Source organism: Meleagris gallopavo, chromosome Z, assembly GCF_905368555.1.
Source record: "Meleagris gallopavo chromosome Z, MGAL_WU_HG_1.1, whole genome shotgun sequence".
NCBI classification, from domain to species: Eukaryota; Metazoa; Chordata; class Aves; order Galliformes; family Phasianidae; genus Meleagris; species Meleagris gallopavo.
In genome coordinates this window covers 18,226,647-19,380,079 of record NC_139435.1, presented here as the reverse complement: position 1 = coordinate 19,380,079, position 1,153,433 = coordinate 18,226,647, and the positions used below count along the sequence as shown (strand labels likewise).

The 1,153,433-nt window shown below is 38.3% G+C and overlaps 9 protein-coding genes and 3 long non-coding RNA genes across 30 annotated transcripts in view; 7 read left to right on the top strand and 5 right to left on the bottom strand.

The window, feature by feature from the left end:
• ZSWIM6 (zinc finger SWIM-type containing 6) overlaps positions 1–62,672 on the bottom strand; it is a 113,855-nt gene extending 51,183 nt beyond the window's left edge. For 2 of the 4 annotated variants that reach the window (XM_085212581.1, XM_085212583.1), the window contains exons 1-2: positions 62,131–62,672; positions 2,345–2,701 (exon numbers count right to left, since the gene is read on the bottom strand). In XM_085212581.1, coding sequence (XP_085068707.1) covers positions 2,345–2,701; positions 62,131–62,632 — 859 coding nt within the window. In that variant the 5' untranslated portion in view covers positions 62,633–62,672. Of the gene's footprint in view, positions 1–2,344; positions 2,702–39,754; positions 39,789–43,131; positions 43,315–62,130 lie in introns of those variants that run through there. The other 2 variants (XM_085212585.1, XM_085212584.1) reach the window with 2 other exon arrangements.
• Positions 62,673–89,973: 27,301 nt separating this feature from the next.
• Positions 89,974–96,262, top strand: LOC146542149 (uncharacterized). The gene is made up of 3 exons (XR_014880566.1): positions 89,974–90,161; positions 93,074–93,864; positions 94,424–96,262. It is a non-coding gene; the product is annotated as an uncharacterized LOC146542149 (long non-coding RNA).
• Positions 96,263–131,294: 35,032 nt separating this feature from the next.
• On the top strand, positions 131,295–134,319 carry SMIM15 (small integral membrane protein 15). 3 transcript variants are annotated; one of them, XM_085214499.1, is made up of 3 exons: positions 131,295–131,437; positions 131,649–131,710; positions 132,444–134,319. In XM_085214499.1, the coding sequence occupies exon 3, from the start codon at positions 132,471–132,473 to the stop codon at positions 132,693–132,695; it is 225 nt and encodes a 74-aa protein (XP_085070625.1). In that variant the 5' UTR covers positions 131,295–131,437; positions 131,649–131,710; positions 132,444–132,470; the 3' UTR covers positions 132,696–134,319. The 3 variants fall into 3 exon arrangements, with proteins under 3 accessions (XP_085070625.1, XP_085070627.1, XP_085070626.1); XM_085214501.1 differs by having other exon boundaries at positions 131,336–131,417; XM_085214500.1 differs by having other exon boundaries at positions 131,349–131,443.
• Positions 134,320–134,540: 221 nt separating this feature from the next.
• Positions 134,541–178,609, bottom strand: NDUFAF2 (NADH:ubiquinone oxidoreductase complex assembly factor 2). 3 transcript variants are annotated; one of them, XM_085214496.1, is made up of 5 exons: positions 178,389–178,609; positions 157,114–157,203; positions 155,854–155,904; positions 147,661–147,701; positions 134,541–135,365 (listed from the first exon to the last, which is right to left on the bottom strand). In XM_085214496.1, exons 1-5 carry the CDS (start codon positions 178,513–178,515, stop codon positions 135,102–135,104), a joined length of 573 nt encoding a protein of 190 aa, XP_085070622.1. In that variant the 5' UTR covers positions 178,516–178,609; the 3' UTR covers positions 134,541–135,101. The 3 variants fall into 3 exon arrangements, with proteins under 3 accessions (XP_085070622.1, XP_085070624.1, XP_085070623.1); XM_085214498.1 differs by lacking the exon at positions 178,389–178,609 and adding an exon at positions 173,310–173,331; XM_085214497.1 differs by lacking the exon at positions 155,854–155,904 and having other exon boundaries at positions 178,389–178,606.
• Positions 178,610–178,664: 55 nt separating this feature from the next.
• ERCC8 (ERCC excision repair 8, CSA ubiquitin ligase complex subunit) lies at positions 178,665–216,492 on the top strand. Of its 2 annotated transcripts, none has more exons than XM_085214493.1 (12): positions 178,665–178,822; positions 180,736–180,831; positions 180,965–181,066; positions 185,300–185,423; positions 187,094–187,175; positions 188,267–188,335; positions 190,353–190,419; positions 192,850–192,953; positions 193,739–193,863; positions 208,650–208,847; positions 213,020–213,106; positions 214,748–216,492. In XM_085214493.1, exons 1-12 carry the CDS (start codon positions 178,746–178,748, stop codon positions 214,814–214,816), a joined length of 1,200 nt encoding a protein of 399 aa, XP_085070619.1. In that variant the 5' UTR covers positions 178,665–178,745; the 3' UTR covers positions 214,817–216,492. The 2 variants fall into 2 exon arrangements, with proteins under 2 accessions (XP_085070619.1, XP_085070620.1); XM_085214494.1 differs by lacking the exon at positions 178,665–178,822 and adding an exon at positions 178,906–179,053.
• Positions 216,493–243,354: 26,862 nt separating this feature from the next.
• Positions 243,355–274,243, top strand: ELOVL7 (ELOVL fatty acid elongase 7). Of its 2 annotated transcripts, none has more exons than XM_010725450.3 (8): positions 243,355–243,507; positions 261,612–261,705; positions 264,198–264,388; positions 266,524–266,604; positions 266,992–267,048; positions 268,747–268,852; positions 271,455–271,591; positions 272,367–274,243. In XM_010725450.3, exons 2-8 carry the CDS (start codon positions 261,642–261,644, stop codon positions 272,568–272,570), a joined length of 840 nt encoding a protein of 279 aa, XP_010723752.1. In that variant the 5' UTR covers positions 243,355–243,507; positions 261,612–261,641; the 3' UTR covers positions 272,571–274,243. The 2 variants fall into 2 exon arrangements, with proteins under 2 accessions (XP_010723752.1, XP_010723753.1); XM_010725451.4 differs by lacking the exon at positions 243,355–243,507 and adding an exon at positions 244,207–244,722.
• Positions 274,244–276,030: 1,787 nt separating this feature from the next.
• On the top strand, positions 276,031–296,826 carry DEPDC1B (DEP domain containing 1B). Its single transcript, XM_010725453.4, has 11 exons — positions 276,031–276,184; positions 276,716–276,981; positions 284,177–284,312; positions 286,513–286,640; positions 287,368–287,498; positions 289,364–289,411; positions 289,825–289,965; positions 292,522–292,688; positions 294,170–294,346; positions 294,944–295,129; positions 295,436–296,826. The coding sequence occupies exons 1-11, from the start codon at positions 276,035–276,037 to the stop codon at positions 295,595–295,597; spliced, it is 1,692 nt and encodes a 563-aa protein (XP_010723755.2). The 5' UTR covers positions 276,031–276,034; the 3' UTR covers positions 295,598–296,826.
• A 20,118-nt stretch (positions 296,827–316,944) lies between these two features.
• PDE4D (phosphodiesterase 4D) lies at positions 316,945–911,169 on the top strand. Of its 10 annotated transcripts, none has more exons than XM_085213713.1 (18): positions 316,945–316,963; positions 429,070–429,193; positions 488,481–488,716; positions 794,423–794,614; positions 816,071–816,107; positions 816,962–817,035; positions 818,204–818,253; positions 859,725–859,837; positions 893,725–893,818; positions 897,287–897,459; positions 898,423–898,521; positions 898,611–898,775; positions 900,367–900,466; positions 904,132–904,286; positions 904,741–904,863; positions 905,348–905,530; positions 906,191–906,594; positions 908,947–911,169. In XM_085213713.1, exons 2-18 carry the CDS (start codon positions 429,152–429,154, stop codon positions 908,966–908,968), a joined length of 2,262 nt encoding a protein of 753 aa, XP_085069839.1. In that variant the 5' UTR covers positions 316,945–316,963; positions 429,070–429,151; the 3' UTR covers positions 908,969–911,169. The 10 variants fall into 10 exon arrangements, 9 of the variants coding, with proteins under 9 accessions (XP_085069839.1, XP_085069838.1, XP_085069836.1 ...); XM_085213712.1 differs by lacking the exon at positions 316,945–316,963 and adding an exon at positions 330,346–330,499; XM_085213715.1 differs by lacking the exons at positions 316,945–316,963; positions 429,070–429,193; positions 488,481–488,716 and adding exons at positions 648,454–648,477; positions 657,220–657,255; positions 657,880–657,950.
• On the bottom strand, positions 500,988–518,177 carry LOC104914905 (uncharacterized). Its single transcript, XR_014880555.1, has 5 exons — positions 517,625–518,177; positions 516,579–516,789; positions 512,288–512,342; positions 508,217–508,494; positions 500,988–501,713 (listed from the first exon to the last, which is right to left on the bottom strand). It is a non-coding gene; the product is annotated as an uncharacterized LOC104914905 (long non-coding RNA).
• On the bottom strand, positions 632,287–647,183 carry LOC104914902 (uncharacterized). Its single transcript, XR_796174.4, has 3 exons — positions 647,024–647,183; positions 635,177–635,478; positions 632,287–633,695 (listed from the first exon to the last, which is right to left on the bottom strand). It is a non-coding gene; the product is annotated as an uncharacterized LOC104914902 (long non-coding RNA).
• Positions 911,170–946,164: 34,995 nt separating the features above from the next.
• Positions 946,165–1,083,133, bottom strand: RAB3C (RAB3C, member RAS oncogene family). The gene is made up of 5 exons (XM_085213604.1): positions 1,081,911–1,083,133; positions 1,073,906–1,074,133; positions 1,017,028–1,017,146; positions 966,434–966,558; positions 946,165–954,009 (listed from the first exon to the last, which is right to left on the bottom strand). The coding sequence occupies exons 1-5, from the start codon at positions 1,081,932–1,081,934 to the stop codon at positions 953,822–953,824; spliced, it is 684 nt and encodes a 227-aa protein (XP_085069730.1). The 5' UTR covers positions 1,081,935–1,083,133; the 3' UTR covers positions 946,165–953,821.
• A 46,211-nt stretch (positions 1,083,134–1,129,344) lies between these two features.
• PLK2 (polo like kinase 2) lies at positions 1,129,345–1,135,346 on the top strand. The gene is made up of 14 exons (XM_085213552.1): positions 1,129,345–1,129,653; positions 1,129,940–1,130,047; positions 1,130,238–1,130,354; positions 1,130,541–1,130,670; positions 1,130,957–1,131,044; positions 1,131,451–1,131,546; positions 1,131,753–1,131,951; positions 1,132,046–1,132,193; positions 1,132,602–1,132,699; positions 1,133,328–1,133,451; positions 1,133,717–1,133,957; positions 1,134,064–1,134,193; positions 1,134,313–1,134,423; positions 1,134,541–1,135,346. Exons 1-14 carry the CDS (start codon positions 1,129,420–1,129,422, stop codon positions 1,134,730–1,134,732), a joined length of 2,016 nt encoding a protein of 671 aa, XP_085069678.1. The 5' UTR covers positions 1,129,345–1,129,419; the 3' UTR covers positions 1,134,733–1,135,346.
• Positions 1,135,347–1,153,433: the final 18,087 nt, after the last annotated feature.

The window sequence follows — 1,153,433 nt, the reverse complement described above, 5'->3', positions numbered from 1 at the left end:
GTTAAAGCTGTTCCTGGGGTGTCTCCACCAGGTCAGGTCTTCCATTATTTTCATAAGCAAGCTTTTGCAAGTTTTTTCCTCTTATTACCTCTTTATTACCGCTGTGCCTCCAAGCAGTGTTCAATAATAACTCTGCTTCAGACAATAGTTTAGTAAGATTAAACTCTTCTAAGAGAGGTCTACAAGAAAATTTGTATCACAAATTGAACATCTGCAGTATAGAAGTTATCATCACTTGAGTCCATTCCCTCTATCTCTAGTTTCATGGGAGAAGACACCAACTTCCACCTTACCGCAACATCCCTTCAGGTAGTTGCACAGCGGTAAAGTCACCCCGAGCCTCCTTTTCTCCAGACTAAATAATACAAGTTCCCTCAGCCACTATTTGTAAGGCCTGTGCTCCAGACTCCTCACAGCTTCGTTGCCCTTCTCTGGGCATGCTTGAGGGCTTCAATGGCTTTCTTGTAGAGAGGGGCCCAAAACTGAACACAGTACTCAAAGTGCAGCCTCACCAGGCTGAGTACAGACAGATGGTCACTTCCCTGCTCCTGCTGGCAGCATTACTTCTGAAACAAGTCAGGATGCCTTTGGCTCTCTTGGCCACCTCTGGCACACTGCTGGCTCATGTTCATCTGAGCATCAGCATACACCCCCAGCTCCATTTCTTCCACTCAGTCTTCCAGCCTCTCTATCCCAAGCCTGTGGTGTTGCAGCCTACGTGCAGGACCCAGCTCTTGTTGAACTTTATCCCACTGGCCTCAGCCCAGCTATCCAGCCTGCACAGATCCTTCTGTAGGGCCTTCTTACCCCTATATAATTACAGACTTGAAGCAGATTAAGCTTAAGCGCCATGTAACATCCTTTCGGTTGTTCCTCATCTTACTATAACCACAGCACAGCTAATAGAGCCATCATCTGTCTTTGCTTTCCAAAGCCTGCTTTCACCTTTTCTAATAGCCCATTATAAATCTTCTCTGCACCATGCACATATACATCACAATTCTTCCTTCTTTTCCTTTAATTCCTTATGTTCAGTTCAGGCTATTATCAGCTCTCATGCTATGCATGCCTTCAGTTTATAACATCAGAGTGTCTTTCTCTATTCCTTAATGTCCTGCATCTGCTTTAGTTTACCTTTCTTTTCACTGTCACCAGGCAGCTCTGCTGAACACCTTCCGATTCTCTTCCACAACAACCAAAATAATAGCCTTCCCTCTGGTCACATCTAGAGCCCCCAAATCGAAAAAAAGAACACTCCAGAAATTCACACTGAAGCACCACCTACTTGGGCCTGCCAGGGTCACTGGAGCCAAAGGAAAGAGTCTAGACTGCAGATGAGACACGTAATCAGAGACTTACTTGTTTTGCTCCTCCTACACTGCATATAGCAAATGTGTGTTTTTCTTTCTCTAATGTTAAGATAACTTTGTTGCACTCCTATTGCAAATTCTTTGCGACAGCAGTCCTCTCTCTTAACTACCTAGCACACAAGAACTGTGCCTGTCAATGAACAAACAAACAAAAATGATGAACTATGAACCTATTCTTCCCTCAGAATTGCACTCAAGCTTACAGAAATTGTCACAATATATGACATTTCAGTGTTCCTGTCCTTATAGGAACACAAGACTGTAATAAACTAGTTGGGTCAATTCAAGCCCACAACAGTTCAGGAGAGCCCACAAAAGAGCAACCTCACACCCAGCACCCTTTAAAAAACCTAAAATGGATCACTACAAGAAACCAGAAGCCATAAAGCAAGGTGCAGCAGGAAGAACAGAAAAGAGACCTTTGTTGATGCTGTAGGCTGCTGCAACATTAACAAAAAAAAAAAGGGCATGGAAATACATTTTTCCTGACCATATAGAAACAATATCTAAAAGGATAATAAAAGCATTTAATGTATGAAAAAAAGATCAGTACAACCTACCTGCTTTTATGCTTTGCCATGAAAATAAAATTACACAATCAAAACATCGAAAGATGAGTTTAAACAGAACGGAGAAACAAAAGGCATTGTTGGTAATTTGGTTCTTTGAGCAACTTGAGTTCACAAAGAAGAGCAGTCACTTTCTTCATAGAAGGAAAATGTAATTGTTAAGTAGATCAGGTCATGTATAAACAGCACTGAAGAGATCAACCTCATCACTCACAAATTCTTCTCTCTCCCCAAAAGTTTTATTTTCCAAGCATATTAAAGGTGAAGAATTAGCTTTTGCATAGATCACAGAATCACAGAAGAACTCAAGATGTTAGGAACCTCAGGAGGTCATACTTCTAAATGCCATTAAGCTTAAAATCAATGAGGGAATGAGGCAAAAGGAAGAACAAGCATCGAACTTACCATGGACTTGATTGATTTCTGAATTCTGAGAAAGAATTTCATCAGCTAACTTTTGAGCAGTTGGCAAAACTTCTGTATGGTGCACTGTGATCAAATACTGTACAAATTTTTGTAGTTGGTCTCTGTTCATTTGAAAGAGTGTCTCTGAAATGGGAAGATGCAGTTTGACCTGATCTGGCTTGCGGATCCGGTATAAAGAAAGTGCCACAACATGGGCACAATAAAATATGTCCTTGTTTCCACAGCTACAGGTCACTGAGGTAATCTTGCAACGATCAAAGCTGATAGCTACATTGCAAACAGTTTCTGGCTCCGATTGCATTGCAGGCTCTGTCACTGTGCCACTCAAGTGGAAACCTGTGCAGGAAAAGAAAGAGAGCTTATGTTAATAAGAAAAATACTACAATATCATTATCAATTAAATTTGTTAAAGAAGTTAAAAAATACATACTTCTTATAAATGATTCATCTTAAATAACTTGAATTTTATTACAAATACGATGAACCCTTTCATACATACACAGCCTTTCCATCTAGAACAAAACTGAAGGAAGTGAGTTTATAAGTCCCCTTTGCCATTCCATCACAACGTTCATAAAAGCTCAAGAGTCAAGCATTTATTCATTAACAGACAGCTGCACAAGCAGAGCTGCATCCAGTTAAAATCAGTGTAAAATTCCCACAGCTCAGCAAGTTCGGAGTGATTTTCCAAACGTTATCCCAGGGAGATCACACCTATCAGCAGATTTAACCATTCTCTCAATAAGCAAGAAGGGAGTAGTGCACTCTAGTGGCATGAACCATGGTTCTATTCTCCACTGCCATAGTTTTATCGACACAAGTCATTTATGCTGCTTTCACAGCTTCCACCACTAGAGCTGTGCTATAGTTCACTTTCAAACAAGTGATCTAGTAAAGCAGATATGGTTGCATAGCTCTTTGTAGATGGAAACTGCACCAGTTTTCCATGCACGGGACATAAGAATTATAGTACTGAACAAGATGAGCAAACAACACTTCAGAAGTTTGCTTTATGACTCTGTTTTCCATACAGCATGATGAAGTGCAAGGCAAAAGAGCAGGGTTTTTGTATATTAAGAAGGTTAGGGTACCTAACAAGAAAGATGTTCACTTCAGCAAAGATACCACTGCCCAACAAAGAACCCTACTGAACCAAGGTCTCAGACACTGTCCTCTGAAGATCAGATCCAAACTCACCCCTGTGTTAACAAACTAAGTCTTGCTCTAAATTTCTCATTAAGTAGCAGAATTTGGTTGTTTTTCATGGATTTTCCATGACATTTGTCCTGGCTCAAGCATTAAGTCAGAGGTATGGATACAGAGAAATGCAACTAAATTTCATATACTGGATCAGTATTAAACCTGAAACAGTATATATAGAATCTAAAACAATCACTAGAAGTGTTATACATTAACTATTAATAATGGAAATAATATAAAACCACACCTCAAAAGTCCAAGTGATTTAGTTTTGTGAAACAGAAGGATATGCTTTGCAGAAACTAGTATCAAACGAAAATTAAGTGGAAAAAATACAGTTTGGTTTACAGTCCACATCTCCAACAATTTTAGGAAAGAAAAAAAAAAACAAACCAACAAACAACTCTTCAAGCTACAGGAAACAGGAAAACTTCTCATTTTTCCCATTTGTTTATTTTGCGTGTTTCAGACCAGGTTGTGCAGTCAGCATTACTGTTTAGACTATATTGGGCTGCAGGACTCTGATATTCTGCCTTGAAGAAGGTAATATGCACACACAAACCCAGACTTTGCACAAGGCTATTTACCAGTTAGAATGGCTGGGGTTGAAACTGAAGAGGTTAAGTGTGCTGTAAAGTGCACTGAGAGGAAGGGAGAGGAGGCTGAACAAGCCACAGCATTCCCGTGTTGCTCTCAGCTCCACTCAGTATTTGCACAGAAAAGGGGAGCAGAATTGTTCCTTAAAATGTGATGTCCTCTGCCTTTCCCTTTTGTTTCTAAGTATTAAGGACTTCCATAACTGCCCCCTCAGAAAATTAGAGACGTTGTTAGCCAGCTGTTTATTCCAGGTTAATTCCTGATATGAGAAAGTTGGATCAGTGATCTAAAAAAAAGCTGTATAGGAGAATTTTGTTTTAATATCAGCTTCCTGACAGATTAGGGTTAGCATAGTATGGTTAGATTGCAGTTGGACTTGATGACCTTTGAGGTCTTTTCCATCCTGCGCAATTCTACAATTCTGTGATTCTGTAACTCCTACAAAGCACTTATCAACTGTTGCTGAGTTAAGAAAAAGCCTAACACTAGAACACTGGAAGGGCTTGATCCCACTTCTTCCAGCTCTCAACACGTAGATGAACTATTAATTTCTGTAGAAAATCTTTTATTGTCTCTTTTCCTGTGAAACGAAACAAAAAACATGCACAACCAGCTACTAATTAAATGTTGAAAACTTAGAAGTGGTAAAGTATTGAGAAGGTTAAAGCCCTCCTGGAACATCTCCAGACAGTGTTAACAACAGAACTGCCTTTAAGTCCCTACTCTTGTTCAGGCAAGCTCTGTTCCCTACTCTCCTCCCCCTCCATGGCAATTTTCTGAGAATTCACATTACAAGCAGCAACATTTATAAACACAGATCCTGATCTGAACAGTGACAGCACTAAAACAGCCAAGTCACCAGACCTACCCTTCTCACCTTACCTAGAATTTAAACAGAAATATCAGCTGCCCTGGCACTCCAAAGCACAGCAGATCTGCATTAACTGCATTGAACTGATATACTATGCTGGGCAACTACAAAGCAGTTTTCCTTTTTTTTAAATAGTCAAACATAAAAAGAAGTAGTTGTCACTAGTAAATACAATCTTTGAAAACATTTCAACATGCTAGAGAAGACAGATCAGGAAATTTTTATTCAGAAGACCTGGTAGGGCTGTTGTAATTGGACAAGGAAGGCTGCTCCCCATTCCGAAATGCATACAAAAACAACAGAAAGAAAAAAAACCACCAAGAACTCTAGTGCTTCACCTTGAAAATAAATTGTTCATTCACTGTTATTAAAGACAACAGAAGAGTTGCAGGCAGAAGAGCGAGTTCACTACAGAAGCTATTTATAGAGCACGTTTCACCTCTTCCCTTCAGCAGCAGCAGTTTGAGATTTGAGTTTTATTTTTTTCACAACAGCACATCACCAGTAATTCAAGCTTTACTGATAGGTTCAATATGCAGAACATTTGCATTCTGAAAAAAAAAAATGCGTTTACAAAACCAACGATAGCATTAAGACAACATATGAAATGAAGCTTTTTCACAAATGAATTTTCCTTCTGTTGAACATTCACCACAATGATGATTTAACAGCCAAAAAACAGCTGCGGTACTTTTGGAAGGGGACTGTGCCAAAGCACCATCGGGAGGAAAACATTAAGAAGTTACTGATTTTTACAAAGCAATTTTTGCCAAAATCTGTTTGACAGTATCCTATCCGCTAATTAAGAACTGTCTTGGACTGCAAAACTCTAATAAATGAAAATTCATGTTACTACAAGCAGTATTTGCCAGTAAGACTAAGCATCTTCAGATGTCCTTCTGAGTTCTGCCACAGAAAATAAACGCTCAAATAAAACAAAGGAAGCTTCGAAACAACAGAGGAGAAGCAATATGTGTAACACAGCAGTAGGCTGGCTGTTGGTTACTCAAGTCAAAAACAAATTTTGAAAGAATTTCTACAGGGCAAGCAGCAAATTTATTGCACTAAACAAACAACATCAAGGCAATCTCAAATTTCTTGTCTACTGTTACCCTGAGTTGCAAAGTATCATTCACAGATCACCCCAAGTTCACAGATGTATTTTAAAAGATACCAAGACAAGCAAGAACTATCAGAACAAGCTAAGTAAAATTGTGAAAAAAAACAGGGACTTCCAGGATGTTGTGGTTAGGAAAATAAAACAACAGTATAGCAAATGTATTTAAGTAGCTTTAAATAACTCCATCTAAAATCTTAAGAGGTGTTGGATTCTTCTAAATCATTTAGAGTTCAAAACTCTAAAATGGTGCTCTAGATACAGAAAAAAAAGTAAACAAAAAACCCTCTAACACCATAGGAGCTGTGAGTCAGTCAATAACAGAAAAAAAAAAAAAAGAAAAAAAAACGTAAGCTTTCCCTAAAAAAGACTTCTGAATAATTATTTATCAAGGTTTTAGTTGCCTACTCATAACACGACATCAAAATAAACACAACTGGTTTAAAAAATAGCAGGCTGTTCTAATAAACATACAATAATACTTTAATAAAATTTGTGATAAAAAAACTCCAAAGCTGTTTTGCATATATAAGAAATACAGCACCACTGCCAAGAATTCCACTGATTAAAAGAAACGACGACAAATATTAAGTTCACACTCACAACAGAAAGCTTTGATTTAAATGCAACCATGCATCACTACTGAGAATTGTTTATTCATGACAGAAAACAGAAAAAAGTCTAATTTCAACTACAGAAACATCCTAAAACTTCAGAGTGACAGAATAGCTTGCTGTCACATTCTCTGAGCTTGCATACGTCAACCACTATGTATACACTGCGTTAAAATTAGGAAATGTGCTACTGACTTGATTTGGAAAATGGAAATGCTCCTTAATATTGATCCATTAACCCTGTTTTCAAGTAGCTTTTAAGAGCCATCTATATACTTCCTCTTCGCAAAACCAATGAGCTGTTCCATGCTCCAGAAAAGTGGAGTGAGAAAAGAGGCTCTGCACAGAGTGACAGAAGAGCTGCTTCTGAGAACTGAGGGTCCTGGATGAGCAAGGCTGACACAGATGAGAAACCTCCCCTCTCATAACTTTGTCTGCCAGAATCATATCCTCTTAACATTCACTTACATCAACTTGCAGGACTGCCAGCTAGGGTTTATTTATACTGCTACATTACTTGGCACAAGTAATCACAGCGTAGAGTGAAAAACAGCTCTGCTTCATCTTGCCTATCAAACAACAAGAAATGCTCATGGAAAGTAGTTCCCAACTTGTCCATTAGCTATTCTTTCACAACTGAGATCAGTGGTTGCTTTTTCTTTTCCCCAAGACGAGCAGAAATATAAAACATGATCATCTCATTCAAATTTTGTCTTTTTAAGAAGTGGTTTTCCTTTAAGACAGCAAAGTAGTATGCTACATTCAGTTGTTAAAACTTCAGAGCGCTCTAAACACAGATCAGCAACGCTCTGAAATCATTCTGAAGTCAAAACTTTGCATGCCACCATTCAGCCTGAAGCTAATGTTAGCAACCTATTTATAAACCGGAGAAACACTGATTTAAAATGGAAAATACCTACCCATAGTACCTCAAACGTGCTGGCGGAACGGTACTGAGAAGCACAAAAGAGGATTAATTCAGATGTGCAATATACTTAAGATGTTTACTATACGTAATGTATGCACATGGGATAGAATAGCTTATATTTTGGGAGGATTGCCAACTAGAATGAATTTGGCTTTACCAATGCACTCTCACATTAACAGAGGACCAGCCACAAACAACTGCCTGCATACTATGACTCACATTCATAAAGACAACTTTCAGGATCGGATATTCAGGGACCTCTGCATACAAGGGCAGCATGGAAGCAGCAATAAATAACTCCACACACACACACCATGCTGACAACTTGCAAGTCCGTGACATCTGGCCTGTGTCCAGGACTGCGTGTGCTGTAACCATGCCAGCACCAGTGACCCGAGCGGCCAGAGTTATTTCTCCTGATGCTGAGAATGCAACAGTTTATTTAAAGACAAAATTCCTCCAGGACTTCCTCTCACAGCCCAAACCTTCATGTCTCAGAGCCATTCAACTCAGCGTATTCATTTGACAAAGGACTCTGCTGATCTCTGAAGCTGAGGTATGTGACAGGTCCATGTCACATCTCTGCTGGTCAAAAGCCAACACTTAATGCTACAGTCCAAGTAGGTCCATTGATGACTGTGGATGGGATGCAACCACCCAGACCATTCTTCTCCAATTAGAAGAGGTTGTTCACACAGCAAATACTACAACAAAACACCTTCCCCAGACCCGTAAGCCTCTTCCTATTCTAAGACGAACACCTACTGCAGCTCCTGTCTAGAAGTAGAGGCAAAGAACACAGCATTCTCCCCAGGAGCATGGCCCAAAGGGTCACCTGTTCAGGGTGCCACCATTGTCCTTGCGGTTACAAGTCTTTCTCCCTCCCTACACAAAGGGCATGACAATGTTCAGATCACATCTCTACACATGCTGGAAATCACCTGCATCCCAACCACCTCGTGGATATAATCATCCCTGGTTTAGCTATTTGCAACATTACCTCTGCAGTCAAAAACCAAACAAAAAAACCCAGCAAAGTATTGTTGTAAATATGAAATATTGTTAAACGTACTCAAAAAGAACTGGACAGTAGTAACACAGAAGTCCACCTGTAGCACACTAATGCTGACTGCCACCTACAATGCTACCTACAGTCCTCAAAGCAGCAGCAGTCTTCGATTACAGGCTGAATAAAGTGCAAGGCATGCTCTGGAAGTATAGGTGCTGACAGATGCCTGTCAGTAGAGAAGACTTTTAAGAATCTGCACCAGAGGAGGTGACCCACTGTCACTGTCACCACTGCTGAAACGCACCACCTGCTGCCTTACTGTGCTCACGTCCACTGCTTAGGCTCCACAAACGTTCAGCAACTGTCGATGAATGTCAACTGGTGCCTTTTTTTCTGCATGGAAGAATTCAGTGACACACGTTTGCTCCAAACACACTTCCATGTCAGACACCATTCTGTCAGTGCCCCTCTGCTGCCATTTGTCACACAGCAACGACATGGAATGGGATATTGGTGGGAAGGTTCAATTTCCACTGCCATTCCACCAGCATCCACAGAATCACAGAATCACAGAAGTGTAGGGGTTGGAAGGGACCTCTAGAGATCATCGAGACCAACCCCCCTGCCAAAGCACCTCTGACATCATGGACCAGCATAATAAAATAGGAAGCATTACTTTTGGAGTAGCCCTTGCCTATCCCACAGAGATTATGTGATGGCTACTAAAAAAATAAGAATGACAAAGAAACCAACAGATTGGTAGAATGTGTGCCAATTAACGTTTTATGATTTATGACACATGGAATATGGTGAGCCTCGCATTCTGTGGGAGAAGTAAGAGGCTATCTGAGCCATGGGAAGCAGGCTGGAACTATAATAGTTAGTTAGTGCTGCAGTTAGTTCACTGCAGCAATAGTGTGAAGTGGGAGTCATAAAAACTACAGTCACTGACAAGAAACCTGAAGCAAATTTAAAATGAAGGATAAGAAAGAGGGCATTTAATATTCAGGAACGTTGCTAGAGATGGAGCTACTCTAAAATAATTGTGCTTTTAACTCATCACTCTGTTCAGATAGTCCGGATAGTTACAATGCACAAAGCTGTCTATAAGGTTATAACAAAATAAAGTAATCTTCCAGTAGGCTTAGGCTTACATCCAGCCACAAGAAAGGCTGGAAACATAAGACATCCTAATAATTACCTACAGATACCTCATGATTGGGAAATCTTTACTCTGTTTCACAACAAAACCCTTCTTATTGGTGGAAGCGAAGGAAACCAGGATAATGCTGGTGTGTCTCAGGCTGTATTTTTGCTATTTTCGCAAAGGGAACAGATTGAGACAGCCGGATGTGCAAACAGTCTGAAAGGATCTGCACCCTGGAAATAGGCTTCGAAGACCAGGAACAATGGCTAATCACTACCAGTCTTCAGAGAACTGCTGGGAAGGCGTTCACTGCTAGCTTTTGGGGAAGAATTTGCTCCACAGCACTGGCAGAAGCTGGCAGTAGCTGGCTTCCCCTCCTGCATGAAGCAGTAGTTGAGATCCATCTCCCACAGAGGTGCTGCATCAGCTTTTACTGCCACTGTGTTATCATGCTGTGGTATTCACAGGAAGAAATTACACTAATTCATTATGGTGCAAGATTAAATATGGCGAACGGGAAAGTGAATGCAAATGAAGAAAAGCGAAAGAAACAAACTCAAGATCAAAACTCTTGCTTTCATTAACATACCCTCAGAGCAACAAGCAAGGAATAGGCTGCTCTTATGTTCACAGAAGTAAATACTTGAGTCTGTCCGCTGTATTAGGCAACTTAGAAGCTGTTTTGCCTGTCAAATAGACACAATATGGTCCTTTTTTCTTTAAATTGAATTTTACATTCTTATTGCTAAAAGGATATATATTTTTTCATATTAAATGGCTACTACCCAAGGCTTACCCTCAGCTAAGAATTATTTGTCTCCATGAAAAGGAAATACCAGAAATTAAATCTTAGACTGAAGAAAATTTCTAGGAAGATCTCTTTGTGTTGAAGGAAAGGGAAGAGGGGAAGCACTCAGCTCAAACTGATTTTTTGTTTCGAGAATTCCCTCTGTCAGACTGGCCTCAATTCTACTCTCTCTTTAACCCGAATGGACTCTGGACAGAAACCTTCTTCATTGTCCATACCACCATTTTACTAACATATTCACTACTTACTAACAATTCTACCTTTCCTTTGTTTGGGTTGCATAAACTGCAGTTTCAATTTCACTTTATCAGTTCATTCTTACACTGCCTCTGCATGGCCACGATATGGCTTGGCTCTTAAAAATAAGTGTGATAGCAGCACTAAGTCTTACAACAGATGCAATCATTGAGTGCTTGAGTCTAGCTACTGCTAAAAAGCTCCAAATCTTACCTGTAGAGGAATTGTCAAGGTGGCTTTTTGAAGAAACGTAGTTGAAGCCACAGAAAAGCACAGAGCTTAAATCAGAAAAAATGGCCAAACACAAGAAGGGAGGCTCTTTAAGAAATACATCCTGCTTGACTCATAACTGCTTTTTCATCCTCTTGATAAAGGATGATAAAGGCTTGATCAAACTGCCACTGTATTTAATGGGAAGTGGATAAAACCCTAGAAAGGAAGACAACAGTAATCACAGATATAAACCTGGGAAGATATTTTAAAAAGATTAGAAATAGCTACTTCCTGCAATGAGTGTGTCTGGATTTCCATAATGATGCTTAAAGTTTGGGAAAAACGAGCACAGGATGTCTGAAACATAAGCAATACGCAGTAAAAGGTATTTAAGTCATTCCAAGAACATAAAACATGTCACTGACAGATCTACTTAAGACTGCACTCAAACAGCACAAGTTTAAGCTATGTGAAAGTACTAGCCTATATATTTCCAAAACTGCTTCCTCCAGGAAATAGTATACTTGGCCTAAGAGAGGAAATTACCACTCCCATTTCCATAACTTGTGGTGGAATAAATTCTATTGTTTAAAAGAAAAAGAGCAAAGATCAACCATATACTTGCACCAAATTAAAAATAGCATTCAAATTTCCAGCATGGGAGACCCAAAGGCTTTTCTTAATGGCCAAATTTTTTTTCTTTCATTTGTGGAGTAAGTATTCAGAAAAACTTAATTTTCAGCATTTACAAAATTATTTTATTGTTTTAATTTTATTTACAGCAAATGTCTGTGTTACATCAAGATGCAGGATATTCATTGAAATCCTGTTTATTCATAACCAGAATACAAACAAAAGGAGAAAAAGAAGTTTTTAAGCATAGAAACAGCAGGCCTTACACAGGGACCTCAGTAGGGGCTCAGCTGACCTCAGACTGTAAATTTTACAAGATTAATGATTTTAGCAACTTCTCTTGGTCATGGCGCATTGTGAGGGACAGCACGATATTTCCTGGCAAAGCAGCAGATAAAAGGACACTAAAACCTGTTGAAATGTTGAAAGATCTCCAGGATGAAAGTCTAAAAACAACACTAACATCACAGATGAGCTGTCTTTGTACAGCTGAAGCCAATATGAGGGAAAAGCACGACTCTTTTTCTAGCTGCCCAGACCAACTGCAGTGGAGCCCCAAATCCAGATAAAATCCTGGGGAACAATTTTAATAAAGTAAAACATACAAAAATAAAGCAACATGCAAAGGTCACCTATACGATACATCAGAATACTCTTGACAACATAAGCCTAAACTCACAAAAGTGGATGTATTATGTGCAGATAGGTTCTTGTAGTTCACAGTTTTTCCGCACTGTTGCTAGGCTAACCCTTAATTCACTTCACACTGTTCAAATGATTACTCTGTGCAAATAAATGAAGATACAGAAAAAAAATCAAAATACAAAAATGGTTTACACACCCCACCAACATAACCAGGCTGTCATGACTTGACATACAGCTCCTCCATGAAGACATGCGCAATTTTTTTCCATACAGGGGATGACAAAAGAATAGGCTTCAGATTTCTCAAGGCATAGAAAATGCTGAGGATAAACTGCTTACTTGGCCCATTATATTTATAAAAAACAAGTATCTGTTAGTTCAATCAAAAATTACGTAAGTTCCCAGGCAGCAGTTTCTTGGCATCTCTGATTTTTGGGAGTTCTTGAAATATGTAAGCAATAGGTATGTGATGGTGAGGGAACCTGGTGAATGTTCTTTTTAACAGAGTGAACCAAATGATTGAGTCACACCAGCTCATTCGGAGCACATGGCTGCTCCTCAAACAATGCAGGTAAGATTAATGTCCAATTTTCTTAAATATTCATAAATTAGGAGTTCACCTCTTCCTCTGAAGCCACATACTGATATTACTTGAATGAATGAGGTATATCATCCCTCCTTGCCAGAGCCGTGAAATGCAAGGATACATCTACACTGTAGCACCCATGGGTTTAACAAGCTGCATTTAACACTCTATTAATCACGTTCTAGATAGTATTTTAGCACATACCGCTTTATCCAAGCCTCTTTTAACACCATATTTATCATGAATGATAAAATTAAGTGTGATTATTCTTTTAAACTAGTGCCTCACAGACACAAAACTAAAACTTTCCAGCCAACGTAACACATGCAGCTAGTGAAAAGTTGGGAAAGGGAAGGGAAAGCAGGAAAAAACAGAGCTGCACATTCAAGGAAGCAAAAATTCCAGGATAAAGTAAAGAATAAAACAATGAAAGGAAGGACATACACAAATAAACACTCTAATTTGTCACTTGGATTTATTAAGCAAGTTAATGGAATTTAGCATGCTGTGGTTTGGCCTCCAGACTGAGTTTTACAGTACACAAGGTATTACACTGAGAACCCCAACAAAAAAAAAACGCTTCTGGTAGCATTTTCATTTATAGTTATATTTATAGTTATGTAGTCATATATATACATATGTTATATATATTTATAGTTATCACAGTGAGAAGCCAAGAAAGACCTTAAAATGTTCCTTTTCCTTTGATAAGCATAAATTACAAAACCACCATCATTTATTCCCCTTTTAGAATGCAGTGCTGGGAGATCCAAAAACAAGGAGGCAGAAAACCAAAACCTCAAGGCTAGCAAGTCTCTCTAGCTACCAGGGAGCCAACCAATAACTTGATTATAAGCAACAAAGTAGTAACTCTTGTTCATATCGGTAAGATTTCCTTCCCAGATCTCTGTGTTCTCCTGCCATTTGTTTTCAGAGTTCAGCTTCTGATAACTCACCTACACTACAACTATTAGCACTTCTGATAAGCCGTTAGGTGGTGCACTTGTGGAAGAGCAGTTAATGCTTCACTGTCAGCTTTGGTTTATCTACTGAAACAGTCAAAGCTTAGACTTGATGGTGAGCACGAAACCTACCTTACAAGACCAAGTACTTGACTCGGGGTTGTTTTTTCTATCTGAAACTACACACTGGTCTTGTAGAAAATTCATAAACTGAAAACTGGGCCTTTAACGTGTACCACTGTCAATATCCGAGCTCTTATCAGAATAAATTGAAATACTTCCAAATCAGCTCCCTCACATAAAAAGATTATTGATTTTCATCCCTTTAAGTGGTTCAGAAGAAACTGAAAAATCATAGAGAGGATATCGTCATTCTTGTCCTCCACAGTAACATGTCCCTTTGGAAATCTTGCCTGCTTTCTCACTTGGCGAGAGAAACTAGCTAGATACCATAACAAAGTTGCCTACTTTTTAAAACCTAAATACACTCCACCTCTCCCAGCAATACACCCTGATCCTTATCAGTCCAATCGGAAGGAAAAGCACTGTTTAGTTAGCATCAGGCTTCCAAAATGATAACTAATACATGATACAGCTTACTTTTGTCTACTGAAAGACAGTTCAAATATAACATTCCCTATACTAAGGCACATTAGACTACACAGCGAAAATTACTATTCACTGAACTCATTTTTTCCTGTTTACTTATTCAAGCAGGAGGCTTCCTCCTCTGATAAGGAGTGAGACATATCAGGAAATACAAACACGATCGGCCATTTCCTTCAAAATCTCCTTTCCTCTCCACCACCCAAATCTCTGGATCAGAAATGTGACAGATGTCCATACAATGCCTCCCTTATTTTATTCTCTCAGGGAGTCTTAGGTGTTCAAGTCCATAGACCTATTTTTTTTTCTAACAAGTAATAGTGATGGTTTAATATTAAATGGGGTCACTTGCCTAAAGAAATATTTAACCATTAGACCAAGCGTTTTCAAAATACGTTTAAAAACACAGAATATACATATCAATAATAAGCCATGAATATCCAATGTCTGTTGATCTCCACTTACTGAGCAATAAACCCACATTTCTCACTTCCTGCAGGACAACAGTGCCCACAGGTCACAGGAACACAGAATTCACCTGTTAGCTGAATCTTCCGAACAGTGATATAGATCAGTCAGGTCAATATGCTCTAGGGGAGGGATAAGAAGAAAACACCACTCATCTTTTCAGTGCCAGTTCTTGTGGATGCATTTCCTTGATTTTACTTCATCTTTTGGTTGCACAGAGTACATAACCAGACTCGAGAACCATCACTTCAGAAGAGGCAGGGAGCCTTCCACCATCTCCTCTCATCTCCAGCCTGGCCTCTGCAGCAGTAATTCCTTATTTGAATACAAGGTAACAGACAAACATCCCTCTTTATGAATTTACCCCAAGAAGCTCTGAAGTGCTGCTCCATTAAAAGCACATCCAAGCACATCCTGCTGGTTTGGGTTACTAGAACGCCCCCCCTCCCCTACACCCTCCAGTCTCTCATGGACTATAGAGTTGAAATTACCTATTCATTACATGTGAAGGAGTCTCACACAGAGCAGCACCCTGCTGCGAAAGACTGCTACTTTATATGGCAATTTCAGAATCACAGCATCTGCTACCTTACTAATAAGCATATTTAATGCTGCTGCACAATGTGAAGAATTATATGCTGTTCATTGCATGTTTGTTAAGACATTATGTACTTTTAAATAGCATTAGTCCTTTTGAAAAATGCTGTACTTTTTATTAGGCTTTCTGTCTGGTGTTCTTTAAGAGATTCCCAAGAGAGCAGCTTAAGATTGTTCCAGGCCAAAAAACCCTATGACTCAAGGTGAGGTAACCAGATGTGACAAGCTTCTGGTCTACTAACATAATTCAGCTTAGTTCCTGGGTCTCGCTCCTTAGTGTACAGTTTTTACACTCTTTTGATATGAAGAAAAGTGGAAAAGGAATCGTATCTCAGAAAGTGATGGGAAACCCGCTCCAGGTTATTCTTGCCATTGGAAACATGAATATTTGTATCAGAGTCCCAATCTTCCAGATTTTACTCTTCCTACTAGATAAGTCTCCAAGTAGAAATGGTCCATTACATAATTACTAGTAATTTTGTTCACAGTAGCAAATGATTTCAACAGAAAAGCTTAAAACTTAAAACAACAACAAAACAACAACAACAACAACAACAAAACCACCAAGTTTTTTTGGAGTCAGGTATTGGATCACTGTGTGCAAGATGTTCCATGTTTTTCAGGAAAGGCTTCAGTATCATCCAACTCCAAATGCCTTTTTCAGAGCGTCAACATTCTCTACACCTCAGCGAAAGTAATATAAATATGATTATTCCAGGTAACAAAAGTAGTATACTGCGTAGGCTAGAAGGCAACACAAGCATGTATGGTTTGCAGTTCAGCTTTTGACTTCCTTACTATATCACTTCCAGAACAGCCCAGTAAGAGTCTGGTAAAAATGTATTTTACATTACTAGGGTGATGTTCCTTGGGAAGCAGTACTTTGCTTTGGAGCAAGAGATGATCTGCATTTTGTTGGAAGGTGAATGTAAGGCAAGGCAAAGGGCACTCCACTTAACAAAAACGACCTTTATCTTAACTAGACAATTGGGATTTTGCAGACATTTGATCTAGAGTTATTTTTCAAATCTTTTTGATGCTAGATTTGGGAGCTATGAAACATAAAAGCACCCCCAAAGGCTGCCTGAGGTTGTTAACAAAACTAACTGGTACATTCTCCTTGTTCCAAGCTACAAATAAATCTAAACATGAGGAAGTAGCAAGAGACACCCCCTGTCAGACAGAGAGAGCCTCAAACCAGTCCACTCTTACGTACTGCAAGCACACGATAGTCCAACTACTGTTTTGAGACAAAATTCAAAGCTTTCCTACTACACCTTTTTCTTCTCCCCCTATTTTCATTTACACATTAGACAACCTCTGTCCTAAGGAAGGAAAGATTCCAGGAGACTAAGCTTTCCTGCTCACCAGTGCACCCAAAGAGTGCTGTAATGTGGAAATAAGCCACTGCCCTGAGACAGTTACGAAGCAGAGCACCACAGCACTACCCAACAGCCTGCAGCAATCAGCAGAACAAAGTAGGGGTCTGCCTGCTCTGCATGCCTGAGCACAGCCTGCACCACAGATGCTGAGAAGACTGCACCAGGGAGGGCCAGAAGGAAACCAATATCCCCATGACACACACATGCATATGCACAGTTTGCATGCAGTCAGAACAGGAAATCACCAGATAATATCTTCCATTTTGGATCTGTTGAGGACAAAACACTGCTGCAGAACAAAAAGTATTTTTTGTGCGTGCACACTTTTCTGGGCACACATCTCTTTTTAAAGCGGTAAGCAATTCGAACAACACACCGATACCTCCCCAGACAATCAGGACACATATGGACAAAACGCAGGAATGACCGAACCTTGAGGAAGGTCACATCTGATGCATGTAAGGAGAGTAAAATCGCTTGTTGCTCAAATCACATCAGATGCAGGAAGAAAGAAAATATAATTAAAAAAAAATATGCTTGATAGTCCCTATGCTGGGAAACAACCTAAATATCAAAATCACGAAGCAGAACGAAAACTCTTCTAAAAAAAAAGGTTAATATATATTTTTATTTATCTACATAAAATTCATGAAGTATAAAATGAAACTATCATATTCTGGTTTAGCAAATTTGATGTACTTTTAAAACATTCCTGCCAGAGAATACTGGTCTGGATTTTAAAAAAAGGCCTATTTTCTTTGTAAGAGTACAGATGTTGCAAGTTTACATACTGTTTTTAAAGGTGATGTCAGCTTTTTTGCATGAGAAGGCAATGCAAAATCCAAGGCTTCTTGAAAAGCAAAGAGGATTATTTTTCATTTCTGGAACAATACTGAACAAAAAAAAAAGTTGTTTAGGATATTAAGAGAAGCAGCCTTTACACTTTTTCTTCAGTCTACCTTCCAAACAAAATGAACTCTAAAGTAGCCTCAAGTATTACTCACTTCTCAGGTGAGTTTGAGGGATTTTGTTATTAAGATAGCTGTCCCTGCAACCTTACTGCTTATCACATTAATTGATATGAAAATTTTTACTGCCGAAGCAGTTCTTAGAACACTGGTAGGCTCTACTGCTGTAATGAAATGCTGATTTAGCAAGTGGAGTAATTACTTTAAAGGTGCTCTATGATCTAACCAGCTCAAAACAAACACTACCTCTAGTTACTCTTTCAGAGTTAATAGTGAAATAAGACGTAAAATTGGCTGAAAGAAACTGCTGAACTTTTTTTTCCTTGCCTGTTGAACATGAAATAATAAAATGAAATAATAATAAAATGAAAACAAAATTCATTTGAATTCAAAACTTCTGGCCTAGAATTTTCCAGTAATAAAATCTGTTTCTTAAAAGATGAGAATACCTCTCTTTCTGTAACTTAAGGATAACAAATTGAGAGAAAACCACCATAATCTCACCAAGTGTCTCTGCTTCCAACCATCTAATGAAGTCAGCTCTGCTTTGTTTTCCTGGGGACTCCAAAGGCTCTGTTGTAAGGAAGTAACTCACTCCAGCACTTGGGGAGTTATACGCCACTGACCCATTCCACAACCACTTCAAACGGCAGAGAAAAAGTTTCCAAAACACCAGAGGCAGTTTGCAAGCATTTGCAGCACTGGAGTATTATTTACACTCATAATCCACAAAAGTCACTGACACTGGTGGAGGGCAGGAAACATCTCTCTCCCTTTATTATTGTAGGAATGGAATGTTGTTTCTGCATTAGATATTAAAAAGGCGGAATTGATCTGAAGAAGTAGAGCACAATGTATTTGTATTTTGTGACTTGTTCTTAGAAATAGCTGATGTGAAAAAGTAGAAATATATGTTATTAACATACTTTAGAAATAGAGTTGCTGAATTATGTGATTAATTCTCGCTTGCCAAACTGCAATAGTTTTTAAATGTTCCAAATAGCATAGGTATAGTAGTATGGGTTAGAAAGCATACTGTAGGGCTATTCTGTTTGGATAAGAGACCCTCAGCAAAAGAAAAATAGACTTAACAAACATCAAAGAAGCCAGGGTCTCTACACAAGGCTGGATTGCCTTGCTTTGTGGGAAGGCTGGGTTGCAACAGGCAGGCATCAAGATACTCCCCTCTAACCTCCTTCCAAGCTTATCTCTATGCAAGGACGAGCATGTCCAGAAACAATGGCCAAGTGTTGAATGAGCAAGTGTGAGGTTAACTAATTAGCAATATATGTTTAGCTAGCAAAAACTGATGTTCAGCCAGTATCTGTATGTTTAGTTGAGCATGAGGAAGATTGTGAACCTGAAGTACTCAGCCAATGAGGAACCAGGAAAGGAGATAAGTGTTGAGTAATAGGGCATAAAAGATGTAACAGTTTTCTGCGCACTCTCCTCCTTGCAGGTGCCCGCCATTGCAACTGCAAATCAAATCTGCTTTATCAGAGATACTGTCCTGATAAATTATTTGGATACTTTCAACATTATGGATTGTGTACTGCTGCATTAAGGAAAGGCAGTGAAGTACAGGCATGACTGCAGAGTGGCCTAAGTGAGTATAACACTGTCAACCACAATCAACAATGCACGTGCAATCCATTTGCAAGATATTTGCAGCTGTCTGAAAAGCAGAGGTTTGAAATAAAAGCTTTTGTGGTCAAATGGGTAAAGTGGGAAGGTCAGATGAGAAGGTTGTCTAACACCAGCAGAAGGTGAGCTTGGAACGAAGAGAGAAGAGCCAAAGCCACTGCAACTAGAACAACAACCAGCAGAGCACATGGATTATGCCTGCTTCAAGGAAGGTCAGTACATGAGAAACAGGCAGTCTGGACAGGATGGGGCTCAACAGTTTGCTTCTATCTTTCACAGTGAAAACTTTTCCCACCTCAAAAAGCTGGGTCAGGGGCAAGGCAGCCTTGCAGAAGATCTGCCCCATTTTTAATAAAGGAAATCTGCCACCACTTACTGATTGTGCTTCAAGTCTTCGAAAAGGTTATTTTGAGGCTTAATAGCTCAAGGATCATGTTTTCTCATAGGTGCATCACCAGCAGTTGAATCTTACTCATTATCTCCCAAAAACTGATGGCTGCTAAATTGATACCAAGAATGCTTCGATATTCTCCGAAGTCTACTTTCAAAAGCAAGGAAAAAACAGTGAGCTGAATATTTTAAATGCAGTTACTCAACAGATTGAAAACATACAGAGAACAGCAGAGTACGCTGGACAGTGAAACCCTTAGGAAAAAAAAAGAGAAGTTATTTTCCTTTTTTAATCGGTAGCAGCTCTTCAATTCTATAACAGCAAACCAAATGCATCAATTTTTAACCTTTAAAGTAAGAACATGGAGTGAGGGTGAGGAAAAGATATACTGCAAAAACCAAGTCTACATGAGACCAGAAAATATTTGAACTACTATGCAGCAGTTGTTTAAAATATGAATAACTAGATCTGGAATAGTTATCCTGATTCAGAGTAGGAGCACATCTGTTTATGAGTAAGTAAATACAATCTAACAGCCACTGGGATCATCTATCAGAAAGAATCAACTGGAAGTTCAATAAGCATTATTTGTATTCTACATAATAGTCTTCATAATAGTTCTTTCAAGACGTTGCAATGATAACACATTTAAAGTCTTCTACTGTGTACTAAATTGAAGGTACCTATGCAAAGTACAGCATATTCCAGTTGGATGGTTCCAAACCATCTCACTCAAATTTTTATATATTACTGCCATCTGCCTGCTAGGCTTTGTTTTCCAAAACAGTACCTGTGCACATATTGCTACAGAGCTGTAGTAAAAAAATAAACAAGCAAACAAATAAAAAAAACCCCACTAACTCAATTTGGTTGATATAATTCATAGTTTAAAAAAAAAAAAAAAGGAAAAACAGTAAAGTCAAACTACTGTCCCCATGTATCAAAATACATGAAGCTTAGTATTTTGATTTCTTTCTTTCAGTACACTAATGCTCTTCACCAACTAAATTCAGGAAGGCAGTAAGAGTGACTGAAAAATGTATGGAAAGCTAAGTGAGAGTTATCTCAGTTCCCCTGTGGATGAGAACAGGTGCTGCAGAAGCCAAGTGCTGAAATGCTGTTATGTGCTACGTCTGGTCGTTCTTGGTGTACACTCAAAATCACAGGACCCTCTCAGGGAGGCATCAACTCCATGCTGTTCAGCAGCTGAAAGCCCAGATATGTTCTAGCAACTCTTCCTAGTGTCCTGGCCACACTGAACAAAATAAATATTTCAATTATGAGTAATCTGAAACAATGCACAATGAAAGCTGGGGAAGTCTTGGGAGCAATGGGAATATTTAAATTGGAAAAGAGCCTGTGGGGTTTTTTCCTATTCCTAATTACAGCACATTGTATTAATCAGGCCTGGAAACCACAAGCCCAAGGCTTTTTGTGACCAGATTGTCATGGCAGCACAAAACATACTCAAGGCCAAACAGGTGAAGATGCATTTTCAGAGCATTTCTGTGGGGATATCCTACAGGTAAACAGCACACGGATGAATTCTGTTCTTTAAAAAACACTGCAGCTTCAGAGAGAAAGTATTCTTGACTGGATAAAAGTCAGTGATCATGTAATTAAAGTACTTTATTTTATTTATTTATTTAAAGTTCTGCTCTCTTTACAGCTTTGTCTAAAGCTCCATCCTGGTACCTACTCGCTTCAATACACAAATACCCAAACACAGGAAAATACAACTGCCCAAAATATGCACAGCTAGATTTGAAATGGTCATAACAATGTAAAGCAAAAGCACATAGTTTGTGTGAAAAAACATTCAGCCTGACAGCAGTTTGGATTGACTACCAAAATCAACTGCAAACTTAATAAGTTATGGAATAATTAACAAGCATTGTTTATACTTTTGTGACTATGTTGATCCGTGTGCTGTTGGCCCTGGTTTTCTAGCAGAAATGTTGTACAAGCTTGGTGTATACAGAAGCATTCCTCACAGCAGCCACAGCTCATTCCTGTAGATGCATGAAGGCTCCAGCCTGACAACGTGCTGCACAGTCCAGAAGAGCTCTTCAGACCAATTTTGCAGACACCACCATTGAAAAGAAGGGCCTCTCTGTTCTTGTCCCAGAGAGCAGAATGGTGTCCACTACAGTTTGTTCACATGTTGCTTTTTAGAAAGTATTCCATGACTTTGGAAGCAAAAATCAAGCTTTTATTTTTGCTTCTCCTCAGTTACTGTAAGAAGTGGGATGTACTTGTTCACCACAACAGACACAGGTACAACATTTGGCCACATTCCTGTCTGAACTGATCTGAGTGCTTTATACAAGGTTTCAGGCTATTTGAGTCATGTTCCCTTTCTACAGAACGCTAAGAATTTTGACTTCTGGCCAAATAAAGGAGTAATAAAAACAAAATAGGCTTTAAAAACAAACAACCCAAGCATTTGATTCATTACCAATCAAAAAAAAAGTCATATAATTGTGAGAAAATCATGCAATAAAAATGGAAACCCGCAACTCTATAAACGTCTAACACCTTCATGAATGGATTCTGATGTACCAGAAAAATAACCATTAGAACATAGATGAGCTATCAGGCCAAAAATATAAGCCAAGGTAAGTATTTTTTCTTTCCATTTTATATTAAACAGCACTGAGAAGATTACATAAAACAAAATATCTGGAGAAGCCACATTAGTGTTTATTAGAACTTTGATAACATACACATATTTCATACCCAAATAAAATGAGCCCTAGTGTGAAAGATTCAAGTGACCAAATATTAATGAACAGTAGAAACATGATTTTCAGATTTGACAATGCAGCTCAACTGCTGGAGATTTGAGAGTTAACAAAAGCTGGAACAAATTTTGGATTTGAATCTCTCTTCTTTGGATGAGAATGTAAGCACTGAGCAAGACAAAATATAAGACAAAAATTATACAAGATACAGGAACTGTAATACCAGGCTACTACTCCTTAACTCATCTCCTAAACAAGAAGTTTACTATTATAGTGCCTCCTTCAGAAACATGCCATTCTTTCAAGAGATTAATCTCAGACTCGTCAAGCATAGCTAGCAGTAAAGAATGGTATACAGATACCAAATGTAATTCAATCTTTTTTGGAAAGGGTAGAAGAATGAACGAAACACCCTGTAGAAAGACATACTCATTTTTTGTATTGTCTTGTATCTCCTTATCCTGGCCTTTTAAGCATGTTTTACCTGCTACACCTTATGATGTCAGAGTTGGCGCTGATACATAAAGTGTTTTTCCCCATTTGTACAACATACCTACACAGTTCTAGCCTCAAACTCGTACAAGCTACAAAAATGTATACTTAGTTTTATATTTTAGAGCTGTATACGCTCCAATCTGAAGACTTAAATGTTTCAAGAAGCAGTGACAGTTTTGTTTCTCTCTTCCCTATCCACTTCAGTTTTCTGACAGCAAGAAATCCCCTTCTAGTTCTTCTCTCTGCTCCTGATCCACACCTAACTGCTTTTCTAGGGCTAAGAAATACCAGCTGCAGTAGCTGTAGATGAAAGCATTATTCACTTGCCCTGGGCTTCTGGAGCTGAAGTCTACGGTTCAATTTGCACAGGTTGTCTAGATTCCATCACCGTCTCTCCAACAATGCATGCACATCTAAATTCAAAAGTAGCACAGGCCAAAGTTTAATTTAACGTTGTTGAGAAGAGGGAGGCAGAATTGTTTTGAAATTCTCCCTGAAAAGCAGCCTGTTGTATTAGAACAAAGCAGCTTGTTTCTATCGTTCCTTTGTTTGACAAGTTTGGGCTGGTTAGAAAGGTCATTTATGCCTCAAAGCATCAAATTAACATTTGAGGACATGAATTTTAAAAATGGCTATTTGCTTCTGCTCTCTGAATAACTAATGCTTTAAAAAGAAAAAAAGGAAAAGAGAAAAAAAGACCTAGCCAGATCCCAAAAGGAAAAATAGCCATTTCCTCAGGCAAACTAGACATTGATTTTGTGTCCATGGCAGCACAAGATGCCTGTATCTTAATTAAACCTCACAAATTAAGCAGGTAGTTGAACCTATGTCAAGCAAAAATATTGTTTAATTGCTGAAGAAATACTTTTGACTGTATCAAATAATTTTCTCCCTTCCCTCCACATAGACAAGCTCCAATACCCAGAGTTAAATCCTTACTGAAAGCAACAAGTTCCAGGCAAGCTTTGCACTGACCTGTAATTTTTTTTTAACACAGCGGTGCTCTTCTTGCTAGTCTTGGTTTTAATAAACCAAGTGTTTACTCATAGCACAAATAAAAACATTGATAAACATTGGGTTTTTAAAAAGAAAGATGCTGGTGTGCTTTCAAACTAGATAACCATAAGCTCTGAGGACCAACATCCCTAAACATGAATCTTTCCTTTCCCCACCCCCAAAAGCACCTGTGCTTTTTAACTAACCCTTCCAACTAGCAACACCTAAACTAGAGATTGCATTGCTATGAAAGACTTACAAACCTGCAAAACATTCTGAAAGCCCCAAATATTTCTTCAAAACCAAATGAAGCCAAACAAGTTATTGCAAGCAGGTACACTTTCAGCAAAAGCTCATACCTGGCCACCTGCTTTCCCAAGCTCTCTGACATCTGTTCAGCTGCATTGCATTTATTTTCCCCTCCCAGTAGATGGAGACAGGAATACAACCCACAGATGGAGTTCCCAGCCACTTGCAGGGCTAGGTGGTTACGGGGATTTTAATTTTCAGCAAAAAAGCTCCAAACAATAGCAGCAGCAGCTCGATGCCAGCAGCCTGCACAGCAGTGCTGGCACAGCCGATGCCAACCAAGTTGTTTCGCAGAAGTGGGGCGGTGGAAGGAGACGAAAGTACAAACACAGTGTTTGTGTTGGCAACCCCTCTGGGAAACATCCCCGCCTGCCAAAAAGATCACCCAGAATTCAGCAGAGATTGCTTTTAAGAGTTCCATTCAAATGGGAGTTGTTTTTTTTTCATTGATGGAGAACAAGCCTTACTCTTGGTTAAGTCTTTCAAGTATTACCCAAATATTCCTGCCAAAAGGTGTGCCTATACTGAACACAGGTCATCCTAGGTATCTCCTTGCATATCTAAGGATCCCATTCCAGCCATCGCAAGAGTCACAAAAACTCAAACACTCCATACTATCTTAAGCAGATGTCACTCAACAAAACACAAAAAAATCAGCTCAGTAGTGTGAGCTCTGCAACAGTAATCTGCAGCAGCAGAAACACTGCCTGCACACAGCTAGGCCCTACTTCATAGTAACTACAATTGCAAGTTGCTAGGAAAAAAAACAAAAAGCTGTTATTTTTGAGGACAGCAAAAAAAAATTGAGACAACAGAGTTTTACACAGCCAAGGGAAGCTGGTTTTCTTCACGTTTCCACCTGTGAAAAGAATCTTATTGTTTTGTGCCAAAACAGGGAAAAGAGCAGTAAGCAAGGGAAAAAAGCGAACTGCATAAATCTTCTTATAAAAATGCTGCTTTATCATTTTCCTGTAATTGTTTTTTGTTGAAACATCAATGCACGGAAAAGTATTAATACAGTTACTCACAGAAGTTGCTTCCAAACACAAAGGAATACTTTTTTTTTTTTTCAGTGTGCTGCTTTCAGTATAAAATCCAGATATTGTGCTTTTACATTATCAGCTTTTTAACAGATTTGAAGTAAACTTATTATAACAGCCATACTGTTCCAACCAGGAAAGAAAAACTGTGTGGATCTAAACAAGTGAATCTTTTTCTATATTATTTTTAATTTCAGATAGTACTGTCACAACATGTTGATCGTAACAACCTACATTATAAGAATCTATGCAGATACGGTTGGCTCAAAGGGCACACTCTGGAGGAGCCTTACAGAGAAACAAACTCCAGAATTTCAGCCTTACTGGCTCCTCCTACATATATTGCAGACCTCAAAGCACTGGGCAATGCAGATGGCACTGTATCTCCATGTACTACTGCAGTGTCTCTGTGACATAAGTACCAGAGTGTGATATGAGGATTTGTCATCACAAAAGAGCTATGTAACACATCTCAGGAATAGAACCAGGGTACAGCATGTTTCACAGAACAAAATTGCATGTACTGCAGTCATTCAAAGCAGACACCAAGAAGGATGATGCAAAACCTCTTTAACCAAATTCCAACTGAGCAAAATCCTGCATTTTCTAGCTTTCAGCCCCACACCAGCATATGAAGGCACATCCATGCCATGCCTGTGTCTCACTTTCAGGGTGTGCCCTTTTACATTCTAAATTGGTGAAATGGAGTCTACATTTAGAAGAATAAGGTAAGATAATGGAAGACAGCAACAGAAAAAGGCCAAAGTCAAAAAGCTATGAGAGTTCAAAGTTAGCAAACACTTTCTACAGCAACTGAAAAGGCATTTAACACAAATTTGAGGACTGCTCCACTCATTTAACTACAGTCCGCTGCAAATACCGTTATTTTACTGTTATTAAAAGCACGAGGAGAAAAACAAAATAGCTAACTACAGCCGAGCAGCCACCCGCATCCAGCCCTCCGGGGCTGCACCTGGAGCAGGGCTCCCAGAGGCAGCACACCAACACGCTTCCTGCCAGCCTCGCACCGCCCACAGGACCTCCTGGCGAATGGCACCGGCTACACAGCCAGGGTGCCTCACGTCCTGGTGGGGGAAACATGGGATGCTGAGCAGACAGAGGAGAACGAAAGCTGTCCAGCGTCTGTGGGAGAAGACAGGAGAGGAAGTTTATGCTGAAAATGGGATAGGACAGGAACACTTTGTCGCTCACCCTCACTGCATCCAAAACCCATCAAGGCAAGCGACAAACCAGAGGGTTTTCATCCTGCTGATTCAGCAAACCCGGAAGAGAAAGAACAAAAAAAACAAACCAGAAAAACAACTCTTCTTTTTTTTTTTTTTTTTTTTTTTTTAATAGAGAGGAATCTCCATCCCCTCTCCAAGAAAACTAAGAAAGCGCAGCAAAGCAGAGCCATTTATCTGCCACTGTGCACTGAAAAAAACTGGCGGGGCACGCAGCAAACTTCCATGCTCCTCTGCTAAAAAAAAAAAATTCTACAGTCACTGGAAATGTTTTTTGTTGCACTTAAAAGTGATTTTTATCTATTCATAATACTCAGGAAAATAGTTCTGTTAAGTGTTGTTTTCTTACCTAAACAAGTAGCTACCTTATTTATTACTCCTAGTTTATTCACCAGCCATGAGAGCTCTGCTCTCTGTTCCCTGGCTGTAGTTCACCAGATGACCAGTCCCCAAAGATTAATCTGGTGCGGAAAAGGAGGAAAGAAGGGGAAGAAAGTGATATCTAACAGCAACCTTGATGAAGTCATTTTTCCTTCAGACACACGCAAAACTGTCCTTTCAGTTAACATCTCTAGAAAAGTGAGATAAGGATGCTTCTTTAGTTATTAGAACCCAAGCAAGGATGACAAGGATGCAGTTTAGCACCAGAATCCCTTTACCCAAAGGGTCAACACAGGGAAGAAACACAACATGTTACCTAATATCCTGCCAAGAAAGGGATTGCCCATGGGAAGCAGCTAGCACACACATGGTATTCACCAGAGCTCCATCTGACTGCCACTCTACCTCTTCATAGAGGAACATACCAATAATGCACAAAGAGGCTGCTCCTATGTTGTATCAGAGCTGTGGAAAAGTTTTGGTGTTTCATTCCTGAATACTTACATTGACATCATCCTAAGCTGGTCGTGCTGCACCCAATACAGATGTCTACAACACAGGACCTTGGCTAGTAGGGCACAAAGGGAAAATATAACACTGGGTACTGGCACTGCAGCACTGCTCCATTTTTCTGTTCTTTTTTGCTAAAGGCTGCTCTGCACTTTCATACTAAGTATGCTACTGGGGGCATTTCCATTTGGTTTACTAGAAAAAAGCCTCTCGTAGAATCACATCTAAGTTTGTTTCACTGAGTCATCATGATGAGGGACTGCTGGTGAGATAGCAGGGTGCACTGCACCTTGAAAACAGTCCAGAATAGAGAACTGAAACAGCAGTACAAGTATTTACCATAACAACAACAAAAAACAACTACAAAAGACTGAACCTGAATTAAGGTAGAAGGAATAAAAACAGCAACAACAACAATAAAAAAAAGAATTGTGGGCATTTTTGTAAAATCCACACATAGTTAAATTTAATCCTTCTCTGTATATCAGTTAAACCTCTGTCAGTTAACTTCAGAAGTAGAAATATGTTTAGCTTCATGCTGCACCTATTCTTTGTAGAAATGCAGAACTTATAACCCAATCTACCTAATTCCTCTTCAATATACAGCAATATTAAAAGCTTTGAAGTCCTATTTCATATGGTCTGTGCCACATTTAGCCAGACTTAGTCACTTTACAGCTCAAGAGGAAATCCCAGATTGTGCTCACTGGAATGAGGTGTAAAACTAGTCTGATTCATACTGGCAACCCAGAGGCTTCGTCGCAGTCATGCAATTGTATTACTGTTGCTCGGATGCCCCAGACAGAAGCTGAGGCACCACTCTGGTATGTGCTGTCCAGTAGCAGTCATGAAATGTAATAATAATCTCCAGCAGACAAGACAGGAAAAGGAGAAAGCAGTGCACAGCAGAGTGACTCACCCAGAGGCACAAAGCTCCTCAGCAGTACAGAAATCCACCTCTGATGAGATCTAAAGAAAGCCTCAGCCACTGACTGTGCCTCCAACACCTGTTTTAGAGGTGTTTCCCACACTAGTACATCTGGTCCTTTCCAGCTCTGTGTAAGACCTGGCTCCCATATTACCTGAGAATGAACCTCATGAACTAGCCTTGCCCTGCACTTTAACAAGTTTTCCTTAGTAACAGTTTCAGTGTGCATTATCTTCCCTCTGACTGTTCTCTCGTTTGTTGTCTTTATGATTCTGAACAGGTAACTACGGCTGCTATCTACACCAGCAGTGCACTCACAGGAGAGAACTGGGAAAGCAATGAGAAGAGGGATTCTCCCAGGTATTCTCCATCTCCCTCCTCTGTCATCAGCTCCACGATGCCTTCATAGTTGAGCTTGATCTGGAGCCCTGCCGTCAGCACCACCTGCTCACGGCGAGGTGCTGTTTTATACACGGCTGCCCTGTGGTAAGGAACCGGCCCAAAGCTTTGCAGCTGCTAGGGAAGCAGTGAGATCAGTTATGAGAGGAACGGCAGCACAGAAAAATAAAACTGAGAGAAGGAAAACAAGCAAAATAAAGCCAAGGGAGCAGCTTCAAGAAGCTACTGGGACCTGCTTAGCAAGCATCTTGACGGCCAGAATCCTCTACGAGCAGCATTTCTCCTAAAACACAGAATGAATAGCAGCAGTAAGACTTCCTGCACTGTTACGCTGCCGGTAAGGCTGACCTCGAACCGCGTCTCCCGCCTGTCTCGCAACCGCCTACTTTCCGGGTACGATCGCGTGTTGCGCCGTTCCGTAACCCGGAGCCACACACACGCACCGCGCCCGGGTCGGCCCGACCAGACCCGATCCGCCCAGACCGGGGGGCGCAACGCCGCCCACCCCGCGCGGCCCCGGCGACGGCAGAGTGCCGGCGGGCAGCGTTCTCCGCGGCCCCGTGGCGGAGGAGCCGCCCCCTGCCGCCGCCATGCCGGCTGGCCTCGGACTGAACCGTCCGTGCTACGTCAGCTGGCGAGGAGGCCGCATTCCTCGGCAGTGCCGGCAGAGCCGCCGCTGGGAAGCTTAGAAAGCCCTCAGCTGGAGCGAGGAAAGCAGAGCTTGGCCGGCGGCCAGGCGGCTGAGCTCAGCGTTTTGCAATGCACTTCCTTTTCATCGAGCCGCTTGCATAATGCCGGAGGGCCGCTCCCGACGTTAACCCTTCGCCTGCCCCGGCGCGAGCTGGCGGCAGCCGGTTCCGCCGCGGACACGCGTGGTCCCGTCGCCGGGAGGAGCTTTCGTTTCGCCTGTGTCTCCATCGACTCCGAAAGAGCACGTTCCTACTCGGAGGCTCCGAGAGGCAGGCGCGGCCGCCCGCGGCGCTCCCAGCGCAGAGCTCCGCCACCGGCACGGCGCTGTCCCCCGAGCGCCGCAGGAGCCGGCAGTCGTCCGCGGCACGGCGGGAAGCTCCGCGGCACTCGTGTCCACCGAGGTGTAAGAGCGAAGGGAAATGCTACGTGTGACACTGCCAAGTGAAGTGTCAGCAACAGCATGCACCGATCTCCTTGATAAGGCACGCTCGCAATTTTCTATTTTGTAACATTCTGAATCTTCTAACCCATCAGGTTTAGCTCTACTTCTCAGAGCACACACACACAGAACTACGTCGCTAGCATGTGCCAGGATTTGCCCTATAGCTGAACACGCATCCAGTGCACACTGCCTCATCCAGTGAGGGAGACTGATGTCAAAGCAGACAGGTGAGCACCCTAGGAAACATGTGCGTAAGATTTAATAACTTCAGCTGCCAGCAGCACACCACTACAATAAGACTACAGAGACTATAAGCTGAAAACAAGTAGCTCAGTGTCACAGCAAAATTAAAGACCAGTTCTAATTCAGCTAGCAAATAAACTTCAGGTGTTTCGTGAAGAATTTTGTCCGAACAGACAGTTTTGATCACCTGTCTCCCACCACCACTACCATCACCTCTTACTTCTAACTCCAAAGGAACAAATCTACATACTTCCCAAAGAAGAGCAACTACACTGCTAGATCACAGCTTTATACACCTATGTTTAAAAACACAGGCTGTTTCCTACAATGAGTATCTATGTTTTAACCAGAAAACTATAGCTTCCCCACTAAAAAAAAAAAAAAAAAGAAAAAGCTATCTCAATCAGCAGCATTCCTCAGAACTGACACTGCTCAAGAGCTGCCCAAACCCAATAAAAGCTGTGGATTCAGAATCCGTAATTTGTTCAAGCTCTAAAGAGACATCATAGCACCAACCTGTGCTCCTAAGCTGTATGCGCAGGTAGCACAGGGAAAGGCAGGATTCTCATGCCCTTTACATCGCACACATAACATACAGGTAATAACAAATACCTCATTTTTCCACTACTCCTTTCATGTTAAGTTTTATAAATCTTCACAGACTGGCCAGCTTGCCACCACGTACAAATTGAATAGTTAACTGCTACAAATAGAAGCATCTTATCCGGATGCATAACTGGATACATAACACTAGGATTTAAGAGCATGGAATGAATCAGTTCAATGTCTTCAAAGCACCAAGGCACTTATTTGAATAAAAGTTCCCCCTAGCTACTGTAACTGCCACAACATACATATTTTAAGCCAAGATTCTATCAGCATACACAGCAACATACACACAAAAAGAGTACATGATGGGGTGACTTAACAATTGCTGTGGGGATCATAACTTTTAGTTTTCTTGACATTTACAAATTCAGCCTCTGCTTTAAGCATGCAAACTACTTCTTCTCCATGTAATACATAATTGGGTTGGAAAGGATCTATTCCTTTATCTGATCTATCATTACCATGTGCAATTCACAGATTTATAATCATTCGTCTTCCTGAAATATGTCTAACAATGTCAGTTCCAAAAACAGACTACAGTGATCTACTGGGTAATTGACAGCAGCATTAAGGGGATTTCAGCTGAGCTTTGACTCTCCTCCTTTAGGGATCACGTTTGGGGTATGTGCACGAACTATTAAGAATAGTTCCCTGTGGGAGTCCTCTGCTATCCCAGTGATGTCCCCAGCTCACCTTAGCCGATACAAGCAGAGGAACTTTTAGTACACTTTGTCAGACACTACAGATTGCTATAAGATTCCATTTAACAATTACTTTCTACATCCGAAGCAACCAGATAATTTAGTTTTAGCCTCATTTATAATGGTTCCTCAGGTTTATTTCAGGCAGCTCCCTCAGTGAAAGCAATGTCACTTCAGTGGTTTTTACCATACCCCTACAATTATCTGAACAGTGCTCAAAATAAAGTCCTTCAAAAGCCTCCCTAAAATAATCTTATTCTTAAGTGTCTCCAGCTTCTCTAATTTAGATCAGAAACATTTTAAGCATCTTTGGACTGCTTTAAAATATCTCTTTTTAGCTGCAGAGGAAAAGTTGAAAATTACAACCCCCTGGAGCATTACAAAAGAGAAATAAACATGCAGTTTCAAAATTATCTCCTAGGGGCCTATGAAGGCTGCTCCAAAATTAATGCCTCCTATTTATCTCCACAGAAACTCCTACAGATACAAAGAGCACAATAACACTGCTTGATAGAGCAAATTCTCAACTACAAAACACTATTTTTCAACAAAGTCACCACCAGTAGCTGTGCAATGAACAAGAGCCTGCATACTACACTTGTAACAACCTGCGCCAGCAGAGGTGACACTCTGTCACTGTCACCACTGCTGAAACGCAGCACCCACTGCCTCATTGTGCTCACACCCACTGTATGGACTCCATCAATGTTCAGGAAGTGTTGATGTGCCACTGACACCTTTGCTTTATCCACACTTCCATGTCAGGCACTATTCTGTCAGACTGCCTCTCTGCTACCATCTGCCATGTGGTAACAACATGGAATGGGATACTGGTGGGAAGGTATAACCTCTACTTCCATACCACCAGCATCCACCTCTGACATCAAGGACCAACACAGTAACATAGGATGCATGACTTTCAGAGCAGCCCTCGTATTATTTTTAAGCCTTTTGGTTTCAGAAGTAACTAATCAATTTCTAGTGATTTCAGTTGTCCAATGCTGTACAATTATGTACCTGTTTAGCCATGAAACCACAGATTCACATCTTTGTTCTCAGTGCCTCTTCCTCTTTCTTTTTTTGCTACACCCATTTTCTTCACTATTTAAGAGTAAACTTTTCAAAGCTAGCGCTAACTGGTAACATGAGTTTGTACAGCATCTAGCACAAACAAGATAAAACAAACAGTCTGTGAGCAGACTGCAGGTGGATTAGTGCAGAGGCGATGGGGAGTGTACATAAGCTACAGAGCAATCTTTCAGTCAAAGGACAACATCTTCACCAAACCAACAAAAACTTAAACTAATCATTCGGACTTCTTAAGATGAATAAGTATTTTTATAAAAAGCTTTTTCTTTGTTACATGAACACAAAGAAACAGGAAATCCAGAGAAAGAAAACTTCTCCAACCCATGAATAAGGAAGTGAAGGGAAATGAAAGGACAACTCATCGTAACGATGCAGTTAGAATTTCCATTTCAAGAGAAAAACCAATGTGGCTTTTATAACCAATATGGATCTTTATTTTGATTGCAGTTATAAATAAATTACTAGCCTTGCAATTATTCTTAAAGACAAACCATCAGTACTAAACTACACCCTCTTCAAATTTGGCAACTCTTCACAAGTTCTATTTAAGAACCAACTGAACTCCTACACTTCATTTTTATAGACTAAGACATGGATTTCTCCTGTGAGCTCTGCACTTTCAGAAGCACTAGCTCTTCTCATCTCTGCAAACCCGTATTTCATTGATAGGAGGCCTATAAAGAAATAAAAGTAAGTTTGGAAGAGACGTTAATTCCTGACAGTTTGTAGTACAGTGGAAATGCCCAGATACGGGATGTTTTCACAGAGCTGTTACTTTGTTGAGCTATGGTGGACTGCCTGCTTTATGAGGGCTGAAGACGAAGGGCTGAGGGCCAGGCTATTTCAGGGATTCTACAATGACCTAAGGATGCTGCAAAAGGAACAACCCTTCTGCCATTTCCTCAGTCAAACTGGGTATGTTCCAGGAAGCAGAGCAGCATACATTCCTTTTTTTTTTTTTTCTTCTTTTTTCTTTTTTTTGTTCTTTTCTTTCAACCAGCAGAGACAGAAGTAGGAAGAAGCTCATTCACTGAGGCTGCGTTATATATGCGTTGTTTGTTTTTTAACACACAGTACTACATCAGATAAACAAAACCCCAGAAAGAACCTTTGAGGTGAATGGGATGCTTTGCTGTCAGGTACTTTCCTTCCTCCACCTAAGTTCTGGGTGGCAGGCAACTGTAATTGCTCCCTCCTTCTGTTTTGTTTTCTTTGGGAAAAACTTTAACCTAATGTAATTTAAGAGCTGGATAGGACAAATTAGGTGTGCCAGATAGAAAGGGGATGCCCCTTCCTCCTCCCCAAAGAGAGATTTACTGCCTTAGCATAAGCACAGATTAGAAGGAAGGTAATAAAGCATTCCATTAATGGCTTATGATTAGCATTGGGAAATCCACAGCACCTCAGGCTAACACACCCACAGGCATGGCTATGCGTGCCACTGGTAGCACCAGGCAACGTGCAGGAACCACTGGTGCTTGTGCTTGCTACCGCAGTTTTCCCACAACTCTTCTCTGATCCTACAAATGGAACTGAAGCAAAGAATGGACCAACTAGGGAAAAAAATAAACCATCTTTCAATGGATAAGTTCTCTGATCCATAACACCACACCCAGCCACATCCAAAACAAAAACCCCACTTCTGCTGGCACAACAAAAGGAGAAGAGTCAACAAAGAAGCAGCTGAGGGCAAGTTCCATGCATACTGAAACTGCAAGAAACGCACACAAAATCACAGCCTGAGTCTTACATACATATGGAATGAGTTCTCCCACTAGCCACAGCCAATGGCAGAATACTAGCAAAACTTCAGCCCAATCTTCAGAGTTACTTTAGTAGGTTCTTAGCAGTTTAAAACATATATAGCAGTAACACTGGTTCTCTCCCTGATGTATTTACAGAGAGCGTGAAATGGTAAGAAACCCTGAACCCACATGTTATTTATATTGCTAATCTGACATGAAAATAACAGTTTCTTAACATTTTTTTTCCTCAGCACTTAAGCCACAACACTCATGTATGAAGCAGTCTGAAACTTTCTCAAGCACTCTGAAAACATAACTGTACCCAGTGCAATTTCAAGTAAAAGATGTTATGTTCCAACTTGTGTTTCATTATGAGTTGGTTCAGTGCATACATGGCTTGTTTCTCTCTCACAACAGTTTTGCAAGCCTTCAGCATAGGTTAAACCTGTTCTCTTGAAATGTCAAGCCCCTACAAGAAGAGGCAGGAAGCCTACTTATAAATTAGACTGGAGTTTACTATGGTATCTTCCAACCTTTACAGAGAGCTGTTCTGGTTCAAGTTACAGTCTTTGCTGTATTTTCTGCAATATACTATTCATAATAAAATGCAATTGCTTGCAACAAAGCATCATCAGCTAATTAGAACTGCAAGTTTAGCATCTAAAGGAGTGCCACCACAAGAGCTCAAATGAGAAATAAAAATTTATGGCAATATATTAGCATGGTTCAGCAGTACAATTGTTAGAATTGTATATCATGCAAGAAAAAACATAAGATGCTTAAAAATAAATATAGTTCATAAGCCACTAGCCAAGTATCTGTTCAAAACAGACACTCAGGAATCACCTCTGTTACTCACATTTTAAGGAAATTGGAAAAAAAGAAAAAAAAAAAAGGGAAAATTCCTGACTTTCTCAAAAAGAAAAAAGCCAGTTAAAATTTTGATACTGCTGAGGCAAAACAAAACGAACAAGCAGAATTGCCAAGTATACTGAAACACTGCAGTGTAACTGCAAGAGGACAAAATTCAAAGGAATGAGACTCAATGCTACCAGCTGATATACCAAAAAAAACGGCGATTTCATATTTATCATCCAAGTAAAGCTACCCTTACAGGAAAAAAAGAAGCTAAGACATTAGTAAAACATGGAACTTGAAGGATGTTTAAAAATCATAGCAACAACACTGTCTACAGCAGTAATGTTAGCAGTTTAAAACAAAGCCTCCAGGCTCTAATTCTACCTCCTAAACACTGGGTAGGAAGTTTCATTTGTATCTCAATGCACTGAAAGATTTTGGCAGTAAATTAAGGATAGGATATAAAATTAGATAGATAGGATGGATAAAATAGAGGACTGCCCTAAACACAACATACTTGAAAAACAGTAGTGGAGTTCCACAGAGTTCAATTCAGAGTGCCTTTGTGAATGGGGGTAGCCCCTCTGAGAAGGTAGGGGTGAAGATCAAAGCACATCAGCAGCCATTGAACCTTTCACTAAGTCTCCTGGAAACTTCACAACAACCAAAATTATAGAAAGTGGCCTTGCCAAACTGAAATGTATTAATTCACTGTAATTAAGCTTCTAAAAAGATCTTTAGGGAAGAAAGTGGTCCCCAGCACGAACCTGATTCCACACAATGGTATAAAGAGAAGGCTCCTAAAGTACTAATACAAAAGAACTTAGTAACACTGAGGTACAAACACTTACAGAAAGTATCTGTCTCGTTGCTCCTAAACCACCTTATTTATCAAGGATCAAGTCATGAAAATTCAGTACTGCAAATCTTTTTATGTCATTGCTGTTCACAAAATGCATCCATTTATAGTTATCTTTTTAATGAACAGCCCTTCAAGTATTAATTAGTCAAGTAACTGGTGGTGGCAATCTCCAGTTTTACCTGAAATCCTGTTACCATGTTTAATCACTATGCAACGGCATGAATTATAAGCTATACCAGAACTCACACTGAGAATTCACTGTCCCATGCTCCAAGGAAGCACTGAATGTTGATGAAAGGGATGACCTTGTAAGTTACTACAGCAGGTGAAGATAAGAATGGTATACAAATAAATAAATAACTGCTGTCACAAGTTTGGCAGCAGCCACATCTGCTTCCAAGCTAGAAAATAATTCTTTAAGGTAAGTACATTTCCTTTTCCTGCCACAGTATTTTTTGAGAGTCACTTCCCTTTCTGTCAGGTAAAATGGGCTGAGGAAAAACAAGATGCAAAGAAAATGGTTGTGCTTTGGGACCAGCTCTCACACAGGCCTCTGCCAAGCAGCAGATGAATCCTCCCTAATCAGGGGGCTGCTACAGCAAAGGCTCCAGGCACTCTAGGTCAAGGGCAGCTAATTACACTCACGGTAAGCTGCTAAAACTTCCTCGGGCCCACACCACTGTGTCTCTGCTTACTTTATACTTGTGTAAAAGCAGCGAGTGCACTCAAGTTTCTCAAGAGTGTTCCCAGAACATCCTGAAGCTTCCAAAGCCAAACCAGAAATTGCTGTACTAAGTGATGCATCTGTAAGCTGCTTCTGTTAGCTGTGTTCTGAAGATGAGAGGAGATTAGAGAATAGAAGAGGCGTAAAAATGTGAATGTCAGAGAAGAGATGAGAGAAAATGCCAGACAGCCTGGCAGAAAAAGAAAGCCAGAGAAGAGAAAAGAAGAGAGGAGAAAACCAATGAAGGACAAGGGAGAGGAGGTCCATGAAAAGGCCAGGGCGGATCAGAGAGGTCAGATACAGCAATACAAGCTCAGAGAACATTGGAGAAGGTTACAGAAGAAGGGACAGGGATACAACATGGGGGGGAAAAGTAAGGTCAAAGAAAAAGGCAGCAGGACAGAAGAGAACAGGAAAGAAAAAAAAAAAGAAGGCCAAAGAGATGGTCAGAGATGACGAGGTCAGAAGATCAAAGTAAATCAAAGAAGGACGTAGGTCAGAGGGTAAAGTAGGGTCAGACAAGATCAGAAAATTATGTAAGAGAAGGACAAAGAAGCTATGGAAGCTCAGAGGTATGTCACAGCAGGATAGACTTGTCACAGCGGACAAGATTAGAAAACAGGTGGTCAGGCAAAACCTGTCAGGTCAAAAGAAAGTCCCAAACACACTGATGTCCTCTCAGTCACTGCTTTCCAGTGACCATGACAATGAACATTGGAGGCAGACGATATGAACACAAAGGGCCAAACTTATTAGCTGCTTATTCCCCTGTCAAGGAGAAAAAAAAAGAAAACCCATCAACTTTACCCAGATGTTTCTACCAACAGCTCTACCAGACCAAGTTCCTTACACTCAAATAACTTTGCTTTTTGGACTAGGATGATCTATTTGCCTCCGCTGGTTAGATATTTAAATTCAAAGCCATTAACACGTTCTTTAGTTCCTAAATTCCATTAATATGTCACCTCATTGCAGATTTCTAAAACACAGAATTCTCCTTAATTCTTATTTTGAAGAACCTAATTTACATTAGCTAGCTCAAGCCCAAGCAAGCTTTTCTTACTGCCTTCAGCGACTGGATTAAACTTAGGCAAGATGAAATGCAGAATTTGAGTGGTTGAGACTGGTGAAACTAATACTTTGCTAAGGATATTCATGGCATGGAGAGAATATGAATGAATGAGCACATAGGTAGCTCACTCAGTAATGAATCTTCTGGCTGTACTTTTTGATACTTTCCTGTGTGTGGCACAATCCTAAACATATTTTTTTTTTTGCATAGTCACCAATTACACAATATATGAACTTAAAGAAGTCTTTATGGTAATGGAATGGTACATTCAAGATAACCCTGTCTTTTTCACAACTTTTCTTTTTTCTTTTTAAACACATCCTCTCAAAAGCAGTAGTAGTGTTTCTGCATTGCATTCTAATCAAAACATGTAGAAACAGCCATTTAATCTCAGTTATGAACTTCTCAAGTTGCACCAGGGGAGGTTCAGTTTGGATATTAGGGAAAATTTCTTCAAGAGTGGTAAGGAGCTGGAATGGGCTGCCCAGGAAACTGGTGGAGTCACTGACCCTGGAGGTGTTCAAGAAACATTTAGATGTGGTACTGAGGGATGTGGTTTAATGGAAAATATTGATGACAGGTGGACAGTTGGACTAGATGATCTTGGAGGTCCTTTCCAACCTTGGTGATTCTATGGTTCTCCAGCATACGCATCTCCATCTGTTGTTAAGATATCCAGAAGAGCATATAGGAAGATTACAACTTAAGAAGTTCCAAGGCAACATAGGTCCACCCACATTAACAGAACAGCAAGTGAGTATTTGACAATTAGGTTGTGGCTATGACTTCATCCTTGCACATCCAGAAGTAATTGCTGGAAATGCTTGAGGTTTTCCATCAGGAGTTTAAAGAAAAGCAGAACTTCAAGGAAAAGAGGGAAACAGAGAGCAGAGGAGCTGTCAGGGAATTTTGCCTGAACAGCCCTAAGTATGGACATTTTAGAACATGACCATTTGCAAAGGAAACATTTATATATTAAAGTTCTGAGGCGTGGGTTGAGTACTTGAGTCAAAAACACATTGCTCATTTGTATAAAGAACATTTTCTTGCTTCCTTCTTGTTCTACTTGGAAGAAAATCTGCAAACATTTATAAAGCTGTATCATTACTGTGCTTCAAGCTTTCTTCTCCTGTTATACTCTCTCAGAAACTAACAGCAATCAGGAAAGCTAGCTGTCCATGCAATTTCATATAAGCAGCAAAGTCCCATTGTTCAGTTTTTAAATACATACTTTTTCCATTCAACTATAAACTCCACAGGGCAAAAATTGCTGTCTTGTGTGTTTACACAGTGCATAGGAACAGGGAAATAGACTTGCAGCTTTGGACCTCCTGCAGCACAATGAAAGCAGCAAATGATAAACTCAACTGTACATAAGATGTGTTATCCATTTCCTTCCAATACACTGACGTTCCCATTACAGGTAAGCTTCTTGTTTTTTTTCAAAGAGTGCTAAAAATAAATTTGATGGGTATCACCAGAATTTATTACAAAAAAAAAGTGTTTGCACATCACTACTGATTACAGTGTAAGTCACAAGAGAAAAGACTGGTCCTATGATACTACATTTCTGTTTCTACTACAGAAGATGAAATATATTTATAAACAACAACAACAACAAAAAAAAACATACCAGAACTTTGAATGCAAGGTGACATCTTTGCCTACATCTATTATTTTATTACCTTCTTGTCTTCCATCCATACACCAGCCTTCTATGTTGAACACAATTGGCCCGTATTTCTCAACTGTAATCCAAAAGTCAAGAACGTAAAGTTGTTTATTGAAATGACAAAATTAGGAACCATACTCCTTTAAAAATATGGTAATCTTTGCCTTTTTTAAAAAACAAACAAAAAAATCTCCTGCAGTATCTACCTTGAAAAAAAAAATTCTTCAAATCTCAAACAGCATGGAAGGGAGAGCAGAGAGGTGCCAGGGTCAGTTGTTCACTATTCCATTTGACAGTTATCTTGCAAGTTGAGCTGCAAACAAAAACTTTGTCTGTGAGAAAGAAAGCAGCAAGTGGGTCACCTGCAATCAACTTCTGTTAAACAGAAACTGAAGCAAACTGCAGAAGCAATCACAACAGACAGATGGGTTATCAAACAATAGAATAATAGGGAAGAAAATGCACAATTAATGAAGTCATTCTGTAACTCCTCCCAAATAAAAGCAGTACCAATTCCAACCCCACCCACTTAGACACTGGTACTGGTGCCCGTGTTGTAAATTCAAGCTTTACTACTCTTCCTCTCCAAGATGAATGGAATTGTTCCAACTACATAGACAGGGTAAACAAGGAATCATGACTGTTTTTCAATTTAAGCAAGTGATTTTACTACACTGCTGTTTGGGATTAAAGGTTGTATCTGAAACTTCAAAACTAGAATATGTTACATTGTTCTTTCACAGTTCAGTTGAAGAATAATTAGAAGCTTCAAAAGTTAAAACTCATTACTTTCACTACAAAAATACCAATAAAACAAAAGAAACTTCAGTCTCGCAAACTCAAGCACTCATTCATTAAGAAGGTTGGAAGGACACCCAGAAGCAAACAATTCATATACTACTCTAAATAGAATTACCATTCACTACCCTGAACCTCCATGCTGAGAAAAGCAATTATTTTAAAAAAATCATAACCCACCAAGAACTATAGTTTAAACAAGTGAATGGGCCTTACATTTCTGAATAAAGCAGAATATTTTTTTCTAACCTTCAACATATGACCATTCTTTGCAGCTATCACCATGGTATCTGCATCCAGAATTAAGAATGTGGCTTGCATTTCGTGCATCTTCCTGCTCAAATCTCAGGAGGGAGTACGATAGAACAGTAGATACCTAAGTAGTGCATAGTACTGCTGTAGCAGTTTGTAAGTGTGCCTGTCAATATTCTTCAATCTTGACCAAGAGATCAGAGTCCCAAAAACAGAAGATCAACTCTGCCAAAAAAAAAACAGACTAAATAGTGACAACTCTCATCTAGACACTACTTCTGATAAAAATAATAACAACAGGCCTAAACTGTATTGATAACAGATCAAAAATCCTATAGCTTAAATTCAGCTGCCAGAAAACACACCATCAAGAGCCATTAATGCCTGCTGAAAGACTCAAAAAGCCCAATACCTGCAGAGTTATTTTTGTTTAAAAATCTCCTTTTAAAGCCCGTTCTTAATGGACCAGTTATTTTTTGAAAGAAACCAGCAAGGACTGTTTTTTAAAAGACATTTTAGTGCCAAACAAATACAAACATGCCTTAAGTGATTAGCCACATAACTACTGTTACGCTATTCACTTGTACACAGATTAGGGTATCAAGTACACCATAAATCCAACTCCAAGGGTTTCTGTTTTTAGTGAAAAATTAGATTTAAGCTCTGCAACCAGTTGTTCGCTTTCAGTAGATTCCACATTAGCAATATATGCCTCAAAGCACACTTAACTGATTTAAACTCAGGCTAAGGCCCAGCAACATCACCTGTGTTACTGAGTCAACAGTGAGTCTGTGCTCAACTACAGATGTAACCAAAGCTATGTTTGCACTAGGAATGCCCAATGATACACCCTCCAGATATGACTTAGTATAACCCACACTCATCTTTTCATGGGGGCAACCAGGTTCTGAAACTGCAAAGAAAAAGCAAACTACTATGGTTAGTCTGTCTTAATGCACATGGCTCTTCATAGGATGAACTGTGTCTCAAAAACTGCAGGTGACCTTTAAAAACAGTTCTAGACATTATATAATAAAGTTTGAAAAAATACAATCCAAAACAGACCAGAATTTTTTCTTATTGTATTTTGTTATCAAAAACTAATATACCCAAAACTTCCCAATGACATGAGATAGGATAAAGCTAGCAAGAAGAGTCGCAGACAACTTCATTTGCAACAGGTGAAGAACGTGCTACAGAACAAAAACTGTTAGAGAGCACTAGATGAGTGGAAGGGAATATGTTCATAATAGTGTCTAACCAAAGAGATCCCAGAATGACTGTGAGCTGAAGTAATACTGCTCCCCATAGACTACAATGTGCCTTCAACAGCTGACAAAACTTGCCACAAGCGGATTTTAAAAATAAAATAAAGAAGCATCGATTTTACAATAGAGATAGGTCATTTGGATTTGGAGGGATGTACAGAACAACTGCCACCCATGATCTTTCTGACAGTCAGCTCACTTTCATCGCTAATGCAGAAGAACATTCTGAATGGCATAATTCACAGATTATTGTTGAGCACACTGTGTTTTGATAGCCCTACATATAATAAGTCAGTGAACTGCTCTAACTCAACAGTTTTCAAATATGTACTATGCCCTTTAATAAAGGAATTATAAAATGTGAAGATCTTTATAGACAGTATAGTTAAGTAACTGCAAAGCAGAGTAAATTAAAAACAGCATAAGAAGCTTAGGAAAGAAAAAAGGTGGCTGTCACCAACTTTAAATAACTCTCCATTGTTCAGTGAACACAGTGCATCTTATCCTCTGTAAAAGCAGTCTGTGCTCTGAAATCTGCTGTAACGAAGCTCAATGCCTACTGACGCACAAGAGGCAGAACTGCATTATTCTGTAAGATTATACAATCAGCACAGGACTGAATAAGGTAAACAGACTGAGAGTCTGCTATAACAACCTTTTTCTAATTGGTAAATTTAAATATTTTTTTCCAATATTTGATATCACTTAAGTTCCCAATGAAATGCTGAACACAACTGTTATTTTGATTGAGATCACATAATTCAGCTAAGCTCATAATTCTTTACTCCAAGATACCTACAAAAGCATTCAACAGCAAACATTTTAAAAGAGATAGCACATCATATTACAAGTGTTCTTTAAAGAAGAATTACTGTTGGTTTTAGACTAGTAGATTAATGATATTTTATAAACTGAGATAAAAATATCTGTTTGCAAAGATTGCACAAAGTGCTTTTTTATATTGTTCTGCACATAGAGACAAACAATTTACTCCTAGCAAATGAACAAGTTTAATTTTGCAACACTGCCTTGCTCCATTTGTGCAAGGGTTTATTTTCTATATGTCATTTACCTCTCAGAGTGAAATGGGGCTGCCTTCTTGTTATCGTGCTGCTATCGTTCCTCTTCCTTGAGCCTGGAGAGCTCAATGTGACTTCGGCTGGCGCAGCCCTCCCCCAGGTCACTCACACAGTGGCCACCCTTCAAAGCAGAACATGCACTTCTTCTTCAGAAAGTTCTCCCTCAGCAGCGTTGCTGAGTTACATGGTTGAACGTCAGGGTAAACAAACAACTGAAGAGTTAAAGGAGACACAGAGCAGACCAAGGCTTTGTGGCAATGATTTAGATGCAAACAAAAATGTGGGGAGGGGAGATAAGTAGCATACCATTAAAGTTATCAAAGTAACAATCCATACAAGGAATAAGGTACTATGGTTGTGGAAAGAGTATTACAAAGGCAAGAGCATTGAGATACGGCTTTATGAACATCAGGAGTCACTTATTTTGAATAAGTTGCAGGAACTCTCCCACATAATGTCAGATTCAGGATAACTGAAGAGCTCCCAGACCTACAGGGTTTATTTATTTAATCTCGCTTAACCCCAGCAACACCCCTGTTCCTCACCACAAGACAAATCACACTACTTGACCAAGCACTTCCTTCCCTTTATTTTAACTTGATTATTCTGCGCTACAGCATTTTGCAGCCCCAAAAGCAGCAGCACATTGTTTTCTTTGATAAAAAATAACATCCTTCAAAGACAATAAGATTAAAATAAGTATCTGTCCTTCAGGAGCAACGCAATTGGGAGGAATTAAGTTTCTGGATATATTTCTGGTTTGTACCCATGCTGCCAGCTGCCTTTACACTTGTGCTTCTCAAGAAAGCTTTCCTCCCCCCAGACCTCCAAAGGTCTTTGTTGCAGTCAGAAGTCAGCTCACTTTACCCTGAAAGCCTGAGCTTTTGTCAGCTGTTCACATAAGAAACATTTGTGATGTATGGAAAACCTATTATTACTGATAAAAAAATGAAATCTGGCAAGTAGTTTGTGTTTGTATTGAAAGAAAGTCTCCAAAACACCTAAGGATTTCTATAAAGCTTCCTTCCCCAGCCACCCACACCAATTTTTTTGAGAGTCTTCAAAATCTGTCTGTGTAAATAGTAGTATAAGCATAATTAACACAATGCCAAAAATTGGCTATCCCTTCACTACTGCTAATGTGAAATTAGCAAAAGGAACAGTTATCATCTGCACATAGCATTAATGAAGGTTTTGCTACACATCCTGTTCTTACATGAAGTGAAAGGCTAGCTGAGCTGATACAAAATCTAACGGGGCAGTTGTGTATCAACTCCAAATGCTGTCAACAAACAAAAATAAAAAAGTTTTCCTAAACCTCCAGGCACAGATAAGAACTGCATAGCTCTAAGTGAACTGATTAAAAGCCACATATTTCCTCCACTTGCTTTTTTTTACTCTCTAAGAGCTGGTCGGTTAAGATATAAAAATGTGACCAATACCTTATTTCAGACATACAAACTTAAAATGATGACCAAGACACAGCATATTCATCCTTCATCCTATTTTCTGAAGAAACACTTTTTTCCTAAATGACCAAGCCTGAGTCAAACTACTTCAACTTTCAGTTGAGGTTTCTCCACTGTGTTCTGCTCACTCCCTGCATGTAACAAATTAAAGCAAGCTTAAACAACATATGCTGAACTGCATTCAAATATAAAAGGATTTAAAAGTTTGCAATCATCAGGAATGTTTTCAGCAAATAATATTTGAAAGATTTTCATGTTCAAACCATTGCATCTGCTGAGAGCAAGTTCATATTCTGCTTTCAAATGGGAGGCCCAAATGTCTAATGCCTCCGTGTTCAGTGACACCTTCTTAACAAATGGCATGGGGTTCAATTTTGCCTGTCTTTTCTTGTTACTTCCACATGGCATAGAGGAAAAAGTAAGAGGAGGAAGTGCAATTTGAAGCTCATTGAGAAGCAGTGTAGACCTGGATATTTACCAAAAGTCATCACTCCATACAATTTCCTCTTTCTCTTCAGGAAAACAGTATTTTCCAAAACCAACACACCAGTTTAATCTCTTGATTTACTGAGCATTCACAATAGGATATATCAAGAAGAACCACTTCTATCTAAAAGCAAGCTTCATACAGACTATATGAGTGAAGGGTTTCTTTTGTTTCCAAGTTGCCAAAGTTCTAATCATTATACACAAATATATCTTAGTTTTATTACCATATGCTCTTGGGAAGATACTCTTAACAGACCTCTCTTCAAGATTGAATCAGTCCATTTTCTGTCTTATCCTTCTGTCCAAGCATTCCCAGCTAAAACAGAGCTGATACTTTGAATCTGAATCTGAAACAGATTCACCTTGATGAAAGCCCATTAAATCACTTTACACACTAAATTCTTTTGGAATGCACCGAGCAGAAAATTTGTTGTGAAAGTAATTTCACACGTCCCAGCTTCTAGTTTGCACAGACTTATCTTTAAAGATGGATACATTTTAAAAGACTGATGGATGAACTAGACCTGCCATCTGCACAGCATAATTGACAGGAATACTCTGGCCTGAATTCAAATAGCGCAAGAGCAGATAAAACTGCACAAACAATTTCAGCAGTATCAGTTATCTGAATCCAGCAGGACCTCTTCCTCATCTCTTCAAAATTCAGAATTCAAGAGTTGTCATAGGACTTCTCTCCTGTACAGATTCACAACAAAAACTATAGAAAGGCATGGCTGGCGGCACATTTATTGCTCTACGGAAATTGCCCTGTGGACAGTCTCCCAGCAAGGACTGGAAAGTAATCCATAGTACCACAGCACTTTACTTGCTGGTGGAAAGTGTTCAGTTGTCATTCAGGAAGGTGCAAAATAAAGGTCTGAGGAAGGGAAATTACAGCCATCAGCTGACAAGAAGGAGCTTCTGGCCATGCACCCACAGGCAGCATTCTCACCTTCAGATGGTATGCAGGTATTTATGTAATATTCACGGATGGCTTTGGTAAGTTTGCTAAGTATAAGTCAAGATTCCTGAACCAGTTTTGCAAAGTTCTGAACATATGAGCAAATCTTTATACAAAGAACTAGGTTGAGTCCTTGTTTTTTTGGTGATGTTTTTTCCCCTCAACCCGAGCTGTGATGAGAACATTCACTGTGAGCTGTCTGTTCCATACAGAAACATCAATTTCATTGAGTTTCTAAGCTTGGCAGGTTTGAGGATGTTTGCTCAAGTGCAGCACACAGGTCTTAAACTCTCTTCTAAATGCCCTTCCCTTAAAATAATATGGTTTTTTATTTGTTTTATTACTAAGGGGAAAAAAGTTTACCCTGGATAAAAAACAAAACTTAGTTATGCAAATTTAAATACTTTTTCTACACTAGCCTGAAACTCGAGTACTATTTTTAATTTGCATAAATACATAATAGAAGTATACACATCCAGTCACAAGCATCAGAGTTCTGTGAAGATCAATGAAGTCCACAAGCATGCTCCTCTTTCTCCACCCTTCTCCAAATCCTATAAGCATTTCATCCTTCCTGTAATAGCATACTCAACACAGCTTAGCCAAGCTTCAAAAATGAACATTTTTATTTTATATGACTCTTTAAAGAACCTCCCATTACTTGTGGGATCATTCTTTTTCCTTCTTGTTAGTTTCACATGAGCAAAAGCACTTTGTATAATTTACTACTGCGGTTCTGAACAGACAATTTCCTCTGACAGTATTTACCTTCAAAACGATAAGGAGGAATCAGGAGTAGAGGTGGAAGGATTAAAAGGAAGACAACTATGAAATCAAATTATTTGTGACTGAAACTGAAGGACTGATACCTGACTGTTCTTCATTCACTAAGTAGACAGGAGTTCAAGCTGCTATAAACACATTTCTTTAACAAACCTTGCAGAAATCACGGTCATCTCTCAAAAGTATCATGTTAAACACTCACCTTCGGTCTAAAATATGATACGACAGAAAGGAGCCATCTAATTTTACATGAGCGTTAACAGTGTAGAAATAAAACAGAAAAGATAAGAGACAGGTAGCTTCACCTTCCTCAAATGAGAACATGTTTCATTTAAGAGCATAGGTAAACATGTACATTAATGACAAACACCACCTACAGAAGCTAGGAAGGAGATAAGACACTTCAGTTAGGATTGGAGATCATGCAGGCTCCTTTCCAGCAGAAGACAACCAGGAAAGTACCCTGCATAAGCACAGTACAACGTAAGGGCTGTTTTTCACACATTTCTTAGATTGGAGACTGACAGCCACAATCCTCCAGGCAGATCTTTAGAGAGTTCTAAAAAGTGAGCAACCCAGAACACTTCTTCGACATTGAAACACACTACTCTTGAAAGTGAGCCAGTAGTAAGCTTTAATCTCTATGCAAGCAGTTGAGAAAGCCAGAGTATTCTAACCCATGCTGACCTGCATAACTCCCCATGAAATCACTCTTTATGGTAAAAAGCCATGCCTGCCCCAAAAATAGGCTCATCATCACTGAAGTATACAACAGGGCTCCCAATGCCCTTCTTCCCTTCATCAATTATGGGCAAGTTTAGCTCTGTATTACTTCAGTTCATCTGGAATAGTTCACACGTTTTATTCCAGTCCTGAAGACAGATCATTTCAGTAATATCCCTCACAAACAGGAGCAGCTATCCTGAAACTCACACATTGTCTAAGCGACCTCCTGCTCAACTGCTGTTCTTGGGTAAGCAGTAATGATACTGGAACCCCACAAAACTATTTTAGACTATGAGGTCTATATCAAAAGTGCTCAGTTTACAAGCAATAAGGTTTATTTCCTCCCTTGTTCCCAGCCCTACAAACTCTGCTTGAGATCCAGGTTGTGCTCCATTGTTTCTTTTTCATGCATTCCTACCAGTAATGAATATCATGCAAGCTAGTTGAAGTCTCTGATGTACCACCACGACCCCACAGCCATCAATGTGATAGTTAAGGTGCAACTGATCAAAGTTCAAAGAAACAAAGAAAAGATTCCAGCTTATTCTTAGCAGTGTTGGTTCAGCAGGCCTGACCAGACAAAAAAAACAAGGACACTTGCTTTACCAATGTTGTCAACAGCTATGAATGAGAAAAAACATGGAATATGTTATTCATTTAAACAACTGCACAATAATGGGGAAAATCACCTTTGAAAGCCTGTGTTAAACAAAGGTATGCTGAAGCTTAGTGCTGCCTCAGAAGAAGAGGCAACACATGACTTCAAAGACAAAAAGCACTTTTTGCAAGAGCAATACAGATGCATAAAGAAATGAACACATGTGAGCAGACCAAGTTGTTAGGTACTTCCTTCCCTTTCCTGTACTCTTAAAATAAACCTTTGTTTGGCTTTTTTTTTAATCATAGGGTGAATATGGCAGTATGACGCTTTCTCAGTCAAGGTTCTGCAGTAAGGAAGACCACTTGGAGAAGACGTGGAAGGTGACTGCTGCACACAGGCCTGCCTGATGTCACAGCTCAGGGAGAGGTCATGCTGCAGACCCTCAGGAGTCAGGATACCTCCGACAAAAGCAAATTCCCAAGCACAGCAGCAATCTCCTTTCCAGGCAGCAGTCAGGGCTTCAAGAAAACTTTAAACTGATCAAAATGTGACTAACACAGAAAGAGCCCTTCCCTTTTTAATGCCCCCTTCTCCCAGCATCTCTCCCTTGAATCAACAGCAGCATTCATGAGGCCAATAAAGAAGGTAAAACTCACCAAACAAGATCTAAGTTCACAAGCAGGACAATTCTCCAGCTCACTGCACAGCTATACAAACCCTGGCACTAGGTGCAAGCTTGAGAACTGCAGTGTCTCTCTGACAGCAGCCTGCATTTAAGCCAGCCTAAACCATCCACATGGCTTCAGGGTGAATGACACACAATGGATAAAGTTTGAAAATGACAATCATGAAAAAATCTTTTCAAAATACATGTTTGAGCACAGCAATACGTATTTTCTGTTCTAAAAGTTACACAATGAAGCACAGAGCAGTAAATGAGTCATGGCACAGTAAATGAGTCAGTTATTTCATTTACCATATTCATGACTAGAGTATTTCACAATGGAATATATTTATTTTGATAGGCCTGTTCTGCAGCCTGTCCTTGGAGGAGTTCACCCAGTGACAAGAGGGAGCACGTTTGCTGGAACAGCTCCTGGAGAACAACTCCCAGCCTCACAAGGAAGCATTATGACCAAGCTGCACTGCCGCATCAGCAGCTCTCCTTACAGCAGCAGGTTTGGCCAATGAGGAATGTGCCTACTCCCTCAAAAAAGGAAGGGGGAATACGGTGATAATGCTACTAAATTGTAACTGGAAATACAGTTTCAAATTCTCTGCTTCTCTCTGAGTAAAGTTTTATGGTCTTTGTCATTTACAATCTGTTTGGTAACCCAAGGGTAACAGCCTTAGAAAGATAGACGCTAGGCTTGTATTTGAGCTTTCAGCTTGTATTTACGGGGACCTTAGTCCACTGGTCCCAGGCTTTCATTGGTGCAGCACCCTTACACCTAAGCCCAGGTTTCATCGGCCAGTATAATAGAATCTGAACAGCTGGAGCCACTCTCTGAATGGCAGCGACCACACCAGACACTGATACTCAATGCCTACAGTACGTATTTCTAACAAGCCTCATTTACTCACAGATACATACAAATTCTGTGGGAAAGACATCTGACTAAAAGCCTGGAAGAAGCTGTGAGCAGCGTGCGGCAGCGCCAAGCCCTGCAGGGGCTGAGGCAGGTGGGTCAGAGGTTCCTCCAGCCTGCACTGAGTCAGCTCGCACTGCTTGCAACAAGACACTCAGTGAAGACCAAGTCACAGTCCACCTCAGTAGCATTTCCTTGTCTGGTCCTCACTGCAAGCACACCCTTCACAGCAGCATCACCTGGCAGCAGCCAAGCACAAGATATGGGGACCTACTTCCACTTCTTTCCCTATTCCCTCACACCTTGCTACCCACACTCAGGCTTAGGACACACATTTCTCCACTGGGGCCATTGGGAAGGCTGGTCTGGCACAAAACACAGCTACAGGCAATCCCCCCCATGCCTACCTATAAATCTCCATGCACGCCGTGCCTTGCTATACAGACTTCTTCACTCTTATGCTGCTGATTTATCCTACTTCATTTATCCATGTAACTTCTACCTGAGATGCTCACGTTAACCCAAACTGCCACCTTCCCCACATCCCTGCCTTCTCTTTCTCATGGCCAAATAATTGTGTTGAGTCGTCGTCAGGAATGTGGTTCTACCGTCAAGTCTTTACTGGTTCCAGCAGAGTGTCCCCTCACTGGAACAGCTCTCATTCAGGTCTCCACTGGAGGTTTTTTTGAATGCATATCAGGACTTGGACTGCTTCACTTTTCTGCATCTCCATAAGCAGAAGACTCCTTTCCTGGCACTTTTGACCTTTACTGGCTTCTGTGGTTCTCCTTTTACTTCCTAAAATCACAGCTTAGAGTCTCACTGCACAGTCATCCTCCTCTGCTTCCTCCTTTCAGTAGATGTTTCTCAATACTTTATCTCTACTAGTTGACTTCCTTTTGTTATTCAAGTAGGGAGGGGAAGATGGACCTCATAACAGTCAGGGATTCACTGAAGTGCAAGTCCATGATTCATATTTTTCCCATTTAATCCTGCCTAACATTTCACTAGCTATCATTCCATACTTTGAGTAATCAGGGAGTAGCTGCTTTGATCTTATTGCCATCTCAGTCCTCTCAAGGTTACTCTCCACTCTGAGAGTCTTCAGTTTTCTGACATCAGCACCCTTCCTTGATCCCTGGTGCATATACAAATCCTCCCTTTTAATAAACTCTATCCCACAAAACTGAATCTCTTTGCTATTAAGATTACAATGCTCATATTACCCCTACATTTCCAGTGCTTACATGTATCTCCCATCCCTAACAATTTCTAGCGCTTATAGCTTCAGGCTGTACCAACATAGCCAGTTCTTCTCCTTCCTCTTCGTACCTCTGTCTAAAGAATTGCCTAACAAGCCCATGCAACACTTGTCACCAGAATCCTATCCTTTCTTCAGTGCATCCCCAGTTTTTATCCCTGTGTCAGCACAAGATACGGTCCCAAAAGTAAAACTCAGTTGTTCGCAACTCTGGGTACCACAACAATTTACTATTTTGCAGAAAAAGAAAGGATATGAAAACAAACACTTGGACTTTTTCCAGAAGAGAATGGTTTAAAATTATGCTACTTATTGCCTATTGATTAGAACTAAGACAATTAAGACAAAATTTGACTATATCTTAAAATAAAACAAGATTAATTTGTAACATGAGTTAATCAATGCATATTTAACTCCATGAATAAATCTGTTTATCGCTTGCATAAAAAGTTTTTTTTTTTAATCACTGATGATGGAGTCTCCAAGAAGACATAACAGAAATAGCTTCTGCTTTGACAAAGTGCAGTCTGACAAATAACCTTCTATTTAACAAAAAAGTCAGCACTTTCTGAAAAATAATGTCAGATACGCTGAATTTCTAAAACTGAAATTAGGATGTAAGAAAGGGAGAGGGCAGAACAAGCCACCGTTCACTTCATAGCTTTAAATATTTTTGCAGTTTCAAAATCTACAAGATAGCTGTTAGATTGCTAGCCTGTTGTACAAAACAAAGTTTTCATAATGGAGAAATCTATCCATTCGTGCCTTCACTAAAACCCTCTGAAAGCAGATAATAAAGAGGGAGAAGCCAGTCATTCAGACTATAACCTCATTAAACACACCTCTTCAGAAATCTGCAGAGTCTTTGACCTCTACATATCTGAGAAGTCATCACGTCCTCACTTTTCTTCCTAGCCTCTTATCTATAAAGGTCAACTCAGCATCTTACTACCCCTCTTGTCTTCAAGTATATCTTACCCAATGAGTTGAACTCTTGTTTACTCCTAAACAGTTATTCACGCCTGCCAACAAGCAGCCACTTATATTTATCATGTATGTAACTATTTAAAAATTAAGACTTTAATTATTGCCAAGATAATGTACATAAATGTAAAGTTTTGTCACAGAAAATCAGTAAAACTAAGCAGTACCTGCTTCTAAAACTTCTAAATAGCACTAATCAAGTTATCTCAGTTTCCTTATCTAATCAGACTGCCAAGGCATCTGTTACATCAAGTCCTATTTCTAGTCACTGTCTATCATTCAGACATTAGTAGCATATTCAGCTGAAGTCATCTCTATTATTTCCTGCATTTAGGTTTGACCAGGAAAGCTGCGTGACTGTTACCTCACAGATCATGACTTGCAATAATGAAAAGCTAAAAATTTAAAACCACAGTTACACATTTTGTTAGCCTCCTGTTCTAGAACTAGAATTGAATTTTCATGCTTCTATGCAGAACAGCTACTCTAAATCCAGACATAGATACAGAATATTACTACTATTTTAACCATGAGATGCTAACAGTCAGTTGGCAAGGTTTCAGCTTACACCTTAAATCAATGGCAGAACTGACAGTCATTCTGCATGTACATCAACAATACAGCCAGCTGGCACAGTTGTCATTGGTCATAACAGAAGAAAAGCATTCCAGGTTTCCTGCACATAGCTAATATGTTAAACAATTCATTTAGGCTACTGATTTTCCCTGTTCTTGAGCTTTCAGAATCACCATGCTCAGCAGAGTTGTCCTGAAGCACAAAGTCACACTTAATGTGGTCACCAAGGTCAGCTGTGTAAATACACAAAAAAGTGTTTTACTAACACTAGTTTTCAACTTTCCAAATGATGCATTGTACTCCACAAACATAAGCAGGAAAGCAAGTGCTTCACTGAGGCAACCGCTGCTGTGCAAGTAATGAATTGCTTACTATAAAGCTCTACAAAACTTCTCATGTTTTCTAGACAAATTCAGGATGACTATTGATTGACATTTTTGTTAGTAGATTATTAACACAGACATTCTATCTGTCCTTATTCCATGGTCAAGACTACAGCTAAGTGGCACAAGTGACTGGTCACTAAGTATATGACATCCTAAGACCACACTAGGTGCAGTTGCTTATATTTTCCACAAACTAACAATCCCGTACACCATCACTGAAGATTGCGTGACACTCTGAACTTCAGACTGATCTAAGCATTAAAGCTCATTGTAGAAACCAAGTATTAATAAAACTCACCAGATGCTCTTGACAAGGGTAAGCTAGAAGCTGATTTGACAGAGAGGCCTTCCACAGCCACTGAGCTGAACATATAGCTGAACACAGGTACCAAGACAAAAAACAAGGGCCATTAGTATTAAAAAAAAAAAAAAAAGTCAAACTTGAAGCATATGGAAATAAGCCCGAAAGAGTCAATGCTAGTAAAATTCTATCACCAAAACCCACAAAATTTAGAAATACAAAAATCAGTACATGCCAACTTGACCCTCTACTGTATTACAGACTGTAAATTTGTCTCACACTTTATAAAACAGTTTATTCAATCTTAAGTGTCTCAATGGTCAAATGTTCTTTATTTCATTAGTCAGTATAAATTAAACATTGTAGTCAGCTGCACAGTTCCTGCACTGTATTTGCATTACTACCGGCTGTCAGTAACCAGTTAGCAGCAAAACTTGGCTTGCGTACAACAAAGTGTCTCATTTCTTAGAAGTCATATGGCTATGCAACATTTGATTCTCCCAGCCTTTAAAATGATCGTTTGAAAATAATTAGCTCTTGGAAGAAAAAAAAATAAAGTCAAACAGATTCAATAAAGATATATTAACGCCTACTTTTGTTAACTTTCTTCCTATTGTGACACTTTTCCACGCTTATTTTTCCAGTCCCATAGCACTTTAGAGGTCTGACACCCACTAACAATGAAAGATGACTTATGTAAACAGACAGATTGTTAAATAAAGCAGGACGTAAGCCACATGAATTTTTAGCACATTAATTCAGTAAGTGAGCTTTCGATTTATCTGATCAGCTAGCTCTACTAGCATGAATTTAAACTTACTGACAGGTTTTGCTGCATCCTCTCAATTAACGTCAGACCTTCTCAGCCACTGCCAATGCATTTCCAAAGCAAAAATTCCCAGATATCTCAAGACTGTCAAATGCTCTCATTTGCAACAAGGAGGAAAGAGTTAGAGGGAAAGAAAAGATAAAGGTCTTTTTAAAGCGCAATGGTGCACATCGCAAACACCTTAAAATATGCTTTAAAAACAGTTAAAGATGCCCCTCTTTCACATTTTGTTTTTCAATTTTCAGAAAGGCTTAATGAAGTATAGGTAAGAAGCCTATACTGGGAGACAGTTCCATTCAGCAATTTTGTCAAATCTGAAGGCTTCTTTAGTATGGCCACTAAGCTTCTGTAGCAGGCCTTTTATCAGTTCTGACTCAACCCTATGCTCTTCACTCTCCTTACTTTTAGAAGGCTCCCTCATCTGTTTACACAACTGCAGAATAAAAACAAGCAAACAAACAAACAAACAACAGAGCAACTATTCTAAGATAGTGACTTATATTACAAGCTTTCCAGACATCCTAGTGTTTAACAGTGGGGTCAAGGCAACAAAGGCTGAGTGCATATGGTTGCCTCGTCAGAAGCCAGTACAGCAATGCACTGCAAGGGCAGCACTAAATCATGGTAATTGCCATGTAGCCAGGAGGAGAATGCAAACCAGCACACAGCCCCAGCCAACATTACTAGTGATCCAGGTCACAGAAGGCTATAAAGCCATGTCAAATGCTGTGTGCACATCCAGCTAAGAGAAGCATTTCTCATAGGTAGCTTTAGATAGTGAACCATGAGGAAAAACTGGAAGTTCAAGGAGACAGCTCTCCCAGCACAAGTGCAGTTATTGGACAGTGCTCAAGTATTCACATGCTGTCAGGCTGACTGCATTCCAGGCAATCAGAATTCACATTAAATCTGTACCATCGTTGCACATGAAAGCTTTGTAACATTTCACATTATTTCCTATGACAGACAGGCAGATTCATAAACTAGAATAGCTTTTGTCAGTTAAAATAGTTCTGTCCTTCTTTTATTTTTCTTTTCAAGATGCAGGAAGTTCTCCTATCTAATCCCCAAAGAAAATCAACTAAAGAAAAAATAAGTGAAAGGGTGTCAGCTGCCTTCTTGTATTACCATAGCTTTGCACTAATATTTTGTCACATTACTACAAAACTTTAGGATTTGAAGAATTAAATTACCAAAACAGCAGCTGACATGAAAACTGAACCCATGCAGATACATCTTTCAGGGTATCACCCAACATACTTTAACCTTTACTGGTAAGGACTGCTGTATATGATTATATGCTACTTTTCACTAAGTAGGTTTTAATTAGAACTTCAGAGTCTTATGTAAGGTTTTAATTTTAACAGGTTAAAAAAAAAAAAAGAAGAACAGCAAACGTTATGGCAAAACTCACCAATTACCTAGCAATTGTTAAGGAAAACCAACTTGTCCAAGGCTGACTTTTAAACAGCTTCAGCCTACCCTTATACACAAATTTCACTTCTAATTAATCGTTCATCTCCGAAAGCACAGAGACAGACAGAGAAAGCATCAGTTGCTGGCATGACAACTGGCTCAAATTCAAGAACTGCTACATACCAAAACATCTAACTGTACACAGAGATGGAATCACTTTCTTAAACTTAAAGCAAGTTTTAAAAATGGAAATTGTTTTCACCCAAGTGAGGAAAGCCTTGAAATTAGGGGGGTAAATAAGAAACCTGAGAAACATGAAATCTGACAAAAGAATGAATAATAGCAAGTTGTTACGTCAAGCCAAATATAAAACTTTTTTCATAGAAGAGTGGTTTTTTGCTGTTTTACAAATTTTAAACAGAAGCAATTTACTAAATTCTAGCGCAGTAAAGACATTGTCTTATTACAAACTTATCGTACTATTTGTAATTACATAGAAAGACTCTACAAGGTATTAGTGTCCAATCTTCTGGCTTATCTGGACCACATCCAGTGAAAAATTTCACGCTGCAAAGACAAAGGATGCTCCAAAAATAATGCCTCCTATATATTTTCATGGAAATTGCACCAGCTTCAGAGCACAATAATGCCATTTGATAGAGCAAATTCCCAGCTACAAAACAGTCACCATCATTAGTTGTGCATTTTCTCCAGTGATGAACAAGAGCTAATATGCCATGCTTGTCAAAATCTGCACCAGCAAATGAGCCCCTCTGTCACTGTCACCACTTCCGAAACGCACCACATGCCACCTCAGGGTGCTCAGATCCACTTTCTGGTCTCCAGGAATGTTCAGCAAGCATCGATGAATGTCAACTAGTGCCATTTTTTTCCTCTTGGAGGCATTCAATGACACACTTCATACTGTGTGCTTCATACACAGTTCCATGTCAGATGCCACACTGTCAGAGTGTGCCCCTCTGTTGCCATCTGTCACACAGCAACAACAAGGAATTGAATATTGGTGGGAAGGTTCAACTCCTATCACCGTAGCACCAACATTTGCCTCTGACACTGTAGGTCAATATAATAAAAGACCAGTCATTAATTTGGAGCAGCCCTCACAAAATATATAATGTAGTTCATGTATATAAGTAACAAAACCTATCTCAATCTATAATATTTTTAAAATATTAGGATATTAAAGCAAAAAAGGAGAGCAACAAAAACCCAGAATGAGTGGGATGCGTGACCCTGTTTGTGAGAAACTAACTCATTGATCACTAATTCAGTGGCAATGCCTGCAAGTCTTTGTGAGCTCTCAAGGTGTCTGTCCATGATTTTTGGTGTAATGTTACTTCAGTGCTTCATCCATGACAACAGCTGTCCCCAAAGGTACGTGCTGCCTGAAAGTGATAACATGAATAAGGCTGATTGTGAAGCACGGAGTGCTTCTCTACGGTAAGAGAGGGCTTACAAAAGTAAAGAGACACGGTCAAACCTTTGCGTTGAATGTCTGGTTGCAACTTTGCACACTCCATTTGAAAATGCCCAGTTTGTGTATTTATGTCAACTGAAAATGGAATTGCAAATCATCGCGCACTGACATTTGGCTGCGGGGAAGCGGTGGGTGCATGCCGAGGGCCATGCTGAACCACTGGGCAGCAGCTGGGATGCAGAGCCAGCTGGACCGGGCCTTGGGCTGGATGTGCCTGGATAAGGCTTTTATTCCTGCTTCTTGTAATCACTGAAAAACGCTTAGTTTCTCTTGAAATTTAGATTAGATATTTTTAGAAAGACTCAAAAAAGGCAGGAGCTGACTAAGTTTTCCATGTTTATTAATCTAGTCTTAAAAGAAAGGGTTGTTTTGTTGTTTTTTTTTTTTAATATAATTCTCCCCCTTCCCCTCCCCCCAACCCCACTTTATTATATTTATTTTTAAGAAGTTTCCAGAGAAATTCTTCAATGTCAAGGATAGTCCATCAGAATACACATGTCTACTCACTGAAAATAGTTTGTGTGTTCCCTAACTAATACACTGCATTCCAAATCTAACAACGAAACTGGAATACATTCAGCTGTCTCTCTTTCAGGAAGAAATATTTTAAAATGAGTTTACTTGTCTCTCCAAAGCTGGAAATATTGGTACTTATTTCTTGAAGCTAATTCAAATCGTAATCACTGAAGGTATTTTTGCAAAATCCTAGTGGTCTCGGTTGCTATTCAAGAAGAATATTCAGAAGCCCAGCAAGACATCATTTGCTTACTACCTTACCACAATATTGTATTAACAAATTCTAGATTACTTGTTTTAGTCATACGTTCCTAACCAAACCCCAACACTGGGCTGGTTGCTGAAGAAACCATGCCTGTTTCTGTGTCATGTCAGTAGATAAACTGCCTCTTCCAGGAGAAGAGCCTCAGCACAACATTCTCCCCTTGGACAAAGGTCACCAGACACACCAGGACTCCAAGAAGTTAACGCAGAACACAGTGCCTACATTCACAAATAACAGCCTTAGCTTCATTTCTTAATTTAATATTGCTTTATTTAGAAAAAAGCTAAATCCATGTGTCACATATGTTTTGTCAACAACGTACATTGTAGGCATTAGTGAAAATCAACATGTCTGCTAAAAGGTATATTTCAATGCATAGCACAAATACCTGTGCCAGATTTCTAACAAAATACCTGGTGTGATTTTAATCAACAGAAAGGTGTTTCACATTGTACTGTTGTTACTCAAATAATTAGATCTTGGAAGAAAAGACATTGCACTTGTCTTATAATTCCACACTATTTTGGGCAAAGATGGCCAGGAAGAATGAAAAAATTATTATCTGGGATCATCATCCACCAGAAGGAGCAGAAAGTTGCTGATTACTATACATGTATATCTGATTCTTTACAATATCGCATTCAGACAGAATTAGAGCAGCTACCAACGGGATCTTATAAGGCTTTCTCTTCCTAGAATGATGGTTTCTCCTGGTTTTGAAAGCAACCACCAACTTGTAGCTCTTCTGTAACAGTCGATGATGAAAGCAACCAAGTCAAAAGATAAACACTTCGCATTAAGAGAAAATTACGAAAAAAGTCACAAGTCCTAATTTCATTTACGAACCAGATAGAGAAACATCCAGGAAGTTCCAACTATTATTTTACATTTGAGAAGCTTCACTTGTTTTGTTTTCTTCATTTTTTTTTCCTGAAATCAAACACAGTATTTTTGGTAGCATCCCCCTGAACATCTTTCACTGGGGGACTTCAGAAAACTACATCTGCCACTCCATACCAACATCACTCCAGCTGAACACTCTTCCCAGACAAGGTAGTTTCCCAGTTCACAACATGAATATTACATTCCAGTGCTGTGGTAAGTGCCCATCAATTAATTCTATACATTATTTTCCTCCCCTTGGAAGTTTCTTCCCTCCAACTCACTCTTCTGCCATTCATACCTAGAGGCATGACTACCATGATTACAAAGCCCTATGCTACTGTGGAAAAGACTACAACACCTTAAAGGGAGACCTGTATGAGCAAGCAAGTTCTAAGCAGCAAAGACAAACCAACCTCAAATTAAAGACAGACAAAGACATTCTAGGAGTACTTCAAGTGACGTATCAAGAAACCACTTCAAGTGTCTCTAATGTGGACGCAGATACAGCAGCACGGCTTCCCGCCACTGCAGTAAAGGCATCATTTGCCCTTCCCAAAGCAGAAAGTCATCCTACCAGAGCACAGGGTGGCTTTTTTCCCTGTGTCTAGAATAGCTGCATTAAGGGCTCTCACCAGGTCAACAGTGCTATTGAGGCTCTTCCCAACCTTGACAGACACCGCTGTGACGACAAGGCAGGGCTGTACACTAATTCAGGACAAACCTCAGGAACCAAATATACACTCTACCAGCTAAAACTGTCTCCTCACTCCTGGCATCTTCATGCAAACGCCAAACGAACCACAGTCAACTTCTAATTTCTCTCCCAGATTGTTGTATTTCCTCAAAGTGCTTTCATGCTTAGCCTGCAATCTTTACTAAAAATACCTGGTTTGAAATAAATGAAACACATATAGTAGAAAAACTAAATTATACAGGTGAAAAGGTTTGTTCCAGAAATCTACATTCTCTTTTTTTTTAAAAAAAGAAAACCCTTTATGTTTAGTTGAAACATACCAAAATAAGCTATAAAAAACATCAATAACTTAGGCGCATGCAGAATTTTTAAGCCAGTTTCTCTGGAGAGAAGTCTTTCAGAACTAAGTGATGCTAATTATCCTGCCAGGCCAACACCACTCACAGGGTCTCTCATCAGCCCAACATCGGATCACAAATCCCTGATGTGTTGGCCCCTTTTGCTCTTTTCATGACATATGTGAGACAGAAGTGGGGAGGATGACACGGGAGCATGTGAAAATTTTTAGCAGCATGTAGACACAAGGATTTTGAAATTCTAGTACTTGAAATGAGCTGCTGTGAAGAGATTGCCAAGTGTTCACTCCAGGCTAGATTAAGAAATGTAGGCTCCAGAAGCATTTAAGTCCATTTAACTACCGAAGCGAAGTTCGTGCCTCTCCCTCACTAACCAGATCTGCATTCCCTTATAGTGATCATCACTACAACAAGTAAGGCTGTTAGGGTTGATAAATAATAAAACGCACTTTGTCCAACACCCGCACTTTTCCACAGCGCAACAGTAAACATTCGCAGAGTTTCCATTACTCACACTGCACAGAACACAAGTTCACGTTTGTAAGGCCACCAATCGCTGCTTGCACAGACCCATCAGAGATCTCCCAAGGCAGCACCCCATCACGTCACACAGAACTGGTCCTGACCCAGGGCTCAGTCACACTCTTCAGCCCAGCAGCAGTCGCAGCACCAGCTTTGCATGAGAGCTCTGCATCCAACAGAGCCCTACCCAAGCTTCGGGCCCAACCATGGTGCTGCCAGAGTACTGAGACACTCACCATCAACAGCTCCAACACTGCTGGAGCACAGCTTTCCAGTAGAAGGCTGGAAAAAAAACACAACACAACTGTATTTTCAGCATTTGTCTGGGACGTGTTTAAGGGCTCCAGAAGCAGCAGTCAACACTTCAGTTGTATTTATGCATATTTTCTCTCTTCGCATTGACCCTTGCCAACATTACTCAATGCCCCTCCCCTTCAGGAGCTATACAACAAGTTACTTTTTCCTTTCACAACTCCTCTCTGAGGCCCCGTTCTGTCACTGAAAGCAAGCACGGCGAAGCCCACGCTGGGTGTCTGTCTCCTGGAGAAGATTGCATCTTTTATTTATCGCCCCTTGGCTTTATTTTCACAGTGAATTCCTGGCTTAAATGTAATCATCCAAGAAACCCTCCCTATGCGCACTCCTGTCATTCCTCATCGCTTGCAAACAGAATCAAGTGCAAGCAGAAGGGAAAAAAAATAAAATAAAATCTCAGTGCAGCCAACCCAACTAAAAGAGCTCTGCTTCTGGTTCTGCCAGTCCCAAGGAGCTACAGCCACATCTCAACCTTTGGAAAGTAGAGAAAGTCAAATGATGAAACTTACACGAAAGTTAATTAGATTTTAAAAAAAAATTGTCTTGAGTTCAGCTCTGAGAAAGGCAGTGAGGCTGGGAGCAGCAGCAGCAAAAATAAATGGCCAGAAAGAGGAGCGCAAGTGGAGTGAACAAAAGGCTCGGGACAGGATGCACCGTGGGGGAAATATTAAAGACAGATACGTTTTTACACAGAAAAAAATAATAACAATTAGAATATCGAGCAAGATCCTTTTGTCTAGCTTTCCCTTTAAAAGGTGGGAGATAAACACGAAAACGAGAACAAAGTGCCCAGCTACAAAGCAGACCCCACGCCCCGCGTGGAAGTTCTGGATCTCACGCGCGGACGAGGGGCACCTCGCCCCACCACGGGGGCGTCCGCGGAGGGGAGGCGGGGCGAGACGCGTCCCCCCCGCAGGAGGGGAGCACCGAGCCCCGCAGCCCTTTAAACGCAGAGGAGGGAGAGGAGGGAGCATTGTTCCAGCGGGAGGAAGCGCGGCCCCCCCGCACACACACTCCTCGCTGTCACGGCCCCGTGCCCCCCACCCGCTCCCCCCCCCCCCCACGCTGCGGATCTCGCCCCCTCCCTGCGGCTCGCCGCTGCCCTAGAAATGCCTTTGTTCGCCGCTCTCCCCCTTCCTCCTCCTCCCTCAAACCAGGCTCTGGCATTCGCTTTTATTTCTTTATTTCCGAGCACGCCGCATCCCCAGCCCCCCCCAACACCACCACACACACACACACACACACACCACCCCCGAGGGCCGCCTTCTGCTGATTCATTTCCACCGGGGAGGTGTGTGCGCGGGGGGCACCTCCTCCCCATTGTGGCCCGGGGTACGGCGGTGACCCGGATTACCGGGGGTGGGCGCTGGGAGGGGGCAGACCCAAGCGGGATTACACGCTCCGGATTACCGGTAGCGAGAGTTAAAGGGACAGCGCCGGGCCGGGGCTCCCCGCCGGGCCGGGGCAACCCTCCCCCGCCGAGGGACTGCGAAGCCCACACCAGGAGAAAGGACTTAGGGGATGGGGGAGCGGTACTGACACGAGCCCGGCGTCGCGCCCGGTGACTCACCGACTTGCAGGACGTTATCGACGCAGCCGCCGTCGAGCAGCGCGATGCCCCTGCGGAAGGGCAGACGGTTCTCGTCGGCGGCGTCCGCGGCCCCGCCGGGCGCGGCGGCGGTCCCCACGGGAGCGGCGGCGGGGTCCTCGCTGCCGGTGTTGAAGGAGGAGTACATGCAGATCTCCCTCTCACTGCGGGGGAAGGACCAGTAGACGATTCTGCGCTGCACCGGCTCCGGGATCCGCTCGAACCGCTCCTCCACCCGCTGGAAGGGCCACTTCTCCGCCACCTTGCGAGCCGCGATATCCAGCAGGGATTCGGGGCTCTGCGTCTTGCCCAGCGGCAGCAGCCCAAGGGCGGCGGCGGCGGCCGCAGAGCTGGGGCCGGCGCAGAGCGCTCCGCTGCCGGGGCCGGCGCCGCCCACCCGCCCGCCCGGCCTGCAGCCCGAGCCGTAGCCGGGTCTGCAGCAGAGGCGCTTCGCGGGAGGAGGGAGCTGACCGCGCTCCGCCATGATCGCGCCGCTTCTAAGCAGACAGCGGAAGTGGCTGTACCCTATAAACGGCACCAGGAAGGCAAGAGCAGCCGCCAGCCCCGAGTCCCCGCCCTTTTCTCCTTATACAGCAAGAAGGGCGTGTCCCGTTGCCCATCCACGGACGGCAGGGGGTGGTGCCGTATGCAAATCGCGGCCACAAACATAAATAGAACGGCCCGAGCGCGGCTCGCGGTGGGAAGGTGTGCGCCGCCACTCCCCCCGTCCCTTCCCACATATACACATATACAGCCGGCGGCGGGAGGACGCCGAGTCGCTCCCCAGCCCGCCTAGTGGCGTCACGCGCTGTGGGAAAAAAGGGGCGTAGCCTCCGTCTGACGCCACGCGGGGAGCGGAATGCGTGGGCGGGGCCTCACCCCGCTCACCTCTGCGGGAACGCCGGGCGGGGGGGTGGCCGCGAGCAGGGGAAATACGGTAGTGCCCAGGACGGTCGAGTGGCTGTGCTGAGGAGCGGCCCGGCCGCGGGCGGAGCGGCCGGCCGGTGGAAGCGGGAGGCTTTCCTCCGACGGAGGACCGCGCCGTGCTGTTATTTCGGAGCACGCGGCGCTGCCCGCGGTCGGTTCCCGCTGGGCTGCCTTGCCGGCTCGCTGGGAACTCCCCGCCCGCCTCCGCTCTGCTGTGGTTGCCCTCCCTTCGGTCGGGCGGTAACGTTAACGTAGTGTTTTGCCATTCTTGGCACCTGCTGTATTTATGTAGCTAATTTCCAGTATTTGAGTCGACTGGGAGCCCGAGCGCTACAGAGAACAGTTGCGGATGCCGGACTCGGTTTTACTCTTCACAGTGCTCTGGTTTCTGCGTGTCTGAGGACAGACCGAGGAAACACGTAGAAAATAAAAGTTTCACGGTACCCTTGTGTGACAGCAGAGGAGAAATAATATCTAACTCCGGCACCCTCCCTCAGCCGTTGTTAATAACGCCTCACATCTTGAAACAGTTTTCTTCCACATTGCTCCATCGCTACTTCTGCTTCAAACAAGCCTCTAGCGAGGCAGCGGCAGTGCCGTTCGGAGCTGGGTAATGGCTGTTCTGCAACAGGTCTTAGCCGCCTGCTGCAATGGAAGTAATGCGTTGCTGGGAGAATTCTTCCTGTCGTAGCGAAGGGGGTTGCAGTAAAGACTGACAAGTACGGCAATGAAAAATAGAACTTTCTTCAATAAGCAAAAGTAGCCCAAGTGTCTGTTGTCTTAATTTAGTAAAAAAAAATAAAAAATAAAAAATACCAAATTCACTTAGGAAATCCGAGAGAAAAGCCCATCGATACACCTTTTTCATCCTTCAGCCACTCATCAGGAAGACCTGCTTCCCATATATGAGGCATTCATACTCATATCCTGTGAATATTAATAGCTACACAGGATGCTGTTGAAGCTTTTTTCTTTGCTGGGCTGGAAAGTACATAAAAGAGTAATAGCATCTTTCCTCTTGATATCATGCCGTAAGCAACAAGGATGCTTCTCGTTGGGCTCACTCTGCACTGACATAGCACTGTAACAGTTTACATGTATTATCTGATCCTGAAGTTCCCTCCTTCCACCAGTAGTGACTCCTTCACAACTCAAACTTTCTGAAAGCAACTAGGAAGATGTGTAAAGTCTAGGGGAAGAAAATAATGTCTTATCTGTGTTTAAATCTGTAGTTAGTTTTCCTTTTGAAGGATGTTCTTTTTTTGGAAGGAGTTTACTGAGCTGCATATTCATTTCCTCTTCTTCTGCCTTCCAGTTGCTGAAGATCTGTGTTACAGAGTGACACAGAGGGAAACCAATGGCTGTGGAATAGCAGCCTTAACATGGTTAACCTCTTGCACTTAATCAAAGTCAGTTCAGTGAGCTACTTGGAAAAACATCCTTGACAACCACTGAGTATAATTTGTTCTTTATGTTTCAGAGCATTAGACAGCTTGCAGTCATTCCCATTCCTTGCTGTAGCACATACAAGGCCTGAGCATTCCACTGGTTGCACTAATTTGAAAGAAAGATTGCATGCAGTTGTCTTTATATGAAGAAAACAATGGTCTGTATATAGAAAATGGATTGTGGACAACCCAGTGCTGGTCAATATGAGTCACCATGGTGGTTAAAACTTATCTGGAAAAATGAGAATAAGAAAAACCAAGACGGCATTTATGCTGAACAAGTCTGCATGTCATATCTCTAAACACCATGAGAATAGGAGGTCAGAGATGAAAAGGAGGAAATGAGGAAAGACTGAGTAACCTGGGTCTCTTCAGCCTGGGGAAAAGAAGACTGAGGTGAAATGTGATTAATGTTAATAAATATCTAATTGGAGGTGGGAGCCAAATGGATGAGGCCAGGCCCTTCTAAGTGCTGCATAGCAACAAAACAAGGAGTAATGGCCTAAAACTTGAACACTTGAAGTTCCATGCAAACAAGCAGAAAAACGTCTTTATGGTAAGGGTGACAGAGCACTGGAACAGGTTGCCCAGAGAGCTTGTGGAGTCTCCTTCTACAGAGATATTCAAGACCCAGCTCGGTGCCTACCTGTGTGACCTACTTTATCAGTACCTGCTTTATCAGAGGGTTTAGACTTGATGATGTTCCTTCCAGCTTCTGCAATTCTGTGATTTTGTGTAATTCTGTGAATCTTGGCAAAGGAGGCTAGAAGGTTCTTATAGCCAGAGCTCCTTGAATAAGCATAAGCAAAATTACTAAGCATTAATTCAAAGTGTTGATCAAGAGATGACAGCATTAATATAAACAAACACAAGAAAGACTTAGAAGTATACTGAAACAGTTAAACTAACAATGCTAAAACAATATTTTTTTTTAAACTTGCTTCCATAAGGACTTCTATTTAACAAAGCAGTTCAAAGACAGTTTGTAAGAAAGCTGTAGATTATATGGATTCCAAATATATTTCAATATTTATCATAAAAAAAATTGGAGAACACTGCTATACATAAAAACAGTGAATATTGCTACACCTGGCAGTGCCATAACTCTGAGAATTCGAACACAGGAAAAGCAGACAGCTATGATGAATGTTGATGAAGACTGGTCAATGAAGAAAATAGCAAACCTGATCTGTATCTTTGGCTTGAAATGTTTTTTTAAATTGTTTAAATCGTTGTGTTCAGAAACTTATTTTCAGAAGTTAAAAATAGAAATCCTGCCTTTCAGTAGCCTTTTACATGAAATTGGATACTTTAGGATAAATATTGCCAGCTCATTTAGGACTCATTTAGGAGTCATTCTTTTAACGTGTAAATAAACCAGCAGCACTGAAAGAGACCTTTCAAGGGACAGCTCTTTATTGTAATTCCATGATGATTCTAAAAATGGAGTCAGATTCTAGAATCCAAAAACATTTAGGAAAATGTACTTAAAGTACTAGGCATGCTCCACCAGTATCGTAAAATAATGTAAAGAGACAAATATCTTAATTTGGTCTAAATCCTCTTGACATTCATTTCTGTGTCCTCTGCCTTTTTGTGGCTTGATACTTGATGTATGAAGTCATTCTGAGATGGACTGAAGGGAATGGTGTTGTGTGTACCAGAGTCCCAGAGCTCTTTGAATTAATGCTGCTCTGTATTTCCTCAAGGAACAAGCACATTCACTTTACATTTATTGAGAATAGACCCTGGGAAGAAATTATTTCTTCCTTATAAGGAGCATTGTGTTGGAATATCTGCTGGGACAGTTTAGCTTACTACTAACTTCCTAGGAATAAAAGTATCACTGTTACAAGTAAAACGATAACGTGCAAGTGACTTCTTAAAATGAAACATGTTGAACTGATTTACAAGGTTCAGAGTTTCAAAGTCTCTGAAAAGAGAAATAAGAGTGTCTCATCTTTCTTCAGAGTTATAACTTGCTCAAGTACACTCACAAGAAGTCAAAAGCAGAAAATCCGGTCTTCGAGAGGACGCTAGATTTAACATCACTCTGGGTCTGTTGTTTCAGAATTTGTGAAAGCTCTATGTTTTTCTAGCTATAAGTAAAAGCAAATCTATCTGAAAAAACATTTTTCAATCTTTAAAATATCTTTCTTGTAGGTATTCTTTCTCCTTGTTGCAAATACATACTCTTAGCTCTGGTAAAGTATCTCTGTAAAGATTAAAATAATAATAATAGTAATAGTAATAATAATAATAATAAAACACATTCCTCAAAGCTTTAAACTCTTCTGGTCAGACATCCTCCGCCAAAAACATGATAGGCCAGTTCAGAAGTTAATTGCAGAATGCCACCAGTCAATCTACCAACATCTGTAGGAACACTTCTGCACATACAGTGTATGGACACTAAAGTAATGCTTTGCTATGCTGGTGGTCTAAATAGGAGCTTCTTTGCAGTGCGTCTTGTGGATAAGATCCTGCACAAACAAACTTTTAATTTTTTTATCCGGCTTCCTCTCTTTAAACTTTACTGGAGACTTGTGAGCATTAGACAAAATAGCTACTGTGCTGTGGCAGGAAATTTATTAATTACTGGGTAGAAATTCTTCCCGAAGAAAGGCATGCAAGCCTCAATCCACTAATATCTGAAACAAAAGTCTTTGCTTATCCAGATGTCCACCCGTGGCAAAGGAAGAGAAACAACACATACTAAAGAGTCTCATATGTGCACTTTTCAAGCTTCTAAATGCTGTAGGATGGCTCTAGAGTAGAGGAGAAAAAAAAAAAAAGAAGTCTGCCTCCCATCTCAAGAATTCTGAGCCCAGGTTCATTTGTGATGCTGACAGAGCTGAATGCAGAGGTACTTAGCTTAAATGTGCGAAAAACTGGAAATGGAATGTTCTTATAGGAGCTGCAATTCCTGCCTATGTGAGATGTGGTCCTTGTTCCCAGCACCTGGCTCTGTTGCCCCCTGCTTGTCTCTACCAACACAGCCAAGAAGTGCAGGAAAAAGAAGGTGTAGTTACCTGTCCAACTGTTGCTTCTGACATTTGCCAGTCGCCTGTAACCTTCCATGCCTTTATGAACTGTTACTGTGCACCTGCATAAAGCATGGAGGCAGGTCAGAGATAACTAAGCAACACTTAACCAGTTCCTGTTTAAACAACTGGCATTCTTTTAAAAAGCTTGGTTACGATGTCTGCTTCCTCTGACTTTGTCACCAGTGATTACATTTAGCAAACTGGGGAAACTTTTTGCTAACAGTCCATTTAAACTTTGCTTACTGACTGTTAACCTCTGAATCTACTAATGTTCATACAACACCACAGACTTTCACCTAGGACTGAAACTTCCTGTTCCTTTTTTTTCTTGATTTGTATTAGAGGCAAACTTTTTAAGGGAGCACTATAATTATGGGGATTCTATGTTACTTAGATACTCTCTGAAATCAGAGACTGAGACTTCTAATATAGCAGAAAAATAATTATTCATCATTATAAAAACCTAGTATGAGAGTATAACATTCTTTGGAATTGCTTTTTTTGTTTGTTTGTTTGTTTTTCAGATATTATATTCCACATATATCTATATAGTAGTATTCAGTATCAACTCCATCCTTAAGCAAAGTGCCATCTAAAGGTGATGGTACTTCAGAAGGTTCAGTTGATTTAAGAAGATCTTTATATTTGAGCCAGGGCTTTAAAAAGCATTTGAATTTTGGTAGCCCAAGTTCTTATTAGCCTGATGTGTGCTTGTTTTATCGCATTTTCCCTGCAAAGCCAAGTTACTGAGCTGAGGAATGTTCCATCCATTAAAAGCAATCAATTTTCTGAGTTAAACACAGCTTACCAATGCGTATTTAGAGTGATTCTGATATGATTTCACATTTCCTTTATACCAACTATATGCATTTTCTAGCATATTTGCCTATTTCTAAACCTCTTCCCTCCTTCGTAGCTACCCATGACTGTACTTTGGTATTGACAGTTCTCATATGTTATAGTTCTCTTTTCTGATAAACACCCCATGAACATTCCATCAGCTTACCTTCCTTATTCTTAGGCTTCCTGCTCAGCAGTTTTGGAAACTGTACCAAAGCTGATATCTCAAGCTAAGTTTTATTGTCAAATTCAGAAGATAGAGATGAAGATGAGCTGCAAGATATGTCTCTGCTACATTTCTCCACTTGGAATAACAGTGACATGATGTACCCATTTATTTCCAGATAATTAGTGCTTTGAGCTTCTTCCATATGGATTGTTAGAGTGGCAAGAATTTGCCAGTTCTAACTACTGAAAAGGAAGGAACCCCTTGATGCTTTGTATGTGTTCATTCTGCTTTACTTCGGGAAGTCAGGCTGAACTCACAGAAAAATTCTCCTATTGCTAGACACTGTCCTCTACTGGGCTGTATATGGAGTCCTTCAGAAGGAATAGATATGATATGGTAAGTAGTGTGGTTCAGATCCTATAGGATCCACTATGTCAGACTGACTGCAGGCTTAGGCAGATGTTTCCACCAGTTGTCCTGCTGATGTCATGATCCTTAAACAGAATGATAAAAATCTGCTGTCCGTGTAAAACACATTTTTTTGTGTTTCAGGAAAAAAAAAAAAGATCTGGGTGAGGATGGGAGCTGCTGAATTTATACAATGTAATGAAGTTCTGATTCTATTTTGTGATTCTGTGAGGAGGAAGGAGTTGGACTGTAGGAACCTATTGGATCCCATCTAACTCAGGATATTCTATGATTCTCCATACCTGCTTCCCCAAACTGAGAAGAAAAAATACCCACTCCAGTACCCTGGGTCAGAACTGCTTCCCAGTTAGTAATTTTTATATGTGCTTTGTCAGAGCTATGTTTACAGACAGCACAAAAATCAGCTTCTATTTCTGTGGTCCCATGGTTCTGAGCAGCAGAAAAGATTGACAGATTCTGTTTAGTTTTCATTTTGTTCAGGACAGCAGCACAGGAAACAAAGCTCTCTATGCCCATGCTTGGATAACCAGTCCTGAGCTGGTTTGCAGTCTACTCTGGAGTTTTCAATTTATCTCTACAAGCACAAGGAATTAGATTTTCATTGTTTTTGTTTTTGTTTTTAAACAGAAGTTTACTGTCTGCAGTTGAATAGCTAGAGATGTTTCTTTTTTAAAGAAAATCTGAACATGTGTAAACAGTGGAAGAACTGAGGAAGAAAAGGGCAGAACTAGTGCGAGTGAGAGCTGAAGGGTGATCTAGTTTATATAAAACCCAGTCTGTTGCCAGCTCCACCCTCTAAATGGCATTTACTGCCAGGGAAATTGAATCCACCCTAAACTGATTCTAACATCAGGAAAATCCTCCTAAAATAGCTCTGGGTCTTACAAAAGTTGCAGTTTCCTCTCCCAGTAATTGATGCTATGGTGACAAACTCCATCTGGTACTCATGAATTGCAGTCACCACATCTGTTAAGGGGAAGAAGGCAAGTTTTTCCCTTTGCTCAGTCTCCTGCCTTGTCTGCAAAGATGGTCCAAGGAGCGAAAAATTGTTTGCTAGGTCTGGGCATTTGTTGAAAGGGATAGCGTGATGGTGTCCTCTATGGTAGCAACTTGGAAGTGAATCTGCAACCTATGTTGACTCAGGTTTTTAAGAAGTGTAAATGAAGAACCACTTTCAGAGTAACTGGGGATTTGTTTCAGTTGCATTACTGTCATTGAATGTGAGTTTATTTCATCCTATTTACTAAATGGGAAGTATAACCATGGCAACATTCATGACATGCTCTGCATGAATCTGCCAACACAAGAGTGAAATTAGAAGACAAGCATTTGAAAGTGAATGAGAACTCAAAAAGCAAGTTTCAGATGACTGTCCAGATGATAACACACTTCAGCATCTGCAGAGCGAGCATTATGCTACATTTTCTAGTTTGCTTTAAGTTGGTCACAGCAAGAGTATTTGTGGTACCACTTGTGTAGATCTTAACTTAGCGAATGAAAGGTTGGTGGTGTAAATACTAATAGTCATCGGTGATTCTGATGAGCTTCATGACCTTAATTCTGTGTGAAGTATACTTAGAAGCACAAATCCTCTCAGCCTCTTATGCTTAAATGCAGCACAAAGGTATTTGAAATCAGTTTACTTCAGGGGGGAAAAAAAAGACAGAATGATAATTCCAAGAGAAGGTGGAAGTTCTGCTTTCCACTTATAAAGAAAAAGCCTGAGGTGAATGGAAATGTGGATGGGAATATAAAAGGAACTTTCTAGATCAGTGCTCTGCAGTCCCAGGTATAAACTGCTGACAAATACAGCCTTATAACTAATTCCTGTACGTGTTTCCTGTTGTAATGCTTATGCAGATGTCTTTTAAATGGAAAATTGTTGGACTAAGTAATGAATTGCTTCTTCATATCTCTCCCCAGATCACTTGATTTGTAAGGAACATAGTCAGTCAACTACACATTTCTGTATGAAGTGATATAAACTATCACCATAACCCCGCACAAAGGTATTTCCCTGCTATTGCCTGTACTTTTATCTCAGGCTAGCTTCACCATTTTTGTTTAAGTTAGTTCCCCTTTTTTTGTGCATCTACCGCATAGCAGAAAAGTCATGTTTCTGTAAATAAGCCTTGCAAGTAATTCAGGAGATGTGTAGGAGAATGCAGAACTGCTTGAGCTGATTTCTGAAAGTTGGCTAGATTTTAATCTGACTCTGCCCTTTCAACAGATGCTCAGAACAGTGATTGCTTTTTATTGCCTCAGCACACCATCTTGGGATAACACATCAGCCAGTCTGATGGAATATTTTATATGGAGTTACTTCTTTCCATGAGTCAGTGCTGTAAAAGGCAATTACATCTGCAAAGAACACTGCATCATTCAAGTCCCTTGCTGCCCTCATGACTAGAAGCAGTACATTTAGGGTGGGTTTTGTTAGTCCTAAGAATTATACTAATTTACAGAAATGACTGAACTGTTGCTATAAAATATGAGAGACCAAATAATAATTCAATATTTTTCACTTACGGGTAAAAACTGCTACATTATCACTTTGGAATTTAAGAAAAAGTACATCCTATTCAAGTAGTTTGGGAACATATTAGCCATCAGGGCCAACTTTGAAATATCACATTCAGCTAACTTGAATTCGTTATCTGTATTAAAACTGAGCAGCTATCTGGATTGTTTTTTGTTTTTAACATAATTGAAACTGGGGAAAACAGTCTAGAGGGCTTGACGAAGTGAAGGGTACTGGTATTAAATGGGTAAAATAGGACAATCCAGATCAGTCGTCAGCCGATATAGCATATATTTAATCAAAAAATACTTAACTGATATCGGTCTGATAAATAAACTATTAAAAGAAATTAGTAGAACTAATGGGTAATATATATATATACTGTAAATATATACAAAAATAGATCTGACCATAATTTTATTATAAAACACACTTAATAAAACATGTAGCATTTACAAAACAGTAACTTGCTTGTGTAGTTTTTAGATTTCTTCTAGACATTGTAACACACTCATGACACCTTTTATATGTCTAGTTAATTTATTCATTATGATCTATTTAGTAAAAGAATATTGGCAAACTAACATTGAAAATAAGTAGTGAATGGGGGATTGTGAATGAGCACATTAGGGTTCTTTTAGAAATTAGTTTTGGCCTTGTATGTTTATATTTGTGTTTGTTTTAAATGGCATTGAAGTCTGTACAGAATTAATAACCACAGCTTGTTGATGATCCGAAAAATTTGCAGATGTAATGTACAACAAAAATAAGTCTATTATGTGGTTCAAATGACCTTTCTTAATAAGTTGGGTGTGAGCAGACAAGTGTTCTGGGGGTAACTATTAAGTAATCCATTTGTGAGCAGTGAAAGCACACTGTCCTTTTTATCTACCTATTTAGTCTACTCATAGATCTCAAGAAGGAACAGAGCAGAACTCAGATTTGGGACTATTGAAGGCCAGTTGAGCCAGGGGTTTTCAAAATATGGTTTGCTAGAAAACACAGCATTTTACTTTAGGGAAGGATAAGATTCCACATTCTTTGAGCCTCATGACAATGATCATCTCTGAAACATGGTTGTGTTGGACACCTAAACAACTTTATTATGGCATGTCACAGGGATGCTCCAATGTTCCCATACTGTAGACTAACTATTCTTTTGACTTTTGAACCAGTCTTTTAAAATACTATAGATATTTTTTTTACACTATAGATATTTCTATTTCTCTGTCTCACAAAACTTTTCATGTGTGTTTGCTATCATTCAAGAATGCATTGTCATCTAATCACCATTATGTTTTCAGACCATATTTTTGGCCCGTGTAGACAATAGTTATGTCAGAAGGTCTTCTACCTCTCTAACTGGACCACTTTGTGCAAAAGAGCCTTAAAAACAATTCTCTCTCTCTCTCTCTCTCTCACACACACACACAAAAGGAAAAAAAAAAAGAATATGAGTTATTCTTTCTGTACACTCATTCTTCTTTTTCTCTCTCAGATTCACTCTTGCCAGTGCAAAAGCCCAACAGAATTGCCCCAGATGATCTCTCAACACGTCTATTGGTACAGATTTATCAAGGGAATAAAACCATGTCTGCAGATAATTCCCATGGTCTTATCATTATGGCAAAGTTAGTGCTGCCATTGCCTTCTTCATTTTCAGAAAAAAATGTGTTTTGCTGGATCTCAGTAGAACTGAAAATGCTGGCTGGAATTTTTGCTCTGTTAATATGTTATTATCTGGGGATTTGGAGGGGAAATGAAAAAGTGCAGAAGGATTTATCAAGGAAGGTAACAATGAATTAACTCCTTAATTTAGTTCCTTTGTGGAAAAAAGCCTCATGTAGTTCTTGGCTACAGAGAAAATCTCCATGAAGTACAATAGCAATACTAGTTCTGCGTTTAGCACTGAAATAATTGTTGTTCAAGTTTGCTTTGTCCAGTTCAGGAATCAAGAAGACTGGTGGTAGACAGAAAATGTTGAGAAAAGAACCAGAAAAATCATTCATTCATAAGGCATAGGATGAGTGATGCAAGGAGGTGTTTCTGTTTGGTTTGTCAAACAGAAAATTGTGTTGAATGAACTCCAAGCATGTTTGCAGTGAAATAGGAACTTAATACCTGTCTTTTGAGACTAGTAGACAAAGATGACATGATCCAGTTGTTGGTGTTGAGACTGAACAAAGTCAGAATAGAACTGAGTGGTACAATATTCCATAAATAATGGGTAGATAACTTCTGGGACAGTTTGATGGGAATTATAATGGGTTTTCCATCTCTACTTAGATTAAGCTTCAAGAGATGTTTTTCTTAAGAGACATGCTCTAACTGAGCTGAAAACTAGTTCAGGGAATTTCAGGGACCTCTATGACTAAACAGATCAGCCTCAGGTTTTAGCCTTACCTCTGGTGGGGACCAAGGTGGTTTTGGTTCTTCCTTCCACTCTACTGTGGGCTTATCTCATGCTTCCATTTTTTGCGTATTAATACTAACAGTTGTATTGTAGCATCAATGCACTGCAGCAGTTTTAAGTAAAAGTGTAATTGTCTAAATGATATAGCCTGGCAAGGAATGCAATCTGCTGAAAACCTGTTCTAAACAGAACAACCAGCCACACATGGAATTTTAATACTCCCTTTTCTTGCTTACTCCCATTTCTGAGCAAAAATCTTGTGAACTAACAGTTCATGTATGTTACTGTATAAGCTTGCAGCCATATACAGAAGCTGTAATGCTGTTTTGGATGAACAGCCCTAGTATCAACTGTTGTATTCCTGCATGATTGTGAATGCACCAAGGATATGTTCATAAGGACTCTAGAACTCGCAGCTTATGTTTGGGCTCACGTAAAGTGATATACAGTCCTAAAGAAAAATAAAGAAAAGTAATCAGCAACATTAGTCTATCAGTATTTATAGCAAACCAATTCCCTCTTTGCACAGAGAAAACTTAAACTATGTCTTTGCCTGGCTGAAAACTTCCTTTCTGCAAGTAGCAAAAAAAAACAAAAAAAATCAAAGATCCCTGACAATAGTTATTTCAGATTTCTTGCAGCTTCAGGCAAAACCACATTGGCAGAAAGACAATGTCCTATGTCTGATGGCTGTGAAGCCTCTCTGAACTTGACCTGAATATGATCTTACACAAAAGGGACCTCTGTGCGGTGACAAGAACTTGAAAACAAAAAATAATTATGTAAGAAATTTAAAATAAGTTGGGGAGCATGTTTGAATGAGATCATCATTCAGAGTCATTCCTTAACAATATCTGGACGCTTGTATCCCCTGCTGCCATGTTTTTTCCTTTACATTGATCTGAATTTTTTATTGAGCTTCCTTCAAGATGAAACCTGGCAGCAATCATTACCAGCCTTTTTGTGTAAAGTTGGCCTTGGTATCTGTGCAAGTCTCCCAAACTCTTGAAATACTTTGATACTGATGAGAAAGGGGTGTGTTTAAAAATAACAATAATAATTAAAAAATAAAAAAAAAATCACAGAGAAGTCCCTGTGTTTTTCTATGCCGTGTTGCAGAAATTAATAAGCTAAATTATTTTGAAAGTCAGTGGAAAGAAATATATCCTTACTGTCATGAAGAGAGTAGCTCACGCTGGTTGCCTCATCACTGCAGCGCTGACCATCAGGCGGCTGCACTAATTGCTGACTTGGCTATCTGTAGCTCCAGGACTTAGCCTCTGTTCAGGTGAAATAAGAAGTCTTTAACTAATCTTCCAAATTGTTTTATTTTACTATTGAGGAGATTCTTAATATACTTTTTGGAGTAGTTTTTCACATTTACATTCTCTTCAGACTGGAAGTTACATCTCCAACGATAGTCTAGATTCTCATCTGGTCTAAATTATCATAGTTCTCATCAACTTCAATGGACTTGATAATATATAACATCTGAGGTTCTGCATCTGAAAACCCTATAAATGAAAAGCAGATGCTATTTTAACTGTTCTGAAAAACGATAAGTGCCCAGTTTGTGTCTGAGTCTATTTATCTTAATACCTATTACTCAGTGCCAGCAGTGCACTGCAAACTGGAGAATTAAAATCCTGCGTCCTGTGTCTGAGTAACTGGGATTGTGTCTTGTGCTTTCTCAAGCATGGAAGTTCAACAGAGACCATTAAAGTCCTTGACAGCAACTTTGCTTGGAGACCTGATAGCCAACATTACCTTTTTGAATTTGTTTTTGCTAGAAGCTAGTCAATATTTTTATACAGACCATGAATATGGGTCTGTATAAATATAATACATATAATTATATATTAAATTTTAAATAATCTGTCTATCTTTTTCACTTTAAAGTGTTTTTGTTCTTATTTCTGTCTTCATTTTCAAGCCACATAAACATTAGTTGATGTTTACTATCTATTTGAACTTGTATAAGTAATTTGAGATTGCATAAACATCGACTCTCTGTGTCAAGAATATGATAAGAATTTGTAAAATGTTTCATAGAAAGCATGGACTCTGACCAGACTGTGATATTGTAATGTGCCTATCACTGCATGTCTGAAGAAAGTGTTTATTCTTTATTTACATATTTATATTTCTAGAGTATGTTAGGCAGTTTTGTTTATAAGAGCTACATGAAACTTTTTCATTACATTAAAATTTGCATACAATTTCACTTTTTCTATTAATAACATGAGGATATAGATATAAACAACACATTTTTATAAATTGCATTCAGGCCTGGTTCAAGTGTATTTCATGACTGCTACCCACTGGGGACCACTTTATTGGAAGATAGAAGTTTTTGACCATTCTCAATAGAGCAGTGAACAAAAGAATAAAATTTCTTTCCAGCTTGTTTCTCAGAAGCCACTGGTCTTACTGTCTTTACATCTTACAAAGTCTTACCAAGTCTTTACGTCCACGTAGATCTAAAAATAAATTTCTTCTGATATTCTTGAGTATGATAAAAATTGAAGAATTGACAGAATACTGGATTTTAGAAGATCGTAATATCTATTCTTTTTGTGCTAGAGAAAGTTATCCTCTGCATTTGTGGGGCTGGATGTTTTATGTTTCCACTGGGCTCGTCTTTATGTTGGTAGCAACGTTCCCCAGACTTCTCTTGTGCTTCCTCTTCTTGGCCTTCCTTCCTTTTTTTTCCCCTCTCTGCTGTTTGACTGCTGTCTTCATTTGGGTGAGTCCATCTTGCTACAGAGGGTCAGTGTCTCTCTGCCCATCTCAAACTATGGCTGATTTCTGGCTCTTAGTTGTCTTTCTTGTCTTCTATATACACAAAGAAAATTGCACATATATAGGTATCCACCTAGAATATGTATATATATACATATGTAACTATTGATACTTAAATGAAATAATCAGAAGTACAGTAATTTTTAACTCTAGGGTATAAAGATAATTTGTGAGTATAATATTTTGCTTACACAGCCTATATGTTTGAGTTTAGCTTTACTCAATTCTGAGAAATGACTATTTCTTCTGCATCTGCTTCAAAATACACTGCTTACAATGCTATTGTGGATAGGTAATGTATTATTTGTTGGAAATATGGAAACACTTACAGTTATTTGGCATGCTGACAAATTTATTTGAATTTGTTTGTGCCTAATCAAGGTGCTACTTGTAAAAGCTTAATTATAGCTGTTTGATTTTGAATTTGCTAAAACAAATAGACAGCATCTTACATAAGAAAGGAGTTTGGATAATAAAATCTAAGATGCAGTATGTGCAACTTCTACTTCGTCTAGCCAAATATTACCCCAGCCCTGAGTTATGAGTTGGTTTCAGAGCCCTTACAGTAAGGGTAAAAAAGAGATCAAGAAGGATAAACAAGGAAGTGAATACATTAGTACATTTATTGAATATTTCTCCATGTAATCATCAGGAAGCTTGAAACGACCCTTGAGTCCAGCTGTGCATGCAAAAATTAATACAATGCCATTCTAAATTTTGTGCGTAGCAAGCATATCAGAAACAAGAGTACTGACAATTAATTAATATATCCAACTCTACAGTCACACTATATATCATTCTACAGTGAATTAACATATGTTACGAGCACCAGTATTTATTCCCTTCCTGTTCAAATCATGTCAGCAGGGGATATTCATAGTCCTGAAAAAACATGGGCACAGTTTCCTCTGAGTGGTAGCTCAACAAAAAGGAATCATGATGCAGATCTCACCTTGGCAGTTGGGGAGGAAAGTGCTTTTGTTCCATGAGATGTCCAGAGGCAGAGAAAGTGGACAGTGTGAGCTCCTCCCATAAAGCTGATTTTGCAACTTCTCCCTTCTTTTTTTTACAATGTATAAACTGGGATGTAATCAACTGTTTCTTGTTCAGCTATTTCCATCAACGGCCTTTTGAAAACTTCACCCAAAACATTTTAATAAGCTGAGCTAGTAGCATTTCCCCTTCAGCAGTGAGAAATTTTATTCTCTTCATATCGGTAGTGAAAATACAAAAAAAAAGTTTGAAGCGGATCTCAAGACAAGGGTAACAAGATCACAAGACCAGTGACTGCCTTTGGTTAATTACAAGCCAGAGGGAGAAAACAGACCCATGACCCATCTTTCTGTCTTCCTTCCCACTCTAAGAGCTTTTTCATGTAATCTGATTAACTAGATTCTGGTATTCCTACTTGCCACGCATCCTGATTTGCCTACTCTCCCTTCTGAAACTCCAGAGCTTTATTCCTATCCTCTTCCACTCTTTTCCAATTTTATGTCAGTGGTGGTTTATGCTGCATTAAAAACAAACAGAGCCAACAGAAGAAAAGAAACAGAGGAATAATCAAAACCACAGCCTTTGCTGTCTTTGTGATCCTCTTTTTTCCTGCTCTAGCATAGTCCATTTAATCTTGAGGTTTCCTACAGTGCTTATTTGTCCAATGTCAGGCACATCCACCACTGCCTTTGGAGCAGCTGTATCTAGGACCAGAATAACACCAACTGGCTCGGTGACATCAGCTGCGTGAAGAAGGGGACAGAACTGCATGCAGATTATTGTCTCTCCTAATCTAATATCAAATTTAGATGTACCTAGTGTTTTTCTTTAAGATTTCAGACCCAGCAGGTCTGAAAAATCTGTGTACATCCTGCCAGCCTCAACAACATGTGGGCACCAGGCATCAAGACTGCATCCTGATAACTGAAGAGGAAGAAAAATAAACCCACTTTCACAAGGCCGTAGCAGCTGTAGTATTTCTGTCAAGCCTATTGCTGTATTACCAAGCAAAGCAGGCAGTTAAATGCCTTTTTCATCCTCAAGACCTACTTCCATCAATAATGCATATCGTACAAATCAAAATGTTGTCACTACAATTAAAGACAAAGCATGAAATGGAAACTACCTTGTGATAAGAAGCAAAGGTTGACCAAGAATTTGATGTTATAGGAAAATAGTTTTCCAAGTAAAAAATGTTGCTTATAGAAGGTATTTGCATTTATTTAGCAATGTACAGGACTATAGGTGCATAGTATATATACCTATCCAGAACCAGACACAGCACAGGAGAATGCAAACAACCTCCTGATATGGAAAACACATCCATTGGAGTGTGACAGGTTTACTACAGCAGCATGGGCCTTCATACACAATGAGAATATTCACAGCTTCCTTTTACATGGGAGTGAATGCGTTCATCTCTCATAAAGGTTCAAACCTTGTGGAAATCCTATTTAAGCAAAAGTAGGAGAGAACCTTGTGTGAATTAACAACTGCTAAAATCTTTCTTTTCTATGGAAAACATTTCCCTTGAGAAATTTTCTATTTGTTATCCTTTTGGCTTCACCAAGTGTTTTATTCTTCTTGGATTACAAAATAGTAAACAGAAGTTGTTCATCTCTTCCCCTTTTTGTATGCTTTATGCTGTATTCAAATTTCTGTTGTATCTCGGATCCATCTTCCTCTAAATAATCAAGTTTTCTGACTCCTGTGCAAGCAGCAGACGCTAATAACATTCATAAAGTCTGTACTTCTATTCGTCTTTCTTCATCTTGGTAGGTACTGTTTTCACTTTTTTTTTTTTATCTCCTGTTTTAAGGCAGGATATTCAGAAAAAAAAGTAATGAAAACCTTCCTCTCAGTATCTGATCCATATCTGCAGCTAGCTCTTATCTAGATAGATGGCACTTTTCACTAAGCTCTATCTGACTTTAAGCAAGTGCAATTAAAGGCCATAAGCAGGAGAAATAAAGCTGAATTTATATCAGCTTTTTAAATTAATTTATTAATAAAATTTTAATTAATTTAGTAATTTAAAGTATGTTCACAATTATTGAAATAATCTGTGTGAAACTAACAGAGTATTTAAGTATATTAAGGATACTAATATTGCTTTAATTGTTAAATATTTTCTATTGAAAGTTTTTTGGTTAACACATTCTGTCATCTAAGAATATAAGGGCTGACTGATATTGACAACAGCTTTTTTTTCCTGGTACATGGATTTGTGTGCATGTATCAATTTGTGTACTTGTACTCCTTGCTAATATTTAGCAATGCATATATGTACATTTGAATCAGTATAATAACCAAATACATTTTGAAGAGGTAACAGTACTTAATTTGAATTTAAATGTCTTTTTTTGTATAAGCAGTTATGTTATGGAGCTGCATCAGTCAGCCTAACAACAAAGGCCAGTATGCTGATAAATTATGGATGTTATCTGCATTTTTTGCCTGCTGGTAATTGACAGGTATCATGGCACCTTCTACAAACTTCCTGTAATTATATGCCATGAATCAAACACCGACTTATGTGCAACGGTCCCCCCCCCCACACACATGAACACAAGATGTTTTTATGTTTTATTTAAAGCTTACAGCATTCTAACATTTTCTACTTCTCTCGCTCAGGTTTCCAGGTTTCACTGCCACTCAGCACATTCAACAATCTTAAATTAACAACACTTCTTCAGTGTGCATTTGTCAGAGCCGCTCATTGAAGCTTCTGTTCCATCCTTGTTATTTGTTTAAAAAAATAGGAACCAGTCAATACCAAAGAAAATTTACCATATAATAATTCAAAAGAGATTATGAGCAGTTTGGATACTCGTAGTGAAACTGATGTCTTTATCTCCGATCCAAAGTTCCTGTCCTTAATGACAAATGTGTTCTAGATGGTATGTGCCATGTAGTAACAAGCTTTTAAAAAATGGTGTTTTAGCAGAACTGATGAAATAGCTGCTTCCTTCTTGGAGCATTTAATTCAGACTCCACCATTACAAGAATACATTAATTGTGTAGCTGAGCAACTAGATTCATTAGATGCAATGCTTACTGATTAAATTTAACCATTATGGGGTATCCTAGTACATGATTCAGAACTACTTTTCTTTTAATTTGGTGTTCTGTTCCTTGGAAGGAAAAATTAATTTTGCTTAAGATTACTTTAATAAACCTCTGATATTAAAGCTACAATTAAAGAAGAATCTTTTAGTTACCTGTAGGAGCTTTTTACTTGTATTTTTACTTGTAAAATTACATATTACTTAAATATGTATTTTAATGTAAAATCCTACATTTTGTAAAGGATATGCCTGGTGTTTGTAAAGCAGCACCACTAGTGTATACTGCAGAAGTGTTCCTCACTCTCCTTGCATCCATGACAATATTTGCTACGAGAGAAAGTGCATGGAACAAAACATTTTCAGAAAGCAATTATGGATAAAGAAAATTAGGTAAATATCTCTTTTGTCCCCATTAATTTAGACTTCATGTATCAACTTCTTTAGAAAGCAAAGCTTATATTCTTATCCTTGATTAAGTCAGTTTTGAGGTTCTTAGTGAAGCAACAAACTGTTTTTCACTGACTTAAAGTTTATGATTAAACATACTTGCAAAGTGACCTTCATTAAAAAGCAAATAAACAAAAGACCAAAACTCCTAAACTTTCAGAATGCAATACATTAGAATGGTGGCAGAAGTGCGTGTAAGCAGTCAGGGATGGCAAAGGAAATGTATGAGAGCTGGTCTAAAGGTAATGTCTCCTATTTTATTATTTTGGCCCACAGCATCGGAGGATGGTGTTGGTGGTATGGCAGTAGAGGGCAAACCTTCCTGCCAATATTCCATTATATTTTGGCACGGAGGGGCAATCAGTCAGAATGGCATCTGACACTGGAGTGCGTATGAAGCAAGGGTGTGTCACTGAATTCCTCCATGCAGAAAAAATGGCACCAACTGATATACACTGATTCTTGCTGAACACTAATGGAGACCAAACAGTGGATGTGAGCACGGTGAGACAGTGGGTGATGAATTTTAGCAGCGGCAACCGTGATAGTGGGTATCCTTCTCTGGTGCAGATTTTGACAAATGCAGATGCAGGCTCTTGTTCATTACTGGAGAAAATGAGCAATTAATGGTGGTGGTTGTATTAATTATGAGTGTTTTGTAGCTAAGAATCTAACCAAAAGCATTATTGTGTTCTTCATATTTGTTGTAGTTTCCATTTCTTTTGGAATAATCCAAATCATGTATGGCCACCAATTTGTAACAGCCCTGCTTCCTACTGAATTCAAAATCAAAATTTCTGAAAGGGGAAAAATAACAGCTTTTCAGTAAAGCTTGATTTTGGTAAAGATATCTGGATGCAGGACTTGGTTGGCTTGAGAGTTCTAGCATGCTGAACACAAATAAATAAGACAAAAAATAAAAAATAAAAACCCACTACCAAAAAAAAAGCCATATTGCAGTTGTTGTCAAATGCGTATATGAACTATTATCCGTGACCATATGCAAATTCAATTTTCGAAGACTTTGCATCTAGTTAAAGTAAACCCAAAATTCCTAAGAAAACATGGAGACATTCTCCTTTCAGGCTGTTTGCAGGCTTCTTTATTTCTACCCCAGTTTTTAGGTCCTACTGCTGATTCTGCAGGAAAAAAAACATTGCCTGAATGTTTTTTAGAGGTATCTTAGAGTAGGTAGTTACAGATCTGCATACATTATATAAACAGAAACAATCTTGTTCCCCCTCTGAATTTTATTTTCCACTGCCAACAATGCACCTGACACTTCTGAAGCCGGCTTTGTTTTCTGGCTGCTGCTTATCCAGCAGTCTGAAGTAGCAGTAATGTCTCCCAAAAGGCTATTGGTTTCTGTGGGAGAAGCTCCCATGTTTGCTTCCAATTATCTGAGCCACGAGAAGATCTCAGAAAAGTGAACAGGCCAAAGTGCGTTGGGGACATAAAACTTGCAGATGCAGTGTTCTGAGGATATACAGGAACATCTTTTAGAGAGGAATGGCAAGTCATTGGCATATCCATAGGCTGGCTTGCTTAGCCAACTAAAATGAAGGTTAGGCAAAGGTCGGATTGCTTTGCATAAAAACAAAACAGGCATGCCCTCCACTGTATGCCCTTCTAAAGAATAATCAAACAAACATTCAAAACAAAATGGATTCTGTGATTCTGTTTCATCTTTTAATGGTCTTTTCACCATCAATCTGCTTAGGATTGTTTAATTTGTTTAGGGCTAAATAATACAGCATTTTCCTCACAGGAGTGGTATGTATTTAGGCAAGTACTCTTATGAAATTAACAGGACTATTCATTTAATTAAGGAGTTCAGGATGAAACTATGGCAAAAATCTTCTCTTCTTAGTGAACATTCACATTAAACATGCTTATCTAACAGCTTATTATTATGTTAAAGTGATATTATCTTATTTTTCTTGTGAGGATGGGCCTTGTTGCCTCCTACGGGGACCTCATGGGCTCTAGCTCCCTGTCTTTCCATTAGAATGCAGTTAGAAGAGAATCTATTACATACTCAGGCATGTCACATCATGGGCGTGAATTAGTGCTCTTCCAAGCATGTAGTAGAGGAAGATAAGCAAAGTTCTTAAGAAAGTGGGCAACAATTTGCCAGCACTGCCCCTTGGCTCCAAGTAGCCCTTGGAAAGGGAGCAGCATGGAGCAGAGATGAGTCTTTAGTCTTCTGGTGGTCTCAGCAGGACCTGGCATCTATGTGGGCATCCCTTCTCTAGCCATATTTCACTTTTGCTCGTCCGCTATGGAACACATGCAGATTCAGGCTTGTAGGTCACTCACTGAAAAGCGACCATAATGCTGGACTGCAAACACTGCCTCTAAATTGAGCTTTCTCATGCAGTCAGCTGCAGCTGGATAGAGTGCCTATCTGCTCTACAGGCTTATGCAGCAGAGCACTCCCACTGCTGCCCTCTCAGCTGCAAGCAGCTTCTGGCAGGACCTACACCTATATCATTCTGTGGGTAGGCCTTCAAAGGGGGAATTGAAAACACACTGGCCTATACTTGCCCCTAGAGAGTAAGCACATCATTTCTGCTTGTTTTGGCACTTGAGACTACCAACAAAGAAGTCTCTCTGTGGCAAAACACGCTGTCATTCTGATAGCAGCCTGACTTGATTAATATAGTTGCAAAGCTTGTTTTGCAATTCAAACCTTGTCAAACCAAATCCAAAATGATTTTCCTGGATAAATCCAATTACAATGTAAATACTGAATCAGAAGGCATTTTCAAAAATTATCAAGCAATTCTGTTATAAAAAGTCTTAAAATCAGCTATGTTGTCTATCTCACCCTGCCAGCCCTTTGTGCCCCTGCTATGGCACTGTCTGGAGCACAGCTGCACTCAGCAGAGGAGGCTGGGGTCAGCCTGCATCTAAAAGTGCCCAACTGTGGGCTGCCCTGCTCAGCCCCATATCTGCTCCAGAGGGAGGAGCAGTGTGTGATGGAAATGAGTGTGTCATATAATCTGCTTATCATTTTGAGACCTCTTTATTGGCTATGCCTCTGTCAGATCAGTCTGGACATCAGCAGGCTCTGCTCCTCACTGCTATGATTTTAGATTGTGCTAGACATTCGTTTGTTGTATGCTTGTATTTCATTTGAAAGCAAACAAAAGAGATACTTTCTATCTTTGAAAAATATCCATAGGCAGGTGGTGGAAGTTTTCTCTGCATGTAAAACTGACAGACATACCATTGGCATTACTAATGCTGAGTTCTAAGACAAAAAAAAACAAATTTTTGGTAACAGCAAATAGTCTAATCAAACAAGCTAGTCAGCTGGCAATGTTGATATTTATGGTAGTTTTGGGCTTGCAGAGTCTGATTTTCAAAAGAGTGGCATTCCCAGCTTGTGTTATTTTTTTCCCCAGTCAAAATGACTGGGGGTCAGGATGGAGGCAGGGTCTCACCACAGACGACTGCTGCAGAAGTCCCAACAGAAAGGAGTGAGCTGGTGTTCCACATAGCAGGTAGAAATAATTTTCAAGAATTTTTTTTTCTTCTAAAAATACCAGTTATTTGATCCTGAATATTTCACAGGAATGAAACAGTATTGACAACAGAAGCAACACAAAAATGCGAAAGGCTTCTCCACACTAGGCAGGCTTTGTGCTTCTGGTCATTGTAGGATCATTTCTCTTCTCTCAGTAACAGAAAGTGCAATTTTACACGTTCTTTTTAAAACTGTTAGATGTTCCTCAGCTTACCAAAAGGAGTGATCTGGTGCCAATACGGAAATAAAAGATGTTTTGAAAGTTGTTTTTCAGCCAGGCTATTGACAAGGCTAGGGACCTTCTGGCCTCCTCCAGTGCACATGCCGTTTCTCCATCACATCTGCCATGTGTATTTCATTTTAACAAAACAAAGAGAAAAAGAAACAGGATCTCTATCCCCAGAATATTTCTGCCCACACTGATAGTCCTGGTGCTGATGATGCTTAGGCTAAGAATTTATGTATCATTATATTTCAAGGATGCATTTGAAGACTTTACATGTTACAGCTTCCTGAGTAATACAGACTGTACTTGTCCAGAGCTGTTTCTGCAGTACGTATTTTCAACACCCAATTACTACATACTTGCCTCAAGATAATTTGTGGAAATTTTCATGAGAACTTCATTAGCCCTGATTTCTACAAGATGTTATCAGGATCCAAACAAAAGTTCATTAGAAAAATATACAATATCTCTATGTCAGTATTGTATACCACTTCAAGTTCCCCACCAAGCACAAGTTCCACTGTTTTATTTCATCGGTATCTACTATTAATAGAATGTCTTAAGACCAAGTAAATATGAAGAATCATGTAAAATGATGGTAAAATATCTGTGACTTAGACATGAGAAAACTCAAAACTGGTTTCAATAAAGGAGTGGAGAAAAGCATCTAATAAAGAACAGAAGATTACTGAAAGCATCGAATCAATTACTGCATTTCCTAACTTTGGTATCCGTGGATTAGTGTTGCACTTCTCTGAAGAGACAACATAGGATCACTCTGTGCTTCATTGAAACATGTCAGGTTTATTGTTATTCATAACATTAGAAAGCGTGGAAGAGGGAAGGTGATAATCTAAGAATTGAAATGACTAAAAAAATGCTGTTGTGGAAAAGGAGAACAATGAGTGAGAACCTGCAAGTGAAACTGGTCTGCTTTCACTATTCAAGCCAGGCAGAGGTGGGACACAGTAATACATTCAGAAGAAGGAGCAAAGCAAGTTGACATCATTTTAGCAACCTTTTTAAAATCAGGAAAACCCGAAGCACAGCAGCAGTGTTTAAGGAATCAGTTCAGTGTGGGCTGAAATAAGTGGAGCAAGCCCAAGTCAAGGGCTTTTCCCAGCAAGTATGAAAAGCTAAAGTTAGTGCAGAGGGAACAGTGCTAGCAGTTGTGTAGGTGACTGTTCCTGCAGCAGGGATGGCTTAGAAGAAGCCAGCATGCTGAGAAGAAAAAGTGAACAGAGATGCTCAGGATGGTGTGTGTTCCCAAGGCCACATAGCACTGCAGGATGCTGCAGCCTGCTCAGTGCAGCTGGCACTGATGCTGCTCCCTTCTGGTCATCTGGTTCATGAGTTCTGCAGCACCAGAGTTCATATAAAACAGTGTTTTATATTTATATATTCATAGAGAAAAATGCTTATTTAATTAAAAAAAAAAGTTATATCACACTAGAATTCATTTTTTTTCTTATTTCAGTACTTCCTACTTCATCTGCACTGCAGGTTCTGATGCTACAAAGCTGTGATGGCACTCTTTTAGGATCAGGTACTCTTTCAGGTATAATTGTCTTACATATAGTAAGCACTGTCTTCTACCAACACTGCAAATTGGTCAGAAAAGATAATATGCTCAGTTTTAAGAGGAAGGAAAAAAAAAAAAAAAAAAAGGTTTGATTATCTTTTCATCAGTGAAATCTGAGTCCTAGCCTAAATACTTCTTTAATAAACACATTGTTTAAATGTAGGTGTTCCAGTCTGAATCATAATAGCAGTGGGTTACTTTAACAACATTTCAGTGGCAAGATCTGGTCTAAAACCTTTTTTCCCCTTTTTTCTAAAGAGGTTCTTGAGTTGACAATCCTGAGAGAAGATGCACAGAACAGTAGAAATCATGATCCTGCTAAGGCTTGGCTTTTAAATTTTTGTCTCCTGACAGGAGCAAAGGAGGGAGGCACAAATAATTACCTGCTTTTTCTTTACTTAGTGATAGATTTGTAAGTAACAAAATAAGCATTTTATAAATAAAATTAAATAAAAAGATGCGCAGCTGATTGTATACCAAGTGGTGTTGAACGGATGCACAAGCTGGTATCGGCATGCTTCCTATGGCCCACTGTCATTAAAGAGATTTCCTATTTAATAACTGGGTGGTTCTTGGTGTGTGCTAAATTCCAGACACATTTTGTCTTTCGATGTTGAAACAACATGGATATCAAGCCACACAGGATTCTCCATACCTTACACTGACAAAGTGTACCAGTGCCTTTTGTCTCACTCACATACAAACATATACAAGACACTCCTTTCCTCAGATCTGAATACCACCAATATCCCCCCTGCTGTGTAATTACAGTCTTAAATTAACAACTGAAACTGATCTATTTGGTGTATATGAGAAAAAAATAAGCCCCAAACAGAAATATTTTAACACTGTATTTCTCACTCCTGATGTCATGCTTTGGGAGTTCTGCACGGCGGATGCAGAGCAGGAAGTCCAGGAGTGATTGATATCTCGTAAGGACCAAGCACAGGAGTAGCTCAATCCTGCACATGGAAACACCCATCTCTCCTCCAGCAGTACAACGAGCTTCTGGGCTCTTCCCTCTGCAGAGCTGTCAGGATCAGCAGCTGCATTCTCCCACATGTTGCAGGTGTTCAGAGAAGAACAAGAAGGGCCTCCTTGTCCTGTCTCCTACAGAGAATTTTCGCGGCACTTTTCAGATCCTTGCAAGAAATGTAACGTGTTATTAGAATAAGCAGTTACATTATTTTCTTAATGTCATTTTTATTTTCATGAGAACAAAATCAGAGGCCATACTGGTTGTAGCACTGGTTTACATATGCATGGTTATCGCCTAAGCAAATTACAACACATGAGTAAGCAGAAGAGGAATAAACAGAGGACTCCTCATCCAGATTAAAGTTTTCTAAGGTCAGTGTGATGTATTCATCTGCCATCTTGCCTTAGAACAGATCTCGCTGACAAAACAACGAGATACTGAAATATTTGATATTATCAGTTCTCTGAGGTCCCCACATCACTGCCTGTGTCAGAGGACTTGAAGTCAAGTTGAAGCTGGCTGCATCTGTGACTGATACCAGCTCTCTCTGTCTACTGTTCCTTGTGCATTCATCTCTAAGTCCATGATGTTTGAATTCACAGCTTTCAGTTCCCGGTGCTTATTGCTATGAGAACAGAGGTAAGGAAATCTTTCAGACTACTGACTTCTTAAGCAGAGATGTGAAGATATCCTAATATAAGGTAACCCAGATGACCTATGATACTGGGCACGGAACAGAAGAGCTGAGAGGAGAGGTCTGGACAGGACAGGCTGGATCTATGCTGGAAGCTTCAGTTCTTCATGGCCACCTGGTCAAGGCTGACTGCTGTGGTGGTAATGTCAGGTCTGAGTACAGCTGGAAATAGTCACAGCTGGGAAACACTTCATAGAGTCATAGAATCATTAAGATCTGGAAAAGATCACTAAGATCATCTAGTCTAACCATCAGCTCATCATACCATGCCCACTAAACCATGTCCATAAAATGTCACATCTATACGTTTCTTGAAAATTTCCAGGGACAATGAGTCCACCACCAACCTGGGCAGCCTATTCCAGTGCCTGACCACTCTTTTTGAGAAGAAACACATTTAATATCCAATCCAAACCTGTTCTGGCACAGCTTGAGGCTATTCCTTCTCATTCTATCACTAATTATGAGTGAGAAGAGGCTGACCTCTTCTGCACCTCCCTTCAGGTAGTTGTTGAGGGAAATAAGGTCTCCCCTGAACCTCCCCTTCTCTAGACTAAATTACTCCAGCTGCCTCAGTCACTCCTCATAAAACTAGTGCTCCAGACCCTTCACAGTTTGATTGCCCTTCTCCAGTCATGCTCCAGGGCCTCCACGTCTTTCTTGTGAGGATGTCCAAAAAGGACCTCGAAAAGCACTTCCAGCTTATTTTAGTCCCCAGGTTTATGTCATTATAAATCACACTGGCCAGTACCAACTTAGTGTAATTGATGATGACAGCAATGCAAGTATAATAAAAAAGAGGCTTTGAATGAAAATTCAGTATTCCTTTTTACAATCTTTTCAGAATTATTCTCAGCAGCATTCTACCTGTTAGAGTGCACCATTTTACATCTCTCTAGAGCTGCATCAATAAAGACCTAATGCTCTGCCTCTCCAAACACCACTCAGATATTGAAAAAACCCATAATATACATCACAAATAGTGAACTTCTAATGTTCTCTCTTGTCACCAGTTCACTCACTCCATCCAGCATTAATCTCTCTCTTGACGCTGTTCTGTTACAAGGTTTAAAGTATGCCTGCTACTTCTCTGTGCAGGGATAGATTAAAAAAAAAAAAAAAAAGAAAAGAAAAGAAACAAAGGGGAGGAATAAAAGCTCTGTGGTGAAAATAAACACAGCCTGGGATGTAGGCAGAGTCAGGAACAGCAGATGCATGTGCTCCAGGTCACACCACAGAAGGCTACTTACACAACTCAGATCACACCAAGATGCTTTGCACAGTCACCACCAAAACTTTCACAGCTCTGCTCCAAATTTTGCATTTTATTCCATTTCTCAATTCACCCTTTTTATTGTTGTTGTTGGATTTGGCAGTAAAATTTGAAGGTGGGAAAGGGGGATCCCCAAGGAACTGTGAGGTTGTCACAGAGAGGGGACAAGCGGCTTGAGTGGATGTGTGGAGACTGAGGAGCTGTGGGAGCTGGGAAGGAGCAAGGAGAAAAACTGTGGCCAGGAAACCATAGCCAGGGGTTGGACAAGAAAAAAAAGAGAGGTAACACCAGCTGGCAGATCCACAAACTGTTTGGCCTCAGATGTGCCCTGACACCCTCACTAAAATAAACAGAATGGTTCAGATGGTTGATTGCACTTCAAGGAGTGCCCAAGGTGCCCTTAGCATATGGTGCATGCACTCCTAATGAAAGCCTAGGGCAGTTCGCTATCAGTTCACTCCTGTAAAACACATAGGATGTACCCTGACATATTAATATTGCATGCTGAAGTTGGAGAACTGTCTGACTTCCAGTGTTTGCTCTCTCGATCTTGACATTACTTTTACTTCATCAACATATACATTCAAATGCATCTGAGGAAAACTGAGGAAGACTACAACAAGGTACTGAAAAAATCATATTCTCAGGTTAGCAACTTGTGGTAGTCAGCACGCTCTGCTGTAATTTATTTCCCTTAGAGAGGGGGATCAGGGCCACTCCTGTCTAATGCAGTTACATTTTTACAAAAGCAGTTTGGAGATGCGAGGCTGTTTTCCCTCCTCTCATTCTCTTTCACTTTCGCTCTGCTTTTCCTACCCAATGTCCTCCAAATGGTTGGGCTGCTCTGCTCAGTGCACCACTGGACACCCAGGTTTCTCCATGAACAATAGGCAACAGAGTATACAGTGGACAGTTTGTAAAGTGACTCCTCTTCCTCTGTAACAGATTGCTCAGAGCCTGGTCCTCCCTGGCTCTTGACCGGGATCAGTTCATTCTCCCTTTCCTCCAGTAACTAGTTCCTGATAAAACTCTGCAAAAAACTGCATCTCCTCAAAATGTAAGCAATCTGTGAAGGTCATAAAGCGAAAAGGAAAACATGCCAAACCTTCTGCAGCTTGCCCTTGGGACCTCTATCATCCCCAGCCAAAGGTCCTCACCATCAGGAGTCCTTGTTAGAGACCTGTTTAAGTTCCCCAACATGACCAGCCATGGGACTGAGATATGGCAACCATTTGCTCGATCTTGTTTGTTTCAGCTCAGCTACAGTTGCACCCGTAAAGCCTCCACGTCTTCATGGACCTTTTTCAGCTGCAGGATTATGTTTGTGCACACTGTTGTTCCAGTTCTTGATTTAACTCTCTGGGGACTATGATAGGTAGAGCATTTGTAGCCCTCACAGACCAACATCTTGTAAGTGAAATGAGTGATTGCACCACTCACAGATTTAAAAAAAAAAAAAAAGTTGAGAACAGGGTGAGAAATAAAAAATGTGATTTTGGGGGCTTCTATTTGCTACAGCTCGTTCAGCTCTCACATACTTCTGCTGACTCTTCCAGACTGGCCATGGTGAATCATAGAATCACAGAATGTCCTGGGTTGAAAAGGACCACAAAGATTACCTAGTTTCAACCCCCCTGCTGTGTGCAAGGTCGCCAACCACCAGATCAGGCTGTCCAGAGCCACAGCCAACCTGGCCTTGAATGCCTCCAGGGATGGGGCATTCAAGGTAAGTAAGGGAGTGAAGATTCACTCTCTTTCACAAGTTGCTTTTCTCTGCCCTTTTAAAAACATGTTCATGAATAGTTATTAGCAGTGTGCAGCTGGTGCCTTCACTGTATGGGCAAGAATGCTCTGTTACTTATTACCTTTGCAACACTATTTCAGCTCCTCAGCCTCCCTTTCCTGACATAAATGGACAATTCAAGTAAAACTGAAAATGAGGGAGAGTTTATAGAATAGAATACAAGCATACTGCAGCCTTCTCTGACTGGCCACAGCCATGGCTCCCTTTGCAGCCTGTGTTAATGACGTGTGCTACCTCACCCAATATGCAGCAAAGAAAAAATGCTTAGAGAATAATTATGTAGAGGCAGTATTTTTCTACCATCTCTCAGGAACATGAAACTCTGCCCACATAGTTAAGAAAACCATGGCGCATTCATTTTTATTCTAGTTCTAATTCTCATGCTTGCCTATTTTATCTATAATTATGACTACACCTTCTGTACACCAACATATTTGTTTTATCAAACCTGTTTTTCTTGATCTATCAACTATTTAATACAATTAAGAAAAAAAAAAGTAACTCTGCAAGTAACACTGTGCCCACATTCCAAAGCTGCGATAATATCTCAAGTCATGAGAGCTTTGCCCTGTGAGAGAGAACAACTTTGTCAGAATGACTGGGTGTGGGTGCCTTTGGGTTAAAAACGAGTTTTGTGTTTTTGTAGGGTTTTTTGGACATGGTTCTCAATTCCCTTGCCTGTGCTTTTAGGATAGCAAGGAGGCTTCTGAGTGTCAAGTGCTGCATCTAAACATGTGACTAAATATACCAGAACCTAGCAGTGGTATGGCTGATAGGAAGGATGAGTGCTGAAAATGAACATTTCCAGGATCACCTCAGCGTCTGCATATTGACAGTGTGATGGTATTTAAGCTGCTTATTCTGAAACTTTCTTCTTGAAGTTCCCTTATTAGGCAACTTGAATTGACTGTGGCTCATGCCATTAAGTATCTCTTTTCTGCTTTCCAATACCATTTGGAATAAGGAATTCTAACATTCAAGGTGCAGCTTTCCTGACTTCCAGTACTCTTGGATTCCCAAAATAAAAGTACAACCCAAATAATTTTTAAGTCTCTTACATATCTGTTGTTGGATTAAAAATACATCTTAGTGGTTTTATCTCTGCTGAATGCATTCAAAACAGTAATTGTTTAATAATTTCACGATTTATCATTTCTGTTGTTTAAATTTATGAGGCCTTATTTAAGGTTGTGCTTTAAAAGTACAGAACGTTTTGGTGTTCTTGCCTCTTCGCCTTCCCAGCCTTTGCACACCAGGTATTTTTGTCTGCTTTTCCTGCTGACTACTGCATGCCAACTAACCTATTGCTGTGGCAGAGAATATGCCCCATCTGTCACAAGCATTTTTTAACAGAGCCTAGGATGAGTGTTGAGTAAAGCCTTGCCTTATGTAGAGAAGTATTAATTATTCTTCTGTCTTTGGAAGAAGGGAGTAGGTCTTGGGTGAGGAGGACGGAGTTGTCAGGAAGATAGCTGGAGGGAATCAGAATATATCATTACCTAAGGGAGTGGTATCCTCAGTCTTCATCTACTTCAATTCTCTCACCAGACACATCAAATGACAGTGCTGTAGGGCTTAAAAAAATTGGGGCAAAGCTGGGGCAGCGGGTGGCTGATAATGACAGTCTGTCTAAATGTCTGAGTGGTAGACAAGTGGAGGGAGAAGTTTGTGGTACAGGCTAGCTAAGGTGGAGTGATATTGTATGTGTTTTTTTATCTACTTTCTTTCCAGAGCACAGTTTGGAAAGCTGTTAAGCTGGCTACTTCTACATAAAATTCGTAATACTGTTTATTCATTTCTTTGCAAAGAAAATTCAAATTTTGGCAATCTCAGCTTGCCTACAACCGAGAGCTAGTGCATGGAGCACAAGGATGAATGACCTGAATGACTCTTGCACTATCAGTGGAAACAAGAAGCTGCTGCAGCCACATTTCAGTCCACATCTCCTACAGGGGACTCAAATTAGAATCTTCCACATATGGAACTACGTGGGGCAAAGAACAAGCCCTCCAGGAAGGGACAGAGCAACAGTTCTTTCTTTCCTACAAAAAAACAGAGCACTGCATCACTCTCACTGTCATACATGGAAGTTCCCTACTCCTTAGAAAGAGCTGCCAAGCATTCCTCTAGCTCACTGAGGTCTTCATGGCATGCGTGTGGTTGGCACTGTAGCCAGGAGCAGCCCACCAAACCCTCTGACCTCTATGAGACCAAGCTGCCATTCCCCCAGCCCTTCAGGACAGCAGGTTGTCTTCTGGGCCCAGACCTCTCACTGCAGGCAATCATGAGTGAGAGGCTGCAAAATGGCCCTGTCACTATCCTGGAAACAACTGACCCAGCAGTCACAAACATCCAGTTATAGACAATGAAGAGAAACACGTCCTTCCAGAGGTATACTGAAGCCGTCTGTGGCAGACTGAAGAGGGCACTCAGGGTAGATGCCTCATCCCACCTAGCTCACTCTCCAGACTCGAGAGGAAGACCAGTGACTGGATCTATAATCCTCAAGAGGCAAAAGTCAGGTGAGATGAGTTCCACACAGTACGTATAATAATAAATGTGGGGTATGACTTTCCTTCAGGTACCATCCCCTAGATATTTTTCCACAAAGTAAATGTTGCTGGATTTTTGGTTTTTGTGTTGTTGTTGTTTTTTTAATTGTTAGCATTTGTCTGAAGCCAAGTATTTATTTAGTAGCAAAACAGGTCAGACCAGCTATTATAGATCTGCCTGTTGATCAGCAGAAGTTTTGTTACACATAGGACTATTAGTGTATCATTTCCATCCAGTGCCATGGGAGTGTTTTAATCGAAGTCTATCGCAGATATCACAAAGCCCATCCCAGGGAAAGATTGTCAAAGGTTTTTCTCTCCCACTCCTTGTTGTTTAAGCAGCCAGCAAAAAATTGTTCATTTGTAAAGATGGCTGCCTTTATATATACACATGATGTATAGTATAGACTATCTGAATTCATTCTCTGCTTCACATTACCAAACGGTAGTTAGCAAGAAATTCCTTATCACCAAACTGTTAGCAAATGCTCACAGCCAGTAGTCCTAATTTCTGCTCTCTTGGTTTCAGGTCGCAAGGCATCTATCCCTGAACAGATGCAAGAATAAACATCAAGTAAGATGTGCATTTCTGTCCTAGTCTTGGACCACATTGAATTAATATTATGCAAAGTCTAAAAGCAAAACATACCATCTTCCCTATGTGAAATCTTACTTCCCTATATACGAACTTAATATAAAATAAAGAGACATTAATCAGACACAAAGGTGAGTATAAGAAAAATAGCAGTAATGAGCAGCTTGTCAGGTAGTACACAATGCATATCTGTAGCTTGACGTATTCAGGCTTCTGCTAACATTATGGAAGAAAAGAGTGGGATGGAGACAAGCTGGCATTCTGCAGAGGCTTCAAACTGGGGTCTCCAGTACCAGAGCAACATGGATTTTCTCAAAGCCATACACAAAGCTGTCCTTTAGGGAAAGAAGAAATTTCAGCAGAGCTATTCCAAAATGGCATCTTTTGTGTCCACAGCAGGACTTCCAGTTCTCACTAAAGGATAGAGTTTGACACATACTCTGGCAATGCTATGGCTCAGCTCTGCCACTCCCCACTCAGCTGCTTTCCACAGAGCTCCAAGGTGCCAAATGTCTAGCATACACATGGATCAGATTTAAATATTAAGAAATGTCACTGGGTGCCTACAGTTCAGGAACTATGACCTTCAGCATTATAATATCCAACTCTCTTTAGCTATAGTCCAAAGATGCTGAAGGGCCCTACAAAAAGACAAATGGAGAGGCTGTTCACAGACATTTCAGCCAACTATAGGACGGTTTCTTTCTAGGTATATATACAGACTGGAAGGAGCAATACTTGAGAGCACCCCTGCAGAGAAGAACCTGGAGGTCCTGTTGGATGAAAAACTTAACATGAGCCAGCAATGTGCTCTTGCAGCTTGGAAAGCAAATGGTATCCTGGGCTCCATCAGATGATGGGAGGCCAGCAGGGACAGGGAGGTGATTGTCCCTCTCTACTCTGCCCCTCAAGAGGTCCCATCTGGAGCACTGTGTCCAGGTCTGGGGCCCCACTACAAGAAAGATAGAAAGCTGTTGGAGAGGGTCCAGAGGAGAGCCACAAAGATGATCAGGGGGCTGGAGCACCTCCCCTACGAAGACAGGCTGAGGGAGCTGGGCTTGTTCAGCCTGAAAAAAAGAAGGCTGCGGGGTGACTTCACTGCAGCCTTTCAATACCTAAAGGGAGGCTATAAACAGGAGGGGAGTCAGCTCTTTGGGTAGATATCTACAGGACAAAGGGAAATGGTTTTAAGTTGAAGGAGAGAAGATTTAGGTTGGATGTCAGGGGGAAGTTCTTTATTGAAGAGTAGAAGATCACAGAAAAAAATGGTAAAAGATAGCTTACAGAAGCAAATGTGCAGAGGCTGCTAAAAGGATAAGGATTGCAGCAAGCTGAGATTAGAAGAACGTGGGGGTAGAGGACAAAGATAAAAGTTTTAAGAGCAGCTCGAGGACATTTGGTAAGTAAGTGATAAGATGTCCACAAGGCAAGTTAGAACTGGATTGGGGGCTACCTCTCCCGCAGGGTCAAGAGTTTACAGCAAGGAAGATATGAGCCTTCGTGAGGAAGATGATGAGCCTTCATCCTACGACCACCAGAAGGAGACCCCCACTGCTCACGGCGCACATGCAAAACGGAGGAACCATTTGCTGATGGGTTCTCAGAAATGTAACTAACATGTATGCGAATTCCTAGAAAATCATTGATTATGTATAAGTTTGGTCTGTATCTGTACCAAGCTTTTGTCTGACGGTGTGCAAGTTAGGAGGAGCTATCCCCCTTGTACCAGAGCATATGTGCATTGCTAATAAACATACCTGCTCCATAACCTTATTCAGGCTATAGGGTTTGATTTCCGCACGTCACTATGAGAGTGGTGAGGTGCTGGAACAGGCTGCCCAGAGAAGCTGTGGATGCCCCGTCCCTAGGGGTGTTCAAGGCCAGGTTGGACGGGGCTCTGGGCAGCCTGGTCTAGTATTAAATGGGGAGGTTGGTGGCCCTGTCTGTGGTGGAGGGTTTGAAACTCATGATCCTTGAGGTCTCGTTCAGCTTGGGCCATTCTGTGATTCTATGATAGCCTGCCTCAGACTGCACTCTGCCAGTTTCCGCTCTGAAGCACACTGGAAACTACATTCACCCATTTCTAAGGAAGAGCAAAAAGAATCCAGTTTTACTACAAGATCCATAGGGCAGGGGCTACAACTAAGAGCAAGGGCCAAATATCTACAGAATTCAAGCACACTACACTTCTGAGTTCAGTGGACTCTGACCTCACAGGAGACCACCACTGAAACAGTGCAGCTGAGGTTTAGAAAGGAAAAGCTTTAGTAGTAGTCTGACTGCCTTCAATGAGCCTATTCTAGTAGCATGATGGGGAGAGCTGCAGCTCTTCCCCCCTACCTCACTATCCCAACCTGCTCACCTCAGCTCCATGGCCTGCTGGTGCTGGTAGCTCTAAGTGGAGGAGTGGCAGTAATAAGCTAGCGGCTCACAAAGGGCTCATGTGCTTTCTACAGACTTGGTGCAGGTGTTCATTTGCTTCAGGTGTAGCTTAACATCCAATCGTAGCAGTAATAAGCATGAAAATAACTGTTAGCAAACAAAAAGTCTGCAAACATCCCTTTCACAGTTAAACAAACATTTGTACATTTCCCTGCTCCCTTTGCCATGTCCTTAGGGGTGCACTGCAATAGCATCTAGATACTATTATTTGCTTATTTATTTACACATTTACATTTCTGTCTCACAGGGGTCCATACTGCCCCACTCTAGTCAAAAGCCAGGAAAACATGAGGTTGTGCTAAAAATATAACTAGCATGTCACACACAGAGCAGAAGGAGTCTGATGTAAAGTAATTCTGTTCTGTCCTTTATTACCAAATAGAGAGCTGCTTTTAAATCAAGCAAACCCATTATACATCCACAGTAGCTGGAGGCAAACTATATTATAAGCTTCTAAAACAGGAAAATATGTTTTCAAGAGCAATATGCTGTTGTACATCCCATGCATTAGTGCAAGTTCTGGATAACCTTGATTTTGAGGACTCTGAGGATTCTGGAGACATATTAGTGGCTGCTGGCTCTGCCTTGTTGTAATGGGAGTGATATCCTCTGCTTCAGCCTAGCATATGGTAAAGGAGGTCCTTGATCAGCCTCTACTCCTGTGGGCTGCTGCTTGAGGGCAGAACATAATGCACTTTTTCCTGGACTCATTCTCTATGTGGGACTTCCAAATTGCTAGTTCCTTCTGCCTTTTGTCTTTGCAGCTAAAGGAAACACTTATTCCAGCAATTAATGAAATACGTTCTTAGAGCATTCCTATCTGCCTCTGTCGTTACACTTTTCACTGCCAAAATGCGCAGAGCCAATCCTATCAGTTAGGAGGGGAGTGTTAAAGACTTCATAAAAATGTATGATTCTCAGAAGTGTTAGACCCAAGAGCCAGTGAGCAAAGTCTGCAAGATCAGAACTTCTTTGGAGCACATGTGCTGACTTTTTCAGGAATGGGAAATCTCTGCTTTATCCTGTTGTTCTTCAGTTTGTGCAGAACAAACATTCCACACTGATGCACATCATACGCAAAGGACCATTTCTGGCTGAGGGGACTAGGGACTGTATTGTTTTCATTGGTCCTAGACCTCAATACAAAAGGCTTCAGTTATTCATTTTCTGAGCAGTAGCAAGTGCATAATCTGCACTCAAAAGATAGGATTGGGGTGTATTTATTCCACTTCTGCAGGAGAGGTGCAGCTCTTAAGCCCTGCGTGAGAAGTGATCCCTCCTCCCTCCCAAATTTTTCAGGCCTGAACAGGGTGGAAAACTGAAAAAATTTAAATCTTTCTCCCTCCCTTTCCTGCTGTACCACACAGACTTAGAGACAGGCCCCTTCATTTTGTGAAGGGTTTCAGTGAAAGGACAATTCATTCAGTGGCTTTGGCCCTCAGCCTGCATTTGGTCATTCATTAGAGCCAGACTCTTCCCCTTAGCACAGGCTAATGGGCCATTCTGCCCACCGAGCTGAGAGCACAATCCAGCTGTTAAAGCCAATACAGATCCTGATGCTAAGTCTTTCCTCTGTTCTTTGTTATCTCAGAACGAATTTCAGCCTCCCTTGCAGCTGTTATTTCTATCCAACAATAACAACACTTTTGTGGTCTTTACAAAAAACTAAAATCTGCCCAAAACTTCTGCTTAAAATAGCACTGTGAAGGGTTTAAAGTTCAGTTTCTTTTGCATTACAGCTTTTTTTATTTTATTTTACTTTATCTTTTCCAGAATGATTAGATCCATGGGATTGCCCGTAAGTGCACTGATACAGGTAGCTGCATTTCTTGTTGCAGTACTGTACATAACATGTTTTTAAATTCTACTCTCCAGTTAGCAGCAGACAAATCGTAACTTGAAGGGCACAAGACTTGATTCCTTTTCCAGTGTTGGAGAATATTTACTGTACAAATCTTCTTATTGAAATCAATGAAATTCTCTGTGGAATAATGTACCATTTGGGGTTAGAGAGGACACTGATTTTTAAACCTTCATAGCAGCAGTGTCTTTGTAACCATAGCCATGCAGAAAATCTGGTACATTATCTAGGATAATGCCAACAACAAAGAAATCTAAACAAATTAGCAAGCAAACGTACAAACCAGCAAATTTTCCTTCATGATTAACTGCCAACAAGCTTGCAGTTAATGAGCAGCAAATTATACATGGACTCTGAGATTAATATTTCTCAGACATAACAACTTTTGTATCCTTACTTCATGCTTACAAAGTTTTAATGAAACAACTGATTTTTAGAAAATATTATGCAGATCTGTTTGCATGCTCTACTCTTCAAAGATGCTTACAATATTCTAAGGATTTTGGTTTCTGAAGATTTCCCTCAGTTGTACATGCACACACATGCACACTTGGGACTGCAATATTGTAGAATGGCTTGTTCTAGGGCATAACCATTACTTCGATCTGTTACTCTTGGCTCACTGACATGGCATTTTTGGTTACTGATGATCTGTGCTGGTGGTGAAGGGGGAAGGAAGATAATTACTCCCACCTAGATGATATATAATGGGGAGCCTCTGATCCCTTTGCCTAGGTAGTCATCCATAAGCTCTATCTTGGAGGTGTGCTTTCCAATCTAGAATGTTTCAGGGAATGGAAAGATATTGACTGGTTTTAATGGTGAGAATAATCACAAGTTTTTTCTCTTTCTGAAAAAGAGAACTCTTGGAACAATATTAAGCTTATGCATATAGGCTTATATATAGGGAACACAACATTTTGTGCTGGAAATGTATTGCCAAACCAGGTACTCTCTTATAAAAATTCTTGCTGGACATCATAGAAAAAGAAAGTCACAATTATTACAGAGATAAAATGTCTTTAGGTTAAAAATAAGAGTGAGTATAACTTACTTTCTGAGCTTCTAGATCTGCCCTGCCTCTTTCCTTTCTGTCGCCTGGACTGCCACCTATTCGGGACATGAAGAATATGCATTATGATTTAGAATGAACTCTATTCATAGTATTTAAGAACAGAACAGAAAAGTGCTGCTGAAGGGGAAAGTTTTCTCACTAGGATGTGTCTTTAAGAGGAGTTGTATGTTTCCCTGCAGGAGAACCATTGTCCAGGGAAAGACAGAACTTAAGAGTGAGCCTGTTATCTGGCACTAAATCTTAGGTGCAGGAGACAGGAAGATTTGCTGCCAGAGCTCCACAGTGTGCAGCCTGGCAAAGGAACACCTACCACATTGGATGGATACACAACAGCAACAACTGTGTATGATTAACCCAAGCTCCAGTGCAGACTTGGTTTGATAACGGCAGGAATCCTCTCAGCTCAGCTGAGAGCTTTGTATTACAAGTAAGGCATCCCCTTCAAACCAGCTGTCTTGGCTCCCTCCCTGTTGTCAGTGGTGAGAAGCAGACACTGGTGGGTGACTCGTCATCTCTCTTATGACTTCGTGACTTACGATGACATCTCTCACTGCCTGAAACTCCTGACCTCTTTCTATTGATGGTAGATTGAAGCTAGATGGTAAAGCCCTCGAGTCTAGTTTTTGTCTTTATATGACTCAAGTACATAGAATGAATCCCACAAAATAAATTTTGCATAGAGACAGGTTACAGTCTTAACATCTTGACTCTTACAGAGATTTTGGCAGCTCCCAATGAAAATATCAGCACAGCCATAGTGGTGAAAGCATCTGTGAGAATGTTGAAGGAAAACACCTCCTTTTGGCTGTTAGTTATTTGAACTTTCTCCATGACATTTTTGGTAACATGATGCTGAAAATGACAGTGGTCTTCAGAGCCTGATCTATACCTACATTCCCTCTGTCACTATCCAAAGGGAGTTGTGGTGCGTGGAAAAGCAGCAAGCTATTTTTGCCATACTGCATAAAAGGGAAGGATGAATGCTCTCCAGCTAGATACAGAAATCAACATTCTCCATTAGCGGAGCATATGGCAACACAACAGACACAGCAAATTTGCCAAAGAATTCATTACAGTGGATTACTGTAGTGTGGATTGCATTGCTATATAATGAACCCATTGTTAGGTGTGAACTGTGCATCCCTACATGAGAAGTTTGATCAAACATTTCATATTTTTAGATTTTCATCTCGCTTTTTCTTGAGAAGACTGCAGGATAGATAAAAACACTGCCTTTGTTTCAAACAAAGCCCCAAATTGTCTAACCCTATGAGAGACATACTGCCTCCTTTGCCATCACTGTGTAGAAGCTGCACTGTAAGAGAATTCCTAGCGAGGCTCTTTTTGCATACACCAGCCATATTTTCTTCCTGGATGTACTACTAACCTGGTTATGCTCTCCCACAGTCAGCAAAATAATTCCATCTTTTCTGTGAGACGCAGGGGAGATCAGGTCCTGCTGGCTGTGACAGTACCTCCTGATTGCCTGTTCAAGCAAGTCCCGCACCATTAAGTGGTTTTTATACAGAACAAACTACACTGCAGAGAGGGGGAGGTGGCGTTCCAGTTAAAGCTCCAGCACTTGCTTAAGGCCTCTTTGTGCTATTGTTTAGGAGATTTAAGGGATAAACAGGCATGCTAAGCCTGTAACTGCGGGTGACTAGGACAGAGAAACTCAGGAGACCGAGGGCTGGTAGGGCTGGTGTTATTGGCATGTTCATACACAGTGTGGGCACAGGAGTGACCCCATGGTGGGACAGGGATCTCCCCATAGCCATAACCAATATCATAACCATAGAGAGGATGTGGAACTATCCTACAAGAGGTGCTCGGTCAGCATCTAGACTACAAAATCCTCTCCAGAGAACATAATTCTATTGTACTGTGTAATCTCAATCTGCATAATAAATGCAAAGGGAATGCTTTAGTGGAAATGGGTCTTTACGTAAGTATATTCGAGGATATGATTCACTTTTAATAAACCATTGGTAAATAAGAAACAAACACTGGCATTTGGTTACCCCACAGTTTCACAGAAGTTATAATCAGAACAAGAGAGGTTATTTGGGGAGCTTTGAAGAATCTTTCCCATTCCAGAATCAGATCTCTTGCTAATATCTTAGTTCCCCCTCTGAATAATAATGCTGAAGTTTTATTAGTTAATCAATAAGACATGATACAGGGTATGGTTATCATAAGATAATCATACCCTGGAGCAATTTAGGCATGAGCCTCATGCCTCTAATCAGATTGGGGTGAGATTATCTTTTGGTAACCACACCCTTGGGGACTGGCTCATTTCTATTATGAGAAAATTTTATGGTTGAGGAGGATGTGTATTTCTGCTGCAGAAAAATGAAAATGTAGTTTAGAATTAGCAGCTATTTCTCCCAAGCTGAAAAATTAGATTTCCTTTCAGAATGCTCCAGTGGAACTCCTCATGCTCTATGCTATTTTAAGGCAAAATAATTTCAATGCAGGTGGCATGTTTGGGAGTCTTAACCTATCGTATGCATGCATATATATATGTATCTCTATATATTTACATACATTAGAGACAGATAGGGAAAAAATATACACAGGCAAGTTTGCTGTAGAGCTGAAAAACAAAGACATTGCTTTATTTTTTCCTCTAACAACAACAAAAAGAGCTGGCAGATTAGGGTCATTTATGATGTCATACATGCTACATGTCAGACCTCTGATTATACAGTTTAGAATACTAACTGCAATTAATTTTGCTCTACAGTTTGCTAATAGGAAATTGCAATGTTGATATTAAAAAAAAAAAAAAAAAAAAAAAGGTGTGGAGAGAAAAAGAAAATAGAGCATTAAACTGAACCAGAAAAAATAACCTTTTTGAAATTATAGTGATAACAAGTAAAATTCACACTTGAGTGTGTATGTTGAAAATGTACACATAAACTCTATTTATATAAAGAAAGTCAGGACAGACAGACATTTCTTGGGAGCTGTTTATGACTGCCTGTAAGAACCTTCCATTCTCTATGCTGGCTAAGGCTTTTATAACTCTTGTCTGTGACCTGTAGGTACATGTTTTTTTCTTCTTCCATGAAATGAAAGAAACTATTTTTCAAAGGATTTTTTTCTTGCTGTTCCTGTCAGTATCAGCACCTTCTTCTTGCCATTGCTTTTAGTCATAGCTTCCATACAGTCCAACAGCATGAGATTTTCTGACTACTTAGAGACCTGAACAGCTACTAAAACTATTTCAGCTAGCTTAGGATACTATGCTAACCTACTGAAACACTTTGTTCCTATAGATTTCAGCAAAGCATTATCGCAGTCACACTGGTATTGTATGCTTTGGTTCTAATCTTCCATGCTATGTGTTTATGAAAAATGTAAAGCTATTGAAATGGTGGAATGCATCAAAATCCAAAGATAGATTATGATCAGGATATAACACTAAGCAAGTATATGGAGCAGGATCAGGGCCAGTATTTAACAGCTAAAAAGAACTCACTGAAAAGAAGCTCATAGGATGTAAGTAGTCAAATTAATCTAATTTTTTTCCTATCTTTCTGTACTGAGCTGTGAGCCTGTGTGATATTTCTGTCCTATTTCATGATTAGTCACATTCATGTAAGTGGAAGGAACTGTGCAGAAGTTGTAATGGCTCAGATTGCTCTGTGCCTTTGCCCTGAACACACCCATAAGCAGAGCAAATATCAAAAGCTGTGACAGACTTAACATTTAGACAGTGAAGGATATGTTGATGTGCTTGGGGCATGCATTAACAGTATAACCGTGACCAGCCTTGTATGCTACCCATAAAGTTCCAAACTATGTAAGCTTGAGTCAAGCAACTGAGTTATCACAGCTGTAATTGCTGTGCCTGTTATTGCAACAGTGTCCAGCAGGGGAGCATGTGTGAGAAGCACATCCGACCGAGTGTGTGTCAAGACAGCATGCCTTCTGTCTCCCGAACTCCCAAAAACTTTGGATGAAGTTTGGCATCTGCTTAATGTTCTAACAACTTCTATATGCATGGCAATTAAAAAAAAAAAAAAAAAAAAAAAAACAAAAAAAAAACCCTTGATAGCTTTTATGAGCTGCTTTTTATTGTGTGAAGAAATGGTTTTATTTATTTGATAGGCTTTTCTAATTGCAGAAGCATGGTGGAAGATCACAGTTCTGTAACATTAAATTAGATACATATGTCCATGGTGATCTTTTGAGGATGATCATCAGTTAACCACAGCTGTCCCAAAGCCCACCAAACTCAGTGAGAATCTTTCCACTGCATCCAAGAAGAGAACTGTAACACCTAAAGCATTAGATCTTAAGAGGAGGACCATGGAAGTTCAGCTCACCTGAGCAAAGGCCAAGGTGGAAAAGCAGGCTCATGAATTGTACCATATGTATGGGTTACTCTCCTAGGATGCTCCCCACATCTTTGTAACTTACACTGGAGACAAAGTGCTGCAATGGGCTGCCAACGGCCCAGGCTCCTCAGTCTCCACTAATCCCTGAAGGAGAAACTCTTAAAACTCAGCGTATGGTAGCTCTGTTCCAAGGATATTCCTGGACTCATGTAGTGCTGGCTGCTAGTTCTGTAAATGGACAAGGCTGCAATGGAGCCAAAATCTTTCTATGTGTCATCCAATTATCTAAGTAATCTTGGACTTTAAAAACAAAGATGTCAAGGGACTTGTCTTTGACATGCATGCTGAACTTGCATTTGGCTTTCATTAGCCCTAGATCCCTTCTTCTTTTTATTATTATTACAGCATGATTGTGACTATTTAACTATTTAGTTATAGGTGCTTGCTATCTGTAATACCAGAAAAACTGAAATTAGCATGCATTTGTTTTTCAGAATTGTTTTTTTCCTAGATGGCATATATTGTAAAAGCCTTTTCTTATGGAGAATTATATAAAGAGATCCTGCCTACTTGTGTGATATATGTGATGCTAGAGTAATTTTGGGATTGATAATTATTTAATAGCCTATGCTCCATTTAGTGATTGTGTCGCTTCATAACAGCAGTGCAAGCATGCTGAATAGAACTACATTTAAGTTTTGTTTTGTTTTGTTTTGTTTTGTTTTGAAAAATCACCAATGCATTAAAAAGTAAATTAGAAATGAGAAGTTTTAGAAATATTTCCCAAATTATTTGTAAGTATCTCCTCAAGAATAAAACTGAACCAGTTTTGTGAACAGCACAACAGCTGTATTTCCTAATTCATCTCAACATGGTAAGTATGAAATATAGACACTAGGGTTGTATATTATTACACTGTGTAGGAATTATTCTGTTACAATAGTACAATTAGTTCAGTAAGTAGTTATAATAAATGTGTTTTGAACACATACCAACAAAAGAATTCTCAGGAACTTTGATTTATCAAAAAACATTACAAAAGTTTTTGATGCCATTAAATTGATTTATAATGCAGTGATGAATTTCTAGGGCAGAAACGTAATTGTTTCTCTGCAAAATAGCTTACTTCCAAGAGAAAAGCACAACAGAGGGAGAAGGAGGAGAAAAATAGAACACAAATCAGTTCTGTAAACAAAAGAATATTTGTGAGTATAAACTCTTTTGCTTGTAGAACTAATGTGTGTTTTGTATAAGCTCAAAGGCACTGTGAAGATTTAACTACTGAAAATCTTACAGGATCTGCATAAGAAATGTATGCCAAAGCAAGCTTGCTGCAAATTCTTAGCATTAGAATCTTATTGGACTTTGCACCATCACAGTATAATATGCTGATTAAATGTGAGTGAGAGGGAAATAAAACATGTTTGTAAACACTAACGTGCATTTATCAGAGAGCCAATTTCTGATCTGTCATATGGCCTATTGAGATTTGGGGAATTTTCACTGAAATAATACAGTTTAGTGTCCCTCAAACACATTTTTGTCTGTTGGATAGATTATGTGTAAACATGAAAAAATAAAGAAAAAAGTACAATCTTTGGGAGTAAAACTATTACTTTGTCCTTCAGTATCTTTCTGAATATGCTGGCAGCTTATCCTGGTGTTCCTTACTTATGCTTGCATGAAAACTTCATTATATTATATACCTGTCTCTCTTAATCAACAAACACTAGTAGATTTCTTCTTCACTAACAGCCATTTGCAGTGTGAAAGTAGATTCCTCTTTCCTGCTGAGCTCTCAGTAAACAATCATGTTGTTTGCCTTGACAACATGTCATCAGAGTGTAGCATTTTCAACATGATTTTGCATTTTTATGGAATTTCCCTCTTCAAGGAAGAATATTCATTTTCATTTCAAGATGCAGCTCTCTTCTAGAAATTTGTTCTGTTTCTCATTAATCGTTATTGCTGACGTGTTTGTAGCATAAATAACGGTCATTCATACATCTCAAAGGATGAAAAGTAATGTACTTGTGTTTGCATGAGAAGTAATGGAACATCATGCTTTTTGGATAACATAAATAACCCCCTACCTTCAAAAGTGTACTGTGAATCCAGAGTAACGCTGGCAGCAAGACAGAATTCAAGATAACATGGAATCAAACTGTGGAGAAGGAAAATGTCCTTTATATTACAGAGGCCAATATTTCTCAGTATTGGTAAAATGAAATAGACTGCTCTATTTCTTTAGGTTTTGTTCTGGGGTATTTTATTTTTAAATGATACACTTGAAAATATAATGATCTTCTGTGACTGTTATTGTTGAAGATAGGGAGGAACTTCTGGAGGCCACTCAGCCCATGCCTGCTGTCCAAGCATGGTCTGCTGCAGCAGGTTGCCCAGGACCACATCCTGTCGGGTTTTTAATATCTTCACTGATGGAGACTCCTCAGCCTCCCTGGGCAACCCATTTCAGTGTTGGACAGTAAAAAGCGTTTTCTCGTTTTCATATAGAATTTCATGTGCATCCATTGCTTCTTGTCCTTTCTGAGGGTACTAATGAGAAGAGCGTGACTTCTTCATTTCTTCCCTATGAGTATTTAGATACAATAGAAAGATCTCCCTTGTTCACCGGGAAAGAGAAAACTGTGTAAAACATCCGAGATCTGCCCCTACAGAAAGCACCACATGACCTCTCCTTGCCATCTGCAACTATCTGATCAGCAAAGTGAATTTTGTGATAACAATTCTCTGAAACTGTAGAAATACATGTTTCTCTAGAGCTGTAGTACTGTTCTACCAGCACTTCCCTGAGTTTATTCCTTCAGAAGAGAAAGATGTGACAGGTTAGCTTTGAGTTAGGCATACCATGATAACAGATGTGCTTCTACTAATAAGATTTCCACCCTTTTACCAGAATGCATCCAGGTGATGGAGTCATTCATTTTTTTCTCTTCCTAGCTAAATTGATTGCAAAGCTTACTGTTGCAGTTTTCATAATGCACTTTATTTCTCATTTTCAAAAGCATTTTCAGAGCACATAGATCCATCATGAACTACAGAAAGGGCTGTATGTAAATATGAGAACATTGGTCTGTCTCAACATCCAGTCATTCCTGGAAACCACTCTGTGCAGCCAGTCAGTAACAAGCGACAATGGCTTCTGATTTATTAGTTGATTAGAGACAAAGTTTATTAAGAACTGAACAAGACAAACACTCTTTTATTTCAAAGTCGTGCTACTTAAAGGCGAGCATTTTTCTGCTCCTGCTGCAGTCACTTCTTTTTCTGTCAATACAGGAAACTTGTGTTAGACAGAAAATGCTGACCTAAATGAACAAAGACATCTAAAATATAAAATCATTGAGACTCAACTCTAAATTGGCAGCAGAGGGGCGGTCTGACAAAATGACCTCTGACATGGAAGTTCTTATGAAACAAAGGAGTGTGATCAAATTACTCCAATTGGAAAAAACAGCACCCACGGCCATTCATCAGCACTTGCTGAACATTCGTGGAGACCAAACAGTAAATGTGAGCACAGTGAGGAAGTGTGTGGTATGTTTCTGCAGTGGCAACACTGACATGAAAGATAAGCCATGTTCCAGTCTGCAATTTGCAGTGTCACACTACAAAATGAAGAGTGTTTCAATCAGCTAATCTACATGAATCAATGGACTATGACCAGGGAACCATAGACAGAGATGAATATTGGCTTCAGAGCATTGGAAATTACTGTGGCAACACTGAAACATCATGAAATTTCAGCCAGGTGGATCCCACTAACACAGGAACAGAAAGAACACGTACACAAGTTTCTAAGCACCTATTGAACCAATAACATGATGAGGGTGGCTGCTTCCTAGATTACATTATTACAGATGTCAAGATGTTATGTCACCACTATAAGCCAGAGTGAAAACAGCAGTGCATGGAGTGGCGATGTGAATTCTCCATCAAAGAAAGTGTTCAAGACGCATCTCTCAGCAAGTAAAGTAACGTGCACTGTCTTTTGGGATGGGAAAGGGATGATCCTTCTAGATTTCCAGAGACCTGGACAAACTGCCAGCTCTGACCACCACTTCATGATATTGGCTGAATGGAAGGCTGGAACTTCCACAGTCAGAGGCCAGAGAAGAAAGCAACCTTTCTTTTGCAACATGGTAACACCTGGCCCCATACCAGCTTGAACACCATGGAGAACATTGCTGATCTTGGCTAGGTTGTCCTAACACACCCACTGCATGTTTGGATTCAGTGCCTTCTGACTTCTACGTGTTCAAGTTGGTGAAAGATGAAAGGCATGAGCAATGTCTTCCTAGCAAAGATGCCATCATAGCAGCTGTGAAACAGTGGGTCACCTCCAATGGTGCAGATTGTTTTGAGTGCAGCATGAAGGCTCTTGTTCACTGCTGCCAAAAAATGCATAGTTAATGGCAGTGACTATGTTGAAAAACAGTGTTTTGTAGTTGAGAAATTGCTCTATCAAGTATTGTCATTGTGTTTGTTGTAGTTTTGATGGAAAAAATTAGGAAATATTACTTTCACTGTGTTTTAGAAGCTTTCTATTTAAGTTTTTGTTTGGCTAGATACTTTTTATGCAGAGAGAAAAATCAGAGCAATTGGTTTCTCCAAAACAAATAATTTGAATGGAATGCAAACTTGGCCCTCAGAGACACGACAGTGAGGAGTAAATCTTTCTCACCTTGCTGTTTTCTTCAGTCAGGTTTTTTCTTCTAGTTTAGATGCCACCTTAGCACTTTTCACATGATTGCAAAGATTTATCAGGAAGATATCACATTTTTTGCCCATTAGGTCAGTTACTGCCTGACAGAGAAATATGTTGCTAACTGAATTTCACTCAAAATTCTTTCTCATAGCCCTTCCCAGTGCATGAAATCCTGATCTACTGAAGTTAGTGGCAAAGCTACACTGAATTTATTTGAGGGAATTTTGCTCAGCCACTCTTAAACATTTTATGGCAGACATCCAATATCCTAGTATAAAATCTACATGTGCACACTTTGCAACTTGTTAACAACCGAATGGTGTTGCTCTCAGAGGAGCTTATCACGTGTTAATCGCTACCTCAAGACCAGTAAAATCATGCCATAAGTATTAAAATATTGTATTTTAAACCTGTAAAAGGTGTCTTTGTCCCAGAGAAACGGACATAAAGCTAGTAACATGAGAAATGTAAGGGAAAACTCAATTTCTGGCATTCCTTGGTAGTGCTGGTGTTTAACCATTACCAAGACTGGTGTAACTGTCTAAAGATCCAGAGCTACATTTGCTGTTGTTTGCTTATTGTTACAATCTATTGTATATTTCCCACAAGATCAAAAACAAAAGAAAAACAGAAGATCACAGTGAATCTGGGAGAGAACTACAACTCTTAGAAAAAACGATGGGCTGCCAGCTCAGATGTTATAAGCTCCGCTGATTTCATCTCCATTTGCAGCTGCTTCTAAACAGACTACATCAAGCTCTTTCACAGAAGAAAATTGTTTCCTAATGGCAGCAGTCACGGCTCACAAGAGATACGAACAGAATGAACCTTAGCCCACAAAACCCTGAATAGAATTGAACCCCCAGTTCCCTGATAACAAAGAAAGAGAACTCACTGACCTCAGCTACAGAAGATACGAGAGCACCAAACTGACCTGTGCTTTAAAAATGTTATTCAATAACAATGCATATCCCAGATATGCGTACTTTGTCCCTGAAACCTCATTTTAAACACAACCATTATCCTCGAAGCTCTTTTTAGATGACCTAACCTTGGTTTATTTGCACACCAGTAAAAGCCTGGCACTCCAAGATGTGAAATGTCACTCCAGAATCTTACCACCTCAGGCTGGTTATTCATGTATGCCAGCTGATGAGGAATCAGTTATTTTTAATGAAATCATATCACGTCACATTTTATAAATGAAAATCTTCAGGAAAAGCAAATACTTTCTTCTAAAACTTGCTTTCCATTCTTCTCTTAGAAGTGCTGGAGTTTCAAATGCTGGTAATGCATTGTGTCCCCTTGGGTAGTGTACAAAGTTTACCCTTCATCTTGTCAGTGGGCAGCCTGAACCTATTGTTTATTAGTTAAAGAACAGCCTTGAGGAACCAAAATCAGAAAAAAGTGAATGTCTTAGAATGCAGAATCTCATTTGAGACTAACACATTAGCCAGATGGTCCATAGAAGTTATTCAGACCCCTCTTCAGCCTCAGTGTGTTTAAGTCCAGCAATCTCCGTTCAGAGAAGACAGTTAAGATACTCAGGCCATGGTCTGCAAAGTTGACATCAGCAAAGAAGACAGATTCACTGGGCAGCAGAATGCCAAGTGAGGGGCATAATTCTGAGGTGCTTGGCAGAACCTCAGACCTTAGCCTGAGGAAGAAGTCAGAATAGACTCTATGATTCTCCTCCTGCTGGTATTACCAAGTATGTTTGTAGGGGAAGGAATGAAACAAATGTAAAATCACAGAATCACACAGAATTGTAGGGGTTGGAAGGGACCTCTAGAGATCGAGACCAACCCCCCTGCCAAAGCAGGTTCCCTACACCAGGTCGCACAGGTAGGCGTCCAGGCGAGACTTGAATATCTCCAGAGAAGGAGACTCCACAACCTCCCTGGGCAGCCTGTTCCAGTGCTCCGTCACCCTCACCGTGAAGAAGTTCTTACGCACATTCGTGAGAAACTTCCTATGCTGCAGCTTATGTCCGTTTCCCCTCGTCCTGTCTCCACGTACCACTGAAAAGAGACTGGCCTCACCACTATGGCCGCCACACCTCAGATATTTATAAACCTGAATCAGGTCCCCTCTCAGTTGTCTTTTCTCAAGGTTAAACAGACCCAGTTCACTTAGCCTTTCTTCACAGGGGAGATGCTCCAGGCCCTTCACCATCTTTGTGGCCCTCCGCTGGACTCTTTCCAAGAGATCCCTGTCTCTTTTGTACTGGGGAGCCCAGAACTGGACACAGTACTCCAGATGAGGCCTTACCAGGGCAGAGTAGAGGGGGAGGATCACCTCCCTCGACCTGCTGGACATGCTCTTCTTAATGCACCCCAGAATGCCATTGGCCTTTTTGGCCACAAAAAAAGCAGTGTTAGTGTTCCCTTTAAGGCTCACAATACTCACAATATTTTCACTGTACAAGCATGCTTCTTTGTAAATATTATCCCTTTATCATCAAAGTAACTCTAAGTAGCTGATCTATCAGAGGAATTCCTAGCTGACCAGCTAGTTTGATCATTTCCATCTTTCAGTGTCTGAGATATGTCACATTTACAAACTTGGCTCTGCCTAATTTCATGCCAGAAGATGTACAAAATGCACACACAGAGAATCAATCATGCTATAAAAGAGAATAAGAGTTTAAGAATTCCAGGGGAGCAATGGTAGAGGTAATATTAATGAGCTCTGCAGGTGCTGTTGTTCTAATAAAGCACACAGACAACTGCCAGCTCTAAGCTGACTTAGCAACACAGAACAGTACAAACATGAAACAAGAGTGATGTGCCTTTGCTGAGCAGCACAAGAAAAGAGCTTCCTGACAGGAAGGAATTTTAAAGGTGCTTTCAGCAGAGATACAGAAGAATGCAGTGGGCTCAGTGAGTAGGTATGGGAGGTAAGGGAGAGAGGTTACATCCTCTGCAGTCCAGTATCTGTGTCTCTGAGCCTAAGCGCTCAGGGTAAAAGGGAAGAGTTCAGGTTCTTAGGAACATATAGTGGATAAAAGCCTGGAGATTTATGATAAGTAAATTATTGTGGTTTAATTAAATGCTTCTGAAGGCCATACTTTTACCCATTACAATGTTAATGAAACACCAGGTGCAAACAATTTTAGGGACAGAATGAGTCATAAAGTATGTGGGAGATGGCAGTCTAGCAGGAGCATTGTTGCACAGAGCACGTGGTTGAGAGGCGGGAGACAGATGTCTATTTCATACTGTACCACTGGCTTGTTTCTTAACTGAGTGAATCACAAAGGCTCCAAGATTCAAAAGCAGCTTCTAATTCCAGATACTTTGCCTTAGACACCGAGTCTGCCTTTTCAAGAGTGCTGAACACCTGCAGTTCTCTTTGCACTCAGATGGGTTATTCTCCAGGTGAAATCATAGATATCTGAAGCTAAGTCCTGAGTGACTAAGAGCGAGGTTTCATGTCATGGCAAAACTGATCCGTCAGTGAGTGCTGGTGGAGGAGCTGCCCTGCTCCTACCTCATGTCCCACAGCTGCTATTCCTTCTCTTGTGATGGGTCTGACCTCACAGATCCAGGGTCCTAAACTGGCAGCTCCTGGAGTCACCCTCCCTTGTGACCCTACAAGCACTAGACGGCTGCAGGAGCACCTCAACACAGTACATAAGGGAAGGAATTCCCTCTGAGGTAGTCAAGTTTAAGGGATAATTTGTAACATGCATTTCTTACCCTTACCATTGATTTGTTTCAATTTTATCTTTTGTAAAAAGACAAGTTAGACTACAAGTGAGAGACTACACTGACAGGAGTGTCCATGAGGAAGAAGAAAACTGAAAGCAACATCATATAAACACAAAGTATAACTAGAGTATTCTTATGGTTTTTCCACAGTTCTTTTTGTCCACTGTATACTTCCCACGTCATTCTCAGCTCTGTGCTTACTAATACTGTAGATCACATGTATTTGTTTCAGCTGAATTTTAGTTGAAATATGTCCTCTGTACAGCATTTTCAGTCAGGCTTGTGTGCCAAAACCAGGCCTATCACCTTTAGTTTCACACCTACTGCGCTGCTGCTTTTCAAGCAGTGCCTCTTATAAGAGCCTGACAGGACATGCTGCTTTCAGCTCAACAGCCAGGAGGAAGGGTCTTGCAGGAGATAGTTGCTGTCTGCAGTGCCCCTCCACAACAGTCAGCCTTTGAGAGGAATTCCTCTTTCAGAAACTCATCTGGTGAAATGTTGGCTGTACTGCACAAAGCAGAAGGCAGAGGGATCTCTGCCACTTGTGTGTAGCAAACCAAGATTTCAGTCATGGCCTGCACATAGTTGCAGCACACTGATGCTCAGGATTTTCAGGTTTAGCCATGAAGTTACTCTCTGCTCCTGATTTAAGGTTGTGCCATGTTGTTGCAGATACAGACCATCCAGTATATCCCCATGACAGCTCCCACTGAGACCATTCGGTCTGGTGCCTTGGGTATTAAGCACAAAGCCATGTTTAGTGATACCAGGTTCTGAAAGCTATGGTGGATTTGTTTTTGCTGTATATTTCAGTCTGACAGAGTACCTGGAGAAGAGCAGAAGAAGTACCAAGCCACATTTATCAGCAGCTAATCAGAAAAATCCCCAAGTTCTTTCTTCATGAATGATAATGGCAATAGTGATCATCAGTACAGTTACATTATTTTGCTTCCTAATGTAACAACTGTAAGCAGACATATTGATTGAAATGCAAATTAGACAAATAATCAAAAGCAACTGTGTTGTGGATATATTTCCATAACCTTCCAATAACTTGCTAATATGGATGAAATATGGGCCCTTCTCACAAAAATATACCGATATCCCAAAAAATCTCAGATGTGTATTTCATGTATAACTGATAATGCATGGTCTGTTATTAAAGATTAATATCTAGATATTATTCTGAAAGTTGACAGCATGAAGTACAATCACATCAGAGCATCATTAAGGTAATCTAGCTGAAGTCACAGCAGTGGTCTGTGTTGAGTGCAATACACTGAGTAAGAGTGGCTTGCATCCAGAATTGTTCCTTATTTGAAACAATGCTGAGAAATTAGATGTCCATAGTGGCAGGACCACTGGCACAGAAAAAAAAACAGCTTTCTATAGGCAAGAAGCTGCACAGAAAGAGAGCAGGAGTGTACTGTGAAATGTTAGCCTATAAATAGAAATGCAGTATGTTATAAAATAAACATGTAGAAAAAAAGAGAAAACCTTAACAGGTTGTTCTCTTTGTTTGTTCACTGCTGAGTTTTCAATTATATTTCTGTGCATGCATAGTACGGTATAAACAGAATAAACAATCTCAGTGAGGGATTTTTGTGGTGCTTCTGTTAAATAAGACTGTACAAAAAAGCTATATGCAATACTTCCCTTAAAATAAGTTTGCAACTGGATTGTTACACTTTAGCAGTGAAACAGAAATACTTGCAATCTACACCTCGTTGTATAGAAACTAATATAATCCCTTTGGCTAAATTTTGAATAACCTATTTTATAATTCCTCAGCCATTAACTCAGCACTCAGAAATGTCATTCTGTGGACAAAAAGAGCTGCACTCCACATTAGCTGCTCTCAGCAAACAGCCATCCAGAGTAAATGTTACCAGGATTTTAGTGCAGGAGAGAATATCCATTTGAAATGTTTATTTCCTTTAAAATGCTCAAGTATTACACATGTGAACTCAGGATGAAATATACCTAATGTACTAATGTACCTAAGCTTGAACCAGAACGAGTCCTAGAACAGAGGTATACACTCCAATTCCCCTTCTTTCAAAGCCTGGTCCAGTACCCGCTGAAAGAACAGAACAGAAGTCCTTTCATTCACCTCTAAGTGCACTGAATCACTTAGTCACTGCTTTGTGGCCTTAAAACTACATATAGATAGGTACTTTCTTCTCATAAAAGCATATGCTCATATTTTTACCACTGGAGCTTTCTTTAAAAATCTTTACTCATTCCCAATAGAAAATAGGGTTCTTCTTGTTGTTTTGTTTTGTTTTGCTTTGTTTTGTTTTTTTTCCCCTAGCAAAAAGTAAGCACTGTGCATGTCCAAAAATAGCTAAAATAGAAAAGTTTTTGAATGGATAAAGAAAGACAAGAGACAGGTTCTCATATGCTTACCTCTTTTTAGTACCACATTAGGTAAGATGACTCAAAGTTTAATGCATACAGTGAAGATCTAATTTTATTCTGGTGTAAGGCAACTGGAAAAAAAAAAAAAAAAAGCAGCAGCATTTTTCTCTTTTTCCTGTTGACTAAGCAGATACAATCAAAACTGGTCATGGCCTAATGCCAGAGGTGAGAGCTACCTCAAGCAGTCCAAGTGTACCCACCCCCAGCAGAGGTCCACAACATTTCAGACATTTATCCACATAACTACCAAACAGAATCAATATGAAAACAGCTATTTTCAATGCCAAAGGAAAAAATGTGGTTTTATTATACAAGGTCTATACAGAGCAGGAACAAAAATTGCATACAGCAACACGTTCCTGGGCTGCGCCAAGGATATTCTGAAGTAAATTGCTGGCCTCCATGAGGACTTAAGCACTAGAAATAAGTGCATTTCTGTGTACAGAAATTCTTTGTTTTAGACAAGAGGCTGAGAAGGTGTAAGATATGAGACTCTGAGAGAGATTCTTAAAATCACTGCCATCTTAGCAGTTAATTTGTGTCTTTTAGCTGTTGCAGTGCTCACTGCTAACACAAAGAATTTCACAAATGAACATGCTTGCTGTGCAGTAAGTATGAGGAAAATGAGATGAAGCCAAGGCAAGGCTGTGCTGCGCATTCCAGTTGGCAATCATGGGTCATCCAGCACGCCTGCAATTCTCCTGTGTAGGTCACAACAGCACGAACACACCACACTGTGCAGGAGGCCTAAGAGGGCCTGCATAAAGGCAGTGGGTCTCACAGAGGAACGGTGCTGCTGGAGGAAGAATAATAAGAAAAGCAAATTGACAGGCACCCTGATGTTTCTTTAGCTGGTAAAGGTCTTTCCATGTGCTTTGCTTCATGGATATGTATGAGAGCACAAAATCCCACCTCCTCATCATATGACTCCAAGGAGATTCTGTTGCCAGGATGCTGCAACATTCTGTACCTAATTTTATTGTCATGTGGGACAGCACTGAACTGAGAGACCAGAATATTCTCCTTTATGTTGTCTGCAGTAACTCAAATTCATACAGACATTTATACACAGCATGTTGCAATTAATAAAACTGTTTTTATTAGAAAATAACTAGGGTAATTATTTTTCAATCACAAATTTTTGCTTTTCTTATTGGTATTTTTTTTTTTGTAGGCAAACATTAAACAAGTATGCATGTTAAAAACTGCCTCCCTCCTTTCTGCCATATGATCTCAATACAAATGCTTTTAATTTCCAGATGTAATGAAAAGATACTCTTGTGTATTTATAAAGGCTCTCCTGGATGTTTCTTTCAGGTTTATAAATCGCCTTCAAAGCTGCTTAAGCAACACCAAGTAGTTCGTGACACAACCCAGTAAGCACAATGTCATCCTGGAAAGTGGCAGGCAAAGAAAATATCAAAATCTATACTAAAACACAAAACACAGGAACATAAAATTGTGTTCATTTCTCAGGCAATGTTTTTTGCTAAACATTTATGTGGTGTGAAAAGCAAGCCTAGTCTGAAAACCGTAGGGAGAAAGTTCATTTTACTTTGGAGGAAAAATGTGTTCTGAATGCCATTCTTTTTACTTTGAGGGCCTGCACAGCAAGAGAAGAAGAAGGGAAGAGGCGTATATACTTGAAATTAACTGAACTATGAGTAGATGTTATTGGATGATCTGCTCAATTCCCTTTACCAATCCTGCAGACACAAATAGGCATTTCAGGGTTACCGTTCTTCCTGTCAGAAACTGACGGTCTGAGCACAGTCAGAGATATCACACCCTTCACTGACGCTTCTTTCCAGCTGCTGAAATTAGGGTATTAGAGAGGGTATTAGAACCAGCTGTTGCAGGGAGGTAAAATGAGTCCTTTAACAATATCTGCCAAAGAGACACAGCTCAGTTAGAAGCAGAAAAAAAATAAGTAAATCAGCGTATGAAGCAGGGGGAAGAGTCTGTGTAAAGCCATCCAGGAGTGGAATCTGGCTCAGGATGGCGATGGGATTGTATCAGGGACAGAGAAGTTCTGTTTCAGGAAGGAGGCAATGGGCTCCTTAGCTCGTTCTATTCCTTCTTAGCTGGAGGTGTACTGTGCCAGCAGCTCTGCATTCATGCAGACAGAATGCTTAACACTGTTCTCAGTGTAAAAGAATGGATCGAGTCAATCTCTCAGGGCAAAGCTATTTCCAAGCATAGCACCAAGATGAAAGTGATCCCTCCTCAGCTTATATGCTGTAGAGAAAAAGGAAACATGTTGTGGACTCCTGCTTGAGCAGTGTTCTCTGACCTCCTCAACACTGCTGATAGCTTTCCATTTGCTTGGAAGTACTGAAAATGGAGCAGGTGCCCAGCAGATTCAGTTCCAGTGAGAAATTCGAAAAGCTTTGCACTCTGGGTTAGATGAGAGGCTTGGTGGGTGACATTACAATCCAGCTCTGTCCCATAGAGCACCAACTGTTGGAGTCACATCTTGAGGATGTGCCCTAAATTTGAGCAATAGCTCATGGGCAACCATTTGAAAATCTTTCTTCACATCACAGTGGCTCTGTATTGCTCCTTGCCATCTAAGAGGGTGGTATTTTATCTTATCTCAAAGAGGCACTGGACAGAGAAGACCTGATGTAGTTTCATTGTATGGTAGGCAAATATTATGACTGTCTAATTGATGATATATTTTGATAATACCAGCCAAACAAAATTAGCAGCCTTTTTATATCAAAATCAATTATTCTTTTTCCCCAAATCCCTCTTCCTTTGCACTAGGCAGTTGAAAAGGTATGTGTTGAAGAAATCTCCCTAAACGCAGGGGGAGAGATGCAGTGGTGTGTGTCTGGGGGATGGTAACTCATAGGTTCTGCCCACTTCACCTGGACTGGCATTTATATAGCAATGAAATGGGCTAAACCAGCATGAAAGTTACAGTTCACCTATCTATAATACCTACCATTTGACAGAGCATTAAGTTGCTACGGCATCTCCAAATCTTTCTTAGCAAGCAAGGCAAAAATGAGCTTTGTTGGAAATAAATGACATAAACAGGAAACTCTGCTACATAATCTGAGAGTCCACAGACTTATTCTGTTATGCTGATTCCACTTTATTTTACACTGACAAGCAGAGAGGTTCCAAGTATTCAGCTGCTTTGTTAATGAAAAGTTGGCGGCAATTTAATCTAGGAAATGATGTATTTTTCTCTTCTATTAAAGGTTTTACAAAGAGAAATACTTTGATACACTGGTAGTAGAGATATGTCGATTCCTACAGAAGAATGTGCAGCTAAAGATGGAAAATAAAATGTGGTATAATTGCTTCAACTTGACCTAAAAAAAAAACTCTCATAATCATACTCCTCTCAGAAAGTATACAGAATGATACAGAATGTATTTGTTGTGCATCTATGTAATTGTTTTATAAAACTTTTAATAAAACTTGGAAATTCTAGGTTCTTACTTTATCTGTTATGAAAAGAGGATCATTTCTAATGAACATCTTACATGGTCTCTTCACACGTGTATAATACTGGGCCAAAGCATAGGGCAAACTTGTACCAATACATTAGGTGTTCTATAAGGAGTAAAACGCAGGTATGTAATAGAAAATGCCATCACCTCCTTGGCTTTTGGGCTTTGAGGAACCTGATCTAGCTGTTGGTGTCCTTATTCATTTCAGGAGTGTTGGACTGGATGATTTTTAACAGTCTCTTCCAACTCTGAGGATTCTATGGTTCTTTGATTCCATGGCACAGAGACTTCCCAGTTTTACCTTGTCTCATATTCAACTTATTTTAGAACCTTTCTCTCTAAACAAGTAAGTGGAGTTTAATTAACTTACCTTGTGTGAATAAAGCAGAAAACACTGTCATATCAAACATATATTCTCACTGAATATGCGGTTACGTTTGAAAAGTTTTCCAGCCTTCATAATCACAGTTGATAAACAACGCTTAGGCAAAGGAACTGCCTACTTCCTAATTCCTTTTTTGCATTTCTTGTATGCTTTGCTACAAATGTGCTCTATAGCTGTGGCCCAGAACCAGAACCTCAAATCTGACAACTTTCCAAAAAAATTGGGTGTTTAGGAGTCAGAGACTACTCCCCAGGAGGCGTCTGGGACCCTGGAATTTGGTATACTAGTTCCTGGATTTATAAACATTCCTGGCATGCTGCACAGCCACTTACATCTTGCAGGCACTCAAAGAGGACATGGCTGAGAAATGGAAGAATAAAATTCCCTCCTACATTACTTTCTGCACAGACACTAAATCATACTTCAAGCATTTTAAAACTATGATCATAAGTTGCTTTTAAAGATGCCTATGAGAGAATTATTGTTGTTCCTTGTTATCACATGACTGTGCAGTACCTGTCCCCAAATACAGGGTGATAGCACACTACAGTATGTGTGCATTGATATGTATGTATGGGTACAAATAAATATGGAGATACATGTATGCATGGCTCATTACAGACCACAATGAAGTTCAATTTTGGCTGCACTGTATTACATTTTAGTATCTCATGTTTGGGGATTATGTAATTCAACATCCTTTCAGGATGAAAAAGTGAAAAATGACAGAAGGACCATCTCTGACTATAAATCTGAAATTTTCTATCTTGTGCATAATTAAAATCAGTGCTTTTACAATAAATTAACACATGCTACTGTGTAGGATCCTTTTTAAAGAGCTTCCCGGTTAGCAGAGAAGCAGATCCATGGAGATGCCCTGCTAAGTTTGAAGCAAGAAAAGGCGTAAGAGAGAATTGCAACCAAGAACAAAGTACCACCTATCTACAGGAGAATGTTTCATAAATGGTGAGAAAAGTGATGTGTTATTGCAGAAGGTAGATGCCATAATCTCATATTCTTTTCCATATTGACTGTCTCCATTAGGGAGTAGGCAATGTTTCAAAGAACAGAAGGAGAGAGAAGAGAAAATTATTTTGAAGTGAGCATCAAACTAACTCCTGTTCATAGTAAATCATTATATGTAGATTTACATTTACTTTATTGTGTTAAAAACCTTTTTTATGCATTCTCAACTAAGGTTTAAAAATGGTAACAGCATCAGAAGTAAACATGCAGCACAGTAGGAGACAGCATTTATGCAGAATCTTTATGAGGAGTTTTTTGCACAGCCAATAACTGACAGAAAGTCATAGTCATGGTAAAAGTTGATTAGAGAGAACTGATTGGAATGAGTACTAAGGATTCCTGGGAAAACAGCTGCCTTGGTGTGGCTGATCAGCACTTCTCATGAAGGATGTATGCAGTGCAAATGCAGAAGCTCTACTTGGAGCATGTCCAAACATCACATTTCTGATTTCTCTCCAAAGGACAAGTAGCCAGCAAGACCCCAACTTCTGCCACTTGGCAGCAAACTGAAGATATTTAACATACACAATTGTTTCCAGATTTAATTTGTGGAAGATCTATAAATTAATATAAGCATTTCCTAACAAAAGGAGCAACAAACCTACCCGTGCCAGCCCAATCCTCTGCCATGTAAAAACTGTTTCATACTTTCATGGCACTGCCATGGAAGATAAAGAGAGCAAAGAATAACTCAGAACATCTCCTCCCCAGTCAGCCATCATTAAGGGATATATGAATAACTGTTATTTATATATAACTGTGCTTTTGGACAAAAGGGGAAATCCTCTCACTTGTTTTACCTTCCTTTTTTAGGTGCTTCAACTTGTTAGCTTATTAGGCAGAGGTACATTGTCAAGCACTTGCCTCATGTGAAAGTTCAGTGTAACCTCTCAACAAATAGGAAAACCCACCATCCTCTACCTTCAGCTTTTTCTTCTGCAGATTCTACAGTGGTGTAAAACCTAGCACCAGCTTTCAAACAGACAAACAATTCAGCAACTGCCTTAACTACACTAATTTAAGCCATTGCCTTTGGGATAGGAAGTTGGCATTCTGCATCTTACTGTCATTTCTATGAGTCTGATTCCCCTTCCAGTCATGTCAATGGGAAATTCATTACCAGCATCAACAGTACTGCAGCAGTTGACAAACCATGAACAGCCTTCATCAGGCAAAGGCATCCCATCTGTGTTCTCTCCACTACTGAAGTGGGCAGTCCATTTATTGGGGTGGTTTTGTTTTGCTTTTCTCCATTCTAAAATGGAGAGAGCAGAATTTCTAGTGGTAACGTTTGAGCAAATAAATAAGCACAACAAGCACAGTCTAATTAAATTTTGAAGCTGAGTACAAACACATATGTTTGGTCCAGAATATTTTAAGAAAAAAAATTGGCCTTTTCTTGTCTAGAAAAGTATTGTGAATGTGAATGTGAAATGTGAAAAATACTTTTGAATTGGAGCAAGAAAATGTGAGTTCTTTGTTTCTGCAATACTTTGTTGGTATTTTTGGTGAAGTGAGAGCTTTACTTGGAGAAAACACACTGCTTCCTGTAACAAATGCTTGGCAGGAGCAGAGAGGAAAAGGGTTCCCTTTTTGAAGTAAATTGGAGGAAAAACGTAAAATTCAAGGAGAGAAATGAAGATAAACATGGAATCAAAGAAAACAGTCCTACTTATGAAGGTATTGCTTTATTAATCAATTTTCTGGCAATTCTCAGAATCAACTGTATCATATTTTGCTGAAGAAGTCTCAAAATGTCAGGGATAGCAGTTTAGTATCTATTTGGCACAAAGGTAAAGCTGAATCGTGGTATTCAACAACATTAATAAAAATTTCCATTCAAAAAGGACAACAAAGCCACTGGTTTTCTCCAATAAAGGTTGTCTAACGTGTAAAATAACTGATGGAACACCCTGGGGAGATGTGACAGAGCATGAACACCTATTTCATCATCTAAGCTAGATGAAAGGTAGCAATAACAGAAACATCCTGTTCCTTAACTCGGAGGATCACTATGTAAAATACTACTGACCATCCTCTTTATATAATTTATCAACTGCTAATGCTTCATATATATTTTACATACCATTTTATGTATTTTGATATAACTATGTTATCTACTTGGAAATAAAACTGAAATCTGAAGAGCAAAAATTTCTTTCAGGTGAACAACCAACTGAGATCATTGTCACTAGAATCACTGGTCTCAATTCCATAGAATATTCATTAAATATATATTATAAGAAATCCTCTGACACTTCCTACTTTACTTCTTGTTCAGCGTTAGCCACAGGATTTCTTTGAAGCAATCTCTTTATAGAGTTATTCTTTCTCTGGAAAATAACCCATACAAGGTATGTAAACTTGTTTTATTCTTTTATAAGTAAGTGCATGGACATATTAGGCCATGAACAAGATTCTTCTCCAGATGTAGATTATAAATATTTACTGAACATTTCAACTGTTCCTGAACAAATTCCCTTCTTAGAATAGAACATAATCAGAACTCCTAGTTATCTGTAACATTACAGGCTGTAAGGTGGTCCTCCAGCCCATTACCTCTCTACAGATTCTATCTTTTGATTTGCGAATGAAATGATGTTTAATTTCTCTTTTCTTTATATTTGTTTTTGAAATAGCTGCTTTAATTTTCTCCCTAAATGGGCTTTTGTATTGTATCATTTGCTTCTTGATTCTGGGATTTTGAGCATCTGGGGCATCTAGTAAGATGTTGCTTAACAGTTTACTATCATATGCACTTTTTCTGCTCTTTTTTGTAAGTTGTTTAACCTTTAGGAATTTACAGCATCCTGGGAAGACATGAAACACAGATTAAGGAAAGGTACATTTTTTCTCAGCGTATCCTGTCTAGTATCTTTATTGATGATCTGGATCACACACAGTTGACATATTGGAGACAGACCAATGAAGGGCAGAAAAGATGATGAAGAGACTGAAGCATTTTCATAAAAGGAAAAAGTGAAAGATCTGGAACTAAGTTTAGGCTGGAGAGGAGAAGGCACACAGGGATCTTATCAGTAAGTATAAATGTCTGAAGAAGGACGGAGTGGGCATCAAAGAAGACAGAACAAGACTCTTCCCAGGATGCACTAAGAAAAGTCCAGAGGTAATGAACATGAATTGAAAGTCAGGAAATTCTATTTTAATTTAAAAAAAACTTATTGATTATGAGGGAGCAAAACACTGGAACAAGAGAGGTTGTGTAGTCTTCATTCCTAGAGACAGTCAAAACATACATGAATATAACTTTCAGTGCCCTTCTTAAGAAGGCCTTGCTCAAGTCTGACTATGCGATATCTAGAGGTTCATTCTGACCTCAACTTTTCTGTGATTCTAGGAAAATAGAGGGCAATGGTGGTGTTAGAAAAAATGTTTACAAGTTTACCACGGATACATTTGGCTCAGAATACAGGACTTCTGCACAAACTCTCCAACAGAAAAAATAGCTTAGAGATTGAATTTGGTCAGTTCATGAAAGGGAGTGATGCAGTTCCTTACAATAGCTTGTACAAAGATCAATCCACTCAAAAAACACCTTCCAGTCTTAATTTCCAAAACCAAGGGCTTCAGAGCATGAAGTATGTAGCATCATTTTAGACATCTTGATCTACACACATTGTTGATCTGATCAAGAAGCTTCTTCCCCTAAAAATCTACCAGCAGTAGTACATATGTAGTTGCTCCATAATCCAGGTAAAATTAATCAGTTTCTTTAACATGCATTAAACAGAGCTTATCTTAAAAATGTTCTAATAGGTGTTTTTAAACCAAATATTTTGAACAGTGTATAAAGACAGGTACAGTTGGAGAGTGGCCCCTAACACTACAGCTTTGGCAGGTGAGACTGGAGATTCTTGTTAAGGGCAGAACAGCCTGTCCGGCCATGCACAACATTACAGATGGGTATCTTAATTTCTATTCTAGAAGTTAAAGCAAATCCAACTCAGATTAAATAGGCATGCTGTTAGTTTATCAGGCTTTCTTAGGGCTCCAAGTGCACCTTTTCTCCAGGGATCTGTCTGCCTACGGCTCAAGCTCAATATTGGCTTCATGCATCTGCGTGGCCTCAAATCAGACAGCTATGTAGAAAAAGCTATACGTGACAAAGCTGTAGTAAGTGGGTTCCTGTTTACTGTCACACCAGAGCTGCTTGGGCTGTTGCTCTCAGTCTCTGCCTGAATTCTGTTGCAAGAATGACAACATGTGGTCTTCTACTTTCCTGATTCTGACTGCTCTTGACCTGCTTACTTGAATGCTGACTGATCTTCAATTTGTCTCATTACTGTAAGCAAGCTTGGTGATCTGAACTGTTGGCTGAAGCTCAGTGCTATCACCAAGACTACTCTGTTCTTTCTCAGGTGCTGTGGGTCTGCATCCTTGCTGGCAAGATGGTGATCCTGCCTGCCTTAGTATGACTCTTGGCTTCTGGCTCACCTTCCCTTACTAAGTAGCCTTCTTCCTGCCAAGCAGGATTATGAACCTTCAGAGGGTGAAAAATACATTTCTGAGCTAATTCTGTGAGTAGAACTCTTAAAAAAGTGTGCAAACAGGGAGGAACATTTCCACCTTTAAAAATATATCTGATCTCTTCTACAAAGGCTTTCAGCTACTGAGAGAAAAGAGAGTCAGAGAGAGATTGAATCCACTGCTGCCATATGCCTCAGACTGAAGTAACCGATAAGGAAAATCCTACAAGGATTTTCCTGTAGGGATGAAACATCCTGACAGGAGTTTTCATTTATGTGAGCTCAAGTGTCTGAGCTATGCTAGCTGGGCTACCAAGCTGCTCCTCAAACAAATCAGATGCATCTTACTGTATCTGGTGATAACCTAATTTACACAGTTGTAGTTGTTTTTACTAACTGATGCTGAGTTATCCAGATTGACATTCATGTCATTAACAACTTGACTTCAAGAGCACACATTTATATGTTTTGCAAAACTGACCAGTGCTGTTATGATAAAGGACAATCAGGATAAAGGAAGTTAACGAGGTAGCATAGTTGCAAGGCCATTCCTAAGAACACAGTTTCCTATAATTTGAGAAAAGAAAGGAAGACCCTTTTTCACATAATCTGATAGTGATAGGACAAGGCGGAGTGGTTTTATACTAAAAGGAGAAAGATTTATGTTAGATATCAGGAAGAAATTCTTAAATCAGAGAGTGGCAAGGTGCTGGCACAGGCTGCCCAGAGAAACCGTGGATGCCCCATCCCTGGAGGTGGTCAAGGTCAGGCTGCATGGGGCTCTGGGCAGCCTCAGCTGGTGGGTGGGATCAGAACTAGATAGTCTTTAATGTTCCTTCCAATCCAAACTGGCTTCTTTTTGGAGCTCCTTGTGACACACAAAAAAAATGTTAGAATAATTACCTGGTAACACCTCAGTTATTTTTAAGGCAAATGCCATCAAAGAGCTATCACACAGTATTTCAAAAGCTCAGACCTGCCTTTCTGTTTCACAAGTGTAATGATTTGGAAAGGCTCAGTAATAAGACTTCACAGCTGTATGATTCTGAGTCTGTAGAACTATGCATTCCATTAAGGTATCACTTCTACCGACAATAACCTCTTTCCATACAAGACAGAGCAGAAGGCAGCTAGCATTGCTTGTACATATACTACTCCTATAACTTAATACAGAAATGGGCACTTATCATTGGTACTGAAGATTTATACTGTATCATTAATAAACCAAGCTCTCAATGTTTTTGAAGTATTTCTAAACACACACACAAAATAAAAACTGTGATTTTTCTGATAGAAAAAAGAAGCCAGAGAGCAGACAGGAAAATACATGTAAACATATAGTATATAGGTCTAGTTTCCCAAAGAGGAAGTAGGATATAGGTTATTTGTTAAGAAAGCAATTTGGACTGTTAATGATCAGCTGGAATCCTGGTAAAAAGGAAATCAGAATCATTGGAGCTGTGAAAGGGAAATTTTATTTAGAAATTGTTGGTCACTTGAACCAGAAATTAGCAAGGACACTAGAACAGCTGTCAGAAATTCCTGGGCTATGTGATGACCACTTCAGATAAATATTCACTTTCCACGAGCTCCTTGTTCATCCTTGCAGTCCCCTGCCACCTTTGCCTGATTCTTACTCTTAGGGATGCACCAATCTTGACCTTGGAAGAAGTGGTGCTTGAATATCAACCAACTGTCTTGGGTCCCCTTATCTTCCAATGCTCTTATCCATGGGATACTGCCAAGTTTGAACAGGTCAAAGTTGTCTCTACTGTGAGACAACTCACAGTGAGATCATGGCCTTGTGACTGCACACAGATCCTGCTTATTCCCCATGCTGCATGTGTTGGTATACAAGCACTTCAGAGAAGAAAAGGGAGCAGAGGATGCAAGTATCTCTAGAGGTATGCAAGAGGATTTCCCAGTTATACACAGGCTCTGGCTCATACCACAGGAGGCAGGTAGGGAACATTTATCACTGTTTTGGTTGGCCTGGCTCAATCCCCAGTCAGCTGCCATGATCATCGTCATTTTGGACCTCATACTAAGTCCTTCAGTTTAAAGCCCACCTCACTAGGTTGACCAGCCTTCTGCCAAAGATTGCCCTGCCTCTCCTAGATGGGTGGATCCCATCTTCCCTAACAGGTTATAATTTTCACAGAAGTCTCATAAAAACCAAAACACTCTTGCCAGTGTCAGCCACGTAGCCAGGAATTGATATGCATTACATGTCTGTTTCTGGCTGCCCTCATTCATCCAACTGGCACAATTTAAGAGCAGATAACTTGAAACCAGTGTACGTCACCTGAACTCTCAGGGCTTTCTTATTTTCTTTGATTCTGCTCATGTTCCTGCTTCCAGTGTGTTCATGCTCACATGAAAGAGCGGTAGTGGACTGCAGTCCCTCCTCTTTACAAGTTATGGAACTCTCTTGACAGTGTCCCAGATCTTGGCTCCCAGGAAGTAGTAAATCTCTCAAGACTTCCTCCCAGGCTGGCAGAGGGGAGCCTCAGTGCGTTCTAATGGAGAATCACCTGCTACAAGCACTTGCTTATTTTTTTACAATATCCACTGCAGGCTTTTGGAACTGTTTCTTCTTGCAGATGCTGGTCAGGGGTGTCACAGGCATCTAGAGCTGTAAGAGCTTCACACCATTTTTTCATACTGAAGCTGGAGGGTGGGGACTGAAGTGGAGCGGTACTGTTGTGAGTCACTAGAGACTGAAGTGCCCTCTTCTCAGTATTGTTAACAACCTACGTATCTTTCTCTCAGAGCCTTTAATACTACAAATACTGGTTCTTGAAGCTCAGCCGCAGTTGGTCTAATCGTGTCAGCGTTCAATACCATGCATCAATCTCTCTGATTGCTGTATACATCTCAGCCTGGAAATGTCCTCATGAAGCCTGGCCACCTGCTCAAAAAGGTGGGCCAACAGGGCACATTCTGTGTTCTGTGACTTTCCAGACTCTGGGAAAGTCACAGACTTTGGTTGTCACCGCACAACCAAAGGTCTGTCACTCCCCGGGCATCCTGTTTCGGGGGCACATCAGCTGGTCAGGCTGTGGCTTACCCAGGCTGGGTTTCTGCCTAGGCCCGGCTGTTGCAGCAGCGGTGAGTTGTTAGTTTCAATAGAGCGCGACCTCCTGGTGCTCCCAGACGAGAAGTGATCCGCCTCGCATCCTTCCCGTGCAGTCGCGCAGTGCCCGCAGTGCCTGTCCGAGTCGCTTCCGCCCCCTAGAGGCTGCCTTCGTATGTGCGCGATGTGACGCCGCTGCTCGGGCCGGCGCTGACAGCTGCGGGCGGCTCCGGGCGGCCCTACCCCGCCCCGGCTTTTCCTCGGTTCTTGGAAACCCCCCTCACGCGGCGACCCCGCGGATCACCGCAGAACGAGCTGCAGTGGTGCCGACTGCCTCGATGAAAATAACCCAGGAAATCCCACCCCACCATACAATCACCTATTGAATCAATCAGTCATGGCCGTAGCAAAAGGTGTCACATAGAAAATCCGTGTTATTTGTATAACTTCAGTTTGATTATTCCTTTCCTTCCTTCCTTCCTTCCTTCCTTCCTTCCTTCCTTCTTTCCTTCCTTCCTTCCTTCCTTCCTTCCTTCCTTCCTTCCTTCCTTCCTTCCTTCCTTCCTTCCTTCCTTCCTTCTTCCTTCCTTCCTTCCTTCCTTCCTTCCTTCCTTCCTTCCTTCTTCCTTCCTTCCTTCCTTCCTTCCTTCCTTCCTTCCTTCCTTCCTTCCTTCCCTTCCTTCCTTCCTTCCTTCCTTCCTTCCTTCTCCTTCCTTCCTTCCTTCCTTCCTTCCTTCTTCCTTCCTTCCTTCCTTCCTTCCTTCCTTCCTTCCTTCCTTCCTTCTTTCCCTTTCCTTCCTTCCTTCCTTCCTTCCTTCCTTTTCCTTCCTTCCTTCTTCCTTCCTTCCTTCCTTCCTTCCTTCCTTCCTTCCTTCCTTCCTTCCTTCTCTTCCTTCCTTCCTTCCTTCCTTCCTTCTTCCTTCTTTCTTCCTTCCTTCCTTCCTTCCTTCCTTCCTTCCTTCCTTCCTTCCTTCCTTCCTTCCTTCCTTCCTTCGTTTCTTCCTTTCTTTCTTTTTCTTGACTATAAGAAGAATTGAAATAGAAACAAATAAATGTTGGAGTAAGGCTTGATGCCCTTTGGATTTTCAATTATATAATTCATTGTAAGGATTATAAAAATAACACAATTACACACACACACACACACACACAAAAAAAAAAAAAAAAAAAAAAAAAAGAGGCCTCCAAGAGCACAGAAGCATCTGATCAATCTTTAATTTAATATTACATATATTTCTATTTCTTTTCATGCTTATATGAGTTTATATATCTCCATATAGATACAGATACGCTTTAGTACTTTTTTATGGTCTCAAAGTGTGCAAACACTGCTTAGTCCATATGTCATGCACTGCCCTACACATTTCCCAACAATTCATGAGGATGACTGGAGGAGAATTAATCAGAGCAAAAGTCATGGTTTTGAGTATCTTCATCCTGGACATAGGGGGTTGCTTGTGCAGTTTACAGAATTAAGATGTACTGCAGATCCACTTAAACATAAAACCCCAATGTTTTTAAATACTGATTTGTAGCAGAGAAAGAATCTTTAATCCCAGTGACACAAAGGATCTTTATTGGCTCAGGTAAAGCTGTGAAGACCAGGCTGCTATTGGCTGGCTCGTACTGTGGATGTATCACGCATGGTCAAAAAAAAGTACCAATAAAGCTTTCATAGCTCTGAGATTTTACAAGATGAGGGGGAAAAATGCAGTAAGTTTAATTTTTAAAACACTTCTAAAAACACCATTGTGTCACAGCAGAAATTTCCACCTGACTCTTCCAGTAACAGGAGCATCCAGCAAGTGGGATACAGCACGGCCAGGAAATTACTAACTACACATAAAGGTTATTGGAGAATTCATGCTGCTTGTAGGGGAAAAAAAACAGCTTCCAGGAGCCACTTTAACCTCTGAATTTACCAATGATAAAAGGATAGTTAGAAGTTACACTGTGTGAAACACTTAGCAGCTTCCTTATAAAAAGCATTCTGTATCACTGATGCATGTCAACACATCCAGAGAAACAAATACTTTCACTCAGCACTTGTCTTCACCACACACACTCAGTACAGGCTCTTCAGTGGCTGCTGGCACAGGAAATGCTTCGCTTTCATGCAAATTTCCCATGCCAGGGTTACATTCTGAGCACATTTCTGCATTGTATCTGACTTTATCATTTTGGGATTTGGATTTTTGGAGCAACAACATTCCAATTCCTCCACCCCTTTGAAAATGTGACAAAGGACAGTGAAGTTCATCCACTCCACCACGTTGCCATGAAATTGCATTTAAACTAACTTCAGTGCTGTACAGACACGTATGAAAACTTTAAAAATTAACAACTGGTTTAATTTTAGCGAAGTTAATGGTTCACACATTCTTACTGTATGATATTTTCATGCTACACCTGCAGCTGCTGGGACTGAGGTCATGTAGTCACCAGTGCACTTAATTCTCTCCTAACTGAGATTCCTTCCTGTCCTGGATATCTGGAATGACCCCAAGTAAAACATTGGATCCTTCAGTACAAATCACCAAACCACGACTGGCAAAACACACTTTAAGTTATGTGATCTTTTCCTGCTCCTTCCAAAGTTCTCCAATTTTCTCACTTAAAACTGAGCTACAGAATTAAAAAGTGCTTGGCTTAATTAGAACACCAGCACACAGACAGAAATTAACATAAACGGTCACTAGAAGGTATCCTAGAAGAGGTGTTAAAGAAAGTGCAGATTTACAAAGCAAGCAATTAGCTGCCACAATTGCAGTGAACATAAAAACACACCTAATGAGGTCTTGTAAAGCATTCCAGTGGTGTGCTGGCAGTCATGCTGTTTGCTGTAAGAACTCTGGGAATTCGGGGCCGTTTGGCTGCATGGGGCATCCACAGCCTCTTTGGGCAGCCTGTGCCAGCACCTCACCACTCTCTTGATAGAGAACTTAATAAAGTAGCATTAGATAGAGATAAGAAAAGACAGACATAGAAACAGATAGATGGGAATGTCGGGGGAACATATTGGGGAAGGCTGGAAGTAGAGGCTAACTTTTCAATAGCTTTAAGGATTTTGATATTAAGAGGCTGTAGACAGCTGTTGATGGAGTCAGGGCTTATTTTGATATACGTAACTGAACTGAACTGGGTTTCTTCTTCACGGCTTACCTAAACCTCCTCTCTTCCCATTTAAAGCCATTCCCCCTTGTCCTATCACTATCAGACCATGATTCCACTCCTGTTCACGAGCTCCCTTTAAGTACTGGAAGGATAACGATGTTAACGCAACTCCTCTGCTCTGACAAATTTAGGCATTTCCATTGCGCTAACCTTGTGTGGTGTGAGCCCCAGATCAAGCAGGAGCTCACACCGCAGAGCTCTAATGCCATGTACATGGCTGAATAACTCATGCGTGGAGCTAAGCTTCTCACGAGCTGCCACGAGAGAGCCTGGACACCGCAGGCCGGTTCTGGGTAGCCGATCATCCAAAGTAACACACCGCATACTGCTGCATCTAAAGCATTCAGACTGTAACAAGTCAGGTTGGCCAAATCTCTGCCAACGGTTCTCTTCTTCGGCAAAGCATGTTTTTATTTGCCTGGTCTCTCCCTTCAGCAACAGAAGCGTTCGCGGAAGAAAAGTACGTCTACAAAACCAAAGTGCCGCTGTGGTGTTTGATTTTATGTGCAGAGAACCTCCCGAGCTGATAACGACGGCGGGAAGGCCACCTGAAGGAACACCCCACACCCAGCCGGCTGCGCTCGCGTCACTGCGTGCGCCGGGGGGGCGGGGCGGGGACTCGTGGGGCGGGGCCGCCGGCAGCGCCGCTCTGGGCAGCCGCAGCGCGGGGCGGGGCGTCGGCCTCCTTCCCGCTTCCCTCGTCCCGCTTCCTGCTTCCGCTCGGTAGCGTGGCGCTCCGCTCGGTAACGGTACCGCGGGGCGGGGGGCGTCAGGGGCAGGAGGCGACGGCGGGAGGAAAGCGAGAGGCGGCGCGGTCCCCCCGCCCCCGCCCGCGATGCCGTCCCGTTGCGGCCGCCTGCTCTCCGGGCGGGGCTCCTCGAGCCGGGCGGCGCGCTGCCGGGGCCGGGCGGCGGCGGGCGCCTCTCCCTCACGGGCTGTGTCTTCTCTCCACAGGGACCTCGGTGCCTCCCGTCCGTCGCTAGCCGCGCCCGCGGCGCCGCCCTCCGCCGGTGCAGGTGAGATGTGGCCGTGGGGAGGGGGCGGGAGGAGGCCGAGGGGCTGCGGTACGGCCGGGCCGTGTGTCCGTGCGTGGCTGGTGGTGACGGCGGCCTCGGGCTGAGAACCCTCCGCAGTGAGTCCCGGAGAAAGACGAACCTTTGTTCTGAAAGCAGCTCGTGCTTTTTTCTCTGTATTTGGAGGTCTGCCGCAAAAAATAACTCGTTTTTTTTATAAGTGAGGGGATTGGCGTTGTCTAGTCTGGAGAAGAGGAGGCTCAGGGCAGTCCTTATTGCTCTCCACCCTGCCCGAAGGAAAATTATGTCGAGGTTGGGGTCGGCCTCTTCTCCGTGTAACAGAGACAGGACAGGAGTTGATGGCCTCCAATCGCACCGAGGCAGGTTCAGGTTGGATTCCAAGAAGAGTTTCTTCTCAGAGCAGTGAGGTCTTGAAACAGATTGCCCTGGGAGATGTGGAGTCACTTCACTCGCTGGAGGTGATCAGGAGCCGTGTAGACATGGCAGTGAGGGATATGGTCAGTAGGCATGGTGGTGATGGTTGGTCTAGATGATCTTACTGGTTTTTCCAGCCTTTTTGATTCTATCATTTATATTATACATGTATACTGTGCAGTGTTTAACTCCTAGCAAAAACAAACCCACAGGTAATGAAAAACAATGGCTTAAAATAGGAATATGTGTGTGTGTGTGTGCACTTCAGTTTTTCTTAATACTCAAACTTCTTTTTCTACAGTGTCTTCCCTGTAAAAAAGCAGCTGAGATGTTTGACGTGAAGGCTTGGGCTGTGTACATTGTGGAATGGGCTGCCAAGGACCCCTATGGCTTCCTCACTACAGTGATCCTGGTCCTCACGCCCCTGTTCATCATTAGCGCAGCACTGTCGTGGAAGCTTGCTAAAATGATTGAGACCAGGGAGCGAGAGCAGAAGAAGAAAAGGAAACGCCAGGAGAACATTGTAAAGGCCAAACGAGCAAAGAAGGATTAAATGGGCAAGAAAGGCCTTCCTTGGGCAGAGAATCCACTTTACTAATGAAGCAATGCTGTACATTTTCTGTTGTAACCATCCTTTGATACTTGATGCTGTTGTTTCTTGAATTATGAAATTTTAACTTCTGCTGAAATCATCTGTGTTAGAAGCTGCCCCAGTGACACACTCACTTCATCTCCTGCTTTTGTTTCTGTGCAGAATGCTTCTCTAAATTTGCATGTTATATTTAAAAATGAAATAGTCAGGTGAGCACTGGGGGCATATCTTTTTCTTTAGCTGAGCTATGACTCAAAAAGAGTCCAATTATGGGGATAATGTAAATGACTCCTTAATGCTATCACCCATGGTTTCTTAGTGTAGCATACCCTTCTCCATTGCAGCAGTAGTTCATGTTGTGCTTACATGTATTTGCAGTTCCTGGTTTAACTGGACTATGGGAAGGGAGGTTCTGGTACTCCTGCAGCAGAGCTGTGGAGCATGTCTTCCGAGATTCTTGTTTGCTGTTGTGTTTTACTGACACACTTTCAGTGTGTGCAGGGCATATGGCTGTGCAGTTCATTCACTGCATGCCCATCAGGTCTGCAGTAGCTCAGCTGGTGGGGCTTGTCTGCACCATGAACCAAACTGACTTCTCCTGTTTCCTCTACAACCCACCCATCAGCAGTCTTCAAATTCAGCCCAAACTCTGGGAAACTAATTGCTTGTCTTTAGTACCTTTGTTTGTCTAAGGCTACTTGTGTTCTACAGAGTACACTATAGTGTTGTCTGGTTTTCCCTAATTATCACCTGAACAGTCCATCTCTAAGTTGTTTGTCTGCAGAATATTTTTTGCCTCAAAGAATAGCCATAAGTGGGATCAGATGAAAGGCCCAGGTGGCCTCAAGTTCTGTCTTTGGTGACCTGTAGCAGTTGGCCGTGGGAGACTATCCAAGTAGAATATGCATGCTGGTGACACAAGTTCTTCCAACTTGCTGGCCTTCTAGCTACCTGCACTTTAGGACCTTCTGAGTTTAGGTGGTATTATTTTGCTCTGACAGCTCCTGAAGATCTGCTGTACGCCAGGTTACAAAACACTGGCGTAGCAGAAAAAGTCCAAGTGAGGTTTCTGTTGTAAATATACAAAAAAATTTTAACCATAATTCCAATTCACCTTTTTCTAACAAATGGTTAATTTTTCACAGCCTGACTTTTTTCAGCCTAATTCTGAAGAGTTTGTGGAAGTCATTAGCTTTTTAGACGTAGCATATTTCTAAGTGGCAGCATGGAGCTGTTCTTTCTAGCAACTAGTCTGTTACATGGTTAAAAATAAAATCTTTAGATAACATCCCATTCAGCGGAGACTTACAGAGCTGGCTGATATCAGCAGGATAAAGGAGAAGTTTTACTGAAATGACTTGAAGTATACAAATATGAAGTACCTACCAGCAACCAGTATCTGATGACCATCTTTCTGTTGGTCAGAACAGCAAACATTTTTAGAATTATGTTTTGACACTTCATGAAATTAAATCACCACACTTGGAAATATTGTCAAATGTGTATGTATTCCACCTTTGATACCTAGATAGTTCAAAATGCGTACCTACATGGTTTAAAATAAATTTGATACTTTTTCAAAATACATGTTTCAAAAAATCGTGTGACTTTTGATTTTAAGTTCTGAAACATTTCTAGCCAAGTAAAAATTAATTTTTGGGGTGGATATCAGGAATAATCTCCCAGAACCACTTAGCTATTTTTTGTTTGCCTTACTAGATGCTTCCAACCTCTATTAAAATAGTGATACACAGTTTAACTCAGACTGAATCTATCTCATGCTTACTGCTGTTAGCAACTCAAACATTATTCAGAAACATTAATTCCTTTATTAAAATAAACCACAAGAATGTCTACAATTACTGCAGTATCACAATGATTCCCGTTAGTGAAATGAACTTTCCTGTCCAATTATCAGAAGCTTCAAAGTTCAGCATACAGGTACAGCCATGGAAACTAACTGGAATTAAGAACTACTTTTAACATCTATGTTTGAGAAGATAATGTATGCTAATCAACTGAAATTTACTACATCAAACACAAAATTAAAGATAAATCCATCTTCAAGAAAAAAGCAATTTAAAGTCATTTGAGAAAATTAACTAGAAAAGTTAGCTTCAGTGATTTAATGAATAACAGGAAAAGAAACACTTAAGAATGAACTTCCTCAGTAACCCATCCTGTTTTCCACTGAATTCAAATGTTTTGCAGTAGTATGGCACAATTGTGCATACTGAACAATTCTCTGAATAATTGTGCAAAAATAAACAAAACTTGGATTTAATACTACTTTATTGCACGCCCACTATATATAACAGCTGATTATGTTGCCTATTAAAGCATTTATCCATTGGCAATTTCTGTACATCAAAGCTGGTTCTTTTTACTACTGTCACTTCCTGGTGGCATCCAGGAACCCGGCTGAAAGGTACTTGCAGTGCTTGTTGGGTCTTGGGATGGCTCTTTCTTTCCATAGTAGGGAGCTGACGCGTGGCCTTTAACCTGAGTATGAACTGGTTCAGCAACAAGTCCCTCCTTATATTCCTTGGTCTGAAGGAGCTTATCCTTTTCATACACATCTTTTACTTTCTGTTTCATTAGTTGTCTGTACATCTCATTCTTAAGAATCTCCTAAAGACAAAGTAGAAAGAATTACATAAAACAGAAGGAAATGCAATGCATGATGTCGGAAAGAAACATTTTAAATGGTCACTGCTTTATTATCCAAATTTTCAAGTATATAAGTAAAATAAAACTTAACAAAACTGATTTTTTTTTTACAACCAATTTCAGCCCTAGTTTACAATGCTAATGTATTGATTGTTGAAGCAAAACTATATAGTGATGCCCCAATTTCACTATTCCATTAGATCAAAAAGGGAAAGTAATTCACCAGTCAACAACAAATGCACTGAAAATAAATTACCCTTAACACTGTTTTCTATATAGGACTTGCTACTAAACAGACATTTATCATTGGTGTTTCTTCCTGTAATGCATTAGGCCTATGACTTAAGGCATCTATCGTAGGCACAGTTTTGGGAAATGCAGATAGACAACTTTGTCTCTTAGTATGTAAGCCCAAACCAAAGCCAATAAGGAGTAAAATAAGTTTAAGGAGCTAGAACAGACCTGAAATTACTGAGATGGAACTAGTAATTCATGAGAAAAACAAACCAACCAATCCTATACTAGCATAAAGAAAATAAAGACACAAAACTGCCTGAGTTAAACCCTACCCCAGAGATCCAGAAGACAGCTCTGCATGGCCAACACATCTCCAGCTGATCACTTCTTGGCCAACAAAGGCCAACAGGGCATTGCAGCATGGACACTACATGCACCAGTACTTAGGCTGTATGCTATCTCTATCTATCTGCCTGGCACATTAACTAAAATGTACTGCTTTCATAAACACTCTAAAATCATACCTAGTGCTCTTGTACAAGTAAAAAAAATCCACATTAAAATGATGTAGTGAAGGAAAAGCTTACCTCCTCACTTGGATCAACTGAAGCCACTAACCTATCTGAAGCACAATCCTACTACAAAGCCAAAAAGCTTCCACGACGTGTTTAGAGAAGGCTTGTAAAACTTGCTGATTCAACATTATAGAACTGTACAGAAGCATGGTTGGGTACAGGTTAAAGGTGGAAATTCACTAATAAAGCTAATAAAGCTGACTCTGTGAATTGCAATTTGGCTGCTTGAACTTGATGTAAGTATAATTACTGGCCTGTACACAAGAATAATAGAAAAAACAGCTGCTTCAAAGGAACATACAAAGAAGTCCCAAAGTAAACACAAAGAAAATAGCCATGGAAAATACAGATGTTTGTCTTTTATCTCTTACCATATGTTCCCAAGCAGAAGGATGATTTGTACATTCTGCTAACAAAACTTGCCTATGCAGTCTGCCTATGGCAGACAGCTGAGACTAACAGAAGAGAAAAGCAGAAATGTGATATGAATTTTTATATTTTGAAATCAAAGACAACTTAATTGTAACCAGTGCCACTTAACAAGGAAGCTTAGAACTGTGATACTGGAGGAAAAAGTCTGTGCAGCTTTCTCCAAGTTGCAAATATATAGCAAAGCAGGGAGAAACTAGACCAGTGTACTTCTTTCTCAGATTTTAGGAATTGCATTAAGCTGTATGATACTGCAAAAAGCTGAGAGAACAAGTATGTGCAACATTTAAAACCACAGAATCACAAAATTATTAAGGCTAGGAAAGAGTTCTAACATCATCCATTGCAACCATCCATCTACCATCACTGTTGCCCACTAAACCATCGTCCTTAGTACTACACCTACATGTTTCTTGAACAACTCTAGGGACAGTGACTCCACCACCTCCCCGGGCAGCTCATTCCAGCTCATGACCACTCTTTTGGAGAAGAAATTTTTCCTAATACCCAGCCTGAACCTCCTCTGGCACAACTTGAGGCTATTCCTCTCATTCTATCACTAGTTATAGAGAAGAGGCCAATCCCCTCACCACAACCTCCTTTCAGGTAGTTGGTCTTCACTGAACTTCCTCCAGAGTAAGCAATCACAGTTCTCTCAGCCATTCCTCACAGAACTTGTGCTCCAGTGGCCACACCAGCTTCACTGCTCTTTTCTGGACATGCTCCAGGACCTCCATGTCTTTCTTGTTGTAAGGAATCCAAAACTGAGTACAGTACTCAAGGTGTAGTCTCACCAGTCTGAGAGGGACAATCACCTCCCTGCTCCTGCTGGCAACATTATTTCTGAAACAAGCCAGGATGCCATTGACCTTCTTTGCCACCTGACCACTGCTGGCTCATGTTCAGATGAGCATTTACCCAGGTCCACTTCTTTTTCTCCAGTCTTCCAGTCACTCTGCCCCAAGCCTGTAGCATTGCCTGGGGTTGTGACAAAAGTGAAGGACCTGGCCCTTGGTCTTGATGAAGCTCATACAACTGGCTTCAGCCCAGCGATTGAGCCTGTTTCAGATCCTTCTGAAGGGCCTCCATGCCCCCAAGCAGATTAACAGTTCCTCCCAGCCTGGTGTCATCTGCAAAATTACTGAGTGTGCACTCAATCCCCTCATCCAGATAATCAATAAAGATTTTAAACAGGGTAGGCCCCAATACCAACCCCTTGGGAACACCACTCACGACTGGACACCAGTTGGATGCAACTCCATTCTCTGGGCCTGGCCATCCATTCTGTCCTTCACCCAGCAACTAAGTCCTAGTTTGCCTGCCAATGGCTTCCAGCTTCTCCTGTTTCCTGCCCATGCTGCGTGCCTTTGTGTAGATGCACTGATAGCTGAGCTAACTGTCTCAGCCCCCACCTGGCACTATTCCCACAGGCTCATCTCTAGCGAGCTTCATTTTATCCCCTTCCTCCTTCATAAGGTGGAGGAGGAACATAAGAACATATCTATAGATATATATACGACAGTATTTTTAGAAACCTTATCATAGACATATGAAAAATTAACATCTTTTTCTTAGCCCTTATTTGCCTCTGTGCTTTAATTTTCAAATTCACAACAACAGAAGCAAGACACTTCATATGCCTACATAAAATGAAAATGAAAGCTGTATATAAATGGATTCACAGTCTGGAAGGGATGAGAGAAAACTTCTACACTCAAATGAAAATGTCATGTCAACTGTAATGCGTTCAACTTTTCAACTGTCAGCATAGCAAAATCTCTTTATCATATCTCTTAATTCTGTCCTCGTTCACCACATGCCTGTAAAAATTGATCATGATCTTACTGATTTCAAGGGGTGTTGTACAACACTATTTCTTATGGTGTTGTATTACCTCACTACTAAGAAACAATAGAATATTATCTCTGATATCTGAAGGCTGCACTGTAATCTCTGCTAGAACAGCATGAAATGATGTACTAAAATAGGATTGTAATTAACTTAATCCAAACAGCTACTTACTAACTTCAAAACTTTTTGAGGGATTACTTCTACACAATTACCTTATACAGCTGTAACTAAATTCCAGTGGTTTAAGCCCTTTTTAGATGATGATGATGTAACTGTCATTTGATTTTCAGACCCAGCTGCAGCTCTTTTATTAGCTTTCAGTGGTCAAAGTATAGTTGTATCTAAATAAATTCAAATAAGATAATCAATTTGCTTCCATGTACACATTTTAATGAAACAATTGTGTGCAATTTCATAGAAGGAATCATCCTTAATACATACTAAAAACGTACAGAATCTTCATAACCTTCCAAATATGACTTTAGACTATCTACATGGCTTAGTGTACTTAAACACAGTTGAAGCTGGAAAGGTTCCTCACCAAACACCTTTTGGTGCTGAAGGGCTTCCCATTCCCTGCTGAATAGCAGTAGACAGCTGGTGGGCTCTGGTGTCCATAACAAGTGGTCTATATATATGCATGCCACCAGAGCTCTCCTCTCCTCTCTTTCAGCTCACCTGTATGCAATGACATTTTCACTTTGAGGCTCTATTGCCACCCAGCTCTCTTCTGTTTCACATGCTCTATGGGGGGACTCAGGGTAGAAGTCATTTTTTCTAAATTTTAGTTTACACAGACAGGTTTAGAGCAGTATACATCTTCTGTAAGATGAATTATTTTAGAAAAATGGATAAATTCAGTATCAACTGCCCCAAAAACATACCACTGAAGCTATCTGCTGAAACATGAAAACACAAGTGCATAATGTGTTCTGACCTAGGAGGAAAGTAAAAATTTACTCAGCCCAACAAAAATAATTTCTCATCTTTCAGATAGAAATAGTTTTCTAAGCTTATTCATCCAGCACTGTCTTTAAACCACTGTATGACACAAACCCTCTGGACCTGCAGTTCTCAGGAGGCACACTGCATCCACAGAGTCAGAACTGTCCTTTACAATTTTTATTAAGAGAAATCTAAGGACTGGGACTTCGCTGGGGGATGAATAAATGCCTGAAAATACCCAGCCGTGTTTTATACCAACTGAAATCTCTACATCTCGTTTTTGAAATGCATCAACTCCCAGAGTTAGAAACTAAACAGAAATGATGTGGCCAGAACTACGTATAACTACAAGGTCGACATCTTATTTTGAAGTGGAATGTAAAAGAAGACGTTTTACTCATGGCAGATTAAAAAAAAAAAATCACCAAAGCTAGATGAGCAGTTATCTAAGAGATTTTAGACATTCTATGATTGGAGTTATGTGCCTTCAAAAACACGGACTACGATATCTCTAAGGTTTTCTTGAAGAACTTCATATTGTTATTATGAAAGGAATACCAAAGTGGACCTACATGGAATTTCAAACAGCTGTTCTTCATGCAGAAACTGATTTCTTCCACATATTCTGGCATCTTAATGGAGTAAAAGCTACATGAACAAAGAAAAAAGGATGACTACTCATGGAAGGAGTGCAGTCCAGGACATGTGGCTAGCTCCCAAGTGCACTGCTGTAAGAGAGATCATACTGTATTTCATGCCGCTGGCATGTGACTTTGCTGTGTCTGTTTCAGCTGTTACATCTCAGTGAGCTAATGAGGGATCTTCAGCAATTTACACGTTTCTTGCAAACTCTTGCAAGCTGTATTTTTGCTTAAAGATCCCACTGAACTCTAGTAGATGAGATGTATTGCTAAGTATTCTCTGTTATTTGGAAATTACAATCCCTAGAGAGGAGAAAAATTCAGATATCTGATTCCACCAAGAGGACTTTTGAGGGCTGTACATAGAGAATCTGTTTTGTAGAGAGAATGTTTGAAGTGAAGCATTCTTTCACTCTTACTGCTGCTGCTTTACCCTTTCTAAACAAAGAAAGAGCCTCACAGAAAAAATAAAATTAGTTTCTCTTGGTAGGAAAACATTACAAATACACCTGGGGTCTCACTCAGTACTGTGACCAGCCCTTGCACAGTAAATCTTGCAGGCAAATGCCTGTACTCCACCCTTTCTATGCTGCAGCATCCCTGAACTCCACAATCTGAGGAATTCTTCCTCCCCTTCCTCTTCCTGACTGTGTCACTCTAGTCTTCAAGTTATCTGTAGGTTACAGTCCTATTTGCTTCCATGTACCATTTTCAATCTCCTGAAGACAAAGGACAATGCAGACTTGTGAGCAGCTGTTTCTAAGGATGCAGGTGGCCAGACACAGTACCAATGTGATGATATACAACAGAATTTTTTTTAAGGTTATTTTAACAGACTGTTACCAATTCAGTTTTGTTCTACTCAGATGATTTTCTAAAGACACTACACCCAGGCCCACAGATATAAGGGCTTGATATATTACTAATTTTAAGCAAAGATGTCACCATTCATTTCAGATCGGTTTGTGTATTGAGGAAATGAAAAATAGCATATGTTGTTTTAGAATTTGTTCCAACTTTCTAAGTTATCTTAATGATACACTCTGATTTCCTTTGAATAGGGTTAGCTTTCCTCTATTTGGTGTTAGAACTGAGAAATATCTGGACAGATTAATGTTGTTCAAACTACAGAAAAACGTCACAGAACGATAGCATTTTAGTGCCTTGTTTGAATACTTTGTCTAGTCACGAATGAACTTGAATTTTGAGCTCTTAACAATGCATGTCTACAAGCTAGCAGAAATACTTAAAATAAAAACTTAAAAATGACAAACAGAAAGGAAGAAATCTCTTTTGAAACAGTGAGCATTCAAAATGTTGAATGTGAGACAGTTCAAAGTATCAGAAATTTTCTTTACTGACAAAATAATCAGAAGTCCAGCAAAGTGCTAGTTGTTAAGTCAAATAATCCATTTTGCAATATTGCCAAACGGGGTCACAAAACTCCCTTTTCCAGTTCCACAAGATAAATAGGCAAGATGAGATAACAGGCTATTACATTGTATTTCAAGACCAGAGCGCTTGACTTCCCTCATTAATGGGAAGCACTGCATGTTCTGACCCAGGGCATGTCCTGCTAACTCAACAACTGAGCATGAGCACAGCAGCACCAGGCTGCAAATAACAAACGATGTGGCCAATGAAGTGTCAGTGTATGGCAGATACAGAAAAGCAGTTTGAACTAGGAGAGTTTCTCTCTCTTCATTAAAATATTGATTTAAATCAAACACTGAATCAGGTTACAGCTAATTTTATACAGAATGTACTTGTTAAATATCTCTGTTCCATCAACAATCAGCATTTGTCAAACTGATCTAGGATTTGCTTTACTTAGTTGTTTTGTTTCCTCAAATCTCTGTCCAGTTGCAATATTAAACTATGGACTATGTTCTGTACACCTGGCATTATTTTTTAGAAGGATATACCCCATGTCATTCAAAAGTAAACTGATCCAAATTTTCTTTGTTGGATACATCACAATTTATGGCATCTTTCATTGTCTAGGCTTTGTAGCTTTTTTGACCTTTGAGTGTGTATCACACAAACTACCCAGACAAACTACTGAATGCACACAGCTGCTGCTTCGGAACAATTACTTTTGCTTACAACCTGCAACAACCCCTTAAACATTATGCAGATACAGAAGCAAACTTCCAATGTATTGTTGGAGCATGTTTCCAGCAATGGAAACTACTGTAAAGAAAGACAATTCCTTATGTTTGTTTGGCACAGATCACTCAAGTTGAATGCTGTTTTGTGCACTCTGAAAACTATTCTTATTTTGGATTCTTGGTGCTGTAAAGGAGCAGTGCACAAACTCTCTGATTTTAATCAGCTAAGAGCACAGAAGTTGCACTCCACAATCAGTGTGTGTTAGATCAATATATTATTTACCAATATATGTACAATTGTGCTTTACAAAGAGTCCTATATTTAGTTTTAAATGCAGTTCAGTAGGGGCTTGCTCCTGATTTACTTCTATAACAAAATCCAGATTTCTGAACAAAATCAAACACTAGTCCAAGACAGCCAAAACTGCAGAGAAGCAGCAAAAATCACAAACTACCCCAGAATAAAGGGCAGCGTACAGCCTTGGTGCCCACAAAGCAAAGGAGTAGCTGCAGTGTCAGTTTGGTCCCTACTTTCCCCTTGCTTAAAATATGATGTAATTTGTACCAGCTCTTTTCCTGGTACACGTTACTTCTCCATCCACCCTCATTCAGCTGTGCTGACAGTGAACTGGCAGACAGAGCCAATGCTCCATGCAGTCCCACCCACATAGACAGGAACAAAGTGGCAGCAGCTCCCTCTCTCCACTACAGCCTTTGGATCTGCAGCACAGGGAAATGGAAATCAGGAGACCCTTTGATCCCTCAGTCTTCTGTGAAGGCTGGCATTCACCTGTGTTTCAAACTTGAGGACAAAGTAAATGAGAGAAAAAACTCTTAAAATATAATGGCTTCTTCCATCTCTTTGTCAAAGTGACTTCACTGAGTGCTCCTTTTTATTAAGACTACTTTAGCTCAGCTCTGTATTGTCAATTTTTAATGCCCCTTCAAAGCGAGTAATAATCCTTTCTGAAAACATGCGTAATTTACTATGCAAAATGCTATTTGGTGCAAGTCAAATGATTAGAATTTTTCCTGGTTGTGATCCTGAAAAACAATGGTGGAAAATATTTTGCTCAGAAGAGCTGTTTATCTCTGTGTTTTCTTAACAGCATTTCCCAAAACCACAAATCATACTCTGCAGCTTTTTTAGTTGCTTCAGGAATACTCATTTGCTAAACCCTACTCTCCCTATAACCTCTATGTCAAAGTTCTCATTTTGAAGCTTCTCAACTGAAGTATATGAAAGAAGATAGGAGAAAAACTAAAATATGCAGTTTGAACAGTGTCAAAACAAAAGGCAAGTGGATTCTGTGTTGACTAATCTCTATGACTGAAGCTAGTTTATTTCATATAATCTCTCAAATAATAGTTATGATCAAATGGTAAAAGTAGATATGCATTGTGGGAACCATTACCCTGTAATTACTTGAGTGGAAGCTATCACTGAAACCTTAGGCTTACTAAAAAATCTGAGGTACATTTTTCTTCCCTTAACAAGGAAGATGTCAAAATAGATAATTATAGAAATGCCAGATATAGTTTGAAAAAAAGTTTCTTTTTATAACGTTTCACCTTCTACCCAATTGCACAGTTCAGAAGACACTGAGTTTTGTTACTGTGTAATAAGTAATGCACGTGAAAGGCAGTCATTCACTATAGTGTTTCCTATTACAATCTATTTTGTACTCCTTACACCATTTAAAGAAACATAAAACTCCATTTTGCTTCCCACAAAATATTCAATATACAAACATGTAGACATACACGTATGCATACAAAGAAAGAAACAGTGAGGATTTAACCTATGAATATCACTATCTACGCTATATATGGACAACAAAAAAAGGAGGCCTCTAGCGTACATAGAATTTACTTCCAGATCCGTATTCACAGAATAGTTTTTCTGTAGGTACACATGTGCCGATCGTGAACTATCACACTGGCAGGTTCAGAGAACTGCTTTCCTCTCCATGTCAGTTTTGCTAGCATTGCCACAAGAAGTTTCTCTGGTTTTAATGCTCACATACTCCGGTACTTCGAGACTGTCTGTAACTTCACTTCTGTCCCCAGTCAGGAGCACAGCTGAGTTATTCAGGCACCCCCAGGACATCATCAGAAGTAGTGCACAGCTGCAAGGTTTGTTACAGGGAAAAAAGGGGTTTACATTTCTAAATACATTAAATGTATTAAATTACGTGAAATACATTTGTGTTTCAGTTTAATAGACCCTGTTAATCTGATGTCCACTGAAATAAGAAATATTAAGCTTGTAAGTTACAAATAAAAAAAGCTTAAAAAATGCACTATATACTGGATATTTTTAATGTTAGCTACATCCTTAAAAATGCACCTCTTGGTTCCTTAACACCAGGCTTTGAAGCTGAAGACTCAGTGTGTCTCTAATACAAGATTTCTAAGCTACTTTTAATGATACTACTCTCTCAAATTTTAAATAAATGGCCCCTAGTGAGTGCAAGAGATGTAGAACGCTTATGAATGTCATGAAAACTGCTCTATCAACAAAGTCCTGAGAAGTTCTTGTTAGCAGATCTTTGCTTGGAATTCATGAAGGTACATAAAAAGCCACTCTTACAGGTAATAGACTGTTCAACATCTTTTAAATATGGAGAGTTCCAGTTTGGTGAATGGAAAAGCAACAGGAGACCAAAAAGAAAGTCCACAGGAGGATTTCCCCCTTGCCCTTTCTTCTTTGCAACTGAGACATGCAAAATACAAAACACTAAGATGCCATGTTTTAAGTCAGAAGTGAAATCTGTAATCAGAAGAAAAAATGGTGTCATGAGCTCACCATGCTGACCAGCGTAAATAAAGACAACTCACATTCACCCTCACTTCAGTGACTGATGTAATGATTCTGAGCCACATTTCCTTGGCCTACAAAATTCACTGGTTCCCAGGAGGTGCTCGCAGATACTATCACAGCAAGATATTCAGCTCATTTGTGAAGCTTCGCTATATTTCCCAAGTTTTATCATAGACCTCTCCAAGAGATCTGAATGTACAAGCATTTTGGCAACCTCTATCACCCACAGCGGAGAGCTGAATAAAAGATAAAAACATAAGGAAAAAAAACAAAAAACAAAAAAACCCACCACAAAATACTACATGGGGGATAGTAGGCAAACGGACCAAAGAAGTGGAACAGAAATTTTAATAAAGCTTAACATAAAGCTCAATATACAACATAAATTAAAAAAAAAGGGGGGGGCAGGCTAAAAAAATGACAATCATAAAAAAGGAATTGGAATGTTTTTCTGCAGTGTTACAATGTGATGTTGACAGTAAAATGTCATTAAGGCACAAAAAAACCCAGTCAAGTCCCAAGAGAAATATGTAAAAGAACAAGAAGATTTGTTATACATAGATTCAACAAGAAACATGGTCAAAAATATTCCCTGGTTCCACACCTGCCAAATAGCAGTTTACCATATCAGCATTACTATCAAAACGGGAATATAATACACAATAGCTGCCCACAAATTTTGTGTACCTAAAGCACTGAAGCTAAACAGTTCTACATTTGACACCGAATAGTATTCTGCATGCACTTCACCACTATCTTTACAATTACACCGTGATATAACAGTTTCTAATTAAGGAGGAAAGTAGAACATGCATGTTACCCCATACTAATACAGAAAAAAAATAAGTCGGTATCACATTTAAAAAGCATTGCAAATTTTTTGCAAGAATTTTTAACATATGTGTACTTGAACTATCTTCCCTTATACAGGACAAAAACAACAACAACAACAAAAAAACAAAAACAAACAAAAAAACAATCCACATTGGAGATTTTTCGAAAGAAAAGGTAACTGCTATACAAATTGCTGGTATAATACTTCTGCTCTGATAAGGTCAATGCACTGCCCTGCAGGTAAAAAACCTAACTGCTAAATAGTTTTTCAGATCTGTTAATTCACGGAACTGAAGGTATAAGCAGTCTTGTTAACTCTGCAACACTATTCCCACTAGTCTTTCAGCCTCCGTAGGTTGCTTTTTTCTGGAACGTTCTGAATATTTTACACCACTAATCCACAGTTCTCTCACCTGTAGAGACTCCCTTTGGAAAGAGAACAACAGCTCCAGTGCCAGAAGGAGCTTTATTTTACAAATTCTAAACCCAGGGCTGCCCATGTTCTCTGGAGTAGGTTCATCTGAGCACGATTAAGAGTTTGGCTCTTGGAAATGATAGCATAAAATGCATTAAACACCTCGTGCCTTCAAGCATCACATGATATGATGCTTTCAACAACAAATGTTCTATGCATATAGTATACATAGGACATGGCCACTTAAAAGAGCAGTCCAAGCTTAGATGGAATGCTTACTGAGGTATCCCTTTTGCGCAAAAAATTAGGATTAGGAGAGAGGGAAAAAAAGTTTGTGGGTTTTCTTTTAGGTATATTAATTCCCTGGGTCCCATCATCTGAAGGTAAATTTAACATTTTCTTCCATTCACGCATGTAGTATAGCCCTTATCTCTGCAACCTCAGAGGCAAAGGATAAAAAAAGGCACAAACATTGAAAAGCTTTATGTTGCATGAGAGCTATGGCTTGTAAACATCATGATGAAAAGCTTCTCAAGCTCATCCAAATGTACAAGTAGGCAGGACAACATTTCACAATCAACGCATTTCAGAAGATCCAAGTGACCAAAGCTTTGGTCAAAGCAATTATTTCTATTGATGTAAGTCAAGTTTATGTCCCTATGGCTGTTAGTTTGAATCTTCTGTAGTAACCCACACTTTGCCTACTCAATCACTCCTAGCTAACACTTAGCAACTTACAATGCAAGTCCAGGGTAAGAAGTAGAAATGTGTGCACATGTGTGCATACACAGACCAGAGCTGAATTCATTCTACTCTTTACAAAGTCATTAGCATTAAAATTATAGGACATTTTGCTTCTTTGTTCCACTAGAAACCACTGAGAGAATAAGTCATGGCTACAACTCCCCCATCTCATTAGCAATATACAATGTTAATGCAGTCTGTTTGCTTTTACTGATGAAAATGCTGGCAACTAGATTTGAAACCCACATTTTAATATCGGCTACCTTGAAAAAAAGGTTGCATTAATTAGCAGAAGACCTGTCCTAAAAATTCACAGCAGTAATTTGAGAATTGATCTAATTAAAAAAAAAAAAACAACCAAAAAACAACAAACTCTTGAATAACCATGACTATCTTAAAGACGTTAATTTCAAACAAATAAAAGAAACAAAGAACAGAACATTGGGGGTTTTATTTCCATGTGTTTTTCATTTTCCTAAGTATATACATCAAGTCTTAATGTTATTTCTTAAATTAGGCAAGCAACATACTAACTTCTCTCTCCAAAGCAACAACTTACTGGACAAGTAAGAACAAATAAGTCTACTGTAAAAGAATTACTGTAGTTTTAACTGCCACAATTGAAAATCTAAACACAATTCATATCTTACCTCAATGGTGGGTGGATCCTTTCTTTTTTTTCTTATCCAAGCTGCAAAAGAAATAAAATCAAATGTATTATTTCAAAGATAACAGACAGTATTACAACTCAAAATGATACTGACTTTGTAACAGAAAGCAAACATTTATATAAAAATTTGACACAACACAGCAAGCCAAAATAACATTCCTCTAAGTATCAAGTCCCAATATGTTATGTCCCATGTCAATACTCTCAGCCATCACAGAAGGAAAAAAGAACATGTTCCTGTTGTGAGAGCACAGCTTACACACTACCCAGAATGCCAGAATAGGGCTTAAGACGCAGCCTTTTGTTGAGCTTGCTACACAGAAAAGCAGAGTTTCACCCTGAGAAAATAACATGAAAGTATGAAAAGCTTTAGACTACTCTGGAGAAAAACAACCTCTGTATATGCCTCAGGCACCGTTAAAGCTTGAAAAGCTCTCATAGACATTAGTACTGACTAGAGTTCTTTCACGGGGTGCAAAATATAACCATAAACCTGCACAAGCTCTGTCTGCCTAGTCTCAGATAGGTTGCAAGGTTTTACCTGTTACATCAAAGGGAAGGTAGGATAACAGAAGGAAAGAAAGGATGCTCCCTCCATCTCAGCAAATTCATGGTAGAAAGGACAGCAGTAGATTTAGAGCAGTGGCAATGTTGATTGCCCTGTGATTTTGGTTTCCCATTATGAATTATAATCAACAGCTGTACGTCTACTCCTACCACAAGCTGCCTGTCAGTGCAGAGCTGACTGGAAACAACAATCCAAGGGGATTTCATTGCCGACAGAGAAGTGGCACCATGTCCAATCTTGCTTCATTCATCGAATGAATTATTACAGAGAGCTCCAATTCTGTTACCGAAATTGTTAGATGAACAAATTCCCTGACTGAGAACAAGTCAATATGCATCTCTCTTCAAAAGTACCACTACCGAGTTGCAACATTTTCTCAAAACTGTTGAATTGCTAGGTGCCAGTTAGCATATTGTGTAGACATTTTGATTTTCTTCCCCGTTTCTACTTTTTAGATGAATTTGCAGAAGCATGCACATAGCAGCAAGCAGATGGACAAATATTAAGAAAGCAGATAAAAGGCATAATGTTCTTTAATTTTTTTGGATAATTGTTACTATGCTTGAAAATTAGAACAAAAATGCCATTTTCATTATCACACATTATCACTCACACACCATATTCCTGGTCATTTCTTTCTGAAATGATATTAGAAGGGGTTATTTCAAATTTTAATCTTCCAGTTCCACTGGATTTTGAGGAGAACTGCAAATAAGTCAAGCAGCAAGTTCCAAGAGCTAACAGCTGCATGGAGCCACAATTTCACCTGACTACTGAAAATGCAATCACCCATACAATGAACCACTAACACTACTCTGCTTCATCAACATGATTAAACTGATTTTAGGAGGAATAGCTTAAAATTATTGTAAGACTGGAATTAAATCAGGAAAAATGTCATTACACAGCTTAGAAATCAGTCGCCACGGCAAAGCCAATAGCTCTAATTCAAGGTTAATGATAAAATAATCTTCAATTACACGAAATTGTTTGTTTCTTGTCCATCAGATGACAATTTCTGAAACATATTTTCTTAAGATTGTCACGCATATATTTATGAATATCAATACCTGTCAACTCAGTAGTCTTCAAGTCCTAGCAAAGATAAGACCCAAATATGCAACTGGGGGGAAGTGTCTGAGTACTGAATAGCAACATCAAACTTTATTCAAAAGTTTTATGTTAGTAGAAAGCAAAAAGAGTCCATCACAATAATTCAGTTACAACAAGATGACTTTCTCCTTAGTTCTGTAGAATTAGAAAAGATTCATGTATTTGTAGCATTTTCAAGCACTTTAACTTTATGAGAATTTCCAAATACCAAATCTGACAAGTCCCACACCTAAGCTGGTATGCTGACAGCTTTGCAGGCACTCTTTGAAAAAGGTTCAACAATGTTATTAGAAAAAAACACCGCACAAAAGCCTTTCCTCCTGAAAAAAAAATCATCGTTGTTCATACCTAGCAACAGTTCTAACCACATACAGAAAAGCTAGAAAGTGCTAGAAATATCAAGTACCAAGAAGTATGTTTAAAAGATGCAGTTGGAGAAAAATGGAAAAGTAGTAGCTTAAAATGTTTGGTGAAAACTGAAGTGTTAGGATACTTTCCATGAAGTATCATCTTCTTTCCTTTCCATGCCTCATTTATTTGTCACTGGAAGTAATTTGTTACAATCCCACTGGTCTCAATTACACTGCTCTCAGCACCTAAAAATGACTTCATTTTGTTGAAATTGCCAGTATTTTCTTAAAATGAAAACATTTTCACAGCTGCATCCTAATTTCAACAGGTTACAACTTAGTAATTCTTAAATATAATCTTAAAATTTGAAATTCTACAGAAAATGAGCTGCAGCTACAAACTATTGCTGAAACATAGTCACTACAATAGATTTTTACAATCAGTTATTTCTGCAATGATTTTCAGATGAATGGAATACTTCTGTTAAAAGATTTTATCATTTAATCATCTGCCTGAGTACAAGAAGTCACAAACAGCACAGTGAAAGGTAGTACACTGTGTACAAGTTATGTCAACAGACCTGAGAATTGAGGAGTGTTATGCAACTTGTTTTCATTCACAGAATGGCCAGTGTTGGAAGGGACCTCAAAGATCATGAATCTCCAACCCCTCCCCACATGAGGGCCACCAACCTCCCCATTTAATACTAGACGAGGCTGCCCAGGGCCCCATCCAGTCTGGCCTTGAACACCTCCAGGGATGGGGCATCCACAATCTCTCTGGGCAGCCTCTTCCAGCACCTCACCACTCTTTCTGTAAAGAACTTCCCCCTGACATCCAACCTAAACCTTCCCTCCCTCAACTTAAAACCATTTCCTCTTGTCCTGCAGATATCTACACTTTCAAAAAGTTGATTCCCTTCCTGTTTGTAGGCTCCGTTTAGGTACTGAAAGGCTACAATGAGGTCACCCCTCAGCTTTCTTTTCTCCAGGCTAAACAAGCCCAGCTCCCTCAGCCTGTCTTCGTAGGGAAGGTACTTCAGCCCCCTGATCATCTTTGTGGCTCTCCTCTGGACCCTCTCCAACAGCTCTCTGTCTTTCTTGTACTGGGGGCTCCAGACCTGGACACAGTACTCCAGATGGGGTCTCACAAGAGCAGAGTAGAGGGGGACAATCACCTCCCTGTCCCTGCTGGCCACCCCTCTTCTGATGGAGCTCAGGATACCATTTGCTTTCTGAGCTGAATTAATTAATTAATAATATATCACAGTTAATACAAACACTCAAAAACGATCAAACTATCCTCAGTTTATTTCTCATACCATTATCCAAATATATTATTATCAACATGTATCCATTTAAATTCACAAATAACACACACAGTTATCATGCTCTTCCACAATATACAGTTATCATCTCTTCTACAATGTTCTTGTGAAGAAATTGGTTGTCCACGGTTTGGATGGGCGTACGCTCTGCTGGGTAAAACACTGGCTGGATGGCCGGGCTCAAAGAATTGTGGTCAATGGAGTTAAATCCAGTTGGCAGCCGGTCATGAGTACTGGGGCCACTTCTATTTAACATCTTTATTAATGGTCTTGATGAGGGGACTGAGTGCACCCTCAGTAAATTTGCAGACAACACCAAGCTGGGAGGGAATGCTAATCTGCCTGAGGGGAGAAGGGCACTACAGAGGGAGCTGGATAGACTGTATTGATGGGCCAAGGTAAACTGTTTGAGTTTAACAGGGCCATGTGTCGAGTCCTGTGTTTTGGTCACAACAGCCCCAGGCAACTGTACAGGCCTGGGGAGGAGTGGCTGGAAAGCTGCCTGATGGAAAGGGATCTTGGTGTACTGATGGATTCAGTCAGCTGAACATGAGCCAGCAGTGTGCCCAGGTGGCCAAGAAGGCCAATGGCATCCTGGCTTGTATCAGGAATGGTGAGGTGAGCAGAACTACAGAAGTCATCCTGCCCCTGCACTCAGCACTGGTGAGGTCCCACCTCAAGTACTGAAAGGTGAGACGGGCCCCATAAGTGAAAGTAAAAAGTCAAAAAGGCTTCACAGTGACTGAGAATAAGGGGAGTGAAGGGGAATAGTTAGAGATAGTTTATAGAAGCAAGAATGTAGAACTTGTTAGAAAATAAGGGATGGCAGACTCTGTGTCTGGGATAGTGAGGAGGATGAAGGCCATAATCATAAGGGTTTGAGAACAGCCCGAGGACGTCTGGCAGGGAGGTGATTAGATGTCCACAGGGCAAGAAGAAACCGGTTTGGGGGGACGCCCCCCAAAAGGCCAGGAGTTTACAGTGAGAAAGGTCAGAAGCCTTTGTGAGGATAACAAGTATTGTGCTCAGTTTTGGGCACCTCAGTACCAAAATGACCTTGAGGTGCGGGAGCAGATCCAGAGAAGGGCAACAAGGCTTGTGAAGAGCTTGGAGAATATGCCCTACAAGGAGAGACTGAAGGAACTGGGGCTGTTTAGTTTAGGGAAAAGGAGATGAGAGGAGACCTTATTGTTCTCTTCCAGTACTAAAAGGTGCTTACAGCAAGAGCTCCACAGGACAAGGGGAAATGGCCTCAACTTGCACCAAGGGAAGTTTATGTTGGATATCAGGAAAAACCTCTCTACAGTAAGGCTTGTTAAGCACTGGAATGGGCTCCCCAGGGAGGTGGTTGAGTCACCAACCCTGAATGTGTTTAAAAACCATTTGGATGTGGTGCTCAGGGACATGATTTAGTGGAAGACTGTTAGAGTTAGGGTAGTATGGTTTGGTTGTGGTCAGACTTGACGATCCTGAAGGTCTTTTCCAACCTGAGCAATTCTATCATTCTATAATTCTATTTTTCTTTCCATCTACAAAAAGCAATTGAACACATGCTATACCAGAGCTATCACTTTCCTTCTTTTAATACGTGTCAGAATTACAAATTTTGTTAGTTTAAGTCTAAATAAAACTTGCTGACACAAATAACGGAAACCATTTTCCAACTTACTACAGGTAATTTCATTTTACCATTCACATTATTACCATACACATTATTATCTCTAATGAACTGCATTAGAAAATCATTATTTAATGAAAAATTTATTCACTACTGTGTAACTGAGAAGTATAACAAAAATGTACTAGAATCTCTTCATAGCCATAAGATGAATTTAGCTTTAATATACAGTATCTCCTCTGTGAAAATCCATTCCAGAAACATTTTACATAAAGCACAGACTAAATACAAGATTAAAAGCACAGAAATTTTCATCTGAATTCAGTGCATTCTGCTATATTTTACTTCAGTCTCAAATAGTTTCGTCAATATTTCAAAAGCAACACATTTTTCTATTTTTTTTAGATTGTTCATCTGACCACTCTTCAGGTGAAAGAATAGGAGGAACTTAATATACTTAATCTTCAACAGTTTTCAGGTGGAAATATTTTGAGCACCCTATCTCTGATTCCCATGCAGGCAGGTGTTATGAGGTATTTGACCACACACACACTTTTAAAAAAAGTCCAGTGACAGTTGCAGCTAGAAAAGATTTCCACATGAACACTCGTCTTACACATTAACAAAACAAAGTGCTCTCACACCCTGTCAGCCAAAATGCTTCAAAATGGCTAAAGCAGCAAAGTTTACATATACGTACTGACCGCAAGTAAAACATGCTTGTATGTCCCCAAAACTTTAGTAAAATGGATTGATTGCCTCTGTTTCTTTCCTATCAATTATGGTAGTGCTTTTAATTTACCTGGATGGCACTTCCTGTTTTCTGTATGCACTGTAATGTCACTTCTGTCTGAAAGGAATTTTGCAATATAGCTAGTCGTTTTCTACCTTAAGACCTTTGCATTCTTTTACTAGCGCTCATTTGCATTCTCATTAGTATGCATGAGATTTTCATTGAACTTTAAGACTCCTACTGGCATATAAGGCACTGTAATGAATGTAAAAGTGAGTATGCAAATTAAGACTACCATTAATCACTGAATGTTACCAGGAAAAAAATGCAAGACAAGGAGTAGATATGAGCTTTATTGCTGCATGAAGCATGCAATCTCAGAAATCACTGTAGGCATGTAAAATTGCTGATCTCCTCTTGGGAGCACTACTAACATGTCCTGAGGAGGTAAATTACATACTCTACAGTAGGTCAACATTCAGAGTTACCATTACAGAAAGGTTATCTATTGGCTGCATCTGTATTGCCCAGGGAAAAGAAAAGCATACTTCCTTGCCTTGTACTAGAATATATTTTTGCTAAGATTAAGCCTCTTATGTAATCTTCAAATTGCGTGCATGGATTAGAATCATTAGAACAGTTTAGGTTGGAAGAGACTTTAACAATTATCCAGTTCCACATACCTTCTGACATGGGCAGGGCTGCACCCCACCAGCTCAGGCTGCCCAGTGCCCCATCAAATCTGACCTTGAATACTTCCAGGGATGGGGCATCCACAGTTTCTCTGGGCAGCCTGTGTCAGTGTCTCACCACCTTCCAAGTAAAAAAAATTCGAACATCTAACCTAAATCTTCCCTCTTTTAGTTTAAAGCCATTCCCTCTTCTCCTATCTCTACAAGACTGCATATAAAGTTAGTCCACCCCTCCTGCTTGAAAGCTTCCCTCAAATATTGGAAGGCTGCCCTGATGTCCCCTCTGGAGCCTTCTCTTTTCCAAGCTGAGCAAGCCCAGCTCCCTCAGTCCTTCCTTGTAAGGGAAGTGCTCCAGCACTCTGATCACCTTTGCAGCTCTCCTCAGGATCACTCTAACAACTCCATGTCTTTCTTGTGCTGGGGGCCTCAGTCCTGGATGCTATTATGAGATGGGCCCTCAAGAGGGCAGAACAGAGGGGGACAATCCCCTCCCCAACCGGTCACCTCTCTTTCAATGCATCCTAGAATGCAGTTTGGCCTTCTGGGCTGCAGGCACACAATGATGGCTCATATCCAGCTTTTCATTCACTAGGACCCTCAAGACATTCTCTGCAGGATTACTTTCTAAATTCAACCACAGTATAAAAAGTGCACAGTCAGTTAATGCTAAAGAGAACACATGGAATTACAATTCTATTTTTACAATATGGAGTATGCTTCAGTTCAACAGAAACCTTAATGGACATTCAAGCCCTCTATAGTGTCCATGGGTCTGATTAACTTCAGAAATTAAATCCTGCACACCACTTTAAAACTACTATCTTTAAGAGGAAAACTCAGGGTACCTTTCAGCCCTATACTCAATAAACTTCCAGGACTATGCAGGAACTGAGCCTACAGTTTGGATGTTTGATACATCTACTTGCTTTATAGCTTCCTACTCGGTCTCACCCTATTTAATATTTATAACTTGATTAACACAGTTCCCAAGTTACCTTAGTTTACTAGCTGTACAAGCCAGTATGCCTTAGAAATACAATGAGATTTTCCTAGATCCCCTTCATATTTCACTTCAGTCTCTTTACTCCCCTAAGCAACCCATGACTGATTCCACGCAAGTTTTTGGCCCTTAAATATTTCCAGGGACAGTACTTTTGTTCATAAAGGTTACAAGACTTTCCTAGCCGTACAGTGTGATATAAGGAAATTGAGGGAAGTGCCAGGATGAGTGGCTTTACATGACATAGTCGGTATGGATTAGCTACTAGTGAAAAAGCTGTGCCTGGCAGAACCAAGCACAAGTGAAAGCAGCTCCCTAGAAAAAAAAAGGAGAGGAAACAAGACAGCACAGATTTTAGCACAATTCTTCAAGTGGAAAGACTGAGAGGGCTGGGAAAGAGAATGCTAGTGCTGAAAGAAAGTGTGGGTAAAACTGAAGCAGAGACAATGTAAATGTCAGACCACTTGCATGCTATTTAGAGAGAATGTTCCTGGAGATCTAAGAATGTGCCTAGCAGAGAGGATTTAGAAAACAAAAACTACCCTCCCAAAAGATCAAAGAATAAAGCCTTCTAATCTTACACTAATCTTTTAGCATTCAGAGGAAACAGCAAGTGCTTCAGAGACGCTCCTGCAAAGCCTCAGAATATTTGCTGGAACGATCAGAGTACACAACAGCATGAGCTATCAAGTGAACACCCACAGGAAGAATGCACTGGAAATTTTTCAAAAGTCTGGATAGAAGATAGCAGACTGAAAGTTAAACACAGACCTTTAGAGCCTGGGAAGCATCCGATTTCCCCTTTCCTCATAAAGAAGAGAACTAAAAGGATAGAGTTAAAGAGCCGTCAGCTAAGTGTGTCTAAAACCCCTGTGTTAAACTATTCCTAGTCAGCTGACTGATTTCTATAGTATCACTTGCACTCTCCAGTCTTTTCACAAAATCACAGAATGGCTTGAGTTTGAAGGCATCTCAAGGATAACCAAGCTCCAACTCCTCTGCCACATGCAGGGCCACCAACCTCCATATCTAATACTAGATCAGGCTGCCCAGGGCATTCTTTCCCATTTCTTACTCAAATTCTTTTTCATTTCACAGGAAGCAGAAAAGAAATAGAGAGCATTCCACAACATTAATTTACATCCCAAAATGTAGCAAATAAACCATAATTTCCTAATTATTCCATAATTGAATAGCCTGTTCAAATACACAATTAGTATTAGTTTTGGCTACTAAAAACTATTTTAAAAACTCTTTATATTGCTTAAATTGACATTGAACAAAAAATTGGTTAGCCTTTTTTTTTTTTTTTGGTGGAATTCCTATGCTTCAAGGTTCCTTGCTTATATAGTGTTCATAAATCATACTTAAAGCCACTCCAGGCTAAATCTCCTACAACCTCAAGGAACAACATACAATCCCATTCTCCTTTCTCTCTTCCAAAGGCTGCTTAGTTAATCTTGAGGAATTTCTCTACTTCCCTGAATTTATCTGAAATTTTGGGACATAGGAAGAAAATTTTCTTAGAACTGATGGGGAAAAAAAAAAAACAACAACATTAATTGCTTTATGGAGTCTCCAACTCCCTATAAGACTAAGCAAGGAAAAGTACTGGAAGCCGGATATGGCGATTAAAATAATGATTTAAAAAAAGCCCCATCACTGTGCCACCAATAATTGAGCTGACCTACAAACTGACACTGCAGTAAAGGCATAATTAGCAAGTTAGTTTGGTTATTCTATCAGATCCCCCTCCGGCACAAATATTTTCACATTTAATAGGAGAAAGTCATAATCAGGCAGATTTTATTTACATTTTTATTACGTACTGATTTCCTAAGCATTACTTATCCTTATTTCTAAAGGAGTCACTTTAAAAATTCATATCAAAGCAATTATAAAAAAGCAACCCAAAATGAAAGGCAAGAGACAGCCTATTCATACAGAAAGGCATTCCATTAAAAAAAAAAAAAGAATCTAAATTCAATGACAAAGTTATCTTGAAATAAAACCAAAATATTCAAGATTTACCTTCCCATTCTGTTGGAAAGTCACCCATCTCATACTGATATGCTTGCCGATTTACTGCTTCTACAAACCTTCTTTCAGGCTTAATTTGCCCTACAGTAAAAGAGAGAAAAAGTAAAAAGAAACAGTTATATATGTATACACATATATATACACACATACAACATTTAAATTACCAATTATGGTATCGTTTTGAAAGAACTCTTATTCACACAAATATAGTGATGTCTGGAAGATAAAAAATGAAGGATTAAAATAGTGAGAAAACGATTACCATCAAGATATCTATTTGAGATGCTATCTATTTCAATAACTTCATCAAAAATTTGTATGTTATACTGCCCATTTGGATTATTAATGGCCCAAACTGTCTACCTCATTCTACCTCAAGACTAATACTCCCTTTGAAAACACTTCACTGAGGACTTGTAAATCAAACCTGCATTTCCCTTTATTCAGATATCTTCCACCTATACCTTTGCTGGTAAGGGTCCAGAAACTTGAAAAGGCTATAGAGGCAAAAAGTTACCACAGACTTCATTGGTGAGCTCTGCCAGATGTTCAAGCCACATCAGACCCATTGGTGGCAATGGCTCTGGGCATGTGAGCCTTTCCATATGCTTAACAGCTAACTATTTACTGCATTAAAAAATGAAAAACATGAAGATCACTCTGATAGGAAACATTAAATACATTAAAAGAGGAGCCATTGTGGAGAACCTGTATATCTACAACCCACTCAGATTCCGCAACAATCAAAAAGGAAAAACTGAGGTTTGACTGGTGATACAGAACACAGCAGATACATTGTCTGAGGAATACATAGTGTCTATTTAAGATTTTTAAAATTATATTTAAAATTTTTTAATCATGCAGCCTTCACTTTTTTAAGTCCCAGAATCTTTTAAATCTAGTAGACAATAGAAAATATGTAAAATTTCTCCATTCTTCACAGAGAAAAGAATTATCATTCCCCAGCCTCTTTTTGCCAGGCCCATGAGGTTGCTATGATTTGGCATCCTGAGGAAATACTGAAATAAACATCCACATTTTTTTTTTCCTACTGAAAAACAGTCATTGCAATTTACTCATCTCTGCATACTACTTCTCATTGTTAAGTATCAAGCTCAGCAAAACAGTAAGAACATCCATAGATACTGCTGATTCTGTATGAGTCTAGGAATTAACACTCTTATTCATTACTGTAAAGTCACCACTTTATACTGCAAACACAGCACCATTTAAACAACTGCCCAGTATTTGAACTCGACACAGATACAAGAACAGTGTGATTAAACTAACACAAGCAGAAGTAAGAGAGTGTATTTTTCCATTTCCTAACACAAACACTGATTGATGCTGGTAGTGAGAATTCATTGCACTGTAATTTGCAGTCAGATTGAACAAGATCATTCAAGTCTTTAGAATACTTGCAATATATGACAGAATGATCAAAGAAGAGATTATCAAGGCAGTTTCAATGCATTTGTAGGTGTTGGTGCCATATCTTGGGATTGTCCTCTAGATGTTAATTCAGATCCCACAAGATGACTTGTATAGATTAACTCTGTAATTTTTTATTTTATTTTATTATTATTTCTTTTAATACTAAGGAGAATGTGGTTATTGGTCACAGTCAACACATTCATGAAGGGAAGATCCTGTTCAACTAACTTAATTTCCTTTTACAACAAGGTCATCCATCTAGTTGACCAAGAGACGACAACTGATGCTATCTTCTTGGATTTCAGCACAGCTTTCTTCCTTCTGGACAAAATGTCCAGCATACAGCTGGACAATGCATTTTCATTGCATTGGAACATTACACTTCAAGCAGAAAGCCTGTACAGACTTGAGTACATCTATAACATCTAAACAGAATGTATCACTTAACAGGCACACTTTGAGTAAGAATCCAGACCAGCACAGAAACCATCAATAAGTATGGTAAACTAAGCAGAAAGAGAACTAGAAGGCCTAATTTGAATCGTGAATAACCATACCTAACATTTAGTCTAACTACTTTACATTGATGTCCTGAAAGCTGAAGAATCAGCGAAGGAGCAATTCTGATGCAGATGATTCTTCATTCTTAAATGAACGGTCACGAGCTGTAGACAGTTAAGTATCTGCTCTACCAGAAGTGTCTGGACATTAAAATGTGTCTAGAAATATCATTTTATTCACCTGACTGTCAAACAGCTTATGGTGAAAGAGAAGATTCACAGTTTCTACGCATGCTCGGGATCTCCAAAAAGCTTGACAAACAGTAACTGTTACTGCAACTGCAGAGAAAAGTACTTGGGACTTCAGACTGAAAATTCTCCAGGAAAGAAACCTGCTTTGATGCTCATTTCAGACTCTGTGCAAGCATATGCGGGCCATCCTCTGCTTTTTGGTCATTGCAAGATGTTCAAACTGGTCGAATGGGTACAAGAACGGAGTTCTTCTCTCTAATATTAAATAGTTTAATAAAATTACAATGCTGTGAACAACTATGAGCTGCTGAGTAGCCAACTTGTGTTCACCTACTTCTATGTCAAAGATGTGAATGATGGCATCCTGTGTTGTAATTCCTGAAAAGAAAATCTAATACTATAAAAAGGATGTACCTGTAGCTCTACTAGAGATAACAGCCCATGGATTTTATATTTATTTTGTATTTATGCAAACTTTATGTTTTGAAAGCTTGCTGTACTCTCCAGACAGTGTCAGTTTAAAAATACCTTTTATTGCAGTCTGACTGAGAAACAAACTCTCTCAGTGGTCGCTGAGATTTAAAAAGCTCTGCCAAATGCTCTGGTGCCTGGTCCCCCAGCAAGATATATCAAACATGGTCCCTATTTCTAGCTCACCAAAAAGCCTTGCAAATTATCTCATGAAAGCAGCACAAAGCCCCAAACAGATAATACACCTTCACAAAGAACCTCTGTTTTGTAAATTAATCTACAATAAAATTACTGGAAACATGCAATATCACAATCCTTTTTCCAACAAAGGTGCAAATAAAGCTAGTACAAGCACCACTTCTGGAACAGCTGGTGGATGTCTGGTGCTCTGGCATGTAGAAGCTTATTCCCAACTGTTCTTTTAGTTTGTTTTGGTCTATCAGATTCAAGAAATTGTTATCTACCACTTACTGCCAAAATGTGAAAAAATCCAGGAATGAAGTACCAAATATTTTCTGTAAACGCACAAAAACCTATTTAAAACAGGGATTTAGCATGTATAAAAGGGAATTTAGCAAGTAGATATGAAATGGTACAATAACTTGTATTTCATAAATAAAAACAATGTACGAAGATAAACAAAACAGCAGTCATGCAGAGAAGAGAAATGGACAAATGACAGCAAGGGTATGAATTGTAAATGAAATGAAAAGAAAGTTACAGCTGTGGATAACATCAGTTAAGCAATACGACCCAACAAAGCAGTGTTACATTCTGGTTTGAATGATTAATTATGTTTCAATTATACATAATTGACAAACTCTCATTTGCCTTTTTTTTTTTTTTTACAGTATAAATCAAATTATTACAGCCAGCTGCACTAAAGAAGCTAATGCTATTCTTTTTTTTTTTTTTTTAAATAAATTTTAATAAATTTTACAAAAGGATTTCAGGTTTGAGATTTGCCAAGAACATTTAGTTCATATACAAGGACTGAACATAATTACGGCTAATTTATGCACTGTACTTGAAAGATTAGAGAATACGAGTATGCTACATTGTTTGCTTTTTACTGCAGAGTACAGAGAAGTAAAAACAAGAGCACAAGTTCTGAAGTAAAGGGCGAGGTTTATATGTTATTCATTCTGTCATGAAAATTGTGAAATTACACTTCACAGCTGTGCTTGCACTATTTGGTATAGCCTGAGACAGAACATTTGAGAGCAAAAGAAAGGCATCAATAAAGTCCAATGAATGCAGACAGGAAAACAAGACAAAGATGCAGATACATCAACATCCCATGAAAAATAAACTCCCACTATGGTTCAGTTGCTCATTCTCACCTGCAAAGCAATTACACAACTCTTAGCATCTCAGCTAGATGTGAACAGAGTTCCTAACATTTAAGACATGAGACACAGTTAGTCTATCTAAGCATGCCAATGTGGCTCTGAAGTTGGTGGCGTGGTCTATAATTTCTTTTAACACTCCAAGAACCATCTAAGTGGCCCTATCTGCAAACACTAATGTTCAACCTGAGACATACTGAATGTGATTATTCTGTTCAAAAAAAAAAAAAAAATCTCTCTATGCTCGTCCAGCAGGTGACGTAATGTTATTTGGGTATTCTCACATGCTTCAAAACAACAAAATAAATGCTGACAGAAGATTAGTTATTGTTGTTGTTCAGGTTAGGAGTACCATTTTTATATTTTTTTTATTATCATTTTTTTTATGAGATCAAATAATACTTCCTAAAAAGTACAGTCTCTTAGTGGGCTAAGACTCATAACACAGAATCCTTTAAAAGCTTTAAAAAAAAAATATGTTTGAATTAATTCTTGCTTTATACTGCTTACACTACTGCTAAAACTACTTTTTAAACTCTGCTTCAGAAGTCTGCGTCTTTATGCTTAACTGTCTCCATTACACTCATTACTGAATGAGTTTTCCAATAATACTCATACAGAAGGGAAAAACATCATTTTAACTGACTGATCAGGTCAAAAGTGGTGCAAGCAGGGAAGAAAGAAGAAAAGTTTTACAAAAAATAATGTATTGCAACAATGTCTCATTCTCTTTCAGAACTATTTAGAACACTAGAAGAGAGGAGTGGAATAGGGAAAATCTAGCTGAAAACCAAAAAACATTTTGAAATGAATCAACCCGGAATTTCATCTCCTCCAAATTTGGGAGTTTCCATGGTCACCTGGCATGTCAGGAAAACAAATGTGCACAAAAGAAGCACCATGCAGTCCTCTCTGGTCAGTTTTTCTACTTTCCCAGTTAGACTCACTAAATAAATTTTGGGGTAACCAGCAGAGGTCCATGAGCTTTACACTCACGCAAATTTTATACTCACATAGCTTCTAAAAACCTTTATAGAAGTGTTCGACAGTTCAGGATCTTTTCAGGTACTTTTCAAAGGTTTCTATGTTCCTAAATCGTATTTTAATTTTTACAAGTAAGACTAAAAATACAGTTGTGTTACTACACTTTCCTAACTTAATCTCTAAAATGTAAACTCATAGAAATAATGATGTTCACAGAGATTCTTATTACTGCAAAGTTATCAAATTAATCTCATTAGAATTCCAACACACTCCTTTCTGATTTGAGAAGCTAAGGTATGTAATCCTCATGTTTGTATACTGAGATGTCACACAACTTCTTTATTCATAAATATCTCAACATGCTAAGAAGCTGTACTGATGTTATGACTATACACAACCTGTGTTTCATCATTCTAAAGCACATGAAACAAGAGAAACCACGCAGCTCCTGAGGAAAGCAAGTGAAAAAGCAGTTTTTCAACATGTTCAAGTGAAACTCAGTGCAAGAAGTAAGCACTGAATACAGCTTGAAGATACTTAAAAACAACTAATACAAAAAAAAAAGAAAAAAAAAAAAACACAAACAACCTTCCCATAATAAGTCATATAGTAGCAGAAGACTCTCCAGGTTGTATCCTGATTTGCATTTGTCCTTGGTTCTAAAGAAACGATATCACCTACAAAAAACTCCCATATCAGTTCCTGAAATATTTACACGTCTACTGATCTCAGAATTATTATCATTGATACTGCTTAGCTTGCAAGACATGATGAAACTGCTGGATGATGCAGGTACAGATCACTAACTATAAGGAAAAGGCTTATGAATAGAACTGGGTGGATATAGCAGCCTCACTGTGCACTGGAAGTTACATGTGCAGTACTCAATGCACTGAGATGAAAAATGAATACTTTAACATTCACGTTTGCTGTAGTCCTTTAAAGCACAGGTATTTTGAAACATAGCTATTGAGGAAGTTGTAATCTCTCAAAGATGATAACAATTATGATAGTGTTTCTACTAAAAAGGAGGTACTACAACATTTAAAAATTTTCCCCACCCATCTGCTTCAATGGAAACACAAAGAGAAAGCAAGACACAAAAGTTTATTTACAGAAGATACATCTGTTCAATTATATTATGACATTTGTCTCAACATCCTTTCTTACTAATTGTTTTGACAACCTCAACTTGTTTTTGCAAATGCATACTTGCTTTTTAAATGACCAACATAACAAAAACTTCTTACTCAAAAACAAATTCAGGTCTTGCATAGCCTCTCATATGTCTGTGTGTGTGTCTATGAATGCGATGGAGCAAATGTGCGTTGAAGAGATTTCCACCCCTAATAGAGATGATCTACTTTTGCACATTTTGTTATCATTCATTCTCAATCCTGGAATCTATTATAAAATCAAATTACCTATATGATACGTTCTGTAATTACCAGTAAGAGTCTTATTTTTCCACTTACGGATACTTTTGATTTTTAGCAGAATTTTACATACCATACAGATTAGTAAATGTACATTTAAGTATCATTTTTTAGTTCAAATCAATTAAACCGAGATATCATTTTCTTCTGGCTACCCGTATTTTTCTTTAATCCCGGTGAGTGTAGGTCCTTATTACAAGTAATTTGCTAGTATAAGGCTAAGGAAAAAAATGCCAGCCCCACAATTTTTGTCACTTTTTCCTTCACTTCCCCCGCAGGCTGCTAATGTTGATGGCCTTTATGGAAATCAAAATTCTATCAGCAGCTGCAAATTTCATGAGACGTCCATCTTCATGCTGAATTTCCAACTGAGTGTCAAAACAATCTGTGGATTTCTTCCTGATGAAGCATACTTTGAATTGTAAATTTCTGCAATTTTCTCATGTTAGAATTTGAGCTGCACTAAAACAGAGCTAACCCAGATACAGAGCCTATAAGCTTGAGACAGATCATTTTTCTCCTCATTCTCACTGTCACTGAAAGGGTTAAATAACCCATGGAAAATAGCTTGTTTAAAAAACCTATTATATAAAAAAAATCAAATCTCTTTTTCTATTCCTTTTAGTTATAGAATAAAATAGGAAGGCCTTCTGTATTTTCGAAAGGCTTCTCAAATCAGCTCTGTGAACTCTATTCATTTTGGAGTATTTTGCATTGATAAAAAAATAAATAAATCAGAAATTGGCTGCAGTAAAACTTAAAACAATTTCCCAGTGTCAAAATTGTCAAATATTCAAGGAGGAAGAATTCACTTTGCAGTGAAAGATTGCTTCTTCTAAATCTTCACATTAACTGCTGAAGGAAAAAAGGAAAACACATAAGTAAATATCTATGACTGAAGCTATTAGTATAATTTTGTACAGTTTTCTTTTAATGCAGTAAAGCAAAATAAGATTTCTCATTCTAGTACTGCAGTTTAAAAAGCACACACAGCCTACCCATTGTAAAATAGCAACCCAAATATTCTTCCACTTTAAAAGAATACTTGTTTCTCTCTTCTGTAGACATTACCACGAAATATTTAAAACAATACTACTTTGCCAATTTGCAAGCAGATTAAATAATCCAGTTATTACATATCCTTCTCATTTCCTTTCCATATAAAGGAATACCATTCCAGTGAGAAACTCCCTAATAAAAACAACGTATACATTTATTTGCTAAGGACTACCTACCTTCTATTTGTTTTCTCCTCTCCTGAGATGAATGCATGTGCTGAGGCCAGCGGCTGGGAGGAAATACTAAACTGTATATCACCAACACTAGAAATTATGATTTTGTTTGAGATGTTTCAATAAAAATGCTATCTCCCAAAACAAAGGCCTGTTATTCAATTCACACAAGAATTCAATGGGGCACCTGCTTTTGTATACACAAAATTTAAAGTTTATTTTTAGAACAAGGAAAACAAGCTAAAAGTGGGCAGCTACAGAATAACTCCCTTGCTGAATATTGTTAATGAGACCTTAGTACTTTTTTCCAACTGAAGCATTAATTTGGTGAAGCCTCTCCTGCACGTGTCAGGTGACCTTCACTGCATCCTCTTACATGAACTGGATTTACCGATGACTTGAATATACTTCCAAACTCAGGAAACTAGCTTATCCTTACAAATTCTGTAAATGGTTTCTTAACCTTAACTATGATTTGTTGAATTTAAAAAAACAACCAACCAAACAAAAAAAAAAAAAAAAAAAAACAAAAAAAAACCAACTAAACAACAGCAACAAATGAAACAGTGAGAGAACTATTCTGTCAAAAAGCAGGTTTATTTCAACAACTAGCCCAAGGTAAGAAAGCTGGCTTGCAGCTGGTAAGGGGTCACATGCTAGTTAGGTGAAATTTTAATGCCGAGGAAAATAAGCAGATCAGTAGGGCAACTTCCTCAGAGAAGACTTGGGCTTTCTTTCAGACCATGCTCGTTAAACTGGTCCACATAAACTGGTTATTAGAACACAAATTCCATAACCAGCTTGACAAAAAAAATAATAAAAACATCCCTAAATATTATTTCAGTAGATCTCTTTTTGCTTCATGGAATCACAACATCCAAGACCAAATATTGCTCAGACTTTATTTCAATTTCACAGTCAAATATTTATTAGTTTTATCAGTAAGACAAAAGGACACCTTAACCTATTCTTTAATGTCAGTCATTCGCACAGTGAAGCAGATGTTCTCTAACACACAGCGTTTCTAGTCACAGATTTTAGCACTTACAGATTCTGTCTCGTAGAGTGGATAGTAAAAATGACAATTACTGAATGTATCATAATAGCTTTCATTCTAACAGTTTCAGGAATATTGCACTATTTCATTATATTTATCTATGGAGGTTGCCAAAAAGGACAGGAAGTATAACAAGAAAATCTGTGTATATTTGGCAAAGTATCTAGAGAAACACCACCAATAGTGCTTATTACAATATTTACAAAGCACAGGCACTAGGAATCCATTCTAAGTGTGTTTATCCATCGTGATTTGCCATTTTTTTGATCACTCAGTTTAAATTTAGTTTTATCTTGCATAATTCAGAATGTAGTACACAGATATATTTCATATATGCAATTCTGCAATATCATACAACATTCCTAAAATCAAGGCCATCGCAGGCTAAATAAAATGCTTTCATACGCTGAGGGGTTGGAAATAGATAATCTTTAAGGTCCATTCCAATCCAAGACATTCCATGATTATATTATTACAATTAAATGAGTTAAATAACCTAGTAATATGGACGTATATGGAAATACTCAAGCTTAAATGCTTAATACAAGGTAACAATTTTAAAATATAGGCACATTTTCAATAAGGGTACAAATATCAAGTCAGCAAATGACTGTGTCACTGTCAGAATCAAGAACAAACAACATCTCACCGTATCTAAGTAGAATCCTCTCCTTTCCTCACTTCTTTTGAGGTAACACAGAATCACCAAGATAGGAAAAGATCTCTAAGATCATCCAGTCCAACCGCCCACTCACCACCACTGAACTATCTTCCTTAGTACTATGTCTACATGTTTCTTTAATGCTTTCATGGACAGTAACTCAACCACCTCTCCAGGCAGCCTGTTCTAGTACCTGACCACTCTTCTGGAGATGAAATTTTTCCCAGCATCCATCCTGAACTTCTCCTGGTGCAACTTGAGACCATTCCTCTCATCCTATCACTAGTTAAGCAGGAGAAGAGGCTTCAGTTCCACCTTTGGGGATGGGTAGGAAGATCTCTGCAGGGTTAAGGCTCTCCATAATCTCTACTGCAAGTACAGTTCTGTTCTCTTCCTCTCTGATTAGATTGCTTTAAATGACAGTTATAAATGGACTGAATCCTAAAAATCTATCACTGCCCAACATTTAAGCTACCATTCAAAAGTACTTTTCATGCTCTCTAAAATGCTTATTTTTAACTATAACCATTACAAAAGAAAATCTGATCCAAGTCTTTATCTTGTTACCTTATTTCCAACGTACAATTAGTCTTTCATGACACTTATCCTAAAATATGTCAACAATACTGCACTCAAAACAAACAACAGAAAAAAAATCACAAATCTTTCTTGCTATGGTTACATTTCCCTCTCTTGTGTAACTTCACTGACTTCCAGCTTTTTCTGCTGTGTCAGCATTCTGAACAGCAAGATGAGCTAGTAAGCTCCAGTGCTAACTAAATAGGATTTGTGGGAATTTTTCCAACAGCTGCTACCAGCATTGCCTGAAGTTGTGACCAAAGTGCAGAACCCAGTACTTGATCTTGCATTTAGTATTTGGTGGAATGAGAAACCAAAAAGCTCTCTACAGATTGTGAAAACACAGTAAGGAAGAAAAAATACTCAAGATTTCCTAACACCATTAATACTCCAAGGAAGACATACAGGCACTATCACAGTAAACAGGACTGGCAGAAACAGTGAGCAGAAATCATCACTCCAGCTGCATTACATGGAGCAATATCAGTCTAACATTATAGATGTCTATAATCCACTTAGCAACCTGTATAAATCCACACCTGATCAATAGAGAACAAGTGACCTGTAATTTTAGCATTATGTAATGCCTAACAGTATTTTGTCTAAACACTTCAGTAAATCTATTCTGCCTACACAGCCAGGAATCCAGTCTGTGAAGCTATGCCTTGCCCTCCAATTGAGGAATAACAAAAACATTTCAAAGTAAAGAAAGCAAGAATTATTTCCTCTCCACACCCAACTAGAAAGAGGGCTTGAATTTGCACTCTATAGATCAACACAGAACAAAGCATCACACAGAATTGCCTTTGGATTCTACTGTGCTCCAATTACAATAATGAATTTAATTTCTTCTAGTTTACATGATTCAATTACAATTAATTCCCCAAATACCTTTAGTAAGCTGCGTTAGTACTTCAAGTTATGCCATCCCTTACTACTACAAAAAGATTTCTTTCATGAACTCTTTGCACCAAGGGTAATGCATCTACAATGATCCAAGAACAAATGAGGAAGGGAACACAATCTCCTTCAGCTCCAAAGAGGCCAGAATGTGATTTTAATCAACAGCTCTTTTATTTCAACTATCAGAGGTAATGTAGCTTTGTGAGAGCATTTCTATAACACGTTTAAAGATAAGCAAGCAAGCTGTAAAAATTTTCTACAAGTCAGGGACTACTGAATGTATTCCAGCGGTGAGGCAAGTATATGAATGTTTGAAAGCAGAGTCTGAAATGATCAATTAACACATATTCAAACATTTTAACATTCCAAACTCTTAAGCCAGAGCAATTCCAGTTAACTTTTTCAAGTTGCATATGATTTTTTTAAATGTTTTGAGAGAAAAAAAAAAAACATTCAGAATAGCAGTTTTTCCATCAGAACAGACTGACAAACTCAATCAAGGAAAAAAACATAAATCACTAATAGTTTCTTATTTCACCACCATTTGATTCATTCTTCCCATTATCAGAGTGGGTGCAAGGTGGAAAGTAAATTCAGTTAAGCGCAATTGTAGGCTCCAAATGATCTTCATGATATGGTCCACAATTCACTGCACTATGATTTTCACTGCAGCGGGCCTCCAGACAGAACTTAGATCATTCTTCAGATGTATCTTTAGGACATTATCTTAGATATCCATCTTCCCTCAGGTACAACATGCAGTTATGTTCCTTCCTCATCCCTCCCCCAAAAGAATACTGGTTGCAATGAGATGATTTCTGCGTAAACTAGTAATATTAACAGCTATGCAACCATGTGACAAAATTCAATCCAGAGTTTTTGTAAACTCTTTTAATGATCACAAGATATTCTTATTATACATATATTACATATTTTAACAATTTTCAAATGCATTACTACAAGATATTCTGATAATTACTCTTCAAACAAAAGCTTACTACATATTTGCACATACACTCAACAAAGCTTAGAGACAAACTTGGCCAGACAGCCAAATGCAGAGCCATCACTCAGGAGGGAGTTCAGGACCTGTTGCTGGTGAAGCTCCTTCCCTTCCTCTACAGAGTAGATGCAACTGACTACACGATGCATCTGTGACCTATGTGCGTTCTTTACTTAAACTGCCTGCTCACCAGCTGGTACGATAATAAAGCAAAATACTAAACATACAATAGCCAGGACACAGATTAGGTAAGAGTAATGGATTGCGCTGTTGCTCTTGGAACAGCAGAAACCAGACAACTACTCGTAACTGACAGACTGCCTACATTCCTGCTTTAGAGCACAGTCAGTCACACTTTGAAATGCCATGGTTCCAAAAATCTAGAAGTCAATTTGACCTCAAAACAGACTGAGCCTCCTTCCACAACTCAGAAGAAAGCCCTGTCCAGGAGCCATCTAAGAGGAGCTGCTCAGAAACATTGCACAGGACCTGCACAGACCATGCAGACTTACAGTACATTTGAGGGGAAGGAAGTACAGTATTAGTAGAGGTTCCACTGACATTACAGTTTGACAATCTTCTCTCTTGGTGGGATGTTTAAAATGACTTCTTCCATATATGTTTAATATATGCCAAAAATCTGTGACTGTAACAAATCATACCATATCTTCCTACCTTGCTACCAATCTACATTTTGTTCGAATACGAAACAAAAATCAGAATCTTGCATATAATCCTATAAAAACAATGAGTTAAATTAGCTCTGCAACAAGGCTTGCAAGTGCCACAGCTAGCTTGTGAGACACAGGGTAAGGAACGAACAAGATCTCTCCCTTTCAGCTGTAGGAAGCTGTAATGCAGATAGCTGAGCAAATCTCACTTCATCATCTTCAGGTTCACTAGAGATCCTGGCTCCAATTTTCTAGAATTTATCCAATACTACTACATATCTGGGTCAGACTCAAAACCAGAAAGTGTCCATTTTCCAGCTCCAGCTCAGAAACTGCTTAAAAGCAGATGTGTCTTTTATCAGAGACGACAGAAATTTCACAAAAACAGCTGATTTCATAAACTATCACATTCCCAATTAACTATTGCAAGAACAATCTAGGAAATCACAATACATGACCCTGAAGTAACTTCATAATTTGTTCATTAGAATAAATTGCTGTTGGTCCTGTATTCATGTTTCTCAATTCAGGATTGAAACTCTCTTTTTTTAAATTACGAAATACCCACATTACAATACCAAGTATATTTTAATAGCAAAAACAGGTATTTCTATTTCATCTGAAGTAATTCTTACCTAGATACAGAATTGACACTACACTGAATTTTTAAAACATTATCACAGAGAGATGAGACAATAACCACAACTTATTTCTAGAACTGCTGCCTTGACTCCTTCGTAATCATCACCACAAGAGGGTCAATTCAGAATTTGGCTTTGTGCAGTAAGATAGCCATTCTCAATGCTTTTACAAATATGAGCAAAGAAGGAAAAAAAAAATGAGTACCTTGCAAACCTCCACTTTCATAGATAGGCAAAAATGAACAGTGCAGCCCTCGTTCTTTAGAATTATTATAATTATCCCAAGTGAATTTGGAATAGCAAGCAGATCAGCTAGCATTTCAGCTAGAGCTGCTACTCAAAGTAGCAAACCTGTCTTGTTCTCACCACTTGATGTTTTTTGCTCCCTTACGCTGAGGTACTTGTACTGTCTGTGCCATTGACCAGAGCAGGTGACTACTCCTCCTCCCAAAAGAAAGCGTCCTGGTTAGACAAAAGAAGGACCCAGTATGAGCTTGCAAAAGCAATTGCACCAAGAGTGGGAGAGGACAGGATAAAAAGGCAAGCATAAGCAGCCCCATGAAGGACCATTCCAGTTTGGTTTTATTTGACAAATACTTTTTTTTCTGCTAGCTCTCTGGAGATTTACTGTACCACAGAAATAAACTTGGATTTTTAGCTCTTTTCTATTAGTATAGCTAAGTAGTTTCTCACAAAACCATTACATTTATGTTTGGAAATTTCAGAATGCAACATTTCTATCATATTGCTCAAGTCAACTATTTATAATTTGTTTTTATAATTTAAACTCCAATATGTGCCACATGTATTAAATTAAATATTTACATACAGAACTTCTCTTTCAGTAACTATCCCACAATGGCAAAAAGAACGGTAAAGTTCTGCAAGACAGCAGAAGTTTTGTCAAGGACTTCAAAAGAACCCATGTATTTGAGAAAAAATGTCCCAAGTTTTTTTTGTTTGTTTGTTTGGTTGGTTTTTTTTGTTTGTTTGTTTTTTTAATCAGATGTAGTAAAAGAGGTAACACATGGGGGTTTGGCCCTAATCAAGCCCTTGTTCATTAACTAATATTTTCTAACTAACTACAAATAGAGAGATATGTATTACTACCACTGATTAAGGTCTTATCACTGTAACTGAAAAACTCAGTTCCATAATCTGACGTTATTAACACCAGGACAAACTTCTTTTGTTTTTTATATCTTCCAGAATATTAGTTCATTTGAAGTTTAAACTATTTTTTAAATTGTGTTGTTTTCCCCCACACACACACACAGCTACTGTAAGCTGTACTTTCCCAACACCTTGCTTCTTAAAAAAAAAAAAATTCTTAATGTTTGCTCAAATGAGCAAAAGAAGCATCTCTTTAATACCTTGCTCCTCGACACATTTGTTCGAACACAATTCTACCATAAGCCACAGATTTTGCCACTCAATCCTATTCCTGTCCAATTCCTAATCTAATTTGGTACTTTATAGGTCCACAAAAAAACAAAAACAAACAAACAAAAACACACAAAAAGCTTACTGCACAAAGCAGAAATCAAACCCAACTCCTTACCACCTTCGCCATTCTTCAGAAGAAACTAAGAAGGTTGCAGTGGCTCACTGAGTAGTATGCCAGCCTTCCTCAGCTCCTTTTATTTCACTTCCCTTTTACTGCAGCTTCTCAACTGCACTCTTGTTCTATTTTTTGCCCTTTTTATTATATCTACTACTTCTTAAAAATAATGCTACAGCCTGTTCACTTTTTAAGTGTTTTAATGTTCCTCCTAATCTTACTTCACAGTAATAAACAACTATATTCTAAAAAAGAATATGCCAGATAAACTACCAGCAAGAGTGGGCATCAAACATTTTGATGAGACAATCAAAATTAACAAAGCATTTGGACAATAATTATAAGCTCAACAGTAATTATACTCAAACTCATACAATTGAGTAGAAATTTGTTAAACAGAGATGCTAGTAAAACATTTCCTATAGTAGCTAGATACACTTCAAGTCTCTGCTGTACATTAACTTGCTCTAAGCTTACTAATATAATTCCAAACCCTAGACCTCTATGCAGATCATGTTTACTACACATTCATATTTCTGCAGTGATTAAGTTCCAATGATGAAATGTGGTCAAGGCTGCTAATGGTTTCAAAGGAAAGCAACAAAAAGCCATCAGACAGATGCTTTTTCCTGCCACTTTGGACTCACAACAGGCTCACCTGTACTAACACACAGTGGAATAATGTATTGGTGAGTCATACTGCTTTTAATTACATGGTTAGGAAAACAAAATGCAAGCAAGTCAGTACAAGTACTCTACAGTTATTTTAACACATAGAAAAGATACATCTAGACAAACCCGTTTGCAACAACCATTAAAGTGACTTCACTGAAATATATTCTTCGCAGCTACCAGAAGGGCTGCTGTTTACAATCCTGCAGGTGGCTGCTATCTAAGTCAAAGTGATTGTTAAAACCATCTCAGATTGAACCAGTTATTGAAAACATTTTTACATATACAAAAAGAAAAAGTTAGTAGAAATATATTTTAACTTCCTTTGTGTTCAATTCTTGTTTTTGGCCTCCAGATATTAAAAAAAAAAAAAAAAAGACCAGACAAAAATAGTAACATACACAGAGCATGAGTGAATACAGGCTCTCAAATCAAAGCCTGAATAATTAAAAGTAACAAATGTACAGCATATAAAACTTAATGCCAGCAGGCAAAATCAACACGGTCAGCATCTTTGTATAGTATCAGTGCATGCACCAAAAATCATAGCCAGGCATGGCAACACACAACAAGCAAGTTACTGCAGATACATATTATTACTTACTGTCATTTGTGGTTTTAAAGTTGGTAAGCTGAACATACCATGCGTGTTGTCAACTCACTGCTGGCAGCTGAAGGGAAAAAACGTATCACAGCACCCAAACACTGTTTTTCAAATATTAATGTTTTTATAATCTGCAGTAAGCTCTTCGCAGTGTAATTGCTTTGCTACATAACATACCAGGCATACTGAAAAGCTACTTTGTCATTCCAGAATTACTCTCCTCAAAGCTGGTAGTCTGCAATGCAAGTTTAATTTCTGTACACATACACATACAGTTATTTTAGATCTCAGCTTCCCTTAGGTAGTCTCAAAGGAAAACTCTATTTCATGAGTTCTGATTAGGAGTTGTTTCTGAAACTATGTTGCCACCATCTGGACAAACTGAACCTGTCGGCTATGACTGGATGTTATATGACAAAAACTCCCAAAGGAGAAAACACTTTCTCAGTGCTTTTATTTTAATATTCTAAGTAATTAATTCCCTCAACATTTGGTAACGGAGTCATTAATCCAAAGTCGAATGTTGAGCTTCTTAACCTGAAAATTAGATGTCTCTAACTAAAACATATATATAAGCTTTCCACCAATGCTTAAAAAACCCAGTTTGAACTTGTTTTTTTATATGCACCAATAATCTGTATAGTTATTTACAATGCTTTATAATCACATTACACATGCTTCATACCATCAGGATCTGTTACTGCTTCTTCCTTGGGTTTCATTTTTGCTAGCAAGAGAGGTAATTGCCAAACGGAAAGTGTTAGCTTTAACCTCAGAAGATAAGCTTTAGAGAGGAGATGTTTTCCTTCCATAAAGCGTTACAAGAATGCTTCAATCTAGTCTTCAGCAAATCATATTTTATATATTATGGTATTTTACAGCAAATTTTGAAACATAGTAGAAGTTCTGTTCTACGCTTCTGAAGCACAGGAAGGTAACAGACCACATAAAACAGATCAATCAGAATTCCTCTAATCCCAATGGAATTTTTTTTATTCATTTAAAAAATGTATATGTTTCTATTAAAGTCAAGACAAGCTACACAGTTCCTGTAATTGAGTAATTACAATCTTCCAGATTCTCCCTTATTTGCACATTTCCGGCTTTTCATAATAAACTATATCCCAGATAAAGATTTTTTATGTGAACGTAAGCAAGTATTCCACATGAAAAGGTTTCCCACAGAAACTCTGCCACTTCTGCCTCAGTACTGACAAGAATACTGAGAAATGAGTCTTACAAACCAGCTGCCATCTTAAAGCTCAGATCGTATCATAAGCTCAGGCAACCCATGTCCTTTAATGCAAAGTTTGTGTAACTCATACAGACTTAGATACAACATATTTCATGTCTTCTCCCCGCTACTCCTGGTAAGCTGGAACTCCAAGCCGAGTCTAACCTTGGTTGGTTGTTTCATACAGGGAAATGCTTTAAGCTTTTAAACTCATCTCTTGTTGTTAAATGACTCTTCTAACTCCTACATGCCAATATTTCATGGATTGTTCATTTCAACTACGAGTCTTTTTAATAAATGACAATACAAATTAAGAAAATGAAGTGTTTAAATGTAAGTTGTCTGAAAAGCCTTTAGAAAAAATAAAAAGTACAAAACTGACCTAAAGCGTTCAGTAACTTGTAGCAAGATATACAGTAAGAAAAAAATACATTGATAAATCTAGGCTGTTTAGAAAAATGCTTGTCTGTGATACTGAAATAAGCCATTAATCCACTACCCATCTGTCCACACCCATCTCCTATCACATCCAAATGATGACTTGCAATTGAAGAGTTATCTCAGATTTAACGAACTATGCTGAATGTTTGTCTCATGACAAGCAAAAAGCAGTTGTAATATTTAACCATTTTCATCACTTACAACTAATCCTGTAGGAAAAAAAAACAAAAACAAATAAAAAACACTTGCATAATGTTATTAAATAAGTCACCTTTTCTGCAAATGACCCTACCTTATTCAAGTGTTGAAGGTTTGACTTTTCTCTGAAGATGATTTTCTTTTCTGTTAAATATCACACAATGTGCTTTCAGTTCTGCTGCATCTGAATTTGAATACTTCGAGAAAATTAACTACTCTAAATCTCACTAATTATTTTGTATTTCTATGGGCAGAACCATTCCTTCAGAGTCCTTCAGAATCCTTTCCCTGTACCGAAGCTCATAATTTTTTTGCCAACTTCTTTTCTATTTCTAGCATTGCCTTCTCCTACTGAATCTACTAACTCCTCATTCTTCCAGTTTAGGAATTTCTGACACTTGTCTCTTTCACAGGAATTAATACAAGCAGCCTCAGAACTGTCTTACATTTTCCTTACTTTCCATTCCAAATTGCCAAATGTTTTTCTGTTCACTCAGGAGAACTAAGAAACCCTCTTCATGCACATATTTTTGCCATTACTTTCAGACCTTTGCAAAATAATGCAAATAGCTGCTAAAATTAGAACCTTTGCATGCCAATGAAGGCTGAAAACCAGAGTGATTCCCTATACCACAAATACATTCAAGTTACTAAAAATAATATTATAACCTAGAATTCAAATACTGTCAAAATTACGAGTGCAAGACATTTGACTAGAAACCAGTTGAAGCTGTCTCCATGTCAGCTGACTACATTCTGATTTCCACTGAGACATCCCAGATCCAGGATACTTCTGAGACTACACCAACAGTGTGATTTGATTCAAGGCAGTTGACTCTACTTATCACACGTCGATTTAGATCTCAAAGTAGGTTGTGCATACAAATTGTTGCTATTGGTTTGGTTAGGGTTTTTCTTGTTTGTTGGTTGGTTTTGTTGTTGGTTTATTTTAAAGATGGAATCCTCACTTTCGAAACATTTCAAAATGTAACAAGATACTGGGTGCCAAGACACTACGGTGGCCAAGTGTGTGTCATTTACACTTCTTCCCTCTCTTCCTCCCCTCCCCTTGCAAACTTCGAATTACACATACTGCAGACATTTAGTTCTAAGAAGCAGACAGAATGTAACAAGTAACTCTGAATCACATGTTGAAAAACTTGAGGAAAACTCAAAATTGACCACATAGATCCATTGGTCTGCCTGTTTTGCTCCTCACTAACATAGACAAGGCCTCAGCATTCAAGGGAGCTGTAGAACCAAGACTGAGTAAAGAAAAGAACAACTGAAAGACGCAGGATATCAATTATTTGCATCACAAGCTCCATGCAATTCTATTCTAACCTCCATCAAAGATCAGCACAGACCAAAAGAAAGCTGGCAGACAGCTTTTGCTTAGAACACATGAAGACACAAGATACTGTTTGCATACTCTGTTCTTGACCCCAGCTGAAGCTAGAATCCCTCTGCCAGTCTGAAACAAAGGCAAGCCCCAGGTCTGGGCCTTGAGAAAAAGTAGCAGCTGTCTGTTTTGCATGGTTTTAAGAGGTCAGGTGCAGTACAAAGACAGAGGAAAAATCAGAAATAACAACAATAATTCAGCAAACCCACAGTGTAACACATAAATCACTACTATAAATACAATGTGCAAGAGTCTTTAAAAGATATATAAAATGCAGATTTCACCAGCTTCAGCCATACTTGGAATCATCGAGTTTATAAGGGCCAGCCCTCATTGCTCCATTTAACTTCACAAGAATTACGTTTTAAGAAAAACAGTCAGAAACTCAAAGGACACCACATATGACCTATTCTTAGAACCACTGCAATTCTTCAGTATATTTAAAAATTTCTCCTATGCTCCTGTTAAATTCAGTAACAATGTCCTATCTTCCTACTCTCTTACTGGTACTGCAATTATGATAAAGTTCTAAATACAGAGATTAATCTTAAAGCTTCAGAAGTGAGCTTTCATGGTGAAACAGCCACTTGCAGAAGTTCAAATATCTACAAAAAACTGCCAGTATTTCTGGTAAAGCAGGTCACTCTGACTGATAAATAAGGCTGACAGTAAAATAATTTCAGGACCATAAACAAAGAATCTGATTGTAGGTTCTACTCCTTTCTGTAAGCAAGAAGATACGACCATACAATGGAGCTATTCATCTGTGTCTGAAACCATGAACCTCTTTAAGGATATTTGTTCATTACTTGGCACTGTCATCGTCTGAAATATTTCTTTCCCATATCTCATTAAATCTGAAATTCACTGGTTTTCAGCTATCACTATATTTGAATGCAAGGTATCTATGCTTTGACTGATAATTAAGCACAGACATAGAGCATCACAGTGTATCTACTCCTCCGACTCTTGTGGCTGCTGTTTCGACTCCCTTTTCTACCCAGCCTAACAGATGAAGATTATCTGAGTAATAAAACTTTTCAGTTTGTGAACTCTGTTCTATGAAACCCTCTGAACTGGAATGCAAATTTGTCCAGAATACAGACAGTTTTCCTTATAATCCTTTTGTACACTTCTCAAAGTCACCATAAGCTGCAACAGAGAGAAGACCAAAAGCTGAAAGAAAAGCAGAGGAAGCTTGGAATTGTCCTACTATCATAGTAACCCAGAGGAATCACACATAGCTGACGAAGACACACTCCTATCACTCTTCCAGATGCTAGTCCAGCAGACGTGTTCAATATCACTGCCACTCCTTCAAAGGGCATGCAACAAAGCCAGTCAGAGAACTGCCAAGATGCAGAACTGCAGGAAACATTATTTGTGTCAGAAGGGGAGATGTGTGCCTGCCCTTGCACTTCAGGAAGGGCACCGACCTGCAGGACTGCAGCCTCATACCTTATGCTTCTGATCCACCGCACCACGGGGCACAGGTCTGCATGGGGAGCAACCATGTAGAACACACCTAGTACAGCAAGTGGGCAAGAAAGGCTGTACAGCGAGAGGTATTATGGCTGTAAGCACTGCAGCACGTGCACTCAGGCACCCTCAGACACGCCTCTTTCGTTAAATGACGCAGAGCCGTGCAGCGTCCGCGCAGCACGATGTGAGGACGCAGTGCAAGCACACCGAGGTTCCTGGAAACCGAAACTCGGTGTTCTTCAAACCAAGTCACGGCCCGCAGCCGCCCGCCGCCCCTCCGGAGCCGCACGCTTCCCGCCCTCTCAACCGCTCCGCAACTCGGGACGAGGGCGGGAGGCGCCACTCTGCCCTCCGCCGCCCGGGGAGGTGTCCTCAGCGCGGGGCGGCGTTCCCTGCAGCCCCCGCCCCGGACGCCGCATCACTCGCGCTGCCGCGGGCTGCGCCACAGCGCTCGATCCGGGTCCCGGCGAGGCGACCCGAGGGGAGATCCCGTGCCTACCTGCGCCGGTCTGGTACTGAGGCACGCGGTAGTACTTGTTGCCGAACTGGTCGGTGCCCACCAGCTCCTTCTCTGGCCCCAGGAGCCGCAGGCGCAGGGCCCGCAGCGCCTGCCAGGCGCGGCCCATCTCTGCAGCGCGCACGCCGCCGGCGGACGCAGCGTGCGACTCCCGCCCGCGGGCAGCTCCGCCCCCGCTGAGTCAATCACGTGACCCTACTCCGTCAGCTCCTCCCGCTCGCTGGCGGACATGCAAGCAACACCGCTCACGATTGGCGGAAGCCTTCCTACCTCCAGCCAATCCCGGCCAGTACAGGCCCAAGATGGCGGAGCGGCGCCGAGCGGCGGCATCGTTCTACCATGTTGGGGTTTATTTCGGCTCGTCAGGCCGGGCTCGACGATCCCTTGCGGCTGCGCCGGGCTGAGTCTACCCGCAGGTAGTGAGGCCTAGGGGAAAAGGCTGAGGAGGGGTTGCGTGGGGCGGGCCCGCAGCGGCTGCTTCATTCTTGAGGGCCGGCCTGAGGCGGGGCTCGGGGCCGTCCTCTCTTCGGCGCGAGCCGAGGGCCGGGCTCTGCCCCATTGCCTGTCCCGGAAGCGGGGCGAGCTGGGGCGGAGCGGGCGGCAGTCCTCCAGTGTGACCTGGCGCGATGCCCGGCAGAGGCTGTCCGGTACGCGCCGGTACTCATCCGGGAAGGGTTCGATGGGATGAGTGTTGGTAGTTGGGAATTGCCCTGGGGCAGGCGGATGAGTGGTGTGTGACTGGGTTGGACACGGACGGCGATAAGGTGCGGCACGGTGTCACTGCCTGTTCTGCCTTAGCGCACTCCGAGGCTGTTTCCACTGACGTGTGACTGTGCCGTGTTTCACGAAAAAGCGAGACCTAGAGAGACCTAGGTGGTGCTTGGACTCATGCATCAGCTCGACCTCGATTTTCCCGTAACCACACCTGTTGGCTGCTGACAAAAGAGTTGGATGCGGGATTGTTCTGTTTGTATAAGCTTTTCTGGAAAGTGGTGACTGAAGAGAGGGGCTTATTGGTACAGCTGTCAAAGATAGTAAGGTGATGATATTTGGTCATTAGTAAAGAATCTGTTTTGCAGCTGTTCTTCAAGATAAATGAGGTAAAGCCAGTCTCTGTATAGTTGCTTACTGGACTGCATCTGTCAGCTGGAAGGATTTGTGTTGGATCCTCATACCAAGGTTGCTGTGTGCTCACCTGTGTATTTGCCTTCAGTTGGAGTTTTGTGACTGTGTATGGAAAGAATCTCTAATATAAATAGATTATCAATAATAAAGTATGCAATTTATAGTTGTAATTGGTGGAATTGCCCTAATTCAGAAAGCTCATTTCTGGTTTCCATTGTATCAAAATAGGTACTTTGTGCCCCTTCAGCTTCTGTGTAGCATTCAATGTTGAGAAAGAAACAAAATGGGCACAGTTTATATTGCTCAAAAAAACCACATACCTAACATTTTTACCTCCTCTGCATTTTCATTTTGAATTAATAGGAATCGCACATCATCTTCAATAGATTTAACGCTTGAAATGTAGTTCCAAAACATTTATTTAAGATGAGATATTGCTTCAGTCTTGAGCTCAGAAATTTTAAGTATTTTGTGAATATCAAAATTCTCACATAATTCTATTCCATTCTACATATTTTGAACTAGCTTGAAGCATGTCTGTGCATACTGTTGATCATTCTGCATCTAACACTTCAAGCTTCCCACAAAAAGCATTACAAGATAATAGAATTTTTCTTGATCACAAGATCAGGAAACTATTGGAAGCTTCACCATGTGGATAGTGTAGGTTTTTTTCTTAATACTGAAGAAAGCATAACACGGAAAATAGTGAACACACAAAGTAGTAGTAAAAGATAGTAGTGAGATTTATTAAACTATGTACATTTGTCCACTAGGTGTCCACAGTTCCAAGTAGGAGTGATGGTACATAATGAAGCTTGCAAGTAACTAATATTTGTTACAAAAATGACAAATACTTATTAATGTTCGCCCTACCTGTATTTTTTCAAACTGCTTTCTTGTTTTGATGCTTCATGTGTTGACCTCAAATGCAGTTTTGATATTCCTTTGAGCTTCTCTTACATATTTTCTTGCCTCTTAACTTCTGACAATACCAGTGATAAAATACTTTTTCTACCAAACTTTTAATCTTGTTGTGCGTCTCTGTAAGTTTACTTTGCAAGAATAAATAGATGGGTTGTTAGATGCACTGAGGGAGGATGAAACCATGCTTTGCGCTGTGTAGTTACATAGTGATATCTTAAAAATCTGTTGATATTTTTTCATTTCACTTTTCTGATAATTTTTCTTCTATTTTTTTCAGGGTTCTAAGCTTAGAATTAAATAAAGATAGAGATGTGGAAAGAATACATGGCAGTGGTATTAACACCCTTGATATTGAGCCTGTTGAGGGAAGATAGTAAGTATATACTTAAGTTTGGCAAAAATCACTTCGCTATGCTTGGCCATTATTTTTCAGCTGAATCCTTAATTACGGTTAGCAGATGGAGGTCTTACCTTTTGTAATTCATGTGTTTTATTTATATTTTCAGCATGTTATCAGGTGGCTCAGATGGTGTTATTGTTCTTTATGATCTTGAAAACTTGAGCAGAAAACCAAATTACACATGTAAAGCACTTTGTTCTGTGGGAAGGTAAGTACTCAAAGAAAAAACTATTTAAAGTTAATGTTGATATGCATTGTAAGACTAGCACCAAATTAACAGATTAATATGCATGCTTATGTCTAGAATAAAGAGGCTTTATACAAGAAATATTTGGTGATGGCTAGCATTACAGATTACTTTTCTGGCAAAAAGAAAAATTCTAGAAACTTTGTAAAGATATGTGTCATTTTCTACATAGCAAAAGTTACTTGTTATATCTTTGCAGTGAGTATTTATTAATATTGTTTGAGCAGGTCTCTGGCAGTTTCACTTTGGGGCTGTGGAACTATTCCTTGCATTCTACAATATATATATAATTTTATGTATTTTGGAATAGTTATACGTTTAAACAAAGGAAAATTGATTTTGCATAGTTGCTCAGCAGATGGGAAACAAAATCTAAGGTTTGTAGTTGTTGGTTTTATTTTCATTTTCTCTGTTACTGGCTTTACAATTGCTTATTTTAAGTTCACCAGGTTAGTACCATCTTGTCTAGTTGCAGTACTAATTAATACATAACTTTTCAGGAATGTTTGAATGAGGCCAGATATGTTACTGAAAAAAGGAGTCATATTTTTCTGAAGACTTGAGGTATTACCATGCTAGTTAAAAGAATCAATATAAAGACACAAAACCTTTATTGCTGTGTGAGACCATTCTGCAGGTAGTGTAGATTTATAGATTATTAGCTTTAACTCTTCCAGCAAAATCTGTTTTTAATTTGTGCTTAGATTTTCTATTAGGTTAGGACTTTATCTAAGAGTAACAATGACATCTATCCAACTTTGTAAAAGATTAGTACCTGCATTTTCTCCTTGTGTTTTCCTAGCCTTTAAGTTATTTGAGGTTTAAGAACTTGGTGAGTGATATCAATAAGCACAGAACATATCTATAATAGTAAAAGCCTCAGATTGATATGTTGGGCAATAATAATAATAATAATAAAAAAATAATAGAACATGAAAAGAAACAAATGCATAGGAACATAATCTGCTGCACTTACCAAGTGTTGTGTGTGTGAGACTACTAGAACAAAATAACTTAAAATTGTAGTTAAGAGCTAGTAATGAATGTGTATCCCTGAAACAAAAGTGAATTCTGGAACAGACACAGAAAACCGAAGAAACACGTGTGCTAACACACAGTATAAGAAAAATGATTAATCTGTACTAAAATCATCCTTTATTTCCTTATCAGTCTAGGCAGTTGAAGCATTCCATACTTGAAAATTCTATTTCAGTATGGCTAGTTGGCAGTGTATCTCTTGAGTAGGTGTTTATTTATATAGATCCATCTTTTATTTCTCATCACTTGTACAGAAGATTAAGTCATAGTAGTAGTCTTATTTCACATAGAACAATGTTCTGAATGATGATGTTATTTTTTAAAGTTACTGTAGTAAGCTTTATGCCTTAAATTATTATTATGCTTTATTCAAAGTATTTGTCTAGTTTCCTTGTATGTTTTAAATACTTACTGCAGCTAATTAGCTACATATATAGCTTCAGATATTGGAATATTATCTATGCAGACTTCTGACACTATAAATGAATTTTTGATTACCAGTGAGAAATACTTTTGATCTGATTGTTTCTTATCTTTAAAATGCATGATAATGACAAGCTAAAAGGATTTGTCTGTGATCCGAGTTTGCAGGGCACAAAGCAACTGTGGTTAGGAAATTGCTTTAAGAAAAAGTTCTTGTTTGGTATCCTGTGAGGATATTTCTGAGTAGATTCTGACCTGGGACAGCTGAGGGTCCAGTAGTTTAGACCGTTAGAGAAGGTGATTGCTAAGATTAGATTGCAACATACCTAATGTTTCTTACATAGATTTGGAGTCACCATTGGAATAGAAGTTTTCTAAGTTTTTCCTTCCTTGTTCTGAGTCAGCACTCCAACCTTGGTTTCACTCCAGCACTTGGTTTCATATGATTCATGCTGTCATGTGGCAAAAACTGACATTTAAGAGTAAACAAACTTTACCAGCTTCTTGATAACAACATAGATGATGCTTCTGTAGGTCTTCTCTGGTTGAAAACTGTCCAGGATGAGTCAATATCAGTGACTTTACTGTTCATATAATTCATTCTGTATTTTTCTTACATTAAAAAGTTGGTATTTCCTTACCAGTGGGGAAAAACACTGCATATAAAATAAAGTAGAAAAAATATACAGCTCTGAGAGATGAAGTGGAATGGCACATGGCCACTACTAAGCCCAGCTTGACCGAAGGTGATTCCAGCAGAGCTACTCAAGAGAGAATGTAAAAGAAATGATGATTTTGATATAGTGCTGAACACAGTCCAGTTTTGTACACTGGAATTTAATGGACAAAGATGGTAGTTAGTTCAATGAATTTAGTTTTTATTGGACAATGAATTGGGATATTTCTGCCTGGATTTGTTCAAATGACTCTACAAGAGTTAAGTTCATACAGAGTTGGGTTTGATTTCTTGGCATTAGAGGTACTGAAGATTTTCAGCTTGCTCCCCTGTAGAATAGGTGCTCAAAATGAGGGGATGCTAAGCATTGTGGCAAAGTAACAGGCTGTAACAGGGTAATCACTTAGAAATAACAAGGAGAAGTTATTAAACTAAACTCTATAGTTCCTCAGTAGTTTTTAGGATTGTCAGTGCTGGTTTAAGACTCACTCTTTTTAAAGACATAAGATATCTTCTGTGCTTTCTAGCAACCCAAGTAAACAGGAAGCTTTATTAGCTGAGGTGTAGTGCCAGATCTATGCAGATCTGGATCAGTATTTACACAATGATTCCCTTGCAATAGTTGTCACTTTGGAGGCCAGGAAACTTGAAAGTATTGAAGAAATCCTGTGAGATCTTCACTAGCTTGAGATGGAGCCAGTTGGACTGCTTTAGTATGTATGCTGGGTCTGACTGGGGTGGAGTTATTTCTTTTCATAGTAGCTTATGTGGCGCTGTGTTTTGAATTTGTGGCCTAAAGAATGTTGATAATACACCAGTATCTTAGCTGTTTTTGAATAGTACTTAAGGTAATTGAGGCTTTCACTGTTTTTCACTCTGACCCCTCAACAAATAGATAGGGGGTGGATGATAGATTGTGAGGGAGCGTGGCCCAAGTGCTTGATCTGAATTAACCAAGGAGATATTCCATATCATACAATGTCATGTGAACTTGGGATGGCAAGGGGAAGGTGGTGGATAGAGTGAGGGAAAGGTATGTTTTCAAGGGCTTGCTATTGCTTTGGGGTTGGCTGAAGTTCAGTTACTTGGTGGTGAGCAGCAGCTTTTATTTTATTTATTTATTTATTTTTATGATGTTTGTTTAGCTTAGTTGTTTGTTTTATTTCCCTTTGATTTATTAAACTGTCTTAATCTCAGACAATAGGTTTTCTCAGTTCTGTGTTTACAGTTCTCTCTCCCATCCCACCTGGGGGAAGTGAATGACTGAACAAGAAGCTCTGATGGTGCTTTTCTGCCCACCAGGGTTAACTTGACAACATGTTGCTTCTGAATCTGGGAGGGTGGTACTGGACCCTCAGGCTGAATCCATGTGGATCCAGCTCAGATACTTGTGGCCTACCAGGTATACAGAGCTTCCTATAGCATTTAGAATCTGGTTGAATCATGTTCCTGGAGCTGTAAATGTTGGCTCTGGTGTCCATTATTCCCAGTAGTATCGATGTATTATTATTTATATTACTTTTCGTTACTATATACAGTTGAATTGAGTGTTTCATTTGTAAATGCAAAAAACAAACAAACAAAAAAAACCCTCTCAATAACTCAGTCTACTGTTGTTTGGTAGCTTCAATTACTTGAAATTCCAGTAATTGTGTAGCTGTAATCATTTGCTAACTATGGTTTTTTTGAACTGTTTATGTGATTGTATATTTCAGTGGGTTTGGTTCTAAGACAGTGGGATTCCACAAATGTAGGTAATCTGTAGTGTTAGGTTTTAACCTTAAACATTACAACTTTAAGAGTTGAAAAATTTCAAAAGATACTACTGTCTTTTGTGCCCCAGATTCAGTCTTAACTTGTGACATGCTATCAATACCGTATTTTTAAGGGATAAATGATTCATGCTTTCTGAAATAAGGGCTCTATGAAGTAATTTACATTGACTGTTTGGAAATTGAGACACCAGTTCATCTTGAAAACTTAGTATAATTAAAACAAAGAAACAAGTTATTAGCCAATTATCAAGACACTAACCAATTGAAAATCTTTAATTTTAGGAGCCATCCTGATGCACATAAATTCAGTGTGGAGACAGTCCAGTGGTATCCTCATGATACTGGAATGTTTACATCGAGCTCATTTGATAAAACCTTGAAAATATGGGATACTAATACTTTACAGGTAAGAGAATTTCTTTGCTTTTTAGGCTTTTTTAATACATGTCATTTATTCCACATTCGTAGTTCACCCTGAACATGACAGAACTGGGCATTTAGGAGGACAAAAACCAGCCAGTTGTGAGATCAGCAGTAGTGTGGCATTGTACATTAGTGTGCACCTGTCTGTATCAGGGGACCCGATTGCCTAAATTGTATGGGAGTTTGGAGCTCTTAGGACAGTTTCTTTTTTTTTTCTTTTGCTGTGAGCAGGAATGTAGCTAGTTTATTCTATGCTACAGAAATTATTTATTTGTCCACCAAGAGCTGTCAGAAGCTCTTGTTCCTTCTTAGGAATTGTGTTTCTCTCAGGAAATACTGAGTTTTATTTGTTTGAGTTGAACTGTGTAGCAACAGTACAGCAGAGCTAATTATTTTTGTTAACTAAGATGTAAATAATGCTTTAAAAGGACTGGTCGTCTTGACATTTGAAATTAAAGAGGACAAAGTGTTTTATATGCAGAGCACTAGTCAAACAAGTTTAGAGAGGACATGCTGGGTCACTGAATCCAAAATTCTGTTGTTCTGACCATTACAGACACTCTTTCTCAGAGTGAATTGTTGGAGAATGAGAGAAAGCAGTGAGAAAATGTTAACTATTGTAACCGACTTAATTAGAGTTAACAGATTTTGTAGGCTTTTAGGTTTTTCAGATTCATTACTCTTAGCACCTGATTGCTGAGCTATGCATTTATTGTTTTTGTTTGTATGCACCTATATTAATGAATTTACACTGACAGTGTTTGAATGTTGTTTCAATGCATGGTGAAAGAATTAAAAAAAAAAAAATCTGTCATCCTAGAAACACGATAGAGAATGACTTTTGATCTCTTTTTATGAGACGTGAGGCTATGTTTGCAATCACTAGATATTCTTTTAGGTATTGTCTTAAATGGAAAATTCTGTTCATATTTCTGGTGTCTCTGTGAGCATCACTTACTTAGAAAATACAGTGTTTGTGTGAAGGTTACTGATTCTTCCACAAAATACATACAGCTCAGAGTGAAGTTCTTTTCTTTTCCATGGAGTATTTTAGACTGGGATGACAGAGCAGTTGTACCGGGAAGTCATTGTGCTGATTATTAAAGCCATTTTTGTATTTCAATATTTTTAACACTGATAAGGCAGCTCATCACTATGTGTGGGCTTTTTTGTTTTCTATGATGTTGTTGTTTGTTTATTTTATATATCAGTATAGATCTATATAGATCATACATTACTTTTCAGTATGAAACTTAGCATGTCAGATTTGTGAGCTAGCTTGAGAATAAGCTTCTGGGTTTAGGCTAAGCTCGCTTCCTTGTTGACTTTAGTCTTTGTGCTGCAACTTTCTTGTTTGCTCTCTTTTGATCTTTGATAATCCTTACATCTTTTCCAGTGATGTTTCTGATGAGCTTCTTTGGGCTTTCTTCTGGATCACTTTCCAGCACTGGCATAATTGTCTGGTGTTATGAACAGACTTACGTAGTTTGCAGCGTTTGTGTGATCAGATTTCTAACCAGGCCAGTTATTGTTAGTGTACAAATAGGAATATTTGTATTTTATTTGTAGCCATCCCTTGGAAAAAACAATAACAAAGATGTACATTCCGATAATGTATTTGTACTCTGACTAATTTGATCTTTTTATTATTAGCCTGCAGATGTATTTCAGTTTGAGGAAACAGTCTATAGCCATCACATGTCTCCAATTGCTACAAAACATTGTTTAATAGCAGGTATGTGGGTGTTACAAGAATTTTATTATGTACTTAGGTAATTGTGATAAAAAGCAAGTAGCATTCAAATTTCTTGTTCCTTTCCTGTCCTTCTTATGTAATTTCAGCCTTCATAAAAAAGGCATTGTTAAAATATCTTCAGTTGTTTGGATGATATTCATGAGAGTATGGTATTTAGTCTTCTGAAATAATGTATCATTCCATTCATGTTCTAGATGAAAATTCCTAGCTAGATAACCTTTATGTACTTAAGTAACACTTAAGGGTTATTGTGTCACAGAATCAATCACACACAGCATCACAGAGTTGTAGGGGTTGGAAGGGACCTCTGAAGATAACGTAGTCTAACCTCCACTAAGGCAGGTTCCCTAGAATAGTTTACCCAGGAAAGCATCCATAGAATCATAGAATCGCCAAGTTTGGAAAAGACCTTCAAGATCATCCAATCCACCCACCATCAATGTTTCCCAATAAACCCTGTTCCTTAGTACCTCATCTGTGTGTTTCTTTAACATCTCCAGGAACAGTGACTTAGCCACACTTTTGGGTTCATTTCCCTGGTGCAACTTGAGGCCCTTCCCTTTCATCCTATCACTAGTTACGCTGGAGAAGAGGCTGGTCACAACCTCCTTTCAATATCCAGTCTGTTCAGATCCCTCTGAAGGGCCTTCCTACCTTCAGGCACATTGACTTTCTCCCATTTTGGTGTCATCTGCAAACTTAGTGAGAGTGCACTCAATCCCATCACCCAGGTCAATATTGTATGTGTGTATGTATTGCTTACAACTGCAGGATGTTACTATGATTAGACATAAAATATTTAAATATCATATTTTTAAATCTCAAGATACATCAGTACTGTCTTATTTGCCCCCAGTTCATACTTTTTGTTTATTGTAGGGTAAATTTACTTGGCCTGAAAATGTAATTCTGTTGCAGAATGAGTTGCTTTGACTAAATGAACAGTTATGCAGCTGTCATTTTTCTTCTGTTTCTTTGTCATTGCTGAGATTGAGTTGTTGTTCTTTCAAATGATGGTTGTGTTGAGGGTTTTTTTTTTTTTCAGCTGTCTTTGTTTCTCTTGTTTACAGTTGGTACCAAAAGCCCCAAAGTACAGCTCTGTGACTTGAAGTCTGGATCCTGTTCTCACATTCTGCAGGGTACTTTTTAGTCTGAAACATAAAATACTAAACAATAACTACTTTGAGTAAACCAGGCTCTATAAAGAAACACTATATACAATGTATTCTTTGTAAGTAACATAACTGATGTATTTAGTGTCAGTTGTGAAAGTTACACAGTGTTAAAGATTCTTCTGGGTGTTAGTCCTAGTGCGGACAAATTGGAGAACACAAATGTTAATGAACAGTTACTACAGATGTTGGGACATTTTCATGATCTAATCAATAGTAATTGCTGTTTATTACGCAGTTAAGTATGGATCTGGTTTTTGTGTGCATGTAAATTCAGTACAGGAGGTGGGTGTTTTTGAATTTGTGTATTTTTAATAAGAAAAATCTTCTGTTTTTAACAAAATAACCTGTGAAGATTGTTGCATGGATTTTTTTCTTCGTAATTATTTTTAGAGGTTTCTCTGTAGAAAGCTACTATTATTTTTAGAATAATCATATCTAATTCTTTGCGTTGATTTAATTAGGTAAGTAGTAGGATTTTATTATTCTGTAATCCATTCGTTTTTGTACTTAGACAGATTTGCCCTTAATATGTTTTTCCTAATATTTATTGTTTGGAAATGAGTATGACATATGGCCAAGTAATGGAAAAGCAACTAATATATAAGAAACAAAGTGATTCGCCTAACTCTAAACTACATAACAGGAATGTATTTATATGACTTAGTCTATTTTGCAGCAATATGTTTCTGTTGTTACATGAAGTATATTTATAGTCCTTGCATTTATGTTTCTCTAGACTTCCTATTGTCTAAATTTGTTTAATGTTTTTGATGTACACAACTATGTACACGTATGTATGTTGCTTCAAAAGTAGTTTCCTATATATTTATTTGTTAAGCACAATAGATACCAAGAACACAATAACACTCTTTAATAGAGTGAATTCTCATTTACAAAATAATTTTTCAGCAGTTACCACCATTAGTTCTACATTTTGCCAGTGATAAACAAAAACCTGCATGCCATACTTATAAAAATGTGCATGATCATTTGGAACGTGGTATGTCTTTCACGTTGCTGTCATCACTGCCTCTCATGCACCAGCCATTGGCTCATTTTGTCCACATCCGTCCATTTGGTCTCCGTAAATGTTCAGCTAGTGTCAATACCAGTGGGTGCCATTTTTTCTCACATGGAGGAACTCAGTCCCACATCTTTTGCTTCGTATGTACTATGAACATATGACACTATGGTGTCAGATACCATTTTGTCAGACTGCCCCTCTACTGCTGTATCACATAGCAATGAAATGTAATGGCATAGTGGTGAGAAGGTTCAGCTTCTACTGCCATACCACCAACATCTGCCTATGAGACTGTGGGCCAATGTCGTAAAATAGGTGGCATTACTTTTGAAGTAGCCCTTATGTATACATGCTTGTATGTGTGTATGCATATATATTAATGTTAGTGCTAACCTGCGTTGGATATTTCATTGCGAAGATTACATCTATTTTAGTATCTTAATATATTGAATAGAAGAAGGGGGAATATATCTGAAATTTGGGAGCTGAGTATTTGAGAGTAAGCTGAATAAAGGTTTATTATTGAGTAATTAAGATAAACATTTTTTTTAAAAGACTTGCTGAAGAACTGGTGAAGGTGTTTTTTTTTTTTTTTCATTTGAGAACATCGGAATTAATACAGAATTTAATAATATTTCTTAACATGGTTGCAATAATTGTGACTATTCTGTACTGTGTCTTATCCAAGCAAAACCATAGTTGTTAAAAATTAGATATAATACTCCTTGTATCACATAGAGTTATTGCAGTTCCACATGAGCAAGGCATAGGAAGGGAAATAACTTCTCTCTCAAAACTATTTGTTTTCACAGTATCCAAATTTATATTGCAATTCAGAAAATTTAGATTATTGTTCTGGATTGATGTATCCTGCAGAATTAAGTTATTTGCATGATTTTTATTTGTGTATAAGTACTTTCCTAGATTATTATCTAAGCCTTCTCATGCTGTTTCTAGGTCACAGGCAAGAAGTACTGGCAGTATCTTGGTCCCCACGTCATGAATATGTTTTGGCAACAGCAAGGTAGGGATGTTGTTATATGAAATACAAACAATGAGAAAATGTAATGTATTTATTGTACCTGCTTTTACATTTCATGTGTGCTTTGGAAGTTAATCTTTATTGTATAGGTCATTTTTGTACCTTTTCAGGTCACTTTTTTAGGACAAGAGCTATTCAAATGATGCTTATTTTATAGGAAGATAATACAGAGTTTTGGAAATATTAATAGCATTAAAAATTATAGGTAAATTATAGAGATGCTTCTTACCATTCATTAGTGTATATATTGCTAATCTGTTTTATAACCAAGTCAAATATGTTTAACTCAAAGTGCCATCCTTGTTAATTGTACTCAATTATGTCAAAAAGCATAGTAGCTTAGATGACATAGTTTACAGAAATAATTCAGTCAGTATGAATTGTATGTTGATATTCTTGAGCCACTTTTTTCATTCAGTCATTTGCAACATAAAAGATATTGGCTTTCCCTATAGCTTTTGCAGTTTTTAGCTTTTCATTGTAATGTGACAATTCTCAATTTCTTGAGCAGCAAGCTTTTTGGGAAATTTTGTAACAGTGCAACTTCATTTCCGCAAATGAAAAACTGTCTTTCACAGACATGGTAGCAAATTGACCTTATTAATTACTCATTTGTTGAAGTCTCTTGAAACAGTTTGCCTCATAGTCATGTAATCGTCAACTGCATCTACCTGTGTTACTATTTTGCTTTATGATAACTGCATATTTAACATGTTTCTCATAGTTCTATTTCCATTTCATGACTCTATTACAGCTGGACTGCTATTTCCTGATAAAATAATGTAGTCTCTTTTTGCCAAGATAAATATCAGTAAGAATTGACAACTTTGAGGTAAAGGAAAGGTAGGGTGGAAAAAATGACTGATACTGCAAAAAAAAAAAAAAAAAAAAAATCTAGACTGATCTTATTTTATCAGATGAGACTGCTTTCCAAGACAATTGCATATTTGCTTGTGATCACATGAGAGAGGGAAAATAGGCATTTGATTTTTATGTGGTTTGCAGGTGAAACATTACGTTTATCTATATGGTGGTAAGCACTTTCCATAGTTCTGTCACGAGACTGGAACAGTCATGGGAGAGATGTTTTCCAGATATTGTCTGTTCTTTTCAAAGCCTGGAATTAGAGAAGATGTTGATAAATGCTTTTGTGCTCATTAGAATTGGCTTGAAAAGATTTACCAGTAAAAACTACGTTATGAAAGATTGTCAGAGTAGGCTTTTATAGTAAGGAAGGTATGGGTAAGCTCTTGTCAAGAACAGTTCAATGAACTACTTGCATTTCATTGCTCACTTTATGACAAGCATAAACCTCAGTGATATCTCTATTTATGATCTCATCTGTTTGCAGCAAAGGGTCAGCATATTCAGTTGAGATTTCAATTGGAAGTAAACAGAATCAATAGCAGTAGCAAAGGTGAGCACAAAAGTACAAACTAGTCATTAACTTTGTCAGATGCAGAACAGGTATGGAATAATTATAAATTAAAATATTTGTGGTTGTTTTTGTTTTGGTCTGTCAGTACGTTTATACTATGCGCTGTTAATGTATTGATCTAACATGGGAATGCACAGGAAAAAGCATGTTATATTTTATTTAGAAGACAGTTTATGTAAGGAGGTTTGAGTGTACTGTCCAGCTGTGGATCAAGGAGATACAGATGTCCTTGGGGTAAAAAGTGACTTGTGTTTCTGTTTGGGGGTTGTCTGTTTTAGTCCTAAAGTATTGTTAATTGGCTGAGAAATATCCAAATCATTTAAATGCATTTACTTGGGTGACACTGCATTAGAAATGGCCTTTTATACGAATCTACCTCATATTTATACTTGGGAGTCTTGTAGCATGCATGAATTGCTCAAATTAAGGTGCCATGCAAAGTGCACTGCCTGCAGTGCTGCTTTTTAAATGCACGCAGCTTGAATCAAGTACCAACAACTGGTGTAAGTTTTATGGCTGGTGAAGATGTAACATGAGTGTGATTTGGGAACTAGAATGAACCACAGCAGCCTGTGCCTTGGTCTTTTCCTCCTGATGCCACTGGTCACATAGACGATCGCAGTTCTGACAGAAGCCAGCTGTTCCCGGTCAAGCATTATAGATAATGCTAAAACCTGTAGCTACAATTTAATCAGTAGAAGTATTAGGAAGTTTATTCCTGGTTTGCAGGTGTATGCAAAAGTGTTATTCACTCTTCACACAGATGCCTTGAGTGTACTAGATGTAATTATTGATTCATATAAGCAAAAATCTGAAGTCCATCTTTTCACAAAATTGACTGTGTCTGCACGATGAGTAGTTCAGAATAGTCATTGGACCAGCTAAGTGCCAGGTGGGTTGGCTAAAGACAGTTATTGACTTGAGTGGAAGTAATTTTCCTAATGCATACGTTAGTACCAATTTGTTTTTCTTAGTGCTGACAGTAAAGTAAAATTATGGGATGTGAGGAGAGCGTCTGGATGTCTGACTACGCTTGATCAACACAATGGAGAGAAGTCGAAAGCATCTTCTGAGGCAGGTAATACAGAATATAACTGATTGTAATTCATGCCTAACTAGAAGTTTTCGTATATTCCATGAATGTGTTGAATATCAAGACCAACAAGGACAGTTGTGATAACCTATTTGTTACCTACTGCATAACACAGCAGTTCAGTTTTTCTTCAGATACTTCTCTGAAAGAGATTTTGCTTGTGGTTGGAACCCTTGTGTAGAGAAATCTCTTTGAAAACAGCATTATGTCTAACTGTTTGAGCCAAATGATTACCTCAGTCACTGCTTAAGAAATACATAGTAATGTGGAATTAAATCAGAGAGTATAAACTTTGTATATGTATGTATATATTGTGGTTCTGAATGAAGTAACTGAATTTTTGGTAAGCAGATTTTTTTTTTTTTCTAGCCCTAAATAAAGATGTGTCTGAATTATATACTGCTGTATAGTGCAGAAATACCTTATCTCAGTGAGCTGATTTCTAGGTACCATAATCAGATGTGCCGTGGTAGAATGGAGCTGGGTTTTAGCTCTTTATCCTTCTTTAAAATGTATGATTTTATCAGGTGAAATCTTTGGAATTTGTTTCTACTAAGCTATATGTAATATGTGCAATGAACGGTTGTATGTGTCAGTTTTCTATGACTGTTTTTCTTTTAAAATATGTAATCCAAGGAGAGTCATGTTTTAATAATCCAAGAGTTAAATTATTAATTTATTTACACATTACTGTTAAACAGTCCTTTCAGTACTGTACATCTAAATAAAAATGTATATACAAAATCTGAACAAATTCTTTTTCCTGACAGTAAACACAGCTCACAATGGGAGAGTTAATGGTTTATGCTATACAAGTGATGGTCTTCATCTCTTAACTGTTGGTACAGATGATCGGATGAGACTTTGGAACAGCTCCACTGGAGAAAATACACTGGTAAGTTACCAAGAATCTTCAGTTAGCTTTTGCTTTGATTTAAAGGATTTCTTTTAACTTCTGTAGTTATCATTACAACTGCATTAGCTGTTTATTTGTTGTCATAAGAGAAATAACATATTTAATACTTTCTGAGCCTTTTTATTTTATAGATTTCTTATTTTTTGTTTACTAAAATAAAGTGTGAAGAAGTCTGGATCTATTTATCTATTTAACAATTAATTATGCTAATTGTACATTCATTATCTGTAAGCATAGATGAAACAGTAAAGAAAATCATAACATGTACTTCAAACAGTAAAGAAAATCATGATATGTGGTGACTACTGGTATAGGGTTTTTTTAAACTTTTAGTTGTCATTGAGGTATGGACATTTGTCCTATAAAAAATACAGTGTTTCATCGATTGACTTTCTGGCTTTCTTGCAACTGTCCTATATTTTTATGAAATCTCTCTTGTGAAGCTCTTCATCTGTGTCAGAATTTTCTGTCTCTTTACATATGCGTTGCTACCAAACAGGAAAAAAACATCTTTGTTCCATAATCCTTTCTATGGCCTGTTTTTTGTTTTGTTTTTGTTTTGTTTATGATGTTTTGTATTTGTTTTTTGTGGAAAACAAAATTAAAACTGGAAAGGAAACTTGTTTTCTATATTTATTCCGAAAGAAGGAAATAGCAGGTAGGTCAATTTCCATGGAATTTTAGCAAGTCGTGTTAGTGCGGTCTGCCATTGCTATTAGGAAATAAAGAAATTTTATCTCTGCTTTAAAAATCTTTTACTTCTACTGCTTAGTTACAGAACATGGCAAAAGTATTCCCTAAAGACATTTAAATGAAAACAGTTATCTGTCTATCCCCATGCTCCCCATATTTGCCAGCTTGTTCGCAGCACTTAATATACAAACATCTTTCTGTCTTCAAATCACCATCACCAAAGAAGTTCGCTCTACTACCACCAGCTGGATCACTGTTTTTTGTTTTTCTGTGCTTGTTAATACATTGACTTGTTTCATAGGCTATTCTATTTTTTTCTTATTTGACATTGAGTAGCGTGATCTTGCCTTTTAAGTCCAGATTTGATTCCATTATCCTGTGATTTACATTGACTAGATTACTGTGTTTTTGCATACCAGCTAGGGGTGTTCTTGAAATAATTTAAGGCACCAGCAAACAAATGTGAATAATCAAAAGGCATGGATTGGAAGGGACCTTAAAGACCATCCAGTTCCAATCCCACTGCCATGAACAGAGTTGCCAGTCACCAGATCAGGCTACCCAGGCTCCCATCCAACCTGACCTTGAACATCTGCAGGGATGAGATGTCCACAGAGTCTTTGGGCAACCTGTTCCAGTGCCTTCTCACTCAGTGTAAAGAATTTCTCCCTAATACCTTATCTAAATCTCCTTTCTTTTAGTTTAAAGCTGTTACTTCTTGTCTTATCACTATCAGACCACGTAAAAAGTAAGTCTCCATTTTTTCTATAAACTCCCTTTACGTACTGAAAGGCCTTTTCTTCAGGCCATTCTAAACAAGCTCAGCTCCCTGGGCCTTGTTCATAGGCGAGGTGATCCAGCCCTTTGATCATCTTCATGGCTCTCCTCTGGACTTACTCCAACAGTTTCGCACAGATGCAGCACCCTGCAATTCTTCATTAAGTTCATATGGGCCCATATTTAAGCTTGTCTAGGTCCCTTCGGATGGCATCCCTTCTTTATATTTTATTATTGCATCACTTAGTTGAGTGTCTTCTGTAAACTTGCTGAGAGTCACTCAGTCCTACTGTTTATGTGACTGATAAGGATGTTGAAGACACTGGTCCCAAAACAGACCTCTGGGGAGAAATGCCTCTCATAAACTGCTTCTACTTGACCACAGCCCTCTGCCTTCAACCATTCAATAAAGTCTTTATCCACAAAAAAATCCAGCCTTTAAATCCTTATCTCTCAGAGATAACGTTGTGGTGAGGGACCATGTCAAAGCCATTACAGAAGTCCAGGAAGATGACATCAGTTGATTTTCCCTTGTCCATGAATGCTATCACCCCATTGTAGAAGGCTACTGGATTGGTCAGACAGGTTGTGCCCTTGGTCAAGCTGTGCTGGCTGTCCCACATTATCTCTTTGTCTTGTGTATGCCTTAATATAGCTTCCAGGAGAATTTACTTGATAATATTTCAGAGGTGAGACTCACTGGTCTTTAGTATGCAAGTAATACAAGCACATACCACAGTCTTGTCATTTCTCCTCCTAGTCCATTTGATCTCCATTTTTTTCTTTTTTTTTTCCCCTTTTTTTCCTTCTATTTTTGCTAATAGCACCTTTCCTCTTCTCATTGGCTGGCCAAAGAATCACGTAAATAAGCCTGCTCTAAAAAGCTGATGATTTCATTGAGACTGCAATCACCCTGGGTGAAAATGTACACCAAAAAAAAATCTCTATTTGCTTGCCTTCTCCAGTTTTTTTTTCTACCATTGATTTCTTCTCCCACTTGATTTCCTACATCTGCTTCCTCTCCCTCAATAACTGACTTGTTTTATTCCTGATTATAGCGGGAATTTTTTCCAAGAAATAGAGACTTTAGTGGTTACTTTTCTTTTATTCAGAGAAAAGGAACTACAACAGCACATGTGAAACAACTGAGTACTGTTCTACAAACTAACTTTAAGTACTTGATAACTGTATGATGTTTGACTTGTTTCTTAGTGAGTGGAATATATAAAGAGAATTAGTAAGTGCTTGAAACAAATACAGGTAAGTTTCATCTGCCCTCTTGAATTTCTCAAAATATTAATTTGGCTTTAGAATCCTTCTCCATAACTGTGCAAGTTGGCTGTTTTCTTTTGTTATAATGGGAAGAGTTGTTTCTGTAGGTGGAATGCTTAAGCTAGAAAATTTTGACTTCAAGGCAGATTTGCTCTTCCTTGATTTAATCTATTTAGCAGATCTACTCTTATGTGGTTGAATCTATCCAGAGTTCTTGGTTTTCCCATACTGAGTTATAAAATTATTTTGTTTTACTAGAATGTAAACTGATTTTATGCCTGGTAAATTCTACTGTCAGAAAACTTAAAAGATTTTTGTGTGGGCAGGTTACAAAAATACAAACAATTGTAATACAAATTAGAACATTGAAATAAAGAACTTTAGCTGAAATATTTAAGAATGAACAACAAGAAGATATTGCATATGTTATCTTTATTCCTTTTTGCAAATTAATTTAAAAAAAAAAAATCGGAGCATATTTTCCTTTGCTGAGTAAGTTGGAAGAAATTAAGATGTAAATATTAAAGGGAAAAAAAAATAGATGTGACAATGAATACATTGAATACATTTTAATATTTTATTTCATTTTTTTATTGGTCCTGTGTGGAGCCAGGAGTTGGATATTCTGTATCAGCCTTAGGATATTCTGTAATTCATTCTGTCTTCATGGCACATCTTTTCCTATGAGATTGATCAGCTGCTCTCTGATGAGCTTGGTGAAATGCTAGCGCTAGTACAAGGCGGCACTGCAGATTCAATATGAAGCCTGTATTTTGTCTGTGATTGAGTTTTTGGGGAGATTTTTTTTTTTCTATGACTGACTACTCTTAATAAACTTTGATGTAGTTAGTTTAAGGGAAAGCATTTGGAGAAGTGTTCATGACGAACAAACTGCTGGTTCCACAGTAAGATGCATGATCACATCCCTATCCAGTGACTGCACTATTCTGTAGGTTATGTGAAATATTTTCACCAACTGCAGTCATTCCACAGTTATGACAACACAAAATCTTGAAAAAAAAAAAAAAAAAAAAAAAAAAAATTAAGGTAAAAATTAAACTGACAATGAAGGCAGATGTGCTCCGCCAATTAATTTTAATTAAGTACTGTATTTATTTTTGCAGCAGAAGTTCAAAATGTGGAGCAGATGTTCTTAATTGCCTGATGTGTAGTAACAGCAATGAGATTACAATTATTTTTTAAAATTATTTGAGAACAGTGACTGTTCTGCATGGCAGTTTTTCAGTACTCATGATAAATAACAAACTTCACAACCTGCTCATAAAATATGCAAGTCATAAAATATTCCTAGTTAAATACTACATGAGTAGATTATGAGCTTTTTGAACAGGAGGCCAGATTGTGTGCAGAAATCACCAGGCTGAGAAGCATCTGGCAGTCAGAAAGAGAGGTTGCTGCATGGTGTTGTGTAGTGATACAAGCAGACCAGCTCTCCTGTCTTAAGTCTCTGCAAAGGGAAGAAGCTAAGCAAGCTTCCAACTCAGAGGAGACAAATGGCAGAAAGATGAAAGATGGGAGACACTGGATCCCCTTCTTTTCTCAGTGCAGAAGGGGGAGCCTTACCAACCAACAGATGTGAAGCTCTGGGGAGGGAAAGAGAAGAAAGTGTGGATGTTCGTTCAGAAACAGAAAGGGACAGCCATGTTAAGATGATCTAAACAAGGATCTGAATCTGAATTGGTACTACTAAAGTAAGGTGAAAGGTCTTGGTAATGTGGGTTTCTGTACTGCAGGGCACTGAGGCACCCATTTCCCACTCCAATAATCTGTCCAGGAAGGATTGCTGACTGCTAGGCACCTGTGTTCATGAGGTAGAGGCTACTTGGTTTGATAAAGCCAAAGGAGTACTATCTGGTCCTGCTTGTTTAAGCTCAAGCAAGAGACTGCAACTAGGAAATTAAAATAGTAAAAGGACTTTGCATTCCCTGGGATGATGTTGAAAGGATCTGGAGCACAAGTAGTGTTCTTGATCCTCCCAGTTGGAGACTGTGACCCAGCCAGAAGCAGGAGAATGAACGAGTTGAATGAATGGCAGCATGGATGGTGTCATGCTCAGAATTTTGGGAACTATGATCTGGTTGCACCTTTGAGAGACCAAGCTTGCTGACATTAGATGGGATGCAATTGACCAGGAGAAGCAAGAATATACCCAGCAACAAGTTGATTGGGTTTATCACCTGAGTTTGAAAGTAGATTTGACTGTGAAAGGAGATATACTTATTAATGATAGGGAAGGGCTGAGGAATGCTGTCCTTTAGGAAGTAGCAGGGGAAGATCTCAGTTTCCATAGAATCATAAAATCTTTTAAGTTGGAAAGGACTCTTAAAGGTTATCTAGTCCAACTCTTTTGCAATTAACAGAGACATTTATAGTTCAATCAGGTTGTGCGACGCCTGGTCCAGTCTAACCTTGAATGTCTCCAGGGACTTCTGCCACCTCTCTGGGCAAGCTGTTCCAGTGTCCCAATTGTAAAAAAAAATAAAATAAAATAAAAACAAAAAAGAAACCACCAAACAAACAAAAACAAAACCAAAAAACCTTCTTCATTACATAACATTTAAATCTCCCCTCTTTCGGTTTGAAACTATTTCCTGAAAAGCTGGCAGATGTGGTTGCCAACCTACTCTCCATCAGACTTGAGAGGTCACAAATGTCAGACAAAGTTCCGTGTGGCTGAAATTAAAAAAAAAAAAAGGAAACATCAGTCCCATTTTCAAGAAAAAGAGAGAAGACGATCCAAGAAACTAGAGGGTACTGAGGCTGATATCTATGCTTGGGAAGATAATGGAGCAGATCCTTCTGGAAGCTGTGTTAAGGCACATGTAAGACGAGGAGGTGATGCACGACAGCCAGGATGGCTTCACCAAAGGCAGATTGCGTCTGACCAATCTGGTGGCCTTCTACGATGGAACAGTGATATTGGTGGGGGGAAAAAAAAAGGGCATCTTAAGTCATCTATCTGGACTTTTGCAGTGCCTTTGGAGAGTTATGAACTTGAAGGCTAGACTGTTCGGTGGTATAGTAGAGGGTTATTGTCAATAGTTCTATATCTAGGTGGAGGCCAGTACCCTAGGAGTCTGCCCTGGGACTAATGCTCTTCAACATCTATATCAATGACATATACAGTGATCATCAACTGATGACACCAAGCTGAGTGACAGAGCTGATACAGCAGAAAGAAGGAGTGCCATTCAGAGGGACCAGACAGGCTTGAAAAGGGGGCCCAGAAGAACCTAATCAGGTTCAAGAAGGCCAAGTGTGAAGTGTTACATTGCATTTGAGGTGGTCTCAGGTATATGTACAGACTGGGAGAAGAACTCATTGAGAACAACCCTGCAATGAAGGATTTGGGGATCCTGGTGGACACAAAAAGTGGGACATGAGCCAGCAATGGATGTTTGCAGCCTGGAAAGCCAACTGCATCCTGGGCTGCATCAATAGAGAGGTAGCCAGCAGGGGAAGAGAGGTGATTGTTCCCATCTACTCTGCCCTCGTGAGGCCCCATCTGTGGTATTGCATCTAGACCTTGGGCCTCTAACACAAGAAGGATGTGGAGCTGTTAGAGTGGGTTCAGAAGAGGTCCACAAGGTTGATCCAGATGGCTGTTGCACCTCTCCTACAAAGAAAAGTTGAGGGAGCTGGGCTTCTTTAGCTTGGAGAAGACTCCAGGGATACTTCACTGCAGCCTTCCTACTTGAGCAGAACTTATGAACAGGAGGGACACTGACTTTTTGCATGGTCTGATAAGAGGAGAGGGAATGGCTTAAACCAAAAGAGGGCAGATTTATGTTAGATGTTAAGAGGAAATTCTTTGCTCAGAAGGTACTGAGATACTGGCACAGGCTGTCCAGAGAAGTTCTGGATGCCCCATCCCTGGAGGTGGTCAAGGCTAGGTTAAATGGGGCCCTGAGTAGCCTGATCTAGAGGTTGGCAACTTTACTCATGGCAGGGAGTGGAACTGCATGATCTTTAAGGTCCCTTCCACCTAAGCTGTTCTGTGATGACTCTATGCTAATTAACAGTATAACTGGGGAGAGAGAAATGTGATTTGAACATTACAAAAAATAATGAACAATGTTTAGATGTTGGAGAAAGTTTTTACTGAGAGAGTGGAGAGGTGCTGGAACAGTTTGTCCGAGGTTGTGGATGCCCCATTCGTGGAAGAGTTTGAGGCCAGGTTGGATGGGGCCCTGGGCAACCTGATCAGTATTTGAACTAGCGACTGGCAATCCTGCCTGTGGCTAGGAGTTTGGACTTGATGATCCTTGAGGTTCCTTCCAGTCCAAGCCATTCTTCTATAATATTATTACTCCTATAATCTTAGAGCATGGGAGGTTCTTGATAAGATTTGTTGTTTTGCATTATTTGTCTTCCCTTTTAAGATGGGACCTCTGTTAGGACCCGCTCACTGAAATGGAGGCATAAGACAAAGACATGTCATTCACTGCCACAGAGAAAGAAGTAATAAAATGCAACAACTTAGCATTGTATTTAGCAATCCACTGGCCAAAAAAGAGAATCAGGATATGAAAGAGAGTATGCAAAGGAGAAAATCCGCACAAAAGTTCAAGCTGCTTCAGGTGATGCTTAGCAGCTCTTCACAATAGTTTTCTTTAGTCCGGGTATCTATTTTTGATGGGTCTGTTATGTCAAATATGAATAGTCCTGTATCAAAAGATAGAGAAGATAATCTGTGCATAAGAATTTTCTGAGCAATACTGCAAACTTATGTCTTAGTGGATTTATCTAGCAAGATGAGTTAATATTGAATTATACATTGCTTGTGTGCATTCTGTGTCACAAAACACTGATTCATTGAAAATAGGAAGACTCGAATTGAAGGAGGCAAGTTTTTGCCTTTCTTTCTAGCAAGTGTAAGGTTCTTAATTTAGTTTAATTTAGTTGTTTTAGCAGCATCCTTTTCTTTTTTTTCCTTTTTTTTTTTTTTCCCCATTGTATCTCTAGCAAGCAGAAGCATTTACATGGTATATATCCAGACTCTTTTTTCCCCAACCTTCACTTTCCCTTTTATAGTATGTGCTTTTGTTATGAACAGTGAGATGGCTTGGGAGTTGTTCTTGCTACAGCTGACATGCTGTGAAAAGGGCTTAATTACTCTTCATCAGCAAAGTAATGTGTTTACTGACAGTATCTTTACAAAATGAGCAATAGTATCCACAAAGGACATTCAGTAAGCCGCACATCTCATGAAAATATTCTCTCAATAGAAAATGAAAATCAACTTACCTGTATGCTAATGAAGCTATTTTTTTGTACGCATTTTTATGATAGAGATTTTTTCTAGCCTTGTTCATTGTTTCTTATGTAAGTGCTATTAGCTATAAGCATACTGTAACCATAGCATGAGCACACTTTCTTGTTGCCTGGCTCATCCTGAATGATCCTTGTATTTACCTCAGACTTTTTGATAGAAAGCAGTCAACACAGCCTGACATCAAGGAAATACTTATGCTTTGGAATACTTGTGTAGTTTTTCAGATATATATACATTAGCTTAATCAAAATATTTTTTTTAATTATATGCCAAGAAAATGTGATGGGGAGCTTTATGAGAACCCGGAGATCTTTACAATGCACATACCAGCAGGTCTTTGTTTTTTAGCTGAAATTAGGAGTATAAACTATATGATGATATTATTTAAAAACAAAATGCTGTCTAGTACAATTTATATAATGTCTTGAAAATACTGGTACTTTTATTAAACTACTTTTAAATAATGAAAATTTATGAATTCCAAGCATTCATAGCTGACTTCTCCTTCGTGAAGTGTGTATATATACATAGATGTGTGTGTATATATATATGTGTGTATATATATGTATGTTTTCCCAGAATTAAAGTTCTTAGTTTTAAAGAAGTTTATTCAGATCTGAGCTATAAACTTACAGTGGCTTCACATCAATAGTTACCTGAGCTGCACCAGATAGCTTTCTCACTCCTGCTCTTCAAAAGAACAGTGGGGAGAAAATACAGTGAGAAAAAGCTCATGGGTTGTGATAAGAACAGGGGCATCACTCAGCCATTGCCATCATGGTACAACTCGCTCAGCACGGGGAGATTAAGTTATTGTCTATTCCTAATAATAGAAAAGAACAGGGAGAACTAAAAGCAAACTGAAAACACCTTCCCATCCACTCTTATTCCTCCTTCCTGAGCAGTGCAATCACCCCATAATGCTTCATCTCTGCGACTCCTTTATGGCCACTTTCTGCTCATGCTCCCCTTATGGTACCTCCCTTGGGCTGCCGCTGTCCAAGCGAGGCTCCATATCACAGGGCGCACCCTTCAGGAACCGGTCCAGCACAGCTCCTGTGGGCAGCAGCTTCCCCAGCCCTCCTGCTCCCATCACAGGCTGCAGCTCTGGCCCAGGGCTGCTCCTGCAGGGGGTGTCCGTGGGCTGCAGCCTTCTTTTTGGCCACATCCACTGCTGCACCATGGACTCCTCCATGGCTGCATGTGGAGAGCTGTTCCACACAGTGCCCATGAGCCCGCTCCTCCATGGGCCTCTCCTCGGCTGCAGGGAACTTCTGCTCTACACCTGGAGAACCTCCTATTCTGACCTTCGGGGATGCAAAGTTATTTCTCTCCTATTTTTTCACTTTTTCCCAACTATTCCTACAGTGTTTTAGCTTTTCTTAGCTGTGCTCTCCCAAAGCATAACAACCATCACTCATGGCTCAGCTCTGGCAGCAGTGGGTCTGTTTTGGAGCAGCTGGAGCTGGCTCTGATCTGCCAGGGGCAGCTGCTCAGCTCTGTTCACGGAGGCCACCTCTGCAGCCTCTCACTATCTAAACCTTACCATATACTATTCAGTACAACTGTTCTAATGAGCAGACTTGAATATTTTATAATAAATCTAATTTTTATGTATTACAGAGTACCTATTTAAATTGATGTATACAACTAGATTATTTTCTAGATTGGAAAACAAAGGCTTATCAAGCTTTTTAGATGTATGAAACTAAAGTAGTGCTGAAAAGTACAAATGCTAATCATAGAATCATAGAATGGTTTGGATTGGAAGGAAACTTTAAGGTAGTCTAGTTTCAACCCCCCTTCTATAGGCAGGGACACCTCCCACTAGACCAGGACGCTCAAAGCCCCATCCAGCTTGACCTTGAACACTTCCAGGGAGGGGGTATTCACAGCCTCACTGGGCACCTGTTCCAGTGTCTCACCACCCTCACAGTAAAGAATTTCTTCCTGATACCTGGTCTAAATCTACCCTCTTCCAGTCCAAAACCATTTCCCCTAATCCTGATGCTACCTGTCCTTGTAAAAAGTTCCTTCCCAGTTTTCCTGTAGGCTCCCTTGAGGTACTGGAAGGCCACTATAAGGTTTTCTTAGACCCTTCTCTTCTCCAGGCTGAAGAACTCCAGCTGTCTCAGCCTGTCCTTGTAGAAGAGGTGCTCCATGCCTCTGATCATCTTCATGGCCCTCCTCTGGACCTGCTCCAAAAGCTCCATGTCTTTCCTGTTGCGGGTCCCAGACCTAAACACAGTACTGCAGCTGAGGCCTCCTGAGGGCAGGATAGAGGAGGACAATCACCTCCCTATCCCTGCTGGCCACTCCTCTTCTGATGGAACCCTGGATGTACCCAATTTGTACACATTTCTGGGATTTCCTCAATCCAAGTGCAAAACTTTGCTTTGTTGAACCTCATTATCTTCACAAGGGCCTGCCTTCAGAGTTTATCAAGGTCCCTCTGTTTGGTATCCCTTCCTTCTGCTGTACCAACTGCACTACTCAAATTGGTGTCAGCAGCAAACTTCGTAAGGGTTTATTCAGTCACATCATCTGTGTCATTGAAAGAGTACCAGTCCCAAGACAGACCCTTGGAGGACACCACTCGTTACCGGCCTCCACCTGGACATAGAACCATTGACCACAACTCTCTGGCTACAACCTTCCAAACAATTCCTTATTCACCAAATAGTCCACCCTTCAAATCCACATCTCCCCAACTTAGAGATAGGTGGTGGGACCACATGAAAAGCCTTGAAGAAGTCCAGGTAGATGACATTGGTTGCCTCCCCTTTGTCCACCGATGCTGTCGCTCCATCATAGAAGACCACAAGATTGATCATGCCTAACCTTCCCTTGTTGAAGCCGTGCTGGGTGTCACAGATCAACCACTTGTCTATCACATGCCTTAGCATGTCTTCAAGGAGGATCTGTTCCATTATCTTCCTAGGCACAGAAATAAGACTCACTGGTCTGTAGTTCCCCAGTTCCTCCTTCTCCCTTCTCATGTGAACAGCGGTGATGTTTCCCCTTTTCCAGTTTCCCTGACATCAACTTTTCAGATATGATTGAGAGTGGCTTGGCAACCACATCAGCCAGCTCCCTTAGGACCCTGGGTTGTATGTCATCCAGCCCCATGGACTTGTACACATTCAATCTCATGAGTCTGTTTCAGACTTGCTCTGCTTTTACAGTGGGGGGAATTTGCTCCCCAATTCCTACTTTGAGGTTCTGAGATTCACAATATTCTTAACTAATCTAATAAATTGCTAATATAATTTAGCAATTTATTCTTCATTATTTTATCCTTCATGAATCTTTTTTTCTTCCTAATCCATTTATCTTTGCATTTATTTATGTTATCCTTCTGCTTGCCCTTCAGTTGTTTTCATATTGCTTTTTCATATTCTACCCTTTTCTGCTAACTCCTAAGTTGTGATACAGAATCTCAGTGTTGCAGATGCTCTGCCATTGTTCCTTTGTCCCAGAGCAAGAGGTGACTTATTGAGAAATTGCTGAGGAAAGTTTCTTGTGTTGGCTAGATTGGCACTTCTGCTCTTTGCTGTGGTATTGGCATATTCAGTTCAGAAATGTAGTCCTCTGTAACTTTGGGCAATCGATAAACAAGGGCTACTTATAGTGTGAAGAGGTAGTAATATCACAGAATCATAGAATGATCTGAATTGAAAGGAACCTCAAAGATAATCTAGTTTCAACCCCCCTGCTATGTGCAAGTTGCCAGCCACTAAACCAGGCTGCCCAGAGCCACATCCAGCCTGGCCTTGAATGCCTCCAGGGATGGGGCGTCCACAACCTTCTTGGGCAACCTGTTCCAGTGTGTCACCAACCTCTGGGTGAAAAACTTTCTCCTAATATCTATCCTAAACCTCCCATATCTTAGTTTAAAACTATTTCCACTTGTTCTTTCACTATCAATCCTCATAAACAATCATACTCTCTCCTGTCTATACACTCTCTTCAAGTATTGGAAGGCTGCAGTGAGTTGTCCCAAGAGCCTTCTCTTCTCCAAGCTAAACAAGCCCAGTTCCCTCAACCTTCGTCATAGAAAAGGTACTCCGGTCCTCTGATAATCTTAGTGGCCCTCTTCTGGACCCATTCCAAGATCCATATCCTTCTTGTGCTGGAGGTTCGAGACCTGGACTCAGTACTCCAGATGGGGCCTCACAAGAGCTCCCCTCTCTCCCTGCTGGCCACCCCTTTTTTAATGCAGCCCAGAACACAGTTGGCCTTCCAGGCTGCAAGCACACACTGCTGGCTCATGTCCCCCATGTCCAGCTTCTCGTCCACCAGGACCTCCAAGTCTTTTTCCACAGAGCTGCTCTTGAGGAGATCTTCCCCCAGTCCGTGTAAACACCTGGGATTGCCCCGGCCCAAGTTCAGCACCCTGCACTTGGCCTTGTTGAACCTCATTAGGTTCTCATGGATCCATTTCTCCAGCTTGTCCAGATCCCTCTGGATGGCTTCCCTTCTCTCCAATCTATGGACTGCACCATTCAGCTTGGTGTTGTCTGCAAACTTGCTGAGGGTGTACCCGATGCTGTCATCTGTGTTAGTGATAAAGATTTTGAAGAGCACTGGTCCTAAAACCGACCCCTGGGGGGCACCACTTGTGATTGGCCTCCATCCTATACATAGAGCCATTGATCACAGCCATTTGGCTGCGTCCAGCCAGCCAGTTCTTAATCCACCAAACAGTCTGTCTTTCAAATCCACGTCTCCAACTTAGAGAGAAGGATGTGGTGAGGGACCAATGTCAAAGGCCTTGCAGACATCCAGGTAGATGACATCCACCACCCTTCCCCTGTCCACCGAAGCCGTCACTCCATCACAGAAGGCTGCCAGATTGGTCAGGCACAATCTGCCCTTAGTGAAGCCATGCTGGCTGTCTCAGATCACCTCTTTATCTCATATGTGCCTTAACATAGCTTCTAGAGGGATCTGCTTCATGATCTTCCCAGGCACAGAGGTGAGGCTCACCAGTCTGTGGTTCCCTGGGTCTTCCTTTCTCCCTTTCTTAAAAATGGGAGTAACGTTTCCCTTTTTCCAGTCACCAGGGATTTTACCAGACAGCCAAGATTTTTCAAATATGATGGAGAGCAGCTCAGCAACAACATCAGCCTCTTCTCTCAGAACACTGGCATGGATATCATCTGGCCCCTTGGAACTTATATACATTCAGTTGCATGAGGAGGTCTCAGAATTGTTCCACTATTACAGTGGGATGGAATCTGCTCCCCACACCCACAAGTAGAAATTCAGGGCCCTGGCAGACATGGGGAGGAGTCTAATCACCAGTGAAGACTGAGGCAAAGCACTCATTGAGTACGTCAGCTTTTTCTGTCTGAAGAAACCAGCTCTCTGTTACCTTTTATCAGAGGGGGAACACTTTCCTTGGCCTGTCTCCTCCTGCCTATGTACCTTTAGAACCCCTTTTTGTTATCTTTCACATCCCTTGCCAAGTTCAGCTCCACCTGTGCCTTGGCTTTCCTAATCCTGTCTCTGCACACACAGACAACAGACCTGTATTCCTCCCAGGCTACACAACCCTTCTTTCACTTCTTATACACTTCCCTCTTTTCTCTCAGTTTAAACTTCAGGTCTTTGCATAGCCATGCCTGTTGCCTGCTTCCCCTGCTTGACTTCTGGGCAATGGAGAGCCACTGTGCTTTCAGAAGGGTGTCCTTAAAGAGCTGACAGCTCTGTTCTGTGCCCATGCCCTTAAGTACAGTTTCCCAGGGAATCCCACTCAGCAGTTCCTTGTGCAGCCAAACTTTGCTCTCCAAAAGCACAAGATCCTGACTCTGCTTTTTGCCAGTCCTGCATTACTGGAGATCACAAACTCCACCAGGACACAGTCATTGCACCCAGGCTGCCTCCAGTCTTAGCCTTTTTAATGCTCTCCTCTGCATTGGTGAGCACCAGGTCCAGTAAGGCTTCACCTCGGGTCGGGTAGATCAGTTTTTGTTCAATATGCAGACTAAAGACTTGCAGTGAACTCAATGGATTTTAAGGATAATTCTGATATGAATACACTACCAATTCTCTTTGTTCTTGTTCTTAAAATTGTGAATGGAATTGTCTAAGCCAGCACTCACTGTGGACTACAAGAAACATTGTTACTATTTCTTCTTTCTGTTTCTATTTGAAAACTAGTATTTAGAAGTGATGTATTGATTTCTTTTTTCCTGTGCACGGCATATTTTAAGAGCTCGATAGAAAATGTAATTGCCACGTATTCAAGTAGGTTCTTAAAGCTGTAAATGTTAAATTTACGCTTAATGGAACCTAAGAAAGCACAATGTATATGTTGTTTATAATTGTATACCATTGTATAAGTCTAATAGGCAGAAAATGATTATGTTGGATCATCTAGGAATATGTTTAAGGAGGTAATTCCTGAACCAATTCTAATTTTGGTGATAGTTTGGCTACTACTAAGTGTAGATCTGGCATATAACCTTTGCAGATTCTGCCTCCAAGAGCTAAATTTCTGATTTATAGTTGTTATTAAGGAGAGTATGAAATTTAATGGACAGGAAGAAGTGATTCTCTTGATACGTACCAGTAACTGCAAATCTCAAGAGTTGTGTTAGCATTATGAAGCTTACTTTATGAATTTTACCAGATTAATGAGTAAATAAAATTGCCCTTTTTATGTAAAGTTATTTCCTGTATTTTTAGTTAAGAACTAACAACATAAATTTTTCTTTTACAGGTTAATTATGGCAAAGTCTGTAATGAAAGTAGAAAAGGACTCAAATTCAGCGTCTCTTGTGGCTGTAGTCCAGACTTTGCCTTTGTCCCATATAAAAGTACTATTGCTGTTTATACAGTTTTCTCAGGAGAATTGGTAACTATGCTTCGAGGTCATTATAATACTGTTGACTGCTGTGTATTTCAACCTAACTTTCAGGTAAGTAAAGTATTGATGACAACTCTGAAGTATTTAAGGAGGAAGTTTTTTACTGAGAAGGTGATGAGGCCCTGGCACAGCTGCCCAGAGAAGCTGTGGATGCCACATCCATAGAGGTGTTCAGGGCCAGGTTGGATGGGGTCTTGGGTGGCCTGAGCTGGTGGGTGGCCATGCTGTCCACAGCACGGGGGTTGGAACTCAATGATGTTTAAGTACCTTTCAACCAAAGCCATTCTGTGATTGCCAGAACATATACACAGAAAGAGGTAGATTTTCAGGGAAGTACTTTAATCAAAGAGCTTGACAAAACAGATAGTTCTGTGGCCTGTGTGCCAAGTGAAAAAAGTTCGGTAAAATTCTTCTGATAGTACTTTGTACATTGGGTTCCTTCAACTACTCATTTCCTTTCACACAGGTTACTTTTCAATATACCTAGAATAATTTTTGTCGTTGTTTTGTCATTAATAAATTGCGTTATGGCTTTTTCTGTTTTCTGTAAGAGTGGAGGTGAGACATTTGCCTTTCTTTGAAACAGCTAAGAATCATCACAGTAAGAAAGAATACACCTTCTTGAAGTGCACTGAAATGAAGTGTTAGTATTGCTTGTAGTACTAAGCAACCTCTTAAGTACATGGCCAGAATAATCTTGCTCAAACACCAATAGTTATAACCACCACTGGATCTATAAACAGTTTAGATAAACTTGCTGAGAACATGATGAGCTTAATAAATTAATCCGAGCATGTTTCACGTAAGAAATAGCATAGTATTACAAGGATTTATAGCTTCAGCAGACTTTTTTCCTTGCACACTTTTCCTTTCCTTCTATGGTACATTATTCCCTCATCATTAAAGTCTTAAAAGTCACAAAGCCTAATTTGTCATGTGATATTTTACAACAAATTGTCCTTATAGTTTATGCTGGTGTGGCATGAGTAGTGTAGAGATAGTGTGGATTTTAAGTCTGCTATATACTTGTCTTCAGGTATGGAGCACAGCACCTTATCTTCCAGGTCCTCCTTCTAGTCTTATGTTTCTAAAATATCCAGCAGAAATATTTGAGTCAAAAAGGGCAGTTATTATCCTTCTGTGACTCATTTACAGGTGAAAAATGTAGCTGATGACAAACATCTTTCTTACTTTTTATCACATCTGAAATTGGTGTGCACTGTATAGTTTCTACAATTTCCACCTAGTACTGGATCTCTGTTAGCATTTTCTTCAAACTAATATTCTTTCAAACTTCTTTGCTATCTTTAAACTTTTTTGATGATCTTTCATACCCACCGCTAAATCTCATCTTCAGTTTTTCTTAATATTTTTTCTGTTTTAAATTTCTCATTGATATTAATAGTTGTCAGTCCTTTACTTTCTTCCTGTTTATTAGCTGACATAGGCACTAAGAGGAACTTCTAATTTACACCAATTTTGTTTTTGAGCTGAGAAGTGTCTTCTGTTCAGAATTGTGTAAAAAATGTGATCCCAGATACCCATGCAGCTGTTTGGAATCCAGTGGTGTTACTCTTTATCTGTTCTTATTAGGTCCAAATTAATTAGCAGGTTTGTGTTTGAGATCCATGGGGAGCTGTCTCCACAGAATGGTATGAGATTTAGTTAATGTATGTATATATCCCTTTTGAGATCTTGGGAATAGAGCCATAAAATCCATATTATTGTTGGCCTAAATTTTTCTTACGTAAATCTCTCTGTGAAGTTAATAAGATGTTAGTCTGCTTGAGTAATAAGAACTGTAGAATTTGGCTTATTAAAAGAGCCATTAATCTTATAAGAGTTAGGTAATTTCAAGGGTGGTGTGGAAAAGGAAATACTCATTGTGAAATCTTTAAGATGCTGTTTACTGCCGTTGAACTAAATATCCTGGATATCATTGTGTGACGTTAACTGCTTAAAATAGTCTACGTAAACAAACAAGACCTATGTTTTCCATTCAGAAAAAGAAATGAAATTAAGCCCCACACACAAATAACATGCCATAAAATATCAGCCACACCTCAGAAGCTAGTGTTGTTTGAAATTAGAGCTACTTCTATTTCTCAGGAAATGCCAATGACACCAGCAAAGGAATTTGGCAAATGTAGTTGTAGGCAACACATAACGATAACTAAAATTTAGGGTAGGTCTTATCTACAATCTTTTCTCAGAGTTTGAAAGCATAATATAGAAATATTATACTATACTGGAACATAAACAGTGCAGGAGCCTTACCCATTCTCTCTTCTTTTGACTGACTTTATATGTGAGTCAGCATTTCAGGTTGTAATAATTAATTGTAAATGTTGGTCCAGTGCAGTGTATTAACTGAAGATCTTGCAATCCCAGGATAAAAGAAATGTAACAAATATTAATAAAGATTAAGTGGAAGTATGCTGATGTCCCCACTACATTCCTTACAAGGAGGAATTTGGGGTTGTGAGGAGTTGCTTGTTTTAAAGCTCAAATGATATCCCGCATCTTGCCAGAGAAAGGATGCTTGAGTAGAGTACTGCTGGCAGGATGAAGTGAGGTTTGACCCATGCCTTGGTGTAACTTAGATCTGTCATCTTCTTTTAGGCAAGATAATTAGAATGTATATCTGTCATAAAACTATAAGCTCTAATCTTGCGTGTCTTTTATGCATGAGTAACTGGGAGCAGTTTTGTGGTAGTAGGGAGCTTATAAAAAAAGGTGGACTTACTTTTTAGATAGATAGGACAAGGAGAAATGGCTTTAAACTGAAAGAGTGGAGATGTAGATTAGATATTTGGAGGAATTTCTTTACTCAGAGGACGTGAAGCACTGGCAAAGGGTGCCCAGAGAAGCTGTGGTGCCCCATCCCTGTAGGTGTTCAAGGCAAGGTTGGATGGTGCCCTGGATAGCCTGAGCTGGTGGGGAGCAGCTCTGCCCTTTGCAGGGCGGTTGGAACTGGGTGAGATTTATGGTCTCTTCTAACCCAAGTCCTTCTCTGATACTTTGAGAAGTGTTTCAGTTCACTTGAAAAAGATTACCTATCAAAGTGGGTATCTATTTCTCTAAGTGCCTACTAAGCATTAAGTTTTTTGCACCATCAGTGTATTTCATATGGTTCTACAATTGCATATACGTAATACAGAAGGAGACTTTCTGCAAAGGTGTATCTCTAATAATTTATTGAACTTACATTGAATCAATTTATTATAATTATGCACATACGCACAGTTACCAGTTTAAGTCAGCACATTTAAAGACTTTTATGCTGCCAGCTTGAATACAGAAAAATTACATTAATATGTCTGACTTGTGCAGTTTAAACACATGGGCAATATTCAAGTGTTGTCAGATATTTTATATGGGAAGCAGGAGTATGTTTCAAGATTTAAGGCATATGAGAGAATTGGGACATTGGCTCATTTGGAAAAGAGAAGCATTATTATTGCAAAATTTACTGTGAAGTTTGTGCATTATTTCTCATTAAAAAACATCCTCAGTTTAAAATGGCAGAAAAGTCTATATTTCCTTAATAACTAAGAAAATGAAGCTGTATTTGTTTGCTGTTCTGCATGGAGGCTGTTTGCTTCCATGTGTTTGCAGGATGCCTTTCACAATGGAATCTCAGTTCTTAGTCATTACCATAATAAATAAGGCTATTTATATTAAAAATAATAAATCAGTCTTTCTGATCTCTGTCTTCCCAGCAGGATACAGTTCTTTATTTGTTCTTTTCCTTTACCCTAGGCATACTAAAACTATGTTTACTTAGTATTTTTTTACTCCATACTTAGACTCTCTTCTAACATGTGTCTTAGTAGATGATTGTAGCCTGACTCATATTTTTTAATTAAAAAAAATTGTTTTTCTTTCTTGCATCTCCGTTGACAATCTTATAAGCTTTCTGATTTTTAAAATACATTTCTTTTCAGGACACATGAAAGAGGGAAAAAGAAAAGTGCTTTTAGGCAATAAAGTATATTTAAATATGAGTAGTAGTATTTTGGTGAGTAGTCTGGGGAAAATACATAAACATTCTTTTTGTTTAGCATATTTTTTAAAAATACTATTTGTCAAGATTATATTAGAACTAGAAATAATGCATTTGTCTGTATTTAAAAATAAATATTTCATGAACTTTTTTTCCCCAACATCATTTGCTATCCAGTGTATTTCTGTATGAGTCATTTTTACTTGCTTTCTTAAAGGAACTTTATAGTGGTAGCAAAGATTGCAATATCCTTGCATGGATACCAGCTCTTCGAGAACCAGTTCTTGATGATGTTTCAGAGAAGGTAATTTATATTTTTTCAGTTTGAACTGTTCTTTTTATGGCTGTTGTACTTGGGTGGGAAATAGTTACATATGAAATTGTAGTTACATATGAATAATAATAGTTACATATGAAATAATTATCAGAATTTTTACCAGCTGCTGATTTAGAGGAGAATCACTTGTTGTTTTGGTACAGTCTTCTAGTTGCTGTGAGGTTTTGAGAGGGTTTTTCTTTCACAGTCACATATAACCACTTTGTAGACTTCTAGCTTCACATTTCATTAAAAGTAGTACTTGTCATTTGGCTGTCAGACTTATAATTTCCACTTCAGGTTCCTTACTTTCACACCAAATATTTTTGATGCAGGAATATTACCAAAAAAAAAAAAAAAAAGACTCTAAACAGGCAAACTTTAATAACTAGAAGAAGACATTTGGGCTATTTCAGAGAAGATTCATAGATAACAACGTTTTCCAAGAAAGTATGTTTTTCCTCTTAGTACTAGAGCTGAGCCATAAAAATTATAGTGAACAGTTTGAGGTGGGGAGAAAATTCCAGATTTTGAGGAACTGAAACAAAATCAGAGTCTGGCAACATCTGATAAAGAAATCAAGTTTGTATTGTGTCTTTTTTTGCTCATTTTGCTACATTTTTGCTCACAGCATACAAAAATTCCAGTTTTAAAATTTCCGACATGTTTCATTTGGGGGAATGATCAGAGTTGAAGCAGTTTTGTAATGTTTGCTTCATTTAGAAGCACAAATTATTTCAAAACTATCCTACATTTTAGCAAATTTTTAAAAGTAGCTTTAGAAGTTGGATAACCTAAAGCCAAAATGTGCTCGACTGACCTGAGGTGAAAATTTTTGCTTTAGCTTACAATTTTGCTGTGAGTGAATTTTTTTTTTTTCTATGCAAAGCAAAAGAGCAACAGCAGCAACAACAACAAAACATTGCCCAGATGTGGCTATAACTGCTGTTTGAAGTTTGACATTATGGAGGTATTTTCTTAAACTGCAGCTGCTGTTCGCAAAGTTCGTAAGTTACCACTGCCTCTGAAAGAAGCAGTTCTGCTCCCTACCTCTCTGACACTAGTTACTACTATTTCTCACATGCTAGAACAGGCATTGAATTTCCTTTATGGTCAAAATAAGAACCCAGGATGGATTTAAATAAGGAAAACTGTTTTACCCAGAGTCAGAACTATGATTCAGTGCAACGCATGGCTGCACAAACTCTCAAGCTGAAGTGAGAACTAGTTATTAGACATAAACAAGCCAAAATTACTTGAGAGTATACTGCTAGGTTATTCTAGGCCAGTGAATTTCTGACTTAAACTATTGACATAAAACAAACACAGTAGTATCTATATGTCATAATTTAAATTCAGATATATGTTAATTTTCCAGTCAATGCTCCAGATCTTTTGGCTGAAGTGGAAATTAAATAGAGTACTGTTTCTTCTTCTAGTTTGTCTTGTTTCTATTGTCTTGTCTCTAATCAGCAGAATGGCCAAAGAATTCTTTAAAAAAATCCATTAACCATGAGGGAGACAAGATAGTCTGCAGATAGATAGTAATTTAAGAAATGCCTTTAGCACAGAACTTATTTGATTTGATTTTTAATTAAGCCAACCACTGAGAATTTTTATTTTCTTTAGTCTCTGCGTCGGCAGCACTTAAATCCAGCATATGAAGATGCGTGGAGCAGCAGTGATGACGAAGACTGAATTTCAATTACATACTGATATAAAATTGACATTCAGGCGCTGCATTCAAGGACTTTATCTGCAGAAGTGGATATTGGTAGATTTGTTGTGACGGGATTCCTGATACTATTCTCTTAAAGCAGAGTCAGAAACGAGATTCAGAAACAAGATTCTGTTTCTTGTCTTCTTTCTTCACTGTTACCTTTACATCTAAAGATTTACTTTTTATGTTTTTTTTTTTTTAAATACTTTTTCCACTGGTCTTCTTTTTTCAGTATTGAACAACTGATAAAGGAAAATTTAAATCCCTTGGGACCAGTTAGCATTGCACTGTTTGTAATACATAAAGAGGTAATCCCTTCATTTCAGAGAGATGATACAGAGGATTTTGCCTTAAGAAGGACTAGCTCAGGGATACTTTTTTACAATGTCTAGATTAGGAGACTGGGTCCATTTTCAACTGCTTATATACTTTGGGAGCTAACAGAATTTTGTGCTCTTCTTTTAAATTTTATCAGTTCCGCAGAAGTTTCTCTAGAAATGCAGTATTCAGTCCAGAAAGAAGCATAGCTGGGATCATTAATTCAGGTATTTGTTTGGTGACCCCATCAACTTCTATCTTAATCTGTACTATAAAATTAAGAGTAGAGGCTAGGGTTTCATTAGGGTTTTTATTGCTGCTGTTAAGAGGTTTTTAAGATCAGCAAATAAGTTCTACAAATAACTCTCACATCTCTAGCCAACGTGGAGAATTTGTGGACAGAGACAGACATTATGTACAGTACAAGGCAAAGAAAGGATCACATTTCAAGTTAGACATAGAAAACCTAGTCCTTCAAAACTGCTTTCTTCTGAATTTGTAGTCCAAAGCTGGTCTGTTTTGGAAAGGAGGAGTTGTGTGGAATCATTGTCTAATCTCAGTCACTAGCTTTTGCCTGAGACATGGCATAATCACCAGTTGGGGACTTGAGCTGGTTAGACAGAAACGCAGTTTATTCAGGAAAAGAATAAAAAAACCTTTCCAAACCAGAGGTAATGGTAGGACAACAAACTCAAATAGAAGGAAAAAAATGTTGTATACATAAATGAAAGAAAACAAGTCAATCTTTTTATGATGTGTATTGTTAGTGTGATTATTATGCATATTATAGTTAATACACTATCCTTTTGTATTTAATATTTATACAAGGTAACAACTGTCAATTTTTGTAGCAATGTAGAAGCCAGAATAATACAAAGTGAGAAGTGCACGTGTCAGGGAAATGCTATAACTAAACAAGTTTGATATGTAATGTGAATTTGCTGGTGGAGACAGAAAATTTAGCTTGCCCTGTTAAATCAAGCTGTAAAGTGGAAAACTTCCCAGAGTTTCAGATTAAGTTAGTTTAAGGACCATTTCTGAGACTAGATGAGTGAATTTTCTACTTGTTAAAAAATGATCATTTTCATTACAGTGGTGGCTGTTCCATCTAAGAGTGGAAAACTTAGAGAACGTATTTGAGGCAAAATTACATGTTTTGATTTTTCTTTTAAAAAATATGTGCTATTAAAGCGACCTTTTTGTGTGTTACAATTGTGCTTATAATTTGTATATGCCAACTGCAGTTCATGTATTTGGTATTTGGATTTCTGAAATGTTGCTCGGTAAGTCATAGCAGTGCTGGTTAGCAAAGAATAAATTCATTATTTTTTCAATACGTTTTTAGTTGTCTGTAATATGACCATGGATTATGTTGAATTTAGGAAATAAATAACCCACAAAAATGCATCCTTAATCAAACGAGGCCTGTGGAGATCTTGTAATGGTGTATGGAATGGGAGAGATGTAGAAATCTGAATTTATTTAAGAAGGTAAAGTGTAAAGCAAAACCCACAAATGAGTGTTGTATTACATTTTGTTGCTGTTTGTTTTTTGTTTTTGAATGGCTTTCCTCTCTCAAAGTTCCCTTTCACAAATTTGCAACTTTGTTCAGGTTTGTTTTTTCTCATAAGGTGTTCAGATGCAAACATGACAAGCCTGGTAAGGAAGCTACCATACCCTTTAAATATTTATTTAAATATTTATTTAAATATTGTGCTGCTGATGCAGAAGAAGAGTACAAAGTGCTCACCGGTTCCCCAGTATACCACCAACTACAGCCAGCAACAGGCTTAGTGATGCTGCTTTGTGTTAGCCAATTCACAATTAAACAATTCTGTTAGAAGATGAGAACAATCAGAAATTTTCTAGCCATCCTTTTTGGACCAATAGCTCCGCTTATCAGTGCCAAAATAAATTTCTTGTGCCTAATACAGTATAATATAGTTGTCCTACTGTGGACAACTGTATTTTTCCAGTTACCCAGATGCTTTTGGGGGCCTTGTCCCTGTGACTATAGTCTGAAAAACATATCCAAGTAATTTTTTTGCATCTTACTCCTCACTTCCCTGTGCTTTGAGTGCACAGTTGTTGAGATTGGAAGAGATTCTGACAATCACCTGTGTCACTGCTTGTTGCAGACAAGCCTCCAACTGGACTTTTAGCCACTAATAGCAAGCCTCTGGGCATGGCATTTCACCTGCTCAGCAGTCTTATCTCACACTCCTCTTACCTAGTGTGCACTTCATCAGCTTACTTGTAAGGGTGTTTTGAAAGAGTGTCAAAAGCCTTACTGAAGTCAAGGTAAACGTAACCAACTGTTCCCCCTCATCTGCTTAGTTAGATATCATCATAGAAGGTTGGAAGTCTGGTCAGTCATGCTTTCCCGATCATATTGCTATGCTGACTGCTCCCATACACTTTCTTGTTCTTCATGTGTCTGGAAAAGGCTTCCAGGACTACTTAAATTACATTAACAGGAATGGGGATGGGGTTGACTGGCCTGTATTTGCCCTTCCTGAAGACGGGAGTGACCTTCCAGTTCTCAGAAACCTCTCTAGCTTCTTATGACCTTTCCAAGATAACTGGGATTGTCTTTGAACAGTATCAGCCAGCTCCCTCACCAGCAGTGAGTGCATCCAGTCAACCATCATGGACTTGTGTAAGTATTCCCTCACTAGTTCTTCTTTTTGTTGCAGACTTTTGATTCATTTCACAGACTTGAGATTGCTGAATGCCAATGTAACCAGTAAGGACAGTGCCAAAGAAATACTTTGCACCACTTTACCATGTCCTTTGTCTCCCATTTCACCTGCCCACATTTTCAAGGGCCCACACTCTCCCTAATCTCCCTTTTGCTGCCTGTGAAAGGTTTTCTTTGCATTCACGTTCATCACCAGATTTAATTCCAGATGAGTTTTGGTTTCTTAAACCCATACATGTATGCTTGGACTGTTTTTTTTTTTTTTGTTTTTGTTTTTGTTTTTTTTTTTTTAATATTCTTCCATGCTTCCACTTCCTGTGTGCTTCCTTTTTTGCATTTTGAGTTTTGTCAGGTTCTTGTTTTTCAAGTATGCAGATATCCTTCCACCTTTGCTTGATTTTCTGCAAGATGGGATGAACAATGCTTGAACTTGGAGGAGGTGATCCTTGAAAACAAACCAGCTCTCCTTCATTCTTCTCCTCCTGGGTCAAATTCTATGAGATTATTCCTAATAAAATCTTGAGTAGGGACCTATTTGAAAATGTGGAAATTCTTCATACAAAAGAGGTGATTCTCCCACAGTATTTAGTATTGGTGCAGCCTCACCTTAAATATTGGATGCAGTTTTGGGCTTCACAATGTACATAGGATGTTATGGTCCTTGAATGTGTCTAAAGGGGAACAACAAAGCTGGTGACAAAGCTTGAAGCCATGTCCTGCAAAGAAAAGCTGAGGGCACTCAGGTGGCCCAGTCTGGAGAAGGGAAGGCTGAGAGTTGACTTCACTTCTCCCTGCAGCTCCCTGAGGAGGGGAGGAAGAGGGAGGTGCCAGGCTCTGCTGCAGGAACAAAGGGCAGGATGGAAATGGCACAGAGCTGCTAGGGGGAGGTCAGGAGAGGTGTTTGGAAACATCTCTGTGCTGTGATGTGTCAGATCCTGGCACAGGCTGCACAGAGAGGTGGCTAAGACCTGTGCTGTCAGTGCTCAAGAGGCATTAGGCATTGCCCTCAGTAGTGTGTTGTAAATTCTGTTTAGCCCTGAGGTGGTCAGGCAGCTGGACTTAGTGATCACTGTAGATCTCTTTCAACTGTTGCATTCCATTCCATTCCATTCCATTCCATTCCATTCCATTCCATTCCATTCCATTCCATTCCATCCTCCTCTGCTCTTACAGGGTTTTCTCATTGTTGCAATATAACTTTTTGAACCATACCAGTTTTGCATAAACTGTGCCATGAGTGCTATGTGGGATTCAGCTCAGGAAGAGGTGGGCTAGGGATTATATGCCCAAGTATTTCTCTATTCACATTCCTGTCAGGTTAGTGTTTGAAGTTGTCCTAGACAGCTAAAAATAGAGGGTTTTGTTTTGTTTTGTTTTGTTGTGCCTCAGGGGTTTATTACTCCTATTAAGAGTTGTTATCTTCTGCATAGGAATCTTACCAAATTATCTTCTGCCATCAGTTGATGATATTCTCACTCTTAACTGTTGTCCTCTGGTGGAAGGAGAGGTGTTTCTGGTGAAGGAAATGAGAAGCACCTCTGTCTCATTTAGGCAAGAATCCAGGCCCATTCTGCAGTTGAGTTGCTGCAAACCTTCCATGTAATGACAGTAACTGATAGGTGATACTAGTTTCCAAGCTTTTAAACCACTTGGTACTGTGCAGCATCTCAAACATCAGTTTCTATGAATATTCTGCTGGAATTTCTATGAAAAGATTCTAGATGTAGTGAATTTATTATTTGTGTTCCAGATTTTTTTAAATGTGCTGACTAAACCTGAATTTCTCCCTTTTTAATAAATATTTTGTTTCCATGCTAATATATTTTTATGCTTTTTGAGCTCTTTCAGAATCAGAAATGCAGGAAGTGCTACAGGATAGGCTTAGTTGACTTGTGTCAACCAGAAAAAACACCAAACATCTTAAGATCCAATCAGATGTTAGAAGGAGCACTGTTTTCATGTTGAAATAAAGTCATGCACTTGAAAGGCAGCTAGCTGATAGCTGAATGCTAAGTTCCTGTTAAAAACAATGAGAAAGTTTAGAGTTTGAAGAGAGTTTGAGCTGAGCTGGAGAGCACTCCATCACAGTAGTGAGTGCTGGGACTGAGCAGTCAAACTGTGTTAAAACACATACAGAAATGTTTGTGAAAGGTGAGACGGACCCCATAAGTGAAAGTAAAAAGGCAAAAAGCTTCACAGTAACTGAGAATAAGGGGGGTGAAGGGGAATAGTTAGAGATAGTTTATAGAAGCAAGAATGTAGAGCTTGTTAGAAAATAAGGGATGGCAGACACTTTGTCTGGGATAGTAGGGGGATGAAGGCCATAAAGATAAGGGTTTGAGAACAGCCCGAGGACGTCTGGCAGGGAGGTGATTAGATGTCCACAGGACAAGAAGAAAGCGGCTGGGGGGGATGCCCCCCGAAAGGCCAGGAGTTTACAGTGAGAAAGGTCAGAAGCCTTTGCGAGGAAGACAACCAATCTTCATCCCGTGCAAGAGGGGAGGGTCTGCATGCTAACGAACTCTCGGAGGTGTAATGAATGTGTATCCGAATTCTGGGAAAGCTAATGGTTATGTATTAGTTTGGCCTGTATCTGTAGCACGATTTTTCCAGAAGGTGTGCAAGCTAGGCGAATCTGTCCCCCTTGCACCCGGCGCAGCACTTGAATAAACCCTGCCTGCTTTGTAATCTTACTTGGGTTACAGAGTTTGATTCCACACGTCAGTTTGCATCCTGTAAGGCCATTCCGGGAATTTACTATTGCTTCGGAGACTTGCTTTGCCTGCCAAGGAAGTTGAGAAGAGTTTTATTTCAGTTTGATACAGAAGGCACAGAAGAGGGAAAAAAATATTTTTCTCACAAGAGATCAAAGAACTTAGTTTCCCTTTTAGCCTAGGGAAACAATGGAGATGGGAGCCAGTCTGAGCCAGCTGAGTGTAAGAAAAGGCTCCTTCAGCCTGAGTGAAAGCTGAGCTCTGAAAAGGCAGTCAGGTAAGGCTCCTTGATTATTCATGTTTAGATTATGATGCTTGCAAAGAGTCAGGCATCAAGACAAAGATGGTTAACTCTCAAATACTGGGGGGAAAAAAAAAAAACAAACAGGTAAACACTACTGCTTTTCCCCCTTTCTCTATGCCCAATATATGTATGCCTTTATACATCTGCTCACAAGAAAAGGTGTAGGGATTTTGCTGTTTGGATTTTGCTGTTTGGATTTACAGTCATGCCAGGTTTCTACTGCATGAGGCACCTTTTTTTAGTAATGAATAAGTTACTCACTTATATTCAGCCAGCTTATCCAGGGCCCTGAGAACTCTGACATCACAAAGCAGAAAAAATGATTAAATCTGGGGACATTAACAAAGCTGTCTTTTTTCCCTTATATTTAACTTTGTGTTAGAGTCCTTATCCTAACTTATATGGCTATTTGTATGCATTTTTAATGTATGTATACATATGTGATATGTATGTATATATACAATATAAATGCCACTACTTTGGCATCATGGGAGAAAAGTTCTTGCTCGTTACCTAATTTTTAATACAGGCAAATATCTACTGCATACAGATGGGAATTGTAATCTCTTTGCTGAATGTTGGGCTAGATTCTGTCATGATGAATCACAGCATCACAGAATCACAGAACTACAGGTGTTAGAAGAGAATTCTTATCACCAAACCCAACCTCCTGCTAAAACCCTACAGCAGGTTGCACAGGAAAGTGTTCAGACAGGTTTTGAGTATCCTCAGAGAAGGAGAATCCAAAACATCTCCTATCAGCTTCTTCCAGTGCTCTGTCACTCAGAATAAAAAGCTTTTTCTCATGTTCCGATGGTACTTCCTGCATTTCAGTTTGTGCCTCTTGTCCAGTTACTGTGCACCACTGAAAAGAGCCTGACCCCATTCATCTGACTCATGCCCTTTATATTTGTATGGATTGATAAGATCTCTCCTCAAACATCTCTTCCCCAGGCTGAACAGCCTTTCCTCATATGGGAGATGCTCCAGGCCCCTCATCATCTTTGTGGCCCTCCACTGGACTCTCTAAAAGTTCCATGTCTGTCTTGTACTGGGAAATCCCAGAACAATGTACATGTAAGCTGGGCATTAGTACCAATAAAGTTTGAGATACATAGTCAAATAATGGGCTTATCAGTTAAGATATGGAAAATGTCCCACTATATACTTCTAAAATGTAACACATAAGAACTAACGTGGTTATAATAGTCCACGAAGAGATGAGTCTGAGTATTTGCTGTGTTCATGGCCCCTTAGATATGTGCTGAGGTTTTGACACTTAAGAGACATTCTTCAAGGCAGTGTATTGGTTTCAGTGGGAAGCAGTTAAATGCTTGTAACATCCAACTAATCAAAAACACGTAAAACATATTGTTGAAGTCCTTTGGCGTGGTCAAAGATGAGTTATATAATGGACATGCCTTCTTCCCTCCTCCCCTTGTTTTTGTTTTCTTTTAGTCTATTTTATGAAGATAATGGGAATGGAGGATAAATAGACATGACTGAGTGGCCAGGAATTCAGGCAGGTGCTTAAGTGCTGCCTGCAGCTTCATCCCTTCAAACCATATCCATGTGCCATATGGTCAGCCATACCCACCAGCCCACATCCCTGCCCAGATGACAGCTGGCCAATGCCATCTACAGTGCTGGCAGTGCACAGACTCCCCTAGCTCAGCCAAATTCCACTAAGCCTAAGAGTTGAGAATAAATGTTTGAGGCAATAAAAGAAGAGCTTTCGATTTACATATGAAACATCATTTTAATTGCATAGGCACACAGAGTTGTTCTTACTTTCATTTTGTTACCATATGATTTAAAGTTAAGGAAGAAGAAAAAATTCGATATTTTGGGTTATGCATTATCTTTGTGTTAAGTGGATAGAAGATCTATCCACTTAAGATCTGAGGTTGACAAGGCTCTCCAGTTCCAGCTGGCCCAATCCCTGCTCCAGCAGGGACACCCAGAGCAGGGCGCCCAGGCCCAGGTCCAAGTGGCTTCTGGATATCTCCAAGACCCCACAACCTCTCTGGGCAGCCTGTGCCAGTGCTCCATTACCTGCACAGCACAGAAATGCTCCTGGTGCTCAGAGGGAACCTCCTGTGTTCCTCTTTATGACCACTGTCTTTTGTCCTGGCACTGGGCACCACTGACAGAGCCCGGCTCTGTCCTTCTTCGAAACCACAACCTCCCTTCAGGTATTTATGGACACGGGGTGAGATCCTTTCTAAGCCTCCTTTTCTCCAGCCTGAACAGCCCCACTTGTCCCAGCTTCTCCTCAGAGGAGAGTGTTCCTGTCCCAGTGCACTCCAAACTCAATGAATCCACACTTTTCTCTGTGGGACTGAGCAGCATTGGTGATCCCAAAGAGGTTTTATAGTAAATTTCCTCATGCCAAATTGGAGATTAACATCGGCAGTTTAAATCAGTCCAACCAGTTATTTTTACAGCCATACATTTGTAATTTGCAGTAACATGTTTAAGCATGAGTGGGGTAATCGACTTGGCAACAAAAATAATATACCTTTGTAACACACAGAATATAGCAACGCAGAGGGCAAAATCAAGGGGGACTGTTAAGGTGTTTTAGCTGTTTTCTGTGGTGGTTTTAAGGATACAAAGCATTTTACTTTTCTACTGACTGCAAAGCATTTATTTGACAGGATATTTGTGTTGTATCAGCTGCAGGTCTCAGCATCCTTGTTTTGCATTAGTTGTAACAAGATTTCTAAGGCAAAATTCTCAGCCTCCAGTGGCTTTGCTAAAATATTCTAAAACAATTTGTAATATGATTTTTATAAAAATTAGATCCAAAAAGTGAAATCATTTTAGATGAAGGAAGATACTATGCTCTTTCTGGAAATCACTGGGAAGAACAGACTCACATTGGTAGCCAGCCAGTTCCATTTGTATTTAAAACTTGAAGTTGACTCATAATCCTCTCTGCTCATAGCTCAGGCTGGCCTCTGAAGGAATTGCAGCTATTATTGCTTGCCCACAGTGTGTAACTTTCATCCACAAAAATGTATCTCAGTGTGCATGGTGAAACTTTAATCTGTTGCTGCTATTTTAAGACGGAGGAGGAGAAAAAAAAAAAAAAAAGATAAAAGGAAATCCTTCCTTCCAGCGCAGTGTATTCATTTTCTCCTGGCATCAGCATTACCCAGACATGTTAACTCTGCCTCTCATGAGCAGTCCGACTCATGTAGCCCACATGGTGCTGCATAGCTCACCTGTGTGGAGCTCCATGCTGCAGGGCTGGGCTTCCTGCCTTGCTGTTGCGTTAGCATGCTTCTTTTGTGCTCTCTATCAAAACAGTACAATGAGCACAGCTGTGGGGAGCCCATGTTTGTTGTAATTAAGGATACACCAAAGAGGAGGTGTAAGGTAAGAATCCTGAGTTCCCATGTTTTCTGGCAGTCTGGGAGTGTCTCGCATTGCTCAACAGTTAATTACTGTTGCTATCACCTCCTACACTGTGCTGTAACTCCTAACGAAATCAGCTGATTGTGATTCTCATGCTAGCAAACATGAAAAAAAAATGTTTTTGGACTCCACAAAACAAATGTGAACAAAGCTCTTTATTTTTGCCCATCACTAATGCTTCTGGGTGGACTGTATGGCCCAGAGAACACACCTTTCTACATGGAGCATGCATTACTGCCCTCTGAATTGAAGTGAAGCATCTGAAGTCCCCATGCAGCCTGTGGCTTTGCAGTGCAGCTGTGCACCAGGAGACTCCATCAGGCAGAACTTACGCACAGCTCCTGTGGGAAGTGGACTCACTTGGTACCCACTCACACTGTGTTACACATTCTTGGGGTAGTGCACAAATTGTTTCCCAGGAAAAAAAACAAGCAACCTGCATCTCTCAAGTTGCACGGAGCTCTGCCATCTCAATGCTATTCATCACTGTTTATAAGGAAATTTTCCAGAACGTTTAATTGTTTTGCACACTGCTACTATACCTGAGGGCCTTAGTAAATGTGTGAGACAGCTGCTTCATCCTGTTCTGCCACTGCAGATACCTATTAAAGTTCAGGTTGACTAATGAAGTATATCAAAGCAATTTAAATAACACTCTGTGATGGGCTGCTCTGTGAAATGCAGACAGCTGTGAGACATACAAGCCTGTGGGATACAGGAGCTGTGCTGCCTGTCCCAGATTACAGGTTTCATAGACTTGTCCTGCGTACCCTAAATACGTGTCAGGTGATCCTGATGGCATGTCGCCTATCAGCAGAAAGGTTTATATGTTCCAGTAACCTTGAGAACTCTACCAGCAGTTTCTTTTCCTGCCAAAGAGATGGAAATCTGAATGAGTAAAAGGATGGAAAGTGGTCCAGCATCCCACCAGAGAGCTCAAGAACCAAGCATGGCAGCCACAAGAAAGATGGACTGAGAGGAGACAAAGCATCTATGCCAGCTTGCAGAAGGGGAGTCAGAGCACATGGGGTTTGCACACCCAGCACCCCTGAGCACCAGCAGGGCTGGGCCTGCTGCTGGTCCCTGTCCACAGGCCTCAGTGGGGTGAGGATCTGACTCAGGGCAGTGCAGCTGTGTGGGCCTGCACAGCTCCATCATCATCCCTCTGTCTACACTGCCCTCCTGTAAGAGCTCAGTTCAGGCCTTTCATGCTCTCCATCTATGGCCTCCTCTCACCACTGCTTTAATTTGCATCTCCTTTCTGCTGCACAAACACAGTTCCCAGAGTCAGGCTCAGTCCTGGCCTGCCTGCACACTCAACCCTCAGCCCTCCACTCATTGGATATTATTCACCAAGCTTTCTAGCTTAGAGTTGGTGGTTCCCTGCTTTTCAGACATTGCCCGTTCCAGGCAGCCTTCATGCCATTCTTCCCCACTCTGGGTGCTCAGGTCACGTTGAAAGCAGCAGAACACATATGCTTAGCTCTGACAGTCATTTGGCGATGTGAGAGCGGAACTGCACCCACAGGATGAGGCAGATGGGAGGAGAGTTCATTTGCTTTTTTGTAACCCTACATTAACATATACAAGCAGTTTCCAGAATAACATAAGCTGCTTTTTAACTCACTTGAATTCAGTGCAATACTCTTCAATGAAGAAATAGATCATTAGTTCCCACATCTGCAGTTTTGTTTGTAGAAAACAGTTGTCTCGAAAGCCTGATATTTACAGACTATTTTTGCTTTATAATCTTCCCATTTTCATTATTTTTTTCTCCAGCCAACTACAGCTTCTTAGAATCTTATTCTCACTGAGAAAAATTATCATGCAAAAGCTAGTTTATCTAAAAGAGGCTTAGTTAAACAGAAGTATGATTGAAGCATTGTAGAGGATGCAAGGAGGATGTAGAGGAGCATTATTCACTGCCACAACAATGTTTTTTCCAATTCTATAACTTCACACAACACAGAACTGTTGCCACCTTTGTTCTTTATCCTGGTTTATAGATGCTACTTCTCCATAATCTTTCTTTACTCAATTTCACATTTCTGCCTTTCCTCCCACTGTTTCCTAAATGTCATTTTGCCTTAAAGTTAGGCCACTCTGATTGGGGTTACATAATGTCTTTTAACATGTTCTCTACTGCCTTGTCCTCCCTTCAACAAAATGACCAGCAGCCTCCATGCCACATGTAAGTTCTGCTCCATCCAGCATTGAAATGTCTCCTCTTCTTCCTCCGTAACTATTCATCAAATCTGGTCTAGCTTTTTTTTTTTTTTTTTTTTTTTCTCCTTTCTCATGCTCAGAGCTGATTAACTTTCATTCACTAATCACCTTTCCAGATGACTTCTGCCTCCTCACTTACTCCCGTATCTGTCACCTGTTTAATGAAAAGTGTCACAAATGTTAAGATCATTCCCATGCTGAGATCTAGCTAACTACTGTTTATTTTGGCTTCTTGTGTTCTTTTTTAACCTTTGCTTTTATTCTACCACCATGTCACTTCCCCTTTAAATCACTTTTTCCTTGCCTCAGTTCAATTCATGATTTTGACCTAGTCTGTGCAAGCAGTCTTTGATCACTTGCTCTTTCAGCAAATATCTCCACCCTTTTTATGACCTTACTCCAAGCTGGTCTACCCAGGTTATAATTTCTCATTCTTATCAGATCTCAAGACCCACTTCTGTCATTAGGTCCTCAGAAAATGAGTCAGACATTTGCTTTCGGTTACCTCTTAAATATTCATGAGACATTTCTGCACTGTGCTCTCACCTGCATTACATGCTCTCACACCATCCTGGATGTCTAAAAACCCTCATTAACCTAAACATGGGGAACTGACGGCAGCTGACAAACATTATGCCCTGCTTCTGCATGGCCACATCATCCACACTCTTGTCCTGTCTGAAAGTTTTTACCCATTCATTATATCAGGACTCATATCTTCTCAGCTCCAGAGTGTGGGTAGAGTAAATATACTAACGATTTAGTATAGTGGACAAACTTTCACCTCATTTTAGCAGAAAAACTAAGTAGAATTTGATCCCATTCACAGATGTATTTTAGGTTCAACAGCAAGGAAATAGAGAGGATATCTACAAAGCACTTGCACACAATTCCTTGACAGAGATGCTTGATGCTATTAAGAGCTGCTTGAAGAAAATGATAGCTGTCCCAGACCTGATAAAATCTGAGTGCATGGTGCACAGAGCAGCTGAGACGTTGTCTCTGACCAGACTCTATAAATCTGTGGATACATAGATGTTCCCTGGCAGCCTGATCAGGTGGGTAGCAACCCTGCCCACAGCATGGGGTTGGGGCTCAGTGGTCTTTAATGTCCCTTCCTACTAAGCCATTCTATGATTCTGTGATTCTGTGATTCTATGATTCTATGATTCTATTATTCCATGATTCCATGATCCAACCAACATCATCCCACTTCTACAGGATACCAAGTCATGGCTAGAGTGGGCAAGGCCAGGCAGAGCCAGCAGGAGCCTAGCTCCACCACCTCCATCAGCCTCTAGAATCAGCAGCACTCAGGTTTCTTGAGGGTGCGTAGCTCAGGGCAGGCCAAGCAAGCACAAGAATGTCCTGGCAGCTTGGGCGAGGGAGTTCAAAGCAGTTAAAATTAGCCTTACCCCACCTTGGGTGGCAAGGAGGAAAGCTTTTGTGCAGGGCTGCATTGCTTCTTTAGTTTCAAAAATCCTGCTATGTCTTGGCAGAGTCTTAAAAAAAAAAAAAGAAAAGAAAAAAACAACCAGTAAAATGGAAAGAATTTGTATGGAAACTATCCTACTTTGTCTGCTTCTTTTTTTTTTTTTTTTCCTATGTCTAATCCATCATGCTTTGAAATTTCCAGCCCATTCTCAGCCTCACCACCTTTTGCAGCCTGTTGGGGCTGGCAGGGAAACAAGATGTTTTCTTAGGAGCTCTAATCTAAAAGCCTTTTAACTGTTAAAGATTAACCATTAAAGCATTTATGGAAAAGCACACGTTTTCCTAACACTTGACTCTTGCCTGCCACATTCTGTAACTCAGCTATTGGTAATGCTTCAGTAGCCCACTCACACTTAGCAGGCTGACAGGAAGATGAGCTCTAATCTTAAATTGTAAATACACAAATGCAGGGTAAAGTGATTTTCCTGACTGGGGAGGCACAAAACCTCTGGCTGCTAGCAAGCTTGTGTGTAATGCTGTTTTTTCACTGGTGCAGTTTGTTGGAGATCAGGATTTCTGTGATGCCTTTTCTTGAGCTTCTTAAGAGCAGCCTGGTGCTGCAGTGGGGGGGAGGAGGGTTGCTCATATGCCTGTACATGTAGACAAATAGATGAATGCAGTGAATCAGGCCCAAGTGAGAAAGTTCAAGCAAAACAATAGCTTTTTAAGGAGAAGAAAGGATGTATCTGTCTGGAAAAGTAATGCTCTGAAATGATCTTTTTAGACATAATATGCTTCAGATAAGAAAATCCAATGCTGAGGCACTGGTAGCAGTTAGAATCATAGAGTTATCTGTTGTAACAGACCTTCAAGATTCCCAAGTCTAGGAACCATCCTGACTTACTGGGTCCCATCACTAAACCATGTCCCTCAGTGCCATGTCTGCATACCTCTTGAATACCTCCAGTAATGGAGACTTCACCTCTTCTCTTGGCACCCTGTTTCTTGGCCACCCTTGAGCATTTGAATCTTTGCTGATGTCTAGTCTACATCTTGAGAACATGAGACAGGTGTTGATGTTCGTATTGAATATGAAGTGCCAAATAAGATCTAGATGCTCAAAACTTCACAAATTCAACTAGATTCTCTTGCAAAATTGACAGATATTGGGACCTTTCCTTTATACTTGCTGATCAAAAGTAGGTCTGAGGTCAGCAAAAGGTTTCCTGCACAGCATTTTGCTCTGTGTTTCTTTAGTGCTACTGAGACATTTGGTTCCATCTCCATAAAATCACAATAGAAACCATTGCACCTGAAATACCTAAACCACTTCTAAAGAAAGAACATGAGACAGGCTGGACTGCGAGATCAATTTGCTTTCGGAAATTTCAGTGGAATTTCAAATGGCACTTCAATTTCTGCATTGGAAAGAAAAGTAATTATTTCTCTAACAAACTTTGCTGTGAAACTTCTTCTGTGTCACAGTAGCATCATATCTGCAGAGAGAAATTTCAGCTGCATTCATATGTATGAGCTTGTGCAGCTTTTGAAACTTTTCATATAAGTAAAACTCATTATAAACTCCAAAGACTGAAATCAAGCTGAGGGCAGCTTAGATGCCTGAGATGTCTCTGAAAACCTCATTGTAAATTCAGATTTCTTGTTCTGTCTCCTGTCTCAGTTAGCAAAAGCGGGCACAATAAATACATTAACAATTTACTTCATTCACTGTAAAACCTCTGGATATGAAGAGAAATCTTCAGCGTACTCTCTAGAAATATTTATAAGCCATGTTAGAATGACAAGGTTGTATTTAAAGGTTCTCTACTATCCATTGGCTAAGCTTTGAAGAGAAACTATAAGATCACAGAAGTCATCCAAAGTTCCCTACCTCTAAAAGTCACTTCCGTGTATGTATGTGTGTATCACATGCACAGAGAAAATAGTACCTCAACTACTAAACTGGGCAAAGAATGTGGGTCTTGCAGACTTCCCTGAAAGCTTAAAAATCTGAATTTTTATCCAGCTGAAGAACATTGTCCCATGTATTGCTCCATAGTAGCACATTGTTGACTAACACAGGAGGTTCCCTGAACCATAAAAAATAAAAACTAAAAAGTGTAAGCTTCTTTTTAAAACTCTCAGGGTTGTTGTGTGGATTTTTTTTTTTTTTCATAAGACTCAACATGCTGTAAAGAGTTGCATTAATCTCTGTTTGAGCTGCTCTTGTAACTCATTATTTTGCCTGTGGCTGCACTAGAGTGAGTGTTAAGGCATGTCAGAATGGGTGGAGATTTGAAAACAAGCCCTCTGGATTTTTTTCTCAGCTCCTACCTACACATAAGAGTTAGATAATGCTCTGCCATCTGATAAGAAGCCACATTCCCACTTCCACCTGTTATTCTTGACCTATTTTAATTCTTGTCCTAACACTAAAGAAATTGCAGAAGAGGAGGAATATCAGTCCCTTCTATTAGGTGATTGCTGTTGTCCAGCATGTCCCCAGATGCAATTGTTGAGGGTGATAGGACAGTACTCTCCTTGGGAGAGTGATCCCAGTGTCAGCAAAGCCCCAGCATCCCCAGCCTCAACAGCATTCCCCACTGCACTTTAGGTGTCTCACTGACACAACTAGTTTCTCAGCTAAATCAGGAAGACTGGGAACTTTCTTTTTTTGAATAAACTATTTGGATCACTCAGGTCAGACTAAAAGTTTCACTTTTTTCTCCTGCCTTCCTTCCACACTGGCCCCAGACTCCTCTGCAGAGCATTCTAGGTTTCAAGGCAGATTCTCCAAGGCAGAATGAGTTTCTCAAATCATATTTCTACTCCTATCTTTAAGCCTTGCCTTGAGCTCTGCTGTTTGATATCTTCGCTGCACTTCTCTGTACACAAGAAGGAACAGTTTTCTCTCCAAAAAACTCATTGCTCTGAACTTTGGCAGCGATTTATTTGCTGGCTATTAGGTTTTTTGAGCACTTCGGAAAAAGAGTTCCTAGTGCATCTCTGTAAGCACGCCCCATCTGATAAGCTGTGATGTCTTTTAGCAGTGTTTGCTAAAAGATCACTCTGTGGAAGAAGTTGCTTTGAAAATCAATGACAGTATGGGAGCAGAAATGCATCTTTGTTGGGCTGTTAATTTTGAATTATCTACTTGTCTGTCATGTGGTCCACCAGATTTTTTCATTGAGGAACTAATAAAACCAGGCCAGTAAAATGCCCAAAATGAGTTGGTACTCAGTCCAGCAACAGCCCACGCAATTGCTGGACTAGCCAGCCTGTCAGATCCTCTCCTCTCTCCTCCACTTCTGCCATGATGCCAAACAAGCACAGCCAGCTTTGTCAGCCTCCACCATCCGAAGTGTGCTTGATGAGCCCTCGACGAAACTTCAGTTACTTGCTCTGCACTTGCTGTTGCTGTGGTTTCATACTGCAGACAATCGAGTTGGCACGAATATAAGGAGTTCAGGAGTGTGCAGTCCTTCTGAAAGAGATCTTTAATTATAAGGGGAAGGCACTTGCTGTCTTGTTGATGTGTAGTGGTGGTTGTCTTGGTACTGGCTGGGATAGGGTTAATTTGGAGAAGCTGGTGTGATGCTTTGTTTTAGACTGAGGATGAAAATAATGGTGATAACATGTCTGACACAGGGTGACCAAAGAGACATCTCATGCTGCATGGCATCATGCTCAACAATAAAAGCTGGTGAAATGAGGGAGGAAGGAGGATATTCAGAGAGTGTTTGTCTTCATGAGAAACCACTATGTGTGATAAGCCCTGCTTTGCTAGGAGTGGCTGAATACTTGCCTGCTGATGGGAAGTAGCTTTGCTTTGCTTTTGCTTTGACTAGTAAGCTTTCATTACCTCAACCCATGAGTTCCTACACTTTTACCTTTCCAATTCTCTCCTCAATTATACCTGGGAAGAATAAGTGAGCGGCTGAGGGGTGCTGAACTGCAAAGCACCAAAGAAGGCGCTACCTGTAAAAATATCATATTAGACCATAAAGGTTGGAGAAGAAAGGTATACAGTGAATGACTATTTGAATAAATGCCTGTTATAATCCAAGATTATCTGCCTCTCTCATGGAAGAAATGATGGTGACATGTATATGTGTCCGTCAGGAGTGTGTACAGAGCATCAGACTTGTTTGGGGAGCACAAAGAATAGTCTTCTGTAAGTGAATGGGAACTAATAAATGTGGCTTATCTATCTGCATACTCAATTTTATTTTCAATTTGTTTTGTTGTGGTCACATGCTGTAGGCTATTTAATTGGACCAGGGGAGGCTTAGGTCAGATATCAATATGAATTTCTTCACGGTGACAGTCTCCAAGCATTGGAATAGCCTGTGCGGGGGAGTGGTGCAGTCCCCAGCCCTGAGATGTTTAAGAGACATGTGTACATGGTACTGTGGGATATGGTTTAGTGGTGGAACTCAGTAGGTCAGCATGATGGTTGAACTCCATCTTGATCTTTTCCAATCTAGATGATCTATGAATCTTTCTACTACCCTTTAGAGGAAATATAAAAGGTACAAAAGAGTGGAGTTGGAAGAAAGGAAGAGAGTACATCCTTTCAAAAAATCAAATGTCCACAATCCCGCATGTAGGAGCATGATCATGAAAGATGTTCTTAACACCTTTTTTATATATTTCTAGAAAAATGCATGTACAAGTGAAGATTGGGCTTTGTTTTTGTTTGAGTGGTGTTCTTTCAATTGTTCTTTTGTCTTAATTTCAGTTGCTTAATTTATAGTAGTAAAGGTGTGAGAGACCACAGAAGAAGTGTAATTAGATATGAAATATAATATAGATTTCTATTTGTTGACCGCTGTCACCTGACCAGAATCAGCATTTGTAGAGACCCATGGGGTATAACTGACTGCAACCTGATGGTATCAGATGCAAGAGAAAACATTGATTGCTAACTAGGTTATGAGATTTAATTTTGGGGAATTATTGTCTCACAGATATTACACTGCTAGTGAAAGCTCCATTTCAAAAACAACTTGTTTATTTGTGTAACCTCAGTATGACAGTATCACAGAAACTATGAAGACTCCAGTACTGTGCAGCAAGATAAGACATTGAAATTCTCAATATTTGTTTCTTCTGAATTTATTGTAGGCTCTTTATTAGGAAATCAGTGGTAGTGGTTTTTTAACACATTTCAAATGTGTCTTGCCTATGGCTTCCTTTCTGCATGTATTGGAAAGCATGAAGGACATTTTTCCATGGCTTGTCTTTCCACTAGCAGTGAATGGATACCTTCAGTCTCAGAATAACTTACTGATCTATTGCTTATGTATCCAGCAAAGGTAGCAATACTGTGATGAGGAGAATGAGGACCAGGATAGCCTTTGCCTGAAATCAACGGGGTCTCAGCCAGGTACAGAGTGTTCACAGAATTGGTTGAATATATTTTCTGTTTTTCTTATGCATTTCTCTTATTTTATTTTCTTGTTCTTCCTACCAAACCTCTCTCTGAAAAAAAAAAAAGAAAAAAAAAGAAAAAAAAAAAAAAGGAAAAAAAGCCATTTTCCACATTACATTTTTAAAAACATTAACTAAGCCTTAGTTTTGGTGAATAATCTCTTCTGATTTTATTGCTGTTTTGCATCCTGTTAGTACTAGCAAGCTTGTCAAGGCCAACAGACCAAGGGTTTGTAATGAATTCTAAAGCTCCCTTCTCTTGTCCTTTGTTTTTGTTCTTATTTCAGAGACTAGCAGAGAAATGAAAGGAAAACTGCTCTGCTGCTAGTAAAGCTCTGCCACTTAGAAGCGGTCGTGAGTATTTAGGTGAACACTGCAGGAGAAATACAAGGACAGAAAAAATAAATGGTTGGTCTTTGGAGATGAACTTTTATTGGCTCCCCCAAAAGACCTGTGGATGTCCACTGCTCATGGTGCTCCTCAGTTTCCTGATGTCTCCTGAGCCTTGGATTTCTGAGCATGCCACAAAAGGAACAACCAGAGGCTCTGGCCCAAAGGTTGCTCTCCTCGCTGCTGAACCCAGGTGTACATCTGCGTAATGCACATGTGGTGGCTCAGCAAAATGCCTGGAAACAGGCAAAATCAGTTGGAGCTTCTGCAAGGACTCCAAATGACAAAGGGAATGTTCATCAGCAACATTCCTGCCTTTGCTGTTCAGGGATCACAGCAGACCACCAGCTCCTAGAGCATGGTCTTTTGGCCAAGATGCCCACAGAGGTGTAGACTTGCACATCCCTGTATCATCATCAAGAAGGGACAGGCTACTTGGGGAGATTACAAGGAAGTTGCTAAGGTACACAAGGAGGAACCTTATTTTCACTGGACCTTATTTTCACCAACAGGGATGGACTTGTTAAGGAAGTAAAGGTAGGGGGCAGTTTGGGTTGTAGTGATCATGAGATGGTGGAGTTCAAGATCCTGAGCGGAAGAAGCAAAGCAATAAGTAGGATTGCTACCCTGGACTTTAGGAGAGCCAACTTCGATCTCTTCCGGGACCTACTTGGAGCTATCCCGTGGGCTCGGGTGTTAGAAGGTAAGGGGGCCTCTGAGAGCTGGTCAGCATTTAAACAGCTCTTCTTCCAAGCTCAGGATCGGTGCGTCCCTGTGAGCAAGAAATCGGGAAAAGGTGGCAGGAGACCTTTGTGGATGAGCAAGGAGCTCATGCGCAAGCTCAAAGGAAAGAAGAAGGTCCATGAAATGTGGAAAAAGGGTCTGATCGCTTGGGAAGAATATAGGAATGTAGTCAGGGCCTGCAGGGATGCAACGAGGAAGGCTAAAGCCCGTCTGGAATTGAATCTAGCTAAAGTGATAAAGGATAATAAAAAAGGCTTCTTCAAGTATGTTAATAGCAAAAGGAAAACTAGGGAGAATGTGGGCCCCTTACTAAGTGAGGGGGGGGTCCTCGTAACGGGGGATGCTGAGAAGGCAGAGATACTGAATGCCTTCTTTACTTCTGTCTTCAGTGAAAAGGCTCCCCTGCAGGAATCCCACACCCTGGAGGTTAGTAAGAGGGTCTGGGGAATGGGAGACTTCCCTTTAGTCAGGAAAGAGGACGTGCGTGAGCGCCTAGGCAGTACTAAGGTCCACAAGTCCATGGGACCTGATGGGGTGCATCCACGTGTGCTGAGGGAGCTGGCGGAGGTCATTGCCGAACCGCTCTCCATCATTTTTGAGAGGTCCTGGACAACAGAGGAGGTCCCTGAAGACTGGAGGATAGCCAATGTCACTCCGGTCTTCAAAAAGGGCAAGAAGGAAGATCCGGGTAATTATAGGCCTGTCAGCCTCACCTCCGTCCCTGGAAAGGTGATGGAACAGCTTGTGCTGGATACCATCTCCAGACAACTGGGAGAAAAGGAGGTTATCAGGAGTAGTCAGCATGGGTTCACCAAGGGGAGGTCGTGCTCGACCAACTTGGTGGCCTTCTATGATGCTGTCACATGCTGGGTGGATGGGGGAAGAGCGGTAGATGTAATCTACCTTGATTTTAGAAAGGCGTTTGATACTGTCTCCCACGACATCCTTATAACAAAGCTGAGGAAGTGTGGGATAGACGAGTGGACAGTGAGGTGGGTTGAGAACTGGCTGACTGGCAGAGCGCAGAGGGTCGTCGTTGGTGGTGCAGAGTCTGGCTGGAGACCTGTAACCAGTGGTGTCCCCCAGGGGTCTGTGCTGGGTCCGGTCTTGTTCAACATCTTCATCAATGACCTTGATGAGGGGATAGTGGCCACCCTCAGCAAGTTTGCTGATGATACGAAGTTGGGAGGATTGGCTGACACGCCTGAAGGCTGTGCTGCCATTCAGCGAGACCTGGACAGGCTGGAGAGCTGGGCAGTAAGAAACCAGATGAGGTTCAACACAAGCAAGTGTAGGGTCTTACACCTAGGGAGGAATAATTGCATGCACCAATACAGGCTGGGGGATGAGCTGCTGGAGAGGAGCTCTGCAGAGAGGGACCTGGGCGTCCTGGTGGACGACAGGTTGGCCATGAGCCAGCAGTGTGCCCTCGTGGCCAAAAAGGCCAATGGCATTCTGGGGTGCATTAAGAAGAGCGTGTCCAGCAGGTTGAGGGAGGTGATCCTCCCCCTCTACTCTGCCCTGGTAAGGCCTCATCTGGAGTACTGTGTCCAGTTCTGGGCTCCCCAGTACAAAAAAGACAGGGATCTCTTGGAAAGAGTCCAGCGGAGGGCCACAAAGATGGTGAAGTGCCTGGAGCATCTCCCCTATGAAGAAAGGCTAAGTAAACTGGGTCTGTTTAGCCTTGAGAAAAGAAGACTGAGAGGGGACCTGATCCAGGTTTATAAATATCTGAGGTGTGGCGGCCATAGTGGTGAGGCCAGTCTCTTTTCAGTGGTACGTGGAGACAGGACGAGGGGAAACGGACTTAAGCTGCAGCATAGGAAGTTTCGCACGAATGTGCGTAAGAACTTCTTCACGGTGAGGGTGACGGAGCACTGGAACAGGCTGCCCAGGGAGGTTGTGGAGTCTCCTTCTCTGGAGATATTCAAGTCTCGCCTGGACGCCTACCTGTGCGACCTGGTGTAGGGAACCTGCTTTGGCAGGGGGGTTGGTCTCGATGATCTCTAGAGGTCCCTTCCAACCCCTACAATTCCGTGATTCTGTGATTCTGTGAAGTTAGGAAGGCAAAAGCCCAACTTGAACTCAGATTGACCACTGCAGTAAAAGAGAAATAACAATCCTTTTACAAATATATCAGTGGTAAGAGAAGAACCAAGGAAAATGTCCGTCCTTTACTTGATGCAATGGGGAATGTGACCACTGAGGATAAGCAGAAGGCTGAGGTCCTCAACGCCTTCTTTACATCTGCCTTTAATAGGAAGATCAATTATCCTTAGGGCACTTTACACTCTGATCTGGAAGTCTGGGATGCTATACAGAATACACTCCTGGTGATTCAGGTGGAGATGGTTAGAAAGCTCCTCCTCTATCAGGGCTGTCACAAGTCCATGGGACGGACGGGCTCCATCCTAGGCTGCTGAGGGAGCTGGTGGGGGTGATTGCTGAGCTGCTCTTGGCCATCTACCAGTGTTTCTGTTATCTGGAGAGGTCCCAGAGGATTGGAGGCTTGCCGATGTGACTCCCATCTACAAGAGGGGACATAAGGAGGATCCGGGGAACTACAGGCCTGTCAGTGTGATGTTTGTATCAGGGAAAGTTATGGAGCAAATCATCTTGGGTGAGATCACACAACATGTGTGTGGCATCCAGGGGATCAGGCCCAGCCAGCACGGGTTCATGAATGGCAGGTCGTGCTTGATCAACTTTATCTCCTTCTGTGACTGGTGACCAGACTGGTAGACAAGGGAAAGGCTGTTGCTGTAGTCAGCAAAGCCTTTGACATGGTCTCTCACAGTATTCTGCTAGGGAAACTGGCTGCCCATGGCCTGGACAGGTAAACCCTTCTTTGGGTAAGGAACTGGCTAGAGGGCTGTGCCCAGCGGGTAGTGGTTAACGGAGTTAAGTCCAGCTGATGACTCATTACAAGTGGTGTCCCCCAGGAGTCAGTACTGGAGCCCATCTTGTTCAGTATCTTTACTGATGACCTAGATGAGGGGATTGAGTGTACCCTCGTAAGTTTGCAGATGACACCAAGCTGGGATGTAGTATTGATCTGCCTGAGGGTAGGGAGGCCCTTCAGAGGGATCTGGATAAGCTGGATCGCTGGGCTGAGGTGAATGGGATGAACTTCAACAAGGCCAAGTTCTGGGTCCTGCACTTTGGCCACAACAACCCCATGCAGTGCTATGGGCTTGGGGATGACTGTGAAGAGGAAAGGGACCTGGGGTGTTGGTCGATGCTCAGCTGAATATGAGCCAACAGTGTGCCCAGGTGGCCAAGAAGGCCAATGCCATCCTGGCCTACATTAGAAATAGTGTGGCCATCAGGAGCAGCGAGGTAATCATCCCCCTGTACTCAGCACTGGTGAGTAGTTTTCACTACAAGAAAGACACTGAGGCTCTGGAGCATGACCAGAGAAGGGCAACTAAACTGGTGAGGGGTCTGGAGCACAAGTCTTGTGAGGAACAGCTGAGGGAGCTGGGGTTGTTTAGTCTGGAGAAGAGAAGGCTCAGGGGAGACCTCATTGTACTCTACAACTTCCTGAAGGGAGATTGTGATGAGGAGGGGTTTGGCCTCTTCTCCCAGGCAACAAACAGGACCTGAGGAAATGGCCGCAAGTTGTGGCAAAGGAGATTTAGATTAGACATAAGGAAGAACTTTTTTTCTCAGAGAGTGGTCAGGCACTGGAATGGTTGCCCAGGGAGGTGGTGGAGTCGCCGTCCCTGGCAGTGTTCAAGAGTTGTCTGGATGAGGAGCTACGTGATACGGTTTAGTAGCTTGTGGTAACAATGGTAATGGGAGGATGGTTGGACTCTTATAGATCTTTGCCAACCTTGTGATTCTATGATTCTATGACCATGTGCTGCTTGGACATGGGTGAGGAAGCTGTCCCTTTCATCTTCAGATAAAATGCAAACCAGCAATTACCCAAATCCAAATCCACTCCTGGCAGTGTTTTTGTTCTTGTGCTTGCAGACAGGAGTTGTGTACAGCATGCCACAGCCATGTTCACAGCTAGATCCTCACCAGCACAAAGAATTTCTCTAGGCTGACTTTTTTTATATTCAGGTTGCCTAATTAACTTGCTTGCTTCTAAGAGCATAAGACAAACCTTAAATCAGATAAAAATCCTCTCTGATTGTTCTAATTTGGGGCACAGTCCATGCTAGCAAGCACTTCGTTATTGATCTTCCTAGAACTCTTCTGGCATATTTCTAGGATGAGAGGCTGCCTAGAGTACCAGGGCAGGTTCGAGTTGTATAGCAATTTGTTCTCAGAAAGCGTGTTGAGGTATTGGAACAGGCTGCACAAGGAAATGGTGGAGTCACAGTCCCTTGAGGTGCTTCAGAAATATGTAGGTGTAGCACTGAGAGACATGGTAGTAGGAGTGACAGTGCTGGGAGGATGATTGGACTAGATGATCTTAGTGGTCTTTTCGAACATTAAAGGTTCTATGAGTTTGTGATTCCAAAGTGATGTTCCTGCACACACAACTTTTGGCGAGCCAAAGCCTATTAAGCACAGGACAAGTTAGCATTCCCCTCTTCGTTGACAGGTTTTTATTTGTTTTTTGTTTTTATAGGATGTGTTAGATTCTGCCAGAAGTCATGGAGCACTGCTCTCCAAAACAAAGTTATTTTTACTGATGTGTTTAGCCTCCCAGCACAGTGCTGGAGCTGTAGTTATGGCACAGTATTGCCACCAAATATAGACCCTGATATCCCCCAGGTTATCCAGACATTCCTTTAATTTACTCTATGTTAGCTCCTATGGAATAAAACATTTGTTGCCATCACTGTCAGTAATAACATATGAATAAAATTTGATTTATAGATGATGTAGCTAGTAATTTTGTATAGAAAACAGTTTGTGTACAGCATCCAAATTCAAATTCTCAGCTGTGAAAAGCTGTAAGAAGCCACAGGCTGCAACGCAATGACACGTGCTTGTAGTCTTCACTCAGTGGATGCCCATTCTATTCAATGATCATTTAATAGTGACCTCATTGCAGCACTTCAGTACCTAAAGGGAGCCTACAGAGAGGAGGGGAATCAACTCTTTGAAAGGGTAGATGTCTGCAGGACAAGGGGAAATGGTTTTAATTTGAGGGAGAGGAGATTTAGGTTGGATGTCAGGTGGAAATTCTTTACAGAGAGAGTTGTGAGGCTCACCAGGCTGCCCAGAGAGGTTGTGGATGCCCCATCCCTGGAGGTATTCAAGGCCAGACTGGACGGGGCCCTGGGCAGCCTGGTCTGGTATTAAATGGGGAGGTTGGTGGCCCTGCATGTGGCAGGGGGTTGGAGATTCATGATCCTTGAGGTCTCTTCCAACCCTGGCCATTCTGTGATTCTATGATTCTGTGATTTAAACTTTCATGTTTGTATATTTTTAAATTGGAGATTTTAATCATGCTATTAGTGAGGTTGGTTCTTTTTTAACATAATGTTTTCAGTGATGGGACAGATCGAAAGGAAAAAATCAGGTGATGTAACGATGATATTTGGGGATAGGCTGGCTAAGTGTATTGGCTCTGTTTTTCTCACTATGTTAATTAAGGTGCTTTCTTCTTGTTGTTGTTTGTTTGTTTTGTTTTTGTTAATGACTGTAATGGTGTTACACACTAAGTAGTTGAATTCTCTTTCCTGGTATGGATTGAGTGGAGATCAACCTGCATGTAAGTGATATACTCTGGAAAGGTGTGTTACTACAAGTTTTCGTTTGAGAAGCACAGAAGAACTAGATTTTATATAATAGAGGTATGTCTGTATCATTGTATATGTGTTTTTAAAGATATAGTTTATTATATATGTATGTATAAGGGTGTATATATTATGTTATGAACACATCTACACACATTATATAGTCATATATTATATGTGTATTTAAGTGTATATATACTATATCCACATTACAAATATTTCAAATGTACACTTATAATGCATGTGCATATATATTAACGTATGCATATTTTTAATGTGTATGTATATAAGTAAAACTATGACACTACCTTTATTAAATGTCATTAAGCTCATTTTTCATACTCACAATCACTGCTTCTGCTTCTACTGCAGCCATTTTTTGCCTTATTTTTGGAGCAGCTTCCTTCAACCTTGCTTAGCACCAATGTCAGCTGCACAGAACAGCTTTTCATGGCAATGACCTGAAAATTTTATTACTGTTACTTGAGATGGGGAACTTTACCTATAAACTCATCTATCTGAATAGATCTGGGAAGAATTTATAAACCAAGTAAATCCCTGTTGCAGTACCTCAAAAGCTCTGCAGTTGGCACAAACTTCTTATTTACTCTGTGCAACTCCTCAGCAGACGTCCATGGAGGGATAGGGACTAGGGACATTTCCACGCCCAGTGTATATGCAGGACAGTGCCTTCGTCTCATCACGCACCATGGTGAATGTGTAGCTACCCCACGGAGAATCAGCTGTTTCAGCAGCGTTATCACCAGCACTGCACACTTTTTTTCCACCAGCAGTAAGATCCTGAGAGTGCAAACCAAGTGGTGTACTTTTGTTGCCAGTGCCACAGGCACACCCAGCAAGGCCTGAGCTTGCTGCAGCTGCACCGCACTAGTTGTCGCAGCAGAGCTTCACGAGCAGCACGGACGATGTTAGGGAAAGCAGTGCTGGGTAGCGTCTGCTCTGTGAGATTGGTATGCAGATAACTGCCAGTGCTCACCCAGTGACTCCTGGTCTGCTTACAGTACGCAACCTCAGCAGGTTTCCAATGCTGAGGGTGCTCTGGGGAGCAGCTCCTGCCTGCATCCTGCTGCTACCTTCTTGCTCACTATGACCCTGGATAGTGTCCACCTCTGAAAGCTTTTGAGGCACAGCCTCACCCAGAGCAGGGCAGTGCTCAAGACCTTTTGGTGAGGCAGCGAAGCTAGGAAAGTGTGGACCATCTGTACGGTGGCAAGCATGGTTTCCCACATGGTGCAGAGCAGAGGACACCCAGTGACACTCTGCTCCAGTGCCATTCACATCTCCTTATTCCTGAGTGGTGAGTGCAGGGGGGGCTCAAAGGGCTACTTGACCTGGCTGCTGGGAAAACTGAGCTGCTGCAAGCTACCTCTCCTACAATTTCAGTGTGCCCGACCTCCCTCATGCTTGGGCTTCCTCCTGCGCAGGGCACAGCTGCCTCCTCCTGATGTCTGCCCCTGCTACATACAGCTGGGCATTAATCATTTACCTGCTGCCTGCGCGCCGGCCATTACTGCTGTCCCATCTGCCCAATGCTTGGCAACACCTTTGCTCCTCAAGCATGCTGAAGGCTAGGCTGTGTTCTCCCTTGGTGGGGCTCCAAAAGGAGAAGCAGTGGCAGCTGTTGCTGACATCAGATGTGCTGGAGCTGCCAGCTTGCATCTGGCAATTGTCACCAATACTTTTTTCCCCACTAATGACTTGAAATGCTTTGTGCTTGGAAGTCTCCAGGTGACCTACTTACTTTTATTGTTATGCTTCACAGTTCCCCATTTTGTTTTAGCCAGAGCAGCCCTATCAGGCATGGGAAAACACGACACATAGATATTACAACACACGCACAATATTAGTGGCTTGCTGAGCTATATGGCTGTATCCCTTGGACAAGTTAGGACTTAGGAGATGTGAGGCTCCCCAGCCTCTGCCTGAGCAGAGACATGCTGATTTCTCCTGTCTGCTTGTCGTTCTTCTTGGTTGATATCTTACAAAAAAGGTTTTAAACAAAGAAATCAAAGAAAGTTTCCAGTTTCTGAACACTAAAGGGTGGAGGGGGGAATGGGGATTGTTTAATTCTGTTTTGTGATTTTCCTGTCCTAAGTGACACAAGTGGTATTGCTCAATGGACTGTCAGATTTCTACATAACCCTTTTGGCCAAACCCAATAATCTCATTATGGTGCCTTCCCAAAAGTGCCAGGATTTCCTCACTCAGCATAATCGCAAAGGCAGCATGAAGCAAACCCCAACCTCATGGTGTCCTCCCTGCTGATCTTCATCCTAATCAGCTGCTCAGCGATCTGAGTTTCTGTAAGATGTGTTAGGAGCTGTGTTTCTCCATCGCTGTCTCCCCACCTGCTTTCTAGCTCTTTCGACATCTCTGCACTCACAACACGCAGCTTTCTGTGCTGCCTTCTGCCACTTCTGTCTCTGTGTTTGAGCTCCTTGGTTCCGCCAGGACAGAGGCCCTCTGCACTTAAACACTGCTTAGTTCACACCACCAGCCCACACACTCTTTTCTGCATATTGTAAAACGTGTTTGGACGTTTTCTTCAATTTTGCCCTCATACCCTCTCCCTGCTCCTTGGTTTCAGACTCCAGTTACTGCCTCCGTGTTGATAACCTCAGAAGCATCATTTGCAGCTTTCTGTGGGCTGAAGTGACAGAAAGGCCAAAGAAGCATCCTATTACATTCCAGGAATCTCCCATCACCCCAATTTTGTCTTTACATCTGTAGATGGGGTCACTGGGAGCTTCATCTTCATTCAAAACGACTTCGGCGAGAGATCTGTGGTACCCACAGTCCTAAGGGGATGGAAGGGGACCTGAAGTACTGAACAGTACTGAACAGCCGAGCAGTTTAGCTTTGTTTTATTTTATTCTCTTTTTTGTTATAAAAGGAACGACTCCATCTACCAGGTTTTGCCTTCGCGACTCTCATCTCGTATCGCTCACTGACCACAAAGGACTCGCGCAGCCATTCCGACTCGCGAACAGCAGCTGTCCGGGGAAGGCTCGCACACCGCGGCGACGCTCCGACAGAACACCGGCGTTAACCTCGCCCGGCTCGCACAACCTGCCCGCCCCGGCTCGGGTGCGGTGGGCGCTGACTCAGTGCTGCGCCACGGGAAGGAGCGCGGGGCGTGGCCGGTGGGCGTGGCCCGGCGGTGGGCGTGGCCACCCGCGCACCCAGTCGGGGGCGGCCTGGCGTGTCCCGCAGTTATTGCCCAGCGCGGTGGGGACAGGTGTGGCTGCGCCGTTGCCGCGTGAGTGCCGCCGGGGTGCGGGAAGGGCGGGAGGTGCGTGCGCGACCCCCTGGTTCCGCGCTGGGGACGGGACGGGTCCTCGGGTGGCTCCCGCGACCCCCGCCCCGAGCTCGCGGCTGTGCGGTTCCCCCGCCTCTCCTCCGTCCCCGTCATTGCTCCCCGGCTGCTCCAGGCCTCCGAGCTCCGCTTCCTCTCAACGCGCGGCTGCACCCGCGGTGCCCGCAGCCACAATGCCGCCCCCCGCGGTGCCCGTCCTCTGACCGCGCTCCGCTCCCCGTCGTTCACCTCCGCCCCGGCCGACCCCCGCTCGGAGGAACCGTCCCTCCGGCGAGGAGGCGCGGAATGCCGGGGCGTTGCGGGCGTTCTTAACAGAAGCGCCTTTTCCCAGTCCCCGGAACGAAGAGCGGTCGCGGACACCGAGAGGTGGAGGGCTGCAGGTGCTGGCGGCAGCGGGGAGAGGCGTGGCGCACGTGGTGGAGTTCTTCGAAGGCAGCTACAGAGTGCTGTCTCGCCAGGGGCCGTCGGGCGGGTTGGGCGCCCTACGGGCGCCGCCGCCTCCCTTCCCTCCTGCCCGCCGGCCCGGCCCGAGCTGTGTGCGGGACGGCGCTGGGCGAGCGGCGGGGTGAGACCCCGTTAAGGGCTGGAGGATGCTCTGCGAGCAGAAAGCTGCAGGTCGGCTCCGACCGATCGCTTTGAGTGTGCGGCAGATAGAAGTTGTCTCACGCTGTCGGAACAGATCGGGAACTTTCTCCCTTGCCCATTTCTCAACCAGACGTAGCGCTCTGTTTGAGGGCCTCCCGGTGCGGAGGTTTGGGCGGGTTTCAGCGCCGCGGGGCTGCAGGCACAGCCCGACCGTGGGGGGCCGCGTGGGAGCGGAGCGCTCGTGGCTGCGCGTCTCACGGCGGTAGCACAGGGCTGGGGAAACCGGGCCGAACTCCGGCCGAGAGTCTTCCTTGTCGGCAGCTTTGTCGCTGGTGCGGGAAGTAGCGCAGCTTTCCTTGCAGCGCGTCAGACAACTTTCTGCTAAGTAGTGTTTTGGAGCGGCGGGAGACAGCTTGTGCTGCAGGAAGCGATATTCATGGAATGTGCCGGGAGAGACGCCGCGGCGTTAGGCAAGGGAAATGCACGCCGCGTAGGATTTGACTAGTTACAGAGCTCTTTGAATATCATGAAATATCTATCGGCTAATTGCACGCTGCCGAAAGAACTAATCAGGTACGTTTCAGTATCCTGACGTGACTCGGTTGTGTTTGCTGACTGTGCCGTGCCCTTCCTGGCATTGTTTCTCCCTGCCGCAATAAACCGGAAAACTGTGAAACTTTTTTTTTTTTTTTTTTTAACTCGCTACCTTGTACTGTTGCTCTTACTCCTGATTTAAAGATTCTCTTATCTCTGTTGCCTGCCTGGCTGCTGAGCCTGCGCCAGGGCACAGCAGTGCCTACGCGGGTCTCTCACGGCTGCTGCAGGGTGGGAAGGATGTCGGAAGCATTAAGCTGCTTCCCAGACCGTGTGCTGCCAGAAGGAGCTCCGTCTTTCTCAACTGCTTTCTGCTTTTGTCCTGGTTTTCTTTCCTGGAGTCACAGTGGGTGACACACAGGTGCGCTTCAGTCTCGTTCACCCCTGCCGAACTCCATGCAAAGTTTGAGAACTGACAGACCTGCCTGCCTTTTCCTCTGCTGCCATTTGTGGATGCTTCCTAAAGCAGCCCTGAGTGTTAAGGAGGGAGCTGACCTGTGCTTGGGAGCCCAGCTCGGGGATACTCAAAGAGAAGCTATGCTAATTAAAAAAAAAAAAAAAAAAAAAAAGTTTTTTCAAAAAAAGAAAAAGTAAAGCATATCAGAAGGAAGAGCATTGAAGTTTGTTCTCAGAATTAGTTTTAGGAGTTTCCTGCTCAGTTAAAATTACCTTAAATGCAATTTCAAAGTTGGTTGGTACTCCATATAGTAATGCTGGACCCTATTGCTTCCCTCAATACATGGACCACGTGCTGCAGCACCTCAAGGGTAAAAACTAAACCTTTTCCTATTTTCCTATTGAAATATTTGAACAAAAACACTGACAATACATTCTGTATACCAGGTTTTTCTCTTCTTTCAATGTAGTTCTTTTTAAAGGGAAGAAAATGAAAGCTAAAGGGACATGCAGTGCAGTCCTATTTTTCTAGAGCCTGATTTCATGTGTTTGATTTGCCAGAAGTTTGTGCAGTTTCAGGTGGTACGGCAGATAAGAATTTTTCTGTCCTTCTGATATTAAGTGAAATCCCAGAAGAAATAGTATTTGTTTCAACTGATAGTAAGTGTGAGTTAAGCCTGATAGAAACCAGAGTAGCTTGGGTATTTTTTTAATGTCTTTGGTTTTTGTGTCTAATTCTGAATATTGAACAGGAAATGCTGAACAGTGTTTTTCTTTCCTTCCATAATGTAGTAAAATACTCTGTGTGCTTGTTATGTTTTCCTTTTTTTTTTTTCCCTTGGTGTATCTCTCCCTATTTACACTCTGCTTCTGATGGTTACACAAAATATTTATTTACTTAAGATGTTGAGTAAAGAAGACCTATATGCCATGTAACTAGAAGGTAATGAATGGAACAGTGGGAGAAGAATGCTAAATTTAAAGCAGCACAGGTGTGCACAGAGGCTGGTTTGTTACCTTGGTGCTGTATGAGGATGGCAGGATCTGAGTCCTCACTCTGACATCAGCTGGCACACAGCTGACCTCTGTGACTGCCCCTCGCGCAGCCTGCCAGCCCTGAGCACACTGGGTGCCGTCGCAGAGTAGCACGGATGTCACAAGGAGGCTGAATTCAGGTGGCAGCAAATAAGCACAGTGAGTCACCGTATTTGCCAGGAGCAATGGTATTTGGATTGCCCCCTCCCCTGTGCCAGGGTCGCGTCACCGCTGTCAGAGCAGTGGCTGCTATCTCTCCTCACCTGATCCCTGATCCCACCTCCGCCTTCTGTTGCAGTTTCACAGCATTTCTCCTCTCCTTTGTCTGTGGTTGGGTGCTGGGTGTGGGCCAGTGCCCTCCTGGATGAAGGTGCTCTTTCCTTTTCCTGTGGGTTGTCTCCCCCCTGCCCTTGTGTTTCACAGTCTGTTTCTGTGAGGCCAGAAAAGGTTGCGTGAGTAAGGGGCCATGTTGGAGTAGGAGTGAGTAATGGGGATGATGTAGATTAAGATGACATTCGTCCCATTAAAGGGGCTTTTCCAATTGCTAATTACTCTCTAAACAACTTGCTTGTCATCTTGTCGTGTCTTCGTGAGTTCCTGTATGTTCCCTGTGTGCGTGTAATTGTTTCATGAAGTCTTTGCAATTTGCATTATGTTGTGTATTGATAATGTGCCTTGCCCATTGCCTGGACCCTCCATTCAAACTACTTTTTTTTCTTCTCTTTTTAAAGCGTTTTGTCACCAAATGTGTATGAATATGAATATAAGTTTGTATTGTGCACTTTAAAAATGCATGCAAACAGTTGTTGATAAGTGAAAAATGCTAGTAACTTTCTACAGGTATCTCCTGAATGGGACTTCAATAGAGCCCTGCTATTCCAAGGACTGTATTTTGGATTTATAAATATATCTGAGTTAAAAACAGAGCTTGCTAAGAATAACTCCATTCCTTCTATTATTTGTCTTCTAACAAAAGAAGGGGACAACTCCTGCTGGAGTCTGAAACACAAAGATTGGTTTGTTGATGTGGAGATAATTTGCATTCTATCATCAATTGTGAAATGATTTAAAACAAAGTCACAGTTACCCGATTCAGTGCCTCTCTGTATGCATGTACAATATGGGAACATCTCACATTAGTGTTTTAATTTTATTTTTATTTTTTTGATTGTGTTTTGTCTGAGTAGTTGAAAAATGAAGTGAAAAGTGTTGGTAGTGGTTGAAGCTGCTGTTTTGTGATACTGCTGAGCAGAGAGCAAGGTGAGTGGAAAGGAGGACCTTCTTGGTCTAGAGCTGTTGTTGCTGATGGAGGAGATAGTATCTTTAATAGGGGAAAAAATAGTTCTTTTCAGTAAATTACAGTATGTTTTAATGTATCAGGCTTCTTTTTTCTGATGAGGATTTAATAGACAATATTTTCATTTACTTTTGATAAACTGCTTTTGGTTTTCTTAATTAAAGATATTGGCAGAAGCTTTGAAAATATCAGGGTTTATAGGTCAGGTGTGTCTGTTCCTTCTGTTAAACAAATACTGTGGTATTTGCCATGTTATGAACAGATAGGGATGGACTGAACAAAAAAGTCTATACTCTTTTCATAGTTGTAGCAGCTAATGCTGCATTTTCCTGTAGAGGTGCAAATCACTTAATTTCATATATATACATTTCAGTCAAATAGTGTGTTTTACAGTGTTTACATTCATATCATCACTCTACAGTCCCTGTTCTGTTAGCTTAGACGTACAGTTGGAAATATCTGAATTGAATTATATTCTTCAATTGCTTCTGTAGTCAGAGTCCTGTAGCTTGTCTTCTCTGTACTGAAATAAAAGGTTCGCTTTTGAGACTTTTAACTGTACAGAATGGGTCTGACAAGCTTAATTAGATTACTGTAATGCACTTAGGAAGTGCCCTGTCCACCTTCATCTGTTGTGACCAAGATGTATAGAAGAAGCTGTGTACAAATGCCAGAGGGCTAATGCAATGAGGGAGGTGTTCAATGTCAGCTTTGAAATTAAAGCTTTGGAAAAACTATTTTTGAGCCATGTTCCATGTGGCATTATTGCAGATGCTAATTCCTTCCGTCATTTGCATTACTACCGCGACACCAGCAACATCGTTTCACTAGCACTTCTGTACTTAGGTTACAGGAGTCTACTCAAATTATTTTTTCCATGAAAAAGTAATGAAACTATGAAGGAAGGCAGGCTGTAAGTCAGTTTATGGATAGTTCTGGTGTTCAAGAAATCTCTTTTCAGTTCTAACCATGATCCTTGGCATTTTGGAGAGGAAGAAAGTTGGGGAGTGCAGAAGCTATAAGTTGTTGGAGCTCTCACTGCCTCCCTTCAGCGAGTCCTTTGATGAATGTCTGAAATGTTACGGAATAGGAAATCCGCCGGCTGAGTTTCACATTATCTTGAAACAGCTTCCCAAAAAACGACGTGGTTGGTTGCTTTGAGAGGGTCTTATCTGAAGGTTGCAGTAGAAAGCTTCCTGAACATTGGTTAGAAAATGCTCAGTTCTCATTTGATCTTGACAGATCTGCTGAAATGAGGCTGCTATTGTATTTTAGAACTGAACAGCTTATGTGTCCCACTTGACCTGCATTTTAAGTTTTTGAATAGAAAACTACCTTGGAATCTGTGGAAATTGTGCTACTTGGTGTGCTTGCTTCTATCCTTGTAGAGTGTACTTGCATGTCATCACTTGCTTTCATCCAAGGTGCCAGAGCATTGACAAAACATAATTGAGTCTAGACAGGCTTTTGTGAAAGGAAAGGGAACTGCTCTTACAGATGATGGAATTATGTGACCTTGACGCATCTGTTGAGACAAGGGCAGAGAGAAGAGGTTCAGTCAGTGAGCACGCATCTCACTATGTGGATGTTGTCATCTGGGTCAATCTTCAACTGGATCATGTGTATCGAAGATAGTGAGTGTGGGTGCAAGCGGGTTCCTTGGTGTTTGATTGTGAACAGTGAAATCCTCTGGAGGGGAGATAGAAGAGTGGGAGGAAAGTGGCTGCTTGCTGGGAGGATGAGGGTTGTGGTGTTGCTGTAGGTTCAGATAGCGGTATGTGACCTGATATTTTTGGATAGCACCAGAGCTTTAGTTTTGGCCATTGCTTTGCTGTGCTGACAAGTGGGAAAAGAGATACTTTTTCTCTAGTGACTGAGCGCTCTATGCAGAGGACAAACCAAACATACTGACCTGTTCTGCAGAGCACTGAAACCTTCGTGCAAAAAAGGCCTTCTCAGACTTCTTTTGGTAACTGAAATGCGCAGTTAGATATAAGCTTAATCTTTTTTTGATTTGGAGATGTTCCAGTTTTCTTCTCCTTTCCTGATGTTGCATGCTGAGTGATTTTCGTGTACTGTTAAATGGGAACATCAGCATTAGGCTGAGTGCTCTGCTTCTTGCCAACCTCCTGCACTGAAAGTATTATTGTCTCCTGCGTTATTCTAATGTGGCACACTCGCTGCCTAATGTATTTTGTTGATGGGATTATTCATTTATTTATTTGGCTATTTGTATTTGGCAATCTTTCAGGAGCAGAAATGGGAAAAATAAGTGCAGTTGATATGAACTGGTTGAATCCTCCACACTGTCTAGCTCAGCTTATCTATTTTAAACTGCAACCATGTCTTGTGGTCCTTGGTGGTCACCTGTTGCCTGGGAACTGCTGTGGTTATGAAATTTTCTGTTTGAAGATGGAAAATATTCAGTAGGCCTTCCAGGTGGAATTATACTTCCCGACATACTTGTGATAAGCCTGTCTGTTAATGTGGTGCATTTCATCCTGTTCTTCTGTGAAGGTATTATTCAGTGTTAAGCTAATTTAAAGAAGTTCTAACTTGCACAGTACAGCTCTATATACTCTTTCTGAGCTTCCTGAAAGTGCAAAATAATAACAGTATCTTAACATTCTGGTTAGTGCAGGAATTGAGATCTAAGTAACAAGGTCTGGGGCAGATGTCAACCTTAACAACTGTGTCATATCATTAATATATTTTGCCCATAACACTGGCCTCCACTTGGCACTTGGCCTTATGAAAACTGCTGCATTTTTTTTTTTTTTTTGCTTGGAAGCAGAACAAAGTGCTGATAGCCTTTTAAGCATCAATTTTTATTAAAAAACTTATTTAAAAATGGTTTAATGTTTCTTTGCTAATCAAACCAGGTAATATTTTTAGCTGGTAGGGAACTTTATTTCCATCTAAGTTTTTGAGAGTAGATTGTCATCTGGCTGCTGTCCTGCAAGATATCACTTTGCAAAAAAGGAGCAACCTTTTTCTTTTGTTTCCATAGATCTTTCACTGCTCTAAGTCACCTGGATCAGATGTTTCCTCTCTGTAATACTTGTAGACAGTTGTGAGTGTTCCTGCTGCATCTGTTGATTGAGTCCTGTCTAGACAGGCTTCTGTGGAAATCAAAAGGGTTTCTGACACCTTTATAGCCCTCCGTAGAGTGTCTGCAGGGCAAGTGTAGAAAAGTGTTTTTGGAGTTCCTGTTAATGCTAAATTAAAGCAGAGGTGCATCCTTCCTTTTGTTCACAATGTCTCCAACCTCTGAAGACTGGATTGTTCTGCAAGGGATGCAGTCATCTCAAAAGGGAAGGGCACCATGGAAAGCTACTCACCAAGTTGTACTGTAAGCAGCACTCAAGGCTTCTTGGGTGGAATGCAAAGAATTAACCAAATTTCAAACATTTTGACGTAGGGATTTGTAATATACCAACTTTGATCTTTTCATGCCCAGACTTGAAGTATAAGCATAATGCAGTCTTGATAGTGTCTTTCTTCACTGTGGATGAGTCTACAGGTTCACTTTCTCTATCTTCCATGATGTCTGGGCATCTTTTTACCTTCTCTTCTTCATCCTTCTGTGGTTCCTTCCTTGAGGACAGAATACCACTGGAACTGGCTGGGAAACATAAGGCTTTTTCTTAAGGCATTTCTATCCGATGTCAGTTTCTGAAACTCTTTCATTTCTGCAGTAATTCTGGTCAAGTGCAAGACAATTTTTTCTTTTTTCCAAGTGGGGATATTCTTTGGGATGCAGGAGAAAAGCTGGGCTGTTAGGAGAAATTAGAACTCTACTATTGTTTTCTTGGCTCTTATTTAGTTGTTCTGGCCAAGAGGCTTGAATCTTGAAGTGATGGTATAGAATAAGTTCATGGGCTGATGCTAATACTCCCAAGTGCATTTTTACAGATTAATGCGACCTTTTGCCATGATGAAGAATGTTGTTTTTAAAATATGGACAAAGCAGAACACCTTTAATTGCATGTTCTTCAATGATTTGGGACCTTCAACTGCATCTCTATGAATCTTCACCTCTGGACTGAAAAGGTTTAGGATGTGGCTGTGTAGTTGCTTCCTGGAGCACTTCAGGGAGCACATCCCATGGCCTGATGTTCCAAGATTGAACTTGTGAGCAGAAGCTTTCTTTTTTTTTTAATGACAATGGACTTCCTCATTCTGATAGTTTCAAAATGTGCTGAGCACAGACTTCCTTTAAAACGGCTCATCTCATTGCTGCCCTTGCCATCTCCCTTCGAAGTTCAGCAGCCTGTGTTGCTCTCCCCAGAGCTGACCACTGCACAGCATGCATCACAGCAGAAGGTTGTGGACACAGCTGGTCCCAGTTTTCTTCTGGAAGAGCCTTCTAGGGAGGATGCAGTTGCCAGTGTTTACAGTGTGCAACAGCGTGTCCGTTATGCTGGATGGTGGGTGGATGGGGAGGGTGTCAGTTCTGGGTCAGCAGCCTTTAAAATTTATGGCTGCTTAATGCAATGCAAGCAATGTTGGAGTAGAAGGAATGCATTATTTTGCTGCTGAGGATATAAGCTCAGGACCCAAGGCTGGGGAGGCTGAGCAATTGCAAGGCAGTGGGAAACAATGGAGAAGGAAATAAGTCCATATCAGCCAGTGTGGGAGTGCTCAGCTCTTGTAAATTGCTGCATTAAACTGTGAACAAAATAAGATGTCACAATTCCACACCACTGTTATCAGTGTTCCTGCTTACTCACATTCTGAACCCAGCAATATTGCAGCTATTGTAATAAAAGTTCTGTAAAATGACAATGACCTTGCATCATGGTTTCTGGGGTGACAGTACCCGAGCTGTCAGTTGCTGTAATCTTGCTGTAGGCAAGAAGTGATTGTAGGAAAATACTTCCTTCAGTACTGATGAATATTCCACGTTTGTTCGCCTTTTTTATAGTAATTTTTTTTAAGGTGAATGTTACGTTCTTAAGGTAATTGTTTATACATGTATATTTACATATTTGTCTCCCCTTCCCATAAATTCTGTTCTGCTGAGTTTTCATGTTTAAAAAAAAACAGCATAGTCTTCCTCTCTACCACAGGAGGAAATCTCAGGTCTGATTTTTTCCATTTATACTTATCCATAGTTGAATAGCTACAGGTACATTCTCATTGATTATTTGGTTAAAAAATGTTATTGAAAATTGTCTGCTTTTATTTTCCATTGTTAATAACTAGGTTAGCATGATGCTCCCTGTGTAACAAGTGTTGTTCCTACTTGTTTTAACGGGTCTTCTCTGGAAACTGCAGTCTAGCTCTTTGTCTCTTTATTTCTTTTTGTTCAAGTTCCATGGATTGCCCCCACAGTGACTATTTAATGACAATTTATTGATGTCGCTTTTCTGCCAAATGAGTGGACACAAACTCTTGTCTACCAGTTCCTGGTAGCAAACTGTTTATATTTTAATTAATTAGATATGTGAGATTCTTATACAGTTCCCCTTTTGACTGTTAACGAGGAGATTATGTGTTGCACTACAGCTTACAGTTGAAGAAAGGCGATGGTCTCTCATTCTTATCCCACTCCACATTTGCACAAGTAACTTTAATCAGGCAGGTATGAGGGCTGCTCCAAAAGTAATGCCTCCTATTTCATTATGTTGGTCCATGATGTCAGAGGTGCATGTTGGTAATATGGTAGTAGAGCTTGAACCTTCTTGCCAATATTCCATTACGTTCGGTTGCCATGTGACAGATGGCAGCAGAGTGACAGCCTGACAAAATGGTGTCTGACATGGAAGTATGTATGAAGCAAAGGTGTGTCATTGAACTCCTCCATGTGGCGAAAATGGCACCAATTGACATTCATTGATGCTTGCTGAACACTGATGGAGACCAAACAGTGGATGTGAGCACAGTGAGGGGAAAAAAAAAAAGCAAACCTGTTAGCTTAAATATCAGTCTTTACCCCTCTAGATCATTTAGAGTTTACTGTAGAAAGAAAAGGTCCAGATGGGTATAAGCTCTACATGTTTGATGCTCACTTGTAGAGGAATGAATGGGTGGCACAGGGTGCATGTGACTGTGCTGATGAACATACTAGATTGCATCATTACTCCCTAGCCCATGGCTCTTGTTCAGTGAAAGCCTATTTAAAGTGACTTAAACCAACTGATCTGATCTTAAAATGAAAACGCTGCAGAAGGTTTTCTGGTTACATAATTAAGAAGGAGGAAAAAGGAGGTGCTGTTAAGTCTTTTGGATAAAGAAGAGATTAACTGGAATCAGATCTGTTGCAAATACTAAATGAATACGTTGCCAGAGGTTTTTGATGGGCGTAATGGTGTATCAATAGCTAATGGAAATGAGGTTTCATTACTGCAAATACTATATCATAAGTGAATCTTATTTTGACTTCCAGGTAAAAGTTGTCACACCATGTGTCACAAGACTTGCTTGCTGGCAGCAGTGAGTGGCTTTGGGAGCTGGTATCACCCAGCTGGAATGAAACCTGTAGGAGCTGAGCAGAAGCCATGCACTGGCTATTAGGGAGAGTAGCCTGGTTGCAGAGTGGCCTGGAGCAGCAGGTGAGGAGACAAGTGAGACTAGCTGATGGCAGGGTGGCTGTCTTGCAAGTGCTCAAGTAGAGGCAGAGGAGCACTGATAACAGTTTATATCTCAAGGAGCTTTTCTCCCTAGTGTTCCTGAGAAAGGCAAAAACATTAGGAATGCAGTGAAGGGGGAGGTGGGTGGGGATGGAAAGAGATACTGCTGTTCGTGGTGGTTGTTTCCCAGGTGAAACTGGAAATCCTCTTCGGGACTAGCCCACTGTTTCTCTCATCACTGAGATAAACTGATGATTGAATTCAGACTTGCAAAAAAAACCCTTCCTTCCAGGCTATGTTTGCAGACTATGATTTGATGTGCCTTTCTATGGGATTAATCCCTGGGATTGCTTACAGTTGCATCAGTGTTATTCCTAGTCTCTTGCTATCAGATCATAGCACAGTGCAATTTGTCTAGCTTTAGTTCTTGTATCATGAAGCATCCCTTATACATGCTATGGACAGACTGAGGGCTTGCTGAAGTGGTGTGTTCTCTTGATTGAATATATAACACATGATTGTCTGTGGTTATGCAGGACGAGGCATGATAATCTTGTTCTCTCCTTACGTGATTTCACCATCAGCTTAAACCTCTACTACAAGGCTGCTAATCCGACTTTCCCACCTTCCTGTGACCATGTGTCTCGTTGTTTTCCCTTGCATAAACTTCCTCTGGTGCAGCCATTGCTTTTCTCAGAAGATGAAGGTTCCAAGTGGGTTGCTGAGCTGCAGTGGTTTATCCTGCAGTTGCCTGAGGACTAGAACTTTTCAGCAGGGATGCCGTGGGACTACATGATGGAGTTGCTGGTGGTTGGATGGGAGTAGGCAGAGAGAAGGGTGCTTCTGTGATACCAGCTGGAAGCTGGGCACAAAATGGAGCTGTCTGTGTCCATTACCAGTCTTCAGCATTGACTGAAGTCTGCAGTATCAGTTAACAAATTTTAAGTGGTTGTGGGAGGAAATATAAATTGTCTTTATCAGGATGGGAAATCCACTTGGCTGGCAGAAAACCAATATGAAGCACGATTGAAATTGGGTGTTTTACTAGTTCTGCTGCTTATAGGCTACTTTGCTTGTGTAGGTAAATGACAGATTTGATTGTAGTTTAAAAAGCAAAGCTTTAAGTATGGAGATACTGTGTAAATAATGCAATAAAGGTGACAACAGAGGTTAAGTATTAGACCTCTTACTGACTTCTGCCAGTGTGGGATTTTACAGGCGCATATTTTAATACAATCTTTAAATCTCTTTCTTTGATTTTTAAGGTGTCCCCATTCTTTGTAAAGGGATTTACACTTTCCCTGAAATCTGTATTCCATTCTGATGCCTACTGCTAAATGCACATAGAGATGTGACTGATGTACCCTGAGGATTTTTTTTAATGGAATGGCTTCGGTGATACAGCTTGAAATTTAATAACAGTGACATCTAATACATCTCAATACTAGCAGCAACAAAAAAAATCCACCCAATGCTAAGGAGGGTATAGCCAGCCTACCTGCGAGATGGGCCTTTCAAAAAGTGGACAGTGTAGTTGAAGGAAGGCATAAAGGATTGGGAAAGTCACAGAAACTTTTCTGAGGGAAATCTGTAATGCCAGGAGATATCCAACTTCATTGCAGAACGTAGGTGAGCAATCAATCTAATGCAATAGCTATTCTGTATTTGTTTGCAGTGTGGCATAAGGGTGTAATGTAGTTAAAACACCTGCGTTTACATAATCACCCTTGGGAAATAGGAAGGGCAGAGCTGATGTTCTCCAGGTAATGCAAAAGACAGCGATCTGTGAAATGTTCTCTATTTAATTACCATGCGAACTTCAAGAGCAGAATTAACAATTGTACAGTAAGTGATTCTGAAACATTGAAGTTTCATAATTGTGACTGAATATGTCAGCTAGTATTACTGTCATTTCTTAAGATGTTGCAAAATCAGACCTGTGTGGATCAGTGCTCTCTCATGTTCCTGCAGGGTCTCTGGGTGGGAGCGGTCCTGCCATCATTACCCGCTGGACATGTCAGAGGGGTAACATTCTAGAAAATGTGCTTCTAGCATCTGCCTCGGCTGGAAGTTACCCCATTGAAGCTTGTACTTCGCTGTCATATTTTCTATCTTGCTGAGAGATACCTATAAAAGTAAGGCCCTGTCTGCCAGGATCTGTAAAGATATGACAAGGAGGAATGGTTTTAAAATAAAAGAGAGGAGATTGAAGTTAGATGGAATTTTTTACTGCAGTGGTGTTATCAAGATTTGCTTTTAAATAGTAAAAGTATATTTGAACATTAAAAACTCTGTAGGGGGAATAAATAAGTGCAAAGAATGGCAAATATCTCTCATGTGGGTTAAGCCAAAGAATGCTAGAAGCTTGTTCTCATTTAAAATTAAAGAATGTTTGAGGCATACCAGTAATTCTCGTTAGGGGAAATAGTATTAGTTTTTTTTTTTTTTTTTTGGACTAGCAGAACTCGAGTGCTTCCAGCAACTTAATGCCTACTGCTTGTCATCATGTGGCATTCTGAAATGGTTGCTGTGGCATTTTGCACGTTTTTGTTGGCTTAAATTACTTTATTGTGTATCCCCTCTCCAGTAAAATTAATGGTCAGATTTGAAATCAGTTCTGCAAAACTGTACGCTTTAATTCAGCTGCAGCTATTTCAGCTGTCTGCTGAGCCATGGGGAACTGGAGAGCAACAAATGGTATTGCTCTTCTGATGCAGCCTGTTCCATCATTTGGTTCACTTATGTCCCATCTTTATAATGATGAGGCGTATTTATTTCAAGGTCTCTTCAAAAATGATATTAGTTCAGCTGGCTTGAACCGCAGTACACAGGATGAATTCTGTTGCTATTTAAAAAAAATACATGTATGTATATAAAAAGCACTCATTTATTTCTGAGAGTCGAGTACCTTCATAAAGGTTTTCACAGATGATTTCGTTTGTTTAATAGAAATGATTGCAGTGCTTGTTTTCCAGAGCTGATTCTGCAGGTATGTTAACAGATATATGAACTAAATGTTGTCAAACTGACTGAACTGTGACTAAATAAATGCTTAATGTGCGAATGGGTTCATAGTGTGAAGAGCTAAATCTGTGTATTTAAGAAATGGTTTTCTTTGTCTCCAGGTCGTTGTGCCTTCAGGCTAAATACTTCCTGTTTCATGCTTAGGGGATAAGTTCTATTGGCTTTGAAAGCAGTAGTGGAATCAGACCTGTGCCAGAACTTCATTGGATTTCTTCCTATTGACATGATTGTATTGTGAAAAACCAGCCTTTCGAAATTGTTTTTTATTGAAGAACAGTCTAATTGTTTCTCTTTTGTGTGGTTATGTGGGTTTTTTGGGGGTGTTCTTAAAAACAAACAGCAAGAAAAATAACAACGGAAAGACTTGTTATGGTATTTCCCAATATGTATGAGTTTGTGTGTGAAGTGTAAGGTGACAAGACAAAATGTACCTCCTAATGTAAATGTAATTAATTGCTCATAGGAGTGGAATTACAAAGGAGAAGTAGGTGGCTAGTTGAGAAAACAAATAGAATTGTAAAATGCTTTGAAAATAAAGTAGTAGTGTTGCATGCAAAAGTTGATTTTAAATCTTCTAGCTATAGGAAGGTTATGAGTAGCGCTGTCCTCCTCACAGACATCGTTCCTGCTCTTGGAATACCTAGTTGTGTCTTTCTGTTCTTTGCTTACTTTCAGATGCAGAATAATTTCTTAGCGTCTGTGAGGTGGGCTGCTCTAGGGCAGCTAAGCTGCAAAATTTCCAGAATAAATTCAGCGGCGGTTGTGAACAGAAACGAAACTTTGAAGGCTGAGGGCCTTTGTTGTATCAGTTCCTGTGAAATGTTTTTAGGGGAGAAGAGCTGTGAGTGCTGAAGTTGGGAGAGGTGGGGCAAGTGTTTATGCAACAGTATGGAAAGAGCATTTTTGTCTGCTCTGCATATCTGCCATGAGCAGAAGCAGGGGATTAGAAGTAGTTGAGTTCCAGTGACCAGCTGGCATTGGAGTTGCTGTTTAAACACTGACAGCGTGTTTATCTGGTTCTTAATACAAAACTGAAGTGGTGTTGACATGTCAAATGGATAAAAGCAAAGACTTGTGCATTGCTGAGGTTGCAATTGTCAGGTTTCAAGGTTTCAACCATGAGGAGGAGGAAGTCTATCAACACCACAAAGGGTAATAAGTGGCAATCTATTCTGAGTGAGCAGTTTCTGGGCTTTTGAGAGCATGTTTGGAGGTAGTAGATTTCTCATTTAGCGTAGGTCTTGGTCAACATATAGAACTAGCCAGTCTGAGCTTCATTTAGATAATCTCCAGGTTGACAGGAGGAAGACTGAATGGCAGTGAATTCAATAAGCTATTGCTCTTCATTGAAGTACTAATTAAATGTTACATGATTATTCAGTGAATATATATTTTTTTGACTGAAACACTGAGCTGTTCTGTGAACAAAGTATTTTGTAGGTTTTGGTAGAATATGTTGAACGAGGCATCCCGTTTGATATACTTTGATATATAGTCTGATATACTCTTGACTGGATATTCTAAGGTGACTGAAATAGGAAGAAATCTGTATTGTAAGGCTAACTTACTGTAATCAATCTATTTAATAATTATTAATAAAGTACAGATTTTCAACGCTTTCCCCCAATGCAAGTTAACCTTCAGCCACGTTGCTTGGCTGATTGTTGTACAATCTGAAAAACCTTGCTTTTCAGCTCAACTGGGTTGAGTTTACATAGTGTCATTATCATCCATACTTTGGTTTATAGAGCAAGATGACAGGGTTATTTATAATTTGCCAAAAAGAAGAGGGTCATTGAAATTTACAATAGAAAAGGAAGGAGATGTTTCCTGCAATTGCTAATTTTGCCAGCACCTTTATAAACACAGTTTTATAACACTGTGGTGCCTTTTTTAGAAAACGTAACAATAACGGTGTAAAAATGGACATGGACTTCTTTCATGTTGAGTTCTGTTAGAAGCTTGTATGGGCGTATGTCTGCTCATTGAACTCCAGTGTGACTGTACATGTGTGGGGGAGTAAAAATAATTGCTGTGGATTTATGGGTACAGCTATTGCTGAGGAATGTATGGGGAGTGATTTATTGGTTATGCTAAATGCTCTTGATCACAGTAAATGTAAGATTGCCAGAGCAAGTCACCATTGACTTTAAAAATAAGATTAATTAAAAAGAAAAAAGACTAAAAAACTGGTCTCTGCAGAAATCTAGCTGCTGTTGTATTCATCTTATCTATATAGATTCCTCAATATTTGCTTGCTTAAATGTAAAAGGGGGCAAAAAGGAAAATTCATGCTTAATTTGAAAATAAAAAAGGAATATTTGATTCACTAGGAATTGAAGATTATAGTGCCCATGTATGAACTGCATTTAGGCAGTTAGAATTGCCCTGTCAGTAATGTAAGGCAATCAAATTAATCTATGCAGGTAGAAATAGATTAGGCTTTTGTGTGCTTGCATACTAAAGGTCATAAGGCTATTTCTGATTTTAATAAGGCTTTGAATTACAAAGAATGTTCAAAACTGTCTCAGCAGTACACTGGGCATGTGATGGAGAGACTTAATGTAAAGAGTTCAGTACAGCATAATAACAAAATTAAATTTCTGTGAAGTGAGCAACTGTATGGGGGATTATGGGATTATTCTCTACTTTTTAATAGCTGTGTATATGTCTGTTTTTGTTGTGCATTTTGCATACATAAATTTTGCATTTATGTAGAATGTTATGTTGAGTGATGATTGCTTAGAAATAAGAAACATCTTCGTTTTAACTTGTTTGAAAGATGATAGGCTTACTGGATCAATGTTGACTTTTCTGATACCTCAAAAAATAGTTCTGCAACATCTGTAAAGTGGAAGATATAAATGATAATTGCTTCTTAAGCATAGCTGTGAAGAAGTAAGGAATTCATCCCCTTAGTCATAGTGAAGGTGCTTTTTTTTAGCAATTTGAATTTCTTTGGTACTGTCTAAATCAAGTAGTATAGGGCATGTGAAGATGGTCAGCATAAAGGCAGTTGATGTTTTGCTAGGAAATGAGGTTGATGATGATTCTGGAAGATGGTGTTTCTGGTAGCTGTCAGCAGAGGGAACAATTTCTGAACAACAAGAAAGGGTAGTTTTAGGTGCAGAAGTGCAAGCAGGAAAATGTGGGTAGCAGAAATGAGAGTTGGTAAGAGCTAGATCAGGTGAACCCTAATGAAGACAGGCTCGTCAGTTGTGTTTTGTGATGAAGGGTGGGCGTAGCGTGCTTTGGGGTGATTGAATATTTTGAAATTCCAGAGAACAGGAAATGCTTTAAGAACTAGAGATAAGGAGGAAAATATTTTATAGGCTTGCTGCAGTGCGGGATCATAGAATGGCTTGGGTTGGAAGGGAAATTGAGGATCATCAAACTCCACTATCCCCTGCTGCAGGCAGGACTGCCAACCTCCACTCTTAATACTAGACCAGGTTGCTCAGGGCCCCATCCAACCTAGCCTTGAAAATGAGAGGACAAATGAGAAGACAGTAGGGAGATCTGAAGAGTGAGCAGGGAGATGTTGCACCATCGTGGGGGTAGAACTGGCTCTCAAAAGCTGCAGCTGACTTAGACTGGAGGAGTCTGAGATTGGAGGCCAGAACAAAGGAGCTGGTTATCAAGGTGTGTTGCAGCCTGGACTAAGAGGTGAATATTGTGTGAAGATTATGCTGAGGTACTGAAAGTGTCACTCAGTGGGAGTAGGAGTGGCATCATTCAGATGTGCTGCGGTTAAAAAAAAAAAAGTCTGTGGGTGGAAATGAGCTAAGATAGGGGCTGGTGGGTACTTGATTTTTGGAGTGAAAAAATCAGTATTCATATGAACGTTCTTTGTTTTATATATGTGGATGGTGCTGTGTGCAAGCTGGATTTGCTGGAAATTTCTTTGAGTTAATGCTATTGCCAGTGGTACTATAACGCTTCATAATGCTGTTGTAGAAAGAGTTGATTCATAAGAGTGTGATTTGCATGCTAATTATAATGTGGCTAATTCCTGTATTTAAATAAGTGTGCAGATACTGGAGTCTCTTCTCCCTCCCACCTGTCTTAGAAACCCTTCTTGATAGAAAATTGAGTTTTTCAATAGTAAATGTTGCAAAGAGGAACTTCATCACATTACCAGTGAGTTGGACTTTTAAAGGCGATGGCAATAAAAACAAACTAACCAGCTGCTCTTTATTTATATCTTCCCCTTCACTGTAATGGTTAACCACAGTGTGGTTTCTTGAGATAACGCTTTATGGCATGGAAGCAACTTGTTCAGTATGCAGAGATTATGAAATGTTGTGCATAATAGCTCAGCTATAAGTCAGCATCAAGTGTTGTGCGATGTGGCCAGCTAATAATGCTCCCTAATCTGTATTTCACATGTGGTGATCCATTAAACTTTTTTTGTTTCCATTCTGTTTGCTGAAAATATTTTCCAAAATGCTGTTGGAGAGGGCTATTGACATAATGAGACATTGAGCTTTGTTTTATTAATTACAGAAGTCTATATTTGTTTTGTTTCATTTTTCCTGCAGGCAACATCATAAAATCTTAATCAGGTGAAAATGGCCCTTAGCAATTTAACCTCAAAGGCTGTGCTGCTCTATGATGAATGGATCAAAGATGCCGGTGAGTCATTTAAATCTAAAACTTAACTTTCAATAATTTTGAAGTTCAATATGTAGATATTATAGGTGTGCTGATACCAGCTTAAAGTAGTTTTATCTTCCTGTTCATGTTTCATAGACTTGTCAGGATAGCTACTGACATTTTTAACTATAAAGAACAAATTACGTTCTGAATTTAAAAAAAAGAAGGAAAAAAAAAAAAAAAGAAACAAAACTTGGCTAACTTACAGGTATAACCCCAGACTAATGAAGTGCTGTCAGTGATTACTCTGTAGGAGTTTCTGGCTTGCTTAAATATGAAGTTTAGTTTTTTTTCTGTGCTACTGAATGCAAAGCTCTAACTTTTTCACTACCAAACAATGGTAGGCTATTGATAATACTAGGTGTGTGGTGTTACTGTATTTTGTCTTTGCCAAATACAAGCCCTGTTAAGGTACAATATATTGAAATTAGCCCTCAGAGCAATTCACTCTAAAAACCTATTTCATAAATTAGTCTCTTGGTGCACCCAATATGAGGATATTAATCATGTTTTGCTTTAACATAGTGTTCCTCATTGTGATAGCTGTGTAGTAAATGGTATTAGCTGATTCTTCTCAAGGGAGACTTGAGAAGATGTGAAAGATTGACAAATACTTATATTTTCTAGTATAGCTTCCAGTATAGCTAGGAACCATCTGTCTTGTTCATAGACAAGCTGTGATGCTACTGAACAGGGAGTTTTATCACTATGATGCATGTAGGTGAAGTGGATTGAGATGGGTGACAGAGAATTTTTGCTGCACTGTCCGTGATGTCACAATTTGAGTTTCTTATCTCTCTGCCCACCAGTGCTTGTATTTGGCATCTCATAATATATTATGGTTTCCTCAGAACCAAGTGGGGAATGTTTTGGTAGTATCAGTGCGAGGGGCAGATGCAGAAAAGCAATCAGTTGTGAAGAGCAAGTGATTCTCTTGCAATGCTATGCATACAGATACAATTTTTTTCTAATCTGTTGTGCAGTGGTTCACAACCCCATTTGGGTGGTGATGGGCAGCAGCAGTGGGCACAGTGGGCTGTGAGGGATATTATAATTCATTTTCTTCAAGCTTTTTATGTTTATGTAAAACCCTGAATTTACTAACAGGTATCACTTACATGACTGTAAACAGCATTAGAGTGCTTCATGGATAACACATTGCTTGTGTGCCATAGGTTGAACATAAATTAAACATTTAACAAGAATTGCAGTGGTATAACTTCATTGCCAGCACACAGCAGCAGACCATGAAAGCAGCAATTTATGGAGTCAGTAGATATCTCAGGGTCCTTCTGTGATTGTGGAGAAACGTACGTCTCTTTTAGCTGGGTCTTGGTGATGAATCACAAATAGGTGCAGTAGGATAAAGATGAAGTTTAAAAGGGTTGGCAGCATGTGTGGGAGGAGACTGCAATAACTGAAGCCTGTCTGTGGTATCTGGAGAGGAACTTGTAATATTTTTACTGTTTGGAAGCTTGTAATATGAAATTGTTGTTCAGGGTGCTGTGAAAGTGGTGACATGCCAGGACTTGTTAGGCACAAGCTATGAATACCAACCGATGGGATGGAATGTTTTCTAACTTTGAAATCCCCATACTTATTACCTCCAACATACCGTTTATAACACTTGAGCATCTTGAAAAGTGGAGCTACTCCCTGTCTGTACCTTGAACTTGTGAGACAAGGTTTATGCTCTTCCAGAGGAATGCAGTCTCGTTTGCAAATGCAGCCTCAGTAATCTGCTTGTGCATTACCTTCCTACACTGCCTTCTGAGCCGCATTAATGTATGAAAATGCTGGCTTTTCATGGGAGAGAGCTGTAGACTGAAAAGAACATTAATCGTGATTCCATGTGTCTTCCTCATTGTGTGGTGTGAAGAACTGATGACTTATGAGGAGCTGCTGAGAGAACTAGGAAGTTTAGTCAGGAGAAGATGAAGCTAAGGAGAGATTTTATTGTTCTCTACAACTGCCTGAAAGGAGCTTGCTGTGAGGAGGGGATTGGTCTCTTCCCTCAGGCGGTTAGGAAAACAGGGTGGAATGGCCTCAAGTTATACTGGGGGGGTTAGATCAAATATCAGGGAGAACTTCTTCATGGAGAGGGTGGTCAAGCACTGGAATGGGCTGCCCAGGGAAGTGGTGAAGTCCCCATCAATGGAGGCATTTAAGAGATGCGTGGGTTTAGCATTACGGGACATAATTTAGCAGCGGGATTCAGTAGGTCAGGCTGCTGTTTGGACTTGGTGGTTTTAAAGGTGTTTTCCAACCTATGTGATTCTGTAATGCAGGAAGAAGCATAGAATCCAGCAGGTGCTAACTCTTGTTATTCGGCTGGAGTAAATTTGACTCAAATGGTGTCTAAATCTTGATCAGTGAAAGTAAAACCTGAGTCATTAAGAATTAAATACTTTTCAGTAGCCTTTTTAGGATTTAATGAGTACAAGACAGATCTGATTTCTTTTTTCTTCTAGATCCGAGATTGGAAGGCTGGCCACTCATGTCTTCACCTTTTCCAACAACCTTTATCATTGGAACCTACATCTATTTTGTCACTTCACTGGGACCCAAACTCATGGAAAATAAAAAACCTTTTGAACTCAGGCAGATAATGGCATTCTATAACTTTAGTGTGGTAATACTTTCCTTGTATATGACTTATGAAGTAAGTATTACTTTTATTTGCAACATAGTTATATATTTCATGTCTCTAAAAACCCTAATAAATTGTAATAAACTTTAATAATAAACTAACTAATACAATTCTTGCTTTTCAATTCTCAAAACTGTTATTCTGGTTGCTTTAGTTAAATTTCTCCAAGCAGTATGTTAAATAAGTTGAGCTGGTACTTGATAAAAGAGAGTAAGTCATACCTAGAAAGATAGTAAAATATTTTATATGCAACTATATACAATTTACAGATTTAAAAATCCTTGCAACATATTTGATTTTCATTGGCTATGTTTTTCTTAGTCTGATGTAATTGTTTTTATCCTATGCCACAGTCAGCAATGATGTTTCATTGTGATGCAGAGTATGTTTACTAAAGAATAATCGTCAATTAGGTCTGCCTTTTGAATTTCAAATGCTAACAATATCTAATTTCAGGTTCCTCATCGTTTAAAAATTTTTTTTAAAAAGTATCTTTGAACAAGATGGATGATGTTTCAGAGAAGGAGCATTGAGATTTTGCTGTAGTTCATAGCTCAAGCAAGTATTAGACTTCTAAGAAAGCAAATCCTGGTGCTATATAGAACTGGTGTTGATTGACCAAAAGGCCTTTAAGAATGAATAGTATAGACTGTGTAGAAACTTTAATCTAGAACCAGTTTTTTAAACCTTAAGATATCTGCTTAAGATCTTTTTTTTTTTTAAAGAAAAGCCCAGTGAAACATCATTATGCTAGTAACTAATACTGATGCTTTTTATATAAAATCTAGTTATGTGGTTATATGGTTTGTCAGATTATTCATGAAAAGGTGCCAGATAGTCCTGCCAAGATGACAATGAATCTGCTAGATCAATTGCAAAGATCTCATCATTATTTACAATGAACTGCCTGACATTTCTTTTACCAGCACTTTAACAACAGTGCAGCAGTAGTTACTTCGTGTAATGGTGGTTGTTTTGAGTGCTCTAAGGGCAAGATGCATATGTTTGCTTTTTGCTTTTTGTTTTGAAAAATCATCAAATATCTGTTTGTGGTTTGGTGATAATCTTGATTATAAGCCCTCAAGTTTATATAAGATAAAGTTAGTAGCAGACAGAATTTTAACATAGCATTCAATCTGCGTCAAGATTTGTATTTTAAAATTTCATGAAAGGATGCATAAATGCAGTATGACAGATTGAATCTCTGCTATTGTCTCACTCAGCAAGAAGCTGATTTTTTTTTTTCTTCCCTCTTTGGATCCAAGCCATTTTGTGGGTGTTAAAGTATTACGCTGTGTTGGTGTTCTACATCTTGCTTTATTTAAACAACTGTTTCCTTCTTTAGGAAGTTAACACATTTATTGCAATTGCAGACTAATTCATTTCATCTGTTATGGAGCTGAACCTCCTATCATGCATAAGAGGATTATGATGAGAAATATTTTTTTAAACTGATACAAGATGCAGTAGTCTCAATGGCTGGCAGGAGAGTGAGCAAGTGCAATATTAATAATGTGGCTCTTGTCTAATGCAATCCAAGACAAATGATCAAATGATTGAGAGAAATTACTGATAATACATGCAGGCCTGCCTTGTATACCTGCTCTTGACTGTAAAAACCCATTACGTCAGTGAAAGGTAATTGAACCATGTAGTTAACTAAGCAAGATTTTAGGAACTAGGGTACTAAAACTGTAGTGAATATAGATTTGTTCCTTCTCATTAAGGGTAGTAAGCTGTACTTCTCAGTTGTACTGATTTTCTTGAGTAGTAAGATTTTTGGCTGTGGTAACGACTTCCAAAAACTTTGAAAGTGTTGACTTGTTTTTGTGGTCTGATTTATACAGTTACTTAGCTAGCAGGTGTTTTGAGATGTTGTTTCTCCTCCTGTTAGTAATGCTGTGAGATAATGGGTGTAGAAAGAAGCTTCTTGTCTATAGGTGTGGTCCTGGAATTACAAATTTGTTAATCTGTAGCAGCAAATGGTAACTAGCCCACACAGAGGTAGGTTTCGGACAAGCTTGCTGATCCAGCAAGTTTATGACGTTGTTTTGCCGTCCTGCTTAGTTACTGCAAAAGTAATCTGACATTAATTATCTTTTCATAAGACACAATGTAAACCTATGCTCTAATTTTATGTGCTTCAGTTTCTTATGTCAGGTTGGGCGACTGGCTACTCATTCCGATGTGATATTGTTGACTACTCGAGGTCACCTACAGCCCTAAGAGTAAGTAGCCAAATGCAAGGCCACACTGTTACGCTACTCTGACTTTATTTTTGGAAATGCTTTGAACAACCAAATGCATTTCTTTAGAGTGGAGTGCTCTAAAGGATAATGCCCTCCTGTGTAATGTAGAACATGTGAGTTAACTGTAGGGGTTGGTTGTTAGGGAAATGGGCAATACATTTGTTGGCTTGTTTCTTTTGGTTTTAAAATTCTCTAAGGATGAAATATTTTTTTTAAGAAAAAAGTTGAAACAAAGCCACAAAACAAACTATATATCACCAAGGCACTGTTTTCTTCTGTTCTTCTGTTTTCCTTTTATACACTTACTTCCCTTTCTTGGTTTTATTTATGATTATTAGAATTTAACAGTGTTTTTCACTCTTGCAGATGGTACGAACTTGTTGGCTATACTACTTTTCCAAGTTCATTGAATTATTAGACACTGTAAGTATTTGTAGCCTAATAAATGATGTATTGATGCTTCCTTTTCTCAATAAAAGAACTGTTGCTATTGGGGCCGAAGGCATAAGTTGCTTTTTTATTAACTCTGTGACTCTCATTACTGGAATACCATGGAAGTGTTAACCTGTACTGTCTTTCACTGTACTCTCATCATTCCTGGACAACCAGGGAAAACGATAGTTAGATAACATACTTCTCAAAAATTAGGAAGCCCTGATAGCTTGGCTGCTTATCAGCTGATTACACGAACCCATTGTGCTGCAGCAATGATTGTCTCAACACAGTGGATAAAACACGGTATTGATAATGTTGAAATGTGTTGCATGTCATCTTCAAATTTTTTTTGCTTCTGGAATATTTACATCAACAGCTCTGAATACAGCATAAGTTGCCATACCTACCTTCTCTAAATTCTTGTGTGTGCTTGTGTTGCGGTGACCAGAGATGCATGTAGTGGTAGGCCTGTACTGTAAACTATTCCGTAGAAAGTCTGAGCTGCAGTGTGGTAAAGCAGAATGCAGACCTTGGTCACCACTACCAGCTGTCTGCCTTCTCTTCTTTCTGAAGGGCTGGCAGAGCTGTTCTCAAGACAGCTTCTAGATGCTGGAGTCAGCTGTGATTTCTTTGTCTTATGGTGTTGGGTGCAACAGTGATGATTCAGGGGCTGACTCACAAGTAGCTTGGATGTTCTGTACCCTGCAAGCAAAGTTAGCCAGCTGACTTGCATCTATCAAAAGTCATTTTACAACACTTGAAGATCCTACTGACTGGGACAAATGGAATGGTAATGGAAGCGACAGAAATGTTAGAACTGGAAAAGCCTGAATGGCTTAGTTCTCTATTTAATAATCTTGTTAAGATTGGTACTTTTTCATTAGCCCTGGGTTTGGGGAAAAAAAAAGTTAAATTGTTTTATTTGAATCCACCCAATCAGATACCTATTTCTCAGCAGCTTTTTTTTGTTATTGCAAAAGTGATTTCTTAGCTGCATATAAGTCAGCTGTTTCCAAATATTTTTCCTGGCTCACCAGACTAATTTTTTTGTTTCTTTTCTTGCCATCTCATAGCACCTTTCTCATGACCTAGCTTCTTACATTTTTCTTCCCGTTGTGCCTTAACACTTATCTCAGTGTTTGTCCTTTTAAATGTGGCCCATCAATATCTATTAAAAATGCCTGCATATATTCTTTCCTATGTTACCTTTTCCAGCAGTAGCTAATTTGGTGTTCAAAATCAAGTGCTCTTTCTCTAACTTAATACTTTTTCTTGCCTCCGTCTATTTCTAGTCCTTTGGTTCATTTTCTTAAATGTCTTTTCTTTTGTACTTGTAGTTCAGGACACTTAAAACATCTTATCCTTCTTGATAACTTCTCAATCCATACAAGTACATCTCGCACTGTCCATTGCACGTAGAAGATAGCTCAATCTTGGACACTTTCTTTCAAAGCTTGCTCTGGCTACTGAAAGTCCATAGGTGGATTTTAATACTGGTTTAATTTTTTTTGAAAATCAGTCAGACATGTCCAGAGCATCACTTTCTTACCTTATCCTGCAACTGCAACAATGAAGAATTATAAAATGTACAGTAGAGAGCAACCAGCATTGACACATACAGTTTTCTGTAAGTATGTTCAGCTTGAATATCTTCCATAACATTCTGCTTGTTAAAATCTGTTTCAGATATTTTTTGTGCTGCGTAAGAAAAACAACCAAGTTACATTCCTGCATGTCTTTCATCATTCCATCATGCCATGGACCTGGTGGTTTGGAGTCAAATTTGCTGCAGGTAGCAGAGAGACAGTTTAACTTTTACATATCTTCTGGTAGCAGAATTTAAACAAACGAGACAAACATTTGAAGAACAGATTAAAAAACTCTTGGGAACATTAATCTTTTAAAATTTGTATGCCTTCAGGATCTATGATCTGAGATCACTATACATGACAACTATGTAAATGGGACAGTACTCATTTTTCTTATTTGACATAATTTTATTTAGTTGAGGGGAAAAAGTGCAGAGGAGAGAGTTAAGCAGAGCACAATTATGTAAATAAGAGGTGTGACTGACTTTAAAAGTGGTAGAAAAAAAGTATAAACTCAGCACCTAATTTGAAGACTTAGTCACTTGGCACGTAAGAGCTGAATTGGAGGGGAGTACTGTGTTCTTGTCATTCCTAGCATTTTTATTTTTACTGTTGTTAGGCAGTATAATGACTGATGCTTATTTGCATTGAATACTAGTGCTTTCACAAAAGTATAGAGCTTAATTATTACAAAAACTTAGACTATACTTGTATTTCAATTGAAATAATTTTTTTTTTGTCCTCTTTAGATTACAGTTTCTCCTTCCTTGCTCTGTATTTCTGTGCACGCTACAAAATTAGTGTGCAACACTAGAAAATAAAGCATGAGAATAGTCTGGTAGTTGCAAAATGGAGAAATACATACTCCTTTAGCAGTACATCTGTAGGAAGGTGTGGGGGGGTGTTTTTCGTATAGGTGTTTTTACCAAGAAATATGTTTTTTTGTGCATGTTTCTTTACTTACGTTTTCTCCTGTGTTCATCAGTCAAACTGATGAATAGAATTATGCTGATAACATCTGATATGTTAGTTCTTGTTTTATGAATGTGAAAACAAGCCCCAAAAGCAGTCTTACTTAGGGGTCTTTTGAACGAGCCCAGTGTGCAGATCTTCCTTGTGTATGGAAGGATATAATTTTACTGCATTTGCTGAATTTCTGTTATTAGGAAGCTTGATCACATCTTTTCCAAATGTTGATGAATAACTGGAATATAAATTAATGAGAAAATTGTGATTAGTTTTTTCAGCATACAGCTTAGTATGTCTGTAGAGCTGCAAAGAATCCCAGCAACTAATAGCCCCTCCTCTTCAACTTCAAAAAGTTCCCATCTATAAGTGACTAACTTTCTGCCTTTTATCTGGGCATTGGATCATTATACCAGATACAGGCTTCTGAGTTTGCATCAGATTCAAGTTTCCCATGTGATAATTTGACCAATACTTTCAGCAAACTGTGCAAGATCTTTTTTCTCCCCTGCTCAGTCATGAAGAGCTGTTTATTTCTACTCTATTGCTAATCTTTATATTAATCTTTTTAAAAATTGTTCTGTTTAACAATTTATTTTTTTTCCAAGAACTTCAGTCCTGCTGATGATAATCTTCAGTTTTCAGTTTTGTCACAGTTTGTCCTTGCTTCTAAGTAATGTGGTTGTGGTCTCTACTGACCAAGCTTTTCTTGATGTGATATAAACAGGAAACAAAGTATTGCGTATATCTATAGTGGTGTTTTTTGGACCATATTCTTGTACTGTTGTTTTTTCCCCTCAGCTTTAACTATTTATTTTTTCTTTTGCATATTCACTGTGTAGGCCAAGAAAAGTATGTCCTTTCAGACTGTGAGAACTCTCAAATTATTTTTGAAAAATACAAATAGCTTAGTTTCAAAGACAGTTTGCAATCACAGCTGGAGCAGCTATGATCTATCAAGCTGGAGGTAGTGAGAGCTTCTAAAATCACAAAATAAGTCTTATTTATAGCTTAAGTGATTTTTTTTTTCAATGGCAAATTGGCTTTTGGATACAAATGTTTCTCACCAAGTGTCTGCTCTTCATTTTTTCTTTCTCTTTTGCTTTCTTTCTGATGGCTCAATATTTTCATGTTCATGATTCTCCTAAAAATACCTTGCCACTTCTTCTTAATTTGAACTGTGAAATTTAATTAATTACTTTAAAATTACCTTCTGCCAAATTATCTAACTCCTTTGTTGATCCAGTGGAAAAAGAAACATTTCCTCACATGCTACATGAAATGTTTTTGTCTTCCTTGTTCCAGTCATGAGTTTGCCCCAGAGTATTGTTACTTGGCCTTAAATTTCATTTTCACTGTATGCATGCTTTTGAGATGGAACACGGATTTGTGAGGCCTTCGTTTACATCATGATTCCAGAAATGTTCTGTCTGAAACTATGATTTCTTCCTTGGAGATTCATTGGGGATTTGTTACTTATCCCCCAAAGTTCTGTGAAGTTCATCGTGATAAATATAGGTATAAAGCAGGTGGAACACTGCTTATACCAAATGCTCTTCACATACATCTTTCACTTCAAGACATTAGCGATCTTCATTTTATTTAAGGTCGCCACAGTTTTACTGCTGTTTTGGAACAGTTTAGATAAACCTTTGTGATGAGATCCCTCAGAATTCGTGTCAATCCTATTCTGGTCAAATACTTAGAGGGTTCATTAATGTCTACAGGCTCCTGTAGGCTTTGTGGTGTTTTTTTTTCTTTTGACTCAAACTACTGAGAGCTGAGGTGTCCTTTTTAGTGCACAGTGCAATAATACTACCTTATTTTGTTTTTCTACAGGTGGCTTAGGAACATTTCATGCTTTGTTGAACTGCATTGTACATGTTATCATGTACACTTACTATGGAATCTGTTCTTTGGGACCAGCCTATCATAAATACTTGTGGTGGAAGAAGTACATGACGACTATCCAACTTGTGAGTAGTTTTCCATTTGACTTCAACTATCCAACTTGTGAGTAGTTTTCCATTTGACTTCAACATCTCTCAGAAAGCTGATTGTGGCTAGTGCAGACAGTGCAATATATTTATGCCTTTTATATTTGTGTAAATATCATACAGTTGGTTTAGTGACTGAATTTTCAAAATTTTGAGTTAATTCAAAATTAATTTAGTTTCTGGCTAAGCAGTTACTGCTTGCAAACACATCTCTGTGTAAGTGGGAATGATTTAGCTTGAATATTTATAAGTTATTTAGAGGCCTTTTGTCTTGGCAGTATTACCTGTGGATTATTAACTTAGCGGTCATGTGGAAATTTTCTTTTAGTCCTCCATTCTTTTTTTGGAATCTGCAGCCTTCTGTGTCACATGACAATATGCAGTCAGAACTAGAAGAAAACTAATGTTCACAAATCCTAATGTGTTTTCTGTTCGACTGGCTAGTTTTTCCAGAGGAATGTCCCATTTGTTACTGGTCAATGTCAAATTACTTGTTTCTTCTGAGTTGACCAGTATGGACTCCTTTTCCTGTAGTATGGGTTTCTCAGTTCTGAGTATAATTCATATTGTCCTGGCACTTCTGTTTTTAATCTCAGTACAGTAACAATTGGGGAGCATCTAATGCTACATCTCAGTACCTGAAAAAGCCCCCAGCATTTTATGGATGTAAATTATGCTAAATCTTTTTAAATGTCAGTAGAAAGTTTGTCTTTTAAACTCAAGTATTGATTTTCTTTATCTTTTTTTTTCCCAGGTTCAGTTTATTATGATTACAGCCCACATAGGACAAATCTATATCATGGATGATTGTCCATACCAGTATCCAATTTTCATGTTTATTATTTGGCTATATGGCTCTATGTTTTTAGTGTTGTTTCTCCACTTCTGGTACCATGCCTACACAAAGGGACAGAGACTACCAAAGATGACAAGAAATGGCATAAGAAAAGATCAGTGAAAAAAAAAACTCTTGCCTACGAAAAAAAAAAAAGAAAAAAATGCATATGTTAAAGTTAAAACTTGCACTACTTGACAATCAAGATAATTGGGTGCACACACTACACCATGTATATTTTGTATGTTTTCTTCCAAAGCAGACCTAATATTTTTGCTATAAGTTATTTGGGTTTCAGAATTTGGGAAGTAGAAGAGGACAGTGTGGATTTGATTTAAAAAAAAAAAAAAAAAAAAAGTGGGGGAAGGAGAAAGGCTTTTTTTTCCCAACAATTTGCTCTTCCCTGTCTTCCCTGCAAGAAATGAATAGATAGATGAAATCTATCTAGAAGATGCAGGAAAATAAATGTATTTGATGAGAAAATTAAAATGTGTATGACAAGTACAAAGTACTTTGAACATTAAGGGAAAAATTACATCACTTTAGCGGTTACAACTTGTTGAGACAGCCGCAATTTATTAAAAGAAATCAATAAATATCATCCTTGAACCTAAAGCATATTATGAGTATAGCTAATACATAAAAAAAATCTACGTACAAACTGTATTACTTTAAAGAAAGGAATGTATGTTAATCTGTTAAAATGTGGCACTTAATTTGAATGGAGAATTTTGGATATACTTTCTTTTACTGAGAATTCATTTCATGTAGGAAACTTTTACTCATTTAAACATTATTCAAGATGTAGGAAAACTACTAATACGGGGATTATCTAAACTGTCTTGCAGTGTAATGATCAAAAGAAACTACTGATTTATTCACCATAGTGTTACTATATTCTTATTAGTCATTGTGTCTAGGAATATATTTTGATATAGGTAGGCTACACTGTAGGGAGGAGGAAGTCCTGTAATGAAGTAATAAAAAATCTTAGTCCTCACATAAGTTTGAAAGAAACTGATTTTTGATTGAAATCTGAATGTCAACTACCATGACTGTAATATGCTATGTTTTCTTCCATTCTTATTATCTATAAAAATACCTCCCTTGGAAGTCTTTATGGAGTTTTATCACTGTTTTTTGTTACTATTGTTTGTGCTTAACATCTCAAGGTTAATGTTTCTGTATTAATAGGACTGGTTACTAAGGTCTCTGTTCCCTCAGACTATAGGAAAACAGATGTGAGCCATTTTCTGAATTCCTGAGGGTAGGGTAGGTAGAGGTGGTTCAGTCCAGATATGGGATTAACTGGTATGGTGTTTTGCATGGATAGGCAGGTTGTTAGAGCCACACATACACAGAAATTAAAGGACATTGCTATTTGTATTCAAGTTGCATTTGTAGTATATGAGTTCATTAAGGAAATGACTCATGCAACAGACCTGTAAATGAGGAGATAAAGGTAACATTAATTTAAACACCTTTAAGTGTACTGTTGTCTATCATGATCACTGCTAACAAAAAAAAAAGCTTTTTTTTGTTTTTGCTTTGTGCTTTATCTGATCTGTGGAATTTTCAAATACACAAAACATTGGTGCAAGTTTTAATTGCCTCCCTGTTGTACAATTCCAAGAAAATAAGTTTTGTAACCTAGATACTTTTATGGGGATAGCAACATTGATGTACTGTTAATACGAAAAGAGTTTAAACTTTATCTTGGACACGTTGCGAATAATTTCTTACAAAATTGCATATGAATCTTCTTTATAAAACAAATAAAAATAATTTATATTTTACCTTTTCATGACTTATTCTCTGCAGCTATCAACTCTCATGGCAGATTGTAGTTAGATTAGGATTTGGTTGGTGTGTGATATCATGACCTTCATTTAGGTGCTTAATCCTCGAATCCTTAGTGCTGAGTTTGATTTCTGTGGCAGAGCATGGATGGAGATTCTGCACAAACTCATACCAGCCAAAGTGTTGAGTGGGGAAACGCCATCACTGACACCAAGTTTCAAATCGTGCCAGACTGTGTGTGCCCTTGGCTTCCAAAATAGGGGGTTATCTCCTCAGAACTGGGACCTTGTGTTGTATAATAATGTGTTAAATAAGTACTGATGAAGAAAGAGTTCTCTGTAGTCTTGTAGGTAACTTCAGTTCTTGAGGAACTCATAGTTTTGGCTGCCCACTTTGCTGTTATTGCTCCCACCAAAGTGGTATAAATGCATAAACGTGCAGGGATCAGAACTAGTTGGAAGTTTTACCAGAAGTAAGAGAACAGTGACAGTTTAGGTGGAATGTGGCCTACAGCTGAGTGTGAGGGGCTGTGCGCTATTTTGTTGGTCTGCAACTTAGACCAATATCTGATTTTTTTTCCACACACTGAAGCTGTGACAATGCATGGCCAAAATTGAGCTCAAAACTGAGCATCTCTAGACTCCTTTAAGGAGTCTCCCAAGTCCAGCAGTTGTGCAGCAGCCAACTGCCTCTGCAGCCAGTTGCTGGGGATCAAGATTTAATTAAGCAGGAGATGCTGATCAGTCCACAGGCTGTCTGGGAGGGCCACTTCGGAGTCCAGCTATGTAATTCCTTACAGACTGTTTTTGTTCCTGTGTGTTGTATGGGTATACAATCGAGGGCTGCGTACAGAACAATTATCTTAAGTGCTTCACTCCAAAATCATAGAATCACTCAGGTTGGAAGAGACCTTAAAGATCATCAAGTCCAACCATGACCTAACCATAGTACCCTAACTAACAACATTAATGCTATTAATCCCATCCTGGGTTGTTGCCTGTGAGAATCATACAGTCTGCACGTGGGCAGTTAAGCTTTTTTCCTACCTAATGATTGTGTAGCATTGTATGTCAGACCTGAGTGCTACTGGAACCATTTCACAAACAGTGAACATGTGATGGTAATGAGGGGAGGAGGGTTGAGACTCTGTGTCCCTTAGGCTTATGACAGGAGAGAAACAAATACCACTTCTTACTCCTGAGGAATTGAGCCTGTATTTTATTATTATTCGTTTTCTGTGAATTCGTGAAGTCACCGTGGTGATTCACCATTCTTTGCAAAGGCAGCTGTCAATCCATCTTCTTGGCTAGTGTTTGTTTTCCAGCCTCAAACCTCGACCCCTCTCTCAAACCATTCATGCTCTGCCCTAGCAGGAATCACAGGGAACGCGTACTTAACGCTAGTTTTAAAAATTTAGCCATCTATCTTCTGGGAAGCCCAAGTGTCCCTCCGCTGTGCGCAACGGGAAGCAGGCGTTGCGCTGCACTGCCCAACGACCGCCATTCTTCACTCCCTCTGGGTAGCTCAGCCGTTGGACCCGAGGGAGGGAGCTTTCCGCTCTGCCCGTACCGGGAAAAGGGCGGGCTGGCAGCGGGGCGTGACAGAGCCGAGCCGAGACCCGCACGGCCCTACCCCACCTCGCTCCGCCCGCCCCTCCGCCCCGACTGCTGGAAGAAGAGGGCAGCGACACTCCCCGTTCCAAGAGCGTAGTGCCGGGGGCGGGACAGGTGTTCCCTCCACCAATCAAAAACGTCGACGGGCCCGTCACGTGCTGCGATTGACGCCCAATGGGCGAAGGCGACGCCTCGCGGGCTCCGATTCAAACTGTCGGCGGGCGCTGCGCGTGCGGCTGCTGGTTTCCGTGGAGACGGGGAGGCCTGGCCGCATCCATGGAGCCGGGGCTCGTCGGGCCCGGGCCATACCGCGCCACCCGGCTGGTGAGTGAGTGCCCACTGGGTCGGGCTGGTCAGAACTCTCCTGCTTGGAGCCCTGTGCACCCTTACTTAGTCCCGGGGGAAGCTTCTCCCTAGAGCTGTTCCGTAGAGCTGAGCCTTTGAGGGCCGAACGCTGCGGCCCTGGGCCTGTCCGGGCAGCCTTACCCGGCGGCCGGGACCTTAGGCGCGCTCAGATACGTGCCATCCAGGTGCTGGTGTTACCTGAGGTGAGTCTGTGCGGGGCGATCGGCCCTGCGGAAGGCAGCCGTGGTCCGGTCCTCCTTCTCACTAACAGCCGAGGGGCGGCCGAACTTCCCCTGGGGCCGCTGAGGGGTCGGGAGCAGAGGGCTGCGGGTGTCCTGGTTGCCGTGTTCGTGTGTCCGTTCTCACATCTCCAAAGTTTAAATGAAAGTTCGAGTTTCAGTGAGCTTGTTGCACAGGTGAACGAAATCTAACCAAATCTGCGTTTTGTGTAACTAAAGCATTTCCTATGGAAGAACTCCCATAACGGTTTGATTTGTGTTTCCTTCCTAGTGGAATGAGATAATTGAACTCTTCCGTGCTGGAATGCCTCTACGGAAGCATCGATGCCGCTTCAAAAGCTATGAGCGTTGCTTCAAAGCCTCAGAGGCAGTGGACTGTTTGCACGAACTACTTGGCTCTAACCAAAACTTTGGCCCAGAGGTGACTCGCAGTCAAACGGTTAAGCTGCTTAAAAAGTTCCTGAAAAATCATGTTATTGAAGATATTAAAGGAAGATGGGGCAAAGAGGACTTTCAAGATGATGGCCATTTGTATAGGTAAAGCTATGTATTGTAACTGTGGAAAATGTAGGTTTTATGAAAACAATAGCTTTTATGTATAAGTCTTGCATACATTTCTGAAAAATGCTGTTGCAGAGGTATCAGTGTGTCTGTTTTCCTTTCTGTTAAAGACACTTTTTCCTAGTGGTGTCAAGTGGCAGGACTTAATGCTTGATTTTTTTTTTTTTTCCCAATATATTTTTATTGGAATACTTTACTTGATTTCATGCCATAAATACAAAGTCTTTCATAGATTTTACAAGGTGGCAGAGTCTTTATGCTGTTGATAGACATCAGGCTTGTCAGTAGCTGAAAGTGTATTGAAAAGTGCTGATGAAAGTGGGTAGGATACTGAGCATCCAGCTCCAATTCTCCTTCCCCGATTCCACCTCATGTGCCTTGGATGATATTTCCATTCCTTCTCAGAGAAGAGGGGCCATCTGAATTTAAATGTCATCTGCAACACGCTTTTCTTTACGCCTTGGATCATCGATAGATATATTCTCCAGTTAAGAAAGTCTCCTGAAAGAAAGAAATTCTTATTTACATCAGAGATAATTGTTTATCTTTGTCTCTGAACTTGTACTTTTTTAACAGAGATAAACTAATCTATTTGAGTCAAAAGCTTAGCGTGTTTAGAGGGGTTCTTTCACCACCTGTGGCAACAGTTAAGGCTTTGGTATCAAGAAGTTGCGGGTACCAAATTCTTACATTCTTATATTGTCCTGTTTAATAATGTAGAAGTAAACATTATCTTTAGCATGAATTTGTAACTTAAATTGTGATGAGTCTTCTATTGAAGAAATGGAAGCAGTAATGTTACATTTCTGCTTGTGAGTCTTTCTCATAAAGCATTTTTTTCGTATTTTTATTTTTCCATGGAAAATATTCAGAAATCATTACAAGTGTAGTATTGAATTTCCACTTGGTGTGAAGTTAGTTTTTTTATTTTGCTGTATTGTCTTTCATAGCCTCTAAACTGTCTTAGCTTTTTTTTCCGCTCTCTTATCCATACAACTATGCTCTAAGTGCTACTTTTCACTACTGCTCATTTTCTCTGTTAACTTAGAATACTTTAATGGTAAAAGATATGTATTATGTAATTCTTTCTCTGTTGTTATAAACAGAATACAGCTGAAATATTTTTCTCATAAAATAACCAATTTTTTGTTTACAAACTTGTGCAGATGATTTAAAATCAGTTGGATTTGTGATCGATTCAATTAACAAATTAATTCTGACTCAAATTTCTTTACTGCTGCATGACATCTTTCAGTTAGTGGCCGTAAGTTCTTGGCTTAATATTCTGAAGAAAAAGCAAAAACAAAAAACAAAAAACCTATACCTGAGTGTTATAACTTCTCAGCCAAGTAAATTAAATATTTGAACCAATTTTAATCAACCTTTGTAGGAGAAACTTTGAATAAATTAGGAGGAATAAAAATTGAATATGTTCTCCAAATCCCTTGGGGAGATTTCATGTAATCATTAATCAAGGAAATGTCAAATTCTAAGGACCCAGGGTCTTGTAAAAGGAAAGGAAAGAATTGCCTGGGAAAGAATTCTGAGAAGTTTAATGTGTTGTCCTGTTCTTAAACTCTTTTCTGGCCATCTGCTTATGGCTGCTGTGTGGGGTGGGAGGATACTGATATCTTCCCCCATGAACTACCCAGTGATTCAACAAGTTGATGGGCTCTTGCATCTTCACTTTAAACTGGAGCCAAAGGTTAAGTATAATGGAATGATGTGGTATGAGCTGGTTTGTACTGCTGAAAATCACCTTCTGTTGGGAAGACTATTAGAGGATGCTGGCATAAAAATATGCTGAGAGTGACAGAAGACAATAATCATATCAGTGTACTCCTAGCTTGATGTTTCTAGGGTTATGTTAATGATTGGAATAGAAAGGCTATGTACTTGGTTTTAGAGATGATTTCATGTATGTATTTCAGGAGCAATGCAGAGGAAAGAGGGATTTTGAAGAAACAGGAAAAGATGAGAGGGGAGGGTGCAAGGTGCAGATTTTACAAAATACTTTTGAAGAACTGTGGAATGCTTGCATTAAAGCAACTTTTGGTGTAGAAATGGTAGCACATTACAGAATTGTAATATTTGTTATTTCCTTTTTTTGCATATATATAAACATTAGTTTTCTGGCCTGCCTTTGCTCACATATTTAATGTCCTGGCAGCTCCCTCTGGTGGACTTCACTAAAGTTAATTTTTTAGATACATGTCTTAGAATCCTAATATAAATTGAAATGCAAGTAGCTTTTACTTCCATTGATAATACTTACACTGGAAATCTTGACTTCATATCTTGCCTGTTGATTTCCATGTTAATGGACTGTAACTGCAACTATATACTATGATGCAGAGTTGTCACTGGAAACCAAGGTAGTTATGTGAAAAATAGTATGCTTTCTGCAAAAGAGTGATGACTGTGTCGGTGAGTCCTGACTTAATGGCTAAATGTAGTCTAAAACAGTAAATGATATGTTCCAATTTTGGAAGCTTTCAGGCTTTATGCTTCTTGGAATCTGAGTAATTGCATTAAAAGGGCATGTGCACTACTAGTATAGAATCATAGGACCTTTTGAATTGGAAGGGTCCCTAAAAGGGTCATCTAGTCCAGCTCCCTGCAATGAACAGGGACACCTACAGATCAGGTTGCTCTGAGCCTGGTTGAACCTGACCTTGTTTTTTGTCAGGAATGAGGCTTCTACCATCTCTCTGTGCAATCTGTTCCAGTGCCATGCTACTCTTATATAAAATACAAACAAACAAAAAACCATCACCAACAAAAAAAACCCCCTTCTTCCTTATATTCAGTCTAAATATCCCTTTTTCAGTGTGAAATCATTTCCCCTCATCCCTTCAAAACAGACTGCTGAAGAATCTCCTTTCCTTTGAAAGCCCTAGATGCTGAAAGTCTGTGATCAGGTCACCTTGCAGCCTTTTCTTCTCCAAGCTGAACAGCTCCAGCTCACTCAGCCTGTCCTTGTAGAGGAGGTGTTTCATCTTTTGGATTATTTTTGCGGTCCTCCTCTGAATGTGCTCCAACAGGTCTCTCCCGTACTGATGTCTCTACATCTGGATGCAGTATTCCAGGCGAGGCCTCACCAGTGCAGAGCAGAGGGGTAGGAGCATCTTCCTCACCCTGATGGTCACACTTCTTTTGATGCAGCCTGGAATACAATTGGCTTCCTAGACTTTGAGAGCACTTGTCCATCTTAACAGCCACCAAAACCTGCCTTTTAGCAGGGATGTGCTGCACCCTGTTGTCCCTTAGATTGTACTGGCAAATGGAAATTGCCATGACCCAGGTGCAAGGCTTTGCACTTGGCTTTGTTGGACCTTGTGAAGTTCACCTGGATCCACTGCTTTAGTCTATCTACGTCTCTGAATAGCACCTCATTTCTTTATGATCTTAAACTGAGACAGGAGAGGTTTAGGTTAGATATTAAGAGGAAGTTTTTCACCCAGAGGGTGGTGACACACTGGAACAGGTTGCCCAAAGAGGTTGTGGATGCCCCATCCCTGGAGGCACTCAAGGTCAGGTTAGATGTGACTCTGGGCAGCCTGGTCTGGTGGTTGGTGACCCTGCATATAGCTGGGGGGTTGAAACTCAATGATCTTTGAGGTCCTTTTCAACCCAGGGCATTCTATGATTCCTCAGGCATGTCAACTGCAAGACGCAGCTTTGTGTTGTCTCCAAACTTGCTGAGGTATCACTTAATCCTGCTGCTGATGTAATTGATGAAGTTGTTTAAGAGCTGTGGTCGCGATACAGGTGCCTAAGAGTCACTGCTTATCACTTATTTCCACCTGGACATTGAGCCACTGACTACTAACTACTCTGTGGCTATGGTCTTGCAACCAGCTCCTCATCTGTAGAACAATCCACCCATCAAATCCATATGTTTCCACTTGAAGAGAAAGATACTATGGGGTACTGTGATAAGGGTCTTACTAAGTCCAGATATATGGCACTAGTGGCTCTTCCCTTGTCCACTGACAAAGTTATGCTATCTTAAAAAGTGACAAGCTTGATAAGGCAGAACCTGCACTTGGTGAAGACATGCTGGTTATTCTGCATCTCCTTTCTTTCTTCTATATGTCTTAGCATAGCTTTCAAGAGCATCTGCTCCGTGATCTTACCGAGCACTGAGGTGTGGCAAACATGTCAATAGCTCCCTGGATCATCCTTTCTACTTTTCTTAAAAGTGGGTGTGACATTGCCTTTTCTCCAGTCACCAGGGACTTCATCTGAGTACCATGACTTTTCAAATACCATTGAGAGTGGTTTGGTGGCTATGTCAACCAATTCCCCCAGGACTCTGTAATGCATCTCATTGGAACCCATAGACTTACGGATGTTCAGGTTCCTCAGATGATCACAAACCTGATCTTTGCTTACAGCAGAATGGGCACTGCTCAGCCAATTTCCACCTTCTGAATAAATGCTTGAGGGCTGTCTGTAGAGCACCAGCTAGTGAAGGCTGAGCAAAGATGTTAAGTATGTGTCTTTTCCTTATTGTTTTTACCAGCCTATCTTTGTTGTCACTGTACTTTTCTGGTTGATGTACCTGCAGAACCCTTTCTTATTCTTCTTTTCACCCTTTGCCAACCCCAGTTCTGGTTGGGCTTTGACCTTCCTAATCCCATCCCTACTCATCCTAGCAGTATCTCTATACTCCTCTCAGGTTACCTGTCCTTGCTTTCACTGCCTGTGCATTTTCTTCTTGCTCTCCAGTTTGAAGAACAAGTTCCCTGGTTCAGCCATGACTGTCTCATGCCTTCCTTTTCCATAGCTTCCTTCACGTGGGGATGAAGAGCTCTTGAGCACTAAGGAAATCTTCCTTAAACGTCTGTCAGCTCTGTTCTGCTCCTTGTCATTGAGGGCTATTTCCATTGCAGTTTTGTTGTCTAACTTCCTGAAGAGCTGGAATTTGGCTCTCCTGATATTAAGCTTTCTGATTTTAATCTCTGCCTATCCAGTATCCCTCAAGAGTGTATGAACTCTACCACTGCATTATCACTGAAGCCCAGGCAGACTCCAGTCATGTTAGTGAACAACAGGTCCAGTATTGCATCCCCCTGTGGGGCTGTCTATTACTTTGCTCAGGAAGTTACCCTTGATGTAATCCAGGAACCTCCAAGTACCTGCAGCTCGCTGTGCTACTTTTCCAGCAGATGTCAGGGAGAATCTGAGATTATGGTATCTCCTGTAGCAGGAGAAAGAAGGCTTTGCCAACAGGCTCTGCTTGATCAAGTGTCCTGCAGTAGACACCAACCACAAGGCTTTTGTTGTCTGTCTCTCACCTGTAAGCTTTTAACTTGCTCATGGCTGTTTTTCAGGGGCATCTCTTCACACGCTATTTATTCCTTGATGTAGAGGGAAATGCCTCCTCACTTCCTTCCTTACCTGTCTTTCCTCAACAGCATTTAGTTGTCAACAGCTACACTCCAGTCATGGGAATCATCCCACCAGGTTTCAGTGGTGGCAACTACATAATGGTTTTCCAGAAGCCACTGGTGGCTTCTATCTCCTGTTTGTTTCCCAACCTGCATGTGTTGGTGTAGAGGCACTTACTTCAGCTGGACAGCCACCTTGCTGTCTTCTTGCATGACAACTTCTTAATTCCTTTCAAGTGTTTGCCTTCAGTCTTCCCGTTGCTTTCAGATGTCTGGGAATTCATCTGTGACATTTGTTATACCATTAATTCAAGGTTAATTGACACAAAAAGTTATCTTTGCTACCTGCTTGTCTAAACTGCTAGAAGTAGTGCTACTTGTAGAAAACAGTGTAAATCTTGACATATCAACTTTGGAATGCTTCCCAGTTTCAATCTAATTCTTGGGTTATTTTTGTTTCACTGTCCGTCCAAAAGCTTGACTATCTGAATCTTGCTGTTAATGCTACGTTATGGAGTTTCTCTAGATCTATCTGCTATACCAATTAAAAAAAGGTCATAAAATCCTGACATGTTATTTGAAAAGAGGGGAATGTACCCACTTTTTCTGGTTTCAAGAGCTCCTTTCCTGGTTGAGGAAATTAAGTGACAGATTTAGATGTTAGGATGAGCTGGAGGGGAAATAGGAAACTACTGAGAATATTGTAAAACAAAAGAAAAATAAGATGTTTAACAAAAGAAAAATAAGATGCTTAACCCAATAAAACTAGAAAATAAAATTAATGTGAAAGCTAATTAGATGTTGGGATTGAAAAGGTGACTAAGATTTTAGAGAACCTGAGACATCTTGAGCATGAGAAGCTTTCTGGCAGGATATGATTGTGTGATATCTATTCGTGTACAAGTTCTCTTGTTGCTTAGGCATAAAGCTGTCCTTCACATGCTGATTAGGGGGATGAGGGAGGTAAAAGCAATTTCTTAGAGCATCAGGAATCTTAGCATCTAAAACTTGGGAGTGTGGGTAAATGAGATTTGATCTGAGCCAGATTGATGGAAGATTATCATCAAACAGACTTATTTCTAATGTGCTGTCATTAATTTCTTTATATACGCTCCCAGCTAGGTGAGGATTGTTTGTTTTCCAGTACCTATAAGGTCTAGCTTAGGGTTTATTTCTGCCAATTTCTTCAAGGCACTTCTTGAAATGCGTTAAAAGGTGAAAGTTTCCTTCACAACCAGTTGGAAAAGACTCCAAATTGCAAGATATGATCTTCGTATAGAAAGGATGTAGACAAGAAGAATATGGTAATGTGGACAGAACTTTATGCAGTCATTGATTAGTATGCATGCTAATTAAATGCAAATGTTAGTCATGTGACTTAATTATGTATCTTTGCTTTAGGAGATGCATGCTAGCAGTTGCATACATGGGGAAAAACCTACCTACAGCTTTTTCAGCAGAAACCCACCTTCTAAAGAACAGTCAAGTGGTGCTATTTGAGATACACTAGAGTATCAAGGCTTTCGGAGTACCCAAGGCTTTCAGTTCCATCATAGGATATACAAAAGGCTTAAGCTATTCTGGAACAGCAGATAAAGGCCAAATGACTCATCTTAGGATGTTTGACCTTTTACTTAACACCTATCTTAGGCAACTAAGGTGCTCTGTGAATGTCCAAGGCTTTTGCTGTACTTGTGCATGTGAAAGCTTACTTGCATAGTTTTCATTTGGTAAATACGGAATAGTGTGAAGTTAAAAGTGTTCTCCAATTATAGATTTCCTCCTTCCTCACCACTGAAGCCATATCCAAAGAAACCTTCATTTGGAAAGGAAGTCATTAAATTTCCAGATTGGAATGATCCAAAGGCTGGCACTTCCCAAGAACGCATTCCTGTGAAATCAATCATGATGGTAAGATACCCAGTTAATTTCTCCAGACCTATACACATTTGGAAAGCAAAATTCAATCAGGAATTCTTCATTGTGCCACAAATTACCTGGTTAGAGAATTAAACATAAAATACTTTTAATTGTGTGGAGCAAAGTTGTTCTTAATGATTTGCTAAAGATTTTGGCTTTGAGTATTTTTTCTGTTACAGATTGTAATGCACTTAGGATCCTAAGTTCAGCATGGATGCATTTGCCAATATATTTGCATCTCAGTGTGCTCTATTTCAAGTGACGCGTTTCTTATCGTACAAGACAAAATAGTTCCTTTACTGTTGCTTACAACATAACTTCTATTCTGCTTCTTCATGTTGCAGAACATGCATAATATACTTCCTTGCTATATACTGTAAAGTTGCTGGTGATTCAGTTTCCTTTTCTACACTGTGGTGAAGGAGAAGCTGTCCTCCTTTAGTTGTTATCCTTCGTGAGCTTGAAGAATCATCCTGCTCTGTCCTTATTTGGATTGATACAACTTTTACAAAGTTGGGAAAAAATATTGCTTTTATTATTAAAAAAAAATCTGTCACTTGTCTCCAATTTTATATTGTAAAAGCCTAAGCCTTTTGAGTTTCCCTTGTTCTAAACTTTCTTTCTGTTTAAATTGTGTTCTCATCCTTTTTATATACTGCTGGGACTTCTTTTAGAATTTTAGCCTTTTTATTAACGCTGTTCAGTGCAAGACTTTTGCCTTGGATTTCTTGGTAAATGATAGTCTGTTTGGAAAAGCAGTTCCTACTGTTCTGCTGAACATTAAGAGGTTCTGAGCAAATAGCTATTCCACACTTGTAATGCAGTTGTTTAGATACAAATCAAATGTTCTTTTAGTGTGCAGCAAGTTCTGTGGGGAGGCATGGTCCTTAGAACTGCAATAGTAGGTAAAAGATTTATAAGGAGGAAAGAAAAGGTAGTACGGAAGGGAAGTAAAAAAAAGAGTGTTTTAGTTACGGAGTAAGTACTTGCTGCAGTTTTAATGTATTACAGATTCCAGCTGTTTGCTCTAAATTTCCATTCAAGCATCCTGTACTGGAAAATGTTATCAAATGTCTGCCTATGTACAACTGTCTCAGATGTGCCAATATGCAAATGGTGCAAAGGAGAAAGGTGTTGTTTTGTTTTGTTTTGTTTTTTGTTTTTGTTTTTTGTTTGTCAGATAGAAATATAAATACAATAGAAGTTGTAGCTTCTATTGAAGGGCGAAGTGAACAGGTAACTTAGGGTGATTTAACCAAAACTTATATTGCTGCAGCATCAAATAGAGCACTTATTGGCTATGTGTGAATTGATAGACATGGATCAGTGAAATACTGATGTGGAAAGCCAGATATTAATTGCAGAGGATTTTTTTAAATTCCAAACTATCTCCAGCCTAGTGTCATGATGTGACTGTTAGCAGTTGGAGTGATTAGGTGCATTCCTGGAATGCATTTTATGGTTTAGTTGTGATCACAAGGAATGCTGTTAATGTAATCTAAGGCTGCTGTGGTGCAAATCATTGCACAGTAACTAGGAATGATCCAGAACTTTGCTTTAAAGTATGCTGTGAACACAACCTGCATTGTATGTGCACACATCAGCAAACTGATGACAATTTTCAAGTACCAAACTGGAATGTGAAGACTGAGTAAAGGATAATAGTCACATGAACTTGTATTCTCTTTATTTCTCTTTTATAATGATAGATTAGGTATGGTGGGTATCTTTATCTGTAACTGTGTACTTTCATTTTATTGCTGTTTTGAACTTGCTAATAAGTTTACTATTTAATTATGATCAACATACAGTGAACAAGAACAAAAAAAAGTTTTTATCTCATCTAAAAATTTTCCAATAATTTTTCTATAAATGAGTGTTTAGTCTTAGTATGGTAGTCGATTTGAACTGGTTTTGGTCCTGAACAAGACATGAACTGTGTACTAGACCACTGACTTCTAATGTGAATTTTAATGGCTACTCACATAATTTTTCAGCTTTGGAGATGTTAAATAACGGAGAAAAGATGCTGCGCATATGAAAGCTAAAAATGCTTGCATCTTGGAGGTTTTGCTAGATTTTAAGACATCTTAAAATTATTGCATTGTAATATATTTGTGTTACACTGTTAAGTATTTGAAAAATCACTGGCTAATGAGCAGTGCTGCTTTTTTTTGTCTTATGGTTTTAGAATTCTGAAATGTGGTACAAGCGTCACAGTATAGCTATAGGGGAAGTACCAGCGTGCAAGCTTGTTTTCCGCAGAGAGTTAACACAAGAAAATATAGAAGAGATATGGAAAACAATGACTTTGTCACGGTGAGTATGCATGTTAGTAATCTAAACTGATAGAGTAAAACTGTATGGTAGTCAACAATCTTGTCTGTTTTCCCTGGCAGTGTTCTTAGCTTCATCCACTTGCCTTTCATTGTTGCCATAATGTTGATACTGACTATCCTGCGAAATCAGCAGATCTAGTTCACAAGAAAACTTCAGTACTTTTTGACTTTTTTCTCTTGTACTATTTAAGTCCTTTTACTGTGTGGGCTTTGTTTTGTTTAATCTCATTTTTCCCTGAATTTTTCTCTTCTCCTGTTATGAAATTGAAGAATTCATGTTGAAGTAAGACACCATTAAGCCTTTTAATGAAAAGTACAAAACTTAATATAAGCAAAGAAATAGCTATGTCTAGGAGTCTTTGAGAAATTCCTTACATTTTTCATAAGGAATATCTTATGCAAAACTAAATACCTTATTTTATAAGAATTTTTTGTTCTGCAAAAATATGCTTTAGATAATTTTACATTATGATATCTTTTCTTCTAAGCCTGGCATACTATCTCTATGTAATAAACTTGATCTAGTGCAGTGTAACATAGGAAACTGTGCTCAGAGAATAGTGTCAGTCTGCTCTAATCCTCCTTTGCATGCTTGTGATTTAAATAATAAATGTAAAGGGCCTCTTTCAGAACTGTATCTTCCTAATGCTATGTATTTTCTTGCAAATTGGATTATGTATTTATTGTATTTTTATGTATTTTTACAGACTACAAAAAGTCTTGGGTTTGGATTGCTTGGATGAAGTGATAGATACAAAGCTTGTGAATTCAAAACATATTGTCCAAAATGCATACAATGTCAATAAGCAAGGCATTGTCACTTTAGAAGACAAATCAAGTGAGTATTTTAGAAGTTTTTGTTTAACTTCTTAAGTTGTAGTTTATTATTTTTAAAAAAGAAAAACAACATTAAGTCTGAATTATACAAATACATAGCAACTTCACACTTTTATATCCACATTAAAAAAACTAGAGTTTTTATGGAATGTACTATTGTTGTGCACCCCAACAGCAAGAATCAGTTTTCTTTTTTCCATACTCACATTTTAATATCCCTGCTTTAGTGCATGTATTAGGATTACATGGGAAAGCTTTGGCAGCAATGAGGATGCTGTAAGAAGAGCCCAGCAATTGCCTCATGTCAACTGAGAGCCAGTGCCACCTGGCTCCAAAAAAGACCCAGTGATAGCCAAAGTTGATCCAGTGAATGATCCAGTGAGTCATGCTGTGAGATCATATTTAAGAAAGGGGAAAAAATGCTGCATAACAGCAGGTGGGAGAGAGGGAGTGAGAAGAGAAACGGGAGAAACAATCCTACAGACACCAGGCTTAGTGTAAGAAGAGGGCAGAGGCCAGGAGGCACTCCAGGCCCAGAGCATATCCCCACCTGCATTCTGTGGAGGAGTCCATGGTGCAGCAGTAGATGGGTCCTGAAAGATGCTGCAGTTCATGGAGTTCTTTGCTGGAGTAGGCCCTGTGCTGGAGCTGCCACCTGCGGAGGACCCATACTTGAACATTTAACTCCTAAAGAGTAGATTCTGTGGTATTGACTCACACTGGAGAAGTTACTGGAGAAATGTAACCTTTGGGAAGCCCTCACACAAAACTATATCTAGGTATTAGGTATCCCATTCTATATAACTGGGGAGGGACTGTTTGTAGTTTGCTTTCATTTTCACTGCTTTAGTTTGTTATTATCAATAAACAAATCACGATATTACTTTCCCTTACGTTGAGTCTGTTTTGACTGTGACAGTGATTGGTGAGTGATCTGTCCCATCTCAACTTGCAAATTTTTTTCATCATATTTTCTTCCTTTGGGAGACTTAGAGGGAATGAGAACTGTGTGATGAAGCTTAGTCTACTTACTAGTGTGAAACCATCACAGCAATGTTGAACAAAGCTGAAGGAACTGACATTTTTCAGTTAAAATTGTAGGGATGTATTTTTTAAAGCTGCCTTTGTCAGCCTATCTGTGCCTGGAGTGTCTACAGGAGAGCAACAGTAAAAAAAAACAAGAAAGGATGAGAATATAAACACAGACTTAGAACTTTTAATTTTTGCATTTTCAGTCAGTGTATTTTGAAAGAAGCATCATGTAAAACTTCTTTTCTCACTAGGAAAACATTAAATAGGATATGAGAGATTACTTAATATTGTAACCATATTTTCCACAATATCGGCAGAGAAGTGAAACATCAGGTAGGAATCTGATTTGGTTTATGAAAGTAAACATCTTTAAAGCGTGTACATGTTAGTTCTCCAGACAGTTGGAAGACTTCAGGATATTACTTTCTTCTTTTCAGAAATGACGAAACTGAAAGTACAAATGCTTTTCATCACCTAAAGTACAAAATAACCACTTTCCACATTCACTAGTCTCTTACAAAAAATTGAATAAGTTTGGTTAAATTTTACAAGGCAGATTAAGGATTTACTATATGATACAGTTTTCCTTATTAAGCTGCAAGAGTTGTAGTTGTAACTGGTTGATACTGAAGCACTGAATATACTATGTAATCTGACAGAAGTTATTTGTCTGTATATTAAATAGTAATCTGTTTTTCTTTCAGTCTACTTTATAAGAGGAACTTCATTAAGAATCTTTTGTTCACTATGATCTTAGTAGTAAAAAAAAAAAACAAAAAACACCTCAGTTATTCTTTTCCTTTTTTTTTTTTAATTTATTTTTCCATTGTGCAGAGGACCTACCTCACTGGATATTGTCAGCAATGAAATGCCTAGCAAACTGTAAGTAAACTTGGAATAAAACCTAAAAAGTCACTTAAGAAAAAAATCATCTTCGTGATGATTCACTACTTCATCAGCATTTCACCAAATACCAGTGATATTCATAGTCAATATTTTTTCTAATAATGGCCTTGAAAATAATGTTGAAAAAGATCAGTCAGTCAGCATATGTTCTCCTGTCAATGCTGTTTACTTCACTGAAATATCTTAAGGTTAAACTCTTTCTATTTTTCCCTCAATTATGTTTGTTTTCAATAGATCTGTTAGAAATATAAATAAACTATTTTTAATAGTGTATCTAAGCTTCTTTCCTGCATGAATTTACACTTGTAGTGGCTGGAATAGCAAACAGTGATCAAGTTGATTAGCTGCAAATTAACTTTTTCTCTCTTTTTTTTTTTTTTTTTTTATAGGGCCCATCTGCTCAGATTTGAAGCAACCTACATATTCAGGATTTGAAAGAGATGTCTTCAAAACGATAGTGGACTACTTTGGCCAGATGAAAGAACCACTTCTTACATTTAATTTTTTTGATGTTTTTGTTAGTGTGTTAGGTAAGTGGTCTGGGATGTAACAAGAATTGTATTTCTTGTGCTTTAAAGAAAGTTTAATTTTTAGCTATAGCTTTTTAAGTGTTGACAAAAACAAATTAACTTACCACTTAGAAATAGATGGCCCAAAGAGAGATAAAAAATATGAAAAATTAGAAAAAATAGGGAAAAATTCTGGGTTTAAAAGTAAACATGCTTTGTGGCATGCTGTTTTTTGACCCTCTTTGCTAAGAGGCACAACATCGCATTTTATAATCTTTGAAACTGAAAAAAGATTTCAGAACAATTACATTCAATAACTGCTAAGGTTATATAACAGTTCTTCAGCTAGTAAAGGGACCTACCAGTTACTGACATTTTTTAGGAATTTAGTATTTTTGTAATTTTTTTAGTATCTAGTTCACTACCTTACTTCAAATTGAATACAGTTCCATTTTGGAATTTTTCTTCTGAGGCAACAAATGTTCCTAGCAATATCTTTAAAATTCTTTCTACTCTTTCATGCTTTTTTTTGTTTTTCTATTGTATTTAGTATGTTTCAGGACTGAATTTCACTTCACAGTATTCCAGACGTAAAAATGTGAATGAGGAATTCGTATCAACACTTATGTACATGTGAAAAGAAATTGTGCATTCTTTCAAATAAGTGTGAAAAGAAGTCACTTACTTCACAAAAAAGATATATTCCATATGTAATTTTTCCTTAAAAACAAAAATAAATATATACAACAAGTCATGACAGTATAGGATTTTAAGAAGGATTTTAAGAAGATTGTTTTCTATCTTTATACTTTGCCAATTTACTAAAAAATACCAGCAGTATATGTTTGAAATTGTCAGATCTTTCTAGCTTTGCCTAAGCAGCCTACTCTGGACACCAAGTTACAGGCATTTAGATGTCTAAATAGGTGCATGTAGCTGTAATGGGATGTCTTGGGATACTTGATTTAGGTACCTTCAATTACTTATGTAAGGATAAGAATGGTTGGACTAGAGTATTCCCAGGTGTTTTTTCCACGCTGTTTTACTTTTTTAATGATTCAATTATTAGTTTCCCTATTTAGCTAGAAAAAGAAGTTCAAGAAGGCAACACATCTTCCTGTTGTGATGTCTCACTCTCCTTTTTGTACACAAAAAATAGTTCTTACTAGTACTAGGAAAGCAAATAAGGGATCTAACTCTATGCACATGCAAATAACGTGGAGAATAAATGAGGAATTAACTGCGTATGCCTGTCTATGATCTTATTGGTATTACAGAGTCATGATGGGATGGACACAGGTTCTTTAAGAATGACAGTTAGATGAGGTGAAGTCACTCTACTCAGTGACTACCTGAAGTGTGTGGAGCTCTGCCTGGAAGTAGATGAGGAACAGATGGAATTTATGGATTAAAGGAGGGCGAGGACAGATGACATTATGATGGTGATCTACTGTAGACTGTCTGAATAGGAAGAACATGTGGATGAGGGCTTCTACTCAGATAGTTTCACTTTCACAAGGCCTAGTCCCGGGGGCTTTTAAACACTGTGGTAACTACTGGGGGGAGAACACTCTTGAAGTTTCCTGAAACAAATCATACAATTGCTCAGGTTGGAAAAGACCTTAAAGATCATCGAGTCCAACCACAACCTAACCATACTACCCTAACTCTAACAACCCACTGCTAAATCATGTCCCTGAGCACCACATCTAAACAGTTTTTAAACACATCCAGGGGTAGCGACTCAACCACCTCCCTGGGGAGCCTATTCCAATGCTTAACAACCCTTTCTGTAAAGAAGTGCTTCCTGATATCCAACCTAAGCTTACCCTCACACAACTTGAGGTCGTTTTCCCTCATCCTGTCACCAGTGAGAAGAGACCAACTGTAAGGCACTGTAAGCAACTTTCAGATATTGGAAGAGAGCTTTCCTCAGCCCCCTTATCCCCAGACTAAACAGCCCCAGTTCCTTCAGTTGCTCCTTGTAGGGCATATTATCCAAGCCCTTCACAAGCCTTGTTGCCTTTCTTTGGACCTGCTTCCTTCTCCAAAGGATAGAAAAGCCAATGAGGAGATGTACCGTGTAATTCACCAACAAGATGGGGCCTGTGGGGAATGTGAAGGTCCAAGAAAGTCTTGGCTGCAGTTGCCTTGAAATGGTGGAGTGGAATCAGAAAGATTCACAACAAACTTTCAACCCCAGGAGAGCAGACTTTAGCATCTACAGGAATCTTCTTACCAGAGTGGGACCAAAGCCCTAGAGGGAAGAGGGGCTCAAGAATGCTAATTCAAAGGTTGCCTCCAAGATCAGGAGCAATGTATTCCAGCACAGAGGAAGTGACAAAAATATTAGGAGACCTGTATGAATGAACAAGGAACTGCTGGCCAAACTCAAACACAAAAAGAAAACGTACAGGAGGTGCAAGTCAGGACAGATAAGCTGGGAAGAATACACTTCCTTCCCAGAAAAGGAGTCTGGGGAGATGGATTCTTAAGATATTTAGAAAATACCTGTGGAAATAGATAATTGAGAAATGTTTCTATGTTACTTTATTTTTTTTTTTAATGGTAAACCAGGTCTGCTGCAAAAACACAGCGAGGCTATAGAAGCTCTTCAAATATCTTGTCTCCTGCTGCCACCAGAAAATCGGAGAAAACTACAGCTGTTGGTGAGAATGATGGCAAGAATTAGCTTTAACAAGGATTTGCCACCTCTTTCTGAATCAGTGAGGACCAGAGTCTTGGTATGTATACTAATAAGGCAAAAGATCTCACAAGGCTTTTGGAGTAGCACAGATAAGATTCTTACTGGAGAGCATACGTAAAATAAGGCTTGCTTATTTGATGAATAGTTTTTTCTATTCCAACTATGCAAAAACATCTCTGAATTTGAAGAAGTTGCTTTTGAACTTGTGAGCAAATGCAAAACTTGCTCAGGACTTGAAGGTTTCCCCCATCTTAAAATTAAATCACTACTGATTTTTTTTCTACGCAGACTTAAATAGACTGACTATTGAGTGGATAATAATGATAGAATAAGAATAACAGAAGATGAGGTCTCTGTTCTCCATCATTGCAGAAAGTGTGAGAGAAATAGACTGCCAGTTTCAATTAAAATTAAAAATATATGCCTGAATTTTTTGTTTACCTGTTTTTAGCAATAAGAAAAGCAAATCGTGCCAAATGATTTCAGTACTCATTTTTGTTCTTCACTTAATTGCAGAAACATTCTTCTCTATATGTCATTTTTATTCATATTTTGACAAACCCCTAGTTTATGATAATGTCATTTTTGTAGGGCTATGTATATAAATTTATTGCAGTTTTCAGTGACATGTTATCACAGTCATATTTGTACTGTTTTTTTTTTTTTAGGCAAAATTTAGCTATTCCTACTGACTATTTCTTTTTGTTAACATTCAAGTTCTCTGCAAGGACTAGAGCATTGGAAAGCTCAGTCATTCCATGAAAGTCCTAGGATGTCTACATCTAAATTCTTTCCGTAACAATGAAGATTTTAATTAACCATGAACGATATTTTATTAAAATAATTGAATTATTGACTGATACTTATAATTAATTAACTGAAAATGATATTTTTTACAAAAATAACATAATTATAAGGTAAATGTTATTTTTTTGAAGTGAATCCTATACAATCCAAGTACTTTGTATTATGTTTTATTTCAGTGGTGTAATCTATGTCACAAAGCAGAAAACCTTGTTTGTTTCCTGCGCTAGAAATGTTAATAGCGACTAGTACACAGCTAGAAAGTTTGTAGTCTCATATTCAAGTGTTCAGTTACATGTAGTGAGCTGCACCTGAAATTTTATTTGAAGGATCAGAAAGCAATGGCATTAAGTTTTCCTTCTGCCACTTAACTTCTATTCAATTGCTGTGTTGTTTTTAAAAACTTTGATTTATACCCTATTTGACTGGAAAGGCCAAGTGAAATGCTTATTTGTGAAGATCCTGAGAGTAAAATGAAGTGCAGCCATTATATGCCTTAGGTTAGCATAAGATTGTTTGAGGCAAGAGCCATCTTTGGTCCGTTCAGTGTCAGTACAGTACACAATTCCTTTTTTTTTTTTTTTTTTTTTTTCCCAAATGATGCTTTGGAAGTATGGTGAGTATTTTGTTGTTAAGAGATCTTTTAGGAAAGGTCTTAATACAGACTATTTTTTCCTCTATAAATAGAAAAATAAACTTTTTTTTTTTTCTCAGATGGTTCAAGCATTTTCCCGTTGTATTCTCTGCTCTAAAGATGAAATGGACTTGGATGAACTGCTTGCTGCTAAGCTAGTATCTTTTCTGATGGACAACTATCAGGAGATATTAAGTGTTCCATCCGCCTTAAAATCTTCTATAGAGGAACATGTTGTACATGTCCAAAGAGTTCAAGTAGGTGTCTAGTGGGAAAAAAAACCTTGTGTCACTCTGCTTCAATAGCAAAGTCATGCTTCCTGCTCCTGAGTTTGATGTATCTTAGACTTTTGTCTGTCTCTGCTAGCGTATTAAGAGCTAATTTATTTTGGCTACTGATATTCCATCATAACTATATAGTTAAATGAAACTAAACAGATCTTGGACGTCTTAGGGACAAACATGTTCCCAACTTGGTCAACTCCATCTTCTCCAGGAATGGGATCGCAATATTTTGAAGGCATTACTCAACCTAATCATAACTTTATTTCCTTTTTCCGATATCATATTTTTCATGCTTAGTTCAACATTTGTTGATTTCCACTGAAGTACTTCGCCATTTATTTTTCCAAGAATTACACTGGCTTCCTTTGTTTCATGCTTCTTGACTTACTAGAACTCATTCTATTTGTGCAAGAGGTAGGAGGTAGAATTTGTGGTCTTCTCTTTTTCTGTTAAATGACTTTGAGTAACATTTAATGACTGTAATGACATGATAGTCAGCTTGGTGAGGTTTTTGGTTTTTTTTCCCAAATTTGTTGCAGAGAAGAACTTTTCTTTTTATTCTTTCTCCAGATAAAATATGCTGGAGCTGACACTGATGTGACTTTTCCTGCTCCATCGTTTTGCCATCAAATCAGCACAGATGAATTTGAATACCAAAGGGCAACAGGCTCTCAGGAACCGCTGGCAGCTCTATTAGAAGAAATTGCAACAAATAAAGAAATATCTGTGAAAGACAAGAAGAAAAAGCTCAAACAAGTAAGTAAAAATTTCTCTTGTGTTTATTTAATTTTGAAAAGCTTAATGGATTTTTACATTTATGACCCTCTAAGAAAATAATGACTCTCAAAGCAGTAGATAATCTTAGGCATTTATAACTTTTAATCATTTAGAAGAGAGGTGCCGTGGTGAATAAGCCATACTGGAAAACATCACTTAATTTTCTATACAGAGATATAGAATGTGTTGGAGGAATATTCTTGCTCCATTCATGGATATGACAATTAATATTTTAAAATGCCAAATATGAGTGAATTCTTCATTTAAATTGATTTATTTTTCTAGTTTCAGAAATCTTACCCTGAAGTGTATAGAGTACGATTTCCTACCCCTGAAACTGAAGCAGTGCTATTTCCAGAAAAATCAAAACAGAAGCCACCACTTCTGATGTGGGCTTTAAGAAAGCCTTTTCAACCATTTCAGAGAACCAGAAGCTTTCGGATGTAAAGAGTTTGTATGTCATACACCAGCAAACTGAGTGAAAGCAAATTTTCAATGGATTTTACACAAAAGGAGTCTGAGCAGTATGTAATTTGCTCAGAAAAAATACTGGAGACTGTAGAGAGCATCAATAGAGAAGTGTTGAGGACATAGAAATGTGAACCAATATCAGTATTTTTGTAAATCATGATTTTTTTTAATGTCTGTTTTGGTAGTTCTTAAACATGATGATTAACTTGCATTGGGGATAACGCAGACTTGCTGTAGTTTGACCATCATTTCAAGGTCAAAACTTGTGTGCAATGTATTGTTAGTTAATCAAGAGCATTTTTTTCTTGTTGTATAAACTAGGCCATTTGTTCATGCGTAGTTTGAGAAATTCTTAATCTGTAAGTACATGAGTAAGTATGTAACACTGGATTTTGTTTTTCTGTTGTGTGCCCTGTTGTTCTTATATAAAATTTATTTCATAAAACTGTAAAAACTCTTAATTTTGATTCTTATGATGCATTACAACTAGAGTCAACTGTTGTTGAAGAGCCATTTCTTTTTTTAATATAGACTTAAAAGCCTTTTCCAAAAGCTTTTATGAAATAGTGCTTTACAAATTTGGATGGCTGTGTGCTAGAACTCATTTTATTAGGAAAATTTGAATCTTTGCATTTCTTCTGGAAATGCAAATATTTACTTGATTTTGAAGTATTGAGTACGTTTAGTGATTTTATTTGTTTTCCATTATGAAAACTATTGTACATGTAACTTGACTGGGAGTATAACTTGATTCTAGCAACAATTTTGATCTATTAAAATACTGTTTGCAGACATTTACTGATATGATACTGGTGGTACTTTTAGGTTACCCATCAGAGTTTTAAAGAACAGTTTTTCATGTGTCACTGAATGTCAAAGTCTGTGCAGGAGGGGAAGGCAGCAGGTATCTCAACCAGTTTGTCTGAAATTCTAATAAACAACATACTGGCAAATCTGCAGCATTCACTTTGCTAACCCCCTAATGTGTCAATAAGCTTGAAGATGTAAGGCTGTTGGTTTAATAGACTGGAATGTTTCTCAGGTATTGTGCTTTTTATGAACAGTACATGTTTTCATGGTCTGTCTTCACCCTTGTGCTTCTTATCAGTAATCATTGCTGTAATTGCAGTAATCATAAGTAAATGTGGTGCTAAATGTACACTTTTCAAATATTAAGAACGCATTAAAATTAATATTAAAAGTAATCTGAGGCCACTTAACTTTTTTTACTGTGTCTATGGCAGTGATGTATCTTCTCATGTTTGTCATAGTATTGTGCATATTCTTATGTATATTCGGACTGACTACTCATAATGTAAACATTTGGTTATAGCAGTAATCCATAACGTTTAAGAGTTAATAAGGCTAGTGTTTTTCATAGGAGTGAGGAAACCCACTCGAATTCATCTCTGACATCAGTTCTTAACTGCAGAGCAGAGGTAGAATTCTATTAGGCACTGAAAATAATATCACTACTTATATATGAGCCTTCTAGTGTCACACTGAATTGTTTCCCCAGTGATCCATTTCTACTGTTCATATAGCATATTCACACAGCACTTTGTGTTTACTCATTAGTTTCTAGTAGTAGCAATTGAAGACATGTTGTTTCTGTGGGTCAATTACAGTCGTGTTTCAAATAATTCTTTTTTGTTTGCAATAAAAACAACCAAGCAAATCCATTTGTTGACAATTCCCACGCCTGCCAAAAAATGCTGTCACAAAAAATTCTCTAAAACCTCAGGGGGACTTAGAAAGAGAACTGCAGCAGAAATCATAGTTTTGCAAGACTGAATTTTAACTGTTGTCTAATCTTAAAGGCTGGCAAAAATTATCTTGGAAATAGAAAATATTTAGCTATAGCTGCTATTACAGCTCTTCCTTGTCTTATAACTGAACTGACTGAGCACATGCAAAGCAAATATGGTATCCTTTCTGAATGGAGGCTGGAAAAAGAAGATTACTAGAACAATAGTACATAGAAGACTGTGGTCTTGGTAAAGAATAAAAATGTTTCTCTATTCCTAACATGTAATCAATAGAAACCTCAGTTTTCTTATGAACTTTCTTAGGAGTTTAACTTCTTTATGAAAGCTGAGAATTGTCTTGATATTGCCAGGACTGAACAACCTTGATTCAGTTCGGCTTTATTTCCTGTGAACTGTGAGATTCTTCTGCTTACACAAGTAGTTGTTACTGAAGAGGTTAGCTAAATTAAGACTTAGCTGACATTCTTTTTAAACACATCAGGTGGAAAACTCAATAAAGATAGATGAGCAGTATCTTAAATATCTACCTTCAAGCTCGTATGTATTTCTCAACATCATAGTCTAAATTTAACTCCTTAGTGCTAAAGTTTCTATTGCAATGCCATTATTTGTAGCTCTTGGGCTTTTTGGAAAAGAATCAGAAACTTTCAGTAGAAGTTTCTGTGATTTTGTTTTGTGTGTGTGTGTATGCTAAGACCAAATAAGTAATAACATATTACTGATAGCAAACCCTTGCAGAAGAGTGGAAAACTTGATGCAAAATTTTAGTGGGAAAAATTTGATGCAGAATAATATAGGTAATTATTATTCAGTATGTTGTTTTTAATTTCTCACTGAAAGTACACTTGTTGTATGGTAATGTAGTTTTGTTAGTGATGAATTCCTTGGAAGTACTGATGGAGTTACATATATGGTTGAAAATTGTGGCTATATTAGGCTTCTTATGGCATTACTTTTAATGGCTTCTGGCCGAATACAGACATTAGTCAGTAATAGTTAAGTGATTAAGAACTGCATAAATGTAAGTACAAGATGGAGATGCACTTTATGGATTTTTTCAGAAAAACCGTACTGCATTTTCCTGTCAACATTTTCACTGAAAATGTGAAAATGAACGTTAAAAAAAAAAAAAATCACTGTTGGTATCACTAGGTCGCCTTCTCTGTTTTCAGAATGCTCAGTAATAATCAAGACATCAAAAAGGAACTGTGCAGATTAAAAATGAATTCATACATGGTCACATCTAAACTTACATCAAAGAGCAGGGAATGTAGGTCATTTGAAAAAGAAAAGAGAGGAGGAAAGACTGTGCTCTGAAAAACTACAGTTCTATGAGTTTCCTCCTACAGTGAAAAAGGCTTCCCAATATGCTGAGGCAGAGGGCTAACGTGATTCTTTAAGGTCTAAATTAGGTGGTTACATAAAATCAGCTGACTCATCTCTTGTGTGACCTCTGCTCAGTACTGAGTGACTGATACTGAAACATTGCAGGATTTGCAGATTTTTATAAAACTATAGATGATGGAAAATGAGAATTCAAAATTACTTTCCTTAAACTCAGAGTTTGTATTACTTCAGTCTTTTCAATTATGAGAAACAAGAACAGGAAGTCACCTGATTAGCTCGTGGAAGTACATTTACATAAGGAAGTACATATTTTGGTAAGCAATAACGGTGTGAGTTGAGACGGGAGTATTACGCTGTAGTTGGAAAGTTGAGCTGGATATGTTTAAATATAGAGGGCTTTTTTAATGTCATTGAGGGTACGGAATGATGGGAATGTAGTGAATTTTATCTTTTCTTGACGTTTTCAGAAGTGTCTTTTTTTGGTGGATATTTGGATATTTGCTGAAACCAAGGTCACTGAGCTCAGAGCAGAGTGAGCAGAGAAGCAGCATGATGACTTAACATATAGAAGACTGGACAAAATCCCCTCAGTCTGTATGCTCTGGATTTTAACAAAAGTTGCCCATCTGTTCATATTTATTGGCTTCACTAAGTGATTTGATATTCAGTAGGTGATGTTATTTGTCATTTCTCTGTGTTTTTTTAAATTTTATTTAAAGCAACTAAAGAAAACAGTATATTTAACTCTATTTTTTTTTTCCAGACAAAGCTGATGAATATAGGCAAAATGGGATCATCTCCAATGTTTTGATGGGACAGCTGCATCTGGGGATAATGAAAATCAGCTATGTTCTTCCTAACACTGGTCAGGGAGGGTGAGGTATGTCTCTATGTACTGCAGGATTTCTGCCTGGAAATTAGAGAGAGGATAGGATCCATAGAAATACGATCTGATGGCTGGTATGAATTCTAGTAATAGAGTAGTTGCTTTATTATCTATGTAAGTATTCTAAAATGTATGTCTTAGTCTTGAATTTTTCAGCCTGGAATTACATGGTGCTGAATTGATCAAGGTCACACCTAGGAAAAACAGCTCAAAACATCCAAAATAACTGAAAATTTCTCTTGCCTTAGCACTAACGTAGAGCTGTCTATAGCTAGTTCTTGTAAAGGTTTTTTTCTATGATTGTGGTTTGAAATCACCGCAAGGCTCTCTAAAACTTCAACAATGAATGTGAGAGAAGCAGTGTTTCTTGAGCTCTCCTGCTGAAGAGAGAATGGACTGACCTTGGCACTTCTAGACAGACTCTGAAGGTGAAAAAAAGGCATAATGTAATATATTTACATGTTTGCAAATTTACCCTTTCTTTTCTTGTCTAAGTGCCTTAAGTGCTTATTTGCATGAGGGTCTGGCCTTGTGCATAACTAAGATATGCTATGTGGTTTCAAATCTGATGTGCAGCATTAATTTGTAAATTTGATCTCACCAAAAGCAGTTGTTCTATTCTGAAGCTAATTTTGTATTCATACAGTGGTGAGATGATGAGTTTATCAGTTTCTTATCTACTACAATGACATTCAGAATATTAGCTTTATTGTTATGAGACACTGTTGAAGTAAATGGCCTTTTGATGCTGGCATATATGCAAAGTATTTTGGGATCCTTGGTAACTAATATGTAAAGTTACTGCCCTTTAGATGCTTGGTAATTTATGACCCAGCAGAGGTCAGCCTTGTGACATTTTTCAAGGCACATGATCAAAGAAAAGAAGTAAAGTTCTTCTTTTCAAAGCCCTTGAAATTTTATTTTATAAAATGTATTTCTGCTAGTTAGAGTTGGATAATGTGTTGTAGTTAGGTGTGACTTCTTAAATACCTCTCTATGTATGAGGATCGTTTACTGTATTGTAAAATCTTTGCCTTGTTTGAACACAATTTTCTGAGTAACATGAACCGGCTCCCTAAGTAGTTCTATCCACTTAGACAGTAGATGTGAATATGCAATAATAACACTGTCAAAGCTTCTGCTGAGTCTTCTGCAATTGTGCTTGTGTTAATGACTGAAGCACGACACTTGAAACTGAGATAAAGATACTGCCTTTTTCATTCAACCAGTTTTCTGGAACACAGGCCTCATGAGGAGAGGCTGAAGGAGCTGGGATTGTTCAGTCTGGAATAGAGGAGGCTCAGGGGAGGCCTTATTGCTCTCTGTAACTACCTGAAGGGTGGCTGTAGTGAGCTGGGGGTCGGCCTCTTCTCTCATGTAACTGGTGATAGGACCTGAGGGAATGGCTTCAAGCTGTGCTAGGGGAGGCTCAGGCTGGATTTTAAGAAATACTGCTTCTCTGAAAGAGTGATCAGGCAGTGGAATGGGCTGCCCAGGGAGGTGGTGGAGCCACCCTGGAGGTGCTCAAGGAACGTTTGGATTTTGTGTTGAAGTAAATGATTTAGTGAGAACTATTGGTGATGGGTGGATGGTTGGACTGGATGCCTGTAGGTCTCTTCCAGCCTCAGTGTTTCTGTGATTCTAAACTTCACAGTCGTTTCACTCCCATACTGTTAGTTTGTTTTTTTTTTTCATCTGTGAAACAGGAGACTACAGATACTGTGAAGGTGTTTTTTAAACATTAAAAACATTAAGATGAGAACAATATTCTGAGATTTTGGAGTAGTTAATAGAAATATATTCTGTATCTCTTTTCAACAGTAAGGCTTCAAGGCAAAAATCCACCTCAGAAACAGAGACTGCTTTTTAATGCTTTCTTTTTTTTTCCCCTAATGTTATTTATTTATTTATTTATATTTGCCTTCAAGGAGGCGAGATCAGCTTGGAGCAACAGCAGCTATTAAGTTTACCTTTTGCAAAAGATGATTACAAACCATCCAAAAAACTGGCAGCCAGAGAACATAATCTTATAAAAATATCCAGTTAGACAGACAAAACAAGAACTTATTAAAATGGAAGTTTACCTGAAATCAAAATATTTTATTAGTATGCTGTTACAGAAATGTTGCAGCATGCCCTTTTTGAACATGTCACTGAGGACAACTTAATGTTTAGTATTCACTTGAGAATAGGAAAGCCAAGATCTTAACGTGAAGAACCCTATTTATTGTTTATGAGCAAAAATGTGTGATGCTGTTGTTGTTCCTGTCCACTCATTCCATGGAAACGAAAACAATATTGGATGCCTTAGGTAGTATATACTTATGTAATTAGGCTCTAACCTAATGGAAATATATTTTTAATATGCATGTGTAACTGCCATTTTATGGTGCTTTCCAGATCTTGAGTACTTCTTGACTCTACTGTCTTAAGAATTTTTCATTTGAAAGCCTGTTTTGTGTGCATCAGCTTTTGCCAGGCACTTTGTTATGTAGAAAATTCAGATTTGTAAACAATTCTTCTATTCAATTTATTAAGTCTTTCTTAAGCACTGAAAAACAAAAGCAGGTGCAAAAGCAGGCGCTCTGAATTGAATCAGCTTGGGTCAGTGTACACTGAAATTAATAAACAGAATGTAGACTATCCTAAATGAAAAATCACTGGGATGTTTCCACTGTGCTCTGCACCACTCCTGCATTTGGGAGAATAGCACAGAAAGGCCTGATCTGAATTGACAGAGAAGCTTACTTTTCATGATCTCACACAGGTACTCAGTTACCCTCTTCAAATATTAAACATCTGCATCTGTCAGCTTACCTCATGCATAAACTTATTTCAGACTAGTAATTTGATTGAATGGAAGTATACAGCACTGCTTGGGTTCTTCAGGATGTATATAAAGCTTTTCATATGTCTTCAATTGATCTAAATTTTTTTACCCAGTATGTACTACCCTTGAAATTCTAAACGTCGGGTTAAACAGGAATAAACAAACCATTTCTGTCCTTTCAATCTAAGGATGGTGGATTATGAAGCAGACAGAAAGTATAGATATAAAAACCAAAAAACAACACAACCAATTCTGTGAAGATTTATTTTTTCTTTTTCCCAAATAAGGGTGAAGAGAGTCTTATGTAGCTTCGGGAAACGCATAATTGTATAAATCTTTATGGAAAAAGCTATACTATGTACACTTAAGTGGAGACAGTAAATATTCAGACTGCTCTGACTGGAAGAATACTGATATATAACTAGTGTGCATTTGAAATCTTATAAAAGCTCTGAATTTTTATTTTTTATTTACAAAAAGAAAAAAAAACTAGATATATAGAATGAATTAGACAAAGGGTTAAATTCCTCTGGAATCTTTGAATAGGCTCATTTGGGAAACAGCCATGTGAGTTACTTTAATTAAGGCTTGCAGAACAGACAAGTGTGAAGATTTTTTTCTGCTTAAGTCAAAAAGCCTCAAATTATTGTAGCTTGACTTTCTTTCAAAGAAAGGAGTCAAGATTTGAGCTGGGCACTCTATTTTACTGTCTGATTTACTGAGCTGTTTTGAATATATCATTGGTCTTGTCTTTGAATACAGAATTTTTGCAAAATATTAAGTGATATGATACATGATATAGTTGTCCATTCTAATGAAGATATTTGTTCATCCCACAAGGCATCTAAAACCATAAATATATACATATTTTTAATAAGTTCTGATTGTTGTAGTAGTTTTCTGTAGACAGAAAATAGAGACAAGACAGTGAGAAAGTTTAGTAGCCTTCAATGCTAAATTTGCAAGAAAAGACAAGAATAAACGTGGTTTATAACTTCTGAAGAGATTTTCTTTTCTTATCTAGAAAGCTTTATTTCATTCAACTTTAAAAAATATTGTTTTGAAAAACACTGCAGGATTGAAACAGTCCTATCAGCTGTCTTCCATTAGGAAAACACTTTTGTTTGGACATTTAAATCCTAGTTGGAATAAAACTTTTTTAGGTGTAACATCAATTCTGTAATATTGTCACAAAATATTACATTTTTTTTCTAAATCAAGATTTGGTTGGAAGTGAATCTTTCAGTATCAGACCAGATTCAATACCAAATAATTGCTGTTGCTTACCTCCACGCAATTCCAGCCCAGCTAACAACACCCTATCAGTGCCCTTATCGTCTGCACTCACCCAGCACAGGGACACAAGAGATGCACGCTATAGGGTGTAGCTCAAGTGCCAATTTACTGCTGCATAACAACTACCTATATACCTTGACACGTGACCGCCCCGTGAACCCGTGACCCATCAAGTACCACCCAGAACCACCCCCTGTAACTACCACACACCTTAGTACCAAGTACCACTCACACCAAGTACCACCCACATCTCCCTACTCCCTGTGTCATGCTACCATGTCCCCTACTTTCTACTATTATTTCCCTCAGTCATAAAAACAACAATAGTTTGTAGAGGTGCAGATATACTGGATCCACTGAAAAATTAGTCCTTATCTATGGGTGTCATTGAGTAGAACCGTTCCCAACGTCTGTCACTGGGGGATTCTCCAGGGGCAAGGTCTCCTCTGTTGCTGGATTATCAGTCTGGCAAGAAGACTAGTTTCCCAGGTTGTGCCTTCCTTAACATCGAGAGTGATGCCTCTGCAGGTGCCATTGTACGTGCTATTATCAAGGAAGTGTTAACCAGGATCAGCCTTGAGATGTTCAACTTCTTGGGGTGCGCTGCCCAAAGAGGAAGAATAGGTAGTCAGTCGCCGTCTTCAAACTGTCTTGTCTGCCACTGCCTCGGCTGGACTCGGGGCTGGCTTTACCCATTTCGCAGGGATCCAGCGCAGGCCGCCACTACCTCCCACACACGCGTTCCCGCGCCCAAGCACAAAGAGTGGCTGGGGCTCTTTTGACCATACCCCATCCAGACCTTGAACATATACCGCCCCGATCGGATGCCGATCCTCCCCAAAATCATGATCACCCCTTCGATGTTCCAAGTGGTTCAAACTGTATAGAGCTCTTAATAACAACGCCGAGTGGCACAGTTCCTCCCGGGGAAGTGAGGCCTCTAGGAGCCGCAAGACACACCTTCAGCGTGGCATGCATCTGCTTGATAATGGCCTGACTGGTGCTGTTGCCGGCTATTCCTGTGACGTGCTCGATGCCCCACAGGTTACACCAGGAGCGGAACACGGCACTGCGATAACCTGGCCTGTTATCAGTTTTTAGGCATTGTGGCACACCGAGAACTGCCACTGCTTGACGCAAGGCTTGCACACAGTGTCGAGCTGTCTGAGCTAGTAATGCAGTATCCCATATCATTCCGCTGCAAGTATCTACCACAACATGTAGATACTTCTGGCGCCCAAACGGTACATACTCGGTTACGTCCGCTTGCCACAACTCTAGGGGATGCAACCCTCACGGGTTTACCCCTGGATGTAGTGTTGGCTAGTTAGCGGAACAGGCTGAGCAAGCCGCCATGATCTGCTTAGCAGCAGGTAGCAGTAAGTTGTAAAGGCGAGCGAGGGCCAAGGCGCTTTGGTGATATAGCTGGTGCGAACGCTCTGCAGCCGTGGCTGTGTCTATGTTAGCTATGTAACATGCTGCATCAGCCAGCTTGTTGCCCTCTGAGATAAAGCCAGGCAACTCCCAGTGACTGTTGACATGCATGAAGAAGACAGGAGCCATGCGCAGGGACAGCGCATTATAGAAGGCAACTGCGGTGGGAGTAGTGCCCCCAGTACAGTCCCTGTACAACATAGCCATGCGAAAGCAATACTGGCTATCAGTTACCACATTTGCAGGTTCTGCCTCGCTAAGTTGCAGAGCTTACAGCACCACCTTCAGCTCTAATTGTTGGGTAGATGTGTTGGGCAGATCTCAACCCGTTTGCACCACTGCCTCCCATTGTGCCACACCACAGCATATTTCCCAGTTTTCCCCGAAGTGTTGGTGAAAAGGGTATGACCCAGTAGTGGCTGATCACTGACTGGAACCCACGCTATAACTGTCATCAGCTTACATAGCAGCCCCAGTGAGATAATTTGCACTGCTCTTACCTCAACAAAAAAACCCTCCGAACTGGCTTTACCGCAGGACTATTCTGAAGATATTGCGCCCAAACGTCCCCTCCAATCTCAATGGACATGGACTCGGGCTCCTTTCCCATGAGAGCGGTAACCTTTCGCCAGACCCAAGAAATGGCTTGACTAATAAGAGTGCCCCACTGTGGCAAAGCACCTTTGGGCACTGCCACATAGTCCCATAAGATTGGTTGCTGTATTCCCCTTTGATGTAAGACTATTACAGCTCCCTCCCACTGTAAACCAATGTGACCTTGTAGTCTCTCCCTTGGAACCCAATGATAGAGCGCCGCAGATTGCATGTGAGACAACAGGGAAGAGATTATACGCTTTTGTTGCGATGATAATTCTCATGGAGCTGCTAGATCTGTATCACCTTTGAGATCGTTGGTTAGGATTTTCATATCTGCCGGCACCAAAGCCATTGTATAGCCCCTATGAGAACCTGTAAGTCACTCAGGGTTGTCATGGCTGTATCTGCCAAGGTGACCTGCAGCCGAATCAGATGCTTCTCCACCAGGGTACCTAAATACTTGATAGGAAACATTCTTTGAGTCTTGTCCTCCCCCACTTTGAGGCCTCTTGCTAACAACCCCTCCCAAAAGTCCTTTTCTATGTCGAGCGTTAATTTTTCCCCGGCTACCAAAATGTCATCCATATAGTGATACACCGTGAGCTGTGGGAACTTCTCTCTGAAGGGTCTCAGGGCCAAGGCAACATACATCTGGCAAATGGTGGAGGAATTTTTCTTACTTTGTGGTAGTACAGTCCATTGGTACCACCTTACTGGTTCTGCATTATTAACGGCTAGGACCGTCATGGCGAACCTAGGTGAATCATCTGGATGTAGAGGAATGCTAAAGAAGCAATCCTTCAGGTCAACTAGCAGACACTGCCATTAGTCAGGCTCTATGGATGGTAAAGGTAATCCTGGTTGTAAAGGCCCCATATCCTGCAAAACTACACTGACTCCTCGTAAATCGTGCAGCAGTCGCCATTGACCTGACTTCTTTTTGATTACAAAAATAGGGCAATTCTATGGGCTCGTGGATGGTACCAAATGTCCCATAGCGACCTCCCGATTGACTAATTTGTTAACAGCTTTCAATTTTTCCAGAGCAAGGGGCCACTGAGAAATCCATACTAGGTCATCACTTTTCCCGGTCATTTTCCAGCAGGTTACTTTCCCAGTGGCCAACTAAAAATCCAGACCACCATCTAATTTGCCTTCAATGGGAATGTGCGCACCGACAGCAGTAAGCACGTCGCGCCCAAGCAGTGGAATTGGAATGTCCATGACCAAATGTCCTATGGCCAAATCAGGCTCAACTCCTTCCAGCTGCCATCCTCATCTTGATAACTAAGAATAATGGGATATACATTACGCTGTCCCACTGAAATCCCGCCAACCCCTCTAACCATGGCCGTGGATGCCGCCATAGGCCGTTGCACTGGCCACTTCCCCACGGGCATGGCAGTCACATCCGCACCTGAATCCAACAACACATCACAGTACCATTTTGGTGGCGTCAGTGTCAACAATCCTGTGATGCGAACCTGAATTTGAATGAGAGGTCTATTTTTACCCAGCTCAAGAGAGAGGGCCATAAGCAGAAGTCCCGCCTGCGACGTAGGCAAACAGCCAGTTGCCCTAGCCAGGATCTGACTACCATTTGTAGACTGAGGACGTACTTCCATCCCTAGATCTGCTGCCCCTGCCAAAACTACAATGGTTCCAGGTGTCACCAGCTGTTCTTGTCCCTCCCCTTTCTGCTCCAATCGCAGACCAGCTGCCTCCGCCCCCCGGGACTCCCCCCAGCATACAGGGGAGGGGACGTGGGTGTCATTACTGAAACAGTGGTGGGCATGGGCGCTGTTCCAGGAACATATGAGAATGCGGGTGTAGCCCCAATAGCCTTCCAATTAGACGCTGCAGGAGGCCACATAGGCGCCACCCAAGGCACATTGTCCTCTGCCCCTGATGCAGCCCCCTGGCCCCGCCGCTCCTTCCAGGTGTATCCATTCCTGACTCCTCCTCCTGTAGCCCAGCCTCTGGCTCTGCCTTGCCGCCATGTTCAATTTTGGCTGCATCCTCCTGCCCCCCCTTCGCAGGCTCCAGACACCCCTTTGCTGGTTCCAAACCCCCTTTCACAGGTTCCACTCTCCCCTTCGCAGGCTCCTTCCTCGATTCCTCGCCTTCCTCCTCAAGCTGACCTAACACAAATTCCCGAGCCATACGCCAACACCGCCAACACCGTGCCTCTGTTCCCACTGCTTTAAGAGCTCTCTCTAAGATTCCCAAGGTAGCAGCGATATCCACCGCTCCTTTCGTCTCCAGCTTAACCTCCTCCCACAACTTCTCTGCCACCTTATCTAAATTCCTACGGGATAAGCACTCCATAGGAGTACTCCTGTAACCACGGTGCTGAACCCAATTAATCAACACCGTTAGGGCTTTTGACAACAGTGAAACCCCTGCCCACTTTCCCAGCACCTTCAGCATACTCACCACTTGCTGCACAGAAACCATAATCTGAGCTGCTAACCCCTCATCTGTGTGCGCACACCTAATCACACCGTGGTCACCAATTGTTACTAACCTCCACGCAATTCCAGCCCAGCTAACAATACCCTATCAGTGCCCTTATCATCTGCACTCACCCAGCACAGGGACACAAGAGATGCATGCCATGGGGTGTAGCTCAAGTGCCAATTTAATGCTGCACAACAACTACCTATATATCTTGACACGCGACCGCCCCGTGAACCCCGTGACCCATCAAGTACCACCCAGAACTGAATACCTTCTTTACGTCTGTCCTTAAAAGTCAGACCAGTTATCCTCAGGATACTTCTCTCTCTGACCTGGTAATCTCGGCTGGGGAGCACACTAACCCCCCTGTGATTCTGGAAGAAACAGTCAGAGACCTACTACTCCAACTGGACTGCCACAAGTCTATCGGGCTAGATGAGATCCACCTGAGAGTGCTGAAGGAACTGGCGGAGGTGATAGCCGAGCCGCTTTCCATCATTCTATCAGCGCTCCTTGTTGACTGGTGAGGTCCCAGAAGACTGGAGGCTTGCCAATGTGACTCCCATTTACAAGAAAGGTCGTAAGGAGGATCCGGGGAACTACAGACCTGTTAGGTTATGGAGCAGATTGTCTTGAGGGAGATCATGTGGCATGCGCGGGATGACCAGGGGATCAGGCCTAGCCAGCATGAGTTCATGAAGGGCAGGTTTTGACCAACAGGATCCTTCTATGATCTAGTGACCCATCTGGTGGATGAGGGAAAGGCTGTGGTCTACCTAGACTTCAGCAAAGCCTTTGGCATTGTCTCCCACAGTATTCTCCTGCAGAAGCTGGCAGCCCAAGGCTTGGATGGGTACACTCTTGGCTGGGTAAGGAGCTGGCTGGAGGGCCGGGCTCAGAGAGTGGTGGTGAATGGAGTTAAGTCCAGCTGGCGACCGATCATGAGTGGTGTTCCCCAGGGGTTGGTGCTGGAGCCTGTCCTCTTCAATATCTTTATTGATGACCTGGATGAGGGCATTGAGTGCACCCTCAGTAAATTCGTAGATGACACCAAATTGGCTGGAAGTGTGGATCTGCCTGGGGGCAGCAAGACCCTACAGAGGGATCTGGACAGGCTGGAGAGCTGGGCTGAAGCCAACGGGATGAGGTTCAACAAGGCCGAATGCCGGGTCCTGCACTTTGGCCACAACAACCCCAGGCGACGCTTGGGGCGGTGTGGCTGGAGGACTGCATAGAGGAAATGGACCTGGGGGTATTGATTGATGCTCGGCTGAACATGAGCCAACAGTGTGCCCAGGTGGCCAAGAAGGCCAATGGCATCCTGGCTTGCATCAGAAACAGTGTTGCCAGCCAGGAGCAGAGAGGTGATTGTTCCCCTGTACTCAGCTCTGGTGATGTCACACCTTGAGTACTGTGTCCAGTTTTGGGCCCCTCACTGCAAGAAAGACATTGAGGCCCTGGAATGTGTTCAAGGGAGGACAACAAAGCTGGTGAGGGGTCTGGAACACAGGCCATATGAGGACAGGCTGAAGGAGCTGGGATTGTTCAGACTGGAGAAGAGGAGGCTCAGGGGAGGCCTTATTGCTCTCTGTAACTACCTGAAGGGAGGTTGTAGTGAGCTGGAGGTCAGCCTCTTCTCTTGTGTCATTAGTGATAGGACCAGAGGGAATGGTTTCAAGTTACGGCAGGGGAGATTCAAGCTGGACATTAGGAAGTATTACTTTTCAGAAAGGGTGGTCAGGCACTGGAATGGACTGCCCAGGGAGGTGGTGGAGTCGCCAACCCTGGGGGTGTTCAAGGAAAGACTGGATGTTGTGTTGAGGGACATGGTTTAGTGGGAGCTATTGGTAATAGGTGAATGGTTGGACTGGATGATCTTTTAGGTCTTTTCCAACCTTGGTGATTCTATGATTCTATAATTCTATAAGTTGCTATATGTAACTTCAGCCAAATAAAGGATAAATCCCAACTTGATCGCTTTTATTACTACTCTCAGGGAACTAGCTATCTCCTGGAATAAATTATTTTCAGCAGATACCTGCCTTGCTCCACTGTTGTAACAAAAATGTAGGTGAACTTCATAATAATAAAAACAAACAAACAAACAAACAAACAAACCCCAAAACAGACAGATATTTTTTTCTGAAGCTTATGAAGTTGAATATAGGCAGACTACGACATTCTTTGACATGCTAAATTTAATTCAATGTGGTAACATGAATTATAACAGTGAAGAAGGAGCTTACAGTGTATCTTAAAAGCCTGCCAGGAGCCATTGGGTACTCTGATTTCTGACCTACTCAGAAGTCTTTGCCCTTGTGCTCTACTTTAGAACTTTTATTAGTGCCAGCATAGCTCAAAGCTGTGACTGTTCTCATCCTAGATGTTTGAAATATACATAGATCACTGAAAGAAATGCCTCCTTTTTACTTCCGTGGAAATTACAACAGATACAAAGAGGACAATAACACTGTTTGATAGTGTTTTGTAGCAGAAGATTTTTCCTATTTTTCAACACTGATACCACTATTAATTAAGCATTTTCACTTGCAATGAACAGCAGCCTGCATGCTACACTTGTAAAAAATTTAAGTGGCTGTCTGGAATTTGGTCTGTCTTTCATGTCGCTGTCACCAGTGCTGAAACGCATCATCCACTGCCTCACTGTGCTCACATCCACTCCATCAATCTTCAGCAAACGTCAGTGAATGCCAGCTGGTGCAATTTTTTCCATGTGGAGGAATTCACCTTTGCTTCATTCACACTTCCATGTCAGATCTCATTTTGTCAGACTGCCCTTATGCTAATGTGTATCACAGAATAAAATGTAACAGAATATTGGCAGAAAGATTCAACCACCACCTCTGATATTGTAGGCCAACATAATAGAATAAGAAGCATTACTTTTGGAACAGCCCTCTTATATTAGGGGGGAAAATGAGGTTTAAGGAACACCTGATAGAAGTTTTTGAGGAACGCATAAAGCTGAATACAGTTCTACAGAGTATTGGGAAGTGCATCATTTTGATGCATTTACTTGCATACTTCAATTATATCGAAGTTAGTAAAGCTGTAAGCATGTGTTTAAAGATTAGAAGATAAAAAATGAAGAATTCCAGCTTCTATCAAATAGTATTATGCTGAGTGATAACCTTAAAAAATGTACTCACGGAAAATGAAAAGCTTGAACCGCAGTTATGCAAGCTAGTTTTGTTTTCTGATTATCAATATTTATCTGTGAAAAAGGGGCTATACACATATAGCTAAACACATATTTTCCTCAGGGTAAGTATGGGGAAATGACTTGAGACAGAATAAGAAGAAGAGCACAGCCAAGAAATAACAATCAAGAGAGGTTTAAAAAGTAATTTAAAAAAAAAGAAAAAAAGAGGGTAAATACGTTCTCTCACTGTTAAAATAGGAGGCATTAAATAGTCAAAAAGACAGAAAAAACGTTAGTCTGAAAAGTTTCTGAATGATAAATCAAACTGCAGGTCAAAGACAGAGACAAATTACTCTGAGAGCATAAGGATAAATTACTCCAAGAAGACATTGACATGGTAAGAACTTGAATTTTCTTGCCCTTTATAGACATTAAATTGATAAGGAAATTGCATGTGTATCTCGTTAGCATTTACTCTGGTGTATTACTGAGGAATTTTTGTCATACTTCATTTTTATTTAGAAAGTAAAGTGCACTGCCATCCAGCCTTGATAAACGAATAGCCTAATGCTCGTGGGGTATGTTATTTTGATAATGATACTGTAGCATGTCATGGGCTTATCAAGAGACAATGGCCAAACCTCTGTCAGCACAGGAAAGTTGTCTTGATGGCTAGGTAGAAGTGTGTTTAAGCTACCCCATTAACACCATTCTAAAAACTTAGCACAAAGTAGAGTCTGCCTTTAGATATGCATTGAGCAAACTTGAGAATTAATGCCATCCACATGCATCAGATGGAGAAGAAATTATATGCTGTGAACAATCCCACTTTATGAAAGCTTTTATTTATATACTTGTCCTTCAGAGTGTTTGCTTCAGTGGCAAGGGCTTTTCAATATATGTAACTACCTTTATTCAGGGAAGAGCAGCCACTATTAATACAAGATTCAGTTAATTTTCTATGGCAATGAAAACATTAAGCAAGATTATGTCACAGCCTTCAGATTCCTTATCTTTTGTCTTTGTCCTAGCATGCTCACGATATCATCATTTTGAGCATTTTTTTCTGATAATGATCTGTCAAATATCATTTAGATATACTCCGTTACCAAAATAAGGACCAGATTTTTCATCTGAACCCTATGAGTCTAGTTCTTGTGAAACCTGTTCTCCAATAACAGTCATAACTATACTTGTAATTATGTACAAAAATAGCATGACTTTATTACTGTTAGCCTGAAACACTACACAGGAGCAGTGTGCAAGTCTGGCAGAACAAGAACAGTTGAACTGTAGAGTGTAGAACAAATACAGGATGAGGCAAAGGGACAAAATCCGTGCAGTGATGTTATTGGAATGAGGTAGAACCTTCTCTCGCTATCAAGATGCCTACTCTATCCATGAATGCATGCATTAATATGGTGCCATTCAGATTTATACATGAAAACAATGAACAACAGAAATTAAAGTAATGCAGAAAAGGGTAACCAAGAGGATTCAGTAATGAGTCTAGGCTTAATCTGATAGTCTCTTTGGAAAATTAAACTAAGAGACTTAGAGACTTGAAATGGTTGCCTGTTGGTAGACAGAGGTTTACCAGGGAAAAGAAAAACCCTTCCTTTGTATTTTCCATAGACCAGGTTGAAGACCTGTAGTTGTCTGACTTGTTTTCCATTGAGAACAAGTTTCTGTCTTCATTAAAATGAAATATAAACCCATGGGAGGAAAAAGATGTTCAACAGCTCTCTAAGAAGAAATATTGAAAGCTTGTGTGTGCTCAGGAGTGAGGAAAGGATCTTTCAGACAGCTTTTTAGAAGACTGTTAATTTTCAATAAGCAGTAACAAAACCATGGTGTTTTTGTGTTCAGAAAACTCCTTTCAGGTTCACTGGAAGAGAGAAATAGAAATACTGCTAAGCAGCTTTAGGAGCAAAGACAAAACTGTGAATGGTTCTGTATTGTCTCTTAGAATGAGAGGTGTATCTCTACTATTACAGCCTTGTTTTGATCTCATCAGTGGCACAGTCATCAAGAATGTGTGTAACCTTGTTAGTTTTTCCTTTGCTGTATGTTCCAGACAACATTTTTTCCATACAGATGTTTGCTTCACAGTAATGTGCTGTAGTTTAGGTTGTGGTTAACTGCTATGGGTTTCAAGAAAGAGACAAGAGTGGTGAAATTTTACATCTGTAATGCCTCCGTGGGCAAAGATGCTCTTTTATTTCAGTCCCTGATAAACAACACTAGTCTATTAGAGATAAACTCTCTAGTAGTACTGATCTCTCTTTAACTTGCCTCAAAAACTTAACAGCTGTTAATGTAATCTTATTTATTTAGTGCATCTTGGTGTTTAGTGAATTTATTTTTTGTTTACATTCTTGGTTGGTACCAACTAGCATGTTAAATTAGAATCTTCTTCATCATTTATATATCTGCTCATATTTGCCTATTGGTGTCTATGGAGAGAATGCCGATTGGCTTACTTTATTATTGGCTTCAAAAATATGCAGACCAGATACTCCAGCAATGCAGACAGCACAAAGACTTTCCTGATATCTAATCAAGTGCATTATAATTCAAAAAGCTTTAAGGTGTTGAGACCTCTAATTGTAACTGATGATTACAAATGGAAAAAGGTATATGTATTAATTGATATATATATATATAATATATAATAATCCCATCTTTAACTGGCATTCCTTTGCAGAGAACATGAGGATGATGTTATATTACAGATAGGATTTTGAACTAAATTGTAACAGGTTTATTATTATTATTTTTATTATTTTATGTAAAAAGTATTGCTAGAACGATCTGCAAATGTGTAATAAATTGCATGTTTTCTGAATATATACTTCAGCACTTGTCATTTTTCTAAAGCATGCTACTTTAATGCTAGTGTAATCTGTTAGTACTGTACTTTCTTTTTTTTTTTCTTTTCTTAAGCATGCCCTCCTGCACCTATTCTTTCCCTCTCAGACCATGATACTTCTTCTATCAGTAAGTCAATTTCACCATCTGTGCTCTGAAGGAGAATCATAAAGCTAGTGATATCTAGTTCAGTTCTAGTCTCTTTGATGCAGCTGGAACAGATTGTGTTTGGAATTCCCTTTTACTATGTCTTTTTCCATTGCAGTAGCTTTGAAGATGCTGCATGTAGAGATCCTGGAGATAGGGCTAAGAAAACTACTATTTTGCTGCACTAAAAGCTGTTGTTATGCTGCAGGAAGTTCTTCAGGGGTATTGCCGCAGAAAGTAAAGAACAATGTTTTTATCTTATGCATATTACTAGTAAGGTTTGAAAAGCCTCATGTTAATCATCCTTTGGATTTTCACTGAGAAATCAGTTTTCCTTTGCTTGAAGCAGTTGCCATGAATCTTATTAAATTGGCACAATGCTACATGCTGCAATCACCTTTGCAGGGCTGCCAACACTTCTGTACGTGACCAGATTGCCAATTAACCACACCTCTTGAAAAGCACAAGGGCATATTTCCAGTTTCTATTTTCCACTACCTCTCTTTGAGTTGTAGCTGAGCCTCAAATTCAGTAAGGTCTAAACTTATTGAAGCCTAATATTCAGACATCATAACTTATATCCGCTACAGCTATTCAGCTTCAACTTTTGTATGCCACATGACTTTCCTCACAAGTCTACCATTCATTTGCCAGCCCATGAATACTTTACCTCCCCAATCTTAAAAGCCAAGAACAACTTTATTTTTATGACTGCAACTTCTGAATTATTTCATCCTTCCTGTTTTCCTGTGAAGACAGCAACTGTATTTCATGATAGCTGTTTCCTAACTGTTGCCTTGTTTAACTGTAAGGCTGCTTGTTTTTGGCAAGCAGCCTTACAAATCCCAACAAATTTTCATAGTAAAGATCTCACAGGGAGAGAGTTTCAGATTGTATGATTTCAACCTCAGTACCTTGTCCAAAATCTCTAAGAGTTCTTCGAACAGAAAAATCAAATATAGTTTTTTTCTGGTATTATATGGAATTTTAATTTCCTATACTTAATTGTCATAACTTCCTATTGGAAACATCTTTTAATTTACTGCTACAGTTAGAACTGGCTTCCCTAACAAAAGGTCTGCATAACATTAAGATGGATTTAAGAGCTTGCTCTGTCAATATATCAGCATGAAGAGAGGAACGTTATTAGTAGAAATCTCATTTGATAAAACACAGCTAACAAAAGCAACTAGAAAATGAATTCAGATAAAGCTGGAATAGAATTTAGGAGCCACTTGTTTATTATACTAGTAGAATATAAAAATGACTTACAAGGGTCTTGCATTTTCAGTCAGAATCTTAAAATCAGCATAGAATAGTATTTGTAAAGTTTTAAACTTACAGTCTTCAATCCTAAAACTCATCTTACTCAGGAGGTGGTTGACAATTCTCTTTATTTAAAGTTAGAAATATTTCATTTTACTCCATGTAATGACTTCTATACAGAACTATCCTGTAGCATTTTGCATGGGTCATTAGTGTTTAAAGATCCAGTATGAGAGATATTTCACATTAGACTCATTAGACTCTGCAGTAATCAATACATAGATAAGTATACTTGATGTAAGCAGTTAGAAGTTTGTTTACAAAGTATATGAGTAATCATTTTCAGAGAATGTGTTTTTACTTATGAAAAGGAGTAAGTAGCTCTTTAATTAGACCACCTACAGAATTAATCATTTGTCACTGATTTCCCAGAATCTCTATCCAATGCATGCTCTCGCAGTGGATTTGTAAGGCAAGACAAGTTTGGGTTATTAAATCCATTTGAGGGCAAAAACATAGCAGGACCAGAGAGGTAGTACTAGCTCATTGTTAGCTTGGGAGAATGAAGGACTCCTTTGTGCTGATGTTTGTTGGCATTAAGGTGAGATGCAGGAAACTCTGTAACTGGAAGGATATGGTTCAGCTATTAACAAAAGCTACTTTGTAAGGGTTTCTTTTTTCTTTTTTTAATTTTCTTTATTGTTTTTTTTCCCCTTAGTAGCTCTTTGAACTCTATCATTTGTATTATGAAAACAGGAATTATGCAAGAACTTGACTAGTGCCAGATCCGTACTTATTAAAAACTGCGTGATAGTCAAACAAATACATTTTAAAGGTCGGTTTGCTAAAATACAGACTGTCCAGCTTTTTTTTTTTTCTTTTTTTTGTCAAGTAACTTGAACAATGTTTTTTTTTCTTAAGAGGAAAAGGATTACTACTGTTTCATTGCAACACCTAAAAAGGTTACAGTATTCATTTCAAGTAAATACCCAGAAGCAGATTAAATACATTTGTGTACATTTGTTTTTGTTTTTTTTTTTGTTTTTAATAGGTTACGCCAATGAGAAATCCAATGCTAAGTACCAAAAATGAAGAGTATTTTCAAACAGACTATCCATCTGTTTCACTATACTGAAGTGTATATATTAAAATGATTTTTTTTCCTCACCTAGGTAACCAGCTGAATTGATGGGCCATCTTACTCAATATGAGAAATGAGGAACAGTGTACATTTTTCCATTGGACAGAAGATATTTTCATTGACATTTATTTGACAGTAAGTACTTAGATATATTCAGATACCTAATAATAAATATCAAAACAATTTCTGGCATTCTATTGCTGCATAGTTTCAGTGCATGTCCACAGAGCCTGTGTTAGTGTTTGTTTGTTTGTTTGTTTGTTTTGAGACAGAAAGTATGCCTTTTGTTTTCTAAGAAGAGCTGTTGTGATTTCTTTGTATACTTTTTACAGGCGTGTTTTTCAATACTTCTGAGCATTTTATTAGTCCTTTCCCATTTCCAATCTATGTTGTATCCTTTTAGATATGAGGTGAACAGAATTGAGGAGGTGAGTAAACATAATGTCACCAGCATTTTCAGTTCTAATCTGTTCTTTTCCAAAAGCAACTTAACATTCTTTCTGACACTTGACAGCTTATACTTTTTTCGCCAATTACTTCATTAAGTTCTCACAATGTTAGCTTTTTACTATACACAGGTGTGACCATGAGCTTTTTTTGGTTCATGACAGTTTGAGTGTGTGAATGCAGCTGGCATAGTAACATACTGTTCTCCACTGGGATGAGATGATTTTGCTAACCTACCTTGCACGGAAAATAAGCTGGGACATCCCTTTGGCTGTTTTGCAGGTCCTCACCTGTGACTTGTAATGTACTGCATGGATAGCGTGAGCCCGAATGAACTGTGAACCATTTGAACTCTAAAATGAAATTCATCAGATTATTTGAACCCTCTTTTTTTTTTTTTTTTTTTTTTGTGTGTGTGTGTGTGTGTGTGACAATTTATTTAAAAACAAACAAGCAAAACTTAATCTAACTTGAAATGTTTCAGTAGCATTTATACCACTTTGGTGCTGTGAAATACAGCTTTCTTAGAAACACAGATCTATAAATTAATTTTCTTTTATGGGATACTGTTTCTTAACCACCCTTAATATTTTTTTATTTTAAATATATGGCTTTGTTCCTGTTAGCTCAGAGAATGGAAACTGGTTGTTAAGGCTATCTATTTGTCACTTCTTGGCTATTCAAACAAATCTACATGTGAATCTGCTTAAGATTCTAGAATCTGCAATTTTTCTTTATGATACTAAACTTCCATAATCTAATTCTTCTCTTGTATTTTTCCACTCCAGCCCTCCCTGGTGACCTTCTTTCCCAGAATCTAAAAACTGTTTGCTATTGGTGTAACTAAAAGACTACAGACTCTATACAAACCCAATGCTTCTAGTCAACCTAAATGATTATCTAGCTGTTTGCAAGTAGTGTGCTATATCTGTACTAATGTATGCAGGTTAATGGAAAGAAAAAAAGACAGAATACATAATTACCAGATGACAAGAATCTAAAGAATTTCTCAGGAGCAATTTGAACCTGTTTGATTTGTAGATCCAAAAATATGAATGCCTGAAAACAAGAAGAAAATACTGCTTAGGCTTTTGAACTCACGCTCTAAATTTCAGTACCTTTAATCATTGTAGATACTGAGTGAAAAATAGTATGAATTCTGCATTTAATTTAAGTGTTTATTTTGAGTAGTCAGACTAGGAAGAACTCTTACTTTTTATGTAGTCACAGAGATACTGTAGATACTGTAGCTGAAATGCTTGAGGTACTGCCTAGGGGTAGTTGGGTGCCATTCTACATACTGTACTCATTTATTTTTAAGAAAACTGTAGTAATGTTCTTCTATTTTCTCTTGTTATGATATAAACAAGCCACAGAAAGATGTTTTATCACTTTGGTGGTTACTGAAATTGATGTTTTAGTAGAACATGATAACATTAGTAAAACAGTATGAATATTTCTGCTCATATTAAGATAGAAATTACAGTGACTTTTAATATTTCTACGTCTATGTGGTTTGTAGCACAGTGGTGTCCCTCTTAGGAAGAAAGAATAGGAACCAGTTTTTTGTAGCAAGACCCTAAGGCTGTTTTTCAGCTCATGTGCATAATCTTTACCCTTTGTTGTTTTATATAGCTCTCCAGAAACTTTACATCACTTAAAGACCACTTTAACTTACTTTGCAGCTTCACACTGGGTCTGATTTTAGTTGATCGCTTCTTCACATTCACTGACTAAATAATTATATGTAAATGACATATGCAGGACTCTGTGGAGCTGTTTTTAAATCTTAGATGCTTGATTTGACTCTGAACTATATTTTCTACCTAGAAATCAGGCCATTATACTTTTCCAGTACAGTATTTTTTGGTTTCATCCTCTTAGATTCTTTAGATATGAATCATGTTGAGAGGACTGTCCCATTATGAAACGATTTAAAAAAATATATATATTGGTATTATTATATATGAATATATTTATATTTTTAATTTTCTCCAGCTGTAACAATACAGCAAACACAACATGATTAAATTAAAATGTATACTTTTGTCTTGTACTAGTGTTCGAGTATTTTTGATCACTTTTATCTGCTTCACAGAATGAAAAGCAATCTCAAAGGAATTTCTCAAGCACTTTTATTGCATGAAGCGAAAAGATGTGCATGAGGAAACAGTACCAATTGCAAATGTGTCATAATATTCTTGAGGAACAAAAACATTTAAGCATGTTACCCACAAGAGAGAACTTGCAATGGATAGACGCCATCTAATAAATGTCAGCTGGTTATGCCTTCTTAAAGAGCAAATAATTATTTAAATGGCAATGTGTTCTTAAAAATCACCTTAGTTTTTTAAATGAATGTATATGAATTTTTGGTGTTTTCATAATTATTTTAGTTTCCATCATCTGAACCTGTTTACTCTTTATATTCCAGTAACGGAGTCTAAACTAGTAATTTTTTCATTCATCCCACCCTGTAGAAGTCAAACCACTGTTTGTTTAATGCCTGCTGCCGAAGAGTTTATCATGCACATGGATGTGAAATAGGGTTAAATGTTTAGCACTAGATTTGGATAATAAACTCCCTTCCTGCTAAAGTTTTAGGTTTAATTAGGGGTGTGATTACACAGGTGCCCTGAAGAATAATTTCTCCCACTCAACACATGCTTCGAAGTAAAGGTCAAGTTCTCATTGCATGTGATTGTAAAACAAAACTAGTCATTATTCTGTGTCAAAAGGCATGATCAAATTCCATTTCCAACAGTGAGGTAAGTAAATCTCAGAGAATATAACAGTTTTTCAGGAGTTTAGCAAGTGCAATATCTCTCAAAATGAAGAATACTGGAGCCAGGATCTAATAACTTTTGATAACTTCAATAACATATACAAACAAAATGGTGCACATGATTTGTTGAGAAACAGATAGCAAAAGGAAGATAATTATTATGCCCATTGCCTTGCCTGCCAGAACAACTTCAACTAATAGGAAAAAATAACAAAAATACTGGAAATTAGTAACTATTAAAATATCAGATTCAGCAACAATATTGACAACATGATGTAGTTTTTGTAAATGACTTAACAAATGTAAGCTTCAAAAGAACCAAAAAACCAAACCAAAACAACAACAACAACAACAACAACAACAACAACAACAACAAACAGGATGAAAGAAATTACTGAGAGTGATCATCAGTTGAATTAGAAAAGTCCTTGCATCCATGTTTCATATTTTGGGTCTTCTACTGCAGATAAAAATTTTTTAGTTATACAATGCAACAAGAGGTTTTCCCATTATTACAGTACTTTAGAAGGAACTTGAGGATGCCTGCCTCTGCAGTGAGATGGAAAAAGAGACTGGCCAGGGCAAGGAACACTTCCAGTTCTGCACAGATTAAGTCCAAGTATAAGAAGTGACAGTTATCTGACAGGTAGGATGCTTGCTGACACTATAGGATATATAGCAACTTATTATCAATATAACAGTTTTATGCCAATGTAGAAACTGGTGCTGTAGCCATATGGAGAATACTGGAAGGGCTTCCACATGACCAGTGATTAAATAGATTAGGAATCTAAAGCCTGGATAAAAGGTGATGAATGGTAAAAGTAATGTCTTGATTGCAATGAGAGAAAAGAATGAGGAACAATTATCTGTTGTATTTTCTGGTTAAAAAAAAAGTTCAAATGAACCTAGGAGAGTTTTCAAGTTTGGAAATAAGGATGTGTTTTTTTTTACAGGCTGTATAGTTGATCTGTGGATTTCTTTCTAGCAGGTTCCTATCAGTACTGAAGGCTTATATAGTTTGAAAAAGTGACTGGAGAAGTTAACAGAAGGAAATAATTAGCTGGGAGTTACGATAAAAAAAGGTGCCAACTTTGTCACAGTTTGTTGCCAATATGCAGCTCACTGAAATTTGCAAGTGCATTCTGGAGGCATTTTTTATGCGTTTGCTCTTTGATTTTCATCCTCTGCTTGTCAGTGTGAGAGAGGGTCCTAGACTTTGTGATGCTTAGATTTGTGTGGCCATTCTTAACCATGTGATTGCCCATTGCTGGTGATTTTTCAGTGCAGCACAAGGATGTTTATCACTTTTTTCTCATGAAGACGGAAAGGTATGCTCCCTGTTTGGAGCAGAGGAAAGAATACATTAAATGTTCAAGCGTCCACTTCATACTGTTTGTATATCATCAAGATTTGAAAAGCTTTGAACAGGAAAAGCTGTGAACGACCTCTGTCTAGGAGGTGCAGTGCCTACTGTACTATTAATGCAAGAGACTCTGACATTAAAATGGGGAGAATTGGACAGAAATATAACTCAGACAATAGTTCATCTTCCAGGCTATTGCTGGTATGAGCAAAGAAACAGGGAATAGAGTGTGAGAGAAAGATCCAGCACAGTTTCAGCTTTATAGAAGTTGATTATGGTCTACACATGACACTGATGGTTATTGATAGTTCTTGAAAAACTATTTTGTGTTCATAAAACTATTTCAGTTGGCATTTTGCAATCAGAAATGTAACCAACTCTGCTCTAACTTCATTGCTTAACATTTCCACCAGAAAGAAGAATCTTCCTCTTAAAATCTTTTGTGCCTTTGTTCACAACAGTTGTCTGAGAAAAAGAATACAAAAGAATACCAGAGCTGAAAGAACTGTCTAGTTCAGGGCTGGTTTTTCTTTTCTTTTCTTTCCTTTTTTTTTTTTTTTTTTTTTCCCCTTTTACTGGGTGAAATCCTTCTGAGGTCTAACTGAGCTATCCAAAGTATTAAATTGCAAAATTTTTTTTCTGAGAAGAAAGAAAATGGCAATGTGCTAAAATAGCTGCACATATGAACTCAGCTGGGCTCACACTGCTGCTGCCAGAGTGACAGCTGCTGCTTTGCTAAGAACATCTGAGACTGCCAGAGGGGGTGAGAGGAAGGATCGTGGCAGGAGTCCAGCCCCACACAGATCCATCACTACCATTAAACTTATAGGGCTCCCCAAAAAAGGTGAAGTGTAGGCTCTGGTTCCTCCCTCCCTTCCTCCCCCCCCCTTTATCCTTTTCCTCTGTTTTAACTTTTATTTTCTTTCTAGCAGCCTTGTGTTTCTCCCTTTCCCAGTGACTTGCAAGGAGTCTCACAAAGTGCTTTTATTTTTTCTGCTGTCAATGTCACTCTGCTTGGATCTCTTGACTCAGAACCTCTGGGAATTGCACTAGGTAGGAAACATGTTTGTTTATTCTTTCCCACTCCATTTTGTATCTGATTCTACTTATAGGAGACCAAGTTCCAATAAAAACTTAGAATGTTTCTATTTTTCCTAAATGAGAGCAATGAAAAAAGGGCCTGATATTCCCAAGTCAGGATAGAAAGAGGTAATGGGAGGATCCAAGTCTTCATCACTCATTCTCGCTCACTGTGGGCCAGTGCTTGGCCACAGTGATCCATTCCAAGATCATGAGCTTGTCAGTAATGTATTTAAATGGTAACGATGATGTCATGGTTAGTTTGTACTGTAGGCCAACGAGTATCAGTTTCCCCCCATGACAGCTAAAGTTTAGAGTGGTAGATATTATTCATATTCTTTTTTCTTTTTCTTTCTTTTTTTTTTTTTTCCTCCCTCAATATACACCTGTATCACCATTTCCTCCTTCTGGGAAAGCCTCCTCTACATATTCTCTGCAAAATATTACAGTGTTTCTGAAATCTAGTGCTCTTAAGTTGGAAATGCCTGGTTTTATAGCTAGTTTCTAACACATTTGCTATCTATTCTCAAAGAACTCTAAATATCCTTACTGCTGTGACTGAATACATAAATTCTGTGTGCAACTATAGAGCTAGCATTTCAAAAGTCTCTAATGCTTGAGGGTTTTTGTTTTGTTTGTTTGTTTTTATTAATACAATGAGGTTTTTCTAGGAAGAAAACTTAAACCTTTGTAACGCTTACCTGACTTTAGGGAAAGGTTTACTGATTGGGTTTTGAATGCATTGAGTTTGCTAGCTGCCAAACTTCTGGGCTTCTTTTTTAGTTTACCTGGCATGTGTCTAATGATCAGGTTTGTCATTGTTTTAAAGATTTGATTTCTTAAGATCTCATTATTCCTGACCAGATACCAGTAGTTCCTATGGAGAAAAGGAGCCTCTTATGAAAACCTTTTCTCCAGATCAAGGACTCTCTTTTTCCACTATTCACCTGTGTATCTTACTCCTCTGGGAGAGAGAAGATGTACAAGTAAAAGCATTTTTGATAAGTTTTTCACCTATGGTCCTCTCCCTTGGATCAAGCTTCCTGTGTATATACCTTTTTTAATTGAAACTTGTACTATCTTGCATTGTTTCTGGAATAATTATAATGCATTTCTCTTTTCATGAACCAGTCAGTGTGGGTGGACTGATTTCCCCTGGCTTCAGCCATTTCTTAGTCTGAACGTGACTCTTCTTTCTAGAGCACCAGTGAGACTTAACAGTTCTTCTTCATTACTAGTCTGGGAACTAGGCAATACAACTTAGCATTAAGTTGATAGTACAGATGTAGGATGCTCAGTCATACCATAACAGTTTAAATAACTTCACGGCCTCACAGGTAGTTCGTAAGCTGCAACTCATTGCAGTAATAATGATGGAAATGGATGTCTTGTGGCTTTAACTGGAGTGAGACATAGAAGAAATGGATTCCATTCCACTGTCAGTGATCTTGGGAAAGCTGCTCAATATTGGCATGTGGGAAACAAAGAACAATTCTATACTTCCATATTTATTAATGAGTGAGATTTTCTTTCTTTGTATACAAAATGAATCTCAGATCTATGACAAAATTTGGACATTATAAGTAGAAAAAAGGTAATAAGAAAGCCTCACCCTCTCCTCTTTTTCACCCTTTGTTTTTGTGGTGGTTGTGGGTGTGTTTTCCACTGAGCATCCAGTATCTCAAATATCTCAAATCTGGGATACTGGGCTGAATTAATTTTTACTCTGACCAGATGCAAGAGTTCTATTTAAAATAAGTAAATAAATAAATAAAAATAAAAGCGTTAGGTATTCTAATAGTTGAAAAAAATAATGTTAACTGAATATCAAATTGCTTTAGAAGTTTGTTGGTGTGTTGAAGCATCTCCATCATCAGCACAATACAAGCAATTCCATGTTATACTGCATAATGGTGCAAGCTTACATATAAAGGTTGCTCTGAAAGTAATGTCTCCTATTTATTTCCATGGAAAATACAATAGATAAAAAGAACACAACAATACCACTTGATAAAGCAAAGTCTCAGCTACAAAGCACTATTTTTCAACGTAGTCACCACCACTAGCTACACATTTTTGCCAGAGATGAACAATAGCCTGCACTTCTAATAATCTGCACTAGTGGAGGTGATCCGCTCTTTCACAGCCACTATGATGGCATCGTTGCTAGAAAAGTGTTGCCCACACAGTTTATCTTTCAACAGCCTGACAGATAGAGGTCAGAAGGCACTAAATCTGGACTATGCAGTGGGTGTGATAGGTCAGTGCAGACAAGACTGGCGATGTGCTCTGTGGTTTTCAGCTGATACGGGTGCCAGGTGTTATCATGTAGCAAGAGAAAGGTTGTCATCTTCTCTGTTCTGACTCTGGAAGTTCCAGCCTTCAGCTCAACCGTTGTCACAATGTAGTGGTTAGGGTTGATAGTTTGTCCAGATTCCAGGAAATCCAGAAGGATCACCTCTTTCCCATCCCAAAAGACAGTGCACGACACTTTACCCGCTGGTAAAGCTGTATCTTGAGCTTTTTCTTCAATATGAAATCCACATGTCACCACTCCTGTTTTGACTCTGGCTAATAGTGGTGACAACATGTCTCAACAACAGTAATGATATCATCCAGGAAACTGTCACCTTCAGCCTTGTATTGGTTCAATAGGTTCTGACCAACTTGCCTACAGTGTTCTCTGTGTTACTGTGTGAACGCTGGTGTGACCTACCTGGTGCAAACTGTGTGATATTCCAAAGTTGCATCATCTTTACCAGTGTACTGAAACAGATATTCAGTTCCATTCACAGTTCTCTGGTTGTAATCTGCCAATTAATGGAGGGTCACATTCTTCGTTTTGTGGTGTGACAGCTGTGCACAGCCATCCAGAGTGTGTCTTTCACATCATTGTCACCACTGTTGAAGTGCAGCAATTTTCTCCTCATGGAAAAATTTAGTGACACACCTTTACTTCATACACGCTTCCACATCAGATGCCGTTCTGTCAGACTGCTCTATAGCTGCCACCTGTCACACAGCAACAAGAACTAATGGAAAACCTGCAGGAATGTTCAGCCTCTGTGGCCATGCAACCAACATCCCCCTCTGACACTGTGGGCCAGTGTAACAAAATAGGAGGCAGTAGTTTTGGAGCAGTCCTTGTACTAAGGTCTGCAAGCAATACAGATGTACACACTATTCTGCCCCCATGGATAGCTGATTAAATAAGAAAACTGCTTATATTACTTCTGTACTGAAGCCGTCACTTAACTGTGCATTTAATAGTGAATTCAGTACTGATTAAGTTTGTTCACGTTTGTCTGAACTGCTAATACAAATGATTCCTTGGAATATTAAGTGATCATGCGTACACAGGAATTTTTTCAAAAATATCTGCTCTGTGTATTCTTTTTCTTCTGCTTGTTTTTGTAGCTACACAGTGTAACCTTAACTAGAGGTTACTTTTGTTTACCGTAAGCATGAGGTTCAAATTCTTTTACATAACATTTTACTAAATCATCACCATTACATGTTGGATGAAGTCCTTCTGCTTCTGACGTAGGATGTGTATTCGTGGATCATATGTTCCATTCTTTGCATATTTTCCATGTTTATTGTGCGCTGTTCAAAAGATTTCCTCACAGAACTACCATATAGAGTACAATTATCTTTTATGGTCTAGTATTGTTGGCATTGCTACTGTCTGAAGTAAAATGAGCATCTGGAGACGTGAACAACTCTTGTTTATTAAACTATTGTATATTTGTTTATACCGCAAGTCACTGAAGCCCCTCTTTCCCTAATACTGTCAGAGAAACATTATTCTTTATGAAGCATTCTCTAGTGGTATTATACCTGCTGATTAATCAGATGAGTAAACAGAATTTGTTTTGTAAACTGGCTGTAATTCTCTCCCTTCATTGTTCAAAATTTCAATTTTCAATCCTGTCCCAGTGTGTTTCCTTGCCATTATTAGAACTGGGTGAAATAGCAATATATATTTCTTTCAATGTATTTTGTAAGTTTGAGGGATGCGAGGGATGATTTTATGTTTACTCTTTATGTATACTTCATGTTTATATAGCTAGTCCATACAGAGAAATAATAACCATTACTTCTGTATGAGCTTCATGGATTGCAAGTAATCCTAGTAAAGCCAAGCACAAATAGTTTCTGCAGGACCAAGTAAATAGTGTGAATGTTTCACTTTGTGTATATTTGGTCATCTAAAACACACTTGCAACTGCAGGAATAAAGAAACATGAAACCTAAGAGATAAACAGCATGATCCACAGGGGTGGATGAAAGCATGCTCAGAAAATTGAAATATTTTGGAACGCAGTTTTGCATTCTGGACAACCCAATTGTCACTGACATGAGTAGCCTTTTTTTCACAGGTTCTGACTTAGCAGAGGAGAGATGCAGACTCCATTAGCGCTTCCCTGTAGAGCCAACTGCCAGTGCCAAGCTGCCTCACTCATACCTAGGTGTGCCTGACTTTTCCAGTCAGTTTAATGTTTGAAGTCTACTGTGCCTAGACAATTCCACGTATGGAAATAAGATTACCCTTCAGTCTGCCAGAAAGAATAACCTCCAGGCAGATAAGTGTGGAAGCTTCTATTTGATATGCTTTCCTTCTAAGCTGTAAGCAGTAGTGCCTGTAAGGTTTTCAACTAACAGAAGAACTTTGAATGTTGACAAAAATGAATGGTTTGTGGGTGAACCATTAACTGTCTTTCCCTGCTCCCAATCCCCCCAAAAAAGCAACATAGAAAACCTCACAAAAACTGGCAGAGGCATGCATTATTGTTAAGGCTACTGACTTTCTGAGCAGATGTGACATTGATATCTGTATAGCAGGCCCAGAAGCCCAATAAATCAGGGAGTTCTGACAGAGACAAAGAATTACACACAGAAAGCTCCCATTATGGAGGTGAATAATTTAACAAGATAGGAAAAAATGAAATGCCATGGATATGATATCTTAAGTACTGAAAGATTAACTTTACTGCCTTAGCTCTGACATTCCAGTTATTCAGTGGAAGTTTTTCTTTAATGTGGATTTCATTTCAGTAGATTATTTGGTTACAAATGTAACTCCAATAAACTAGCAAAGGGATACTATTCAGAGTTTACAGTAAATAAGAGATCAGTGCCAATTTATTTTAGTACTGCAGTGAATTTTCTTTTCAAAACACCAAGTGCGGATGTCAGGCTGTACGTCTCCTGCACTGGTGGAAACGGATGGAATTAATGCCTTTTGTGACCTTGAGAAGGGAAGTCAAAGATGTCACTCTCTGGAGGTATAAGTGAGAATGTGTTTTTGATTTCTTCACTGAGAGAACTAGAGATAGCGCCTTTGATTTTGAATTTTCGAGAGCCATAAGAAGAATCAAAAGGTGGGGAAAGCATTGCCCTTTCTACCTTCAAATCCTACCACAAACTCAGAGGTTGCTGTGGGAGGACTGCAAAACCTATACGTAGGGTATGTACTAGAAAAGTAGAGCTCTGTTTGAATTAGTATGCAAATGCTTAGCATGCATATCTGTATATAAATATATTCACCTAACCCTTTGATTAACAAATGTTCTTTGGTGGAAGCTGTTCCTCAGTCACTGTGGAAAGAAACCAGCCTGTAATTGCTTTATTTCGCTCTTGTTGTGGCACCAGAAAGTTGAAATTGAAATTTATAAGTGTTTTTTTTTGTTTGTTTGTTTGGTTGGTTGGTTGGCTTCTTTTTCGTGTGTTTTGTTGTTGCCATTGGTTTTTGTTTTAAATTGGAGATGTGACTTGCGAAAGTGTTATCTCAAGTTGAAAGTCTGAGAAGCCATTGTAAATTTTTCTAGTACTTGCAAATTCAGGCTGGAGACAAGTTTACTGGTGGGTATGAACAACTGATGATTTTCTACCTATCCTGTCGATATAACTAGAATATTGTCAATTTTCTTAGTTCAGTTGATTAATATTAGCCCTGCTTTACAATATATTTTTATGTAAACTACCTTTTCCACTTGCTCCATATGCTCTTCTATGGAGGCGGGCGCTCCAGAGTCTCTGTGGAATTGAATCTTCACAGAAAGCTTTTCTTTTTAACTATAACTCAGAAATCTGAGGAAATTGTTTTCGTTAATTGAAACTAGATAACAGAATATCACTTTGAATGTTTGCTTCATTGGTTAATTGCTAAATTTCACCTTGTTGGAGTTTCGTATAGTAATTTTTCATCAAGAATTTGGTACAGTAATTTTTCATCAAGAGCAGTGTAAAGGGATATAATGCTGAAATGGCTCATGATTTATTATATGTAGTGATAGACTGGAAACCTGGGGAGGAGACTGCTTAGTTATGCAAAAAGACCTTATTCATGAGATTAAAGGCTTCAGTTTCTCTAATTCGAGTAATGACACCCAGCAGGACAAGGTGGTCCAGATGGTCATCTCGGCTACTGTTTTCTGAGTAAATACCTAAAGCAGCAAAATACCAGTAGAAGCTGTCAAATATGGGTGTCATGGCTGCAAAGAGTAGAGTGACTTTTATAAAAGATGCTTTTCCAAGGAAGCTTCTGAAATTGTTGTAAAACATGGATTCCAAGAGGAAGGAGAAAAGGGAAGAAATTATAAGAATAACTGTGCAAAAATAAAAACAACAACAACAACAACAACAAAACCAACAAACATACGTGACTTCTATTCTTTCAGAATTCAAGCTAGCTCACCCCAGCATACTTTTGTTTTCATTCAGTATTACTAGGGTTTCTGCATAAACAGTCTGACTGCTCTTTTCAATAACCGTAGGTTTTCCTTGTGTTAAAAAATGTCTCATGCTTCATTAAGAGTAAATAGAAATTTATCAATTTGGATAATATAGTGGACTCATGTACAGGAAGATTATTCTGCAAGGCCAAAATCTGATTTTCATCTTGTCAGATCCTTATGTATTTTTTCTTAAGTAAAATTACAAATTTTATTTTATAACGTCTATAGAATTGGAATTGAGAATAAAATGTTTTATGTCAATTTCAAACACTTGAAAGAAGTTATTTAGTAGAAAATGTCAGGTGTGCGTTTGCTTCAAACTGGTCAAATCTACATTTCAAAACCAGGGAGTTTCCCAAGAAGGCCAAATTTTGTTCCATATGCTTCATTGTGTAAATCCTGTTCTGTCCTAGAAACACTTATTAAAGTGTTTCTTTATTTAATTCTTTTTGAAGGAACGTTCTTGTTCCTTTCCTTATCTCATTGAAAAAATGATGGTACTTTAAATCTGAAACCCTGCATTACTTTGAAATAGGACCATACAGATGGCTTTTTGGTAAGGGCTGCTCATTTATGCACTGAGCAGCCACCTGTTGTCAGAGAGAAAAAAAAAATCTTACTCTAATCAGATTTTAGGAAGGGCTTTTCACATTTAGCAGTAACATTACATTTAAATTAAGAGCAGGAGAGTACCGGAACAATTGCATAGGAAATACAAATCCAACTCACATATGTCTTTGCCAATAGTGTGTAAAAAAAAAAAAAGGATTAAAAAAATGACCTAAGGAGGACAATTCTCTTATGAAATGTTTATGATAGGAGAATACTTGAATATAATACTAGGCATCTGAATACAATGGAAGATTTGCCTGTTGAATGAAATTTATCCTGTTTATTTCAACTGTGGAGCTGTGATATTCCTTTTTCCTCCTTGTTTCATGTTTCCTTCTCCACACAGAAAGCAATCCCAGATAAGCAGATTAATATGTGGGATAGCTCCTCTTCATTGTTCTGTGCCGCACTTCCAGCTTTTTGTAGCCAGTTGGACTCGTTAGGAGGAGCTAACCGATTGGTTGTTTCCTGGGCTCCGTTTCATAAATTATAGCCAGCATGCATGAGCATGATTCCTACAGTTGCAGTAATCCAGAGGCCTGTCAGTTCCTGACTTCATGCATGTTTATTCCTACTTGTTTTATAATATTGCCCTGGAATTTCCTGTCTTAGATAGCGTGCTATTGCATCTTCAGGACTCTGTGAGTAGTTTTGACTTTTTCAACTTTGTTAATTATATACTCTAAACAAGAATGCTCGTGTTTAGAATGTAGTTCATTTGCAACTAACATTTGCACTTCTGTGCTGTATCAGCTCATAACACAGTTATCTTTGTAGCTTTTCTCTTGCTAGGGTTAACATCGCTTCACCATGTTGTGTGTTGTCACTGGAGTTGGGGTTCATTCATTTCTGAAACGGGCTGTGTTTGTTCCTCGTAGTATTCGTGCTTCTATAGTAAAATATAGTGATGCTGCATTACAGCTTACTCGTGCCTAATCAAGGCGTATGGTGTGTTTTATGCTTTTGTACTGTTTGTACATTGTATACTAGCAATTGTGGTTGAGCTATTGAAGGAATGCACAAAATTCTCAGTGTACTCTATTATAAAGAACAAACACTTCCCTCCTACCCCCCCCCCCGTCAGTCCCCCATCTTCTCTACATAAGAGCTGAGATAAAAAACAAAACAGTGAAACAGAAACAAAACAAACAGTAAAGCAGTGGTGTTAACATCTGGTATTTTAAACAACTATATAGTCTAATTAACCCCTTTTTTTCCATGCAGTGCTGTAGTGCTTTTCTTAAGCTGTATGGGTTGTTTTTGTAGCAAGCTGAATGCCAGCATGTTAGAGTTCGCACATTTAAAAACAAAATCTCCTCACAGTGAATTAGAAACCAGTGGGAAATGCTGTTCAGGATCTGCAGTTTAATCTGATGGAGTTATCAAGTGACTCCCTGGTTGGTTTCCTGTGTGACTGGAGTTTAAAACAATAGAGTGGTAGATTGAAATCAGAAATTAGAAAGCTAGCAATCTAGAGCTCTACACCTCTCTCATAAATGCTGCAAGGTCATATCCATTGCTATAAATGCATTAGTTCACCGAAAGGACTTTCCGTGCTGCTTGTTTTTTCCACTGGAAACATCATCTCATTGTGTGGTGTAATAAAGCTAGCATTTGTGGGTAAAATAGCTTGGGTTCTGCTAAGAACTGCATACTTTCTGCTAGCAGGACAGCAGCCCTTGCTATACCTTATTAGTTTTCCTTCTTGAAGTAGTAACTTTTCAGATGGATTTGTGTGAGTAAATAACTTTAAAACAGTGAAAGTTCTTCAGAGAGCTGACTTGCTCTACGCAGTGAATATGATAGCTTCCAGGGGTGTAAGATGCTTTTGCAAAACTTCTGTAAAGTCTTTTTTGTAAGCAAACCTTCCTCTTCTGTAGTAGAAAAATAAGAATGGCAATTCAGTTATCCCATATTGTAAAATTCTAATTTCATAGTGTTTGGTTACATTTTCGGATTCTAAAACAAATAGGAGAGTTAACCCTTGAGTTTATGGTTATGGCAAATACAGTTTCTTTTGTATTAGTATCCTTCTGCTTATTGAGCTGTTTGTAAGGAAGATGCACGTGTGTATTTCTTCAAAAGGTCAGTTACACTGTCCTGCAGCAAACACAGTGTTGCTGTTTGCACATCTTGCATAGCAATACTTAGAATCCAGCAGACCACAGAATGAAAGTCAATTCTGTAGTGATCCCACTGGAAGTACTTATATTGGATGTGGCTCAGCAAAATAAACTAAGTCCTGTGAATCACTTTATGAAGCTGAACAAAAAGTGTTTTGCTCATGCAGGTAATATTTGTGATAATTTCTGTCAGCTTTACCTTAATGGTCAGATAAATAGCTACACTACAAAACTACTACTACTATACTACAAAACCTAAACGACAGTGAAATTCATTTTACAGGGAAGGTATGCAATTAGTGAGCTGATGAATGATAGTAAAATCTGCTCTTTCTATGAATAATTCTGAAATAAGAAATCATAAGTCATGAAAAGTTTGTTTTAGCGTTGTTTCTCTATGACATATGCAAAACTTGGACAAGGTGGTGATGTGGGCTGAACTGTCAAGACACTTGCTGCTTCCTTAAACGAATGCTATTTATTTAATCTAGTCATGTTATTTAAGTCTGAATATGGCTATGTTATATGAGGTCAACAAAAATGAGATACGCTAACTTATGGAAAAAAAAAAAAACACATTAATTTTTAAAGAGAGTTTTTTAAAGCAACATGTGTGCTGCAATGTCAAGAGGAGTGATGTGGAAAATTGAGTACATGGAGCAGAGTACATGCACTGTTTCAGTACCAGACCTTTACTGATATGGCATTCTCTAGGTAAGATTTGGAATCTAACGTACTGCAAGCAGTGCCTACAGGCTGGATCAAAGCCCTTTTGTGCTGGATGCTGTTCAAACAAGTAGTAAAAGGCAGTCCCTTCCCTTACGAGATTATAAACCAAACAGGATGGTAGGCACAGGATAGAAGTACACATAGTTTAAACATAACCTTGGGCAAGTCATGGCAGGTCAGCAGCTCAAGAAGGAATGAAATTCTGGGATATATCTGTTCCATGCCATTGTATTTGACATACAAAGAAAAAGAAAATGAAGTGGGGCACTGGAGTTTAGGGCTCGATCCTAGAAGCTGCATGGATATGTTATGAGAAGGGTAATCAAGTCTTTTTTCAGGACTAGGGGAGAATTTGCATACACTGAATGTTGTACTGCTTTCTATATGTATGTTTTCCTGAGTTCAGTCCATCAGTGCTTTACTTGACGGAAACTTTGTCCCCTGCTTTGTTAACTAAGCATTCCAGTGTTTTTATGTCTACTCTATGAAGTCCAGACAGCTGTGTTTTTCAGAACTCTTCAAAAAACTTTTCCTTGCTTAGTAGAGTCTCAAATTTCCATTCTTGTTTAGAACGTGACAGACTTTTTTGTATAAATTCAAGGAAAAAAAGCTCATGTTATAGCTTGTATATAACAACTAACCTTACTAACTGAATGCAAGATTAAGATGAAGAAATGCTTTCATATGTAATTTGGAAGAACTTATGAGAAGAACTAAAATCCCCTTTAAACTGAAGTTTGCTGTGATGCTGTGCTATTGAATTATCAGTGTAAGCTCAGGTGTCCATTTCAGAAAGACAATTTATGTAAAAGCTCCAATGTGCTTTGGAAAATTCTTCTGTAAACATTTAGCTTACGAATTTTCAGAACTGTCTGCTCAGTCCAGCGCTAGAATCCTGCTTTGTGTCTGTGTTATGGCCTCCTGATGGCAGTTAATTGTATACCATTTGGAGCCAGTAAAGCATTTTTTTTCCATTTGTGCATCAGTGTGCCAGATGTCAGCCCTGGGAAGAAGCCTTCATCCCAAAATTGAAAACACACAATTTTTTTTTTAATTTTTTTTTTTTCCCTGAAGAAATGTGCCCATCTTTGGCACTGCCCTTTATGCAGACAACTGACAAAAGTGATCCTACAAAACCACATAGCAGTGCGAGAACTGCTTAGTCGGGCAGCTAGCATGGGCCCTTGCTTCTTCCACTAACTCATAGCAGCACTGGGAGTTAAGCATAGGTCAAAATACGTAAAGGAACTGCAAGGGTCTTGCACTATTTTCACAGTGTAATTACTTGAATTATAACAGCAAGTAACTTAAGAACATCATTGCTGATCCTGGATTTTTTCTTGTGCTCCTTGGTTTTACAAATTCAGAATGCTTTGGCTTCATGGAATAATGTACAATACAGTTGGCTTGTTGTGCTTTTATGTTACAATCTTTCATACAAAGCATGAAGAGCTAATAACAAGAAATTCAGAGTTCACATACAGAATTTGTGATCTGTGCCTCTTTTTTTTTTTACAGTGATCAATTTACATTCCTAAATTAACTCTGTGCAATGTAAAGATTTTTCCAGAGTTTGAAAACAAATAGCTGAAGACAAATAAAAAAAAATATATATTTTTTTTAAATGGGCAAAGTATTGCTTTCTTCCTTGGTGATCGTTAGGAGTTAAAACAGCCTTGGAAAAAGAATGTAATCACATCAGAACAATAACACATTATATCCTCTTAAGACAGCATAGATATATCTGTGATATATGTGTTCTGGCAGAGCACTCATCACATTCAAAGCTGTTGAGTTTATAGAGAGAGGAGAGGAGAAGAAAGTCTACAGGGGAAAAAAAAAATGAAGTTCCAATCTTATTTGGCAAGAGGAGGAAACAAAAGTAAAGAAGTGGGATTGCTGAAGCTAAAATTATCTGTTCAAATGAGTATCTTCAAAGCATCTTGAAAATATTGTTTTATACTTTTAAACAAAGTATGTGACACAGCTTAGACCTGAGGGGAGAAGAAAAATCTTCAGGTAGCATTATTAATGCTTTGGCATGCTTGTGTAATGTTGTTGCTACACTGACTTTCTGAAAAACATAGTACAGTGAGTGTACTTATACACACTTCAAAGTTGTACGTGTTGTCATTCATATCAGATGACCATTTATGTTTGTATATATTAAGGAAAAGACTCCACCAAAAACAATGCAGGTTGTTTGAATGTATTCACAGTCTCGGGGTCAAGGATAGGATTGCCTTGCTTTCTTTTTGTACATCTGAAAGAGTTATAATCTGTTTGTATGTGCCTGAGTGAAAGTAAATGATGCTGCACTAAGGAGAATACAGATGTGTTTTGCTTTTCAGGCAGTAACACATTCTCTCCCCAGCAGCTGCTGGCTGCTGTGCAGAGAACTCACTGTTCCTTCAGGGTCTCACTGGAACTTGCTGTTCTTGTATTAGAAATGATACTGTCTCCTGCATTAAAAAGTCTGCTGAGAAGCTTTACCTGCCTCAGTGACTCAGAAAGCCAGCAAAGCTCAGGTCTGTATTAGCCTGGGATTTGAGTTAAAGCGCACACGCAGTCCGTTAGCTTTCTTGATGCATCATATCCTATGCATAATGTAATCTCCAGTGCTGCTAAGCTAATGCAGACCAAAAATGTTCTTGAATTTTCATGATAAGAGGTTCTCAGTGAAGGCTGCAAGTATACTGTATGGACCCTGCCAGAGTCAAATCTAAAATCATTCCGGTTCAGTAATAGGTTTGGAAAGATGTTAAAAGGAGAGAAATAGCAATGTGTATATTAGTATTATCTGTATTCTTTCTGCTTGACGTGTGTTTGGAAATTGCCAGCGGGAAAGTTAAAATCTGAAGTGGAGGATGAAAAGTAAGACGACTTCATGGCCTCTGACAGAAGAGGTTCCAGATGGAGATGCTGTAGGACCTGCAGAATTGCTGAACAGTTTGCTGTGTAAACTGAGCTGGCAGAGCCTGAAAGAGGCTTTATACCTTTTGCCTTTGCCTGAAGCTTTATACTTTTCCACTGTTTTTTTGTGTTTTTTTTTTTGTGTTTTTTTTTTTTTTTAATTGTAATTAATCACTGTACGTAGATATGTTAGACAAGAGGAGATAGGAAAGCAGTAGCTCTTACTATGCAAGATTTTCAGTCTGTGACTCAAGAAGTTTATCATGACAGTTGTACTTCCCATTTGCTTATTCTGTCTTGGAATTTTGAAAATATAGGCCTTCACTTAATATCAATCTCCCTAGCATCATTATTTCTTTAGCATAAAAATAAGTGGATTTTTGCGTGTATTATTTATAATGATATACCCTCAAAACAAAGTTGGTGTATGTATGTATGTACATAAAAATACACATGCACAGCTTACGTTCTTATTTTTTTCTAATTTTATGTGCTGTTTTTAAATTTTAGATATAAGATTTCATTCAATCTGCACCATAATGTTTTTAGTATTGGTGTTTAAAATGGATATTTAGCAAAGTTTAAATGTAGGCTTCCTATTTTTTGTCTTACTATCAAGTGATTTGATCCTTCTTAAGCTGTTTGAGGTTTGGATATCAGAGGGAAGGGTTGAAGATCCATTAATTTACAGGCAATGAGTCCATGTTAATCTGTATCCTTCTGTCTCTTCTTACCTGTCTCATGAATTAAGCAATACAGAAAAGGAAATAAATTTGTATGAAAATGCTTCTTCTGTCTGTGATACATAGGTGGACATAAAACTGCTGTGGCTCTTATGTGTATAAATAATCATAATGCGGAGAAAAGCTATAAAATCCAAATTAGATGTGTAACCACTCTTAAATTAAATCAAGGGCTGGATTTTTAATCTTCCACTTTTCAGAGTCTGAACGCTCTATACAGTTTCTGGACTCAACTCACATAAAGGCCTGAACATCTGTGGCTCATCCACCTAAACAGATGGCAAGGTCTGTGATGTCCCAGGCATTTGCAGCGTCTGGCACAAATGTGTTTTTACATCCACCTATCTTTGACCATTAAAAAGCCTGGCCTTGTTCCAGACTTTTGGTGTACGAAATTTCTATCTGCATGTTATGTTTGAACTTGAGGGACATAAAATCTGTTATTTGCCTCTGTTATCACCGTATTGATGTTCTCTATGAAGACATTTAATTATGAAGAGAGGGATATTTGTTAATTACTGAGCTGTTTTATGATAGATTCCCTACATCTATAATAGATATAGAACAGCATGTGTGTATACAGTAAAACAATTAAGTGAGATGTGAAAAGATCGGCTATTGATAAGCTGCGCATTTAATTAAAATGAAAAGGTATTGGATCATTAACCTGATGTTCTGCTAATCAACACTGTGGATTTTAAATGCAATTCTCTCTTTGCAAAACGTGTTGCTCTGAACAGTCCCCTGATTGCAAAACAGAATTCAAGAACATAAACCTCAGTCATTACAGCCATTTCCTGAAGCCTTCTCACAGAACTAACACTAGGGTTTTTTATGAAAACATTCACATTCAATTTTCTGGTCTTGTGCTGTGGGAATACTGTTATGTAGGATAACCCACAGGAAGAGACTGATAACATTGGCATTTCCCAAAAAGTGCAATACAGACTGAGCAAATGGCAGTCTTCTAGTAATATTTCTGTGCAAGAAGAATAATGGCAGAGAACATTTAACATCCACATAAAGGTAGCACTAGAAGATAGCTTTATCGGTGTAATGGGTCTATAGGGCCTTCTATTCTAGGTTGCAATGCAATGGGAAAAAAATAGCAATATCAGAAATGGAGGGGAAAGGCATTTTTCTGTAGGACTTTTAGAAACAGTTATTGGTGTAATTGCTGGTTGTGAGGATAAGAGTCTGGAAAAATACATGCAACAATCCTTTCAGAATCCATTAATTGAAAAGCTGGGAAATGTCTTCCTCACTTAATAATGCGTTTAGCAATTGTACCGAGATTCGAAGGCAGTGCTTTATGGCTTTAAGTCTTCATTTTTCTGGAGATGTTGCACTAGCTTCTTTCTGAAATGCTACACGTACATGCTGCTTTTTAATGGAAAAAAACCTGCTCATTTTGGATATTATTTTCCTCTAGCTTCAGCTACCAGCTTTAACTCTATCTCTTAGTAAGTTTTATTGCAGCTTAAGAGCAAAATATCACCTTCCAACTCTGTTACTAACGTGTGATAAAATCATTATAAATACTTTCCAGTGCTGGCTAAGATACTAAGGTTTTTAATATAATCTCTCGTCTCAGATAGTCTTGATCCATCTCAGCTATGTGGAGCATTACTTTAAAATTCCTCTCTTCATTTGAAGCTTTTCATCCTCAGAAGGTTTTCATGGCTCATCACAGTTGTCACCTTCAGAGATATTAAGCAATTTACCATGTGTGTTGTGTAAGCGTTAAGATGGTCTGTTCTGGGAAAAAAACATCCTTATTTCCTTCAAAGTTTATTCTCCCTAAAATCTCTTTCTTCATGACTTTTTGTATCAAAATTCACTGCAAGGTGGCCGCTAGCAGTTATAAATGTGTTTTTCTGATATCAAATAAAGTTGGTGGTGTTACTGGGATTGATTTATGTACCTATTTATTTATCCATTATTTGAAATGGTAGCTGTTTGCAAGGCTGCTGCGTCAGAATTCTTAACAAAGCAGGGATGAAGTACACTCCAGACTTGAGGCACCCATCTTACCCAGCTGTGGCCTTAAAATATTATTAAGCTTTTAGTAGGGGAAAATGTATACATATGTTATTTATATATGTTATTATTTATTCACGGGGACATACACACATGCATACTTCTCCCTCTGCATATCTTGAAGTGAGCATGTGAAATGATGTTGAAATTACATTTTCTTGCAGAAAATCTTCTGAAGGTGAAATTTCCATAGTATGAAATATGTTGTGTCCACTGTGCTCTAGAGTCTGGCAGGAGCATATGGCAGCAATATTTAAGGGTATGAAGCCAGGGTGAAAGGAGACAAACCTGGTGAACCCTTTTTGGATCTTCCTGCTGGGAATGACCCCTGAGGAGTGCCTCCATTTCTGTTGTCCCTGGCCATCATGCTAGCTGACAGTACTGTTCCTACAAATGTATTTGCAGTTTCTGTAGAAGATCAGGGGTCTACAATTCAAGTCTGCATCACAGCTAAGTTTTATTTAGCTTTCAGGAGTACAAATCTGTCCACTGCATCTGCCATTCACCTTATAGAGCAGTATATTTTCCGGGTAACTTCTCAGCCTTCTCCCACACCAACTGACCAGCTTCCTGATCGACTCTCTGCTTGCTCAGGGAGGCAGGTTCTCTCCAACCTACTGTGTTCTATTTGCCTAATGAAGGGCAGTTCCCACAGAAAATCTTTTGGGTATGAGGAGTAGGGACTGTGCTTTACTTCTCATGGGATGTGTACTGTCTGCAGCACCTGCTGTGGGCTTTGTACAGGGCTTTCTATCTATAGTTTTAGATGTGGTCCATCACTAAGTGACCCTGGGGAGTGTACCTGAACTATCTTCCCTTTCCTGCTTCGGTTGTATTGCTATCTGGGAGTTTTGTACCCAAAGACTTGAGAACTGCTTAAAAAACCTAAATGGAGGCTTTTCCATGGGAAGCTTTATCTAAGCACACTGAGGTGTTTATGGTATATACAGACAGCTCAAAGAACAGGCACTGAATATTTTGAAGTGCACAAGAAATTAATTAATTTCAGTGGAAGTATGTGCTTGAAATTAGACAATAATAAAACACCTTGCAGTGCTCTGTTAAAAATGCATTTTAAAGTCAGCGAAAGGCTTGAAAAATGTAACTTTTCCCCTATTTTGTAGTTTTCATTATTTTTATATTAAAGCCTGCTAGTGTTTACTGTTCATCAGGTTAATTCATTGGCAGCTTAATAGGCAACGATTTTTTTAAGCACACTATTTGCTTATACTTTTATTGATTTTCTTCACACCCCACTGTGTCTGACATCAGCCTATCCAATACACACATACTTTAATCTGAGTAGAGTTCCAGCCTTTCTGGGAGGAAATATCTTATCGTATTGCTTCAGGGAAGCAGCTGATACTCATATAAAGTCAAAAGTCCAAAATTTGGATCAATAGTTCCTTAGGAAATCTGAAGTAACATAGTGATGTTGCCTCAGGGAGTTGATCCATGAATAGACATTCTGTGAATAGAAAATTGTTTCTGGCTAACAAAATGTACAATACAAGTACATACACTGTATGTAGAGTATATATGCATGTGATTGGGTGGAATAATTCTGGCTCTGGGACTACAATCAAAACTTAGAGATGCTGCTTTGAGTGTAAAGTTTCACTGACACATACATCAAATATTTTAGTGTGCTATACTCTGTGATCAGTAGTTATTCACTAATGGCTGAATTAAGACAGTTGAATTGAGAAGCAAATCATATCATTGTGATAGAATGATAACTTATCATAATATATTGGCTTTATCATTATTCCTTTTTTTCCCCCTAGTTGCTACTTAAATTCATTTTCTTATCATTCAGATATGTAAATCGTCAGCTGTCAAACAGTAATTTTGGAATTCAGTTACACTTTTTTATTTATAAAACTCAGTGAAATAGCTTATATAAGACCATGTAAATAGGTTGCAAATAGCCTATTTTAAAAGCACAATGGTGAAAGCATTTATAATATCAATCCCTTCACGAAATGGCGTTTTAAACCTGATTATTCTAAAAGCCCTAGATTTAAACAAAGCCATGAGGAGTCTTGACACTATATTCAATTCTAAAAGTCAAGAAATAGTGATGTTTTATATATCCTGTGCACCTAGTACCTGATTTCAGTTTGGATCTCTGAAACCAAAATGCAGATCACAGAAAACACAGAAAAGTTGGAAGACTTTAGGGCTATGCTGCCAGTTACTACACTGTAGATCACTCTATAGAGGAGAAGCAACAGTGTTGGGCAGCAATTTCAGATACATTTTCTTCCTGCTCTATAGAATCATGGATTTAATTTCATTTTTTTTTTTTAGAGGATTTTAATCTGCTGATTACATCTGTCTCTGTGTGTCCACGTCTCTCCTCTTCCTGTACTTCAATTTCGTCCTCACCTTTGACAATTTCTCCTATATTTCCTTTTGTCAGTCTATCACAGACTTTTTCCTCTTCTCATTAGCCATCTTGATTTCAATTCCTACTTTTCTCTGTTATCCCATCCTTCCCATCACTTCTCCACGTCAGTCTTTATCTCTTCTTTCCAAGCACTTTGACTTCTTCGAGTATTGCCATAACTCCCTGTGTTTCAGTCCTTGCCATGACTCAAAATCATGAATCTCATGAAAAGGAGAGTCTTATTTGTTAAAAATACTACACCTGCTCTGTATATGGGATGTCAGTCCACTATAACTTCCTGGTTGTAGATATGTCAACTGCATATCCTTCTCAGTCATGGCGTGTTCCTGCACAGCATAGATGTCATGTCTGCACAGGCTGAAATAAGAAGATTGATCAGTTAGTCTAAGTCTGAAAACCAACCTGCAAGACCTGGCACCTATTGTGCACATGTCAAATAATTCATTGTTTTTTTTCTTTTTGCCCAGATGTTCTATTATTTGCAAATATTTATAGGGCTAACTGAAAGCACATATCTGGTCTTTTTAATTTATCCAAACTTTTCTTTCATTGCATTCTGCAGATTCACTGAACTTTGTAGCTAACCTGTGTCCCAAAAATTCATTTTGAAGTAACAGTCTGTTAAGGCAGGAGTGTCCAACCTCTTGGCATGCCAGGGCCATGTTGAGAGAAGAGAAATTGTCTTGGGCCACATATAAAATATATAACTTAGTTAATGTACATAGGAAAGAAAGCTTTTTTTTTTTTAATATTTATTTACTAAGACATAAAAAAGGAGAGCGACAAAAAAGTAGTGGGATATTTGACTTTGTTTTTGTGAAACTAATGCATCATCCTGCTTTGATGGCAGTAGTTGCAGTTCTCAGTGAGCTCTCAAGATGTCTGTCAGAGATTTTTGATGAAATTTTACACTTAGATTTGTCCTTGAAACTACTTGTCCACAAATGGCAAAACATGATGACATGAGTGAGGCATGACTGTGAAGTATTTCTCTCTGGTAAGACAAAGCTTATAGAAGTCTGGTAAAGAGATGTAATCAGACATTTGAGTTGAATATCTGATTGCAACTTTACAAATTCTTTCTGAAAATTTGCAGGTAATGTATTGAAAATGGAGCTGCAAATATACAAAAAAATTGGTGTTTTTTTCAGCAATCTTGAAAACTGTTCTCAAATTCCATTGTCAAAACTGAAAGCACAGCTGCATACCTTTCACTGTTAACACAACTGTGTTTAGTGTATCAAAATGCATGAAATAGTTTGCCATAACATAGAAACAGAAATCATAGAAACCATAGAATTGCTCAGTTTGGAAAGGACCTTAAAGATCATCAAGTCTAACCATGACGTAACCATACTACCCTAACAACCCTCTGCTAAATCATGTCCCTGAGCACCACATCCAAACGGTTTTTAAATGCATCCAGGGATAGTGACTCAACCACCTCCCTGGGGAGTATATTCCAGTGCTTAACAATTCTTTCTGTAAAGAATTTCTTCCTGACATCCAACCTAAACCTCCTCTGGCACAACTTGAGGCCATTTCCCCTCATCCTGTCACCTGTCACCGCTCTCACTACAATCACCTTTCAGGCATTGGAAAAGAGCAATAAGGTCTCCTCTCAGCCTCCTTTTCCCTAAACTAAACTGCCCCAGTTCCTTCTCTCCTTGTAGGGCATATTCTCCAAGCCCTTTACAAGCCTTGTTGCCCTTCTTTGGAACGCTTCAGCACCTCAATGTCCTTTCTGTACTGAGGTGCCCAAAACTGAACACAGTACTTGAGGTGAGGCCTCACAAGTGCCAAGTATAGGGGCAGGATGACTTCCCTAGTCCTGCTCACCACACCATTCCTGATACAAGCCAGGATGCCATTGGCCTTCTTGGTCACCTGGGCACACTGCTGGCTCATATTCAGCCAACTGTCTATCAGTACACCAAGGTCCCTTTTGGTCAGGTAGCTTGCCAACAATTCCTCCCCAAGCCTGTGGTGTTGCCCAGGATTATTGTGACCAAAATACAGGATCCAACACTTAGCCCTATGAAACTCATAGTTTATCTTGGCCAGTTAATCCAGTCTATCCAGATCCCTCTGTAGTGCCTTTCTGCCCTCCAGCACATTTACACTTTCCCCCTAGCTTGAGCTGGCATGCCCTGATTTTAGCTTAGAGTGATCACACATTGATGTTAGGTTCTGTGGGAGATAGGTGCACACCCCAGGCTGGGGCCAGCCACTCAGTGAAGTAGAGCCACTGCCATGATATCACGGTGTGGGGGGCGGCCAAGGGATGGGCTGGGCCACATGTGGCCCGCAGGTAGGACATGCCTATGTTTAGAAAAATGGCACTCCAAACAAATTAAGTTTGGCAAAATTTATCAGCAACTGAAAATGGATTCATACGAGAAGAGCAGTAGAGGAATTTTATCTAAGGGTTGTGTAGCCTGAGGGCTGTTAGCAGCTCTTATTCTATGAGCCTTTCCTATGTTTCAGTAAGGATGATAAGACACGCATTGTGCACTTCAGAAAGCTTTGGGAAGGGAAGCTCGTGGCGTCAAAGGTGTGATGGGACTAGGCTTTATGGTAGCCAGTTTCATGATGATTAAATGATGGCCTCTTTGGCAGTATTTGTTGCTTTATTTTCTCTTGTAGATGGGAGTTGATTTACAAAGTTGCCCCTAAGCAAGCACAGGTGTTTGCTGTAGTCTGCAAAGCACAGCTGAGTACAAGCATTAGCTTGGCTTGAGCTACAGCTGACCATCTGGACCCTGAATTTCTAAAGGATTCTTTCCAAATCAGGCTTAGCATTCCCCTCTGCTACGTAGTCATCTGGTTTTAATTCCATTGATTAGGAAATATGTTGCTGATATGTACAGGGCAGATTTTGTACAAAGAGCAATATTTTGCCCTTAATATACAGCTATTTTAGAGCACTCTTCTTTTTTTTCTTTTAATCTAGTTCAAATAAAAACATGGTTCTCCCAACTCCAGTGTGCATTGGAAAGCATTTTTCAAAGCTTTGAAAAAGCTTTTAAGTGGAAATGGAAGTTTTAAATTCAGGATTAGGGCATTAATTTCTCACACCAAATTTCTTAAGGCAGTTGTGTAAATGTTCTAAGTGCCATTAATTTTGTATTTGTTAAAAAATAAACAAAAAAATATCTCCTAGGTAATACTTCCTATTTCCTGCTTCACTGTACCATGTGAATGGTGAGAGATAACAGAACAGTTTGGTTAAAACAAGACATTTACAAAAGTATCTCCCTAGATCCAGTCTCTCCTCTCCAGGGTGAAGTCAGGAATGAATCTTCATATTGAAACGTATGTCAGAGCTGTCTAAAAATATTTTAAAGTGCACAGAGTTCTTTCAGTTGCTTAAGAGAATACCTATTTTGTTGAACATCTGACTAATACTTGTGACACTGTAAAGTTATACATGTGACATAAAATCAGGAAAAAATATCATATTTTTTTATTAACAATCTTCTGTTTCCTTTTAATTATAGTAGATTAAATTATAGGTTGAGTTTGGAAGGATCTGGGGATTAACAGCCACATCAAGCAGGGTGAGGCGAGCAGGTGGCTCAGGTCCATGCCCTGTCAGATATCTCCAATAATGTTTCTGAATGCTTATTTTAAGTTTATTTCTGTATTTTTCTATTATAAGGATATTTTTCCAATTTAAGCTTTTAGGAAAGTATCTATTATCATATACTTGGTAGGGATAGAGTTCCTTTGATGGGAAGATACTTTTCCTGATGATTTTTCCCTAAAAGCAACTTATGTTCCTTAGATGAAATAGGGAACAAAAGTTCTATGGCTATGAGTTATGATAAAGGTTGAAAATTCTTTTGTAAATAAGTTTGGGGGGAAAAAAAAGAAAAAAAAAAAAAGGATTGCCTCTGGACTCACTCAGTTATCACAAACACAGAGACCTAACACTGCACTATATCTACAAAATATAATAATTTACAATAAATAACAAGGATGTCTTGACTCTAGCCAGCAAAAACTGGGGCAAACAGGAAAGAAAAATAACGTGTATCTGAGTTTATCCCCAAACAGTTTGCAGAATAAAGGTTATTTTCATTCATATGCATCTCTAGAATGAACAGGCTCACTCTTTGTTGACTGAAAGATAAAAGCTCTGCAGATCTTTGTATGTATTTCTATAGTAAAAATACACATTGCCATATTGAGAAGTAGTGGTAAATACTTGGATATTTACCTATGGTGGAGTACTGCCTACCCTACTTTGTTCTTTACTTTTGATGTTCTTCCTTTATTGAATGTTTGTATATTGCACTGCTGCTGGCATTTGTAACTTTCAAATTAATCTCTATATGCCCTTTGTTTAGATATTACACTGCACTAAAGGAAGGAATGTGTAGAATAAATCTCTTTAAAAACAGTAGATAAAGTACATATATTAAAATATTGTTTATGTGATTTCATTAAAATTTGCAAGTTTTTAGAAACTGCTTTAGACTGAAATGGGAAGTTAAGTGATGGACTTTGCTGAATGAAATAGTCTTCTCAAATGTCTTGGTTATGAGAGGAACTTAAGTGACAGTAAGAAGTTACTATCCTGCAGGAATATTTCACATCATCAGGTACTCTCTTTTAAAGGGTAAGATAAATATGTAAATACTTGGCATTGACTGTCTGAGCTGAGTTTTGTCAGAAGATTTTGTGAGACATGTTTCTTAAACAGGAGCTCACATCTCTACCTACAAAGTATGTGTTGGCTCTGTGGAGTGCCATCATGATAAAACACAGGATGTATTTTGTGCTTAGTGGGTTGACATCCCAATTAATAAAACAGCTGCAGTGAATGCAGTCTATCCAGATCCCTCAGCAGATACTTCCTGCGCTATATAATCATATAAGATGGAAAAGACCTGACCAAGTATGGTGACCTACATCTCCTGCACTTAGCATGTGATGACTCTGAAGATGACCTGCTCTGTGATCTTCCCTGGTAACAGGGTCAGACTGACAGATGTGTAATTCCCCAGATCCTGCTTTCTGCCCTTATGGACGAGCATCATATTTGCTAATCTCCAGTCTACTGAGTCCTCCCTGCTAGGCCAGGATTGTTGGTAAATGATTGAAAGTGTCTAGGTAAGCACTTCTGCCAGCTACCCCAGAACTCTTTTTTGGACTCTGTAAGATCAATACATGTACATTTCTCCTTGCATTAAGGGCTTCATTGTGCTAGCCTCTATTTTTCTCTAGACTTTGTGCAATATCTCCATCTCTTCAACACAGAGCAAGATCTTGTACTGGACACAGTACTCCTCCAGACCTGGCATCCCCAGCATTGAGCAGAAGAGAAGAATTCCCTGTCTCAGCCTCATAATGCAGCCTTCTTTGCCACAGGCTCACATTGCTGGTTCATGTTCCACTTGCTGTCTTCCAGGACCAAAGGGGCTTTTCTACAGAGCTAAGAGGGATCAGGTGCAGAAAGAAAGTGGGGAGAGGTTTGCAGGCTGCACAGGTCACTGTCTCCAGAGGTGGGGGAGTCCTTGTGCGCTATGAGGCAAGAACATTTGGTGATGGGCAAACGTTATGAGGAAACAGTGTTCAGAGGTTCATGGGAATGTGTGAGATTCCCCTTAAGCTTTCTTGGGGAACGCCTGAAAGTGGGAGCATGGGAAGGGTGAAGCTGGATGAGGAAGAAAGCAGCAGGCTCAGGGAGCTCCCTTTTCTCTCTGTCAGAGAATCTCAGAGAGCTCCATAGAGTGCCACCAAGAAACGATCCTTTTGTGCTAAGATGGCTGATGTCCACCTTGATAAAACAGTCGTAATGACTGATAGTCAAGACTGGCTGAAGCCAAGCTATAAGGGTGTGTTTGGTTGTTAGAAAAGATGCTAGTTCTTGGGTAAGCTAGATCAAATGCTCCATCAGGCAGCCAGAGCAGTGGGACAACAGGGCCTATGCAGATGCTGCCCACAGGCTCAGGCTGATTCTTTAAGACTTATTTGTCATTTATCATAGTCACAGAATCACAGAATCACAGAATTGTAGGGGTTGGAAGGGACCTCTAAAGATCATCGAGACCAACCCCCTGCCAAAGCAGGTTCCCTACACCAGGTCACACAGGTAGGCGTCCAGGCGAGAATTGAATATCTCCAGAGAAGGAGACTCCACAACCTCCCTGGGCAGCCTGTTCCAGTGCTCCGTCACCCTCACCGTGAAGAAGTTCTTACGCACATTCGTGCAAAACTTCCTATGCTGCAGCTTATGTCCGTTTCCCCTCGTCCTGTCTCCACGTACCACTGAAAAGAGACTGGCCTCACCACTATGGCCGCCACACCTCAGATATTTATAAACCTGGATCAGGCCCCCTCTCAGTCGTCTTTTCTCAGGGCTAAATAGACCCAGTTCACTTAGCCTTTCTTCACAGGGGAGATGCTCCAGGCCCTTCACCATCTTTGTGGCCCTCTGCTGGACTCTTTCCAAGAGATCCCTGTCTTTTTTGTATTGGGGAGCCTAGAACTGGACACAGTACTCCAGATGAGGCCTTACCAGGGCAGAGTAGAGGGCGAGGATCACCTCCCTCGCTAGTCCTTAACCTGCTGAGTATTTCCAAGTCTAAAAGGTAGATTTGGCTAAATAATGCTGGGTTTCAAAGAGAAGAACATCAAGTTAGGTTGGATATTAGGAAAAATTTTGTCTCAGAAAGAGATAAAAATGGTGAGTTATTAGAAGAGGCTGCCCAGGGAAATGATGGAGTCACCATCCCTGGAGGTGTTCAAGAAATGGGGAAACATGTCATGTGGTCAGTGAGGGACATAGTATGTGGGCATGGTGGTGATGCATCAATGGTTAGACTAGATGACCTAGACTGCAGCCCTGGCAGGGGGTATGCACCACCTACCCTGGTCATGACAAGTGCCTCCACTCAGACAGACATAGCTTCTAACAGAAGAAGCATCTGTGCAGACCATGGTCTATGGGAAGTGTCCAGACTTTACTCTTGGAAAAGAGTAGAGTGGCAAACTCTCCTGTGTAAGATGAGCCCAGGTGGAGGATCTCCTGCAACAGCTGACTGATCTGCAGGAGACAGTCAAAAGGCTGTGTGCTATCAGGGAGGCAGAAGAGTTTCATGTGCAGCCTGCACTGATCCACAGTCTGGAGCCAAACAGCCCCAAATTTCCCCACTGGCGTATCCATTTGGAGAGGAACAAACAGTGACGAGAAATGGCAAATTGCCATGAGAAAGACTAACAAGAGGACAAAAGCCTGCCTCAAAGACTGAGGTGCCTCTGTAGTATTACTTCACAGCTTTCCAGGCTGAGAAGGAAAAAGAAACAGTAACAGGTAAGTTATCTGAACTGAGTAAGGCAGCCAGACCTTCTCCCCACTGCATAACAACTAGTGAAACTAAGAAAAAGCGATGGGTGAAAGTAGTGGGTGATTATCTTCTGAGGGGTACAGAAGCATCCATTTGTTGCCCTTACCTGCGATCTAGAGAGATCTTCTAGGTCTGCTGCTTTCTGGGGGCCCACATCAAGGACGTGACAGAGAGGCTGCCAGACCTTGTATGTCTCACAGACTACTGCACCCTGCTGCTGTTTCCCATAGGCACCAGTGACACAAGTGTCAGCAAATCTGGAGAATATCAAGACAGATTACAAGGAGCTGGGAGCAGCAGTGAAGAACTTGGGAGCACAGGTAGTCTCATCAATCCTCTAGGTTAGGGAAATGAGGAAGGAAAGGACTGGCAGAATAAGAAAACCAATAAATGGTTAAGAGAGTAGTATTGCTGTGAACAGGACTTTGGCTACTTACATTATGAAACTAATTCTGAGAAATCTGGTCTTCTGGGGGATGACAGGGTTAATCTGTCAGACAAGGGGAAAAACATCTTTGGCAGCAAGCTTTCCAAATTTGATCAGGATGGCTTTAAACTAGAATTGCTGGGGGTGGGAATCCTCAAATCATTGCACTTTGAGGCTGACAGTGGTAATGGATGCCCTGGGCCTGGAGCTGGATCACAGGCCAGTAAGATAGCACCTAAGGTACAGGATAAGGGAACTCTAATTGGTAAATCAGCTTCAATGAGAGCTCAACTTGAGTGCCTGTACACTAATGTGCGGACCACAGGGAATAAGCAGGAGGAACTGCAGGCTTGTGCATGCCTATGGGGCTATGATGTTATTGGCATCATGAAACGTGGTGGGATGATCTATTCCAATGTAGGAATAGATGGCATAAAGTCTTTAGGAAAGACAGGCAGGGGAGAATCATAGAATCATAGAATCACCAAGGTTGAAAAAGACTCACAAGATCACCCAGTCCAACCATGACCAATAGTTATCACTAAACCGTGTCCCTCAATACAACGTCCAAACGTTCCTTGAACACCTCCAGGGTCAGTGGCCCCACCACTTCCCTGGGCAGCCCATTCCACTGCCTGATCACTCTTTCAGAGAAGCAGTATTTCATAACATCCAGCCTGAGTCTCCCCTGGCACAGCTTGAAGCCATTCCCTCTAGTCCTTCCACCAGTTACACAAGAGAAGAGGCCGACCCCCAGCTCACTACAACCTCCCTTCAGGTAGTTACAGAGAGCAATAAGGCCTCCCCTGAGCCTCCTCTTCTCCAGACTGAACAATCCCAGCTCCTTCAGCCGTTCCTCATAAGGCCTGTGCTCCAGACCCCTCACCAGCTTTGTCACCCTTCTTTGAACCCGCTCCAGGGCCTCAGTGTCTTTCTTACAGTGAGGGGCCCAAAACTGGGCATAGTACTTGAGGTGTGGCCTCACCAGAGTGAGTACAGGGGGACAATCACTTCCCTGTTCCTGGGAAGTGCACCAGAAATCAAAGAGGTTCCTGGAATACATTGATGATAACTTTCTCTTCCAAGGAATATAGGAACCCACAAGAAAATGTGCTATGCTTGATCTTGTCCTCACCGAGGAGGGACTGGCGACTTATGTGAAGCTCAGGGCAGCCTTGGCTTTACTTACCACAAAATGATGGAGTTCAAAATCTTTAGTGTGTCAAAGAGGATATACAGCAAGCTTGCTACTCTGGACTTCAAGAGAACAGACTTTGTACTCTCCAGGGAAATACTTGGCAAATTGATGTGGGAAAAAGCCCTGGAGGGAAGAGGGGCCTGAAAAAGCTTGTCAGTATTCAAGGACCATCTCCTGCAAGCCCAGAAGCAGTGCATCCTGAGAAGAAGGAAGGTTGGCAAGAATACCAAGAGACCCCCGAGAATCAACTAGGAACTCCTGGACTTAAGCTTGAAAAGAAAGTCTATGGGGAGTGGAATCAGGAACAGATTATCTGAGAGTAGTACAAAGAAGCTGTCAAGACAGACAGGGATCAGGTTACAAAAGCTAAAAGGCAGAATTAAATCTAGCCAGGGACATTAAGAGGAACATGAAGAAATTCTACAGATATCTCAGTGATAAAAAGAAGTCAGGGGGGATGTGGGCCCTCTTTGGAAGGAAACTGGAGACTTGGTCATGAAGGATACAGAGGAACCTGAGGTGATCAATGACTTCTTTGCCTCAATCTTCACTGGCAAGGGCTCTATCCACACCACCCAAGTTGTAGAAAGCAATGGAAAGAACTTGGAGAAGGTAGATCTGCCTGCTGAGGTGAAGATGAGGTTTGAGATCACCTAAAGAACTTAAAGGTGGACAAGCCCACGGGACCAGACAAGATCCATCCATGGGTTCTGAGAGAACTCTCAGATGAAGCTACCAAGCCATTATCCATTTGGTGAAGTTCCCTGATTGGAAAAGGGGAAACACAAACCCCCATTTTCAAAAAGAGGAAAAAAATCCATGAAACTGCAAGTCCATAAGCCAGTCATTCTCCATTCTGCAGTCTGCTGAGAGATAGTGTTGCTCAGCCCTGGAGTTGCATCAGCCCTCACCTCTCAGTTGTTCCTCCACGGCCCTCTTGTCTGCAGGGAAATTGTTGCTAGGCCATGGATGCAGGGTGCAATGGCAGTGAGAATATCTGTTCTGCCTCTCACTGGCAATTTTCCTCTAGCTGTGAGGGGATGAGCAAAACACGTGGTTCTGGTAGCTGCCATCTGCTCTGACCCTGTACAGAATATGGTCAAGAGGCAGAACCCCAAGGGAAGCCCAGAAAGCAGCTGGAGCCTGGACAGCCACACGTCTGAGCTCACAAGAGGGAGCCCTGAACCGAATACAGCTGCTGTAAAACAGGTACTGGTGCTTCTCTGTGATGTCACAAGGGTGCTCTCAAATTCCACACAGCAAGTACAGCAGCCTCTGAAGAGAGAAGACTGCTGCTTTGCAGGATTTTTTCTATCTTGTAATGGCCTTGTTGCTTGGCCTCAGACTTGTCAGGACCCACGTTGGTCCTGAGAACTGTATTCCTGCAATACAAGTGGGGAACCCTGGTGATGTCGGTACAAGTTGTGTCCAGAACACTGCGGACTGTCAGAGAAGGACTTGCCCCTTGTTGCTTGTGAGAATGCACTTGCTGGCAAATTGTTTTGTTCTTTAGTCTCCTGCACAGTGAAGAAGTGTTTTCTGGTGTTAGCCTGAATCTCTGTCTGCTGTGTTCTGTTGTGTCCATTGCTGCTTCTTCTGTCTCTGGTCACCACCGAAAAGAACCTGGCTCCATCTGCTTTGCATCCTCCCTTCATATTTGTACACCTTGATGAGATCCCCTGACCCTTCTTCCTGCGGAAGAGTCCCAGCTCTCAGCCTTCCTCACAGGAGAGACACTCCATTTCTTGCCTTCATGAGGATGGAGAAGACCCTTTAGATCAAGTCCAACTTTCCACTTAACACTACCAAGTCGATCACTAAAATGAGTGCATAAGCATCACATCCATAGGTCTCCAATGCTGCCAGAGTTGGCAAACTCACCCCTTCCCTGTGCAGACTGTCGCAATGCCTGAAAAGCCTTTCTGTGAAGAAATTATTCTCGATATCCAATCTAAACCTCCCCTGGAGTTAATTGAGCCCATTTCCTCACATCCTATCACTCATTACCAGAGAAAAGAGACTGATGCTCACCTCTCTGCAGCTTCCTTTAAAGAAGTTATAGAGAGCTGCGAAGCCTTCCCTCCTTTTCAACAGACCAGACAACTCCAGTTCCCTCAGCTGTCACTCACAGTTCTTGTTTTTCAGTCCCTTCAGCAGTTTTGTTGATCTTCTCTAAATGAGTTCCAGAATCTCCATACTCTACTTGAAGCAAGGGTCCTGAAACTGGCCACAGCACTTGAAGTGTGTTCTGTATCACTGGGCAGAAATACAATCACTTCCCAAGTCCTGCTGGCCACATGATTTCTAATGCAGGCTAGGAGACCACTGGTCTTCTTGGTCCACTTGGCACATGGCTGGCTTGTGTTCAGATGGATTTTGATCAGCACCAGCAGGTCTTTTTCTGCTCGGCAACTTTCAAACTGATCGTCCCCGAGCCTGCACCACTTCACAAGGCTGTTACGGCTAAGGAGCAATGTCTGGCTTTTAGCTTGTTGAATGCCATACAGCTGGGTACAGCTCATTAGTGCAGCCTATTTAGATCCCTCTGCAGATCAACACTTCCCAATTTGATGTTGTGAGCTGATTTACTGAGGAGCACTCAGTTGTTCCACTGCTTGATCATCTATACAATAATTATTTCCCAGTGTTCAGAGAGAACCTTTGTGTCTAGTGTTTCATTGTGCCCACTTACTCTTCTCTCAGAATCACTGCAATTAACCTCTTTTTGGTGGCTGTTAGGCTTTCTGCTATGATGAAGAGATACACTCCATCATCTTTTTTCCCTTTGCTGAACTCTCCCCAAGAGCTCTGTTAGGTTTTTCTGAAGTTATTTAACAAAGGTTTTCTTAAACCTCTTTTTTTTTAAACACATATTTGGATTTTTTGAAACTGCAAACAATTAGTACAAGAAGATAAATCCAAATTTGGCCTCATCAACTAATCTGAAGATTTTGAAAATGAATGAATTCTAATAATTAAGTAAATGGTCTGAAGAATGTGACTAAGATAATAGTATTGACTTTTTTATTTTTGTCTATAATTGTAATTGGAAATATAAATTATTATTCTTCTTTCATCATTCCTTCCATTCTTCACCATCTAATTTTCAGAAAAGCATCCATCTTTGGATACCAGAAATAGACAACCAGCTGTTTTTATTAAAGTCTTGTACAGTGTCATAACCTACTGAGCGTAATAAAGAAGAATGTAATATTGTGCTCCTATGCAACTTTGAGAACATATTGCGAGTTTTCTTGAAGTGTGAAACTTTCTCAGCTGGTATTTATTTAGCAGTGGAAGCACTTATAGAAATAAAGTTAGCATCAAGCAGAACTGAAAATTATTGGAGGATTTTCCTTATAATAAGGCCTCATGGAGAAATTCATATAAAGTTTGTTTACAGGGTCTTCCTTTAAATACTTCTCCATATTTCATTGTGTAAATATAAGTACATCATTTAGATTTTTAGCTATAGCTCATGATGTTCACTATCTTTTTTCTTTTTCCCGTATCCCCAGCTCCATTCTATTCTTATCTGCTTAAAATCAGACAGAGTTTTTGTCCAGTGTTCATCTGAGGCCCTGTCACTATGATGATTTGGGTAAGAGAGAGAAGTAGAAATTCAACTTTTTCAGTTAGGGAGATAGTTCTGAAAATTATAGGAGTCTATTGTTTGGGGGAGAAGGACATTCCAGTTTCTGAGGTCGCTTGTTGTTAATGAAATGCAGCAAAAGTGAGATAATTCTGAAGAAAGCTCATAGTATTTAATGAATGTCTCATTAAAAATAATAGCTACTCTAGAGAACTTGACCTTAAAATTGTTCAACAATAGATTTTGCTGGCAGGTGTAAGGCTATAGGTCATGCAGATCACAGAATGGTTGGGTCGGAAGGGACCTCAAAGATGACAGACCCATAGAACAGCTTAGGTTGGAGGCGATCTTAACAATCATCCAGTGCCAACCCTCTGCCATGGACAGGGTTGCCAACCGCTATATCAAGGCTGCTCAGGGTAGAAGCAGAGCAAAGACCTACTGGGGCTGTTGTGCTTATTCCCTCCATCCTGCAAGGGAAAGGCAAAGGGATGAGGTTGGCAAGATCAGACCTGGTTACTTCCTAAAACTCATTCTGTAGGAGAAAGGAACTAGTCACTGAGCTGTGGGCTCACTTCCTAACCCCATGGCCCACTGCAGGGGCCTGGTGAACGCAGCGCCTGATGTAATTATGCTAATCAAAGTACTATGGGAGTCTTGGAACTCCAAGCATTTCATCATCTATGCATGAATTCTTCACTTAGTATGAAGAAAATTCTGAAGTCACTCAAGTGTTCTCAGGACTAATTACTTTCTTTTTTTTTTTTTTTTTCTACTGCCGCCTTCTACTTAAAATGCACTAAGGAGAAGAAAAAGCACTCACAGAATTTGCTTCCCACAATTATCCCTAATTTCTTCATCTTTACAAGGACTGTCTAAATATTTAGACTTGTGTTTTGATTATTGCTGTTCCCCTAACTCCTTCTTTCATGCAACATGCTTGGAATTCCTTGGTGAATTTCCTGATTTTTTGCAAGAAATTCAGCAGCACCAGATTCCCTGTGAGGGAGTGATCCAGAGGGCTGGTGAGCAAGGGGCATGGAGTGGTGTGACAGGGAAGTATCACAAAATCAACAATATGAGGCTTGTGCAGGGTCACCTCCAGCTTGGGCAGACTAGCAAGGAAATGCCTGCATTTTCAAATAGACACATAAAGGAGAGGAGAGTAGTGGTTGGGATGGATTCAACAAGGGAAAATAATGTCTGACCAACCAGATGAGCTTCTATCATGAAGTGACCAGCCTGAAGGATGAGAGGGGACCAATGGATATTGTCTTCTTTGACTTCAGGAAGGCCTTTGACACTATCTCACATAAGATCCTTATATGGGATGGATGAGAGGACAGTAAGGTGAAACAAAAATTGCCAAATGGCTGAACCTAGAGGATATTGTTCAATAGTGCAACGTCTAGGTAGTTGGAGGTCAATAATGAGCAGAGTATTCCAGGAACTGGTACTGGGTCCAGTCTTTTTTAACATCTTCACTGATAATCTGGATAATGGGATTGAGTGCACCCTCAGTAAATTCATAGATAACAAGAAACTGCAGGGAATGGCCATCCTACTGACAGACTGCATAGCCTTCCAGAGGGAACTTGACAGGCTGGAGAGGTAGGATGATTGGAACTGTATGAAGTTCAACAAGAAGTTCAGAGTTCTGTACCCTTGGGAGGCATCAATACACGTTGAGGGCCACTCAGGTGGAAAGCAGCTCTGCAGAAAAGGACATCAGAGTCCTGGTAGACACTAAAATGAATAGCAGTCAGCAATATGTTGTAACTGCTAAGAACACTAATGGTATTCTTGACTGCATTAGGCAAAGTATCACCAGCAGGTTCCCTCTACTCAGCAATTCTGAGGCAACATCTGAAGCAATGTCCAATTCTGGGCCACCCAACACAGGAGAGATGACATTCTGGAAGGAGTCCAGTGGAGGGACACCAAGGTGGTGAAGGGACAGGAGCACCTTTTCTATGACATCTGAAGAGAGCTGGAACGGTTCTGTCTGGACAAGAGAGTGCTCAGAGGAATCTTATCAATGTCTATAGATATCTGAAAGGAGAGTACAAATAAGATGGAACAATGTTATTTTCAGTTGTAGCCAGTGCTAGGGAAGAGACAACAGGAACAAACTCTCTAAACATTGGGAAGCACTTTACTGTGAAGTGACAAAGTGTTAGAATACGTTACCCAATGCTTTTGTGGAGTCTTCTTCCTTGGAAATCTTCAAAAGCCACCTGAATGTGGTCCTGGGCAACTTGCTCTTGGTGTACCTGCTTGAGCAGGGGGTTGGAGAGATGACTTCTTGAATCTCCTTCCAGCCTTAACAACCTGTGATTTTGTGTGATTCTGTGATTTAGCCTTGAAGGCAACTCTTATACCACAGGCTGAAAAGTGGGGTAAAAGCTACATGAAGTATAAAATATGTTACCAGAGTTTGAAGAGTTAGTGTTGTAAAATGGAAAATGAAATAAATACATTCTGTGGTGAGGACAGCTCATTAAAATGAAGAACAGCCTTTTAGTGATGGCCATGTGCTACGCAGTGTTTGGAAATTCTGTACTGAAAGGATAAAAAGCAATTGGCAGTGTCTGATGGAAATGTGATTATAAAGAGATGACTATTCTTTTCACTGAGAATTGAATGTGGTTTTCAGGCTTCTGTAAAATGGAACTCATATAACTGTAGATCCAGAAAGGAGGGGAATATGCTTACTCTGTGAAGAGAATGGGATTGCTGCGAGTACACACAGAGGAATTGTGTTATGTGTACATTGTAGATGGTATAGACATGTGCATTTGTGCTTCTTTTAAAGCTCTCTCTAAAGAGTGTGCAGTAATATTTGTGGTAAATAGTCAGAGGTGAGAACGACAGGAAAGTTCTACAGAGACATGTCAGTTAGAGCTGAGTGTAAATTGAGTGGTGTAGAATATGCAGTACAATAGTTTAAAGCTGGTTGAGAGTATCCCTGAAGTTGAAATCCTCAAGAATCACAAAAATCATAGAATGACTCATAGATTGGTTTGGGTTGGAAGGAACCTTAAAGAGCACCTATTTCCAACCTTCTGCCATGAGCAGAAACTCTTTCCACTAGATCAAGTTGCCCAAAGCACCGTCCAACCTGGCCTTGATCACTTTTAGGACTGGGGAATTCACAGTCTCTCTAGACAGCCTGTCTCACAATCTTTATAGTAAAGATTTTCTAACTAATATATAATCTTAACCTATCCCCCTTTAGTTTAAAACTATTGTCACTTGTTTGCTCACTACACTTCCTGACAGAATGCCTTTCCAGCATTCCTGTAGGCCCCTTTTAAGTACTGAAAGGCCATTATAAGGTTTACCTGAAGCCTTCACTTCTCCAAGCTGCACAACTCCAACTCCTTCAGCCTGTCCTCACAGGGAGGTGCTTCAACCCTCTGATCATCCTTGTGATGCTCCTCTGGACTCTCTCTAGCAGCTCCATGTCCTTATGCTGAGTGTCTACAGCTGAAAGCAGTACTCCAGGTGGCATGAGAGCAGAGAGGGACAATCTCCTCCCTGGCCCTATTGGTCTGACTTCTTTTGATGCAACCCTGGATATAGTTGGCTTTCTGGGCTGCAAGCGGATATCACTCACTTGTGTTGTGCTTCTCATCAACTAAGATCTCCAAGTCCTTCTCCTCAGGACTGCTCTCCAACCATTCTACACGTAGATTGAATTTGTCTCTAGGATTGCCCTGATACCTCTGCAGGACCTTCCACTTTTCACTTGTTGATCTGTGTGAGATTAGCACAAGCATGACTCTTAAATCTGTCAAGGTCCCTCTGGATGCATCCCTTCCCTTCAACATACTGACCACACCAGACAGCTTGATGTCATTGGCAAATTTGTTCAGGGTGCACTCGATCGCATTGTTCATGTGGCTGACAAAAATATTAAAAACACTGATCCTAGAACTGATTTCTGGAAAAGGCCACTCATCACTGGTTTCCACCTAGACACCGAGTCATTGATCTGGAAATTAAGCTCTTTGAATGTGACTATTTGGCCTATTTCTTATTCACCAAGAGTCCCATCTGCCCAATCCATGCCTCTTCCATCTAGAGACAAGGATGTAGCGTGGGACAGCATCATATGCTTTGCACAAGCCTATGTAGATGACATCAGGTGCTTTTTCCTTATTGATCAATGCTGTAACCTCATAGTAGAAAGTAAAAAAAATTGTCAGGCACAAATTCTTAGGGATTCTAGCTTGTAAGGAGAACTTAACAACATGAGAAAAAATTTCAGAAAACAATCAGTATGCAAGAACCTGATCTTCCAGAATACAGAAAAGTGCTGCAAATACAACTCAAACTTTAAAGAGCATGCCTGGGGATGCTTCTTTAAAGAGGTGAGGTGTTATGAAACTGAGAAGTAATGACTCCTTTAAATATACTCATTATGTAAAACAGCTTTTATTTGTTTGCTTATGTGTCTTTTTTTTTTTTCCCCCTTCTTTGACCAAATCAGTATGAGAAAATTAGAGGAAGCAGCGAGTGAAAACAAAAATAGTCTCAAACTAATTGCAAGCTAGAAATCAAAGATGACTCATAAGTTAATGGAAGCGATTCAGCTGCCAGTTTCAACACTTTAAAAAAAGGGATGTTGTTTGCACTGACACATAACTATGGATTGTGTTGACCAAAAATGAGGATGAGGAGCTTTGAGCAGTAGGAATGTGTGTTTCTGTGTACGGTCTGCTTCTCTGACTTAACATTTCTGAGCTTAACTTCACTTCATCCAGGAAATTTTATTATGTGTAGAGATGTCTGCCAAGATGTAGCCATGTAGGGTTAAACAAGAGAGCCTGGTATATTAAATAGCTCAGGGAGAAGGGTTTGTACTCACTAGTGTTTCATGTTTGTTTATTTTTGCAACTGGGGACATTTTCTAAACTTGGCTTTAGCTAAGTACTGAAAGATCACAAAAACCTAAGCATGGGGAGCAACATAAGAAAATCTTAGGCTATTTTCGAAATACTTTATTGTGATATTGTGAAAATTAAAAACTCTGTTTGGAATTTATGCTAATATTTTCTCTGAAAATTCTCCGAAACTTACCTATTTATAAAATTAGGTATATAGCTACATTTTAAATGATTTTTTTACTAGAACAGACATAATGTCTGTGTATGTTATGAAAGGATACACAAGAAGGTAGACAGGAAAGATACACTTAAATTGAAGATATTTATCTTCTTCCTCTTCCTAACAATTCAAGTTTTTTTTGTGTCTTTCACAGGAAAAAAAGTCAGAAATTTATTAATAATGCATCTTCAAATATGTCTGCCTTAGATGAAATTGCTCACTGACATCTTGTTATAACAGGCATGAATAAGAATGGTTCAGAGAAACCTGAAAATTTACAGAGGAATTACGAAAAATATTTATTTTGTTTTGTGTGTGCTTTCACATTCATTAACATTACTCTATGTAAATTGGGTACTAAGATTAATAACAAAACAATTTCTAACATATCGATGGCAAAATCATTTTTAATCTTATGCCTTGTAATACAGTAACTTAAAATTGCTATTTCTCAAAGAATATTTTCATGCTGTTTGTAACCAAGAATGACCAATCTCATAAATGGATAGAATGGGTCTTCCAGCCAGCAAAGCACAATCTTCTGTTGTCAGTAGAAAATTAAAAACAAAATAATGAGGAAAAGTAACATTAAAAAAAATAATTAAAGAAAGAAAAATGAGATATTTCAAAGTGGAACAGATCTAAATTTACGATATGATCAACAGCAGACTGTTAATTCATAAGATTATTGTCATTTAAGATTGCCTTGTAACTTTCAGGCAACTAATCCTGAGTATCCTGTCTATACAGGTATTTTATTAGTCCTAGGTTAACCAGCCAAACTGGGGTGCATAACGGTTAAATTATTTTCCTGGTTTAACAAGATTACTCTGAAGAGGTCTAAGAACTTATTGTATATTTTAAGCTTCTTGAGGATGTGTAGCAAAACATTTCATCCACTTCATAACTTATCATAGAATAAGAAAATAGTTTGGGTTGGAATGGACCTTAAGGATCATCTGGAACCAACTCTTCTGCCAAGGGCAGAGGCATCTTTGCTACACTCATCCAACCTGGCTTCTAACATCTCCAGGGATGGGGCATCCATAGCTTCTCTGAGCAGTTTGTTCCTGTACTTCAACACCCTCTTAGTGAATAATTTCTTTGTAATACCTAATTGAAAACTGCCTTCTTTTTGTTTAACCCCTCAACCTCACTATACACTCCCTGATAAAGAATCTGTCCCCATCTTTCCTGTAGGCCTCTTTTAGGTACTGGAAGACTGCTACAGTGTCTCCCTGGACACTTCTCCGAACAGAGCAATCCAGCTCTCTTTGTCTTAGTAGGGAAGGTGCAGAACCCCAAAATCTTCTTGTCAGGGCTACTCTCATAACACTCTTTGCACAGCCTGTATTAATAAAATCATAAATCATGGGATAGAAAAGGTTCTTAAGACCATCAAGTCTAACCACTGCCTGACACTACCAAGACCATCACTAAACTGTCTTCCAAAGTACCATATTCATGGTTCCTCCACTTCCCTCGGCAGCGTGTTACAATACCTGACCAGCCTTTCTGTGAAGAAATTCTTTCTGGTATCCAATCTAAATCTCTCCTAAAGTAACCCAGGCATCTGAGATGAGTTCTTGTGAAAAGCAATTGCACTTCATGATTTCAGCCTGGTTTCTCTCTTTTCTTCCACACTAGGAATACAGAATCATAGAACCATTAATTTTGGAAAAGACTTCTAAGATCAGCCAGTCCAACTGTCCTCCTGCCACCAATCTAAATTGTGTTCCTTAATAGCACAGCTACACTTCCCTTGAAAACCCCTCAGGGATAGTGACTCAATCACCTCCCTGGGCAGCTTATTCCAGAGCCTGAATTTTCCCCTTTTGGAGAAAATTTTTTCCTAACATCCAACCTGAATCTCCCCTGGTGCAACTTGAGGCCATTCCCTCTCTTCCTATTGCTAGTTATCTGGGAGAGGAGGCCGATTCCCACCTCACCACAACCTCTCCCTGCCTCTTCTGCAGACTAAACAATCCCAGCTCCCTTAACCAATCCTCATAAGACTTGTGCTCCAGTCCCCTTGGAGCTTCATTGCCCTTCTCTGGACATGCTCCAAAGCCTCTATGTCTTTCTTGTGGTAAGGAATTGAACACAACACTGTACTCAGTATTCTCATCAGTACTGAGTACAGAGAGACAACTACTTCTCTGCTCCTGCTGGCAATGCTATGATACAAGCCAGGTTGCCACTGACCTTCATGGCTTCCTGGCACACTGCTAGCTTATGTTCAGCCATAAGCATTGACCAATATCCTCAGGTCTGTTTCCTCTACACAGTCTTCCAGCCACTCTGCTCCAAGCCTTTAGTTGTGGCCAAAGTGCAGGATCCAGCACATGGTCTTCTTGAACTTCATACCATTGGCCTCAGCCCTGCTATCCACCCTGTTCAGACCCTCCAGATCCCTTCCTACCCCCAGCAGATCAACACCTCCTGCCAACTTGGTGTTATCTGCAAAGTTACTGAGGGGCACTCAATGCCCTCATCCAGATCGTCAGTAAAGATATTGACCAGGACAGGCCCCAATACCAAAACCTGGAGAACACCACTCATGACCAACTGCCAGCTGGATTTAATTCCATTCACCACCACTTCCTGGGCCCAGCCATCCAGCCAATTCTTTACCCAGCAAAGGGTGCACATGTCCAAGCCGCAGGCTGACAGTTTCTCCAGGAGAATACTGTGTGAGACAGTGGCAAAGACTCTGCTAAAGACGAGGTAGATTGTGTCAACAGCCTTTCCCTCATCCAGCAGGTGGGTCACACAATCACAGAAGGAGAACAGATTGGTTGAGCAGGACCTGCCTTTCATGAACCTGTGCTGGCTAGACCTAGTCCCTTGGCTGTCCTGCACATGCTGTGTGATGTCCCTTAAGATGATCTGCTCCATAACCTTCCCTGACACCGAGGTCAGGCTGACAGGCTTATAGTTCTCCAGATCTTTTTTATCACCCTTCCTGTAGGTGGGAGTAATATTGGCAAGCCTCTAATGCTCTGGGACCTCTCCGGTTGACCATGATCACTGATAGATTGTGGAAAGTGACTTTGCAGTCACCTCCACCAGTTCTCTCAGCACCCTCATGTGAATCCCATCTGGTCATGTGGACTTGTGACAGTCTAGATGAAGTAGCAGATTTCTGTCTCCACTTGAATTTTAGGTGTTTTATTCTGTTCACCATCTTAGACTTCCAAGTCAGTGTAGAGTACACCAAGGATAACTAGTCTCACTATTAAAAACAGATCTAAAGAAGGCATTGAGAACCTCATCCTTTTCCTTATCCTCAGTGGTTACTTTTCTTGTCACCTCTAGCAAAGGATGGAGATCCTTCCTAGCCCTCCTCTTACTGTTAATATATTAGTATAAAAATTTTTTTTGTTGTCCTTTCCTACAGTGGCCAGGTTGAGTTCAAGCTGAGCTTTTACCTTTCTAATATTTCTCATTGCATGTCCTAGCAACTTGTTGGTACTCTCCTCAAAATGCTTATCCCTTCTTCCTTAGGAGATAGACACTCTTTTTCTTCTGGAGTCTGAGCAAAAGTTCCCAGTTCATCCATGCCAGACTTCCTCCCCTCCAGGTCATATAGGGGGAAATATATAGGGGGACATACATAGGGGGACAACCTGCTCCTATCCCTTTAAGTTTTCCTTCCTGAGGACCATTCAGTCTTCCTGGACTACTTTACCCTTCAGGACAGATTCCCAAGGGATTTTCCCTACCAATGCCTTGAATAGCTCAGAGTCTTCCCTCAAAAAGTCCAAGGTAGGAGTTTTGCTGACTTCCCTCCTTACTTCACCAAGAATTGAGAACTCTACCATTTCATGGTTGCTCTGCCCTGACCTCTGACTAGTATTGGTCTTGCCTTTATTCCCAAATAAACTTGGGGCTGCAACTGGTAGAACAGCTAAAAGGTTCCCTTCTGCTCCTGTGGAAATGTAATATGTCAACACCCAAAGTTTAATGTGGGGTAAAGGAAATTAGTTGTATTGAAATATGGTGATAAAAGGGTAAGTATGTGATACAAACTAGATATGCACAGAAAATCATAAAAAATAAAATGCAAAGTAGAAATGTAGAGTAGAAATCTGCATTTTTAACCTTAGATGCTAGCCAATTTTTCTGTCATGTCTGTCATCACTGTTTGTATGAACAATGTCCTTTCTTCACTGTAAAACTGATCATAAAAAGATTTCAGATACTTTGTCATTCTGATGTTATGTTGCTCTACCAATTCTCCAAAGAATAGTTTTAAGGTTTATAACTTAAAATACAACACAGGCAGGGATTTTGTAATTTTCTGTCTGGAGTGCAGATTGTACGTAGCATTTACAAGAATCTGATAAGAATCAAGGGAGATACAGGATAGAAGACTGCTTTATTTAGAAGCTGTACATAAAAGGAAATGCCCTGAGAAACTTGCTTAGTTGGAGTAAGATTTGAAAAGAGAAAATTGTTAGCTCATTAAAAAACAAACAAACAACAACAACAAAAACACTAAAACTTATAATACGCACGTGCACACACTGCATAGAAACATTTATAATAATAACTTTCTCACAATCTCTATAGAAGAAACTGTACAAATTCAGTTTTTGCTTTAAACAGAATCTTTTCAGAAGATAATATATTCAGTATTCACATTTACAAATACAGTTGTGAATAGTTTTGATGTCAATATAGCATTACCAAATGGTGATTGGTGAAAACAGGCTTTTTCTTTTTTATATGAACTGATTAATGGGAAGTGACATGGCTCATGAACATGTGTGCAAATGAAATCATGAAAGTTCCTGCTTCAGTGTGGTGGTATTTTGGGGACATTTCTGGCTTTTAAATCTTGTATTCTCTTACTCTAAGATAGCCATAGTGAAGACTGCTGACAATGGAAGCTGTGCATACACTGAATTTGTCTTTCCAAAGAGCTTGAAGAAAAGGCTACTTGTTGTTGTCTTTCTTCATGCAGAACTGCAGTTTTGTTCTATTTCAATTAGTTTCCAAAGCTTTGTACCACAGTAATAAAACAATCCCTGGGTGAATTTGGGCTGGGTCTATATTGTCTGACCCCTCTTCAAGAGCTGATTAGTTCTTGTGGTTCAGGCAGAGCTGCAGCCCTTTTCTCAGAACATCGTTACCCATCTGTCTGAAAGGTTATGAGGTTCATGAAGATGGTCACGATGTTCTTCCATCCACCCCCACAACATCCACTGAGTAGCAAGAAGCTGTGAAGTTTGACAAATGATAAAAATACATATCTTAAAGCAAACCAGCTGTTCATCTCCTTCCTCCTGCTTCAGTGTGCAGCTCTGGGAGTGTGGCATTCGCACAGCTATATTCCCGCACTCAGTTTTCAGTATCCTGACCTGCAGCCCTCTATTCTGCAAGTTAATTTTCTAGTGTCTGTTTTTTTCCTGGGGAAAAATATCAGCTCGTATCCTACTTCAGAGCAGACAGGAAGGACCATCATCTCCATTTTCAATGAGAGCAGGCAAGAGATGGACATTTAAATCAAGTTGTAGCTCCTCAAAGCATGGTCATTTGCTTAACATATTCTAGGCCAGCCATGCACAAGTTAATCATTCATACAGTTCCTGTGAGTCACTGTAGCACACCAGTATGCATGTGTCTGCATATATCAACTGGACTTTACTAGCATAGACACTGTCCTCCAAACAAGTGCTTTTACATGTTTTCAGAGCTACTGGCTCAAGACAAGTTAGCACGGACTGATTTGTATCCACATGCTCTGCATTCCTGCAGTCTGACTTAGACAAGAAGTAACTGCCTACCTGCTCTGGTTGTGAAATAGCATTCGGAGACAAGAGCTCTGAAGCTCTGGATGTGCTACAGGGCTTTGTAGGGAGTTCTGGGCCCCCCAACACAAGAGAGACATGGAACTGTTTTAGGAGGTGCAGAAGAGCCACAGAGATGATCAGAGGACTGGAGCATCATCTCTCCTATGAAGAAAGGTTGAGGAAACAGGGCTTGTTCAGCTAGGAGAAGAGAAGGCTTGGGGGAACCTTACTGTGGCCTTCCAGTATTTATAAACAGGAGCTTATAAAGAGAAGGGAAATCAACTTTTTACATGGTCTGATAGTGATAGGGCAAGGGGGAATGGCTTTAAACTGAAAGAGAGGTTTAGGTTAGATGTTGGAGAGTGGTGAGGCATTGGCACAGGCTGCCCAGAGAAGCTGTGAGTGCCCCATATCCCTGCAGGCATTCAAGGCCAGCTTTGGCAGCCTGATCTGATAGGTGGCAGCTCTGCCCACAGCAGGAGGATTGGAACTAGATGGTCTTTGAATACCCTTCAAATGTAAGCCATTCTGTGATTCTATGGGATACACAAGAGTCTGTGATCTGCTTGGCCTTAAACATGGAGCATCTTCCAAATTGTCCAGTGATTTGAGCACATCCCTGTTTCTTTCCCTGCCTCTCAGTGGATATTCTTTTTATCCCTTTAAGGACAAACTATAGGAAGCAAGTTGCATATAGTTTATCCTGATATATTTATAAAGTAAGTTTGCTTTCTTTATAAAATATGGGAGATACATAGCTATTGGTAGTGGTCTCCATAGGTGTAGAAGTACAACATGGCTTTACTTTGAGCTGCTGTAATTCGTACAAAGCATGTTTGGAATATTGCTGTGGAATGCAGTGTACACAAGCTCAGTTCCACTACAAGATCTAGGCAGCACATTGAATAATTTATTTCTGGTCTCCTTCCTCTGTATATTTGAGTGTTCCTGGGGATTTGGCTCCATACTTTTTTGCAAATTACTTCTCCTAGGTCTTGTCCTGGCTGCTCCTTTGAATCCTTCCTGTGTGCTGCCTCTTTAACCTCTGTTGGTAGTCAAAGCTCCTAGTTACTACTAATAGTATTTCTGCACTATATCATAGCATAGCATAGCATAGCATAGCATAGCATAGCATAGCATAGCATAGCGTAGAATACAACAGAATAGCATAGAATAGAACATTCATTTGGAAGGGGTCTTCAAAGATTACCCAGTCCAACTGCCTGACCATTTCGGGGCCAACCATAACCTACAGCATGTTATGAGGGCACTGTCCAAATGCCTTTTGAACACTGACAGGCATGGGACATTAATCACTTCATTAGGAAGCCTGGTCCTGTTTTTGACCACCCTCACAGTGAAGAAATGTTTTTCAGTGCCCTGATCCTTCCTTGTCAGCTTTGTGCTGTTCCTGTACTGCCCTTGGCTCCCAGCAGCAGAACCTGGCACCTCCCTCTGCTTCCCCTTCTCAGAGAGCTGCAGGATGCAGTGAGGTTGCCTCTCAATTTCCACTTCTCCAGACTGGGCCACATGTGTGCCCTCAGCCTCTCCTCACAGGACTTGCCTTCCAGCCGTGATACCAGGTGCATTGCCTGTTCTGGATGTGATCAAGGGCATCCACTTTCTTTCTATATTGTGGAGCCCAGAAGGTGAGGATGCACCAATGCTTAGTACAGCATAAGAATCTCCTCTTTTACTTGTCTGGCTGTGCAGACAATGCACCCGAAGATCCAGTTTGCACCTTGGCTGCCAGGGCACACTGCTGGCTCATGCTGAGCAGCTGGCACCAGCAATTCCAGGTCCCTTCCTTCTGTGCTGCTCCCCAGCTGCTCAGCTCCCATCTATGCTTATGTACCCAGAAAGAATTTCTTGCTACTGCTGATTGCCCAGTGCTCCAGTCTATCTAGATCCCTCCAGAGAGTCAAAAGCACCTCCTGTTTTAGTGTCATCTGCAAACCTTCTTCCTAATATCAAAATAGGGCGGAACTGGTTTCACTGAGATTAGACCTACGTTATACTTAAGGCCAGAACCATTTCTGTGCTTAATCTTCACCAGTTTCCTTATTTTGTGTAGCTATGCATAACCTGTCATCCTTGTCTCCAAAGTTCTAGGAACGTTTCTGGACAAATGCAATCTTGAGAAAATGGAGAAATTTATGAAAATAATTACATGAAGTCATGACTAGTCATAGATGGTTGATTTGGTGTTCTAGGAAAGGATCGTGTCGCCTTTTTCATTCAGACCTATGGTGATGTCAAAGTTTCTTTGGGAATGAATGTGGGTAAGTAATGGTATTTAGAAACCTTCCTTCTCATTTCTGCTATTGTCTGTGAATACAACACTAGATGTTTGCTTCTTTTGCATTCTCTAGAGAGTAAGGGGAGATCCCTAATGCTTGGTGCAAAGGATGTTCGCAGATAAGGGCATAATATTTGCAGCTTCCATAAGTAGAGCACCTTGGTACAATAAGAACTTCAGCTGGATCGGATGTTGCTTTATATTTGCAATCCTACAGTTCAAAAAATATCGTTATCAATTCAGAATCTAATGAAAACAATACATTTCGGTGTTCTTAGTCAAGCAAACTTTGGAAACTCATTTCTGTTGAGATGAGATGTTTTGTTTTTGTTTTGATACTAATTCTGTGTTCTCTAAAATTGAAACATTATTTTGGAATGGTTGAAGCAAACTTAATTTGAAATTAATGTTTCCATGGAGCCATTTTTCCTTGATGAAATATCCCATTGAGATTTATTTAACTGTCTTTAGCTACCACTTGGGGAAATGCCCTCCTGCGATTCATATTTCTCATACCTCTAGATGACAGATGTTTTCAACTGTCCTTGAATTGAATTCAAGATTTGCATTCCTGTTTTTCAGTGCTGAGAATAAAACATTTTTTTTCCTTCAGATTCAGATTTTGATGAAATTGTATAATGTGCTTTCAACAGCTTCATCCAGTCAGGGCTGACCTACAGTGACCCTGGGTGGGGTGTCCTCTGCACAAAGCAGTTGAGAATCTCTCAAGAAAAGATGAAGATAACCACAGGCCCAGTGAATAATCAACTAATTTTCTGTACTGCTGCTAAAACAGATGTTGAGAAACAAGATTGTCAGGGATTTTATGACATTTTGATAAAGTGCAGAATACAACCCAGAAATGTCTGTACAGCCTGGTGTCAAAGCAGGAAAAAAGGCTTAACTCCAAGCAGAAGACAAAAGAGTGGAGTTAATTCATAAATGAATTGCCCAGAAGAGAAGTCTGAAATTCACTGTCTGAGCTGAGAATTTAAAGCACATTCTATAGTAACAAAGAAACAGGTATGACAACAACCAGTCTGGAGAATTACTGTGCTTCTTGATTATGAAGGCTCTTCATGGCAATATGCAGCAAGAAGTGTGGGGAAAAAATTGTAAAAATTGAACTGGTAGTAGATATTTAAAGATTCAGAGAGAAAAAAAAGGAGGAATGGGAATTTGTTTTAGACAGGAAGTTTTTTGATAGGCCCATCATGATGTTAAGAGGTCACAAAAATCTAGAAGTATAATGATCTCACCATTGTGTTGCTGACTGGCATGGTAGGCTTGCAGGTTTCTGTGTTTCTGAATGATTAATTCTTATTCTTTTGATCAGCTGGAGTATCTCTAGTATATGATTCAATTTACCATAGGATAATGGTAGAAGTAATAAATGTATGTATAAATATTTCTCATATTTAACTGAATTTGGAAATTAAGGATGTGGCTCTTTAGAACTTTAAATTGGTAGTTTTAAAATGTAGCTGCAGATGTAACCTTAAATGTCTGTTCTGAAATTGCTTCATTACAGAATTGAAAGAAACATGCAGAGAAATGGCAGATGAAATTAATGCATGTGAACAGTCACCCCCACACATACTGATTCCTTATTTTAATTTCACTTTTCCTATGGGCTGATGAGGTAGTTACTTTGTTTTGATGATCTTTGAAAGCTCATTAAGAGCACTCATTAAGCTTCACAATATGCAGTGCAGTATAGATGCTGCTGCTGTTACATTCAGAGTACAGTTCAATAACCTTTTCAGATGACAATTTGGTGGCAATCAGGAGCAGTACTGCAGAGTCTGAGTTACCAAAATATGACACAGATAAAAACAAACATAGGGATGTTCTGTGTCAAGCTGATGCATTGTCTAGGCTGCCAAGGCTATCATATTTTAATGTGCTGAGAGTTAAACTTTGTCACAGAGACCGGAAACCAATTGAAAGAACTGCCCCTTCAGTTGTGCTTGTGCAGATCGGTCAGCTTAGTATTCTTCCTCTTCCTGCTGATTCTTTCCCATTTTTTTGAATACATTTATGCATTTAGTCTTTTATCAGCATCTTTTTTTTTTTTTTTTTTTTTTTTTTTTTTTTACTGTACTGTTTTCTGTGCTCTCTTTTTCTCTCCTGGGATTACTCTGCTGCAGTGAAATCCTTTAGATACCTTGTTAATCTCTGCCCAGCCTTCCTCAGTTTCCAATAACTTGTGCCACATTACTGCTGCCAGCCTTTTCAGAAACTCCTTGGGAGATCTGGAGTCTGTTGCATATGACTAAAGATGTCTACCTCAGTATAAAATGATGCATTTCAATATATTACAGCTCATAAAGTACTTGGAAAATAATGGGAGTTGTAGCTCACAAGCTAGCTTCAGGTCTTCTGAGGGATGAAGTTTATACAAAGTTCTGTTAGAGTGAATTTCTACGATCATCCCTACATTAAACTTTTGGAAAATAAACTTCCATACAGGAAAGTAGACTAGAAACTTCTGGAAAATATTAGCAGATGATTTTCATTTCCAACTCCTCTTACCGATAACAGACCCTTTCCTGTTTGCTCACATCTCTTAGAGAGCTTTTGCTTGCTTACTAGGCATCTGACTCTTTTTCCCATGATGCTCACTCTGCTGTAGGAAATTCTTTTTTTTTTTTTTTTCAACTTATTCTGCATCAAAGATGGCTCCTGTCTCTACTATCCTTTCCTTGCACCAAATGTAAGACATATTTAACATATTTTCTTTCTCCTTTGCACACGTGATTCTCTGACTCAGCTTATTGATAAAAAATAGAAAATGTTCTACTCCACATTTATAAAGCCACACTTGGAATACTGTGGGCAGTTCTGGGCCTCCCATCTCGAAAGAAACCTGGAGAGAGTGCAGTGCAGGGCCACTAAGATGGTAAATACTGGAACACCTCTTCTATGAGGAGTGGCTAAGAGTGGTGAGTCTTTGTAGCCTATGAGAAGAGGAGGCTTAGGGAAATCTCACTCATGTCCATAAATACCTGAAAGGAGGGTGCAGAGAGGATGGAGCATTCCAACCCTAACCATTCTGTAATTCTGTGACAAAAATCCACCATGGATGAACCTATGAGAAAGCTGTGAAGTCCCTCAAAAGAATTTCTCTTTAAATTGTCTTCTTTACCATACTTACTAGATCTACATCTGAAGGGTGGAACAAGTGTTTCTAAGGTTTTGAAGAGTCTGACCATGACCACTGTGTGCTCTAGAGACCTGATGACAAAGTCAGAAGTCAAAAGTGTTTGGATGTGTTCTTTTCTAGACTATAAGGCTTCAGGGGGAGGATGTTTGGTTGCTGTGCTTGGGTTGGGCAAGGAAAAAGGAAGTTACCTCCTCCATTTGCAACTCTGTCTGAACACAACGGGGAATTGTTTAAAACAGGGATATGGCTGAGTCATATCTGACATCAGCAGGGCACATGCTCTGCAAAGAGCTGAGAGTCTTCTAGCTAAACTGTGAGAAACTGCCCTTTCCAGTGTTAATGAGCAGAAGCCTAAAACATTGCTTAAGTTTTTATTTCTGAGTTAGTCTTTCAGATCAGCTGATCTGTTAAGTGAACTGAGCATATCAAACAGTTGCTGAGGATAGATTTCAGCTTTGGACTAGCAGCGCTCAGAGCCTAAGAATGATCGAGTTGTCTAAATGAGGAGGAGATGTTGCAGACCGTGTCCTGAACTAACATACAAACAGATTGTCACAGGAATCTGTATCTGAAGGTATGAAATAGATTCTTTAGCCTTAACCAGTATACCAGCAAAACAATTTGCATGAAGCTATTAAACATTATTTTGAATGTTACAAACATTATTAATCACTACAGTGAATAAAAGTTTTCTCTGTTCTAGTTAAGCAATGGATTGGGAAGAAAAAAAAAACAAAAACAAAACAAAACAAAACAAAAACAAAAAAAATTTGGATTTCTTTTCAAGCATAAAATTGATATTTGGTTGTTGCTACTTAATTCAGTTTTAAATTTAGTGTAATCAGACTATAACTTTTTAGAAGTTTTAATCAACCTCAGTAGCAGTGAAACTTTTTTTACTTGTAAAAAGAAATATATAATTTTGGGTAGTCTGTGGTTTTTAAGATGAATGAAACATCATCACAACAATTTAAATTGAAAAGGCATCAGGGAAAATGAAGGCTTTTCTCCTTACAGTGATTTCAATATTCAACCTGTTTAGTTTTTGGTTATACTTTTTCTTTTTTCAGCTTAGAACAATTCAGATGTTGGGTCAATTCTGTGTCAAACCAAATTTTCCTGCTTGTTTGAGTTATTGTCTGGTTTCTAGTTACTAAATTGCATCTTTACTTGATCTCTGCCTTAAGATGAGCATCCCTCAACACAGCATGTTACTATCAAAGAATATTTTGTTGCATCATGGAAGATACCATTTATCAGAGAAGCTCTCATCATGACAAATATGCTTCACCAGCAAGATTAAGTGCTACTTCGGTAAGCAATTCAGACACCTGATCTCATTGAAATGCCCGTAGCAGCAAATGTCAAAAACCTGTCTTTCTCTGCATCCCATCTCAGCTTTGGTTGAGTTTGAGAAGAGTGTAGTCATAGAGCATGTATAGATTGTGCTTCCTTCTCCTAGCTGCAAGCACAGGCCAGGATATGCCTGTGTAGCAATGACAGGCATGGGATTTCTGAAAGGGATGTAGTTCCCATGTGATCAGGAATTACACAGGCCACGCATTCATGTGAAAAATGGCTTGATTTTAGCTTTGTCTTATCCACCTCTTTCACTGCAAGCACATCTTCTGCATACAGTGAATAAGATATTTAATTTAATATTTAACAGTTTTAAGGAGAATTGTTTTTCCTTTTTCAATTTGCTCAAGATCAGAGAAACATATAATGTCTTAAGCTGCAAGGGATCTCAAAGTTCATCTATTTCCAACCATTGCTCTGGCCAGGGCTGTCATCCCCCAGCTCAGGATGCGGAGTGCCCCATCCAACCTTGCCTTGAACTCCTTCAGGGATGGGGCATCCACAGCTTCTCTGGGCATATTGTGTCAGTGCCTTACCACCCTCTGAGTAAAGAATTTTTTCCTAAATTTTACCCAAATATCCTCAATTTTAGTTTAAAGTCATTCCCCCTTGTCCTGTCACTATAAAACCATATAAAAAGTCAGTTCCTTCCTCTTTATTAGCTCCTGTTTATAAGTACTGAAAGGCTGCAATGAGGTCTCCCCTGAGCCTTCTCTTCTCCAAGCTGAACAAGTCCAGCTTCCTCAGCCTGTCTTCATAGAGTAGATGCTCTAGCCCTTGATGATCTTCATGGCACTCATTCTGACCCTGTTCCAAGAGCTTCATGTTTTTCTTGTGACAGGGGCCCCATGCCTGGGTACGACACAATAGGTGGAACCTCCAGAGGGCAGAGTAGACGGAGAAAATCACCTCCCTTACCCTGCTGGCCATCCATCTTTTGACATAGCCCAGGACACTGCTGGCCTTTTGGGCTGCAAGCATTTGCTGCTGACTCATATCCAACTTTTTGTCCATAAGAACCCTCGTATATTCCCCATAGGGCTGCTCTCAGTGAGTTCTTTTCCCAATCTGTACATATATCTGGGATTGTCCTGATCCAAGTGCAATACCTGCACTTTGTCTTTTTGAACTCATAAGTTTCTCGTAAGCCCACTTTCCAAGCTTGTCCAAGTCCATTTGGATCACATCCTTCCCTTCTATAGTGTCAACTGCACTACTCAACCTGGCATCACCAGCAAACCTGCTGAGGATACACTTATTCCACTGTGCATGTCATAGATAAAGATGTTAAAGAACACCAGTCCCAGTACAGACCCATGGGGAACATTACTTGTTGCCTACGTCCACCTGAACATAGGTCTTTTGACCTTGACTCTATCTGCAACTATCCAATCACTCTTTATCCACCAAATAGTCCAGCCTTCAAATCCGTATCTTTCCAATTTAGAGATAAGGATGTGATGTGGAACCACATCAAAGGCCTTGCACAAATCCAGGTAGATGACATCACTTAAGCTTCCTCTGCCCAGCAAAGCCATCACTCCATTGTAGAAGGCCACCAAATTGGTCAGATACAGTCTGCCCTTGGTGAAGCCATCCTGGCTGTCTTGGATCACTTCCTCATCATGCATGTGTGTTAGCATCGTTTCTAGAAGGATTTGCTCCATGATCTTCCTATGAACAGATGTGAGGCTCACCGGCCTGTAGTTTCCTTTCTCCCTTTCTTGAAAATAGGAGTGATGTTTCCCTTTTCCAGTCACTGGGACATTCACTTTACTTTTGAAATATGATGGAGAGTGTCTTGACAACTGCATCAGCCGGTTTCCTCAGGACCATGGAATGCTTTCTTACTCCATAGGCTTGTACACATTTAGCCTCCTGAGGCGGTCTGACTTGCTATGTTCTTACAGTGGAGAGACTTTGTTCTCCCAGTCCCCACCTGGAAGAGGAAATGGGAGGCATGAGAAGCCTAACTTCCAATTAAGACTAAAACAAAGAACTTACTGAGTACCTCATCCTTCTCCATATCTGCTGGATACAGTTCCTACAGTTCCCTTCTAATTTGTCAGAGGGAGTACACTTTTTTTCATATTTTTTTCTCATCACTGTATCTATAGAATCTCTTTTGTTATTTTTTACATCCCTCACCAAGTTTAGTTCCATCTGTGCTTTGACTTTCCTGATCTCATCTCTACATCCCTATATTCTTCCCAGACCACTCATCCTTTTTTCCACTGCCTGTACACTTCCTTCTTATCCTTCAGTTTGAAATGCAAGTCCTTGCTCAGCCATGCTGGCTTCCTGCCTCTTCTGCTTGATTTCTTGTTCTGGGGGATGGAGAGCTCTTGGGCTCTTAGAAAGGTGTCCTTAAAGAGCTGCCATCTCTGTTCAGTTCCTCTGTCCCTAAGGAAAGTTTCCCAAGAGATTTAATCCAACAGTTCCTTAAACTCCCTGAATTTCACTCACTTGAGGTTCAGGGTTCTGGCTCTACTCTTTGTCAGGTCCATCTTTCTCAAGACTACAAACTTGACCAGGGCATGGTCTGGTTCCATTAATCAATCAGAACTACACATTTACGTATTTTCAGATTTAAAAAAAAAAAGTTTATTTTTATCCTGAGTGAGGACAGAAAGTTTCGTTTTGCAGAAATTGCATGTTCTGAAACAAAATCATCTCTAAAGAAAATCCTTAGCTATACCCCATCTGGCTCTTGGAAATACATGTGGGGAAAAAAAAAAAAAAAAAAAAAGATGGTAGTGATTTTTGAATAACCAATGCTGAGTTCCAAATAATAAATCAATAATCCTCGAGCAAGATTGAAGTCATTTTGTTCTTTGCGAGGCTGGTTTGTCAGAAATTGTTAGGAGGATTTATTTCCCTTTGGGACCATGACAATGCTGCCATGACAACAGTTATTCACAAAGTAAGATTCATCTTGTGTTATGTAAAAGTATGGAGACTGTCTAGGATGTTGCTGAGTATTATATCTTTCTTTTTTCCTTTTTAGTAATTTAATATGGTGGGTGGATAATAATAAAGCAGTTTGAAAGCTTTCAGTTACCTATTTTGAGACTTTCTGCCCTAGATAGAGGCTTTATTGCAGTAAGGTCTAAGTTTAACACAATTTTTGTGAAGGAATAGCACATGGTAAGACCTTGATAGCCTATAACAGCATTAGCAGAGATCCAGGTTATTTAAGCAGATTCATGTTTATGTGTGTGATCTTCACAGCTATTTCTTTATGACTGAAGGTCATCTGCTTTTACATTTGATGCAAAAAGGGGGTACTAGTGCAGATCACAACCTATTGAATGCTTGTTCTCAGACTGTATGACAAGTAGAGTCTATTATTTTCTAGACATTACACGGGGATTTCAGGTGTAGGGAAGTCTTTTATCAGTTTGGAAAGCTTTAAAACGGTGTTTTTTTGTTTGTTTGTTTGTTTTTCCCAGAAGAAATGTTGCAATTTCCAGTACAAGTCTAATATCAGCTTGACAAGTGATTGTTGTATTTTTCAGACCTTCCCATCAGATTATCTAATTTGTCAATGAAGAATTTGCATTATTCCCTTGCATTCCACAAGTTCTCTTTTTTTTTTAATTTAATCATTTTTTCCTAAGAGAATGAGTAGAATTGACATCGTTGGCATTTTTTTTTCCTAAGTTGTTTGAAAAATACAAAGTGGGAAAAAAAAAAAAACAAACAAATCCTCTATTTCCAAAATTTGTTTTAAACATTAGTTGATCCTTTCAGTGCCTTGTGCGGGGTCAGTGAGTTGCAGGGACAGGATCAAAGATTTTGTACTCTGCTGTTTCTACATATTCACTGCAACGATATAGAGAATCATAGAATCATGCAATCATGGAATCATAGAATCATAGAATGGCTAGGGTTGGAAAGGACCTCAAGGATCATCATGTTTCCAGCCCCCTTCCACATTTTGAATTAGGAATCATAGAATCATGGTTTGAGTTGGAAGAGAACTTTAAAGGCCACAATGAAAAGGAATCATAGAATCATAGAATCATGGAATTTCTCAGGTTGGAAAAGACCTTCAATATCATTGAGTCCAACAACAACCTAACCACACTACCCTAACTCTAACAACCTTCTGCTAAATCATGACCCTATGCACCACATCCAAACAGTTTTTAAACACATTCAGGGATGGTGACTCAACCACCTCCCTCCTCATATCTCTTTAATCTACTCTGGATCAGCCTCTCTAGGCTCTAAAAAAGAGGTACTTGTATGTTGGCTATAATTGTTCAGCTGGTAGAGAAATACATGTTACTGAACACCAGCACTTCCTTACAGGTGAGGGAATGATCTTCATATGAATGGCAGATTTTAATTGCGGCGGTTTTGTCCATGTGCTATCAGTTGCACCACGTACAAATCAGCATGTGGTTTCTTGCTGCTCTGGTCAAACTCTCCCAGTGGTACATTCACTGGGACCAGGTGATGCATGCTTGAGTTTTTAAAATCCCTTTGATTGTCAGACTGGCCCCAGGGCTATTGAATCAACAGTGGTTTCTGACTCAGTGATGGTGAGCCCAATGCTATTCCTAAAAGATACACTTATTAGGGTAGGTAGTCCTGCTTTGGGTATGCTTGTGTATGATTTTCAAGACTGTTAATCAGATTGAAACTTGGCACCAAAGAACAGTGATTCATTTTTGACTTTTTAGATTTTAGTGTTAGACTGGTTGAGCAGTAACATACATGCCATTCCTTGTAAATAAATGTTTCCTATGTTTATTTGTTCTTTGAACTTTGAGTCAGAATCCTTTCAGATTTCTAATTCTCCTTTAGTGTGCTATCTAAAAATGACAGAATTTTTTGACAATTTCAGTCTATGAAATCTCCTCTTTTCACTCTCCATTTTTCTTGGTTCTTTTTCTATTTCCTGCATATGAAGACCTCAGCCTTTTTTTACTCTTTCAAGGAAATCTTACTTCTCTCCTCCTCCTTCTACAGCCTCCTGTTACAGGCAACTCAGAACAAAAATGGATTCATATATTCCAGGTTTTCTTTTTAAATCTATTTTATCCATCCTTATGGTAGCCATTAGGAGCTGTTCCCTACATCTTGTAGAAATTTGAGGGCTCTAGTAACAGACAGCAAAATTATGTATATCATACTGTTAGCATTCAGTATTGCACTAACTTCCTTATATCAACTAGATGTAATAACCTTTTCTGAGGTAAGTTGCAGGTAAAAATATTGCATTTCACTAATGTAGAAATGTTGATATGAAAAAGATATAAAATTAAAAATATGGCTTCCTCATACAGGGTAGCGGATTTGCAGGTTCTGATATCTCTCCCTGGTGACCAGCGATAGAACTTGAGGGAAAGGCATGAAGTTGTGTAAAAGCAGTTTCAGATTGGATATCAGGATAAGGTTCTTCACTAAAGAGTGATCAGGCACTAGAATAGACTCCCCAGAACAGAGGTCACAGCATGATTTTCCCTGTGTTTTTTTCTAAAGTGCTTGTGATAACTATATTTTGACTTCTGCTTCCATATACTGAAATATTCCTTGTGCAAGGCAATTCTGATGGTAAATTAGTACGGCGTTTTCCGTGATACAGATGTAGAACCATAGAATCACCAAGATTAGAAAAGACCTCTGAGAAGGATCATCTAGTCCAACTGTCCATATACCATGAATATTTTCCCACTCAACCATGTACAACATCTAAACATTTCTTGAACATCTCCAGGGACCATGACTCAATCACCTCCCTGTGCAGTTCATTCCAGCACCTCACCACTTTTTCAGAGAAAATTTTTTCCTAACACCTAACCTGAATCTCCCCTGGTACAACTTGAGGCCATTCCCTCTCATCCCATTGCTAATTATCTGAGGAAAGAGGCTGACTCCCACCTCACCACAACCTCCCTTTAGGTAGTTGAAGAGTGCAGTAAGGTCTCTCTGAGCTTCCTCTTCTGCAGACTAAACAATCCCAGCTCCCTTATCCAATCCTCATAAGACTTGTCTCCAGTCCCCTCACAGCTTCATTGCTTTTCTCTGGACAAGCTCCAAGGCCTCAATGTCTTTCTTGTTGTAAGGGACCCAAAACTGAACACAGTACTTGAGGTGTTGTCTCAACAATAATGAGTACAGAGGAACAATCACCTCTCTGCTCCTGCTGGCAATACTATTTCTGATACAAACCAGGTTGCCATTGACCTTCTTGGCTTCCTGGGCACACTGGTGGCTCATGTTCAGCTGAGGATCGATTGACACCCCTTTATCTTTTTCTTCCATGCATCTTTCCAACCACTCTGCCCAAGCCTGTAGCATTGCCAGGGGTTATTGTGACAAAGTTCAGGACCAAGCACTCAGTCTTGATGCACTTCATACAATTGGCCTCAGCCCAGCAAGCCAACCTATCACTTTTAGGTGCAAATCCTTCTAAACACATTCGATGAGAAAGATTTATTAATCTCTGGATATTTTATTAAAATTATTTAATTGGATGGATGATTTAAAATTATGATTTCATTACACACTTCATAGCAATGGATTTCATTATCAGCTCATGCTGAAAGGTATGTGCATGAGGGATGCATAAAACAAATCGTATGTGTATGGAAAGCATGTGCATTTTCTTTAACAGAAAACAAAAGCTTATAAACTGCCAGAGGAAATGAACTTTTTTAATCCTCCAAGGTCTCAGCTCAGATATCTTTAAATATTTGAGTTTCTATGATGTTGGTGTCTATTGGATTTTGAAAGAGTGACACAAAAGGCAGACTAGGGAGAACCCAGACACCTGGTCTTTAGCTCCTCAACTTAACGGAACTTAATGGATGCAACTTCAGAACTTCAGTGCCACTGAATTAAGAAGTTTAACAAATAAGTAAACTTTCCTAATGTAACAGGTTCCTCCTCTTGACGTTGGATTCTTAGCCATAATGTCTATATTGCACTGAATTTACTGAATGGTGCCTGCCAGCGGAGTCTGTTATTCCATTATGTGCATGTAAATAGCTAGACAATATAGCTATCAAAATTAGTATATTAGCATGGAAGGTCTTTTCTTGTGCTGAATTTAGAGGTAATTTTTAAGTACTTGCTCTTTTTTATGAAAAAAACTTATTCCTGCTACGTATTTCCATTTTGTTTTGGAATGTCAGGATGATAACATGGCAAAACAGCAGGAAATAACAAAGCCCAGCACAACTCTTTTTAAAAGAAGAGGAAAAGCAAACTAAAATGCTGATAATCAAACTAAGGCAATTTGCATGTACAAGTTAAAGGAAAAAAAAACATTGGTTATTCAGCAGTTAGCACAAGGTCAGCTGGGGTAGCCGACTTATGTTTTCACAATTCTAGACATTCAGAGGAGAAATACCTGCTTATGGATGGCTCCTGGACTACTTGCCAGGTGATTTCTTTTCTGCTCCTTTTCTGCCTTGGGTCAAAGCATTCATGGTTCACACTCCTGCTAGCTTAGTTCTGAGAGTCAAGGGTGGGGAGAAAATGACTATCTAGTAAACGTAAAAATTCTATATTGGTTGCTTGTTGATCACCAAAAGTTATTTTAAATATAACTCTTCTGGTCTAACATGAATGGTTTGAGGGTTCTAGGCTTTAGAGGAGAGCTGTGAGACATGCTGGTCTGGAAACAAATAAGGCAGGCCTAGTACTAGAAAAGTGAAACAAGTCATTCCTAGAAGTACATTCAGCTTTAAGCGTTCATTGTCCCCCTTTCTCTTTCGTCATTCTGTTGCTCAGTGAGGAATTGTGTTAATAGTGCTATTAAATTTGATAGCTTAATTTTATGGTTTGCAAATAAGTGAACAAAGAAACAGCAAACATGGTTCCATTTAAGGTATTTTGTTTATTCTTGTTTAAACGTAGTGAAGTGAAAGCTAATCTCCTTAAAGAAAAATTGTATTTTGAAGCTATCTGTGTTTAGCCTCAGTTTGTGTAGAATTTATGAGAGAAGTGGAAAAACTCTAGCTACAAAGTAGAAATGTTTTATGAGGTTTCATCTAGTTAATGATTCTATCAGCTTCTGGGAAAGGAAAAATCACATCTGCTCTCCACTTTCAGTGGTGCAAGCGTATAGGTCACTATTCTTTGTACAGCTTCTGTTTCAAACTCAGTGCAAAAAAATGGATTAGTCCATTTGATTCCAAAAGGTGCTTCTGTGGAATCCATTAGGAACTCCAGGGACAAAAATAATCAATATTACCATTTTTTTCTATTGTTTCTTTCTTATATTACTTTTCATCCATCTGTGCTTTCTGTCCTTTCTCCAATGTCAAAGGTGCTACCTGTTAGCTGTGAAAGTCTCTGTAAGTCTAAAGCTATACAAAGTGAAGTCAGTACTCTCCATCTGATGATGGTCTGAAGTCAGTCCTTGCAAAAGTGTGTAAGAAAGCATAAACAGAACAATGCTTTCTCTGACTTAGCCTCCCAGCTTCTGGCATGGCAATATGCATTGCAAATTAACCCTCTGGTTTGAATTCAAAATACCTGCTTTGTTTTGGGTTAATTACAGAAATGCCCAAATAACAAAAATAACAAAGAGGAGATATTTCCACTTCTATATGTGAAAACAAACCATCTCCACCTCTTTATAAATAAAAGTGTTGTTGCTTTGCAGGCACTCTGAGGAAGTCCTTCATATGTTGTTTTACTTAATATTATATTTCAGAAAGCAATTGTCCTCAGGAGATCACAGGGTTTTCTAATAAAAATGAACTGCATACAGAAATCTTTTTGTTCTTACTTCAGCAAAATGTGAGTTGTATGGAGTCCTTCATGGGCTGCAGAATAACTCTTTCCAGGTGCTTTATGTGGTTAGAGTTTGGAGTGAAATATGAACAAAGCGGCCTTTATTTTGCCTAAATAAAAAGAAAGTCATTTGTGAAGCTACATCTATTAAAATATTGAATTTCATGCTGATTACCTAGAATATGAGTTCATTGTACTTCTTCACCAAAGTATTTAGAATATAATTAAATGAGAAAATTTATGAGCTTTAGTATATGCATTTCTTCACAAGACTTGCAAGAAAACAGCTAATATGGATCCTGAATTTACAGTTTATGAAACAATTTCTGTTCCAGACAGGTATAATATGAGCAATTGCTGATGTGTGCTGTTATAGCAGTATGCCTGTGGCATCTTGTCAGTGGAATATAGTTTAATGGTAATAACACATGTCCTAAAATAGTTTGAACAATATCATTATTGTGAAAATAATAAAAAAAATCTACTGAGATCAGGAGCCCTTGTAATTAGTACCTACAGATCTGGTTTAGTCCTTATGATTTTTTTTTTTTAAATAATTGACTTAAAACTGTCTTAAAATCGATGTCTGTAGAGTAACTGTGCATCTTATTATTCATATACCTTCCTATATCATTTTCACTTGATTTTACTAGACACGGTGCATGGCATATCTAAAGTTCCTGTTAAGCAACCTTGCTCTTTCTATAAGCCTGAACTTTAAATCACATTTTTTCAATGATCTTTGAATTCTTTTAACAAAGAATTTGGATAGCTAACCTCATAAGACAGGTTCAATACTCAATTTCTACGTTCTCTTTTTTATGCTGCTTCTTGGAATGATATCTACTACTCTCAAGTCTTTGTCAAAGAAACAGGTATTAAAGGACTTAGTATTTTATATAGGAGTTCAGTCCTTTGTTCACTGCCCTTGAATGAAGACCCATTGTTATTTGTACCTTGTAGCTACTTGTGCTAACAACAAATGAGGATAAGGAACTGCTGCACTAAGGTGTGCTGCACATTTCTCAGGGACCACCAAACTACTTCTATATGATAGGAAAAAAGGATGTGAAATTCTATGCAGAATTAGATGCTACTAAAGCCAAGGAATATGTAACAAAAGATATGCACTGAAAAAAAACAAAACTAAACTAAAATCCCCTCCCCCTTTCTCCCCAGAGAAAATAATTTGCTCTAGGAATAAAGGAGTGTAAAAATTATTTTTATACATCCCAATATTTCATATTGATTTGCTTTTAGCTGTCTTGCCATCACTTTATATATTCAAGCTGTTTTAGTATTTATGATATTTATGCATTTTTATTAAATCTTTATTTAAAGGAAATGCATGCAATTGTACTTTTGAAAGACTGCAAAATGAAAAGCATAGCTTGTTTTCTGATTCTCCTCACTTTCTGCTGCATGTGAGTATAGTAAATTTCCTCAGGCAGCTGGTGGTTCTTGTCATGACGTATATGAGAGAAAGCAGCCTTGAATTGTAATGAATGCCTCAACATCAGAGCTTTAAGTCTACTGCTACCCCTCTCTCTTATCAAACCTGACATTTGTCACAAAAATAAGTAAGCTGTAGGGCATAGTTTGCCTGCGGGAGAGGATGTAGAATAAGAAACTGGCACATGGCTGTGGTTTGCGATAATGGTCTCCTCTTGCAGATGCAGGGTCTATCCCTTTTTACTTCTGGCTGGCATGAGCATTTCTTTATCAGCAGGTGTGGCTCAGTAATGTTGCTGAGATGAACAGGAAGCTCTGCAAATGAGTGTCGAGCTTACTTGCATAAGAAATACGAAGAAAGAGGAAGATAAATTTTAGGCATCTATTTCTAAGCTAAAGTTCTCCAGAGAGTGAGAAATCTTTCTCCTTCACAGGAGAACTTCAGTGATTGCAATAACTGCTGTTGTCTCCCCACTATGTTTTACTCTTGTATCTTTCCCTTGCTTTTGAGAGGCTGCTTAAGTGGAGCTACTTTCTTGTCACTCACAGTAAGTTCATGTTTGCATGATTTCATGGACAAGATAGCATCACACATGGTTTTGTGCTGCTAGTACTTGCCTCATGGAAGTGCTGGCAAGATCATACTTCGATTTATGCATTGCTGTTGATAGCAGAGGATTAAGTTTCTTCCCTCTGAGGAGGCATCTTTTTTTCCTGTAGAGAAAGCAATGTTGTGCTATGACTCAGCAGGAAGGAAGAAGTCCATTACTTGATGATCATCTCCTCATACTTCCAATTTTGTGTGGATTTGACTTCATGATTTAACAAAATGTTAAGAAGGAAAAAATAGTTTTCTATTCTTAAGTCTATACATTTTCTACTGAAAGTAAAGAAGGATGTTGCTCAAGAAACACAAGTGAAGTTCACTTGGTAGGCCCTTCACCCTAGTATTTGACCCATTGCCCTTTTAGAAATGATCTGTTACAGATGCGTGTAATTAGATTGTACAGAATGCCAAAATAACAGCTGCTACACAAGAACAACTATAGGTAAGATGGCGATATGTTAATAGGAGACATTTTGCTATATTTGATAAAATTTAGAATTATTTGTCAGTCTGCAATTAGAATCATTCAGGTAAGGTGGGAAGAAATAGAGGGCATTTCTCAGACCATTAAGGGAGATTTGTTGCAGTGAAGTTATCCTTGCAAACATGAATGGCACTTGTATTCTTAAGAGCTCTTGCAGCTTATGTGAAGATTTCTTCTGCATCTTTGTTTTGGGGTTTACATGTGCAAATAATTAATTTCTCTAATAGGGAATTTTTGTGCTGTAATATAAAATAATTTAGATAGAGTAAGCTGATTTAGCATATCCAGGACTTCTCTGACACAGTGCTTCAATCTGTTGAATGTCATTGAGGTGATTTTCAACACTTCTAAAAAATCTACTTTCCTACAATTTCTTGCTTCCCTTTTCCCCTGTCTTTCCATTTTTTTTTTTTTTTGTCTCACTAGCCTGTTGATTGCAGGCCTTATTTAACTGCTCAGTGCCCAAAAGTATTTTTATATCTATTAGATTGAGAATATTAAACATTGCTTATGAATACTGATTGCTAGTATGCTGTGTCAAGTGTCCTCTTGAATTTTTCAAAACGTATGGTACTGTTACTGAATATTCATTGTGATAAGTAGATATTTGCTGTTTTCCTCGGGTTTTTGCCTTTGGTTAACATAAATATTTTGTTATATGTAAAGAAATTATTTTATATTAATGTAATTACCAGGACTGTTTATTATTATTATTTTTTTTACTGTTGAGGAATTCGCAAAATTAGAAAATAAGGTGAGACTTCCTGGTATCTTAATGACAGTACAGGCTCATTCTGGCTACAGTTATTTCTGATTGTTAGTGAAAGAGGGTATAAATCTTGGAAAGGGTGCATCCCATTTAAAAATAATTAAATGCATTTAAATAGGAAGACAAAATGTTACTTTGCTGTTAACCAGAGTGTATGTCTGAAAAGAATTTGCTCTGTCAGAATGTGTTAATATGTAATTACCTCTTGTTTATTTAGTCTCTACGGTGAACATGCTACATTTGTGTTGGAAGACAACTCCAAAATCTTAGCATGCTCTAAAACAACAAACTATTCTGTTAAAATTCCAAAAGAACCCTGAAGGATTTTTGTCTCTGTTGCTAGAACTTGCAGAAGTCATTACTGGACAGTATTGCTCATTCTGGAAGGTGCAATATTTATTTTTACCAGAAAAAAGAAATAGTCGCTTGTTTTAGAGCTTGTGGGGTGAGGAGAACCTCAAAAGAAAAATAAAAAGGGAAGTGTGCTAGTTTCCTGGTAGCTAACAAAGAATTGACAAAATCAACAATTGACAAAACAAGTTATTTTGGGGGAGTAAATTTGTATTCTTGCATACAGTCCTTAGAAAATTACTGTTAACATTTTAGCTTTCTTATGAGATTATTTCAGTAAGTCAGTGTGAAGTATTTCATTTCATGGAAAAGCCAGTGAAGTACAGAATAGCATGAATTCAGCCTCATTTCTTTTCAACCCGAGGAAGTTGTCCTTCAGCCATTCTTTGCTGGGAAAATAGAGAAAGCGCTGCACGAAATCAGAAAAGACTGTAACTTTGAGAAGAAATGGTATTGATTTAAAAAATAATAATAATAAAAAAATAGTAGTTTTACTAGAGAGCATTCCTTCTTGTTACCTGTTGTCGTACACCATTTTGAAGTCATATTCACACTGAATGGCCTGTTTCAGGACGAGTTTTGGCTGCAGATGAAAAACATGTTAAAAAGCAGCTTGCCTTAGTTCTGGAATTGACAATCAAATGGGATTTATCTGCTATGCTTATTCCCTGACCCAGATGGCAAAGGGAATGTATTTACGGAATCTCTGGTTGGAGAATTTGAAACAAACAGTATAAAATAATGCAAAGTAAGTTGAGAATGAGAAGGAACTGTACTATTGCATGTTGCTGAGGTGCTTTAATTCCTTTCATATGTTAGTGAAATATGTGAAAACTCACTCATAAATTAAAGCCATTGAGGCATGCAGATGACTTTTTTTTGGCATAGAGAACATAGGATTTCTAAAAGACTGAAGACAGCAAACTATCACATGGCAGCCACTAGCTGTTGAAAAAGCAGAGAACTCAAAACTTTTGATCACATTTTTAATGGTGACAACTTCCGTGGGAAATAATCAGTATGATCCTTTCACATTCAGGTACCCAGCATCTGAATTCTGCTGCTTTGGCAAAAAAACTTTACCTATTCTTAAATGATTCCTACAGGAAAAGTTTTTTTCAGAATAAACTGTGTTCACATTCTGCTGTTCTACTGAGACAAATAGAAAGATTTCTAGAAAGATTGTGATTTCTCATCTTGCTCCTCCGTGAACTTGCTTCTTTCTGCCTTTCTTTTCTGGCAGATAAGGGCTGAAATGTGTCTCTTAATGACTGCAGTATGCTGACCTTCTTGAACTTGTTGTTGCAATGACTGACAGAGGATCTTTGGATGCATTAAAATTTGGAATCATTAAAATAAGGTGAATTGAAATATTTTAAGAGCAAGCAGCTATTTTCAAATAAGCAGTGCGGGAAAGGAAAATCTTGACAAATGCCACCTACTTATTAAATGTCAACATTATGAATATGAAAGCATCCTTTCTGGTATTTCTCAATAGTTAGAGTTGCCCAGCAAAAGCTGGTCATTTTTCAAGTACAACTTTAAAATAGCTTGTTCTATGAAGGCATTTTACTAGCATTTTTAATATTGTGGGTTTGTTGTTGTTGTTGTTGTTTTTTTTTTTTAATGGATATAGAGTAATGAAAACCTTTATCACTCATTTCTGAAACTGAAAACTTCTTGTTTTCTACTTGCTCTTTTTCCTCCTGTTTATTTATGGCTTGTGTTTTCCAATGACAAAATTAAAAACATAAGCAAAGAAAAACAGGAGCTCTGAACATAGTTATCTGGACATTTTTTCCATCCTGAAGATGACTGAAAAGAAATATAACTTCTAATGCTGCAATACAGAAAAGGCATCTGCGAAGCTCTGGTGAAGGAAAGTTGTTAGGAGCTGCGTGCTTTCATTCTAGGCTTTCTCTGAGTACTTCTGGATTCTTAGTTCTTCTCTTTTGTTAGTAATGCCAGTTGTCATGACATTTTTATTGGGGAAGTCTGTAAGAGCTCAAAAGTTTGGAAAAAAGATCTAATTATTCTTGATATTGTACACATCTATAGTGCATGTGATTGAAATAGATTCACTTTCTCACTTGGGCTTTCCAATAATTAGTTGCTAACATTGATGAATGTCTGATTAATTAACTGATGCATGGGGATAATTCTTTCTTTGTGCCTGGAAGCTTTTTTATTATTCTCTAGATACAGCATTAATCAAGAACAGAAATTCACTAGTACACCTCATATTTTACAGACCTCACATTTTACATATGAAACACAGTACTTTACCAGTGGTTAGGTTACTCCCTGCTGATGTTTCATGTTCTAGTTGGACCTGGATTTTTTTTTTTCTTAATACCATATTACCTACTCATTTTTTAAGCCCTTGATTTCATTCCCCTCCCTAGCCTTCTCCCTTCATCTTGTATGAAGGCAAAACACTGTTCATAGTTCATGGTAACAATCATCACTAGAAGTAAATATCCTTCCAGACCAGACATATGTGTCTATTTAAAAGCCTAATAAAAAACTTTTTCCATATAAACTGATCTGTTAAGTGAAAAAGAAGACTTCTCCAAGGAATGGGAGTAACAATCAAAAAGACCGGAGCAGGGTGATGTGCTTGCACGAAGGGACATCTGTTCTGTTGGAATTTATTTATATAAGAGTGGTGACCTATTCCTTCTTAGTGTCAAAATAGGTATAATATGTATTTGGGATTATTCTCTTATAAGGAATCTAATGCCACTTCTCCAGACATCTGAAAAAAAAGTAAATAGAAAGAACTCTCAGAAATGCTCAACTGCTTTTACAGCTGCCATCTCTGGAACTTACTTGAAATGAAGCAGAGGGTGAGCTCTGAGTGAGATGAGGTACAAATCTTTTATTACTGATTTCTGTGGTGTACTATCCCAGAATGCACTAATAAAATTAAAGGTCTATGTGCACTTTCTGTATTACATAAACTGAGATCCTTTTCTTTAGACTGAGCTTTGTAGGAGGCTATAGATGCCATCACTTGAGTCCAGCCAAGTCAGGTGAAGATGCCCAAGCTTTGTTGCCTGTCATTCTACCTCCAGTACTCATCTGTAAGTCCAGTCTGAAAGAAGATATTATATGCCTTGTTCTTACAACACTTAATGCAAAGACAACTAAGCAAGATTATACACCTGATGAAGGTAGTTTGAACTATCTCTGTTGGTCTGGACTGTACAAATGCCCCATAACTGATCTCTGGCAAAACTATAGGGAGGTTATGCTTAGAAGGGTAGTACAAAGCAGGTGAAGGACTGTTAGTACCCTTAGTAAGCACAGCTATTTGCCAAGTTGGTTCATTAAATATTAATAAATATTTAACATAGAAGGTCTGGTTGGGATCTGGCCAGTCAGCCTCACCTCTATCCCTTGAAAGCTAGTGGAACAGCTCATCCTGGATGTTAAGATGATCAGGAATAATCAACATAGATTCACCAAGGGGAAATTATGTTTTAGCAATCTCATATCCTTCTATGATGGAATGACTGGCTGGGTAGGCAAAGGGAGAGCAGTAGATGTCTACCTTAACTTCAGCAAAGCTTTCAACAGCGACTCCCATGATATCCTCACAGGTAAGCTCAGGAAAAGATTGACTGGCATTGACCAGGATTGATAACTGGCTTACTAGCAGAACTCAGAGGCTTCTTAACAGTGGCACAGAGTCTAGTTGGAGCCCTGTAGCTAGTGATATCCCCATAGGTGAGTTCAGGGTCTGATCTTGTTCAACTTGTTCATCAGTGTTCTGGATGAAGGGGCAGAGGGAACCCTCAGCATGTTTGTCGATGTTACAAAGCTGGGATGAATGAATGGCTGGTAAACCAGAAAGCTGTGCTGCCTTTCAGAGAGACTTGGACAGGCTGGAGAGTTGTGCACAGAGGAACCTTATGAGGCAAAACAAAGACAAGTGCAGGGTCCCCTTGAACCAGTTCAGGTTAGAGGTTGACCCATTGAAAAGCTGCTCTCTGGAGAGGTACCTGGGTGTCCTGCTGCGCAACATGTTGGCCATGAGTCACACATATCACCCTTGTTTAGAGGAATGGCCTACTACTCCTAATGGCTCTAACTTTCAGCTTAGCATCTTTCAAATTCAGTTAAGCAGCTTATGTAAAGATCTTTATGATTGTTTCATCTTTCCCACAGAAATGGGATGGACAAGATGGGGCTTAAGAGTTTAAAAAAAAAAAGTCTGGTACATAAAATGTACTTAGTGTAGGTCTCACAGATTCATTTGAGGTATGTTTTATTTATGGAAGCAGTGCTTAATTAATAGTCATTTTCTACAACAATCTAGCAACACTGTTAACTGTTAATGATTTTCAGGAGTTTTCAATACATTTGCAAGCATCAAGCCCTTAATGCTGTTTAAATTACTAGTTAAGCTGCATTTCCTGCTTTCTGAAGTGACAAGAAAAAGAGATACTGCTTCAGGGTACCTGTTTCTGACAATCATTGCCAGCAATGAACCAGTCTCTTAACTCTAGATAGAACTGCCATTATGCCACCCTGTATGTCTACAGGTGAATGGAGCAGTAATCAGAACGATCCTCTAGGCATACGTTATGTTGTCTGATGCCATTGGTAGCCACTTAGAAGCTCTCTATCTCATGTAACAAGCACTTGCTTCGTACTTGCTTGCTTTGTGGTATTTTAAAAAAAAAATATATAAAAAAATAAAAATACATAAATATTATATATATTTATATACATATATTTTATACATATATATATATGTTTTTTCCCTCTGAACTGTTCTGAATGACACCACTACAATTAAAATTGAAATTCAAAGCTAGTTCAGGCTTTCGTTATGGAGGGGGATTTACTTTTCTTATCCACCCCCCCCTTCAGCTTCAGAAAAAAATAATTTAGAAAGCTCTAGCTGTCACTCTCTGTGCTTTTAGTGCAGAGAGGGGGTGGAAGTAAACACAGCTTTTCCACTGGGTAGAGAGAAATGGCCTTGCAATCTGAAATTGATGGCTGAAGTAACAAAGCATTATAATAGTGCTGCATCTGTTATCTCCTGTCATGAGGAGATAAAATTCCTGTTATGAACTCAATATTTTGTGTTCAGATAGGAGAGCCGGCTCTGCTTTCTGTGTCTCAGAGAAGTTTAGAAGAAGAGATTCCACTTCTAGTTAAGAAGGGAGCCTGCATGTCTCCTGGTTTGAGTTGGAATAGTCTCTCCATAGCATCTCATCTTATGTGGATTGACGTTGTTCTGAACTATTTTTAGGCAAACCACTTAACTCTAAGATTGTAAATATTATTATTTGTAAGGCAACAGGGTATCTGGACTATGACAAAAATAATAATATAAAATAAAAGCATAGTCTATAATATTCCAGGCTGAAGTTTGATGTCACTTGCATGCCATCTCAGTGTGAGTAAATCATGAAACAGTTTAATTTTGTCAGACTATTAAAAATTGTGTTTTATTGAGTGTATTCCCAGCTGATAAGGATTGAAGCAGAAGCAGCAGCAATAATAGGCAGTGTTTAATATCTGAGGAAACAGGCAGCTGGCAACAACACTTGCCTCTTCCTCTATGTAGTTTTCTGGGTACAGTGAGGAAAGCTGGCTAGCACCATGGACCCTATGTCTTAGTAGATCCATAAGCCTTTTACACTGTGGACATCCATTACATATAATTACTTCTATCTGACCCCTGAAAACTCCTTAACTGAATAACAGAACTAATGTCGGTCGTTAAAATGTTTAATTTTAGCAAGTATGTGTGTAACCAACTTAAATGCTATGGGAACCTGATGAAAATGGATCTGACCACTGGAAATCCCTGTTTATACAAGCTCTAAAGCCTGTTCTCCTTTTTTTTAACCTGGAGCTGATGACTGAATTTGACATGAGTTCACAGATAGATAATATTTATCCTACTGAAGGTCTTGCTGAACCTTGTTGTGACAGGAGCAGACAGCAGCAAATGATCTTACTTGAGCCTTTCAACCTTTCCTACTGCGGGCAGTGAGATCAGTAGTACACATACCTGGCAGCAAAGATGGCTCATGCCATGTGAATGGCAAAGATGTTTAGGAGGCTGGGGATGGTTTTCACAATAAGCTCTGTAATTGCATTTAGCAGAAGCTGAAGTATGTAGTATGTTAGCTGCACTTTTAAAATCTACTCAGCCTGCAGTGACAGAACAAAAGATTGCAGATTTCAGTCTTTGCATTTACTGGGAAGTTTTAACATACTTTAGAAATGATCTCCCCAGGGTGTGTGTGTCTTTGTCCACGCGTTTTATTTCTCCTGGATGGAAATCGCAATGCAATCCGAGCTTTATCTGTTGTATAGTTTGCAGTTGCCTGTTTCAAGCTATCTTCTTCTGACCACCCACGAGGACTCCCTAGTGATTCCTCCCTGGCAGATCCCAGCTGCTCAAAGGCACTCCAGTCTGTTATGTAGCAGACAGATATTGGCAGAGCGTGATTGTAGAGCAGCAAGTATGCTAATCAGCTGTGTGGCCCTTATTACGTCAGAAGTGGCCTCTGCTTCTGAACAAGCATCCTAGAGTGTCCTAATCCAAAGCAAATAGAGATTAGTTGGCACAAGGGTGAGGAAGAGGAGTATATCTGTAAACATAATAATGAGAAATGTGCTTTACTAAAATAGACTTCTATAAAAAAAACGGAACCTTATGTAAAGTCTCTTGAGATGTGTAGAGTGTCTTCTAGGGCTTTCCCTAGCACTAGACAGCTGAAATGTTTGGAAAATAAATGTGGCTGATGCTAGCGTATTGTAGTTTTTTAAGTGTGAAAGAAGACTTATCAAACAATCAGCCTATTCTCATACCACAGCTGTTATCAACTTGGTGAGATCTGCATCACACTGAAGAGGTGTTACTAAAATCTTCTTCTTACAAAGTTTTGTATCAAAGAATGGAAGGATGTTAGGTTAATGCTCAGAGCCCAAAATGAAGCATCAGGAATGAACTGATTGTGGTTTTGTTGCCCCTTTCACTGACCCTTTTAATTCACCACAACTGTACTTAATTATCTCCTACATAAAGAACTAATTTTCCTATTCCATAGGAAACAAAAATGATGATTCCAGAAATTTTAGAGGAATTTCCAATCAGGGCAGGAGTGGATTACCGGAAGATTTTACAATATTATATTGTATAAAATTCTTTGCTTTGCTTTAATGCAAACTGTCTCAACCATTACAGGAAATCCTTGCCATCTTAAATCCAATTTTAGACCATATTAGCATTGCTCCTTTGTAGGTCTCTGTAATGAAAGCAGCAGTCTTGCAAGCGGTATCTCTGGAAATGCTTTAATGAAGGATTAACAAATGAGCTAGAAATGTCAATTTATTGTCTCTCGTGTACAAAAATACATGTTTTCCTTTTGCTGATTTTGGATGTACGGCAATGCTGCAGTGAATCTGAGCCTCTAATGACATGTTTTACATGGGCTCTGAATATGGCCCTAGACATGATGAACATCTCTTAGGTATAGATGGCATTCAGAGAAGAAGAGAACTGAATTTGTTATGCAGTATTTGGCACATGAGTTTTCACACAGCCTCAAACAACCACAGAAGCAGTCAGATCAAGAACACAATGCTTTTGAAAAGTGCAAGTTACCAGTGTTGCCAGTGAGGTCTTGTGTTTTCCAGTTGGCATAAAGAAGACCTGCTCCCATTCAAATGAAATGAATACTAATGGAGCTGTCAGCAGCTCCATCCAATCTCTTTTTGGAGCTGTGGATATATTCCCTCACCAAAAAAACCCTTTAAGCACCTCAGATTTGTCTGTTCTCTAATCAGCTTGCATCATCAATGGGGACAGTATGGAGAACACCGCAGAAAGCCACTAGAAGTGGAACAGCAGCCCTTTCATGAACATCCTGCTAAAAGTGAATTGGTACAGCTAAGAACAGATATCACACAGATCTGTTTATTCTGTTTCAAGAGAGCATTAGGCTACATAATGCAAGCTGCCAGAGGCAAGGCTTTGGTGGTAGAAATAGCAATTGATTCATTCATCAGAGTTGTGAAACCTCTGTGGTGAGTGTCAGACTGTGCAGACCTAGTAAGTTTATTGTGAGGACATGTATATTTGTATGTCCATACATGTGAGTATGTGCTCATTTCTATACATGAGTTGACCTGAAAGTGAAAGGAATAAAGGTTATAAAAATGACAACTCTGCAGTATAAGAATCATTAAACATAAGAACTGACTAAAAAAAGGTTTTCCTTTGTTTTTTTATTCCCTCTCTCTTCAAAACATACATACCCGTGCTCTAACCAAATATATCATTTATTACTGGAAACTGTTACAGAAAAACTGGAGATCTAATACTTGCTTGACAACAAATTTTAGAAAATTTGGCCTTGCTTGTTCACTTTCTTCAGAGTTCTTCATTGCTTCTAGAAGTGAATTGTGCAGTAAGCTTTAACTCAGCCCTACTGTATGGGCTGCTCTAAAAATAATGCTTCCTATTTTATGATATTGACCCAAGACATCAGAGGAGGATGCTGGTGGCATGACAGTAGACGTTGAACCTTCCTAGTAATATTCCATTACCTTCTGTTGCCATGCATCTGACATGGAGATGTGTATGAAGAAATGATATGCCATTGAATTCCTCTATGAGGGGAAAAACGGCACCTAATGACATTCATCAATGCTTGCTGAACATTTATGGAGACCAAACAGTGGATGTGAGCACAGTGAGATGGTGGGTGGTGTGTTTCAGCACTGGTGACGGTGACTGGTGCTGATTGTTATGAGTGCAGCATGCAGGCTCTTGCTCATTGCAGGTGAAAATGCATAGCTAACAGTGATGACTGTGTTAAAACATAGTGTTACATAGCTGCAAATTTGCTCTATCAAACTGTTATTGTACTCTCTGTATCTGTTGTAGTGTTCGTGGAAGTAAATAAGAAGAATTTATTTTGGAGCAACCCATGCATGTATTCTTTATTTATCCTTTCTCAGCTCTTTTAGTCCAACTCCTTTCAAAGCATAAAAAGATAAATTACTTCTGAGAAAGTAATGATGAAATAAAAGTCAAACCTTTTAGTGCATTGGCAGGTAAACAAGGAGTTTTGGCCATGTGGCTGCCACCTTTAAATTTATTTATGTTATTTGTGTTGTTAGTTACTCTGCTTCATCCCCACTTTCACTCTGAGTCCTGAGGCAGTTTCAGAATAAGAGGTATTGACGGTGTTTTAATTATAACTTCTCCCTACTGTTCTTGCGTGGCTCTAGTCTCCTGCTGCACAGTCAGATGGGTTAGTCTCTTGGATTTTTGCACTGAAATGGAAGAGAAGCATTCACATGGGCAGAGATTGGTCTCAGTGATTAAATGTCAGACACTGTGTCCAAAGAACAGCACATGCAGGGAGTACAGCCTCCCCAAGGATATCTGACTCACTTCTGCTGCCCTTCTCATCAGAGGGGCTGGACTGAAGGCCAAGGCTGCCTGAACAGGCTGTGAGTTACAGCTAATGCTCAGGCTGGGCACGGAGGCTCGAACTGAGCGTGCAAACCCATTTTGCTCCTCTGCAGCTCTGCTCAGCTGGCAGCCTGCTTGGCAGGCATTCGCTGAGTGAATTGCAGTGAGCTGCTTGGAAATGGAGAGAGGGGTTAAATGCTGACTGTGTATGAACTAGAAAGTGTCTTCAGGTGTAGGCAGTTGAGTGGGAAGTGGGTAAACAGAAGCAATGGAATATGCAACACTCGGGAATTTTGGGATGGAACCAGACTATCATTTGCACAACTCAATTGTATCTTCTCTCAGCTAAGATATTTATCTGCTGTTTCACTGCAGATTGGATTATTTGGAGCTTGTATTTGGGAGAAACATGGACTTTAACTTTCACCTATGCTTGTGGGGGCTTAAAAAGCATATTTGATATATGCATGATCATAATGTAGAGCTGGAGGACTGTGACTAAAACCAGTGTAGGAGTGGAGAACTAACCTGAAATGTCAAAATAACCCCCAGAAATCACAGGAGAAGGAACTTCTTGCCATCTGAGGAAGGAGAACAGTAAGGTAACCCAGACTTAGCCAAATGATAGGGATGGAGTCACTTAGAAATGAGTCTCCTTTTTTTTCCCCACATGCAATATTATATTGCAAATCAGAGGGACACAGGATATAATTCTGCATATTGTCTATGCTTCTTCAGGTAGACTGGGAGGCAGATCCTCACTTGCTATGACTGAGTCGTACAACTTTCTTGAGATTCTGCGCTTGCATGTGACAGAGAGGTGAATGAAAATAACCTTGTGTGTTTGGGTTGAATACAGTTCTCTTTTCTGTCTGAATCTGTTAGGCTGTACTGAAAGTGCAGGGAGTATCTGTGCACTGGAGGTTGCAGTGATCAGTTTTCTGCCCAGGATTTAACTAGCTCACAGCATTATGGGCTGGAAATTGATTGATTCGTGCTGTTGTCCCAGGGTACAGTTAAATATACCTGCATGTTCATAGAAGAGAGAGCTTTCTCTCGGAGCCCTCCAGAAAAGAGGCCACAGCATATCCAGGCAGCATATCCCACTATGCTGCCTTCTGTGCTGTCAGAAATTTGCTCTAATATCCTTCATCTTTCTTACTGAAATAAATAGAATTACTCGGTGCTCCAAAATCTTTCAAAGGAAATATTTCAACTAATTCAATTTCATTTATTTAAAATACTATTTGTTTTAAATACCAAGGGAAGAGCCTTGATGTTCATTGTGAATCATTCCCTATTATGATGTATGATTTCCTCTGCACTTTTGAATTATGCAGAACTACAAACACGAGTATGAATAAGCTTTTTTGCTTATGTCTATAGTTTTTGATGAATAATTCTTTATCCATAGGATGGGTCTTGTAAAACTGAAATTTAGGGACCAGAGAGCCCTAGAGAAAACATATGGGTACAAAAGATATACTTCTTGTTCCTCCTGCATAGCCGTGTTGAGTATAGATAAGTGTCCCAGATATTGTTCTGCAATTTAGATGAACACAGTACTGTCAGTGGAACTGGTTGTTGTGGAAACCAATTTCCTTCATTTCTTTTTCTTTCTAATATCATATTTGTGAGTCAAGTCATTGATTAAACTGAAAACTAATTTGAGTTAGGGTATCCTGAATTTGTTTGGAGTTGCTGTTATGCACACAAAGCAATATTTCACCTGAGTTCTCTTCAAGAACTTTTTATTTGTTAATTTTTTTATTTTGAACTAAGTTTTGCAATTTAACAGTTCCAGAAATTTAAAATGTGAACTACAACTACAGATTGTGGAGAGCTTTGACATAGACTTACCCTGCAATTAATCTGACTGGAAGACTCAAAATGTTTTGTTCACGATCCTACCTGCGAGATTATAAAATAAAACGCAAAAAGACATTAACTTTGCAGCAATTTCTTCTTCATTTTTTCACTTATAGCTCTGTATACAATTTTTACATTTGGTTCTTTTCCATCATTTTATTGGTTCATCACGCATTCTCCCTGAAAGTAGGTTCATATCATTTACTGTATTACATTACAGTTTTATTATATCTTCCTTGCCCCTAACTCCATGGTACTTTAAGCATAAATGGGCACTTTTGCCTCTGAGACAGGTATGCAATAAAAAATGCATGTAAAAATTTAATAATGTGAATAAGTTGCCGGATTTTTCAACATTACCTGCTTCTACAAGTGGAAGCACTGCTTTTGATGTGTGACTTTTCACTTCTGTTACCACTCACAGCAATACACTCTCTCACAGATATACACCGGTCTGCTGCTGCTCATAACATTTTGTTGATGAAAGCTGCAGCAGGACCATCGTTGCTCTGGTTCTGTATTTCATTATATTTTGGATAGTAAAGTGACTCATTAACAGCAAATGCTGATTTTACTGGACTGTGGTGTAAAACAACATGTTTATAACCATCTTGTACTTTATCACAAGATAAAAATATTTGTCAAATCATGAAACTGGTGCTACACGTAATATCGTAATATTAGCATTTAAAAAGAAAACACATTTTTAACTCAATAAATAAGAAAATAAAAATTTAAAACAGAAGCAAAAAATATGCCTTCTGGATTTCTGCTCACTATATTACATTTTATTAAATGCATTCGGATTCTCAGTGGCTTCTGCTTGCAAACATCTGGATCTTTCTGCAGGTACTCTGGAGAGTGAAAAGAAAAGCAAATTCAAAAAATACAAGCTAGTTGAATTTCCTCAAATGTGGTCTGCAAAAATGCTGTGCAAATGGTACTTTGAAAGCACCATTTTATTTATTTATCTATTTATCTATTTATTTATTTATTTATTTATTATTTACAGTGTCATTCAGTAAACTAACCTGTATGTTGTTTTCTTGTGTAGATTAATTGAGGTACACATCTAGGTTTAAAAGAAAATGTTCCCCTCAGCTATCTTACTGATCTGATTGTCAGATGGAAAAACTGGTGCAAGATTTTGAGGCAATAACATTGTTGCCAGACCTGATCTTGTGTTTGATGCCTAGAAAAGCTCAAGCAATAAATAGCACAATAAATGATTTATGGTACCACAGGAATACCAAGTTATACTAACAGGACTGAAAATCAGTTGGAGGCCTAGTTCAACATTCTGAAAATACTCTATTCCCATTTTTCATAAGTAACTCATATCCCAGGTGACAAGATTATTTCTAATAAATAGTCCCACAGATTGAGTCAGACAACTTCTAAAACTTCAAAAGTGCTTATCCCTGCAAAACCCATTGTAATCAGTGGAAGAGTGACTTCTTGAAGATTTCAAAACCCTCACCAGGAAATTTTTGCAGCTAGGATGTCATTGAGTATCTTCGATATTAAAGTTTGATGTGTGTGAACAAGAATCAAGAACCAGTTAGATCTTTGTGATAACAATGGGCAGACAAATTAGAAACAAGCAAATGTGTCTTTTGTTTGTTTGTTTGTTTGTTTGTTTGTTTTTTAAAGGAGGGCTTATTCAAGAGATGTAATAAATTTAGATACTGTGAAGTCTGTGATATCAGAGATGGTCATTTAGCAAAGACATCAAAGAAAGAATTATGTCCTTATTTATTTATTTATTTTTCAAATATTTGTTACACAGCTGTTTAGAAACATTGTTTAAAATGTCAGAGTTCTTTGAGGTTCTTTGAATAACTGCCATCACTTTGAAGTGTCACAATTCATAGCGTCTTGAGTTAATGGTCTGTGAAAAAGACTTTATTTACCTAAGTGGACACATGCAATGAGACATAGGTCTTATTTATGGACAAAAAACATCTGGAATTTGCTCAGCATTTTGAACTTTTGGAAATTAAATCTTCATATTTATTTTTGCTAGAAAATCAGCTACCTACTGAGCAAAATGAAACAGTATCTGATCCTTATTTTATAGAGTAGAGAACGCAAGGTTTTTTGAGGGTTTTTTTTTGGAGGAATTCTGCTTATAAGAGATCAAACAGGTGCCTAAGAAAATAAAGCACAATTTTAATGCATTCTATTTTTTTTAGAGAACAGTCAAAAGCTCTGGCTAGAAATGCTCTATGTTGCAAGGGTCCAATGTTTCCCAAGGGACATCAATTTTCCTATGCTTCAATATAAAGCAAGCATCCTGTGCATAACCATAAACAATTGGGTATTAGAAAAACATCCCTGGAGATGGACAGTTATCATTTAGAATTTCATAAACTCTTGAGTCTTTACCACCACTCACAGCCTTCCTACATATCTGAAAATGAGATGATGCTAATCTCACAGACAGCTATAGGCCACTGGCCTACTAGTACAAAAGCCAGTGGAGCAGTTGTTTGCAGAATCCCACCTTTGACAGCTTTTTCCTGTGTAACATTTTGCTGTTGTGTCAAGGGGATAGGCTGGAAACCAGACCACTGCCACGTTCTGGGCTAAAACAGACCTGTTAAAACAAAAACCTGTTGGGGAGAGGAATCTTTCATCATTTCAGTGATCTGGTTTGAAATGTTGTTGTTGTGAGAGCCAAAGTGTCTGGCATCTCCATCCTCTGATTCTGCATCACTCACTGGAAGGGCCAGCAGCTGTATAGGTACCATATATTACTCAGTTACATCCCTTGTTTAGGCATGTAAGATAATGTTACTCTTTTTTAATTATAAGAAAAGATGTACAAAATTTTGTTGGACACAGAGAATTTGTGATGAAAATGTATTGCCTATTAATTTGTAGCCTCTGGGGGGAATATTATAGATCAACTTCATGCTAACATAATTCAACAGATAGAAATTATGGGGATGTGTTTTGCTTCTCTCCAGTTTAGACAACATAAAATTTTCTTTTCATTCCTATTTCATTATTGTTGTTGTGTAGTAAGATGAAACGTTTTGAAAAAGCTGGATGTGTTGAAAATGTAAAATGAAGTGTTAATACACTTTCAACAGAAAATAGGTTGGAAAAGATATGAATAATAAAGGAATAATTTTGTCAAGAGAAGACTTGCTCTTCGTAGGCTGCCCCAGTGCTTACCTCAGCTTAAATATGCTTGTGTTTTTCAATTTGCCCAGGGAACAGGATGTATCTTAGACATGATTATGGTAAGCCTATTCTACTGACAGATTCTTATCCTTGCTGAGAAGAGTTAAATGAAAGGTTTTTGGAGTGATATCTCTGATTTTCCTGAAAAACTAACATCTTTACTTTTTAATCAGAGAAAAATACTGTGGTAGTGTTAGATAGTAGTCTCCCCACAAATTTTGAAGTCTTGTGGAAGTCTTTTAAAAAAGAAGAACATTAGAGGTAAATCATCAATAATAAAGAAGCTCTGTTGTTCTTTTCACATGTAAATGCAATATATAGAGATAGGAAACCTCTCCTGTCTTGCTAGCACAACAGATTTGGATTTCTGTCTTCATCAATAGTAGTTTATTAAAGAATTCCTTTAAAAAATTACTCAGTTTAGACACAAAAGATGAAAGAAATTATGAAGATGTTATTTTTATCCAACCCCATCATGTTTCATGTAGAGTGACCTGGCTGTGATAATTTAATATGTACATTTGTCTTTATTCACTGCTGGTTTGCCATGCCTTCCATGAAGGTATTGCAAGAAAAATAGTAAAAATTCCATTATAAATCAAACATTTTCATTTCTGCCTGAACCTAGCTTTACATTTGTTCATTTGTAGCAATTGCTGCTGCATAGCCTAGACTTAATTTATATTTTAATTGAGTTTCAAGACATTTTAACAGATCATGATATACTGAGAGATTACACAATCATTTCAGCAATACAGAAATACTTTTTAAAATTTGTTTTAATATTGGGAGAGTCACCCAAAAGGAAAACATGTTGCAAAAGGAGCAGAATATAAACCTTGATAGTATTTTGATGTGAAAGAGACTTTACTATAAGAATCATTGGAGACAGATGGTAAAAATTATATTTCCCATAACTACCAGCATTATCTGATACTAGTTCTAGGATGTCTACAGCTACAAAACGTGGTATTTCAAAGTCTGTTGAATTACAAATGGAAAGGTAATTTGAGTATTTAAATTTCTATTATAATCAGAACCTCACTTGTGTTATCCTTTGGAAATCTTAGTGTCTTATTTACATGTACAAAATAACAACATTTAGGCTACATGAAAGGAGAACATTTTCTTCTCCTTCCTTCCTGGCATTCTGATGGGTTACTGAAATTAATAATGTTCATCTTCACTGCCTTGTTCTACAGGAATTTGTTTCATGGGGAGAGTAATGGAAAGAATGTCAAGGAGTCTTGCATTATTTTGTTTCCACAGATAGACAGTTTGTATGTACTTCCTTTGGTAACCATTTGATTATTTTTAGATTTAAGCAAAAATGAAATCAAATAAAATTATTGAGAAGATATTAAGATATTATTGAAAAGAGAAAATATGTTATGTTTTTTTCTGGTATCCATGACTCAGGATGTGAGCACTGAAAGCACTTCTAGGTGAAGAACTATTCTCTTTCTGATGATGTTCTCACTTCAATTATCTGTTATTCTTTTCTAATCAAATTCAGAGCAGATTAATCTGATCTTATACTCTTAAGGTTAGAAAAGTGCTTCATGCACTTTAGAAAGTTAAAAATTCCAAATGAATGAATGGTCTAAAACGAAAATGTACGATTTAAAATAGAACTCTGTAATATTATAGGTCCTACCTTCTCTCCATCTTTAAAGCTACTATTCCCATAATATCACTGAATTATTTTAATGACACACTCTAAGTACTGCATTTGAACTTTTTAGGATAGTGATCTAATCTTTTTGAATCATCCTAATGTGTATGATTTGGGATTTGATGGAATGTAGTGTATCTTTAAAGACAAAATTATTTCAGCATTGACAGCAAAGCCAGGAATAACTGAAGGATCTTTTGAAATCAGTTGTAGATTTTCCTGTCTATTCAATAGATAAAACTTTACCTTTGCTTTATTAATGATGTGCTATGGGCTGAAGAGAAGAGGAAAGTTAATTTTTTTCTATTACTTCTAAGTATTAACGTCATCAATATATCTCATCTGCACTTAAATATACAATTGTAATGTAACTTTTCACTGCAGTTTCAGGAATTGTTTAGCTTAATCCTACTGGGTAAAAGAAAAACCTGTATTTTTAAAAATAAATTCAGCTGATGATTATATTTCTATGAATGACATTTTAGCAGAGAAATAGTTGTTGTAAAGTATGCTGTTTATTTATACATAAGTGAAGGATGAATAGATTCAGAATGACTTAAGTTTGCATCAATACAGCTTCACAGTTTTAATTGAACCGCAGTTCAGAAATTTATCAATTTATTTATTATTCCCTTGCTATACATTTATGAATTGGTGTGCAGAGAAAAATGAATTTGTCTGCTGCACCCGTTCTAAGACAGGGAGCTTCCAGGGTTATAATTCATTTTCCTAAAATCCAGCTTTGGCTGAAGAAACAGATTAAGCTTCTTTCTATTTTAGAGTCAGGGTAGCTGCTAAGCCATCCCAAATTCGTGGACTGAGTCTGAATCGTAGAATCACAGAATCGTAGGGGTTGGAAGGGACCTCCAGAGATCATCAAGTAATAGAATATTTATGGAAAACCAGCAGCAACGAGATCAGTGTTTGGTAATTACCTCATTCATTAATCTTCCAAAGCAGCGTAACTGCATTATGAAAGTAACATTTAGAGGAACATTTCCTTTCATCGTGTTCCTTCCTAGCTCAAGTAACTCTCCTGTGTAGAGGTTATTTATCTACACAATCTAAATCAGATCTCACTCGATATCTAGATATTCTGCTGAAAGAACAAATACTTCCTTAGTGAAGGAAGTGAAGTTGGTGTCGTAAGGAAAAGTGCTGAGATCCTAGCAAGTTGCTTGCTGGCACTATCCCCGACAAAGAGAAGTTGTTCTATTTGAGATGTCTCTTTAATCTTTTCCGTAGGCTGTACTTTTTTTCCCTATTACTGCTTTCTCTTTTCTTTATATCTTACTTGATGGAAACCACACTGTATGGCCTGGGCCAAGATAAACTCCTCAGCTATTAGGTAGCTGATTCTTTTTTCCTACTGTTTTGCACATAAGAACATCTAAAATAAAGTTACTTGGCAATATGCAGTTCTTTCCTGAGGAATTTTTAATTTATCCCAATTGATTTCTTGGTACAAATTTCAGGTTTTTAAAAATCTGACAATTGCTAAGAGCTGAGAGTGGATTTCAAAGAATAGTATTGCAAAGAAACCTTCATGGTCATCTAGTCCAACTTTCCTGCAATGAATGGTGATCAGGTTGCTCAGAGGCCCATCAGTGTGACCTTGAATGTCTCCAGAGACAGAGGAACCACCACTTCTCTGGGCAACCTGTTCCAGTGCCTCACCATCCTTATTGTAAAACACTTCTTCCTAATATCCAGACTAAATCGCCCCTCATTTAGTTTGAAGCCATTTCCCTTTGTCCTATCACAACAGAACCTGCTGAAGAGTTTGTCCCCTTCTTTCTTACAGCTGAAAGGCCACTCTCAGGTCTCCCTGGAACCTTCTCTTCTCTGAGCTGAACAGCCCAGCTCTCTCAGCCTCTTGTAGGAGAGGTGTTCCATCCCTTGGATCATTTTTGTGGCCCTTCTCTGGATGTGCTCCATGCCTCTCCTGTACTGAGGACCCCATATCTCAGCGCAGTACTTCAGGTGAGGCCTCACCAGCATAGAGCAGAGGGACAGGATTGCCCCTGCTGGCCACACTTCTTTTGATGCAGCCCAGGGTACATGGAACAAGTCCTGCTAGAGGACATGCTATGGCACATGAGGTGAACAGAGATAGTCAGTGTGGCTTCACCAAGAAAAAGTTGGCCTGCTATGACGGAATGACAGCACTGGTGGACAAAGGTAAGGCGGCCAGTATCATCTACCTGGATTTGTTCAAGCCCTTTGACATGGTCCCCCACTACATCCCTTCCTCTAAATTGGAGAGATATGAATTTGAGGGGTGCACTATTTGTTGGATAAGAAATTGGTTGAAAGGCCATAGACATAGGGTTGTTTTGAATAGCACTATCTCTAGGTGGAGACTGATGATGAGCAGTGTCCTCAGGGGTCTGTCTTGGGTCTGGTGCTCTTCAACATCTTCATCAATGACATCGATGACGGGCTCAAGTGTACCCTTCACAACTTAGCTGATGACACCAAGCTGAGTGGTGCAGTTGACTCATTAGAAGGAAGTGATGCCATCCAGAGAGACCTTGACAAACTCAAAAGTGGGCCCATGTGAACCTAATAATATACAGGCTGGGAGAAGAACTCCTTGAGAGTAGCAGAGAAGGACCTGGAAGACATGGTGGATGAAAACTTAACATGGGCCAGCAGTGTGCTCTTGCAGCTCAGAAAGCCCATGGTAACCTGGGCTCCATCAGAAGGGGGGTGGCCAATAGGGAGAGAGAGGTCATTGTCCATGTACTCTGACCTTGTGAGCCCCCATCTAGAGTATTGCATCCAGATCTGGGGCACTCAGTACAGAAAAGATATGGAGCTGTTGGAGAGGGTCAAGAAGAAGGCAATGAAGATGATCGGAGGGCTGGAGCAGCTCCCATACAAAGACCGGTGGACATATTCAGCCTGGAGAAGGCTGTAAGAAGACCACATTGGAGCCTTCCAGCATTTAAAAGGGAATTACTTACAGGAGGGGAATCAACTTTTTACTCTAATAGATAATGATAGAACAAGGGAGAATGGTTTTAAACTCAAAGAAGGAAGGTTTAGGGAGGGGAAAATACTTCACAGAGAGAGTGGTGAGGTACTGGAACAGGCTGCGCAGAGAGGCTGTGGGTGCACCCTGGAGGTGCTCAAGATCAGGTCAGATGGAACCCTTGGCAACCTGGTTGAGTATGAGATCTGGAGATTGGTGGCCCTGCCTGTGGCAGGGGGGTTGGAAATTGATGATCCATCAATTGGTCCCTTCCAACACAAGCCACTATGATTCTGTGATTTTACAACAAGACTTGCTCTTGCTGAGAACATACAGAAAATAGTCCTGCCTGGAATACATACTGATATAAAAATGGATAAGTAGCTAAATAAATATTTCAGTGGCTACTCTCACCTTTTTGCAGTTATTACTTGTAGTTCAAATTTATCTAGTGTCAGATACTTCAGTTGTTTACATTCCTTAGCCGTGTTTCAAGGAGAGTTAAGTGCATCTGTTGGTGTATATTCAGTATAGACACCCATACTTTAGCAAGTAGCAAGAGGGTCACAGTGGGGTTGACTTATAAATTAGGAACAAAGGAGCCATTTGATAGTCAGCTCAGGCACGCTACATCTCAGTGATGCTTTGTGCTTGACTTAAGTGGTCTGCTTAAAGTGAAACATGTTTTACTGCCTTAAAAACGGTGCTGACTAGCTGACAAGTATCTATTTAGATTCAGGGAGCTACTTCTTCCCAGTTCTCCTTAATCTGAGATGATTGTTTTGAGTACCACTCAGGTCTCACAACAGACCTATAACAGAGGAATGCAAATTAGATTTGGAATATCGAGTGTACACTTAAATCATATAGTCTGTGCATATCTGACCTGCATAAACTTAACCTCTTTAGCACTCTTTTTCGGGCTGAATTTGATACTCAATATAGTGAATGCCTCCAGCTAGTGCTCTTGAAAATCACTGAGTAGGCAGATCTGTGCAAGCTCCTATAAAAGACAGTACAGAAACTCCTATGTTGCAATCTGTATTATTCCTACTGATCCAGTCTGGGGCTCCCTCGAATAGAAAGTACAAAATGTGCTAAACTGTGCGGTGTTTTTCTGATATGGAGAAATGTTAATCAGTGATTGGATTAACTGAGCTCATTTGCCTTCCTGAACATCTGGTGATTCTTGTATTACCTACTCTTAAGAATCTTAACTGTTAGTGATAGAGATACAATTTACTTACATGAACGTAATGCATTTGGCACCCTGAGAAAAATGTGTTTCAAATGAAATACTGGGAAGCATTCTGTTATTCCCAATTCATTAAATAGCACATATAGCATTTTTCTTTTGAGACTGAGACGCCTGCAAGGCATGGGTGATCACGGATGAAGACATTTCAAAGGGAAAGACTTGTTACTTTACTTCAGGGCACAGAAAGTTCTGTGTTTTAGAAGACTGGCTTGGGAAAACTATTTCAATTCCAAATGTTCCCTTCTGTGTTAAATAGTTAACTAGAAGGCTGTTTGTCCTCCACCTTCCTCTTCTACCTTTTGCTGTTTCAGGTATTTGTTTCAATTCTTCCAAATGCTTCTTTTTAGTGAAAAAAAATTATAAACAGCAAAGGAAAAAAGATATTTGTTCAGCTAAAGAAATGAATGATGTCTTTTTATATCTTTGGAGGCTGTTTGACTAATCCTCCCTTTGAAGATGCCAGGCCATTTATGGCTCTTTCTTTAAACTCAGACATTTTTATAAACAAAGGGAAGACAGCATGGAAAAATGATATAGCAGAAACCTGTCTGTTTGTTTTCTTAGTTGTGTCTGTAGTTTGACTTGCTCTCTACTTTCCCACAGTATACTCAGTCTTAGCTTTCCAGAGTGTAACACCAGAAATGCATGGGTTCACTGTATGAGTATCTGGGCCTTCTGATCATTACACCTACTTAAAATCCAGCATAACAAGAAGCTTCCTGATGTAATTCTGAGAAGTCATTACTCTGAATTGAAACTGTCTGGTAACTTACAATACTGAATAACTTAGTTGAATTGTTTACCAAGGAACTGCACTGCAGATGAATTGTGCTATTAACATTAACAACTGAAAAAAGAGGAAGCCGACTAGAGATTGGAAATTGGTGGAACTAGGCTTTAGGGAGTACAAGGAATTTCCTTTAATTAATAATAGGTCTTTAAATTAATAACACCATATCTATGGAGACTTCACATCTACAACTGATGTTGTTCAATGTAGAATGAAGACCTAGTTTTGTGAAACAGATCCTGTCTTTGCTTATCCATATGTTTGTAACTGAGGTTATGATAGAAGCAACTGTTTTTGTGCTGTTTTTGTTTTGTTTTGTTTTGTTTTGTTGGATTTCTTTTTTTTCACTTGTTTATTTGGCTTGTAGGTTTTTATCATTTTTTTCCCTCCAGACTTTAATGGAAATAACACACATATTGTCCAAATTCTTAAGAATCCATGGTAAACCATAGTAAAAGATAGTGGAGTTTTGTTAATAGACTGTTCCTTTTTTTTTTCGAGGGGAACTCTTCCGGACTTCAGACAGGATTTCCAATTTGTTTACCTTAGTTTATCTTAGGCTGCAAGGTGAATAATCAGAATTTGTTTATCTATTTCATTTATTCTATGTAAGGAATAACAAGTATAAAATTTCTTAGCAATGAGATGTGGCTTATATAAAGGATGACTCTGCAATCTCAACTGGTTTTCCCAGCAGCCTAGATGGTGTCTAAGCAAATTGCATTTGTCTGGCTGGCTGCATACAAAGACTTTTTGTGTTGGGTGGTGAGTGGTAATCTTACAATTCTAGAAAATGTCTTAAATTGTAAATGTCACAGGCGTTTCTATTGTCATCCTTTCAGGAATAAGACTCAAATGAAAGGCAGAGAATGAATAAATGAATACCTACACAGCTATTCTTAAGTATTTACTTCCAAAATTACTTTTTAAAATCTGCCATTGCCTTTAGAATTCACGTTCGGTTTGAGTTCAAGCTGTTCTTTACCTGATGCTTTATCAATACGCTGAAACTATTTGGGAGTCATCTTATTTTTCTGAGCTGAAAACTTGATTGCCTTTTAAATGATTTTATTGCTGGCATTAAATGTTCCATGAAGCACGGGAATGAAAATGAGTGCAAACATTTCATGCTTTAATGATTATAACGGCAGTCCATGCAGTGGCCTGGAGCTTCAAAAATAACCTTTTGTGACCACATTGCTATTCTGCAAGATCCCCAGTGAGACCGCTCCTGAGATACTCTGGCATACCTCTTGCTGGTTTGCAAAGTGATAATTTGCGTGGAGTTCTTGTTGTTTTGTTTTGTCTTGTTTCCTGAGTACCCTGGTTTGTGTTGCTGAAAATGGGTCTGGTAGTCTCAGTGGGGAGCAAAGCAGTGAACCTCTCACTGTGGGGTGGCACAGAGGGATGAACAAACAAGGGGGAAAGGACAGCAGACCTGTGGTCATTTTCTTTTTATTTCTCTTCTGTCAAATATATTGCATTTTAGGGTGGAGTAGAGTGAAAAAAACTTGCCAGGCTTGCAATGATAAATATACTATGTGTGCTTCATTATTATTTTAAATAATCCTTTTGAATTATAGTAAGTATCTTAAACTCCTGGGTGATTGCATGGCAGGTCAGAGTTCTTCAGTTTCTCACAAACAGGAGTAAATTCTTTTTTTAATCAATCAGCTGCTTGTTTTCTTTCCCCTATGTACAATGATAACATACACAAGATAAATAAAGGAAAATGAAGAAAATGTTCAATTGGGAAAAGCACCTTCCAAAAATGATTTATTTCTTAGATTGGGTATTACTCTTTTAATATATACACTGATTTATGCCTTATTTAATTGCTTAAAAGCTAATAAATGACATGCTTTCTTCATGGAAATGATGTCAGTCAATTTTTACTTTCTCTTGGGAAGTTGTATTGTTTTGTGATATAAGTCTTTTGATTTGAGACTCCCAAAGCTAAATTTCATTGCAGAACTGATGAAATACATTTCTTTTTCCTGTCATCTTTCTACAAGATCACTTGCATATGTGGTTTGTGTGTATTTTGGTTGGAAAACCTACTATTAAAAGGAGAAGCAGCAGTGGTAGCAGCAAGGAAAATGCCACTTCCATGCTTGGGTCACAGGTTCCTAGGTTTTCTTTTGCTTCTTCTGCATCCAAAGCCCCCTGAAGTACTGGTGTAAGGAAATCTTCATCATTTTATTCTTTGCTTTATATAACTTGTGTCTTGTAATCTCTCCAACCCATGTAGTTTCCTTTCGCTTCTTGAGCTTTTGTCTCTCTCCGGCTGCAAGCACAAATGAGAGAGCTCACTAACAAAACTGTCTGACTTTTATGCTAGTAAGGAACTTTATGTAGTATGCAAACATAACTTGCTACAGAAACAGGTTTCATTACTTATGATAACCGTCAGACAATAAAAACTTGTTTTGCAGTTAAATAGCAAAAAAGAGATAGCTCAGATTTTTGTGCTAACTGCAAGGTGCATGACTCCAATATCTGAACAGAATTAATTTGTAAAAATGTACTGAATTGTGCAGAAAAATTAACAGCTCATCAAGTAGCGTCTTCTATCCCAGTGCGAAGTCAAAGAAGAATTCAGAGTTTTTCTGTCAGTGAAAATGTTCTTCTTAGATGATAGATGTGTGTAAACCAGGTCTTGGCTATTTTGATCATCCAAAATGCCTCAGGACTGCGGAAACAAAAGGATGTTATTAAACTTGGAGCTTGGACCAGTATTTGACAAACATATTGTTAAGAAATGCTCCATCATTTATGTTACATCTCCTCCGAAATACCTCAAGGATTTTGTATACAAATGATTTAATTTTGTGTGGTTTGGTTCTCAGAGGCAGTGAGACCTCAGCTCTCTGATTAGATGTTTTTCATTTATATAAAATACTGGAGAATACAGGACACCTTGCATTCATATATTGTGAGATGCTGTCTTTTCTTGGAGAGGTCAGATATACTGTGACTCTGCCAGCAAGGTCATTGCTCAGGTTTGGAAGATTGGAATATTAAAACAAGTCTGATCCTTTATTTATTTAGTTATTTACCGTGTTTAGATTTTTACTATAACTCACTAACTAATAAGGCACTAAAAGGCGGAACTCATTATTTCCGTTTGAAGGTGATGGTGTAGGATTAAAATGGGGACAAAGCAAGGAAATATCTACTTTTAATTGGCCTGTACAGAATGAAATTCAAGTAGCTAATGAGTACTTGTACTATGCTATTCAATACAATAATACGAATGAATCTTCACAAAGTAAAGGTGTAAATACGTTATGCTATTTTTTTAGGCAGATGCCCATGCCTAATAAAGTTGCTGCATTTTAAAACACCTGGGAGTCATGAAAGACTCATGATAGATAGAAACTTAGTAGTCAAGATAGTCTGCAAAACTGGGTTTGTAAAAAGACCAGTGATAGCATACCCTTCCTAGCCAGTTCATCTTTCAATTTGGTAGTAGTGCAAACTTTCGGAGTGCTGTGGCGAGTTGTGGAGGCTAAATCTCAAGGATGATGAAAAATTAGAAAATGCTCAGGTAAAATTGCTTGTCGTGGCAGGACTCAAGTTGTTCAACCACAGTGATTAGAGAAGACTGAAAATCAGACAGGACTAAATGGCTGAACATTGAATCAAGGAAAATTTAGGTGATGGAAAATAAATGTTTATTTTTAAATTTGAGAGTAGTCAAACACAGAACTAGTTATAAAGTGTGCTATGGAATATTCATTGTAGCAACATTTTAAATCAGTCCTGGACATTCAAGTGTACGTCATATTCAAATAACAAGTTTGTGTAATCACCTGGTCTGGATTATGCAGCCAACCAAGTTTGATCACATGGTTATTTCCAGTTTTATAATTGATGTAAACCTTTTTTAACTAGTAGTAGAGAAAAAGGAAATGTATTGGAGTGTTGTAATATTTCACATGTATAAAATGTTTTGATGCTTTCTAATTAAGTGCATGAAGTTAACACTGAAACTGTTTCAGAAATGTCTTTGTTATATTACACTCAAGATCCTTTTATTAAAACTACCACCAATATTTGCAATAGTAATTCTTTCTTTGGATTATTTTCTGTTTACAACTGTAGTATTTTCTGCTAATCAGGACTAAAATGAAAAGCAATTTACTTCAGAACTTCTTACTTGCTGACATTCAGCAGGTCTGTGAGAATTTAATGTAAAAACCTATTGATCCATACACATCACCAATGCTGGCCGCTCTCTGCTGTGAAATATCAGTGGTCATGTTTTACACCTAGTAACTAGCATTTTAGCAAAACAAAACAAAAAGTTTTTGGCATTTATCTAAAGTTAGAATTTCTCATACTTGGTTATACTCCAATTTATCAGCAAAACAAGCACAGCAGAAAGAAGATGAGATGTGACAAGCATCGTGGTAGAAAGATCTGCTGTAATTCTTCAATCACAATATGAATTTTATTTATTTTGTTGTTGTTTGTGCTTTTTTTTTTGTTTTTGTTTGTTTGTTTTTTCCTTCTTCCTGAGAATTGAACAACCTGTGAACTGATTATAGACTTGCTTTGCAGGTCTTCCAGGAACACAAAGACCCATAAGGTTTTTTGATGTGTCTTTGATGTGTTTCATCTGTTACTATCAGCACAAGAGTTATAAATCAACTCGTTAACATTATATCTATTATTCTTTATTTTTCTTTATTTTGTGGGTTGATCTCTGTTACACTTACATGAAAATGTTTAGCAACCTCGGTATTAATTTCTGAATTGCTAGCTTATTTTTGTCATAGACACTTGAATTTTACAAAGCTGAGAGATAAAGACAGGCTTTCCTGTTTGATTTTGATTGACTCAGTCAGACTAAAGCTTTTATTATAATGATTGTTTGCCTTTTGCTATTCAGTGGCACGTTTTTGATTTTTATCTCTTTGTTTCAACCATGAGAAAAGTTTTATTATAAACAAAGTTAGATACAGCTTAGTGAAAAATGTTAAATGCTTCCTTGAAAAAAAAATACTGAATACTCAATACATCCACCTTAGGTTTACTCTTCATCATGCAAGTACACCTTTCTTTCTTGGGAGAAAAAGACGTGATGCATTCCAAAAAGCATTCAGCAGAGCAGATTTGATTATTTGTCATTACCAGCATTTCGAACCTTTTTTATACTGTATTACTCAGATTCTTACTTACCGATATGCTTAGAGCATTTTTGTAATATAGGCTCCTTACATTCCCGTAACTTGCAGTATTGAATGGTATATTTTTTTATCAATCTACATCTGTAGAAGAGAATAATGATTCTTTGAATCTTGGGTTGATTGTACAAAAATGTTTGCCTACTTTACCACACATTTGACCCTTTTTAACAAAATATTCAGTTACTCTTTTTGTTCTTGGGGTTTAAACTGGCAGGCAGTGAAGCATCACACAGCCTTTCTCTTAGCCTCCACCTCCATGAAGGAATTGAAAAGTGCAAGAACTCTTGGGCTGAGATAAGGAAAGTTTAATAAGGATGAAAAGTAAACAGAAAGAAAAGGGGAGGGAAGGAGAACAATAACAAAAAGAATATACAAAACATGCTGCAGACACAATTCTCAGCACCTGTTGAAACACACCCAGCCAGTCCCTGAACAGTGGCAGCTTGCCCCTCCACTGCAACTCCCCCAGTGTTATTATTCAGCACAATGCCATTAGGTGAGGAATATCCTTTTAACCATTTTGGGTCAGCCATCCTGGTGCTGCCCCCTCCCAGCTACTTGCCCCAGCTCCTTGCTGGCAGGGCACTTCAAGAAGCAGAGCAGCCCTTGGCAGCAAGTTAAACATTGGTGTGTTATCAGAACTATTCCAGAGCAGTCCTCTCTCGTGCTAACTCAACCCTAAGCGAAAATAAATTACTTCAGTTCTACTTCAAGAAATGACTTTTTAAAGGATTACACTGTATGCTTGCATGCTTATCTTTCTGTTTTCTTTTTCTAGACAGTTTTTTTTAGATGAAATGGAAGTATACTATTTCTCTGGTATACTGAAATAAAGCTGAGGTCATTTAGTTTTCTTCCTTCGGCAGAGATGAAGATTTTGCAATTGAAACTTAAGAGTTATTTTTATAATCCATAAATTGACATGGGTGAGATTTCTGCATCATTCATCTGTGGACAATACAATGATACAAGTTTCAGCAAAATTAACACCTATAAGTCAGAATGTATAAAAGGTCACGTGATGGTAGCAATCAATATGGTCTCTGCCTGTGTGTGCTTCAGATAAGGTCCTTTTTGGCTGTCATTTCCTTTGGCTGGTAATGGGTAAGTTTGCTAGATAAAGGCCCTGCATACAAACACAAAGTAATTAATTAAAGCATGTCAGGCAATCTGGGCAACTTCTGTTGGATGCTCTTGATTCCTTAGCTCAGCTAAACTGCATTTCTAGCTGACCTTAGTAAATCTTCACCTCAATTGCTATTAAACTTCAATTGTTATTAAGCTTGTGAAAATAAAGGAATTACCTGAGTTTAATTTAACAGCTTTAAACTTCTTCAATCGGTGTAAGAACTAAAAGCTGTCTGTGGACTAGATGCAACTGGTGTCTTTCTCAGTTAGAAAAAATACAAAATGGTAATGGTCAGATTGTGCTGCATTATGAGCTATAAAGAAGGAAGAGATGAGTCTGCATTTTAATTTTTTTTTTTTTCTTTTAATGAAATTCGTGTTGTAAGCATCCATCTGTGAATAATTTCTGGTTTTGCTCCTTGCCTGAACTCTGGCATAGTCCTTTGACCATGATACTGTTACTGTTTCCAGATGAGATAGTGATGCCTGAAAGAAGTTTTTAGCATGCAGTGGGGAAGTAATCCTGATTAGACAATCAGTACGGAGACAAAGATCTTGATTTCAAATTCAGATATCTTTTGTGATGTAAAACAAGAGAATAACAAAAGGGAGAAAAAAAAATGGGAAGTCATGCAGAAAGTCTAAATGGAACTGGATTTCAGTTTCCTTTTAGTTTTAAAGGAGTGTCTGTAGGAATTATTTTTTTAAAGGAATTTTCAGACTCATAAATATGGAATGGATTTATTGTTACTGAGAAATCATGTATTCAGATGTATCTTTTTACTTTGTTCAAATGCACTATTGTGCTCACATGAATATGTGAGATTATGACAGAGCATGGGAAAAAGAAAGCATGTTCTTGTCTATGATGCAGCGTACCTGTCTTGGTAGGGGGATGCTGATCTGAAGACATTCTAAGGGACTGTGGGGAAAAAAAAAAAAAAAAAGATGTCTGAAAACACAGAAGGAATACATGAGTCTTACTCATCCCCAACAGGATTTCTGTCCTGAGCAAAAAGGTTGGTGACCCAGGTATAGCAGCTGGCTTTCCATCCAGTGAAAGGACAGAGAAGCATCCTTGTGCTAGAGGAGCTTTATCAGTTGAGGCCACTGTCTTACACACCAGCCTGCACAACAGGCAAGGAAAAGATAGATTATAGAAGCTGAGAAATCACATAGTGACTGACAAAGAAAGGCCTGTGCTTCTGAGGAAGAGCTGAAGAAAACAGCAGTACGCTGGAAAGAGAGAGGGAAACACCAAAGCAGCGTTTGTACTGTGGTCCTGGATTAAGCAGAGTGCCAAACTAGCAGTGGAAAAATATTTCTAGACCCTTTTTCTAGTAGGCAGTTGGATCTCTAACGAAAAGTATATCTCCTACAGATTTCTGATGAGCTTAAAAGAAAGTGATTCTCTCCCCTCTACCCACCTGCCTCCAAACAGTTGTGACTGTGACAGAGAAAAAAATTTTGATGCTATCATAAAAGTTTTTTCCCTCAGTGACACAATCTGAATTTTTGGCTAACTTCTCTGTGCAAATTGGGTAATCTTGGTTTGCAACTAGAAAAATGGATTTTTATAAAGTGGTTTGCAACATTTTGTAATTAAATGAATTATCAAAGCACTTACTGACCCTCTTCTTGACAAGTACAATTTAGATGACCACTTTGATATGTACTCAAGAAGTTCTAGTAGTTTTTGTGAGAGATGAAGAAATCATTTTTTCTCACTTTCTCAGCATCTTAAACCATAAACTATTTTTCTGATTTTTCAACCACCTTGTGTTCTACCTGCAGCAGCACAATAGCACTTACTGTACTCTTTGTATCTGATCATATTTCTGCTTCCTACACTACAGATTCCCTGAAGTTTCACAAAAGAGGACACTGGTAAAGAAGAAAAACTATTTTTGCTTTTCCTTTGTTAATCGTACATTAATCGTACATCGTATAGTAGAGCTATATCTTTGATTTGCTCATTTACTTGTTTTATCTCAAGAGAGAATTTACAAATTGTGGATCCGCAGGAAGGTGCAATAATATATTCCCTATTTTCTTCTAATCTCTTAAAAATCATTAATTCATCTACAGTGTTCTTCACAGTGGAGGTTGTACACAGCTGCAAAGATAAATGTTTCCTGTGTTCCCAGTTGTGGAGATACAAGAGTGGCTCCTTTAAAGAAACTCAGTTTTGAGTGATAGATGTTAGCTGTCATGTTTTAGCAGTTCTAGGATCTTATCCTGCCATACATCTGTAAGCCAGCTGTTGGAAAGGATGGTTTGACAAGTTCCAGACAGAAGTTTACTATGAAGTCAAGGGAAACAAGGCAGGGGATGAAAATGGTTTTTGGAATCTTTTTGAAAAAAATTGTCTATGCTTAAAGGAAAATCCTTACCATTAAGGCAATTGCCCACTTACCATATTTTTCTGTAACTTTGCCAATTGCTTTTTTTTTTTTTTTTTTTTTTTTTTTTTTTTTTAATTTGCCTCAGGATTAATACAGGAAGACTGAGGAGCAAAGCAAAGAGAGCTGAAAGTCTAAATATAATTGGCATTACGATTCAGTTGACAGAACAGATAAGTGTAGGGGAACTGGTTTGACTGGAATATTACTATAAAAGGAAAACCAGATAAGAACAAAGGCATATGCAACTCAATAAATCAAAGATGTCTATGCTTGGTCCAGAACACAGAATACAGAAGTCATGGGATCTGCTAAAAACCCATAGACAGTATTCAAAGGAGTTAAAAATCAGAGGCACTACTGAGTTGAGACTGCATGGCATGCCAACAAACTAGGAAGGACAGAAAAGACAGTGCTTTCTGTGAGTAATGGGAGAATAAATCAAAGTGTTGGATATTGCAGCAGGACAGGTTTCTCAGAAATCTCATGGGAAAGGAGTACAACATGACTGTAACCGTTTCTCAGACACCTGACGTTAAAGAAAGATAAAATACAGCTCCAGTGGATTTTGTCTAGAAAGTAGGATTTCCCAGAGTATATGAAAAATGGAGGCGAGTTTGGTGACCTCATGAAGCTAATGGAAAGAAGGGAAAATCAGAGAACAGCAAAACAATGAACTTTTAGAAGTCAGACATCAGTATCACAGAATCAGAGAATCACAGAATTGTAGGGGTTGGAAGGGACCTCTAGAGATCATCGAGACCAACCCCCCTGCCAAAGCAGGTTCCCTACACCAGGTCGCACAGGTAGGCGTCCAGGCGAGACTTGAATATCTCCAGAGAAGGAGACTCCACAACCTCCCTGTCCCAGTGCTCCGTCACCTCACCGTAAAGAAGTTCTTACGCACATTCGTGTGAAACTTCCTATGCTGCAGTATAATTAGCAAGTTAGTAGATTACATTTCTTCAGTGGAAAATTTAGGAATATTAACTTTCATCAGTTCAATAAACTGATGGGAACAGTAGCTGAAACACAAACTTGTCTAATGAATAGCCACCTGGAGATAATTGATACTATTTGTGCTGTCCTTAGCATGTGAGACAGCACATAGGGATGTGGAGGCATAACCTGATGTTGCACAGGAAAGAGAGGTACAAAATGGGGAGGAATGGACACATGACATTTTCTTATTTTGGGAAGACAACTATTTCCTATAACTTCTGTGCACTTCAGAGGAACAAATCCATTTTACTGAGCATTTCTGTGTAATTTGGTTGCTACGGTAACAAAATATACACATTCTTCAATCTAAGATTTAATGGTCAGAAGGCACAGGCAAAAGAGAATGTGCTCCCTCTGATAAATGAAAAGGGTGAGCTGGCCTCCTCAGACAAGGCTGAAGTACTTAATGAGTTCTTATTTCTAACAAGTTATTGAGCTCTGTGTCCAAGCCTGACACCCCCAGCACAGAAAGGATGTGGAGAAAAATATTTCCCTTACAGTGTTATCCCTCCTTTGTATTTCTTTGATTAGTGCATACAGCTTGGTCCAAAAGTAATGCCTCCTATTTAATTCTATGGAAATTACAATAGATGCAGAGAGAGCAATAAATAACAGTATCTGAAATTCTCAGCTATGTAACACTATATTTTAACACAGTCATCACTGTTAGCTATGTATTTTCACAAGCAATGAACAAGTAACTGCATGCTGCACTTGTAACAGTCTGCACCAGTAGAGGTGACACACTCTCACTGTCACCACTGCTGAAACGCACCACCCATCACCTCACTGTGATCACATCCACATCCACATCTTTGCTTCATACACACTTCCATGTCAGTTGCCATGTCAGTCTGTCAGACTGTCCCTCTGCTGCTATCTGTCTTATGAGAACAGAACATAATGGAATATTGATGGAAGGTTCAACCTCTACTGTCATGCCACCAGCATCCTCCTCTGATGTCCTGGGCCAAAATCATAAAATAGGAGACATTACTTTCAGAGCAGCCCTTATACCTAATTAGGTTGAGTTAAAGCTTACCAACAGAAGTCATTTCTAGAAGTGATGAAGAATTGCAAATAAAGTGGACAAAAAAGGCCAAATTTTCTAACATTTTGTTGTCAAAGTATTAGATTTCCAGTTTTCTGAACTACTTTCCAGTAATGAATATATCTGGTTGGAGCACTGGTATGTATGTTTTGACAAGAGGGAGAGAAAGAAACGAAAGAAAATATATTCCTAGTCAGTTCGTAGTGGCTCATGTTTAACAATTCTTATACAGAGTTGTCATTCTGATAATTTTTATTCCTTTCACTTTTGGGTTAACTGAGTGACATTGGAGTCGGGGAGGAAATATCCCTTCTATGAGTATGGAATATTCCTTTCATTTCATGTATGACATGCTAAAACTATTTTAAGAAATTCGTGTTTCCTAGGCTTTTAAATTTAAACATACGTTATCTATCCATTCAGATACTTTCATGAATGTAAATTCTTTTATTTAGTTGGAAAAATATTTTATTCTGATTTTGTGCTATCAGATGTTCTCTCACCTCCATATGTTGTTAGGTATTTTTAGGCTGTGAATTAAATCCCTTCTGTTTCAATTTTTTTTTCTTTTTCTTTTTTTTTTTTTTTTTGTTTTTACTACCCCTTTTTAAATTACTTCATGAAGTCATAGTCACCCAAATTAGCTCAGTCATATTTTAATTAGACAGTGTAAGCATTGAGTTTGCATTTCCAAATTTGATCTCCCACTCATAAATAACAATAATAAAGAAAAATATGTGTGCTTGTGGCCAGATAATTGTGTATGTGTGACCATATATGAAAATGTAAAAATTTGACATGCCTGTGTTCTCAGACATGACATGATTTGACATTTGACATGATCTGTTTTCAGACTGAGTGCTCAAACAGTAAAGCACTAGTATTCAAAATTAATTTCTGAATAAAACTGCATTCTTGTAGTAAGCTTGGCAATCCAAGTCTAAAAAATCCTTTAGATCTTTTTTAATACTGCCTGGACTAACAATTTAATGCCAGGTACTGGACAAAATAGCAAAATTGGTTTTGTAACATAATGGTGTTTTATTACCTGAAATGAAGACATCATTCAGAAGAGCAGAATTTTTAGTGCTCTGCCTGTGTAATGACTGCTACAACAATGATTTGCAAAATAGTAATTGAGACAGCTTGATGCTCAAGGAGAAACACAAAGAAAGAAAGAAAAATTCTTTTTATGCTGTGTGGAAATTCTCTTTTCCTCTCCCTCTCCGCTCTCCCCCAGAAAAAAGTAAATGCACATATATATTTTGCTCAGATAGAAAAGACTAATCAAGAAATGAATATGGAATTCTAGAACTGTGTATTTAAACTCAGTTGTGCAATCATACCAGGATGGTTTCGTCCATTACTGGGATACAGAAATCTAATGAATGATGTTAAATATGTGCAATTAAGCTTGTTTACTTTATAAGGAACCATTTACTGACAATCTATGTAGTCACACTGCTTAGACTAGAAAATAAATCTACCTCTGTATCTGCTGTAGATTTGCTGTCATATTTACTATTATTTCATTATTTAGCCTACAAAAGGAAGTGTTAGAAACTTTATCCACCAGCATGCTTGCATTTTTCATGCACGGTTCTGCAGCTTTCCAGATTCATCGTAATAATCTATTCACATAAACACACCACATTTCTCTCATCTGGGAAAAATACACATTTCTGAAAGGTCAAGGAAACACTGAATGACAAGTTCTTTGTTTGCCAGCCATGCAGTGGAGCAGGTTTAACTAGCTGTTAAAGTCCTGGCTCCGTGGTCCGGGTCACGCAGTCCTTATGTGATCTTCATGGTTATTGCTGCAGTGGCAGCTCAGCTCAGATGGGAATACAATCAGTTCAAAAGTAGAACATAACAGAAATGTCAGCACCATCATATATATTACAGAGTAGTAATACAGAGTAATTGTATTAAGCTTGTTGTGACTTCTTTCTGTTGTTTGCATTTACCTTGTGTTCCTTACTTCGTTCCACTTTACCTAACAATGTTTTTTGAACTTTACACAGAAACAATTTAGCAGTACCTCTGCTGTCACCTCTGGTGAAGAAGTCTAAGCCCTCAAAATGTTAACAAACAAGTCTCATTTCTCTTGGCTCAGCATCTGTATAACTGCACAGTCCCAAAATTTGGATTCTCACATCTTCTATTCCCTCTTGCTATCTATGTAGGTAATAAAATCTCACAAATATCTCTATTAAACTAGCTACTGGTTGTGCATTACAACATAAGCAGGCACCACTGAATGGTTTGGACATTTACTCTGTTTATGCCTAGACATTCACACCAAACATTGTTCTGTTATCTTACCTGAGGAGATTAATATGAAAATTATCCCTTGGTTATGGGCTGGTGAGCAAATTCTTGTACTGTAAGCTAGTGCATGTATGCATGCTGAATATGAGTTTCTCCCTGAAAATCACAGTGCATATACTTGCCTTGAAGAAAGTTAAAAGGAATTTATCATTTTCTCACTGAAGTTTTAACAAGATAAGGCTTGATTACTCCAGATTTTGTCTAGATTAGATAGCGTCTCACTGTTGACACATTGGCAAACAAATTAGAATTCTTTGTTTTCTCCTGATGATGTCGTTCTAGAACATAAACAGAAAGAAATGGGGAATTTTAAGGACAAAACAACAAATTTCTACTCTTGTAAATACTTGATTATAGTAATATTAATATGTGGGACTCCAGAAGGCAGAACTTCAGAATCCACGATATGTGCCTCCATGTTACATAAATAGCTTCCTTGTGAACTGGAAAATGAGTATCCAAGACTCACTTCTAAAGTGGGTAAGAGGTTGTCATGAAGTTATCTAAATAAATCTGTGTCCGTGACAGAGGCAGCAGGCCTGCAGGTCCATCGGCCCAAAAAAAAAGGGAAAGGGATAAAGGGGAGGGCTTGTTGGAGCTGAGCCTAGAAAACAGAACAGCAGCAACGATCTAAGGAGGAAACTTAATTTTACTAAATATGATAGCGGAATAAAGATAACACAATGTAATACAATATAATTGGAGTTGAGGCTAATAAATCAAATAAAATGAGACAGAGAGTGTCTGAAACTGAAATCCTTACTCTGAACTGAAGGCGCACGGCTGGGGAGCACAGCCACATGCTGCCAGGCAGCGAGGGAGAGAGAGAAACCTGTGACTTCCTCCCACAACTTACCTTCCCCTCTGAAAGCAAAGACCTCTGGGGTCCGTAGTTCTTCTCTTCGGAGAACCAGGTATCCAGAAAGTTGCCAGTCCACAGAACAGGAGTTTAAACTCTTTAATTCCCTATGCTTTACATGGTGTTATGGTATGGAATACTGATAACAGGAATCATAAAGCCATGATAGAGGTGAAGATGAGCCCATTTCAGATGAGTCCATCTCTCATAGGAAGAGAAAACAATCTGAAATACCTCTGGAAGGATTTAGACTTGTTGAGTAATGAGGACAACTAGCAAAGATTAAAATGTTTCCTATCTGAGAGGGAGTATCATCCTCATTCTTAAACCATTTTACCTTAATGTAATGTTCAGGAAAGTTCTGGCTGGGAGATGCAATAACTTTCAAATTAACTTCTGCTTGGGGCTTTTTCTGGGTTTATTTGATCTACTATTAACTAGCCAACCATATTTTTCGTTTTCTTAACACACACTGTGTAGAGAGCCTAGGCACATAACTAGTAGCTAATAAGGGTTTTTCAGTATTGAAATTAAAGACCTTGAAATCCTCTTACAAATAGCACAGCATGCCTTTTCTTTATACTCTTTTTCTTTTTCAATCGTGAGTAGGTGAGTTATGACTATTTTTTAATATTGTTTTGATTTCAGCGATGGCTTTGATTTCTCATGGCTTCTGTGGTAACTCTGATAATCTTTACAACTGGACATACTATTCATTTTCCTCCTAGAGCTGATACTCCACAAGAAACAGGAAGTTATGCAGCAAAACGGAGTCCTCTATATGTTTCTTAATTGCTCTGTTCTGTCAGAAAAGAAGATGTGGAAAAAATCTAATTTCAAATAATGTATGTTTTACACTTCCTGGCCTTGTAGAGATAAAGTCTTAGCTGTACCTTTTCTGTAATCAAAATAAGATGCTTATCCTGGAGTTTGTCATGAGCTAAGAGATACCTTATCTACAGCAGAGGAGATGAGAGAAGTTAAGATATCATTAAACCAGTTTTAGTGCTATCTCCAAAAGCTGCTGCCTAACTGGATAAAAACATAAAGGAAAATAAAAGATACCTTATTGGTCTTGGATGCTACTTCTATTTCTCAATTGTGTTTTTTCTTCTACTCTCTTTTTCACTTCTAAATACCAGGCAAAGTGTAACTAAAAATCTGTATTTTAGCTGTAGTATAAGAGCTCCTCTATTTTTCTTCTAGATCATATTAATTTCTTTTGCATATGGAATTTGTATTCCACTGAGACATTCAAATTTCTACATAATGAAAATCTATTATTCCTATAAAAATGATGTATATTTGGAAATGTTGAACAACTGCTTAAACAAATGGACTCCTTAGTTCCAATCTCTTTCAACTAAATTCAGCCAAAGGAGGAATGGTATAAAGTTAGTCGTGTTTTGTATACTTTCTCATTCTTATGTTATAGAATAATGGCCTTTTCAAATTCAGATTTATGAAGCTTAAGGATAGTTCATTATCAGTCATTGAAAGTGATTTCTAAGTAATGTTTCTCATTTTTGGAATAATTTAAATAAATTATATAAGATCATCAAAAGATACATCTGACTCTTATTTTATAAAAGCAGAAATCCTGATTGCTTTAATATTTTTATGTTGGAGTTCCGAAACTAAGTATTAGCAGCTTGACCTTGACATGTCTTTGGCATGTGTCAAGAACACAAAGCAAGACAATTCTCTTGAACAAACACATTTAAAAGTGTCTGGCATAAAGTGTCAGCTAATTATGTATTTCAGTGTTTCTTCAGTCTGAGCCTGTTCCCCTCAAAATGCACTGAAATGACAACAGCATAAGTTTGAGTAGCTTGGGGCTCAGAGAGTAGTTTTTAATAAACTTGCACTGTGAAAAATTGGAATTCCTGTAGTAGGAAATGTGAACAGAAGAGTTAGAATTAAGATGATTTTTAGAAAACATAAAATGCAAAGAAATCGTATTACTGTGAGGCACAGGTCAATGTTGGTGGTTCTGCCTGTGAAGGAAATAAAAAGCAATATACAGAAGAGAACAGTGCTTTGTAAGGCTGTAAAGTGAACACTTGGCATGGGGGCAGGATGGAAAGCAAACAACTACTGACACTTTATAGCACTCAAAACATTTTTCAAGGGGATAGCGTATGCCAAGCTTGTGTGTAGACGTAGATGATATTTTGTTTTTGAAGTAAGATATAGTATGTGTTTTGCAAAATAAAACCACACCAACAAATTCTAAAAGAGGTGCTTGCAGTGGAAAAAAAACGAGTCTGCATTATTCTGAAATGTATCATTCTTATTATTTCGTTAAATATGTATATGATAGGTGTGGGTAGCATGAGAACTTCCAGAAAAGGATTTCAAAGGCCTTAAGTGTGGTGAAAGGCATACAGTTCTGAAAGAGCACTGCTCAAAATGATGCATTCCTGTAGGTAATTTTTGTAGATGAAAATTTTTGAAGAAAATTTGAGTTGGAAAATTTTTATCAGATAAGATGCTTGGAAGGGCAGAACAAACTGCCATTATTAAAAGACAAAGTATAGATTAAAAAAGTATGTGCTTATATGTATAGAAAAAAAAGTAATAATAACTGTTTAATCACTAGAAGCCCAATAAATAAAGTTGAAGAATATGTTTATACAGTTTGCAATATTTAAAAAGCATAAGGATTCTGACATGATGAAACAGGAGAATAAAGACAGTCCTTGAAAACTTAAAAGTTTCTTCAGAAAGTTGAAGTTTTACTCAAATTAGGAAAATTAAAGTCATCATAAAATCTAAGTAATTGCAGTTAAAAATTAAATGAGGAAGACCAATGAATGGCAACAAGATCAAAGGTCGGAAGACACAAAGTCTGCTGAAAAACCTCTTCCAGATCAGGGAGTCAGTTAGAGAAATGGAAGGGAGATAACTGGGAGTAAAAGAACATTTAGTGAAGGCTTTTGTTCAGGAGATCGGGAAGGCTTTTGGGACAGCAGTTTGTGCAAGAGGCATTAAATGGTCTGCCTAAAATTTAAGTAATAGTAAAAGAGCTCATTAAATCATTAGTACAGTGGACAATGACAATAGACAGAAATTAAAAAAGCCCAGGAATGAAATAGATGAATTACTAACTCTGCAATGGGAGCTTGCCAGAAAGCAGAGCTTTATGCTCTTCTATATACTAAAAAGGATTTTAGGAGAAAAATAGTTTGCTGGTGAAAGTTATTTGTGGTGCTAGAGACAACTATGTAAAATTGCAAAGCTGCAGGATGTGGTAAAATAGCAGATGAAACCTAACATGAAATATAAAGTGTTTGCATATCGTGGGAGGGGGGCAAATTTAAGCATATATAATGAGCTCTGATGGAATATTACTGCGAAGAAATGAGAACTTTGGGAAAAAGGAAACAGTTGTATGAATTAGCTTGATGCTCAGGGGTTGAGGAGGAAGCTGGATTGTTAAGATATGTGGAAAACAGCACAAAATGAGACAGGGTCTGTCATCATGCTGGTGTGTGCGTGCCAGGAGATCTTGCGTGCTGAGCAGTGTGGGAGGTTCTGGTATGCTATCTCAGGAAGCATCCCATATTTGTTAAATAAGCATAGTGTTCATTCAATGCTAGGAGGATCCGCATGTGTTAGAGAACTTGCAGTGCACTACAGCTATTTTAAGTCAGTTCCTCCATTAAACAGAAAGAGCATCTTCAGCATCATCACTGCCCAGCCTGGGAATAGCTGTACTCTACATCAGTGCTATCACCACATCAGGACACACAACATGTTGTCTCTTATGTGTAATATTCAAAGATTGAAAGAAAGAGGTCTCTCTAGTTATGGTGGGACTAAGCAGGCTCAGATGAGTGGCGGGGATAACTGATATGGCATAGGTTCAGCATAACAAGTTGTTAGGCTGATGGGAAAAGTTCATACTGCAGGGAAGCAGCTGATGGATATCAGGGAAACCTAGTATCAAAATTTGCAGCCTACAGCTTCATTGGACATAGGGTTTCAATTTTGAGCGGTCCCATGTGGGGCCAGGAGTTGGACTCCATGATCTTTGTGAGCCTCTTCCTGCTTGGGATATTCGGTGATTCTATGTTTATCCAGTATAAAAAGAATGATTCTGACTTGGAAACATGGTGTTCTTTTAGTTAAATTCTATTTAGGTAGAACTTAGATATCAACACTTAATAATGTGATGCAAATGCTACTCTTATTTCCTCTCAGAATACCAGAAAAGAACTGGTAAAAAAAAGAAAGAAAGAAAGAAAAAAAAAAACAACACACACATAACCCCCCCCCCCAAAACACTTTGTAGCAACACACTCTGTCCAGTATTTTTTCCCTTCTTTTGATCTGTTTTTAGCATGGGAAAAAGAGACTCAGAAGAAAAAATGAAGAAAAGAAAGATATCTTTTTAACTGTTTACAAAAGTTTACTCAATTTTAATATCAGATGGGATTCTTTGCAGTATGTTAAAGGTGCACGCTAATTCATATGCACAGTTGTTATTCAACTTTGTGCATGCAGTAGGGCTGCACATAATTTAGGAAGTCTTGATATAATCCTTACCACTGAATCACTCCCAGTCCCTTTCTGTGAATCCTTAGTCCAAACACATGAAAGCCATGAATAAAATACCAGTAATTGGTTCGTATATTTATAAATAGATTGTGGTAAGAAAAATGTATTTTGTGAAAATATTCAAAATTGCCTATTTCTCTTCCCAGCCTTAAAGCTGGTTCCCAGCTTTCACATCTCTTCTCTTCTATTCTAAAGCATTTTTGCTGGGGAAGTAAATGATGAGCACTTACCTTTCGATAGATGGAAGTTATACTGAAAAAGTGCACTAAGTGGACTTTAGTGTCCCCCTACAGGTCATGCTGTTTTCTGCTAAGATCAGATTAACTGTCTCCTGAAAATCAGACTTCTTAACTTCATGCACAAAATGAAACAAAATAAAAGCAACAACAACACAACAACAACAACAAACCTAACAATCAAATAACTTATAGGTGAATTTGGGTTCACTGACCATGTTTAAATGTCATTCTTATACGGTCTTCAGAGATAATGAATGAGGTAATGTTGTATACACACACATTTTTCCAAATTTTATGGTAGTGTTAATAGACTTTGGAGAATACAAGGAAAGGACATATCATTAGCTTTTCTTCAACTTTATAACATAAGTACCCAAGTAAGTTGTGTGGTTGTTTTTTTTCATCTGACTACCTTAACACTGACATTTTATTTAGCCATTTGGTACAACATTCAAGTTGTTGCTTGCTCTGCATTTGCCAAATGTGAACTCATGCTGTGTATGCTTTCTTATAGTTGTGTATAAACATATGTAAACACAAATGTTACATAAATTCTGCTTCATATTATGACATTCTGTATGTTTCACTGTTCTAAAGTAACTTAAAATACTAGATCAATGTCACTAATTTACTTGAAACATTACCTTGCATTTTATTATTTACGTTGCTTTCTGCTCTTACTGAAGAAATCTATGGTTATAAAAAACAGCTACATTGTGAAGTGACCCAGATAAAAACCCATCCAATTTAATAAAGGGAGGTAAAAGCAAGGGTAGCAAAGCAAGTCTGACTGATTTCTGGGTCAGGCTTTAGCTAATAAGTAATGAAATAAATTCTTCTAGGGTGACAATAGGAATGTATGAATGCATTTGGCCTTGAATATTCATGTTTTTTTTTTCTTTTTAACTACCTTCTCTTATTTGTAGTTTTGGTAACTTAGTAGTAATTTGTCTGTACAAGGTTTTTTTTTTCTACTCAGTCATTATAACTAGAGAAAGACATTTTCTTGCTAAAAATAGGAGGGCTGAATACAAATTGAGTATATACTCTGATGTAGATGGATGTAAAAACATTCTTATTTTGAGATCTCTTTCTTCTTCACTCTCTTTCCTTTCTCCTGTGTTTCTGCTCCTGTTATCCAGGTCTTTCACAGCCTGCTGCTCTTGAAAACTTCATCACTTTGACTTGATAGATTCACCGAATTGTCTTTGCTCTTTTGTTTCAGCTCTTTTCTTCTGTATTCTCCTGTTGTACTGGGGAAAAACAATGTCCCTAAACAGCATCTCCTACTGAAATTAAACAAGCTCACATTAAAGCATTCCAGAATCAGTCCTGGTCACTGGATGAGTCATACACACTGCAGAGAAGCTGAGGTCTTTTGTGTTTTTATCATCAGTTATTGTAAAGGGACTGCGCTTTGCTTGTCTCTGAGATTAAAATCTGTAAACAGCAAACCTTCTTCAGAGGAGTGTCAGGACTCCTCTGGCAGATCAGAGGGACAAGTAGTTAATTTGCGAGATCTCTAATCCTGTGTGATGGTGTGCTTTTATTTTTTTCCTATATTTTTAATTGAAAGAACTTTGCCTACGTTATGAATCCAGAACTGCTCAGAAATAGAGATATGTCAGAGATGAACTGTATGATTTCTCCATCTCACTCACGCATTTGGATGTTGGGTGACAAAAGGAAGCAAACCATGTTTTTAAGTGCATGTTGCACCTTTTATAAAATCTTTTTGGCAATGATTGGCAGTCTTAATGAATTTAGTTTTTTTCTAGATTATGAGTGTTTGCTAATGATGAACTGTAACATTTATGCTTGTTATCTCACAGAAACGAGAAGAAAAAATAAAAGCCTAGAGCTATATTTTTTTGACACAGCTCTGGTACACAAAGTTTCCAATAGAATCAGATTTGGTAAAACAATAAGCAGAACTATAATCTTGCTAGCAGCCAGCAGTACGCTACCCAATCACATCAATCTGAATTGGTATATTGAAATCCATTTGCTCAGGTTTTAGATATGCATCTAATGTTGAAATAGTCAAACTACGTAGATAAGAGCGAGGAAGCGCAGCATACAGGCATACAGAGCCCTGACTCCTTATGGGCAGTCTTCGCATTATTTGCTTCACATTAATTGCTATTTGTTAAATGCATGGTACAAGATGAAGGAATGGCTGGTATACACAAACAGAGCACTCCAGATTGTTCACGGTTATGTTGTAAATACCAAAGCAAAGTAAGAGATTTGATATGTAGTTCAATATATGACAAAGAAGATGGGGCTATCTGGCAAGCAAAGCACTATTGCATGACACTGTGCACCAGGTATTATTTTGCATCAATTCATAGCTTTTTTTTTTTTTTTTTGAAGAAAATGCTCCTCTTATGATGCATACAAACAACAATAATATCTTAGATGTGGCAAGAACTCTTGTCATTTACTTTTAAATCTTCTTGATTCAGCTCAAGGAATCTGACAAAATTTCTAGTTGTTTTTCCTTTTTCTTCTTTGAATATTTCTTTAGCAGTATTTTTTCTAACATTTTGGAATTTCTTAAAGCTATTTAAAGTATTTTGTGTTGAATGATATGCTGTTTTGGACCTCTGCTAAGAGCAAACACTTTGAAAAAGTAGCTAGAAAGTACACCTCGAAACAGAACACAAACACAAAATTGTTTTTGTTTTGTCATCCATTAATCTTTATTTCAGAAAAATGAAAATGCCATGTAATGGAGCTACCAACCCAGTAGAAATATTTGCATTTTAATTACATGGTAATTACTAGGAATTAATAATTAAGATGATGTAGTTGTGCCTAATGCATATGAATAACTAATGCTTGAGCTATTTCTTATGGTAATATGTTAGTAGTACGTCTCATGTTCAATGGCAATAATTTCATAGCATCTTGAATAAAATTTTTTTACAGCTTTAAATATCTGAAAGTAGGGCATGCTCTGTCCTTATGGGTCGCATTGTTGTTACATTGAATGGCATCAGGTTGGTTGCTGGATGCACCTCTAGGCTGGCTAAATGAGATCTCTTTTCTAAAGATCGTCTTCTTGTTTCTAAAGGTTAATAAAAGTTCTCTTCTTGTGAGACCACGTGATAATTCTAGACATTACATTGCAGAATAGTAATCAATCTCACTGGTCAAATATATGCCAGGCAAGATGTTCTTTCCTCCACCTTCATCCCAGCACCGAACACTCCTTTTTTTTTCTTTTGTGTTCTTTAATTTTAAGAAGTCTGCTGTTGTGTTTTCTGGGTTAGGTATGAATTGTTACATTACAGGTGTTTATACAAACATGACTAAAATGTTTAAGACAGAAACTCTCTTAATTTGTGTAAGAAATGAATGATTCAATTTATTGTGTTACTTTTGCTTTCCTCAGATAAAGCTGTAATCCAATACCATGGTTTTATATGCGTTCCCATACATTTTAAGTGACCTGCAGGACTTTTTTCCAAAAGCATTACCTTATTTAATTAGACAGGTAAATTATTCTCTTTTATGTATTTTGAGCAATGCTGGAATGGATTACATGGTGATTTATCACCCTTTGCATCCATTTCATCCTTTAACTAGCTAAATAGGAAAAGTAATCCTAAAATAATTTTTTTGTGTTTACTGACTTGTATGTAGAGATTGCAAATAAAAGTCACTGAAAATTCATTTTCTTTCCACAAAACATAGTTATAGTTGTTGTGTACATTCTGATAACAGAATAGGAGTAGTTCGTAACAGTTTTCAGGGAAATGTGTATCTTCTTAAAGAAAGCACATAAGAATAGCCTATATGTTAACATCCTGCTTTTCCCAGTTTATTCCACTAGTCACTACCTCTATACTCCCAAATCTATTAATGTGATTTTGCAGGGGCAAGATTTTTCGCATACATACTGCTTTTTGCTTCTTTCAGTGGATTAATATCTAAAATGAAATTTAGATCATGTATTTTGGTATTGTAACACTGCCAACTGTGTGTATCTATATATATTTAAATATGGAAAAATATTAGCTATTTCCTCCACTCTTGGCTTTGCTTCTCTGTAACTGGAGACTGCCTATAAATAATTAAATACATAAATAATCAAGACATATTTATTATTTATCTAAGGAAGTGGTACAGGTTTAGAAAACAAACCAAAAGATGAAGCAGTGTGCAGAAGCCTTGCTCATGTATTGAGATAAGAGGATTTCTTACAAAGGAAAACCAGTTTTTAAGTCATGTTACAAGTCGTGATGTTCTCCTGTGGAGGAGGAAAACTACACCTGTATATAGTGCATAAATCAATATCTGGCTTCTAGTATCACACTGGCACTGAAAAGTTAGTCTTTTAACTGTGGAAGTGGGCTTCAGGGAGCCTTAAAGACGTTGTTTTAAAACAGTAAGTTATGCTAGTAAAATTGCCCCATCCCTAAAGGTGTTCAAGACTAGATTGGATGGGGTCCCGGGCAGCCTAGTCTAGTATTAAATGGGGAGGTTGGTGGCTCTGCATGTGGCAGGGGGTTTGGAGATTCATGATCCTCAAGGTCCCTTCCAAACCGGGCTATTCTGTGATTCTGTGATTCTGTGATTCTGTAAAATTATGTTGGTGTGGATGAAGTCTATCCTGGCATGAAATTTCTTATAGCCATATGAGTTGTATCAGTAATGTACCTGCGTGAGGAAAATAAGCCATGCCTGTAATTTTTGCTACTGTGATTGAGTCTACATTAGGAGATTTTTCAAGAACAAATCTGTTGGTCAGAAATTGTGCTATATCTCATCTTTGGCTGGCAAAGGAAAAAAGGTGTGCAGAAATATACCTAGCCCAAATGAGAATATAAACCTTTCAATTGCCTTATCCTAGGGCACACAAATTTCCCTTTAACTCTGCTTGTCCGTGATGACTGGTGTGTACTTAGCCAGAGGCTGATGAATGCTGCTTTTCAAAGGCGCCATGGCATGTCATTACCAGTTGCTAGAGCTCATGCTTAGTCATTATTGTAATACAGAGGATAGTTTGTCAGACCCTGTCACCTCTATGAAAGTACCCAACTGCTGGTATAAACATCCCTAGGCACCTGGATTTGAAAATTACTCTAGCTGACTTTCTTCTCTTATATTTAGTGTGTACCTGCTGGACTGACTGATATGTAAGTTAATAGATTCCCTTCCGGCTGAGAAACTGGATAAAATTATCTAATAACGATTATTTTATTATTACAAATAATACTGCAGTTATCTAGTTAATTATCAGTGGTGAAAGGCCTTGCCTCAGAAGTCCATAATATTCTATAATTTTGGGGATTTAGTCTGCTTTTGTTATTGACTGGAAAATATTGTTCATGGATATGCTTGTGGAATAATTTGGTGTAACTGTATGTCATGTATAGCTAGTGGTATATGAAATGTCTGCTCTATTTGATCTTAGGATCTTAGATCTTAATGCGCAACTTACATGTACTATGAAGCAGCAGCTTATGTGTGGATGTTGTACAACATACAAAGACCTTGATGATAACTAAATAAATCAATTTGTTTTCAGTATAACAGCTGGTATTCAAAAAGTCAAGAAAGAAAAAATCTCCTCTGAAGCCTGCAGAACACTTCTGATTTAGTCAGTCACCATGAACAAGAATATTTGTACTCTACATGGGAGGAGTAAAAGTGTAAGTAGGTGGTTTTATTTTCATTGCTTCTATTTTTATTATCAGTAATTGTGTATAACACACATGATTTAAGCTGGCCTTTGAAACACCACTTTCTGAGTAGGATAGCAACTGTGATAGGATCTTTGTTAGTCTTACCCTATTCTTGTATCTGTATCCAAAATAAGCATTGATATGTGATGTGCACACACAAAGATAGGTTTATTGAGTAATTTTGTTTTATGTGATTTTTTTGGAACTGACATCCATTTTTCTGAGAGCATTTTTGACCAAATTATTAAAAAAGATTTTTTTTAGCATATATTGAAATGTAAGTCTGTATGCTGCTTACTGACAGATAACATAGTTAGAAGTACATGCCACTGAATGATTTTGGCATCAAGGTTTGCTAATTATAATATTTGCTAATGCATTGTAGAAATGTTGAATGTGGTACAGGTGAACAGTGAGACAATATGCTAATAATAAATGCCTAAATTTGGATGAACCTTAATTTTGATGAATGTATACCTACCCCAATAACCAAGAAATAGAATGGGTAAGATGCTTCTGTAGACTCTTCTGTCTTTCTGATGCTCAATGGAGCAATACTATTACGTGATAGTATATACCGATGACTCTGCCTTACAAGCATAGACAAGAACTGAATGTTCCTTTCTAACATGCTACTGCTATGCCTAAGCTGTTGAATATGCCCCTTCTCCTAATAGCCAGGGACGTTTTATTCAAGGGCTTTGCTAAATGGAAATAGGAAAGAAAAGTTAGTGTGTGCTAGATGCCGCATCTACAAGGACAGAGGTTACAGATACAGTTCTTATTTTTGAGGGGCTCTCAGCTTGTATGTAAACAAAGTTCTCTTAAGAAATTATCCAGATCACACTGGATCCAGCTTCTCACTTCTCTTTTGAGTCTCTTCCATCTTGCTCTGTAATGGCATTAGGACTGCTTCATCTGCTTGTTGCTACTAATACCTTAGTGCATCTGCTTCCTCATCCCCACTTACTGCCTCTGCTTCCTACCCAATAAGGTTGGTTCTTGGAACAAGAAGATGAGTTTAGCTGATTTCATCCAGAATTGCTCAAGCGTGTGTCTTTTCTCTCAGCTGCTGGAAAGTGGTGCAGACATCTCTGGCCACATCTGAATTTCCTTTTCAAAAATTAAAAATCTTCCAATATAATCTTTTATTTCCTGTAACTTTGCTGGATATGCCATCAATATATGTAAATATAACAATGGGGGAAAGTGACAGACCTTTGCTAAAGGGTGCCACTACGTAATTAAACAAATAGCCTGAAGCAATACAGTAAACTGAAAACAGGTATCCAGTGTGATCAGTGAAATTTCACTATTGATTTTGTTTGATCTGGAGAGAAATTATGTGAAGCTGTCAAAAAAGTTTAAACAAGTACAAAGGATAACATTTTTATGTCATTTGGGCTAATGAGATTTGATCAAATTTTGGACAAAGAACAGCACTATTTTGGTTTTAGTTGGATCAATTTTGAGCAAACATCTATTAATTCAAAATATCTTTATATTTTACTAAAAATTCTCTAGTACATATTTTATAAGATTTACTTCCAAAATGTCAATAAATATATCAAAGCAGGCCCTGAAAGTGATTTTATTTTTAACCTACAGAACAAACTTCTTGATTTTAGTGTTAAATTCATGTTGTTCTGAGCATGCAATCATAACCACTTGCAGCTACTTTTCCTCTATCTATATGATATATGAAATATATGAAATACTTCCTACTTTTTTTTTCAATTGCAAAATATATAATCCCTAAGGAATTATTTTAAAATGTGTTTAGATCTTTCACTGATTATAGTAGAGAATGGTGATAGTCTTTGAACAAAAGTGTCCTAGAACAGTCTCTTATTGCACTTATTGAGCACAGCCAAAGTTTGCATTTTGTATGTTGATGATATAACATCTTCCAAGTTGCTAGATGTCTGTTAGTTTGAATTTACATTGTCAAAGTTATCCATAGTTTGTCAGGCCAGCCATTTCCCAAACAACCTTCTTAAGAATGAAAGAAAAATTTCAACAGTGAAATGAACAGTCTTTAAAAGAATCATGGATTATGGCTTTTATTTCTTGCGATGTTGTGTAGCTTTAGTTATCCTTCAGTAGTTTCATGTATTACTGAACATAATGTCTTGAATATTAGTGCTGGTGAGACCTCACCTGGAGTACTGAGTCCAGATGTGGAGTCCTCAGTACAGGAGAGACACGGATCTGTTGGAGCACATCCAGAGGAGGGCCACAAAAATGATCCAAGGGATGAAACTCCTTTCCTACATGACAGACTGAGAGAGCTGGGACTGTTCAGCCTGGGGAAGAGAAGGCTATAGGGAGATCTGAGAGTGGCCTTTCAGTATCTAAAGGGGGCTGTAAGAAAAAAGGAAACAGCCTCCTTAGCTGAGTGTATTAGGATAGGACAATAGGAAATGGTTTCAAACTAAGTGAGGGGAGATTTAGACTGGACATAAGTAAGAATTGTTTTACAATAAGGATGGTGAGGCACTGGAACAGACTGTCCAGAGAAGTGATGGATTTCCCATCACTGGAGACATTCAAAGTCAGGCTGGTCCAGGCTCTGAGCAACCTGATGTAGCTGTAGATGTCCTTGTTTATTGCAGGGGAGCTAGACTAGGTGACCTTTAACACAAATGATTCTATGATTCCATGCTTATAATATGGAACATGAATCTGCAGATGTGTGTTAGTATACATACATACATTTATATATATATATATATACACACACACCAAATGTAGAACTAACTTCGTGCACAATGAGCCAGCTGAAGCTTAGCTTAACAGTGTAGAATAATATAAGTTAGAGAGAGAAAAGATTTTATCCCCATTATCAGATTTTCTGACAAAAAAATAGTACTATGAAGTGCTGGTGTAACTTAGAGCTTTGATTTTATATATACATATAAATCTTTGCAAGCAATCTAGTCATTGAAAACATGTTGCTAGTATTTATTTTTAAATTTCCTTTAATAGGATTTTATCCCCTTGCTGGTACTTTATGTCCTCAGACAGAACAATATGTATAATCTTGCTAGTCTGTCACCCTCTCCCTTTCTGGTTTGCACAATATTCCTAGTCATTCTTCTGTTGGTAGCCTATGGAGTTGCACTTAACCAAGCATTTGGTAATAACATTTTATATAACAGTCAGCTCTTTCTTTCACTCACTGTATTCAGTGAGATTGCCTGCATTTATATCATTTCAGATGCACACAGTTTGTTTATTCTCTCTTAGTCATTTTCCTTAGGTAACTTTTTTACTTCTTTAAATAGTTGCCCCATAAACAAATTCCTCCATTTCCGAAATTTCTATTTTTCTGTTGTCTTGAGCTGCTTAGAATATTCTAGATGTTATATCGTTTTAACTTCCTTAATTTACCACATGGTATTTCTAAAAATACAGTTAAATGTTGTAATTTCCCTTGATCCTTCTATGTAATTTGTTTGTTTGTTTGTTTGTTTGTTTGTTTCTCACAGTTACTTCAGGTAGAGGACAGAGGTATTAGTGCTTAACTGCTATGCAAGAGACTTTTTCTCAGCATACTTTTAATAAAACAGTAAAAATTTTTGTGTTTTGGAAGGGCTTCATATTATTTTCATAACTGGATGGACAGTCTAATGTATTTCAGTGGTGTAGGTGGAGACAGATATCTTTATGAGGTACAACATCATTTGTTCTTTGTCATAAAAATAATGAAATGCATTATTTATTGGTATTTTAAAATCAAACTTGCAGCAAATATTCAGTTAAATTGGCATGGCTTTACACACCATCAGTAATAATTTTCTGTAGACTATTATAATGACTAGATTTCTAAGTGAGTCTACTGGAATCATATAGAGTCAGCTGAGCGAAGTAAGACTCTACTGCAGGTGATGAGAGTGCCAGTATATAAGCAGGAAAGAGTAAAGTCTGAATGTTACACTGTGTGGGTGTGCATCTTGGAACATTGTGTCAGAAGTGAGTCAATTCTTGTGAAATCAGAAAGTAGCTATATTGCAAGAAAAAGAACCAGCCAAGAGGATATGTTTAGCAACTGGGCCTGCTTAAGCTGTAGAATTTCAACAGCTTCAACAAAAATAAAGAGTGGGTGGGGCTGAAAGCAAAATTAGAATGTTTATGCTGTAGTAAAGAACAAAGGCTGCTGTATGCACCAACAATATATGGTCAACCTTTTAACCTATTATATCTTTAATAGCCAAGACCATTTTGAGTTCATAAACATGCATCTCATAAAACGTGAATTTTGTGGAACTGTTAGTTGTGTTCCATAGAAACTACTGAAACCAATGGGGGACAATAATGCTGTCTCATTCTATGATCAAAACTTAAAAAGAAAGTTATGGCTACTGGTGTGATCAAAAGATGCTAGATCTCAAAAGACTGTGCAACAAAGATACTCAGAGTTCAGATGTGTGCAGATGTTGATGAAAAAACTCATCCAAATGCAAAGCAGACATGGAGTGCCCACAGAGATGAAATGCAAAGGAAAGTGGAGAGCTATTTGCAAATAACTGACTCACTGAGATGTTTTCATCCAAAGCAGTTAGGGTTAAACAGTTGCAACCCTTGCTAGAGAGCGAGGGAGTGAAGGGGAAGTTAGAAACTTCCTCTATCATTATGCTCACTTCTGTTTGCATTATGACTCAGAGATGACAAAACCAAGGTGCTCTTTGTATGCCAGTGAATGGTCAGGGACAGGGAATATCTTCCTTTTGCTCTTCGGCTCACCAAACAGAAGAGCTCTTCAGCAATAGGGTAAGACTCTAAACCAAAGAGTAGAGTGATATAGTTCTACACAGAGAGTGTGAAGGTGCTGCAAATAAATTCAGTCCCAGGCCTCTTCTTATCATAGTGCAGTTCTGTCAGAGAGCAATCTTTGCTTTAGGACATTTTCTAAGTAACCATTCATCAACAGAAATGGGAGAGGCTTGCAGTATTCCAGAAGCATTTTTTTTTTTTTTTTCATAGTAAATTTGCACTACTTTCAAATAAATTGATTTTTCTCTCATTGCCAACAATTAGACCCATTTGTTAGCTGATAGAAGGATATTTAGAAGGAGGTTGCTTGGATTAACTATTCCTCATTAATGAGATGCAACAACATTGGTATTCCTTGTCTTCTTTCACCCCTTCATCCACAAATACTGTGTTTGCAAAGAAAGATAAAGGATAGAAAAGGCAAAAGTGAACACAACTAAAGTGTGAATAGAAGCATGATGACTGCTGCTGCCTTTTCTTTAATATGACTTACTGTTTTTGAGTGGCAAAATAGACATTTTTAATCAGCAAGTTTCCTTAAGGAAAGCAGCAGCTGATGCATAAGAGTAACCTGAAGAGAGAATGAGTAGTGCCTGAAGCGACATTAACCCTTTCTATGTGTTTTCTAACATTTCTTGTACAGGAGTTAGTAATTTATGTCCATACTTAGAATGCAGTATGAGAAGGAATGGTTGGATTTGACACTCAGCAGATTAATTCCTTCAATATTCAGTTGCTGTTGATGAAATCAAGTAGTTTTGGATGCATTTACTGCAAGGACATGAATGCATTTGAATTCCTTCTAACTGCCAGACTGGCATTTGGAGACAAAGAAAAAGGTTATATAGCAGGAAGATGTCAGTGTATTCTTGATAAAGCAATTGCAAATGTGTTTCTTTCCTCCCACTCATTCTGGATTTCTTCCTTTCTGTCTTCCACCCTCTCCAGTCTTTCATGGATGTTCCTACTAATGTTTCCAGCCATTCCATTCTGATCAGATATAAAATCTGTTCTGAATGCTTTCCTTCCTTCTGCCTGCGATATTTCTGACACTAATGCACACACTTTTGTCATCATTCTCTTTTTGTGACTCATCTCCTAGTTCAGCTCCTGCCTACCTACTTAACTAAGTTCCATGCTTTTTGAAACAAGTCTTCATATTTCCTTATCAAAGGCTTGGGCAATACTTAGAAGTTTGCATCTGATAACTTCATAGTTTGGAATATGAAAATACTCCCACCTATATGTTAACTGACTTAGCAAGTCTAACCTATAACTCAAATGTCATCCATGTCTATGCAGATTTAAAAAATAATCTGTGGGCTAGTAACATTTATTTAGTTTAAACCATATCAACACAAAATCTCTTGATGGTTTGAGTGGGTCTGACAGAGAATTTGACAGCTCTGCTACACAAGCAAACCATTTTTGGAGTTCTTACATATTTATGTTACTGCCATTCCAGTTCATTCTCTCTCAGAGGATAATTATCTGTACCTGACACTGTATTTTCCTACCAATACAAATTACTTTTATACTTCCAAATATTTCCATTCCAGTGCTGGAATTTAGGCTGACTCTAAGAGGCACAGTAGATAACTCAGGTCCTGTTTTGTAGAAAGCCCTGACAATTGTCAGACACAGGTATCAGAATTACACCAACTTTCATGTGCTTGTTGGTCAAAAATAATTGTTCTTTGAAAAGAGTTCCTGCCTTCTCGATTTTGCTGCTTGAGAGAAATCACTTTTACCTTTGTAATTATTTACTACAATGAAAACAAAAGTCTATGAACCTGAGGATCCTAATGTAGTACCATAGTAGAGTATACTTACCTAAAAGAGTATACACTTAAATTTAGTACAGAGGAATATGCTAGAACAGCAGGCAATAGATTGATAACTGAAATGATTGAGGGCCTGGAGCAAATCAAACTGAAAAAGACTATGAAGGAGGTCAAGACTTTACACATCACGCTTCATAATGATGAAGGCTGGTGACTGTGGGAAGAGTAGGGGATAAGTGTACAGTTGGTGGATACTGTAAATTAAATACATTTGCATTAGAAGTTTGAATAACATCGTCTCTCCCTATTTTTTTTCACTACATATTTTCTGGTAAATATGAAAGTGATCTTCTGGACACTTGAGTTCATGATTTCCTCGTCTTTTGAACTCCACTCTCAGACTGAGTTTTTAAATGTTGCCTAAGACATGATTGACTGATGCTGTGTATATACGGAGGGAAAGGCAATATTATGTAATTAAAATTTAAAAATTAAAATTATTATGTAATTAAATGATACATTTCTCTTCTGCTTATAATTTTCCATTGTCATTTGTTGTTATGGTCAATATTCATGTCTGTCAGAGTGCCTGTAATAGATAGAACAGCTGACTCTTCAGCAAGATGAAGTTCTTGGCATGCTTGCAATATAAACATTAAATAGTTTTAATAAAATAAGTAAAAGCCAAAGATTCAGAAGTATGATAGGGGTTACTAGTGGCAAGAAGCAGTAACATGAATGATGTTTCTAGGGAAAGAAATATCATAGTTGGTAGCAAAATAATTTACTAGAGATCTGTGTAGAACAAGGAAATGTTTTTCTGCAAGTTGTTGTGAAAAAAATATAAATAATTCCACAACAAGATTTGCTATTCTTTGACCACCAGAGTAACAGAAAATATAAAGAATTCAAAATAGAATGTGAGAAACAGTTGAGTACAATTTAAGTTCTGAGTTGGCTGACAAGAGCAGTAAATAGCAGAATTAAAACTATCTCTGAGTTTTTACACTGCTCTCTTGTTACTGGAGTTTTAGAGGTTACATTGTGTTTCTATAGTAATGAATGTCCTTAGAAAGAACTGTGATTATTTGTGCAAAATGGGTATATGCTGTGCACTTTATTTCTTTGTAACACATGCAACATATTTAATCTTCTATCTGTATATTCATATATGCCTGCACACATACTCATGATAGTCTAGAAGTAACAGTATATGCTCTGAATGAAGAAACTTACAATGATTTTCCTTAAATGAATATGTAGTTCTATTGCTATAAAAAAAAGTCACATGACAGTCCTGAAAAGAGCTAATAAGTTTTATTTTTTTCTTTTTTTTTAAAAAAAAAAAAACTGTTATTTTTTTTTCCATTCAATGTATTGCATTGGCAGTAAATTGAGTTTGGTTGTCTTACATAGCACCTGAAATAGAACAGAGCAAAATTTCCTCATGCTAGCATATGAACAGTGATGCTACTTTGTTTTTAGTCTCTGATAGCTAGATGATAGCTAGGAGCTGGAAAAACTAGTAATACTCCTGAAAGTGATGGTTTCATCTCCAGGATCTTTTCTGCTTCCTGCAGCACTGCAGGACCAGGGAAAATCTGTTTCATCCATTTCCCTCCCACTTCTACCTTTAATTTTGGTATTCACATTAAAATACAGTTTCAAAAAAGGAAGAAAATGTCATAGTTCTTTGGAAGTTTTCTTTTCTAATAATTCCTTTAATTAAGTGTGCCGAACTGGTTTATAGACTCTATTTACTGTAACGATATTGAATTAATACTAATTTCCTCGGTAATACTTCTGTAGAGTTAAATCAATGCGTCTTTGGATTTTAAAGCAATTGACATCATTCTCTCATTTACATTCTAGAGAAAAAGAGGTTTTGCCTGGTTTTAAAGAATATATGTTTTGATACATTTTGAATATAGCTTGCTAACACATTTAACAGAAAGAATCAAGCAGCATTATCTTAAGCAATGATGTGATATAACTGCCATGGAGTGACAGTCTCTTCTATCAGAGCTGAGGCTGGGTTAATGTAAATGTTTTGATTTTCAAAATAGGAGAAAAATCTGTTAAAAGATTTTTTTATGAAACTTTTGGTTGGTTGCAGCTGACACTTTGGAGAAGGATGTTGAATAATGTTCTAAAAGTATCAGATGACATCCTAAGAGGTGTTTGTCCAACGTGAAGTAGTTTTTCCTTGTGTACTTCCGTTATTTCTTTTGTTCATATTTAAATACGCGGCATAACTAGAGACTTTTCAGTTTCTTCCTTTTGCCTCTTCATAGAACCGATGAATATTTTCTCTGCTTACCACAATTTCAGTAAGTTCTAACAAAAGCAGCTTATTATTTTTTTGCCTTTGTAAGGCTGTTTGTAAATTACCTACCTGTCAACTGTTTGTCTTGTCAGCCCTGAGATGGAAGAGCAAAGGTGGATTGTGAACTTGCTCTATGGACTAGCACTCCAGTCTCAGACTCTGCATTATAGGCAACTATTTGTTGTTCAGATCTATCTCCTTTTCTTATTGCTATTTACTCTCCTTCAGGTCAAGTTTTCCTTTCTTTTCTTCAAGGTACTCTATCTACAGCCTCGTTTGTGAATGACTTCATCTTTTCTCTTTGTAAATATAAAGTTAATCTTAGAATCAGAATGGCTTATGTTGGAAGGGACCTCAACCATGATCAAATTCCAACTCACCTGCCATAGGCAGGATTACCAGCCAATAGATCAAATACTAGATCAGATTTCCCCAGGATTTCACCCAATCTGATCTTAAACACTTCCAGGGACGGGGCATCTACAACCACTCTGGGAAACTTGTTCCAGCATCTCATAACTCTTTCAGTAAAAAAACTTCCCCCGACTTCTAATCTGAATTTCCCTTCCTTTAGTTTAAAATCATTTGGTCTTATCACTATCCACCAATGTAAAAAGTTTATTTCTTCCACATTTATGAACTCTCTTTAAATACTGAAAAGCTGCAACGAGGTCTCCCCACAGTCTTCTCTTTTCCAAACCCAGTTTCTTCAGCCTGTCTTCATAGGAGAGATGCTTCATCCCTTGGATCATCTTTGTGGCCCTCCTCTGGACCCTCTTCAAAAGCTCCATGTCCTTCCCGTGTTGAAGGTCTCAGATTTGGACACATTACTCCAGACAGGGCCTCAAGAGGGCATAATAGAGGGAGACATCACCTCCCTGTCTCTTTTGGCCACATCTATTCTGATGGAACCAGGATACCGTTGGCCTTCTAGGCTGCAAGTGCACACTGCTTGCTCATGTTAAGTTTCTCATCAACCAGAACTCTAAGTCATTCTCAGTGTGGGTATTCTCAAGGAATTCTCCCAGTCTGTATACCTACCTAGGATCACCTGGACCCAAGTGAGAAACCTTGCACTTTGCACCTCATTATGTTCACAAGGGCCCATTTTTGGAGTTTATCAAGCTCCCTCTGGATGGCATCCCTTCCTTTTGCTGCATCAACTCACCTCTCAGCTTGGTGTCATCAGCAAACTTTCTGAGGGTGCACTCAATCCCATAATTTATGTCACTGATAAAGATATTAAAGTATACTTAATCCCAGACTTCTGGGGAACACCACTTGTTACTGGCCTCCACTTGGGCATAGAGCCGTTGACCACAACACTCTGGCTGCAAAATTCCAACCAATTCCTTACTCACTGAATAGTCCACCCTTCAAATCCATCTCTCTCTAATTTAGAGATAAGAATGTGATGGGGAACATGTGAAAAGCCTTGCAGAAATCCAAGCCTTCCCTTTGCCCACTCATCCCATCACTCCATCACAGAAAGCTACTAGATTGGTCAGGCAGGACCTTCTCCTGGTCTTAGATCACCTGCTCATCCCTCATATGACTTAACATATCTTCCAGGAGGACGTGTTTCATGATCTTCCCAGGCACAGAGCTGATGCTCAGCAGCCTGTAGTTCTCTGAGTCTTTCCTCTCTTTTAAATGGGAGTGATGTTTCCGTTTTACCAGTCCCTGAGAACTCTGCCTGACAGCCAAGTCTTCTAAAATATGATGGAGATTAGCTCCAGTTTGTGGCTTCAGCGAGTGGCATATTTGATGAGTTCTCTAAATTCAGCAGAATTTGGCTTGATACGTGGCCTTCATAAATACTAGGATTTATTTGGTATAACTTTTGATCTTCTCAGTTTCTCTAGGTTCCCAGTTGTTGGCTTGCATCTGTGCTTTTCAGGTTTACTGGCAGTTGTTTCATAGTCTTTCCTGCTTCTTTAGGACATGATGTTGACCGAACTTATTTCTGTTAGCTGTCTTACCAGATCATATTACATCATCCTAATCGTGGCATTTCCATGTAAAATATAATATAAATGAAAAAAAAAAAAAAGTAAAAAGTTAATCTACGAAGAAAGCCAATGTAAAAATATCAAACTGATACTTAGATACAAATTAACTAACATAATCAATGTTTTTTTGTCTAAGGAATTGACAGAGATATAAATTTTTGTATGAGATGGGATATTTTTTCAAGGGTTTCTTCTGATAGAATTTGAAATATTGAGTCTTGAGAAAACTGACTTCAGTACCTGAGCTGTTGAAAATACATAGAGACAATACTGCCCAATTTTTCTGTTAGATTAGTAGTTTTCTACATATGAAGTTTGAAACTTAAACAAAGGCTATTGCATTCTTGTTGTCTACATTCTTTTCACTCCATGTGCTTTATAAATAACGCCACTTAATAGTCAACTTCCATCTCTTTCTGGGGCAAAACATTGCATATCATTGATTTCCCAGCAGGACTCTATATCTACATTACATGACACACGCTGAGATCTAGATATTGCTTAGTAACAATTGTATCTGAATGGTAACATAAGACAAAATGAAATAGAGTTGGAGGGGAAGGCTTTATCCATAGTGAGAAAAAAATCATCAAATTGCCATGTATCTCCTATCATCTACTTCTGGCCTTTCCTGTGGTTGATTTTCTTCTGGAAAAAAAAATCTGAAAGTTTGCTTGGTTCTTTTATAAACTTCTAGAAACAATTTTCAGCTGTTTTTAGTCTCCTCATGAGAAGCCAGCTCAGCTCAACAGCACAATCTAGACAGTAAATGCTCAGGTCTCAGGGGTTTTGTGAGGCAGTTTTCAAAATAAAGCAATCATCCCAGTTCAGATAGTCTTATTTAATTTTTACTGTCGATGGAGTAAATTAGGTTTTTTATTTTTTCTCTTTCTGTGTTTCCATTTCTAAAAATGGCAGCTCCTCTTCTCTGGAATGGCTAGTATTAGAAAGAAAGAGAAATTATAGAGGGATGGGAAATAAGATAAAGCAACAATTAATATTTTGTAGAGGCTGTGTGATTTTTCTAGTGAAATCTGAGGCAGGATGGGTGACAGTGGCTACAGGATATATAGAATGGTGTTACTGCTCAGTGTTAGGCTGTACTTGGACCTTTCTCCAAGTTTCTTCGTAGGCTGTTCTGGCATCTCACTCTGTGTGTTGTCTAGTCTTTTAATCTGTTTGTATTTGGAATCAGTTCAAAACACCAGAAAACACCCAAACCTGGGGTTTGGAGTCACATAATTTTTTTTACTGTCTGTGTTTTACCACTTTCCTTGTACACTGTTTGGCTAATTTTCATTAACCTTCCTTCTCCTCAAGGTAAAATATAATACTTATAATACTTTAAATTCTACCTTTCAAGGCTGTAAATAATTTGTATATCAAATAAGTACCAACCTTGTGATGACTGTTAAAAAATTTGTCACTAAAAAGAGTTAGAACTTGTTTGCCGTAAGTTATTGACCTACAGACATAATAAAATTATCATCTGATTTAAACTTTATTCAACCTGTTTTTTTTGGTGTTGGTATTTTCTTTTTCTCTATTAAGTTATCAAATGGTACTGCCTTTTACCTATTTCTAAGTAGGAGAGACAACAGTAATGCCATTTCCTTGGGCATTTAGTCACTTTTACAGTGACCAGAAGATTGTTTCAGACTCATGGAAAATATCAGTAAAATTATATAAAAACAGCTGTCTTGAATTTTATTTTTGTGCTTAATTTACTACCGATAGAATCAGAAGTGACTATGATTTTTTAACATCTAGATTGCTGGGTAATAGGAACACAAAGAAAGTAATTGAAACATTTTGTCAAAATTTGAACACGCCAATAACAACATTCATGAATATTTCTATTGTTCTTGCTTGTATTTTTCAAGTTATCCTCTGATTGTCATTAGTCATGTAGTACCTGGAGTAGCAGTGCAGTCCCAGTTAATCATTTATGTTTCCTTAATCAGGCACTATATGAGAAGTCTGATCAGAACCGTTAGTATTTTATAAGTATCTGCTATTTTTGTAATTGCTTTTTATTTTTCATCTGCATGTTGGTACCAAGATGTAAGTAAAGTAGTTAAAATAACAGATAACAGATGTGATCTACTTAACTAAAAGTCAACATTCTGAGATTCTTCTATTGATGAAAAGAAATTAACAGAACTAAATTTCTGTAATTTATTTCAGGTATTTTATATATTGAGTTTGGTTAATGATATCTGTCTTGCACCTTTTCAAGGTGAATGATATGATAGGGTGAATATCATAGGAATTCTCAGCAGTTACCTACAGCCTGTGCTAAAGATATTCTGGAGGTGTGAAATTCCTGCCTTCTTCTGTAATCCTACTGACAATCTCCTCTCCTGTTCCTTCTATTCCTGTTTTATTATATTAAATAATACACAGTGCTATGCTCTTGGATGAGTTATCAGCAACAGAGTTAGAGATTGGAACCTCTAAAGCTTATATACTGTCATGGTAAGCTCATCAATCTCAAGTGTACTGCACAGTGAATGAAGTGTGACTTGCATAATTCCCTGGGAAAGCAAACTGCCAGGTTTTGATTGTTCTGTGCTCAGTGTTCTAACTGTGGCTGACTGTCTTAAATCTTCACCTGTTTTCTTAAGCTATAGCACTTTATATTTGTAGAAAACTGAAAGCATATGGAAGAGAAGAAAAATAAACTGAGGGAATTTTTTTTTTTTCCTAGAAAAATCTGATTAGAATTAAATTTATTCTAATAAACTAGTGTGTGCTGATCCCGATGTCATTTACTGGCTAGTACCAAAATGGATTTTTTTGGTTAACAGGATAGTCAAGATAAAATGCAATGCAAATTATGGAATAAATGTGTCTGATATTTCTTTGCTAATCATGTCTTTTTTTTCCCCCATGTTCACAAGTACTGGGTCTCTGTTCATTTTCCTGTTAGTTAACCATATGTTCCTATTCTGTTTCTCACTGCATAACAATTCTGTCTATATCTCCAGTTTCTGTGTGGGGCTTTTTTTTTTAACTTTAGCCTTTCTGGTTGCTGGTTGAACACACCTTCTAAATTATAAATGCAAAATCATTCAAAGAAATTTATGTCCAGGATATTAATGCTGAATCAAGGAACAGAAATGTAATTGTAAAGCCAAAGTAAAACTACTGGGTCTGGGAAAGAGAATGTTATTTTGGCCCCAAGAGCAGCTTATGCATCTCAGTATCACTAAGGATATCAAACATACCAAAAAAAATAGTGGGATAAAGTAAACACTGTAGAGTTGAGAGTACTGATCACTCCATTCATACCTTAGTACTCTTCTTTCCCTTGGAAAAAAGCCATTCCCAAAGTGTGGTTATCAGAAACATTCATTAGCTGTACTATATGCCTGGAAGGTTTGCAAAAAAAAGGCCATCAGGCTTTGGTAGAACACAGGTCTAACTGATTTACTGATTTTGTCAATGATTTGGGAAGGCAGCTTAGATAGCTTTTCATAGATGAGAAAGATACCAATTTGTGACATAAGAACATATGTTGTATTTCGCCTTGAAAGACCATGCGCATTTAGGGTACATAGGAGTCTCTGTTGAGAATGGCTGAAGATCGAGAAATGAAAAACGTTCATCCCTAATGGGCAACAATACCATTTTATCACTTTTTTTCTGCCTGGTTGTAGTAAACAGAAGATGCACAATTTATGCCTAATAATAATTTATTATTGGGGTGCATATGAATTTGATGCCAGAGGATGGTATCCCTTCCATGCTTATCTTTGGTTATTTTGCTATTTTAACTTCTGTGTTTTACCTAAAATGAGTTTCTACTTTCTAGCTTTCAATCAAGTGTGTTCTTAGCCAAAGAAAACTAAATGGCTGCACAACTTGGAGCTGCTATAGGAAAGATGTAGAACAGATGGCAGTCTCTACACTGATAATAATGTTATCTGTGTGGTCTTACCTATTCCCCTTTGCAGTCTATGTATGAATAGATGAGAAAGGAAAAAATCTATTTGTTGTCTTTTGGGCTTTTTGAAAGCAGGAAAATAAGTAAAACTCTGTCATTTTAGCCAGAGACTGTCGATTTCTGAATGACCTGAGGTCAGTATTTTTAAGGTAATTGACTGACCTACAAGAAAAACACTGCAGATGATCACTGATCTGTTACAAAGAGGTTTAGCATCCTAATCTTTGCATCTCATTCAGTTTGAAAAAGTTCAAGCAGGAATGACACCTGCAAATGTTGCTGGAGTCTTTTGTATATGCTCTTGCTCAGTATTCCCTTCTTGCTTACAGGAATATTGGGAAAAAAAAAAAACAACAACAAAGAAAAATGAACAACAATTTGCTGATACACTCTTAATTCTAGTATGTGAGTGTGTATGCCAACGTATGCATCAAGGATGTTGACAACTACTTCAACAATTAGCATGTTCATTTCTGCCTTTTTCTGTCTCCCATATGTTCTGAGGCTTTAAAATAGTAGAGTTACAAAAGTATTTTCAGAGAGGAAATGATTAGGGGAAGAGAGTTCAGGCTTATTTAGGGTGGAGAGGAGAAGTTTAAGTGTTAAAAATTAGGATAAAAGTTCAGATCTTACAACTCAGAGGAACAGCTGATGAAAATTTATGTAAATCTCTGGAAAAAAATCCTTCTGTGCTCTACTGTATATGCAATTTTTATCATAGATCACCAGAATTATTAAAGCAAGCAATTTATGATGTAAGAATTACTTTCTTGGGTGCTATATTCTCCAGACTAAACATTTCCCTCAGCTACTTCTCATAAGACCAGGTTCACTGACCTGTTCTGGACAAGCAGCAGGACCTCAATATCTTTCTTGTAGTGAAGGGCCCAAAACTGAACACAGTACTCAAGGTTTGGTCACACCAGTCTGAGTAGAGAGGAAGAACCACCTCCATGCTCCTGCTGGCAGCACTGTTTCTGATACAAGCTAGGATGCCACTGACCTTCTTGGCCACATGGGCACACTGGTGGCTCATGTTCAGCCAAACATTGACCAACACTCCCAGATCCTTTTCCTCTTCACAGTCTTCCAGCCACTCTACCCATGAGTAGACAGAAGAGATTTGGGTTAGATACTGGGAGGAACTTTTTCACACAGACGGTGGTGACGCACTGGAACAGATTGCCCAAGGAGGATGTGGATGCCCCATCCCTGGAGGCATTCAAGACCAGGCTGGATGTGGCTCCGGGCAGCCTGGTCTAATAGCTGGCAACCCTGCACATAGTAGAGGACTTGAAACTAGATGATCTTTGTGGTCCTTTTCAACCTAGGCCATTCTATGACTCTATGATGTCCTGGGGATACGAGATCTAAGAGTATTGTTTCTGTAAAGTGCGAACTGTTGCTAAAGATGTCTTAAATTTTGGAAAATGACAAGATTTTTAGTTACATTATCAACCTTTTAAAGTGCTAGTTTCATAGTAAGTCAAAATTTTGTCAGTATAAGCAGTCAATGTTTGCATAGATGTAGATAAGAAATTTATTTTGAGATCTGTAAGGATTGGTGTGCAGATCTTCCAAATTTTTATGTCTGAAGCCCATCCAAATGTCTAATAATACACTTCTTTCTGTCCTGTCTGCATAGTAAATTGAATTTTACAGCATGCTTTATTTTTAAAAGAAAACAATCTCTAGAAATTAGCTCTGCAATGCTATTGCAAGAAATAGGTTCAGAAAATGTAAAACAGTGATCTTTGTAAAAGCTTTTATTTATTGGCTATGAGAAATTATGTGTCAGCATTTAATTCTGTGATTTAATTCTGTAAATACAGCATGATTAGGAGATGTTCCTGCACAGATAATGAGTCATAGCCACTTCTTGTGTCTATGTAGCACTAAGTGTGGTGCCAGAAATCTGTTTCACTGTATGCATTCAGTGCTACTGGATACTCGGAGCTCTAGCACTGAATCTGTGTTTTAAGAGTGGCAGGGACTTTTATAAGGGAACACAGAGTGCAATTACTATTGAAGTTCAGCAGCAGTTTGACTGCTCTATACACATGCCTACGGTTACAATCCTTTTTAATGCTGTTGCAGTTTCATGATACTAGCCAAAGAAGCTTATACTTATTAAATGTAATGCTTCTGTGTTCAGTGATCTGTACATGACCAGGAAATCTAGTGGCATTCTGAACAGAAAGCAGTGAAGAGAATGTAAAGTGTTTGAAGTGATTCCACTTTTCAGATGGGATGGCTCATCTTTTGGCATTGTAACATGGTTTTTATACAGACTTATTTTGGCTAAGATAAAACAAAACAATTTTTTGTGTGTATGTTTGCTTATTTGTTTTAAAATAAATGTTTTATGTGTGATTATATGATTTTGTGATTCTATGTTGTTTCTTTTTTTGTTGACAGTGCTTAAAATAAATTCCATTCGCTGCTCTGAAACTCAGTTTAAAAATGCACAAAATTGGCAGTTATTATCCTGTATATTCAAGTCTCATTTTATTTTCTTTTATGAAATGGAAAAGTATTTAGGGTGATATCGTGGTATGACTCCAATTCTGTACTCTTTAGAGTGTGTTTTCCACTTGAGATTTGAAACCCTAGTTTTAGGTCAGGTTTTCCTTGAGTCCTGCACTTGAATGTCTTAGGATGAATTGCTGATATGTCATTGCCAAATTCAGCACATGTTGCAACTCTCCCTGTTTGACCAGATTTTATTAAAAGTGACAGGTAGTGGAGTCTGCAAATAATTGAGGCCTTATGTTGACACAAGATGACATTTCAAAAGTCATGCAAATGAAACCTGGTGACATTTAACTGTGTTTTCTTTCTTTCATTATTTAATTAGCATGAACTTTGGAAGTGGAGGAAGAAATTCCCATTTTCATTGTGGCATATGGTGGAAGACCTGTTTCAGCTTTCCTCCTTCCTCTTTTCAGTAACAATCAGACAAAATAAATGGAAAAAAATTTGGCAATGGTAAAATACTTTTGGCAAAGAAGTCATTGATTTGAAAAGTGGTATGTTTCTGTGTTTATAGAAGCTGTAAAAATGATAGACAAGAATATTAGTCCACTGAGTAGTGTAATTCCATTTTGCCTGTAATTTGTCCCATGCTAGCTGGGACTCCCATTTGCTAACCTATTTCTGATGGGATGAAAAAGCATAAGGCTGTTATTGCTTTTGTCAGAAATAGCCAGCTAGCCAGCTTTCTGAACCTCATGTGGTTTTCCAAAGCTTACTTAAGAGACAAGTTAAATTTGTAGTTTGATGCTGTCAATTTATTCAGTGATGCTAAATCACTCATCAAAGAGCATAGTTATAAGTCTGCTGTGTGCACTGCAGTTGATTATATACTTCTGTGATAAGATTTTTGTTATACAAATACTATTAAAAGACAGTTTAATTTAATATGATATGCTTTAGTAGTCTTGAGTATGCTCTAGTCTTACTGTTCTGCCTCTTAAATATGAGTCTGTATAGGTCTAGAGAAAACTTCTCTAGGAAACCTATATTCATCTTGCACAGAAATAGAAAAGTGGCTGTTCTTCAATTAAAATGGAGTTGTATCATTTTTTAACTCAAAATAAAGCTTAGACTCCCAAAGCTAATCAGTCAAATATTTCCTATGTAGCTGACAATGCAGATTTTCACATGCAGATTTTCATGTGCAGCTGTCTTGTATCTTGGTTACCAAACTGGAGAAAAGTAGATTGGCTGAATGACCACTCACTGGTACAGAACTGGCTGGATGGTTGCACTCAGAGTGTTGTGGTCAGCAGCTCAATGTCCAAGCTGAGATAAATGAAGAGTGGTGTTCCTCAGGGATAGGTGCTGGGAACAGTGTCATTTAACATCTTTGTAGGTGATGTGGGCAGTGGGATCTAGTGCACCCTCATTGAGTTTGCAGATGACACCAAGCTGAGTGGTGCACTTGACATGCTAGAAGGAAGAGATGCCATCCTGTGGGACCTCGACAGGCTTGAGAAGTGAGCCCATGCCAACCTCATCAATTTCAGCAAGGCCAATTGCAAGGTTCCCAACCAGGTTGGGTCAATGTCAAGCACAAATACAGGCTGGACTGAGAATGGCTTGAGAGGTGCCCTAAGGGGAAGGATTTGGAGCTGCCAGTTGATGAAAGACTCAACATGAGCTGGCAATGTGTGCTTGCAGCCCAGAAGGCTGTCCATATCCTGGTTTGCATAAAGAAAAGTGTGACCAGCAGGTAGAGGGAAGTTATTCTGCCACTCTACTCTGCTTTCATGAGACCACACCCAAAGTACTGCATCCAATTCTGGGGCACACAACATAAGAAAGGCGCTGAGATGTTGGACCTGGTTCAGAGAGGGATCACAAAGATGATCAGAGGGCTGGAGCACCTCCCCTACAGAGACAGGCTGAGAGAAGTGTTCAGCCTGGAGAAATAACCAGGAAGACCTTGTAGCAGCCTTCTAGTATCTGAAGAGACCCTAGAGGAAAGATGGAGAGGAACTTTTTATAAGGGCATGTAGTTACAGGAAGAGGGGAAATTGCTTTAAACTGGAAGAGGATAAATTTAGAGTAGATATTAGAAGAAATTCTTTACTGTGAGGTTGCCCAGCAAAGTTGTGAATGATGGGGCTTTGAACAACCTTGGAGATATACCTATCTATCAAAGTGGTTGTAACTACCTGATCTTGAAAGTCCCTGCCAAATGAAACCATTCTATAATTCTGTGTTTCTGTGAGAAGATGCTGAAGTGTTTTTGTCCACCTGAAATCTGAGAAAGATTTTGTTTAAAACCTAACCTCTTGAAATTTCTGAGGTAACGTGACCTGTGAACAGCCTTTCACAAGAACAATCACAGAATCATAGAATTGTAGAATGGTTTGGGTTGGAAGGAACTTCAAAGATCATTGAGCTCCAATTCCACTGCTGTGGTCAGGGCTGACATCCGTCAGATCAGCTGCCTAACCCTAACCCTAACCCTAACCCTAACCCTAACCCTAGTCCTCACTCTAACCCTAACCCTGACCTTGAATACTTTCAGGGATGGAGCATCCTCACCTTCTCTGAGCAGACTGTGCCAGTGTCTCACCACCCTCTGAGAAATGAATTCTTCCTAACATCTAACCTAGATCTCCCCACTTTCATTTTAAAGTGACTCCCCCTTGTCCTGTCACTATAAGATCATGTTTAATGTTGGTCTTCCTTCTATTTATAAGCTTCTTTTAAGTACTGGAAAGGCAGAATGAAGTCTCTCTGAAGCCCTCACTTTTCCAGGCTGAACAAGCTCAGCTCTCTCAACGTTTCTTCATAGGAGAGAAGCTCCAACCCACTGATCATCTTCATTTCCCTCCTGGGGACCTGCTCCAACAGCACCAACGTCCCCAAGACTTTCTTGTGCTGGGGGCCTCAGACCTGGATGCAGTATCCAGATGGGACCTTACAAGAGCAGTGGAAAATACATAGGAGTAATATATTTACTACATATAATTTTGTTGGTAAATTTATACTGCAGCTTACAAGCAAATTACATTTCACTTGAAATACAAGAGCAGAAATAGGGTGTAGATATATATAACTTTAAAACTATACAAATAACATAAAACTTTCAGAACAGCAATATCTAGAGTTGAAATAGAAGGCATATACTACTAATTTGAGGATAAATTATTTTCTTAGATGTCATAATTACAAATTCCTGTATTTGAGATAAACCTAGGTATTTTCAAGCTAACCTTAAATTCAGACATGCTGAAATAGGCAAGTACATAGTAGCAGCACACCTGCAATGAAGAAATAATGTTTGGGAACAAGGAAGGATTAAGAGCTTGCCTAAACTGAAGACATTATCAGCACAAATACAGATATACAAAGTAGTTACGAATAAATTTAGACTGGAAATGAGATAACTGTCAGTAAAGTAAATAGTCTTTCAATTAGATGAGTTGGAATAATTGACTTTTATTAGTTTTCCAGAGGAATTATATGGCTGTGGTGGTAATAGAGGATTTAATTTGACCGTGGAGCAAAATTAATGGAATTCTTAGCAGCATTAAACAACTGAGGACCCTTTCTCAGTTTGGGCTTCTGATACTTAATTTACAGTCAGGACTCTTCCAAGCAAACTTGGACTGCTTTGTATTGTTTCACTTAAAAATCTGACAAGTTAGCTGATATTTCTGGTGAAATAATTTACCTAAATGATGGAATATTGTTTGTGAATCCCGTGAACAGATAAAGTAACAATGAAAGCAGAACTTTTAGGAATAAAACCAGAACTGCTTGAGATACAGTCACCTTTGAGAAACTAAGGATGTGACTGTCAGTCATTGGAAAAAAATACACTGTGAAATGTTGTCTACATTCTGAAAACCTGATACATTTAAACTAAGAATACAGCTCCTATGAGAACAATAATTTCACAACTCTCTTCCCTTCTCAATCCTAAGCCTAAACCTAAGCCCAAACCTAAACCTAAACCTAAGCCTAAGCCTAAGCCTAAGCCTAACCCTAAACCTAAACCTAAGCCTAACCCTAACCCTAACCCTAATCCCTCCCTTCTGCTCTTCAGTTTTGCTTGGTTATTGACTTGTGGAAATGGACTTCTAACAGATGATTTATTTCCTCTGCTGAGACTTAAGTTTTGTTACAACAAACATTATATGATTAACTGCATTATCAATTAGAATGCTTCCTCTTCAAGGTTCTTCAAAGTATTTGACTTTGTTATATATTCAGACTCAGAGTTGCTTCTCTATATTGACACATTTTCTTGCATCTAAATGTTCTTCAGAATAATCTATCCTGGGAAAATAAGTCTTCCTTCTCTCCCAGTCTCAAAAACTTTTTGAAAGAAAAAAGCACAAAACTATTTTCATAAATGATACCATTGTGTCTTCTTTTGTATGGCTACCCCTTCCAGTAGTACTGGAGTTGCAAAACACAGTGACTGATGTGATGGAATGTTGCGAAGCTCTTAAACTTCATTGTCTGTAGTATTCAAATTCATTTCAGAAAATGTCTTTGGGAAAATTATAAGATATGTTGGAAGATAAAGCTTTTCTGTATATCATAAATGTCTCTTTTGAAAAATTAAGACTCCATGTAGAGTGAAAAAAGAAACCTTAACTTCATTTGTTTAATTCTTTTCTTCCACCCAATCAGATAAAAGCAGAGCAGTATAATGAAATCTTTCTTACCAGAGGAGGAGATGTATTTCACACACATACTCTACAAAATAAACACAAAACCCCCCACAAAAATATCAACAAAAATGTGTATGTAGACACATTACAGCTCTGGCCTGACTTATTTTACTCCTTCCTTTTCATTTCGCCTTTGAAACATCTTTTTCCATTCAAGTTCAGTGTGTTCCCATCTTTGAATTAAATCAGGTCAGCAATATTTATTTTTATTTTCAATTGATAAAAATAAAACATAATGCGGGAAGAATAATCACATTCTAACTTGGAAGAAATTTCAGCTAGCTTTTTGTGCTTCTAAAATTCAAATAATCAGTGGCCAGCATGGTAAATGTAATCAATCCTGGTGAACTGAATAGCACTCTTAGACTACAAAAATACAGTATCTCTCCTTAGTTTTGCCTTCAGATTTTCATTCTTTATCTGTACCATTGTTTGGTTCCTTTTTCATATTCAGTTGTGTCCGTTACAACACAATTACAATAACCTGTTATAGTACTCATTCTATTTCTTCAGTTTTGATGTTAAAATATTTTAACTTGCAGCTTTTGACTTTGAAGTCTACTTGTTAAAATTTCTCTGAGATGGAGAAAAACTGTGGTCTTGAATTTCGGGGATTTGTTCTGTTTGGTTGAGGGATTTATCTTTATTCTTTCCTCCTTCCCAAGTGAAATTACTTAAATTACATGAGTTTAGACTCTGAAATCAGCTGTGTGAAGCAGGACATTTGGGAGAATTTTTAATGATCAGCAAAATATACTCAGAAAAATATTAGTATCAAATGAGTGATATACTGCTGGAGACAATCATGAAGTGCACAGGTGGATGTCCCTGAGGGAGACTTTAAGGAGCATTTTGTATGTAGCACATGACATTTATCCATAATGCTCAAGAGCACTGATTTTATTTTTCATAACATGAGGGCTAGCTCTCATGAAAGAGGTTTATTGCTTATTAAAATCATTATTTATACTACCTTGTGAGTCTTGATGGTAATTTTGGAAAATCATCAATTGCCTGTTGTATGTCTAATTTAATGTCTGATAAAGACAGAGAGCTGATGCTTTCATCAGTTTTTGACAATGTACATTGGTTTATATGAGAGATAGACTGCAGAACTGTGATGTTTAAAACTGAAGATCTTTGTTTGATACACAGCGTGTAAACAGCCTGTGAGCAGAGAGGTGTGCTGTTGTTACTCAGAAACACTAAGGATAAAATTAAACAGAAAAATGGTTTTCTGCAGTTCTAGTCATGGGTTACCAGAAACTGTAAGTTAAAGGAGAATTAATGTAAGAACAGCTTCGCCAGGTCAAAGTGAGCGTTCATTTAGCCAGATATCACATACCCTAAGAATTCAGATAGATGTGAATGAACACACCAAGTCTCTTCTTGAACTCAAGTTCTTCTTGAACTTTCATAACCAGCAAGATACTTGGCAAGTGTTTCACAACTTAGCCAGCTATGTGTAGGCTGTTTTTTTTTTTTTCTCTTGCCTATTTTATGTCTTACTCCTGCTATCTTCATTTAATGACCTTTTCCCTTAATTTCTTTACTTGTCTTGGAGGCTGAAGATACTAAAACTATGAGCCAGTTCAGTGACATTCAGTGGAAGAATGGAGATTTTGATTAGATACAAAGAAAATATTTTTCAATGTGGAGAACTTAGAATTAGCACATTGAACAGGAAGATTATGCTATTGGTTTCCATTCATGGAGGACAATGGCCCAAACCCACCTAACTGGATGAAGCTCTATTCATACTGGTCAGAATTCAGCCGTCTCTGATGGGACAAAATATCACCCATCTTTCCTCACAAGCTCAAGTAATTCTTGAATCCGTCACTCTCTTTATGCTACTTATGAATACAATGAAGATGATTACTTTATATAGCAACTCTTTGCAAAGAACTTTTCTGTACCTAGAATCATTCTTCTGATCCATGTCTGGATCTTTCTATTCACTCTCTGCTCAGTCTGTAATAGAGTTGACCCCACCCAGGACACTCCTTCTCTCCAGCATGTTGACTACAGCACACAGCTCGGTGTCATCTGCAAATTCACTGAGAATGCCAGTTACCAGAAACTGTAAGTTAAAGGAGAATTAATGTAAGAACAGCTTCGCCAGGTCAAAGTGAGCGTTCATTTAGCCAGATATCACATATCCTAAGAATTCAGATAGATGTGAATGAACACACCAAGTCTCTTCTTGAACTCAAGTTCTTCTTGAACTTTCATAACCAGCAAGATACTTGGCAAGTGTTTCACAACTTAGCCAGCTATGTGTAGGCTGTTTTTTTTTTTTCTCTTGCCTATTTTATGTCTTACTCCTGCTATCTTCATTTAATGACCTTTTCCCTTAATTTCTTTATTTGTCTTGGAGGCTGAAGATACTAAAACTATGAGCCAGTTCAGTGACATTCAGTGGAAGAATGGAGATTTTGATTAGATACAAAGAAAATATTTTTCCCACTGTCCATGTCACTGACAAGGATGTTAAACAGTGCTAGCTTCAACACCAACCCAGAGGAACACCGCTCATCACTGTTCTACACCTTGATAACAAGCCATTGACTGCAGCTTTTTGAGTGTGACCATTCTGCCAATTCAATCACATCAAGTAGTCCACCCATGTCTCTCCAGTTTAGAGAAAGATGTTGGACACGACACTGTAAAAAACTTCACATAAGCGCAGGTAGATAGCATCAGTTTATCTTCCCTTATCCACCAATGCTGTAATCCCATTGCAGAAAGCTACTGAGTTTGTCAGGCATGATTTGCTCATAGTGAAGCCATGTTGACTGTCTCCAATTACCTTCTTGTTCTCTTTATGCCTTAGCATAGTATAATTCAAAAAATGATCTAATCCATGATCTTGTAAGGTACAGAGGTGAGACCCACTAGACTGTAATTCCCCGCATCTTTCTTCTTTTTCTTTTGAAAAATGGAGTTATATTTCCCCTTTTCCTGACAGTGGGAATTTCATCAGACTGCCACGACTTCACGAACATGATGGATAGTACCTTAGCAACTTCTCATGTTCAGACTCATTAGATGGTCTTAAAACTGATCATTTTAGCACTTCATCAAATGGTTGACAATTGTGTTTTCTCAAAAGCCTTGGAAGAAAATCTTCAGTGAGTCCAAGCAGATTATTAGCTGAGTTGTAATAGTGATCCCTTTCAGAGGCTTTGATTGAATTTGAGTGTCATGATTTCCATTTAAAAAAGCATAAGTGGCTATTTTCTAGAACAATTTTCTCAAGATACCCATTATTTTTGTATTTTGTTTTAATTTATTTTTATTACATCTAGAGATTTACTTAACATTATTTTTCTCTTCTGACCAACGTGTATTGCATTTTCTATGTGTATTTCCATGTGATTTTCATGTGTATTTCTTGCAATCTGAGAAACAAGCAAGAACTAAAAGACTGATATAGAATATTTTGAAATATTTTGTATTATGGTCTGTGAAGTACACAGTGATGCAGAAGGGCTTTTGTGCTCAGAGATGTACAAAACAGTGGGACTCTGCTGTGGGAAGTAAAAAAATACATTCTTTCATCAGCATTAAAATATATATTAAGAACAAAGCCGGTGTACAGCTTAGTACATTAATAGTGCCTTGGAGGAATGTATCTTTCATTCTTTCATGGAATCATAGAATCACAGAATCGCTCAAGTTGGAAAAGACCTTCAAGATCATCGAGTCCAACCATGACCTAACCATACTACCCTAACTCTACCAACCCTCCACTAAATCATGTCCCTGAGCACCACATCTAAGCAGTTTTTAGACACATTCAGGGATGGTGACTCAGCCACCTCCCCGGGGAGCCTATTCCAGTGCTTAACAACCCTTTCAGTAAAGAAGTTTTTTCTGATATCCAACCTAAACTTCCCCTGGTGCAACTTGAGGCCATTTCCCCTCATCCTGTCACCTGTCACCAGTGAGAAGAGACCAATGCCGCTCTCTCTGCAATCACCTTTCATTTATTGGAAGAGAGCAATAAGGTCTGCCCTCAGCCTCCTTTTCCCTAAACTAAAAAGCCCCAGTTCCTTCAGTCTCTCCTCATAAGGCATATTCTTCAATCTTTCACAAGTCTTGCTGCCCTTCTTTGGACCTGCTCCAGCACCTCAATGTCCTTTCTGTGTTGAGGTACCCAAAGCTGAGCACAGTACTTGAGGTGAGGCCTTGTCAGTGCCGAGTGCAGGGGCAGGATGACTTCCCTAGTCCTGCTCACCACACCATTCCTGATACAAGCCAGGATGCCATTGGCCTTCTTGCCTACCTGGACACACTGCTGGCTCATATTCAGCCAACTGTCCATCAGTACACCAAGGTCCTTTTCCGTCAGGCTTTTCTTCTTCGTTTTCTTCAAACACTTTTCTCTTGCAATTCCAACAGACAGTTCTGTGGATTTTGGAGAGAAGATACTTTAACAAGTCTCCAAAATGTTTGTATTCATTCTGAACTCAGCTCTAATCCCTTTTTTTAAATAAGTCCTGGCTGTTGATTTAGAGATTCTTTGTTTCTATTATTTTTACAGCCGATCATGACTTTATTAGGAACTTTTCACTGAGAATGATTTTATGAGGGGTAGTGTTTTTCCACAGCAGTATTCAAGTTCTGGTTTATGAAAGTAATAAAAGCAACAGAGTCTGGATTAGCAGTTTCTTTAACTGCCCTTTTAAAAAAAATTCTGCTTTTTATTTTCTTACTATAAACGTAGCTCGAGAATTTGACTATGTAGACTGTAATGTAAAACTAGAATGCAGTCACGACAGACTCCTGCATATAGGATTAAACACCTTAAGTGCTAAATTTCAAAGCTAATGCTATCACATAGAATATGAGAACATAACATGTCTCTAGAAAATTGTTGTGCAAAATTAGGTTTAGTGTTCTTAACATAATGTATGGTGTGCTAAATGAATAGAATTTTTTATTTTGATTAACAATGTTTCCCCACTGGCTAGAATACTATGTAAAAAAAAACAAGTTACAGTATATTTAAAAGATTTGTATGCCTACAGAAAATGGATTCCTTCCTTATGAAGAGCTATCGGTCTTAAATATTATGAAATAAAGAAGAAAATTAACCTCTTTGCTGAAATACTTGCAGTAGATTGGATGTCTTTTTGGGTTTTGCAAATAGCATGGAATACTGAAGTGGAAATATTGAAAATCTTTACATTATTTTAGTAAATGATTGTACTTATTAGCAAACAATTCATGAGATTAAATCCTAATTATACATAGATTGTTTTACCTTTGTAGTGGGGAAATCCTCTTTTGAATGTGATGTGTCACATTCAGAGAAGCTATTGACAATTTCAATATTGTCATGAAATCATAAGTGATTCAAAATACGATTATTTATAATGTGGTGCACAAGTGTGAACTAAGCTTTCTGTCGATAAAGATCTTGAAATGTTCGTGAAAACAAACTCTGTATGCTTACATGTCCCTCATGTGGAAAAAAAAATTGCTGCAAAATCTTATAATGACCCGCCAGTTTAATTCCTCATCTTGTGCTCTTCCTGGCAAATAGATACAAGGACTGAAAAACTTCTGGGAGTTTGTTTATCCTATCTTTTGCTTTTTGCTTTCCAAACATTAGATGTGTTCGATTAATTTCTATTTTACAGAAGCAGTTAATTTAGAATTAGTATCTAATTAAAATTCTGACTAGGTTGAAAGGAGATGAGACCTTTGCCACTGGCTTCAGTGGGAGGACCTTAAATGATATGCATTATTTGTTACTGTTATGTAGAACCTGTTGAAGATCTGAATCTTCCTATATGTAGAGGAGAAATGTGGGAAAAGCTTACTATGCTTACTGGGCCTAATCTCTACCAGTCATTCACTGCAAACTGGTAAATGATTTATTATGCTCCACAACTCAGCTTCAGAAATATGATTTACCTCTGATTCCTAAGATAGAATATCACCAGAATTAACTAAAAATATAGTTCATATATTGATGAAACCTTTTTCTGACAAAGGAATCTTATAAATAGCCATGAAAATGCATGCATCGATACCATTTTATTTTAATCATTTAACTTCCTTTTACAGTTTCCTTATCTCAAATGTCAGCTGCTCTCCACCTTTTTTTTTTCTCAAGCTGTCACTAAATAGTGCTAAGCCAAGATATGTTATGGCAGATTCTGATGCTCTTCCTCCTGTTCTTTCTAGAAAGAATAAAAGGGGTGGAATGGCTGTTGCTGTTCTAACTGCAAGTTTTCTGATTGACAGGAGTGTCTGATATTCACTGGGTCAGAGCACCATGTTCTATTGCGACAATATTGTTTGGGATGCAGGACTATTTTGGGACATGCCATCAAAATATAGGAAAAACGAGGGATAAATCAAAACGTATCAGTGCTGCATAAAATTTATTACTTGCATCTTTTGGTACTGTATTCAGATTCATCACAGAATGCAATGCGAAGTCTTGATTTCCTACTTGTTGCAGAATGTACTGGTAAATAATGAGGATAATCAGCATTTTCAGTTACTAAGTTTTCACTTTAAATGTAAGAGTAGAATAGCATAACATATATGCCAACAGTTCTTAACATGAAAGAATATTTTTTATAATGAATGTTAGGTGGTCTGTTCTGATCCTTTATCGAATCCTTTTCCAAACTCAGTGAAACAAAATTCTATATTCCCTGGTTTTATGTAAATATTATTTCCTACAAGCTTGAAGTTCTTGTTCTGAGGTAAGAATCTGTACCTTATTCTTCAAAGCTACTAATTTCTGTTATGTCAATATGCATAGTGGCATTAGTAATATTAAACATACATAGATGAAGTCAGATCCAACTTCTGTTATTTCCAACTGCCAGTGATTTTCCTCAGTGCCAGTGCTAGTGCTTGGTAGACTTCTTAGATAAGATTTAAGACACTATCTAGAATACTGGTGTATCAAAATTGAACATGTGAACAGATTATAAAAAATTAATTACTATGTTTTTTGTATTTATATTTCACCTGAAACGTGTGCTGGCTATGCACAGAATCGCTGTAAAGAGACCAATGCAACCTTACAGAGTTTATAATGCAAGTTTATCATGAGATATTAAATGAGAGAAAGAAATAAGAAGGAGAAAGAGACATAAATGAGTACAAGAACTGTTGTATTTATGACTCGATTCACAGTCTGTGTGTCCCTTCAGCACAGTTAACATTTTGACACTGAGACTGTTAGAGAAGGAAATGTAAAACAGACAAAAGCACCAAGAAACCTTCACAGGAATATGTTAGAGTGGAATTTCAGCATTTCTCTGACTGCAGGTCAAAATTCAGTTTTTTTCTAAAAAACACTTAGTTTTAATTGGAATCAAAATGAATATAGTCTAGTTCTTGATTTAAAAAAAAAACAAAAACAACACAACACCAAAAGCCAATCTGTAACTGCAGATTTGCAGGTTGGTTTTTGCTTCAGATTTATTTGATATCTAGGTGTTAGCTAACTCTCCTTTTCATATTTCTGTCTGATTGATGCCAATTCTTCTCAAGAAGGCACTTGCTTCTTTAAGTAGAGATACAAAGACATGCACAGTGTTAAATTCACACCACTATTGTCCGACTATTGCATTTAAAGGTTACATAATGTAATAAGAGGTCACCGCCACTAAACCTTAGATTCTTGTGTCTGTTGCTGAGATTACAAAATGGATTCAGTTGTTTAGAAAAACCTTCTAAACACCTTGTTTCTGGGAGAGTGGATGGGGTGCTAGGCTGTGTTTGTCTAACACCTGATTCTCTCAGAGAACTACATGATAGAAACTTTCAGCTCCAATTTGCCATCATGTATCCAGTCAAGGAACTTTGTTTTGTGATTTCTCTAGGTTTCCTTTGAAATGGAAGGTGTCTGTATTTGAGGGATGTATAATGTAAAAAATAAAACTAGGAACTGCAGAGCTACTAAATGCTGCATGGAATTATAGTGATCCTGAATGCAGCACAGAAGTTTCTGAAAAGGCAAACTGTAAATGAAGGCCAATATACTACAGAACAATGAAATTTTGCTTCTAGTTTTTTATTGATTTTAAAAGTTTTGGGTTTTTTTTTTTGTGTGTGTGTGTTTAATGCATCTATGTTTGTAAGAGGTATATGTATATAGTATTTAAAATATTTAAATACTTTTAAAATATTATTTAGATACCCAAGTCAGAGAAATTCACATTATATGCAGTGTAGCAAATATCAAATATACATATTGTATTTTAAAAATATGCCTGTCATCTTTCTTTGTACTAGCTATCATAGAACTGTATAAATGAAAAATGACTAAACTTGCTTTTACCAAAGGAATAAAAGTAGGATGCTGCTGTTAATATTATGGAGTTGATGCTGAAATAACCTGTGCAGTACTTACAGAGGAATCCTGCTGCTCTCAAGAGACTGATGAGTCACTAGTGGTTGCTAGTGTCTGCTTTTAAGAATGATGACTACCTTACCAGAATGAAAGTATTTGGTTTCTTGAGATGGTGGTAGTAGCTGTAGATAGGCAGATTGTATTTCTCTGCATGATTGCAAAATCTTCCTTACGGACAGTATCGATAAAAAAGAATATGTTAATGTTTGATTTTATTTTCCTAATTTATTTTGATTTAGCCTAGGATGACACTTTAAAGTCTTGTTTCCTGACAGTTGTCCATCAGCACAATTTGCATAATTATCATTTTTGAGAAGAGATATTTGTGAACAGACTTATGGTGACTAGTGTTCTGTTAAAGATTTATCTTCTGTCACAATCCATCCTTTTCTCCAAATTGGAAAGATATGGATTTGATGGGTAATTGTTTGATGGACAAAGAACTGGTTACGAGATTGTATCCAGACAGTGTTGGTCAGTGGCTCAATATCTGTGACAAGTGACTGGTGATGTTCTTCAGGGGTCAGTTCTGGCACTGGTGCCCTTTAACATCTTCATCAATGACATTGATAGTGGGATTGAGTGCACCCTCAGCAAGTTTGTGGATGACACCAAGCTGTGTGGTGTAGCTGACAAGCCAGAAGAATGGGATTCCATCCAGAGAGACCTAGAGAGGCTCAAGCAGTGGAGCCAGATGAACCTCATGAGGTTCAAAAATCCAAGTGAAAGTCTTAACCCAAGTGGCAACCCCTCCTATCAGTACGGGCTGGGGGATACAAGGATAGAGCACAGCCCTGCCAAAAAAGATCTTGGGGTACTGGTGACTGGCAAGTTGAACATGAGCGATGTGCTCTCACAGCCCCAAAAGCCAACTGTATCCTGGATTGCATCAAAAGAAGCATGCCCAGTAAGGTGAGGAAGGTGATCCTGCCCCTCTGCTCTGCTCTACACTGCTGAGACTTCAGCTGAAGTACTGCATCAAGATGTGGAGTCCTCAGTACATCCTGTAACGACATGGACCTGTTGGATTGCGTCCAGAGGAGGGCTACAGAAATGATCCAAGGGATGGAATACCTTCCCTTATGAGGACAGGCAGAGAGAGCTGGGACTGTTCAGTCTGGAGAAGAGAAAGCTCCAGGGAGAACTGATAGCAGCCTTTCACTATCTAAAGGATGGGGGGGGGGGGGGGAGGAGAAGGGAGAGAGGGGGCATAAGAAGGGAGACAGATTCTTTATCAGGATCTGTTGTGATATGATAGGACAAGGTTTTTTTACAATAAGAGTGGTGAGGCGATGGAACAACTCGTCCAGAGAGGTAGTGGATGCCCTGTACTTGGAGACATTCAAGGTCATGCTGCATGGGGCTCTGAACAACCTGATCTAAATGCAGGATTGAGAGCTATGGAGGACTAGCATTAACTAAAGATATTTTTAGCAGTTCCACCTCTATTAGAAAGCCTTTTACCCAATGAAAAGAAAGATATAAGCTAATGTATGTAGCTTGGAAACCCAGAGAATGAAGAGTGGTAAACAAAAACCCACTGGAATATTTCTAATGAAATAAAACATCATAAAAGTCAAATTGAGGTTTCTATAGCTTAACAAGGAAAAATAAACTACCTGAAATGCTTAGAAATTTTGCATTGGTTCTTCATTTGCTTGTGCAGCATATGTAGAGTACATGTCATAACATAAGCATGTCATTTGTTATTTCACTCATGCTGAGAATCGAATAAGCTATTTTATCAGTGGATTGCTGATCATTCTGTCATTCTTTCTACATAAGATTTCAAAAGAAAAACATGAAAGAAACCTGACTTTTCACTTCCTGTTTTAATATTCTGTAACAAATACAGATACTTTAAAAATATATAAAATATATTGTTTTTGTGTTCTGTGTGTATTGTTTAATTAAGCAACACTAGAAAGATGAAACAGTAATTTGCAAGCTATTTCTGATATTTTTCTTGACAGGTTTTTATAACCAGTCTGTACAAGACTGCATTTTTATGACAGACCTTTAAAAAGGCTCTTTAATAATTCATCTTTACTTTAACTAGAAAACTTTTCTGCACAAGCAGACTTCAATTAATTTGAAATTCTTGCCAATATGTCACTGTCCTGGAAGGATAATCAGTTAATACATTTTTCTTCAGCTGTCCATTTTAAGGCAATTAAACGAAATAGAAGTACTTCTGCTTATAGTACCACTAAGAAAAATACTGACTTAATGCTATATGCATTGACTTATCTGCATACCTACAAAACGATTTTGAAATGAAATATTTCAAAAAAGGAAAAAAAAAAAAAAAACAGAAACCAAAAAAAGCAACCATTTGATCTGATTGTTTGTCCCGGTTTTATGATTTTTGGTTTTTGGTATTCCACATCATAACATCATATAGTGGTGCTGGGAGTGTTAATGCTCCAGTTCTGGGTACCTGTACCAGAAGAGAAGAAGAACTACATTCCCAGAAGACTGTTTTCTGTGTTGTTATCATTTCTGCTCAAGGGGAACAGATATAAGGCCTTGGTAGTTCACCTGACCTCCCTTTTCTTCATCAGGTTCTCCTCCCTGCTGCTCAACTGGACTGCACATCTCACCTCAGTGTTAGGTGAGGCCTATCCACCTTTCGGACACTCTCTCTCATTATATTTGATTTATTAGCTTCAATTCTAATGATATCGTATTATAGTGTGTTATCTTGCATTCCAATACCGTATTCAATAAATTAGTTTGTTTCTCCTCAGATCGTCGCCGCTGTTTTTAATTATTTTGGCATCCCCTATTTCCCTTTTCCAATTGCACAGATTCTGTGAAATTCTTCTGCCTTGCTAGTCATGGAACCAGGCTGAACCAGCCCGTAAAACGTTGACAGTGTGTTTGACACTGACCCTATAAGGGGAGTATGGTTTGAAAGTAGAAAATCAATGATGGTAAATAGAAGCATGATACAGGAAAGAAGTCATCAAAGCATGCTGAAGTTTTAAACTATTGCAATAAAATACTATTATTAAAGAGAACTCTGCACACAGAAATAGTGTTATAAAATATAATTCTATTATTGTCACAAATTTAAATTTCTAATGTTAATTCAATGCCTTTCTTGCTAATTAGCTGGAATAATTAGTATTTTAATAACAAGATTATACAGAATCACACTACTGAGGACCTGGAATTTGCTGAGAACCAGAAAGAAAAAGTTGAGATAATACTTTTGGTAGTTTGCTGCCTTATGAATACTGATTGCAGCAATTTCCCAGGGTTCTGAAGGAGCTGGCTGGGGTGGTTGCTGAGCCACTCTCCATTGTATTTGAAAAGTCATGGCTGTCATGTGAGGACTGGAGGAAGGGTCATGTCACTCCCATTTACAAGAAAGGGAGCAAGGAGGACCCAGAGAACTAGAGGCCGGTTAGTCTCACCTCTGTGACTGGGAAGAACATGGAACAAATCCTCCTGGACAACATGCTTGATAATGTGAGGAATGAGCATGTGATCTGAGACAACCATCACGGCTTCACCAGGGGCAGGTCATGCTTAACCTTCCACTGATGGCCTTCTATGATGGAGTGACGGCATTGGTGGACAAGGGGAAGATGATTGATGTCATTTACCTAGATTTGAGCAAGGGCTTTGACATGGTCCCCTATCACATCCTTATCTCCAAGTTGGAGGGATATGGATTCGGTGGGTGGACCACTCGATGGATAAGGAATTGGTTGAAAGGCCGCAGACAGAGAGTGGTGATTAATGGTTCTATGTCCAGGCGGAGGCCAGTAACGAGCGGTGTTCCCCACGGGTCTGTCTTGGGACTGGGGCTCTGTAACATCTTTATCAATTACATCGATGATGGAATCGAGTGCACCCTCAGCAAGTTTGCTGATAACACCAAGCTGAGTGGTGCAGTTGGCACAGTGGAAGGAAGGGATGGGCTTGAAAGGTGGGACCAGGTGAACCTGATGAGGTTCAGCACAGCAAAGTGCAAGGTTTTGAACTTGGGCCAGAGAAATCCCAGGCATTTATACAGACTGGAAGGAGCAGTCCTTGAGAGCAGTCCTGTAGAGAAGAACCTGGGAGTCCTGATGGATGAAAAACTTCACATGAGCCAGCAGTGTGCTCTTGCAGCTCGGAAAGCAAATGGTATCCTGGGCTCCATCAGAAGAGGGGTGGCCAGCAGGGACAGGGAGGTGATTGTCCCTCTCTAATTTGCCCTTGTGAGGCCCCATCTCGAGTACTGTGTCCAGTTCTGGAGCCCCCAGCACAAGAAAGACAGACAGCTGTTGGAGAGGGTCCAGAGGAGAGCCACAAAGATGATCAGAGGTATGGAGCACCTCCCTGACAAAGAGAGTCTGAGGGAGCCGGGCTTGTTCAGCCTGGAGAAAAGAAGGTTGTGGGGTGACCTCATTGCAGCTTTCAAGGCTGCCTATGAACAGAAGGGGAATTAACTTTTTGAAAGGGTAGATAACAGCAGGACCAGGGGAAATGGTTTTAAGTTGAGGGAGGGAAGATTTAGTTTGGATGTCAGGGGGAAATTCTTTACAGAGAGAGTGGTGAGGTGCTGGAACAGGCTGCCCAGAGAGGTTGTGGATGCCCCATCCCTGGAGGTGTTCAAGGCCAGATTGGATAGGGCCCTGGGCAGCTTGGTGTTGTATGGGGAGGTTGGTGACCCTGTCTGTGGCAGGAGGGTGGAGATTCACGATCCTTGAGGTCCCTTCCAACCCAGGCCATGCTGTGATTCTGTGATTCAGTATTAAAGTTAATTTTTGATTTAATTGTGAAGAAGAGCAGTATGAAGTGAATTGCAAATAATGGCACTAAGAAATGATGACAGGAATGGTAATTGAAACATTTACTTGTAAGCAAGATTGAATTATCTCTAGAAATTGATATGGAGAAAACTCTAATACCTTGCTGTTATGCCTGTTAGATTCCAAGAGAATGGAACATACAACACTATCAGAGATTCAGTAAATCACTAAAGGAAAAATAGTCATTAAGATTGTTAAGATATGATGGCGCAGATACCAGCTAGAGTAGCAATATTTTAATATGAAGTATTTTGTCGTGACCCTATCCCTGAAATCCATTACACTGAAACCATCATAGATGATTATCAAACAGATTTCCATGCAGCTCTTCTGAATAATTGCTCATTCAAAGAAATACAAAGCAAGACACATAGCACTGATAGCTGATACAGTACTCTATTAACATTGTTTTACACCAGTCTGGCCAAGAATCAGATGTAAGTAGCTAACAGCTGTGATAATGACTTTACCAGAAATCTAGCTAAAAGCACTACTATTGTTCAGCTTAATGACCATAGCTCTGAATACTCAGTGAGGTGAAAGAAATGATAACTACCAATTCATTATTTAGTCATAAAAGTTATTTCCTGGACAATAATGTGTAATTCTCATTTAGCACTAATGACTTTCTAAAGAAAAGCGTGATTGAAACATTTGATTCCCCTCATCTTCCAAAACACGATTTAGAGGAGAAGCTGTTATGATACATTGACTACAAAAAATGTTGTACAAAAAAAATTTGACATGAAATAGGAAGGACATGGAAAATTTGCCTATACCAAGTGAAAATGTATTTCCTATTTTAGAGCTTGATCTGGGATTAGAAATTCAAATATGAACATTTAAGCAGCAATTATTTAAAATTTTCAGAATGAACTGAAATTCAAAAATACGTGTATTTTTAAGTTGACTGAATTTCTCAATGAGTTCTAAAATTCAGAACTTTGGAGAATCCACAGTCTACTTGAACAGCCTTCTCCAGTACTGGATTGCTCTTAAAAGGAGTAAAGTTTTTCCTTTGCCCAAATAATTTATACCCATGCTGCAATTTATGGTTTCTGCCTCTTGCCCTTTTACAATACACATCTGAGAAGAATTCTCTTTCTTCTGCACATTCTCCTTCTAGCTCCCAGAAGACTTAAATTATCTCACCCTAAGTGAGAACCTTCTCCAGGCCAAAGGAACCCACATTCCCCAGAATTTCCCTTGAATGTAATTTGCTCTAGACCTCTGACCGCACCAGTGGCTCTTCCCTTGCTGAACTCTCTCCAATTTGTCCTTCTTATTCTGGGTAGGCTCAAAGCTGTATCCAGCATATTACAAATCCTGCCACATTCATTACTTCTGAGAAGAGCAAAATTGTTTTTTCCCCTGACAGCTGACTGAGCTCCTAGAGTCTGTTATACTTTTGGACATAGGTCTGAAATATATCCATATCTACTGAATTTGATGATATTCCTTTTGAAACTTGTGAAAACTGATTTTGCACTTTAGCTTCTGTAATCAATTTGCCCTTTAAGTACCTACAAGCCTGATTTGTGTATTTATTTTTATTTAAACCTGAAAATGTAAATGTCTATAATCTATATTTCAAGCACTGATACTGTAGTTGTTGATACTTGTCAGGAAGTTTTAAAATTCTTCTGTGTAGAAGAGATTAGAGAAAGGATGTGCACAGAATGAGAGACTTGTGTTAAAAAAAAGGCATTTTGACACTTAATTTCATGGTGTTTTTTTGTTTGTTTGTTTTGGTTTGGTTTGGTTTTTTTTCCTATTTGAACACTGACTTATTGCCTAAGTTGCAAGAAATCCCACTGTGAAAGTAAACTAAAGATATTTGGATATGCCAGGGGAAAAAAGAAAGACGTTAACACAGAGTTTAATGATGCTTTCATCTTATGTTTCTACTTGCAACAAGAAAAATATATATGTGTATTTTTTATTTTCAGTATTAAGTGCTCCATCTGGCATATTTCTCATGTTTTCCTTAAGATAATGTGCTTCTGATGGAGAAAATATGGTATCCATTTGTTTAAGCTCACAGAAACATTAACTTCTTTGTATCATTGGGCACAATAATCACCCAGGAGACAAAAAAAATTTAGACATGTTTTCAAAACAAAGGAAAACCTGACTACATCTTCAACAGATACTGATCATTTTTGTTGACACTGGATGTCTGACCAAACCACGTTCATGATCATAATATGTTCATTACTGTAATAATGTGAAAAATTTGTCAGACTTTTCCAGCCTTCCAGAAAAGACTGTTCTTCCAATCTATCTAGAAGAAAGAAACAGATGCAGCAAGACAAGCTTGATGTCATTTATTCAATTTCTTTCTTTCATTCTTGCAGTTAATAATCTCTGGGGTGATGATAATTATGGAAATATGAAAATTCATTTTTAGATCCTGACATACATTCCAAGTTCTCCTATAATTAATTCCTAGATTAGTATTACAACATCGTCCTTCCTGCAAGATATATCCTCTAATTTTAATTTGATTTAAAAAGGTGAATAATGAAATTATTTACTTGCTAATATAGTAGATGTTCTGTGTTTATAGTCTGTCAGGAGTGTACCAAAAGGGGAAAATTCTGAAATTCTCAGCAATATGTTTTATAATTTGGAAGTGAGGTTTCCAATTGTTTATGTTGAACCAGGAGCATAACTTTTCAGTGACTAAATAAATGTTAATTATTTTTGGTCATATAAAATAATTTGTTACAGAAATAGACAGGAAACTAGTATAATGTATATTTTTTTTAAGTTCAATTTTAAGTCCTTAAGGAGTTGTTAGTGGTCTCCAACTTAAGATTAGTCTTGTTTATAGTTTTACTTGTCCATGCTAATATGTACTGTAGAATGTAATACTGATGTTGAGATGCTTCCAGTGCAGCTGTTTATATGATTAAAAAAAAAATAATTGTTGCTTAAAGTTGATTAAAAAAGAAGTTTACATCCTGACTTCCAATTAACATCATTGCCAGAAAATTAAAAGCCATCTGGTCTGCAAGGCCTGACTCGAACTCTTACATTTGAATTGCCTTATCATTCTGCACAAATTAATATTTCATTTCTTTCAATCTCTTCCTAGTGAAAATTAAAATAATAAGAAATAGAAAGCTTGCCTTCAGTTCAGAGCATTAAAGTTTTAACATTTCCAATGAGAAATTGTAATATGTTTTGTAGTCCCCATACTCATAATTCAAGTCCTAAACACGAATGCTGACCATGACACCTAATCCCATATTTCGTTGCAGAAATGATGTGGTATTGGTTTTGTAGATTGAGTAACCTGAAATTTGTAATATGTCTTGGGGAAATTTGTAAGGTGGAAAAACACTGAAATTCATTGAATTGTTTGTTGGTTTTTTTTTTGTTTGTTTGTTTTGTTTTTTTCCTCTTTTTTCCCCAAATTATTTTTACTATGACAATTACCAGTGGCAGCTTTTTACTTCAGATAGTCCCATTTGGGATGTTTTATGTTCTGTGAGTTGTTCAACTCGTAAAAGTGTGTATTTTCAGGGCCATTGCAAGATTTTGCAAATTGACACTTTCCCTTCTTTTTGCATTGCCAGCACAAAAACTTGTGAGGTTTGTCAGGAAGAGAAAATTAGAAAATATTTTATTTTATGTTGCACTGATCTGTATATGCATTCTGCATAAATGAAAGTTCAAGTTCTGCTTCCTTGAAGCAGAATATTCCCATACTATTTTTCACAGAATCAGAGACTCAAAGAAACTTGCCTATGTCAGGTTGTTTAAATGTTCTCTAAGTGATTCTTCTCCGGTGAGAGCAGGTTCTTCTTTATTCAGCATTTGCTGTACGTCTGTCTGTAAGAAATCTACTCTTTGCTGTCTGTTTGTTTACAACAGTGCAGACGTGCCGGAATACAAATAGATCCCACATGTCTTTTCAAACATATAGCTTGATTTTTTCCCATGCGTTTATCATCTCTAACAAAGGAATGATTAAAGATCCATACAACTTGATGGAATTTTGAATATAATTACATTGAAGTGTGAAATTGTGATGCAACCAGGAAGTATATAAGTGGTTTATTAAGGAAGGTAAGGCAGATAGGAAAAGGTACAGAGACACTGAAATTAAAAATGCCTTCAAATATGAGTCAAAGCCTGACTGAGAAACTTGTATATAGTACGTGTTACAAATAAAATTGCCTCCATTAGAGTATGTACTGTAATAAGTCCGTGAACTGTATGAAGTATTCATGTGCTGTTAATGTATGTTGATCTGTGGTCTTTTTTCCAAATTTTGAAAATGAAATATTTTATAAGTTTGTATGTTTAGCTAAATAGCCATGGAGAAATGGCTGAGTATACACTGTGGACCCCCCTGTTGGAACAAAACATGATCTGCTCTGAAGCAGCAGGAAGCTTGGCCCCTTTGCAACTGTTTTAGCAGAAAAGAAACCCTAAATCTGGAGAACCAATAAAAACACTGGGACATGGAAAATCTTTCTGCTTTTCCCAATGAATAGGAACTGTGAATAGCTGCCCTTTGATTGATTGCTTTGGAGAGAAATCTTTCTTCATAGATCTTCTTAGGAAATGGAAGGATAGATTTGTTGATTTTATCAAGTGTGTTGTTCAGCTTCAGCTGGTACTTATTGTCTTTGGAATAATAAAGTAAACAAAGCTTTAGCCTAGCTTACTTGACTTCAGGGGAATAACTCTAGGGATTAATTTGGCCCTCTGATTTCATTACTTTAGCCTTCTCTGAAATTTGTGCTGTGTTTGAATGAATGCTTTATTGGGCCTACATAAAATTTCAGCGCTACCTTGGATGATTTATCCATTAAGATAATTTTATTTTCAATATTCACTTGGTCCTGTTCCACTGAGAATCCTGCTGCTTCTGACTGTGCTCAGTCCTTCCAGGATTTTGTGCCATGTAGTAGAACTCCTTTTTATAACTGATTTGGATTTTTAAAAATTCTGGACTACCTGATTGTACCAATAATCCTTAAAAAAAAGTCAGTCTAGAACAGAAATTGGGATTCTACAAATGTTGCCTCTTCAGCTTTAAAGACAGACAAATGAGTTTTCTGCTTAAATCGTTATGAAATCTTCCTATCATAAATGTACTGAAGTATTAAGGCTTGCAAAATGCACTTTTGTAACGTCAAGCCATAGAAAAAATTAAAGAATTTTGTGGGTGGAGTTGAGAACATGATCTTTGTGTAGAGAGGGAAAGCATATCTGCTCCCATTGCTGTAGTCTTTGTGCAACACAGTAAGCATTACACTCACACTGTTTTTCTCTGCTGCACCTTGGATTGCCTGCATAAAGGACAATAAGCTTTCCCACAAGCATTTTCTTTTCTTGCATTTATGCAATTGCAAAGATATCGGAACTCAGGAATATATATACTTAGAAAATGAACTGGTAGCAGTGCACAGTATTTTGGCACAGCAGCAAAAAATGAAGACATTTATTTAGTGTGAAGAAATGTAATAATTCATTTCTGTTCACTCTGTGTAGAAGCGAAGGATCTGCACCTTACTTTGTTTTCCCACTAGCATCTGAAAATCAGTACCTGTGGAAATGTAGATGGGTGATCTCTCTGCTTTAGCATCTTTTTAGTGCTTTGTGGCAAATTTCTGCAGTTTCTTTTTATTGTGTGACTCAGAGCATGATAGAAATTTGAGCCAATAGCTTTGCATAAACTTGTGAGGGGGTGGGGATGGGTACTGTTTGTACTCATCTTGTGGCTTTCGAGCCTGACTTTGCTTGGCTGTCAGGAAGATCAATGGGCCTTCTGCTTTTGAACTGGAAGGGAAGGCTCTTGTTAGGATGAAGAAAGCAGGTAGTTCTTAACCAGCAGCACTGCATGCATGCCTTACTGGTAAACTGATCTTTCATAAGTGACTTGACAAGCAAGTTTTACAAGATTTCTTTTTCTCTGAGGTGAGACACTAGGTACTTCATTACCAGTTCCTGGAAACGCTAAGCAGGTTTCTTTGCTTACATTTACATGAAAACAGATTTTTCCTACTCTTGTTTTTGATAGATTATTAAGTTATCTAAATATAAATCCTGCTGTGTGATATATTTTAACTTCTGCCATTGCTCGTGTTAGAGTAGTAATCTTGGCCCTTACGTTTATAATTCTATGCAAAGTGAGTGGTGTTTTTCGTTCCCTATATGTTTTTTTATTGTTGTTGTTTGTTTTGTTTTGGGTAATGTTTGAGTAAATGTAGTTCTATTCTGAGTTTAAAATTTAACACATTTTAAACTATTTAATAAATTAATAAATTAATTGAAATAGTAAGTTCTTTTTTTACTACATCTAAGAGCAGTTGTGCTGGACTTACTAAAACAAAATATAATGAATCTATAACTACCCCTGCTCTAACAGATCTTAATAACAAGCTGAGGTTCAGTACCAATTTATGACTGATCTTGAGAAGAACATTTTGATGAAACATACACTACAAAAGTGGCAACAAAAATTCCACAAGTTCAGATTTAATGAGAGCCATGAAAGAAGAAACATAAGCATTTGGAGTCAATAAAATGAAAACAGGAGGTTTAATTTTTGCATGTAATTTCCTTGTGCACTCTTACTGCCAATGTTAAGGCTTTAGGATGAAAGGGCAGAGTCACAAAAATTAGTAGTTAAAATTCAGGAAGAGGGAAAGGATATAGAAGAGGACAAAGTTAAAAAAAAAAAATGGTTGCAGTTAGCTTTAATGATTGTTGATGGAAATTACTGAAGTGTCAGCGGTTTCTTAATAAACATATTTTGACTATTCCAGTCTTAAGACATATACAGTCCTTTTGCTAAGATATATGTTGAAAATACTGAAAGCATGTCCTTAGCCTACTGCATCTGTCTGAAGCCTGTCTGAAGCCTTACTTTTAATAATTCATTACACTTGTGTCTTAACAATGTCCTAAAACTGCACAGACAGTTTGGATTGAACTGTTTCCCCAAGGGACACGAGGTCAGACACAAGACTATGGTTTTGATCAAATACTAATGATTTCTTCGTGGTTGATAAATTATTTTAAGAATTATCACACCAGTATGTGGAATGTAGATCTTTAAAAAACAAGAGCTAGTCATGGCTTGTTCACACAACCATTGAATTCATTCTTTTTAAATTTTTCATCATTTCTATCTTGGCTTAAGTGATTCAGCACTTGCTTGTACCTATTGGTCATTCTTTGGACGGCTGGAAATATATGAGAATCTCACTATCCTATGCATGAATGGAAAAGATTTCAGTGTAAAAAATACAGCAGCAGAAAAAAAGAATGTCATTTGTAATGTGTCCCTACGCTGTAACACAAAATTCCAATACTTGTTTTGACGCATTGAAAGCCATATGGGTACTAAGCAGGCAAAATCTGAGGAGGATTTGGCTTCATTTTCCGTGCTGTAAAGACCTTAGCAAAAACTAAGAGGAGACAACATATATATAAAGCAATGAATCTGAATGGTAAAAGTAAACACTTAGTTTGAACAAAATTGCATGGTCTGTAATAGAGTCAGAGGAACCTAGAAAATAAAAAATATGTTCTGTATATTCATCAAACAAAGCACTTTCATTGTGGTTAGTTTTATCTCTGCAAATTCAAGTTTGCTCTTTTTTGGTTACAAATGTAACAAGTAATACATTGACTGAATATTCTTTCAGAGAATGTATGGGAATCTCATTCCCATATGCAGAGTATTCTGTGCATGTCTGGAAGTAAAACATACCATGTAGAGAATTGAGAGATGGATATTGTTTGTTAAATATTGTGTATCCATCCCAACTTCTAAACTTCAACTTGAAAACACAGATTTTAACTTCTTGCAGTTTTACAATTGCTGATACTACAGTCTTCTCTGAGGTGTGTTGAAACAGAGGATGATGTAATCTTCCAAACTTCAGTGCACACCAAGGCTGTTATGTCTGGTCCGGTTTCTTATTATTTTAGTAAGGGATGAATTTCTGCATGAATTTATAGTATTTGCCAGCTTTGAGAGAAAACTCACGATAAATCAGTAGGCTGACAGATTTATTCTATAAAATGCCGTTAATGTTGGAGTATGTAATTAAGCAATGCAGTTAATGTTAAGGGATTTCATGTAGAGTTACAAATTCCTCTAAGCATATCTTCACAACTGGAGACTCCTTAGCTAGAAGTATCTAGTATTTTCCCAAGGCATTTTAATTCATCTGAGGTGATGCTTACTGTATATTTTCCTTCAGTAATTTAAAGTTACTGAAGTGTTTAGCTTAGAGGGCTCTAAGTAATAGCATAATCGTCCAAGAAAAGGTATTAGGGCATTGCTGAAAATAAAAAAACAGTTTTCCCTCTTTTTATTGTGATCCACACAAAGAATTGATTGCTCAGTGAAACTGGGTAAAAAATTTTTAGTCAAATATTTTGCCAAAAGCAAGGGTGCAGTAGAGTCATGCAGAGGACGTGTCACATCATCTGCTGGAATTTTGGCACACTTGCAGACTCTCCAGGACAGTGGGAAGGTAACGAAGCAAGCTAACCTAAGATTCTAACATTTTTTTATGATTTCTATGAAGATGGAATAAAATAAGAAGTGTTCCATGGAAATTACTAGCTCTCTAAAACCTTTTTCAATTTAAACTTTGAATTAGAAATGTAGAATTTATCATGGGCTGGAATTTCTTCTGGTTACACAGTCCTACTTAAAAAAAATTAAGATACCCCTAAGTAAGTTGGTAGTTCAGAATGGAGCAATTTTCTGGGATTTTGACCATGAGATGTCGTATGAAATACTGATTGCCTCATCTTCTAAAAGATATTAAACAGCTGGGGCTGTATTATGAAAAGATAATGAACACAGGCAGTGTGAGGAAAAAAAATGTTAGCTTGATATTAATTGCTTTATTAAGTACTAAAATTAGAAGGAACATCATTAAAAAAACCAGCTTTCTACAAAGATCTTTCAACAAGGTTGGTCTGTTCTAGAGATAGAAAAAGGAGACTGGGAGGCACAAGATAAAATTGACATTGTATATGCAAAAGTAAATAGGAATACTGTTTTTCATACTGCATAAACAGAATGTGCAATTAATTGTTGCATTTACTAAGATACTATGAACTTCACAGCCTTTTATAACCTGGAATAATATCTGGGGTTAGAGCAATTCATCCTGAGGATACAGGTTAGAGGAAAAATTGGAAAGGGTACAGAGCTACATGTCTTTGAGTTTATGTAATTTTTGTATTAAGATCAGGTGAGATTACTATAGGTATTAAATTTCCACTGATCTGGATATTGTAAGAGTCCTTCCTGCTTCTGATACATTTTTTGCTGCTTGGATATAAATCTAAATGTAAATCTAACTACAAAATTAATTATACATCTTCACTAATATGGGAATTTCACCAAGTTATTTCTTTGGGGAATGTAGCATAGATTTTTTTTTATTCACACTTGCAATGTGTTATCTTTTGGTTTTGTTTTCCAGTTTTCCTGTGTATGTGAATATGTATGAATTATAGACTTGAGAATCACCAATGTAGGAGTTTTCAAATATATGAGCAATGGCTGTCAATCTCTTAAAGCTATGCAATGAGAAAATTATATGATGATGTCTCCATGCTTTTCAGTTAATGCTTCAATTAAGTAAGCCTCTCACATTTAAGCCTGAGATGAACCTAAACAAAATACCTAACCGTTGTTTGAACACATACTTGCTCTTGCAATTAAAATTTTGTTTCAACTAAAATGGTTCTTGCTGCTACTATGAAGACAAAACCATGAGAAAGCTATGGGATTTAGGTTCCATTGAAAGTTTAAAGAAGGTAACTACTCTATTTCTAGTACATTTAAACCTTCAAAGCTTTTTCTCCTGTCAGTTACACTAGTTATTAAAGACAGTCAGCAGCAACAGTTGGAGGAATAACTAATATGGTTCTAAAGGTTTTTCCTTTAAAAATTTGTTGCTGTTGGTGTTGTCGAATACATCATAAGTGATAAAGCTACACACAGTTCAACCAGTGCAAAGGAATAGCAGAAAGAGATTAAAGGGATAGCAGAGTGAAACTGAGGACTTTGGGTTGCATAAAATTTATGCACTAAAAACAAATTTATACGCTAAAGAATAAAACAAAGAATTAAATTTATATACTAAAGAATGAAGAGAAGTTTCATGTAAAAGAACAGCTTAGCTATAGATTCTTACTCAGAATGGGACAATGAGCATTTGTTTGAATCTTCCATTTATAGAAAATAATTGTTTTGACTTAAATATCAGTAAATACAACTTGCCTTGTTTTTCTCAAGAAAATTTAAATGTGGAAATTCATCATGTTTAAACAAAAAGTGAAAATAACAAACTTGCTAAAGCATCTAAAATGATGAATTTTTACTTTAAAAAGAAATTATTCGGAAGTGCTGTGTGCATAGGTTTTTCTATTATATAACATATCTATATACTCTATATAGATATTGTAAAATATAGCAAATACAGTTTTTGCCTTCTAAGGGCAACAGAAGTTTTAAAGGGAAGAGGCTTCAAAAATATCATACATCCCATCCATCAGTAGGAAATACAGCAGAACAAGATTTTTTTCTCCTTATTTTTATCCATTTTATAAAGGAGGGACAAGATTGAGAACTGAGAAAAACTGTCAGTCAGAACATGGTGCTGCTACTACCAGGACACCTAACACCATTCCTAAATAAGAGTCTGGGCAAGGTGGCAGCCAGGAATGGACTGGAGTCTGGATAAAATATATACTGTTGGTGCTCTTTGAGCAACACACTCTATTACAAATGCTGGATACAAATTACAGATATACGGGTTTATCAAATGGAGATATGGAAACAAGAAAAATTAATTTGTTTTACCACTGTACTCAAAATACAACTGCTTTTTACTACAGCTATGGTTTAGCAAAGTGCATCATCATTAGAGATGGTAATAAAATAATATTTTTAAGATGTTTTGCTAAAAAGACTCAGAGAACTGCCTCTGCAAGATATAACATGGGAATGAACATTAGTTTTCAAAAGTATAGTGTAGAAAAGCACAAAAAATGTAGAAGGATTTTGCTGATCTGAGCTTTTTTTTTTAAAGTATAAACTGCTTTTTTTTAATTATAAACTTTTTTTTAAAGTACAAAGTGCTATCATATATTTATCATAATATAGCTGTGCATGAACACAACAAAATTTGCAAGTTTTAGACGTATGTCTGTATGTAAGAAATTCTGTTTGATCTTTCAAGTTCAAAAATAATTCCTTTTGCTTTTTAATAACAGCAATCTTTCACTGATTTTTTAAATTTATTGTAATGGAAGTAATTTCTGCATAAAATTTCCTAGAATATGAGTTGGGTTTTTTTTTTGTTTGTTTGTTTTGTTTATTTGTTTTCAAGAAAAATAGTAGAAAATAACAGAAATGAAGCAAACAAAAACAAAGCAACAAAAAGTAGAAAAAAAACAATAGTGATTCTTTTTACTGAGCTCTTTTTAAGTGAATAAATGGTCAGAGTTAGCTATGGTTTGCAATATTATGACTGACTAGCAACAGGGTTTCTATATCTTCCCGAGTAAAATCTGGATATGTTAGTGGTTGACTGTCTTCTTATGTACAGATGTTGATGTTTAGTGTGTTAGATAGGCTCATTCCACTGTAAGATGATCCTCTAAGGACAAATCTGCACTGATATTGAATTCCCTGGGAAGGAACACCTTGGGCAGACCACTCTAGTTATAAAGCTCAGGCTGGATTTTGCATTTTTCAGTTTTGAATGTCAATGTGAGTGACACCAGCACTCATCAAAAATATTCGTTTTTTATAAATAAATAATAGCTCTTTACATTAGTGATTTCAGGTAATAACTCACAATTTAACCAAAGACTCTGATAAAGTACTGGTAGTTTAATCGTGGAAACTGAAAAAATAAGTCAATGAGAAATAATGTAAATTACAAATTAAAATGGAAGGTTAAACGTGAATTTCAAATAAAGAACCTCAAAATTCGAAAAGTGAATGGACGAAAATGACTGATATCTGAGGATGAGTTGTCTGTTACATTGCTTTGGAGTTCAGTATATCAGCATAATGAATAATGTGAAGAAAGAGATTTGCAATAAGGAGAAATATTGTAAAATTCTAAAAGGTGTACACTGATTCATTTTAGGTTGAGGGGACTTCAGACACGAAGTACAAATAAAAATAAAAAAGAAGTGTGACATGCACATCTGTGCATAAGAAACAGAGATGTTTGAATTTTTATGCAACCCCAAAAAATGATTCAGAAAATAACCATAAGTGATCTTTGAAAAACACAGTGCCTCTACTAGTGAATGCTAATAGATGTAGAAGCATTTTTCCAGTCTAATGAAAAATATTAAAATATTATGACCTAAAATGATGATGAATTTTATTATCTTAATATGTCAGAGCAGCAGTATTATTTGGAACATTATTGAGCTGAGTCACTTAGTGTAATACACATAAAACAGCATCTCTTTTGCAGTGGAAGATTCATGGGATTCTTACATATTTGTAGCCTAATAATTTCCTCACAGGATAACTCTCTTTGGAGAAATCCCTTTTCTTTTCCATCCCATGCCTTTCCCAAGCCTCAGTGATTAGGCAAGATTCAAAGACACTGAAGAGACACTAAAAGGGAGGGATTACCCAGCACTAGTCAAACTGGCTTAATAAAGAGCTGTGTAAACCTAATGTATCATACTTGCTTCTTTTTCTTTCTTTCTCTTCCATTTTGGCCTCTAATAACTGCAGTGTACCATGGCACAGATTGGATTTAACAGTGCCTGCAGATGAGTATGCTGGTCCACTCATTCCACCCAGTCTTGTCCGACAGTGATTAATGGTGCAGTTTTCCTGTGACAATGCAATGTTCTTTCTCCTGCCACTGTAGATATATGTGGCTGTATTTGTCCACCATGCTAACATCCAGTGAAGCTCTCACAATATCACTGTTTGATTCATATTTAAAAATATTCTGGAAAAATAACTCCAATATTGCATCCTAATATGAAGAAACAATTGTGTTTTTAATGCCAAACCCGGTGTATCAGAACTACAAAGCCGTCTGTCTTTAGGACCTCCTATGGAGACAAGTTAATAAAATAAAGTTTCCTGCCTCTCTTAGAAAATTGATTATAATAAATGAGCAGCATATCTTGTTCCTCCTTATGGAATTCTAGCTTTAATTTTTATTTATTTATTTATTTATTTGATTGTTTGTTTAATTATTTGTTTATTTTGTGGTAGAAATTACTACAGCAGAAACAGTTGCTGAATCACCATCTCTATTGAGTTTTACTGTACTTGCTGTATCTGTTTACAGCATTTTGTAGACAAACTATCCTGATTTCCCATTCCTTTGCTTACACATTTGGATCTGGTTACATCTGGTTATTTTGCTCTGTAGCATAGCATGTCCTGTACTGTAACTCTTCATTAATGTAAACACAGTGCTTGTGTGTTCAAGGTCCCACAATGTGTGTTGATATTTTAAGTTACTGCTAGGATTAGACAAGAAAACGATTTATAAAGAGTTAAACATTTCGTACAAAAGTACAAGATCTGAATAATCTTTTACTGATGATTATACTGGATGCAGAACTACATTTTTGGTTAAAAAATGTCAAATCTTTACTCTCCTCTCCACATGAATGTTCTACAAGGTTATGATGCTCTTTCCTTCCTCATGTTTTAAGTGAATGCTTCATATGTATCTGTTTGCAAGGCAGCATACTGAAAAGTAAAGGCTACCAAAAAAAAAAAAAAAAAAAACCTGCATAAACTACAAAAAGTTAATTATTGTACTAAATTGATGTTAGGATATTTCAAAGGTAGTACTGACAAATATAGGTAGGAAGTATAACATATTATTCGTTCTTAATAAGGCCTTTTTAGGGACAGATTTCTGCTAAGAATAGGGAACTTGAGCATTACATCGAAATTTTTCTGTAGAAACCAGCTCAATGATCAGCAATTTTTAAAAATTCAAATGGTTAAGGATAGCTCGGAAAGGCATAAATGGCAAAGTAATTACCAGGCAGGTGGTGTAAAGCAAAAGGTAGTGTTTTTTTGACACAAGATATAAATGTAGAATTAAAAATTACAGAGTGCAAAAGGAAATGATGTAGAAACGTTCAAAAAAAGTGGATGATTTCATGGAATTAACCATGAATTTCTACTGACAACTACTGTACGGAACAAACTGAAGGCAACCTCTACTTAAGAAAATGTTGTTGATTGAAAGAAGACAGAAGCTGTGAAAATGAGGAGTGCGTTGCTTTTACTCCTGACCTATTTCTACTGCAGTTTTCCCAAGCATTTTGTGGAAAGCAGGCTAATTGTAGTATTAAAATGAATTTGCATGGTCCATTTTTTCTTCCTACTGGTGCAATACTAGCCATCTGTTTTTTCAATATTGTTTGACTGATTTTTCTTTTAAATGATACGATTTTTTTTTCATTATTCTCTGATCTCTCTAAAATGCATTTTTTCCTTAGAAGTTATGAACATTATTTTATTATTCAGCTACACTCAGAGAATAAAGTTTCAGGTTAATCCAGAAAACAGTCTGTGAGTAACCTGAAGCATCTCAATAGTTTAAAAAAGGCCATGTTTTGACTAGTAGTTTGACTAGTGGTAGCTTAGATATTATTAGATATTATTTGTGTAAAAGGTGAAGCAGTACAATTATTTTCTTCAAGTCAAAAAATCTCTTCTCATGTAAATCATAAAATAGATTCCGATAAAACTGACTTCCAGAGGAGAGTCTATGGCTGTTCTACGTGACATGCTTTTTTTTTTTTTCCTGGTAGCTAATTTCTAAGTTTATGTTGGTTGTGACTGATAAACGTGGAAGTATCTTACTGAAATGAAAATTTATTTTTTTTAATCCATATTTTTCCTCAGCTAGACTTTTGCAGAATGTGTTGATATCTTGTATAGTGACAAAAAACCTTTGCAAAGATTAAATGAAAACTAGATGATCATTAAGTCATTCTATGGTTCTATGATGGCAGCAATAATACTGTGTGCTTACCTTCTTTCTTAACTGAAATTAGGAATTCCATCAGCAGAGTCATGGAAACAAAGAATGCTAGTAATGCTTCTTTAATACAGTCCAGCATATGATTGACTTTCTGGACTGCAAAAACCATTATCTTCTGACAGCTGGGAAGGAAGACTCTTACAGTTTACCGTAGTTGGAAAACTAACTCCTTGTAAGCACACTAAAATGTCTTTAAATGCTGGGAGAGCAATGTGCAAGCACAATATATACATCTTTTGATAGTTCCATATCTATGAAGATAAAAGAAAAAAAAAAAAAGAGCACAAGACAATCTTGGGTCTTGAGTCTGAGATTTACTGGAGAATAATCAGATTTTCCCTGATGATAATGTTCAATGACACATCCTCAGTATTCAGCTAAAATTGATTTGATTTTGCAAACTTCAGAATACCTGAGCCTGAAAAATATTACTATCTAATATTTACTGAAGATATTGCGAGACTGAATCTAGGTTTAAGGTGTGTTCTTGGTTTTTTTAATGTGTGTTTTTGGTTCTTGGTTTTCACTTTGCGAATGTTTCTCTTTTTTTATTTTTCTTTGCTAGGCATCTCACTAACTCACACATCCTCTGCATGCTTTCAGAAACCTTGTACAAATACTCATCTAAGGTAAAAAAAAAAAAAAGGGAACTTGCAGGAAAATTTCTGGCTGAAATAATGCTAAACTAGAAAAGCCTATAATAAATCAATACCTGGCCTGAGAGTGTTGTAAATGCACTATCCTGGGGCTAAAACCCTGGATTTTGTACCTCTGGGACATGGCTACCTAAGAGTGAAGCTCCACACTCTGTTCTCAGGCCATCTGCCTTAGAGGCAGTCATTTTCATACTACATTATTTTTATAATCATTTTGTGTCTACAAAACTCTATTGCATACAGAAGTATAATGCCACTTAAAAAAAAAAAAAAGAGATCTGTTTCCTATAAAGTCAATTTCACTGGCTTATTTTTATATATTTATGTTAATTTTTTATTATTTTATATAAATGTGATTTTTTTTTTCTTTTGTGCTGCTGATAGGCTTACTGTTATGTTAGAATTTGAGTAATTGTTCTCTTATAAGAATTAATCTTTCAGTTCTTTAGGACTCCCTTGCTTTCCAAGATTTGTTGATGTTCGAAGGGCTAATGGAATCTGCCAACTTTTCAGTCGTTTAGTTTTTTTGTTTTGTTTTGTTTTGTTTTCTCCCTTGAAAATAATTTGATCTACTGACGTAAAGCTTTCTACTTAAAAAAGTAGTCAATTCTATAGGCCTGGAAAATATTTCCTCTTCATTTGCTTTGAATAAATCATTCTTGTCCATCTAAATATAGAACAGAAATAAACACGAGTATTTTTTGTACCATTAGCAATTCTGCCACCTGCATCTAATTAACCATACTGTCAGTAAGAATTGTTCATTTTCTTATGTACGTTAATATTTCTTAGCTGAGATACATGAGCACATTTTAAGCTCTGTAACTATTTCAAACTAATTAAAGAAAAATACAGCAAAAGATTTATTCTGAACGTGTTTTAGAGGTGTTTTTCCCTGAAAATATTTGCGTCATAGATGAAGGAAAGAACAAATCACGTGATTGTATAGAATTTCATTGTATTTAGCTATGAGGTTAAGGATATGAATCATCAATGTATTCTTTTTTTCTGTAATGCAAACAATGAATAGCAATGAATCTAGTCATCCTGAAATGCAATCTTGAAATGGTGTGTTAATAATATAGGCTCATTTATTCCTTAATAAAAATTAAGTAACCAGGAGCAAGAACATTTTACTGGTTTAATACAGTTTCATTGGGTTATATTTTCAAAGTATTAAAATGGTTATTGTCGAGGAATAAGTGGAGAGTATGTGAGAATGTAACGTAGAGAGTTGTCTGAAAAAATGAAAGTGTGTTTAATTTAGATCTAAAAAAGCTAATAAACAGTGCTAGTGGATCTCAATTCCTGTCTAACTGATTAATGTGTTTATTATATTACTTCTGCAGGTGTAATAGCTAAGGCATGGTGATAGTGAAAGAGTTGTGTAGTAAATCAGAGAAGAAAATCCAGATATTAGTACTCTCAACTCTATGTCTATTTCACTTTGACATGTCAATTTATTGCTGGCATGTAAAATAGACAGGCACTCACCCACTATCTGGTTGGATAGAGTAGCTGAATACATTAATTTACTATAAATATTACCCTGTCAGCTTCTATTAACATATAAAATAATAATTATTATTCCAAGTAAAAATATAAATCAAATTAATTTGGGAAGTTCGCATTAAAATGATTCAAATAAGATAATGATTTTCTACAAAAGTAGGTAGAATTTGTTAAAGGTGACTGTTTCCTGACTGAAGCCAACCACAGAACTTTTCTGTGGATGGACTAAAAACAACGGCATTATTCATTAGTAGAAGTTATTTCCCTCATGTGTCAAACCTCTAAAATGAGTTTTCATTGTGGACCTGGGCTCTTTGACACTTATTGTGCCTCTGGGCTGCAAACAAACAAACAAAGGTGATTATCTTTACCTATTTTTTAAATCTATTTTCTGGAACAACTCTTCTGTTGTGTGGGCATGATGTATATTGTGACATGGTAATGCATGTCCACCCAATGAGGTTATGAAGTTGTACCAACTAGTATTCTTCGTTAGAGCCCAGTGTTGGCACGTCAAAGTTGTTTGAAGTGTGACTGCAGTGTTTCGTTGTGTTTTTTGTTTGTTGCTTTGTTTCTTTGTTTTTAATGAATCTCCTTACTTGATCTTGGAAGAGAATAGATTACCTTTAAGATGTTATTAGTCATTTGATCCATATCACAAAACTGAGCAGCAGATGGGAAAGGATGGGAGGGCGTGTCAGGGTGGGCTGCTTAGGTATGGTTAAAGAACTGGCTCTATAAAACTATTTTGTTAGAAATGCACACTTTGATACTTGTCAAAATGAGCATTTCAGAAAAAGGTAAGGTAGATGACAAATAGATAATCCTGTTAAGTTTGTTAAGAGGTCTGCAGTGAAATGGCAGCAACGAAATAATCCATATTTCCATGTGAGGGTTGTTTATTTTTTGCCTTCTCTCAAGCTGTTTTTATTTTTCCTGCAAGCTTATGATATGGGACTGACTTTTGTTCTTTAGATTGCAATCATTTTGTGTTGCACAGAAATCCATGCCTACTAATGAGCAATTACTGATAAGAACTAAGAAATACCTGCTAATTAGAATGCTAGCAAATCATCTCATGAGCTGTAACTTAGCCAGCAAATGATTCATCATTATTAGCAGAGAGACTTTAAGGAAGAAGTGGAATAAGGAAGCAGATACTCTGAATGACCCAGCCTGAAGTCTGCTCTATACCAGAAGAGCTGAAGTAGGTTAATTGGTATCTAAAAGGATGTCATGTCCTAGAATTCAATTAATTGGTTACAGGGCAGGGATAAATGGAGAGTCTCTCAGACCTCTAACATAAAAAGAGAAAGCAAAAAATGTTCTGTTTGATGGATTTCATTATCAAACCCCTTATAAGTAATCCTTTCTCTTGTGTACACTCTCAGAGGTCAGAAATGTTAGCAGCAGAACTCCTTGCTGTTTGTTTTTATTAGCAGTTATGGTATTGGACTATATTATGCAGCATGTCAGATACCTGCCTTCCCAAAGCTCAGTTGGCATTCTCGGTGTTTTGTTCTAATGGCAGCATTAACTGCTATGATTTCCCAACAATTTCTCAATAGAATATTGTTTTAATTTGCGAATTAAAGGGAAGGAAATCTTTAGTTTCAGGTTTGGATAACGTCAGTTGTCTTTCTTAGGATAATTATTTTCACAGTTCTAACCTAAGATCCTTCATCTGTTAACAAGTATTTTCATTGATTAAAATATGATGACAAACTTGCTGGTGACGTAGCTTTACTCTTTCATTCTTCAGACCTCAGATGCATCTGTTGCCACTCTTACGAAATTTTGCATGAGGAACATCAGAAAATAAGTAAATAAATAAAAGGATGTTCTTCAATCTTGTTTTGTGCTGGAAAGAAGGACTTCAGCATGCATTGTAGTGTTGTGGAAAGACAAGTGCCACAATCCTGGGTGCTGCCCTCATCCTTCTCCTTACTCAGAGATTTTACTGCTGGGCATGATGCATACACTATGCAAACACATGAGGTTGGTTCTGTACAGCTACCCTAGCTGTGTCACTTTTCAGCTTCTTGTGCATCCTCCCTGGGGGCACAGCATGAGAAACAGAGGAGGGCCTGATGTTGTCTAAGCACTGTTCAGCCAGCAACAGCTAAAACCTCAGTGTGTTATCAACACTATTTTGGTCACAATTCTCAAACATAGCACCATATGTGTTGCTATGAAGGAAATTAATTCTGTTCCAGCCTGACCCAGCACAGATGACAAAACTAATAACAGAAATCAATTGTGCATTTTTCTGTCTCCTTACCCCATCCTCCTGGACTCAGGGAGACCTTTTACTGACGTTGAAAAAATAAAGTTATCTGATTGAATTCAAGAACTAGACCAGAGCAAAAGATTTGGAAAGATAAGAGCAAAAGTGAGTGAGGAAGAGAAATGTTCATAGTGGAAGTGGGTTTTGAGGAAGTAGAGGAAAAAACTGAATTTAGGTCAGTAAAGCAACATGTCAAAAAAAAAAAAAAAAAGATTTATTGTGGTAAGTACGTGGTGCTGAAGCACCCCAGAGCTTTTAATCTTTTTTATTATTGTAGACATTATCAGATACACTACTTCAGCAAGGTGTTTCTGAACTTCCGTGCCTTCTCTGGGGAGAGCAGGAGGAACAGAACACAGCATGTATACTTTCTCACAAAGATGATACTACTATGTTATCTGCAACATTTTGGATGGGTATTTCTACTATGTAAAGCTGCTATTTTCCTACATACCAAATATTTGGTGGAGCCACTGGAAAAGTGTGTTTCATATTGGCTACAGATCTAAATAATAGATTAGCTAACAAATACTGTTTCTACTGAGGTTTTTTTTTCTTGCATGTCATTGCTTATCATGGTCAATCTAAATGTTCAGCTTATCTGAGGAATTAAGAGTTTGTCACTCCCTAGGAAGAAAACGTGCTATGTTTTTCAGAAATAATATTAAATATTACTTTCTAAAACTGTCATGAAAAACACTGAGGAAGAAAGCCAAGAAGCAAAAAATTAGGCAGTCTCAGAATTACCTATATCAGCTTTATTGGTGTCTTTATGCACCATGTCCTTATGCACTATGAAATACTATAAGATAGGATCATAGAATCATGGAATCACCAAGGTTGGAAAAGACCTCTAAGATCATTTAATCCAGCTGTCTGCCTGTCACCAATATCTCCCACTAAATCATGTTCCTCAGTACTGGGATATGTTTCTTGAACACCTTCAGAATTGGTGACTCCACCACCACGCTGGGCAGCCCATTTCAATGCTTGACCACTCTCTTGAAGAAGTATTCTCTAGTGTCCAACCTGAGTCTCCCCTGGTGCAACTTGAGGACAATTCCTCTAGTCCTGTTGTTAGTTACATAGAAGAAGAGACTGACACCCACCCCACCACAATCTCCCTTCAGGTAGATATAGAGAGTGATAGGGGTCGCCCTTGATCCTCCTACAGACTGAACAATCCCAGCTCCCTCAGCCACTCCCATAAGACTTGTGCTCCAGGCCCCTCACAACTTCGTTGCCCTTCTCTGGACACACTCCATGGCCTCCATGTCTTGTAGAGCAGGGCCCAAAACTGAACATAGTACTTGAGGTGAGGCCTCACCAGGGTTGAGTACAGAACGATCATGCATTCTCTTATTCTCTTAAACTGATTTCTGATTCACTCCCCTTGTAAGTGAATGCTGCTTGTAGGCATTAATACGAAAAGTGTAGCAATGGCTACTATAGTCTCCCCATTTTTTTACAATACTTGAAAGAGGTTAAGGAAAAACTTTGGAAGAGTTACAGTGAAATTGTGGTCTGAATATTAAGATAGTAGACTCTCACCTTAGAGAAAATTTGCTTATATTCTTGGTTATACTAATAAAAAACTATGTAACACTTTTGTCCGGTTACTGTTTTTATTATTTTCTGAATCGTGATCACATCACTGTGATGCGAAGAGCAAGCTGATGTGAAATGTTCCAAAACTGGTATTTCCCAAATTTTTCATAGAAAATGAGAGGTTGTTTTTCAGTTCAGCTCATTGTTTCACTGATTCTTGACTACAGACACTGGAGTAAATTCAGGCCTGTGAAGCTCTCAGTTGTTGTGATGATAGACAACTAAATAAAAGCAGTGAGGAAAAATAAGGGTGTGTGTAGGGCAGCATTGGTTGGGTCATAACCTTGCTGAAAAGGACTTGAGGGCTTCAATTCATAGCAGGATGGTTGTCAGCCAATTGTCATAAATAAAGCAAACTACATGCCAGTTTGACTGTAGCAAGTAGATCAAGGGGAATGCTAGGAACCCAGAAGAGGGCTACAAGGATGGTGAGAGCCTAGAGCTCACAATCAATGAGCAGTGCATGAGGGAGCTGAGTTGTTCAGTCTGATGTGAAGGAGAGGAATGGCCATCTAATAGCAGCCTACAGATACTTGAAGAGTAGCTGTGAAAGACGACAAGTTTGAGCTCCACTGTGGCATACTGTACAAGGATCAAGGGCCCCTGTTTGGAAGGTTCAGGTAGAACATCAGGAGAATCTTCCCTACTAGGAATGTGGTAGAGAACTGGAGAAGATTCTCCAGTGGAGTGAGTAAACATAATGCACTTTACAACTCTATTCACAAATAAGTCAAAATCAGTAATGCATATTTTTCTTTTGTTTTGCCAAGTAAAATGAGTTTGATCAATATTTCCTAATTTAGATATCTGAGTATTTGCATCTTAATAAGTGATGTATTTTTCCATAAATTAATTTAATTTCCCATGCCAACTAGTTGAAATATATGTTAGGTAACTATTTGTTTGATTTCTTAAAATATTGGTTTTAATATTTGGTTTGAAATTTGTCCCTTGTCCTGACAGTTTCCTTTATGCCATACCTCATCACTACCTCTCTAGTTTTTGCATGATTCTAATAAGATTTTCAGTGAGTCCACTTTCTTGGTTCAGCAGTTGATTCTGATCATTTGTAGCTGCAGTTCAAGGATTTTAATGGTTTTCAAAGCTGCCTCAAAATCAATGGTTTGTTGGTGATGAAGTGGATCAAATAGCCTCCTGCAATAGACTAATTTTAGCTCTGATATCAGCATTTTTGTTTCTTGCAGAGCTATAATTAATTTCATTATTATTTTTTAATTCATTCAACTGTCTTGAATATTTCAGTACACACTGAAAATACAAGCCTGAAGTTAAACTTTTCCCTGGATGACTATAACACATTAATTCTTGTAGGCTTTTTTACAGTGATTAATTTTATAGTGGATTTGCTTCAGTGTACATGTGATAATGTGTACAATTTTATAATCTTTGTTTTCTTAAACTACATTACAACTAGATTAAGAAAAATAGCTAAATTATAAATTTAGATTTTGTGATTAAAAATTTAATCAGAAATAGTTTGCTCACAGCAACTGCTCAAGCTCTGAGTATAAATAGAGGTTATTAATATTACTCATCATGAAAGGGGACTCATTAACATATTTCCCTGTGTGCACAGAGTAGATATGTTGCCCTGCAAACTTTCCTTGAAGGTATGCATCAGTCCTCATGAGACAGCTGAAAATGAAGGCCATGTCTGTGCTGCAAATGGACGTGTGATTGTAATGTGAGCAATCTATCATAGTACACCATATCAACTATGCCATACGTTTGAATGTTAGTTGGCAGAGGCAAATTCTCTGTGTACCAATGTACTGGGACTTAGAAGCTATTGATACCCGACCTAGATGGAATAGCATGTTGTTGTAATTCTATTGCTCATTCTTAGTATAGATGGTATAGAAAATCTTTAGATTTACTTATAAGTTGAGTTTAGTCACAGGAATATCATCAAAGCTGTAGTTGCAGACAGTAGTATCTGTGCTGCAAAATTTATCAAGAGGTGGTGAGAAACTGAGTGAGATATGGAGAGAAAAATAAATTTCCTCTAATTATTACAACAGGCCTTTGAGGATATTAGTGCTCTCAAAAAAATAATTATTTGCAAATTTTCTTTTAAAACTGTGATGCTTTTTAGAATTGTGAAAATATTATGATGAAATTTCCTCCCTTTTAAGTAGGTTGAAGACTTATTTCCTACATTAAGCATCATTATTCCATGATATTAACAATAAAATATTAACAATATTTTACATTATTATTTTAAAAAGTTTAAACCTTTTTTTAACCTATGTTTAACCTTACTATTTTGTAATAGCCACACTTTCAGAAGATTCACTTATTCATTATTTCCCAGCACTACAGTGGTTGTTTTAACTACTAATCAGATCATATTAACATGATACTATTGTGTGTCAGAAAGAAAGATGTGAGCTGGAAAAGCTGCAGTAATCTTTTAAATACCGTTTAATAGAAATTTAAGGTGAGTTTTCTCTTGTTTTCAATGTAGAGGTGTATAGCTGCAGTCTCTAGCTACTTTTATTTTATTATTGCTATTTGGGTTCTCACTTCTTCCAAAAGATAAACAATTTTCATGGAAGCAAGCACATTGCAAGATAGAAGTTCATCCAATGTAGACATTTGTTCCCAATACATAGTATTGCGGTGTCTTTATCTTCTCTTAAAATAGCTTTCTCATTGCTTTTAAAGCAGTAGATTACTTCAACTCTATAAACTTTTTACTGCATTTTTTCACTTTTTGCATTTCCTGAATAATGACAGTAATGTATAACTAGTATTTATAACAAGTTTATGGAAAGGAATTATAGGGGTAATTAAATTGACGTTATAGTTGTTCTCATATGTGATGTGGGTTTTTTTGTTGTTGTTCTTTTTGGCTGACTGTAGATTTCAGAAGAAGTACTCCATCACCGTAGTGAGGAGGAAGAGTCTTTCCAAGCAATGGAGCCCTATCTTGTGCGCAGATTATCATCCCGTAACATCCAGCTTCCCCCTTTGGCTTTCAGGCAGCTAGAACAAGCTGACTGGGATAAAAAGAATGACAGTGAGACCATCCCACGGCCCACAACTCTTCCACTGAGGATTCCTCCTCTGATTGCCATTACATCTGCAGAGTCCAGTAGGTAAGATCCAGCAAGTTCTTTTTGATTTGTAATTTTCCATCATAGCTGCAGGGCAGCAGATCCTCCTTCTAGGACAGAACTTTATTTATTTTCTAAATCCCCTTAATAAATATATGGAAGTCATTTTGTAGAGTTTAGCAGAGTTGGTGAAAAATGAGAGTAAAATGTTCATATATGAATTTGTGGATGAAAATTAATAACTCAGTTTGTAAACCTTTTGGTCATGTCCAAATACAAGTACTGGGAAATATTTTATCTGAACTTGATTAATGGTTTCAAAGTAAAAAAAAAATAATCTGTATTACAGAGGCTAGAATAACCCCTTTGGAATATTATAACAGAGGCAGAAGATTTTCTGTATTCAGAAAATATTTTGCACAGCTCCAAAATCACTTGCAAGGAATCATGAGAAGATTGTGCCTCCTTCTGAATGTTTAGGATATTTATAATATCAATTGTTCTGCATATTTGTTTGTAACGACTATTATGGCTTATTCATATTACATTCATGAGTTTTTACATCAAGCATGTTTTCTAATGTAACCTTTTTTGTTCTTCATTATTTTTCATGCTATTTTATTGTGTTGTTTTCCAAAATGTGAGTTGTCTGGAATGCAGTACTATGCTCTTAATTGTGAAGGCAATGCAGCCACTTGGTAACATAAGGAAGCATAAAGAAAAGGAAGGATGGACACACAGAGAACTGAAATGCACAATTTAGGAACCTATAGCTGTGTAAAGAGCGTAAGAGTTGTACTATGTGAGTAAAAACTGTAAATACTCATTAGGGTGCTATGGCAAAAAGAAAAAAAGATCTATCTTTATACGTAACACTGCCTCCTAGATCTCATTCCCATGTGTATTAATTTCTGGAACATGCGAGACTAGATTTGAAAGGATGCTTGGTGAAACATTCACTACATCTGTGAGGAATGCTATGCCACTTGGTAAGGGTTTAAAGATAGATTGGTGTCTTGATTTTTTTTGTCAATTTTTTTTTCTGTCTATAGAGGCTGGAGACAAGATTGGGCTGAAATCTGAAAGAAAAATAAGTGAAGGGACAATTGTGACAGTTCACATTGCTGGCCTTTCTGAATTTCAGGAAATTCGGCTTTGAAAATTAAATTGTACACACTGTGTAAACCATGTTATGTCTAAGAGATACTTTGTGTTTTGGAGAGAATTTGTTACCTCAAAACACTGACCAAAACAAATCACTGTATGATAGATAAGTCAGGTAGCAGAGTGAAAAGTAAATAATTCTGTCCTATGAACAATTCTAAGTGATTTTTGGCTTTTGGAGATTACGGTTGTTTTTCAGGCTGCGTTCAAATATGCAACAGCAAGACAGTTAGATGATATTCATATAAATAAGAAACTCAAAATGTCTGGTTATTATGAATAACTATCTACTATACTCAGAGATTGATGTCCTTGTTGAGGCTTCTCTGCATCTAAGACTCTGTTGTGGACATTAGAGACATTATATATAACTTTGTATTCTGCCTAAGGCTTTCATTTCTATGGTTGATAGAATTTGTTTTGAAATTGGACAAAGAAAGATTTATCTATAGAAAACTTTATTTCAGGGAATAGCTGAGAAATAGCAGATTTACAGATTGTTAAATGAAGCTGCGAGGCTGTTTAAACAAATAAACAAAGCAAAACTGAACACAACAACAAAAGCAATTATAATTTTGATGCTTCTTGGTAATATAAAATCGGTAGCTCTTATGATTCTTTCTTAGATAAAGAGCAATTATTTTGCTACAGGAAGAATATTATTCAATAAATTGAATTTCTCCAGATGTTTAATGCCATTTTTCAATGGTTAGCTCTCAAGCAGCTATGCGTTTCTCATTTACGTGATCGTAATGCAAACCCAACAGCAAGAAAAATCCATCTTCTTATCGAGGCATGAATGTATACAAATCTATTCTCTATTTTCGACAAGTTTGAGGAGGTGGAAGAGCAGTTGAGTTATTGGAGCTGATTTTAAGAAGGATGTAATCACTAAAGACAACCTAAATTACAAATAAGTATTTTTGGAGAAAGACACTAAAAAAATCCCTTAGATGGCACTATAAATTGTCTTGTACTTCAACTTAAGTACCTGGAATGCACGGAACTCAAAACAGTCACCGTAGATTTGGTTTTAAGAATACAACGTGTATTCTGTTCCTAAACACACATACACACTCTCAGACTCTTTTTAATTTCTTTTTAACCTTCATGAAGCTTCAGGATTATTTCTGTTTTTCCATTAGCTTTATATAGGGATGAACTACACAGATTTAACTGAAGTTGCTCAGTTAAGAAACAAAGCAGAATAAATGAAAAACTAGATAGTAAATATTCAGAAATATTTTTCTAATCTTTCACACTTGTAAATGCTTACTTTTATTCTAATGAGAGGCTACACCCTAGTTGTCATCCCTCTCACCCTTCTATTTTTTTTTTCTACACTTAGGTTGCTGTTGAGCTTCATTCTGATTTTTTCATCCAGGTTTAACTGACAGGATAACAAAGATCATCATTAAGATGAAGGATTCATGTATTGTGCTGAAGTTTCACATATAATACTACCAATAGGAGCAACAAAAACAACTGTTTATAAATTGATAAGTCTGCTGCTGGTAGCAAGAGTTAAATTTGTGAAATATAACAGTTGCCAGACCTTGCACTGAGAAGTTTTAAAACAGGCGGGCAATTGCTTTTGATATATCAGTTCTTCTCCTTTTTTTTTTTTTCTTTTAAAGTAGCATAGCTTACATACATAACTTTATATGTGATATCCTATTGCAAAAATAGAATAGCAGTATTTTGCTTATGCATATGATTACAAACTTTAAATTTTGCCAGTATTCCTCAGATAACCACAATTAATTTTACAAGTATTTTTTATAAAGGTAACAGATACAATGTTGTTTAAGAATGAATACACATACAAGAAGAGATTCATAGCAGAAGAATTTTGCTTTTGCCAAAGCAGATAGTATTAAAATGGTGGAGGACTGTTATCTAAAACTCATACTTTTGAGAAAATTTAAGGAATGTGGTTGTACTTCCTTTATAATAAACATTTCAAAGAGTTTGCTTTCCTCTATATTTGTTTTGCCCAGTAGTCTCAGCTCCAGACTTGATTCAGTAGTATCCTTACATAAATATTTGCTTGAGTAAACGTGATATGATAAATTTTATTTATTTTTTCAGATACTTAGATGTGATTTGGAAGGCCAGTTGGTCAAATCAGTATTTAATAATGGTATTGATTTGGTGTTGAGGGACTTTTATCGTACCCTTTGAAGTGAAATAAACACACTTTTGCTTAAGAATAAATACAGAGAGAAGTAGGCTGCAAGAGTGCAGCATGAGCTGATTCCTTACATGCACTTACCCTAGCATCAGTCATGTGGGCATAGGAATCATGTGGTTTTGGGTTCATCCCCCAGAACCTAGAAGTCTCTGGGCACTCAGACTGCATTGCAATAAGACAGTGCTATGGCATTTCTTGTGAAGAGAGACTACGCTCTTTTGTGGAATCTGCCTTTCACTCTTGATTCCGGGCAGTCTGCCACTCTTGATTCTTGCTCTACATGACAGATCGTTCTTTGGTCATGAAGCCGTATTGCTGACCAGTTACAATGTGAATTTTGTCATCACCATTTGCCAAGCTTCATGAAATTTAATGACAGATTCTTCGGTCACCTTTCTGATGGAAACTCTCTCTTTGTTTTATGTACTCAAAAGGAGAGATGGATAGAAAAAAGATAGGATAGGATAGAGATATTCCTATCTGAATCTGCTTCTGTTAGACTCTGAAATGCAAGGGCACATACACATATCCCACTGCCTTTGAAGTACAAATTACAGCTGAAGTAATGAAATATTTTAAAGTTGGACTTCAAAGTCAATGTTGTAATTCTTCTGTCCTCTTAAGACATACAACTATCATAGTATGATGGGAAATATCAACCAATACGACATTGGTTGAATTTAAACTCAGGAGATAAAAGATTATACAGTGTACTTCGAAACGTCACTTATGGCCTATCTGAACACCAGAAGTTATTTTGGAGAAAAGAAGTAGTTAGGAATACTTTAGAAAGGTAAGCGTTAGCCTCTTTTCTCAGGTTACAAGGGATAGGATGTGACTAATTGGCCTCAGTTTGCTCGAGGAGAAGTCTAGGGTCTATATCATGATGGGAAAGGCTGGTTAGGCTTGCAACTGGCTGGATAATTAAGTGGTAGGGTTGCCATCTCTGGTGACATTGGAGACCTGTGTCTATCATGCTTTGTGATACAGTTTAGTGGTGGACTTCGTATTGTTGGGTGGATGGTCACACTTGATAATCTTAAGTATCTTTTTCATCCTACATGCTTCTATGCTTCTGTGATCTACCTGTTCTTCGCTAAAGCGCAATTTATGAGAGATTACTATTACATCGGGTTTGTTTTAAATTACTTTCATATTGCTTATATACACCTGAAAGTATATTAGTATGCCTATGGAACTCTTGAGAGCTACAAGAATGACTTACACAATGGTTAATTTCTGAAGTATTTTTTTGCAGAGCTCTTTCTCTTCTAATATATTAGTTGTTCATTGTAGGGACAGATTCATGGATTAGACAGACACTGCAATGCTTAAAATCTCTGTTTTCTAATCCATGAAAGAAGAAATTAAAGTTCTCTACATTTAAAAATCAGAAAAAAATGTAATAAAAACTACGGATTTTTTCTTCCTGTCTTTTAGAGATGGACTTGTAATTTTTTTTGTAATTATTGCAGAGTGTGAATAAAAAATTAAACTTTTAATATCTAGTTTTGAGAAGAAATACTACAAAAAATGTTATTAGCATCATCAATGTAAGTTTGATACTGTAGCCATGCAGACTAATGGTTCTAATTTCAAACAAAATGTATCTTAAAGCCTTTCATTTGCTTGCATTGTCTTTATCCCATCAAAGCAATAACTCAAAGATTACATTTTATCTTCTGGTTTTGTTTTGTTTTGTTTTGTTTTGTTTTGTTTTGTTTTTTTAAGAAAAAGGCTAAACCACTGAAATGGGTGGGACTACTGAGCCATAATTTTGCAGTTATTCACCTAATCAAGTATTCTTTAAAAAGAAAAAAAAAAAACCAACACAAAACAGCTTGGTTGTTTTTTAAAGGAACTGAGTGTTTGAGTTTGATGATAAAAGCAGAGATTGGACCTTATCAGAGTAACATGCAATAAAAATGCAAGCTGGGGAAAAGCTGCTCTTTGGAATTATTTATTTTTAACTCAGTAGGGTACTGTATGTAGTGAAAATAAGTGAGAGCTATGGTTTGCATAGCATTAAAATAATAATAACAAAAAATTGCCATTTTATTTTCTTTTTGAACTCAGAATGATAATCTCTGGGCTGTCACGCTGTAACTCTACTTAGGCAACTTCTTATAGGTCTGTGCTGTTTATTATCTGGCTCACCTTCCAGTTAAGAATAATGAACAACACCGTGATAATTCTTAACAGTTTTATTGCACTTTATTTTAAAACCATTTTAAGCATGACCTAATGCTCATTTTATTTTGAGAGATCAGTTAGTGAGCAAGTAATGCTATCTTTATTGTATAGGAGAACTTGTACGCAAAGAGATGGTGCAACTGGCCAAGACTACAGGGAAAACAGATAACAAAGTTTTGAGCAGTGTCATGGTTTTATGTTTTTTTTTTTTGGTTCTCAGTATTCCACATCAAAACATCATGTAGTGTACTGGGAGTTTAAGTGTTAATGCTCCAATTCCAGGCACCTATCCCTATGCCATGACAAGCAGAAATTCAGGAACCTTTATCCTTATTTATTTAGACTCTATGCTATCTGCCACAATGCTGCAAATGGACCTCACCAGAATAAATAAATAAATAAGGATGCCTCAAGGTTACATCAACAAGTTCAGATTGGATATTACATTGAAGTTCTTCAGAGAGCGGATGGTTAGGAACTGGAGCAGGCCTCAGATCTGTTGGTGTTCAAGGATCACTTGAGCAACATGCTCAAGTTTAACTTTTAGGTTGTCCCATGTAAAGTCAGGCATTGAACTTGATCCTTCCAACTTAGGATATACTATGATTCAGTAAAAAAAATCTAACACGTATATAATCTTTGACTGCGAATTTATATAATTATCACATAAACTAGGAGATTAACTTTTAAAAGAGTAAGTTTACAGCAGATAATAGTCTGAGCTGAGACTATTTTTTGCCTTTGCTGAACTTTGCATGGTTCCTCTCATACCATTCTTCTGGCTTGCCAGTGTCCTGTGAATAGCAGCCCTCCAGAATAACAAGTCCTCATACTATTCTGGTGTCTTCTGCAAACTTGTTGAAGGTGCATGACATCTTACTGTACAAATCACATTGCTAATTAATCAGTCATGGCTCCAGTACTGACTTCTAGAGATATCTGTTCTTACCTAGCCACTATTTATATTTGGAACAACTGCCCAATGTCATTTAAATCTGATGGTCTGAGAAGTTTGTCTGCCTTGTGGTCTCATTCATCAAGTCTGTATTTTCCAGCTTGGCTACAAGTGTTCAGTAAAAGTTTGTCAAAAACTTATCTGCTGCTCCTGCCTGTTACAGAACCAGGAATTTTGTCATGAAAGGAAATCAGATCTATTACACATGATTTTCCCTATGTAAATTTATGCTGACTGTTGTCAGTCTCTCCTTGTCCTTTAAATGCTTGGAAATGGCACAACATTTTTCTCAGGACTGAGCTAAGACTGTAGTTCCCTGGGTCCTCTTCTCTCTTTTAGAGATGGTCTTATCATTAGACCTTCTCAGATAACTGGGGACCTCCACTGATAACCATTTTTTCAAAGATGATAAACAGAACATGGCCTCACAAGGACAAAGATCAGGTTCCTCATCAAGATTCGGTGCCTCCCACATGGTCCCAGGAACGTGACCTGTTTACCTAAGGAGGACTTAAATCTTTTCCTACATTGTGTAGTACTCTCTATTTCCTCAAACATCTATTCTAGAGATGATGACCTGAGAAACCAGACAACAGACCAGTAAAAGTAAGGCAAAGAAGAGTTTGAGCACATAATACTATTCCATGTCATTCACTTCTTGATTGTTTGCTCCACTCAGCAGCAGGCCTACATTTTCTTTTGTTTTCTGTTTTTGCATTTCATGTTCTTTTTTACTGCCCTTCATCTCTGTTACCAAATTCATCTCCAGCTGAACTGGATACTAATTGTATTCTCAGAAAGCCATTTCCCTTCTTGGAAGTTTGGTTCTAGTTGCACCTTCTATACTTCTTCTTTTTGTATTTTAGCTCAATCAGAAGTTCCCTGTTCAGGCAAGTTGGCATCCTGCAGTTGTTTTTGAATACTTAATTGCATTGTATCCAGAACACTACAGGAAAATGAGTCATTGGCTTGTAGAAGGAGCTGATTATGTAGGATTTTTATGATAAAATATTATTTTAATTTTCAATTATTATTACACTCATAATAGATTTGATAATATGTCTAGGCACTTCTCTGTTTTTGTATTCATATAATTTAGTGCTATTGTATGTTAGAGATAGTGAGAGAGACTGTCTTTTTTGTACTTGATTTGATTGTTAGTATAGAATCTACTCATTTGCTAAGTGATCTCTTTAAATCATTTCTCCTGATGATTTTTCCTTGACTAACGTCTTAATTCACATGTTGCTTGCATATCTGCCTGGATTATTACTGGTGTCGAGGTCCACAGTTGCAATGGCTCATGCTGCAGGGAAAGCTCAAAAAGAAAAAGGTTGCTTCTAATTATAATTGGTCAAAATTACAGTGAGTTAGGGGAAGTCAGGGAACTTACTAAGATCAGCTTTACTTTCTGTATTGCAATTGTTAATTTAAAGTTTTTTTTAAAGAGATTTTTACTGTTCAACAGTTGTCTCTTTTTGAGCAATTCACTAGTAAAATAGTTAAGTTATTAATATATTTATTTGGGCAGTCAGTCAAACCCAAGGCCACACATTCTTGGTTCAGTATTAGAAGTGTAATGTAAAAAGAAGTCCTTAACAAAATAAAGTCTTAATGTGTACTTTTTCATAATGTCATAGTAATGTCAACTTAGAGATAGCAAAAGAAATAAAGAAACCTTATCCAGTTAGAGACACAGAATTTTCCATACAAGGATTTTTATTTTTATTTTTTCCACTTTGGATATTGTCTTTTTATATTATTATTTATATTATTATTATGTTATTATGTTCAATATTAAAGATATCTTGGAAATCTGTCCAATTATCCATTACAGCAATGTAAAAATAGAAACAAGAAATAAACTGGACTGTCACAGGCACACAAAGATGAGAATCACTTCCAAAACATGATCCAGCTGGCAACTATAGGTGAATCTCAGCTTTAGGAAAATTCCATCCATTTTGTCTTGGCCTGATGGAGAACAGTCAAAAGAAAGCACAGAGACTAGCAGCAAAAAGCCACCTCCTGTGGTTGTGTGCAGAATGTTGCTTGGCATCTGAGCAGTTAATGCATACCCAGGAGAGAGAATCAAAGTAGAAGCATAGCAATTCTGAACATTTTCATCACCCAATCTTTCTACAGTTCTGTGAGCACAGTCGTTGTATCACCTCTACTAAAGCCAATTACAGGTGATATATTTCTCACAGCTTCCTCCTCTAAATCAGTGGAGATGGCAAGGTGGTGCCCAAAGAAAGGATGTGGGCTGTGGCATAAGTCAAGTTACTGTTGTCATACTCCTTGCCTCTCTTGCTTTAATAACCTTGTGCAGAGACAAAGTTTTTATGACGTAACCTAACAATTGTTACACATGATTCACTGGCTGTTACTCTATAGTATTAATGTATTTATATAATTTCAAACATACCTGACTAAGAAAATCATCTGGGAATAAAATTAATAAAATTGTTGAATAAAATTTACTTGAAAAGGTCTGCCTTGGCAAGCTTATCACCTCTGTATGCCCTTTTTTTTCCTGTTTGTGAGGCACCTGCTTGTGGGCAGTGTAGTTTACAGAAAGTAGTTTGGAAAGACTCTTCATCTAGATAAGTATGGTTATTCTTCGGTAAAATAGATTGAAAGAGTTTCTCTTTTCTAGATTGTTTATCTGTTCATAATGTGCATTCTTTCTCTTCCATTATGCAGAATTTTCATCTGAGTTCAGACCATCAATAACCATAACTTTAATAACGATACACTTGTATGTTAGCATATACACAGTAAGACCTTGCCACACCTCCTACTGTATACAATAAATTTTCTTAAAATGTCAGAAAATTCAATTAGAAATGTACATAAGATATTGCTAGGTAGGAATGTCACAACATCAGTAGTATATAATCCTTCATTTGATGATGTATTTGCATGAAGAGTTTTTTTATTGTTTTTTTTTTTATTATTTGTGATGTTACACAGAAGTAATCTGCAATATATTTTACACAACTTGTATATAACGTTGATTACTTCTGACGTAAAGCATATCTTAAAAGCCACAGATAAGAAATTTGTTTTTAATATTAAGCAAATTGATCCCCTTCCCCTCCCTCCCCCCCCCCCCCTCTATATTTTCCCATTAAAATATAGGCAGGTAAATTATCTGAGCTTAAGTTTATAGTTAATAATATATCTTTTGAACATATTTCCAGTAACATTTCATATTAATAGCAAATGATGGAGTTAAATGCAGATTCCAAATCTCACTCTGGAATTTGAATACTTTACACTTTTAATGACTGCTTTTTAAATATCTATACAATGTCACATCCAAGTTACATAGAATATTTTAGATCATGCTGATGAGGCCTTTTCTTTGTGAGACTACACTCTGTTGGAATAGTGCAAACATTTTATAATGCAAAATTTTTATCAAAATGTTATTTAATTAAACAATAACCGTTATAATTGAAACTTTAAAGGAAAAGAAAATATTCTTAGAGATGGAAGTTATTTTTTCTCTTTGATGTGGAAAAAATGTTTTGTTTTTTTTTTTTAATACTGTAGACTCAAATAAAGCTTGGAATTTATTGAAATAATGCTTTCTTTCATATTAAAAAAATTTAAAGAGAAAAAATTAGAGAGCAGGCAGTTAACAACATTCCACTTTGGAACATAGAGAAGGAATAGGATTTTCTGGAAACAACAAAAAGTTCATAGTCTTAGTCAAAATGATCTTTGAAATCATCAAGCATAGAAAGTGACTTCCACATACATCATTTACATCAGCTGTACACTCTGAGAAAAGTTTGTTAAATATATTCACATATCTACTGACTTTTTTTTCTACTTTGAGGCAACAAAAGCATTCTTTATTCTTTTAAACAGCCTAGTTACGGTTTTCCCTTTTATTTTAAATGAAGGCTAGATTGTAGTTCTCTGAAAAGTAAACAGATCAGAGCCTCCTAATATTTAAATATATTAAATTTCTACTCAGAATGATTTTCTTTAAAAGAAATAATATACATAAAATAGAAATAATAGGAAAGAACTTTAAAGTTAGCTTGCAAAGTTATATAGGCAGATTTTTATTTCTTGTTACAGCAAAGAAAATATAACAGCAAGCAATGAAAGACTGTAATTCTGTCTCTTTTCCAACATTGAATCAGTTTTCTGAGGTATTTTCTGAGGTCTATTGCTTGAACTTCTGAGTATAAAATAAAATGTGAGCCTTACCAGAGGATCTAGTCTATGTGGTAGACCAAGATCTGGTTTACTGCTATTACTTTCAACAAAATAAGTTTCTGTGCAATCTCATATAATGGCTATGTAATGGTCTCATTCTGTTCTTTTTTGTCACTTCTCTTCTAAACTGTAATTTTCCTTAATTCAAAGTAATTCTCATCTCTTTTCTGGTATAGGTGACAGGGTGATTAAATGCAACAGTTTCATGATGAGCACTATCTGAATAGGTGGCATCAGAATCTCAAAGACTCTACAATAAAAGGTTTCATTATGGTACTTTGTGGCCTTATCAGATCTAATGTGATAGAAATGTCTGAATATCTCTGGCAGGAAGAGACAGAAAATTAATGTTTATTGGTGACTTCTGAAGTTAAATGTGATCTGAAATTCATTGCACATGCAGAAATGGAGACTTTTTCAATGGGGGCAAGTCGGTACTGTGGACTTCTAGTTCTTTTTCCCTAGTTTTGTATTTGAGCAATAGGATTTTTATTTCTGTTTGGAAAGTTTGAAGAGGTTGTATCTTTCTCTGACTGCAATCTTCCTGCAAAATTTCCTTCCTCAGTTTCCTTCTGTTACTCTGTCCTAGCTCATGTTCCTTCTGCTCCAGATGGTCACATCTTCCTAATGCTTATAGGTATTTATTATAATCTCTGACACTGTCCAAAACATCTATTAGTCATCTATATTCTGCTTTTCTTGGTCTCTCACTGAGTCAGATTTACCTTTTAAGCTCCTTATCATTTTTTTTTCAATTGTTCCTTGTCTTCAGTGAAAGACCTAAATTCAGTGTGCCTTGTATTTAGCACCTCTGGAGATATTGATGGAGAAGGCTGAGTAGAAAAATGTATCAAGGATGTACATGATATTCAGTACTGTGGTTTCTGAGCCATTTTATTACTAGGAAATTACAGAAACTTTTGTACAATTTTGAAAAAATAATTATTAACTAAATACTTAAATACAGATGTGAAGAGCACATTTTTTCATATATGCAGAGAGAACTACAATAAGATATTTCAATAAGCAGTTGTAAAACTTGACATCACCTTAGTAATTTTCCTCAGTCAAAGGTTTAAATTGATTTTACAATTGAAAATGTAAAACGTATGAAATAATCCTTAGCCCTAAATGTTTTTATGAGATACTTTACTTATTATGCATGCATGTATCGGTAGCAATTACTCCTCTTCATCAAATTCAAATGTGTTATTGTGCTTTTTCGTTCACAGATTGATTAGTACAGATTTGGACAACGACTATCTGTCATATTTTTGTTTGATGGTAAAATTTCTTGATATAGAATATGCTTGCAAAGCCTGATTGTTCTGCAGATAGTAATGGTGGCAAAACTCTGTTTAATTAAATGGGGGCAGATGCGGCCTACACGAAAGTACTAAAAGCTGTGTGGGAGATTAATGTAAAGTCATCAGCAGTCTGGGGTTTCCTCTGGAGACTACTCTGTAAATTTAGCCTTAATTGAATATGGAGGGAAAAAAAAGATCTTAAAAGTTTCTCTTTTAAGTTTAAATGACATTTTAGCTTAAAGTAAACAATGATTTAGAAACTTTTAGATTTTCAGTATTTTATTCGTCATAAAAGAGGAAATTACAAAAACTGAAAGATGTATAGAAAAACAAAAGAAAACCCTAGTAATAGGGTAAAAATATAAAATAACAAAGGTTGATTTCTCCTATAGTTTAAAAATCTTTAGGCTCTTCATTAAAATGCCGATGATGCTTTTCATTTATTTCATGGATAAACTATAGCCTAATTATACTTTGTAGAAAGAGTTAAAATAAAGTATGAGTTTAACTTAATTAACTGTAACTAAAAATGTGCCGAAAAGCACATGAATGTAATTGAGACAGACTTCTTTCAACAATGAATAATACTGCATATGTACTAAAAGCGTCTGACGGCTTTATCTCTCTGGATTTTTCCTCTTGCCAAATGCTCTAATGAGTAGTGGAATCGTGATTGTTGCACTTTTTAGGATCTCTGTTGCAGACCTGAATAGAATCCAAGCATCCTGAATTCCAATTCAAATAAGTGGCATTTCAATTACAGGCTGAGCTGAAGCACCATTCATTATTCCTTTGTTACTGCTGGAAATATGTGCTTGCCTTTACAGATGGAATATATACTTGCTGACAGATGTGAAATATGCATTTTCTGAGAATGGTAAGGAACTGCTAGGAGCTGGTAGATGTACGAGTTTTCAGTAGACTTGAGGACAGTCAGGTCCAACATTAGGTTATTTTGCCCATTTTTCAGACTTGCTGATGTCCAATCTAGAAAACAAAACAAACCAAAACAAAATAACTAACCCAAACTGTCAAAAATAATAGCAAGAACAATCTATTGAAAAATAAAGATGAACAATAGACCTTCTTCGCCTCTAGTAAAAGATCCAGAAAAGTAAACTTAATTTTTTCAAAATATTTTTGGAGGACTGTGTAGGAACAACCCAATATAATCAGATAGTAAAGTAAGAGAACGTGTATTTCAAGGGCAATTGGAATACTATTGTAGAAGTTGCAACTTTTCTAAGAATATTTAAGGTTTCTGCTTGTTTTGATAAATTCCACAGGTAGCTAAGTAGCTAAAAACAATTGTATTTAGAGAGATCCAAGCCTAAAACTTCTTAATTTTAATTTTAGCTTACACCTTTGAAAAGCTGCACTACAATTGATGATGCAACATTTTTCAGTCTCAGAATGCCAACACAATCAGTAAACAAAATCTAAGAAGATTTCTAGACTGCTTTCTAATGAGCCCTGATGGGATAACAGAAGTTATATTCATGGTAATCCTGTAACACAGCAGCAACAACTGCTACTGCCTTTTGCACCAATTCGTGAGATGCTATTAGCATTACAGTGAAAGGAATTGTTTTGGGTGTTCCCTTCTGGCTTTGAATAATATAGAAAACCAAGAACAAAAGTTCTTGCTAATCATTTGTGATGCCGGGAGGTAAGACTGGCAGCTCTGACACAGGGGGATTCAGTGAGTTTTACCTGGTTTGTTTATTTATAAATTAGAATAACTTTAAGATATACAAATAGCTTAAAAATAGCATCAGAAAATTCTCCTACGTGCTGTAGAAAATTTTGAAGAAATTTGGAGAAATCTTGTCACCCTAAAAACCACAGAAAATTGAACTTGTAAACCAGGATTACAGTAAGTGTAGTAAGTTTTTTTGGTGAGAAGCACAATCAGAAAGAGAAATTTCAAGGAAAGCTATGCTCCGAGTTTCCAATCTTGTGTCACAGCTAATAAAATGTACATAGAATATTAGTGAAGTAACAAGTAGTATTAAGAAATTGTCATAAGTATACATAAAAGATATATTTGTTGTTTTGTTTTGTTTTGTTTTGTTTTGTTTTGTTTTTAATTGCCATAATTCTAGTTTTGTACAGAATTTTCCATTGGAAAGATTAAGTCTTCTTGTATACATTAAAATCTTGATGATTTCAACTGCAACTTTTCAATATTCCCTATTTATGACAGCATTTACTGTCACCAATTATTTCAGTAATTAAAGCAGTAAGTGGATTATAATCATTACTCAGTACTATATTTCAGTCATAGAAATCAAGAAGTATTGAGATGATTGTTTTCCCTTCAGCATTTAATGAATATTAGCTATCTATCATTAGTTGTAGAAATTGAGGACAGATCTTATTGCTTCATATTTTATGTTATCTAGCAGATTGAAAGAAAAATAACCTGTACTTAATTTATTATTTAATAGATATTAATATATTCATCGGTTCTGTGCCAGAAAAATTTGGTGGCCTTCTACGATGGGGTTACAGCATTAGTAGATAAGAGAAGAATGATATCATCTACCAGGACTTGTATAAAGCATTTGACATTGGCCCACACAATATAGAAAGATACGGATTTGGTGGGTGGACCACTCAGTAAATAAGGAGTTGGTCAGATAGTTGCACTCATAGTATTGTGGTCAACAGCCTGATGTGTAGGCAGACATGAGAGATGAGTTGTGTCTATGAGGAGCATGTATTTGGACCAGAACTATTTAACATCTTTGTCAGTGATATGAACAGTGAGACTGTTAGCAAGTTTGCCAGTAACACCAAGCTGTGTGGTGTGGTTGACATGCTGGAGGAATGCCATATAGAGGGACAAGGATAGGCTTGAGAGGTGGGCCTGTGCAAGGCTCATGAAGTTAAACAAGGCCAAGTGCAAGGTCCTGTGCCTGGTTCAGGATAATCCTAAACACAAGTACATGTAGGGCAGAGAATGAACTGAGAGCAGCCCTCAGAGAAAGGAAGATTTGGGGCATTGGCTAATGAAATACTGAACATGAGCAAGCAGAGTGAGCTTGTGGTCCAGAAAAACAACCATTTCCTGAGCTGCATCACAAAAAGGATGGTCAGCAAAAAGAGGGAGGTAATTGTCACCTTTCCTGACCTTGTGAGCTCTCACTTGAAATACTGCGTACAGGTCTGGGTAGCACTATCATAAGAAGGACATGGAGTTGTTGGAGAGGGCCCAGAGAAGGGCCATAAGGACAATTAGAAGGCTGGAGCACCTTTACTCAGAAAGGTTGAGGGAGGTGAGGTTTTTCAGCCTGCAGAAGACTCTGGCAGACCATACAGGGGCCTGCCTAACAATATATGAAGGAGACCTACAAGAAAGCTGAAGGGGAACACTTTTATCAGAGAGTGTAGTGAAAGGACAAGGGGGCAATAGTTTTAAATGAAAAGAAAATAGATTTAAATTAGATATTCTTCTTTGATGAGGGTGCTGGAACAGGTTGCCCAGAGACACTATGAAAGTCGCATCACTGGAAGTGTTCAAGGCCAGTTTGGATGAGGATTTAAGCAGTCTTGTCCTGTGGAAAGTGTCCCTTCCACAGCACTTTTGGTTTTCCTTATCTCTCACCCCATCTTAATCCATCTTCAAGTACAAATTTAACATCTTCAGATGTTAACTGGACCTTGTTGCTACAAGCAGTGTGTTATCACTTGTAAAAGAAGCAGTAATTTCTGAGTCTCTGCTGATGAGTTAGAAGGTGAAGTAGGGCAACAGTGTTTTAGTGAATGCTGATTTGAGAGAGAGACGAGTGAGGGCAGGTGTCCCTGCCTATAGCAGAGGAATTGGAACTACATGATCTTAAAGGTCCCTTCCAATCTAAATGATTCTATTATTCTGTGATTCTATGAGAAGTGTTTTGAAGCATCTCTTCTTTGTGATTGCTGCCTTGGATAGTCACAATCTGTCCAGCATTCCTAAAGGGCTTATAAACCTTGTAATGTAACAATCTCAGCTTCTATTTTTTAAAGGAGTGAAAAGTAGTTTTTAATCATTTAATCTTTTTCTATTTCTTTAACTTGAAAATAGTAGTGAGAGGAAAGAAGATTGAAGAGAAGTTGTGGGTGCGAGCTAAAGTGGTAAGATCAAAGCATTCCATCATTTTTTAAAAGAAGGAACGTGAAAAACATTGCATTTTGCTGTGTAAAAAGTTGCCTATGAGAACTTTCAAATTTGTCTCTGGAAGGCAGTACTTTCTTTATGCAAGTGTTTCACTTGACAAATGTGAAAGGATTTTCAGCCAAGGAATTCCATTTTTTCAGAGCATAACTAAAACTAATATATTATATAGACTACTGGCAAATATTACAATTCAAATAACATTCACTTGTAACACATAGGAGCTGAACAATCCAGGTTTAAATGAAGACAGCAGCAAAAAAACCCTAGTGGTTCTAGATAGAGAATTGTCAAACCAAACTGAGATAAGCTCAGCAAGTAAAGATTAATATTACCAAGATATTTTCAGCAAGTGTGAGATTCAGAGGTGTAGAGCAAATGAAGGCAATGACAGAGACTTTATTTGAGAAATAGGTGCTATAGGAAAGGATATCCAAGAGGAATTAACTCACTACTCTCGGTAACAGTTTGGAGAAAAGGACAAGCTGAGGAATGTTATCCTCCCTCGTTCGTACCGTTGCACTGCAGCAGAGAAGGGTGGGGGAAAAGGAGGACCCGTGAAGACTCAGATGGCACGGGAAGTATCACAGAGACAGAAGGGGTGGCTCTAGACCCCCCCCTGCCCGCTCCAGGCACTCATGTATTGGTTCAGGCTGTGACCTTAGAATTCCACAACAAGAGGTAACAAGTGACAATTTTGATAAATAATATTTTCTTTTTTATATCTCAAGTTAATACCCTTCAATAAAGGAATTTACTTTGAAGAGTTACAGATAGGAAAATAAATTGGTAATATTCACAGTCACTTACCCACATTAATGAATTCTTCTTCCTCCCCTACCATTCATTTAAGTAATATGTAATCCACTGACATATCAAATCACATTTTACTATTCAAACTGTTAATATTTTTGATTCATGAGCAGTCAATAATTGAAAAATATTTTACTGGAAATATCACTTGTTAAAAAAATCTACATCTTTGTGATTTATTTGTTTAAAAATCATGCAGAAAAATGATTGATACTGATTCACAGTATCATAGTATCATAGTATCATAGAATGGCCTGGGTTGAAAAGGACCACAATGATCATCTAGTTTGACCCCCTGCTATGTGCAGGGTCGCCAACTACCAGACCAGGCTGCCCAGAGCCACAGCCAGCCTGGCCTTGAGTGCCTCCAGGGATGGGGCATCCACAACCTCCTTGGGCAACCTGTTCCAAGTGTGTCTCCACTCTCTGAGTGAAAAACATCCTCCTAATATCTAACTTAAACATCCCCTGGCTTAGTTTAAAACTATTTCCCCTTGTCCTATCACTATCTATCCTTGTAAACAGCCGTTCCCCCTACTGTTTATATGCTCCTCTCAGGTACTGCAAGGCCACAGTGAGGTCTCCACAGAGACTTCTCCAAGCTAAACAAGCCCAATTCCTTCAACCCTTCCTCATAGGAGAGGTGCTCCAGCCCTCTGTTCATCTTAGTGGCCCTCCTCTGGATCCACTCCAAGAGCTCCACATCCTTCCTCTATTGGGGTTCCCAGGCCTGGACACAGTTCTGCAGATGGGGCCTCACAAGAGCCAAGTAGAGGGGGACAATCACCTCCCTCTCCCTGCTGGCCACTCCTTTTTTAATGCAGCCCAGAACACAGTTGGCCTTCTGGGCTGCAAGTGCACACTGCTGACTCATGTCCAGCTTCTCGTCCACCCGCACCCCCAAGTCCTTCTCCACAGGGCTGCTCTGACCCAAGGGCAGCACCTTGAATTTGGCCTTATTGAACCTCATCAGGTTTTCATTGGCCCACTTCTCCAGCTTGTCCAGGTGCCTTTGGATGGCTTCCCTTCCCTCCAATGTATCAACTTCACTGCTCAGCTTGGTGTTGTCTGCAAACTTGCTGAGGGTGCACTCAATGCCATCGTCTGTGTCGTTGATGAAGATGTTGAAGAGCACCGGTCCCAAGACTGACCCCTGAGGGACACTGCTTGTGACTGTCCTCCACCCTGTCACAGACTCCTTTCCTTCTAATTAAAATAAAATTTGATTTCTGATATGTTCGAGATTTCCATACTTTAATTACTTTAAATTACTTTAAATGCACTTTATTTGTATATTTTGGTCTGTGCCTGACAAAATTAATATTAGATACTTGTTAATCAAGCTGTCTGATAATTGAAATATCTTGTACATGAGAATGTAATTTTCTCTTGAAAACTGTTCTGAATAAGTAAATGACCACTATTAGTCACACTAACAAAGTTTGATAGGTCTGATACTTCAAACGTGCACGCTCACATGCACACACACACACATGCACAAGAAAAAAAAAAAAAAAGAAGGAATAGTTGCTGAACTATTTTAGGAGGCTTGGGGAACCATTATCTATTGCTATGAACCTTTCCATTAACTTGCTTTCTTACTACCTGGAATGAGACAACTGAAATACCTACTGTCCTCTTCCTGAAAAGTCACTATTTTAAACCTTGTTATAAAAGCAATTTTACTTTCTATCTTTCTTGATGAAATTGAGGAAACTTGTTAAAGCATATGTGAGAGTCTTGAGAAGTATAGAGAAGTTAAAAGAAAAGTGCCAACTTACAGTGCAGTTATTTCAAGGTTACCTCCACCAAAAATAATGGCTCAGTTGTGCTACTGTAATACATAGTAGTCTTTGTTTCTTGAAAGAACTTAAATATTGGCAATACAAAATGTGTGAGGGTGCTGAGTAATTCAAACCCTCATTAGAAATTAGGAATGTAATTAAGATAATGAGTAAAAAGTTTCAGACATTATTTCAGTAATAAAAAGTAGCCAAAGAATTCTGTTTCTAATTCTAAATAAGCATCTTATCCAATTTTGTCCAAAAGCTCTGTCTTTACAAATAATACTGTTAAAGTTGGCTTTGAATTTTCCAGCATCTTATTCAACATGATGTTGGTGAAAAATCGCAAAATTCACCTGATTTGGATTTTGGTTAAGCACTATGGTCCTTTTTACCTCTGATTTTTTTCATAATGTTGAGCCAGTACGATTTTCTGATTTTCCATTGAGAACTGAGTGAAACTAGGTTTGAACAAGGTTTGCTTTTAACTTTAGGCTTTCCCATTCGTAGAAGTTAGATTAAAACTAAGAGGGTTTAATGCTATGCAAGTTTTATGGGAATGAAGTGCTTCTAAACCCCTGCAAACTGAAGCCATTATGTTTGATCAAGTGTAACGTTAATGTAATACAGTGGATGTCACTCATATTCCTCTACTTGATGTGAACAGATGAATAACTTAATGGAGAAGGTGGAAAATAAATTGGAGAAATGTTCAGAATGGGCAAGAATCTCACCTTGTGATTCTTCCAATCAGAAGATGCTGTGTAATTGTATTGTTTACAAACGACCTGGGAAACACAGTTGAATCAAAGTAGTGCTGTTCTTTTCGCTACAGAAAGAAGCAGCTCCACAGAGCCTGTCTCTGGAATTATGCTTCCCTTGATCTGCTGCTGTAGGTACAGCAGCAGAAAGGAGAAAGCGGGAAGAGCGCTGACTGTGCTTAATCTCTCCTCTCTTGCTTTTCTGCTATCCAGCTGGAAAAGTAATACCTTGCTGTTGTTTCCTCCTCCAGCTGCAAATCAAGGCAAGCAAAAAATTAAGACTCTTTCACATGCAGTAATTATGTAGCACAATTATATAGCACCAGCGAGAATGTAGCTGGTGGTGTTTAGTGTGCTTCTGAAATAGACTTAGCCTTTGCTCTTTACTCCAAGTAGGAGAATTATTGACATTTTTAGCTTAGTGGGAGAAAAACACTTTTCATCTTAGTCAACTCAGCTTCTCATCAGTAAAGTTCTGCATTTGACCGGGCTAGTCAAAGCTAAAGCTTTAGCTATGTCTCTGTACCAGTATCATACACATGGTTCCTACTCACTTCCCAAATTTTGAAATCACCTGGGTAAGAGGAGAGGGATGGCTTTGTGTTTAAAGATGTATCACTTCTGTGTGGCTGGATTGCACTTACTGTTTTTCACATAATTGAATTGAGCACTTTAATATACAGAACAAGAATATAATACTCGTAGAAATGCTCTTGTAATGGAGATTTTGATGCATTCAAAGAAACAATCTTCTAGCGTACGTGTTTTCTATAAGAAACAAAATCAGTGCTCGTAAGGAACTTTGCATTTGTATTCAAATTTTAGAAGTCATAGAATCACACAATCATTAAGGTTGGAAAAGACCTTCAAGATCATCTAGACCAACTGTCCACCTACCACCCATATTACCCACTAACCTTTCCCCTAAGTACCATCTACACATTTCTTGAACACCTCCAGGAAAGGTGACTCAACCACCTCCCTGGGCAGTCCATTCCAGTGCCTGACCACTCTTTTGTTGAAGAAATTTTTCCTAATATCCAACCTGAACATACCCCTGTGCAACGTGAGGCCATCATCTCTCCTCCCCTCAGTGCAGCAGTTTGTATTGTAGTAAATATTTTAATTGAGTTGATTTATATTTTACTTTATATTAGAAATTAATTTGGTATTTATACAAAGCCCACTTGTAGAAAAGTACATCTCTGAATTAATTGTGTCTTAACACAGGGAAAGTTTAGAAAAAAGGCAGAAATGTCATTTGCACAGTAATAAAATAAGCACTTTAATTATATTTAAGTGTGGAAGGCACGGGATTAGATAGCTAGTGAAATTAAAGTTGTTTTTTCCTTTTTTTTCCTCCAAAATGGGAAATATTACTGTTCACCAAAAATCTCTATCAAAAATGAAAATTGCAATGGAGCTACCTCTATGAAAATCTGTCTGTGAACTGGAAAGGTAGCCTAACTAATTAGTGGTATGTATTAGGTCAAACTAGCATAATTAAATAGTTTTAGGTTAATTTCCCTTTTATTCTGTTAACAGTGATTTTAGTAGTATTTAATTTTGGAGTCTATAACTTATAAAAGACATTCAACAAAGAAGGGCTATTGATTGTTAATTTCTTTCTGCAATGGGATTTAGGAATGTATGCTGAAACAAGTGTATTACTCTTAGCATAACTGTCCCTTTGTAATTGCTAATAAGTACATGATTATTGTAAGTGAATTATACAAGTAGATTATGTGAGATTTATGTGGGCATGTTTTTGCAATACTTTCCTTTGCTATGATTTGTAGTTCTACATCTAACAACATCCTTTATATTTAATCAGACCTTTTCTTTTTAAAACACTCAATTTTTTCCTCTTTAATAATTCATGTTTTCAATTGATTTATAGAATGGCGATCTACTGAATTGCTTTTCAGTTGCTAGCAGGAATGTGTTTCTGTTTCATGAGTCATACGATTAAAAAAAAACACTCTGATATGAACAGTTAGTGTCTGTCCACTGTCTCCAAAATTTGAGCTAATTGGACTGAAGAGAACTCAGAAAAAAATTATGCAAAACACGCTACAGTTTCTTAAATGCCACTGCGCTGAATTATGTCAAGATTAATGTCAGTAGCTATTATCAGTGGTAAACAGCACTGAACAAAATCATCCAGCCTAGATGCTGCTTTAGCATTGGTTCAGTTCCTGTACAGGAAATACAACTGTCTGTCCCTCACTTTACTCTCACACCGAAAGAAACATTTAAACCAGTGCAGAAGTATCTTTGTCATGAAATAGGTTGAGATTATTAGTTTCCTATTTAAATTGCATAATGTTTTTTCTCATCCAATTAGACTTGTTATCTTGTAATATTTTCACCATCTAGGTTACATTTCCATCTCAGTTTTGAATGCCTCCTAATGCACATATAAAACATGCTTCCCATATATTCTCTCTTATATATTCAGGCCAAGAATAAAATGTAGTGGTTTGCAATTTGTTCCAAGTCCAGAAAGTGAAGAGACAAAATAAGCCATCCCTAATTATTTTCTGTATTGTCAAAATTACCTATCTTAACTGAATTATCGAAACCATAAATATCTGTTAAGAACTGTAGCACCATTTTGAAGCAGTGAGAGACTCAACAGTATTTCCAGTGCACTGTTACTGCTACTACTGTAAGTACAGTGCCTTGAAAATATCATCAAAACATTGGTAAACAAAGATAGGAAAACAAACAAAATTCCTACCTTCAAAGCACTTTACTTTTTATTTTCCCATGAATTTCTTGAAAGCAAGGCCACATTTTTAAAAAAAGGTGCTAAAGGTTAAGAATCCTAACAAAGTTAAAATGGCATTTTCTCGTGAGATGAAATAATACCTTCTGTTTTATGAACCTTGCCCTGCTAAGATGTGACTCACACAGAGAGCTCTGAGATGCTAATACAGGACTAATAGGTGCTACGGCTGGAGCAGCAGCTCTCCCATTCAAGCCTCCACTCATCTGGGAACTTCCCATCTCCTGTGAGGAGGCTTAGGCAAATTCCAGGAAAATGGAAAAAGAAGTGCATTTTTCTAAATCATTTGCAGTTACAGCTCTCAAATGTAGAATGTTCTGTTGCTATTGAGACATTCAGCTTTCGCAACATGCATACATCTCTCTTCTTTAAATCATTTTCAGATGAAACCTGACTCAATCTACTGAACTGGCTTTGAGAGAGCCACATCTTATCATATCCTTTGTATTGGAGGTGACCAGCTCTTTGGTCAGCTAGTCTAACTCTTGGCTTGACAGGATATTAATCTTTTAGAGTGTATCATTTCACAAACCTGAGTGGGAGACAGGTCAGAAGAACTGTTTAAACAGCATAACCAAGGAAGAGGTGATCTGCTGCTTTTGGGAGAGAATACAGTGCCAATGAATGTGGATGTACTTCTTCCTGAATAATTAATCTGATTATTCTATGGGAATTCTGTTCAGAGACTGACAATTTCTGTAGGTGGAGGCTTACAGAAGAAGAGAACAGAAGCCTCCAAACAGAGGCAGATAATGCTTCTAAAGAGATAAAATAATTCCTCTGGTCCTGAGCTAAGCTTAGTGAGGTGTGTTTTAACTGAATATTATCTTCATTCTCCTTACTGTCCTCCTTTCAGCCTTTGAGAGGAAACATGAATCTCCCAGGTGTAGTTATCCAGAAATCAGATTCTTGGATAACTAACTGGAAGGCAAAACACTTCATTATATTTCTGGTCTAGACTTGTTTGCAATGTTTTGTGAGAGAGCAGTTTATTTTGTCCTCTGTTTTTTTTAACTTTTCTCTCTCTAACTGGGGAACTCCAATTTTCTACTGATCTCAAAAGTGAAAATATTCAAAATATTCTTTTGTTTTTTAATTTACTTGTATTCATATTCATTGTATGGAATGTTTCTTACAAAAACTAAAGACTTTGATTGAAAGACTTGCAATGTCTGAAAATACATATTCAGATACTGTTAGCTTTATTCGTGAATTCTGGTACTCCAGTAAAAATTTAAATGATTTAGACTTACATTTTCTGACGAGAACAGGTATCAAACTGAGATAATTTCCATTACAGAATTCAGGCTGCAAAAACAGATGCATATCTGTTAGTCTTCGTTTCATCTTAGTACGGCTATTCTTCTCCAATAGGCACTGTAGCAATCAATACTTACTGAAAATATATATTTTTTTAAATTAACTTTTTTAAAAAATGGACGGAAATAATCCTAGTTGTCTTCTATATGACATTGTGAGTTGTCTCACTCCAACAGAAATTTAAAATAACACCTTTGAACTTTGGTCATTGGAAGGATATTTAAGGGTTTATATAAAGGAAAAAAATTTGAGCTATAGGATAAACGTCCAGTTTTTTTCTTGTTGTTTATATGGTGCCATAATTCAAAGATCTGCTATGTCAATCAGCAAAAATTCCTATCCTAATGAGACTAGAAACCAAATTTACCTTAAAAAGTCAAGACTTTCATCATCTTTTGTTAGCAAATTCTGAGCTGTTGTTTTCATTATGTCTGGATGATCTTGAAAGTCATAGAACTGTAAAGTTAAACAAATTCTGCAAAGTTAATAGAAGTAAGTCATGATGGTCTGCTTTTACACCTTTGTTATTTTACACAAGTTTTGATAAATGAGTTTACTTCACTGATGGACACTTTATGATTATTTTGTATATTGGCAGTTACAGTCGTTACAAGTAAGTATAATTTAGCCAGCAACCAAAGCTGATTGCAAATACTCCATGGCAATATAAAATTAAGGCTTCAGCCTGTGACGCCTGTTTCAGCAGCCAAGCAAACTCAAGAAGTTTCTCTGGGTGCTTGAATATTGTAATGCCATGCTTGTAGGCTGCTGTGTAAACCTGAATATGACGTGTGCCAGATGAGTTACAAAACCCATGAAACAACCCAGTTCAGTGATCTGGACCTGAGCATGCATGTATAAGTCCACTACACAGGAGTTACAGGTGGCAGAGGAAAGATTTCAGGCTGTCTTAAGTGTTCAGGCCAGTCATCTCTCTCCTACAGCCTTAGCTTGCTATCTGGTCTTTACTTCAAGCGTATGACAATTGTCAGGACTTCACTTGGGTCTCTGTCTGTAGCAGAAATGTAGGATGCGTTTCAAAGTAGAATAAATTATTCATTCTTAAAACAATCCACTAAATGAATCACTGTCAGCATAAGATTGAACAGGTCAGAGCTGGATTTTCTAGTTATCTATTAAATTGCTGGTCAACTAAAGCTGATTATAACTGCATTTTAAATTGCCTTTTAGAAACAGTATCTATCATTTTGGATTAAGATTATTGCTATAGCATAGCCATAGTGTTTTCTTTTTAATATAAAAATATTCTTTAAGCATACCTGTTTCTTAAACAGTGGGTGAGTAAAAAGGAAAAAGCAAGTCCACTAGACTGACATGAAGAAAATTAGGAAATTATTTATAAACTATAAAATTACTGTTATAGCTAGACTTAATCAGTCTTTATTCATAAGAAATGAAAGTTGTCCCCTGTGGCCTGTGTGAAGGAGTGGGTTAGTCCTAGTTGGAATTCAGAATTAATTTTCATTAATTTTCACTAATTCTGAATTAAAAATTGTCCATTTATAACATGTTGTGACTACCCATGTATCTAATTGGTTCCCTTCTTGAATTGTCAGAAAAAAGGCAAAAAAAACTGGCAAGGATGAACTCTTGACAAAACTGTCTGTCAGTAAACCTATCTCAGATTACATCAGCCTATACACTAATGCATTTTACACTACTAATCCAAATTAAAGCAAGATAGCCCTGTGAAAGTACATCTAATTTTATGCAAATCTCACTGGCATGACACTTCAGTATTGCTTCTGTACAAGAAAAAACCCACGACCAAGAACACAAAAAAAAAACTTAATTCCCCCATTCCCATAATCAAATTCTTGTACCTTTCCCAATGAATTCAGATACAATACTTTCTGTTCTCCTTGCAAAAGCATTGGCACTGTAATATAGATAAGACTGTACTTCTACTGCTGCCTTTTCTGTGTTTCTTGTAGCAATTTTTTAGTTAAATTGGTAATATGCTTTGATTATCTGTCAAATTGGTCTTTAAAACATTAGGTGTACTCTGAAAATATTGCATTGTTAGTATCTTGCCTTATAAATTCAAATATATAGGACCAGATCAACTGGCCAAAAGGGCAATGTGATTATCAGTTGTGGAAAGTAATGGTGGTTAGAGAGATCCCTGACAGTTGGGAATAGGTTAATGCTACCCCCATTCTTGAGAAAGGCAAGCAGAAGAACCAAAGTACTACAGTGGTCAGCCTCATCTCTGTTGCTGGAAAGGTCCAGCCACACATCTGAATCTTTTTTCAGTTGTAAAAGATGTGTAGATAGTCAGGGCTACTCAGTTTATAGATGTATCTAGGGCAAATAATGTTTGATCAAATTTCCTGCCTTCTATATAAAAGACAAACATGAAGAGGAGAGGATATAGCAAAGCTTCAGTTTAGTAAGGCTACTGAGACAACCCCCCCAAAACATTCTCATCTGGATGCTGAGGAATTCTGGAGTGGATGAGTAGGCTGTAAGGTGGGATCAAAGTGTGGAGAATGATGATTCAGCATCTGGCAGGCAGGTGGTAATGAGCACATTACCATCAGGGGCTGATACTGGAGCTGAAATGCCAGCAGCCCAGGAGAGGATTACCAAGATCTCAGGGCCTAAAGAACAGCATGGCCTGTGAGCAGTGCATGAGGGAGCTGAGTTTTTCAGTCTGCTGTGGAGGGGGGGAAAGGCCATCTAATAGCAACATACAGTTACTTGAAGGGTAGCTACAAAAGGCAACAAATTTGAGCTCCACAGAAGAGCAAGGGTCCATGACTGGGAGGTTCAGGTAGAACATGAGGAAAAGCCTCTCCACTAGGAATGTGGTACAGAACTGGAGAAGATTCTCCAATGGAGGCTGGAAAATCTGTTTTTCTGAAACTGAAACAAAGCCATGGCTGATGTGATCTGGTTTTGGTGATATATCTTTGAGTGGGAGGTTGGACTGCACAACCTCAAGAGGGCCCTTCCAAAGAGCATTTCTATGACTCTGTGAAATGGCAGTGAGATCAGAGAACTGTCTAATTTTAAGAGACTAAAGGGAACTAGAAATCTGAAGTATGGTCTTACTACAATAAGGGAACGGTGAAGGAAAAAGGTCAGTTAGTGGATTTGTATCTTATATGCCTATATCTCACGCTGCAATTTTCCCAGTGGTGTGTTTCATTTTGGACATCCCTTTCTGCATGCCCCACATCGGTCTTTCATCTCTTCCAGTCTTTCTGCCTTCTGTGTGACATCAGGACTGTCACATTCTGCTCCAGCTGGGCAAAAGGCAGCATCAGAGGTCTCTGGTTCAGAAATAGGCTGGTGTGACTGGATAAAGAGGAAGAGGGCCAAAAGCTTGGTAAAATGCGTGAGCTCAAGCTCTGGGTTCTTTCAGTGGAAGTGCTGTTGTTCTTTACAAATATTTATAGTATTTATCATAATTTATCTGAAACTAGGTGGGGAGACCAAAAGTTAGTAGGGCGGTGAGGGGATGGTGGATTACCTAAGACAGTATTGTTGGCTTTGAAAATTGAGGAGTTGGAGTTCTGTCAAATAGAAGTGTGAATTTAAACCTTCAGAGAGTGAATCTTGATTTTAGGAACTCTTCATGTCTGGGAAGAAAGACTGACTTTTAAGATGGAGAATGGAAGAATGCATCAACACTTCATCAGTTGACATAGACATGCATTTCCATTTACAAAACATTAAGAAATTTAGAAAAAAATGTCTGATGCTTATGAAATCTATGAAGGGATGGTAACAGGAAAGGCAATACCAATTCTGTGATAAAGGAAGTGGAAGTGCATGAAGCTAATCAGAACAGTCTAATGAGTAGATTAACAGTGACTGGAAGAAAATAAGTTTGTTTTTTTTTTTTCTGAGAAATGTGGCAAGTGAGAGTGTTCTGAGACCTTCTTGTTTAGCACTGAAATTCTGGCAAATACAGTAGAAAGACTTGACAAATACCTGTTAACAGTTTTCACATGAACACCTTCCGGTTACACTTCCATGTTTTATCAGGAGTGTAGAGATCACATTTTTCTCATGAATAAGAAGTGTGAGGTTCTAGAATACTGTTACCTAGGACAAATATAAATTTCTCTTCAAAGATAAATTAATGCAAAAATTTCCTTCTGTTTTGGATTGTTCACACGAACGCAAAATAATTTGAAATGTGAAAGTAACTTAATACTATTTAGGATTAAGCACCCACATTGTAAATTTTACCTTTAAATGTCGTTCCTGCAGCAGTCACAAACTCCTGGAACTAGTGGTTTAAAATGTAAGAGCATCTCTGTAGGCTCAGCACCTCTATAATTAAACCTTCCTTGCATTGATTTACAGCCAGTATTACTCGCAGGAGGGAGAGAGCTTACTCATCGGGGAAGATGGCAGACCAGGCGATGATTTCAAGTTGGGGAACAGCCGATTTCTGGACCTGAGATGACAAAGATTGAAAGTAGGGTGGTGGGAGGAGGAATTTAGGGAGTAGCAACCCGTTTATAACCCATCTCAAAGTTCTCAGTGAATCCGAGCGCGAGCAACTTTGTCACCTGCCGTCTCTGCAGCTCGTGCTCCCCCGGGCGGGACTTAACGCCGGACCGGCAGCGAAACGCCGGCGGCCGCCTGCCGGGACCGGGTCCCAGGAGGGCAGAGCTCCCCCGGCGGGAAGAGCCCCGAACCGAGCCCACTGCACCGCCCGCTCCCGGCTCCGCTCTCCCCCTCTTCGGCTCCATCTCGGCTTTAAATATTTCCGAGCGGGAAGCCAGCCCCCTCTCCTCTCCCCTCCTCTCCTCCTCTTCTCCTCCCCGCCTCCCTCCTCGGGCCGGGAGCTCTCTGCGGCCCGCGCCGCTCCCACTCGCGGGCGAGGGGCGGCGCGGCAGGAGCTGTCCAACTTTTCAGCACAGTTCCACCGGTGCTGCCCGAGGAAGCGGCCGCCGCCGCCCCGGCCCGGCCCGGCCGTCAGCATGGAGGCAGAGCGCGGTGGCGGCAGCGGCTGCTCCTCGATGCCCGGCGGCAGCGACGGCGCCGGCGGCAGCGACGGCGCCGGCGGCAGCGTTAGCCTCCAAGCCCCCAAGCATCTGTGGCGGCACGAGCAGCACTACCCGCCGCAGCTGCGGCAGCACCACTTCCTCCAGCACCAGCCGCCCCCCGGCCCGCCGCCGCCGCCGCCGCCGCCGCCGCCGCCACCGCCGCCGCCACCCGCCTCGCGGGGCCGCTGCCTGGCCGGGGCTCGCGTCAGGCACCGCGGCTACTCGGACACCGAGCGGTACCTCTACTGCCGAGCCATGGACCGCACTTCCTACGCCGTGGAGACCGGACACCGGCCCGGCCTGAAGAAATCGCGGATGTCCTGGCCCTCCTCCTTCCAGGGGCTCAGACGGTACGAGAGGGCTCGGCCGTGCGCGCGCGGAGGGCGGCAGCGGGGACCGCTCTCCCACCCGCCATAGCCGCTGCCCCGAGAGCAGCGCTGGGCAGCGGGAGGGGAGGGAAGGGACGCGGCGCGGCTCGGCGGCCGGGGCCGGGGCTCCGGGATGCCGGGTCCGTCGGCACGTCGCGCCGCACACACCCGTCCGCGGGTGGAAGAGCCAACGCTGAGCACGTGGGCGGGAGCGCGGCCGCGTCGGTGCCGGCGCGGAGCCCCGAGCGGAGCTCTCCGCCGCGCTCCGCCCCGGCCCCGCTCCGCTGCCCGCGGCTCTTGGCGCTGCCCGCGCTCCCCGGGAGGATGCCGGGTGGGGAGGGCGGAATGCTTGTGCTGCTCAGGAGAAGTTAAAATAATTGAGCGCTCTGGGAGGTGGGAGGCAGTCTGGCAAATCCAGGGTTAGGGTCTTGCTACTTTGAATGGGCTTAGATGAGAAAATAGGCTAATGGTTTCGTAGCCAAAGGGAGGAGTCCGTCATTTAGTAGTCTATTGTTCCCTGTTAAATGAGCTGTAGATGCATTTTGCAGTATGTGGCTCACCAATGCCTATTTTGCCCTTGATGGCTATCACAGACATCTCTTCTAAACACAAATTCTCTGTCACAATCAGTAGGACATTGTATTTGATCGATCAGTTCATTATTCTGTCTTCATTTCCAGTAGCTGGAACCACTTCCTTTTCGTGGAAAGCCATAGGCTTCTGTTTGAATATTAAGCGGACATTGTGAATAAAAGATTTTTGCTGAGAATGGTGGGCAGAGTGGCAGTACTTAATGCTCACCCTCTAGATTTTTGATCCCTGGATAATCAGGTTTTTACAGTATGATATGCTCGATGAATAAATAATAGAATCCTTTCTGTATGAAGATTGCTCTGTGTGTTTCTGTGGTACACACTGTGTTCTTTACTATGGAGCTTTGGCCATAAATTTTAGCTAGACATACCTGAATATTCTCTGGCACTACTGCTCTATTTCTACCCTCGTTTCCACTTTGACTATAATTGAGAAATAAAAACAGGTTCAGGAATTCTAAATTAAAGCTGTACATCAGTAGTCATTAAAATGTCTTTCAATACCTTTGGCTTTCAAGCAGCCATTCTGTGGCTACACCTCTCTATCACTTGTGTGAACTCATGCTTGTCCAAAGTTAATGACGTTGTTTTTTCACAGTGTAGGATTTGAAAGAACAAGTCATATGCTTCAAAATGAACAAATATTCAGTTTAGTGCTCTTTTCAATATATTGTTATTTCATTCATAGGAAAAAAAAGGGGAAGAAAAAAAAAAAATCCAAAACCACTATGTGTCTGGGGCTTTCAATCTTTAAGACTGAATATATTTCTCTTTTCCGAATGTGAAGAAGTTACGTTTTTGTAAATTGTAATGGTTGGCTTAGTACACTCAGCCTTTTCTCCATGACTGATGAGTTACTGAGGGGATGACAAGTCATGGTGGGAAGAGTACATGTATCTTTTTTTTTGTTGTTGGGGTTTGGGGGCCATTTAAAAAAATGAAGTTACAATTTCTATGATAACTGTTCAGATAGGAATTAAAAATTCCACAAACGGTTTTTTTTTTTTTTTTTTTGCAGTTTTAAAATCTTTTCTTCCTTTAAAACGTGCAGTCATGCTGCTTTGACAAGACATGCTGCTTTAAAATTGAAGGTGTCAGTGGTTTTTATTTTCATTCTATGGGTTTGGTAAAAATGGTTCAAATAGGCTTCTGTTTTAGAAGTAATCAAGCAAAGTGGAGTAAAGAAGCTTAATAAATTTGACTGTTCCATGGCTTTCTTAGAAAAAATAAATTCTTCTAGTTAAACTTTCTGAATGTAACAAAGAGCTATAATATGGAAACACCAAGTGAACTGTGACAAATTGCTTTATGAGTATATTCACGGAATTTCAGAAAAAGCCTAGCATTTCCAAGACTTTCATTTCAAGTTCTGGGTCAATTGCTTTTTCATGAAAAGCAAAGCGAAGTATATTCTTAGTATTCTTCTAAAACAAATAGCTTGCAAAAATCCCAGTACTTTTGAAAAAGACACCAATTGTTTTTGAAGCTGTTCAGTCCCTTTATCATTATAAGATTTCTATTATTCCTGCCTTACTTATGAGAAGAACCATTCCTTGATAGATTCCCTTAGATTTATTATGGTCTAGGCTGATAGATTCGTCTTGCAGAAAATTTCACGTTGTTCTCGTTTAGAGGGAGTGGGAAAAATGGTGTGCAGAGCTGTAAAGGAAACATAGTGTGGGGACAGTGTTTAAAATAACTGGCTCAAATATGAAAAAAATGTTACCAAAACTTCTTTCTTTCTTTCTTTCTTTTTTTTTTAATTTTCTCTCAAGAGATCATCATTCGTAAAACCCCAGTTAAAACCACCAAGACACACCTGAAAAAACAATACACAGCTTCGAAGCTTCTTCTATCTTAAGTTTTATAGAAAACTTTAAAATATTTAACAGGCATGTGATTTTTTTTGAAAAGAAATGAGTATGAAGAATTGCATATGTTAAGATGAGGGTTAGAACAGAATAGTACATCTTTAATGTCGAAGCTAAAGAGAGTTAACATTTAAAAAAATCAACCACCAAAAATTCTAAATGGCATCAAAGAGTTGAAAGACATGATGCCTTTGCAATTCATAAAATTAGGTATTGTTTTGAATGTTTGAATATTTCCTTTGACTCCGTATAACCATCTCAATAATTTTTACACAGTTTATTTAGTAGAGTTGTATTTCTTTCATGGAATGTAATAGTGCATTACATAGAATAGCATATCATCATAATTTACGGATGTATTTTTCCTAGAGTCTAGATTATCCCTTCTTTTTTCAAACCACAAGTGCTTTGAACTGACATACATGAGAGTTGCAAGAAAGAGAAAAGAACAAAGAAGATACGTGAGCATCTTTTTTTTTTTTTTGCCATTTGTTTATTATGTGGTCTTGGGCAAGTCAATTAACCTGTCTGTTTTCTCATGTGTAACGTATGAACTGAAAAGTCACTACAGATTTCTGCTAAAATTATATTTTTAAGTCACAAAATAAAAGATACTATGTATCTGTGGATAGAATTGTTGGGATTGGAAAATAAAGACAGCGGCTCAAAAATTTGTCCGCTGGTAATACAAAAATACTCTATATAACAAATTGAGCTGATATTCTGGTTATTTTTAAAATTTCAAGTATCTCTATTTGCTTCTCACATAACTATCATTATTGCATGGTCTGTGTTCAGAGTTTAGCTGTCTTTAAAGAAAAAAAAAACAACAACAAAAAACCCCTAGTATTTTTAAAAGCGATTAGTCATATGTCAATTTAATCATCTTGCCATATCATCTTGCTGTGTGTTCTATTTTTCACTTCTGAAATTTCAACCAGGAAAAAATAGAGAAGAAATACAGTAGGTCTTAGTTCCACTACTCATGGAATTCCCCAAGATTCCCTTAAAATACATCCTAATTTCTTAGACCTGCACCTTCTTTTTTGTCAGATTTCCCAGAACATTATTTCTTTACAGTAGATCTCCTGTAAATATTATCTGAAGTGATTTACAGGTCTAAGTTTCTTCATGAAACCAAGCTTTCATCTGTACTTAAACAGGCAATTGCACAACAGTGAGGCAACATTTGCCTTTGCAATCCAGAAATCATAGTGCTTGTTCCCTTATTGTGTCTATTTTATATATAAAGTACAGAACTGTAGAATCTTTTCAGCTGAAAGGGACCTGCAATGAACAGGGACACCTACAATTAGATCAAGTTGCTTAGAGCCTTGTCCAAACTGACCTCAAGTGTCTGCAGGGACACGGCTTCCACCACCTTTCTGGACAACCTGTTCACAACCCCTACTGTAAAAAAACTGCTTCCTTATATCTATTATTCTTAACTAAATCTCCCCTCTTTTAGTTTGAAACCATTTCCTTTTTTACTTACATAGCAGACCCTTTAGCAGTCTGTCTCCCTCTTACAACCCCCCCTTAGATACAGAAAGTCCACTCACAGGTGGCCTTCTCTTCTCCAGGCTGAATAGCCCCAGCTCTCTCAGCTTGTACTTATAGGGAGATGTTCCATCCCTTGGATCATTTTTGTGACCCTTCTCTGAACTCAAACAGGTGAGCAAACTCTGTGCTCCAACAGGTCTGTGTCTCTCCTAGACTGCAGGCTGGACATCTGGATGCAGACCTTCTCATTTGACCTGCTGGCCACACTTCTTTTGATGCAGCATCTAAGCAGCCATTGGAAATTCTTCGGTCAAGGAAAACTCTTTCCTTTGCATTTTCCTTTCTTGTAAAGGACTAGGTCTAACGAAGTAGCAGCCACTGCTGCACAGTTTACGTGAGATCTCCTAAGTACCATTTTTTTTTCTTTATGCCTCTCCATAGAGAGAAACCAAAAGAGCATCCAGCATTGAAGGCAGTGTAATAGTATTTTGCTGGTACAGAGACTTTATTCTCTACTAAGAAAAGATAAGAGGTTTACCACATTGTTTCTTGACTTTCTGAAATCTGAGATACTGTATAGTGCTATTCTCATTTAGCCAGTTAACTGCTTAGTTTCTACAAATACACCACCTGGAAAATAATGGTACCTTTGAAAAGCTTAGCAAAAATCTATTGTGTGCTCCAATACAATACACCCTTCTTTCCAGGGTTTCTAAAAACCATTCTGTTTTCTGTCTAGACTAGAAAAGCTGCTCTTGATGTATTATGTCCTATCTACTTCCACACAACCCAAGGAAAAGGGAGATAAATGTTTTCAGACTTATAAACCAGTAGAAATTACTCTGAATTTAGTAGCAGTTACTAATTAAGAATTTTGTTGTTTACTTGTCTGGCAGCTTTTTATTGCTTTGTTTACTACTAAGTGGTACTGGCATCAAGATGTTATAATAATTGGCATATGCTAACCTCTCAAAGATAAAAATAATTTTTACAACAGTAAACATTGTTGAATTAACGTTCTTTTTGAATTATCTGTAAAGATAAAGTAGATAAGAAACTTATATTTTTAATGTTTTATGTAAGTGACTATAAGGACCTTATTTTCATTTGTGTTTTAGGATGCTCATATCTTCAGATTATTAGAGGTTTGTGACCTGTACATCCTGCATTAATTCTCATGCTGTTGGAATTTATAAAAATATTAGCTTATAAAATTAATGTGTATGAATATACTTATTTGAGTGTAAATTTTGCTACAAAAGCATGGTGCCAATTCTCTAATTTATAAAATACAGAAACCTGTTCATTTAGCAAGGCAAGCCTGTCATAGTCAGAGGTTAATCAAGACTTAAACTCTTGTAATCGAAGACATACCTTAAAACTATAAGCAGTGTGTTTCTTAATGGGAGCTATATAATCAATTTTCTTCTTCTTTTTCTTCTTTGTTTTTTTTTTTAACAAGTTTTGACACAGGAATAGTATATAAATATTAGTGGAAATATCTGTCCAGGAAGTGATAATGGAATTGAAACATAAGGTGTCATGGTTTCAGCTGTGTGATGATCAGTCACTCTGCTTGCAACGCCTGAGTGTATTGCTGCGGATTAACTTAGATGGGAATTTTGCATATGATACCAGAAGTTTAGTGAATTTCATATCAAATATATCTTAAATTGAATTAAATCTTTTTTTTTTTTTTTTGCACACTGTTCCTTTGATAGAGAAGATTTTAGAGCAAGTAGATGATAGGAAAACCTGTGAGATTATGTTGATGTGCTAAAAATGTGACATATGAGAGGAATGTATAAATCCAAAAGCAAGGCAAAACCATTTGACTGTTAAGTAGGTAGTCTTGGTGGGTAAGTTCCAAGACTGATTTTTTTGACAGTGAGTGTTTTGTGAAGAAAGAAGTGTTAGATGGACCCCACTTAATATCCCTTGATGGACAGATTTGAAAGAAAGCTGGTATGTGCAGAGATGTGGAATGTCAGCTTTCCTTTGCAAGTTTAATCAGTACGGGGCATATTGCATCTCTAGGAAAAAAAAAAAACATTACTTTCTAAAAGAGTTTGTTCTTATAAATGGGAATATAGCTTATTTTTAATAACAAAGTTTTGTTTTATTTTTGGTAAAACAGTGGGTCCACCACCATATCTGGATTAAATTCTACCGATGACTGAGAGACAGTATATTTATTGATGCTTACTTACAATGCATATTCCATTTTTGGTAATATATTAACCTTTAATAGTTGGTAGGAAAATGCATAGTTAAGATATTAAATTTGGTTGATGTTTATTTTGAATATAATGATCTTGTTATCTTAATGACTTCCTTGATGAATAGAAGCTTTAAGCTATGAATAGCAAGAATTACAGTGAGGGAAGCAGTATTTATTGGTTACTCATAGCTTTGAAGTGTCCCACAAAATCAGAATTATAGGGATTGGAAGAGACCTCTGGAGATCATCTACTCCAACCCGCTGCCAAAGCAGGCACCTTAAAGCAGGTTACACATAACGGCATTCAAATTTTGAATATCTCCAGAGAAGAAGACTCCACAATCTCTCTGGGCAATTTGTTTTCACTATTGTTCATACCCACAATGCATTTTATTTTTTTCTGTCCCCTCTCTTGTGTCTTCCTAATGACTTAGTGCCTCCTGGTGTGATAGTTTGGTAAGCTAAAATAGTGTGCTGCACCTTAAACTGAAGAATGTGAAGGGTGGGATCCAAAATGGCAGGAAATAAGCCAGGCCAATCAAAGAGTGACAGATGTTCCTTAGATACTTCCCACGATATGAGGTACGTATAGCAATGGGAGATCCTCTTGCATCCCTTAGAGATTCCTGCATCCTCTGTTCCCTTTTCTTTTCTGAAGTGCCTGTATAATAACATGCATCACAGAAAATAAACAGGAAGAATTAAGAAAGCTATGTGTGGTTGCAAGACCATTATCTCGTTGCAGTCATAGACATGGTGGAACAGCTTGAATGGTTGGAATGCTGTCATAGAACCACAGAACCATAGTATATCTTAAGTTAGAAGGGACCACAAGGATCATCGAGTCCACTCCTGGCTCCACACGGCACCATCCAAAATCCAAGCCCTATGTCTGAAAGCGGTGTCCAAATATTCCTTGAACTCTGACAGTTAGAGACAGTGCCCACTGCCCTGGGCAGCCTGTTCCAGGGCCCTGTCGTCCTTTGATTAAAAACTTTTCCCCACTGCCCACCCTGACCCTCACCAGAAAGCATAGCTCAGCGCTGCCCTTCCTCTTCCTGTGAGGAGCTGCAGCTGCCATGAGGCCTCTCCTCAGCTCCTCTGCTCTGGGCTGAATGCACCACAGACCTCAGTCTGCCCATAGTCATGGATGACTACCATGACAGGGAGCTGTTGGAAAGGGTCTAGAGGAGAGCCACATAGGGGACTGGAGAACCTCCCCTACGAAGACAGGCTGAGGGAGCTGGGCTTGTTCAGCATGGAGAAAAGAAGGCTGCGGGTGACCTCATTGCAGCCTTTCAGTACATAAAGGGAGCCTACAAACTCTTTGAAAGGGTAGATAACTGTGGGACAAGGGGAAGTGGTTTTAAGTTGAGAGAGGGAAAATTTTGGTTGGATGTCAGGGGGAAGTTCTTTATAGAGAGAGTGGTGAGGTGCTGAAACAGGCTGCCCAGAGAGGTTGTGGATGCCCCGTCCCTGGAGGTGTTCAAGGCCAGATTGGATGGGGCTCTGGGCAGTCCAGTCTAGTATTACATATGCAGGTTGGTGGCCCTGCAAGTGGCAGGGGGGTTGGAGATTCATGATCCTTGTGGTCCCTTCCAACCCTGGCCATTCGGTGATTCTGTGGTTCTGTGACTACGTACTTTTTAGGAAGGATAGGTCTATGGAATGTATTGAGCTCCACCTAGGGATGAATGATGAATGAGTGGAGAGCTTATGAGTGAAAATAAAGGGGCAACTTAATATGGGGAACATCATTGTGAGTGTTTACTACAGGCTGCCTCATCAGGAGAAGGAAGTTGATGAGGCCTTCTGCAGACAGCTGAAAGTACTTTTTCATAGGCACTGTTTCTCATGGGGGACTTCTACCATCCTGATATTTGTAGGAAAAGCAAAGCAGCTAGGCACATACAGTCCAGGAAGTTCCTGCAGTGCATTTAAGAAAACTTTCTGATGCAAGTGGTAGAGGAGCCATTGAAGAGAGATGTGCTGCTGGACCTTGTGGGTGGTTGAGAACATGAAGGTAGGGAGCTACCTAGCTACATTGGATGCAGTAATGATGAAATAATGGAGTTCAGGATCATACATGGAAGAAACAAGGAAGTAAGTGGGATTGCAACCCTGAACTTCAGGAGAGCCAAATTTGACCTCTTCGAGGACCTATTTGGAGGCATCCCATGAGTTAGAGCATTGGAAGGTAAAGAGGCACGAGAGGGTTTGTTGACATTCAAGCACCACTTCTTCCAAGCTCAAGATCGGTGCATCCCCCCACATGGATGAATAAGGAGCTCATGAGAAACCTCAAATGGAAGAAGAAGTGAATGTGAAAAGGGGTCTGAACAGAGCCTTTTTTGTTCCCTGGGAGGATTACTGGAACACTGTCACAGCCTACAGGGATGAGACGAGTAAGGCTAAGGCCCACTTGAAATTAGATCTGGTGAGGGAGGTCAAGGACAATGAGAAAACCTTCTTTAAGTGTATCAACAGCAAAAAGGAGACTAGGGAAAATGTAGGCTTCTGATGAATGAGGTGGGTACCCTGGTAATGGAGGACATTGAGAAGAACTTCTTAGCTTCAGTCTTTACTGCTAAGACAAAAGATAAGAGAGGGCCTGGGGAAAGGAAGACTTTCCTTTGGCAGAGAAGAATCTGGTCAGAAACTGCCTAAGCAAACTTGATGCACACAAATCCACGGGCTCTGATGAATGCACTCATGAGTGCTGAGGGAACTGGCAAAAGTAATTATGGAACTGCTCTCTATCATCTTTCAGAGGTTATGGAGAATGGGAGAGGTGCCCAAAAACTGGAGGAAAGCCCCTGTGACTGCAGTCTTCAAAAAGGGCAAGAAGGAGGACCTGGGAAATGACAGGCCGGTCAGTCTCACCTCCACCCATGGGAAGTTGATGGAACAGCTAATTCTGGGTGTTATCTCCAAGCAATTGGAAGACAACAAGGTTATCAAGTGTAGTGAACATGGACTCACCAACAGGAAATCACGTTTGACCAATCTGGTAGCTTTCCATGATGAAATGACTGCCTGGGAGATGAGACTAGGCCAGTGGTTCAGGGGAGAGCAGTACCTTACCTTCAACAACTCTTTTTTGACATTGTCTCCAATAACATTCTCATAGATAAACTTAGAAAATGTGGGATAGATGAGTGGACAGTGAGATAGATTGAGAACTGGCTGATTGGAAGAGCTTAGAGTGGTTCGAAGTCTAGTTGGGAAGTCAGTACTGGGTCTGGTCTTGTTTAACATCTTCGTGAGTCGCCTTGATGAAGGGATAGATTGCTGATGGTACAAAGCTGAGAGGAGTGGCTGATAGACCAGAAGCCTGTGCTGTAATTTCATAAAGCCTAGACAGGCTGGAGAATTAGGTGGAGAGGAATCTTATGAGATTCAGCAAGGACAAGTGTAGAGTACTGCACCTAGGAGTAGTGATTGCATGTATCAGTACAGGTTAGGGGCTGATCTGGTACAAACAAGTTCATCTGAGAAGGATCTAGTGTTCTGGCAGACAACAGGCTGGCCACGAGCCAGGAGCATACCCTTGTGGCCGAACAGGCCAGTGATATCCTTGTGTGCATTAAAAAGAGCATGACTAGCAGGTCAAAGGAGATGATCTTCCCTCTCTACTGTGCTCTTGGTGAGGCCACATCTGGAGTACTATGTCCAATTCTGGGCCTCCGAGTTCAAGAAAGATAGGGAACTGCTGGAGGGACTCCAGTAGTGGGCTACAAAGATGGTTAGGGGCCTGAAGCATCTCCTGTATAAGGAAAGACTGAGCGATCTGGGACTGCTCAAACTGGAGACGACTGAGAGGGGATCTTATCGATGCTTTTAAGTATCCAAAGGGCAGGAATCAGGTGGATGGGATCAATGTCTTTTCAGTGGTGCCCAGTAACAGGCCAGGGGACACAAACAAAAGCACCTGCCAATTCAGGAAATTAGAATAGTCTGAAGAAAATTAAGATGTAAGTGCAGTACTCGAATGCACTTGAGCTTTAATTTCTGTTCCTTCTACTACTCTTCTGTGGTTTGGAATGGAGAGCGTTATGTGATGTGGATGCCAGGAAGATAGGAGGTGGAAAAATGGGCCCTGAAACCCAATTATATTACTTCATTTTGCTGTTAACTCTACAACCTACTTCAAAAGATGTTCCCAAATTTGGCCTTCCTGAATATTAGGCTCAATTGTTCTTTTGATTGATACAGTATAGAAAAACTGCTGCAGAGCTCTAACTGCTTGAGTCTATAGAGGAAAGGAAAGTGGCAATCTACCATCTTTGAGGTCTTAAAAGTTAATAGAAAATTCAGTATGTTTGGAATAGTAACTTAGCTCAGGCTTTTTATTCCTTCTGAACCAGAGTCTTATTGCTCTTGGTCTTCAGCCTAGCCCTAAAGCAGGAAGATTAATTAAAAAAAAAAAAAGCAAACACAAAAATAACCAGCATCAACACAACATTAAAAGCCTATAAATCTATGTGTAAATTGATATTTGCATGTATACGTAAACACACACCTTCAAAGACAACAAAAAAAATTCAGTCATCAAAGGAAATCCAATTGCTGAATTTAGATTTAGGAAGTCAATAATATAAACTTATTTTGGAAATGGAAAGCAGATTGTTTCAGGAGAACATGAGGTACTACAGATGAATGAAGATGAAGAATACTGTAAAAGCAATTAATGAGCTGATCACCTGAATTCCTGTTTACTTCTGATGTTGGTTACAAAAATACAGAAGAAACTGATAATTTTAACAAATAATAGGACTCCAGTGATGTTAAGAAATAAATAATGGATTAGAGGAATAAAAGTTGACTAAATCAAGATTTAGTGAATGACACCCACTAAATCTTGACTACAAGTGTCTTGTGAATCTCACCATCTTTTGATCACTTTCTGATTAACTTTCTTCAGTCATTACAGAGATTGGTTGGCTTTCTTTACCAACTAAATAACTTTGGAGTCATGCTTGCTAACTGATTTTTCCAGTAACAGGAAAGGTGATCAGTAATTTCGAAGTGTGACATGAAGTACTTGTGAGAAAAGTGGTCTTTCTTCCACTTCATTCTGTGAGAAATGCTGTGTGTCATCATGAAGATATGAATAAGCTGGTTTCCAGAACTGATCTTTTGATGATTAGCAGTGATACTTGGATTAAGGAAGATTTCATCTTCACTGTCTATTTTGTTCATGGAAATGCTCTTTAATATTTCAAAAACATTACATTCTGCAAAAAGTTAAAATTACATTCTGCAAAAAGTATTTCAAACTTTTTGCATATCTTAAAATTTTTAGGAAAAATATCTTGTTTTTTAAAGTCTTAGAATCATAAATCTGCGAGAGATCTCAGGACAAAATCAGCTATCACCAGTCACTTCTTTCATCTAGACTCTTTCATGTTTTGATCCATACCTTTAAATATATATAATACATCCAAAATTGATCAAAGCATTCCGATAACTATGAAAAGTTAAGAGAGAAGTACCATACATTGTGTTCTACAAGTTAAACTGCTGTTTATTTATCCTTCCTTCTGACCACTGATTCAATATTCTGACAATATTGAATCATAATCAATTTCTAATGCTTTTCAAAAGAATTGCTATCTAATTTGGTATCTTGCAGTTCTGCAGTTTTTTTTTCCCAATTGTGTCTTACTGCTAGTCTTATAATAATATGAAGACTGCCCTGAAAGTAATGCTTCATATTTTATGATGTTGGTCCACATTGTCAAAAGCAGATGTTGATGGTATGGCAGTAGAGTTTGAATGTTCCTGCCAGTATTCTATTACATTTTGTTGCTGTGTGACAGATAGCAGCAGAGGGGCAGTCTGACATAAGGATGTCTGATTTGGAAGTGGGTATGAAGCAAAGGTGTGTCACTGAATTCCTGACGTTTACCCACTGACATTTATCGACTCTTGCTGAACATTTATGGAGATGTATGAGAAGATGTGAACACAGTGAGGCGGTGGTGACATACTTCAGCAATGGCGACAGCTACATGAAAGACAAGCCACGTTCTGAACAGTCATGCAGAGGTGTCACACCATGGAATGAAGAGTGCTTCAATCAGCTCACCCACGTGAATCAGAGAACTGTAAGCTAGGAGCAGCGTATGGAGCTGAATACCAACTTCAATGCATTGGAAATGTTGGTTGACAACACTGGAATCTGTCAGAGCTTGCACAGGTGAGTCCCACAGATGTTCATGCAGCAACAGAAAGAACATGTTATGCAACTTTGTAAGTACCTACTGAACCAAAATACTAGGACTAAAGTGGCAGTTTCCTGAATTGCATCATTGCTGGTGGCAAGATGTGGTGTCTCCACTATGAGCCAGAATCAAAACAGTCCATTTAATGGCAATATATAAATTCCCCATTGAAAAAAATTTCTAGATGCGGTCCTTAGGTGATAAAGTGATATGCACTGTATTTTCAGATGAGAAAGGGGTGTTCTTTTTGGATTTCCTGGAACCCTGAGAAACTATCGTCTTTAACCAGTATATTGTGACATTGGTACCTGAAGGCTCAAACTTCCAGACTCAGACCTGAAAAGGAAACAACCTTTCTCCTGCAACACAGTAACGCTAGGACCCACACCAGTTTGAAGATTGTAGATCACCTTGCCAGTCTTGGCTGGGCTGTCCTACCAAACCTATCGTATAGTCTGGATCTGGTGCCTCTGACTTCCATCTGTTCAGACCCATGAAAGATGGACTGTGTGGGCAACATTTTCCCCATAATATAATAATGCCATCATAGTAGCTGTGAAACACTGGGTCACCTCTGCTGGTTCAGGATTTTATGAGTGTGGCACACAGGCTCTTGCCTGTTGCTGACAAAAAATGTAGCTGAGAATTTGCTCTATCAAATAGTGTTATTTTATTCTTGGTATCTGTTGTAGTATTCATGAATTTAAATAGCCATTACTTTTTGAGTAACCTACATGAATAGATATCAAGTACATTGTTATGCTCACGAAGCATGAAAAATGAATATTATTGTAGGAAGAACTATTACACTGCTAAATCTTTTGATGGAATATTTTTCATTATACAAACAAATAGAGGAAAAGTTTGTGACTTGATAGTCCTACTGAATTAACAAGCAAACATCAATGCTTTAGTAGTGTGTTAATGTAAATAATAAAAAGAGTACATAGTGTTGTCTTTCAGTGGCAGATGAACACTCAAAGAAATCAAGGCAAAGAAGTAACTTAAAGTGCCTTTTTTCTTGGCATGAACTACAAAGAAAATAATTAAATTATTCATTATAAAATTATTATGTCTGTTAAATAATGCAGCAATATAGAGTAACCCAAGTAAGTGGAAACAACTGACTAAGCTTTACCTGGATCATACTCAGAAGCAGAAACATATCAGCAAAGTTTCAGTTGTAAACTTTTTCTGTACCCTTATCCAGAATGTGCATTAAATCTTTTCTGATATATTTAACTTTTAATGACTCTAAATGTGGTTGAAAAATTAATAACTGGATCCAGGAAGAATGGAATAGAACATTGTAACAGGAGGAAAATATTCTGATCTGACAAATATACTTTTGTTTTAGGAAAACTGGATGCCCCAAATAGGAATTTTAACATTTGACTTTACTTTCATGTAAAGTATATTTCAAAATATATCCACATTTCATAGGGTTAGTGAATCTTAAAGTGTGAGATTTGAAACTCAGGTCAGAGAAAAAAAATCTTTGGTGTAAACTGCCAGTGAAAAAATTGAAAGAATAGATAAATAGTAAATGAGTACAGAAACTTAAAAAAGGAGTAGACTGAAACCTAAACACATCTGTTTTCTGCCCTTCCAACCATATAACATTTTTCACTGGTTCATAAGTGGAAAATTGGCTGAGAAATTATATGTAAGTATATGTCAATTAGTATCAATTCACTGAACTTAATCACACTGATTTTTGCTTTATATGCTTCATCTTTAAGATCACGCATTATTACCAGGCACAATATAGTAAAACGCATCTGCTTCTGCCTCTGTCTTTACTTCCAGGAACATATATATCAATCTAATTGCAATCTAAATTTCCTTCAACTTCATCTTCTTAGACTTTGCAACAGGAAGTTGTTAAGGCCAAGAGATCCCAAAGTACTGCTCTCTGAACAAGCTTATTTATATGCTTATTTTATTGAAAAAGAAAAAAACATCCTTGTAGTAATAAAAAGATTTTTGGCTTAACATGATCCTTAATATTGCTCAAATTCTCACCAAAAGAAAGAAAAATGAAAGAGTTGTGTGCAATATATGGTTCCAACAGTCCCAAGAATTTTCAACCATATAGGTTAATTTAGAAATGAAGCTGAGTGCTTTTTCAAGATGGTGCATGGTGGAGTCATTACCGTCATTAGTAGTGTAGTATGACTGGCTGAACACAGGTTTGATATATAGAGTACCAGTTTACACCCATTCTTGCTATATCTCAGGTATCTTGAAAGATGAATCTTGTCCTAAGTCTTCTAGACTTTTGTTCCAGTTTTTTCTTAAAAACACCTGAGAGGCTATTAGTTTAGGTGCAATAAACACCCACTATTGTAGATTAAAATTAAAAGAGAAAATCAGTAATGAATATTGCAAGACAAACCTCCTCATCTTTCCAGATGTTGGATGAATTCTGAACATCTGGATATTTTAGTAAGTACTTACTTTAAGTAGCCTCAATCAAATTCTTGTTTTTCCCAAAGTAAGATTTAAGTGCCCTGCATCTTCAAGAATAGACAACCTCTTCCACAGTCCCGTTTTCAATATGAGAGAAATAAAGATCCTGTGCCATGTGTTTCCTAGAGAGAGCAAAGAGTTGACTAGAACTGATTTCCTCAGTGTTGCATCCCAATATAAAATTTTATGGCCACGAGGAAAGATATGTGTAACTTTATCAACCCTCACCCTATGTATGATAACCTAACTGAATATATATGAGGGCTACTCCAATAGTAGTGGCTTCTATTTGGTTGGCCCGTGATGTCTGAGCTGAATGTTGGTGGTATGGCAGTAGAGACTGAACCTTCCCACCAATACTCCTTTACATGTTCTTGCTGTGTGATAGATAGTAGCAAGGGGCAAAACGGTGTCAGAAAAAGAAGTGCATATGAAGTGTATGAACTAAGGAGTGCCATGAAATTACTGCATAAGGAAAAAATGGCTCCTATTGACAAGCATTGACAATTGCTGGACATTTGTGGAGTCCAAACAGTGGATGTGAGCACAGAAGGGCAGTAGGTGGAGACAGCTACGTGAGAGATAAGCCATGTTCCAGATGGCCATGCAGAGCTGTCATGCCATGTAGTGAAGAGCATCTCAATCATTCACCCATGTGAATCGGCTAATGGTGGTGAATATGTTGTAAAATAGTATTTTATAGGTAAGAGTTACTAAAGAGTATTATTATGCTCGTTGTATCTGTTGTAGTTTCCATGGAAATAAACAGGATGTATTACTTTTGGAACAACCAACATATATGAATTTATATTATTTTTATCTTTGGTATTAAAGAAGATGCCTAAAGCCCAAGTTGGTTAGAATTACTACAATCTTTTCAAGGTTTTTACTCTGATATGTATAGAACGCAAGCCAAACCAAACACAGCTGATTGATTTTGAACAGTTTAGAAGTATTCAATTATGTTTTCTTATTTATTATTTTCTTCTTTATAAGAGTGATTATTAACCAGTTATGTATCAAACTTGCACTAATTTCCTTGCTTCTGAGAAATAGGATGTAGCTGTATAGTTTATTACCTGGATTGTATTAACATCAAGAAATAAAAACAAAAAATATTACTTTTATTTCCCAGCTGGATTTCTTGCTGGATCTCTATATCATCCTCACTATACTTGACGTCTGTTTTTGTCAATTATATATTGCTAAATTTGATTCTTCAACAATTAGCTTCACAAATTTTATTTATGTTAAAAAACCTAATACTATATTTATAATGTTGTTCTAACATTCAAAAAAAATTTTTTTAAACTCTAAGTAAAATAACTTCCTTTGGATTTACTGCACATTAATGAATTTCATATGCAATGGTATGTAGGGGTATTTGGCAGGAGCTAAATCAAATCTGGAGAGTTTACAATGCTGAGGTTTTATGCTGCATAAATCAAGATTTAATTAATTTTATGTATTCTGATTATTTATTTATTATACAGAGTATAATAAATACCTTATTGATGAAAGTGTTTAGCATTGGTTTTGATCAATAAAAGTTCTACCTATATAGAAACTAAGAATATGGAACAACATTGTTTTCATATTTTACCTTATTAGTATTAGGTGTTAATATTTGAAACAAGCACACATTCCCCTTTTTTCTTTGGAAAAATTCCTTATATTTGATATGGTACTTTTGCTTATAAAATAGTTTTAATTTTACATGAATAGGCAGTAACTGAGCTGGTTGTATAAAGCCATATATACAATTCATTTCTTAGGGTGTATTCTAAGTTACAAAAGCCAGAAAATACACATTACTTTTTAATGGACACAGGCGCAGATTTGTCATTTATTTTATATATAGAATATATCTGTTATAGTTAGAATGCTATCACTATCTTATTTTTGGTAGCACTGAGACCTCATGATGATTCATTTCAAAGGTCAAACCACAGAAATAATTCTAAAGATGCTAAAATTTAGCTATATAGTAAGAGATTACAGATAGATACAAGCAGATAAGTAAATACAAAGAAAAGAGGCAGCAGTTATAGGCACTTCACCTGGATTAGAATTCAGAAGTGCCTTAAAATTATTTCCTTCATACATGCAGCTTTCTTGCTTACTTAAAACAGTAGACAAGCATTCAAACTGGTGTATCTGGGTATAGTGTATCTGCACAGGAGAACAGTGTCTTAGTATCTTTATAAGGCAGTGTGGTTGTAAAATACCAAGTGTCGATCTCAGAAAAACTGTTTTGTTTGTTCTCAGAATTGGAGCATATTTCCAAGCCATTCTGTAAGTACTATACCAGCACCCTGTAGCTTTTGAGTGACATAAACTTCCCTTTCTGTATGCAGAGGTTTTATAAATCTTTTGAGTTTATTTATTTCTGTACAATCTGACAGCATTTCTCTCTCTTGGGATGAGGAGAAGGGCATCTAAGTGGAAGGAAGGTGGTAAAATCAGATAAAATTGCCTTTTTTCCATTACTGATGAGGAACTTAACAAACTTAATGGATCAGTCAGAAAATATTAAAATTTAACAACCAGGTAAATTTGTAAGTTCTCTAAGTGCTGTAGATACTAGTTTTAACTTTTGTTTTGGTTTTTGTTTGTGTTAAATGAGCTTCTTATTTGTTTCTGTTTTGTTTCTCACCACGAGATTCCAGTTTACTTCTGATATTCAAGGCTTATTTTATGGGAAATGCCAACATGAGGTATTATCTGTCATAGGCCTAATGTTCAACAGTATGTATGACTTGTGATTATACTTACAGTACTTGGTCCCATGCTGAATTGTTCAGTCAGGCTTAATTAACTTAATTCATGTTCATGTAAAGTATTATCAGATCTTTTTTTTTAATTTTTTTATTTTTTGCTACACTCATGGGAAAACAGTCACTCCAGTGGAATTTAGAAGAGATTAATGTGTTGGTTTTATATATAATTTACTTTCTAGTGAATTTCTTCCTTACTTCAAGAAAAGAAAAGTTTCATCTTGTTTGAAAATTTGACGTGAGGGTTGGCACTGTGAGTTAGTTTAGAAATCATCATACAGGAAATAAGATAAAAATAAGGTGGAGATAACTAAGGAAGAACCTTGAAAGTGAAAGCTGCAACTTGTATTTGATTCAATATCAAGTTTATACTGGGGAGAAAGAGATACTGGAGAAATGGTTTAGATACTTTTCATTGCAGCAGTATTCTAAGTGTGTAAAGGAGATTTAGAATAATAATGCTGTGGATTTTAGTGTTTTCTGTGCAGATGGATAGGAAGAGGAGTATCTAAAATCTGGAAAATGGGTTTTGCTTTTTAATGTGGTCTTAACTGTCTTACAGAGAACATCCCTGGACAAGTATCTGTTACAAAATATGGTCTTTGGCAGCTGCAGTCACCGCTGCTAAGTAATTGCAACATCTAACTGCTAACATCCTATAGAGGAGCTGTGCATCATTTAACTTTATTTTGGGATTTCTGTAGATACAAGGTCACACATAACTTATTATTTCTAAATATGTATGCATTCTAAGATATTTCAGTAGGAATGTTGTGATTTTAAGCAAATAGGAAGATTTAAAAACAAACAAACAAACAACAACCCAACCAGATAGATGTGTCCAGAGTGTCTGAATTGTGCATACATGTATTGCAAAAAGCTAACTACCGATTTATTTATAATATGTGCAGTATTCAAGAAATCCTGTTTTCATTTTACCAGGAAAGTCTGTTCTTCCAGCAACATGTAGGTTATCATGCTTAACTCTCTCAGTCAACGTCCTGAGAAGTAGACTTCTGCATTTATTACCTTATGGCAAGTCCTCTTATTAAAAGCGATCTCTATTAGACCATGACTTCTTTTTTGCTAACATTTATGTCTTGATGATCTGAGAAAGTTAATGGACTAGATTTCTCCAAGAAAAACCTCAAGCAGTATTTTTTCTTCTATGCCTCCTTTGAAAAGTTTTTGCTTCCACTACAGTCTGCTTTTAACGATGCTTTCCTATTCTTTCTTAAAAGAAAAAATGTTATAAAAATGAGGAACAGGATGTGTCAAAACGTATATTGAATGGCAATTTAGAAACAGTTCGCTTGGATGTAACATGATCCCAGAGTATAACTAATCAGTATTTCGAATAATGATAATGTAACAATTTGGATGCAAATATCAATGTATACTGTTTCAAATATTTTCTGATGAGATTACAGTGTTGGATCTGGCTGTCTGCACAACTTTCTTCATTTTTCTGTCTTACAGGCATAAGGAAAAGTATATTTACATGATTTTTTCAAAGTTTTTTTTTTTTTTTTTTTTTCTAGTCTAACATCTGTAATAGGTGTTTACTAAGGTATTAATAAATACTGTCTACTAAAAGAGAATGTAGATATGTAAATACCTATAATTCAAAATTCTCTTTACCAATTGGAAAGGAGTATATATATATATATATTTATATATATATATATGAAAGTCAAAGAAGGAAAAATGTAACTGACTAGTAGGTATGCTTTACCTGTAGACTAATAAAGTTTTATAATACCTTCTATAAGACTATTGAAGCAAGATGGCAGTATACAGATATATGATAGGAAGTTGATTATGAAGATATCGACTAGTCATGGATGTGTAAACAGAAGAGTCTTCTGTATCTGTATGTTTACTTAGTATGATTTTCCAGGAAGCCCATGGACACTAAGCAACCAGCTACCTTTTGAAAATACTGGTTAAATTAATAGTTCACACACAAACTTACACTGCTGTAACACAGAGCGTTTAGTTAAAGAAAACGAATGATAAACAGCTAAGAATGAATTGTACCCTATAATTACACTTGTAATAATCTTGCAAGAGGAAGGCTGCCTGGTATTTTCAGTGGTACTCAACGCAACTGCTACTGATCTCCCTAACTACTGCAGTTGCTTGTGCAATAAAGCACTAAAATCAAGTTTATTTGGAATTAATCAGTGTAAGCAGGCAGGGTTTCAGCTATTTTGTAACAATTCCATAGATATACTCAGTGCCATCATGGGAAGTTTCATTAAGGAGGAAGCTGCTTCATATTTAGCTCACTGCACGTGGAAAGCTGTGCAGAACAGCGGCTATGCAGTAAGCAAATACTCTTGCTCACATACCATAGCTTCTGTATGTGCCTACAAACTTGCATGCCACTTTTCTACAAGGTCCAGAATGAAAGCAGCATTCATAAAACAGTTCACAATGAAAGGAGCAGAATGGCAGCTATTTCCTGCACAACACATTGAAGACTAAAATCATTTGTCTGAAATGATTAGAACACATTATCCTAAAGTTAAATCTTTTACTATAAATGAAAAAGTGAATAGCGTAAGTGCAGCTTTTGTTTTTTTTTTTTTTTGGAATTCTTATATGGCTTTATTGTATAAGCATAAGAACAGATGTTAGCTTCAGCTAAGAACTGGGTATCACCTTGTAAGTTTGAAGAAAGATAGACTACGTTCTGTCAAAACAGGGCGTTTACATCACTACATAAACAAGCATTGTTGTATGGTTACACAAAACTGCAGTAATCTAACATCATGACTAAATGAAATTTTACGTGCAGACTGACTGATAGTGCACTTTTTAGTCTCACATATAAGATGGTTTTTCAGGTACCCTCAGTGGAGAGGATCACCTATGCCAAATAGGTCCAGTCTTAGACCTACAAATTTCAGTTTGGTGTTTTGGTGTCACTGTTGATGTTTTGATGTTGTTGACATGTGTCATGTATTACTTTGAGAAATCATCTCTCCACTCAGTGTGAAGAAACACATATATAGGCAGTATGTTTTTTTTAGGCCAGTCTGATGTCACCATATCTGAAAATGGCATATTTTCTGCTTAAATTTCACAAAATAGAACACCATAAATCAACAGTATTTACACATAAAAGATAAACTGTTGAAAACATGATCTTAGGTCTGAATTGCTTGTTAGTCTTGGATTTTAGAGTGGTACCTAAATCTAGCTGGATATATTATGAATTCTATATTTTGTTAGTTATTTAGCTGACTTTAGTGGAAGTATAGGAAAACTCAGACTTTAGGGATTCATAAAATGTACTTCAACTACTTGCTTCAGAATCAGACAGTGAAGAAATAGCAATTTATACAGAAATGATCCACTCCAAAAAGTCTGAACACACATCATCAGTTGTAATAGAACACATGATAGATCTTGCTAGCTTTCTAAAATGTGGCAATAGATCTACAAGTTTCATTACTGAAAATAAAAGAACTTCAGGAAGGAAAGGTAGAAATAGGAAAAGGAAATAGAAATATACTCAAAAATGTACTTACTCACACAGAGCTGGGTAAAGTATCAGGAATAAATTCTTTACAGTGGTGTAGCCTGACGATAGATTACAAACCTAGACTTCTACTGCATACACTGTAAAGGCTACAAGCAAGCAAAGCACTTAAAATATTCATAAGCCCCTCACAAAACTCCCATGTTTATGACAAAAGAATTTACTTGAACAAGGATTGCCAACTGAAATGGAAGGTCAGACAAAAGAAGATGTTAGTCTGTACAAATTGAAGATGCTTGTAGAATTAAGATGGAATTATTTCCTGTTAAGGAGACTGTAATTTTGAACTTCACTTAAAGCTTCAATAATTGCAATTGAGAGAAACTACATCACATTTTCTGAGAGGTGAGAGTAAAAACAAACAGTTCCTTTGGGATAATTAATGGAATATATACTCCACATCTTAGTTTAATTCTTAACATTTAATTACTACCGTTTTATGCAATACCAAGTAACAGATATTTAGGCTTTAGTGGTTTTCACCTTAAGAAGCACTGCATTAAAATAATAATGATAATAATAAAAAGAATATCTATGGATGTATACGTCAGAGATTTGGGCTATTTGAAAGTTAACTATCTTTAGAGATAATTTTCAATATAGTGAATTGTGTAATATTTGGGTAGATAGGCTTGGCAGGAAATTTTGGAATGTATCTAAACCATCTGTTATTATTATTTGATGTTTCTGAGAATATGTAATATTGATACATGTGTATGTATTATCCAAACGTTTATGTACATGTGTGGTTCTGGGAATTTATTAAAAGGAGATAAAAAAAGGCCATCAAAGGTTGTAAAAACAAGTGTTCTGTGTTAATGCTAAGGCTCATTGCATGGCTTTCATTATCTGCATTTGTATGAAGCAGAGATATTCCTTTGTGTCTATGTGTAGAATTTAATGAAAACTGTAGACTCTGTAATACTTAATAGATCAAATAATAAATGTCTGGAGGATAAGCAACATACATTTATTATGTACTGTAATACCTTGATTAAAATGGGGATTGAACACGGTGATGGCTATTTATCGGTATTTTTCCACCGACTCCACTAGAAGCACAGAGCTCCTTTAAAAATGCAGATGAGTGACCAATTTCATAACCTGTGAATGTGTTTTGCTTTCTGAGTTGTACCCTGGGTTCTGATAGAAAGCCCTGATCTTTATTGTGCTTTATTTCCTCACTGCTAATATCGAAATGACCAACAATTTTACTGTAGTTGGATCATCTGTAGTCACTTTGATTAGAGGAGAAAGTTTTTCAAATGATGAACAGTTTTAAGAGAGGGTAATGTTCTCCCTTTCAAAAATGTGAAGTACATTATGTTATCCAATTTTGTATTCAGTTCTGTGATCTTTAGTACAGAACATATTTTCTGTAATACACAGAGCTAGTTTTGTGTTTTGAATGAAAGCCTCTACTTATCGTGTCTTACTGGCAGTTTTTGCAAGTGATGCAGCAAAGTGCATATGAGATATTCTAAATAGTACTGGGAAAGACTATACTAAAACTTCTTAGGATTTGAAGAATATAGAAGAAGTACATTACTTAGAAGAGCACTTTTTATTGCTTTGCTTTTTATGTGAGCAGATTATTCGAATGAAATTAATTCTGCAGATCTTCTGTGAAAAACTCATAGTTTCTAGATACAGTGGAAGACAAACAACTGCAGCAGAAGTTACTTGTGTAACTTGATGGTCAGCTTTTTACCACCTTGAGTAATTTGAAAAGACAGTGAGAGTCCTGCATCCTGATTTAGACATCCTGTAGCAAAGTAAAATGTAAAACTGTGAAGTACTGAAATGTGAAATTAGATACAGCTTTTCTGCCTAGGCCTTTTTATAGTTTCATCAAAATGTTATTTTGTCTGGAAGATGAGGTAATAAGACATTTGTGAAATTTAATAATAAACGTCTTTAAAAAATGGATGATACAATATATTTGTAATTACAGAAATCTATAGAATTCTGGAGTCTCACATTTTTTACTATAAACTCATATGTGCAGTTCTCCAGAAGGGAGCCTATTGTATGACTCATATTTCCATAAGCACTAAGCACCATATGTTTCCCTAGGGAATGGAGGGGTATTCTAAATGCAGAATTCAGTCTGGTGAGGATGAGACCACAGAATTGTAATTTGTGTTCCAGAGTCCTTTAAAATAATGCTTTATTGTGCAATAACTTAGACATTCTACTACTCTGAGTTTGAGGTTTAGATTACCATTCTAGAATGGTAATCTAAAGTGATGTTACCTTATTTAAATGAAATATAATTTCAGTTGCAGGTAATTATTGAGGAAATTCTCATGTGAGCTACTGCTTTATTAACCACCTTTTGTAGGACATTCGAAGTAACTTGACTGGTACTTGATACATATCTACCACTTTTTTTTACTATTATTTTAAAATGATTATGGCTAGCAAAGTAAGTGCATTATTTTATTCTTTAGATTCTTTGAACAGTTTGACTTAGAATGAAGTTTATTATGCATTAAGTCCTGTCTAACTGGTAATACTAAAGAGTAATTTCTATAAACAAAATTACATGCAGGTTTTTCTAGAAGGACTTTACAGTACTTTATTATCAACTCAGTGTTTACAGTGTTTAGAGATAAAATTAGAAAGATAAAATTAGTAAATGAGGTTGAAAGAACTATGAAGTAATAAATAAAATTGAAAGACCAGGAGGATCCTGCAGAGTGAACTAGAAGTAAAATGAAAACAAGCTTTCAAAATGGTAAAATCCAAGGTTAGACATCTTGAAATCAAGGCTACAGGTAACACAAAGTGTGTGACAGGTTATAAAGGAAATCTCTGAGCAATCTAAAAAGCAGCATATTGAATAATCTTCCTTGGGAATCTGGTTTTTGTTGTTTTTTTTTTCCTATAAATATATTTTCTTAACTTCCAGCTGTAGTATTTGAAGAATGTAATACTGGTAATCCAGTTAATCCCATCTTGAAATTGCTTATCATTGAAGAACAATTTTCAAGAAACATCACCAAGGACAATTTTATTAATTTATTTGTTTTTAACTTTAAAGTATGTGCTTGGAAGCTTCTTGGTGGAATAGAGGTAAATACATCAAATTTGATAAAACTGTGCAAGATAGTGACTGTATAGGATCTATTTCCCTAAAGCCTTGATTCTAACGCTTGGTATCCAAGCTGCCATTTCCTTGAGAGGAAACTGTCAGAATGAATGGAAATGATAATTTATCATAGCTATACGTAAGTAGAACCTTCGCAGATATATTGTATCAAAATGCCACAAAGTTTGTCCAGACTGTGTTTGTCTTACAGTATCATCTTGTGCACAATGCATAACATTTTCATTAACAGAAATTGTTGATCCATCCCGCTTCAGAGTGAGCTTGGAACACTTTACTTGGGAATAATTATTTGCAGATTGAGTCAAATTGCAAATATTGTTTCTCATCATTAGAAAATATATGAGATTCAGCTGCCCAGCTGTGTCATGGAAAGAAGGCAGAAGAATTTTCAATTATTTTAGTTGTATTTATTCTTCTTTCTATTGTTTATTACATTTATGACATTTGAATGATCATTTTGCTGCTGCAATGGGTTACAATCTATGGACATAGCTGTATATAGGCAGTAGGAGTGACTGCTCTCAGTATTTTAGTATTTAAAGGATTGCTGTTTCATATTTATATGATTGAAGGATTCTTTCCTTGAAGTAAAGCTTACTCTGTGACAGAAATTTATTATTTTTTGTGGTTGTCTATGTCTTCCTATGAAGAAAATAAGAACACAATATGCTAAGTACAAATCTTTTTCTATCAGACATTAGAAAATCATAGTATTCAGATAGGTGCCCATGTCTGATCAAAATATGAGAGCCTTCTTGCCTAACATCATGTTTTCTTGGGGTGACAGAATACATGCCCTTCAGAACTCAAATCTGAAGGTAAGCAAATGTAGTATAGAAAAGCAAGGTTGACTCAGTAAATGGAGGCGTAATGTATTATCATTGTGATTGCTGCAAGAGACAGAATGCATATACTGCAGGCTTTTTAGATAGGATCAGCACGTATTTTTAAAAAACTTTTGATAAAACTCTTGTCTTTGGTTTACACTGAGTAGGTGTCTTGGAACACGTTAGCTTAAATTTTCTCATATTCTAAATCAGAAGATGGTATAGCACATTGTCTGGCACTCTGGCCACTAATGGACATGGCCCATTAGATGAGACTGTAGGCAGACTGCAGTAAACATCCTGGAACAAGTAATATAGATGTTAGGTCTTTAGTACCAGATATTTCATTCTTCATATCTGCTCCTCCTGGGTCTCACTACTTCCTAATAAAGGCATAGCCTTAGGTAACTTGCTTCATTTTTCTCTTTCTCTTTAAAACTTATGCATGAAGGCTATTTATGACAAATGTGTCTGGCTTCAGGTTTTTAACAGTTCTGCATTTAGTCATTTTCTTTAAGGCATGTGTCTGAAGAGGCTACATTTGAAGAACTTTTCAGTATTCAGAGATTCAATAAAATATCTATTACCAAAATTCTGCAAATTTTTAAAATATGAGTTTTGTGTTCATATATACACTTATCTAAATTAGGCCAACAAACAGCTGATGAAAGTTGTGGTCACAGTACTGTAAGGCAGATGGCAACTATTTCAAGAGAATTCTTGTCTTCTTTGAGGAGCCAAGAGAATTATGTGATTTCACATGTATTCAGCATTGAAAGCCTCTCTTAAGAACAATGGGAATATTGGCCAAAGCATTATTCTGGTCATACAGGCTAGATACCTGTTATTCTGAGTACTCCTCAGTTAATGTCAATCATAGTTATTATTTTTTACAAGAAGGCATACTTATGTAATCATTTCTGTAAAAAAAATCCTCAAAGAAATTGTCATTTAATGTCATATACTAAACAAATAAAATTCATTAAAACAATTTTGAAAGCTCCAGAATCTACACAAAAACAATTGCACATGTCTCATCATGAAAGAAAAGTGAAATATGCCTACTCCCTACCTAAGAGAAGTCAAAGACTATTCAGTGACATAAATACAATTAATCCATGAATCTAATAGATAGAAGCAGATCCCAGCTTGGTATTGAACTGTAGCTAGCTGAACAACAAGAAACTGCTCATCTCTTCTCTAAACAGTGACTTATTTTTACCATATTCTGGCATTAAATTCTGTGTTTAAAGATGTTGTGAGTTATATAGTACATTCATTTTGGCCACTCAAATGAAAAGCACAAGTCCATTAAGTCTGTAGTATAATACCCTTTTTTACTGATGGAATGTTGCTACGTGTAGCATAGTGACAAAAGAGCATTAAGTTTAGCCATTCTTCTAGAAAAGCAGTAGCAAAAGAGGAGACAAAATATTTAAAACTTGATTATCATGTTGTGACAACAGTGACAGTGGAATGCTTTGGCTTTAGACAGTAGGTAGTTATCCCCAAATACAACTTTTTAAGAGAGATATCAAATGAAGAAACTCTTGCATTTAGTGTAAGTTGTGATCTAGCCCCTAAATTAGTGCTAGAGAAAGTACTCAGTAAAGCCAAAAGAGAATGCATTCCATTGCTTTCTCATAATATTAACAGTATAAATTATTTTATTCTTCTCTATATGTAGGTCTAACAAGGTGCAAGTTTTTTCTTCAAAAAGCACTTTAAGCATTTTAAGGTTAGTTTCTTAACATTCTGTAAAATAATTGGCGCATTATGGTACAGGTTCTATGCCGTGAGAATATTTCTGTTAGAATGAGTGTCTCAGTTGATGATGACTATTCAAATTGATCTAAGTGTGACTTCCAAAAATCAGACCTCTAATCCCACATTTGATATGCCTGCAGTTTCTCCTACAGATACTCATACTGGTTCACAGAATGTATAAATTAAGAAAGCAGTATGCCATTATTAAAGCTTCAAGTTCTTTCTAATATGTAGAATTAAATACTAGTACCATTTGAAAGCAGACCAATGGTGCAAGTAGAATCCTGGATGCATACAATATTAACATGAAGTATCCTTTTCTAGCCCCTCCAAAATGACTTTAGTTATCAGCAAAACTATTAAAGCCTGTTTAACTACAGATAGATGTCTTGAGGTCACTTGATGTTGGTGTCTGAAGTATTTTGTTCTCAAAATGAATCTTCTAAATGCAGATGGGACATTTATAAATATTGAATCTGTACTCTCATAATTATTCCTTAGATATAAACTTCATCCTAAGCCTGCTTAGTGGAGTTGAAAACATAATTTTTCTCTCTGAAGTCTTGCAAAATTTCAAATTAATAGACAGTATTTGATTTTCTTTATCTTCTTTATCTTTATCTATTGTTTCTTACTTTCAATCAGTTAATATCTTCCAGAGTTATGAAAATAACGTGATATTACAGTGATATATCACAAAATTTAGTTTTCTTAGTAAAAAAGCTCAGTATCATAAAGAATATTTGGTGGAGTAATATTTAACCTTTTAATGTGATACCTTGTTTTTCTATGAAAAGCTGTATTTCTGATAATGTTAATTGGAAAAGTTTGAACTTTTGCTAACGAAATGATTCTACATTTCAAAACGCAAATTTTAATTTCTAGAAAATATTTCAAGAATAAAAACTAAAATCACAAGTGCTCGTACTTGTCAAAAGAAGGTATACAGCCATCGAATAAATAGCCAGTTGTGGAAATCTAAGACTGTATTCATGACAGCAAATATTCATTTTTCGTTTGAACTTAAGCTTAGAAGAGAAAGAAGGAAATTTGCACAGCCATAAATGTAAGACTCTCATGAGCTCCCTCTCTAGCATTTTTTGAGCAGCTTAGACAAATGAACCTTTGAACTGCCTCCTCTACTTCAGATACTTTAGAATAAACTAACTTAGGAAAACAGCTCAACTTCTGATCTCATTTGACAGAATTTGACATTTGCAGTAATGAAAGGAATGGTTCAAAAGAAAAAAGTAACAATACAGTTCTTGAGGAGCAAGGAGACCAAATTTCAGAGTTTAATAAACTGTATCTGTAGAGCAGTAGCATTCAAGACATATGAGTTTTCTATTTTATTTTTTTTCCTATTTTATCAGTCTATAGTTATAGGGAAGAATTTTGTCTGGAGCAAATTATAGCACAGAAGAATTCTGATTCCTGCAATGCAGAAATATTCTGTTCTGAGTATCTACAGAAGATAATATTCAGTTTGACGGTTCAACTGCACATGTAAAAGTTTAGTTCCTCAATTTTAATAATTTTTCTTTTGGCATTTGCCTATTGAATACCTCCTCCTACTTCCTTCTCCTCCTACTTTTTCTTCAATTTATTTGTTGTAGGCCTAGTAGGCTACAACACTTCCAATGAAATTGTGCTGCTTATGTTCTTCACGCTTTTGGTTTCTATAAAAGTACTTACAACTTTCTGTGAGAAATGTCATATAGATGTCTATATAAAAAAGTAATTACTTTCATAAGGTCTTTTTGTTGTTTCATGTTCTTAAAGCAGGAGGCAGTGTGAAACAGTCTCTTCCATACCTTCTCTCACTTCTGTAACCACCTTGTGCATGTCTGCAAATATATTTACGTATGAATCTTTTTTTGGTAAAATTAATTTTTTTTTTTTTTTGTAGAGTTTTAAATCCATGGATTTCAACTGATCTCCAGCTATACCTCAAATCACCAATTTCTATTTAATTTATTTGATTTCACTTTTGAAAATTAACTACTAGGGCTGGTATGGAAATACAACATTGTTACCTCAGTAGTGGAGGACTCTATATTTCAGTGTGGAAACTGAGGAAAACACTGTGCTAAAACTTTGCAGATTGAGCAATTACAACTTTGAACAGTGTCCTCAACAGCTGAGTATTTCTATGAAATTAGAAGAACCAGCAGAAATTTGGTAATATCTTTTCAAATGCACTTTGAGACAAAATTGCCTTTTTATACGAACAAAATTGGAGTGTTATCCCTATAGATTTCCTAAGGTAGAAAGTTGCTAAACACAATATATTGAAACCTTCTTTTGCTGTATTTAAATATACCTTGCAGCTGTTTGTTGTAACTTGTTATTGATTCTTTATTTGAGCTTTAGAGGCATATCCTTGGCCAATATACTTTGTCTCCTGGGAATAATCTACAGGCCTATGCTTATTTTATTTTGTTTGTTTGTACAGAATTAGTCTAGAAGTATTGTGAATAAAACCAGTAAGCTCACAGAACGCTGCAAAGTACCTGTTACAATAGAGAGATAAAATATTGTTACTTCATTATGTGTTGTTAATGAAAAATAAACAAAAATGAGGAATTGCATTTTGTTTTGTGAAAAGGTAATCAAATTTTCAGTGGAAAGAACTTGAAAGAAAAGTAGGATCAGATGGTCAAATGATTTGGTCTCTATAGTACCCCTGAGCTCATTTGAAGAGTCTTGAGCTGTGGTTTTGTTTTTGCTGTTAACATTCACAAAACAACTCTTGAAGAACATGATCCAAAGCTGAACAAATCAAGTCCTTCTATGATTTTGCTAAGCCTTGGCAGTGATTTGTAACACAATCATGACCTGTGTATGAGTAGTTCATAATTTTTATAATTGTGTTTTATTACTTAAGAAACAAACAAATATTGTAAATCCTTTTCATTCTTATCTGCAGAAAAGGGAGTGATTAGAAGGCATGTCTTGTCTGTTGCAAAATACACTCTAAAATATCCTAAAACTATAGTTAGTGCTATGCCTTTTTGTTCTTTTTGTTGCTTCAGGATAGCTTTGTGCAGTTTAGGAAGTAGAAAAGAAAATAATCCATCAAGAGAGAAAAAAAAGTAAGTATTTCTCCTCTGTGTTAGCATATGCCTTTATATTTTGAATCATGCTTTGCTCTTTGTATTGATATCCAACACAAATGTTGGTCCTGTTGATATTCCTGCCTCTGCAGACTTCAGGTTCCCACGTATAGCATATAGCTTTTTAGCATTCCCAGGCCACTCTGATAACCTCCATGCAATTTCGGTTTTGCCACAATTAACTGGTTTGGAAACTCAATCTTTTCATCCCATCACTGGGTACCTTTCATTATACTTATGCAAAAGCAGTGGTTGTGTGTACTGTTGACAGTGATTCCTTCCTTTTTTTTTGTTCTATCTTTTCTCATCTGTTTTTTATTAAATATATTTTTTAAAAAATTAGGTACAATTATGTTGCATTTTTATGCTTAATCAGAACTTTTCTTGTTGTTCATTAAGGCTTAACACAGCTCCTTACATTTTCAGTGCACAGAATTTTTCCTCCATATTACATTTGAAATTGTTTTGCTCTTTTTCTATTCTATAAGTAATATGAAAGACATTACATTCAACTTTGTTAATGTATAAAACTGATCTTTTTTAAGGAAGTGGGCCCCCTCTACTGTTAAATAGCAGTAAATGTTGTTGTGTGCTTTTTTCTTAAGCTGAGTCAAATATGAAAATAAGAAGGCTGAAGAAAATACAATAGCCAAGAGCTCCGAGTTTAATATCATGTGATATCATATGTGAAGATTAGGCACGCCTATCACTTTTCATTTTATACACATGTTCACAATGTGCAGAGCTTTGGGAAAATGAAAGATAGTTTACAGGACTCTGTTACCTGTTTTAGTTGTTTCCAAGTTCGCCATTGCTTGTGAGTGTAACTTTAGTACAGTGTACTAAGTGTAACTGTAGAATTTCAGAGTATTTGTTTTCATTTATACATCCAGGTGTGTGTGACATCACTCAGTCTTCAGAGTTTTGGTTTTACTCACTTCAAAACATATATTTGAATAATATATTTCAATAATATAAAATATTATCAAATATTTATTTATAATATTTGATATCATAAAATATAAAAATAATATATATTTTGCAAGAAAATGAACATTCTGAAAGGAAATGTAATTATTGCATATAACAATTTTTTTACAGGATTATGGGGGAAAAAGAAACATTTGGAGTGCAGGTTACTTACTGATATTCTGCAGAAATTACCTAGTTGAGGATGGAGAGAAAAATTTCTGGATGTTTCATTGTTTTAATGATAGCAATTTCACATTGTTTTTAAATTAGTGAGCATATTAATGGCTCCTCCACTGGTGTTACTAAAATGATTCTTTAATATGCCTTCTAACATTATTTTTAAAGGTAGTTTCTTTTAATCTTCAAATCTATAAGAGAATACCTTTCTAGATGTGTTAGAAGTTTGAAAGATTCAGATTGTATGTTAAAAATACAGGTGTATTTGTGAAAGGCAGTCTTTGTGATATGCAAAGAAAATGTTTTATCTTTTTTGTCTGTCATCTCTCCTCTTTAAGTATGAGAGCATAGGAACTTCTTGATAAAGAATAGAAAATATTTTTTATCATATTATGTATGGTAATAGAATAATACAATAGAATATTATGCACTGGTAATAGAAGCGGGAAATAGGATTTTCTTTATTCTAGAGTAAGCATGAATATCCTGTTCCTTTATTAAGGGTAATAGGATTTGAGTTACCATACCCTTACTGCAGCTGAGGATAGGAAGTGCATAAGTATCTGTGGCAATGTTGTAAGATTTTAAATTATATTTCCGTATTTTTAATGCGGTCATTTAAAATTGTTTTCAAAGGTCAGACTTCTCTCCCGCTGCTCAGTGCTCTCTAGGATGGCAATTAGGGGAGGGGAAAATAGATATTTGAAAAGCTTTATCTTGAAATGCTGTCTTGGAAACAGTATAGCATTGTCATTAGAAATCTCTAAAAGCCTCTTTGTTTTCTCAAGAATGATTGGTTTATTGTTGGTGGGGGGGGGGGGGGGTTAGCCTAAAAAGCATATTTTATGCAACCAAAGACAACATTTATTTTTCCCTTGAAATAACTTGATTTCATTTATATATTTAGATCCAGATTTACTTTCAAATATATTCTCAATCCATTCAGAAATGAAGATGTCTAAAAGTCAGAATCTTAAAAGGAAAAGGGATTTGCAGTAATTTTGTTGGTGTTGAGAGGGGTGATGTACTCACTGTATGTGTGTATTTTTTCAATTCATCGTGCTTTTCCAAAAATCTGTATGTACTTGTCTTGTTTGTACTCTTATCTTTGGAACTTAACCGTATCTAGTTTTTCTGGTTTGCAATATTGTTGTCATATAAAACTAAAGTCTCAGAATGCTCTGCTTCCTTTAAAGCATGTTTCTAAAATCCTTACTCTCTTTTTCAGATCCCAGAAGAAAAATGTATGCTTGCTCTTATGTCTTCAGTTATCTTTTCTGATCTGCTTTCTTCTGGTCTGCCCATTTTCCCCCCTGTTGCAATATGCAGCAAGCACATTTGTTAAACAAATCATTTCCTGTTCAACCAAGTTATTTGTTTGTTGTTGTTGTTTTTTGTTTTGTTTTGTTTTGTTTTTCCCCAAACACAGTTGAATGCAATTGCTTGCACTCTTTTTTTCACTTCATATGAAGTTAAAACTCAAATTGCCCATTTTCAAATCCTCAAATTTATGCACAGTTTTCATTGTAGAAATTCTTTTTCTCTAGCTTTCATCTCTCGCATATTGTTATGACTTTCACCTGTTAATTTACTGGCAACTGTTTCTCTCTCTCTCTTCCTTTCTAAGAACAGTTATTTGGAGTCAGGCCAGTAGTTTGTCAAGCACATATTTTGTTTCTAATTGTGGCTATAAGCAAATCCTTCAGGAAAAAATAAAAATAAAAAAAATTGAAAGGACAGCACAGGTACATACAGTCTACTCAAAACTTTTCTATCCTACAGCCATTTGCTGAAGGATTTTGCAAGCCAGATGTCCTATCCAATTAACAATATAAAATGGATTTATCTTTTATGATCTTGCATAAATGCCTTTAAACTCATGGAAACTTGTAGCACCCACAGTAACTTTAGGCAATAAGTAGTTTGATAGTTTGATTATTTACTGCACAAAGAATTAGATTGTTTATCTGTTAACTTTATCCCCAGTAGACTCATAATAGGCCCAGTTCTTCAATCAGAATACAGAATGAAGTATTTACTCTGATCCTCTCTCCATACACACTATCTTGTTTGCCTCATTCTCCTGTACTTATCTACTTACATGCTGCTATTCTGTCAATTTGTAGTGTACAGTCATGGATTTGACTAAATTATGAAGGCTTTCATTTGTTTAAAATGCATCTCCTATTCCATAATCCTGAATGATAGGATGGCATAGAAAATCATCAAATCAATCAAAAAGCTGAGATACTCAGTAAGTGCTTTGCCTCATACTTCTCTGGTGGTCAGTCTCCCCATGTCTGCCAGGACTCTGAAACTCTAGATGTGGGTGAGAGGAGCAGATTCTGCCCCACTGTAACAGTGGAACAAGTCCGAGACCTCGTCATGAAACTGAATGTGTATAAGTCCAAAGGGCCGGATGATATCCATCCCAGCATTCTAAGAAAGATGGGTGATGTGGTTGCCGAGCTGCTCTCCATCATATTTGAAAAATCTTGTCTGTCTGGCGAAGTCCCCGGTGACTGGAAAAAGGGAAACATTATTCCCATTTTTAAGAAAGGGAGAAAGGAAGACCCAGGGAACCACAGGCTGGTGAGCCTCACCTCTGTGCCTGAGGGAAGCCATTGGACAGGCTGAAGAAGTGAGTCCATGCGAACCTAGTGATATTCAATAAGGCCACATGCAAGATGCTGCACTTGGGTCAGGGCAATCCTAGATATTTATACAAACTGGAGGAAGATCTCCTTGAGAGCAGCCCTGTAGAGAAGGACTTGGAGGTCCTAGTGGCTAAGAAGCTGGACATGAGTCATCAGTGTGCGCTTGCAGTCTGAGCTGCATTAAAAAAGGGGTGGCCAGCATGGAGAGGGAGGTGATTGTCCCCCTCTACTTGGCTCTTGTGAGGCTCCATCTGCAGAACTGTGTTCAGGCCTGGGACCCCCAGTACAGGAAGGATGTGGAGCTCATGGAGTGGGTCCAGAAGAGGCCCACTAAGATGAACAGAGGGCTGGAGCACCTCTCCTATGAGGAAAGGTTGAAGGAACTGGGCTTGTTTAGCTTGGAGAAGAGAAGGCTCTGAGGAGACCTCATTGTTACCTTCAGTATTTGAAGAGAGCATATAAACAGGAGGGAGTATGGCTCGTTACGAGGGTGGATAGTGATAGGACAGGGAGAATGGTTTTAAACTGAGACAGGGGAGGTTTAGGTTGTATAATAGGAGGAAGTTTTTCACTCAGAGATGGTGATGCACTGGAACAGGTTGTCCAAGGAGGTTGTGGGTGCCTCATCCCTGGAGTTCAAGGCCAGGCTGGATGTGGCTCTGGGCAACCTGGTCTGGTGGTTGGCAACCCTGCACATAGAAGGTGGTTGAAACTAGATTATCTTTAAGGTCCTTTTCAACCAGGCCATTCTATGATTCTATGATTCTATGATCATAGAGCCATGTATGTGGGAAGAGACCTTCTCAGAATTATAGTCCAGCGTTCTGCAAGAACAAACTATCTCAGGGAGTATACAGTTGTGTTTTGAACATCACCAAGGATGGAGTTTGTACAACCTCTCCGGGCAGCAAGTAGATATGTTTGACCACTTTAATGGCAATTTTTTGTTTTATCTTGTCAGAATTTTACATGTTCCAATTTGTATCTGCTTCTGCTGGGTCTATCACTGTGCATTTTTTGGTAGAAGTCTCAGTCCAGCTTTTCTATACCCTCCTATTGCACAGCCATAGGCAGCAGTAAGATTTCCGCTTAGCCTTCTCAGGGAGGAACAAACTCAGTTTTTACAACATAATATTTGTGGCTCATCTCAGGCCTCATTCAAGCGTGTCTGTTTTTTGTTTTTTGTTTTTTTTGTTTTTTTTTTCCCCTGCACATGGAAGCCTATAACTGAAGATGGTATTCGCCATGTAGTCTCAAGATAGGGAAAATTACTTCCTGTGGTCTCCTGAGGATAATTCTGTTGACACAGCCAGTCAACAACCTAGTGTGTAGTTGACCTTCACTGCTACAGTGACACGCTGTGTCCACCTGAATCACCAGGTCTCATTCTAGAAAGTTTTTTCCTGCCTAGGTGGCTCCCCACTTGCATCTTGGCATAGAGTTACACTAGAGACTGCACTTTGTTGAACACTCACTGTGATATTCTTGCCTGCTCGTTGTTCCAGTCTGTTTATTTCTTAAAGAGCTGTCCTGCCTTCCAGTGCATCAACTGTCACTGGTAACAGTTCTCTACTGCAGGTATAGAAGACTCAAACATAGTAGCAGACTGGAGATTCAGTGGAAAAGGAGGTAGTCATATTTGAGAGTGCTCATGACCCAGTGTGCCTGAAAAAAATGGAAGGAATTTTTATCATTCAGAAGGATTTTCATGGATGCCATTGATAAGGAAAGTTGTTCAAATTATATTTGATCACAGATGTACATGGTCAGTGCTGAAGCAAGATTGCTAAGCTCAGTGCTAAGCAAGATGAGAAGAAGAACAAAAACACGTTTCTAAGGCACATTAGTTCTTCATGTCCCATGGCTTTTTTTCCACTCTGAGATCCTATGTGCCACACGTACCCGATTGGGTCAGCTCTGCAGCTACTGCATTTGCCATGTAGTGCTTAAAGTACACTCAGGAGAGCTCAGCTGGAAGCAGATTTCTCAGTTTTAGCTTGGTACCTGAGCTTTTCCTGTTCTACAGCTATTATGTAAATTTTCCCACACTCTAGTAACCTTGTGTCTAGAAATGACACCTATGTTGCTTTCAATCTTATTACCTGAATGAAGAATGAAGCTCTGTAAACTGATTAGTCTATTAAGAGAAAAAAAATGAGCATTCAACATACTCACTGTTTATCAGTCTAGCATGATTGGAAGGACTCAGATTTTTGAACACTGAAATGTACAAATTTTGCCCTTTCGGATGAACAGTATTGACAAAATGTTTTTTTTTTTTTTACTGACGAGGACTTAAAAGCAGATATAGTTTAACTAGGATGAAGCACTACTGGTCATTCTGAAGAAGACGTGGCTGAATTAATTACATTTGACTTACGCTCTGCATTCCCAAGCATTTTGGATTACCATGCGTTTCTGTGTTTAATTTTATCCTCTTCTAATATTTGATTTTCTTTGATAAACACTTTTTTTTTTTTTTTTTTTTTTTTGGCCTGCCAGTGTTCCTTAGAATATATTGAGCTAAACCTGCCAGTTTTAATTTCAGCTTTGCTTCCTCCACTCCAAACCATAGATCACATTTTTAATCAAGGCCAGCCTCTCTCTTGTTCCAGGCTGTAGGACTTGCAGCTGTGCCTCCCTTCCTTCAGACTGTAGGTTGTAATTTCTGGTTATGCTCAGAAGGCAGAAAAATTATCAGGGAAGCAGCAGCTGCAGCATGGAAATTTTGAGTAGGAAAAGAAGTGAAATTAACCTAAAATTATGAATAGAATGGTGAAGAGAGAGGGAGTAGGCTTTGTGATGATGTGTGTTTGTGGACAGGGGAGGAGAGGAAGAGTGACCAGAATACACAAGCATCTGAAGCTCTCCATAACCAAAATTCTAACACTGCTTGTAACTGTTGGCTTTCTAGAAAATTAAGTACTAAATTCTTCCAAGCTGAATAAAACCTTAGAGATACAGAATTTCCCATAATAGTGCAAATATTTTAAACTAAATCCTGACATTCTGTGTTAGCTTTTGTAATTCTAGGCTTGAAAACTGTCAAAATGATTTGTTTAAATTTCTTCAAGCTCAGTACGAAAATAGGGACAATTTCCTTTATGTCTCGCCTCCCCTTCCCTCCCTTCCCCTCTCCTCCTCTTTTTTCTGTTGCTCAGTGATCTCTTGCAACAAAAAGCAGCTGCTTGTTTTCCCCTTGAAAAATTCTTTTTTGTTTCTGTCCAGATGACCAAAATCTTGTCCTATTCCACTGCAAGTGACTAGCACACAGTTTCATCAGACCACAGTTAAGTCTATAATATTGTTGTCTTAGATTTCTAACAAGAAAATTTCCCTCCCTATTAGGTAGATGTTCTGTGGATATACTTTATTATTTTCCTTGAAATACTTAAAACTTTCCTTAAGTGCACTTTGCTCAAAATACTGTCACTGCTGTATACAAACCACTATCCTACATGGTGAAAAATGATTTCCTTATATTTTTTCTTTGCCTTTGCGTTACCCCTTTGTTCACTGTTTTTCTTGTTGTTGTTATATTTTTAAGCTGCTCATTGAAAGTTTTTAGTCTGTATTGAAGCTGCCTAGTCACGCTATAGTTCTTGTATATGTCTCAGAAGTACTGTGTTAGGGTAAATGTTAAATAATCTTATTTAAAAGCCAGGTAACAAATAAAAATAATAGAAAACCCCTTTTGATACTCTGATTGCTTTGTTATAACTCTGCAATTCTTCCTGAAATCCACTAGAGGGGGAATTTTTACTTATATTTTAACAGATGTTTACAGGCATCAGATTTTGTAAATTTTGAGCACTTTCTTATTGCTAGCTTTGTATTATTATCAATAACATTGACAGTGAAATTGAGTGTGCTCTCAGCAAGTTCGCTAATGACACCAAGATGAGATGTGCAGTTCACACAGTAGAAAGAAGGGATATCATACAGAAGGATCTGGAAAGACTTGAAAAATGAGCCTAAAAGAACCTAATGAAACTCAACAAAGCCCACAGCAATGGCAGTCCCAGGTATGTAAGCTCTCTGGGGGAAGACTCAGAGGGAGCAGCCCTGAAGCAAGGACTTGTGGGTTCTGAGAGATGAAAAGCTAGACATGAGCCAGCAGTGTGTACTTGCAGCCCAGATTACTAACAGTATCCTGGGCTGATTAAAAAAGGTCTGGCGAACAGGGTGAAGGAGATGACTTCCCCCCTCTGCTCTGCCCTCCTGAGGCTCTACCGAGTACTCCATCCAGACCTACGGCCCCCACCTTAAGAAACGTGTGGAGATGTTGGATCAGATCCAGAGGAGACGCATGAAGATGATCAGAGGGCTGGAGCAACTTTCCTATCAACAAAGGCTGCTTTGTTCAGCCTAGATTAGAGCAAGCTCTAGGGAGACCTCACTATGGCTGTCCCTACTTAAAGGGAACTCATAAACAGGAGGGAAAGCGACTTTTAAAGTCATCTGATAGTGATAAGAATAAAAGATTTCATAAATGCCCTTGGCTTAAAAGAAGGGGGAATTAGATTAGATGTCAGGAAGAAATTCTTTACTTTGAGGGTGGTTAGACACTGGCATAGACTGTCCAGAGAAGCTGTGGGTGTCCCATCTCTGTGGGTATTCAATGCAAGGCTAAATGGAGCCCTAGGCAGCCTGAGCTGGTGGGTGGCAGCCCTGCTCATGGCAGGGGGTCGGAACTGGACAACCTTTATAGTCTCTTCCAACTCATGCCATTCTAAGGAGATTGTTCTGAAAGTAATGCTTCCTATTTATTTATTTTTTCTCCCATGGAAACTTCTACAGATACAAGAGCAGAGTAACAGTATTCGATAGAGAAAATTCTCAGCTGCAAAACATTCTTTTTCAACACAGGTACTGCCATTAGCTTTGCATTTTTGCCAGTGATGAGCGAAAGTGTGCAATAATATTCACCAGCAGAGGTGACCCACTGTCGCTGTCTCTGCTGCTGAAATGCACCACCTACAACTTTGCTGTTCTCACATCCACAGTTCAGTCTCTGTAAATGCTCAGCAAGTGTTTATGAATGTCAATGGGTAGAGTTTTTTCCACATGAAGGAATTCAGTGACAAACCTTTTCTTCATTTGCACTTCCACGACAGACAGCATTTGGGCAATCTGCTCCTCTGCTGCCTTGTGTCACACAACAAAATATAATGGGATATTGGTGGGAAGGTTCAACCTTTACTGCCATGCCATCCAATATCTACTTCTGATATAATGGGCCAGCATAATAAAACAATTATTACAAAAATTATTGTTTTCTGTATCCTAGTTAACAGGTTCTAAATCACTGCTAGTAAGGTTTTGAAGTTAGATAGTGTTAGATAAATAATAAATAATAGATAAATAGATAAATAATAGGCAACATCCCTTAAGAGAAGGACTAACTTGAAGAGAGGTTGAAGGCACTTAGTAATGACAGAGGGCTGGAGGAAATGGATATTTTAAGTGGAAATAGACATTTCAGCAAGTTGAGGAAAAAAAAAAAGAAGGAAAAAAAAAAAAAAAGAAGTAGTGTGTGATAGCCAGAGCCTTCTAAAAGCCAAGGCAGGCAGTTTGTGTCAGCAAAATCAGGAGCAGAGACATATAAAATTGAGTAGAGTGTAATATCAAAATGATTGGCTAGGGAAATTATTCTGGTCAGCAGCGTTTTGCATTGCTGGGAAAACTGTATTTGTCAAGGCCAGGAGAAAGGATGGAAGATGAGAGTTGTGGCTGTGTGGACAGATGGGATCACATAATCATATAACTGCAAATTAGATTCTCTCTGTCAGCGTAGTGACATTCATAATCTATAGACAACAACATAAATATCTCACTAGAGTTTCGAATTCCTTTGAGTTATAAAGTTTCCAGAGACCTAGCTGATCAGTTACCAAAATCAGCAGAATTAACGTTTCTGTACTGTTCTTTATCTTACACCATCACTGCTATTTCTTAAACCTTAGGCTTTCCCTTCTAGTTCTTCTGTGTACCCTTCTTCATGTGTCCCTTCCAACATATTCTTTCTCTTTTGTTTAACTCTGATTTTTATATGATTCTATGATTTTCCTTTGAGTATTTATCTGAATGCACATTTACTCTGTGGTGCATGTTGGCTGTATTGTTAGATCATTTCTCAACTTACTGTTTTTTAGAGAATCATCGTCCCTGAAATGAGTTGCCCAGAGAGGTTGTGGATGCCCCATCCGTGGAGGCATTCAAGGCCAGGTTGGATGTAGCTCTGGGCAGCCTGGTCTAGTGGTTGGCTACTCTGCCCATGTCACAGGGTGTTGAAACTAGATTATCTTTGAGGTCCTTTTCAACCCAGGCCATTCTGTGATTCTATGAATCCCTTAGGAGCGGTTAGTTGATAATGGATGGATCAAGGACATATATGGAAGAAATAGAGGTTGTTTTCCTATGTGTGGTCTTTCCATGTAGGCTCCAAGACTGTTTGACCTTCAGGATCTCGAAAGAGCTTGCTTTGGATGCTCAGTATGCCCAAAATTTAAGCATTACACAATAAGAAGGGAGAGTACCATCTGATTCATTTCTTGAACTGCTATATCTTCCTTTGGTGCCGTGTGTCTTGTCAGAGTACTACAAACTGCTTTGTGGTATTTTTCTAGAGATGGGAGAGTTAGAGGTGTTTCTGAACCATTTTGTTATGTCTGCTGTTTCTCCAAAATGGGAATCATAAAGTACATTGACAGATGAACTGATTTAAGAATTGCAGTATTCACCTGTCCAGAAGTCCCTGGGGACTGCAACGAGACAGCACGTCTACCCTTTATTTTCTAAGAGTCTATTTTCTCTTCGATACCTTCTAATCTTTGTAACCATCAAGATTTGATCAAAAGGGAGCTCTCATAAGAAAGATCTTCTTGAAACTCAAAACATTTTTCCAGCATCTTATGTACCATAGTACATATTCAAAGGTTTCTAGTGAGCTGCTTTGGGGACATTCAGTGGGATATTGTTTTGCAACCAATTATTGCCATTTTTGTTGTATTCAGCACAATAGCACTGAATCATACCACCATTCACCAAATCTTAAGCTAGGACAGAGAGAGAAATTCACATTAGCTTTCCTTTATTCTTGCAGTTTAAAATTGCCTTTCTGAAAAAACTTTCATTGAGGCCAAAGGATCCCAACAAATTCAAATGTAAGACAGTTATGCATTCCTCATCTCATCAATATCTCCAAGGTTCAGAATAAGAAAAAAATCATAGAATCATGAAACTGTAGAGTGGCTTAGACTAGATAGGACCTTAAAGTTCATCTAGTTCCACCCTGCCATGGGCAGGGTTGCCAACTAGAAGATCATACTACTTGGGGCACTTCCAACCTGGCAACCTGTTCCAGTGCCTCACTATCCTCTGAGCAAAACATTTCTTTTAGTTTAAAGTCTTTCCCTCTTGTCCTATCACTGTTAGACCGTGTAAAATGTCAGCTCCCCCTCTGCTTGTAAACTCTCTTCAAGTACTGGAAGGCTGCAATTAGATCTTCCCAAAGCCTTCTTTTCTCCAAGCTAAACAAGCCTGACCACCCCAACATTTTTTTCCAAAGAGAGGTGCTTCAGTTCTCAGGTCAAGCATCTTGTAGCAGATCCTAAAGACCCTCCTGCAATTTGGGCCACCCTGCACGGGGCTGCCACTGCAGCCACCATGCTTCTTCCCACAGAAGGCACACCGAGACACGGCGATTTCTCTCCTGACTCTGGCCATGGGCGCGAGGCTCTGCCAGGGCCTGGGAACAGACAACACACTGATAGGGCCATGGTGTCCAATCTGGAAAGAGATACGTTGGATATCAGGAGAGGATTCCTGGACATGTATGGAAAATCTCTCTACTTCTTCATGAAGGTATAGTTCTCACTATAAGACACAAAAAGGGGGCTGAAAAGCTATTTGTATTGTCATGCGGAATCAAACTCTATAACCCACTCCCCAAATTCTTGCTCTCTGTTAATTTCAGTTTCTGCAGCTTTCATCAGATGTCACTTGGAGACTGCCCAATGAATAGGGAAATTAGTTGTTGTATTCCCACCTCTGATCCTGGGTCTAAAGGAGTTTGTCTCCTCATGGTATCTTGTAATTTGTCCAAAAATTCAGATGGAGACTCTCGTACCTTGTCTTATAGCATACAAGCTGTAAGCGGGACAGCCTGGTCTAGTGGTTGGTGACCCTGCACATAGCAGGGGGGTTGAAACTAGATGACTACTGTAGTCCTGTTCATAGCCCAGGCCATGCTATGATTCTATGGTCTCTAATTTTGATGTGCAAGCTCTTGATATGATCATGCATGTTTCTCACAGGCAGCTCTTTGCAGTCTATCCACTTTCTAACATAGTGGGCAATTCCCTCACCATTCTTACCTTGCTTATTCCATCTAAAAAGTTTACTGCCCTTAGTCATGGTGTTCCATTTATGTGAGTCATCCCATCGTGTTTTTTGTGATAGGACTAAGATCAGTTTTCCAGTTGCACTATGGTTTCCAATTCCTCCTGCTTATTTCCCATGCTTTGTGCATTTGTATAGAGGTACTTCAGCAGAGTTTTTGTCCACCTTACTGTCTTAGAGAGGCCCTCCCAAAAACCTCTGGGAAAAATCTAAGATTTCCCCCACACTTCCTAAAGAAACAGTGTTTCCTGATTCTTCTTTATTACATAGCATGCATCCCTTTCTCCCACAAAATCTAGTTTAAAGCCTTGCTGATGCTTCCAGCAAACTTCCTGCCTAGGATATTCTTACTCTTCCTGGTCAGTTGTGTCACATCCGATATCAACATTCCTGGTTTATTAAAGTTGCGTCCTAGATCATTATACCCAGTCTCCAGTCATGAGGATTGAGGAAAATGCTGCCTGTGCTCCCAATTCCTTCAGCATATTCCTAAGAGTTGTGAAGTCTTTTTTTGATATTCTTTTAATTTTCTAGTTGTGAACTCATGCAACCCTGCTTGAAAGACCAGTAAATAGTAGACTTCTGGCTTTATCATACCTGGTGACCCCTTCCTGATGTCATGAATATGGGCCCTAACAGGCAGCAAGCCTCTTTAGAGAGGTTATCCAGCCAGCAGATGAATGTCTCCTTGTCATTCAGCACAGATTCTCCAATTACTAGGACCCTTTGCTTTTTGTTTCGTGGCAAAGGCTGTGATTTGGGTTCTCAATTAGACCTGAACATGATGTCTCATTTATGGTTCTGAACCACTACCCAAACCTCCTCCCTTTCCATCCCTACAGCTTCCCATCTGTTGGTTAGGGAGAATTCAGGGAAGAATTCAGGGAGAAAGGGGAAGGTTCGTCCTTCTGCTCTGAGCAGAGATGAGGGTCCAAAAATAAGTTGCTGTCTACTGAATTAAGTTGCAGAAGTCCTTGTGTGAGGAACTGTGGATGCTAAAATTCTCAGTGGTTCAAAAAGAGACTAGACAAACACATGAAAGAAAAATCCATTGAGAATCATTAAGTAAAAAGACAATATTGAACTTGGAATGCCCTGGTCATTGCAAACTACTGGAGACTGTCCATAATGGGAAGTGTTGTTGCGTGCTTTTTGTCTTCTACTCTTCAATCATTATTTGTGTTTAGCAATTGTCAGAGACGGCATATTCAGGTAGATAAACATTTAGTCTCACTTAATCTCACCCAGTGTGGTCCTTTCTTATTTTCCTGGTATTTAGCACTTCAGTTATGTTCTTCACACTTGTTTCTGGACATCGCCCATCACTAATTGCAGTGAAATTATTTATCAGGTCTGCCGTCTTAGATGCTGCCTGTCTTGTTTCGCAAAAAACAAATGTATGGTCATATTAAAATAGCAATAATAATAAATATTCTACACAGAAGATACGCAATTTTTCTTTACAAATGAAAGCTGCTGCCACAGAAGGAACAGACAGGTTAAAGCCTCAGTGTTCACATAAGAACGTAAATGCATCAATGCTTTGACTGAGCAGACAATTTCTTTCTGATACTCTTCATTTCTGCATCAGCAATTTTAATCAGGTATAACAAAGTCTACTGGTTCTGTGAACGTTTTCATTCCATCTAACCTCTGTAGGAGTCTTGATTCTTGGAGAGTGAACTCTTCTCTAAGACAATACCTTATAATGCAAGCAGTGTCTCAAATGCAGTTCTGCTGTTACACACTTGTTTCCAGAAGACATTCTTGATCACTCATTTCCTGATAGTTGCAGTCTCCTTTAACAGCAAAGGAGTGTTTAATCTTATATATGGAGAAGATCATGCATTCTGCAAATTATCCTAGGAGCACAATAAAGTCTTCAAAGGTACTCCAACCTCACTAAAGAGGAAATGTGCTGTCATTAGACACTTTCTTCCAGATCATTGTATACCGTGGCTTTGATTCGTTATACGGGCAGTGCTGTGATCTAACCCAGCTCAGCACTGTGCAGCCATCTGCTCCTGGGTGGGATAGTGGAGAGAATCAGAAAGGTGAAAAGTGTGGGAACTCATGGATTGAGTTAAAGATATTTACCATGTAAAGAAAAAGCTACACATACAAGCCAGGCAAAACAAGGAACTAATTTGCTACTTTCCATCAGCAGATGTTCAGTCACTTCTAGGAAAGCTGGGCTCAGAGTGTGTAGCAGTCTCTTGGAATGCAAAAGGCAAACTTCTGCTATGTAATACCAAGCAGTTCTTGGATTTATTTGCTGTGCAAATATATATATATATTGATATATAGTTGTGCAAGTAGCTGGCAAATTTAGTAGATCCAAAATTTTAAGAAGCCTTCTCCATTTGGGCTCCCATAATCAGTGAAAATAAAAGGAAGACTTTTTTTTTACCTCTCTGAAGCTTTTTTTTTGTTTGTTTGTTTTGTTTTTTTTTTTGTTTTGTTTTTTTGGCCTTTCATTTTGTAGTCAAGATATAAATAGAACCAAAATTTGTTCTTAATGCAACCATTCTGACATTATCTAATTATTTGAAATGTAATAATAAATAAAAACATTGTAAAAACCAGCAACAAACAGCAGAATTTTAAAGGTTGAAAAAATAAAAGCTTGAAAAATAAAACTTGAAAATATCTGGCCTATGGATTATCTCTGTCAGTTAATGGATTTAATGTTTTACATTCAACTGTATAAAAATCTCCTTAAGTCCTTAGTTCCTTTTCCACTAACTTGCAAACTCTATTTTTAGTGAGCTCTTATGTCTGTTCTTTGTTAACACTAAAGGCAGAATATCCTATCTATGTACCAGAAGGATATTTTAAAATTCAATTCAGAAATGTTTTGCATATTTTTTGTCATGTTATCTTGGTTTGGCTAACATGGGTAATTCAAGGGTGTTAATGTAATACAGATGCTTAACATATTTTATAAAGGACTGACAATTTTTCTTGCCCCTTAGAAAACTTCAGATTTAGAGATGAAAAAATGACATATTCCTTACAATTATGCTCAATCAGAAGGTTTGGAATATTAACTTTTCCAAAACTAGAAGTATTCCTTATGCTATAATGAAGTCGTGACACAAATATATACACAATTTTGAATTGGGTAAGCATCGCACCCTTTACATGGTTTTTCCTGCAGGTACTTTATTTCTTCTATTTCATCATCCTGCTTCAAATAATAATGAAATACTACAAGCAGGATGATAAAATAGAAGTATTTGGGAAATATTTTGTTTTTCTAACCTGATAGATTGTATATGACACTCTTACTTAGATGTTGTTGCAGTATATTAAGAGCATATGAGATCAGCTATACTCTTTTAGTTAGTCATATTTTATTTCTCTAGTTATATGTGTGATAGGATGTAATTCAACAGATAATTTGTGATGTCTCTAATTAGATGCACTGAGGAAATTAAATTTGTTACCATTGTCTTTTAAAGCAATAGTTATATATCAGTTTTTCATACTGTGCTTTGTATTCTGGCTTCTGCTGCTAGTTTATTCCTGGCTAAGAACTGTCTTTGTTAATTCTTAATCACACTGTAGAAGCAAATACTTTGTGCTGTTTAAATTCCAATTCTTAGAATGTGTCAAGTTACAACTTTAAAATACATAGAAAAGACACTCAAGTGGCTTTCAATGAATTATCTAAATGATAATTTAGAAGTGATTCTTAAAAGGTGTATTTTCTTTATCTATTCAAAATTTCGTGGCAGGAAAAAAAACAATTTAAAGGAACAAGCTTGAATTGAACCCTCATAAATTCAACAGCTTACATAGAAGTCTCAGAATTCTGAAAGATCCTGTGCTATTAATGCTTTCTCATAAGCTGTGATTTGTCTTTTAATGCACTTAGTTTTTTTGCCATCAAATGATAGCTCATCCATAGACAGTGAATTAGTCTTAGGAACTTACTGTAGACTTTCATACTTTTTTTTTAATTGTTATTTTTGGACTGCTTTAGATTTTATAAATATTTCTTTGAATTCATCCCAGCTTTTAGCATGTGGTTAAAATAACATGTTGGTTGGAATATAACAGATGGTACAGATTCCTTATTGAGTCAACTCTCCATTCTTATGTCTGACCGCTCAGAGATGTCCTTATTGTGCTGCTGCGTTTTAATGGCAGGAATTTTGCCAAATATTCCTCTCCATTCTTTGATGTAGTTCTGTAAAAGTACATCCATTTCCCTTAATCCTACTCCAGGAAATGTTTTCATTACATAATTGCTGCTCTGTTTATTCTTATTTGGCATTTGAGGTGATTCACTTTTATATTAATGTGTATGTGTGGGGAATTATACATCTTCCTATCTCTTCCAATCTTTTCCCTGCAAACCATGCTTCTTGCCACACTGAATAGCTTATTTTTAAAAGTAATGCTGCTTCTTTCTTTATGAAGTTTCCATTTCTATATTCTAGCATGTCTCACTCTAGCTGAGGCATTTTTTTTCTAACAATTGGTATGCTAAAACTTTTATTTTTAAGTGGTGATTACTTTTTTTGTTTAGTCAAACAGAATTTTGTTACAAGTCCTTTCTAATGATAGCACTTCAATATACTGAATATATATGAATATGATCCACTAGCTTTCAAAGTTTTTTTTAAATACCTTTAATACCTTACCTACGTAAGGAACATCTGATCTTGTTAGAGAAAAATCTCCAGGCTGTTCTATGACATGTTGATAGAATTTTTTCACTTATAACAAGATACTAAGCATACTGCTCTTGAGAACCTTGTTCCTTCCATTTCTTTGTTGTTGTTGTTGCATTCCTGTATGTGAATGAGTTTTTTTCATTCTATTTCTTTGACAGTTCATTCACTTCAGAATTTACAGAACAGAGGATCACTTCCAACAGTGCTCAATTCATAGAATGCTATTTCAGAAAGAAATAACACTCTGAAAACAGCATTAGTTCTTCACAGCAGCATGAATTGTAGAAGGAACTGTAGAATCTTGAGAAGATTTGGAGGGAATTTCAGTTTTCAACTGTCAGAAGTATACTATGGATATGTATTTGATTTAACTATTTTGGAAGTATATGCATAAACATTTTCTGTGACATCTACATAAAATACTGCTGAACCCTTTGTGCATGAACTTAAAATCTTAGAGTTATGTCTGGCCGTGCTTCAGAAAGTAGCTATTCTGTGTGCTTGTTTTCTTTTATGTTATATGCTCAGCGTTCAATTATTGCTATTGATTATGGCATGCACGGAAAATATAAAGCAGAAATCCAGCAGCTCATTTGGGGAAATAAACAATTGAAAAGCACTTTATTTTTGTAGAATTGTGATAACATTAAAACAAACAAAGAAACAAACAAAAAAAAAACAGGTTAAATTCAATCCCACTTTATTTAAATTGTAAGATAAATGTGTGCGGAAACTATGAAAATAGTTTTTATTATCTCAGGAATAAAGTGTGCTAAAATTTTAATGGATTGCAAATGTTTCATTGATGTTGACGATATCTAACTTCAGTGATAGCATGAGCTGTTTTTTCTTCATTCTCTTCTCATTCTGAAATCAAATTTATATATGTCTATCTATCTGACTATTGGGATGGAAGAAGTTTGATAAGCACTATCTTGAGCTTGGAAAATCCACGTCATAGAGAATGTGGCGAATGGTAGATATGAAAATGATATTGAGAACTTTACAAGTACATATCATTTTATTGAATTTTGTCACCTACTAATTATTATTTATTCTTTTTTTAATCTTTCTTTTCTTTCCTTACTGCAGTGCTCTGCAATTCACACCTTAACCTCCTTTCCTAGATGAGAATTATTGCATCATCCAATATTCCTATTTTCTATTTTATCTAGTATTATGGCTTGTCTCTACCACACCATATCCTACGGAGCCTGTTGTTTACTCCAGAGAATTAAGCCATTACATAGCACCCGTTCTTCACAACCAACTCTGACTATCTGCTTTCCTTTCCCACTTCCTCTGTGCCGTTCTGAGGTGCTCAAGTACTTCAGCATGGTCTAACCTCACAGCTAGCCCTGCTTTAAGACTTGATCACCTGAGGTCCCTACCAACATGAACTCTCCCTTGATCCATCAATTCTGATCCACTAGCTTTCAGAGAAGTATCACATCAGAAGTTTGTGCTTTTACTTGTGCTCCTACTTGTTCGGAGTTTTCTTCTTGATCTCAGATCAGATATTTTAATAACTTTTCAAATTTTATGTGAAAAAGTTTTACCGTACCTTGTGAGTAACTCCATTTATGCTTTAATAAGAAATAGTCTAATGAGTCTAATATCTAATGAATATAAGAATAGACATAACCTCATATTTTACAGTTTGTGTTATTAGTTATAAAATTATATTGACTTTATCCTACTCTATTTGTAGGAAATTACATTTTTATCCTCGTTTGTTCTTTCTTATGTGAAAGTCAAGTACTATCAGTTTTGCACTACAGTATTACTTACAGAAGTTATCTTTTCCTGTTCTTCATGGTGAACAGAGGATTTAACATTTTCAGCCTGTGATATTTATTTATTATAAGGAGCATATTTTATAGCAAAGTTTATGAAAAGTGCTTTACTTTTTTTTTTAATGTAAGATTATGATAACTGGAAGAGAATATAAGTTATTGATTATTCTCCAGCTTTGTAACACTGAATGTCTGTTATAAGAAGATTCTAGTTTTCTGTTTTTCTTTAGAGCCTTAGGCTGTTTTAATTGAGAGCATAGTAGGTAACACTAAATATGATATGGATATAACTTTTTCCGATGCAGTTAGGACTAAGAAAAATTTGAAAAAATAGATTTAACTGTGAATATATTGAATATTTAATCAGTGCAATTGAAACACAAAATATAATTATACTTAAAGCAGTATCAGCAGTAGCTTTTGGAAATGTGATATATATGAGCTCTCAAATGTCCTATTTTGGAAGAAGAAGTAATTTTTATTTATTTATTTATTTTAATTTGTGGTAGGATTTCACAGCATGATTTCAGTGATCTCAACTGTAGGACTGGGGAAGAGCCCAGAAGACTAACTCAGAGAATCAAAGAATCCTTTGAGTTGGAATGGACATTTAAAGGTCATCTAGTCCAACTCTGCTGCAATGAACAGGATCACCCACTGCTAGATCAAGTTGCTCAGAGTCTGATTCAGCCTTACCTCTCTGGGTATGGGGAATCAACCACATCTCTAGGCAATCTATTCCAGTCCCTCACCACCTTCACAGTAAAAGACTTCTTCTTTATATCCAACCTAAATCTACCGTTCTAAAGCTTGAAGCCATTTCACCTTGTTCAATCACCATAGACTCTCCTAAAGAGTCTGCCCTTCCTTTCCTTTAGCTTCCCTTCAGATATTGAAAGGCCACTCTCAGGTCACCTTGCAGCCTTCTCTTCTCCAATCTGAATAGCCCCAGCTCTGTCAGCCTCTTCTTGTAGGAGAGCTGTTCCATCCCTTGGATCATTTTTGTGGCCCTCCTCTGGACACACTCCAACAAGTCCATGTCTCTCCTGTACTGAGGACTCCACATCTGGATGCAGTACTCCAGGTGAGACCTCACCAACACAGAGCAGAGGGGGAGGATCACCTCCCTCATGCTGCAGGCCACACTTATTTTGATGCAGCCCAGGATCCTGTTGGTTTTCTGGGCTGTGAGAGCACATTGCTGGCTCATAGACAGCTTGCCATCCACCAGTAACCCCAGGTGTTTCTTGGCAGGGCTACACTCAATCCTTTCCTCTCTCAGCTTGTATTGGTAGTAAGGATTGCCTCAACCCAGATGCAAGACCTTACACTCAGATTTATTGAAGTTCACCTGAGCCCACTGCTCAAGTCTGCGTAGGTCCCTCTAGGTCCCTTTGGACTTAGACACCTCTAGTGTGTAAACCACACCCCACAGCTTGCTGTCATCAGGAAACTTGCTGAGGGTGAATTTGACCCCACTGTCAATGTCACTGATGAAGATATTAAAGAGTATCAGCCCTAGCACTGACCCCTGGGAGACACTACTTGTCACTGATCTCCATCCAGACGTTGAGCCACTGACCATCACTCTTTGGAGTCATATTTCTTCTAGCATTTTAGTTTTTAAGTAAATGTTGTAACTTATAATGACTGTATTCAAATTTTCTGCTAACAGGTGTTAGCTTGCTGTCCTGTACATGTTCCGTATTACCTCTTTGAATATGTGGCTATCCACTAAGTACCTGTAATCACAGAATCACAGAATTACTGGGTTTGTAACGGACTTCAAGAGACTGAGTCCAAACCCTATATGCTAGGTGTCAAACTAATGGTCATTAATTCTAGTCCTACTAAAGCAAAAGGAAGTGAGACTCTAGATTTATGGACTAATACTCTTATATCATTTTCTTGGTAAAATATTCCAACTTGAGTTATGAACTGAAATCAGTTTAGTCTTATTGATGTCATTGATCTCTCAATTTCTGGCTTAAGAAAGCTACTACAGCTCTCTTAAGACCATGCTTTGGAATAGACATAAGATGGCAGTATTTCATACCATAAAATAGCCTAGGTCTCACTATGCAAACCGTATTGTTAGAAAAAGCGATTAGACTTATGTAGCATAGTACACTAACACAAGTAATATTTTTTGTTCATCGTGCAAACAAAATAATCACTTATATTATGCTCCATAAGCAGAATTTAGATATTTATTGTACTGTTGAAGAGCAGAGCTCTGTATACTGTCTTCTAAAGAAAAAGGAATAGGAGTGATTATGTCAGCTATATGTTAGTTACAATTTAATCCAGTTAATTTTTTCCACCTGTGGATTGACAGTCCATTTCCAGTTTAAATTTCATAATTCAAATTTTGTTTTTGAAGTTTTAATTATATCTGGATCTTATTTTATATTTGGGCAGTATTGGTCTTCACACTGCTCTGCTTTACCCCAGCAGAAGCTCAGCACCCCGTAGCTACTCACTCCTTTTCCAAACATGGGGCGGGGGAGAGAACTGGAAAGGTATAATTGAGAGAACTCATGAGTTAAGGATAGCTTAGATATAACAAAAACTGCACGTACAAGCAAAGCAAAAGAAGAAATTCATTCACTGCTTCCCACTGGCAGGCAGGTATTCAGCCATGTATAGGAAAGCAGAGCTCACCACATCTAACTGTTCATTGAGAATACAAACATCATCTCTCTGAGCACCCCACCATTCCTTCATCTTTACCCCACTGTTACAATTCAGCATGATGACATTTGGTATGACATATCCCTTTGGCCTGTTTGAGTCGGCCTTCCTGGTTCTGTCCTCTCCCATCTTCTTGTGCAGCCTCAGCTCCACTCTGGCAAGGCAGAGTGAGAAGCTAAAAAGTCCTTGTCCTAGTGCAGCACTGCTCAGCAACAACTGAAACATCTCTTTGTTAACAATGTTGTTTTCATCAAAAGTCCAAGCAACAGCAGCATACAAGGCTCTGTGAAGAAAACTGACTCTATTTCAGCTAAAGCCATGACACAAACCCTGATTAAATCATACACAAAATTCTAGAAAAATTGATAAAATGGAGTCCATAGTGTTTTCTGTATTCTGTGGCACTGCCCAAGACAGTTAAATTTGTAAATACGCTGTTATCAAATTTCACATATGACACAGTACAGTTAAACTTGTCTACATAATGTGGCTCATACCTGATAGCAAAGTCATTCTAAACGTAAGCTGACCTTTCAGTTGCTGTTCTGTCCTGCTTCTGCCGGCATTGTGGTGTTCTTTTTATAATTCTCAGGATTTCTGACCTCAGTGCTAAGTACAAAGTTGGTTCCTCTTCTTTTTTGGCACAGGCCTGCTTTTATGGGATTTCTGATTTCACCTCAATGTCGGTGACAGTATCTGCCTTTCACGTGTGGCAGTATAATTGTGGTCAAACAAACTTCACCCCATGGAAAACCTGGATGCTGTATTTGCTTGTAAAATGAAATTCTTATTCATAAAGGAAAGAAGGATTGTAAGATAAAGGGAAGGAAAAAAATATATTACTAACAAAAATAATACGCAACCAATGCTCTGACATTAAAAAGAAATCTTTCATAAAGAGGCGATGACTTTTCCTTTAGAGTGAAGAGGAAGTATGTTTATAACTGAAATATTATTGTTGTCACTGTAAAAATGAATGCAGCAAGCTTAAGTAAATATTAGCTTCTCACTGGTTATTACAGATCTTTGCCATCAGTCATCAACAAAACTGAACACATTAATAAAAATTTCCTCCTTCAGAATAGCTGGAATGAGTTAATTTAATTAAAAATAAGTCTTAACAAGCAACAACAACAACCTCATCTCTAAGGAGAACCCTGAAAAAGGTTTTCTTGGATTAAAAAAAACTGCAATGACATCTTCTTTGTATAATTAAATTAAAATATTTTTAAATGAAATTTAATAGCAGTATGCATTGACGAAATAAGTGCAAGTACTTCTGCTTTTTATATTTCAGAGATTCCCTTTTCATTACATTAGACAGCTTCCTCACCAATAGCAAACAGTAAAAAAGGCACTTTCATAGTTCAAGTAGTGATAATGATACACTGAATTAAGAACATCTCATTACACCAATACCGGTATCTCATAGTCTGGTTTTGGTTTGTTTGCAACTTTTAACGTCACGTCTGTTTTGTATTTCTGGAAAATGTAAAGCAGCATTAGCTTTTCCTAAATGCATTTGAATAGTGGTTGTCATAAAACTACTGTTGTTGGGTTGGGGATAAGGAAGAGAAGGCAGTACTGGAACCCTTTTACACTGTCTTAGTATTTAATAGTTAGCTTGAGGTAAAAGTTTGTAATCTTCATTTGTAATTGGGAATGACAAATACTGTAGATTATGGGGAAAAACAACAACAACAACAAAAAACATAATAGAGGATATTCCCCCCTCCTTCCAGGCCTCCCTGAAGGTTCAGGAATAGACAAATGGAAAGAATAACCAAACAAATGAGCATGCATCTGATGCGTAAGCCCTCCTCCAACACTTTTTATGTACATAACGAGAAGCTACTCAAGCAGCTGCAGCGCATTAGTTCCAATAGTTTAACAGGCAGCTTTATAGCTCCGACAAAAGGCTGTGTGCACTCGCTATGATAGCTAATAAGTGATCTTTGGCAAGAGGACTGTGAGAGGAGTGGTAATATTTAATAGGTTTCTGTGGAGGAGTTAGTTCACTTTTTTCTTTGTAGATCATAATCTGCAGAGAGAGGCTGAGGGCAGCAACACCATGTTGAGAGCAGCATAGGCTGAGCAAGAGCCTGGAGCTCTGTGTAGTTCCTTGGAGGCGACTTGGAAGGGAATCAAACTATTATAGGGCTGTAGCAGACCTTAGTAGCAAGCTTACTTGGGAGGCATGGCTCAGCAGACAAGCCCGGACACCCTGGCTGTTCCTGAGGTGGATAATTCACATTGTCAAAATCCATGGTTAAATGAAGATCTTGTGAAGACCCTGAGGGAAAACCTCTTGCAATATGAAAAATCCGGGACGTCTAAGAAATCTTCCTCTGCTTCTCCTCGCTTATCTCCAGTTATTTCTCCTCGAAACTCTCCCAGGCTTTTACGCAGGATGCTTCTGAACAGCAACATACCAAAGCAGCGGCGTTTCACTGTGGCACATACCTGGTAAGCACTGAGCAGGTCATTACAAGATGTCAGGCTAACTTGTCTGCATAGAGCATTTCTCTCTCTTGTGTCAGGGCTTGTGTTTTCTTGACGTAGGCATGAATCTCTGACTGAAAGAGACAGTTTAATAGTTCTAATTTATGACTCAGGTTCATTTCACATCTGAAGTTTAAAATAGTGAGTTAGATAACAAATATAAAGTAAAAAACAAAAACAAAAAAGTATTTGCTTTTTCAAAGCTACCCTTTTTCCTTTTTTTTTTTTTTTTTTTTTAATAATTCCCTTTTTCCCCTTCTGTCAAGAAAAAAAATTGAAGTCTTCAGAAGGAAAAGTTCTTATGTTCTGTGTTCAGGCTAGAATGATAAGGAAGTCTTTTTTTCTTTCTTTCTTTTTTTTTTTTTTTTTTTCCTTTTTTAAAATACATTTTGTATATTTATAGCCAATTTATGCCTCCCTCCTCCCCTCTTCTTCACCTATCTCTAAACTTGGAAACAGGGTAACACGACTTTATCTCTCAACAAAGTTCAAATTAAGAAGCACTTGATAGAGATGGGTGGGAATAGGTTGTATATGAAATAGTACTTCTTATTAAAACAGTTGCTAGGATAAACAGCAGAAAGACAGAAAGGGAAACCCTTGTTAAATGGTTCGGTAGCACTTTGTTTGTTTTGTTTTGTTTTGTTACTCAATCATTTTTTAGCCATGTCCTTGTAATCAAATATATATTAAAAAAAACCAAACACTTCATTTTGTTGCATCCACCTTCTTCCAAACAGCAGCATAATTTCATTACTTAATTTATTCTTTTTTTCCAAATGATCCATACCAGATTATTGTAACTCAATAACACTTGCCTGTTCGCTTTAGTCATCCTGACATCTTAATGTGTTCTGTTGTTTCTTTTTTTCTTGTCAGATTTTATCCCCAGTATTTTTCAAATAAATATGTAACATAAAGAGTGGAGGGGTCTGAAATATATTCAAAGTCACGCATTATAAGCAGTACATAAACATGTGTTATTCAAGTTTATTTTCATTTGTCTAGTATTAAATCTACACCATAGATATGTGGTAGGTATGTATTCTACATCTCTACAATGAATGTTTTCTGTGGCTAAACTGTATTTTTGTACTGCATGTTAGAATATACTAGCAAGCACATATAAGTGGAAAATGATGTTATAATATTAAGGTTAATCACTGATTAAAAAACAAATATATACAGCATAATAAACAATACAGGTTAATTGAAAGTTAGTGTATAGTGAAGTGTGGATACATACTACAGACAAATTCAGTCAAATCAAGCAAGCTTAGTATATGGTACATTAAAATGTAACAACAAAAATCCCAAAACAATAACTGCCTTTTTTCTGCTGGCAGTTACAGACATGACTTAGAGTAACAAGTTTTCCTCTGATAGAGTAACTCCTGAGTAGGAGGGGGGAAAGAATGTGTGACTTTTTTCTTAAAGAATGTTTTAAAACCAGTGTGTCTTGTCAGACATTGCATGTATTAAAAGAGAAAACTGGATGAAGTTATGAGACTACACTTTCACTTAATAATTAAACGTAACCTCCAACAATATTAAGGCTTTCTAAATCTTGCTTTTCATAAAACAGCATAGAGATAAGAACATGTAGGATTGAAACAAAAACCAACCAAACAAAAAGCCAAGAAAACAAATTCAGGCAGAGCTGCTTTTCTTTGTAAACTGAAAATAAGTACGTTTTTCAAAAAAATTACTAAGGAAATGTTATCATGTATGGTTACGTGTTATGACAGTTATTGCGAACAGTTCAGGGAAAACAGAAAGGAAATGTATTAAAGGCGACAGTAATCAAGTGAACAAACAGATTTGGGCAATATGAAAGGGCAAAGGTTTTCACAGTATTAAAAAATGGAATTTTGTTTAAATGCACTTCCTACTATGAGTTTTGGAAAGTTTTGAGTTTGGATAGAGTGCCTCTTTTTACATGACTGAAGGAAATGTTTGTTTTTTTCCAGATACTAATCTTTTAAAATACTCAAACATTTCATACGTACTTTTAAATGATTTGAGAGACTGGGTTCATCTTAGAAACAGGTTTTATTTAGCAAGAAAGTAGGGAAGTAGCAAATCAAAGAGAGAATTAGAATAAATAACCAGAGAACTTGCATGTGTTGTCAGACTTATAGGCCTGAAAAGGAAAGTGGAAGTACTATTGTGTGCTTTCTAATCTTACTTGTTGCAACATTCCATTCACCTCATTGCTAGTAGATCTTCAGTTGATTACCTATTTATAAAACTGAGATAACTGTGACACATAGTTTTATAATACTTTGGCTAAATTTCTGGGAGATGAGCTGCTGGAGAGGAGCTCTGCAGAGAGGGACCTGAGCGTCCTGGTGGACGACAGGTTGGCCATGAGCCAGCAGTGTGCCCTCGTGGCCAAAAAGACCAATGGCATTCTGGGGTGCATTAAGAAGAGCGTGTCCAGCAGGTCAAGGGAGGTGATCCTCCCCCTCTACTCTGCCCTGGTAAGGCCTCATCTGGAGTACTGTGTCCAGTTCTGGGCTGCCCAGTACAAAAAAGACAGGGATCTCTTGGAAAGAGTCCAGCGGAGGGCCACAAAGATGGTGAAGGGCCTGGAGCATCTCCCCTATGAAGAAAGGCTAAGTGAACTGGGTCTATTTAGCCTTGAGAAAAGAAGACTGAGAGGGGACCCGATCCAGTTTATAAATATCTGAGGTGTGGCGGCCATAGTGGTGAGGCCAGTCTCTTTTCAGTGGTACGTGGAGACAGGATGAGGGGAAACGGACATAAGCTGCAGCATAGGAAGTTTTGCACGAATGTGCGTAAGAACTTCTTCACGGTGAGGGTGACGGAGCACTGGAACAGGCTGCCCAGGGAGGTTGTGGAGTCTCCTTCTCTGGAGATATTCAAGTCTCGCCTGGACGCCTACCTGTGCGACCTGGTGTAGGGAACCTGCTTTGGCAGGGGGGTTGGTCTCGATGATCTCTAGAGGTCCCTTCCAACCCCTACAATTCTGTGATTCTGTGATTCTGTAAATAGGAAATATAGTATTTGAAATTTCATATTCACATAATCTTATTTCAGTCTGCTCCTAGAAAAAAAAAAGGTGCTCTAAATTCAGAGCTTACTCCCAAATATTGTATAATAGGTTTCAGGACATATTATTTGTCCTCCATAGTTCTGATCTTTTATGTAAGTGCTCTAATTCTATTGAATTTGTAATTTAATTCATTTTGTACTTTAAGAATAGTAATTGAGTTATTTGTGTGTACATCTTTCTTGTTTAGGGCACTGTTCACATAAACATAAAACATTTTGATATCGATCTCACCGAAGCCACCAATAAGTTGGAATGCCATTTATGTCATATTCCAGTCCTTTCTGCATTTACAAAATACCTTTACTTTTAGAATGTGTTTTCTTCTGTTTTCTTAGGATGTATATAGGAGTATGCATATAAACATGCACTCACACAATTCTAAACATAAGAACTAATTGTATAACATAAAAGAGATTGCCATGTTTTGTAGTGATGCAACATACTGTCACTGCAGGTCCAGTGCACTTAGGTACCAGCTAAATGAATTGTTCTAACTGCCTGATTTCCATTCATATACAAGCAATTAGAACTGGCTGGATTCTTCTAGCATTTTAGCTCTCCTTTCTTTCATAAGGCCCATCACTATCCACTTATGATGGCTTGACTGTAAAATTGTTGACACCAAGATGCATTTACTGTATTATGGGGCTTATTGTTTTGCTGAGTAAAATGTTAATAATTGTAGTCATATGTCAGGAATATCAGTTTGCATAAGATCAGATTGAATTAATGGCCTGGTTGAAATTTCAAAATGCCTTCTTGTTTTATGATGAGGTACCTACTCACAGGGTGCGATATTGACACCTGTCCAATTAATACTATGGGGGGATTGTGTATTATGTGAAAGGTAATTATGTACATTCTAATCACTACGTGCTATTAAAAAAGATTAATGGAGAGTAGTAAGCCTTTGATATTTCTGTAAGAGGCTTCGCGGTTCATCCTTCCTGAAAAGTTAAGCTGTTCTCTGTTCTAAAAACTATATATTGAGTGATAAAATAGGAGTGTTTAAGAAATGGACAGGGTCGTTTATGTCTGTTCTTTCTGAAATGGTGCTCAGGAAGACATGTAGTAGTTTTTGTGAGAGTTTGTGAGAGTGTATGTATGTGCATGTGTTTAACTTTCCAGGTTAAACCATGAGGTTTTTAAGGGAAACTATGAACTATCCATGTGCTATATTCAGAAAAGTGATTACTTCATTTTGCTTACAGGACTGTAATGGGAAATTTGCTAATAGTTCTGTTAACTTGGTGTTCATTTCTGGCTGGTAGCCTCACACTTTATTCTTCCTCAACTCTAACTCAGAATTCATTCTAACAGTTGAAAGAATAGCTTCCAAATTACTGATTTTAGGTTCTTGAGGGGGAAAAAGCACTGCATCAGGAGCAACTTGAAAGAGGAGACTTTAAGCAGTAGGGTTGCATAAGATCTTCATTTTGATGGAGAAGTTTCTGAATAACCTGCTATTTCAGAGAACGTTACAGCCTGGAATTTATTGGGAACTGCTGGCCTGTACCAGTGTCAGTCTGTAGAACAGTGTCAGTCTATAGGAAACAACTATAGCAACTGGAAAGAAACAAGTGTTTCAAAGCTTTGTGGACAGGAATTTGAATATACTTTAGCCAAAAGCACTCAAGTTCCTCAGAAATCAGCATTATATTGAACTACTGAAAAGTAATCATGATGCTTTGAGGCCTGTTTAGTGTAATGATGCAGAAGTACTTGTAACAATCAGACAAGATAAATGAACCCTTCCGGTACATGTTTGGCAATATCACTTTCTGCATTGTCTTAGCTGTCTCTTCCTATGCCTTTTCTCAGCCACTGACTCCCCAGTGCAGTTTGACAAGAGCATAATTATGATGGAATTGTGTGTAATGGGATTTGTGAGCAGTGGTGGCTTTTGGTTCCAGGGAGGGAGGTCTGAGAATTCCCCAGCTGTGAGAACAGCCAGTGTGTGTGACGTGTTCAAAGGTCTGTGGAAGGATGTTTAGATACTTGAAGTCCTGCAGCTTTGGCAACTTGTGGGAAGCCAGCTTTCCTTTATTTAACATGAAAAATTCCTTTCTGTAGAGAAGGAAGGAGGAGCAAGGAGGGTATTTGCAATAAAATAGTAACATCAATGCAACATAGCAACTAAATGGTGTTTAATAGAATAAAAAATATGAAGTCATGACATATTCTTAGTTGTTTTTTGTTTTGTTTTTGCTTTTTAATTAACTGTTGTCTTAATATTTCTCTATGAACATAAAACATTCAAATAGTAGTTTTTTTTACTCTGTTGTATATTATTTTGGACAGAATATTTGCACCACTTAGCTTTTTTTTTTTTTTTTGGTACATATAATAAATATGTTTATTATATATAAACTATATATGCAATATATACAGCAAGTATTTATATTCAAATACTGCAAGTAGTGATAAATGACATTCTCTTCATTATATGAGGTATTGTTATTCATAGTTTCATTGCTATCTTCCCCTTTGATATCTTTGTCCCTTCCATATCTCCTCTAGGACTCATTTAGTAACTTCTGATATTTGAGATTTTAATGATTTTTCTCATTATATATTTTTTAAAAAATATTTACATTTGCACCCTAAAACCTAAACGTTTAATATGGTTATTGTCTGTAAGAACACAAGTATGTACCCATTTACAGACAGTACTTTCATCTGAATTTAGTCAGTCTTTGTCCCCACCCATAGTAAATATTTTCACATTGACTTTGGCACTCAGATATGAAAACGATAGATGCCTTGGAAATAGTTTAGATAGATATGGGTAGGGTGTGCCATTTTAAGTTTCAGGAATGTAACTGGCATAAGAATACTGACAAACTTAGGTCTTTTGTTTATTTCTTTTTCACAATTTCTTTTCAAAATACAATAAAAACTCAAATGTTGGTTATAAATATATAAAAATGTTGCTTTTTTTTTCTACCAAACTTGATATGGTTCTGCACTATTAGATTCAGTGTATTTTTACAGAAACTATGCTAAGCTGCACTAAAATTATACCAGAGTGAACTTATAGACTTCTCTTCCAAATTTTAAGATGCATTTTATTCAAAGACTTTTAACACTTATCTATGCTTTCCTCTCTTTCATTACTGAGTGCTTTTCAGGAAAAAAAAATAATTTAGTATATGAAAAGTATTACAAAAGGAAGACCAATCAAAGCAGAATAGATATATAACTATGGTCAGAACGTTAAGGATTGTATGATGTTTATGTAGGGAAGGATATATATAAAATACACAAGCAATGTATGTACTATATATTAACAGCTGAAAATTTCTATAGCATACCTATCCAACCTGCTACTTTCATGCTTTTTTTTCTCTCCTTTTGATGCTTTAATAAAAATATAAAAACAATTTTGTTATTTATATGAAATATGTAATATAGTTAATATTCATGTGGCCGGAGACAATTTCTCTTCACTTGCTGCAGCTCAAGAAAGTCAAAAGGTTAGACATCCATTTCCTAGAGAGCAAGGCAGAGTAGTTCAAACAACAGAGGAAGAAACTTTGTTAAGAAAGATTATTTCAAACTCACTAGATTGCAGAATGTTTTTTTCTGATTTAATGAGATATGGGTACTCCTGATAGCTAAGGCAGTGTGTAGTCAGATTACAGATGCAACAAAATGTAATTAAAAATAACATCCTATTGAATGGTAAAATAAAACATGAAGATTAAAAAGAGAAGGCTGTATGAATTCAGGTTATATGGCTTCTCCAAGGGCAAATCATGCCTTACAAACTTGGTGGCCTTTAATGATGGAGTTACAGCATTAGTAGATAAAGGAAGAGCAACTGATGTAATCTACATGGACTCGTGCAAAGCATTTGACACTGTCCTGTATAACATCCAGATCTCCAAATTGGAGATAAAAGGATTTGATGGATGGACCACTTGCTGGATAAGGAATTGGTTGGATGGCTGCACTCAGACTTGCAATCAGCAGTGGAGACGGGTGGTGTTCTTCAGGGACCAGTGCTATTCAGTATCTTTAGTATTTAGTAGGTGGCATAGATGGTGGTATCATTTGCACCCTCAGCAAGTTTGTAGATAACACCAAGCTGAGTGGTGCAGTTGACACACATGGATCAGGGCAATCCCAAGCCAAATACAGGTTGGGTGATGAATGGCTTGAAAGCAGCCCTGAGAAGAAGGATTCATGGGTGTCAGTTGATGAAAGACTAAACTTGAGACAGTAAGGTGTTCTTGCAGCCCAGAAGGCCAAATGTATTGTGGTTTGCATAAAGAGAAGCGTGGTCAAGGGAGGTGATTCTGCCCCTCTATTCTGCTCCCATGAGACTCCACCTGGAGTATCCAGTTCTGGAGTCCCCAACACAAGAAAGACATGGAGTTGTTGGAGCAGGTCCAGAGAAGGTCTACAAAGAGGATCAGAGAGCTTGAACACCTTCCCTATGGGGTCAAGCTGAAAGAGTTGGAGCTCTTCTGCCTAGAGAAGAGAAGTCTCTGGGGAAACGTTATAGCCATCATCTAGTTCCTGAAAAGAGGCCCACACGGAAGCTGGGGAGGAAATTTGTGTAAGGGCATCTTGCACCCAGTAATTTCAACAACTTACTCTTGACAAGTCTTCGCATTCAATTCTTTAGCAAGAGTATGCACAGTTAATAAATATCTTGTTTATATTCTTCTGTGGATCAAATTTATCAGCACTGAGGAAATACTCTCATTAAGACAAGCAGAGCTAATCAAGTAGTATTTTATTTCATACATTCCTCAAGCATGCTCTGACAGTGGGGTTGATTTATTGTAGACTAGATTTTAATGGGCAATAAATTGTTCAAGTAAGCCTTGGAATACTTTTAATTTGTAGTAACATGTAGGAATGTGTGATGTACAATTATATATCTTAGTTTTATAAGCCAGATTAGCTGGCATGTTCAAGAAGTTTGATAGTGTTCTTCAAGATGTGGATTTGTTCTTGGGATTCTCACTTCACAGTATTGCCTTATTAATTTGGAAAAAAAAAAAAAAGAAAAAGAAAAAGAAAAAAAAAAAAACACCCAAAACCAAACACATTGTAGATGAGTTAAATGTTTGAAAATGTAAAATGCGTGTATAGGTGTTTCTGATATGCATTTTCCAGTTATATTCAAATAATTTATATAATTGTTACTGTAAATATACTCTTGCACTACAAAAGACATGCAATCATCAATAACGTGCTGTTTTTCTAAAGATGGGATAGTTCACTGAGTCAGAAAATCTAACTATTGTATTTCCAGTCTTTCCAAAGTCTTGCTGTGCAGCTATAAGAACCTTTATTATCTGCTGTATTTCAAAAGTATGTCACAGAGATTTAATTCTAGAAAGCTGTTAATTTCAATCATAGCATATAGTGCACTGCATAATAAAAAAGAAAAATAATGAATTGTATAAAAGCATTCTACCATGGGAAACAGACTCAATCACATAATTAAATGTAGAAATCCAATCACAAAACATGTTAATTAAAAAACCTAAGAACTGCACTTACAGTGAGCTCTTTCCCCTAACAAAAAATAACTAACCACAGAAGAAATGTTTGAGGACTTATTGTTTTTCCAAAAACTTATCACTTGCTTTAGAAGACAGCAAGTTAGATGCTCCATTGACAGTGATTATTTGAGAACAATTATGTTTTTAAGTTACTTACTTCATGTGACAGATACGTGCTTGAAACTTTATGGTCCTCTTGTGTTGCGTATATTTAGTGCCTGTATGAAATATATGTATAAGTCCTAGTTGCAACTGTAGCCATGGAGTAATTTTTAATATTTGGTGGCACTACTGTGTAAGCGCTCATGACAACACCAAGCTTTTGGATTTTCATCAACATCAACTTGCCAATAGCAACAACACTGAAATGTGTTGAATTGCATAAATGAAACCAATGAATTAGATATTTGAGAAGATAAATTCTACCTTATTATTGTTAGCAATATAAGAAGCAACACTAAGGTTGAATCATAGTGAGTTCAAGATTGGAGTGCACCTTTCAGTATGCAAAATCCATCTCACCAGAAAAAAATGTGTGAAAAACAGAGATGTTTTGGGAATATTCTATTGAAGTATTGGAAAACGCTGATTTTCTCTGCCTCAGATATTTAGTCTGAAGTTCTTTAGTGTTCCACCCTCCCCCACAAGTACTTACTGAAAGAAAGCAATGTACTGTTTCTCCTAATCTCAAGACTCTCAGCAGGAGAGTAGTATCGCTGAGTGATGAGGTATAAAACACAGCATCATCTATTCTGTTCTGATTGGTGGCAATGAAGAAAACATGTGCCTCATGACCCAACAGTAGACTCTGCTGTTAGTACTATTCTATTTCTTTTTCTTTAAGACATCTCTGTCCTGTTTGTTTGTTTTTCTGTTATTTAACAACACAGTATACCCTGAGGTTTTATTTGTAAATTATTTTTCACTTGTTCCTTTTATGGTATTGAAATTTCATATGGCTTTGAAAAAGCCATATTTTCTGGCTTTTTGCTCAAGTCAGGAAGCCCTTTCCTTTTGAAGATTGTAATGTTATCTTGACAGACCTACAGAGAGACCATCATGGTGATATTCTGCTGTCTTTTATTTATCCTAGTAAAGTTAGTAAAGTAAGTGATTTATTAATGATTCTTCTTGAATTTCCATATCACAGGGAATTTCCCTAGAATATCAGTTGAAAACATCATAGAATCATAGAACTGTTTGAGTTGGAAGGGACCCTAAAAGGTCACTTAGTCCAACTCCTCTGTAATGAGCAAGGACACCTACAGCTACACCAGGTTGCTCGGAGCCTGGTCTAGCCTGACCTTGAATGTCTCCAGGGATGGAGCATCCAGCACCTCTCTGGGCAGCCTTTTCCAGTGCCTCATCACCCTTATTGTAAAAAACTTCTTACTTGTATCCAGACTAAATCTCCCCTCATTTAGACTGAAATTATTTTCACTTGTCCTATCACAGCAGACCCTACTAAAGAACGTGTTCTCTGCTTGGAGTCTTCTCTTCTCCAGGCTGAACACCCTCAGCACTGGTATGCTGAGCTGGAGTTGTTCCTTTTCTGTTGTCAGGCCTATTTTACTGGGTGATGTTGAAGGGGAACTGTAGGAAGTCTTGGCTCAGTACATGGAGAAAAGTATCTTTTCACTCTCTACATATTTTCAGAGCTATCGAATTCTCTAGGCCACACTGAATTTCAAATTCATTTCTAGATATACCTTAGAAAACAGAAAAAAATATTTTTGTCTTGTGGCTTTCTATAAGCTGCTACTTGCATGTTCCATGCGTGAAGACCATCTACAATCAAGAATAAATAGAAAAAATTTATTAGTGTTCAAATTAGACCTAAAAAAATGCCATTAACTATTCCAGCATACACAATGAAACATCATTGTTAAAATATATATAGAAGATGAGGTCAGGTAAAAACATGAAAACTGTAGAACTTGCTTGAATATGCTTTTTTGATATATGCTTGTGTTATGAGCTGAAACTGTTCAATCCATTGTCCTGTCCATGATCTGCTAATACAAGATTATTCTTCACTTATTCAAGATAAAATTAGACAGAAAAGAAACAATAAACAATAGGACAATAGTCGCAGGTGAATATTTTCTAGACCCTGTTAATTTTCAGACTATCTCCTATTTGTATAGGATCTTATGTGAGTTTGCCTTGTTATTAATATTCAGAATACTATTTAAAGTTATGAATCTCTGACATTTTCTTCAAGCTTAAATGATATTACCACTTTTTTTTTGCCACAAGTTTAGTGGATAATGCAACGAATATTTTACAATGGAGGTTTTTGTTCTTCATTTCAGCCTGGCAAAGTTAGTATGAATATGTTGCCGAAATAGTTTGAGGCCTTGTGTATTCCAGGTTATTGGAGGCTACTTAGTCCCTTTTTCTCACTCTGGCTTTTTAATATAAGTAGATGTCAGCTAGTAGACCAGCCATCAAACAGATTTCATTTAAATGCAATTCAAGTTTCAGATATCTAAAACAAACTTTCTTCAGCAAAAACATCTTGTAATTCTTTCTGTGGTCTCAGAGCATTAAAGTAAGTAAAGCATTCACATATACTCAATGACTGATACATACGTTGGTAACAGCATAAACTCAGTATTTAGTCACTTGTACACTTGGTACACTTGGTTATTTACTGTATAGAAGGCAGCACAGATAAAATTCTCAAGGAGTCCCTCTCTCACTGTAACACGAGTTTCGAAGTGGACCCCTTTGCTTTCCAGACCACATCTCAGTGGCGTCTGGGTGCAGCTGGATCCAAACTTTGTCTCAGATTTAACAGTTTATGTACAGAGGATTATATACACAATGGATCCAAGATGCAATTTAACAATGTTTGCAAAGTTTCCACTGGCTATTAATCCCTTACCGAAAGTCTGTCTCAACCCTGAGGAGTCCCTGCTCAAGGCAAGTTGCTGGCATGCAGCCTACTGCTGTTCGGGAGAGCTCAAAGGGCTGTGGGCTGTCTGATACATGTGGGGTAAGATGACTGACTCATAGTTGTATTGCATACTGTCCCTGTTTCCTTGTTGGCTCTTGGCTACCTCATAACTAGATACACCTGCCACAGGCAGTTGCTGCTTCAGCAAGGGTTTGGGTGAAAAAGTCTTGTTGAGATAGAGGGAAGTATACTATCACAATTACTTTAGTACAACGAACAAAAAATGTTTATAAAACTTTTTAGCAGCTTAAAAACAAGAGAAAAAGGAAAGTATTTTTTTTCTTCATAATTAATTTCCTTGCTTATCACTGAAAAAATAAAGGTTGTCTTCCCTATAAAAAGAAAATACAACATTGATTAAATTGATAGCTTGTGATTCATAGCTCTGAATATGTATCTTTGACTGAGGATCAGGAAAAACAGAAAAACCTGCTTCTGCTCCATTCATTTATTTGAGTAGAATATTAATTTCTTATATGTAGGTTTTAATTGTCTGCTACTTAAATGGCTTGGAAGAGGAAGTAAATTCAAGTGACTTGAGCAACATAGGAAAATGTGATTTTCAGTTACCATTAAGTTTTTCGTGATGAATTGTAATGTGTAACATTCACATTAGAGATACAACTCCTTGAATAAATAAATAATATATTGAAGAGCTCATTAGGAAAAAAATGATTATCTGTCCTTTTTCTATCATCTTTTGTGATGTGTAGTGGTGAGGTTACAGTGCAAATCAAAAAGATAAACTCCATTTATGCATCTATTTTGCTTCTGTTGAGGGAAAAATTGTGTAATTGTTGTGTGCAACAATCATGCAACTCCAGAAAATAAGCTTCTCCAGTTCAAAGAGAAGTATATGCCTGAACAAAATATTTTTAAAAAGCAACACAAACAGAACAAAAATAAGTAAGTCTTGTTGATTACTGAGACTTGTAAACAGATTCAAGAAGAGGGACAGATGGCCTTGTGGGTACAGTGTGGGACTAGATCCCAGTACCCTGGAACTTTAAACATAGCTTTCCCATCAATTGCCAATCTGTGGATTCGTGGATGTTGTTTATAGTCTACTGTCCGAATTTCTAAATACTTGGAATAAAATATCATACTATTTATCTCAGAAGAGTGTTGTTAGTATATTTTCCAATTGTTTCCAACTATGAAGTGCTATCATTGCATACAGATCAAGAAAATACTTCTCATCTTCTAAATTTTAAATACCTGTTTGTAGTCTCTAATGGTATTCACAGGCTGTGTATTGTAGAATGCTGACAACACTGTCCTTGTGTTAAACATTTTAACATTTTAACCAATAAAATATATCAGTCTAATGTCTACCCACTGATCTGCACTAAAAAACAGAAGCATTGATGCAGTTGAGAAGGACAACTACAGTTCCATTGGACTTAGCAGTTCAGGCACATGCCACACTAACCTGGCTATGCAGTTCAGAGGTCAGTTGTGTCTGACTGACAGAAAGAACAGGCAGAGTAGAAAAGTACACACTTTCAAAAAGTATAGGCTTATTCTATAGGGTGGAAAGAGGAACAAAACTCAGTTTTATAGACTAGCATTTCTGTCTTGAATACAAAACATATATTTCCTACTTTTCTCATTAAAAGTTCCAACATCTTTAAAACCTGGGGTGAAACAGGTCTTTGTTCTGTCAGTAAAATATGCCTGTTCTGCTCACACAAAGAAATACTAGTCTGGTGGAAGAGATATATGGAATCACTGATAAAACACACCTCATTCTATCACGTTTACCATTCACTGAAGAGCAAATAAAATTATGACTGAATAATTCTGACAGTTTTAAACATCAGAGAAATTGTCTTAAAATCTATTTTAATAACCCTTTCTGTATACAGTTGCTGAGATTAGGTGTGTGTTGGTTGTTTTTTTGTTTGTCTTGCTGACTCTGTCATTATTTATTTATTTTTTTTTGCTGGTATAGGCATACAGTATTGGCTGTCCATATCTTTATTAAGAGGGATCTACAGAGAAATGAAAGGAATTTTTGTTGTTGGAATGCTGCAGCCATGTAATATCTAAGTACATTAATCCAGTTAGAAATATGGGTAGCTGTTTAATGGGCAGTATTGTGGGAAGTTAACCATTTGTTTGCATTTGTGGGATTATATTTCCCAAGTACACAGCTTGAATTGAGCAAATCAATTTAAATAATTCAGTTCAAATTCAGTATATCTTAGAAGTAATCTAAGTGCTTTGGAATCACACACACGTTAAAAACAAAAACAAGCAAACAAACATACAAACAACAACACCTCAAATCTTTTCCAATAGGGAAATCTTGAATGCTTTTGACATAGTGAGTCTAAAACTGCAGCCTTGAAATCTTGGCCTCCCACAGGATGGTGTTCCATATCATCTGCTAAACAGCGCAAGGATATATTATAACTATATATTCATAATTTTGTGATTTTATAGCAACTGAAATGAGGTTGATAATATTTCTGGGGTAGAAAATGCCACTTGACTTCAGAATATATATTTACTGAAATGATTTAAATAAATTCTGCCACCAGACTGTTCTTGTTTTATTAGGAAAGCCATGTTTCTGAAAATGCTTTTTATTGCTATAGGTTCTCCAGTGTTGGTGGAGTTGCCACACAACACAGGATGGAAGCCAATTGATATCAAATCATGTTGCCAACACAGATCTCAGTGACCATAAACATGAAGTTCCACACCATTATGTGAAAGAACTTCTTCACAGTCAGGGTGGCGGAGCACTGGAACAGGCTGCCCAGAGGGGTTGTGAAGTCTCCTTCTCTGGAGATATTCAAGATCTGGATGTCTACCTGTGCACCCTGCTGTAGGGAGCCTGCTTTACAGGGGGGTTGGACTCAATGATCTTTAGAGGTCCCTTCCAGCCCCTACAATTCTTTGATTCTGTGATTCTGTGATGACCAGTTGAGGTAATGAGGGAAACAGAAGAAAAGGTTTGTATTGAGATGAGGAGGTATGGGTTGTACTCAACAATAGAACTCACCTCCTGTACTTTCACTGGTCATGTATGTTGTTCTCAAAGAAGAACTTCCCTGTCTTAAGTGGGATACATTCATGTACAATGATTGCAAATTTTAAACCCAAAATCACCTTCTAAAAACAGATATGCAAATTAAAGATTAAAGAATATCAACTCTAAAAATATATTCTCTTAGCTTTAAAAGTTAATTCTAGTTTTACATTCTTCTCCTTGTTTTTATTTGTCTACATCTACAGATGTGGAGATTGCTCTATTTTTGTCATTGACTGCATTGCTTTCATTGAAAGGTTTATCATATGAGTGGCTAGTCATTCTATTGTTGAAAGGTTAAAAGTAATGTAGCAGTATAAACAATTTCTTTACAGTCTGACATCACTTGGATATTGTAAGAGTTATAACCTTGTTGAGATCTTTGCGAGCTCTGCCCTGCTTCTGCAACTGTGTTGCCCTGAGAGACCTCTGAATTTTGTGCAAAGCACTCATTGAAATTGTGTAATCAACTGATTCTGTTTTCTAAATAAACTCTTTTTCCACCTCTTAAGTCCAACTGGAATGTAAATATTCTTTTCTTAAGTGCAGATTACATATAACGATGTTTTAAACAGTGTAAAGTGAATGAACAGTTATTGTTGCCTACGCATGAGGGCATGATGTTGATATGAGCCCATATTAACCAAAATAAGTCAAAATGGGAATGAAAGGCAGGGACAAAATTTAAAAAGAAAGAGCAAAGGGAGAAGCAGAGAACAAATAAATGATTTACGTGTTGTAATGATTTACATGTGTAATTAAAGAAAATTGGGTTGTTGGTGTTGTTGAAGTGAATCTTAACCTGTTTCTGGTTATATTAAAATTACACTGGCATACTGCCATGCAGCTTAGAACTTAGTAATAGCATGAGAAAGTCATACATTTAGAAACTGAGAACCTAGATATGAAACAAACTTAGTTCTAAAAGCAAAAATTACCTATGTTTGTTTCTGACAAGCTTTGATGAACAATGATGAACAATATTGCAGTTTTATTTTATTTTGGAGGTGAACAAATGGCATAGAATCAACAGCAACATGGCAAAATCAACAATTTCCTTGCTAGTTTATTTTTCTCAGACATTGAACAAAGCATAAGCAATAGAGTAGGAAGACTTTATTGAGCTCAGAGCTGTACTACTTTCAGTGACTAGAAACTGATGATGCTAGAGAAGGACCATGTGTAGGACAAGAACATGGATGGTATGTTGCCAGAAGGCCGTTCAGATGGAGGCGAAGTATAAACTTGCTGGATCTGAGCAGCTCTTCTTTCAAGAGCTGAGTTTGCAGTTCACTTGAGGAATAAATGTATATTTAATATGAAGATAAACCAGGAGCTTTGTTTACTCTTTGTTTTCATAACATCCTATACATTAATATACTCATATATTTATATAGTACTGTGCAAAAATGACATAAATGTGTGTTACTACAAAAATAGACATTTCTTTATGTAGTGGTTGAAAGCCTGTTGCAATTAAGTAGAAGTGAATATTCTACTACTATTAACAGCAGTTAAATTTGCAGAAGATTTGCACTGAAGGTTTATTTTTTTAAAAATTTTAGTTGCAGGGGATGGAGTTTGTTTGGTATATGCACCAGAGTGAACAGGAACACTCCAGAAAGTAAATTAAAGTTAACTGCAGAATCCCAGAATCAAGGTCAGGATTGGCAGGGCACTCTTGAAGTCATTTCATCCAACCTCTCTTTTCCTGCAGCTACAGGAGGTTGCTCATGACTGTGTCCATAATATTAAGGTATTTTATTAATTAATAACATATTAATTTGAATCAATCACTAATAATTAATTCTGTTTAAATCCCCATTTATTAACAAATATTTCTATTGTTCTATTCCTATTTCTATTCTGTGTAATTTTAATTTAGGTGGGGATTTTTTAGTTTATTTGGGGATAAGTTTCACCAAATTAATTAAAACTATTTTAAGTCAAAATAAGTATCCTTATTACTGTTCTGTATATATTCTTCAATTCATCTGGATCACATAAGAAGCAAGTTTCATGAGTATGTTAGACGAGTAACATACTAAACATAGTTACATGTTTTGACTTTTCTTTTGGTTTTGTGATAGACTTTTATCATGGGACTTTCTCCAAGGAGCGGCTGCAATGAGCATACATACAGTATTTTAGAACAAAGATGTTCTTCACAGTAATGGATAAGGAGAGAGGGAAAAAAAAAAGTGAATTTTAATATATGAGATATAAGAAAGTATTGAAATTAAAATTCAGAGTAATTATGAGTAGTAACACCTTTTGGAGCAACGAACAGTATGCTGCATAGTCATTACACTCCTATGTTGCTTGGAAACTGGAGTGAGATTGCTTCATTCACTTGCAGCTTGCCCCAGGTCTCCCCTGCTGCAGTACTGAAAAGTCAGAAGAGAATATATACACATAGAGCAGAACACAACTTCAGTGATGTTAATCAATAAAGTGTTTTCAAAATACACAAAAATAGGACTGGTTCTGTGATTCAAAACAACAATTCGTAATATCCTCTGTGACAGCTGATAAATTTAATGCTTAGCAAACTTAGCCAAAGCAGAAAGTATTGTGTATTTTGGTCTGTTAAATGTTTGCAATAGTAATAATTCTTTATATATAAGAATAAATATCTTGAAAGGCAGGTGATATATAACTCAATAGAAAATAGCCGTTTTTATTTTGTAAAGTATCCTAAAAAAAAAGAACAAAGTAACAAATACATTGGTAATACAGAGAATGACAGCGTAGTTTGTGTTATTGACTAAGTTATTTATCAAAGACTAGTTTATTCTGTTTAAACAGCTGTGACACAGAGGTTAATGTTTGATAGTGGATGGCATCTCAGTAGAGCTTTATTTTTTTTAAATCAGGGCTTCTTTTCAGAGTATTTTCCTGTCTGGTCAAAAAGAAATTTCCACAACTATATCCTCCTTATTATTTGATCAAGAGCAATTCCAAACATCAGAGTCCAGCATTAGCATTTCTCTTATCTCTTAAATTCCGTTTTATGTTATTTCTTGGAAAGAAATGTTTTGTGTAACACGGAAGAGCTGTTAGCATACCTTCTTAGGGATATGTTAGTTTTGTCAGAGCTGGTTTCGTGTTGTTTGTTTTCACACAGGCAAATAATGTTTTTTTCCAACCCACTTCCTAATTTATTTTGGAAAGCACTCCATGACTGTAATTGCAACATCTGGTACCTAGCTGATATAGATGACTGAAAGGAGTTCTAAAAGTTCAAAGTAGCAGCATAAAAATTATAAATAAATAAATTCTAACACTTAACTAAAAAGCAACACCAATCTTCCACTAGATCTTGCAGTTAGTAGTGGTGAGTTGAAGACTTAACTTTAAGGAGAGATAACTGTCAACTTCAAAAATTCTTAAGCTTCCAAGTCCAGATGTTATTTAATGATGATTGTGGGCATTTAAAAAACAAAGCAAAACTATATATATATTATATATAACTATATACTATATATATAGTATATATACTATACTATATAAACTATATTTATATATATATATAAAATGTCCTTTATTAAGAGTACCAAAAGAGATAAACTTGTCACAGAATATTGTTTGAATGGGGAGCAGTAAAAAATATTCAGTCGTTAAATATAAATGAATACACGAGGGAAAAAATGCATAGCTAAAAAGAGGTCTTGAATTAAGTAAAGCACTTGAAGATAGAAGTCTTGTAGGCATTGTGGATAATCTTCTGAGAATATCAACTCAGTGGTAAGGAAGAGTCAGAAGGATACCTAGACTAGTATGACCTTTAGGAAAGTAAAAGTGAGCAGAGTAAAAAGCAACTATATGGCCTTGAATGCTTCAATTTGGAGAAGAGCCAGTGGTTATGATCAAATTTTTGAAATTCTAAGAATTATAGAAATACAAATGAGGAAAATTGCTCACTAATTCTCATGTAAGAACAAGGTTGCTAGTTGAAACAATTACAAAGCAGGTTTCCATCAAAAAATAGTTTGTGGGGGAAAAAAAAAGTAAATTATTTCATACTTATAGCGTGGCAAAAATAAGCAGGTGAGCAAAAGCACAGAGCAATATGTTTGTAAAAGTTATTTACCGTAGGGAGACTGGTCTGTGTTTCAGAAATGTTTAATAACAACCTTTACATTGTTAGCCTGCTCAGCAGAATTAGAACTTTGATTTATAGATTCTTCAATGCCAGATGCTTTGAGCCAAAGCTTCAGAGAACTTTGTCCACAGTTCTGTGATCACAGAGGGAAGGTCAGAGGGAAGTTCAGATTGTCATTTGGGGTACTACAGTGCAATGAAAATGAGACAACAGTATTGAAGTCTTTGACCTGAAAGGCTCATGGATTTATGTTTTGATATTACAACAGGGATGTTTAATAAGAGTTTTTACACATATAAGTTCCTTTTCTGCAAATAATTAGAATGTATAATTTATTTCCAAAGAAATCATTTCATTTTTGTTGTTGTTGTTGTTGTTGTTTTTTTAATTATTATTATTATTATTATTTTTCTTTCATGGCTGAACATGAGCCAGTGGTGTGCTCAGGTGGCCAAGAAGGCCAGTGGCATCCTGGCTTGTATCAGAAATAGCATTGCCAGCAGCAGCAGGGAAGTGATCATCCGTCACCATCAGTACTATGTTCAGTTTTGGGCCCCTCTCTACAAGAAAGACATTGAGGACCATGTCCAGAGAAGGGTAATGAAGCTAGCGAGGGGTCTGGAGCACAAGTGTTATGAAAAGCAGCTGAAGGAGCTGGGATTTTTTAATCTGGAGAAGAGGAGGCTCAGGATTGCTCTCTACAACTACCTGAAAGGAGGTTGTGGTGAGGTGAAAGTTGGCCTCTTCTCTCATGTAACTAGTGATAGGACTAGGGGGAATGGCCTCAAGTTGTGCCAGGAGAGATTCAGTCTGGATGTTAGGAAATAATTCTTCCCCAAGAGAGTGGTCAGGCATTGGAACAGGCTGTCAAGGGAGATGGTGAGTCACTGCCCCTGGAAGTGTTCAAGAAACATTTAGATTTTGTACTGAGGGATGTGTTTTTTTGGGAAATAGTGATGATAGGTGGACAGTTGTACTGGATGATCTTAGAGGTCTTTTGCAACCTTAGAAATTCTACTATTCTATGGTTCTACTACAGAAAACTTCAGTCTGCCAGCTGCTAAATTCTTCACAGGGCACAGAGGCGCATTGGATGATGTTGGGGATGCAAAAGACAACACTGTTGACTTTAGAAATGTTTAAGATAATTTATCTGTAAGGGATGTCAAGTTGTGGAGTGTTTGTTTTTAGTAGCTGTGGTCATACAGTGCATTATTAATCATTATACAGTGTCATATTACAAACAGTGTAAGACAATGTCTCAGTGAAACTGGAAGAAAAGAATGTTGGCAGGTCTTCTTCTTGGTTGCCCATTGGAAGTAGATAAGCATCAAAGACTGTATGTGAGATCCTGCTTCCCCAAGGCTGACTTAAAGCAATCTCATATGGCTTTCAATACTACTGGTGCAAAAGGGAAAGAAAATACAATATAGAGGCAACTTCAAGTTTGCTGAGCAACAGTATTCCAGCACTATTTTAATAAAAGTGAGTCAAGAAAAAAAGGTAGATTATAGTTAAAGCTTTTAAAGAAAGTGTAATTGTGATGTGGATTAATTCAAATAGGCTAATTATTGCCTACTAGTAGCAGAACAAAGACTTGAAACAAATATCTTACTGTATATGTATATTAGTTAATTGTTGTGATTAATCATACAACTATAATATTGACTGAAAGAAAATATGCCTTGCTAATTCACAGTACTCATTTTTCTTCAACTATACCTTTCCTTGAATGTACCTACAAATAGTCTAGTACATAAATTCTGAAACTGAAATACAAGTACCTACTGTTGGTCTAGACAGTAATTTGGGCTAGAATCTGAGACCAAACATCTATACATAATGAACATTCCATGAGTTATACTCATTATTAATGAAATTTCAGTACTAATGATTAATACTGAAATGCTTGCTAGTTTCATTTGTTCTTTTGATGTTATAGGAGGCATATTTTGAAATACATATGGTACTTAAAAAAAAAACCTTTTACACTTTTAAGTGTAGACTTTTTGATGATGAAAATCTCCTTGGTGGTTTTGTATGTTGTAGTTGGAAAAGACAGTAAGAAAATAATGCTTTTTGTATGTAATACACAGATTGAAATTGCTAGTTCCCAGGGACAGAAATAACAATATCATCATAAAGAAATAAAAGACTTGGAAAATGATTGATTATGTTATCTAACTTGGTCAAATTTGAGACTATCTTCAATCTATTAAATGAATGCCAGAAGAAGCACATTAGTATTCTAAGTATACAAGAAATGTCACAAAGCAATTATATTCTAGAAAAAAATAAATGCCTCAAACAAAAAGATGTATAAAATAGACACTTAATGTATAGAACAGACTGTCTATGAACTAGAAATTCTTTTTTTTTTTTTTCAAGAAAAAAAACATCTAACAAGAATATCCACGGTTCACAATTCATTTGTGATTTGAAAAATGTTTTTGTTTGTTTTTTGTTTGTTTTTTAATTCCCTATTCTAAACGAATATGAAAATTCATGCCAAATTGAGAAGCTCTTTGAGCATAGAACGTGTTGGGAAAAGCCATTTAAAAGATTATAATACTGTATCTAGATTATTCCCTCAAGGAACATGGATTACTCTCTATTAAATTTGTTAGATTTCTTTCTTTAGTCTGTTTTTACACAAAATAACAGTATGGTTGAGATTAAAAGAGATTTCTAGAGGTCATCTGGTTCAAATTCCCTGACTGAGTAGGAAAGATTGCACACGACCATATCCAGATGATGTCTGAGTCTCCAAGAAGGGAGATTTCACAACCACTCTAGACAATAATATTTCTCATGTCACCTCTAGGTGGGGACTGGGGCAAATAAATCTCGCCCCCCCTCCTCCCCCCTCCCCCAGTGTAAGGGCAGAGCAAGTCCAAGACTGTCTCATAATACTAAATGTGTACAAGTCTATGGGGCCAGATGGCGTGCATCCCAGGGTTCTGAAGGAGCTGGCTGAGGTTGTTGCCAAGCCACTCTCCATCATATTTGAAAAGTCATGGCTGTCATGTAAGGTCCCAGATGATGGGAAAAAGAGTCATATCATTCCCATTGATTGGAAGGGAGCAAGGAGGACCTGGGGAACTACAGGCTGGTGAGTCTCACCTCTGTACCTGGGAAGATAATGGAACAAATCCTCCTGGATGACATGCTTGATCATGTGAGGAATGAGTGAGGATGTGATCCGAAGCCAGCACAGCTTCACCAGGGGAAGGTCATGCCTAACCAATCTGGTGGCCTTCTATGATGGAGTGATGGCATTGATGGACAAAGAGAAGGTGACTGATGTCATTTACCTGACCTTGAGCAAGGGCTTTGACATGGTCCCCCATCACATCCTTATCTCCAAATTGGAGGGATGTGAATTTGATGGGTGGACCACTCGATGGACAAGAAATCAGTTAAAAGGCCACAGACAGAGGGTGGTGATTAATGGTTCTATGCCCAGGTGGAGGCCGGTAACAAGAGGTGACCCCCAGGGGTCTGTCTTGGGACCAGTGCTCTGTAACATCTTTATCAGTGACACTGATGATGGAATTGAGTGCACCCACAGCAAGTCTGCTGATGACACTAAGCTGAGTGGTGTGGTTGACACGGTGGAAGGAAGGGATGCCATTCAGAGGGACCTCAACAGGCTTGAAAGGTGGGCCTGGGTGAACCTAGTGAGGTTCAACACAGCAAAGTGCAGATTTTTGCACTTGGGCCGGAGGAATCCCAGGCATTTAGACAGACTGGAAGGAGCAGTCCTTGAGAGCAGCCCTGCAGAGGAGGACCTGGGGGTCTGATGGATGAAAAGCTTAACATAAACCAGCAGTATGCTCTTGCAGCTCACAAAGCAAATGGTATCCTGGGCTCCATCAGAAGAGGGGTGGCCAGCAGGGACAGGGAGGTGATAGTCCCTCTCTACTCTGCCCTTGTGAGGCCCCATCTGGAGTACTGTGTCCAGGTCTGGAGCCCCCAGTACAAGAAAAACAGAGAGCTGTTGGAGATGGTCCAGAGGAGGGCCACAAAGATGATCAGGGGGCTGGAGCACCTCCCCTAGTGCAGACAGGCTGAGGGAGCTGGGCTTGTTCAGCCTGGAGAAGAAAAGGCTGTGGGGTGACCTGATTGCAGCCTTTCAGTACCTAAAGGGAGCCTATGAACAGGAGGGGAATCAACTCTTTGAAAGGGTAGATAACAGCAGGACAAGGGGAAATGGTTTTAAGTTGAGGGAGAGGAGATTTAGGTTGGATGTCAGGGGGAAATTCTTTACAGAGAGAGTGGTGAGGTGCTGGAAGAGGCTCCCAGAGAGATTGTGAATGCCCTCTCCCTGCAGGTATTCAAGGCCAGGGCCCTGGGCAGTCTGGTCTAGTATTAAATAGGGAGGTGGCCTTTCCTGTGGTGGGAGGTTGGAGATTCATGATCTTTGAGGTCCCTTTCAACCCAGGTCATTCTATGATTCTGTGACAAACTGCCAGTAATCTATTCTAGATGATCTTCCAACTCAAACAATTCTGAGATTCTGTAATTCTGTGATAATACTCACACTACAGAAATACTTAACTGATACTCAGAAGAAACCGCAGTGCTTCAGTTTGTAGCCTCTTATCCTGTCACCAGCTACCAGGGAAAGAGCCTGCCACTATCGTCTTTCTGTCCTCAGTTCATTTACTTATAAACCTCTATGAGAACTGCCATGAGCCACCTTCTATTGAGGCTGAATGGTTGTAGGGCTCAGGTTTTTGATCGACTAACTCCAGATCATTAGTCATTGTAGTAGTCCTCTCCTGGTCTCTAGCCAGTATGTTCTTGCCTCTCTTAATATCTGTGGGTCACACTACTTCATGCTTCACATCGTGTCCACTAAGAGAGGGTCAGCTGCAGAAGCAGTGAAGGGGTGCCTTGCAGACTGTAAGGGTCACTTCCTTCAGAGTTGGGAGAGTCCTTGCTATAATACAAGAGCATTTGGAGTTGTGCAAACATTATAAGAGGATGCTCTTCAGAGGCTTGTGGAAATGTGTGAAGTTCACCATGGGCTTTCTTGGGGAAGGTTCAAAGGTGGGAGCATGGGAATGGTGTAGCTGGATGAGAAAGGAAGCAGGAGGCTCAAAGAGCCTGTCATATACTCAAAGAGCTCCATGGAGTGCCACTGTGGTATTGGAAAGGATTCTCTTTATGCTTAGATGGCTCATACTCTCCTTGATAAAACAACCATAATGACTAGTGGTCTAGATTGGCTAACGCCAAGGTATAAGGGTGTACTTGGTTGTTAGAAAGATTCTAGCTCTTGGGGTAAGCTAGATCAAACACTCCATTTTTAGATCAGTTTATCAGTTTATCTGGCACCTGTTTTCTCACTTCAGAAATAGTTTCATTGCCTTGCTTAAAAATAAAATATATGAAAAAGATCAGAGAATAGTTGAAGTTGGAAGGGTCCTCTGGAGGTCTTGTCCTATCCTCCAGCTCACACGGGGTGACATGGAACAGGAGGCTCTGGACCCTGCTGTGATGGCTTTTGAGTGTGTGTCCCTTGCAGCTGCTTCCTGGTGCAGTGCTGCTTGGTGTTCTTTGGGGATCTTCCCCATAGTTGATTTGGCACGTGCTTTGGTTTGGGTATAAGAGCAGCTGTGATACTGCTGGGCCAGCAGAATGTTAGGTGTGGAGGCACCAGCGGGGGAAGCGAGCAGGAACAGGGCTGTGTTGGCAGAAGGAGCAGCAGGCCCTGAGGGCTTGCAGCTTTGAAGGCTATTGGTGAAAGGGCTGGGACCCCTCCACCCTGGTGCTTGGAAGCCTCCAGATGTTCACTAGGCTCTCCTTTCAGGGAGTTCAAAGTGCAGAAATTGCAGCAGCGGTGGGCCGCTGTGGCTGATGGGTCTGCAATCAAGGCTGTTGGGGTGCTGCCATGCTTGTGTGTGTCCACCACCGGATGCAGCAGTAGCAGAAAGAGTGCAAGCAAGTGGGCACATAGGCAGCACATACAGCCAACAATGCAGCCTATCCTGATTACTGTACTCAGTTTTCCTACCTTCCAACAAAGCAAACGCTTCTGCTCAATTAGGGTGCCCTCAAGCCCCTCCATGAAGATTGTTGATAAGAATATAAACCAAAACTAATGCCAGTACTGAGCTTTGGGGAATACCACTGATGATGGTGCCCAGGGACACCTACCACTGGTACACTGGTCACCTGCCACAGCTTCCAATGGCCTTGCCTGCTGCCTCTGGCTCATGTTAGTTATTGTTGTAGAGCTGCTCTGTTCCAAATGCTCCTCAGCACCTGTTGCCATGTCCTTCCTGACAAGAGATGTGGTAGGAGGAGCAGGAAAGCAAAGGAAGTCCAGGAGAGGGAAGGGAAGGGCTTCCTTCTGAAGGGTATCCTTGTGGACTGAAAGTTATCATCATTACTGTTTTCAGGATCAGTTTCATCCCCATGGTCAGCCAGTCCTAAGGGCTGCTATTCACACCTGCTTTAGTCCCCTACTATAGGTCTTGTTGCCCTCTCCCTTTGGGCCTGGCCATCCCACTGTTTTTTAGCCTTATTCAGAAAGAAGTACATGAATCCAGTCTGTGAACAGGCAGTTTCTCCAGGAGAATGCTAGGGGAAATAGTATCAAATGTGTTGCTACAGTCCACCTAAGCAACATCCACAGCTTTTTCTTCATTAGCTAAGGAGGACATATTTACATAGAATCAAGTTAGGACATGCCTTTTGTAAAGTCATGACAGATCCAAGACTAGGTCTGATTGCCTGGTAACGCTGTTTGTGCCACGTGATGGCACTCAGGATGGTCTGCTCTGTGACCCTCCCTTGCATCAAGGTCACACAGAGAGAAATGTAGTTCTTCAACCCTCTTTCATGTAGATGGGCATAAGATTTGCTATTTTCCCATCAACTGGATCCTCTACCAAGAGACCAAGACTATTACTGAATAATTGAAAGTTGCTTGATGAGCACATGTCCTAGCACCCTTGCTAGGATCCCATCCTATCCTGTAAGAATCGTGGAATGTCTGGCTTTGAGCACTTTGAAGGAGTATCCAGTTTCTCTGGGCAGTCTTTTCCAGTGCCTCACCAACCTTTGTATAAAAGATTTCCTGCTAACATCTAATCTAGATATCCCCTTTTCTAGCTTAAGTTGATCTACCTTTACGGAATATCTCATCAGCCTATTTGAATCAGTGGTTTTGGTTCTGTTCTCTCCCAGCTCCTTGTGAAGCCCAAGCCTCCTCTATGGCAGGGCAGCATGTTCAGAACTTCCCAGCAGCAAATAAAACATTGGTGAGTTATCAACATTGTTTCTTCTTCCAAAACCAAAACAAAATTGTACCAGCTACAACAAAGAAAATCAATTATATCAGCTGAAACAAGGAGTCCAGTTCTCCTTGGAGCCTTCTACAGGCTAAACGAGACTAGTTCCCTCAGCCTTTCTTCACAGGAGGCATCTCCAGCCCTCTAACCATCTTTCTTTCTGTCCCTGTTCTGGATCTGCTCCAACAGTTCTCTGTCTTTCTTGTGCCCCAGACTTGGATGCAGAACTGCAGGTAGAGTCTCAAGAGAGCAGTGCAGAGGGGGAGAATCACCTCCCTCTGCCTGATAGCCACTCCTTTCTTGATGAAGTCCAGAATATTGTTGGCATTCTGGGCTGCAAATACACACTGCTGGCTCATGTCATGCTTTTTGTTTACTAGAACCACCAAGTTCTTTTACAGACCTGAATCCTTCTCTACAGGGTTGCTCTCGATATGTTAGTTTACCTGTTTATACACATATCTGGGATTGCCCAGACTTTTAAGTGCAAGACCTTGCACATGATCTTGTTGAACTTCATTAGTTTCACTTTTTAAGCTTGTCCAGGTCTCTTGTATGGCATCCCTTCTCTCTAATGTATCAACTGTCCCATTCATTTTAGTGTTATGAGCAAACTTGCTGAGTGTGCAATCAGTCCACCTCACTATCTGCTCATTCAGTTCTCCCTTTATTAGGTTGTTTGTAAGGATCTTTTAGGAGTCTGTGCTGAAAACTTTAGTGAAGTCAAGAGAGAAACAATATCCACTGCTCTGTCCTCATCAATGAAGCCAGTTATTTCATGGAAAAAGATCAGTCTGCAACTGCTTCTCAGAAAAGTTTTTTACATACTAATAAATAATAGAGATAAAGAATACATCCGTAGTTATGGAATGTCAGGAAGATTAAGAATATCTGAGTTCTTGGCTGTCATGTTGTTAGATTTCTAATATAAGAGTCTAACTCCAGCTGAGATAACTGCATAGAGGGAAGCAATTTATGGGGATAATGAGAGGAAGAGTGTTTTTCATTTTGTAGAGAATTTCATACATTAATAATAGGAAAAAGTTTTAGTTCAATTTGTGTAATCTCTTTTTTCTTTAAAACCTAAGATTTCGTTTGTGCTTGAACAGATCACCACCCTCAGTAACAGAGGGCATCCTGTGGTCTTTCAGAAATATCTGTTCTTTCTGCTGTTCTGATTAACTGATCTCATGTACTAGCACACAACACAGTTCAACTTCTGACAATATTTAGATTGTTGCCTGTAGTTCCAGAGAAAGAAAATAGCAGCAGAAAGATCTGCATTGGAATGCTAGCAACTTCGATGAATGTCATCAGTATGAAGATACAAGTTTTATGTTTACATTGAAAAAAAATTGTTTAAACAATATTCAGCAACTATTCAGTCCTACTTTGCTTAGAGTGTTCACGTGCTCTGAGATCTAGAGAAAATACATGAGATAGCAGATTGCGTGTGAGCTTCCAATGATTTTAAGAAGGAAGTTGTGTAATGCAAGTGTGTCAGCAGGGTCATATCTGTGAACTGGTAATGTGGTGTTTTCTAAAAATAAGGGGAAATAATAGCTATATAGCCTTTGATAAAGTAATGTATAGAAAAAAAAATCCTTGAAGATATATTTTTCCATCTATTTTCATTAATTTTTTAATATCTTTTCTAGTTTTAATAATTCATAAGAAAGCAAACTGACAAAGATTACTTAAATAGAATTAGTCCTTTATATACAATAAAGTTCATAGTTCTTTTTATGTTGTCATAATATCTTTTTTTTTTAATGTCTGATAAATTGCACAGTTATGTTATTTTGTTGGCATCATATTCATATCCTCTGATGTAAACCTCAGTATGTTTTGTAATGAGCTGTTTGGTTTTTTTTTTATTTTTGTTATGTTTTCCAAGCTACAATTTTGAGAATACCTCTCAAAAAAGTTGCAAAAGTCAATACAGAAAAATGTCTTGGAAGCAGTGTAGGTCTGCTTGGCACAGCTGTGTAGGTAGAATTGCCATTACTTGTAAAAAACACAATCTATTTCAGCTGGAAAACACTGACTTACAAATGACAAAGCAATTGAAAGCTGGAAAAAAAAATCCAGGAGCTATATAGTATTAAATGTTGCCATTGGTTTGTACTTAAATTAACAATGATAAGATTTCAATGTTAGGCATAGGAGTAGTCAGATATGTGACTTATGTTCACGTAGAATTTCTGTGCAGGATCAATTGGATTAGGGTATTTCAAAGTTGATAAATGGTGGTTACAATCTCCAATCTTATTTTCAGTTTTTGAGAACTAGGATGGAGGGGGAAACTTTTTTTTATTATTCTTTGTATGAAAAAATCATTAAGTGATTTATTCTGGTTACATTCAGCAATTCGTTCTGAGCACTTTGTGCAATTCTGCAAGCTGGCTTTTAGCCTTCAGGTAGAACAGTAAAAATAATGCGATAACATTGTTGATCTTCATGAGCAATTAGGATGTCTCTAGCTCACTGCAGATGAGCTTTCCATAACACAGATAGGAAGTTTCCACAGCTGTGTTCAGTAGACGCACCTGTCAGTCTACTATTGCTTGATATCACAGAATCACAGAATCACAGAATCGTGGTTGGACGAGACCTCCAGAGATCATCCAGTCCAACCCCCCTGCCAAAGCAGGTTCCCTACACCAGGTCGCACAGGTAGGTGTCCAAGCGAGACTTGAATATCTCCAGAGAAGGAGACTCCACCACCTCCCTGGGCAGCCTGTTCCAGTGCTCCATCACCCTCACCATAAAGAAGTTCTTGCGCACATTTGTGTGGAACTTCCTATGCTGCGTATGTTGGAAAATGGTAAAGAAGTTGAAATCAGTTGTTCCAGGAATCTTCAAGTGCTATGTTTTTGGTTTTTTTTTTTATCTGAAAAAAATACTGAGAGCATCTCATGCTTTCAGTATCCCTCATTTCATTATTCTCTGAGCTAAATAATTCTCAAAAATTAATGCCAAGAGAACAAAAATTCATTAATATGGAATAGGCATTAATTAGAAATTTCAGCATCTTTTTCACGAGAAATGATAGATGGAAACTGTGCATGAATCTTTCAAAATAAAGACATTTGATACAATTTATATATTATGATGCTTTTTAAAGCTTGCTCCAATGCTGAGTAGTTTGAGCAGGGAAGTTTTGAAGTTCACTGCAACTCTTGCAGCTTCTATTTATTGTTTTTAAAGATTTTGTTGGAAAGAGTAGTAGATTATATATTCTTTCTTTTTTTTTTTTTTTTTCCCAAGGATGTCTTTAAACCTGTTTCTTTTCCTGCACTGTTGAAATATAAAAGATAATCTCTGTCAAGATGAGGTTGCTTTATAGACGTAAATGTCATAAACCATAACTGTAGCAATCATCTTGTATTGCTATAGTCTGTTTGGTTTATATTCAAATCTCAGTTTACGGAGGCAGGTGACGATATAAGGATCGTTATTATCTATAGCTTTTGAACCATTGTAATTACATAGTTTAAATGGGAAGTGAATTGACTCTAAGGTAAAATATCATGTATTGTGTTCTGAACAGAGAATTTTGTCCAACAACATTTATCTTACAAGCATTTTCAGAGACAAACACCTACCAGCCTTGAGTAAACATCTCCAAGATTTTTTTCAGCTCAAATGCTTGCTGTTACTGGGATTACAGTTAAAGAGTATAAAGAGAAGCTGAATGGAGCAGTACAATCTACCATTTTGCAGGGTCTAATACATTCTGGTTTTGAATTTGGGATAATGTCTTTGCATCACAAGATACGTTTGTCTTACGTCTTTCTGGCCATTATTCTGGCCATCTACCACAACTGTGATGAAAAGAGTCTGTAATTTTTTTTTTTTTCTGAAAATGCATCCACCTCTATTCATCTTTGCTACACACATCATGCACGGAAGGGCATGTTTGCTTGAACCACAGAATTCCTGGGTCGGCAGAAGTGGAGCTTTTCTGTTATTGAGCCTAGATAAGGAAAAGGAAAAAGCAAAGTCAACTGCTGTGGTAATCAGGTTACTGAGCAACAGAATCACAACACCCAGTGCAGCAGATTCACTGCTAATTCATAAATAAGGGATATAGTTTTGTTTGATGTAAACCCTGACGCTCTGTTTTGTTGTGCAGAAGTATCTTGTAACCAATAAAACACAGTGCAAAACAAATAGAGCAGTCTGACGTTCTCCAGTGTCATAAAAGGCCTTTCATATGAAATCTCATTCTTATCTCTTTTTGAATAGAAACTGAAACCTTTTGGTAGCTAGCAAATCCACAGGCATTTTTGTTATTGTGGAGGATTAGAAACAAATGATTTTAGTATAGTTACAGACACATAGATATGGAAACGTTTGCTTGCAGGAACAAAAAAATAATTTAGAATACCTGTATCAATATATGAACTCATCCTATAATGTTATTACTTGAGCATAAAACTTGCTGGTTATTTTTCAATTATTTAATTTACTACTTTATTATTTAATTATCTAATTTATTTTACTATATAGTGCTCTACAGCATATTTTACATAATTCTAGAATACAGTTGTGTTTTGTTGACCTATGTGTAAGGACAGAAGCACAGGCAAAAATTCACAGCATAGTAATTCCTGAAATTTCCTAAGAAACTTTTTCTGTTATTATTATTTTTTTTACTTCAAATAAATTCAAAACTTGTGCCTCATAATTTAATGTTAGGGCAAATATTAATTATGTTTATCCACTCTCCATTATATAACATGACCAGGCATTTGATGACCAAAGTGTTATTTTGATTGGATTATTGACTGATTTTGTGAAGTTGTCATGTCAGTTATGTGCCATGTTGTCTGTGTTGTTTTTTTTTTTTTTCCTGTTAAAGGTGAACAATATGTGATTAAAGATTATGACCTATAAACAAAGAAACAATAAAAAAAAAAAGATGCTAAATATTCATAATGTTGGAGGTTTATATTTGATATTAGAGCAATTAGAATTGCAAATAGTGTCATCCAAAATTAAAAGCATAAAACCATATTAAAATGAAGAGATTTTGCTTTTCTTAATAACCTGTTTTGGAAGAAGAATTAGCTTATTCTTTCAGCTATTATTATTGGATCATTATTTTTTAACTAAGAGCTTATATTTTTTGCATTGTAGCTGTATCTTAAAATTTTAATGTAGTAAGACATAGGAAATCTTTTTAGACATCAAAAGTGGTGATTTTCTAAAACTGATGAGGAAGTAGCCAAAGCACAACTACAATCAGGCTGACATGAGAATTAAAATTAAAAAATTAAAATTTAAAATTATGCGAAAACACATGGCCAATGGTGTATAAAAAGTTGCAGATCAAGGAATAAGATTTTACTGAAACCGTTTGTAGAAGTGAGTACTATATTTTTGATCCTCTGACGTCTTTTAAAATCCTAAAATATACATGCATCTGTATAAATATTTAAGTTTGTTTTCTGTTTGTTTGCTTTATAGGTAAGTACCATTTATGAAGAATTACGTGTGCTGGTGAGTGTTTGCACTGTGCCCTTCTCTAAACACAGATGTCTAGTGAGTACACACAGAATTTGAAATTTTTATCTTGTCGTGTAAGAAACTTCTACTATGTGTAATGAAGTCTACTTGCTGATTTCTCTTGGTTTGGTATGAGATCTGCACATTATTCTTTGTCCTCCAATACATGTGTTGCTTTGGGTAATGCCAAATCTGTATTCATAGCACTTCTGCAGAAGTTTGGGGTATTTAGAACTTGTGTAAGAAAATATGTAGACAATTTACTTAACAGTGTTTTCAACTAGTAATGGTACTGACATATGATTTTTCCAGAACATACTGCAAATCTGAAATCAAATAAATTACGTCCAATACTATCACTGCAGACCTGAATCAAGATTTATAACATCAAATTGATAAATATATTATAAATTTCTGTGATATTTCCTCAAGAGATCTTGAAGCTTGTGGGCAAATAAGGTTTTTAACCAACATCCCTATGACAAAAGGTTGAAACTTGGTGGAAAAATCTGATCTTTGGGACTGGTTGGATTGTGTAGAAATCAGTATTCTGTTGTCTAGTGAAGTGTTCTAGTAAACTATGTCAAGATTTTTAAAGGAAACACTATGACTGTGTAACACTGGAGGCTACTGATACCTAATATACATGGTTAAGATATATAATTCAATTAATTATTGAATCTGTAAAACATACTAATATTCTTAGACCTATAGAAATGAGTGAGAACTGAAATATTCTGCATACAAAGCAAATTCTGATAATTCTGACAAATAATTCTGTGGAATACATGTAGGTACGTGAGCTGCTGAAGACACACAAAATAATGACAAATATTACATTTCCACTGTGTATTAGGAAAAAGAGCTAAAATTCAGTAAATATGTCAGGTGCAGAACTAAAAATGACAACTTCTATTTGCAACTTACAGACCTATGACTGACTATATGCATCCTGCTTTAGGAAGCAGCACAACATTCAAACACCCACAGATGTGCATAAACTACACAACAAAAAATAATCATAGAATCCTAGAATCATTTGAATTGGAAGCAACCCTTACAGATCATCTAGACCAACTGCCCTGCAATGAACAGGGTCATTGACAGCTATGTCACATATGTGGGAGTTTTGCATCACTGAGGTCAGATATATAGCTCTTCTGTAGGGCAAACTCACTTCTTTTTTGATCATCCCAAAATTCACTCTGGCCAAGATCCTTGGACATTTATTGAAGAGCAGGTTCTATTCTAGAAAACACACAGACGTGCCACAGGAACTTGCTTCTGTGCCTGTGTCTTTTGAGTATGATCTACTCTCTCTGGAAAGAATGGAAGAAGGCGACTATATCTAGATACCTTGAGTGTTCGAGGTTTGGTGTAGGGGAAGACTAGAAAATTCACTTAATCTAGTGAATTATTGTTACAGTCTTTTTTTTTTTTTTTTTCTAAAATGTTGCTGATCTCCAGTATTACAGTATATGATAAAACAGAAAACATTGACTGTCACATGTGCTGCCATAGACATCCTGAATGATTGTCAGAGGGGTTGTTATCTTTAAAAGGCTCTATAGAAGTAACTTAACTGGCAAATAAGGTATTGTAATGGGAATTTAACTACAGTGTGAAGAAGTCTGCACTGAGAAGCCAGGGTCCACACTACCAGTGTTTCAAGGGATTTATGTCAAGTTAACTCTAATTAGATTCTAATGACCACAATGCAGTGTGTACATAATGCTTCTGGTTTCATCTGTTAAAAAAAAAAGATTAGTTTGTGCTTCAGGACTTCTCTGCTGTACAAACTGAAGTGCTGTAAAGATGGGCTTGCTTGAAAATGCACTCCTGAGCCAAGCTAAAATATTAATATAGGTGTATTGTTTAACCACAGGCATCTAACCAGTGTCTGTGTTTGCTGATTTTACAGTTTCATAGAAATAAGTTTGTATACTTTACAGATTGGCATCATAGCATGAGCTTGATCTTGAAGAGCACTGAAATGAATTAAAAATTCTTCCTTCGGAACTGCAAAAATGTCATTGGCTATATATAAAAAACAGATTGTATCTGTTTTTCAGATAGCTGTTGTCACCCTGACTGGCCATATGGACCAATTAACTAAATAAACCTTTTCATCCTTTGCAGTTCAGATTTCTTGATAATTTGTTTCTTGAAAGAAAAAAACAGGTGGGGTTTATAGTGTAATTCCTTGTAAATCCCCTAGCTTTAATGAGAATTTTTCATAATAAATACACTGGATTTGTTCTTATTACTATATCATTACATCATCATCTCTAAGGTTCACCTAAGTTCATAGTTCAGATTTTCCATTATCAGTAGAAACATCACATATTCTATCTAAGTAATGCAATCTATACTGTCAATAATTTAACAGTGGTTGTTTAGATAGGGGAGAATACAGAAGAGCTGGAGAAGCCTCTAAATAAGAAGGTATGATTTTGACAAGCATCTCTACTTAAAAACAAAAACAAAAACCCTAGAATTATAATTTACTTATAGAGTTCTTTTGTTTGCTTCTTCTGAAGTTATCTGGGACGCTCTAGGAGTCTGCATGAGATTAACATGAAAGAAGATGTATTTAGCAATTCATTCAATCCACACAGAGTAGCAGTGTTTAACAAAACTTGGTGCAAACTTGAAAGACAAAATGTTTTAACACAATTCTATTAATGGGAATATGTACACATATCAATAAGGCTTTTCCTTCAAAATACCTATCTTTAGAAATTTTCATCCTTCTTTTGCAAATATAACAGGACATAGATGACCTAAGGTCAGCATTAAATCTGAGTACTTTTTGTTTATATTATTCAGAACGGCACTAACAAAAACATCTAACTTCCTTAGTTATACAGTATAATTCAGACATATACTTCTGAATTCATATGTATACCTCTGAAAGAAAAGGCTGTGTTGTAGAAATAAGCTCTAGTATTTTCCCAAACCAAAATTGTCCAGTATAGCACATGCAATCTCTTTTTAACAAGATAGCAGATTACTTTGCCATAACAGTACTGGAGCAATCTTCAACATGAATTTTAAAGTTTATCAGGAAGAAAGAACTCTAAGATGATATATCATGTATATTAGATTATGTAGCTGTTGTGAAAATAATAATTATTATTTTCTATAACAAATTTCCAATCAAGAACAGCTTGAAATGAATTGTGAATGGTGCAATAGAGCCAATTGCATTACAATGTGATGTAGCTCTCTGTTTTATGAAATAATTAATAGGACATAAAATGAACTGCTTAATAACACAAATTTTGCTTTACAAAATATTTTGCTTTCATGTTTGTAAAGTGAAAGCTGAAAAAAGATGCGTAATGTAAAAAAGCATTTATAGGCTGCTATCATGTTAAGAAATGCCATGCAGAAACATAAGTACAGATTTTATATCCCAGAAATCCATTATCTATCCATGACACTGGAAGGGAAATAAAGCCCTCTGAGTGGTGATAAAATAAAAAAAATAATTAAAAACCCACGACCGTTTGGAAAAAAAATTACAGATATTAGAATTGCCTGAGCTCCTGTATTCATATCCGTAATCATGGTGTTTGCATCATTTTGGGGTATTATGTTATTCAACATTATAAAGCAAAACTTGGAAATTTCTTGGTGCAGTGTTCATGTTAAGGAGGGAAAAGCAAAGAAGAAAAAAAAAAGCACACCTTAAATAGTGCACCCATCTTTGCTAATTTTGTTCTTACAAAAAACTCTTTCAAGAGCATTTTATAGTTTACTGCTCTTTGCACATATTAGAGTTTAAGATAGTAAGGTAAAGTATGAGAGATATTTTGTGAAATTGAAACTGCAGCTGCATGTGCCGCTAGCAAGCTAGACAATTTTAAGACTTATTTGGTTTACAAATATTGGTTTTACTGCTAATTTCTAACACAAGAAGCACAATGACATGCAAACATTGCAAACACCATGCATGAGGTTAGTCTTTGCTGAATGTATAGCTGTCACAAGTGTAGAGCTGAGTGTGTGAATATTGTCCCATGTAGGAGAAAGCTGTGATTTTCTGTCTGGTCACTAGGTGTCGTTATTATTCTCGAAAATACAGCTGCAGAATATTTTGAAAAGTTTTCCAGTATTTCAATGAATATTTGAAATATTTGAGTATTATAGAACAAAAAAATATCCCAAGTTGGAAGGGACCCACAAGAATCATTGCTTCCAACTCCATTATTTACACAGTGCTACTGAAAAATCAAACCATGTATTTGAGGGTATTGCCCAAATGCTCCTTGAACACAAGGAGGTAACGTACGTTGCAAATAACAGGGATCTCCTTCTCTTCTTTAAAGAAAATTAGAAAATTGTCTTGGATGAACTGTTGTACTGGTTTGATTTTCTGCCTGTTTATGTTAAATTCTGTTGGAAACTGGGTCCAAACTGTGGGAATGAAGGCTGCTCACTCACCGCATCACAAAGAATAGGCAAAACTCTCTGGAGAAAGGGGAATTTGTATCATTGCAGAGAGTATGTACGGATAAGGGGAACAGGGGAAAAGGGCTGCAAGAAATGAAGCCAGCAAACACACAACATCAGACATGAGACAGAATGCTGAGTAGGAGGATGCATGTTAAGACTAAAATTTGCTCATATTGTTGCAAATTAATTAAGCTGGAGAGTTGGGGGAGGAAATGCAAATTTTCCATGTTAGACTACATGGCCCAGATCAAGGCTTTCCCTTGACCTACAGCCTGTCGTTTCTTCTGCTATGGGGGTCTCAGAGAGTTCCCAGGGGAACTATTTCCATCTCTATAATTAATTATTCACTGGACCAGAGATGCTCTGATTATTTTCCCTCTGTTAATTGCCCTTTCTACTGAGGCCAAGAATGCTTGAAACACTCCCTGGAATTGAAGATGTTTTTTATAGTTCTGGAATAAAAGCTATGATCACTATTGTGCTGGGGTGGTTGCCATCAGCATCTTTAAAATCTATCGATAGCAATAAAGTGAATTTGGTATATAGCCATAGTCTTTCTTTTCTTTCCTTAAATTGCTGCCATGGTTTTTGAGATTGTTTTTTTAGTGTCCTTGATAAAATCTTCACTTACTGATGTCTCAAACTAAATTTCATTCCAGCATGCATCATACCTTTTTATAGAGCTTGCCATAAATAGGAAAACTGGAGTTCTGCAGACTGACAAATAAAGTCAAAATTACTAATTTGTGTAGTGCTTGAAATCATGAAAGCCTATGGCACCGAATGAACAAAAAGAGATTTAGATTAGGGACTGTTAGCATGAAAATGTATTATTTGTAGCTATCTTTTAAACTCTTTTTTTTTCCCCCTTTGTAAAGTCAGCAGTTAGAAACTACACATCTTTTTAAAAAATTGGATTTTAGTTGTTGGAGTGGAAGCAGATATTAATTCATAATAACTGTATTTATTATCCTTAGAATATAGATAGCGACTGTATTTTTTCAAGGCAGGAATTTAGCTACTTTTCACAGAAAAGAATACAAACACTTTGACTGTGATTCTTTCTCTAAGCCTTCATGTACATTGAAAGATGACTTCAAAAGCTGGTAAGTTTCTGTTAGTGAATTCTTCCCAGAGTGCTAAGATCCTTAGTGCCCATTTTGCACATAATAATGTTCGTAGAATCTTAGAATCATCTAAGTTAGAAATGACCTTCAAAATGATCAAGTCCAACAATCAACATGACCAGCCAAATCCTGTCACTGAGTCACGTTCCACAGTGCCCTGTCTGCACATCTCTTATATACCTCCAGGGATGGGGACTCTTGCTTCCTTGGGCAGTCCATTACAATGCTTGAAACTGAAGAAGACCAACATACAAGCATTTGAGGCCATGAAGAGAAATTTTCTGTGCTTTGGAAATGTGTAGGAGACAGAGGAATGATCCTAACATCTGTATTTCTCTGACAGAGAGGTGGAATAATTTTTTCTTTTTCTCAGTAGAAGAATATAGTATTAGAGAACAGTGGATCCAGTCAGCTCACTTGGGCAAGTTAATAAACAGTCTTCACTGGTGAGAGGTACCAATATCAAAGATTTCTTGGATTTATTAACTTAGGAAACATACTGAAGCAGATATTGAGAGCGAGTTGTATGAAAATAAGACAGCAGACATTATAATGCAGAGAGATGAATGTAGCAAAGTAGCTTCAGCAGGAGCTATGCTGAACCCCGCTCTGTTCTTTTAGCAGCACTGAAATATTTACAGAAGAAATAGGTTAAAAGTTTGTGGAAGCAAAACAATGACGCTGTATTTAAGTGTTGGATGAGGGTCTTCAGATAATGTGATGGTATCAAAGAACGTTATGTGGAGTAAGAGGAGTGGTTCTAGTTGCTTCTTAATTTTCAGTTGTGACTGAATGAATAAGAGGGGGTAATATTTGCAACTTGATCTACAAAATAAGAAAACTATTATACATTATTACTATTACAAAATTTATGTTGCTTCCAGTTGCTAACAGCAGATATTGTGCATCTATTGCTGCTCTAGGAAAAAAAGAATTCAATTATGTCAGATAAGGATCACAGAGTGACACATAAAAGAAAGATCTAAAGTGTAATAACTTTTGAAAAAGCTGAAACAGAGATTTGCAGTTTGATCACAGAAAGAAAGAGAATTATATCAGGAAACAGTGAATTTAATATATTAAGAGTGGCAGTTCACTGGACTAGGACTGAGATGGCAGTTCTATCATTCCTGTGCTTTCAAACAACCTTATTTCTTCTAAAGGCTTAGTTGTTCTAAGGATGCTGAACACTGAGTAAGTCATCATACTGCCACTTCAAGACAACCAACACATAGATGATGTTGGCAAGTGACTATATAGAATTATATCATTGTTGTGTTTTTTTTTTTTTCAGAAGATTCAGTGGCTAAATTATCTGGCTTTCTGTTTCTGTGTTAATTTTGTGTGATATTTGGTATTTCAGAAGCAAATCCTGGAGCCAAATTGAAGATTCTTTCCTGAAGGACCAAATAAATCAACCATTTTATTCTCAAGTGCTTTCTACTATTTTTCATTTAATTTCTTAGGAGCTTTCTTGAAAGGCTAAGAGTGAGGGAAATTTAAGCAAAGAAAAATGAGACAAGAAGGCATATGATCATTCAGTAAATTTCTACACTGGGGAATTGTGTACTCTTAGCAATGAGTACTTACTAGGGTTCTGGTGGAGCTTTCTCTTCTAGGTTATGATTATCAGGAATCTATTTTAATTTTACTAGGAAGGAAATAATGATATTGCTTTCATGAACTATACACAACTGTAAAGTCATGTCTTATTGCCTAGTTCTTTCATAGTAAAATACTAGTCCTTTGTATTCCTGAATGGAAATTCCTAAGCATAAACTATTACTGATTTTAGTTTTCTTCTGTATAATACTATCTATGTGAAGTGAAAAAGGAAGGTTATTATGCATTTACATTCAACAAAACGTGATTTCCTAGACTGTTGTTATTTCAAGTTAATGTACAGGGTAAAAAATATTTTTCCATTTTTTCTGTATGGCTTTATCCATAGATTGACAAACAGAAGATGACAATATTGTGTCTAAGGTTTATTTCTAAAGAAACTGTCATTACATCTGTTAACAATATTTTCCAGAAGACATTATGTGAAGTTTTCTGCTGTACAATAAATACTGGTGCTGATGTGGATAGTATCAGATTGTATTGCATACAGCATGTTTGGAAGGACTGTGCATGCCTAGCGACATCCAGCATCCTAAAGAATGAAGAGAGTACAGCAAGTCTTTCTGGAAAAGAGGAAAAGGGAAAGCTGCTTTCACTGGGCAAAAGTAGGATCCTGAATATCCAAATCTGACTGGAAATTAGAATTGTCATTTGGAGGGAGAACAGATACTAATGTTTTCTGTACTTTCCAGAACAAACTCAAGCTTCCTAAAGATATTAATGGAGAATAATCATCTAGTCTCTTAAGTTTCCCAATATATTATTGATTGAAAAGATACTTGGATGTACTCTAGGAAGCCCAGTTCCTGCCTTGCACATACTACAGTTTATTAGAACTGGCTTATCTAATGATGGACAATTAGATATTGAAATTAGAGGAACAGCAACCTAGATATGGGGTCTTTTTTAGCACTTCTTTAGTTTTTTTAGCACCTAACTGCCTGGATAGCAGTGGCTCCAACTATCATTTTATAGAGAATGAGGACAAAGAATAATGATCTTTTTTGTTTAATTCTCTTTTTGATACATCTTTTCCTTACAATCTTGCTTCTGCACTCTACTCTAGAAGAATACCATATGTATCAAGATGAGGAAATATCTGCATCTGATATCCTGCTACTTCTTCCCATATCCAGCTGAAAGCATTTTGAATTTTCTAATTAATATATTGTGCTATAGTTTTCTTTGTTGTTTTTATTTTGCTTCTGAATTTGATGTTATACAAAGAATTGCAAACAAAACATGGTTAGAAGTTTCTAATATCTACAATGTTTGCAGAAAATCCCAGACATATCTTAAATTTTATCTGTACTTGAAAGTCCTCTGAATAGAAAAATTCCTCTTTCTGATAAATTCTGCATAATTTTAACTGAATTATACTGCTTGAAATACCATTTCCCTTCTGCTTATTCCATTTTTCAGAAGAGCCTGGCAGCACATCCAAACTCACACACTTCCAAAACCTGTCAACAGGACAATGACAGCAGACTTTAGTGGTAATATGTGGAAGCTGACAGGGCAGTTGTCATAACAAATATAGACCTGGCAACCCACAATCTGTCCAAGTTTTAGGAGGCAGATTTCAGTAGTGCCATTAGGATTCAGTGCTTCCTGAACAGAGCACACAGCTAGCCCCCAGCTCTGGTGTGTGGCCACAGTGAAGACTATAGCAGTTTTCTGCAGAAGGCAATCACCTCTGTACAACTTAAGGTCCACGCAGACATGGTTCCTGTGGCATCTTATGCATCTGGTGTGAGATGTGGGTCAGGAGCTGTTTGAAGCAGCAGCTCCCCAGGAAGGCCTAGAATTTAGGGTACAGAGTGCTTTTATTTCAAGCTAAAGAAATTCCTTTGAAGTTTCAAATACTTTATGTGAAAGGCAGGAGCACTCATCTCCTTAGTCACTGCCCTACTTATCTTTTCCTTGCTACATCACTCCAAAAGGTTTGTAGAGTCTTAGTTGCCCATTTCTAACTTACGTTGCAAGTGTTTTATGTCCAGTGGTCAAAATTTGTGCCGTAAGTTGTCTCAATCTCTTCTGCACTAGGAATGTGGTGTGGACAGAAGATTCAGGGTTCCTTCCTTTCAGTAAGAAAGGCCTACAAGTAAATGGTTCAGTAACTGCTTTAATAAGATAGAGTAAAATGAGGAACATAGGCAGCAACTAAATGTTAATGTCTCTTCAGATACTGGAGTGTGTTCATTCCGTATCAGGTAGAGCCCAAGTGGATTTTCCCACAGCACACAGTATAAAGTGAGGCAAACACTATCCACAGTGAGTTGCTTTCCCTTCTGACCCTTTAAGGTATTATATAATTTCCTTACAAGAATACAGCTCTCATCAGATTTCTTGCTTCACTGTTAGATAAAGGCAAGGCAATATAGGTGGTATAATTCCTGCTATTGTGTGGCTCTTCTGTTACAAGGAGCTGGCTAAGGTTATCCAGTGGCCACTAGGTTTGTGCCAGGAAAACCCAGACTGAAGGCCACAAGTGTCACGTGGGATCACTAACTCCCAAAAGTACAGTGGTCTACTGATCTGCATCAGTACAATCCACCTCTTGATCCAAGCTTGATCCACCCTTTGGTATGGTATATATTTTCCAAGAATATATAATATGAATAACGTACAGGCTTGTCAAGTCCTATGATCAATCTTAGGACACCTGGAAGATCACTGACTTACAGAATATGATGTCTTTTGCAAGGTTCCTAATACTATCTTCATGAACGTGCATCGTTTGTGTATAGGCAGGTAGCTTTAATTATTGGACCTTGTATATATTTGCTGTGATTTAACATTTAATTGCTATGTCTGAAACTTGCTTTGTTACCATTCAGGATATAGTATTGTCGAGATTCATTGAAGAATGGCACTGGAGAAAACAATCTTATAACAAAAAGTACTAGAAGGATAATGGAAAAATATTAGAGATGCTAATGAAAGGGAGAACTTGTAATCTGCAAACACTTACCTGACTTTAAAACCATGAAATACATGTGGAGCAGGTTTCCCTTGGTATTAATCTTTTTTTGCCAACTATCATGGTAAACTAATACTTTAAAAGAGAATGTTCAAAAAACCATCTATCACTCTATTACAATTTCTTAATATATTCACATATTTTCCATTTTGTTTATCCTCCCTATTCCTGTCCTAACAATACAATCTCATCTCCAGCTTTTCTTCATTAGTTTTAGACTATTTTGCTCTTTACTTACCCAAAATGCTTAAGAATATGTAATGTTCTTGCAATCAGAGAGGGAAGAAAACATATCTCTTTCTTTGTAAATGCAATATTATTTATTTAGTGATAGTAAAATTGATGAAATTATAGAAATCATGCTTTGTTACTATTGCTTCTATTGTGATAGTAAATAAAAAGGAATAACTGCCCACAGACATAAGAGATACAGAATTTCTGAACACAACATCTCTAAATGCAACATCTTAAATAACGTAGTTTAGTATCAATATTTTGTCTGTCATCTGATCACTAAAAAAGTAATTTGCCAACAAACACTGTCCTAAGTTCGGGGTATCAATTGGTGGAAGATATGATGGCAGTATCACGTTGGTAGGATATTATAATGTCACTAAATGTCACGAAGATGTCAACTTTTAGGCAGTAATATGAAAAAACTTAAGAAATACTGAGTTGTAATAGAATTGCAAATTGATATTCAAAGTGTGTACAGTGCAGGTGAAATCTATAGCTGTAACAGGAAATATGCATTTGTTTGGCAGCAGCTAAAATATCTATCGAACATATTGAACACTACATGAACTTCTAAATGTAAGTTAGTACAAAAAATCAGCTACATAACACAATGAAATTTGAGCTCAAGAAACAAGTTCAGGTTCCTCCCAACTTTGTTAGATTTTAAAAGATACCAGGAAGACAGATTTATTCACAGAATTTGTACAACACAGTTCCTAGGAATAGTTTGGGATTAAAAATTGTTGTCTTGTGGTCATTTGCTTTAGAAAATGGTATTTTTAATATAACCAAGTATTTCAAATATGTTTGTCTCATTCAGAAGTTTAGATGTAAAAAAAAGTTTATTTAGGAAATAGAGTACAAAGAAATATTTTTTTTAAAGAATGTCTTATTGTAATGAATTGTAATGTTTCTGATGAAACACTAACACTCTTCCTCAGGCTTAAGAAACATGATGTTAACATCTTGGTAGACTGATACAAAACCAAGAAATATCTATTATCTGTGTGACAGGAAATTAAAAAAAAAAAAACAAAAACCACAGTTATTGAAAAAGCTTGACTCATTTCTAATCTATCCCCTGCTTAATTGAAAAAAGTTGAAAAAACAACTTTATTAGAAACAATTTCTTTCCTTCAGTTCTTTTCTTCAGTTTATTTTTTGTTTTAATGCTGTTGCAATTCCAGCTAAGCAGAAACAAAAGATTAAAAGCTTAGAAAGCCAAAGCATAAATATTTAAACAGTTACTTCTATTAAAAAAGAATCTGACCATAGTTTCTTGGAAACAGACGTGAAGGTCCACATTTCCTTCTGAATTATATGTTTGATCTTTGAGTTCTTTTCTTTTTTTTTCATTTTTTTTATTGACTTTAAAAGGATCAGTAGTTTCTCAAAATCTTTGTCTTCATTAGAAGGAGTAAAGTTTTTCACATTGACAGGATGAAGTGTTTTTTCAAAAGAATATGAATTAGTAAAATGGGTTATGGCCATCCTAAATACTGTTTTTTTCCAAAAGAAGTTTTTTGCACAACTTCTAAAAATGTCAGTAGAATTTCAAATGAAATCATTTGAACTAGTATTCAGAAATTATTGGTAAAAACTTTTTATATCATAACTGGTCAAAGGGAAATTTGGCATGCATATTCAACTCACAAAGACCTTGTTGGGTCCATAGAATGTGTATTATTCTGTTAAATTGGACCAACTTGGTGAATAAACTATCAAAGAATTAAATACTGCTAGTGTTCCTTAAGATTTATTACTAACTAACAAAACTGTTATGTTAAGATAGAAGTTAATAAATCACCAGAAATCAATACATAATATGCAATTATATATTATTCTCTAATCTATTAATTTATTTTGTATTAATACATTTACTCTTCATGGTATTGACTTCAATGAAAATACTATTTATTTTTGTAGTATATTTAAGTCAATTAATACTTAAACTGCTAATTTATTCAAGTAGAATACTTCTATAATCTATTTACCATAAAACTATAGAATCATAGAACCACAGAATCACTTGGGTTGGAAGGGGCCTCAAGGATCATCTAAATCAGGCGCTAGATAGGGTTATCCAGGACCCTATCCAAGCTGGCCATGGTCACCTCCAGGGATGGGGCACCCACAGCAGGCATTCTGATGCAGCATCTCACCACCCTCAGTGAAAAATTTCCCCGACATCTATGTAAATTTCCTCTGCTTTGGTTTAAAACCATTCTCCCCTGTCCTATTACTACCTAGCTGTGTAAAAAGTTTATTTTCTCTCAGTTTATAAGTTTTCTTATAAAAGCCAACCATGCTCGGCTCCCCAGGTGCCTCTGAGGAATAGATTTGAGGCCCTGGAACCCGAGGGAGAGGTGTGTGCAGGTGTGGAGGGAGGCCCACCCATGAGGGTGCCTCAGGGGAAGCGGTCACCCCCGTGCCTCAAGACTTCCTCCACCTGGAAGGAGAAAAGGGTGGTTGTCATAGGCGACTCCCTGCTGCAAGGAACCGAAGGCCCTATATGCCGGCCCGACCCTACCCGCAGAGAGGTGTGCTGCCTCCCAGGGGCATGGGTCAGAGACATTGCTAGGAGACTTCCCAGACTGATCTGCCCTTCTGACTACTATCCACTATTGATAGTACAGGCTGGCAGTGAAGAACTTGGTGAGAAAAGTCTGAAGGCTATCAAAGATGACTTCAGGGGACTGAGGCGGGTAGTTGAAGGAACAGGTGTGCAGGTGGTTATTACATCTGTACCTTCAGTGGCAGGAAACAATACTGGGATGAGCCTAAAAACCCATCTCTTGAACAAATGGCTTAGGAGTTGGTGCAAATGCAGGAGTTTTGTTTTTTTTGATCGTGGGGCAATTTACTCAGCACCTGGCATGATGGCTGCAAATGGAAGCAGCCTGTCTCCATGGGGAAAGAGGGTTGTTGCCGAGGAACTGGCGGGACTTATTGACAGATGTTTAAACTAGGTATGAAGGGGGAAGGGGACAAAATGAGAATCGCTGGGACTGAGGGAGCAGTTCGAGGCCCCAAACAGAACTTGATGGGTGGAGACAGTGGAGTTCAAAGGCTTGGAGAGGGGCTTCTCTGAAGTGCCTGTATACTAACGCGCATAGCATGGGAAATAAACAGAAAGAGCTGGAGTTCTGCGTGCGGTCACGAGGTCATGATCTCATTGTGATCATGGAGACATAGTGGGACAGCTCGCATAACTGGAATGTTGTCATGGAGGGCTATGTGCTTTTTAGGAAAGATCAGCTGGCTAGGCGGGGTGGTGGAGTTGCTCTTTATTTGAGAGAGCAGCTAGAATGTATTGAACTTTACTTGGGGGAGAGTGATGTAGCAGTGGAGAGCTTATGGGTGAGAATCAGGGGGCAGGATGGTAAAGGTGACACTGTTGTGGGTGTGTACTACAGGCCCCCTGATCAGGATGAGGAGGTTGATGAGGCCTTCTATAAGCAACTGGATGTAGCGTCACGTTCCCAGGCACTGGTGCCTATGGGGGACTTCAATTATCCAGATATTTGCTGGACGGCCAACATGGCCAGGCACGCACGGTCCAGATGGTTCTTGCAGTGCGTTGAAGACAACTTTCTGATGCAGGTGGTGGAGGAACCGACGTGGGGAGGGATGTTACTGGACCTTATTCTCACCAACAGGCATGGACTTGTTAAGGAAGTAAAGGCTGGGGGCAACTTGGGTCATAGTGATCATGAGATGGTGGAGTTCAAGATCCTGAGTGGAAGAGCAAAGCAATAAGTAGGATTGCTACCCTGGACTCTAGGAGAACCAACTTTAATATCTTCCGGGACCTACTTGGAGCTATCCCGTGGGCTCGGGTGTTAGAAGGTAAGGGGGCCTCTGAGAGCTGGTCAGCATTTAAACAGCTCTTCTTCCAAGCTCAGGATCGGTGTGTCCCTGTGAGCAAGAAATTGGGAAAAGGTGGCAGGAGACTTGTGTGGATGAGCAAGGAGCTCATGCGCAAGCTCAAAGGAAAGAAGAAGGTCCATGAAATGTGGAAAAAGGGTCTGACCACTTGGGAAGATTATAGGAATGTAGTCAGGGCCTGCAGGGATGAAACGAGGAAAGCTAAAGCCCGCCTGGAATTGAATCTGGCTAAAGTGATAAAGGATAATAAAAAAGGCTTCTTCAAGTATGTTAACAGCAAAAGGAAAACTAGAGAGAATGTGGGCCCCTCACTAAGTGAGGGGGGGGTTCTGGTAACGGAGGATGCTGAGAAGGCAGAGATACTGAATGCCTTCTTTACTTCTGTCTTCAGTGAAAAGGCTCTCCCTCAGGTTTCCCACACCCTGGAGGTTAGTGAGAGGGTCTGGGGAATGGGAGACTTCTCTTTAGTCAGGAAAGAGGACGTGTGTGAGCGCCTAGGCAGTACTAAGGTCCACAAGTCCATGGGACCTGATGCGGTGCATCCATGTGTGCTAAGGGAGGTGGTGGAGGTCATTGCCGAACCGCTCTCCATCATTTTTGAGAGGTCTTGGATAACAGGGGAAGTCCCTGAAGACTGGAGGATAGCCAATGTCACTCCGGTCTTCAAAAAGGGCAAGAAGGAAGATCCGGGTAATTATAGGCCTGTCAGCCTCACCTCTGTCCCTGGAAAGGTGATGGAACAGCTTGTGCTGGATACCATCTCCAAACAATTGGGAGAAAAGGAGGTTATCAGGAGTAGTCAGCATGGGTTCACCAAGGGGAGGTCGTGCTCGACCAACCTGGTGGCCTTCTATGATGCTGTCACATGCTGGGTGGATGGGGGAAGAGCGGTAGATGTAGTCTACCTTGATTTTAGAAAGGGATTTGATACTGTCTCCCATGACATCCTTATAACAAAGCTGAGGAAGTGTGAGATAGACAAGTGGACAGTGAGGTGAGTTGAGAACTGGCTGACTGGCAGAGCGCAGAGGGTCGTCGTTGGTGGTGCAGAGTCTGGCTGGAGACCTGTGACCAGTGGTGTCCCCCAGGGGTCTGTGCTGTGTCCGGTCTTGTTCAACATCTTCATCAATGACCTTGATGAGGGGATAGTGGTCACCCTCAGCAAGTTTGCTGATGATACGAAGTTGGGAGGATTGGCTGACACGCCTGAAGGCTGTGCTGCCATTCAGCGAGACCTGGACAGGCTGGAGAGCTGGGCAGTAAGAAACCGAATGAGGTTCAACAAAAGCAAGTGTAGGGTCTTACTCCTAGGGAGGAATAATTGCATGCACCATTACAGGCTGGGGGATGAGCTGCTGGAGAGGAGCTCTGCAGAGAGGGACCTGGGCGTCCTGGTGGACAGCAGGTTGGCCATGAGCCAGCAGTGTGCCTTCGTGGCCAAAAAGACCAATGGCATTCTGGGGTGCATTAAAAAGAGCGTGTCCAGCAGGTCGAGGGAAGTGATCCTCCCCCTCTACTCTGCCCTGGTAAGGCCTCATCTGGAGTACTGTGTCCAGTTCTGGGCTCCCCAGTACAAAAAAGACAGAGATCTCTTGGAAAGAGTCCAGCGGAGGGCCACAAAGATGGTGAAGGGCCTGGAGCATCTCCCCTATGAAGAAAGGCTAAGTGAACTGGGTCTATTTAGCCCTGAGAAAAGACGACTGAGAGGGGGCCTGATCCAGGTTTATAAATATCTGAGGTGTGGCGGCCATAGTGGTGAGGCCAGCCTCTTTTCAGTGGTACGTGGAGACAGGACAAGGGGAAATGGACATAAGCTGCAGCATAGGAAGTTTTGCACGAATGAGCGTAAGAACTTCTTTACGGTGAGCACTGGAACAGGCTGCCCAGGGAGGTTGTGGAGTCTCCTTCTCTGGAGATATTCAAGTCTCGCCTGGACGCCTACCTGTGCGACCTGGTGTAGGGAACCTGCTTTGGCAGGGGGGTTGGTCTCGATGATCTCTAGAGGTCCCTTCCAACCTCTACAATTCTGTGATTCTGTGATTCTGTGATTCTTAAGGATTGGAAGGTCTTCCCTGAACCTTCTCTTCTCTAGGCCCAGCTCCCTCACCTGGGAGAGGTGCTCCAGCCTCGTGATCATCTCTGTGGTACTCCTTTGGACTCACTCCAACAACTTCACATCTTTCTTGAGCTGGATAACCCATATCGGGTGCAATACTGCAGATTGGGCCTCACAAGGGCAGAGTAGAAGGAGGCAATCACCTCTCTTGCTCTGCTGGCCAAACCCTTTTTTGATGCAGCCCAAAATACTGTTGGCCTTCTGGGCTGCAAGAGCACAGTGCTGTCTCTTGTTCAGCTTTTCATCCATCAGGACCCCCATATTCTTTTCTGCAGGGCTACTCTTGATAAGTTCTTCTCCCGGACTGTAGTCATATGTGGGATTGCTGTGACTCAAATGCAACACCTTGAACTTTGGCTTTTTTAAACCTCAATAGGTTCACTTTTCACTGGCACACTTCTCAAGCTCATTTAGATGTGTCTGGATGGTGTTCCTTCTTAGCGTCATGAGCAAACTTGTTGAGAGTGTACTCAATCTCATCATCTATGTCATTGATAAAGATAAAAAGGAGTACTGATCCCAAGATGGACCCCTGGAGGGTTATCATCACTGGCCTACAACTGGATGTAGAGACATTTACCACAACCCTCTGAAAAAGACTGCAATCTTCCAACCAATTCCTTATCCACAAAATAATCCACAATTCTAGCCTGTGTCTGGAATGGGTTGCCCTGTGAGGTTGTAAATGCCTCCCCTCTGGAGTCATTCAAGGCCAGGCTGGATGCGGCTTTGAGCAACTTGGTCATGTGCCTTAAAATTGTCTGCCAGGAGGATCTGTTACAAGTTCTTCCCAGGAACAGATGTGAGGCTTGGGAGTTGTTCCCCAAGTCTTCCTCCCTCCCTTTTGTAGAAATAGAAGTGACATTTCCCTTTCTCCAGTCAGCAGGGAGTTTGCCTAACAGACATAACGTTTCAAATACGATAGAGAGTGGTTTGGCAAGCGCTTCAGCCAGTTCCAAGACTCTGGGATGCTTGTTGTATGGCTCCGTAAACATTCAGCCTCATGCAATAGTCTCAGACTTGCTATGCCCTTCCAGTGGGAGGGATTTTGCTCTCCTGAACACTGTCTAAATGCTCAGGGATGCAGAGATGTGGGAATCCTCACTGCCAGTGTCTTGGCTTCAGTAGTTTTGGTTGTTTCTGAGTGATAGGTGGGTGCCAGGGCCAGAACAGGCCACTCAGTGGGGAAGAGCAGTGGCCTTTATGGCGTAGTATCAGAGGGCAGGGCAAAGCCAGGACACACACCTGAATTAGGCAATGGCTTATTCTTTGCCTTGTGACATCATGCATAGAGCCATAATGTTGTGGGGAGGTGGCTAGGGGGTAACTAGTGCTTGGGGATTGGCTGGGCATTGGTTGGTCTTTGGTGAGATCTTGTGTTACCAGTGGGGTGTCGATCAGCAAGCTGTGTTAGCTGGTTGTCAGTGGTTAGCAAGTGCATCGTGGATATGTATGTTTATATATTATTATCATTGTATTTTTGTTTCCATTTCCTCTTCTGTCTTAATAAATAGTTTTTATCTCAGCCCATGAGATTTGTTTCCATTCTGTCCCTCATACCACTTGGAGAGGGAGGTGAGTGAACAGCTGTGTGGTGCTTAGCTACCTGCCGAGTTAAATCATAGCTCTCCTTTTGGCACCCAACATGGGGCTTGAAGGGGTGAGATAACCAAAGCATGTTAAAACAGAATTGTTTAGTAGTTAATAGTCACTGGTCACAGTGTTATTTTTTTCTGTTTTCAGAAATCTGTCAGAGTTCTTTCAAGTATACATGATCCCTACTGTACCATTTCCAGTTTCTGGGGGTTGGATTGATCTTATCATTTTACTGCATGTGTAACACTCGTCCAGAAACTAATCTGGTATTTGTATTCAATATTGCAGTCATCTTTGTACTTAGGGAGCCATACCTTGGAAATTATTAATAATGGGAACATGAGCTTAGAGATGAGCAGGAATGTGTTCAAACTAGAATGTTACTGTTATGCCTACTGAATGTGCTTCAGTTTTTGTCTAAGGTTAAACAACTATTTTGAAAAACCCAAGGATCTGCCATGACATGGGATAGTTAAGAGAGGCGGGAATGTGGGAAAGTATGGACAGGTACCTGGAACTGTGAGCACCTCCTGTGTTCTGGAATTTCACTGCTGAACAACTGCAGAATCTTTAAAAATAAATAAATAAATAAAAATAAAAAATGTGTGCTATTGCCCTGGTAATTCCCCCAAGGTACAGATCAGCACAACTTGCTGGGCCAGGTCCATGCCTACTGAGTCTTATTCAACGCTATTCACTAAAGGGGAATAGGTCTCCAGATTTGATGACAGTACAAGTCTCATAGTTTCTCCAAGCCCTGCAGTTCAGCTTGTGCCAGTATCCATCCCCCCTATACCCCTATACACAGGACCAAAAAAAATGGATGCAAAAGTCAGCTTCTTTATTAAGAATAGAAACTTCTACTAAAATAAAGACGGAAGGAGAAGATGAAGATGAAGGGAGACCGCTATGAGGATGGTAGGATGAAGTGTCAGAACTCATAATCATCTGATCTCTGAGTGAGCTGTGAGATGTGCAAAAAGATTTTGGCCATCATCCACATAAGAATATTGCCACCTGCTTGCTCTGATGCTGAAATAATGGTGTCAGTAGCCTGGACGTAAGGGGTAGAAAAGCCAAGTAGCTAGGATTCTTTTTCAGGGAAAGGAGTATTGACAAAATGATTGGAAAAGGCACACAAGCTTTCAACCTATAGAGGTGACTCTTGTCAGTCATGAAGGAAAGATATCCCTTCTAGGAAGATCTAGCATGTGAATTCTGTGTACAATTTAGAGGGATGACCTATAGATCAGAGGAGTGATATCTGTGTAATTAATCAGAATGTATGGAAAACTGCAGGATCTGTATGATTTAAATTGTGTGAAATAAAGGGTGTATATTATCTGATTTCAGCCAAAACAATATTAATAGCACACTGATATTTTGGAAGCTCATCCGAGAGCAAGCTAGACTGCTCAGTAGGGAAGAGCCACTGCCTATATAGTGCTTTGTCAGGAGGAAGCTGGAGCCACAATAGGTGGCCTAAATTAGGCATCACAGATCTGGGGGTGTTGTTAGCACTCAATGGAATGTCAGCTAACACTGTGCCCAGGTGGCAAGTAAGGTCAGTGTTACCCTGGCTAGTAACAGAAATAGTGTAGTCAGCATGATCAGGGAGGTTATCACTCCCCTGTACTTCATGCTGGTGGAACTACATCTTGAGTACTGCATTCTGTTTTGGACCTCTCACTACCAGAAAGACTTGGAGCACGTCCATAGAAGGGCAGTGAAGCTGGTGAGCAGTATGGAACACAAGTATTATGAAGAGTAAGCAAGGGAACAGGAATTGTTTAGTGTAGAGTTGGCTCAGGGGAGACCTTATTGCAAACTACAGCTACCTAAAAAGAAGTTGTGGCAAGGTGGAGGTTGGTCTCTTCTCCTGGTTAATGAGCGACAGAACAAGAGGAAATGGCCTCAAGTTGTGCCAGGGGAGGCTCAGGTTAGATATTAGGAAAAAAATATTCTTTGAAGGAGTGATCAGGCACTGGAATTAACTGCATGGAGATAGTGGAGTCACAGTCCTTACAGGTGTTCTAGAAACATGTAGCTCTGGTATTTGGGGATATGGCTTAGTGGGCAGCACTGGTGGTAGGTAAACAGTTGGACTAGATGATCTTAGTGGTCTTTTAATGATTCTATGGTTCTTTGATTCTGATATATATATTGTTATCATTGCCTGTTTGTTTCCAGTTTTCTCTCTATCTTAGTAAATAGTTTCTATCTCAACTCACAAGTTATTTTTCATATCCCTCGGCAAGTGCAGTTTTAACTGTGCCTTGGCTTTTTTGATCCCATCTCTGCATGTTTGTATTCTTCCCATGCCTCATGTCCCTGTTTCCAATGCCTGTGCATTTACTTCTTTTTCCTCAGTTTGAAATGCAGGTCCTTACTCAGCCGCACTGGTTTCCTGCCTCCCCTGCTTGATTTCTTATACTGCAGAATGTAGAGCTCTTCTGCTCTCAGAATCACAGAATTGCAGGACCTCAAGAGATCACTGAATATAGCCCCCCTGCTAATGCAGGTTCCCTACAGTAGGTTACACAGGTAGGTGTCCAGATGAGTCTTGAATATCTCCATTGAAGGAGACTCCTCAACATCTCTGGGTCAACCCATTCCAGTGCTCCATCACCCCTACTATACAGAAGTTCAACATGTTTGTATGGAGCTTCCTACATCCACGTTTTAGTCCATGGTTCCTTGTCCTGTCACTTCACACCACTGAGAAGAGCTGACTTCATCCATTTGACCTCCACCTCCTCCTAGATATTTATAAATGTTAATCAGAAAGGTGTTTAAAGAGCTGCCAGCTTTGCTCCATCCCTTTGTCTTTAAGGATGTCTTCTCAAGGGATCTTATCCAGTGATACCTTAAACATCCAGAAGTTCCCTTTCCTACAATCCAGGGTCCTCACCCCACCCTTTGCCAGACTCATGTTCGTTGAGATCAGGAACTTGACCAGGGCTTGCTCACTGCAGTCCAGATCATCTCCAATCATATCCTCTTTAATGATCTCCTCTGCACTGGTGAGCAACAGGTTCAGTAGTGCTTCATCTCTGATATGTCTGTCCAATACCTGAACCAGGAAGTTATTTTTAATGGGCTCCAAGACTCTCCTGGATTCCTTGCAGCTTCCATGATGTTTTTTTTCAGCAGATATCTGAGTTGTTGAAATCCCCCATGAGGATGAGAGCCTGTGAGTGTGACACCTCTTCTAACTAAAGCGAGAAAGTCTCACCAACAGAATCCCCTGATCAGACAGCTTGTAGCAGATGCTAGCTGCCAGATGTCCTTTATTTATCAGGTCTCTAATTGTAACCCACAAGCTCTCAACCTGGTCATGGCTGTTTCTTTTGCAATCCATTCACTTCTTAGAGGAAACCGCTCCCATTCCTACTTCCTTGCCTATCCTTTCTAACAATCATAGTACTGCAGTTGTGCCATTCATCCCACTACATTTCTGTGATAGCAATTAGGTCATAGTTTTTTAAATGCACCATTGTTTCCTTCTCCAGCTTATTTCCCAAACTGCATGCACTGGCGTAGAGACACTTCAGCTGGGTTATCAACTGCGTTACCTTCTCGGAGGAGCCCTCCCAAATTCCTCTGAGACAAATCTGGGCATGCAGGCTCTTGTTTATTGTTGGTGGAAAAAAAAAAAAAAAAAAACGGCTTCAAGCTATGCCAGGGGAGATTTAGGTTGGATGTTAGGAAATACTACTTTTCTGCTAACCTATTTGCAGACAGCGTATTTAAAATTAGTAACATGAAAATTTAAACTGGCCATAAGGAATAGTTACTCTTTCTTCAAAGCTCAGGACAAGAAAAAGAAGTTGTTTCTTTCATTCAGATTTCTTTTGTTAATATTGAAATTTACTGACTCATTATTTTCCCCACTTTTCCATCTACTACTTCCCTGTAATGTTATAAAAAGGCTGAATCTTAGTTCTGATGTCTGAGAAAATAAAAATTAATCTTTTTCAGTAGTTTCAGTTATTTATGTGTCCATTTAAATCTATATCCAACACTATTGTTCATTAAATATATAAAGCATAGTACTTTTTTTCCTTATTAATAATAGCATAAATACTCCAAAGTACTGATTTTCTTATTATTACTATTGCAATTTATTTTTGGTTTCCAGCAAAATGTAGCTTTCCATAAACACTGAACAGAAGATTAAGATAATATTTAATATTTTAACATTTTATAATAGTTTAAAAAACAAAAAAAAAAACATCTTTAATGTGTACTGAACAATGTGGATACTTAAAGAATAAGGGGGTTTATTGTATCGTGATTAGTAAGAATAAATATTAACTTCAGCCAAAGTAGCAAAGGGGGTAATAATTTCTTTAGGGAAAACAACAGCAACAAACAAACAAACAAGCAAAAAAAAAAAAAACAACTATAAATGCAAAGAAAGATTTAACTGAATTATTTCCACTTACTAATTTAAAATATAATTAAATTTGGATATCTAAACCAATACTTTAGATCTGTCAAACAATATGAAGTAGCTAGTCTTTCTGTGTCTGTATTTGAAGAATATTTATCCTAAGGTATCAAGTTCTTCTGTTTAATTTTGTGAGTAAGTTTTGGATCTAGATATTAGTCCATTTCAACACTTTTTGGTCATGAAGCATGAAGCTTTGTGAAGGTCGAAGAAGACATGCATGTATTTGGAAAGTACTTCAGATCCTGAGTGTGATGCGTAACTCATAAGCTAAATGATGCAGAATACGCCAAGTTGCTCAGGACTCTAAACCAGGTGTTGCTTATTCTCATTGCGTGGCACTTGGCTCTGCATTCTATTTGGACCCTGTCTGATGCAGTTCTGACAGGAAGGTAATTATTACTTTTTATATGTTAATCTATTTGAAAGTGTTTTGGTATGATGTAGTAACACGGACTATAATCTGAAATGAAGCCCACACTGCATTGTTTTTATGTGACATGATTTGGAATGTGACATGATGTTTAGGGCTCAAAATTCTATGATAGCACTGAAGAATTCTGTAGTTCAAAGAAAACCATGCTTGGTGTAGTTTGATCCATATCACTTGCTAAGAGTGATCTTTAGAGTGAACTCTCTCCTGTTCCAGCCCAATATGCTGACCAGACCTGACACTTAGGGAAGTCTGCTGTCTCCTTGAGACCTTGGTAGGGGTTGTCACTAGAAAGCTCACTAGCTTGATACACCCCTCTCATTATTGTCCATAATTGCTTTTATATGTCTGTGGCAATGAAGTTACAAAAAGAAGTCCAAGGACAATTGCAAGAGCCTTTGGTTAAAGAGTCAGGTAGGGTCTTCCTCCATCCAACCAAAAACAGAGCAGTACTGAAAGATGGTTGATGCATCTGATCAGTTAGTGACTAGTGTGTTATGATGGTCAGTTCTAAGCTTTTCAATAGGCAAACAAGGTGGGGCGTTGCCATTGTATGTGAGGGAGGGACTAGGCAGTATGGAGTTCACAGTTATTGATAACACGGCTGAAATCCTCTGGATAAGGAATAAGGAACGAACAAAGCAAATGTCATTGTAAGAGTCTACTGTAGGCCAGGACAATGGAACAAATGAATTATTTAAGGAACTAAGAGATATCTCTAGATCACCTACCCTTGTTCTCATGGGTGACTTCAATTTGGCAGATGCTACCTGGGAGTACCACACAACTGACACAAACGGGTTCAGGAGATTCTTAATATACCTTGATGATACTTTTCTGGTCCATGTTCTAGTAAAGTGCCTTTCTAAGTTTGTTGCTTGTAAACAGAGAGAATCTCAGGTGAAATGGCTATTGGTGGCTGTCTTGGCAATAGTCATCACAAAGTATTCATTATCTTTCTTGACAGAAAAACTGCAACCAAAACTTCAGATATAGAGAGAGCAGACTTCAGGCTGTCCAGGGAATTCATAGCAAGGTGCCCTTGTAAACTGCCTTTGAAGGTAAACTGCCTTTGGGGTCTGTAGTACCACTTCCTAAGAAAATAGGAACAAACAATTCCAATTCTAAAATGCTGGAAGTCAGCAGGTGGGGCAGAAGATCAGTTTGGCTGATCAAAAATCTTCTAGACCCCATGAGGGAAAAGAAGGTGTATGGCCAGTGGAAGTGAGGACAGGTGATCTGGGAGGACTACAAAGATGTTGCTGGCCAATACAGGGAGAAAATTTACACAGACAAAGCTCAATTAGGATTGAGGGTGGCCAGTACTGTGGGAAGACAACAAAAAAGCCTCTTTTAAAAATATGTTAATGCCAATCTGAGGACCAGAGATCCATTACTTAATGAGGATGGTCACCTCAAACATAGGAACATAGTCTTCTTTGACTCTGTATTCAACACTTATTATGGGCTCTGGAACCCTTAGCTGGAGGACCATGACAGCAGTAACAATACACTCCCAACCAAGCACAAACCTGTGTGAGATTTACTGTTCCAACTGGATGTCTACAGGGCCTGATGGGTTTGATCCCAGGATTCTCAAGGAGCTGGCTGGTGTCACTGAGAGACTTCTGTCAATTATTTTTCAGTGAGCTTGGGAATCTGAAGAGGTTGTAGTCAACTGGATGCTGATGAATTTTTTTAATTAGATAACCCTTATAGATATAATAGGTTTAATGGCAACTTCAGTTTAAAACAAATGTCATTGATATTCCATTTCTATTCACTTATGTAGCTTGGACTAATTTCTCTTAATGGGCTACTTTACTTACTGTGCAGTGTCAAATTTCTTTACAACTTGATTGGGATAGAAGGAAAGCTAGTAATCTGGTTTGATGAATAAAGACTGTAATAATAGCTGAAGGGAATGTATCTAGTTACCTCAGATATCAGAGACAATGCAACTTAGTAATTGCAATAGCAGATTGAAAATATGGTTTAAAATTATATAAGGAACATTACGTTGGCAATCTCATTTTCTAGTCTTAAAACTTCCTCAAGTTTGAAAAAAAAAAACAATTCTAAACACAATGTTGTATATCTTCAAGTACCTTGAATTAGGATGATCTAATTACTAACTTGGAATTACTTTATGCATACATACCCATACCTTGAGATGCTCCTTTTTCAACATTAATCTGATTGATTTTTTATTTATTTGAATAACTGTATGCATGAATGTAGACTTAGTCCATCATAAAAGTTAGAAAATGATAAAAGTAAAGTCTTTGAGAGAATATGCATTTTGAAAAAAAAATGTAACAGGAAATTCCTTCTGAATTCTGTAAAACCTGGAAAACGAGTGATGATGAAATACTGTTGTAGATGAATTACTTTTACTCATCTTGTTTTCTTAGGATTGAGATAAATTAACATTCAGTACAATAAATGTAAAACCAAAATAAATGCCATCTGCTATGAGAATCAATTCTGAAAGTGAATTGACATACACATTTAACATTTCTGGTTGGAAAGAACTTCTGGATTTTAGTGGAAATGTGAACACACATCTTCCAGAGCAATCAAGTGTCCTGGTAGACAGCAGGTTGACCATCAGCCAGCAACATGCCCTTGTGATCAAGAAGGCCAGTGGTATCTTGGGATGCATTAAAAAGAGTGTAACCAGCAGGTTGAGGGAGGTTATCCATCTCTTCTGTTCCGCCCTGGTGAAGTCACACCTGGAGTACTTTGTCCAGTTCTGAGCTCCCCCAGTTTAAGACAGGCAGGGAATGACTGGAAAGGGCCCAGCAGAGGGCTACCAAGATGATCAGGGTCTGAAGCATCATCTTTGGATGGTGGTACACAGATGGGACAAGGGGCAATGGGCACAAAGTGCAACACAGGAAGTGTTCTATGAGAACAAAACATAAGAAAATCTTTGAGGGTTAAAAAAGACTGAAACAAGCTGCCCAGAGAGGTTTTGGAGTCTCCTTCTCTGGAGATAGTCAAAACCTGCCTCAGAGTTGGACTAGATAATGGGTGTCCAAACTTTTGGCTTGACGGGGCTGCACTGAGTGAAGAGGAATTGTATTGGACTGATATTCTGGTTGTTTCTGAGAGATGGGTGAGTGCCCAGGACTATTCAGCAGGTAAGAGTTGTCACCATGATGTCATGAGACAGGAAACAGAGCTAATTAGTAACTGTCCCGGGCCACATGTGACCTGTGTGCTGCAGGTTGGACGTGGCTGGAGTAGACAGTCTCCAGAGGTCCCTTCCAACCCCTACATTTCTGTGGTTTAGTGAACTAATGTTAATCATTAGTAATGCAAAAAGAGGATTAAAAGAAAGGATATGTCTTTAGTCAAGGAACTATCACAACCAAATAACCTAGCTCTCATTACCATGAAATAAGTACATTATTACAGGTTTTTCAAACAGCAATGATCTGGCAGTTTGAAGAATATTTTCATGGCAGCAATTTCATGGCAGCTCACTGAATTATAAAAGAAATAGCTAAGTAAGAAGGGACTTATATTTGAAAATAGTAAGATACTTCTCAAATTTACTGGTAAACTGTTCAGCTATTTCTTCAGCTTTCTTCTGCTTTGACTTAAATTCATTACTACTGAATTAGTACTATGAACTATGAATTATTAATTCAGATGCATGGGCTTGGAGAAAGGCTGGCAGTTTGACCTTCAGCTCAATACAAATATTGATCAGTGACTGAATACTTGCCTCTGTACATTAAAAATAATAATAATAAAATAATAATTAGCTGATCTTCCCAAGAAGTTATTTATTATTCTTGCAGGAGAAAGACAGTCAATTTTTATTTTCCATTCTGCCAAATATGCCACAGGATGCAACATACCCATGCAATAAAATGCTGCATTATTTTTTCAAGTGTTCCAGAACCATTTCCATATTTTATATGTGGGATTCTATTTTTGATAGTTAGGTGTTTACATGTTTTTATAAGTACTGTTTCAGATAATTGCTTTTATGGAATATTGCTGTCATTTTCTAACAGCTTTCTCTTGAATGACTGTCAGCTGATTTTCAGACTCTTCAGCCATAGTGGTGAACGTGACTGTGCTGCAATATCTCCAATTGTTTCTGCACATATGTGTGCTTATAAATTCCCTGCAGGCCTTGAAAATTACAAACTTTTAACATATCCTTTAACAGTTTGGCAGCATATTTTGGAATAAGTTGTAAATGTTTAATCTGCACTCTTCATATTTTGGGATCTCTACATGATTATGTTTTTTATTTGCAAAAATGTCTATCATATAAACACACCTAGAACTTAGAAAGATTGTTCATTTTCTGGAATGGCACCTTTGAGAGTTTACTGGCACCATTTGTGGGGGGAGAGGTGGTTGCTTTTATGTAAGAAGCAAATAATTCTGTCCCAAAATCTGTAATTATATTTTCAGCATTCATATCTGAATAAAGTGGAATTGTAGGAACAAATGGTTTTTTATAAACACTAAATCTATAAAGAATTCTATGGAAAAAATATCTTTCATAGTAAAATGAGCTTAAATCTAGAATCTTCATCACCTTATTCAGCTGTATGTTCACTCAAAGTGCGCATGAACAGGCAAGGACATATACTTAGGCCTTGCTTAAGAATATCCATCATATTTTGTGAAAGGCTTTCTTATATACAAATTCTTTTTTAGACGGGGTTGGATACCAAATGGTCTCAATAATGTCACCAACATCACAGCTAAAATATCAGTGTTAAGACACACTATACCTTACAGCAGCTTGAAATTTCTGTTTTACTTATTCCTAGACACAAGATTTGAGTAAGATCTAACTATGTGATAAGGATAATTTTCTTTTACTTCAGGGTGTTTAAAATGCTAGTATTAGAATGAAGGACAAGCCACACTTTATGAACTGAGAACACAAACCTATGTCATATTGTGCCTGTACTTTTTATGATATTAGTAATGGGAATTATGGTTAATTCCACCATGTATGTGACTCTGTTTAGTGTTTGCAGTCAGGCATTTTATTTGCTTTGTCACTTGTAAAACATTTCCAATATTGTACTGCTCTTCAGCTGCAATGTTGGCAACCTGACAAACTTGAAATCTTAATGATTCATTGATCCAAATAAGTTGTCTAAAAGCACATTACAAAAGGTATATGTTTGGGGGTTAAAAAGTAAATATTGAATGCAGTTGGAGGAAAAAAGTTTGAAATCAAGTTCATGAGTATCTCTGCAAACTTCTGCTGTCTCTTTTTGTTTTTAAAAAAAAGACTGTTTACATAGTTAATCTAAATCAGTTTAGTAGTATTCAATAAATAACCTTTAACATATCATAACCATCTAAAAAAACTATACTTCTAACACAAATGAAGATTCCTTCAGCAAACTTTGCTTATCCAAATATACCTAAAGACCTTTTATCAGACGAGTCTTCAACCTGAAATTAATTTGATATCCGTATTAAATGCATGAGTAATATTAAGCACAATTGTCAAAGGAAATCCCTCCTAAACTCATGAGATCCTACTCCCATGACCACCTTTTGAAAATAAAAAGTTGCCATTCTGTTGAATCTTTAGCTCAGTTTAGAAATACATTAAGAATTGATCATTTGTAAATCTTTTCTAAAATTATTTATGTTTGTGTGTTGGTTTTTTTTCATTTGAAAATCTTCTGACTGCATATTAGGGCTGTAGTTACTAGTGAGACTGTCTTTAATAGTATTTCTTGTTGTGTTCAAAAATTCAGCTTTTCATATTACATCTATCTTCATTAGAAAATTCTTGAAGGACCATGAAATGATCTTCCAAGAGACATGACATGATTTAAAAATAGTACACTCTGTACAGTTTCAATTTTCAATTGGCCCTAATGCTCATATCTAAATATCATAAAAGAATTTATTATTAAACAGTACTACAGATGCCATTGCTTTATTGCTTTTACTATATTTATTGTATTTGGCATTCATGGTTAGCTTTACAACTTCTAAGCACTTTATAAATCTTTACAAAATCCTGTAAGGTAGGTCTGACTGATTAAGACTGAAAATGTGTTCTTCAGCAGTGATTTCTTTCGGTGGCACAGACTAGGTATTACACAGCACAAAACAAACAAACAAAAATTGTATTGAATATTTTATTGTGATACTTTTTGATAAAACTTATGCATATTTTTGTAAAAGTCTTTATTGTATTCCTGATTCATTATAGAACATACAATAATTTTTTACATGAATATGTCATCTATGCATTGTTGAAACATGGCATGGGAAAATATATAAAGGCACAATGAAAAACAGTATAACTCAGAGATTCGGAAGATATTCATACAGTTCTGAAACATACCAGAGCAGAAAGTGTAAGAATAGTTTGACCAGAAGAAGCATTATGTGACAATGCTTAAATGCGCTTCAGTTTCTGCTTGTTATCTTTTGATACATTTATATAAAATTATTCAAAACAGGCTTTGATTTTATGAAAATGAATTACATTAGTGATTGCAAGTTAAAATTTTAAACATCTTGAATTAATTAATTGCCAAAATAACAATTAAAAAAAAAAAGCCAAGTTACTTGATTTAACATAAAAAATTCTACTTGGGTCTGCTGATTTGGAAACAAAAAGACTTTCGCATGTAATAAATTTCTGAATGTTTGACTAAAATGCATGACACTTCAGTTTAGAATATTTCTTTTTTAACTAATGAACATGACATCTTCCTGCCAGCTGTGAAAAAAAAAATATATGAATTTTATGTTACATATTTATAAGTGCATGAATAATTTATGTAAATATTTGTGGATATGGCAGTTATTGTGAAAATATATTTGAAAACTTGTGAATTTTATTGCTCATATATTTGCAGATGTTTTCTACATTTCCTGTTCAAATTCAATTTCACATGAGAAGTAAAATAATGCTAGGTTGAGTTATTAGCTCTCTAAAGAATGAGACAGAAGAGGTATTTAGGGCTTAGATAATGGGACAGATTTTCATATCCATTATTGAGCACTGTTGCCTAAGCACTAAGTTGAGATGAAAAGTGGTTATCGTGGATCTAGGCAGCATGCCCTTCTATACAAATACCATGGTTTCTGCCAAGATGATCCATTACTGAAACATAGGAAAGAAAATGACAGAAACAGGCCGATTTTTCAACTGTTGGGTTTTCCAATTCCTTTTCATTCAGTGGAGATGCTTTAAGCCCAACTCTCTCGCAAACAAATTGAGATATTCAAATCTTAGTTTTGGCAAATTTTTTATGCTTTGAGTTTGGAAAAATCTTGGTTTATCCTTTAGATTCTCCCTTGGAAAATTAAAGTGTACGTTAATTCTTTTTAAAAAATATTAAACCATTTCTCTTCATTAAAGATATAATTTAAAAGGTTATAACATTCGGTGTTTAAATGTTGATTTAAATTAATTGTTTAGAACAGTGGTTCTCAAGCTTTTGCAATCCAACTTTACTTGACAAGATCAGAAATCTTCCATGTCTTCTTTTAATTCATAAATTGGTATTCATCATAACGAAAATTCTCAATTAATGTAAAAAGTTGTTGAATGCCCTGTGCCAAATACAAAATGAATCACTTCATTATCAAGAAAATGATACACCCTTCCTTCAACAGAATATTATCTAGTCATTGAGAATGTGTTGGGCAAAGTGGATATAAAGCATACCTGTCTAGCAATTAATTTGTAATTATTCCAGCCCCGGAACAAGATTAAAGTTAATGCTTGACAAAATATACCACTATGAGTCATGATTATAAGGTGGTCAAATGCAAGCATCATTCTGATAATGAGTTTATTTACTAGGCAACCTAACATATTATTTAGGAAAAAGTCATTCAGTAGCTTCCCAGGTTTAGCTTTGCATGTCAGTTAGAAGATACACATCACATCTATTATACTGTTGTCTTATATTTAACATGCTAATGATCATCTTCCCAATGGACTATTTATCAAATCCTCACAAATCGTTATCTTGTGCATAATACAGTATTTCATTATTTTAAAATGCAATTCTTATTAGAGCAGTAAGGATAGCTTTAGTATGATTTTGTAGAGAGTAGCAAGATTGTTCGGTCCCCATTTATGTGTGTTTGTTGAGAGGGAATATAGACATATTTTTATTTCATTTATTATCACATATTGTGTGCACAATTTTGAAGATAGAAAACATCAGCCAAACAGACTTTGAAAGCATCCTTTCTTTCTCCACTGCATTAACTAATTTATTCCATATGTATCTCTGCTGAAGAATCTCATACAAAGGTGGACATGGTTTTAGAAGAGTAATGAGTATTCATCAGACTATCAGGGAATCATGATATTGTTCTTCAATTAGTTAAAAGAAGAAATCTCAGAAATGAAAATGTAGGAGAAAGAAATCAAATTTCTCCATTTCCTTGAATAATCATTCTGCTAATATCTCTTAAACTTTGCCTACACTGCACTTCGTACTTAGTGATAAGGCACTGTAAGTAGTCCATTTTGATCAACATAGTTTTTGTTAAATAGCTATAGCACTTCAGTCAACATGGCCCATTCATATACGACAAATAAGTGTTTTCTACTTCAAATAGACCTGCCTTGGGTTTCCACGGTGCTTTGAAGTTTGAGTTCAGCAAGAATTACATTTTGATTACTGAAGTAAGCCCAGATAGTATCATGACAAGTGATTTTCCAATTTCCCCATTGTTGGTAGATCGAAATCAGAGTCCTACTTTGAACTGGAATTGTAGATGCCTGCCTTTGTTCCTGTTTTCAATAATCAAATTCAATAAAAATCTAATTTTGTTGTTGTTGTTGCTTGTTTGTTTTTTAATGCCGTAAAGATTACTTTAGTTTGCAGGAATATTTTTAGTAGTTCTGGAAAGAAGATCTGAATCGATTTAAGATTTGGCATATACATGTAAAATATATTGCAAGACCTTGCTATCTCCAGGGGTAATTGCAAGCTTGACATACACATGCCTGATTTAGGAGGCTTTTCTTTAAAAAGAAAAAAAGAAAGAAGTGTACAGAAAACAAACAAACAAACCTGTTTTTTCTGTTTTCTGTGTGCTTCATAAAAGCTGATTCTCCAGATTCAAAGTATTATAGTTTTCACTCTCTGAGATATGCTGTGGCAGAAGGCTTCCATTTCTCACAGTGTATACATTCCAGAAAATAGCGAGGCTTCTCAGCACTGCTGAACTTTGTTTGTAATCAGACTGGTAGTGGTTAACAGCAAGGGTGGCAGTGGGGTTGTCACTTAGCATTTTCTGCCATGTAAATGCAGCAGAATTCAGTCTTCAGTCTTCAAAAAATAGCTACTGTAAACTCAGAATTTTGTACTTCAATCTGCAAAACAGAGAGTTTTACTACTTATGCTGTCACATGTTTGTTTTTTGTCGCAGTTCTCTAAATAATAAATTAAAAACAAACCAAGAATGGCTTTGTATTACAGGAAATATTCACCCATTTTTGTTTAATAAATCTCACTAAGAACTTTATAATCAGCTTTTTTTAAGAACACTTCTCTTTGCAGTGAATAGTAATTTCCCACTGTTTTTTTCTTAATTCAAGATGATTTCAGATAAAGATCATCTAAACTATTTGAAATAAATACCTTATTTTTTAAATTTCTGAGTTACCCTAGGCATCTTGCTATAAAACACAATTTGCTTGTCACTGAGTTTGTCTGTATACATTCCAGCTAAATTCACATAAACAATATTCAATAGTATACATCAGGAAAACATCTGTATCCAGAATTTCTTACCATCTTTAATGGGAGGCAGAACTTCTGTCTGAATTAGTTTGCGTTTGGGCATTTTGCAATGTAAACCATTTGGTTTTCCTGAATTCTGAGAAAACAGAGAATATGACGGCCCGATTCTTACTGCATTTCCCTTAAGTAGCTGACAATGGTTGCAAGTCTTTATTAATAAGCTTTCGCTCCTGTATTCTAGTCCAAGTTAGAAATGCATCTTTTTTTTTTTTTGAATATTAGTTGTTGTTGATTGCTAGAAGTCACTGTACAGAGATATACAAATTGTGTACAAAGAGCAATTATTATAATAATTACTGTCCTATCAAGTAATAAAATATTATTTATAAAAATGCTTGCGCAAAGGTTGGAAGATGGCATTGTCTGATGTACATTGTATGTGTATTCCCTGCAAAGTCCTGCAGGTTTGTAGACTTTTTCTAAAGGGATTTGTGAAAGGTCATTGGAAAATAACTTCATTGTCAGTTTGCAGAAGTTAGCTTAACACTTTCACAGATGGAGGAAGAGAGATTACAGTTATGAGCAGAGAAAAACATACTTGAAATAGAAAGGAAGGTATCGAATAGCTAAAAATGAGTTGTGTTACTATTACAAGGAATGCTTTTCCAAGAGGTCTTGGATTTGAATAGAAACATATCAACTATATTAAAATAAAATAAAATAAATCTATTGTAGCAGGAATTCTCATATTGTGACTGAAGTCTCCCAGTATAACTTCTCATGTTTGAGATAAGGAACAAAAATTGAAAAAAGCTTTTTAACAACTGTAAGGATTGGATAGTGTTATGAGATCTATCTATTGGACAGGTTTCCTTAACAAACACTCAGTGATTCAACAGAAAACAGAAGATTTATGAACTGTAAAAGCAATGTAAAGAAAGATAAGAAGAAGCATAAATTTGTGCTGAACGACTACCTTTGGAATTACAAGAAAAAGAAGAATATCTTTCATTTAGTTTTAAATGGGAAAATTATTTTAAATATCAGGACAGGCATGCAGGATAATAGGAAGAAAGGCATATAAATCTGAATTAATGTATTTTGTATGGAAGCAAACCTCAGATATTAATGCTCTTAAGGTACAGAGACTGGATGATCATTGTTTGAGAATCTTTAAAGAACTGGTATGGGCAATCTCAGTCTTTTAGTGAGAATTGTTAATAAGATCATAAAATCACAATTACTGTAATAGTAACAGTTTTATTTGGAATTCAAAAATCATCTGGACAAATGCCATGGCCTTTTATTTAAAATAACAAAAACAAACAAAAACCCCACAACTTTTAAAGACGAGAATTACTAGACACTGAGACAACTAGCAAAAATCTCATGCAGGTTAATTATGGGAAATGCAGAGTCCTCTGCAGACACCAGTACATGCTGGAGGCTACTCTGTGGAAAGTACTCTACAGGGATGAACCCAGGAGTCCTAGTGGACACCTAGTTGAATATGAATCAGTGATATGCCCTTACTACTAAGAACACTTAGTGGCATTCTTGCCTGCATTAGACAACTTATCAACATGTTGAGAGAGGAGATCCTTTCCCTCTACTCAGCACTGCATAAGTCAGACCTGGATTACTCTCTCTAGCTGTGGGCTCCCAGTACAAAAGAGACCTGGACAAATAGGAAAGAGTCCAGTGAAGGGCTACTGAGATGCTGAAAGGACAGGGGCATTTCTGTGAGGAGAGGCTGAGAGAGCTGCAGCTGCTCAACCTGGAGAAGAGAGGGCTCAGAGGATCTCACCAATTGCCACTAATATCTGAAGGGAAGGTGCAAAAAGGACAGATCCAAGCTCTTTTGAGTGGTGCTCAATGCCAGGACAATAGGGAAAGGGCACAAACTGGAATGCAAGGGTTTCTTTCTGAATATAAGGAAGCACTTCAGTGCTGAGCAGGTGATAGAGCACTAGCATGGGCTGCCTAGAGAGGTCCTAAAGTCTCTTGCTTGGAGATTTTCAAAAGTTGTCTGGATATGGGCCTGGGCACCCTGCTCTGGGTGTTTCTGCTGGAGAATGAGCTGGAACAGATGGACCCAGAGGTCCCTTCCAATCTTAAATAATTTTTGATTCTGTATAAAAGATTTTGTATAAAATAAGTATGTGCTTACTACATTAGGTTGATTTCAACAATTTTAGTATTATTTTTTAGACAAAGAAGTGTTAGAATAACTGGTTCAAATGAAAAGTGTGGGTATCGGCAAAAGAACTTTAGGGCAGATGTGAGAGATGACAAATTTTGCCAGAACATTGCTACTAGAGTTCCAGGATTTCACTTAGAATTCTTATTTGTAGCTGTGTTATAAACATAAACTGAGGAGTACAGTAGTGACACTTTCGTATCACTCAGCATTAGGAAACCATCACTTCAGAGAGGAATCAGATTACAAGATCTTGGAGTAGTCAAGTAGGAAGGAATGTAATTCTTATAAGACTTAAGTTCTCAAACTTTTAAAACTATAAAAGAACATAGGAAATCCATTCATGTCTGCTGACCAGGAGGTAAAGACAAATTCAGCACCTAAACTTACTTGTATTTCTTTCATAATTATTAACCCTTTTTGTGGCATAATGTCAATATTGAAAACCTATAATTTTGCAGTTCCTGATTTTTTTTGCACATAATACTTTTTGTGATGACTAAGTTACACACTGACAGAAGTTATTTATATACAAACATTATTAAAAGCAACTAAAACAAGGCTAACCAAGGCAAGCAGATGGGCTTTCTTTCACCAGTGTACTTTGTCCAATATAAAAATTTGTAATTTCAGAAATAGATTATATTAATGTTAGTTTTATTTTTAATATAAGCTATATGAAAGGTAACAGAAAACTGAAGGATATATTGTTTAAAATGAAAGCACTGTGTCAGAAAATTCAGTAAGGTGTCTGGACAAATTTCAGGATTCCCAGAGCACAGTCAATATATCCATTATTTCAGTTTCTTAAAAACAGAAAGATAATTCAAGTATTCTAAAATACTGTAGATAATTAAGTCATAAACAATATTATTTCATGTAAGTATTTCATATTAGTTCATGTGAGTGTATGTGAGTACACTAGAATAGTGTATTTAATAGAAAAGTAAGATCTGTGAAAAGAAATGACATTTCAGAAAAATTACCACTCTACTACAGTGCTGACATTCAGAAAAACAGCTATTTAGTTTTTGAAAGCTTCAATTTCTCTTTTATAAAATCTGTGTTCAGAATACATATAATGAATGCATAGCAATGTAGAGATAAGCCATCTTCGCTACATTAATATACAAATTGTTAAAAGATGAAATACAAGCATTTACGAAAAACATACTAAGTTTTTTCTTCATAACCCTGTATAGAAGGTAAAAGTGATATGAATGGAGAATGTGATTAAAAACAAACGAAACTTTTTTTTTCCAATGAATATTTATGCCCTTTCATGTTGATATTTTTCAGCATCTGAAAAGATCCAGCTTTTTCATTTAACATTCTCAGCTTAACAATTGAATACTAAAGTCAACTTCACCTTACACAGAACAGAGTAGAAGCCTTTCCAGAAGTCATCAGTGCTGTTTTTCATTTAACCTAAATATGGGCTGCTAGTGAGATTTCTTCTGTTACCTCTTCCTTCTTCAATGTATTCAAATTTGAGAAAAAAAGAACTGAAAATGGAGATCAGTTTTAGCAGACAACTATGTGAGCAAAGTAAATAACCACTATTTAAGCCTCATTTATTAAGTTGACAATAACATGATTACATTAACAGAATAATTTTATACCAAATGTTTTCTTTCACATTCAGTTTCTTCTCATGGAATAATCAGAATTTAATGGAATAAATTGAATTCCTCTATTATTCTTTTCTTGAGGTATGCACAAGTGATGTTTCATCCTAACTTGTCACTCAAGATTCAAGTACTCTAAATATGTTTGAAATTGAGTATTATTAAAAATAATAGAAAATAATCTTCATGTTAGAAATTATAAAATCACAGAATCAAAGAACTGTATGGAACTGGAAGAGATCTCTAGAGATCATTGAGTCCAACACCCCTGCAAAGCAGGCTCCCTAGACTAGATTGCACAATTAGGTGTCCAGGCAGGTCAAGAACATCTCTAGAGAAGAAGACTCCAAAACACCCATGGGCAGCCTGTTGCAGTGCTCCCTTCACCCTTATCATGAAAAATTCTTACACACATTTGTGTGGAACTTCCTATGCTTCAGTTTGTGGCCTTTTCCCCTTGTCCTATTGCCACTCTCTACTGAAAAGAGTCTGGCCTTGCCCCTTTGCGTCCCACACCTTAGGTATTTATAGACATTGATCACCTCTGAATCTTCTTTTAGGTTTTCTTTTAGATTTATTAAAGAATCATAGGACCATATGATTTGGAAGGGAACCTTAAAGGTCATCTAGTCCAACTCCACTGCAATGAAGAAGGGCAACTACAGCTCGATCAGGTTGCTCAAATCCCCATTCAGCCTGGCCTTGAATGCCTTCCAGGGATGGGGCATCCACCACCAGCCTGGGCAACCTGTTCCAGTGCATCATCACCCTACTGTAAAGAACTTTTTTCTTATATCTAGTCTAAATCTCCTCTTTTTTAACTGAAACCATTTCCCTTGGCCTATCACAACAACAAGCCCTGCTGTAGAGTCTGTTCCCTTCTTTTTTATACTCTCTTTAGGTACTGAAAGGCTGTTATCAGATCTCCCCAGAGCCTTCTCTTCTCCAGGCTGAACAGCCCTAGCTCTCTCAGTCTGTCCTTGCAGGGAGGTATTCCAATCCCCTGGATCATTCTGGGGCCTTCCTTGGGACATGAATCAACAGGTCCATGTCTCTCCTGTACTGAGAAGTGCTCCAGGTGAGGTCTCACCAGTGCAAAGTAGAGGGACAGGATCACCTCTCTCCACCTCTGGCCATGCTACTTTTGATGCAGGCCGGGACACAGTTGGCTTTCTGATCTGAAAGGAAACATTGCTGGCTTATGTCCAGCTTGCTTTCCCCCAGTATTCCCAAGTCCTTTTCAGCAGTGCTGTGCTCTATCTTTTCCTCCCCCAGCTTGTATAGATAGGGTGACTCAGGTGCAGACTTGAACATTTGAATCACATGAGGATCTTCTAGGCCCACTGCTACCACCTATCTGGGTCTCTCTGGGTGGCATCCCACCCCTTGGGTGTATCGACTGCACTACATAGCTTGGTGTCATCAGTATACTTTCTGAGTGTGCATTCAATCCCACATTCAATGTCATTGATGAAGATATTAAAGAGCACTGATCTGAGAACTGACTCCTCAAGGACACTACTCATCATTTATCTCCACCTGGACACTGAGCCATTGACCACCACTCTCTTGGTACGATCTTGCAACCACTTCCTTGTCCGTCACACAGTTCACTCATCAAATCCATATCTTTCCAATTAAGAGAAATGGGATACTGCTGTGGGATACAGTGTCAAATGCCTTACTGAAGTCTGGATAGATGATAAGGTCCTGCACCTGGACTGGAGCAATCCCAAACAGAGACATAGGTAGGGTGGTGACATCAACAGAAGCATGTCCAAAAGGTCCAGGAAGGTGATTCTGCCTATCTCCTCTGCTCTCATAAGATTCCACCTGCAATACTGTATCCAGTTCTGGGGCCCCCAGTACACAAAGGGCATGGAGCAGTTGGTACAGGTCAGAGGACAGCCACAGATGTGATCAGAAAGAGCGTCTCCACTACAAGGACAGGCTGAGACATCTGGAGCTTTCCAGCTTAGAGAAGAGAAAGCTCTAGAAGACCTTATAGCGGCCTTGGAATAGCTAAAGAGGGCTTACAGGAAAGCTGGGGAGGGACTTTTTATAAGGACAACAGGAGAAATGGAAACGGTTTTGAATTGGAAGAGTGTAAATTTAGAGTAGATATTGGGAATGAATTCTATACTGTGAGAGTGGTGAGATACTGGAACAGGTTGCCCAGTGAGTTTGTGTATTTCCCCTCCCTGGAGGCATTCAAGGCCAGGCTGGATGTGGCTTTGAGCAACCTGGTCTAGAGGGAAGTGTCCCTGCTTATGGGGGGATGGGGAAGGATATGAAACTAGATGTTCTTAAAGGCCTCTTCCAACTCATACCACTAAATGATTTCTCGATTCTATGATTTGAGTGGCTCTTCCCTTGCCATTGACACAGTTATGTCATCACAGAAGGCCACTAGGTTGGTCAGGCAAGATCTGCTGAAGTCATGCAGGTTGTCCTGTATCACCTCCCTGTTTTCCATGTGCCTCAGCATAGGCTCCTGGAGGATCTACTCCATGATCTTCCGTAACACGAAGATGAATCCGACAGGTTAGTAATTCCCTGGGTCATCCTTTCTACCCTTCTAAATGTGCGTGTGAAATTGCCTCTTTTCAAATCACCAGGGGCTTCACCTGACCAAGGCTTGTGGTTATTCACTAGAAATGTATTTAGGCTGACTTCTATGATTCTATGATTTCCTTACTAATGAAGTAATAAAAAATGAAAGCAATTGTTGTGGGATTTTTTTCCCCACATTTCAATATTAACTGTTGTTTAAAAAAAAAAAAAAAGATTTTTTAACTTTTTCCAATTTTTTTTTTTTTTCTGTTGTACCTAATAGTTTCAGTAACACGCAGTTTTTGAATTTGTGGCTGGATGATGGAAATAGTTAGCTGTTACATAACACATATATATCCAAACAGCTAATGCAATGTCATTACATGTAAAGTTTCTGTTTACCTTTGTAGAATGGTTTTTAAGGCACTGAACCCCTTCTTATGCAATAGGGAAGAGATGAGTCTGTGGGCATGACCAGCCTAATTTAAAGAGGTAGGCTGCTATGCCAGATAGTTACAGTAATTTTTCCTCAAGGATCACTGACCTGTAAAGCCAAGGAGAGAAGGACTCTCTCTCTTCAAATGAGACAAAAAGGTAGTCTCTCAGAGAGATACAGCCATTCTTTTCCAGATTATTCCATCTATCTCAGTTTAAATTTATGTGACTTTAGCAAGGTGTTTTCTCAGAGCATACATAGATTATCCTGAACTGGAAGAGATTCTCAAAGATCACAAAATTCAGTTCCAGGTTCCACACAGGACAACTCAAAATGCAAACCTCATATTTGAGAGCACTGTCCAAGCTCTCCTTGAACTCTAGGAGCTTTGGGCTATGACCACTGCCCTGGGCAACCTGTTCCAGGGATTGACCACCCTTTGGTGAAGAACCTTTTCCTAATACGTGGATTAGGAATTAGGAAATAAAAGGTCCAGCAAAACCTTACCAAGAAGTACAGTTTACCGATTGAGATTCTCAGCAATAATGATTTTTGTTACAACTAAGCAGATCTTGCATGTTACGGTTAGGCTACCTGAGAACCATTTCTTTCTTTAACTGGGGGTGGGAACGATGATGATGGGATGGAATAATGGAGAGCAGAGAGAAAGGAGGACTGAGAAGAAATAAAAACACATTTGAAAAATGCTAAGATAATAGAAGACAAAAAATATTGATTCTTCTGAGTTGTTGACCTGAAGATTCTTTGGATTTCAAAAAAAGCTGAGGCTTGGATAGATTATGTTCTGCTGAAATTACATTTTGAGTTGAGCATATCACTTTTAGAACAAAAATATACTTGATAATTAAGTTCTTTTTCTTCCTAAGGGATAGCCAGCAGCTCTTAGCACTATTACTTAATCCATGATTGTTGTTCAAATGGGAACTATACATTTTTTGAAGTTTCCTCTTTCAGCATTAATTTCAATGAGATAATTATGGTCCTAAGGTCGCTCTCAAGCCCTGAGGGCAAGTTGTGTGGAGTGTGTTCTATACACACTGCATAGTGCTCATTTAGACCTCTTCTGAGTATACAGAAACGATTTCCTCTGTCATTTTTCAGTTCAGAGTGAAGTCATGTGAGGCTGGGTCGGAGCCCACCAGAATCGTGTTTCTATAGCATGAAACCAAACATTCATATTGCTTGCATTCTGCTTGAGGGGGAAGGCCTGCAGGGATTCAAGAAGACTGGATAGGAAGAACAGAGACAAATAAACCTGCTGTGTGTTTATGTAATAAACCTTTAACTGTATGCAGTGGGATTCATAGTTCTTAGCAGTTCATTAATCATGTTGATTTTTTAAACTATATGGTTTTCAAGGAGTATTTATAAATAATAAAGGGATTCTAATAATCAAAACATAGAAACAAGATCCATGCACAAGTAATTGTCATCTCCATACTTTTCGTCCATGTATAGGTTTGATAATTGTATTTTCGTAGAATTGCAGGTAATCTGTATGTCATTCTTTTTATACAATTGCCAAGTTTGATATGATGAGTTGGTACTTTTTTTCATTGATATTTGCTCAGAATCTACAGGCTGAATTCACCAGCTTATTTTGCATATTGTCTCAAAAGTTGCTGTAGGTCATTGCCACCGTTAATACTGATGAAATTATATTACTTATAACTGGCTTTTAAGCATTTCTTTAAGTGCTAATTTTACCTTCCTAGAGGCATGGTTTGTCCTAATCATTATTGCATTGTCACCAAAACATTTAATTTAGTGATCATTTGCCCCTTTTTGTGAAAAAAAATTTTATATGCCACTGTTGCCACTTGTTTCTCATGACCTGTCTGTATACACAGTATTATTGTTTGCACTGATTCTGTATTAAGACCTGTCACTGATAGAAAAGCAATTCTCACATCTATTAGCCCTGTTATTAGGACCACGAATGTTACAAAGCAAAGCCTTTAATCTGCTAGTGCACTTGCACATCTAAGAAGAGGACGACAGACCCAAGTGTTAGTCACTTTTTAAATTAATGTGTTGCTATCACTGGTAGTTAAAATCTGAGTGTTGTGGGGAGAAAATATGTCCAGAAACTAAGAAATGGAAATGCAAATAGTGCTCTCTTTGGTTTCTCTGATGTCAGAGAACAGAACTGAAACAAAGATGCTAACAGGTCAATTAGAAAGTTCATGAGACACTCTTATTACTGCTCTCTGATTAGGTATTTCATTGGGCAGTCAGAAATGCAGGACTCCTAAGACCAACAAGAGAGAGAGATAAAAGGGTAGGTCCTTACTCTATACTCCAGTGTGACCTTTTGTCTTAAAATGAGAAGCACTGCAGGCCAGTTTATGCTATCAACATGCATAATCCATTATCTAATTAATCTTGGTAGAAAATTATCAAGGAAACCTTGGAAAGGAACTGTGATCTGGGACTTCTGTGTTTCTGGAAAGAACCAATATCGCTTGCAGCCTGTCTCTCTGCCTGTGTGCAGTACTTAAGCACCACTTGGGAAGATGCACTAGATCTTCCTATAGCATAAGTTCCAATCACCAGAGCGCTGTCCTAATAGCAGAACCAAGAGATCAAAGCCAAACCTGCTCTGAATTGTTTTCTAACTTTTTTTTTTTTCCTTGAGTTGTATGTAGTGTTTCAGAGACCTTGGTGGGTGAAGATGATTTGGAACTGACGTACCTAAATGCTTATTTTTGCCCTTTTATTTGTCCAAATATTTTATTTTGTCAAAAAATAAAACCCCATACCAAACCAAAAAAACACCCATTACAGTTAATGTAACTGTTTTTAAATGCTGCATTTTTTCAAATTGAACTGACTAGCAATCTCGTCAGCCTATGCTGCAATAAAAATTCTTTACTGATTAAGATCCCCAGTTTGAACTTAACCTTCCTCTAGAAACCCCTACATTCTGTATTCCACCTTGTTTGGTGAACTCTGAAGGTAATGTTATCAAGAAATTTTATTATACGCTTACCCTCCTTCTGCAACCCTGCTTCCGAATGAAATTAGTTGAATCAGTTTGTGCTGAACTTAATACTAGAGACAACCAAATAAACTGGTTTCCTCATGACGTATACGTGCAGAACAGTCTCATTAGTGAATTCCAAATGTGTTCAGTGGCACACTGGTGCTGAGAAGCTCTTTCTCAAGACAGTGCAATGCATTAAGTCTAGTGTTGAAAATGTCAGTGCCTATAGATGATCAGGCAAGTACGCAGTTAGGTGAGTGCAGTATGAAATAATAATGACAGTGCAGATTTGTGTAGCATTTGGTGTACTTAATATTTCATAGGAAGTGGATCTACCCTAAAGAAAGCAACACACAACTGGATTAGTTAGAGGTAATGGTTTTTTTTTACGTTCAGATGAATAACACATCCTTGCAGTTTTCACAATTTTGTTTATACTTCTTTAAAATGTTTATGTCATAAATCCCAAAGTTAGTGAGTTGTGGAGAGAGTGCTGCTTTTAACATAAAGTGTAAACATGTCATAATAGCTGTAACAATTTACCTGATCTTTTTACAAATTATACTGAATGTCTTCAGTGAACATGGATGTTTTTTTTTGCTTTCTAACTGCTTACTGAAAAAGGCTAATTTTCATTCTCACCTTTTGAAACGCAGAGTATTTGTTTTCTATTGCGGCTACATTTCAATGAGAAAATAAGCAAACAACCTGGAGCGTGGAGTAGGAGGACAAAAATGTTTCTGAAGCTCTTTTAAATTTTGACATCTATTGTATTTTGGTGCTCCAGTTCTTCAAAGTGCAGTAACACACAGTATACAATGTGTGCGGCAGTAGAAGCTCACTTTTTATGACTGAATTAAATACTATTTCACTGCGAATACATTATCACACTCAAGTAGTTTAATATTTTATTCCCTCTTCAGAATGGCACCAACTTTAATAGGGCTAATTTGGGGTATTGCAGAACAGAGCTATGGAAGCAAAAGAGCTGAGCTTAAGGAAACAGAACCTATGAAAATCTACAGCGCAATATCTTATCACGTTACTCCCAAGTCCACACACACCCTAATCAAATACACACTTTTATCACAGCTTTTAATGCCATTGAAGTTGCAGCTTGCTTCTAAACAGCAGGATTTCCTGTCTCAAAGGGCAAGGGGTCATTTGAAGTTTAAAAAGTCTTAGCGCAGAGTAAAACACTGGGGGGAAAAAAGAAAAAAAAGAAAGAAGGAAGGAAAAAGAATGGCAAGCGACCTGTGTGTGGCCTGGGCACCTTGAAGTGTAAAAGCATTTCTAAAAATCTTTTAAATGTCAGGAGGGATCAGCACAGCAAAGCGTATTCTCTACTCACATCTTTTCCTGCCTCTTTTTGCGCTCGACTGCTGCATTTTCCTTGCTCCCAGCCACTCAGCGACACAGGCGTTGGCAGGCGGTCTCGGGCGCTCGGTCCCCCCCACTGTCCCGTCCTTCCTCCTCGGTGCGTGGGAGGCAGAGCACGCAGGACGGCGCTGTGTGGGAGAACCCACCTAGAGGGCCCCCTTGACGCCAGCAGAGCCCTGCCAGGCAGCCTGCCCGCGCCGCAGCCCTGCTCCGCTGCAGGCTGAGCGGCACCGCGCCCGCCGCCGTCCGGAGCCGCCGCCGGACCGGCAGCAGGGCAGAGAGGGCGAAGACACCGGCAGCCCGAGGGGTACGTTGGAAATCCTTGTGAGGAGTGAGGAAGCGGAGCCTGTTGCCTGCGTTGCTTGAACGGAGACACCGGCTCCTTTGGCTTGGGCTTGAGAAGCTTCCCGAGGATGTTGCCGGAGCTTCAGGAGTGATAACAACTAGCTGGGAGCTGAACTGGGGGGGAAAGAAAGGAAAGGACAGCAGGGGAAGAATTCTTAGCTAAGATGGACTTGAAGCTTTGCCTTCATTTCACAACATAAACAGAGATGCAGATGTTTTTGGTATACAGTGTAACATCAAAAGAGAACAAGGTTCTGCAGTGCAAGAATCAATAGCTTAGTCATTTTACTTAAAGGGAGCAGGGAGTCTTCTTATGGGATTAGGCAGCAAAAACAGATCTGGTCATGATGTGATCTTATCTCATGATAGTCTCTAACTGGTGTCCTGTTCTATGGAGCCGAAAATGCATACTTCCTTCCTTCTTTCTTAGATGAAGAAATAAACCCACAGAATCAAATTCAGAAAGAAATTTGGTTTGGTTGTATATGGCTACTAAACACCATCCTGTTCCCTGGGCTTGCGATAAAGGAAAACTGCATTAAAGTGACCGGTGATGACTATGTGTCTAAGAAAGAAGAAAAAGCAGTATTCCTTTCTGAACATGGCAAAGCAGTCTGAAGTTACACATTTCCCTCTAACCACTGATTTGGCATGGATGACAGGAAACTATCTCTTGACTAACCTTTTCCAACTGTACAAAATGCTGCCTATGAAGATGCTTTAATCCATATTAAAAGCACTTGGATTTTTATCAAGGCAAACTGTTGGCATTGTCATACAGTTTCTGTATACTGATTACTTCAATGCTTTTTAAGTAGTAAGTGAGGCATAAATGGATGGACGTGTACCTAGAAAACCCTGTGAGAAGTCTTTCTTCAGATCCTGGGAATTTTTATTTCTGTGGATTACAGTGATTCTTGCAATAATCCCTGCTGTTAATTGCTCGTGCAGTTGTTCTGGAATGCATCTATGAATACCATAACAGATAAAGCTGTCTGACAAGGAAAACACTAATGTTGGAAGATCTGTGAACATGATGCATGTGAATAATTTCCCCTTTAGGAGGCATTCATGGATATGGTGAGTAATCAATACACTTTACAGATTGTTAAACTTGGAATGCTTGTTTGCAAAATACTGTGGCAAGTACCAGATGCTGTGTTTTTTCCTACACTAATGTCAAATGAGGACTAACTGGGCTATGAAAATATGAGAAGCTCACAGAGACAGTGCTGCTGAAGTAATATGCTTGGCACACTCTTCTCTCTACAAAACAGACAAGTGATAAAATTGGTGTTATTATGGTCATGTTTTCCTGTGTGATAAATGCTTCTTGAGAAGGGAGGTGTATGTTCTTTCTGCATCAAAGAAAGAGGAACTCTTCTTCCCATTTCTTACTTAGCATTACTTGATGGAAATGATGAAGTATTTTCCTCTTTTCATATTGTATTGCTTATCCTGGAACTTATTTATATACATTCATGTGACCTAAAGAGCAGTAAAAAAAAAGTTCATTCACATGATAATTCAATAATCTTTAATAAATGCCTTTGTATGGTTGGTTTTAAAATATGACTGTTTGGAAGGCAGACACACAGTATTAAAATCGCTTTATCATCATTAAAACATCTGTTTCCTCATTAAACCACAGACATCTGTAGTTCCTGCTCACTGAACAGGCTTTCTCTGTAACTTTCTTAGCAATAGAGTTGACTTGCTTATGAATTCTGCCAGTGGTTGTTGCATCATGTCATGCTCCTTTTGTTGAGATTTGTCTTGATCAGATCAGTGTAAAGCAAAATTAGTTTCCCAGAAAACTTTTGCATCTTAGGTAAATATTGAGTCTTTTAATGACAAGTACATTATGGAAGCTCAGTGCAAAAGAACTGTATTCAGGCTGTGAGATGGGCATCTATGTGCATGTTTGTTTGAAAGATCTGCCCTTAGTGTGTGCAGTCTCAGTATATATTTTCAGGATAAATTTTGCCAGGGAAAATGTGTCAGCCAAGGTTTTAAAGCCAAGTCATTTTTATGACATTTCAAAATTGTATTTTAGAAGAAGAGTATAAAATCAAGACCCTGGTGCCTGGCAGCACCAGCACTGGCGTCAGCTGAGTGTCATTTGTCAGAGGCACCAGCTCCTCTGAGCTGAGCCAATGGCAGGAGCTGGCATGCAGACTGTCAGATTATGGGGGGGGATAAGAGGGTGTGATGCTCTGGCTGCCTGTTTTCTCTTATTACTCTAATTTTATTAAATAATTGGTAGGCACACTGCCTTTTTGATACATGTGTTGTTTTTATCATTGTGACTTATATATAAGTCCTCATGTAGCTTATCACCCTTCTTATCACCCAGAAAATGAATAATGCGATCTTTAATATCTTTCATGTTTTGGTTTTGTCAGTTTATTTAGCAAGAAAGGTTACTGCACTCCACACCTAACAGGAGCACCATTTCCACTGTCTTCTAAGCATTTGACCTACTTCTGTTTTTAATAACTTAGAGAAATAATTTTAAGAACATTTTAATCCCTGGGGCTCATCTCCTGTCCACATCATTTTCAAGCAACATGAAGTCTGCAGCCTTTTAAAACAGATTTTGAGCAAGCCAACTGTTTGTTATGTTTCTCCTCTGAAATGTAGTTAGCTTTTTTCCCTGCTCCTTCCCAGCCCCTTGCTGTCTGCCACAGAGCATGAACCCCTTGTCTACGCAAGACTGTGGCAGAAGTGTTTCCTGTGACAAGTATATGAAATTAATTAGATGATCTGTGGTTAATATTCTAACTGAATGTAAAAAGTACCATGCCTACTTTTGTACTTATTGAATGCTAGACCTTAACTTAGTATTAAAATGTCTTCAGACTGCTGTTGTTCCTCTCAGAACTGGCAAATTTGCTTATTCATGCTACAGTAGGTCTATCAAGAGCATTTATGGGCAGCAGAACTTTAAAGTTGCCAGTCATAGTTTTTTGTCTGTTTGATGATGAACCTTCACAAAACTATGTTTTGCCTATCAGGTATGCCAACCTTTTTTATTGTGAATTGGAAGTGTCACAAAGAAAAGTGTGTATGTATATAGCTTCACCTTGTGATGCTTTCAGGTGCCCATTAAAGGATGATAATAAAGATAACTTTCATGGGACCCAATTAGTTTTGTGTTTGTTTAATACAAATATTAGTTGATTGTCTTTTAACTATGTTTCCCAAGTGCTGATGCAACACATCAAAGATATTTTGTTGACGGTGCCATGTACTTGATAATATTTTGTAACCTTTATATGCATGCAGAACTAAGTATATCAGAAGCACGACTAATAATTTTCTGTACCTTATAGATGTTGCTTTTTTAAGGTGTTTTCTGTACCTCAGAGACACGCACAGTGCTTTATGTTCTCCTTGTCTGATATGGAATATGGAGGAGGAAGAGGAAAATAAAAAATAAAACTGTCAGAAATTTATTTTTCACTTTTAAAACTCCAGGGCTTTATTTGCATGTCATATCAGCGAAGGTGATAGATTTGTTTTTGTGTTTGTTCCTCTGTGCTGGTTTAGGGAAGGAATAGCCAAAAAGTGAAACCCTGAAAGCAGGGTTACAAATATGAACACACAAGCTTTTGGAGATGTTCTGAGAACTCCAGTATGTGAACTCTCTTGGTAATGCTAGTAATAGGAAACAGCTGACTCCAAGCCAAAAGCAGATATAAAATATATATGGTCCCTGGCAGTAAAACTAGAATCAAAACTCTGTCAAACAAGTAAGGGTAGCTATAGTCTGAGTGCAGTTTAAATGGTATAAAAATGAGATTGGAGTAGACAGAAAAGAGGTATTTTGTCAGAAGCTGTTTCAAGTAGTGTGGATTAAAGGAAGCAAATACAAAACATGAACTGTTAGAGTGGCTTGGGCAAGGGATGTCCCAGGTGAGGATAAAGAGATTCCTAGCAACAGTGAGAAACATTTATGATGCTGGTAGAAGGAAGAATAGGATTTTACAACTACTTATCATATTGCACACAATATAACATAAATTATGTATTAACAACATGCAGCTTACTGCCATTCACATTGAAAACAATTTTAGAAACATCTACTGCTGAGTTGTATAACCTGGCTTTCCTTTCCACTGCATTTTATCTGTCTTTTTGATGCCAAACCAAATGAAGATAAACAGTGTATTCAATTTTGCTTGCCTAATTGAGTAAACAAATATTGCACATACAAATTTTACCATAAGAAAAATAGAAGTGGCAAACTTATGTTTGGGATCACCTTTCTTTAAACTGATAAAGATTTGAAATTAATTTACAGGTGAACTTTTCAAAGTAAACAGTGTAACCTCTTTCCATGATAGTAAGATTGAATAAAATTTAATTCAATTTAAAATATATTTAATTCCTGGGTTCTTCTTTAATCCCACTATATATTCTTGATTTGATCACCATATGCTTCATCTAATGCAAAAATGAGGTGAGTCCATGGTTGTGTGATACCCTTTGTTTCAAATTAGCTTGTTGACTAGCTTTTTGAACAGCTAGCAAGCCCCTGAATTAATGCAGTCATCACTGCTTCACAGGAGTCTGTCTTCTCTTGTCCTCAATATTATAAATTAATGATACTGAGTTGTTTGTTTACAAACTTGCTAGAGACACACGTGGATTTTGGCTAACCAAAAATGGTTCTACTTCTCATTGTTATGCAGGTTCTTGCATTGTGTGAGAAAAGAACAATCTGTAATTGTGAAGAAAAAAAAAAAAGACAAAATGAAAATAATAGTGCTAATGCATGAAGTAAACTTTTTATGTGTTCTTAAGACATACTGAGTCACCTCACTCATGAAAGAACTGAGTTCGTCTAATTCTCTATCAAAGGTCTTAACTCTTCTCATGGCATAACTCTTCTAACCCAAACAGGGATGAAATGTTTCATGCTGATATTTATTCATATTTTCGTTCTAAAAAATCTGTTTATAATGGAAAAAAGAGATTCTTCATGAACTGCTTTTCCATGCCGTATTCAAATACTTTCAGTATTTTAGACTCATAGCATTAATATAAACCTTTTAGAGGAATGTCACAATTCTTCATTTGAAATTCTAGATTTGAGTGTAAATTTGGGGGACAAAAATGGTAATTTCTTAAGGAATAAATCTTCTTAAAGATAAAACAAGTTTGTTTCATCCTCTGAGACCTGTAGGTTTTCACAGTACTGCTAAGTATGAAAGGTCACCTTATTCCCTGTTTTCTTGCACTCAATAACAGGTGTTGCTTTGCCTCAGGCAGTGTTTATTGCTCCAGTCAGAATGAGTGTAGTAAGGTTTATATACTGAATGAAAGAAAGAGTTCAGTTTTAAGGCATGTATTGCCTTTTCCTTTATATTTCTAACAACTTAGGTGCCTAGCAGCACCTAACCAATATTCAGCATGCTGATTATCACTGAAAAGATGAAAATATTTCTATGATTTGCAAGTAGGGCAAAGATTTATTTTGTTATTATTCATATTAGCCATGTGTTGATTTTTTTGCAAGGCTTCCATGCAAAAAAAAAAAAAAAAAAAAGCTCCCAAATATAACTAGTCACTGAAGCCTGACAGCACTCCTGATGGGTAACCTAGATATGTATCTGTGTATGTCTATGTAAATTTCATCTCTTGTCACTGATGTGCTCTGTAGTCTTCCACACAATAGTCACGGCACTTTTGCAAGTAAAATTTATGTGCAGAAAAAGTAATGTAATTATAATAAGAATATAATGTAACTGCATGATCCAGTGCTGACTGTGTCATGATTCTCTTTGGGTGTCCCAGGTGGATCTGTTTAATCTAGATCTCCTGTAGTTCTGTTCTAGAATAATGATCTGTTCTAGAATAATTTAACATATAGTCTTGGATGACCAGTGTATTCACCTTCTTAATACTGCATATAATTCAAACCCAATGTTTTTACCTTTGAAATGCAGCGTTTCCAGTATGTAAAGAGGAATGTCTTCCCCACGCAAGTGAAGCCCACTGGGACTCTGTCACAACTTGCCTTTTGCTCTTCTGAATTCAGCATATGATAAATTACTTCATATGCCTGTCCTTTGGATGAACAACCTGTTGTATTTTGTTAATTTGGACAGAAAAGAAATTGAAACACTATGAATTGAGAAGATTAGATACAGCACAGTAGGTTTCTGTGCTATTTCATTCCAGATTATATATTTTTATCTATCTACATCTCTAGCTATATAGATATAGATGTATAGATACTGTACATATATACACACATATATACATGTGTGTATGTTGCCCTAAGAAGTGGTAGCGTCATTTATTATAGCACCATACCAAATTGCATATGTGTGAGAAAAATATCAGCAGTGTAATGGGCACATTGGGAACTGCCCTCAAAATACTAACCGTGCTTTACTTTATGTACCTGAAGTATTGGATAGTTAACAGACAACATTTGGCTGTAGGCCACATCCATTTTTAACCAGTCATATTCAGACTTATTAGGTCAAGTTATATTCTTGAAGGATCTTTATAAACTTTCAGAAAATCCTGCAACTATGAATAAGTTGCAACAGTATAAAATAAGCCTCTTTTACTCATAACATATCCTGTTGGATGTTTATGCTAATATCTTCACTCTTACCTGCTTACAAAGAGCTAACTTGTCTTCTACCTTGAGAAAAATTAATACTTTGATTCAGCAAAAATTACCTCACATCTCTTAAAAAATGGCAATAATGAAGAAAAAAATATTTATTATTACAATAACTTTTTTGGATATAATATTTGTATTATTTTTGCTTCACTTAAATAGTGATTAAGATTTGTGGATACTTACGTTGTTTCTAAACTCTCTGATCTGTGTTAAGTGGATAGGATTTTTCTTTCACAGAAGAAGTACTTTAGAATGGGAATTTAGCTCCTATTCAGAAAGGAAACTACAGTTTTAAATTTTCTGGTAAATTAGCAGGTTTACGTGATAGCTATGTATTTGACATTTGGAGACAACCAAAAATTACTGTTTCAGTTGATCTTTTCAAACAGTCAGTGGTGGCTAGGAGGAGAGCAAAGAGAGGGAGGAGAATAAGCACAAAAATTGTTACAAGTTGATTATTGTGAAACTGAAGAAGATTGGTCATCAAATATATTTTCCAGCCCATTATACTGTGAACTTGTTAAAATACAAATAGATGGGTTTCACATCTACACAATGCTAACAGGAGTTTTAGTAGTAAGATTGTTAAGATTTCAATACTTTCTTCTGAAATCTGACCTGAATACACGATCCCTCATTCCTCTTATATGACTGCATTAATTCCTGGTAATAGCAGCTAACTTTAAGATTATTATTATTTTTTTTTAATGTGAGCCATAAAGGAGACGAGGATATTTCCAATAAAAGCTATTGGTCAGTAACTGTTAATAAATAATTTTCCCTGGGTGACTCAGTCCACAGGGTTAGCAAAACGGAATATACAAAATACAGAGTTTAAAAGGAGTAGACATAATCAAGCACAACAACTGAAAAAAGAATGAACAGTTTTGCTTAGGAAACTGGAAACTATTTTTAAGTATCCTATCCATTTCCATAATAGTGCACATGAAAATATTAACAGAAGAAAGTGATGTGTACTCCTCTGCTAGCTTTAAAAATGACAGTTGATATTCCTGTATTACAATGGGAATTTATTACTACTTGAAAATTTGAATATAGAAAACTAGTATGAAAATAAGTGTTTTGCCTTATTTATGCAGTAACCCTCTTTCTTTTGAGAACTGATTAAAATAATAGTCTGAATATTGATAATATTCAGACACTGGAAAACTACAGTGATACAGAATATATTGGAGTCTCAAATTTAAATAAGAAACTGTGTTTCTTATAGTTTATTTAGCTTAGTTCATCTCTCAAAAGGTAGCTCTCTGTTCACTGTATATTGGAACTTTAAATTTTACTCAGTGATAATATCCAGTAATTTTACAAGAAATATGCGGTCAGTTTCTGTTTTTTTCTAAGGAAGCATGGCTTCCTATTCTCAATTATCTGAAGGAATTGCTTTAAATTACATTATTTCATATCTTTACATTTTAAATGGGCTACTGTGGAATGACAAATGACAGCTTGTCTCCTTCAGGAAAACAAATAATTCGTACTGTTTTGAGAAAACATTGCTGTAACTCTTTCAATCTGCAATGCAATGTAGCTCCTGATTCCATTACTCTTGTATAATGCTTATTAAATTCTTAATTTCAGCCATCAACAAGTCATGTTCACTCTTGATCTGAAATACAGACACACTTTTAACACTGTCAGGCACTAAGAATTAGAAGTTACCTATGCTTATTGCGTGGATGTAAGTCTAATAAAGTTGTCTGTCCTTCAAAAGTTGTTGACCTTGGTGCAGCAGTTACTTGGTGAAATTCTAACAGTGCTATGCCTTGTGAATAATGACATGATCTTTAAGTCATTTGAAGAAAAAAATTATTTCATGTTGTGTTCTAGAATTGCAAAATTTTATATTACTTTCCTCCTACGTGTCTTATTCTGTGTAACAACGGGGTTTATTTTCTTTATTAATTTAATGGCATAGATAATACAAAACAAGTTCTTTCACCATCTGCTATTTTAAGAGTAATTTATTTTCTAGTGATTTCAGTATATCCTGAAAGTTTTGAAGTTTTCATAATTTAATTTCAATCAATCTGAAAACAGTTACAGCATACCTGTACGCCTTGCATGTTCAGAGGTGGACAAGACCTTTTTAGGTTATTTATTTTTGAACACTAGGGAAGATTTATTTCAAAAATTGGTTTCACTTTTCTGTGTACCCAGCTCTGTTCTCCATAGGCAACTAATGACTTCACTGAACTGGGTAGATTTTAGTAAACACATGATTAGTGGTGGTTATATTTTCATTTAGTTTCTAGCCAGCTATTTGAGATGTTAACAGTACTAGATTAACCACCTTTCTGACTGCTGTGTTATTTTGAAGGGAAAATCTAATTGCATATATCTGCTCACGTAATTATGATACTGACCAATTACTGGCCTACTGAAAATTACCTTAACATATCTAAATTTAGCCTGTTTATACAGGTTAGACAGACCATTTAAGAACATTATCTTCTAATATTACTCATATAGTTGATTCACCTTTAACTGGCTAAATGGTATTACTGGAAAAGCAATGAGGCGTGTCATTCATACTTTCTCTCCTAACTTTAAACAGGGTAAAATGTATCTTGTCACAGTCTGTACCTTGATCTATCCAGAAATCAATGGAAGTCCAGGTTCAACAAAACTAAACTATACATATATAAGATGTAGAAAATTGCTGCTGTTGCATTTTCCATGGAAATAAATAGTAGGTATTACTTTCAGAGTGACCTGTGTATGTCGTGCTGTGTGACTGTTCTTTTCATCTATCATCCATGGTATTTCTGTAGTGTCATACCTTCTAATAGAAACAGAGAAGCTGTGGTAATAGACAACATAAATAATGATAACTATTTTCCAAGCAGGTCATAAGCCAAATAGACGTGGTGAATCTAAAACTGTCATTTCTCAATCTTTGCAGCCTGTTCTGAGTCCCTTCTTGAGCAATGCAGTTGGAGCAGATGACTTCCAGTGGTTCCTTCCAACCTCTATCATTTTGAGATTCAGTCATTCATCACCTTGTACTTAAGTTATGGTGAATTTTACACCTGGGAAACAACGGGAAGATATATTTCTTAAATGAAAGGATAGTCTCCTATGGAATGCATATTTTCATATACATGTTTATAGAGATACAGGACTATACCCATTATGTTTTTTTCATTTCCTTCCAGCCCTTCCAGGTGTCTTGGTGGTTGTCTCCTAATTTTGTGAGTGAGTAATTCTTTTGCCTGTATTTTAACTCAGAAATCTTGAAGTGAGCTTTGTTGCAGGTTACAAACAAATATCCCTTTATTCCCTGTGCTTATTTGGGATTTTGGTATGAAGCAGCTCTGGAATGTTCTTGAGGGTAAAAGTACAGCAGTAACTCTGCAGATCTCCCCAGAGAATTTTCAAGACCTTTGATTAACTGAAATATAAAATGGTCATTCTCTCCTACAGGCAGTATCAGTAGCAAAATGACCTATCCAATTAAAGTATAATAACCCTAGGAACCACCTGACTGCTCATCTTTCCTACTCTTTCTAATCCAATGCTATTTGAAATATGCAGCCCACAAATACTGAAATTAACCTATTCAAAAATTAGGCAGATTTTAACATGGGGATTAGTTTGGGCATATGACCTTTATTATTTACTTGGAAAGTATTTTTGGATAAAAGCACAACTAAGGTGCTACCTTGGTTATCTATCTAATAAACATTTTCAGATTTTAACTGCCATGATTATTGCAGAATATATTGGTGAGCTGTATGATACACAGTGTCTTTAGCAAGAACAGGATCTCCGGATGCTATGTAATTCTCACAGTCTGCTCATATTTCTTTCTGTAGGATTGCATTTTGCAAGTAGATGTGGCTTGTGGTGAAGCAGCTGCCACTGGGAATACCACAGTCACAAAAAGGTATGCATGCTGGTCTGCAGCTGAGGTAATATATGGCTATTTATGGCAGCCAAGTAAGAATCAGAGATTAAGTCATAATAAGATAGGGATTGTACAAGCAAGAGGCACACTTGTTTGTTCCATGAAGTAGAAGAAGGATTTTAGAGATGATGATTCAGACCATTGCTTATCCTCTGCAAAGTGAAAATGAATAAAAGTTTTAAGAGTTTTGCATAATACATTTATGAAAAATCCTACACAAATAGATCAGATACTGAGGGCCTTGTGTTCATTATACAGAATCATTATATAGAATCATTATACAGAATCATACAGATATTTTTTTTTTCTGAGAGGCAAAATGAATCCACTTACTGAAATAGAATACATGTCAATCCACCAAAATACTCCTAATTTAGGATTTAGTGTAAGAACTCTGTTTATAAAGGGTTTGACCAGAGAGGTGGTTGAATCTGGAAACAAACAAACAAAACCCTAAGGAAAACAAAGATAAAGGCTAACTTCAAGATTCTCTTTTTTTCCCTTTCCATCCTTCATTCAAATCTTTATTCTCCATTCACCGCTGCCCTCTCCCATCTTCCATCCATTCTTACTATTTAACTTCTTATGCAGTACTCTAGATAAAAATTTTTATATTTCAGAAATATGGAAGGCTAAAGCCCACCTGGAATTGAATCTGGCAAAGGTGATAAAGGATAATAAAAAAGGCTTTTTAAAGTATGTTAACAGTAAAAGGAAAACTAGGGAGAATATGGCTCCCCTACTAAGTGAGGGGGGTGTTCTGGTAATGGGGGATGCTGAGAAGGTGGAGATACCGAATGCCTTCTTTGCTTCTGTCTTCAGTGAAAAAGTTCTGCCTCGGGAATTCCGAACCCTGGAGGTTAGTGAGAGGGTGTGGGGGATGGAAGACTTCCCTTTAGGAAGGAAGAGGTGTTCCGAGAGTGCCTAGGCAACACCAATGTTCATAAATCCAGGGGACCCGATGGGATGCATCCACGGGTGCTGAGGGAACTGGCAAAAGAGATTGCTGAACCACTCTCTGTCATCTTTGAGAGGTCTTGGAGAATGGGGAAGGTGCCTGAACACTGGAGGATAGCCAATGTCACTCCTGTCTTCAAAAAGGACAAGAAGGAAGATCCAGGTAATTACAGGCCAGTCAGCCTCACCTCTGTCCCTGGAAAGGTGATGGAACAGCTTGTGCTGGATGCCATCTCCAGACAACTGAAAGAGAAGGAGGTTATCAGGAGTAGTCAGCATGGGTTCACCAGAGGAGGTCATGCTTGACCAACCGGGTAGCCTTTTACGATGTTGTCACATGCTGGGTGGATGTGGGGAGAGCAGTGGATGTAGTCTGCCTTGATTTCAGCAAGGCATTTGACACTGTCTCCCACAACATCCTTATAACAAAGCTGAGGAAGTGTGGGATAGATGAGTGGACAGTGAGGTGAGTTGAGAACTGGCTGACTGGCAGAGCACAGAAGCCGTTGGCGGTGCAGAGTCCGGTTGGAGACCTGGAACTAGACGTGTTCCTCATGGGTCGGTGTTGGGTCCGGTCTTGTTCAACATCTTCATCAATGACCTTGATGAGGAGATAGTGGCCAACCTCAGCAAGTTTGCTGATGATACGAAGTTGGGAGGATTGGCTGACACGCCTGAAGGCTGTGCTGACATTCAGCAAGACCTGGACAGGCTGGAGAGCTGGCAGTAAGAAACCAGATGAGGTTTAATAAAAGCAAGTGTAGAGTCTTGCATCTAGTGAGGAATAATTGAAGGCATCTGTACAGGTTGGGGGATGAGCTGCTGGAGAGGAGCTCTGTGGAGAGGGGCCTGGGTGTCCTGGTGGACAACAGGTTGGCCATGAGCCAGCAGTGTGCCCTCGTGGCCAAAAAGGCCAGTGGCACTCTGAGGTGCATTAAAGAGCGTTGCCTGCTGGTTGAGGGAGGTGATCCTCTCCCCCTACTTTGCCCTGGTAAGGCCTCATCTGGAGTACTGTGTCCAGTTCTGGGCTTCCCAGTACTAAAAAGACAGAGATCTCTTGGAAAGAGTCCAGCGGAGGGCCACAAAGATGGTGAAGGGCCTGGAGCATCTCCCCTATGAAGAAATGCTAAGTGAACTGGGTCTGTTTAGCCTTGAGAAAAGAAGACTGAGAGGGGACCTGATCCAGGCTATAAATATCTAAGGTGTGGGGGGCAGAGTGGTGAGGCCAGACTCTTTTCAGCAGTGTGTGGAGACAGAACAAAGGGAAACGGCCAGAAACTGCAGCATAGGAAGTTCCGCACAAATGTGCGTAAGAACTTCTTCACGGTGAGGGTGACGGAGCACTGGAACAGGCTGCCCAGGGAGGTGGTGGAGTCTCCTTCTCTGGAGATATTCAAGATCTGGTGTAGAGAACCTGCTTTGGCAGGGGAGTTGGACTCAGTGATCTCTGGAGGTCCCTTCTAACCCCTACGATTCTGTGATTCTGTGAAATACTATCTAAGGATACTTGCAGCAGTATGTTTCCCAAGATGCAACTTGCTGCCTGTATATTCACAGGTATTTCACTGGATCAGCTGAGGAAACAGAAGCAGAATGCTGGTCAGGGAGAAACACTTTGGGACTTGCATTTACATACTTACATTTATATAGATCTACCTTACCCCTCCTCAAATAGCAAAACAAAACAAAACAGTTTTGGTAAGGACGTGCCTTCACTTTGCATTCTCCCTCTGGAAGGGACTTCTGCGTCCTGGGTATTTTGTTCATGAACATAAGCTGAGAACATCAATGCAGTTGGAATGGGATTTATGTTATTAATAGTGTCCACTACAGGCTGTAAGAGGTATTGTGTTTTTGTTATCAAAAGGAACTTTGATGTTTTGTTAATATTAATGTATTTTAGGAGATACCTTAAAGAAAGATCAAATATAATTAAATGCCCAGAAGAATAAGTAAGATATTTTATCTACTGTTCAGAGTGTCTTGTAAGATCATAAATGAGAAGTACACTGAGACTTTTTATGAAACAGAACTCTAAGATCTTTATGTGAATTGATGTAATTTCATTTTCAGGGCAAAAATATTTTTTAATGAATTTAGTTTTGCTAAATTCATTTTGTATACCTAAGAAGTCAAGACAAGGAACTCAGTGACACTAATCTTACAGAGATTACAATGTGTTCCACAAAGCATTTGCTTCTGTGCAGGCGTTTTCAGCTGTAGAATATCAGAATTCCTTATGTGCTGTGAAATTAAATGTCAAAGGGCAGGGGACTGTATTCTAGACTTCTATGTGCAGTGATGGGAGATGATGAGCTGCAAACCCCAACAGGATTCTTTTAAATAAATAAATAAATAAATAAATAAATAAATAAATAAATGTTGATAAAAAAATGGTGAGATGAATGTCAATCCTTGTCAATCCTTTATCATTGCAGAGTTTCAAGAGCATGTTAAGTCAACATCTGCAGGAAAATGTTGCTACAGTTGTATACGATTTTCTAGTATTTCTGTGATAGAGTTGTGTTGGCACAACACAACAGATCAATGTATTTTAATTGGCCACTGGGACCTTTAGGCTGGAAATTAGAGTACTTCTAAACAGTCAAACAAGTGAGACTCTGGAACAGCATTCCAATGGCATATTGGAGGAAAGTATGAAAGTAATTGACTGCTGCACGCTAAAAATAGTTGTGAGAAGGGTGGTGTGATGTGGACCTTGTGACACCAAGGGAGTAGATCGTATCACCCAGAAGGTTGCTTCTGACGTTAAACATCTTTCTAGATAATAAATTCATTTAACATTTTTTGTCACTCTAAAACTTTCAGTCACATTTGGATTTCCTTCTGAAAGACAACTCCAAAAGATATCTTGTGAGTTCTGCTACACTTATAAAAACACTAACACCTTTTGGTTCTGTGGAATAAACTTTGGGAGCAATGAGCATCTAGTATAACTGCTTTAATAACACCACTGATATATTTCAAGTACTTTAAGTATTCTGTTCCTAATATAAACACTATCTATGTGTAAATGTAAATTTAGTTGAAATTATCTTTTGATACTATATAGGTTTGCTTTTTATTTTCATTACTAATATTGTCCTTAAAATAATTTATTAATACCTGCCTGCAATTAAGTTGGTGTATCAGTCACTTTACTTAAAAATGACTAAAATGAGAAAATTGAAATTGATATAAGCACAAACAAAATCGATAATTAATCTAAAAGCCGATTTGTGAAGGTGGTTCAAAAAGTCATTTAAACCTATGAAAGTGGTATCAGTACCAATAGGGAAATTCTGTTTCAAGCTGTCAAAAGGAATTTTGTTAAATCATATGTTCTTTGTAAATATGGCTTCAGTCAACACGCATAGCAAATGGGGCTTACATTGCATGGTTAGTTTCAGCTTCTAAAAAAATTATGCATAGGAGGAAATAGTTCTCTTCTGCAGCAGTCTATCAGCTTCGAACAAGAATTTAAAATTTTGATGGCATCCTTTCCAACCAGAACTAGGACTCTTAAAGGATTCTTATTTTTCTCCATTCCATAGTTCTTTAGTGTGCCCAAAACACTAGGTTATAGACTAATCAAATGTGGCCATCTTTCTGTTCTTTTCTCTGAGTTGTTAAATTTTATGTATAGTACTCTCGTATTGTTCTATATCGAGGTGAATAGGTCAATGTGCAAACTGCGGAAGGAATTAAATATAGACCCTATTGTCTCACAAGCAAGCTGTTTAATAAATCATGCTTAATAAGCAGCAGCTTCTTATCTCAACAGGTTTTCATCTTGGTGAGAAAAACAGATTAAAAATAATTTATGAATAATCCAAATTAATTCTTAGTTTTTAAAATGGAATAGCTGAATTAAAATCCAGTTACTTCAGCAGTAGTATTTGCAAACTTCCCATTTCTATGTCACATTATAATACAATTTTTAATACATGGGCCTTGTTTCTCATATGGATTAAAAAAAAAACAAAAAAAAAAACCCAAAAACTGGGGCACGATCAAGCAAAATCACATTCCAAAATTGATTATAATTTCAGTAGCTTTCAATTTAACTCTGGTATGTACTTCAAGTATTTCCAGTCAGATCTGTCAAGAAATATCTCTATAAAATAATCTGAATATAATAATCTGTTAAATGCTCCACAGTATACAAAGTTCTGAATATCTCTGTCCATCATAGATTTAATAAAAGTATTATTTCTGTTAAGAATGTCTCTGTTATTATTGAAAGCGTATGGAACAAGCAAACAAACAAACAAAAAAACTCAGAACTTTCTGCTTTCTAATGTTTTCTAGGAGACTGGGTAATTGAAAGAAATACAGTAGGCTTTCTTTGCTAACATGCTAAATAGATGCTACAAACTTGAATATCTTCCACTGACAACCTAATTTTCTCTTACATTATTCATGGCTTATTTGGGTGAAATTTTATATCACTTTAGTTCTTTTGTGTGTGTTCTGTCAGGAGAGGTAGTAATATATCAAATACAGTGACAAGAATACTGGATTTCTTCAATTATATAAGTAGTTTCTATTTTGATTACCTAGTCTATTTGGCAAGATCTAAGAATGCTTTCTCTTTTCCTCAGTACAGACAAAGGTTAAACTGACATTTTCAAACACGTTTGTTCAACAGCTTCCTTATAACTTTCCAAGCAGATAATTTATGTCATGTTTAAGTAGTGCCCTTGTAATGCTTTTTAGTATTTTCATTAATGTTTGGTCCATTTGTTGTCCATCTGAATTTAATTTCATCTCCCACATTTATTATTTTCAGTACTGTACAGTGGTATTGTCAGTTACTCTTATTTCCTATGAAATACTTATGTTTTTCTTCAGAAGAGAAAATTGATACCACTGCTAAACCTTTCCTTATTATTATTGCTGTAAGCATTACTGAACACTGATACTAATACATAAAAGATTGCAAACATAATGATTTACTGGAAACTAATAAAGAGTTTCTATTTTTAATTTTTTTAGAGCCAAGATTCTTGAGAAAATATAGTAATACTAAGGTAGCAAACCTATTGCTTTGTATCCTTGATTTTTTTTTTTTATCCTCAAGTTTCTGAATTCTTATTTAATGATTATTCTCTCACATCCCCTAGTTCTGCATTAAAGTGTGACTATAAATATCTGCAGGTTTGTATCAAATTATATTATCACTGGTGAGAAGAAGGCAGCTTTTAGTACTCTGTAGGGCTTTTCAGCTGTGTGTGTGATCAGTAGGTTAGTTTCTAATAGGCCAGTCCTGAGTTCTTTTAGTACTATTTCCGTGCCTCATAATCCAGCTCTGCTGTAGCTAATTTCATTGAGACGTCAGCAGCTATTATTCTCACTAACGTTGCTGGTATCACTATTAAGGACCCATGTGACATGCGGCTCTTCTCCTGTTTCTTAGTCCTACTGATACCTTTTAACTTTGCAACACGTCAGTCACCTGCTTCAGTGTTAAGAGACTTAATTCCTACTCTGTCGTGATTTAGGCCCTTGACCTTGACATTCACATCTTATTAAAAAGATAATCATGTGCAGATTATCCAGACTAACATTCTGGTAAACAGGACCTGTATTCTTGTCACGGTGAGGCAGGAACAAACAAAGTACAGGCAAAGTAATTTAGCATCATTGGTCATATTATCTGCAGAAAAATTTCATGTATCAATGTAAACAAAGTTACAGGGTACACTGCTACAAGAAATATAAAGATAATTAAAATTTTCCTCTGCAAATGGTCTTTTGTTTTCAGGGAGATATGGATCAGCTTTCAGTGGATGTTAAACAGAGTTTTAGTTTAAAGGACTTGAAAGACAGTGATGGGGTTGAAAGACAGTGGAAATCCATCAACTCAGGGTAGTTCTAGGGCAGAGCTTGATTTAAAGGAGTAAGATGGCATAAGGATGATCCAAATGTTCTTTAAAATCCTGCTAGATTCTGACAACTAGTAGCAAATGCAAAAATTGTGCTGCTGTTTAAAATTCATTCTGCAGAAGCACCATACAAATAGTCACTGTTTTAGCTAGACTTCTGCTGAGAGAAATTACGTAAGATTGCTATAACTGCAGGAGCAAAATGCACTGAATACCTGATCCTTTTTTAAATTTGATCAAAAATATTTTTGTCAATTTAAATGGTTCTTTAATTTCAAATGGCAGCAATGAAAACCAATATCAGAGTTCTCAAATGTCCTACTTAAGAGTCTTTGAAAATTGCCAAGTAATCAGTTCAGTGTTTTTTCTAAGTCTTGGTTCTTTAGTTGAGATTTTTTTCCACTTCACACAGAGATTTTTTTGAATGACTTTTGTTTTATAATTATAAAATGATTCAGTATCATCTAGAGTTAAGTTTCACCTTTACTTCCCCTTTTAAATTCCTTAGTGATTACTTATAGGGCTCAGGTCAATTCTCAGATCTGTGGCATTTAATTCTTTCTCTTCAAGCTGAAATAAATGTGTCTTGCCACTCAAAGGGCAAGTCATTTCCAAATGGTTATACATGGTCATGCCTTTCCAAAGTCTGACACGGCTAATGACACAGCAACATACTGAAACAGGTCAAAGGAAATTTGAAAGAGTGAGTTCAATTTTACTGTGTTTGCCTAACACACTGTACATCATAGTTTAAAGAAGAGCATGTAGCTCTATTATTCTGCAGAATTTTAGCTCAGTAATACAGTTTAACATTTTCTGCCTTTGTGTTCAGTCCATATTTCATGCTCCTTAGTATCCCTTTGAGAAAAATTGTTGCTTTGAAATTGTCAGCTTCTTCTTACTCAGATGTGTGGTGGAGTTCTCTTGTTTTTTCCTCATATTGAATTTTTTAAAAATTTCTCTTACCTGAAACCTAAGCTAATGGAATTAACATATTTAAATGTAATATACTGATTAAGAAATGGAAATCTAAAATAATTCAGACATCCACTTTCAGTTGCCCCACAAAATGTGGCCCTACTGTTGCTTAATCAGACATTCCCAGCTTTGTTGTTGTTTAGTAAACTCCAATAAATCATCACTTGCTGCACAAGAAATTTTTGGAACCAGTGTAATAATCAATTTCTAAATTTAGAAAATATTGACAGAAGTCAACAAAAGCTCAGCTAGTTAAGTGTATGTGAAAGTCAAGTGAATTATTAACGTGCTTGTGCCCAACCTGGGGTTGCAAATTTGAAAATTATGTGTGGCTAGATTTTTATTCGGTGTGGAATTCCAGAATTATTTTGTTTTAGTTATCCTAAGAAAATTAGTAAAGTGATTATTTTGCAGGCTTTTCAACATCGAAACAAATTCCCAAGGATAAGCATTTCGCCTTCAAGGAAAAAATATGCTGTGTTAACCAGCTTATTTTATTCTGTTAAACAGTGCACTGAATACTTTTTGTGTTTCTGCTTAGAAACAGCCCCATGTCCAACACAGCCAAGTGTGTGATCTTGAAAGAACTGAGGCTCACACTCATCAGAGCCACAGCATGCTTCCTGCCTTTCATTCACTGACCCCAAGAGTAGCTGTTTTCCACTTTGTAGGTGATATTTTAAACAGAGAAGTTGATAACATAATCAAATTAGTTTTGTTGTTGCTTACACAAAGTGACTGGCTGTGTTATAAACTCTGCATATTGACACTGGATATTAGATAAAGTTAGAAAATCTCTGGGTGGTTTCTGTAGCATCCCGGTTTCTAACAAATCCATTAAATAGACAAATGAAGAGACTGTAACTAAGCATTTCATCCATGCAAATGCTGTGATTCACTTACAAAAGAATCACTTAAATTTATACTGTAGGGAACTGAGTAGACATATGCATGTAGATTCACAAGTTTTTAATAAATTATCCAATATTACATTAGTTTCAAAATGAGAGTCCCACTAGAATGAATTCTGAATATGGAGAGTTCACAAAATATTGTAAGATATTAATGCTTACTTCACCAGAAAAGATAGAGAAAAAGAAAAAATCTGACTTTAAGGAGACATAAATCTTAAATAACTCTATTATTGGGAAACAGCCAGAACTGGAGCATAGGAAGTTCCGCACAAAGGTGCGCAAGAACTTCTTTATGGTGAGGGTGATGGAGCACTGGAACAGGCTGCCCAGGGAGGTTGTGGAGTCTCCTTCTCTGGAGATATTCAAGATCCACCAGGACACCTACTTGTGTGGCCTGGTGTGGGGAACCTCAATGGTTCAATGGCAGGGGGGTTGGACTCAATGATCTCTGGAGGTCCCTTCCAACTCCTACAATTCTGTGATTCTGTGATTATGAGAGCTTCTGTTTGTGGAGCCTGTTCTGTGCATGAGACTTGAATACTACATATTATTTTAAAAAAATAATTAGGTATGTAACACTGGCCTCTATTTTCACATTCTATTTTTTCTTGACAATATGGTATTAATCATAGAAGTATAGAATTGTAGAAAGGTTTGAATTGGAAGGGGCCTTTAAGATTGTGTAGTTCCAACATCCCTGCTATAGGCAAGAACATCTCCCACCAGAACAGGTTGCTCAAAGCCCCATCCAGCCTGGCCTTGAACAACAGGTTCCTGTTCCAGTGTTTCATGACCCTCACAGTAGAGAATTTCTTCCTGATATCTAATCTAAATCTACCCCCTTCCAGTTTAATGTCATTTTCTCTCATCCTGTCACTACATGTCCTTATAAAAAGTCCCTTCCCAGTTTTCCTGTAGGCCCCCTTCAGTTACTGGAAGGCTGCTGTAAGGTCTCGTTGGAGTCTTCTCTTCTACAGGCTGAAGAGCCTTGGCTCTCAGCCTGTCCCCACAGGGGATAGCTTGATATCCTTCTTGTAGGGAGCCCCAGAAATGACTCAGTACTCCAGGTGGGGTCTCATGAGTGCAGAGTAAAAGGGCAGAACCACCTCCCTCGACTTGCTGGTCACTCTTCTCTTGATGTAACCCAGGATACAGTTTGTCTCCTGGGCTGCAAGCATACACTGCTGGCTCATGCAGAGTCATTCATCAATCAACATACACAAATCCTTCTCCTCAGGGCTGTCCTCAAGCCATTCACTCAACCTGTATCTGTGCTTGGGATTGCCCCAACCTAGATAAATGAATGCTTTGAGAAGATTTATATTATAAATCCGAGCTTTATGCCAATCTAATATTTGAGTTTTTATTAAGTCTTGTCTAAGAAGATTGCATGCAAAGTTATGCTTTTGCATTTGACCATAGCTTCTCCTTAAATGCAGATTTTTTATGATGGGAAAGAATATATGAGAATTCTCAGGTTCCCACACAGCTTTCTATTAATTTAGAATGTGTTTTGGGTTATACACAAAGTAGCTCATGGATCAGAATGCTGTTTAGAGGGGTGTAATCAAATGTAAGACTATATGTTATGAAGTATGATGTTGATAATTATAATGGGTTTATTGCAATTTACAGAAAAGTAGAAAAATGGCTGAAACATTGTAAGGGCTTCATACCAATCACTTTGTCAAGTATATAACATATTTTTTGCTCAACCAAATATTTGTAACTACATTTAAGACATGAGTCTCAGGTTTCTTCAGTTTAGTTCTCTCACTCTGGGGTACTTCCCATCATCATAATTTTCTTCAACAGATACAATCTCAGATTGTTAGCATTTTTTAAAAAAATCATGAAAGTGTACGTTCTACAACTTGTTGTGGTTCTTTCCCAATTCTAGATCTGATGTGACTTGTGACACACACCAAGAAAACCCATATTCTGAGAGAAAGATAGACTATAAACCTCGAAGTTAGTGGGGTATTCCACACACCTGAGAGGGCTCACCTACTAAGGTTTCTTCACACCATTTGATTATGCTACCAATAGCTTGGAACATAAGATCTATTCAAAGTGTTACTATTGGAAGGTAAAAAAAACAGTATGACAGTAGTTGGAAAAGAACATTTCCCTTTTCAGTGGTCCATCAATCCTGTTTCTTCATCAGTAATCAGAACACCAAAATTGTGTCTGTTTTAATGTTTATTTTATATTTATCTATGTCTTAATTTTGCTATTAAAAATCCTACTTGGAAGAAAAGATGTACCAACATTTTCAAACAATATAACAGCAACAACAATAAAAAAAAAAGGAAAAAAAGGTATTCACAAGTATATGTTTATAATAATGAAATAATGTTTATAATGTTTATACAAGTATAAACAATCCTTGCATAGCTTTAATAGGTAAAACTGTATCAAAAGAACTTCTATTGTGTAGAACCTGTGGAAGAAATAGTAAAACATGTTTTCTCTCAACCTAGTGCCTTAATTTTGGTACTTTTTAATAGTAGAAAATACTCCATAGTTCAGCAGTATGCAGCATGACATTAACATATGTAAAACACTGAACTACAGGGTGGCTTACAGAAAGGAGTATGTATTAGAGATGAATTAATTTGCAGGCGTTCAGAGTCACAACTTTATTCACTGTTACCATCTTACTGGCATCTTGCTTGGTATGTTTCACACCAGTCCTCCTTGGTACAATTCTGTTGCACAAATCTCATTAGATCTAGATTTGGGAAGGAATCACAGGAAGTAGTACGCAACCCAAATGTCTTCTGTGACAGTTCATTTAGGAAGATTGTGGATTTATCTGAAATTTGAATATTCCCCAGATTTCCCCTGCAGACACAGTGATTTTCTATGAATGTCACTGATGGAGCTAAGATGAACAAGACAGCTTCTAACATTGAAAGAGTAATGCATATTTTACATCTTGTTTAAAGTACAGGAATTCAACCATTCCCCTCTCCTTTACACCCTACTGGCTTAAAAATGATACATCCCTTTCTGCATTTAGTTGTTTTGCAGGAAAATGAAGTTTAACATGCAACACCCATTCCAGCAGTAGCTTTGATTCACAGTTCAAAGTTTCTTACTGCCAGTGTAATTTAATACTGTGATGCAAATGTATGACATGCTATTTTAAAGAGAAATCAGGAACTTACTATCTTAAATACAGTTACATATTTACATGAATAGCTCATTATTCAAAATATTTCTTTCATGAAAAAGCTTTATTTTTCTTACTTATTCCTTTTATTTATGCAATTTTTCCAGGGTACTTGACTTCAATAAAAAACAATTGATTCATTATTATATTTTTCTACGAAAATATCAGTGTTCAAAAAATATAAAATCTTTAATTCATACTAATTTTATGGAGGGGTAGTGGCTGTTCTTAAGAAATTTAATGTTCTTTATTATTACAGTTGACTGTAAAGATCAAAATCAATAATAATCTTTTTTTCAATGTACAAATTGTTCACAGTCATAGAAAGTAATTCCTAATTCAAAGAGTTTCATATAAAAACAAGGGAGGGGTGAGGAGGAAATTCACAGGCAGAAAGTGCCTGTGGTGTGGCCTGAAACATAACTTTATTTTTTCTCGTATTTTCCAGATAAAGGTGTTTTAGTTCAAGATTATTGTTTATATTCAAGCTATATTGTAAAAGTGGACTTGCTGTATGTGTGGATGGAATGGCTGCAACCAAGGGTATCTGTAGTCTGGTATTCTGGAAAATGTTGTATGAGACTTCCCACAAGTGCCTTCCTACTCAAATTATTTTAAGCCCAAAAATTTCTTAAGTATTTGTCCAGTCTCCTCTGGAAGCTATGTGCAACATCTTTTGGCAATGAATTCATTAAGTAGCAACATTCTGTTATATGAGGAACAGAGTGCAAAGTAAGGAGCGAAAATCCCAAGGATCTGTACTGAGTCTGATCCTGTTTAATATCTTCATTAATGATATAAGCATTGAGGTAGAACACCCTCAGTAAAGTCATGGATGACTCAAAACTGGGGTGATTGGCTGACTGACCAGAGGGCTGTACAGCCATCAGTAGGGAATTGGACATATGAACCTCATGAAGCTCTATATGGAGAAGTGTAGGGAAGAGTAACTGGAGTAGAAAAACACCAAGGCACCAGTGCATGTAGAGGATCGCTCAGATGGAAAGCAGCTCTGCAGAGGAGGGCCCAGAAGTCCTGGTGGACATCATGTTGAACATGAGTCAGCCATGTGCCCTTACTGCTAAGAACACTAACTGTATTCCTGACTACATAAGGCAAAGTATCACCAGCAGATTAAGAAAGGTGATCCTTCCTCTCTACTCATCAGTAATGAGGCAAAACTCGTGTTCAGCTGTGGGCTTTCAGTACAAAAGAGACCTAGACATACTGGAGAATCCAATGGAGAGCCACTAAGATGCTGAAGGGTCTGGAGTAATTCTTCTGTGAGGAGAGGCTGACAGAGCTGGGACTGCTCGAGCTGAAGGTTAAGAGAATCTCACCAGAGTCTATAAATGCCTGGAGGGAATTTGCAAAGTGTATGGAGCCATGGTGTCTTTGGTGGTGCCCAGTGCCAGGACATGAGGAAATGGGCACAAACTGGAACACCCTCTGAACATCAGGAAGAACTTTTGTCATGTGCAGGTGATGGAGCATTGGAATTTCTTATCCAGAATGGTTATGGAGTCTCCTTGGAGATCTTCAAAAGTCAGCTGGCTCTAGGTATCCCTGCTTGAGCACAGAGACTAGATAAGATGACCTCCAAAGGTGCATGACAGCCTTGACCATTCTGTGATTCTGTGATAAAGCCAAAAATCTTCTAACCCCATTTCTGAAGACAATTCCTACATAACTGTTTATCCTTATTTTGTCCCACTCCGTACAGTGGGACATAACGTTATTAATATGATTCACAGTTAAAATATTTATGCATCTCTTTAAAACCATTCAAATATTTTCCTGACCAAATCTAGACCAACTACTTGGCTTCTAAATCTCAGGTGTTCACATCCCCTATCATCATACTCTTTGAAAATAACCACTTACATACCCATGAGCTTGTTGTGCACATGCAAATCAAGTAGTCGTAAAAAGGGTGTCTAATAGAATCCCCATTTCCTCCCATTAAAGACTACAGAATGTACTAGGGCATAATTTTGCATGCAGCTGTTTGAATAAATTTAGCACCACATAAAATTCACTTTTGTTGCAAAAAGCAGCACCAAAACTGTTGTCTATGAGATTATATGAAAACAAATGTAATTGTGTTTTAAAAAGTTTCCAAAGATCCAAACTTTATAAAATACTACAGTTCTGGTGAATTGTACCATATGGTGACTTTAAGTTTGGCATTCATATACTTATGTTTTAAATGCATGAAGGCATACTACAGTATCTACAGGACCTTAGCTGCACTGGCAGTTGACCACAATATATTGTTCAGTAAACAGCCCTGCACTTTTTCCTTAAATTTAGTCATTGCAAACCCGTCACAGATTCCAAATGGACTATTCATGAGATTTCCTTATCTCTTCCTATTGTAGAGCCTATCAGCTTCACAAAGGTTACACGATGTGCTGTATTAGTACTCACAGAATTTCCCTAGACTGATTTTCCAGAAGGGGGTTTGGAGTATGAAGAGACATCTACTAGCGTGCAACACGTAATTTGAAGTATCCAAAGTTTAATTGTCTGATATTTTCAATACTTCAACATTACAAACTTCATCCAGTTGCAAATGAGCTTTTGCAGTTAGATGTGCTCTGCATTCCTAGGAATCTATCCTTCAAATTTATAGCTAAGTACTTCAAAAAATGTGTGGTGTTCATATGGAGATCATTTGTGGGGAATGTGAATGGACTTAAACATTCTGTTGTTTCATGGGAGCTGTATCAGTAATGAACTACCTTTGGGCAAACAATCAGGAAGAACAATTTCTGACTGGATGGCTAATCTTAGGCAAAGACATAAATAGTTGAAAAATCACATCTTAAAGGAAATATCAAAGAATGTTAATTACTGAAGTGTTGCTAGTTTTATCAAAAGAACTGTCTTTGAAATGTAAATATAGATTACTAATAGATTCTCTCCTGTTTGTGAACATTTTGTACAAAAAAATGTCATTCAAGATACTTAATTTTTTAATGTAATAAAATAGTAAGCATCAATTTACTCCATAGATACACCTTTGTGTCTTAAGAAAACTGTTCTGTTTTTCAAAGATTTTATTTTCCTGGACCATTACCTGATAAATAGTAACTTGTTTCTATAATACTTAATGACGCAGGACCCTATCTGGCATTATATCAAAATGTGCAGCTGGCTATTAATTACTGAAAACTCCTCTACTGCTCTGACTAAAGCATCCGCCAAAGATCTGATTCAGCAGATTCCTTTTTTCTTGTTTCTTCTGTAGTACCACCCCTCCCAAAAAAAAGTAATTCACACTTAGTAAGTTAATCATGGATACAAAATCTGTAATCAGCATGAAAGCTGATTGCACTAATGGTTTCTATTCCTATTCTTTTCCTTTACTGGTTTTAGTCTTGAAACAATACAGTAGCTTCACTTTTAAGTTTTCCTTCAAACTTTACAGAGAAAAGTTTTAGTTGGTTTTACTTCTGTTTCTGTGAAATATTTACATGCAGTGTATTAGTACATAATGCTTTGATATATCTTGAATTTTCTATTTTATTAGATGCTGTTAAGCCTCCTGTATCCAGGGGCTGATGGAGGTGAGGCAGCTATACCTCTGTGTGCTCAGGTCTGGCATGGCAGCAGCATGAGTGCTATCCCCAGGAGGGGTACTCAAGAGTATGCACAGTACACATAAACACATACAGATGCTCACAGCCTCTGAGATCAACACAGACAATAGCATAGAGGCAAACATAGTAGCACCAATAGCTTCAAGCCCTCTTTGGCGTATCAGGATGAACACGTTATACCAGTAGCTGACCACCTGTGTCCCAGCACACCCCACTGCTGCCATGACTTTCCAGAGCTGGAGCCATGCCCATAGCCATCAGCCTGTGAGATGCTGTAAGGAGCCTCTCTCACTGACTCATGGTGCAGGGTGTCACCTTCAGCCTGATGGCTCTTCTGGGGTGACTCTGTGTTGGGGTAGGCAAAGAATCCCTTTTTGAACTGGGTTATTGGGTTTAACCGTCCTCCCAGTGTGCCTCCATGCTCTTCTATTTGTGTGTGTGTGTGTGTGTATGAAGAAGAGCATTTTTATCACATAACATATAGTTTTTCTGCTACTCTGAAAATGTTGGCACTTGGAGCATTTGGAGGATTTCTTAGTTTATACTAGAAATACCACAGTAACCTCACTGTGATAAATCTTCTTTAAAAGCATATGTTCAGACAGTGTTGCATGAAAGGATAACGCTGGTTTATAGAAGAAATGAAAAGTAAAGGGCATATTCTGAATATAAGAATCAGTGGATAAAACACAGTGAGAGGCACCTGACAAAAAGCCTCATAGTTGTAATGGGAGATTAACTGTGGCATCTGTCTACATCTCTCTGGTTTTTCAGGTGTATTCTTCCAGCAGCAATTTCTAAACCTACATTTCAGATTAGGAAAAGGTTTTTCACTAAAGAGCGGTCAGGCCCTGGAACAGGCTCCCCAGGGCAGAGGTCATGGCACTGGTGGCCTTCACAGGTCCCTTCTGACTCGGGATACCATTCTGTGATTCTCTAATGGTGAGGAAGTGAGTCTACAAACTGGCAGATAGGAAGGCATCTGGAAAAGCCAAGTTTGGATTGAGATTTCACTGAATGGTTTTAATAGATTTATGGAAATGTTCTGGTGTTTCAGAAATTGTGCTGTATTAGAGTTCATTTCAAGAAAAAAAAAAAAGAAAAGAAAAAAAAGAAAAAAAAAGAAAGGGAGTAAATGTCTTTTTAGATTTTACAGGACCCCTGAATTGACACTGAGTGAAAGCCTGTCAGAGCAACTAGCTTCCAGAGTCCCACTAAGGGCTTGTATGTTTTCTAATGCGTTTTGTGCACTTCTACAGGTCAGACATCCAAGGAATGCTAGCGGCTAAATGTAGTCTGACTTTACCAATCATTTAGTTGTTAAAATGAGCTGTCCTGAATAAATAACTGAGCCTGGGAATTTGAAAAATGAGGGCACTGTGGCTGGAACTGAAGACTTGGCAGAAGTATTTGTGAAGGGGGTTAACATCACAGACAAGTAATTGGTTCACATAGCAGTATTTTTTCTGACCTCAGAGAGGAAGGAAAGTCTCACTCTGTAAATTCTTCTTTAGGAGAACTGGCAATTTGCTGTGGCAATATATTTTCTTTTTTAGATGAAAATACACTCTGAAAATTCTCTTGCAGTTTCTAACTAAATGCCAGTGTTAACTTTTAATATATTTATTTAATCACAGTAAAATTGTATCAGTCTGTTTGTCAGGCACATTTTTTAGGTAGATTTTTAGGTACATGAAGGACCTAATAATTAATAAATTAATAAATAAAGATTAAATGTCTTATCTCCAGCAAAGCTGGGAAGGGTAAGTTTGCTGGAAACCAGTAAGTGGTATTTCTAGACTGAAATTCATTAGGAGGGCAAAATAGCTGTATGCTTAGTTTGTAGTGACTGTGTAGCTACTTTATTTTTTCTCTCTCCAACTCCTCTTTTTCTTTCGTTCTTTTTTTTCCTTTTTTTTTTTTTTTCCCCCTCAATCCAAGCTTGAACAGTAAAGAAGGTCAGAAAAGATGAAATTCTTCTCTAATTACATGTGGGCTTTCAATACATACGGAATATGTACCATTCAATATACTACAAATTTTCTGGAGATATCAACATTATTTATTTATTTATTTATTTATGCACAAAAGTCATCTTTGCCCTGGAAAAGAGAATGACTTCAGATAGTTACCTAACGGACAAAGAATGTGAGGTTTTCAAATGACAGCTGCAACCAGCCATGGATCAAAAAGCATCTACAGTGTTCTTGTCTGAAAAGGCTCCATTTAGTTTTTTGTACAGTTTTTATTGAAATCTTTTCCTTACCTGGGAAGAGCTGACCTTTCAAGACAGACTGGAAAAAAATGAAAATGACATTAATGGAAAAGTGCTTTTACAGAGATCAGACATTGTTTAGTTCTGTGGTCTCTATTTTGCTTTGAGTCCAATGTTCAAGGTTCTCATTCTTTTAATTATGAAGAAAGTAGAATAGTAGATGATGAGAGAAATTTTATAATAAAATGTCTTCTTTTTTTTTTAAATACAATTTTATAATAATAAAAAATATGTCTCAATCAACCTCCAGGGATCTGAGTTAAAATCTGATCCTCATGGCACCGACAGCAACTTTCTCGTTGACACCCTAAATGGGAGAATATTAAGAAAAAAATGAGAGAATACATATAGGGAGATGAAAATTTGCTCAAGGCATTCTGTACTTTCAACTCCTTAGTAGCATGCTGAAATCGGTGGGACCAGTGATTTTCTATACAGTCTAAATATGCACGGTGTGGACTTTATCATGGCTCCACAGAGAAAGCAGTGTATTTTTTGACAGTCTATTTAGCAGGTATAATATTCCTACTGTCCTGTCTAGTGGGAGCAAAAGACAGGCTACAGAGCCCCTTCTGCTGTTTCTGTCTTTTAATGTCCTAGTGATTGTATCATAACTCTGTATCCTCAGTACAAACTTGAAGGACTGTGAGACTTTGTGCTCTGCACACGTTTAGCTGGTCAGATTTATGCAGCAGGCAGGAATGTTGTCTGAAGTAAATAACACGAGACCACACAGGATGTATGCTTCAGTTCCTCAGAAGTTTTGCAGTCCTAGAATGAATAAGTAGGTGCTAGCGTGCTTGTGAGATTTCCTGATATTCTTCTATTATGTCTCACCAAGTTCTCTTCTCTTACAAGAATTTATATACTCCTTTTTTCTTTTTTCTTTCTCTTTTTTTTTCTTTTTCCTTTTCCTTTTTTTTTTTTTTTTTTTTTTTAAACTAGCTGGAAAAGTCTTTGGAATGAAATTATCATTTTTCTCTTCACTTATATTTCACTACTATAATCTGAGTTTAAAACACCTATTTGCTTATTTAATTTATCTGTACATAGTCTGGGTGACTCCAGCAGTCGTGAAAAATTATCAACTATTTAATATAGATTAGAAAACTTTTTTGATAAAAAAAAAAAAATGCCTGTGTACTTATTTAAGAAGGAACATTCCAAATTAAGTGCTGGGATTTACCTCTCTCTTAAGACCCTTTCTAGTCCCATGCTTTTAGATTATGCCTTCATTTTATAGCTTCATCGGAATGCTTTTGACCTTTTCTTTAACTGCTGTTGCAAAGGGCAGATGAGTATTTTAAATCATTCTTCAGTTCTCTATTCCTCCATGAAAAGAGGAAATGAAAATTCTCATATGTCTTTTTATAGTTGAGCCTACCACATTTTTACCTTCCTCTTTACTAGGTACTTGTGGTTTTTTTTACCAGCTTTCATAAATGTTAATTTTGAAGTGTTACCCATATGCTAGTTATGAAAATTAAGAGACTATACAGTTTGGTAAATTCAAGCCAAATCTAAGAATATTATGTGGTCAGTTTTTCAGAAGTTCCTAAACTGGTGCCCCTATGCAGCATCAATTTACATGTCACAAAAATATGCAAGAAAGAAGAAAATGAGAACAGTAAAGGGATAGGTCCATCTGTGTATGGACTGAAAAAGCATTGGGTTTAAAACTTATCATCTGTTTCTCAGTGTAACTGATCATTATACTCTGGCCGAAGTGCTCTACAGAAGTATTTAAATGCCTAATGCCTATTGATTTTGATACAGGAAGTTATGAACCTAAATTGGAGGATGGAATCAAATTCCCCACTGCCTTGCTTGGCAGTCAGTACTTTAATTTTCCATGAGAACAGTCTGAAGAGAATCCAAAAAAAGGTGCTACTTTTCAGAAGCAGTAAAATGGCAATGAAAAATTAATTTACTTATCTGCTTCTCTCCTTTTTTTCTATATCTTACAACTGCTGATTGTTAGCCAACCTTCTTTATGCTACTTAGCTACTAACCTATATAGATAAAGGTTGCATGACTAAATAGGTACATCTCTATACCACTCTGCTCTACAACATGAAGAAAATTTTGACTGGCTTGACTTCTGATACGCTACACTTACTCCCTACCATGTTCATCAATACTCTGTCATTACCTTAATGTGTTTTCATGTCTGTATTGCTCATTATTATCTAACTATGTTTGCTTCTTTTCTTTAGATTCTAAGTCTCTGAGCATAGGGGTTGAGTTTTTTGTTCCGCTCATCAGCTAGCATATTAGACTTACAGCTAAAAAGAAATAGCTAAAAAAAAATAACAGTGCTCATAACATGCAGAGGTCCTTGGGGATGCTGTATAAGTGCTGTCAGAGATCATTCTTAAATCTGAATGATAGGTATATATGTGAGGGCTGCTCCAAAAATAAGGCCTCCTATTTTATTATGTTGACTAAAGGCATCAGAGACCCACAAAGTTGGTGGTATGAGAAGAGAGGTTGAACCTTGCCACCAATGTTTCATTACATTTTGTTGCTATGAGACAGATGGCAGCAGTCTAACAAAATGGCATCTGACATGGAAGCGCATATGAAATAAAAGTTTGTCACTGAATTCCTTCATGAGGGAAAATGGCATCTATTGACATGCACCGACAGTTGCTAAATGTTTATGGAGACCAAATACGTGAGCACAGTGAAGTAGTTGGTGGTGCACTGCAGCAGTGGCAACAAAGACAGTGACAGTGAGCCTACAGTGGTGAGGATTTTTATGAGCCTGGCATGCAAGCTCTTGTTCAAGGCTGGCAACAGTGCATAGCCAGTCATATGCTGAACTATGTTGAAAATAGCATGACTATGTTGAAAAATAACGTTTTATAGCTGATAATTTGCTTTATCAATTTCTACTATTGTGCTCTTCATATTTTTGGTAGTTTCCATGGAAATAAATGGGAGGCATTACTTTTGGAGCAATCTGTGAGATTTCCCTCCTATACATCCTGTTACTGTGTCAAGATTATTTGTTCCATTTATAACCCATTTTACAGATATTCCTTAACGATTTTGATTTACTCATTTATTAGTCACAAATGAATGTTTATATTGCTTGCCTGCTAAATAAGTTTGAAAGAACTTGAGTGGAATTAGTATTATTCTATCAGAATGATAGTAGTGAAAGTAGCTGTAAATGTCATTACATTGTCATTTCAATGCAGAAAAACATACACCAAGACAACAATATGAAGATTTGTACGTAACCTGACCTGTCATGTTTAACCTCCAGTGACCAGGATAATCTATTCCATTTTTTTTCTATCATTATCATTAAAATAGTATCTAGGCCAAATTCCCCTGGTTGCAAACTAAGCAAGCTTCTTCTTGTCTAACCTTGAAGATAATAATATATCAGTGTAAATATAGCACTGAAAAAGCCAATAAATTATGTTTTCATTTTTTCCCGCCTTCAATTTTGAGATTAAGCACAGCATTTCTTTATGAATCAAGTTGATATCACTTTTACTTCTTCTTAGTCCACACTTTGGACACTCTCCATGAATGAACAGACAAGATTATATTAAGTGGACCTCACATAAGGGCTTCACAAAACATTGATTTCCTATATTTTTGAATGTAAACTATAAGAATAGAAGTATATGGTAGTACAAAGAAATGTTGGTGTTGATCCTATAGCCTAGGGCACTTGGGGATACTCTTTGGCATCTTTCTTAAACTATTGTGCCCCAAACTGGTGTGTTCTTTAATTTGCAGACCTCTACAATTCAGATTAAAGAAAAGAATTACTGCCCATTGCTGTTACTGAAGCACAAGTTTAAAATATTTAATTAATATTTTAAATATTAATGCCTAAAAGACAGATCTATTTATGTGTGGTTCAGATTTGAACATAGACACTGCATATTCTCACAGTACAGAGAAAAATGAACCAAATTTGCTTTAACCTTTGTGATCCAGATTTACTCTGAACTGCAATCATCCCAGTCCATTTCTGAATATTAGCTTATAAAGAGTCATCTGTCAGGTTGAATATATTTTATATTTTACTCTAAAATAGTTCTTCTCTGGCGTAGCTTCAGGTCTACATCAAAGATGAATGACCTTATATATTTAAAACAACGCAAATAAATAATAAAGCAGCATGGCCTTCCTCACAAAGTCATCCTGCTCTAAAAGAAGGCAGCAGTACGCATTTTTTGCCTACAGTGCTTACTGCTCGTTTCCCACTGGGAATCTGTCACTGCTGCAGTGTCCAGCAGCGTGTTCGTCCTTACCCTCTCTAGCAACCCTCTATGCCGGGGTTAGCTGTTTCAATCTTACAGAAGCATTTGGCAGGGTGAAGCTTATAGTAGCAGTAATCTGGAAAAGGCAGCTTGCTTCAGAATATGCGTAGTTGTCTTTCTGCTATTTTTAATCACTTTTGTTAGAAATACAATCAATCTGGGCCTTAAACATAAATATACTTTCCTCATTGCAACTGAAAATATATTGGCATTCAAAATAAATAAAAGATGATCTTGCAGGTCTTTTCCAACTTTGCTGATTCTGTGATTCTGTGATTCTTTGCCAGAGTGTGTAACAATTGCACAAGGCCTAATATTTTTAAACAAGAAAGGAACTATATTAGATTAGATATTAGGATGAAATTATGTACTTGGAGGATGGTAAGGCACTGGCATAGGCTGCCCAGACAAGCTGCGGATGCCCCATCCCTGGCAGCCTTCAAGGCCAGCTGGGTGGGGGCCCTGGGCAGCCCCATCTAATGAGAGACACTCAATCTGATGGCAGGGAGTTGGAACTAAGGTCCTTTCCAATCCAAACTATACTTTGGTTCCGTCATGAAATCTTAGAAGAATGAGGCAAAGTGTTAGAAGAAAAGCTAGAGAAGCCTGAAACCAACTCAATATTAAGTGGATCCATCAAATCAAATTCTGCAGTGATGTTTAAACTTGCTTTAGATCACATAGTAAACAGTACGCCCAAGCATGGCCTTACTTATGTCCTTATGCCCTGCCTTATTTCCAAAGCGTAAAAATATATGTTGCAGAGGCTGCATACACTAGATATTTAGAACAACGAATCTGACAAAAAAGTAATGACAAAAGATTTGTTTAATTTGTTTAATTGTAGTCCCCCCTCCCCTCCTCTTATAACAGACTGAAAAGCCCCCAAGTTATATGTAATGTTTAATTTCCCACCCTCAGCTTAAACTTCTATTACTTCTTACTTCTATTTAAGATGCCAAAGACTATGGTATAGTTTAACTGAATGTAATATTATTGATGAAACAGCATCAAACTTGAAAGCAATGATAATCAGGCCAAGAAGTTATCTCAAATGCACTCATAAACCTATTTAGCAGGACATAATTTTCTTGAGCTACTGAAAATGTACATCAGTTTACTTGCTTCCTTTTCTTTTCACCTTTGTAGCTGTGAAAATGTCTCAATGCAATCTTTAGGGTTAATTTATCTCTGTTGCATATGCATGCAATATCATACATACACACATATCCACTGTAGGCTTTTTTCCATATTATTTTTTATTTTCCCTTACCAGATTGTGCACTATATAAAAGGGAATATAATCCTCCCAGTCATCTTATGTTTAATTCAGTGGCTCTGCAAGCAGTAACACATTTCTTTACCAATTTGTAGTTTCAGAATATCCTGATCTTTACAGGAGGAAAAAAAAAAAAAAGAAAGAAAGAAAGAAAGAAAGAAGGAAAGAAAGAAAGAAAGAAAAGCATTAATGTTTTTTGGAGGGGGACATTGTTCTTATTCCTGTTCTTACTACTGAAAGAACTTGAAAAGGGAAAAGGGAAAAGGTTTTGGTATCATCAGTTATATTCCACCCTGCCCCAAATTGTCTTCAAACAATTGATCTTATCAAATTTCCTTTGTCTGTCTGGCCATTTGTTTTCTGTATTAGTAAATTGTAAGTCTTTTTGGAACAGCACCCATAATTGTACACGGTATTAAGTACAGTAACTCGCTGGAACCTATAGAAGTTACTGGAATACTAAGTTTAGAAAAATTATTCAGTTGCTCTCTTGTCACACTGGCCTTCTCAGTCTTTTTACTATATGTAATTAATCCTTCATCATTTCTTATTTTTTGCTTTTTAATACTGATCAAATCCAAATTTATGTGTCTCTTTTTGAAACACGTGTTGATGTGTTCATTCCCTTGAAGCTGGGATAGTGCATAAGAGAGAAAGGGAGGAGGATGCAAGTACATCCAGTCTCTATTTCTGGTTTTCTTTGCCAAAGTTAATTAGTGTCCTTTAATCCCACACACAAAAAGCTATTCGGGTCAGTTAAATTACACGCAGCATCTACTTTTTGTTTAATTTACTGGTGACGTTCTTATGCTTTCTCAAGGAGGAAATATGTATGTTTTGCAAATTAGGCCCAGAACACATCACGTGTCTTTTTGGCTCCACAGACTGCATTTTAGAAGTGGTTGCTTATCTCTTTGTGGCAGAACTGCTCTGTGAAGTTCAATACAATTGATTTGCCAGACTGTGTGAAATGGGGATATGTATGACCTCAGTGTGATACCTGCCATCCCTCCTGAGTCACCAGAGGGTTAAGCAGGAGAAACCCCTAGAGATGAAAACATAAGGCTGTACACCCTCAACTGCAAACATTTAATTCTGTAACTGCAATTCTTGCATAAATCCCATATGATCTCTGAAGTTGGAAGAGTCAGAATCACTAGTTACAGTTTTATTTACTGCCTCTGGTTATTAATTAAAAGTAATTTTCAGAGTTGTTAAAGAATGATGGAGGGGATGCATTCTGCATTTAATTACATAACAATAGAAAGGTCTATATGCATTCAAATACAAGAAAATTAAACAAAATTCAGGAAACAGTGTTTCACAGCTTTAATTAGCCTGTGTGATTCACAACTGCGAGAGATTATTGAGTCAAATGCAGTAGTGAATACCAAATGATGCTGTATATTTTTAGAAAGCAGCAATAACATTTTATCACTGAGCATACCAGGAGAGGCACAGCCACATAACCAAATGCCAGCTGATGTGCTGCAGTCTGTGTGAGGATTTCCCTCGCCCACACACGTAAAGGAGTTCACAACATTTTGGATATTACAATTATAAATACAGATAAAAAATATTCGTCCAATATTTGTGGAAATAACTGGGATTTTCCAGCCTATACCAAACACAAAAATAAATAAATAAAAATAGTGATACCAACTATGGCAGCTAGGAAATGCAACTTTTATAGTGAGAAAGATCAATAAATAAAAGCGTGAACAGCATTGCCCTCTTACAAACTGCTGCTCATGAATGTTATTACTAGTTACAGAATTAAGATATTCACTAATTTTGTTTTATCTTAGTAATTTCCTTGAATTGTATAAACTATTTTTCTTGTAGTTAAAGTGGGAGGAAATTAAGTGAATACAATCGTGTCAGTCTTTATATTGCTCTGGCTGATTAATAAAAAATATTAGATCCCATTGTTATTGTTTTGTGTATAAAATTTCTTTTATCTTCATGTCCACATTTTAGATATTCTTTCTCTGTAGCAGAATAATGTAAAATATATGTATATATTTAAAGAATCTGAAAGACCAGTACTGATGAAATGAATCATCATCTAGTTCTTGCTAATTTAGGTATATTGATAATATTCTGGGCAGATATAATTAAATAAATGAGTAGATAGACACATATCTATTAAAAATATATTTGTATTTAGTTGTCTTAACTATTTGTATTTATATCTACAAGCACTTTATTAAAGTTTTTCTAAGGACGGTGTTACATAAGTCCTTAACATCCCTTTATCATTTGTAGCTCTCCATGGAGGAATAATGAATTTGCAGGGAGCTAGGGAGCTGCGGCCTTCTGTTTCTGTAGAAAAGTTACCTACTCTCGCTTACAGTTTGCATACAATATTTGCTTCCACCAGACAGACTCCAAGAATGTAATCACATTCCCTTAACTGCTCAAAGGACCAGACATTAAGATGTTAATTACATAATATGCATATATTATTTCACCCTAAGGCTAAGTTTAATGTTGAAGACAGTAATCATGACAGAAACAGAATCTTTTTTTTTTTTAAAAAAAAAGCTGCCAGAGAGCTGAAAAGAAAGCTCAAATTATCGTTAAAAGTGCAAAATCAATGTGAAGACACCAGCTAAATAAAATGCTACTAAGCTACAAATTACTGCTTTCAGTATCTTGGTAGAGTGAAGATAGTTGCTTTTTAAATGCTTTTTTGTTTGTTTGTTACAAGAAAGGAGAATTTACTGATACATCCAAAGCTTGTTTATCTGCAACTCTTCTTTTAGAGCTCTGTCAGACTGATTTTGGTTATACTTTTTATGTTTGCCATTAATTTTCCTTTCAGCTCCTCTGTGTTTCAGGCCATAGATTTACAAGGATTTTCTAACAGTTTTTATGCTTTATTTAGTAAATTCTAATCCATAAAATAAAGCTACGTATTTATCACCATACCCTAATAATAATGGTATTTAGAATCTTCATTACTGTCAGTGGTTCCTTTTTTGCCTCTCACTAAAATTTGTTTGGAAATATGTATTGTGGCTCCTGTTTCCTGTTGTCTCTTCCCATGTCACTTTCTGCCCCACATTCCCTTCTTCTAGTACATATTACTTATTTATGACTTTGGGTCTGCCTCTAGGTAGAATTTCAGATCATACAACTTGTGCTAGAGCTCCATCTGCTGTAGAATAACCCTGTAATTTATTCTGATTGATTATTTACAATATGCAATGCAGCTTTATTATAAAACTTTATCTTTGAAATTTTGCACCTATTACACTATCTGAATCAGATCAATAAATTTAGTTCTAACAAGCTACAAAATAACTGATATGAATTGTTGTTTAAAAGATGTAGGGGGAACACTTGTAGTTATAGTCAATGCAAATTTAATGCAGAGAGATTTTGTACCAACTCAGATTTATTAGGATTCCTATTGATTTGTTTTTTAAAATGATATCTTGATGCTACATACGTAGAGTTTGAAACTGGGAAGTGTTAAAATATATCAACACAGTCTGTTCTTGATTAATAGCAAGTCTGAGTCATTTCATAGTACCAGGTATAATCCTGGCATGACATTTACAGTAATCTGCACTTTAGAACAATTGAAGGAAAATTTCCCATTGGGAAATACATTTTGAGACCTCAATAGCTCACTGTACCTAGTCTCAGAATCTTGTAACAGACAGGATCATTGAGAAATTAAAAACAGTTTAGTTTAAAAAAAGTGATGTATAAGACAAATAATATTACTTTATGTTCCAAAATCTTGCTAATTTGAATTCCAAATATTTGCCGTCTTCTCTTTCCACAATGTTTTTTCCTGTTAATATTGCATTTGAGTTGATGCTGTATGTATACCTAAACAGTTCATTTGTAAGATGCAGTCTATAAGCAAAGAAGTGTTATTTCCTGCTCCTCTTTGTAGTCTCATATTGCTTAAACATATTCATGGAAGAATGTTAATGCCAAAAGCAATTCTTTGTTAGGCTACTGGACATTTTCAAGTACTGTTATAATAATAGTGGAAATAAACTGTACCAAAACAAAAACAAAAACAAAAAACAGAGGATATGAATACTAAAGAATAAAAGACGAACTAATAAGGATAGAAAAATGATGAAGACAAAGAATGCAAAGAGGATCCTAAAATCAAGAATTAAAAGAACTTTTCTAGATTTTTAGATAAACTTCCTGCTTTATACAGTATAAAATGAAAGCTGTCAGCATGTGATAAAAGCAAAACAGTTTTTTCTCTTTAGTTAGAGAAGTCAGAATAAAAATTATTTCTGAAAAATCAAAAACTTAAAATAATGGCAAAAAGTAATCTGTACTGATAAAATGAGGAAGGAGGTTATCCATTTTAGTTCTCCACTAAAGAACTAAGGTAATCCAGTGACAGCAAAGACATACTGACAAACAAATGAAGACATAATAATGGAAGACTACTTTATCTTGGAGATAAGCATACAAAAACCTTTGAATAACTAAAAGCTGAAGCTGGGAAATTAACTATAGAAACAGTATTTACATTTTAATTAGAATATGTAGTTGCTAAGTTTGTTTGCCAGTGTTTGCCCTTAATTCTTCAACAGTACATCTCTTCATAACTGAGACAGATTGTGTTTCAAAGAGAAATTAATTTAGATCTAATGATGGGCATTATGCAAGAAGTTGGTTTGAATGGCCAAGTTACTTCTGGCTTTGCAGTATCTAGTGTAATTTGTTAGTTCAAGCACATATCGTGGCATATATTTTGTATGCCATGGTATATCTGGTTTCTGCCAAGACCAAGGAGATGGTTATACACCATATGACAGCTAAAACAAAGGAAAGCATTAGAACTATATAAAGAACAGGTGTCAAGTGAGTGAGGCCAGGCTCTTTTCAGTGGTGCCCAGTGACAGGACAAGGGACAATGGGCACAAATTGGAGCATAGGAAGGTCCATACTAACGTAAGAAAAAAGGTCTTTATTTGGAAGGTAGCAGAACACTGGAACAAGCTTCTCAGAGAGGCTGTGGGGTCTCTTTCTCTAGTGATACTCTAAATTACTGTAGAGAACCTGCTTTAGCGGAGTCATTGGACTAGTTCAGGCATGTCTGAATGGCGGCCGTGGGCCACACGTAGCCCAGCAGGTCGCAGTGTGGCGACAGCTCTTCCCGATGAGCAGCTCAGCCCCTCAGCACCAATCGAACAGCAATGCACTGTGAACTTCATCCAGGCTGAAACTGGGCTATGGGGAGCGTGAAGTGCAGTGCTAATTCAAGTTATGGCAAATAAGTTTGTGGATTTTGATGCACTGGCTGAACACAGTTCTGTGAACAGTGAGAAATATGCAGCTGTGCTTTCCATTGTGGTAAAGGAATTTGAGAATAGGCTTCATAATTGGAAAAAGAAAAATAAAAATCAGCTGTTTTGTTTATATGTGACTCCATTTTTAGTGAACATAAACACATGCATTAATTTCACCTAATGCTTTGTAGCTGAGAATTTCTCTATCAAATAGTGTTACAGTGCTCTTTGTATCCTTGGTGGTTTCCATGGAAATAAATAGGAGATACTACTTTCGGAACAGCCTTTGTAGATGCAGCCCGAGACGATTCCTGTTCACTCAGTGCAACCCAGGCAGGCCAAAAGGTTGGACATTCATGGACTAGATGATCTACAGAGCCTTCTAAACCCTGTGATTCAGTGATTAAACTATTTACCTATTTAAATGCATCTTTCTGTGTGTGCACTGATGATCCTTAATGCATCAGTAAACTTCAGACATTCTACTTGGGTAAACAAACAAAAAGTTGAACTAGTAGCACTCTTTTGTCATGCATTTAAGAAAAATGTCTTGGAAGATTTGTTGACCTAGGCCTGTTAAGAAAGTTGCAACTACAGTAGTGACAGGCTTACTCCGGTAACCACATGTATTCAGCTTTTGTGCTAAAGAAATAGCTAGATTATGTACTAGTTTTCAAAGGAAGAAAATGTTGGAATGACTTGAGTAGATAATATTTCCAAAAACGCTCTGAGATACCGTAAGCTTTAGGAAACCTAGCAGTGGATGCCTCACTGCTGCAGCAATTAACTCAGGTGCTATGAAATATGTTATAAAATGTGTTTCAGTGTCAGTGGACTTAAGTGAGATGAAATTAGACTACAAAAGAAAAATAGGACTTCCTTAAAGCAATAAGAATTGGACCACTGAAAATTTAGGACTTTGTATGAAGAATGTTACTGTGAAAAAAATGAGGAATTATTTTAAATTATAATAACAAATCTTGTTGTTATAAAAGACTGAATCTTCTACTGAGTGTCTTCAATGGGAATTTTGTTCACCAACAGGTCAATAATTCAGCTCTGTATTATGATCTGCGTTATACTTAGATTTATTGTTTTTCTTAGCTGAGAACCATGTCCTATTAAGACTGGAATATAGGAACAAAAAAAAAATTAAATTGTTTAGCTCCTTGGATTTGATTGTTAATCCATGCTGTGACACCCTGTGGTTTATAATGAAAGGCTTTAATGTCATTAACTTTAAGAGGTAAAATAATTCTTCATTTGCATAAAAGGAAAGAATAGCAAGCAAGTAAAATTATTCCTTAGCCGTGGGTAATTGGTCATAAGCATTTTTTTTACCATCATCTGTAACTGAAAAATATCATAGTCACAAAATCTAAAGTTTGATGGTAAGGTAGAAAGATGATTTAATAAGAATATTTTCACATTGTATTTATTCCTTTCTAATTCAAATACCTGTTACATTTATTTGCATATCTTGGTCTTACATGATATTTTCAACAAGCTATCAAGAGCACAATGGCACTTGATAGATTTAAAGTGTGTGCTTATTTTATCAGATGGAAAATATTATTTATTCAAATATTCATCAATTTATTTAGTCTTAATGATTTTAAGAATGAATTTAAGCTGGATAATGATTTACTGGACACAACTTGATTGTTTTACAAAACAACAGAGATATAAATGCCTTTTAATTTTGCACATAAAGGCATTTAAATGATAAGGACATAAAAATATTTAGAAATGTATATTAAATAGGGTATTTTAGAATAGAGTATGGTAGAAATAAACTATAATCAACATAACACAATATTCTGTATAATCAAATTTTAAAAAATTATGCAGGAATTGTCCTCAGTGATTCATCATCAGTTTAATTATCTATCAGTCTATCAAATTAAATGTACTCACTCTTGAGAAATGGAACTAACTTTGCAAGGTACTGTTACACAGGTAAAAACAGTAGTGGAACTTCTCCTGCAGAAAATTGCCCGGTACAATAAAAAAAATCCAGAAAAAAACATGTTAGTTTTTTTTTTTTATTATTATTAAATTCTGCTTCCTAAATTAATTTTATTCTAAATTTCTAAAACAAGATCCTTACAAGTCTTCTAAAATTCCAACAGCCAAACTCCCATTGCATTGTAGGAAAGTACTTTCAAAGTTCAGACACAATAGCACCCTGCAGTGTATTAGTACTTCTCTGCTGTGTGCTACTTGAGATTTCTGTATACCATAGATATATAAACTCAGATGAAAGAAAACACAGCAGCTTCCAGTGACTGCTACCACAGTTGAGTGTCCTAGAATAGTTTAATGTCTTGTTATGGAATGGATCTTAAAGATCTTCAAGTTCCAGTGCCACTGCTGTGGGCAGGGTTGCCACCCACTAGATCAGTCTGCCCAGAGTCTCATCAAACCTGGGCTTGAATGCTACAGCGATGGGGCATCCACAGCTTCTTTGTACATCCTGTTCCTGTGCCTCACCATACTCTGTGTGAAGAATTTATTCTTAATATCTAATCTAAAGCTTCTCTCTTTTAGTTCAAAACCATTCTCCCTTGTCCTCTCACTATCTGCCCATGTAGAAAGTTAGTCTCTCCATATTTATAAGGTCCCCTTATGTACTAAGATGCTGCAGTGAGGAGAGTTGCTCTAGCCCTCTGATCGTTTCTGTGGTCCTCCTCTGAATCCACACCAAAAGCTCCACATCTTGTGCTGGAGGTCACAGGCCTGAGTGTATACCCCCTCATCTTGCATGTGTCTTAACTTCCACGAGGATCTGTTCTGTGATCATCCCAAGCACAGACATGAGGCTCACTGGTCTGTTGTTTCCTCGATTTTCGTTCCCTTACTCTCTTCTTAAAACTGGGAGTAATGTTTCCCTTTTTCCATTCACTGGGGATTTTACTTGACAGCAGTGACTCATCAAAGATGATGGAGAGTGGCTTCACAACCACATCAGCCAGTTCCTTCAGGACCCTGGGATGCGTGTTGTTTGGCTCCATAGAACTGTAGGTGTTCAGTCTCTTCAAGTGGTCTTGAACTTTCTCTTTGCTTACAATAGTAGGGATTTTACTTCTCCAACCCCTGCCTAGAGGTGTAGAAGTCTTCATTCTCCTTCTACCATAAAGCACAGTCCGAACCGGTATTCTCACATAATGCCTGTTTTCAAACCAAACCATGATGCACTCAGCAAGTCAGTGATGCGCTCATCACTCTCTTAATCTTTTCAGTTTTTTTAGTTGGTGGGGTACATAAATGCAGTTTAAAAGCCTAATGCTGAAAAGGCAGGGGTGGGAAGAAAATTACTTTCTTGATCTGTTAATAATATAATATTTTCTTTATCACTGCTCACACTGACTTTCTTGTGCTCTGTTAACATTTTAAAATAGTCATATTTTAGGTGTTTGTGATCATAATAGAAATACTAGTGTTACCTTTTGGGATTTCTTACATATTGTTCTAAAAAGATAAATCACCTTTTAGGAAAGCCCCATTAGAAGTTTTTATTTAAATTTTGAATTTTTGAGATCAGTGTGAAATTATATACTGAAAATCAGGTGGATATCTAAAATACGGGAGATTTTTTTCCATACATGCATCTTTACTCCATTAAAATTTGAGGATAATAAGATAATTTAATCAGAACTGTTGAAATCACTGGTTTGTGGAAGAGGATTCAATTTCATGCTCTTCTTGTGAGTCAAAATTCATTTTGATACTAATTGCAATAAAAATATGTTTTCATGACTAGCAGAGTAAGCTGAAAATACAATTTTGCATCAAAGTGGTAGCTTTTTATTATTATTTCAAATAATAGAAGTACCTAGTATGTTTTTACCATCATTATGGACCATTGTTTTAACTGAAGTACAGTTTCTTGAAAAAGAGCAACCTCTGTAGCTTGCCAGCTTCTGACATCAGCATATTTCCTGCAAATCCAATGACAAATTTGACAGGTTTGTGGTGCAGGATGGTAGACTGATTTCCATTAAAATTTTAGGAAGTCAGTAGAAATTTACGTTTTCAAAATGCACAGGAGTGTATGTTTTACAGTATTTAGTGTTTCATTTGCAGTTAAATATTTAGCAATCGGCTTATGAGCACTCTGTGAATAGAATAATGACTCAAGACACAAGTTGGAATTATGTGTAATGAGACCTTTCAGTATGTGAAATGTCTACTTAACTAGCTATTGTGAAGGTCCCACTGTTACCTCTGAATGTTCTGTTTAATATGAAGGCATTATTGTTGAGAAGAGTAATTTTTTTTTTAATTGTCATTGAAATCACAAGCACAGAGAGCAGGCTTTAACTGATCTTGTGTGAGAGAAAAAAGCAAAGCCCATGCTCTCTGACCCTTTCTGGTCTTCCTTCGCCCATTCTTGTAGTACATGTACCTTTGTTCAGCAGCACAGTTTGATTAATGTAGATTAGAGAAATGCCTCAAAAAATGAATATCTACCATTTGTTTTAAAGGATTCTGATTTGGCACAGTGCTGGGAGAGCACCAGGCTTGTTCAGCCCCTGGAGCAAATGAGTTGTAAGGCTTGTTTTACAAGTGGCTTTTGCAGTATGTCTTCCCCTCAGGCAGAAGCCACCTGATCTGCAAATGAGCTCAGGGTGATGTGTCAGGGCTGAGGGCAGCTGGGACTTGGGCATGGGTGTGGGAGGCAGCACCTCCCTGTCAATTTCTTAATGGCTTGGAAAGGTTTTGAAAACATGATATTTACTGCCTGCTTGTAATTTCTGCTCCAACTGCTGAAGCCAGAAATGGATGCAGATATTATTACAACTGGGAAAAGTCAAACCATGATTTCTCTGGGGGCTGAGTAATGCTATCCATTTCTGAGTCCATTGTTTTTGTTGTTTTTTTTTTATTCTGTGGCTTTGTGTTAATGACTCTAAATGGAACCTGAGCTCCTCTTCTGGGACAAAAGATTTGGGAGCTGTTTATTTTGTTTGCAGCAAAAGGCTAGGAAATAAGGGCATGTAAATGTGCTCCTCTAGCTCCAGAAAATGGTTACCTTCTCCCAATCAGGTTGCTTCACCTCCTCCTTAAGTGGCTTAGATGTATATAAATGGTCTAGAGCCTGATAAGAAACACAGCATGTTATGACTACTGAGTTTCCTGCCATCCATCCACCATTACTGCTTAGATTGTGTGGAGTTTTTTGTTTGTTTGGTTGGTTGGTTTGGTTTGGTTGTTTTTTTGTTTGTTTTTGTTTTTCTGTTTCAAATATCCAGCTGCTAAATTTTGTTTATATTTTTAGAGGAAGATCTTTATATCTGTGGTTATATCTAATGAATCGTTCCTTGGGGCTGCAGGCAATTATGATAAAGACCTTTCTTCTTCAAAGCAAACAAGATAGCACTGTACATACTGTGGAGCAGGATGAATAGTCTGAGTGTATTACAACTCCTAATAGAGTGTAATGCTTCTAACCTATTAACAATTATTATGCTTTTGATTTGCCATATTCATGGCAAGATAAAGTTTTAATAAAAAGTCATAAACTGCAATTTGCAGTCTTGCTAACAAGTCTTATGAATTTGTAATATTGTTGAACTATTAGTGCTTGAATGAATTATTTTTTTACATATGCTAGCAATAACTAAATCTTTTTCTATTTGCCCTTGATGTATACAGCATGCTAAGACACAGAAATAAGGGGAGGGGAATGGAAGAGAGGAGGATGCAAAACAAGGATTTTGTTTCCTTGGCAACAAACACAGTGTTGCTCAGGGCATAGGTGGCATCAGTCTTAAAGATCATTAAACAAAATGTATGTAGGAAAATGTGAAACAAATCATGTGTTTCTGTGGCATCGAAGATGTGTAACAAAGTTGGAGGTGAGAAAAGTTTGGAGAGCGGGGATCCTCACTGATGTCAGAGTCTGGCTATGCATGCTACAGCTGTTAATGAAATTTGGCATCAGTGACTCTGGAAATGCTGAAAAAAATTTGGAAGTTCTGCTATTGTGGACATTCTTCTGGATACTAAGATGTCTGTGCTTTAATTTTCTACAGTGTAAGGGCAACCTGAGATTGTGTAGAATGAAAGCGTAGGTAGTATTCTCACATAGTTTTGGGTCTGTACTCTGTTCTGAATTGTATTATTTATTGTTATGTAGCTACACAAAATGCTTTATGAACAAGGTCTTCAGTTATCTGGATACTGAAAGCTTTCTCAATGAAACTTGAAGTGTGCACTTGTGTTCTCAGTTTTGTGTGGAATAGGGAATAGCCGTGAATTTTTTTCAGAAAAAAATACATGGCAAAGGTGATAGATGTAGGTACTGTGCCCATTGTAGAGAAAATAATCAATATCCACACAGACTTTGTCTACATGAGTGTACTTACTGTCTGTGAGTCTGCCTCACTCTTACATAAGATGTCTTTTTCAGTTGCATCTTCCTGATGCTTCATTTGCTTTCTACTGAGATCGGGAACGTTCCCCTATTGGGCAAGCACAGACATACTAGACCATGGGTTTCCCTGTTTGGACAGGAATTGTCTTGGGCCACATACATAGAGTTAATCCAAAAGTAATGCCTCCTATTTATTTCCATGGAATCAGATGCAAAGGGCACAACAACGCTATTTGACAGAGCAAATTCTCAGCTACAGAATACATTTTTTCTTCAACATAGTCAACACCATTAGCTATGCTGACTCACCAGAGCTGAACAGGAGTCTGCATGCTGCACTCCTAACAATCTGCACTGGTGGAGGTGACCCACCATTGCTGTCACCACTGCTGAAACACACCGCCCATCACCTCACTGTGCTCACATCCACTGTTTGGTCTCCAGAAACATTCCCAAACATTGACGAATGCCAGTGGGTGCTATTTTTTCTGTATGAGTGCACCTTTGCTTCCTCCATGCTTCCATGTCAGACACCATTCTGTCAAGTGCTCCTCTGCTACAATCTGTCACACAGCAACAACCTGTAATGGAGTACTGGGGGGAAGGTTCAACCTCTACTGCCACATTGCCAACCTCTGCCTCTGATGTCATAGACCAACGTAATAAAGTAGGGTACTTTTTGATATTCTCAATGTTGGCACACTATAGAAAAATGCTCTGCATGGCTTAGAGTATTCAATTTGATTTAATGACACTTCTTTTTTGTTTTATTTATTATGAAGTACCAAGTATTAGCAACATGCTTTTATTTGGCAGGTATATACTTCATAGACAAAGAAAAGCACAAGAGATTTAAGTGCTTTGCCCTAAATTATCCAGTCTTAATGCACGGAAACAAGAACTGTCCCCAGAGTGCCTGGATTTCAGTCATGAGCAAGTCGTACTGTAGGGAACATAGGTCTCTAATTATTCTCAAAACAAAGTTTCAAGTTAAGTATTCAGTAATCAGAAATTCTGATAATATATGTTTTCTTATCCAAATACTTTTTTGATTCTTATCTTGTCCATTCTAATGAATTTTTTTAGTCTGTCATATTAAAGTGTTTGCATATTTCACAACCAAAAATAATGAAAGTAATTAGCTTACTGTTTAGTAGATAATCTCTTGAGATTTTATTTTTGATGGATTTCTACTTGGAATTCAATTTACCAATTATTTTTTTAGAACACTAACTGAGCATCTTCTTGAAGCAGAAAAAAAAGCATCATGCTGATTGAATTCAGTATTTCTAGGCATAAATGTGCATCTGTTTATATTCAGTGAGCTGCATAAAGATGCAATATTAATCGATCATATCTCAACCTGGAGATCAAATATACTATTAAAACTTTTCTTATATAAATGTAAGCAATGCATTTATGAGATGCTTTTTATGAGAAAAAAATACATTTTATGAGAAAAATGTAATATTCTTAAAAAATATATTATTAAAATATTTATAACTGTATTTTGCTAGTAATTATCATTACTCTGGGATATCAAGAGTGAAAGTCTTCAATGTCACAATAGAGTTAATTAGGTAGAGTTACGACTTAAATTTATTATTACTGCCAATCTCTTGCTATTCTGCTGACATTTCCTCTAAATAAATTTACATTGTATACAGCTGTGTGAATTCTGGATTCCATGAAATAAAGGGAATGCATCTTAGCAGGAAACTTCCTTATGCTGCTGTTGAGAATAAATTTGATGTATTATGAAGTCATGACAAATAGAATTTTAAGTGTCTACTTGCAAGACTTAAAAAATTCATGGCAAATGAAAACAAAATATGGTAAGCTCCTGGAACTGAGAGTCTTTTCTGCTTCTGCTTTATCACAAAAATGTATAGGAAGTGATGCTGGAAAATTTTTAAGTGTGCATCATTTATTATCACAATTACAGTTATGAATGCTTATCAGGTTTATGAATGAAGTTCCATAAGACAGCACTCTACAAAATGCAAATAATTCTAGATTGACTACAGCTTGAATTCAGAGTTAGCATAAAGAAAAATTAACTGGGCAAAGATGGTAATAAACTGATTACAAAGTTAATGTGTTAACCATATACCATAGCCTAAAATTTGGACGTATCTGCCTTTGCAAACTGTTGTTGAGTAAAGAGCTGTATTGTCCCTTGTAAGGAAATTCCAGCTTCAGATGTTAAGATTAGGTCTCGCTTGCTAGGTAGCATGCATTACATCTTTGTTCGTTCAACTACAGTTTATAGGAGGAATGAAAATAGTTCTTCTGTTCATTTCTGTTGCTTCTTTAGGTTGGATATTAGGAAACACTTCTTTAAAAGGTTGTTAAGCACTGGAATAGGCTCCCCAGGGAGGTGGTTGAGTCACCATCCCTCGATGTGTTTAAAAGCCGTTTGGATGTGCTCAGGGACTTGATTTAGCGGAGGGTTGTTAGAGCTAGGGTATTATAGTTAGGTCATGGTTGGACTTGATGATCTTTAAGGTCTTTTCCAACCTGACTGATTCTATGATTCTGTGATTCTAGATGAGTACTTCCAGAGTTGCATGCTGTTGCTTGTCTCTTTTTAGGTGTGTTCTGTAGATGTACTGTCTCATCCCTTATGAGCAATGTAGTAGAAGAACAAATACTCATACTAAACTTCCTGATCATCTCTCTATAAATATTATTGAGTAAAAGTATGTAGAAAATTATCAATAAATAAATCATAATAAGAAAAGATGGTCTCTGTGGAAGGAAACAATACCTAGCATTATCTGATCAGCTGTGCCTTTCTGTGCGTATTTTTTCCTTTTACTCATTGTAAGGCAGTTTGTATTACCTCCACCATCTTTTACTCATGTCATCAGCCTTTTTTTGTAACTGCTATGAAGAATACAGCATTTTCATTGTCATAGGAACTCTTGAAATCTGTAATATACAATGCTTACGCTGTTTTTTTGTTTTGTTTTTCTTTGAAGTACAACTCTATTCAACTGCAAAGTAGATCAGAAGTGTAATACTGGTAATATCTTATTGCTTGAATACTCAGATGGTTTTGGACAAAATATTAGGTAATCTTAAGAGCTAATAGATGAGTCAATCAGCTACCTGTAATTTTTTTCCAGCTACATATTTTTCAAAGAAATGTTTAAAAACTATTGTAATGATCAAACTCTGTCTTTAAACATTAGGGAGACCATGAGGAACTGCAGTGGCAAACAGAACAGGGCAGCAGTGGGTAGAAGGCAATTCAGTACTATAACTTCTCTGAGAACATTTGAAAAATATATTCATTTTTGTTCCAGATTATGTTATTTAGAAACTTGCATAAAACTCAAATGAGAGCATATTAAGTTGTTCTCATAGCTGGGGATCAGAAACATACTTGTAGATGTTTTCAGGAAGTGAAAATTCATCTCTGCTTTATCTTACCTGGAAGTAATAAGAAGTAGCTTTGTAAAACCCACAGCCTGATCTCTCTGACAGCAGAGCTGTAGCAGGAAGCAATATAAGCAGATGCATCCAGAAGTGAAGTTATTGGTCACTGTGCATGGTGATAACGGTTCAGGCTGAAGATGCATCACCAGAGAAGCAAACTGCTGCTGCACATAAGGACAGAAACCTTTCTCCCCGTTCTCCAGCTTGTGCCACTCTGAAGAGAGGGCTTGAACCTCTGTAAAGGCTGGTTGCTCCTTAAGAAGGAAATCTTAAAGGTGCAGGAGTAGGCTATCCCCCTGTGCAAGATGAGCAAGCAGGGCAGAAGACCAACATGGATGAACAGGGAGCCTTTCCTGAGGCTTCAGAAGAAAAAAAAAAAAAAGAGAGAATTTACCTACTGTGGAAGAAGGGATGGGCAACTCGGGGGGAGTACAAAGAAATTGCTAGGATGTGCAGGAAGAAAATTAGAAAGGCAAAAGCCCAGCTTGAACTCAAATTGGCCATTGGAGTAAAAGAGAATAAGAAACGTTTTTACAAATATAGTAACTGTTAGAGGAAGGCTATGGAGAACCCATTCCTTACTGGATGTAGCGGTGAACATGACCACTGAGGATAACAAAAAGGCTGAGCTTCTATAAGCATTTTTTACATCTGTCTTTATAAGTCAGGTCAGCTATCCTCAGGGTTCTTTACCCCCGACCTGGAACTCTGGGATGGGGAGCAGAATAAACCCCCATGATTGAGATGGAAACAGTTAGAGACTGCTACTCCACCTGAACTGCCTGAAGTCTATGGAGCCAGTTGGGATGCACTCCAGGGTGCAAAGGGAGCTGGTGGAGCTGATAGCCAAGCTACTTTCCATCATCTATCAGCGCTCCTGGTCAACCCAGAGAGGTCCCAGAGGGTTGGAGGTTTGCCAGTGTGACTCGCATCTTCAAGAAGGATTGGAAGGATGATCCAGGGAACGACAGGTCTGTCAGCCTGACTTTGGTGACGGAAAGGATTATAGAGCAGGTCATCTTGAGGGACATCACACAGCATGTGCGGGACAACCGAGAGATCAGGCCTAGCCAGCACGGGTTTATGAAAGGCAGATCCTACTCAATTTGTCTGTTCTCCTTCTGTGATCGAGTGACCCACCTGCTAGATGAGGGAAAGACTGTTGACATAGTCTACCTGGTCTTTAGCAGAGTCTTTGCCACTGTCTCACACAGTATTCTCCTGGAGAAGCTGGCAGCCTGTGGCTTGGACATGTGCACTCTTTGTTTGATAAAGAATTGGCTGGATGGCTGGGCTCAGGGAGTGGTGGTGAATGGATCTAAATCCAGCTGGCAATTGGTCACGAGCTGTGTTCACCAGGTTTTGGTACTGGGGCCTATTGATATCTGGATTGATTTATGGATATCTTTATTGATGGTCTAGATGAGGGCATTGGTGTCCCTTCAGTAAGTTTGCAGGTGACACCAAGTTGGCAGGAGGTGTTGATCTGCCTGGGAATCAAAGGAATATGGAGGATCTGGACAGGCTGGATAGCTGGGCTGAGGCCATTGGGTGAAGTTAGAAGACCATGTGCTGGATCCTGCACTTTGCCACAACAATCACAGGCGACACTAAAGGCTTGGAGCAGAGTGGCAGGAAGACTGTAGAGGAAACAGACCTGGGGTTATTGGTCAACGCTTGGCGGAACATGAAGTGACAATGTGCGCAATGAAGTAAAATGGCCCAAGAAGGGCAATGGCATTCTGGCTTGTATCAGAAGTAGTGTTGTCAGCATGAACAGAGACATGATCATCCCTCTGTATTCAGCTCTGATGAGGCTGCGCCATCAGTACTGTGTTCAGTTTTGGTGTTTTCAGTACAGGATGACATGGAGGCATTGGAGAATGTTCAGAGAAGGGCAGTGATGAGTCTGGAGCACAAGCTTTATGAGTAGTGGCTGATGGAACTGTTAGGTCTGTAGAAGAGGAGGCTGAGTGGAGACATTATAGCTATCTACAACAAACTGAAGGGAATTTGCAGTGAGTTGGAGGTTGGCCTCTTCTGTATAGCTAAGGATAGGACTAGAGGGAATGGCCTTAACTGCACCAGGGGAGATTCAGGTTGGATGTTAAGAAAAACTTCAAAGGAGTAGACAGGCACTGGAATGGGCTGCCCAAGGAGATGGTGGAGTCACCAACCCTGGAGGATTTCAGGAAATGTTTATATGTTGTACTGAGGGACGTGGTTTTTTATGGGAAGTATTGGAGATAGTTGGACAGTTGGACTGCATGATCTTGAAGATCTTTTCCACCCTTTGTGATTCTGTGATTCTGTGGTTCTGTTTGTTGCTCTTTGCATCTCTTGATGGAAAAACTGTCTAATACCTCTCTTTTCTTGGGCAATACAGGTATATGATCTTCATTTATTTATTTTTCAGCATGCTACTTACTTTCAATAGCCATCGAAGTAAGTCTTTGTGTTGAGGGGCTCACTGATACTCATATATTCTTTTTCTCCAGCTTCTTCCTGGAAAAAGTAACTTCTCTCAGGAAGGCAGGAATACTTTGCTTGGTGATCTGAGTGGGTAGAGAAAATGAGCAGCTGAGCAATAGTAAAAGCCACAATCATTAGCTATGTGTGTGCATGGATAAGTCCAAAATGTTTGAGTATCATTCTCACATGGACAACTATGAATGCAATGATTTTATGCAAAAGTAAGGAAAGAAAAATATGTGGAAGAAAGTGTGGGTAAGAAAGAAAGAGGAAAGAAAACAATTTTAGGTGGCAGAAATGTCATAAGAAAGAGCAGTTAACATTTTTTTCTCAAGATGAGAGAAAACAAATAAAACATTAGACCATGAATGTCTTCTGTATTGTCAGTTCCCCTAGCTGTCAGTTATATATTGTCCCAAACTTAGAGCAGAGGCAAGGTCTGTTGCATACCTTTGTACTTTGACGCTCATTATTTACAGAGTAGGCATCTTTGATCTCCTTCTCTTAGAAAAAAGAATAAATAAATAAGAAAGGAAGGAATGAGAGAACTATGGCTCTTTGTGTGGTTGCAGTGCCATATAGCAATCAGAGATTTCAAACATTCATTAGGCAAGTATTTTTATTCTGTAATCTTCTGAGAAGGAAATTATGCTTCTTCATTTGGCATTAAACTTTCCTTCAAAAAAGACTGAGAGGATTGACTGTGTTTAGTGGGAGGAAATTGAAATTGCTCCAGATTTCTTCTTGTCCTTACAATTCTTCCTCCAGCTGTGGCTTTAATTAGGAGCTCTGGCACAACAGAATCAAAAGTCTATCCATCAGTGCCAAGCTTCTAGCACTGCAAATGTATAGTGGTCTTGTATCTAAAGAAAATTGATTTATAAAGATGGAACTTCCTTTAAAGTTGTGACTAATTTGAACTTCATAAAGATGTTCATTGTGATACTTAACACTCTCTACTCCTTACAGATTTCTTGCCTTTACTGAATTTCAAAACTGTCTAATAACATGATTTATAATGAAGCAGGATATGTTTAACAGTACATATGTGTTTAGATTATGCATTTGTAGGTTAATTTCTTAGTTTGGAGACAGTTGCTCACAGAGCATCTGTGCTGCACATTTGCACACAAAAATGATAGCAATAAGGAAGCTGTTGGCTTTAAGCGCAGGAAACAATATTTAGTCCTGTTGTGGAAGGGGGTAGAGTGAAGCCTACCATTTATGAATTAATGCACAATGGAGGGATAAACAGTGCTCAGGCTTTCTTTTTTGTTCTGGTAGAAAACTATAGTATTATAACTACAGAGTTAGAATCATAGGTTGATAAAATTATTTGGCTTACAAGGGTTCTCTGGAAGCTCTCCTGTCCAGTCCCCTCATGAAGGCAGGGCTAACATCAGTTTGACCAAGGTGTCTACGACCTTTATCAGTAAAGTATTAACCATCTTCAAGAGTGGAGATTCTCCAACAGGTTTGGGCAGCTTGTTTCCATTCTTAATCATGATCATTGTGAAGACTTTCTGAAAATGCTTTTTGTCCATTCTCAGTGAATAACTGTACCTCCCTACATCCTCCCTGCAAGTAGTTGAATACAATAATCATATCTCTTTCCCCTTATCCTACCTTTTTCTATGCTATTCAAACTCAGTTCCTTTAAGTCTCTGTAGACTGTGCTCCAGGTCCTCAGTTGTCATAGAGTCAGCCCTCCTCTGGATTCCCACCACTACTCTAGTGCTGTCGGAAAAGCCACGTCTCCTCCATGAATGATTCAAAGTGCCTGAGATATAAACCAGTATGATAACCAAAGTACCATACTGAGAAGTGGATAGACCCACTGAGAAGGAGAATATATTGAGTTGGGCTTGATTCTGCCTAATAAAATTACACAGTGTGGATTTGCAGCTTCTTCCTGATGTTAGGGCAGCTAGCAGAAGAGATGACGCTGCACAACAACCAGGAGTGTCAGAAAATGTTGATGATGTGGTGGAAAGAGGGAAAGTCCATGAGCTGTGTACAACCCACAGATCTGCTTCTCCTTGTCAGAAATTGGTAGCTGTGGAAAATCTGGCTATTTAAAATCACAAATGTTCTAGCTTTATACATAATAGATATTTTCTCTTTAGCTAAAGGGGAATGAGAACATTATTAAAACTAAACGATTTATCCTAAAATCTATTCTGCTTGTATGCTGTATGGCATCCACTTATATTTCTGAACACTGTGTTGGAGCTAAATTAAGTATGAAGGCAGAAGGAGATAGATAATCCTATTCTAGGATAGTGAACAGGGATGTTTCTCTTGTTTTAATTTTCTGGACTTGAAGAAACATCTAAAGCTTGGAAGAGTTATGCTCTGCGATAATGATGCATGTATTACTATGGTTTCTTAATATGCTAAAACTGAAAAACAACTTGAAGATTTTTTGCTAACTGCTGCATTTTCTTTTTCCATAATATGAAAATAGTCCTTGTGGAATTTGTCACAGGTGTTTTCTTACTTCTGCTATCCCCTAAGGGTTACAAAATAGTTATCATGAAAGCAAGAAGGGTGTTTGGAAATCTGTTTGATAGCTCTGAGTTAAGATAAAAGGCTCTTTAACATAATTTTGTTAGAGTTGTACTTTTACTTTTCATTTCTAAATCATTAGGTGAAACTATTTAGAATATAAAAGAGTATGGTATTTTTAATAGTACATACCTAAGGTATTTGTAAGAATGTGTCACACACACACAATTCCTACCACTGACTTTTGCAGGATGAATACATACGGTGAAATAACAACACAAAGTACATATTAGTCTATTGTCAAGCTATTATAAAAATGAGCTGGTACACAAACTGCATTGCTTTATTCTCAGCTTTCGATGTGTCACTTGTGTGGTAGTTTATTTATTTATTTAGAGTAGTAAATGCCATGAGAATAATCTGATGGCTGGGATTTTAGCAAGGTCGTTTAGAGTGATTTCTCCCTTGAGGAGGAAGATGGATTTAAGAAACAGAGATTAGATCCTATTCTTGTCAGTCCAATCAATTTGAAGGCTGCCAAGTAACTTTTCTGCTCTGGTATTCTTGAGTTCTGTATCTGCCATTCATTAACATCTGTGTTGGTATGTGTTTTGTGTCTCATTAGATGTGTCTAGTTGAGTACCAAAATACTAGGAGAAAATAAGCAGCAAAGCCTGGGAAGGTGTTAGGCTGTTCAAAAACAAGCTGATTTTGTTTTGGTGTTTTTGTTGTTGTTGTTGTTGTTGTTGTTTTTCTGAGAAAGAGATCATCAAAAGCTGCCAGAAAAATGGTGAATACCGAAGTATTGAGAAGTGTTTTACAGTAACAGTGACTCCTAACACGTGACAGAATGCATTTGTGTTGCCAGGCTTTCAGTTTTCAAGTTGTTTGTTTTTTACGTATCTTGATGGATGCGTTTTTCAATATTTGGAGTGTTTAGGACAGGAACCTCCTTACGTATGTAATGAGTATGTGTTCTTAAACCACTGAAGAAGATATTTAAAACACTAGTTCTTTATTGTCAACATGCTTTTGATAAAGTGTTACAAGAAACACTATCCTAGGTATTGGTAGATCTAGCAGAACAATCTTGTTTCCTCTTATGTAGTTCTTCCTGACATTCACTACATATATATATTCACTACGTATAGAGATAATGATAATCCTTTTTCTGTTGTCCTAGTTTAAGGCACAGACTTTTTTTAAGGAATGAAAGACCAAAGGAGCTTTAAATATTAAAATGCCTACAATACTTAAATATTTAGTCTATCTGAAATTTATTTTATTAATATATGTCATGGTTGGAATACTTCATATTCTGTGGAGATTTAAGAATTTACGTTTCACTCAAGTATGTTTCTATTAGTGAATATACTGACATTCAATAACATTAAACTAAAACTACTTTTAAACTAAACTAGACGACAATATGTGGCAGTATTTAATTCTGTCGTTCATAATTATACATATTATTAAATATATTTTACAGAAGCTAGCAAATACAAGCCATGTGCCAAGTAGTAAGTATTCTAATAGAGATGTCAATGAACAGTTTGTAAGAGAGAAGACTCTTAAGAAAATTTGGAAATAATTTTGGATATCAAAGAATTAAAAAGTCTTTTTTGTGTATTTTTCTGTGCTGAGTTTCATGATCAGTGATACAAGAAATTTGGCATTTAGACCTACAGTGCTAATACTTATTTTCTTAATGTACCTTTTAGTACTTGTACGTGCTAATGTGTGTGTGCTAATGACATAAGTTGTGAAATTTAAATTTCCATGTTCTAATAATCCCTTTCATAATTTTCTCTTTTCTAGGTAAGTACACTCTGTATTCTTCAATAAACTGACAGAAAATGTACCATTCCTCTTTACCTTCTTGAAGTGCAATGAAAGAGGTAAAAACAAGGGGAAAAAAAAAATGAAAGCCATTTGGTAAGAATTCAGTTTATTTATTTGGTTATCTACTTTACTTCTGGGCACTAGGTTCTGTATAATTGGTGAGAGGAGGGAAACTGGTTATGCCAAATGATCATGAAATGTACTCTGCACTTGCTGACTGTCCAGGTGGATTGCAGGCAACAGCAACCCATCCCCACAGACCAGAATCATGTCATTAATGTAAAGGTATTTGTTTCCTCAAAGATTGAATTGAGTGTTGTCAGAGAGCCTTGATGGCAGAAATCTCTGCTTAACAGCAGAGCATATCAAAGATGGACAGAATTTCTATTTGTTTCCATTCGTTATTTAAGGTATCTGAAAGTATCTGGATCTCATTATTAATTACAATTTGATCTTGTTTCCTTGAATAGAAACAATACAGGAATAAAAATAAATAGTGGCAGAGGCAGGGAAATGCAGCTAGCTATGGTTCTCTGTGCTTTTTCACACAGCTATTAGATGAAACAACCTCAGATAAAACAGATGGCCTTCTGAGCTTCTCCAAAGTGCTGCTGTAGAGTGCTCAATTTAAGTTCTTTATGACATTAATGATAGCTTCCATTGTACTCTTAGTCACAAGAATTCAGGGTGTTAGAATTAGTTGGCTAGGACAGATTGCTGGTAGTTCAATGGCTAAAGAAAGAAAAAAAGAGAGGAAAGAGGAAAATGACGCAAATAAGGGTTTTGCAGAAGGAGCAAGAATTGCACACAAAGGTGGTTTTCCAGGCTTTACTGAGGATGCTGGAAGTGGTGGTGTCACATGGTGAGGTCCTATGAGGTGATTTCAGGACTCTGCAAATGTGAGCTTTGATGTTACAGACAATTACAGGTGTTCTGACCACAAGGATGATAAAGAGCCTGGAGCATCTCCAGTATGAGGAAAGGCTGAGTAACTTGGATTTGTTCTGCCTGAGGAAAAAAAGACTGAGAGGGAATCTGATAAATAGATATTTTTTAGATCTTTGACATAGCAGCCATTAAAGCTGCTATGGAACATAACTGAAAAATAGTCATTAACAATAATCCTACATAAATCCTGTCTACCTTAAATTTCTGTATTCTTGGATTCATCGGCATCTAGACGCACAGGGACACAGACATAGTGCCTTTGCAACCCAGAAAGCCAAATGTATCCTGGGCTGCATCAAAAGAAGTGTGACCAGCAAGTCAAGGGAGGTGATCCTGCCCCTCTGCTCTGTGCTGCTGACGCCTCATTTGAAGTGCTGTGTCCAGATGTTGAGTCCTCAGTACAGGAGAGACATGGACCTGTTGGAGCGTGTCCAGAGAAGGGCCACAAAAATGATCCAAGGCATGGAACACCTTGCCTACAAGGAGATACTGAGAGAACTGGGGCTGTTCAGCCTGGAGAAGAGAAGGCTGCGAGGTGACCTGATAGCGGCCTTTCAGTAACTACAAGAGAGATGCAGGAAACAAGAGGACAGATTTTTAGCAGGGTCTGTGTTGGTAGAACAAGGGGAAATGATTTCAAGCTCAAAGACTGTAGATTTAGGTTAGATACAAGGAAAAAATCTTATATGGTGAGGGTGGTGAGAAACTGGAACAGGTTACCCACTGATGTGGTTGATGCCCCATTCCTGGAGACTTTCAAGTTGAGGCCCTGGGCAACATGATCTAGCTGTGGTGTCCCTGTTCCTTGGACACCACAGAGTTGTATTAGATGGCCTTCAGAGGTTCCTTCCAACTCCAAAGATTTTATGATTCTATGATTTTTAATGCAAGCTTCTTTTGTCTCTAATAGTTAAAAATATTCACGTTATTTGAATCATGATTCCATGATTCAGTAAAATGATTAAGGAAATTTAAAAGAACAATAAGAGCAAATATAACACAGAAATATGCTGGGCTTTTTTTTCAAATTTATTGCATTATTGTTCCTGTGACAGATTTCTTTTTTATCTGTATGTTATCTGTATATTGACATCTTGATAACTTATTTTGAGAATATTAGGAAGGCTACTAATGGATAATGTTATAATAAAGACATGATTTTAAAGTTTTACATAATAAATGTCATAATTTGGATATAGATGAGAAATAACTCCAAGTAAACAAAATGAAAGTTTCCTACAGAGTACTTTGCTAAATGAACCTGCAGAGGGCAATATGGTGTTTTTGGCTTTAACAGAGAAATGACAAAGCTCATTAAGTGATCATCTTAAGTAGTTTAAAAGTTCATTCAAAAGAACTACTGTTACTATATTTTACTGCTCATAATAATAAAGTAATTCATCTTTCACTTTGCCATCGAACGGAAACTGTGTTCCTCAGTGATTTAAGAATATGCTTTTGCTCTGTATTTCTAGAAAAAAGGCACAAAACATTTTAGTAACCACTGCATCCTATAAATATTCTGATAAATACACTGTCTCACAATATTTTTCTTTGAAATAAGGCATTGCATGCAAGAGGAGAGTATTAACGCAGGGAGAAAAATGATAATAATAATAAAATCCTGACAACCCATTATGATGCACCCTTTCCCAAATTTTAACTCCTGGCACTTGTCACCTGTCCTTTTGATCTCTCCTCAGTCTTCTGTTCTCTAGGCTGAACAGCCCTGGGTCTCTCAGCCTTTCCTCATATGTGAGATGCTAGATTCTCTCCAGAAATTTCCTTTTTGTCTTGAACTGAGGAGGCCAGAACTGGACACTGTGGCCTCACCAGGACAGAGTAGAGAGGGAGGATCACCTCCCTTGACCTGCCAGCCATGCTCTTTTTAATGTACCCCAGAATCCCATTGGCCTTCTTGACCACCAGGGCACTCTGGTGGCTCATGGCCAAGTTGTTGTTCACCAGGACACCCAGATGATTCCTCATATAGCTCTCATCCAGCAGGTCATCCCCTAACCTGTATCCTGCATGCAGTTATTCCTCTCCAAGCATAGGACTCTTGTTCTTGTTGAACTTCATAAGGTTTCTCTCCACTCAACTTTCCAGTCTCTCCTGGTCTCACTAAATGGCAGCACAGCTTTCTGATATACAAACCACTCCTTACAGCTTTGTACCATCAGCAAACTTATCGAGGGTACACTCTATCTCTGGGTCGCTAATTAAGGTGTTAAAAAAGTCTGGACTCAGTACAGGCCCCTGAGAAACACTTCTAGCTGTAGGCCTCCAATGAGAAACCACACTGTGATCACAGCCCTCTGAGGTCTGCCAGTCAGCCAGTTCTCAATCCACCTAACTGTCCTCTCATCCCAAACTTCCTAAGATTACCTACAAGGATGTTATGGGAAACAGAGTCAAACAGACTGTTACATAAAGCTGTGTATTCATAAGAACAAGTGTGTTAGTAGACCGTAGTGGACTTAGAACAAATCAAAGAGTCACAGATAAGATATGCAGTGGCTGCTGGTACCAGAAATAGAGATGTGCATGTATTGTCTTGTTGCAGCTAAGCTCAAAATCTTTATTCACATCTCATATTCAGACACAAATACTGTCACATGTTTAAGGCACGTGTTTGGAATCTATGTAAAATTACTAACATCATGCAGATTAGTCAGGTAGCCACAAAAAACAAAGAAAGAAAGAAAGAAACAAAAAAAACCCAATACAAATAAGTCTGGAACAAAAGGTTAGCTGACTTAGATGTAGTGATTATCTTGCAGACATCTAGAGGAAAATTACAAAAGAGGGCTTTTCTATATAACTTAGGTTTTGTGAGTGGTTTGAACGTAGTAATCCTTTCACAGATTATTGTGTGTCTATGAAATAAGTGATAAGTAGATCATGTTTTCTTTCTCTACCAAAAGAATGTGTCAGTTCATGTCTTCTACATGACAAATGTTTGTTGTTGCTGGATGCCATTCATGAAAATTTATTAATATTTCCAAATGAGTTCAGAAGAGTACTCTGCTTCCTGCCTCCTCCCCAAATTGGATAGCCTCCCATCTGGAACCTGGCGCTAACATGTTCAGTGCAAAATGCCAATTTGCAACTGTCACTATAGAGTGCAGGAAACTTTTGGCTTTGTTGGGTAACAATGGACTTACTCTTGCTCTCTGTTCTGTTTCTCATCCTCTGTGTCCTCTTTTTCTTAGCATGACTCTATTTCTCATCTTCTCTCGTCTTCTGACTATTTGAGTATATGCGATGTTCTGTGCTTCCCACACAGGACTACAGGACTAGCAAAGTGGAGAAATACAATTCTTTGTGAAGTTTACTTTAAAAAAAAAAAAAAATTGAAAAGAAAAAAAAAAAAGGAAAAAAAAAAAAAACCCACCTTGGTTAACCTGTTTAATTGCTGTAGAGTAGCTGGATTTTTTTTTTTCCTAAACATTGATGTTGTTGTTTTAATGGATACTTCTGTGAAATATTTGTTTCTAGGCCACTAAGTGGCAGAATGTGTCAACAGCAGTAACTATTGGATCTTCTGTTCATACCTGTATTCATTCTCCTGTACAAATTTGTTCTTGAACACCCTGTATATTGTTAATCATGAATATGATATTCAAGACCGTACCTGCTTTTATAGTAGAGCCTTTCATAGTACCAATTTTTTTTCTGTGTCTCCAAAAATTTTAGTCTTCTAAAAAGTGAAAAATTGTATTTTGAGATCTTGCTTACGTATTTGTACAGTACTACATTTTGTCATGGTACTGTCATGATTTCTTTTTCTTTATTTCTTGCTATTTGTCTATCTTAGCCTTTTTTTTTGCTTCAAGAATTTAGTGCTAAGATGAAACTAACTTAGCAGGTGTAAGCCATGGTGCCCATGATGCTTTTTAGTTGCAAGGGTTTTCATCAGAAAATTTCTGTGTGCATGTGTTTACACACATTATGTAATAATTGAGCATATGTAGGATAACACATGTACAAGAGAACCATACAGTACAAAGCTGAATGGTGTAGATTGTTTTTCAGATAACAACTTAGTAGTCAGAGTTGCACTGTACATTCTAAAACAGAATAAATGGCCATTACAATCTTATCTTGCTCTTCACTGTGACAATTCTCATGTATTTTTTTGTTGTTAGTTACTGAGGTAATTTTTGTGTAATACTTGTAAAGACTTGCAGAGATACTTATAATTGTATTCAATGAATCTTGCCAGGCAATATAAACTGAAGTTGCATAAACTTAAAGAGTTTCCATGGCCACCACAAAATCTTTAGCTTCCTTAATCTACAAAATTTATCTGTGCTATTGTTAGAAGGAAATTTTTCATATGAAATAAATACAGTCTGGCACTGTACAAACCTGGAAGTCAGAAGTTAACTTAAGTTTATTAGAATTGAAGGAAAGTGTGAAATATCCATCCGTGCCTACATACCTTGAAGTGAAGATTGGATGCCTTTTAGAAATGTAGGGATTTTTTATTAAGATTTTTATTTCAGCAAGTGGGTAGTATTCGATTGTTACTAATGACCTTCCGTGTGTCACATCTGAATTAATGAATATGAGAGTACATCTGAACTCCTGGGTTGGACTTGCCCCCCTATGTTGCTCGGATTCTGAAACTATATTTGAATGAGGCCAGATCTTCTGTACTCAGTTTTTGTAACATCAACTTACATAACTTTCTAATTTTTTTTCCAATTTCTCCGTGATCTTCTTGAGATCTATCTTACTTTGGCATCAGAGTCTATCTTTGAATGTCCCTCCCATCAAATATGAAGACTTACTCCAGCAACATTCAAGTAAGACTCAGCAATTCAGCAGTTCTCAAAATCTAAAGAGAAGCAATATAATGTTGGGCACTGTAAAACATACAAAGTTAAAGGGATCGTATGACAAGTCTGAGTGCAATTACAGTGTGACTGATTATGCTGTCAGTTCTCATTTTCACCATCCAGAGGGGATACAATCTGTCAGTTTTCTATAATGGAATCTACACTGACAATTACAGAAAACAGAAGGAATGCTGACCTTTACATTTCACCTCCAGGAAAAAATTACCTATCTCTATCTCAATGCTCGCAGTATTGCAGTATAATTTTTCTAAAATTCCCTTCAGACTTTTTACCTTTACTTTTTACTTCAGTTATACCTGAAAGAGTGTCATCTGATGACTATTCAGAGTTTTAACTTCAAGTCATGGAAAATTTTAAATGTTGGCAACAATCATTTCCAGGCCTTTTTACTTTTAAGATCCTGATTAGCTTCATCACTGCAGCGTGGAATTTGTATATTCTTCATTAATATATGCTTCTCAGAATAGATACCTTTATTGATAGTCTTTAGTAATGCCACATTATAGTCATACATTCAATAATTTTGAATAGACTTCTAATTTAAGGTGATGAGAAGGGGAACCCAGTTTTTGCTACAATGCATCTGAAGCTTTGTGATGATGTTTACTTACACATTACTGTGAATGATTGTGACTGAATGATCAATTACAATCCAAAATTCAGCACATGGTCATCAAATGTGTCGGTAGTGCAAAATAATTTTTGCAAATATTTAGCAAGCGTCTTGTTTTCCCAAACTCTTGCTCTGCAGCATACCTTGGGAAGCAGTAACTCGTTCAGACACTAAAGCCATTTTGTTGAGAATTACTTCCCATGAGAAGATGGCATTTCTTGTGCAGTCTTGACAGACTTGAAAAATTCTCCATAAGATACATAGAACAGAAACAGGTATGTCCACTACGTAGGAAGAGGGAATGACTAACTATTAATTAATTTTAAAGGTTTGAAAATGGAAAGGAAATCCTACCCAATTCTTCTGCAAGAGAAGTAAAACCATTCTTTTCTTTCAAAAGTAAATTATAATAGCATGCCTTTCACAATGCCCCATGCAGCAATTCAGAAACTATGCTTCCATATATGAAAGCAGATTTCAGATGCAAATCATCACATAATTACGTCTGCAGTGACTGAAGTTCATTCCCAGCAGAGCCCAGAAACTAAGAAGATGATGACAAGGAAAAGAATCCAGTAGTCCATTTCAGTTTGATGCAATATGGCAGGTACAGCAACAAGGAAAGTGTTACAGTTGTCACACTTGAAATGTTGAAATGCAGTACATATGAGGATTCTGTGGGAAAAAAATATTTTGTTTACTGTATACAGACTGTGAGCACTATTTTCAATAACTGAATATTTTCACTGTCTTTCAATTTCCTTTATCTACTGAAACACTCATAGAGCCCCAAAACAGCAAATAAAGAAGTGTCACAGAAAACCTGCTTTGCAAGTTTAGACATTCCAAGTTCGGAAATGATTAAATTATCCTTACTTTTTATTCTTAAGTTTGACCCTGCATACACACTCTGATAGCCTTTAGTTCTGTAACTGTTAAGTCACATAGAACTTTAGACTCATGCATGCAGAAATGGCTCACTGTATTGGTTTTTTTATATATATTTTAGTTCACTCCTCTTAAAAGAGAGTTCTGATTTTTTTTTTCCTTTTTCTTTCTTTTTTCTTATACTCAGCTCCAAAGTCTATGTAACACTGTAAGTCCTGACCAGGAAAACAAACTTTTAGTTCCTTTGTCTGCATTTCTGAAATATTCAGTGATACATCTAGGTCTTGGCAAATTTTCATTGTATTTACTTTTAAACCTGAAGAGAGAAAGTGGTGGCATTGCTTCTATTGTCAGATGAAGAAGTGGATACAGGAGGACTGATGGTGTTAATTTCTTTGGAAGATGAATTTTCAGTTTTGTGTTTTTGTAATATCTTTTTGCTCAAAACACTCATTAACTCTCCTGACACATTAAAATGCTCGACATTTCTACAAATGGGGAAAGACAGTTGCAACCCATAAGGCTAAAGACAAACACCTCTTTTGTAGACATTATATTTGGGGATGTTGAATTAGGCTCTCTTAATGGTAAGGGACTGATACTCTTATGGAATAACTCATTCTAAAAGTTCAGATGCTTGTCCTAGGGGAAAAAAAAATAATCAAAACTATTTAGTTTTATTCTTCTTTCAATTATCCAGTTGAATCCATTCACTATTCACCAAGAGCTTGGATGAGCACCCTAGCCAACACAACAGAAACAACAGGAGTGTATGATCAAGAGCAGGTGGGAGGCTCAGCTTAGGTATGCATACATATGCTCAACTTTATTAACAATCTGCTCTGAGAGGCTGCTGTAATTTCAAGACTACCATGACTACTGTGAGACATTTGGGGGCTTAAGAGTGATTCTAACAGAAACATAAGGAAAAGATATTTAAGATCTGATTATTGAAGATACTCTTAAGTCTTTAGAGTAGTAGATCATATTAAACACTGTTGTAAGCAAAATACTCTGAAAATTCCTCACAGCAAGAAGAATTGATATTATTAAAACCAGTGTCAAGATATGCATCATAATTACTCTGTATCACTCTTTTTTAGAATAAAAGTTCCTCCCTTTTCCTACACAGTGAAGGCAAAGACTCCTTTGCCTTCAGGAAATGATATCACCCTGCCTTTATCTTCAGTGAGTAGATTAAACTGAAGACATGTCCTCTTTCCATTTCTGTCCTGGGTGATTTGTGTGGAGCTTGACAATCAAGTGGACAATATTTATATTTTATTTTAATTTTACTTTTTTTTTTTTTTTTTCCCTTTTCTTAAAGGAAGGTCTCATGACAGACTATTTAAATCATGTCAGAAAGGAATGCTAAATACTACTTGACCAATGCTACATACTTTCAAATATCATAGAATGTGTAAGTTTACACAGAGGAGAGAGGTCTACCTGTTGCACTGCTCCTATGGTAATAACGAAGTTTTGTTATGAAGAGGACAACATAGTTGTTGTTGGCTTTTTGTTTTGTTTTGTTTTCACTTTGATTAATTCCTGAAGTTATTAATAAAGCAACAAAGAAAAGTGGAAAATTAAGTAGAAATTATGATCTTCATACAGTTAAAATTTCTCATGGAAAAATTATGTCAGTAGAAACAAGAAATGGAATAGCTCTTCTACACTGTCAATTTTTAGCCCTGATGAATAATGTGCAAATACATGATACATGTTTGATTTCAGCAAAATAAGAAATGAATCCATGGAATGTGAGATCCTATAAAAAGATAAATGGATTCAAAAAGGAGTTGTTTATTAATCTGTTCAGAATATACAAATTTCATTCTAAACTGCCAAATTGGTAGCAGTATACTACAGAAATAATTCATATTAGGTTTGCCTAACATTTCTAAAATGTCTTTATTTTGCTTATTCAACAAAGAAACTTTGGCATTGCTACCTTGCTATTCTAATTATAGTTGTAGCAGCTGATGTTCAAGGAAGATGTTCGTTTGGACAGATGAATAAAGAGAATTGTTCTGATGTCTAACTGCAGCAGTATTTCGTTAATGTTTTTTCATGAGTAACGTTATATACAGTGACACTGAGTATCTATGGTTGGAAACAACTTAATAAGAACTCTTGATTTTTTAATTGCTTACATTTATCATCCACTCTGTGCCCTTAGATCATTCTTTTGGCAGAACAATGTGAAATTTTATAATGCTGTTATTGAAATTCATCCTATAGAATATTTCCGTTTTTATTATTAGGAAGGATGCAACATAGATGGTAAGGTTTTTGGCTTACCAGTGTTGGAAGTTGGATGCTGATCTGTATGGATCAAATGTGGCTAGTCTAATGTCTTTACAAAATTTAAAAGAGAGAAGATTTTGACAGGTCTCTCTGCAGTATTTTATAATATAAAGGAAAAAGAATCAATAGAAGCCTTAATATAAAAGAGGGCCTTTAAGGGCAGCAGTATGAAGTTCCAGGTTTCGTTAGCATAAGTATTTACTGACAGAGGTAAAAGACCTAATTGAGCATGTGTTAATTACAGATATGTCTCTGTAAGGCAAAATTAAGGACAGAGTAGGACAGAACAGAACAAAGTCAAGCCACATATGTGCTATTAATTTGTCATACTCTCTTGGATCTGGAGACTCCTGCAACATTTGTGCTTGATATGTGGATGTAGATTCTAGTTGTGGAATGTTCCTGTTCATTGCAGGGAAGTTGGACTAGATGACTTTAAAGGTCCCTTCCAATTCTAAGAATTCTATGATTCTATGATACTTTGTGCCATATTTTTCTGATCCCTATATAACAGAGATCAGGTGTGATATGTCTATGCAAACAGTGCAGCAGTGTAAAAATTTGTTCCTTTTCAAAACTTCATTATACAACCCTTTTATTGGGGATCTTACTTGTTTATTGTGCCTGAGGCAAATATATGCATGCTTTCTCAGATCACTGTAAGGATACATTCAGCACTTAAAAACAAATGTGTAAATTTTGAGACATTCCTAAATTATTTTATTCCTAAAATAACATTTATATGTAGAACAGCAGTAAATTTTTGAAGAAATTCAGGCTTTAGAGGACATGAAGATCACTTAAATTCTCACAGATTAGGAAAAAAAGGATTCAGACCACCTTTATACTCCTGGAGTTCTTTTGCTTTTACCAAGAGGTAAATAGTTGACAATACATAGCACTCAGAGAAAGTAAGATTTAGAGGAGTTAGTTAAATAAGTACATCTATCTTTAGAACAACAACAAAAAAAAATAATTGTTTGAATATAAATATGAAGACGAACTATAGACAGGGCATATTTTCATCTGAAAAATTTTCCTGACAATTTTAACATCATCTGACTTCAGGATATTTATGGGGGAAAAAACAAAAACAAAAACTCTTGTCATAAGCAAAAGGTCTGGTTAGTAGTTGACTGTATACAGCTCAAGAACATGTTAAATCAGTGTTTAAAAACTACCAGTATGACAAGTAAATTGGAAGATGTTTAAGTAACGCTTGAATCTTATGTCATGAAAACAAGCTACAATTAGAGTTTCACTTTTGTCATGATGTCTAAGTTTAGCTGGGTGGAAAGTTACAATAAAATTCAAAAATATCAAAATTCCTTTGCAAACAAAAAACTCAGACGAATTTGCCAAAATTCCAGAAAATTCAATGCAATCTCAGAATATATTTGATCTATCTTGATACAGTGTCTTTCCACTGAAATTTCTATACTTTGTTGTGATTTGATTATGCATTATAATCATAATAATGCACATGCATTATTAAGCCATTATGTAAAAATAAGTTTAGATTTCTGGTGCACATTCTACATAGTCGTTACAGCTAAATACATGTTTAGTGCATAGTTTTTAAAATTTGTAATTCAGTGAGGAAAAAAAAATGGGGGTGTCAGGTAATGGAAGGTTCCAGTGATTGGTATGAGTGAGATTTCAAAATTTGAATAGTTACATACATAAAGTCAACCTCCAAAATGGTAAAAATAATCATACCTAATTGGCTCTTTGGAATTGTAGGAAATCCTTTACAGATGGCAGGATATCTCTGTTGGATACATGATCATGTGATGAGAGCAGATAATTTCTGATACATTTCCCTACACATTATCAGAGCCTTGAGAAGATTTCTGGGAGGGAGCCCAGGACCTCCCAGTCCTACTAGCCCAGTACTGCTGAAGGCTGCCCAGTACATGAACAGGCTGGGGCGGAGGCATCAGCACCTCAGAGGAGAATGTATCAATGCAGCTGGGCTCCTAAAGCCTTGCTGTGAACATTTTGACTCTTTCTCAGAGAGTAATCTTCTGAGTAACACAGCTATGTGTTCGAACACTCGTCAGTTAAGTCAATTTTTATATCTAGAATAAATATTTCCAGTTCTGTAGATGTATCCATTATGAAATGGAAAGAGTTTATTCAACCTCATTAACATGGAAAAATACTGCTATAAAGCTGTCTCTAGTTTCATTTAAACAGGACATCAATGGAACTAAAAACAACCTGAAAAAAGACTGCTATAGTGGCAGTTTGTATGAGACAGAAGGAAAGGGTAAAGGAGAGATGACCATCAGTCAAGCTTTTGTCTGGCTTTGGTGCCTGCCACAAATAACTTCAGTGTTCAGCAAGGCAGTGGGGTGGCAGTGCATGCTGCAGTTGTGCTGTGGTTGCCTCCTTGGGCACCACTCCCTCCTATTCCAGCTTACTGGGGCTAGCCAGTAAGCTTAATAATGGAGAGCTTGCCTCTCCATTGTTTTTTCAAGGAGCCTTATCTTTCTTTTTGTCTTGTTTCCTGTTGGGATTCTACCTTTGCAGCATCCTTTGATTTAATTCCAGCAATTCAAGAGGATTAACACTAGCCAGATAGATTTAGGTGTGTATTATATATATACAAACCTCCAACAGTTTTTCAAGTTCTCCAAGGTAGGACTTTTTCTGTATTGAATAAAATCTCTTTTGTATTCCGCAATTTCTCAAGATAGAGTGCAAAATACATTTCATATTTTGATTTAATGTGATTTATAAGGTACTACTGAAGCACTACTACTCTGATTTTTGAAACTGGGTTCACTTAGACCATTGCACAGAGGCTGAAAGTGTGGAGGATGAGAAGGTGCCCTTTCATAAATAAAGGCAATCGTGTGAATAATTTTGAGGAGCTGGACAGATAAAAAACAAAAACCAAAAGTTTTTATAATATGGGCAAACAATTTAATATATTCATGTTTATCAAAGACTGAATAAGTTTTTATTTTAAGCTATATGTAATTTTTTTTTACTTTTCATCAGCAAAGAACGTGCTACTGTGCTGTAAGAAACATATCACATAATATCAAAATTCCCATTCACAGAAGCACATAAGATCATCTCTTTACATGGCCAAAATCCTGAAGTAACTTGTGTATCAAATCCAATCAATCTGAGTTCAGACCATACATCTGAAAAGTTGTTTGACCCTTTCATATGTAACAGTGGATGGATCTCCCTCCTCCCACTGAGATCTTTTGATATATGAAAAAGTAGCTCTGCTAACCCACTCGCATGCTGCATGAAAGAAAATTTGGTCTGTTGCTTTTTTAGACATTAGCCCTAACTGACTGAGATGTGCTTATGGTTTATCTTCATACGCACACAAGAAAAAGAAAAAAAAGAGAAAACATTAGTTCTTTAGGGTGGAGGAGAACAGTTTCTGACAGACTTTCTGCTTTATCTGCTTAATCAGTGATTTGGTTGGAGTATGACTGGATGGAAATAAGCAGCCAACTTCCTGCATTCACCAGGGGGCTGCAGCAGCTGAAAAGAGGAGCTTTTTCTTTCAAGCCAAATACATTCTCTTTCCAGTTTTCCCAGGAATGCATCTTTTTGGCCACTAGCTGTATGTTGTTTCCATCGCTATAAAATGAGTTTACCATCCAACTGTGAGCACTTGACTCTGAAGAAAGTGGCTAGATTCCGGAGTGCTTATATTCATGGATCACCTTATGCTATTAACAAGCCAATTGATATTAAACATCAAAGGAGACGGTATGAGAGTTTATTATTCTTCAGCGAAGCGTTTGCATTGTCTACAGCTCCTTGTTTTTCAGTCTTCTGTGTTTGTGCATGTGTGTGTGTGTGCAGAAGAAGGAGGAGAAGGGACATGCTGAAAAAATTTCCTTGTTTTGCTTATATTCAGTATTGGATTGTGGAAGAGAAGCGTAATGAAAAAAAAATCAGTACCAGGTAACTACAATAAATATCTATCTTATATCAGAACAAATTTATTTTCATTTTACACAAAGCTATGAACAGTCAAATCAGAATATTTTCCTCTTTAAACAGGACCATCTCCAAGGCCATTGTTATGAAGAAGACTGTTTCTTGATAAATAGCTATTGCAGTTCAGAGCTTAACCTGCATGTAAAATTGTTGTGTCTGAGTTTTCAAAGAGGTTGGTGCGTTACGCTACTGCACATTTTTCTTCTTTCTCTCATGCATGTTCAAATTAAAAAAAAAAATGTTTACCTAAAATTAAGGTTAGGATTTGAAATTCTTCCCATCTTACAAAAAATCATGGTCCTTTATGCATCATTTCACTTTCTTTGGAAAACTTACGCATGCAAAAGTGTGAGGTGTGGGACTTCTTGCTCTCTGTTCAGAGAACAGGAGAGTTAAGCACAGGTTAACTTCAAAGACATAAAGTGTTCATTTCACATTTTTTTCAGTTGTACAAGTTTGCTAAAATGACCGAATATCCCAAGTTGGAGGGTACCCATAAGGATCAGTGAGTCTGACTCCTGGCTCTACACAGGACCACCTGAAATCCAAACCCTGTGTCTGAGAGTGTTGTCCAGATGTTTCTTGAATTCTGGCAACCATGACCACTGCCCAGAGGAACCTGTTCCATGAGCCTCCTCTGACTCAGTTTCATCATTCCTATGGTCACAGTCCTCCAACTCAGTGCTGCATTGTCCCATGGCCAATCATTGGTGTTAAAGACAGAGGAAAAGAAGGCGGTTTAAAGGAGGATTAAAGAAGGATTAAACGGTTCAGCTTTATCCAGGTCTCTATTTGTGAACCTCATCAAATAACAAACCGACATTATCTCCAGCCTTTTATTTGCTGTTAATATCTTTATATATAAACCATTTTTGTTCTTCAAACTACTGGCCAGCTCAAACTCTAATTGAGCTTTAGACATACAAATTTTCTCCCTGCTATAGCAAACAGCATCTTTGTAGCTCTCTAATGTTGCCCAGCCTCACTTCCACTTGACTTTTCTGCCAGAATACCCCAGGACCTTACTAACTAGCACCTTAAACATCCTAAAATCTCTTCTTCCCCAGTGTTGCTGGCAGTTTTTCTTCTGGTAGGTCCTCACAAAGGTTGCACTAAATGCAGTCTTTAACATGCAAGATGACTCTGAGCTGATTTGTGTAAAAGGAATGCTTCAAAATTTTAATACTGAGTACCATACAAGTAATCTGAAATGCAGGCCTTTTAAAATCTGGGATCCTTTGAAATTCTCATTCTGCATTAGGATTCAGTTCAGGAATAGGATGAAATGACAAAACTAGTACCCAAAAAAAGAAGACTGTTTCTTATATAGGCATATATCTGATTACAGCTGTTGTGGGTTTTTTTGTTTGTTTGTTTTGTTGTTTTTTCTTTTTTTTTTTTTTACAAAACATTAAACTGCTCATCAACTCAATGTTCTCCTTGTATTTCAGTTGCAATGATACAGTGGTGGAAGGTAGGACTTGGACTAATAGTCATATCTTGGTTATGTCTTGATATCCATTAGAATAGAATATAAAAGTTAGTAATGATGTTATAAAAGTTTGTTACGATGTACCATGCTGAAAAGCAATTGACTTGATTGGAAACCAATCAGAGGGGGAAAAAAAGACATTTGTTTTAATTGAGATACTACAAACATAGACACATTGCTCTTTTTCATGTTCAATATGCAGGGGAAACTAGGTTGTTTTGGTTTGTTTGTTTGTTTTTAGATTCAATCTATAGTATGCAATGTTCATTGGCCACCTGGTAGAGCTGGATTTGGCAGTGTAATGAACACATGACTAGTCTGATTTTGACATAAAATTTGCTTATTAATATCCATATTGAATGTTTCTTCACTTATGGCACGAGCTGCTTTACAACATGGAACTGGCTACCTTTTTATTTTCTTTCTGTTCTCTGGCCGATCGGAACAACCTTAATTCACAAACAGGTCCTTCATTAGAACATTTAGGTACTCATGTTTTATTCTGTCTGAAATTTTCACTAAAACTTTTTTTTTTTTTTTTTTTGCTTCAGGGTCATTTTTAAGGTATGTTTTTATGGAGCTGTATTATTTTGGAAACGACAGCTTTTGGTACTTCCAAAATGCTTGAACTAAATTCTGCTTCAGTATGTGATGCTTTCAACCCTGTGTATATGCTGTACAGCATGCTGAAAAAGATTCTAAACTGACTAATAAAACACTTTCTCATAGGAAAATTCCCATTCTCTTTCCAACCTTGTTCTCCATAATCATGATCTCTGGTTAGCTGATTGCTTTTTATCTCCTGACCTTTCAGTGTAGAGAAGATGCCTAGCCATGTCATAGTTACAGCACTGGCTTCTGTAAGTAACACAAGCTTTATTCACACTACCTTGCAATTTCCGTCCCTTTTGTCCTTCCCTTAATGTATCATCTTTTTCTGGGCAAAGTGCCTGAAAGAGTTTGCACATACTCTTCAGTTTCTGTGGAACAAACATTCTTTCCTACAGTAAATGTCAGGTGAACCCAACAGTCCATTACTTCTCTGCACTATAAGCTACTATTGAGGAAGCTAATCAAATACTTTATTTCCTTCTTTTGTGAGCAGCACCGGCATAGATTTGGAACAATAATTTTTTAAGTATATATATTGTGCAGACAACTTCCAACAGAGGGAAACATTTTTCTGATTCTCTTAAAGCATTAAGCCATCCATTTTTCTTCATTCCAGCTTTTCTTTTAATGGGCATAAATATAATGTTACATATCTTCTGTTTATCAATAGACAATATTCTGTGTATCAGTAAAAAAATTCCTAGGTTAATTTCTTTCAGTATAAAAACCCTGGGTGATTGTACTGCTGGATAGAGCTCACTGAGATTCAATTTACTGTTTTCTGCTTTCTAGCTATTCTTTTTGGTACATCTGAATTGAGGCTTAAGATAACTGTGAAGAAAGAACACTTAGAGCCCAGACTGTTTTCCTAGCTGGCCTGCTTTCATCACAAACCTCACTTCTTAGTCAGCTCCAGTTCCTTCAGATAAATTTTAAAGTGAAAATCTTATTTTAAGTTTTTTAACATGCTGGCTTAAACAAACAATGAAAACATTGAAGACATACTTCCAAAGCAAAACAAAACGAAAAATGCTTTAGCTTCAGTCTCCATGGTTGATATTTGAGAGCCTGGACAGTACTTTGTAATCAAAAAATGTAACAGATAAGTTCTCAATGCCCTCTTCCATCTGCTTTCTTCCTAATACTGAAATAAATGTTCGATCTACTTGTGAATCAATTCCTGAACCAACCATAGTGTTTGTTCTGTGTATTAATGTACTTTCCAATTCACTGTGGCAGATATATTTTCTGGTATTTCTAACTCCTGGCTGGTTTAATATATTGTCCTATGTCTGTCAGAAATCAAAGCCAAACTATTATGCCTGGAGCTTGTGGTGTCCAAAAAGCATGGACACCAATGGTTCTTGTGGTTTTGCTGAAGAATGGACTCTTCAAGCCTGAATGCATGCTTGAACCTTAGTTTTCATGCCCAGAAAGATAGTTAATGATTTATGACACAATCAATTTATATGCAACTAGTAGACAATTAAATGGAAAAGAACTCTGACAGCCAATGTAGATTAAGACAAATTACATTCAACCAGGGTGATTCCGTTTTTTAACAAGATAACTGGACTAGTGTTAGGAGAAAAGCTGAGAATTTTATGTAACTGATAATAGGAAAGCTTATGGTATTGTTTTGTGGCTTGCAAACTAGAGAAATGTGGGTTTGATTAAATTAGTACAAACCAAGAATCCAGCTGGTTTAGATTTGTTTCCTCTACATTTCAAACTTTCAGAGTAAAATAGGATGACCTAAGCGAGCTTGTGTGATGATCTTAGTTTATGTGTCGAAATAGGAAGTACTAACAAAATGTGTGGGTGACAATAATCTGAGGAGGGCTTTAAATCTTAAAGGCTTAGCAGAGTAGTTGAGATTCAGTACAGGCAAACACAAAGTTCTTAGAAACAATGAATAGGCTGTGGAAGTATAAACAGGTCAGCAGCTGTGCTAACAGCTTTTAGGAGAGAACTTGATGGTTGAGGAATCTGAACGTCTGTAGATCTATGGGTCCCATCAAGATGCATCCCAGAGTCCTAAGGGAATTAGCTGATGTAGTTGCCAAACCACTCTCAATGATTTTTGAAAATCAGTGGCAGTCAGGTAAGATTCCTGGTGAGTGGAAAAAAGGCAACATCACACCCATTTTTAAAAAGGATGCAAAGGACAATCCAGGGAACTGCTAACCTATAGGCCTCACCTCAGTGCTGAGGAAGATCATGAAACATATCTTCCTGGAAGCTATACTGAGGCATATGGATGAGGAAGGTGACATGAGACAATCCTTGACAGACCTGTAATAGCATAACTCATCAATAGATGAGTGAAGAGCCACTGATGTTAACTTTCCAGACTTCAGTAAGACCTTTGACACAGTCCCCCTTAAAATCCTTCTTTCCAAATTCTTTCCAAAATGTGAGGAGTGTGGTGGATAGCAAGCTGGACATCAGCCATTAGTTTGTCCTTGGAGCCCAGAATGCCACCTGCATCCTGGACTGCATTGAAAGAAGTGTGGCCCACAGATCAAGATAGGTGATTATGTCCATCTACTTTGCACTCCTAAGACCTCATCTGAAGTTCTGCATCCAGATGTGGAATCCTCAGTACAGGAGAAACCTGGACCTGATGGAGCATGTTTAGAGTAGGGTCACAAAAATGATCCAAGGGAGACAGCATCTTGCCTACAAGGACAGGCTGAGAGAGCTGGGTATGTTCAGCCTGAAGAAGAGAAAGTTCTTAGGAGACCTGAGAGCGGCCTTTTCATTATCTAAAGGGAGACTGTAAGAAGGAAGGGGACAGGTTCTTTAGCAGGGCCTTTGTGATAGGACAAGAGGAAATGGTTTCAAATTAAGAGAGTGGAGATTTAGATGGGATGTAAGGAAGATGTTTTTTACAATCAGGGTGATGAAGCACTAGAACAGGCTGTGCAGAGTGGTGGTGGAACTCCCATCCTTGGGACTTTCAAGGTCAGGCTGGACAGGGCTCTGTGATCTAGTTGTAGATGTCCCTGTTCCCTGGAGGGGAGTTGGACTAAACAACTTTTCAAGGCCCCTTCCAACTCAAATGATTTTATGATTCTAAGAGACAATGATGAAAGTATATATACTTGTTAATATTCCATAGAGCAGTGTGTATAAGTAATCTGTATTTCACACAGAATCACAGAATCACAGAATGGCCGGGTTGGAAAGGACCTCAAGGATCATGAATCTCCAACCACCTGCTACATGCAGGGCCACCAACCTCCACATTCAACACTAGACCAGGCTGCTCAGGGCCCCATCCTACCTGGCCTTGAACACCTCCAGGGACGGGGCATCCACAACCTCCCTGGGCAGCCTGTTCCAGCACCTCACCACTCTCTCTGTAAAGAACTTCCCCCTGACATCCAACCTAAATCTTCACTCCCTCAACTTAAAACCATTTCTGCTTGTCCTGCAGTTATCTACCCTTTCAAAGAGTTGATTCCCCTCCTGTTCATAGGCTCCCTTTAGGTACTGAAAGGCTGCAATGAGGTCATCCCACAGTCTTCTTTTCTTCAGGCAGAACAAGCCCAGCTCCCTCAGCCTCTCTTCCTAGGGGAGGTGCTCCAGTCCTCTGATCATCTTTGTGGCTCTCCTCTGGACCCTCTCCAACAGCTCTCTGTTTTTCTTGTACTGGGGGCTCCAGACCCGGACACAGTACTGCAGATGGGGCCTCACAAGGGCAGAGTAGAGAGGGACAATCACCTCCCTGTCCCTGCTGGCCATCCCTCTTCTGATGGAGCCCAGGATACCATTTGCTTTCTGAGCTGCAAGGGCACACTGCTGGCTCATGTTAAGCTTTTCATCCATCAAGACCCCCGATTAACTCATAGAATGTCATTGGCCCTTCTGCCCCATCATTTTCAAAGAATGTCTGAGGCAGAACTTAGCTGGTAAAGACCTCCCTGTCCTATGGGCTATATGTAATGTATTTGAAGGTGAAGAGAATGCACTACCTGTAACAGCAGTCTACTAGACTGCACCGCTGTCTGAGCTCCGCCTGTGGTGATAATACAAATGGGCCATAAGAATGCATGAAAGATGAAATATCAGACTGATGGAAAATGCTTGGCATGTTGAATGACAGCAACTATCACTCAATATGAAGCTCTTCTGCTTTATTTACTATTCAATGTGAGAGCTTTGTGCAAGCAATGTGAATTCTGGGTGTGTTACAGAATGATGTTAAAACTAAAAAATATAATGAAAAAATGCATTCTGTTGTTTTCGTATGCTTGGCAAAGACATTGACTGTATTTTCCTACAGCTGGCTCTTGCTTTTCTTTTTTTGTTAGTGTTACAGCTTAATGTTTGGGCTCCATACCTGGATGTCTACTCAAAAATTCTCAGTTTTCTTATTAATATGTTTCTTGATGGTAAATATGTTATGTTATATAAATGGGTGTTAAAAATGCAAGTAGATGGTTTAACATGATGGGCATTTTTTCAGAAAATCCTAGGCCTATGACCATTTTAGACTGTATATATATGTATGTGCACATATATAGCTATAATTTTATTCATTTATTTATTTATCAGCAATTGCAGCTACTATTATTCCTGTTGGCCTGTGAGTCCTGTGAGAGAGTAATGCAGAGGCTTTGAGTTACATAAATCTAACTCCAAACTTTTCAAAAAAATTACAATGTAATTTAATTTCTGCCTCTTTCTCCTAATTAATCTGACCACTGTGTTCCAGAAGTTTGCCGAATAGATAATATATCTACATACTTAGGCTAGCGATTTGGCCAAAGCTGATTCTTGCAAAACTGGTTACAAAGCATGCTTACAAAACTGGTTAAGACTGGAGTATTAGACTTAGTATGGTTCTTTTATCTACTGTGCTATTACACAAAAAGCTGGCTAGGGTTTTGTGTGTGATACAGTACTCAATTGTATAACTGTAGCTTCTTTGACAAGTAAAGGTGCATGTATAATATGCTCCTGCTTTATTCCTTTCTGCTTTCAGTAATATCTACCTGTTTTGTAAGTCATCTGATACATCCATCACAATATTGTTTTCAGATCAGACATTTATCATTTTAATGTAATTTCTGATACTAAGTAAAAATTTAAGTAAGCCATTACGGAGATTTTCAATTTAATAGAATCCTGATAAGTGATAGGATTTGTGGTTTGCATGAACATACAACACAATTTTATATTTTCCTTAATCTGTCACTACCTTTAAATAAAGGCAAAATCAAATGGCTGATAGAAAACCTTCTTGGATCTCAACTAATAAACACCTTCCAAAAAGTAAGTTTTGAGAGCCAACAATTTTGAAAATGTACATGAAAATGAAAATGTACATTTAAATAGCTTTATGATTGACACAAATCAACAAAAGCCAGGAAATTTGAAGCAGATGCTTATATTCTGGGGCATGTTCATGACTTGGTAAGGGACAATATTATCCATTAACGCTGCAGAAGTTGCATACATGAAAAATGGAAGATTGATAGATTCTACCTCCAATATTTGCTATTTCAGTGCTGTATTTTCAGGCAATGACACTGATGTACTTCTCCTGCCACAAAATCACTTTCAGACTCGCTTGTTCATTCTGTCATCATATTTTTCTCACTTCATAGAGAATTATATAATGTTTCTTTCCTCTTTTTTTTTCTTTTTTTTTGGGGGGGGGGTAGGGGGATATAATCATTTGAAGCCATTTCTGTGTGCTTTGCTGATTCACTAAACATCTGCAGATCAAATTTTGTCCAGAGTTTAGAACTGCACGTGATCCTCAGTATTACAGTATTACAGATATCTCAGATGCATCTTTCATTTGCATCTCCTGAAGAGCTGTAATGAGTAAGCACTATCATGTTCCCTAAATTGAATATAGGAATAAGATTTAATTGTCATTTCAATACGTTTAATAAAATAATAAATCTCTCTGATACTTGTTAACAGCTCAAATGTTCAAATTTCTTGATATTAGAATGGATCATTAGTATATCTTCATGGGCTGTAAATCCATCACCATATTCTGTGCTACTGTAATATGGCAAAAAAAAAAAGATCATTCTGGACTATGTTCAATTAAATTGAGAAAATTGAGAAACCCAAAGATTTTTCTGTTTTATTTCTTGTTATTTAGAAACGTACTTTATAAAAGACTATATGTTACTGAGAAAAAAAAAAAAAGGAGCAACAAAGACACAAATGTTAATCTTACTAAAATCAGATATCCTTTTTGCTATCGATATAGATTGATTTGCCCACTGGAAAAAAAAAAATAATTAATATAAAAGCATGTCTGTGATTTGAATCTCTTTGCTTCACAGCAAATAACCTGGAACCCAAGTTCACTGCTAAGACCTCTAGATAATACAGTGACTCAAATAGTAATTGGTGATAATAACAAATGCAACTTCTGAACTTTGAGAAAAGCTATTATCTTACAGATGAGAAAGTAAATGTATAGGAGATGACATGTTAAGCAAAGATGCAGCTATGAGCATCTTTGAAGAAATGTCAATTATCAAAGGGAAACTAGGTGTGAATTGCTCTAAAGTGCATTTTAAGGTTGTATGGAAAGAAGATTCCATTTCACAAAATAAAATTCTGGTTCACATAATAGCATCTCTGAAGGGAGATGTCATCAAATATAAGGAAATACCAGGACTATCACTAAAAGTGTCATCCTCATGTTGCCAGTAGTGGGGTCTTTTCTGCTGATTTATCACAGGAACCAAAACATGGTGCCTCAGTGAGAAAGAATGAATTTTAGGATAATTAGTCTGAGGTAAGTCCATTCTAAGTCTCTAGTGCCATACTAGTGTCTCATACCAAGCTATAGTGTTTCAGAGCTAGAAAAGCCAGTGTTCCAAGGCCGTTCCTCTCTGCCCATCAGCAGAAATTATAATAAAATTCCTCATTTGCAAGGCCTGACTGAGAGGCTGATATACTGAAAATCTGAAAATGCGTGACAAACTTGCTAACAATATTATTAATTGGACTGGGCCAAACCAGCCTGTAAATCGTTCACAATGGGAAATGGAATCCTGTTACTATACTGTAACAAGTTGTATAAAAAATAGGTGTGTATAGTTAAGAGAACTAACAGTATGTGTTGGGATTTTGAACTGTGTTACAAGATGTGAGTGGAAAAAAATCAGAAATGGGGCACTGTTAACAAATTGTCTTTGGGGCAGATTAATGCCTTTTTTTTTTTTTTTTTTTTTTTTTTTTTTTTTTTTCCTGGGAGGGTAGCACAATGCTTGAGAGTGTTGCCCTAAGGGCCTGAAGTGTTTGCACTTGGGGGATTATAAAATTAGCAAGACAAAGTCACATCTGAGATACAATATGATACTGATAGCCTATTTCCCAGCAGGGAATTCGGTGAGGTGAGCTCCAGAAACTCTTTCCTGCCAGTATTTCTGTGATTCTATAGTTCATGCTACAATACCTGGTACAGGAGTGGTTATTTTTTTGCACAACAAAAACTGTTTTATGAGGGACTAGTATTAGCCTCTTTTTTGTATTAGAGTGCAAGTCAGGTCGAGGTTTTGCTTTTAATTTTAAGTACTTGGTTGAGTGCCTAAAGAATGTGTGATAAAAATCTTTACATGTTTGGAAAAAATTAACTTTCATTTCATCTCAGTTTATAAATTTAGCAGTTCAGTAATATAAGACCAGATATCCAGAATATTAGGAAAATATAGTTGCTATCTATGACTTCAGCATACAACCTAACTAATCATAAAATAAGTTTGTTTACTTATTTATTTTGTGTAAATTTCTGTCTCATTTATTACATCTTCTGATTTTGGCCAAAAGAACAGCTGTGAGACATTACTCTCCTTTCCTTTGTCTGTACTTCCTCTTTTCTCTGTGGATAATCTCCACCTTAGCTCTTAAAAAGTGTGTATATTCCTATTATTGTAGCACAGTGCACATGTACAGCAAGGAATGAAATCTTTATAGGCAGAATTTAGTCTCAAGTTTCCTGAACTGTATGTATTTTAAAGGTCACTAATTGTCTGCCATTTCCAATTTTCAGTGTATTTATTTTATGTAGAAAAATATATAGTTCTTTTTGGATCTTAGCTGCTTGAGATAAAGCTAGGTGAATATGCTTTTGAAAGAATTGTAAATTACCCAGAAATATGTAGGTTACTCCAAAAGTAATGCCTCCTATTTATTTCCATGGAAACTACAGCAGACATGAAGAGAACTATATGATAGAGCAAGCTCTCAGCTACAAAACATTATCTTTCAATGCAGTCATCTATTAGCTATGCACTTTTGTCAACATGACACAAATATGAGCCTGCATGCAGTGCTTGTAAAAATCTACATCAGTGGAGGTGACCCATTGTTACCATCATCTCTGCTGAAATACACCACCCACCACCTCACTGTACTCACATCCATGTACATTATTATCTCAATAAACACAGGTGTTGATGAATGTCAATGATAGCCATTGGAGGAATTCAATTACACACTTATGTTTCACACACATTTTCATGTCAAATACCATTTTGTATGAGTGCATGCCCCTCCGCTCCCATCTGTCACATGGCAAGGAAATGGAATGAAATATGGCTGGGAAGGTTCAACTTCATATGAAATACCACAAGCATCTACCTCTGGTGTTGCGGGTTAACATAATAAAATATGAAGCATTACTTTTGGAGCAGCCCTCATATTTAACACATGTATTTTAATTAGAGAAATAATTAGGAATGAGTTCATAAAATGGATAGTGAAAAAACAGAGGTCTCTGTACTTTCCCCCATAACTGAACAGCTTTTCAAGGATTAGGAAGAATTTATCTAATCCAGTTTTCATGGAGGTTTTTGAACACAAACTTGTTCAAATTATTCCATGCTATGAAATACTGTAGTTACAGGATAAGGGATTCTTAATCTGACCTAGCAGGGCTGTTCTACTCTGGAAAATATTTCTGCTTGTAGTTTTTCTATTGAAAAGCCTGAATATTGGTTACTTAGATGTTATTCATCTGAAATTTCTCTAGATATTGTTTTCCTGCTTAGAAGCTGAAAAGTATTAGTTGGCTTTAAGAGAGAAATGAGACAACTGGGCCTCTTCTTCAATAGTGCCAACAGAAAACCCTTTCAGAGAAAGTATGCACGTACTAAGATTTTTTATTTGCATGATAAAGGGAAAAAGTTCAGCATTAATTTCTTGAGGAATCTTCAAATCAATTTTTTTTATGTTCTGACTTTTTTCATTATGAGTAGAGTTTGCCAGTAACAACTGGACTGGTTTAGTTTTGCTTTTTCTCTCCAAACTTCCATCAAAGCTTTGGATATCCTCTTGCATGGACACCTTCTGTGAAGATTCATTGTGAGTTAAAGGGATCTGCATCTTTCCTATTGCTCCAGAGGGACATGGGAGCATTACAGCAATATGAAAATTTTGAAATGATAGGCAATGGATCAATACCAATATTGTCTTCAGTCTTTCACATGAAGGCAGACTATGGCAACTAAATAACATAGAGTAGCCAATACAATTATTCCGTCTGCCAGAATATTTTATCTATTATTCCAGTCACAGCAAGTGAAAAGTGGTCTATTACAAAGCAAATTACTCCCTTTGCCATGGGCATGGTTGCCACCCAGCAGATCAGGGTACCCAGGCCCCACTCAACCTGGCCTTGAATATCTCCAGACATGGGGCATCCACACCTTCTCTGGGCAGCCTGTGCCAGCACCTCACCACACTCTGAGTAATTTTCTCCTAACATCTGATCTAAATCTCCCCTCTTTTAGTTTAAAACCATTTACCCCTTGTCCTTTAACTACAATCAGTAATAAAAAGTCTCTCCTCATCTCTCCTGTAGTCCTCTTTAAATAATGGAAGGCCACAACAAGGTCTCCCCAGAGCACTCTCTTCTCTGGGCTGAACAGGGCAGCCTCTCATCAGACGAGGAATCCTGCAGCTCTCTGATAATCTTCCTGGCATTCCAACAGCTTCACACATTTTGTGTGCTGGGTGCCCCAGGCCTGGATGCAGTACTCCAGATGGGGTCTCACAAGGGCAGAACAGATGAGGACAAATACCTCTCTCTCTCCCTGCAGGCCACCCCTCTTTTGATGCAGCTCAGGATACAAGTTGGCTTTCTGGGTTGCAAGTGCACAGGTGCCAGAAGTTCAATTTTTAATCTGCCAATACCCTCAAGCCATTCTTCAAATGAGCTCTCTATCTATTTGTTGCCTATACTGTATTTATGCTTGGAATTGCCCTGAGCAAGTGTAGGACCTCGTACTTGACTTTGTTAAGTTCAGTTACAAATTAGTTTTAAAATAAGGTGATATATTTCTACATACACTGTTAGAAGTATTATCTGCTTCAAAATTTCTCCTAGCCTCCAGTTAACAAGCGTTTTCCCTGGCAGAATATATTGCTTTATGTGGTAAGATTCTGTGACAGTACTGCTTATTTGGAGTATTTAATTTCCTCTTTAGCTCTAACTATTCTTGTAAAGCATTAGTCTTGTTATCAATGTCTATGGCTTGTAATCAATATCTATGTAAAAAAGTTTGTTTTTTTTTTTTTTCCTTTTTCATATATTCAGCTGCATAGATTTGTCTCTCGCACTCTTTTCCCCAAAAGCTGGAAATAGTTCAGCTTTTTTGGGAAGGAACGCTCAATTGAGCTTATGGGATTACTTTTTTCAGTAGTGTCTTTAGTTGCCAGCTATCACAATAAAGTATGGTGAACCCTGTAGCAGTTATGTGTTCTTGTAACAGCTGGGTTTCAGGCAGACAGGATCATCCAACACACTTCTAAATACTGACACCACTTAAAAACTATTATGCTTGAGATTTTCCCCAGAATATGTCTGAATTTTGAAAAGACAGCTCTATGACAAATTGCTCTTTGTACATTTATGTGCTTTAAAGTAGATACATTTCTGCAGATTTTTAGAGCTATTTCATCAGAAAAGTTTACATCTGAAAACATGTAAAATATCTAGGCTTCTAATGAGGAAACAAGTACCCCCCAAAACAACAACAACAACAACAAAAAAACAGAAGAGTACAACCACCTGTTTTATTTTACCATAAAGTGGATTAAATTATTAAATAATACAAAATAATCTCTGCAGTGTCAAAATCTGATCAGAAAGGGTAAAAATGTCTTGACACTTTCTTAACATCATAAGAAACATGAAATCAATGCACTCCGCAGCTGTGCTTCCTGATTTCAGCACTGATTGACTGATGATTCAGCTTCATCTGTTACAATCAACTCCTGATTTACAGAAATATCACTGAAGTAATTTCCAAAATATCTTTATTCATTCAACTAAATATTGTCTCTTCTCTGAAATTGTGAAGCTGATAAAAATGACTTAGTGTTCTGGCAACTAAGGCTGCAAAGTAACTTAGTACTCAATATTTTATTCAAATATAACCTTGCAACACAATAGAGAATCACAACTGCTACATCATTTAAGAATATCAAAGGACAGAATCAACGACTTATACCTTTCAGATAGAACAGTTAGAAATTCTGTTATGAAACGTACATTGAAGATCACCATTGGGAGCTTTCAGATCTCTATTTTATACTTACTTGTGTTTCAAAAAATGCTAGTAGTTTTTTGTTCCAAAATCTTACTTTTAATGGGACAAATTTCTGTACAATTCCTCTCCTAGTAAATGCATCTGTTAAAGTTTGTCATATGTTCACAGCAAAAACAATTGGACTTGACCTTAATGGGGCTTTTTCAAAGTGAAAGAAAATATTTGATGTAAATCCAGAGGAAGAACTCAGATTTTTTATAGATTTTCATCAGGACTCTATTTTTATAAGGGAAGAATAATTTTTGGCTGAAAACATAAACATAAGACACATTGACTCTTCCTGACCAAAAAATGCTCATGGCAATGAAGCAGCTTTTTCCATTAATTGAAAAGGAAAAAAAAAAAAAAAAAGTGATGGTTAATATCTTACTTTTTGTTCCTGTTTATGGTAATCAAAAGAACCACGTTGAAAACTTGTTGGAAATGCAAAAATCAGCAGGGTGGTATGTTCCTTCATGTCTTTGAGGGTTTGGAAGGAAGAGAAGTTTTCACTGACTCAATTTCAGACCCTCTTTCTGAAATCTTTTTATTTGCAATTCAGATCACCAATATCAGCTCACTTTTTTCAGTATAAGACTAGTCAAAAGATTATTTAGGAGCAGCCAATTCTAGACTACTCAACATCTCTTTTCTGGAATAGTATAGGTGTGATCAAGTCCTTTTTTCTCTTTTCCTTTTTACTTTCTTTTTTTTTTCTTTTCTTTTTTTCTTTTCCTTTTCTTTTTGTCTTTTCTTTTAGCTCGCCAGACACCTGGTGATGACTAGCTGAATAAACTGTTTCAAAGGAAAAAAAGAGGAATATATTATTGTTATCAAAACTATATGGATCTTGTGCTTTAGTGCACATTAAATGTACTTTCAACTAGTTTAACGTTTTAGCCTTCTGTTGTGCCTACCTTCAGATTCAAAGGAAGAACAAGCATACCATAGTATTCAATCACTTCAGGTTTGTAAGGCATTTTTGGTATGAAAAGGACTATAAACATTTTTGTATAGAAAAAAAGAACTTATTTTCTGCTATATCTGATTGCTTCATAAGCTTTCTTATGCAAATACAAAGTGTTTCTTAAAGTTTTTCATACTTAGAAAATTTAAGAGTCCATTCTAAACAGTCAAAACATTACTGGTAAGAGAAAGGGCTTGGAGACGTACAGATGCTTTTCTCAAATACAGTGAGTTTCTGATTATGATTTGCAAAGAAAGATTTGCTCTGAAAGGAATAAAAAAAAGGATGTTTATAACATGAAATAAATATATTAAATGTTCCTTAAAACCAGAAAAATCCAATTAGGCCTTCCTGTCAGATTGTATTTTTCCTGTATAGCACTCACTAATACTGCAAAATTTCAAACCTTTCCAGAAGTGCAAACCAAAACTCTACGAAATACATTAGCTACTTAACCAAATAAGTCATTTGAGACAAAGTAGGCTATTTCATTCACACAAAGATCCTTCTGTGGGATATATATTCTAAAATTCTGTCTGTATAACACTGTAATTATATGTAAGCACTCATAGTTAGGCCAGTTACATACAGATTGTATGTCAGTGAAGATATTATTTCAGTGGTAGTATTTATTATGGTTATGTGTGAGGTTAGCAAACTTACTTGTATTATACTATTCTAAAGATCAGATGCTATATAACTAGACTTTAGCAAATCTTTTGGAACAAGCTGCAATTAAAAGAAAAATAACAATCCAGAAACAAACAAACCAAACTGAAGCAAATCCTAGTTATCTTTAGCTCTAAAGACACCCAGTCACAATTTGCTGAAGTTTAGTAGAAAATTCTGGGAAAGTATTATCACATGCTAGGTCTCTTTTTAAGATCTTTTTAAGTTATCTGCTTTTGACTGTTGATGGAGATGAGATGCACACTAACTGAATGTTTTTCTGGTCTAAGACAGGTGAACTTGCATATAATTTTGTTTGAAATTCTTTCTTTATTAGATATTTTTTAGGTTGATAGTGCTGGTACAAGATTAGGAACCTGTGGTTTGTTGTGTCTGGTCCACTTATTGTTGAAATGACTTACTCAAGGACGAGCAGAAAGAGGTAGACAGAGAAAACAAGTTAAAGAATCCTAGCTCAGACTGACAACATGTGGCAGTAAGGATTTTCCCCTAGGATAGTACTGATCAGTTTTTCAAGAAGATATCAATGATAGGTATTTCTTATGTAATTTCTAATATATTTTATCTGATATTAAATTGGAAGACTAAGTTTCCAATTCAGAAAATGTACCAGGTCACCAATATTCATTAAAATTATATGCAAAGTAAAATAGTAAAATTAGAGTCTGATACTCAGTAAAACAGTAAAAAGAAATTGCATCTATATGTGTGAGTTCATCCTGTTTGTGTCATCCTAAAATAGCTCTTAGATTATACAGTATCTTGAGTTTGAAGGGACCCACAAAGATTATCAAATCCAACTCCTGGCTCTACACAGGACCCACCAAAAATCAAACCATATTCTTGAGAGCAATATCCAAATGCTCTTTGAACTCCGGCAGCTCGGGGCTGTGACCATTGCCCTGTGAAGCCTGTTCCAGGGTCCGACCGCCCTCTGGTGCAGACCCTGTCCCCACCCCCCAGCTGCCCCTCCCCTGGCACAGCTCCGTGCCGTTCCCTCGGGCCCTGTCGCTGTCACACAGAGCAGAGCTCAGCGCTGCCGTCCGCTCCCTGTCAGGAGCTGCAGCTGCCATCAGGCCTCCCCTCAGCTCCTCTGCTCTGGGCTGAACAAACCCAGGGGACTTGGCCGTTCCTTACACATTTTGCCCGTCAAACCATCCATCAGCTTTGTAGCCCTCCTTTGGACACAGACTAATAGTTTTATACACTTTTTATGTTGTGGTACCCAAACCCACACAGAGGTGAGGCTGCACAGCACAGAGCAGAGGGGACAGCCCCTCCCTTCGCCCTCTGGCAGTGCTGGGCCTGGGGCACCCCAGGGTACAGTTGGCCCTTTGGGCTGCCAGGGCACACTGCTGCCTCATGTTCAATTTGCTGTCAACTCTAAGATCCATTTCTGCAGGGCTGCTCTCAAGCCTCTCATGCCCCAGTGTATACAGACATCCAGGTAGAAAAATTGGAACTTGCTTTTGTTGAATTTCATGGTTGGTGGTTGTCCAGCCCTCTAATTTGTCAAGATCTCTCCACAAGTCCTGTCTTCAATCAAGGGATTCCAAAGTTCCTCCATATTTAGTGTTATCTGCAAACTTACTATGCATATGAGTCTTGCATCCAGTAAATTAATAAAAATTTGAAGAGAACTGGCCCTAAAATGGAGGCTTGTGCAACTCCACCAGTGACTGGCAGCAAGTCTGATGTAAGCCCATTTACCCTAACCCTTTGAGCACAACTCATCAGTTACTTGTTCATCCACTGCATTATTTTTTTGCCTGGCTATACACTGGACATTTTGTCCAGACAGACACTGTGAAAAACAGTATTAAAAAATTGTACTGAAACTCAACAAGATTACATTAATTGGCTTCCTCTGGTCAATTAGGTGAGTACACTTGACATGAAAGGAAAATAACTCAGTTAAAAAGGACTTTCCTCTTGTGAACCCATTTAAGCTACCGCTATGTTCTCTTTCAAATGTTTTTCAGTAACACTGATAATAATCTTCTCCATAATTTTAGGAAGCACTAAAGTGAGTCTGACAGGCCTGTAATAACCACAGTCTTCTTTTTTGTTCTTCTTCAATCTGGCACAACATTTTTCAGCTTCCCGTAGGCTGAACAGGAACCAGACAGAGGCAAAGAACATATTAGACAACTCTTATTTATCTCCACGTACTTATTCATGAGGCAGCAAACCCCATCAAGTGAAAGACCAGTGTCTCTGATACTTCTGTTGTTAACATAAAAGCTCTTTTAAGTTGTTCCTAGTAGTACTGACCATCTTAAAATTGATACTTTGATCTTTGATCAAAGATCAATTAGTAACTGATCTTTGAACACACACACACATTTTCTCCCTACAATGTTCAGCAACATCTCTGTAGTTCTTCCATGTCCCCCGACCTCACTTCTAAGCTCTCAAAGAAAATCCCTGCTCAGTCAAACTTTCTGACTTTTTTTGGAGTTGCCTGCTCCAGTGCTTTACAAGGTGGTACTTAAAAAGTGCCCATTAATGGACTCCATTGCCTTTAAAAGCAGAATACCAGAGGACCTTACTAACTGGCACGCTGAACATCCTGAAGTCTACTCTCCCCGTATCCAGGGTTGAAGTTTTGTTAGCACTTATTCTCCTATTCCCAAGGAGTTTGAACTTGAATGTTTTGTGATTACTGTGGCCTCCATTTGCCAATTCACTCCCAAGATCCAAAAAGTCTAAGAGGGCTCTTTCCTTTATGTCTTTTCTAGTACCTCTACCAAGAAGTTACCAGTATATGTTAGAAATTTCCTGGAAATGCTCATATGTCTGGTATTCCCAGTTAACACCTGGCAAGTTGAAGTAACTTATAAGTAATAAGGACGGGATTATTGTAAGAGAATAAGCATGTAGTATTGAGTCCTGCTAAGGTATACTGATGATGCCTGTGAAGATATCTATATTTTTTCTCCTAAAATTTATCAAATAAAATATCTGTAGTAACTCATTTATATACCTTAGCTTCAATTCATTGTGCATCACCTGAACAATGGCCACTTGCTGTGTATTTCATGTAAAGTTTCTCCTGCAAAATACAAAAAAGTTACTCCATTTCAGTACAGCTCTGCACTGTGCTTCCAACTGTTGCACTAGTGGAGCCTCATTACATTCTTTTGTCCTATTAAAAGTTCAGAAAACCTAACAAACAATTCCCCTTGTTCCTCTTTAGATCACAGCTTTTACTCTTTCACCTGATCAGTGGAAGTACGGAGCTGAATGATCTAGTTAAGAATGTGTGACTATTTTAGATGTAATCGAAGATAAATCGTTTTTATGATTTTGAACGCTAGAGGGCACAAAAGCACGTTTCCAGAGAAAAAGAAGCGTTGCAGATATATCGAAGTATATTTGAAATCCCATAGATTTCATGCTCTCAAAAACTATGAGAAGCTGCATTGGTTTATAGCATCACTAAAGCTGAAAGGCTCCTCTGGAAATTACCTAGTCCCATTCCTTGTTCAATCAGGGTGACGTGGAACAGATGGTCCAAAAACCATGTCACTGGATAATACTACAGTTTTATTTGTAATTTTGATTCATCACAAATATGGTCAATTATAAATCTAATTTTCCTTTTAATTTTCAATAGGAGGAAAATCAGTGGAGATAAATATACTGAAAAAATACTGAAAAAAAATCGCGTACAAGCAAATATTGCTAATATTAGTGTCAAGTAGTTTTTATCGTTGTTGTTTGCTTTTTTAAAATGAGAAAATATGTTTTACTTCAAACTGTATATTTTTTTTTTTCAAAAAGCTGATGAGAAATAAAACAAAACCAGTACCAATATAAGTATTTAAAGTGATATTTAATAAGTATCTTCACAAATGACGTTGTTAGGGGTTTTTTTACTACAAAGCATACCTTTTGAGTAAATTTATTCAGAGAAAGCTTAGAATTTCATAGGAAACTCACATTTTAAATCATTGTATATGTATTTAGGAAAAAGCAAGCAATCCTTCTGTCTTTTCTCAGTGTTTTAATCTACCATGTTGATTGTCATTCTACTGTAATCATTTCCAGAATGTACATTCCATGGCTGCTCTTAAAGTGCTGCCTTCTGTCTTATTACATTGACCCACAGCATCAGAAGTGGATGTTGGTGGTACAGCAGTAGAGGTTGAACCTTCTCACCAATATCTCATTACATTTTGTTGCCATGTGACACATGTCAGCAGAGGAAGCAAAGGTGTGTCATTAAATTTCTCCATGAAAAAAAAAAAAAAAAGGCACTGATTCATCAATGCTTGCTGAACACTGATGAAAATCAAACAGTGGAAGTGAGCACAATGAGGTGATGGGTGCTGCAGTTCAGCAGTAGTGATAGCTACAATGTGTCACCTCTGCTGGTGCAAATTATATGAGTACTGCATGCAGGCCTCTTGTTTGTTGCTAGCAAACAACATGGTGGTGACTGTGTTGAAAAAGAGTGTTTTGTAGCTAAGAATTTGTTCTATCAAATAGTATTATTGTTCTCTTTCTATTTGTTGTATTTTCCATGGAAATAAATGAGAGGCACTACTTTCAGAGCAGACTACATATATATCTTTTCTGAAGAAGAGAACAAAACAAACAAATTCTATATCAAATCGGTCCTGGTCTGAACTAATCTCTTTCCTCCTTTCTTTTAAATAAAACTTTGATACATTGTACATCCTCATTTAAAGTTTTAGAATTTATCTACAAAAATTTTGTATTATCTTTACAAAATATATTAAAATGCCAAACTGAGCATCAGGAGAATTGACATGTTTTTTAACTGTCACACAAATTAGCAAAGTTGAGTTGCATACACTTTGGACTCAGAATTCCAGTTAAGAGATTTTCCAAGTTGTGTTGGCAGTATCATTTTTATCTTCTTGTGGCTGGGCATTGAAATATGATTTTTATTTCCATCTTTGCCAGACATCGCTTTATTCTGTCCATGATGCAAACAGAATTTCTTACATATATCAATAATAAATGCAGTAATTAAAATGCAGGCTGTATACCTACTTTCTGCCCTTTACACTTTTAGATCTTAGGTAAACCATTTCAATCTTTTACAAAGCTGCCCCATTTTTGCCCTTGTCCTAAGGGAGAATTTCTCAAATTAACTCTAAGTGGCTGATGCAGCCACTGTTCTTCTGCTGCAGCCAGCTAGAAGTAGAGTGGGTTCTCCCAAATAGAACCCACTTCTAGAAATCCCACTGAAAGTATATATGATTGGAAGTATACAGGGCAAGGAGTTACTCTGACTTATGAATACCTGTCAGGTCTTTGAGGAGTTAAGAGATTGTTTAAGATCCCTAGGAACAACCAAAATCTTTCCTAGTTAATTTGCTGAATACAGCCTTTACTTATTTGTGAAATCTCCTTTCAGTGAGCCAGCTTCAAACATGAGTCAGTGGTGCCTAGTAATCATTTGCACAAGCTCTTCAATTTCATTTGGACTAAAATTAGGTTCCTCTGTAATTCTTGAGTTGTCATTTGTCCTTGAAGTATATCACTGCTCCTTGAAAGAATAGATAAAAAAAGAAGAGCTTTCATTTATGCATTAATTAAAAAAACAACAACAAAAACCACCTATATTCCTCTTTCCTTCTCCCCCCTCCCTCTCTTCCTCTCCTCACCTTCCCCCTCTCCCTCCCTTATTGTAGATAGTGTTGTTTTGCATCTTTATGGAAAGACCATTCCATTTATGCTGGTACATTTGATGCCTTTCTTCTTTCTGTCTGGTATTACTACTTCAGTTTCTAGGAAAGAATTTCACAGTTTCAAATCTTACATTTAGCTCTCCCTGTGATTTACTTCCAGTGTAGACACAATTGTTTTGCTTTCCAAACAAGAACTTTCTGCTGCAGTGCATAGCTTTAGTAGAAATAATTGTAACACCAGATTTTCTCTTGTTTTAAAATATAGCTACCATTTTTTAACAATGATTTCTATACACTGGTTATTTTAGAGGCCACAAATAATTGAGGACCAATTAGACAAAATATTTTGTATATGTATATTACTTCAGATAATTTTATCATCAGTAAGGCTAGCAATGGGAAAAAATATATTGCTCTAAAGTTACTGTAAGATAAAATTCAGGTATTTTGTGATTTTTCAGAATGTTTGGTTTTGTATTTACAGATTCAAATATAAATGAGGGATGTGCTTGTGTATTGAAGTTTACATGTCTTTTTCCTAATAATTTTTAGCCTATGATTTTAACAAAGTTAAGTGGATTGCTGAGAATCTGGAAGGTAATGAAACCATTGCAAATTCACGATCATAGTAGAGTGGATATGTAAGAGACAGGAGCTTGAGGCTATGCTGACTATTTCTCACAAAAAAAATATTAAGTGAGAGCACTCTTACGAATGCTCCAACCTTAGGAGTAGTGTCAAGTACTACAGAACACTTCAGAAATTGTTATTCAAGTGATGAAGTCTTACAGAAATACAGCCATTCACATGACAGTCAGATTTTTTTTACAAAAGCAAGGGCTGCACAGTTAGTCATTAAAGCCAGCAAGGAATTGTAAGTAATAACAAGCAGAAAGAACATATGATAGAAACAGATAATGGTCTGGGTTAGAATCTTATTTAAGCTATATAATATAATATAATAAGCACATACAATTTTCTTGATACTTAGTCCCCAGTGATTTGTGTAAAATATTTGTGATATTTTTTTAGTTGAACACTTTAATAAGTATCATAAATAATTTAGAATTTCTGACCTGCTAAAATAGTTCAGACTGAAGAAAATGTATTTATCTTTTGAGAGGGTTTATTGCTTTAATTCAGAATTAAGATGTTTTCATCTGGAATGATTCTTCTTTCAGGTAGTAAAAATATATCAAAGTCAGGACACTTATTTCAGAGGAAATACATTTCTCATAGAAGTGTAACATTTTAAATAGGAATAATGTAAAATACTCAATTTAGAATAAATTTTACAAGCTTTGACTGGTGAATGAGTGAAATGTGAAAATAATTTTATTTGATTCTGAGTCTTAAATTTTCTTAACGTTTCACTGATGGTGCCTCAATATGAAACTCTAAGCACCATTTCGTTAGCACAGGAAGCTAAAATGCAAGTTTATCTTGTATTTCAGTGGTACACTGCTAATTCTTGCTTTCTTAGATGTTGTTCATTTCTGTCTCAAAATGGAAAGAAAGGAGGGGGGAAAAATTGAAACTATTTTGTCAGCAATAAATTGTGCATAAATATTATTAAACTGTCACTTCTTAATACTGATTAAATCATTTTTACCTTCATAATGACCAGTGGCATTATATTTTGGCATGTCCTAGTAAAGCATCAGGCACTATCTGAAAACAGGAAATATAAGTCCGATTGTGAAAAATATCTATAAAATTGCATGTGCAAGTATGAATCATTATTTCCACTGCAATGATCCTAGTTCAAACTCTGTTTCATCATTTCCAATTGTTTGTTTCCTGCATCCACCACTACTTCATCTGTCAGAATGGGAACCAGTGGATGTGTTCACCTTCCTGTACAGCTCAAGAAACAGTTGTTTAACTTGCAGCCTCCACAGCCCATTTCATTGTGCCCTGGCGGGTTCAAATCCATACTGCTGCCTGTGCAGGACAGCACATATCCAATGAGTAGATCAAACTGATCTAGGATGTTGTAATGAGTTGGACTTGACACACAAGATCAAGACACAAGAGAGAGGCTACTTAAATAAACTGTAGTAAGAGTCATGGTGGCCAGATGCTAGTTATACTTCTGTCATGTGCTCTGTCAAATAGCACAGTGTGCCACAAGTCCATGTCCTGGGTTCCCATATGGTGGGTTTCAATCATATGACCAGTGATTGGAGCTAAGTCAGAGTAATGTCTGCAAAAGCACCACAGCCATCACTCGTGAGTCTCCAGTTATTTAAGATGTAGACATACTGGGAGGAATTTACAGACAGAGGTTGGTCTTTTGAGTTCTAAAATGCTTCAGGACACATCTGGAAAAGTGAACTGTTTCTTTACAGATGTGTATGCTTATCACTAGACATTGTTACTAGCAAGAGCTTTTATACTCACATCTCTGCTTAACTGATGCCCAAGTATGGGGTAGGTTTGTACATTGTTAATTTAAGTTTCCCACTTTTAATCACAGAATGTATTATTTTATGGTTCATTTATGTGAGCATTTTCAGAAATAAGTAGCATCAGTTTTGGTATTTGAGAGAATAGTAGAAGACATATTCTCTTGTAATAGTTGTCTGTGTGGATCCTGCAAACCTGAAGCCATCAAAAATTATATAGTGTAGTGCTGCCATTGAACAGCTAGGACTTATTCAGACCAATAATGCAATGCATATCAAAAATGTAGATCAAAATTTACAATCACAGAACTGTACAGAACATAAAAATATTGCACCATGAATGTTCATTACAGTATGCAGCTGTATGAAAAGCCTGTTTTATCATAGAGTGCAATGATTGATTTTACCTATTTTAAACAAAACTAGGCATTTGTTTACTCATGTTATCAAGCTATTTTTCCACAAACAATTGCCTCCAAATAACTACTTAATGTACATAATGATAAATCACCTTATGTTCTTTGAGTGCTTCAGGAATTCTTTCCTTCCTCCCTTCCTCCTTTCCTCCTTTACTTCCTTCTTTCTTTCTGAAAGAACCAGTTTTTAGAAAGGAAGGAAGGAAGGAAGGAAGGAAGGAAGGAAGGAAGGAAGGAAGGAAGGAAGGAAGGAAGGAAGGAAGGAAGGAAGGAAGGAAGGAAGGAAGGAAGGAAAGAGAGAAAGAGAGAGAGAAAGAGAGAAGGAGAGAAAGAGAGAAAGAAAGAGCCAAGCCACTTCTCTCTTAAGACATATTACAGAGTTGTTTCATTTCCTTGAATTTCCATAAATTCTGTGATTGTCTTGATACAGTGATCTACTGCATGCAAAAATACAGTGACAATAGGTGTTTTTTATATCAAGGTATAAATTTAGTCTGTAGTAATCTTGTTGTAAGGAGCTTATTTCTGTGACCTTATTGTGGTTGGCTGCGTTAGCAGGTTTGCTGAAATAATGAAGGAAGGGCACTTAAGGAGACAAAGAAAAGATAGCTGATAATAAGCATACTTGGTTCTATTTTCTTTGGGAAAAAAACAAAACAACCAGTGAATAAGGAAAAGAAAAAGAGGAAAAAAGGAAAAGAAAAAGAACAAAAAAGAAAAAGAACAAAAAAAAAGGAAAAAGGAAAAAGAATAAGAAAAAGAATAAGAAAGAAAAAGGAAAAGAAAAAAAAGGAAAAAGAAAAAGGAAAAGGAAAAGAAAAAAAAATGTTGATCAAAGTCCTTTTTAGAAATAGAATGTGAAAAGGAAATATACCTGGCAATATAAGTTATTTAGGCTGCAAATACAAAAATTCAGTCCAGTTTTGGTTTTATTTGCCACAGAGTAATGATAGATTTTGGCAGGACTCACATCCATTATTATTATTCGCTCATGCTTTAATTGACTGTACTAGTGATTCAGATCTTAAAGGTTATCCTGACTGTGAAAAAATCTGTCGTTACTCAAAGAGCAGCTCATAAACCATTGTGTGAATGGTCAAAGTCCAATTCCTGTGCATATTAGACACTATATTATTATATTTAATTACATACATTGAATTGCTTAAGAATTTTGTGACTTTTGGCCCAGAAACTGATTTTACTTATGAATTTCATATGTTCAAAGCTGATCTCATTCTGTGAATAAATTTACTGTCTGTTGTCTGTTGGCTCTGTAGCATATTTGTGTAACATGAGAAAAATAGTTCCTTCAAAAAGCAAAACATACACAGGTTATATATGCATTTTTTCTGAATAATGCAATTTCTCACTTTACTTTTTACTGTTAAGATAACACATTTCATCTATTCATAACTGATTGATAGATTTTTCCGTGAGAATTTATTATTCTGTCTCTCTAGCCTTTGCTGATAGAGCCCTGAATATTCCTAAATTGTCATTTTTAATGTTGTGTGTGAATACTCAGTTTCTTCTTCATGGCTTTTCTTATGAGAATTGGCAAGGGTCCTGAAAGATCATCAGGTCCAACCTTCTCTAGGAGAAGGAAGGCTAGATAATGCTTCTGGCCTGGCTGGCACTACGTAAGTTGGTGTTAGAGTTGAATTGTAGGCTCTTATTCACATTACCTGCTACTAATACTAGGCTGAAATGAGTTTAAGCTTGAATTAAGTGAAAACTGTAAAACAAAGAAATAGATACCGAATCTGAATATCTGAATTCTGTTTGGAATTCAGAGTGACCCTAGCTAACAGCAGCCTGAGTTCAGCTATCAGTCATTGGCTGTTATTCAGTAAAGGGAATGGTGTCTTTGAGAAAAGCTGCCAAGAGGCCTGAAAATTACCAGTCTGAGACTTACTTTCTTAGAGTGGCTGATCTCTTACAGATGATTAAGCCCTTTCAGAAAAGCTGCTTAGTGATATAAACTGATTCTCTTTAGAAACTGTGAGGAAGGAAGACACACTTGAAGGGAGTTAAGAATTAAACAAAGAGCAATTTAGAGGTTTAAGGACATTTTTAGTATCAGTTTTATTTCCTGGCTGCTGGCTCTTTACAGTGCTGAAGAGAAAGACGGAGAACAGAGGGAATTTTAATTGTGAATAGTATTTTGGGGTTCTTATTTTATTTATTCTTGCTTTTTAAATATATATTAGCTGCCTGATGCCAACCTGTTCCAATATATTCTGTAGAAAAAGAAACATTTTCAACAGATTGTGAGGAGTTAGAAAGCCTTTTTTGGGGCTGCAGTGAAAAGTCAAGAGTGCCGGCTGTTTCTCATTTGCCTAAGTTCTACAGTTCTGTGCTTTTTAGTGCCTGCTACAACCAGCCAAGGCTTTGCCATAAGAGTACCCACTTGAATAATGAGATAAGAGGCCTGAATATAGGAAACGTTTGCGCAAAGGGCAAGTCTCATGCAGCAGGAAATCCCAGTTATCCCTTCTAGTCTGTGCTCTCAGCCAGCCACATCTCTGCCAAAGCATACCATAGGAAAAGGACGTTCCCTTACACAGTTACAAGTGCTTCATGACTAGCGCGGGGCACATCCAGTGCAACTGTCCTGCTTCCCTAGTGATTAATATTTTTCTTAGACAGTTTTAGAATTTTATCTTTGCTGATGGCCTTTTTGTGGGATCCTTTTGGAGCCTATATCCCTCGTCCATCTCCAAGAAATAAGATGAGATTTCGCTTTTTGAAGTCCTACAGGTACCTCTTTTAATGGTGTATTTGAGATAGATAATAAAGGCAACTGGTTTTTTGTTATTATTTTTTTACGGGATTTTAGTATATAAGAGCCTGGAAATTGTATTAGTTTTGATTCCTGCTATTTCCTTGAGTTCATAAGGGCTTTGCTGAACTTGTATAGTAGGAAAATAGTGTTTCTGTGTTATTGTGTGATAGTATAAATAAGTGACCATGGAAGTTTATGAAACTGGACTACTCAACCAAATAATAATTTTGAATCTATTATTTGCACTCCAAATCTGAGAAAAGGTGCAGAGTAATATTTATATCAGTGTTCTTGTGAAAGTATTCATTCTAGATATTATAAGTACTTATCGTAAGGTAATTTATGTAGTTATAAAAATGACACCTTACTAAGTCAAAAGTAGTTAATCTTTAATACTCATGGACTTGTACTGATTTGTGCAGCCAGGGAGACATATTTTTCAAATATTTTTGTGTTCAACATTTAAAAAGTGTAATCACAATAAAAATACACATTCTTTTTCTACCTTAGCTGATATTCAAAACTGACAATAGCAAAGTATGTTTTTCAGTACTTCTTGTACTGCTTTCTGCAAATGTATCAATACTTGTATTCCAGTTTCTTTGCTTTTATCTATAATAGAGATAAAATAAATTTTAAAGTTTAAAATTTTTGAAAGATCCTCCCACTTATATATAACACATAATAAAACTTGTTAAGTATAATCTTTACTATTCATTGAGACATAGTCACATGTATTTGCAGATATGTAAAATATCAAATGTCCATGAGAATAATTGCTTTAAGTAGGGATATCATTGGCAAATACTGTCAATGTAAGTTGTATCAAAAATTGGCTAGATACAATCCAGCATCTCACAATGTTTTCTTTAACAAAAATAGATAGTTTATACAGAGGGAGCTGTTTTTATTACAAAAAAAAAAAAAAAAAAAAAAGTAAAAATAACAAATAATGAAATTTGAATAGAGAATAAATATATGGTATCTGTTATGATATTATCTCAGTTCCAAATTGGATCATATAATTTGATTAACAGTCTCTTAAGGCAGTATTTTTTTTTTTTTTTTTTTTTTTTTTTCCTTCTTCAAAAATACTGGTAATATCTTTTAGAATCTTATATCAGTGTGTCGGAAGAAAAAAATTACATCAGGTAGCATTTTAATATAGGATATCCTTGTTATGATTAACTTACATAAATCTTTAAATATTGTTAATAAAAATAAAGTCTTATCTGAACTTCAGAGACAGGAATGAATTTTGTTTTATCATAGTAATAGTGTTACAGGTTGTCTTCCACGGTATCTAAGGAATTAGTGTGATTTTGATGGTAAATTTTTAAAAGTTGAGGCATAGTTGTGTTATTCAGTGTCAAACATTTGTTTTTAAGAGTTAATTTAAATGTAACTTTTGACAGAGAAGAAGATTAAAAAAAAAAGAAAAGCTGTACATATTTATGTCGCTGCCATAGCTCCATTCACACTGTAGGTTATATTTAGAAATCTACTACAAAATTTTACAGTACACAGTCCCTATGTAATTTAATAATCTTGTTTATGTCAACCGGCGGTTCTGCTCACGTCACTGAACTATCTGATGTCAAGGAGCTTTGGTTTCTAGAACAGAATTCCTGATAGAAATATCCAGGCTTTCCATAACTTTGTTTTGTAAACCATGCTGTTCTATTTTATAATCTTAGTTTAAATTGTGAAGTTGCCTATGATTGTACAATGTTTTTTGTTACATTTTGGGCAAAAACATGGTGTTTCTCCTCTGATATACTCAGAAAAACATTGATTAAGTGAATCATTGTGTTTTCCACTTCCATGTTTTCTTTTTGAAAGATTATGTAATACATGAATGCCTCCTTTTCTTCAAATACTGATTTGAGTTTCATTGCTGAGCAGCAGGAGCAGGAAGTTGTACATGTGTTTGAAAGGAATGGAAGTCTTTAGAGAGAAGAAAAAAACGTACTGATACAGAACAAGCTTTTCTAGAAAGAGCTGGAATGCAACACAGTTACACAGAACTAATCTTTCCATTGAATAAACAGTAGTTTGAAGCCTCAACAATTGCCCTGAGAAAGCCAAAAAACAAACCAAAACAAACAGACAAACAAAACAAACAAAACAAAACAAAAAAACACCTTGTAGAGGTTCACTTTGATTCACTATTCCACAGAAGTGGAGTGTTCGTAGCTTTAGAACTCAGGATCACTTAGACAATTCAACAAAGGGAGAAGGATTTGCCTTACGTATCTGGCTGGCCACTAAATCTTCTACCACCATAAATGATTTGCAGATAACTGAGTGGAAATCTGAGTAAAATCTATATGAATAAATACTGGCAGTAGTACGCATTAAATTGAACAACCAATTTTTTTTTTTTAATTACTACATTGTCAGAACTATATCTTCATTTGAATAGCTGTGAAGAAGCACTCCCTGAAATTCAATAATCATGACATTTCTTTCTTCATACAGAAAACAAACAAACAAACAAAAAGTTCTTTGTATGTTGTGTTTTTTTTTTTTTTTTTTTTTACCATATGTCATATTTCCCCGGACCAGAGGAATGGTCATGTGGCCGAAGCCACTGCCAACTTCTGCAGCCAGCTGCTCAGGACATTCGTACATAAGGAGGCAGATTCCCTCCTGCCAGATAATTGTACTCCAAGCCACTAAACTCTCAGGAGTTAAGCTGCAAATGGAATCTCTCTCAAAGAACCATTTTCAGAAATTCCTTCTCTTAGGTTATTTCTTAATGACGCCAAAGATTTCTTAGTTAGCAGAGTGTAGTACTCTAACTTCTTTTGTTACTACCAGTTTTGCCATAAATTGGAATATAAATCAGATTAAAGTTTATTATTTTATTTATTATGGATTAAAGTCCCAATACACTGGAGCTAGTTTGCTTTATTATGAGTAGTCACTCAGCAATGTCTGAGAAATAAAATTTTTAAATGCACAGGCACGGACTTTTCTAGCTAACATGATGAGTCAGGCAATTGTTTCATTTTGCAGCTTAGAAGTTCTGTAATTCAGAAGATGTCACATCACTTAAAATGATGTTTTGAGCCTAATTCACATTTATTTTCAACAAAACTGCATGCCAAAATGTCATTGTAACCAATCAACCATTTGATTATGTTAATTTGAAATCCTTGGGAAAAAAAAGAAGGAAAAAAAAGAAAAAAAAAAAAAAAGCAGGATTTATTGCTGGTCAGGTTAAGTAAGAATAGGATGATAGGTGCAAGTGAATCATATTTGACGCTTGGTGTTGCTGTAAACTTACATCCTTGGCAAAATAGCACAGACCGTGTTTCAGTACCAGTTCCTAAAAATCCAGTAAGTCAAGTTACAGCCCATGGGTCCCCAGCAGCAGGAAGAAGTTGAAGTAGTATTTTCTAAAGCTTCAGACTATGCTTGTATTTCTTAGGCTTGATCGATCCTCACAAAGTTAAGTTGAGTCAATCTATGATAGTGTGACAAGTTGACTCTGTCAGCATTTCCCATTTCTTCTTTGGACTACCAATACTAGATGTTTGTTTTGTGGATTTTTTGTTGTTCTATCATGAAAGAAATTTAGCTAATGTTGAATGAACAGAAAACTGAAGTATACGTACACAGAAATTTAATCATTAAGGTTTTTTTAGTTTCTGTTGATGTGAATTCTAGCAGCCAGGACTAATGGTAAGCTAGAACCTGTATGAAGAACGATCAGGAAATATAGACCGAAGGAAATTATGCTACATAGGGTTGCTATGATTTACAATAAATATCTTGGCTTTGCTATTCAGTGCTGAAACAATCGCTGAATGAAGTTGATGTTCCAGATTAAACTGGGAGCAGGCTTCAGAATCCCTCTGTCGTGAAGAAAAATATTTCACTAGCCATTAACACCAGGAAACAGTCCATTTGATTTACGAATTTTAGATGTCAATGGATATTATGTTAATGTCAAGACTGTCTGACTTGCAATTCCCTTATGTATAACAAATTCTAGAAGCACTATAATTAGATCATCCAATATGATACTCAACACATCAGGAAAAAGCTGACACTAGTTCAGCATGTACCATATCAAAATGTTGTAATTAATTTCTAGAAACTGCATTATAGAAGGAGAAAACTATTATGGGAGTAACCTGTAAATGTTAATTTTATGCTGCTATAGAGTATGTTTGTATGCATTGTGGGTCTGAATACATTATTTTTTATTGCAAAGAAAATTGAAAATCTCAAATTTCTTGTTGGAATTAGTAAACACAATTTATTTCTTAGCCCCCCAAACCAGTAAGAGCTGCATATCACTTACTATTTCAGTCATCTGTGTGAAAACAGTATGTGAGCATTAATAGAGAATTTCTGCAATATGGCAGAAGGTGATTTAAAGCTCTGATGTACCTTTCTTAATGTGCCTTTAATTCTATGAGTTTAAAAAAAAATAAAGAATGTAGATAAAAAATGATTAAAAAAAAAAAAAAAGATAACAAAATAGCACCAAAGACAACCATAGCTCTTGCCCATGTAGAACATTCTAACACACACACCAGTCCAGTGTCCCTTATCCACAAGGCCTGCTATATTTCATAGCAGAGGTGGTCCATGACAGCTAATCCAGTCTCCTGGCCTGTGTCAGCAGCCAGCAGCAAATGTTTGAGAAAAAATAGCAAGAAACTTGCTGGTTACAGTATAATATTCTTTGAGAGAAAAATTTCAGGTCTCCAGCAGATCCCTAACAACTAGTGTTTTTTTAAATGATGCTAAATTTTTGGTGTCAGCATTATCTCTGGACATTTGCTTTCACAGGTAAACTCTGTGGAGTGTAAACATTTCTTCATTCTGTTTTCATCATTTGCCTTCTAGTATTTTTTTTTTCAATAAAGGTTTTGTGACCTGATGTTGGTAAAAGGGTTAGCTGCTGTTCTGTGTATTTATATGCTCCTCTTTTTCATCAGCTTTCCAAGTCATCTATCCTTTCACTGCCTCTTTTTACATGGCAGTATTGCCACTTCCATATTCTTATGTCTCTTAGTCTCTTCTCCTAGCACAGTGTTCCTTCTGATGCTCAGTGACTAGAAGGAAACGCTACGTTTCTAATCTTTGTAAATAAAGCTATTCCTCTTGCAAATGAACCATAAAGATATTTCCATTGTAATATTTCCATTATAACCACCTATTTCAGTTTTAATATAGTTTAACAGATTTGCTGAGTAACAAATATTGAATCCTGAGTAATTATCTCCCATTCCTTGAAATACATGATAGTCTCTGTACTAGCATGTTTAGTATTTTGAAAAGTGTTGAATAGTCTTAATTCCATTGAGATGTTATTTTTCTCCTGTTCCATGTCTACCCATTCTTTTTTTATTCCGAGAGTTTACAAGGACACAATATTGAATGAAGGCAACAGGAATCTGCAGGAGGTGGAATTACATTCCAGTTTCCATTGGAAATCTTACTTTTCTGAAAGAAAAAGAAATCCTTCTTGATGAATGGTCAGTTTTACATAACTTTCCATGGAAAGAACATTTCTGTTTTAAGATGAAGAAATCTACAATGTGATTTTCAGCCTCTTTTCTCCAGGGTTCCTGGCTTGCTGGGAGGTCAGAGGGTCCTTCAGGCAAGCTGCCAAAAACTGAGCAACCATAAGCAGGAGACATATGCTTCCCATCAGCTGTCCTATACACTTAGTCATTAATACATGCGTATGTCTTTTTGTGTTTATATACACCTATATATGTGTATATTACATTTGCCTTAAACATACACATGTATAGCTGTATTCATATATCCTACATTAGAATGAGTGAAGTATCAGAAGTTGGTAAGGAAGAAATAGTGCTTACTTTATTGTTTGTCCACATGAACTCTGCTTCACTCTATTTATTTATTCATTTAATTTGCTACATTTCCAGTCAGTACTCAGCATTTTAGTGGCTTAGCTTTCACATACTTGGTACGAATTTCTGTTGAAACTGCAAAAGTAGTGACACGGCAGAACAAACAATATAGCTGAAGAATATCTGTCGTCACTCCCAAGCAGGATAAGATAAGTTCCTGTTAACACTAGCTGAAGTTGTTTAGCTAGTGAAGAAACCTAAAATGGAAGAAAGCAACACTACTTAAATGGAATATATTTGTTTTCAGATGGAGAATGGGAGGCTCTGTATTGTCTTCATTATAACATACACAGATATAAATAAATAGATAGATAATAAAAAATAAAAAGAAAAATACAGTGTAGCTCCAGCTTGAGCTACATAGGTATTGCTGTAATATACCTTCAGAATGTGTCAGACTGTGTCAGATTGAATACAACTTAAACTGCAGTTGCTGGATGGTTAGCAACCATACCAGATTTTTCAGTGTCCTCATGACTTCATCTGAAGGCACTTTTTCCTTCTTCCTGCTCTTTCCAGACACCATCATGCACCTAAGCCCTTGTTATAAACTTCTGTGGAAGTACTAGCAGCCACCAAAAAGGATCTGCAACATCAGATCTACTGCAAAAAGCTTCTTACCCACAGAAAATGAGAGTTCACACTCCAAAGAAAATCTTGCTAGTTTCATAAATGCTGAACCATCTACTTTTGCACATGACCATTTCAGGTGTGCTTGGAAGCAAGAACAACTGGCTGGCTGAAGCTTCCATTCTGACCAAAGGGTAATACATTCCTAGGTAATTAGAGCTCTCTTCTTCAAATCAGAAATACTCCGTTCTCTTCCACTGAATGTAATGTTTTCTCTTCCTTATGATAAACTGAATGTGGCAATACATGGAACTTAAAATTATCAACTATACTGTGGCAAATACAGCAGGGTCTGCTAGTCAGATAGCTCTGGTGTCAGGCGGAAGCATCTCACTGAACTGAGAAATATGTAAATGATGCTGTTTCTGACCTTAATTCATATGACGCTAAAAGTCTCTGGTGTTTTCTTATGTTTATGTGGTTTTCCTATAATTGCAAAACATGTTTCGACTTCTAATGGAGTTTCTAAGTAACCATCTAATTACATCATTTTTTTCTTGCTTTTTGCTCATTTTACTCGTAAGCAAAAAACAAAAAAATAAAAGGAAAAGAATGTGATTTTGTAAAAACTCTACTAAAAAAGTTAACAAGACAGCTTTCTAAGCAACAAAGCCCATCCGTTTTATGTCATGTACTGGAAGGAAAGCCAAAGGTTTCAACATCACTTGAAGTAGAACAGTAAAAAAAAATGAAAACTTGAGTCAGTTCTGTAAGGCAACAGAAGATAAAAGCAGAGAGTAGGGCTTACTGGTAGCAAAGGAAAGAAGCTAAGTTTCTTCTAAATCCTGTAGAAGAAAACACTCTAATGAATATGCTGTGAGATGTTCAGAAATGATGAGTTCCTAAACTGAATTATCTATTCAGGATCATTTCTGTGCAGTTGAGAATTAGGGAGAAATTTAGCATTTTACTGCCATATGTGGTTAAAGATGTCAGCATTCATAATGAAAATACAGATTTTTGATTTTTTTTTCCACTAGAGAAGACATGGCAGTCATACCATCTCTTAACATTAATCTCAGCATCCAGATGAAAATCTTAATGAGAAAATCACACAGTCTTAAAGAAGCTATTAAGTTGAAAACAATATTTTTTCCTTATTTCCTCTTGTCTACAGGCCCTCTTGAGCTTTCTTCCATGCACAGCATCTATTGAAACATGGCTTAATTTGAGGCTCCTTACAATTTAGCATAAAAATGCATTTTGTTCTTGTTTCTGTAAACTCTGCTTGGGATCACAAATACAGAAAGAATTCTAACTAGAGTGGTTTTGCAATTCAAATCCAAGCACATTTTAATGAAAAAAAAAAAAAAAAAAACCACCAACATTTAGTGTTTGTAGTCAAGAGTATAAGTGATATAACACAACTGGTGTACTGAAACTTGGAGATAATAGCAAAATTCAGTGTGATTTCATTAAGTTCTTTTTCCAGAATACAGACAAGATTTTAGATGTGCTAGAGAAGCATATACCCTTGTGATCCACCAAGTGCTTAAGCTTTGCTCCCACATTTTCTTCTTGGTAGGCTATCCATTCTAGAATATTATTTACAATAAAATGATAACAGAAATTTTTAGTTTTTGTTTTTGTTTTGCATACTTTTCTACTCAGAATCTTAAATACATCACACATTAAGCTGCAAAAGCATATAAAATTGAAATAGGAGTATATGTGAATCCAGGTAGTGTCTGTTAAACAGAAAATCAGACAGGGATACAAATCTTTTCTATGCCAAATGTCAAAAGATGCATGTTTCTGTAAATTTTGATACAAAGCTCTTTTTGAGGTGTCTTGATGGTATTATCAAATGCTAGCCGAGTTGGTTTTAGTGAGAGCTTTTTAGTGGCTCTGATTTTTCTTTGTGTCTAGACAGTGAATAAATCAATCTGTAAGTCCTTCCAGCTGACGAACTAGGAGTAGCTGGCAGAGCAATGTTGATAATACTAATCTGTGCTACTCCTCTCTCATTTGGAGTGGTCCTTGGTCCAGATCTCAGTTGGTCCATGGTAATTCACGAGCCATTCTCAGATGTGCTTAGGAGACTCTTATGTGGCCCAGGTCAACGTTGTGACATAGATCTTTGTAATAATGAGTAATGCTAGCAAAGTAAAATAGAAGTCTTCAAAAACTGTGACAAAAAGAGATGGTAAGGGAAATGTGGGTTAACAGAAACCAGAGTAATACAGAGACGTTTAAATAAAACATCTCAAAGCAGAGATACCAATTTTTAATACTTAAATTACATATGAACTGTATATGAGTAAACCTCCATTAAGAATATTTGAGTGTCTTTCAATTCAATTAAAGTAAACTATCCTAGCTTTCTGTTGAATTATATTCTGATAGCGTATGTTACAGTCTACAGTCTATCTGTCAATCTCAATTTCTTGGGGAAAAAAAAAAAAAAAAAGAGTCTCAAGTATTTAAATTTAAAAGGGCTTCCCAAAGCCAGAAAAGCTGGGAGTGTGATTTAATTGTAGTTCGAGATTTTTGTACAACTGCTGGACTTCAGGAGCTTTAATGAAAATATCATAGTCTGTGAGATTAGAAATGAAGTTTTAGAAGTTGGCAAGGCAGGGTAATGCCACTTTGATATTCATATCTTTAATTTATTCATCCAAAACTTTACTTCATTTCAATAAGGGTTTTCAGTATAATATGAACAGTGGAAGTAAGCTGCAGACTGGTCATCATGATGTCAGACTACTTTCAAGTATTTGTTTCTTTTAGAGTACTAAGATAGTCAAGTGATTAACCCAGGCTGCTATCAACATGCAACAATCCCCAGCCTCTTCTTCCCTGATATCCTTTCAAGATGCAGATTTCCCAGCTGTACAAGACTGTTTTAAGATGTAAAGAGAGAGGTAGACTATTCTAGAAAAGCTGTACTTTACATTGAGAAAGAAAACTGCTAAATTTGCATTTTATTCATCACTTCAAAGCAAGAGTTGGTCTTTGACCAAAAAAAGTATTTTATAACTTGGACTGTACATTTGAATTAATCTGTCATTTTTATTTTAGTTTGTACTAGCTAATGAAAGTTTAAACTAAGGAGGATAAAAGGTAGTGAGAGAATGTCAGTGAAAATTATTTATTACAGTGAAGAGCAGTCTGGTGTGATCACAATTTGCCAGTTTACCTTTAGTAAAGAGAAGTATATGGGTGCCTTTTACTGTAAATAATTTCACCAAAAACACTTCTAAATATTCAAGCTAATATTTACTTTGGATAAAATACATTATTTTGATCCTGTAGTAATTTAGTTCACCATTAAGTTTCATACACTCAATTGCTAAAAAGGAGGATAAGAGTTAAACTGCTTCCAAGTAGACACTTTCAGTAAGACACAAACTTTTTCATGTCAGCTTTCTGCATGTACTGTCACCTTCCTCAAAATAGCTTTTTGTTGTAATAACATAAGCAGTTCATGGCAATGATGTAAAGCACTTGAGAGCATGTACCTTAGAAGTCTTACAGATCTTACCATGAATTTGGTGCAGCATCTTCATTTTTGCCTTTGTAGCTGATAGCTTAAGGAAGTGAAGTTATAATAAACTGACAGTGACTTTATGTCTCTTTTATACTTAAAAAAAAGGGATTTTTTAATTTTTTTCTTTAAACTTTTTGAATCTGTAGTTTATGAGCATTTTCATATTCAATATTTTTAGATACAACCTAAATAACTGTCTTTCATTATATTTATTATCTGTTCCTATTTTTTAACTGAAGTAATTACAGAATTTTTGCTTTATTTCTAGATTATATTTCTGGCTACCAAATTGCTTGCTTTAGTTACCTACTTTCTGTTTGTTCTGTCTCTATGTATACATAATATTACTGCAATTTTATTTACAGTTAATGGAATAAGGCATTGTAGAGACCATATTTATGGAAAAATATATTTCCTTACTTGGCAGGTATATAAAGAAAATGCTGTGATAATTTTATGTAATGAAAATAATCATGTGACTTACTTCATCTTTGTCAATATACTTTTAATTTAAAATAAAAAATATTTTGATGCCATTTTTCATCTGCAAATGTTGAATTGCGTGGTAGCACCTGAAGACTCAGAACTGCAAATTAAGAAATGAATAACTACAGAAAGCTAAGAGGAGTCTAAGAATTAACTTTTACAACTTTAATCTTCATATTTGCTCTGGCTATATTATAGGAAAATATGGAGCAAAGGGAGTGGGGAGGAAAAAACTGTTAAGGAGGAAAAAAAAGCATTCAGATGAAAGAAGTGATTGACTGCAGTGATATCTGACCATTGTCTAATCAGTGATTAGAAAATTATACATTATACTCAATTATTTTATTTCTCCCATTAGTAGGAAAGAAATAGCTTCCCAACTACCTAGAACCTTTCAATCCATTATACCTCTTTTCAGCAAAACAAGATTTACAGCTCTTCTGGAACAGAGTTAGGGTCCCTGGAGCTGACAGTCTGTCCCACTTAGTTATCTGCATGGATGCAACTTACAAAGTTCAGATATATGTTCACCTTCTCTGAATATAAATTACCTTCAAATTATTTGTACCGTAAATAACTGTAATTTGTTTAATAGCCAGGCATTGCCACCCCACATTGCCAGTAGCAACAAGCACCTTGATGCAGATTTAGATTTAAGTCACCTAATAGCTTTAATGTGATTTTCTAAGTAAAACTTTACTGAAAATACCTACCTGTTTTGTACACAAACAGGCTAGTACTGCTGCCATACAGAAAGTTTCTCTTACGAGCTTTTGTATTCATAGCATTTTGAAACTTCCGTATTAGCTCTGTATCTCTCACAGACACTTCGACTGCAGAAGAATTTATTTCATTCCTTTTTCTAAACAACACTCACATGGCAATTTTCATATCAGGACATAATTTTTGTCGTAGCTCTTTCTGACATGTAACTGTAAAAAATATGTGCTAGTAACTCCTTCAACTAAATTTAATCAAAAGCACAGCAAAAAAACAAGCAAACAAACAAAAAACTAAAGATGTTATAAAGAAGATATTTTAAAATGAAAGAAATATAATTTCAGTAATGTTGCAGGGAACTTAATTTACATATTTAAATGTTTTATTGTCCAGGTCACCAAAATGACCTGTAAGTGTTGACATTCACTGGGATATTGACTCATATGACGAAAACAGCCATCGTTCGCTCCACATGTCCCTTGAGTCTGTACATTTTAAAGCAACAGGTGCTTAAAAGCAGTACTATTTGAGTTCCTTCCCTCTTTGAACCAGTGCAAGTGATCTAATCAATGCTGTAAAAATTCAGGTCATGTAAACATATTACCGTCAAACTCTGCATTTAATCTTGAATCCTTCTGAGGTGATACAGAAAGTTAAGTTTTGTTGTTTCTGCTTTCCATTTTTAATTCAAATACCAAATTTCTACCGAATTTTTCCTCTCCAAAAAGAAAAATTCTGAAGGACAAATTAAATAGGCAATGCAGTGTAACTGTAGGGCACTGTTCAATGTTGAATATTTCTAACCTTACTATACAGAACCCAAGTATACTATAAATACAAATCTACATAATATTCATCATTTGGCATGCTCTCAAGCCCATGAACAGTCTTGCGTAGCACACGGCTGTTACTCTAGTGTATTAGCCTGAAGCACAGGGAGAAATTTTCAGAAATTGGCTCTTTGACTTCTATTTGGTTTGGTTCATCTTTGCATGTTTAGTTAGATCCTTAGTATATAAAGTAGTTAAATGTTATAACAAAATGATTTTAAAAAATAGAGATAGTTCAACTTCTTAATAATTATACTGGCAAACTTACAGTAAAAAATATTTTCCAGGGTACATATGAAATCATACTGACTGAACTGAACATGAAGATGAATAGTAGAAAACTGACATACAACATTAAAAAATTCAGATTGATTAAAACCAAAGAAAATAGCTTGACTTGATTAGGCTTAGAACTTCAAAGAGAAAAAAAAAAAATTACTATTGAAGAATTTTAATTAAATATTTGTAAAAAATTTTGTAAATTATTTTCATGTAAGCTGATATATATATTTAGAGAAGTTTCTTTTTAAAGTAGTTTTGTGTATAATTTACAGCAGCAAATAGAACAAAATAAAAATGTAGGATGATTTTTGCAGTTCAGTACGCTTTATTTTTTAGTTTTCTTTTGAAAGTCGAATGGAGAACTCTAGACAAAAGTTTTTGAGATCTTTTATAAGAGAAGTTTAAAGGGGGTATGAAATTTCGTAGGGACTTTTTCCCTGCACACAGAGTTTGCATGAAAAACACAAAGAAGTGCTTGAGAAAAGAACAGCAACAACAAAAAGAGAGCTGAACCTGCTATTATCAGAATAGTGCCAGTTATTAGGCAAACTGATAGAATAGAAAAATATAAATGACTTGGGGGAAAGAAAATGAAATTTATATAGAAAAAATATCACATATGAGAGAAGAAGGGAGAACTTAGGGTCATGCAAATGTTATTATACTGCTGAGGCCGCAGTCAGGAAGAAGTGGCAGTTTTTGCCTGGAAGTGGAGATTCCAGACAAGCATGGTTGGGAGGAGGTGGTGAGAGTTTGACAAATCTGGGAAGACTGATCTTGGAAATATTGTTCCAGTGGAAGCGAGAATGTTTGGATATATCATGGCTAGGCCAAAACAAAGGATCAAAGCTGAAATTATTGTAGGATGTCATAAAAAAAATGAAGGTGGTATCCACATGACTTAAAAAAATGAAGTAATGCTCATTTAAATCTCACCTGCTTGTAAGGAGTTATCAAAAATAATGGCAGAAGCATAGCTGATGTAGTGAGGTAAAAATGCTACTTAATGATTCCTTCAATAAAAGCCTGCTGTTTAAAAACATTTAAAAATATTTTTAAAATAATGGATAAGAAAGAACAGGGCTAAGGAATTACCTCAGAAGGAGATGTAAGGTAAAACTGAGAGAAGAAAGCAAGATTTCTTTAAAACAGCAAGTTGAAATAGGAGAGGATGCTGAGTGTGAAAGAATTTTTAGAATCAGGGATTTGTTTCTGGCTTTAAAATATGTCAGAGCTCAAGGAGAATGAAAATAAGATTTGGCCAGGAGGAGGTCATTTGAAGCAGTGCTTGATGTAAGAGCAAATTAAAAAATACTGAGAATCTTTGAAGTTTAGTGCAAGTAAATTGTAAAAATTTTAAGGACAAAACTGATAACTAACAATTTTAAATAGTTGTAGTTTCCAATTGTGACATAACTGATTTTACAGTGAGTAACAATTGTGATCGTGTAACTGTTCTTTAGAAGAATCTGTAAAGATAAGCTTTCGAAAAAAAATCAACCACAACAGAAATTATTGTGTTGGAAAGAGCATATTCTTCCAAAGAAAAATTACCTTCAGGAAAAAGCTACTTTAAATGTGTTTTTTAATTTATAAGGGAGAGAAAAGTATCATGAATTTTCAATGAAATGATAATTTAATATTTAGGTTTTGTTTGTTTTTGAGAAAGCACAAATTAAAAAGAAACAAGAGCTATTTGGTTAACCATATTCTTTTAGAGGTACTCTTTTGAAGAAAAGAAGTCCAGGGCCCTTAATTGGTTTGAACTATTACTGGTTGTCATTTAACATTATCTTCAGTAGAATAATGGTCTTTCAGACATATTCATCACAAAAAGGGAATGAACAGGTAAGACTTCCCTTTGCAATTGTAAAATATGACTTTTTTTAGAAGATGTGGTGTTTTAAGTTTGATGAATTGTGAGCCTTCTTTTAAAAATATATTAAGAAGAGAAAGACCTGGTGCCTCTCCTCTTGATAAAATAGCGATTGTTTCTTCTGCATTTAACACAGCAGCAAATGATTATTAGGAAGTCAGCTGGATCAGATTCAGTGGTTAAAAATAGAGATAGCTCTGTAGCTCTGTTAATCAACTGCTAGAGGATCACATCAAGAAAAGAGAGAAGATTCATTTGCTGTAGTAGAAAGTAATTATTAAAATATGTGAAAGGAAAAGACTAGCTAAGTATCAGGTAAAAGTGTGTTTTCAGAATTGCTTTTCCAGATATACATACGCTTGTATGAAAAAAGCTATTTAATGTACTGAGCTATAATAGACTTTCAAGAATTTGATGACACATGAGGCATCTGTTTTATTCTGTTTTATTTGAACTTCTAGACAAAGAGGAAAGGTGCACATTGTTAAATGTGTCCAGTGAAGTGATGTTGAAATACTTGCATCCAATTTCTGCAATGTATGTATGCACAGCATTAAATTTTTGGCTACAGGCATCTCTGTATACTTATTTTGATACTTATTTTCCAATGTGCTCTTTTTATGCCTGATAAGTTGTCTAAGGGGGGAAAAATAACACAGAAAAATGAAACAGACTTCAGACAAGACTAATAAATTTGCACTAAAATGGAAGGAAAATTAGGATTCTAGATGTCACGGTATTCAGGAGAATTCAGTCTTTAGTAAGACTGAGTGCTATGCATAGGTGACATACCAGATATATATATTCCTTTTCATCACTTTACTTCTCCTATTCTGGAAAGCAGGACCCATAGGGGAGAAGGTGGCATTGTCTTGACGTTGCTCCTCTCTCACTTTTTCCAAATACAGAAAGATTAGGCCAAATGTTAAAATACTCCAAAATCTACATTTCTGTAAAAGCAAAAATTAAATCCTGTCTACTTTCTGTTGAACTGCTGCATGTAAGAAAGTCATGTCATAGTTTCTTGCAGTTTTTAAGGATTTTATCATGCACATTCCAAATCACCCATAATTGAGGTTTCCAGTGGACTAGGCAGGTATTCCTTGTAGGCCACAGACAGATAGAGAGCTGTGAGGAGCAGTTCACTCTGTCTTAAAATAGATGTCTAAATCATGGAAATGGCCTGTCCCTGAAAGTACCTTTTAGAGCTGACTATAAACAGAACATAACTGACCAGGAGAAACCAAGAACCAAACCTTCTGACAACTCAAGGCGAGTGAGAAAATTTCTTTCTTGCTGCACCTCATTATGTCTCAGTGAATAATTCATGAGAAGAAACATACTCTGAATTTGTGCTTGTAGAATGTTGTCTTACAAGTTGCCACATTTTTAAAACACTGCTTTAATCACAATTCTGAGTTTAAGAATTTTGTATTAAAAATGAAGCAAATCTCTGTGTTCTGAGTGCTTATATAAAATGCATGAAGTTAATCTTTTTGTTGTTCACTACAGCAGCTAGATTAAGTCCTTGGAGCTTTCCAGGCCTGTAAAAATAGACAATAAATGTGATTAGAGAATTCTACACAGATTTCAGTGGATATTTTGGATTAATGTTTCAGTGGAAACAAAAAATGACTGGGAGGTGTAGTTCCTCTTCAAGAAAACTTTAATGACATAGTGAGTTATTTAATTTAACTTCCTCACATTTTTCTGAAAGATGTATAATGTTGTCCCTGGAGGTGTTTAAGGAAAGGGCAGGTGTAGCACATAGGTGCGTGGCTTAGTGGGCAATATTGGAGCACTGCTGAATGATTGGAATACATGATCTTAGAGGTCTTTTCCAACTTAAATGATTCTATGACTTTATGTCATTCAATCAAAAAAACAGTGCTATCCGTGTCTGTCTCATTCAGGTCACTGTAGAGTACCTGTGGATTTTAGATTATAGTGAAGAAGTTGGGAAAACCACTCTCCTCTCTGTTAGAAAACTGTGCAGATGTAAATACCACAGCTTAAATCTGCTTTCAAGATTTTTTGATTGTATAAATTGAATTCTTCACAGCTTGCAACAAGACAAAACCATTATGGGAACAAATTCACTTTAGAATATGTGTGGTAGGGGAATACATTTTTGCCTGTTAGTGGTAGACTTTTTTGTTCTGCACAAGATAAATTACCTTTAGAAGTGCCTTGATAATAAAAGGTTTGCTACCATGCTTAAGAGTTAGGTGCATCTGTAAATTTTCAAGTTGTATATATAAGTTATGTCTTCTTGAAATCATAGCATATTTGGTATTCTTGAAATAAAACTATAATGTCTTCTTGAAATGGTGGTATCCCTAAGTGCCTCCCAGATGTATCTCCTTAAGTGTTTGAATGATTGTAGTAAAACTACCCCATTCTTCTGAGGAGTGAAGTTAATCCTACAAAATATTATTTGTTTATTATTCTTACTTAGCAGTCAGTTTGTCCAAGATCAGCACAAATTATGAAATTTTTGTAGAGGGAATACAGTTCTTACTATAGTCTCTGACCATGATGAGTAGTCCCTGCATAATTTACCAAAAGAAAAAGAGAAAAAAAAAATCTTTACCATTTCTTTTTATCCAAAAGGATTGACATATTTGACTTGGAAAACATAGCTACTGGTTAACTCTGCACTGACTTAAGTTGAAGCAACCTATGCTTAGTTTTTAAGCAGCTGTTTGGCTAAGACACTGTAATCCAAGTTTGTGTCTAGCAAATAGTTGCTAATGAGCTATGAACCCTTGAAAAACAGAAGGTATGATGGAAACATCAATAGATTTTACCTCTAAAAGCATAATTACCTCTGTAATTATTGCAGTATGTCCATCTAAAGCTGACATGACTGTTTTTTTATAAGGCAAACTACATTTTTATAGTTATATAGAGTTTGAATATCTGTTCATGTGTGTATGTCTTATTTAAATAGAAGAAAAAAAAAAAGCCTAATATATTAGGGAGTTCAAGTCCAAAGTCTTCCTGTGGTCTAGTATTTAATTATAGCCTACTGACTGTTTTCCATTATTAATCCAATGTTTGCAGTTAGCTTCCAGCCTTAAAATTTGACCTAATCATAGCCCACAGCCATAGCTGATAGCATTGGTTCATGAACTCACAGTATTTTCCTAGAAAGTAAAGTCAGAAAAAATATTTTTTCTATTCCTAAAAATGATACTAATTTTATTTTTTTTTAATCTCTAGCAAATGAAGCTTTACACAGGTAACAGTGTTAAACTCCTTTTTTCTGCAACTGAACCTAACCGATCCATTATAACTAGTTAGTAATGAAATTATTAATCTCCAAATACATCACAGAATAAATTAAATGAGAATTTAGCTAAAATAAAGGCAGAATGATGGAAGGATATCGGAGCAGGATCCTGGCTTCTGCTGTGTTGGTCAGTAAGAGACTGTAAGCCCTCTCCACAATGCAAGCCTCAACTGCTGTTCATGGCGCAGCACAGGCAGCAACACCACACAGTTTCTAATGGGTACTGCATCTGAGCATCCTTAGAAAACCAAGTGTTGCTGAACTACATACTTGATTTAACAAGACCAAATTCCAGGTCCCAAGTGCAAGGTGGCTGGTAATCTGCATGGAGGAAAAGAATCTGGGAGTGTTGGTTGATGCCCAGCTGACCATAAGCCAGCAGTGGGCCCAGGGGGCCAAGAACACCCATGGCCTCCTGGCTTGTATCAGAAATAGTGTTGTCAGCAGGAGTGAGGAGGTGTACTCAGCTCTGATGAGGTCACACCTCAAATACTGTGTTCTGTTTGGGGCTCTTTGTAGAATCATAGAATAATAGAATGGCATGGGTTGTAAAGGACCTCAAAGATCATCTAGTTTCAACCCTCCTGCCACGGGCAGGGTTGCCAACCACTAGACCAGGCTGCCCAGAGCCACATCCAAGTCTTCACTGCATGAGGCTCTTCACTACAAGAAAGACATGGAGGCCCTGGAACGTGTCCAGAGAAGGACAGCTAAGCTGGTGAGAGGTCTGGAGAACAAGTCTTATGAGGAGCAGCTGAGAAAACTGAGATTATTCAGTCTATAGAAATAAAGGCTCAGGAGAGATCTTATTGCTCTCTACAGCTACATGAAAGGAGGTTGAGGCGAGATGGGGGTCAACCTCTTGTTTCATGTAATTAGCAATAGACTAGAGGGAATGTCCTCAAGTTGCACCAGGGAAGGTTCAGGATGGATATTGGGAGAAACTTCTGGGTGCCCAGAGAAGCGATGAAGTCACCATTCCTGAAGATTTTTAAGAAACATACAAATGTGGTGCTTAGAGACATGATTAGCAGGCGTGGCGGTGATGGGTTGACAGTTGCACTAGATTATCTTAGTGGCCTTTTCCAGCCCTAACGATTCTATGAGTGTATGAAAAGGTATCATGGCAGTGTGTCGTGAGCCTCATTTCTGGTCTTCTTTGCAGTGTGTGGAGTTTTAACTGCTTTAGGGTGGGTAAGCCCTGGTAGAACACATAGTAACTTTATTTACTCTGTAATCACTGAGCAAATAAGCTGTATTTATTCATAAATCAGGTAGTTTGATCTAGGCAGCTAAGTGTAAGAGAATATAGGAGGGAAATGTTACTGACTATATTTTTTTATATGCCCTTGGGTTTGTCTTTGTCACAGAGTCACAGAATGTTTAACACTGGAAGGGAACTCTGGAGGTCATCTGGTCCAACCACGTGCTCAGCAAGCATGGACACCCAGAGTGGGGCCACCTAGAGCACATCCAGTTGTTTTGTTGTTTTTGTTTTTGTTTTTGTTTTTTCATTCTTAAGGGTACCTAGTTGTAAATATTACCATATTTTTCAGTTTTTTTAATAGACAATGATATATAGCACCTTCCTCTTCAATGTATTAGCTCCTGTCTGGAAGGAATATGCTGTTCCGTAGAAATGAACAGCAGAGTTTAATCTTCTGGCATTCTGTCAACACCCTACAAAAGACTATTTTTGAAATCATTTGTTAGTTGAGCAGTAACAGTTCTGAAGTGTCAAAAGTTTCCTTTTCTAATTCTCTGGCTAATTCTTATAAGCGAAAGATGTCTTTTCTGAACCAACACTTGCGTTACTCCTTCTCAAACCCACCCAAGTACAGGTAATATAAGAACATCTTGCTCATCTTTTCTCCTTCAATCCCGTACTGCCATTCAGAATATAAGAGGATAACCTAGTGCTGTGAATGAACTAGGATGAACTGCACAACTCACAGTTTAGCAAAACTAACTAGTATAGTTTTATCTTGTGAGGAACTGTTTTGCTGTTGTGAAATAAATGCTCCTAGATACTAGAAAGGTTACCTTCAGGTCTCAATACCTCTTTGCATACTGAAAGCTATTTCATATAGATATGAGGAAAAGAAAGGAAGGATAGAAAGTATGTCCAAGACTAGCTGCAAGAGCTGTTGAACAAAACTCAGTGTGATACTGAGTGAAAGAATTTAGTTCCAGGTTTTAGAGGAACTACAATTATCCCATCTGAAGTAGTATTGTGAGGAAACTAAGGCTGCACATCAAGAAGCAAAGGTGTGTCATTAGCCAACTTTACTTGGCTGATGTGCATTCCAAACAACCTATTTACAAGCCCAGTCACTGTTTACATGTTGAGATTTTATTTCAGTCTTCCAGGATTCTTTTTTTTCCTGATACACTGACAATGTCCCTAAGTCTCCTCAGGCAATGTATATATTAGATATGCCAGAATTTTTGAGAAGCAGGAAAATGGTTTCAGTTGTTCAACTACAGTGCTCAACTCAAGTCTTATCAAACTACAGGGGGTATTTGTTCTGTCTTAATAAGGAGAATTGTCTGTTTCTTCAAGTTGTATACAAAAATGACAATAATAATAACCTGGCACCTGCAGCATTCTTCCAGCGCTTTGATGTCTGAATGCTTGCTAAGCAGCTAATTTGCAAACAAAGAAGCCTAAACTCAGAGAGGTTAAGAAAAATTCTCAAGATAAAAATGTTCCCAAATACAGAACAAAACAATTCAGCCTGTGCCTCATTCCCTAGCCATGTTTTTTCCAACCTAGTTAATTTTCTATTTTGTGTAATTTAACACTGGTTTTCAGTTACTAATTTCAATAGGAGAATTAAGAAGCAAGCATCCTCAAAGTGACTTGAATCTTGCACACATTTTATTATCGATGTCTTAATTATTTCTGTATCTTTTCTTCTGTAGAGAGCCTGACTATACAGTCAAAATAGCAGTCACCAGATAAACACAGATAATAAACACTGTTGCTTTTATTGTTAGCGTATGTAGCAGGACTGAACAGCTTCAACTTTTGGTATTCTCTTTATCTGACAATACTTCTTCCTTGTTTTCATTATACAGTGAATGCTTGTATTAATTATGATGGCACTGTAACAAGAGTACAGTCCATTTTTTTTCTCTTTTTTTTATTTTGTCACCCTAAAAAAGGATTCCAAGTAGTAAAAGAAATACATTTTTTTTAATGTTACAGAATTTTGTGTACAAATCCAATGCTACAAATGTCTGTTTGTCTAAAGTATATGCTTGTGTTAACGAACATTATATATCCTATATGTATCTCTAAAACTGTGCACATCTGCTAATAAATAAGCAGTGTGTTATAGTGAATACACTTACACAATTCTCTTCTTTAAAATAATATAATAATCTTGGATTTTTGGATTTAATATCATAAAATGCAATAGCTCTTACTTAAAAAATATTGTCTGGGGAAGAAAGAATGCCTCCAATGAGCACAGATAGATTTTTCCATCTGCTGAGAACTGTCTCAGCATTTAAAGTGAAATGGATCTGACACTGCTATTTCTTGTGTCTTTGAAAAGTTTCATTTACTTCTGTTGATGTCTTCTTACTTACAATTTAAAAAAAAAAAAAAATCATTACATCCATAGTTTTCCATTGCTATCAGACTGGAATGGCTCTATATCTCTTTACTTCCTTTATTTCTCTCAGTTTCTCACAATTTGAAAAATTAAGTTATTTGACCCCATAGCAAGGCCTTGGACCTAAAATAAATGATCCATCATCTTTCTCCTCTGTTTAAATAATTTATGTAATCGCCATTTATATTAATGTTAACACAGGCTTTTTATATGAATTATAAGTTTTTGGTCATATTTTGCTGAATTTGTTCTAAAAGTTCCCCTGGAAACCTCTCTAGAAAATTTTCTCTTTCTCACTCTATTAAATGCTGAGTTCCTTGCAAATAACTTTTTTCATTAATGGGCCTGGAAGGACACAATCACTCAAGGATCATGAGTTCTCCCTTCTACAAAAATCTGTTTTTCAGGAAATCCATGCTGAGAACAGGCTCTGATTTGGCTGCTTGGAATATATTTGCAGTACGATAACCTTCTTTTTGGTATATGCTCTTTATATTATGGCTTCTGTTCTGAAGTTGACAGGTACTTGGAGGACTGAAGTTTATTTCTACAGAACTTATGAAAGGAACCAAAAAAAAAAATAAATCATATTAGTTGTTTTTTAGTGTTTTATCTCCACTGATGATCAGATTTTTTTTGAAACTGAAACTGAACTGAACTGAACTGAAAAGCATGAGCTTAGATATATACAGCTGCAGTTAGTTTATATAGTATAGTAATAATTAGTATATAAATATCCTGCAGTGTACTAATAGTTATATTTGTATTAACTGTAAGTAGGAGGCAGCAGTGAGACACTTCTGACAAAAGAAAGGATCTTGTGATACCTATTGCAGGGTGCAGCAGAAGTTATCCCTGAATATTCCATTCCTCTATGCTACTGTGAAACCATTTAGCCTACATATCTCTTTATTTGTCTTGTGTTCTTTTGTTGATATGGGAATCATGTTGATATTTTTCAACAATAAAAACCAGATGAGCTTAAAAAAAAAAGAAAGCTCCAAAATGACAGATATGCTGTAATAGTCCAGCATCCCAATTTCATACCAATTTTGTTTTTCTTTCTGACCCATTCCATCTGTTTAAAGAATAAAAAAGTTTCACAACATAGTGCCAGATTTCAGTCCACTATCACAGACGTGTGATCTGCACACAGTGACAGACCCAACTGTTATTAAAGGTCCCGTGACTGTATGACCCTTTGAGCTAAATTTATCACAGATGCTTTTTCCACACTTTGAGGTTAACTTTTATGATTCTGCTGAACTCTTACAAAAGCTCCTGTGTTAACCAGTAGATGGTATTTGAAAGATGGATGCCAAAAAACATGAAGAACAGAGTGCTTAGCATGAAACCTTATTAACATTCCTTCTGCTGCTGTGGAGCACTTTATGTGCAGATGACTAGCACAAGCCTCAGGGCAGTTAGGATCTTTCCTGTTGATATACAGTGTAGTTTGTAAATGCATTTTATTGTACTGCTAGAAAGTGCAAAGGTTCCAGAGAGCTTTACACACTTTACACACATTTTTGTTTGATGAATGTTTTGATATTTTAATGCAGGACCTGTTCATCATGTTTTCCTTCTATTTGTCTAGTCTATGTATACCTTAAGAGTAAAATTTTTACTGCTTTCTTTCATTATTAATCAAGCTGCACTACAGTAAAAAGTAATACGCTTCAGAACTTCTAAACACTTTACAAAGGAATGGCTATTATGCATGTAACCACTTGTTGAGCAATAACTCTGCTCTTTCAATTAAAAAATATAACATAGGATAAAGGAAATTCCAAATGTATAATTTGTTCACTGCTTAGTTCTCTGCATTTTCATTTTTTCTCTTTTACCACTGAAACTGTCAAATTACAATAATATTTCCTCAAAGGAAGTAACTCTCAAGCCTCTTTGGTAAGTTTTTGGCTAGATATTAAAAATGCAAGCTTAGCCATTTGTAATGCATAACTATTCATGTACTTACTGTAACAGGAAAATCTCTCTTTCTGCAGTATAGGAGAGAGCTCTTCAACCAGAGTATTTTGTCCTTCACCCGTTATTAACAGTAGGTGTCTGTACATTTGTTTGACTTTAACAGTCAAGAAGGAATTTTATTTTTACTGAACTTCCCCACAGTGTTTTGAATTTCTTTCAGAGACAGAATGCTTTCTGGTTTGTGAAGTTAAACAACAGTACTTACAGAGTATATAGTAGAGGCAAGGGTTAGCAGGAAAAGAAGGGAAGAATTATACTTTTAGGTAAGACTTTTAGTTAACTTGGAATGGAAGATCTTTGTTCCTTTCTTTACCCTGCAGAGATTAATTTATCTAGCAAGCCTCTAAATGGAAATTCCCTGCAAGCTCACAAGTATTACTGTACTTTACATTCGTCTTTTCCTTTCGTTCTTTGTCCATCAGCACTGTGTTTTTTTTTCTTTCTTTTTTTTTTTTTTTTTTTAATGTGATTGACCTTTAAACCTGTTGTTATCAGCCTGCAAGAAAGAGATAGAGACTCTTTTCAGCTGCCTTGTTTCCCATGTGACCTACAGGGAGAATAGATTCAAAATAGACTAGTTCCTCCCAGGGCAATACAAGGCAGAAGAGAAAAGCACTGTCATTTCCGAACAGCACAGTGCTAGAGTAAATTCAGTGTGAAAAAGGAAGGAGTTGCAGCGTGTCAGAATTCTTCCTCTGGAGCCTGGATTATTACAGGAAAAGCATGTGAAGGATTTTTAAGGAGAGGATTCAAAAAAAACACTTTGAAATGGAGTACTTGGAGCATTATAAGGACAACTGATGTTTGAGTGCTAGAAAGACTGGAGGAATTTTTCCAAAATGAGCATTGTTATGAAGCCAAGATCCCGGTCTACCAGCTCCTTAAGGACTGTCGAGGCAATGTGGTAACGTGTTTGGCTTTTTTTCTTTCAAGTTTCCTTTCCTAATATGGGGACACAGACCTGCCCCAGGAAATTCACCGGGTTTGATTTTGATCTGATAGATTTTGCATGGTTATCAAAGTTGTTCAGCTATTTCACAGTTAATAGTAAGAAAAAAAAAAAAAAAGTAGTTTCTTTGTACAATACTGTATGCGTAGTATTTTTTAATGAGAGGAGTTAAGTGGGTTTTTCCCATTTAGTAATCAAGTTCAGACCTTGCTTTACAAACACTTTCTAAAAATCTTCAGTAATCTTCAGCAGCAAAGTTATTACAGTCAGCTTGCAGTTCTGGAGGCTGGAAAGCAGAACTAAGCTATAGTTTGCATGAGCTATTTTGAGAACCTTACATGTCATTTTGCTGCATAAATAGACCGACTGGTAGAGATAAGTGTCCTGGGAGGAGACAGTGGCATTAGTGAGAAACTGTGCTGTATTATGGCTCACACATTTCCCTGCACTGCCTGCACAGAGACTCAGTGGAGTAAAGCAGATTGTAATAGTGATCTGTGTGTGTGATTTTCTTGCTATTTGTTTCAGTTACCAGTTGTCTTTAAGTAGATTTTCTTGGGGGACTTTATGCTTTGTATAGCTTAGCAAGGGCGGACGGGACAATTTTCTATGAGGTATGTCATGGTTTTACGATTTTTGGTTAGAGGTATTCCATATCATGTAAAATATATATAAAATAAATTCAATTTTCTCTTTCAGTATTTCCCACATTTTTTTTTCTTGATCTTTTTTTATAAAACTATTGACATTTTTGTAAAAAAATAAAAGACTAATTGTTCATTACTTCATAACTGCTACAAAACAGTATTTTAAAATACTGCCTTTGTTTAGACGTGTGTCCCATGTGTTACTGTAGGATAGAATAGTAACTACATTCCTTTCTGAGCAAATATATTAAGTTAACATATTTTAAAATCAGCTCTTAGAGCATTATATTTCAGACAGTCCTGGAATTAAATCATTCTAGTACTGTTGTTAAAGCTGGTAACTTTTTCCAAGCTGTTTTTTAACAGAGAACGTGTTTCAGCAAAAGAAAATGAACCAACTTCAGTATTCCAGCTAAAGAATGCTCCCAGTTGTTCTCAGAAGCTGCTAAGGAAGATTTCTGCTGAAGCAACTGCAATAAAAAGTGTTTCCTTATCTTTATTAAAATGTAGTAAAGTAATAATAAAATGTCAGTGAATTGGATATGACTAAAGTGTTACACTGTGCCACCACATAAAACAATAGTGTCTGGAAGTGTTGCAATAAACTGTGTGTATCCAAGGTAGTGAGCTAAACTCTACGTACCATAATTGTTACGTAAAGATAATGCAAATGAATCATATCTTCCTGATTAACTTATCTTCCTTTCAATTATATCTTCTTTTGACTGCTGACTGCTTCTACTAAGTTGTGCAGGGAAAGAAAAACAAAATTCTTTCAAAAGGAAAAAAGAAAAGTCTCTTGTGCTGTATGTGCAGGCTAGTATGACCACCAGGTACTGTCTAAAATAGCTGCCCGTGTCCTTTTTGCCAACGCCTTTAGCTAGCGCATTGATCTGGTGGGTGAGAATCCATTTTCTACTAACTGTGAATTGAGTGTCATTTCCTATTCTGCCATTTGGAAACATTACCTGAGGTCAGGACGTGTCTGACAGGGAGATCCTTGAATCTGTCTGGATGAAGTACATACTGTTCTCTGGTGGCGTGTGACTGAGCCAGGCAGGCCCTGCCTGCGTGGAGGGCAGGAGGAGGAACAGGCAGGGAGGGAGGGAGGTAGCCCGTAGCCCCTCCAGAGCCTCCTTGTGAGGAGCCAGCTGGTGGGCTGCGCAGGACTGGTCTCCAGCCACCTGCTGGAGCCAGCTTGGGGTTTCTGATCAGCAGATCTGAGAGTCTATGAGTTTAGTTCTGTGGGTCGTGCCTTTCCCAGTGTGTGATGGGACAGAATACCAAAAAAATTGTAACAGTCTCACCATAATATTAAAACAAAATGCTTAGGCGCAGTTAGTGTGATAAAGGCAGCAATGCTGGTGGATATTCAGACTGGGAGGCAAGGAGAGCTGCAGCATATAATTCTCGTTATCTGTTAACATAGTAGGAGGAGCCACGATAAGGAGAAATGGAAGACCACAAAAAGAAATAAAAATCACAGTGGTTTTTTTGGCACACAGGAATGAGTCGCAGTGTTGTACTATGAATATCCATCTTGGAATGGTTTGAGGGAAATGATCCTGGGATATTCGTACATGGCAGTTTCCCATTTGAATAATGTTCCCCTGAAGAACAGAATCCAGGCTCCCAACATGCCTGTAAACCAGAGAGAGGATGGATGAAAGAGAATTCTCTGTTCTCAATTCCCTGAAATCATACTGACCCTCCATCCAGAACAAGAGAAGAACATTACTGTATATGGTAAAAACATACTGTTAGTGGGTGCACCAGCCTGCTCCGAGGAGGCTGTGCTGATATTCCACTGCAGGATCAGCAGACAAACCTGCATCTAAGACACCAGGGGAAACTTCACTGAGCATTGTAATGACAGAAGTAAATGTAGGTGGTTGCTTTTATGCAAAATAATGATAGAAGCGATTTATTTAAGAACAATTACTTAATAACTTAATATGGCTTTAATACCACTCATTCCTGACTTCAAGATGCAATTGTGAAGTGCGGTTGTGAATGAGAACATTTCTGAATAACAATCTAGAACCGATAAGTGGTGGGAACAGACTTCTCAGTGGCAGAAGTTGGATTTATCTTGTTGCTCCTGATAAGAAATAACAACATAGTGTAGAAATTCACTCTAATGTAAAACCTTAGGAGAGAGTATTACGTAAGAATTTAACAGTGTTTTCTTGATTATTTAACACTGCAGAGTGTAGGAGGAGTAGAATGACCAAAACCATATTTTACTTTCTAAGGTTTGTTTTTTTTATATATTTTTTGTTGTTAGATTTCTTTGGTGATTTTTTTTTAATGCATAAATATTCATTTGGAGGAATTCAAATATGCTTTTGAAAGCCTAAGAAAATCAAGCAAGTCAAGTAAGTAGCAGGGGATCTGGACAGAAGCATATTGACCAGATATAAGAACTTCTCTACTTTTTCATTACATAGGTAATTAGTCAAAAGATCTAAGAAGTGTCAGCAATATTATCAGCTTTTACCACAGTTCTTTCTGCAGCATACTTGTTGCTTCTGGATTGGTAGTTATCTGTTTACTTTGTGAGTTGGCCTTTCTCTGTCCTTACTTTTTATAACATATGCCAATTCATGGTTTCCTGGTTTTTGGATCTTATGGTTGCCTGATCTGCAAAGGGCACATAGGAGCCTCCCTCTCAGAGCAGAGGCCTGCGGTGATTCAGTTTGTGGTAATCTACAGAACATTATATATGGTCTTATTTAGCCCAGTGGGTGGGTAGTACTGTTTGTCTATGACATCAGAAAGTTTAGAAGACTGGGAATTGCTGAAGGTTGTTGAAGGAAGCTTCTCAGGCTATAACATGGAACAAAACATTTTGAATGAGCTTTTCTTGCTTGCAACTTTATGTCGGAGATTCCAATAAAGGTTCTATTTAATGGACACCAGAACATACTTGTGACCTGACACCAGTGGACAGTGTTGTTTCTGGGGCAGAGGAACTACCACAGAATGATGAGATCCATCAATGCTGACCTGAGCTAGCCACAGTGGCTTCCCAGCCTAAACATGGCAAAAATTAGACCTTGCCATGTGCATATCCCAGTTTTTTGGTATCCAAGCCTTGACATGAAGAAGGGGTTATTCTACCATGCTGTTTAGCTTCAAATAGTTCAAATCTGTGGTTATTGCTAGCTGCTCATTACTAGTATAAAGTTGATATTATAGAACTTTTTTGTTATAGAATTGCTCAGATTGGAAAAGACCTTCAAGATCATTGAGTCCAACCACAACCTAACCATACTACCCTAACTCTAACAACCCTCTGCTAAATCATGTCCCTGAGAACCACGTCCTAATGGATTTTTAACACATCCAGGGATGGTGACTCAACCACCTCCCTGGGGAGTCTATTCCAGTGCTTAACAATCCTTTCTGTAAAGAAGTTTTTTCTGATATCCATCCTAAACTTACCCTGGTGCAACTTGAGGCAATTTCCCCTCATCCCCTCCCCACCAGTGAGAATAGACCAGCCCCGCTCTTGCTGTAAGCACCTTTCAGAAATTGGAAGAGAGCAATAAGGTCTCCCCTCAGCCTCCTTTTTCCCATACTAAACAGCCCCAGTTCCTTCAGTCTCTCCTCATAGGGCATGTTCTCCAAACCCTTCAGAAGTCTTGTTGCCCTTCTTTGGACCTGCTCCAGCACTTCAATGTCCTTTCTGTTGAGGTGCCCAAAACTGAACACAGTACATGAGGTGAGGCCTCACCAATGCTGAGTACAGGGGCACGATTACTTCCCTAGTCCTGCTCACCACACCATTCCTGATACAAGCCAGGATGCCATTGGCCTTCTTGGCCACCTGGGCACACTGCTAGCTCATATTCAGCATCAGTCCATCAGTACATCAGGATCCCTTTCCATCAGGCAGCTTGGCAGCAATTCCTCCCCAAGCCTATAGGGTTGCCTGGGGTTGTTGTGACCAAAATGCAGGACCCGACACTTGGCCCTGTTGAAACTCGTACAGTTTACTTTGGCTAATCAATCCGGTCTATATAGGCCCCTCTGTAGGGCCTTTCTCCCCTCTGGCACATCAGCACTCCCTCCCAACTTGGCTGGCATTGGGCTTCTGTAATTGCTGACTTTCAGACTGGCAGTCCCAGTTTTGTGAAGATCAACAGCAAAAATAGGATATTCCTGAAGGAGTATTTGTCTACAGGACAGAGAACAGTATATAAATGTTACTGTGAATTATATTAACAGCATGTGCACCATTAGAATATTGAAGAGATCAAGCTTTTGTATTCCTGCACAAGATGAATGATTTTTTCCTTTTATTATGGTTGTTTGCAGGAGGTGGGTGTCTGTTGTAACTGATGATATTGCCTGTCCCTTATTACCATAGCTTATGGAACCACTCTGGAAGAAAAGTGGATTGAGACCTCGCTAAATTTTCAATTACACTTTTAGTATCTAAAGAGGTTAAATATGGTCAATTTGGACAGCTAAAAGCAAGCTACTCATGGGGATGCTATAGTATATATGCAAAACTGGAGAATTGGTAAATGCTAAACAAAGCCTAAAAGCTAAAGATGACCTTTCCTGCAAGATTTTGACTTTGGTGCAATTCATAGCTGACTTAATTTATTATAATAGACTTTCATAAGCAGTATGGGTCCCAAATCATGAAGTCAATAGAAGTTTGTGGTGATGTATAAGCTTTTATTTATTCTCCCATTGTCTATCCTAATGAGGAAGCCTGACAGAGTCAGGCTTCACATTATTTGTCAGCATCATGCTATTTTCTACTTCGTGGTATGTTAAAATCATATTTTTATGAAATGAAATGGGAATTTATACTATTTTCTACAGTCAATAAGGATGATGTTCATGGTGATCAGATGTCACTGGGACTGATCAGTGTTCTTCCTAGCCTAATCTTTCTTCATCAACAGAGGGAACTTGAAAGCCTACTCAACTGCTTGCATTAGGGTTGCATTAGGGTTATTATATATTAATCCTTGCTTATTTGTATGAAAGCCCATGTATAGATCTGTTGCCTAAAGTTTTGGCTAATCTCTTTCATGAAATTGCTAGTACAGTTTTCCTCCACAGCCTTCTAACTATATTGCAAGCTGAGTGAGAAAGTGCTTTTTACCTGTGCTCCCAACTGGCATCCTGTTAGTTTCAACAGATGTCCCTCAGTTCTGTCATTATGGCATTTGGTAAAAGATATTGCATTCACTTGATCCACCATCTTCATGATTTATAAAGCACAGTCATAATCTCCTCAGCATTTTCAAGTCAAAGCTGCACAGTTGTAGCCTTCTTAGTCTTTCCTAATAAGGCTGCTGCTCAATCCAAGCCATTTTAGCTGCCAATCTTTGTGTTTCTTCAAACACAACTATGTTCTTGAAATACGGAGACGAAACTGCACATATTACTCAAGGCTTGTGCTTACTGAGGTTTTTATACAGTGACAAAATGAAGACTGCTTTTTTTATTAAGTACCCTTACTTATCATGCCCATTAGCCTTTTTGTCTGTCACTGCAAACTGAGTTAGTGGTTTCAGAATTGTATCTGTTTTTCTTTTCAAGACAATTTCTTGGCATGATCTCATCTCTGCGTTTTTGTACAGCTGAAGTATTAGCCTTGCCAACATAACATCAAATTACTTTAACATGAATGTAGTAAGAACTGTTGTCTTGAAATAATGTTTTTTAAACAAACAAAAGTGTTGTAATCCACGCCAGACAGAACAAATGGCAGTTTGACTCCAGCAAAGAAAGGGCAAATACTCACAGATGCAGTATTTCAAGCCATATCAATTAAATCCAGTCAAACATACATACTATTCTTTCCTCACTGCATGCAAACACATGATGTAGTTCTCTGTCATTCACTTTAGTGTCCAGCTATCCATACTCAGTTTTCCTGGAGAGATGATCCTGTTTTTAAAGCACAGTTTGTCCTCTCATCTTTTCCTTCTACACATATGCAGATTAACAAACTCCATTCAAATTTAGCCAGACCATCAGACCAGCAAGGATGAGGCACTTCATTTTCTATCTCTAGCATTACAAAAAGAATGCTGCAGGCCTCATGGGTGGCCAAAAGCTTATTCACAGATCGTTCAGCTGAGGATAAAAAGTAGCCCAGGTGTTCAAATCTGGATCAATAATGAGGTATCTCAAAAGAAGTATTTATTCCCTTTCATAAGACCATGGCTGAACTAGTTGGCTGCAGTTTTTTTCTAAGATGAGGGGCACATCTCTTCCAACATACTTTCATGAGAAGCACAGTTTCAGTGTAAGACATAAACAGATTCAGCGCACCAGAACACAGATGGCTGCTATGTCTACCGTGACAGACATGAGTTTACATGAAGTTGCAGCCTCACACCCTCAGTGGTCAGAAATACTTGCTCTCAGGGTATAGCTCATATAATTTATTTTAGACATCTATCTCAGAAGAAGATGTGCTCATGATGCCACATATTTTGTCATTGAAACCTCACCAGAATATAAGTAATACATATACATGGAATCTAACTTGTATATGAGCAATTTAATATGAAAATCCAAAGTGTTAAAAAAATCTGTACTGTTTATAGTGTGTATGACAAGATGAAATGCATCACACTACCATAATTTACAGCCTTTGTTTTAGTAGTTTGTATTGCTATCATCTCAAGTTAAGTTGTATCTAAATTAAATTGCACGTGTAAATTATATTTTCTTCTTCCCATCATAAATTTTGTTTTAGTTAGGCTTTTTTCATTCATAAAAATCTATCTACTTCTATTATGTACTGCTTGGCATAATTCCAAGCATTTTTGGACAAACCTAACTCATGCAGTCGTACAGTGAAATTCTCAGACCTCACATTCAAAAATTCAAGGTCCAGTGATGATAGATAAGGTTATAAATTTGAATCCAAAGGTTCAAAAATGAAAAGGTGAGGAAGAGATTGGTTATTTGTTTTTTACAATCTCACAATTTGAAAGACAATCTTGTCATTCTTGAATACTTACTTTTTTTGTTGATTACAAGAAAGATAAGTAAAGAATCATTTCTTATTATATTCAGATATATAGGCTGCATACCAAAATCTTCCTGCATGCAGGAACCAGAAGAACTATATCCATGACCAAGCAAGGGATAATAATATCCTCCAGATGGACCATACCGTTTAATCCCAGGCACTACTACCTCGAACAAGTACAGAAGTCACATTCCCATTGCCAGTCTGCAAACAATTCTGAGCCCGTGGGCTTTGGATGGCCTTTCTGCTAGATATAAAATATACCTGCAGAGGGACAGAAACACCTAAACTGCTGGTGAGAAACAGATTTTCAATCATGCTTTAGTAGCAAATATTCAGCAAATTTAAATGCAAGATCTTGCACCTAGGTTGAGGCAACCCCCATTACCAGTACAGTCTGGGGGAGTGATAGGACTGATCTTATCTCCTGAAAAAGACCTGAGCAGTACGCTCAGTACTGAGTAGTACCCACCACCCGGTGTGTGGGAAGCTGGACATGAGCCATCATTGTGCCCTCACAGCCCAGAAAGCTGCAGGGAGTTCTTTGCAGAGAGAGTGGTGAGGATCTGGAGCACACTGCCCAGAGAGGCTGTGGATGCCCCATGCCTGGAGGTGTTCAGGACCAGATTGGATGGGGCCCTTGGCAGCCTGGTCCAGTATCAGATCTGAAAGATGGTGACCCTGCCTGTGGTAGGGAGGTAGGAAATTGATGATCCTTGGGGTCCCTTCCATCCCGAGCCATTCTATGATTCTATGAAAGCCAACCATATTCTGGGCTACATCAAAAGAAGTGTGGCCAGCAGATCAGGGAAGCGCTCCTGCCCCTCATAGAATCATAGAATGTCTTGGGTTGAAAGGGACGTCAAGGATCATCAAGCTCCAACCTCCTTGCCGCAGACAGCCACCGATCTCCACATTTAATACTAGACGACTAGACCATACTCTGCACTGGCAAAGCTTCACCTGAAGTACTGCATCCTGATGTGGAGCCCTCAGTACAGGAGAGACATGGACCTGTTGGAGCGCATGCAGAGAAGGGCCACAAAAATGATCCAAGGAATCAAACATCTCTCCTACAAGGACTGGCTGAGAGAGCTGGGACTTTTCAGCCTGGAGAAGGCTGTGAGGTGACCTGAGAGCAGCCTTTCAGTATCTAAAAGGGAGCTACAGGAAAGAAGGGAACAGACTCTGTGGTGACAGGACAAGAGGAAATGATTTCAAGCTCAAAGATTTAGGTTAGATATAAGGAAAAAATTTTTTACAGTGAGGGTGGTGAGGCACTGGAACTGGTTGCTCAGTGATATGGTGGGTCCCTGGAGACTTTCAGGAGGCTGGATCAGGCCCTGGGCAACCTGATCTAGTTGTGGGTGTCCCTTCCAACTCTAAGGAGTCTCTGATTCTATGAAATAACTGTACAACTGGAGGACCATTCAGAAAATCTGGATTTTCATACCAGCACAGGTAGGTTCTCTGTGCTGTCCATGGGGATATCTCTCCAGTGGCTCGCTAGAGAACCTCACTTCCACGCTTGCACATCTGTGAAAATCCATACTATAAATCTTCCCCACATAATTTATAAATAAAACGCTTTTCAAGTTTCTCCAAGTTGCACTTGCAACTTTTTACAGAACAAAAAACATCTTTTTGTTTTCTTTATTTCTTCTTACTCTTGATTCATATGTGTATTTACTTCTCATGTTTTGTATAAAGATGTTATGATAAGGCTTTTATCTGCTGAGGTTACGTGTAGATAGGAAAAAGGAAGTACAGAGGAAGGACGCCTGATAGACTCAAATGCCATTTCCCATGTACAATATAGATCACATCCAATTCATCATTCTGAGTTTGTTATGTATGAAATTGCATTAAAAAATGTTGGCAGATGTAGCCATAGCTCACAGAAAGAAAAATGCTGAATTAAATATGAGCATTTAAAAGTCAAAAGGCCAGCATTTGCTGTAAAAGTGTAAGACAACTGTCTAAGCTACCTCTGACATATTTGGTAATGGTAAAATTGAGCATATTCATTTATGAAAATTTACAATGAATGAAAATTCAAAGAAGCAAAAGCGCAACAGCAGTCTCAGTGTATCTGCTGGTGATATATCAGCAGACATTTTTCAGTAGTACCTGTCCCTTAAGTCTCTTTCTGTTGATGTTCTAATATACTTGTTTGCTTAAGAAACAGAAACCTACACAGAATTACTCTAAGAAGGTCAGAAATGGACAGAGTGAAAAACAACATGCATTCTGTCAGATTGGAAATGGAGTTAAGACCTGTAAAGGATCATTCCTTATGCTGGAGAACCAAGATGCATTTTCCACCTACTTCCAGTGTAATACAAGGTTGCTTGTAAGCATGTCCAGTGATGTGAAAGCAATTAAAAATGTACAAAGGACTGCTCCAGTTGAACATGCTTTTGTAAAATGCAGCTTCAAAGCAGTTTGTTGATAGGCAGTCTTAGAGGAGCATTTAGCAGATGTTGTTAATGCTTCAAATGAGTTTCAAATTTTCTTCAGTTCCCTTCAGTTTTAAAATGGCATGAATTCTGAAATTGAAATATCCCACAATTATATAATAATTTAATTTCCTACTTTTCTTATTATCTCTTAACCACCTGGAAATCAAACCATTTGTGCAGTATACTCTGCTATCTCAAATAGGCTGTACGCAAGCAATTCCTGCCTTCTTGTTTATTTGGGAGCAAATCTTGGTTTAAATGGAAGAAACTCTATACTGTATCTTCAGCTTATTTACAGCATCAGACAATTAGGCTATTGGGTTTGGATTTCCTTTGCTTCCTGGCCTACAGTCTAGCTCTTGTTCCTTTTTTTTTTCTAAATTCCTTTGGATTTATTTACCATCTAATATCCACTGTTTCACAACTCATTTTATTAATGATTCTGAAAAAGTCGCTCTAGAAGCGATGATGCTTTTCCTGTAAAATGTGACTGAGAAGAGGAATTGTGTGCAAGAAGTACTGTGATTTGATGCTTTTCAGTCTGGAAAACAGTGGTGTTTCCCTGACTTCTTTTCTTAATTAATTCAGTAATATAGACCTATGAATCAGATAATGAGATAGTGGGCATGTGCCTTCTGTGTCACTAGTGAGAAAACTTTATGCTTAAATCACTTGGGCTGTTTTTTGGTCTGTAACAAGCATAGTGATCATTTTGGCTGTTTTGTCCACAATTCCTCAGTATTTTAAATCTACTTCTAATTTTCAGTTCCTTCCTTGTAATTTAACAAAGTTTTGTTTTTTCCATTTGAAATTTAGTATTTTTCTCTCAGCATCACAAGATATAAGAAAGCCTACAGTGTTAAGTATACTGAGAACTATTGTTTTGGCATTATTTCTCATTGCTGAGTGCTTATTTTGGCAGCTGCTGCACTAGATCAGAGGCATTCAGTGTCCAAAAAGTTCACCATAGTTACCTTCTCCCTTTCTTAATTATGTGCATGTTCTGATTTGATACTGCTGGCTGTCATGAGTTGCTAGAACACACAATTAAGTTTCACAGGAGAGAGAATTCAGTGGCTTGGAACCTGAGGATGATGAGGCTGTTTACCGGGCTGTTACCACAGACTATTAACAGGAAATCCATGTGATATCCATCTTTCGTTTGTACTCACATGAAGAGGAAATCTGAGAAGAATCAAGGAGAAATACACACAGACAACAACAACAACAAAATTAAGCATTCAACTATTCAAGTGCAAATATGCACAGCATGAAGGATCCTTTAAAAATCAGAATATTTTTGGAAGACATGATAAGAAAATATATGGATCAGAGCCAATGGGACTATTGTTTCAAAACTTGCTGATGATCAGTGTTAGGAGGTACAATCCCATCATTAATTGCTTGTATAAAATTAAATCTAGGCGGCGTTTGTTCTGAAGAAAACTATTCAGTTACTCTTCTTTCAGTAAGCCTAAAAAAGATGTGGCTGGATCAGCAGTATTGAACCTGTGCCCTTTCCAACCTAGTCCACAGAAGTTTATTTTCTGATGTATCCTCTTGAAAATGCTGAATAAGCTGGTGTGTGTTTTGGTCTTTGGTTTAATGGTCTTCTTACTCATGAGTCACCTCATTGCTGTCTGAATCCCTACTATTACAGAAAGATCTGTGCTTACCTATGTTTGTGTAAGACTGAAATGACAGTTTATGTTTGATGCCTTTAGGCTCAGGACCTTTGAGAAAATGTAAAAAGAAGTGACTCAGCTGATATTGGCACAAGAACTGTTTCATGCTTCGTAAATCTGATTCGGGACTTAGTTACTGACATGTATTTTCCATAATTTAAGGGCCAGAAATTTGAGCTGGAAAGATGATAGGAAGTATTTTTTGGACATCTGGTAGTAGAACTGGTGGCAGCTTTCATAAAATCTCTGTTAAAATTGTTTATCTCTTATTGCCGTGTTTCTCCTTTATCAATCTGCTTATAACTCAATGCTCACAGTTACATACACGCATATGAGGCCCTCCCAAATGCAACTGACTTTCAGCTCTAGAGGTGTAAGTTTCCATAAAGTTCCTGCTTGTGCTTATCAGCTGTTCCATCATTTGTCTTTACAAATGTAGTAATTACATTTGCATTTTTGGCAAGCAGAGAAATTGCAGCTGTGAAACAGTGTATTTTTTTTTCTTATAATTTCCATTCTTGGAAAAAGCTGGAAATGTATAAATAAGATGTTTTGTAAAGCCATCAAAACTTAAAATCTTGTCCAACAGCTTCTCCACCTGAGAAATGCATTCTTCCCTGTGTCAGCATGATGACCTTACGACTTATTTGCTGATATTCTGCATTTGCAACTGTCACAATTATTTATTTCAACAGTAAAATATAACTTCTTACATATGCTGTTGGTTACATTACAAGTTTCAGATGGGTGGGAAGCATGTGTTTTTACTTTCTAGATGACCAAAAATCAATTAATGTCTTAACCAGTCATTATTTTCTTACCGTTTGCTGATACAAGAAATGTGAGGTCCAGTATGATTCCTCTCACTGAAGGGAAAACATTGCAACCCTTCTGTCATTAAAATGACCAGCTGCAGGCCACCTGGTCATTTCAAATACTGACCATAGTAATACTTGGGCATTTTCTTCAAAATTAGAAGTTATTTTAATTTAAACGTTCCCTGGAACTTAGAAATAAAGAATGGCAAAATGGAGGAAAAGTTATTTTCCAGATCAAAATTCCTTGGAAGAAACTGTTGAAATGCAATAATGAAACAAAAAATGTTAATAAAAAGTATCATGCATTTATTCTAACTGCAGAAGAAAAACTAAATGCTATCAGGTCTTGGAATATGCTTTTTGTCATTCCTTTATGAAAGTATTTGTAGACAGAGTTTTGTTTGACAGAGATACAGATGACCCAGAAAAGATGAGTTTGCTGGGTATGGATCCTCTGTTAGATTTTGTTTCCCTTCTCCACACACTCATTCAGTCCATTCCACCTTTTCCTGTTGCTTTTCCCACGTATATTCTGTATCACGCTATGTTTTACAATAATAGTCTTGGTAAACAATGACTTTCAGAGCAGAACTCTTTGACGTTGCTGTATTGTCTTTGTGCAGCCCAGGAACAGTGTCTAGTTTCACCTTAACTACTAGTTTTCTTAATGTTAAATTAGCCTCAGATATAGTATTCATTGAAGCAAAAGAAGAGACTCCATTTCTTGAAGTGTAGCTTTGCAGAGTCAGCTCTTGTGTAATGTTATTTATTGCAGCTGGTTGGAAAAAAAAAAAAGAAAAATTAAATCCAGCTTTGCATAAAGGATGGAATATAGAGACAATGGCAAACAATACTGTGTAACACAATAGTTCATGAAGATTACACAGTGACAGATATGCCCACTACTTTTATTTCATTGTTCTCAGGTGTCAAAGAATTTCATGAATGTTACTATTTAAAGTACTAGCAATTCTGTACATTAGAACACTCCGTCAAGATTTTGTTTTGCTTTAATCAAAAGATCTTTGACTCAAGCATTCTTGTAGTAATCTCTAAAACTGTACAAAGCCATGAACATTCTGTAAAGATGTGCCTGTGTTTCTAAGTTACAGTCATATTTTTGTGCTTAAGTTTATTAGTGAAAAATACATTGGTATTTCACTTGTGCTACTTCATTCGCACATTAGAGAGGCCTGATAGAAACAATGTTGGTCTGTATAGTCTTCACTTTTAGCACACAGAGAAAAAAAAAAAATCAAAGAATATATTGTACCTGCCTGCTTAATTGTCTGTCCTTTTTAATAGACCACCTTTCTCATGGAAAGGTGGGTTCTACTGTGCCAACAGAGAGCCATGTCTGGAAGGCAGAAACAAAAACAAAAACAAACAAAAAAAAAAAAAAAAGGAGAGGAAAACATGTATGTCAAGATTTCATTAAGACAGAACTGCCAGATTCCCAGGAGGAGGTGCTTGCTGAGGCACGTGGCTGTGCAGCAGGCTATGCCAAGCACAGATTTGGCCACTGTCAGGTTGATCTCCTTTAAATCTCAGTAATGCTTAATCTGCTGCAATAATTACTACTGTTGTTGTTGTTGTTGTTGTTGTTTTAATTCCATCATTCCTCTGGGGAAAAAAAAAAAGATTATCTCATTTCACCTGAAATTTCATAATAATCTCACAGAAGTGTAGCATATCAAGGCTTTTCTTCACATTCTTCCTGTTGTTTCAAATGTTTCCTGTGAGAAAAGCAGCAATACTTACACTTTCTGCCCAAAATCAACTTTTGATATGTTCTTAAAAAGCAATGTTTCTGATATTTCCACTGCCCCGCTACTCCCAGTAGAACTAATTTTAGCCCTTACAAAATTTATTTTCCGCTACCAGATCTCATAGCACTTCAAAAAGTATCCATTTTGCAGGTAGGGAAATGGAAGCACAGAAGGGGATAAAGTGATTCACTCAGGATGACTCATCCAGCGCCAGAACTGTTTTGTGTATCCTATTATTTTCCTTCAGTCCTGCAAAACAAAAGAATGAACAAAGAATTTCCTGGTAGCTTATAGAGGAAAACAGCAGTGTCTCTTCCTCCCTTAGATGCCTGGAGGGCTCCGCATCTGTTTAAAGTTTCTCCTTAAGAACTGAAGACTTGTAAATTCTGCTCCAGAATCACAGTCGTGGTGACTGATTGTGCATGTATGATTGTGTCCTCTGTGGAGGGTACAGCATCATATGCGTGGCGGGTTCATCAGGGCTCTGGGCATGTAAATCGAGTTTAGCTGAAAGGCACAGCTTGAAAGGCATTTTTTTATTTGGCAAAATTGTTGATTATTCTGGGAACAGAGTGAAATAACTAGCTTGCAGTAAAGTATAGCTGGAAATGCAGCTTTTTCCTAAAGAAGCAATGTTATGCTCTCATGTTTTTAGTTTTGTCCACTGGGGCAAGGAGCTGACATTTCTCCTTCTCTGGCTGCTAGGTTGCACATTTTGTAATGTTTCCAGAGTAATGTGATCACATCCTTGGCACCAGCAATTATGGCATGCCCTGTCCCAACCTTACTAATGACGTCGATATCAAGAAAATAGGCTCTTGAAATCAAGTTGCCAAGCAGATTTTTGCACAAAGTGAAATGGATCATTCAGAATTTTTCCTGAAAGATTGAAGTAACTTAATGCAAAAGATGCTCCTGATTCAGTTCGTTTTTATTTTCTGTTTGTGAATGGACAGAGCTTTAATCACTTTATCCCAAGACATTCTGTAGTTTATTCATTATGATTTGATGAAATTTAGTAATGCTTTTGACACACAACTGTTTGGTGCTAGGGGGAAGGCTTCAGTCACATGATGGATGGGGAAAGGCAACATGCTTTTCCTGAAAGAGAATGGCAGCAGTAGAAGCTGTTCCAGCAGGGAAGATGGTTGATGGATGAGCACATCAGAAAGCAATCAGTCTGCTCCCCTCCCAGATTCTTAATGTGAACTGGAGCACAGAGTTCAGTCTCTGAAATTGGCTTGTGTTTACAGATAACTTTATAATTGATGGGAAAAGCCTGAATTGTCTTCGAATGTAGTCATAGTTCTACAGATAAATATTTCTGTATGTGGCGGGCTGATCTGTAAATTTTAGATAGACATTGCTTTCTGGGGAGAATGCTGTATTTTATTTTGCAACGTACAGTGATTTTTTAACAGCTTAATGTCACTCACATGTATTAGAAAGTGAGGTTTTTCACTTCCTGTTTCAATCCACTACATCAAATCTGCTCCCAGGTTGGTTTAATACTAGAAGAAAATGCCTTATTTCATGTAGAGCCTGTAAGCAGATATTTTTATTACCACATTCCTCAAAAGAGAGACTTTTTTCTTTAGTGAGACGTGCTAAGCTGTGCATTGGTATCAGGAAGACTAGCAGCTAGTGCTTTGTTTAATCTTGCTCCAAGTTAATTTGAGAATTGTTCTTCAGAATTTGTAGGCTTCTGCTCATCTAGGTATTTTAGCAAATTAGAGTTGCTTAACATGTAGTAATTTTATACCTCGTAACACGTTTATATTTTGTTAACAGCTAACGTAAGTCTGTAAAAGATAAGATCATTCAAACATGTCTTGTAACCAAAATGTATTATACATTCATCTAAGTACTAGCCTTTAGAAATCAAATCTGCAGCACTGCATTTAAAGTCTGAATGCTTTGGTAGTCCAATAGAATAGCTTTTGATAATCTACAGGAAGCTGGAGAAGAAAACTTGAGAAAAACAATGGCAAAGTCAAGAGTGTAAAGATTAACCACATGAGGAAGCATATCTCTAACTGCACAATATGAACACAGTAGCTTCATATGCAGTTCATTATGGTCAAAAATGAAGCAAAAGAGAACGAAATATCAATATTAGGATTGTCTTAGGAACCTTAGTTTAGTTGTGTTGAGTATAAATATGCTGATGAAAACTTTAATTTTAAACTTTCATTGTAGTTTTACTTCTCTGAGTGCACAAAATGAATGCAACTCAATCACAGAATTGTTTGAGTTGGAAGAAAACTTTAAAGGTCATCTAATCCAGCTCCCCTGCAATGAACAGGGCCACCCACTGCTAGATCAGGTTGCTCAGAGTGGTTCAACCTGACTTCAAATCTCTCCAAGGATGGAGTATCCACCACCTCCCTTGGCAACCTGTTCCAGCACCTCACCACCCTTACTGCAAAAAAATTCCATTCAGTTTGAAACCATTTCCCCTTGTACTATTGCAACAGATCCTGCTAAAGAGCCTGTCCCCTTCTTTCTTACACCCCCTCTCTGGATACTGAAAGGCCACTATCAGGTCTCCCCAGAAGCTTCTCTTCTCCAGGCTGAACAGTCCCAGCTCTCTCAGCTCTCTCAGCCTGTCCTTGTAAGAGAGGTGTTTTATCCCTTGGATCATTTTTGTGGCCCTCCTCTGGACACACTCCAACAGATCCATGTCTTTGTATAGCGGACTCCACTTCTGAACACAGTACTCCAGGTGAGGTCACCCCAGCACAGAATATAGGGGCAGGATCTCTCCTCTCACCTTGCTGGCCATACTTCTTTAGATGCAGCCCAGGATTCACTTGGCTTTCAGGGCTGAGGATACATTGCTGGCTCATGTACTGCCTTCCTATCCACTAGAACCCCAGGTCTTTTTTGGTACATTTTTTTGTTCCAGACATTGAGCCATTGATCACCACTTTCTGAGTTATGTCTTACAACCAGTTCGTTGTCCATTGAGCAGTTCACATGTCAAATCCATATCATTCCAATGTGGAGACAAGGATGTGATGAGGGACCATGTCAAAGGCTTTACTGAAGTCCAGACAGGTGGTATCAGTGGTTCTCCCCTTGTCCATTAAGGCAATCATAGAAGGCCACTATGTGGATAAGGCAGGATCTGCCTTTGGTGGAGCCAGGCTGGTTACCCCATATCAGCTCCTTCTGTTCCATGTGCTTTAGCATAGCTTCCAGGAGGATCTGTACCATGATCTTCCCCTGCACAGAGGTGAGCCTTGTAATGCAGGTGTACCTCTTAAGTAAAGATATTTATTAGACATTACAATAACATAATACATGATTAAAATAATATAATAAAAATCAAGAAAAAATTACCAAAAATGATACGTTATTGTAAATTATAATTTGTTTTGGACTATTTTTCTGGCTTCTTAGGTGAATTTACTCAAGGTCTATCATCAGTATCTAAAGGCCTAATAATATACAGTATGAGCACATACACTCAAGATATGCCTTGGCATCCTTCCACCTCAATCTCCTGACTTTTTTGTTTCCTTTAAAGGTTGTTGCTTGTATGTGACAGAACTGCAGCTAGGATTTCAGAGCCCAGATTGTGAAGTGGACCTTGATAACTGTAGGAGTGTAGGGATTTGGCAACAATTAATAATTTAACAAATTTGTTAAACTAAATAAATTGTACAAAAAACAGACAAGCAAAAGAAGCCCATCCCACAAATAAATTACCAGTATGTAGAAAAGGGAAGCAAAAAGGCATCCAATTAATCAATTAAAAAAAAAAATAAATTATAGAGCTCGGGAACTCTTAATACCCTCTGTTTTTAAGCTTTAAGAAATATATGCTATGATTTAAGTGGCAATTGCTGCTAATGTATTCTGACAAGAGTTCTTGTACAGGTAAAATTCATATTTAATTTATTGCCAACATTATTTTATAGAAGAATTTTAGAGCAACGTGAGAAAGATTGTTGCTTGTCAAATAAAATGATGCCTCTTTTTCATAGAGCTTTCATTGGAATGTAGAGCAACACTTTCTTAACCCTAAAAAGACAACTGCAGCTTTTCTTATCGTGTCCATTACTGTCTACTCTTCTCTGAAGATGGCCTCCTGTTCTTGTAGATGCCTATGAGTGCACATCACAATGGTAAAAAAAAAAAAACAACCCACATCTTATCTTCTGTGTTCCAGGTGCAGTTCCTGTATACATATATGCAAGAGTGGGGAACAACTAGTTTCTCCTGTGAGCTTCTGACTAGAGTACTCTTCTGACACTAAGCACAGAGTAGATGTAACTGTATCTTCTGTAACCACACTGAGTATTTGTTGTTGTTGTGGCTATCTATGAAGGCATCATGGAATTTTTTTCAGGAAGCTTCCCGACCCATGGCAGTGTTAGGCCTGGGGAGATATCTGATTCCTGTATTCTGTATGCTTTCAGAAATACTGCAGGATATTGATTTAAATATTTTATTTCTGAGGAATTGCCTCTTCCTTTAATGTGCTTGCTTCATCACATAATTAACTGAGAAAAAACATAAAAACAATTTGGCTGTTTCTGATAATGATATCCAACTGAATTCACTGAAAGAGAGAGCTGAACTCTTTGAAACTGGATTTTCCTTCTGTGGCAATCTGTTTCTGATGTTACATTCATGTTATATTACAGGTTTCCTGAAAGAAGGGGCTTTCCACTAATATCTTAGCGGAGCTACATATTAGGATTAGTCAGTAAGATTGATGGTTGGTTATATGTTTTTATAAATTGCTAGGTAAATGTTCTGAAATGCTCTGAAGTTTGATTCCAATGGACTGAAAATAAAGGAATATTAATATCAATGGAAATTACTAATCCACAGTAGGATTACTAAATAGAAAAATCATACAAAGCAACTTAAAGTTTAGAAACCCTACAGAGATTCCCAGATGTCTTGCAAAATAAGTTTGCATATTGTTTCTCCCATATTTTTTTTATTTTGCATTCTTGTTATGCTGCGATAAGCCAAATATTTCAGCTTCAAAGAGGCATCAAAACATCAAATCTATGTAACAGTATCTGGAACCTGTGATTCATTTCTGTATGTTACATTAATACAAAGATGTTGATTTGCAAGGACCAAGTTCAGAGAATAAAGAATGCCAAGTAAAGGGAAAAAATAAAAGAAATACTAAAAAAGAGTCCTAGTATTGGGGAGTAAAAGCAAATGAAATTTAAGAACTTCAGCAAAGCCTCTACAGGTTTGTGTGCCAAATACTCAGAGCACTGATGTTTCATTCAGAATTGCAAGGTGATGAGAAATATGCCTTGAATTCAGTATCATGACACTGTTCAAAGCAAAATCCCCCAAAATAAGGAATAGATGTCACAGGAAGCTCCTTGCTTGGAAACTTCATATCAAAACATGCAGGAGTTTGTTTTGAGACGCTGGCTACATTTCCTAATCCTCTTACTGAAAATCTTGAGATGGAAGCTTGCACAGATAGTTGAAGTTCCCTTGTGAACATGTTTGAGTAGTGTCATTCTTACAAATCTTTTTACTTCAGTTTTTACTTCTTACGTGTTTTCTATTTGCCCATTCTTTGGACTTTTAATACTAGTATTAAGCCTTTCTCCTCTCTTAACTTAATGTCCTAAACAGGTATGCTGAGAGCAAAAGCCAAGTTACATTGCTGAAAGGAAATTTCATGACATATTTTTTTTTTTTTTGTCAGTAGTCTTGATGCTGGAAAATCTATCCACAGTGTGTCTAAAAATGGAGTTAATCATAGAGCTCACTCACTGAACAGTTTAACTGGAAACCCAAAGCCACAAGTGGGCAGTTGGTTTGAATTCTCAAATCTACACTGGTAAAAGAAGATTCAGATGTAGGTCATATGTTCCTTTTATTATCATTTGCTTACAACTCTGAACATACAAACAAGCAACAATGGTAACAGGTTTTGTTAACTTTGATACAGGGAAAATAAAAATACTGGTTACATCATATATAAAGGAATTTTTTCTCCACATTTGGAGTGATGACAGAATACTTCTTCTTGACTGTCAGGATAAATATTTCTCTTTCTCTTCTTCCCCTTTCCCCCCCATTTCCTTCAAGTCTTTAGCTTTTGTTAGATGTGGAGGAGGAGACGGAAAAGAAAGTAGGAAGAGAAAACCAGATGTGGTCTGTCTTGCATCACTGCATAGACACTGTCAGTCAGGAAAGATTTTGAAAGGTCTTAGACAGGGAATTAATGTAAAAAATGAACTTCAGGCCTGCAATTTAATTATATAAATACACTGATTTGTTTTTACCTACTTTTTTTTCTTTTTTTCTTTTTTTCCGATGCTGCAAGTTAATTTGTTAAACATTTGCAATCCTATAACAAGAACTGATTATCCTATAACAAGAACCTATAACAAGGGCTGATTACTGACAACTTGTCTTATTTTGATAAAGGAAATGCTTCTTTTTCCTCATTATTAAATTCTGGAAAACTATTTCTGGCAACAAGGGAAAAACCCCAGTCAGTTGCTGTATCTATTTAATACTTAGCTTATTAATAAGAAATTTTAAAAAATGTCCAAGAGAAGTAATAAAATCATAATCAAAGTGTTTGTCTGGTCTAGTTAATTAATGTGATGTGTGTCTAAAATCCATATTTAACAAAGAAATTTAATAATGATTTGATGTATTAGCAAATCATAGGACAATTTTACAGTTGGATTTACTGAACTCAGTGAATGTAGTTTGTTTTAAGATGAAACAGGATTTAACTGCCTAAAATACATAGAAGAGAATGCAGTTCTTCATATTGTCTTCAGATAATTCCTGTTTTGGAGGAAAGACTGTTAGACTTTATTTATTCCTTGCACATTCCTCTTCATTTACTCCTCTCTGACTGAGAGCTTGGAATCAGTGTCATTCTTACTCAGAATGCTTTCTGGTAACATTATTTCAAGAAACTATGCATTTTTTAAAGAATTGTGTCACAATTGTTGGTTTGGTTTTCACAGTAGCTGAAATTGTCTGCTAAAATAACCTATAATTAATGCAGAATAAATCAATCACATCTAAGAAAAAAACTACTCTGCTTTGATTTGAGATGCATAAATCTTCACAATACATAATAATTAATATACACAAGGCCGAAGAACACACCCTACCTGTCATATCCCTTCTTACAGATCCTTGCCCTACCCTGGACTTTCATATCGAACTATGAGAAATGGGTGCTTGTGGCCTTTCTCTACGGCCATTCCCTGAGAGGGCCATCCAGGTGAGATGCCCACCTGGCATCTATTCCAATTTTTCTCAGCTCAAGCATTCCAAGGGACAAGTTGGGATTTTGCATTTGAGTGAATCATCTGATCTTTCCATTATTCTACTGTCTACTGTCTCCTCTATGTATGAGCCCCTGGCCTGGGGCACAAGCTGTAAATAGCTTGCTCTTCTCTTGGAGATGTAAATAAAGTTTTACTACCTTGGTTTTGCTCTAAAGGAGGCCATACCCAAAGGAAGTTGCTGCAGGGGATAGCTTCAGTGAATTACTGCTTTTAAGAAAAATATATGGTGGGATTATTGCTTCCAAGTGGAAATGCAGGACAGGACAGGAATTCTAGACATTGAGATGAGTATGTAGATAACTGGGCAGGTAAAAGATTGGAAAGATTGCTCAGCACTAGGACAGTGGACTCCCATAACAGGAGACAAATTTAACTTCTTCAGGTCTTGCTTCATCCTATAATGGTTAAAAATGGCCTTAAAAGGTAAGGTGTCCCTGTAGGATCAGCTAATTTCTCTTCCTTCCCATAGCTTCCAAGGCAGGAGAGGCTGAATGTAGTGAGAATTCCTCACTTACTAGGGGAACATCAGGAACGTAATTGATACTCATACAAAGTCTCCTAAATTCTTAGTTTTGAGGTGGACTCTTTCTTTTACTATTGCTAACTTCTCTACAAAAACAAACAAAAGAGGATGGTAGTAAAAAGATAAAGTTGCTGAGCTCTCAGTAGTAGGTAAGAACAATATTAAGATTTTCTTTTCATCCTTTTCATACATATTGTACATATTCAGTATGATGCTATTACTCGTTATGTAATGATGAATAATATTTTGTATGTAAGTTTTCTCCTTCCTTCATTTTAGCAACTTGCAGAGAGTAGCAGAGAAGATATTCAAGAATTTGGGAGGAAGTCTGCAGAGGGATTCTTTGACAGTGTAAGGAAGTAGCGCAGTTGCTCACACTGAAGCAGTGCTTCTGAGATATATGATCTTGAACCTTTCCACAGATTCCCAGTATGTCTGAAGCAAATCATCAGTCATCAGTCTCCCTGAAGATAGCTTGTGATGTTAGCACTTCTTGTCCTGTTAGGAGCATGAGGAAGGTCAGCCATGAAAGTTTACAAGTCGCTGAAGAGAGTTCACCACCTTTATCCCCTTCTCTGTACAGAACCTGGACAATACACGGTGGGCAAGATGTGCAAACACAGTGAATAGCCAAAAAAGGAAAAAAGACTGATCTTCCATCTCATGCCATGTTTGCTGTCACTGAACTCTGGATAAGAAGGGCTTTGAGGATAAACAGTATTCAGTAATGTCATAACAGATTTAGTCAAAATGCGCATGTGGAACTTGCTGAATTAGCACTGTTTTTAGTAGCTTTCACATCTCTGCAGTTACAGGAAAGCTCTTTGAACACAGAAGTTTCTGTGAGGATTCCGTGCTAGATGTTCCTGTCAGAAAACTGCAGCTCAGCTTTACATAAGTCATGCAGAGCGCCTGGCGCTGTTTGCAGATCCATGATATCTTTAAATGGGCACATTAATGGGTCTGTGAAAAGGTGGCAAAACAGTTCTAGTACCCTCGTTAACAACTTCCATGCTCCTTCCTTTTTTAAGAGCCTCCTCTACCAAAAAGTGCGAGGAGGCGGAGGATAACTAACAAAAGAAAAACGTTTGGTTTATCACTGGTTGTGCACTTTTTTCATTCACAACATATTCTCACTGCAGTTTAAAACTTTACAGGAACGGAAAGATAAATATGAAGCAACCACATTCGACTTTCTGCAGTTTCTGCCCAGGCAAACTAGACAGTCTGTCACACTTTGTATCGTAGTCTTTTTTTATCTTTTTTTTAGGTGCATATAGAAAGAAAACAACTTGTTCTCAAAGACTTGAGTTCCCCATTCTGATTCTCTCTTCACTTTATACAACGTGATCAGTGTCTCCATTTCTTGCAAAAGAGGCTCAAGATTCAGAGAAGGGAACATTTTATTTTCAACGTGGTAAAGCATTTTTCATTTAGATTTCTATAACTTTTTATGTCCAAAAGTGCTAGCACATCTCAGTAAGTTAAAGACACTTAACTACAGTAGCATTTTGGAAACTTTTTATACAGACACATTTTTGGCACACCAGTGCTGTATTCACATTCACTCTTTTGCTGTAGCATGGAACGTTTTCTTTTCATTATAGGTACTTACGTAAAAGATCCTAGCGAATATATCTGGATCCATTTCTTTACTTTTGACACCCATCTAGTGGACACAATAGAGTATCACAAAATTCCTACCACAACGGCTACGTGCACATCTTGTACAAGCAGTTACCTGATGGTGCAAGCAATGGGGCCTCTCACTGCCAACCAACTGTGATTTTATAGAATTGACTTCTCATCTTTTTATGGTCAATATTTAATAACCTGACAGTGAAGTCATTCATGGAAGCTTTGCCTTAGTTTTTGACTGGAAAAAAAAATTAATAAGAGAATATTCATATTGCGTCACAGAAGGTGGATGAAAACCAAATCTGCTAATAAAACTGCATGTTACTATAATTCAGTGAAATCCAACCTCTTATGTGTTTGAATAATTAAGTCCACCATGAAGAAAATTAATTTAATAGACATTCCTTTTTTAGCATTTTCCTGCTGAGCCAGAATCATTTTTGTCTTCATTTATACCACCCTAAAGCTTTGATTTCAGATTTTCTAGATAAGCTTATATATATGTATATTTGAAATAATATAGTCTTTCAGAAGTTAGTCTTGCTAAGCACAGGAGTAAATAACCATCTTTTTTTTTTTATTTAAAATTGCATGCAATGTCTACCATTTTGTCCTTTGCAGAAGAAAATATGCAGACTGTGTTTAGGAGTTTGTGTTTCTTTGCATCTGTTTGAAGAAAATAATGCTATTATTTTGGCAATTAAGTAAGTGTCATGATTTTGAGCTCTTAAATGTTCCAAAACCTTCATTGGCATTGTATTTTTTCTGCTCTTGAAATACTCAGGAAATCAAAAGAAATCAGTATCTTTATCAATGTCTTTATCAGTATCTATCAGTGTTAGTATTACTAGTGAGTAGCAATAGTCAGACTACTGGTAACAGAAATATGGACATTAATGTATGGTCATATAAGCTTACCTTTTTTATTTCTTTTTGTTACTGTTTTACCATTCATACTATCTTGTACATTCATCTTATCTAACAACAGTCATAATAGTATTCATACTGACTTGCTCTTTGAAATATTTTTTCACTTTTTTTTTTTTTTTTTTTTTTTTGCAAGCAGATCTCACAGTGATCAAAAGCACAAAGAACAGGGAAAATGAAACAAAGAAAGGAGCTTTGCGTCGTCCAGAATCATTCAGCAAATTGATGGCAGAACTCTCGTTCACTGTCATCAGATTATTTTTTTTTAGTTTGAAATCAATAATGTTATGTAATGATAGTATATTAGAAGACACAGAATTACTCTGACATAATTAAAAGAATTTCCCAAATTTGGGAAAGTGTATATGTCTCAGTGTTAGCTGCTAGTGAATTGTTTTGGAAATGCCTGTTGATTTGTTTAATAATCTGTATTTATAACCTGTATTGCTTTATTACAATTTTTTTATGGCTGATTTGTTATACGCTTTGATTACTACCTGAAAAGTACCTGTTTAATGCCTGCTAGTAGCTGTTTCTTAATAACTTTTTTGAAAAAAAAAAAATTGTTTTCTGAGGCAATATATAGGCAGTGTAGATTTATTTGATTAGTTCATTCAGCACGCAAAAAGGCTGGAGGGGTGCTGTCACTTCAGTGAAATATTACCACTGCTGACAAGGCAGCCTCAGGTCAGTGATAGATAACAGCAAGAAGCAAGCTAGTGCAGAGAGTAGCTTGTACCTGCTGTGAAATGTGCCAGGCTAAAGTCTAATCAACAGCTGATATGTACCAACTATTTTCTCTTCAACTGCCCTTAGACATGATTGAAAACAGTGGGTTATCCTTCATGTGAATGTTCTTTTCAAAAAGTCTATTTTTAGAATTGTTTGTTAAATTCTAAAGCTTACTGACACCTAAAAAGTTATGTGATAGGTCCCTTTGTTCATGCATCATTCCTGTGTGCTTTAATAGCATTACTTGAGTTCCTGTTACTATGCTTAGTATTTGAAAACCAAGGTCATACACACCTTTTCTCGCATGCTTTAAAACTAAAATTTATCTTCAGTTTTAGAGATGCAAACAAGAGAAACATAAGTCCTTCTACTTCTTGCCTATTGGAATGTGCTCCGTTTTAACATATGCAGACAAAATCTTACTAATCATGACTTCTGAGCTTCCATACTGCAACATAATGAAATCTAGAAACTACGCTACATAATGCAAAAAGACTCATCTGGTACCAAATACAACTATCACACTGCTAAACAGCACGGGTTGCCATGAATGCATCACCCAGCACTGCTTACCCTGCACTGGTTTCTAATTAATTGAGTCCCATTGAAGGTCTTTGTACTGATTTTCAGAGCCCTTTGTGGAACTGTCTCTGTCTTTTTTTTTACGTCTCTCATGAGAGCAGTGCTCCATTGGAACTACCAAACACTAACTAGAAGTACTAGATTGAAACTGAAGAGTTCAAAGGTGTAAGACAAGAATGGCCACAGTAGTCATTCTGTTTGGCATTGATCACAGAGCTCATTTATTCAATCCAATTGTAAAATACTGTCTGCCTCTAATGCGTGCAAATACACATTATTCATGCTTGATTTATTGAGAAGAGGCAAAGTACATTCTTGAAGTACTTGAGTAGTAATGAAGTATGAGGAATGGGTACTCCATAACAAAGAGAACATCTGCTTCACTCTGCTGGGAACTGGAGTAATGAAGGTCAAGCTCAGGAGAGATGGGGCCTTAAGAAGAGAACTGTGTCATGTTCCTGATGTAGAGAGCCCATAAGTAATCAGCATACAGAGAAGCACATAGGTTCCTGTATTCCTAATAGTGGTTTGTTTTTTTCCACTACCAAATTTAGTTTCCTTTAGACTTATTTTTTGGTTATCAGCTGTTGTACACTATATTTCTTGTGTACCTTGTTTTTGCATTAGCAGTGAAATTGACCAGATCATGATTTCTCCAATTAAGAAGCAAATCTGCCTACTGATAAATTTGCCAGGAGAATGTTCATGACTTTCAAAACTCTTATGCCAATGGCACAAATCTTTTTATCCTTTCTTTTTACAGTTTCGATGTGGACAATGGTACAACATCAGGACGAAGTCCCTTGGATCCCATGACGAGCCCTGGATCAGGGCTAATTCTCCAGGCAAATTTTGTCCACAGTCAACGTAGGGAGTCTTTCCTTTACCGGTCAGACAGTGACTATGATCTTTCTCCGAAGTCTATGTCCAGGAACTCCTCTATTGCCAGTGATATGTAAGTACATTATGAAATTCTTTTAGCATATGTTTTGGGCTGTAATTATGTTAACATCTTTCCAGCCACAAGAAATGTTTAAAATTCAAAGAGAATAATCAGTTGCGTTACTGATGGCATGGATATTTAGATAATTATTTCATTATTTATGCTTTATTTGTTTCTGTAGTATTTTGAAAGTAAGCTTATCATGAAGATGTACTTGATGTGCTTATGCACTGTACTAACTTAGACAGAATAGTGAAGGCAACCAGTACTGATTTTCACAACACTAAAGAGAACTGTGATATCTTGGTTATTAAGATTTTTTCAACTCAAGCTATACAAACTCTATTTCTGCTTCAAAATATTCTTTTTTTTTTTTTTCTTCCCCTCGCTCTCCCCATTTATTTAGAGTAGGTATTTGTAAGTTTTTAGATACAAGATTTACTACTTGTCATAGAGTCACAGAATGGTTTGGGTTGGAAAGGACCTACAAACCATCCAGTTCCAGCCCCATGCCATAGGCAGGAATACCGTCCACTAGACCAGGTTACCCAGGATCCCATGCAACCTATTCTTGAAAACCTGCAGGGATCAGCATGCACAAATTTTCTGGACAACTTGTTCCAGTACCTCACAACTCTCATAGTGAAAAAATTTCTTCCTTACAACTAATCTATATCTATCCTCTTTTGGTTTAAAAGTATTACCCTTTCTCTTATCATTACAATACTTGATAAAGAGTTCCTCCTCATCTTTCTTGTAGGCTCCCTTTAAATACTGAAAGATCACAACAACATCTCCCCAGAACTTTCTCTTCTTCAGACTGAGTTCCCTCTGCCTGTCTTCAAAGTAGTGGTGCATCTTTTGTGGCCCTCTTCTGGAAACACTCTTAATGTGTTCCATGTCTCCCTTCTGCTGGAGGACCCAGAGCTGAGTGCAGTACTCCAGATGGAGTTTCATGAGCATGGACTAGGGAGAAAAGATTACTTCCCTTTACCAGCGAGCTAGATTTCTTTTACGGTAGAATAGGATAGAATTACAGAATATATTCTGAGTTAGAAGGAATTCACAAGGATCATTAAGTCCAACTTGTTGCTCCACACAGGACCATCCAAAAATTCAAACCATATTATTAAAATCAGAATGTCCTGAGTTAGGTGGGGCATCAGCAACCTTGCTAGGAAGCCTAATCCATTATTTGACCAACTTCACAGTAAAAAAAATTTCCCAGCTTCCAGTCTAAACTCCAGCAACTTTGTACATCATGTCATCAGTGCCCAGCAGCAGAGTCTGACACCTCCCTCTGCTTCCCCTCCTCAGGATTTTGCAGGGAGCAGTGAAGTCACCTCTCCACCTCCTCTTCTCCAGACTGGACCACCCAACTGCCCTCATCCTCTTCTTACAGGACATGCCTTCCAACTCTTTGCCAACTGTGTTGCCTCCTCTGGACACATTCAAGGACCTTAACACTCTTTTATACTGTACACAGTATTTAAGATGGGCTGCATCAATGCTGAATATAGCAGGAGAATCTCTTCTTTTGCCAGTCTGGTTGTGCTGTGTTAATGCGTCCCAAAATGCAGTTTGCCTCGTGGCTGCCAGAGCATACTTCTGGCTTATACTTACCTGCGGGCACCAACACCCCTAGGTCCCTTCCTGCTGCACTGCTCTCCAGCACTTGTGTCCTATCTGTGCCTGAATCTTGCATTGCTCTGTCCCAGGTGCAGCGTTATCCTTAGCTGAGGTTCTTGCTGCTGCTGCTGAGAGCGGGGTTGGTCTCTACTCCCTGGTGACAGGTGAAGGTCAAGGGGAAATGGCCTCAAGTTGTACCAGGGAAGGTTTAGGTTGGATGTCAGGAAAAAACTTCTTTACTGAAAGGATTGTTAAGCACTGGAATAGGCTCCCCAGGCAGGTGGTTGAGTCACCATCCCTGGATGTGTTTAAAAACCTTTTCTGGACGTGCTGCTCAAGGACATGATTTAGTAGTGGGTTGTTAGTTAGGGTAGTATGGTTAGGTTGTGGTTGGACTTGATGATCTTTAAGATCTTTTCCAACCTGAGCAATTCTATGGTTCTATGATTCTATAATTGCTCAGTGCTCCAGTATCTCTAGAATCAGGACAAGGCTGACTTTCTGGGCTTCAAATGCGCACTGCTGGCTCATGCTAACTTTTGCATCTACCAGTGCTCCCGAGTCCATTTCCACATATTTGCCAGCCTGTAACTGACACAGTTTGTATTCATGTTTGAAACTGCTCCAACCCAGGTGCAGGACCCTGAACTTGGCCATGTTGAACTTCATGAGGCTCACAAAGGCTGAGCTCTCAAGCTTGTCCAGGTCTCTCTTTATGGCATCCATTCCCTCCAGTGTGTTGACCACACCACACAGCTTGGTGTTGCTATCAAACTTGCTGAAGATGCACTCAGTCCATGTAAATGACAGAGATGTTAAACAGCACTTGTCCCAGTACTGACCCTGAAGGAACACCATTATTCACTGGTCTCCAACTGGACATAGAGCTGTTGACCACAGCATTTGAAATGCGGCTATCCAGCCAGTTCAATTCATGAAATCCATGTCTTTCCAGCTTAGTGAAAAGAATGTTGTATGGGATGTATCAAATGCTTTGTCCTCGCCCACATTGAAAAATTAATAAATTCAAGAGAGGGAAAGGAGAAGATCTTTGGAAAGTTAGTCTGTCCTCTTATTGAAGTAGATTATTTTTTCTGTGTTATGTGTGTCTTCTGTTAGTGAATCATAATTTGCAAATATGTGTAGATGCCAGATTGGATGGGTAGTGGATGTTAGATGTTTGTAATACAGTGAAAACAAGTTAAATACCTATCTTCTGTCACCTGAAAATTATAGAAATTAAAAATTTTTGTTCATTTGTTTGCTAATCTTAATCTAATTTCACTGCCAAATAGGTGTTTATGGTTCAATTATAAACTGCTAAAATAAAGGAACATCCTTATAAGAGTTTCCTAGTGAACAAGGATGTAGAAAGCATTAAAGATCCAGCATTAATATAAAAAAAAAACAATAAATATCCTCTTAAAAAAAAAAAAAAAAGCACTAGTATGCACAACAAAGGAAATTGGTTTTCATAATGAGTGAAATTTCATGTGATACTTCACTCACAATCATTATAATTGGAAATATCTATTCTCACCTTAAATTTTGTTTTTAGAAGTGTTAATTAGACCATCTATTTATAACTTCTTCCTAAGTAAGTGTCAAGATGAACAAAACTCATGCCTTTGTTTTGGTTTAAGTTATTTAAGGTCCATCACCAGTTAAGTACAATAGATTGAAGTACTTTTAAGCTTTGTTCCCGCCTGGTGTGACCAATTTTGACTGAGACAAAATGAATAAGACCACACCCTGTTGCCTTATAATTAACAAAAAAAAAAGTTTTCAGTTTGTAAATGGAGACCCTCATCAAGCAAACCTTTTTCTGACATGTAACATTTCTTACAGATGTACTAAAGTTAAGATTTTGGTGCTGCACTCTTGTAAAGATACCATTTAGGAAGTTTTTTACATTCAGGCGGGCAATCCAGGTCATCACATTGCTTAGATGAGTCATTTCAATTAGGAATTCAATTAGTGTTCCATCCTTGCACTCATAATTCTCTTCTACATTTCCTAGAATTCTGGGTAATATTTCAGCACATGAAAATAAATTGAATTAAAAAATTAATTACTGAAGCACTGAGCACACTTTCTTCTTTGGATGTTTGTATCTATTCTTGACCCTTTGTGGGGTCAAGACCCTGAGCTTTGGAAGAGTGAACTTTAAGCTGTTCAATGGATTGTTGGTCAAGGTCCCCTGAGATGCTGTCCTTAAAGACAAAGATGTTGAGGAGAGCTGGCTAGTGTTCCAGGATGCCTTTCTGAGAACACAAGAACTCTCCATCCCTCTGAATAAGAAAGCAGGCAGAGGAGATAGGAAACCAGCATGGCTCGGCAAGGACCTGCTGGGCAAAGGAAGATGCATACAAACTCTGGAAACAAGGGTGTGTCACCTGGGAAGAATACAAGGATGCCGTATTGCAGATGTGGGATCAGGAAAGCCAAGGTGCAGGCAGAACTGAACTTGGCAAGGAATGTGAAAAACAATAGGAAGACTTTCTACAGGTGCATTGGCCAAAGAGACAGGCCAAAGCAAGTGTACCTCCTTTGGTAAATGTAAAAGGAGAACTTGCTTCAATGGACAAAGAGAAGGCTGAGGTACTGAATGAGTTCTTTGCCACCATCTTCACTGGCGGCCAGGATTTTAGTACTTCTCAAGTCCCTGAGTCCTGCATCCCTAAACCTCTAGGTGGGGACCAGGGCAGTAAGTCCCCCCCACTGTGAGGGCAGAGCAAGTTTGAAGCAGCCTCATGACACTGAATGTGTACAAGCCTATGGGACTGGATGGTGTGCATCCCTGGGTTCTGAAGGAGCTGGCTGAGGTGGTTGCTGAGCCGCTCTCCATCCTATTTGAAAAGTCGTGGCTGTCAGGTGAGGTCCTCGATGACTGGAGGAAGGGTCATGTCACTCCCATTTATAAGAAAGGGAGCAAGGAGGACCTGTGGAACTATAGGCCGGTGAGTCTAACCTCTGTACCTCGGAAGATCATGGAACAGATCCTCCTGGACGACCTGCTTGATCACATGAGGAATGAGCGTGTGATCTGAGACAGCCAGCACAGCTTCACCAGGGGAAGGTCATGCCTAACCAATCTCGTGGCCTTCTATCATGGAGTGACAGCATTGGTGAACAAGAGGAAGGTGACCGATGTCATTACTTGGACATGAGCAAGGCCTTTGACATGGTCCCCCATCACATTCTTATCTCCAAATTGGAGGGATGTGGATTTGATGGGTGGACCATTCGATGGATAAGAAACTGGTTGAAAGGCCACAGACAGAGGGTGGTCATCAATGGCTCTATGTCCAGGTGGAGGCCGGTAATGAGCGGCATTCCCCAGGGGTCTGTCTTGAGACTGGGCTCTTTAACATCTTTATCAATGACATCGATGATGGAATCGAGTGCACCCTCAGCAAGTTTGCTGATGACACCTGAGTGGTGCGGTTGACACGGTGGAAGGAAGGCATGCCATTCAGAGGGACCTCAACAGGCTTGAAAGGTGGGTTCAACACAGCAAAGTGCAAGGTTTTGCACTTGGGCCAGAGGAATCCCAGGCATTTAGACAGACTGGAAGGAGCAGTCCTTGAGAGCAGTGCTGCAGAGAAGGACCTGGGGGTCCTGATGGATGAAAAACTTCACATGAGCCAGCAGTGTGCTCTTGCAGCTCAGAAGGCAAATGGTATCCTGGGCTCCATCAGAAGAGGGGTGGCCAGCAGGGACAGGGAGGTGATTGTCCCTCTCTACTCTGCCCTTGTGAGGCCCCACCTGGAGTACTGTGTCCAGGTCTGGAGTCTCCAGTACAAGAAAAACAGAGAGCTGTTGGAGAGTGTACAGAGGAGAGCCACAAAGATGATCAGAGGACTGGAGCACCTCCCCTAGGTAGAGAGGCTGAGGGAGCTGGGCTTGTTCTGCCTGAAGAAAAGAAGACTGTGGGATGACCTCATTGCAGCCTTTCAGTACCTAAAGGGAGCCTATGAACAGGAGGGGAATCAACTCTTTGAAAGGGTAGATAACTGCAGGACAAGCAGAAATGGTTTTAAGTTGAGGGAGTGAAGATTTAGGTTGGATGTCAGGGGGAAGTTCTTTACAGAGAGAGTGGTAAGGTGCTGCCCAGAGAGCTTATGGATGCCCCGTCCATCTCTGGAGGTGTTCAAGGCCAGGTTGGATGGGGCCCTGGGCAGCTTAGTCTAGTATTAAATGGGGAAGTTGGTGGCCCTGGTTGTGGCAGGTGGTTGGAGATTCATGATCCCATCCCTTCCAACCCAGGCCATTCTGTGATTCCGTGATTCTTCCTGTCAACAATTTATTATAATGCATCAGCATTTAAAATTTATTGGAACTCACATCTGAATATATTTCCACAGTCTCCTGCCACAGAAAAACTGTTGTACTAAGGCTAATACTTCTGCAGTTGTTGGGAAATGTAACATGCAACTAGTTTTAACCATAATTGAATGGTTAATCAAGTATCAGTAAGCCAAAAAATGATGAGTGTGATTGTATCACAGAAATTAACTAAAGGAAAAATAGTAAACGCAAGAGTAAAAAATTTAAAAGGGGAAAATAATGAAGAAAATATAAAGAAAAAAGATTATTAAAATAGCCAGCTCTGATTCCAAACTTTTCTGAACAAGGTAAAGACTACAATATTTTTCAGGGGAACTGTCACACCAACATTCTATTTTGCATCAATATGTGTTTTGAATGTTAAGTATTGCATGTTTGTTATGCATTGGAAAGGTATATTACAAAACATAGACATCATTCAGTTAATGCAAGTGAATTAATTGTACATAGCAGTTTAACTTAGAATCCTCTAATTCTTCAGTGTTTGCATAATCAGCCTCAGTAGTTCGCTTTATAAAGCAAAACAAAACAAAAGGCATGGAAGGGATGTAACACAAAGTTTTCTGTTATTTCCAGTACTCAGACAACTTTACAGTAGTAAATATCTCTTAAGATGAAACAGAAGAAAACTTCAAGATTTTAGTCAAATATGGAACGTTACAGTCAAAACCAGCCAGAGGATGGCAGTGTTAAAGCACTAAATTTATTATTCTGCCACTATTTATTGTTTGCAGTGATGTTGCAGCTCTGAACTGCAGCCAAGAAATGGAACCAACTGTCCTCTGTTCTATGAAAACCCAAGGCAAAATACTGTCCTTTGACACAAATGACTTAAAATAAAAACATAAGATGATATTCAGGAGGCTAACACAGTCAGGTAGTATTCTCAGGAAAAAGGTACAGAGTGATCCATTTTCCCAACGTAGTTAACCTCACATAGCAACCAGAGGGAGTTCATTCAGTGAGCTGAGATGGAAAATCACAGAAACAACAGCAGAGAGTGGGAAGATTGAGAGTTTTTTGAGTTAGTTTTTTGAGTTTTAGAGAGACTAAAACATATTTTGAAGTGAAAAGCCAGACTAGTTGAAAAGACAGGATGAGTGCAAGGAAGCTCATATGATAGAATGTTAATGGGCCTGAATGGTGGCATTGAAAAAGGCAGAAAAAGCAGCTGTAAGGTACAAAAGGGAAAAGCAAATCAAAAGGAGTAGGAGTCATTAGCATTTTTTTCTTTTCTCTTGGAACAAATAGTATGACAGAGAAAACGGAGATGATGTGAGAAGATTAGCAAAAGTCCTTCAGGGCTGTAAACTGGAAAGGCAGGTGGTTTAGACAGGAAGATACAAGGTCTAAGGCAGAAGAGCGCAGGTTCCTTGAGTAGTCTGTCTATGGGATTGCTAGCAGAGAAGTGGGGATATGCAGAAAAAGTGAATGTATGTGTGAGCTAATATAAGGAATTACAGGGCATTATCTGTGAAGGGATCTGGGAAACAAGCTTAAAGAGAAGGATAGTAAAGAACAGAAAAGAAAATTTAAAGGCCCCTAATTTCAAAGTTGTACACTGGAAAGAAAAAAAAAAAGAAAGAAACGGAAACTGAAAGATGAATGAAATCATCAATACTGTATTGGAAGAATTTTCTCATTTATATTCAAAGACATTGCTGAAGCAGGGAGCCTTGAATGTGGATGCCTTGCAGCAGTGGCCTAATTTCTTAATACTCACCTACACAAAACTTGAAAATATAGAAAGAGGAGGCAATGGTTAATACTTTATATGCTTTTCTCACTAAGGGATTGCTGTCCTGATTAATGGTGCATGTAATCTAATTTGTAGAGAATCTCCATTTTAGCAAAACCTAGGTCTCTAATGAGATGGAAAAAAATGGATTATTCAATGAAATCATTAGCACTGTCATAAACTCTAGAAAGAAACCAACAATCACTGGCTAAGGCAGAACTCATGTTTTAACCAAGGACTTGGCCAGCTGAATTTCATTGAGTAAAACATTAGCTGATGTGGGGATTTTTGAAGCCTCACAGAGCGAGGATCAGCACTGCTTCTTTGATCAGGCGAATTCTAATCTCTATCATAGTTACACAAAATTTGCTAATTTCCTTTCAACCACCAGAAAGTGAGGGAGCATGGACTGTAGTGAACTGCAGAGCCATTGGCACAGAGGTCTGTTCAGTGGCTGAATGGTTACCAGTACATCAATTTCCTGAGCTGGACAGCCTACTTCTCTTCAGAAGTACTGTAGATAGTACTGGGCTATACCAAAAGCAGCCCTCTGCATCAGAGACGATACTTGTGGTATGATAGCAGAGGCTGAACATTCCTGCCAGTATTCCATTACATTTGATAGCTGTGTGACAGACGACAGGAGAGGGGCAGTCTGACAAAGTGGCATCTGACATGGAAGCATGGATGAAGCAAAGGTGTGTCAATGAATTTCTCCAGAAGGAGGAAACAACACCCATTGACATTCATCGGCACTTGCTGAATGTTGATGGAGACCAACCAGTGGATATGAGTACAGTGAGACAGTGGGCAGTGTGTTTCAGTAGAAGTGACAGCAACATGAAAGACGAACCACATTATGAACAGCCATTCACAGCTGTAACACCATGAAATAAAGACATTCTCAATCAGCTCATCCATGTGAATCATCAGATTGCAACCAGAATACTGTATGGAATTGAATATCAGCTTCAATATATTGGAAATGACGGTGGTAGTGTTGAAATATTACAAAGTTTGTGTCAGTTGGGTCCCAAGGATGCTCAAACAGCAACAGGAAGAACTTTGTAGGCAAGTTTATCAGGATCTACTAAACCAATGCAAGGCTGAATGTGACAGTTTGCTGGATCACATTCATTAAAGGTGACAAGACATGGCATCACCACTTTGAGCTGAAATCGAAACATCAGTCCACGGTGTGGCAATATGTGAATTTCCCAACAACAACAGCCGTCAGAGTGTAAAGTGATGTGCACTGTCTTTTTGGATAAGAAAGTAGTGATACTTCTGGATTTCCTGGAACTCAAATAAACTCTGATCACTTCATCACAATGCTGATGGAGCTGAAGGTTCCGAAATCAAGCCAGAGAAGAAGGAGGCCTTTTTCTTCCAGGCTTCCTACCAGTTTGAAGACTATGGAGCACAATGCCAGTCTTGGCCAGACTGTCCTACCACATCCACCATATAGTCCAGATTTGGCACCTTTTAACTTCCATCTGTTTGGATCAGTGAAAGATTCAGTGGACAACAGTTTTCTAGCAACAGCACTGTCAGAGCAGTCATGAAACAGTGGATCACCTCTGCTGATGCATATTTTTATGAGTCTGGAATGGAAACTCTTGTTCATCACTGGTGAAAATACATAGCTTGTGGTTGTGACTGTGCTGAAAAATAGTTTTTTGTAGCTGACAGTTTGCTTTATCAAAATAATTGTGCTCTTCATATTTGTGATAGTTTCCTTGGAAATAAATAGCAGGCATTGGTTTTGGAGCAGCATACACAGTATTGCTGCTGTTGTCCCTGATAAAACAAGTATAAAGATGTACTTTACTCCAAAATTTGTTTTCCCTCTATGTACCATATAATACTGCCTCCTAGAGGACATGCTGCTCTGTAATAATATATATGTTGGTAAACCTTTGCTCCCTGTCTACAAAATATAAATATATTAAAACAACAACAACAACAACAACAAAAATACCACTCTTTGAAAAAGAAAACCCACACGTGGACTACTTTGAGACAAAGGGAGCTGATGAAAAATATTTCATCAAAGATGAAATGTTGTCTGAAAAACATGACATACAGGGATTGAGTTTGTTTAGTCAGGGTGGATTATCCTTGTCCTCAGTATCTAGAGAAATAATTGTGCAATTTTTAATTTGTGTGGGTATTACTTTCCAAAATGAAGACAAAATAATCTGTAACTTTCCAAAGAATGAAGATTAACAGAATTATTCTGGCTGCAGAAATTATCTTAAATACTGGGAAATTCCAGGATAGGGTGTTCCCATATTTGTCAATGACTAGCAGGTCTGGTCCTGATCTGAAACTGCAAATGGTCTGAAATATCTCTTTAATTGGCACATGGAACAATTGAGGTAAATTTGCACACACATTTCGCAGTCTGTTTAGTTTTTTAAACTTCACTGTACAATGTAAACTTCATTGTTTGGAATAGATTCATAAAGGGAAAGCATTTAAAATAATGGAAGACAAGTATGGCCAACCTAGACAGTCACTGATGTTCACTGAAGACTTTCGTGTGCCATTAACATCATGAAATGAAGATATATATTTTCATCAGTAACAGGAAGCCAAATTACCAGTGATTCATCTTAGTCTTTTGTTTCTGAGCCAGCACAGCTTAGATTTATTAATAAATTCTATGAGTATGCATCTGAAGTTAAGGAGAAAAATATCCTTTTCCCTAAAAAGTGCTCTGCATTAAGTTCTTTCTAACATTCCAAGAGGGCAGGAAAAAAACACATTGCTACTGAACAGCTTAGGTGCACCTGAAGTGAATAAATGAGAAATAACTGCCTTTCTTGATAAGTTGCTGTGGAATATCTTACAATTCATCTAGTTCTCTTTTTCTGAATTTGTGAAATAAACTTACAGAGGAACTAAAAAGAGACAGTCAGACTTTCTCTAAAAGCTCTGCTAAAATGAAGTATTTTCAATTCAATTTCAGCTTAGAAATAATTCTTAATGAAAAACTGTAGTGTGCTGCTTTAGTTATCAATTTATCCATTCAGAAGGCCACAGGGAAAACAGGCTAATATTTTGCTTCACTGGGAGTTTTTATTCTTAAGATCTTTAATTTGAATAAAATCTTCAGATTTCAGCTTATAGTAAGTAATTAGTACTTAATTTTTTTATTTTTTATTTATTTATTTATTTATTTATTTATTTTTAATAATTGTAAAAAATATTTTGAAAAAAAGACCACTGTGTTCTTTCCAGTGGCTTGGAATGTTTTACAAATACAATCCAAAAAAAAAAAAAAAAAAACCCAAGAACTTAGCAATACATTTTCTTTAAATAAGTTTGAGCTAGACTAAGGTATTAATTACGTTGTAAGCAAAACCAGAATACTTTTGCACTGAGAAAGCATCGTTTGATATTCATTCTTATTTAGGAGATTCTCAGGTGTTCTAATATGCCTTTATGTACTTGTTGCACAGGATTTTAATTTTTGTTGATGAAGTGAAATTTGATTCTATTGAATATTCACACAAAACAGATTCATTATTGGGCTTTCGCCTGAATTCCTGAACACTGGAATCATGAATCATTTTCCAAATAGAACTCTTAGCTGTAAAACACATCACTTATACTACAAAAACTTTGGAAATACTGGATGTTTGAAACAACGTGGCATGTTGCTTACTGCTCCTGCGTTAAACAAAGCCATCTGAATTGCTAAACATCTTCAGTCAAAGATGGCTGTTACTAGAATCATGATACCAAAAACAATTCTTGGCTCAGATTTCAGCCAAATCACAGCAGTGTTCATCTCATTGCTTGCTGCACAGATCTACTGCTACAGTGGACAGGATGTGTCCACTGTGACAGCATTCTGTGTACGCACACCTAATTGCAATACTGAAGGATGGCAGCAGCATGGAGAAAAGGAGCTTTATAAAGAAGGATTTCAGTGTTTTTGAGGAAGCCTCTTAAACCATTTCTCCATCTCATGCACAGGCTGAATTTATTTCACAACCCAGATCATTAGCTCATATTTCATCCCTCAGGGCACACACAATTCTCTGTATGCTTGCAGTGATGCTCAAGTTGTGTTAACCATGTAGTTTGTTCTCTGAAATTAGAAATCTGGAATTCTGATGTCTTTTGCCTTGTTTTTCTTAAGGTCTTGATGTTTTTCATGAAAAAAAAAACTATTGCATGGTTTTGATTTTGTTTTTTTTTTTTTTTCTGATATATAAGTACATTAATGTAGGAGACTCCATTTTCTAAACCTCAGAGATAACAAAATCTTCTTGTGGCTGGCTCACAGCAAGCTCCCTCAGGCTGGGAAGTTACCTTGAATAAGTGAAGTCCTGCTTTCACTTATTTTAGAAGGGAAATCTTTCAGTCTACATCAGTGGGAATTCCCATGGAAAGTCATATACTGTTTTCTTCAGAAATGAGACAATTTTATCAGTTCTAATCACTTAAACATATGGAACAGGGAATAGTAACAAAGTTCTGCTTAATTCAAGGTAATACTTATTATTTTCATTTGTAACAAGTTAACAGCTTATGTGAGTCAGGTAATGCAATTAAAAATGACTAATAATAACTCATTAAGCTGCACTAACTTGATTGCTTCCAGTCATACGAGCATACCCATTCATTAATTTTCTCTGACCTGAGCAGAAAACAAACCTATCCTTTAGTCACTGTGACATTCATTTATTTTCAGCTTTGCTAATGATGATGAGCTAAATGATGATTTCTATTTCATGATCAGTCCAACAGTGGCATGGCTGAATTGACCTGGACTCTTCCAAATGACTTCAGCTTTTTTGTGGTTCAAAGTATTGAACCCCTCTGGGTTAATCCATTCCCTTCCTCAAAGCAAAAAGCAAGCTTCTGCACTGTAATAACATATTTTCCCTTGCCACTGCCTCAGAGGCACACAGGCAGATTGCCTTCTAATTTTAGAAGTAAGCCTGTATCAATACTAGTGAAACCCACTGTCAAGTCTATTCTCTTTATTTAGCACTGAATAGTTCTGCTAGACTTAGAGCAAGCTGTCTCCTCAGAGTTGCCCATCATACTTCTGTTAGATTATGGTAAGATTAAAGCATTCAGGCTTGATGGCTGTTGGGGGCAATATGAATATTAGAAACACAGAATGGTTTGGGTTGTAAGGAGTCTAAGATCATCTAGTCCAACCCACTCTCGCATTTTGGGGGTATACTTCTTTAGATGAGGTTGCCCTAAGCTCCATTCAACATGACCTTGCACACTTACATGGATGATACAGATAATTTCTTGAGTTGTCCCAAGTTATCATATCTTGCATATTGTACCAGTATCTTTTTCGTGATGGCATGCTTTATTTATAACAAAAGTCTTTACTTGGGTAGATTACTCAAGTCACTTGTACGAGTGCAGTGCCTTTGGAATAAAATTTAAGCTTACTGAGCAAGAAGTTGCTGAATGAGACGGCCTCTGGATAAAATGGATCTTGATTCTGATCACCATCACTGAGACCTACTTAGTTGAATTTATTACCCAGCAAAGTCCTTTGTTCCTAGTCTTCTCAAAAGCATAAACACTATGATGTGATGGTGAAAAACATATAGTTAACTAGGTAATACTTCCTGTTAATGCCTGGATTAAATCTCAAGTTCCTAATTTAAAATCACCTTACTTCCAACTGGATTGCATTAACACACAAGATGAGGAGTTCTCTTGAGACTTGGAAAAACAGAATCATATCCATTACAGACTTGAGGATGAGAAAGGAATAGTTCATTGTTCCTAATGCTGAAAGTAGGATGGTAAATTGAGTAACCTAACACTGGTAACCACAAAAGAGCAGACTTCATTTATTCAAAGGATTCTTTCAAGCCTAGTAAGCTCTATGTTCATGAACTGAGCTGATAAAAAGGTGTCATGAAAAATTAAAGCCATCTTAGTACCTTCATATAGAAAATATTCATTCTGTATGGAAAGTTCCAGGCCAATTAGTACATATCATAGCCACATGTTATGACCTACGTTTGTTCTGAGCTGCCTTTTGGATCTCTGATCATAATATAGTCAAGTATTTTCTTCCTCAGCATGTCACAGAGGAGTAACTTTATTTCTGCATATGAAGCTTATTTGTTAACACCCATATCTGCAGTATTTTTGAGTGAGAGATGGTTTTTCCTTTGGTGTATTCTCTTAAGCTTGAAATTGCTTAGAATTCTGATAATACAAGGAAAACTACTATAAACAGTCTTTGTTTTGGCTGGGGTAAGGGAGTTCTCAGGGACTGTGGTTTTCTTCCTACTTCTTCAAATAGAAAACTACTGTAATCTTCATATTCTGTATTTTATGTGTGAACAGCATGGATTTTCCCTTGATTTTATATCTGATATATTTGTATACACAAAAAAAAAAATGCCAAAATGCAATTCTGTGAAAACTGAGTTGATTCTTGTCATGATGTGACAAAAACCTTATCTCTTTGCTGTAGGGACGCCAGAAAGCCAATGTCCACTATGGCTTTTCCAAGGCTGTTAGCAGCTCTGTTCTTTCAAATAGTTCCAACTCTGTAGCCAGAGAATCCAAGGTAAATGATGCTAGTTGGCTTTAAAGATCAACCAGAATTTTCAGCCAGTACTTATCTTGGGGAGATAACTGAGTATTTCATTTAAATGGAGTGTGTCAAACCAGTATGATCATGCTTTAAAATGATCCCAAGGTTCTTTTCACTAATCTCATAATCTCATTATATAAATTATATGAAGGTTAACCAGTAATTTTATTCAAGGATTCATAGAACAGTTTAGATTTAGATTAGAAGGGACCTCGGAAAGTCATCTGATCCAATCCCTCTGCTCAAGCAGGGCTACTTAGAACAGGTTGCCCTGACCATGTCCAAGCACTTTTGAAGATCTCCGAGAAAAGAGCTGATAAAACGTCTCTGTGTAGATCTCAATTACATGTGAAGAGAGTAGGTGTTTCCTGTTGGCTCTTGTGTTCCAGTTTGTGTCCACTGCCTCTTACCCTGGCACTGGACACCAGCAAAAAGAGCCAGGTATTCACAGAATCACAGAATCACAGTATTGTCCTCTTCATATACATTGATAAGATCTCCTATAAACTTTCTCGGTGCTAGACTGAACAGTCTCAGATCTTTTACTTAATGCCCATATGACAGATGCTGAAATCTCTTCATCACTGTGCAGCCCTTCTTTGGACTCTCTGAACTATGCCCATGCCTCTTGGTTAATGGGGAACCCTGAACTGGATGCTGTGCTCCTCCAGATGTGGCCTCATGAATGCTAAGGAGAGGTGAAAGATCACTCCCTTGACATGTTGGCAATACCATTAGCCTTCTTTGAGGCAAGGGCATTTGCTGACTTATGTTCAACTTGAGGTTCACCTGAACTCTCCGGTCCTTTTTTGCAGAGCTGCTTTCCTGCTCAGTGTCTCCCTTTATGTACTGGTTCCTGAGCATGTTCTTCCCCAGCTTCAGGACTTTGTGCTTCACCTTGCTAAACTTTTTGAGGCTCCTGTCAACCCAGCTTTTGACCTGTCCAAGTCCCTCTGGATAGCAGCATGACTCCCCAGTGAATCAGTCACTCTTCCCATTTTTGTGTCATCTACAGACTTACTAAGAGTACATTCTACTCCATCATCCAAATCATTAATGAAGTTGAATATGTCTGGATTCAGTATTGATCCCTGAGGTACACTACCACTTACTGGCATCCAACTAAACTTTGTGCCACTATTCACAAGCCTCTGGGCCTGGCTGTTCAGCATGTTTTCAGTCCAACTCGCTGCCTACCTATCCAGTCCATATTTCACCAGCCTGTCTATGAGAAACTTAGGGGGACACTGTCAAGGGCCTTGCTGAAGTCTATCTCAGAAAGATGGAAAAAAATGAGGTGAAAAAAAAGGGCCAGTGAAGGCCAAAAAGAAGGCTGAAAAAAATGATAATGAAGGAAAAAAAAATGGACCAAAGGAGAACAGAAACAAAGATATGAATAAAGTCCCCAAAGGAGGCAAAAAATATAGTCTCTCCCTCTCATATCACACCATGCCCTTTGTTTAGCCCTGCCTTGGGGCTGCTGGTTCTGCTGGTTACCCTCTCCATCTCCTATTCTTTCAAATTTAAAGATTCTTATGAGATCAGACATGCTACTGGCAGAAGTATTTTTGCCTTGCTGAAAGCAGTGGATGCCATTTCTGCCTTGAAAGTGGGGTTCTGCAAACCTTGTCTCACAGTCATAAAATCCAGAACCCTATCACAGCAGCAGTTCTGCAAAAAATTTTTGACTTGTAATTTCAGTGTTCTCCTACTTACACCTTCAACCTCACCAGAAAGAGAACATCACCTGGGCTTCTGGGCCCTTGTCTACTGCCTCCATATCTCTAAAGTCAGTTTGGAAACCGTGTAGGTTTACTGTTAGCTGTACCATTTGTATCCATGTGAAGAAGCTGGCATAGTAGTCAAAGAGCTGGACCAGATTTAGCAGCACCTCCACAGGATCCCTAGATATGGGCCTCTGGCAGACGCGAACTTCTCTAGCTGACAAATCAGGCTAACATATGGGTGCCTCCGTTCCCTGCAACAGGGAGCCACACATTACAGTGTCTCATCAATTCTGCCTGGATGTTTGTGTATTCCTCTTCAACACTGAGGTGGGGAACCTAGTTTGTATTAACTTAGGCTAACCTTCCTCTTGGAAGTCACCAGCTTCCATCCTTCCCCTTCTTTTAAGGTCATGCTTGCCTCAGTACTGGATAGCTTCTCTTCTGCAGCTGGAGTCAGAGGCTCTTCAAGCTGCATCTCAGTGAATATGAATATCCTTTCTGTCTCACTTTCATCTTATACGATACAGCCTACTCACTTTCTGTTTTAAGTCTCCCCCAAGCCAGCACAGCTGCCACTTTGTGGAAGATAGGGTCTCTCTCCTGGTCTCAGAGAGGCCCCAGGACTCTCAGCAGCCAGAGGCCTGGAGGGCAGCATCTAACATATGAAGTTCTGCTGTACCAAACCTTCCAGCCTTGTAAAGGTATCTCTTACAGCATCTGCTGGTCTAATGTATCTGTAGTGCACTACCACCATATCCTAGACTGTCAAAACAATCCACATTCAACCATGGGTCCTCTCTGCAAATTGCTGCATCTGTTGCTGCTCTGTTGGCTGAGCTCTGGGATCAGATCTCACACAGATATCTCCCAGGCAGCAGCTGAAGGGGTGCTTGTCCCTTCCTAATCAGTGGGCTGCTACAGGAAAGGATCCAGGCACTCTAGGTCAAGGGCAGCTAATTACACTCACTTCAAGCTGCCAGAACTTCCTTCCGCCCACACCACTGTGTCTCTGCTTTCTTTGTTGTTGCCTCAAAGCAGAGGGCATTTAGGCAACCTTTAGGAAGGTTTGCCAGGCATCCTCCTGGCCTTGAACCTTGTCACCAGGTGGTTGTGAAGTTCAAAGCAATGCCAAAGACTGCTGTGTTAACTGCTGCATCTATTGCCTGCTTCTGGGAGCTTCTGTCATTTTGACTGTACCTTGTCCGTGTAAAGGTATGTATCAAGCTAGTATAAATATATTTTGTCCATTTCTCCTTCTTTGTTTAGACTGTGCTTTTATTTACCCTATTTAAGTCTTACTTTTGTGTCCTTCAGATGACTCACTTCGTGTTCACATCTGCCTGAAAGTCATAACTTGAGTTTATTATTATCATTTACAAGGATAAATCTTATTCAGGACCCTTCCTGCAAGCTCCACAGTGGCAAGTGCAAGCCACATTTCTATTGGTGTCTAAGGTCTGAGACACGTATCCCCTTAATGGGTATCTTGACTGTTTTCCAACCACATAAATACCGTTTTTTTTAACTGTATCCTAGCAGATCTGCAGAGTGTCTCTTTAGCAACTCCTTTTATTAGATGATTAAATTAAATTATCTCAACTTAATTAAGAAATAAAGGTTTTGCAGTCACCCGGCCTATCCCTGATTTCATCTTCCTTCCTGTTTCTCTCTCTGTCCATGCATGTAACTCTTAAGGTCCACTTTAGAAAAGGCAAAGTTAATTACTGTCCTGTAATTCAAGTAGAAGAAAGAAATTAATGCCAGTCTTGAGGAGAGGAAGGCAGAAATTGTGTACTTTGCATTTGTCAACAGCTAGCTAAATATACATGTCTGACTTGGCATGGCACTTTTATCTCTTCTTCAGAACAGATACCATTGTAAGTTACATGGGGAGAGTTCAAGTATGTACCATAGGAAAGGTCAGGAATGAAAACCAACAGCAATGCAGAAGGCCAAGCTTCATCACTTTAAGGTGGCAAATATCTTGCAATACTTTATAATACTTGGTGTACTATTGGTAATTTGACTTGTGTTGTATGTAACACTTGTTCTTCTCATATAGACTGTTACATTTTTTAACAGCTTTTGTTGGTTGTAGCAAATTCGATAACTTAAAGTTTTTGATCCGTGTTAAAATCTATTTTCAAGTTTGTCTTTCCTTCGAAAAATGAATATATGAATGAGTATGTCAGGCATTCTAGTTAACTGACTTAACAGAGATGTGAATAATTTCTTCTAACCTTAAAGATTAAAAGCTCTGTCTTTATTTAGAAGCTTATGATACACTGTATAGGCTTTATACTCCTCTTAATGTCTTTGTATAAAGATGTGTGGCACTATCCTGTACAGAATCCAAACAGAATCATCAATCAGCTTCCATATCATCAGAAAAGAAAACAGCAGGAAACTCATAAATCACAATGTTTTATTACACTGGAGTACACTGTGGATCAGTAGCACCTTTATTAAATCATATACTCACAGTCAGGTCACATCACTCATATAACACAGCCAAGTCAGACCCAGATTTCCTGACCCAGTGTGGATTAAAGATTACTCAACACACAATGAAATTGCTTTTCTTTCCAAATTTATCTGGCACATGCTAAACTAATTTATGAAAACTGTGGATATCATAGAATCATAGAATCACAGAATGGTTTGGGTTGGAAGGGACCTTTAAGATCATGTAGTTCCAAAACCCTGCTATAGGCAGGGACATTTCCCTCTAGACCAGATTGGTCAAAGCCCCATCCAGCCTGTCCTTGAAGAACTCCAGGGAAGGAGCATTCACAACTTTGCTGGGCAACCTGTCCAGTGTATCACCACCCTCACAGTAACAAATTTCTTCCTAATATCTAGTCTAATCTACCTTATTCTGTTTTAAAGCCATTTTCCCTCATCCTGTCACTATACGTCCTTATAAGATGTCCCTCCCAGTTTTCCTGTAGACCCCCGTCAGGTACTGATTGGCCACTGTAAGGTTTACTCAGAGCCTTCTCTTCTCCAGGTTGAAAAGCCCCAGCTCTCTCAACCTGTCCTCACAGGGGAGGTGCTCCAGCCCTCTGATCATCTTCATGGCCCTCTTCTGAACCCACTCTAACAACTCCATGTCCTTCTTGTGTTGGGGGCTCCAGATCTAGACATAGTATTCGCAGGAGCGGAGTAAAAGGGCAGAATTGCCTCCCTCAACCTGCTGGTCATGCTTTCAGTACATCCCATATCTGTACTTCCAATATTACAATTCTACCAAGTAGTGACAACTTCTGTGGTTGTTACTCTTGACAGAAGGGATATTTTAAATAGGAAAATGAAATCCTGGATTGGTTTCAGTGCATTAATTTAATATTTAATAATGTCTCCTTTAACAAATAACAAGCCACACTATTTCATGAATATTCTCCAGTGAAATGCAGTCAAGAAAAAGCTTAACTAGATTAAAATTCAAAAATTACAGTGATACAGTGATGGTATTTTCAAGAGGTGGCAAACAGTATCATTGAATGGGAATAAAAGCAATGAAATCCACTTTCAGTAATGCAGCATACAAGAGATAGTGAAACGAAGGAGCATTCAGTTTTTACAGTTTTACCAAACCAGCTTTCACACAGCAGATAATACTGTTTCATATAATTTGAAGAAAAGAGCAAAATTTTTATGGGAGTGAGATAGTTTATATGTTCATATTATGACTATTTAAGTGGAGAATGAGAGAAAAAGAAAAGATGCACTTTGCTTGTATTCTCCTGAAGCCTTTGCTATACAATTTCTCTATGACTTGTTCTTCCATTGTCTAGCTATGTAACACATTGAGCAATACTGGTAAGAAATTCAAGCTTTCATAGATTATTATCAAAGAGTGTGACATACACTTTTGCTGTGGATATGTTCTTGCTAAGACCACATCAGCCTGACTGTAAGAAATAACACATTTTTATTTGATCAGTTAGGATCAAAAAGGAGGAGGTATGGTCTTTCCATTGCCTTAGAAAGCTGAATTAAATGCCATGGATGCCAACCTTAACTTTTACATCACAGTCATCAATTTCCCTAGTTCTCTGCTTTACCAGGAATGCAGAAAAAAAGTATATTCCATGACTAATGCGAATATTGTGAAGGGTATTTTCTTTCCTGGATGCCTGAGAAAATCATTGCTATGAGGATGCTTCATCGAATTGTTTTCTATGCAGGTTGAGCTAAGTTGAAAACAGTCCCAGTTTGACTGGAAAGCAGGTAGAATAGGAAGAAACAAGGCACCATGGAAGTAATTCAGAGACTTTATCTCATGAAACCAAATTCAATTGGTTATTATAAAAAAGAGAAATCAGCCCAATACTTTAAAAAGGGAGTTAATGACTAGCTGGGTTTAACAAACCTTCACAATTTTGATTGGTATTGAAAACATTACAAAATACCTTAGACCTTGATTTGAAAATCAGACAGTAATTTCTCATACTTTATGCTTGAATAACATGAAAACATTATCAAAACAATGGTAATTTCTGTTGAAAGATTTCAGATCCGAATACAATTTACAATGTTTTGTGATAAATTCACTGTAGGAAAATACAGAAGAATTAAATATGAAGTTACATCAGATTTTTATCTTTGATTTTTTTATTATTATTTTTTACCTTGATTGCTGCAATCTACTAGATATGATAACTGAAATACCAAGTTTTCCTTGCTCCTCACAGTTTGGATGAAAGTGGAGAGTTAATGCATGCTTCAGACTCCAGTCAGTTTCTTCCTTTGGTTTTACTGCACATGGTACTCTGTGTGTAACTTTTATATTTTATTCATAAAGTGAGGGGAAATACTTCACAGCATAAGCCAAACTCTCAGTGCAAGCATTTCAGAGAAGAAGCGAGGAAACCCTTCTTTTCCTGCCTCTTCGTGGTCACACGACCACGACCCAACACCATGCCCTACGTCAGCCAGTGTAATGTGGGCGAGGTTGGCACAGCAACAGCACACTCTTGGTTACACTCTCCTGTAACTACACCAGTGTGAGTCAATTCAAAAGTTTTACTAGGTTTTTATTAGTCTGTGATGCACTGTCCAGTCATCTGCAGTTACTTGCCTGGCCAGTGCTCACAAACGTGCTAGTAAGCTTTAATGTAATCTCTTTCAGTATTTTCAGGTTTGTCCTTTGGGATAAAATCTCTCCACGTCTGTTCCATGCAGTCCTATGTAGAAACTGGCTGGTTCATCAGCCATCCCATATATATTGAACGATTGGACAATGACTGATTTGGTATTTGCTTTTCAAAACAATCTGTGAAGCAGCATCAGTAACTGTTGAAGAGTAAACCTGGAGATACCCACGTTGCATTGTAAAACCTCATTTTCTTTCTGTTAAAACAGTAGCAGGGAGATAGTTTTCACTAATATCTAACTTACAACTCTGCTTATTTTTTCAGACATGGAGATGACTTGATTGTGACACCATTTGCTCAGGTAGGCATTCTTCATATGATTGTGCAACCCAAAAAGACCAAACTAATTCTTCTCTACTGTTAATATTATGTAAGATTTGTTTGCTTGAAAAACGAAAAAAAATCCACCTCTCTGAACAAAAACTTATAAAGATTTCCTCTATTATCTATACTTACATGCTCATGTCCTGTTGTTAACAGAGCAAAATTTATTACATTCATCCAATCTCCTTCAGCAGAGAATGTACCACTTATATTTAGGCATTTCTCTGCTACCTCCTCTAGCTGCTGTCTTTCATTAAAAGAAGTCCAGAAAACAAGTACTACATTTATATTGTCTTTCACAGTGTGCAAATCCTGTAGTTTTGGACCTGCACACATTTTTCACCTCTAAAAATACCTTCCTCCTAATGTGTCCTTCTATACTAAGTACCCAAATGAATCAGGCTCCTTGAGGAGCCACTTTTATTTTCTTTGCCTGTCTAAACAATTTCTTTGTCATTTGAGGTTTGTGGAGGCTGAACTGCAAACGGAAAAATCTGTAATCATTTCTTATGTATGAAATTTTAGGCTTGAATGGACTATTATCATCCAAATACGAATGCTTTTATGGTCATTTGAGAGAATTAAGTAGTATTAAGTATGTCTTTAAACAAATAATGAATTGGTTATTAGAGGAAAAAAAAAATAAACTATTGGCCTTTTATTACAGACATTATTGTTAGATAATGGTCAAAGACTTTGGTCAAACCAACCCTGGAAAACTTTCAGAGGTATTTTGCATTGTTCTTTCTTTTCCTTTCAGCATAGTGGAGTGGAGCTAATTCAGTCTTGCCTGTGCAGAAATTTAGACTGAAGCCATTTTGTCTGTTCCAGGTGCTGGCCAGCCTGCGTACTGTACGGAATAACTTTGCTGCATTAACCAATTTACAAGATCGGGCCCCCAGCAAGTAAGTATCAGTTTTTGGCCACTGAACTTTTAGTAGTGGTATTTTTACAATACGAACTAAGAATAACAATTAGATGTTACAGATTTGTTACAGGCTTGTGTAAAACTTGTAATCATTTCACTATCTGTTGAAACTGCTTACACTTGATAGCTGAGACAGAAGGCCTCTTGCCTCCTATCTGCTCTTGCACTGGTGTCCTTGCATAACCATGCAGTAATTTTTATTTATGCAATTTCTGTGATTTTCAGTAAGTCATATGTCAAGGGTAATTCAGAGATGATAATTCAGGCAATGAGTCTGAGTTGTGCAAATGAACCAAAGTGAGCAGATAGCTACACTGATTGTATGATCTGGATCTAGAAGTCATCCAAGATAAAGACATCTTACATATCCACAGTAGTTCATGATTATAAATGACATATTATAAATATGATCTTCAATTCTGGTACAGAGTCATAGTTAACATTAATGTTAGTTAAACTGGATAATTTTGTAGTGAATAAATTTTTATCAGTCTAAATTAGAATCAGGTAGCATTCATAGAACCATAGCAGTTTCTCACCAAAGACTTAAGCTCATAATGTCAAATACCCACCATTGCATATGCAATTCCATAGGAAGATATTTCCTGCCTCTTCTTTTGGAATATGCCCTATTCAGACCCTGCCTGCAGTCATCTCTAAACACCTATGTTAATCCAGCAAATTTTAACTTTGATCAATGAACAAAGGATTCCACTGAGCTATTTGCCCTGAAGATTATTGTGAAGTGCATGCAAAAAAAAAAAAAAGTTAAAACTAATTGTTGCTATAAGAATTTGTTTCAAGTGAGAGAACACGGGTAGTGCAAGCCATATAAGAGTAATAACTATACATATAAACTGAACTTTAAGCTAGGTACATATTCAACCAAGGATTAAGCAGACTTGTAAATTAACTTCTAAATTTCCATGCTGAAGATCCCAATCTGCAGAAAGATTTGAGCAACCATTGTGAATTCCTTTCTGTGTTACAAGGAAATAGCTAATTGAACTTTTATGCCATTGTGCTTCAGTAACAAATAACTTCCCAAAGAAACGTGCTTTTTGTATTCTTCAAAGATTCAACAATTTATGAGTTTTAACAGCTTGATTACTCTTTTTTTTTTCTCTTTTTTATTTTTCAAACAGACGGTCACCAATGTGTAACCAACCATCTATTAACAAAGCAACTATAACAGGTAAGGGGAATTAGCTTAAATGCTTCTGTGAAACCAGCACAGGTTTCTAAATTTAGTATTTATTTTTAAAAATGTAAGTCTCACTGAAAACTGAACTTTATAATAATAATCTTAAATTATTTCATATCCTGTTTTATTATGGAAAACTTGAGTCATGTGGTGACTCAATTTGGTGGCTTTTGATCTTATATAATGTTGGTTTTCTGATTTCTGTCTTACTATTCTGTTTTCAGTTTATTTCCCAAATCATTATTTTTTAACATGATGGTCCTTGCCCTCCATTTTCTCTTATATACTAGTGTTGACTGTGTCATTACCTTCATTAATAACTTTTTGTAGTAGAATGAATTGTTATAAGGAATACATTTATCTTCCATCTGAGAACCAGAGTTCTGTAGCTATTCTGACACAGAGTCTTGATGTTACATACTCCTAGGCATTAAGATGAAATTTTGAAGGCTGACTTTTCTGTTTTAAAATGGTAGATATTTAATATTTATAGGTACATGAAACAAAAATTCTTTATAAAACAGATAGTTTCTAGAAAAGTATTAACTTGAAAAGAAGACTGGCATTTTAAATTATGTGAATACTTTTGAAAATTTTACCCTGTAGCACTTACTATTATAGCAACTTGTTCTCCGTTATTTTTATGGGAACACATTTTTTGACCTTATAATCTTTATATTTTGTCAATTCATGTGTTCTTACTCATTTTGTTTTCCAGGTAGTTATATCTCTATGGCTTGATGGCAGAGTGAAAGGATTTGCTTTCCCTCTTAGTGAAAGAAAACAGGAAGTTACTACACAAACAATTTATCATTTAAACCAAAAATTTATTCTTTATAGAATTTTTTAATGCATTTTTTGTTTGTTTGCAGACAGATCTTGGCTTGATTTTTGCTGATCCTCTGCTTGCCTTTTTAATTGTATGATAATAGGGTTTTAGATCAAGGAAGAACAAACACCTGAGCTTTCTTCGGGAGAACTGGCTTTGTCATGTTCAGTGTTTCCTCTGGAACGTGGTAACATCATTAGGTTTTTCATCTATCCTTACCCAATATCCACATATTCCTCTAAAATATGCAGTCTTATTAGTTCTATATTACTCTTTTCTCCAATTCATCATGTAATCTGAGGATTTGTGCAGAGAGCTTACTAGGGAACAGAGGGTTAAATCTTCAAATCCACTCTATACACAGAAAATCATCCCTGATTAATAGCATTCTGCAATCATACTTAAATTCATAGTAATTAAATAAATAGAGAGGGAGACAGAAAAATAAATAGATCATGAAGCCATGAACTACTTTTCTTGCCTGTAGTGACTGCAATCTTAGTCCTTTGTTAATATATTACTTAAGAGATCACGTTCGGTATTAGTTTCAAATTAATAGCAAGGAGACATCTCACTTACTGACAGGTGCTGCTGCAATTTTTAATTGCAGAATTTGTCTCACTAATCAGCACAGTCATCTGAAAGTCTGTTTTCTTCATTGGATTTTGAAAAGTAAGGTTCTCTCTTTGGTTCCAAGATGCTAACATCTGAAAGTCTACAACACAGTAAAGTCCCTGCCACAAAAGAAAAATGTATATCCAAAGCAGAATATATGCATGCATGTGAACATCCTATGAGCTTAACTTATATGCTCTCTCACAGTTTTTTGCCTAAGGCCAGCTTCTCTTCTCCAGCAAAAGAAGTACTCAGACAGCAGGACCAAGACACACTTTGCTGGAAGTTACTGTTGCTCTTTTTAAATTCCCCCCCGATTTGAATGTTTCTATTCAGTTAGTCCCCAGAGTGCACTGTACTTGTCAGAAGCAATAAATCATCTGAGGTTTTAATGTTTGGAAAGAAGGTAGTGCAGTCAGTGGTGCAGCTAATCTAGAAAGTGATTCTGTGCCAAGAAATTTTAGGGAAGCAAGTAGAAGGCAAAGAATAGCAAGGATAAATTAATCTAATTGAGTTTAATCTGAGTTATCAGAGATGCTGCTTGAACTGCTGTGCCCAGATTATGCACTGAGCTGGGACCTATGTGAACTGGATGCAAGTGGCTGAAAGATATCAATGATACAGAAAATATATTAAGCTACTATAAAGCAGAGAAACAGCTACCATTCACTTTGACTGCTGAATGGAGATTCATGCTGGATCCTTTTTTGCCTGAATGAGTTTTCCCATTCTTTGTCATAGACCATTTTAGATATTTCCATAGCAACAAATTTCATGGCCTAAGCAAAGAAGTATGCAGCAATACTTTCCTGAAGCATATAAAATCCTAGTAAAGCACACTGCACGCTGGCACTATGCCAAGGAGAAAAATGTATTACAAACAATTCTTAGAACAATTAAAAATGCTTTTAGATGCTGTTAACGCTTTTTAAATTGTTTTCTCAGGAATATTTGTAATGCAGATTGTGCAGAGTCTTTCCTGATGAAAATATTCTTTTGGTCATACTGTTCTCAGAGTTCATGTCAGTGAGTATCCAGAGTAATGCACTAGACAGGAACCCATCATGTCACCCAGATGGCACAGCTCGCAATCTCAGTGAGAAACAACCATGAGTGTTACAATCTGGGTGACTGGAAGATGCAGTTTTACTAAACAATGTCAATGCTGAAACAGAATTATACACGTAAGGTGGAAAGTTTAACTTGCTAAGCAAGAATTATCTTCCAAGAAAAGCAGAAGTGTAGCAAGGGTGACCATTGCAAATGATATGGGGAAAATGAGAAGGGAAAGATAAAAATGGATTATGTAAAGCAAAGTAACTGAAATAGCAAGAGAAAAATTCTCCTGCAGTGATCAAAAAGTATTTTCTGCTATTTTAAGAATTCGTTCCAAGAAACGTGGGAGAAAATGCATTAGTAAAAAGTAGGAACCTGGAGTTCATTGCTTCTTATTTGACTTGAATTATAGCCTTTACAGGCATTGCTCTGGATCTTAAATCAGAAATCAGTATCATTTTTATTGAATTGAGCTTCTTGCATGTTTTTCTTAGTCTTTGTCCAACACAATTCATGGTTGGTACACAGTAGCTACAGTCTTCCCAGGGACATTTATGGTTTTGAAGCATAATCTGCCAGTCTTTGGTATAGTTTTTTTTTTTTAATTACACTGGATATATAATAAATAATTATTTAATAATTACACCATTTTAATTAATTAAACAGTATTTAGACTGCTGTCTTGAAGTGCACTTCAACATGCACTTAAACATCACTGGACAAGTTAAGTATCTGTATTTAAACAGGCTGTAATCCTTCTGAATACATGTAGATGGACATAATGGGAAAAAAATAAAAGTTATAGATGAAAATAAAGATATTGTTTCTATATGGCACTGGAAATGATTATTTTGATGTGTATATCTATATATAAGCTATCTCTCATTCATTCCAGTTCTACAACTGAAAGATTTTATTGAGTAATAAAATGAAATTAAAATAGAGTAAGTTATTCTTAAGAATTAAATGGAAGAAACAATTCTGTTAATGAGATGCCTCAAACTCTTCAAAAGTCTAGATGACAAAGTATTAAATATCCTGCTGACCAAACTGTTCTGTACAGTACCTCACTACACTGAGATGTCCTGAGTAATCTAAATGCTTTTTGTTCTTTCCCGTGTCTGTGATTCAGCAGGGGATAAAGCAAACGAGAGAACACGAGTGGACAGAAAAAAAAACAGAAGATGCATGCCTTACAGAGGTTAATTCATGCAATACCAGAGTAATTCCTAGGCTTTGGAAACAGAGATATGGAATTGAATGGGTTCTAATGCCTATGAGAACAGAGGTTTAAAAAAAAAACCACCAATAGTTCAGATTTTCAACAAAAATCTCATAATGCAGTATCACTGTCATATTTCAAAATGCTGAAGAATTGATATTTCAGACCCAGGTTTGGATAGATATCCAAAATTTATCCTACTTAGGTCATAACTGCAGTCTGCACATCACTTCTCTAGATATAGTCAGCAGGATTATAGTTATAATGTAATGTTATTATGAGAACTTCCCACTTTAATTTGCCACTGAATATATTTTTACCTCATTACAGAGGAGTATTCTACTACACTGCCAAATGTTTGGCAGAGGTGAAATAAAATGGTCAGAAATTCAGAAATTTTCACTGAAGTTAATTAAGAGTGCTTTTCTGAATTAGTGTAGGAACCTGACTCCCAACAGATATGATTTTGTTCTTTCTGCAGTAGGTTGAATGACATGTAAATGTTTTGTTCTTCACAGTTTTGCTTAAACATGTGCCTCTGTGTGTATTTAGAAAGAATTTACCTCAGTTCTGAAGGTCATTTTACTTTCTGGCTCATACCACAAGCATTTATATTTTCAAATATGAATGTGTTTTGTAGCATTTTCACATATTTCAGCCTGAGGTAAATTCTATCTGTTATCTGAGAAATTAGCAGATGTTCACCTGCAGACTCAGAATATGAGTGTGAAGGTATGTATCAGCTGAATTCAGTAATTAGAACTGTTTTAGAGACACTGTAAGTCAATGGCACACATGTGCCAGTTCATCTCAATTTGCTTCCTAAGGAAGTATTTTTGAAATTCTCATTTAGGATCAGAATTCTTAATGCCAGGCAGTTAAATGCCTCCTTTTCCTTCTGCAAATGGTTTTGAAATTTCCCCTTCTTTGAACTATATGAAGAGGAGCTGTATTAATTACAAGGAGTTTTCTTTTTCTCATGTTGACTTAATTTTTTTTCTCATGTTGGCCACGTTGACACATTGGACTCTGGTGTGGATTTTATGCTACGCTATAAGCATAGCGCTCTGTATCACTGTCAGTCAGATAAAGTAGTTTTCATTTTGTTATTTCTGTGCAACGCAATTTCTGCCTTAAAAAAAAACAACAAAAACTACAAATTCACATGCTAGGCTAATAATCTACTGCTTTATAGTATACTGAAGAACTTGACACCAGAAGTGTTGTGGAATTTAGAGCTGATTTATCCTGTTTTCTGCATACCTATTAATTCACCCACCATAATTGCAATCCTACAGTGTTCTGTCTGTAACATCGTTCAAGAACATAGCCATCATCTTTAAAGAAGCAATTTCCTTCCTCAAAAAATTTATTGGTGGTGTTATCTAGACTTTTGTGTAGCACAAAGCAATGTGTACAGCCAATTCTCTCAAGCTATTGCTTTGACTTCTGGTGTTTCTGACAGCTTTCAGCAGCCACAGTGCAAGTTTTGAAGTTCAGTAGCCAATATAAAACTGCAGAGAAAATTGCTGAGAAAAAGACTGGTGTATATTTTTTTTGTAAAAACAAAACAAAACAAAGCAACTTTATCTTAAAATAATTAGCATTTGTTTAAAAACCACTGTTTGGAATACTCAATATAAAATTGGTATTAATACATACAACAAGAATGCAGTTGGGAAAAAGATCAGCAGTTATTAACATGGAGTGAAGTTTTAAAAGGCTATGTGCATTTTTCATTAATTTATTTGTGGTCTGCATCCTTGTTCTCTTTTAGAGTTACATAAGGCACTGATCTCAGGGCTTTGCATACTGAAAGGACAGCAGAAACAGATGGCTGAGATTGGAAGGATTAAAATCCTCATGACTGGTCTGCATGCTGTACAGACCCTTCTTGAAAAGATTTATTCTGCTTGTTATTATTTTATACCAAACTCCAATTCACATTTATAGGATTAAACTCTTACAACATGTGTACGTTTTAGTTTAAAGAGAAGAAGTGATACCATTGAAAATTTGGGGTGATGCATTATGAACTATAATATTTTTTTCTTGTGCCATTCAGGTAACATAAAAAAGATTTAAATTGAGCAGTCCAAAGTGAATACAACTTCGACTTTCAGTGAGATCCCTCTGGCTAGTCCATGTAATTCAGTAACTAGAAATGCAGTTATTTTCTGCTTTAGCTAATTTCAACTACACAATTTCCAAAATAAACTCACAGTTTTCCAACAAGTGTTCTCATAAAGGATTGACAGTAATCAGTTTCAGTGAAGCTGAAGCAAACCTCCCTTGCTAGATTATTTTTTTTAATGATCAATAATACTTTGCATAAATAAAACAGATTTGGAAAACAGCTATATTTACGTGAGCTAGTCTTTTCAGTTAATCATTAAATGCTTTATCTAAGTCATGATAGCTAAAAGGAGAGTTATCTCATTTATAGCTTTCTTATCCAGAATAGTAACAAAATCTTACTGCTTTATGAGATATGGGGCACAAACTACATTCATACTGAAACTCATTTATATGTTTCCTGCACAAGAAAACAGTGAATGTCAAGAAAAGCAAGGGATAGGAGAGATGGAAAGCCACTCTTCACCCAGGCTCATATAATTACTTTTCACCTAGGGAGTGAACTAGCACCTTCTTCCACTGCACCTAGTTTATAGGCATTTTTAATGAGCAAATTCAGGCCATGTTTGCCTATTTTATATTTTAAAAAACAGCAGCAACAAGCAGCCACCTAGTCCTCTGTTTCACAGCTTGTGGAATTGTCATGTGCTATGTAATATCTTAATAAGTGTTATTTGAAAGGATAACTATTATATTCTCTTTCTCTTTAAAGTGAGTAAAATATACATCCCCAGTTTAGCCCTTTTCTTGCCAGGGTTTTTCTGTGAAGGCTTGCTGAATACTTTCTCTATTTGCATCCACAGACCCTTAACTAACATTGCGGAAGTTTTCTCACTGAGGCAGTAGTGCTGGTTCATTCAGTGGGTTTGTAAACCAGTGGTTAACTTTCTTGAGGCAGAACAGAAGGCAAAGGATTGATGTGGTTTTGGACAAAGCAAGTTGTTATGTATCATCTCAAATTCAAGGAAGTGAGTAAAATCAGGCTGTAACTTAGAACAATCTCTGTATTTTACTACTGCATTATACTATGACAAATATTGGGAGAAATTTAGGCTTTGTATACTGGATGAGAAACCTAGGTTGTTTTTAGCATCACCTACAATATGTTTAAGCAGTATCTTCCCCTATTCATACTAATTGCAAAATGGTGATTTTTGTTAGATTATTTAAAAGGGCTAATTAACATGTATTCTGAAAAGATATACTTTCCCCCAGCTTGTAAGCATTGCTCAGCACTTCAGGTTACTCCTTCTTACAACTGTATTATAGTATATCCCTGATTCTGAAATAGACTTACATATTGTAGAGTTAGAATATGTGATCAATCACTGCATTGAGAATTTGATGTGCAACACAACACTGATTTTCACTTTTTACCTTTAACTTGGTCTCATATTTTGCTGTATCAGTGAATGTTAATATATCATCATTTCATCAAAACTGTCTATTTTACTGGAAAGATAGACAGGATGACAAGCTTTGTTTGCTTCCTCTTTTCAGCCCAGCTGTGTAATTTATAGTCACTCTTAGTTGAGAAATGTGTGTGACTCCAGATTGTGTTTACCGTATTGCAGGAGTGAAAGGTAAATTGTTTAGTAGGATTGAGGTAAGAAGAATTAAGAAGAAAAACGGACTTTTCTCTACGTCATTCTTCTCATTCCTGTTGCAAATGCGGCCCATTGGTGATGAATATAGAAAAAAAATATAGAAAATAAAACTGTAGATATGAGTTCAGTTATCGCTGTAGGGTTTAGTCTAAGTGCATCTTCATTTCACAATTTGTCCATCTTCTGGCATCAGTGGTACATTGTCTTCTGTCCAACTGAAAAGACAGATCTGAAAGTAGATTTCTCTTCCATTGCAAGTTACTGAGAAACTGGTTCCATTAAAGTCTATTCTCATTCTTGAGTATCCATTTAGAAATCAGGGGCTACACTGGGACTATCCATTAAAGACTGTAAGTTCTGCTTTTAGTATAGGCTGGCTTCTTAGTACAGAGCCTGACAAACACTGTGAATCAGTGTACACAGCAGCCAGGGTCAGAGAACCCCAGAGAGAAACAAGAATAGCAGCTCTTCTGTTATGGACTATGAAGTTCTGCAGCCTTTGCCAATACTCAGAAAAACTGAATGAATAAATTACCTTGTAAGCAATGTAAGCTTAGGTTTAGGACCTGGGCCTGCTTAACGTGTCTTCCAGGAAAGAACTCATTAGCAGACTACAGGCTCACCTCATTTTCACTCATTCCCTCTTGGACCTCATGCATTTTGCATTACATTCTGCAAAATGAGTCATCTTCAGCTGGAAGAATAATTCCAAGTTTGGTGGTAGGAAAATCTACTTGTGCCAACTGCTCTTAATCAAGAACTGTGATTTAAAATAAATAAATAAATAAATAAGAATGATCAATACCTAAAACTCAGACTTCTGATCACAAGCCAGTTGACATAATGTCTTTGTGCATGAGAATTTTCCTGTGTTAGGTGACTCATCTCAGAAGACCATCTGTGCTGAAACATGGGTCTGCATGGAACTAACACTCGATCACAGAAGAGATCATGTTGATCGAGCAGGACCTACCTTTCTTGCTGGCTCACTGTGTGGTGAAGTACTGGAACAGTCTGCCCAGGGAGGTTGTGGACATGCTGTCCCTGGAAGTGCTGAAGGCCAAGCTGAATGGAGCCCTGGGTAGCCTGGTCTAGTACTTGATCTAGTGGCTGGCAACCCTGCCCACAGCAAGGAGACTGGAACTTGACCCTGGAGGTCTCTTCCAACTCCAGTCATTCTATGATACACTTAAGTCTATTATATATTCAGACATGCCTCTGTGTTTCATGCTTCCAATTAGCTAGCTCTATATGGCTTATTATATTAAATCCCTTCAGAACAGGCTTTCAGTACAGTTGGGGAAGGAAGGCAACTGTCTTACACCATCTGAAAACTTTATGGAGGCAATGACTTCCCAGGTGTATAACTGGCCAAGACTTTAAAAATCACCCAACAGAAACTACGTTGGTATCACAATTTGCAAAAAAGGCACCACTGAACAGCCAAGGAATCCCAAATGCCATATTTCCTAGCAGAAACCTCCTGGGAAAGAGTTGCAAAAAGGAATTTAAGTGGCTTGCTGCAAGGACATGAAGAGAAGTGACAGGAAGCAGTGAAAGAGATGGAAGATCTTACTGGACAGCTCTTACTTTAATATTAAAAGCACAAAAGTATAACTTCTTTCAAATTTCCTAATCAAGTAAAAACCATAGTTCTCATGCAAGTTTGCACAGCTGTAAATGAACTTCTGTGTAACAGAACTGCGAAAATATGGGTTTTTTTTGTTTGCTTGTTTTTTAAATCATAGTTGTTGTCTGCTTACAGTTGAGAATTTTCAGCTCCAACTTGGAGCAGACCTTTTGTATCAGGAATATAGATACAAAGTTGAATTAATTCTAAGCCATAATAAATCATATTTATTTTCTGATTTAAAAAAAGATGACAGAGAATAAATTAAGATAGTCTCACATTTTAGGATAACAATTCAGTTTTCTGATTTTAATAATATTAAGTAGGAATAGGAGTGCATCTGAGTGAGTGAATTTTTCCACTGGATAGCTTACTACTATGCTAAAGAAACAGGAAACAACTCAGAAAAAAACTACTGGATTAGAAGTTTACCTTTTATTAAGCCATTTGCTAGTGGACACACTGTAGGAGCCATTGACTGCTTAGTCTTTAATTGAAAGAGTGCTAAGATTTATATAAGAAAAACGCCAGGAAGAATTCAATTCAAAGAAATGGAGGAGAAAACTGGAAAACAGTTTGATGTAGCCTGGTCACCTGAGTCAGTGAAGTGCTAGTAATGGAATGCAGAAAGGCCTGACAGATGAGAGGAGGCAACTAGTGGAAAAGAAACCAACATTTATTATTATTAATGGTAGTAGTAGTAGTAGTATTTATTAGCATCATCTTTTGAATCCCACTTCTACCAGAAGTGAAGCAAAATCAGAATTTGGGGTAGGTTTGTTTCTTCTTTATCAGATTTTTGCAAATAGAAGCAGCAGGAATGGGAAATGAAAAACTGCAAATCTGCATTTCATGTTCTGTTTTTTCTGTTTCCTAAACGAAAAGAGACCTGTATGATAGATTTCAGCATTTCAGCCACAGTAATGTAATACGTTTCTTACTTCTCTTCTTATTTTTTGTTTTCTTTTTTGTGTGTTTTTTTTTTGTTTTTGTTTTTTGGTTTTTTTTTGGTGGGGGGGGGAGTGAGGGTGAGAAGGCAAGTAAATCTAGAGATTTTTTGGGAGGATATAAAATGAAAAGTCTGCTTGAATGGTGCCATTCCCCACTTAGTACTCAATCCTGAAAATCTATCAGATAAAGGAGCAGAGAAGGATTCTATAGTCCTGAAACAATTTATGCTCTTGGATCTGAAGATGTCTTCAGAGAAAAAGCAAGCAGCTGACATACCTAGCATGTATCTACCTTTCACACAGGAAAGTAATAGTCAGGTGATGAAACCACTTTGTTCTCATATGCTTCTTCTACTTGGAAATATGTGTAAGCATGTTATTTATCAGCCACAGATTTTCATTGTATGACATCGTGAAACCAAAATTTTTTTTTTGTTGTTGTTTTTTTTGTTGTTGTTGTTTTTTGTTCCTCCTGCTAATTCTCATGATGAAGTATGTAAGGCTTTTTTTTGCTTTGTAAAAACTGGACTTGGAGCACCAAAGAGATTATCACAGTACTCTGATCTGGTGCAGTTCTATCCTCCTTGCGAATTTATATTCCCATGAGTTCGATGTCTCATCACCTTTTCAATTTCATTGAAGTAAACCATTCTTTAGGAGATTTAGCTGGCAGCACGGTAAGACAAAATGATAAACCAATGTGGGAGAAGATACTAAGGAGAAAATGACATTCTGAATTGCTGAAAATTAAAACTGTATGTTGAAATATGACAGAAAGGATCCTAAAGCAAAAATATTTATACTGAAATCTCTGTAAAACAGGTAAATCCAGTGTGGGTTTTGCTGCTTTTCAAAGAAAATTACATGGGACATAGACATATTTCATATCCCTCACTTACCTGATTAACACTTAAAACACAAAAGCATTTTTGTGTTTGGAAATATTTGTGTATATTGTGTATAGAAAGATTTTTTTCAACTTTCTTTTAAGGTCTTTGTCCCATGTGAATTTATTTCCGAAACTACAGTAATTCATTTTAAAGATATGTCTGCCCTTTTCTCACATATGTGAAAAATCCTTGCAAATCGAAGAGCAGGAGAAGATCATTATCCACATATGATATCCAGAGCTGAAGCACAGATAAATAGCACAGCAAGTCCACATCTTTGAAAAAAAAAGGAAAACAAACAAAAACACTGAGAGAGACTCTAGCTGAAAAGGTGTGTGATTCTTGGATGGAAAAGGTCCAAAGTAAAATTTGAGTATAGATACTCAGCTGTACAGTGAGCATAAGGGAAGGGAAGTTAAAAACTGAAATGAACAGCATTGTTGTAGCTTTTATCTTTTTTTAGTTGAGAAAATGACTGTACATCAAAATAAATGTTCACCGCTTACTAGAAATGAACTTAGTGAACATTAACAAGGCTTATTCGCCTAGATTTCAAAATGTAAGTAATGCAATCAATTGTTAATTTATTTAAAAACAGAAACTTGACATAAACTTGCAGGTTAGTTTTCATTTTATACATAGTGTTTTAAAACTGTTTGGAACATTTTCAATCTCTGCATTAGGAATAAAGTGGGCAAGATATAGAGGGATACTTCCAACAGGATAACACAAACTCACAGGTCCTGAATAACATTGTCATTTGTTGCAGCTTTTTGAATAAATGTGTAAGTCTGAACACAGAGGAAAGCTTAAACAATGTAGCCTGAAAGTCAGCACAGAGCTCATCTTGGAACTCATTGCAGAGCAGCGAGTTGTAGCCTGAGAACAGTTCCATGGTTCTAAAGCTGTTACTGCCATGGTTGCACAAGGGAGATTGCTCTGAACCAGCAGCAGTAAAGGCTTTGAGCCTTTGGGAGGAGGCTGCATGGATAAATCATTGCACTGAGACTCACATCTGGAATCAGCCCTGAGCTTTCTTATTCAATCTCACTCTTTCTTATGACTGCCTATCTCACACTTTCTGTCTTGTAGTGAGGATAAATCCATTAATGTCTGAGAGATGCTCTCACAGTCTAGTTTGGTGATCGGCCATTTAAAAATCTAACTACCGAAAGACAAATGGAATAACTGTATATTACATGATACTGCTCTGAAAAAATCTTGAAACAGAGTTTATTACACATACAATTTCATTTTTTGTGTTTGTTCAGCAAGTTGCAAGGGCTGAAAAGGCTTCTGCTAAAACAGAGAATCTTGCTAAAAAATCTATGGCTTTTTCTTCCTTTAAAATTACCTTTTTCTTCCATGTATTCCTTTAACACAAAGACAATCCTTATTTCTCGTATCTCTTGTGCCTATTTTTTCATGCATTTTTTTCCTTTCACTCATCTTGTGACCCGACTTTCAGCTGTGTTCTATTTAAATGTCATGTTTTTCTTTAAATGGAACCCTAGAACGTGTTATCATATATTTATGCTCAATTATCTCTATTATCTTTATTTTCATTAGCATCCTCTTTACAAAACAGCTGCAAGATCTACAAACAAAAAAGGTCAAAAAAAAAAAAATCTCAGATGTAATGGCTTAGAGAGATTAGAATAATTCTACAGAAAAAAAAAGAAAAGGACAAAATAGATTGTGTATAGAGCTTTTACAAAAGCAGGACTGGAGTGAAACAATTCTACCTGGAACACCAGATTCAAATTACATCTTTATGTTTTTTTAATCTAAATAACAACCGTTCTCTGAAAATCAATATTTATAATTTTAAGCCTTTTAATTGTTTCACCATTGGTTATGATTGATCTTTTTGGGTAATTAACTCACTTAGGAAAATTCACTTTTCTGCCTTGTGCGTAGTTTATTTCAGTGCTACAACTTAACCATTCCTCAACACAAAATGATAAATATTAAAGTCCTTCTAAGGTTGTATATATATTCTTTTTTTAAATAGGGAAAAATACTGAATTTAGTATCATTAGCTCAAATATTCCATGCAATAAAGACCAATATTATTCTATTTCAGCTAATTACTATTTTATTTTCTGATCTATTGACTGTCTCACCATCTGGCAATGCTTAGCCAAGGTTATCTGCAAGCCACCACTAACATTTCAGTATTAGGAGATACATTTCCTAGTTTTTTCAAAGGAAATCTTGTCTTGCAGAAGAGAACTGCAACACATGCAGATACCTGAGCTAATGTATTTAGTTAGTGGGAATGAAGGAGAAAAGTGTGCATTTCTGTTGAAGGCCTGTGCCCTGGTGAATCAGTAATTACCAGGCTAAAGCCCACCCTCTCAGCTTTGTGACTGTCAGATTTAAGCTGGTTTTGCTGTAACTGCTCACGCTCTGATTGCATCCCTACCAGCAGTGTCAAAATAGCTTTAAACAAAACTATGATGTCCAAACCAGCTGCTTTCCTGCTACTGCCTGTAGCAGTTCTCAAATCAGTCTATGTATTGTTCTTAAAGTGTGGACTGTTACCAGGTGACATCTATGTAATTGGCATAATAAACTAAAGCATGACTGAACCATTTCACAGAAAAGATTGAGCACATGGACCAATTAGTTGTTCAGCATCTGAAAGTTGTTTAGCAAAAGGAAAATGATTTAGGAGACTTCTAATTTGTTGATTTCTTACTTTTCAATATGTTGTTATCTTATGTGTATGGGTTTGCATATGTGCATATTTGCTATTGTCAAGAACTATTATAGTATCTTAATATTATCCTTAGGCATAACAAAGAATATTCTTTAATACGCTCATAAGAGGGCTGAATTTTATTATCTTGAAGTGTTCTCAGAATATGTGATAAATGTCACAATTACTCAGATTTTATTTTTGCGTTACAATCATTAGGATTTTACTTCTTTAAGTGGAGAGAGACAGCTCATTGTATGGTGCAGAAATTCTTTGGCAATCTTTGCTGTTATGTTGATGATCTTAACTGGAATCTACCTCCTAGACAAACTGAATTCTTATCCCACTTAAAAGAGTTATGCAATCAAAATAGTTTTTTACAAGCTTACATTCAGAGATTTCACAGTGATTTTTGAGCTTCATTTAAAATCTACACGAAGAGCAAAACATTATCTTCTTAGTGCTGGAGAATCTGAGTTCATCAAGCCCTTTAGTTATGAACTCCCCATTCAAAGCTGTCAGTTCTACTGGATCTTAAAACTGTTACATTCAATATAGACAGAATTCACTAAAAATTGTTCTCTGTTGCTGGTCAGCATGCATGGAGCCTTAACACCTTTAAGTACACTTTCTTGAGTAGAAAGCCTAGTTCCATTTCAGCAACATACAGCTTGCTCTTTTGGTTTGCTGCCCAGTTTGGGATTCAAACAGCTACCTCAATGAATGGGATTTTAAGCTTTTTCAGGCCTAGCCTAGATCTGAATTCTTTAACTTCTCAGCTTTACTTTCACTGGAATGGTGGCAGGAATGACAAGAGTGAATGATAAGTTCTGTCACAATTTGCCACTTGGTGTTGTAATAGTTGTTTTCAGAGTCAAATTTAATGCCTGTATTTGTGCATTTATTGCTGCACCATATGAATGGTAATAATAGACCAATATAAAAAAGAAGGAAGTTAGTCATGGCTTTTAGGGCAATGTCTGTAAACTAAGACTGGTTGGGGTAGACGGTTTTTAATGAAGATTTTTTCACTCTTATCTCAGAATAGGCTGATTATGGATTAATCATATTCATATTGGCAGGATGTGTTTATAATACATCTAATCTGCAGAAGAAGAACCATTCATTTTGAATAATGTAGGTGTGTGGACAATTTCTGTTTCACTATTTTTTCCCTTAAATTTTCTTCCAGTCTTGCAAAAGACAGTTGCCATCATGACCAGGAATAAATGATTATCTGATTAAGAAAAAGTCACTAGATTTCCACTCATTTCTCTTATAGACCGAACCCTGTTTGACTTCTATTGGCTTCTGGAAAATTGCTCACTTCCTGTAATTGAAAAAGGGGCATCTGAAATGAGGCTGTGCTTACTGAGCAGGAAAGGAACGAGTATAGTCCCCATATCATCTTTCTATTCCGTTATCTGCATAGTCCCTCTGCCATCCATTTAAAGAAATGATTTTCAAAACAAAAATAACAGCAGAATTGTGAAATGCAGATATTACAATATAACAGTGCAAAGATCTTATGAACGGCAGCTATGTATGCAGCTTTGCAGCCTATCACCGTTTGCCTCTACAGACTCATTAGTGCACTGCTTCCAGCTTTCTAGCCCATTTCAGACACGGGGAAGCAGCTATAATTCTTTAGAAAAGTAATGGAGTTTAAACTGTTTTTGCTAATACTATTATTTGACACATCTGAGATGAACAGGAGCGTTGTTGCATCATATTATGGACGTTAACGCTGTCTAGATGTACAAACACTATTGGTAGGCATCTGGTTAAATCAATCTAGTGACTGATAACACGAGGTACCAAAACTTGGCCTTAAATACTGCTAATGCATTTCATTTAAGAGTAAGTTGGGCTTTAAAACACTTCTGAGTTTTACACATATGGTACAAGTATAGTATGTCAAATGTGCATGTGGATGCATATGCACGTGCAGGCAGCACATACAGGTGTGGATGTGTAACAGAGATGCAGACACAGAAGAATGCTTGTCAGAGCAGGTAATTTGACAGTTTGTAAAAACAGCTGATCAGGATAAAAAGCAATTGGTCGAGTCAGGTGTGAGGTGCAAATGGGACTGATGTTAAACCTAAGAATTCAGTACATGGATGCTGCAGATTTTGTCCGAAGTCCCGTTAGAGCTGATCATCAAACCAGCCCAATAAAACAGTTGCTGTCTGTGTTTGCCCCGGTTTTCCCATCAGCACAGATGTGCAAAGGCTTTAATCTCCAGCACCTCAAAATGTGTTTGTCTTTTTTTATCTTCCACAATGCACTGTGTAGTTCATCATCAGATTCGCCTGCGTATCAGTATCCCTGTTCCCTCTGCCACACTGCTTTCAGCACTTCTACCAGGCTTTGGCCGTATCACCCCGAGCCACCTTAGGGCCAATACGTCGGCCGTGCCCGGCGGCGGGACTGAGCGAAGAGCCGTCTCGGCGGCAGACGAGAAACAAACACGGCCAGCTGTGGCCGCGCCTCTGCCCTGCCCGGCACTAGCGGGGAGAGAGAGACTATAGGGAGCGCGGCCCCGAGCTGGCCGAGCTGCAGGGAAAGAGCGTGGCGAGCGGCGAGATACCGCGGGGTGAACTCCGCTCTTCCGCTGGCTCCATTCCGCAGCTTAGCAGCGGCCGCGCCGGCTTCCGAGCTGAGCGCTGCGGCTGCTGTCGCAGGCGGCGCGATAAGAGTGCCATTGACGTCAACGAGGCGGCGGCGGGGGGGGCCGGCCTCGGCTCCTTCCTGTGCCATGCGGCAGCGGGAGGCTGCCGGGCCGGAGGCGGGGAGGTCAGCGGCTGGTGCGCTCCGAAGGACCCCCTGTCCCCGCCTGAGTAAGGCCTGCTCGAGGCCAGCGCGGGTGTGCGGAACGGAAATAATTGATACCCGTCGTTGTGCTGGAGCCGGACGGAGCGTTACACGTGGATAGTTAATGCGGCCTGTAGGATAAAATGGCCTTTTACAGAAAAAAAATCTGAAGTCAGTACGTAGCAGTACTGATCGTCAAGACAAATTTTTTCTTTCTGTGACAGGAATTTAGCTCTGTGATTGTTGTAAAGGGGAGTGCCTGTTCAGCCATGCAAGCTACGGCCAGTGGCTCAGCACGTTCAAGCCTGATCCTCTCAGTGTTGCTTGTGCAGGGCATGTCCAAAAACTTCTGGTAGGACAGTCTCTGAACAGCTGGTAGGGCTTATCACTGAGCTGCTGAGGGGATACATCCCTGTACGTCTTCTGACTGAAATTCCCTTACAAGTACTCTGCATTTACCCGACTTGAGATTGATGTGCTTTCATGCAAAATCATGCTCTCACTGCATCTGAATTTTCCCTGAGTCATGAGTATCCCCATAAAATCCCCCAAATCATCAATGCAATATCTTTATAGTGTGTCAAAGCAAGATCACATGTATTTTTCTGTCTATAACTAAGTCTCCACCTACTTTTGTCTGACTTCACTCCATAAAAGTTATACCTGTTCCATTTGTCTTATTTATGACTTTATGGCTTTTTTTTTTTTTTTTTTTTTGAGTAAACGTAATGTCCTCACCACCTGTATATTGCCAAAAAGTGGCGCCAAATGAGGTAGAATGACAGGTTTTTGTTTCAGGAAGGATTACATTACGATATTTAAAATAAGTATACTCAGGAGTGTTGTATGTTTCTGAAGAATTTGCATGTTTTTATAATAAGTGAGAACACAGCAAGAGAGCTGTGAAACAGGCAACTTTCTCCTATCTAGGACATTAACACCTGAATGACATTGGCTTGGGGTTGACAGCCACCTCAATCTTTGGCGCTGTTGCAATAACTTCCAGACATTGTGGTGCACATACCTATGTGAAACAGATTCCATCTTCAGAATGCAGCAGGATTGGGAAATGTCAGTAAAATAAACCATTTCTGCCTATGTAGTCATGGAAGTTTGTAACTGGGTTATAACTGGATGTGGCTTAAGATGACTAAATTTCCATGGCTTTATGGATGTGGGAATAAATTCAAAACGAAACACTTTCTAACTGATTTCTCAAGAAAGCAGTCTTGTTAAGGGCCTGCGTCCTTGGTTAAAATGCTTTGAGCTCTAGGTTTGCTTTGTTGTCCTGTTCACAGCTTACCTCATCTTAACCCAATGCATCATATATCTGATATTGGATGAGTATCATATGCTTATCTTGTTAACAAGACATGCATGTATATACAAAAAAGAAGATAATGCTACTTCCCACAACAAAACTGGCTTAAAACCCCTTTCTTAATGTTTTTCTGCATGTATTCTGCTGCATGAAATAGCAAAGCAAAAGTCAAGGGACACTACCAGTATTCTTTGATTTGGTGCATAACCTGATTTTGTTTATTGTCTAAAATGTCTAGAGGGCATCAGGAGTGTTGTTGTGTATATTAACTGTTAACAGTTGCATTTTTATTCAGCAGTCCTTGAAATAAGTCTAGACTGACTGGCTTGCTGTGTAATGCTGCTTAACAGTTGCATTTTAATTCAGCAGTCCTTGAAATAAGTCTAGACTGACTCTGGCTTGCTGCATAATGCTTAGCATGGGTTATTTGCATGTTATTAAATTGGGTAGCAATCCATGAGCTCATTATTGGTTTTTATCTTCCATATTTGTGTTATATTTGTTCAAAACATCAGACTATAATATAGATGTTTATTTTTATGAATATTGTTCTGGGTACAAGAGCTTCCAGGAATAGGAGTGGTTGTATTTACATCATTGTACATATTAAAACATACCCTAGTGATAAAGTAGCAGATTACATGTGCATTATTAATACATAAGACAGCATGCATGGTGTAGCCTAATCCATTTCACCAGGAAATATGTGCTGTAATATAAGCGTGACTCACACAAGCAGAGGCCTGATTGTGTTTCCCGCTACTACTCAGCCAACATTGACTAGGGTTGCAAAAGATTACAGTCCTTCTGGGTGTCATTTCATGGTCCACTGGCTCTGGCACGAGCAACTGTATGAAGCAGTTAGTTGTCCTTGGGTTAGAGCATTCAGCAGTCACCTTCAGGGAAGTTTGCAGACCAGCTTGCTTGCAACTTTCTTGCCTTTGGTCCCAAGGACCAACTTAAAAGGCAACAGGACAGTGCTATTTTGTAGCATTTCAGAATTAAACTATTACATAAAGGAACTTTTGTTGTTTGTTTGTTTTTCTTAGTGGGTTAGCATTTGTAGTGGAAGAGCTGCATTAAAAAATAAAATTCTATTAAAGGTTAACTGATCCAGTCAGCTTTGGCAAATAATGAGCATGTATATTTCTCCACCAATTCCGTCTTATGCAGCTTCTTAAGTGGAGAATGTGATGACCCTTTAAAACAGTGTTCTGAAAGATATATATATATATATCTTTATATATATCAAATTACATGTATTTGTATATATATATATATATACATGTAATTTGTCTGCTAAATATTTATCCTTTGTTACACAATTAAAAATACAAAGGCAGTAATGGAGTCAGTGAGGTCAGATGGACCTTCTGTATGAACATATCAAGATAATAAAGATGTCAAAAACATTCTCAAACATATGGAAAATTTAAACATTTCACTGATGTTTCCACTACTGTGACACTGTTAGGGAGCCCCAGTCCTAGGCTAAGGTTTATACTGATAAGCTATACCCGATGCTCTATGTCTCAGAGAGGTTTTAATTTATAATATAGAAGCAGAATTCTAGAAAAGGGTTAATTCAGAAGAAGACAGCAAAGTGATGTTTTATGAAGAAAAGAAAAGCTAAAAGCTTTATTAGTAGTATTATTTTGCATGAGAGACAGCAGACCCAACATAGTGGCAGCCTCATTTATGGTAGGTTTTGGTGTTATCTGAGCAGTAGGGAATTTACAGACTCAATTTGGTGAAAGTAATGTAATAGTTTTGCTAACATTTGGACAGAATGCTCTGTGTGAAAGCAGGATGACAGAAATTCACCTCACCTGTCCCTTATTGCTGTCTTGATGGAAGTCGTCAGTTTGGCCATGTAAGCCACATCCTGGCTGTGCATGAACTACTCTTATCTCTTCTCACTTGAGCTCCAAAATCGTTCCCAAGTAACTGGGCTCTTGCTACTCTTACTGTAATTGCATTGATTTTTATAGCTTTCCTATTGCCTGAAGAAAATTAGGCAAATTATATGCTTGTAAGTGTTCCTTGAGCAGTTTAATACATGTACATTGCAGGAGCTATTTATTTTCCATATTTACTTGTGCAGGGTTGAACTATTAGGTTCTGCAAATCAGTGCTAACAGCATTAAAGCAAAAGCAACAGTTTTTAAAGCCTGAAGTGAGTTATACTTAATCAACAGGAACAATGATATGTAGGATCTTTTTGGCAGTATCAGGAGAAAAGTTAGAAAGCCCTTGTCCCATTGTTAACTATTTGCAGAATTTAAGGTTCTTTGGTAACTTCATTTAAATAATAATAATGAATTGGCCAGTCCTGTCATGAAATCTTGCTCACCTTAAGTTTAAGGAAACTGAAAAAGTGAAAATGGCATGCTTACTTTACATTGTGCTTCTTGCTAGTCAGAGAAACAAGAATATGCACTTTTGTATGGTTTCCAATAAAAGAAGTAACAGCAGAACAGGGTATGAAATAAGAGCATAGCATACAGATTTTGTAATAGCTTAGAAAAAGTTCAACAATTGAAATTGTTAGTTATCCTCTAAGTTGAGTATAGAGAGATTGTTTTAAAGGTCATTTTTCTGCTTAGCTTGAAAATAAAATAATAAAACACTTTTTCCCCCCCTTGATACTTTGTTAGAACATTAAAAATGCAGCTGAAAGGAAACATGAAATCAATATCTCTTTGTTCCATTAACATTATATTCGCGGGGCTACGTTAACTGTTACAAAAATGTCCTTTTCTGTCAGCAAGTTCCGAAAGACAAAGGAGAAAAATAACAAACAGCAAGAACAACAAAAAACTAAAGCCACCACCACAAGAAAAAAATTGAAAATGCTACCATATACAGAGTAATAGCTTTTAAAAATTTAATAATCATCCTGCTATGGGTACTGCTTTTGTTTGTTTCAGTGTTGCTTTTTTTTATTTAATTGTATGGGGAAAACACAGTCCTTTCTTGTGGACTTTAGACAAATGTATTTCCCTTTACTGCTTGTGTCTTGTTTTCTTCGAGCTTGACATCAGACTGTGAGATGACATCATTACAAACCACTAATTAGAACTGTATTGTTGTTTACATTTGAACTTGGCACTCTCTTTGAAGTTTACTGACATTATATATTCTCTCCCTTCTGCTTTTAACTTTCTTCCAGAGGATGTTGGCTGACATTATTCTTTACCTCATTAGTGCTATAAGAGTTGCTGTGGGGTTTTTAATTATTTTGCAGAGCACTTTGGTTTGATAGGAATCTTTCACAGTGTGAAAGAGGCATTGTATGGAATCAGAAAAGTATTTATGTTGTAGTTTCTCCCTGTTCAATTACAGTTTGCTTTGCAAATAAATAAACAGATTTAACCTTCCTCAGAAGCCTTAATTTGTACATGGTGTGGCTAAAGAGCATGGACTTAAGCACAGTTTGAACTTTGGTGGAAATTTGTTTTCCAATCCTTATTCAAAAGAAAGATTAAACAATTGAAATTACAATCCTTTTAAAGGAAATTTATACTTGGAGCAAAGGAGAAATTAAACTTGTACTTAACAATACTCTGCTATGTTGTGGCAATTTCTAATTAAGCATTTGTGGAAAGGAAGCTCCATCAGACATACCAGGATAGATAGACTCAGTAAGACAAAATGGGGCTGATTGGACTTAAGTGTGCAAGTGCATAGGTGCTAAACCACCTGGTATCAGGTCTTTCAATGACTGTGAGGCAAGATTTTGATCTTAGCCTTCATCACTGACTGGCTTTACATGTTTTGTTGCTCTGAATGGGGTGACTTTGGGTGAGTGGTTCTACATTTTTACACACATTAGAGAGCTTTAACCATGTATTTGTTGTTACACTTGTGTATAGTGGTGAAAATGCTGATCTGAATAGATCAGACAGTGCTCCTGAGTGGGGTTTTTTAAGGCAGAATGGTGCAATGAAATCCTCTGTAGTTTATGTCTAGGGGGTGATGTGGTGATCTGTGTAAAATCAAGAGGAAAATACAGTAAAAGAAGTGTTGCTAATGAATTTGGGACCCAGGCTTATAGTTTCTGTTTAATAAGAAGCTGATATTAGAGGTGCACGGTAAATTATTTAGTCATGGAAAATAGTGAATGGAAGTACTCTGAATTGTTTCTAATCATTACACCGAAAACTACCTGCATTGGCATTAAAGTACATGGAAAGGGTGGGTGAACTCAAAAGTCTGCAAAAATGAATCTTTGTCTTGTTTTGGGGCAACACCAAATGTGAGGTTTCAAGGACAGAGCCCTTGTCACAATGACCTATGGAGGGTGTGATGTGAAGTACAGCACTGCTGGGCTAACGCAAAACAGCCCTTTTCTTATAGGCATCAGTGATCTGTAGGTTTCCCAAAGCACTTAAAATGTGAATTAGCAATTCTGGGGGCTGTGCTTTAGCTATGCCTTCATATGTGTTAGGATTGAATTGAATCATTTGGAAGCTTATAATAGAACAATAAAACTTTCTACTTCTGACTACTGATTGATTCAGGACGAGTTATAGTTGACAGGAACTGCATTTGTGGTGGATTAGCTGAGCATGTTCCTTGGTCGCACATTTAGGCCACATGCTTTGGTGTGCTCTCATCCCATCAATCAGCCCATTCCTGATGATGTGATATTATAGTAATGCAATCTTATATTTGAAGATCAAATTGGATGTTATAGCATGTGGCTGAAATGTGTCATCTGTTCCTCCTGAAATCATAATTTACTTCTTAAAGAAATAATATGAAAAAGGGGAAACTTAACTTTTGTTTTCTTGAACTTCTCATGTCTTCATAGAACAGAGAAAATTCCTCTGCTTTAGTTTCAGCATTTTCTGTGCCACGTTTGGTTACATAGCCCAAACATCTGAAGATTTTTGCTATGCTGATCACTTTGATTAAAAGCTTATAAACTAGATGTTGTCATTTTTTGTTTTCTGCCCAAGTTAATTGCACAGTCCCCTTCAACATTGGCAACAATGTGCTTATTTTCTTTGCCAAAACTTTGAGTTTTTTGAAGCCTGACGTAGGACTGCTGTGTGATGACTATTGTAAGTCATTAATTGCATTTATATCACCAAATTGTGACCTATGTTAGCACAAAGGCAACCCAACAAGTATATCATATTCCCTCAGAATACTACAAAGATTGCATTTCTTCTCACATCCTTATTCAGTCAGATTTTCTTCCTTCTTCTTCACTGTTTTGAACAGTGAAGTTATTCTTATGATAAGCAAACAGATCTTAATTCTTTAATTTGATTCCCTATCTGCCTCAAGTGGAAAGCTCCTTTATTCTTATTTATTACAGCAGATATAAATGGAACACTTGCTCCTTTCCCAAGCATAACATTTTGCTCATTTGGGTATATTAAGGACTGTCATTCAAATATCACAGCCCTTGGTGGTGCAGTGTTGTGGAACACTTGAGTTAGATATATCTTTTATTTTCTCTTAGAGCTTGTGTCACTACCGTATTAAATTGAACTGCAAGCCCGATTGTGCCCCAAAGTGATTATTGTCTGACTTGAGCTGCAGGTCTAATTATGCCCCCCAAAGAGTTTTCATATTATGAAGAAAAATAGAAGACTTTGAAAATTAAATCATACCTAGGAACATTCTTGTCACTTCTGAGGCAGAGTGAACCCCATGTAAAATCCTGGACAGCATTCCAGAGACCTGGCTTCTAGTCAAAGTTGTGGGACAAATAAGATAGGTAGTATTGAGTTGGGCACCTTATTTTGCCTCTTTATACTTCTGTATCTATTGGAATATGGTTATCTTAGGTCATGGACTGTCTCCAATCTACTGCACTGCAGTTATTTGCACTAGAGACACAAGTTCAGTTGGAGTCTTGTGATTTTTTATAGTCTATAATAGGTAGCTCCGCTGACACCAACTAGTGACCAAACTTCTGTAGGAATATGCAAGTAATTTCCATCAAAATTTAGCTACTTGATTTTTTTTTATTTTTTTTTTTCAGATAATGTCCTCACTTTATTGCTCTACAGTATAACATAAAACAAAGAGTTGATATTACATTTATTAGTCCATCCAAAGTGAATTTTAGCTGGTCTTCTTGCAAAGTGCTACAGTGATAACACCTCTGAGCAGATAAATGATACTGCATTTGAAATCATCTTTGGTCCAAAAAGTAGCATATTTTTTTTCCATTTGATCTTCATCTGCAAGTATTTAAAAGATTTATGACTGTGTTCTTTTGATGTGGTACAACTCCACACATAAATGATTGGGAGCTGGAAGGCGCAATGGGAGTGCTTGCCAGAAATAATTGGCTTTTGCATTGTGGAGCAGGTCAACTATTGTGAACATTGCAATATGTAATTTGGGTGTGCATGTTACTTGCAGTTCTAAGTATTTCAGTAGTCTACCGTGGCAAACTGAGGGTCCTGTTGGCTTTCTTGTTTTAAGTGTATTAAACAAGCTACATGCAGCACTTGAGAAAAAGGCTGTCATTTCCAGCTATAGTTATTCATTTCTTTGAAATAGATGGAATTTAACCTGGGTCATTTTTCTGTCCATTTGCTTTTCTAATGATTGTCATATTCTGCCAATCACTCTCGTATTTTCCATTAAATCTAAAAATCCATTTGCTGGTGCATGCAGGTCGATGGCAAGAACAGTTGTGCATTGTATGGCTTGCTTAAAAAAAAAAAAAAAAAAAGTTAAATTTGGTATCAAGTATTATTATTAAACCTTAGCAATATTCTCAGAAACAGGTTTGTGCTATTTCAGATTGGTGATCTGTAGAACGTAGAGACCCAGGAATTCTTTGGTCAGCTCATTCTGTCTTCAGATAGATTAATCTATCTTGTCTTTAGAGAATTTATATATCCTTCTCTTGATTCCTTTGGACTATGTTCTCCTTCAACTTTAAGGGATGGGAGAGAAAGATTTTATTTCTCTTTATACTAGGAAGAGCTCAAAAGTTTTTGAATGCTTAGTCTTTTACCTACCAACAGTCAAAGCTAGCAATTTTCTAAGCTATTGAAGTACTAATATCAAGCTATATTGGTAGCCCCACTTCAGCAGAGAGAAACAGGTGCAGCAGCCAAGAAAAGTGGGGGCTTTTGCTCCTATTGCTCATACTATCTTGGCAGTTTATTTTAAGCACTTACATTTTTCTTGCACAACTTAATCCTCTACCAGTCCTCAACCGCTTGTCTAGTATCACAAGAAAATGTGGCAAGTTTGCTTTAATAATTTGATATATTTATTTAGCTACTTACTTGTGAAATTGAATTCAGTTGTCTCAGCATGCTTTAGCACATTTGTGTAAACAATGCAAGCCATTGGTCACATCCTCACCGTCAGTAAATGAGTGTACTCTCAGTAAAATCACTGGTATCTGCCTATGGACAAAGGTGTAGCCCTTCTTTTTTTATATTTATTTTCCATTGCAGAGAATACTGTAGCACAGAGGATAGAGTGTTAGGATTATATCTGTGAGTGTAATACTCTTGCCTTACAAAAGCAAAAGCCATTTTTTTACACTAGACTAAATGGAATTTACAGTTGAACACTGTACTATGTTTAAGGTTAAAACAAGTTACAAAATCAATTAAGATAAGGATGTGTTTTACTGTGTTATATTAGTTATGTTAAAGAAATTAAGAGGATTTACCTAAAATTCAAAGCCTGATTTAGTGTTTCTCATGGTAGAAGGTTCAGCCACTTTGCTTGTGTTAGCTTGCTACTAGGTTAATTGTGATTTTTTTGCAAGGTAAACATTTCTTTTGAAATAATAAATTAGGAATGTTGCAAGTCTGAAACTCTCAACAAAGGTACCATGTGCCATTCTCCAGATGGTACAAGAAGCCAGCAAATGTGCACTGTACGCTGTATTTCTCATGGGAAGTTTTTCTAAAGTAGTCTTTCTAATAGTCTTTTTTCAGTAAGTGCTAAAAGAAAAAAGAAGAGTTATGTGTAACTAGCACTAACATTATGAGCTTAGTGAATTGTAACTGTTGAAAAACCTTAACCAAAAAAAGGACATTTCAGTAAACAAATTGTGATACATAGTAGCACCTTAACTTTCCTGAAATGAGAAAATACAAACAGTACTGTCATTTTGCCGCTTCTAGTACTCATTCCTTATTAACATCACTGACAATTTGTTCTGGAAGGGTTCTTCAGTGAAATTTTGATTTGTTGCAATCAGTGTGACTTTTGCCTCAGAATTCATTAGAGATGAGGCTTTGCAGTGTTTTTCCTTTGAAAAGTTTTATGTGCTTTTCACTTAGGATTTCTTCCCTTTTTCTAGTTGTTTCATTTTGGAAAGTTCATTCTCTCATTCTGAAATCTGGTCAGGTTGCAGATCTGTCCTTGTTTTATAGCTGATCTTATTCTTTTTCAAAATTAGCTCATATATACTTCATTGCATTTCATTATCTTCAACAGTTACTTTGAAAACAATTAAATAGAATGTTTGTGATAAACTGTATTTGTCATTTTGTGTCCCCTCCTGTAGGAGATTTTCCTCCAGTATCATACAGGAAACTTGGTATAAATACTTCCATCAGAAACAACTGATAGTTCTTTTAAGGACTTCTACAGAATCACAGGAAGGCTGAGGTTGGCGGGACTTCAAGTCCAGTCAAATCCCCTGCTTAAGTAGTGTCATGTAGAACATGTTGTCCAGGACTGTGTCAACTCAGTACTTAAATTACATATAATATGAGTTACATAGGTACACAGTAGAGACTAAGCAGGCAGAAAATAAAGGGCCCACATGTGTTTTGGGGCTTCTTACTTGGTCTTTTAGTAGTACGGTGACAGTTCGTGATTTCCTTTGCAATCCAAAAACATTTGTTATCTGTATTTGTTGTTGGAACAATGTCATTCACCCGTTCTGTTTTACTTTTTCATAATCTGTTTTGTCACTGTCTTTGTACCTGTATTAAAATGTACCTATAAATTCATGCAGTGGTTGAATTTAATCTGTTGCTTTCCTGTTCCACTTTACTCAATCTCTCTCCTCTGAAAAAATGGCATTAATGCTTTTTTGCCCAAGTTAAAAAATGAACCTAAGTCCTTAAAATATAAATGAGATGCATATCAAAAATTTGTTTTCTCTTAACTTGAAACTTCCCATAGCTGAATGTTAAATGAGAGTATGGTAAATTGTCTGTTTTCTCTTAGCAAAATTTGAAGGACTTGTGTTTCACTTATGTGAGCTGACTTTTTCAGTAACCTGTGAAGGAGTTCTGCTACACTCAGCTATTAACATCCTACCTGCAGCAGGAAAAATAGTGTTGGTTCCCAGAAATCAACAAGTCTCTGTTTTGATTTTTAAATATAGTCACTGGAAATACTGAAGTCCACAGTATATTTAGTTAATGGGGCTAGAACTATTACCATTACTCATATTTTGCTTTTAAAAAAAAAAAAGAAAAAAGCTTTTAGATGACTTCCGTAACTTGATTTTATGTTTATTTTTTAACATCACAATGTATTATAGTTTTTTTTTTTTTTTTTCATTCCTGCTTTGATTTTTACTTACAAACAATCCTTCAGCTATTGCATTTTACTCGGTGAAGTAATTTTGGTCCATTGTCTGAAACATGAGTATACACGCTTTGCATTATTTTGTGTTATCCCTCTGGGACTGGAGCAAGGGCTGTGAAGGACAAGGACATCTCACCAACAGCCTCTCAGTAACTGCTGGGAGACACTTAGAGTGATTCCTCTCTGCATTTTACTGATGATTTTGAAAGAATAAGAACTTTTTTCAGTTTATTCTTTTTGTCAAATGAGAAGATTCTTTAGAATTTCCATTCGCTCCTGCCGTAAATTCAAACTTGAGTTAGGTATTTGGATTTCTGTTTAAAATAAAGGCTGTATTTCAAACAATGGTTATACCATCTGTTCTTTACCACTGGTTCTTGGCTTCTCAGTACCAGCACCACAAAAATGGCTTGGGCGGTCAGTTTTGTACAGAAAGTACAGCCCAGCTTCTGCATTTTCTTCTCTCTTCCTTGCAAGACTTGTATCATTACTGCACCTTTTCAACAGTAAATGCAACAGGACATGGAGAAAATATCTTCATAGAAATTTATCTTTAAATGTGACTATATAATGCTATTACTGAGTGCCATATTTTCTTATGTTTGCCTTTACAATATTTTATCAGCTTGTAAATAAAAAGATCACTTTTCCTCCTAACTACCTCCTTTTCTTGTGAGGGAAGTCTTTGTGAGAGCTGAGAGTTAAGTCAGGCACCTCCTGTGTGTGCATCACCCCCACAGTCAATATTGTCACAGCAGCAGGCATGTTCATCTGGGGTACAGAAACCAGACACTGATAAGAGGGATAAGGGGGAAAAAGTGAAAACAGCAAGAAACATGTTATACACAACTATCATTGTCTTCATTTGACAAAAAAATGAAAAAACTATACAGAAAAAAAAAACAAAAAACCACATGAAATGACCACATAAATTTATTAGACAAAGATGCCAAATAAGAATTAATTTCCTTCCTTCCTTCCTTCCTTCCTTCCTTCCTTCCTTCCTTCCTTCCTTCCTTCCTTTCTCCTTCCTTCCTTCCTTCCTTCCTTCCTTCCTTCCTTCCTCCTTCCTCCCTTCCTCCCTTCCTCCCTTCCTCCCCTTCCTCCCTTCCTCCCTTCCTCCCTTCCTCCCTTCCTCCCTTCTTCCTTCCTTCCTCCTTCTCCTTCCTTCCTTCCTTCCTTCCTTCCTTCCTCTCCTTCCTTCCTTCCTTCCTTCCTTCCTTCCTTCCTTCCTTCCTTCCTTCCTTCCTTCCTTCCTTCCTTCCTTCCTTCCTTCCTTCCTTCCTTCCTCTCCTCCCTTCTTTCCTCCCTCCCTCCTCCCTCCCTCCTTTTCTCCCTCCCTCCTTTTCTCCCTCTCCCTCCTTTTTCTCCCTCCTTTTCCTCTCCTCCTCCCTCCTTTCTCCTCCCTCCCTCCCTCTCCCCTCCCTCCCTCCCCCTCCCTCTCCTCCCTCCCTTCTCCTTCTTCCCTCCCCCCCTCCTTCTCTCTCCCTCCTCCCCTCCCTCCCTCCCTTTCTTCCTTTTCCTTCCTCCCTCCCTCCCTCCCTTCTCCTTCCTTCCTTCCTCCTTCCTTCCTTCCTTCCTTCCTTCCTTCCTTCCTTCCTTCCTTCCTTCCTTTCTTCCTTCCTTCCTTCCTTCCTTCCTCCCTTCCTTCCTCCCTCCTCCCTTCTTCTCCCTTCCTCCTTCCTCCCTTCCTCCCTTCCTCCCTTCCTCCCTCCCTCCTCCTCCTCCCTCTCCTTCTCCCTCCCTCCCTCCCTCCCTCCCTCTCCCCTCCTTCCTTCCTTCCTTCCTTCCTTCCTTCCTTCCTTCCTTCCTTCCTTCCTTCCTTCCTTCCTTCCTTCCTTTCCTTCCTTCCTTCCTTCCTTCCTCCCTCCCTCCCTCCCTCCTCCTCCGTTCCTCCTCTCCTCCCTCCCTCCCTCCCTCCCTCCCTCCCTCCCTCCCTCCCTCCCTCCCTCCTTTTCTCCCTCCTTTTCCTCCCTCCTTTTTCCTCCCTCCTTTTCTCCCTCCTTTTCCTCCCTCCTCCCTTTCCCTCCCTCCCTCCCTCCTTCTTCCTCTCTTCCTCCCTCCCTCCCTCCCTCCCTGCCTTCCTTCCTTCCTTTCCTTCCTTTCCTTCCTCCCTCCCTCCCTCCCTCCTCCTCCCTCCCTCCCTCCCTCCCTCCCTCCCTTCCTTTCTCCCCTCCTTTTCTCCCTCCTTTTCCTCCCTCCCTCCTTTCTCCTCCCTCCCTCCCTTTCTTCCTCTCTTCCTCCCTCCCTCCCTCCCTCCCTGCCTTTCTTCCTTTCTTCCTTTCTTCCTCCCTCCCTCCCTCCCTCCCTCCTCCCTCTCCTTCCTTCCTTCCTTCCTTCCTTCCTTCCTTCCTTCCTTCCTTCCTTCCTTCCTTCCTTCCTTCCTTCCTTCCTTCCTTCCTTCCTTCCTTCCTCCTTCCTTCCTTCCTTCCTTCCTTCCTCCCTTCCTTCCTTCCTCCCTTCCTTCCTCCCTCCCTCCCTTCCTCCCTCCCTCCCTCCCTCCCTTCCTTCCTCCTTCCTCCCTCCCTCCCTCCCTCCCCTCCCTCCCTGCCTTTCTTCCTTTCTTCCCTCCTCCCTCCCTCCCTCCCTCCCTTCCTTCCTTCCTTCCTTCCTTCCTTCCTTCCTTCCTTCCTTCCTTCCTTCCTTCCTTCCTTCCTTCCTTCCTTCCTCTCCTCCTTCCTCCCTCCCTCCCTCCTCTCCTCCCTTCCTCCCTTCCTCCCTTCCTCCCTTCCTCCCCTCCCTCCCTCCCTCCCTCCCTCCCTCCCTCCCTCCCTTTCTTCCTTCCTTCCCCTCCCTCCCTCCCTCCCTCCCTCCCTCCCTTCCTTCCTCTCCTCCCTCCTCCTCCTCCTTCCTTCCTTCCTTCCTTCCTTCCTTCCTTCCTTCCTTCCTTCCTTCCTTCCTTCCTTCCTTCCTTCCTTCCTTCCTTCCTTCCTCCCTCCCTCCCTCCCCTCCTTTCCTCCCTCCCCTCCTTTCTCCCTCCTTCCCTCCCTCCTTTTCTCCCTCCTTTTCTCCCTCCTCTCCTCCCTCCCTCCCTTCCCTCCCTCCTTTTCTTCCTCCTCCCCTCCCTCCCTTCCTCCTTCCTTCCTCCTTCCTCCCTCCTCCTTCCTCCCTTCCTTCCTTCCTTCCTTCCTTCCTTCCTTCCTTCCTTCCTTCCTTCCTTCCTTCCTTCCTCCTTCCTCCCTTCCTTCCTCCCTCCCTCCCTTTCTGCCTTCCTCCCTTCCTCCCTTCCTCCCTCCCTTCCTCCCTCCCTCCCTCCCTCCCTCCCTCCCTCCCTCCTCCTCCCTCCCTCCCTTCTTCCTTCCTTCCTCCCTCCCTCCCTCCCTCCCTCCCTCCCTTCCCTTCCTTCCTTCCTTCCTTCCTTCCTTCCTTCCTTCCTTCCTTCCTTCCTTCCTTCCTTCCTTCCTCCCTCCCTCCCTCCCTCCCTCCCTCCCTCCTTTTCTCCCTCCCTCCTTTTCTCCCTCCTTCCCTCCCTCCTTTTCTCCCTCCTTTTCTCCCTCCCTCCCTCCCTCCCTTTCTTCCTTTCTTCCTCCCTCCCTCCCTCCCTCCCTCCCTCCCTTTCTTCTCTCCCTCCCTCCCTCCTTCCTTCCTTCCTTCCTTCCTTCCTTCCTTCCTTCCTTCCTTCCTTCCTTCCTTCCTTCCTTCCTTCCTTCCTTCCTTCCTTCCTTCCTTCCTTCCTCCTTCCTCCCTTCCTCCCTTCCTCCCTTCCTCCCTTCCTCCCTTCCTCCCTTCCTCCCTTCCTCCCTCCCTTCCTCCCTTCCTCCCTCCCTTTCTCCCTTCCTCCCTTCCTCCCTTCCTCCCTTCCCTCCCTTCCTTCCTTCCTCCTTCCCTCCCTGCCTCCCTCGCCTCCCTCCTTCCCTCCCTCACTTCCTCCCTTATAGCAAGGAGCTGTTACTAATTAGATATGAAATGAGATGGTAGAGGACATTTGTCCATTGTCCATGTTTGAGCACCCAGTGATTCAATACAGGCTTCAGATGAAGAAATGTGTTCAGATGAGTAAAAGGTTTTACTGCATCTAAGAGAGACATGTGAAAGTATGGCCAATATAGAAAGGATTAATGTTGTATTATTATCACGTGTGTAATACAATAAAGATTACTGGTGAATTAATACTAATGAACAAATAATTAAAAAGAGTCTGCTCAGCAACAACTTACTCTTGAAAGCTGTCTGCACTGCCACTTTTTTAACAGACTTTTTCCTGTTTTATCAAATTGTCTTATTTGCAAGAAGTAAAGAATCACAGAATTTCAGAATTGTAGGGGTTGGAAAGGTTCTCTTGAGATCATAGAGTGACCTGAGCACCATATCATAATGATGATCTTTCCATAACATGGAAAATTTCTAGAGAAATTATGGGAAAAAAAAACAACTGGTGTATATGTAATGCTGTTATGCCCAAGCATGGTACCAATTGCTTTATCAAACTACATACATAATTCTAGTTAATTTAAAACTAGCAAAAATGCTATGAGGGGACAACCAGTGCTTTGGAAACTATTCTAACTGACTAACCAGGCTTTGCTGAGCAGACCAAAGCCATTTTACAAGAAGCTGCAAACCTGTAGAGTCTCACGGAAAATGTAGAGTCCTCTTTGACCAGACCAGCACAGCTCATTCAGGGACATACAACTGCAGAAGATGATGCTGAGTTTGCAGTTTGAGTCCTTTCTTCTACATTGTTGCTGTGCTGCAGTAGTTAGCACGCTATTAGGTGGCTAAATATGAGGATGTATTTCTCAAGATGTGAAGTTGGTATTTGTAGACATGGCTTGCTGCGGGAAGAGCTTTCATGGCTAAATAGCTCTACTAGTTTCAGATAGGTACTGTAGTCTACATAGCATCTTGTTATCAGTTGCACTGGGCTGATCTGTAAGTGCCATGGCACTCCTTTGTGCCAGTGTTGAGCAAAATTAATGTAATCTAAATGGATACAACGTAGATACGATTTTCTAATCCAGGCTTGTGCCACAAGAGGAGGGTACTGTATAAAAGTTATTGTTAAATTTATCACAGTCATTATTTATTTTGAAAGAAATGCAATTTCCCCCTCAAAATTAATAATGCCTTTTGAAAATTAAAATCAAGAAGATCTGGATTTGAAATTTTAATTTGAAATTAAAATCAAAAGGTCCACAGCACAATTGTCAAGGACCTACTGAGAAGTGTAGCAGTCCAAACAGGCATAGATGGCCCTGGGCAACCAACACTGTTGGTTTTTTTCCCATCACAGCTGAATACAGTTCACAACTGAAGATATTTTCTTTGAAACTGTGAAATTCTCTCTGCTGGCAGAAAATCACAGATTGCTTTTACCTGAACAGGACAACTGATAATTCTCTTATGGCACTGTCTGTATCTTCCTGCTCCCTTCATATTTACACCTTGAGTTGCAGAAATTTAATGGTTTTGCTCTTAAAATACAAGAATTGTAGATTTCTGCTCAGTTTTGTGTTCTGGAAGAGGAAGTGCAGTTCTTGTGTAGGGTCTTGGGACAGAGCTATAAGGTCTATTACAGGTTTGTACATAAAGAAGAGATAACCCGCAGTGGGAGAAAAAACAACAACAACAACAAAAACACCCTATTCATGTTTCTGTAGGTTTATTCCAGTATTTTATTTAAGACCCTATAGATGAAAAACTCTTGAAGAAATGGTGTTTTAAAATAGGAGCAACTGTAGCTCACCTGGTAAAAGATGATTAGCAGAATTCATGTTTCAAAGAAAAAAAATAAAATGAAAAATGAGAAAAAGATGTTGATATGTTGAAATTTACTCTTTGTGCAGATGACTCTGCTAGGATTACACAGTCAGCTTTTAATGACAAATTGAGTCACAAAGTCTAAATCTTTATTCCACAGTACTCTTCTTTGCTTTTAGGAAATCAAACATTTTGAGAAATAAGCTTTTGATTTTTTCTCTTGCCGAGTTTTCTTTTGCAACAACAATGAGGAACCATTAGTGTTCCTTCATTCTTCCCTGGTCAGCACTAGGAAACCTATGGCAATTGCCTCTAGTCATATCCCAGATCCATTAGCCCAGTGTAGCTGAGAGGAAATTCATTTTTCTACTATCTTTAGAAGGACACAAGAGTCCATGGATACAAAGCATGCTGCTAGCCCACGTGCTGATTTAGATGGCACTTGACTTGAGAGAGAGGCTTTAAGAACCAAGTAAATATTGAAGCTAAATGAGATGTTTATTAGTTGCCCGTGTACTTGGTTCATGGAAGACTGCCGAAGTGTAGCCATTTGTCCCCTGTAAACACAGCCCAGCTAATTGCCTATGAAGAGAACAGTTCATTGAAAGGAAGGAGGAAAACTAATCCCTGCTACTGTCCGTTCTGCTGCTTTCAGGAGTGAAGTTGTAGTTGAGTCTTCTACTTCTCTATTTGCTTTACTGAAAAGAGAGCAGGATTCCTACTGCTTAACTGTGGCAACACTAAGAGGTTTTCTCTCTCCTGCATCTCCAGGGCTCCGTAATGCCCTGATAAAGCCTAGATTCCAGCTGCTCTCTCTCACCATCAGTTCATTTAGTTTATCTTACCAATACTGTGCAAATCTGGTTCAAATTAGAATTAACACCAGGAATACACAGGATGTTTTTTAGCATTTTTCCATAGGGAAAATAAAAAAAAAAGTATTAACTTTTGAAATAACTGACCCCTGGTAGCTAGGTCTGATAGCAAGGTAGTGATTTACTAAGTTTATTTAGTGTAATGTGAAAATGGGCAACTATATGCAGGACCCTATTAACAGTGCCTTTTAAGAAAAAAAAAAAATGCAGTTTGAGGATACTTCTTATTAGACACCAGATAATCTGCATGGAAAAGAGCCAGTGTGAATGTTAAAGTTCTTGGAAAGCTTTAACTCAGCTTCCTTATTTTATCAGACACTTGGAATTCTATTGGGGTTTCTTTAGCAAGTCCAGCTGAAGCTTTTTCCAGACTTTCGGATTTATAATTCTTAATATAGTGTGAGGTTACTCTGCACCAGTAGGTGTTGTTAAGTATCAGCCAGGGGACACAAAAGCTTAGGTAAACAAGCTTTGCTAGTTGTAATAAACACAGATATCTCTATTTTTATTTTATTCTGTGGTGTTTTCTGAGTAGACTCTTTCTTTTGAAAAAGAAAATGGATTCTTAAATTATTTCCCAAGATAAGACTTCTAGATTACAAATTTCAGCTCATTCTAAAGAAATTTCAATTGGTAATAAAAATTTCTTGATGGCATAAGTCTTGGAGCTACTAGAATCTCAGGCAAAACCATCAGTAATCATGTTAAAAGTGAAGCCTGTGGTTTCTAATGGGCTCATATTGTATTTTTGTTTGTTTGTTTTGTTTTAGATTGATTTGGCTTTTTTTTTTTTTTTTTTTTTTTTTTTTTTTTTTTTTTTTGGACAAAAACTCAAGCTATTCCTTTATGTTCTGATTTTGGAAGCAGGAAATCAGAATCGTTAGTACATCTTTCTGACAGTGAAATTTTCCATGCATAAGTGTAGTGATTTGTATTTCACGTTGTCTTCATCCTCATGCCAAATATAATCTAGAAGAGTTGATCATGTCAGAAAAATATTCATGAGGACAATGTAATATCCTTTGATCTCTACTGCTAAGATCAGATACTATTAAAAAAAAGCAAACATGGAAGTGTGACATCTTTAACACACACTTTTTACCAAAATGGCTTTTATTTTCTCAACTGCTAATTTAGTTTTGTTCTACCTGGAAAATCTGTCCCTTCTCTCATTATCCTGAAACAGCAGTATAGTACTCAGATACAAATTGTATGGGAAACTGATATTGAGGAACCAGCACCTAAGATTTCATATGATAACAAAAAATAGAACTTGAAAACAACCTGGAAAATAAACTCAGTACTGGACTCAATGTCCAAGAGTCCTAGAATGAACCCAATTACAATTCCGGGGAAAAGAAAGAAATTTTAAATGGTACAGACTTTTTCTCAAAACATAGTTTGTTCATAAAAAGAAAGCAATAAAAATGCATGCTGGGGTGTATGGCTGCAATGCTACTTGAAAACATCAGACAAGCTTTCCTCTTTATTTTGAGCAAGGTTTGTTGCTTTTTGAGAGGGCTTGCTTTTTTGCCAGTGAGCAAGTGTTCTTTTGCCAGGTTCTTAGACAGTGCAGACCTGTATGAACATTTTTGTCCTATTAGTGGGAAGATATGGTCCTTTCCTAAAAGCAGCTAGAGGGGAGAAGAGCACTACGAAGGGATGTATGGTAGTAGAAGTTCATTTGGCCTTGTGGGATTTTTGATAAAAGCTAGAAGTTGAAACAAACGTTCACTCTGCAAACATTCTGAAGCACTCTGTCATTAAAGCAGTAAATTATTGTAATATGATGTATGTATTAAGTTCTCTTGCTTGGCTTCAATGAAAGGATGTTTTTTTCTGATAGCCTGCTTTATTTCTCTGGCATTGCAAGATTGTACCTTGGGATGAATTTACAAATAATTAATGCAGAAATATTAACAGCTCCACCACAAATTATACCGGTATGAGTGACTTAGTTCCAACTCTTCTTCCAACAAGCAAACCAAATATTTAACAGAAAAAAAAGTAAAAAAAAAAATCACTAAAAGTAAAATTCCCATCTCCACGCAATGGAACTGAACTTCATAGTGAGAATCTGATTATCCTATACATTTTTTTAAGAGTCAAAGGTGTCTAATTTACTCTGAACTACTTACCTGATCTTGTGAGAATGTAAGTGTGTTACTCATGCTTTTGTCCCTGAAATGTGCAGTGTGCAGTGTAGGGTACAAGTAGATCTTACATAGCATAATGAAGTTCTCTGACACCATGAGGCAAAGGCAAGAAGTTGGCTAAAATGCACTTTTTTGCCCTATGAAAATAGAAGTGCTAATTCCTTTCTGCCCTCATTTAATTTTTTTTTTTTTTTCCCCTATGTGCTTCTCTATATGTAGTTTTATTTTTATGGTACAGGAGCAATGGTGTATTGACAAGTTTTGCACAGCTGGACTTTATCATTTTGTTACTATTATTTCTTGGAGGTTACAGTGTTTTCTGTTCAAGATAGACTGGCTTCCATAGCTAAAGGCAGAAGCTACTGTCGTTGTGTAAAGCAGTATACTGGGGTAGCCATACAGCTCATTGTACTCTGAAAGACTAGTCCTCGACCTCAAGGCACAGTCTATCTGTGAGTGAGGCTACTAGCTGGTACAAAGTATTTTTCTTCACTATAATGGAAACTCGGAGACATTCCTGGCATGGAAGAAAGTGAGTGTTCAGAGTGGAAACATCAAAAAAGCTTCTGATAAATCTGATGCAGCTGAGTTGTCTGCCCAGTTGCTCATTCCAAAATCTGATCAAGAGTATTCTGTCTTGTGATTGTGAGGGGATACCTTCAGATTTCTTGTTGCTGAACAAAAATATCCTTCATAATCTCATTTGGTCAACAACATGACTGTATGTGAACACTCTAAAAAGAAAGCCCTTGAGTCACAGTAAGAATTTCTCAGAAATACCGAAATACAACTTTTTTTTTGTTGTTTATTTTAATTCAGTTCTGAAATGGGTGTCTATGAAAACAGGTGTAATTTCTATGCTGAGCCAGTGTTAATAGGGCTATGATAATAGCAGGAACCAATGTTGACTAAAACATCAAAGACACTTCAATACATAGGCCATCAGTTAAGGCTACTAACATCCTCATTTACAGAAAAATTCTTTCTTCAAACCAGAGATTTTTATTTTTCTTCTCTTTAAATTATGTAATGATAAGAAAAACTAAAATCCTTGGCCCAGTAATTCTCTTGTTCCAAATTTCAATCTTACCCTTTGAAGAAGATCAGGAAGATGGTCAGCAAATTCAGGTAAGATGTTGAGGCCCTGAGTCTAATGGAAGATCTTCAGCTTGTCATTATTTAGAATAGTCTAGAGGTTTTCAGAGTTTCTGCCAGCATCTTCAAAAGACAGTACGTGTGCTGAGCCCATCTGGAGCATGCCCCTGTTTGGCTGCACAGAATCACAGAATCACAGAATGGCCAGGGTGAGAAGGGACCTCAAGGATCATGAATCTCCAACCCCAATGCCACTGGCAGGGCCACCAACCTCCCCATTTAATACCAGACCAGACTGCCCAAGCCCCCAACCAATCTGTCCTTGAACACCTCCAGGGACAGGGCATCCACAACCTCTCTGGGCAGCCTGTTCCAGCACCTCACCACTCTCTCTATAAATAACTTCTCCTGACATCCAACCTAAATCTCAGCTCCCTCAACTTAAAACCATTTCCCCATTTTTTCATAGGAGAGCTGCTCCAGCACTCTGATTATCTTCATGGCCTCCTCTAGACCTGCTACAGCAAGTCCATGTCTTTCTTGCACTGGAGGCCCCTGGCCTGACTGCAGTACTACAGATGAGGCTTCACGAGGGCAGAACAGAGGGGGACTTGCTCCTTTTGCCTTGCTGGCCACTCTTCTGTTGATACAGCCCAGGATGCAGTTGATCTGGGTTGCAAGCATGCACTGCTGACTCATGTGGAGTCTCTCACCAATCATCGCCCCAAAGTACTTCTCCACAGAGCCACCCTCAATCCATTTTTTGCCGTATTTGTCCTTGGAATCGCCCCAACCTTGTACTTGGCTTTGTTGAACTTCATGAAGTTCATGCAGACCCACTTGTTGAGTCAATTCATTTCCAGCCTCTTTGTATCACTCAATCCCAACTGATCAAAAAGCAAAGAAGAATCTGTACTTATGCTTTCCTAGTGCTGTGCTGAAATTACTTGAAGTACTGAGAAGGTTAATATAAGTGCACTTGAATTCGTAGAAAAATGCAGCATTGCTTTTTGTTCTCTAGGAATATAAGTATGCTGTATATGGAAACCACAATGAAATATTTAATAAAGAGGACATCATTCCTAATATGTCCAACACAATAATTTTCCCAGAAGTAGTTCCTGAAGAAGAGCATCAACAAAAGCACAGCTATTTCTGGTGTTCTGCTAGGATCTATGCTAAGAATGAAGTCTTCTACAAAAACAGACGGTGGAACATCCTTTTTAAAAGAGATGTACAGCATCACATGCTTGTGGCTGATCTTCTTTTTGCTAGACTCTAGACTTTTTATTTTATTTTAGCTGTATATGATATTGAAAGTTACATGTGGTGGGATTGTTTGAATTAGTCTGTGAACTGTAAAGAGAACATTTGCTGCCACTTCCTTTTTTCTAAAAGCATACAAGAGGCAGCATGCAAATTTTTAAGTAAGTGCTGTTAAACTGTATTTCTCACCAGTCTTATTAAGGCTCAGTTAATTACAATAAGATCTTTTTAAATGTCTGAAAATTGTCATTTGCTAAAGTTGATGTTTGGTCATGTGCCTTTGCCAAAAAAACTCATTAGTGTATCAGTCCTGCCTGGAAGTGAGTTCAGGGTGCTTCCCTAGAGGTAACAGAGAGGTCAGAAACAATGTTTTGAGGCTGTCAAGTGTGCATGGATGATGACTTTTTAATTATTTTTAGAGTAGTGGTGACGAGGTGTTATACTTGAAAAGCTGTTAACCTAGACAACATTTTCCACCATGGTATGTAACAACAGTATGGGCCTTGATTAGAGCTTCATGTCTGTTTAGGAAATCTTTCCTTATAGTTCTGCTCTTCAGAACTGCTGGAGCAGAAGGGGATTCTTGTTTGATGAGGACTTCCATCATTGTTTAGAGTTCCTTTCACACTTGGTATGAATACACGCATGGTAATCAGCTCAGGAGGCTGTGAGAAAGTCTTTGGGTGACAGGACTGCCTTGTGGGCATTCTGGCCACAAGAATGCCCCCAAAAAGGGGGCCAGATTCTGGATATATTGGGAAGGAGGGCACCATGAACAGAATTCCTAAATGCAAAGTGCTGTTGTAAATATATGTTGTTGCTACTTCTTGTTGCTAACAAGAAGTTTAAGCTTGAAAATAAATAACTGTGCATTTTATTACTTTTACCTAACTGTGGTATCCTTCGAGTTCATTCTGTTGCTTTCGTATTCTATCTTTCGAGTTCATTCTGTTGTTTTCATATTCCTTGAAAAATCTCTCTCTTACAGTCTTAAGAAAAGATGATATTTACTTGTGAAGAAAAACATGAGTTTCCCAATATCTGATTTTCAAGAACTGCTGAAGGTCAGGTCACAGGCTAGCAACAAAATAGCTCTGCACAGATTCATTTTACCTCACTTTATTATTTGTGTTATTCTCAATGAAATCATTGCATAAGGTCATCAGATAACTATGCATATGTTAACTTCCTCTCTGCTTCATCAAAAACATTTAACACAACACACTTCCAAACACACTGTAAACAAAGTGATTTCTATTTCCAGTATGGATCTTGATGAAATCTGCACTGTGAGGTCAATGCCACCCAACTTCAAGAACAAGCTGCAGTTGCCACTCTTCAAAAATAATATACAAAGCCTGTGAGCTGTGGTGTCTGCTGCACTGCTGGCACTCACACATTCCCTTTTGATAGATAAATGTTATGGGAAATCCTGACTTTATGTGCCAAGTGATTTTTTGAGATCAGGTATAGCAATTACAGTAAGCATGACACGTTTAAAATAAAGTATCCACAAGTCAGTGGAAAGGGGATTTGGTGCATATCAGAGTCCTGTTTGTTGAGGTGACAGATTAACCATGGGGTGGGCTAGCACTGCAGCATTTCCCTTAAATGTTTCTGCCAGTTAATGTCAACCCAGACTTATCCTTTTGCCAAAAGAGAATGGACATTATTCAAAGTTCTGAGGTGTTTTTGAACCATCCCACAGTTATGCAAAGTTCAGCAGCTTTGAAGGAATCCAAAGGTCTGGAGTGTGAGCAGTACAATATAAAAGGATATAAATCTGGTATCCTAGATGTTGAAAAGTAATGCATTCATCTATTGGGAACTAATCCATGCTGGCATGTATTATTTTAAAAGGAGTTTTAGTTAATTTGCTTGCCTGATTTGTTTTACATCTGGGGAGTGATGTGGGGGATATGGAGGGAAGTAAATTTGGTGTAAAACATGTCGTTATTTTAGGTGGGAATAACCAGCCCACTGGACAAACATTTCTCTGCCTTGCCTTGGAGGTATGTTTGCATGTAGCTGATGCAGCAGCATGCATGCCAGGAGTTTCAGAAGTGGATGTTTCAGACACAGAACACGGCAGTGTGCCTGGTTTGAAATGTGCTCAGCTCTTCGCTCAGTGTGGAGGAGCATCTTCTGCAGCTGCATCATAGGAAGCAAGGAGCTGTGCTGTGTAGCTGTGTAGGTGAGGTTGCATTGTAGTTGGGGATTGTTAGGAGCTGCATACCTACAGGTCTGCTGCTGAGGGAGGCAGCGTCTTCCCCTTTGTGCATCTGTGAGTTTAAAGAAGTTAGCTGCAATGTGAAATACGTTGTGATTAAACCTTCTTACTGTTGCCAGGTCCGTTTCCAAAACTTTCACCAGACTTGCAGCCCATTGCACGAAGACACGCAGTCAGATAGGCTAATGGGCAGGAGCACACCCTCCTGCAGTATTTAAGCACCCTTCGGCATCTCGCTGCTGGTCAGAGCAGAGTGGTCACGCTGATTTTCACACTTCCTTACGCTCTCTCCAAGGTTGACCACTTGATCAGTCCCACGACATCCCCAGCCCAGGTGACAGACATCACCGCTTCTCTCCGTCCGCGACACGGACCGCCTGCAGGGGTCCATCCGCGCCGTGCTGCGGGGTGACCGAGGCAGGAAGAGTGATTCAGCCCGCTCGCTCTTCCCCGTCCGCGGTCCGTGCCTGGGACCGGGGCCCGGGGCTCCTGCCAGGAGGCGGCGCCGCGGGCAGCCGCGGGGCGAGGCGGAGCCGGGTCCGGTTGGGCGAGCGGCCGGCGCGGGCAGCGGAAAGTTTGTGCTCGGTCCCGGCCGCCGCTCGCCGCTCGCCGCTCGCCGCGCCGGTGGCCGCGGGGCCGGGGAGCCGTGCGGAGCGGAACTCGGCTGTCCGGGCTGGCAGTATGAAGGCGCAGCACTCATGTGCGGGCGCCGGGCAGCGCGGCGCGGTCGGCCGCGGCAGGATGGGAGCGTTGGAGCTCTCTGTTAGCTCCGTGAAACGCTTGAGGGCTCAGTACGCCTTTCCTTGTCTCTTCGCAGAGGAAGCCTACCAAAAGCTGGCCAGCGAGACCCTAGAGGAGCTGGACTGGTGCCTGGACCAACTGGAGACCCTGCAGACTAGGCACTCCGTCAGCGAAATGGCCTCCAACAAGGTAAGAACCACCCGGGGGTCGGTGCCCGTCTCGCCGCCGTGCCCGCGTGGGGCTCGGGGTCCGGCGCTGCCGTGAGCCCAGGAGTGCCGCGAGCGATGCGCTTGGCTGCGGGGAGCCACGCGGGCACCCTGTGCGTTATCAAAACCCAAACCGGTGTTTTTGGCTGCCGTGATGATCCTTTCTGATTGTCTGATTCACACTCGTCCCACTGCGAGCTGGAGCACTGGTCTAGGACAGTGCGTGAGAATCAGTCACGAAATGTGATGGAGACAGGGAGCGCTTGTTTCCACCAATGGTACCAACCGGGTTTTGTTTGTAAATAGAAGTGCTTAACGCAGCAGTTCCCTAACGCGGTGTCCTTAGGAGGAACACCCTCAGAGCCAATGGCCAACCTAACTACTATCTTTGCCAGTACGTCTGTTATTAGTCATGACAGATAGCAAGGTCAGGGATGTACTTCTAAGACCAAGTCTTCGCTGGAGCTCACAGTGCCCAGGGAGGGGTGCTGGACGCTGCTGTGAGTGGAACTCTCTTCTCCTGTTTTGCAGTTTTCAACTTCATTCGTACGTATACTTTTCTTTGTGATTTTGGTTTACAAACAACATGTAGCTATGATGCTGGCATTTATTTTTGAAGTGAAATTAGTAAGCCTACTGCTTTGCTTCAGAATGTATTTTCACATTTGTTAGCAGATATCCCAAGTATTTGGGGAACAACATGTAAAATGAGAGAGAATGATGTTTTAATTATAGCAAATAAATGGGCTGTTTCTTGCCTCTTTAATGTGTGGAGAAGCTCATCATCTGTATTTAGGCAGCTATATTTTATAACCATTTTTGTTGCAACGAGGTTTCTTTTAAATCAGATAATTCGGAGTGTTTTGGACTCAGCTCATGTTTCTTTTAAAAGCTGCTGTCCCTTCTGATTGCCCCTACCAAAAATCCTCTCCTCTTGTCTGGGTCTGAGCCCGGCTCAGCCTGGGGGTGAGATGCACTGTTGGCACTCCAGTGCAGGCTGTCCTGTGATAAAACCAGTTTGTTTCTTTGTTATGTCTTCTGCTTCTCCTGTTTTGAGGCGCTTAGTAGCAATTAAATATCTGTTTTAAGAGTAGCCCTGTTCTGTTTTCAGATTTAATTGCCAGTTGAAAGATTCTGGACATGTCGAGTCTGTACCATAAATGTATCAAGTGAGGAATCTTGGAATTGTTTCAGCACTTCATGAATCCAATGATACAGTTATCATTGCTCCAAAGGGACTATGGCCATGGCTGGTCTTGGGACCTGGCTTGATTTAGTGACAAGTTTGAACACCTGTTGGTGTCCTCCTTTCTATGTCTCTATCACCATTATTTCACCAAATCCTCACCTATTCATTACCTCCTTAAGGCAGACGTGTTTGTATCTTATGAACAACGATGGTGAGGTAGTTTTGGAATAAGATAAAACTGATTACAAGTCAATTCTTCTAGAGTTCTCACAGTTCTCTGATGAGCAAATACAAAAATTCTACATCTATTGCTGTTTTTCTTCTATTTCTTTGAACTAGTTAAAAGTTTTATTTGCCACAGATTACAGGATAAGCTGTCTTTGCACATGCTTAATCAAATAGAAAAGAAAATGTGATTTAGAAAAAGTTTATTGTCCTGTTTCAGAAATACCATTGTGCAGATGAGGGATTGATACATGTTGAGCCTTGTTGTTGTGGTTAATCTGAGAGTCAGTAAGATTGGGGATTTTGTATTGCAGAGATGTATTGCCTCAGTCTGCTTGGTCTATCAAATATGGATATACATGTCTAAAGCACTTTCCTACATAGTATTTAGCATTGCAGCATGTAGGAAGAGGCTGGAATAGGAATAGCCACCCTTTGGTATTGGAGGCTATAGTCAATTCTTAAGTAATTTTTTTCTTTTCCTCTTTTCAGAAAATCTTTCTCCCTTGTATAAAAATCTCTTTGACATCTTTCAGTTGTTTTTCTATCATGCTGGTATACTAACACATATTAATCATAATATGATTTTTTCTTTAATAAATGAGCCTGTGTAACAGTGTAAGAAACCTCAGTGCAGGAAGATTTTAATTTTCGATCTTCTAAAGAATCATTTCATTCTTGATCATTAAAGTAAATCCAGCTTTTATACATTACTTCCTATTTTAATATTACTGCAAACTGCAACATTGCTGTAAAGCACTGAGGTAGGTGATATTATTTTAGTTTATGAAGAAAATGAAGCCAAGTGAATGAAACTCAGTTCAGCAGGAATATCCAAGGTTACCCAACTCTCTATACAAAGAGTAAATTCTTAAAAATCATACGAAAAAATCAGGAAAAAGGTCACTGTTGTTGGCTATGTAAGTGTGGTTTCTCATGATGTTTGCCTTTCCATTTATCTGGGCTTCTTTAAGAAATAGCTTGCAATATTTATTTACTTGTTTATTTATTTAATATGTAATGACATTTTCATCATTGTTAACTTGGCTTATTTACATGAACAGGAGTGGCAGAGAAGCTGAGCTCTGTGCCAGGTAAGAACTTTTGCCCAACATGCAAAGGCTACCATAGCATTGGGGAAAAAACAAAACAAAACAAAACAACCAAAAAAAAAAAAAAAAAAAAAAACAGAGAAGAAACTCCTGACTAACATCTGTGAACTGTGTCCCTATCATGGTTTTGGGTTTTTTTTTCTGTGATATTTGTTTGAACAGAAATAAATTAATTTGAGGAAATGTCTTACTAATTGGGGTCACTAAACATAGGACCCCAAGGCATAATTAGATGCCTTTCTGTAACTGTTCTGATTTCCAGAGATGCTAACCTGCAACAGTTTCTGTTAACAGTGAGTGACATCTCTGAAAACTGTAGTTTTTATAGGGCTATTAGCTTGCTGATTGTGATTCCTATCTTAAGATACAGGCACCTTTCATTATGCTTGCACAAGCAGGTTATCTTTTTAAAATAGTAAGGTTGCAAGGTGATGCTTATATTTCTTTTTCATCACTACTTTGTTTTCTTCATGATTAATTTCCTTTCTCTGCCAAACAAGATAAAAGCAAAATATCATAGGTGAAAATTTCTCCTATTTCATGAAAGAAGAACTGGGGAGGAATGGGAGAACTGTCTTTTTCCAGCATGTGGCTCTTCAGTCCTGAGATGAAGTCCATGATTTTGAGTTTGGACTTGCAGCTGCTACTGTGGCAGACAACAAATTAAAGTGACAGCCAATACAAAGATCCAGCAACAACTTTCTGTAGGAAAGCACCAATTGTAAATCATCAAACATGAAAGTAGTATTTAGAATGAAACTGATATGCAAAAATATGTTTTAACTTCTGTAATCATGACTTTTACAAGCACTACTAGTGCGTTGCTTTAGGGTGCATGAACTTAGATATGGAAAAGTTTCAGTTTGTGTAAAGTCTTCTGCTGGAATTTTAAGTTTGTTGCAGTTAACAGCTTTTTTTTGCAGGATTTACTGACAACTGTTCGTGAACAAGAGTGTAAAAAAGGCCCCTTAATACAAGGTTAATACAAGGATTGCCTCAGAGGTTTCTTTCCCACTATATAAGCATACATAAAGGTCCTTTCTTGAGGAATCTTTTGTAGGTATTAATACCGAGAAGAGTGAGTTTTCATTTAGTTTGACCATGATGACTATGAAAATAGTTTTTAAAATAGGAGCTGCTTTGAGTTGTTCAGTATGTGCACCAGTATGCGAAAATGTTCCTGGATTAAAGCAGAAGTCTATTTATAAACAGTTCCTGGTGCTAGCTACTAGTCCAAATCCTCCTGAGGGTTTTGAGTGAAGATGCCCAGAGCATCAATGTTACCGACCATCTACCTTCTAAAGATCACAGTAATGTAACACTGACTGAGATATTAGTGGGTATATATATACTTATGGTCCTGTACTTATCACTCATTAATTATTCTCAGACAGAAATTTTAATAGTTTTTTATTTAAAAAAAAGCAACAAACAAACAAACAAACAAAAAACCAGTTTCCAAGATGTAAACATTTAGTACAAATGAAAACTATTCATGAAGGAAGCAGGCAACTTGAGATCTACAAAGTTCCTGTTTATTTTTTTTTTTTTGCATTCCCTCCTGATGTCCCCTACCGAGTAGAACTGTTTTATAATCACATTTTCCTGCTGCTAAAAAGAATTTTTCCTTTCCTCCTCTACAGCGTTGAAAGGTTCACACAGGCAACAGGGAGCCAGCTAACGTAATATCCAGGGGAAGAGGGAAGCTAAACTAATTACTTAGTTGAAATAATGGGCTTTGTATAAATTCCCTAACATGGTTCTAACAGAAGTTTTGTTTTACCGCTGATGGGTGTCCCAGTGGCAGGAAAGAGCTCCTGCTGCCTGCATCCCTGCTTTATCTTTGTTTTATTCTGTGGAGAAGCTTGGATGACACGGTGGTCAGTAAGTAACTCTACAGGAGCCTGAATGGGCTGAGTGTAGAACAAATGAAAGTGGCTGATGTAGCTTGATCGTTTATTAACAGGTTAGTTGTCAGTGTTGTCTTTGTTTTGAATTGTCAGCACCATCTTTGGTGACAGATTTGCCTCCCATTTATAAGCTTGTTTTCAGAAATTTTATTCATAAGAGCATTATTGTCTTGTGATTTTTCCAAATGTGAAAGCTCAGCCAAAGTAAAATTGTATCCTCTTCTGTCCTAGCCACACATTAGAATGACCTGTTTCCAATTAAGGGAAAGGATAATGCTGTCATATCCATTTAAAAGGATTTAAACACCAGTCATTCTCTTATTTTTCAGCTATGGTTCATGAAAAGTGCATGCTGGAAATGAGTAGAAAAGAACTTTATTTTTATCACAACCAAACTGTTGCAAAGTAGACAGGACCTCTGCTTTGCTTTTCAGATATAAAGAGCACGGATAACCAGGTAGAAAACTTGATGGGGCTTATCCTGTGACAGCCCTGTTATATAACGTTTGGCAGTGCCATCGCACTTGGCTTGTTGACGTGCAAGTTTAATTGGCTCTTGACGTTCCCAGATCTTTCTAGGAAAATCCAAGGACTTGGTTAGTGCTTTAATGTGCTGCTTCTGATGAAGATTACAATTAAGCTGGGGGCAGCTGTTTGAGAGTAAAAGCTTGTTTGAATGCAGCATCAGGAAAAATGTCATTCATCAAGGATTTTCATTTGCACAGTGAGAAGTAAAGGGATCCTGATGAAGTGGTGAGATGGGGAGATGGAGTTTGAATTGATGCATATTTATGCACAACTTTTCTTATACTTCATAGTGAGACAGAAGGAAAAGAGGACTGTGGAGGTGAGGAAGGACTTCCTTCTCAGCTGCACTCCTCTGTTTTCATGGTCTGAAGCCAGAACTCATGAATTCAAAGACTTCTGGGCTGGACTGTTGATCCTTGTGCGCAGTCTTTGTTGCTGCCAACTCAGACTGCTCATGCTTCGGGAGAACAGAAAACTTGCCCTTGGGTAACCGCAGTGACGTGTGAGGTATATATTTATATACTTATATATTTATATAATAGGGAGACAGCACTTTCTACTGTGCAAGATTGTGCCACAGGGAGATAATGGCTGAAGCTTGCTCTCCAGCAGACAGCTCGCACCTCCTTATCGCTTACCAGCATGTCCATCGTCTCAGAAACAAGGGGACAGGGTAGTGAGGTCAATTCGGTTGTGGTCAAATTTCATCTGTACCAGCATGTGGTGTCTGTTAGGGTGGTGTCAAATGAGGAGAAACCAAATGAGGAAAGACCAGATCATATGAAGCCAGGAGCGGGGTTTTTGGGGCTGTAGGTCTCTTGGAGACACCTGCTTCATTAGAGTTGTAGATTTCTTGCTGAGAAGGACAGAAATGAGTGTGGTGGGACAGACTAAACATCTGGGTTTGGAGCAGCTCCTTCTCTTTGTGCAGGATTTGCACATGCTCACTGCTCTGTGTTGTGATAAGCAGGCAGTTGTGATTTGGAAACCTAGGAGCCAAGATTTGACCTGAAATGTGAAATAAAATATAGTGGCATTTCAAGACATTAAAACAAGTCAGAAACCCATAATCTCACAGATTCAGTCTTTAAATTTTAGAAAAAATATAGTTGATTTCTGCATCTCATATTTGCAGTTATGTAAGATGAACAACGCATGTTTGAGACTTGCTGTGATGTAATACTTTTAAGCTTTTTAGCTTCTTCCAGGATTATTGCATAGCTTTTCATTCACCAATAACTTGAATTTTTTTTCCCATAAATATAAGCAAGTGGCCCAAACTATCACACAAACAGCCTATTTTTATAGCCCCTTTAATAATAGGAAATGCCACAGCATGAGAGACTCTTTCCTTGTAGTGTAATGGCACAGAATAATGTAGACAAAAACATATGAATAACTAGGAATACCGAGAAAAAAAAAAAACACTTTAATTTCAACCATCATAATAGAGAATTTGGAAACTATGAAGTATTTGGCAGCCATTTAATTATCTAAAGTTAAATCGTAAACATTAATGTGTCTTTTTATTGCATTTTCATAAAATGCTGTATGTTTCAAAGGTATTAGTTGCAAAAAGCATCACAAACATGAGTACTTTGTAACTCCTTGATTAACAATGGAATTGGTGGCTACTGGCAGGCACAAATATTTAACTGCTTGTGGCTCATGACAGTGGTTAGAGCCAAGAATTCCTATTTGTAGAGTGTGTTGCTGTAATCAAGGTTAGGTGGTGAGATATGAAGCACTTCAGAGAGATGTGGCCATTCATTTTTTTAAATTTTGTGTTTTCAGTCATAAGCAGCTTCTGCTGTTGTCTGAAGTAATGATACAATGAATGTGATGCACACTGAAACGTCAATCTAGCCTCTGCATCATAAAGAAACTGCCCTAAGAAACCATTCTGTTTCTCAGTTATGTTAGCAAGGGGCCTTGGTTTGCATCATCTGCCAAAACTTTCCACATTTAGGAGACTTACCGTAAAATAAAGCATGTTACGGATCAATGTGTCCTTCAGTATGATGAGCATTCCTACAACACTAGGTGCTTGCAGCCAGTCCCTTGCATAGCTGAAGAACCAAACACAAGCAATGAAAAGCATCATGGAAAGCAATGCTAGTCATCCTATCTTGAGCAGTGCAGCAGGCAGCAGCTGCCTGCTGAGCCGTGCATCTCCTCTGAGCTGCCAGCTGCTGCAGCTGCACAGCTGCCTATCTGGCTGCTGGCAGAGCTCTGCTGTGATGGCACATCTGACTCTCCAGCCCTAACACTGCTGCACAAGTATTGCCTGTTGCTGGCTTTGCTTTGCAGGTGCTGAAGTGGAGCTACATTGTCAGTAGTATCTGCCATAAATCACAAAGCACAGCAGTGAGACAAACTGGTGCGCCTGTTTACAAGATTATCTACAAATAAAACTTAAATAGCTTGCTTCTTCTATTAATTAAGTCGTAAGCCACTAACAACATGATCAGCTAACGAAATTGAGTTGACTGAATGCTTCTATCAGATTCCTCAACATAGAAGGTATTTAACTAAAATGTGCTCTCATAATTACCTAGGGAAAGGCGATTGGCTTATTGGTGCATTTTTGTTATTGGCTTCAGTTGGGGAGGGAAATCAAAAGGACTGAAAGAGGTTAAACTGGAAGCAGACCTGGTTAAATTTGTTTGATTTGTGTCTTATTATATTATATTATAAAGCTAAGAAATACCAAACTTGCAATTAATATACAAGTGTAGATTTGCATAGCAGTAGCCCATCTCTCCCAGTTCAAGATAGTTTCTAACTTGTACAGAAAGTGTGGAAGTAGCTTATGTATATACTTAAAACAGCCCAGAATATAGGATACTGGTGATTAAGATGTGTTTATGGTTGCCGAAGTCAGTGACTTAAAATATCTTTCAGAGCTGCTTGCTCCCACTTTTACGTGCTCATGTGTGCTGTCCAGATAGTGTCTATGTGGCACAGCTCAGCAGCAGGACTTCACCAAACACACATCCACATGGAAGTTTGTTTTCCAGGTAGAAAGATCACTCGTTCATGGGCTTTCAGAACATCAGAATGCAATCCGCTCTCATCAACACTAGATATTGGCAAAATGTGAATAAGGCAGTAATTATTTTAACGCGTACTAGGCTGGTTTTTAAGGTCCTCCATCCTTCTCCTGCAGTAATTTAGTCGGTGTTAATGGTAGCTTTTGCCTGCTTACATTCATGAACACCGTATATTAGCCAGAAACGTTACCTTTCTTTACCACTAATTTGTTGTTTTGAAGAAATTTACAAAAATTTCAAATTCATATAAAGATACCAAAACAAAACCAGAGTTCACTTGTTCTGGAATAGATGGATTACAGGAAATAGGTAGTAAACTGCAACTTTGTAGCCATTATTATGTATCAGTAATATTCCTCTGATCCATTAGGCCAAGTCTGTTTTTTGATGGATATAGAGATATATATTTTTCAATTGCATTAGTTTATATGATTTAAAGTACCTGTTCAAGTAAGGATTAATGTATTTAAACTAGGCTGTCTGATGATGTTGGATCCAAAGTTGACTGTTCAGCTTTAATGGAATAATATTAACCAGAATCAGAGACAACCTCACGCTGCCAACTGAAGTAGTAATGTTGTTTTCCTAAACTGATTTTGGCAATTTAGTGTGAACAGTTGTACAAGAGATGTCTTTTCTAGTAGCCAAGAGCAAAATGACTAGCTATTGATATTTTAATTACCAGAAATCAAATTTAAAGAGGACCACTAGCCTTTTCTTGAAGTGATAAGGTGGAATTTTATCATGAAATGCCCTTATCTTGTTGTATACTGGTACTACTCAATAGATTAAGGAAGACAGTGCTGCACTAATTTGTTCTGAAAAAGTTATTTTAATGGCAAGAGACAGAAATTAAGATGCCAAAAATTCTATTTTTTCTCAAGGTATTAGTGTATATGATGCTCTGTAAAATGTAAACTTAAAGGTAGCTCACCCTGAACAGTTTGTTTTATATAGAAACAATGGTTTTCACAATACATCAGTCACCCACTGGAGCTTCAAAGGGTGATCTAAATAAAGAGTCATTTGCTAGGTGAGGATATGATTCAGGTGTAGTCGATGACCTAAGGAAGCAGTTGTTAGCTTTCAGAGCTGGTTTCAACAAAGAAGGGCAAACACCTAAGTTGTCATTTGGCTGTGCTCTTCAGTGGTGTTTTTGCAAACTCATCAGTGGGACTCCAGAAAAGTAGTGTAACTCCAATAGTAAAGAATGGCAGAGGAAAGCATAGTAGGGTTTAGCAAAGAACTAAAAAAAAAAAAGCAAGATAGTGGTGTTTCATCAGAAGAGTAAGAAAGAGTTTGACAAACAGAAGCAACTAGGAAGTAGACTGCCAAATAAGCACTGTAGTCTTACATATCTTTAGGAATGCTTTATTGAAAAATAAGCATGAAAGACTAAAAAAATAGACTTTTTTTCATGCATACAATCGTAGAATCCTTAGAGTTGGAAGGGATCTTTAAAGGTCATCTAGACCAACTCCCCTGCAATGATCAGGGGCATGCACAGAAGATTAGGTTGCCTCAGGCCTGATCCAGCCTCATCTTAAAAGTCTCCAGGGATGGAGGGACATTCACTATATCTCTGGGCAATCTCTCCCAGTGCCTCACCACTACTGTATAAGATTTTTTCCTTATATCTAACTTAAATCTATCCTCTTTGAGCTTGAAACCATTTCCCCTTCTTCTTTCACAGCAGTCCCTGCTAAAGAGTCTGTCCCCTTCTCCCCTGTAGATACTGAAAGGTCTCTACCAGCTTACCTTTGAGCCTTCTCTCCTCCATGCTGAAAAGCCTCAGCTCTTTCAATCTGTACTGGCAGAGAGGTGTTCCATCCCTTGGATCATTTTTCTGGCCCTCCACTGGATGTGCTCCACTAGGTCTGTATCTTTTTGTACTGAGGGCTCCACATCTGGACACAGTGCTTCAAGTGAGGCCTCACCAGCCACAGAGCAGAGGAGCAGGATCATCTCTCTTCAGCTGCTGACCATGCTTCTTTTCATGCAGCCCAGGATACAGTTGGCTTTCTGGGCTGTGAGGGAACATTGCTAGCTCATGTCCAGCTTCCCATCCATCAGTAGCCTCAGGTCTTTTTTGACAAGGCTGTGATCAATCCTTTCCTCCCTCAGCTTGTACTGGTCATGAATGTTGCTTCGACACAGGTGCCAGACCTTGCACTTGGATTTGTTGAACCTCACAAGGTTCACCTGGGCCCACTGCTCAAGCCTGTCTAGGTCCCTATGTATGGCATCCTGTCCCTCTAGTGTGTAAACCACACTCCACAGCTTGGTGTCATCAGCAAACTTACTGAGGGTGTACTCGACTCCACTGTTGATATCATTGATGAAGATCTGAAGATTTTAAACCATGCTTCCTAGTGCTATGTCTAGTTTTCCAATTCCTCCAAGGATGGGGACTCCACAACTTCCATTGGCAGCCTAATTCAATGCTTAACCTCTGTGTCTATGAAGAAATTCTTCCAAATGTTCAATCTAATCTGTCTCTGATGCAACTGGAGGCTGTTTCCTTGTGTTTTGCCACTTCTCACTTGAGAAAAGAGAGCAGTACCCATCCTACTACAAACTCCTTTCTGGCAGTTGTGGAGAGCAATGAGATCTCCCTTCAGCCTCCTCCTCTTCAGATGGAATGAGCCCAGTTCTCTGCACTGTTATAGCTGAAATGATTGACAACGAGCTATAAAATACTAGATTTACACTTGAAAGGTAACAAGGAACGTATTTTTGCACTGGCCTTGTTATGGGAATTAAATTGCTTGTCTCTCTGACACTTGTGAGCAGCATCTGAGAATTGTGAGGGACAGGCACATAGTTGAGATCTTATTTGTTTTGCTTTCTGAACATGTGTTTCCCTCGGATTCTCCTTCTCAGCCTTAGCTGAGCCACATTCAGTGTTTGCCGCCGCTGGCAACCAGAGCCAAAAGGACTCCAGCCCAGCCCAACTCGTTATCCTTCAGTCTGATTAACGTTCCTTGAGGCAGCCGGCATGGCAACGAGCATACTCGGATGCCTCAGCACCTCTGTCCCCTGCTGCATCTGCTGGCAGCTGCTCTGGGCACCATAATAGGAAGTTCCTAGGCCTATCATAAGCAAACAAGGCTGGGGGGAAAAAGAAATACAAGCCTGATGCATGTTGTGGCCATGGCAACAGGCAGTGATGAGGCTGCCATTTTGGAGTGTGTGCAGGCTGGTGTGGCTCAACAGAAAGTGTCTTGCTGGATTTACAGAGCTGTTCTGTGTGTGCATATCAGAGGTTTTATGAAACACTACTGGCAGAAACACAGCTTGCAAAAAAAAAAATATATTAAGTATGTAAGGGTGTCTTTAAATTATTTTTCACTCTAACTGAAAACCTTAGCTGGAATTTTTTTGTGCATATTTACTCCTGAGAAATGGCAATGCGATGAATTGTTTGACAAATCATAGTGTATCTCTGAGGATGCACAAACTTTAAACCCCAGAACTCATATTTCTCAGTAAAAATGACTATATTTTTCTTATACTGTGAAGCATGACCAAAGTTTTGTATGTCTGAATACTGGACACAGGTAAGACTGCACTTGATAATTTGGTAATTAATTCCTTTTTCTATCTTCCTAATGTCATTAAAGCAAATGTGTACATTTGCTAACCGGGGGTGATTTACTGCTGGGTTGGTGTTTTTTGCTTTTTTTTTTTTTTCTCTCTCTCTCTAGGCTTCAGAGGCTTTATTTTTTATTTTAGATGAGTTCTTAAAGAGAGCCCATTGCTGTGAAGGTGATGCAGTGGCTGATGCCTACATAGTGCTTAGGATTTCTTGGATAGCTTTCAGTACATCCCTGCGTATGGAACTAAATGTGTGGTTGTTTGTTTGTTTAATAGAATGGCTAAATTCTGCTAGTAGATAATGGCTAAGTTCTGCTAGAAGATAAAGCACACTGGAAAACTGCAGAAACAAATTTCATAATCTGAATTTAAAAACCTTTTTAAAACGTTGCTTTTTCTTTTGTTGTCAGAGATGTACATCTGTAGTCTGATCTTTCTTTCACAGTTTTAGCCATGTGAAAAATAGGTTGGTTACAGCCATGTTAAAAAAATAAAACAGTGCTGTTAGGATAAAGTAGAACTGCAAAAAAGAAAAAATCATCTTGTCCCTGTGTTGCGGGGATTTTTCTTTCCTTTCCAGATAGCTGTTATTCCTATACTGATGGATCTCTTAGATGGTTTAGAAGTGGCAAAATTAAAACAATGCTGATGTACATTGGGTTTTTGCTTTTGTTTTGTTCTTTCAATTATTATCAGAGCTTGAACAATTTCCTGGTAATAGGAAACTAAAGCTGGCTGACAGACGTAAGTACGGGATCAGAGGATAGATTTGGCTCTTAAATCTTTCTTCCTCTCCATCATTTAAATAGTGAGTGTCTAAGAATGAAACTACACCTTAATTGCTGCTAGAAGGAGGGGTGATGGGTCTTCTCTGTGCTCTTTTCTGGTTCCTTTCCCAGAGCCTTGGCTGCTGTGCATTAACATTGTACAAACCTATCTGCTCCCCAACCCTTTCTGCCTGCATCCTGCCCAGTGATGTGCTCACCCTTGGGGATGCACGTAGCGTGGCTGGAAGCACTGCAGTGTGTCACGAGGTGCAGGCACCAGTGTAGTGGTGTGAGATCTATTTCGACCCACCCCTTCTTGTGGCTGAAGGACTTTGAGCTGTTTTGATGGCTCACAAAGCTGAGAGATTTGCATCCTTTTATTCTTGGAAAATTTTCCAAGCAAGAATAGGCGTTTGTGTTTAGACTGTTACTTTACATGAGTGGATGAAGACAACAGTAAGCTGAACAGCAAGCAAGGCAAATATTTGTTTCTAGTCAGCAGAAGTATGTATTATGCTTACGGTGTACTGTACAATACTGGGAGTATGCATTACCTAATGTGTGCTGAGAAAACAGTCATAAAAACCAGAAACATTTTTTGTTTTTTAAAGCTAGGAACATGTTTTTTACAGTTATTATATAGAGTTAAGCAGTAATTAATAGAAGAACTATGTCAATCTTGTGAAGTGAATTTAAAAATTAATCTTTATATCAGCTAAAGTTATCAAATGCTACATCCTAATTCATTTTTGTAGAATTTCCATCAGATGAGAAACCAGCTGTCTAGTTGACTGTGTAATTGTATAGGGAGGAACTTTCCTGGGTTTGCTCTCTGGTTTGGTGCTTGAGTGAAATCATGGAGGGCTGGAAGGTCGCACCAGTGTTGCCTTCCAGGCCCTGGGGCATCCGAACTACTCATTTGGATTCAGCTAGAACTTGATCTAATCTGGTCTGCTGGAGCTGGTGAGCGTCTCCAAATCAGCTCCTCCAGGCTTTGAGTTCTGCCCTTAGCCAGTTTTATTAAGCGCTGTTATCTCTTTATCTGGTAGAATCAACTGTTGAGCAGGAGCTCTGAAGAACTGGATAGTTTTGCCATTTCTGTGCTTTTTACTGCAAAACTGCATGAGTGCATGAGTCTGAGCCTCTTGTCTAAACACATAAATCACAAATCCCTGGTGTTTCATGTACTACTCAGGGCTTTTCCAGCTTCTCCAAGTGCTATACTTTAAAAAGCCACATTTTCACAGCTCATTCTTATTGAAAAAAATAAAATTCAAGGCAAAAATGAAGATGCCAGATTTGTTTAAAGCATATTAGTTTTATGTGACATTTTTTTTTCTTCAAGCAAGGAGTTCACAAGTGATCTAAATTAGAAAAGGAAAAGCAAATTAAGCAATTAACAATGTGATACCTATATTTATATATATATATGTGTTTAAGCCATGAATAAAAGCAGTGTTAACAGAAGATTATTACAGTTTGGCCTCATAGTGTATACTGGAAATTGTTAGATATTAGCTGCCTTTGAGTGTTCTCAAAGGAAATATTGATTTAGCCATAAAATTGTTTCCCTGTAAATACTGATTTATTGGCACTCTGTTGAACCAGGGCTGCTCAGGAGCAACCTACTTGAATGTTACAGGGAGTTGAATACATTGATGAGGGTGGAATAAACCTTGATTTCTATTTATATACTGCATACTACTTAGGTAGCTTTGAAAGTAATGCCTCCTATTTATTTCCACAGAAACTACAATAGTTACAAAAGCATAATAATACTATTTGATAGAGCAAATTCTCAGCTGCAGAAAATTAGTTGTACAACTACAGAAAAGCTGGAGAAGGACTTGTTATAAGGGCAGGTAGTGACAGGACGAGGGGAGATGGCTTTAAACTGGAAGAGGGTAGATTTAGACTAGATATTAGGAAGAAACTCTTTACTGTGATGGTGGTGAGATACTGAAACAGGTTGCCCAGCAAAGTTGTGAATGTCCCCTCCCTGGATTTGTTTAAGGCCAGGCTGGAAGGCACTTTGAGCAACGTGGTCTAGAGGGAGGTGTCCCTGCCTATAGCAGAGGGTTGGAACTAAATGATCTTAAAGGTCCTTTCCAAACCAAACCATTCTATGATTCTGTGATTTTTGAGCATGCCATGCGTAGAGGTCAGCCACTGTTGCCACTGCTGAAATTCACCACCCACTGCCTCACTGTGCTACCTGTAGCATTCACTGACATTCACTGATGCTTGCTGAACATTTATGGAGACCAAACAGTGGATGTGAGCACGGTGGGGCAGCGGATGGTGCATTTCAGCAGTGGCGAAAAACAAGTCATGTTCCAGACAGCCATGCAGATTTTTACAAGCGTGTTATTGTGCTCTTTGTTATAGTTTCAGTGGGAATAAGCAGGAGACTTTACTTTTGGAGCAACCTATTTATTTATATCCCTATGTATTACTTAACTCCATAGGGTAATTTTGATGTTTTTTTTTTTTGTTTGATCCATTTCATAATAAACATTGAAATTCCCTCAGATAAGAAAGCTTGTACTAAACTCTTTAAATAGGAGCACTACTTTGATTGGATTGTATCGAAAGGCATAAAGTGTGGGCATTTATTTTTATTTTTATTTTTATTTTTATTTATTTTTATTTTTATTTTTATTTTTATTTTTATTTTTATTTTTATTTTTAATGGCTCCCTCTAGCCACCTTAACTGAAATAAGCACAAAAATTGGCCATGAATGGGACAGCACCTGTTTGTAGCTTGTGGGCTGTGAGCTGGTGAGCCGACAACTGGCTCTGGTCTGCAAAGAACGTTGTCTAGGGAGCACTGGAGTGAACCTGAGCTGCTCTTCTGTGCTACCTTGGGTAGCAGATAGCGTAGCATACAGTTGTAATGCCATTGAGATCTGCAAGCACAAAGCAATACATTTATGCCCCAAAACTGAATCCTGTGTGGAAGATGAGAGATAAATTATGGGCTTCAGTACAATTCCATGAATACACCACAAGTTTCCTCATGCAAATACTGAAGCTTTTTGTAAGAGAGATTTAAAACATGGAGGTAGCAGGTAAGCAATTTGGGAAATTGCCGAGCTGCCTTTGGCCTGGTTTTATCTCATCTTCATCTCTCTCTCATGTAGACCAGGAAACCCAATCTCACATTGTACCTGACTGTGGAACTGGAAACCACTTTGTGTTTGTTTGCTTCATTTGTCCTGGGGGTATGTGCAGTTCTCAACTCTGACAAAAACAGACCTGCTGGATTTTTATATGTTTCCATGTATGCATATGACAGAATTGTGGATGAGACTGTTATCTGTGCTGTTCTGGACAGACAGATCTTCATTTTTTTCAATCTAAATCTATTTACAGCTTGTAATTTAAATACTTAATGAAACAAAAGAAAGATATAGAGGACACAATAGGATGAGTATTTGTTGGTTAATAACCCTGTCTGTTGTGTTTTTTTTTCCTTGAAAGAACAATTAAACCATCAAATGCACTTTTGTTAGCTGTACATAAGCCACGCTTTAATGAGAACTGGTATCTGAACCAAAAAACTGCATGAAGCAACTTGTAGCCTCTTTCAGATGTTGATATCTGCTGTGCATAATTTATAGAAGCTTGCTAAGGCACGTATCTATTAGAGCCATATTGAGCTTGTGTCAGTATGAGTAGTGTTACTTCAGTCCAGAGTTCTCTGCTTTTGTCTGCAGTGTCTTTGATTTTTTTATTTCATAGGATTGCCTTCTGTCAGATTTTATAAGCTAATCAGTAGTAATTCTAACGGTAGAAAATAATTTTTTTTCATGTCTAGTTTTCAAGTAAAACTAGAAACAAATGCCATATTTGTTTTAATTTTTGCTTTTTTCTCAAGAATAGCATGTGTGTTAAGTATGACTACAGCTTTAAGAAGTTCTTAAAAGCCTCATTTGTTTTAGTATGAAATGGCTACCATTCAACAAGGTCTCTGATGAACTGTTAAAACATGTGCTTGGCCAGGTCTACAGCAGGAACACCTCATTAAAGTAAGAATGTCACGTTACGGCAGAAGGGAGATGAATGCAGGCATACCATTGAGGCTGAATTTTGTTTCTACATAGCAACCCAGTTTCTACATCAGATAGGCTGTACCTCTAAAGCTAATTTTGTGCTGGCGTAGTTGTATCAGTAGTTGTATCTTTGAACAAACACACCATCACAGCTTGGTGAATTAGCAGTCATTGTTCCTTGCGGATTTGTCAGGCATACCTGTCTGCAAACATGCACAGTGTTGTCTACAAGCCTCTCTTGTAGCTATCACACAGTAGATATCTGTGGGTAGATACACTGATGTACGTACACATACACGTATGTACACACAGATATACATACATACACAGACACACACACCTTGAACATGTAAAGTGTGTATAATATAAGTTATTAAGATAATTTTGTATTTTATATTCATTTATTACAGAACTGTTTTATTAGCACAAATTGACATGATGAAAAGAAAGCAAAAACAAGAAAGGACAAAAGGGGAAAATGCATGAAGACTGTGGCATGCTCAAGGAATATGTACCGTGCTCTTGTTTACTGGTGGCAAGCTTTTGCTTTCATTTTTCACTAAGTATGTTTGTTAGATGAGGCTGCTAATTAGGCAAGTGTTAACTAGATGTGAGCTAGGATGAGGAGAAAAACCTGGTCTGATAATGTTTAAAGACAAATCCTTTCCATTCAGAAAGGAACTGTTAGAATTTCCTAAAAATTTCTAGGAGAAAAAAAAAATTAAAAATGTTTCTCTTTTCACAATATTTAAATGACAGAATGCCTGTTTTCAGAGTGCTTTGGTATTAGAAAAACTGAGGTTACTATTTTTTAGTCTGAATGCCTTTATGGATTTAGCTCAAGTTGTTTTAGGAAAGGCTTTTAACTACACTGTAAGGAAACTGTTCCTATCCCTTAACACAACTGTCCTTGTGCTGTGTTATACAGATTCAGCTTGTAAATCTAACATATGCAGTAAGCAGTAATAGAAGGTTCCTGCCCTTATTGTAGTTTGGGCAACATGTTACAAGTTCTAGGAACTAGTGTGCTGCAGGACAGGCAGTTACCTGAGGCTACTATCATACACATGCATATCTCCATGGTACAGTAACTGTTGTTAACAGTAGCATTCCTCCAGCACCAGTACTGTGTAGCCTAAGGGGTGTTATTGAAGCCTTATGTCTTTGCAGTACCTCTGATATTTTTACTTTTTTTTTTTTTTTTGGTATGTCTTTGGACATTCTCTGAACATTCTCTGCCCAGATGCACTGAAGTAAGCATAGGCATTCAAAGGAGGCACATATACTAGGTCACACCAGTCTCTTTACATTTTTTTTTGTTTTGTTTTGGTTTGTTTTGGTTTGTGTTTTTTTTTTTTTGTTGTTGTTTGTTTGTTTTGGCTTTCCTTTTTGTGATGGTGGTTTGTAAAGTGACTGTAGCCTAATACAAGCCCCGAGACTCCACTTACAGCAAAATGTGCCATTTTTATCTACTTGTTGACCTGATAAAGTATCCTTGTTTGGGGCTGCACTTTGGTAATGGGGCAGTGCTTATCGATATGTTTGGAAAATGATGTGATTGAAAGCATGGTAAAGAAACAGCAACCCAGTGAAATGCCCATGTTTTTCAAGGTGAGGCTGCATGAGGCCCTGGACAAGCTGATAAAAATGTAGTGTCCCTCTTCTCTGCAGGTGAGTTGGACTAGATGGCCTTCAGAGGCCCTTTCCAACTCTAAGGATTCTATGATTCTGTGAAAATACAGTGTAAGCTAAATCATGAAGCCTTATGCAAGTCTGATTTCCACCTGGCTCTGTTCCTGCATTTTGTAAAGAGCCGGTGGAGAGGCAGGATTCTTCTCTAGCTGCAGATGAAAGAAGTGAGGCTGATAGCAGTGCTGTAGTTGTTTGTCCATCGTTGCTCCAAAGACATGAGTGGATGCATGCAATTAAAAGAATTGAGATGAAATGCCCCAAAATGTAGTAGCATAACCTCCTCAAGGCCTAAGAAGAGGTGTCTAAGAAGAGGTGGACAAAAAGATGTAACTAAAAGTGACCTGCTGTGCCATCTATAGATGCAATTTTAAGGAGCAAAACTTATCTTTTTGTCCTGACTTCTTTTTTTTTTTTTTTAAACTTTGTTTGTTTAAACTTTGTTTGTTTTTAAACTTTGTTTGTTTGTTTTGGGAAAAATTGTATAGCTGCTACTGTTGTGTATTATGCATCATCCTGTGCAAGGTACCATATCTGCAGTGAATGTAATACAAGTGTCAAGGAAAGAGGAGTAAATACTGTTTTTGTTCCATAAATGACAGCTCTTGAATCTGTCCAAGAAAGAACGCCTCATTACAGGAGTGTATACTCTGTCCAAAATTTTAACCTTCTCTTGAATAGTGTTCATGGTTTCCTATTCTGGTGTGATCAGAGGGCCAGAGAGTGGCTCTTCTATGAAGTGTGAAACTGTTTGGTACTGTAGCTGTAAATATACACTCTTTTTTTAAAGGTTTGTTTGAGATTGTTCACTGCAAAATTGTTGTCGTGGAGGTGTAAGAGATAGAGACAAACATCATTAAAACAATATACATTTCTACATGCCAGGTACAGACTTAAAAATAAATGAATAAATAAAAAATATGTAGTCTACTCCAAGGTCCTTGAGCTCATGTCCACTTTAAGATGATTTTTTTGTATGTGTGCCAGCATCTTTCATAAATATAGTGAGAACATTTGAGCAAAACATGCAGATGTCTATTAAGAAACATGCAGATATGATGGATTGACTGTATTTCAACTAACATTGCAGTAATTTAAGATATATATATATTTTAATCTTACTTTAACCTAGGGTATTTTTTGAAACATATCCAGAGCTGAGGCATAGCTAACTTCCTGTTGGTTCACAGCTTTGCCTGTTATGATGCAGAAGTATTTTATGTTTATAAAAATAAATTTGGATGCACGAAAACATGTAGTTTTATTCTGGTTATGATGTGATATGTACATGCAAGTAAACGTAAAGTATTTTATTTTAGCATTGTTTTTTTAACAGCAGAACTTCAAAGGCTCTCTATTCACATCAGATGCTGTTTGCAGTATAATTTTGTGGACAAAAATACTTCCTTGTGGTTACGCATTTGGTTCAGTCAATTGCAGAGTGGGATAGAGAGATAACTACCTGAGCTATTTGTCACTGCATCTGCCACCGGCTGTGCAGTCATAACTGCAGCTGTAATCATGCCCCAATCCACTTTTCTATGATCTAAATTAGCTTTTAACAGTTGCTTTTATCTAAGTTGCATTATTTTCACAGTGTTGTATTTGAGGGGAAAGGTAAGTATATCAGAGAATATTGTAAACTGGAACATATTAGTTGAAATTAAACTCCATTTACTGGAGAATATTTGTTGCTGTTCTAGTTGTTGTTTTTTAAATGTGTTATAGCCTTTCTGTTCCCTACTATTATGTAGAGCAATCCTTGGAAGAAAGCTTTAGATGAATATCATGTCTTAAAGATTGACATTGGTCCTCAAAGCATGGGTTGAAATAGGACGTAATTTTTGTTGTGTGTGCAATTATTTTGGAGTGCCTATTGAAAATAATTTAATTGTAGAGAATATATATATAAAGACCCTGGTTCAGCACAGTTGGAAATTAGTGGATTGAATTGTGAAATTTGTTATCTAATAAGATTGAGTGTGTTCCTAAATACCCATAGCTAATGCTTCCATCATCACTAGAGGGCAGTAAATACAAACACTGAATTATGTATTCTACCAGAAAGCAAGCTGATTTTTAAAAATTAATTTTTATATTTAAATGAGCAAAGGAGCTCAACTCTTTATTAAACAACTCAGCTGCTGGATTTTACTATGTATTCCCACTAAAATAATTCAGGCAAACGTTGTCATCTGTCTTTTCAGCAACACAAAATAATCATAGTTGATGCATGAGAATTATATATCGTTTCCCAAATAAAATGATCCATGAAAGAGTATGACTTAAAATTCTCCATTGTATTTAGTGAATGTAATTGTGACAAACAGGAGACAACCAAAAAAATTATGCTATTGAAAAGCTGCATAATTATGCTACAGTACTGGTCCTTAAAGATGAGGCTCCTTCAGAAGAGTGAGAGTTTTGTTCCAGCCACCAGTTGTTAGTCATGGGTGGAGTTCATCTCTTGATAGCAGCATGAAACTCAACTTCATCTCCACCCCTGCTTCTCTTGGTGTGTGGCAGCTGATTGCTGCAGCCAGAACATCTCCTCAAACTCCAAATTCCTCCTTTTTTTTTTCCTTTTTTTTCCTTTTTTCTTTTTCTCCTGTTAAAGTAAATTCTAGAGAGACACTCCTTCCAGTAAGGGAGTCTTAGGTGGAACTCAGAGAAGATTGGTGAAGCTGGTTGATTCGGTGTTTTGGTGTTTCCCTTTCTGCTCTGCTACATCAAGTTCCAAACCAGTTCCGATTTTGGTTCACTTGAATCCATCCACACACCCTTGCTTGTGGGATGAAATGACCACTTTTTGCTGCTGTGGTTTCCTAGCAGTAAGTGGATTTCCAGTCTGTGGGAAGTGTTTTCTGCAAGGGCGCATGCCATCCTGAATGTCAGATGAAGCTGGCTAGTCCTATGGAAAAAGTCTTGTTTTTGTGATCAGTAAGACTCAGATATAACATGGGTAATTGCTTCCATTGTCTACTGTGTAGAGGTCAATCTATAAAATGTTTTTTATTATTTTTCAAGTGGGATTCTCATTTTGTTCATGAAAAATGTTCAGGTGGTCTGTTCCTATTTTAGAGACTTAAAAGCTAAAATCTGGGGTGCATTTAGCTGTCTTCCTCTTAGTTTTTCTTTTGTCACATATGCACTACATCCAGAGTACTTGCATTCAGGATTGATGCCGAGACATCTGTTTGGAGGCTTTATAGATGATCTGGGCATTATAGAAGGAGGCTTTATAGATGATCTGGGGCATTGTGTTTGTGTTAAAAAGTTCTGTTCTCAGCCTTCAAAGCTGAGCACATTTATATGAGAGCTCCCATATGGCTGGTTACTGCCCTGCAGAAGGAAGACCAAGACTGTAAACCTCCTCTGGGACAGATGAAAAGTAGTGTTTTCTTTCTGTCCTTCTTCACAAACCTAAAGCATTGCCTTCTTTCTTTTGTAGTTGACTGCATCTTCAGGAATCTTTATGTACAACAAAGAGAGGGGAAGGAATGTGGTTACTTTATTTTGGAAGATCAGGCTTTCTGCCGGGCTTCTGAAGATATATATATTTTTTTTCTTGTCATTTATGTATTTTTGTATATCAGCAGCCCTGTGTCGGATCTCTGGGAAAAGTGAGCATTCCTTGACAGTCTTGTATTCCACAGGATCTTTTGGTCCAGTCTGTGTACCCTAGAGTGGTTTACACACAACTCTACATCCTTTTGGCAAATCATGACTGTTAGTATGACAGGTGAAAAAAAGAATGGAATTCCTCACAAGTATAGGTGAAATCCTTCTATATTTGTAGGAAAAAAGCAACACAATTAAATTTTTCATGTTCTTTTGGAAGGAAAATGGATTTTTTTTTTTTTTTTTTTTTTTTTTTGCCAAACTACATCAGTGGCATAGGGATTTATGGGAAACAAATAGTTTAAGTAGTATGAATACTGACAACTCTAGAACTTTGAACTTTGTATAGAGGTAAAGATTACTGCTTCGATTGTAATATGAATGTTTATGGTAACTTGCTGCAAATTTTTAATTCATCACAACTTTTGAATTGTTAAAGTTGCTTTCTTTTTAGGAGGGTGCTTTGGTAGGAGATGTATAATCATCCTCCATGATAAAAGCTATTTAGAAGGTAGCATTTCATCTGAAGAAGGTTAATTTAGCCTTTCATTAATAGTCAGCCCTTGAATGAATGTGGTTTAGCCAATTCTTATCTTCTTCTGCCTTGAGTCTATACACTCTTCAGAGTTGCTGATTTCTTCAGTAGTACACCATGAATTGTGTTCCCTCATTGCCTTGAGTTTATTTGCAGGTAAATTCTGTGAATTGTAGTTTACATGCATAGTATAATATTAAATGAGTGTTGCCTGTGACTCTGTATCCTCATGGTTCATGGTATTTTTTTTTTCTTTCAATTTTTTCTATTATGTGGAAGTTTCCATAGCAGTGACTTTAATTCCAGGACATGAATGAGAAAAAAGAATACTGTAAGATAGTTCCAGGTCTTGCAGAATGTGATTTAAAAATGCTTGATTAGATGAAGACATCTTGTGGATGGTTGTTAGAAATCCATCAACAGTGGTTCTTAACTCATTTATTGTGCTCTTTCTCAAGATCAAGGTTGCTATTGCAGAATGGTGTACAGTACGAAATCAAATGCTTTGCAACAATTCAAGAATATATCATGTTTAAAGGCTTAAAACAGTATTTACTGGCAATAGTTACATTCCTTCTTCATAGTCCTTTACAAAGTAAATGCATAAAATACGTGTCCTTCTGATTTTCCTTTGTTTTACCCAGTCTTAAATTTTATAAAGTTGCTTGAAGTTACCCTGCCATACTGCTTACGAATTTTAATTGGCACAAAATTAACATTTTGCAGTCTTTCAAAATTCACTAAAGCTGAACATTACAGCTCCTGGGATCTCTGCCACCTCTTTTATGACTCTAGTGGAGAAAGTTACCCAGGCTTGTTCATTAAATAACGGCCAACATTTCCTATGTGTGTTAAGGGACTTTGTCACCTTTCTGCCTCTCAGGGTTCTGTATGTAGGTTGCTCTGATAGTAATGCCTCCTATTTATTTGCATGGAAAGTATAACAGATACAAAGAGTATAACAATGCTGCTTGATACTGGAGCAAATGACAGTGTTATTGCTAGGAAGGCATTGCCTGCATAGTCCATCCTTTTTTGGCTCAAACAGTTGTAAGTCAGAAGATGCCAAATTTAGACTATGGGATGGATGTGGCAGGACAGTCCAGTCAAGATTGGCAGTGTGCCACATGGTATTCAGACTGATATGGGGCTTGGCTTTATTGTGTTGCAAGAGAAAGGTTATCTTCTTCCCTGGCCTGACTCTGGAAGTTTGAGCTTTCAGCTCAGTTAACACTGTGACATAGTTATCAGATTTGGTGGTTTGTCTGAATTCCATGAAATCCAGAAGGATCGCCCTTTTCCTATCATAAAAATAAATGCATCACCTTACACACTGAAGGCTGCATCTTGAACTTTTCTATAATGGGGAATTCACATGTTGTCACTACATGGACTGTTGTTTTGACTCTGACTCATAATGATGACACCATGTCTTGCCACCATTAATGACACAATCCAGAAACTGTCATCTTCAGCATCGTGTTTGTTCAGTAGGTCCTGACAAACTTCCCTACAGTGTTCCTCCTGTTCCTGTGTGATCATTTATGAAGCCCATCTGGCACAAACTTTGCAATATTCCAACATTGCCACCATTGTTCCCAGCACCTTGAAGCTGACATTCAGTTCCATATACAGTTCCCTGGTTGCAGTTTTCCAGTACGCATGGATGAACTGATTGAAACACTCTTTACTTTGTAGTGTGACAGCTTTGAATGGATGTCCATAACATTGCACATCTTTCATCTTTTGCTGTCACCACAGCAGAAACGTACCACCCACCAGCTCACTGTGCTGACATCCACTGTTTGGGCCCCATAAACATTCAGCAAGCATCAATGAATGTCAATGGTTGCCATTAATTCCACATAGAGGAGTAATATGACACATACTTGCTCCATGTGCACTTCCATGTCAGAAACATTTTGTCTGAGTGCCCCTCTGCTGCCATCTGTTACATGGCAACAACATGGAATGGGACATTGGTGGGGAAATTCAGCCTCTACTGCCATACCATCAGCATCTGCCTTTGACATTGTGGACCAACAGGCATTACTTTCAGAGCAACCCTCATGCAGCAACGTACTTGTTTTCCGAATTATTTTTTTACTCAGTTAAAGTATTTTCAAATTACACTTTTCTGACTTCTGTATTCTCTGTTCAATTGAAACTAGTATAGAAAAATGCCATTATTCCACATTATTCCTTCTCCCTGTTGTGTCTTCATAGGTGTATCATATTTCTGGATTTCCACCTATCTCTAACTTCTATTTTTCTTCTCTGTGTTAGTTACACAGCAGATATTTTAAATATTCCTCATCTTTTTTTTCTTTTTTCTTTTTTTTTCTTTTGAGGACAGTACTTAATAATATTTAATTAGGAATCAGCCTTTAAAGCAAAAGAGTGAGAGAAATGACATGAGCTTGGTTTTCCAGTGTCCATTTCTACTCCCTATTGCTTTCCTTCCGTAGTCCCTACTTGCTTATGAATCTTCAAGCAGCTCTTTGTACCTTTTTAGCTGTGTTCAGAGGCAGCTCTTGCAATCATCAGTGATTTTTGAGATGAGGTGGAAGGCAATGATGCAGTCTATTTAATTAAAGAAATCAACGAAACTATTTTCAGCCCTCATTGTTAGTATTGGGTAAGAGCAGTGCTCTCTTGGGGGTGAATGGAAAACAGTGTAATGCAGGCGTAGGAAAGCTTTATATTTAATGTTACAAAGCTGAGATGAAACAAACAGGAGAAATATTTTTTAGATATGCTTCTGAGGCTATTTTAACCTCTTTCTGAGTCTCTAACAATCCATTTTAAAAAATTAATTTCTTTATATTCACCTGCTCTAAGAGATCTAGGACAGGTATAACTGTGCTTTTTATACACATTTTATATTTTATTTTCTTATGAAAACAGATACGTGCTGGATGGTCCTTTGACTGTAGCCAGTTGTCACACTGTTATGCATTTCTCTGCTGTAAGGAAGAAATTTGTTAATGCTGTATTTTGCCATATTGATTTCTACAGGTTTAATTCTTCCGAAAGCATTCAGTGTTGCTGACATTGCTGGATAGCATCATCCAGAGATCTGGAAACCACTTCAGCCTTAGGTCCCTTATGACTGTTGCCAGTCAGCATCTCCCAGTGAATCAGCACTGTGGCTCAGGCTGGATGTTACACCTCATTCAGCCTGTCCTTAGACATTTCTTCATTGTCATGTCAGGATGCTCTCCCATTTTCTGATACAGCGGAGTCTCAGAAATTTGCCGCGCTAATGCATATGCCTTGCTCAAAGTGGTGCACGATAATGTATTCCTCCATTTAAGTTTTTGTCTCTGAATGGCAGATGGTGGGGTATTTTATTTAATACTCTGAGTCAGCTCACTGACATGCGCCATTTTCAGTTAATCCATTTTTTTTTTTTTTTTTTTTGGCTTTGGATGTATAGCTTTAATTGATTATATTAATCTGCCAAGGCAAAAGTTGAGTAAGTACAGTGAGAATATGAGAGGACTAATATCTTTCTTTTGAATTCTCCATGGAAACTTAGCATTTTCTGGGAATTATAAGACACGTGACCAGCCTTATTTCAAGAATAGCTGTTTTTTCTTCTATTAAAGTGAGAGAAGAAAAAAACCCACATGCATACACACATGAAAAGAAAAGAAAGGAGGGGAAAAGAGAAGAGGAGGGGAAAAGAGAAGAGGAGTGGAGAGGAGTGGAGAGGAGTGGAGAAGAGTGGAGAGGAGTGGAGAGGAGTGGAGAGGAGTGGAGAGGAGTGGAGAAGAGAGGAGAAGAGAAGAGAAGAGAAGAGAAGAGAAGAGAAGAGAAGAGAAGAGAAGAGAAAGAAAAAGAGAAGAGAAGAGAAGAGAAGAGAAGAGAGGAAGAGAGGAGAGGAGAGGAGAGGAGAGGAGAGGAGAGGAGAGGAGAGGAGAGGAGAGGAGAGGAGAGGAGAGGAGAGGAGAGGAGAGGAGAGGAGAGGAGAGGAGAGGAGAGGAGAGGAGAGGAGAAGAGAAGAGAGAGGAAGAGGAAGAGAAGAAGAGAGAAGAGAAGAGAAGAGAAGAGAAGAGAAGAGAAGAGAAGAGAAGAGAAGAGAAGAGAAGAGAAGAGAAGAGAAGAGAAAGAAGAGAAGAAAAGAAAAGAAAGAAAGAAAAGAAAAGAAAAGAAAAGAAAAGAAAAGAAAAGAAAAGAAAAGAAAGAAAGAAAAGAAAACTGACTTTCAGTGAGCTAAGAAGATCATTTTTAAATTTAGATTTCATAAAAATGAAGCCCCTTTTCAGTGTTACAGTACATAAAGATTGCTCAAGAATCCTGGTAACTCTGTGTTGTTTTTTTTTTTTTCCTTCATTAAGAAAACTCAAATTATTTATTTCCGTTCCATATGAAAAATTGAAGAGACTAGGAAAGACATACGAACATACAGAATACTGATTTTAACTGCTTGGATGACCAGTCCATTGAAATGAACTGGCAAATGCTGCCAAAGATACAAGAACTCAAACTAATTATTTCTGAATGGAGTGTGAATGCTGCAGGCGGATAAGCCATTATTAAATGGCATTTTCTGTTTCAAAAAAAGAAAGAAAAAATAAAAGAAATATCCCATCCCCAGGAGAGTCCCTGGTGATGGCCAATCAGAAATTATCCTACCTCATGTCACCAGCCCCTTGCATTTATATCTTTTAGGGTGACATACTATTGGCTGCTAGTTAGGCTCTATGGGAGGGATTAGTGGCACTCTTTGTGGCTTCCCCTCTAGGTCCTTATTTGGTAGCTGTTGATAGAGCAAGTCTTTCCAGCAGCTGAGCATCTTGACATACATTATTCATTAAGTCCTGGTGTTCAGGAAATATGCATATCCCTAGCTCTTCTGATATTTCTTCAACTCATTCAGTATGTCTCTTCAACATTGCCTGTGAGTGCTTGGAATTTTACAAATGGCATTTTTACAATCAGAAGACTACACAGTTGGATTTCATTTCAGAGTGCCTCCTATGCACACAGTTGCTGAGAACCTGAAGATCAGCAAAAAAAATTAGGAGAGAAGGCATCTTTCTTCTTGAAAGTCTTTTGCAGTATCAGATAGCAAAGAACTGAACAGCTTAGATTTGGTAGTGTAGAAAAAAAAAAAATCAAAAATGCCTGAGGCAAACTATTTACTCTCAGTTTCTTGGGGCTACATAAAGGTAGGATTTTGTTTTACTTTTTAAGAACCTTGATTTGCGGTGCGTGATTGCATGATTACTGGATATCACGAGTATTTGCGGATAATAGGGCTATGAGTAATATGCATATAAAGTCAAAAATCAGAAAAGCACGCCTTTGTTCAGCAGTGAGGATGACTGCACTGTATACAGTCTTTCTTATGTGCTGGAACCTGTAAAATAATGTTGCAGTAGTGGATAATTAGACAATACACAGTGCCATAGAAATTCAGAAGAGTTTTGTGTTCTTTTATGAAAGATTGCTACAAAAATGTATTTATAGCTGTTGAAGGATTAAAAATAAAACAACAACAAAAAAACACTCAAAACTGAGGCAGCATACAATAGGTTACAGCATAATTAAAGAGGCTGAGGATAATGGATGAATGCATGACTCATACTGATTTTAACAGCTGAAGAAATGTGAAATTATCAAGCAGCATTTCTTTCAGCAGCATTTCTGTTAGCCTGTGCATGTGTGACAGTTTATTGATTAAAACACAGGGAGACAGTATTCTTCTAATATTGATCTACGTTATTATATAGAGCAGCTTTGAATGAGCTTGAAGTTGCAGTTGTGCTAAAAAATAGAATTAAATCAGCTTTTATCTCTTTTATGGGAAAGTTTTGCACCAGTAAATTAAATCAGTGTGCCAGTCAATGAAATTCACTTAATACAAAGCTAGGCTTGGGCATTGTTTTATCTCTGCTTGTTTATTTGTGCTTAAAAACGAACAGTGATATTTCCATACAGTTAATGAAGCATCATCCTTTGATTGACATGTAGTAATTCTTCCAAATAATCCTGTTTCTCTTTTTTACTGAATTAAGTAATGCAAGAATTTAATTAAGTCACTAAATATTACAAACAACATGCTCACTGATTAAATCTCTTGTGCTTTTTGTATTACTACCTGCCTTTATAATTGATTTGTTTTAAAAGTGGAAGTGTAAAACCCTCATTAGGTCATTGTCTCCAATCAGGTCATTGTGACCATTCTCTGTTGTTGCAAAATTGTTACGGTGTATTCTCAAGGATTTTGTTCAGTCATCTGTGAAGACACTGGATTCTGTTATGCTGACTAGGTGGATTCCTTTCTCATTTATAAAAAAATAAGATGGAATTAATTTCCATTCAGATAATAGAGAAGTATTTATTGTAATTTGCTTGGAAATATTTTCTGGATTGCCAGACAGCTACTGTGGTGTTCTTTCTTGCCCAATAACAAAAATTAAATAACCAAACTTTAAAAAAAAAAACAAAAAAACCCCACTGTTACTTACTTTTAAAATGGTTTCAGTTATTTAATTGTTATTAACTAAAGTTGAGCAGACAGCATGATAGCTGCAGCTGATTACAGATGGAAAATATGTCCTCTATTGTACAGATAGTGTCCTGTACTATGTATAGGTAATGCTTTCAATACAGAAGCAAAGAAGTACTTAAATACAGTTACAGTGTAGTGCTTCCTAAGTTCACAGCATGCATATCTTAGGAAAAATGTGAAGATATGCTTACTGGCAAACAAAATTCAATAATTTAGGATATTTTTGAAACGACAAGGAAGACTGAGGTGTGTTAGGTCATGACATACATTTGCATTCCTTATCATTTATATATTTTACCTACTTGTCTGTGCTTCAGGCTATACTTTACTGTCTTCTTTTAAATTATATTGAAGAGAATGATGGCCTGATGGATGTAAGAGATTGGCTTTCACTGAGTGAAACAGTGAACAGTTTTTTTGCTTGAAACAGTGAGCATACTGTTACAATGCCAGGCTTAGAGACAGGTACCTGACTGTAGTTTATGAAAAAAACGAACCTGTTTGTAGCCTTGATATTAATTAAATAAATAGACTTTCAACCAAAATCCTTATTTGTTGAGAATGCTGTTTACTTACTAAGAGTCCTGTTAAAATCAAAGGTAGTTTTGCTTCGATAAACATTAAAAACAGAAAACTGATGAATCTATAAGACTGGCATACTTTCAGTTATGTATAATAGTTAATATAGTATGTATAAATAGTACAGTTTGTTTTATTTTGAGTTATGAATGCCTTTTTAAAAAGTAGGTGTTTTTAGGAGCAGGTAGCCTGAGTGAGAGAGGTCCTCTTAGGGTATCTACACTGAAGGCAGTTCTGCATGCTTCTCCCTACGCAAGTTAACTGCAGGCTACGCATTTACTGAAGCTTTCTGTTCCTGAATCAAGGAATGACATTATACAAAAGATGTAATCAGTAAACCCCATTTATATTAAGTGTGCAGACCAAAGTTCTTCATAGCCATGAACTGATTTTCTGGGTAGATCTTTGTGTCTTCGGAGTTGAACGTGAAGTTTCCTCTGGCTTACACATGCTAAGTCTCCCCAGAATTACATCAATCTGGTCACCATTTGGGAATATAGTTACTGCAAAAGACAGTCCAAATTTTTTTACATAACTTTGCTGACATCATCAGAAATCATATCTTTTCCTCCACAGAGTTGTTTATTTATACCATCAGTTGGCTGTAATATATTTATACAGTGGCACTGACACACAGAGCATGATTGCAGAAGGACCTTCATTACCCAGCTCATTCCTCAGTCTGCAACGTGTTCTTTGAAGATGACTGCTATTTAGGAATCTTTTCTTATCAACACATTTATTCTCATGCATTACAGCTCTCTCAGTATTTTCAGATTTTGTTTTTTTTTACTAAAGTCTGCCTGTGTGACAGCAGTATTCAGCAGTGAAGAACTGCATAATTGACTTAATGGACATTTTATAGCCTGTTCATTTCCTGAGGGAATTTCCTAGGTGATAGTCAAGGGCAGTGATATTCCAGGGGGGTACAGAAATGTCATTTTTCTAATCTTACAGAGCCTAGCATGTAAAATGAGAAAACCTTTCTGAAGAAGAATGCAATATATGCATAACCCTTCCAAAAGCCTCCACTTTTCGCCTATATTGACCTGACATTATCGTAATTTAGTTATATGATGTACATGTAAATTTGTAACAGCAGGCTGGATCAATTGTGACTGATTCTCTTCAACTAGGAATGTATGTGCTATTCAGTTTTTAAAAATTCTTAGTTAAAATGTATTTTACATTTACTATTAATAACAAGAATTTCTTCATGTTTGGTTTGACTTGTTTTGAAAAAAGTGCTAAATGTTACTTCTGAGATGACAAATGACGAGAGTATAGTAGTCTAGCCAAGTTCCAGGTACTTACAAGAGATGTTTCCTGGATGACTGAAACATTGTTGACTCACAGATAAAACAGAAACTCCTCTGATTTGCAGGGAGATCTTGTGGGAGCCATATGAGTATTAGGCAGAGTTCTATTCTCAAATAACAGTGCGAGGATACATAAATGTGTGGAAAGCTGATGCTCCTTGAACAAGCAAATGTTTAGAGCTTTGCTTAGGCCTGTATAAAGTTTTTGAAGACTTGGTAAAATTAGAGGTTTAGATTTGGTGTATTTTTTTCTTCTCCAAAGGAGATTTTAAACATGAAAGGATTGAGTAACATGCAGATAGTTTTCTTGATTATTTTGCAATATCTCTGTCACTCTTCATTTCTTTTATTTCTCTCATGCTTTATTGTTCTTCATCAGAAACAGCTGCCTGCTTACAGTATACAACTTCATATGATTCAGTGTCAATGGCGGTCATAAGGTTTTGTCATGTATAATTAGGAAATCAGAGCAGTTTTCTGAGCTCCATCTCAGTCCAGATGTTTTCAAAATAGTTGTCAAAGCCTGTTCAGCAGCAGACAGCCTTTCCCATGTTTTATGCTGATGGTCTAGCTTATGTGTTCAGGTGGCTTGTGGGGTGATTGGAGGAGGAAAGGCAGGTCTCTGCATCAGTCAGAAATGTAGAAGTAGAAGGGATTACTGTGCCCCATCAAGACTAGTCCTCTGTCACTGTGAGCAATGAATATTTATTTCAAAATTCCTAGAGAATGTACTCTACAAGCTCTTCAAGATGATGCCCAGTGCACAGTACAAAACCCGAAAGCTCAAAAGCCAGAATTGTTCTCGGCACTGGAAAACAACAACACACAGGATATACTAACCTCTGTGTTTATATGATATTATTCTGTGTATTGTAGAAATAGTCCAAATGCTAAGCTCCAGCTGAGGGCAAAAAGGACTCCCAGCGTTTATTCTGAACATGCTGGAAAGCTACTAGTTGCCAATCATTGTACGAGAGTTTAGTGCTGAGTGTGAACATTGCTTGAGAAAATGTAATAATGTAATGCTGTTAGCATGTAATGTTGTTAGCAGCATTGTGAGGTACTCCATCCACTTTCTGTAAGTGGAACTAGTCTCCAATGTTAGTAAGAAAGATATCAAGATATCTTTCTCCCTTTCTGCCCAAAATTGAATATATGAATCAGAGAAAAAAAAAAAAAAATCACCTTCTTTTTTTTTTTTTTTTTTTTTTTTTTTTTGGTATCAGGCAGCTGCGGAGGAAGCTTTAATAGATGAGTTCTCAAGCCATATTTATGAGCAGTGGCTAGATGATCCTTTTTTAAAAAGCAGCATGAGATCCAGTTGTTTTTTCTGCAGCTGCAAAAACTGAACATCGGAGTCACCTAAGGGGGCATCCCAGGAAACAGCTAGACAGAGGCAGATCAGTGGAGGGAGATCCAGAGACATTAGCAGCATTAAAATTAAGAATGAGAGAAAATTGGGGCAGTAGTGAATATACTGATGACATATCTGGAAGTTAATGCCATTTTGTCAACTTCTGGCATTTGATTATTCCTATACATTTCATGTAAAGTTTCAGGTTCTGAATGTAGTGTGGAGGCAAGTATGTGAGATTGTCATTGTGAATAATTTCTCACCTTGGGTGTGTGAAAAAAAAACCTGTTGATTTAAATGCATGTTAACAGATTAAAGAAGGGCTTTAAAATGTACTTTCAGCACTATTATGTTATTTTTTGGCAAGGATTGACTCGTTTTTAAATATACATAACGTTGGTCACAAACATGTAATGTCACTGTAGAGGACAGTGCTGATTTCATGCAGAATATGTAGCCATAAAGCTTGTAGCTTACAAAATGTTTGCAGTATGGTTCAGATTTTCATAAATCTGTTCAGCACTTTCTGGCACATGGCTGTGTCTAAGATAAAAATTGTGCCTTTGGTATGTGACAGAAGTAGCATTTGTTGAAGGAGTACTTTGTAGAAGGAAATTCCTGGCTGATGGCATGTCAAGGTGGCAGGAAAATGCAGTGGCTAATGGGTAGAGTGTTACACTAAAGGTAATTTTTATATGGTGCACTGTGAGCAATACAGTAATTGGTGACTTCCAAAGGCATTGTAGAGAAAATAACATCTTTAGCTGTGCAAAGCCCCTTTGAAGCAAGGGCTTTGATTCCTGTGGGATGACATGGAGAAGAAATGGATAATGTTTTGTCTAGTGCTTTATTTAATATATAAAAGAAGAATTTACCAATTTTCTGCATAAAAAGAATTTCTACAGGGTTGTATACTAAGGGCAGAGATTGCTTGATGTAATAAATAGTCATGACTGGGTGAAAAAAGTGGAAGATGAGTCTGAAAATAGCATAAGTTGCTTGACTTTGTTAAGAGAAGACAAGAAACTAATTAAAAAAATGAGAAGATGGTGAAATAGTATACTAAGTTGCATTATGACAGATACTGATTTACAGTGGAAGGAATGTTTTTACTGGATTACGGGTATTGCTGAGTTCTATTTATTGGTAATATCAAGGCAGGTGTCAGAGTGCTGGCACAGGTGTCAGAGCGCAGAGGTTGTGGAGTCTCCTTCAGAAACTGCCTGGGTGCGGGCTGGGGCACCCTGATGTGGCTGCTCCTGCTTTGGCAGCCAGATGAACCTGAGGGGTCCTTGCCAACCCCAGCCCTTCTAGGATTCTGCAAGGATGTCTTTTAATCCTTTATTTCTGAAGGAATAGAGAAAGAACTATAATGATATAATTAGCATCCAAAAATACACAGTAGGTTAATTTACTAGTATGATAAGACATCCTTAAAGACAAGGGTCTTGTATAAACATGTTTGCATTTTATCTTCAAATTAAAATCAAAAACCTGAAAAAAAGAGGCACTGTTTGTATTTTTATGCATATGCCTTATACTTTTCACTTGAAAGTAAGATGCTGTGCTTAAGTAATTGAATCACTGTTCAGTATTTCTGGGAGTAAGGAATTAGATTGTCCAACCCAGGAATAAGGTAGGAGAGAAGAACAATATTATATGCCATTTTTCCTTTCACTGTTACCTTAATTTAGTGTGTATTCTGACTGTTGTGTCCTTTGCCCTATTACAAATCAACTGCGTTCTCTCATCCTGTCTGAAATATGTCTTGATCACTAATTTACAATTTGTTGTTGTTGTTGTTCCTTTCCAGTTTAAACGGATGCTCAACCGGGAACTAACTCACCTGTCTGAAATGAGCAGATCAGGCAACCAGGTCTCGGAATACATATCGAACACATTTTTAGGTAAGACAATAATGGGAGCTTTTACCTTTTTGTTTGTTTGTTTTTAAGGCTTTTAAAATTGAGTAGCTTTCCATATTGCTTTCTGTCTTCAGAAAATGTACATTCAGTATTTCATTGGCCAGTATTTGAGCAGAGTATATGGTTGATCCATTCCATCACAGCTCATTTAGTCTGTGTGTGTAGTTTCCCTGTGTGTGTAGTGACAAATAAATATTCATCTACATATTGTCATGTAACGTTACAGTGATTGCTACCAAATTAAACAATGAATATATAATGAGATAAGTATGCAATATATTAAAAATAGTTCTTCCATTCTGTTTCCCTTATGGCCAGAAGGAAAGTTAGAGCCAAGCGGTTTCAGTGTGCAGAAAGCAGACAATTACAAGTAACCTCATTAAATCTCGCAGTTCTGATGCTTTGGTATTCCCTGCCTACATGTGAGAAGGCTGATGAATGTGACTAAGTCAACATCAGAGCAGGCTGCTGCCAGGAGAGTTTGTGCAGCTAAAGAGCTTACTCTGTGGGATGCACGCATCGAAAAAGCCTCATTGCAGTATTAACAAAGGCTGTGATTTCTCCTCTATAGTTGTGCAGATCGCAGTGTGTATATCTTGATAAAATTGGTGAAAATGAGTAAGACTTGGTTCCATAAAGCTGATGTATGAAGCAAAGTAAATATATCTGCAGTGGTTCATTAAGACTGTGCATGTGAGGGGAGACACAGCTAGTTATTCTTAAAACATAACAAATGTTTTAAGAAGTACTGATCACTCATAGGATCTTGTTTTATTTCTGCCATAGTTGGGACTTTTTTTTTTTTTTGGTCAAAAAAAGTGGGGTTTTTTGTTCAAGTCCACTTTGTGCTGCTTGTCACTGTAATCTGAATGGATTGCTTAATAGGCTGGTTCAGGTTACCCATGATTGCAGTAGCATGCCTGAGCACTGCACTGCAGCACAGCAGGATTTCTTACATGAAGGCAGTGATGAGCCTGTATTGTAGTGAATTGCTGTTGCACAGCCTCAGGAGTCCTGAAAATGACAGTGTAACGTTGCCTGAGAAGATGACCTACTTAGGCTAACTGAAAAGACTGAGATACCAGTATCTGCATGCCTTTACTTGAAAACTTTAGGCTCATTTTGACAGGATAAGGAAATGTATTTGTCAGCCTTACAGGATACCTCAATCTGGAGCAGAAAGAGTGCTGGAGAAGCCATCACTTACAAATTACTGAGCCATGGATATTGTTTTGTGGCCGCATATAAGTGAAAACTCATGCTTAAAAATGTAGATGCAAGAGGAATACAATGGGGAAAATAACTCCACTAAAGCTTATGCTTAAATAAGATGCTTAAATCTAATATTCTCAAAATGCCCAGCCTAAATGTGTAGATTATGAGCAACAATTAAAAGAAGGAAAACATTCTCTCCGTGTATAATTCAAATAATATATTAAATTATTTACTAAGACAATAACTTACCTCCTGAACATCTACGGACTCTCACATTTTAGATTTAGGAAGGTGTAATGAGAGGTTTTCACCGATCTTCAGGATGAATGGACTGCAAATAAGACTATATGACATGTATAACATTATTTTAATGATAACAAATACATTCCTTGTTGAAGAATTAAAGTTCCAATCTTGAGACTGATAATATCCAAGCTTTATATTTTTTAGTGTAACTAATGTGTTTTCCTGTGAATAGAAAGTGTAAGAGAACCTGTCAATGAGTATAATATAACCAGAGTCAAAATGGCTAGTTGGCTTTTGTGGATATTCAGATGGTCCTGAGACACTTTACCTCATTGTTAACAGAAACACAGGCAATCCTGTGGAATTCCTTAGCAGATATAAAGTTGTTTAGACAGACCCTTCCTTTCACTTGAATTATTCTGACAGCTCAGCTTATGAATCTCCCTTTGATGGGTGTAAGCTTTGTGAATATGACCGAAACCATAAACATCAAAGCATGAACACGAGTCACTGTTCCTCATCTGTTGTCAGTTTGCACCAGTCAACTGCTCCAGTGCTTATCCTCCCCCATTTTTCCTGATTGTCCTCATGTGGAGAATCAAGTGTGGTGGGGGCAACCAGGGAACTTGATGCCACAGGCTAAAGCTTGGTGACATTTCTGCAGTCTCTTCTTCTGCTCTGATTTGTTTGGAATTTGAGGAGTCCAGTAAATGCAAGCTGGTAAAGGGTAATTAAAAAAAGAAATGAAAAGAGGAAAAGTAACATACTAGAAATTAAGAATGGACCAGCTACCCTCATCTGATTTCAGAGCCTTTATTGTAGATGACCATTGCAAGAAGAATAAAACAGACACATATTTTTTAAGAGCCCTGACTTTTTTGTTGTTGTTTTTGTTTCTTCTAAGAAATAAAATTCCAGTTTTCCTTCTGAAGTCTCATGTTAGAAGTATGTCCCTGATATTCCTGGTTTTGCTGTGAGGTTTCTTAAGAGGTAGAAAAGGTGCAGATGCATTTTATCAGATAAGAGATGACTTAGAGGAAGTATTAAAGCACCACATGTAAATACAGCATGAACAAAATGAACAAAAATTTGTGCAAAATTCTAGTAGTTTTGGCAGGAAATCCCTCTGTTGCCCTGAGTTGAGTTTCATTGGAGACCACAAAGTCTGCAGTGCTCCACACCCCCATGGTGTTTCTGCAATGATCATCTGGCAATGGCCTACATATACTTTACCTTTAATCCTTGACAGAGTGGTAGAAAGTTCTGCTGGCACATACGTTGATGAGGAATATGAAGTTATCCCACTGATTCTGCTGTGAAAGCAAAAACTCAGTAGAAAATGTTGTGGGTTTTTTTTAGCAGAATAGTGCTTTTGTCAGTATTACTGTATTTATAGGTGCTATAAATTGTGAGAGAAAAGAGCTGCACTGCTGACGTGAGCTGCTTTCCCATGCAAAGCATTTGTTGATATGGCTCCACCAGCAAAAGCCTTTCTGTGTTGTACAAAGTCTTAGCACAAGCTGTCTCACAAGTGTCAGGTCCTCGGAGTCCTGAGATGTTTTAGAAAAATTATAAAATATGGTCTTCCCCTCCCCCCCCCCCGGAAAAGAAGGAATTTTAAATGTTCTTGACAAATGAAAATACAATCTTCTGCTCACCTGTAGTAACCCATTTTAAATGAAACAACTAACCATGTCTTGTGGTAGTGCTGAGGGTGCAGGAGAAGTGGAAATAAGACAGTCACAAGTCATATTTGAAGCCAGTTCAGAGATAATGATGCAGTTTGTGATGCATTGTTCTGCTTTATTGATGTTCAGATCTGTGTTTATCTTGTTTCTTGTTTTTACTGCTCTCAGTGTGAAGTATCTGCTGCAAAATCTACCGTGGCAATTCTGTTAAATTTAATGAATGTTTAATGAAACTTAACAGTGAAGTGGACAAGAATATTTTTAATTCATTTCAAAAATATTTTTCTTCATTCTTTTGAAGATAAACAACATGAAGTTGAAATCCCTTCTCCAACACAAAAAGAGAAGGAGAAAAAGAAGAGACCAATGTCTCAGATCAGCGGAGTCAAAAAACTGATGCACAGCTCCAGTTTAACCAATTCCAGTATTCCCAGGTTTGGAGTTAAAACAGACCAAGAAGATAGTCTTGCTAAGGTAGGGAATATTTAAATATTTGAATTTAATCCACTGAACTAAAAATAGAGAACTTATTCCATCTTCTGCTTATAACCATGATTTCAAGCTGTAGCAGTAAAGGCTGATCTCACTTAAATATAAATCCAGTGAAGCGGAAAAGTAACAAGTGAAATCAGAATCAGGCCTTGAGGGTTGATTTCCACATGAACAAGATTTCAGCAGGAATGTTAGCTGCCTGGAGATGGGATGTAAACTAGCAGTTGTGGATACAGTAATAATGCTGCGTATTCCTAAACAATACCTGATGAATGAAGAGTGAACTGGTGTACAGTCAGAGGTATGAAAATATGTAGCAGCCATATGTTTTTCAAAAATGCACAACTGTACGTAGCATTAGAGCTATTGTTGCAGGTCCTGTCATTTGCTCTATCATTTCATGCACATCTGTTTTTAGCATCACTTCCTGTGATTTTGCATCAGTAGCTATATGTCAATAATGTAAAACTAGTATAAAGTGATTATTCATTCAATTTTAGAGATTTGCTTCTGGAAATATGCCTCTCCGTATGTTCCCAGGAATCTCCCACTTCGTACGAACCATCAGTCTATTGCTGAGAGGTGGGGAGATGGCAGCAATTCACCCCGTCCTTGAACCTACTGAGTAGTGAGATGAAAAGTGTGTCAGTTTTTTCAAAATACTGTACCATTTCTCCTTCTGTAGCATTCCACTTAAAAGTGGCACTCCTTCTTACCTAGTAGGTTAAAAACAGGAAAGGTGGTAGCTGCAAATGCAACTATTTCAAGGTTACTAGCAACAACTTTCCCCCTTACAAAGTTTAGCATATAATATTTGCAGTGGCTCTACCAGACAGCAGGCTTTGCATTATTATGGGTCTGCTGTTTGTGACTGTTTCAACTGAAAAATGCTGGAGTCCTGTGTGTTAAGATTTCAGCATTGGCTCTTGCTCAATTCTGTCCTAGGAACTAGAAGATGTGAACAAATGGGGCCTGCAGGTTTTCAGAGTAGCAGAGCTATCTGGAAACAGACCTTTGACAGTCATCATGCACACCGTTTTTCAGGTAAGTAGGAGCAGTCTTGTAGTTTTGTGCTTATCTTGGAAGTTTTGCTGGACTTTGTAATCTGAATTGTTTCTCTTTTCCCTTTCTAGGAACGAGATCTGTTAAAAACATTTAAAATTCCAGTGGATACTTTAATAACTTACCTGATGACCCTAGAAGACCACTACCATGCAGATGTAGCATATCACAATAACATACATGCTGCAGATGTTGTTCAGTCAACCCATGTCCTGCTGTCAACCCCGGCATTAGAGGTAAATTATGCTTCAGTGGGAAAGAGACAAACATGAGAGAAAAGGACATACTAGGACTCTGTGCAACTAAATGAAAAAGATTTTAGTTTCTGCAGTGCTTTTTGAAAAGAAATCTTGATGTTTCTTTCATGCATTACACTCTTTAAAAGATACTTTCTGAGGATCAAGGTTTATTTGCCAACAAATATTGTACAGAACGTATCACATTTTTCTTAAAGTCATGATCTAATACTTGCATATTTGTGCTGTCATAACTTTATAGCTTGTTCTACAGTCTCATTATTAATTGCCTCGTCTTCCATCATTATTTCACTTTTGGGACTCCCATTAACTACAGTGAAATTGCTTAGAAAAGATGAGGGTAAAGTGGGTTTTACTCAGTAGAGCCATTTGGTTTTTGTTTTGAATTTGTGCATGCTTGTACTGGTTCTGGAAGGCTATTTGGCTATTTCTGTGTTTATTCTCAAGCAGATTGGAGCACATGCTAAATTTTCTCTGGATTATCTAATTTTTTTTAAAAAAGTGCTAGAGGTGCAGCCCTTATTACATCAAGCACTGACATATCCCAATGAAGTGCTGGAAAAAGGGCAGGTAAAGCAAGCAGGTGAAAGAAGGCTTTGTCCTCATTTTCAAGGATGGGCTACATTTTAATTCCTTTTCATTGCAACCAATCTTTCACATTACTGAATTCCTCGGCTCTACTTTCCTCTTAATGGGAGGGCCATCATTGGATCTTAACACAGTTGTCAAAGATCTCAGGAGTTCTCTTGAGAAAGATTTTCATCATCTGCAAAGGAACACGAGACTATGTTCTTAAATCGCTCTGACTTTACTAAACAGCTGAACTGATCGTAAGGTGCTTTTTTTTTTTTCTTTTTTTTTAATTAATCAGCTGTTTCTTATGGCCTTGCTCAATGAAGCTTTGGGAAGTAAAATCTGCCCAGTGCCATTGCTGACTTATGTATTTCAGTGTTGTTGATCAGTTATGAAAGCCATTATACAACTTGAAAGCTTGTGACAGCAGGAGCATGGGCTCAGTAACAATGGATCCCTTGCAGTTCTCGCTTTCTACCTTCCTCATAATCTCATACGGAATAAAAATCAATAAATGTTAAGTAAAATATTTTAGTAGTTTATCATCATTTCTTCTCACATCACTGAGGAGATGTTCTTTCTTCAAGTGCAGGAATATGTGTTTTTTGTGTAACGTAGACTGGAATTTTTAGATTGTATTTCTACTATAAATCAGAAATCTAAATCTGTAGTTAATGATCTAATAAACATGGATTTATTTGCAGACTGAAACTGAAAAACACTTCAGTTATTGAATTTAGTGAAGCTGTCAGTGTGAAATAAGGATAGTTTTACTTTGGCCAACCTTGAACTTACGGAATTCTACATGACTGATGATTGACAAAAGGTTTTTTTAACCTATATGTAAAATATATTGAGATTCCTGATGCATTTCAAATGTATTTTGCTTGTTCAGTGAGATCTAGATTCAAAGTCGAGTTTTGGGTTTGTTTTTTTTTTTACTGAAAACAGTTTTTCATTTATTAGTGATTGTCATTTCTGTTTCATGGTTTTCTAGGCTGTGTTCACTGATCTGGAGATTCTTGCAGCAATTTTTGCCAGTGCAATACATGATGTAGATCATCCCGGGGTTTCAAACCAGTTTCTTATCAACACAAGTAAGTTTCATGTTCAGTGGTTTTCTCAAGAATTTGCTGCAAAATCTGCACTTAGCACCTGAAAAATATGGAGTTAATTCCTTGTTTGTTTGCATCTGTACCTTCCCTCATTAAATAGCTAGATGCTTGTATTTAAAACTGGATACTATTTTATATTATCTGTCACTTTAGACATAAAGTACACATAGTACCCACTAGCAAGAATTAAGATATGAACTATAATTCTGGCACTGTTTCAGTGTATTGGATATTGTCTCTTTCCTGGAAGTTAGTTAGTTGGTTTAAATTAATTAGATAAAGTTGTAGAAGATAAAGGAAGATTAGATGAAATACAAAAAAAGAAAAAAAAAAAAAAAAGAGTGGTTATGTTGGAATCATACATTATGACCAAAGATAGCCATACTTTTTTTAAGAAGTATAGAAAATAAGTTTCTTTTTAGAAAACAGATCAGCAAGCCTATCTCTGCCTCTCCCCAGCTGCTGTACTTATTTTCTCATCTTGGCACAGTCATGCCTCTCGGTCTGAATTTTCTCAGCCTACCCCTGGAAACTGTAGCAAATCTCTTTTTTATCTGTGTAAATTGTACTCTGTGTATGGAGGAAAATAAACTAATGAAATGAGACCCTAATGCCATCTCCAAATTTGTTGTTGTTCATGGCTGTTCTGTGCAGCATTGCATGGACTCTTAATCTCTTTTATCTTCTGCTTGAAAAGCACTGTGAGTCTCATTGAGTACAGCAGTGGCATATTTACTGAATGGCTGCTCTCCACAGTGTAATTTGCTTTGATTACAGTGTGGGTACCACACCGTAGGTCAGTGCAAGTTCCATCTTAAAATATTATTTATTTTGACATCCTTTGTCTTCTCCTTTTACTGACCCAGAAATACAAAATTGAAAATAATACTAAATATCCAAGCACATAAGAAGAAAAAGCTACATAAATAAAAACATACATAGGGTTCTGTGTTTGACCCATGCAGTTTGCACATTCATAGGCACTGTCATTTTGGCACACGGGTGAATCTGTTCCTCTGGTTCTAAAATAGTATGACCTCATATCAACAGGATAGTCTGAAGAAGGGAGATCCTGTTCTGACTCATTGCTGCTGTACATTCAGATAACACCTCCAGTCTAGCCTGCATCTAATTTTATTTGCCTGAATGGCCTGAGGGCTATCCTGTAGTGAAATTCAATTTGGTGACTAATCTACAAGGTGCAGGAGACCTTGTGTTGGTAACAAGCGCAGTTCAGCAGTGTGGTGCAGAAATGTAGTAAACCAGGCGTTGTGCATGAAACTGTGTGATGTCCAAATTCTTTCATTTTTAATAGAAATTGAATCAGGTGGCTCTGAGGTGCTATGTGGAAAGTTTTTTTTTGAATGTTGTTTAGATTAGCAGTAAGAATGGCTAGATGAAGGAACCAGAATTGCTATGTAAAACGTGAGTTTAGGCAGATGGTTGAAATTCAGCTGAATTAGCAGTAATTTTGGTTTAGCAGCTTAGAAGAAATGTCCTGTTCATCTCAGTTCAGCTTTTGATAGAGAAGGCTTTTATGTAAATCAAGTAGTGTCACCAGATGGAACTACTGTTGCCAAATTCAAAGGAAACAAAGGGATTTTTGTCACTCGAGTTGTTAGATGTATGAAGAAGAAACCATATGAGCAGAGACAGACAAAGACCATCTAATTTAGGTTTGTTTAGGTATATACTAACTGATGTTTTCAATGAGAGCTTGAGAATCAGTCACCATATGGATTATATACATACAAAATTTCTCAAATCTGAGATTTTCCTAACCTCCAGAAGATCATTTTCTTCCACTTTGGTTTAGATTTTCCAATGCAACTTAGAAAGTGTTAGCATTTCACTAAGAACTGTGCAAATATGTAAGCTTAATTCAACTTCAGTTACCTTAATTATGTACTTATTTCCATATTTCACATTATTCTTTATAATTATTTATATGTGATATTTTTAAGTATTGCTTCCCTTTTTCAAAATTTAAGGTCTATTTACAAAATTGTCCAAAAATATGATCCCTCAGAAATACTATTAAAATATAAGCAGATATGGATTGTATTAGAGACAGCATAGATAACTATTTGATCATTTTAAGCTTGCCCTTCCAGGCAAATAGTCTTGAAGCTTATAGTGTGCTACAGAGTTTACCAACAAGATGAACTTTCTTCCATTTCCACCTCCATTACATAGTTAAACACGTTTTAGCTCAGTCTGTAATTCCAGCCCTTCTGAAGTAGTTCAGCAATGTTTAATGCTTTGCAGATGGAGCAGCTTTCAGGATGCGATTTGAAAGGAAAACAAACTGCTACCTGTCCTCTTTGTAAGAAAAATGACAAGTAGGCGAGCTATATAAGTATTCTGTGAAAGAGATACAATTTGACAAATCTGCTTTCTTTTTCCTTTTGCTATTACATTTTTGCTACCATCAAGATAAGGAATGGTAGAGAAAGATTCTCCCAATTTATGAGATCAATAGGTTCAGAACAAGTGAGGAAGACAGCAGGAGAATACATAATGAAACTAATGAAATCTGAAGAGCAGGGCTCTTATAGGCACCCCATTGAGCCAGAGGAATTTTGAAACAAAGCTGCGATAAAGGAAGATAAAGAGACAGGGTTTAGAAAAGACTTGCATAAGACTTGTTAGATTTCAGATAGAACAACTGTAATAAATAGAAATTAATGTCAGCACTTCACAAGCACAATTGTATAAAAAGTATGTCTTTTTGATGATAGATTCATTTTCAAGCTGTGTCTTAAAACAAATGCAAGCTGGCTGTGTGGTGTCCCTGTGTGAAATCTAAATCTGTGTAGAAAATTGTCTTAACTGCCTTTATTTGTCAAAGCTGACTCTTCCGACTGTTTGTATGTGGCTCAGCATTGCTAAGAAGGGGTATGAGCTCCCCTTGCTTCTGCAACTACCTGGAGTGACTGACTGAAGAACACTTTTGTTAGAGATAGCAGCGTTTCGGTATCAGGAGTTAATCATACTCAAATATGAGACAGTAGACAAGTCCACTGCTTGCATTTTCAAACCACACAGAAATGTATGACTGTCCTACAAGCCTCCTCTACAAACGTCCTGTTCTCGCAGACTAATGACCCCTAGGCCTACTTATGTGAGTGCCTTAGATAACTGCAGAAGTACATTGGAAACCAAGATACATGCTTTTTGCTTGGTCTGCAGCAAAGCTTCAGCTATGTAGTCCAGATCTGAGTAGCTGATAGATACAACTTCACTTAAATAATTGAATTTAGCATGCATGGAGGCAAGAAAGGCAGGACTAGAAGAAAAAACATTAGAATGTGTTTTAGTTTGTGCATTTTTTGTATACTATTTTCCATATTGTTTCATGTGTATATGAAAAGGTATTCTGAAAAATATCTTCCTTGTGTTGTTTTCTAACTCACCATTCCAGCACACTGCACTACAAGGCTGGCTTTTTTCCAGCATACTTTTCCTTGATTTGTTAAGATATTCAGTTAATTCTGTAAGTTTTGGTCCAGTGGGAACTACAGGAAGTCTGTTACTGAACGCTCATCTGTAAATCTTGTCAGGAATGTAATGAGTTTGAAAAATCATAAGGGATTTAGTAGAAATAAAGATTTTAGTAACGTACTACCCTATGACTGTTATTGCAGATTCTGAACTTGCCTTGATGTACAATGACTCATCAGTACTGGAGAATCATCACTTAGCTGTGGGTTTCAAGCTGCTACAGGAAGAAAATTGTGACATTTTCCAGAATTTGACCAAAAAACAGAGGCAGTCATTGAGGAAAATGGTCATTGACATTGTGAGTTCTGCTTTAGATTCTTTTTTTACTTAGGGCAAGTGAAATAAATGGTAAAACACAGTATCATTTTACATGTTGTTAGATTCATAATCAATGAAATAAAAATTTGAAGTTTTATTCTGTGTTGTCCAAACAGAAGTAGTGAGTTTTTTTCAATTTGAATTACTGACTCTACCTTTTTAGAAGGTACACAGTCCTGGTTCAAGCTGTTTCACAGTTCATATCTAAGTCTGCTATTACATCATCATAGTTAGAAATTTTCTACTGAATTGATGATGGACACTAGTGGCACTTGGGACTCAGACTTCTGTAGTATATTCAGATTCAGATACAGAAGTTACATTTTTTCCCTGAGAATAGTTTGTTGCTGCATCCAAAGGTTTTTTTAAAGTCAATAGAATAATTTACCTAATACTCATTTATCCTTTCTTTCTCTTTTATTGTTTATTTCAAGGTCCTTGCTACAGACATGTCTAAGCATATGAATCTTTTGGCTGATTTAAAAACTATGGTTGAAACCAAAAAAGTGACAAGTTCTGGTGTCCTCCTTCTTGATAACTATTCAGATAGGATTCAGGTAAGAAAACTCATCTTCAAATAGTCATTTGCATTAACTTCTGTTAATAACTTTTGCCTACCAAACCTCCAGCATGGGTTAGATCAGCTGTCCATTTTCACACATTTTACAACTCATTCTTTTCCCTCTTTTGACTTACATGTTTCTTACATGTGACATATTCCATTACATACTGAGTGATAAGGTGGAAAAGTACTTCTGGACTGGTTTTGGTTTTGCCCTACCATTCAAATTATCAACATCTCATTGGTCTTTCTTTGAAATATTTTCTCTCTCTTACATAGGCAGAAGCAGCAGAAGTGAGGTAATTCATAGCTATTACTGCAAGTGTGAAAAACATCCAAATACTGAGTTTTGCTGTTCAGAATAAATCTTGCACTACATGTATTTTCATGATTCTGCTTCACAGCCGCCAAAAGTGTAAATGGAAAAGGAACTGTTTTTCTTCAGTGTAATAACACAGCAGGTATTCAATCTATTTTAGGTTCTTCAGAATATGGTGCACTGTGCAGATCTCAGCAATCCAACCAAGCCACTCCATCTCTACCGCCAATGGACAGACAGAATAATGGAGGAATTCTTCCGCCAAGGAGATCGGGAAAGAGAGAGAGGAATGGAGATAAGTCCCATGTGTGATAAGCACAATGCATCCATAGAAAAATCACAGGTAATTGATTTGGTATTCTTTTCTTGGGAAAAGAATCTTCAGAGCCATTCTTTATATTTCGATATATTTCTGAATGCAGTATTTCTTCCCCTCTTTGCCCCCACTTCTCCTCACAGTTAATTAATTCAACTCCTGTGTAGCAAGTGAGGGGAGCTGAGGTTCTTACTGTGGAAACAGTGCATAGCAGTGTGCTTGCTGAAGGAATTCCATCGCTATCGTGATCTGCAATAAAGCACTGGCTTCAGTAAAGAATATTTTATAGCTGCTCATTTAGGGTTTCTTCCAAAAGCAGAATCAAATATAAAACAGCTGTTTGGCTTGCTAGATGCAGTGGAATCATTTGCAAAGAATAATTACTGTGAAAACAAATCCTTTCCAAGTCTATATCCAGAATTCTGAATGAGGCATCTGAAATGCTAAAAGATCCTGTTCTCCGCGTAGAACAGCATGGGTTACTTTCAGACACCTTTCAGACTGCTGTGTGTCTAGCGTCTCTTACTAGAGTTATCTTTCTCAGACATTATGTTCTGTCTATTTTTGACTGCATAAATACCCAAAGCTTCTATGCAGTAAATAGATTAAATGACAGTGACTTACATGCATGGTTTATTATTTCTTTGTGAATAAGATCTCATCCTGATTTTGTACTACTTGAAACAGGTGGGCTTTATTGACTACATTGTTCATCCTCTGTGGGAGACATGGGCAGATCTTGTTCACCCGGATGCCCAGGATATCTTAGATACACTGGAAGACAATCGAGAATGGTACCAGAGCACAATCCCTCAGAGTCCCTCTCCTGCACCTGATGACCAGGAGGAGAGTAAACAGGGCCAGACTGAAAAATTCCAGTTTGAACTAACACTGGAGGAAGATGGTGAGTCAGACACCGAAAAGGACAGTGGAAGTCAAGTAGAAGAAGACACCAGCTGCAGTGACTCAAAGACCCTTTGCACCCAGGATTCAGAATCTACCGAAATTCCTCTTGATGAGCAAGTAGGGGAAGAAGTAGAAGAGGAGGAGAATCAGACAGAAGCTTGCGTAGTAGACCATTCTTCTGACATGTAATAATGAGGACATAGCTTGTTTCTTTCTTGCCCTCTCTCTTTTTCTTCCTCTTTCTCTCTCTCTCTGTTTTTTTGTTTTTGTGTGTCTGTGTGTGTGTATGTGTGTGTTTGTTTGTTTGTTTTTTAAATTAGGTAATGGTTTCTAAAGTGTATGTCATATGCTATCACCATGATCACAACTCACTGTCATCAGCCAGGATGTTTGTTGATCAAAACTGACCTTGGTGACTCAGTTTGGCACTCAGGAATATTGTAACCAGAATCTTCACTTTCATTGCATCAGAAAGCAGGGGAGAGAACTTCGATAAACTATGTTCTAATAAGTTCTCCATTTCGCAGATTTGATTAAATAAAGCAGATTTTTCACAGGAAAATGGTTCACAGGTTTTCACAGGAGCACCCCCTGAATGCTGGTATGCTTTGGTAGTTTTTTATTTTATTTTACATCCCAAGCTAAGCATTGGATAATGTTCATCATCAGAGGAAACAGACAGAAAATAAACTGAGGTTCCAGCTGGAAAAAAAATGCACACAAATGATGGGACACAACATGAATCGGTATAAGACGAATCTGTTACCAAAAGGAAGATGAGCTGTGGAAATTACATGATTTTCTAAATTCACGTCTTCCTGATAAGTGACTGAAAAAAGTGTGACACGGTGGGTTGCACTAAACTCTGCATTTTGTATAATATGTAATAGTGATCTTTTGTAGAGCTAACTTTTATTATTAAATGTACTGAGGTATTATATTTAAACAAGAACAGTTTCAGATTTCATCACATTTTTTTTCTCAAAGAGTAACTTGTAAGTTTTCAGTACAAATCCGTGCTACACTGGATAATATTTCTAGGGTTTTTTTTTTCCTTATTATTTTGCACCTTAGAATTTCATGATAATATTAAGTTGTAAGAGTTTATTATTTTTTATATTAATGAGTTCCATGAATATCCTTTATGCTACCTAAAACTCATTCAGTATGATGGCATTTTTTTGTTGTTTTCATTATAATATTCCCAAACATATTAGAGGAAGTTTTGCTGTTGTTCTCATAGTGGCCTGATCCTGGCAGTTCTGTCTTACTACCAAAAGTGGTTTTGTTGATACCAGCTGGACCATTAAGATTAACATTTGCAGGAGCAGACACAGTAAGAAAGATAATGAATTGTCTTTTTGATGTAAAGACTGCTTTTCTGTCTCTCTGAAATACAATTTCAGATATTGTTTTGCATGGGAACTATAGACTTCTAAGTCAGCATAGGCTAATACAGTGTTTGGGATATTTATTTTGGCAAAGGAAGTATTACTGTAATGTTTCCAATTCTGACTCTTTGTATTTTTTTTGTCTGTTAGCTATCTAGTCAAACCATTTGCTAATCTCTGACATACATACAACACAGAAATCATGATTAGCATTAGTTTTCATGTTTTTGTTGCCAGAAGAGCCAGATCCTTCCTTTGTGTTAATAGTTCTAAGTAAATGAGCAATGCATTATGAGAAGAGGGGTAGTTTACATTATTATTATCTCAGATCTTTTCATTCTATATAGAGCTTGCGTGAGGGAATTCTACTTTCAAGTCTAATTGGTACTGAAAGCTTTTGTTATTTGGAAAACTCAGTGAAGTTAGGAGCTCATATTTGTCATTTTCCTGACCTTTTGGGTCATGTGAAACAAAATAATTTTGTCTGCACTGCTTTGCACTTCATTAAAATTGTAGTTTTGACTAGGGAAAGAGTTGCCTGGAGAAGGAGCAGACTCCCACAGTATCAAGATCGAAGGCTCTGGAGAGACCTCATTGTGGCCTTCCAGTACTTGAAGGGAGTGTATAAACAGGAGGGGGTACAGCTGTTAAAAAGGGTGGATAGTGATAGGACAAGGGAGAGCGGTTTTAAACTGAGACAGGGGACATTTAGGTTAGATATTAGGAGGAAGTTTTTCACTCAGAGGGTGGTGACACACTGGTACAGGTTGCCCAGGGAGGTTGTGGATGCCCCATTGCTGGAGGCATTCAAGGCCAGGCTGGATGTGGCTCTGGGCAGCCTAGTCTGGTGGTTGGCAACCCTGCCCACAGCAAGGGGGTTGAAACTAGATGATCAACCCAGGCCATTCTATGATTCTCTGATACTATAATTCAAGATTATTTCTTAACAAAAGAAAATATTATCAACAGTTATTTCCAATTTGGATTCATTTTGTAGGAAAATTGCAAGATATAAATACAAGTGCTTTTTGTTGTTGTTGTTGTTGTTGTTGTTTTAAGTGTCTGAAGTCTAGAATAAGAACTTGTTTAAAAAGTATTGGTTATTAGTTCAGCTTTTAAATGTATTTTGCATTCTCCTTTATCCAGGTCAAAGTTTTCTCTACTTTAGCCCTCACAGGGCTTTAGCACAGATGATGATGCTGAAGGAGGAAAGAGAATGAAGAGAACTCATGTTTTTTCATGTTTTGACTTTTTTGTTCTTCATCATTTCTTCTTGATCCACCTAAAAGTCTCCTCAGTCCCCAAGAGTGCCTGGAACTTTAATAATGGAAAAGCAATATAAATTCCAAAATAACCAGTAAAACCTGAAAAGGTTTTGTATCTGCACAAATTGAAAGTAAATGAAGAGAATAACACCATATTGTGAGATATACACCCATACATATGGACAATCACATGACAGAAAATGATATCATTTCTTAGAGATGGGGATATAATGCACTGTACAATCTTTTTTTTTTTCCTCTTTTGCCAAAGTGTGTTTTAGCATTGCGCACTGCTTTAAGACAATACAATTTACAAGTGGCTTTATGTGTTCTAAATATTTTTGCCATAAGAAAATGCAGTGAGTTGGGTATTGAGTGCAGCGGGGGGGAGGGGGGTAAGAAAATTCACATTGCTTATAACAGTACGCTTTAGCTTGCAAGTTACTGTACTCAGTAATGCTGTGTTTGAATTTTTAATTGTTTTGTGTCATTGTTAAAAATTATAATGAAAAGATATAGATAGAACAAACAGCATTCAGAAGTTTAAAAAACTTGAATGAAATGGATTTTACAGAAAGCTTTGACAGTTCTTTTAAAATACATTATTTATTTTATTTGTGCCATGCATTTTTCTCACCAAATGACCTTACCTGTAATACAGTCTTATTTGTCTCTGTTTACAATTGTGTATTTATTGTAATGTACATACTGTAATGTTAATTGTAAATTATCTGTTCTTATTATAACATCATCCTTGTCTGGGTGGTGTTGCTATATTTGGAAACTCTTGGTGAGAGAATGATTATTGTGTATACATTTTCCTTGTACATTTTTTTCTCCTATAATATATTCTGTGTCACCTTAGAGCTTGTTTATGGAAGATTGAAGAAAAGTATAAAGTACATAAAGATATATCAATAAAATTAAAAAAAAAAAAAAAAAAAGCTGCAGGTCTTTGGTCCCAGGGCTGTGCCTTAACTTCAAACAATATTTTCTTATGTTTTGCTGCATTTGAAAGTAAGGTAGCTTTGGGGATAGGGCTGGGCATATCTACCATATTTTTAGTTGCTAGCTTATGTGGTTACTTGTGTGAGCTAGTTTGCATGATACTACAGAGAGCTTTTATCCATAAACATGCTGGAAGCTTTTCCAGACTTCTGGCAATATAATTGTATTGCCTCTCTGATTATCTTTTTACAGGCTATCATCAGGGATCATTGCAGCCATTACTTGCTACTAAAAAAACATTGATGCTGTATTTCAGTACTGAATTGTGCTGAACAAGCTTTGGAAAGCATCTCTAATAAGAATTTGGTTTTAATGCATATTTGCAAATGAAACAAATGGAACTAAATGGGGATAGCTCATATACTTGTTTTTTTAACGATCATCTAATACTCTTTATTTATAGCACAAATTACCACTATATAAGCAGAATCAATAAAGTAGGACAAAAGACAGCTTCAATCTTGGAAATGCTTTCCAACACTAATATTAGTGTTATAAGCAGCCAAAGCTTTTATTTTGTATAGATGTATGTAAGGCTTTGTACAGGTGTGTATAGCATAATGCACTAGATCTATAGGAGAATGATAGGCCTCTAGATCTTTTAATAACACTAGTATTAGGTTTGCAGGTTGGACTCTGAGCATCTCTTGCTGTTTGAGTATCACATTGCTCCAAACTGTGTAGGACTGATAGCAATGGATTTGCCAGAGCAAGGTAAATACCTCTCCTCATTCCAGTGATGCCCAGCCCCTGTAGCATGTGACCTTTCGTTAAAAGGAGGGATTCTTTTTCAAAGGAAAACAGAACCTCCTTTTCGACACAAACTGTAGATTTTAGCAGCCCTGGCCCAAAGGAAATGGATTGCTTTCATTTTAACGATATAGAAGGGACACTATAACAACAAAAATCCTGAACAACGTTTTGTTATTAATTTGGGGATGTCTTGAGAGTGGCAACTTGTGTGAACATTGCACATGACAATTCTTTCACTGGTTTCTTAGCCTGTCTTACAGCATATGGGATAGTACTGTACATCAATACCTTCATATGAAATTTTTATATGCAATGGAAATAAAGCATGTGTTGATTCTGCCTAGTTACCGTATTTGATTTACTTTTGCAAGTTTTTTTGTTTGTTTGTTTTTGTTTTTCCCACTTACGTATCATAGCTGTGACATCTCAAGAAAAAGTATTTGCCAGAATAATTATATTGCAGTATTTTTCTGCATCATACTAAATTATGGGTAGATAATAAAAAATAAATGTGGGGGTTTATCACATGATAATGTGATAGTTCATGAAGTCTAGTCCAGAGAAGAACTATGCAGTTTCTAGAAAAGCATTCAATCTCAATTTTCATGAAATTTTACTATTTACTTCAGTTGCAGAAGAAGCATATCCCAAGAAAATTAAGTGTCAGCTTTAAAGGAGCTAGGAGGGTAGGGGTTGCCTACAATAAGCAATACATTGCAATAGCAGTAAGGGGGCTGGAGAAAAAATAGCATATTGTAATTAAATATTGACCAGACAATCTCTGCTCTACATGAATAAAAAGATTTTTAAATTAGCTTCATAAATGGCAGCTCTTGTCCTGAAGAAGAAATACTGCAGAGCCACCATTCTTAATGCTCTTGAAGTGGTTTTCATAAGCCTTCCCTTGACCAGAGTGATTTTTGGGAGTGGAGATTGTTTGCATAATTGAAAATACAATGGCTGCTCTGAAAGTAATGCACCTATTTTATGATGTTGGCTCATGATGTCAGAGACAGATGTTGGAGGTATGGCAGTAGAGGTTGAACCTTGCAACCAGTATTCCGTTAACATGTTGTTGCTGTGTGACAGACGGTTGCAAAGGGGCAGTCTGACAAAATGGTGTCTGACATGGAAGTGCACATGGAGCTAACGTTTGTCATTTGACTCCTCCATGTGGAATAAATGGCACCCACTAACATTCATTGATGCTTGCTGAACATTTATGCGGCCCAAACAGTGGAGGTGAGCACAGTAAGGTGGGTAAGGTGCATTTCAGTGGTGGTGACAGTTACAGAAGGTCACCCCTGCTGGTGCAGATTTTGATGGGTGTGGCATGCAGGCTCATGTTCATGGCTGGTGAAAATACGTAGCTCATGGTGGTGGCTGTGTTGAAAATAGTGTTTTATAGCTGAGAATTTTCCCTATATCCTGTTATCGTGCTCTTTGTTGTAGTTTCCATGGAAATAATGAGAAATTACTTTCAGAGTAACCTATGTACTTTTGAATTAATAATTTAAAAAATTCTTATCCCCATTCTTGAGACTCTTAGATCCTCCCTTGGATTTGGAGTTGGTCTGCAAGGAGTGCAGCTGTTAGTACTCCTTTTGAACCAGACTTGGTTGGCAGAGGAGGCTGTTGGTCTGGGCTAAGAGGAAGGAACTCCATAGAGTGCCGTGGGACAGATAAAACAGGCTGTGCTCCTCACCCATGCCTTGCCTGTCCTCACACATTCTCAGCATCCCCTGTAGGAAAATGCATACAGCATGGCCAATATATGGAGGGGAAGAAGGAAGCCCAAATTCCTGCTATTGAAACCTCTTCAGTCAGGGGCTTGGGTAGCACACATCATGCAGGTGAGAGCCTGAAGCTGGCAGAGCAAGCCCACTGCTTCCCTCGCTGCACTGCCTCTGACCTTGTGTGTGGCAATAGTAATGCTTCAGATGGACAGGTGAGAGCATAACCAAAATGGATCCCCTGCTTCCTGCAGTCAGCTGTGGCTGTGGGACCTGAATGTATTTTTGAACTTGTGACTTCTCTGTTTTCTAGGGAGAGAAACTGGCTGAATAGCTGCAGCATTGTTTGCTCATTTTCTGCTGCACTGAAAGCAAAAGTCACAGATGTTATCAAAATCTTCATTTTAGTTTAGTCTACAAGGTAAAGAAAACGTCCAGATTGCTTCAGTCATTCTGGTTGAGAGACCTGCAAAAGTAATAAAGGAGAATAGGATGTTCAAAGAGCAGAGATCAGAGTGACAAATTTGGAGAAAAACCTGGGAAGAGAGAAATATGTTCAAACTAAAACAGTCTCATCCCATCAAAGGTGATCCTGTAGCTTGGACATGGACATGCTGGAACTGAGTTTGACTTTGTTTTATCTCAGTTCCCCAGGCACAAAGCTGGGTTTTTTTCTTCTCACAGAGGAAGTATGTTGAGGTCATTGGAGCTATTGTGGTAATTAGAACTATGTGAGTGCTTCATAGACATTCAGAAAGTCATAAATGATTCTGATACAATACAATTTAGCAGAGGTTTAAAGAGTAAAAATGTGAAATTTGTAGTGCAAATGTGCAAATGACCCCTTAGCACTGAAAGGAGGAGAGTGACGATGTAATTGGGTACACAGCCCACAGTGAGAGCAACAGATGCTAAGTGCAGCTCTGTCCTGCTCTAACAGCATAGTGCTGACAAGTTGTGCAGATGGCAAATGAAGATCAGAAGGTTCCACACTGCAAGGCTGACTCTAAGCATTAGAACTCTAGCCTCCACCAATCTTACCCAGTGCCCTCCACTGGGGCTGTGGAGTCAGACGACTATGATGGCAGCATCCCTACCATGCAGTTGAGACTATTTCTTACCTGAAGAAGCCTGGAAAAGAAAATGCAGGTTATGTAGCACATAGTGTATGCGCTACGTGGACACGTGTTGTATATGCAGGGGACATGGCATACAGCAAGTGCCTATGGGCCATTGCTACATAAGTCCAGACAGAGACAGCTAAAGGTGGTTTAAAAGCATCAGTACCTTCTGATAGCTGAAATTCTTCAGAAACAGTACACCAAATCTCTTACAGATTTATTTGGACTGATCAAACCAAGAGCCGTGTGTTACCCACTGTGTTCTCAGACCATGGTTGGTGCTTTATACTGCTGCCAGGGGCAGACTCCTGAGCCATGGTGCTGGCTGAAGCTCCATCCCATAGCTATCTCCACTTTGATGCAAGGTACACTTGAATACAGAGAAACTGGGTCATGTCCCTCCTCTGATGATGGAAAATGCTGCAGCATCTGATATAGAGCTGCACACACAGATGGCTGTGCACCTATAGCTGGGCACTTCTCTTTGACACCTGTGTTATGAGAAGATCCTACAAAAAGCTGTCCTCGGGCTTAGCATGTTTGCCATTGAAGAGAAGGAATGAGAGGGACAGCCTGTGCGAGGTGGTGCTGGCTGACGCAGCTGCAGAGCAGTGCCACTTGTAAAGCTGCATGCGAAAAGAAATGTTAGAGAGGGAATGAATGGGAAGCTATTTGGTAGTGTTGAGGATGTTAGTGGAATAAAGATGTTCAGGATATATAGTGCTATGCAATTATGCATTTTGAGGAAAAAAAAAGGCAAAGAAAAAGTAAGTTATTAAAAATCTGGACTCTTGCAAGATTCAAAGAACACGACATTTATTTTACTGAAGAGAAAGTTAGGATTTGGTTTGACCATGTGGGGCCAGAAACATGATGGCCGCTGATCTGTTCACCTGGTTGGCAGGGCAGCCACTGCAGCACACAGCTGCCCCAGTGGGGACCAGGAGCTAGGCAATCTCAGCCTTACAGTAGAGCATTGTGCTGCACTTGCGGTGCAGTGCCAGAGGACTTGCTTTTATGAGTGTTTATAATGATAAGTGCAATTCACTTTGTTTTAGGTTTGGCTGACAATGGGCTTGTTCTTTGCCCAAATGGTGGATGTAAAAGGTAGCGGAGACTGCTACTAGGAGGTGGAAGGGCGTTCTCTATCACAACACTTTTCAAATGATAAAGCAGCAAGGCCTTTTATTGCAAACTAGCAAAGCATTTTCTTCACAGACAAGTAGCTTTCTCTTTCTATTTCTAATAACAGCCTCCAATGTGAGCTGATTTTCTCATTTAATCTTCATTGTTCTGCTCCTTCATGTGTGTTTGCAGGAGAGAAACGGCACTGGATTTCACACTGGATTGAGCAGCACAAGGCAGCCTTTGCTCCGAGTGCCCATGTGGGTATTTCCCCTGCAGAAAGGGCTCACGTGGAGGGGGAGGACTGCAGCACTTGCACCATCGCCACGTGCTGTTGACTGCAGTGGCTGTGTGTCACTCTACATTAGCATCACAGCAGTGGCCCTTTTTTCCTCAGCTGGAATAAAAAGCAGGGCATGTGCACGTGTACTTGTAATGAGCAGAGCCCCAGGCAGCAAGGCTGTGGTGCAGTGAGGGTTGGCAGCCTCCTGACCTGCTCACGAGGCTCCCCCAGATGAAATTCTTAGAGGAGCTCCCAGGTTTAGGGTCTGCCACCCACACCCTGCAGTATCCCATGCCTCGAGGGCATCCCCAGGAACAAGGAATTGGTAGGTGGGTTTCTATTCTTGTGCTTCTCTCTCCTGTCACAAAATATGTCTGGGTTGGCTTTCCTCTTCCTCCCATCATCAGGTAATTGAGTTTGATGGGGTTGGTCAACACAGATGCATTCAGACAAGGGAGAAGTTGACTCTGCCAGTAAAAAGGATATGTGCAGTTCATGGAGGCAAGCTCCTGCTCTCTGCTCTTGCCATATGACTGTGCTGTGTGCACCAACATGTGCATGTCTTTTTCTTACATATACATCAAATCACTGCAAGTGGATGGCCTCAGCAGCTCCCAGAGCCTGTGTTTCATGTAATACTCTTCCTCCATCCCAAAGGAATGCTGCTAAATAATTTATGAATGAGCTGTGCAGCCTCTTGCACTGAGGGCTCAGGCATTCCCTGCAGTCAATAACTCAAGGATGTTGTGGGCAGTTCCCTGGGTTTCTCATTCTCCTGGTGATATGCTGATGATAGCCCTCTAGATAATCTGCTTGCCCAGGAGAAGATGATAATTTTGCCTTTTATCCTGGAATGGGTCACAGCATGCTGTGTTACTGTTCACCCACATCCTGCGTAGCATGCTTTCACAGGCTCTTTTTTCATGAAGTGATCACTGATCATAAAAAAGCCACATATTACTTCCTCTCATAGATCCTACAGAGCCAATTCTCTTGTGTCTTCTCTCCAGCTCACAGGCTCTAGTGGTTGTTCTGATATCACAAGCTTCTGGCTGAGCCTACACCAACATGGGTAGAAACACTGGTGGGTTTTATTCTCCTTTAGCTTCTCCTCCCTTTTCCTCCCCTCCATTAATCTTAGGAAATAAGGACCTTACATATGGCAAAATTCGGAAATTCGGCTGATGTGTTCAAACATTAATAACAGCCATAAAGACAGCCGGTGTTAGTGCCTCAGCTGTGTGTCCTGGGAAAGGGGTGTAGGGATTCCATTGCTCACTGTTAGCAGCTGTCTCTACACAGGAGAGAAAAGGACTGCTTTACTACAGGCATCCTTTCCCTGGTGAACACTATCCCTTGAAAACTTGTAATGTTTTCTGGTGTTCCTAAATGGATGAAGTCCCTAATTATGCAGCAAGGGGCTAGGTGCCCACTGGTGTGGGGAAAGGCATGGAGCAGGGGGTACCACCATGTGAACTGTTCAGCCATAGCTCACTTTCATTCAATTAAACAAATGGGTGTCTGAGTGTGGGAGCATGCTTAGGATACAGCACATGTCATCTGGGTTTATTTTATTCCATTTCATTTATTTCATTTCATTTCATTTCATTTTTTGCTGGTGTGGCTTTTCAGAAGAGTATTTCTGTATCATCTCAAGTTCTGCTGAAGGCTAGGCATATAAACCCTCTTTATAAGCAATCAACTGAAGAGATAACATCGAATCATATGAAAAATGGCTGTTCAAAATTGCCTTGAAATTCAGTATGAAATACACAAACAAGGAGAGGAAAAGTGGAAATATTTCAAGGAAATTCAGACAAAAAACAGAGGGAAAAAAAAAAGGAGAAAGAAAACAAGTTAATTACAATCAACTCCAAGTTTCTGACACTTAGAAGTGCAAACTCTTGATGAGTCCTCTGCTTTCTTCATAGAACTGTAGAATCTACAATTTTCTGTAGAAAATGTAGAAAGAAAGACACCTTCCAAGGTCACCTAGTCCAACTACCTTGAAATAAACAGAGGTGCCTACAGCTAGATCTGGTTACTCAGAGCCCACGCAGCCTGACCTTGAATGTCCCCAGAGATGGAGACATCACTTATCATAAAAATTTCTTCCTTATAACCAATCTGAATCACCTCTCCAGTTTGAAACCATTTCCCCTTGTCCTATTCCAACAGATGCTCCAACAGGTCCATGTCTCTCTTGTATTGAAGACTGCATATTGGGATGCAGTAATCCAGGTGAAGTCCCATCAGTGCAGAATAGAAGGGCAGGATCATCTCCCTCAAACTGCTGGCCACATTTCTTTTGATGCAGTACAAGGTGCAGTTGGCTTTCTGGGCTATGAGGGCACATAGCTGGCTCATGTCCAGCTTACCATCCACCACTACCTCCAAGTTCTGTTTGGCAGGGCTGTGCTCCACCTTTTTGCCCCCCAGCTTTACTTACAGTGGTAGTTGTCATGATCCAGGTACAAGACTTTGCATTTGGATTTATTGTACCTCACATGGTTCACCTGAGCCCACTGCTTGAGTCTGTCTAGGTCCCTCTGGATGGCATAATGTCCCTCAGGTGTATTGATCACACTCTACAGCTTGGTGTCATCTGCAAACTTGTTGAGGGCGCATTCAGTCTCACTGTCAATGTCATTGATGAAGACGTTGAAGATTGCTGGTCCCAGTACTAACCCTTCAGGGAACCACTTGTCATCAATCTCCATCCAGACACCGAGCCATTGACCATCACTCTTGAGGTATGTTCTCACAACCAGTTCATAGAATCACAGAATCACAGAATTGTAGGGGTTGGAAGGGACCTCCAAAGATCATTGAGTCCAACCCCCCTGCCAAAGCAGGTTCCGTACACCAGGTCACACAAGCAGGTGTCCAGCGGGTCTTGAATATCTCCAGAGAAGGAGACTCCACCACCTCCCTGGGCAGCCAGTCCCAGTGCTCTGTCACCCTCACCATAAAGAAGTTCTTGCGCACATTTGTGCGGAACTTCCTATGCTGCAGTTTCTGGCCGTTTCCCTTGTCCTGTCTCCACACACTGCTGAAAACACTCTGGCTTTGCCACTCTGCCCCCCACACCTTAGATATTTATAGACCTGTTCCTTGTCCATTGAACAGTACTGCCATCAAATTTGTATCTTTCCAGTTTGGAGAGAAGGGTGTTTTGTGGGCCTCACTGAAGTCCACACAGATGACATTAGTGGCTCTGCTGACAAAATTATATTATCATAAAAAGTGACAAGTTTGGTCAGGTGGGACCTACCCTTATTAAAGCTATGCTGGTTATCCCACATCACCTCTCTCTCTTCCATGTGCTTTAGCACAGCTTCCAGGATGATCTGCTCCATGATCTTCCCTGGCATAGAGGTGAGGCTGAGAAGTCTGAGTTCCCTGGGTCATCCTTTCTAACCTCCTTAAAAATGAGCACTCCATTGCCTTTTTTCCAGTCATCAGGGACTTCATCTGATCGCCATGACTTTTATCATCAAGACTGAATTGGTGACTATGTCAGCCAGCTCCTCAGGACTCTGGGATTCATCTCATCAGAAACCACAGACATCCAAGGATGTTCAGGTTCCTCAGGCAGTCGTGAATCTGATCTTCTCTTACAGCAGGTCAAGCACTGATTTCCCAATTTCCACCTTCCAAACTGTGCACTCAAGTACTATGTGTAGAACAGTCGCTAGTGAACAGAGAGGCAAAAATCTGTTGAATACCTCAGCCTTCTCCTTGTCTGTTGTTAACAGCCTGCCTGTGTTGCTCACTAGGGAGTGTTTACCCTCCTGGATTTCCTTTTTCCAGTTATGTATGTGTAGGAGACTTTCTTATCCTTCTTTATACCCCTTGCCAAGTCCAGTTCCAGTTGAGCCCTGACGTTCCTCACCCCATCCTTACACAGCCTTACAGCATCCCTATGCCCCTCCCAGTATCCCTGTTCCTGCTTCCACTCCCTGTGCATTTTCTTCTTCCTCATCAGTTTGATCAGTAGGTCCTGGTTCAGCTATGTCTTTTTCTTGCTTTCCTTTCCTGACTTCCTACATCTGGGGATGGAGAGCTCTCGTGCACTAAATAAAGCTTCCTTCAAGACCTGCCAGCTCTGCTCTTCTCTCTTGTACCTGAGGACAGTTTCTCAGGAGGTTTTGTTGACTAACTCCTTGAAGAGCTGTAATTTGGCTTTCCTAAAATTTAGCATCCTGATTTTACTCTTTGTCCCATATCCCTCAGGACTGTAAACTCCACCACAGTCACTGCAGCCCAGGCAGCCTCCAATCCTGATGTCACCAGTCAGTTTACTCACACTGGTGAGCAATGGGTCCAGTATTTCATCCCTTCTGTTGAGGCCATCTGTAACCTGGTCAGGAATATATCCTCAATACATTCCTGGAGCCTCTTGGATTGCCTACAGCTTGCCTTCAACCCCTGGTGCTGTAGGCCCTGGGTGTTTTTGTGTGTAAAATCTAAAGGGACTGAGAGTCAGACAAGGAGAATTGGGAAGATACTAAAAAGCAAAGCTTCTCAACCCCAGTATCTCAATTCCAAGACACAGCTCAATGCCCAGAGGAGCTGTCCTGTGGGACATAAAAACAGCCTGCATCCCACTGCTCTCCTCACAGTCAGTAATTAACATTAATGAACTCCATCAGTATTCAAACAAGTTCTCCATCAGAATTTCTAACCTGAAAAAGCAGCACAACTTGTAACTGAACTAGTTCTGCTTTCCTACATTTTCCCTTGCAGGTGAACTCTTGAATATTCTTCATCAGAAATATTTCATGGGATTGCCTCTTTTTCCCCCTCACCAAAATTATCAGTGCAAGTCCCACCTTCATAAATATATGTTTATTTATTATTATATCTGCAGATGTCCAGAGACAATAGTAGGAATGTTGTTGGAGATTCTGTTCAGCCCTGGATGGGCTGTTCGCACAAGCTGCCAGACGGGAAGAGGTGCAAGTGGTCAAGAAGCACGTTTATCTGCAAAGCTGTCTGCCTGACAGAATCCTCCACATCTTCAGGGTTTGGTGAACAGTGAAAATCGGAACTGACTGCCATGGCAACAGGGGGAAGAGGCTTCTTTTGCCCCTGCTCATCACAGGCTGTGTGGCTTAGCTAGCCTCAGAGGCCTGGAGGTCTATGTTCAGATATATTTGTATGGTTTTCTGCTACATCTCAGCAGAGCTCCACAGTTTTCCTGGTTGTCACAACATTCCCTGGTAGCTTTTATCCTGTGGAGAAAATGTTAGAGTTTGTCTCCCTTTAGTAGAGGCATCCAAGCCTCTCTCCTCCACTGGATTCAGGTGAATGGAGACAAGAGCCTGGTTCTTTCCCTCTTCTCCCAGTTAATAGCAGGCAACGGGTTCCCACTTCTTTCTGGGACCCACATAGTTCCCAGTGCTTTCTGGGAACTTTATGGGAATAAAAATCCCTCTCTGTGAAAATAAATAAATAAAATAGACCAACAGAAGGAAAAAATGCTTCAGTCTTCCTAGCCAGAAGGTCACACTGCATTTCAGGCATTGCTGCTGGATGGTTGTCTATGGCCTGATGGAAAATCTTACAGACCACACTGCTGCTGATAAACTGAAATCTCCCCTGACAGGACAGCATTTTGTGCATGATTTAAACAAAGAAAAAGTGGATGGGGAGGGATGGGGGACATAATTGGTGTCAATGGAAATCCAGTGAATGACTCTGAAGGCATTAACAAGATGCAGGAATGGCTTCACAAGAGTGGGTATGAATCACTCTTTTCTCCTCTGTGCTGCATCAGCTCAACTGCTCCAGCGTACAGCCTCATTAATAATTAATACAGCATGGAAGCGGCCCAGCACCATCATCTGTTGTCACAGCGGAAGTGACAGTGCGGGCTCTTATCTGCACTGCTGCTCCTGTGTTACAGCTTCAGGAAGGACAGCTGGGTTTGAGAAAACAACCAGCAAGGTCTCTGTGTCTCACTAAGGGAATAGCGCTCATCTGGGGAAGCTGAGTGTTCTGCCCAAGGTGAAATGAAGGCTCCCGATGAGGAGGGAACAAACACACAATAGAGAGGATAACCTTGACATCTGCAGCACAGCTCAAGCAGCAAAATAACCAGGAACTTGTTAGAGAAGAGAAAAGCATTCCCATTTTCTGTGCTGCCTCAGTGATAGTCTCTGAAGAATCTTTAATGAACTGCTAAAAAAAGCTTATGTCTGCTTAGGAAGTGGCTTACTGCAAGACAAAATACTCTTCAGCCCTTGGAGCCCTCTGCCCTGCAGACCGGCCTGGCTAGGGCTCCCTGGGTGTGGGATGGTAGATGGGGGATATGGGAAACATGATTCTGCCTGAGGAATTTGTTCCCTGGCCACATTTCCAGCAGTCACTGAGAGATGGGCTGCAGCTTTCTCACTGGGTGAGGCAGCAACATCCTGGGCATGGAGGCCAAGAAGGTCTCGGAGCAAAATCCTATAGGACATCTCATGTGGAGTAAATCAGGCCTCAGTGAACAGCTTAACCGTGGGCATGGCAGATGGAATCCTATTTTGATCGACTGCAACTTATTTTTGTCATCTGTTCTAACCAAAAATAAAGTAGCAACTTCCCCCGACACAGAGGGATGTTAAAGCCTACTTACTCCAATAAATTGTCTGTGTCAAGGTGGTGGGATGGTGTTCAACATCACTTACCAAGTTTTAATGCAGAGTTGTTATACACAGATATGAGTTAAGACTTTCAAAAGTACTATCATGATTTAGAAATCACTACGTAGTGAACTTTATAGCCTAATAATTTAGGGATATTTATATACTTCTTTTCTTGTTGGGAAGGAGAAATTTTATATGGATGTGTGTGATTGAGCGCATTTCTCCTCTGCAATAGTTGCACTAAGCAGAAGATAACTGCCTTGCCCAGCTCATTAATGCCAGGGCCAATGATTCTACCTGGATTAATTCAAGCAGTCATCAAAAGCAAACTCCTGGTCAGGCTGTCATTGAGAAAAGACCTTTCCCACAGCAGAGTCAATAAGAAGGAACATATGAACATTTTTTGATTTGCCAACTCCTACTGAAATCAGCAAAAACTTGTGCCAGCAATGTTAGATGAGGTGTGACACCAAGCACTGATGAGGCTGTTCTCTCCTACAGCTCTGCTGGGTTCATCACTGCAGAAGAGGGGTGGTGAGCTGGGCAGTGGGACACTTCAAAATGGAGTGGACAGGATAGTCTCATGAATCAAGTGAATTACATCATTTTTGTGACTAAACTGACTTTAACAGTGGATATGAATGAAGCAAGTTCACATCCTTGTTGCATGCTCCCTTGTTGCAGAAGTGAACAGACTAGAAAGTCTGTCTGTCTGGTATGAAGTGAGTAGTAAAATGCTGCCTTTGCTTTGATTTTTATTTATTTTTTTAAAATTTCCTTTCACACTTTACAATTCAAATGAAGGAAAACGGAACAGAGCAGGCTGTCTGATAAAAACAGAACAAAACCACAGAAGTGTCAGTTTTTGCTTTTTTTTGGCTTTGCTTTGCTTTATTGCAAATGCCAAAGCCATTGGCAATAAGTAGAAACAAGTATATGAGTCAAAAGATCAAAGTTGGTTAATCCTTTGCTCATCTGCAGCAGCTGTTAACGTTCTTGGATGTCAGTGAGTGCACTGTGCAAGCCTGGTACTTGCTGCAGCAGATGTGATGGAAGAACAGCCACCTCCACACACTGTCCCTCTCCTGGGATTTAGTGCCAACATCACTGTCTGAAGCCTTGTTTACTCCAGCCTCGCTCAGTTGAAATAATGAAGTTAGATGAAGCATATTTAATAGCTAAGTGCTTTTTCAAATGGAAGCAGGTCAGACTGCCCCTCTGCCTGGGCAAGGTTGAAATGAGATTTGTTTTGTTGCAAGAGAAAGGAATGGAGACCCAATGACAACGTGAGGGAGGCACAGACGCCTGCAGGCTCTGTCTGTGCAAATGTACGCTTCAAGCAGTGAGTTATCATGACATTTGTGGTTCATTATCTCTTGGAGAGTCCAGAGTTTATGACTTGTATCAGCAAGACTATCCTACAGGACACAGTGCAAAGGGCTTTTGTTTGGCTGTGTTAGCAGTAAATTCATTTTTCTATCTTCTGCAAACATGTACATCCAGTTTTCACTCCTTTTCTTGTCAGGACCTCATAAAGGGTTTAATTTCCTCACTCAGCAGGTGATCTGTAACAACTCCCTTGTTACTGGGAGGAGAGAAGGAGCTAGGAGAGGTGGCAGAGCTGGAGGAGGCTGCCATCTCAATCTGCACCTTCTCCATCTCCAATTTTCCCACTGAGAGCACTGAAGAACTGAATCATTTGTCAACTACATTCAAATGGCAGTTTGTCATATTTATCACATCTCATCACTTATCCCACTTTTACTCTGAGTAACTCCCTGCACTCTCGTGTTACTTGCTGCACACAGGGGTCCTTTTATTTAGGCAGGGGCGTTCCATTGCTTTCTTTATCCATGCTCCCATGAGGTTTCCTTCTTTGTACTCGATATGTCATCACCTTGCTATTCTTGCATCTTCCACTTCATTAGGCGTGCTCTACAAAGGATGTATTTCTGTCCCTAGAGCAGGACAATTCACATCTATTGTGTTCTGTTACTTCAGATGAATACTTATAGTCATATAGGTAAATAGACACATTAACAGTCAAACTCATTTTCCTCTTGGCACTGAATCTTCCAGAAACATCTTGTCTCTCCTGTTCCTTCATGGTTAATATCATCCAGAAACAAGTGTTTGTCTCCTGCACAACCTAGTCTGAGCATCCCTGCTTTAGAAGGGTCCAAAACTGCTCTGGGAATCTGAATTTTCACCCTTGATCAGTGGGTCAGAATCAACTATTTTTTCATTTTTTCATTTTATTATAAAAGGTAACTATTATGCTGTGTTAGAAACAAATCTCTGCACCACATGAGAAGTACTTTGGCCCCATTCTCCCCTCAGAGCTTGAGCTGACTCACTCCAGCTACCAGGAGATGTAAGGTTCTCTTTGGTGTCTCTGGATGGGGAAGATCTGGAGCATCTGGGACCCCTGACTGGCCTGGGGTCAGTCACTGGGTGAAGCATCTCCTCCACTGTGCAGTCACCCGCAGGGAAATTGCTCATGATTCAGCTGTGTCAATGCAAAGCTCAATACCACAGATTACAGTGCCACTGAAGATAGAATTGTGCAAAGATGTGAGGATATGTGCTGAAACAATACTTGACTGGGTGCCTTTTCTCCTATCTTGACAGATGAAATGGGGCAGACAACATCTCAAACTGCTGAAATAATGTTCATTAGAGAATATAAAAGCCAGCTCACCATAAAAAGACATGCCATCACAGTGCCCAGTTTGGTGTCATTGTGTTCACATGGACATTATCCACATCTCTGTACAGCACAAAGTGCAGTAATTCACTGCACACACTCACAGGCTCTCTGCCATTCACTGACTCATTGTCCATCAGTACAAGGATGACAACTTTCATTTATCGTTTCAGCACCCAGCAGCTTTCACTACTGCCTGCGGAAATGCAATCAGAACAGAAAAATAAGGCAGAGAAAACCTGAGCTTGCCATGTCAGATTGAGGCATATCAGCACAAGAGAAAGAAAAAAAAATCAAGAAAATACAATTCAGATCTAACTGGCAGAGTGGCTCGAAGAGGCCTGGCAGTGTCAAAACTTGTCAAGGCTGGTTCTAAGTGCAGAAAAAGATGGTGGTCCACTTAGATAGATATAAAACCTGGGCTCAGACCCATAGTCTCAGATGGATTGGTAGATGTAAAAGCATCCTCTCGCTGAATTAGGTCAATTTCTGGAAAAGGGATAGGGCAGAGCAGTGCCCATGCCAGGCAGACTTTACCACTAAGAGCAAGGACACTTGTTAAATCTAAGGTTATGTGGTTTTTGATCATGGAAGAATCCCTGATGCTGATACCTTGCTTGATCCTACCTCTCCTCGCATTAACTTTGAAGAGAAATTAACAATTCAGAATGTGTTTTGAGTCAGAAACATTCGTGCACTTTTTGTTCTGGAAAGGTGGCTGGTTCTTAGGGTCTGTACAATTAGTTTCACATGGGCGCAAGAATAAAGCAGGATTACTTGAGTAATTGCAGAGATGACAGGAGCTTGCAACAAGAAGGAGGTGGCCCAGAACGCTGGCTGGCCTGTAAGATGGGCAGCAGGCTCTGGCAGGAGTCTCTGTTACTACTGCAAGAGAAGAGATCTAAAAGGCACTGGAGAAGTGGAAGAGGAAGAAGAGCGCTGATTCTCAAACTGTCTGCTTCCATCCTCTGGAAAGGCTGACAATTTTGCCTTATCTCATGGAGGGCTCTTCCCAACAAATGGGATTTCCTCTGCAGCCTGGGTTCCCTTAGATCATGGGAAACCATGTGCTACTATCCAAATTACGGCTGGGCATCTCAGAGCTAGCGCTGGACATCCTCCCAGAATTTAATTAGATGCAGTAATGAAAATAGCATGCTGTTCTCCACTGCTGAAGTGAGCAGGGAACTGCCAAGATGACAGAGAGCACGCTACCAGGTCTCAAGGACACTCATGATTCACACTGCAGGAAAACACCTGACACAAAGCAAGGCACTCCTTGGGAAATTCCATCTGTGTTTGAAGGATTCCTTCTCCTGCACTGGAGAAAAAAGGAAGAGTGGGAAAAAAAAATAAAACCTACTTTCCTTTAGGAATGTAGAAAAGCAGCAAATGTAAGGCAGCTTACTCCATAATCTTTCTGCCAACAATATCACTAATAAGCAAGCTTGCTGACCTAGATCAGAATCCATGTACTGAGATGCAAATTGTGCAACATGGACCATTGAACAGGCACTCTGAGTGCATGTGCAGTGAGCTGCAGATAGGCTGGCACAGGTGCTGTTCCAGGGGCAATGGGTGCTGTGACATCTGTCCGCTTGTGTCACAACACAGCTGCATAAACTAGCAAGCAGGAAGCACGTCTTAGGACCACACTTTTCCAAGAAACCACCCCACGCTCAGCATCTGCTCTGTACCCAGCCCAAGCAGCAACTGAAGCTCTTTTAGGGTCAAAATGCCTTGACGAATACATCTCAGTAAGTGAGGGAAGCAAACGGTAGGGATGCCACACTGACAGTAAGCCTCCGGTAGATACAGCCTTGACAAATCCCCTCCCCCCCTTGTGTGACACATAGCATCTGAAGAGTGAATATGGAACCTGCAGCGGGGAAGTGCAACAGCACAGGATGTCTGTGCGTCACATGCTATTCCTGCTACCTGAGTCCCCTGGTACATCAGGGACATGTTACTGCCAAACCCTGTGAAGAATCTGCTGTCACCTCCCACCCTCGTTCCTTACATCTATCTTTTGAGAAGGTGCGTGTATCTTGACACACCAAGGGAGGCTTATGAAATGACGTTATTAAAAGGATGAAAAATAAGTTTGTGTTCACTCTTCTGCTTTCTATCAGTGACATATGATTATATAACTATCAGTACTAGCAGGTCAAGACAAGCACAGATAGCATCATTAGCCTGGCCCAGGCTCATGCGTGCTCTCAAAAGTACATATGCAATGGCCACCAAAGCAGTGGGCGTTCTGCCTATGCAGAATTACAGTACCCTTGCCTCATTCCTCTCCAGTCTAAGATCATGAGTCTGACCTAAGCAGAGCTCAGACCTGGGTCACTCATGTCCAGGCCACTTAGTCCTGCTGGGCAGACCCTGCTTTCTTCTGCAGTGAGGAAAAGTTTATTCCCAAGGTTTTACCATTGGCCTTCTGGACCACTGCCTGTCGCCCAAACTCATTTTCCACAATAACCTCCGATTTTACTTCTTGCAGAAGTGTTGCACCTCAATCCTAGGATTTTCATTCTGTCACATGGAGAACATACATGTATGAAAGCAAAAATGGAGCAAGTGACCATTTTATCTGCAACTTGAAATTCTGAGGAAGAGGGGAGGTAGAAGGGGAAGAAAAATCAAAGCTAGTGCTTAGTCCTAGTTTCCACACTTCTGCATGATTAAATGCAATAAAACAATATACAAGCAGGTCTTTTGGCTTGCCATGTTCATTTTCCTCTACATTCAGCAAAAGCTTGAGACCTCTGGTTTAGTCTGCATCCTGGAGAATGCCAGGAACAGATAAAGGAGCTGTAGCTGATGGTTTAACCACATTCCCCTAAGGCCATGGTTAGGACTGAATCAGTGCTATGTCAAGGACTTTGTAACACACCATGTGCACAGTGGCTTTATTTCTGATTAATACAAAAAATGACAGATTCTTCCCTTTACTCAATATAGTCTACCAAGCTGTTCAAAGCACAGTTTAAGTGGGATGTAAGCAGAGTGCTGGTCTTCCTGGAGTCTCTGTGCAGATTTAATCTATCTGTCTTATAACTCAAATCATAAAAGTGCCTTGGAAATTTGGTCTCCTAATGAAAACAGCAGGAACTGAAGAGTCAGTATTATAACGTTAACTCATTGCCTCTAATGAATCATCTTCAGCACAACTAGCATCACATTGCATTAATGCATGGCAGTGCCACCTGATCCTAGCCTAATCTCATTAATTCAAAGTACAATCTGGCTATGCAAACTCAAGGGGTATGTGTGGAAAGAGCTATATATCTAAAAAGGTGGTTCTTTTTTTTAAAATTTCTCTTCCATTTGAAACTATGCAAGCCTCATTAGAAGCATGTTTTAAATGAGTTTTAAATGCCTGCTGTGGAGAATTGATTAAAACATGCTTTCAGAAAGCTGGCAGCAGTGAATTCATTCAGGAAATTCTTCCTCCCAGTACTGAAAATGTGTGTTCTGTCATGTCGCCGTGTGAAAACAAGCTGGAAGGTAAAAGAGTATTTCACAGAATGATGGTATGAAATTGCATGTTTGCAGACATGTGAGCAGGGTTGTTTTTGTTTTTTTTTTTTTGGTTCTTTTTTTTTGTTTGTTTTTTCCAATGATATCTCCAGTTTTTAACAGCTCCTATAACAAGAAAACGTGTGAGATTCTCCAGCTTGGCAGGCTGCATCAAGGCGCACTGGGCATATTGCCCTGAGACCTGCCTTGTTCTTCAAAGTTATCAGCCCAAAGGAAATAAAACCATCCTGAGCCAGGGAGAGGTATGGTTGCTGTGTTTAAATCAAGCTGCCCTGCTCCAGAAATCTGCATCATTTTCAGACTGCTCAAGAGTGATAGCACCATGGGAAATGAATCAGAGATTTTAAGAGCATCCCTTCAAGGCCATGTCTTCTGTCTTCAAAGTGTGGCTTTGGAGAGCACAGCTGAATGGCAGGTGACTCATAAATGCCTGTTTTAAAGATGGGCTGTCATTAGCGTGTCATATATGAAGTAGATAAAGTGTGAATCCACTGGTGAAAGCCAGTGATATGATCTCATGGGAAAGAACTCGTCAGGCCTGGTGACTGAAATGTTTTAGATACAGAAATTGGAGCCAGGAATCCTTTCCTGTTACAAACTCAGTCATTCAGCTGAGAAGAGCCCAAATCCCCGCTTCCCTCCTCATTTACTTACATGCAGATCTCGAGGACAGCAGAATCACCAGATACGTAATCTGATCTCTATTTCTTGGAACTGCATGCAGCTATTCAAAGCTCTGATTGACTAAGAAAAAGAAAAACCCATTGGTATGATATCCGTGTAGATGAAAAACTTTTATTTTACCCTTTTATTTCTAGGTGCTTTATTTTTCTTGTAGAGATTTCTTTTTCCTAGAGATTAATTTTTGTAAACACCAACTGACAAGCCTCCCAGCTGCAATATGATTCATTCTCTTACCACTCATAGAGTTAAAAAGTAAATTTTGCCTATAAACAGAAGTCCTGTCTGAGTTGGCAAGACAAGAAAACTTTGCTCAAAGGGAAGTTCCTAGTTGTCTAGCAGGAACACAAACATGCTAACGAGGAGCAGGAAATCCCACCTGAGGTTTCCACATCACACAGATACCCTTGTTTCCATGTGGACTGAGGAATGAGGCAGAACTGTCATGGCCCAGTAGTGTCTGATGAGACCAGGCTTTATTTGTTCAGTGGATGCTCAAATGTGCTCAGCATCCTCACAACTGACAGATCATGCAAAACACTTTTGTTGGGAAAAAGAATTATCTTTGAGGACCCTAAAATAAGTTTCCTTTGAGCTCAAGAAGGACAGAGAGGTTTCTGCAGATAATGTTTTGATGTAAGTGGTCCAGGCAGAAAATTTATTCTATATTGTATGACAGAGGCAAGTTGATACACCAAGCTGGCCATTGAAAAGAAGTACTAATGTGGTTGCCTCTGGTTGATCAGAGATGCAATATCAGACCATCAATATCTTCCATTCTTTTATGTGATTACAGTACGTTGTCTGGATAGCTGCAAACCTGATATCAAATGTCACCGGCAGGGTAGGAGTAGCGAAAGACTGAATAGATACAGGAGCAAGAACAACATGGATTCATTTCTTCATTTTCCCCTCTCAAACCTAGCACAACTAACTCTTATCACTTAAAACCCATCTAGATTGGTCTTCCTCTGTCCCCCTCTGTTGATGCTTCTTCCTCAGAACTGAGATTTTAATCCTCTTTCTCTTCTCCTACACACACCTGTTTTCCTAAATTTTAAATAAAGATACAGTGGAGACACAATAGATCTCAATGCATATAAATAGAAAGGCAAGAGTAATCTTCAGCCTTTGAATGAAGGATTTTTGGTTAACTCTTAAGCTACTACCATATTGCGAGCAAGTAACACACCCACTGGCTTACATGCTTTGGTCTTCTTTCCACATGCAACAACATTCGCTTTTTGGAAACAAAACACTGTGAACTGGTGGTGATTTGATCTTGGCTGGTTATCAGGTGCCACCACAGTGCCCTCTCACACTCTGTACTCAGAAAGACACAGGGAGAAGATACAAATGGGAAAACAATTGACTGTGCAACTCTCAGAAGCAGTGAACAGATGCTGCAGTTAGCATACCAATCTTTGTTCTGAGAAACTTCAGGGCCTTCTGTGGGCATGGTCCAGGAGCACTGGGAGAATGCCTGGGAACCCTTATTAGAAATGTGAGGGTGCCCGCTGCTTTTAGGCAAGAACAGAGTGCAGGGTACCAAAAATGTGTGGGCATGGGGAAGCTCTAACATCTTATGTGTAATTATCTGCCCTTGTACATGGAGCCTTTGCTATAGCAACCCATTGATTAGGGAGGGTCAAGCATTCCTTCAGATGCTGTTTGGGAAAGGCGTGTAAGAGTCTGGTCTGGCACACAGCTAACAGAAGCAGACAACAGATGCAGCAGTTTATGCAGAAGGGTGTGAGGAAGGGGTCAAAGAAGGGGCCCCAGCATTGAGTTTGGCTCCTTTACCACAGTTTCGGATATGTTGGTGACATTCCCTTATTCTTTTTGGTGTTCTTTTTACCAGACTTCCGTAAGGCTTTTGACACTGTGCCCTATAGTGTCCTCATAGACATGATAATGAACTATGGGCTTGAGGGGTGCACAATGACATGGGTTAAAAACTGACTTAGCAGCCAAGCTGAGAGGATAGTGGTCAGTGGTGCAAAGTCTAATTGGATGCCAGTAACTAGTGCTGCACCCCACATGTCAATACTGGGCCCAGTCTGTTCAATAGTCTCATTAATGTTCTGGATTTTGTAACAGGGTTCTACCCTCAGCTTTTGCAGATGACACAAAACAGGGAGGGTTGTGCTGCCATCCAGAGAGACCTCAACAAGCTGGAGAATTAAGCTGACAGGAATCTCATGCAGTTCAATGAGAAGTGCAGAGTCTTGCACATTGGGAAGACTAGCTTCTGGTACCTGTACATATTGAGGGCCACCTAGCCTGGCACAAAATTTAACTGCCAACTAATAACACTAGAGTTGTGAGAACTGAAAGCAAATTACAGGCATCTTCTCCCCATACTCTTCCACCTCCTCCACCCAAGCAGTGGGTGGGAATGGGCAATCATGGCTGCTGTTCACAATACTTTGTCCCTGCTGGCCCTTCCTGGCCATTCCCTGCCCCTGCTCGTTTGAGCTCTGTCCCGTCCAGAAAGGATGCTGTCCTTTCTGACCTGATCCAGCATGGACTTTCCACAAGCTGCAGCTCCACAAGCACTGCTCCAACATAGCTCTGTGCCACAGTGCCTGCCCTTCATGACTGCACTGCTCCAGCACAGGGCCTCACAGGGCCCCAGCCATTCTGCCCCACTGTGGTCTGCTTTTATAGAATCACAGAGCCACACAGAATCGGTGTTGAGAGGGACTTCTGAGGATCATCTAGTTCAACCTTCTGCGAGGTCCTGTAGATTAGGTTACACAGGAAAGTATAAGCAAATAATCTGCTATGATATGAGCACTTGGTATAAAATGCAACTCTGGTATAGAGATTGCCACCAATTTCTATTGCATCCAAACAGAAGAGTCAAAAATATGTCTCTCTAGGTTTCAAAAAGTACGAACAATTCATGGAAGATGGCTTATTGTGGAGATAGTAAACTGGTGCAATTTTTATTTTCCCAAATATATCACCATTACAATGGAAAATGAAGGCTGATGGAGGCCCAGGCTGGTGCCCTAATACATGCATCCATGATTGGTGAGGTCACTGACCAAGGAACTGTGATGTCAGAAGGAGATGACCTTGCTAAACTGAGCTACCTGCAAGACTTGGATCACTGAACCAGGTCTTGGTTGTGCTGTGGGGTTGCTGGCAGCAGTTTTTGGTGTTCATTCCACCAGCATCTCCAGTGAAACCCCAGCCCTGCCTGGCTCAGGCAGCTGGGACCCTGCAGGATGTGCTTGCAGCAGCAGAGGTGTTACAGGGACACAGCCCAGGGCAGCTGGTGGGGATTAAGGGCTGGTGGGGATTGCTGCTGAAGAACTGGGGCATTGCTGCTGCTTGCCACGGGAGCAGCAAGTGACCAAGGCCTCTCTCTCTTTTGTAACATCTGATGACTGTGGCACCACCAGTGAGGGGAGCATCTTCCCGACCTCATCTCTCCCCAGCCCACTGCACAGACTGGAGCCATGGACATGGCATCAGACTCGACCTGCTCCATCTGCTGGCAAGACGATGTCACTTACATGACCCCCTGTTTCTATCAGCTCTGCTATGGCTTTGCATTCTGGTGGGCAAAGAAAAAGCCAAGTTGTGCCGTATGTGCGCAACAGATAAAGACCATACAACACTTGGTGAGGTTGGATGATGATTACCTTGAGTGTTCTGTCCCGCATCCCACAGAACACTTAGGTTATGCTCTGCAGCATGCACAAGGGTCTGCGGAACTGGTGCTCATCATGGTTCTTATCCTCATTCTTAAGCACAACTTCCCACCCACGATCTAGGCTGCCTTTTTCTAAGAACATACAAAAGACCTTGAACCCTGGCTCCAGTGGCTCCAAGATAAGATCAAGAGGATCTCCAGCAATGAGTGGTGGGAGGTGTTTGCTGGACAGTGCACTGTCATAAGCTCCCTCTGTACGTATGGGCTCAACAAGGCAGCCTTATTATATGGGCCCAGTCTGTTCTTCAAAGACCTCATGGTGCTGTTTGTGGAGGGCTTAACACCATCACTGCAGCCCTGTACATCCCTGACATCCACCAGCAGCAGGACTGCCAAGACACCTGTGTTGCAGGAGGGCAGGAAGGCAGCCCCACAGCCAGCCCCAGCCCCACCCCAGTCTCTGTATTACTGACAAAGCAGTTGGGGTTGCTGTCCTTACTTATTCTGGTTTCTACCTCTTCTGGCCCTGGCTGAGGCCACAAAATTATCACTATTATCATGTCAGAATTATCATCCTTGGAGACATTCAAGGCCAGGTTGGATGTGGCTCTGGGCAGTCTGGTCTAGTGGTTGACGACCCTGCACATAGTGGAGGGGGGGTTGAAACTCAATGATCATTGTCGTTCTTTTTAACCCAGGCCTTCTATGAATTGTACATTTATTCCCATCATCAGAAACCAGCTAGTCATGACAGTGCTAGTAAAACAAGCGTGGGCCCTAACAGGCTGAACTTTTAAAATCTCACTTCAAACAAAAAGTTTCCCAGTTTCAATCATTTTGATGATTATTCTACGATTCCAGATTTTTATATATATACGTATATGTATATATATATATATATATATATATACAGATCACTATGAGCACACTCTACAATTGTTACTTTGGAAGCACTGAGTAATTTAGTATATTTTAATATGTGAAGACTTCTACAGTCTTTGGTAGGTTTGATAAAGAATCTCCTGTAGCTTAAAACATAAATTATTGGGCCTCAGTGTTCTCAGATCTAAGGAGGCTCTCCATGGGCTGTGCTTCCTCCAGGCTTCAGCCACTGCTGCACCATGGGCTCCTCTGTGGCTGCATGGGAGATCTGCTCTGCGTGGTTCCAGGGGCTGTAGGGGACAGCCTGCTCCTTCGTGGGTCTCTCCTGAGCTGCAGGAAGCTGCTGCTCTATATCCGAAGCAGCTCCTGTCCTCCTGCATTACCCTGGGGCTTCTCTAACACTTCGCACTCCTCTTTCCCTGCTGCTGTTGTGCAGCAGTTTTTCCCTACCAGTGGTGCACCTATCCTCTCTCACAGCTCAGCTTTGCCTAGCAGGAGTTCCCTTTTGAAGCAGCTGGAGCTCACACTGATCTGCCATGGGGCACTGCAGGGTTTGGCTTGCAGAGGCCACAACTGCAGCCCTCCTGATACCAAAACCTTGACATGTAAGCCTAATACATGGGTAACATCACTGTAAATAATTTTGCAATTTTATTGAGAAGTTCCAGTTTAACATGGACAGGAAAGATGAATCAGACTTTACACATCTGATATATGATCATCAATGATCTGTGCTCATTTAAATAATTGCTGTTGTCTTGTGTCGAACACCTCTTTTCATACACATCACTGCTTTTCTAGTGCATGTTCTGACCTTTTTGCAGTGGGAAGACAGCTTTTTTAGCACACAGTAACAGAAAAATTTAACTTCTATTTCTCTGTTGACTCAAGACCATTTAATAGAAAACACAGCTAAATAGAATCATCATGCAGCAATGCAATGCAATGCAGTGCAATGCAAAAAAGAAAAAAAAAAGAAAAAAAAAGTTTTTGGTATTTAACAAATGTTTCACTGAATTATGTTAAAAGCCTTTTTGGGGGGGGAAGTTTATTTTCTGTTCTGAGCATATGAAAAGCAATGAACCTGGTGGAGAGGAGTCTAACTCCGTTGAGAGTTCTTTTGCTTTGCTGAAAGGTGAACACATTGTACATTTTGAATTCTTTCCAGAGACAGTTATCACTGTAATTAATAGAGGAAGCCATTCTTTCCACTGCAGAGCTTATCCTGTTTTAAATATAAAAATAATGGCATTTATTGATGACCACTAAGTGGTTATAATAAGGGTAAAACCCTGAGCACCAAAACCCATAAAATAGTAACTAAAAATTCTTTAGCCAGATGCTGGAGAATTAAAAGGATTGCAAAACATTTGTGAGACTGTAAGCAGATACTTGAAATTATTTTTATTTGGAGAGTTATAGCATAGTTGTCATGAGAGAATCTTTAGTTGCAGCTCTGTGAAAAGCCTCTATCTACTGGACATGGTGCATTAGAGTGTAATCTATCTGGGCATCAGGAACTGGAAAGCCTCAGCACAGCAACCAGAATTATCTCATGGCAAATCCTTGACCATTTTTTTCATTTTTATCTTAGTGTGTGAACCAGATTTTAAAAAAGAATTTAGGAGATCTAGTGGTCATGCACCTAAGGTAGAGACTTTCCACTGAAATGATAGCAAATATCTCTTTCATCCTGGAAGACCCTTCTCCATCACTGAACTCAGGGTTTTCCTGGAAGTGACTGCTGTCTGCATGCTTTACATGACTTTATCCAAGCCCTCCAGCCTTTAATGGAGGCATTCAGGCAGAAGCAGGCTGAGCTCCCATTGCAGTGGTAGTTGCCATCTGCATCAGCCTTTCCTTGAGATCATTGCATCCTGCAGCAGAACTGTCTGCAAAAGTCATTCCTGGACTGCTGCAGTTCATGGACACATATAAAGGGGGCATTCACCCAGCCTTGAGGCAGGCAGCAGGGCAGCTGACAACTGGCCTTGTGAGCATTGCTGTTACCCCTATCAAGTTAATCAGCATATTTGCAAGGACCCTCATTAAATGCAAGTGCATGACATGGTGGTGGATTAGTGAAGGTTACCCACAGTGCAAACTCTATCACCCTGCACCTCTCTAGCCTGTAAAGCTCCGTTTCCCTTTGAGGAAAGGCAGCTTCTTCTCTCATTCAAGAAGCAGCAACTACAGACGTGCTGGTATGAAAAAGAAGATGCTTTCATAGTCTCAGGCAGCTCCCATATTCTCCATTTCATTTTTCCTTAGAGTTTGCACTTTTCCCTCAATACGTGCAAACTTCCACCCCTGCTCTATATCTGATACTTCCTAATTCTACATGACTCTTTGCTGAGATGCTTTGTTCAATGCCACATATCTCAAAAAGCTCTAAGCTTGCCAGGACTGCCAAACAAACCCCTTATGCCTGCAAGCATCTTTCCACATATGACACCTTGCACCTGCTCTGATCCTACTCTGGAGAAACAGGGGCTTTCCTGAGCCTCACCAGCACAGATGGGCCTTTCTTCTGGTCCTGGGAGACAAGTGCAGTTTGCATCTCTGAAGTCAATGGCAGTTTATGTGTCAGTTTAGCACAATTCATAAACTCTTCATGTTGGTGCTGTTGCTCTCTGCCCAGCTCACAATCTGTGCTGCACACATTTTAGGCAGGTGCAGGGACTGAAGGCAAACAAGCACGGTTTGTCACTGGGTGAGCCAAATCCATCTTCCCTGCTGGCACTGAGCCCAAACACCATTCCACAGAGATCTCCAAGCGCTAGCTGGAAATACTGTTTGTGGCAGTCATTAGGATGGGACTGTACTCTGTACCCATTCCATTAGAGATGTATTTCAGGCCAAGCAAGAGGCCTTCTGACCTATTTACTGGTCAAATCTTTCATACCCAATGCCTCATGATGTCTCAGGTTCCTGTTGCCTGTGCCTGAGGAGGAGGATGGTCATAAGCATGGTCTGTGCTTCTCTGAGCTCAGGCTGAGATGAAAACCTTCCCTACAGCCTTGGGGTCTGCTGCTTTCCTGCCACAGCTGGGTGGGAGTGATGCTCCCCGTGCCAAAGGAGCTCCTCCAGCACACTGGTAGCTCGCTCGCTTCTATGTGTCTTTCTGTCGTCCAAAAACCCCATGTGGCCACAGGCTGTGTGAAATTAATGTAGAACCTCTCCCATCACAACATGTAATAGAAATATGAAATATTTTTCACTCATTTATTTAATGGCCATGAAATTGATTATAACATCAAATTTATAAATCAAAGCCTAATGCAGTGTGCTGTGTGTTCACTTCATGACCCTGTCTGTGACCTGGTGGATTTCACAGCTGCTAATCCATCTGGGAACCTACACCTCCTTGCTACTGTCAGTCAATTCCAGTTTAAGCTGAGAAATTCAGAGCTAGTGGAGTCACCGAGATGGCACTGGAAGCAGAAGTGAAGTCTTCCATGTTGCCCTTGCCTCAGCAGCGTTTGACAAGGGAAGTGGTCAGTAATCAGGAGGTAGCTGGCTTTTTTAATTGAATAGTTCTTGACAAGGTATCTTTGTCTTCCATGGACACTCTTCAGAGAGAAAGCCTTGACTGGTACAAAAATGAATTGATGGCTTAGTTAAAGCTGGGGCATACAAAGTTGAAAACAGATATAGTAAAGGATGCTTTATAATAGATAGCCACAGCAGTCCTCCCAGGAAAAAGCTCAATGTTCTGTGATTTGTGCCTGAATGAGATACACTGCCTTGCAATCATTTCTATGGTTCATTTTTTGTATTTTTAGTGCTGCCCACTCTTTCAGGCAATGATTGCTGCTGTGATTGTATAAATCAGAGCTGGATTACTTTTCCTAATTGTTTGCTGCAGGCAAATTTAGGCAGGTTGCTGAGATAAAGGACCACAGTACTGGCAGAACTAGGCATTGGCAGAGCTGTTGGGGACAGGTTGTGATAACTTAGATGCAGGGAGTATGACGAGAGAAGCTGCTTTCTCTGCTATTCAGAGAAGATGTTTTAGGAGGAGGTCACCCAGACATTTGCAGCCATTCTACTCTCTCCCCCCCAGTGCTTAAATTAATATCAGTACAAAGACTCCAGCCATGGGGTAGCTATGTAAGAGACACTTGCAGCCTCTGCCTGACTCAGTGGGGCTGATCTGTCCCTGACAGACAAGCAAACAGGCATATGTTGAACTGCTAATATGGGGAGGGAGAACAGGTCCAGGAGTGAGCACACTCCTCTTAAGCAAGGAGATGAACAGAAATATATTTGGAGTTCCTGCTGTTTCCCTAATGGGTCTTAAAAGTCAGGTTTATACGTTTTACCTATACAATAAACACTTTGGAAAATGTAATATTTTTTTTTAAGCATGATGATGAGTCATTCTTAGGGTCAAGCTTTTAAGAGAATCCCTTTTTGCAGAATTTGCAGTGGGATGCAGCATTTTTGTAGACTGCGGCCTTGTGCACCACACACCTGCCGTGTGGCAAAAGAAATGTAGCAAGGGATTCTTAGCAGCACGCTAGACAGTGTTTCCTATGTTCTGTATGTTTCCTTGCTTTGATATCTTGCATAAACTCCTTCCCTTGACATTTCTTGATGATCTCTCCCGTCTGAGAGGAAAGACAGGGAGAACAGAATGCACTGGTGAAGGATGAGAGAAAGGCCCCACAGTAAAAGATGATAAAAGGGCTTCACAGGAACTTGGGATAGAGATTGTTTGAGATAGTTTACAGAAGCAAATATGTAGAGGTTGTTAGAAGAATGGGGATTGCAGACACTTGGACTGAGACAATGAGGGGGGTAGAAAAGATAAAGAGTTTGAGAAAGATAAGAGTTTGAGAACAGCACGAGGATGTCTGGCAGGGAGGTGATAAGATGTCCTCAGGGCAGGCTAGAACTGGATCGGGGGGCTGCCCCTCCTGCAGGGTCAGAAGTTTACAGTGAGGAAGACTATGAGCCTTTGCGAGGAAGATGATGAGCCTTCATCCCACGACCACCAGGAGGAGACCCCCATGACTCACTACGCATATGCAAGGGGGAGGGTCTGCATGCTAATGTATTCTGGGAAATCTAATGAATATGTATCCGAATTCCTGAAAACGATTGTCTATTAGTTCGGCCTATGTCTGTAGCACGCTTATTTCCTCACTGTGTGCAAGTTAAGTGGATCTATCCCCCTTGCACCCAGTGTATGCACACTGCTGAAATAAATATATCTGCTCTATATCCTTAATATGGCTGTAGAGTTTGATTTCTGCATGTCACTGGATACAAGGAAGGTGGGAAAGATGTTTCTCACTCCCCTGCTGGAAGTTTTATGTCCCTACTCCCATGGACAAGGGGGACAAGGATTGGCGTGGGAGACCCACGCTGAGACCGCAGCACACCCTGCGGTCACGTGTTTCCTCTCCCATGGGTCTCTCTGACTGCCAGCCCCCTCCTCAGAGGCCCCCTCCCCCAGGCCACCAGAGGCTGTGGTGCTGCCCTGCAGCACTCCCTTCTTCTTCTGTCTGGGTGGCAAGACCTGGGCAAGATAAGCTTTTTGCAGGGCTCTGTGAGCTCACCTGGAAGCGCTGGTGAATGCATCAGACAAATGCCCTGGTGTATGAATAAATGCAGAAATTCAGGTAAGCCCCCAGGCTTGTCAGTGCATAGTATCCTGTTTTAAAGCTTTCAGCAATAAAGAGTAATTCTCCAGAGGGCATTAGAGGCAAGTGGAGCATTGTGATGCTGATCTTGGACATGGAAACAGACAAGGGAATCTGCAAGGAGCAGTGGGAGAGCATCACTGCCCATGTCTCTTTACAAAGATGGGAGAACTGGCAGCACAAAGCATTTTTTTTTGGTTGCTTTTTCTGCCCTCACCTAAGCAGCATCTCTCAACACAAACCAGGCATACTTGGAGCACTGACAAAAAGCGCTACTCACCAGACAATAGAGCAGACGAAGCCAATATATTGTACTACGTCTTTTAGGCGCCTATCTCACAGCCTTCCTGGAGTCAGACCCATGGTTCGGGAAATTAGCAGAATGAGAATATTGAAAGCCATAATTAAAGACAGACTTAGAAAACGTCAGCAGCCACCGTCAAAAGTGCGTGCTGTGGGTGAAACAGAATGGGGCCCGTGTGGGAAAAGAGAACAGGGCCTGAAGGGAACGTACATTTTTCCCACGCATGGACAGACAAAGGTAAAGGTAGAAGATCAGGAAATGTGCAAGTGGCTCAGCAGATGGCATAGAGCTTAAATTTTAAAGAGTCCTATTGCCACATGGTGGCCAAGAGAAAAAAGAAAACATCTCTTCACTTGAAAATGAATAAGTAAATAATAAAATATAGAGAATTTTGGGGGGTGAAAAAAAAAAAAAAAAAGCGGGGGTTGGGGTGGGACAGTGAGCACACGTAAAGGCGAGCTGAGGGCAGCGGTACACGGAAGGCACACGCAGCCCGGCAGGGCTCGGCACCCAGCTGCGTCCCGCCGGGGAGAGGCGCGTCCCGCCTCTGTCGCCCCCTGCTGCCGGACCGAGCACAGAGCAGCGAGGGTGGGAAAGGTGAGGTCAAAATGCACGTCCCTCGGATCTAATTGCTTTCAGAGTGAGTGCTTTCCCTGAGATATAATAGCGCTCAGCTCTTCAGGGTGTTCTCCTGTGCTCACGCTGAATGTGGCCAAAGTGACCATATGCACTGCAGGCACTCCAAGCCCACGCTTCAGCTCTTGTTCTGATAAGGTGAGCAGCTCTCAGGAATCCCCCCATCTTGATGGGGTGATGCTGCTGCAGGAAAACAGCCTGGCTTTATGCTCATGAATGTGATCTCTGTGATGGATAAGTGGATTTTGCACGGAAGGACAGCTTGAACTATTGACCAGGCTGAACAGCAGCCTTCCACCAAGCAAGGCTGATACAAGTGGAAAATTCTTCCTGTGGAAGATGAAATGACAGAATGCTCCCAAGGCAAAATACTCGGAAAAGAAAAAAAAAAAGAAAAAGACAGGGGATTTCTTCTCTGAACAGCAACAACAAGAGCAAACAAATGAACAGATTCTTTTCCAGAACTGGCTTTTGTAAAGAATTAAAGTATTTGGCCTTGTTTTGTTCTCAGCAGCTGGGCAATAAGACCTCACTCTTCCTTTCCATCAGCAGAGTGCTCTGCCTGTTCTCTGGACTCCTTTGTCCTCTTCATATTCCCCCAGATTACCTAATTTTCTAGAATGATAGAATGGCTTGGGTTAGAAAGAATCTCAAAGTTCATCTAGTTTCCAAACCCCTGCTTTGGGCAGGGCTTCCTCCCACCAGCTCATCCTATCCAGGGCCCCATCCAACCTGGCTCTGACCAACCCCAGGGATGGAGCACCCTCAGCTTCTCTGGGCAGCTGTGCCAGCATCTCATCACCCTCTCAGGAAATTTTTCCCTAGATATCTAACCTAATTTTCCCTTCTTTTAGTTTAAAGCCATTCCCTCTTGTCCTATCACTATCAAACTGTGTAAAGTACTGAAAGGCCTATGAGTCTCCGTGGAACTTTCCCTTCTCCAAGCAAAACAAGCCTAGCTTCCTTAGTCCTTCTTTGCAGGAGAGGTGCTGCAGCCTTTTGACCATCTTTGTGGCCTCCTCTGGTCCCAATCCAACACCTCCCTGTTTTTCTTGTGCAGGGAGCCCCAGGCCTGAACACAGAATTGCAGGAGGGACCTCATGAGGACAGAATAGAAGGGTACAATCCCCTCCCTCTCCCTGCTGTCCACCACTCTGTTGATGCAGCACAGGATACTGTTGGCTCTTAAGGCTGCAGACATACACTGCTGTCCAGCTCTTCATCCACCAGAACCCCCAAGTCATTCTCAGCAGGGCTGCTCTCAGTGTGTCTTCTCTCAGTCTGTACACATATCTGGAATTTCCCCAGCTCAAGTGAAACACCTTACACATGATCTTGTTGAACCTCACTAGAGTCTTGTGAACTCACTTTTCAAATTTGTCCAGCCCGCTCTGGATGGTGTTCCTTTGTTCTTGAGAGCTGCCCTGCAGAGAAGGACCTGAGGATCCTGAAGGATGAAAAGCTGAATATGAGCCAGCAGTGTGCTCTTGCAGCTGTGAAGGCCAATGTATCTTGGGTTCCACCAGAAAAGGAGGGGCCAGCAGAGACAAGGAGGCGATTGTCCCTCTCTACTATGCCTTCTTAAGGCTCCACCTGGAGTACTGCATCCGGGCCTAGGGCCCCCAGTACAGGAAGGACGTGAAGCTGTTGGATAAGGTCCAGAGGAGGGCTACTAAGACAATCAAAGGGCTGGAGCACCTCTCCTAAGAAGACAGGCTGAGAGAGCTGGGCTTATTTAACTCGGAAAGGAGAAGACTGTGAGGAGACCTTATTATACTTAATGACCCTACTTCCCTGTGCTCTCTCCGTGTAGCCTAAGGCTTCCTGGTTGGCAACCCTGCCTGTGCATGCCTCAGCCATTCCTCTGATTTCTCATGGTGTGGGTCTGGCTGCTGCCAGAGCCTTCTCAAACAGCTGTCTTTGCTGGCTGGCATAGCTGCTGACTGATCAGTTTCTGAGCCAGCCCCTTCTTAGAGGCTTCCAATGCAGCAGGCAGCAATGTGGGAGGATGCTCTTGTGACCAAAGTGTGCCTGTAACGTACAAAAGTAATACATAATGTTCAATCTTTTGAAGACCATATTTCCCCTACGCCAGCAGGCACAGTCGGGAAAGTGTCTTCCTACCCCGAATGTTCTCAGGCAGTGTAAACCAAGAAGGCGGACTTGCCCCTCGTGGGCACCCTCGCGGTCGGCGGCACGGGCCGAGCCGGGCCCGCGGCGGCGAGCGGTGCATTTGCGGCACGCACACGTTAGTGGGCCGTCTAACGCAGTGCACCGCCGCACGGACCCGCAGCACCTGCGCGGAGCCGTGCCCTGCTGAGACTAGAAGCCAAAAAATGACTTTTCTGATATTTTTATTTCCGTGCGAAGTACAGCGGCAGAAAGCCAGATTTTAGCTGAGCCCTTCATTGCTGGGCCGTGTGTTGTCGCGGCTGAAGTAACGTGCCCAGTGCTGTGTCCGTTCCCTTCGGCGCCGTGAGGTGAAGCGCTCGCTGGGCTGGAGCAGCACCTTCTGGACAGCGGCAGCAGTGCAGCGCGCTGCCTCGGAAGCGGAGTTTCCTCTGCCCGTACTTGGGAGCAGCTCTGCTGAGCTCTCTGTGATCATCGAAACCAGCGGGCACAGCAGCTTTTCTGTGCCGCAGTTCGTCTCTCCTTATCGCCCCTATATGTGCCTTATTATCCAAATGCAGAATTTGTCCTTGCCTTTCCTGGCGCAGCGAGTGGTTCTTCTGATTACTGGGCTGTGTTTTCAGGAAACAGGACTCACTTCCCAGAATTTCAGCACCAAAAGGTCACAGTTATCTTTGAAGTGTAAGCAGTGAACAGGGGGAAAGCATCTATTTGCCCAGTACTAATGCACCTGGCTCTGACAGGGCAATGGAAATATGCTCACAAGGTCGGGGCCACCAGTGAGCTCAGTGCAGAGAGAAAGCTTGTTGTCCCAAAATGCAGTTCTGTGGTTTCTGCACTTTGCTTTGGCAGCAGTTGCCAGGTGCCTTCCACACCAAGTCAGGGATTTCATAGAATCATAGAATGGCTTTATTTGGAAGGGACCTTGAAGCTCACTCAATTCCAACCCCCAGCTGTGGACTGGTTGCCTCCCGCCAGCTCAGGCTACCCAGGATCCCTGGATCCTGGCCTTGAGGACCTCCTGGTATGGGGCACTCACAGTTTCTCTGGGCAGCCTGATCTCTGAGAAAATAATCTCCTCCTAACATCTAACCTAAATCTCCTCTCTTTTACTTTAAAGCCATTGCCCCTTGTCCTATCACTATTAAGCTATGTGAAAAGTTGGTCTCCACTCTGCTTATAAGATCCCTTCAAGGCTGCAGTAAGGTTCCCCCCTGGAGTCTTCTCCAGGCTAAGCAAGCCCAGCTCCCTCAGCCTTTCTTCATAGGAGAGGTGCTCCTGCCTTCAGCTCATCTTTGTGACTCTCCTCTGCATCTGCCCCAACAGCTCCACATCCTTCTTATGTTACAGGGCTGTATGGGAGCAGTTTACTGTTAGCCAGGACTGATAATGCAGTAGAGAAGTTTTAGCAGGTTAATGAGTGGTCTTTCTGTCTTCCTCTGGAATGTAATAGGGAACACATTATCTACTTATGCAGTAGGAAAACCTCTACTATTATATTTCAGGAAAGTAATTAGTGGAGAGTCATGTGCTGAAAAGGAATTAAGTTGAAATTCTCATCCCAGGGTCCAGTGTCCCTGATACCAAGTTATGGGAATTACCCATGAAATAAAAGTGGACAGCATGCAGCCCGCTGAACAAAAGCACAGGATTCATATAAGAAAGGAAAGGAGCCCTGCACATGCCCTGTGAGAGCTGCACTGCTCTTGCTCAAGCATGGCCACCATGCACCGGGTCCTGACAGACAGGTCCCTGAGAGGCAGAGGGAGGATGTTATCCCCATCAGTAATGTTAGAGCAGATGTTTTTACCCTGTGTGGATAATAATCTGTGCTCATTGCATATTGTTTTAGTGATACAAGAAAACCCAAGAGTTTTTCAGCTCTGCCAGGCGGTGTGTGGACAGATATGTGTCCTCACAAAAAGAAGACGTAGAAAACTCATCTTTCTATTGTTAATTACTGAAGAGAGAAAGGAAACTGCAGTTTGACATAGGCTTTATGTCCAATTTCTGATGTTCCAAAATGGAAATAAAAGAGAGGGCCGGAAGGCAAGTTCCAGCTGCAACACCCACCAGCTGCTACCTTGCTCTGTGGCAGGGCTGAACATGTGGCACACCTTGTGCTTCTGACCCCTGGTAGTGCCTGCCATCCTATAGGCCAGGACCAGACACCAGGTATTTTTTCTTCCTCGCAGAGCAGTATAAACAGCCTTAACAGTGAAGACATGCTCTAGCCAGCTTTGAGTACATGGTCATGAAACAGAAGCTGGGCAGGGCTTTTAATTTTAAAACCTCAAGAGGCTGCTGAGGGGCAGGCATCCTGTGTGGCACTCTAAGATGTTCTACAGCTATTCATAGACTTAGATTCTAACCATAAGCAATTGTTTGAAACAACAGCATACACATTTCCTGGGTCCTAGGAAAGCCCAGCAGCCCGGAACAGGCTTACCAGCAAGTCTGTCTGCTATGTGCCTGAATGTGTGCATATTTAATATGATTCTATAATTTTATTATGTCCATGTGGCTTTTTTTCTTCCAGTGATGTGGTGTTTGAGTGAGTGTTTGCCCTTCCACATCTTTTTTCTTCTGTCAGAGTGGTCTCTGGTCTCATCTTCCTTCCCCTTCTCTGGGGAAGCAAGTCATGCATCAAGTTGAGGTGTCTCCTCCCGCTGCTGCTCCTTCAGCACCTTGAGGCCTGACAGAGCACACTGGGATCAGGCCCTAGGCAGACCCTCTGTCTACCAAATCACAGGGGACAGGACTTCACACTATGTTCCCATCGCCTGTGTTTAACACTGACAACATGAGCTCGCCATGACCTACTCTACAGCTTTTCCATACTATCCAGCTAAGTTTCAGATCCTCTACCTTATGATTTAACTTGTCAAAATATTGCATGTGTGCAGACAGACACACAGGTAAATTAAGGCACTTGATAAAATTTCTGAAGGGACCTTTGTTCTTCACTTTACAGCACAATATTTGCATAGTACACAATTTTGTTCAAATTTTGGCTCTTAATGGCCTCAGCTTTCTAATTAAGCTGCGGAGTCTGTTTGGTTGGGTATAAGCCTGTGGTTTGTCTTTCCCAGTTTTGTTACATACTATTGCCAAATCATCCACCCTCACTTCGCATGGAAATTCTGCTCATTTGCCCTTCCTTAATCAAATTAGACACATTTTCTGCATCACTTTCTATCTTCCCTTTACATCATCTTTTCTGAAGTCTTTTTCATTGGCATTTGGGAACTTTCTATATCCTCCTCTAGTTCTGTTTCTGACAGGGAATGATACAAATGGGTTTTCATGAGCAAGAGACACCTGTTGTTGAAACAAGTTTTATCCTTTTGGATCACCATTCTCATTTATCCATCTGAGATTTACTCTCTAGGTCTGCATGATTAAAGCCCTAATGTATTCCAAATACAAATAATGAAAAAATACCCTGGTTCCATGCTGTCAGTCAGAGGTATATCTGTGTCTTCTCCCTTATCCTTCACCTCTTACACCTCATTCCCAATTGTTTTCCACTTGCCCCAATAGGCAGAGCAAGTGCCCTGGGGGCAATCTCACAGATCAATGGCAAGCCAAAGGTGATAGGGAAGTTACTATGTTTGCTGGTAGCTGGGATGACTTCCATTCTCAGAGGCAATTCAGTAACAAGAGCCAGTGCTATAAGGACAGGCTCTGTGAATCAGGGCTTTGAGCTGCTCAGCAAAACCTCCGTAGAGATGAGGGATCCTCAGTAATCTGCTGGGAAGCTCCTTGTGTTGAGTGAGAACTGGGAATTAATCTGACAATATTTGCTCCGCAGATGAGATGTTAAGGTAATAGAAAAACTGGGAGACTTGACTGAAGCACAGTGCAACAATGACAAGGAGCAGGAGCTACTGAATTGCAAGTGCGCTCCAGTGAGCAGGTGCTTTAGCAAATTATAGAATGATAAATGAAAATGAAAAAGCTTTACCTCACGCTAAAAGGCCAAAATGTAGGATGCCACAACATTGTGCTTTTAGTAGGAAAATCTCTGATCTTTCTTCTGCAAAGTCCTAAGGCAAAATGTCCAGTGAACCATGGGATGGAGATGGATCTAAGACTCAGCAGTGCTGCTGAGGGAATATTCAGTAATCAATTGTTGCAGATGGCTATAATTATGAAAAAGGAAGTCATTTTTTCACAGTTGTAGAAGGTAAAAAGAGAGGGAGAATGAGGGTAAGACTATGTCACCACAACTAAGATATTCATGAATATAGTCTCTTGAATATTTATTGTAATTGGAAAAGGAAAAAAAGAAGTCTCTCAACAAAAAAAAAGAAAAAAAGCTAAACAAACAAAATCCACTTGGTATACAGAAGTCACATACAAACAGAATATTTAATGGAATACACAAAGTCTCTACGTCCACATATATTTAAAACTCTGCACATGGATAAAACCTGTACTTCACGTTCAGGCAGGAACTCCTGTGGATGATTGCAGAAGATTCACAACATTTGTCACCCAGCAGCATTTTAAACTAACATATTTTTCAGAACCACAGTCACTATATTGGAGAAGTAACTGGTGGAGGAGGGACAGATCGAGTCTCATCCCCTCACAAATGTATCCTTAGCAAGAACTTCAACAACTTAATGTCAAGAACAATTCAGCAAGTTAGCTTGAAGGAGCCAGAACAGCTACATATTTTCAAGGAATTTGTGTATATATTCATAGGTCTATAAGGACTAATAAAAATAGTAGGTAAAATTATCTGCCAGCCCTTGAATACTCAGGTCACTTAGCAAAATAAAAAATTAGGTAATATATCCCCAGTCCTGTAGCAGCCTGTATGTATGCACTTAAGTGGTTCTTCCTATTAGGACTGTTATTTTACCTGCTGCTTAGCTATAAAGATGTCCAGAATTTTCTTCTTTTACTAAGAAATCTCAAATTCTCTCAAAATTAATTTTCATTTTACCCCAGACTCTATAATTTTGGAAGCAGTTCCATAGCAGTAGGTATAAAAGCAAGAAGAATTTTAAGGGCTGCTCAGGTCATTGCAACTGCTGACCTGTGCTACTTAATGCAATTTGGCTATTTGCATTCTCAGAGAAACTATGTGAAGACATAGGAAAGGAAAACCATGGTAATGGTTTCCAGCAGGCCTTAGACTTCAATTCTTTTCTTCGTGAGTCTAAATTAAAACAAAACAAAACTCAAGCAAACAACCAACCATACGAATTAACTTAGTATATTGTCAAAAAAAATGTAAAACTAAAAATATACTTAGACACCTTTTAATGAAAATGGGTTTTTAGAAAAATTTCAGTACAAACAGCTATTCTCCTTGTCCCAGTCTCAGTGGCCTAACTTTACTTAGCAGATTTCCATGGATCATGACACACTCTCTTTGAAACCAGAGATATAGCAAGAATTAACAGAACAAGCTTTTCCTTAGTCCATAGGCACAACTGGGAACCACTGGTGGATAGGTGTTTCAGGGTTGGAAGTCCCACAGGTGCCCTAAAGATTTGAGAGTTTTGCTGAATAGTGATGGCCGTGCTCACGTGCTTAGAGAATTATCAAAAATATGCAAGGATAAGAGGGGAGGAAATATGAATGATTGGATCTCTCATTTTTATGTCATGGTTAGATTCTAGACTGCACTTTTTGCCAACTATACTAAGGACCATGTAGCTGTTGAGTGAAAAGTCTGGGTGAATATATTTAATGTTGTATTTATTTTCTTTCTTTAGGATCTACGTTAAGGAAATGAACTGGTATAAATAACTAATTAAAGTCACTGTCCGCTGTGCTAGACTATTTTGACTGTGACCTTCTGGCTGTTCCCAAACAATGTTAAATCAGGGCACCTACTGAAGTTTGCAGAATTATCTGCAAGAGTATTGGATACTCCTATTAAATTTTTCAGATATCACAAGTTAACTATGTCATATTAAAGAAAACACACTTATATGATATTATGTAATACAGGCAAACAGATAACATAGCTGATAACGCTCTAGGAGGTTATTCTAGTGTATCTAGGGAACATGCTTTAAAAATATATGCAGATAGTTCAGACAAGTTTACAAGCATCTTCTGACTAAATGTGTTGTCCCACTAGCGTCGATGTAACGTGACCATTTCCAAAGAGGACACTCACAGTTCTAAAAGTAAAATTGACATGCACTTGCAATAAACATACAGACATCTTTTACCATCATCTTATATATGAAAAATAGTTTAAATGACTTAAGAATAGAGTATTTTTACATTACACTGATAAAGCATTTACTATATAAATTTTACTACAAGACATACAGAGCTACTGGAAATCTTAAGCCACACAGGCATTATCAACACCTTACCACACATACAGGACACTTCTCCCTTTCACACAGGTTTATAACAGGTTTATATACACTGAGTAAGTCATTAAATATTGCACTTATTGGCCCATGATTCCTCAGTTTTGAGGTATTCAAAAAATAGAAAACATATCTATTTTTATAACATATTTTCATGCAACATTTAAGACATTTCAGTTTCACAAACACGAGTATATAGGTTACACGTTCTGACAGTTCAACTGAGCCACAACACTTCTGACATTACTGACAAAATATTAAACAGGAGTTACACACAAACAGTTCATTTAACAATAGTTGCAGGTACATGTCAGAATTACTCAAGTAAAGTTATCGCCAGAAGTGGTACGCAATCCCCAGCTTTCATTAATGCATGTTACGCATGAGCCTGACATTACTGCTCTTCTGCTTCTCCTTCACTGAATCAAATACCAGGTATCTTATTCTATAAATGACAAGCCACCTGCATGTGCTGGAACCATGGAAAATAAACATATGGTCTACAGATGTAATCCCATGGATTTCTGGTGTTAATCAGTTCTGGATAAGTTTACTGTGACATTTACGGAAAGCTGCACTTAATGAGATAAGTAGCAGTAGGAACTGAGCGAGTGTCAAAGACATACTGCTACATATGCATACTAAATGTGTGTAGATACAATTCTGATATCCATGGATAAACAAAGTAAAATAAAAGGAATGAAAAAAAGAAAAAAAAAAAACCAAATTCGTAAGGTGAACTGCATTCACCTCTTCTTAACAAAGAAACTGGTAAAAGTTGTTCAAATAATTAAGCCGAGTTGCCTCTTTAAATGACACTAAACATATGATGAATTTTGGATAATCTGAAGTCAGACTGTACTGAAAAGCCTGTGTGTATGGATTAAACAGTGTAAATCAACAGAACTCACTTCTCTGTTGGCAGTGCTGATCTATAAAGATTTACTTACTCGAGGTCTCTACTATATCTGTCATCCTAAAGAGGAACCAGGCTCACATACTCACTGTCGAAGAAACAGGCCAAGGAGGAAACTGTCCTAACAGTTGAACAGCAGGTCAGTAATTTAGTTGATGCCCTTAAAAATACAAGTAATAAAACTTGCCTCTCCCAAAGAAATACAAAAAAGAGTAGTTTGTGGGAGAGATTGTTTTTTTAGAATGCAAAGGCAGCATCTTTCATCTGCTGTTACAGAGCAGAGGCATCATCACCAGATGTAGAATTTGTACCACATTTTTTTCCCCTAAAATTGAAAATTCAACTCAAAGCATTCTCAAATATTGGGATCAAATTCCAGCAGAATTTGTGTATCATGAAATACTTTGTTCCTGAAATAAAGAAGGTGCATGTGGTATAGCTGAATGTACAGAGCTGAGCAGACTGGGAAGAAAGCTTAATCTTTCAGACTGACGCTCTGGAAAGGCCACAGAGATGTAGTTGCTCAGGAAGTTTCTCTAAGCATTGCATTAAGTATAAGCACAGAGGAACAAACAGTTCCAGGTAACAGTCACGTACACAGCTATTCTGAGAGAATATTTTTTGACAGAAAATCCAGCTAGCTTATATGTATTTCAAACACCAAACAAACAGATCTAAATAAACAGACTATGGCAACAACAACAAAAATATCGTAGTAAATTAGCTATGCTATAAGGACTAGAATGCTTGTGAACATGAATTCTTATCAGAATCAGAAACATGTGTCTGAAGGTTAACTCAGCAAGGCTTGCTAGCTCTCTGGCTGGTTGTGCCAGGAGGCACTGCAAGAGCCAACTATGTCTTGTGTTTCTGTGTGATCCCAAGACATTTTCTGAGCACTAGTTTTTCATACAGCAAGCAGTACAATATCAGAGCATGATAAGGCTGCTGTAGTATCTATGCACAGGATTAGCTTACTGCTAAAAACATCAGTATAGATCATAACTTGGAAAATAGTTTGTGAAGTGACGGTTCAGCTGGCACTATGGAGCTCAGGAGTCTCTGACCAGAGGCATCTAAACTCTCAAAAATGCAATATGCTCTCTGTGACAACTGTTGTATATCATCAGTTGGCCTAAATTTTGGTGAAAGAGGTCATTTGTGACTGGAACAATGAAGCTCCATGACAATCAGTCTTATTTCTGTGCTGAGAGTGACAACAAAATTAGTGAAAAGTGTGTGAGTACTTCAAAAACTGTGAGGCTGTAAATAGTTTTGGATATCTTGTCCCTAGGTTTTCAATTTAATGAACCAGACGTCTTGTATCACTAAAATATCACTGATCCTTTCTCTTAGCAGAACTGTGTCAAATACTGCTTCTGTCTCCTCCAATGACTAACTCATAATCAGTGACTACTGAAGAATGATCCACTGGTTGTTTGAATTTTGATCCTTGATTAGGCTAGGATGGAATTTCCAAAATATTCAGTAATAACGTATCTTTTCTTGCGTTTAAGAAAATTGCAGTTCTGTCTCAGAATCAGTTGGAGTTGAATTAGATTGACACTTGCTTCAGTTGGAGACCCTGTGCTATGAAACAGGCCAAAGCGTAATTTCAAGTAAAATGAAAATTCTATTCCTGTTGGCTTCTACTCCTCAAGCTAAATTTTTGTAATGCTTGAGGAAGGAATAGTAAGTTACTTCTAAGAAGCCCTTCTATCTTTCATGTTCCTCTGCAACAGCCAGGTTTCACCCTAGGAAGGTGAAGTATTGAGAGCTCATGATGCTTGTCATCAGAATCTGACCAAAATTTATAGTAGAAAACTCAATATTGCCGTGAAACATATGGCTTCAAAAGCCAACCTATTCCACTGGTTGGAAAATCAAAACTTGTTTTTCCAACAGTAAGTAAACCTGACTGTTGAGAAAAGTTCTCCTTGAACATCCAGAAATGTCAAATTTCAGAGGAAGGGAGGGTAAGATAAATCAGGTCGGATGGGACATAAGCAGGTCCCAGCCCAGCCACCTTAAAGCAGTGTCAGCTGAGAGCTCAAAGCAGATCGCTCAGGATTTGATGTGAACATATTAAAAATTAATCTGAATAATTCTGAATTTTATGGCAATGTCAATACAGAGAACCTAGGAGTTCTTAAGTAGTGGTTAGGCCCAGCATTTCTGCTTCAGGTGAGCCCTTTCTCATAACATGTGGCAGTCAGTCAGTGTTACTCTGGCAGCTGCTTCCCCTAATCTCCCCATCCCATACAGAAGATAAAATATGTCAGAGGCTAGAGGTTTTACTTGTCACAGAGCAAAGGTGAATATTTGCACTTGCAGCAGTGCTGCATGATCCAGAACATGCCCAAGCTTTTTTGTGTTGATATCCTCCATTCACTTTACCTCGCCTGAGGATGTGATGCCTCAGGCATATAATACAACTTAAACCTTTTCTAAATAAATGAGGGCTGCTGTTGATTGCTATTTCAAGGATTTTCTGCTCACTTTTCTCCAGTATGTATAAATGAATATAACAAGCATGGGGAAGGAAACTGGCCACCATCTCATATAAAGCACCCTTGGTGTTCTATCACTTATTTTATCTAGCAGCCAGTACCCAGTGGGTGAAAAGGTGTCACTAAAAGTTCCCCAGCATAGTTGTCAACATGTTGCCTTAGACATGGGAGAGAAAAGTACTGCACTGTAGGAGGCTGGTTTATGGTATGTGTAACACATACCTCTTCTGCCTGACTGCTCATCAGCTCCAAAGAGGAAAATACTTTCTCTTCGTGAAATTCAGCAAGTGAAGGTTCAGCCTCCATGTCTACTAGGAAAATAGGTGTTTAAGGAAACTTGTTAAGAGGACGTAAGTTTTAAAACCCTAGAATGAAGAAAGATCATTTAAGTTAGGCAGACAATGTTGCCCCCTGGTGGCCATTCCGTTTTACGTGTGTCTCTATATGCCTTGCTTGAAAGTTTTTACCATGTCGAAGTTAATATCTGTTATTTAATCAGTTAAAAAAAAAACAAAAACTAAACAAACGAAAACAAAGACAAAAAACAACCAAGTATCCATTTTCCTCAGTATCTTTCAGGAGTTTATATAAATTACCTTTGAAAACAGGAATGTGTATAGAGGGATTCCTTTGCATTTTCAGTACCTTTTGTTACTTTCATTTTCTAATTTGTCTTCCTATTTATTTTTATTTTTATTTTTATTTTTATTTTTTTGTATTGCAGACAGTTAGGGAAACATCAGCCTTGTCTTAAAGCCTGTCTGCTAAAAACAATAAAACAATTAATTCCACAATAATGCAGTTTATCTTAAAAATGTCACTGTGACAGAAATAAAGATGTTGCACGAAGCACTATGTGCTGGACATAGATGTGCCACCAATTACCATTTTAAAACTGTGGAATATGACTATTTTTATTAAGTTGATTGAAATAGAACTTGTGTACTTTATTCTGCCTTTTTGTGTGTGTCTGTGTACTTCACAGCATTTCCTGATTTTATAGATACATTCATTTTAAGTTAGGAAATGACAACCATTTTTTATTATTCCTAAAGTTATTTTCAAAATCTTGCCAATCTGTGATAGTCTTGTCAAAAAAGATTTCCTCATCAAAGAAAAAATGAGGTCAAACTAAAGCACATCAACATCTACATCAGATCTGAGTGAAATTAGTAGCCAGTATGGTGATGGCTGTCCCAGTGACTGAATGGGAGATACAGTTCCTGAAAGCGTAAGCATGCAGGTTTGACAGCAACGTGACAAGACAGTTTTTGGCTATGAACAACTGACTGTATGATTTGGCTTTTTCAGGGGTAATACCTGAACAGAGTGTTCAATATCTAATGCCAGTAGAAAGAAAAAGAGCTGGTCAGACCTCTCTGCTAGGGCAGAAACTACCAGGGTATCTGCATGCTGGAATGAGAAAATGAGTGAAGTTTCAGAAAGGAGTTTAACAAACACACAGTGCCCACAGAAATGTAAGTATAGTAGCCAGCTAGCCAGGATGAAGTATCTAATATCTCTGAGGATCTGCACTGAACACCCATATCCAGTTGGAATCTCAAAGGAAGAGCAGGTAGCTTGAGGTCCAGGAAGGCTGGAGGTCTGCTCCTTCTAACTTCTACAGTTTCCAAGCACACGATGTGTAACATACTGAGCTCAGACTTAGTCAGGCAGTATGCTCAAGGAAGTTTTCCTTATGCAAATGATCTAGACAGAATGAGTGATTGGGTCTTCAAAGTAATATTTCTAAATTAATTTTTGGTCAGGAGAAAATATAAAATACCTTGGCTGCTACCCTAAGGATTCAACTATAAAACTTGAAACCAATAATGCAAGTCACGTGGCACCAGCTGAAGTAAGTATAATGTGAAACAGTAAAAAGAAAAGAAAAACTAATAGCCATCCTGCATGCAAGAGCCAGAAGCTAAAAAACAGATTATTCTTTCAAACTACTAATATCCCCATCTTCGTACATATACTCAACTAGATGCTAATGTAGAATAAAAGATTTTTCTCCCAAATAAATTACTAAGACAGTATAAATAAAGGCATATAGACCATTCATAAATACTCTGTTGGCAACAGAACATGCTGGAGCTGCCTTTGCTGGTAGCTGCATTAACAGCCACAGTTGGGTTGCTGTGGTGGAGGGGTTTCCTTTAGTCGTGTGTTCTGCTTGCCGGCAGTAATGTTGGGATCTGTCTCCAGACTTTCGGACATTTTGTCACAGATGATATCCACAAGTCGCTCGAATGTCTGCTTGACATTAATGTTGTCCTTGGCACTTGTTTCAAAAAATTCAAAACCTAAGAAAATAAACAACACATATATGTTTGATACATATTTGAGAATCTCCAATCAGTGAACAGACTTCTCGGCACAGATGTATGTGTGATAAACAGAAAGTAAATATGTGAGAGCACACACATAAATGAGTGATATTGCAAAAGCAGTTAAAATCGTAACACAATCATGGCAACTACATTAGTGTCATTTGCTTTATAACAAGTCAGATAAAATACAGACTAGCCCAAATACATTCCCTTAAACAAATTATACTTTAAAACAGTTTCATATAAAAACTGACACCAATTTGAGAATCCTATTAAACTGGAAATGCCCTGCCATTGTAAAGGTATAATCTACTGCTCTATCTCTAGCTGTTATGCTTCTCTGAGCATTATTCAGCTGGAAAAAAGCCATTTGCATCATTTCATTAACCTCATGCCAAAATAGCCAACTATATTTGGAAACAAGCAGGTAAAAAAGCAAACAAGGCAAGGAAAGCTTTCTGCAGTTTGATGTCTCCTTAAGATGTAGATAAATCTGTGGGGAAAAATCTGTGTCCACGACTGGAGCCCCCAGTACAAAAAAGATAGAGAGCTGGTGGAAAGGGTCCAGAGGAGAGCCACAAAGATGTGATCAGGGGGCTGGAGCACCTCCCCTATGAAGACAGGCTGAGGGAGCTGGGCTTGTTCAGCCTGGAGAAAAGAAGGCTGTGGGGTGACCTCATTGCAACCTTTCAGTGCCTAAAGGGAGCCTACAAACAGGAAGGGAATCAACTCTTTGAAAGGTAGATAACAGCAGGACGAGGGGAAATGGTATTAAGTTGAGGGAGGGGAGATTTAGGTTGGACATCAAGGGGAAATTCTTTACAGAGAGAGTGGTGAGGTGCTGGAACAGGCTGCCCAGAGAGGTTGTGGATGCCCCATCTCTGGAGTGTTCAAGGCCGGATTGGATGGGGGCCTGGGCAGCCTGGTCTGGTATTAAATAGGGAGGTTGGTGGCTCTGCATGTGCCAGCGGGTGTGGAGATTCATGATCCTTGGGGTCCCTTCCAACCCTCGCCATTCTGTGATTCTGTGATTCTATGAAAAACTGGACCACCACATAAAACCAATAAACAAACACTGTTTTTTCTCTTAATTCATTTATGGAGAAGGAATTTTTATCTGTCCATTCCCAATGATTACCTCAAAGGCAGTGAGAACTGTTATTAATACAGAAGCCTATATGGAGCAGAATAGCTTTCCTAAGCTCTCTTTTCTGCCCTGGTTTGTCCCACGTCTTATCTCTCTGTCTGTTCCCTGCCAGGTTTGCAACTAGCTGTTTAGCCTGCAATACAGGAAGTTTCTATCAGTGTCAGGCCTTCTCTATTCTTTCTCTCCAATTTCTTTTTTCTGTTTGTTTGTTTGCTTGCTTATTAATTTACTATGTCTCTTTCTCCCCCCTTGCAGGCTATGTTACATATTTTTCTTATATTTGTCTCATTGCTGACTTGAGAGTTTCTTAGAAGTTCCTACTTCTGTTTTTCCATTGCTTAAGGTTTCAATAATAAGAGAGTTTACAAAACATCTATTCCACTGGTAATCTTACAGAAGTTACTTCACTTTTGTATATCTATTTTGATTCTTTTTAATCAGTGGTGAAAAGCAGTGTGCCCCTACTGCCATGTTTAGTCAGGAAATATCAGTCACTTCAACTCCTGACAGAAATGCAGGAAACAGCTTTATTATTTATGTTGTGTCAAGCTAATCTTCTATTTCCAAAGGCTACTTGAAACTAAAATTGAACTACTTAGATAGTACGTTCATCATGTCATCTAAAAAGGATATAATGCACATGTGCACAGTCCTAGAACCACTTGGCATGTAGTTTTCGCATACCTAGGGATAGAGCAGGTAATTATATCTAGCTTGGCATGATAACCCAGTATGTGCAAATAACCAGTGCAAAAAGTTAACTCTGTGTTCTGAGCATTCTTCATATTTTTAATTTATGTTAAGTGTCTTGTGCTAAGAAGCCAGAAAGTTAAATTACTTAGACATGTAGGAGCTAAATGCAGGCCAATGCTGGTACTCATAGGTAGTTTAAATAACAAACCCTTGGACATACAAACATCATAAAAGGATTTAGTCATGTAACTTACAGTAATATCAGCAAGAAATATAATCTCACAAAAATGAGCTTTTTTTCCAAGCACATTAGCTTGAAAAATTTTCTTTCCTAGATTTCTCTTGAAGGCAGGAAAACTAGGACAAAAGACCACGTATGGAAATCATATACTGGGAGGTGATTTTAATCTAAGTCTCAAACCAATTGTTTAGTTGCTATAGTTTAGCATCCTTCTTCTAAAGTAGAAGAAAAATGTGGAAAGCCAGTGTAGCCTTATTTGCTGATGGCTTCAGTGCTCCTGTGGTGCTCCATGCAGGAGAAAACTGTTCAGATCTATTGGGAGCTGCTTGTGTGAAAAGGAGGTCTTCCACATTTCCACTACTCTGTGTCAAAACATGGCTGTTTCTCTGTGATGCAACAATGCAGTCAGAATTTCCTATAGCTGTTGCCATCTGCTGCGCAGGAAGCAGGAGGAGAGTAGCTGTTCTAATGAGGTTTGATTTGATTTCAAAGCTATGTATGTGCTACAATCCAAGAGGATGACTGCAGACCATTATTTCACTCTGAGAGCAACCCGTCTTGGTCAGGCTGCCTTCACCAGGGGAGGTGCTTGCAGTGCTTGTGCAGGCTGAATCTGGACCATGGGCATAACTTCAATAAAATGGAATGAAATCTGGAGTCACTCGCTTGGCTGCTGGGACCATCACATTGTATTTACATTACAAACAAGCCACAGATCTGACAGAATATCATCATTACTGCCAAGATAACAGCAGTTATCTTGGCAGTTGCTCTCCCTTGGGATCATCAACCAGTTCCGTCACATCCCATGGTCCCATAGGTAATGTGTCAGAATTTGTGCCTGTTGCATGTTTCTCCTCTTTTCAAATAAATAGAAAGAGATGAAACTGAGTATGAAATGAAAAGAGGGGATAACTGCCTTGTAATCTGTCTAACCCCCAGCAAGGGTGTTGCTTTGATATTTATTATATTCCCTGCCAGCTCCAACACCTTTCAAGCAGAAAAAAACTCTACATTTTACTGTATGAGTAACAGTGATCTGATGTGTGGAAAAGAGATAGCATAAGCAGTATGCCCTCGCTATTTGATGCAATGTAAACTGAAAGATGAGACAGAAGTACACAGGCAGGACAATAGGGCAGAAAGGCTGACGGACAATTAAAAGATGCCTGAGAACTGCAACACCAAGACCTCTGAAATGACAGGAAGAATGAATCTCTAAAGTGAGCAGTTTTTAAAGGCAGGAGTACAGAATAGCTGGCACAAGAGATGATCATAAAATGGCAGGTGATACAGCTAGACAAGTGATCTGGGCAGTGGAAACAGAAATTGGAAGGAAAAGAGTCACAAAGATCACACAGGAGATTGATGTCAGAAAATACTGTAACAGAGAGATGATGAAGACAATAAGTCCACTACCACAGTGAGGATGCTCTGCATTACACTGAAAAATGGAAACCCTCCTTTTCAGAGTAGTATAGGGACTTACAGCATGTTCAAGCACAAATATATTTACTCAAAGAAATACAGAACAGCTGTGGAGAAATCTGTGGAATTGAGTTATGGTTTTGTTACAAGAAGAAAATTACAGTTACAGTAGCGGTACGGTTGGGTATGAGGCTATGCCTGTGTATACATTGCCTCTGTCTACTTTTTCATTTCTTTTGTGATTCAGAACCTTCCCAACTTGACCTTGCAAAGATGAATGAGATGATGCACAGACTTGAGACAATGCTCTGACCTATGAAAAGGCGACTGAACTCCCACCTGTCTCCACAACAAAGTACTGAACTTACTGTGTATCTGATCTGTACAGATACAAATTTCAGTCACTCAGGAGGTGGTTCCTTCAAGCAACCCTGTGTACAGACCAGTTGATAGGTACTATTTCTATGTTTCTATATGTTGATAACTACTCTGAATGGTGAAAATGGACAATCCAGTTGGCCTCTCACAAGTATTTCCTGCTGTAGAACAGATTCAGTCATACACAGGTAAGGTAATTGTAGATGTTCTGTGGAAACTGTGCTGCAGATGCAGAAAGGGTCACACACAATAGTATTTTGTAGTCAGTTAAAAGATATTTTGTGTACATTTTAAAATAATAACTTTCAACTTATTGGCACGTATTGGAGAGCAGCCATAGAACCAACTGAATTACAAGAACTCATCAGAACAACAGTTCAGAAAGTCTCATCTAACACAGCTGAAGAAATTCCTGCAGGGCTCAGGACTGGGGCCAGTTTTCTTTAATATCTTTTTAATGATCTGGATGAATCAGTCCCCACTCACTAAGTTTGCAGATAACACCAACTTGGGGAAGAGGACTGATCTGAATGAGGGTAGGAAGGACTGCAGAGGAATCCGACTAGGCTGCGTGGATGGGCTGCATCCAGCTCTCTAAGCTAAAGCTAAATGCTGGGTGCGGCACTTGCGTAGCGGTGGTGTAGTCTTAGGGAAGTTTGGCTGGAATGTTGCCCAGTAGAAAATGACCTGGTGGTGCTAATTGACAGCTGGCTGAACAGGAGCCAGCTATGCGTCCAGCTGGCCAAGAAGGCCAGTGGTCTCCTGGCCTGTATCAGAAACTGTGTGGACAGCAGGCCTTGAAAAGTGATTGTTCTTTTGTCCTCAGTCTGGTGATACAGAATGTATCTCAAATGCTATATCCTGCTCTGGGCTTCTCACTACAAGAAGGATGTGGAGGTGCTGGAACCCATTCAGAGAAGAGCAACAGAGCTGTTGAAGGGACTGGAAAGCAACTATGAGTGGCAGCTGAGATGGAGACATTCAAGACCTCTGGAAGTGAAACTGTGGGAAATATTTTAGTGGTGGACTTGATAGTTAGGAGGATGGTTGGACTTGATGATCTAAAGGGTCTTTTCCAACCTACGTGATTCTAGGACCCTTGCAACAGTCTCCTGACCATCCTGTGCAAGGAATTAAATTCCCCATGTGTGTATTACCTTATGCAAGTGACTTCATTTATTTCTTTTTAACAGAAATTCTATCCATGAATGTCTCTGGAACAGTTTCAGTGAGATAGGGGGTATTTTTTCTAGCAGAGAGTGTGAAAAAAATACTTCATGTAAAAACTCCTTACTTGTGACTGTTTTCCATTTTGTTCTGGAATATTTTGCAGAGTTTTTTCTTGGTGATCTCTGCTCTCTTCCTGACTCATTTTGCAAATGCTTCACTGTCTCTAAGCAAATGCTTAGAGACTGTGAGTTCCCAAAATGCTGGTACATGATGCCCTCGGATCTATATGCCTTTTAGTACTGTCTTCAGGATTTTTTTTATTGCTTATTATTAACTGAGAAGAAAGGCTTTTTGTGCGATCATGAAACTGAAGTGAGGCAACTCCCTGGCAATGCTGAGGGCAGCAGAGCTCAAAGAACGCTGTGGTCCTACCACTCATGATGATCTGTACTGTAGAACTGGATGAGATCAGGCAGAGCATGTTACTGGAAAGATATGAAAAAGCCCAAGTACCCAACATAGGTACGTTAGGCAGAATGGAAGTGAAAATGAGAAAATACAAAATATCAAAGCACCTTCTGAGCATATGAACATTACGTGTGGAAGATGAATGAGGGTGCATCTTTTAAGTCCCTTTTCTGTTGTTTCACTCACTTTGCTGTCCCTCCACTACTCTGTCTCTTCCCTTTATACCCTTTGCCCCCTGGCATTGACTCAGAGGCAGCTGTCAAGCTGCAGAAATAGTGGCTGACCAACACACTGGTATGCTGCTGTTGCAATCCTGGTGATCTGTAGTGCATATAGAATAGTTTCATTAGCACATCTGAAGCACATGAACAGTCTAATTTACTTATTTTCTTCTCTCTTTGTCTTGCATGTGTACTGGCTCTGCAGAGGGTCCTTCATCATTGCTCATTAGCACTTGTTTATGCCTGCTCTCAAAAACTAAGGAAGAAAAAGAAAGAGAGCTTCATACAAAAGAAAGAACATTGTGCACACACTCATATTCCTGAAAAATGTGACATCAAGAGGACAGGCCAACTAGCAAATTTTAGCGACAACACAGATAAGAGTAATGTTTTGCCAGTTGATCAGAAAGACCTTCTGGTTTCAGGGTGTTTATCCATAACAAAGACAATTTCATTTATCCTCCCTGATGTGCTATGTTTAACAGATATCTTCAAGGCTGCATTTCCCTTATAGCTGTCCTTCCTTCTAAACAAGGTTGAACTGTGCTCTTTAGTACTGCCCTTTCAGTTCAACCTTGTAATCTGAGGAGCAGTGTGACAGTGCAATGTCTGAGCAAGAATTAAGTGCAGGAAGCTGCTTCTTTTGTAACATAGTGGTGTACGATAGGCAAATCCCAGGAAATTGTGGGAATTAATCATTTAATGAAGTCATAGTGCATAAAGTAGAGGAGCTAATGCCTAGTTTTTCTGGATCTGCATCCTGTGGTCAGTTCTAAGGGGCACTGGCAGGCACTTATCTTCAATCCTGCTGTGAATAGTACCTATTAAGTTTTGCATTCATAGTGAATGCTGCTGTGAGTCAAAGCAACTGCAGGTCCTTTCTCCTCTGCTCAGCTGTCTGCTTCCTCAGAACTGCTTAGGTCTTAGAAACCTCTAGCCCTCTCTCAAATAGTGACACAAAGAGACAGGAACATGTAACATCATTGCAAATGTCATCTCTTTTGGGAAACCAAACTGAAAAAAGGTGATCACCACTTTTCTTCAAAACATTGTCTGCAACTGCAAGTTATCTAAAAGACCTGCCTACATTGTGCTTTGCTTTGCAGGCCTAGTGGACAGGACCTGTGCTCTCCAAACAAGACTGTGGGCTAGACTATGTTAAGAAAAGTATTAAAACAGCATTAAGCCCCAGACTGGACTTTGTTATTTCCGTTTCAGCAGTGATCAGTGCTTTAGCATAATTCTGAATAGAACTAATATAAGCATTGTTAACAGAAATGCTGTTGGCATTTGCCCATCCTTTAAGGTGGCCAAACAAAATAAATAAATAAATAAATAAGCTAAAGGATGACTAAAGTACATTTGTAGCAAATAATTTGTTTGTTTGTTGACTTGATTGACTTTAGATTTTTGTGAGCAAACATAATATCTTGCTTCTGCTTGTCATTAACTAATTCTCCTGTAATACATCATGGAGTCCCTGAAAGGAAAAGGAGATTGGCATTTTCCCTCTGTAGAAAAACATTCTGGGACAAGTGCTTTTGAGCTTTTAAATGCTCTGCTAGTGCTCCTTGTGTACTGTAACTTAACAGAAGATTGGAGGTTTTCAGTGCTGTCAGTCTGTCTCCTTCTGGCACTAACATTTGCCTTTTACAAAGAGCTAAAAAATAGTGAAACATGAAAGAGGCATATTCCTGCATAATCCAATTATTTTCATTTTTAATGCAAAGTTGGGCAAGACCATATGTCCATGTGCTTGAAGCTGTTGGTGACCCTGCCTTCTGTAACCAGCTTCCAGCCAGCTATAGAGGCAAAAGAGAACTTGCTGTTATACTAAGCCACGTGATGACGTTTCAAGTCCTACTTGACTCCCAATTTACATTCCAAAATTATAGTTCTAAAAATGTCTCTTCAGTTGCATTTCGCTTATAGCTATCCTTCCTTCTGCCTAAATCACATCTGCCTAATAGTGCTCATACTCAGTGGTCACAGCAAGTAGAGGTTCACCCCCGTCCTGACACAAGACCCAGTGGCTTGTGCTCAAGCTGTGAGGATTCAAAACAGATCACGTCCCTGTCACCTCTCAGCCGTGGACTTGGTCCTGCAGGCTTGGCAGGATCACACAGAAAGGCTGGGTGCTGAGTCACAGAACATGTAAGCATAAACCACTGACAAGTGCTCTGCTTTTGTCCTTTCTGGGATTCCAAATGGATTTAAATTGAAGAAATCCAGTTACATTCAAATCAAGTCTCTTGCACTCTTCATACCTACGCCAAGATCAATATGAAAATAAAAAAGGTAAGGTGGGCTGAGTTTGGCTTGAAATGAGAAATTCTCTGCTTTTTTTTTTTTCTTTTTTTTCTTTTTTTTCTTTTTTTTCTTTTTTTTCGGTAGGGTTTATTTTTAAACTACCGGGAATCAAGAAGAGGAAAAAGATGAAAATAAAGACAAGAAGGAATAAATAGTTCAGAAGAGATGACAGAAGAATGGATGAAGAAAGGAGGGAAAAAAAAACAAATTTGCAAAAGACAGTGTGTTTAGAAGTCAACATTTTTGACTTTAAAGTCAAATCTAAGGGATTAAATTGTGACAAGCACAGTGTGTGGAGGCACACTGAATTCAACGTGGAATGGCTTCAGCCTGCCCTTTCAGAAGGAAATGCAAGATCTCACCTAGAAAGGATCGATTTCATTTTGTTTTCTGACAATATTTGTTGGCTTCTGGGGGAGACTGTGCCAGGATACATTTACAAAGCAGGCAAGTGCACCCCAGGACATGGTCAGAAGTACTGGCTGCCCAAGCCATGAGGGTCCTGGGTGTCAGCAAGAAAGAAACATGGAGGCACAGAAAAATTGGTGGAAATAACACTTCCCTGAAAGCTGCTCAATAGAGCTCACAGCCTGAACTGTATTTTAGCAGGACATCACACTAGGTAATTAACAGGGGTCCCTTGTTTCTAATATACAATATCTTTATTTCCCAGATACTTAACAAGCCTAAACCAAAAAGCTGGGATAGGCCAAGAGGACCAAGATGGACAGACATTTGGGGCAGACTGTGAAATATTCCCCTGTGGTCTGGTGCTTCACGAGCACAACATGGCTTGGGCAGGTATCTGGACTGCATCAATATTAGGAGCTGTGGCCTTGAGGATATAATGTGCATTCTAGTGGCAAAACTTTTAATTAAAAGCTAATGAATGTTTAAAAAATTTGTAATATACATATAGCAAGTATGAATTGTACAGAAGCAAATACATAACCACAGGCAAGAACACATACAAAATTATCTACCCACTGCAGGCATAGCAATGTGGCATAAGTAAATGGGGAAACCGTATGTTGAACTACATATGCAATCATTCATTTGCATGTGCAGTTACTCAGTCTCTATTCAAAGCTCTGCACACAACTCTGCCTGCTAAACCTTTGCCAGAATGTAGATCACAATATATCCTACTGATTACAACTAAAAAGAACCAAGAAAATCATGCCATCTGTGAGTGATTCTTTTCATTTCTGTTCTGACAAGTGTCACCAAACTTTTATGAACCTTTTATGAAGGTATGAAGCTTTGAACTCAGCTGAGATGCATGAGATCAATTTTCAGAAAAGTTGTGTGAATAATGCAGCTGGTAAATGTGCATACATTTGTGTACATTCTTGTGTACATTCACAAGATTTTCAAGAAAATTTCAAACTTTTCTCACTAAAATACTTCAAGCACATAGGTGTTGACTGCTTGCCCTTTTATAAAAGCCCCTTCCAAGTGCACCTATTTCTAGCCATTACCATAGATGATGTTGTCAGCAGCTTGAAGCTATGACCTTTGGTGACAGAGCCCAGTAATGACCATATTTCATTAATAAAAATATGTAAATGAAAATAAGACTAATTTTGTTGCACCAACATTCTGTTCATTTCCCTTCAAGGGCAGATTTGATTAGAAAATTTATCTTGGGCAATTCTTAGAAATTCAGTTTTGTTAGCAATTCCCTACATCTTTTCTGAACTCTTGTTATCACTGCAAGGGAGTTGTGTGGAGCTACCATAAAAGATACAAGGCTAGTTTTGCCAGGCAGTAGCAGGTTACTGAGACCTGGCATCAGTTTGAGAATTACACTTGAGAAATAAAACAGTACTGATAGTTAAAGAAATGATTGATTATACCTCTTTAACACAATTGAAGGTCACACTTTTTATGGAGCTCAGCAGCCACAATGAGGTCCAATTTTCTAACAGAAACTGAGGTCATTAACTGTGTTCTCCAGGGCATTAAACACCCACTTTTTCTTTTCTTGTGTTGACCTTTTAAAAACCTGGCACAAAATGCACATGTCAATTCTTGAGGTGACTTCAAATAAACCAGGGTTCAAAATAAAACCTCACTTGAAAACAGAGTGTTTCTTAGCCTGTTCTTTGTATAGGACTTACATATATTATGCTTGCTTATAATTGTGGTTGTTGTTAACAGTATGGACCACATCATACAAAGGGCTCAGAGTCTTAAAATGTCTTGCTGGACAATATATATATTATATGTATATATATACAAAACAACAACCCGAGAGAGAGAGAGAGAGAGAGAGAGAGAGAGAGAGAGAGAGAGACAGGGTTGTTGTTTTGTTTTGTTTTGTTTTTATTTGTTTGGGTTTTTTTGTTGTTGTTGTTTTTAAACTTGCCTTCAGGAATGGTTATCAGCTCACAGATAGAGAAAGAATAGAAAGCCCCAAATATGTGAGACAACTCAGTGCCCTTCAAACTGGCGAGAATGCTTCCATGTAATTCAGTGAAACTCATTCTGTTTTCCCTGACCTCATCTCCCTCAGTCATTGGGCAGATTTAAGAAGTGATTACAGCTGTACAGAAAAAATATAAACATTTTTGTGTGCAGTCTGAGTACAGAATGTGACATACTGGATCAAAGACAGTTTATCAAGCATGTCCTCGAGATAGCCCCAGGACATGTATCCAAGAAAGGAAAATCCTAGAGTAGATAAAGGCGGGACTACAGTATAATCTGCTTCAATGAAGAGTGAATTCTAAATCTCAGGAGTCAGCATTTCCTTTAAAACCTGAAACATGAGTTTTGATATCTATCTCTTCACTCCTCCTTTTCTATTTTTTCTTTTTCTTTTTTTCTTTTTTTTTTTTTTTTGTGTGTGTAATGTTTTCTCCACTGAAGACATTTACCTTGGTCCTACTGAAATGAATAAATATTATAAATGTTCACAAAGTGAAGAATGGGGTTATAGATATACATACAGTGCAATAGGGATTTCTGGAAAGAAAGGTATTACTGTTACAGTAGCATGCTATGGCAATCATTTTGTTTTGATTGCACACAGTATTAAAATCTCAGTTCTTCAAAAATGTTGGCAATTCTTCTGGATATAACGCGTTGCTAAATTGTTTCTGTCACTTTTCAAGGGCTATTTAATTCCACGGTAATATTTTTTATTGACACCTATGAGGCATGCTTTTACGCACATGTAATGCTTAATGAGTTAGAAGTGATATGAAGATTAGCCATTCTGATGAAGTTATTTGGTGGGATAAACAATTCTAGAACTTGTTTTTTTCTAAAAAAATGAGATCAGTAAACTACGAAAATAACATTATAGCTAACACAGGTGAGATGCCACTCTTATAACACCCTCTTCCCAAAGCATCCATATAATAATAGTGAATAGGAGATCAGTTACATACACTGTCCAGAAGAAGCCCTGTTCCTTTCCCACAGTAAGATCTAAATATACTAACAATCCCGTTAAGTTCCAGTACTGGCAAGATCTGATTTGCAAAACTGCTGTGCATGGTCTCTAGAGAGATTCAGACTGGGAGAAAAAGCAGGCTGGATAGTATGCTTTGGGGATCTTTCCATCACAGTGTGGCCAGTCTCAGCCCCCAAACACTTGCCATTATGAAAAAGTATCACTGCTGAGCAGGATCAGACGGAACAGAGATGTTCTGCAATTTTTTTGTGAGGACATCCTCCTAGAAAGAGACTCTGTGAAACAGAGGGTCATCTTATCTACCTGTGTAAACTACTTGTTCTGCTCTGGGAGTTGGTTATTAATGTCTTTCTGTTTGGGACTGTTGGCTGTGAAAACTGCAATCCACATCTTCTGCTTCTCAGGAGATCTATTTGATGTTTAGAGTAAAATATTTCTACAGTCTATCCTCTCCATTTCTTTTTTTACATCTCCCTTCACTAAAACATATCTGCCTATGGCTATAACTACCTGGACATATTATATATATAATATAAACACATACATAATTTTATGACAAAATTGATAACTTTATTCCTATCTGAGGAGCAGCATAAGTAATGCTTTATCAGATGTCTTAAATCTAAGTCAGCCTCTGAGCCAGCACTGATCTTATGGCCGCTTTTAGATGACATGTCACAGTTCTGCATAAGGTCATCCCTGGACACGTCTATTCTAACGATGTTAATGTTTTAGTGATATCACAGACAACTTAGACCTCAGCCTGCAGAAACAAAAAGGAGGTGCTGTATAGCAGTATTTCTGTACAGTGAGTGTTTCGTAAACACTTCATTACAAGCACAATAGCAATTAATGACATTACTTCAAACATTCTTACAAGCAGTCATAAAGCTTTTGTCATTTTTTTTTTTCCTTACCAAGTTGCTCTGCTAAATGTTTTCCTCTCTCAGTGAAGATTACCCGCTCATCCTCCATGTCACATTTGTTACCCACCAAAATAACTTGGGCATTATCCCAAGAGTATGTTTTGATTTGAGTGGACCTGAAAAGAAAGACAAGAGAGAAAAAAATAAGTCAAAGCAAAGCAAATGCTCCTTAATCAATTTCAAAGAGGACTGTAACCAGGAAAACAAACAAAATACTGATTTTGACATCTAAGCTAACATGACTCTGTTTAATTCTGAATCTCAAATAAACAAAAGATTATCTTTCAGGAATTATAGCTTTAACTTTTGATGTTAAAACAAGTCAGTCTTGTTGTCAGCAACATCTTCCTATATTTTTAGAAAGAAGCTGTGTCACTTTGTCCCACACAATTAAAAGAAGTGTTTTCACATTTTAATGCAAACCTTACCATCTAAAAGCAGAGCCTTCAAACAAAATCAGCAGCTTATTCATATCTTATCTTTCACTTTTTAAAATTAAGATCTAAACTTATCAGGAAAACTTCAAAGACATTCTGTCTTCCTTCTGCTGTTTCTCTCCAGCATGCTCCATAGCAGCTCTTGGATTTTCCAGAAGAACAGCAACATTTCTGTTGTACATTAATCCATAGTTAGGGGCTGACATTGAACTTTAACTTACCTTCCATTAAATTATTCAAGCTCCAATCTTGACTACAGCTGAAGAGAAGTATCCCAGGCATTAAAACCTTATGATGACCTTGAGCGCTGATGGTGAAACAGCACATCCTACAAAGCTCTCTTCTACAATATGAATGAGATGCAGCTAAAGGACAGGATAGGAGCATGCTTGTAGCACCTCTCAGCTGCTCTGCTGATACTCAGACCTGCCCTTAGGAAGGAAAGCTTCATGCCAAGACTCCAGGCTCAGTTGGGAGTGATGCTGCTGGCAGCATCTTCTGAGAGCAATACCTGTCCCTGAATACAGCACAGGGAGCAATAAGATTGCTCTAAGTGCTTATACTTTGTCTTGGAGTTGACTACACCTGGCTTTACGTTCTGTCTCAAGTTCTTGGTAGGATGTTAATATTCTTCTCCCCCTGTAGGATCAAAGGAGAGAGAAATGAAGACCCTCTCTATCTCCTTGGACAATACAATGTGCTTAGGAAAACTGCATCAAAAATCTGCCATCTAAACATTTTGGTAGATGGCTCTTGTGTGTGCTGGTTTGCTAGAGTCCCCTTCTCATAATCCATCTTTTTCCTCTGTATAGCGAGACTCTGTCATGGCAGAATGATTCATACACAAGAAAGGACCACAGTGTAGTCCAACACTCACTCATATTTAAAGAAAGATACAGATCATATCTTCCCATCTGTCTGTGCTTATCACGAGTCGAGAGGGATGGATGTAGGCAAAAGTTGCCTCAGGCTGCCTTTGTACCCATGCCCAACATCGATGGCCTGCTGGCATGAACTGAAGCAGCCTGCTGCAACTGCCTCCAGCCATGTGCGATGGGCCTGTTGTATCAGGGAAGAGCAGTTTGAAATGGAAGGGTCACACTACTTTAGTGTTGTTCTACTTCACCAGAATGACCAGGCAGCAAGCCCTGCTCCATTTCTTTTTGCTGCACATTGTTCCCTTGGGCCTGCTCAGAGCTTTCATTGAAAAAACATACAATGTGGTATTTTAACTCTGTTAAAAAATTGTAATCATTTGAGTAAGACATCTTAAGCTTCTGTGACAAAACAAAGGTCAGACTTGCATTTACACTTTTACTATGGATAGAATTGCTTAGAAGAAAGGGCACCATGTGTTCATTTTGGCAAAAATGCACTTATGAAGCTCTTCAGAAATTTATGGTTAAGGAAAAGAGGATTTTTATTATATTTTAACTAGAATTACATTTGTCACCATAGCAACTTTGCAGGAAATTGAAGTTGTTTAGAAGCAAAATATACAGTAAAAGTATTAAATTTCACAGAACGAATCAGTTGCATATTCTGTAGTATTTTCATATTTTCTCTCTCTGTTCTTTTGAGAAGGGAGAGTGAGAGAGCAGCATGGCAAAGCTTAGCTGCCATTACTGAGAAACCACCACATCTGCAAATGTGAAATATCATAAACTGATGAAGAATTATATCTTAGAGAATATTTTCTCACGAATGTAAAGAGAATTCATTTAACCTTGTTTTGCAGACTTCCATTCTACTTAACCTTCTCAGAATACAAAACACCTCATTTTACTAAAGTCAGCTGTGATTTTTCACAGCTGTGATTTTTACTCTGTGAATTATGGACTGTGCATTCAAATACTTCTCATTACCAAGGCCATTTATTTTATTTTCAGACATATCTATCTGGTTTTTTAACCATCTCCTTGAGGGTTTTTTTTAAGAAATATGAAAAGAGATCTTGTCTTTGATAATTATTCCAAAGACTCATGTTTTGAAAAGGACCCTGTAGTGCAAAGATACATCTGACTGACTGCGAAAATCAGACAAATATATCCCCACTCAATCCCACATCAGCGGGAGCATAGATTCAAAGAGTATAATAGGCTTATCACTGTTATGTTTTCTTTTAGACATACATTTCCACTAACGGCTTCTATGGATTTTTTTGCCCACAATTCTCCACAAAAGCCAACACACAGGTCATTTACAAAAGAGGTTCTGCTGTTCCTTACGTATATGTCCTTTCAAATGACTGAGACTTCTGATTAATCCAAAACACAAAACATTGTCCTTGTAAAGAACTCTGGCCTCAGGAAGATTTAAGATATGAAAAGGCAAAGCTGATGTTTGCAGTTAGCTGAATACAGCAATTCTTGTTCAGTCTCACTGCCCTGGTGTATGTCAATACTAATTTAGCCTGTAGATCTTTCACATTCTAGTTGTATGGTATGCAGACAATCTGCAACATGCCTGAATTTTTGTAAAGTATAGACACCAGAGGGACAGATTAATGCAAGGATTCAATGATCCATTACTTTCAGTGATCAACATAAGACTTTTTCTCCTGGTACTATTCTGCCATAATCCTTATCAAAATAGTACTTGCTGAATGCTAAGTAAAGCAAAGCTATTTTTTCATCCTAAAACAGCACTGTATTTTGCTGTAATAGTTCAAAATAGTGTAAAGTTACATCAATAAATCTCCAAAGGTGTCTTGGACTACCATGACAGAACATTACCAAAGATAAGATGGACACATTTTGCTTTGTTTGATTGAATGAAATCCTATCTGAAGAAAATGTTCAAAAGACAGTTTTTCAATCACACTTTGTTTAAAACTAAGCCTAAAGAAAAGGCAATGTTAAACAGTGCTCACTGCTTATATGAACATCCTATTTCTGCTCCTAGGAAATGCCTTGTAATTTTCACTAGTTCACAAGATATTTTTTCTTCCAGAAATATTCTCAATATTGCTTATTCAATCAATAGTGTTCAACAGGATTTTGCATTGCTGCCACTTCTGCCATTTACTGGAGAGAATAAAAGCAGTGTTGCCTAGGCAAAGCCATTTATCTACCGTTACCTCATTTTTAATGAGCGTACAGGTTTCAAAGTGAGTATTACAATTCTTAAAATGGTGAACACAATTATAAAGACTCAAGGCACTATTGTCATGCACAACCTCCTCCAAGTCTGGCTAAAAAAACCATCCTGACTGTCATTTATAGCTATACCAAGCATAGTGAAACAGTCTGTAAAAGATTTGTATTGCAGCACGTTGTATGACAGGTATGAGCTGAAAGGCACATGCCTATTCTCAGGTTAGACTCCGCTTGAGCTCTGCAAAAGAATCAGTTCAGTGAAGAACTTGGTCCTAGTAGGGATACTGAAAACAACAACAAAAGAGCAAACGTTTCAGAAAAATAAACCAGGAAACTAACCTTTGAGAACCAGGGTAATCTTGGATCTCTGAAAATGAAAGAGCTTCAAATGATTGTCCGGGCACCTGTGGTGTGTGTGTGTGCAGGGAGCATGCTGGGTGTATTTGCACAGCGTGATGGAGTGTGGTTCACAAATACCCAGCCCCAGTCAGATGTGTGGCTGCAATGCTGCAAGGCAAGGTCAGTAGCACAGAGCATCACCACTGTGAAGTTACTGTTGTATAGGCTCATTTGTTAATTATGTGTTAAATTATGTGATAAAACTCATCTGCATATTCTTGAAGTAGCACAGGGAAGCAATGGAAGACCGAAGAGCCCGAAGAATATCCTGGCCCTGGCTCTCACAGGCCTATCCCAGGGGCCATCGGTCTGTCAGACATGCACCTACATAAGCCCAGAGAAGCACAGGTGCACAAAGACAGGCAGGAACCCAAACTGAGAACTCAGAAGAAGAGACACTAGCTCCAGGCCTCACTCAGAAACGCCTCAGCCCTACTGTCCAGGTCTGAAACCAATCCCCATGGGCTGATGCTTTTGGACGCGGTGGGGATGCAGGACACATGATGGAATGTGGAGGAAGAGGTGCAAAGAATGGACTGGTGAAGTTCGAGCCAGGCCAGCTGGCAAGTAGGTTAGGTAGCCTGGAAGCAAGGGGTATCCCTAAGGGGAATTTCACTGTGGATAGCCAGGAAAGTCCTGGCCAGCTATGTGTCTGCCTCTGTACAAATGGTTTATATACCTGCTAAAATGGGGCTGGGGCATCACAGGCTCCTCCAGGTGCCAGAAGCTGGGAAGAGCATGTCCAGGAGTAGCTATCAGGCAGTTTGTGACTGTTCTCAGTTGACAGGAGTATCCACATCACACGCATACATATATGTATGTATACATACACATATCGTTGCTAGTGGACCTCCATCCTGCCCTGCCATGGGAGCGCTCTGTGTGTTGTCTACAATCTGTGTGACAAGCCATGTACGAAGGTGCTCTGAAATTTTATGATTTTGGCCCTTGACATCAAACATATTTGGTGATACGGCAGTTGCAGGTGAACCTTCCTGCTAATATTCCATTACATTTTGTTGCTGCGTGACAGATGGCAGCAGAGGGACAGTCTGACAGAACGGTGTCTGGCATGGAGGTGTTCATGAAGCAAACGTGTGTTACTGAATTCCTCCCTGTGGAACAAATGGCACCCACTGACATTTTGATGCTTGCTTAATGTTTCTGGAGACCAAACAGTGGATGTGAGCACAGTGAGGTGGTGGGAGGTGTGTTTCAGCAGTGGTGACAGTGACAGTGGGTCACCTTCACCAGTGCAGATTTTTATAAATGCAGCATGCAGGTTTTTGTTCACACTGGCAAAAAAATGTATTTAACGGTGGTGACAATGTTGAAAAACTGTTTTGTGCTGAGAATTTGTTCTATCAAATAGTGTTATTGTTCTCACTGTATCTTTATACATGCTATATATATGTTAAATATTTGTTTTTGTATGTTGTTATATGTATTAGGTTAGGAAGGCTGAGACCTTCCTAACCTAATAGACAGAATTTAGTCTAACCAGAGACATAAAGGAGAACAAGAATAAATTCTACAGGCAGATCAGCTAAAAGGAAGGCCAGGGAAAATATCAGCTTTTTCTGGAAGGAAACTGGAGACTTGCTCATGAGAGATACAGAAGAAGCTGAAGTGCTCAACGACTTCTTTGCTTCAGTCTTCACTGGCAAGGGGTCTAGCCACACTGCCCAAGTTGCAGAAAGAAAATGTAATAACTGGGAGATGGAAAATGTACCTGCTATAAGTGAAGATAAGGTTTGAAACCATCTAAACAACCTGAAGGTGCACAAGCCTATGGGACCCAATGAGATCTATCCATGAATTCTGAGGGAAATGGCAGATAAAGTTACCATGCTGCTATCCATCATATTTCATGAAGTTCAACAAGGCTAACAGCAAGGCCCTGCATCTGGTTTGGGACAATCCCAAGCACAGATACAGGCTGGGTGGAGAAGAGCTTGAGAAGGGCTCAGAAGCTCTGAGAAGAAGGATTTGGAGCACCACCCTGTGGAGACAGGCTGAAACAGCTGGGGCTCTTCAGTCTGGAGAAGGCACTGGAGGAACCTCATAGCAGCCTTCCAGTACCTGAAGGGGGCCTACAGGAAAGATGGGGAGGGACTTTTTATAAGGGCATGTAGCAACAGGACGAGGGGAAATGGCTTAAACTGGGAGAGGGTAGATTTAAATTAGATACTAGGAAGAAATTCTTCACTGTGAGAGTGGTAAGACACTGGAACAGGTTCCCCATGTGAGGCTGTGAATGCCCTCTCCCTGGAGTTGTTCTAGGCCAGGCTGGATGGAGCTTTGAGCAACCTGGTCTATAGCAGGGGGGTTGGAATTGGATGACATTAAACCCTTCCAACCCAAACCATTCTATGATTCTGTGATCCTATATGGGATGTACACATGCTGTGTGTGCATGTGCCTGCTGGAAATGCTCCTTCAGCCTCACTAATGGTTGGAGCTGGAGCACAGAGAAGCAGCAGTTTCTCTTCCCTAGGGGTGTCACATCCAGAATGAATAATGTTCCCCTAACAGACCACACTCAACTCAGCTGGGTAACACTTCATTGTTCCATGCAGAAGCTGCTACAGAAATTAAACCTGCTCTTTACTGCACTTGATATATTTCAGGTTCTTTCCACTGATTGGCATACTGATTCACATCATATGATTCACTCTAATGTGTCTCCAGATGATCACTTTTTAATAACTCATATGAACAGAGCAAACTTTAACTCAGAATAGTTTCTAATACATTCCTACCCACAGATAGCAAGGATGGCAAACAAACTAGTAGATAAAAATATGTGCATATAGCAAATATTTCTCTCAGTAATATGAATTTTTAGAGCCAACTTTAATATGCATACTACTGTTTGAATCCAGAGCCCTCCAAGGACTTCTGCATTCTCTACAGGAGCTAATTTCTATGGGCTTTTTAGATGAATTATGTAGTAAGCCATGTGCAATGACAGCAGAGAATCACCCTAATGAAAAAGCTCCAGGGGGACCATGTATAATGTTTATTCCAGCAAGTTCAGGAAACATGTTGTACTCCTGATGTTCTGGTTTCAGAAAGTGCACACAATTAAATGGAGTGCATTATCTTGTTTAGGTGAAAAGAAAAAAAAAGGGGGGGGTGGGGTGGGGGGAAGGAGGAATAAAAGAAAAAAGCCACCCTACATCCAAATAAACAAAACTCCTATCAAAACGTTTTTAATTTTCAAAGTATCTGTTGGGTTGATTTAACTAGTTGAATCTCAGTTCTGTCACCCCAGTCTCCAGAGTGATGTTTCCGAAGTCCATTAGTAGAACTATCAGGGGCTTCAGGGTAGAGAAGGGCCCTGGGGTGTAGTCCAGGCTGTCTCTTCTAAAACTTCCTCATTTTCTTTAAGTGTTTGGTGAGGTGGAGTGTCAGAAAATCTGCTGTAAGTTTGGCACTATGTAGAAAAACACATAGCTTTATATAATGACGCAAATAAAAGAGTTCCCTCTTGCAGGAAGTTGAGTTGAATGCCTGGCCATCTCTGAGCAGGAAGGCTGGCTCATTTGCATTTTCTGGAGATTTTATTTTCTGCTGTCACTGAGGCAATGCTGGCATCTTCCCTCTCTTCTCCCAGTCCCCTTTCTGTCGTGTGGGAAACACTGAGTAGGTGTTAACAGGAAGCTCTGCCACTCCTATCTTTCCAGGGGATGGAGTTACTTCAGGAGCCCTGTCCTGCTCCTGCTGTCTGGGAGCTCTGGCACTCTCTCAGTTCAGTCAGGCTTTCCAAATGAGGCGGGTCTGAGGTCCTCCTCATGCTACCAAGTGTCTACAATTTAGTAGGCATCATATGTTCTAGTCCTTCCTTGCGCCCTCCTTTCTGTCTCCTAAACCCACTTATACCCAGCAAGCCTGAAAGGTTATGTCCCTTAAAATACCCTTTTGTCATGAACCTGTCCCATCTGCTTTCTATTCCACTCATTTTTAGGATATGAAGGAGATGGGAATTGTATAGAATGATTCTGCACAGTACATTAAAGGGCTGCTGTGCCTGGTTCTGGTGGCCATTTGGAAGCTGGCTCTGTAGCAGCTGCTCTGCACTTGGCACTCAGACCCTGCTGCAGGCAGGGCAGAGTGAGGTGGCCTCAGGCCTTCCATCTGTTCCCCAGAATAACCCACTGTTAGCAGGAGATGAGCCATCCAAAATTTATAAAACCCCCAGCCAAAAACCCCAACTCAATTTTCTGATTGCCATTTTAGGAAAAAAAAAAGAAAGACAGAAAAGTTCTGAAGTAGCCTCAGGCTTTGGAGTGCTTACTTGAATAATAGACTCAATGTGGTCATTATTATCATATTAGTAATGTAATAAAAAACCAGAAAGGAGATCCTAACATTTGTCAGATCTTAGAAGAATTATGAGTATCTGGGAGAACACACAGTCCCAGGAACCAGAACTACTTTGAGAAACAGCACAAGATCTTTCCTCCTTCAGCTACTCCCAGAGAAAGTTTGGGTGTTTGCAGCTTTTAAACTACTGCTACTCATGTCATCATTCTGGCATAATACAGCTGAAGGCCATAAAATCTCAATAATTATGAGTAATGAAAATTCTATTACCACTTGCCTTTATGAACTGCTTAATAATTATTGAAACAACTAATGAAAACCAAAAAAGAGCAATCAATAAAAGAAATAATTATCAGGATAGACAACGGAGGTGAACCTGTGATTGCAGTAGGGCAATTGTGTACGCCCTTCGAACAGATGATTAGAACTAGTAGGTGTCCTATCATCTCCACTTTTAATTACAGTACATGACATGCATTCTGAATTTGAGATGTTTAATTTCATTGATAGCACCAGCACCTGCTGACTGCAAGCGCTTATTAACTTACAATAGTGGCAAAGACGTCTCAGCAACACAGAAGTATAAAACATGGATGAAGGGACAAAAAAGGGGAAAAAAATGGGAATAAACTCCTTCCATTCTCAGTGCAGTGAAGGGAAAAGAGGAGATGTGGATGTAATAAAAAATAAAAATAAAAATAAAAATAAAAATAAAAATAAAAATAAAAATAAAAATAAAAATAAAAATAAAAATAAAAATAAAAATAAAAATGGAACATACCAACTCATTTACTCTTGCAAAAGACCTAGGTATGTGAATATTTGCCAGTGCTGACTGTGTATGGTGTGTCGGTTATTTTTTACATAATATTATATCTTTTTCCTGGGTTGAAATGAATCAAAAAAATGCATGATGATTCTGAAATAAGCTGACATTTAAAGAAATCAGAAGAATACCAAAGAGTCGTCACTTCCTTCTGAGTGGTTTTATCTTTCCTTTGCAGTGCACATCTTGCACAGAAAGGCTACATGTTTAACCTTCCCTTGGAGGAAGATAAATTGATGATGCAGAAGCTGTGTGACAGGTGTGACACTAACAAATATCTGGTTAATTTTCAGACAGCAGGCTAATCAAAATGAGCAGAGCATCACAGGTCTGCAGTATTCCAGTAGGAACCAGGTCTGCTTTAAACAAAATAAACACAGCTTTGACAGTGAACAAAAGACGAAAGTTAACAGAAAACTCCACTACAGGTTTCTAAGGCCAAAACTTCATTTAGAAAACTATGTGCATATTTTCATTTCTGAGAGGTTTTAATGAGAATCAAAATAAATCCAATTCTTCTGGAGGGTAAAAGCGAGCTAATCTGTAACTTATTATTTTATACAATATAAGTAAGTGTGACAGAAGAGAATACCTAAAGATATAAAGGCTGATATTCTCAGTGTGTTTATTATATTTTTTCATATGCAGTTATCTTAGTGACAGTCCACTACCACTCTATGGAAGAAATGTATACTTACTCAATTACATTCACTCTTGGGAATGCCCTGGGTTGTGTTTAACACAATGCAATAAGTACTGACATGTTATTCATAAGTATATAATTCTGTATGGTGCCTAAGATGGGGGATAAGCATCACTGGGGCACAGCAATGAAAATTTTCTTTCTTTCTAATCAACCATTACTATCTGTGTACTATCTTTCCTATGGAAGTGCCTTCCCATCCAGAATCCTCTGCTGAATACTTTATCAAATTACATTTCATTTTTAATGTAATATACAAAAAATACTCTTAACAGTATATGAATTAGTTTGCTTGTGCTTGTATGTACAATGCTGTTTCAAATAACAGCACCTAGTGTCTGTGGTCAGAAAAAGATTCATTTCTGACACTAAAATGCAAATCCACAGGATAGCAGTAAATGATATCAAATGAATATATTAAGGATAAAAGATATTCAGGTTCAAATTGTAATTCTTTTGTACTTCCATTAAAAGGACCAGAAACCCGCAGGGAATATTTAATTTGTATGAATCAGGTTGCAGATGTCCTTTGTTTTTTGCATCCTCGGCATGAGCTGCATCCTGCTTTGTTCTCAGCTGTCAAACACACCTTGAAAGTATTTTCCAACACCAGAAGCACAACAGTACTTATTACATTTAAAAAAAAAAAGCAAAAAAAAAGCTATGTTAGTACTATATTCTATATCCTTCATCTCCAGTAACTCATTGCCATCTCTTCAGAAGAAAAGCCCATCAGCTCAAATGTTTTACTGTATATACAGTGCCAGTCTTAGATGGTGTATGTCACTGCATATATTACATCAGACAGACACTGCAAACCCTGGAGACCTTTTTTTCTTGGAAACAGATGACAGATGCCCAGCTGCTCCTGGGCAATATGGACTTTGGCTGAAGGTGTGCACATTTCATAAAAATATTTAATTCTCTATGAAAGCCAAATGTAATTTCTTCTTTTTTTTTGATGTGTAGTAGCACACTGTTTGTTTTGAAAACTTAAGCAGATGTTTACACAGAGTGGAGACTGTGTTAATGCATTAAGGGCAGAGAAATCTTCTAGCCCACTTCTTATGTTTTGTATCATGACAAAATAATATAGATTTCAGTTTTTAGTTCTTATTTACAGGAGTACAAAATCGTCTCCAACAACAAGGCTTACTTATGAGTAGACCAACTAATATGACACATTTTTCTCAGTGGGACACAGTAACAATACATGTTAATGAAGAGTATTTATGTCATGTATAATGGTGCAAGCTGTGTCATACTGTGGGAGGTGATTTAGTAACTCACCACACAGACAAAAGGCTGTGTGTTTTAATTTTCTCCCCACTGAGAAACCTACCGTTAAATTGTCATCCTTCAAAACTACTACTTCTCATGCACAGTGCACACAATCAAAGATTAGGGTTTGAAAGGGGATGGAACAAAGTATTTATAGGGAAAATAATATCCATGGAAACAATAAAAAGCAACACACAGTCTGCACTCACGTATCTGTCCCCATGGTTTAATGTTCCAGATGCTTCGAAACAAGTGATCCTATTAATCACCACTTTGTGCTGATTGCGCAAACTGTCGCTGGAACTCTGATTAATGACCCTAATCAATACATCTGATCCAAACTTTTATATTTGAAGCTGTGAAATATGGGAATACTGAAGGCATTACATTACATTTACGTATGTAAATGAGTGATTTGTTGTCACTGTAAAATATATATTTATATTTTTGCCATTTTGAGTCCCTACATATATACATAAAGAAGCAGACACAAACACGTGTCCTCACATTTGCCTTTTATTTGCCTTTTTTCTTTCTGCACTGATGCACTTTTGATATTAAAAAAAAAAAAAAAAAAGAAAAAAAAAAGGAATACTGAAACTGAGCAAGTCCTGGTGCAATGCGATTAGCTCTAATACTTCCCTCCTCACTCCATCACCAACAGTCTGTACAACCTTGGGTGGTCCTAATCCAGCAGTATCTGCAATCTCTTGCTCTTCTGGGTTTATCTGTTTGCGTCCCTCCACCAGTCCCACAAAACAGGAACATGGTGATGGTATTGTAGAGTTGGCAGATTTTTTTTTTCAAGTACAGTGAAGTTCTTTTGGTTTATACACCATTGATAATCCTGTAGCTGTAATTTAGCTGGGCCTTAGAAAGTGATTTATTTTTCCTTTGTACTTTTATCTTTTAAATAGAAAATCCAGGTTCCTTTGTCAATACATACGGGAAATATTTAACAACAAGACTCCCTATTTTAGGAAACTTCCCATTAATCAATTCTTTGAAAATCTGGATTGACTTATAACTTTGTACTGTCATATCTCTCTATGAAATTTGTTGCAAATTTGTGGCCCTTAATCTCTTTCTGCCTATATTGACAGGAATACCTTCCAAGTTTCTTTCACTTCTCAAATCCATTCCTTTTGATTTTATTTCCTTTATTATTTTTGCTTTCTTTTTCTTAAGTTTAAAGAAATTCTTCTATTGTTTCTCCTATATCTGATCTTATTAGATCTTTTGGTGCTATTTTTCTCATTCAGTGTTTGGCATAATCTTTTTCATAAGAATTAAGTCTTGCACGTATATAAATAGCATTCTGAAAATTTTTGTCCTTTTTTTTTTTTAATTAAAAGGATAAAAGGAAAAACAAACTGGCCTGATTTTAATCACTGAAAAAGCTCAACAGGTCACAGGAGCCACTTTTGACAGATCATGTACTATCCATAGCAAGGATTCATCCAGCATGCAAGCCATGTGTCATGAAATGCGTTAAATTCATTAGACATCTTGGTGATGAAATAGGTGGGAAATAGGTTCCACTAAAGTATAAGGAATACACAACTTTCAAAATGCTACATTTTACATCAAAGTCAGTATAAATTCTACCAATATTTTATTTCTAAAATTACTTATCTTGTTCTGAAGGTAGAGGAAAGGAACAGTAGGAGCTATACATGAACCCTGAAGGCACAAAATTGAAATTCCTTGCACAACATCTGGAAGCATTTTCCCTTTGTGGCTATATGCTTGCAAACACAAAGGATTGAGCTCTGAAATTCTGAGTCAGACTAGGCATGGCCTTTTCATACAGATACCTGAAATAGGATTGGCAAAACGGCAGCTGCCTTAATCCAGCTCCTAGCTGATACAAGTTAATCAGACAGAAACAGTTTTATTTTTATTTTGAGGCTTTGAAGGTAAATTTTTAACTACTATGGCCATGCTTTGCTCTTGGTACACTGCTTTACAAAATTAATTTGTATGGATTCCGGGAGTAAAAGCAACCATTTGTCTATATCTTGCCTGGCACAGGGTGGCAGGATTGTCCTGTTGACTCATCCTACCAGCAAAGTTTGTATGTCAGGCTTATTTCTGCTGACTCACACAGCCGGATGGGAAGCATTAGACTTTAGTTTTTGTTTCTAATATGAGAAATAAAAGAAACAAACAAATAAACAAGAGGCTTGTGTATTCAATCAGAAGGTCAGTAGTGCTACTGCCTGTGTAGATGTATACACTTGTCACTCAGTCCTTAACTTTCGTATATTTGAATTTTTGTTCTCCATCACAGTCCTTAAAAAACAAAAGCATAGTGCTTGTGCCTGACCTCAGAAACCAGATATAAAAGAAATCCTGAACATGGTGGAAGCTACTGGCATTATATTCAAGCACGAATACTTAGCCAAACACTGGAGATGGAATCTAAAACTTTTCAGAAGTTTTGAAAACTGAACACAGTGGTATTTCAATACAATACAGTCTAAATTACTAAATTACCTAGGGATCCTAGGGATCATGAGGAATGGTCACAAATTAAAGCTTGTCTCACGCTGCCTCCATGAGCACTTGAAACATACTGCTTAAACCCCTTCTTCAGGTATTTTTAAGGTTACATCTTCTCTCCAGTGACAAAAACTAACTGTTGAATATTGTCTCATTGACACATTGTCATTGACTTCCATGTGTAGAGATCACCCTCCAAGGACACGATTACGTGCAACAAAGAGGTGTTTTAGTAGGCAGAAATCTTAGGACAGAAAGTTTAAAAAGGTTTGTGTCACAAAACAGGAAGCTCAGCAGTGAAACTGTTCTGTATCCTCAGTGCAGTACAAGTCTACAAGAAGAAAGATTTCTGAAATAACACATAAGAAAAAACAGGAGAATAAATTATTTCCTGTACATTGTTCTGGAAGTGAAAGTCTACCACTGAAAATCATTAAGGGTGAATGAACAAGTAGGACAGTAGGACCTATAAGGCATGGGGTACTGGCAATAACAGCACCTGAACAGAAAGTATTTCCAGACTTAACTACATCAGCAAAACTGTATTTATCTCAGGAATGTAACAAACTATCTTGCACTGCCAACTCTGATCCTACAGGAGAACAGAATAAAGAAGAAAAACTTTTCCCAGTATAACTGCTAGTCAATTAGAGACTTCTCTTGGCAGAGCTAGACAAGTTAAGAGTCACAACTCTTCACAGCTCTGACAAAGATAAGCTGGCAGAGATCTTTTTGGGTGCAATTCATCTGGTCTATTCTAGACAGCTACTTTAGCATGAGATGATTAATGAGCTAAAAGCGTCTGTTTCTTGCCATTGACTAAAAGGCACGTGTTTAATTTGGATATGGGTGTCTGCAATATATCTTATATTAGCAATATAAGCTAAATTTATTCCGAAGCTTTGGATGTTGTCAAGGTCTCCAAGGTTACAGAACTCACTAATAGACTGTAAGATTTGTCTACGGTATCAGGTGAAGGTTCCCCATAGACTTTTACTTCACAGATATAAACTAGCAATAATCTCCAAGTAGATTTATCTCATAGCAGTGAAAGATTTCTGCAGAGCTGTAACACTCAGGAGACAGTTTTGTAAGCTTTGTTGGTATGAAACATTTCTTACAAAGCTGATTCTGAAAGGCATGTTTGCTACCTGAACCTCACGAAGAAAAAGTACAAGACCTGACTTGAGGCAGAACATGGGAACTGCTGAATACATCTGTGGATGCATTGCAGAATAGCAAAAGGGTTATAGACAGGGACAAAACAGCTCCAAATCCTCCTGTCCAGCTTTCTTTCCCCTTTCCCAGTACAGCAGAGTTTTTGGATGTGTTTCCTAGATAGAGTAGACGAGAAAGATCTTCTCTCATATGGAAATCCTATGGACACAAGCCTGACAGTTTCATGTCCTGCTTTGCCTTTTCTTACCATTAGAAATGTGTAGAGAGCCCTGTTAACAGCTAGAAGGACACTGAGTGCAGGGACCTGTATTTCCATGTAGGTGCTGGTAGGGATCATGAATTTAGTTAGGAGATTGAAATGCGGTGGATCACCCACAATCATTAAGAATTCCTTTTAAGAATCCTAAATGATAGCAATTAGCTGCATATTACATATATACTATATATTACATAACCCAGAAAAAGCTGTTAAATAAGCATTAAACACATGCAGATGTAAGCGTTTGTATTCGAAGAGAAGGCAAGCTCTCTTGCCTTTTTTAAAAACCTAAGAACGAACTTAACTGCCATAGAGCAGATATGATAAAAAAAAAAAGAAAAAAGAAAATAGAGAGAAAAAAGAGAAGAAACAGGTAAGAAATACATTATTTCTTCCCTTATGTTTACTTCATTGTTTTTAGTTGTACCAAGTCAATGACCACTTCTCAAGATGGAGGAATCTTTAATTTGCTATGCAGAATCTCAGCATCTATTATCTCAGCATTCATTATTTTTTCAAAAAGATAAAATTTCAGCCACTTTGGCATTTAAAACTACTGAAAATACAGATCCAGAAGTTATTAACAGAAAAGAAGAAATGTCAGGCAAGTGGTAGAGTCTCATTGTGGTCAAACACACAAATAATGACTCTCAGATAAGTGGTCCATAAAAAGGAACATGTGTAATACAAGGTAAAGTGATGCATAGATATGGAAGATTTCAGGGGGAAGAGCAGAAGAAATTACAGTGCTTTTTTGTTCTTTTTTTTTTTTTTTTTTTTTTTTTTTTGAGAGAGAGAGAGAGAGAGAGCCACAGAGCTCTTGGAGAGCGTGCAGAGTATTTCTAGAAAAGTGTGTCTTCCCATAGCAATCCCAAGACTTCAAGTGTGTGCTCATAGCTTCAGTCTTCCACAGGGCTTCACAGAGGAAAATCTGAACAAGATTTGAGTCTGTACTGCCTTTTCTGATTCTTCACAGCAGTGCTGAATGGATCAATCATTTGGAAAACTAACTTCTGTCCTCTGGACATTTGCCAGGGGAAGGACTTAGAATGGGAAAGAGGATGTGGCTCAGAAAGAAAGAATGAGTTATCTGAAACCTGTCCATTTAAGGAAAGTGTGGTATGCGTGAACAGATGCTAAGTAATAATCAAATACATCTTCTAACACTTATGGCAGGTAATCTCAGAAGGTTTAAGTGCAACAATTTAACATAGGAAGGTAAATCAGATTAAAAAAAGAGAAACCACAGAAAACAATACAAAAGGTACCATTGATATGTTGTCAACTGCATGTTACCTATTATATATAATGCAGGGGCAAGTGAGCAAGTCTAAGTAAAAAAAAAAAACAACAAAAAACAAGTGTCTCTAACCTCACTAAATGCTATAATGAACAAAAATGTTATATTTTTGTTAGTGGTTGCTAAATTTGAAAGTCTTTCCTCTCTCTACTCAGTTTCGCCTTGAAGGTTTTCCTAAATGTGTTTGAACAGCATTAGAAAACCCTCACTGGATTCTAAACAATGGCTGCCTAAAGAGAAATCTGATGAATACCCAATACCAAACAAATAGAAGTGTCTAAACACAAAAGACACTTATCAGTGATATAAATCCTTAATATAACCAAAACACAGTTTGTTGATTCACTGCCCACGTATGCAGAATAAAAATAAATGCTAAAAAGCAGAATAAATTAAGAACATGCTCTCAATCAGCGTGAAAAGAACTTTAATATAAACAACTCACCTGAGGAGAAGAGATATATGAGAGGTAAATAGCTGCTACATAACACATCAAAAAGCAGTTGGGCCTATAGCATACATAAGCAATATGCACAAAGCCATCTTTAGCTGCATTCAGAAGAAAGGCAGGGGTGCTGCAGGAAGATACCACAGAATCCTTATATGGAAAGAAGACAGCGTGGAGCAGCATGCAAAGCAGGATGAATTAAATGTGCTGATTAAATGAACAGCTTGCTTTTTGTACTTCAGTGAAGTTCAAAGCTTTCTGGCCAACCACTTTCAGCTCACACAGCAATCAAACAAATGACTTCTGCTGTAAAACCCCCATGCAGAGAAACAGTAGGTGATGCAAAATTGATCTCTTTCTGTGCTTCTATCTCTCACCTTTGTTCAGCACTTCAAAAATAATATATAATACTTTCTAATGTGGGTGCAAATGCTAAAGGTTGGGAAAGGGAGTGACTGTATATCTGCAGAAAGAAACTGAGGATATCCTCTCTATCCTGATACTTGTAAGGGGATGCAGACAGGAGTCCCTGAAATTATACCTGAGGCATGCTGCAATCTCAGCCCTTGTGTTCAAATCTTTAGCTAAAGAACTGGTGGTAAAACAGTCAAATATTGCCTGCCCAGTTAAGTGCATGCTTCTAAGCAGCAGGACACCTGGGCTTTAATCCTGATTATAGGAGTATCTTATAGCTGACTGCAAATCGCAGCAGGCAGCACAGGTGGCCCTTAGGACCCACTGTGAAGAGCAGGAGATATAACACCTTCAATTACAAGAGACAAAGGAAAGCAAAGACTACAGAACTTGAATTTTAACTCCTCTGAGTGAGGTCTAAAGGAAGATATGTATTTTTACTTGTACTCTGAAGTACTGACAATAAATCACTCCAACATCCTACTGGGTTGTTGTTATGGTGTTCCTTTTTTTTTTTTTTTTTTTTTTCTGTAACACTTTAAATCTGTGAGAATGATTTTCAAGGAAATTACATTTAAAATTTTGAAGTCATGCTGTTCTGAGCATTGAATTCAAATGTTGAGTTCTGCTAAACTAGGCTTTTTGTTCAAGTACCTCAACATGGATTTGTAAGTTTCTTTGCAGACTGTCAATTAAAAGAGTCACCAAATGGTTAGAGCAATGCTCTGCTTGACAATTAACAGATTCGCTGAATGATGTGAGCTCTATGTGGTCCTTCTTTCTGAGCTGTCCTAGAAGCAGTGAGAAAAAGCTTGAAAGACTCTCATTTTGAGTGCCCCCCAAACATCTCTAGATAGCACATGGGATTTGGACATTAGATAGCCATACTTTTGATCCTGAGCTGAACTGGATGTGGACTGGATCATTCTTTGACTACCAAATAAAACAAATGGGAGAAAGTTGCTGTTTGTTCTCTGAAATCCCAGATTACTACTTCTGGTTAGAATGTTTCTGTACAAAGCACCTTATCTTTCTAATATTTCATCGTGCCACCAAACTCCACATCTGCTTTACTGGTAGCTCCAATTGCATGGCTGACCTGTCACAATTTTTTCTACCAGCAACCCCCACATATTCTCCGAATCTGATCTTTGAAAAAAGCTGCATGCTATTATCCTCCTTTTTATCTCTTCTGAAAAAGCAACCTCTGTAGTGATGTCTATTTAATGAGGAACTGTCTGGGTTGCTGTGAGTGAAGTTACTACACTAATTCTCACTGTCATACTGGTGCACCGTGTATCTTTCTTTGTTTGTATCTTTATTCCTTACACTTTTGTTCATGCTTACTCTTGCTTTCTTTTTATTTTTTATTTTTATATTCATGCACAGTGATTAACGTGACTGAATGTAGCCTACTCCTCCAGACTCAACAATAAAGTTGTGAACACTGAAAGAAAAGCTCCAAAACTAAAGCCAGAGTGCAGGTTAGAATGAAGCACGTGGATTCACAATATTGCTCCAAAAAACAGAACTAGATGAAGGAGGAAGACACGAAAATTTTATGGACTGATACATACGAGGACTTCTGGCTCCTGTTTGTTTTTACTGAGTTTGGGTTAACACTGAACATGCATTTGTAAATTAGTAACATTGTATTGTATCTGAATAATAGAATCAACTTTTCCATCACAGAGAAACAGCAGTGCTAAAGGCTGACAGTCAGGTAACTGCATGGGACAAGAGGATACCAAGATGATATTAAAAGAGCAATGCTTTTATATGTAAAGCTACTCCTAATTATTGGTCCAATGACAGTATGATACAGGGTGGCTTATAGGCATTGTGAAAGAACACCTTTCTCCTCACCTCTCTTGCACACAGACTTCATAGCATTCTGATGCTTTGGTAACAGAATAAAAATAGAATATAAACTCTTGATATTTACTGTACTTTCAAGGATATTACGTGTAATTCTACAAGGTCAAACAGAATAGCATTTCTTTTGTCCATAGATACTAAGGACACATTTTACTCAGTTCAAGTGCTCTAAAGTGTTCCATAAAGCTTAGAAGTTGTTCTACTCACAGTTGTGAACCGTTTTGTTGTCAGAGTTTGCTGGCCCGTTAAGAAGTCCGTACAGAAGAGAATTTTATCATGTGAACTACCAATGGCCTTTCTACTTTTACTGCCAGAATTTTAGTCCAGCAGATATTTACATCACCATAACCTGTACACTCATCTGCTGATGAACTGCTCCAAGCTGCGAGCTGGTTGATAGGCAGCTACATGTTTTGTTCTGCAGAGTTCTGAATAGGAACAGTGAAATAGAGGAAAGCAGTCACAGATAGGCAAGGAAGGAAACTACCATCTAAGGCTGCCTCAGCTGTTTTTCCAGTAAGCACAAGCAGAAAACTATTGTTCAAGACAAGCACTATAATGTCATTTTAGAAAAGGAACTAGCTAAGGGACTCAAACGGGAAAAATCAACATTTAATTCAGTGGGAAAAGTAGCAATGCCCCCAATTTTTGTGAAATGGTAGAAATAATAACATTCTGAAAAACAAGGTAAAATTATAGCACAGAGACATGCTGGGATAGTAAGAAGTAAAAGCATCTAAATGCTAAAATGAAAAGACAGTCATGGCTGGTTAAGAATCATGTTGATAAATTTAAAATGTGCAAATTGTAAGGGATAATCTGAACTACTCAACTTCTCTAATGAAGTCTAAATTAAGCACAGTCGCTTAGGAAAAACCTCAAGTGTCAATGCAAGCTACTTAATGAAAACTAGTGCTCTATGTGCCACAACAGTTAAATAATCAACCAAAATGTTGTCTGGCATAACATGGTAGAATACTAAAAATCTTCCTCTTGCCCAGTGTAGTTAGGCAAAGTAAGGTTTTTGTAGATAGGGTTCTTCTTGTCCTTTTTCAATCTGTTTGTGTTTTAATTTTTTGTTGGAAAAACACTCCTATCTTTGATGCTGTTCTCCTAAATCTCCAAAACACACTAAAAGCTGAGGTTACAACAGAAATTAGTTAGGAGATAGTCATCTTTCTTATAGTTCCCAAACCTCATAAAACCAGTCTATTCTCCAAAAAAAGTCTTTGCAGAAAGAACTCCTCGCATCCTCTCTGAGGAACAGCTTTCACTATTTTTTCCCTTTTGCCACCTGTCTTTAGGCACATGGAATAGACTCCACAATATCTAACCTGAGATAGCTGCAGTAGAAGTGCAATCTCTGATGACTCTGGAGAGCATTGTATTTTAGATGTCTGTTTTAGGATGAGGCAAATCATCAATAGAACAGTCCAGTGCTTTCACTGTCTGTAAAGTAAGCCTAGAGTAACAAGCACAGGCTGAAACTGGCAAAAGATCAGAACACCAAACTTGCAGATTGTCAACTGCTCATGATCTCACCAGCTCTAACAGAACTTGTGGCGATTTTCTTTTTTTTCTTCTTTATTTTCCCCGTAACACTATTAGAAACATATATTTTGGGTAGAAATGATGAATTTCTCAACAAGCTTGTTCCTTAAGAGTTCTATTGTTTTTCCACTGTTCTTAAAGACATATTGCCAACAAATCTTTAGCAGACTCTCACCTGATCTTCATCACAACAAACATATAACTCCAACATATAAATTGTTTGCAGGAGCCTGCTTGGAAGAAAATACTGAGTTCTAATCATTTGCACACAGAAATTCATGATATAAACAGGACATGAGAAAAAACATGCTTTATAATACAAAACCTAGAATTTTTGTTCTCTGAATATTCAGTGCTCTGTGAACCTAAAGCAAACAATGGATTCATTTACATTTATTTTCAGTTCAGATGAGTGAATTAATTAGTTTCAGTGACAGAAGCATGTCTAATTCATTCTGCAAAACTATTCAGTTATTTTTGAAATTTTCAAAAAAAAGTACTAAAAATTATTCAGTCCATGTCTGTGGACTGAATTAACAATACAGTGTAGCAGCCTAGCTCTTGGGTGAAAGCTCATCCTGGGATTTCAGGTGTCATAGATGAAAGCCAGAATTATGATGAGTCTGGGGCATATGAATACAAGAAACTGGAAGTCTTCATTCAATTTATTGTTACTGCTGGACGGAAATAATAATAAAAAATCTTCATTTAATATGTAGCAGATGGAAGCCAAACCATGATAATTTTATTCCAGAAAAGAATATATGACAAATCAAAAGCTTCTGAAAAAAAAAAAAAAAAAAAAAAAAAAAAAAAAAAAAAAAAGAAGAGTACTTAAAAATCTTTCCAGGCCTCAGCCTATTACATAAAATTAACTCCATTCTTCATGCTCAACATCTAATTTTTTACCATTAAATCCAATAATGATTGCCATACACAAATGGGTGATGTCTGCTTGGTTACAGCACTGAGTCAATCAGGGTCTTCTGGTAAGTATAGATAATAGGGATGCTTTTAACCCTCCCTTAGCCAAGACAGAAGTTATAAAATAAAACAGCAACAACAACAACAAGCAAACAAAAGCACTGAAGGAAAAAGTCTGCAAAGAATTGTGGGTTAGTTTCTAAAAAATCTTTAAATTCACATTTAGCAGAGACATCTGATGATCTCAGAAGATGTTACAAAGAACGTGAACAGTTTTCTGTGTCAGAAAATCTAGAGAGTATGTAGTTAGTCAGTGCAGGTGACACACATGTTGGTATGACAGGGAGTTATGGGAGTCAGGGAGACAGAATAAACCAGCCTTGTAGAGACCTGTTGAGGGCCAGCTTATTTTTATGAAATCTTTACACAAGTAAGTGGCATAGTGGGAAATGGCTTTTCTGATGTATTGTCTGTGTAAATAGATGAAGCATGATTTTTCTTTTTCCAGTTTTCTTTTCTTTTTTTTTATATTTGTAACAAAGTTGTAAATTTTAAATATACCTGTATCCTATTTTACAGTATTCCGATTTGAAACTGATTCAAAGCAGTCCAAAGCCTTCATAAAAATTAACATACTGATGTCTCTCTACTTTACAACAACACTTGCACCATTCAATATGAATTCTGGAAAATTTGGTTTGTGTTCTGTATATAAAAGCAGAGGATTTTTCTCAGTCCAACCTATTTTTCAGTTTTGACACAAGTGATTCACTAATTATATAAGGAACCAGGGAACAGACAAATGCATAAATAAAACAGATCTTCTGTGGGAAGACTGAGATATTTTGAAATCAGTACTTTGATGTAACATATACTTTTTCTGTTTTGTTTAGGTTATAGCATTCCTACATTGAGAAACTGGAGGAGGTAGAATTGTGAAGCAGGAAAAAGAGAGATATGGCATCAACATCATATCTGTCATAATGGATATGTAAACAACTTCAGTCATACTGGCTGAATTATCTTCCTTAAAACATAAAGGATGAAAAGATATGCAGAGCAAGAGGACTCAGAAGCATGAGTGAAGTGTGAGCAAAGTGTGAGTGAAACAGACTAGACAAGGCATTGCTGTCCTATCCATTTCAAAGGTATACTCTTGTGCCAAGAATCTGAGTTCAAAGCATGGCCATTGTGAGTAGTCTTATTCAAAAATCAGTATCGTTACAAGCACTTAACCCATTCGTATTTTTTACGTTGAGAATATCTAATAATATAAATAACAATATTCAGTAGATAAGGTCATCTTACAATTTAAAAATGCATATTGATTCATAAAATAGCAGAGGAGGTTACCCTCTGCCACTACGTCAAGTGGTGACCTAGATAAAGAAATATGCATCCTCAGAAAGTTTGCTGTTGATACAAAGTAGGGAGGAGTGGCTAATACACCAAAAGGCTGTGCTGCCATTCAGTCGAGAGGAACCTTGAGATGTTTAAAAGGGTAAGAGTAGAATCCTACACATGGAGAAGAATAATTATTTTGAAGTTCCTTACAAAGCATGGAAAAGCTAGTATTTTCCATCAGAAATACTATTGTGCCCCTGAGGAATAAGTTCTAAGATAAAGAACATTCAAAGTAGAAATTCCTTGCCAGGTGTGTCAGAAAAGCATCTACAGAATATTAGTTGCACACAAGGCAACTACCCAAAGAGATTATATCTTTTACTGTGCCAAGCGATAGACCTGGGAGAATAAAAGAGCTTCCCTCTTTAGTCCATCTATATTATATGTCATTAAGCGATAAACAGAAAAGTAATTTGCTTGAAACAAAGCTATGAGTACCAACCTGAATCCTGGTTTGGTATAAATTTTATGTTATGTCTCACATAGTTATGGGAGATATACCGAAACAACAGAACTTAAAAAGCTGTACATGTACTACAAGCAACAGGGGAAGTATAGACCTGCTTACTACTGAAAAGAATCATGATGACTTGAAAAAGCCCAAGTGTTCAATATCCCATACTTGATTCCTTACTCAGTGTTTAGAATTTTCACTTGTAACAAAAGTTTAATAGCAGTTGAAAAGTGCATGCTGAAATAGCAAGAAAGATATTAATGAATGTTCAGAAAATTTAGACATATTAAAAGTCAGCACAGACTGACAAAATATGCCATAAATAATTCAGGAAATAATCTCTAAACTGTTAGTGACAGGTATTTCCAAAGAAGTTAAAGACAAGAATTGTTTAAAAACAAAGCGATACAAATGAAACCAAACAAAAGGCATATCAAGCAGATGCTTGGGAATTATAGACTAGTAAGTGCATTTGATGACTGCAAATCTTTTAAACCAGGTCAGTTTCCTGGCTTCTAAAGTGTAACAAGTTCTTAAGACATAGACATAGTAGATGTCTCTCTGGCAATTAAAAGAATGTCAAAACAATCTAATTGACTTCACTGATACTATTCTAACTATTCTGGTAGGTACAGTTGAGAAAGTGAATGTAAGGATAACATGCAAAAACATTTTTCTATACAACAGCAAAGGAAATATGTGGAAGAGAAACAGAGCCAAATTAAAATCTGTACTCAGATATCTAAGTTATGAATGATTCCCTGTCAAACTAGACAGGGACAATGAATATAGTCTGCCAGTGCATTTCTTTCTGATGCCGTATTAATGACTTGGATGACCGAGAAAGGAAGACTCTGAGCAAATATGAAGACACCAACTGGAGGGAACGACTTGCAAGCACTCCACAGAGTGGCACCAGAATTGTAAATAATCTTGATAGACTAATAAAGCAATCTGGAGTCTCGGGATGAGATTAAATTTAATATAGACAAGTGCAAACTGCTACGTTCTGGAAGAAGAGAGCAAATACATAAATATAAGCTTTGGAAAAATAGACTAGTTGAGTCTGAGGTATAATGATGCCTCAGTGGGGGTAATGCACTAACAAGACAACTCTGACTTGTGTTAAGCATTTTGAATAATTGAATATTGGCATTATTCATTCTATTCAGCATTCGTGGGACTTACGCTTTGTTTTGTTTGAAAAATGGACAGAAAAATCAGGAATCAGGGAATCACAGAATTCTAAGTTGGAAGGGACCCACAAGGATCATTAAGTCCCACTCCTTCTTCTACACAGGACTACGCAAATTCCAACCCTATGTCTGAGTGTTGTCCAAGTGCTCCCTGAACTTCGGCAGCTTGGGGCCGTGACCATTGCCTGGAGAGTCTGTTCCAGATGCCAACCACTCCCTGGTAAAGAATCCTTTCCTAACACTCCTCTGACTCTCCCCTGACCCAGCTCCATGCCATTCCTTTGGGTCCCAATGCTGGTAATCAGAGAGAAGATTTTAGAGGAAAGAAATGTTCTTTATCTTATCTGAGGTTTAGGAAATATAATTTGTGAACAAATACTGAAGGATTAAAATTTTAATTCAGAAAGACGAATGGTGACAGAAGAAAAAACACGGTAACAGCATTCTGCAGCTGTTAAACAAGGAGGAAGGAAAAAAAAATGATCGTCCTCAACTAGAGACAGATCAAGAATGCACTTTCTTGCAAATCTGCCTAATTTTCAGTGAAGTAAGCTTTTTGCTAGTAGTATAAACTTCCAAACTGAAGAGATTTACAATAAATGAAATAGGAATTCATGTAAATTATAGGACTTTTTCTCTAGTGATTTGTAGATTAAGATAGATAGGCTGCATTTTTTAAGGAAAAAGCTAGTCCAGTGATTCCTTACCTCTAGTTTGAGACTACAGCAACAAATTAAACAACACTGTAACTATGGCAAATTGTTCACTGCTGGCTTATGAAAGTCAATTACTTCACTGTGCTTAAAAGTTGAGTGATAAAAGTTGCAGAGCCCATGAAAAATTGTGAACATCTCATGGGGAATGTCGAAGGTTTCCCATAGACCCCACTGCAGGGAGCACTTTGATTTCATGCTCTTCTTTCTTAGTTGTGGCTGAGGAGCTTGGCTTACTTATATTTCTCAATAACATTTTTGATGTTAAGTCAGTTTTCTGCACTTCTTATTAGAGCCACCCAGGCATGCATCAGCTTATCTCTTTGTACTTTGCAGATGTGCTATGTGCACTCTGTTTCAGAGAAAATTCCTTTGCATGCACTAAGAGCACCATCAGGTTGCCCAGAGAAGCTGTGGGTGCCCCATCACTGGAGGTGTTCAAGACCAGGTTGGATGGGATCCTGAGCAACATGAGCTAGTCAGTGGCAACCCTGCCCACAGCAGAGGATTGGAACTGGATGGTCCTTAAGGTCCTTTCCGACCCAAGCCATTAGATGTTTCTTTGATCTTTGAAAATATAAAGAGTCTCAGAATACCCAAAAGAGTCAAAGTACCCCTGTAATATAATTCTAACACAAGATGAAACCAAGATATTTGAGATGAGTTAAGGATCTGTGCTTCACGCATAGAATGATGCCATAAAGTAGATGAAACAGCTATGTGCCTTTAAATCCACCCCCACAGTCTTTATCTGTGAACACAATACAAAGGAAAACATTTCCTAGCTGGTTAAAGACTGTGACTTGACATTTTGATCCTGAATATCCACAACATTACTTCACAACTTCTTCATGAAAGTGTAAGCAATTGTAATTCCATAACAAAATACAACAAGGTTAAGATGTGGCAGTTTTAACTGCCTAGTCAGTTGCTTTGACTCATTCTATAGTTAATACAAAGACCTTGCAGAGAGCAGTTCATTCCACTTTATAATGATGCAAAACTTTTGTAGATGAATATCCTCTTACGGGTTCCTATTTCTATTCTTTCATTATAAATCGACCCACAATGACTGGCTTAGACTGATAGCTAATTTAAAGTTAGGATAAATTGATGCTATTTTAACTGAGCATACCGTTTAATCATCTATATTTACACAGATCTGAAGAGCAAGACAAAATTGATTAATATGCAATATATACAGAAAATAAACAGCCTTTTCACAAGATGAAGATTCTAGATACAGAGAGAAAAAAGAGTAAGTTTGGACTGGAAATAGAGATCAAAGGCAGAGAAATCCAGCAATACACAGGGCAATTAACAAGACAAATGTTTACTGACAAGCTCTTAAACTCCTCTACAGTAAGAATTTACTGAAATTGAAGTAAATATTCAACAACTTCTTTATAGTCTAGGTAAATTTTCCAGAAAAGATAGGAAGAAAAACTCTCACTCATGACTTTCATAAAAGAAACATGATTTCCTTTCACTGCTTCTCTGTGAGCTGTGCCGAGGCTCTGTAGAGCTTCTGCTACAGATGGAAATGCTGCTGAAAGCTGCCATTGCTAGAGCTATCCAAAGCAATCATAAGCACTGAAGTTCACAAGCACTGTAGTAGCTTTCATCTTCTGACAACAGAATACTTCCTATAATGCCTTCTCAAACATAAGTTTAAGATGGGCTTGGTTTTTCAAATTAAATTGAAAGCATTTGAATAATGCTGTAGCCACTCACACATAGTTGAAGAGACCTTGACAAAAATGTATTCTGTAAATTACCTCTTTCTTAGATATGGGATGCTGTCTGTCAAAGGTAGTATCTTTTATTAAGATTATTTATTTAATTGACACAGTTGGCCACTTTTCAGATAGCAGATTAATTTTTCAAAAGATACATAGAAAGTTTGAATGGCTTACAAAAGACTTAAACAAGGTAATTAGGCACTCTTTTTATTAAAAATATTGAGTTATATGATTAGTAGAGAACTGCATGGGCTGCCCTGGAAGTAATGCCTCCTATTTTTTATGTTGGCCCACCATGTCGGAGGTGGATGTTGGTGGTATGGCAGCAGAAGCTGAATCAATATTCCATTCCATTTTGTTACGTCTGAGGTGGAAGTGCATATATGGCAAAGATGTGGAACTGAATTTTTCTTGCTGAGCATTTCTGGAGCCCAAGCAGTGGATGTGAGCACACTGTGGTGGTGGCTGCTGCATTTCAGCAGCAGGGACAGCAACTGTGGGTCACCTCTGCTGGTGAAGATTTTTATGAACATGGCATGCATGCTCTTGTTCATTGCTGGTGAAAATGCAGAGCTATTGGATGTAACTTCATTAAAAAATATTGGTTTTTAACTGAGATTTCTCTTTCAAATAGTATTATTGTTTTCTTTTATCCATGGCAGTTTCATGGAAATAAATAGAATGCATTACTTTTAGAAAGACCTACCTAAATCTAGAGCATATAGTATCATATGTCACTATTAAGTCTTCTGCCAAAGTGACCTATATGTTTGATAATCACTTATTGCAATAGAACAGGAATGGTTTATCTCTTGCAGCAATTCCTTTATTTTGCTCTGAGAGCTATTTAGGAAATTCTAAATTATGTTTCTAGTCAATATTTGAATAAATCAAAAACAAAATTAATTGGACATGCTGTCTGTAAAATATTGCCAACATTCAGAGTATTCTTAATGAAGCATCATGTCCAAGCTTATTTCAGATAAAAGAATATATTTATTTCAAGGCTTTCTTCATTGCCTCTCTCCACTTTGTGATTTTCTGCACTGTCCTGCCACACATTTTGAGATCCAACTCTTCTAAAGACTCACTGTATCTGTAGAAAAAATCTTTATAAGAAAAAAGAAAGGTCTTTTGAACAATTTGCAATAAATATTTTAATGTGTGTAGGTTTGTGGAACTCGCAAAGATAACTTTTAAAAATATTTATTCTACCTTTACCTTCAGACTTGCAGAGCAACCATCTAATGTAACAGAGAAGATGGCAATAGCACTATTGACTATCATTTCCCTCTATTGACACATCCTTATTACCTTCCATAAAATACAGTACCCTTCTCAGCCAGTGCCGAGAGCGGAGAACAAAGGAAACTATGGTGGTCTGAAGTCCAGATACCCAGGAATCCATCCAAAATTAATCTGTCTTTCCTGTCAGAGCAATTTGTTCAAGTGCTGCTTGGCACCACTTAGAATACTTCTAAAGAGGCAGTACTGAGACACCTGCGTTAACAGTTTAAATATTAACCACCTTTTATTTACTTTTTTTGTCTCTTTTGTTACAGGGGAGAGAAAGCAGCATGTGGTGTGTGTGTGTACACGTGTGTGTTAAAGTTCAAACTGTATCTCAGGAAATGAAAAAAGCATTCAGCTTCACAAAACAGGTGTGAGCATGGCAGAGATTTATAAAGGATGGGACTGGTTACCCTGGAAACAGGTTTGAATTTTTTCTTCAAACAAGATGCTCATTGTTGACCTCTTTCTAACTGCTTTGTATGGATTTACGGTGCAACTTTTTGCAAAGTTTATTTAAAAAGGTTTGTGTACCACTTAAAGGCATTTGTTTCCTCCTCACTTATAAGCTTATAAAGTGAGACAAATACTTGAGAACAATAATGCAGAAATACCAATAATCTGCAAATATTTGATTAAAAAAAACCGTAACAAGAATTTGTATTGAATGCATTTAAAGTACTTGTGAACACAAAAATATTTTGGCCTACGTGCTATTTTCTTCACAATAACTACTTTAAAAATGTCAGTAAGCTGCTGTTTATGGAAATAATAACCCCCCATCTGATTATGGAATGTACAAACCTGAGATAAATTCCACTAGATATGTAACATTATTTTCTCTTCCACAGCCTCACCACCAAAGGTTTGCTTATTTTTGCAAGAACTGTCACTTTACATAACATTTTTGTGCAAAGTCTATTAAAATTGGCACTCAGTTCTGATAAGGCCTTTAATGCAGTGCATTAGCAACAGAGAGAAAACTGTATCTACATCAATCTACCTTTCTTATCATGAACTATTAAACTTCAGGGTAGAGGAAAATGAAAACAGAAAGAATCATTACTGCAGGGATAATACATGAAGCAGGTGTAGAGCAACATGCGTTGCTAATTTAGGGATAAATCCTGGGCAGTCTGGATGTCTAAGTGGTACAATACATTCTAGCATCATACCCCAGAAGCAATCAGTGTTGCCTGGTTCAATTGTCTAGCATCGTCTGATCTAACACATTCTGGGGACATTTAGTCTCTGTTCTTTGACATCATAGAAAGACAATGTTGGGGAATGGGCAAAAAGAAAGGAAAGCCAAAAAAACATAATCTGAAACTCAATTGAATCTAGTGAAAGAAGAAAATAATTGAAGATTGTAAAAAACAACACTGTGCAAATAAAATTGGGTTATATTTCTAATGTACCAGTAATTCACATCATCATGCCCAATTGGTAGTATGATTTTTAGACTCACTCTTAAGGTCACAATATAAAGCCTTCTTTCTGAAGCCTACCATTCTTTATTAATTTCTGGAGAGAGCAGATGGATTTGCTTGCACTAGGGAATCTTTCTAATGAGAAAATATATTAAAAGTTTCTATGTTCACAGCATTTCAAGTGAAAAGATTTCACTTATCTTAAAATTTCTCATAAATATTCAGCATTTTCTTTGAAATATTATCTCTTGAGATTTTGATGTTACATTTGTTTTTTAAAAATAAAAAAGGAAGGTTGTCCCCCATGGTCCTGGATAAAGGCCTGTAGATATTCAGAACATCAAAAGAAGTTTAATTAAATGAACTCAAGTTTCATATTTCTTAGAATCCTAGACCAAGTTCACATACCGTTCCTTAAACTACATAAGTGCTCTTCAAAGGTTATTTTCTATTTCCCTGTTTTACATTATGTCAGGTAGCAATGCCTGACATACTTCATAGTCTCCTGTCTTTATTTATGGAGCCTTTTAAAACTTTAGCAAGACAGACCATCATCAGCAGTGTAAATACTTCTGAGCATCAACTTACTAGAGATTATGTTGACTGTGACAAGAGACCTAACTTCACATTCAGTACTTATTTGTGAAATGAACCTGACTTGTGAGACTGCTTAGTTTTAGATTCTGGTTGGAAGACAGCTTACCTTTTCATGGACTAGTAGTAAAAATTTGGAATGAGATTCCCATCCCTCTCAATAGTTAATACTCCAGCACTACCACTATTCTGGAGTTAATAGACACTGAATGAGCTGCAGAGAAAATGACTAACCACGGTCTTATTTGAAGCATTTAAAGTAACGTGGCAAATATCTTTGCGCATTCTCCCTATGATGACAGGCAGTGTAAGACAGGCAATGTATAAATGAATATGCCTAAAATAAGTCTGAAATATTTATTGTCATGGCAGGTTGCTGAACAGCTTTCATTACAAATGCCTTTTTCCATTCTGAATTCATAACAAAGGAGACTCACAGAGACACGAGGGTGCATTGTTCCATTCATTCATTCTTCTAACACAAAATTAGATATGGAATGCATCTTATTAAGAATCACATCAAATTTTCCAAACAGTATGCAAATCACCTGTGGAATATGCCTCAATATGACAGAACACACCCCTGAGAAGCAGCGACACAATAAGCAACATAGGCTCCAAGATTCTCAATAGAAAGGGGATGTAAAACCAGCTGTTTACAAGTTGCATGGGCTCTACACACTACCCACTGTATTTAAGAAAAAGGATCCCCACCTCTGAAATTGTGAGTTTGGGAAGATTGCCTAATTCCTTCTCTTTATTTCCATTATGAAAGTGCAGTTAGTAACAAAACAATCTGAATTCTTTAGCAAGCCACACAGACTCTTTCACTAGAAAGTCAATTCAATTCTTCTCTTATCAGTTTCAAGAAAAAATAAGGTATTTTTTTCACCTCGACTTTTCTCTCTGGCTCTTATTTGGGTAAAATTATTCTTTAAACAAAGAGAAGATTCTTTGATTGATTGAAATATTTGTTTTAATTTGGCTGCAGAAATAGGACTTGCCCATCCCAGTGATGTTGTGGGCTGCAGGTCAGATAGGATATGATCCCTAGTTATAGACAGGAATCTATTGTTTGTCTTTAAAATGCTGGACATGTATCAGGCAGATCAGATAAGGCTGAAAATGATTATTAGAGCATTTATTTCTAGGTCCTTCTTCAGCGTATGCTGTGTTCAGACTAGATAATTATAGCTATTCTTACAATAGGCTGTACAATCCATCACAAAAATCATTCATATTGACCAACTGTCAACAATCAGGCTATTCTGTCCTTACAGTTCATAATGCTCCTAGAATTTCATTGTCTGTCTGTTATATCTTAATTTGGCATACGAGTATCAGTAATATAATTTACAGACATCATTCTCGTATCTTTCCATTATTCTAATTAACTTTCTCTAGTTGAAGATTAACATCTTCCTTCTTGGGACACAGACAGCAATTTTACTAGTTATAAATGTTTTGTAAGTTAGCACATTCATGCTTGTGACTGCATTCTTCTATAGAAGTTTTTTTTCTTTTTAGTCACAGCTCAGTAAAGATCAACAACAATAAAAGTCAGGTTGAAATGTATGCAGAAAAACACGTATTGGATAGGCTGTTCATTCCTTGTCACTGAAGTTTAAAAGTTGAAACCCTTTATTCATTTCTTGACTCTTTGAAAAATAGCATTCTACTTTGTAGATCTTCCAAAAACTGCTTTAACAGTCATTCGCACTTGAAGAAAACAATAACACATTCTAACATATTGTTTGTGTGAGATGCAGGCAAAATACTTACACAATGCTGATCTAAAAATTACCTAGTTTCGAGTCTTACCGTGTTCAAAGAAACAGCAGTATGTCCTTTCAATCATCAAGAGAAGCAACACATTCTCTGAATTTTTTTTAGTTACTTTAACACAGAACTACTGTCTTTTTTAATGTGTCCAAGACAACAAGTGCTGGACATGCTTTGCTTAACACTCTGATGATGGTTATGTTTCTGGTTTATACTGTATTTGCCACCTATTCACCAAGTTACAGATAAACGATTTTATAAGACTGTGTTTAAAAAAAAAAAAAAAAAACACTACGAATTAGCAGCTGCAATGAATTCACTTCAGAAAGCAATAAAAAAGCTCCAGTGTATTTTATTTTCATTTTTCATCTTCTCTGTTTTGTACACGTAAGAAGGCGTATATTCTGACATATTTTTACTGTGAATAGGACACTTTAGCTTAGAATATGTCTAGATTTTTTTAAAGCTTGACAAGGTTATATTCTTGAACCCTGTTCTGTAGAGATCTAAAGTTCTACTGACAACATCAAGGACACAGATGCTCCAGAAAGCCTGCTCAGTCCTGGCTTGTGGTTTTCTGCACAGAGGGGTTCCTGTGGTTTCTAAGAAGACAGTTTGTGCCGGCTTTCAACTGGTCCTGGCCTGGAGGCTGAGCAAACCTGCTCTTCTGAGTCATGGTGAGCTAGCACAAAATGTGCACTACTCGTCAGCCATAGCGCAGGGAATTTCTCCAAATGGAAAAAGGCTGGACTGGGTATACGTAATGATGATTGCCCAATAAAATCTCTGTTCTCGTTCCTTAAAACAAACAAACAAACAAACAAACAAACAAACATGTTCTTACCAGTCTTACCTATCTTCCTTGAGCATGAAATCTCATTATTCAGAGTCTTTTCTCTCATTTAATTTGGACCCTTGTTTACAGTTATATTTTCTACTTCATTATATCCTCATCTCCCAAAAATTCAAAGCTCAAAGAAATAATCTATAACTCCAAATGTCCTGACTTATACAAAAAAAAAAAAACAAACAAACAAGAAAACAATAAGAAAAATAGAACAAAATAATTAGTTAACTGATTTACGATTTACCTTGCTTCACTGGTATATATCAAAAGTAAACCACATACTCCTCAAAATAAGATATGTATACACTCTTTTCAGATGCTCTTTTCCTTCTCCCTCAGCTTCCTCAGTTTTTGTTGTTGTTTTTTAATGAATGGAGAATTAAAAATGCTAATCAAAAGGAGTGCTGTAAATGCTAATTAATTCCTGAATATTAAACAAGCAATATTTCAAGCATTTTTACTTCTCAGGTACCTAATTAGGAAAGACTTGGTGATTTCTGTTATGATGGATCTTAGCTATATCTGCTAATGAGAAAACAAAAAACATTTTAAACTTGATTTTTAATACCATGAAGGTATTCAGCTCTGTGGCAGGTTCTTGTATGTGTACAATGTTAGACATGGCTTAAAAATAGAGGAAAAAAAAATCAAAAAGAAGAGCAACCAATGAAGCAAAAAACCCAATAGTTTTCAATTAAATACACCTACGGAAATACCACAGTTCTTTCAGGATAAAAAAAAAAAAGTAAAAAATTCAAAAAGCAATGCAGTAAAAATGAAGTTAATAAAAACTGTCGTGAATGATTGCCTTAAAAATGCTTAACAGGAAATCCAAACAGTTGTGATTATGAGAATATTCCACTCCAAGAGTCTCATGTGAAATATATCAGTAGTTTTCTTTTTGTTTGCTTGTTTCTTTCTTTTGTGTGTGTGTGTGTGTGTGTGTGTGTGTGCATGTGTGTGTGTTTACAAATCTCACCACATAAAAAAAGAAGTGCTATGTTTCCTTGAGTTATAATTAATCATATTAAAGATCTCTAATAAAAATAAGTTACTGGAATAGTTGCTTCATGACGCCATTCACTTCCTGATGACTTCTACTACCAGGAGAAGATCCTTTCTTTCAAGGTCTAAATGAAGATCTTGTTTTCAGGTCAGTTCAAGTCTAGGATAATGCTGACTCCAATACAAGACAATCCCTCTGACACAGTGAAAAAGTGTAGAAAATACAGGAATTGGATGTGAACATACATCAGAGAACTAATGATTCAAGTATTCTACTAAATAAGAATAAGCCTATATCATAATTTCCCTTCACAGGTTTTGCAATATGAAAAAATTGATGTTTATTGTCATTGTTAATGTCAATGTCAATGTCTGTTAAAGAAAATGAAATCTAGAAAGTATTTTCATATATATATATTTTTTAACATTGGTGCATATCCCAGTAAGCACAGTTAAAGAGACATGGAAAGTGAAAAGTTGGTCTTCCTGAAGTCAGAAAAGTCTTCAACTTCACTTTGCATTCAACACAAAATTTGCATGGGCTAGGATCAAGCTAACCTGCTTAAAAAATCTGCAAATTTTTTTAATCTGAAAATAAACATGGAAGATACAGCAGGAGACAATAAAGCAGAAAAGGACTGGGTGTCCTACATGATATCAGCTATGCTGGCAATATTCCACTATGAAAATAGCAAGGCAAACAACAGCAAATTCAGAAGATTTATTAGAATATGAAAGCAGGAAACTACTAATGGATAATAAAATTATTAGGAGAATAGAAAACTATGGCACTGTATCTAGGCAGGAAAATATAGAAGATTAGGCAAAAAAGATTTGCATTTAATAATGCTAGCTAGCTAATGCACTAGCAGCAGTGCAATATTTAGGATTCTACAGTAATATTTAAATTCAACATGCACATGCAGTACAGCTTTACACTTCAAAATGCTCCCCTTATTCTTCCCCAGCCTGATTGTCTTGATGTGGGCATACGTAGCAAGGCCTGTCCACATCTGTGGAATAAGACGGCTGCGTGTGAAGCTGCTATAACCTGGAAGGCATAAAAGCAAACTTAAATGCTTTCTCTGTAAATGAAAATAAGATGCAGAAGAATGAGAGAAAGTGTCCAGCTGCCTTCCTTCATACACCTCATGGAAATATGAATTATCTTAAGCTACCCAATAATTTAACACAGAACTTTATTCTCATTACTTTTCTATAACTCATGGGATGAACTCTATTACTTGGACTTCTTCCTTCAGGAAAGAACATGGGTTACCAACCACATTCAGGTAGAAGGTATGCCTGTGTTCTTATGTGGGGTGCTGGCCACACAAGCAGGGATACCTACACATTTCCAAGTCATCTCAGTGCTGTTTCCTGGGTAGCACAGTTCTCTGCTGTTTTAAGCCGACTGTGCTTTGAAAACGCACTCTTCCTTTAATGCTCAGGAAATGATTTTGTGGAGAAAGAACTGTCATTATCAGCTTCAGCTTTATACTATGAATATACCAGATCAATATTGAAACCTTCGTTTTGTCTTTTGTGTCTTTTGCTGTACAGTTCTCAAGATAACTTCTGCTGTCAGAAAAGTCAACTTCAGCAGTTGATTATGTAAAACCAGACTGAAATGGAAGATAATTGTATCATAGACTTTTGATCAATATGTGTCCAGGAGTGAATTCTCCTTTGTGAATACAGAACCACTCCAAGAATTGTTGAAATATATTTTTCAAATGTCCTTAAGCTTTATGTAGCCTACTGAGACTATAGCAGCCTTTCTCTTCCCAGTAAAAGCCTTTGCTCCCTTCCAGTTTCATCACTTTCCTTGAAGCCTTCCACCATATAAATGAAATTTTTGGAAGAGCAGTCTCAAGATGCTCAAGAAGAATACCAGTGAAAATGAAGATGTCAATAGGCCAGAGGGTATGGAAGATAGCTCAGCCACAGAGCAGTGAGAATGATTTTAAAGAGCTTCACTAGAGACAAAGGAGATAAATCATTATGAGGGGATGTATGAGTCAAGATCAGTAGCAATAATACCAGATAAAAACAAGCTTCCTGCAGCAGTTTCCAGGTAGTTTTGGTGTGTGAGCCCTCCTGCACTGTTCCACTCAGGCTGCAGGTACTCAGGCTGCAGGTACTCGTTGCCTCAATATGGGAATTTTCCGGTTCCTTCAGGTCCTTCTGATATTCCCTACAGCCCTGCAAATCCCTCTGTGACGACTTTGCCTCTCAGCAAGACCTGATGCCCTGCACTTACTGTAGATTCTGGCCTAGGGAAAACACCAAAGGACATCTGATCACCTTCCAGTCTTTTCCTCCTAGAAACATACCTACTTTCCAATGTAGCTATCACTCTTGAGAAATACCTTTGCTTCTCCTTGGCTGAATTTAACTTGGAGGACGCACTGTTTTTATTAGCTCCCTCTTTTAAAAGCCTCTTTTCTGTCCATTCAGGATTTTGCCATCCAGTCCGAAAAGGAGATGAGATCTCACATCATTTGCTCTGTCCATATGCCTTCCCTGCTTGCTGTGTGGGACAGTGCTTTCAGTAAGTTTAAGAGAGCTTCAGTATTGTAACCCTCTTATGGTTTCCTTCTGTCTTCTGGGACATTTCACATTCTGCTGTCAGGACATCTCTCCTTAGCACAATCAATTCTGACTGTGTTTTCTTACTGTGACTTTACTGAGAAAGAGAGAAATAGTTAAGTGTAGAACTGGAAGGAAAATGTTTAGCTCAAGGCTTGAAGTTTTGATGTACCTATACAGAGCCTGCAACATGATCCCAATTTCTTGAAAATACAAGTCCTCTCCTATGGGATGGCAAAAAATTAAGACATCTAAGAAACTATTCAGACTTGAAAACCTTTGTTTAAATGTGAAGAAAAGATTAGGGTTTGTTTTTCAAGAAATACTTGTATCTAAAAGCCACAGATAAATGCAGACTTCCCATGTAACATGCATTACCTGTGTTTTTATTTATGTATCTAAGCTTTGACTGAAGTAGCTTACGCAGTGCTGAGTCTCCATGGAGACGGAAAAGACATTTTAAATATCCATGATTTTTCCAGCATATAAATCTTTCTTAATAGCTGTCGTATGAATTTTCAGCTGGTGGCAACATTTGCTGATCATTCTTGGTTGTTTGTGCATTTTATGTAATATACTCACATAAATACACATATTGACAACAAAACTTTGTGATGACCATAAGAAATGAAAAAGCACTTGTATTTAAGACCAGCTACCAATATTGACATATATATATATTTTAATCTATGAAGGAACTGTCTTTAAATCTGCTCAGAAAAATAAATTCAATTGCTATGAATTTTCCATTGAGCAAATGGAAAAAAAGGAACATTACAAAGACTGTAGTAAATAAGAAGAGACTCTAAGAGATGGCCAATTTCAATTTGTGCCTCTAAAAATGCAATTCAAAAGAGGTATTTAGTATTTCTCTCAACTTTCCCACAGCTTATACACATGCAATTTTAATTTATGCTTCATTCTGTTTTTATAATTGCAGGTGCAAGTTATTTATTGGTAACTTTTCACTGGGTCTTAATGAAATGTCTACTGGTTCTCACCCAGCAGCCAAAAGTGAAAGGTCTGATATTAAATATTGCATCAAAGGAAGGTTTGCATCACCATCCTTGCAGGCTGGCTTATATTTTGTACTCTCCTTTTCTCCCAGAGGCCATAATGCTCAATTGTATTATCTCATTGTTTTTAATAAAGGAGCTGTAATATGCAGTCTCCTCTCACTGACTGGCAATAGAAAGTACTAGAGAGTCCCATTCTTTCTTCACATCAGATTTGGAATCAAATTTATTTGTTTCTTTTTCTTTTTTTTTCCTTTTTTTTTCCCCTTCCTTTAGTTCAGTTTGCCTCTGTTAATATCTATCAAAGTGCAAATTTCAGTTCAATTAATATGGGTTTCCTAAGGAGTTTTGCCTTACAGGTAAAGAGCAAAAAAAACCCCATCTCACATGGCAGATACTGGTTGTACTATTTAAGGTACATCTGAATGGCATAGTTTAAAATTTAGATATGGAGAAACTGCTGATATCATGCAGATTTGTTTCTTTGTCAAGAGACTAGGCCTGAAAAAAAGAAAAAAATGGCAGACATTCCCTATAAATTGTCTTTTAATTGATATAACACCTTTTTGCTTGCTGTGAACAAAGCACTTTAAGTAGAGATTTATGGTGTATGTGACAGGAGATAATTCAAGATAAAATACACTGATTTATTCTTCCACTTGTAGTATCCTGCTCTTAAATGAACTCATGGCAGAGGATGGCTGCTGCAAGTAAAGGGGAGTGAAGACTATGAAAGGCTTCCCTGCTGTGAACACCAGGCAGTTACTGCTCTTCTCTTGATTTCTTGTGTGAACTAAGGCTTAGTTCCAATGATAGCAAAAAAAGCGAGGGATGGAGGGAGGTTCTTGTGTGAACTAAGGCTTAGTTCCAATGATAGCAAAAAAAGTGAGGGACGGAGGGAGGTCCCTGCTCTTCCAAGTAGCTAGACCTGTCCTGACATACCTTTGTACATTTTCCATGGTGTTCCCAGGAGTTCTGCATAGGCCTTCTGATTGCCTCTCCAGAACTCCATGGCAATCATAGTTCACAGTCTCCTGCTGAGGCAGTAATGTGCAGATGAAATACCTTTCACATGATGACCAAGCTGCTGACCCCTTCTGCCCAGTGCTTACAAGGAACACCCCTGAAGTGCTTAGGCAATGTTTGCTGGGCTTTGCCACCCTATCCATAGGGAGAACTGCAATTATTTTGGAGGAATAACTGGTGTTCAAAGTCTACACTGCATAAACTAAGCACTGCACAGTCATATCTTAGTTCAGCAGGAGAAAATTAGCAAAGAATTGGAAACAGTGATGTTCAAGTCCTGCTGGAGTGTCTCAGTCAGCTTGAATCTTTGTGCATCACTGCATTATAAAGCAAAGGCATCCACAACATATTCAGCCACTCAGATGGTCCTCCCTTCTTCGTCAGCCAGCACACAGGAGGATTAAAGCAGGACACTTTCTCTCTGCTGGTCCTCCTGGGGACTTTTCTAAGCAGGTTGTGACCTCCTAGGCTCACTGTTTTCGCTGCTAGTTCTACATGAGTACCATACAATGCCTGGAGAAATTCTGTAGAAGTATATTTTCCTGTAAAGCTTACTAAAACACAAAGCCTACTAAAGACACAAAACCTTTCTCCAGTACAAGACAGGCTTTTCTGTCTTGCTTACCCTCCAGAAAGAGAAACACTAATGTCTCTCACATTGTGAGAAGGAAGAGTGAGCATTGGGTAGAATTCATATTAAGACCACGTTTTCTCTTTCTTTTCCTTATTTTGCAATAACTTTACATTCATAAACCTAGAAACATGCATATGAAGAAACAGATTTTCTAATGGAAACTCTGTTTTGAGACTCTAGCTTTGGATTTATTTTACAATCATCAAGCAGAGCTAGGTTGTGAAGGTTTTATAGGTCTGCTAGATTTGTAACAGACATCCAGCCCATCCAGAATATACCTGTGTTCTAAGCTTCCATAGAAGTTGAAATATACAGTTCTTCAAGTATCCTGTAATTTGCTCTGGCTGCCAGCTGGAATCTATCACCATAATGGCCTGTTTTAAGTCACCATTCATGTCTTCCTTGAAGCTGAAATTTCCAAAAGTTATATGTCATATTGTTCATGTTCTTTATATTCTTTGTGTGAATTTGGCATCGGCTCAAACAAGAAATAGGACTGATGAAACTACACTTTTTTTTTTTTTTTTAATTGAAAACATTTATTATTAAGCATTCATTATGAATGCCTTTGTTTAATGGCCAGAGTTTTGCAATATCCTGATGATGGATACTCTAAAGATTGTTTCTTTTGCAGACCAGACCAGACCTAAATAGCATGAAGTTATAATTAAAAAACAACAACAACAACAACAACAAAAAAAACAACTCTGCTACTGGATTATAACTATTCCTTTGAAGTTTGAATCTTGACATAACAACACTGATGGCACTTCTTCTTCTTTATTCAAGGGCTGAATTCCAGTGAAACTTCTTATACTTGCCCATATACAGCCCATGTCACACATAGCTATCATCTTTTTGAAACTATGAATGCCTGACATTTTAAACAAGTTGTACTGAAATAAGGCAGAGATGAAAGGAGGAATCAAAAACAGACAAGCTAGCAGGAGAAAGGAAGCAACCCAGTGGGTAGCAGAGGTGAAAGAGCCAATAAGGGAGATGATGCTCTGATAAACTTCCCTTGCAATACCCACAAAGCTTTGCTACTGGCATATACCCTGTTGTTTCTGTTGGCTTTTTAAACAAATAGCCTACAGATTGCATGGATGAAATGAGCTTTTGGCGCTATTGCCATTATCCCAATCCACAGCAGCTAACTGCCAATCTGAAATCCCTAACAGGAGAGGCTTCTTCAGTGTATCAAAAGGTTTGAGTTTGGTGCAGGGCCCTGATATTCCTCCAATGTTACAAATAATTGATTTAGACTACTTGAGTACAGAGAAAAGTAAATGTTCTGCAACTTGAGCTGAGAGTGGGAACAGTTTCAGGCTGTTACTGAGTCAGTGATACAATTCATATGTTGTTGGCTGACAGCAAAGCTTTCATTTGGGAATGCTGAGCAACAGTGTGACTTTGTCAACCTGCTGGACTTGAGGAAGATAAAAAAGAATATATTAGTTACTGTTCAGCCAATAAAAGGTATCATTGCCACAAAACTATATGACATTTACTACTAGCAATATAAAATGTTGTGTGTTGATGATAACATACCAGCATTTGTTTAATTTGCTGCTGGCTGTGACGCTCCATAAATTAAAGAATATTCTGGAATCAGCATTTCATACGCTCCCTTCAGCATATAGTTGTATCATCACACCAAAGTTTGTTTATTTTCCTAAAAAATTCTGGTGGTTCAATAGTGGCATTTTCCACTTTTTGAAAAAGTGAAGTGTATCATTTAGTCCAGGAAAACAACTGACCAAATGGTATTTCTCATTAAGAGTATTATAGCATGATCTAAATAATGAATATTGGTTAAGCACAGCAGCATTTAGATGTTAATCTGATCTGATTTGTTTTCACCTACGCCAGTGTAACCCCTAGTGCCATATCTGAAGAGAAGGATCTGGAACAGAATAGAAGACAATTCCTCTGTTTAATATCTGAATAGCTGAGCATCTGTATTATCTCATCAATCACACAATGAAAGTCCACTGTGAAATTTCTGGTCCAACAAAGCAAGTTTATTTTCAGACTGTCACATCTGCACTATTGTTATTAATTATTGATGCTCAGTTCACTTACCAGCTGGGAAATAGCCAGCTACAAAGCAGGTATGTTCTGCTTCTTGCTGTGCATTCATAAAGAGCAATGGGCAGGAACCCAAAAACTACAGGGTAATTCTGGCACATTCTATGTGCTTTTGAGAATGAAAACAGAAGTATGTTAAGGCAGACCTCTCTTCTCACCAGATGTGGATATTAACCATGCATGATCTGTCACGTTTTCTCAACTAAAAAATTCTGATGTTTCAAATTCATCAGGACTCCCACGTTTTTCTGAGTGAAGGAAAATGGCCCAGGGAAGGAGCAGTGAGGATATCCTTACTACTGTGCAGTTCTAAAAAGAGGTTAAATACATCCCTCATACTGCAGCCCTTATTTGTAGGTGTGCAAGCTGCAGAGAAGCTACTGCAGTGATGGCACAGCTACCAGTTTGGCCATCAGATTTGGCCATCAGATTTGCCAGTTGCCAAATCAGATCAGAGGCTGCAGTCCACAGTCCTGCCCTCTGTCCTGCTGCCCTGCAGTTAGATGAATCTAGTTATGACCAGTGGCGGGCCTAATCAACTGCTATGTGAGAAAGGAATGAAAAAAACTAACGGACAAACATTTAAGGTCCTTACACAGTCGGTTAGGTCCAGCAGAAGTCAAAGGTGACTTCATTCTGCTGGTGAATTCCTGAAGCATATCACTGAGATGAGATCCAATGAGGAACTCTACTCAGCCAGCAGCAAATTAGCAGGATTGGGGTGAATGACTGCTACCACACAATCATGGCTATGCTGCCCCATCTCAGATTTGAGTTAGAAGAAAAACATGGAGCAATCTGAGTAAATTCTGTCCAGACAATATTTGCTCCCTTTTCTGATTAGACGCCCCGCTTTCCGCATTAATACAGTTTGATACAGCTCAGCAGAGATAAGCAAACACTCTGATTCTTGGCAGCAGATTAATTTCTAACAAGAAGATGGCACATACATACTGAAGTAGGTTCATGTGGGTGCAGGAACTTCTACAGAAGTTCTTTGTCCCATGGCAAAATGAGTGAAAGGAGAGGCCCGTAGGACCGAGAAGCAAATATGGATAATATCAGTCCCATAAGTATTTTTTTCTCTTTGGTTGAAGAACACATAAATAGAAAAGAATGAAAAATGTCATGAAAACTTAATAGCTGTCTTTTCTGATTAATTTCCACAGGGCATGAAACAACTTTTTTTTTTTTTTTTTTTTTTTTTTTTTTGACAGTACATCTATTGAAAACACTTTCTGATGAAACTTTTAAATCAAAGGTTTACTATTTTCAAAACAAAAATAGTTGGATACAGATTTTGCATACATTTACATACATAATATGCATATTTAAGTTCAGGATTTAGCGGAAAGAAAATGATAAGAAAATTATCTTCATCAAAGCAATGTTGTCCAGGCTACCATGCTGCTTAAGCCTACTATCAGACATGTTATCTCTGTTTTTCATCACCGAGAGCTGTTTTCCAGGCAAACCTAAAATCTTGCATTTGGAAATGCCAAGGACAGGAGAGAATAACATATTACTTTTTTCACCTTTACAAATAAAGATTTTTTATATTACACACTGTTTGTTGGCCCATTGTAAATGTTAAGGATGATCTGCTGAAAACTGTAGGAAACTGAAATTAATGGAAAACAATCAATTTGCAACATTTTCATCACGGATTCCTTCAACTTTTGGAAGAAGCAGTCTCTGTATGTGCTGTTACTCAAAACCTTTACTTTGTAATGTAGTGTAGCTCTTTTTTCTGATGTACTGGAAGATATGCGGCGGCAGACTTTGGAGTGGGTCTGACAAACTGAAAGTGTGTAGGTGGTTTAAGCTGTCACTAGCTTAGCATATGTGATCCAAATTATGTTTAATGACAAGCTTTTGAAGAAAAAATGACATCTTTTCACAGAACTAAGTTTTCCATATGCAATGTATGACATCAGGAATTCAGTGCCAAACAATGCATGGAAAACTGTTAAGCAAACTGATCCGGAATACAGAATATTGTTTAAACATTTTAATGCACATTTACTCCACCAACAATTACATTTTTTATAAATGCTTAGATACTACTATTAGTGGGAAGAAAAGCCTGTTTAAGTAGCTAATTTTCCACTGGTCTTAATTCTTCTTTCAGAAATAAAAAGTTAAAAGCAAAAAAGTAAGATATTTAGTTTATTAAGAACAAAGAATTTTAGTGTTGTCTTGTGTGTAAAAGAGTCCACTTCCAGGAGTGATCATCAAAAGTAAAAAGTTGAAATTTCATGTATTTCTGTTTCCTGTATTTACGTCTGTAAAGAATATGACTCCTCTTAATGCTCATTCATCAATGCAGAAAAAAAGACAAGTGAAAAAATACACCAAATTGATTATTCTGAAATATTCATCCTTAAATTTCATCCTGTTCTTTTCACATGATATTATTATGCAACATTAGTGTCTCATTCTTTATTTTAAATAGGAGTGACTATGCACCAATGCACAACTTCTGGCATTCACTTGGCTGAAAACGACCACAAATAAGCAGGGAATCTACTAATATCTCTTCATCCAACCCCAAATTAATATATGCACTACCAGAGAGTAGTGCTCAGAAACTTCTCCAGCTGGCTGCTGTATGGAGGAGGCTGCTAGCTGCCTGGCAAACTCTCAGTGCTGCACACGGATCACTGTGGACACGCTGCAGCTCATGCTGGATGTAGCCCCATGGGACAGAGCTCCAGGGGCACGCATGGGAACTGGCACATGCAGCTTATGTCAGTGCTTTGCACAGCAGGACTACACAAATGGTGCTGTCAGGTAATACTTTTTGGCAGACAAGGATGGACTTTAACTCTGCCTGAAAGTACTTTCAAGATTTCCTCCCCAGTACACAGAATAATGGATTTTTCTTAACTCATAGAACTAAATTCAATATTGAGAGGTAGAAGAAAAATAGCCTGCCTGTAAATCAAGCACACCTTGTGCATGATTATTAGGCTGAAAGTTGAGAGGTGACAGCAAAAAGAACATATGCCCTTCAGAAGTGCACATAGCAGTACTGACATTAACTTAATGGGCCTAATTTGCTTTGAGGCTTTTTACATTTGTCCATTAACGTGCTAATGTATTTTCCAATTTTATATTTTCTCTTAAAGACAATTCAAAAAATGCCTTCATGTCTCTTATTATAAGAGAGACGTGATAGAACACAGAAAAAATAATAATTCTAGTGCACTCTAGCTATACCTGATAGCTTGTAGTTCATTCAGAATGATAAAAGGAAAGTAAAAGCACTATTTGAATGAACTGGGCTTTTTTTCCACAGTGCTGTCCAGAACAACAACTATTAGTGGCATATCCAGTACATTCAGTTGCCTAATGACATGGTGCAGTGAATATTCATATTTTTAAGCCATAATTCGAATATCGCACTGTGTTGATAGTAGCATAGTTGCTCTTTAAAGCTCAGCTTTTAAGATACTTCAGATGGTACTATGAGCAATCCATCCCAAACCAGGTATCCTTCAGGAAAAAAACATCACAATTTCTGGTAATGGCTTAACTCATAACATTCCATAGCTCAGGATCTACTCTGCTCTTACCTAATTCTATTCTTACCTAATTTCTATTCTACTGTCTTTGCCCAGACCCCACTCCCAATAACCATCTCCATGTGTTATGGGCGCAGATGAATAACACATGATTAGTATTTTATTCTGTTGGCTTTTACTTGAAATTCACTACATCTTCATATTACTTGAGGCAAGTTGGTTAGCATTAAGTTCTGTGACAAGTTCCTATGGAAATATGTAATAAACAAAGCAGAACAGAATTTTTAAATCAGAAATTTCATGCTGTATGCTAAGCCTGTGTCTCCTTCATAAAGAAAGCACAATATACACAGTCTGCCAGCTGATACATTCCTGAAGATGCTGAACTTGAGCATACTCAAGACAGTAAGCTATTTAAATCACACAGAGGGGAGAAACAACAACAACAACAAACAAACAACAACAACAAAAGAAAAACAACAAGAAAGGGAGGAAAGAGAATTATCTTTCATGGAAGACTCTGCACTTCTAAAGAGATGTAATTGTACACATTTCCAAAGGAGACAAAAAAAATATCAATACAAAGCTTTTAGTCTCTTTCAGCCACATGGGTCACCCGAGAATGAATTCCTTGATGTGAGACTTTAGCAGTGCAGTATTCTCAAATTTTGAATTCACACACAAGGAAGCCCTCCATGGCAATGCTTTCAGCAGTCACCAGACAGTGGCAGATATTGCCAAAAACTTTGAGTTGCGACAACCTTTTCATTGCCAGAGTAATGACCCAAAGTGAGTGTACTATGCAAAAACACCCCTATCTAGCCTTTGAACACTACAAAGTGTGAAGTCATTCAGCTGGATTTCAAACTAGGATATAAAGGCCCAGGCTTTTATATTCTGTTTCTAACCTAGCCAGAGACACCACATTAGAAATATTCTGGGTATAAATAACACCTCAGCCTCAAAACTGTCAGTAAGAGGATAGCAAGGTTGTATTTAAAAAGTGGTTTATCTCAGAAAGATTTATTTTCGTTGCACGTCTATGGAACACAACATACTGAGTTGATGGCATTTTAAAAAGCATACATAGACTTCTCATTCTCCTTTACGCCAAAAGGAACCAGATTCATAAATCTATGTTGACTGAGTCACTAAGAGAAAAGGAAGCATAAAAGCCCCCACAGAAATGTAATGATGATAAAGGCTGAGAGCTGTAAATTCTGCAACTGGCAGTATAAAAGAGTAACTGAAGCAAATACTGTGGCATTATAACCTAACTACTACAAGAAACATGACTTGAAGTGGCATAGACTCACTCTTAACATTCACTTTTGTCATATTAAGATTTAACAGAAAAAAGAAGAGAACGTGAAAGAAAATGAGACTAATTACTTGAAACATGTGGGTGCTATCTAAGAGATTTACCTAAAGAGTATGGTTTGGTTGTTCCCTGTTTCTAATGTAGGCTCTAAACCAAGCAGAGAAATGATGCCCTCCAAGTGGTTCCTATTTGTAGGAAAAAGAAATATATATTCCCTAAATCTTTGAATCATTTTAGGGTAGCATCACTAAAATGCAGAAAAGCAGTGTCAAGTATACACCTTGCTCTTGCAGTGCCAGCTGCAAAAAGGCCTCCTCCTAAAGGCGGATCCAGAATCTGGGCAGAGCTCCACAGGAGATCTGCTGAGTCGAAGCATGTTTGCTTTGCTGTTTCTGCTACCAGACAGATTTTCAGCACAGATCCACTCTCACTGATTAAACAGAAGCTGTCTGTCCTTGGGAACTTCTGAAAGTCTGTATCTACAAAGGATAATATTGTTCAGTGCTGTGTCTACTACCATGAGCTAGTAAAACAAATTCAGAGATTGACCTAGTATAGTTTCTTTACCAGCAGTACTGGTATGTCTGGGCTCTCCTGTGAAAAGGTTCACAAAAAGGTTATTGTACTCAAGTTGTGCACCCAACCTGCTACCAGAAGTACAAGCGGGAGAAACCAACTTCCTCTGAGTCACGCCAACATATCTAATAATGATCCTTCATCTCTGAGGCAGACATATTCTCTATCCTCATTTTGCCTGGACCTACAATGTTAGTTTGGAATTTCAATACTGTAAATTATTACATTTTGACTCTTCTCTGTGATGGAAAAGTTTATGCAAGGACAAAGTATCTCTTTAGTCTCGACACATGAACCACTCCAAACATTTCACAAAAAAGAAAGTAAAAAAAACTTTTTAGTAACAAAATTGAAATCCAAATTCCTTCTGAAGTCTAGAATAGAAAAGTATTTTTGCCTCTGTTACATTATTTTTCCCTTTTCATTTTAGTTCTGTCTAAATATTTCAAAATTTAAAATTAAAAATATAGTCAGTTTACTAGCAGAATGCGCTGCAGATATGAAAGCAGGTGACTGATTCTTTTTCAGAAGAACTAGCTGGAAGACTAGCAATACTCTCTAAAATGAATTATAGAAACATTTTAGCCCTTGACATGGATTAAACCTGAATTAGCTCTCGACAGAAAAAAGGAAAAGGGCTATAAGCAATAAATCACGGGGTCCACATGCAGAAAACCTACCTAGAGAGCAACTCAAGATTTCTCAAGTCAAGTGTTTTTGGGTATATATATAAAAATATTTATTTATGTTACAGTTTTTGTTGTTACTATTATTTGTAATCTTTAAGTTCAAATTTTACCTAGTGTATGTAGAATATGAATTTTTCCTGAAGTATCAAATGTTTGAAATTTATTAGACTTTCAACTCCTTTAGCCAGGCTTTGAGACAGAATGATTTCTCAGACCCACAGAACGGTAGACAAATGCTTGCCTGTGGTGCTGCTGCGTTGCATATCTTGGTGCTAATAGGTTTAGACAAAAATACAGACACTGCCTTTTTTGTATGTAAAATTTTAATGGTCAAATTAGGTATAGCATATCTCACAGCTGAGCAAAGTCATGCTGACCTAGGCATGGCATACTTGGAAATATGACAATCCATCTCCTGTTATAAATGAGAGATGTCAACCAGAAGTCAGACTGAAAAAAAAAATGCTTTTCAGTACATTACAACAGCTTTGTATGAAATGCTTTTAGAGAATGATCTCTGCACACATTTTAAACTGGCCTTCTTTATTCAGATGTAAAAGGTACCTTTAGATTTATTGTACTGATTGTAATGTAGTTTCTAGATGAAGCCTTGAACTTGATGGTCTTTGAGCTTGAATTTGACCCATTGTGCACATACATGAAATGCCACCTCTGCCATCAGAGGCAGTTCTATCATGGGGAAAAGCATTTTAAGTTCCAGAGGGGCTTAAAATCTGCTGCTACTTTTTTGCCTCTGTATCTTTCACAAATGCACAGACACACACACACACACATCTGGTCTCCTGCAGCATTGGTAGTTGCGACATTTTTTAAAAATTCTTTCCTATTCAGAAGCAAGCTACAGTTTTAGAGCATGGGCTTATGAAAATCAATTATCAACCCTGAGATGGGGAGAAAAAACAAAGAGGAAGAACAGCAAGGTAGCAACTGGGCTTATGAAATTAAAAATGAAAATAAAAGCAAATCTGTGTCTCATCCTGACAAATGAGGCAGGACTGCCTGTCTGTCATCCCGTTCATCATGCAGATGACTGCTCAGCAGCTCTAGGCATGTAATTATGTAATCCCCTTCCCCAAATTTCTACAGTTCCTGCTGACTATTTGTAAATATTCTAGATAAAAAGTGTGGGAAATTGAACTTTACAAACATAAAAGATCTATAGCTTTTAAAAATATATTTTTTTGTTTCATTTTAAAAGAGGTTTTTGTTTTAACTGTTATGAAGCCTAGCTGTTTTTCACCAGGAGAGAAGAAATTGCAATGATATTAGATCTAGGAGGTTGGAAAACAAACAGGTGGTGAAAAATTAATAATAAGTACTCATCTTTACTGTTGCTAAAAAGAAATTTTTGTATCAGAGGAGACTCAATAATACATGGCATGCCATCTGGTTTGCCCAAAGACCGCGGCAATGAGATTTGCAGATTACAGCTGGCTCCTCACAGCCACTATCACCCAGTTAACCCAGAGCTTGAATGGAAACAGCCTATGAACAAAGGGCAGCGGAGCCTTCCTTTCCGAACTTCAGCTGGCTGGACCAGCAAGCTAGCTGCCCCAATTGCAGGCTCAGTGGTTGAGGGGGGTGTAATCCTTTATCTTGTTTTTTACTAAACTTTCAGAGCAGCACCTTCAAATAAAGCTTTCAGTTGCTTCTGAATAGGTAGGAAATTCTGTCCCAAGCCGTTGAACAGAACAGTACTTGCAACTGTGAGCAGCAAGCCTTCAGCATGATACTACCAGCTGGTACAAAAGACTCAGAACATCTCCTTGTCATAACAAGTTGCAGTGTGCAAATACATCTTCCAATTTGAGCATCATGTAGAGACTCCACTCAGATAAACTCTTTTGTTCAAAAGCTAATCTTCTGGTCTGTACTAACCATGAAAGCTTATACATTCTCTAGGAAATAGAGATGGATCTTTCATAAGAGTAGTTCAGCAGCAGCAAGAAGGGAGACACTGGAGCTGTCCTTCTCTTTGGATGACTGAGTACATCACTAGGTTCAGACTACTTGGGCAACACAAGATCTATTTCTTGTAGGGCAGAATCAAGCTAAGTCTCCTAGTTCTTATCTTCTGAGTGCTGAATGTCCAGACTCAGCATACATGGATCAAGAAAATCTCCATGTGTGGAGATGAAATGTGCTCCATGGGTTTAGTGGCTTTTTCTGCCATAACAGGTTAAAAAGCTTGACAGAGAGAAAAAAATTTACTAGGTAGCTTGTGGCTGGGCAACGATACTCACTACAAATAGCCATCACAACATCACTGCCTTTTGCTTCAAGTGTAAAACATGTTAGTGACCTTGTCTGTTGTGAAAAAAGTACACAATAGTACATATCTAAACCAAAGATGCTAAAAAGAAACGTGCTGAACAAATCACACAAACTCTGAACAAAATCTTCCCTCAAACACAATTCTCCCATGAGGACAGAATGCAAGAGAACACAGAGAGCGCACAAGACAAATGCTATATATATCACCCAGAATATTGCTAGAAGGCTCTTAGGTATGAAAATATCCCTTGAAAGATAAGATGACACAGCTGAGACTAATTCTAGCTTTCTTTTTGAATCAGCTGTTCTTTAAAAACATTACATTTTTTTGGATCCTCATTTGTTCTTGTCGGTTAGAATGACACATTTTTATGGAAACATCTTGGTGCTTACAAAATATATGGTAATACCCATTTTAAGTTCTATAACTCTGATGAAAGTTTTTTCCATATTTTTTACACTTGAGCCAGATGAATAAGACATCTAACCCATTAAGGTTAAAAGCAACATAAAAATATTGACAACCCCACTCAGCATCCCATTTCTTTCACTGAGCTACAGTAATGCTTTCTGGTAAGTTAGACACTACTCATTAAGTTGCTCATTTTAGTGGAATAATCCACATTAACTGACATCACAATGGTTGCTATAAGTCATATGCAAAGCAGTTTAAAGTATTCATTGTCTTTCCACAAAATCAAAAATCCTGCCTTTGGGCATAGGCAATGTATCGGAAAATAAATTTTCCAAGATAAAGTACACTATCACAACAGTTTAGTGATATCAAACATTACCTCTGATAGCTAATATGAATTTCAAGTTTTACTTACCAATCTTGCACAGCATTGAAGGATTCTTCATTTGTGATGTCATACATTAAAATGAAACCCATTGCACCCCGATAGTAAGCCGTGGTAATTGTTCTGTATCTCTCCTGACCTGCTGTGTCCTGAAACAGTAACAAAAAAACCTTTTACATATTGTAGATAAACTGACAAATCTTTTTTTTTTTTTTTCTTTTATAATTAGGAAGAAAATTAGCAGTGGTCATTGCACAACTCTGCAATCCTATTCATAAAATTAATTGAAAGGAGAGAAGAATGAGAATAACAATAAAAAGGACTATTCTGCTTTGGATCATAATAAGAGGAACATGTCCATTCTGCCACACAAGGAGAGTGGTGAAAAGCATAAAGAATGCTTTATAACAGAAGCATTCATTGCTTCATATTGTGCAATGTATTTTGGATGAGAATCTTTTCTCCTGCTCCTGCCTGAGAGCTTCCCATTTTGATAGAGGGGAAAGATAAGGTCTGAAGAAACAGTTGGGGCAAATCAGCATCCCTAAGACTTTCACCATAAGATCAGTATTAGGTATTAGTATTACAAGTATCAGGTTCTTGAAGTCTGTGGATGTACTGTCTAAAAGTCAATGTTTAACTGTTCTGTTCGTATGATTTTAAACCACTGGAGTTCATGCCAACTTTAGCACAAACAGAAATTTGTGCTGACAAAATATAGGGCTGAGATATTGTCCTTGGAAAATAAGAATGATCTCTGGCAAACAAAAGATGGCAAGAAGTCCCTTACTACAGACCAGTTTTCTTCCTCATTCTCTGTATTTCTGTAAAGTAGGGAATGAAAGTTTTCCTTTTTCCTACTCTTTGCTTTACTTATTTCCATTAAAAAAAATCTTCACATCAGGGAGCATTTGTTACTACATTTACATGCAGTGTCTACCATAGCTACCTGTACCGAGTCTGTACTGAGACTGTGAGACAAAAGCAATAGCTAAATTACAGGAAGAGCATAACTATATCCTGTTCCAACAAACCTATTTAATGTTTTTATCTGTGAACATTGGAAGCTTTAGATGAACCACGCATAACATTTCAGTGCAATCCTCTAACTCTTTAATGGATCAGCTGGATATCTTTTTTTTTTCAACAGACTTTGAATCATAATTCCATTATTTCAGATATTTTGGGTAGATAAGAACCAGTTTACAATATTAACAAATTTATTTGTGTTCCTGCTGAAAAAGATAAATAACTTGAGGTAAACAATGTTTTATTTGGATTGTTTTCTGAAAGGGTTTCTTGTGTTAGTTGCACTGCCTTATGGAAAGGAGAAAAATAATCAGGCATTCTTTATGCATATGTCATGCATTCTGTAATCCAACAAAGTAAAAAAGGAGATTCTACATATATCAGAAACCACTTATTGAATAACAAATATAATAAGACAGTTGCTGAGACCAAACAAGGATATGTCTAAAATACATGTATTCAGTACATCCTGGTTTATGGTTGCTATTGCCTTGATGTAGTTTCAGCGCTCCAAGGCTAAAAGAGACGTTAGACATTAAGAGGCCACGTAGCTCTGTCTGTGTGGGAAGCACTAGACAGGCTTAAACTTCTCCTGCTTGTATTCTGAGCAGGCTGACACTTTTTCCACGTGTAGTCCAGAGGCAAGATAGCTGTTCTAACTGCCACAAATTTTCTGGTGTTACTCCTGATTGTAAAGGTATTAAGACTCTTCCAGCAAGCCTGTGTACATTCTCACAAACAGATGTCAGTTCTCTCTCAGTAGGTAAATAAGAGGAAAATTACCATTGAAATTTCAAGTTAAAAACATTATTAACAGGAAAAAATGCAACCTTTCATTATAAAAAAACTTTTTATTTCTTATACAGAGTAAGTTTCACTCTCATGTTTCACTGGCTTCATTTATTTGATTTGATACTAAGAAAAAGAACTGGGAGGGATGGACTGTAGCATGTAAACATGCTACAGACTTACTGTACAGAACAGATGCAATTTCCAAACAAGTTTTGTCAGTGTCTGTCTGCTTGCTTGTCTGTCAGTGGCGTGTTTGTTTGGAAGTATGATGCTGTGACAAGCAGAAGCCTACTGTTGCTGAAGCAAATCTTATTTTGCTGTGGGTGATATCTACTGAAACCTGTCTGCAAATAAGTGCAAACAGTCCTCGCAACTGAACCAGAAGGCACTGAGGCTTCTTAGCTTAAGACATTAGCCACTTTGCAGACAGTCTTAAAGGGAGTCAGTATGGACCTAGGTATTCTAATTTCAGAGAATAAAAATGAGTGTAAAGGAAGACAAACAAAGATAAAAGTTCTTAAATACTTCACACAAATGGAAGGATCTGCAGATGAGGATCCAAACACAGAGAGAGTGGACCAAGGCATTGGGTTTGACTTGGTCAAAGGAAGGAAGCAGATATTTGAGTTTTGTTCTCTACACAGCAGGCATCTAATATATGCCTGCAGCTAATGTGACAACAACAACAACAAAATTCATAAATGGTATTTCAGCATATGGCATAGATGGATGACAAGGCAGAGTATATTCAGTTCATATGTTGATAATCACATTCATGTTAGTGTTATTACCAATGAACTTGCTATAAGAAAACAAAGTTTTCATTGGTCTGATGTACAGATTATGTGCAGGAGTGTTTATGGATCTGTGAGAAATGAAATTAATACCAGAAATCAGTTTCGTCAATGCTTACCAAACTAAACAAAATAAGCCTGAGAAAGAATAAAATTTGGCCTATTGATGAATGGCATTTTAACCAAGGCAGTTCATTTTCACCTTTGATGGGCAGAAAACAAGACACATGGATCATCCTAAGGGCTCTTTCATTCATGGGAATAAAGTCTGATAAGGACAATTGACTGCTCATTAAAGAAGTAGAGTAGAAAAACCAAAGGGGATGAGTGACAGTGAGGGAATGCTCTATGAAAAGTTCTATGCGTGGAAGACAAAAAGGGGTATTTTATGAATCTTAAAAACGAAACATAACAAAACATCTTGCAATAGCTGCAATGTGTGTCTTCAAATATAGAGTTTTTATTGTAAAATTGTTTCAAATATATTCCTGCAAATTCATTAGCTTCTAGTGTGTTAGGTGACATCAGCTTGTCCCTTGATGTTGTCACTCCATTTCAGAAGGCCATAAGATTGGTCAGACATGATCCACCCTTGGTGATGCCATGTTGGCTGTCTCATGTCATCTGTCTTGCATGTGCTTTAACATCTTTCAACAGGATCCATTGCATGATCTTCCCAGGCACAGAGGTCCCTGGCTTGTAGTTCCCTGGGCCTTCCTTTCTACCCTTAAAACTGGGAGTGAAGTTACCTTTTCCAGTAACAAGGAACTTCGTCTAACAGCCATAACTTTTTGAATATGCTGAAGAATGCTTTGGCAACTACACCAGCTATTTTCTTCAGAACTCTGACATGCATGCCATAAGGCTCTATAGACTTGTACATGGTGGCTTGTTGAGTACCTTAGCCTTCTCCACATCTGTTGAAGCCAGTTCTCTTTTCTCTTTTACCACGAGATAAAAGAGAAACACTCTGCTTGTCTCTTCTGATCAGTGTACCTACAAAATCCCTTCTTGTTTTTCATACTCCTCACCAGACTCAGTTCCATCCGCACCTTGGCTTTCCAGGTCCCATTTCTGCATGTCTGGACAGTATTCCTGTATTCTTCTCAGGCCACCCATCTCTACATCCACTGTCTGTGCATTTCTTTCTCTTCCCTCATTTAGAACAGCAGATCTTAGTGTGGCCATGCTGGTTTTCTTCCTCTCCTGCTTGATTTCATACACTGGAGAATGGAGAGCTATTGTGCTTTCATAACGGTCCTTAAAGCACTGCCAGATCTGCTCCACTCCTTGGTCCCTCAGGACAACTTTCCAGGGGATATCATCCAAAGATTCCTTAAACAGACACAAGTTTATTCTCCTCTTAAACGAGCTCAAATGTGTTGGCGAGCACCAGGTCTGACAAAGCTTCACCTCCTGTTCATTTGCCTAACGCCAAGAAGTTGTCCTCAACAGACTACAGGAATCTCCTAGATTGTTTATAATCTGCCCAGTTGCTTTCACAGCAGACATCTGGGTGGCTGAAATCCCCCATCAGGATCAGAGCCTGTGAGTACAACACCTCTTATAGCTGAAACAAGAAGGTGCATCCACAGGCTCTCTTTGATCAGGTGGCCTGTAGTAGACCCTGACCACCAGATGTTCTATGTTGGTCTGGTCCTTAATTTTTTACCTACAAGATTTCAACATGATCATGGCTGTTTCTCGAAGGCAGCTTTTCACAATCTCTATGTTTGTTAACAAGGCATCAACCTCTACTAAAATAACCAGCTGACAGCCAAGGTAATCAGCAAATTCTTCCATAAGTAAAGATACTGACTAAGGCATATATATCTGTAGGCAGCAAAAGAGGAATGGTGGAGGTACAGACTGTGGAAAAAATACCTGTTTCTGGCTCACGGTGAAGATACCAATTCGGTACATATTTGGCTACCTGTCTTTTCCCATCTGGAGCAAGATAATTCTAGATTATCTTGGCTGTTCATTGGAATTGAAACTGTAAATCTGACAATACGCATACATCAGTCATTTTTACAGTAACTTCATTAACAAGGTTTTTGTCAAGTGTTTCTTCCTTGAAGCTAGTCTTGAATAATTGGTAAATTTCCTACAGATTCTCATTATTACTATTTAACTGCCATAATGTTGGAAGCTTTAAAGTATGGAAAATGCACTGGCTGCTGACAGCAACGGTTGCAGGAGTGGAGAGCTATAATGTAATACTCATCTGAGTAAGCAGAAATACGTAGAGACAGCAGTCTAGCTGGCATAGAAGAAATAACCTGTCCTGCACATAAAGATAAGCATTTATGGGGCTAGAAAGTATCAAAACACAAAACACAGAAATCCTGGTTCTTATAAATATTTTGAAAATAATGACCATTTAGGCTTCCAATATAGAGTTAGCTGAACTAATTTAGCAGAAGTAAATCCCCCTTACTGTCAAGGCCTGCTAAGGCAGATGTCATCCAGAATGTCTGCCACGTTAGAACATATACTTCAATTATACCAATGATTTTGAGCAATGCATTAAATCTGTCCCTTTCTGAATTAATTTGCTGAGTGTGTGCACTCCCTATCCCTTGCCTAATACTGCATCACTGACATGAAGAATACTTTATGTAAATAACTTCTTAGTGGAGAACTTGTTATTAATGCAGACAGTTTTGAAGGTGAAAGAAAACAGCATTTGGCAGCAGAACTTTTAATGAGTTTGTCATTATGGAATTCAGTCTGGAAAATACAAACATTTCACAGCACACTCAAGTGACTCTATGCCTCTGTATTTCTGCACTGTATGCAAAACATACAAATGTCATTTTACATTACTTTCCCCACATTTTAAGTTTTACATACACTGGGGCAATCCCAGGTATTTATACAAACTTGGGGGTCCTGGTGGACAAGAAGATGGACATGAGCCAGCAGTGTGTGCTTGAAGCCTGGAAGGCCAACTGTGTCCTGGGCTGCATTAAAAAAGGGGTGGCCAGCAGGGAGAGGGAAGTGATTGTCCCTCTCTGCTTGGCTCTTGTGAGGCCCCATCTGCAATACTGCGTCCAGGCCTGGGGCCTCCAGTACAGGAAGGATGTGGAGCTCTTGGAGTGGATCCAGAGGAGGGCCACTAAGATGATCAGAGGGCTGGAGCACTTCTCCTATGAGGAAAGATTGAGGGAACTGGGCTTGTTTAGCTTGGAGAAGAGAAGGCTCTGAGGAAATCTCATTGTGGCCTTCCGGTACTTTTAGGGACCATATAAACAGAAGGGAGTATGGCTGTTTAAAAGGGTGGATACTGATAGGACAAGGGGGAATGGTTTTAAACTGAGACAGAAGAGTTTTGGGTTAGATATTAGGAGGAAGTTTTTCACACAGAGCGTGGTGACACACTGGAACTGGTTGCCCAAGGAGATTGTGGATGCCCCATCCCTGGAGGCATTCAAGGCCAGGCTGGCTGTGGCTCTGGGCAGCCTGGTCTGGTGGTTGGCGACCCTGCACATAGCAGGGGGTTGAAACTAGATGATCTTTGAGGTCCTTTTCAACCCAAGCCATTCTATGATTCTATGATTGTGCCAGAAAATTGGCAATACTGGAAGATCTCTTTGACAGCATCTATATCTCTGGTGCACATCATTTGAAGAGAGGCAAACAGAAAGATAAAATTAGAAATGTGAATTGGGTGAATTCTCACTTTACAGGTCAATATTTTCTGTGAACTTAAACAAAATTGGCAGAACGATCAAGAACGGTTTTATGAGTTTCATGTTTCTTTCCTGCCGTTGCTTCCCAATGGTTCTTTATACATTCCATCAAAGAGACTGCATGTTTCCTTCTTTTCTTATGTTTTTATATGGAAGGACTTGAGGCAGTAAGTGAATGAAAATCTGAACTGACTCTTTTCTGAGCAGCTTAAAAGACACATCTCTGATCTTTCCTCAGGGATCTCTGTGATCTCAATGAATAAAGTATAAAAAGGGAAATATGACAAACACAAAATCAGTATGTACACTTTTCAGAGAGGGAGAGCCTCTGCAAAAATCATCTTCCTCTGGGTATGGACAGATGCAAATCCATCCAAAGCCTACTTCCAGCCAGCCAGGAAGAGTAGCTGAAGGTCTACAGCAGAAGTAACTGAGCAGGGCACAAAGAATGAGAAAAGAGAGAAGCATTGCAGCAAAATGAGCGACTGTTCTGGGTGCATCACATCTCTGGAAGCAATGCTTCCAACAGAAATCATTGGGCCCAGAGAAGGAAACATATGAACACTTACTGATAGGAATGGAGAACATTTCAAACCTGTTTCTTTAGCTAAGGTATGCAAAGAAAATACACCACTGTGTACAGCCAGTTCAAATCTTGATTGTGGACCTATCTCCTCTCAGCAGTTCCTTCCAGACTTCTAATGGTTTTGGTTTCCCTGGAATTCTGCTCTTCATATAAATACATGTGTGTGTTCGTATCTATATAGATACATAAACATTAAAAAAAAAAAACAACATATTTGGAACTTAAAAAGCTAGCTAAGCTAGCTACTCAGCCTGCCTGTACATGTAATCTAGTAGTTAGCATACACTAATATGTATGTAGTATGATAACTATATGCTAGTCCCTATAACTCACCCTGAAATCAGAGTTGGCAGGTCATTTGTCATATCGAAAGGCTGTAAGCATGGCAGGGCCAGCTGGAAATAGCTGGGTCCAGAGCTGAGGAGAGAGGCAATATTCCAAATGTACACAGCAAAATGGCTCCAGGAGGTTTGTTCTGGTGGTGAAAGGTGTGGCAGAGCTTCTAGAGGAACAGTTTAGTTCCCAGAAAACCCAAGCCACAGTTGTAAGAACTTTGTTAGATTTGCGTTCTCTCACAACATCCCTGCAGCTGGTAACTGTGCCTGAAGTTCCTATCTGTTCAGATTTCCTATTTTCCTTCTTTCCTGTTCTTCACTGTATTTTTTTTCCTTTATTTTTTTATTTTTCCTACAGAAAACTTTTATTCCCTGCAGTCCAGATACCACCCCTTCCTAAAATACACAGCTTACAAAAGTCATTGAACCACTGCCTCCTTCCTAGCTCAGCACAGCTGCTATTTGTTCTGGAGTCACGTTTTGAGCCTCCCTGCCATATTAGTAGCAGCATGCCTCTGACTTTCCTTGCCACAGTGAAATCAGTGAGTCCCGGCACTTTCTTCAAAAATAAAAGAGGTTAATTTGATTCAATTACCACTTTGTTCTTTAAACAAGCTTCATGTTACAGCCTGGAAAGTATTTTTCTTTCTAGAAATGCCCAGATTTTAATTTTGGACTATATTTTCTTCTATTTTAAGGAGATAGTTGCAGAACCAAACTTTAAATTCAGCTCCAAAAATATGGTGGAAATCAAGAATTTACAAAATAGTCTAATTTGCAATTCATGTAGTAATGCAAGTATTTTTTTTTCTGAATAAAATTAAAGGGCAATTAATATTATTAGTCTAGCCTGTATCTAGGGAAAAATTGGTTGAATACTTTCATATTTCTAGCATTACATTTAATTACTTGTAAATCAGGCTATAGAAATTTCTTTGTAGTTTAAAAAAAAAAATAAAAATCAAGACCACAGAGAACCATGCCGAAAAAATTGTTATATACAAACAAGATCAGCAAAGCTTTGATAAGAATCTTTGTTCTAATAGGCAATGCCTGATTTCTCATCATTTTTGAAAGGTATTTGCCTTTCATTTAGCAGTAAAGGTAAAAAACAGTGGGCTACAATATACATTCAGAAACTAAGCTGGCTGTTAAGACACAAACAGGCAGCATCACCTACTTATATTGGAATGACACTACCTTCTGCCTCTTCAAACTTTTATACTTTGATTAGATACTTATGCATCTTTGGATTAATTACTTCTCTCTAGAACTTGCTATTCACAAAATATGAGCAAGAAGCTTTCAGATTACTCTCTCCTTTATCATTATTGTCCTATTCTGAACCTTGAAGACAGTTTCCTCTATTAGTATTCATTACTCATAGTTAATCAACTTGTCCTTATTAATCAGGATGAGGGTGAACTCCATGGATACAGAGAAGTTTGGCCAGCCATTTTGATCATAGCTCTATGTCAGCAGCTCATTGCACTGCACAGATTTGCACAACACCATCATCACGTTACAAGATTATGCAAATCCTTGTCCACTGATTAGCTAACGGTACTTCAGCTATTAAGAGCTATAAACATAATTCTATCCTCATGAAGCTTAGCAGATTTTTGTTCCGGCAGTTTTTTTTAGGAGCAGAGTTTTGTAACTCTTTCAGATAAAAGTCTGAATTAGGTTCAAAGGACATTCTTAAGCCACAAACCAAGCACACTTGTCAGAAACTGTCTCTTCACCTCTGTTTTTCCCTGTGATAAACTCACATGTTTAAGTTGTGCAGGAATGTTCTTATTAAATATTAATGACCTTTTAAACTTTCCCAAGAGTAGAAGAATGATTTTCTGTGCAGAATATTAGGTTCACAAAATACATTTAAATGGTCAGCAGAATTAATATCAACTGAAGCTTTTCACACAAAATTGTTTTAAATTTCAGTTAAAAACAACAACAACAACAACAACAACAACAAGAATTTTTGTATCTCAAAACAAGTCACATTCTACCCATTTGCAAAAGACTGCAAATGTGCTATTTCTGGAAAAGTTCAGGCGTGGTTCAAATTCAGTCCCATTGAAATATTTTTTAAATTTTTCTTGTGTAGTGAACTCTCTAGGTGACTCCTATATCATCTCTTTCTATGGCTGTATCAGGATGCTGAGATATAAAAGGAGCATCAGTCACTTTCAGAGAATCATTTTCTTTTAGGACAGACATCAAAGTTACCTGAAGAATTTCTGGTAAGTCTTTATATAATGTATTAGGAAGATACTTTGAGATTTTAAGGCTTAGATGAAAAAAGAGCTGTGTTTACAGGACAGCCTTCATCAAGTTCTCCTTTTTCCCTTCAATTTTAACTGCTTTGCACTCCAAAAATTTGTCACCACCAAACTAGCTTAATATGTGGTTCGGAGTTAGATTGTTGAGTTTCCCGTCAACAAAGCATTTCCTGCTTTCACTTTTTCTCTTTCTTTTCTTTCCTTCTTGGTTCAGATATTTGTGATTAGTAATTTACTTCTGCAATGATAAGTATTACACAGCATGGTCAGCTAGCCAGAATCATTCATGTCATGTGCCAGGTGAGTTCTTCTGGTGTCATTCAGCTGAACCTGTACAAAGCAGTTCTGTGTTAAAGGGAAGGATAGATAAAGACAGGTGGCACAGGACAGATGATGTCAGCCATCAGGAACTGAAAGGGTTTTTTATAGCATGGGAGTCCACCACTCTGTCCAGACAGCTTTTGAAACAAAGGTGATACATGGAAGACTAAGAAACTGTCCCTAAACCTTTTATATTTTCAGTATCTTCTTTAGCTCTTTCAAAGTGTATCTTAAATTATCAACTCTTACAGGACTCCAGAAAATCTGTTATTGCCTGCCTTGAAATTAATTCACATTAGTTGTGAGAAAATTAACACAAAGATATCAGTCACTAATATGCTGCTAGTATTATCAATCCCTATGTAGGATTTGTCTATTAATTTGAGGAATCTTTAAATTGCATTGAAGTCGCAAAGAAAGATAAGCATCATCAAAGCAGGATGTACTTCTTAGATAAACCAGAAGGACTGTGAGAATCTCTTCAACAAAAAAAGAAGGTTAAAGATGCAAAGTGGAAATAAGAATGTAACCTACTGTATGATTTGGTATGGTGGGTTTTGTCTGTCCTTGTATTTGAGAAAAGAAATATAATTCAGAACAGCACAGGTCACTCTGACAAAGAAACACTTATTTACCCTGAAAACATCTTAGGAGCTGACATAATGTAACATGCGTCAGCCAACCATGAACTTTATGTTGTTCCAGTATAAAACAGTAAATTACTAAAGAGAGAGCTGTAAGTAGATGTTAAAAATGTCATGGAGAGTTCTGGCATAAAGTGGAATAATTGCAGTAGATTTCAGCTAAATTGCTTTGTAATTTGGCCCCTACTCTCTTTTCTTTTTTAGCTCAAACTGGTTGAGAGTTATGTGTTTAGCATATGTATAATCATATTTAGCAATTCTAATGAACTCTTTGCAATTTTATGCTCAAACATTTAAGAGGAACAGTCTCACCAGAAAGCATAATTACCACCTTACCTTATTTTGTATTTTTTCTAACTAGAAATTTAATCTTTTTACATAACCACATCTATTTCAGAGTCCTGATGACAATAGACAATGATACTGTAGCTGTATCCATCTCAGCATTATGGCTATTGCTGTTGTATAGAAAGGGAATTCAGAGCATTGTATTTCTGTTTCTCTTTCAGAAATGGTCAAAATCAGTCCCATTCTGAAACAATTAGGACATTTTCTACAGATTAAAAGTTGTTTCCTTGATCAGTGCAAAGCTATTTTATGGGTTTGAACAGTTATTCTGCCTTTGTAAAAAAAAATTAAGTACTATCACACATATCAAAAAAGCTATATAACTTTTGTTAGTAAAGATTTGGCCCTATGTGCAAACACCTCTGACAAAAGTCTCCTTTGACAAGAGTGGTCAACAAGATGGATTCCGATTTTAACAAGATATAAACATGTAAAGATACTAAAGATGTTTATGGGGAGATATTTGATGCACTATATTTTTAAATGCCTAAACAATTACTCTACTTGCCTTAAATATATGGGAATTTACTTTCTAAGTACTTGAAGACAACACAACTTTAGCACACTTGTCAACTGCCAAATAAATTGCAGTAAATTTTTCTGTGCAAAGTATAAAATTTATGAGAAAAAAAAAATTGACATGTAAGTAGGTAAAAGTGTGCAAATTCACATGCCTTAGCAAGCTAAAGGACAGGAAGTGTTTAGAGTATATTTATGTGGAAATACACTTAACTGCTTTTTAGCCATTTCCCTAAGCATCTATTACTGGCAACCAGCGCAGAAAAACTGGTGGACTAGCTAAACCACTGGTCTGATGCAATACAGTCATCCTTACAATCTTACAAAACATTAAAGAAGCCTGAAAACTAGAATTTAGTATCAACTTTTGTCAAAATATTTCCAGAAAAAATATTTCTAGAAAATCTGACATGCTTTTTTTTTCAAAGTAGAATAAACAACGTTGGTATCAATAACATTTTAAAGAAAGATATGTTCATTCAAAGTTTCTTAGAAAAGAAAAAAAAAAAAAAAAGCAATATATGAAGAAAAGAAGCAGTTTCACAAGAAGGATATTACCTACCTCCCATATGTATATTTCAAAAAAGGTCAGGCATGCAAAGCAGCAGCAACAACTCAACACATGGAGAGAGTTTAAAGCTTTATGAGTACTTGCTTGTCAAGACAGTTTACAAACAACTCTTCACAATAAGCACAAAGCAAACTTTGTAAGTGCATCAGTAGGTCAGTGCACTTTGGGAAAAAATTACAAATCCAAAAGTACTCATTCATAGAAATAAATTCCAATGGAAATTCAGACTTTAAGGTACTTTGCTGGACGAGAACTGGAATGATGCCACATTACAGAATAAATTCTAAATGAACAAACATTATTTCTTGGACTTTAAAGGAAATTTGATTTTTTTAGACTTATGCAGAGAAAGAGAGGTGAAGGTTAACATAATTTCTAAAACTAATACTTTGTGTTTATACGTTTGGAAAAAGCATGTGAAACTGCTGATGCTCTACCATTTCTAAGTGATGATCATTTTTTAACTGTCTTGCATGAATAAAATTTTTCTGGCTACAAAGAAGTAGTAAATGGGAAAAAAAGAAAGTAAAATTTGTGTGTATTAAAAATAGTAATTGAATCAAACTCATCAAGGAACTTCTGACCAAAACAATAAAACAACTGCCACTATAAGCAGGTACTAAATCACAGACTGTAGAAATGCATGGAGAAACAGAATCATAGAAATATTGTCTAAAAGAGATTGGGACTTAGCAGACCTGACTCTGAGGCCATCTTCTATTTCACATTTACAGAGTGTAACACACACAGAGGCACAAGAATTGCCATATCTCTTTATATCCAAGAATTTATGTGACTATTTTTGAAGCTTTTTTTGATCCTTTCAGAATCCAAATAGATAGATTCCTAAGTTTTCAGAGGAACTCACAGCGATTCTAATTTTTCAAGGTGATTTTATTTGGGCTTATTTTTTTAAATCAGCATGTGAATCAGTTGTTTAGGCATTCCAACCATGTGAAATTTTCAAGCAGAATAATATAAGAAAAAAAGAGCTCTCCAGTCTGTAACTCTAGTTCACAGAATCACAGAATCACCAAGGTTGGAAGAGACCTTCAAGATCACCCAACCATCCACCTATCACCAATAGTATTCACTAAACCATGTCCCTCAACACAAAATCCAAGTTACTTAAAGTCTATTCTGTTCTTTCTTTTAAATAATAAAATCTACATTAACTAAGGGAGAAATCCTAGCTCATATAATTAGTAAATTAATTAGCTTTCCAGAAAGATCCAAACACATCTATGCTGATCATAACATGGACAATTCTATCGGTTCTGAAATCAGTTACCAAAGAAAAACATACGAAAGGATCTTGATGTGTTAAGGTAAAAAGCTTGATTTAAATGCACCTTTCCTTCTAGAAACATTCTGGAATTCTTATATTTGTTACCAGGTGAATTAATTGTCATTGGTTATTTGAAAAGACCTCAGTGCAAATATTTTAATGAAATACAACAGAAGTTATAAATAATTTCTAACTGTAAGTTTTATACCGCATATGTTGCAGTATAATTAGTGCTTCAGCTGTGATTTTCAAACTACAGGTATTTTTCCAGTAATTAGAGTTATTCTGCTGTAATGCATCATAAAGAGATAGGAAATTACAGTCTAATGGAAGCAGAAAAATAACCAGCTGTGAAAACTGTAGCAAGTATTACAATCAGAGCTAAATTAAAGCAATAACTATTACAAAACCAGACATTGGGATTATATGTAGTCCAAGAACAGCCTACTAATTTTCAATGCCTTCAGTGAAGCACTGACACCACAGAAGATATTTGATGACAAGAACTCTATTGTAACTTACACGTGGTTCTATTTCGTCTCTAATTTTAAAAAGTCATTGAAGCAAAGATGCAGCTTCCTGGAAATGATGATATTCTACTACAGCTCTATTCCATTTTTTTGCCTGTCTTCTACCACATAATAGTGGTTTTAAATCTGTGGAAGTTTTCATTAATTTTTAAGCAATACATTCACACAGCTGCATATTTCTATGTTTATACACAAAAGTACAGACATAAATACATATGTATACAATATGATCATAACTACATATAATATTCATATTACAATGCAAAGATGTATTTGGTAAATCTTTTGAAAGTACTCTGTCTTTATATCAAGGATAATGACAGCAAAATTGTAACACTGTGAAATCTTGCCTATGCTCCCAGAATTCTGACTCCCCTCATAAGGTCATGATGAGAAAAAAATAAATCTAATCACAATTGCTCCCATATATATTTACATTTTACCAAGCATAAACAAAGAGGAAAGTCGTTTTACAGAGGAATTAAACTATGATTCATTCTATGATTCTTAGGAGTAGGAATGAAAAAGCAAACATAATAGTCTATAGTTATTTCAGATTCATGTATTATCTCCTGAAAAAAAATTAATACAAAATTAAATGTAAAAGATATCCAATCAAAGGAATCTGTTTTAATAGCAAATTAGACTTATTTAATGTCAAAATCCAACTTAGTACCTCAAAAGGACATCTGTTAAGTACCAAGCAGTGTTAACATCATTAAGGTTCCTTAACCATGCCTCTCCAGGCCTCTTTCACTGAAGAGGACATCAGTTGGGGTGGTTGAGTATTTTCTCTGCATGCAATCTCTGCCTTTGGCTGCTGGAACCTGAAAAGAAGCCCCAGAAATCTTTTCACTGAATATAACACTGACCAGCATGTTAACTGGAAATTACATTATCAGACTCTCAACCAAGTATAGTCTGATCTTAGATAAAAGATGAGGATTATTTCCACCCTGATTTGATTAAGCTGTGGGACATGTTCTCCTTTTGTGCAAACATAATTGAATGATCATCCATCAGCTGACAAAATGCCTCTGAGATAGATACGAAAGACTGATAGCAAAAGAGGAGACTTGAACAAAAAGAGATGAAAATGAGGATTTTGTCCCAGAAAGGACTTCTTTCCTGGCATATCCTCAAATATACTGGGGAAAAAATAAGTCTGAATTCTGATTCTTATCATAGAATCATAGAATCGCCAAGGTTGGAAAAGACTTCCAGGACCACCTAGTCCAACTATCCACCTATGTTTCTTAGTACAGCCTCCCTGGACAGCCCGTTCCAGTGCCTGACTCTTTCAAAGTTTTTCCTAATATACAAACTGAACCTCGTCTTGTGCAACTTGAGGCCATTCCCTCTACTCCTGTTGCTAGTTTCAGGGGAGAAGAGTCTGATTCCGACTTCACCACAATGTCCTCCTTTCAGGTCATTGTAGAGTGCAATAAGATCTCTGAGCCTCTGCTCTCCCATTCCTTCAGCTGTTCTTCATAAGACTAGTGCTCCAGACCCCTCACCAGCTTCGTTGACTTTCTCTGGACACACTCCAGCACCTCAATGTCTTTCCTGTACTGAGAAGCCCAAAACTGAGCACAGTACTTCAGGCCTCAACAGTGCTGAGTAAGAAGGATGATCACTTCACTGCTCCTGCTGGCAACACTGTTTCTGATACAAACCAGGATACCCTTGGCCTTCTTGGCGGCCTGGGCACACTGCTGATACATGTTCAGCCAAGTGTCAACCAACTCTCTCGGTTCCATTTCTTCCAGCCACTCTACCCCAAGCTTGTAGTGTTCCTTGAAGTTTCTGTGGCCTATATACAAGATCATGCACTTATACTGTTGAACTTCATCCCCCTGGCCTCAGCCCAGCTATATAGCCTGTCCAGAACTCTCTGTAGGGCCTTCCTACTCCCTGAAAGATTGACACTTTCTCCCAGCTTGGTGTCATCTGCAGACTTACTGAGGTTACACCCAATCCCCTCTTCCAGGTCATCAATAAAAATACTGAACAGGATTAGCTCCAATATCAACCCCTGTGGAACACAAGTTGTCAGCTGGATTTAATTCCATTCATTACCACTCTCTGGGCCTGGCTTTCCTGCCAGTTCTTTACCCAGCAAATAATGTACCTGTCCAGGTACACATGGCCTGACAGCTTCTCTAGGAGAATAATGGAAGTGACAGTGATAAAGGCGTTGCTGAAGTCTACGTAGGCTACATCAACAGCCTTTCCCTTATCCACCAGGCAGGTCACTTGATCATAGAATGATATCAGGCTGGTTGAGCAGGACCTGCCTTTCATGAATCTGTACGGGCTGAACCTGATCCGCTGGTTGCCCTGTGCATGCTGTGTGATCTCACTCAAGATGATCTGTTCCATAATCTTCCATGGCCCTGAGGTCAAGCTGACAGGTCTGTAGTTCCCTGTATCCTCCACATGGCCCTTCTTGTGGATGGAAGTGACAGTGATAAAGGCAAGCCTCCAATCCTCTAGGACCTCTCCAGTTGACCAAGAGCACTGATAGATGGTGGAAAGCAGTTCATAAATCACCTCCACTATCTACCTCAGCACCTCATCTGGAAGCCATCTGGTCGCATGGACCTGTGACAGTCATAGACTAGTAGGTCTCTAACTGTTTCCACTTGAATCATGTACGGTTTATTTTGCTCTCCACTCCTGACTTTCAGGTCAGGTAGTAGATAACTGGTCTGATAATTAAAGACAGATGCAAAGAAGACATTGAAAACCTCAGCCTTATCCTTATTCCATGATGAAACATCCAATAAAGGATGGAGGTTCTCCTTAGCCCTCCTCTTAATGTTAATATATTTGAAAAAAAGTCTTTTGTTCTCTTTTACTACTGCAGCCAGTTGAACTCAAGCTTGGCTTTTGCCTTTCAAATTTTCTCCCTGCATATCCAAACAACTTCTTTGTACTCTCCCTGAGTTGCATGCTCCTTCTTCCACAGGAGGCAGACAGTTCTAGAGCCTCATAAGTTCCCTTTTCATCCATGCCAGTCTTCTTCCTGTCCAGATAATCTTAAGATACATGGGGATGTTCTGCTACTGTGTATTCTAATAAATTCTTGAGGAGCATCCAGCCTTTATGGACCCATTTAATTTTCAGGACTGAATTTCAAAGAACCCTCCTTACTGATGTCCTGAATAGTTAAAAATCCACCCTTCAGAAGACCAAGGTAGCAGTTTTGCTGACACCCCTCATGAATCAGTAAGAATTGAGAACTCAGTGTCAACAGAATAACAGAACTGCAGGGTTGGAAGAGACCTCAAGAAATCATAGAGTCCAACCCTTCTTCTAAAGCAGGTACCCTCTACCATTTCATGGTCATTCTGCCCAAGACAGCTTCCAATCTTCGCATCTCCCACCAGTCCTTCCTTCTCTGTGAACAGCAGGTCTAGCAGGGCACCTACCCCAGTAGGATCTCTCACCAGCTGCATCAAGAATTTATCTTCCATTCACTCTAGAAACCTCCTAGACTGTTACTCCTGCACTGTATTTTATTTCCAGTATATATCAGGGAAGTTGAAGTCCCTCATAAGAAGGACTGGCAATTATGCAACTTCTGACAGATGTTCATAAAACACCTTGTCTGTCTCTTCATTCCAGCTAGGCAGGCTATAAAAGACCTTTGCTGGGATGTCAGCCTTGTTTGCCTTCTCCCTGATCATTACCCATAGAGATAACCTCCTAATTCCCAGCCCTGAGCTCAGCATCAAAACTCTAATACAAAGAGCCATACTACTGACCCTCCGTCCTTTCTTGTCAATTCTGAAGAGTATATAGCCATCCATTGCAGCATTCCAGTCATGGGAGCAATCCCATCATGTTTCAGTAATGCAACTAAGTCATAGTTTGCCTACTGCATGATAGCTTCCAGCTCCTCCTGTTTGTTCCCTGTGCTGCATGTATTGGTGTAGATGCACTCACCCTCATCCCAGTCAACATTTCACCAGACTCATCTTTAGCAAGCCTCATTTTAACCCTTTCCCTTTTCATACCTAGTTTAGAGACCCCAATTATCCCAGCTAGCTTCTGGTCTAGGATCCATTTCCCCCTTTGAGACAGGTGAGATCCATGTGCAGTCATCAGGCAAGATGCCAAGTAAAGCACAAACATGTAGGACTGCTCAAAGACTGCTGCTTCAGAAAATTAGGAGGAGGATAATTTGCCAGACTTTATTATTAGCCAGCTCCCAATCAGCTCCAGCAGGTTCCTGTTTCAGTCCACAGCACATAGCTCAAAGAGAAGTTGATTTGGCTAAATCTACCTGATGCTGACTTAGAGGGGAAATAGCCCTTTCCAAACATCTATTATCAAAGAGAGTAATTTCACAAGATGACAGAGCTCAGCATTTAAACCTGGGTATTATATCCAGTCTTAGAAACACTGAAATGTACTTCAGGTTTCAAAATGACTTTTATTTGAGAGATTACAAAATGAATGTGTGAAACACATGATTTTTCTCCCCACTTTTTTCCCTTTTAATCTTCAGCATTATGAAAGCATGAATTGTAATGACATGCTATTTTAGCTAAGAGGGCTGAAGTAAAATGCTTTGTTTTGTACATTTTCTTTTATGCCAGTAAAAGTGTCCAGTAACTCTGAAGCAAGTTATAGATTCTCCAAATTTATGAAAATTGAGCTTCTTTTCTATGCCTATACAGGAATTCCAGGTACCCAATGTAATATAGTGTTACATTTATGTTTCTCTATGTTTGAACTATATTAATCTCCTATTTCATCCCAAAGAGAACATGTACCTTTTGTAATTGGCTATTTCAGTTCTAGGTTTTCCCCAAAGCTCACCTACTAGGAAGAAAAACAACTCAGCTATTTATAGAAAGATTGCACAAACTCATCACCAGAAAGTATAAAGTAAAAACTTCAAAAGTGGTTCCAGTGTAGACATTTCCTAATAAGCTACCACACATATCTGACAATGTAGTATTGAGAAATAGTAGTCAATCAATGATTCATTAATATTTTTATATCACAAATTTATGGTAACTAAAATACACTTAATTTAGTCACTCCACATACCTTAGCAATATTTTGATATTACAGCAGAATTTAATTGAACTTGGAGCACAATCACTTACCACAAAAATGATTCTCTCCTCTCAAATCTTTTACTTGAGATACCATATGCTTATTTAAAATAGAAAGTCAGAATAACTTGGTATTTTCTAGAACATGCTCTGAATTAACAAGCCTTTGGAAAAATTCCTGTATCCATTTCAACAATATTTAGCAGAAAAGTCTATGTAAACAAATCTATATATTCATCATATTTTCATTTTTTTCAGAAGTCTAAAATAAATCCCTTCTTTAAAACAAAAGCATACAGGTTCAAACATAAAGTCATCAATTCTATCTTTATATACGATAATTTAGGCTAATCTCTATCAGAAAAGTGTATAGTAGAGGAACATAATGTCTAACATAGCTGGCATACTTTCAACCAGTAAGGCCTAAACAAGCACCTGTCTTCTCCTCCAGAGATCACTCCAGGATCCCTGTAGATGATGAGTGTTAGTGAAGATTCAACTGGCTGAAACTTCGTGAGGCACCGAAGATAAATGATTAAACATGTCTTGACTGGTGGCTTAGGATCATTAGTATGCCATAATCTTGGTGCAGCTAAAGCTCACTTAGAGTGTTCAGTTTTGTTCATTTGCTTGATTGTTAGTCTGTTGTTTTTGTTTCTTTGTGTTTTGTTTTAATTGTGTAAATAAAATAGAAGTTACAGTGATGAAGACTAGAGCAAATATTTTTTCTTTTGTTCTTTATTTCTTTTGTCTCTCTCTCTCTTTCTCAGTGCTCAGTACAGCAGCTATGCTTTGCAGTTTAAACATGATGCATTGCCCTTTCTCTCTTCTTTCTGATTCTTAGAGGTCCTTTGCACATGTTAAATCCAACGCCTCTTTACCAGGTCAGCTTTCCTCTTCCCTTGCTACTCTTTCTCTTCCTGAGAAGGCTGATTGACAAATTATTGTCTCCTAAAACAGTAAAAATTTCTACATATATGGTCATGACAGATCTTTCCTCTACTATAGAAAATGCAATTGTAACATAATGACTAACAACAATGATGTCTACTGCTATTGCATTACCTACAAAATACTCTGAGATGTGTAATGGATTATTCATGGGATTGTATAGCAGAATTTGATAGTGTTTATAAAAACTACATAACATAAAGAAGAAAAATACTAGTTAAAAATGCTTATTTATGCAAAACCATTGATAAGTTTTTCTAGTAAGTATCCTCTATTTCTGCATTTTAATTTTTACTAGCCACATGGAATACTTATAGGTTAGATCCATGTCACTGGGAAACAACAATGCAGATAATATCTTCTGTTATTTATTGTTTAAATGCATTATCCAAATTTAACCAATACAAAACCAGACTAGATAGTTGTTTATTTTCAATGAATTTTTGAGAATAAATTATTGTGCCTTTATTTTTCTTGTGAAAGATGTCACATTGATTTGCATTTTTTTCAAGTGCCAGCAGGAATCAGATCTGCTGCAGATTTTTATGTGGATTCGTACTATGAATTTAAATGAATATCAAAAGAAACATTTACACAAGTTGCTGAAGATTGAAAAACTCAAAATGATAAACTTTACTTTCAGAATATAATTAGTAACTGCAGTAGTGAAGAGGTGTTGCAGTGTGAATTCTACTGCTATCCTCAAGAGGAAGTTACACTTCTGGCTGCTGAGTCTTCCTTTTTTAGTTCCAGTGTGTTATCTCAGACTCCTGGCTATGGAGGAACTCCTTCATTAAATTTCAGTTTCTGCTGTTGGTGCTGACAGCCACTGCTCATGTATGACAACTCAGAATTTCTCTGTTTGGGTAATGCCACTTGGATACTGTAGATCTGACTGTACACCAAATGTCACTGAACTACCGGAGAAAAGCTATGCACCTCACAACACCAGACTGTGACCAGCTTGTTTACTATTATGACAGTTTGTCCATTTGTTCATCCACAGAATCACAGAATAGAATCACAGAATATCCGAGTCGGAAGGAACCCGGAAGAACGATCGAGACTAACCCTCGGCTCTACACCCAGGATCACCCAAAATCCAACCCCATGTTTGAGAGCAGTGTCAAAGTGCTCCTTGAACTCCAGCAGTTTTGCACCTTGACCATTGCCCTGTGCAGCCTGTTCCAGGACCTGACCACCATCGGGTGTAGAACGCTGTCCTTAATCCCCACCTACACCTCCCCAAGTACACCTCTATGCTATTCACCAGACAGCAGAGCCCAGCGCTGCCCTCTGCTCCATGTGAGGAGCAGAAGGGACAGCCCCTCACCTCACCCACTGGCAGTGCTGGGCCTGGGGCATATCAGGGCTGCCAGGGCACACTGCTGCCTTGTATTCAGTTTGATTCACCAGGATCTCCAGACTCCTTTCAATAGGCCTGCTCTCTCTCCAGCCTCTGATACCTTGTCTGTACATATATCTATGATTTTGCTGTCATAGATACAGAATAAACTTCATGCAGTTGGTGATTTTCCAGCCCTCTAATTCATTAAGATTTCTCTGCCTTCAAGGGAGATGAAATCTCCTCCCAGTTTAGCATTGTGCTGGTATATTTTCAACAGATTCTCTCATGTCTTCTTTCACTACAAACATGCCACAAGCTCAGACAGAATCACAGAATCAGAACCACAGAATTGTAGGGGCTTCAAGCAGACACAACAGGAGAAAACTTATCTCCAGCCTGCACCTTGGAACTTCTCCATGAAGATGAGAACATTGGCTCTGACTCTGGCAGCAGTGAGCATTGAATTCTCCCATTTTAGTTAAATTTATTAGCAACGATCACATCCAAAATATAGGATTACACTGCTTTTTTTCTGCATAGAAACAGAACACAGGAATACCCTAGTCCAGCAGATGATTTCATGTGGTGAATTTCAGGCCTATCTCCATTTCCCATGTTTCCTATTGGTGTTTTACAAATACCAGACCTTCAGGCCAGGTATTACTTGGCTATTGTAAATTCTGGTCCCATGTGTTCAGCTCCCTGAATGCACCATGAAATGCAGTTGCCTAATCTAGGTTTGGGATTCCCACTCTCCGAACTAGGCCTCTATGGTGGGTAGAGTATATATAGAGTATATATATAAAGACAAGTATAACTGCCTTTATAGATTCGTACCTTAGTGAACAGGAAAAGGATAGGCAGTAAAATCCCTAACCCTAATAGACTGCCAATCTATATTAAAAAAAAAACAACCCAAAACAATAAAGAAAATGGAATGCATAATAAATTCATATGAATACAAACAATAAACAAAGTAATAATAAACCTTTCTGTTGTAAAACTCAACAGCATTTGATACAACCTATACACTGGAGGACAGCCACTGAGCTGCAGACAGACTTTGTTCACAATAACTGTGTGAAATTGACAATATTTTCCCCACATCTGAGTTGCGCTTCTGCATCCTGGTTATTTAAATTTAGAATAAAAGCAAAATGAGCCAATCTGCAATTTAAATCTGTAATCAGAAAAAAAAAAAAAGACTAGATCTTGAATTTTTAACAGCGATGTGCTGACTTAGAGAAGCAAAACAGTATGTAAAATAGACTAAGATTTTAACTGTTTACTAGGACATTAATTACCATGCCCAAAACTTCTCTTTTTTTAAATGGACATTTGGGCCCAGTCCTGGGCTAGCACTGAAATTCACAGTTCTGTAAATAGACTGACTACATAAGGCTGGACCTCACTGCAAGTTAGGGAAATACAGATAGCTCATCAAATATCTATTCCAGTAGAAGCCTTTTTTCCCTCCTTTTCCAGAACTTGCCCCAAAAATGCATTTACTAGAGGACAGATATTGTTTCTGAGAAGCATAACAAACACAAAGAAGCAGTGGCAAAAAACTGATCAATAATGACTGCAGCTGGTTCCAAGCATTCCTGCTGTTAAAACCTTGCCACGAGGAAGCAGTGGCAAAAAACTAATCAATAAGGATTGCAGCTGGTTCAAAGCATTCCTGCTGTTAAAATTTTGCCTGAAATTATGCTATCACTTTCTTAAAGAAGAACAAAAAGGAAAAAGAAATAAAAGAAACAGAAAAAAGAAAATGCTTTAAAAAAAAAAAAAATTAAAAAAGCACTTTAAAGATAAAGAAACAGAGAAGAAAATGAAGGAGAGATTTATGACAATACAGGCCAGAACATACAGATTATTTCTGCATGAAAAACATAGCCCCAGTTACATGAAATGCAGCTACTGTTACCATGTCTGGTTTTGCCGAGAATTCCAATACCCATTAGAATCCGTCATTCCTTTTCAAATGCCTCTTGCAGATCTGCAAGTTACACTGCTCCTGCTGGTCAGGAAATCCTGGCTCCCAGGGCAATTAGTTGCTAAATCATCCCTTCCAGCCTCATTTAAGCATTAGTTTCCGTATTACAGTGTGCAAACAAGTTAAATACCATGCTGGAGAAACAGCATTTCTCAGATTGAGGGATAGTCACAGAATATGCCTCTTTTGTTACTAGAAAATGAGCTGTGTCTACATTACTAGCAGCTTCTTCTCCTAAGCATAATTCACCATCTTAACTAGATTTGTTGTCTAGCATACAGGAACAACTGAATTCAGTTCAAAGACCGAGAGCTTGAACATGTAATTGCTACATAAAACCCACAAAAATTTCTATCAGCAATTTGGATTTTTAACTGAATTGCAGCTTTTAACAACAACAACAAAAATGGACTCCGAACTAAAAAGACAGAGTTAAGAATACTTTTGAAACAGACAGAACAGGCTTTATCTATACCAACCTGTGTCAAAGTAAATATGGATCTGTTACGTGAATGGTTTAACTCATATTTTTCAGTCTTTCTTCAAACCTTTCTATTCTGCAATGTACTTTTAGTTGATTTTGTAAACATAGTGCCTATGACTTGATCTGTCCTATTTAATGTTTGTCTTTCAGAACTAATGAGCTTTTAATTTCTCAAAAGAACTTCCTCAAAATTCTGAAAAGTCAAAATTTTATAACTGGTTGCTGTTCTCAGAAATTTCTACAATAGATTGCCTACCAACTTATAAAGACAGTAGAATTTTATATTCATATGGTTTTCTTACACTTAATTTTTGTTTTGTGACCTAGAATAGATATTCATTAATACAGCGATTATTCAGCCTGACTTTAAGAGCCTTTGCTTTGTAGAGTCCAGTAAATCAAGTAAAATAATGCAGATTACTTCATGAATTAACGTCATAATTACGTATAAAAGCTATCCTGTGATAACTATGCAGGCTGCTCTGAAAGTACTGCCTCCTGTATTATTATGTAGGCTCACAATGTAAGAGGCAGATCTTCATAATATGGCAGTAGAGGTTGAACCGTACCACTAGTATTCCATTCCATGTTGTTGCTGTGTGACAGATGGCAGCAGAGGGACAGTCTGACAGAATGGTGTCTGACGCGGAAGTATGGATGAAGTAAAGGTGTGTCACTGAGCTCCTCTTTCTGGAACAAATGGCACCCACTGACATTCATCAGCACTTTCTGAATGTTGACAGACTCCAAACAGTGCATATGTGCACAGTGAGGCAGTGGCTGGTGCATTTCAGCAGTGGTGACAGTGACAGTGGGTTACCTCTGCTGGCGCAGAACACGACAGGCAGGCTTTTGCTCATTACTAGCAAAAACACAGCTAACAGTGGTGACTATGTTGAAAAATGGTATTTTGTAGTTGGGAATTTGCACTATCAAATAGTGTTATTGTGCTCTATCTGTTGTAGTTTGTATGGAAGTAGGAGGCACTACGTTTGGAGCAACTAAAGTACTATAACTTGTTTGATTGAAAACTTCCATTCTACACTCTTACAGCTACTTTTCCAGATCATGTTTGAAGAAAAAAAACTATATGAAAAGCAAATATACTGGCTTATTTAATTCATTGTGTATGTACTCTTCTCTGAAAGTTTTTATAGGAAATAATTACACTTCAATCCACAGAATGACTAAGTATTTCCAAACTGAAGTAAGCACCGAATTGACGTCTTGCTTTTGTTTGCGACTCTCCACTTTTCCATGTTCTAAATGTGAAGGTTTTCATCATTCACATTCAAGTACTTTATTCATGTTCTGCAGAATTATAAAAGAGGAAACTGCGTAAATAATCTTAATTTTCAAAGGCTGTTCCTAAACAACAGGGGCTCAAGTCAAATGATCCTACTGCTGATGTAACCTTATTCTGACCTGAGCTCAATATAGCACAAAGCTATAAAAAAAAAAACCCTCTACAGAAATTTACCCAAGGGATTTATTTCCCATCTAGTCAAAAAATAAAAATGTCATTAATTAAACCATACACCTAGATTTTTTTAAATTAATTAAACCATACACCTAAGAATGACTAACCAAGTCTGCTATGATTGGAAGCATTAAAAAAGAATACTTCTATTTTCAGAGTTTGCTTTTTTCTCTGTGTGGAGGCCTTAACCATTCTGAACTATTTATTTTTATTGTTTACATTTCGAAACATGGCATAGCTAATCTCTATCAAAGCTCATGTCTCTCATTTAACATTTTGCCCTTTGTAAATATTCTATTTTCTTGTTCGGATGAAATATTGCAAGGCTTTATATGCAGACTGTTTTTTTTAGCAAGACTCTCCTCTATTCCAATAAAATAGATATGTAAATTTGTAAGGGCTGTAAAATTAAGTTTTATAGCACTTAAGGTTTATAGCACTTTCAAAATCATGTCCTTTGCATTATTTTATTTTATTTTTCTTTGACCAGTTAGTCTTTTGTTTTCTCAAAGAGGAGATCATATGAATGAGAGCTCTAGCATAAAGGTACTAGTATTTTACTTGATTTACTTTCCTACTGGCAATTTTGAAGTGGGAGCTGCATGGCAACAAGCATTACTAAGGTTCAAATACCTTTTCTAACTTGACAAGAACATCCTTTACTTACTGCGTGTTGTGTAAATCATTATGGAAATCATCTTGACATCAGACACTTAAAGAAAAAGCTTTTCATGTCCTTTACACTAGCTGTAATAGGCTAGTTACCACTTATCAAGATACAGTTATCTTGATAATTGTATCTGACAAGAAAAAAAGAAGAAAGCATCTTCACGGGAAAAGATTCACTTCTCTGTATTCTGAACTCATTCAGAAACAGTTCAATTTCTGTTGCAGGGTTTTCTTAATTTGAGGCACTTTATGTTCAAGGACTTTTTATTTTTTTTTTATTTTTTAAATAAAAGGAATTCCTGGATTTGTTCCAATATTTTTTTCAGGGTGAGCAGGATTGATTTATTCATTTTGCAATACATCTATCCAAAGCTCTCTATACAGGAGCGAAAATGTCTTAGACAATCTTAATTAAAAGGAAGTGATTTATTCCAGTTCATTACCTACATAAAAGTTCTTATGTAAAAATCTAAAAGCTGTTTCAATTTCCTGAAAAGCACACCATCATAAATCTCAGCTTAAATATTATGGCTATTCAGTTGTATTTCCATGCATGGATGAAACATATATCTAAGAAATATTAAGACAACAGTGCACTTGCAACTTCCACCCTCCCCATGCATACACATTTTTTTTCTTAATTAGTTTTTTAGAGAAAACCCATGAAGGTCATAATCAATTTGTGTTGCAATCCAATATGAAAAATAACAGTCTTCTATGCATCTGTACATGTCTCAAGTATGCTAATCAATATATTTCCATTAATTTCCTCAATGATACTATGACTGCAAAGGTAGTTGTCTTTGTTTTTTCACCAAACAAATGATCCTGAGAAGACTGGAATTTGTTCATTTTACCATCTCTTAGCCTGGAATATTTCCCCACAGCAGCAGAATTAGACTTTGCACTTAATTTTTATCTGAACCAAGCTTTGAAGTGGACGGGTGATGGTTGAGATCTCATTCAAATTAAAAGGTTCTCTTGTACAGGTCCTGCTGGGCCTGAAAAAAACTGTAGTATGAAAACTAATGAGAATGCATATGGATTTGTTCCCATGAATGCAGAAAACCTAAAGAAGATCTGGAGAATACCCAGATAATTAACACATATATGCATGTAAGTTCTTCACCACTCAAATTTGTTCAACTTCCCTTATCAGTGTGGTCCAACATGAATTTACGACAGAGAGGAGAAATAGGAGTAAACTGTGGCCAGATTAGAAAATTAAAAAAAAAGACTAAAAATCAAGCAGGAGAGTAAAAAAAGTGATGAGATGTCTGGCTAAAGTGGAAAAGCATAGATATTCATGTGCAGAAAGTTTGAAGGCAAGCAAAATCTTCTGTTTCAGGAACAGAAATAACAGAGAAATGCAGTGTCCACAGCTAGAAGCAAGTGTGACAAGAAAGCTATTAAGAAAGGGGAATCAGGATCAGCATGACCAGAACCAAGATCAAGAACAAGGGTGAAGATAAGAACTAAGCTAGTTTGTAGAATATGATGCAGCAGTTTATAATACAGACCAGGTCTAGAAAAGATAGGGGGCTAAGACAGGAATACTAAAATAAATGCAGAAGATAAGACAATTCAGGAACAGCAAGTAACAGCAAGTATTCCCTTATATAAGAGCAGGGAGACAAAGTCCTATACAGTTCTGAGCTCACAGGGGTTTGTGATGCTCACAGTTACCAAGGATGCTAACTGAAAGATGCTCAGTTGACAGCTGATTTAGAGTCTGATGAAGACAGTCTTTAAATAGAGGAAAAAATATAGCACACAGCTTTCATATTCCACAAAGTGTTGTAGAATTATTCTTCTGAGAGCATATTTTTATTACTGTAATAAAACAAGGATGCTTTAAAAACAGAACATCATATCCCATTATTAAATTCACTTCAAAGAGCGATGCTGTTTCATCTTCAGTCTTGTATATTGGCTGCATTGTGGGAAATGAATGCCTTGCATTAACTACTCATTCAAAAAGAGCAATGAAGTGCCATATGTGGAAGGTTAAAGGAGAGGAAGCTCCTGCTTCCTTGGAACAGCTGGCAGAAGAAATTCTGCAGAGAAATTCTAGTGCCACTGAAATAAGGACAAAGTTTTAACTGACTTCAAAGCGTAAGCATATGCCTTTTTGATAAATTCAGCTATCTGAGAAGAATTGTATGTGCCCTGATATTGTAAAATATGTGGAGAAAAAATGTTCACATAGCATTGGCTTCTACTCTTGGATAACTCTTGGGCTTGTTTAGCTTGGAGAAGAGAAGGGTCTGTGGAGAGCCTCATTGTGGCCTTCCGGTACTTTTAGGGACTGTATAAACAGGAGTGAGGAATGACTGTTTACGTGAGTTGATAGTGATAGAACAAAGGAGAATGATCTTAAACTGAAACAGGGGAGGTTTAGGTTAGATATTAGGAGGAAGTTTTTCACCCAGAGGGTGGTGACACACTGGAACAGGTTGCCCAAGGAGGTTGTGGATGCTCCATCCCTGGAGGCATTCAAGGTCAGGCTGGCTGTGGCTCTGGGCAGCCTGGTCTGGTGGTTGGTGACCCTGCATAGAGCAGATGGGTTGAAACTAGATGATCTTTGAGGTCCTTTTCAACCCAATCATTCTATGATTCTATGATAAAATGATAATCGCATGCATCTCTCCTTCTAGTGTTACATATATAATATTGGCTTGGCCCTAAACCATTGCAAGAATATGACTTATTTTTCTGTATATATTTGAAAACAAATAAGTATTAAATATAATTGTAAGTGTTTAGCTTTTTATCTTTGCTCCAGGGAGCCAAGCTAGACTTTTCTGAAACTCCAGCAGTAGTAGAATGGGTGCACAATGGACTAAAATACACAATAAACAGGCATTAGCAATTGTAAGCAATAATTTAGTCCATAAAGTGGAAAGTGACCAAGTTTATAAACAAAGCAAGGAAGAACTGCCAGGATTCATATGCAACTCCTCACAGGTAGACGCTTGTTACCTTCACTCAAGCATCAGCTATTAAACAGAGCTGATTGTGAGAATTAAGCACTTGTGATTTATGGTCCTATTGTTTTGTGTGCTACTTAAGAGTTGGAACAATAAAATTATGAAATGATAGAAGAATAGGGATGGAGAACTTTTTGTAAGAGCTGTGTATTCTCATTGTTCCTGTTCTATAGACTGTAAGAAGCTCAAAATTAGGGTGAATACAACAAATGATTAGGTGTTGCAGCCATACCATTAGTGTAGTTTACAGTCCATCTGTTCTATTAACTAGGTTTCAGAAGACCTGTGGTTAATACTCTCATATAAAATTTAAAAATAATTATTTGGAAAAAATGTGCTTACTAAACACGGTGAAGAAATAAGGCAGCAACTCATACAAAAATGGATAGTGAACTCTAAATATATTTCCTCTAATTAATACCATACTGCTAAGATTTAATCTCTCCCCTTTTTTTTTTTTTTTTTTTTTTAAACTGGCTTTTTATATGCTCTATATATGCTCTACAGAAAAGAAACCTAAGGTCAATGTTGACATAGGATAAAAGAATCTCTACTGGAGATTTCCTTTGTAAGACAACGAATACAACTTCACATTCTTTGCAGAGCACAGCTTTCCTCTCACATGGCAAAGGAGAGTCGTATGCTGAGATGATTCATCAAAAAAGATCAGAATGGCATGTCTTCCAGGGTGCAACCTAGACAGTGTTAGGAAATCTAAACCTCAGCTCACGTCAGTTTTGCAAGTTTGCAAACTAAGGTTAAGTAAAAAGTCAATTGACCTCTGAGACCTTCTTTCTCAGATATCAGAAACTATTTCAGGATCTGCTGCTTCCCATTTTTCTCAGCTGCTCACAGGACACGAATAATTAGTTTTACATCCCTCTCTGCCAGAATAGGCAACTATTTTCTCTAAGCTCATTTTCTACAGAGACATTTAAATTCCAGTAGAGTTATTCAGTGTTTTTCCACTGAAAATAAATAATAGTTCACAGTGGAAATGGCCATATGTACATGCAGAGGCAGCATTTAACTTTGCAATATACACATATTTTAATTAAAAGATTAGGACCTTTCTTAGTTGCTAATTACTTAGAAGCAGATTTGGAACAATAGTGAGAACAATCAAATTAGATCAGATTGGAATGCTACTGTTTCTCTCTTTTCACCGCATGATTCACCAATGTCCCCAAACTATTTTTTCTTGGAAAAGAAACATGAAAATATTGCAGTGTCATATGTATACAAGTTAGGAAACTATACTCAAATATGAACTAGGGCAGTGCTCACTCAGCTAGCTTTGTTTATTCAGGACTGCCTTCATAACAAAGTAACCACTTGGGAAAAGGAGCTCTTTACCACTACCTCAAAAGTAAATAAGTAAATAGATACATAAATAAACAAAACAAAAGGAAACAGGATAAGTTCAGAGAGAAGATGCACATAGATATAATGATTTTAAGCATGAGCCAGAATCACACAGAATCTTAGAATTTAAATCCATTTTGCTGCTGTAGATCTACAACAGTTGATTTTTAAACAGTGATGCCTCATGAGATGATGTTTGCCAGACAGAGAGTAGAGGTCACTAAGAGTATACGTGGGGTATTGGAAAACAGACAGCATTGTGCAAGAAATGAGATTTAGTGTAGCCTACAGCATGTTTCCGTTCTTAGTGAATTAAGAACATCAATTTCACTGTGGATCTAGGGTACTTTCCAATTATTTATGAATGGGGCTTGTGAAGAATCTATTTCTGGGTCAGAAAACCAGATGCAAGTATACCTTTAGAAAGATACCATTATTCTGCATTGTACACAAGAACACTAACAACTATATATGGAATAGTACCAGTTTTCTGCACCCCAAATAACTTCTCTCTGCAATGATTATCAGCAAGATTGACACTGTCATAGATGAACTAGCATGAACAATGCTGGCTTTATTAAAGCATAAGTTTTATAAAAGTGAAAAATATCAGATCTCCAACAGAAATATTGATAATTAAAAAAAAAAATCTGGGGAAATTGGGGAAAAAAAAAATAAACTGTGTATTTTTAATTCAAAGAGTCCCTTGTAACAGCAGATAAAAGGGAAGAGAAAATCCACTGTCAATTGCTTTTTATTTTACCAGGTAGCATTAATAGAAAATAGTGTATTAATGTTTATTTTTTTAAGAATTAAAATTCCCATCATTTCTGGGGCACTAATGCAATCAGAGATTTAGAATGTAATTTTATCTGATTGCACTGATAGCTCCTTGCTTTGTGTGAATACTGGCTCAGAACAGCTTTCTGACATACTGGGATTAGCTTGGCAGACATTTTAAATGCAAAAACATTTTTAGTGGTAAAGCTTAAACAATTACACTTTTCTACAGTGTAACAGTACAGCACACAACATAAACGTACTCAGACGTATAAAAAATTGAAGTAAGTCACAAGTCTTTAGAAAATGCATGAAAATGAGGAAATTAAAAAGAAAAGGAAACAGAGAGTTACCAAAAAAGTAGGCTTTTGACAGACAGAGATATATTAGGCAGACAGTTTAATCTTTCCTTGTTATGGCCTGCACACTCATAAAGAGATTCTGGAGTGTTTGGATCTTATTTTCTTGCTTTCCCTCTTCCAATCCTTTTTTTTTTTTTTCTTTCTCTTTTAACACTTATCCAAAGTATATATCTTTAACAGGAACTTGGTTTTAATATAAAACTCACAGTTGTTCTGGCTGCACAAACTCTTTCCACAAAAAAATAAAATGTTTCTGAAATGTGTGAAATTCATCTAACAGGAAAGTGCAAGGTTCCCATATAAATGAGGAGGAGGAGAAGATAAAATTTATTCCAAATCATATGCTCATGTCAAGTGATGGAAAGAGCATCAGCGTCATTCCTGAAGGGGTAAGGGAGAAAGGGCACAGTGTAACAGCCATTGCACAGACCACAGATTCTATGCAATAGCCAGTGCATAATACAGCTATAGTTCTACATCTATCATATGTATGCAGTTTTATGTCCAACATTAGTAAAATGTTTTCCCTAACATTATGAAACTGTTTAATTCAGGAAGCAGCCTATGAATAATAAAACTTCTATTTCTAATTTTGACCAAATGAACCAAAATATCCCCATCTGAATTAAACATTTTATCTCCTCAAGAGATAAAATATTTAATCCATCAAGAAAATCATAAAATACCATCAATATTTCACTTTGACTACAGAATGAACCCAAATTCAAATATGATAAAAATACAAAAAACACAAAAAAATGCCCTTCTGTAAAAAGTTATTCTCTACTCAATATGAAGAAGCCAGCTGAAACTGTTCAGCTGAAGACCCATCAACAAACTTTGAATCCAATTGAATCCACTTCCAAAAGAAAGTGTCTTCATACAAAGGGGAAATGAGCAGGTCAGCTGCTAATCAAAAAGTAGTGACAAAACTGGTAGTGTAACCAGGCTTCCTGACTTGTAAGCTATCAAGCCTTATTTTACTTTATATGTCTAAGCCTATAGATTTTCTACCATTTTATTTTGATATTGCTTACATTATGTAGATTTGGATAATAGAATGAAATCCAAGTGGCTTCAGAATTAATTTAATTGCAAGTTGAGAAGGGACCTAGATAAATCTTTCATTAAAAAGGTGTTAAAAAGATTTTGTTGCTGAGAGGAGTTACTTGCTTCTGTGTAATACCTATCATACAGGAACTTACCTATGAACCAGTGCTACAGCACACAGCAGAGGCTTTCTCTGAACAACCTGTAATTGAGTAGACTATACCTCTTGATGCCATACTATCTACACATTATGATTCAGTGGGCAGCCTGTAATCAAACCCATAAATCTATTTCTTAGGAACCTAAAATACTGGTGGGTTTGTAGGATTCCTGCAATGCTATATTTCAGGATGGAGGCACAGTTAAAACAGTAGCTATTAATTATGAACTCTTACAGCTACATTTCAGTTCTAAATCTCTTAAATTTCCTGTGTACAAACGGTTCCTTACTTTTCTGAAAACACTTTCATTCGTAAAATGAAGATGATGCACACTACTGTATTTACTACTCTCTGTCTCACAAAGACAAATATTTAGTATATACAACAGATGTTTCTCACTATATTCTAGAAATGTTTGTCTCCTGATACTATGCACCTAATCATTCCAGCCAGGAAACAGAAATAGTACTAATCTTCTACTAATGATGAGCTCACACTGATAGTATGGATTTTATTTTATAGACTTCATTAACTTTATTGATTTTATCTATTGTAAACGTACTGTATTTTAAGATCAATTGATGAAGCTTATATTAATAATACTGATTTTATTTTACTGTAATGGTTGAAGTATAATGCCTCTTATTTGAATATCCCCAAAACATTCAAAAGAAACATTTCCAGTGTTCCCATTCCACAGATGCGCCGGTGAGAAAAATTTCTTCTTTACTGGGTGCCGTATCAGAGTGAACTTGATTAGATCCATCAGGCATTAAAAGAAATGTCACATCTGTTCTCACAAAAATTTCAATTTGTTTTGAGAATGTGTTTTTAAGGACAGACACAGAATTGTGATAGTTATGCTATGTATAACCACATACACTGAGTCTCTTAACCTGACTGTAAAGACATATCTTTTGTCATTTTTCCTACTACACTACACTAATATTAGTGTCCTGAAGCAGTAAAATATCATAGCAGAACTCCTTTGCATACAGACAGCTACCCAAAGGGCTTATGTGCTGGCATACTGACACTTTCTTCAAAGGAGTAGTTTTCAACATAGAACAGCTGTATCTAGGATAGGAGTACTGCTGCGATATTGATGTTAGCCGAGAGTGTGATAACAAATAATTAGTTAAATTCTCAGCCAATAGAACTACATCATGAAAATTTTATAATATTCAGTCAAGGGACACAGAGATAGTGAGGCACTGCACTTCCAGCTTTACACACATTTATTCCAAAAGTCTAACCTTTGCAGGAATTTAAATCCAATTGCAGCAACTATTTAGCAGTAAATCACTGCTACAGACTGATGATTATGTGATAGTCCATTGTAGCAAATTCTACAGTAATAGAATATTTAAGATCAGAAGGATCTTTGGGAAGTCATATAGCCTTGCCTCTAGTTCAAGGAAAAGTCAGCCATAAGATCAGAGGAAATTGCTCAGAGTCTATTCAGTTGGATCTTGCAAATGTTAAAAATGAAATTATAAAAGCTCTCTGGCAACCTGTTTTTCTGCTTGACTGTCCTCATAGTGAAAAACACTTTTCTTTATATTGAACCTTAACATCTCTTCACAAGTATGGAAAGAAAGCTCTGAGATCCTTCTGAAACCTTTCCTACTTCAAGACTGAGCAAGCCTAGATGCCCCAGTCTCTCCTCACAAAGAGCTCCAGCTCCCTGAGCATTCTAGTAACTTCTGCTGAACTTGTTCCAATTCTATTTCTTACTCATTCTGTTGTGCTGGGAGATATGGGGAGGACAGGGGCGAGCTCAACATAGTATTTTAGATGCAGCTTAATGAGCTTAGCAGTTAAGATGCATAATAACTTTAAGATATTAATTAAGGAGTCCACTTACAACTGAACCCTCAAGAACTTTCCTGATCATTAAAAATATAACCATACTGGGTGAGATTCAGCATGCTTGGCTACATTATTCCTTCTTGATTTTTCTTCCTTTGTGAGATAGACAGAATAATCTCAGCAGTTCTCTTCTTTAGATCAGTTTCATTTTAAGCACTTCTTCTTTTTTTAAATATGTATAAATTAGAGGGTATTTCAGTTGACAGCATGATATCACTGCTATTTTTTATGCACATTCCTGTTTATCATTTCACATTCTGAAATGTCTGAAATGAAAGCCCCTGTAAAACCACGACTCCAGACTGGAGTAATGTTGGCAATGACTGATTTTGATCTTTTCGTTTTAGATATAACCACAGTGGAAGATACATAAAGTGTAGTGATTATGGAATAGTGCTTAGTTTTTCCTAAATGGTGAATTCTGTGAGGAGCCAGGCTTACTGTTATTAAGATGAGCAACTTTGTGGCAAAATAGCATTTACTTGTCTTCTAGTTTCTAGTACATTCATATTATTCAAAATAATCTTAAAAAAAAAAAATAAAAATCTTTTTGCTCCATTAATTGCATCTAAGAAAGATTCAAACCATACCAGTAATTCCTGTTGATAAAGTAAGCTGTAATTTTACAATACAATACATGAAAATGTATGCAAATAATATGTATGCTTTAAAAGTCTTACTGAAGCTCAGAAGATCCAGTCTAATTAACCTACACAGCCACCCACAAGTTAAAACAGGTAGATAAGACCAATTTGAAAGGCAAGTCAAATCTGCAGTTTGACTAACATTTTACTCCTTCGAACTTTCAACTAAATTTTACCAGGAAACTAGAAAATATGAGGGAAATATACAATTTTTCTCCATCATAAACAATGAATTACTTAAAAAGATTTCTTAGCACATCCCAATAAAACCAAAAACCTACCAAACAAAAAAAAACACACACACAAAAAAACAAAAACAGGAGAGAGGGAAAAAACAGTTGCTTTTAATGCAACAGGCTAAGCTATTTACAGAATGCTTTGAGCTTTACTAATTCTTAATTATGGACACCAATTTTATGCAGAAACTCAGAAGTCTTTTTCAACAAAAGTATAATCAGAAAACTTTAGTTTCAACACAGCAACACAGAATTCCTGGCACATGCTCTTCAATGGATACTTCTTGTCTTGAATGTCATTTACTATACAGCTCTTATGTCTGCTCACTCTCAGATTTTGACGAGGAAAACGAAGTTCACAAGATTTCAGAATCTAAGTGTGTTTCTAAGTAGAAGAGATAAAGAACAGGGATAGGTGTCACGATTACTAAAGTTGAGATAAATTCTCTTACTCTGTTGAGATCAGTTATAGATTTAATGACAAATTGGGGAAGCATATTGTTTTTCTCATTTAAAAGAAGGATTATATAATGTTTTGTTATGTGGTTATAAGAGAAAACAAGACATTGGGGAATAAAGTCAAGAAATAAATGAAGAAAAACTAAATAAAAAACTTTAATTGTGGAGATAGACAAGGAGTAAAACCTGAAACCTGAACATGCAGAAGAACTTCTTTATCGCAAGGGTGACAGAGCACTGGAAAAACTTGCCTAGAGTGTCCGGAGTCTCCTTCTACAGAGATATTCAAGACTCGTCTGGACACCTACCTGTGTGACCTATTGTAGGGAACCTGCTTTAGCAGGGGGGTTGGACTCCATTATCTCTTGAGGTCCCTTCCAACTCTGGCAATTTTGTATCTCCGTGAATTCTTAGTGGTTTGCTATTACTAGGAATGCTTGCCTTCACATAGCTACACCTCTCATTTTTTAAAGGAGCCATATCCCTGTATCAGTGAGCAAAATTGAAGACCAAATGTTTTCCAAAATGGAAACAAAATACACATACATACTTATAAATCAGACTCTACAAGCAATTTCAGGACATGGACAAGACAAAGACATACTATGCTTATTCCTGAGCCAGAACCTGTATTATAGTCCAAAATAACTTGTCCATGGTGGTATATGCCCAATCACTTCAACAATCACATCAGTGGCCCTGTTTATGATCTGAATCTTAGTGGTTTTTAGGTTGCAAGCACACCAAATCCGACACTGCAGGGTTTTTCAGTTGCACTTAACCTAACCTGTGAAGGCAGAAAAAATGGCTCAGCTGCCCTACTGTGCAATGATCAAATGTATGGAGGAAGAGAGATCTTTTATGTTAACATGATAAATCTACACTGTATTGGTTTTGTAAACACAATTTGCATTGGTGAGAAATTTGTTCTTTTAATGACAATTGAATGCCTTCTTCTTAGGTGTAACAATTATCTCTAAAATAAATTCCCTCTTTAGAAAGTTTGCTACTTGCATAAATAATACACGCTACTCCACTACATGAGAATTATCAACTTTATCGTCCATAGCTTTTGGACTAACATTAAAGAAGAAGGAAGAACATGTTCAAGAATATTAGCTGATTTGTTAACTGTTATTGGATTAGATCTTATGATCATGTAGGTCAGTGTATTTCCATAGAAGTCGAAGGAAAAACAGATTTATCTCAGCTGGTTATCTAGCATATTACTGTAAAACTGTGTGCTGAATAAAATAACAAAGCAGTCCAAATCTGCCTCACACTTGGACAGCTGATGAAAGAATTTGAAAAAAAAAAAAATTAGAAAATGTATGATAAAGTTGCCACCAAAATGTTTTGAAAGAATTTAAAAAGAGCAAGGCTGGAGAAATTTTATAATAATTGAATTTTAGCCTCAAACACTTATAGCACTGTCTGGATAATGAATGAATAATGAATCCGCTTGTCCAGACTGATTTGTTTTGGCAGTAAGATAATTCTTTTTATAAGGAACTTACAAGCTTAAATTCTTTTGACAGAATAAGCATTGATACTCTTGCTGCACTGATGTCCTGAAAGTTGATAAGGGATCTGTGATGCCATAGGGAAGTCAATGTATGTCTCTTATCTACTCCATACAGAAGGGATATTTGTTTATGTCAGATGATAAAAATAATTATTTCCTGGCTATCAGTTGCTTCACATTCATCTTTGCACATTATTGTCCCAAGCTTGAGAATTTTATAAAGATGTCCTCAGGCAAAACTGAAGTGTCTGCACACTAGGCTCGTTCCAGTTGCTGACTCACTGAAAGGAATTCAAAAAGTACCTGTAATTCACAGTTCACACAGACCATCACTCCATATCTCACTGACAGAAGCTTTAAAATAAAACCAAAGAAAGCTGTGTTTTAAAAGTTGATGTGATTTTAGAATGAACAGTTGTAATCTTTTATCTCTAATAGGTTATCTATCTAAAATCTTATCACTGCAAACACAGAGACCTGGTGATGACAGGAGGGGAATCTAATAGGCTAATTAGTGAAAATTAAGGAGACTGAATCAGCTACTCCCAGAATACATACAAGAGGAATGATCAGTGCTGCTGTTTACATTTAATTCACTGCAGAGTTTGACCCTTAAGAATAAAAATGAGAGGAAAAAACATTGTATCTGGATTATAATGAACAAAACAAACTAAACTAATTCACTCACTATTAAAGTCTTGAAAGGCATAAGGGAAAGAAATGTATGAAATGAAAGCAGAACACCTATGCATTGCATTTTTCTTTCCTTATGTAAAAATAATGTTTTCCTGTTTCCTTATTGCCCTTTTTCATAAGTATTGTAAGGCATGGAAATCTCTGCTTTGTTTCATTTTGTTTTAAATTTAGCGTGAAAATAGTTTACTTAGCATGAAAATTTATGTAACTTTTGTCATTCTATGAAAAATCTTTAGAAATTTAGAAATTCTAGAATTTTAGGAATCTAAAAATTCTTTACTGATCCTAAATTGTTCTGATATCAGCCCACCATTTTAGGATTAAGACTGACATCTAACCCTGTACAAGGAACACAAGATCTACAGCGAATTATTGCTTTTTATATTAAAAGGATTATCATGTCTAACATGATCTCTACAGCAGCAGCCTGGGGACAAATGCTGCATTAGGTAAAAATTTAAAAACTTCTCTGCCAAACTTAGTATCACTTGCTCATTTAATTCTTTATTTTCAAATGCCATTACAGTTTTTTCTCACTGCAAAGTTACTAAGTTAAAGAAATTCATGAAGTGCCTGTAGGTGAGTAAAAGCTGAGTGTAAAGTAAAGCAAAGTCACATCCAATCGTAATTTTGTACTTCAGTGTGTAATAAGCTCATTAGGAACCACAGAGGAAGGATGTATGCAGATTACTTCACAGATATTCTGAGAAATTAATGGAGATAGGAGGCAACAATGTCAAAGAGCAAAAGGAAAGTTCTGGAATGACAGTTCTGCTTTGTAACTCTGGGCTAATTTTGAAAAATTGTATGTTTCAGTTATCTTGTCAAAATAGCAGGGTAGATACCACTATTTATTACATCACTAAATTACTGTTCCCAGCAACTATAATGTTTCGAGAGGTCCACTGGTACTTGTAAAAGTAGAAAAGCCATTCTGACACAATTTTTCACATCTGCTTAGTGCTGAAAAGAAAATATCTCCTGATGCAATGTAACATGAAATACTCGTAGAAAGAAACAGACATGAAAGAGGAAACACTTTAATATTAGAATGCCTGAGTGTATTTTAATAGTGAAAAATAAATAAATAAATAAATAATGCCATAGTTGCCTTCTGTTCCAGAATATGGCTTCTCTTTCAATTACTCCCCACCTATCTACCATTCTGATTTTCTCTGCCTCTTTTTGTAGTGTTACTAATTCCCTAGAATGAAGGTCCCAACTTAATCCTTCTCTACATGAACCAGTGATGTGACAGCAAACAAGTTTAACACGTCACGAAGACATGATAGCCTGCAATGAAAAGCAGTAGGTTTCCCCACCATTTAACTGCATCAGTTAACACTATTCTTCCTTTCTCCTTTCTCAAAAATTCAAAGGGAACCCAAGAAGCATTAACATACCTCACAAAACATAGTATTTTTTTACGATAAATAACATAAATGAATATATACAATCATATATATAATCATTAATGAATATATACAATAAAATTTAGAATTTAGAGATTCCAGAAGTAGACAGGACTTACACGTTAGATACTCAATAAATAAAATTTCAATGCATTTCTTTCCCATTTCTGAAGATTTTTAGTTGTTCTTGTCTTTCATAGAGTAGAAAGTAGATCTTTCTCAATGTTAATTCTTCCTTATTATTATTCTTTATAGAAAGACTCACTTCTGTACAGATTATGCTAAGTAGACACTGTAGCCAGTGCAGGTAGCCTTGCATGAAATTAATGAGGGTCTCTATGTGGTTGGACTGTAGTAACATTTCCAAGTTCTCTATCATAATTACATGGGCTGCAAGCACATGGGTACAGAATGTGAGTTGAGAATAGGCAGCACAACCAAGAATTAATTGTTACATGGTAGAAATACTGTGACTCAAAGGAGATAAGTGATGGTCAGCTTTGAATCTGAATGATTGTAGATTCAGACTTCTAAAAGGGAAATAATATGGAAGTGGTCTTCCAGTCTTTGTTTGCCAGAGCAGTGTCTTCATGTGATCTGAAATCACTCACATAAGGGTTGCAGAACTGAGATCTAAGACTGAAAATAAGTTATTTTCATGCAAGTGAGCAGCTTACTGGTATGGAGGCCAAATCACAAAAATGAGCTACAACTCTCCTTTTTGAAGAGCCCCAGAAATCACTTTGAAAAGACGCATGAAAGTACAGATTTGTGCCAAGGCATATTACAAACTGAAAAAGAGAATCCTAAATGATCAATATCACATGCGGCTCATTTACCTAAGACATATGTTACAAAAGCCTGGCTTGCCTACAAAGAAATTGCCTGGCTTAAAAAAAAAAAATCAACCCTATTATTTAATATTTATAATGCTGAAGAATATAAGAGAAATTTGAATTACAGTTCAGGTAATTAACACTAAAAATAATGGCAGCATGCATTACACAGCGTTTTCTGATAAATATACAGACAGAAAATGGATTGGTGAGTAAAAACAGACCAATGTGAAAATTATTTTTTTATATACATATATATATATATGTATACATAAAGAGAATATATAGCAGAATTGCTTAAGAAACCTTACAACTTTCTCATCAAGTTATTGCAAAGCACTGTGGCACTGATAGTAATAAAATTAGTTTCTTCATAGGAAAAATCATGCCCAGAATTGCCTGACGAAATAGCACATTTAAGGAAGCACAACCTCTTTCTCCATGGTAAGTATCTACCATATAGAACTCCAGAGATGAGGAGAAGTGCATAGAGGACCTTAAAACTATCAGACTGCAACAGGTGTTAAGATCTGCCCTTTCAGGACTGCAGAAAATATCACCCCAATTTTAAACAAATAATATGAGTTCTGTTCTCAGTTCTCTTCCTCCTTGTAAAAATATAGCATCAGTAACATTTTCTAGACAAAAATATAGACTTTCTAGAGTATTCTGGATCCTGACACAAAGCCTAGGTACATAACTACAAGATTCTGACAAGCATTTTGTCTCCATAGAGACATCAGACAAAAGTAACTCTCTTTCATAAAATGGATGAAAGTATCTACACATGCAGAGAAAGATTTACTGTTTTGTTTTAGAATAATACTACAACCTTCCTCAACAATTTAACAAGTCTGGCACAGTAACATCTTTGTCTCTAAACATTACTAACTTATAAGTATTAGTACTCATCTTCTATTTCCTTCCGCAAAATCATTTTCTTCACCAGAGAGTGAAATCCAGAATGAGAACATAGGCAGCTGGTTCTAATAAATAAAAAATACTTCAATTTTTTAACCACTGGCATCATCTCAGCAATGGTGTCCAAGTTCAAAAGGCTGCTGCATGAATAATACCAATTCATTGGCCAATGTCTACCTTCTTAATATAATTTGTGCTATTCACATCTTGTTCAAGTTTTTCTGGAAAAAAAAAAAAAAAGAGAAGCAAGACAAAAATAAGAGTGATATCGACTGTTCTTGCTGTCAAAGGTACGCCCTTGCTTCCTAGTTGCTACAGGTGTGATTATACCACCTAAAATCACAGAATCACATTCTGTAATCATTTAAGTTGGAAAAGGTCTCTAAGATCAGTCCATCACCACCATGTCTATTGAATCATGTCCGTAAGTGCCACATCTAGCAAACACCTAGCTTGCTTAATTTGGGCCTATTACTGACTCAGCCGTCATTTCCAAAAGGGAAATTTTTAGTGGGATATTTTCTTTTAGCAAGGTATTTTAGCACAGAATTAATCACCTTCTGGCAGACATCTAATTCTATACTAGCTTATAGCAGATACCTAAATCTTAGTTAAGACCCTACGTTTCTGATTCCACTTTTCTGTTACATCTCCCTCATTTTCCAGTACAAAACCTCATTCCCCAGCTTACCATGCTTGGTAACTTGACACTTTTCACTGCAGCAGAATATCACCAATCTAGATCAACTGACAAACTGTCCCTAAGTATAACAGTTACAATTCTAGATGAGAGAAAACAAGAGATTGCTGTTGTATACTTTACTGAAGGTATTCTTTTTTTAATTACTCCGGAGCAAACATCAGCAAGCTTGGAATTTCTGTCCATAAATCTACTGGATTTAGAAATTAGAGGGGAAATATCATCAAAAAGCTTCATGAAACCTTACTCCATTATGTAGGAAAGAAAATATCTTCTGCTACAATACTCAGAGCTTAACTTTTCTACAAACCACTGCTGCTGACAGTCACAGCACCTGGTAAAACTGGAATGTACTTATTATATAATATTGACAATATATATTATAATTATACATAAAAATATATAATTATACAATTATATAATAAATAATATTGTCAAGAAGACAAGTGGCACTGCTGTAACAAATCTGAAATCTTGTCTAGCTTCTTACTTAGTTTTAGTGAATCTGGCTATGTTTTTGTAAAAGAGATGAAAATAATCATTTAATTGCAAAATTGATTCACAGGTGATTCCATCTGGAATTCTCTTCAGTTATTCTAGCAGCTGGTAACCCTGCCCACAGCAGGGGATTGGAACTAGTTGATCTTTAAGGCCCCTTCTAACCCAAGACATTCTGTAGTTCTCCAAAAGTATTGCAACTCTGGAATTACAATTTGGGTTACCAAGAGGATAATTCACAGTAATTCAGCATTGTTTCTGTCAAACTTGGAAGTGGTTTGCCGTAGAGAAGAGTTTTTTTCTATTATTAAAAGTGATTTATAAATTAGTCAGCAATATTAGAAACTCTTATTTAGATAGAACTCACAAAATCCAGACGCAATCAGATACAAGCAAGCAGACAAACAGAAACCGCAAAACAACCAAACAACAGCAAAATAAGCAACAAACAAACAAACAAACAAAACACCAAAAACCAGAATTGTGTTATTTTGGTGTGGAGTTACGTTTAAGCAGGCTGAATCCTTTTGCTCTGCGGAATGATTCTACTCCTATTCTAAAGAGCATCTGCATAAAGAGGTAAAAAAAAAAAATTACCTTTGCATGAAACAGATTATATTTGGAGTTTCTATGTAAATTATGCAAACCCACAGAGTACTTTTAATGTTCTTGTGGAATTAGGTTAAAAAAAGGAAAGGAAAAAGCCCCCAAACTTTACAAAGTTTAGAAAAACACTGCCTGTGTCTACTGCCGCGGTTCTGTGCTCCTACCATTTCCCTGTGTCTGAATCCTGATTGCTGGAAATTCTGTTTTGCACCATGACTGCACTGAGGCAAAAGCTGTATCAATCCAAACTTGTATCCATCACTGTTAGTAGTCTCTAGCATATTTCCAGAAAATGTTCAAAATACAACCATCTCTTAATCCAGTATTAAACCAGGCTTCTTAGAAAATTTTCTCACACTTTTATCAAGAAAGTCATGGAATCATATAATACCCAGAGTTGGAAGGCACTCACAAGGATCACTGACTTCAAATCCTAGCTGCACAAAGGAACCAGGGAAAATTCCTATTTCCCTGAATCCTGTTATTTTTAAGTATTCATACACACCTGTACATGACAGAGGCCTAAAAGCAAATTATTAAAATGAGGGTGACGAATTTTCTTGCAGTTTTCTGGTCAGGAAATACAGAATCATAAAATTATACAATGGCCTGGGTTGAAAAGGACCTCAAAGATCATCTAGTTTCAACCCCCCTGCTATGTGCAGGGTCGCCAACCACCAGACCAGCTGCCCAGAGCCACAGCCAGCCTGGTCTTGAATGCCTCCAGGGATGGGGCATCCACAACCTCCTTGGGCAACGTGTACCCATGTGTCACCACCCTCTGGGTGAAAAACTGCCTCCTAGTATCTAACCTAAACCTTCCCTGTCTCAGTTTAAAACCATTCCCCCTTGTCCTATCACTATCCACACTTTTAAACAGCCATACTCCCTTCTGTTTATATGGTCCCTAAAAGTACCAGAAGGCCGCAATGAGGTCTCCCTAAAGCCTTCTCTTCTCCAAGCTAAACAAGCCCAGTTCCCTCAATCTTTCCTCATAGGAGAAGTGCTCCTCTGATCATCTTAGTGGCACTCCTCTGGACCTGCTCCAAGAGCTCCGCATCCTTCCTGTACTGGGGGCCCCAGGCCTGGATGCAGATGGGGCCTCACAAGAGCCAAGTAGAGGGGAACAATCAATTCCCTCTCCATGCTGGACATCGTTTTTAATGCAGCCCAGAACACAGTTGGCCTTCCAGGCTTCAAGCACACACTGCTGGCTCATGTCCAACTTCTTGAGCACCAGGACGGACCCCCAAGTCCTTCTTCCTTCTCTGTAGGGCTGCTCTCAAGGAGAGCTTCCTCCAGTTTGTATAAATCATAGAGAATCATAGAGTCCTGAGAGTTGGAATGGACCTTTAAAGGCCATCTAGTCTAACTTCTGTGCAATTTACACAGACATCCACAGTAGGTCTGGTTGCTCAGAGCCTGGTCCAGCCTACCCTTCAAAGTCTTCAGGGTCAGGACATCTAACTTATCCCTGTGAAACCTGTTCTAGTGCTTCACCACCCTTCTACCATTGTAAAAGACTTTTTTCTTATATCCAACTTAAATCTACTCTCTTTAAGTTTGAAAAGACTCCATAAAAATAGCTGGGCTTTTCCTTAAAGAAAACACAGAACATACTTGATTTACAGGCAAATAATTATTCAAGACCATTTAATTCTGGGTCTGATCAAAAGTATTTACTTGCTATGCTCTGTGACAGTACTGAGAATATGCTTATAGAAAATTGTAACAGCAAGATGAATATATATGATACTTCTTTTTAACTCCTCCCAACTTCTACGCAAATGTATATCCATGATTTTCTGAGCTAGATGTAGTTTCTATGTCTTTAAGAACTCTTAATGAATATCCCTTCCATGAAGTTGCTTGACTTCTCTAAGCTCTTGTAAACTTCCATCAGTGCAATGTCATTTAGCAAGGGCTTCTACTGCTTATCTATATGGACTGACAGAATGAATGAAGGGATTCCTGCTTTTCTTCTGTGCCTTTGAAGTCACAGGTTCAATGCTTTCCTCCAGACCAGCCATTAAAATGGCAGGTTTACAAAATGACGGTTCTGTAATTGGAATTAGTCTTTCAAACAAAGGAAGAAGTGCTATAATCTCAGCTCTAAATAAACATGGGTTTAATCCCTGGAGCTATTGTCCAATTAAGGGTGTTACATACAAATGTCATTTTCTATCTTTGTTTCTTCCATTTAGCTTTTAAGATTCCTGTTCCTGTGTAATCGTAATGGCATTCATTATTTTCAGCACTGAGGCATTTCTTCTGGACTATCTGAATTTTCCATAAGGTCTTTTTATCCTAGGCTGCTAATTACTTTTTTGTTTAAGGTTTGGCATTCATTTTCACAGGAATTCTCATATATTCTCCAATGACATAGCTTTTTCTTTCTTTCCCCTTACTTAGCACAATTCTGGCTTACTTAGACTTTGCTCTTCATAAACAGAGCTACTCTAACACCCCTTGCCATTGTATGATCCTTTTAATATCTTTTTGCCTTGCTAGACAATTTACTCCCAGCAAAACTACAAATGAGCATAATCACATTCAGAACTTATTTGTTGCCAGATTCATCATTGTCCAATGATCAAATTGCTTTCCCATTGATTGCCCTTAACTCCTGCTTCTCTTATGACTTCCAACTGCCAGCAGCACTATTTTATTGCAGGTAGCTACCTAATGACACTTTTCTGATCTCTCATTTCATTAAACTGCCTGGAGTGCTGAGAATACAGTATTCCTAGCACTTGGATGGATGGAATTGCCAAAAGGAATTTAGCCTAAAAACAGAGAATAAAGTTTTCTTTACAGAACAGAACATGTTATAGATTGAATGTGTTAATCGAAAAAAATACTTATTCAAAAAACAAGGCTCTTTCCTTTGTTTCCTAGAGTAATAATGTCAGACTTTCTGTTTCCTTCTATTTCCTTTTGTTCCTATACTCACTGCAATACTGTTTTTCTGCACCTGTTCGTTAGGAAGCACCTCCAGAGCAACTAGTAATGGCATGGTTGTTTCCTTCACCAGGCACATGCAAGCCCCAAATTAACTCCTTTTCATTGTACGTAACATGGATGGTTGGCAGGAATTCCTTCTCTTTCCAGTGTACCTAGATTGTGTTTTTCTTCAGTGATTGCTAACTGAATAGTTTTTACTTTGTAAATTAATTTCTTATTGCTGTTCCTAAGGTGAACAATCTGCCACTGCTAAAATAAATCACAGTTCTACTACTCACACTTGAAAATCATTACCTTAACTGTATATTTCGTTCCTCTGTAACACTTCCCAACTTCCTATCATTAACAAGTTTTATTATCATATACTTACTGAGTATTAAGATTACTAACTAAATCTATTACTAACTAAACCTAATGCCTTTCCACAACATATGTCTAAATCTGATGACCTCTTCTTACAACACAAACTGTTGTCTATTCCTTACTCATCTTTTTTTTTTCTTTTTCTTTTTTTCCCATTACTAAACTTTCATCTTCAAGGTATTCCCTTGATTTCTTCTTTTTATACAGTTAAAAAGTCTTAAATTTTGCTATCCTATGCGGGAACTTCCACATTTCCCTCTCTGGCACTTCAAGTTCACAGCACAGGTGAAGCTGTCACATATGTGATCAAACCTACTAATATCTAGGAAACTCATATCACAAGTCCATCTCACTAGTCATTGTGCATGGAAGACCAAAAGATTGTTCCAAATAAATTACATTTGAAAGAAATTGCACTTACTGTTCATAGAATCATAGAATCATAGAATCACAAGATTGGAAACAACCTATAAGATCATCTAGTCCAACCATCTTCTCATTACCACTGCTACCGCAAGCTACTAAACCATATCTTGCAGCTCCTCATCCAGGTGCCTCTTGAATATTTCCAGGGACAGTGACTCCACGACCTCTCTGGACAGGCCATTGTAGTGCCTGACCACTCTCTGAGAGAAAAAGTTTTTCCTCATGTCTAACCTAAACCTCCTCTGATACAATCCCTCTTTACCCCAACCTCCCTTCAGGAAGTTGTAGAGTGCAATGAGGCTCCTCTTCTCCAGACTAAACAATCCCAGCTCCCTCAGCCACTCCTCATAAGACTTGTGCTCCAGACCCCTCACCAGTTTCATTGCCCTTCTCTGGACACGCTCCAGGGCCTCAACATCTTTCTTGTAGTGAGGGGCCCAAAACTGAACACAATACTTGAGGTGTGGCCTCACCAGTACTGAGTAGAGGGGGATGATCACTCTCTGCTCCTTCTGGTCGCACTATTTCTAATGGCCCTCTTGGTCACCCGGGCACACTGTTGGCTCATGTTCATCCAAGCATCAACCAACACTCAGGTCTCTTTCTTCTTCACAATCGTCCCCAAGCCTGTAACGCTGCTTGGGTTTGTTGCGGCCAAAGTGCAGGACCCGATACTTGGCCTTGTTGAACCTCATCCCATTCACCTCAGCCCAGCGATCCAACTTATCTAGATCCCTCTGTAGGGCCTCCCTACCCTCAGGCAGATCCACACCACCTCCCAACTTGGTCATCTGCAAACTTACTGAGGGTGCACTCAATCCCCTCATCTAGGTCGTCAATTAATATATTAAACAAGATGGATCCCAGTACCCCCTGGGAGACTCCACTTATAACGGGCTGCCAGCTGGACTTAACTCCATCAACCCATACTGTTGTTACAGTATCTCCTCTATGACTAGAATTAGAATATCCTTCGGAAAAAAACATCAGAAATATGATGCTACTGAAGAGATAAAATATGAGTCCTAATTATAGACAAATATAAAATTATAACACATTGATCTTCTAGGCTTATTTTATTTAGCTCAGCTCATCCTAGAAGGATTATTTATGCTGATTAAATATAGGCTTTCCTGTCACTTGATAGACCCTTACAAGAGGTTACTTCATATTGGTTCCTGCAAAGTTGGCTTTATTTCCAAATAAAAGTGAATGACATTCAAGTTACATGGGCCAAGCATCTAACAAATACCATATTGTCGGAAACAAAAAACTAACTTCATATGGCAGACTTTATTCTTTTTTTCTCATTATAACTATGTCTAACTAACCTATTAGGAAGGAAAGTAAGCACTATTTATATCTAGGCACCATCCAAATTTTAGAGAAATTGGCCTCATTAAGTTGCACTACTGACATCTTCCACCAGAATTGATGACTAAGGTAAGGCTGAATTCTTTGTGCTTTTCAAGCTGCACTTAATAAATAAACTATAAATTGCAGATTTTTTTTTTTTTTTTTTTCTGAGGGGGAGGCAGTGGGAGGGGGAGGGTGGATTAAACCAGAAAGTTGTTATCTGATTATAGAAAACAATAAATGTATTCAGAAAAGATTGAAGGAGATTACCACTGTATTGCACTGAATAGAAACAGAAGTAGAAAAAGCAGCTTCTCCAAAAACAAATGAAAGCAATATCCTAACGTTTTGGTTTTTTTTGGCTCATTTCACAAGTAGAACCTGCATACATTGTTCCTACTAACATGTTAGCTACTACAAACATTATCCTGAAATGGCACAGAATCCTGTATGGCTCTGATTTCTTATCACGTGCACTTAAGGTCACTTCTATAATATAACGCAAATTTGCAGTGTTAAAAAATAAATAAATAAATAAAAGAGTTGCTTTCATGTCACCCTCAAACTCCCTTGCTCACTTCTGCCCCTCTCAATCCAGAATAATTTCAGAAGAATTTCAAGAATTTTATTGTAACAGAGCACAGGGAAACAGCTTGCACTGAGCAGCAGAATGTAAAAATGAGCTTTAAATACTGTTTCTACACTCCCTTTTCCATAGCATTTACATTATGGCTCCCATCCAAGTCTCTATTTCTCTGATTTCAAAAAGACAATTGTATAGCAAGAATACAGCGCTCCTATAATCTACAATACAAATCTTATTAAAATGCAGTGAGGCACCAATATAGGCTTGCCTTTTCCTTTTAGATTCACCACAGCTCTTCAGATGTCTTAAATGTGCCATTAAAATGCCTCAGAGAAGCTGTCAGCACAGCTGATTTCACTTTAAGAAATGCTGTCAACATTAACTCCATTTTAGAAACACTCTCTCTTGATTGGTAAAATGATAGTCTTAATAACTTTCATTTCACATTTTAAAATATACTGTCAGATTTCTCTGGATTTTACAGACCTTCAACGCTTTAAAAAGCTTCCTTTTTAAAGTAAAAAAGAAGATTAAAAGATTTTAAAGAAACACCCCCCCCCTATCCCTCTCACATTAGTCTAGGATTATTTTTCTGGCTTCAGTTGCCTACTACAGTAAAATCTTTCCATCGTCCTATTCTGAATTCTCAGTTTGAGGGAGTGACAAATCTTGCTTTTCAGAGACACAGTAATTACTCTACTGGTATGAAGTTGCTTGAGTGGGAAACACTGGGGACGCAGATCACAATGTGGAAGGCAAAGACAGCTGAAAGAAATGTTATACCAGAACTGCTTGATCACAGGTTAGAATGAGTTGCAATTACTCTAGGTCTGTCAGGATGATGATTTGTTGGTATAAATGGATGCATTTCCCTATGAAAAAATTTGCCTAAGAGGCACTACAGCAAAATGTTCTAGAAAGCGTCTTAAACTACCTCAGTTTCTCAAAAAGGATCTCCATGGAAATTTCCACTTAAACAGTCAGATGAGCATTATTTAAATTTTTAATTATGTTAAACGCCACTTTCTTTTTCCAATCAATCTTTGCCTTTGAACAGGGATGTATCATTTTAATGATACTGTGCCTTTCTCAGAAAATATTTGAAGTCCACCTATGACGTGCATATATATATAGATACATAGTACTGAGCTGTCACAGAGACCTGATCTCTGCTGCAAGCAGAGCTATACGTCATGTTTGTTGAAGCAGGCAATAAGGGGTTTTTTTCTATAGCAAAGACCTCTGTAGAAATGGAAAATATTTTCACTAATGTTATAGATGGTACTTCCAAAATCACTCGAATATTGAGAAAAATATTGTTTGCAAGACTGATTTTATCCCATTTCCTCTCCAAAAATACCTGCAGCCATGAATTTACAATCACTTTGGAGTTTTGGAATATAAAAGCAAGCTAGCTGGACCAGGCCACAGGGCTCTCTATCCTGCCAGTGGCCAAAAGCAGCTCTTCTAGAGATCTGCTCCACTGGAGTCTATTTTGTAAGCCCAGGATAGGGTGAGTGTCCTTTTTTTCCCTACTCCAGTATAATAATTGCATCAGCCAAACTCCTGGATATACTATACCATCTGTATATTCATTGATTGTACAGATGTTGATTTAAATCAAAGGCCTGAGGCTGAAGGGCTCTATCCATAGTTAGCATTGCCTGAACCACATAATATTGTAGCAGCATAATTCTATTTGGAAATAAGAAAAACAGATAGTCTGACTCAAAGAAAATCAGAAGTTTCAGAATGCATTCAACTAAGTAGTGGGATTAACAGACTAGAAGAAAAAGCAGCAGAAAGGGAAGGAGCTGAAAATAAATTAAAAAAAACCACGTTGTTTATAGCTAAGCAGTAATAAAATCATTATGACTTATTGTACAATTTAAGCAACTGAGGGGCTTTACAGGCACTGACATGACATATTTTTGAATTTCTTTTTAAAAAGATAACATGCGTCTTTCAATCCATCAGTAGAAGCTGCTGTTTCAACAACAAAAATATGTAATAGATTTTTAAATCTCTGTAAAGTAACAGTTTCAGCAGTGAAAGCCAGGAATACTGGAGTGCTAGGATAACCTTTTTTTAATCTGAATTTAGAGTTTGAAACTCTTGAGACATGATTTTTATAGAAATAAAGAAAAGTAAATGTAAGGTAAAAAATGGCATCTGAACAGTCAGTGTGGTACTTCTCAAGTGAAAATGCATCATTTTTAAAAATCTGCCATCAAGTATGCAGTCTCGCATACTACAGTCCTTTACTGAAGTCCTAAGTATGCCTTGTACTGTACCTAGGTCTTTGGAACCTAGGACCAAGTCCTGGCTCTAGACAATAGATACTTCAAGTAGTGGTAAAAGAAGCAGATATTTTATAAGAGATACATCCACACTTCACATCCAGAATAGGTTCCAGGGCAGTATTGCACAGTTTCACAGAGTTCTGTCTTGACTTTTCCAGTAAAGGGTTGCAATGTCACATCTGTTTCTGCCTTTGCAGAGTCATTTGCGAAGAACAAATAAAAGAAATCACCTTTAGTATCTTTAACTGTTTCTGAATTTTTACCACGCTTGTGGTGCCCTCTACGATGGGCTCTTGGCCCCATTCTCATCGAAACTCAATGAGTTGCTTTCCCTCCCATCATATCTTATTGTATGAACAATGAATGTATTCAAACTTCAAATAGCCATACCGTCTTTTCAATCTCTTACTATACTTTCTTTTGATGTGATGATCTTATAATTATGTATTATATAGATTATATAAACTACTAGCATCTGCTAATATTTAGAGAAAAGTCTAGCTGTCTTGCTGAAGGCAAGCAGCTTTCTTTTTCTGTCAAATATCTCCACTAGAAAATCCTTCCCAAGTACTCTTTATTACTCTACTGCCTGACTCCAAGAACTTCTGTCATTTTTTTCTTGGCTTTTTATCTAAAACAGTGGGAATCTAAGTTGACTCAGATCCTTTGGTAGAACTTTAATATAAGGAAAACAGGTGCAATAAAAAGGATACAGAATAAAGAGTAAATATTAAGAACACTGAGCATCCTTGAATAAATGAAAACTTAGAAGTTCTGGAAGTAACTGAGGTGCTCAAGCTGTGTAAGGATGAACTGGAAGTTATCTGATTGAGATCTGAACACAGTAGTTGTCTGTACAGCTACAATACTATAGTGGGCTTTCCTTGGCTGTGTGAATCCTTAAACATCAGGTGTTTAAAAATTACTACAACAACAAAAGAAAAATAAGGATTAATGAATTGCAATTTTTCTGAGAAATAAAGTACACCAACTATGACTTGCAGAGAAATTGAGAGGTTCTTGATAAAATTATAGTAAGCACTGCATGAAAAAGGATCTTATTGTGAAACTTTTAGATAAATACTTTTTACGTCTCTTCAAAGATATGCACAGTAGGAAAGAGAGAAATAAACAAAGGAGAGGAAGGGGAATATTTCAGGATATCATTCACCTGTTGGAGTCTAGCTTAAACTATGACAAAAGTTGTACAACATTCCAGCTTGTTTCAGTTAACAGGAGAGGTCCAGAAAGTGTTTTTCTTCCAGCCATCACAATCATGCTCCTAATAAACTACTTTTGCCTAGGAATGGTTCCCTGTGAGCCTCCTTATAGACAAGCACTTGTGAACTATTTGCATTACTTACCATAACTGCCAGCCAGCCTAACCCAAATTTGGCCAGAGCTGCTGCGCTTTTCAGATATGCCTTGAGCAGTAAATTAATTTGTGCCAGGGAGCATTTCTAGGCCGTGGAATTTGTCTATACTGTGAAACGGTCAGCATGCTTTATGGCATGGCTTTGGCCCAAGCTTGCTAGCACTCTGCCAAACAGATCCTGGGCAAGGTTCAAAAGTTAGCAGAGGCCAGAGATCATACCATACAAAGTCTGGATGTAGCCATTCTCTTTCAGAGACTAAAAGAACTACAACATATGGACAAAAACTGTTCTATGCCAGCTAAACTCAGTGCCAAAAGATAAATCTTTGTATGTTTAATTTATTGCTACACAGAGATACTGAGAAATCCCAAAGCCCAGCAATTCTCAGCTTTCCATATTGATTCATTCAAAAAATTTACTGCTTGACTAGATACACCTTTGATTTTCATTCTGAAAGGGGAAAATCTTATTTTCAACATTACGTTTCCTATTCTCATTTAAAAGGGCAGTGTATTCTAAGCAGCAGAAATGCTGTCACCAGCACCAGAGAAAGGAATTAGGAAATCATAAAATCATAGAATGGCTTGGGTTGGAAAGGACCTCAAGGATCAAGTTCCTATCCCCATTCCATAGGCAGGGTTGCCAACTGCTAGATCAAGTACTAGATCAGATTGCCCAGATCCAATCTGGCCTTAAACACCTACAGGGACAGTACGTAAAATAAACTTTAATATAAAATAAACTTTGATATATTTTTCAAATAAACTTTGATGGGGGCTATCATACCAGGTCAGATGTGACAAAATCAGGCTGAAATTCCTGTGATAAAACACTTGCTATATTCACTCTTATCTACTTCTACAGTCTAGTCTCAACTCTACATTTTTGTAGGTTCATTTTTCACCACCTTTCTTCTAAACCAATCTATCCAGTGACTACTGAACTGACACTATAGCCTGTGTCACTTTTATTTCTGGAATAGTGAACTGCCTCCACACTTCTAAGGTACTGTAGTAGTCTCCTTTAGGACTCTAACACCAAGGTAATTTTCATTCATGGTCCTGTTTCCAGAGATTACCTTGACACACAGAAGAAATTATTCTCTTTTTAACTGAACACCTTTTTACTGCTAGAGAACTGTTAGGGAGCTTTTCAAGCAAAAAAATTACGTGCCTAATGTTTACTGACTTTTTTGCAAGTACTATAAGTTAATTACTGAATGATGTTTTGCTTTCCTTATTCATCTTATAGTGCTCGCTTAGTCCTTATGCCCTATAACTACAGAATTGTGCGACAGTTGAAGGCAGAAAGATTTTGGTTATCTAATCAAACATCACACAAAATTCTAAAAAGGGTATGCTGACACAAGCAGCTCTCACACCATTTTCTCTGAGAGGATATCTTTTATTTGTGTATGATCACTGCATATAGTCCATAAAGTCTAACTAGTCCCAGGGGAAAGACATCTAACCAGCAAAAGAAAATGTAGGGTTCTTGTTTGATGTTTTCACTGAGATGCTGCAACTTGAGGGAAACTGTGCAAATACTGCTATAAGAATTAGTTAGAAAAATTTTATAATATGCATATCAGAGAGGGAAAGCTTGATACCAGATTCCTCAAACAAAATTGGTACTGAAGTCAGTTTGAAATTAATGATTTCTGCCTAAGTACATTTTCAAAAGCAGTTAAAGATGTGGCATAGACATCACAGAATCACACAATCACACAATCAAGAGATCATTGAATCTAAATCCCCTGCTAAAGCAGGTACCCTACAGTAGGTCACGCAGGTATCCAGCCGAGTCCTGAATATCTTCACAGAAGGATACTCTACTCCATAACTTTTTTGGGGAACCTGTTCCAATGCTCCGTCACCCTTTCCATAAAGAGGTTTTTGGGCACGTTAGTAAGTAACTTCCTCTGATAAAGTTTTAGGCCACTACTGCTTGTCCTATTGCAGCACACCACTGAGAAGAGCCTGGTCTTATCTGTTTGCCTCTCAGATCTCTTTAAATATTTATGAACATTTCTTAGATCCACTCTGATCTGATCAGTTTTGATCTCATCATTCAAAGTATGCTTTAAGTTGCACTTCATTTCCAGTTTCTTCTATGTAAATCTGTGAGATTTTTCAGAATGCTTTCATACTTAAAATTGTTTATCATATGATGTTCCCAAATTCTTTGTCACTGATTTTGAAAGAAGTATGACAAATTCATGCATGCTTCTATTCAGAATTAACATTAAATCACATTCACATGACTCTATCAGTTTTATATTTTATGTAATATAAATGTCATAATTGTAGTTTGAAATGCGATATTGCAGAACTACTCATTTTGGAAATGCATTTGCATAAACAGAAAGTAATAAATATTAAAATAGAAAGGTGTTTCTTATGCAAATATTGCATGTAAATAATAATGCAGCTGTTGATACAACTTATGAGATGGTGTGATACTGCTCTATTTCACATTTTGTGTACTGCAACAGCTTTCTGAAATACTTAGTTGATTTTGTCTGAGGTTCCAGGTATTCTGTGCTGGATTTGCGCTGGCAAGCCTAACTGCAACACAATATTCTAATACTTCATCTAAAAAGTGCAAACAACAATAGGGTGCTGTTACAGTTTCAGTTCATTTGACAATGACAAGGGTGACAATGACCAGCATTAGCATCTTAATGGGAGAAAAAAAAAAAAAGCAAAACAAACAAGCAAACAAAACTCATGAGGCAGTGCTGGCTGGGAAACACAGTTTTTGCTTTAAAGCATGATACAGAGTCTTGTTCCTAGCCCTACATCCTGATAAGTGTCTTCAGGAAGGTCCTTTTCATTATCTCTGTCTCTGCTCCCTCTTCTCTGAGGGATACAAAAAACTTGTGTTCACTCAGACATTTCACTACCAAGTGTTTTTAGGCAAGGATTCTCCTGCACTGTTTTGTCACTGCAGAACAAAGGGGATCATTCTCAAAGCAGTCCATATGGTGTTGCTGCCATACAAAGACCAACAAAATGTTCATTTGGCTAGAACTGGAAGTTTATTCCAGCTGGCAAAAATACAGCTGCTATATCCTCTGTATGCCATGGATGGCCCTGAATACATTTAATTGATAGACTGCTTTGAGCCAAGCACGTATTTGTAGTCTGGCATGGAGAGACGTTATGAGAAATGTACTGATGTCAAGCTAATCATATTAATATAAAATTATAAACGGATGTTGCTGATTTAGCTAGGAGATTCATGAACAATAAAATCAATTGTAAAGGCTACTTGGTGATTAAAACAAGGGCTGTGTAAAGACAATAATGTGAACACAATTTTATTGCTCTCTTATCAAAAAATAAGGTAATGACAATGAAAATTACCTTGTGATCATCAACACTTAAGTGAAAGAACACACGATGCATAGTAACCTAGTGTGCTGCAAAATCTCTTTTGCTCTTGATAACAGTAAGTATTAAGCTTAGAAAGGTAGAGAAGTTGAAAAGAAAAGAGCCTGTGTTCCTGTAACCAGAGGGCATAGACCAACAAATGATTTGATATAAGAATGGCTGTAGCCTTGTTAAGATGACATGAATGAGATAAAGCCTAGGAAAGGAGCAAATTCACCTTTGGCTTTACCTTGATGATTACAGTCTTCACATAAAAAATGAGATTGCTGGGAAACTATTCCATATTAAAAACAAATTCACTTTGTCTGCCATTTAAAACATCTTAGATGACAAAGTCACATTTGATCTAAATCTTCCCCAGATTAATGGCTTCTACCATTAAATATATTTTTAAATTACTTGTATTCATGCACAGAAAAAGGATATTTTGGTTAATCAGGCTATTCCAAATATCTTACAAAGAAAATGCTGAAAATCCTCATGCACCCAAGGAAGATGATACAAACCTGAAATTTTAACTGCAGCTCTCACATTGTTAAAAGCTCTGCTAACATCTTTCTAGCTGTGTATCACCCTGCCACTCAAAAATTAGGATATATAAGCATTACTAGTTGCTGCATGAGTAAATTTTTATTCTCTTTTCCTGCTCAAGAGGATACTTTGCAGAAAAGAACACCTATTCCCTAGCAAAACTTTTTCCTCATTTGAGAATTTTTATAGCATCTTTGAAATGTAGCAAAAAGACAAGAGGTTTCATTCCTCAGTAGAAGATGGAAAAGGGCACAGGTGATTTGGTTGACAAGCTTAGCTGACATAGCAAAAAATTACACTTTCTGTTACGCATCTACTACCATTTGTCCTACATTATTATTATCATTATTTATAATAATTATTATAAATTATTATTTATATAATAAATATATAGACTTTATATAAATATATAGGGGAACAAGAAAACAAAAAAGGTTTTAAGTGGCACTTTGAAATTCTCTGTAATAATTTATATAACTTTCAATAGACTATATATTGCACCTGGCTGCACAGATTATAAATATGTCATCCTGTGCTATTTCTTAAAAGAATTTAATTCAGAATATATACTATGCTGAATTTTAATGACTTAAAAATATTGTTTATGTTCTAGGGTTAAAGCAAAATGATATAGGAAAGCATTTCTATTTCATTACTCTGCCACATATACAGATAGTATATAGATTATAACATTCAGTGGAAAGCCACATCAAATTTCTACAGCTTGCTTAGTTAATAGAGTTATTATCTTGGCTTACCCAGATCTGTAGCTTAATTCTTTTTTCGTTTTTGAAAACTGTTTTTACTTTGAAATCGATCCCAACTGTGCTCACAAATGCAGAAGTAAAGGAATCATCGGCATATCGGAACAGAAAGGAGGTTTTCCCAACACTGCTGTTGCCAATGATGAGCAGTTTGAACATGTAATCAAAGTTCTGGTCAGATGTATCTTTCTGGCCATATCTGGAATCTTGAGCAGATGCCATCTGTAATTCAAAATAAAAAGAAATAGTTTATTGTCTTTCGAGTCATATAAAACAAGAAAATTTTAGATTTTATTGGAATTTTTGGAAACAGGCATATAGAGCTAATAAATTCACAGAAGTTTAAGATACTTCTATGATTTTGTATTCATGATAATAGTTGAAAAAGAGGACTTATCAAAGATAAACATCACTGTAATGGAAAAAAAGATCCTTCTAGAAGTCCCATTCTTGAATAACGGTTAAGACCTACTTTCAGAAAATGTAAGGAATGAAATAAATTGTGAAAATACAGACAATGCTTTTCTTCACATTCATAAGTAATAAATAAGAGAAGACGGGTAACATTGCAGAAGAGGTACAATTCCAAACGAAAACTTAGAATCATTCATATGTGATATAATTCTTGAATAATTTATTTTACTATAAATATTCTACCATCATTTCTAATACCTACCACCTTTTGTATATATTTGTCATTAGTAGATTTCCATGAAAAAATGAGTTCAGTATATACCTCTGAAATAAGGTCTTGATATTTTTCTGTTCTCATATCTTGTATAGTTTTGGAATGGGAATAAATGACAGTTGATAATGTCTTCATATTTGCATCCTTAAAATAAGACTTCTAACTCATATAAAACACCAGATTACAAAAACTGAATAAATTGAATACTACTGAATATCAAATTTATTTTGCTTAGAGGCTTCAAAGATAAAGTAAGATATGCCTTACTTTCAGAAGGGTCACAGAGGTTAACTTGAAAACTCAGCCAAAATTTTACAATACCTGTAACGATTAAAAACCAGATGGCAAAAACAAAAATTTAAAACTAGATGTTTTTCGCTTTATACACATGCTAAGAAAAATCTCACAAATTTTTGGAACCTGGCAGTAATTTAAGTTCTTGCATTTGGGCAATAATAAGGGTCATACATTTGCACACCAATTTCAGACAGCAAGACTAACAGCCTATTCTAACATAAAGGTATTCAGAAAAGCAGCCTATGTCAAAGCTTTCTAAATCAGACATCTCAGAGTGCATTCAGGTAGTCTAAGAGGACAGCTGGAACCGAGACCGTGCAGAAAGATGAAGGATGTATACTAACTCAGTGAAATTCTCTCAGAATTTCAATCACTGCATAAATCTTCTGAGCCAATTTTTTGTCTTCTAATACAAATAACACTATGCTAGCTTCTCTGGGCATATGGAGAGTTATATAGAAGCGCAGACAAAAAGTTATGAAGGAGACAATGGAAGTACCAAGCTTTCAATGGAAAATGCAGTGTAAGATTTATATTTCATAAGTAATGCACTAGGGACTGATTTCAGAATTATCCTTTTTATTTGGTAATGACTAAAGTTCTTGACTAAATCTGATCTCAGTTATCCACATCTTTGCATCCTGAGTACTTGTATTAGCTTTAGTATTTATTCACTTCTTTCTCAAACATGCAACATTTTAGAATGAAAAAGTACAAATTAACAGGCATGAATATCACTAACATTTCACCTTTCATATTTGTACAGTAAAATACAGAAACAAATCTTCTCCACCCTCACCACTCTCCCCTATTCTAAAACTATGTGGGGTATTTGGCTTGGCACAAAAGAAAATTATATTGTGTTTATGCTAGTCTAATCTCAGCAGGCTATCAAATATTAAGCGCTAATGTGTTGCACAACTTACAACAAAAGGAAGTCAATAAAATCCTCCAAACCAAAGGCTGTGCAGTAGCGGGGCATGTCTGTGAGTAGCCCTTATGCTTTTGCAAACAGCCTGTTCTGCTGTTCTTCAGTCTCTCTTCCATAATCTAGCAGCTGAAACCATAAATTACCACTTCTAGAAAGAAGCAGCACATTTTCTTTCTTGATTTTTTTCTCCTACTTTCATGTAGCTTTTTCAGCTTGCCTCTTGACCAAGCCTGCTGGCCCCCACCAGCCTTATATTTAGCTTGCTGGTCCCCACGTGCATTACATTTAATCCTTAAGAATTTCAGTGCCTCACACTTCTTCGGAAAGTTTTGATTCAGTGAGCAGAGTAATCAAGAGGCCTAGTTTCTAATAACAGTGCTTATAATAGTCTCACTAAAGCTTGCACTTCATGTTGCCTTCTTAGGTAAGAACATTTCCTGTTGACGCTTTTAAACAATGTTCTTCTAAGTTAATGTTTATGTGGATTACCCATGCAGTGGTTTTCTTTAATGTTCTTGACAATAATTAAAAAATAAAGCTCAGAACTTCACTATGCCTTGAACTTATGGATTCATTACTTGCAGTGCTATAAGCAGAACTAAGGGCAAGTTGAACATAGAATCTCAGCAAACTTTTATTTCAGTATTTCTGCCTATTATATGTAGCAGAAAGTATAAGAGAAAGGCAAGGAAAAGGACTTATATCTCCACTTTCCATCTAGGGAATCATAAGGAAGTTAGTGAGTTACTGATAACGGTTCAGATTGTTTGGAGAGATTAACTTCAGCAAAGAGAAACAGTCTTCTGAGAGTACCACAAGTGTGTGTTTCCAAAACTCAGATGAGTTTTAGAATAGTACTATTGCCTGCACCAGCCTGAAGAAACATCGAACTCAGCACTGGTGTCATTACTTCCCAAAGTTCATTCATTTCATAATAAGCTTCAAAGTGTGCACCAGACTCCCACTCTAAATGATACTATAGAGGAGTCTCTATTTTTCTGCTAACTGGAGAGAGAAACCTAGATGCTTGATCTTGCAGGGATTTGTGCATGCTCTTGCAGTGTTTCTGCTTCTTAACTGCAAACTGCTTGTTTCAAGCATGGACTGCACTGTAGCCCAGTGGTAGAGAAAATAATACTGCACTTCACTTTTAACACGATTTGTCTCAACAATGGAGGCATTTAACAAAGAATTGTGAAAAATCTGATGCGGATTCTTCCTTTGGAAAAAATGCTGGAAATAAGTAGCAGGACAGCCATACTCAAGCATGTTAATTAAACGCTACACATATTGACAGGAACCAGATAAACATGCCAAATTTCTAGTGCTGTAATCTTCTGCTTCCAAGAAAGCCAAAACTTAACTTTTATTTTGACAAAGTTTGCTTCTCAAATGATTAAATGGCTACGTTAAACATGCAACACATTCATCAAAACACACTGAATTTTCTCTCCAATTACAATTTGTCTGTATTTAGTAACATTAAAAAGAAGATGTACAAAGCTGTTTCCATTAGCTCATTTCATGCACCATTTTTTTTAACAGCATGAGTGCCTCTTCAGATCCTCACAGTCAGTCACCAGGATTTCATCAAAAAAAGTAGCCTTGGGCTACCTCTTTAAGGACTCAAGACAGACCTGAGAGCCCAGACCTGGCCCACAGACCAAGAAAACAAATCTGAAAAGGTCTTCATGATAACGCTAAAACACTTTGCTGTGTTTCTCTCTATGGCCTTAGAGGACCTTTTTTTTTGATAGAATTAATTTGAACAGCTTTCTCACTTAAGCAGGACAATGTGCCATGACCTTTCTGGCCTGGACATCATTTCAGTTTGAACTTATACATCAACCATACTCTGGATGTCTATGCAGATGGAATTGTTCTTGGAAGAGAGAATGCAAAAAAAAAAGCTGTGATTGAAAATACTAAGGTTCATTATTTTGTTTATGCCACAACTAATTTCTATCCTGTTAAAAATTATAACAACAAGTATATTTTAAAGGAAAAGATTAAGAGTAAGCCTGGAGAAAATGTTCTCTCTACCTACACTAAGAATAGATGAACACTGATGGGATAAATCAAGATATCTAGGTGAAATGGAAACAATGAAATACGAGTGGAAAATTCAGTATTTGTCTGGGACTGATGCATCACAAGTGAGCATCGTGAATCTGCAGATCAAAGGTCATCATCACTGTAGTTAGGATATTATCAAGATCCTTATATGGAAGAACATTTCATTTATTCTATGACTGTATGACCTACTCATGAAGAAAAGAATGATTTCATACATAAACTGCCAGATGAATAATCTGGGGATTGAGTTTTGTTTCAGACTTTTTCGCCACTTCTGATTCTCATTTTCCTTTTTTTCCTCATGTCTTCAGCAAGATGCTTAACCTCTCTTACTTTAGTGCTCTCTCAACAGTTACATGACTACCCACAGATGCAGGCCACAGCCAATCCTCAAAAAGCTTTGAAGATCACTCTTATCATCTCATTTTTAACAGAGTTCAGTAGACAATCATTTATTTGGAATTATGGATCACTCACTGGCCATCTGCAGCATACAGCTTGTCAAACAAGTTAATTTGCAGCATCAGGAAAAGCATATCTATTTCAAGGTATTATGAAGTTGTATTCATGAATATTTGTAAGCATATCATTCAATCCGAAAAGTATTTTAGAGATGTTTTATTATAGTAGACATAATGAAATGCCAAGTTGGGGAATTTGAGGAGATACAGAGAGGAGAGAATCTAAAACAAGCTCTTCTTACTTTGTATCAGCAGAAGTAGCATGAATATGGCCACAGTGCTGGCTACTGCCCAGGACAGCAGCATGCAAGGCACAATGAAGAACAGTTCTGGAAAAGCTTTAGCACATGATTTCTGATGATCTGCTTATGGTGAACTAAGCATTACTTCTCAGCCATTTTTCATTAACCTAACTTTCTCCTGTGAGTGAAATCTAAGAGTAAAGCCTGCACAGATAGTAACCTTGAGTAAACATTAGGGAGTGAAAGCTACTCAGGCAGACATAGACTGAAACAGACACTGGACATGACAAGAATTGAATGTACCACTAGACCTGTGTACCTTTGAGCTGCATTAGAAAATATGGAACCAGCAAACAAGTGACTTCCAAATAGAAGTAGTGACAGAAAATGACACCAAATATTAATTAACAAAAAGGTATGTATGACTTGTTCTGTGGACTCAGAGGTTTGGCAGGCTCCTCTCCAGTGCTTCTAATCTTAACCAAGAATGACAAATCTAATAATTTTACTCATTGACAGGAGATGCATTGCCACACTGAATTCTGTGTCTAAAAGATCTGATTCAGCTTTTTTTTTTTTCATCATAATTGTACAAACTCTTAAATATCTGGAAAGATTCTTTTTACTTGCTCTTGCTGTTCTACATTGTGTTTGCATTTATGTTATAAACCATTATGTCTGAGCATAACCATTGTCAGTGACAACAGGATGTGAAATGCTCTGAAAAAAAATGTTCTCATTTATTCTTTGACAAAGCATTAGAAATGCTTATATTGTCTTTATAGATTGTTTCCCTTTCCATACTTTTATCTCACTTCTGTGGCATTAGTGATCTTTGCAATTATTTGCCTAAGAGAGTGACAAAACTAGCCACAAACTGATCCAGATCCAACTATCTCTAGCACATGATAGTACCCAATTTTTATGCTGGTTGACTCTTTCTTTGGAAGGACTGTTTGAGCTGCCTTTTGGTAAGTTTTGGCTCTTCTTGTCTAAAGAGAAATGTCATGAGCCAGAGTTTCAAACAAGGAATTCATAAATACAAAAAAGACAGTCTTAATGCACAGGCCCTTTTTCTTATCCTCCTGGAATGTTTTAACTTCTTAGTTATCTTTTTAATTATTGTTTGATGGAAATGGAAAAACAAACAAACAAAAAAAAAAACAACAAAAAACCAACAACAAAACAAAGCAAAACAAAACAAAACCAGTGCTTACACATTCCTTTGACTTCTTTTTATTCTGATCAGAAGACACGTACTTAATCACTTTTCCTGTTGCTTTATGGTTCAGAGAGATGTTAGCTCCAGAACGGACTGTTCCACAAAGCTATTGTGTACAAAGAAGCAACAGTATTTGTTTCATGGAAACCAGGCAATTAGTCCAGCCAGTTCTAAGGCACATTCGAACAAGAAAGCTGGAAAAATAAAAGATTCTTAGGGAGAAAAGTCCATAATAGAATATTGTTTTACTTGAATCTTTAATAAGAATAGTAAGTACACATGGAATGGTGTAAGTAGAAGAAAAAAACGTACAGAAACTACAAGGCAAAATCAAACTTTATCTGCCAGACTACATTTTCACACAATTATCATTTTGGATCATATCTGTTTAAAAACAGACAATGTTTGACCATCTCTCTAGCTTTGAAAAACTGGAATTTAAAGTGGTTTGTGTTTTTGTTTTGTTTTTTAATAGCTGTTCACTGTCTCTGTTTATGCTGAGGCTCTGCTATCTGCTTTTATTCAATTTTGTTAAACAATAATTCAATTTATAATGATAACTAGATATAAAAAATAAACAGCAGTTCCCTGATATATGATGGTTTAATATGTATTCAAATATGGAACTTTATTTTCCTCAAATTTTATTTTAGTACTGAACAACAATTTTGTTCTTTCAAATATTTATCAGTGCCAGTGACCCATCAAATGTCAAAGGCAAGAGTGACCAACCTGTATTTTTCATCAGAAAAATCTGTTTTTAATGAAAAGCTCTTCAAAGTCAATACATGCTAAATATGACTTTGATATTTCAAAAGACACATGTAAATAAATGTCAAAGTCCACATAAATATTCCTAACACATGCACGTAGCATGCAGAACTAAGCAGTTTAAACAGCTGACTAATTACTGCCGTTCTCCAATCAGAAAACCGAAAAACATTCTTAGTGAAGGCTGGTTTATTTGTAGTGCACCTCTTCGACTGAAATGTTTCAGCGTATGACATCCAAGCAATTGCTCTGCAAAATGTTTATGAAATTATCATCCTCTGTCGAAAGTCAAAGAAATCCAACGCCACTTCAGCGTAACTTAAGATTTCAGATTGCTTTCTGAGCATGCATATTAAAGCGAATGCATTTCAAGCTGGTATTACAGACAGCAGATATCCGGTGTGAAAAATATTTGCTAACAGAGCTGCAGTTCATAACTTAAATCACCACTGACTGCAGAAGTGTTCTTTGCATTGTACAGAATCAGCAAGATTGATTACTACCAGTTCACCAGAAACGTGACCAATCTTCTATTAGAAAGCAGTCATGTGTTTAAGTATACAGTCTGGGGGCCCACAGCTCCCAGATCATAAAAGGGGTTGTGAGAAATAATTAATATACCGCTAACTGCACAGCACAAATTGTTTTTAAACAACTACTGAGAAACTGCTTTAAATTGCTCAGTGTTACTTGTATCTGCATGTACATCATTTGTTTCTGACATACTAAGGGGCATGATATCCTTTCATATGTGAAATGGTTGAAAAGAGACCACCTCCTCACTGCTCCCAACTCTAATAAGCTAACTATCCCCGCTGGAGATGGACGACAGCTCCTCGCGCCGTCAGGTGGAGACAACTCGACAACTTCCTGCACGCCCAGACGCCAATTCCTCATAACATCCCCTGAAAACTTACCCTCGTCTACTCCCAGGGGACTGCAATCAGAGCTCAAAGGGCATTAACAGTACCTGCAGGGCACCACTTGGTTCACCCCTGAAGATCTGAATCCCATAAGTGGTATTGCACTGCGAGCTTCCCAGCTCGGGCAGCCTGGGGCACCGAGCCCCACAGCCAGGCAGGGTCACGACACGCCCGGGGACACTCGCCCTCCGGGCCTTGCATTCGCCACGCCTGCCGAACCAGTGAGCCGCCGCCGCTTCTGCCCAGCGCCGTGCCGGGCAGCCGACTGCGAGCCCAGCCCGGCGCCTCCACAGTTCCTCTTTAGGTCTCCTCCCGCCCCGTCCCGCCGCCGCCCGCCTCCCGGCCTCGCTGCACCCGCCGCCTCCTCGCTCCCGGCTCGGGCACCGACCTGCATGGGCGCTTCGTGCCTCATCGCCGGGCGCGGACGCCGCTCGCCCCACTGTCGCTCGCCGCCCGCTGCCCACCCGGACTCTGCCGGCAAACCCGCCTCGCGATCAGCACCGGAGCTGTCCGCGCTCCGCCCACAGCACCGCCCCTCTCTCCCATGCGCCCTAGGGACATGTAGTCCCCGCCACGCGCCGCTCCTCTCCCCGGTGGCGGCTGAGGACTACAGCTCCCGGCATGCTCCGCGCCCGGCGTCCTGCCGCGGAGGCTGGCGCGAGGGGTGGCGGTGCAACCCGCGCGGTTCTTTGCGAATTAATAGCGATGGGGGAGACGCCTCGGGCTGGGCCGGGAGCCCGAGGAGTGCGCGGAGGCGGGGAGCCGGGACCAGAGGAGAAGGCGAAGGGCGCCGGGATGGGAGGCGGCGGCGGCGGCCTGCAGGGGTCGCCCCACATCCGTGCAGCGGGGGGCTTCCCGCCTCTGCCCCGGCCTCCCTGTCTGCCGGGGCCTCGCTGCCCGCCCGGCCCCGCCGCGGTGCGCCGGCAGCGCGTGGTCCCGACCCGCCGTTCGCGCCGCGGCCCCCTCGCTCGCAGTGGTGCCGCACTCCTTTCCCGGCGGCGCGGTGCTGTGTTTACAGCAGCCCCTGGGCTCTCTCCCCGTAGCTCTCGGTCACATTCTGCTCTCCATGTCCCTTCTCTGTGTCTTTGCTTTGCTCTTTGCTGGGCTTTGGAAAATGGTGGTGCTGCTGCACGGTAGAAGCAGCCCAGCTCTGAAATGGCGGCCCAGCATTGGGTGGTGGCTTGTGCTACTGGCAGCAGTAATGGGGCTGTCAGATAGGAGTACCACGCCTTCAGATATAAAGCAGTCGTCAGATATAAAGCAGCTCACCTTCCACACGTGTTCCCAGGCTTTGTTTTCCAAGAAGTTGCTTTAAGCATATTTGTCAGAAATTTTCCCATAACTGTCTTCTACTGAGTCCTTAGTTATGATAGGCCAAGATTATACAGCTTCCAAGCAGGTAGGAAAATGTATGATTGCTTTTGGAACCAGATTTAAAATTTGACATCTTCTTCCTTAATAAAGTGCTGAAGATAAAGCATTGCTGTGTTCAGCAAAAATGAGCAGCTCCGGGGATGTTTGCCAGAGCTCGCACATTACTGGGGAGAGCAGAAGGGAAGTGGTTTGTGGAAACGAGTCTGTCCTCTGGAGTACCCCTTTCTGTGTATGTGGTTGCATAAAGCACAACGTTTATAGGAGTTATGACCTAGGCAAACTGTATGAAAGAGACATGAATATGGATTTCAGTGTCTACCAGAATTTCAAAATTGCTGTTTTTACTGTCACTGAAAGGTATTTAAAACTATATCAGTATAACATGAAAACAGGAATTAAGTGGTGTTGATTTTTATTCAAAAACATGATGTGTGCCATCATGTATGCTTTCAGCTGTTTCTTCTTTCCTGAACAAAACTATCTTTAACATTACTCTTTCTGACACTGTGGTCACGCAGACATCACAAATTTGCTCAATACTTACATTTAAAATCTTATCTCTGTTTATGCATTAATGGTTGAATTTTTATGTCTGGGATTTATTGTCTTTGTCAAGTTGAAAAAGAAATAACTGAGTAATATTTCTCTCTGAAAACAGAACACGTTATACTTATTAACATTTGCAATTAGGGAAAAGGAGAAACATTCCCCAAAATGTGTTGGTCTAGAGTTTTGTTTTTAAAAATTACAATACACAATCTTGAATATAATAAACTATAGCCTTACATAAAACAGTTCTCATTTTGGAATGGTACTTTAAATCTTAGCTGAATAGATTTTTGAAGCAATAGATTAAGTATTCAGAGAAGCTTCAGACTTTAAAATTTGGAAAACATGCCCTGAATTTATTATTATATTTTTATTATTCTATATTTATTTATCTTCTACTTTGTAAGTAGAAAGATTCTGCAGATACTGTGTTAGAAATTATAAGACTTAAATGGTGCTGGGTTCCCAAATTTATCCCAAAACAATCATCTTCAACATCTATTATGATATTGGCATTTATCTTAGCATTGACTCCCCAAGGAATCTCACATCTATAATTTCCATGCAGGGAACTATCAATAAAACATAAAGTAGGATTCTTTTTCCTGATTGTTGTATGTCTTTCTTTAAACTATTAAGTTACTATTTTTTAATGAAAATTAATAACATTAAGGCAAACAGCATCTCTGCGTAAACAATGCTCTTCTTATTCCTTGTTTTATTTTTAAAGACATAAAAATTTAAGTAATGCTGAAATAGGTATTTGCAGAGATGTTACTGAAGGACACTCCCCATCTCCTTCCCCCCTGCTCCCCCCCCTCCCCCCACTATATTCTAGCAGTACCTGTATGCTTTTCATTCTGTCTTCTTTTTCAGAGACTTTTGAAGATTGCAAAGATGGAAAAGAAATGGACCAGAATTACATAATTTCATGCTAGACACAATTCACATTGCTCCTCTATCCCAGTCCAATTATATGCTCTGACAGTACTTCACAAAGCACTGTTCTCATGGGGCTAGAGTTTCTGCTGATTACTAAGCACAGAATTGTAGAATATCCCCAGTTGGAAGGGACCCACAAGTACCACTGAGCCCAACCCACCCGAAATCCAAACCCCACGTCTGAGAGCGCTGTCCAAACGCTCTTTGAACTCCGGCAGCTCGGGGCTGTGACCATTGTCCTGTGCAGCCTATTCCAGGGTCCGACCGCCCTCTGGTGCAGACCCTGTCCCCCACCCCCCAGCTGCCCCTCCCCTGGCACAGCTCCGTGCCGTTCCCTCGGGCCCTGTCGCTGTCACACAGAGCAGAGCTCAGCGCTACCGTCCGCTCCCTGTCAGGAGCTGCAGCTGCCATCAGGCCTCCCCTCAGCTCCTCTGCTCTGGGCTGAACAAACCCAGGAGACTCAGCCACTCCTCACACACCTTGTCTTCCAGATCCTTCACCAGCTTTGTAGCTCTCCTTTGGACACTCTCTTACTGCTTTATGTACTCCTTATATTGTGGCACCCAAACCACACCCAGTGCTGTAGGAGAAGCCACACAGCACAGAGCAGAGGGGACAGCCCCTCCCTTTGCCTGCTGGCAGTGCTGGGCCTGGGGCACCCCAGGGTACAGCTGGCCCTTTGGGCTGCCAGGGCACACTGCTGCCTCACATTCAATTTGCCATCAAACAGTGCCTGCAGATCCCTTTCTATCAGGCTGCTCTCCAGCCTTTCATTCCCAAGTACACACAGGTATCTGGAGTTACTCTTCACCATTGTAGAATTCAGCATTTGCTCTTGTTCAGTCACAACATGTGAAATAAGTTTGGGACACAATTAAAGCTTAAAGCTCTGCTTTGTACATAATTACTATATATCAGCTGTTTTCACAAAATGCTAACATATGACTCATTGTAGTTAAATATCTAATTATTTTAACCAGGCATAGTACTAATCTAAAAAAATACTACAGTAGCAGCCATTAACATCAGTCAGGTAAGGTTTTCAATTATTACTTTGATTATGCTACCTCTTTTTCATTTGCTTACACAAGCATGAATATTTTTTTTTCATACCAAACACTATGTTGCAAAATATACAGAAAAAGCTGTTATTTAGTGATATGGAATATAGAAAATAGGAGAAAAATTCATATTCTTTTAGTAACAGCAAGTACAACAAGCAGTTATACAAGTAACATAACTCACTGCCAAAGCTAACCCAGAATTAGCCTTCTGTCCATGAGTTAGCTAATAAAATGTCTATCCTGTCTTGATGTAGAAGAGTGTGGCTTCACTATGTTTTTGTAGCACAAATTTTATTTTGCCTAAACCATGAATTTTATTGCTCATAAAAATAATCAGTAAATTTCAGAACTGCATAAATACCAGACATCTTGTATTAGCAATGGCATCAAGAGACATCTGCTTTGTATCCAACTGAGTGGTTCTGGATGAGTGAATTTTGGAATGACAGACATGTTGTTAACAAAGCTGTTTCAATTTCTTGCTAGAGGTGTATGTAACTAGAAGAAAATATAAATGCAATTCAACTTTTATCACAAGTTCAATGCATGTATTGGGAGCAAATATCTTCTGTGATTTGAAACTTGTAGACTATACCATAAAATTAACAAATATGACTCAAATGTTGAGGAAATCTGTGCTAAGCAAGAGAGAAATAAGGTAAAAAAAGTTCATTAGTGATTGTTGTTCCTTTCTGATAATTTTTAGATTGAAATACAAATTCTTTAATTTGTAATTAAACTAAACAGATATTCCTGTTAAGTGTTAGGTACAAGATGTTAAGTACAAGATGCCAGCAATTTTCAAATACCCATACATTTTGACAATGTTTTTCTTTATTCTCTTCCTTAATGTCAAATAACTTTATTTTTTTCTCTGACCTTTTAGAACACAGTATTTCTTCTACTTCTGCATGCTGTTTGACTTATTCTCGGACTGGAATTTGAATGCAGAGAAAAGAAATATGAAAAGAGAGACATGGGTCTTTCACAAAGCAATAAAAGTCATTCACTCTGACTGTCTGTCAGGTTTGCAGATTTGGCTTACACTCGCAAAATGAAAATGTTAAGGCATGCCTTCCTTAGAATTTTTTTTCTTTTCTTTTTTTTTTTTTGGAAGTATGGGATCATTATATACATTTGACTTAGTAAACAAGAAAATGGTAGCTAAATACCTCAGGAATGTTCTTTCGAATTACAGTTTTTGACACTGTTTAATCAAGAAGACAAGTGCAAATTAACAAAATAGGACTCTGAAATGAAAACAGAAATTCTGATGAGAGCAGGCATGGCTGTGAAACCTCAAAATCTGCCTGAAGTGTAGCTCTCAGATTGAAAATCTCTGTAGGGACATCTATTTAGAATACAAGCCAGATCAACTAAACAGAATCTTGTCAGGCAGTAAAGGATGGAGGTTGTTATATTTGCAGCAGATGAAGAAGTTTCACCATTGCATCGATGCTTGGTTTGCTAGTCTTGCCAGATTCTGGAAGTCTCCATAATCCCAGCAGGCAAGACTGTCACGTCAGACCACATGACATTACACTGCTGATGCATGAACTAGAGTGCCACAGTGGGGAATGAAAAAGCAGTAGCTAAAAGAGCAAGTCTGGTACTCAGCGTGTGAGACTTGACAAGTCCACATTACTATGAAAGACAAATGGTTCCTGTCAGTGAAATGTTTTTCTTCTGTTTCTCACTATAGAATGTGCAGTCACAGTCTCTTCCCTGCAAAACTTTGCAGCCACTAAAACTGTAATGCAGAACTGAAATGCAGCTTTTCATTCTTTGGCTAAGGGACCAGCATAAATAACTGCAGTTTTGCTGTTGATGGGATTGAGCACCAGGATAATCTGTCTTTGTACTGTAGTTGCCATGGCTACTGGGTCACAGAAGCATATACGCTGTCACATTGCCTGCTTCATTGGATAGAAAAGGTAACAGTTTTTCAATTGCATAACACACTTCTTTGTGTCCAGTAAGCTCGTCCTGTACATGGAGATCAAATGAGTGTTTCATACAAGTGAAAGTATCTCCCTTTGATACGTGCTCTAGGGCTGCCTCTTAGCCCTTGACTCCAGTCACCCCCAAATCTGAGCACGCTCACAGCGTGCATCTGCAAGCCTAGTGATACCAGTAGGAACAAGCTGCCACTAGGAGGTGGAAGCACTTTTAAGTCTTTCAGCAGAGACATTGGTTCAAAGTGTAACTTCAAAAATCTTAAAAACATCTGCTCAGCTGTTTCCCAAACAAGGACTTTATGCTTAAGTTTTCACACCATTCAAGAAGAAGACCAGTGTATATAGTCATCATGATGGGTAGGCTTTAAAGGTTATAAAATTTCTGGAACTAAGAACTGTGCTTGGAATTGTGTCTATATTTGTAGCAATTTCTAGTAGCAGTGCATGCATCATCAAATTAAACAATGCTTTTAAATTACAGATTAAATATATTGCTTATGTAATGCTTTTGCAACAAGCTTTCTATTTGTGGCAAAATATCATTTAAAGCTTTCTGTATTTTCAGAAGAATGGCTCTATCTCTGCATTCTCATAGCATTCATCATGAGTCCTAGACGAGAGGAAGCTCTTATGAAAGAACATGCATTAGTGTCTTGTCAGGCATGGAAATTCTTAAACATAGCAAGCAAAATACAATTTTGTAAGATCAATAATATACCACGTCATTGTTCTGGATAGTCATTAGATGACATTGATGATTCACTAATCAGATGATCAGATGACCTAGAGAGAGAGGTTCTGAGGCTACTGTTCTGGTGTGAACTTTTATGCAGGTCCTGCTGTGGAATTATGTGTGCATTGCCAAAAAAGTTATTAAAACAGCATAGCGTAGACAGCACCATGTAATAAATTCAGCTGTATTAAGTTCTGCAGGACAGCCAAGGGAAGCAGCAGCTGCAGACAGTGGGTTTTAGGCTGTTAGACCAAATGGGCTCTCTACTCTTGGTGAAAGGTCAGTTGGTTAAAGAACTAATGTTAGCAATTTTATCAGGTATGCACATGATCAGTGAAGCTTCTATGGGTTTTGCGTTCATTCATTAATTTTGCCTCTGACTTGTCTGCCATTCGTCAGTATGATGTTAGTACAAAGGTTCCAGTAATCAATGGAAATGACAGTGAGTGATTTTGATGCAGTTGCCTAGTCTTTGTGCAACACACTAGATTTTATTTTGAAAGTTTCTGATACAGTAACGGTAAAAAAAATTTTTTTTCAAAAAAGTGGGTGAGGGCAGGAGGAGAGAAGAAATATCTAGTTAAAAGAAGTGCAACTGGTCAGATTGTATGTTTTTCAGCCTAAAATGTAAAAATGCATGAGAAAGTAATTATTTCCACCTCTAGCTCTAATATGATTTAATTTTGCTTGTTCTTCTCATCTAACAAACATTTCAAGATAAAAACAGAGTTGCTACTAATGATGTCATGGTGACTTTTTCAAGTACTTCCCGCGAATGCTGTGCAGCTGTGTTAGAAGAGGCTATTGTGGCAGGAAACAACCTAATAGCTATTTTTGGGTCCCTTAGCTATGCATGACTCAGGAAGAAAAGAATCATTACTTGATTTTCTATTCTGTCTGAGTGCTTACAATTCCAATCACCAGACCTACTCAAACATCAGTCCTATTTCATCAGGGAAATGAAGAATAAGGATGCAAATCTGTGACATGCTCATCCCCTATAGATCTCTTTATGTTTCAGTTAGAGACATCTACCTTCTTTCAGGTCTGAGATCTTAGGTTGAAATTCATACCTAAAGAACCAGTTTGTTCTTAAGTATCACGTTAACTTTGTAAGCATAATTTGGAATCTCTGAAAGCATACTAATTTTTCCACTGGAGTAGAGCTGTTGAATAGCTGTCTGTTTCCTGAAACAGGTTGCTCAGTGATATGGTTGATACCCCATCTGTGCAGAATTTCAAGTTGAGGCCGGATAAACCCCTGGGCACCATGATCTAGCTGTGGTGTCCCTGTTCATTGCAGGGGAGTTGGATTAGATGGCCTTCCGAAGTCTCTTCCAACTCTAAGGATTCTATGGTTATGTGATTCTATGATTAATGACACATTTTACTCCATATTCAATAACTTCAATGTCTTCTTCATTGTATATATAGTATACTGTCATGCCTGAGAGCTGAGAGATGACTCCTAGCTTTAGATCCTCATTATTTGTTAATAAAGGAGTGCTTTCTACCTCTTTCAGAGACATCTACCCTCTGTTTTCTGCTGCTGTTTAATCTGTTTGAAAATTAAATTTGTTTGAAAAAGCATTTGGGGGTTGTGTGTCCCATATGTCCATACTTTGAATATTTTTTTCCATTGCCAGTGCTCATTATGAAATAGTACACCGTGCTAAAATAACAACTGAACATGAACATCTCAACCTAAGGATAGGTTCAGCCACCGTAGCATGATTTAGTGCATTTTGCCTGGGCATCCCGGGAGTGCATCATTTGACACACAGTTGGTCAGGAAGTGAGTCAGGCTATTTGTGTATCTGTCCCAAGCTCACAAGAACCTAGAAAATATGTAGAATATGAGACCATAAAGCAGATAGATAAAGATAGGATACAGAAGATGACTGTTTTGCAAGAGAATCCAGTACTACCACCATGAGTCCTGCATACGGTCCCAAGCAAAAGATTGGCAGCTGGCCACAGTGTCCATAGTTAGTTCATAGTCCATTTACTACAGGAACAACTGCGTAATTTTAACATTCTATAGAGTTGGCCAGTTTCTGATTGAAGCTGAGAATGGGCACTCACGCAAGTTGTTCCATTGTCTCACCTAGCAGCTAAAACCTCCATCAAGGAGGAATAACAGGAAGTTCATGGGGAAGGACCCCATACATTGCTTCAGCCATTTCTGCAGTTAAACTCACAGCACAGAAAACATATGTGTTCCTAATTTTTAGGGTACCTAAACAGTGTTCTACTGCCATATATGTCTAGTTCTCACAAGCACAATCAAACTGCCAAGTTGTGTGTTCTGGAAAAGAAGACTGAGAAGGGATATGACCAATGTTAATAAACACATAGAAGGGGGGGAGGCAAATGGATGAGTCCAGGCTCTTCTTGGTAGTGTGTAGTGATACGACGAAGAGTAATGGCCTAAAACTGGAACACTGGAAGTTCCATACTAACATGTGGAAGAACATCTTTACTGTAAGGATAACTGAGCACTAGAACGGGTTGCCCAGAGAGGTTGTGGAGACTTCTTCTATGGAGATATACAAGTGCCATCTGGACGCCTACCTGTGTAACCTATTGTAGGGAATCTGCTTTACCAGAAGGTTTGGACTCGATGAATTCTTTAGGTTTCTTCCAAGGCCTGCAATTCTGAGATTGTGTGATTCTGTGAAATATGGTCTGGAAATTTGTTTGAAAGTAGGTTTTAGGTCTGTTTGTACTACAGATTCATTAGGTGGCTTCAAGGAAGTCTATTTGTCTCCATTTCCTTATCTGTAAAATGCAGTAATATTTTAATCTTTCATCTTAATTGACAGCAGTTTGGGAAATATTAGAGAGGGAAAAAAAAAAAAAAGTTGGGAGGAGGAAAAAAATGAGCAAAAGAGATATTGTTTGAAAATGGTGATTAATATGTTCCCATAAAAGAGATACTTTTAAAAGAGATAAGGTCAAAAATAATAACCAGTCAATTGATTCCTGAAGCAGTATCTATCTACGCCCTTTCCAAACCAAGAGAACTTAATTTCACAATTGTAATTTTATACTATCAAGAGTTTGTTCCTGTATTTCTAGTTACTCTATCAAAATGCATTTAAACGAGAATTTTATTGCACTGGCAACAAATCACAATCTTCCTTTGTATTTGCTAATATTCTCTGCAATATTTTTGCAGATGATATGCACAGACAGTATTCTTTCTGTCAGTTCAGATAACTTGAGTCAAAATATTCCTTCAGGAAGATGCAACATTCTAGAGAATGTTTTATGTTCTTGTTGTGGTTTAACCCACATGCACCTAACCATCACACACAGCCTTTAAATTACTTCCCCTCCCTTCAGTAGGACAGAAGGCACTGAGAACTTCAGCCTTTTCCTCATCCTTGGTGGTAACGTTCCCCACCACATCCAATAAAGGATGGAGATTCTTCTTGGTCCTCCTTTTGCTGTAGGTGTATTTGTGAAAACATTTTTTATTATCTCTTGCATTGGTGGCCAGATTAAAGTCTTGCTAGGCTTTTACCATTTTAATTTTCTCTCTGCATATCCTAGCAACATTCTTGTACTCCTCCCGAGAGAGAGAGACACACAAACATATATATATGCATATGTATGTATATATGCATATGTATATATTTACAGAACAATTAATGCTCACCACCTGCTGACTAATGCCAGCCAGTTCAAGAAGTGACTGTCCCCCTGTCCCCCAAGCAACTCCCCTGGCAGGATGGTACAAAAAGCTGAAAAAATGGAAACATCCTTACCTTTGTACAGCACTGCTCAGCAACAACTTAAACATTGGTGTGTTATCAACACTGTTTTTCTGTTGAAACTAAAACATAGCATCATACCAGATACTATGAAGAAAGTCAATCCTGTATCAGATGAAACCAGGACAGTTAAGTTCTTTGATATTTCACAACGTTTCTCTACTAGTCTTGCACAACAGAAGTAAAATAAAAATCTCCTTGGCTTATGCTGTTCCAATTTGATTCAGCAGGGCCTGGTGGTTTGTGTTTAAATTTTTTTCTAGATTATGAATCATTCTTTATGTTCTTGGAATAGGCGCTCTCATAAGGGTTTATTTTATTTATTTTTCCTTCTTCAGAGCAGTACATTATTCTCATCCAGTTAGAAAATCAGTGGGACTGAATACTTTGGTTAAGGACATGCAGGCATAGGGTTATGTCAAGAACTCTACCATTTTTTAAACATTTAATTAATTAACAATTAACATTTTTAAAATCGCATTTAACATTTTTTTTTTTTTTTTAATTAACAAGAGAAATAGCTGAATTCTGCACCTGGGACAGGACAATCCGGAATGTATGTACAGTGGGATGAGAGGCTGGAGAGCAGCCTGATAGGAAGGGATCTGCAGGCACTGGTTGATGGCAAATTGAGCATGAGGCAGCAGCGTACCCTGGTTTGTTCAGCCCAGAGCAGAGGAGCTGAGGGGAGGCCTGATGGCAGCTGCAGCTCCTGACAGGGAGCGGAGGGCAGCGCTGAGCTCTGCTCTGTGTGACAGCGACAGGGCCCGAGGGAACGGCACGGAGCTGTGCCAGGGGAGGGGCAGCTGGGGGGTGGGGACAGGGTCTGCACCAGAGGGCGGTCGGACCCTGGAATAGGCTGCACAGGACAATGGTCACAGCCCCGAGCTGCCGGAGTTCAAAGAGCATTTCGACAGCGCTCTCAGACGTGGGGTTTGGATTTTGGGTGGTGCTGTGTGGAGCCTACAATTGGGCTCAGTGGTACTTGTGGGTCCCTTCCAACTGGGGATATTCTGTTTTGCAGCATGTCCCTCTCGGATTTCACTGCATGAACAGCCATCTTTAGAGATAACACACAATGTTGGTTTCTAGCACCAGTGCATCAGGAAACAGTGAAAGTCAGCAGGAGCCTTAATTATACATAGGAAAAGCAGATATATTGATCCACATACTGTGCCTATGCAGCAGCTCTTGAGTCATCCCTCTCCGATGACATTCAGGAGGCTGACTTCTCTGGGTTCAGAATCAAAGCATATCAGAAAGATATGCACCTCTTCTGTAATAGAAACTTGTTGCATATTCTATTTTACTTGCAAGAACAATATTTACCCTTATTACTACATGGTTGTCACAGAAAAGAATTTCAAAACTACCATAGCTGCTTCCACAGTTCAGGCAAACATATTGGTACTGTGCTGAGGCTCAAATGCTAACATAAATGCCACCTCCTTCAGAACACTTTTCCACGATAGAAGGAATCTGATTACTAACTATGCACTTTTTTTTGTTGTTGTTCCTGAAGTTTTTAGCTGTCTGAAGTCTGCTTTTTACGAACCGTTGGCTCTATTCCAGAGTTAGAATGTTTTGTCGGTAGCAGTATTACAGGCACTGATTATTGCAGATAATCTTGTTTTGCGTATCTAGTAAAAAAGAACACTTCCTACAGCAGCATAGTAGGCAAAGGGAAGAAGAAATAACTGCTGTCCTTAATATTATAATAGTAGCTTTATTCTAGATGGTGTTTAATTCTAGCCATTGTCTCTTAAGTTTTCCTCATGAAAACTCCTAGGTTGTCTTTCTTTAGGTCTTTTTTTTATAATATCCACCTTCAGCTGTCAATAAAAGCTCTGAGAGCAGATAGCTCTGAAAGCATCTTCAGTGTGGGAGATTATTCTCTGTGATAACCAGAATTGCATGTAGATCACACATACTTTTTTTTTTTTTTTTAAACAGATTGATTGGAGGTTTTCGTTTACATCCATGTTGTATACCTCTGTATTCAAGATCTCAAATTTAAACAATAGTTCAAAATTATCAGCAATCTGTAATAAAATATTAGTAGCTGTGCTGTATCATCAGTCCAAAAAAATTGAAAGTAAAGACAATTCATAATATTTAACTACTCACAGCTACTTTTCATAGTAATAATAATGCTTGAAGATTACACTATGGAGAGTAATAGGAATCATACTGCACACAGAAAAGAAGCTTAAAAGAACTCTATGTTTGAAGATAAAAATACTTACGCTAGTTTAACAAAACACTGATAAATTTTAGCATCAAATCCTCAATATCTTTCAAAATAAATAAGTAGGTATCATAAGATATATCCTATTAATTTGCTGACATTTTGGATAAATTGAACAAAGACAATATAATTAACTATGTATAATTTAAACTGGCTTGACTTTAAGGCAATCTGATGTTTAATTACTAGATGAGTGAATAAACTATGTATTTCCTTTCCAGAGTTATTTTTGATAAAATTATAATTATAGATGTTTAATTAAACGGGCATTAATTTTGGGCCAGAGTTAAGCCATTACGCTGAGGTAAACATGCAAGTGCTATCAATATATTCTATATAAGGAACAAAATTGTTTTGAAAAATGAAGATTGAAGATAAATTAAGGGTTATGGAGGGATTGCAGGAAGATTGACTTTCTCTAGGATGCTTTAAAACACATTCTTTATCCTTCACATTTCTTTCTCGCCATCCCTTTCCCAGAACCCTGGTAAGGATGTTGTCACATTGGGCCTGATGGGGTCATGGTCATGGTACATTTCTCAAGCTGCACTCTTGGACCGTTGCTATTCCATTTCTACTACCACCACTTTCTAGCAGAAAACATTTGTATTTACTTTCAAACAGGTGCTGGAAAAGATGGGAAGTCACTTCTCGAAGATTTTTATCTGAAAAAAGACCAATTGTAATGGGACTCCTCAGCCACAAAAGAAATTGGAAATGGGAAGTGCTAGGTTACATATGCTGCCTCTCTTTAAATGTTTTCACCTAGCAGGAAATGAGAAAGTAGCTTAATATTACCATTCCTGAGCGCTCTGAGATATTTGTATGACTCTGCTTTACCTTAACTTTCAGCAAACTTCTAAGCAAGGTCATGACTGTATTCACCAATAATTCTGAAGTAAGCAATCAGAATTGACTTCTTACATGTAATTATGCCCAGGATATATATTTAAGTTACCTGTAATGTGCCTTCTATTGCTGCAATTCCACCTCACATGTTGTATCTCTTTCTGCAGACCCTCTAGTAACTGACAGAGGGAGATTGGTTGGAACAATGACCAAGAAAAGAATAAACAGCCAAACTAAACTGGAACTTCAAAAATAATTTTCACTTTCCTCACATCATTTGTTTGCTCTTTGGCCAGAGGAGGTTCTTTCAGGTAAGCAGACTGGAAACAGTATGGCCTTAGATTTGTTAGAATGTTAATCATAAATGTCTGTGGTTGTGAAGAGACATCTGGTATAATTGGTACCTTGATTTTTCATATGCTTCAGTTCTCTTGCTATGCTTTTTCAATTACAGAGACCTGGCCCTTAAAAAGGTGAATTCAAATCTGTTTGGAATTCTGCAATATTTAAGCTACTGCTTTTGAACTAGTGAGAGAATGACTTCAGATATGCATCCTAAGTGTTGGAGACCTGCAATGAACTTCAGGTCCATGGAAGTCTCTTTTTTTTTCCATGAATTTCCATGAGATCAGCATTTCTTTGCTATTGAAGAGCATCTTTAGAAATGTGCTTAGGACTTGTTTTCTTTTACTTCTGAACAGCACTGCAAAGGGATTTTATAGGATTAACCAGTTTCTGCTTCTATGTTGTTTACCCCTCTGAAGCCACAGGGGTCTGTTTCTCAAAGGATTTGCTCTCACATCAACACCTTCTGTGGCTTCACAAGAGTTGATTACTGTATACAAATCCCTGAATGCGCAGAAAGGAGAATAAACTCTCCCCATAGCCTCAAATTATATTTGGCTCAATCTCATTATCCATCTTGTTTACATTGTTTTAAATTAAGCATTTGACAAGTCAAAGCCCAGTGTCTTCAAAACACTTTCAATGTATTTGCTACCACTGCAGTTTTATCTCCTCCACATCAAAGTATATCACTGAATTCTAGTGATAGTTGGATGAGATGATCAACAATTTTGTACCGTTTTCTTGTCATGTATTACTTCTGAGTGTTCATGCTACTTCCTGCTTCCAATCTTTCCTTAATATTTACTTCAGTTTGTTTCCTGATATTTTGATTCATCATAGGGTAATAAAAGTTTATCATTAGCACTGTGGCATCACATCATATTTTGAATATATATCCAGGCAGCCTTTTATCTTACAGTAGCTGTTAATGAATTCAGTGTTAAAAGGACCTAAGCAGAAACTCTCCCCTCCACCTCAGGCTGTAGATCCAGGTGAAAATCAGAGGGGTGACATCTGTGACTCTTTCATCTCCTGAGCTCTCTAGCATATTAGAGTTTCATCTGAAGTTCATATTCATGTTCACAGATGTTTCACATAGTCATTTTTCAATGGATCATTATATTCAGCCCTCAAAACTTGTGTAATTTTAAGACTTCAGAGTTCTTAGCTTTCTGTGCATTTCCATCTTCTGTGACCAAATTAGCGCCATGTATCAGCTATAGCTAAAAGATACCAAGAAAGGAATACCAACAGGGAAATTTCATTTACATCGAAAAAAAAAAAATCACATTAAAACAGGACCTGGGTGAATATTTTGGCACAGTAGCTGAAGCTGAATTTCTGGCTGGGTTATCCTTTTCCTTAATTTGTTTTTAACCACTAAATTTTGCAGCAATGTGATTTCTAAGTAGCATTCTGCTCTCTCGCCTCTTGCAGAATGTCTGCTGCCTAATTTCTGCAGTATGAGTAATCTCTGCTCTACTGGATCCTGAACTAGGAGATTGATTTTCACAAATCTATTAGCCAGTTTTATTTTTTTGTGTCTGTGTGGGTTTATTCAGTTCTTACAGAAAGCTGAATGTGCGGAGGGAGTACTGCCAGTGCATTACTTGCAAAGAACTTACTCCATCTTTTGGATCAATCGCTAACAAAGAACTGAAATTTGGTTTGGCATGACACAGATTTTGGGAGGAAAGTGCTTTTCACACACACACCCTCAGTTCTGCCATTATGATCACTTGTTTACAAATATGGAGATAGTTCCTCTTCATTTATCACTGCTCTTTTCTGAGGTGTTTTAAATTACATCTTATGTTAAGAAGGTACTGAATTAAATAACTATTCAAGTACAGATTGCACTGACCAAGTCACTCCTTGCTTTTCTTAGGGTTGACTACTTTTATCCAGTATCTCTTCTTCATACAACGATAATTTTTTGTTTCTTTCTTACTTCTACGACAGGCCTAATTTTCTTAACATCCTGGGAGCCTGACCTTCAGGAGAGATAATAGATATTTTTTGATCATGGATTACTTTAGAATGAAACTTAAATATACATTTTATTGAAGTTTTCTTTCTTTTATCTTAGTTTCCTCCTTACAGTACATTTAATAACTTTTAATATGCTTATTCTGCCATCTTTTTTATCCCATGCCATTTTCACCCTTCTTCAATCCTTGATTATCTCTTCCTACATCACTAATCTCTTTACTTACTGCTTGTGTCAACTCACCTCTGACAGTAGACCCCGAAATAAATTTACTTCACCCCTTTCTGAGCTTTCTTTTTGAAGGCTTTTTGTTCTGCCATCCTTGTACATTTTGTAATCCGCTCAGACCTCCAGGACTGTGGCTGGATTAGCCTCAGCACCCAGAGAAATGAGACACAGAAGAAAAAGCTCTGCATAATTTCTAGCAGCAAGAAAATCCAAGAAATCTGATACAGGGAGAGGCAAAATGGATCAACATGTTTGTACAAATTATTCATTCAGATCAAAGAGTTGTGTACACATATTGATGGGTCAGATACTCAGCATGTCCCACATAACCATTAGATACTGAATCTTCTGAAGAAAGATTTTCTTACAGGTCACCATACTGCTTGGAAATGCTATTCCTTCCCTTTTTCTTGAGACATTTATTTACCTGATAACACACTTCCTTACTTGAAAGCAGACTTTCCCTGCAGACAACTCATTTGTGGGTTGCATTTAGGTTTCAAAGCTTGCAATACATAGAAAAAGTGGCAGTCAGAACATACCTGCCTGTCATTAAAGCCCTCTTACTAACCCTTACTCTCCCAGTTTTCTAAACTAGGTAAGCAAGAAGTCCAAACCAAGACACAAAAATACAAAACTGCTCTTATGCTTCTATCATGAACACATTCAGTCTTGCAGTATTCAAGTTTCAAGAAGTATTTCTAGGCAACCCAAAGCCATGAAAGTTCATCTTGATGATCACCAAGTACTTTTGTTTGATGCAATCTCATTCAGCAGTAAAGGTAATGAACAGTTTGTACACATTTGCACCCATACTTACATGTGTAACCCACTACAGTTGGCTTTGCACAAGTGCACAAATTGTGCAGATGATGAAGGAATAGAGAATCAGATTCAGCAACTTTGGCTGCCGCACCAAATGTTTCTCTTAATTTCTCTAATTGAGCTTGATTATATCAAGTTTATAAAGTAAATTAATTTTCTCAGAAGCACTTAGCAAAAATAGTTCAATACAACCAGGATTTGACAGTACATCTTGATGTAGCTCAAAGTTCACTTAGGAAAACATGTCTTCCATTTCAACCTGTGTCTGAGTGTCTGAGCTAATTCACGTATAAAAGAGTACCTTTAGAAAGGTAGCAGGGTCAGGTCTAATTAATGTCTAGTTAAATGTGAAGCAGTCTGTCCATACTCTGAACAACACTGAGGTGGACAGCAAAGAAATTGTCAGATAAAGGTGATCAGCGCTCCTCTGTATGCATAATTCTGTCTTTCCTTACGCTGATCAGAATTTTTTTCTTTTAAGACAAGGGATTTACTCACAAAACGAAAACTCAAATACTCCAGAATCCATATATTTAGAAAGCCAAAAGACTTAAACATTTCAAATATAGGCTTAACAAGACTCTGAAATTCCTCTCAGCTAAAAGAATTTTAAACCAACTACTTCCATGCAGTTTTTCAAAGTACCGACAGGGTTGTTGTCGTGGTTTCTTGTTATTGTTGTTACTGTTTACTAACTTGCATCGTGGCTACAACAAGCATTATTTTATTTAGTTAACAAGTATTGTTGAACAGGAACTTTGTCCTACGTTTTTCATTATTGTTCATTAAATAAATTTCTTAAAAGAGTGTTCCATTCAAATGGTAGTTTTATTGACTAAGATTAGACATAATTTTAATATTACTGAATGCAAGAATACAGTTTTGTGCCAAGCCATTGTCAGTGATTGTGCACATTTCAGACTGGGGAAAAGCTTATTAAAGTAATGAAAAGTGTTCTTAAAACAAATGCCTTAGGACCAAATGTCCCCAGCTGAGAGGATGACATAAGTTATCCAAGTATGATTTTAGCAGCTATAGCAATTTCAAGAAATAAAGACTGGAATCTTGCATATAAAAGCCCTTCCATTTATTCCTTCCAGAATATCTCTGGAATTCACAAAAGGCATCAAGTCTGAAGCATATGTTACAGAGAAGGTATCTGACAAGACTATGATTAAAGGCAAATCAGTTTTTTATCAGACTCTTGACATTATCCTCTCTCTCTCCCCCTTTTTTATCTTCAATGGACAAAAAGTAATAAAAAAAATTGAAAGGACAGCGAAAGAAGAGAAGATGCTATTCTCACTCTGCTTCACTGGAAGTCTTTCATTTTTAATAAATGGGACCAGTAGCTTATCTTAGTACTGCTGGACATTCACCATTGTAGGACAGCTGTCAGAAGGTTCTAGGTTTTGTGAAAATGTCCTATAGTTTTCTGTTTCTTGAGGCAGAAAAGAACTCAAAATAAGGTTGCACTTTTCTGTTGAAAATTGAATTAAAATGGAATTTAAAAATATGGTGTTCACTAGTGACATGAATGAAGGATCTGATGAGCTGTAGCACTGAATCTGGAGGAAGTAGTCTCTGTTACAGAACTGGACTCTGAATAGTGTTACTTGTCTTTAACTTATATCCGAAAGTCCTAAGACTGGGCATACAATATCAACAAGAAAAGTGAACAAATTTAAATAAGAGAATATTTAAATCCAAAGTATAAAATGGGAATGACTAAATTATACCAGTAGCTCTCTCTCTCTCTCTCTTTTTTTTTTTTTTTTTCAGAAAAAAATTATCAGGAACACAAAATATACTGATAAGAAATATTGAAAAACTTGGAGATAATTAATACTATTTGGAACAAACTGAGAACTGCATGCGGTATGCATTAAATGTAATTTCATTGACTGAGTCCTGCATATCCTATGCAAAGACAGTAGGAAGACCACAGTTAATCTGAAATAAAGCATCCACACAAGCTTGAATTCAGCTGCATAGGCAGCCTTAAATTTTGTATTTTAGGGTACTTGACAAAATATTAAATAATAATTTCTGACATAGTATTTTATTTTAATTTTTTTTACTAACTGATCTGGAAGAATTAAAAGGTCTATGAACACATAGGCTACCTACATTGTGGGAATACATGAAAGACTGTTCAGAGCAGAAGCTGCGGAGCAAGATAAAAACATGAGAAAAGAATGCTGAGAACCAAGAATAACAAAAGCCAAGTGAGCCGCAGGATCGCAGAATCACAGAATGGCTTGGGTTGGAAGGGACCTGAAGGATCATGAATCTCCAACTCCCATGCCACATGCAGGGCCACCAACCTCCCCATTTAATACTAGACCAGGCTGCCCAGGGCCCCATCCAATCTGGCCTTGAACACCTCCAGGGACGGGGCATCCACAACCTCTCTGGGCAGCCTGTTCCAGCACCTCACCACTCCCTGTAAAGAATTTCCCCGACATCCAACCTAAATCTTCCCTCCCTCAACTTAAAACCATTTCCCCTTGTCTTGCAGATATCTATCCCTTCCAAAGAATTGATTCCCCTCCTGTTTATAGCCTCCCTTTTTAGTACTGAAAGGCTGCAATGAGGTCACCCCACAGTCTTCTTTTCTCCAGGCTGAACAAGCCCAGCTCCCTCAGCCTCTCTTCCTAGGGGAGGTGCTCCAGCCCCCTGATCATCTTTGTGGCTCTCCTCTGGACCCTCTCCAACAGCTCTTTGACTTTCTTGTACTGGGGGCTCCAGATCTGAACACAGTACTCCAGATGGGGCCTCATAAGAGCAGAGTAGAGAGGGACAATCACCTCCCTGTCCCTGCTGGCCACCCCTCTTCTGATGGAACCCAGGCTACCATTTGCTTTCTGAGCTGCAAGAGCTCTGTTATGCTTTTCATCCATCAAGACACCCAGGTCCTTCTCTGCAGGGCTACTCTCAAGGACCACTCCTTCCAGACTGTATAAGTGCCTCGGATTCCTCTGGCCCTAGTGCAAAACTCTGCACTTTGCTGTGTTGAACCTCATTAGGTTCACCCAGGCCCACCTTTGCAGCCTGTTGAGGTCCCTCTGAATGGCATCCCTTCCTTCTACCGTGTCAACCGCACCACTCAGCTTGGTGAAATTGGCAAACTTGCTGAGGGTGCACTTGATTCCATCATCAGTGTCATTGATAAAGATGTTAAAGAGCACTGGTCCCAAGACAGACCCTTGGGGGACACCGCTTGTTACCGGCCTCCACCTGGACATAGAGCCATTAAATCACTACCATCTGTCTGTGGCCTTTTAACCAATTTCTTATCCATCAAGTGGTCCCACATCCCTCCAATTTGGAGATAAGGATGTGTGGGAGACCATGTCAAAAAGGCCTTGCTCAAATGACATTGGTCACCTTCCTCTTGTCCACCACTGCTGTCACTCCATCATAGAAGCCACCAGATTGGTTAGGCATGACCTTCCCCTGGTGAAGCCATGCTGGCTGCCTCAGATTACATGCTCCTTCTTCATGTGATCAAGCAAGTCGTCCCAGAGGATCTGTTCCATGATCGTCACAGGATAACAACCCTGACTGGAGGAAGAGCATGTGGCTAGGAACCACTCATGACCCTGACTGAATAAGCGCCTGCATACAAGGTTAAGGAATGTTTGTTGGCATGAAATGTGGGCAAGTTACAAGAGGAAACTTGGAAATGTATGAACTATTTTGATTGTTCGCATTTGAGGCCGTGCCTCAGAGGCTGCACCACATGGGTTTATCTTTCTAGAGAATGAATTTTATCCCTCTCTTCTCATTCATGACAGTAGCAGTATCTCAACTATTTTGAGCTAATATATTGCCCGAGATACTGGTTACCTCTATTCTAGGAGATCTCATCAGAGAAAGACATGCAGTTTTACCAGTTATCCTGCCCAAAACTGCACTGCTTCTTTGATGTTGGTTGTGGAAGATCAGGTGCTATTTCTGAGTCTGTTCTACATGAACTATGGCTGTTTTTTACTCATCATGGAAAAGCAGAGTCCAAAGGAAACTGAAGTTTGATCAAGACCTTAAGCTGCAGTCACTCTTTCCTTTCCAGCACAGGGCCATAAAGATCTGTTATGGGAAAGACCTAGAACTTCTCCATCATGAGATCAGGTTGATATATGCTGTTTTAAACATGTAAAGAAGGAATGTAGACTAAACTAAAATGGAACTGAGCACGTGGCAATCACAGAACTATTTGTTTGTTGTAAACATCTAAAGCTAGCTGTCTCTAACAAGCTCTCTATATTAGTAACACTGTTTACAGCCCACAGTCCATTTACTTCAAACAGGACTCTCCCTTGTAAAGTTTTTTAGCGTTACTGAGAAATGTGTTTATTTTTCTGTTGAAGTTTGAAGTCTTTCCTTCACACAGATCTGCTTTCTGTTGTGGACGTCGTCATCCTTGATGTGTAATGATATTTCCAATTATACAAAACTGTTTATTCACTTATTACGGTTGGTCTAATTAGCTCAAGGACTCTTTCCCAAATTTTAACAGTCTTTCAAAGATTTGCCAAACATTTCAAAGGGTAATTTTGATCCTGTACAGGGCAGGAGACATTTGAAAGAACTTGCTGTATTATTATTATAACAACACTAAAGACCACAAAGGTAATAACTAATTTTCATAGAGACAATAACATAAAAAAAAAAGGTGACAAATGAGAAATGCTAGGTTTTCCCCACCATAATATGTGTGTTCTGAAACAGAGCATAGGCTGTATCTGCATAGATGGTCAGACCTCACTCTTGCTGTCTGGGAAGATTTGCAGAATATACTCATTTTTTTACAAGGCAAAGGGATCATTTTTCTTCTAGCAACCACTGTTCTCTGTACATCAGTAAATTCAAGGCCCTGCCCTCTGGAGTTGAGAGGTGAGGTAGCATCATACTCTAATTACGTCTTATTATTTGAAAAACACCCAATGTAACAAAACCCTAATTCAGATTAAAACTCCTGCTTAGTAGTAACATAAATAATTGTAATTCAGTTTGAATTTCCCTTTCCTGAGAAAATATTAGCCTACTTTCTACTCTGATAAGTCATCAAATTACCCGTGAGCTATTAAATATTTGCAGGTCTGAGTGCCAATTTTGTAGCATATCCAATTTCATGTACTTCAGCCCACTATTTATGGGCCGCATTAAAAAAGGGGTGGCCAGCAGGGAGAGTGCCTGGATCACCTTCTGCTTTCCAAATGAGATGTCTTGGGCACTAACACTAGAACAATATAAAAGATCAGTGTCCTTGGTTTAGTTTCAACAGCTGAGGAAATCAGACTAAAAGTCAGAGGAGGGGAGAAGGAAGAGTAAAAAACGTGCATGAGAGAAGAGGTTTGTACCCTTGTATACCCTTGATAAGGGTAGTTTTTGAGTACTGTGGCAGCATGGCAGCTGAGAAGAGCTCAAATTCTGTCAGCTGTGCCCAGCAGGCTCTCTGAATGTTACTTCTCAGTGCTGGTTATTCATTCTAATATTTCCTCTTTGGATGCAATAAATCAAACCAGAGGGATGGATATTCTGCAGCCTCTTAGCTCAGCCAGTCTCCTAGACTTGAAGGGCCTCTGGTGGCTGATGGTCTCATTACATTAAAAGTAACTCCTAATTCTTAAGGCTTTCCCAGTATTAATATCAGGCCTTTTAAGGTGTCAGTTTCTCTCTGCCTATTGTGCTTTGTATGGTCTTGACTAAAAAAGAAGAAGCCCTTGGCAGAAGTATGGTATTCTATGTATGTTATTCTATGGATGATAGTATGAAATAGAAGAGTCACACCATTTCAGATCCCTGAAATATGTTACACACATCTCTTTTATACAGTCTTTCTTTATCCTCAACATCCCTCACCTGTACTGGAATTAGAAGATGTTACTTTATAAACTCTAAAAAATAAGTTTGTTTTGTTTTGTTTTTCTTTTTGTTTTTTAACAACTGACAGATACCTAATTGATATACCTTCTGAGAGAGTGTAAGACATTTAATTTCACCCTAAAGATATTGCTTTCAGATTGCATATTGTTTCAGTTTAGCAGAGATAGGCAAGATATGAGAATTTGGAGTCTAGTCAGCAAAGATCAAACTGGACATAATGCCAGATTAACAGAAAGAACAAATAAGCATTGAAAGAAATAACTGATTAAAAAAAAAATCCAAGACAAGTGTCACAACTGGTTGACTCTAAAATAACCTGAATCCAGCAGTTCAAGCAAAAGATAGGAGTAAAACAAGTATCACTGGGCAAAATTCTCTGACCTCTATTTTTTGGGTCAGAAGAGTAAGTGATAGTTTCTTGTGGGGGGAAAAAAAAATTATTATCTGAGGTGTGAAAGGAGGTTGGTGATAAAGAGGGAGGAAGAAAACGGACAAAAAACCATAGCGGACACAAACTACAAACTATTGGGGTACTAGCAAAATACAAGCAGGTAAAGCATAGGTTTATGTATCTAAAGAAAAAAAATCAGCAGGCAAATTATCATTGCTAGATAGTGTTGTATAAGGAACAAAAACATTCACATATCTTCTGGACAGTCAATAGGACACATCATCCCAGGCTATATATGTCAGTGTCAGATGTAAATGCGGTGTGAGTTAAACTACAGAATTAAAGCTCATCTCTAGCCTTTGTTATTGACACTACAGAGAACAAACATGAACTTTCACACAGGATGATCCTTAATTAGCAGCTGCTATGAGGCAGTATTTGGACAAGACACCCAAAAAGAGCACTCAGAGAAACCATAGCCAGCAAGAAACCAGCAACCACCCTGAACCTCTAGGCTCTTTCAGGCTAACCTTGTTTTAAATGTTCATTAGCTGCAAAAGGTTTCTTGGTTAAAATGTCAAGCTATTTTAAATGTTTCCTGTTTCTGATCAAATGCTTTGGTCAGGTCAGTTCAGGCCTGGTCTTTTGTTTTAATGAGAAAGATTGCTGCTGAATACAATAATTGTTAATAAAGCATAGACTTTACAGATGAATAAGTACTCTGATAGCCAAAATGTGAAGGTTTCAGCACAATTGTCAAGAAACAGTATTTTCCAAACACTGCAATCTAAATGTTTCCAAGTGTATTTGCTGAGGCTAAATGAATGAGGCCAGATATCTAGGCCTCATATTTCACAGAATTCAGAGTACCAACATAAAGGACATATATATATATATCTGTAAATGTCGTTTTTTTCTGTTATGGAAGTTCTGTCCATCCCAACACTCTTGCTATTTCAGCTCTTCTTTGCTATGTCTGTTGAATTATCAGAGTTTGGAAATTAAATAACAATCATGGATCTTACTGGGAGTGGCAGAAGATAGGCGATACAATAATCCTCTACCTATTTCTGGAATTTCAAATGGCTGATGGCTGCTAAATGCAGTTGCAGCAAGTCACTCCTGGCTATTTTAATTACCTGCAAATGCAAGGAAAGGCATGTCTTGCGATTATCTGCTTTCATGGGAATTGACACCGAAGCTTTAAGTTGATTAAAGAACAATGCAGTGAACAACCTGGTGCTATCACATTGTCACTGTCAGCCCAGACAAGCAGAGCATAGAAAGCTGACTGTATAGGACAGCATAAAATAAATCTTTACTTATCAGAAGTTGTGGAGGAAGACTTAGTCATATCCTTCCAAAATAGGATTCAGGTTACATTTGTTCAGCTTCTTAGTCATGATTAGCTTAGCCTGGAGTTTGAGCAGAATCCTGTAGCTCTTGATAAGATAGCATAGGGTAAAGTAGTGAACACCAGAGGGATCTGGTGTTCAAGACAATATTACATTGTCTTGACTCAACAGGGCTTGTTCATGGGTTGGAGCATAGGAATGTTGTCCACGCATCCCAAGTTCATAAGATTTGCATACATCTGTATCTACTCTAAAAGTCTCTCCCTACTCCCCCCACCCTCCCAAATAAACTAACTAACTAACTAATTGAACTGAATCTACTGGAAAAATATTCTAGAGTTAGCTAAGGGAAAATTGCAAATTCTATACATGGGAATAATAGCAATCAAGAGCATGCATGTTTGAAATCCAAGAACTGATTGTGCTGCCTTTCTGTGAAAGAGCATTCAGAGCATAAACATCGTATGATTAGCATCACAGTATAAAAAGAGCAATACTTTGAAAAATTGAGTAGCTAAATTATGAAATCCAGAGCACAGATAATGAGGCACAAGACACAGTCCTCCCAGTGTGTGATGCACTTATGAAGCTCTCGTTGCATTCCCAGCATGATGATTCTGTTTCAGGAGATGTATGGAGAAACCACAAAGTATCTAAGGGAGACTACACAGCAAATGTGGGCAGAGGTCCAGAAACTGTGAGAGGAAAGAAAAAAAAGATTCATTTAACCAAGGGAAGAATGAGAGACAACATGATATTCTTCAAGTATCTGAAAAGAAGGAAAGCAAGATGTTCCATAATCATCAGAGTCAGGAACAGTGGCTAGTAGTGCATCAAAGAAAGTTAGCTTGAACCGTGAGGAGAACTTACCAACAGACAGGCTACTTTAGAATTAGCAGTATCTGAGGCCATGGGTCTGTTAATAAGTTGGAGATTAGCATCTGAGGAACAGTTCCAGTATTGATTCGGTTAATAATTGCATGGAGCTCCAGATGAACATTATAAATAGGTCTACCATAAAGCATAAATCTGAAATGGGTCCCTCAGGCTGTACCGTGCATGCATATGCAGTAAGCATAGCACTTTTTGTTTTCTTTGACCTTAGTCTGAGCTTCAGGAGCTATTCAAGTAAGCTGGTGCCTCAGTGGAAAGGAAGAGTAGCTAAGGCAAAATGGCAAATCATGATTTCTCTTGTCACAGAGGGGAGGTACTCTGGAAGATGAGAAGTAATTGGCTATTCTTTCAGTTCCCCATCTTCAGTCTAAAATGCTCATTTCAGTAATTTTCATGCTATGTGTCTTTGCTGAAAACTGAAAACGAAGCTACAGATTTATTTTACTGGTGTTATGTTGGGATAAGAGGAGGAAAGAACATATTTTAGAGCTTGCTTTTAGTAGTCAGCCACTTTTGTTTTAATGCTCCCTCTCTTTTCCTCTGTTCCTTTATTATTCAGCCTTATTATCTCTTGCTGGAACAAAACCTTTTCTTCAGTATGGTTTACTTAAGGTATTACAGTTGAGCAGTTGGAAAACTCCACTTATAAAAGTGATGGCATTATCACTGTTAAGGTCTTTGAAACTTGAAAAAGCTTACTTCCATTTTCCCTTACCCTGAAGGAATACACACAAAAAAATGGGGCAACTGGATCAGCACAGTCAAAACATGTTCCAAAATGAAGCAGAGGGCACAGTGTCAAATTTTACATCACAGTTGCTACAGAATACAAGCAGATCTGTCCATGTCATAATTTACTTCAAAACAGAACAATGACGTTACTTTATTAAAAACTGAGTAAAACAAAATATAACCAGCTCAGTCTTTATATGCTCTATTTAAATTTCTGTCCAGGAAAAGCTAATAACACCCTTTTGTCCAATATTTCTTTGCACCCGTATGTAAGATGAGGAGATAATCTTATTTATGCATATCAGCAACAAAACAAACATGTACCATCTGTAGATGTAAATGTAGAAAGCCTAGGGAATATGCAAACTTCAGTTCAGGGTGAATAATTTGGAAACTCATTTTAATGTCACTGACTCTTGTCTGTATACTGAGCAAACCAAACAGCATAACTGGCATATTTTTCTTGCCCACAGAATGCTTTAGGTTGTAAAGGATCTCTGGAAGCCATGTGGTCCATTCCCATTTCTCAGGGACACAGAAGATCCTGAAGTTTCCAAAGCAGAACCAGAGACTGCTATGCAAACTCCTGTCTGTCAGCTGCTCTGTTAGCTACCCTCTGAAGGTGAAAGAGCAGAACAGATTTAAATAAAAAAGGTCAGAGATGAGAAAGTCGTGGAAAACAATCTCAGGTGGGGAAAAAAAAGGTCATAGAAGATAAAACCAGGGAGGAAAAAACTAGTGAAGGATGAAGAAGAGAAATGGTCAGAGAGAAGTCAGAAAAATGCAGTTCCAAGAACAATAAAAATACAAATGAGAGACAAGATGTGGGAAAAGAAGAGAAGGTCGTAGAATGTCAGAGAGGTTCAGAAAAGTTCAGAATATAAGAGAAGCACAAGAAAGTTTGTAAATGCTCAGAGACTGTCAGAGCAAGGTAGATATTGCCAAAGAGGAGATAAGACAGGGCAAGGCAAGGCAAGGCAAGGCAAGGCCGAGGGGAAGGGAAGGGAAGGGGAAGGGGAAAGGGAGGGGAGGGGAAGCGGAGGGGAGGGGAAGGGAAGGGAAGGGGAAGGGGAAAGGGAGGGGAGGGGAAGGGGAGGGGAGGGGAGGGGAAGGGGAGAGGAGTGGAAGGGCAGGGGAGGGGTAAGGGAGGGGAAATGGTGGGGACGGAAGGGGAGGGGAGGGGAGGGGAGTGGAGAGGAGGAGAGGGGAGGGGAGGAAAGGGGAGGGGAGGAGTAGGGAGGGGAGGGGAGGGGAGGGGAGGGAAGGGGTAAGGGAGGGGAGGGAAGGGGAGGGAGGGGAGAGAGGGGAGGAGAGGAGAGGAGAGGAGAGGAGAGGAGAGAGGAGAGGAGAGGAGAGGAGAGGAGAGGAGAGGAGAGGAGAGGAGAGGAGAGGAGAGGAGAGGAGAGGAGAGGAGAGGAGAGGGAGAGGAGAGGAGAGGAGAGGAGAGGAGAGGAGGAAAGAAGGGAAGGGTAACCTCCTGCAGGACAGGGCATTTCTTCTGCCTACAGAGAGGCCCGAGCACTCTCCCAGGAGCCTGCAGAGCTGTGCCTGCCAATAGAAGTGCTGGCTGCACCAAATCCTGCATCTTAGCAAAAATGCTACTGTAAGGTGTCAGAACGTATTTATATATTACTGGAAAGGGTTCATGATCTGCACCAGACAACTGAAGTTGTTATTCCAGCTCCCAGGAAACAGAAGCAGTCCTAAATCTGATGAGGAATCTGGGTCATTGCTCAACCCAGTAAAAAGAAATCCCCAAGGAAATAACAAAACTGAACATTTCATATTCTCTAATTACATTTCATCGTAGTTGCCAATGACTTCAAAGCAATCTGAGGCTTAGAAGTTGCTTCTGAATAAACAACTGAGCCACTACAAGCCACAGAGCTCTGCATCAGGAGTCCAGCAAACCCACCAATTCCTTCATTCCCCAAGATTTCCCAAGTTTGTGTTTGCAAATAAAGTTGGGACATGCATCCTTAAACAGTTAGCAGTGATCTTTAAGAAAAAAAAAAGAAAAAGAAAAAAAGGAGCAGGGAAGAGAAGGGGAAAGGGAAAGATACTTTCTTCAAGCAATTAATTGTAGATCATCCCTTTAAGTCAGTGTAGTCAGGGGTTTGATGGGTGCTCTAGCAAGAAAATTAGGAACCAGTAAGGAACCAGTTCACACCATTAGAAAAGGGACTGCTAGAGGAGACAGTCCTCATGATACAACTGGATGTGGGCAAGTAAGTGAATCACCAAACATTTCAAAAGAAGATTTAGCTTTCTGTATAAGCTGATGGGCATTTGTGCAAGCTGCTTGGTACTGTGAAAAATGCCCACAAAAGGGTGGTGTCTGGCAATGCCTAAACATTTATAAATGTTAGAAGCAGGAGTTGGGAAAGAACCCAGGCACAGGTAGAGTTACAAAGCTCTCAAAAATCCTGTTGCTAGGCAAGGGCCTCAGAAGTGTCATGTGTTGTCAGTCCAAAGCAGGGTGGAAAATCAGGGCATTTCAAGTGTTGCAGATTGCGTATTCTCCCCTTCAGTTTTTTTCCAGTTAGCCTGTTTTCAAAACCAACCAAAATCTTTTCCTGATGATTTTTTATTACTTAATACATAAAGAATCATTTTCTTGTTTTTTCTTGTACTCTCTTGCTTACTTCTGCCTCACATTTTTGCTACTTTCTGCAACTGAAGAGTCTGAAGGTTGAGTGTGCTTCTGTCTCTTCCATCTAGCAGCCTGTATACTAAACCAGCATCCTTTTACCACTCTCCAAAAGCAGTTACTGCTTTGTGCCCCTGCACCACACAGAACACAAATCTGTTAGCTGCACTCTGAAGGTGAAAGAGAAGAACAGATCAGAAAAAAGGAGTAGGCACTGTACCTACCTGAATAGGGGATGTGGCCTAGCTCTGTAAAGATCAGACTCTGGGGCAGGTCTGCGAGGGATTTCTGGCTAATGAGGATGCTGGAAGTCTGCATGGAATTGTTGCTATCCCAGTTTGTGATCAAAATGCTCAATTATCAAAATCATTTTAGGATTATTGAAGAAGAGAAATATAGCAATAGGTTACCTGTTGCTTTCTTAACTCTTATAAATACAGTACAAGCATCATAATATTAGGTAACAACGGTGACTGTGAAATTTAACATTCCAGATAAGCCTGAATGCTATGTATTGTATGATATGACATCTGGTTGAAGGCGTAGCTTGATTTGGTGACTGGTTTTAATTTCTACAGTAATAGACAATTTCTGAAGTAGTCTTTTTATTAGAAAAGAAAAAAAGTTGAACATTTCCACTTCTCTCTTATCTAGCCTCAACTGCTACATAAATGAATGGAATAAATTATTCTGTTGAATTAACAATTCAAAGTATAAGCTGCTCAATGCAGAGGAAGAGCAGTATGAAGATAAAATATTAGCCTGTTGCTTGGGAGATAAATATGAATTTGATTTGCTATACCCTTTCTTCCTATTGTTAGATAATTCATAAAAAGTGTTGACTCTGCAGATGAAAAGAAAAAATAAACTTCACGATCTTTGGTGGGCTTTTTTGTTTGGTTAGTTTGTTAATTTAAAATACACTACAGTGGCTCAGTTCGTTAGGTCATAACTTCGTATGCAGTTTGAAAGATTCATTGTGTTTGCAATCCAGAAGTATCAGCATTCATGCTTTAATTGATTCTCTATGCAAGTGAAGTATGACCTCCCTCTGAATCACTATGTGATGATAGCAATGCAAAATGACACCATAGCTAATATTTTATAAATATTTTTTTTTAGCCAAATCCTCATCTGTTTCTGCACAGGGGATAGAGAGATACATGTTCTTAAGCACTTGCTGCTGTAATACCAGGAGACATGCTACTCAGCCTACTATATTTGTATTTTTGGACAACTGCCTTGAGGCTTGAACAGACAGTACTGAAAGGAATTTGGACATTGCAATAGAGGGTTATCAGCTTCCTAGAGTAAAATTCTCACTTGGGCAGAAAAGTTAACACTTTTCCTCTGGGAAGTCCAAAGTGTAGTTTAAGATTCGAGTTTTTCCTGGCTCCTAAACACATTCATCTTCCCTTGTGTACTTTCCTATTCAATCTCTGTTAGAACACTCAGTGGTTGTAAACATCTAGTTGCCAGCAAAGAAATACAAAATTAAGCAATCTTTATATTTGTCTGTCTCATAGTGCAGATAAAATAAGCCAATGCGAACCATTTCATTTGTCTATCCTCTACTGACTATCAAAAAGCTGAAGGTCTCAGATCTTTACATTAAAAATCAAATCTTAATTCTGTAGTCATTCTATGTAGCATTGTTTCTTAGGAAGATTCCTTAATCTGAATCACCATATGTGGATAAGATAGGATTTATACTTTAGTATAACATTATGTAGTTTTACAGTGAAGATCCTGAGGGTGAGATTAGGTTTTAAGGGGGAGAAAAGTCATTTTGGAGAAGTCTTGTATGATCTCATGTATTCAACTTTGATTTTTAGCTGAGTTGGATCAGATGTTTTTAATCCTAGTTGTTTGGAAAAGGAAGTCCAGACAAACGGACGCAGATCTCAGATGGGGAAGCAATCTTCCCTTGTGAGCTTCTATGAGGCATTACAGAAATAAGGTCTGCCCTGGTCAATTATCTTAAATTCTATTTAGAATTGTAAAATACCTTTGTTTTCTGCTCCTTAAATTCTGATCTCATGATAATTAAAAAATTGTTAAAGAAACAAACTGGGACACCTGAATATTTACATCATTTGACAGAATTTCCCCATGGTCCTACCAGAGTTGCTTCCAAAAATAAATGGTCTGTGGCAAGTAACCACATTTGGAGAGTTTTTAACTTTAATTCTTAACACAAAATATTCCTATATACATTGAAAATTGCTTTAGGTTGTGGCATTTAAGGGGTTGTCCCCTGTATAAAAAGAAAGAGGATTAGCTGTATTGTACATACTGTAATTCTGTTCCTTCACCTAAACAACATTTTCCTGCTGCAAGTTGCATCCAAAGTGAGTTTATTGTCTTTTGTTAACAATCCAGCCTATAATATTGGTGATCGGGCATTGAGTCTGGTTTAGCTGATTTTATTTCTTGTTTCTGTGAAGTAGGCAGCTCTGAATGTCACAAGGAACCACGCAATGCAGAGCAACAGGAGAGCGGCTGTTTGCTACAAAGTTTGGGCTACTGGGCTTTTACCACTTCCAATTGTAATTAATAACAGAGAAAGTAGGGAAGGAAAGAGCTGAGTAAACAAGCTGGAAAATGTGTTTGTTTTTTTTTTTTAAAGCAGATATTAAACAATGCAAAGCCTGATAAGAACCATTTTTACCATTCATATTGCTGTATATCTTGCAAGAACAAGTTCTTATGTCAGTGTCCAGCTGATTGCCAGTTAAAAATAATCTCTCTTCTGTCTGAGCTTTCTCTCAGTATGTGGTTGTTTTCTTTACTTTTCCTCTCCCATCACTGATGCAGCAGAAAGTGTTCTACTCACAAGTGTGAAACTGAGAAGGGTCCTGTACCAGCCACATTAAGGGACCATCTTTTCAGCAACCTCCTGCTAATCAACGTTTTTCCACATTATTATGGGACACAGCTGGAAATACCCCTTGCTATTGCTACCTCTTTCAGTTTCACTTGGAGAGACAGAAAACGGACTCCCTAAATTCAGCACCCACATCCAGATGAGTTTATAGAAGGCTTCTTTTGCAGTTTTCCACACTTTTTCTTTTTCCAGTCTGTGGAGAGCCCCAGCTAACACACTTGGCCCCTCTAGTGAGCAGGGGCTGTATAGCTGCAAATGAACTTTATTTTCTCCTCTTGCTTAAAGTCACCTACATTTTCCATGGCAATACCCTCCTATTAGTCTGGTTTAGTACTGCTGAGCATTCCCAAGAAATTTAAACCCTTATGCTGCTGCAGCCCAGTGGATTTCAGGGATGTCTGAAGACAGTGGAGCAACAGTGACAAGTCTTAGTGCTCTACTTAGAGTTGTAGGTGATGGAAGACAACAAGTACCTGATAATAGAAGGCAGTCTGTCTTTCTGCATCAGTGGATAGAAATGTTGCTTCCTGCTTGTGTAGCAAAAGAAAGTGATGACAATGCCTTCTAATAGGATACAAACAGTACAGAGCAGTAGCTGGTAAAAAGAAGGAAAACTGGTCACCCCTTCCAGTGACAGCCCAAGAGGGGCACAATCTCTGATCATAGAAATGCTACTCCCTCAGCTGCTAACCCTTAAATGGAGGTGAACAGGGATGGATCCAGTCTCCACCCTTTCTTGTCACTCAGGTGCACTGCTAGGTTGCTCTTGCCTTTTCACCTGGTGCTCAGCCTTTGGTTCAGGCTGTGACCTGGCAATTCTGCTGCACTGCTCTTAATGAGTATTTTTTATTTTTTAAAAATAATGCACCCTAAAAAGACGTAGATAGTATCATTATGATTTGGAAATACTTAGAAGAGGAAAATATTTTTTTCATATTTAAAGAAGATTCATATTTTTAAAGCCAATACATGCTTAAAATTATAGTGTCAATTGCCTAACCGAGTCATTTAACTTTCTGCTCACTTCTGGAATCTAAGTGTATGGCTAGAGTGTAAATATTTATTTTGTACTACGTTCCTTTTTCATATGAGAAACTCAAACACTTTTGCCACAAACAATGGTGCAATGTAAAATTAACAGAGGTGTTACTATGAAAAATAAGCTTGCACTGACACATAGTGGTTTCTTATCTGAATGGAAAGGAATAATCAATTAGTTGACATCTAAATTGCTATTCTTATTTTCTTTGTCTTTAGAAGATACTAAGATGATATAAGAATTCTTTATCAAAAATCAATTTTTATTGGTAGTAACATTTAACTTATTAAAACTCATGCAAGACGCACTGTTACTTGTAGCAGCTATAAAGTACTTTCTGAGTGATGTATATGAATGTGTGGAAGACCATGCTTTAAGATGAGGACAGTAGGAAGAAAAATACTTTTCTAATTCTTCATAGTAGTTTGCTTTTCTTTGTATTTTCTTCCAAATATGAGAAAGGTTTGAGCTTGGGGGAGAAGGGGGTGAAGACTGACTTTTCAGGAGAGAAGACTGGAATTTCTCTCTCCTGAGTGTTGGAGGCTGTTGTCTTCACTTTCAAAAATTGCATCCATTAAAGAGATCACTTCAAAGGAAGCTAAGAACTGCTTGGGAATTACTTCATCTTCAAGGAATCACAGAACTATTGTATCACCAAGGTTGGAAAAGATCTCCAAGATCATCTAAACCAACCATCCACTTACCAGCAGTATTTCCATACTTAACTATGTTCCTCTGTACAAGATCTAAACGTTTCTTGTACACCTCCAGGGATGGTGGTTCAACCACCTCCATGGGCAGCCTGTTCCAGTGCCTGACCTCTCTTTTGAAGAAGAATTTTTCCCTAATATCGAACTTGAAGGCTTTCTCATTTAAAGATTCTCTGTAATAGATCATTTCTAAATTAGTCTGAGTGCCCTTAAAACCTCCTGTACCTCCAAAATACGTCTTTTTGTAAGAACTGGAACTGCCCTTTGTAACAGAACTGGTTAACTGCAGCAGTAGCCTTAATTCATTTATAAGGCTGCCTGTAAATCATCATCAACCTTGGGCTGTACACTCTGACACAAAATCATTATTCTTAATGTGGCATTACTGCTGAGATGTCCCTCATCAAATATGGTCTTATTTTGGATTTTGTGTGCTAGTTCCAGAGGAAACCTAGTGAATTTAACAGTGGGTGAATCTCTCGCCTGTGGCCATTCTTCTTAAACACTGCCTGAGTATGTCACAGTATTAATGAGTTTTTCCACAAGTAGGTGGAAAGGATAGCCTGAGATTGTTTAAAACTGAGCTGCAGGTTGCTTTGTGTAAAATAAATTATGAGCACTTCTTGTCATTCAAACTTACAGCTTCATTTTCCAGTTAATTTTTCATAAACACTATACATGAACTAAATCCTTTAATAAAAGTAGTTCATAATCTCCCATAAAGGTTACTCTCTAATGTATGTGCAAGATGAAAGGCGGAAGCATTATTTGTATATTTCACTGCCTTGTTTTCACCACTTTTGCTATCTTCTTTTCCCCCTCATGAGCTCCATGTATTTCCATCTGTCTTCCTGCTGCCAGTATAGTACTTAATGCAAATATTGTATCAAGTCTGCTAAATCTTGAATGTTTTGTATTCTGGTTTTTAAACGTATTTCATATTTCAAACAATTTGAAATCTTTGAGCAGCCAATGTGTTCAGCCAGACAGATGTTCAAAACAGAGGAAAGGCTTAGTGCTGCAACTAACTTCTTTGTGTACTGGAAAGTGTTCTGGTACAGAAAATTATAAGCTAAAACTGCACCTGTGACACCAACCTACAATTCTTAACTGCTAATTGCAAAATTTACCTTTAATCTTTCATCAGGGTCCCCATAAACATTACTGATTGAAAAAAAGAGTGCAGATCATTGCACTGCTTGGGTTTCCATCAGTCACAGTTCACATAAGTAATGTCAAGAGATGAATAACAGCAATTGAGCTGTTTGGAGATATTGAAGTTAAAAGAATATCTGACCTGTGTGCGCTGGGACTATTATGAGTATGGACCACATGTTGAGGGCAGAAGAATGTCCCCTTCTCATAGACTTCCAGCCAAGCAGTAGGAAAAACGCAATGCTCTGCTTTCCCATATGCAGCACTATACATATGCAGAGAGGCACAGCCAAGAAAAAGTCAGAGTCAATGCATTAATTCATGTCCTGTAGTGGATTTGAATTCAAGTGGCTGAAGATGGTTAATCTTTTGGGGCCAGAATTCATCATTTTGGGAAGCCTGAAGGCCTTGCTCTGTTCCTGGATTGATGAGTTCACTTGTGATTCAAAAGAAGTATTGGGTCCAATTTCAGAAACAGAAGTTGAAAATACATAGTCTTGTATTATGCTGCCTTCCTTCTTTATCATACACAGCTCCTGAAAAGGTAGAATGGGCTCTTTAGTTTTTTTACCTAAAATAAAGTATTGAGAATGAGAAATCTCTAGAGCTCTTGCACTGGAAATGCCCTTCTTTTTCATAAACTGGAAAACAGAGGATGGGCTGTGTTCTAGTTTTGCTTGGTACAGTGCCAATCACATACATCAACATTTTGGTTGTTAGTGGTGAGAGGACAGATGAGGAAGAACTGCTACCTTTATAGAGCAGCAGCTTAGGGTGGGGTGCAGCCAGAACAGCTGGCTTGAATTAGGCCAGGCTTATTTCATACGAGGTTACGTCATGCAGAATGCTATAAAACTGTGGGCTGACTAGAGGGCAGCTACTGTTTGGAGATTTGCTAAACATCAGTTGGTCAGCTAGCACATATGAGGCCTTGTGCTGCTGACGAGACACTGGTTGGCTGGTGCCAAGTAGCTGCATTTTGCTGTGTGTATGTGCATACATTTATATAGTTATTGTTGGTCTTTAATTTTTTTTTTTCTTTTCTTTTTCCACCTTATTAAGTAGCTTTTATTTCAGTCCATGAGTTATATTTTCTTTCTTTTTCTCTTCCTTATCTTGTCAGGCACGGTCAGGGGGTGAGTAAATGGCCATAAGGTGCTGAGCTGCTGCTGGGCTAAACCATATTGAGCCAATACACGTATGCTCCTTCTCTGTTTGAAATAACACAAGGCGAGGAAGCTCACAGAAAAACTACTACTGGTTCTGTCCTGTCTGCTTGTCAAAGAAATATACTCTACCCTTCGGTGATCTTGAGAAGAACTGTTTGTAATATGCTTGTGGTTATGGTACTCAAGAAAAGATGTCAACTCTCAGAACTGAGCAAAGTTGAATTTCTTGTGCCTGGGTATGTTTATACAAATGTGGGATGGGGAGGAAAGGAGAAGGTTGTACCAATATCTGTAACGATCTCTGGTTGGCTGTTGAGAGTTGGTAAAGGGAATGTTAATAGTTAATCTTTAAATAGTAGCTGGATGTATTTATTGGGCTTGTTTAGAAGCAGTATTGCTCAGATACAGCTAGAGATGAGCCATTGTGCTCCTCTTTAGAAATGCTGAAGTAGTGCCAGTTCAACTCAATTTCAAGCCATTTTTCCTTCCAAAGGGGATTGCTGCTATCATAGAATCTGCAGAAAAATCAGTGGGAATTTGTCTAATTGTCACCCCAAAAAGGTGGAAGTGAGAGGTGTAAATTTCACTTATTTGTGTTTAAGAATCTGCTTTAATCTATTCTTTCCTTTCCCTCTTGCATTATGGTGTTTCTTTTTATAAAGTATCTTCAGTATGCTCTTGGGAGCTGCTGAATGCAGCATAGGGGATGGTGCAGCCAGGAACCAGCCAAACAGCAGTGATGCTTGCTGGGTTGGACCAGTAGGTATGCATGCAACAAAATAGATACAACTACAGATGAACAACTTATAACTTTAATTCCCAAATGTGTCCCTCTTTTTCATTCCCAGAGGAAAAATTTCTCGTAATTTCTCAGGAGATTACAAAGCAGGTGTTTGATTTTATTATCCACTCTCCCCTGTAACTAATTTGAACATTAATGAATCAAACCTGTTGAGAGAATGTGTTGGTTGATATTTATCTTCATAATTATTGTTTGGAGTGTATCTCACCTCCCCTCACAGGCACTGTTTTGTTCTCTTGATGACATAGCTGTTTCATAAAGCACAGGATGATGCTCTTATAATGAGCAACTGTATAATTAATGTTCATGGAACAAGGTGTGCATCAACTCCTGAGCCTTTGCTGTTCACAGGGGTATGATCTCTATCTCTGTAATGATCTTCTTTCTAACCTCCTGTTAATTCATTTAATGCTGCTTGATATAGGATCTCACAAGGACTGCTGAAAACATTATTTCTTCCTTCTCAGGCAGCAGTATGCAAGAAAACATCTATCAGTTTACTTTAGGAAAGATTACCCACCTCTTTGAAGTATTTGGCCCCAACCATTGCTAACCTAAAAATACATCTAGCTTAGTGTATGGGCATCAACTTCTTTTGAAACATCAGCTTCTAAAACTGTCTGTCCTCTGGACTTGCTACATTCTTCTGTTATTTACATTGGTCATATAATTTATTTATTTTCCTTTTCTTCACCATAAACTTTTTTTTTTTGTATGCTTCTGCACTTTGTTTTCTGAAGTTTCCAAAGATGTTTTAAAGTTTTATTCTTCCCTAAGACTATTACCATGACTTTCGTTCTACTTGAAGAATCCTCTCCTCTGCTTTTACCAGGGCAAAGCAGATAGGATGAATTAATGGAGGTGAGAAGGAAGGCCCAGGGAAGAGTCTGGACTGTTCAGAAGGCTTTGAGATCTGCCCCAGAAATGATTGCAAAGTGCTGCTCCTTTGCTTTGTGGAAGCCCACCTTAGCTTCACGCATGAGTGAATCTGAGGCTGTTACCAAGCTAAAATCATAAAAAGAACAGAGTGACTCAGAGAACACTAGAGGGGGGAAAAAAATGAAAACAAAACAAAAAAACTCAAGTGGAGGGGTCAGAAGAAGATTAGGAGAATACATTTATTAGAGATATAATGATCAGGGAATAGTTGTTATCACTACTGAAAGTGGTGAGGTGGTGGAAGAGGCTGCCCAGGGAGGTTGTGGATGCCCCATCCTTGGTGGTGTTTAAGGCCAGGTTGGATGGGGCCCTGGGCAATCTGGTTTGGTACTTACTGTAGCGACTGGCAACCATGCCAGGATAGGGAGGTTGGAACTCAGTGATCCTTGAGGTCCTTTCCAACCCAAGCCAGTCTATGATTATTCCATCATAGACTTTCTACCATCTTTTCTAGTGAAGTAGTCCTAGTATCCAAGTTATTCCTTGACCAAAAATGTACTTATGTCAGTCTAATGCAAATCCAGATGCTCTTTCCACAGTTTATTCAGAAAGGAGTATAGTACAGTCTGTTTTATTCTTCCTTTTAGTCAGTTCTTTGTTCTCACCTATGATGAGGTTGTATCACTGAAAAGTCTATTATCTAGGAACATTTTATTGGGAATGGAGGTATGAGAAAACAGTTTCTTGGTCTAAATTAGATCTGTGCTTGTGAATGTGAAGCAAGTCCTCTGATGTGTTCAGTAAATACTGCTGAGCATAGAATCATAGAAACATAAAATCACTCAGGTTGGAAAAGACCTTAAAGATCTTTGAGTCTAACTATACTACCCTAACTCTAACAACCCTCCACTAACTCACATCTCTGAGCACCACATCCAAACAGTTTTTAAACACATCCAGGAATGGTGACTTAACCACCTCCCTGAGGAGCCTATTCCAGTGCTTAACAGCATTTTTCCTGATATTCAACCTAAACCTCCCCTGATGCAATTTGAGGCCATTTCCCCCTGTTCTGTCACCAGTGAGAAGAGACCAACTCCACTCTCTCTGCAATCACCTTTCAGATATTGGAAGAGAGCAATAAGGTCTCCCCTCAGCCTTTTTTCCCCAGACTAAACAGCCCCAGTTCCTTCAGTTGCTTCTCATAGGGCATGTTCTCTAAGCCCTTCACAAGCCTTGTTGCCCTTCTTTGGACCTGCTCCAGCACCTCCATGTCCTTTCTGTATTGAGGTGCCCAAAACTGAACATAGTACTCAAGGTGAGGCCTCACCAGTGCCGTGTACAGGGGCAGGATGGCCTCACCAGTGCTATGTACAGGGGCCGGATGACTTCCCCAGTCCTGCTCTCCACACCATTCCTGATACAAGCCAGGATGCCACTGGCTTCTTGGCCACCTGGACACAATGCTGGCTCATATTCAGCCAACTGTCCATCAGTACACCAAGATCCCTTTCCACCAGGCAGCTTTCCAGCAACTCCTCCCCAAGCCTGTAGGGTTACCCAGGGTTGTTGTGACCAAATGCAGGACCCAACACTCGGCCCTATTGAAACTCACACAGTTAACCTTAGCCCATCGATCCAGTCTGTCCAGCTCCCTCTGTAGTGCCTTTTTCCTCTCAGGCAGATCAACACTCCCTTCCAACTTAGTGCATGATCAAGTCTATGCAGGGTAAGGAATTCTTGGCAGACTCATGACAGATATTTCCATTCATTGAATAATGGGAGAAAAAATTATGTCCAAGTCATGCAAAGTCCACTGAATTCTGTAGTTCTTAATGCTTACAGACCTAAGCAACTCCACCTCTTGAGCAGAGGACTTGTTATAGTTCATCTGCTCGGTTTCTTCCTGCAAAGCACACTTGGGGATCGGTCTGACTGAACCCAGGACAGCTCTAAGTGAGTTTTTGATATGGTTCTCTGCAGGGGACTAAAGTGTGTTTGAAAATGTTTGTTTCATTTTCAATGGCTATGTATATTTAATGTCTTGATATACCTTTTTAAAGCACTCTAAGGTAGCTGCAAAACAACTTACCACATAGTTTTCCACTTTGCTGACCTTTTCCTGCTTTTAGCAAGGCACAGAAGTGTAAACAGTCATTCTGAGTGCTGAAAGGGCAGGAAACCACTAGACTTTGTAAAGTTGTCCATTCTTTCTGCCCATTGCAGACATTATTGCTCTTCTAAGAGCAGATGTATTTATATGTACTTATACGCTTATATGACAGGAAACCAAAAATATATTTTTTGAAATAGGTTTGCTTTGTGAAAGTGAATATTAGAAAATTTCCTTAGAATCACAGAATCATTGAGGTTGGAAAAGACCTCCAAGATCATCCAGGCTAACTGTCCACCTATCACCAACAAATCTCAGTAAATCATGTCACTCAGTACAACATCTAAGCATTTATTGGGCACCTCCATCTTGAAGAAACTTGAATATCTCAGTATGTTCCATTTAACAGGTGGCTATTACTTGAAATCCTGATCATGAGATTTTGTTACCATTTAATGGATGACTATAAGATGTCCATGCCTGTCATATACAAAAGTTTGACTCCACTTTTTTTCAAAAGTGTCACTTAAAGCTCACAGTGATGAGCTGCTTAAAAACAAAACAAAACAAACAAACAAACAAAAACACAAAAACTCAGCAAGCTTGTGGTGGCAGCATCGATACTGTGAGAATCTAAAAATATAAACCAGTTAAGGTTTCCAGTGATAGGCAATATTTTTGATTCACTCAAAGTGATGTGTCTAAAAAAAGGAACAGATATTTCAGCACACCAGCCCTCCTGGAAGACTAAAATAGAAGAAGGAACTTGTAAAGCTGTATGCAGACATCGATAGGAGAAAAGTTACTGTTGACTGTGAAGGTCACTGCTGCTCTTTCACTGAAAGAAGTGTTCTGCTCTGCTTGAAACAAGGACTAAAAGTAGTCCAGACCCATCTCAAAAGTCCAGTAATCCATGTTGTATAGTACAGTATCACATCTGGTAATAAACTTGTGTTTGTGATACTTTCCGAGAGCTTGGTCTTGGCCAGATCTCACAGATTCTCTTGGCTTTGCAGAGCCACAGTAACTATTTTGTTCATGTTTTTATGTTTCTTTAAGTTCAGTTGAGCTTATACCTTTGTGTTATCTCGCACTTGTGGGCTAATACTATGTAGGCGCTTAGATGTAAATGTGATATACTTGTTATGCAATATTTTTGCTGTGGTTTGAGCCAACAGTAACAGCTCTCAAAGCTTAGAACTACTTCACTTTAAGAAACACAGGACATTAAAAGCACACTGAACACTCACAGCCCAAACCTATTAAAAATTGCACTGAATATAGAACCGAAGGTTACATAGAACTAAAGCTTGTCAAAACATTATCTGTGCTAGACAAAATGCCTTATACGTGTGTAGCTGTGGAATTTGATTTTCATTTTCACTTTGGTACTCCTGACTTTCTCTTCTTAATGCAGGTATGCATAAAAGCATCTGATATAATGGTGGGAAGCATGTGCACTGCTTAATTCCCAGTGTATGGCCAGTCTGAGAAGTCATTAACTACCGTCAGATAAATTCTCCATAGTTGGAAGGCAGTATTTGCTCTTCTGATTAGTAGATTTAGTCATTTTGCTAGCAAGTTCTTCCTCACAGTTCTGGCTTTATAGCTTGCCCTGGCATTTTCTTCATGCCAGGAAAGAGTTTTTCTTTGTGCAAGGTACCAGCTTACCTAGTTAGACAAGCAGATATCCTATTATTACCTGAAGTCTGTGGCCATTGGTGGAGGAAGAAAATACTGTACTGGCTTACCTAACTTCACTGGGTGATTGATGCCAGTAGCAGCAGAAAAAGGGGCTAGAATGAATAGATCAAAATGAGTTACTGGAAAAGCACAGGATTTTCACTTTTACACCTAGCAATTTAGAGCATGGTTTTTATTAATTTTCTTTTATCCATCCTGTCTTAACGACTACCTGCTGTTGTTGCTGTTCTTAAAGAGGCTGGCAGAGTTACTTCTGTGTCTCTATTTCCTAGACACTATGGCTTTCATTACAGACCTGTTAATTTATTTTTTTTTCTGTGACTTTGCACACAGAGTTTTCTAATGACATGATTTAATACTTAGGATTAGTAGTCACAGCATGTTACTCCAGTAAGCTAAATGTAGTGCCAATCACTTAAATGTGCCCATAAATATAAAAAAAAAAAAAAAAATCAAACCTGGGAAAGCTGTAGTGAAACATTAGCTAGGTTTAATCTCAGTGGAGAAAGGAGCGCAGGATATTGTCTCTCACAGGTGACATAGTTATTTTACTTGGCTCTAACAGCAGCTGTTTTTAGACCACTCTTCCCTTCTGAGCATTTGCTCTGCTCAGGATTGTGTAGCAAAGTGCCTCTGGAGCACCTTCAATGCAGAAAGAGCTGGTTGGTACCTAATTACCAAATAATCCAGTTTTCTGTAGGCCCTCAACCTCTTTTACATTCAACTGTAACTTTCTGAAGTTCCTCTAGTTTTATCCATGCATAAGACAGACATCACAGGTTTGCTGAATTTGAACATTACATGCAACAGTTAGGGATTGTAAGTAGTGATCTGTATTCCTGTCTGCTAGAGCATTTAGTTATTTGTTGCTGTACTGTTTCACAAGCATATTTCAGTGTAGAAAATAGGAAACAAATCCCTTCAGTCTCCTAAATACTTGATTTCCTTTTTTGAGCATCGTGCTTATAGTATATAGGAAATAGCCTGTGTACGTGTCTGGTTACTGGTAATATGTACATGGAAAAACAGACACAGTTTTTCTGGAATATCATGAAGACAGATAACTGGGAGCTTATAAGCAGGAGGAGGACTAACTTTTTACGTGGTCTGACAGTGATAGGTTGGTGAGGCACTGGCACAGGCTGCCTAGAGAAGCTGTGGATGCCCTGTCCCTGGAAGTGTTCAAGGCCAGGTTGGGTGAGGTCCTGGGCAGCCTGAGCTGGTGGGTGCAGCCCTGCCTGTGGGAGGGGAGGCTGAAACTATAAGATCTTCAAGGTCCCCTTCAACATAATCTGTGCTACAATAACCTGGCTATGGGCTCTTTGCCTCATTTATCTCTTAGCTCTGGTTTTGTGTTGTCTTTGTGACCTGAGCACCAGTAACACTGACTTGTCTGTATATTCAGGAAAATACTTTCCTACCCATAGAAAGAAAATAATCAAGATTAATTGCTAAGAAACATTCCTGTCCTGTGTCCCGCAGCCATTGGAGATGGATAATTGGAAAGGAGAACAGGAAGGGAAATTAACTGATTGAAGTACTGAAATCTTTGTTCTGTTTAGAGGATTTCGACTACTCTTTGGCATTATTTTCTTTAACAAGGAGGCTTTATGTTTAAGATATTTGGGCTTTGAGAAGGGCTAGAAAAAAAGCAAAAGAATCTAGACTGTTCCTTTAAGGCACAAAACACTACTTTGATTGTTCCCCAGGTTTGAAGCTAAGTGTCTCTAATACTGGGCATGATGCTTTACCATCACACAGAACTTTGTTCCTTCTGTTGAAGCGATGCAGTTATATAATGGATCTAGCAGTCTTTCATATTGGAGGTGGTCGAATTCTGGGTATAACAGGCAGTATCTTAAATCTTGGTTTCATGAAGTTCCTAACACCTTCTCTAGCATGTGAAGATCACCAGTGTCAGCAAAAGCTATAGCTCAAATAAGCTGCTGCAAGCAGAAGTGGTGGCTATGGTGTCAGAGTATCTCACTAAATCACTTGTGATCTTTTGTGGTATTTTTTGGCTAAGCGCGTACATAGGAGCCCTCACATTGCAGGCTGTAGGGGCATAATTCTCCAGGACACTGCATGAATATTCTGAAGCATTTGTGTCATAAGATTAAACTGTTTTTTAAGGATGGGGTTACACAGTTGGCACCCCTGACTATCTACCTTGCAATTCCTGGGAAAGACTGGAGGTTGTACTTCAGTGAAGGAAACTGTATCTGACAGTATTGTTTTTGCAAACACATCCTCAGATATTAACCTTACAAAGCTTAAAAAAAAAAAAAAAAAAAATTGATTAACTTCAGGGGTAGAAGCAAAGGCCTTCAACTTTCAGTCCTAATAGCTCTGAGGTTAGTGTAATCTACTCTTAATCTGTTATGTACAAGAAAAACAAGTCAAACTCAAAAAGCAAAATGAGAAAAATACCACAATATGCAAACATGTGGTCTGACCTCACTCATAAAAGTAGGGCATAGGAAGGCATTACTGCACTTTGCTGAGAGCCTGGGCTAGTGCCTGAAATCAAGCTGTGAGATGTTACTCACCCCAAGTAGCACAGGGGAAGACTGTGAGAGTGGTGAGGAGTTAGAGAAAGCAGAGTCTTTCCCCCAGCACATTCTGACACTTGACTGGACACTACATTGCTGCCATTTATCTGCCTATACTCAATCTCTGCACCTCTCAGAAACAGCAATTTATCCTGAGCACATACATCCAAAAAAGCCGTCTTTGGGGACCTAATACAGGAACTTATCAATACCTCAGCTGCAGCTCTGCTTTCCTGCTGGCCCTGGGAATTCGTGCAGAACTGGCACAGTCAGAACAGAGCTGTCACCTCTCCAAACACTAGCACGGTCTGTGACCTACTGGGCTAAGTACCTGCTTTTTTGGAGATTTTCTGGGAAAACTTATGACTGTCTTAAGCTTTTGGTGGCCTGCCTGCTTTTTAATTGGTTGATCACTACAAAAGGAACTGTAGGAGAATTCAGGTCTTTGGAAGCTTTGCCAAGCTTCAAACAAAGGAGATGAAAATACATGAATTACAGCTGAAGTAAGTTCTTTGCTGTACCTCTGCGGTAAGTTACGGAGGACAAATGAATCATATCTGTGTGGAAGGATGATCTGTGACACTGAAACTCTGCAAGGGTTTCAAGGGACTGAGAAACTGCATGGCAGTGTCAGATCAAAGGTTTTGTTCCATACTGTGCTCAACTCCTGTGCTTTCCACATGTATCTTATTAGAAGCACAACAGATGGTGCCCTGGAGAAGGAGAAAGGAGTGGAACATATTAGCAGAATGCAAAGCCCTCTCTGGAGTGGTGGAGGAAAGCTGGTGTGGAGCTGCTGAAGTAGACGAGGTTGAACTAGAGAATGAAATGAAGAGGATGGGGCAGAGGAGAAGGCAAAAGAAGTGAGACTCAGCAGGAGTCACACAGTGAGATTTGCAACAGTTGCTTCAGACATAACTACCGTCTCTTCTGGCAAGTCACAGAGAACCCTGGGGCCTGTAAAAGCCATCGTTTTAATCATTGTTTCAATAGGCTGATTTTCTAAAAATAAGGTACGCTTTATCGTTCGTATGGTATATATTCAAGTGAAAAATCTTCTGTCCGTGGGCCTCACTAGTTTGCATCTTTAAGCAGAGCGCTCTTTTGAACAGCCTGTCATATCTCGACTTGCCCAGAGGAGGGCACTCCGTGACCGGCTGCAGGTCGGCTCCGCGGGCTGACAACCAGCGCGGGCGGCTGTGCGGGGCGGGCTGCTGGCGGGTGCGACGGCACGGCTGTGGAAACACGAACAGCCCGATCCTAAGCCCCAACGAGAAAACAAACTCGAGAAAACTTTCTGAAAGATGAAAATATTATTTTTCACCTTTTATTTTCAAAGGTATTCATTTTCCTTAGTTCCGTTTTGGCACTCAAACCCAGCAGTGATTTACTTGCCTATGGGCTGTGACATGTGAAGGAGAAGCCTATTTGGCAGTGGAGAAAGGAAGTTCAGGTTTTAGACAACCTGGAGGCCGGTGACTGATGCAGATACTGCCTTCAAATAAGAACGCTGGTATCTCATCACATTCATGGTACTGAAAGCAGGTGCTGTGGTTCTGTAATATGCAGGAATTTGACATGCTGCCTTCTGGAAATAGAAGCCCTGAAACACCTATTTTCCAAAAATCTAGGTAAAAACAAGTGGTTCCTGCCAGGACCTTCCCAGAGCAGCTATAGCAGCTAGCCTGTAATTAGGCCGGTTGCAACTCAGTCAAATTCCCATTCCTCACCTGACCCAGAGATTAATGTCTGCCCAGGCTTCCAAGTCTTGTGATTATCAGGCTTTATGGAAAGGCTGTACATGTCTGTGAGAGTGAAGCTGTTGGTATGAGCGATTAGTTGTTTTGTTTTGTTTTGTTTTGTTTTGTTTTGTTTTGTTTTGTTTTTCTGGAACCAGAGACAGAACAGCCTGGGTTTGTGTTATGTTGCATTGTTTCTTGGCAGAGTAACTGCAATTTGCTTACTGATAGGGTTGGAAAGCTTCTGCCGATCCTGCAGATGAGCTTCTCATGTGTGCAGGTTGCAGGTATGCTTGAGGACAATGTTGATGTAACTTGGAGAAAAATAAATTACAGAATTCTAGTGAAGATGGATTCCTCTTGTAAAATACACAAGTCATTTTGAAGTCCCTGTGTTAACACTGACTATTTTATCCAGTTTAAAAAGGGAAAGTGAAACATTGATTTCAAAATACTCTGTAGCTCTTCACAGAAGCTAGAAATATAATTGTCAGTGCATGGGCTTTTAGACTTCCACAGCACTTAAGTACTGAGCTAAGTGCCTACAGCTCCCTGAGGATCTATGAAGGCAGGGCAGAACTTGAGAGGCAGTAGGAAGACTGGACAGAAGGAAAGATGAAGTAGGAGGCTCAGAGGCAGGAAGGGCAGAAACACAATTCATCTGTGGGTTTAAGAACGCTCTCAAAAATCCTAATTTTTGCAACATCTTTATATTTATGAAAACTCACAGTAACTAGTGTAGTAAACCGTACACCTTGAGGGAAACGTTAGAGGGAACAGTGTTTAAAGACTTTGCTTAGCAAAGTACAGGGGAGCAAATAGTCCTAACCTGGTTCAGCAGAACACTCTTTGTATTCAGCTCTAAGCACACATTCATGGCCTCTTAAAACCTATCTTTAACAATTTCTCCTTTTCCTGACAAAGCCTGTTTTCCTTAAACTTGCTTTTATTTTATTTTATTTTATTTTATTTTAGTTTAGTTTAGTTTAGTTTAGTTTAGTTTAGTTTAGTTTAGTTTGGTTTGGTTTGGTTTGGTTTGTTTTTTTTGCCATGTGTAGTACCACTCCTTTCCAATGGAGGGAAAACGTGCACTTCTATTCTGGCTAGCTTCCTCTTCCCCTATATGCCTCTCAGCACAGAAGATCAAAGCAAATTGGTGACAGAAAACAAAGCACCGTGAAATTATTTTACATTAAGCAACTTATTTTTCAATTACTTAGACTAATCTGGAAAAATTTAAGTTGTGTGATGGCAATACTGTTGCCCTAGGAAGCCAGTTGGTGAGAGGCTAAGGGAAGAGTTGGCACAGGACTGAGGAGTGAAACCTGGGTATCTCAAATTTTTCCTTATTCCTCTTTTTGTCCCCCACCCCTTTGGCTACGTTCTAACAACACTGTCATAACTTGGAAGAGAGGGAGGAAGAAAGAGAGCACTATGCAGGATGTGCACATGGCCGGAGCCTAATTGCAGGTGGGCAGACTGTGTAGAGTCTACACAATCAAGTGTGTGTGCACTCGAACACTATCTTCATAAAGCAATACTTACCTAGAAAAACTTAAATAAATCTTTTCACTTTTTTTTTTTTTTTTTTTTTTTTTCTCTTTCTGGGGTTTCTAATAAAACATATGTGCTGCTGTTGACACTGTAAAATGAGTGTGTATTACTGTTATTTTAAGATCTGAAAGAAGAAATGCCCGGGGAAGGATATCACATTGTTTTATATGGTCACGTGCTCAGATACTAATTTGTACTGAATTATCTGGACTTCTGTTTTTACCAGCACTGTAAATGAGCAAAAGTACATAAACGGGATGAGACCCGCTGCCCAGGACAGCCTGCACGTTCATTACAAAATGAATGCAGCCGTTCTGCAGTCTGACTAACGGACGAGGCCTGCCCTATATGGCAAAAGTACCTTAGAGGTGAATTTGGGATGTCTGAAGAAACATCTCTGTGCGTGAAAACAAAACGTCAGTGCTGCCCTGCTGTCAGACAGCTCCGAGAGCCCGGGCATGTGGCTGGGGAGGGAAGGCTGCCCGCGTGAGCAACGGCCATGGCAGCAAGGCGCGCCCAGCACCGGCCTTCCCCTCGCCGCGTTCCAGCCGGGGGTGGCTGCGGGCCGTCCCGATGCCCTGAGCGCTGCCTCCACGGCTGTACAGGGATTTTATCCAGAGCCGGACGGGGCCGTTCTGAGCAGCAGGAGGCGGGGCCGAGCCGCAGGGCGGGGCCGGCCCACTCGGAGGGGCGGGGCTTTCCCCGAGATATAAGGGCGAGCCCGGGCGCTACTCGGCGTTGGGAGCGCGGAGGGTAGTTGCAGGTGGGAGACGGGTGGGACGGCGGCGCGGAGATGGAGCTGCTGCGAACCATCGCCTACCCGCCGGGCGGCGGCGGCGCCTCCAGCACTACCGCCGCTGCCAGGGGCTGCGAGGCTGCCGTGGGGAGGGCCGGCAGTGCCGAGCCGCGTAGAAGGAAGGCGGAGGAGCAGCCCCACCAGCACGCGCACCCTGCCGCCGAGGTGTCCCGGATTATAACCGACCCCACGACGGGGAAGCGCTACTGCCGCGGAAAGGTGCTCGGAAAGGTAATGGCCGGGCCCGCGCCTGCAGCCCTGCCCGGGCTGTCGCGGCCGGGGTCCCTCTCGCCCGTACGCCGAGCCGTGCTTCCTGCGCCGGCGGGGACCGTGCGGGTGTGCACTGTGTGCGGGGCGCAGCCCTTCGGGAGGGAGCTCCGCACATCTCCGTGTCTTAGCCGGCTGATCTGGCCGAAAGAAGTTACGCTCATTGACTAATGTGCGAGCTGGTGAATGATTCAGTGCGGGGCTTCTTTCCTGCCTTCTCTAATCGCCTTTTTCTCCTGTGTTTCTTCAGGGTGGATTCGCCAAATGCTATGAGATGACAGATTTGACGACAAATAAAGTTTATGCTGCAAAAATTATTCCTCACAGCAGAGTAGCGAAACCTCATCAAAGGGAAAAGGTGTGTGTGTGTGCATGAATGACTTTTTTTTTTTTTTTTTTTTTTTTTGTTCCTCCTCAAACTCTCTTTGTGTGCAGGATTGCCCAACCCTTTTCCTGGAACAACTCCAGCAGAGCTGTCTGCTCTGCGCTTCCCAGGCTTGTGGTCACACGGCTAACAATGCTTTTTTCCTCCTCTCTTATCTCTCCAGATTGATAAAGAGATCGAGCTGCACAGAATGCTTAATCATAGACATGTTGTGCAGTTCTACCACTACTTTGAAGACAGAGAAAATATTTACATTCTTCTGGAGTACTGCAGTAGAAGGGTGAGCATCAACTGGCAGAAATCTAGTGCTGTAATTGATTTAACACTGTAGTGTGTTTAAAAAAAAAAAAAAAAGTATTTTTTTATGGCTTCTTTAGCTCATACATGCATTAATTCTCATTTACTGAATGTGAATTGTGTATGTGAATGCTCAGTGACGCGTCTGCCTTTGTTTTTTCCTCTGCAGTCAATGGCTCACATCTTGAAAGCACGTAAGGTATTGACAGAACCAGAAGTACGATACTACCTCAGGCAGATTGTGTCAGGGCTGAAGTATCTTCATGAACAGGAAATCTTGCACAGGGATCTTAAACTAGGTAAGTTCTGTTCCTCGATGACTTCTAAAAATACACACTTTTTCACCCCTGTCAGCCTTGTACCACTTTAAACTTGTGTGCTGATAGCTTAATTAACAGAATGAGCTTAGTCTATATTGTGGGAAGCTGGAGTTTTTGAGGAATGGAATTAAGTATCAATACTTTTTTTTTTTTAAAAAAAAAAAAGTCTCGGCTAGCTTCTGGCTTTGAATAAAGTATGACTCAGCACCTGTGGCAAATACATTCCTGCTTTGCAAGAAGACTAACCAGAATTTCTTTCTGCTAGGTAACTTCTTCATTAATGAGAACATGGAACTGAAACTGGGAGACTTTGGCTTGGCAGCTAGGCTGGAACCACTGGAACACAGGAGGAGGTAGGAGCGTTTAAAAAAAAAAAAAAAAAAAGCCTTGTAGTATACAAAACCAAATTCACTTAGAAATAAGGGAAAGAAATTCTGTTCCAAAGGAAGAGCTAGTTGTGTCGAGATTTTCCCCTTCTAGAAAAGCTTGGTGTATTTTGACATTTGTGTTCTTCCTCTGAGTATTTGAATAATAGCAAATGCCTGAGGCAGGATACCTGACTAATAGTGCAGATATGAGTCTGCTTTTCCTGTATCATGTGTGAAACACGTCTGCACTATTAGCATTCATAAAAGTCCTCTTTAGAGTCTCTGAGCTCTTGCCTGAACTTGAGAGTAAAACCTGCCTTACGAAAAATAGCTTCTTTCTTCTTTCTGAGCTTCTAACCTAACCTGCCTCTGTGGCCTCTTTGATTTACAGAACAATATGTGGAACACCAAATTACCTCTCTCCAGAAGTCCTCAATAAACAAGGGCATGGCTGTGAATCTGACATCTGGGCCTTAGGCTGTGTAATGTAAGTACTTTGCTGCCTTTGAAATAATATATATCTGTCATTGGGTTAGGCTTTCAAAAGTTCTAAGGAAATGGATGCAGTACTATGTTGGTTTGCAGCCCTTTTTTTAGATGCCTAACCTAAGTGCAGATAAAATGTTTGCAGTAGTTGCTGGCTTGCGTTGTGGGTGCACAAAACAAAGTTGGTTTTCTTTTGTTTTAAAACAGGTACACAATGCTGTTGGGAAGACCCCCATTTGAGACCACAAATCTTAAAGAAACATACAGATGTATAAGGGAAGCAAGATACAGTCTGCCTTCATCTCTCTTGGCACCTGCAAAACACTTAATAGCTAGCATGCTGTCAAAGAATCCTGAAGACCGGCCCAGTTTAGATGAAATAATTCGACATGATTTTTTTGTACAGGTTTGTCTTATCTAGTGTTCTGGCTTGAACCTTATCTACCCTTACAAATGTACTGTGTGGTTTGAAAATTGCTTTTTCAATCTCATTTCCACAGGGCTTTACACCTGACAGACTTTCTGCTAGCTGTTGTCACACTGTTCCTGACTTTCATTTGTCAAGTCCTGCTAAAAATTTCTTCAAAAAAGCAGCTGCTGCTCTTTTTGGTGGTAAAAAGGATAAGGCCAGATACTTCGAAAATCACAGTAAGTGAACTACGGTGCTTGGAACTTACCTCTAAGCTATCAGTGCTGCGCTAGTAACATACAGCTATGATTTAGCAATGAAGCACCTGTATCTATATCTCTGCTTCTTCGGATTAAGTTTGACCTCTTTATCAATAAGTGTAGATGGCGGGCTGCAATCTACACTAACATACATAAGTAAATGCTTCTTCTGGCATACTGACAATCTATATGGGCCATCTGTTAGCCAGTTTACTCTCACAGATCTGTGTATAATGGCACTGCTGTTCTGTCAGACTGTGGCTAGCTTAAAAGTACACCTGGAAGGAGATAAACTGCAACTAACATGTTAGGTTCTTTAATGCAGGATATTAAGCAGCAGTTCTAGATACATCATCAAGACTTTTGTTTTGTTTTCCTGTGTTGCAGATAGACTAGCTAAAGAAGATGAAGAAATTTACAAGCTCAGGCATGATTTGAAGAAGACATCGATAACCCAGCAGCCCCACAAACACAGAACAGATGAGGTAAATACAAGCGAAGTTCAAATCAAATCCAATAACAGCTGGGTGGAGTTGCTATAATGAAGTTATATTTGACTTGGATTTCAAAGCTGAGGCTGTACCAGCACAATCAAGCTTAAATGATGAGCAGAGTTGCTTTAAGAGAGCTTAACAAAGCTTCAACAAAGTATGGTAACCTTTATAGAGTGACTATCTATTTCGTCTTTTGAGTAATTACAGTATCTGCCTAGCATCCATTGTTCTCTGTGTGGAAACTAGTCTGCCAGGTACTCTTTCCCAATATTCCAAATGCAAGGCTTCAGTTCATGATTATGTAGGCCTTCTTAGCTGCTGAGTTCTAGTTCCTGCAATGTGGTGTTCATGCCTGCACGCAGTTGTTCAGTCTTCTGCTTTTCTGCCCTGGCAAAATATTAACAGTGTTCAAGGTGTGAAGTGAACATTAGAACAATGGAAAGACCTGACATGATTCTTTGAGCTCAGTCTAGTAGGAGTTCTTTGTACTCTGCAGGAAGATTAACAAGTTTTCTTGGAACTTATTGTTTGTTGATAGACAGGAGAGCTGTGCAAAATCTTGAGTGTAAGGCTTGGCTCACGTGAACAACAAATGTAACATGTTTGACATCTCTTCTAGGAGATCCAGCCCCTAATCACAACAGTAGCCAAGCCAGGAGCAGTACCAGAAACAAAGCAGACTGGAGACTCTATTCGGATGATTGTCAGAGGAACTTTAGGAAGCTGTAGCAGTAGCAGTGAATGTAAGTGCAGCAAAATGATGTCTCTCATTCCAAACCACACTCCTCCTTTCTTCATATCTCAGATGTGGAAGCCTGAGAAAGCAGCTGTTTCCCTCCCCACCCAATATTTTTGGTACTTCACATTTTACAGCCAGTATGTTGGTAGAAATGACAGTGGAAAGCCAGAAAGGCTAACTGTATTAAAATTACAGTCTAGATAAATTAAGATTTAAAATTAAAGCCTGCTCTGTGTGGTCATGTGAGTCTAATAATCCCTCTCTTTTAGGCCTGGAAGACAGTACCATGGGAAGTGTTGCAGATACAGTTGCAAGGGTATTGCGTGGATGTCTGGAGAACATGCCAGAAGCAGACAGTATTCCCAAAGAGCAGCTGACAACATCCTTCCAATGGGTTACAAAATGGGTGGACTACTCTAACAAGTATGGCTTTGGGTACCAGTTATCAGATCATACTGTTGGTGTCCTTTTCAACAATGGGGCGCATATGAGCCTTCTGCCAGATAAGAAGTAAGAATGATTACAAAATAGATGACTAACTTGAGATAAAGCAATTTTAAGTTTGAATTGCCCATCTCTGACCTCCCTATTTTATTTTTTTTTTCCTGCTTTACAGGACAGTCCACTACTATGCTGAGCTAGGCCAGTGCTCTGTCTTCACAGCTGCAGAGGCTCCTGAACAGTTCATTAGTCAAGTGACTATACTCAAGTATTTTTCTCACTACATGGAAGAGAACCTCATGGATGTAAGTTCAGCACATTCTCGATTTTTTTTTTTTTTTTTTTTTTTTTTTTTTTGAGCTGCAGAAGTGAACTTTAAGCAAGCGAACCCAGCGCTTAATATGGTGTATATTTCCTTTCCTAGGGAGGAGATTTGCCCAGCCTAACAGATGTACGCAGGCCCAGGCTTTACCTCCTACAGTGGCTTAAATCTGATAAAGCATTGATGATGCTCTTTAATGATGGCACATTTCAAGTAAGTTTGGTAGCATCTCCTGACAAAATGCTTCTACTGTACTTAATTGCAAAACTAGCAAGCAGCAGACACTGAGATGAGAAAGTATACAAACAGGAGCTCTCTTCTCTTTTGCAGGTGAACTTCTATCACGATCACACAAAAATCATCATTTGCAATCAGAGTGAGGAGTATCTCCTTACCTACATCAATGAAGACAGGATATCAACAACGTTTCGTCTGACAACTCTTCTGGTTTCAGGATGCTCACTGGAACTAAAACATAGAATGGAATATGCTCTGAACATGCTACTGCAGCGATGTAACTGAAGGGACTGACTCCGTTAAACCATACGGACCCTCTTGTTCACTGTGAAATCTACAGTGGGGATATTGAAGCAACTAGTATGTTAATGGGGATATGTGGTGGTACGAAAACCTGACTGTCATAGTGTGCTGGGCACACTTCTGTTACAGACGCCTGATCCTACTGTTGGACTAAAATGGTGTGACAAGGAGTTCTTCGGACCGTAGTTTTCCTTGCTTCATGTGTGTGTTAAAGATATCTTTGACTTGAATTCTGAGCAGAGCGTGACTTCTTGCTCCTCTATAAGAGAGCATTTTTGATGGAGTTAAACTGTGAATATGCATCTGGAAAGGGAGGGAAGGGCAAAATCCATGGTTATGGAATAGCTGTAATAAGCAGCTTCTGGCTGCTTAACTGTGAACTATGGCCATACTTTTTTCTTTTTTTTTTTTTTTCAGAAACTACCCACACTTGTGGCTGGCAAAGTGCATTCCTTCTTAATAACTTTTTTATTTATTACAGCCCAAAGTGAAGTATTTATTACACTAATTTTTTTTTCTTTTTTTTCTTTTTTTTTTTTTGATCTTGACATTTTGAATATAACTCTATTGGAAATAAAGTGAATGGAAAACCTGAAGCACTCATGTCTGCTCTTTTTACAGTACAACTTCACATCCCTTGCTTCATCTTGCTGTATATCTGGCAGGTTTGCATTCCTAAAGCCACTTAAAAATAAATGAAAGAAGTTGGCTACCAGTCAGGATAGGAGTGATGAGGTATAGAATTGAACAGATTGTACATGACTGTGCACACAAGCATCCATATTGATGAAGCGACAGCATGATGGTGTAGATACTGACACTTAGTTATTGTTCTGAGAGAATACCCCCAATGCTGGGACCAGTACAAGGAGGACTTAACCTGTAGGGCAATCCTATTGCTCCAAAGAGTACAAATGTAAAAGCATTTGCCTTTCCTAAATGGAAGGGAATGCAATATGTCTATTAAATTATGCAAATAGATTGGGTTACTGGGGACTCATGACTCAGTGCAGAATGTCGTCTTGTGGTCTGGGCTTATTTCTCTCTACATTTCTCTCTACAAGTAGTACAGTACTTAGACCTAAATGCATGCCAATCTTCAAGCAGCTGATACAGCAGAAAGCAGTAGTTCAAGTGCAGGCGAGACAAAGATGACAATCCAAGATAGGGAGTAGAGGCTGTAGCACTGACTTTCTTCATCTTGCAGCAAGCATGTGTGAAAGTGAGTGTTTCACCTATGTTGAATACTATGCATTAGGTAGTATTTATTTGCTTCTCAAGTCTAGGCAGGAAGACCTAATGGAGTTCTTCAGATGGGCTCATTAATGCAACAGGAGACAATGATTATTCCTGAGAAGCTACGTCTTAATTGGTTGCACACTGTTGAGCCCTTTCCTCTTAGAAAAGATCTCACTTTTTCTTTATGACACCAGCAAACAATTTAGAACACAAAAATTACTTGTTCTATAGTACTCAATTTATTCAAACAGAAAAAACAGAGTTCTTTTTTGACTGTGTGTGTGTTGGAGAAACTATGAACTTCTACTCCAATGACTTTAATTTCTTTGAATACCAAAATTATTTTCCTGTGGCTGAAGTTCAGGCTGCTGTAAGCAAGTAAACAGGCCTCATACGCAGGATAATTAAAAGTGGGTATAAAAGACCCAAATGCTATTGTAAAATACTAATTGGTTGTGTACAGCTGTAATGCACTTCATTCAATACAGCTAAGTCAATCAGTTGTCTGTGTGTCGTACATATATGTAATACCAGAATTCTTGGTGTTTTCTAAACCCTTCTGTGTCTTTCTGATTAGTGTTCTGTATCCTCACCTCTCTTTTAACTTTCACATTGACAAATAAGAGAGGCTTTTGGATCAGGATAAGGAAAAATATCCATTTCAAAGTACACTGCCCTTTCCCTAGTGCCTGCTTTAGAACTTGTAACATAAAGACTAGTATCTAGAACAAAGGTTCTGAAATTCTCTCCCAGGGTGGATCAAGTCTTAAATGTAGGTCTTCACTGTAGTGAAGTAATTGACCTCCTTTACTCAATCACACAATCCCTGTTGTAATTCTGCAGTTGAGAAAATAAATATTAGAAACATACTTGTCCAGTCCTCCTTATAACACGTCTTATGTTCTCCTGAAAGTAAGTCCTATGTTGTGGATTTTCTGCTTGTCAGGCAGTGGTTCTAATTTTTCTATTGAAAACAAGAGCAAACATAACAGGAGCATTTACTTTGGGAGCATATGTATTTGGAGGAAAATATAGTAATTAAACGTGAAAGTTGACACATAGGTTTCCCTAGGCTGTGTAGTGGACCCAGGAAATAACATTGTCACAGAAAAGCAAATACTTTCTTGTACTTATCAAAACATAGTTATTGAATCTCAAAATACCTTTTTGCAGATGTATACCAGTACTTGCATAGCCCAGTGTGGTAATCTGCCCAGCAAACAAATCAAGGAGAAAATTCAAATAGTTTATTCTTTAATATCAAAATAATAATGCATTACCCAGCAATGCTACTAGTGTCTCAAGTATTCTGGGCCATTCTGTGATTCAATTAAAGTGTTCTAAAATTAGTCCATTTCATAAATTCACTTCAAACACAGTATATAAGAAAAAAAAAGAAAAAGACATCTGGCATTACGTGTTATTCTATAACTTTCATACATTGCCCAGGCTAGTTATGAATCAAGAAAAAAAGATTCAGTTTCTTTCATTACTTCTGAAAACAATCAGATTGGAAAGTAATCCTTCAACTGTCTATTCATAACAATTTCCTGATTGATCAGATGGATTAAAATTCAAGGATGGATTTTCAAAAAACAATATGTAGATTCTTAAAGATAACTATTAAATCTGTTGTTCTTTTTTTATTTGTTTGGTGTTGGGTTTTTTTTTGTGTCTGTTTTTAAACTCCTTATGCCATATTAGCATAAATAGTCTTTAACTGAATTGCCACAATGTTAGAGCAAAGCGTTTGAAGGAAGAAATTAAACTGCACATATACATAACATGTTGGAAATAAATACTGTGGTTCATGAGTTTGCAAACTGGCATATAATTAGCCTCTGAGCTTTATCTGTGTAAATTAACTTCATCATGGAAGCAAAATTTATTTGAAAGATTCTGCTATATAATATAAAATTAGGCTAAGTTTAAACTGTTGCTTGTTTTTTAAATCTGCCATGTAATCAGCAGTAAGAAGAAATTTTTGTTGTCTCTATTATGCATGTGTGTTTTGAACAGGAGTAAAATATTATCCAGATTAACTATTTACTGTCCTTTTCTGTTTATTATTTAAAGAGACACCTAAAACTGGCATGATGGCAATGGTTGCCTGAGGATGGTAGAAGTTCCCCATAACTGGAGGCATTCAAGGCCAGGTTGGATGGGGACCTGGGCAATCTAATCTGATGCATGGTGTCTCTGCCCATGACAGTAGGGTTGGAACTTGGGGAGCTTTAAGGGTCCCTTCCAATCCAAAACATTCTGTGATTGTACCATGGATGATTCTATGATTCTGTGCTAAAAGTGTAAATGTAGTCAACAGTACCTTGAACACATGTGTTATTGATACAAAACTGGTCCAGTTAATGAGTTACTAAACACTTTTTCTTTGGAACTTAAATGGCAGTAAGATTCTTTATAGTCACCTCCAAAAGAACTTTGGCTGAATGAACTTCCCAGCACTTTGTCTTCTCTTGAGGCAAGCCAGAAATGAAGATTACCCCATGGTCTGCCTCCCTTGCTTATCTTCAGTGATTCATGAAAGTCACTGCTTATTTTCCACTGATAATCTCAAAGGCAGTTAAAGGAGAAGGTGGAACAATGGTGTTCTGTAGGTGAGTGTTTGGGTGTCTTTTCATATACAGAGATCTGTAGGCAGAGGTGGACAGAAAGTAGAGGCAGCTGGTAGGCAGCTCAAGCTGGTCAGATGCAAAGCGCCAGGCAGACAAAGTGCTCCCTTTCTGCTCACTAACCCTTCCCAATGATCTCAGCACAACCTCTAGCCTTCCCACCAGAGAAAACCCCATCTTTCTCCTTACCAATTACATTTTGTCCAGAGGAATATTTGTAATCTGACTGTGGCACTGAGTGAATAGATAGCTCAGACTAAAATTTGTTTTTACTCAACCATTTCCATTTAAGAATAAAGTTGAACCTCGGCCCAAAGCCTGTTTAGAGAATTACTACTGCTATTACTAGAGATCTCAGTTAATACTTTTTCCTTTCTTGGACACCTCTACTCACCATCTCTTTTTTTTCTCTGTCCTTTTTTTTCGGAGTTCTACTCTGAAGAATAAACATCGAACAATTTATTTACCTGTATTTAAGATCTTTAGGGCTGGTCACACAACTGTACACATCTCAGACAAAGATTATTCCAAATTTCTGCAGTAATTCAAATAACACATTTAGAACCCAGTCATTTTGGATGTCTTTTCTGTGGACCATTCTTCTGACAGACTCAATTTGCAGTATTTCACATTAAATGACCACCATATCAACACTGTTAACAAGATAAATAAAATGAGGTCTGAAGTCAACTTTTCAATCTTAACACAGGCGCAGGAAGAACTTAGCTTCTCCCACTCATGGTTCAAACGCTGATTTCACAGACACAAGCATTAGCATCAAGTTAATGGGTAAAATTACAATTCAAGAAAATTCAACACACAGGGAATTTTCTCATCTTCTTTTTTTTTAATGTAGTATAAATAAAGACATTGAAAAGCTGTATGGAGATTTATGTGTTTGAATTCATTGGAGGGAAAAAGTGATGGGGGTTATTTAGAAGGATTGGCAACTTTCCTCTTCTTCCTCTCTCCTAAAGACAAGATTATGTGATTATAACATTTACTGAGAGCTGAGCACTTCAGAGAGGAATGGATTTGCAAAAGTCTATTTAAAATGGTTATTTATTTATCTACTTCTCTTAATACCTTTGCAGTGCTAACTATTAACAGATTTTTGGGAAGAAATGCAATTCCTGGAGACTGACCCCAACACAGATAGATACAGGCATAGCTGCTTGTAGCTGAGAACTAAGAAAGCCATAGTCCTTGTCTCTCAAGACCATCAGAACCAGGATTGCAGAGACTTGATGTTGCTATCATTTAAAAGATAAAATATGAAGAAGCAAATATATCTTTCAAGATCCCAATTCTCTCAAGGCCTTCTGTTCTAATATATCATAAAGAAGTAAAACAGGAAAGAAATATGTGTATGCATGTTACACACTCCTCCCTCCCCCACTTCCCTGTTTTGTAAGTCACCTTTGACTGCAATATATCTAATATATTGTTAGAATTGTAGAATAAATAAAAATGAGATGTGAATTTGGATATAAGCTTTTCTGGCTCTAAGGAATGAAAACTACTGCTTCTCTTAGAAAGTAGAAAAGGGGAAGTACAGTACTTGATAAAGTAGGTTATGGCAGATGAGGATAGTCAAGGAGAACAGAAGAAAGGGAGCAAGGTTTTGCCATCAAAGCAAGTTTCATCTTCTAAGGAAAAAAAAAAAAAAAAAGGAAATTTGCTTATCGTCTTCAAGGCCAGCTTCTCATGTCTGCCATCACACAAAACTGTGGATTGTTGCAGTGAAAAATGCATGAGAGGTACAATAAATGGATAGAACAGGAAAAGCTGGACTTTTTAGCACAAGGCAGTTGAGATAAACTCATGCTAATTTAAATTCCTTTTATTATATATTAGCACAGGCTGAAGATGTTTTGTATGAAGTTTCATTTCGCAAGTAAAGAAAGCTGGTCTGATTTTCAGACACAAAACTCTGTTAGTGCTGGGTATCTATGGAAATGAAGTGGATGGTCCCTACTTACAATAAAGTCTAAATATCTTACAACACGACATAGAGTGAGGTGGTGTTAAACAGAGGTCGTGGAAAGGTGAATGCATGCAGAGAGTTTACAGTACAGTATGTGATGCTTTTTATGACTCTCTAAGCATTTATACTGAGCTCATCTTCACATCTATTTGTCTTTCCCATCATGCCAGTTCCTTCTTGTTACTGCTAATTACAAATAATTAGATAGTTGGCTCAAGAAGGTGAGTAATGACATGGAGGATATGTAGGAACATATAGGTTTTCAGAAGGGTTCTGGAAAAGGTGGAGGAGTCTGTAGCTTCCAGAGGAGGAGAAGTTGTTAGAAGGCCATGTGTCAGTGGAAGGAGCCCTGGGAAGGAAACATGGAAGAGGGCTGGCTGAAGGAACATGTTTTGAATCCTCTCCCAACACAAATATGCTGTGAAAGAAATGGAGAGCTGAAGAGGCAGAGCAGGAGGAGGCAGTGAAGGACAAGCCCAGAAAAGGCTGTGACATGCCTAGGGGAGAGGGGTTTCACAGCAGACCTAGGCAAGTTCTAAGGCCTCACAGTTGGCCCTGAGGGGGAAAGCCTGCTTTCAGCCACCTCATCCCCACATTAGACTCATAGGACAACAGGAAAGGGGGAGAAAAAGTGGTTTCGTTTTATGGAGGTGAAAATATTAAATTAAAAAAAAGCTATAGAGGAAATTAAATTGATCCAGTAGTCAGTAAAGGGGAAGAAGGAGCAAGTGGGAGCTCATGTTTGGATCAAAGGAGTGAACTTGAATGTCACCTCATGAATTTGTGTTGAAGAAAGCTGTTAAAAGACAGCATTCTGAAGAGGATGGAAATGACAGAAAAGACAGCTGGCACACCATTCTGGTGATAAAAGCAGGCATGAACTGAGGGGAGAAAGTGATATGATTAGGGAAAAAACAGAAAAAGAAATCAACAAAAAAAGAAGGGTTGAGTGTAAAAGTTCAAAATTGAAGAAAAATCAGAGCCCTTCCCCATTAGGAAGAGCTGAGAGTAGAAGGAAAATATTTGAACTTACTTATTATTAGCCTTTGTGTATCTGCTGCCAGCAGAGCTGGAGAGCAGACTAAAGTGGGTCAAGAGGAATACCAGCAATGAGAGAATGAAAGCAAGAGATGCAAGCAAGGTGCTAATGGAGCATGGAATAGAGACTGTATGAAGTGGGGTGCAAACAGAGAGCGCAAATTCCCCTCCGTCCGAAGGAGAAGGTGCTATGTCAGGAGGCCTGAGGCAGAATGCTTAATACACACAGTATACGTGGCTGAGAACATTAAAGTAAGTGCTTAGAAAACGTTCACAATCTCAGTAAAACAAAGGATTAAGAATGATCCAGTTAGATTAGAGGTGGTAGCTTTGGGGACCAGTATTGCAAGACAATGCATTACTCCTCTGAGTCACCAGTTTCATTCTTGCATGGGCCTTTATTAACTGCAAATCTTTACCTCCTGACAGCTGCCTATGGACCATGTGAAATGAGTTGGTGGCTTATTCCTGCTCATATTGAGCCAGTATCCACATTACAAAAAGCATCACTACTAATTACAAGCCATTTGCACTAATTGGTATCCTTGCTGGAAGTCTTCAGAGGGAAGACTAATGACTAAGCAACAGGTAAGGCAACTAAAACCCTGTTTCCATCAAGCCAGGTCAGGGACTATGTTGGGTAGTTGGCCAAGCCAATTGTTGCCTTGAGATGTGACAGATTTGGGTGACATTTTTGGAATGAAACATTGACATTCTAAACCTTGGCTTTCAGCAGTGATGGAGCTCTGTGACTTTCATATGCGGCAGCTATCCTATACTGCTGCTAACAATGCAAAGAACTTCCCATCTCCTAATATTTTGCTATGCTTTTTTTCTGACTTTCTAGTTGTTACATTTAGTTGTGCATTATCTCTATAAATGACAAAGTATAACTTCTGTTTTCTAACTGATACATGACATGTGAAAGTAATGTCTTGATAGAATATTCTACCTCAGGTTTCCCGATTCAAGTAGTTTCAGATTTAGAAACACAGTAGAAAATAGCTGTAACAATCCATCTTTCTATGAGAAAAGTAAGGTGGAAATGGAAGGAATTGTAAACCTCTTGTCTCCTGGTTTTACTAGTTACTGACTCTCCTTCCATCATGCAACATTTGTGTAACTGGAGAAATATGGGGCGGGAAGGCTGGGAGAGAGCTGGGGGGGAGAAGGGGAGAGCTGAAAACACATTAATTAATCTAAATATTAACAACAGCTACAACAGCTAATATACCAGGCTGCAGGAACCTTAATGTTTCCTCGGTATCTAAAGATCACAAGTTTGATATAGAGAGCTCAGATAGTCTGAAACTTTTGGAACAGACAAACAGAGCACAGTGCATGGGACAAGTAGATTTCAGGGAAGTGTGTGGAAGCTGGAAATATAGTTACCTAAAAAGTAAAACAATTATGCAGCATGAAAAAGGAGAAAAAACAACAGATGATACTGTAATTGCATTGACCAATTTACTGATAAGCTCCATTCTGACATTTCGTAAGACTGAATATTTGACGTTGGAGTTGTAATTATGTCCAATAGCAGAGATTTATAAATACAGTGTTTTATTCAACCAGTCTGAACTCCACTAAACTAGAAGATGGAAGAAAATGTAATCAGTGTGTCCTCTGCCATTTCAAGGACTTTCTGAAATTTCATTAAAGTAATTCTCCCTTTGATAGTGCAAAGAAAGAGCATTTACATATTTGTAATTCTAAGAATGTTTATAAAAAGATTTCTAATTTCACTAGAGAGAAGGGATCTGTTCTTCAATGTCTTCTACTAATGAGTAGATATAAAATAACCATAAAGCTTTTAAATCACATGCTTTCAAGAATGCTCTCTAAGTAAGATTATCTTAGGCACAAAGAACAAATAAGATGAATATACCTAATATTATCTAGGCACAAATCCAGAATGTGGTTTTAAGTTGAATTTAGAATAAACCTCCAGCATTTCAGATACTGCACAGCAAACTGCAACACAGTTTTAGCTTCTTATTCTTTTCCAAATTGAGCTAAAAATAAATACCAAGTTGTTGTGTTGTTTGTTGTTTGATTGTTTGCTTAGTGTTTGCTTAGAGTTTATTTCTTTGTTTTGATTTTGGATAAATTTGACTGATTGTCCACATTTTAGAAAGTAAACTCTTACTTTGCCCATAATTAATGCTTCCCCCATAATGAAGGAATGTGAATTCTATTAATCTAGATAGAATATACCTTCCTTATTGCCTTAGATGCTTATTATGGACAAGAGGTGCTCAGCTGGGACACATTAGTAATTCCACCAATACAAGAAATTTTGCAATGAGAAAGGGAAGCTGTAGTTGTTGCCAGAGCTTTCATTACATGAAGACCAGAGATAACCAGTCTTTTGGATTGTGATTAATGTTAATGATTTATACAAACGACTAAGTGTCTTTCTGAAGAGGAAGGACTCGAGGTCCTTTCTCTCGAGGAGCTTGCCAAGCAGTTGCCACCAGTAACTGCTGTCCTCTGTGAAATCCTCCTGATTTCAGGAAGTGTTCAGACAAGCCGAAGGAGCTGAGTTAGTATATTCTGTTGTAGCACTGTGTACTAATTATAGACATAGAATAATTGTTGAGTAATAAGGCAGTAAGGAATGACAGGACGAACAACAATAAGATTATGTGGTCACTTGGCAGGGGATGGTGCTCAGTATAATGCAGTTAAGGGGGGTTGTTTGTTTTGTTTATTTTTTTCTATTCTAATTAGAGTGTATGTCCTATTTTGCTAATGTTATTAAGGTATTGTGAAAGGTCTGTGTCTGAGGGATGGACTTAAGAGAATTCAGGACAGTGAACTTGCAGAACAACTCAAGACAGGTACTCTGTGCAGGGTGTATGATGTGAACAAGAGCTGTTGTAACATGATAACAAAGACAGTTGGCATTGGTAAATTAAGGGTAATAGGACATTGCAAAGTCGTGATATGACTTATCTGTTATCACTTACATCAATGGGCCATTAACCTAAATAAGAAGCACATTTAAGTTCAGAGACATGACTTTTGAGAAAATATCTAAAACAGGCAGAAGCAGACTGGCCAGAGCACTCTCTCCTAGTACTCCAAGCTAGTCAGAAGCAAGAGTCTCAGGTCCTTGCAGCTACTATACCAAATACACCCTGAGAAAAGACACTTTTGGTATGGTATTTATACGTGTCTTTCAGATGGAATCACACAATCACAGAATGGCTCGTGTTGGAAAAGATGCAGTTCCAATTCTCCTGCCAGGGGCAGGGCTGCCTCCCACTATCTCACACTGCCAGGGCCCCATGGCCCACCCTGGCCTTGACACCTCTAGGGATGGGGGACCCACAGCTTCTCTTGACAATCTCTGGCAGTGCTTCACCACCCTCTTATTAAAAAATTCTTTCCTAATGTCTAATCTAAATCTCACTGCTTTTATTTTAAAACTGTTTCTCCTTGTCCTATCTGTCTGTATAAAAAGTCAGTCTTCTACCTTCTCATAAATTGCCTTTAAGCACTGGAATGCTGCCATGAGTTCTCTCTGAAGTCTTCTCCAAGCTAAACAAGCCCACCTCCTTTAGCCTGTCTTTTTAGGAGACGTGCTCTAGCTGTCTGATCGTCTTCATGGCCTTCCTATGGGTTTGCTCCAACAGCTCCATGGAGCTGGCTTACATTCAGGCTTACATACAGGAATAGGCTTTGGTGGTCGCATCTATTATGCCCATCTGTATAAACTTACTGACCACCACTGATACTGAGATCTCTATATCTTATATATATATATATATATATATATCTTATATATATATATATATATATATATATATCTAAGATCAATACTTGCCTGTTCTGGGCTATGGAAAGTGGAGGTAGCTGTTTGTATCTGATGAATTTCAGAAATGTTCAGAGCTTTACTAGTCTTCCTAATTTTTATTCTTTCGTTCCAAGGATGAAGAGCTAACGTGGAGAGCTTTCAAAGTCAAACAGAAAATAGTTGTCCAGAATTTCAATAAGAAGTTTAAAGAGAAATTAACTTATTATTACAAGTGTTTCAGTAGGAACAAACATGTATGTATGCACTCACACAGAGAACAAACTGCACATTTATTTCATGGAAAATATAATCATCAGCCAGGGAAATGGAAGACTCAAAGCACCAGGAAAAATAGTGTGTTGATCATAAAAATAAGATTTTTTGCTTATTTTTAATATGCTAAATGAGACCAAATCATTTAATAGGTCATCCTGTTATTATGTGGGACAACCTGATAGATAATGTTTTCTGAGCTGCTTTCCTCACAATATCAACTGATTCTTGCAGCAGTGGTTTATTCTTTAGTCTTTGTAGTTTGCCAACAAGGAGATAACATGCAATTGTGTGAATGTGCATGCCTTTGCCTTTCCCTTTGTCTGATCTTGCTGGAATTACTCAGAAAACAGATTTGTTTGCCTACCAAATCTTATTAGTCTCTCTAGTGTACTGATACTAGAAGTAAAACAGAATCATAGTTAATGTATATCACAAGTTAAACAATCTTTACTAAGTGTTGTTTATAAATACTTGATGTGGCAGAATATAAAATTATAAGATTATGGAATAATAGAATGGGTTGAAAAGGACCACAATGATCATCTAGTTTCAACCCCTCTGCTGTGTGCCACCACCAGACCAGGCTGCCCAGAGCCACATCCAGCCTGGCCTTGAATGCCTCCGGGGATGGGGCATCCACAACTTCCTTGGGCAACCTGTTCCAATGTGTCACCACCCTCTGGGTGAAAATCTTCCTCCTAATATCTGACCTAAACCTTCCCTGTCTCAACTTAAAAATATTACCCCTTGTCTATCACTATCTATCCTCGTAAACAGCAGTTCCCCCTCCTGTCTATATGCTCCCTTCAAATATTGGAAGGCTGCAGTGAGCTGTCCCCAGAGCCTTCTCTTCTCCAAGCTAAACAAGCCCAGTCCCCTCAGCCTTTCTTCATAGGGGAGATGCGCCAGGATTTTCTCTACTGGGATTAAAATCCTCAAATATTGTTATTTGGCATAAAAGTGATCACAGAGTTTCTTTTCTTTTCTTTTATTTTTCCTTTTCCTTTTCCTTTTCTTTTTCCTTTTCCTTTTCCTTTTCCTTTTCCTTTTCCTTTTCCTTTTCCTTTCTTTCCTTTTCCTTTCTTTTCTTTTCTTTTCTTTTCTTTTCTTTTCTTTTCTTTTCTTTTCTTTTCTTTTCTTTTCTTTTTCTTTTCTTTTCTTTTCTTTTCTTTTCTTTCCTTTTCTTTCCTTTCCTTTCCTTTCCTTTCCTTTCCTTTCCTTTCCTTTCCTTTCCTTTCCTTTCCTTTCCTTTCCTTTCCTTTCCTTTCCTTTCCTTTCCTTTCCTTTCCTTTCCTTTCCTTTCCTTTCCTTTCCTTTCCTTTCCTTTCCTTTCCTTTCCTTTCCTTTCCTTTCCTTTCCTTTCCTTTCCTTTCCTTTCCTTTCCTTTCCTTTCCTTTCCTTTCCTTTCCTTTCCTTTCCTTTCCTTTCCTTTCCTTTCCTTTCCTTCTTTCCTTTCTTTTCTTTTCTTTTCTTTTCTTTCTTTTCTTTTCTTTTTCTTTTCTTTTCTTTTCTTTTCTTTTCTCTATGTAGAAAAGTAATCATGTAGAAAAGTAATCATTAGGAGCACATAATTTTTTTTTTCCCCAGTAGAGGCAAACACATGATGTTACTACTGTAAAGAAGTGTTGCTAGACTGGAGATCTGATAAAGTTTATCTGGAAAATTGTGTTGTAACACAAAATTTATTCTCGTGCAAACTTTAAATGACCAAGGGGATTTCAGTAGGAATTCAGTGAATAGAATTGGTTCACACCTGAACAGTTTTATGGGACTTTACTTTTATATCACTCATAAGTTGTTCTTTATCTGATGTTTTATCACATTCAGGCTCTTCAGAAATTTCTTTTAAGTTCTCACAAAAACGCATCAGATTTGTTAATGTCACAAACCACTCTGCAACATCATTGTAGAGCACTGGCTTGGTATAAGAAGTTTGGTTCACATGATAGTACCAAGTAAATTTCCTTTGGGTAATACTTGTGAAGAGAACTGGTGAAGAAACCTCTTGACATGAGCTTCTACTGGGTTTCTTGAAGTACTTTCAAAGTAAGCAAAAATTCGTCTATACTGTTTAAGTACAAATCTATTTTTGATTCATGAGTGGGAAAATCTTTCCTGCTAATGCCATGAACAGGTATGTGTTTTTATAGTCTGTATAAATATTTTGGTGAAGTCTGAAGTGTCAGAACAGTGTGCTGATTTTTATGTATTTGTTTTATACAGCAAATTCACTTTTATAGGATAAGTCTCTCCATTATTGCCCACTCACAAATAAATATTTTTCAAAATATATGTATCACTGGTCTATGAAATAACAAGCTTTATTATTGAAAGGGGATTCCAGATTCTTTGAAAGCTACTTGTGCTTTTCAAAGTGATTTTTTTTTCTTTTTTAATGTAAACTGGTAAAAAGCAAAATTTACTATGGAAATATCACCCCATTTCAGGAAGAAGATTCATCTGTGCATGCTTGTGCCATACATGAATGCCTGAAGAAGGGGTGAGTAGTGTTATTTAGGGTGGAAGGGACTTCTGTAGAGCATCTGTAAGCAGAACTACATTAACAAGCAGATCAATTAGCTCAAGACGTTGTCCATTCCCATTCTAAAACTCTCCAAGGACAGAGAACTCGCAGCTTGCCTGAGCAACAAAATCCAGTGCTAACAACACTCATTGTGAATATTTTTTTTCTTTGCATACAACTGCAATTCCACTTGTCACATTCTTGTCTTTTTGTTGTATATATCCATAGGTGTTAGGCTTGGCATTTTGCTGCATTTATCCAGAAGGGTCTGTCTCTATTTTCTGTATAACAATCCTTTGCACAGAGGAAGACGGCAGACAGATTCCATTTCTTCTTGTGAACTGAGCTGTGCCCTAACCTAATATCATCCACAAACTCACAGATGGTGCATCTCCTCCCATTGTCTTTGTTATTGATGAAAATGTTAAACAACATTAGCCCCCATGTCAACCTCAGGAATGCTGCTTGTAGCTATCAGTTATTCTTTCAGTGATAAAGGCAAAGAAATGTTAAAACTCTGCTAATCAGACTGATTTTCAGCTTCCTTGCAGCCTACCTATCCAAAACTCTTTTCCTCAGTTTGTCTACAAATATGCTGTGGAAGATTACACCAAAAGTCTTGCCAAGATCAAAGTCAACAACATCCACTCCTTTTCCCTCATTCTTTTCCATGTTGAACATGGACATCTTGTGCTGAAGCATAAAAACCCTTGCCAGCATCAGGGTTCCAGGACAAAGGCCTGCAGTTTCCTCTACTTCCCGCCAGTCAGATAATGTAACATGAGTGTTATTCCTCTAACAGGAAAGAAATACTTTTTCTCTGTTCTCTGTCATTTTTCAGCTTTCTCTAAATGTAGATTGCTGAATGATTTTTAACTGTATAAGATTGTACACAAACTGGGCTGGTGTAACTCCACTGAGTTACAGCATATTTATTAGTTTAGCTGGTTTGTAGAAGAAACAGCTAATCCAATCCATGCTATTATATCTTACAGTTCTTTTTGCCAATGAAGGATAAAATTGCTCTTAGAGGAAGGTAACTCCTCTCTCAGCATACAAAGTCATCTGATGAATTCAGAAGAGAAACTTGAAATAGATTTGCTGGATATCTGATCTTTGACAGAATCTGGTCTTGTCTCACTGAGTTCCTGGCATGGAGACGGAAGCTGCTGGTGGATATGGAGGAGAAATACTGCTGTAGGTCTCTACTGTGAAGTGATATTTCAGATCTTCTTACCTTTAAAAAAACACCAGAACCACACCTTGACAAATCGGGAAAAAATTGTCCAAGCCCTTCAGAAGTTTACCTGTCCTTTTCCTCTGTGTTTCTTGTTGCTGATTTTTTGATATCTTCAGTGCTGTATTTGGCGGAGCTTTTTGGAGGTGTCTTGTCTTCATGCTTAACCTAGGACTCCTCTTCTAGTAAGCAAGTAACTTCAGTGGTCAGTAATTAAACTGTTTCAGACTTGTCACCTTTAGCCTTCTTTGGACTCATTTTGATGACTGTAGTTTCTGAAACAGTTCAAAACTGCATCTCTTTTTTTCCATTTTAGTGATCTGAGATTAACATTCATTATAAAATCAGAATATTAACTTATCTGCCAGCCGTGAAGCCACTTGCCATGAAGAAAAGCTTCATTTTTATTTTACTTTGTATTTAGAAACAACAAAATCAGGGAATTTAATGTCTTTTAGTAAGCATTGGTGTGGGTTTTATAGAAAGCTGTACACTCTCAAGCCAAGGATAATAAGTGGTATACTGCCAAGGGAATATTTATTCTAAGGTTATACTTCCTATGAAAATACAGCTTTTTTTTCATGTTCTGTCCAGTATATGCATCTGTTATTGAACAGCCTGAATCTTTTGGAATTGTCATTTTATATAAATTAAAATTCTACAAAAGTAATGCTTCTTGTATGCTTATTATTTTCTTCCTACAACATCTTTTTCTTTCATTTGTTTTCCTTAAGAACAATTATTCCTTAGGAAGTTGTTAGCCATTTCACATTGTACATCAGGTTTTTAAAGCAGATTTACTCATTTAACAGTTCCCTTATGCCAAACCTCCATCAGTATGAATAATGAAGAGTGTCATACAAAGATAATCCTTTCCGCAGCAACACCAATGAGGTACTTTTCCACTCTGACCCATTTACTACTGTCATCTTCTGCATCTTCCTGTAGCTATAGTTGCAATTCAAATGAACATTATACTCTACCAAATGGGAGATAATTCCTGACTTCTTACTTTGTAATAGTGGGTGATCCAACCTCTTATTCTGATGTAAGATGTTCAGAAAGAAAATTAAATCACTTTCTATCTGTCATACTTGATACTGTGATTATTTCGATACTTAAGCCATTGAAATGAGGAAATAATTTAAAGAGCAGGCAGTGCAAAGGCTAGCTTACTTCTCAATATTCTTTCCTGAGTAAAGTCCAACTTGCTAAACCTTTCTCTGATTTCAGTCATTCTTTTTCCAGTCAAACTCCTAGTGAAGACCGCAGCAGACACAAGAGTATAATGCTCTTAGTATGTATAAATGATCAAAGTTTCAGTGTGAGTTTGGTATACTTAAGGGGATTTAGTGAGAAAGACTGCTGTTTTGGGGAAGGCTGGAGGCTTGAACCTATGACTTAGGAACTTGTTATCTAATACTGTGAGATTGCTGTGTGGCTGAAATAAAGAGAAAACAGAACTAATCTGTATCTGTTCTTTAAGTGCTATGTCAGTAATATTATTTACGTAATAAATAGTAACAATTCAGATTTGATAAGTAAGGCAAACAGCCTATTTTATTCTGTTGATGTTAGCCCCAGATTTTGTTTCTAAAAATAATTTCAAATATCACAATTAATGTATTTCCCTCAACACAAGCACTTATAGATAAATACGCACAGAGTATTGTGATTTTTAAATCAATCTAGCCTATTCTGAATAGATTATAAAACCACCGAGGAAAAAAATATACTCTTTTTAGGAAGTACCTTATGTTTTCAGGAATTGATGTTGGAAGGAAGATGGTAACAAATGCCATATGTAACTGGACTAAAAAAAGAGTGTAGCTTGCTTACTCCTCCTGATTAATAGGAATGAAAAGTGACAGTAGGGGTATAAAAAGAAGTAAATACTAAGTGCAATGTAATTGTTTTTTTATTTTTTTATTTTTTTTTCAGAGGCAGTGAGAAAATACCAATTTATGAGTACATTTAATCTCAACTGATCACCATGGCAAAAGGGTTTTAGTTGAAGTGGAGAGGTCCCCTGTTTGAAAATTGCCTCTGAGGATTTAATTTCATTTACATTCTTTTATGCATGTTTAATGAATATTCAGTCTTATTTTAATTTGTAATGATAAATATGCTAATGTGTTTTTTGTTCTCCCCAAAAGTAATTGAACATCTTATTGCTGTGCTCTAGGCTAACACAATGTGAATATCTAATACAGGAGTTCATGTACTCTTTTATTTAAAAAATACAGGCTGGTCACTGCTTTTTATGTATTGAAAACAGACCTGGAACCCATCCGATTCTTGAACTCCCTAGGGCTACACTGAGCACAGTTCCTAGCTGGCTAGACTGAGATACAAGTTTATCACAATAGGCAAAATGTCAGCCGAATAACCCAGTCAAGGTTGCTGTGTAGAAGCCACAGCAGAGCTGGGAAAAATCTAAGCAAATTTATCTGATAGCAATGGAAGAATCTTGCAGGTAGCACAAGATGCTGTTATCTAAACTGGGGCTGCTATGCTTCAGTACTGCATTGATGTGCTTGGTCTGTTTGGTGTTGTGGCAGCAGATCCAAAGAGCAGCCAAGAAGCTGCTGTGCATGGCACTCTTGGTGGAATTGACTTCTAATCAGTTCCCCGAATGCAAGCAGTACCAAAGCAAATGGATAAATCTCTTTGTTCTGAAATTCTGGAATAGCACAGAACTCTAATCTCAGATAATTTTGGAATACTACTAAAGGGGAAGAAAAATCTTATTACCTTGTCTGTGACCAAGATTGTTTCACAAGGCTGCTTTATCCTTTCCTCAGAATTAGCACTTCCTAGTCTGTTTTTCAGATTTTTTTTTCTCACTGTTTTTAAAGTAATGTAACAAATCTGAAGTCCAATAATAAATTTGTCCCATATGCCCAAAATATAAATTAACAGCTCTACATGAAAAGCTGGGCAACCTGCTTATTTAATGTTGTTTGTTGCATTTTTAAAGTGGCATTTGACAATCAGCTTTTAAAAAACTCTTTTGTAAAAAGCACTTTAATCCAGTATGTGATTTACTCATGATACACATATGGTCTCTCTTTTATATCATTCAAACACCATATGTAATTGGACACATTTTCTTTACTTCTGCTCAACAGTATTCCATGATTATTGTTTTACTCAGTGTATTGAACTGTCTAAAAATATCCTTCATCATTTTTCCCCTGATTACATTATTCTCTCGTACCCTTAGCACTTCATTTCTCAGCCGACTGATTTGACAGTTTTGAAAAGGGCAGAAATTATCAACTGAAACTAACAAGCTCATGTTATTTCTCCAGATTTTACTCTGCAGAACAATGCAAAAAGGATGACCCATTTTTCCCTCTTCCCAAGATTAAAGGCTGATACATCAAGCATCCTGGAACTATTTCCAATTTGCAGTGATTTCTCTGGGCCAGACATGCTTCCACTTGTACATTCCAGCCTTTAAATCAAGCTCCCTCATTGATAAAGACTCTTGCCTTGTAGTCTAAAAGGAATTATTGTCAAAGACAGGAAAACATAACTGAAAAGAAATGCAAACATAGTCATCTGTAAAAACACTACAAGTTACTAACATGAGCAATCCTTTTCAGTGCTCCAGATGCAGATACAATCTTTGGCTGATAAGGTCAAATCTCCTTCAGAAGCACCTAGTGCAGCATGCAGTCTTCCACATCTATACAGCTCCTCTTTCTCTTCCATCCGCCCATAACATTAACAAACACTGATGTTACGTAACATACTACAAAATACTGTTTGCATCAGTGATTCTCATGTCTCACAGGAGTTCTGAAGGCCATGTCGTGAGGTGTGTATGCACTGTATTCCATTTGAATTCTGATAACACTGCAATTATGCAGTGGTAGTCCATGAAATAATTTGGCAATTGGCAATATCAACAATTTGGGAATTGTCTGCAAGGCTGTTGTTGT

Coding starts and splice junctions, on each gene's coding strand:
- SMIM15 (XM_085214499.1), top strand. CDS start 132,471: ATGTTTGACGTGAAGGCTTGGGCTGTGTACATTGTGGAATGGGCTGCC.
- NDUFAF2 (XM_085214496.1), bottom strand. CDS start 178,515: ATGGGCCGCGCCTGGCAGGCGCTGCGGGCCCTGCGCCTGCGGCTCCTG. Junction 157,204..178,388: donor TCAGTACCAGACCGGCGCAG/GTAGGCACGGGA, acceptor CTTTTACTGTAG/GGCAAATTAAGCCTGAAAGA. Junction 147,702..155,853: donor ATGCTTCCCAGGCTCTAAAG/GTCTGTGTTTAA, acceptor TTTCTTTTGCAG/CTTGGATAAGAAAAAAAAGA.
- ERCC8 (XM_085214493.1), top strand. CDS start 178,746: ATGTTGGGGTTTATTTCGGCTCGTCAGGCCGGGCTCGACGATCCCTTG. Junction 192,954..193,738: donor GAAAGCATCTTCTGAGGCAG/GTAATACAGAAT, acceptor TTTTCCTGACAG/TAAACACAGCTCACAATGGG. Junction 193,864..208,649: donor CCACTGGAGAAAATACACTG/GTAAGTTACCAA, acceptor TTTCTTTTACAG/GTTAATTATGGCAAAGTCTG.
- ELOVL7 (XM_010725450.3), top strand. CDS start 261,642: ATGGCCCTTAGCAATTTAACCTCAAAGGCTGTGCTGCTCTATGATGAA. Junction 268,853..271,454: donor TGGAGTCAAATTTGCTGCAG/GTAGCAGAGAGA, acceptor GTTTTTCTACAG/GTGGCTTAGGAACATTTCAT. Junction 271,592..272,366: donor ACATGACGACTATCCAACTT/GTGAGTAGTTTT, acceptor TTTTTTTCCCAG/GTTCAGTTTATTATGATTAC.
- DEPDC1B (XM_010725453.4), top strand. CDS start 276,035: ATGGGCGAAGGCGACGCCTCGCGGGCTCCGATTCAAACTGTCGGCGGG. Junction 276,185..276,715: donor CATACCGCGCCACCCGGCTG/GTGAGTGAGTGC, acceptor TTTCCTTCCTAG/TGGAATGAGATAATTGAACT. Junction 286,641..287,367: donor AAAACAATGACTTTGTCACG/GTGAGTATGCAT, acceptor GTATTTTTACAG/ACTACAAAAAGTCTTGGGTT.
- PDE4D (XM_085213710.1), top strand. CDS start 517,319: ATGGAGGCAGAGCGCGGTGGCGGCAGCGGCTGCTCCTCGATGCCCGGC. Junction 818,254..859,724: donor TAACAAAGCAACTATAACAG/GTAAGGGGAATT, acceptor GTCTCTTCGCAG/AGGAAGCCTACCAAAAGCTG. Junction 893,819..897,286: donor CATATCGAACACATTTTTAG/GTAAGACAATAA, acceptor ATTCTTTTGAAG/ATAAACAACATGAAGTTGAA.
- RAB3C (XM_085213604.1), bottom strand. CDS start 1,081,934: ATGAGGCACGAAGCGCCCATGCAG. Junction 1,017,147..1,073,905: donor GAATTAAGCTACAGATCTGG/GTAAGCCAAGAT, acceptor TTACTGTTTCAG/GACACAGCAGGTCAGGAGAG. Junction 966,559..1,017,027: donor TTCAATGCTGTGCAAGATTG/GTAAGTAAAACT, acceptor CTTTCTTTTCAG/GTCCACTCAAATCAAAACAT.
- PLK2 (XM_085213552.1), top strand. CDS start 1,129,420: ATGGAGCTGCTGCGAACCATCGCCTACCCGCCGGGCGGCGGCGGCGCC. Junction 1,131,045..1,131,450: donor CCACTGGAACACAGGAGGAG/GTAGGAGCGTTT, acceptor TTTGATTTACAG/AACAATATGTGGAACACCAA. Junction 1,132,700..1,133,327: donor ACAAACACAGAACAGATGAG/GTAAATACAAGC, acceptor CATCTCTTCTAG/GAGATCCAGCCCCTAATCAC.